Consider the following 1,153,433-nt stretch of genomic DNA (forward strand, 5'->3'; position numbering starts at 1 on the left):
TGGCTTTCTGGACTTTTGGGGGGTTCCATCACCCAGATCCCAAATAAATCACACACAGAGGTTTATTCTTAGCTATGAATGCTCAGCTTTACCTTGGTTTGTTTCTCGCCAGTTTTTCTTAAATTATTCCCAACTACCTGTTACCTCTGGACTTTTATCTTTCTCTATTTCTGTACACCTTTCTTCTTTCTCCATGGCTTGTTGTGTAGCTGGGTGGCTGGCCCCGGTGTCCTCCTCTACTTGTTTTTTTTTTTTGCTCTTTCTCTTTGTTCTCTGTTCTCCTATTCATCCTCTCTGCCTGCCAGCCCCGCCTATTCTTGCTCCTGCCTCGCTATTGGCCCTTTATCTCTACTAGATCATCAGGTGTCACACAGCTTCACAGCGTTAAACAAATGCAGCATAAACAAAAGTCACACACCTGAAAATATTGTTCCCCAACAGACCATGATGGGGATACCCACTGTAAAAGCTTACAGAAGCTAATGGGAACCCACTGACTCTGGCCTGACAGTGGGAGGGGGGCTGCATAGGACCAAACTAGGCCCTTGGAATGTGGGTAACAGTTGTATGACTGGGGCAGACTGTGGGGCCACTGGCAGTGAGGACAGAGAAAAGTTTTTACGGCCCAATAAACCTCTCCGCCGATGAAATAATCCAATCAGACCATATCAAACCTAATTAGAAAAAGCCCAGGTTTAATGGATGCCAGTGCCCCCGGGTGGCCTTCCAGGCCCTCAGAGAGGAGATGGGGAAGGAAGAACAGAAAACCATGGAGAGGGGAAAGAGATGTGGAGTTTGTTATGGGGGGGGGGGTAGCATAAATATCCTGTGGGAGTGGTCTTGAACATCTCTGGGGAGGGGTCACCATTTGGCAGGCTTTCTTGGAGGTGGAGTCTGGACTAAGACAACTCCCAGAGGAGTGGGCCTGGGTTGGAACTTTCCACCCAAACATTCCAGACTCTTTGGATGCAGAGATGCCAGGGGCTGGGGTGGAGCCTTAACCTAAACAACCAGGATTTATCCCTACTGCATGTACTGTCTTTTTAGAACCTGTTCTCTTTGGAGGGATACCCTGCTCAGGGATGAGAGAACCGAGTTTGAACTTGTAATTAAAGATACTCTTTGATTTTACGTCGTATCTGGTCTTTTGGTGGTTTTGGGGGGTCCGGACTCTGGGCACAACACAGCCTCTGTCACTATGAACCCCTCTCCCACCCTTGATGAACAAGTTTATCTCAGCTTCCATACAACCACTTCCTCCGTTCCTTTTCCTCCATTCCCTCTTCTCCTTCCTCCATTCCTTCTTTCTTCTTTCCCCCTCTGGAGTGATATTTTATTTGTGTTTTAATAAATAAAGCTTGCCTGAAGATCAGAGTGCAGAGCTAAGCCACTAGAAGTCGGGGAGTGGTGGCACACACCTTTATTCCCAGGACTCAAGGCCTCCCTGGGCTACAGATTGAATCTATCTAAAAAGAGAAATAGAACTCAACATAAAAGTGATCCCAGCACACAGGAGTCACAGGTCTTTAATCCCAGCTTTAATCCCGGCACTAGGCAGGTGGAGATGGGAGTGATATGGCTGGGTGGAGAGAGGAATATAAGGCAGGAGGAGACAGAAGCTCAGTGCAGTCTGAGGTTGGTGGGGAGCATTGCAGCCTAAGTCATGCTGAGGATAGAATCGCCCCTTTATTTGTCTGAGCCTTGGTAGAGGTAAGAACTCTCTATTCGCTTGGCTTCTTTGCTTTTCTGATCTTCAGCTTCATCTTGAACCCCAATATTTGTCTCTGGTTTTATTATTCATGCCACACTCCTCCCTCCCCTCCTCTTCTTCCTTCTTTCTCCCCTCCTTCTTCCCACCTCCCCTTCCTATTCACTTCCTCCCCCTTTTTGCTTTTCTTCACCCGCCACCTTCTCCATTTCTACTTTCTCTCTCTCTCTCTCTCTCTCTCTCTCTCTCTCTCTCTCTCTCTCTCTCTCTCTCTCTCCACTCAATTTAACATTTCTCTAAAAATCCTCACGGGTCCCCACTTTGCCCAGGAACATCACCTAGCGCCTACTCATGCCTGCCTGGCTTCCCTCCCTTCACGCTGCCCTTCACGCTGCCCTGCATTTTTCCCTCCTCCCTGGTCTCAGGCACCCAGGCACTGCACAAAACGTCCTGCTGATCCTCCCCCCTGTTTATCCTCTCATTTGCATAAGCGCATCCTAAGAACAGGGTGGTAAGACTGATCCCTGGGCCCCTTAGCGGTTAGAGCAGGTAGGTGCACTCCACAGCGTGCACTCCACAGCGCAGCTCCGTGCTGGGTTTAAGGGGCATTGCTTCTCTGGATGGCTTGTGGCAAAAGTACTGTTTACTTAGTTTGACCTCACCCCTTAAGGTTCCAAGAGTTTAAGGACACATCAAAAGCTCCAGCATGGAGAAAGGACCACATTAAGTGACCAAATCCTTTCCGTATGATTGCTTAGCAAATGTCCTAATGGTTGAGAGCTGATTCCAAGAAACCCTTCAAAGTGACCTTATCAAGTGGGTTCTGGGGATTTTGAGAGTGCCGGGGTGAAGAATCACCTCACAGAGCTGCGTGGGGGATTTCCCAGGAGGCTTTGCTCAATTGAGTCACCGTTTGACCCGTGGTCTTCTGGAGCGGCAGAACCTCGCTGAGCTTCTCACAGAGCAGAAGGTTCTTGGCTGCCCTGAGATCACAAGGTTTGTTAACTTGGGGCTGTGTGTGTGTGGCGGGGGGCTAAAGAAGAAAGGATGGACTGTGTTCTCACTGCAGATTTCTAGACTTTTCTTCCCTTCTAATTTATAACTTCTATGTCCACTATGTAAAGACCAAGAAAAATGAAGTTGGTTCCCCCAACACACATCTTTCCTTTCCTCCTCTTCTTCTTCTTCTTCTTCTTCTTCTTCTTCTTCTTCTTCTTCTTCTTCTTCTTCTTCTTCTTCTTCTTCTTCTTCTTCTTCTTCTTCATTCTTCTTCTTCCTCCTCCTCCTCCTTCTTCTTTTAAGACAGGATCTCATTTAGCTGGGTCTAGTCTCAGACTCTGATCCTGAATTTCTGATTCTCTTGATTCTCTTGCGTCCACCTTCTGGGTGCTGGGATTAGATATGAACCACTGTGCTGTCTGATTGAGTGCGGGGGATGGAGCCCAGGGCTTCATGCATACCAGACGCACTCTCCAGCTGAGCTTCATCCCTAGCCCCAGGATTTTTTAATTGCCATTTTAATCTTTTTTTTCTACAAACTTCAAATTTCAAAACTGGCCAGTGCAGGTCTGTGCTTGAGAAGCTCTCAGCCGGTGACTTTCAGCAGAGGTCTTCCACAGTCTGGGCAATGAAATGCCCAGCCACCGAGGGCAGAGCAAGAACCGCGGGGCTCCCTCTCCCTGAGGGGGCACTGGATGGCATCACCTTCATGACTTTGCCTCAGAGACAGCAGGGGCGCCAATGCCAGGAACCTGATGTCCTAATGTTCCTGCTCTCATTTCAGCCTGAGCTTTGGTGGGCGTGCACCAAGCCAGTGGCCATTGTACAACTCTCTGTAGATTTACTGTGTTTCCATAACATTCCGGGCTTTTTTTAAAAAATAATTTTTCTTAAATTTTCGATTGTGTGTATATGTTTGTATGTGGTATGTACACTTGGATGCAGATGGCAACAGGCATAGGATCCCCTGGAGCTGGAGTTATAGACAGTTGCGAGCCACCCAACGTGGGTGTTGGGAACCGAACCTGGGTCCTCTACAAATGCAGTGTGTGTTCTCAAGCATTGAATGATCCCTCCAGCCCCAATATTCCTTAAAATTCTCCTTAAAACCCTGCAGAACCGTCTAAGTATTGCTGGCAATGCAGAGAGTTATGGAAGGACCACCCACCCTGCTTATATTTTGCGAAATGACATTTGGGAATGAACCCCTCTCTTAAAGACAGGCTCAGGTAGTCCAGGCTGGCCTTGAACTGTCGACCCTCCTGCCTCTGCCTCTTGAGTACTGGGGTTGCGGACATGGACCTCCACCATGGTTTCTGAAGTATGGGTGCCTCTTGAGGAGGCACTCTATCTACCAAGTGAGCCACACCACCAGCCAGAGAGCAGCTTGTTTGACTGAAACTCTTTTGGAATCTCCTTTGCTAGTGTCATATGTGCAAGAGGTTGTCATGGGGAACAGCTGTTACAACATGGTGGTGACTGTGCTGTTGGTGGTGGGCACTGAAAGGACAAGAGCCCTGCAGGATTCCTGTGCCAAGTGTGAGGCAGGTAAGTACCAGACCGACAGGTGCGTTTTCTGACCGTTGAAAACTCAGTTCGGTTAGCCCGTTCAGAAGACCGCTCACTCCCTTGCAAAGGCTTTTTGGGTACAACAAAGGGGCCGTGGGGATCTGGCTCACTCAGTCTCAGCTCCTCAACCTTGCCACTTGAGTACAGTCAGAGGGGCTGTCTCAGGGTGCTTGGAAGGGCCCAGGACAGGCTCAGAACAGCACACGGTACATGTACTCTGCAGCAAGGAGCAAGTAGGTGGCAGCATCGCTCTTCTGGGCCCCTCCTGTTACACTTATCTCAGGAGATCAACAGACTTAGGGTTTTCTTCTCTTGATTTCTTTGTTGCAGCATTTATACACTGTTACTCCTAGTTGCATGGTTATGCCAGGGGGCACCCTGCAAATGTATAGTCTTAAAATGCCAATCAGTAAATGTGCCATTGCCAAGATGCCTAAAGGATAAATGGAGCATCTGCTCTGATGTCCTCATGATGCCTCGGGTGACAGTCTAGTGTTGTCAGACACAGACACCTGTGCTGCCTTCCAGGTACCTTCTGCGAGAAAGACAATCCTGTGTGCACCAGCTGTCCCCCAAGCACATACTCCAGCACGGGCGGACAGCCGCACTGCAACATCTGCAAAGTGTGTGCAGGTGAGTCTGTCTGTCCGTGTCGAAACAGAATCTTTCTGCTGCCTATGCTGGACCAGACCTTGTGATCTTCAGCCTCCCAGGACTGGAGGTCAGCTTTACACTGAGGCGTCTCCATCTTTAGGAAATCTGGGGCGAGACCAGCTTTGGTCCCCCTTTACTAACTGGTCTCTACTCAAAATCTTGAGCCTCACAGGGGCTAACTCCCCTGTCCACAGCAGGTGTAGCCAAAGGATTTCATGGAATAGCTACTGTCGCTGCCTCGAGGACCAGCCCCCAGCAGCTCGGGGACTGAGGGAGATCCCACAAAGTCAGCTGACTAATCTGTCTGAGGTAGTAAACTTAACTCTTTGGGACCTGTGAGCGGGGCTAAACTTAACTCTCTGGGGCTGGCGCAAAAGGGACCCCCCCTACACACACACACACCCCTTTAGGGTCTCCCCATCATCTTCTCTCTCTGTTCTTTCTTTTCTTAGCTCTCTCTACATGTATTCCTCTGTCTCTCATGACACCTTTCTTCTAACTAATTTTATTTTTTTCCCTACAGCTTATATACCTCAGCAAAATCTTTCAAGCAGTATAACCATTATAATGAGGTTACTCACTATTTTAAAGAAAATGATTACAGTGAATACAAGTGAAAACTAGCATCTTTTCTACATCTCTTACACAATTAAATAGTTTACACATTACAGGTGAAAAGCAAGTTGTCCCCAGAACCCACATACATTCATGTCCAAGCAACTTGTTATTAACAGAGTGTAAGCGAGCAAGGCGTCTTTCTCAGTCAGCTCTCTCGCTGCCAGGCTGCATTTTTTGGTTACAGAGAAAGGACCAGTCATTTTATTATTTACCTCAAAGGTAATCTCATAAGAAATCTTAGGAGAATCACAAATCTTAGTTTTTATATATGGAAAAGAATCAGCCAGCTCTCTTTTAAACCCCCAGGATGCACACCCACTCATCAACAGGTGTTTATACCTGGAAGCGGAGGGCAGAAATGGGCACAAGGGGTTCCCCATCAGCCTTGACCACCGACCCATCTAGCAGGTCAGCCAGCGACAGCCAGGCTACCATTGTTCTTGGTCTCCGCCCTCAGTGCGCCCCTCACTCGGCTATTAAGAGCAAACTTTTTAAAATTGTTTTCCAAGATTTTTTTATTTGCCTTAAAGCTATTAACAAAGCCATCTTAACCTACCCTTAAGTCATTACTTAAAGCTGTGTTCTAGCTACGGTGCACACTGAAACCGTGACCACATCTCTCAACATTAGGATGAGAAGAACATGAGCTGACTTAGCTCCTGGGACACAACTGTTCTTCTTAATCATTGACATAAGCCAAGTCCATATGATGCGTCAGAAGAAACTAGCTGTGTGGTACTTCCCTGTTCTTATTTCTGTCTTCTGCAGCCCCTGCTTTCTCAGGAGCAGAGGTAACACTGTGTCTTGCATTTGCCTATTTTAGCTTTCCCACTAAGGAAAATCACAATCCCTTACTACATATACTAAAGACCCCCCAGGCATCAACATCCTATTTAAACGAACACTGCTATTGTGTAAAAGTCATTGCTTTAAGTAGCACAGCTTAGGAGGAAGTCATCTTCACAATAATCCACCGTAAAAATCCCCAGGAGAATGGAATATTTCCATGAGATAATCACACCACATTACAGGCAGTGGGGAATCTCTGCCCATTCACACCACGCTAGATATCAGAGGAAAATGACAGCGGCAGACATGGAAAGACAGCAGTAACAACAGCCATCCTGGGGCCGACACTCTCAGGGCCTTGGCGGTCCGAGATCCACTCAACCCAACCGCGCCTAGCACGCAGGTGGGCCAATTCCCTGAAGTCAGTCGCCGCCTGCTGTTCCTCTGACGTAGCCACTAGCAAGTCATCATTTTTTTTTTGACTGATTTTTTAAATAATAGAGGAAATACTCACTTGACATGAAAGGCTTTTATTGTTTTTGTTTTGTTTTGAGACTGGGTCTCATCATGTAGCCCTGGATGACCTGGAACTCACTATATAGGCCAAGCTGGCCTGGAACTCAGACCTTCTGGCCTCTACCTCTGGAGTGCTGAGATTAAAGGTGTAGATTTTTTTTTTCTCTAAAGTAGGGTCTCACGTAGCTTAGACTGGCTTTGAACGTCTCTTCTTCCCGCCCAAATGCTGAGATTACAGGCATGTGCCACCACATAGTGTATGAGGAGCTGCCCAAGAAAATCTTTTAGTGAGCAAAGTGGAAAATATCTTAATGGGGATTGAAAATAAAACAGTATGAGCCAGGCACTGGGGCACACAATCCCAGCACTGGAGACCGAGGCAGGAAGATTCTTATTTGAAGGGTAGACTGGGATCCACAATGAGACCCTATTCCACAAAGACAGTAAATAGGGGAACACAACATTATAAGCAGAGCAATGGATATATATGTATATATATATACACACACACACACATATACACACACATATACACATGCACACATATGTATGCATATGCACATATATACATGAACACACACATACATATATGTGTGTGTGTGTGTATATTTCAACCGCAATACAAATTTGTTTCCAAGGGTAACGCAGAGCCGGGGCTTTGCAGGTTATTTCAGGCTCAAGAAGCCTTGCTCCCCGACCAGCAATGCAGACTGCGAATGCATCGAGGGATTCCACTGCTTGGGGCCAGAGTGTGCCATGTGTGAAAAGGACTGCAAGCCAGGCCAAGAGCTGACAGAGCAGGGTAGGTTTGCCCTTTCTCCGCCCAAGTTTGTGAAGGACAGAGTTGCAGTATGTGGGGCTGACGGTGTTGTAATTACAGTCCACTATGTGGTCTGTGTTTGCACAAATGGAAATGATTTTGTTAATCACCCGGGCCGTGTATTCTCGCACATTTTGGTTACAGACAATATTGCTCATATCATTAGACTGAAACTGAGCACTCTTGGGGTTTCAATTCAAGAGTCACTAAACAGGGGCTGGAGAGACGGCTTAGTTAAGGGGGAATACAGCTCTTGCCGAGGACTCGAGTTCAGTTTCCAGTACCCACTTCAGGCTGCCCACAATGGCCTGTAACTCCAGTTCTGGGGGGAGGGGTCTGACGCCCTCTTCTGGACTTGATGGGCATCTGCACTCACATGCACACACAGATGTGTGCACACATACATGCGGATAACAGATTAAAGCGTTAAAATCATCGTGATGCAATTTGCCCAGGTTAGCCTATGACACCATGGCATCTGCTCATCAGGGGAACATCGTAAAATGGTAAGATGCCTCCTACTGATTCTCAGCTTTCCTTCAAGGTTGTAAAAACTGTGGCTTCGGGACATTTAACGATCAGAATGGGGGTGGCACCTGTCGACCGTGGACCAAGTACGTATATATTCTCACGTCTCTCCCAATGTAAAGAACCTGAGAAAAACTGAAAAACAAAGGACATTGCTGCTGGCTGGCGTGCAGACCTGCAGTGCCTCACCCCTTAGGGCACAGGGGACTCTGTGAGGCCACAGGGTCTTGTGTGAGAGTCACGCCGGGAGTTTCTCACATCATCTGCCCATTGCTTGAGAGCCCAAGCCCTACTGTATCATGCGGTTACTTCCTGGGATAACTGTGCTCCTCTGGACCCAAATTAATCATCTGAACTCTTCTTCTTGACCCGTCTAAGCTGCTCTCTAGGTGGAAAGTCTGTGCTTAAGAATGGAACCACAGAGAAAGATGTGATCTGTGGCCCCGCGTTGGTCAGCTTCTCTCCAGGTACCTCCCCCACCGTGACTGCCCCGGTGAGAAAATCAGGTGGTTGTTTTATTGCTATTAAATACAAGTTAATGGTTGGGGGTTGGCACACAACTGGAATCCTAATCACACCACTGCAGAGGCTGAGGTGGGAGGCCCGCAAGGTCCAGGCTAGCCTGGGCTACACAGCAAGACTCTCTGAAAAGGTTTATCCAAACAAACGCCTGATGTCTGTTCAAACTATATGTGAATGCCCTCAGCGCTGCTGACTCTCCCAGCTCTGCCCACAGCAGGCAGCTCTGGGGTGCTCTCCTCTTCGTGCCCTGTCTTGTTTTCCTGGATGTTGTCATCAGTAATGGTGACTCCTCATCCCAAACAGAAAACATAGCTTTACAAAGGCCAAGTCCGGGGAAGTAAAGGGCCTCATACGTTACGCTCAGTCGTCCAGTCTACTTAGTTACTGGGAAAATCATTAAATTCGGGCTCATTTTAAAATGTCACTTAGATTTAGGACTTGGGGTGTCACTCAGTTGGTAGAGCCCTTGTTTTACATGCTAGAAAGGCCCTGGATTCCATACCCAGGATGGCACAGATTTGGGCATGGTGCTGCAATCCCCACCCTGTGGTGGAGGCAGGAGGATCAGGAGTTCCAGGTTACGCTCAGGTACAAATGGAGTTTGAGGCTAGCCTGGGATCCATGAGACTCTGTCTCAGGAACAAAAGACAGACAGTAAAGTCATCTAAGCGTGTTAAGTTACAGGTTTGGGGTGCCCAGGGTGCTGCCTCACTGGGGCCCATGTGTTTGCCCTCGCCGAACACTCCAGCATTTCTCTCCTTGCTGCAGAAAGAGGGAGATCCTTGCACATCCTTACCTGGCTGCTGGCACTGACATCGGCCATGCTGCTGTTTCTCCTCTGCATCACTCTGGGGCCCATTGTGGCCAAATGGAGCAGCAAGAAATTCCCCTACTTGTTCAAGCAACGTAAGGCCAACACATCACGGGAGGCGGGGAGGCAGGACAACTCTGCAGACGGGGTTCTCTCCCATTTCAGAGAGCGAACTCAGGTCCTTAGATTTGTACGGCCAGAGCCTTTGCTCATCTAGCCATCTTGCAGGCTTGGATTTATTTTTTTTTAAGTTAGAAGCCTCTGATTGGCTAACATAATGGTTGTAAAGCCAGGACAAGCTTATTTCCACAAGGGGACTGACAGTGTCTGGAGGCAGTGGGGTAGTTGTGACTTGTGCTGGGAGGTATGTTTGGTTGTGACTTGGAGTAGCCTCCCCATCCTAGGTGAGCATTCGCTACCTCAGGGTGAGCACTGGCTACCTCAGGGTGAGCACTGGCTACCTCAGGGTGAGCACTGGCTACCTCAGGGTGAGCACTGGCTACCTCAGGGTGAGCACTCGCTACCTCAGGGTGAGCACTCGCTACCTCAGGGTGAGCACTCGCTACCTCAGGGTGAGCACTGGCTATTTCAGGATGAGTACTGGTTACCTCAGGGTGAACATTCACTACCTCAGGGTGAGCACTGGCTACCTCAGGATGAGCACTCGCTACCTCAGGGTGAGCACTGGCTACCTCAGGGTGAGCACTCGCTACCTCAGGGTGAGCACTGGCTACCTCAGGGTGAGCACTCGCTACCTCAGGGTGAGCACTCGCTACCTCAGGGTGAGCACTGGCTATTTCAGGATGAGCACTCGCTACCTCAGGGTGAGCACTTGCTACCTCAGGGTGAGCACTGGTTACCAAACCATTTCCCAAGCTTTGTTTTTGTTTTTCAACCTAGGGGGAAAAGATGTGGGAATGAGTAACTTAAGTCCTGTCCAAGTAGGTAGGTCAAACTGTTTTCCAAAAGTGATGGGGGCCACACTGAACGCCTCTTCAACAGTGTGAGGGCGAGAGCGCCCCATTCGCCCCACTTCCGTGTGAATGCTGGGTGCAGCGGCACTATTTTTATCTGGTGGGTGGGGAAGGGTGGCTCACTGTGGTTTTGATTTGCATTTCCTTGACGATGTCTGAGGTTAGGTTTCACTTTGATTGGCTGTTTGGATTTCTTACTCTGAGAAGTCTTCCCACGGAGCCACCTGCTCTTTATCAATGAAGGGCACCCTGTCCCCAACTGCAGGCATGTTTGCTTTCTGTAGTCTTTCCCTCTCCATTCCAGGCTTCTGGCTCTGGAGGAGACCTCTAAGCCGCCTAGAACCGTATTTCCTCCTAGAGAGGCCACAAGGTTTCTGTGAAGATGTTTTCAAAGGTATTGATCAGTAATGAGGGTCTTGTAGTCATTAAAAAAGAACATTTTCCTTTTCCTATAATTACACATTAATAGAAAGTCACAAACAAGGAGCAGAATAGTTCCACGGCCGTTCACAAGGCTCTAACTTCACAGTGAGGCCGGGACGACGACGCACAGAACACACAGCTGCATGTCACTTTATCAGGTTTGTAGATTCATTTACCAAGCAACACAACTGAAATACCAAACTTGAAAAGTGTGCGTGAGAGGCCTGCCTGGAGCCCCAGAGATAGAAACAGGAGGGTCTCAAGGTCAAGGCCAGAGGTCATACAACTCAACTGCAAACAAGCAAACAAAACAACCCCAGACTATTCACAACCAAGATCCAGCCCTGCCCGCCCTCTTCACTCAGCCCTGCTTGCCCTCCTCACAGCCCTGCTCGCCCTCCTCACACAGCCCTGCTCGCCCTCCTCACTCAGCCCTGCTTGCCCTCCTCACACAGCCCTGCTCGCCCTCCTCACAGCCCTGCTCGCCCTCCTCACAGCCCTGCTCGCCCTCCTTACAGCCCTGCTTGCCCTCCTCACTCAGCCCTGCTCGCCCTCCTCACAGCCCTGCTCGTCCTCCTCACAGCCCTGCTCGCCCTCCTCACACAGCCCTGCTCGCCCTCCTCACAGCCCTGCTCGCCCTCCTCACTCAGCCCTGCTCACCCTCCTCACAGCCCTGCTCGCCCTCCTCACTCAGCCCTGCTCGCCCTCCTTACAGCCCTGCTCGCCCTCCTCACTCAGCCCTGCTCGCCCTCCTCACTCAGCCCTGCTCACCCTCCTCACTCAGCCCTGCTTGCCCTCCTCACAGCCCTGCTCACCCCTCTCAGTTCTTCCCTTTCTCTGGCGGTCACTCATCTATTTCTGATTTTTGACTCCTGGCTGTTTTTTTAAATGTATTTACTACGTACTTTATTTCTGTCACGTGTGTTTGCTTGCGTGAGTTGTATGTGTGTCACATGCATGCAGGAACACCCGGAGGCCAGATCCCCTAGAACTGGACTTATAGGTAGTTATGCATCGCCATGTGGGTGCTTAGAATTGAACATGAGTCCTTTGCAAGAGCAGCAAGTACTCTTACCTACTGAGACATCTGTTTTTTAACTCTTTTTTTTTCTTTTGGTTTTTCTGTATAACACAGTCTAACCAAGGTGACAGGCTCCCTTACCTGTGGGGCCTAGGACTGGCCCTGGCCTTTGCTGTAACGATCCCTGATTGTCCAGAAGCTCCCCATCTTGCTAGGCTGGTCTGTCCCTGGTCTGGCAGCTGGAGTGGGCGGGGTTTCCCCATCTCTGTGCTGGCATCCCCAGGCTCCCCACTCTTCCAGCTCCTCTCTGGGAACAGGAGGCAGAAAGAAAGCCCAGACCACCTACTGCCACGCTGCGTCTTAGGCCCTGAGATTCTTGGCCATCCTGCCCTCTCCTCTCCTCCCAGCCATCTTGGGCTTGTTTCGTAGGTTATATGTATGTATGGAGTTTTGGATGGTACAGAGCAGTAAATACAGGGAAGTATGGTCTCTTCTACCTGAAGCAAATCACTACTGTTTTGGTTAATCTTGGATACAATATTTCTCAGTCTTGACTTAACTTCCTTCCCTTCCCTTGCCTCCCTTTAAAAATAAGATTTAGAACACAGAAGACATGGCCTTGGAACAGGGCCTTTGCTTGTTAAGTTTAAAGGAAGTAGAAATGGAAGACTGCTAGCTGTAAGGGCAGATGGGTCCCAGCTGTGTGTAAGAGCAGCTGTGCTGCTACACAGAGCAATTCTGGGCTTTCACAGACATAGAGGTGGGACACAGCCACAGGATCACACCGAAAGGAAATGTCAGTCTGAAATAACGTGTGAGAATAAAATAGGGGTGCTGATAGCCGGTGGTGGCTCAGGCCCTTCACCCCAGCACTGGGGAGGCAGAGGCAGGCGGTGGTGGTGCACACCTTTAATCTCAGCACTGGGTCCGGGGGGCAGAGGCAGGCGGTGGTGGTGCACACCTTTAATCTCAGCACTGGGTGGGGGGCAGAGGCAGGTGGATCTCTGAGTTCGAGGCCAGTCTGGTCTACAGAGCAAGTTCCAGGACAGCCAGGACTGCTATAGGACACTGTGTAACAAAATAAAAAAAGGAAAAACAGTGTGGGAGGAGTGGGCAGGGGTCTGCTGCATTGAATCCACAGTTGTGCCTGCAGTGTAAGCCATGTTCTATGCTGCTGTGAGTTTGGCTCAAGCTTTGGTTTGTTGTTGTTAAGCCAGTGTATAAAATAAAGAAAATGGTTTTTAAGATGAAGGAAAGGTGGGAAGAAAGAAGGAAGGAAGGACAAGGTTTTCTGTGCCTCCATAATAGGTTTCTCCACTGATGCAGTAAGTCAGATCAAGTAGAATTGGAAAAGTATAACAGGTTTATTTGAGCAAAGCAACTGCCGGGTGGGTTCTCCAGTCCCAGAGATGGAGGTCAGAGAAGCCACACACCAGGCTAAAGCAGGGAGATTATATAGCTCTTAGGTGAAGGGCTATGACATGTCTGCCACAAGGTGGGTTTGTGCCCAAGCATGGTCAAAAGCTGATCACTTTAGGTGGGGACTCAGGCTGCTGGCAACTTCAAGGGAGGAGCTACCATAGCCGCCAAGAATGTGGACCTGGGCTTTTTGGTGCCTTTTCTTTGTTCAGAGATTCCAGAATGGGCAGGGTTTGGAGAGACAGGAATGGGGCTTCTCAGACCACACAGGAAGGAGCTGCAGGAGCGAGCTGGAGGCTCCAACCAAAGAGGAAGGAAGGAAAGAAGGAAATCCCAACATGCTGGGGATTACATATTGTAACACCAGTACTTGGGAGATTGACCTAGGGTGATTACCACATATCCAAGGCCAGCTTGATCTATAGGGAATCCCAGTTGCGAGACCCTGTCTGCAAACAAAACACAACATAAGAAAACAAAATACTGTAAGATAAAATAATCAGTCTCCGGAAAGCTCATATAAGCTGTTGGCTGGCTGGTGGGTAAGTTGAGAAGGTTTGTGGATGGAGCAGAACTGTTGTCTGAGACAGCCAACTGGAAGCCTCTTACATTGTTTCTGCTGTTTCCTAGCACTTAAGATGGCAGTTCGCACGGCTCAAGAGGAAGATGCTTGTAGCTGCCGATTTCCAGAGGAAGAAGAAGGAGGAGGAGGCTATGAGCTATGAGGTGACATCTCAGAAGGCATGGGGATCCTCGGAAGGCAAGGAGCAGCACAAGGACCCCACTGTCCTGTTCTCAAACACCATCCCAGACAATACGTAGGCGTGAACCCCATCCAAACCTCTTCTGATGATAATGTATTGGTTTTTACCATTTAAAACATTTTTATCTTTAAGCTTTATGTGTATGAGTGTCTTGCCTGCGTGTTATGTGTATGTGCATGCAAGCACACACACCATGTGGATTCCTGATGCCAGCAAAGGCCAGAAGAGAGGTTGCTGAATCCTTGGGAATTGGAGCTAAGGATGGTTGTAAACCACCTCGTGGGTGCTGGGAACCAAATCTGGGTTCTTTGCAAGGGCAAGCTGTCTTAACCACTGCGCCATCTCCAGCCCTGCCCTTGACATTTTTAATAGGACTATGCAAAGAAAAGGAATGAAAGACCAATTTCTAGGTCTCCTTAACTATGTATGGCTGGGCGTGGTGGTGCACACCTTTAATCCCAGCACTAGGGAGGCAGAGGAGGGTGGATCTCTGTGAGTTCAAGGCCTTGGTTTAGTAGTGAGTTCCAGGACAGGACAGCCAGAGCTATATAGAGAAACCTTATCTTGAAAGATAAACAACAAAAAACTAACTCCCCAAAAGAACCCTAAGATAAATAAATAAATCCATATATCTAGATATATAGATATATATAATTTATCTAAGGAAAAAGACACTTTCAATTGGATCACATGGACCAATGGTCCAGCTAAAATCATGGTAAAATCAATGTAGGTGTGTATGTGTGCGTGTGTGTATGTGTGCGTGTGTGTATGTGTGCGTGTGTGTATGTGTGCGTGTGTGTATGTGTGCGTGTGTGTGTGTGTGCGTGTGTGTGTGTGTGCGTGTGTGTGTGTGTGCGTGTGTGTGTGTGTGCGTGTGTGTATGTGTGCGTGTGTGTATGTGTGCGTGTGTGTGTGTGTGCGTGTGTGTGTGTGTGTGCGTGTGTGTATGTGTGCGTGTGTGTATGTGTGCGTGTGTGTATGTGTGCGTGCGTGTGTGTGTGTGCGTGTGTGTGTGTGCGTGTGTGTATGTGTGCGTGTGTGTGCGTGTGTGTATGTGTGCGTGTGTGTATGTGTGCGTGTGTGTATGTGTGCGTGTGTGTATGTGTGCGTGTGTGTATGTGTGCGTGTGTGTATGTGTGCGTGTGTGTGTGTGTGCGTGTGTGTGCGTGTGTGTATGTGTGCGTGTGTGTATGTGTGCGTGTGTGTATGTGTGCGTGTGTGTGTGTGCGTGTGTGTGTGTGTGTGCGTGTGTGTATGTGTGCGTGTGTGTATGTGTGCGTGCGTGTGTGTGTGCGTGTGTGTGTGCGTGTGTGTATGTGTGCGTGTGTGTGCATGTGTGTATGTGTGCGTGTGTGTATGTGTGCGTGTGTGTATGTGTGCGTGTGTGTATGTGCGCGTGTGTGTATGTGTGCGTGTGTGTATGTGTGCGTGTGTGTATGTGTGCGTGTGTGTGGATCTGTGTGGTATGTGTAGATATGACACATGCTATAAGATGCAGTATTTTTCCCCCACCAAATCCCCCAGTTTCTCACTTACTACAACACCTCCCTCCACTGTCTGGTGAGGGGGAGGCCCCGTGTCCCCATCTGGAAAAGGCCTGTCAGAGTTTAAGGGGGCTCTTCAGAGGAGTTCAAACGTCTGCCCGTGTCTCCACACACTTCTGCCTGTCCCTCTGTGTCAGGCTCATCAACAAACAGGCCTTGCAGGGAAGGCACAAAGCACTGTGAAGAGGGACACAGCTGTGACCTCACTGGAGCGAGGCCTCCCAATGCCCCCTACACACACACATTGCCATGCTCAAACATGGCTGCTGCTTCTTTTCTATGGCTCCCGTTTAGCTCAAGAGCTAAAACTGGTTTTCAATCTATTTATTTTTGAGACCAGATCTCACTGTGTAGCCCTGGCTTGTGTAGCCCTGGCTAGATTGGAACTCACTATGTAGATCAGGCTAGCCTGGAGCTCATAGAAATCCACCCGCCTCTGCCTCCCGAGTGCTGGGACTAAAACTGCATCAGTGTACCCAGCTAGCCTTTCAATTTTTTTTAAAACTATAAACTGATTGGCCCATTAGCTCAGGCTTCTTATTAACTCTTACAACTTATATTAGCCCATTATTCTTATCTGTGTTAGCCACACTAGCCTTTCACTTTTTAAAAGCCACCTAAATATATAAACATTGGGGATCTTGCAAAATTTGAGCCTCCTCTCTCTCGCTCTCATTTTTCTCTTGATTCCAAGAATCCTCACCTTGTGGTTAGGTACCCTGGAATGGTGCTGAGTGTCCTGAGCTTCCTGGTGTAGTGCCTATTGTGCTGTGTGGAGGTGGCTGTGAGCTGCTGTGGTCATCAGAATTGTAGTTATAGCTCCTGCTGCTGTGTGTGGCACCCAGGGCATCCCTTCTGCAGAGACCGCCTGCAGCCATTGACAAGTCTGTCCTCTTCAGAGCTACTTCCGGGTTCTTCAGCCACTGTGCAGTTACTCATGTTCTTACTGTTGCCTGGGGAGGAGAGTCACGAGGGAGACAGCCTGAAAGTCGAATTTCTGGGTCTTCGATCAGAAATTCCTTGATCAGTCAGGATGGGCCAGGTTATGCAGTAATAACAAATGACCCCCACAGATCCCAATGGAGTCCAGCAAGGTGGAGGTAGATTTCCTTTAGAATGTGTGTAGTGGTGTAAGCCGGAGGTCAACCTCAAGATTCTGTTCCTTAGATCTCTTACTGAGCTAGGACTTGGCCTGCTGGCCCAGGAGCCCCAGGGTTCTCCCAGGGCTGGAATTACAAGCAAGTGTGACCATACTTGACTTTTTCACATGTGTTCTGAGAACTGAACTCAGGTCCTTGTGCTCGGACAGCAAGCACTTAGGTGGCCAAGCATCTCCCTCGTCCCCCAGACTCTTCTCTTACTGTGATTGCAGGCCCATTCCAGCTGTGGCTCTGTGTCTGCTACGAGGTCATGCTTTGAATGCTTGGCTCCCAGTTGGTGGCTGCAGAATCTTTAGGAGGTGAGCCTGGATGATGGGAGACTTAGAGCAGCCCCTTGAGAGTTCTACATACCCTTGTCCCAGCCCGCTTTCTCTGCTTCCTGATCCACTCAGCATGAAGGGTCTTTCTATGTCTGCTCAGACTGTTCTGTCTTGACAACACCATAAACAATGTCTGTGTCCTCTGTGAGCTGTCTCTGGGACCTGGGTGAGGGAGCAGCTTCTACTTAAAATGTTGGCCATCTATGGCAAAGGGTGACTTGTCACTTCAGAACATGTATGACTGGTTCGTTAGGTGCTAAGCTTTGCAGCTGCACACGTAACTGAGCCAGGCAAAAAGTATAATAACTAGGTGAGCATGGCGGCACATGCTTTTCTGAGCGCGGGTCTCATTCATGCTCCTGCCTTCTTGCCACCATCCAGCTGCTTTAGTGACTGGCATCCTCCCTGCCCTTAGCTTCTATTAGAGCCCCTGATTTTGTCGGTTTGGTGGTGCAGATGGCATTTCTTTCTTGACAGATGAGTGTCCTGTCACATAGTCGTATACTGTTCGATCCCTTTGAGAAGGAAGATTTAGCTGGGAATGCTAGTGCCGCCTTTATTCCAGGCTACACGGAGAGACCTTGTCTCAAAAAAATTAAATTAAATAAAAAGATATATTTATTTTTTATTTACATATATGCCTGTGTTATGTGCATCACATGCAAGTCAGTGCCCACAAAGACCAGAAGAGGAGGCTGAATCCCCTGGAAACTAGAGCTACAGGAGGTTGTGAGCTGCCCCAGAAGGATGCTGGGTATAGAACCCCTGTCTTATGCAAGAGCAGCCAGCTCTTAACCTTGAGCCATCTTTTTTTTTTTAAGATTTTATTTATTTATTATGTATACAACATTCTGCCTCCATGTATGCCCACATGCCAGAAGAGGACACCAGATCTCATTACAGATGGTTGTGAGCCACCATGTGGTTGCTGGGAATTGAACTCAGGACCTCTGGAAGAGCAGCCAGTGCTCTTAACCACTGAGCCATCTCTCCAGCCCCCTTGAGCCATCTTTTCTGCCCTTCCTCCTCCTTCTTCCTTTTCTTTTCCTTCTCCTTCCTCTTCCTCCTCCTCCTTTGTTTTGTTTTTTGAGGCAGGGTTTCTCTGTAGCTTTGGAGCCTGTCTTGGAACTTGCACAGCTTTCACTTCCACCAATCAGAGGCTTTACACAAAGACCAATCACAGACCTCCTGTTGCACCAGTCACTAGCTCTGCAGAACCCTCAGGGTTGACAGTGCTCCCTCAGGTCTGCGTGCATGAAATAGCTGGGAAATAGCTGTCGGGAAAGCTGGGCCTCCTGTTTACAGAAGCTAATCTTAGGGTGTGTCTTCCAGTCTTCCAAGGCCAACGCAGGGCCTGTGGGGGGCAGCCACACCTGGAGAGTGAGTCTGAACTCAGCTGCAGGGGTCCTTACAGCTGGGGTAAGGGTTCCTCAGAGTGGGAGGGGAGGATTTGAACACCTGGGCTGTCTTAGAGGCAGTCTGGTTATCTGCCAAATGTTTTCTTGACTGGTGGTTTCCTGCTAGAGGCAGCCAGGCAGAAGGGAACTGACAGCCCAGCTCAATGGCTGAGTGGTTTGTTTCACACAGTTCAAGTTACTTCAAGAAAAAGCACTTTGTAGGCGACACCAACATTCTGGAACTTGCTTACCGCACTGTCAAATGCTCTTAGGGAGAGCAGGGTCCTCCACTTATGGATCTCAGTTTTGTTAGGATGAAGATTTATTGTGTTGTTTTACTATGTGTAAAATGTATGTGTCCGTGTCTGTGTGCAGGTATGTGCCTGTGGGTGCAGTTGCTCGCAGAGGCCTGAAGGGGGCATCAGATCGCCTGGGGTGGAGTTACAGGTGGTTGTGATTCACCCGGATCCAGATGCTCTGTAGGATCTGTATGAACTTAACCACCCAGACGTCTCCAGCCCCCTTTAGAATTCTGGAAATTTAGAAAAATTTCTAAGGCTTTTGCTTTGCTGTTGCTCTTGAATGGTGTGTTTTGTTGTTGGAGGCAGAGGTTGTGCCCAGCAACCTCTCCGACAGCCTTTCTTAGCACTTCTGATAGGAGAAACATTCTTTTCCTTGCTGGCAGCCAATTTGTCTACAATGACGGTGGTTTCTTCCTTTTCTGGTCCATTATTCCTCACTCTTGACGGAAGTGCTAGGACTTGTTTCAGTAGGACAGTCTTTTCTGCTCTGACAGAGACAAGGGAACGTTCCTTGAGCAAGCTAGGACACTCCCCTCCCATTCTTGGTTTGTGCAGAGAATTTTTTCTCCTTCATCTTTGTCTTCTTTTTCTCTTTTTAGCGGGAGGGGCATTTAGGAAATAGGAGACCACATAGCCCAGGCTAGCCTTAAACTTGGTAAGTAGTAAAATAGGATGTTGATATCTTGGTCATCCTGCCTCAGTTTCCCATGGGCTGGAATTACCAAATGTGTGCCTCCATTTCTGTTTGTTCGTTTATTTGATTGAGATAGGCTACATATCCACGTAGCCCTGGCTGGCCTCAAACTCACAGAGATCTGCCTCTGCCTCCCGAGTACTGGAATTAAAGGTGTGTGCCACCACTGCCCAGCAGTTCTTTTTTTTTCTTAACAAATTTCATTGTTTTGTTACACAGATTGTCAGTTTTTTACCAGGCTGGAACTGCCAGGATCAAGGATCTTCTTGCCTTACTTTTCTGAGTAGCTGGGACAACAGATAAATCACCTGCCTGGAAACCCTGTCAATTCTAAAGGGACACCTCTTGCCTTTGGGCACTTGGTGTCTTGGTCTGTGTGTGCCACTGTCCACATGTGACCTCTCCAGTGTGGGGCATCCGGGTAACTGAGTTCGACTCTCATTTGTTCCTGACTAGGAATACAGAAAACACATAGCCTGTGCTTTCGAATGGGGGCTGTGTTAGCTGCCTTCCCATCCCAGAGACAGAGCCCCTCAGAGATGCCGAGGGGAGAGAAGCTTTTCTGGATTCACCTGTAGTAGGGAGGCATGGCAGCACAAGCGATCCATCTTTGGTCACGGCAGGAGTATGCTATACGGCTCCTTACCTGTTGATGGTTAGCACCGGAGGCTGGTCTAACCTCCACAGGCCCTTCCTGAATGGCCTGCATCTCCTAGCTATGTCCCACATCCCAAAGCTCCATAATCTACGGAAACAGCACTGCCAGCTGTGAACGTGAACCAAGTGCTCAGAACATGTGCCTGTATGGAACGTTCCAGATTCAGCCCACAGCAGACGGTGTTCACTTTCTAGGCTGTGTGACGCCCTTGTCATAGTATATTTTGGCGTCGCATATGAGTAAGTGGAAAACACAGGAACTTGGGATGTGTGTCACTGTCCCCTGGGCAGATAACAGCAAAGGAAAATGGAGATGGGGGAAAATGGTTCCGCCTGGAAGGTAGTTTAGGCAACCCAATAATTCGCTTTAATAGAATAAATATACATTTCAATGACCCGAATAAATGAAATCATTTAAGCTTTCGGGTTCTTAAAAACAGCCCCCGTTATTTCGGAAACAGATTTTGATTTTGTTCTTAGCGGAAGATGTTCTCTGATGGAAACTTTAGGTCTCAGGGATGCCTGGCTACTCAAGTGGGTGTCTTCACTGTGCCAAGCACATGTTCCCGTTGTGGGTAGGAGGCACCACAGACCATGGCCAGCGAGGCCCCGTGCGTTCTGCACGTGTTGGGGTTAGTAGAACAGTGAGCATTATCGGTGCCTTTACAAAAAAGGCTACCATGAGGCCCGAGATCATCTTGAAAGAAAAACAAAGGCTAAAAAAGAGTGTTGTGCATGGCGGGTGAGTATGCAAGTGAGCACGTGTGGAGGCCACGGCCAGCTGTATTCCTCGATAGCACTGCGCCTTGTTTTTGAGACAGGGTCTCTCCCTGTACCTGGAGCTCACTGACTGGCTAGTCCGGCTGGCCAGCAAGCTTTGGGGACCCCATTGTCTCTACCTTCCTAGTATTAGGATTTCAGGTATGAAGTTGTGCCCATATTGTTCTGTAGGGCGGGGGAATTAGACTCAGACTCTTTGCATGCTAGTACCACACACAATTTAGTTGACTAAGCCATATCTCCAGCTCTGCCTCTCTGAGGCACAGCTTCTGTGCTGACCCTGAGGAAACTTCCCTGGAGAGGTCACCTCAGTGATGCTGGCCTCTTACTAATCCCAGCTGATGCCCCGGCTGCAGCGGACCAGAAACCACAGATTCTAAATTCCAATCGAGCACATAAATGGCCCTGGTGGAGCCTTTGCTTGCCTCTGAAACCTCACAAGCCAGGCCGCCTTCACCTCATTCTCTCAACCCTCTTACTTTCCAAGATATCACAAAACAGTGCTGAGCGCTCAATGGCTTTTTCAACCCATAGCTCTATATACTTCCAAAATCCTCCCAAGACAATGTTGTCAGGTCTGCCACCACGATACCCTGAAACCTGGTATCAGTTGTCTTCATTTGGTTCCTGTTGCTGTGGTAACACCAAATGTTGTAGGAGGACAATAGTTTGTTCCCAGCTGCTCAGACCCAAAATAACCACATAGAAACTACACTATTTGCAATACTGTCTGGCCAATAGCTTAAGCGTATTTCTGGCTAACTCTTACATCTTAATTTAACCCATCTCCATTAATCTATGTATTGCCATGTGGCTGTGGCTTACTGGGTAAAGTTCCATCCCCAGTGTCTGTCTGTCTCCAGAGGGGCTACATGGCTTCTCACTGGCTCCGCCTACTTTCTCCCAGCATTCAGTTTAGTTTTCCCTGCCTACCTCTGTTCTGCCCTGCTATAGGCTCAAGCCAGCTTTCTTTATTCATTAATGGTAATCACAGCATACAGAGGGGAATCCCACACCAACCAAAGACTTCTTAGGAGAAGTTGGGGTTTTATCGTCCACCATCAAGCCCAGGCAGGAGGAACTCAAGCAGGAGCAGAGGCAGGAGCCACACAGGTGTGCTGCTGACTGGTTTGCTCCCCATGGCTCAGTTAGCCTGCTTTCTTGTATAACCCAGGACCACCTGTCCAGGGTGGCACCGCCTCCCCTCCCCCATCAATCATCAGTCAATAAAGCACCCCATAGACCCACTCACAGGCTAATCTGATGCAGACATTTTCTCAGTTGAGGTCTTCTTCCCAGATGGCGACAGCCTATGTCAAGTTGGCAAAACCCTAGTGGACACCGCAGTAATTGTCCAAACAGACTAAGGCGATGCCCCTGCCAGCTTGACAAAGCCTAGCTCTTTTCCAGTGTGTGCAAGGTGGCTCCCTGGGACTGCCCTGGTAGAGGACCCATTTTTCCCTCCTGGGCGCTTCTCCTGGTCCTCACTTTATCTACCTCATTACCCTAAAGCCCTTTGTGTGAGGAGCGGCCTCCTTGTCCCTGGAGGGGACATAGACACGAAGATCCCTTACACTTCAACCATTTTAGAGCTGCTGCTAGGTAGAGGAGACTTGATTTTTGGTTTCCTTTTTTTCACTTTTCAGATGGGTCTTGACGTGCAGCTCAGGCTGGCCCTGAACTGGAGACTCTAGAATGCGGGTCAAATCCCACAGCCTGAATCAGGGAGCTGTCTTGCTGTAAGCCTTTGGTCACTTGGAGCAACTTGTCTTACTGGGAGCCACAAATGGATGCAGGCTGTGATGGTTTCCTTCAGAGCATGCAGAGGAGAGATCAAAGGGGCTTTATTAGGAGGAACCTGCTGTACCCCAAACACAACCTCTTGTGTATCAATAAGTGAATATGCTTCTGAAAGACAGTTTGAGGTTCAGGTCACAGAAATGTTCCTCCCTGCTGCCAGAAAGCCTAAAGTTACATTCTCGAGTGACTCTCCGTGTCCCACAACCATGTGTGTGAGTGTTTGTCTGGGGGCATTATGTATGCCCACCACGTGTGTGCCTAGTGCCTGCAAGGGCCAGAGAGGGTATGAGAGCCTCCTGAAACTAGAGTTATGGATGGTTGTGAGCAATCACGGGTGCTGGGAACTGAACCCAGGTCCTCTGTAGAAGCAACAAGTGTTCTTGACAGCTGACCATCTCCTCAGCCCCCTCCTTCCCACTTTAAATGACGCTCCTCTCCAGGCCTGAAGGAGACTCCCCTCCTCTCTAGATCCGCTGTGCTGCTTCTCCACACAGCGTTGCTTCTCTCTGGTGCTCTTTTCCAGCTTGAGCCCCCGTCATGGTCTGAGCCCCTTTGATCACAACAAACCTCACTCCTGAAGGGAATTAAGAATCACACGCCAGCTTCCTTCCCAGCTGATCACTGCTGTTCTTGTTTATATCAATATGACTGATCCTCCATTGTGGCCTCCTGTGTGCTGGGATTGTTCGTGTGCGTCACCGGTCAGCGTCAATGGCACTGTAAGACACACTACCGGGGGAAGGAGGTACAGCTCCTGAATTAAGCTCTGAGTTATTAGAAGACTGCCCGCTGCCATCTCTTATAGTATATTCTGGAATTCTGAACAAAGACAGGCACGTGGCTGCAAGGACCCAGGAGGTTTGAATTGTATCGACCCAGTGAAGCAGTTGATTAAGGTGTTGGATGTGTTTTTCTAAAGATTTGTCTCCTCCTGGAGCATTCTGGGAAATCCTCCGACAAGGCTATGGATGAAAAAAAAGACAGAGCCAGCCTGAGACTTGGAACTGCCCCACAAGGTCCACACAGATCACTCAGATTGGGAGACAGTTAAGAGGTTAAATGTCTAGAATTTGAAAGTATCTCGGCTATAATGTTTTTAGCATAATTTATACAAGTCATTTCCAATAAGATGACTGCGTCTCTCTCGAGGATGGATAGGCTGGTGGTCGCTTGGACAGAGCTAAAGCAGCTTCTGCCAAGGGTGCTGCCTCTTTTTTATTTATTTATTTTTTAAAATAAGTTATCCCCCCCTAAACTTTTAAACTCTCTCTCTCTCTCTCTCTCTCTCTCTCTCTCTCTCTCTCTCTCTCTCTCTCTCTCTCTCTCTCCCCGTGTGTGTGTGTGTGTGTGTGTGTGTAGGGTCTGAGGAGGCCAGAAGAGGATGTCAGGTCCCTGGAGAAGGAGTTACAGGTGGATATGAGCCACCCAGTCTTATGTGGGTGCTGGGAGCCAAACTTCTGCCCTCTGGAAGAGCAGCCTGTGTCCTTAACCCCAGAGCCATCTCTTCAGCTTCCCCTCCTTTTGTTCCAGACAGGGTATAACGTGGCGCAGGCTGGGTTTGAACTCTCACTGTACCTGAGGATGGGAAACTACTGATCCTTCTCCCTCTTCTCAAACGTGCTGGGGTTCAGGGTATGCTCCTTTGCAGAGCTGAGGGTGGAACCTGGGGCATTGTGCATGTAGGCAATCAGCCTACTGAGCTATGGCCCTTTTCGGTACTGGCATTGATATTGATCTAGGGTCGCTACGTCGGCAGTGGGTCGGTATTGGCTGGCATTGGGTTTAGGGTGTTGGTGTGGTTTGGCATGAGCATTGGAGCCAGGGTTTTGGTGCTGGGTTGATACTGGCTTGGCGTTGCGTTTGGTTCCTGGTGTTGATATTATTTTAGTATTTCTGCCGAGGCTGTGTTTAAGGTGGGGAAATTTGAAAAGTTTCTACTTTCGCTTGCCTCCTTCGTGGGAGTGGTAAGCAAGCCACGGAGGAAATCCTACGGCCGGTGAAATGTCATCAAATAGACACTTGCCACTAAGCCCAGAGTCTGAGGAAGGGGCAGGTACCAGCTTCAGGCAGATAGATACTTGGGGACTGTTCAGAAAGTTGGTGTGGCCGCCTCCTATCTGTGTGTGACTAATTCAACCTGTGATAGGCTTCTTCGAAATTTAAGAAAACAGGAAGTTCCCTGGCAGATTAAGACCCAGGCGCCAGATTTGCTTCTCTGAATTCCACCGGAGCTGAGGCAGCTCCCGCTGGCTAAATAGAGGTCTTATCACAATTCACCGGAAATCTACCTGGCCTGGCGGAACTTCCGGCTATCTTGATAAGAACTGAACTCAGACGTCACGGCTGACTGGCCACCCTGTGTTCCAGTAGGCCGGACAAGGACGCCACCCTCCCCTCGCATCAGGAAGCTCCTGAAAAGGAGCTCACTTCACTGTTGATTGCCGGTCTCCTGGAGGGGCTAGAGAACTACACCCCGCAATATATGTGCTCCCCGTCCTCAAAAACAGGAGAAAGATGTGTGTCCCAGCATCCGGTCTGCGGGACGGCTGGTAGAAGTCCCCCCTCCCCGGAGACTCTCTTGAGACCTTTGATCAACCGGAGGAGACCCACTCTTCCCTGCTCTACTCCCCCTACGACTTTATTTTCATGTTTTATTAGGATATATTAATTATTCCTAATAATGGGCTCATTACACCATCTATATGTATGTAATGTTTTTCTGACAAGTTCACACATTCCTTTCCTCTTTTCCTCCTTCCCCTCCCCCGAATCCCCTTCCTGTCCCAACTAGCCCCCCTACTTTCTTCTGTGTCCTTGTGTATGCGCCACGCATGACTCGACGGGCTCCATTAGGTATGTTTAAAGGCGCAGCTGCATCACCGAGGAAAAGGGCTCTCCTACCCCAGCGACCACTAACTGCATTTAGGTTCTCAAGGAGACGCGGGGCCCAGTGAGCTCCCCCGTTCCGCAACACGCATCGGGGAAAACGCCTCCACAGCGACATCTAGAGTAGAGTTTGAGTTCTGCACCAGGCTGTTGAGCTGCACTCTCAGCCCTGTAGATTTTTCTCCAAACTCTTTTTCTGTGCTTTGATAACGCTGCATGACAGACACGTTTAAGAATCAGCGACAAGCAGCGGTAATCGGAATCACTCTGAAATTAAAAGATCTGAAAACAAACCACCCGCGTGTGCCCTTTACTGTGCAAGTTAGACACAGTTGTTAAAAGCTAGCACAAGCCAGGCGGTGGTGGCGCACGCCTTCGGAGGCAGAGGCGAGCGGATCTCTGTGAGTTCGAAGCCAGCCTGGTCTACAACAGCTAGTTCCAGGACAGGCTCCAAAGCTACACGGAGAAACCCTGTTTCGAAAAACAAAAACAAAAATAAAATAAAACCAAAACCCAGCAGAACACTTGCCTGGCAGGGGACACCATGATCACAAGGTGGTTTCCCAGCATGAAGCTCGTCATTTGCCCTTTGATGTGCTGACCCCTGTGATTTCCCCACATGTGGGAAACTTAACTGCACAGTCTGTGGTAGTGGGGGGCTGCATTCACACTCTCGCCTTAAAAAAAAAGATTTTTAGAAATCCAACATAATAAAAGTTTGCAGTAGAGACTGGAGAGACAGTGCAGCCGTTAAGAGCACTTTCTGCTCTTGCTCAGGACCCAAGTCCCAGCATCTATTTGATGGCTCTTAACTGTCTCTTAGTTCTAGTTCCAAGGGATTTGATGCCATCTTCTGGCCTCCCTGGGAACTGCATGAATGTAGTGCATACACACAAGAGCAGTCAAAACACCATACAAATAATAACAACGATGATGATGATAATTCAGAACTATTTTCACTAGAACCACCATCCGAGTGGCTGGAGAGATGGCTCTGTGGCTGGGACCGCATCCTGATCCTGCAGAGGAGCCGAGTTCAGTTCCCAGTACCCACGTCTGGTGGCTCATCTCAGTCTGTAACTCCAGCTCCAGGAGATCTGACACTCTCTTCCGACTTCTACGGGCACCTGCTTGCACTGGGTGAGCTTTTGCATAAGTAAATAAAACCAGAAAAGAAGGGAAAAATATTAAAAGAAATACAGAACCTTAAAATGTGAACAGCAAGAAAAGTGGTAATGTGTATATTCGGATATAAATATCAGAAGACAGTCGCTCTGGGATCCCAAGGTTTTAAGAGTCACAGAACCAGAAAAGCCCAATGTGCAGTCACAAGCACCATATCTGTCTTGTCCTCATGGACAGAGCCTCTCCGGTGGGAGACGACATGTGTGTAGTTCTTTGCTGAGCTCTAAACCTGGTTTCATCAGCAAACAAACAGGTGTCAGGTTGTTGAGCGATCTCCTGGATCTTGCTTAAATGTGTTCAGTCTCCAGGGGGCTCTGGATCCCTCTCTCCTCCTCCTCCCCCATTTCCCCCTGATGTCACTTAGTGTGACACTCAAATATTAAATATTTGACACCCACATGCTGCCACACTGGCTGCTGGGAACTGGAAAGAACAAAACCCCCCTCTACCACAAGAGGGCGGTAGACGCCAGCAGCGAGTGGGGGCTAGCTGGGAATGGGGAGACTCCAGGATGAACTGGAGTCGTGGGGGTCACCTAGTTCATACCCGTTCTCCTGGGGACAAAAAGACAGTCGGGGACGTCCTGAGATCACACTGTTGGCCAGGGTCCAACAAAGGCTAACCTGTTCTCAATTAGACAGTAGCTCTCAGGTGGAACCAGGAAGCTCATTGTTAGGGGAGCTCTGGCTGTGGTGATATACAGGTGTTGTTCCAGCACACGGGAGGTGGAGACAGGTGGACCAGTGGATGCACGGTGCGTGCTGGCCAGCCAGAATACCCTACTTAGTGAGTCCACCAGGCCAAAGAGAGACCTCGCCTCAGAGAATCAGAGTGGGTGACTCCTGAAGTAAGACACCCAACGTTGTCCTCCAACCCCCACAGGAACCCGTCTGTACACACACGTGTAAATACACACGATACACACCACACACACACACACACACACACACACACACACACACACACACACGAGGATTTCTAAGGCGAGATTCCTGCCAGGATAAAACAACTAAAGTTCTAGGAAAAGTACAATTCCAAAGCAGACTCAAGAAGACAGGAAATGCATACACAAAACCACTATTGGGGAAACTGAGGTAGAAGTAAAAATCCAGAGGCCCAGCTCGCCCTTCGCAGCCACAGAACAGAGTATTCCAATGTGTTCAGACTTCTGTGGGACACAGACACAGGCCTGGGAAGCGCCCAATAATTACTGCCATGATAGATGATTTAACGCCGAGTCTTGAGCCTGCAGTGTGCACCTGTGTGCAGTACCTAAGGAGGCCAGAAGAGGGCAGAAGATTCCCCTGGAGCTAGGGTTACAGGGAGTTGTGAGTTGTGTGCATGCTGGGTCTTGGACCTGGTCCTCTGCAAGAGCAGCTAGTGTTTTAACTGCTGAGCCATCTCTCCGGTCCTTCAGTTTTGAAATTCTTGAACAGACTAGTAATTCTTGTGAATGAAACAGATTGGGCAGTACAAGCTCGTCTCTTACTGCAAGAGCTTCTTGCCAGTGTTAATCGTGTCAGATGGTAGATATCTTCAGATTAATGATTGAGCAGTCATTGATTCCAACAGGCCTTGCACCCCGGGCCTTCCATTTTCTGATACGGTGTGCCCGAGCTCCCTGTCCCGCCATTAGCCCTGATTCACTCTCCCCTGTGCGTTCAAGGGGTTGAGGTTCAGGGAGGGAAATTAGACCCACATATTCCATGCAGGGCTGGGTAAGACAGGCAGCTCAGTTGCTTGGGTGTGGGCCTGGCATGCATGGTTTCAGTACTGCATTAGAATCAGGTGTGGCGGGGTACCGTAACCCTAGCCCTTGGCAGAAGGTATAGGCAGGAGGATAGTTCAGAATCACCTTCCGCTACACAGTGAGTGGGAGGCCAGCCTGGGCTACTGAGGTCATCCTGGGCTACTGACAACCTGAATCTGATCCACATGAGAGAACTGACTCCTGTAAGCTGTCCTTTGGCCTCCACATTTGTATCATGCATGTGTGTGTACATGCTCACACACACTCGAGTACACACACTTGAGTACACACACATAAGTACACACACACAAGTACACACACACGAGTACACACACTTGAGTACACACTCGAGTACACACACACGAGTACACACACGAGTACACATACACGAGTTCACATACACATGAGTACACACACGAGTACACACGCACACGAGTACACGCACACGAGTACACACACACGAGTACACACACACGAGTACACACACACGAGTACACACACACGAGTACACACACACACATAAATAGAAAAGAAATATCATTCAAAAAAAAATCTTGTCTCGGGCTGGAGAGATGGCTCAGCGGTTAAGAGCATTGCCTGCTTTTCCAGAGGTCCTGAGTTCAATTCCCAGCAACCACATGGTGGCTCACAACCATCTGTAATGAGGTCTGGTGTCCTCTTCTGGCCTACAGGCATACACACAGACAGAATACTATATACATAATAAAACAAATAAATAAATATTAAAAAAATCTTGTCTTAAGCAAGGCAGTGGTGGTGCACACCTTTAATCCTAGCACTCCAGAGAGTTCAAGGCCAGCCTGATCTACAGAGTGAATTCAATGACTGTCAAGCTACACAAAAGAACCCTGTCTTGAAGGAAGAAAAAAGAATTTTGTGTTAAAACAAACTAGATCATTGTCACTGTAGGTCTGATTTTAATAATTTTCTCTACATGCAAAACTGCCAGCGGTGACGCAAGTCAGCCATCTGGCCAGTCATCATAGTATAAGAAAGGAAATGAGGCCAAGTGAAGTACAAATATAAACCTTTCAACTGTTTCCGGGCTTCGGGGCCATTTTCCTCACCGTCTGTCTCTCAGCGACAGGGGCGTTCTTCCTGTGAGCCCCGTGTGCTATAGACTCGGGCCTTGCTTCCTTCTTTCCCACTGCCTTTCCCCACAGACGACCCACAGAAAGACCTGGGTCTGTAAGAGCACATGTCCTGTCTAGGTACAGTGTGCACACCTGCAACCCCAGTGTTCAGGAGGCCAGGTCAGGAAAGGGGTGAGCCTGGGGCCAGCCCGGGCTACATAGCAAAGCCCTCCTCCTCTTCCTCTCCTTTCTTTTTTCTTCTCCTCTCCTTCTTCTTTTCTTTTTTAAAGCAGGAGGCAGGGCTGGAGAGATGGCTCAGAAATTAAGGGCGTGTGTTGCTCTTGTAGAGAACCCATGTACAGCAACTCACAACTTCCTATAATTCCAGCTCCTGGGGACTCAGCACCCCTTTCTGGTCTCTGTGGGCACCTGTACACATGTGGCATACACACAGAGACATCTACACATGTACATAAATAAAAACAAATCTTTTAATAAAAAGGTACATTTTATTTCATATTTAAACGGGTTCCACCTTGAGAATTAGTTAGAAATGTAAAATCTCAGGCCATAATAAAATCCAAATCAGGACCTGCAATTATTAAGACTTTTAGAATTGTGTGTGTGTTTAGGTGTACAATGTGTGCTAAAGCCTGTGGAGTCCAGAAGAGGGCAGGGGACCCCATGGTGCTGTAGTTCAGGAGTGTAAGCTGCTTTGTGGGTGTAGGCAATGAGCCTGGGTTTCTCTGCAAGGGCAGTAAGCATCCTTAACCACTGAGCCGTCTCTCCAGCCCATTATTATCTTAAAAACAGTTAGGATACCATCTACACTCATATCAGGATTTGTTTGTTGTTTCTTTGAGACAGGGTCCGCAGGCTAGCTCCTGAAGATGATGGAGATGGTGGCATGGGGGTGATGCCCCGATGGAGCAAGTACAAAGAGAGACTGCAGGCATCTTCTGGTCCAAGTCAGGATGCCAATCTTGCTACAGAATGAATAAGAACCATGACTCACCGGTGACACACCGGAGGCTGAGTCCAAACCTGGGTGCAGCACAGTTGGCACTGGGGAGCTGGGGCAGGTGGGGCAGGCGGGATAGGTGGGGCAGATGGGCAGGTAGGGTATGCAGGGGAGGTGGGATGGGCAGAGTAGGCGGGGAAGGCGAGATAGGCGGGGCAAGTGGGGCAGGCGGGGTAGGCGGGACAGACAGGATAGACGGGGCAGGTGGGATGCGCAGGGCAGGAGGGATAGGCGGGGCAAGTGGGGCAGGCGGGGTAGGCGGGGCAGCAGGGCGGCAGAGCCACTTGTAGCTGCTGCATTTAGGAGAAAGGTGTTTGGGTGGAAGATGTGTGTGGCTGGAAACAGCTTAGATGGGAGAGGGGAGCAGAGAAGGAAAAGCAGGCTTGAAGGGAAGAGACCCAGCTGGACAGTGAAGGGACCCTGCCTAGACTGGGGGTCACTGCTGTCTGCCCACATGAGAAGCTGGTGCTCAGCCTCTGAGACCCTCCCACACGCCACTTCCTGTTGATCCCAGCTTCGCATTGCATTCAGGCAACAGCTAGGGCAGCTCAGGCGGAATACTTCTTCTGCAGACACACACCGGGCTTGGGAAGAGGCCTGGCTCTCCTGTAGGGAGATTGCATTTCCCTCTGAGCCTGAAGCTCAATGCCTCCATCTAAGTGGCATTTATTGTCTTCAGTTTTGGTCTGGGAATTGAACTCAGTCTCTCTTTGCTAGGCAAGTTCCCAGATAGATTTACACTACAGTCCTGAAAAGGCCTCGTTTTTAAATAATGATCACTGGCTCCAAGTTCACTTTTAATCTGCTTTCAATTCTTGGGGTGTATGTGTGCACTTTTGTGTGCGTGTGCATGCATGCGTGTGTGGCCATGCTGGAACTGAAACCCAGGACCTGATGTATGCTAGGCAAGCACTCTACTACTGAGATACATCCCTAGCCTCAGGCACGCATGCGAGCGTGCGCATTTACACACATGCAGGTGCGCACGCACACACACACACACACACACACACACACACACACACACACACACGGTGGGGGAGACTGATGAGATGACCTTCAGCCTCTGATCTTCCTGCTCTGACCTCCCTAGTGCTGGATTCCAGGTGTGCACCACCGTACCCAGTCTCTGCCGTTGTGGGAGCAGAACCCACGACCCCACCATGCATGATAGTTCGGCACTCCCAACAGAGCCCATGCCTCAGGCCCGGAGCATTTCCTACAGTGCGCTGGTTGCCACAAATCTGCAAGTGGTCCACCTCATCATGCAGGAGAGCCACTCCCTTCGTTCTGCTCACAAACATACCCCAGGAGCACTTCTCTGGCTCCATGTCACATCGGGGATACCACACGAAGGTGTCCCTGGCATGGAAGGCTGCTTCCAGGTACCCCAGACGGGGAAGCCCCCCCCCCCCCCAGTGACTTCATTCCGACTTGGAACTTCTTGAGGATGGTATGAAACTGCCTGACAATTTTTATAACGTTGTCTCTGTCATACCCACAAAATTCCATCCCATGCCACTTGGCAGTGAAGAACGGGCAATGCGCAGAGAGAAAGGAACACAGGATCCCCACAAGGACAGCCAGATCTGAGTCTTCTCTCGAAAATTACTTTCTGAATCCCCTGCCCAAGAACAAACCCCAAGCAACATGATAGTCCAAGGCATGTCAGGGTGTGCTGACCGTGGTCTGGCGGAAGGAGAGACAGGAGAGGCAGGAGAGCAGGAGGGACGATGCTTCCTGCTGGGAGCCCTGATGTTGCAGCAGCTGGAAGCCTCCACTCTCCTTGCTGCCAACCATCTTTAGAGCCGAGACTTTGGGATGTGGTGAGGCTTTGGTAACTGGAGAAAGAGTGTAAAGCCGTCCCGATTAACCTCAAACCAGTGTGACGTGGGTCCTCGGGCGACACCCACCGCAGCCTGCTGTACTCTAAGGACAATTTATTTGTTTATATTTTATTTGCTTATATTTATTTTATGTGTATGTGTGTCTGCCTGCATGTATGTCTGTGCACTTCATGCATGCCTGCCCATGGCAGGCAGAGAAGGATGGTAAACACCCTGGGATCGGAGTTACAGATGGCTGTGAGCTGCCCGGTGGGTGCCGGGAACCACGTCCAGACCCCTGGACCCTGGTACAGTCTTAGTCTTAACCTTAGCATTGTGCCAAGCATGTGTGTGAGTGCCCACAGAGTCCAGAAGAGGGCATCAGTTTTCCCTGGAGCTGCATTACAGGAAGGGATGAGCCATCCAGTGGTGCTGGGAACTGAACTCAGGTCCTTGGCAAGAGCAGTAAATGTTCTTAACCATGGAGCCATCTCTTCGGACCCTTTGATTTTTATCTCGAGACAGAATTTTTGTACGTTGCCCATGTTGTCCCTGAGTTGGACTCTACACCTGGCTGGTCGCTGTTTTAATGGAATGAACATCTAAAGGGATAAGATAAAGGGAAGGGGGGGTACCAAAGTGGGGCGCAGATGGCAAGTGGCCCTGGGATGTCTTGTGGGGCAGTAGTACTGTCTTGGTCTGAAAGCTGACCCACAGTCCCGGCTGTGTAACAGACAGCCCCAAGAGTTACAAGTAGAGAGGGCGACCATTTATAATGCTCACGGAGCCAGGTGTGGTGGCGCACACCTTTAATCCCAGCACTGGAGGCAGAGGCAGGCAGATCTCTGTGAGTTCCAGGTCTATAGAGAGAGTTCCAGGACAGCCAGGGCTACACAGTGAAACCCTGTCGCAAAAAGCCAAAATAAATAAAAACAAACAAACAAGCAAATAATAAATAAATAAAATGCTCATGGGGTTTGTGGCCAGGAGTTCAGACAGTATGAACTGCTCTGTCCCACGAGCCTGGGCCCCAGCTGGGCTGCATTAAAAGGAGAGCGTGAGCTGAGCACCAGCATTCACCTCCCGCCGCTTCCTGACGGACCCTGCTTGCACGACGTCTCCTCCAGGACGGACTGAACCCTTTTCCTTTCTTCCCTTGCTGTGGTCGGGCATTTGGTCGCGGCAGTAGGAAGAGCAAACAATACATGTGGGCTCAAGCCCAGAGCAGCACAAGGGCTGAAGGAGCTGAGTTTTTAACAGAAACGTCTGCCTGGGTCCCAGGCAAAGCTCTAAATGACACACGCATGGGCTACACCCAAAGGAGCCAAGGACAGATTGTAACGGCGTAGGCGACATAGAACACCTGGCAGAAATGACAAGATGGGACTTGGATGGATCTGCTCAGAGACTCTAGGGAGCCGTAGGAAGGCAGAGCAACATCAAAGCATCAAGGTATTCGATGCATGAAGAACTGGGGAAATGTGAGCCCTTCTCAAGGAAGAAGAAAATGGACGGATACCAACACTAGCTGCCCTAGATGAGGGACAAAGGCCCTGGTGTGGCTCTTTAGGGTGAGGAAAAGGCGCTCCATGAACAGAAAGGTCTGGGTTTTTAACAGAAAGCAGAACATATGAAAAGGAATGGAAACATTATAACTAGAAAATTCAGTATCTTAACCATCATGACAGAAACAAAGACGACACAGGGGGAAAAAAGCGGTGGAATCAAAATTAAAGTTTCGACTCGAAAAGCAGATCAGAAATTACCAAAGACTGTCAAATAAAAATCTTAGAGCTCTCTAGGGCCACAGAAAGATCTAGACAGTTCTGCTATCGGAGGAGTTGTAGAGATAAGGAGAAGGGCGCCGGTTCTCATCTGGACAAACCAGGAGTGATGAACCAATGTTACCGAGGCGCTACTAGACTGGCGTAGGAACACTAAGCTACACAAAGTAGGATTTGGATAAAGGAGCACTCCCCAGTTCTCCTCTTAGAAAGAGCACGGCTCTGCCAGCCGGGCAGGACAGCCCTGGCTAATGGCTGCCTGGGGACAGAAGTCCTGGTTTGTCCAGAGATAACTGACAATATTGTACACTGTAAATCTCTCCATTTGTGTGAACAGCCAACCTTGGAATTTCTGTCTGTGTGAAAAGTTTGGTTACTCAAAGCTGGGGCCACGACGCTGAATAAGCCGATGGGGTCTCTGTTGGGGCTGGTTCCCTTTTGTGCATTCGCCAGAAGCAGGCCTGTGCTATGTTCAGGAGCCTTTTCTTATTTCTCTCTCCCTCAGGGAAGGCACATTCATTCTGTGACAGTGTGGAAAATGAAGACATACTGATGGATTGCTTCTCGTCCCCATTAGGGTTTCCATTGCTTTGATGAAACACCATGACCAAAGCATCTTGGGTAGGGAAGGGTTTATGTCAGCTTGCACCTCCAGGTTAACAGTCTGTTACTGGGGGAAATCAGGGCAGGAACTCCAACAGGGCGGAAGCCTGGAGAGAGGAGCTGACGCCGAGGCCGTGGCAGGGCGCTGCTTACTGGCTTGCTTCCTCTGCTCCTCTCAGTCCGCTTCTAGAACCCAGGGCCACAAGCCCAGGGATGGCACCACCCACAAAGGGCTGGGCCCTCCCCCATCAATCACTAATTAAGAAAATTCCCCACAGATGAATCTTCCAGAGGCTTAGTTAGGGTTTCCATTGCTGTGAAGAGACACCATGACCACAGCAACTCTTATAAAGGAAAACACGAAATTGGGGTGACTTACAGTTCAGAGGTTCAGTCCACTGTCATCATGGTGCGACATGGTGGCATGCAGGTAGACATGGTGCTGGAGAAGTATCCTACGTCCTGGCTTACAGGCCACAGGAAGTGGTCTCCCTTACTGGGTTTAACTGGAGCATAGGAGACCTCAAAGCCCACCCCCACAATGACACACTTCCTCCAACAAACCAGGCCACACCTCCCACTGGTGCCCCTCCCTTTGGGGGCCATTTTTCTTTCAAACCATCACAGAGGCGTCTTCTCAATTGAGGTTCCTTCCTTTCAGATGACTCTAGCTTGTGTCAATTTGACATAAAACTAGTCAGGATGCTTCCCCAACTGAAAGACATAACCCTTAAGCAGCTCAGCGGAGCCCAGAAAGACCGGTCAGCCATCTGGGTCATGCTCACCAGCTCTATCAGAACAGACAACACCAGGCAAACAGACTTGGGCCAGCAAGGCAGCTCAGCAGTGAAGGCGCTTGCCTGCCACCCAACGATGTGAGCCCAAGGACCGCAGTTCAATCCTTAGGACCCTTGTCAAGGTGGAGGGGGAGACTTCTGACCTCCACACATGGGCCACAGCACACACTCACTCATACACACACTAATAGTAAATAAAAACAAATGCATAGTATTGGTAAATCAACTAAGGTACTGAAAAACATTCAAATGGTCCCAGAGAATGGGGGGAGGGGATAATGGAGAAATAAGAAAAGTGTAGTTTAGGTGGTAGTGTATGCCCTCAGCATGTGCTTAGGTCCTGGGTTCAATTCCCAGCACCACATACTACAACAAAACCAACCAAACAGTAGCGGGAATAGCAGCAACAGCGGTGGGTGCTCGTGATCCCAGTTCTGGGGAGATGGAAACAGGGGGATCCCTGGAGCCTTCTGGCTGGCCGCCTAGCTGCCCTAGCAAGTTTTAGGACAGTGAAAGACTCTCTCTCTCTCTCTCTCTCAAAAAAAAAAAAAGGTGCCTGAGTAATGACACCCAAAGTTGAAGTTGTCCACTGGCACACACACACACACACACACACAGAAACCAAGACCATTTCACCTGTGATCCTATCTGTCTAGATAAAAACAAGAGCACTGTTTGAACAGAAGAAATGGCTCCCCGTGGAGCTGAAGAGATGGCTCAGCAGTTAAGAGCATTCTCTATTCTTACAAAGACCCAGGTTCAGTTCCCAGCACCCACATGGTGGCTCATCTGTAATTGCAGTTCCAGGGGACCTGGAATCTGACCTCTTCTGACTTCCTTGGGTTCCTGTGCACCCAAGGTGCACATACACACAACTACTCAAAAACAAGTCTTAAAAATGTTTTTAAAATGTCTCTCCACGTCTGATGACTTTTTTGCCACCCACAGGCTGTAGAAGGTTCTCTTTGGCTTCTTGATAAGGCACTGTCTTCGTTTCATTTCTGATGACGTGTGAAATACCCCACCAGAGAGCAAGGTGGGGGAGAAAGGCTTTCTTAGTTCGCAGTTCCAGTCTGTCGCTCAGGGAACTCACAGCAGCTGGTCACACGACAACCACAGTCAAGAGCAAGCAAAGCACACTTGTGCACTTACTCATCAGCTTTTCTTACACAGCTGGGGCCCCAAACCAGGGAATGGGCCCGCCCACACTCAGGAGGGAGCATCCCACACCAACAAATGCAATCAAGGCTATCCCTTATGGAAAAGACACAGGCTGTTCTGATCTAGACAGTCCCTCACTGAGACTCTCTTTCCAGGAGATCCTAGGTTGGGTCCCGTTGACAATTAAAATTGATGCTCAGATACCATGGGTGGGGTCCAGAGGCTGGCACAGCGGGTAAAGGGACTTGGCACCAAGCCTAACAACTTGAGTTTGAGCCCTGAAACTCACATGGTGGGAGGAAAAGAACTGGTTCTTCCTGGAAGTGGTCCTTGAACTATGATGGCAAGTTCATGCTTCTCCCCCAAATGAACAAATGAAATGTAAAAACAGAAAACAAAACCCCAAATCTGGCACACTTCCTCCAGCAACAGTTTCATAACCCGACAGCGCCACCTGGTGGGAGACAGTGTTCAAACACATGACCCTATGAGGAATATTTCATATTCAAATCCTGACACCAGCCTAGTCACTGAGTTCCAGATTCAGTGACAGACCCTGACCCAAGAAAACAGGTTGCAGCCAGGCATGGTGGTGGATGCCTTTAATTCAAGCACTTGGGAGGTGAGGCAGGTGCATCTCTGTGAGTTCGAGGCTAGCCTTGTCTACAGAGCAAGTTCTAGGACAGTTAGATATGATACACAGAGAAACCCTGTCTCAAAAAAAGAAAGAAAGGAAGGAAGGAAGGAAGGAAGGAAGGAAGGAAGGAAGGAAGGAAGGAAGGAGGAAAAAGAGAAACAACAAGTTGGACAGTACTGGAGAACCAATATCCAAAGTGTCCTCTGGACTCCCAACTCCTCCTCCCTCCTCCACCCCCGGTAGAATTATCATTAGACCACTGAAGTAGTCGGCTCCAGTGGCTGGGCATCTTTACCAACAAATCTGTTTTCTCATAGCAACCGAGCGAAGCTTCTGGAGGGTGAAGTGTGAGATACTGCCGGTTGGTCCTTCGAAGGCCTCCGAAGGCCTCCTTGGCTTGATGACGGGTTCTTCCTCAGTGTACGCTCAGCTGTCCCTTTTGTCTGGCTCTTGATCTCCCTGCAAGGACACTATCCATCTCAGATCAGGGTCCACCTTAAAGGCCTCAGTTCAGGGTCCACCTTAAAGGCCCCAGTTCAGGGTCCACCTTAAAGGCCCCAGTTCAGGGTCCACCTTAAACGCTTCAGATCAGGGTCCACCTTAAAGGCCTCAGATCAGGGTTCACCTTAAAGGCCTCAGGTCAGGGTCCACCTTAAAGGCCTCAGATCAGAGTCCACCTTAAAGGCCACAGGTCAGGGTCCACCTTAAAGGTCTCAATTCAGGGTCTACCTTAAAGGCCTGCTTTGGCTCAATCACCTCTTCAAAGACTCTCTCCAAACACCATCTTTTTGGGAAAGTCTGGATTTTAGGGTTTTAACATATGGATTTTAGGGAATATATCTCAGCCCAACCCTTCCATTCCATTGAGTTACAGACAGGAAATAGTAAAACATCATGAAACGGGGTTTGAGAGATGGCTCAGCGGGTGCTGTGGGTGTCACGCAAACACGAGGGTCTGAGTGTGGATCTCCAGCACCCATGCAAATGCCAGGCATGGTGGCACGCACCTAGAATCCCAGTGTCGGGGACAGGAGGAGTACAGTGGCCAGATCGTCTAGCCAAACCAGTGAGCTCCGGGTTCAAAGAGAGACTATCGCAAACCTGAGGAGCTGAACAGTTGCGGAACATGCCCAACACTGGCCTCCGCCCTCCACACACGAGCAAACCCACATGTACACACACCCATATGAGTGTGTACACACATTACCAAAGGAAACAATGCAGGCGGCTGAGCCTCGGCACTCCTCCGAGTATTATTTGCGTGCGGCTGTGTTTTGATTTTTTCATTTCCGCTTAGCTCCCCAGCTGGCTCTCGGTCTCCTTTAATATCGATAATAGGACAATGCACTGGCGAAGCTGTACCAGCATCAGTGAGGTGACATTTTGAGTCATCGGATGAATCAAATCAATAACTAGAGCGGATGTTTACTGTTCATCACCCTTCCTGTCCCCATGACGCGGGCGGGTGACACATCGATGCTGGACTCTGCCCAGACGCGGCACCGTCCCTTTGGCAGCCCACTGTTCTTTGTGAGGTGGCCTTCTGGGTCACAAGAATAGCTATAATACCTCTCCTGAAAAAAATAGTCCCAAATTGAAGCGTCAACCCGCATATTCTTCCTGAAGCACCCCGTGGTGGCACAGTGTGCTAGAGCTTATACTAGCATGCTTCCAGCAACCTCTCCATGTGGACTAGGCTCTGTGAAACAGAGCTCTGACCGTGGACCGTGGCCGTCTGCTCCGGTGTGCTCATCTTTCTTGATGTGATGGCTAGAGCCACCTGGTCTACTAGCACAGAGCTGCTCTTTCTGGGTACACTGCAGTGGAGGGGCCCCCGAGCCCAGGGCCTGTCTTTAGAAGGGACCAGTACACACTTCTACCTTCCAATATGGTCAAGGTCATACCAAAGTCAGCTGAACAGCTAATAGTCCTGCCCGGCCTGAGCCAGCATCTGTCCCTTGAGAAGCCGGGATGTTATGACAGCTCTGCACCCATTCCTAGGCTCTGGAGGAGGCATGTGATGCTTGCTATAGCCTGTTGCATCTTCCAGAACAGCATACTATAGCCTGAGGGGACTTCACACAGACAAGTGTTCCCTGTCTTGGAAGCTGCATAACCACATCCAAAGCATCAATGCATTCAGTCCTGGGAGGGCTCAGGTCCTGCTCTGCAGACAACGGACTTCTTTTCCTACATCTTCACATGCACAGAATCCTCAAGGCTCTCTCTTTTTAAAAGAGGGCACCGCTCATCCTCTGAGAATCCCAGCCTCCTGATCTGATCTGATCTCGCACTGTTTCTCCTATTACACTGGGAGTTTCAACAGGCATGCACACAGGCTATGCTCAGAGCCCAGGGGCTCCCCCGCTTAGAGGGAAAGCTTGAACGGGGCCTAGGCCATCTGCTTCACTCAAACAGGGTTGTGAGGGTGTGGACATCCTGACTAGATTGGGGAAGACAGGCTGGGCCTCTGGGGTTGGCTGTAAAGTTGGGAGTCCCCTAAGGATGCCCTTGTCAACTTGGCTCCCTCATGTCTGTGCTTGCCTGGCATCTGGAACTGAGCCCTTGTGTGCTAGCCCAGTAAGACGTGGTAGAAGGGGGGGAGGAATGAAAGGGAGGGCACGAGGGAGAGCAATAATGAGAAAAACGACAATGATTCATATGTATGAAGCCGCCATGATGAAACACATTATTTTGTTTACTAACCTAAAGGATTCATTTAAAAAATCTTTTCATAAAGAGTTGCGTGGGGCTATGGAGATGGCCCAGTCGATAAGAACACTGGCTGATTTTGGAGAGGACCTGGGTTCAGTGCCCAGCACCCATATGACAGCTCCCAACCATCTGTGACTCCAGTCCTGGGGGAACAGATGGCTTCTTCTGGCCTCTACAGGCACCGGAAGGCACATGGCACACAGGCAAACGGGCACAAACATACACACAAAACAAGAATAGACAGACAGACAGACAGACACACACACACACACGTGTACTTACAGTCATCCTCCTGCCAAAACCCAGGGTGGATCCACAGACTTTACAAGTTATACTCCTGAATGGACCCGCTCCCCATGAGCAACCATGGTGGACGTCATCCTGCCGACCTGTTTGTTTTGTTGTTGTTGTTGTTTGTTTGTTTCCCGAGACAGGGTTTCTCTGTGTAGCTTTGGAGCCTGTCCTGGAACTAGCTCTTGTAGACCAAGCTGGCCTCGAACTCACAGAGATCCGCCTGCCTCTGCCTCCCAAGTACTGGGAATAAAGGCCTGTAACCACCACCACCTGGCCAGGCAATGTGTTTCTAATCCCAGCACTGGGGGAGTGGGGGTGGACAGAGAAGACCTCTAGGGCTCACGGGTCATCTCATCAGCCAAATTGGTGAAGCCCAGGCCAGTGGGAGACTGTCTCAAAAAACAACATGGCTCCTAAGGAGTGACACCAGAGTCTGACCACTGGTCTCCACAAGTGCGCACACACGCATGTAAGAGAACAGAACAGGGACAAGCAGAGAGGACAATCGTCGCATACACCAGGAAGCAGATGCTACCTGCCGCCAGCAGAAAGCAGCCCTACAATATGTTGGCCTCATCTGTCTCCGTGGCCCCATCAGTGGGGATCTGACAGAGCAGCCATACAGAAAAGTGTGTCAGTTCTGGAGCTGAGGCACTGCTGGCTTGCTTGGATCAAGAGAAGGCAGTGAATGTGAGCTTTGGCCTCAGTCTGTCTCAAGATGCCCTGTGACATCTCTAGCTTAAACTGCTGGGGATAAGATAGAAGGGGAGGGAGGCTCAGTGGCTAGCCTGGGCTAGCCTCCAAGTGGGCAGTGAGGTCATTTCCTCAGTGAGGCTACCAATAGGCTTTCAACAGTCCGTGGCTGGGGTTTAGAGTTAGAGGGTGAGTCCATGATTATCACTGCGGGGAGCATGGGGGCAGGCAGGCAGGCATGGTGCTGGGGCAGCAGCTGAAGGCTCACATATGGTCTCTTAAGTTGCAGGTGGGTGTGTGTGTCTGGGCCTGGCATGGGTTTTTGAAACCTGAAAGCAACTTTCCTCCCCTGCCCCGTGACACACCTCCTTCAATAAGGCCACCTCCCCTGCCCCGTGACACACTTCCTTCAATAAGGCCACATCTCCCAATCCTTCCCTGTAAGCAGAAATGGCTCATTCGTTTCCCAGCCGCCCAGACCTGAATGATCGCACAGAAAGGATACTAATCACAACACCATTTGGCCAATAGCTCAGGCGTATTTCTAGCTAGCTCTTATATCTTAAATTAACCCTTTTCTATTAATCTATTATGTATTGCCACTAGGCTGTGGCTTACTGGTGCCGACATGTTATGCCTATGGTGGTTACATCGAGTCTCCCTGATTCTGCCTACTCTCTCTCTATCTCTCTGTTCGGATTTCCTGCCTGATTTACTCTGCTAAGCCATTGGCTGAAACAGCTTTATTTATCAATCAGTAAAAGCAACACCTATACAGAAGGACATCCCACATCACGTCCTGGGTAGTTCCACCAGCTGGGAACTAAACACTCAAGTATATGATGAGCCTACGGGGCCATTCTAACCAGGCTACAGGTTTCAGTCGAAAGGGACGCACACAGAAGCCAAGCACTATGCTAAGGAGCTAAAGGATCAGGCATTACTGGTGCTTAGGCACTGGCTGTGTGTGAGGAGTGGGCAGGCACCTGGGATAACTATCATCTGTGTGGATCATTGCCCCAGGAAGCAAAACACAAGAGACCATGACATGGACTGTGACCATGACAAACTGAAAACGTACTGAGGGAGATGAGAACACAGGGGATGCCAACTTACAAATTTGAGCAAGTTTTTCCATTAAGAATGTAGAGTTGGGGCTGGAGAGATGGCTCTGTGGGTAAGTGCTTACAAGACAAGTATGAGGTCCTGAGTTCATATTCTCATAAAAAGTTGAGTGCAGTTGCCACACTTGTAACCCCAATGCTGGGCGGATCACATTAGAAGGTAATGGAGGCGGAGACAGGAGGATCCCTGGAGCTTGCTGCCCAGTTAGTCCAGGTGATTGCTGAGTTCCCCAGAAATATGGTGAAGAGCTGTTGAGGATGGTACCTAATGTTGACCCCTGACCTCTCCGTGTTCATTCAGGGACACATGCACAGCTCCCTTCACATGTGACTACACATACGTGTAACATGCACACACAACATGAGGATGAGAAACACAGATTGCAATTTTAAATAAAGTCTGCCCATTAAAGTAGGGGAACGAGTTAGCTCTATAGCTGTCTGGGGGACAGCACTTTGGGCAGCGGGAATAACCAGTAACCAGCTACCTGAAATACAACCCTACAATGACTTACCTAGTTGTTATGCATTGACAGTCCCTGTGTGTTAGTGGCCTATGACTTTGTTTTGCGGCAAGGTCTTGCTTTGAGGTCCAGGATGGCAGAGTCCCCTGCCACCATCTCCCCAACGCTGGGACTGCAGGTTTGCACCACCGCACATGGGCCACAACTCACATAGTTCCAACTCTACCTGAGGAAGTTCCAACAAACATCTGCTCCCACCCACCGCAGACCAAAGCTGTGGTTCCGCAGAAGCTAAACCTGGCAAACCAATGAATTTATTGGGCTTATAGCACATGAGTGAGGGATGGCAAACAGGAGCTCCGTCAGTGACGAGACTCACCCCATGATAGGTGGAGTCCTCCAGTTAACCTCTGCGTTCTAGGTGTTAAGTGCCTCCTGAGATTGTGCACAGCTGAGACTGCCTACAGCTGCCCAGAGTCGGTCAGCTGGTGGGGGGAGCAGCTTGTGAGGGGGCAGGGCGAGTGGGCTAGTGGTCGAATGGTCAGGACCTTGGCGAGGTCTGGAGACCTTTTCCACCCCCCCCCCCCACTTTCTGTAAGACCTTCTTGAGGGATAAGGGTCTCTGAGGAAGGCTCAGAGGACAGCATCTACAGTCACACACCAACTGCGGGGGCTGGGTGAGAGCTCAGAGCACTTCTGGGACAAGGTGACACTGTCATTGACAACCTATGGAAGGATGCTAATTTTCACTGAGGACTAGGCCTTCCATAGTAACTTAATTAGGCCAAGCAGTAAAACTGTCAGGAGGACCCCTGAGTCACCAGGGTATGACAAAGCTTGGCAAGCCACCAGACTTTGGGGAAGGGAAAAGGTGACTTCACTGCTTCCTCACACAATTGTCCTCAAGGGTCACCAAAGACCCCTAGACTGATTGGCCTGCTCCCCACCTGTTGGCAATGGCGGAACATGAATGATTTACATGAATATGTGCACAGATTTCATACACGCAAACACATCCAAGATAGACTTTTAGTTTAGTTTTTACTTTCTAAAGACAGGGTTTTTCTGTGTAGCTCTGACTGTCCTGGAACTTGCTCTGTAGACCAGGCCGGCCTCGAACTCAGAGATCTGCCTGCTTCAGCCTCCTGAGTGCTGGGATTAAGGGCGTGGGACACCATGCCTGGCCCCAGCATAGACTTTTAAGAAGATGTACAAACCTTAGACTTCTGATGCCCCTGTCTCCATCTCCCAAGTGTTGGCATTACCACACCACCTGCCTGGTTTATGCTGAAGACTGAACTCAGGCCTCATGCAAACACTCCAGATGAGGTAGGTGCACCCCTAGCCTACGGCACAGCGCTTTAGGAAAAGAAAATCAAACTTTCCCAAGACAACTACTTTCGGCTTCATAACAGTCCATACCAACCCCACAGGGCACATCTTGGGTTGACTGTCTCCTACTCTCATTTCCCTGTAAACCAACTTACAGACTCAACTGGGGCTTGGGGTGTAAATTTGGTACCTGTAGGTTGAATGAAGACTCAGGGATGTAGACCAGACTGGCCTTAAATTCAGGATTCTTTTGCCTCAGCCTGTGGCATGTTGGACCACAGCTGTCTGCTACTACACACACACACACACACACACACAAAGAACTGAGGTGCTGTGAACTGACTGCTAACAGTACCACTTTGCTGGGCTGAGCTGACTCCGCCTAGGCTTGCTCCTGGCCAGGCAGCATGGAGACGTACTTCAGTCCTTCTTAATCATATTGGCCCACTCTAAGGAAATCTTGCTCTGAAGACTGGAGTGCTTGGGATCTTACAGGAAGCCAAGTCCATACGCTGGACTTGAGCTTCAAGCCAAGCTATGCCTGCTATGCGTCTTTGCTGTTTCAGATGGGTTTAACACAACGTGACAACTCATCTATTCCCAAATGGAAGTTTTTTTTTTAAAGGAAGCCGACATATTTCACATCGTACCCCACATCACTTCTTCTACTACTCATAAATCTCTGCCCTTCTGCCTTGGCCGCATCATGTCTGCCCCTGTCTTTCACTTGTGATTTATGGCTGAGTTCCTTATGTTGCCAGATTTATAAACTTTGCAGGGCTTCCTGAATGCCCACTTTGTACACCAGTCCACAAGCCAGTAAATTTATTGTCTATGAATTGCTACTTTGAAAAATTACATCAATGCAAATTGATTGGCTTTTAGCCTCCCTAGCCAATAAATTCATTTTATTTTTTTGGAGGGGACATCTGAGGTCACAGGATGATAGATAAAACGGGCAATCCCTCAACGAGGAGAGTCGGAAGTTCTCCTGAGCAGAAGCCCGGCAGGACTTTTCTCCATCGTCATGGATAGACTGGCCTTCTGCTGCCTGCTCTTCGTGGGTCTCCTGAACCCACTCCTGTCCCTTCCCATCCCTGATACGGGGGAGAAGGCTCCTCAGCGTCCAGGTGAGGCGACTGTGTTTATCAGTCTAGGTGGCACTCAGGAGGAGGAAAGGGATTCCGGCTAAAAGGCTCTTCTGTAAGTGCAGCGATGCTTTGAAGAGAGAACCAGGGGGCTCTTACTGTGTGTCTTAGATCTAGCAATGGGTACGGTCTTCTCTAAACACAGGCAGGCAGCATTGCTTATTTCATGTCACAAATGCACTCAAACTTTCGTAGTGGTCAGCTTTTGCTTATAAAAATTGGACTGAGTTTAGAACATTACCTTCAATTTTGAGAGGACTGGTTGAGGGTAGGAGTGGTTTCTCCAGCTACAGACTAATGGGTCCTTATTCTGTCATGAGAATTAGAGAGCAATAATCTGTGTTGTATGAAACAAAATGGCTTAGTTAAGCACAGTGGCTGCTGAAGCTGGACTCAGACAGCCAAGCATGTTTGTTCTCTTTTTAATTAATGTTCTACTTAAGTCCAAGTTAAACTAAAAAAAAAATTAGAAATTTTACCAAAACCCCTTAATTTGGAATTAGGTTGTGTATTATATTTCATAAATATTTAACTGGATTTAATATTTAGTGCATACACCATGGCGGTCAGAGGACTTGAAGGAGCTGGTTCTCTAGTATGTGGGAAGGCTTGGTGGTAACACCGTCCTCCCTGGGGCCAGCTCGCTGCTTTTGGGTCCTTTTGGACATTTTCTTAAGTAGGTTCTCTTCCAAGCCACTGCTGTTACACTTCCTAGTCTGCGCCGCTCTCCCGCCAGCATTCTGATCGTGTTTGAGCATCACTCACATTCTGCCAATCATCTGCTGGCGTCACTGAATCCACATTGGCACTTAGCCTGTTGGTCAAAACCAGGCAGGAACCAATTCTGCTATTTTAAAAGGGCCAGCACACACCGCCAAAAGAAATCAGGATGTTCAGGTGCTGACGGCGCTTCAAACGTCTACAATAAAAAAGCTGAAATGAGGCAGCCTCTTACTCAAAAGTCCCAACAGGTGGAAACTTAGCGGTTTTTGCCAGAATGCTCCCTTGGGTTCATCCCTCCGCAAATGCTCTGCAGCACAGACATTTGCACGTTATCAAAGTCTGCAGGTGACCACTGGCATTCTCCAGGAGTACCGTGAGTGCACCTGGCTGCCATTAAAATGCTTTGTTCCTTGTCTTCCCATCAAGGTTGCAGATGAGGTCAGCCTGCAGCATCCAGTGTCATGAGTGGCTTTCCGATCAGACTCCCAGAGCAGCTCAACCTGCTGGCACCTGCCCAAGACATGTCCCACTGCCAGCCTCTGCCGGTCACATACATCTTGCATGCACTTAGCATACACAACCAGAACATTTAGCACACACCCTGTGCAGAAAGCACACCTCATACCTGCTCTCACTCCTCACACCCATTTGCCACACATGTTGCATGCACTTGCCCTCACACCACACACTTACCCACACAGCTTGCACATAGCACACACGCCAAGGATACTTGCCATGCATCCCTTACATTACGTTTCCCTCACTTACACACACCCCATACACGCTGGGTGTCGGTCACACCTCACACAGAAGTCACAATGCAGCATTTGAAGCCTCAAGTGAATCCCCGCAGCGAGGTGCAGCGGAGGTGCCGCCCTCCTTTTTTGTCTCCCACTCATAGACCTCAGAAGGGGATAAATGGAGATGATGAGCCCAACTAGACTTCCTGAGCCAAACTGGCATTGGGGTCCCCTCCTGCTCAAGGCAGGTGGTAGGGTGACCACGATGGCAGGGAAAGGTGGTCCACATGTTCCTCACTTTTGGACTCCCGCTGGCTTGTGTAGCACCTTTATTTCTGCTAAATGCCACCGAGACAGATCACTGATTTCCTCACTTGGAGTTCCGGCATCCACCTCCCCGTCCTGGTACTCACCAAAGACAGGGAACAGAGATGGCCACGTGAAGGCCAGGGTGGACAACTTGTCTGTCTCTACCCCACAGTGCTTGAAGAAGATGCTCGGCTGGCTCTGGAGGAGCTGGAGAGGGTTGCCCTCCTGCAGACGCTGCGACAGACAGTGGGCACAGAGGCAGGTGGAGGCCTCAGCGAAGCAGGTAAAGGCATTCTTGGGCAAGTGGGTGGGTGAATACCATAGCTACGAAAGTTGTCATCTATTCTAGCTATCAGAGAAAGCTCTACAGAGTTCAACTATGTGAAATTTCCTAAAACCCTTCTTAGTCATCCTCCATTATCTGTCCACTATCCTCTGTCCAGCCTTCCAGCTTCAGCAAGTGCTTGCAAGCCCAGGCTCCCCAGGCTGGGCAGAACTCTTTTCATATGGACTGTTTAAGTGCCATCGAGACCAACTGTGAATCTCTGTGTCCCACTTACTACCATCTTCACAAATAATTTAATCTCTCTGTATCTCAGTTTCTGAGTCTGAACACAGGAGTGGCAAGGACAGTCTATACCAGGCATGATGGTGCACACACACCTGTAATCTCAGCACTTAGAGGCTGAGGCAGGTTTGGGAGTTTGAGACAAGTCTAGGCCACATAATATGACTTTATATATCTAGCCCAAACTAAATCAACAGCAGCAAAAAAAATTGACTTCTTGGGGTGACTTGGAAAAATCAATGCAAAAAAATGCAAGTAAAATGTTTAGCAGGTCAGAGAGATGAGTAAGGTCAGACATGGTGACTCACACCTGTGAGCCCATGAGTCTGCAGACAGCCTGAGACCCCATTCGACAAACACCGCCTGATGGAAATGATGACAGACTTGACCGTTTTCTCCACACACTGATCCAGTGCTCAGAACGCCTGGGCACAATACGGAGCGTCTTTAAGGAGACACACGGGCAGTCCAACTGTGTTTCTGACAAACTAGGAATGGTTAATGAGAAAAACAAAGTGCTGAAGTCAGAATCCTTGCCTGCGTTCAAGTTCACATTGCCTCAGTGTGCACAGGACTGGAAACTACACATAATTTAGAGATGTTATATTTTTTCTTCTTTCCATGTGTGCTGTGCGTGTATTGTGTGGGCCCAAGTGAGTGTGGGGGGCAGAGTTGGATTTTTCCCTAGCTTTCTTCATTGACTGAAGCCTGTCTCCAGCTGTGTTAGCTAGCCAGCCTGTCGCAGGGACCCTGTCTTTACCTCCCAAATGTTTAAGGGATCAAGACGGCCTCCATGCTCACCCAGCTGTGATATGGGTTCTGGGGACCTGGACACTGGTCCTCAAGCCTGTGCAGCTGGTGCACTATGGGTCACCTCCCCAGCCCTGGAATCTTAGATTTTGTAGGTTTTAAAATAAGCATGGCTGCTGAGTGTGGTGGCAACGCTGCTGGGTATGGTAGCAAACGCCACAGCTGCTTCTCTGTGAGGCTGGCTTGGTCTGCGCAGTGCATCCTTGCTTTAAAAAGAGAAACTGTCAAACTGTTTTCCAGATCCCAGTGATGATACTCCCACCCCAAGGGGAAGCTTGAGAAAGGTAAGAAACTCTGGTTTTTGAGGGCGAAAGGCTGAAGTTCTCATAACCAATTTTACAGAACCCTTAATTCATGACCTAAGAGTGTTCTTGGTGGAAATCACATCTTATAGTGATTGGCCAGTGTTCTTCCAGAATGTTTTTTCTAAACTGTTTCATAGACTGTATGACTGTAACATGGACTTGACAAGCACCTGTTCCAGGTGAATGACAGTGGCATGTAAGGGAAGGAGCGGCAGGGAAGGCCCCTGCTGCATTTGCCGTCCACGGCCGTGCCACGTGGCCCCAGCAGCAGCAGAACTAGGCTGGCACCTACAGGGACCAATAAGCAGTCAGTATGGGGCACCACAAGGCACCACCCTGCGATGCAAAGGCTGGGGTGTGGTGTAGTGTGGGGACCACTGTATGCTTTCCAAGGGGTCTCTCCAGGGACCCTGCCTTCTGCCCTGACAGTCAGTGTTTATGATTATGTAAATGTCTCCTGAGAAATCATGACATCAGCATTCATGGATCTGGACCAGGGACACCTCTAAGGTTGTAATAGCCACCAGCGTTCTGGCAGCGACCACCCTGACATGAGATCCCAGAGACAGTGAGCAGCACCTGAAGCCCCTAGGGGACATTCTGTGAGCCATTAGAGAAAAGTCTTCACTCAGATGTTTACATGCTTCTAATCAGAAGCCAGTCCAGTTAGTGTTACTATTGCTGTGATCAAACTCCATGACCAAAGCAACCTGGGGAGGAACCGGTTGATTTGGCTCACACTTCCACATCACTGTTCAACACTGAAGGAAGTCAGGGTAGGAACTCAAACAGGGCAGGAGCCTGGAGGCAGGAGCTGAGGCTGAGGTCATGGAGGGGAGCTGCTTGCTGGTTTGAACTCATGTCTTGCTTAGCCTGTTCTCTTATAGAACCCAGGACCACCAGCCCAGGGCTGGCATCACCCACAATGGGCTGGGTCCTCCCCCACTAATTGCTAATAAAGAAAATGCCCCACAGGCTTGTCTACAGCTAGATCTTATGGAGGCGTCTTCTCAATTGAGGCTCCCTCCTAACTGATGACTCTAGCTTGTGTCAAGTTGACATAAAACAATCCAGTACAAGGATTATTCCTAAGGCCTAAAACCATATATGTAGGGTGTGCCCACTTTATTCTAGAATAAGAAGAAAACTATGGCATTGCTCTACCTTTAAAAGAAGCCAGTTTTAACAGGTAAGATCTATGTGACAATGAAGATTAAGAGTCCAGAACTAATCACCGACAGAAGCCAACATAGAATGGTCACTGAGTGTTGGCAGAGGCTGCTCATTTGCTTCCCAGCCATCCAGACTGGAAATAATCATGCAGAGACTGTATTAATTAAGTGATTGCTTGGCCAATTAGCTCTATTGGCTAACTCTTACATCTTAAATTAACCCATTTCTATTAATCTGTGTATCACCATGTGGCTATGGCTTACCAGTGTCTGTCGGCTCCAGTGGCTACATGGTGTCTCCCTGACTCGGCCTTCTTTCTCCCAGCAGTCAGTTTAGTTTTCCTGCCTAGCTCTACTCTGCCCTACCATAGGCCAAAGCAGCTTCTTTATTCATTAACCAATAAAAGCAACACATATACAGAAGGACTTCTCACATTATCTCCCCTTTTTTGTCTAAATAAAAAGGAAGGTTTTAACTTTTAACATTGTAAAATTACATTTAACACAATAGGTATCAAGCAAGAATTAGTTAAAATATTTGTATCTACTTTATTTTTTATCGTAACTAAAGAAAGCTATAACTATATAGTCTTCAACTCCATCAAAGATTCCAGAAGGATATAATATTACCTAAGTAAACAGGAAGTGCATTGTAAGCAAGTTTCAAAACTCTAGAATTGACAAAGACCTCTTATTGCCTGGACAGTCACCCAAAGTTCTTCTGTATCATTGGAGCATCCATCTTCAGCCTACTGAAGATATCTTCAGACTTTTCTATGAAGCAGGAAATTTCAAAGACAGTTCCGCCTATATTGGCAGTTTGTTAGTCACTTTCTTCTGTGTCCTGCAGAATGTCTGACAGATTCTTTCATGAAGCAGGAACCCCAAAGGACTGTGTCACCTTCTTTAAGCAGCTTCAGCAGTGATTTTCTGTGGGTCCTGCATGTCCAGTTCATACAGCAAACCATCAAGCAGTCCAGGCAAGAGCAGTTTCTTGCCCAAATGGCTGATAAACTCCATAAGGAGCCTCTTTGATACCCGTTATCCTCTTAAAGTAGATTGGTTGTGTCAGGAGTAGATATGTCTCATTGTCATGAAAAGACTTTAGTTCTTAAAACATTTTAAATTCCATATTCCATACGTCTTTGAAAGGTTTTATGAGATTATTTATATAACTGAAATATATCTCTCTATATCTAGAAAACTTAACTGACTACGAGCTTGACTATTATAGATGATTATCTATTAGCCTGTATTTCTTAATTATACACTACATTTTTAAATGAGCTACAAAAACACAATACCTTGATTAAGAGCAGCAACATACATATAACAAAACTGACTTTAAATTTGTATCAATAAATCAAGATCCATACCAATACAAATCTCTATAACTGAGAGGATAGGGGGACTCTAGCAACCACAGGGTTAAGAAGAGAGAGAGAGAGAGAGAGAGAGAGAGAGAGAGAGAGAGAGAGAGAGAGAGCGAGCACACGCTCCAAGGAGCCCTCATGAGGGTTACTTATTGTTCTGAACTTTGGGTTTCAGGCTTTCTCTGGACAAGATTCTAACACTGTACTGAGTCGTCTTTTGGCAAGAACCAGGAAACAACATAAGCAACATGGGACTGTCTCGGAGTGCTTCTGGAAATACTGCATTTGAAGAAATACAAGAATCAATTTACTTCATCAGAACCACCACTTTAGAAAACTAAACAAGGAAGATGCCTGAAGAAAAATCTGGCTAACTACCCCATTTCTTCATTATTATGAGAAATAAATCCTCAATGTTTCACAAGTGTCACACGGGGTCAAGTTTACTTAAATAAACATCCTGAAAATCTATAACCTGTATTCCTTCCCATTATCCTTAGTATTTCCTGGAAATCTACAAGTTAGGCTGGAGGTGTAGCTCAGTGGCAGACAGCTTACCTAACATGAGCTCTCTGTTCCATCCTGGGCACTGCAAAAATGTCTAAGTAAAGCAATAAACTCTCCTATATGAGTACAATGCATTTTGGTCGTATACAACCTTTCCTCTCCACCTTCAACTCCAGCAGTGCCCCTCCCCTTTACTTCTAAAATGCACCACGTCTCTTATTTGGCCTGGGGGGTGTGGCTCACTGGTAGAGCTCTTACCTAGTGGGTGTGAGGCTACTACAAAAGCAAAACACAAAGCATCACACACTCAGAACAACTGATGCCAATAGACCAGTTATTAGCAAAGCAATAAACGAAGTCAGGTGATGGTGGCACATGTCTTTCATCCCAGCACTCAGGAGGCAGAGGCAGAGGCAGGCAGACCTCTGTGAGTTCGAGGCCAGCCTGATCTTCAGCGTGAGTTCTAAGGCAGGCTCCAAAGTTACAGAGAAACCCCATCTCCGGGGAAAAAAGAAAAGCAGAAGCACACAGTACGGAGTAAGAAGAAAAAGGCACCAAGATTTATCCAAAAGTGTCTCAAGTTATAAATGATTCAAAAATAAATTACTTTGTTAGGACATCTTCTCAACCATTAAAAATGAATATATGAATGTATAAGTTGCAGATGTCATCACATCCAGTGGCCGTAGTGCTGAGGATGGGATCCGGGGTTCCACGCTCATGAACCAAGCACTCTACCACGTGTCAGGAAGGCAGTACCTTAGCTTGAAAAACTCAAGCTCTAACACAAAGGCACCTGGAGTGGGGCCTGGGTAGTGGTCTGAACTGTTTCCTGTGGGGAAGTCTGTGTGCTGATTCCCACTTTTAGTAGGTCGCAGCACTGAGCCCTTGAAAACTTCCCTGCTCTCAACCTCTGTGAGTTAAGGTCATGGCTGACTCACACTAAGTATTGAAACTCACTTCCACTGCAGCCATTAAAGGCAAAACACCCTGCATTCTTAGAGGGGATGCAGAGGTTCGGGTGTGCAATGGAATCAGTAGACCCACATATGTGTAAACACACTAGCATTCCATGTACAACTGTGGCAGTCTGGAGAGCTTCAGATCTGCCATCATGGGACACTACGTGACCCATACCTTTGTCAGCAAACATCACCAATGCCTTCAAACACAGCTCTGATAAAGCTTTCCTAATCTAGACATCAGCCACAGCTTGGTAGGGAAAGCAGGCATGTAGACTCAATTCTGAAATCAAGAATGAGAATTACGGTTCTTCAATCTAAGTATCAAACTAGTTCTAGCTCCCTACTGGCAACCCCCAAAAGCCTAAGTGGTTTCTAGTGTACTAATATAATCTAGAAGTCATCAGGAGGTGCAGTGACTTGGGGTGATTTTCATGATGGATCCCTAAGCTCATCCCTCAGCAGCCTACCCTGCACAGTGAGAACAGCCACCATGGGCTGCCATAAAGGGAAGAGGGGGCAGCCGGGGGCAGAGGCTGTAAACACTGGCTATGTTTGTCTTGCTGTTGTTATCAGTGGAAGGAACACATGACTGGAAAGGCATGAGATCTAAGGCCTTGCTAGCTCCAGGGTCTGGCTCCATATTTTGATTTCTAGATTTTGCTGCTTTAAGTAACATTCAGACTGTAAAATACAAGCTCACCCTACAGAAGCTTCAGAAATAATTTTGATAGTTTTACTAAACTGGCATAAATGAATGGCATTATACATGTGTATACATACACAGACATCCAGGACTCAGTGGAGTCTTCTCAGGGCTCAGATGAGGATGAAACACACTGGGAAGGGTCTTTCTTCCAGAGGCGACTGGAGACAAACTGGCGCGCAAACACCCGTGAGAGTGGCAATGCTGAGCTTGCGGGGTGGGGGGAGGGGGAGCTCAGGGGATCCCAGGAAGCAGCTCTGGCTGACACCACGCATGTTCAGGGCTTGCTGATACAATGAAGAACATTCTCCACTTTTATGCATACACTGTTTATTGTTTTTACTCAAAAAAGATAACCAATGGAAAGATTAATAACCATTAAAGTACAAGCAAATCCATAATAATTATAAACAAACTGCTAATTTGATTAAAATTTACCACCTTGTGAAATTATAATGATGTTTCATTTAATCCATTCACACAACATCTTGTTTTCTTAAATTTGGACCTATGACCCAAGAAAAGAAAGCTTTGGGGGAAAGAGTTATGTAAACATTGAAGCCTACAATACATACTTTTGTTACCAACTCTATAGTTATTAATACTACAAAAGTCAGTAAGCTTGAACAACGGTTTCCACCGGGTATAGCCCCCATGGGGGGCAGCAAGCTCTGCTCGACCCACCCCAGCAGCAGGGATTCTGAGTGCACTGACAGCAATGCTAGCAGAGGGGAGACTTGGTTAAGGGCTTTCCAAATTACAAGCACCAGTTTCAAATCAAGCCTGGATAATACATACTCCGTAAGAGGTGACTAAGGCAAAGAAATAAGGAGCTGCAGATGAAACAAGTACTCAGAACCAACAGGAAAGGGCCCATCCTACCAGAGAACATCAGGTCTAATGTACGTGTGCATGGATGCAGAATGGTCCCAGTAGCTCCAAATACCACAACCCTTCACTGGAGAAGGCCAGCATGACCAACGCAGGCTCTGACATCCCCATCTACTGGGATGGAGTAGACTATGAGAAGTCTCGATTCACATAGCAGGAACCTTTGGTGGAACTATGCAATACCAGAAAATTCTAAGAATGTCATAGGCAGCACTTGAGAATGTTTTTTGACACCTTCTGATAGGACTGCCATCCTGAAAAACCATTATTTTATAAAAGAAGTCTAAGCCACAGAGTTGGAGCACTGGGCCAGCAGTCATCATGACCTTCTCCTGATCAGAATGACAGGACATTTATCAACAGCTAAAAACTGTCAGAGAAAATAGTATTTTCTTGAACCAAAGCAAAGCAACAAAACAGAAAACTATATTAGATTGCTGGAAGTACTGTTCATGAGAGGAGACTGCAGACCGCCTTTCCTGCCAGCTCCTTCCCCTGAGCTGCACGGGGTGGATTCCACAGTCACTGGAAGCTGAAGAAGGAATCTTGGGTGTCTCTAGTCTAGAGCACTGGGCAGTGAGCAGACAAACAGGTAAACAGTCATGCTCACTCCCGAGACAGAGCTGCAATCCCGAAGGCTGGGACCACCGAGTTCCCCTAAGTGTAGTTTCTCACTCTGTAGGCCCCAAACCCTGTTCAAGGGCAAAGGAAAGGCAATGACAATCTGGCCTCTGGTCGGCATGAAGGCCTCTTTGTGTAAATTCAGCAAAAAGAAAAAGTTAACTGTTAGACTGAGCATTTAAGCATATATATCTCCAGAATAACAGTAACATGATTTTAAAAACTTTTCACATTTATTTTATAACAACAACAAAAAAAACCTTTAAAAAATACGATTGGCTGAGTAAGCAGCTCTTTTAACATGCAAGGCTTGATTTCAACTCTCCAGAGTAAGCCCTGTTCAAGCAGCCAGACCTTACAAAAGGAGTTTCCATGAGAGGCTGACATCAACAGGAAGTGCATGGACAAGAATGGGGACAAACAACCAAATCCATGACTCCCGCACTTCCTAGGGAACAATGCACTCTAATGTTCTGTGAGAAAGGTGGAATGTCTTATCATAACCATGAAGGGAAGCACCACGCTGTACAAAGCCTAGATCAATATGTTAAATTCATGGAAAACATCATGTGAACTACACAGCCTACAGACAGAATTCAAGTATTCCAATGGGAAAATGCCTTTGCAGCAACAGAACAAAACAAACAGGACTAAGGCTTGGAACTTATTCAGAGTGACTTCTGAAATCAAATCTTCTCAGACACATACCTCCTCAGAGGCAATCTGGTGCCTTCAGAAGATGGCTAGGTCAGAGATTGGGAAAATGTCACCTATTAAAAACCGAGAAGGGAGGGCTGGGATACAGGTCAGCAGCGGAGAGCGCCAGACTAGCGTGTGCAAGGAGGCCCTGCGTTTGACACCCAGTGCTACCCAAAACAAAACAAAAGCAAGGGGAAAATCTTAGTGTTGATGACTTTGTCATTTAAGAGTTTAGTGAAGTAATACAGATGTCTTTGTGTCCCACAAGACCTGGAGAAAGTGTGAACAGTTGCTTATCTGGTGTCTTCTGATGCCTGATGTTCACAGGCCTCTCCAGTGTCACCAACTGAACCTCTGTCTTCACAGGCGACACAATTCTCCAAAAGAGAACAAAGAAAAATGTGTTATGTGATGCTAATGTCATCTAAAAAAGATGTGCTGGTTGGCTTCTGTCAACTTGACACAAACCTGGACATATCTGGGAAGAGAGAATCTCAACTGAGAGAATATCTCCATCAGCCCGCCCTGTAGGCAGTCTGTAGTGCACTTTTGTGATTAATGATTGATGTGAGAGGGCCCAGGTGACTGCGGGTGGTGCCACCTCTGGGCATGTGGCCCTGGATGCTATAATAAGCAGACTGAGCAAGTCATGGGGAACAACCCAGCAAGCAGCACTCCTCCACAAGCCTCTGCATCAGCTCCTGACTTGAGTTCCTGTCCTGACTTCCTTTTGTAGACTGTATCATCTGTGAGGTGAAATAAAGCCTTTCCTCCTGAGTTGTTTTTGGTTATGGTGCGTCTATCACAACAACAGAAACCTAACCAGCATAGAAGGCAGAGAAAGGAAATACACAAACAAGATGAAAGCATCCGCCAAGAATCCTTTATCTAGCAAAGCTCCTTAGAAAGTAAGGGAGAAACAAAGGCTGGGGAGGGGTATGACCTCACCATACCTGCAGTGTAAGAAAAGCTGAAGAGGGAGGCTGGAGATGGCTCAGTGGGTAAGAGCACTGGCTGCTACTGCAGAGGAGCTTGGTTCGATCCCCAGCACACAGGGCAGCTCACAACCACTTCTAACTTCAGTTCCAGAGGCTCTGGTGCCCTCTTCTGCCCTCTGAGGGCACCAAGCCCACATGTGAGTGCACAGACATATGTAGGCAAAACACCCATACACATAAAACACAACAATTAAAAAAAAAAAGAAAGGAAGTGACAAGGGAGACTACAGACTGAATCAGAAGGATGGTAACTCAAGCCGTATTGATGCTGCAACCCTGGCTTGCCAGTCTGTTATATAACATAAGAGATTAATGCTTAAAATGACTGGAGTTCGTGTTTTTAGGCTGTGGAGCTCCAGAGGAGCAGAGCTCCTGCATGGTGAGATAATTCCCTGCAGTGTGGGCCTGTTCTTGTATTTGGAAGTTAAATTGCCACACAGGGATAGTATTTGAACCATGTATCTCTGAGAGCTTCCCTCAGCTGGTCATGTCAGGGTAGTGTCTTTACCACCCCAGCTTTCTAACTGGTGGAAGAGAACTATGTCGTCATGGTAGTGGCATGCTGTCTAACAAGCCTAAGGAAAGAGCTGTACCTACTCATGAGAGAGCGAAGGGGCCTGTGACACTCTCTCACAGAAAAAAAACGGGGTAGAGAGTCATGAGACCCTCACTTTAGACCCTAGCCTTTCCTCCCAGTCCTATGCAATTTCACCTCAGGTGTCCTGTGCTTTAGGGAGGTGACCAGAGTCTACAGAGTGCAGAATGCACTGACGGGGTGGGGCGGGAGGCTGCTGACGGGTGGGGGAGACCACCTGTGGAGCTATGCTATGAAGTTACCATTCACACTAGGATGAGATGGTTTTGATGATGTGGCCATTTTGGGTCACCCATGCTCTGTATGTAAGCTCAATTAACTCACTGGTGTCCGGGTGCCTTGGCTTTAACAGTACTTTGGCCTGTGACTGTGCCCTTCCGGAGGTGAAGAGAAGGAACTTCACCAACAGTGTTAGGAAGACCACTTCTCAAAACCTAGAACACACTGCTAGCTATTTCACACGCACACTGCTGTTGGAATACAAAGGTGACTGTGAAGGTGAAGGGCACCTGTCACCTGGTGCAGAACAGTCGCTGTATGAACAATTACGTGCTTACCTGGAGGTGTCCTTCTTGAGGGGCAGTCTGGCTGTGGATCCAGCACACCTTGGCCAGTTCCTCCTTCTGAGCAGGAGAGAATTGGGGCTGCTGCTGTTCCATGCTGCTGAGCTTTGCCAGGTCTCCCCTCAGCACCTCTTCTCTTCTCCTGAACACAGCAAAGGCCTATGAGAACAGCCTTCCCTTCCACCGCTGCTCTTAGCTGTTGACTCGTGACATAACCGAACTGTCTGCTTCTTGGTTGGAAACCCAGTGTGATGTTTAAGCAAAGCATATCAAGAAATGCATTTCCTTCCGCCTCCTCTGCTAGGGGCACGGGTGAGCAGCCTGTCTGCTCTGTGGGGTCTGCACATGCACAACTGTAGTCCTTCTCCAAGTCATTTGCTGCTTGATTTTAAATGAATAAATTTATAAACACATTTTTCTATGACTGTGTATAAGACATTTAAAAATCATATTAGAAACCAAACAACAACAACAAAAACAAAAAAAAAAACAAACCCCAAAACAGCCAGTGAGATATCTGAGAAAGAGAGGGCCCTTTCGGCCAAGAGTGACGACTGCTGCTGTCCTTTGACATCTACATACACACAGCACAGAAGGTACTTCCCTGCTCACCAAGCCTGGTGGCCTGAGTCTCATCCCTGGGATATACACGTTGGAAAGAGGTCAGGCTTCCACATGTGTCATGGCACACTCACAGACGTATACAGAACAATATAAATAAATGGTAATATAAATTTTTTTGAGTTACAGAAATAAACCATCCAAACATACAGCTGCATTTTCGGAAGTGCTCTCTTACCTCTCGGGCACCTGGTATGTCATGAGAACACGCTCTGGTGTTTGTTCTATCATTCTCCAGATAGACTCTTCGGCCACCCCGGGCAAGGCTTCATTTCTTTGTCTATTCTGGGACCTCTGTCCGTTTTCAGAAATTCCAGAATAGTCACTGCTACTGAAGTGTACACTTCCTATCAAAGATCAGCAAAGTGGAAAACACCTGTCAGAAGTTTATTTGTCAAAGATTTCAGACTCTAGCAACTACCTACCCATCCCAGCAGTGGCAGTTTCTACACACATTAACCAGACACAAATGATCTATTTCAAATGGCTCACAGCATTACAGGCCCAGGCCAGAAACAGTCCAATACCATCTGCACAATGTAATCCTCTAGAGCAGCAGAAAGGAACAGACCACCAATACATGCAATAAAGATGAATCTCAACAGCATTGTTCTGAGACTCTGGACACAAAAGCCCTCACACTGTTATCTGGGTGTGTGGAACTACAGAAACCGAAGGGCAGTAAGCACACCATCAGAATGCCAGGACAGAGGACCAGTGCAGGGGTGGACTGTCGGTCCGAATATAAAACACCTTCACAGGCACACACTTGAGCACTTGGTTCCCAGCTTGTGGCTCTGTTCTGGAAAGTGATGAAAACTTTGGGACAGGGGATATGAGGTGGATCACTGGGTGTGCGTGTGTGCATGTGTGTCTGTGTAGGATTTTGAAGGTTGTAACATGGCCTCACTCCAGGTCTGAGCTCTGTGTTTCGTGTGGGCTGTGCTTGGGTCCCTCCACCTCAGCCCAAGATGCTCTTGCCTCCATTCCTTCCCTGCCACGATAGACTGGACCCTCCAAACCATGAATGAAAACAAGTCCTTCCTCCTGTAAGTTGCCTCAGACAGACTTTCTGTTACAGTAATAAGAAAAGTCACCAACACAGACTATAAACAGCTATAGAGGAACTTTTTAGAGCAGCAGGAATATTCTAAGTGGTGATTATAACAGTTATACCAATGCTAATTTTGTCAAATATAAGCATGCCCCGAAGAAAGCCTACAAAAAGAAGGGTTGGGAAACCCCCAAACTTTCTGTATTTATTCATTGGTGTCCAAACTCGAAGGCCTTGGACAAGTGATCTGGGAATAGTGTGAAAAGCCGTTCTTCCTGGTCGACTACCTGAGGCTGCTGCAGACAGAGACTCCTGGTGCACTGATGGTGTGGCCAGGTCACTGCTCCTACTGCCATCGTTCCCTGTGACACAGTGCTGGAAGGGAAGACACAGAGGCATCTGGTGTACAGAGAGAACCAAATCCCCCCGAGTTGTCCCTTGACTCCACATGCACACTGTGTACATTAGTACCCACCCCAACCCTCACCAAAAGTAAATAAAATGTACTTAAAAAATGGGTTATGTATAGGTGACCAAGTGTCTGCAGAGACCCAACAAAGACTGTGGAACCTTTGAGGCTGGAGTTACAGGAGTAAGCTGATAGGTGTGCTGGGGGCTACTCTGGCCCCCATGGCAGCACTGCAAGCATGCTTAGCCACTGAACCACTTATCTAGTGCTGAGCTGCGGTCTTATTCCCTAGCCCCCCAAGCTTTATTCACTCGGGCTCTCAGAAGTGAGTGTAGGGAGGGAGATGGCTCATCAGTTAAGAGCCCTTGATGTTCTTAGAGAGGACCCACAAGGCAGCTCAGGGCTTCTTTAACTCCAGCTCTAGGGGACCCAGCTGCCTCTTCTGGCTTCTGAGGGCACTGCATGCACCTACTGCATACAACATTCAGGCTGCTAAAATACTTAGCTTTGAGTCTACACCTAAATGCAGGAATGACAGACTCTGAAGAGTAAAGTGATAAATATATCTGGAAATGCTTTTTAAAGTAGAGTTTGCAAAGTTAAAGGATATTTATCTCAAATTTTTCAGTTTTGAAAATGACATGTATAAGCATGGAAGGATAAGCTGCCTGCTTTCTGATGATGCCAGATAGTGGCTCCACCGCATCCACACATGCCTGCTTTATGTGTACATACAGAAAAGCATGAATCCTACATCTCCAAAGAGGAGGCATTAATATTTTAAGAGCCAGAGGAACAGAATATCTGCTGTGAGACTGTGCCTACTAAAAAATGTCAGGGAAGCCGGGCAATGGTGATGCATGCCTTCGATCCCAGCATTCAGGAGGCAGAGGCAGGTGGATCTCTTTGAGTTCGAGGCCAGCCTGGTCTACAAGAGCTAGTTCCAGGATAGGCTCCAAAGCTACAGAGAAACCCTGTCTTGAACCGCACCCCCCAAAAGAACAAAAACAAACAAACAAAATGTCAGTGAAGCTATATCCATAAAGTCTCAATGGTATGGCTGCCTAAACAAGACCTGAAGAAGGACAACACCAACAGACAAGTCAACAGGAAAGGAGGAAAAGCCACAGGGCCCCAACCCTAGACAAAAAACTACACGGAACTACAATGCCAAGAATGGGAGAAAATAGTCTTTCCCAGGAAGAGTCTTCCAATTAGTTACCCAGTACCAAGTAGTAAGGCCTGAAATCATAAACATAAAGGTAACACTATATAGACTGAGCACATTGAATTTACATATTTAGGAATATGTATATATAGTATTTAAATATTTAAGAATGCATATATTTTGTATTTATATATTTAGGGGTACATACACACACCCCTATTAACAACAGCAACAGCAATAATAAAAGGCCATAATTTTGAGGAGAGTAAGGGGGATCTGAAGGGAAGCAAACGGGAGAATGATATAGTTCTATTTTGACTAAAAATTTTAAAAGTATGAATTCTAAATTCATATCCTGTCATATGGCTTATTCCCCTTACTTGACCACAACATTGGCTTTAATTTGTAAGGAATGAACATGTTAAGTTTAATACCTGGATATCAAATTTTAAAAGGTAGAGGAAACCTAGCACACTTAAAAAATTTGAAAAACGTATTTTGTGAAAACCATCCCCAAGCATCAAGAACAGATGATTCCTTCATTTCTGCTCTACAAGTGGACAGGGACACACTCGCTCACACTGAGCAGGGCTTAGTCCAGCTGTGAGGCGGATCATCCCCTAGTGACTAGGCTACCAGTGCTGAGCCTCGGACTTGGTTAAAGGGTCCAGACTTTCTCACTCACTCAGGTACTGACGGCACCACTTACACACTCAACTTCTGGGCCAGCAGCTCTTCTCACTGGATCTGGAGATTCAGATGGGGCAGGCGTTTCTTCCTGGAGTAAATTTAACTGTAAAGGCGAACTGCTCCTTGAACTAATAAATGGATGTTCTTCGCCGTGTGTCTCCCAGCCTTCCTCTATTCTCCCGTGGCTGTGGTCTGAAGAAGTTGGTTCCAGGTGTGGAGCCATTGCTGGTACTAAGGGTGTCATTTCAGAAGAACCTGCAGCCCCCAGGAATGCATATGGGGAGAATGATGCTGACCACAGAGGGAAGATTGGGGGGCTGGGCAGGAAGATGGTCATGAACGTGTCCAAGTAAGCAGAGGGGAAAGCTGAAATAGGCTGTGGGCCAGCGGGCAGAGGCGGGCATTCAGCGGCAGCTGCCCAGCCTGCAGAGCTCCCTACTCCCAGAGAGGCAACTTCGAGAGGAAAAGACGAAAGGAGACAGGGGTCCTGGTTGGGAGCTACCAGGGCTGATGGGAAAGCTAGGCTGGAGGGATGCGGGGAGGAGACAACAGAAGGGCTCCAGGGCTGCACACTGGGAAGGAGTCCTCTGACATGGGAACAAAAGTCAGCACTGGAGCTGCTGGTGTTCAAAGGCACTGGCAACTTCTTCCGTTTGTGCTTCCGTCTCCCACTTCCAGCACATCTGGTCTGCTTAGGAGAGCCTGATGAAGTGATAAAAAAGCCTTTAATCCCAGCACTTGGGAGGCAGAGAAAGGTGGATCTCTGTGAGTTCGAGGCCAGCCTGGTCCACAAGAGCTAGTTCCAGGACAGATTGCAAAGCTACAGAGAAACTTTGTCTCGGGAAAAAAAAAAAAGGAGGAGGCATGTCACAGAAAAGTAACAACAAAGAGAGAAAGTTGCAGGTGATTTTAAACACTTTCTAATGAATGAAGTTTTTGCCAATAGTAACTATTGTAAAAATAACAAAACATTGTTCTAACTCAACAAAAATTCTGGTAAAAACTAATACACTAAATAAATCAATTCCAGCACCTTAGTAGGTTTCTTATAAAACTGTTCTCAGGTCCAGATTCAAATAAGGTTGTAGGTAAACTGTGGAATAAGCGATTGTAGCATCTTGGTATCTTTTGGAACCAACCCGTAGTTTTCCCTGGTACAGTTGGCCCTACACTGCCACAGGTGCCAAACCTGCAGGTCTGGCCAACTACATACAGAAAATATTCAGAAAAAAATGATCATATACAAAGGTCCCCATTGTCCATCCAATTATAATAATATCCTATAATAATGGAATATTAAATGTTAAATAAAAGTTAAAGGACATGGAAGATGTGAGCAGGTCATGCAAAATATTATGGCTTTTGATATGTAGTAGGCCTTGAATGTCTGTGATTTTGGGTGTGTGTCAGGTAGTACTTCCTGGAAGCAATCTCCCACTGACACAGTAGTACAGTTCAACCTGCATATAATCTATAATAATCCAACAACGAAAGGGCTATGTTCTAAAATGTAGCTACCTTGAACACAGGAGTACTTAGCATTGCTTTTGCTCTTTTTCTGCAGATAGCAGCTGTAGGGTGAGGTCAGGATCCTTTCCTGGAACCTGTCAACATAGCTCTGTTCTTCCTTCTGCGTGTGTGCGGAGAGGACAGCTGTTGTGAGCCCCACGTGCTCAAATTCTTCCGCAGTCAGGGCCGATGGCTGTGTTCTCAGGGTCCAGGGCTTACATGCTAAGTCAACACCCTCTGCTAAGATCACAGAAGACAGATTTAATAATTAATAGCAATTATTTATTTTTTTATTTTGTAGTTGCCTTTCAACAAATTTCGACAAACATAATTGTTGGAATATAAAAATATCAGTACAGTACAGAAATTCCTCTTGTCTTTCTTTCACTTTAATGTATGATTATAATAATATAAGACATTTATTTAGATCTTGCTATTATAAACATTTTCCATGTCCTTACATTTTTTGATTTTTGATCAAAATTATTAATTTAGAAACAGAGCTTGGAACTTACTACATAACCCACCTGACCTGAATTTGTGACCCTCCTGAACACTGGGATTACAAGTGTGTGCCAGCACAGTTAGCCTTTGAATTTTTCCTACTTGTTTCTTTGAGATGAAGCCTCTCTATGGAGCCCTTGCTGTCCTGGAACTTGTTATACAGACCAGGCTATTCTTGAACTCACAGAGAACCACTTACCTCTGCTTCCCGAGTGCTGGGATTAAATGCGTGTGCCATCATCCCTGGCTCAACTAGTTATTTAAATAGGCAACATGTTCACATAATTCAAACACCAAGTTTTAAAAACAAATTTAGTAAATTCTTCCTGTCCCTTTCACTACCTACCCAGCTCTTTTTTATTCTCCCACAGAAAATCATTCTTTTTCTCTGTCCTTTAACTTTCTTTATGCATAGAGAAATAAGCATGAACACAGAGGCTCATCTGCCCACTGACTGTTTTCTCCAAAAACACTAGCCTACAGTTCACCCCACTTCCTACTCCTTGGGGAATTTAACAGTACACAGCCATCTCGTACTCTACATGCAGTGAAGCATTCACATCATTCACAAGTACACCTGCATGCACCTGTACACAGATTCTTCACATGTGCACCTGCATGCACCTGTACACGGATTCTTCACATGTGCACCTGCATGCACCTGTACACGGATTCTTCACATGTGCACCTGCATGCACCTGTACACGGATTCTTCACATGTGCACCTGCATGCACCTGTACACGGATTCTTCACATGTGCACCTGCATGCACCTGTACACGGATTCTTCACATGTGCACCTGCATGCACCTGTACACGGATTCTTCACATGTGCACCTGCATGCACCTGTACACGGATTCTTCACATGTGCACCTGCATGCACCTGTACACGGATTCTTCACATGTGCACCTGCATGCACCTGTACACGGATTCTTCACATGTGCACCTGCATGCACCTGTACACGGATTCTTCACATGTGCACCTGCATGCACCTGTACACGGATTCTTCACATGTGCACCTGCATGCACCTGTACACGGATTCTTCACATGTGCACCTGCATGCACCTGTACACGGATTCTTCACATGTGCACCTGCATGCACCTGTACACGGATTCTTCACATGTGCACCTGCATGCACCTGTACACGGATTCTAAGTTGTTTCAAGAAGAGATCACCCTTTAATCCCAGCACTCGGGAGGCAGAAGCAGGCGGATCTCTGTGAGTTCGAGGCCAGCCTGGTCTACAAGAGCTAGTGCCAGGACAGGCTCCAAAGCTACAGAGAAACCCGGTCTCAAAAAACCAAAAAAAAAAAAAAAAAAAAAGGAGAGATCACGGTGGGTGCTGTGGTTGGCTTCCCAATACCCTTCCCACCTCTCAAGGCTGTGCCACCTCCAGAAATGGGCTCTGACTTATTTTGAATCAACAGAACCCAATGCGGTCCACAGGAAACTACATTAACAATGGCGAACACAGAGGACTCGGCCCCACGGTGCCCAGCAGCTCTAGGAGCTCCATGCCTCAACTGACCCGATTAACACACAGCATACGTAACAAAAATAGCCTGTAATACATAACCAACACAAACACGGCGACATTCTTAATTAGGTTTACTGGATAAAAGTCAGGGAACAATGGTTAAGATACCAAACTCATAACTAAGCAAATGGTATTAATGGATTCTTTTCTCATCAAAAGGCAAAGGTGGTACCTGAGTGTAGGGGTGGGACATGGACAGTGGTGCCGCTGCAGCTGCACTGGCTTCTGCCAGACCCCGTGCTTAGTGCAGCAGGGGACAGGGACCACGCAGCACCTCCTTCAGCATCTGTGGACGGTCCAGTTGTTGGCATTTCTTTTTGAGGTTTGTTCAGGATCTGTTCAGTCTCTGGTGATACATGAGAAACTTAGAGTAAAAAATCTTAAGTGGACGCTTACAGTAGTCAGTAACCGACAAACAGAACTATTAGCCACACAGAGGATTCTGTGATCCACCACATAAACAGAGGGAAAAAAACCACATCATCATCTCATTAGATGCTGAAAAAGCCTTTGACAAAATTCAACACCCCTTCATGATAAAAGTCTTGGAGAGATCATGGATGTAAGGGACGTACCTAAACATAATAAAAGCCGATTGTCAACATCAAATTAAATGGAAAGGAAACTCATAGCAATTCCACTAAAATCAGGAACAAGACAAGGTTGTCCACTTGCTCCATAACTATTTAATATAGTACTTGAAGTCTTAGCTACAGCAATAAAACAACTGAAGGAGATCAAAGGGATAAAAATTGGAAAGGAAAAAGTCAATGTATCATTATTCGTAGATGATATGATAGTGTACATAAGAGAGCCCAAAAATTCTACCAGGAAACTCCTATAGCTAATGAACATCTTTAATCAAGAGGCTGGATACAAGAGTAACTCAAAAATATCAGTAGTCCTCCTACATACAAATGGATAAATGGGCTGAGAAAGAAATCAGGGAAATAACACCTTCACAATAGCCACAAATAATATAAAATATCTTGGGGTAACTCTACCAAGCAAGTGAAAGACTTGAAGTCTTTGAAGAAAGAAATTGGAGAAGATATCAGAAGACAGAAAGATCTCCCATACTCATGGATTGCTAGGATTAACACAGTCAAAACGGCTATGCTACCAAAAGTGATCTACAGATTCAATGCAATCCCCATTAAAATCAACCAGTTCTTTACACATCTTGAAAGAACAATATTCAACTTCATATGGAAAAACAAAAACCCAGGATAGCTAAAACAATCTTGAACAATAAAAGAACTTCTGGAGGTATCACCATTCTTAATTTCAAGTTATACTACAGAGCTATTGTAATAAAAACTATAAGGTATTGGCATAAACATAGACATGAGGATCAATGGAATCAAACTGAAGACCCAGATGTAAATCCACATGCCTATGGACACCCGATTTTTGACAAAGAAGCCAAAATTATACAACAGAAAGAAGAAAGCACCTTTAACAAATGGTGCTGGTATAACTGGATGTTGGCATGCAGAAGGAAGCAAATAGATCCGTATCTATCACCTTGCACAAAACTCAAGTCTAAGTAGATTAAAAGACCTCAACATAAATCCAGATATACTGAACCTGACAGAAGAGAAAGTGGGAAATAGCTTTGAACACACTGGTACCAGAGACAGCTCCCTGACTAGGACACCAGTAGCACAGGCATTTTAAGATTGACTATTAATAAATAGGACCCCATGAAACTGAAAAGTTTTGTAAGGCAAAGTACACCATCGATAGGACAAAATGGCAGCCTACAGGATGGGAAAAGATCTTCACCAACCCCCACATCTGACAGAGAGCTGATTTCCAAGATATATAAAAAATTCAAGAAACTAGATATTAAAAAACAAAATAATCCAATTTTTAAAATGGGGAAAAGATGTAAATAGAGAATTCTTGACAGAGGAGTATCAAATGACCGAGAATCACTTAAATAAGTGTTCAACATCCTTAGTAATCAGGGAAATGCAAATCAAAATGACTCTAAGATTCCATTGTACACTTGTCAGAATGGCTAAGATCAAAAACAAAAGTGACAGCTCGTGCTGGCAAGGATGTGGAGCAAGGGGAACACTCCCCATTGCTGACAGGAGTGCAAGCTTGTACAGCCACTTTGGAAGGCAATATGGCAGGAAACTGAGAATCAATCTACCACAAGACCCAGCTAGAGTTTGAAGAGATGCCTCAGTGATTAAGAGTTCTGCCTGAGTTCAATTCCCCAATTTCCAGCATCCACACTGCAGCTCACAACTGTCTATAATGGAATCTGATACCATCTTCTGGTGCGCAGACATATATGTAAATAAAATAAGCAAATAAATACATCTTTTTTTTTTTTTTTTTTTTTTTTTTGCTTTTTGTTTTTCAAGACAGGGTTTCTCTGTAGCTTTGGGAGAGCCTGTCCTGGAACTTGCTCTGTAGACCAGGCTGGCCTTAAACTCACAGGGATCCTCCTGTCTCTGCCTCCCAAGTGCTGGAATTAAAGGCGTGTGTCACTACCACCCTGCAAATAAATACATCTTTCAAAAAAAGAAAGAAAAGACCCAGCTATATCACTCTTGGGCATACACCCAAAGGATACTCAAGCATACCAGAAGGGTACTTGCTCAACTATGTTCATAGCAGCATTATTCATAATAGCCAGAACCTGGAAACAACCTAGATGTCCCTCAACAAAGAAATGGATAAAGAAAATGTGGTACATTCACACAATGGAGTATCACTAGCTGTTAAAAACAGTGATATCATGATATTTGCAGGCAAATGAATAAAACTAGAAAAAAAATCATCCTGAGGTTAACCCAGACCCAGAAAGATAAACATGGTGTGTACTCACTCCTAAGTGTATACTAGATATACAATAAAGGATAACAATGCTACAACCCAGATCAGAGAGACTAGGTAACAGGGATGTCCAGATCTCCCTGGGAAGGAGAAATAGAAAAGATTTTGTGAGTGGACTCTGGGCAGGTGGGGATGGGAACATGAAGGATCAGGTTTGAGGAGGGCATGGTGGAGGAGAGAGTACTGAAAGACACTGCTGGAAAGGGAGGGCATTTTGGGGTCAGGAAAACAACCTGGTGCAAGAGAATCTCCCAGGAATCTACAAGGATGAACCCTGCTAGGATTCCAAGCTATACGGGATACCTTGTGTGAATTGGCCATCTCCTGTGACCAGGCAAGACTTCAAGTGGAGGATTGGGACAGTAACCCAATCACATACGTTGTGGAGTATTCCTCTACACTGTGTGAAGATGTGTCACTGTGATTGGTTTAATAAGGAGCTAAACAGCCAAGAGGTAGGCAGGAGGTATAGGTGGGACTTCTGGACAGAGAGGTCTAGGGAGAAGAAAGGCGGGGTGACCAGCCAGATACAGAGGAAACAGGATGGGCAAAATGGAGGTGAGGTAATGAATGTGTAGTACAAAGTAGATTAAAAAATATGGGTTAATTTAAGTTATAAGAGTTAGTTACAAACAAGACTAAGCTATAGGCTGAGCTTTTATAATTAGCAATAAATGTGTTGTTATTTTGTGAGCTGGTGGCCCAAAGAAAAATCAGGCTTGTATAGTCAGATCATAACCTTTGACCTAGAGTCTGTTCTGCCTATGGGAAACACTGGGGTAAGGGGACCTAGAGATTAAGGAAATGGCCAGTGACTGGTCTAGCCTAAAACCCATGCCAGGAGAGTAAGTCCACCCTGACACTGCCTGGGACACAGGACCCAGAGACCTAGAATAGAATCATATACTACTGGAGAAAAAAAAAAGCCAACATAATGATGCCTAATGATATTCTGTTACACTTGTAGATAAACGACTAGCTTAATGGTCATCAGAAAGCTCCACCCAGCAACTGATGGAATCAGGTGTATACCCACAGTCAAACATTAGGTGGAGCTCAGGAGATTCTACAGAAGAGAGGGAGGAAGAATTGCAGGAGCCAAAGTAGTCAAGGATATCACAAGAAAATCCACAGAATCAACTAACCTGGCCAGGGGCTTAGTGAGAATGAACTGACCACCAGGGAGCCAGCATGGGACTAACCTAGGTGCTCTGTCTATATGTTACAGTCCTCCTGAGGAACTCCTAACAGTGGGAACAGGGGCTGCCTCCAACTTTTACAGGATTTTGGGACCCTACTCCTCATACTAGGTCATTCTTCTCAGCCTAGTACATGGGGAGGTGCTTAGTTTCACTGCAACTGTGTAAGCCGTGTTTGGTTGATATCCGTGAGAGGCCTGCCCTTTCCTGAAAGAAACGAAAGAGGAGTCGATTGGGGGGTGGGGAAAGAGGAGATATGGGGGAAGGGACTGGGAGGAGAGGAGGTAGGGGAAACCTTGGCCGGGATGTAAAATAAAGACAGACAGACGGACAGAAAACAATGAAGTCATCTACTGTGAGGACACTCCTGTACCTCGCAGCGCTGTGCTGCAGTCCGCATTGTGGTTTTGCTTGGCTTCTTCTGAGGATGAAGACGTGTTTGTGCAGGATATGCACTTTCTTTTCAAGGCCGGGAGACTGTAGCTTGTCAGGTACCTATAACAACAGGATTGGGCTGTTTCTGTATTGGCTCCCACAAGCTTTTCCCACTTCTGTGCTTTGCTTCCATGACTGAGGCCTGGGGGACTTTGTTCTTCCTTCTGGGATGAAGTCAGCCCTGATCATCCCAGCCTGCATCAGTGATTTACAATATCTCTTTCACTATGTTCTTTAACTGGTCTTCACCTCTCACACCACTTAATCCTGACCAGCTTACACATTCACTATACCACCACTCTGTCACAGAGAGATGCAGCTTCTTATTTTCCATGCCCTCCACAAAGGTCAATACATTGTGAACTGTATGTAACAGGCACCCACTCCATGGCTAACAGAGGACTCAGCACCATTGTCTCCAGCAGCTCTAAGAGCTCCTCATGCATCTACTGATCCTATCCCTTGTAGTATGAAGTCAACACACACATCTCTGAAGACACAATGCGGTTCCAGTGAGCTAGGCTCGCAGGCATTTCTCACCTGATGACACTGTCGATACAGCTCATCTGCTGGTAGGATGAGCTGTGCTGTTCTCGCCTCGGGTCATCACAAGAGCCAGTATCCATGCTTTTATTTCTCAGTGTCTCAGAGGAAGAAAAGTCCTTCTGCTCATCTGAAGAAAATGAAAGCATATGCAATTAAAATATTTAGCACGTATCAAGGAAATAGTAAGCTCATACATGTATAAACCGTTATGCAGCATTAACCATGAGCTCAGATCTAAATGCACTGACACGGAAATATCAGTCAAGTGAATAAGGCACAAAAGCAAGCCACACAGCATGACTGCACCAGTATTTTTAAGACAGAATGGAGTATGCATACCAAAGCGACTATCAGATGAAAGGCTGGTGGGGAAAGCCCAATGCCAAGCCAATACTACTTATTACAACTGGCCAAGACAGCTAATGCTGTGTGTCACCCCACCTTGCACAGCACCTGTCCACTGAACACCTGTGGACACGGAGACCACACACATCCCCCGTGTTGCAAGGTAAAGCACACAGCACTGCGCCTGTTTTTGTGCTGTCCTACATGCTAGCCACTACCACAGGAAGCACTTGAAATAGGCCACTACAACCAAGGAATAATAAAAGCATACTGTATTGGTTTGAATTTGAACTGAAATTATCAAGTGTGGCTAATGGCACAGATGTGGAGAGAAGGGGGAACACCTCTAGGCTTGAGGACTAGGGAACTTGAACCTCTGGAAGCCAGAAGAGAGAGCCAGTAAAGAAGATGGAAAGATAGGCTGAGAGGAAACCCTACAAAATGGTGCTATGGGGGTCTGGAGAGATGGCTCAGAGGTTAAGAGCATTGCCTGTTCTTCCAAAGGTCCTGAGTTCAATTCCCAGAAACCACATGGTGGCTCACAACCATCTGTAATAAGGTCTGGTGCCCTCTTCTGGCCTGCAGACATACACACAGACAGAATATTGTATACATAATAAATAAATAAATTAAAAAACAAAACAAAATGGTGCTATGGAAAAAAGAATGGCGCCGAGGTCAAGGGTGACTAATTATATCATACTGTTGACATATTTGTGGCATTTGCTACTGCTGCTCTTAGGGATGGGCATTTTTAGCTGACCTGGAGCACCCTAACTTAACACAGCTTTATGGATAGCCTCATTCCAACTCTACAGAAACAGTATGGAACATTGGCATGCCCCTCCCTGAAGCTTCCACTAGCATTCACACAGCAACATTCCACTAATGTTCACACGACACAAGAAAACCATGAAGTTCACAGTGGAGGCATGCTCTACTGGATGAGGACTTTGCTTGAATTTTTCTGGGTTATCGCTAAATGGAACTTTTATTTCAGGATCTGGTCCAGTGAATCTGGTGGTCACATCTTAATTCTATTGTAACTTGATCCCTTGGTCTTCACTTATTCCTCATTTTTCAGTACAGACGCGTGGTTATTTCATTTGGTGGGTTATAAAGCAACACTGTCATGATGAATTTTGTTACTGAATTGACCCAGTCTGAGCTACTCATAGCTCTTCCAAGCTCTGTCCTGTGCCCGTTCTGATGTCTTTTTGTCTCTCTGGTCCTGGTTCTCTTTGTTGGAAAAAATACACCCAGAAATCAGGATTTTGCTGTTAGGTGTGTCTATGCTTGTAAGTACTCTAAATGGTCAGAACTGATACACAAGTCTGTATATTAACCCATATCTATCTGTCTGCCACCCTTCAGCCGAAAGCCTAAGTTCTTCCACATGCTTCTACTGCCAGTCCAGGACAACTTATTCTACAATTACTCCTTTGATTACTTGAAACTTTTACAATAGTGAGAGATCTTGTTATCATTATCTAAAATGTCTGCATAAACTTGTTCAACCTTAGTATACAAAGCAGCTTCAGGATTCTTCCTGTAATAAGCCCACCAACCTGGATATGGTGTTTATGTACAGTAGTACTTTGTATTTGGCATCTAGTTAAAATATATTATTTCTTCTTCTCTAAATATACTTAACCTATCTCCTTGAGTATGTTTTTTTTTTCTTTTAAACACTGCCTGGCCCATTAATTCCAGCCTCTTATTGGCTAGCTCTTACATATTGATCTAACCCATTTCTAATAATCTGTGTAGCCCACAAGGTGGCTTACCAGGGAAGATCTTAACCTGCGGCTGTGTCGGGTGGGAGAATCATGGCGACTACCTGACTCGGCTTCTTTCTCCCAGCATTCTGTTCTGTTTACTCCGCCTAATTTTCTGTCCTATTAGGCCAAGCAGTTTTCTTTATTAGTTAACCAATGAAAGCAACAGATAAGATACAAGATCCACCTCCATCATTTCCCCTTTTTCAGGGAAGATCTTAACCTGCGGCTGTGTCGGATGGGAGAATCATGGCGACTAGCTCCTTGAGTATGTTTATGCCATCCATGTTTAGCAGATTTATCTGCACACAGCCCGAGTTCTCCCTACATTCTAGAGTGGGACTAACTACCCAGCTTCCCCTCTGTAGACAGCTCCTCTCCTGTCAGTCTCAGTATGTACCCCATCACTGGTGGCTGGTTTTGCTGCGGTTTCAGTTGCATTAAGAGAACAGGAGATGGCTATCTTAGGCAAGATTCAACAACTAACCCCATGGCTTCAGTTACCCATAGTTATGTCTAAGTTAAAAAACAACCAAGTGGAAAGATGCAGATGTTCACTCTTCCTGTTTTAGACTGTGCACTACTCTAGACAGTGGGATGCAACCTCACTGCTCTGCTCCATCCCACATAAGATGTCATTTCTTTATCCAGTATATCCACATGGTCTACGGTACCCATCCCACCATGCTGAGCCCAGTGATTCAGCATCATCATTAACAATGGACTCTTCCTGAGCTCATTAAGGTCAATAGTAGACGACCTATGTCACAATGCCTGTTTATTCGCCATCCTTCATCTAATTTCCATGGTGCACAGGGTTCACTTCCAATTATTACATTATTTCAAAGACAAAGGCTGACAACAGCACATTCTCCCCACCACCTTGCCCATGTTTTACTTGTATGTTGTAAGTGCAGAACACTATTTTAGTTATCTTTCAAATAAATTAAAAATAAAACTTATTTTTCTTTTATTCCTTGTCCAGTATTTTTATTCCTTAGTGTAGATAGGTTTGGTTTTTATCATATTTCTTCAGCTGTAAGAAATTCCTGGGGCTAGAGAGATTGACTCAGTGGTTAATAGTCAGTTAAGGGATCCAGCACCTCTAGCCTCCACAGTCTAGTGTCCTCTCTCATGTACGTACACATGTATGCATCAGAGAGAGAGAGAGAGAGAGAGAGAGAGAGAGAGAGAGAGAGAGACAGAGGGGGGGGAATAAATTGTTAAAAAATAAGAAATTCCTTGACATCTCTGGTAGAAAAGTGTGCTATCAAATTCTCAGAAGTTTGAGAAACCTGTTTCTGAAGGATTCTGTACCAGGTACAAAACTCTGCGTTGACAGTTTTTTCTTTCAAGATGTGGTTTATGGTCTTCCTCTGTAAATGATTTCTGGAGAAATGCACGGCTATGCCTTATCTATGGTCATCTGTTTCTTGTTGCCTTCATGATAGACTCGTTGGGTTTATTTTCAGCAGCTTGAACAGGAATGATTTTTATTTTTTAAAAAAACTGATGTTCTTTGAATCTGCAGACTCTTGACTGTTAGATCTTCAAATATTTCTTTTAGGATTCCAATCAATCCCGTATTAGGTATACTGGTGAAACCCCTGAACTCGCGCCACTGTTTCCATTGCAGTTTGTGGAGTCTACGTGATATCCAAAGCAATCTATGCTGGAGCTTACCGATTCTTCTGTGTGCTGATAACTGGCATGTCTGATTTGCTGAAACCTTTTGTTCTCCAGAGTATACAAACATCAATGTTAGTCTCTTCTGACTTGGGTCATATGAACATTTTTATGTCACAGAGACACATCAGTGGGAAAATGGGCAGCAGGATATACACCATATCTCCGGCATTTCTAACATTTCATCAGTTCCTTCTCAGAGCTGGCTTTGCTCATGGGGCGTTTTGCCCACTAGCCCAGCAATGCACCATTCACAATTATCTTACTTGTCAAGTATTTCCACTGCGGTGTGTTTGTATTCCTTTAGTGACCACTTTGTTTCTTGTCTTTCCATAAACTTCATTTCTTATCAAAACTGTCAGAGACAGCAGAGATGGAGCAGCCACATCCCTGTAAAGGCCTGGGCTTGGATTAATGCAACCTTAGGCTGAGCTTGCAGTCTGTTCTATGTTTTTCTGAATGACACTTCTAAAATCCTCTAGCCAGACTCTGTGCTTCAAGTGGTGGCTGTTTTGAGAGTGTCTTGAATACCTGCTCCATTTTCAGCTCTTGCTCACCCTTTGCATATCTCCCTTGTAACTTCCCTGATGCAATAAGCCAGTGCACTTACTGAGTCAGTCAGTCAGCAGCAGTCCAGTGTTTGCTTTGTCCATCCGTGAAACAACTGTTTCACAAGCCTGAGCCTTTCCTTGGATTTCAGAACTGGTAGCAGCTGCTTCAGTATTCCAACAGGGTAAAGAAAGGTCGTAGATTTGCTGTCTTTTTCACTCCAAGTGTGGATGGACTGATGTTCTTTCTTCATTCCTGAGCAGAAAACGGAAGCACTTGCATATCTCTTTATGAATGGGGTTAGTGACCTTATAAAACAGCTGGAGGTTGATGTGGTGGCATGCACCCAGTCCTAGCACGTTGGAGGATGTTAGAGAAGGATTGTTTTACCTCAGGAATTTGAGATAACTGGAGTGATGATGAGCGCCACCTAAAAGCCATGGGGGTGACAATGGAGGGACGAGCTCCGCCTCAAAGCCATGGGGTGAGAATAAAAGAATGAGCTAAGACTCTTTTTGTTGTTTTTGTTCTTCTGCCATGTAGGGAGAGGTTTTCCTTTTCCTTGAAGGTTGTGGGTATTCAAACTCATTCTTGGAAGCAATGAGGGCTCACACTGAACGCTGTATTTTCCATACCTTGACCCTAGATACCTGTCCACACTGTGAGAAATAAATGCCTTCTTGTTTGAAAATTACAATATCAAAAAACCAAAACAAAACAAAGCAAAGCCCTGTGAGGAAGACAGGACTCATTTTGCAGCCCGGGCTGGCCTGGAACTTAACAACAATCTACCAGCCTCTGCCTTCTGATTGTAGAAGGTATATGCTATTGCCCCGGAGAGCTCAGAAACTTTGACATAATATTACACAGGGCCCAAAGCAGCAGTAACATGTGCTCAGTAGTCTGAGTTGCTTTGGGGTGTGCACATGAGTAGAGATCAAACATCAATTTTGGATCTTCTGTAATTCTCCACTTTAGTTTTTAAGATCAGGTCTCTCACCGAATCAGGAGCTGCGCTGGGTAGATTGGCTGACTAGTGGGTCCCTGGGATCTGATTGTCTCCACATCTTAGCACTGGAGTTGCCAGCATCCATGGCCATGCCTGGCCTTTATATGAGTCCTGCGGATCCGAACTAGTACTCACACTTGTGCAGCCAGGACTTTACCCACTGACCCACCTTCCTAGTCTGCTGCCTTAAAAGTCCTGGCAGATCTTCAACAACCCAGCTACTGTTACTACTGGTCTTAGAAAATAAATGTCACCCATGTTATGTAAGCTTACAATTGACAATGATGAATATTATTATAAAATTTACATGATCAACATCCATGATTTCTAAAACTGTATTAAACTTCAAGGAGAAAAATGAAAGAACAAGCAGTTAAGTTAAAAGCAATCAATGTGTAAAATGAGAAACAGGGAAGTCAGTAAGTCGATGCACACAGACGGCAGTGTGGTCCACGGAAGAGTGTTTGCCTAGCGAGACCCTAGGTTCCATTCCCACAATCCAATCTAATTTCCAAATACAGATTTTTTTTGTCTGCTAGGTAACTAGGGAGCTTTCTAACATAAATACCACTGAATATAATCAACTGATTCAATACTTTTGGAGTGAGCCTTACCTTACACTCAAGAAAAGCTCAAAGGTCAAATTTTCTACTCAGTCTAGATTATTCTTCATTTATTTGAAGTGACAGAAAATGATTATTTCAATATTCTTTATTATCTGTGTTAAAAATTATTTTCTTTCGGGTTTGGAGAGCTTAGAAAGGAAGGAAACCGAGAGTCTGATGGTGTGGTGGTCTGAAAGAAAATCGTCCCAAAGAGAACGGCATGATCAGCAAGTGTAGCCTAGCTGGAGGACGTGTGTCACTGTGGGGGCAGGTTTGGAGGTCTCTGCTCAAGCTTCCCACCCTGTGACTTTCAGTTGACTTCCTGTTGCAAGATGCAGCACTCTCAGCTCTAACACCATGCCTACCTGCACACCACCATGCTCCCCACCATGGTGATAATGAACTGAACCTCTGAAACTGTAAGCAAGCCACCCCAATTAAAGGTTTATGGTGTCCCATTACAGCAATAGGAAACCCAAGACAGAAGCTGGTACCAGGAGTGGGATATTATGATAGGTCTGACCATGTGTTTGTTTGGAGGAATCTGGACTTTGGACTTGGGTTTGTAAAGCAGTGGAATGCTTTAAGCTCTGCTTAATGGGCCACACTAGTAGAAGCATGGAAGACATAGGAGCTAAGAGTCATTTGAACTGTCAGGGACTCAACTCAAGAGGTTTCAGAAGAGAAGAATTTCACTATATTGCCTAGAGACCATTCTTATGATATTTTGGTGAAGAAAGTGACTCCCTTTGGTGAAGAAAATGACCCACTTTGTCCTTGTCTGAGGAGTCTGTTTGAGGCTGAAGTGAAGAGATTTGGATTAATTCTGTTGGCAGAAGAAATCTCAAAACAGCCTAGTATAGACTCTGTCCTGTGGTTATTAGTGGTAACTCTAATGAATATTTATAATAAAAAGGAGCAAGCTGAGCAGGGTATATTACAAAATGAAAATTTTGAGGAGAAAGAGAACACTGGGAAGTGAGTAGAGCTAAATCCTGTGTTCAAGGAGATAAACAGATTAAGAAATGGAATAAAGGAGTGGTGACCTCAGGGTAAGATCTCAGCTAGCTGAGTTTCTAACTTGTAAAAAATAAATAAATAAATAAATAAAAGCTTAGAGATGGGAGGGCACACCTTTAATTCCAGCACTCAGAAGGCAGAGGCTGGCAGATCTCTGAGTTTGAGGCCAGCTTGGTCTACAGTCTACAGAGCAATTTCAGGACAGCCAAGCTAAGGCAGTGAAAGCCAGAAAGTCGGTGAAGATTTAATTGAATGAGGAGGCCATGTTCCCCTTCCAGCAAGCAGCAGAACTTGGCAGCTTTGGTCACATGCTTTTAGGTTTAGAGTTAAGGATAGAAGAAAGGAGTTATGGAATAAAGTTGCTGAGGCCAGGCATGTGTCAGGGGTGTCCCTGAATGGAGGCCTAGTAGAGAGGCCATTTCATGAAGCTGTCAAGTTGAAGCCTGGGTTGCCTTGGAGAACCCAAGATGGTAGAGATGCCAGTCATGGGATACCTGCCGAGCAGAATTGTGTATCCAAATGTTTTTCTCTGTCTAGCCTGGTCCCGCTGGACTAGTTTCTCTCCCCCGCATCAGTCCCAGCAGCTGCTTATGAAATAATCACTCAGAGGCTAATATTAAGTATAATTGCTTGGGTGACAGCTCAGGGTTATTACTGGCTAGCTCTCTCTTATAAATTAACTCATTTCTACTAATCCATGTATCACCATGTGCTGTGGTATTACCTCTGTTCTGGTGTCTTTCTCCTTAGGCTGCTGCTGATATCGCTCTTCTTGGCAGCTGACTCACATTCCTACCAATCCTGCCCTTCTTCTCCTGTATATATGTTTGGATATCCCGCTTAGTTATATTCTATCCTGCCTTACGCCAAAGCAGCTTCTCTATTAACCAATGGTAATAAAACATATTCACAGCATACAGAGGGGTATCCCACATCATCTCCTCTTTTCTGTCTTTGTAGAGCTAGCCAGTAAGAAGCCTGAGGCACTGGCCAAACAGCTTGTAATTAAGATTAAGCTTCAGAGTGGCTGGTTATTCAGGAACTGGTGAGTGGGAAGAAACCTCCAGATAGAGTTGCTAACAGGGAGTGGAACCAGCCCAAGAGAAAGAAGTGTGTTGTATTCAACAAAGCTGAACAGAGCTGAAGATCTAAAAAGCATTTTGACATCGGACAGAGAGCTGCAGAGTTTGGAGTTTGTACAGCTGGCTTCTGGTCTTGCTTTTGTTCAGTATTTCCTTGCTATGCTCCCGTCCCCATGTTTTAGAAAGCTAATGTTTATTATGTGCCAATATATGTTGGAGGTATGTGATTTTTTTGATTTTGAATTTTATGAGGATTATAGTTAAGAGATTGTCATGCTTCTCAGAAGAGACTTTGAAATAAGTTTGAGACTATTATTGATTGTGGGAACTTTTGAAGTTGGACTAAATGCATTTTTTTTTTTTTGCATTATGATATGGCTCCAAGTCTTTGGGGGCCAGGGAGTATAATGTGGTTTGAAACAAATGGCCCCCAGAGGGAGTGGCACTATTAGAAATGGACTAGTTGGAGGACGTGTGTCACTGTGGGGGCAGGCTCTGAGGTCTCTTTTGCTCAAGCTTCCCTCAGTGTGACTTTCAGGTGACTTCCTGTTGTCTCTAAGTAGCACTCTCAGCTACTCCAGCACATCTGCCTGCACACCACCACGCTCCCCATCATGATGATAATAACTGAACTCTGAAACTATTAACAAGCCACCCCAAGGAAATGTTTTCTCTATAGGAGTTGCTGTGGTCATGCTGTCTCTTCACAACAAAAGGAAACCTAACTAAGACAGATGATATCAAAATAATTAAAGCTTTATTAAGGCATATTGAGCTATATTGTAAAACTGTTTAGCTTCCAAGTGGTATTGTGCAGCCAGTATATCACTGCTGTCAATACTATTCCATTTTCTGGGAAATTCTGCAAGCTAGAGAGCAGCACAGAGCTCAGGGGTTTTGCTCAGAGTGCACACATGCAGCTGTCTATCAAGAGACAGATTCAGGAGCAGCTGAGGGCCACTCCGTTGACTTACCACCACCCTGCAGCTCCACGCACGTGTCCATCACTGGCTTGACTGATCTGGCCATTGACTCAATGTACAGCTGTTGACCCACATTCTTAATTTTGTTTACACAGGTATAGACCTGCTGCAAGGTCATCTTAGGGAGAAGAATGACAAAACAGGGTTTATAACCGTAGAAGTGTGCACTAAAAGATACACAAACAATACAGGCTTAACCTCTGGTTCTCTGAGACAAGACTAAAAGCAGCCCTCACTTCAATTCCACTTTTTGTGGAGCCACCATACAATGATGCCAATCAAACTGTATGTCCATCTACTCATGATACACTGCTTTTCGGAAAACATACAGTTAATCCAAATGTCACCTCTAAAGACAGGGTTCTCACCATGTAGCCCAGCTGGCCTCAGAACTCTTGCTTTCACCCTGCTGGAATGATAAGCATTTGCCACTAAGCCTATCTCAGATTTTATTTAACAGACATTTATTTATTTCCATTCACATCATTTTCTAAAATAAATTTAAATTTGTCAAATGACAAGTCCTAAGAAGTCACGGGTACAGGAGCTCCACTGACACATTACATCTGCACAAAATACATCTTCCACACACCTGCTCCTTCTGTGCTTCCTCCACACAGTGTCCACTTGACTCACTGCAAGAGGGGATGCTGACATGCTGCTCCTGAGAACCGCTGCTGCCCAGGCTCCCGTAACCACTGGAAGCACTGGCATGAATGGGCTAGAAGGAAGGGGCCAGCTCAGTCACTGCTGTGTGCGTGGTAAGGATGCTCACCTCAGAGCTCCCAGCCTACGACCACCACACAGCGAAGGGCTTCTTAAACGCTACAGTAGGTATGGAGGCCGTCAGCCTGCACGCTGGTGTGAGACACCTCAGCACCTTCCTACTCAGGGCAGGCCTATCTTTCTAGTCTACGTAGAGATTGCAGCAACATGTCCTTTTAGATGCCATAAGGTAACTGCTTTTTGTAAATCATAAATAATTTTATAAAATAAAACAAACTTCAGAGCCGGGCGGTGGTGGTGCACGCCTTTAATCCCAGCACTCGGGAGGCAGAGGCAGGTGGATCTCTGGGAGTTCGAGGCCAGCCTGGTCTACAAGAGCTAGTTCCGGGACGGGCACCAAAGCTACAGAGAAACCCTGTCTCGAAAATCAAAAAAAAAAAACAAAAAAAACCAAAAAAAAACTTCAGTTCCCTGTGCTCAATTTAGAATAGACAGAACACATAAAATAAAAACATAGATTTTTAAAAAAATTTCAGAGACTTCATGAACCCTGAGATTTTATAAAAAACTTTTCTGAAAAGCTCTGGGCTCACATTCAACACTGACATACTCAACTTTATTTACTAACAGGACCCACCTTCTTCAGCTGTTCTTTCCAACAAGTAATGTTCCTCTTCTTCCTTTATAATGACAAGAAATACTGAGACCAACCATCTCGTTCTTCTACTTTTAAAAACGGAATTATTTTAAAAAACACTGACGTTCAAGCTCAGGAGCTGAGCACACTGCTGGTGTCTGAAGCATGAGAAGAGTTTCTCATGAAGAAAGCAAGAAAGCATGGGTCTGCCCTGACACTGCGGCCGAGTCTGTTGTGCTGAAGTAAGTGCAGCCAAAAATGTCCTGTGCATCTCACTCAGAATAAGAAACCAAATGAACAGAACTTAATCCATAGAAGCAAAGAGAAGAGCAAACATTTCTAAGATGTGGAGGTAAAGGTTCCTCTCTCCTCAGTGTGTTCTTGTGGTCTGACCTCACTGAGACCAAACTAACAAAAACACCATCTGGGGAATAGTGTGCTTTTAAAACTTTACCTGCAGAAGAAGTCTGTGAATCTGTTCTTGCAAATCTGCTATGTCTTTGTCGTTATTAGGGGCCTTTTTTATTTTGGTAGCAAAAACATCCTCATTTAATGGGCTCCTATAAAATGTCAAGAAAAACAATGAGCCAAACAATCAAATTCATCTAAAATGAAGACTAACGTGCTTGCAACGGACCATTTAAAGAATCAGCTATGTTCTGATGAACCAACTCTTTAACTCTAGATTCAGAAAATATGGAGTTAAAATTCCCAAAGAATCAAAATATACATAACAACTCCAACCCACGTGGTCCTGGGAACAAAACACAGGACCTTGAACAAGCTAAGAAAACAATCCACCATAAATTACATCTCAGCTGTTGTTTTTTGAATCAAAATCTTGCTACAATTACCCTAGGCTAATTCTACTTCCTGAGAACTGGGATTACAGGCAAACACCTGCACAGTTTAAATTTCTCTACAGCACTGATCTTTATGTAACAGGTTCAGGGCTGTGTGTGTGTGTGTGCGTGCGTGTGTGTGTGTGTTTGTGTGAATTTAGTAAAAGTATTTACTTACATAAAGCCAGCATTAAGATGCTTCTTTTGTTCCTAAGAGATTCAGTAAGGACTGGTTTAAAAATCTGACTGAGTGAACCCTCTGTACAAATGTTAAGACCCTAAAGTTGCCAAGCTTACATACTTAAAGCTGGGCTGGAGATGGCTCAGTGGTTAAGAGAACCTGTTACTCTTCCAGAGAACTGGAGTTTGGTTCCTACCACCCATGACAAGTGACTTATAACCTCTGGCATCTGCACATACCCACATGCAGTCATATACACCTAATCTACACATAGTTAAAAAAACATAGTAAAAATAAACTTTTAAAAATTTAGTTGGGCATGGTAGCACATGCCTTTGATCCCAGGACTTGGGAGGCAGAGGCAGGAGGATCTCTGTGAGGTCAGCCTGGTCTACATAGTAAGTTCTAGGACAGCCAGAACTACATGATGAGAGCTTGGCTCAAAACACCAAAAATAAATAAAATATAAAGCTACTAATCACCTATGCTACCTGATAAAGATGCTCTACAACCCCCCTAGTGGTGGATATGAGGCTGTCACACTCCTACCTCCCACCTCATTTATAAACTTCAGAGGATTTAAAACCTGAGCTAATGGGAGCTCACCATCTCCAGCTGGACAGAGAAGAAACCAACACAGGACCAAACTAGACCCTCTGAATGTGGGTGACAGCTGTATGGCTGGGGGAGACTGTGGAGCCACTGGCAGTAGCACCAGGATTTGTCCCTGCTGCTTGTACTGGCTTTTTGGGAACCTATTCTCTTTGGATGGATACCTTGCTCAGCCTAGATATAGTAGGGAGGGCCCTGGACTTTTCTCAAAGCAATGTTTCTTACCCTCTCTGAAGAGTGGATGGGGAGTTAGGTAGGGGAGTAGGTGGAGGGGACAGGAGGGAGGGAGTGGGAACTGGGATTGGTATGTAAAATGAAAAAAGATAATTTGTTTTCTATTTTAAAAATGTAATTAAACCCTCCTCCCCCCAAAAATAAAATCTGCCACTGAGGTGCTTCAGGGTAAAATCGTTTGTCGTGTAAGCCTGATGACTGGAGGGATCTCAGAGCCCATGGTGAAAGGTGATACCCACACAAGATGTTCTCTGAGCTCCACATGTGTGTGTCATGTTACATATTCCCCCATCTTACACGATAAATTAAAAAACGAAATAAAAACTACCTGAATATAGTGAATACCAACAAAGATGACAAAGAGAGGAAACTGACATTAAGACCTCCTCCTCAAAACTATGTTAGTCTCTAAGAAAATGAAAATAACATCCCCAAAAGCCATAAAGCAGCAGTTCTCAACCTGAGGGTTGCAACAACCCCTTTGGCAAATCCCTATCTCCAAAAAAATTTACATTATGATTCATAACAGTGGCAAAATTACAGCTACAAAGTAGCAATAAAATAATTTTATGGATGGGGTCACCATAACATGAGGAGCTGTATTAAAGGGTCCCAGCATCAGGAAGGGTGAGAGCCACTGTTAGAGAGTGATCATCATTGTTCAAGTGCTTTACAAGAACCATCCTACAATGGATGTCAACCTCTCGAGGTCCCCAAGTTATTAAGGGGAGATGAGAGATAAAGGAAGGGACCAGTTTAGGTACCAAGGCTCACACATTCGTCATGACAGGAAACTATCTCTTGGGTCCTCGGTAGAGTGGGTACTGATGAGGAATACGGAGTCAGATATATCACTCATGAAGTCTTAGGATGTAGGCATTACCCCTGACATTTGGTGTGAGGCTGGGTGATGTAGCCCTGTGGGAGAATGTTTGCCCAGTCCAGGCTGGATGGAAGAACTAACCAAGAAACAGCCAAGTGAGAAGCCAAAGAGAGGGCTCCGTGGTTAGGAACACTTTCTGCTTTAAAGAGGACCTGGGTTTGGTTCCTGGCTCTTCCAACAGCTGCTTACAACAGTCCGTAACTCCAGTCCCAGAGGACCCAGTGTCCTCTTGTTGCCTCCACGGACCCAGGTACGTACTCAGGATACTTACATACATGCAAGCAAAACACTTATACTTACAAAATTAAATCTTTAAAAAACTTTAATTTTTTAATGTGTATGGTGTTTTGCCTGAGTATATGTCTGTGCACCACGTGCATGCCTGGTGCCTGTGAAGGCCAGAAGAGGACACTGGTTCCCCTGACCTGGAGTCACAGATTTACAGTACAGCTACCGTGACCTAAGAGCTGAAACACCGCCCAAGACTACAGCCATCACAGTGACCTAAGAGCTGAGACTCCAAGACTACAGTTATCACAGTGACCTAAGAGCTGAGACACCGTCCCAACACTACAGTCATCACAGTGACCTAAGAGCTGAGACACCGCCCAAGACTACAGCCATCACAGTGACCTAAGAGCTGAGACACCAAGACTACAGTCATCACAGTGACCTAAGAGCTGAGACACCATCCCAACACTACAGTCATCACAGTGACCTAAGAGCTGAGACACCGCCCAAGACTACAGCCATCACAGTGACCTAAGAGCTGAGACACCACCCAAGACTACAGCCATCACAGTGACCTAAGAGCTGAGACATCGTCCCAACACTACAGTCATCACAGTGACCTAAGAGGTGAGACACCGCCCAAAGACTATAATCATTATTAGAAAAATCAGAGTGCTGGCAGTGCCATGAAAGTAGCAAAAAAAAACTTAATCATGTTCGTCTTCCATGACAGGTGACATCTGCCCCACTCACCTCTGTACCCCATAGCACCAACTGATGAACTTACGTTCGAACTTTATGCCGACCAATGATGAAGGAAACCTTCCGGCTCCAGGGGTTCACAAAGCTGGACCAGCTGGAATCCAGAATGACATAATCTCCATTCTGAGTGCAGAATCTGATGGGCGAGTGCTCAAATGGAGGATGGCCAACATACTTTAAAACTATGTAAAGCAACAAGATTAAAACCAAACTTTAGACAGATAAGATTGCAAGTGTCCTGCTTCAGTTATCACTTTAAAGGAGGAAACAATTACTTTAGCAGTTCAATACATTTCTTATCAGAACCAATTAGTGACAAATAACAGCGTCCGTAAAGGAGCAGACCCCACCTTTTTGGTGTATGGCAACCATCAGAGGCCGATCTTCAGGGTGCACATATGTTAAGATGGATGTTCCAATCAGATCCTGAGGTAGGTAACCCAGCAAAGGCACAGCCCTGGGGCACAGGTACACAGCACAGGAAGCATGTTATACTGAGCAAGTAATTAAGTAGTTTTTATATACTTAAAAATACCCACTCAGGCTGGCAATATAACTCAGTGAGAGGCTATGTGCTTAGCATACTTAAGGATCCCATCTCCTGCTCTGCAAAATAAAACATCACCACCAAACCCTAACTTCCCTATTTAATTCTAAATAGGAAGAACATTTATGAAAAGATGTCCATTAACGCACCCATGAAAGCAAAAAAACCTATATAAGCTAACTAACTATGTCAGTAGTCATCTGATACATTGCATCAAAATCACCTCATTCCCTAAGAGCAGGATTGCGGGCTCACTGTGAACTCATGAATCACACACTCTGGAGATAACCCATGGACATGAATTTTTATCAAGTTCCTCATGAGTCTTGCGCTCTTTGTTATACTATCATTTAGAAAGAGCACATGTAACAGGATGCTAATGATAAAACGGGCTGTGAACTTACACAGCATTAGTACAGTGTGGTAAAGCCTTTAGGAGGCAAAGCCTAGTGGAAAGAAGTTGGGGTACTGGGGTATGCCCTCAGGCCTTGTCTGAACTGGCATTAACTGTCAACCTGAACAGCTTAGAATCGCCTGATGGAAGTCTCAGCTGAATAACTGTCTTCATCATAATAGTCTGTGGACATGTTTGTGAAGGACTGCCTCAACTGTCTACAGTGGGCATCATTTCCAGTGGTCCCAGGTTAGGTAGGAAAGCTAGTAAAACGTGAGGCAGTGGGTAAGTCAGGGAGTGAGCCAGCAAGCAGCATTCATTCAGGAAGGAAGCAGATTAACGTCACTGTGTGATCCCACCATGATATCCTGCCCCACCAGAGATTTCAAAGCCATGGAGCCAGCTGAGTGACCATGGCCTGAAAGTGCGCAGGGATTAAACCTTTCTTCCCTCCTTATAAGTTTGGCCATTTCCAGTATTTCACTACAGTAACCAAGACTGATGAACAAACACATGGTTAAATACTGACTGAATACAATGTAGTGGCCAAATCAAATATAGTATCCAAATGCAACTATCATCCCAACCAATACTCACAGCAATGTTTTCAGAATGGCTTAGACAAAACAGGCTCCGGAAACATTTTCTGTGCTTTGTTTTACACTAAAGCATGTTACCCGGATTTTCAAATTTCAAGAATAAGATTCTTAAATAAATGTGTATATGTGGGGCCGCATATACTAGCTGATATCAACATTTGCTTATTTGGCTTTTTGAGATAGTGTTTTTCTGTGTAGCCCTGGCTGTCTTAGAACTCACTTTGTAAGCTAGGCTGGCCTTGAATTCACAGAGATCCGCCTGCCTCTGCCTTCTGTGTGCTAGGATTAAAGATGTGCACCATCACCGCCCGGCCAACATTTGCTTTATCCAAACAAAAATACAAAAAAACAGGAGCTGGAAAGATGCTCAGCAATTAAGAACACTGATCTTCCCGAGGACCTGAGTTCGATTCTCAGAACCCAGATGGTGGCTCACGACCATCTGTAACTCCAGTTCCAGGGGATCTGAAGCTGTCTTCTGTCCTCCTTAGAGGTGTATCCACACGTGGTACAGACATACATGCAGGCAAAACACCTGTACACATAAAGTAAATTTTTTTTCTAAAAAATACTGAAAAACAGCAATAAGCATCATCTATCACTGTTAAAAAAATAACAAAATCATTTTAAAATTGCCCTAAAAAGAAAGGTAATGTAAGTTCAAAATAAAGAAAAATTCTTAAAACTTAGCCTTTATTAAAAACGTATGTCTTCTTTTTTTCTCTCTCTTCAGACTACAATATTTAGCATAATTGATTTGAGCACATTTGTCAAATGGTAATACCACTAGAGTAAATGCTAAAGATTTTAAATCTTGGTCCTAAGTTGAGTATAGTCAGATATTCTTGGTGAACTGATCCTTGATTTATGTAAAATAAGAGTAATAACACCTGCACCACTTATGCCTCAATGTTATGAGATCTAGGAAGGTATCACATAAATCACTTTTAATAATACAGTATGCAAAATGTTTACACTAAAATTCAGACAACAGGTACAAGTACTTGCCTCCAAGCCCGCTGGCCTGAGATGCGTCCCTGAGACCCAAACAGTGGAAGGTGAAACCCAACACCAGAAAGGTGTCCTCTGACCCCACATGTACATGGAAGCACACACACACACCACACACACACCAATAAATAAATGTGATTTGAAAATGTATTTAAGAGGACTCAATTTAAGCTGCACTGTAACCAGCAGGAGCCATGCAGGCAAACCGACTGTCACAGAATACACAACAGTACACAAAGCCTAACACAGACCTCTAGTACCTTGGTTTGTCTTCCAAAACAAATCTCTTTTAGGCTCAAAGAAATATTTACCTTTCATCTACTTCAAGAAACACACATCCTGGGGTGTGTGTTGTAGTAAAAACTCTCTTATTTACAGGGATTCGAGGAGCTATTAAAAAGGAGAAAGGCTGATTAGGGTCAAATATGCAATCAATCATCTACTCAACATACAAGGGATAAAAATCTCAAAATGAAACGGCAGAAATCTAACTTAAATCTAAGGTCTGACTGCCATGAAGTCAAAGCCACAGTAAAATAATGATAGTTTCCATTATTAACTTGATTTTAAAGAGGTCAATATGTAATGACTATATTATGGCTAATTTAAATACAAAAAGTCTACTGCATTCTTAATAGCTTATTTCTTTATCATAAATATCTAATAGGTAAAGTGGGAATAAGGGAAGGGCTGAATATTTTTTGGTGGCGGTGTGTAACTAAATGAAAACACTTGCAATAGCACTAAAGCAATTTGTTGTAGAATAAAATTAGTACCATCGAGTCAGGCAAGTTCTGATCTAAAATGTGCACTGAAAAATGCAGTCCACACTCTGAGAGTAGGCTTACATCAGTTACTTCAGCATGATGCCAACTGCAAAAAACCCTAAGTGAATACACAAAAAGGCACCCCGTGTCTGGAGCTACTCATGAATACATACAACACAGATACATCTCAACTGTGGCTACCTCGGTGAATTCCGAGGCAGTTACAGGAGTGCTGTTGTTATTGTTTAACGTATAAATTAATGATTTATTATTTCCTTTTAAAAAAGAAAATTTATGTGTGTACATGTTTGGTCTGCATGTATGTGCAGGATCAGGTCAGAAGAGGGAGTGAGACCCCCTAGATTGGAGTTACAGGCAGCTGTGAGCCACTATTTGGGTGCTGAGAAGTGAACCAGGACCTACTGAAGTGCAGCCGTCCTCCTAACTGCTGAGGTATCTCTTTAGGCCCTTTATCTTTTTGTTTTTCTGTTTTTTGTTTTTGTTTTCGAGACAGGGTTTCTCTGAAGCTTTGGAGCCTGTCCTGAAACCAGCTCTTGTAGACCAGGCTGGCCTCAAACTTACAGAGATCTGCCTGACTCTGCTCCTGAGTGCTGGGATTAAAGATGTGTGCCACCACCACCTGACTTGTAATTATTTTTTATCATTGTGCCCCCAAACTAATTTTTCCAACAGTCCTATGTTTTCATTGTGACTTATAGGGTGGTAATCTGTAGGAAAGCACATATCATGTCTCATCAGAGCCAACTATGTTTTTAGGTAGTAAATGAAAGTTGCCTATACACAAGTTTAGAAATGGATTTCTGTTTATTGAATATACATACTGCAATTTCTGGAAGTTTCAAAACACTTGTAGAACATGTTGTTTCAGTCGTGCGGTGGTGGCGCACACCTTTAGTACCAGCACTTGGGAGGCAGAGGCAGGCCGATCTCTGTGAGTTTGAGGCCAACCTGGTCTACAAGAGCTAATTCCAGAACAGGCACCAAAGCTACAGAGAAACCCTGTCTTGAACCGCACCCCCCCCAAAAAAACCATGTTGCTTCCCCCTCCATCAAGTGTTAAGAATCAAACCCAGGGCCTTGTAGTTACACAGCATGACAAGCACTCTACCACTGCTACACCTCCAGCTTTTGGTTTGTTGAGGCAGGGAATCACTATGTAGCCCAGGCTAGCCTTGAACTTATTATGTAACCCAGGGCATTCATGCCTTGGTCCCTCAAGGCATGTGCTACCTAGCAAATGCAATCATTCTTGTGGCTTCTTCATGAAATGATTTTAGTGCTATTATTTCATCTAAGATAGGTTCTTGTAAAAGGCCACAGAACAGGTCACCAATAGAGAAGGGACTAAAGTAACTAATATCTATCCAACTCTGCTGCTGAAGTCACACTGTGGCAGTGATAACAGCACAGGAAGTCAAGGTCAGCAAACAGCACCCAGTTAACACCAGCTAGAAGTGAGTTTATGGCCCACACTGGACATGAAGCAGCCTTCTGCCTGGAAACTATAGGAACAACATTCTCCACACTCCTGTCTGAACACTGCATTCTGCCTCTCACTGAGCACAGGAAATCCTGGCTTACCTTCATAACCAGAGTGAATCTTCTCAGCCAGTGCTAGACAGCAAGGCTCTGGTTCTGGTTGGGCAGAGCTATGTACGTGAACCAAATAGGGGAGGATCCAGAACGGAGAGTAATGCTTCTTTTGTGCTCTGTCTCCACCTCCACTGAAGAGATCAAAGTGATTAGAGCTGATAGTGGTGCACTCAGCCCACTGTGAAAAGGCTGGGGATGCTCCACCGGGAATTCCCAACACAGAAAGACCCAATCTAAAAGGGAAGGTTAGCTTGAAATCTTAGTACCTCTGGGCAATAACGATCATCCACTACTCACTACCTAAGAAGTTTTATGGAGGGCTGCTCACATCACTGTGAGAGTCACCCCACCCATGACCTGCTCATGACCATGCCCCAAACTCCCACTGACTCTTACCCTTCCACCGTGAGGTACACCAAGCACTGCAAATAGAAAATGGGGCCCCATGTGATCACATGGCTAAACCCAACTATAGCGCACCCCTCTTCTGTTGTTAAAGAACTGACCAAAGCTCCAGCTACTTTCTTGGTTGCTGCAGGCTTGGCTTGAAGGTCAGCAGTGTCCTGCAAAATGCCTGGCTGGGGAAAGCACATTAAAACCTAGCTGCCTAGCCTGGCCTCTGGAATAGAGACAGACCCCTTCTCAGTCTCACTGAGGAAGCTCTGAGGATGTGCACAAAGCTTTCTCCTCTATGCTACTGGGACATGCCACATGCTGTAGAGTCTAATTGTCAAAGAGTGAGCCATTCTTCTTTGTCTGTAATCAAGTCTCTCTTCTAACTTAATCTAGATTAGTGACCCCAATCCCAAGGCAGTCCCAGTGTACTGGCTACCCTCACTATGACTCTGCTTCCTATTTTAGTCATGTGGATGACAGCCTTCCCCCAACTACACAAGAGTTCATGTTCCATTTGTCCAGCTTCCCCCTATAAAGAACTTCTTCAGCCTTGTCCATGCCAAGGGTTCTAAATGTCACTTATATACACTTGCACTACTACACATTACCCTCTGGCCTGCACCTCTACCTAGAACTATGTTTTCATACAGTCTCAATGTAAATCCAGATTAACTCAGACACAGCTCCTCTCCAGGAAGATGCTTTTGCTCCATGCTCTCGGGCCTCAGATATTTCCACCCAAGATTCCTATCGCCAATCCCTCATTCCTTTTTATATCATGCTCCAATTATAACCCATAAGTCCTTGCTGTGGGACAATGGTCTGTATCCTGTCAATTGTATTTTAAATAAACGCTCATTGGCCAGTAACCAGGCAAGAAGTATAGGTGGGGTGAGAACAGGAGAATTCTGGGAAAAGGAAAGGTTCAGTCTGCAGTCATCACCCAGACAGAGAGGAAGCTAGACACAGAGCAAGTAAGATGTGACTGCCTCACCAAAAAAGGTACCAAGCCATGTAGCTAACACAAACAAGTATTATGGGCTAATAGTTATGAGTTAATAAGCCCGAGCTACTAGGCCAATCAGTCTATAATTAATGTAGACCTCTGTGTATTTCTTTGGGGCTGAATGGCTACAAGACCAGGCGGGACAGAAACCTCAGTCAATAAGTCCTGGCAAAGCAACCAATTTTTTTTTTTCTTCTACCACCTCACTAGCCTGACTTTACAACCCACGCCTTCCAGTGCTACAGCTGACCTGGTCCTTCACACAGCAGTCCACACAGTCCTTTGTAATTTAAAATGTGCTTTCTTGATAAATGAGACCTCTTAGCACTGTACAAATACTGCAGCCCCAGAGTAAGGACTGACCCTCACCCAGACAGGGTCTCAATGGTAATGTCATTTCCCTCCACCTGCAAAAGGGAACACCTGGAGAAAGCATGACTCAGAGTCTGGGATGTCACATGACTAAAAGCAAAGGAGGCTGTCAAGGACCATGTAGATACTGCTAGAAGGGCAGGGCATCGATCCTAACAGTGTTCTTACTGGTCAAAGGCCAGGATGGTTTTATCATCATAAGGTGAATGGTAACTTTGCTTTTTAGAAATACATTCTGAAATACTAATGGAGGAAATGTCTCAGTTCTGAGATAAGAGCAGAGGGAAGAACTGGTGGAGGAACAAGTGGCACCAGGCTGGCCATGGCTTATAGTTGGGTAGTCAGAACATACCTGGCTCATTATACTATTTTCTTTGCTTGTTAGGTTAGAAAGTCCTAAGGAAAAGGTTTTGAAAGCAATTCATCTCAACCAAATACTTCCTTCTGAGTGTAAAATTCCCTGGGATCTAGGCTTTCCATCCACCCTCCTCTCTTCCCTTCTGTTCCAGCCAGGTTCTCCATTAACCTTTCCACACTCAGGTGTGTTCCACCCCAGGGCCTTTGCACATCTGTTTCTTCCACACGGACCATATTTCCTCAGAAACTTCCTTAAGGCTGCCTGGTTTACTCGCTCACCTTCTTTAGGGCACTTGCTGCAACTGGGATTCCTCAGAGAAGGGTCCCCTCCTCGCCAGTTGGATGTGATTTGCTACCACCAAAGTCCCCAGCCAGTGCAATGGCAGTGAGAGCAATGTGGGGCTCTAAGAGGTCATGGGAGCACCACCATAACGAGGGGATCAACGCAGACCCTGTCAGAGTGGGCTAACTTTGGTGAGAGCTAGCTGTTATGGTGTCTGGCTCCCTTTGCCTTTTTGCCCATGCCAGTTTGCCCTTCTTCATGAAGCCCTTGCCTAATGCCGAGCAGACACTGGCTTCATGCTCTCTGACATCAGAACGACACACCCAAACCCTTATCCTCTGCAAACTAGACACTCTTAGGGGCTGGGTTACAACAGAAAACAGACAAAAAGTCTGAATAAAACAGCAATTTCTCCACTGTCTTCACGAGAGAACCCGCGCTCTTGTCTGGAATTTGTTGCTAGTAAACACATTTGTATTTACACATTGTTGGTTTCCTGCTTACAGAGTTTAAACACACGAGGACCAAAGATGTTTGCTTTGAGCAGTCTGATGCAGACAGGACCTACAAGTATTCAGTGTGATTTAAGCCCGTGTGTCATTTATGTTGGGAGCAGAGCATGAGGTCATTGTGCCCACAGATCTCCAGAGAAACCAGGAATGTTAGGCACACAGGATTTTGTCTTTCCGGTGGGAAAGATGAAAAACCTGTCCTTCTATCCAGAAAGCTGGGAACTGGAAGAGATTAACAGCCTGGTGATCTGTGTCATCTGTTGGGCCAGGCCACACAAGCTCCTACAACCAGTACTGGATGTGGTTAGTAACTGAAATGGCCCTGATAGCCAGAGGCTCCCCCAAGCTCCTACAACCAGGACCAGAGGAAACTAACTACCCAAATGACCTCTAGCCTATCTCTACAACGCCAGACCCTTAGGCCCTGAAAGCTAGCACAGGCAGTGTATCTCTAGCCTCCATCTGCTTGGGGGGAATGACAATACCCCGAGTTGAGTTTAATGTAATTATGCTTCTCTGTGCACTGGGGACTGTATTACCCAAGGAAGCCTTTTTTTTTTCTTCTTCTTCAAATTGTACTGGGCTTAAATACACTGGGAATAAATCTCCTGTCATTAACTCCGTGAAGTCTGATCCAGGCTGACAAAGTCAATCTGTACCAGGTTTTCCTTCTTATCTCTTCCTGGTTGGCTTGCCTGTCTGACACCTGCAGGGATGCCCCCACATTTACTCTATTTCAGGCCTGCTTCTGATAAAGGCACTGGTGAAGGACACAGTAAACCATACAGCCCTCCTACCTGTTGACTGTCAGTCGGATTATCCCTCCTGCTTAGGTCCACAAACACTATTAGCTCAAATCCCCCCAGTTTTACAGAATATTTGGTTATTTCCATTATAAACATTTTCCTTCTCTAAACATCTGGAGTAGTTACTAACTTAAATACTGCTGTTAACAATTGTGACACTTAAAAATGTTTTTTCTTGTTGGGCATGGTGGTGCACGCCTTTAATTCCAGCACTCAAACGACAGAGACAGGTGGATCTCCATAAGTTTGAGGCCAGCCTGGTCTATAGAGTGAGTTTTAGTACAGCCAGGACTACACAGAGAAACCCTGTCTCAAAATAAAAATAATAATAGCAAGTTAAAGTCTTTCTTTTTACAATGAAAGCAACATTATAGTAATTTGTTTAGAGGGTGACAACTATTTACAAGAAGTCACTTCTGTTAAGGTGTGGTAAATTTTCTTCTACATCACTCTCTTTTTAAGGCCTGCTATTAAAAATTATAAAAACAAAGAGATAGGTGTGGGGAAATTTTAAAAATTAATTTTAAATGTGACTGAAAAATGAAAAGCAAATAAAATGGGGCTCAAAACACATTTTTTTTGTTTGTTTTTTTGAGATAGAGTTTCTGTGTAGCTTTGGAGCCTGTCCTGCAACTAGTTCTTATAGACCTAGCTGGCCTTGAACTCACAGAGATCTACTTGCCTCTGCCTCCTGAGTGTTGGGACTAAGGTGTGCGTTACCACTGCCTGGCTCAAAACAGTTTTATTGTTAACTTCAAACCAAGGGCTCTGATGATATACGGGGCTAGCATTTATCTTTCAGTCTTTTTTTCTTCTCAATCACATACAAATTTTTTTGTTTGTTTTTTGAGACAGGGTTTCTCGCGTAACGGCCCTAGCTGTCCTAGAACTCACTCTGTAGACCAGGCTGGCCTTCAACTCAGGGATCTGCCTGCTTCTGTCTCCCGAGTGCTGGGATTAAAGGCATGTGCCACGACCACCCAGTCACATACAAATTCTCATGTAAGAATCAAGAGAGATTTTTGTTTATTTGTTCCGTCTCACGTTATTGTATCTATAGCAGAATCTAGCTGAATGTGAAAGCATCACCATAAGGGTCGAGCGGAAATTTGAGAGCCACATTTTGAGCCTCCATACCCTTTACTTACCAGATTCTGCAGAAGAAGGATTTCACTGATGCAGATCCATACTGTGAAGCTGGAAACAAAGGAAAATGGCCGTTGTGTCCCTCACAGGCAGCTCCTCAGGGAAGCAATCCTGTCCACCACTCTGCTCTCATCTGGGCCTGCGCTTTCCTTCGTCTGACCCTGCCATCTTCCCCTTACTCTCCAGCTAAGCACATCCACTTACGTCTCTGTGACGGTCTGACGACAGTCTGGTCCACTCTAACAGCTTGGGGAACTGTGGAGTGACTTCAGACTTCAGTTCTTTGATGCACATGAATGTGACTGTTTTCCTTTGCTTTTGTTCTGCCCTTGGGGAGATCTAACACTGTGCTCTAGGTTACACGCATGACCCTTTCATGACTCTAATGTACTGCTAATGTCATCTCTCGAGGACGAGACCAATTACTGCAGTGTTTGTTTTAGCCAGCCTTCCTGGTGACAACCTAGAGGCAAATACACGTTAGAGTCAAATGAGGAGGCAGAACCTCTGCCCAAACGCTTCACTGAAGTAAAAAGACCTAAGTTACAGAACTATGAAAAACTGCAAAAATACACAGTAACATAATGAGTGAGAACCCGCAGGTCCAAAATACTGAAGAGGACGACGTCTCTGCACAGCTAAAGGAAGGATGATACAAAGAATCAGAAAATTGCCTTTTGCTCACACCATTTACACATTACACCAGGCTTCTATGTTCACCACGAGGCAGACTCTGTGATCTCAGTGGACACAAGCCCATAAGGCACTCCACAAGCTGAAAGTGAGTTCTGAACAGCCATCTGGTCCTCCTGAGTGGTTTATACAACCGACACTAAGTGGAAGCGTGTTCTAAAACATGGCCCAACTGACAGCAGAGGACGTAGCATTCCGTGTTGTGTCCACTGATGTCCTCTAAGCTCAGAGGAGGAGACTGAAGCAGGTAGCACGGGCACTGCCCAGAACGGACATGGAGCTTACTAACTGTTCTCAGCTGAAGCTCAAACCTCAGATTTACATAGCAGAAGTATACTATTCGGAATAAACCAGATGCACATCAGGCCTGCATCACAGAAGTAATGATTTCAGGATACAGTAAAGTTTTAGGAGGGATGAAAATATCATGGCAATGATTAACCTATACAAACACTGCTGAAGGAAAAAAAAAGCAAAAGACAAAAATTAAAACAAAAAACAAAACCGGAAAGAGCTGGCAACATGTTTATCAACCCAGCATCTAGAACAGTTCTGGCCAAATCTAGAATGGATCACTGGCCCCAAGTGTTGAATGTTCGTAGAATGGGTCATTGACGAAAGCAGAAAACAAACAGACTATGAATGTTGAAACGAGTGTTTAGGAAAGGAAGATGAACAATAGCAGTATTTTTAAGATGGGGAAAGAGAGGTAACGGAGCTAGAGGAAGGTAGTGAGCACTTGATTTAAAACACCATAAAGGTGGAGGCCAAAAGGTAATAAAGTCGTGGCAGTCTGTTTCACTAGAGTGTAAACATATTTCATACTATTAATCCCTGAACTTAAACATGATTAGAAACAGTAAATCTTGTGCTACACTTTCTTAGGGTTTCTCACCAATGTAGACCACAACGGCCTTGAAGTCACACCCTGACTCATTCTCCAGAATGCTGGGCTTAGCTACCATGCTTACCTGTTTTCCACTTTTCAGAACTATAAAATGAACTTTTTTTTTTGAAAATTAGAAAAAAAGGGCACTAGAGGGATGGCTCAGTGCTAAGATACTGATTGATCTGCTAGAGGACCCAGACTCAATTCCCTGCACTTACATGATGACAGCTAACAACTGTCTGGAGCTCCAGTTTTAGGGAATCTAATGTTCTTTTATGGCTTCCATGGGGCCTGAAGCCCATGTGGTGCACAGACAGACAAGCAGGAAAAACACTCACACATATAAACGGGATGTAGTTCAGTCAGGAGATGCTTGTCTAGTCTGCACAAAACCTTAAGTTTGATCCCCAGTACTGCATAAGTCTGCCTGGTGGCATATGACTGCAATCCCATTGCTCAGGAGGAAGAGGCAGACAGATTACAGTTTAAGGCCATTTTTGGCTCTATATACTGGCTGGTTTTGTGTGTCAACCGGACACAAGCTAGAGTCATTAGAGAGGAAGGAGCTTCAGCTGAGGAAGTGCTGCCATGAGATCCTGCTGTAAGACATTTTCTCAATTAGCAATCAGTGAGGGAGGAGGGCTCAGCCATGGTGGTTGATGCCATCCCTGGGCTAGTGGTCCTGGGTTCTATAAGAAAGCAAGCTGAGGAATTCATGTGAACCAAGACAGCAAGCAGCTCCCCTCTGGGCCTCTGCCTCCAGGTTCCAGTCCTGTTTGAGTTCCTTTTCTGATTTCCACCAAATGATGGACTATGATGAGACGTGAAGCCAAATAAACCCTTTCCTGTGACTGCATATCTGGTTCAGACAAATGAGCATTTCACACGGAAACAAAGTTATGAGATCCATGGACTTTTAGGGCCAGAAAAACTGAGTAGGGGTGATCAGCATCTTGTCTATAAAGTCAAAACTGTTACACAAAGGGATCATGAAGACTGCACAGGAAGAAAGCATGTTGTATGGATTCCAAGGGAAGAGTGCCTGTATTGCCGTCACCCGCTGTGAAGTATGCTGGTAATCAAAGATATTTTTCATATAAAATCTGAAAAATTTAAGTTTATAAAAAGAAATGTACTGGTTTGTTATGTCACTAAATGACAAAAATACCATTTTATTGTGTTCCTTTTACAGAGGAGAATAAAGCCTGTTGTGGTGCATGCCTTTAATCCCAGCACTAAAGACGTAGAAACAGGGGGCTGAAGAGATGGCTCAGTGGTTAAGAGCACTGGCTGCTCTTCCAGAGGTCCTCTGAGTTCAATTCCCAGCAACCACATGGTGGCTCACAACCATCTGTAATAAGATCTGGTGCCCTTCTCTGGCGTGCAGGCATACATGGAGGAAAGAATGTTGTATACATAATAAATAAATCTTAAAAAAAAAGATGTAGAAACAGGTGGATCCCTGAGTTTGAGGCCAGTGTGACCTACAAAGTGAGGTCCAGGACAGCCTTGGCTACATAGGGAAACCCTGTCTCAAAAAACAAAAAAGAAAAATAAGTAAATACACAAATGAAGCACAAAGAATAAGGAAAACGTGTATGCTGTACTACTTCTGTAAGCATGACCAGATCCCGGGGCAAGATAACTCACCCTAACATTGGTCTCATTACCTCTTTGGGTCCGGCTGCTCCAGAAAGGAAGCTGACTCTGAACAGTGTGTGTGTAGAACACCCTCACGTCTTGAGGGGCAAGCAGGTCAACAAAGCGTGAGGACGTCAAGAAATCTTTCTTAGAGTTCAGGATCGAAGCAGCCTGCTCAGAAATGTGCACTAGCCGTCCAGACACAAGGGAAAACACTGCCACAAAGGTATCCTGGGAAAAACAGATCAGACAAAAATTGAAAAACTTACACACAATACTCTCTGAAAAGTCAGTTTCTTCTGGATTTCTACCATAATCCAAGGCTTAAAATACACGTGTGTGCCCACACGCACACACACACCCCTCGTAAAGAACAAAGCTTCCTAAATAGTTTTCTCCAGCATGCTTCTTAGCAGCCATTATAAAAAGGACACTAGGCTTCCTGAAAGTTTGATCTCGATGCCACAAACCCATACCAGCTCCTGAGCAGACTAAATATGTATGCGGCACATAGGCTTTTCTCTTCTGCTAATGACTCTCCCCCAGGAGGGGACTGTCTTCCTGTCAGTCATATAGGTTCTATGCTTAAAGACGGAGCTCAAGATCTGCCTCCTTCACAAGCTGCCCTCCACAGACCTCATTACATAAGAACTGCACTCAGGTCCTGTTCGCTTCGTCACCGACTTCACTGATAATCGGCCACTGTTCTTGCTCACGTGGACCTGCTTCCCTGTCTAGACTTATGGTGAATGTTTCCTCAGAAGCTGTTTCTTTAAACACCTACTACAGCCTAAGCTCGTTAGTAGAACAAGCTCTCTTAGGAAACACTACACGACTCCTTGTAATACCTACAAAAACATTAAGTTAAAGCGATGCTCAAATTTAAATATCAAATTAAGGCGTCTCCACCATCAATAAAATATGAGGCTTAATTACTGTCAATAAGAAGAGATTTATATACGCACACACTAAAGGTCTCTTCCAAAACTTCCCCATTAAAATGACATCTCAACTCACCTGCTTTACCTAATCCAGCTGCTACTACTTTGAGGGAGTAGGTATTGGAACTAAGAATGATACAAATAGAAAGTAACAATTTGGAGATTGGAATAAGGCGCAGGAAATTACTCTGCCATGTTCGGTTGGCTGCTTCTTTCCTTTTTATAGTAGAGAACATGGGATGGTGAGGGGAGGAAAGAACCTGACAGCTCACACACGAGGCTGCACTAGAGCGCGAGCTGCAGTCTAGCTTCAGATGCTCTGCCACAGGCCGGAAACACCACACAGCACCTTCTCAGCAGTTTCGCCTTTGTTTACCTCAGCAAGAGACGCTTTCGATGACTATTTTAACACCTAGAGAAGGTCCTTAGGAGAAGGCAAAACTCATGAAATCTTACTTACTGTGTTCTTGGAAGCTTGTTCAGAAGTGAGACCGGCCAGCTCCTCCAGACCGTGCGCAGACACATCTGTCTGAGGTGCTCGGTGTGGACTGAGATTTGAGAAAAAGTCTCTGTTTGCTAAGAAACACAGGCAGATAAATGGGTAATCCAGTGAAAGCAGCATCTTTAGGAAGTCATGTCTTAGCACTAGCAAGCTGACTTATTTCCCTCAAAACCAGGTCATGTTTGGCTTGCATCAAAAATATAGTCAGTTATGCAAACTTAAGACTATGAATTTTATAAATCCTGCATGCTCTAGGTTACAGGGGACAAAAATCATTTACAGTTCTAAAGCTAGTTAAAGAAATTACAAGTTCACACACACATTTCTTTATGGAGGAAGCATTAGCATGCACAAACTACTTATTTGTCACAGGTGAAGCAAAGAGGTTTGTGCTAAAGACATATAGCAACTTACAGACTACTCAAGAAAGAAAGTCAGAGGGGAAGGAAAAATGTTTGTCCTTTAATTTAGCCAATTTTTTATATTGTGGTTGCACTTCCAAGACATGTGCATGACAGGAAAGCATCCATGTCTTTTCTCTTGGAACCTCCAAGGAAGGCAATGCTTCTTGAAAAAGGTCTTCGAGTCTTAGTTTGACTGCTAAACTCTACTCTTGCAACAGATCTGCAGAGACTGCAGTTAGTAAACTCTCAGACAGATCCCATCCTCCTGGCTTTGGAAAGCCCAAAGCGTCACTTCATAACCAGACTAGCTTGTCCTGGCCACAAAGACGCTCAAGCCTCTGGAGAACCCCAGTGCACCCTATTCTTTGCAACTCATTTACCTTGCACGCTATGCACACAGCGTACGGCATAGTTAAGGGCATCTAGGGTGCTGGGTTTAGTGTGTCTCTCGGCTGGAAAATACTTTTTCATTTCTTGGACAATCATTATAAGTTCTTCAGATATTCTGTTTCTGTCTTCATGTTCACTGAATAGAAAAAACACACACAGAAGAAGTGGCAATGATGGACATTCAGAAGTATCTGTTTTTTTAGGGTGTTTGGACGCACCAACTCACTCGGGTTTAATGTCCTTTCTCTTGCAGGTAGGGCACATTTGACACTCTCCAACCTCCCTTCAGCTCTACCTAACTCCGTCGAATTCTTTAACCACTTGGCCACTTCTTTCCTACTCTGGTAATTTACTCTAGTAACCCCTCCTCCCATCGATTCTTACTCAACTGTCCAAAAGTTCCCAGTCGTGTCGCCTCCTCTGACACTCTCTGCCCCAGGGGTCAAAAATATAACAAAAAAAGTTGTTAGCTAGCTCCAGGGAAGGCTACCCGGCGTCACCTGTGGCTGCTGTCCACGAAAGTGCCCAGCAGCGGACCCTCCTGTCCCCTGTCGTGGGGCCAGTCGCCGCCGACTGCCGGGTCTCCACAGGGGTCCATCCCGCCTGGCAGCCCTCAGTTTGCAGCCAGCCACCAAACCCGGCTTGTTTGGGTCCCTGCCATCGCCTTCGGGAGAGACTGGTCGCCGACCACGCTCATCTGAGGGGCACTTTTCTCCTCAGCATTTTCACAGTCTCTGCTCGGGTGGCGAGCTACACCGACACCTCGACGCCGGAAGCGGGCTGGTCGGACCCCGCCACGGCTCTCAGGGAGCTCGTTCAGCCCGAACCAACTTTTCCACCGTCCATGCTGGGAAGTCGGCGACCATCAAGAAACGTCTCAGAGCGCACAGTTCCGGGGCGACCGCCCGGGCGGAAGGCCGGGGCAGAGCGGCTGATCATGCAGCGTAGGAGGCCTCCCTCCAGCCAAGCCCTCGCCCACCCGCGCGCCGCCAGGTCTCGAGGCCAGCCGCGTGCTGAGCCGCCGCCGGCCCCGCCCCCCTGCGCGCCAGGGCTCCGGCCACGCCCCTCCGCCGCGCGACTGGTCACGGCGGCCGGCTACGAGAGGCCACACTGGCCAGGGGCGGGCCGGGGGCGGAGTCAGTCTCGGCACGGCGGGGATTACATAACCGCGAGCGGGTGGGCGGGTGCAAAGGCCCCGGAGAACCTTACATAACGCGCGGGTCGGGCGAGGTCGGCTCTCGGCCAATCCCGTCCGCCAGGAGCCCGGGTCGGGGGCGGAGTGGCCGTGAGGACGCTAGGGCCTAGACGCGCAGTCTACGGCTGGGCTTCCAGGGGGCGGGGCCTCGGAGCTGTCAATCAGGAGGGGGCGGGTCAGGGGCGTGGCCTGCGCCGCCGACAGGTGAGCGGCACTTGTGAGGCTCCTGGAGGGGACGCCGTGCTTTGGCATGAACGATCTTCTTGGTTTCCTATTGTTTTAATCTTTCCTAAACTTAATGTCTCCTCCCGAATGCCAGCTACAGGCGAATGGACCCAGGTAGAATCCAACCGAATTTTCAAAAATAGAAATTTAATGATACAAGGTAACTTCCCTGGCTGCCCTGAAATTACAGATTCATTTAGCAACAGGAGGAAAATGAACATATGTAAACGACGCCCCCTTTTCCAGGAAACAGCCGGGACGCTCTTTTCATCTATCTCTACTCTTCCGAAATGAAATCAACAGGGCAGAGCTCCAGCCCTCTGCTGCCTGGGTACACCAAGAAGACACGGGGGGGTAGGGGTGGGGGTAGGAGATGGCGCAGCAGTTTAGAGGGGAGCACCTAGTCCGTCCGTTGGACGGTTCCCAGGCACCCTCTATCAGGTGCCTCACAAGTATCCGTAATTCCTGCTCCAGCGGATCCAACGCCCTCATGGATAAAAACACTTGCACGCACGTGCACATATCCAGACACACAGCAGAGAAATAATAGAATCTAAAAAAAGAAGGTACACACAGTAGTTTTTGGATGAATGAAAGATGTTCTAGGTCAAAGAAGAGGAAAGTGACAGAGGGCAGTTATCCACATTATGTAGTTTTTCTCTACACCGGACCACTCTACTGCCAAGCTCTTCTTTAAGAAGCATTCATTATACAGCTATTGTGTGCACACCTGAGCAGAGATTATTGTACTCTCTGAGGACAGGACAAAAGTCTCTACACTCAACACACAACACAAATGAGCCCTGAAAGTCTGAGATGATGATAAAGAAGAAGCTGGTGGAATGGGAAGGATGGAGGTTAAGGGAGGAGGCAAGAGGATTGGGAAATGGACTGGAGGATGTTTTCACTGAGAAGGGGAAACTGAGCCTCAGTGGTGCCTTGGGGTGAGGGAAGTGGGTGGGCCGACAGCACTGAAGAGCACTGCATCTGCCAGGTCATCCCGGTGCAGAGCAGGTTAGTTGAACATGTGAACCTGTGAGCCGGTCTGAACAGAAGGGCCCAACTATCCGTATTTACCTATCTGGCTGGTGGGGGTGTGGTGTGCCAATGCCAACTTTCCAGATTACTTCCAGAAGACCATATTTTAAGAAACCCACAGGCCACATCCTACCTTCAAGCTAGCTCCTAACTCATCTCTGCACCGAGAAGCACTTTCATTTGGGGTGTGTGACACTGTTGACTTTATTGGGTCTGGAATCAGCTGAAAGGCAACCTGCTGGGCAGGCAATCCTGGAAGATTTTCTTGCTCAGATTATAGGAAGTGGGGAAGACCTACCCTATGTAGAAAGCAATTTTTGGCGGCAGCCCAGGTAACGGTGATGGAAGAAGGATGCTCTGCTTTTTGCCCGGGAGCCTTCTTTCACTGGCAAGTTCATCTGCCCTGATGTGGCTGCACTTTGCTGTTACCAGATCTCAGCTTCTCTGGGCTTCAACATGGTCCGAAGACCAGAGGTTTTCCAGGAATACCCCCAGCCTGCAAAACTGGATTGGCAGTTGGCCTCATGAACTGAACAGCTACTAAGTTCTCTGTAAGGGAATGGTGGGTTGGAGCAGATCAGCTCAGGACACCCCAAGGCCAAGGTCTCAGCACAAAGGAGATTTATTTGCCCCAAAGGAACAAAGGACAGAGAAAAAGAGACAAAGATAGGGGATAGAGGATGAGGGAGAAGGGAAGGGAACAAGGTAGAAGGGGCAGGGATGTTTGTCCTGGAGGGAGACAGACGTGATCCATAGGAAAATGGCAGCTTATAAAGGGAAAAGGGGAAACCCCGTGTTTGGATGAGGTCTTTAATTTTAATTGGGCATGTTAATCAGGTGAGCCAAAGGGGGTTTTTTGATTGCTGGACTTCAATACTTTGGCAGCTGGACCTTGGTAGTCAGTCACAGGAGGAGAAGTGGCCGAATAGGGGAATAGACCTTGGGGGCTAGCTTTAGGAATGTAATCTAATGTTTTTTTAGGGAGGGAATAGGAGAGAAGGGCAGGGCCTGCCAGAGTCATGTCTGTCATGCTTAGGCCGGCTACAGTTCCATCATTCCCAGTCTCTTCAGTGTGAAGCAGATATCACACAAGCCAACCTAATAAACCTTCCTCTAATATATATTCATCTTATCAGTTCTGTTGTCCAAGGGAAGCCTAGCACAGGACGGGATCTCCAGCTGCTCAGGGAAACTTGTGCTGCAGCGGGGGTGGGTAAGAGACAAAAGGTAGTATGTGGTGGTGGTGGGGCAGCAAGGAGAAGTTTTAGGACACGGATCAGGTGTACCCACCCCGCTTCAAGGAACACAAGGCAGGATCATGTTAATAAACAACTTTATTTAGGACATCATAGCGGGAAAGTTCCCAGCTAAATGCACAGACAAGCGAGGTATTACTGTGTTAACGCAGGAGCCAATGAGTTACATGGGTCTGAGTATGGAGGAGACAGCACCAAGGTTGTGGGTCAGACCAGGACAGAGGCCCTAGGCTGATGCTGCTTTCCCATAGCGGGGCACACTTTCAATAGTTATATTGTTTCAGTAATGTCAGGGCAACAAATAAAAAACTGGAACCAGATTCTATTATGCCTTGACTGATGCCACTTTGCACACACAAAATCCAGGGCATTCTAGTGGCACTGCCATAGGCAAAGAAAGCCTGTTTCTTCCTCACTGATTTCTTATGTTCATTCATGCCTGAACTCTCAACTTTGAACCATGCCTTGATGAAAGTCTCAGATACACAACGAAAGTGTTTCAGATGGCAATAGCTATGGCTTAAGAGCAACAGGCATCTCTGCTTAGCTCTCCACTTGGAAGTGGCCAATACCTTACCCCAAGCATAATACAGAGGACCAGTTTAGGAAGTGGGGTATGAGCAAAAGCAGAAAACAGCATTCAAGATCTCTGGTCTGTGCAAACTGACGTGAGGCTGCGGAGCTCCTGCTCACACTGCACTAGTGACCGCAGCCTCTAGTTCAGTCTGCAAACTGCTGGCTAAATGCCTTATCTATAGGTCTGACTTTAGCTTACCTCTAAAACTCTATAAAAGAAACCAAATCTGAAGGAGTAGCATTATCTACAGCACAGAAAGGACTGTAAAAATGCTGAAGGCTCACACAGAATTAACACTTTTTTCTTGAAGGGCACCTTGAGTTACATTTGGCACATTGTTTGAATTTGTCTATTAGGGACAGACTTACGGATATTTTATTTGTATTTAACTTTTGGCAAAAATACTTTGGTCATAGTTCTACAAAAACATTTTAAAGGGTTATTTTTGATTAAAATACTCTGAGAAGTGATACACAACAAGAACAAAAAAGTAAACATCTTCACACCTAACATGAGAGCATTTTAAATACAGCAGGAGTCAGTAGTGCTTACAGAAAGGAGGGTCCTCTTAAGGAAAAGGAGCCAGTATCAAAATAAGGCTCACCCTGTTATTGCCACCGATGTTCACTAGGCAGTAGTGTTCTTGGAAGGCACAAGTTGGGAATCCAATCACCCAAAGGTTTGAAAATGTGGTTTTGAAGACGATGTCAGATGTGGGGACAACTGACTTGAATAGAATCCCCTTCCTGGAATCCACAGCGAGTCATCAGTGACAACATCCACCTCGACTCCAGCACTCTGGAGCAGCAGAAGTCCTCTTTCCTAGTCGGTGCATAGCTCTGTGAAGGCACTGTGCAAAATGTGGGCAGGGCAGCTCACACCCCCATTTGGAGTGTATATTTAAACAAAGGCACATTTCCTAGGCACTGAACTGTATGTAAACTAACAAAAATAATCATTTGGACAAAAAAAACAAAACACCAGTAGGTAAGCTCAATAACATAGCAGGTTCTAAGTAGAAAATCTTGAAAACGCTCCTGAACAGTAGGCTTCGGTTTCACCATGTTCTTCATTAAGAGACACACCACACTAAGAAGCAGGGAAGATTTAGAAACAGTGAAAGAGCAGTTTAGTCTTTTTGCATAGATACTCAATATGGACTTCTATTGTCTAAATAAGGACAGGAAGAAATAGATTTGGCCAGTTGGGATGGAGCAAGGTGGTCTCAGCTAATCACTATATTACACAAAAGGAAACATAAAACGACACAGGAAAGAAAAATTGACCAGTCAGTAGGAATGATATTCCAGTCTCAAAGGATTAATGTATGTATGTATGTGTGTATGTACCTATCTATCTAAAACACCAGACTTTATTACACAAATAAAATATTTAGGGTCAATATGGTGGTGGTACATGCCTATAATCCTAACACTTGAGAGGTTGAGGTGAGAAGATCACAAGTTAAAGGTCAGGTTGAGTTGAACAGTGAGACTCTGCCTCAAACCTCTCTCCACACCACCATCCTAAAAAACTCTCAAGTATTCAAATTATTTGGTAAAGAGAACCTTGGAATGAACTAACCTTCACCCTTTGCTCCTGCAAGTGCAAACATCTGTGCATAAGGGGGGAACTCACCAATAATGATGATGACAATAATCACCAGGACACTGATCCCTATCGCCCACATCTGCAACAAGACAGGTCCATTTAACATTGCAAAAACAGACAGAGAGCGCTCACTGAAATAGCAAGCACTGTAGTGTGAAATAAGTTATCATTTCTAAAGACTAAATTTAACGTTTTCAGTTAAGGCCTAAAATTTAGTTATGGGCTTTCAAAAATGTGTTCCAATCCTCCACGGCCCCTGGAAAAACAAATTTCCACACAAGCTACTGATTGTCCCATGTATCCTTTCTAAAGAAAGCATGACAGAAAAGTATTTGCAATGTAATCACAGACGCTCTCATCTGCTAACTATGTAAGCCTGCTTTGAGCAATATTTGTATGTGGCTTTCTCTTCTTTCATTGAGCAGGAGAACTTCTCAGCATTTAACTTTTGAAATCAGAGTCTTTCCTAGAATGGCCTGCAAACTGAGTATCAAAGCCAGAACGACCTTATCAGTGTGTTCTCAGGTACCTGGGCGGGGATCTAATGCCCAGGGCTGGTTTGGGACAGTTTTACTCTGCATATCTTTTAACTTTAGTACAAAACATGAGATTGGATTCCAAGCTGTGGGCAAGGAAAAGTGAAGTAGACTCCCGGTTGGCTCAGATCCACCCAGAGTCACAGAATGCAATGCTGTGGCCTCTGCAACACTCTGGCACGGAGGGTCTAAAGGGAAGGTCTTTCAGAAGGGCATTACCTTGCAGTTCTTCCACCAGTACTTTCTCTTCAGCTTGGCAGCACTTGTTTCAAACTGAGAAGCACCTGCCTGCAGTGCATCTGCGCGATCATCTAGCTCCGAGAGCTTCTGATCTCTTTCTAACACCTTGTCCACGTTGACTCTCATGATATCAACCACCTAAACAGACATGGTTCCAGTTACACAAGAAGGAGAGGAAGAACAAAACTCCACATGAACTCTACGGGCACCTCCCCCGCCCAGGTCAGCATTTTATTACTTTGAGGTAAACTTTCACTTAACAAAGGAGGCCCAGGTCTTTGTGATAAATCCACTTAGCAAACCGGTGAGAGAAGGGAACATCAATAATGGGCAGTGCTGGGGAAATCCACACTACCACTGCATGCCACGGTGAGAGAGTCAGCTTCCTCTAAGGTCTGAAACAGAACAGGGCACTCACTTTCATGGCTCTACACTGGCAGTTCTGGCCAGGGCAATCAGTTAAGGAAACAAAGACATCCTAGTTTAAAGTAAGAGGATATCTCCTGCTCCACGTAGGAAATTCTGGTCTACAGAGTTCTCGAGACTGAGGACGGCCTGGGATACACTGAGAAACCCTATAAAAATATAGAAGTAGGGAACCAGGAAGTAGTTCATCAGTTAAGTGCATTGGCTGCACAGTAGCTGACAACCTTCTGCAACTCCAGTTCTAAGGGTTTTGATGCCCTCTTCTGGCCTCTGAAGGCACTGCACACATGCAGTACACATACATGCAGTCAAAACACTAACACAGATGAAATAACAATAAATCTTGAAAAAAAAATCCTTACTGCTGCCCTTGGTCGTGAGGTCGTGCTTGGCACCAGGCTGCAGCAGTCATGATGGCCCTGCTTCAGCATGTATGTGACCACTGGGTTACTTGTCCCTGTGGGATTTGTCTTTGGATGCTATCTAGACAGAAGGGATGACCAAAAGCTAACGGCCTTCTGGAATAAGACTATGCTCTTTCAAAGGGAACTGAGACCTAATGAGGAGGTTAGTTGGAAGTAAAGCCTGTGGCTAAATCACAGGATGTTTACATTTTAAAGTTATCAGAGAAATAAAAATGTTTATTATTTTTTTAAAAATGAATATGGAAATGTTGGCCTGAGGTTCTCACAGTTTACTGTACACACGAACACACCCAAACAAAAGACACCGTAAGAGTCCTCTAGCTTGAGAGTTCCAGAAAGAATGCTAGGCTACAGCAGTTCCACCTTCAATGTGTCCCTCAGCAACTGCCAAAGAAAGCGTCAACAAACCTGCCTATACCAGGTAACTAGTAAACCTGGCTATAGGACACACAGCAAACAAACAAACACCAGATCAGAAAGACTTGACCCTTCTTGAACAATCTAATTACCCCATTCTACAAAGTGGCTCTGAGGACATACTTCGGGGACAGGGTCATCTGTTTTAGGTATCTGATTTGATAGTAGATAATTAAGTATGAAACCAGGAAGAGTCCACTTTGTGCTTAAAACACAGCTTCTACAACATGCAGGCAAAACACTCCTACACATAAAAAATAAAGAATATGGAAATACTGGTCTGAATTTCCCACAGAACCTTCCCTGTGGTCCTCTAACTACACATCTAGAAAGACGTCTACATAGTCAAAATTTACACTCGCACATTGATGATGCTTTTTTTCTAACAGTAATTTTTTTAAAAATTATGTTTGTGTGTGTGTCTATGCAGATGCATGCAGCTGCCCTTGGAGGCCAGAGTTAAAGGCAGTTGAGTGGCCCAAATACGTGGACTTGGAACCCAACCTGGATCCTCTGCTAGAACAGTAAGTGTTCCTAACCACTGAGCAATTTTCTGCAGCTCCAGTGACTTTCCTGACAGAATTCTACAGAATTCCCATGTCTGTTTAAAAGTTACACTTCGGCATTTTAGAGCACTACCTCATCCACTTGATTCTGTGTCTGCTGGAGTCTGCGGTTACTGCCAGCGGCAGCACTTGAACTTCCTGAAGGCACACCTGTGGACCTGAAAGGTAGAAGGCAGAAGCATGAGTATGTTATGATTTCCGATGTACTTACATCAGCCAGACTTGGTAAGGCAAACACGTAATCCCAGTGCTCCTACAGTGAGATGGGAGGGGGAGACATGAGAGCTTTGGGCACTTGACAAAAGCAGCACCATCTGAAACTGTCCTCTGTTCTCACACATATACCACGCCGTATGTGTGTGTGTGTACAAACTTTTATGTCAGGACTCAGTCTTATAATGAAATTTTTTAAAAAGAAAAAAACAGTCCTGCAGTAAGAAATAAAGGCACTAATGCATTTTTTTATACTCCCTTGATAATTCCCAAGACTGTCCCAGTTGATGGTGACCAAAGTCTGAAACATTTCTTCTATCAATGAAGTGCATGATACCTCTATCAAAGACTGGATACCTCTACTTTTGGTCTTCTTAAAAAAAACAAAAACAAAAAAAAAAAACTTGCTAGGGGCTGGAGAGATGGCTCAGCAGTTAAGAGCACTGGCTGCTCTTCTAGAAGTCCTAAGTTCACTTTCCAGCAACCACATGGTGGCTCACAACCATCTATAATGAGATCTGGTGCCCTCTTCTGGCCTGCAGGCAGAACACTGTACATGATAAATAAATTTAAAAACCCAAACTTGCTTTAGGACACACAAATAATTAAGGGCACCGAGTATTCACCTGATTTTTTGCTGGGGCAAGAACTGTCTTATTATAGTTAGAAACAATCACAAAATAGCAAAATGGAGAAGTAGTGCTTGGGTTTGTGTGAATGGAAAGGTGGGCTGAAGCAATACTCTCTTGGGAAAGCCTTCTTCCACAGGTTCTTTGAATGCTCTTTCACTCACGCCCACTTTTCATAACTACTCTTGCTTTGAAATCCTTAAGACCTCCATTAAACTCCTCCTGTGTCTACGACAGCTCCTAAGGTGAGCCTCGCTACACAGCAGTCGTCCTGTCGGTGATACAACAGTTCTTTGAAGTTTGCACCGTGTCTATCAACAAACAGGACACGACACTTCTGATGGCTGTCTCACAGAACTCCGGGTCTGGGAGGGAAACAGATAAACCGAGCTCTAGGGCCAAAAGGTATCCATGTGTCCTATGAATCCTAACAGCTCTCTGAAGAGGGTAGATAGTTTTCCCCTCTTCATCTTACTAAAATTTAGAATGAATATGTAGCTGGCTAAAGTGAAGCCAGCTCCAGTTTAATTCTTTGAATGAGATGCCGGGCACAGCAGTCTGACCAGGTACATCTTAAGTGGTGTCAACTTTGGGTAGAGGGATATTACCCATTTACAAACAAGAGTGTTTTCTGCTTAAAAGGGAAGCGAAACCCACGGCCAAGGGCTGCTGGGACCGCGGCAGCTCTTCTGAGGCCGCCACCTGGGCCTCACCCCTGGCCGTACTCGGGTTTCCCGCACTTTCGGGGGCACCACCGCGCAGAGAGCGAGCCTCAGCTCGGGGTGGCCCCCGCCCCTCCAGGACCTCGGGGAAGGAACCACGGGGTGTGGCGGCAGCTTCCTCTGGAAGCCGGTGCCCCACCCTCGCCCTTCCGCGTCTGCCCGCCAGCCCGCGGGGCACTCCGGGACGCCGCGCCACCCCGACTCGGCCCGCAGCGTCCGAGGGCAGAGTGCACCCCGGGGCCACCGCCCACTTCTGGCCCAGGGCGCTGCGCGCAGGCCCGCGAGGCCTCCACCCGAGTTCGGGTCCCGAGCAGCGGCCACCACGCCTGACGAGGGTCCCAGGAGGGGGCTGCGGCCCCCGGAGCCCGCCTCGCCTCGCAGCGCGGCGCGTCACTCACATTTTGGCGGCAGCGGTAGCGGCGGCGGCAAGCAGCCGAGGGTCTGCGGACTCGTGCGGCGAGCGACCGAGGGCTGTGGATATGGGCGGGGCTGCGGTGACGTCGCGAGCAGGGGCCGGACAGGAACCGAGGAGGAGCTCCCGGCCACGGAGGGCGCGCCGGAAGTGGGCGTGGCCCAGGCGCGACGCTTGGGCTGTAACCGCTCTGCCGAGCAGACTGGGAGGGGCCAGAGCTCGACGGGGGAGGAGTAGGCGGGGCTAGGGCGCTATGCCTGCGCCTGCGCCCTTGGGCTGGCTCTTCGATGCCAATGAATCGCAACAGCTTCCTCAAGCGTCGCCGCTGCCCTGTCTCTAGCCCTGGAAAGGCAGTTTAGAGTAAGAATGGTGCGTTTTACATTTCTTTGAGCCTGCACACGTTGTCTCTGGGTCGTGACAACCTTGGAAACAGCGTACGTGCCTAACGTTCCAGAATAATCTAGTGGTCCTGAGAGACAACCAAAGTTCTTTTCCGAGGAAGGTAAGAAGCAATAGGAAGTCCGCTTGGAGTCTTGGCCACAGGGCTTGGGATAAGTCCCCTCTCGTGTTCTCGCCGGCCATGGCAAATATTTGCCATCGCACGGATATTACAATGCCTGAAGGGAGCCTTGACGAAGAAAACTCTTAAGTTTCTTCGTTTCTGTAATTCTCTGGCCTTAGCAGAGGAGGTTCTCAACTTTTGGTCAAATGGGGGGAGTAACATATGTTGCAGTGTATCCCAACGTGCTTAAACAGACCAATTAAAGTCAGTTGGTGGACTCATTAAGTGAAAACCACTAAGCCGTCTCCCACTTCAATATAGTAATTCAAAAAGCAAACGTGTATTGGAAATGAGAGCGTGCCACGCAAGTGGGTATTGGGTTGAGTGGTAGCTATGAAGAACGTTCCAGGGAAGTGCAAGTGGACACAGTGGGCACAGAACAGGAGAATTGGGCCTGGGCTTAAGTAAAAACAAATGTGAAGAAGACAATGGCATTTAAATGGAGTGGGTTCCAGAAAGTGTTAGGGACTCCTGTGGGGAGATTCAGTGTGAAACAGTCTGGCACTTGTTTGGAGCTAGATCTGCTGAAGTGAGGTAGGGAGACAAGCAGAACTCCTCAGTGAAGAGGACTGGACAAAGGTGAAATGGGGGTGAGATGGGAGGACTAAGGGAGGCAAGCTGGAAAAGGTCTTTTTTAAAAAACTACCCAGTAGAGCTGGGGAGTATAGCTTACTTGGTAGAGTACTTGTCTAACATGCAGAGTCCTGGGTTTGATCCCCAGAACCACATAAGACCCTGCCTGAGGTGGATCTCTGTGAGTTCAAGGCCAGCCTGGTCTACAAACTGAGTTCCAGGACAACCAGAGCTGTTACACAGAGAAACCCTGTCTGGAAAAAGCAAACACAAAACCCCAGCCTGTTGGCACCCATAATCTCAGCATTTGAAGGCTATAGGAAAAAGGTAAGAGGTTCAAGGGCATCCTTGAGCTTAAACAGGGAATTTAGGGGTACCCTATGCTACATGAGAACAAGTGGATTTAAAGTAAGATCTGTATTTATCATTCAAGTACCTGCACTTAAGACAAATGATTGTTGTGTTGAGAAACCACGCAATGTAGGTGGAAAGCAAGTCCTCTGGGAAAGTGGCTCTAAGTGAAACACTGGGTGTGTAAATCCATCGCATGTGGAAGATAAAAACTACTTCCAGTTCTATGATCTCAACCTCAACGCCATGGAGGTCAGGTTAAAGCAAAACACAGATAATATGGGGAAATTTTCTTCATTTTTAATTTACAGCAGAAAGAATATAAAGCATTCAGAAAACATTTTCCATATTTTAAGGGCAATTCAAAACATTTTGCATGGTTTCCAGCAGCTGAGTTCTTCAACAGATCCATTGACTCAATGATGCTTTACATGCACAATTACAAAAATAAAACTTACAAAAAAGAAGACATCTAGACTAATTTTACATGCAAGTCTCAGGGACCCCCCATTGGGCGCCAACTACTGTGTGGAACTGCCATAAGCGACCGTGCAGCCAGAAAGGGGTTCGTCGTAATGTCTTTATTTCATTCACACAGTACAGCTGATTTTGAATGGGTAACAAGGATAGCAATTAAATCTTCAGGAGACAGAATAAGGTTAGCTATTAATTTTATAATGAAATCCTACTCCTGGCACTTGGGAATTCAGATTATCCAAGAAAGCTGCGCCTACCTATCACCTTATATTCAAAATTAAGTGTCACAATCAAAAAAGGTGGTCAGAAATGCTTTGTTTCAGTGGAAGTACGCTTCGACCTCACCTAGAATTCACAGTTGTACTGGTAGGTTTTGACCCTACTTCTGTCCCCTCCATAAGAACTTCCTAATTCTACGTAAGTCTCTATCTTCCAGAATTTTCTAACTTGTTGAGCTATAATGTGGCATGTGAAACATTTAAAAAAATAAATGTGAGGGTTGAAGCAAATCCACTGAGGTCATTACTCTGGTCACATGATCAGTTATCTGAACCATAAGCAATGGAGTAAATGTATCCAAATCCAGTATTAATATAGGATATTCTGAAAGAGCTGGCTTCACATTCTATTCCCTGTTATGAATACAATTATGTTTTTATAAATTGTCCTCAGACAGGTCAAACTGTGTCAAATAATAGGTATGGGGGGTAGGGGCAAGGATTCCAACAGCGGCAACATAACCCACACATGTAAAAACGAAATCGGGTCAGGTCAGCTTACAAATGTACAGGTGGCTGCTAGCTGTGGGGCTGTCACTGTTGTCCGCACTGATCACGAGCAGAGAGACGTACACTGTACAGTAATCTGAGGTTGGCAGTGAAGGGAGTAATTAAAAAACAACTACGATTATAGAAAAGGCACCAAGAGCACTGACCCCAGTGTTGTTTTTAACCACAATCTTTTTGTTTCTAGCTTCCTTCTGAAGACACCAGTTTAAAGCTTATTTGTGAATATTTTTAGGCTTCACAGCAAGCCTTGAGTTTAACTCACAGTTGGCAGCCAGAACCATGTTTTTGTTTTTTAAAGAAAATCTCATACCAACCAATTCTCACACTTAACCTGGGATTTTAAACTGGCATTAGCAAATGCAAAATTGGTTCTCTCTGTTTGACATTAATAGTTTAATTTAAAAAGCATCTGTTTCTTTGGCTCCTCTTACATGGAAAGAGTACTACACCACGGCATCCCTTCAACACCAGCCTCCATGGTTTCTCACTTTTATTTTTTCACGTGAGCAAGTTTTTATTCATTTTTTGATTTTCAGCAGGAGATATGAAAATGCCTTTTTTCTAATTTCACACTAATTCTTTTGTCAAAATTTTAATTGTTCTAATGTTCTTTATTGGTGTGAGCGGATGGTGTTAAGTTCTGTAAGGATTCATCTTATGATTATCTATTTTGCAAAAGTAACTTAATTTTCTTAAGCAATATTAGCATTCACATTACTTGGCACCTTTGGCAAAAAAATTTTTTTAAATAAAATAAAATAAACTCCTGGTAGCCAAAATTAAATGTAAACATATCCTTTTTTTTTTAAAGTAATGCTACTCTGCCTTTTTTCCTATTTCTAAATACAGTAGCTCTCTTTTATTTTTTGCAGGTTAGTCATGCTTTAGCAAAATGTTCTTCTACAGAACATTTAAAATAAAGTACTCTTATAGTGAAATAAAGTTTTTTTTTGTTTCATTTTACAGACCATAGCCACTAACGCTTTGCTTTTGTTCTTTTTCTTGATTTCATGCACATCTTTGTTTTAATATATACAATATATACAAACAATACATCCACATTGTTCTCGCTCATTCAGACAAAACTATACAAATAATTTCATCTTGCCATCTTATTGACCTTTGTGAATAAAATATTTAGCAATTAATATAACCCCTTTCAAATATTTTCTCGCTTTTTTTTTTCATTTCTACCTTTTATATGTACACAGAAGCCACTCCGTTTGGATGAGATAGAGCCAAAACATGGAATTTACTGGCCAAAATGCAGCACCACACTGGTCGTTTAGGTGGCAAATGTCCAGGCAAGGTTTATGATTCCTTGGAATTACTACGGTTTCCAAGGTTACTAAAAAAGGCTACATGCGTTACCAATTCTTAAGTAATTCTCATTGCAAGTGAAAGTAAGGCAAACAAATTAAAGTGCTGAACATGAGAAAAGGGACGAGATGATCACTATCCTCGCAGGTCCTTGGGAGGTGGTGGGGACAAGAAAATGGATTTAAATTCTGTAAGCTGTTTCTCGTTATTTCCCGTGCATTACCCATTTACCACACACCCGCCCCTCTGCAAATTTTCACAAAACATTGAAAACCTGCAGATGTTAAAAGTTGCATTAAGTGTGCTGTAGAGATTCAAACAAACGAACAAACAAACAGGAAAAAGAAAAACGAAACAAAACAGCGAAGGAAATGAGAACACACAGACTCAGTAATGACTCGGGTGATCTAAGCCCTCCACTGAGAACCAAAGATTCAGCTTCTTGGAAGTAACCGAAGGTGCAGGCACAGCACTCCTTGTGTTGCTAGCCTCGCCCCACCTGTTCTTAGCTATATTTTTGGTATAAATATTTGTACAGTTCCACACGATGTTTGAATACAGCCCTAATGACAAGGAAAGTGGCTTCTTCCTAAGATGAGGAAGCCCTTCCAGTTCCTCCTGGTGTCTTGTTTTCCTGTGATCCAACAGAAGATTGAGTTCCAAGATGTCTTGCTGATCAAATTAAAAGTTGTCCATGAAAGTGCAAATGCAATGACCAAAACATTCTTGTTAAAATCCTGCAGCTGACTCCCCAAAACTGCAGAGGGATTGTGTGTGTGTGTGTGTGTGTGTGTGTGCACGCGCATGTTTGTTGTTGTTGCATGTCTCTGCTAAAAACAAATGAAAACAGTCTGAGAAGCAATATCACATTGCTAAGGGATGCTGCTGTATGTCTTCAAGTTCCTTGGCCTTTTTCAATTCTTTCACTCTGGAAGAGAAACAAAACACAATACCAGGTGATAACTACAGAGTGAAACTGTGACCAAATAAAGGAGAGGGCTGACACCCCAGAAATGAGAAGCCCAGACAAGCCCCTTCTGAAGACTGACAACAAGAAAACTTGAGAAATTGTTGGGAGAATATTCCAAGAGGAAGATGTGACCCTGGGTTAAACATGGAAAGTTTTACATGGAGTGCTCCAAGAGCAGAAATAAGCTATTTGCTCCGTTGTGCTGAATCAAGAGTGACACTCAAAGCTTGGGAATGTTTAATTATTTGAGGAATGTCTTCCTCTCTCTGTTGGACTGTTACGAATGCCCCACAATTCCTAGGGAATTGTGTAAACTAGAGAATTGGCACACACCTTTATTTAGCTGTAAGTAGATCAGGGACTGAATCACTGTTTTACTCCTAGACTCCAGACTGCTGGCTACCTTGAACCTGACCCAACTTACACCAAGTTCCTCTTTCCCACTCCCCTATATTACCAAGTCTTGGATCTTCATAATTCTTAGTTCCCTCCCATTTCATACTATAACTGTTAAGTTCATGTTCCTTCTCAGAGCTCCAGGAAGGATAGCAGTAGGATCAGTACCAAAAAGGGATTTTGTTTTACTTATCAGAAATACCAGAGTAAACAAATTTAAAAGGACACTCTTGGAGGGCTCAAACCAGCAATTTGTTAATTGCCTCTCCAATCTACACTTAAGGTAAGGATTTGCCATCACAAACGTGGTGCCCGAAGAGATAGTGTGCATGGGAAGAGCTGCAGGTTCTAAGAGCATCCTCTGCACATTGCAATGGCAAATGCACCGATGGCAGAACGGTCAAGTGCAAAGCAGTGCTTGCTGTGTCGGGCAGTCTGCAGATGCTGCATGCCACAGAGTAACATCTGCTCCCCAGAAGTCTGCATGAGAAAACCAAGAGTTTCTGAGGACTTCCCTACATTGCCCCAGTGACAGAACAAGAAAGCATCAGATTGGCAGTGGGCTTATTCAGAAGTCAGCCAAATGTGGCCTCTGATTCTGTCCAGGGTCTCTCCAACTGTCTATACCAGTCCATTAAAAGTTATTCAAGATGAGTGCTACTATCTTCTAAACACACTTAATAAGACTCAGGCAAATAGGAACATTCTTGGAAACAAAATAAAGTACTGCTGTATTTATTGGAAATGAATGGAAAGGAATATACATTCCAAGAAATTAAAGAACTTTCATATTTACAACCTTGAAGCAGAATCATTTCTTAGTACTGTGAAACCCTGATATGATCTCTTCAGAGAGAGAAGATGTACTCTTTTGGAAGAAAAGCTTTATCCTTTATATTAAATCGCTGTTACATATGAAAACTTACTTATTAAACTTAATATACCAAACCTAGCTTAGTATGGGCTATTTATATAAATGGAGTGTGATCCCCAAACTATCTTGTCCGTCTTTCTTAAAGCTATTTTTTTTTTTAAGACAGGGTCTTTCTGTGTAACCCTGGCTGTCTCGGAACTCTCTCTGTAACCAGGCTGGCCTTGAACTCAAGAGGTTCACCTGCCTCTGCCTCCCCAGTGCTTAGATTAAAGGTGTGCACCATCACCATCTAGCTTAATATTCATTTAACAGTTAAGGATACCATCGTATATTAGATCCTAGGATGTGGCATCATGTTGCAGTATATAATTGTGTATGATTACAGGCCCCTATTTTTGGACATGCATACTTGATAAATGGCTTCTTAAAAATTGAAACATGCTATAGGTTGGTGTTCAATTTTTAAACATGCAGCATCTAGACTAACATCCCTTTTGGCTGGAACAATGCAAGGCATGCATAGATGCCAACCTCACTTCCAGACATGCAGTTCTGTGCTCACGCAGACCCATCTGCCAAAGTCCTGTAAGATGTGCATGCTATGTCAAATACCACGTTTTGTCTGTGCATTAGCACAGAACTCATTCATAGCATCACTGCTGAGACTTCTAGAGTTTCAGAATCTGATAGCACCACCCATAAAGACAGCCCTTCTAGAACCATCAGAAATGCTTTACACACATTGAGTTCATCAGCGATGTGAAATAAAAAGGAGAGTGAAATGTTTTAGGCAACTTCATATCAAAGAATCTATAACCAGTTCATCAGGATAGACATAGTAAAGACTATTCATCTAGTTAAACTGGTCACATTTGATTTTGCAGTCACCCCCGACTCCGCCACCGACTTCTTTTGGAACTAATGTCAATTAAGTTTTCACAAAAGTTTAAATTAATGCTGAAGTAATTATGAATTAGTGATGTTCTCACAGACCACTAAGAAGGGGGTGTGTCCACACACAGACGTCTATATGGGAAAACTGGGAACATTCCAGTTTTTAGGTACGTTAATCTCATCATGGAATTCTCACACTATACTGGGACATAAGCGATGTCAAAGGAGTGAAATGCCGTAGAACTTTTCTTTACACAAATGTCTGCTGAGAGGCGAACTAGAGAAAAGGGAGTGTGGAGAAAATCTAATCATACTCCAGTGTCGTCAAAGGTTGCTGAAAACCCATGACCTTATAGTGACTGTATTCTAACAGTCATTCTCTCTAATTTATAACTGCAGAACGTGATTCATAGGAATCAAGCAGGCTGCCTCAACTTGTGTAGCTGATAAATGACAGAGAGCAGCTTGAGCCCATGTCTGTTTGACTTCAAAGCCATTCTCTTCCACTTCAGTGCTTCTAACAGACAGGTTTTAAAAAATTCCTCCTATGTTGTTTATTCCAAAAGACTTTAATAGGAAAAATAAATGTGAAGAAATACTATAACTTTGGATGGAACTGAAAGTGATTGTTTTCTCCATTCTAGGATAGCATCCTCCATGAAGTGCTGTATTGAATTTAATCACAATGGGTAACACCCTCATACAAAATGCCCCTGTTGTAACAATTCTGGAACCCTGAACCATGCATAAAGAATATGCCTGTAATCCCAGAAGACAGCCTGCCATGCTAGACAGACATGACCTTTTGATACCAACTCACCCGAGACAGCAGGAAACAGACCTGTGCCACCTGTCCTACTGACATCACAAAGGGGCTTCACAGCATTTGAACAGATAACAAGTAATAGGTGTCTACGTTTTCCTTTAAATCAAATACCAGGCAGATAAAGTCATGTATTCAAGTTATATTGCCTCCAAAGAAAGTTAATACCTCTAAATTGATTTGGGATGATATCTGAAGTAATAGAATTTTTCAACAAATTCTAAGAAATGGAAATTTCAAGTATTTTAATTTTTTTTTACAAAAAAAAACAATATTGCCTTATTAGTCACAGACCTAGATAATCACTAAACCTTTATCAACCAGAAAGACGTGAAGTTTAACAATCATGTCTGTGTCTTCCTCCTTGGTCATGTGTTTATTCTCCATGAGCGACAAGAGATACGTGTTTCTATATTAACTATCATGCCTGTTTAGCATTCTTTAAGATGTTTCTTTAAATTTTTATTTTAGTGCATGTGCGCACGCAGGTACGTGCACATGCCAAGTCCAGAGGGCACTTTCAGTAGTCCATGTCCCCCTCTATCATAAATTCTGAGAATCCAACTCCACTGAGTGCAGCAGGAACCTCTACTCACTGAGCCGTATCACTGGCCCTAAATGGTTACTGACAGCTTCATCTTATAAATGTGTTCATATGACAGAAACTAAAAAATTCAGTGGAAAAATAATTCATTTTTGTTTTACTCAAACCAAAATCAAATGTCTGAACCATTTTGCTTGGTATCTCCTGTGCTCTAGACAGGTTCAGTACATGAACTTGGTAAACATAGACCTGAATTTGTGAAGTTAGATTCCTAGTTGAAAATGCAGAACTTGTGTTTACTGCCCAGACAACTTAGAGCGCAGGTACTTAGTCAACCTTGTGCTCACAGCAGCTAAGGATTGCTGAGGTATGGGTTTTCTTAAAGAATTACAAATACGAGGCTCATATAGGACTAAGAAAGAAGTGCCCATTATCTAGCTATCTATGAATGAATTGTACTTGTTTCTGAATCCCAGTACCCAGAAGACAGGCAAACTAGTTTTCCATGTCAGACTACAGACAAATACAGGACAGAAGCTATGGTTCTTATAAGGGTAATAGGCATTGTTTGTTTCCTTTAAGGAGAGCTATGAAAACCACATTTCTATTTTTAATTATGCACATGTGTGCATGTTTATGTGGGGCATATGCACAAAAATGTAGATGCTCTCCCCTGGAGCTGGAGCTACAGGTGGATGCCATGAACCCAACTTCCACCTTCTGCAAGAACAGCAAGTGTTCGTAACCACTGAACCATCTCACCATGCCCAGGACCGTATTTCTGACTCTCCTATCAGTAATCTGGAAGGTACTCGACTAGCTTGGAGGTACAGAAAATCAGGACATCAAGCCTTTGAGTTGTGATCTTTCAAATATTAACATTACCAGAAAAGCCCACGATTTTTCTCGAGCATTCTAGACTGTAAATAATTGACACTCTGAGATACCATGACAGTACAATCTCAACTACAGAGAGAAAGCTGCATTATAATGGACTCGAGTAATGTAAAAGCAAAGCCCTGAAAGCCAGCAGAAGCCCACAGGGTTGACTCCATCAGATGTCTAGTGAGAATTCATGAATAAATGGAAAAGGCCTGCTTCAGAAACCCTAGCGAACAATGGTCCATGGGAAAAGCGTCAGGCAAAGCCGCTCAGCCAGAGAAATGCTTCATGAGTCAGTGGCTTTCAGCAGGCAGAGTCTCACGGTACTGGCCGTCAAAAACCCACAAGGCAGCCTGATGCTGCTTTCTGGTTAGTTACCTGTTGCTCTCAGGGCTGCAACAGCTTGTGGGGGATTTAGGAAAAGAAAGATCTTGCCATATTCCAGAAATCTCATTTGGATTGCAAAATAAAAAAGACAGAGAGGCCCAATAAGAATGACAGAGAGCATGTTGTCTGCAATTTAACACACACCACTGTGTTCCAAAAATATTCATTTCCTAAAAGAGGCAAGTGAGACACAATTACTTTGAGATTCATGACACATTATTCCACATTCATTTCTGACTTCTTGAATGCACGGGGACACTTGGAATCCAAACCTCATGCCTATTTTACTAAAGATTTAGTTAACACGTGTGTGGGCCCTTGACCAACTGTTGGCCTTTCTACAGCAGTACCCTTTTAAGTGGGGTCAGAAAATGGTCCCTTGGATAAAAGGATACAGCAAAGCAAATGCTGGTTTGTAACTTCCAGAAGCTGGTAACAACCTGCTGCAAAAAGGAAAGGGTTTAAAACCCGGTTCTCAAATACAGGAAAACCTGTGGCCTAAATATTTGTGATTGAACATGTTACCTCTTCTTCCTCTAAGAGAGACTGAGACCTGCACCTGCCTTTACTGAACACGAGCAGAAAAGCAGTCATTTCCAAATACAGGTTATTAAATGCCACAGGGATCATAGCCCTCCTTGACTGTGGGGAAAGGAGACACCTGTCTAGGAAATACCGAGACTGGCCTCCCTCATTTATGAGGGACACAAAAGGACTGTCCTCAAAACAGAAGAGCAAAACCAATCTGTATCTTTGTGTTCTCATGCATTTTCAGCCAATTATATCAATACCTTGAGGCCAAGTTGTTTCCTGAACATGTATCTCAGTGGTTTGGCTATAAAACTGGGCAACACTATATGAGACACATCAGAAGTCCGTGTGGAAAATGGTACTTCCCCTATAGACCTTTGGAAATTTTCTTAAACCTTAACAGAAAACTAATGTATCTAAGAGAAGAAAGAAAGAAAACAAAGCCCCAAGCCAAAAACCTTCCCACAAGCTTATTAAGAAGTTGGTAACTCCATTTTCAGTTCCTGGGTAAATCAGGAGGTAAGCCTGGGTGAAAGGCCAGACACAAATGACCTGCACTAGAAGGGTACTGGTGTCCTTTCTCAGACACAGAGGTAATTTTGGGTCACCCTGCAGCTGGGACGAGCCCGTGGTGTCCTAAAACTGCTGATGGTGGCGCCTACCTTTGTGGCGGTCCTTCTGCTGTGGACCTAAGAGTTTGGTCAACAGCATGGTTCACACTGCATCATGAAATGTAACTGTCCATTTCCATTACTTCTTAACACATAAACCTCTGACTGACTTTCTGTACTTTACAAACTAACAGAATAAGCATGTTATCCTCTTTGACATGCCATCCCAGGTATACTGAGGGAATGCTCAGCTCCCAAGGAGTTCCACTTGGGGACTACAAACGGGGAGGGGGGTGCCACTGCAGGTTTCTGAGGAAGAGAGAGGGAGAGGAGATCTTATTGGCAACTGCAAAGCCATAGACAAGTCATTTCTCAATAAAGAGCTAGATAAATGGTCCCATCCCAGAAGGACCCTCAAACCCTCCTGACTCCTCTCTCTCAAGCTCCCTGACTGCATGAGGCATGAGGGATGTTATGAAATTCCAGCTTCCCATGCATGAGTGGGAGTCTTTGAGTTCATGGCAGAATGCAGCAGGCACTAGAGAAATTAAAGTAGGGACTCCAGTTGGCACTGAGATCACCTTTAGAAAATGTGCTCTTGACAATGATCACCACTGACATACCCGAAATTAACAAGCTTCAAAAGTGCTTAAGCAACCACTTCTAATAAAAGGTCCGTTCCTTTCAGCAGGCTCTACGAACCGCATTTAACATGCAAGCTACTACCCCTGAGTTAAACTGAGTGCTAGGCCATGCACCTGTCTTCCTGGAGGGGTCGCTGTCATGTCTGATGAAAACAAGTGTTATCTGTGTATGCAGTGGATGAGGTGGAGCCTCGTCTACTTCAGGCACAGATATCTCCAAGAGGCTCTACCACATGGGACCTCAATGCTCTTTTCAAATGGTAAACAACTGTCTAACATTAGAGTGGGAACCGCTGAAGTTACCAGCATAGCTGGGTTTCTGGTTTTGTTTCCAAGTTTTTCCTTCAGCAGCTATTCATAGTTGGCTTGTTTTATTTCTGATTTTAAAGCAGTCACAACTGTTCTACACATAAGTCACTACTCAGGAAAAACTTGTAAAAACTCATTGTCATATCAAGTTGGCAAGGCAGCAGCCTGTAGAGGCCGACAGAGGTAACCTCCATGCAACACTGATCTAGCGTCCTCTGAAGTGTTACATAAGAAAAAGTTACCAGAGTTTACTCAGGTTCCAGTCCAATGCTGTGAGCTTTATGAAGGTTTCCTGTGCCTTACAATGCATTTCAGCTGCACTTGCCGATGCTCCTGTGCCTATCTGCAAACTGGGATCGTATTCTCAGACCACGGGAACACTGGCAATGTCTACTGCCTATCTAGTCAAGACACTGTCTTTAAAACACAAATGCTTCTGGAGCAGCCACTCCCAGACGTGACACGAATCTCTCAGCTCAGATCGCTCACATGTTTTCATCGGTAACTGCAGTTCAGTGCTGACACCCAGCAAGCCTTTTGTGTATGCTCAGTGTCCTAGGCAGGCTCTGAAGGGCAGCGCCGTAGCTTCACTTTCCTCACAGCACAAGGGAAGAGTGATTTAAAAACTGAACTCTAGGGACAGGGTGACAGGGAAGTAGTATCTATAAATAATTTTTTTTTTAAAAAAAAGCCTAGTACTTCCTAATGGGCTTTTTTGCCTAAGAAATTTTGAGAAAATGAAAGTTGAGGAAAAGATGTCGCCAGGTATTGTAATTACAAAACCACTTGCTGAATTTTCCTTGTAATACAGCTTCATGTAAGCAGGAAGGCCTGTGTGGAAGGCACTCCACCTGGTCTGAGCATGCTGGGCAGTGGTCTCAAAAGGTCCCTCCCTCACACTTCCTCATGCATATGAACTTCTACCTTAAGTGACTGCTCTCCTGTTGCATAAAACAGCAGTGTTAGTAGTCAGGGTTAGTTTGTATTTTATTTTTCATTCAGAATGGATGTGAAACTTACTGGCAAACCTACGCTGCAGCCCCATGCAAGCAAGCAAAAAGCAAAATATTGAAAATGGAAGATAAGGGTAAACTGGCTAGCAGGCAGCTAAACTCACCCTTTTGTACAGCCTATGGTCCACCAGGGGGCTTTAGACAGTAAAACAACACCAGAGAGCTATTAGCATGTGAGGGTCACAGCAGAAATCTTAGCAATAGCTTTATGTCAACCAGAGACTACCAAGTGTTTTCTTCAGTGGGGAAGGAAGAGAAGGGTGATGGCAGGGGATGTGAAATGAGCAGGAAGAAAACCCATCAACTTGCTTTTAAAAACCATTGGGGGTCAAATGATTTAGAAATGGGACACCTGCCGATTTCTGAGGCCACTGTCTACCTACCTTGTTGAGAGGGTACCACGAAGTTTTCTATTTAACATAGACTGTAATGCTTCTAACAGACAACAACCATGACAGTGCTGCTCCTGAAAGCAGTGCTAAGCAAACCAGAATGGTCTGCACACATCCAGGGAAAACACAAGTTAAAATAACCCTCAGGAGAGAGGTCCAGGGCTTCGCCATGCTCCTTAATGAGATGCTAAATGAACACACAAAAATGGAGAGTAATACACACTTCCCAGCCAATATGCAAAGGCTCCTGCTGTTGGCTTGTACAATTTTCTATCATCTGAACCACAGAAGGCCAACAAAAGAGCAAAAGTCTTTATTTTGCTGCAAACTGTGAGCAGACACAGCCCCAAACCTGATGCTCTCTTCACAGCAGACCTTGCCAGCCCCACTGGTTAGAGCAGAAACTCAAGACAGGTGAGAGGCAAATTCTTCCCAGCAGCTCAGAGGTAAGAGCAGGGTTCCTCTGTCCAGCCTACGTTAGGAAGCAGCCTTTTATGTGATCATATTTTCAATATCTTACTCGTTCAACTCGCCCACTGTAAACACAGACCACACCCTCAGAAAGAACACACACTGGAAACTCGGTGCAGGGTTTCAGGTAGCGTTGCCTACACTCCTTTTCTCACGTGCATCTGAACTCAACACAGCAGTTTGACCTTCAAATGCTCTTGGAAATGGCCTCAAGAGCAGCGTCAGGGTCTGGAGCAGATGAACCAGCCTCATCAAGTAGAGCAGTGACTGCATAGGGGTTAGGTCCACCAGTCTCTGTGCTGGACAGTCTTTTGGGGACTCTCATTCTACAGGCAAAAGAAGGGGGGGCAGTGACCACGTGAGGGTATAAGAAAAAGAACCTAGGGAGTTCAAGGTATTTTACCAACTGAAGAAACTCAGCTGTCCTACCAGGTTGTGAGCGCACAACTGCTAACTGAAACACAAGGCGTAACAGCAGAGACAGGAGAAGGACTCTGGGAAAACATGCAGAATCACTTTCGTTATGTGAAGAACACTCTATAGTTTACTATCCCTTTCCTGCCAGGACTTCCTCAGTCAGCTTATTCACACTGGTATTTCATGTGCTAGCTCCTGGGGCAGGAGTAGGAGAGGGTGGTGGTGGTGGTGGAGGTGAAACCTTGATCCAAGGCAGGGAAGACGGCATCCAGGGGATGTACCTGATGTCCCGTGTTCCATCTAGAGACTGTCTGGCATCTTAACACTTACTCTTTAAGGTTTTATGCATATTTCTTTCTATAGTCACACAGATGTGTGTATGTGTTGACTTTAGTAAGAGTTTAAGTTCCCAGTTAAACTTCAAGCAAGTCTCAAGGACAAAGTATTTTCAAATATTAGCAACTTAAATGGCTTTAAGAGTAAGAAAAACTGAAGTGAAAGCTCTGACATGGAACTGAACGCAAGGCTTTCGGGATGGTTCAACAGCAGAGAGCAGGCAGCACGGAGCCAGCTCCTGGTGCCTGGGAAACCATACACTACATGGAGGGGAGTCTCAGTGCAGCGCCAGCGGCCACTGTTACAGACTCCTGACTTCATCTACGCAGAGAAAGCGAGGCTCCTCTCCAGCCCCAGAAGTCTCAGTCTTCACCAAGAAAGCCTCCTCCAGCATGGCTCCATGAGAAGATGCTCTGTCCTCTGTTGTTCCCTGCTCTCACCTTGGACCAAATCAGACTGGCTCTCTGTGGTCAACTGAATGGAAATGCTATCTTCTACATGTCCAGCAGAGGGCACCAACTGCTTAGTGGAACTTCCACAGGCAAAACACTAGATGGCATTTAAGCGTCTTTTTTCTTTTCTCCTTGATTTTCTGTGTGGATGTCTATTAGCAGAGTAAACACACAGTGAAGCCCATAATGCGAACTGGCATATGAGTTAAAGAGGTTAAAGAGAAATTTGAACTAAAAGCTAAGTCCAAGTAAATTACATGCACGCCCAAATCAAAACAGGAAGACATGGTTTTGGGTCTCCATGGTCAGACACACACACCTTCTCAAATCGTTCCAGCCCAAGTGGCAGTGCCTAGAGTTCCACCACCCTGGTATGACTGGAGTGCTTACCCCACGCTTGCTGGAGGTCACTAGCACTACACAGAGCCAGCCAACGGCTAGGAAGGTCAGGGCTGTTTGGTTACTATTGATGAGCACAGTGAGAGATAAGGACTTGGTGTACCTGTGACGACAGCGACGTAGAAACCTCATTATTTTTCGAGCAGCTTGGTCCTGCTTTTTGGTCAGCAAACTGCTCCTGAAAAAGCCAAAACATTATCGTCACAAGAAAGGTTCCATAAAGCTTATAGCACAGACACTGAGAAGTGTTCTGATTTACAGGCTAGGAGACTTCCAGTTAAATGGTTTGTGTCACACGTCCAACTGTGAAGCACACGCTGCTCCCACAGTGACTCTCCCATGCCTTTGTTTTCTGTGTCTGAGGCAGCGGCTCCTGTATCTCAGGCTGGCAAACCCCCAGTGATTTTCCTGCCTTCATCTCCCAACTGCTGGGACTACAAGCATGTGCTACCTTGACCAGTTTACGTGATGTCGGATATGAGCCCAGGGCTTTGTGCACGCTAGGCACAAGCACTCTGCCAACAGAGCTATGGCCCTCTCCCAAGCTTTAAGGAGGCAATATGAAGATTAAAATCCAGAGGATGCCTCCATATGCTCTTACAACATATGTCTGTCTGTCTGGGGTAAGACAGGGGTTTGCTGTGTAGGCTAGGCTGGCCTCTAGCTCATGATCCCTGATGCAGCCTTTAGAGTTTTGGGATTACAGGTGTGAACCGCCATACCCAGGTCTTTCCCAGTTGTTTTCTTTTGGTGGAAATAGGCCTTCTGGCAGTAGCCAGACCTCCTCAGTGCAGGAATGAAGTCGTCTGAGCTTGATACTCTCTTTAGGCTATTTTCTGTTTTTAATCTTCAGGCTGCTACTCTCTCAGATGTAGCCACCGAGCTTTAAGTACTCTTTCTAAGTAATTAGTGAGTTCGGAACACTGCAGAATGATGCCTCGTTAAGTATAAAATTTAGTTTTGACACATTTTAACTTATACTGAAGTTAGCCAGTGACATTCAAGTAACATGTGGCAGTTACAGAAAGGATCTCAGAGAAAGAACAACACAGGTATTGCTAGACAAAGCCACAACACCTGGAGTAGCTGGAGACAGAGCTGCCGCGTCTCGCGCCCTGCAGACACGTGACCCACCTAAGCTTTTGCTGCACGATGACCGCTGTCCTGCGGGCTGGCCGTCTCCTGCCGCACTTCTTGTAACTCCGGTAGAAGTTCTGGATCAGCACTGCAGCTCGCCGGCTCTGCTGGAACCGTTTCTGCTCATAGTAACTTCGGAATTTGCTCTGGATGAGGATGGCCGCCTGGGTCATCTTTTTGTAAAGTGCATACTGCAGGGGACACAGAAGGAACGGGACAATAACAACGGGAGCCAAAAGTCCTCGAGCTCAGCAGGTAAGAACCCCTCCTTCCTATTCTCATCTCTGATGGGGCTGACTCCAAAACTCCAACTGCTATCTTCCATCTAGTCTTCCAAAATAGAATGAACCACTTTCAGGACAGCCTGCAGGCAGCACGGCACTTTCGTCCTCAGACAGCATCTTATTCTGCCTCTTCTGACGATTTCTAGTATATTTAAGACACTTGAGTCCAAAACAATTAGAATGTAACATTTAAGCAGTGTTTCAAGATGAGCATTTGCTATCCAATTTGATATTGCTTTAACCCTTACTATGTCTCCTGACTCTACTTATTCTGCACCACCTAGCAGTCAGCACCTCTTTCTAACCAATTTGCTCCATGCCAAGTTTCTAATGGAGCTACAAAGTCCCAAAAACAAGGCTTATCATGAAACGCTGACACCTTTAAGCCATTTAACCCTGCAAAAGATTAATACTCATTAGACCCACACAGTGGCCATGCAATGACCTTGGAAGGCTGCCAGAGTTGTGAGCTGCTTAGAGGCCAGTGGCAGAGGCCTTCAACCCAACATGCTCTACAGCCATAGCCCAGTGACCAGGCCTGCTTCTCAACCAGTCTCAAGTTTCTAACACAGTGAAGTCACATGAAGAAGGCAACTTACTATTATAAGGGGACAAACTACTCAGAACCCCACCCTCCATGCCTAACTGCATCCTTAGCTGTGCCATAACACAAGGGAAGGAAACTGACTTCTCAGAATGTCCAAAAAGCAAATCACTCTGATCTCTTCTGACATGCTTTACATTCACTTCCACCCAGCCAAAAGTCCTTTAAGGTAAGAACACTGCATCCTACAGAGCTTCTCTGAGTCTCGTCACTTTGGCCTGACGATAGAGCATGTTCTGATTCTTGGGATCACCGTGAAGCCCACCACAGAAATACGGTATTTGCTTAATATTCACGAGGTTCAAAGTCACTGATCTGGTGGACTGACCTGGTCATAAAAATGTCTACCTACTATCAAAGCCCAAGCCAAGTCTACTAGAAAATTCACAGGTCCCCAAGGATAGATGTGGTATGGCTAGGTGGTCTGGCAAAGAATGTGTGTTTGGTGAAGGGTGTGCAGTCTGTGACTCTGGTGGAATGGTCTGTGAGAGGACTGGGTGTAGCATTACCTTCAAGGCTATCCATGTCAGCTTGGGGAGAAACAGAAAATACAATACCGTTAGATTACCGAATACAGGAAACAAACCAAAACCCAAAATCAGTGCAGCTCCCAACCAAAACCAAAACCAAAACCAAAGAAAAGGCAGCCTGGCTATATTACTGCCTTCTGCCTTCTAAAATATCAGTCTCAAGTGCCACCATTTCCAAAGATAACCCCTTCCATCTCCCTAGCCGCAGGTGACATTCAGCAGGGATCTTTCTTTCTTTCTTTCTTTCTTTCTTTCTTTCTTTCTTTCTTTCTTTCTTTCTTTCTTCTTTTTGGAAGTACCTGTTGTCATCACAGACTTTAACCCTCCCATCTGTGTGTACCATCTATTGCTAACCTGAAGCCTGTTCACTGATCTGAGACATAGGGCTGCGGTGTCAGCGTTTGCACAATAAACCTTCAGTGTCTGGGATCTCTGACTCAACAGCTAGTCCTTGTTTTTCTGCCCACTGACAAAGTCTAAAGGAGAAGCTTGAAAAACAAAAGAAAAAAACCCCAGCAATTCACATTAGAAACTAAAATTCTAGGTCTGAAGAACAACATGGGGCCCCAAATTTCTCTGCAATTATTATACATCTTAGTATAATACCCTTTATGTAGAATGCAAAGCTTAGCCAAAACCCAATAAAATAAGGCATTCTAAATTATTCTACAGAACTGACAGTGTGTGTACATGCCTGTGCATGCATTTGTGTGTGTGTGTGTGTGTGTGTGTGTGTGTGTGTGTATAATAGTGAGTCCAGGATGGCCTTGAACGTGCCATCTTGGTCTTTGAATGCTGGGACTGGAGGCTTGTGCCACTGTTCCAAGTAATATGACCAAATTTCAACATAAAAACTGGTCTAAACTTATTAAGGAAAGTTTCAGTATTTTGTTTTATTATTTTTTAAAAGATTTATTTATTTATTATGTATTCAGTGTTCTGCCTGTGTGCATACCTGCAACCCAGAAGAGGGCACCAGATCTCATTACATTGCAGAATGCTGTGAGCCACCATGTAGTTGCTGGGAATTGAACTTAAGACTTTTGGAAGAACAGTCACTGCTCTTAACCACTGAGCCACCTCTTCAGCCTAATTTTCAGTATTTTATAACCACCTCGAGATCTATAAACTAACATCTCTCTGAGCCTGCTTCTTCATCTGTGAATGGAAATAAAACTCTCTGCTTAGAGTAGCTATGAGAGGGCTATGGTGCTCCTGGAAGATGGGCATACATACACTGCCCCTCGATGCAGTGTGGCTACCTCACAAGCTGAACTGTGCAGCTACGAGGGGGCTGTGGTGCTCCTAGAAGACCAGGAGACCCTGCCCCTCGATGCTGTGCTGTGCAGCATGATCTCTGTGAGCAAGGCCTGCTGTCATTCGTGTCTCTGCTAACTAAAGCTTGGTGGCAGAATGCTGTTTTCTTTTCCTCTGATTCTTTTCTTACTTTTTGTGATTTATTTATTATAAATACAGTGTGCTGTACTGCATGTATATCTGCAGGCCAGAAAAGGGCATCAGATCTCATTACAGATGGTTGTGAACCACCATGTGATTGCTGGGAATTGAACTCAGAACCTCTGGAAGGACAGACAGTGCTCTCAACTGCTGAGCCATCTCTCCAGTCCTTCCTTTGGTTTTTAATCAAAACAATTCAAATCAGGCCTTTGCTATCAAGAGTTGGATGTGGTGCTTTTAGCCAAACCGCACAGCAGCATCCTCTGAGGCCTGGGCAGGGTGGACAGGTGCTGTTTCCTCCTGTGACACACAGCTAAGTTTACCTGTTTGTACTTTCTGTAACAGCGCTGAATGACGGCAGCGGCCACTTCTTGCTGTTCCCGCAAGGGTCTGCCCTGAGAGGTAAAGTGAGGGGGAGATCAACAACTGCTAACGTAAGAACTGTCTACACATACAAGATTAAACCTTTACTCATGGGGTGAGCCTTTCCAAGAAATAAAATCCCAGGTTGACTAAACTGCATTGACAATGATCACTATGAATTAAGAAAAATGAAAACAAAACAAAATAAAAAGCTGGGTGGTGGTGGCACACACGTTTAATCCCAAAACTCGAGAGGTAGAGGCAGGCGGATCTCTATGAGTTCGAGGTCAGCCTGGTCTACAAAGTGAGTTCCTGAACAAGATACAAAGCTACAAAGACAAAGCTACCCTGTCTTTGGGGGGGGTGGGGGGAGGAAAAATGAATTTACAGAATAAATCAACTATTTTTGCTTTTAAAAATCAAACCATATTGGGTGTTAGGAGGTCTAAAAATATGTATTTAAGAGTTTTTTTTTTTTTTAAACAAAATAGGCATTGCGACACTCATCGTCCAGGCTCTTGGCAGTCTTTCCTACATAATCCCCTTCTGTTCTTTAACACCTCTGGGCAGAGTGGTCAGACTCCTTTAGGGATATGCAGAAGGTGACTGAGTCCCACCTAGCTCCCAACCCCAATAAAAAGCACACACAGAAGTTTCAAGACCGAGTTCTCAGGGTTCAGGGGCTGCCCACAGTCCTCAGGGGCTGATTTATGATTTAGGTCATAAATCCCTTGTGGCTGGGGTGTCACTTATCAACAATAAGATAATGACAGCCGTCCCGCTGGCTTTATTTGACCAAAACTCCTGAATGTTATTATGGTAATAATACAACCTAACATAAAGTCTTCCAATAAACATTTTATCAAACCACAAGCCACAGGGAAGAGGGACTGGGACGCAGACAGCCCTATTTTACCTTGTATTTCCGGAAGGCTGTCTGGACAAGCCTGGCAGCTTCGTAGAGTTCTCTCTGCTCATGGTCGGACAGCGTGAGCTGAGCAAGCTCATTCTCTACCTTCTCGCTGGTGGATGCGCTCAGGAATTCTGACCAGTCTGCTGCCGAGGGAAGGCTGGGTTTCTCAAAAGCCACTTCACTGACAGGGGAGCTTGCAGGGCTCAAGCTGGCATTAGAAGAAGGAGTTAGGGGCTCAGTGTATGCACTCCTGAGACAAAGGAAAGGACAAGACAGTTAACAACTACTCACACCATCCATTACCTGCGAACTGATGAGACAAGGACAGGATCTACCTGACGCCCCTCCGGGTCAGTCAGAGGCCTTCACTCTGTTTAACACACGCAACACTCTGGCTGCACCTCAGTTACGTTCATACTGAGCACCTATTATTAGTTTAGCACTGTGCCCAATACTAAGGCCAATAAGGACACTAGCCTGCCTCCAAGAGACTTCCCCTGAAGCAGGGTGTATCCCGGCACGGCGTTTTACAGACCTCCATGTGGGGAGCACGTAATAGAGGAGAGAAGGCAGAGCCGTGGTTTGGAAGAGGCGTGAGGCCACGTGCTCTCCTGGGAAAGTCTCTTTACACCTGGCCTCCAGTTAAATCTAGGACTTTGATCTCAGCAGAGAATCCCAGACCCCAAATCTTCCTAACCTGATGTGGGCAGCACTGGGCAGACGGTCAGCATCAGCTAGGTAACTGGCCAGCCAGCTCATTGTACTGCTAATGGTGGCGGGATCTGTTCTTTCCAGGGCTGAGGACTCCATGGGCACAAAGTTCTCCTGCTTGATTCGGTCTGGTGTAGCCTCAATAATGTGCTCGGCCAAGGTCATCATGTTCACCTGCAATCAGAGGCCACAGAACACTGAGCTCAGAAACCTTCAAACCCGTTTCACTGCCACCCTTACTTTGTAAAGGAGAATGGAGGCAGGGCAGGGAAGTGGGGGAGGACAGCCAGTTTATGCCTCAATCCAATGCATTCAAATAGCATTTAAAGTTAGTACGTGACTCACCCGGAGACCTGATTATCTCCTAATCATAGTTTGGCCTCACACCTTGGTCACATCTTAGGGAACTTCTGTCTTGGGCCCACTGTCTACTCTCACAGCATGAACCACTTATGGACCGACCTCATATTTTGAGGGGTGGGGGTGTTTCAGGTAAACCATCATTTTATGTGCCTGCATGTGTCTTCTACCATGTGGTCCTGGAGACCAAACCCAGGTCATCAGGCTTGAAGGCAAGCACCTTCACCTGCTGTGCTATTTTGTCATCCCTAAATATTCATTATTTTTAACTCTGTGTGTTTGTGTGTGTGTGCGCAGGTATGTCTGTGAGCATATGTGAGAGCAGGTGCTCACAGTCCAGAAAAGGGTGTTGTATACCCTGGAGCTGGAGCTGTGAGGCACCCAGCACGGGTATAGGGAACCAAATTAAGGTTCTCTGCAAGATCTGTACTTATGATTGGAGATATGGTCTCATCTTTTCAAAATTCTTTACATACTTCTTAAAAATTAGAGTTAAAATGCAACAGTCTAGGTTCTCACCAGATATCCTGGCCTTCAGCAAGTGCATGTTCTAAAGGGGAGTTCACAAGGCCGGAAAGGCTGATCTCCTATCGTGAAGGCAAAATTCTGGGACTGCAATCAGATGTGGGTGGGTGATTCAAGGGGACATGGGAGCTGAGGAAGAAGCAAGGCTGACCTAAGACCTTTCTGATCAGCCGACAGCTATCTAAAGTTGGCTGAACTGATTTTACAATCAAAAAATCAGAACTCAAAAAAACCATTTTAAATGTTTGCTTAACGTAATTTTTCAAATTTACATCAATGAGCAACTGTCTATGACTGTCTCCAGAAAGCCTTAAGAGGAGAGAAGGATCCACCCTGAATGGATGGCGTTATCCCACAGGCCGGGGTCACAGGCTGAGTAAACACAGCGAGGAGCACCAGCACCCAGTCTTCTTCCTGACTACCCCTGCTGCCACGCCTCCCTACCATGATGGATATACCTTGAGACTGAACCAGAAATACCACTCCCCTTCCTTCATTCAGCTGGCTTCATTATGCCAAGCAGGAAAGTAATTAATACAGGTTCCAACAGGAATCATCCACACCAAGGACTGGGCAGACTGTACCAGGCCGGGCAGAGCCAGCTGCCTGTTTGTGTAACTAGAGCTTAGGCCACTGCAGCCCCATGCATCCCTTCTTTTTTCCACGGCTACTTCTGTCCTCCTCCAGCAGATCAACAGCTACAAAGTGTCTGTGTGAACCACAAAGCCTAAAAAAGGTCACCAACTGTTTTTTTGTCTACAACATTATTTGACTAAGGCTGGGCACGGTGGGACACACATCTAGCCCCAGCTCCTTGGGAGGCAGAAACGAGAGGATTTTAAGTTTGACACCAGCCTGGGGAGCTTAATGAGACTAGGTCTTGAGATGAAATTTAAAAGGGGCTGAGGATTGTACTCAGGAGAGTGTTTGCCTAAACAACACTACGTGATTTAACTTGGCCGACATCCTCCTGGCTACACGGCTGTTGGTAAATCAGTGGTGGGGTCTCCTATCCACTAGGAGCAGGGTGCTAATAAGCAAGCATGTGTCCTTCACAGAAGCTCCCCCAGGGTGCAATGGTCAGCAATGACTCAGCACCTTCCCACTCGAGCATCACTCCCTAGGCATGGGTCCCCTCAGGTCTTCCTTTCGCTTTGGGTTGCATCAACAAGAATCTGGAAACAGAGATAGCTATCCTGTGTTCTCTGGTTGCCCCTTTTGACTGCCTCTGTGATTCCGAATTGACAGACTCTATCTTAATCGCCTGATGCCTCATTTCGTCTACAGGTTCAGTGCCCTCAGGACCTGTGCTTCCTACATTCATTACAAGGGCATCCAGCTATGAGCCCTAGAGGTATTTCACTACACGCCATGTGAGCGTCAAGACACAGATGTCCTTCACAATGGCTGGATGACGGCCGTGCTAGTCAGTCAGTCACTCAGATAATCCAAATCCTGTCTGCAGGCTTCCTTGCTGGCTATTTTTAGGGCCTTGCCTCCATTACAACCAGTACTGAAAATGGTGAAGCTGTCCTCTTGGATGCAAGGAAGCAGGAGACTCATTAGAGGGTTGTGGCTGAGTTCTGAAAGGGTTGGTACCAGGAGGCTTTGATGAGGACCTGTGGTCAGGCCCTAAGCATGGTGCCCGCGTCACAGAAGGAAAGCAGCCCGGGGTAAGCAGACACTCAACATTCCCCCAAATGAGACCAGATTGCAAACCCTTCCTGGGTGGAGGCGGGGGGACCAGGGATCTGGGGGTGTGCAATTACATGACTTTCAAAAGTGAACCATAACGTTCACAGCCACAGTGAGATTCTGGCTTCTGCAGGCTTACCTGATGAGTCTTACCTGAATATCGTCCATAGGCTGGGGGCACTCCTCACTCTCTGCACTATCCCGGTAGGCCCCCATCTCTGTATTCATCACCTCTCGGTTAGCCATCATCAGGACACTCATTGGTTCCCTCGGACGCACCTGTGAAGGCGCCGCGTCCTTTACTACACTGGTCCCCTTCGGATTTCCAGTCACCTGCACTGTAGACACACCAATGTAAAGATCTTTGGAACTCCACTTTACTACAGGCTGAGGTGCAGAGGCTTGGAATGCTGCCGACTCTGGAGCGGGAGGGGAGGCTTCCCGGCTGTAGTCCCTCACTCCTTCACTGGGGCTGATTGTTTCAGGGGAGGACTGCTTAGAACTAGGGCTGTGCTTCCTGATATTTGGCTGCTCCAGACTCAGTGCAGTGCAAAGCAGTTTCTCCTGCCTTGCCTGGAAGGACTCGGGGTTCAATTTATGCTTTTTGGGAGCTGGATAATCTTTGTGGCTCTCACTGCTGTAGTAATTAGAGGGTTCAGACCGAGGTCTTCTCAGATCTGAAAAGTACAGTAGAAAGGACAGTCAGGACAGGTGACGAAAGCAGGAACCCTAAAGAACCAACACGTTAGGCCTGAGAGATAAGAAGTGCGAAGCTGGAGTGCAAGACACGTTCCTGAGCTGTCGCCATTCCCCAGCAGCACTGCCTGTACTTAGGTAATCCTCCAAGGGGTGTGCGTCCTGGACAGACAGACTTTCCATACTGGGAGGGGCACTAGCTATTTTAAAAGGAAAATCAGAAACACTATGTAACCCTCCCCTTGCCGCCAACCCTTAAAAGTATGTGGGTATTCTACGGACTCTTCTAAGGGAAGCCGCGGAAAGCCAATGGGGAAGCTGGCCAAGTTCCGAGATGAAACCCTTGTGAATTTGTACCTGGATTGGTGCTTGCAATGACGGTGACTCCTTTGGGTATTTCTGGAGAGCTCATGGCCTCCCTGTGCCACTGGGCCATCCAGCTGTCTGTGCTTGGCTCTTCGCTCGGGGCACAGTGGATCCTGGGGGTCTGCCCCAGCTGGGCCTGCTCGTCTCTTTGCAGATGCTCCAGACACTCTGCTAATTTCACATGGCCCCTTGACCTGGCAATTCCCAAAGGCAGCCTTCCCAGAGAGTCTGGGATGGAGATGGCACGGCGGTCCCATTTGTACAGCACCACTGCCGCTTCCAAGTGCCCTAGGGCACAAGCCCACATCTGAGAGTCGGGAAGACAGAACAAGGAACTCAGCAAGAGGCCAAAACCACACTTCTCTTTGCTGTTGCTAGCAGCGGATCTACAAGTCTTTTCGGCAGTCTCAGTGGGGCCATTACAGTCGCCTCTAACAAATGCCCGATTCCAGTGGGAAGGAACGCTGTGCATGTCTGACAGTCTACAGAGTTTAAAAATTTACTTTGCCAAATCAGTTTAGAATTTATCTTTGTATTTCTTTTTTTCCCCAGAAAGGGTCTCATACAGCCCAGGCTGGCCTTAATTCACTGTGCAGTCAAGAGTGGCCCTGAACTTCTGAACCTCATTGCTTCCTCCCCGAAAGCTGACGTTAGAGGCCTCCACCATCGTACCCTGTTTTGTATCTCATCACTGGGGTCAGAATCCCTTTGCCAGTCCAGAGATGGTCAAAGACTATAAACAAGCCTCTTCCCCCCCACCTCCCCCGAGACAGGGTTTCTCTGTGCAGCCCTGGATGTCCTAAAATCACTCTGTGAACCAGGCTGGCTACAAACCCAGAGATCTGCCTGCCTCTGCCTCCCAAACGCTGGGATTAAAGGCGTGCACCACCAAAGCCTGGCTAACAAGCCTATTCCTCACCAGAGGAGTACAGGAGAAGTGGTCCACATTCAGGGGGTCAACTTCCAGTTCCAAATCAATGCTGTCTGCATGCTTTGTGCTGTTGGGGATGGAGAACACGGAGGTTACCACAGGTTAACCCATGAGGAAAGGAAATACTGGAATAACACAAAACCCATGAAAATGAAACCAAACTGGGCACCTAGCCTTCCTGATATGAAGAAATGGGACTCTGGACTTCAAAGGTAGTTTGGATTCCACTTGACAGAAGCCCAAGGAGAACAAAACGTCTGACATCTCGTATCTCACTCAGTTGTCTAGGACATGAGACCACATGAACCTCTCAGGAACTGAACTGTTCTGGGAAAAAAGCCCTGGCTCACGGGCTGTCACATGCACCAAATGACTGAACTCCTTCGGGAAAGCCCAGGAAACTGAGAAGTGAGGACAGCTGAGTCCTTTGCACCCGCCCTTACCGCCATTTGATGAGGGTCTGGATCAGGGTGGCGTAGCCCTGGGCAGCAGCCAGGTGTAAGAGGGTCATTCCACGGAAAGTCTTCGAATGGATCAAATGCTTGGATTTGGCCCAGCAGGCTCGGCTCATCATCTTTTCACAGACAACAACCACACGACTCTCAAAGCAGCTCCCTAGGGTCCCGGTGCCCGAAGCACACTGTGTCATGAAAAAGTACATGTTACCCCCGAGGACACACCAGAGAGACGATGACAGTTAGCAGCCAACAGAAAACATAGTTAACCGTGAAAATAAATGTTAAGAAATAGAAGGGGCTGGCAAGATGGCTCTGAGGGTAAAGGCTCCTGCTGCCAAGCCTGGAAACCACATGGTAAGTTGCCTTCTGGCCTAGGTATGTGCGCAAGGTTTCTCTGTAGCTTTGGTGCCTGTCCCGGAACTAGCTCTTGTAGACCAGGCTGGCCTCGAACTCACAGAGATCTGCCTGCCTCTGCCTCCCGAGTGCTGGGTTTAAAGGCGTGCGCCACCACCACCCAGCCACACACACATTATTTTTAAGCTTCTGTGTGTGCGCGCGTGTGTGTATACATATATATGCATTATGAATGTGTGCCTGAGCACAGGTGTGTGCCTGAGGATGCTGGAAGAGGGTGTCAGGTTCCCTGGAACAGGAGTTACAGCCAGTGATGAGCCATCAGACGAGGGTGCTGGGAACTGAGATTGGGGCCTGCTGTAAGAGCAGTATGAGGTCTGATCTGCTGAGCCATCTTGCCAGCCCCTAATATTTTTTTTATATAATAGACATGCCAACGGCTTCAACTGTACACAAAGAACTTCAGGCTGAGGAAGGCCGAGAGTGGGAGAGGTGGTCTTCCCCAGGAAGGAGTGCACCAGCTGGTGAAACGGTCAGCCCTGAACACAGTTAACATGCTATAAACTGAGCAGGTTGTATTTAGGAATACATATTTATGTATGCCTATACACATACACATATGTATGTAAACAACAATTAATGAAAAAAGAGGCCATGAATTTGAAAGAGAATAAGCAGGGGCATATGAAAGTGTAACAATGAATTTTACACACACACACATAAGTTCTACTTTACTGAAATGTTACATTTTTTAAAGAAAAAATTATTATTGTTGTTGTTGTTGTTATTATTCTTAAAGACTAAGCACGAGGAAACAGCACTCTGAAGCTGAGGTGCCAGGGCTCTCCTCACTAACGGTCAGTGACTGTGGCACACGATGTGTCTCAGAAGACAACCCTAGCCGCCCAGCAGGGGCAAACATCACAGGCAGTAACTTGTTTTCATCTGGGTCACACTGACAGCTGATTCGTGCTTCTCTGGAAACCTTTAGAAAAAAATGCTTAAAACTATCCAAAAACTTTTTTTTTATATGCTGGAGAGTTTGCCTGCACGCTCTGTGTATGTGCCAGGTGTCCAGAGTTTCAGCTGGCTAGCCTCCATGTGGGTGCTGGGAGCTAAAAGGTCCTGAGAGAGCAGCCCATGCTTTAACCAATGAGCCATCTCTCTAGCCCTCAATTTTTTTCATCTTTAAGGGATACTTGGTAAAGCATGAGGTATATGAGCCATAAGAGTTACTAATCATATGGGCCCACAGGAGATGAGTTCACCAACTCTGGCCACACGAAAGAGGGATGAAATCAAGGCTGGTAACCACCGCAGCCCGAGTCTCGGACAGCAGTCTTATGTTCGACACACCACACTCCCAGCCAAGTGGCATGTCCAGCCTAATTCTCATCTCTGGTGTCACTGGGAAAGCATTTACTTTTCTGGCAATAAATTCCATATAATCCAATTAGTACAAAAATAACATTGTTCCTCACCGCTCTTTATTTTTAAATATGGAAAACATGTTTCCAAAAATTAAAAAGGCAGCTGATGGATGCAATGCCATTCCTCAGCCAGAGTTGTCAAAACATCCCAAAGATGGCGGGGCCATCCCAATAAGCAGCAGGCTGGCCTTGACCCAGGCAGCCACCAAGACAGACAACTTTAAGAGACATGGAGATCATCAACCAGTGAATGAATGGGGAGCGTTTCCCATCAAACACAAACAGCCCTGTCTCTGCCATCATGTAGCAGATACCATCATCTACAAATCAACAGCATAACTCATAGTAGCTGTACTTGACACTGTATCAGGTCAACGAGGGCCATTGCCATGTGGCTGTGCCTGAAATATGGTAGACTGTCCCCTTTACACAGTGTTTGTGTCTGAAAAGGATTTCATGGGAACTTCTTATTTGGTCCTCAGATCAATTAAACAAGGATTACTTGGTTTACAAAACTTAGCAGTGTCAGGTGGAGACAAAAGCCCTATTTGCAGGGGTGCATGCCTTTACTCGGGAGGCAGAGGCAGGAAGATCCCATGATTCTATCCTAGCCTTAACAACACATGTGGTCTCTGTCACCAACTTCTGAAAATGGGAAAGTCAGAGAAAATCTGAGATTAGTGTGGGTACAGACACTATGTTTTTGCTTTCATCTATTATTAATATTAAAAACACTGGTACTAGAGAGATGGCTCAGCAGGTAAGAGCACTGGCTGCTCTTGCAGAGGACCCAGTTCAATAACCAGAACCCACATGATGGCTCACAACCATCTGTAGGTCCAGCTCCACAGGGATCTGATGCCCCCATCTGGTCTATTTGGGTACTGCATGCATATGGTGCACATACATACAGGCGCACCTACATATAAAGGCACACAGATACAGGCACAACATTCATGAACATGAAAATAAAATATTGCTAGTGTTTCATATTTTCAAGGTTTCCAAACAAACAAACAAAATGTACTTTAAAAGAGGAAATTCTGCTGGGCATGGTGGTGATGTACACCTTTTCCCTGGCATTTCAGAGGCAGAAGAAGCAAATCTCCATGAATTTGAGGCCACCATGGTCTACATAGTGAGTTCCAGGCCAGTCAGGCTACATGATGAGACCCTGTCTCAAAACAGAAGGAGACGTATGGGAGAAGAGAGAGAGAGAATTCTGAAAGGAAGCCACCCTTTACATGAAGAGCAAGAAGGGGCTCCTGCAGCTTTCAGGAAAGGACTCGGTAGTGAAGACAAGAAATACCACCTGGTCCTCAATCTCAATCTCAGGGAGTCTGAAGAAATAGTTTATTCTCAAACTTTCTTAAAATAAAGCTCCTAGATGGAATGTTTTAAAGCGAAATGTGGTCACCGCCCTGCACTTGGTCATGTGACACACTTGTGCAGCGTATGAAAACAGTACACGTGGCTGCTGGATGGGACGGCTCATAGACAGGGGGGCTTGCATCAGGTCTGTCAGGCTGGGTTCAGTCCCTGGAACCAAGGTATGAGGAGAAAACTGACTCCCCAAAGTTATCCTCGATATCACATGACTGTCATGTATACTGAAGAAAATAAAATTTAAAAACAAAAGGGGAACAGGTGAATCACTGGTGAATTCAAGGCCAGCTAGGACTGTTACACAGGGAAACCCTATCTTGAAAAACCAAAACCAAAACCAAACCAAACCAAAACAAAAGGGGATGCACATGTGAAGGATGAGAAGACAGTGTAACGGGAGGCTGTTCCTCACTGAACAACATTCCACGAACCATCTTCTGAGTTCACCTTCCGGGGGCTCAAAAAAGGCCTAAGACCAGCTGAATTAAGTTATGCTCTGTATTTCCTAAGACAGGGTTAAGACACAGAGTATGAAAAAGAAAGACTGGTTGGATCCAGAGTTTCAGCAGACATGCATCGAGCCCTGGCTGCTCCTTCCAGCTACCAGGGAACACAGTGAGATCTGAGACCAAGGACAGCTGACAACCCGGGTGGTAAGTCCCTGCACCGAGGTGTCCTCGACACCACACAACCCCATCAAGGCAGCAAGAACCAAGCCCCTGGCAATCCTCTCCCAGTCTCCGAATGACAGCAGGAGCAACAGGGAGGTCACTGGGACCAGGTGTCTCGCACACGAGTGAAGCACTGAAGCAAACAGAAAACTGCCAACGGCAGGGCCTACCTGGGCCTGGCCCCCTCCGGTACCACTTCCGCTGCCACCTCCACTGCCGCCTCCGCTGCTTGTCTGCTTGTGCTGCTGGGAGCCCGTCATCTCGGCCATCCTCCTCTCCATCTGCTCCAGCCGCTCCAGGATGGACATCCTGAACTGGTTATCTAGGGCAGAGCAGGAGGACTGAGGCTGCACTCTAGACGAAAGACATTTGACCTGTGGCCTATGCCAGCTTGGGAGTCTGGCGTCCAAAAGGCTGTCAGTAACTCTGCCAAATGAGGGACTACAGCAGCTCAGCTTCCCCAGCACACACGCAGCCTGTGCTGCACACCAGGACGCAGTGTTTACAGCAGCCCCAGTCCCCAGAGGAAGGGCCAGAAAAATCCCTCTGTGTCAAAAATCTTACTTTGGGGTTCTTGCTTCTATTTCTTTGTGGAATTCCCCATAGAAACCTGGAGGAGATCTGACAGACGACCCTCCCCACCCAGGGCAGACACAGGAAGTGGGTATGGTGAGCTAGTAAGGAAGGAGGCAGGATGGGTATATTATACAAGGTAAGCACTCAGACAAGTTTAACAGTCTCACTCCTACCTAGGAAAAGGAACAGGCCAACACTGTGGGAGCTGGGACTGGAATTGAGAAACCGTGATTCTTTACTGCTGAGTGAAGACCAGACAGCACGTCTGCTCCCCAGCTGTGTGCACGCAAGCGCACACGCAGGGAGAGTCAGGATACGTCACAGGAATAAGAGGAGTCCAAACCATGTTAAAGTCATCAGTGCCTATATTAATGCCACGGATTGTCATAAGTACGGTGCCAGGAGCTCATCAGTGGGGAGGGCAGAAAGGGGTTCTTTCTGCAGGAACCCAATTATAATGTGCAGAACAGGCAGCTAATGGATGCGACCAGGAACAGCGGGTGGGCACAGAACCGAGGTAGGAAAGGCAACCCTTAAGTCTGGTGGATGTGAGAAGGAAAACCAGATACACCAGCCAGGGATGAAGGGGTGAAAGTGTGTAAGGGAGTAAATACAAAGGCCCGAGACAAGACACAGAGGGTCAGCTGGAGAGGTGGGCACAGCTAGGACACACTACCCACCTGCCATACCTCAGAGTCTCAGCTCCTTGGTGGGAAGAGAGTTACTGTGGGAATCACACTGGTTCACACATGTCCATGCTCAGAACATATTATGCCCCAAATGAGTGTGCTCACCATCAGCTTCTAAAGATGAACTATGGTCTTTAGGACCTGGCTGAAGACAGTTACAGCATGTTTCTCCCCAGAGTGCGAAAGACACAGCTCTGGTCAGAACACGGTATCTGAGTGACAAGCCTGGAAAGGGTAGATCTGCCAGTGCTCCCCGCTACCCCACTGGTGAGTGGGGCAGTGCTCCCTGCTACCCCACCAGTGTTGCCTAGACTACTGAGCAGGGCAGCTCACATACAAGAAGGGAAGAAAGGCAGAGGCAAGAGACCCAGGACAGCACCACTCAAGCCTGCCCTGGCTCTGCACCAACAGTCAGGCAGACACTGTTGCTTCACTTTACAGACAGGGACACACAGGGGCGACTCCTCTCTGGCCTCTCAGAGGCCCCAGGAAGAAACCATTACCGAAAGACAGAAGCACAGGTTTGAAGTGCCCTGAAAAACCGACTTCTTCCCTGGAAATTTTAAATGCCAACTTGTCATCAACTTTTACTTTACTAAACCAAAACCCTTCTATAAGTCCCAATGTTGCCTCCACGAATACCATTAACAGAAACAAGCACTGCTCACTCGGGTGAGTGGGAGACCATCCACCTCTGCTCCAGTTTCACACGCACAGGTGAATACGGCCATCTTGGAAGATTTCACCCAAGTGTCATGCAGGGAAGCCTCAGAATGAAGGCGGGGGATGGGATGACCAGAGGGGCCTGGAGTGACCACACACCTCTTTCTGGGAACCTAAATGCTGCAGGAAACAGGTCCCTCCATCAGAAGCCAGTTAGAGACAGAACTCTGCCCTACTGGGGTTCCTGCAGCCTGACCTCCATTCCTCCCTGGGCCTGTACTAGGCTAACTCAGCCTACGAAATGACGTAGCTTGATTCTAAACCTCCACAGCTCCGGCAGCTTCTTTGTAATCCTGCACTTTTCCCAGGCACCATGAACCCGGCAGCCAAGATGAACACCCCCTCATGAGACAAAGTCACACAGGTGCTGAATGTCCCGAGACCTGGTCACACCCACCCATTCCCTGTGGGACAGAGCTGGGGTGTGCTGTGCTAAGGGCGGTCACTTGCTCATCCCTCCTACCAGGCCCAGACATGACACACACAGACTCCTGGCAAACACTACAACTCGCACACTGGCTTCTGATCTCTAGGAACAGGGCTGCCCTGTTGCTATGCACTGAGTGCTTCCATGTATTTGGCTTCTCCAAGGAGCACTGCAGGATGATGCCCAGCCTCTGAATCACGAGGCAAGTAAACGCCTCTTTATAAATCAGCCAGTCTCGAACAGAGCCGCCTCTGTATCCTTGAAAGATGGGAAATATTCTTTAATGATGGTGGAGGAGACGGGAGACTGCTCAGTCCGTTAAGCGCTTGCCATGCAAGCACGTGTGTGAACTTGAGATTTCCAGTAAAGTAAGCATGTCAGGCTGGAGCGGATGTGATCCCTGGGGCAACCTGGACTAGCTGGATCCACCACGCTCCTAGTCTGAGCGTGAGAGGATAATGAACGTACACTATTGCTGAGCCCTTGAACGTACACACATACAGCAAAACAGAAAGCCCAGGCCTGGTGGCTGCCCTAGAATAAGAGGGTAAGGCAAGAGAATCAGGAGTTCAAAGCAAGTCTGGGTAACTTACTGACACACTGTTTCAAATTTTAAAATGCCTGAGGGCTGGGCATAGTGGCTCATGCCTTTAATCCTAGAACTCAGGAGGCTGAGTCAAGCAGATCTCTGTGAGTCTGAGGCCAGCCTGGTCTACACAGCAAGACCCCGTTGAGAGAAAAAGGCAAACACCACAATGCTTGGGCTATACACAGTGATACGGTGCTTGCCTCATCAGCCGCTACACCCAATCATTCACACTGCACATGCACGGGCTCCTTGCTGTCATTTCCTAACACAGCGCAACCACTGAAACAGTGTTTACCTTGTATTACACATGGTAAACAACCATGACATGATCAAATGCACGGAAGATGAGCAGAGGCTCTATGCAAACACGTCATGCAAGAGACCTGAGCATTCTTGGAGCCTGGTATCTTCGCGATGTCCTGAAACCAGTACACCATGGGGACCAAGGAGGCACTAAACTTCACTATCTCCATAGAAAATGGGCTCTGACACCGGTGCTTCTCACTTTAGGAGCGCTTGAGAGACTGCGCGGCTCTATTCCTAGAGTTTCTGACCCCGCAGGTCTGGGTGAGGCCCAGCACCTACATTTCTAACAAGCTCTCAGGGGATGCTGCGTTTCAAGGAGCCTGGCTCAGGCCCTGGCTTGTTTCCACTGTGAAAGAACACCCCTCTCTCTTCCACCCAGGGCTTGGATGACCATCTGACAGAGCAGATTCCTCCCCAGCACCGCCTTGGGTAAACTCTGCTTGGCCACATCCACTGCAGCTCTATTGACGAGAATTGGGACACACACTTTCCCCCAAGTGCAGAGCCAACTCAGATCTGCCAGTGCTTGAAAACGTTAAGACCCCGTCCCCCATCCCACCCCCGATACTGCTCGCCGCACCTAGCCAAGCACTAACCACATTCCGTTTTCTTCCAGTTTCCATTCACAGTGGGACGTACTCCCTGGTGTTTGTCTCTGCCCTTGCAAGGCTCTCAACTGGTCTATTTACCTGCACGGCTTCAGGAAGAAAAAGGTACTTTAGCCATCGTCAGGCTCCTCCCCACAGAACAAGCGCACACATGGACCTGCATCCCAGCTCTGAGGTAAATAATCCTGGCTCCTCATTCACCCAAGCTCTCATGAGGACTATCTTTTACCTTAACCCACTTTTTGTAGAGATGGCATTCTTCAACCGTGCAGCGGAAACACAGTAGAAGGAACACGGGAGAGATCAGAGCTCTTGGTTGGACCCAGTTACAATGTGACCCACCTGGTACCTCGTTTCTCTCATCTGTAAAGTAGATGCACCAAGGTCTATCTTGTTTGGATTAATTAAACTAACATGTGAGGTCTAAGTGAGGAGACTTCTAAGTGTGAGCTACCGTCACACTGGCGTCTGCTGTGGGGCCTTTAAATATATATATATATATATATGTGTGTGTATATACATAAATTTTAAATGCATTTTATTTATATACATGTGGCTAATACTAACATGTCATTTAACCCCTTGTTAAATGAAGAAACTAACATCATATGGCCCTACTATTAACCACAGACCTGAGTCTGATTGCAGCTCATCGGCCACTAATGGATCTTCTGTTTCAGGACTTAGCCCAGGACGTGCAACACTCAGGTCTAAGGCTCCTTGGATTTGTGGCTGTCACTAGCTCTTACTCTTGACTTCCGTAAGTTTGAAGAACACTAACTGGATATCCTGCAGATGGTTCTCCCTTTTAAGGTTATCTGCTGACTGGACAGGGACTGTGGGGCTTTAGGGGACACAAGAGGTAGACTGTCCTCCTTCCATGACATCGGCAGGTCTGAGGTGCATGGATGGTGTGACCCTGGGCTGTATGGTTTGGGGAGGGGACTGCTGGACTTGTTGGTAAAGTTGGGATTTTTCTCACACAGTCTTTGGAAGCAAGGAACTAACTTCTATGATCAAAGGGAAGGGCACTGAGTCCCATGTCTTAGGAAAGAGTGTCACATGCCATCTGGAGTTCTCCAGTGAGGAAGGAAGTCTCGTCTGTCAGTCACTTGTGTGTACTTATTTCCACCCTGGTCACAATCAACACTATATTACTGACTTCTTGTTCAGTGTCCCTGCTTTAGCCACAAGCTCTTCCAGGCAGGACCCCACGTTTCTCTGTCATGTCACCACCGTTTTCCTCTTTTGAACACGCCCTCAACCTCCAGGGACGTGCCATGGGAGCTCTGGGTTTGCCTGTATTTCTCTGATGGGTACAAAGATCAGAAAGAAAGAAAATATGGCATAACTAATCCATGCCCAAGAACGTAGAATGGCTTGTTGGTGTGGTGGTGCATACCTTTGAACTTGGGCAGAGGCAGGCAGACCTGTGAGTTCAAATCCAGCCAGGTCTACATAGTAAGACACTGTCTCAAAAAGCACAAAACAACAAACAAGAATAGCTACTTGAAAAAAAAAAAAAAGAATAGCTACTTGGGGCTTGATTTACCTGACTAGCCTTTCCCATTATGGAACGAACCATGGAGTCAAACAGGACATCGCTATCGCTCTGTTAGGGACCCGTTTTAAAACAGTCCAAGTTGACAGCTGCCTAGATCTTTAAAGTTCCCAAGCCCTCCCTGAGCCTGCTACATCTCCTGCTTGCTCCTGATTTGTACATCCCATTTTAAGTTTTAGGGCCCAGTGATTTCCATGGCTGTGCTGGATGGTTTCTGACCTGGGAGCAAACAATTTAAAACACTGGGGCAGGGGAATGAAGAGAGGGCGCAGCAGTTAAGAGCACTAGCTATTCTTGCAGAGGACCTGGGTTTCCATTTCCAGCACCCACAAGGTGGCTCGCAACACCTCTGGCCTCAGTGGGACCAGGCACAGAAACGATGCACAGACACACATGCAGACAGAACACCCATACCCTGAAAATAAAGTGTTTTTTTTTTTTAATTAGGAGGCTGAGAAATGGCTGAGCAGTTAAGAGCACTTACTGCTCTTGCAGAGGATCCACGTTAGGTTCCCAGCACCAATATGACCACTCATAACCATTAGTAACTCCAGTTCCAGAGGATATGGCACTCTCTTCTGGTAGTCACAAGTACTGCATGCAAGGGATGCACTTCCATGCAGACAAAACACACATATGAAATAAATCCAAAAACATTTTAAAATTTTTTTGTTATATTTTTGTTATATGTCTTTGGACATATAACATAAAGCTAAGCTCTTTTTTGTATCGTGGCATGCTCTTTAGCAACCAGTTCAGGTCACATTTCTGTGTTGTTTCTTGTTTTCTAACACACCAGGAACTTTCCATGCCTCTGGGCTGATGCCGCCCTTTTCCCTCATCCACCCATGAACCTCTGATTCTTCGTAAGCCCGGGTGGCTGGTGCACTAAGGACAGCTACTGAGCTGCAGAAACCAGGCACCCCACGTGTAAGCTACATTTTCCCAATGACTACAGGGTTCCACTCTTGACAGGAGAAAGCTGAGGCTTAGGAAGGAGATTCCTTACCCAAGGTCAGGCTGTTTTTAAGCATCAGGGCAGAGATCTGAACACAGGTTGGAATCCCAAGTGTTCTTTCCACTGCGCCCAGTTCCCGTTCCCTCTATTGCCCTCTTGTCCTAAGAGAACTCAGCAGACAAATGTGCACTTGTTTTCCTGTATGTCATTCCACTACTGGCAAGACTTGTGCATGGCTTTTGGGAAGCAGGGATCTGGCATCACAGTGGATGAGTGCTCAGGGAAAAGAGTATTGTTTTCTAATTTAAGCACCTGGGAGCCAGGCTATTGATGAGGTCATTTACGGACTGGCCAAGGACTCTGTGAATTTCATTTCACTGTCTCGGTGGATCTAGGCACCAATCAGCAGTTTCTATTGTCTGCTTCGGTGGAGAGGGATTGGCTGAGATGGTCAAAGCGCAATGGAGCTGAATTGGTGGGTGGATGGTTTAAAAAACAGTGTTTAACTGGCGGCTCCCCACCCCCTTTGTTCTCAGCTCAGGTAAAGAAATGATGTCACTACATGGTGTTGGCGGAGAAGCCTGGCAGCAAAACATGACCATCTGACGTCCTCAGACACAAGCTGGAACTTCCCAGCAGAGCAATGTCACTTTTCTGCAGCCGCTGGCGCTGCACACTAAAAATATCACTGACCCCTAACTGTTAGATGCTCCCTTTTCTCTTGGGAAGTGGGCTATGTGAATGACCAGCCACAGAGCATACCTTCATGATTAGGCAGAGCTGTAATCAGTTACCAAAGCATTAAACAGGTCCGGCGGGTTAAGCTGCTATGTAAACATGAAATTTTAATTATGTGAAACCAAAGAAACCTTCTCTAGAAGAACCTCGGACGCGTGCTTGGGCACGGGCGCCTGCAACTCGGCTAATGCGCAATGCACGAAGAGACGCAGCGTGGGCACTGAGTCACTTCAGTCTTGTTGCCAGAGCAGAAGAAAGTTTGCCTTGGCAGGTAAATGAATGAAGGAGCATCATCAAATACCACCTGCTATTTTAAAACACGTTATTTGTGTCTCAAGTGCACATGTGCCTCCTGTTGCTATTTGGACAGGGAATGAGAAGCCGTCTCTCGTTCCATTTACAGCCCTTGGCTTCGGTGACAGCAAGAGCTGACAAAGCAGGAGGCATGGCTCGAACTATTTCTGTAAAGAACTGTAATTGCTGCTTAGGAAGTCTCCTGAATGTTTCAGGAAGCTTGGAAAGATGGGAAAATTGAAGTCACTTCATTCCTTCCCAGAATAAACGGGACCACTGGAGTCCATTAAGCTGCTTCTCCCTGGCAAGCCGTGTAAGACGTCTGAGTGCAGAGGGAAGGGTAAGGGCCAGTCCGAGATAAGGCACACGCTGTACCACTCCGATTTTCCAAAGCAACTGCTAAATTTAGCCTTAGGAAAAAAACTGCCATACTCCACTTTTTAAAAACCCTCCAACTCTGCAGACTAAAATGCTAGAATGGGAGCTTAGGGGGCTTCCTCCAACCTGTCCATTTGCAGCGGTTTGGGACTCCAGTTTCTCCGCGTCTTTGTTCCACACAATTCTGAGTGAGAGTCTTAGGAATGCCCAGAACTCTTCTGGGAGACTGCAGGACAAAAACGACTGCCGGTAGCACTAAGGAGCAAAGCAAACTTAACGACTGTCTCGTGCTTGCAGTTGTCCGATATGAGAGCCAGAGGTGCAAGGGAAAACCCCGGGGTTCTGTGAGATGTCCGAGGAGCTCAGCCGTCGCTGCAAGAGCATTACGCAGGAGAGAGCCCCAAGTTACTGCAGGAACTGACCTTGCTATCAATGAAGGACAATCCACCTGGATTTCAAGGCAGCAAAACAGCAGCTTGTTAAAATCGAAGAGAACAGGATTCCAACCAAAGACCAGAGGGTCAGTGCCCACTTTCATAGAGTCCCCCTTTACATGTGCTAACTTTTTAGAAGGCAACCAGATCGGAGAGCAGCCTCCTCAACAATCCAAGCACACTGAGAAAATACAATACACAATGAAACCCATCGTTCTGGACAATGAATGTAGGCTAATAAAAAAAATATAAACAGGAAAGGAGTCACCAGACAGACACGGGGGAAGCCTGAGAAGGTTCTTCAAAGACAAGTGCTAGCCTTAGGCTCGGGGGACAGACAGGAAGACACACGGGTGGCAGAAAAGCTAACTGGCTTGTAGGAAGAAAATTCAGAGCAAAGCCCCTAATGCCTAAGGACTGAAAAGGACAAGGAACGAAGCAGGCAGAACCACCAGGAGTGAACACCGTAATCAAGTGAAGGCAAGTTGGCTGTTCCGTGGTTATAGCTGTCACCAAAAGCCACTTGAAATTCTTTGGGAGTCCCCAAGAAGCTGCCAGTATGTCCAGCTCGACTACAGGCTTGCAGCATACAGGACACGTAACAGAAATATGCACAAAGCTGAGTGTGGTGGCGCACACCTTAATCCCAGCACTTGGGAGGCAGAGCAGGTGGATCTCCGTGAGTTCAAGGCCAGCCTGGTCTACAGAGTTCCAACACAGCCAAGGCTATGTAGAAACACCGTCTCAGAAAGTCCAAAATTAAAAATTGAAAAAGAAAAAAAAACATGCACTGAGAAATAACAGCAAATTTCACCCATCTGAGAGGTAAGATGTGAACCTCAGTAACGAGCTATTGACATTTCTAAGACGGTTTGTTTTTTTCTAACCAAGTCACTAAAAGTCAGTTCTTGCTTTGTTTACCAATTGTTTTGGTTTGGTTTTGTTCTCTGAGACAGGGTAACTTGCAGCTCAAACTCACTATGTAGCCAAGACCGACTGTCAACTCCTGACCCTTTTCCTCCACCTCCAACTGCTGAGGTTACAGGCATGTGCCACCACACACACCCGCCACTTCCTGCTCTTCATTTGGCATGACCATCTTTTATCTATCCTATCAAAGTTATATCAAGGACCAGGCCTCTGAAACAAACAAAACACCTCATTATATGACACCATGTAGTGACTTCTACTGGGGCCACTTTCCCCACAAAAGCAGTGCTCTGCAAGGTTGGGAAGGAGGAGAGAGGAAGCAGAGGGGGGAAACTCAATGCAGAAGAAAGGATATTTTAGGGCCCTTGGGGAAGACCAGGCGGATAAACCTGGTCTACCAGCTTCCAGCTAGGACGTCCATCCACAGGGACTCTCAGCATCCAGTTAGGACGTCCATCCACAGGGATGCTCTTAGTCCCAAATTCCTGCTGGTTTCCAGTATCCGAGAAACCGTGCAGTCTACACACTGGATGGAGGAATTCCCTCGCTGATTCCTGACTCGCTCACTCTCCATGTGTTGTCAGACGCCTGTGGTTGGCATGGCTTGGCTCTCAGGCTGATTTTGGGGACATCACCTGCACAGACACACCCTGTAGACTTGCTAAATTGTGAGGATGTTAAAGTCCCAGATGATTCAAAAGATTTTTATTCTGTTTTGGTTTTTCGAGACAGGGTTTCTCTGTAGCTTTGGAACCCGTCCTGCAACTAGCTCTTGTAGACCAGGCTGGCCTCCAGCTCACAGAGATCCACCTGTCTCTGCCCCCCAAGTTCTGGGATTAAAGGAGTGTGCCACTATTGTTTGGCTTATTTATTTTTGAGACAGTGTCTCACTATGTAGCTGTGCTGGCCTGAAGCTCCCTACATAGACAGGCCTTGAACTCACAGAGATTCCTACCTCTGCCTCACAAGCGCTGGGATTAAAGGTGTACACCACCACACCCAGCCTAACATTTTATTTTTTAAAACAGGGAGTTCTACGATGGCATACTTCTACCTTACAACTTGAACATTTAATAACCATATTTTTCACAATGCTATAAACTCTGAAATATAGGCAAAGTTCCTTTTAGATGAATCGATTGAAATACATATATTTAGAAAGAAACAGCCCTAATTCTTAAAATAGTGGACATACTGCAGGTAAATCTCAATTCATAAAATTAAAGACATCTTATAATTAATCACAGGTCTTTCTGATAAAAGAATAAACATTTTGTTAAATTCAGCATACTTCTTGAAACACTATATCTGTGAAGGGAACAACTGGTTTTAGGAAGCGCTTGGTCCTCAGAATCTTCCCTTAAGAGGACTGTTTGGTCCTGGGCTCCATCTGCTGCATCAGAACATGTCCTCATCTGTGCAGGGCTCCTTCCATGTGGTGACCGTGGGAGGACACTTAGCGCTTCGTGTCCCCCAGCGCTCTCCCCACAAGCCAGGTCTGACTAGAAGAGAGAAAACCAGCCAGGGGATGTCACTAGAGGTGACTTCAATCAAGTGTGGGGGTCCTGTCCTGCCATCCTCATACACACCCACAAAGTGGACTTCCTAAACCCATTCCGAGCATGGTTCAAAAGGTATGGGGGACAGTTAAAAAATAGAACAAAAGGTTAATAATGATTTCTGGCAACCGTGGATGCCAGCCCGACACATGGCGCTTCCTCCTTCCTCACTTTCCATGGCTTTCCCTCTCTGCTCCAGTCTATTCCCTCAGAGTCCAGTTAGTCTGTTCCTCACCCTTACTTAGTTGGTGGCAATCCTGGATGCTGCATCTGTTTGATGCTGATGAAAATGTATACAACCATGGCAAATTAGATGAGGCAAAGCCAAGAATCAGGAAGGGAAAATGCTCAGCTCAAGCAGTTATGCAGTAATCAACACAAAGTGCTCCAAACGGGTTTAAAGGGAGTCCTTGATTTCACTCACTTAGCAAAGCAGATAAAACAGAGGCCACTGATTTGGGACCACAACCTGCCCCCTGCCTGGATGCATGACTTTCCCTAGTACCAAAATCTAGAAGACAGACTGGAGAGTGGCTCAGCAGGTAAAAAGCTATTGCTCTTTCAGAAGTCACAGATTTGCCCCCTCCCCCCTCCAGCAGCTCAGGACTGCTTGAGTCTAGTTCAGGGGATCTAGTGCCCTCTTCTGGCCTCTATAGGGAGTGCACTCACAGGCACAAACCTACACAAAGATACAACACACAGAAGCACATAGGCATGAATCTGAAAGAAACTTCTTCCATGGGTCCTAACAAGAATTGCTATGATTTCAGATTCCAGCTTCCTTGTAGTAAAAACAGTGCTGGGTTTCAACAAGTCCACAAAAAAAGCCCAATGTTGTTGGGACCAATTGAGTCCCGGCCTTCAACTGCTCTTCCCTGCTAGAGCCTTCTAATTAAAGTGACTACAAGCTGTGCTTTACCTAGAGGATCAGAGGATGGGATTTTCACCTGTTGGCCATTGACGGCAGGGTATTTAAGCCTCCACGGTGCTATTAAAGAGGGGCTTTTGTACCAGGGATTAGGGCTCTGTGTGTTGGTCTGTCTCTTGCGTGTTTCCCTCAACCTCCAGCCCCTTGCCTGAGGCTCGCAAACTGGATTCTAGCACATAGAGCGCAGATGGGGCGCGGTGAGCAGCACAATGTAATCTGACTTCTCAACGGTCTGAAATGAAATGGCTTAGGCCAATGACAAATTAACCAGGACCGCACAATCAACTAACCAAAAAAAAAAAAAAAACTACAAAAAACATACTGTTTTAAATAAGTTGATGCTGTCTTTATACCTATCCCGGGCTGCATGTGGCACACAAGTCACAGGCTGGATACCCTGGTATATCTGCCATGCCAGGTAGTCATCACCAACATACTGCCCTTGACGTAGACTAAAACCCCATGTCAATGTGCACCTCCTTTATAAAATACTTTATCCAGCCCATGTGTTGTTATCAGCAGCAGGAACTGTCTCTCAAATACTTAGTGGGGATAGCTGAACCCCGTATCCCTTCCCCACTACCCCATATTCTACCTTAGGAGACTCCTTCAGTCATGACAGCTCCCTTCAGACACCAGCTGCCACGCGAGGACCTCCGTAACCTCTGTTCTCTCCTCTCTCATGGTTTTGGCTCTAAGATAACCCCAGAAATATCTGTTTCGAGCTCTTTGCTCCATTTGGGTAAAAAAAAAACAAGACTGCAACCATAACACACAAGTAACGTTAGGGGTGTGCCATCCAGAAATTTAAATTACTCTCGGGCCTTACTTTAAGCAGTTCTGAGAAATATATATAGTTCTGTGAGTAAAGGGCTTGTCGCCAAGGCTGGCAGCGTGAGTTCCACCCCCATGACCCACACGATGGAAGGGGAGAACCGACTCCCATGGGCTGTCCTCTGGCTCCACACGAACACCATGGCAAGCACATCCGCACACAAACACAGATAAACATAGAAAAATTATTAAGAGTACTAGGCATATCACTTTTCCTAGTGTCTTTCCGAGTTCTGTATGACTTAAGAATCCTCACCGAAAATGTTCCCATTTACTAAAATTATTTCCTATGTAAACTTTTGCCCAAGTATCGTCGTTGTATGCAGTGAAGTTCATTACTCCCTGGCTCGGGACACATAAAGTGTATGGTACATGTTGATATGTAAATTACGTAGTTCAGTGCTTTATACTACATATGTGACACATGACTGCCCATGGGATGGTGGTCATTTCACTCCTGCAAATGTGTACAATTTACTGCAGACTGAAAGGGTTTTGAGCTCAGGCTAGCCCAGGGGTCTAGCACTGTTTAAAATAGGAAGTATTATTGGCAGGCTTACAGGCTTATTTTTTTTTTAAATGTCTCCCCTAGTCACAGGTATTTAATAGCTGTTTCCCAGCTGGGGCCCTGTGGGGGTTATAGATGGAACAGCCTTGCTGGAGGAAGTACAGGAACTGTGGGGTGGGTGCTGAGATTAAAAGTTCTCAGCCGCATGCTTGCATCTGGAGATGTGACCAATCACCTTTCCGCTTCTGCCGCTCACTGCCCTTGCCGGCCATGATGGACTTTAATCCCCCGACCCCTGAACCCAATGAACGCTTCCCTCTCTACGATGCGTCAGACACAGTGTTATCACAGCTTGTACACTTTTAGAGTTATTCGTGTACCCTATCGTTTCACGTCAGTAACCAAAACACCTTTCACGCCTTGAAAAGCCAAAGGCATTGATTCTGGCTAGAGTAGAATCAATGGTTTCTTTCACAAGAAAAGACAACGCGATCCCTAAATACAATCTTCACTGGGCAGTCCAAACCACAAGTGTGTAATGCTAAGAAATGGAATCCTATTTTTCTGAAAATGGTACTAAGGACCATTCGTCTGCAATTCCTGAGTCACTGAGCAGTATGGGTTCTGGTGTCTCCTCACTAAAGATGGGGCAATAGTGAGAACACAGAAGGCTGTGTAAGGACTAACAAGTGGCGGTTCCCACAATGTGTCCACCTGATCTCCCCTCCTCTGACCACAGTTCTGGTGGGGAACACAATGCTTGTGACCCTTCCTCAGAATCATATATCCTCTGGCACTGGCAGACGGGGCCTCTGGTGAGCACGAGGCTCCCGGTGGAGTCCTCATGACCAGAGATCCCAGAGAATCATCTTGTTCTTCCCTATGGCAATGATACAAAAGGCTGGTAGCACATCACCCAGAAGGACACAGCCACAGAGGTAGGCACCCCGATCTGGGGCTTCCAGTCTCCAGAACTCTGGAAATGACTGTGGCGTATGACTGCCTGCTGGGGATGTGGTGATGTCACAGCAGCCCGGACTAAATACTGTTCTTGCCCTAGACTCAAGGTGGTGCTGGCACCGAATCACAACTCCGGGAGTAAGAGGACAGCCAGGTCTTACCCGACATGAGTCCCACCCCTTCTCATGGAAGAGGCCGGACACTTGACTCCAACTGGGCCAGAATCCACAAAATGGTTCATTTGGGCCAATAAGGACATTTTCAGGAAGTTCTGGGAAGGAAGAGCAGCCTTCCCAGATAGGTCTGCTGAACTGGCAGGGTTAAGACGGCAGCTTAGAGCGGGCCACTTCAGGAACGCGGATCCTTATGGCATCGCTTGGGTGCCCAGACCCAGAGGTCCTAAGGAAAGGGCCAAATCTGGACTTAATATGAGTCGGTGGACTCCCTTTATACATAATCTCATTCAAGGGGGGGGTTTTGTCCTTTGCAGCTCTAAGAAAGGCTGGGACGGGGCGGTGAGAGGGCTCAGTGGGTAAAGGTGTTCTCCCTGCAAACCTGGCCATCTGATTTCAATCCCCAGAAACCACACAGAGATGGGAGGAGGCAAGGGACTCCACAATGCTGTCCTCTGGCCTCTACCCCATGTCATAACACACATACATATTCATACACAGCAACAGACTCACCCTATACTGTTTCTTTGTTTAATTTTTAAAGGAAGGGCTGAAGTGATGGCTCATCCAGAGGACCCAGTTCGATTTCCAGCACCTACATGGTAGCTCACAACTGGTTATAATTCCAGTTCTAGGGGATCGAAAGCCCTCTTCTTCTAGCTTCTATGGACACTAGGCAAGCACAGGGTCCACATAAATACATGCAGGAAAAACGTGTACACATAAGATAAAGTTCTTTTTTTTTTAATTTAATGAAGGTGTGGGGTGACTCTATGAAAATGTTGATCTTTTTGCTAAATATCAAAGATTTCTATTTTTCATGTATAAGTAAAATATTCTTTATCACTAACTATATATTAGTATTACCCGAACATTGCTAGATTTTTCTGAGAAAATTGGGTAAATTATGGCAGAAACAAGCTGTCATGCTTGTGTGGAGCCCAACTTAATGCTCATTACCCACAGAAATCAGAAAGATGGCAAAGGCAGACTGCTCTGGCCTCGCTTGAGACCATCTGTTGTCGAATTTATGTCTCGAAGAATCTTAACTCTTCAAGCCTTGGGTTGCTGCCGAACGCGGTGGCACAGACACATCCCACAGAGCAGAATCACAAACACCAGAACTGAAAGACAGTCTAGGAATTTCTGATTCAATGGCTTTTGACTTCTTCTGACTGTGGCCTACTGCAACAGAACCCAATAAGCAGATAGACAGACGTGTGCCCCCCCCCCACACACCTGAAACAAGACTCCCAATCCACACTTACATGCAACACACTTTGACTTAAAAACCCATTGGTGCTGACCCACTAAATCCACTTCCTGAACCACTTACAGCTTTCGGAGACAGATAACAGACTGTGATTCAGGGATATAAGACAATGTCCCTATTGGTTTGGTTAGTGGTAAAGTGGAGACACAGCCCTAGGACCTATCTTATTATTGTTATGACATGAAACGGCTGTTACTTATACAGAATCCTCAACAGCAAGCACCCCTGCCAACCCTAAGAAACCCAGAAAGAAGATCCACACGTGACCCAAGCTATCGTATACATGTACAGTGTCCACAGTTTCCAGGGCCACCTCAAGACCATGTAAGAAGGAACACACACCTAGCAGAGACCTTGAATTGATCTCAGTGGGAGAGTGTGTGAAGGTTGCGTCTCGACGGCCAGGAGACAACACTAAACCCGATACGTGAGTAGGAGCAGGCTGAGTTCTCACTTAGATTCTGGTTCTGTTTAGCGAGGAGCATGAGGCTGAATGGTATCTTTATTAATATGTACCAAGTTCTAACTCCTAGACTGTATCACACCAGGTACAGTCGGGAAGAAAGGGATAGCTCATATGCTACCCTCCACACACCCTTAACGGCCACTCATTCAATCCAGATGATGGTAAGGGCTGTGTCAATGAGGTGAGACCGGAGTCAAGCTTGGAGAACAGAGTTTAACACTGAGTGTTGATGTGTGGAAGTTCATGGGCCTGACTGCAAACCTGGAAAGACCTACATGGTGGTAACAGTTAACAGGAGACACACTGCTTGGATAGCAGGGAGTGACTTCCCAGGTGACAAAAGCAACTGCTTGTCTGCCTATTGTGCAGTAACCCAAATGCAAACACACCAGCGACCAGCGGAGTCACTGGGCTTCCTGGCTTTGCTCAGGAGGAGGGTAAACCTATTCACACAGATCTCAGCAGATCTGGGCACCACGGTCCTCATGACACGAGGTGACAACACTCATGTGTTACCAGTAGACTAATAAGCACTTCCTAAATGTTAACTGTGGCTAATATTAACACATGGTTGTCAATGTAACAACACATATCATCTGGATTTCTCCCATTAGCATTTAAAAATCCCCCAACGGCTGTCTGACTTCACATGAAATAGATATTCAAAAAAGGGTAGGAAAGATAAGATTACCCACACGCTGTTTTATTCTATAACTGTCAAACAGCCTAAAGAGGAATTTATGGTCAACCCCTAGGAAGTTTCCCTGCTGGCCTCTCCTGTACCTTCCCTTTGTCTAATCCTCTTTTATTTTATCTATTTTTATCTATATCTCAGTAGCCTCCCTCAGGCACCCCCACCTCCACCGATTTGGAAGGTGAGCTACGCACAAATAAAACCACATCACACATGGCTGCCAGCAGCTTTTTGGCAAAGAAATACGTAGCTGAAACGCACTCCCAAATATCAGGCTCGGGCGTGACGGGACGCTCCGCTCATGTTTAATAATGAAGACCTGGCACCAGCCTGAGAGCCTCCCTCTTTTGACCGTATCGATGGGACACAAAACATCAAATTACTTCAGAGAGTAATTTAAAGATGCGAAGATCCAAGAGCACACAGTGAAGCGTGGGGAGCAGAGGAAGGGAGGAAGGACTTCCAGAAAACCAGGCAGGGCTGCGCTAAGCTTAACAAAATGGTCTCCACTGATTTTTACTGGGCAACATGCAAACTTGTGCTTTGTATGCATATATTCAATTCTCTCTAAATACTTTCTTAAAAGGCAGACTACACACACAGTACTGTCACTTCCGAAGTTCGTGAGAAAGCATGACACACCCGAAGTCATTGTGACAGATTTCCAAAGGAAACTCTAGATCTCCCAATTTACGTGTCCCACACTGCCAGGGGACAGCCAGCCGTTCTAGCGTGGAGCCTGGAATCCTAGCTGTCAGTACGAGCTTCACGCCTCCTCCTACGGATACTTTCACTGTCAACTGACTCTTCATCTTGATTTGCTCGTGTGAAATAAAGAATTCTCAGTCCCACCTGTTATCCATGAATTCTGTAACAGTCCAAGCACATTATACAGCAGTGACTGCTATTCTAGGTAGGAGGACCCAGCTCAGCCCTGAATAGAAGGCTGAAAGAAAGCCGGAAACACCATGCCTGTGATTTAAAACCCTGAAAACGTGCAAGGCTGTTTTCCTTAAACGATCTGTGTCCACTTGGGTTGTCCAGGATAGAATTAACCAGACCCGCTGAGGTTCCTAAACAATTTGCGACACTCCTCTGCTTTGCTTCACTACCAAGACAAAAGAACCCTGTAAGTAAACACCACTTTCTGGAACAGTAAAGGTTATCGCTCCCTAAATCCAATACAAAGAAAAAAGTCCCACAAGGTAATTTGTTGTCTAGCGATTCTGGTTTTCAAATAACAAATGATTTACCTACACACACACACACACACACACACACACACGCGCGCGCGCGCGCACGCGCGCGCCAGGGAAAGCACTGGGTACTGCTTTAATGATTCTGTTTATTGGATTTCTGAGCAATAGTTTCTGTGCACACCGGTTCTGGAGGGAGACTGTGCAGTCCGTTTGTTCATTCTGCCACAGAACTGCTTGGGAGCACAGTTAGAAACTGCGAGTGTGGCCTCCCTGAGAGGAGAAACAACCAATTCAGCCAAGGTGAGATCCCAGAACCTTCCTGGTTGTTTACTGGGTCGCTTTCTTTATCAGCTACCTCAGGTTCTCCATAAGAAAACAGACCAAACACTAGAGGACCAAGCAGGAAGGTGAGACCAGAAGACATACGCACGCCTTGGATATGTGTTTTGATCTTAGCCTACGGGTTCTAACAAATCTAGGTGCTACCTCTTAACGCTGTGCAAATCACGGAGAAATCAAGAGAGCAATAGGGGCCCCCTAGGGTGTGCTACACGGGTGGCGGCGAAGAAGAACATACCCCCCCTCCAACGCCCTGCTTCTGGGCTGCAGGTAAGCCAAGCTCTCAGGAAATTCTTCCACACCTTCCCTCTCAACTTTTCTGGGGCGCATGAAAAACAAAGCAGCCTTCGCTGCACTCGGGTGCACTTCGCTTGCACCGCGGGTGCTGAGCCGGGCTGCGGCCACCGCGCGGGGGAACGGGGCGAGGGGCGCGGGCCGGCGGGCAGAAGGAGGGGAAGCTCAGCGCAGCGGCGGAGCAGGAGCGCGCCCCCCGCCCGCGCGCCCCCGCCGCGCCGCACATAAACACGCGCGCTCCAGAAACGCGCGCCGGCGCCCGTCCCCGCGCGCGCCCCAGCTCACGTAAACACACTCCGTTTCCCACGAGCCCGCGTGCGTGCCTCACACCTGCTCTGCGCACGCTCACCCAAACACACGCCCTCCTGTAAACACGGGCCTCGCGCCCGTGATGGCTCCAGACACAAGGCTCGGTTCCCCACGCTCACTCCGCCATCCACGCATGCATGCTGCCCCACTCGCTCACAAAGCACGCGCGTCTCACACACAGTCCTCAAAGGTACTTGCTCGGGCGACTGGACTTCCCCCAGTCGCTCCAGAAACACGCCCCCACAACACCAGGTCCCCGTGCACGCCTCAGGCTTCACTCGCGCTATAAACACGCGCGCACCCACTGCCGCGCCTGTCAAAACACAGCCCGGACGTCCTCGCTCCCCCCACGCGCTCTAGAATCACGCGTGCCCGCACCTTGCTCCCCCGACGCTCCTCTTCCTCACTCTCTCGCGCCCCCGCGAACACGCGTGCTGCCCCCACGCCCGTCCTCCCGCCCGCGCACCAGCCTCCGCCCTCGCCCCTCCGCCACGCACATACTCACTGGGACGTGGGAGCACAGTAGTCACCCTTGGTCCGCCCGGCGCCCAGCCGCCCGTGCCCGGCTCTCCGCCCCGCCCGGCCCCGCCCGAGTCGCTCCACTCCACACACCGCCGCTGGAACGACGCGCTGGGCTCTGGGTACCGCGGTCTCCCCGCCACAGCCCGAGTGCGCTGCCACGGCCAATGGAGGGGCGCGGCGGTGAGCTCACCGGGCCCGGCTCCGCCCCCAGCGCCGCGAGCGCCAATCGAAGCGCGCTACGTCACCCGGAGCCGGGCAGAAGCAGGTGTGGGGCGCCGAGCGGCTCGGCGCGCGGACTGCGCCGGAACTGCGCCCAGCCTGGCGGCGTCGCGCTGGACGGCGTCGGGCCGGGCCTGGAGGGCGTCGCGCGCGCGTGGGGCTGCGTGGGGCCCGAGCCGCCGCCCTGTGCTCGCGGCTCTTCCCTCCGTCTCCAGCCTGGATGCACCTCGTAGGCAGGGCGTCTCCCGGCGCGACGGGCCGCCGCGCCAGCACCTTCCCCTCAGCTCCTAGCTGCGCAGCGCCGTCGGGTGGGCCCGGGAGCCCGTTCTCAGGGGCCCAGCGGCCCCGGCGTCTGCAATGCAGAGAGCGGGGGAGGGGGCTCTGCGCTGGCCTAGGTGGGGCCCGCAGGGTTCTGACAGTGACTTTGCATCCCCTGGGAGTTCAAGGCCCTTCCCATTTTTGTGGTCAGAGCTCGAAGTCCTTAGCTTAGAGTCAAGGGGCCGCAAGACCTTGCACATAGAAAGTGTGATCCACACATGCTTCTGAAGGGCCATCTTTTGTTTTTCCTTTATATTGTCTGTTAACTTTAAAGATGATACATCTTTTCTGCTAATCTGGGTTAAAAGTCTCTACATAACAAAGGTAGAGCGTCTTGGCCCTACCCAATCACACTATGAAAATGACACTTTGCATAGTCCTTAGGTTCCAACAACCAAAGGTGAATCAGTGGCTAGACTCCAGGTGCAGGATGCCCTGCTCACACACAAAAAGGGAGTAGGTGGTGGGCAGTCTCTCTTGGGGTCTGGCCACAGACCCAACATGAGCAAGTCCAGTTTGGCAGCCTGCTTTGGCAGTCAGGACTCCACAGCATCGACACACTCCCACTAGGTCCCTCAGAGTCCACAGCCTCTACTCCGGTCCCACACAGGAGCCGCACAACTTCCCAACTCCCCTTCATGTGCTAGGGGAACTTCTGTCGATGAGGCCTCACCACACTTAGCACTTTTTCTGCCTCTGTGGGCAGAACCATGCCGACGACACTGACCATTCTGAAACTGCAGCACCTGTGAGTGGGGTCTGCCTCTCTCTAAGGGACACAGTGCACAGGCAGTAGTTAAGGACCCTTCAACTTTGGACACAAACTACCCAAATTCAGAGCCAGCCACTGTCACTTTTCACCCGTGCACACACCCCCCACTCCCCCCCCCACCCCCGTGTTGTTTCTTTGTATCTGCAGGGCAAGTGTTACCAGGTGATGGAAGACACATTGTGAGCGCACCATGAAGTTAGCTATTGTTGCCTTCTGAACTAAACTAAATTGGGCGTTCTGAGCAGTAACTAGAAGTTAAGAAGCTGGATAGTTCTGAATTTCAAGTGATGTTCTGGTGTTGGCCTGAGCAGTTTTGGTTTGTGTGTATAACCTGTGCATTATTCCACGTGTATAGTGTAATTCATCAAGATCTTAAAGGTTAGCAAGGTGGCCCTAATATGTCTGTGAACAACCACAGTGTAGCTGGACATGCTTTGTGTCTGCAACTCAGCTAACTACTGGGTTGCTTTGGATCGACTATGAACAATACCCATACTGGGTGAATGAGACAAACATAAGGACCCACATCTGCCCTGTGCTCCAACATGCCAGGAAATGCATGATGACAAGCATCCAGGCACCAAGACCGAGCTAGGAAGCAGAAACAGGGATCCCCAGGTTGCTGTCCCCCCACCCCCCATTGTGAGAAACCTCTTTGTCTTTCTTTGGTTTGTTTTTATTTTACAGGAAGGGGCAGAGTTCACCGTCAGTATCCCAGCTGTCTAGGGAGAGCCCCCAGAGAGTGTATGACTGATCTTTCCTTCACTTTCCAGCAACCCCATGGCCACAAGGCATGAGAAGCAAGGGGGGCTGATGGCTGCCACAGTACAGAAGGCATGCTTGAACTCCTCTGTCCAGGCTGCGGTCTACAGGTAGGAGCATTCTGTCTAGGCAGTCTGCATTAATGGCTCTGCAGTAGGAATGTCCTTTTCTTATTCGTCTGATGGCATAGTCTCCTAGCAGGCACTTCCTGCGACTGAGTCACCACTAAACCACAGGAACAAGAATCCTCCTTGGCCAGGGCACAGGGAGCCAGGTGGAGCTGGGGTGAGCTGGATGCTTGTGTGACTGACTCAGAACTCTGACAGTGTGCTCCAACTGAGGCCCACAGGTGGTTGGTTGCTCCAACTTGGTTCTCCTCTAAGTTAAAAAAATGAAAGGGAAAGGCATGCGTGTGACTCGAGCTTTCACTGTGCCTGGGTCCTTCTCTGAAACGGGGAAAAAGAAGGCTTTCATGAGTTAGTTGTGAGTCCAGTTGGCGGGACCCAGTCCAAGTGCAGTTTTTGTCCCTCGGGCACATACAGTCTGCTGTTATTTTAGCCCAACCTCTGCTTACTGGGGATCCTAAGTGCCGATGGGGAAGAAGGGAACTACAGTTACTGGGTCCCTGTTATCTATTGCTGCTGTGCTGGGCACTCGGATCCATTACTGTTCATTCTCAGCAAGTAGGACGGAGAATAAGACAAAGGCTTCAAGGAGGCAGGTAACTTGCTCCAGACTAGGCAGCTGGCCAGCAGTAGACCTGGACTGCAGCCTCTGAAACTGCTCCCATTTTGTCCTGTTCCAGGCACTTAAAAAGTGCTGCCTGCAAGTTACCATAAAATGAGTTTCAGGCGCACATCAGGAAGGCCAGGCCATTGGCATTTCTCATTGCCGTCTTCAGGGATGCTTTGCACTGGCTGGAATTCTTTGATGTTCGATGTGACCATGTGATTTTCTTTGGCCAGTGAAAGGGAGAATGACTTGTATCCTTACAGACAGGAATTAGAAGGGCCAGTGATGCTCCCACCACGCTCCTTCCCCCAGCCCGGATGATTGGGAAGGCTTGTTTATATGAAGTGGTGGCCCCTGTCTGCCTAGTTCCTTGGAGGTGGGTCACAGGCTGAGCCCTCCCTCCCAGCAACAGGCACCACGCTGGAGTATGACTGACAAACCGCTGACATCAGACACTGAACTGTTTGTTACCGTAGCATAGCCGAACCTCTCCTATGTGATAACAGCCGAGTATGCTTCTGGATAGAGCAACTTCCAATAAATGAAAATACAAACAGGATCACAGTGAATATTTTAACATGAGTAAGGGGCTGGAGAGTTGGCTCAGCAGTTAGAGCACTGGCTGCTCTTCTAGAGGACCTGGGTTTGACTCCCAGCACCTACATGGTCGCTCACAATGGCCTGTAATTCAGTTTCAGGGGATCTATTACCATCTACGGCCTTCTCAGACTCCAGGCATGCACATGGAGCACATACATACAAGTAGACACATATGCACAAAAGTAAAATCTTTTAAAAATTCTAAATGTAAGTGCAATGTGCATATCTGTGTCTTAAAAAAACAGCAGGAGTGATAGGTAATATAATAGATAAAGAGTCTTTCCAACAAAAGGGCTGGAAAACTGGATATTCCCATGCAAAAGAATGAAAGGGACCCTTCCTTACCTCCTGTGGTACATACAAACTATCTCACAGTCCACAGCAAAAATCTACAATCTATAGTCCAAACTATAGGACTCCTCAAAACATCTTAGCGGTAAGTCTTCATGACTTGGGGATTGCTATTGACTTCTTAAATACGATCTCAAAAATACAAGCCATTAAAGGGACAATAAATGGAACTTTTGCAAAATTAAATATGGCTGTGCTTCAAAGAACACTACAGAGAGAAAAGACAATTCATTAAAAAGAGAAAATATCTGTAAACTACATGTCTAAAAAGAGACTTGCATCTAAAACCAAGAATTCTTGCAGCTTAAATTTAAAAGAAAATAACTCAGTGTTCAACCGAGTGCGGGATCTACATGAGCTTGTGATAAACAAATGAGAAGGTGTCTGGTGAAACTGTCGTCACCAGAGAGTGCAAATCAAAACCACAGCGCACTAGACGTGGTGGCGCACACCTTTAACTTCAACACTGCACGTGCGAGGCAGAGGCAGGGGGATCTCTGTGAGGCCAGCCTGATCCACATACTGAGTTCCAGGCAAGCCGGGGCTGGAAAGTGAGACTGTCCTGACAAAACCAAACCAACAGCATCATCAACAGCAAAAGAACACAACAAGACAGCCACGAGGCAACAACAGTAACGGACGGACAATGTCAAGAGCTGGCAAGAGATGAGCAGGACTCCTGGGCACTGCTGGTGGGAACGTCAGATGGTGCCATGGCTTTAGGAAGCAGACCGCACTTCCTCTGGGTGGGTCTTCAGTTATTACACAGCCCAGCAATTCCCCTCCTAGCTATGGACCCGAGAGAAGTGAAAACAGATGTTTGTATGTGTGGATGTTTGGGTAATAAGGTGGAAGGAAGGACAGAAACACACACACAACAACACGTGCACCCAGAAGGCAGCATGCTGGATGGAGAGATGAATAAATAAATAAATGCCAGCCTTAAGGCCACGCATACCCTGATTCCATCTACAGGCAATGCCAAGCACAGGCAGGTTTATAGAGACGAAGTTGATTACTAGTTGTTGGGGCTCAGCTGTGGGCTGGGAAGGGATGGGGAATGACCATTACAAGAGTATGGAGACTTCTAGAACTAGTTTCTACTGATGACTGCATAACCGTGTGGATAGACTAGAGACTTCTGAATTGGCAACTTGAAAAGGCGTGAGACTGGAAGCTGGCTCAGGGGGTGAGGGCACTGGCTGCTCTTCCAAAGGACTTGCACTCAGTTTCCAGTACCCACATGGCAGCTCAAAACCATCTATAATTCCAGTTCCGGGGATCCAATGCCTTCTTCTGGGATCTGGGAGCATGTCACCCACATATGGTGCACAGACATACATGACGGCAAAATGCCTATTCTTATAATAATGCATAAATTTTTTAAATTAAAAAAATGATGTAGTATGTTGACGATATTACAAAAAAAACTGTGAAACACACACAAACACACACACACACACACGAGACAAACAAGGAAACAGTATTAAGTCTAAGTTTTAGAAAGAAGACGGGACCTCAGAAAGAGAAGCCATGTCAGGAGGACTCAAGGCTAACCCCGTGTCAGGAGGGCTCAAGGCTTGCTCACTAAGCCCTTCATGTCCAGCCCTTTGTTTAAGGCAGCAAGGGGAAGACTCTAGGTAGATAAGGCTTGGCTTCAGGACTTCAGCTCTTCTCAGGGACTAGCTTCCACAGGGGAGGCTCCCTGTCACACGATGGTGACTTCCGGGGCAGCAGGCCAGTAGATGGATATTTCTAACATACTTCTGGAGGGTGTGAGAAAAGCCAACGGTGGTCAAATCTGCCAAATCCCTGGCTACTGTGACAGCCTTCGTGATCTTGGAGAAGCACTTCCTGAACTTAGCCCTTTCAACAGTGGGTGGATGATTTGGGGACACTCGGGAGCCTTACAGATTCCCACTGCCCTGCCAAGCCCTTGGTTAGGGCCTCTGGACTGTTCAGTAGGAGGAGGATTCTGGCTTGGCCAGTGACCTGACGTTGGGGTCCAATTCCAACACCAGGTCCCCGGGCAGCAGCAGGATCTCCCCTACTTTGCACCTCCTTCTGCCATGTAAAATGAGGCTAGACCAGAGCTCACTGGAATTTGTAAAACAACCTGACCAGACAGTAGTGCCTGAGCCTCCCTTCAGGGAACCTGGAGTGAGCAGTCCTATGCGGGCAGCTGCACAAGTGAGCCTGACCAACCCCACAATGTCTGGGAAAGAAATGCATTTGGGCTATTTTGAACCCCCCCCCCCCAGCTGTGGGCTGGCTTGTCTGCAGCAATATGTGCAGCTAGCCAGGGGAGGAGACAGGCATTTACTACCTCGATGGACATCAGCCTGGGCAGGCTTTGTTCAGGAGATAAGAAGAGGGGCAGATGTCATAAGAGAGACAACGCCATGCAGGTTTCCCTTCGTGGACAAAATGTACAAAGAAAAACCACCTTTCACTTGTTGTCCTTGGTAGCAACTGCCTCGCCTCTTCCCAGCACTCCCAAATCCCAGTATTGCAAGGAATGATAAAGCTCAGGGCTATTACCGTGTTCTAGGGAAGGGAAGTGCAGAGGCATCGCTCTCCAGAGACAGTGAGTGTAAGACTGGAGTGGAAGTAGATACCTTGGGTCGCCATCCCTAGCCTGTAACAGGACAAGTTACTAGAGCCCTTTTGTGATGCAGGCTCCTTGTTAGGATGAAGATGGCAACAGCTCCTGGAGAGAAGCTCAAGATGGAAAGAAATGAGTAGAAAGGAAAATTTTGGGGTCTGGTGGGTGTGCACTCAATAAGGCTCAGGGACCAGAACTGGGGATGACACCATCACTTTGGACAATAGACCACTTCCTGTATATTAAAAGGGTGTGGTGGTGCACACTTTTAATCCCAGCCCTCAGGGAGACAGAGGCAGGTGGATCTCTGTGAGCTTGAGGCCAGCCTGATCTACAGGGTGAGTTCTAGGACAGCCAGAGATACACAGAGAAACCCTGTCTCAAAAAACCAAAAAAGAACCAAATTTGTCTTCTGTGATGTTGGGGAGAGCTGGCGGCTACTCTGGCCATGGCTGATAATCTCACACAGATGGAGAAAGGTCACCCTGAGTCCTATTCTGTGGCCCTACAGGAAATACTGAGGTGAGAGGGCCTAAGTCCTGACTCTAGCACACTCTGAATTCAGAAGTCTCACCCAGCCGGGCCTGCACCAGCATGAACAAGCTTAGCCCAGCCCCCCAGTTTTGTGCATGTCTTCACCAGGGAGCGCACAGGCCCCCTGTGCAGAGTAAGCAGCTTCACCGGCCTTCCTCTCAGATTCCTTGTTCAAAGCAGAGTCTGCCCCTTCAGTCCTTCTAGAACCCAGGGTTTGTGCTGTGAGAGCACCTCAGGCCCCCTGAGGCTGAAACTGACCTTTGCACAGGGCAGGTACCCCAGCAGAGCCTCCTAGGAGGACTCTAGAGGGACCAACAACCATGCAGGCACCACTTCTCCATGAGAAAGGCACACACAGATATGCGCAGATTAGCCAGCCAGGTGTGGAACATGCAGGCAGTCACGGTATTTGGGAGGCAAGAGGCAGGCTGATCTCTGTGAGTTCAAAGCCAGTCTGGTCTACCTACATAGGGAGTTCCAGGACAGTCAGAGTGACATAGTAAGACCTCCCTGTCTCAAGCAACAACTACAACAGCAACACACACACACACACACACACACACACACAAGAAATGAATGGATTAAAGCTATCATTGTGTAGTTGCTTTATAAGGTAGATGCCTTAAAAAAAAACTGGGGCTCTGACCAAAGAGAAGTAGGCAATGACAGAGTCAAAAGACTAGACAGGTAGAATGAGAGCCATCTTGGAATCACAATCTTAGAGTAGCCATTAGACACCCATGGAAACGACGGCTAGATGAGTACTCGGGGAAGAGGCAGAGTGACAGATTTAGTTCAGGGACTCCATAGACACTCTAGGTGCTAAATTCTACTATTAAGAAAAGCAAGGCCCAGGTAGCAGTGGTGCACGCCTTCAATCCCAGCACTTGGGATGCAGAGACAGGAGGATCACTGTGAGCTCGAGGCCAGTCTGGTCTATAGAGTGAGTTCCAAGACAGCCAGAGCTGCATAGAGAAACCCTGCCTCAGAAAACAAAGAAAGAAAGAAGAAAAACAATCTGTGGCCAGGGAAAGCATGGGTGCATCACACATATGTGTGCCCCATCACTTCTGCGGGCCTCTCTCTGACACTAGGATCACTTCTCCACAGTGGCCCCTCTCCATGGAGCCACGCCCACACAGTGACTGCTCCAGGCTCTGGGACTGGCATTAGCCAGTTCTTTGCTTCTGCTGCCCACTCTTCCTTGTCACTACACACCTGGGTGGCCTAAACTGTCACCTAGGACTCCCCTCCAGCAGCCAGAGGTGGAGGGGCAGATAACCCAATCGCCCTACCTGCCACGGGAACAAGACACGCCCCACCCACCTGTCCTCTTGATTTTAATTCCTGTTCAGGAGGCCAGTACACCCACTCATTTCTTCCTGGGACTGAACATGTTAGGTCCAGGGCTGCAGTGCACAGGAGATCCTGGGCTCAGTCCCTAACACAGCAACAATGGAACAAAATCGGGTGTGAGGGTAGGAAGAAAGAGAGGAAGACGAGACAGGATGCCTCTGGAGCAGGGGGATGCCTTGGAGTTCCAAACTCCTGTCTTCTCCACTCAGAGCTTGTTCTTTCCTGATATTTTCCAAAGTGTGTGTGTGGTGGGGGATAAAAGGGTTCTCAAATTGTGTGTGTGTGTGTGTGTGTGTGGTGGGGGGATAGAAGGGTTCTCAAATTGTGTGTGTGTGTGTGGTGGGGGGATAGAAGGGTTCTCAAATTGTGTGGGGGGGTGGTTAGAAGGTTCTCAAATTGTGTGTGTGTGTGTGTGTGTGGTGGGGGATAGAAGGTTCTCAAATTGTGTGTGTGTGTGTGTGGTGGGGGGATAGAAGGGTTCTCAAATTGTGTGTGTGTGTGTGGTAGGGGGATAGAAGGGTTCTCAAATTGTGTGTGTGTGTGTGTGTGTGTGTGTGTGTGGTGGGGGGATAGAAGGGTTCTCAAATTGTGTGTGTGTGTGTGGTGGGGGGATAGAAGGGTTCTCAAATTGTGTGGGGGGGTGGTTAGAAGGTTCTCAAATTGTGTGTGTGTGTGTGTGTGTGTGGTGGGGGATAGAAGGTTCTCAAATTGTGTGTGTGTGTGTGTGGTGGGGGGATAGAAGGGTTCTCAAATTGTGTGTGTGTGTGGTGGGGGGATAGAAGGATTCTCAAATTGTGTGTGTGTGTGTGTGTGTGTGTGTGTGTGTGTGTGTGTGTGTGGTGGGATAGAAGGGTTCTCAAATTGTGTGTGTGTGTGGTGGGGGATAGAAGGGTTCTCAAACTGTGTGTGTGTGTGTGTGTGTGTGTGTGTGTGTGTGTGTGTGTGTGGTGGGGGATAGAAGGTTCTCAAACTGCATCAGTCTGCGCAGGTATGATGGTGCATAAGCTTGCAATTCCAGTGCTTGGGAGGCTGAGGCAGGGGCATTGCAATAAGTTCAAGGCCAGCATGGGCTACAGAGTAAGATTGTATCTCAAAACAAGTGAGGGATCATCAGTGATTGCCAAGTCCTAGGGTACTGGGGCTTCAAAGGCACCAAGCCCAGCCTTCCAGGACTGTGCTCCCAGCATTTCTGCGAGGGCTCCTTAGCCCCCCATGCAGGCCCTGTTTGCACCCTGGTTCCTTGGCTTTAACTGTTGCTGGATAGCCAAGGCCCAGCCTTCCGATGTTATAATAAACACCACCAGACGCCTTAAGCATTGTATTGAACAGTATCCATGGTAAAAGATGGCTGACTGTCGCACCTCTGTTTGCTTTCCTTGAAAGGCGAATTACCGAGCGGGGAGGCTCTTTTCCATCTGCACCAGCTGGTCACCGTTTGCAAAGCCATATCCCTTCCCATCAGTGTTTGGGGGAGTCAGAGATACTGCCTGAGGTCAGCCACACAGGTGAGGTCACTAATTCTAGCTCTTTCTAGGCTCATGGGTCCCAGCTTGGGGAGAGGAGGAAGAAGGGAGGGAGCAGGGGAACAGCTGTTCATAAGCCCACTGCAGCAGAGGGCCCTTTGGGAGAACACTTTACATTGCTCTAGCTAGGGGGGCTGTCTGTGGGATGGAAGTGAGACACGGGTTCCTTTCAGGGCCGCTTGTACAGATGAGTAATTTAAAGACGTGATTGAAGCAATATATTAGAGTAATAACCCTGGCTAACAATACACCTGAAGTTTCTCATTTAATTTCACATCTAGGTGGACTGATCTATAATCCATTTGATTTCACATTGCAGCCCAGGGAAAACTGAGCTGTGCATGCTATTCTCCATAGAAGACAAAATATTCATTCAAATTATGTTTTCTGGATAAAATGTGTCCCCAAAGAGCTGCCTATGCTAGACAAGATCTTTCTAGGGCCAATGCTTTAAAAAATAAGTGACAGCACAAGGGATATGTGACATCCTTCCTCCCCTCCATGAAGACAGACCCAAAGAATTTAATCTGTGGGGTGAGGAGTAGGGGAGGCAGGCGAGGACACATGGGTGGGACGAGGCGGGGGGGGATCCACTTTGTGCAGCTGAAGGTATGTCTGTAGCCTTTATCTTCACCTACTAGGAAATGGTCTCTAAGCCCTAGCAATTCTATGCAGTGTGTTTGTATGAGGCATCTTTCATCACAGGCCAGTTCAGCAATACCATGCCAAACAGTGTGACTTAGTGACATCACAGCATCAGCTGGTCATGGAGCTTGTATGGTAGAGCCTCGGCACAAACTCTGAAGGCTGAGGCTCTGGTGGTCATATCTCCCTGGCAACTCTCTGACTGCCACACGTCAGTGCCAGGAAAGCAACGTTGCTCATGACGGCATGTTCAGAAGAAAATGGAAGCTCTGTGTTTAGTACCCGGCTAGGCTTAGGCGCTGTGGCTATGGCTGATTGTAATCCATATCCTTCCGTGGTAATGGACTACCACATGAGGCTAACAGCCTTCGATGAGTGCTCAAGTCCTTTCAGTAATTTGCCAAGAGCTCTCAGGGTCCTCTGAGCTTGTAGTTCGTGTCACAGAGGGTAATGAAGGCCTCCTGGATGGCAATGTGCCATGCGGTGACTTGACAAGGACTTGCCTAGGAAGCTTCCTTCCACGCTGATGGCCAGAGGGAGGCTGGCTCTGAATCTGAAGAAAGGGAACTGATTGTCTGTTACTTTCCCACCTCCAGGGAGCTGAGGGGAGAATGCTCTGTCCTTTCGAAAGCTCCGATGGCATATTCAACCAAGTGCCATGAAATGGCTACATTCTTGTCTTGGGCCAGTGAGACAGAGACTGGAAAGGTTACTAATGGACACCCTTCTCCAGCCTGGTTCTGACATGGGACTGCTATAGCTGGAAGCCAAAGTAAGCAGTGAGGATAAAGGCAGTGAAGACAGCACTAGGCCATCCTTCTATCTATCCATTGGTGCATTCCTCTGTCCACCCATTAATCTCACCACTAATCTATCTACCCACTCATCTATCCATCCACCCGCCTACCTCCCCACCCATCCATCTGTCTCATCAACCCATCCGTCCACCCACCCACCTCCCCACCCATCCATCTGTCTCGTCAACCCATCCATCCATCATAATCATCTGCTCACCCATTCATCCATCAGTTCACCCACATCCATCCCTTGAAGAACCAATGATCAAGATTCTCTATGGCAGATATTGCTACAATGCTAATTAGGATAAAAATCCCTGTGCTTGGGTCTCAGCCATATGCTGAGCATCAATTTTATCCATATCCACCGACTCCTTCCATCTAGTAGCACCTCCATGCAGATACTTGACCTGTCTCTGCTTGTCAGCTTCCCTGGGTTCTGATGCCTACGTCCACTTAGTCCATTGACTTTTCTCACAAATATCTCAAAGACCCCGCAATAAAGCGCCACCAAACTCATGACCAGTCCTCCAAAGTGAACGGCATAGAGTCCACAGGCAATCCACTCACAGGTCCTACTGATGTCACCTCCCTCACTGTTTCCTGACTCGGTGCTTTCTCAGAACCACCATCTTGCATCAGAACAAGCAACTGGTCTACCTTGTGGGCTTCAGGGCTTCTCCAATCTGTTCAATGCTTCTTCAAGCTGAGTGTCCCAGTCAGCTCCAGCCTGACCCACCACCTCTCTCCCATCTCGTGGCTTTCACCAATACCTCCCTCCCATCACAGAGCTCCTATGTATGCTGTTGCCTTGGTCTGGAATGTTTTAGTCAGTGTCTTCTCTTCCACTTGATCTCTTCAAAGGTCATTTCTTCAACAAATCCCCCCTGGACCTCACTGAGGAATCCTGCCCCTGTCCTAAGCATCCTGAGTTTTTGGTTAAGTCTGGATTTCCCTCCACTCAACAGGAAGTACAGGAACCTCATCAAGCCATCTTCACCTGTTCTGATTCCCAGCATTGGAACAGCACCAGGCACCTATAGGGATACACCCTACTCCAGTGGATGACTTCATGGGGAAATTGCTAATGAAGGGATTTACAGAGCACTGTGGGAAGGCAGAAGAAGAAGGCTTTCTTCACGGAGCAGTGAAAGGGAACTTGGGACAGAGCCAACAGTTGGGCAGCACCACAGGGATTGGGAGAGATGGGGAAGATGCTCATGGTGCAGAGGTCAGGAGGTGGTCCACGCTGTCATTGCTCCCCGTACCATCTGCTCACTCTGCTGTCTGAGTACCCTCCTATGGACAAGGACCTGGGAGGTTGCTGGAAAGTCAGGACAAGTGAATCCACAGGAACACTCTGTGGATGCAGCCTGGGGCATGGTGAGCATTTGAATGTGGCCGTTACCCCTGGCTGGGCAGGCAGCAACCAGGACAGTGACTCAGAAGACTGACAGCTCTTCCCCGTGTCTCCAGACCAGACACTACAGCTTGGTGCCAGTGAACTGGCTGAAGACGGACTCCCCAAAGTACCACCAAGTTGGGGGAGAAGGCGGGGCAGAGTCCTCTGCGCACATCTCAGGTTTCAGCAGGAGAAAAGTCCCTCAGAGGCCTCCACTGGGGATTTCCCCATCTGCTGATGACAGAGCTGGTCCCTTGGCACATGGCACCTGATGGAGAGATGGAGTCAGGTTCCATCTCTCTCGCTGGTGTGAATGCTGGCAGAGAGCATCTGCTTATGCAGCTGGGTCACCTCTGGTGACCCTTGACCTTGGTAAAGGACTATAACCTATGTTGCTAGAAGCTCCAGGCTTCTAGTTAGCTTCCTTCTCTCTGCCTGCATGTCTCCAGGGGCGTAGGAATGTTTGGTCATGGGAAGGAAAGGTGGAAGCAAGCGGAAGGGAGGGCATCGTGCAGAGGGAACTGTTAGGAGGCTTCCGTTTTGGTCAGCCATGGTTTGGGTTGGGGTCACTCCTCTTCTGGGGCCCATGCTTCCTTCAAGTGGGCCAGCACTCTGTGCTGGAAAACAGCTGAAACATTTTTCAAAACAGCTCATGTTATTGGTTACTTCGCAGTGGGCCATGACTGCAGTGTGGCCTGAAGTCTGTCAAAGACTGTTTGGAATGTCCTGGTGTCACAGAGGAGAGAGACAAGGTCACTAGACTATGCAGACAGGACCAGACATGTGTGCGTGTGTGTGGTGGAGCGTTGAAAAGGAGAGGTGTTGGCCTTGATTCCAGTCAGAGGCTGAGCGCTGTCTCCTCTGTCCTGCCTGGAGATGCACTGTCTGGGAGAGGTCCCCTTCCTCTTCACTCTCAAAGTCTCTAGAGGTGCCAACCTGCTTCCTGCCTCCTGGCTTCCTTGCTGCTGCTGTTCTCCAGATTCCTTGTCACAGGGCCAGGTCCCTCTGCTGCTAGATCTACACACCAGCCTCCCCATGCTGTCCCAGAGTCTAACTTAGGAAAGCCCCCAGAAGCCAGCCAGTGGTAGAGCAAACTGGCCACGCTGCAGACTTGCTTGGCAGTCTTCCTTCCTGCAGGACCCTACATTCCGGCAGCACCCAGTGGCCAGGAGACTAGAGCTGTCTCTCCTGCTCTGACATCAGCATGCTATTTGGGTGGGGATGAATCATTAGTTGTTCCTTATTTGAGTTCAACTCCGGATTCCCTATGGGAAGAATGAGGAGGGGTCCCTCTGAGACTCTGGGCAGACACAGGACTATGAGGCTGCCCTCCTTGTGCCCACAGACCACTGGAGAGGTTGAGGACAGTGGGAGGCACTGGGCCTTCCCACTGGGTAAGTCTGAGTGGCTCACGCCCTCTGTTGTCCTGCCCCAAGCTGCTTGGACTTCCCCTGACTCTTCTAGCTTTTTCCAAGACATGGGTCTCGATGGCTGGATGATCTTCCCCTCTTCCACGAGGCACTGGGTGTGGATGACCAAGGCCTTCTTCTCTCAGCCTCCTTGGGATCCCACCCTCTAAGTCTTCTTCCTTCCATCTTGATGGCTACACAGTGTCTTTGCCGGCTCCTCTTCTGCCTATGGGTAAGTGTTAGACTGGCCTGTGCTTTGTTTTGCTTATTGTAGTTTGTTTTGTTTTGTTTTCTTAGGGTTTCTCTGTAGCCCTGGCTGTGTTGGAACTTGGTCTGTAGACCAGGCTGGCCTGGAGCTCAGATCCACCAGCCTCTGCCTCCATAGTGTTGGGATTAAAGGTGTGCTCCTCCTCCACCACCACCACGAGGTCCAGCCCGCGGTTACCACCGCAAAAGCTTCTGTTTCTATACCTTTAATGGGGAAGTCACACATAGCCACCATACCAACCACAAACTCTCACTTCTGTAACCATTCTCCATCGTCTCCAGACCTTCAAAGCCAACTAGGACCTAGGTGTCCCTGCCTAACCAGTTAAACTAAAACCAAATTCTACATTTCCTCCAGCTCCCAAATGTGCTTTTCAATCTTCTTCATCCCAGGAAACAAGCCACTGCCCTCCGAGGTGTTAAAGGCCCAAATCTAGGCATCTACCTATTTAGTCCTTTTCCTCCAAATCCTTTCAGTCCAAATCACCAACAGGACCGCTGATTTTACCTCCAAACGTCACTCGAAGCCAGTGTCTCTGAGACTGTCACAGCTCTGTCAGAGCTGCTGTCATCCATTGCCTAAACTGAAGCTCGAGCCCCTGCAAAGGGAGCCTGCAGATGGAGACACAGCGCATTTTCTGGACAGTGGCTGGGATGGCCTGGAAACACACCTGAACATGTCATGTCACCCGCTTAAACACCTGGGCATGCCACCTCATCTACTCAACACACCTGAGCTCTGGGGCAGCTCCTTACCAACCTTGGATGAAGTTTTCACTCCCTACATTGGATGATGGACCTCATGTGGCTTGGCACTGCTGGCCTCTAGGGCTGATTCTCCCTGCATTCCCCCTCCTCTCCCTTCCCCTCCCTTCCTCTCCTCTCCTCTCCCCTTCCCTTCCTTTATTCTTCCCCAGGTATGCCAGAATGCCTAGCTAGTTCCCAACCTCCTAGGGACTGTGTTCTGGAGAATCTTTCTGCCTAGTATGTTCTTCCTGTGAACAGAATTCTATCCCCCCCCCCATCTCACCTCCCATAGGGGCCTCTCTTACCTCATCCACCCCCCCCAACCTTAAACACCTGCCTGGAATCTTCTCCCTGGTCAGCCAGCTCAATGTTTCTGGTCGGCACTCATGCCAGCTGGTGTTTTCATTTGCAACTTGTTTTTTTTTTTTTTTGTCTTTCTCCCCACCGGACTATAAACCCCAGGGATAATTAAGACTCCCCAGGGCCTAGACCAGTGCCTGGCACCCGGCAGAGGCTTAGCACACATTTACTGGATGATGGAAGAATGAATGGCCCTAGGGGAAGGAGGCCAGGAGACAGGCTAGGACGAGCACAGCTATTTCGGGCTACATGACAGCAGTGTTGGGGATGGGAAGAAGCAGGAAACATGAAAGAAATGAAGGAGAGAAAGGTACAAGGCTGGGTTGATCTATGGGGGAGGGAGTGATCCTCCCCAGGTTTATCAGAAAAGCTAGGAAGAAGGGCGGGAAGTGGGAAGCGATATGAAAACGGTTCTGAGTCCCTTTGGGCACACACTGCTGTGTCCTTTGAGCGGTTCTAGACCCAGGAAGACACACTGAGCTGTGGCCATAATGCACTGTGGTCTTGTGTTTGAATACTGGGTGTCTAGTCGGTGGTGCTGTCTGGAGCGGGGTTCTGAACCCTTAGAGACATATGCCTGGCTAGAAGTGGGTTCCTTGAATGCAATGTCTGACCCCAGTCCTGGCCTTGGCACTTTGCTTCTTTATTAGACACCATGTTAATCTCTCACCACCATGCATGCCTTTCCCACAATGATGGAATTAAATCTTCTGAAGTCTCCACCACCATCGCCATCACCACCACCACCAATACCACCAGCACCAGCACCACCACCAAAATCCTTCTTTGGTCACAGCAATGAGAAGAAGCCACTGGTAGATGACACAGTGAGCCGGAGCCGAGGCTGAGTCCTCAGGGAAAGGGGGTAAAGAAAGAAGGAAGCCAACTACATAGGCACTTATAGACTTTCCCAGAAAGAGGAGCTAGTGACATGCAGGGAAGTTGAAAGGAACTGAAAGAGAGTGTGAAGGTCCAGAAATTAGGACAAAAGGGTTTCAAAAGAGGAAGGACCAATTAGCAGGGGTCATAGGACCTAAGGGGCATGAGATCAACAAGGACCTGTTTCTTCGGCAAGGGCTACTCTGGTCCACATGTGCATGCTATGTGGATGGAGGAGGGGTCAGAAACTGGATGCCAGCGCCTTCTCTGTTTGCCACAAGTGGGAAAGCGTCCTTGTGCCAGCAGTAGCTTCCCTTCTTCCAGACTACACCAGGGTCCGCGAAATAAATGCTCTCCATTGTGTGGAGCCTTGTTTCCTTTACCGACTGCTTCTAGGTGTGGGCCTGCACCCTCCTGCATACCTCACCACATCCAGTCTGCCTCAGGGAGGACAAACCCTCCTGAGGCTTCTGTGTTCTCTGCAGGTCAGTTCGCCTTCAGCACAGCTGAAGAGAGCAAGGACCACACTGGGTGTTTCTATTCATTGCTTTTTTTGTTGCTGTGCTCAAGCACCATAACCGAGGCCACTCGTGGGAGGGTTTATTTGGGTTCGTGGTCCAGAGTAATAAGAGCCCATCACCATCATGGCAGGGAACTGTGGCAGCAAGCAGACATGGTGGCAGAACCGTTGAGAGCTCACATCTCAAAGGGGAAGAAGCAGAGAGCACACTGGGAATGGCACAGGCTTTTAAAACCTCCAAGTCTACCCCTGGTAAAACTTTTTCCAACAAGGCTTCCTTGTTGCCTCCTAGGACCCCCCAGACAGCTCTACCAACTGAATACTCTACCAAGCCAGAGACTAGCAAGGATATCTCACCCAAGCCACCACAGTGTTCTTCCAGATGCCCCTGGACACAAGTCCTTAGGAGATGGTGCACCAGGCGGTCTATCTGAAGCTCAGCATGTTTTCCCAAATCTATCTGATTTGGGAATAGGGCCAACTTACAGAGATGATTAGTCAAGATGAGTTCACAGTGACCAGATGGCTCCTTACAAGAGAACAGAGACGCATGAAGAAAGGTGACCAGGTGACAGTGGAGGCAGGGATTGGGTTATATTGCCACATTATATCGGGTGACAAAGGATGTTAGCAGTCATCTGCCCCTGGGGGAGATGACAGAGAACTCCTCCTTACGTTCTCTGAGGGGAGCCTGGCCTGCTGCCCTGGACCTCGGATGCCCATTTCTGCCATTTCTGGTAACTATATAGTAGCCAAAGGAGAAGAATTCAGTATTCAAAGAGGAGTTATTGATGGTCCCCTTGGAGGGTCAGTGCCTCTCTCCCACAGGCTTGGGAGGCAGCCAGCTCATCCCCCAGTGACTGGGAGCCAGGTCTACAATGTAGCCAGCACCTACCAGGTTGTTCTCCCGCTTCCTCCAAGATAACATTCTTTGCTTTCTCCCTCAAGTAGCTGGGCTGAGGTAGCAATGGTTGTTTCTTTGGCCTCTGCAGGGATGGCCTTTTTCCTAAATGACCCTTTTGGGCAGGATACAATTTGTTACTATTGCATGAAGTCAAGGTGTAGTAGCTTCAAGGAAATGTGTTCTATTACAGAAAGGAGCTCTGTACAAATCCACTTAGTGTGGTCCCAGATGTAAACAGCAGGATGCTACTTTCCCTTGGTCCCAGGTACAGGGGCAACAGATGGCCTGACTAGGATCTTCAATAGCTCAGATGCTCTCCCATCTGGATGCTGACTTGATTCTCACCCTCAGAAGGAAGAACGCATGCAACAGAGCACAGGGCCCAAGCAGGAGGACCTGCATCCCAGTTTGAGTTAACTTTAACTCCAATTTGATACAGCTAGAGTCACCTGAAAGGGGACAGTCAATTAAGGGATTACTCAGATCAGACTGGCCTGTGGGCTTGTCTGTATAGAACTGTCTTGACTGATGATTGATGTAGGAGTGCCCAGCCCACTGTGGGCATCACCACCATCTCTTGGGCAAGTGGTCCTGGGCAGGAAAGAAAGCTAACTAAACATAAGCCAGCAAGAAGTCTTCCTCCATGGTTTCTGTTTTTAGCTCCTACTTGAGTTCCTGCTCAGACTACCCAGGATGATGGATATTGACTTGAAAGTATAAACCAAATAAATGTACCCCCCACCCATCCAAGTTGCTTTTGGTCAGAGGAAACTAGTTCCCCACTATTGTATGATATTTTGTTTGTGTTCTGACAAATAAAGCTTGCCTGGAGATCAGTGGGTGGAGCTAGCTACACTAGTTAGCCATAGAGGCCAGGCAGAGGTGTCACACACCTTTAATCCCAGCCCTTGGAAGAAGCAGGAAGATCAGGAGTTCAAGGCCACCCTGGGCTACCAGTCTAAAACCCATCACTAGGGAGGTGGGGACAGGAATATAAAGCAGGTGGAGAGAGGATCTCCCCCATTCCTTCTGAGGATTCTTAGAGGCAGGAGCCCCCATTCAGTCTGAGATTTAGTAAAGGTGAAAGTCTCTGGTGGCTGACTGCTCTGCTTCTCTGATCTTTCCGCTTTCACCATAATATTTGACTCCAGGATTTTTATTGATAAGATCAATCAGGATCATGCTTCACCCCACAGTCTGTGATGTGGACCCCACAAAGAACAGGAAGGACTGGCAGTGAGGAGACATGGAACAAGACACTGGCTGGGCTCAGAGGAAGACGTCTCTTGCCACTCAGCTCCAAGCCCCTCGTGTAAGACTGACTCAAACCAATTCCCCAAGGTCACCTCTCTACACAAAGCATTCAGAGACCCCAGTATCTAACAAGCGAAGCACACTCCAGATAGAATTGGAAAGCTCCCAGTGTTGCTGGCTAGTTCTGATGTCAGTAAAACTGCAGTGACCCTAGAGGAGAAACAAGATGATCCTGGCCTTCCAGGCTTTAACCAGACTAGCATTCAGAGCTGTTATCTAAGTCAAGACAATTAACCATTGCTGTCTTTTCTTTAAAAATATTGGAGACTAGGCATGATGTTGTATGTCTTTAATCCTAGGGCTGGGAGGCAGAGGCAGGTGGGTCTCTAAAGATTTAGGTCAGCCTCGTCTACATGGTTTCAAGCTAGTCAAGGCTACAAGTTTTTGAAAAAACCAAATTCTTGTGAATATTGTATTCTATGCTATGGTTTACAAAATTAACTTTTGTCTCTTCTTCCACCATGTGGGGAAATGATACCTTTGGACTGTCCTGGGTCTCTATCTACCCATGTCTGTTCTCTTCCATGTCACCCTGAAGGCCACATGGGGATGAATGATGGCAAGGTGGGCTGTACAGTGGGGAACTACAGACTGGTCTAGGAGGGCCTGGGTACCGTCTTGTGACAAAGTCTCCCAGAGGCTCCTCAGGAGCACATGCCACAGCACACAGGGCCTCTAGATCCCTAGAGTTCTGTAGTTTCAGGGTTGAATGCAGTGTATCTATGTCTGTGTAACTGAATGCAATGTATCTATGTTTGTGTGATTGAATGCAGTGTATCTGTGTCCGTGTGATCAAATACAGTGTATCTGTGTCTGTGTGATCGAATGCAGTGTATCTGTGTCTGTGTGACTGAATGCAGTGTATCTGTGTCTGTGTAACTGAATGCAGTGTATCTGTGTCTGTGTAACTGAATGCAGTGTATCTGTGTCCATGTGATCGAATGCAATGTATCTGTGTCCGTGTGATCGAATGCAGTGTATCTGTGTCCGTGTGATCGAATGCAGTGTATCTGTGTCCGTGTGATCGAATGCAGTGTATCTGTGTCTGTGTGATCGAATACAGTGTATCTGTGTCCCTGTGATCAAATGCAGTGTATCTGTGTCCATGTGATCGAATACAGTGTATCTATGTCCGTGTGATTGAATGCAGTGTATCTGTGTCCGTGTGATTGAATGCAGTGTATCTGTGTCTGTGTGATCGAATGCAGTGTATCTGTGTCTGTGTGATCGAATGCAGTGTATCTATGTCCGTGTGATTGAATGCAGTGTATCTGTGTCCGTGTGATTGAATGCAGTGTATCTGTGTCTGTGTGATCGAATGCAGTGTATCTGTGTCCGTGTGATCGAATGCAGTGTATCTGTGTCTGTGTGATCGAATGCAGTGTATCTGTGTCCGTGTGATCGAATGCAGTGTATCTGTGTCCGTGTGATCGAATGCAGTGTATCTGTGTCTGTGTGATCGAATGCAGTGTATCTGTGTCTGTGTGATCGAATGCAGTGTATCTGTGTCTGTGTGATTGAATGCAGTGTATCTGTGTCTGTGTGATCGAATGCAGTGTATCTGTGTCTGTGTAACTGAATGCAATGTATCTGTGTCCGTGTGATCGAATGCAGTGTATCTGTGTCTGTGTGACTGAATGCAGTGTATCTGTGTCTGTGTAACTGAATGCAGTGTATCTGTGTCTGTGTAACTGAATGCAGTGTATCTGTGTCCATGTGATCGAATGCAATGTATCTGTGTCCGTGTGATCGAATGCAGTGTATCTGTGTCTGTGTGATCAAATGCAGTGTATCTGTGTCTGTGTGATTGAATGCAGTGTATCTGTGTCTGTGTAACTGAATGCAATGTATCTGTGTCCGTGTGATCGAATGCAGTGTATCTGTGTGATCCCCCAGCCCTGGTGGGCACAGGCTAGAGTTAGAAGCCAGCCAGCAGGGGACCACATGCCAGGGCCAGACCTGTTCACAGCAATATCACAGCTCAGAGGCAGCTGCCCCTCTCCCATCTGCTTGCACAGCGGGCAGGTCAGATCAGACTGAACTAGGAGGCCAGGCCTTGTCTTTTTCTTCTGTCTCTAGAAAGGGTCTGGGTCTTCCAGAGGCCAAAGCCAGGGTTCTGGGAGAGGGGTACGTGTATCTATGTGTCAGAAAATAATCTCCTCTGCGCTGTGAGCTGACCGAGATCTCTGGCCCGCCTGAGGTTAGCATGGGGAGCAGGGACCTGGATATTGAAGCCTGAGCTCCCAGCTCCTGCTTCCTCCTTGCCTGAGATGACAAGGCCCCTCCCCCCAGGGTGAAGTCATCAGGCTTGTCCAGGTGACCAGCCCAGGAGAGCGGCATCCATGTCTCATTCTAGTTCTCTCTGCTGTCAGAGAAGCAGCTTAGGAAGGTTCAAGGAGACAGCAGGGTTAGGAGTGGGGGCAGGGAGCCTGTGAATATCCTCAGCCCACCCTTCAGGATAATCAAGTGGCGGATGGGGGGGGCACACACACAAGACACTCACAAGCTCCACTCATTGTTTCTTCCAGGGACAGAGGCCACCTAGAGGTACCCTAATGTCTGTGACCAGAAGAGTGTCTGTCTACTGTGTCCTTAGCCCCAGTGTTGGAGTGGTGAGTAGCCTGGGCTTCCTCTCTTTGTGAACACAAATACAGATGACATAGCCTTAGATCTTGGCACAGCCCTGACAGGCAGGCAGAGGAGACGCTTCCCAGAAGCCCTACCCAGACAGTTTCCTGAGAGACAAACCTCAAGGTTTGCCTACCTCCAGCCTGGAGCAGGGCCCTCTTGCAGGCCCTGTTGCTCTTACCATCGTGGGGTCCTAGGGTGCAAATGACCTGGGAGACTTATTCTGCATCTGGACCTCGGGGAGAAGGGCAAGAGCGGCAGTATTCAGAGCGTGGACAGGCAAAGATGGAGGCTTTCCGATACCCTTTCATTCCTCCCAGCCTGGCTGGTGCCAGCCTGCTTAGCTCCAAGGGGCCTTTCCTGAAGCTTTGGAGCACTAAGGCGGAGTAACACTCGGTTTTCCTTAGTCCTCTCTGCACTTACTGGGGTCCGTGAATGCAGTCATGACACAACCAGGTATTGCACGCTACCACAGGCTGCCCTGTGCAATGGGGTCTCAGCAGACATGGCTTTGTACCCAGAGCCCAGGGGGGAAACTGGTCTGGAGAAACTCCCTAGGTCTTGAGAGGGCGTGGTAAGTCCAGAAGACGCTCAGCTGCGGTGTCTGCGCCTCCCCCTTCTGCAACCCTGCCTGCTGGTCTTGTCTTAGTGGTGGTTTGGGGACATAAATGACTGTGCCACCGAACACCACCTAGAAGAAAATCGCTTTCTGTAGGGCGGGGCTGCGCACACAAAATCTGCAGAGCAGACAAAGACTGAGCACTGGGGACAAAGACTGCAGCGGGGACAAAGATTGCTGCGAGGACAAAGGCGGAGCCGCAGCTGCTGCGTGCACGCGCATCGCGCATCTGCGCGATAGTGCTCTGTGCTGCGGACCAGGCGCCCCCACCTGGCCTTGAGTCTGGTAAACAAGTTCATTGTTCAAAATCAGTAAAGGCAGAAATTCTCGTTCCCAAACAGTCCTCGGCTCTGAGGCACGGGAGGGGCAAAGAACGCCCCCCAGAGTCGAAGAAGGGCGATGCCAGTCAGTAGGAACAGCAAGGCTAACAGCTCGCAATCCCGGCGATTTTGCGCATCCCCGTCATCCCCTTTCTTTGCTAGGAAGGGCTTCGCACTCTTCCTATGAACACCCGCCGTTATCCAGCAGTCAGCGTGCACTGTAACCCCACGGGACCCGCGTCACTAGCCGCTGTGAGAAAAGACCCCGCATTGCGGCTATGCGCGCGTGCTCGCGCGCTTGGAGGGGGTGGGAGGGAGTGTGTGCACCGCGCGCGCTTCCCGCCCGCTTTGCCCCAAATCTCCGAGTGCCGCAGTCTACTCGCCCCCGCCCCCGCCTTTGCACACACGTCCCCGCTGTCTGGTGGTGAGCTGTGATGGAGAAGGCGCCCAGTGACCGTGGCGAGGCAGGGACTGAGCTGCAGAGACGCGAGAGAGGGAGGAAAGGGAGAAGCTTACCAACGCCTGGCCGCTGCAACATCTGTCTCCACACAAAGCTCACTGCCAAGCCAACCGGTTGGCGGGAGGCCAGGAGACCCCCGCCCTCCTGCTGGCTGTCTCAGCTGTCTCCAGCACTGGGGCAGATTGTGCTGCTGGCGGTCTTGGCGCTGATACCCTCCCCCCACGGACCATCAGACCGGTGAAATGGTGGGCAAGCTACACACATTCATTTAGGAGTTCTAGAAGAAGCCGGGAAGGTCCCCCATTCCCAGTCAGGCGGGGTCACATAGTCCCGCTGCCCCCACCTCCACTCCCCTCCCATTACTTGAAAGAACTGCTGGCCAAGAACAGTGGGATAGAAATGCCACCAGGTCCTTCTGCAGTGCTTCTGGGCCTTCGTGGGTAGCAGCCCGACCTTTCCCAACCAGTCTGGTCCCTCAGAGTGGCTCCCATACGTGTGGAGCTACCAGGGTTCTAACTGGGTCCTGCATGGTAACACAAAGTCAACGTTGCTCAGATGCCCTGGTCTTGATGCTATTTTTCCTGCCTCCTGCCAAGGGGTGAGGGTATTTCAGCCTGGAGGCCTGAAGAAAAGAGAACTCAGTCTCGGAACAGAAGGCAGCTGGGAAGCAGGTACCCAGCTTAGCCGCAGGTTTTGATGTGGCCTAGGACCCAGGGGTGTGTTTGTTATAAGGTAGGTAATCAGGCTACCCCCTCCCCCCGCCCACGCAGCATCCTCCCCTGCCTTCCATTAGTCATAAGCACCAATAGGTTACCTGGCTTTCTGGGCTTCCAGGGACCAGCCGATGTTTTGTGTGCTCGAAGCTATTGCTTAGCCTGAGACTCTGCTTTCAAGACAGGGCTCTATACTGGTCCTAGCATCCTTGGGTTCCACCCTCATAAAGCTGACTGGGTCACTCCAGGAGAGCCAGGGCTCTGTAAGAGCTTCCTGCTCCATTCCCCATTTGTTCTGCAAAACTGAAACCGGATTTCCTGAACAGGAGCCCCTGGTCACCCTGCCCTTCTCTGTTACATACTGCAGGTCATCGGCTCATACTGGCTTCAGCCTCAGCCAGGGATGCTGCCAACACCAGCACGGTGCTCCCAGGCAGTGCTGCCAGGGTACAGATGCCTGATGACCCCAAACCACCTCTGGGAGTAGCTCCGGAGAGTTCATGGGCCAGGGAGGCTGCCAGACATCCTGTGGCTATGGGGGCAGGGGCAGGGATAAGGTTAGACTGAAAACACTGAGCTCTAGAAAGTCCTGTGTGTACAGGGTATGAAGCAGCATCCAATGGGAGAAAGGCTGACGTCAGAAGGCTACATGGTTACTGTGTGTGAGTGGTACATAGCCCTTCAACATCCAGGCACTGTTGCAGCTTCCAACAAAGGTACCCCATAGTCTGTCACCTTCATGACCTCTTCAGATACTAGGGTCTTGGATGTGTACCCTTTGCAAAACCCCGCCCCAGGCTTGCCAGCTCTAGGGCATCTTGCATCATGTCCAAGGGGAAGACAGGAAGCCTCTAACCCTGGAACCCTTTAGTCTGTCTTTGCCATTTTTTTTCCTGCAGAGATTTTGTTGCCCCCTAGATAAAAGAAACCTATTCATCAACTCAAGGCCAACCCCACTGACCCTAGAAGCTCCTGCCCCTCCATGGCTAGCAACTTCTACTACCTTCTTTGCAATATACTTTCAGCCACGGGCCTGCCTTAGAAGCTGCACAGGGCACAGGCTTAAATAGAAAGAGCCAAGAAGCTGGGATAATGGGAGTGATGAGTTTTTGGGAGGCAGCCTGGCTAGTTAGTGATCTCAGGTCCACAGCCTGGCGACCCAAACCTCTGAATCTGAATAAAGCCTGGGCCTGAGGTGCCCCCACAGCACCTACACTGCTACCCTGCCGGGGGTGGAGGACTGGGATGCCTCCAGGATGCCCCTTCTTTCTGTAGGAAGTACAGAAGCAGCACTAGAGGCCCATACTAGCTGTTTGAACTTGCTGCTGGGGCTCACGTAACTCCCAGGAGCTTAACTACTCAGACACCTTGACAGGAGTGACAGCTACAAGCCAGCTTCACATACTTCATCTGTCCCCAAGAGGGGCTGAATTAAGATAGGGCATGGCAGTGACCAGACACAGGCGGGCCGACGGGATATACTCATAGTCCAAGGGGAGGACTCAGCAGGTCCTCCTTTGGCCAACTCTGACACCCCCTCCTGCCCCTCTCTTCCAGATCCTTCTTTTTCACATCTACACACCAGCTCTTCTCCCTCTATGCCCAACAAGGTAACCAGGATGCTGTTCTTACCGTCCAGTGACAGCCAGTCGTGCTGAGAGGAAGGGAGTGTGGGCAGAGCCCGGGCTTTGTACTCAAACACCACCGAGTTGGAGATGATCTGATTGTTGAAGGCAACTTGTAGGGTCACAAGACCCGTGTCGTGGGCTGAAAGTCAGAAAGAGAGAAGTCAGGGTGAGGGTCCCTCCTCATTACCCCTCTTTCAGTTAACAACCAACTATTAACCCTACCCGTGCCTACCTATTTCACAACTATTAACCCTACCCGTGCCTACCTATTTCACAAGGCCCAAGGGTGGCATTTCTGGGCAAACTCTTGGCTCCAGATTCAGCAGGTCTCTGGCTGGGATCCCCAGAGGACCCCCTGCTTGTTAGTTTTTTGTTTTTTAGTTTTGTTTTGTTTTGTTTGAGACAGGTTCTCACTGTATATAGCCCTAGTTCACCTGGAACTCTGTAGTTCAGGCTGTTGTCAAATTCCTAGAGATTTGCTTGCCTCAACCCCTGAGTTCTAGAATTAAAGGTATATGCCACACACTGGAAAGCCTCTTTGGTTTTAATTGTGCCCCCTGGGATGGGCAGGGACCTGAGCTCAGCACAGGTGGCTTGTCCCATCCATCCTTCCCAGGGTCAGGAACATCTAAGGATTTGTATTTATTTTGCCTCCTCCTGCAGCCATGTCCTGACTCACTTCAGGTAACACCCTTAGTGTTTTAGGAGCTCCTCAGCCTCCTGCTGACAGCCAGAGCTTCATCTGAGGCTCTTACCGTGGCCCTGTTGGCCTGAGATGCTGGGGGCCAGGTAGCTACTGAGCCAGAGATGTGAGCTCAAATCTTACACTGCTTTCCAATGACTTTGGGAAAGCAGGAGCTTGTATTCTAGTGCAAACACAGGGCTCAACGACTTCTGAATGAGCTAAATAAATGGATGCAAATGTTCTCGTTAGGGCAGGAGAAAAGCCAGCTGGAGGAGGAGAAATATTTCTGCTGGGGTGGAGGCAGCTGTTCTGTGGTCTCCAGTGATATTTTGAAGGCTGTACTGTGGTCCCCCCAAAATGTCCGGAGGCAGCGGTGGCTATGCTAGGGATTCTTCCCCTAATAGGGGTCAGGTTATGTTTTCTGGGTACTGCTTTTCTGGAGCTGGGACACCAATACTCAGGGCCACCCCCGGCCGGTCGGCCGGATTTCCAGGGAGGACGCATGGGATCGTGTTACTGTTTGGGCTCTTGGCTTTCAGAAGCCTACGGGCATGAGGAAGCCATCCAAGTCAGCTGCTCCTGAGGACAGGGCAAAGCTCTGGCTTCCCTCAGAGGACATCTGCAGATTCCACTTCCGATGGGAAACCCAACTCATCGGCGGTGGCCTCTCTCCAGCTGAGGTGTATGTAGAAAACAGGTCTCGGGGATATCATCATTATCCAAGTGTGACCAGTAGGTTTTCCTGCTCTGCTCCCTGGCTGGTAGTGGGGGGGGGGAGGGGAGTCATTTAGGACCTCCCATGGTGCTTCTCTGGACAGGGATCCCCAGTGATACCCAGAGTCGTCTGCCATTCGACTACATCCCTGGGCAAAACTCCAAGACTGTGGTTACTATTCTCCCCTACAGACGTGCCTGGTTTACCAACGGGAAGGAAGGGCTACGGGAATTCTTCGTGTGATCCCAAGGAGCTCTGCTCTCAAGGTGGGGAAGCTGTCGTCTCTGGTGTCTAGTGTCCAGCCAAGGACCCTCTACCATTGCTCTTGCCACTGTCCTGACATCTACACAACTCCCAGCGCTGCTGAACGGAGCAGAGTCTCGGGCATTCCCACCATCCCCAGAGATGCGATGTGGGGGCGGGGAGGGGGAGGAGGGCTGGAGGGGAGGGCTGCCACTGTGTTGCTGGTATCAGGCCCAGCTTCCTTGATTTCCTCTCTCCCTCTCAGATAGCCAATCAGCAATTCTCAGCCCCATTCATTCCTGTCTCCATGGCTTCTGCTTCTGCGCAGAAGAACCATACCTTGCCTGGCAGACACAAGGGTCCCCTGCTGAAGGCAACAATGTTCCTGCTGGGGGGGGGGTGTGGAGGTGTGGGGGGTGTGGGTGGTGGTGTCTTGTAGCACCCTTAGAGGAGGTTACCAGGGGAGTCTTTTTCTCTAAAAGTCACCCTACCCTTAGCCCTGTTCTCCTGTTTTCTCATTTAGGCTATTGTTCCTCCTAACCCATTCCCTCAAAACTAATCCTTAATCCTTTTTTAGATAGGGTAACACTATATAGCCTTGGCCAGCCAGGAACTCACTCTGTAGACCAGGTTGGCCTTAAACTAAGAGATCCACCTGACTCTGGTCCCCCCCCACACCCCATGCTGGAATTAAAGGTGGGTGCCAGCACACCCTGTTCAGAATCATCTTTTAAATACATAATTTAGACCAAATCATTCTGCTGCCTAAAACCATTGACTTCCCACGCGAGTACAATTAAATCAGACTCCAGGGTGCCAATCCTCTCCCTGCCTCAGGGCCACCATGCCCCCCTCATCCTCGGCCAGTTGTAACAGTCTTCCATCCTTCCCAAATCTGGCTCAGTGCCATCTTTCTGCCAGCCTCCAGGGGATGCGCCTCCGAGGCCTTCGAAGGAACTGCTACTGTGTATACCCTCTCCACTTGTCCTCACTGCCTCTCCTAGTTCCTTTGTTATTTTCTGTCTCCCTGGAGCAGAGTGTCAGCCCCCAGCAGCAGAGACCCTGTTGGTCCAGCTCTTCATGTTCAGCACTCCAGTCCATGGCAAGAGCCTGTTCTAATCACCTGTACCTCCGCTGAGTGGGCTGTCTGAACCCGTGTTCTGCTCACTTTGACTTCCATCTTTTGCCTTCTGATGACTTCTAGGAGACCAGGCGGGGGGCTTGCAAGCCAGCAGATATCTTGGTAGACTCTTCCACCTCTGGCTCTCTTCTACTGCATCTGGCTTTGCTTGGTAGCCTGACTTGACTGACTGCCCCTGGGCTCAGGACAGTCCCAGTCCAAGAGTCTAGTGTTGCAGTGACAGCGTGAACTTAGAGGAGTTCTGTTCTCTGTCAGGTTTGGTTTTGCCCAGGCAGGTGCTCCCGGCTGCCAGGAGGTTGGCATTTATGTCCTCCGTGCCTCCTCTCCCTTCCCATTCTCAGCCTCTAAGGTGGCCTGGCTTCTGTTCACCTGCCTCTGAGTCCCTCTTGTTGGCAAGGTCAGTTTAGTTCTAGTGTCTGGGGTTATCCATTAAGATCAGCTTCAGTTTCCTCTGGGAGACCCCAGGATGCCATCTCTAGCGGCTGGTATCACCTCTCAAGGGAGAGGTCGGTTGATTTGACCCAGGCTCTTTGGACTAGAAGCTCTTCGAGCCAGGTGCTCCTGGGGGCTTCAGTCTAGGCATCTGCTCAATCCATGGCAATCAGGAAACTCTTACAAATGACTTGGAAATGATGAAACAAGGAACGAGTGAATCAATCAATCAATCAATCATCACCCAACAGGACCTGTTTCAGACTGGATATAAAAACTGATCTATCCTCACGGGACATGCTCTGTGAGGTTGGCTGCCAACAGGAAGTGCCAGCGGTCAGGCCATGACACTCAGTCTCTAGTTTTGTGGCATCTGGTAGGAGACAGGCTTATTTTAGAAGCGTCCCAGTGATTAGGCAAGACAGTAGCCTGGGTGGACTCTGTGGATTAGCACTGGGACCCCGGAGTGCAGCAAGATCATGAGAACTACCTGAAGAGATGAGAATAGCCCTGGCTCCCTCCCCTTGCTGTCTTTGTGAGAGGAGTGCCAGAGGCAAGAGCTTCGCGACCCTTGGTTGTTCCATGTTCCCAGCCATCTGGAAGGAGGTCTCAAAAGACTGCAGTTCAGAGGCACAAATCTTCAAGGTGAAGTTACACACATGACACATGGTCACCCAGGACCTATCTGGGTGGGACTGACTCCAGCCCCTAGAATCTTCTGCGTCCTGACCTGGGATACCATACGGGGTCACGCAAAGCCCTGTCCTTGGTCAGGAACCCGCGGCAAGGTCTAGGGATTTAGCCAGGTACAGGAAGCAGCGTCTATTTATGGGCCAGGCGAGTCTCCTTTCACAGCAGGTGCACAGTGGATGGTTTAATAGCATCCCGCCCTCTCTTCTGCGCTAGGATGGGCTGTCTTAGCACAGGGTGGCCATCTGGATGGCTGCCGTCCAATTTCAGCAGTACTGCTGGGAGGACCTGGGGCTGGGTAGGCCCTCTGGAGACAGCCTTAGCACTGAGGGGAGCTGGGTCGGCAGTGAGAGGCTGCTATAGGCACCAGCCCTGGCCGCCTGAGGCATGAAGAGTGAAGGAGGTACGAGGCTGGGCTGGACATTTGATGCCAATTCCCCTGAAGCAGGGCATTCTGATCTGGTGGGTTGCAGAGGAAGGCAACGTGGAGACGAAGGGAAAAGAAGGAAAAAGGGGCAAGGAGGAAGATGAGAAGGGGGAGGAAGAAGGGGTAGGAAGAGGAGGGCAAGGGAGAGGAGGCAGGAGTGGGGGAGGGGGAATGGTTGGTTTGTAAGCTTCACAGTGCCATGTAGGGGACAGGGTGAGTAAGTCAGGCAAGCAGTGAGGAGACCACAGCAGATTGTAGGGGATCCCTGTTGGCCCACACAACCCTGGCCAGCCTGCTTCTGCCCGGGAGTCCCTACTTTTCTTCCCCATCCTGGCCCTCCGCTAGAAGTACTCTTCCTATACAAGCTCTCTGGCTTCAGACAATGGAGGATGTCCCTCTGCCTCTTCCCACCCCATCCTCCTTGTTCTGCCTCTCCTGTCCCTTGCCCAGGCTAGGTGGACCAGGTGCCCACCTAGCTGGTGACGTGAGAGGTTGAGACAAAGTTTCCCCCAGTCTCACCCAAGTAAACAGAAAGCTCACGTTTTCCAAAGTGCTTTCAAACTCCAGGAGACCCCTTCACAGACTCCCAGCACCCCGAGGTACTTTACAAGCCTTGGGGACACAACAGTGACGAATAAAGACACAGCATCCTGCCTTCGTGGGGCCCATTGGTTAATGGGGGAGTCGATATGGTCAGAGGTCAAGGATGAGTTAGTCAGAGATACCAATCTAGGTGGATCAGAGCTCCCTAAACTGCGGGTCATGATGCCATAGGGTGTTGCCAAGTGGACCCACACAGTGAGAAGCAGCGTGGTAACCGTAAGAGGTTTCTAAACATTCAATAACCAAAAATTCAACACAAATGCACAGTGACTCCTCGCTGCTCCTGGCAGTGCCTGTCCATGCTGGGTCAAGTGACTTTGCTGCAGCCGTGGTTCTGAACGCACAACACGTATGGTTTGCTCTGCATGGCTGTCATGGCGTATCCACCTGCAAACACTGCCCGAGATACTTTAGCTCTGATCCGGGACTTGTCTTTGAGGAACTGCGGTGTTTTTGCTGTACATACCAAGTTCTCTGCTCTTATGGACATACACGACTTGATTACTGAAAACAGACTAAATATTCCCTGTCATTCCTCAGCCCGTAAGTATCAAATTAGTCCATTTAGGTTGTATTGTATTAGCATGGTTGCTTTCAGAGATTGCTTTCTGAGTTGCTGATTAGTTTCATTAAAAAAAAAAATCATTAAACGAATTTTGGCCTGGGCTTAGGATGGCACTTCCAGCAATTTCTAAAGTGACCGTAAACAAATTTCTCACATTTTGAACTATATATTTATGCAAACTGGCATTCTCAGCATCGATGATTATAAAATCAAGGTATTGATCAACTGGAAAATATTGAAGATATTCTATGCTCTTTAGTATCAAATGGTCAAGATTTTTTTTTTCGAGACAGGGTTTCCCTGTGCAGCTCTGGCTATCTTGGAACTAGCTACGTAGCTCAGGCTGGCTTTGAACTCACAGAGATCTGCCTGAATACTGGGATTAAAGGTGTGTACCATCACCACCTGGCCAAACAGCCAAGATTTAATATTTTGTGAAAAAATAAACAAACCCATCTATTTTGTTAGGATGCAAATTTGATTTCATCTTTAATAGATGATAAAATTATATGAATACCAAATAATTGTCTTAGGATACATTTTTTTATGGTTTGTTATCAGTTTCTGACTTGTTTACCAAGTTTACATGCCTGGATATCTGAGGTCACTCAGAAACTTCTCAGATATAAACAGGGTGGCTGAAGACTTCATGAAGTCAATGACGTAGAAGCCTGGGGATGGGGAGGGAAAGGACAGACACAGAGGGCACAGGGCTCTGGCTGACTTCCCACGAGTCTCTGAGGCCTTGGAACCAGAAACCTATTATGTGTGCTTACCGTTTTCCCTGGGCAAGTCTCTCAAAGGAGCGTGTGTTCTTTGCTCTTAGTGCGACACCCCTCCCCACGTGGCTCCCCACAGCCCCGACACATGGGAGCCTTCCCTGAGCCCCTCTGCCCTGTGCCCCAGACGAAGCAGTATTGTGAACACAGGCTCCTGAGCTCCCTGTATGGCAGGTGGGCCTGGGTTGGCGCAGGAGCGAGGTCAGCCCTACTGTACACCAGGTCTTGTCTGTCACTTTGGCTCAGCCCCAGCCAGGGCCATCTTGGCTATGTCAGCTGACTAATTGAGTCTTTAAATAGTCCCTTTGCCATGTTTTCTCCACAATCCCCATGGAGCATGCCTGGTATTCCCAGTTGATACGGGCTCCGTGAACCCCAACTGATGATAGAATAGACCGTGTGGGCACACTTCTTCGACACGACTTTTTCAAGGTCATTCCAAGGCTGACTCAGAGTCTACTGTCTCATTCTGTCCCCTCCCCCTTGCTGGTACAGCCTCCTCACCTGGGCAGTAGCAACGCAGCACCCCAGGCTGAATCAGGGATGCGGGCACGGAGATCTGGTCAAACAGGCAACTGTAATTATTGCTGGCTTCCTGCCATGGGCCTGTGATGAGGACCTTCACTCCTCCCTGCAGAGAGAGAACAGACATGGAGCAGTGGCTCAGGGAACACAGGACATGGGAGGCCCCAGCAGCTGCAGGCTCGGATGGAAAGGGAGGGGCGAGGGCAGCTGGCTAGACATGCAGATTCCCAGCCCATAGCCCAGCCTTCCCATAAGCCCCGATGTGTGAGAGATTCCTTCTAGAAGAGAGGCCTACAGTGGTCCTGACACCCAGCGGACTTCCCCAGTTGGCACCCAGCACCCTGACGCTGTCCTGGGTACCTCAGGGTTCCATGACATGAGTTGGAACAAGGCCACGTTAGCCCATTGGTGCACCCGAGAACCAGCCAGCAGGTTCCCCAGGAAAGAAGCAGAGGGGACATAGGAGACTTTCAGTCATGCATGGAGGAAGAGGTGGAGGGACTCAGATTTGAAAACAGCCCCCCCCCAAGGGACAGATATTCCTGTAAGAAACTGAAGAGAAACCCAGGACCCTCAGGGTGTGGTAGGAGGTGGGTAGGGGTGAAGAACACGGGGTGGAGGGGGGAGAAGAAAGGAAAGAAGCATTCAGAATTCTGATATAGCCCTCGGAACTGAGCTGAGGCCTGGGGTCCAGGCTGAACCTCCAGTTCCCTGCCTGCTGTGTCACCCGGGGTGCCTCGAGCTAAGTAGACATGAAGAACGGTCCCTTGCTGTCACTCCTGCATCACACCGGCAGGCAGCAGCCTGGAAGCCTGGCTAGGGCCTTAGCTGACCTTCCTCAGATCCAGTGGATGGAAAACCGTCTTCACAGACCCAAGGTGCCAAGGGTGAGACAGTATCAGAAAGGCTGGGCCCTCCCAACCTGCTCTGGCCAGCAGAAATGCCCCAGAACAAGCAGCCTCATGAGGCTGCTCCCAGGAAATCCCTTTCAGGGCCATTGTTCCCGTTAGTGATTAATGGCACCTCCTCTCTCTCTCTCTCTCTTTCTCCTGAGTCCCAGGTGGAGGAGGCTGAGAGGTCCCCTACTTACGGCTTAGCCAAGAAGAGAGGCTGGTCATTCGGGGTGGAGGGATGCTCTGCCCGGGGATGCAGAGGGCAGGGGCGCTGGCCTCTGGCTCTCCTGGCTAACCTTGGATAGACCCACCCTAGAGGCTCATCCACCCCACCCCCAAAACAAGTAAACACCTTTCCCTGCAGGGGGGCGGAGAGCTGTGCTGGCCAGGGTGGAGAGCGCCACCTGGTGGCCTGGCTAGAGAAGGCTGAGACGCGCTCCAGGAGCTGAAACGAGGCTAACGCCAGGTTAGGAGCCGCTTCCGCAGTGAGCCCTGTCTTCCCCACCGCTCCAAGCCAGGCTCTCTAGTCCTCCGCTGCTGCCCCGGGGCCAGCCAGATTCTATCTCCTGTTCATTCCCTCATTCCCTCCTGCTCTTCTCAACTTTTGCCTGTCCCTACCCTGGAGGGAGCTCCTAATTCTGTACCCATCTTTGCTATCAAGACCCCCTACCTCCCACAATGTTCCCTGGAACGCAGGCTTAGGCATGGCAGGACTGGCCTTGGACACAAAAATAGCAGCTGGTGTTTGCCATGATGGTACTCTGGGCAACGTGTGGCCCAGAGCCAGCAGAATTGCCCGTGGCGGGAAGGCACCCTCCTGTGCTGGCAAACAAGCCCTCCTCTGGGTGGGGATGTCTAGCTTCACGGTCACTTTACCGTAGTGCCACCAGATTTGGAGGCAGTGGAGAGAGCGCCAGACAGAGTTCCACAACCAGAATATGCCCACCCCATCTCGGATTATTCACAAGTATATTTTTGTCCACATGTATGTATGTGTGTATCCAGTGCCCTCAGAGGTCAGAAGGCAGCATCAGATCCCCTGGAACTAGAGCTATACTTGGTTGCGAACCACCACTCGGGAACTGAGAATCACACCCAGGACCCCTGCAGAGGAGCCCGTGCTCTTAGAGGTTGAACCCTCTCCTCTTGCAGTCTGCTCTTGCCTTGGATAACTGTGTGACCTCAGGCAAGTGGCCCAGTCCCTCTGGTGGCTGTGGTTATAGATGCCTTTCTTTTCCCAACAGCTCTACTGAGTCGATTCAGGGCTCTGTCATTGTGTTGGTGTAGGAGTTGGAAGTGGCTGCCTGGGTGTGATGTCATGCTCTGAGCCTGGTCCTCCCATGAACCCTGGGAAGTGGGAGAACCCTGGCTTCAAAAGGCCACAGACAGTTACCGTGTGTGTGTGTGGGAAATGGAATAACTGCAATCCACGGCTGCTGGCGTGATGCTGGGTTGCCGTGGGGGAACAAAGAACTGCCGAGAGGACTGGAGAACGTCAAGACCTTCTCCATGGCAACTGCCGCAGGACGCCTCAGCATCCATCAGTTCCAGGGACAGTTGCCATGGCAACCACTCGCCTGGCTGCACTGAATCACTTGTGATGCCTGCGTGCCTGACAGTTCTAATTGCAGCTTCTTCTGCCCGGTGCAGAAAGAGCTAGTGGCGGGAGATGATGCAGGGGGAGGCTTGGGGAGCAGTGGGGGTGCTCTCTGAGATCTCTGTCCTGTGAGCCCTGAGACAAAGGGCCTTGAGTTCCAATGTACCCTGGGTAGATGCTGAGGCACAGAGAGCATTGGTGTGTGTGCATGTGTTCTATGTGTGGTGTTGTGTATGTGCTGTGTGTTACGTGTGTAGTGTGGTATAGCGTGTGCCTTTTATTCTGGGTGTGGTGTACATCATATGTATAAATTGTATGTTCACTTTGTTGTGGTGTGTGTGTGTGTGTGTGTGTGTATTGGGGACGAGCTGAGAGGTGACCCAGTGGGTAGCATGGAGGAGACATAGGAGCAGACATAGGAGGGAAGCACACCCAGAAAAGAGCCAGTAGCCCAGGCTAGGCCCGGCATGCCTGGGAACCATTGCAGCGTAGAGCTGGTGTGGGTGATAGGCCAAGTGACCACATAGCCTGACCCCATCTTTGTGACTTAAAGCGAGGTCCCAGCTACAGGGCTTGTTAGAGTTCTCCCTGAGCTTGCCAGAGCCCCTTTCAAACTGGGCTCCTGATGAAGTCACCTCACACACACCCCATTATCAGCTGGCATGGAAAGAAGGCATGATACCTGGAATCATGCCTACAGCGGGTTTGAGAGGGGACTTGGTATCAGGAGAGAAGTGATGCTTTCTTACAGAACTAGGTGACTCTGCTATCGGCCTGGGGAGAGTATACTGGGCAGGAGAGCCTGGCAAAGAGGAAGTCACCGTGGAGGCTTCACTATGAAGTCCTGCTGGGCACAAAAATGACTCTTTGCTTTGATCAAATTGATTCTATTTTGCTTCCATTTCAGGGTGCCGGGAATTATCAGGGTTTCTGGAAAATCGGGGTTGGACACCGGTGACTACTATTGCATTTGCCATCCTGGCCTGCCCTCTGGTGGACAGCTGCTGAATTACAGTCTCCGGGATACGGTGGAAGGCTGCATAGGTTGGTGAAGAACCAAGGAAGCCAGACTTGCTGAAGACCTCATTCAGAAGTTAGAGCCCTGGCCTGGGTGCACGCTCGCGGGCCGGGGAACAAGGCAATCCCACCTGATGGGTGATCTACAGCCTGGACTGGAGCATGCTGCACGCCTATAGGCTTGTATGAAGGCTGCTCCTCCCAAGTCATAAGACACAGTGGTCAAGTCCACTCCCTCTCTTAGGTGTTGCTTGACAAGGGAACTGAGGCCCAGAGGGTCAGACTTCAGAGTCCAGCCAGAAGGCAGATTTGACCTCTTCCCAGAATAAAGCTCTCCTTCCTGTTCCCTTTAAACGGTTTCCCTGAGCCTCCTGGAGGGTCTCTGGATAAGAACAGCAGGAGGAACATGATGCAGGCCTGAGAAAGCAGGGTGACAGCCAAGTAGGGCTCTTCTAGGTGCCTACCGAAGGGTTGGACTGTGGCAGAGTGGAGGTGGACAGGGTGACTTTGCCTGGGCACGGAATGCTGCCAGTCTTCAGAGACTCCAGGATCCATTGTTGCTTTACATTTTTTTAATTTAATTTTTTTATGTGTATGGGTGCTTTGCTTGAATGGTATTTGTGTACCACATGTATGCCTGGGCCAGAAGAAAGTGTTCAGATCTCCTGGGACTAGCATTACAGACAGCTGTCAGCTTCTATGTGGGTGTTGGGAATTGAACCTGGGTCCTCTGGAAGAGCAGCCGGTGCTCTTAATCACTGAGCCATCTCTCCGGCCCCTCCATGGTTGCTATTTTAGAGATAGGGAAGGTGGCAACTTCTCCAAGGTCGCTGGAGTATAAGGACAGAACCAAGCTCCCCACCAGATCCTCCAGTTCCGTCCCCATGCTCCTGGCCATTCACCTACCATGGTGGTCTCACCACTCCCTCCAGCATCCTGTGGATGCTCACGAGACCGTATGGGCAGCAGCTGCTCTGTCTCGGGTCCAGAGGCTGGGCTACTCTGGCCTGGGCATTAGTCTGGCTTTACTGGGGGAGAGGAAATATGAACCTAGTTCCTGCCCGTCACCTAGATGATGTGGCGGGGGAGGGGGGAGTTATGGGCAGCCACCCTGGGGTAAAGTGTCTGACCCAGAGGCTGTGCTGGCACAGCCGGCCAGATCTTCAAGCTCTGCCACATGCAAGCAAGGTATCTAGGGGATCTGGAGCCACACTGCCCCCTTCCTAGCCCATCCTCTTTTAGTGTCCCCGAGGCACGACCTGGGTCTTCCTGCAGTCCTTGTTGGGGCGGTAGTCTCTAGAGTGAGAGCCCTGGAAATCAGCCATTGGTGAAGGGAGCACAAGTTGGATCTTGGGGCACATACCATGTTGATTTTGTAGATGGCTGAGCGTCCCAAAGTTGCACCCTCCCTATCACTTTTGGTGGGAAGTTCCCCTACTTGCTTTAGTGAAGCCAAGCTTGAGCTACAGGGAGCAATAACCCCAAGACTCTGATGTTGATTTCTGGATGCTTTTAAAAGTAGTTCCAAGACACCCTCCATCCCCCAAAGAAGGGAGGGTGGAGAGAGAGTGGAAGGGAGGGCAGGGGACAAAGCAGGAGGAAAGGAGAAGGGGAAGAAAGAAAAGGGAAAGGAAAGCCAAGATTGTAGTCAGAACACAGCAGGCTGCTCTGGCCAGAGCTGGGAAGGGCAGCTTGCCTCCTGGGATAGCCCTGACTGGAAAACTTGCTACAGTAATGTCTGAGTGCCACCGCGGGAGGGAACAGCTTTGTGTTTCCGGGCAGAGCTCCATCCAAATGGCCGCATGCAAACAAGCTTCCCAGGATGCACCGCGGCACAGGTGAGATGGGTGTAGGGCGGCGTGTGGTAGCACCTGAAGCTTACCTCTGGGTAAGACCACTCTGGGGAGTAGTCAGTCACCATGAACACCCGTCCACTCTGCTGCAGCATACCCAGGGTGCCCTGGGCAGAGGCAGCGGAGACCACCTCGGCGACATGCATGTAGGCCATGGCGCCGGCCCCGCCCTCGGCGCTGCTCAGCTGCAGGCTGCCCTGTTGGGGGCTGCAGCAGGGGATGCACATCTCCGCCTGGGTGAAGGGTGCACGCGCCCCATCTTCTGACTGCGAGAGTGCAGCACTGTCCCCCGACACCAGCTGATGCCCGTAGATTGTACCACTGCCCCCCTCCACAGAGATGAAGTCATTGATCAGGTCTGAGAACTGATTGCTGAAGGAGATGTCAAAGTGGTCCAGGCTGAGCTCCATGTTAGAGGTGTTGCCCAGGCTGGGCTGGGCCACCGGGTAGAGTCCCTGCACCACATTGCTTGGGAGAATGGGGACACCACCTGCACTGCGGATCACCCCATTGGTCTCTGGTTGCAGGTAGTGCTCTGAGCCACAGGCCTGCAGCTCCCCAGACTTGAGGAGGACCTCACCCCCTTCAGCTGCCTGGGAGGTCTCCATGGTAACCTCCCCTTCTGCGGTCATGGCCTGGAAGTTGGCCTGGAATTGCATGAGGTGCAGGGAGGAAGTAGACTCTATCCGCGTTTCCACATGGCCACTGCAAGAGCTGGTTTGGGATGAGGCCTCCGTTTTCACCGTGGGCATCACAAAGGTGTTCCCGGAGTCGCTCAGGCTGCTGTGGGCATTCTGCTCAAGGGGTAAGGGTTTGCTGGCATCCTGCAGGAAGAAGCTGGGGGAGGGGGTCTGGTGGATGTGGGGGCTGTGGCCCGTCTGGCTGAAGCTGGACGTGTAGTCCTTGTTGGAGTCTATGGCACTGAAGTCCATCTGCTCAAGGGTGGTGCTGGGACTCAGGCCACCGCCCGACGGCAGGAGGCTGGATCCCGCGGTCAGGGTGAGGGAACTGGATGCCGCCGCAGCTGCTGCCGAGGAGGAATACGCCGCCTCTTTGGCCATCTGCTGCTCGAAGGAGGTGTCTTCCGTCTTGATCTCCTTGGTGAGGACGCTGGTGAAGCCAAAGCCCCTCTCCGAAGGCGGCGAGTGCCGGATATTGGTGCTAACCATCTCGGCTTTTAGGCCCCCACCCCCGTATGTCTGGCCCTGCTTTGGATTATTGAGGAAACAGTCGGGGTCAAAGTTCATGGTGGTTTCTGGAATCTTCCGGCCACCATCAAGGGTGGTGGAGAGGACCAGCTCTTCGGACACATTGGTGGGCAGCATGGACAGGCTATCTGAGCTGCCCGTGGTGGGGAAGGCAAACTTATGGCCGTCAGAACTTACAGCCAGTACAAGGCCCTGAGAGGCATCAGGCGAGAGGAGGTGGTGGTTGGGGCCGGCGGTGGGGGACATGGTGTACACGGCCTCATTAGTGACCTCGGACATGAACACTGTGGCACTTTGGGACAGTCCCCCCATCACAGAGGCCACTGCCATGCTGGACACACCTGTGACAACTGGGCTGTCTACCATGTCTGGGTCGCTGTTGAGCCCGCTGCTGATGGATACCGGGGAGCTCTGGGTGGTGTCAGGGACCTCCACCTGATTGGTGGAGGAAACCTCCGTGCTGTTTTGGTGTAGCAGTGCTGGCTTGGCCACCTTGCCGTTCCTCTTTTCCCGGCTTGTGCTCCTGCCATGGCTGGGTTCATGCTTGCCCTCCGATACATCGTTATGCTGCACCTCCGAGTGGCCCCCGTAGCCCCCAGCCCGCGGCTCCACCTTCGGTGAGATGATGCGGTGTTTGGCACTGTTACACTTATGATGCACGCTGCTGCCCGCTCCTGTGGAGATGGGAGCAGAACACATACACATACGCATACACACACACACACACACACACGCATAAAGTCAGAGCTGGGACTTCGACTGATTCTTCTCCCAAGCAGTCAGAACCCTTTGCAAAGTCCCCATCCAGACCCCAGGCAGGACAGTCCACCATCTTTGGACACTTGGGATCTCCTCTCACACCTGCAGTTCTGCCATGCCCTATGTGACCATCCTGCATGATCAAATGTTTTGAACCTGTTGCTATTTTTCAAAATTAGCAGGATGTGGTATATAGCACCCAGGGTGTTGCTTTCCAGAAAAGTCCTCTTCACCCCACCAGACAGACACTGCTCATCTGGAAGAATTCTTTCTGAGCTGGAAGACTCATTCCAGGGACTGTGCCTCTGTCTTCATGCCCAACTCAACTTCTTACACCCGATTCTGACTGTGTAATGCTTCAAGAAACCTGTGACCTTCAGGACCCTTGTTCTGGGGACCAGGAACCGGAAATTGGCCCAAGGTGGTAAAGAATACGCCCTTCTCCAGGCCAGGTCTCAGAGCCTAGAATCAAAAAGCATTCTAGACTCCGCTCTGGGGCAAGAACGTCTTTAAATATGTTTATTACATTAAGTTGTGGCATACGTGAATGGGGAGGGATGCACGAGCCGCTGCAGGTGTGGAAGTCAGGGGACAGCTAACAGGAGTTGGGTCCCTCCATCCACTAAGTTACAAACTCAGGCTATTGGGCTAGTTTATAGCACTTTCACCTACTGAGCCTGCCCTACATGGAGGTGTTTGAGGTGACCCTCTCCACCGTTCAGTTAAGCCAGGACCTGTCCTCAACTCGTTGGGACTTTCGCATCTTCAGGGGTTCCTTCCTTCCTTTCCATTAGACGAGGGTCATCTGGCTTTTGAGAAAAGGGCGAATTCTTTCTGATTCTGTTTTCAGGCTCACTATCTAGGCTCCTAAATGTATGCTGAGTGATGGAAGCGTCTAATGAAGGCGACCAGGGGAGGGGAGAGGCAAACCCCACCAAGCAAATGGTGTGGTCAGAAAAGCAGAGGTATTGGTGGGGGGGCGGGGAGTAGGAAACCTTCCCTTCTTGGAGAGACAGATGGGTTGGCTTGAGAGGTCCCATTGCCTGGGGCAGATGCTGATAAACCTCAGAACTGGTGACCTGAGCCTCTTGCTGGGGCTTCCTAAGAACATGACCCCCACAGGCACCTGCTGGGAGTGTATGGAGGCCCTGGACCCCAAACATCTCTACTCTCCCAATGCAGCTGTGTGTTGCTCCTTGTCCCTACACCTCACTGGAAATTCCTCTCTCTTTCCCAAAGCAGGTTATGATGCTGATTCCGGGGGCAGGGGGAAGAACCAGGGTAAAGGGCCTACTGAGTGCCCCTTTTAGCTGCTGTGATACCAACTGGTTCCTTGTCTCTTCCCTTTCTGGCTACGATAGGAGAGCCCATTCTCTACATTCCCCAAATCAGTTGTCTGTTCACAGGGTGCCCCAGTACCATCTGTCCCCAGAGACCTCCACTCATTCCTTCCCTTGCTGGATTGGAAAGCAGTGCCTCCCCCACATCCCCAACTGTGCCCAGTGCCACCCCCTGCTTACCCCTCTCCTCACTGGACAGGACAGCAGAACCCACCACTCGGTACCCAGTACCACGTGCCCCCCAGGGGCCCCAGCTCACCCAGGCTGCCGGTGCAGAGGCAGTTGTGGGTCCGAGGCTGGGGCTTGGTTTGGTGGCTGTCAAGGATCTGCTGCACCAGCTGCTCCACGGAGAAGCCCGAGCTGCTGTTCCCATTGCTGCAGGTCCACTTGATGCCATGGACTGGAGATAGAGAGGGGGGAGGGGGGAGAGAGAGATAGAGAGAAGGAGAGAGAAGGAGGGAGGGAGGGAAGGAGGGAGAGGGAGAGAGGGAGGGAGGGGGAGAGGAGAGGAGAGGGAGAGGGAGAGGTAGAGAGGGAGAGGGAGAGGTAGAGAGAGAGAGAGAGAGAGAGAGAGAGAGAGAGAGAGAGAGAGGTGTCAGGGGCTGCTGGTGATGGGGCTGTCCTGGAGATGGTATCAGGTTCTCTGAAAGCTCAGCATGCTGGAAGGCCGCTGCTAGGATGGGTTTGAGAGGCCAAGTTAGCCAGCAGAGTCTCTGCTCATTTAGGAGCTCCGAGCTCCTCCTTACTTTTCTCCCTTTGCTGAACTGGGTGAACTGGAGTAGTAATTTGTCTACAGTCTCACTTCTGTCTGTCGGAAGTCAGAGGCACTGGGAAGGCTCTTTGGGGGTTCCCAAGAGGAGGTAGAAGACAAGGATGGGAGGAAGACCGGAAGTTTGGGAGGCTCGTCATGTCTGCGGACTATAAGACTTCGTGCAGACTCACAGGGCAGAAGCAGGAGGGTTCACTGAGCATGTGGCAGGGGGGCTCTCCCCTATAGGAAGACTTCAGCTTCCTACCCACCCCACACTTCTCTATTCCAAAGGGAATCACAGAGCTGGAACAGGACTGATAGGCCCATGATCCCACATGTAGGGGACTCAGTCCCCGTTCTCACTGATGGTCCATTATGTCTACAGATGCTCTGGGGTTTGGCTCACTCCTGGGTGTCTGCAGTCCCTGGAGATGGGGGAAGAGCCCAGAAAGAGGTTTCCACCTGCCTGGCAGGATGAGGCTGGACAGACCCCCTAAGACAAACCGACAGACCCCACCAAGAGCCCTGAGTGGGGGGGCATGGCTCTACCCAACACTCTGGTATCTCCCACAGTGAACCCCCAGCATTGGGGTTCCAGGAAGGAGGTGAGTGTGTGCAGGAAAAAAGGCAGAGAGGTGGGTATCAAACACGGGGACACCACTAGGGCTCCAGAATGCAGCCATAGGGGGTGCCTAAGCCACAGGACAGGGGGGAGTTGGGGCCAGGCTCACACCTGGGTTTGAGGCGAGGCTTGGCTCTGGTGTGAATTCAAGGCGCTTTAGTTGGCCTCTCTGAGCCTGCTTCCTTGTCTATAAAGTTAAAATGGGAAAAGACGGGGGTGTGCCTTGCCAGCGAGTCAGGGAGAAGGCCCATCTGTATGGAGTTGTGAAACCCGAGCAAAGAGTGTCATTGTCATAGCTGTGAAGGGTGAGGACAGTGGCGTGGTGACGTGAATGAAGCAGGAGGTGACAGCAGTGCTCTTGGGTGTGGCTGTGGCCCACAGACATCTGAGGTTGGGAAAGGAGCTTCTTGGTGGGGAATCCACAGACAGCTCAGCCTGCCAGACCCGGTGCAGACCCCACAGGAGGTCGTCGGCCCAGGTCGCTTTTCCTCATTGTGTTAATGGAGGTTTTTTTTTTTTTTAAAGGGAAGAAGCTGGGTCTGTGGTTGGGTTCTGGCGGGCATCCTTCCAGGCTGTCTTCCTTTGGGCTCCTCTTGCCCACGTGGCCGGCTGATGGTTACCTTCCTTGTCCTTTACTCTGGGGGTCTTCAAGGACTTGCCTCCAATATCTTCTGATGCCCCCAGTAAATTCCAGCTTCTGGTAGGCCAAAGGGGATGAGCCTAGGTGGCATTTGCTGCTACTCTGCCCATCTGCCTAGCCTTGGAGATGTCCCTGCCTGTGGTCGCCCTGTGCGGTCAGACAATGGTTTGTGCGCCATCCTTCTGCAGGTGGGGAGGGGCTCCCTGTGTGTGTGTTTCAGTGGAAATGGGAATCCCCACAGATTCAGGAGGCCTTAGATCTTGTTAATTACACCCATTTGGGTTTCTTCTTTCTGAACATTGTGTTCCCAGGACGTCTCCAGGAGCCGGAAAGTGTGGCCCAGGCCTGGGTTTGCCTGCCTCACCACAGCCATGGCATCTCCTTTCTAAGTCTGTCTATTTTCCCAGCACACAGGCTGGACAGCAGGAGGGTCCTGGGCAGGGGCCAGGCCCTGACCTCTCCAGGTTCATTTCACAGATGAGGAAACAGGCTCAGGGAGGGGAGATGATAACACATATCATACCCAGGAGCTGGAGGGTACCATGGAGGCTCTCCTGCCCCGCCAGAATGTGCCACAGCCTCTACCAGCTGTGTGTCTCCTCCTGTGTACGAGAACTTGACTCGGTGGGGCTGAAGTGTTTCAGGAATGTTTTAATGCTCTCACAGTGTGTGTGTCTCTGTGTATGGCTATGTATATGTGTGTGTACGTGTGTGTCTGTGTGATGTATGAGTGTGTGTATGTCTGTATAGGTGTGTGAGTGTGTATGTCTGCTTGTGTATGTATGTTGATGTATGTATGTGTGTGTCTGTGTGTGAGTGTATATATTGTGTGTGTACATGAGTCTGTATGTGTGTGTGATTGTATGTGAGTGTGTGACTATGTGCATGTGTCCTTAAATGCCACCACGATAGAACACAGAACTCTGTCCTGATCCTAACCTAGCAAGGAGTTCAAGGTCAGGTCGGAGGTCCTTGTATTAGAGCATCCACTATGGGAACCTTGAGCAGGCGCCAGTTGCATGTTCCTTGGTGACCCCCCCCCCCCCGCCTTGAATTTGGCTTTCTAGAGAGGTGAGTGTTCTCAGGGAAACTCCACTGCTGGCTTCTGGCCACAAGCCAGCAAAGATGGTGCTTTGGGCTGGGTGGGTTCATTAAGGCTCCACGGGGCTGAGGTCTGACCGGCTCCCCACACTCCTGCCCCTCATCCAACCATGCAGACCTCAGCCCTGCTGTCTCTTGCTTTCTTCCTGAGGTTGTGAAAGTTACAGAATGAAAACCCAGCGAAGGGAGACAGATTGCAAGCCGTGAATTTCTGGATGCTTAACGCAAATTACCGAGAGTCTCGGTCTATCCAATGTGCAGATTGTCTTCCCCCTCCATCTGGGGGAGGGAGAGAGAAGCCCCCTCCTTCAGGGAGGGGAGCCGTTAGTACTGAATATCAAACACCATCAAGTCGGCTTTTAACACGCATGCTCGGCGTCCCGACATGGACCGAATCAGTGGGAAAGGAGATTTCTACAGCGGAGGAAAGATGTGTTTTGAAAGGAAGGTTCATAAACGTACAGGGCACTTGCTACTCACCACCCCTGCCCATGCCCCACACCTAACCTATGACAGCAACAAAAGGAAACTCAGGAAGTGCCCTGGATCAAATGCAAGGTCACAATGGGGCACTGAGAGCCAGGAAAACAGCCTTGCTGTCTCTGGGCCACATTCACCCACTCCTGGTCACTACTCTTCCTCCCAGCTCAGGAGGAAGCCCCAGCTCTAAAGAATCTCAGACCCTCTCTTTGGTTCCCCTATGCGGAGCCTGAGTGGTGGTCCCTGAGCTGGTCAAGGGGTAGAGGGGAACCTGAGTCCCCGGGAAGACAGGGACAGGGTATATCCAAGAGAGGGGGCAAAGCAGGCACGGGGCGGGTAAACTGGCCCTAGCCTAAGCCTTCCCAGGATAGGAACAGCAGAGAAGACCACATTGACCTTCAGGAAGCAGATGCTGGGACCTTAAAGGACTCCATCTGTGGCTTCCTGCTGAGCACTCTGGGGGGAGGGGTCCCTGGGCTGCCTGCTGAGAGGCTGTGTTAGGACCTGTGATAGAGCTGCAGCTGGGGGATGACTGTCAGATAAACCAATTACCTCACACCATTGCCGACCTGCCTAGCAAGATGCTCTCCCCAATCAGACTAGAGGCACGGCAGCTTCCACCATTATGAATAAATGACCCAATGCTAGCACCTGACTGTGCCTGGGGACCTTCTTCCCAGGAGGCAGTCAGCTGCCATGAGGAGAGTGATTGAGACGGGGAGACTTCATCTTGACATGGGCAACTGCCAGCCTAGGGCATCCTGGGTATGGCAGCTCCATCCATGAGTCTCCAGAGGAAGTGGAACACATGGACCACTCTGTCTGCCTAACCAGAGTTTCCCCTGTGATGAACTGAATGGTGCTTCCCCAAAGCTACACAAGGGACCCCACCACAGATCTTTAAGAAAGTCAATAGATGAGGTCATAGGACCTCATGCCATAGGCAGACAGACCAGACGTGCCTGTACTCACGGGGAAGTCATGTGAGGTCACAGCAAGACAGCAGCCGGAGGCTGTGCACAGCCAGAAAGAAGCCTCGCCAGAAGCCAACCTCCAAGTCACCTTGATCTTGGCCTTCCAGACTACAGAACTGGAATCGGCAAGTTTCCACCGTGCGTACACACCGTAGTCAGTGGTGCTTGGCTGCAGTGACGCCTGTAGCCTGTTTCAGCTGCTATCCCAGCATACCATGGACTAGGGGTTACAATGGACAGAGATACGGTCTTCACAGTTCTGAAGGCCAGAAGGCCAAATTCAGGTACAGAGAGAGAGAGAGGGCAGCATGGAGGAGCTGGGGAGTAGGGAGAAGCTGAGGGATGGGGAGGAGCTGGTGGGAGAGCAGGAGAACAAGGAAGAAATGGGGGATCAGAGGACACCTGACAGGTAGGTGTTCTTGGAAGCACCAGTAAGCAGAGGTTACAGATCCAGGGCTGCAGATCCAGACCTAGCTCAGGTACTAGGAGGGGTAGCTTGGCCTCCACCGTGGCAGGCCAGGTGCCAGCATAGGGAAGCATACAGCTCTGTAGGGAGGACGAACTTTCCATGATACAAGTGGTCCTTAGACCCGCCTCCTCACTGGGGATTCCTGCCACCAAAGTGAGGTGATGGTGTCCCAGGCCAGCAGATCTTTGCTCTGTCCTCATGGGCTTATGTGGTGACCCACACTTGCTGACGGCCGCAAGGGACGATGGTGCTGGGACTCGGAGCCCAGGGGAGGCAGGTGGCTTGCAGCTGCATCTGCCTCTCCAGCAGCCGTGCGTGGCTGCAGCTCTTTCCTTGTGCTCCCTGGAAGTGTTTTTCTACCTCAGTTCTCTCATCCATAAATGGCTGTCATGATGCTTCCTTCCCCTGACTCCACCCCACTCCTCAGAGAACTTTGAGCATGCAAGGGGTAGAGGGGCAGTGACTTCTGCTGTGATAATTTACTCTATGGGGACCCTGGGAAGGGACAGGCTGGGGAAGGAAGGAGAGGCCCTTCAGCCCTGGTGGTCCCTCTGTTTCTGGAAGGTGGACAGGACAGGTCTGTTAGCTTCCATCTCCACAGTGATGGCATGCATGCACCAGCGAGAATCCATGTTAACCGTCCCCCCCTTTTCCCCAGGGAGAGATTCTTGGCACTGTGGCCAATAGGTGACAAGTGGCAGTGTCATTGTCCTGGTGTCTTTGTCCCAGGGGTCGTTGGGACCCTCCCTTCCTCCTCTTCTGTCTGAGTTCATCTATACCCAGCACCTGCCACATGAGAGACCCATGGCAAGGGTGACCATTTATTTAACTTGTTATCCAAACCAGGTCACCTTGGACACAGAAAGGTAGCCATTTACTCGGATATAAACCGGGATACTCCCAGGTAAGCCTGGGCGTGGGGTCACCCTACTTCCTCGCCATATGACAGAGCCAGCTGGAGAGGGAGCCCACTGCCCCGCCTATTCTCCAGTGAAAGTGAGCCCGTCTGGAATTCTTTGAGTTGTTGATGCTCGAAGGCTGTCACCATAGCAACAAGGTCAATGGGAAATGGCAGCCGTGCGTAGGTTTAATTCTCACTGTATCCTTGTTGACAGGAATAAAGGCCCTGCGTCTGATTTCTTGGTTCAACTAGATGAAGTTTTCATTAGATTCAACTTCTCATATCCAGACACCCACGTGCTACTCAATTCTCCCTCTCGCCACCCTGCTCTCATCCTATTGGCGCTGAGGACAAAGTTTCCACAGATCTCATTTTGAGGAACACCGCTGAGGCTAAGAGGGCTGGGGTGGCATGCATGCTCGCTGTGTGCAAGGATCCTCTGGCTGCAGCATCTCAGCTGAGCTTGACGGCTAGTTCTCGCTGTTGAGATGTGAAGTGTTAGCCCCCCCCCCCCCGGCTTCATGCCGTGTTATGCCTCTTATCTAAGAGAAAGTCAGAGGCTGGGGTTTGGTGTCAGCTGTGGAGTAGAGAATTTACCCTGGTCATATTGCATCAGATGGTAGTGAGGGGTTGGGACTCCTAGGTCAGGAAATCTAGACCACATGGGAGCGGCATGGCCTTGGCCCCTGCATTTCACCTCTAGGAAAACCATAAGGACCCAGGATGCTGTGAGTGGCCTTGGCTGAGTGCGTCTGCCTCATGCAGCTTATACTCAGTTGGGCAGGGAGAAGAGTCTCTGTTGGTACTGTTACTTCCGACCCGGAGTCGCTAGTCCCTCCACTTCTCCAGGGAAGAGCCAGCAGGAAAAGATGCAGATGCAGACGGCTGGGTGTCCAGTTCTGGGCCAATTCAGATCAGGGACAGGAGACCTCTTCCAGTTGTCTAGATGACAGTTTTCCTTTAGGAGAAGCCTCCTCTTTTTTTTCTTTCTTTCTTCTTCATTTTTTTCCCCTCAAGACAGGATTTCTCTGTGTAGCCCTGTCTGTCCTGGAACTCACTCTGTAGACCAGGCTGGCCTTGAACTCTCAGAGATGCTCCTGCCTCCTGAGTGTTGGGATTAAAAGCATGCACCACCGTCGCCCAGCAGGAACCCCGCTCTTAACTCCCAATTATGTGCTCCAGAGATCTTGATTCTTAAAAGAGATTTAAAATTTGGGGAGCTTAAAAACTCCACCTTTCACTAGACCGTCTCTTCTAGCGAGTTGATCTCCAAGTCAGAAGCAGATCCTTGACCGTCAGACCCAGGGCAGGGTTGAGAACACTCCACAAAAGTTGGTCGAGCTAGTGAATCGGGAGGAAAAAGCCAGGGGAGATTTTTGGAACAGCCTAGGAGTACAGGTGCCCAGGGAGCCCTGAAGGACAAACATCTAGGGACAGGCAGGAAACCAGAAACATTTCCCTCCTGGAGGACACATCAGCTCAAAAGAGTGGAGCCTGAGGGGACAGAAAGAACGATTGCAAAAACAAAACAAAACAAACAAAAACAAAAAACCGAGATCCAATATGCAAGGCTGGAAGATGGCTGCAGCGGTAGGGAAAGGCGTTTCTGGAAGTATGTAGGGTTTGCCAGAGCAGGGCTCAGTCCATCTGAGGGTCAAGGGACAGTGGTTCCTAACCCAGTGACAACACAGTGCTCAGGGAATCCTCTCCAGGTCCCTCGGGTCCTGTAGTCCCAGCAGGACACAGGACTTCTGCCCCTAAGGACAAAGCTGCAATTCTTGGTCCTGGGGACAAAGATGGTCTTGCTTGTATTCATAGGATGTAAAACACCCACACATCCTGAGGCTGGCTTATACCCTCGAAATCAGAACAAAGCAGGATTGGGCCCCAGAGCCTGCTTTTTGAGACCTGCTTCAGTGACTCGCTGCTCCTGCCCCTGGTCACTCCCTGCTCAGGGCTCACTGTACACAGCAGCCTGGGTACTTACACCTGACTTATGCGTCCCTCACGACTATCCTGGAGATCTTTCTCCATTGCAGGGACACTGGGATCTAAATCTTCCCTGGAAACAGTCCACCCGAGGCTGATCCCTGACTCTCTGCTCCTCTCTTCTCATGACCACGCCTGCAGCCAGTGGTCAGTTGCTTTGCCACGTGCAAGGTCAGCCATCCTGCATCCCCCAGGCTCTGCTCAGACCATTCCGGCAGGAAAGGCTGGGCACATCCTGGAGGTGCTCTACTGCTACTGGTCACCAGGTGGCGCTAACTGACCAGGAACTGGTTCTGAAAGCCCAGGAAAGGGGCACCTTTGTTCATTTTACTTCTTGATACTCTATAATCACCAGGATTACAATCTAAGCAAAAAAGCAAAACAAATAAATGCAGCCTCACCAGTTACCGAATATGTCTTTGTTTGAAAAATCACGAGAAAACAAATACTTTGAACACATACCCTGAGGCTCAGGTGTTGGCCCCAGCGAGCTCTGTGGAACAGGTGGGAAGAAGCCTGAGGACTGGGGGACTGGGTGGCAGAGGAGCTGGGTGAGGAGTTCCTGGGAAGGGAAGGTGCCCCTAAATACTGCTCTGTTTCTTCTTTGCCTCTGAAGCTGTGGCCTCACAGCGTGGGGTCTCTGTCTGCGGTCTCCCCAGCCTGTGTTGGCAGCCCTGGGGCTGGAAAAGTCCCTTGCTGAGTGTACAGTGAAGAGCTGAGATGTGACTCTTGAAATCATTTCCAGTAAAGACTGAAGCATCAAGGCCCCGAGGACTTCTGGGAGCAGTGAGGGCACCCTCACACTCTCCTCCCTACAGCCATCACTCTCTGCGTATGGCGATCCTCACCCAACACTCACCAGGGCCTCTACCTCACACACATAATGGCTTCTCTCCCTGTCAGGCTCAACATGACCCCAGACTCCTGGTCTCAGCGTGGTCTCCACGCCTCCACACTCAACATGGTTTCTGTGTCTACACCTAACAGGGCCTCCGTTCCACGTTCAATACAATGCCCACCCCTTCAAGTTCAACATGGCCTCCACCCCAGTGCTCACATGGCTTCTGTTGTCTCACGTGAAACATGGCCTCCTGGACATTGAGCACCCTTCCCCACTTGCGCGTCAGCTGGACCTCTGACCACAAACAGCATGGTCTCCATCACTTCATGCTCAACCCTGACACCATCCCGTCAGCACTGCATCTGGCACTGCCTCATCTCTGCTTCCCTTTTGCTGCTCCGCACGGACTGCCTGGGTCTTCCACCTGCCCCAGATCCCACACTAGCCCCTAGGCTTGTGGCCTGGGGCCCCTAGAACATGGGCATCCTCAACACACTCCCATGATGCCTTCTGGGTAGGTTTGACGGGGGTTTCCTGAGGGATGCCTGGGCCTCCTCCTGTCTGGCCTCTTCCCAAAGCCCAGTGTAGCACGGAGCTCAGTGGTCCCAACCTGGCTGGGGGAAGAAGGATGTCCGGGTGGCCTTTGGGTGCCCTTACTGTGCACACAGAGATTGCGAGCTGATGACTTGGTCTCTAGAAGGTGCTGCTCTGGCCTTTGGACTGGTTTTCCTATTAACTGCTGTCAGTACACTAATCACTTGACATTTGTGATGTCATTTCAGGACCACAGAGACCCACGGAGGCAGGGCCCATGGTCATCCCTTCCCAGGAAAGAAAGCAGGGCTGCTCAGAAAGCTCGGGTGTTTTGGCCAAGTCTGGGAAAGGGGAAGCTGGCTCCTTACAGAGCCATGCCTCCCATGCTTACATTTTTTCTTCCATCTTGCGATGCAAATCCTTTTACACGGCTTCCCCTTGCCATCACAGCCACCATGTGTGTCCTATTGCTGGTGTACCAGAGTACCCTGGGCCTTGACTCCTAGGCCACGAGGTGGGGGCGTTTTTGGAGAAAAGTTTCAGAGGTCACGGGGTCCGGAAACCAAGCCTTCCTCTTACTGAGCTTGGGCGTGTGTCCGGGTTTATGTGTATTCAAGGAGCCGAGGGTGCTGTGTGTATGTGGGTTCCTATGTGTGCAGGTATGCATGACATTATGGGACATGCAGGAGCAGTGGGGGTGTGAGGTGGCTGCTGTCCTAGGCTAGACTGTTTTTCCAGGCAACTTTCCTACTTGGCCTTCCTATTGTAGCCAAAGATACCTGCCGCGGTCATCTATGGGCCCACAGTGACATGATGGGGTTCCCAGAAGACAGTGGGGCGGGCAAAGCTGGGCTGGCTGAAGGCTGGAACTGTCTAATGCTCTCTAGGGGGGTGGAAGCCTGCAGAAAGCTCAGGCCCTTGCTTCTCTGCAAGGCCATCTGGCCATCCAGGGTTCCCCAAAAGGAACCCCGAGATAAAGGCAGTTATGCACAGTTGCTACTTTTGCAGTGCAAAGCCCTTGCCCGTCACTCTGGCTGCTACATTCCACAGACTGCTAGCTGGGGAGAGGCTGGCATGCTCTTTCTGGATGGGCAGCCAGGAAGTGGGACAGGGCAGGAAGCCATGGGTTCCCTATGGGAACCAGTTTTATCTGGCTCCCCATTGGGTCACAGAAGCTGAGAGTGTGAGATCTGGGCCATGGTGGTGGTGGCTTTGGGCCACTGAACAAATTTCCCAGCAAGCTGGAAGGACCAAGAGCCAGAGCCTTGCCTGTGGTCCAGCCCTTCACTCCTAAACAGCTGTAAGGGAGTAGATGCCCAGCCCCCAGCACTTCCAGGATGTGACAGACTGTATGCAGATGGGGTCCATTCTTTCCCACCCCAGACAGGACCCCAGACAGCCATCCCCAGACTTTGGCCCGAGATGAGTAGTTCCACATACTGTAAGCCAGCAAAGCTGAAGCTCACAGGGTCCGCATGCCCGCTTTACATGAGAGAGTCATCACTCCTCCCCATGCTCGCTTCACATGAGAGAGTCGTTACTCCAAATGTGCCTCGCCGAACTCCGTACTGCCCCAGACGCCTCTCCAACCACGGCTGACCATAGCACAAGCTTTTGCCCAAGAACACAGGGGTAGGGATGATGTGTATTACTTTGAGGCTCTACCCATAAAGGGAAGAAGGTTGCTGTCCGTTTCTCCTCCTTTTGTTGACCAGAATGCAATTGTGATAGCCAGGGCTGGAGCAGCCACCTTTAACCTGTAAAAGTGGGCACCACCTAAAACTGGCAGAGCAACCAGCTAGAAGGAGCCACAGCGGCTAACTTCAGATACTGGGGACCGCCATGTCAACCCTGGCATGCCAAATTTTTAAAAGTAAAAGAGAAATATATTTATTTTTTAGTTATGCTACTGTTATTTGGCAAAGAGGGGCTAAAAGAGCCAGGAGGCTCTACGGAAGCCTGTTGGGACTGCATTTTTCACATTTCCATCTGTGTTTGCTCATTAGGTGCGGACTCCTCAGACTGCAGGTAAAGGGGAAAGCCCTTTAGTCCAAAGAATCAGATGGCACAAGGAGCCCCTCTCCTCCTTTGAGACAGGCGAGACAGAGATCGCATGTGGACAGAGGCCTTCCGCCACCCATCAGTGACATGTTCTGATTAAGCCGTTGACAACTCTGATGGGCAGAGAGAGAGAGAGAGACTGGAAAACATCAGAGCACCAGACAGGGAAGTCTTTGAAGGAATGTGATTTATGAAGCTAATGCCTTTGGCTCCAGCATTCATGGCATGCCTGACTCTGGAACCCATCTGATGGCTTCTTGGCTCTCAGCACACAGTGCTTTCCCCGAACACTGCTGCCTGGCACCTGTGTGCTGTCCAAGTCTGATCAGCAGCTAGGCGCTTATGGGGGCTGCATTTCCAAGTATCAGTTCCCAGGCAGGGCCAGCCTGCACAGCAGAGGCCTGGATGGGCGCGCACAGTTCCCTGAGTGCTGTGACCTCTTGGTCCCCATCTCGTGGTTTTATATAACTTCCTTCGTGCACCACGGGCTCTGAGCAAGCGTTCGTCATCCCCTCCAGTTAAACCTTAGCCAAATCAAGTCGTCTTTTTGCCTCCTGGAGTTTATGACCCTGAGCCTCCTGCATGGCCTGGAGGTGGCACCCTTGTGCAAGGTGTCAGAGAGCGTGGCACTGATGGCTTCAGGTAGAAGCTATCTGTGTGCATTTAGCGACGAAGCCCCAGGCAGAGACCCTGAGCATAAGGGTCTGCTTGGCAGACATGGTTCCCTGGTAGCATGTCCCAGGTGTGCTTCTGGCACACACAGTCTCTGACACTTCTGCCAGGACCCAGTCATCTGCTCCGGGGGGCCTGGCTGGAGCCTGTCATCTGCAGATAGGACTAATTTGCCAATGGCTCTCTTTCCAGTGACCCAGAGGACAACGATGACAGTTCCAGAGGGGAGGAAGCAATGGTCCTGCTAGCTAGGTTTCGGAGCAAGGAGCCCTTAGACAGAACACTGAGGGTGTGGCCAGGGGCAGAAGCACTTGGACTCTTGCCACCTTTTCAGGCCAAGGGTCTTTACCCTGGAAGTGATAAGGAAGTGGCGGGAAGAAGGCAGGAGAGGGGCACAGACACCACAGGCCTCAAAAGCATGGCTGACCACATGACCAGAGGGCTGAGCCCCAGAGTGATTGACACTCTCTGTCTCCCTGACCTTATAGGATCTGCTGCCTAGAAATGAGACAGAAGATAGAGTTTTAGGAAGCTAGTCCGCCGTTTTCTCTTATTGCAGGCTCTCTCTGAATAAGGCAAAGTTCTCTAGATTCTGCTCATTGGCATTTGTGAGTGACAGGCAGCCAGAACCAAATCCCAGCTTCAGGGTGGCCACAGAACCAGGACAAGGGTTATCTCCTGAGTCCCATCTCTGGCTCCTTCTACTGTCTGGCCAGTATGTATTGGGCAGAGTCCCTGCCCCAACTAATCCAAGACACTGCCTAGGAGAAGGGACAAAGAGGCCCAAGGGCCCCGTGTGGGGTTGCGTTGGAGCCCTGTGTGTGTTTATTGACACTCCTTGAGGCCTTCTGGCCCTGAGTTAGAAGTAGGAGCCCATCTGGGAGCAGGGCCTGAGACAAGAGGGGACATTTCAGCAGCCTCATCTCCCAGAGCTTGGATGCTGGAGGCTGTGGCCTGTTGTCCAGTGTCCTGCAGACACTGGGCTAAAACCAGGACGGTCGCTTTCTGCTTACACCCCAAAGCACTTCTGAGCACCAACTGTAGGCTGGGATTCCCATGCTCCCTTGCTCTGCAGGATTAAGGAGAGGTTGCATGGCCCCTCTGGATAATGGTGGCAGCTTTATTTCTGTCTGGGGGTTTTGAGGAGACCAGGGGCCTTAGGGCACACGGGCTGAAATAGAGGCTGAGTACAGGAACCTGAAGTAGGATGGACAGATGAAGTAGGGAGAGGCGAGATAGAGGAGAGAAAGGCATGATTGCCCCAAGGCCTCAGGAGGGGTACAGAGGTCTGAGGTAGGGGCCTAAAGTGGAGGCACGGCCTCTTATTGACATGAGGGCTACGCCAGTTGCTTCAGGCCAGGGCAGACACAGCTAGAGTTGCAGTCAGGGATGCATCCTGAATCCTGAAGGCCTCTGGGCACCTGTGGTACCAGAGACAGTTTGGCTGCACTCGGGACATCAGCCCAGGCAGGGGATGTGCTGTCCTGAAGCCCAGCCCCAGGATGGACTCTTTGGATTTTGTATTTTTTTTTTTTTTTTGGTTTTTCAAGACAGGGTTTCTCTGTGGTTTTGGAGCCTGTCCTGGAACTAGCTCTTGTAGACCAGGCTGGTCTCGAACTCACAGAGATCCGCCTGCCTCTGCCTCCCGAGTGCTGGGATTAAAGGCGTGCGCCACCACCGCCCGGCTAGGATGGACTCTTTGGGTCTTCCTCCAACACATAACAGTTTGTCCCTAGTGACCCTCTCCACGTCTGAGGCTGATGACGTCTGGGGTCTCAGACTTTCGGGAGAGGTGGGTCATGGCAGCACCCCCAGCTCCAGCTTGCAGGCCACAGGTAAAGATATTTCAGTGACTTCCTTGTTAGGCCCAACAACTTCAGCTCCCTCTGGCTAGCTCAGAATGCTTCTGCTCCCGAGTGACCCACTGACCCACTTTTGCTGAATGGTAACTGGGTTGTGGGGTCCTGCCTAGCGCTGGGCAGCCTTGGGGATTTCTCAGTACAGCTGAGTCCAGCTGGGAGGAGCAGGAGGGGTGGGGGAACCTGCGGAAACAAGGGTCCTCAGCTTCCTGGACCCTCGGACGTCTGTCTGTCTCAGTGATTCACACCTGACAGATGTTGCTGAAACCTCAGTTTTGCCGATGAAATTAAACAACTGAATTACTGAAAGTCATTTGCCACCAGGCTGGGCACCGTGGCAGTCCAGGGCCAGCAGCCTGCTGCCATGTGCAGAGCCAGCACAGGCAGCCAAAGGTGGGAGCCGGGGCCAGCCCGCTCTAGCGGCTATTCTGTTCCCTGCACTGCCCCTCCTCCTGTCTCCCACCCTGCTCCTGTGTGTGGCAGACAAACTCCTGCCCTCTCCCGCTTTACTCTGTCAGTGTCTCTGAGTCTTCTCCATCTGTCATGAGACGGAGGCATGAGCGTTCAGAGCGGCTGTGTGTGCACAGAGGTCACAGGACAACCTGGGATTGTGGTCCTTGGATATTTCCCACCTCTTTGTTTAACAAAATCTCTCATTGGCCTGGAACTTCACCTGGCAGGCTAAGTTAGCTGGCTGGAGAGCTTCCGGGGAGCCACTTGCCTTCACCTCTGATCACTCTCACCACCTCTGCCACTCTGGGCTTTTCCTGTGAAGGCCTGGGATCCGAGCTCAGGTTCTTACTCTTTGTACAGCATCGCTCCACAGATTAAGCCATCTCCTTGGCCTGAGTCTGAGGGTTTGTGCCTTGATTGCAATGCGGAACCAATCCTTATGAGGATCAAGTGACTGTAGGCATCAGAGGGAATGTCATGAAAGCTAAATTCAAAGTGTCACTGTGTCTGAACAAAATAAGGCTCTGTGCTGGGTCCCCAAGGCGCCCCTGGGCAATGCTGACCGGGGTCCAGGGAGGTACTCACACATGGGCTTCAGCTGCCCGATGAGCTCCTCCTTTGTCCACTTTGCCCACTCCTTCTTGTCAGTGTTGATGGAGCAGAGGATGGGCCCACAGGGCTTGCCACAGTCCTCGATGGCCGGCACATTCAGGTAGTGCACCAGGACGATGTCGGGGTTCTGTGGGGAGAGCAGACACTGGCAACATGAGGACACAGCAGGTGCAGATCACCCCCACACTGCCTGCGTGGCACTGGCACTCTAGGCTGTAACCAGGAGACGGTATAGGAGACCATGCTGAGCACTTGCGGGGAGGCCGGCACCTTCCCGGGCCTCTATCCACCATGTGCCATTCCACGCCCACTGGGACAACTGTGGAAGGCTGCTGGCTTTATCCAGGGCTCTCAGAGGCCACACTGCCCCCATGAGAACCTCAGACCTACACAGTGGCTCGTGAGCATGCAGCCAAGGACTTCAACTGTGAGATGGAGCTGTGTCTCCCGAGAGCATCAAGGTCCCAGGCTAGCCCACATTTCTCACCCTTGCTGCTCAGTGAACGTTTCTGGCTCACAATCATTGAGGTCACTAATGTAGGCACCCAAGGGAAAAGCAGCCACCAGACCTTTAGATCTGCTTCTCCCGGCTTAGCCTCTGCCTGCAGCCTGGGACTGTCCCCTGTATAAACAGCACACAGCCCCTGTCACACTGTACCTCACCCAGCAGACAACTGTCCCTGGGAATCTCAGACACTTCTTCAGTCTACTTTAGAGCTTAAGAAAGGAAAGAGCTTTTAGCCCAAAGACTCAAGGACATTTGCTTCCAGAGGGTTCTATTTAAGTGGTCAGCCTTTCCCCACCAGATTCAACCCAGGAACACAGGCACCCCTTTCGGCCACCTGCAGTTCGGACTCCAAGGCCTTCAGATGGCCTTTTCCCCCTGTCTTGAAGGAGAGAAAGGCTGTCTATTTGGCCATGCCAGGCCTCACAAACAAGTTAAGAACAACCATGGCAAGCCAGGTGTGGTGTTGAACAGCTGGGATGCCAATACTGGGTGGGAGGTGAAGCAGTAGGACTAGGTGCAGGTCATATATAGCTGGCTACATAGCAAGTTCAAGGCCAGCCTGGGCTACCAAAGACCACATCACAAGCAAACTACCATCCATCAGCTTTCCAATCCAAACTGAGCACTCCTCTTCACAGATGTTCCTGGACAAATTTGCTCAACCCTGCCACCCTCTCAAGCCATAGTCTAAGGAAACATCAAAAGGCTGAAGAGACCCTGGAAGACTACATGATAGGCTCTCTCCGTGTTTGCTTCTGTTTCTCCCAAACTCAAGTCCCAGGAATGGACAAGGTCCCCGGCAGAGGGAGGCCGAGTCCATGGCTGCTGTTTGGGTTACATTCAGAGCAAGAGTAATAAATGAAAATATGAATCAATCAGCTCATTAATAAATAAAGACTCAAGACTATACCATGACCAGCGTCAGAAAGCAAACTGGCATAATTTAAAAAGATTTCCAATAAGGGTTGAAACATGTTTCTTTTTTTCCCTGCCAACGCTCAGTTAACCAGGAAATTAAATCAACATGAACAGGACCCTTCTTGTTAATGGCAGCTTTTCTGGATTGTGGAAATCGCTCTCCTTAATAATAAAGATAATCCCTGCCACTGTGGGCCGATCCATTCTTTTTAGGGTATTTCCACAGTCATTATCTCATTTGGTATCCATGCTAGCCAGAGAGGCGGGCAGGCCAGGGCAAGGCACCCTCCCTCTGGAGAGGGGAACTCTGTGAAGTCGCTTGCCCAGAGCTCTGTGCCTGGCGAGGGACCCACCTGGGCTGGAAGCCAGGGCTCTGACTTCAAACTCAGGTCCTGCCAAGACATCTGGTGGTTGCTTTTTGCTCAGCCTGACTGCTCTCCTATTCCTCATTTCCTTTTATTCTTGCAATATGCCCGACGGGAGGTGGGCAGTGTGCGTCTGCCATGCCCACCGAATGGACGGGGTGGCTGAAGGGTGACTCTCTGGAATCCTAGCCTCCAGTTCTGCCTTCTCCCCCTCCCCCCAATCCAGAACTTGACTGAGGGTTCTTGCTGGAGCCTGGGTCTGACCGGCAACAGGGCCGGCTGCTGAGCAGGAAAAGAAAAGATAAGAGGAAGGATCAAAGGTCAGCAGGAATCAGCCAGCTGCCTGGGGCTTCCTCTGATCCGGTCCCTGGAGGGAGCTTGGCTCTGCAGGAGGGAGCTGGGATGCCAAGAGCCTGGGAGATGAAAATCTCTGGCTCTTTCCCATCCCCACAGCCCACTGAGCACGGTCTGGGTGCCTGAGGCAGCCTGCAAACCACCCAGGGGGGGATGCAGTCTTCGTGTGTGAAGTCTGTGCACCCTAGCCTGCAGCCCGGAGTTCCTGCATTCAGGCTTCTAGAAAGTTCCCTGAGACTTGCCTGCCGCCCTCTGTGCAGCCAGCCTCCACCCGTTCCTTCCCGGCAGGTCTAGGATGCCCTCCTTTTCCAGGAGGACTTCCCTAATCCTTCAGCTCTCGGTTTCCCAAGGCATGGTGATTTGATGGACAGATTAGCGGACTAGTTGATTGGTTGTTCTCATGTCTGGGTGTGGGAGTCTCTACTCAGTACAAGGTCCTGGGATTATATAATGCCCTGGCAATAGCAGACTCATTTCAGGTTTAGAGAAATGAAAACAGGTCAAATTATGACTTTGACTTTTCCCTTTTCCAGACTCGAGGTCTGCTGAAGTCAGGCTCAGGAAGGGTAGGAAGCAATTTTGAATATGGACACATTTTTATATCCATCTATGTATCTATCAATCTATTGATGTATGTATATATGTATGTATGTACCACCCATCCATCCATCCATCCATCCATCCATCCATCCATCCATCATCTGTCTATTTATCTGTCTGTCTGTCTGTCTGTCTATCTGTCTGTCTATATCCATCCATCTTTGAAGCAGGGTCTCCCACTAGAGCTCAAGCTGGTTCACTTGTCTAACCTATGGGCCTCAGAGTCACAGCAACCTCCCTACCTCAGTCTCCTAAGGGCTGACTCACAGGCAGGAGTCCCCATGCTACCGCCAACCCTGCATTTCCACTTTGACTGTTATCCACGTTCTACTTCATAGATCCACAGACCCAGCAGCCAGCGGACTCACGTCCTGACCACCAACTCGAGGGTTCTAGGTCAGCTCCCTTCTGGGGGTACATGCCTGCCCCAGGGCCTTTTGTTAGCCCGCTTTTCTGTATTGCTTTGATGCAATTACCAGGACGTCCAGCCCCTGAAGGCCAAGGAGCTTGGCACGGGTTTGGAAGAGGGAGAGGGGTTGTGCTGGGTCCCAGATTCCACCCCAGGGAGACAGTGCTGGGGATCCTTAGGGGAGTGTTAAGTTCCCACTTACTGGCTAGGGCCAGTTTAAGACAAAGTATTTTCAGTGTTTTTGTTTTTTTTTTCTTTTCACAATTTGGGGGGCACACACCTCTTCTTGGCAACACTGTGGCTTTATTCATTAGCCATACACTTTATGGGGTGTTCTTGGCAGGACAATATATTCTCCTTAGTGTTCCAATGCATCAGTTTCGTGGAATGCTCATTTCAATGTGAGAGCAGCCCACTGCTCTTGCCAGCTGTGATGTGGGCTGGGGTGGAAGGACAGCCACAAAGCTAGAGGCTGCCTCTTAAAGGGAAATCACTTTGAAGCTGAGCCCTGGATATCTTGGAATTCTGATAGGGCTTCGAACGCTGGTGTGGGGGGATCCCCATGGTGTGGTCTGTGACTGTGCTGGGGGAGCCAAGGGGTTGAGCCAAGGTTGAGCCAGTCCGAGGTTCTACAGTCTGGAAAGAGCCACAGACTGGAGTTTCCCCTCCTGACTCCTGGTGCTTGTAGCATCTCAGCTATAAACGGAAGCAGGGCCCATCCCTCCCACTGGGGCTGTGTGTGGGAATCCTGCCTGGTCTCTGGATGAAACCCAACAGCATGCGGATGGCCCAAAGCCCTGATGTTCTCAGTGGCCACCCAAACCCAACTAAACCAGAACAAAGTCCTTCCTGAGAGGGAGGGTGAGCAGAGTAGCAGACAGGTCACCTGTGGGAAAATCCTTGCTTCTCCTGGGAGCCCTAGCCTGTCCCCATTTTCACAGATGCCTTGGGGTAGGTAGAGAGCATGGTGCTGGGTCTTTGGTTTTCTCTCTTTTCTCCATCCCTCCCTCCCTGCTTGATGACCTTATCCTGCCACAAACCTGAAGCCCCCAAGGATTCCCAGTCCCCTCTCCAGCTGGACTGTGTCCACTGGAACCCACCTCCTGCTAGCCTGCACACAGCTCCTCTCCTGCCTCTTTGTGGCCAAGGCACAACTCTGCACGGCCACACCTGGCTCCTTCCAGGGCACGCTGAGTGAAGAATGGCGCCACCATGCCCCCACCCTCACCCGAAAGAGCAGCTCTCCTTCTCCTCCCTCCGCACCCCTCCATCACTGTCAACTCTGCCAGCTTCCTTTGCGGCCAGCCGGACACTTCCACTCGGCCCACACGCCTTCCAGCCTGGCATCCAAACCTGACAGTACGGGTGTGGGAAGGAAGCCCTTCTTCTCTTGGGTCTCCCCACGTCCTCTCTTCCTTGTTCCTCAAGCCATTCGACTGACATCATCAGGTGTGATCTGATAATTTTTTGATGGCCCCTGGGCCTGAGAATAAAATATACACATTCGCTTCCGGTGCAGCAGCCAGCACCACGTGTTTCTCTCCAGCCACCTCTTGTCTCCCAATCCCCAGTACGCTGCCCGTCTGCCTAGGCTGCTGTTGCTGGCTGCTGTGCACCGTACCTCCAGAAAGCATGCATCTTTGGAGCACTCAGCCCTAAATAGGACGTCTTTATCAGCCCCCTCCCCGCAAGGCACAGGGCTGTGAGTGAGGAAGAGGAGGTGGAAAGATCGTAGGAGCCGAAGCTGGTGGGTGACCCCGAGGAAAACTGTCATCCAGACACAACAGGGCTGGCACACAGGTGAACTCACGGAGGCTGTGACACGGAGCACAGCCCCTGCATAAGCTCAAACCAGACAACATCCCGGGACAAAGAAGAGGGAGTGGACACAGGGTCCACCCCTAACCAAGAAGTCATTTGCAATGGGTACCTGCTGGGAAAGGGCACTGCCAAAGGAAGCTGTGTGCTGCAGGTCCAGGAGGAGGCCGTTCACTTACTCGGAGCTGCTGCCTCTGTCCCTGACTCCCTGAGCCCCTCCAGACTCTCCAGAGGGCCCCCGACCTGGTAGAGGCTGCTTGTGGTCAGCTGTCTGTTCACTGAGTGATCTCCATGACTCTTCCCTTCCTCAAGGTTCTTATGGCCCTTGCTGTGGCCGGTGCCACCCCTTCTCCTGAGGCAGGGCTCCTGTTTAGAAAGCCGATGGGGATGGTGTGGGCAAAGAGGGAGGGTTGGAGGAAATGGAAGTGGAACTGGTGTGAACACAGAAGTGTCCATAGCTCTGCCCTCATGGGATTGTGTGGTGCCCACGGCCGAGGCCAGGAGTGCAAGGGGTGGGGGTGCTCACCAACCACTCCTATAACTCATGTGAGCATGAAGAGGCTCTGCCACAAACCTGCAGCTCTGTATGCTCTGCCAGGCCAGCAGCTGGCTAGGGGGCACCAGCCCACCAGTGTTTTGTCTTTATTTTTTTTTCTTCTTTGAAAGATCCCCACCAGCTTAGGAGTCTCCAGTTTCCCCTGCAGAGTCCTCGAGAGGGAGGTTAGCACATAGCAAAACGTGGGCCTGGAGCACTGAACCTCAGTCCAGGCTCGTGGGAAAATCTCCAACAGAGCGAAAGAGCAAAGGAGAGGAGGGGGCACCCAAGCCGGGGACAGGCATGGGATGAGCAGAGACTTGAGGGGCACCAAATTGCTCAGCCCTGTGAAGCCCTACATCTAATCCCGAAGCAAGCCACCTCTGGTTTCTGAGAAGTGAAGGGGCAGGGGTCAGGGCCCCACATGAATCACATGGCTGATCTCCCCAGTCACAGCTCTTGCTCTGTCAGAATGGTGTGGGGGGAGGGTAGTTCAATAGCCCTCGCCTCCCTGGGAGGGAGGAAAGGGGTCCCCTCCCTGCCACCATCACTCAACATTGAAGGCCTCTGCCATAGCCCATTAGAAGCCCAGGGTGTCTGACAGGTTCCGGGATGAGTTATGGGTGCAGGGGTGAGCTAGAGACCCACCGAGAGGACTCAAGTCGCCAGGAACAAGAAGCCTGGGTCTGCAACTTGGTCACTTTCAGTGCGACCTGGGTGCCAGGTAGCGCCCCGCTCCCTGGGTTGCATTTCTTCTGCCTCTCTGGGAAGGAGGCTCAGAGCCGGTACTCTTTGTGTAGAGCAAGAGGGGCCGGCAATGCAAGAAGTGGTTAAAAATGCAAAGAGCGGTTGGTTTTGATAAAGAAAAATGCAGCTGCAACATCTGTTTGACTCTTGTTTGCAGCTTCATCAACACTAAGTGGTCAATAAATCAGATTGGCATGGCGCTCCGTTTCTTCCGTGGCTCCATCATTAATCTCATGCCAGTTCTCATGAAAAATGAAGGAGAAAGCTTGTGTGATAGTGAAAATGTATACATTACCCGGAAAGTCATAATAGCATGTAATAGTGCCGCACACCTCCCTGCTTGCCGTGGGGGGCTGGCAGGGAGAACCCAGGAGGCAATGGCTGCAGGGGAGGGGACGGAGCGAGTAAATCAGCATTGTGTGTGCCAAGAGCCCATTCTGCCGGTGCATCTGTCATATTAGCGCCATTTATGCAGATCTGGATGACCCTGCGAGCCCGATCTGAAGAGGCACAGCTTTCCCTTCTAAACCTGGGTGCTGAATAAACAACCAGGGTGGGAGCCCGTAAAACAGGAGTGTGGAGCTGGCAGAAGGAAGGACAGGATTTATCAGGAAGTGGATGGATGACGGCAGTGGGCAGCTCGGAGCCGGGTGTGTCACCAGGCTGCACGGTAGAGAGAAGTCCCTCTGCCCATACGATAGCTGCCGCTGGCAGCCTGCCAGCTGTCCTCTGTGCTTGGAGCAATGGAATGGAGTGTGCCTGGTGGTTCCAGGGGAAAGGAAACTGGTTCTCCTGGCACCCAGCCTTCGTGTCCCCATAGAGGCCTGGCTCATAGGTAGGATGGAGTTCAAGTAGGCCACAGGACTAGAGCTGAGAAGGCAGGAGAAAACCCTAGATCTCCAGCTCCAGTGAAGGGCCAGGGATGTGGCACCTGTTGCATGTGTCCTCTAGGGTCTGCCAGTCCCTGGAGGATGCAGGCTCCTTTTCTGCTCTCACTTCCCTGTCACAAACCAGAAGAGACTCTCTCCTGCTCCAGAGCATATAATTGCTACATTCTGTGGCCCTCTCTGGGTGGTGGTGGATGCTGGGGTGGGGGAACTGTGCTGCGTCTCCCCCCCAGGTGCTGGGGGTAGGACTGTGCTGTGCCCCCCACCCAGCACCTGCGGGGGGGATTGCACTGTGCCTCCCTGGGTGCTGGGGGTAGGACTGTGCTGTGCCCCCCACCCAGCACCTGCGGGGGGATTGCACTGTGCTTCCCTGGGTGCTGGGGGTAGGATTGTGCTGCGTCTCCCCCCCCAGGTGCTGGGGGTAGGACTGTGCTGTACCCCCCACCCAGCACCTGCGGGGGGATTGCACTGTGCCTCCCTGGGGGCTGGGAGCAGACTGTGCTGCTCCTGCTCCAGACATGGCTTCTGAAGACAGCTCTGTGCCTGTCTCGCCTTCAGGCCTGAGCTTGTCTGGTTTAGTCTTCCAGGCATCAAGGATGCTGAGCAACTGCTACCCAGTCCCAGGATGGAGAGTGTGTCTGAAGGATGGAGATTCTAATGCACCCCAGCTAAATACCCCATCTCCTCCCTTTCTCTCTACCAGTGCTCCCTGAGGCTCAACGGTCAGTGAGTGAGGGGCTCTGCTCTGAGTCTTAGCACCCAGGGCTGCTGAAGCCCAGTCACTATCACAGCCCAGGAGCAACATCCGATGCCAGAGGCCAGCTGAGCCCTGTGGGCTTTAGGAGCTGGTGAGAAAAGAGGCAGGGTTTAGTGCATCCTGCACCAGTCTGTGAGCTCAGGGTAGGGCTGGGCCTCAGGCGGCCCTGTATCTGCATCAAGTACTCACAGTGGTTAGAACACGGTCTGCATCAGGCAGGGTTTGTAGGGAGTTCCCAAAGCTATGATGGAGCATGAATTAGACGTGGGCCCCTGTGACTTGGAGTGGGGCAAAGATTTGGAAGGAGGGAGAGGGTAGGACCTAAAAGAGGAGGTCTGGTACCCCTGGGAACAACAGGTCTCTGTGGACAACTGTCCTTTCTGGGAATCAGGCCCCGTATCATGTGCTGAGTCTAGGATTATCATTGCAACACGAGGAACAGGCTCCCTGTCAGTGCCCTGCAGGGTCTGGGGAGCTTGGTGGATGAGCAGGAAGGGGCTAGGAGGTGCCCCTTGGGATAGAGGCCAGCTGCCCTGGGAGCCCCCCACCCTATCGCAAGGCCGCTCTCATTAAGCGATCATGTGCACTGGCGGGAGCTGGGCCGGCAGCCCTTCCTGCTTTCGAGGGAGGCTGGGAGACTTAATTAGTTAATGTGGGTAAAGTGGCCTGAAGATGAAAAACCCTGGGTAATTGCTGAGCGCTGTTGCTGTTGTTATTACACAATTACCAGAATTTTCCAGTCACGGGAATCTAGTTAAACAATTCCCACCTGGTGTGGGGTTCCGGGATCCACGCCGGCGGAGGGTCTGGCTGACTCTGACTCCCTGGTTGGAAGGTAATGGAGGAGACACACAAATGTGGGGACCAGGCCTGCGTGGGTCCTGGCACTTCCTGGGCACCCCAAAGGAAGTTTATCTCTGTCAGAGAAGACAAAACTACACATGCATCAATGAAAGTCAGAGGGTCCTGTCTGCATAGATTTACCCCCAAAGTTCTAGAAAGTTCTATGCAGACTCCCAGGAGGCTAAACTATCCAGACGTATGGTTCTGGGGAGAACTTCCTGCTGCACAGTTTGCCCTGGCAGCCTGGAGACACACTCCAGATGGGCAGAAGGGAGATTCACACAACCCTGACCAGGCTACAGCTTCTTAAAACCCTGGGCAACCAAGGAAGAGTTGTCCAATCTCTGTCCTTGCTATGACACTAAACTCTCATGGGTGTCGGAGCTTGTGGGGGTAGTTTTGGTGGGTAGAGTGACAGAGAGGGAAGGTGAGGCAAGGCAGTGGCTGGGATGACCAGAGCCAGAGGACCTCAGTGGTTCACAAAAGCCCCCGGTCAGAGGATGCTGCTGGGACCAGCAAGGACGCATGCAGGAGAGGTGGGATGATGTACCCCTAGGAAGGAAACACTAGAGGCTGCCTTTGCTAAGGACGTTGGTCTGCAGAGGCAAGCAGGCTGCCCTTGAGGAGGTGAGGGCAGTCCCTGGGAAATGGAAACAAAGAGAGAAGAAGTGTGATTCCCATTCGTTTACTTTTCTTTTTCTTTTGTGGGTCCAAAAGGAGATGAGAAGGTCCTGAGTGCTTTGTCCCCTCACAGTCCCAGAGCTAAGATTAAAGGTGCCCCTGTACCCTGGGGTTCTTGGGGGTCATTTCATCCCAGAGCTAAGATTAAAGGTGCCCCTGCACCCTGGGGTTCTTGGGGGTCATTTCATCACACACAGGCTAACGAGAGACACGGGACTCATTGTGCTGAAGGAAATGTGGGCTGAAAAACATCATTAGTTCCTGGATGTCTGTTCTCTAAGAAGTGTCAGAAGGAACTCAAGGTATCTGGGTTGTCTCCCTCTGGACCCAGCCAAGGAGGCCCATGATGCTCTGCACACCCTAGGACTGGCAGTGTCTGCCAGGGGTCAGTGTCTGCCAGGGGCCAGTGTCCGTCCATACATTTTTTTTAATTGCTAGGTGCCTGCTAGGGATGCAGGTGGCTTGTGTCCTATGGTTGGCAAAGAGTCTGGGCTTGGACTGAATTGCTGGTTTGTGTCTTCCTTGCCTCCTGTTCTCACCTTGAACTAAGCTTTGGTTTGTTGGAGGCCATCGTGAGAGCACCTCCAGCAAGTCCAGGGATAAGAACCCACCGGCTTCTGTGGGGGGTATTTCGAAGTCCTACAGGAAGGAGTCCTGTGGTGATATTTTGTTTGTGAACTAACAAATAAAGCTTGCCTGAAGATCAGAGTGTGGAGCTAAGCCACACTAGTTAGCCATAGAGGCCAGGCAGTGGTGGTACACACCTTTAGTTCCATTACTTGGGAGGCAGAGGCAGGAAGATCTCTGTGAGTTCAAGGCCACCTTGGGCTACACTAGATTGATCTAGTCTAAAAGAGAAAGAGTCAGTGATGGCTCACACCTTTAATTCCAGTACTTGGGAGTTACACGCCTTTAATCCCAACACTAGGGAGGTAGAGACAGGAAGGATATGGTTGGGCAGAGAGAGGAATATAAGGTGGGAGGAGTCAGGAACTCAAGGCTTTCAGTCTGAGGATTCGTAGGGACAGGGTCACCCCTTTGGTCTGAGGATTCAGTAGAGGTAAGAACTGTGGCCGGCTGCTCTGATTCTCTGATCAGTATTAACCCCTATATCTGACTCCAGGTTTTTAAGATCATTTAGAATTCATGCTATAGAGTGCTTTCCAGGGTATGCAATGCTGGCCAAGCGAACCCGGGGACAAGGCAGTCAGGTTAGTAGGGCTCTGAGGGCTGCAGTCCCTGACGCTCTGACATTTTTCTTTCTTGGAGTGAAACCCATGGGGTATATGACCTTGCTGTCCTCAAAGAAGCCCCACCTGCTATTGAGTTTGCCCATGATCTCCCTTATCTTTCCTGAATCTCCATCTCTCCTTGTTCATGGGACTACATATAAACTCAAAACCATGGCCCCAGTAGGTGGTGTCATGCAATCAACAGGTTGGCTCTAGGGAACCACTGTACTCTGGAGCATGCTTGGCCATCTCCTGTTTACACCTCTGGAAGAAGCTGGGCGTGTGTCACTGTCCCCACTGCATTGAATGTTATCAGTTAGCCACTCAGGACCATGTGGGCAGAACTGGACATGGCTGGGGCATCTGGGTCCTGTGGATGGAGGTGTACAGATTTTCTTTTGGGAAACCACCTCCCCTCCTTCACACAAGCAAGCGTGTTACGTACACCTCAGAGTAGTCAGCTTGGGTCAGCCATTCTCTAGACCACAGAAACTGGCTTAGGAATGGGACCTTAAAGCCCACCAGAAACTGCCAAGTCTCTGGACCTTGGTTGAGCCCCAGTGGGGTAGGGATGCTTTTTCTAGCAGACTTAACTTGGGAGATGGGTCCCTGTGGGTGAGGCAGGAATGGCTGCGGGAGAGTAGATGACTATCTACACAGGCCTGAGGCCAGAGCTGGAGAACCCCAGTGGTTCACAGAAGCCCCTGGCTTCAGGAAGCTGCTGGAACCAGTAAGATCTAGGTGGGAGAGGTGGGATGAACTGGCATATGGGAAGGAGATGATGAAGGCTGTCTTCTGGAGCCATCTGTCACCAGCACATGGAATTTAAGAAACCCCCTGACAAACATCCATGACATTGATAGAGCATCTAGATTCAGACATGCCTGAAGCTAACACACCTTAAGATTGTTCAGAATTTGAGCTCTTATACACTGCTTCACACTGAAGTCAGCTCAAGTGGAGACTTCTACTGTAGCCATGGAGACCCATGACTCTGAAAAAGGATCACATCTTTCTCTGAGCCCACAGCTCGCTCTCTCTCTCTCTCTCTCTCTCTCTCTCTCTCTCTCTGTACTGATGTGGGAGTCTTCTGTTTTGTGTTGATTTCATTGGTTAAATAAAGAAACTGCCTTGGCCCTTTAATAGAACAGAAAATTAGGTAGGCGGAGTAAACAGAACAGAATGCTGGGAGAGAGAAGCCGAGCGAGTGTGAGTCACCATGATTCTCCCACTCCAGGCAGATGCAGGTTAAGCTCTTTCCTGGTAAGCCAGCTCGCTCGTGGGCTACACAGATTATTAGAAATGGGTTAGATCAATATGTAAGAGCTAGCCAATAAGAGGCTGGAACTAATGGGCCAGGCAGTGTTTAAAAGAATACAGTTTCTGTGTAATTATTTCGGATAAAGCTAGCCGTGCGGGCAGCTGGACGGCGGGACACAGCCCACCGCTCCTATTACAACACTGTACCATCCTGCCTATGTGGCAGATGGGCGGCCATCACCACCATCACTGTGGAGCTGGGTGCTCCAGGTGCTGGGTGGTAAGTACTTCATAGAAAATACCCTCAGAAGGTCTGATTATGGGCTAGGGTCTTTGGGCACACAGGTAACCCTAATTGCAAAGAATACTGATCTTGCCCAAGCCCCACCGTCTGAGCCCTGGTCTGTTGGAGCTTAAAGATGTGTGTCCCAAATGATGGAGCTGGTTTGAATCTTGATTCTGAGACTCCCTAGCTGTGGTCTTTCATGTCCCTGCACCCCAGTACTCTTACCTATAAAAGGAAGAGATGGCTCAGTCAGTCAAGCGATTGCCATTCACCTGAGGACCCAAATTCAAGCCCCAGAATCCAATTTTTTTTTTAAGTCATGCGGCTGGAGAGATGGTACATTAAGAACCTATGCTGCTCTTGCAGAAGACACCAGAACACTGGTTCAGTTCCTGGCACACACAGGGCGGCTCATAACCACCTGGAACCCCAATTCCAAGGGCTCTGATGCCGTCTTCTGACTTCCACAGGCACCAGCCATGCACATGGCACACATACATACATGCAGGTAAAATGCTCATACGCTAAAATAAACAAACGCCTGAAGAGCCAGGTGTGGTGCTGTGAGGGTAAAGGTAGCAGCATTGGAAGCAGCCCTAACATTTCAGACTGGGGACTCCTGACATACCAGCTCTCCCAGAACAATTTGTCTCAAGGTATTGCTACAAAGTGTCTCGAAGGTCTTCTAGGACCTCTATTTGGAGCAAAGTCGAACAGATTCAGACACTGCCTATTGGGAGTTGATGTGCGAGGACAGAAGCCCTCTTTATAAAGCTCTTTGCAAACAGCAAGGAGGTATGGCCATCTCCAAGACACGAGATATGCAAGAAATTGCAGGATACTACACAGGGGCCATTCTTTTTTATTTAAATTTTTAATGAGTTGATTTTTCCTATCCCCATCCCAGTTTCTCCTCCTCCCTCCCTCCTCTCTTCCCAGTCCCTCTCCTTAACCTCATCACCATATCCGCTCCTTTTTTCTCTCTTCAGTAAAGTGCAGTCCTCCCATGTGTATTAGCCAGCTAGGGCATATCAAGTGTCAACGAGTCTGGGCACCTCCTCTCCTGCCAAGGCTGGACAAGGCAACCCAGCAGGAGGAAAGGGTCCCAAGAGCAGGCAACAGAGTCAGAGACAGACCTCCGCTCCCTCTACTGGGAGTCCCACGAGAAGACCATGCTACACAGCTGTAACATATATGCAGAGGGCCTAGGTCAGTCCTGTGCAAGTTCTCTGTTATTGGTTTGGTCTCTGTGAGCCCCTATGATCCCAGGGTAGTTGATTCTGTGGGTTTTCTTGTGGCGTCCTTGGCCCCTCTGGCTCCCATAACCCCTCTCTTTGACAGAACTCCTCAAGCCCGCCTAATGCTTGGCTCTGGGTCTGCCTCCATTTCCAATGATTGCTGAGTGAAGCCTCTCTGAACCTTTCTCAACCAATAACAAATGCAGTCTCAGAGAAGAGATTAGCTCCCAAGACAAAGCTACATTTTCTCAGGAAACAGTTCACAGTCTCTTTGAACTCAAGGTGACCGTTCCTGGCCCCATCACCTGATGTTGTGGGATTCTTTGGGGCCACGAGTTTCATGGCTAGTCCTCACCTGGGTGGTAAGCATCACGGGACTCGGGCCTTTCAAGCCCTTCTCTGGTGATGGCTGGGTGCTTGGTGTAGTTTAACTGGTCCATGAAAGATTGTAAGGGTTTTGCCAAGCGTGTGACTCTTGGTTCTCCCCCTTAAAACAGGTTGATAGAGCTAGAATGGAATAGGGTGATGGACGTATCCCCTCTTCCACTTCAGCTAGAAAAACTGAGAGAGGTTGTGACTGGGACCATGGACAGCAGGAGAATAAGAAGGGGGGGGGTGCATCTTTTCCCCACCCCTCACTGGCCTCCTGTGCACCTCCCTAGAAACAATGGCTGTACTTTTCCTGCTTTCAAAGAGTCCACTCAAATGACATTCAGAACAGGGCTAGCTTCCTGATTGGTGCCTCCTTTTATGATCCTAACCTTGCAAACAGGCCTCCTGGTGGGAGAGCCTTCTGAGCTGGAAAGGGGACCTGAATTTAATTCTTCAGAGTTCCTGCCTCTTGCCCATTGTCTCCAGATAGTAGTGAGGAGGGGAAGGTGTTTTAAGCAGAGGCATCTGGAAGGTTGGGGCTTGGGCCGCCTTCATCCTGCCCTGGAGTCCCTGGAGGATGCTTCCTTAAGGTCCTATTAAAAACACCAACCTCAATTCTCCCCTGGCTGTCAAGCAGGCTGACTGCCCAGTCCATGGAGAAGTTATAGGATTTTTTATGCTCTGGCAACCATGACAGTGAGATTCGGCGGTGGTTTTAGAGGGAAGCAAGGTGAAATTGGGCTGTATGTTTCTTTTTGTTGTTTGCTTCTTTTTAATGTGAAGATGAAGAATTATCATTGTGGCCCTGAACAGTTTAGGTCCTGAAACAGGAACTGGCGTTAACAAAGCCACTACAGGGCAGGGTTCAGATTAGAAAATATAGTTTTTCTTTTTGTTATTTTCCTTTAAAACCCCTTTTTATCTTTATCCTTTCTCCCATGGCTCCTGTAGCTCACTGATAACCTGTAAGCCTTCCTCAGGTAACAACGGAGCTGCAATGCTAACGGCACAGGCAAAGCTGGAGCTGCCCCCTCTGCAGAGATGCTGGCTGGGTACCCCTTCTTCAGAGCCAAGCCTTGCAGGGAATGCCAGTGGGGTTTCGTGTCGTGAATACCAACATGGATCAAGACAGCATATTTAACCGGGAATGGAGGAGCATGCCTGCAATCCCAACTACGGAGGAGGTGGAGATAGGAGGATTGGAAGTTCAAAGACCAGGGACCCTGTCAGAAATAGAAAATTTAGAGCGGTTGGGGATGTGGCTCAATTGCAGAGCGCTTGCCTGGCATATGTGAGGCCCTGGGTCCAATCTTTGGTACTGCAGGAAGAGGAGGAGAAGGAAAAGGAGGAGTAATCCATCTTCATTGCTGCCTCCTAAAGCTAGAGACGAATGCCAACTCTGCAGGCAGCAGCAAGATGAGTCCCCAAGATCTAGCACTGCCTCGAAATGTCATTTCTCCTATGGACTCTAAGGACAAAAATGGGGAGATATGTGTAGTCTGCTGGGAGCTGATGACCCCCCTATTCCAAAAAGCTGGCATCTCCAGTTTGCTCCAAGCATCTCTTGGGCATTGCTCAGGAAGACCAACCTGGGACAGCATAGAGTCACAGAGCCACCAGGTTGCTCTGATTCTAAACCCTCATGTCCTAGGTGCTGCTGCTGCTAATGTCTGCAAAGTCGCTTGAGGAACAGAAGCGGTGATGGGGGAGGAAACATTATCCTCTCTTCCTGTGGCCATTTACCCCGCCTGACCTCTCACCCCGCCTGACTTCTCACCATGCCTGACCTCGCTGCTTTGTCTCTGGGTGCTGGGTAGATTCTCTGCCTTAGATCACCCCATCTGACTGTGAGAGCCACCTTCCAAGTCTCGGCCATGGTGGGGACCCCTCAGCCTGCTCTTCCTGTCACCTGCCCTTCCCACTGTGTCTCAAAGTCTAGAATTTCACTATGCCCCACCTGCTCATGAAATACCAGCTCCACCACAACACCATCTTCCAACCAAAGAGAATGTCGTCTTCCTAAGACCTTACATGCACAGTTGGGTAGCCCAGCTTCCTCTCCTGGATCCGGGCTGGGTCTAGAACCAAGGCTTCCTGAGGTCAGAATCTAACCCAGAAGGAACTTTACCCAAGTCTGTAGGCAACGAATGTTGGTTGAGTAACTGGCCAAACAGAACATTTTGGCCATGAGGCTAGTGAATGGATGCGTGTTCAGCAAGGACCAAGGCTGGGAGCCTCTGTGTTGGTGCTGGGCATTTTTTTTCTGTGGGTAAGTGCATGTCCCAGTGGGTGACTTATGTCCCGGCTATCCATGGACTTCCTTCTCTTTCTCTCCTCTGCCATTGTGGATGCAGAGTGGATGATGCTCCAAGACCCCTCTGGACACTTCTATGGCTGGGTATGTCAAAATTGCTTTCACTGTGGGAGCAGAGCAAGATGCTTTGTCTGACCTTGTCTACGCTAGTCACTGCTCCCATCTTTAAATTAAATGTGGCAGGCGGTGCTCTTTCCAGGATCCGAAGAATCTCTTGGTAGAGTTCTGGTGGCCATCACCAACTGGACACATACACACACAGACACACAGACACACAGACACACAGACACAGACACACACACACACAGACACACAGACACACACACACACACACACTCCTTGGTTGGGGGAACCACAGCTCTCACATCCTGTTTGTTTTCAAGTCTCATCACGGCTGCCTGGAAGCTGAGAAAACAGACGCTGGGCTGAGGGCCTTGGCACCCACCCAGGGTAACTGGGACACCCATGTTTGCAAAGAAAGCATTTGTGAAGTGTGAAGAAATCCTGAACAGTGCCGTTCAAAGTGTGTTTAAATTTCACTCAGAATGTTCTATTTTGTGCAGGGGTAGAGTCCCTTTGGCAAAAACACTGGCTGGCATTTGCGAAGTATGGTTGTCATGGAGCTGTTAAGAGACACTAGCTACGGAAGGATGACAATTAATCCTGTGGTTGAAGGGACATCGAGCAAGCAGCTCCTTGGGGAAGATGCTAGGAAAGGGGATGCTAAAAGGCAAAGTTGAAAGAGGGCGTTTTTAGACTAATTGTGTCACGTGCCTTTTTAAAGGGACTGTGTTTGTATGCATGTGTGTGTGTGTGTGCTTTTGTGTGTGTGTGTGTGTGTGTGCACAAAATTGCGTTTCTCTGCTGTCTAGGACTAAGAGTGTAGTACCATTTCAGACTTTCCATTCAGTGAATTTAGGTCAGAGAGGTTTCTAGGATCACCCCAGGATACTAGGCCCTCAGAGAGTTTCCTCCTCTGTTTGCTTCAGAGGCTGGTCCCTCACTCCCACAGGTAACTCTGGAGAACTCCGCAGTGCCTATGGTTGGCCTATGGATGGGATCCACCATGAACAAGATAGCTTCTGCTGTCGGAGACAAACTATAAATATTTAAAGAAGAGGTGATTGTGATTCTGTGTGAGGCTCAAGAGGTGAGCATAAGATGGCAGGTTAATGGAGGTGGAGCGAGACAGGGCACAGCTCCTCTAGGGAGCCCAGAGAGGGTTGTGAGGAGAGGAGCTGATGCTGATGCTGACGCTGCTGAAGTGACAGAGAAGCCACCTGCTGGGAGACCCAAGAAGAGAATGCAGGGTTTCAGGATGATGGCTCAGAGAGGGACACTGTAGGGCAGACACAGGCCCTTGGTGAGCATGCAGGGAAATAGTTAGCAAAAGGAGAAACATAGGTAAGAAGCAAAATAACCCCCAAACTGGAAAAAATTAAAAGCCCCTAAATTATATTATAATCCCAGATGTGGTGGTAGATGTTTGTAATGCTAGCATTTGAGAGGCTGAAACATGGGGTTTATTGTAAGTTCCAGGTCAGGCTGAGCTACTGCGTGAGGCTTTATCTCAATAAACCAATAAAAGAGAAGAAGGGGGATGAGGAGGAGGCGCTGGCATTAGCTCGGGGAGGTCTGTCCCTGTAGTCGGAAAAGGACTGATAAAAGCCAGTTCCCATCATGGTGGCCTTACGGCTTTCTCGCTCCCCAGTATCTAGCTTGGCACCGGGCCCAGAGCAAGGCTGTGTAAATATTTGCTGAGTAAGTGAACTGGCCCAGGAACACTTTAATGTTGAATGAGGCTTTCCATTGAAGTCGAGATTCAATCTCTCCTCAGAAGGCGAACTTCTGTGCATTGAGATCGGATCACCAGAAAGGGATGTTTCTCGAAGCAGAGAAACCACATGAGATGAAACCATTTCGCCCTGCAGGAAGTCACTAAGTTCCCATTGTTTAAGGCTTGCTCTGCAGGAATGATCTATCTGTCGGTGGTTAGTACGACAGAGGAAAGAAGGCAGGGTTCCAAGCGAATCCGTCGGTTCAGTAGAGATACTAATTCTGGAATTCAGGGTAGGAAGGCACAGGGCTGTTGTGGTCCAGCTTGCTGCTACGTGGTGGAGGGACCTGGGGGTGGAGCCAGACCTTGTCTCACCTCCCTTGGGTCACTTTAAATGCTGGGACTTTGGGAAAGCTGTTTAATGTCTCTTGGCCTCATGTGCCTCAAAGTGACCACCACCTTGCCTCACGGTTCCGTGGGAAGGGTTATGGTGAGTGTCAATTTTCCTGGGCATTTTTGTTTTGTTTACAGAAACTCATAACTCCTTATCGGACAGCTGTTTCTAGAAAACCAAAGGTAGGGTGTGACTACAGTGCTACCCAAGGTTGTCCAGAGAAGATGCCTCACTCTGTCTCCAGAGGCAAAGGGAAGCCATATCAAGGCAGAGCTTAGCTAGTGCCCAGGGTTCTTCAGCTAACCATGGCCAGATTAAATCAAATTACCTTCTTAAAGGACTGGTACTGGGTCTGGTCCCTGCTGAGCATCCTTGCTCCTCCAGGAAGTGTACGGACCTTCCCAACCCTCATCTAGTGAGTTTCCCAAGTGGCTCCCTCCTCCTTAACCCAATGCAGCTGGTGATGAAGGATGTTGCCTATTGTCACCAGGCAGGGGCACTTGGCAGGAAATTATTTTTTTAGTTTCCTACTGACATTGCAGTTAATTAACTTTGCAGGGCGTTGTTCACCTTGGCTCCCACCAATTCCAGTACTGGTTATGGACAAGGATGCAAGGTGGTCTGACTCCCTCGCTCCTTCTCAGGCTGGTGTCTAACTTAGCAAGGACACAGAAGCTCATGGAAAACTTTTGGGACCTCACATTGCCATCCATCAGGGAAGTTCTCTGGTGCTCATGAGACCAAGACAAATTAAAATTACAGTTGTGGTCTGTCACTGAGAAACGGGAAGGTCTGAGGTCTCCTGGTATCTTCTGGGGACTTGCCTAAGCCCCCGTTGGCTCCTCAAGAACTGGCAGCCTCTCGTCCTTGGGTCAGCCTTAGGAGAAGCCCCATGGTTTGCTTAGTCCCCTCTTTCCCTGCTGTGTTCCAGCCCCCAACCAGTACTCTGTTGCCTCCCATGGACTTTGGCTTCATGCCACATAGTTCTGATTTTCCTTAGGAGTTGTTGCCATTTTTCCTGTCTCCAAGTCCGCCTCTGTGTCTTTTCCCAAACGCTCTTCACAGAGGACCCTTTGGCTTGGCTCCAACTGCCAGCTTCAATCTCTCAAGCAAGCGCTTCAGCTCTCCCTGGACTCACTCCTGAACAGTGAGTGCTTCCTAGCTAAGAACCAGCCAATCTCAGGCTCATCTGAAGACCGCCTGGAGGTCCCTGGTTCCAATCGTGCCTTCATAGCCCATCTTTCCTCCATCTCTCCTCTTCCTTATGCCACCCAGTGCTAAGGGATACCCAGTCACGATTGTTGGGGTAGACACAGGGGTGGCTGAACATAAATCTGTTCTCCAACGGTGGTGGTCCCCTTACACAGATCACTTTCTTTATACACCTATGCATATTTGTAGAAAGTAAACGAAAGTCATCTGAGGTATAGAAGGAAGGAGAAAGGCAGGTCTATGTCTTCCAGCTTCTAACCACATCTAGCTGATGAACCATCTTTCGTATCCTCCCGTAGGGAGCAAAGCATCATGCGAATATTCTGGATGCCTGTCTCACAGCTGTAGAGGTTTGAGGCTGGGTCATTCCTTATTGGTGAGGGCTGCCCTGCGTTCTATAGTGTGTTTCCTAACACCCCTGACATCTACCATGTAGTGCCAGTAGCATTCTCAAAGGGTCACAACAACAACAAATTGTCTTCAGATATTTTCAGACATCCAGTGGGGAGTAAAACTTCCTGATAACCACCAGGCTCTACAATGACCCCAGAGCCTGTTCATTCTCTGGGTACCATGTTCAGTTCTCAAGACTGGGAAGGAGTAAACTCGTCTATAGAGAGAACTTAGAGGCAGGGTCTAACTCTTGTCTATTCTGGGGGAGGGGGAACTCATTTCCAGATACCCCTGTTTTTTTTTTTTTGTGAATGAGTCCAGCATTTAGGAAGCATATCCCAAGGTTTTATGGTGGGTGCAGCAGCTTTTGTCTCTGCAGCATTTATTGCCTCCCGAGGCCCTTCCTTCCTTTGCAGACATGACCCTCAGGAAGCAGGTGAATGGAGCTGCTTTCTGTATGCTCCACGGCAATGTCACAGAGCGACAAAGTTGCCCTGTCTTTCTAATCTGTGTGCCCTGGTGTTCTCTTTCTAATAACAAAAATATTTTTGCATGTTGGAGTCGTTGCTAAGAAAAACGAGCCTGAATGTAAGCACTCGGATCCCAGGACATCTGATTTGATGCACAAGACAGACACTAAGAGACGAATGGGCGTGGCTCATGGAAGTGGGGATGGGCTGTGCAGAGGAACGACTCCCATGCTGGTTGGGAGGGTGTGAACTTTCATCACGATATTCCAACAGCATGCAACTTAGAAATTATGAGTACCCTGCTTCGGGGAGTTTCTGCATAATATGTTTGGATCCCAGTTGACCCTGGGCATCTGAAAGCAGACACTGAAACTGTGGTCAAGAGTAGGTATTGAATTGGCCTAAGAACTAGGGGTAGAGGACTCAGGCCTTCTCAGAGCCAGGACTAGCTCCTAACAACTTCCCATCATTCCCCGGGCCCCAGGAAGGGTGCCTCAAACCAATTCAGGTGAAAGCTCATTGGCACTCAGTATGCACGGAAGAAGGTTGACAGGTGCCTGGAGTTTTCCATCTGTTTTGCCTGATTCTTTGCTGACATACCCTTCCTCCTTCCCCCTTTGCCTGCTAGGGGTCCACCCACACCAGTTCACGCAGCCCCCTTAGAGTATGCCGTCTCCCTCCTTTAACATTCTAGGGAGCAAGAGAAATGAGCCCCAGGAATAGCACCCTGAGCAACCCTCCTGCACACACTCCCTATACATGGACTTCAATTTCAGCACTACGGACAGAGCTCCAACCAACAGTCTATTCTCACCATGTTGGCCTTGGAGAGGTGCTGGTAGAAGAACCCCTTGGGTATGAAGGACTACAGAAAGCCTTCTTGGTTGTAAATACACAAACGTTCCTTGATTTGATGTCAGAAAACTGCAGAGTGGCAGGCAGCAGCTGCCTTGGAAATCAAGGTCAAGGCTGCCAAAGTGGCCCAACCATAGAATCTCTTGGCTCCCAGCAGCCCTCACACGGAGCGCCATCATAGAAAGATCATTATCAGTCAAGTTGGTCTCCAGAGCTGAACTCTCCACATCTGGGGGTGGGTTTCACTGCAGGTGACATATGCATAGTGGCAAGACTTATTCTGAAGACAGATTTATAATAAACAGCCTTATTTTATAGAGTCCCAAATATTTGCACAAAAATGAGCCCTGCATATAACTTGCTCCATTTATCTTTCTGCTGTCACTGAATGTATCTCTCTATTTTATTACTGTATCTTTCAGTCCCTCCAGCTTCCAAGCTCACCTCTCTCATTTCCAGGGTAGCTGTCATTCGGCAACTTCCCTCCCCGTCTTCAGCTCCCCTTCACCTTTTCCCTTCCATCTGCTAGGGCCCACTCACACCAGCTCATACAGCGGGATTTGCCTACCGGGGTACCCTTTTCTTCCCACCAGGATTCTAAAGAGCAAACAGAAATGGCCCTTGGAGAAGCCCCCACGCCCTCACTCAACCCCCTTCCTGTCACTCATTCTCTGCGGCAACGTCTTCCTTTTCAGCACTCTGGACAGAGTTCCTGATGGCTGTGTTTTAACCGGCTTAGCCCTGCATGCCTGGGCTGCCCTGTGCAGAGCCATTTAAGATGCCGAGCCTTCCTTCCTCATCTCTAAGCATTTCCAGCGTTATGAAGTAAACCCCAAGTGGTTTCTAACCTCCACGGCTACCCAAGACACAGGCTCAATAATAGAGCGAGCAGTGTATGGAAAAGGAGCGATTTTAATTTCAAAGTTCTGCTGACATTCATCGAGTACTCTCAAGGTTTATATAAACAGAACGCCCCGCTTGAAATATCACTTTGAATTCTGTCGGTGCCATCACACCTCTAATAGGCTGCTGTTTTGGTTCCTCTCAGCAATGTGAGTCTTTGTGTTTTAATATTCAGAGGCACAAGGAAGCAAGAAAATTATAGCTGGGAAGCCCGGGCTCGGTTCTTCATCATCCAAGTTAAATTTGGCTGAATGGAGGGAAAATATCCTTTTAAAAGGGGTGGTGAACGGGAACAGTAATCTCTTACATTTACAGAACACTAGACATTTCCAAAGCCCTCCCACATTCATTATCTTGTTAGCGTTCCCCAGCAATCTGGTAGAGAGCACCCCACAAATAGCCATAGTGTTGGATATGAATAGCAGGTCTCAGAAGACCTTGGTGAAGAGAGAAATTGAGGTTGGGGGAGTCAGAGACTGGCCACTCCGGGCAGGGCTGGCCAAGGCTAGGAGTTGACAATACTGACATACTTCTTGGCACGTTACCACCTCTGAACCTCCCCCACATCTCCAAAGTGACCTTTCACCTCTCCTCCTAATAGACAGACTCTCTCCAAACCAAGCAGCTTTGAGGGTCTCCTTTTTTTTTTTTTGAGACTTAAAGTCCACAGCAAAAAAGAAGAGACTCCTCCCAGACAGTAAGGGTTTCTAGCAAGGACTGTGTTTGTACAAGAAGCACCTGTCCCTTGACCTGCATCAGTTCAGGTGACCTTTACAACTCTGAGGGGTTGTGACCTTTCATGCTTATAGGGCTGCATGGTTGCAGAATGGTCACATCTGCTGCATTCAAAAAGCCAGTTCTTTGTTAGTCTGCTGCACACTTCCTGCTTGTCTCCACCAACCATGTCCATCATCATCTAGAGGGAGGACCTGGGTGGGGGATAGGGCTTGCATTTCTTCCCAAGGTTCAGGTTCTCAGCCCCCTGCCTCCTGATCCTGGCTTGGGGACCAGAAGTTTATGGGTCTGACATTTAAAGTCCCAAGCTTCTCCTTTGCCCCCTTGACCTGTGAGATGAAAATCACTGCCTCGTATCTTGCCAGTGGCCCCGGCATTCATACAACATTGTCACCCCACCTGCAAGTGGGCTGTGATAAGGACGGATGAGAAGTGAAAGAGTAAATCAACCAATCAACCAATCAGGAGACAATCTAGTCCTTCGTGTGTGTGTGTGTGTGTGCGTGCGTGTGTATGTCAGAGGAGAACACTGTAGAGTTTGTTCTCACCTTCCACCTTGTGAGATCCAGGGTGATGTAGAATTTCCCTTTGTATACTGTGAATACCATTGGTGAATAAAGAAAACTGGCTTGGCCTAATAGGGCAAAAGAATAGAGGTAGGCAGGGAAAAGTAAACTGAATGCTGGGAGAGAAAAGGGTGGAGTCAGGGAGAAGCCATGTAGCCCCACCGGAGCCAGACGGTAAGCCACAGCCACATGGCAATACACAGATTAATAGAAATGGGTTAAATTAATATGTAAGAGTTAGCCAACAAGAAGCTAGAGCTAATGGGCCAAACAGTGATTTAACTAATATGGTTTCTGTGTGATTATTTCATTTCTGGATGGCCGGGACAAACAAGTGGCCCTTTCTACTACACCCGGGGATCCAATTCAAGCAATCATATCCTACAGCAAGCCCCTTGACCCACTGAGCTATCTTACCAGCTCAGGACATGGCTCTCCAAAGAGCTTCGGGACCATGCAGCAGAAAGACCGCAGCCCCCAGGAGTACCACACCTGCTCTGTCTTGGACCTCCAGTCTTCAGTGGAAGACTCCCCATGGCATGCCAGGCACCTCCTCTTCTCAGCTGCATTGACAGCTCCCAAGAAGTGGGCAAAGTGGATGCATATGAAACCAGGGCTTTGGGGGGTGGTCAAGGTGAGAGAGGAAGACAGGAGATTCGGGCCCAGGGTACACTAGGGACTCATCAGATAAGCCTGTTTTGATGTTCCTGGCTGAGCCTGGGCTGGGCAGGTTGATGGCACTTGCTGCAGGCTCCGTCTCTTGGGGTGATGTCATTTATAGGTTCTTGAAATTTGCTGCTGTTGATAACAGTGACGAGCTATAAACATCCCCAAGTGCGGAATGTTAATAACACAGGAGACATTTTTTAAGTGGTGGCTTTGGGGAGCCTTCAGCATGTCAGTGCCAATGGGTTGGCTGTTGTCACCGTCATATATCTGGGAAGTTATTCTGGGAAGGTTGCTCAGTGACTCCATTGTCATTACATACAAAATATTTCAATTTTTCCAGAATAGAGCTGGTTGTGGCACCGATGAATCTTCATCTCGTCTCCCTTTATGTCCCCGGCTTGTCTCTGGAGCCTGGTTTTGTGTAAGCAGAAGATGGTCAGAAAATGGGGGGCTCTGGCTGGAATGGGATTCTGCACAGCAGAGCTGTGGTGAGATCAGTGTTGGAGATCAGGGATGGGTCTCTGAGGACCCCTGGGGGGTCCCAGCAGTCCAGCTGAGGGATCTTAAGACCCCTCCCCTCGCTCATCTAACACAAAACTCACCAGTTCTAACCCAGCTGTCCCCTGGACACAGCTGGAACCTTTAGCCTGGGATCACTGATTCCCCTGCAAGCATCCTTTCTGGCCTCCACCCCTCAGGGGCCAGCGTTCCACAGAGGCCGTTGCTCTTTCCTGACCGAGAGCCCGAGCAGTGGGTGTCATCCATCTGCTCTTCATCATAGTCTCTGCGTGCCCCGGCTCCCATTTCCTTCATGGCTGTGGGCTTAAATCTTGTTCTATTTAACTTGTCCTCAATCTGTCATCGAGTCCCCGTGGGCAAGGACCATGCCATATATACTTCCATAGGTCCTAAAGTAGCGGCTGCTTCTGTGTCCCCTGCCTCTCGACTCTTGTCCTTCAGAACTGACCCCAGTGCTTCTTCACACCTCAACCCTGGCTTCCTGCATGTGGGAATCATCAGGCCAGGTTAAGATTCCTTCCAAGAGTATCAGCCTGAGACGGTTATCTCGGTAGCCCAGATCTGCAGCTCTAAGTCTTTCTCCCTCCCTCCTTCCCTTCCTCCTCGCCCCCTCTCTCTCCCTTTTAATTTTGGTTGTTGTTTCAAGACAGGGTTTCTTTGTGTAACAGCCCTGGCTGTCCTGGAACTTGCTCTGTAGACTAGGCTGGCTTTGAACTCACAGAGATCCACCTGCCTATGCCTCCAGAGTGCTGGGATTAAAGGCATGTGCCACTACCACCCAGCAATCCTTCTTACTGTCTAGTCAGCCTGGCACAGTGCCAGGCACATGCCAGGCCTTGCATGAATGAGAAGACAGGAGGCGGAGCTTTATCAGGGGACAGTGGCTCAGCTGAAAATATGTTCCTGAGAGGACGTGCTGGTTCTGTGACAGGGTCCCAGAAGCTGGGCTCTGGGTAAACAAAACTGCTCAACGCCTCCAAGCTGGTCTCTTCCGGCTGTTTAACCAATGGCTTACAGTTCTGGAGGGGACTTGATGGTGCAATGGAGGTGCCTATCTTTAGGAAACATCTCAAAAAGAAGATGAGGGACATGGAATAATTAGCAAAGAATGCAGATTGTTTCAAACGCACACATCCTGGCTAGGCTCAGACTGAGGTCTCCTCTTCCTTGGAGGCCTGACTTGGTAGTAGACTTCTGCTTGCCTCTCATACCTCATTCCTCTAATCTGGCCTCTTCTCTGGACTCAAACTCTTTAGTCTGTATCTTTGGTGAAGAATTCAGACCCAGGATGTGTAGATGAGACAAACTAGGTACTTGCCTAAGGCACCAAATGTAAGAGGGAGACTGTGGTGGCCAATCTTGCTCATCGAATCGACTATGTCTGGAATCAACTAAAACTCTAGCAACTGGGCATGCCTGTGAAGGAGGTTCTTGACGGGATCATTTCACGGGGACCATGCACCCTAAAATGAGGCCACACATGCTGGTGGCAGCCCACAGAAAAGGGGCATCCCTTTGCTTGTGTCAGAACCTGTTTCTTCAGAATTCCAAGACAGACTGAAAACCAGCAGTTCTCCAGGCATCGCTGGGACTCCAGCCCCAGACTGGAAGTGCAGAGACATACAAGTTCATGGACGGAAGAACTCCAAGGTCCTTGCCTTGCCTGTTGGGAGACATCCATTGTTCGACTACTAAGACCATGGCTGGTAATAATTATAGCCACTCTAATAAGTTCCCTTTATAATACATAAACTGTGTATGTTCACTCTATCAGTTCTGTTCCTTTAGAGAAGCCAATTGCAGATCGTGGCACCAGAACACCATCTACATGGTTCTGGTTTTAGAGTCATGAAGAACGCAGAAATCAAGGGGCCATGGAAGCTTCCTCCATGGTTAAGGAGAACTGCTGATGCCAGGCAACGTGCAGCAGGCCAGTCCCTGGGCGAGATCCTCAGAAGGCAAGAATCCCTAAGAGGTCGCAGCTGTGAAAGTGAAGCCCAAGTTGTGTTGGAGACCCTAAGGTGTTAGAGATGCCAGAGCTATGAGATATTCACGGAGGGGAACCGCAGGCAGGGAGTAGAACCAGCCCAAGAGAGAGATGGAGGTCACAGGAAGCCAAGCTGGAGGGGCAGAGCCATTTAAACCCTTTGACATCAGATATGGAACTACAAGATTTGGAATTTGCCCTGCTGAGTTTGGGTTCTGAGTTCTGGCCTTGCTTCGGTCCAGAACTGCCTTGCTGTAACCTGTTTCCTCCCGTTTGGAATGGTTGTGCATACTCTGTATCATTGTGTGTTGGAAGCACGGAATTTGCTGTTTGCTTTTAGTGGGGTTACAGTTAATAGATTGTCAGAGTCTTAGAAGAGGCTTGGACTTTTAAGCCTTGTTGAGACTGAAAGGCTATGGGAGCCCTTTAAGGTAGACTGAACGCGTTGTGGCCATGAGACCAGAGGGCTGCAGGGGTGGAATGTGGAGGCTTGGATGAGAATGGCCTCCATAAGTCTCAGGCACTTGAATACTTAGACTGTAGTTGGTAAACGTTTGCGGCAGGGGGCGGGGGATGCAGTTAAAGGGTGTGGCCTTGCTAAAGGAAGTCACTGGGGCTGGGCCTTGCAGTTTCAAAAGACTCAAACAATTTAGCTCTCTCTGCTTCCTATTTGTGGACCGGACCCGGGTTCTCAGCTGGTGCTCCAGTACCATGTCTGTGTGCCACAGTGGTGATGTATTCCTCACCCTGCAGAATTGTAAACCCCAGATAAACTCTTGCTTCTATACGTTGTCTTGGCCATGGTGTTTTGCACAGCAATAGGAAAGTAACTGATATACACACAAAACCCTTAATAATGAAGATGATGCTTAATGTAGTATTCCAAGCCACTGGACCTGATGAAAAAAACCATCTATTGCAAGCCAAGCTGTGATTTATACAGACAAGATCAGTATCCTGCCTTTCTCCCTCATCAGGCCTGACCCCCTTGGATCCACGAATCTGATTCCTGAGCTAACAGCCTTGGTCTTCCTACATCCCATGCCTTCTCCCTCACAGCCCCATAGAATCCCCACAGCAGACTTGGGAGGAGGGACATTTCTAGACACCCCGGAAGATGAAGTGACTTATCCAGGGTACCCTGGGTGGGTGGTAAAGGGTGGAGCCGGGAGTCCATCTAGGGCATGGATCTTGGCCACTGAGCTTCACTGTGGCACAGGAGCTGGCATTCATGCCAGTGATTCTCAGTCCTGAGAGTCATCTGCATCCGCTTCTCCCCACCTTGGGCCTCTCTAGGGCCATTTGCACTTGGGGTGCTTTTGCCCACTCCTGTGTGCTGATATTGCGTCTGCCCACGGAGGCAGGGTAATACCTTGTCCTTGCAGTAGGGAGCTTGAAGAACATTTAGGAAGAAAAGGAAAATCTGCCGGATGTTTCAGCCGGGGCTGACTCCTACTTCTAGAAATCACTGGGTCATGGCTCTGATGGCCTCTCATTTGCCCTTGTCAGGCACTGTGTAGCCCCCTCCCCATCCCTGAGAAGCCCCCACCTCCATCTTTTCTAATTGCAGAATCAGGCTAGAATGCCTCTGGGGCAAATGATGCATAGTTATGGTTAACTCAGCGGTTTGCTGCTCTCAGGAAGAGAGACAGTCACATGGCCAGGAGCACAAAGCTCGTGCCTTAGGGATAAAATTTCTCAATAGGAAGCAACTTCAGGGAGAAAGGGTTTGTTGGTGCACAGGTCAAAGTTATCGTCTGTCACTGAGAGGCGGTCACAGTGGCAAGGACTTACGGAGGAAGCCAGTCACTTTGCATCTGTCAGGAGCTGAGTGATGAATGCATGCTCAGCTTGGTCCTCTTTTCATAGTCCTGGGGCCATCCACACTCAGTGTGGATCTTCTCACCTCAATTAACCTGACTAAGACAAGCCCTCCCTGGCATAAGCACAGGCCAACAATTCAGATGAAACCTCACTGAGATTCCCTTCTCAGTAATCCCAGACCCCCACAAGGTGACAATTGAGAAGTGACCGCTACACTGGGTTTTGTTCCAGACACTGCTCAGTACACCACCCACTTCTTGTCATTGGCCTTTTGTGGCATTCTGATTTCTGGGTACACTATGGCTATTGTCATATTGAAATCAGAATTATGATTGCTCCCCTGCCAGGAGACCCTCACAAGTTCGGACTCTCTGGCTCACAAGACTCTGGCCAGACCCCGGCATATAGAAATGGTGGCGCAACTATCTGTAATTTGCCCATTTTCTTGTTATTAACCCCAAATTAAGCTCAATGGTTCACCAAGCTAGACACGGATAGTCTGTTGTTGGTGTCCTGTCTGGGGTGCAGAGGTGTTTGTTCCTATCTCCCTAAGAAAACTCAGCAACGGATAAATATTTATCAAGTGCAAAGTCAGTTCCAAGAGTCCTGAGTAGGAGGAGCCCAACACATGGGGTGCACCCAACATGTCCACCAAGAAACCAGTAAACAGGGAAGTGGGGGCTAACCTCAGATACCCAACCCTTCCTATGATGGTCATTGTGTGTGTGTGTGTGTTTCTTGCTGGGGAGAAGACTGGGCTGTTTAGGTTTCTCCATCCCCGAGTATGGTTAAGAAATATCCTGGAGCCTGCCAGCAGGTGGAGGTGTCCAGCCGGCAGGTGGAGGTGTCCAGTCGGCAGGTAAGGGTGTCCAGCCAGCAGGTGGAGGTGTCCAGCCAGCAGGTGGAGGTGTCTAGAGGTATTCAGCCTGCAGGTGGAGGTGTCCAGCCAGCAGGTGGAGGTGTCCAGCTGGCAGGTGGGGGTGTCTAGCCAGCAGGTGGAGGTGGCCAGCCTCTGTGATGATCAGTTTGGTTACAAGCCAAGTAAGTAGAGTGTCATGAAGTGTCGTACTCCAGGGAAGGGACTCAAGGCTGCAGAACTCGGACCTTTCATTTCACAGATTAAAACACAAAGGTGCAGAGAACCAGTCTACGGCAGCAAGTCCTCCCAGCTCTGCATGTGGGCTCTGCCTGTAGCTTAAGCCCCTTGCTGCCTTTGGTTAGAGCCCATCTCCTTGAGCTGTATATATGGAGCATGGAGGCTCTGAGAGGCAGGATGTCTGCTCAAGGTCGTGCCTCCTATTGGTGTTAATGATCAGTTCGGGATCGATGGATGTGATGCGGGGATTTTAGTTCAAACATCGTCACAAGGTCACTGGGGGTGGTGACAGCTGGAACCCTTCTGCCTTGCTCTGCTTTCTGTCTGTGCTGAGGCTTGGTTGAGACCAGCTCTCTCAGCAGGACTGGGCCTGGGTCCCCAGGGAGGGTTACAGGGCCCTGTGTGTCCCCAGGGGGCAGGGATACCACCCCAGCTAGCCTTTCCTTAGCTGGCCCTTCAGCGGGGCTTTGATTCGCTGTTAACCTAAAGTTGAGCGGAGCCTCATGAATCATTCATGAAGATGCTCCAACGAGATCATTATTTTGAGTGTCGAGTGTCAGGGAAACAGCCTCTGACGGGTAAACATGATGTCTGGTGACAGAACAGCCGATGGGGTGACCCGGCAGCTGGGCACCTGCCATGCTGCAGGGAATTTTTAAACATTAAAAAAAAAATCCCACTCTGGCTTCGAGACGAGCAGAGCCTGGTCACAAACCCCACGGAGGCAGGCGCAGGTGTGTGTGAAGGATGGAAGGAGGGGACAGAGTGTCCTGAGAGCCTGCTGCCTGATGGGAAGTGACTCAGTGAAGCCCCCAGTGGGGGGCCCAGATGCACTCTGAGCTCAGCAGAGCAGCTACTGCCTTCCCTAGTGGCTTCCCACGGAAGGTTATTCCAGAAACCACTGGGCAGGGCTCACGCTGAGGCCATTAAGGCCTAGCCTCTTCTCTGAGACCTCCCAGTTCAGCTGTGAAAGGCCAGACCCGTGACTGGCTGAGCCTCTGAGACCCTGTGGGGCTTCTGGCCATGTCGAAGCCACTTTCCTGCAGCTGACAGGCTGTCGATAACCGCACTACCTGTATTATTTAAGCAGAACAAGGTGAGCCTTGCTTGCACCCTTGAGCTCAGATCAAATTGATGGCCAGCACGGAAGCTACAGGCAATTAGATTGTTCCAAAGAGAAAGAAACAGTGAGGGGCTGGTGTGGGTCCAGCAGCAGGGTGGGGCACTGGCTCTCTTCTCTGTGGGCATAGAGACATCGAGCTCCAGCTTCTCATTGATGACCTTGAGCTTCCAATCTTTGTAGGGGAATTGAGTGTCAAAGATATGTACCCGTCTTAACAGGAAGGACCCCAGACCTGGGCCCAGGAGGATCCACCCTGGTCCTGATGACCAGACCTTGGCCCAGGAGTTCCTGCCCTGGTCCTGATGTCTTAGCCCTGACCACCCCAAGGACTTTGTAGAAGGATCTTCTTACTCCCCTTGCCCTCCCTGCCCCTTGTCTCTAGCAGTTGGGTGACTGACTGTCATGTGCTTTCTGTCCTCTTACAGACTGGTCTCAAGAGTTTAGTCAAAGACAGGCAGGAGAATGTGTCCTTGCCACGGGCAGCAACAATGAAGGTGTGGGGCCCTGCAGCAGCTCGGGTGAACCCCGCAAACACTGGCTCACGGACTCTAAGCATGGGACTTAAGGGGAAGCTGGAAAGACCCATGACATTGCCATGCCTCCTCAAGGACATTTCTACATGCAATAAGCGCTTCCCGAACACTCCTAGGGTAGGGGTCTTGCTGCCTGTCTACCCCATCCACCATCCAAGGCCAATGTGGCTGCTAGAAAGTTCTTTTTTAACCTCAGTCTAAGTTTGTTTCCCTAGAGAACCCACCATGATCGTGTTCTGTAGATCTGGAAAAAGCAGGGTCTTACCCCTAAGAATGTTACCTTCAAAGATTTGAAGAAAGATTCATGTTTCTTACTCATTTGCTCATCCACCCACCCACCCACCCACGCATCCACCCACCCACCCACCCATCCATCCATCCATTCATTTATCCATCCACCCATCTACCCACCCACCCACCCATCCACCATCCATCCATCCATCCACCCATCCATCCATCCATCCATCCATCCACCCACGCATCCATCCACCCACTCACCCACCCACCCATCCATCCATCCACCCACCCACCCACCCATCCATCCATCTATCCATCCATCCATCCATCCATCCATCCATCCATCCATCCACCCATCCATCCACCCACGCATCCATCCACCCACTCACCCACCCACCCATCCATCCATCCATCCATCCACCCACCCATCCATCCATCCATCCATCCATCCACCCACCCATCCATCCACCCACCCATCCATTAATCTACTCGCATCATCATCCTCCCACCCAACTATATATTCACTTAACCATCCATATTCACTTATTAGCCTCCATGAACCTATCCATCAACATAGCCCCCTACCCACTTACCCTCTATCCCTCCATCTGTCCCCCACCCATCAACTCACTGACCCACCTACTATCTTGGCAGTCACCTACACATCTACCTACTAATCTTCCTATTTATCAGCCTGACTCCCTGCTCACCCACCCACCCACCTACACAGCTGTCCTTCCAGCTATCTACACACCTCCCTCTTGTCTTCCCATTCTTCCACCCTTCCCTTGCCCATTCATTCACTGGTCCATTCACGTAGCCTTCCAGCTACCCACAGACCCATCCCTTCCTCCTATTTCACATGTATGGACAGCTCTGAAAATCTGAATCCACTGTAGATCATGAAAGGTGAGCATCTTGGCTCCTCGGAACTTATGCTCTGAGGTAGGTGTGTCCCCAATCCCATGGCAACCTAAGTGTTTCCAGAGAAGAACACAGAGTAGCTAATGAAAATCAGGTCTCCTCCCCAGTCACTCCCAGAACCACAGTTCCTGTCAGTTGGCCCTGGCCAAAACGTATCTGTAGCCAGGATGTCCTTCAGCCGGAGAGAGCTGGCAGGACCGTGTCTCTCCGGGTCCGAGGCAGGGTTGGGAGATTCTCCCCACATCCTCATCCCTAGGGAATATCTGCCTAAAACTCAAAATGTGCTCTCCCAAGGTCTTTTTTTCCCTCCACAGATTACGGGTGTTTTTCAGTATATGAAAAACCAGCTCAGATAAGTCCCTGGTGGGCTCAGTTGGGAAGTTCTTTTGGACACTTAAAATCTGACTCCATACGCAAGGCATGCTGGAGGTAATTGTTCAAGAGAATCAAAGGGAAGCGGATACAGCCAGTTTCTGGTTATGTATCAGCCGTAGACACAGGTTACTTTACATCACACTGAGCTTCAAGAAAGATAAAAACTGAGCATTGATTTGAGCTTCTCCCATGAGGGGTCCCACGCTGGCAAACCAGTACCGCTTTAAAGGGGCCATTGCCCGGCCTGAAACAGCCACGTGTGTGTGTGTGTGGGGGGGGTAACTGCAGGCTTCAAACACTCCTCTAGAGAGGCTGTGGGGGGTCTTTGACTTCTGGCATCTACTTTTCTACTTTCTCTGGGTACCTCAGTCTTCCAGCAAGGGATTGTGTCAGGCCTGGGAGGCCTGTCCAGGACCTCCAGTGTCTATATAGCCAGAGTTTCTCATTCTCTGCCCGGGGACCAGGGAACTTTCTTAGGTGACTTTGTGTGGCAGTAACCAGGATCCCATAGAGACCTGCCTATTGCTGATGGTCTTCCCTAGAGACAGAAAATTGGGGTGGGAGATGACTGACCAGGGTGGGGAGAGGTCCCAGGTCCCAGAGCCCATGTTGTCCTCAGAGGGCAGCCGACACCTTTTTGTTGTTCTTGTTTTTCGAGACAGGGTTTCTCTGTGTATCCCTGGCTGTCCTGGACTCACTCTGTAGACCATGCTGGCCTCTGCCTCCTGAGCACTGGGATTAAAGGCATGCACTACCTGGCTTGATACCTATTGTTAATCTTATATGCCAACATGACGAAGCCACAGAATCCATCCTTGCATTGCTCTGTTTTGAAGAAATTCTTAGAGCAGATTAACGTTTAAATCATTGGGCTTTGGGTAAGCAGGTGGCCCTCCACCTTGTGAGTGGGCCTCCACCCAACAACTGAAGGTCTTAAGAGACAAAAACCAAGGTCTCCAAGGAAAAAGAAATCCTGCCAGCAGTCAGCCTTCCATCCTTCCTTAGAATGCCAGCTCTGTCCTGGGTCACCCGCAGGTTGGCCTATCCAGTAGACAGCAGATTCATAAGCTCCACAGTCATATGGCCAGTTCCGTACAAACTTTCCGTCATCTCAATCTCGGTCTCTCCCCCACTGATTGCTTTTCTCTGGAATGCCCTCTCCTACCCACAGACCCCCGTGGGGGCACTAGCTAGCCTGGAATCAAGCTTCCTTTTCCTTGTCTCGGAAAGTCTCAGAGCCAGTCAACAATCAACTGAACAGTAACCAATATTAGACCTGCCCTTTGCTGAGTGCTTGTCTGGTGTGGATCACGGACCTGACACAGCACATGCATCCTCCCATCTATCCCCAGAGGAATGAACGGAAGCTCTGAGATGCCAAGCAACCTGCCCAAGGTCAAACATAAGAAGACGATTCCGGGTTTGTCCGAGGTCCCCACCTGGGGCTGGGCTCTCGTCCTGGTGTTTATTGAGAAGCCAAGGAAGAGAAGGCCAGTGGCATCAGGAGCAAGATGACAGGGGAACAAAAAAGGAACAGTGGCTGTGATAAACACCATGACCAAAATCAGCCTGGGGAGGAAAGGGTTTATTTTAGCCTACATTTCCAGGTAATGGTTCATCACTGAGGGGAGTCAGGGCATCTCAGGTTACGCAGGACCATGGGAGCAGGAACTGAAGCAGAGACCATGGAGGGGTGCTGCTTACCGGCTTGCTCCTCATGGCTTGCTCAACCTGCTTTCTTGTAGCACCCAGGGCCACCAGCCTACAGAGGACACCACCCACATGGGCTGGGCTCTCCCACGTCAAACATTAATCATGAAAACACTCCATGGGCTTGCCTATAGGCTCATCTGGTTGGGGCATTTTCTCAAATGAGGATCCCATTTCCCAGATGACTCTAGTTTGTGTTAAGTCTAATTGACAAAACAAAACAAAAAACCAGGCAGCGCAGGTGCCAGTCAAGGCCAAAGACTGGTACCTGGTTCCAGGACAGGCCCTCTATGGCCTCAGGACCACCAGGTCTCCGGGGTATCACAGCCTGCCCCAGGGGCATTGGCTCTGCTTCTGTTGGGAGCTTTTGTGTGTCTGTCACCTTGTCAGCCCACTCCCATAGATAGAAGCATGGAGGAGAGCAGGGAGGAAATGGAATATAAAAAGCCATGTCAATTTGAGTGATTCCCCAGCAGCTGGCTGCCCCTCACTGCTCCGAGGAAGGCAATAAAGCCAGCGAACCAATAACAGCAAATGGCACGAGGCTTGACAGATATGCTGTCCCCAGCAGGTGACGGCCAGTTCAACCAGGGCGAGAAATGGAAGCTGGGGCAAACTGATTTGAGAAACAAGTGACCCCATGAGACCTCTCCCTCACCTAGTGCATCTGGGCATTCGGTACCAGTTCACCCTCATAGGAGCAGGCTGGGTCAGTCAGGTGGAGGGGGCACCCATGGCACAGAGCCCTGAGTAGCTGTGGGAGGTATGGCAGGCCTCCATGGGTGGGGAGGTGGGCATGGGCATTTAATGTATGGGTGTGAATATCAACTACAGGGGTGAGACTCCACCGGGTGTGAGTGGCCCTTCACCCCAGCTTCCATGTAAACCCAGGTCCTGGTGACAGGCTTGGCTGGAGCAAAGCTGGTCTTGTTGCACTTGGGTAGAGGACAAGGCTCTTGCATTGTGGTGAATGGACAGGCGTCGGCTGTGTGGACAACTCCGTTTCTCTGTGAGCTGGCTCACTTGACCCTATGCTCTTGCCCTGCCTGTCCATTCTCAATTCACCGAGTTCTTACCAACTTCCCAACCATCTCCAAGCATAGGACAAGATGGTGACATTTCTGGCTAAGTTCGGGTTGATGCTGCTGAACTCAGTGCCCACCATGGGCAGGCACACGATGCTGCTTCCCCCCGTACCAGCCGCATAAGTATATCCAGGCGGTTAGCCAGGGATGTGACTTTGCCCTTATCTCTAATCCTGGTCTCCTCAGCAGGCTGAGGGAGAAGAGGAAAGGACCAGGGAAGGGGTGTCTATGCAGAGAAGACCCTGCCGGAGGTCAGTCTGCAGAGAGCACACCGTCTCTGTGCCTCTTTCTTCTGCTGTGCAGGCTGCTCAGGTTTGTTTGGCACCGCCATCTCTTGGGCTCTGAGTCAACAGCCACGGTGAAGGGCTGGGGAGATGGCTCAGCTGGCAAATGCTTGCTATGCAGTCATGAGACTGACCCCCCAGCACTGATCTAGTAAACCAAACATGATGGTGTGTGCTTGTCAACCCAGCACTGGGGATCTTCTATCCAGGCCAACCTAGTGAGGGAGGCCCCGACCCAGTGGGAGACTCTGTCCCAGAAAGTAAAGGGCTCTGGTTGGCCCCTGGCCTCCGCATGCACACACACATATATATGCACACAGAAAACTATGGTGATAGTGTTGGGGGGCAGTGTAGCAGGGAGCCTCAAACTCCACCAAGCCTCTTAAGCACCATGGCAACAGTGATGCCCTTCTGACTTCCAGTTGCCTGGGATGCTTCCCACTTAGGAGGCAATCTCAGAACGGTGGCCCCTAGGAGAATCTCTGCCTCCAGGCCTCTGCAGTGGGTCAAAGCCCCAGCTTCACTTGGGGTCTTGGGAGGCTACGGGCTACTGGAGCCACTGCTGTGTGCTGAGCTCAGGGTGTGGTTATGACAAGCCACCAGGACATTTCGATGCGCAGGGAGGGAAGGGCACCCTCAGGAGAGGCTCAGACTTGTGAGAGAATGACTCAGAGCTTTCTCTGCACTGCAGCTGGGCACACTTTCGTCTTTCTGTCTCAGAGATGAGGCTAGCTCTCCTTAGCATCTTTCCTTTTCCCTATGCAGCCCAGGCTGGCCTCAAACTCAGCCATCCTCCTGCTTCAGTTTCCTCACTGCCAGGATGACAGGAAGGAGCCGCCATGCTTGCTTTCTCTTTTTAGCTTCTCACCGATCAGTCTAGACCTCAGTTTCCCCGTCTCTGAAATGGGAGAAGTCCCAGTGCTTAGTCTCACGCCATGTGTTGGCAGAGGCTCCAGCCTGTGCAGGGTATCCCTGGAAACACTCAGACTTCTCAGCACTGGCAGACAACACCTCCGCATTCGGCAGAGCCATGGGAGGAAAAGCTTCCCACCTCCTCGGATCAAAGAAGAACCAAATTAAGGTGCTAAGTTTATACATTATTTTTTTTTGCCACAGCCGGGAATTGAAATAGCTCTCTACAAGGTATTTTTAAAAACTGCTTCTCAGGGCTCCATTAAAAGGCTCTCCGCCTTGCCTTGGAATCTCTGCATCTGCCAAAAATACTATGAAAATTGCTAAAACACAGCCTCTGTTGGCTCTAGAAGGTTTGCCAGCCAGCTCCAAATAATCCAAAACCCGATCACACTGGAGCCAAGGCAGAAGGCATCATTTTGACTAAGACAGTGATCTGGGAGATTTGTAGAAGGGCCACTCTGGGGTTGGGAGGTCAGCCCTGGGTCCACAGGTTCTGTATCCAGTGCTCTCTATTCTTCCCCACCCTCTCCTGACCTGAGGTACAGGTGTCTCTACTTCCTGGGCGGTGGCTCCCACAGCTTTGCCCATGACTTCCTACTTCCTTTTGCAGGTCTGGAATTGTTCAGCTAACTCCAGGTCCACAGAGACCCTTATCTACCCAATGCATCTGCCCAAATGCTCCCAATATGGCTTGGAGGACCTGTGATGCCCCTAACCCAGTTCCCCACTTTCCTTTCTTCTGAGCACACAGCCTTACCATTGGGCACTCCAGATCCCTCTCTCTCTACAACGAACCTGCCAGCCTCTCCACCCTAGAATCACCCTGCCCTGTCCTCTTCCCTCTGCTTCTACCATGTCCTCTTGAGACCCTGTAGGGAATTCCAGCTGTGTCACATTCTCATCTCTTTCCGAAATGTTCAGTTTGTTCATAGCAAGAGAGAACTTTAAAAGCACATTTATCAAATCCCAACAGTGTTATGCTTAGAATATCCAAATAAAACCCAGACTCTCTACCCTGTCCTTGGGCCTGGAGCTTCCTCGGGTTCCCATGGGTTTCCTTCAGGAGCCTTCTTGTCCTTTCCTACCTCGCTCAGCAGCTCCAGTCACCTGCTCTCTCTCTCTCTCTCTCTCTCTCTCTCTCTCTCTCTCTCTCTCTCTCTCTCTCTCTCTCCCCTGTCTTCCAGCATCAGTACCTTTGAACTGGCTGGCCCCTCTATCTGGAGCATTCTTCCCTAGGTTCCCACAGGGTGTTTCTGTGTCACTCAGTCACAGTCCGGATGACACCTCCTTGAAGAGCAAAGACCTCACAAGCTGGAGGCTTTTCTATCTGTATGCATGCATCCTTTCCACTAGATGGCCTGCTGCGAGAGAGAGCCGGGACCGCAGGACTCAGACTGCAGAGGTCTAGAATTGCATCCGTCCAATGAATGCTCTTCAGTCTGCAGGCCTCTCTGACTAAGAACCTGTCCCAGATCAATACGTGTTCACGTGAGCATTCTCACTTGCTTCATTCTGACAGTGGAGCTAGGTTCTCACTGAGCCACCTGAGAAGTCACCAGCCCAGTGTTGGGGTGCCAGCAGGTACCTCCAAAGGCCTGCTGGGCAGCACAGCCTAAAGAGCTTCAGACCAAAGGCAGCGCCAGCCCTCCTCTGCTGCTTACACACTGCATGGCTTGGATGCATCCTCTAACCCCAAGCACCAGCTGCCCTTCTGCACAGCACTTGATCCTGCTCAGCGACTGAGGCTCTTATTGGTGCCATTGATGAAAGAGACAAGTGCTTGGGGCAAGAATTACAGAGCGACCTTAATTCCAATGAAAAGGCCCTGCGAGATCTTAGCAGACCTCAGGAGGACACTATGGACCCTGCATTCACAGAACAGAGAAGACGACATACTATCTGATTTAAAAAAGAAAAAAAAAACAACACAAAACAAAACATGAAACACTACCTGAACACAGATCACCCGGTCCTATGTAGGCAGGGTATACACAGGAGACATAGCCTATTCTACCAGGATGTTCAACATACCTGTGCCTGGACCTGGCAACCACAGTAGCCCATTTCACCAGGATGCTGGCCATGCCTTGTGCCTGGACCTGGCACCTACACTTTCCCTCAGTTACTATATGACACTTTCTGGTTATGATGCAGTGAATGTCCCCAGCCTAGGGACTTGCATTAAGGCTGGCACATAGCTAACGAGATGCGATCGGACAGAAACAAGGACTGGAGCTCTCCTATGATCCATAATGGAGGAGAATGAAGATGATGGGCATGCTTAAGGCATGGACTCTGGAGAAGGCTGCTGAGCTGAGACCTAAGTCATGTGGCAACCACAGCCACATAGGTTGGGAGGGCTTCACAGGCAGAGGAATGGCCAAGGTGAAAACTGAGGACTGCACTTGATCTCTGGGGGACAGCAAAGAGAGTGAGGTCTCACTGTGGACTCAGGGCAGAGCCACATAGACTGACTTCCTGGTGGAAGCCAGATGAGGCAGGACATGTTTAGCCCCAAGAGCAGGAGACATGGTTAGATTCTATTGACCGCAGGCTTCGGACACGAGGGTCTTCCACCTATCATCCGGAACCTTCACTTGTGATCTGATTTGCCCAAACCATGAAGAACTGATTATAAGTTTTAATTGTTTCTGGAAACTTTGAGGCCTTGGAGCAGAGTGAAAAGGCCCTGTTAAATGGTTTACAATAACGGCCTGTTAACAAATTCCAGAGCCAATTTATCCAAGAACTTGTTAAAATTCCCTCTGTGCAGCCACCAAAGGAATGTGCTTTTGAAGTCATTTACTTACCAATAAATTACAATGCTCTGGAATCATTAGTAGCAAAGTAAATTGTTTTAATTGATCTGAACTTCGTTACGACCCAGGGACTCCGCTTCTGCGCAAATGCACTTTCAGAGGGTCTAAAATAACAAATTAATCTCTCTTGAATCCTGTCATCTTTAGGTCTGTCCTTTCCCCAGGAGACCAGGAACGGGAAGCAGATCAATGGTGGTAATAGATATCACTGCATGGCCTGGGATCTGCACAGAAGTGCTGCCATGGGGAGGGGTCTAGGTCCAGCTAGTCTTTGTGGGGTGGGATGGTGGGGGAGGGGAGCTTTAGAGCCATCCTGTGTTAGCATCCCTCTGTCCCATGGTGTTGTCACAGGCTGTATAATTGTTCACCCACAGGTTTGTGTTTACTGCGGCTTCTGCAGGTGCTGTTTGCACGGCAATGAAAACACGAGCTAATTTAAAAGTGAACAGATCGGTGTGTGGCTTAACAATGGGGACATTTTGAAAATGTGTGTCAGGTGACTTGAAATTTTATTTATTTGTGTTCTCTTTTTCTGTGTCTTTTTTATTAAAGTTATTTTTTTTAAAAACAATCTTTTCTCATTTTGCATACCTATCCCATTCCCACTCCCTCCCCTCCTCATGCTCTCCCACCTCTCCCCTACCCCAGCCCCCCCCCCCCCCCATCCACTCCTCAGAGAAGATAAGGTTTCCCAAGAGGAGTCAACAAAGTCTGACATCACTTTGAGGCAGGACCGAGGCCCTCCCCCCCTATATCCGGGCTGAGTGAGGTGTCCCTCCAAAAAGAATGAGCTCCAAAACACCAGTCCAAGCACTAGGGACAAATCCTGGTCCCACTGCCAGTGGCCCTACAGGCTGTCCAAGCCACACAACTGTCACCCACATTCAGTGGGCCTAGCTTCATCTTTCACAGGTTCCCTTGCTGTGAGTCCAGGGTCAGGGTGGCTCCCACTAGCTCGGGCCATCTGTTTCTGTGGGTTTCCCCATCGTGGCTCCTCCCTCTCTGGGACTGGTCTCTGGAAGCTTGGCCCGGTGCTTAGCTGTGGATCTCTGCACACTGCCCATCATGGCGGGGAAGCCATCATTGTTTCAGGAGCACGAGGAAGCTGGCCATATCGTGTCCATAGTCGGGGGGCGGGGCAGACACCGATTTTCATCTTGCTTCACCCTGTTTACGAAGTCCTCGACCCAACTCCTGCATCCAGGGTGGGTCTTTCCACCTCTGTTCCCCTAATCTAGAGAACCCCTCACAGGTGTGGCGTACCCGGGGACTTGTTTCCTGGGTGATTTTAGATCCTATCACACGGATGACATTAACCACTATGGTGTGGAACCTCTAGGAAGTGACACATCCTTTGAGCACCCTATCCCTGTTAGCCCTCAGGAGAGGCATGCCCCAGCCCCTCACTGGCACTTGCTCAGCGCAGCACTGCAAGGATAGGCTGTCTGTCCCCTCTGCGAAGGGTAGGGCTCCTTCCCCTCCCCTGGCCAAGTCCTAATCTCCCAAGGAGGAGGAATCAAATGTTAATGGGAAATACTTAGCATGGGAAGGGAGTCTATTTCTCCTTAACTGTCTCTGGCTGCACAGGATTCTGAGGAGCTATTGAAGGTAAATTGCTTGGTTTTCAATTTTAAGCTGCACTTATCTGAGCTCGATCAGTCTTCCCTGATCGTGGCAGGAAATAATAAGTGCCCGGAACGGGGTTGCCCTGATGCTCAATAACATGGCGATTGTATCCCCATTTCATTATGGAAGACAGACAGTGCTGCATGCAAGTTTATTGATATGATAAATTGTCCCTCACATCTTTATAGGTGAAACTCCTGCCTGGAGGCTGTGGCAGGGGCTGGTACTCACTGGAAGGAGTCATGTGATTGGTATCCGTCTGGATAAACCTGCTAGGGGATGAAGTGGGATTTCCCTGCTAGCGAGGGCACTGCATGGGTCACTGTGGCCAGAGGACCTTCAGTTTTTCTCACCTGGAGCTAGGGGCCGGCATGCGGTGCAGGGTTTGAGAACCCAAGGTCTGGAATCCACCAGATTCAATCTGCATGCACCTACCTCTTTAATGTGCTTTCCTGAAATCTACAGACAGTACAGGAAGCGGCGAGTCAGAGCCAGCTAGTGTCCCACAGCTATGTTGCCTACAGCCCTCTGAGCCACTGGGGGCAACTGTCAGAAGGAAGTAGGGCAGAGACTTCTAGTTGCAGAGAGAGAGGCCTATGGGTTCCCAGATGTGCTAGTCATGGGTGCCGGAGGGCACTGAGGCCTGGGGTGGGCCTAGGGTGGGTACCTCCAGGTTACAGGGGTTACAGTTTCACCTGTCTGAGAGAATAAGAGGCAGAACCCCCGAAGGCCAGGTTTGTGCTGTTCTGGGAGATCTGAGCCCCAGGGCAGGGTTGATGGCCATCGGCAGGCAGCCTAGTCCTCCTCCGCAGGGTAGAAATTGTGGACATCAGAGGCAGAGCTCGGCAGGACATCCAGGATCTGTTGCTCAGTGTAGAAGCCACCACTGTGCATGCAGGCTTATGGAGGAGGCCAGGGTAGAACCTTAGTGCTCGCTTTCTGGACAACCATTGCTAGTCTCTGAGGCAGGGGTCTCCGATTCCCAGGGATGCCTTCCCTGGGAGTGGGTGCTCTAGTCACTGCCCTCTTGGGATCCCGACCCACTGGTTCCGAGACGGTTGGGCATGACTGAGGTTTTGCAGAATTGAAGTTTACAGAATCCCTGAGGCCTCAGCCCACCCCAGGTACTCATCTTTAAACCCTTACACGAAGACAAATGTGTGGGACAGGCTCTCCCCCTCAGCTACGTAAACACGGAACAGCAGTGAGTCTGCACAATTAGGTCTGACACGGGAGCCGGGAGGTATTACTCACCCAGATAAGTTTAATGCATACATAATTTAGAAACATCATCAAAACGGGAAGAAAAGGAAGAGGGCCCTGAATGACTTGGAAAGAGCTGCGGCGCTGAGCTCGTCAGAAGAGAGCCGGGGGTAGGCTGCGGACGCGCGGTGGACACACACCCCATGCTTGCTGTAATTGGATTGAGACGGATCCCTGAGCAGAGCACCTAGGGAGGACAGATGCACCCTTTCCAAAAGCGGGAAGCAGAGCTCTGCCGGAGCCAGCATCCAGGCGTGACGTACGGCATGCTCAACCTGGGGAAGGCTCCTCATTCTCTCTGGAAAATGTGGGCTGAGCCTTCTAGGTTCCCTGGTGTCCTTCAGCCACCCTTGACCCGGGGGCTGCTTCCTTTGCACCACCTAGGTAGATATGGGTGTACAGACAGTCAGAGTGGTGGGGACAGGGACACTCGGGCATTTATGTCCCTTTCCTCCTGTAGAGCTAGTAGTGGGTGCAGGTAACATAGATAGGTCGCATGGTCCTCCCCAGGAGACCATTGGTAATTGCTGAGCTGAGGTTTTTTTGCTCTTCACACTGCTTCCCTGGGGAGGAACATCCCAGGAAGAGGGATATCTCAGATTCTTAACCTGATACTTCCGCTCAACAAGGCCCCCAGGGTACTGTAAGTTTCCCTTCATAAAAGGAGTCCAGCTACAGGCAGGCAAGGTGACTCGGGGAAACTCAGTTCCATGAGCCAGGGAACCCAGCACAGCACTGAGCCATTTGAGCCCTTGGTATCTTTTCTGTCATATCTTTGAGACACTGGTGTCACTGCCTACATCAGACAGCGAGAGTGATCAGGTCTCCTCAGTCAAGCTGGACAGGCCCTGCTAGAACCCGTTGTTTTGCTAGGTGGCTCTTTTTTTGTCCAGTCGCCAGGTTCAGTGAGGTGGGAAGGAGGCTGTGCAGGTAGAAGGGACAGTGTCCCATGGTTATGTTGCTTACAGACCTCCTGGATGCTGGGGGGATTTCCCATCAGGCAGCAGGGCAGGAGCTTCTGGTTGCAGAGAGGCCTTTGGTTTTCAAGGGTTCTGGGAGGGGAATGAGAACTGGGGTGTCAGCTGCCAGATCACAGGGGAGGCCTGGTTTTGGAGTAACCTAGCCATTGTGAATTTGCTGGTCCTAAGATTCAAATGATTCGTTTGGTCCTGGGCATGATGTTAGCTGACAAGGTTTGAAAGCTTCAAGCCATGGACTATGCCCCATGGTTGGGTCTTTGGAGTCTAAACAAGACTTCTTCCCCAAAGGGGAAAGGCTCAGGCATGTAAGACAGGGACAGTGTCCTAATTTCTTGGGGTTGTTGACAGCACAAGACATCCAGACATCCTCTTGCCTGTTTTAATACACCCGCTGATGTCCACGGTGTCCCCTAAGATGTTTCTATGGTACAGCGGTGTCCACCCTCAGCAGGCCCTGGCTAGCAGAGGCCCCTTTTCCCTGGTCCCATTGACTCTTGGAATCTTGCCTTCCTGGTAACTGCCCTGTTGGGGTGTCTTCCAAACCCTTCAAGGTTTCTGCCCATGTTGTAATACTTTGGAGCTGTGCCTGGGGGACTGTGGGATGCCGATCTGGGGTGCCGTGGGGGTGCCGATGCTGACGGAAGCTCAGCTCCATGCTCAGCCAGATGAGGGTGAACTGACCAGGGTCCTGAAACAGGGATCTTGGGATAATGAGGGACCGAAGAGTAATGGGTGCTGGGTAGTGCCTCCCAGTTTCTCAGAGTCTCCATTCTCTTGTGACTGGAGCCACCTTGAGTTCTGATTTCTCCTCTGTTGTAATTCACAGCCATCTGCTTTTGCTCCCTTCTCGCGGGCTGTGTGCCTCCCACGTTCACGTCCTCCTTCCTACTTTCCCCACAAGCCAGAGTCCAGGTCAGGTCCATCCACACCTTGTTCTTCTGAGCATCCCCTGCAAATGCGCTGCCCTCCTGGAGGTTTCTTGCTCACCACACTCATCTCAGCCCCAGGGCCTTTGCATGTTCATCTTTGAGCCCAGATCGGCATCCCCTAGATAATGTCATGGTCCAGTCCCTCACGCCACCCAGGCGTCTCCTTGGCTGCCCCCTCAGTGGCCACTCTGCCTAAACCCTCTGTTCTCCCTTCCTTGTCTCTGCTTTGTTATTGTTTCGGCATTTATCAAGATCTGAAATTATATTACAGGCTCACAGCCCAATTCCAAAATCCATAAAGCTCTGAAAACCAAAAGCTCGTTCATAACTCATTTGATGGCGAAACGTGACCTGAACGGATGTGAGGCTATTTATAGCCCAGGTTCGTCCCTCTCCGTGTGAATATTCATACATTTGGCTGTAGAAATATTAATGTGTTTGATTACGAGGTGCTGCTCCACGCCCCGCTGGGGACATTACATAATATATGGTCTGGGAGCTGTATTAAGTTGCTGAATGCTCCCGCTGGGCTTCTCGTTCTCAACATCTCTGGTCCTCGTGGTCCAGATGGCTCTGCTGTGGGGGCTGTTCTCGCCTTGGCAGACCCTCTGGCCTCCAGCCCAAGATGCCAGCAGCATCCTTTCCTCAGGCTAACACGGGATAATGTCTGCAGATACCAACAGGCCCCCAGTTGAGGTCCACTGGCCGGAGCCCATCTGGCTCAAGGGTTTTCAAAAGAGAGACCTGGCCAAGTCTGGTTTTGGTTTCCATTCCAAGCACGTGGCTGACCGGAGTCACAGCTTCTGTTTGTACTGCTCCCTGCTGTGTCCCCAGCACTTGGTGGCATCCATCACAGATCCCTCGCTCAGTTGTATAAGGTCTTGCTCCTTAGACCAAGTCTTGCGTTAGGCTCCTTAAGTACCCTGCCTGGCTGTACCCCAGGGACTTTGCTCTCGGTTAGTTTTGTGAAAATCCTGCTAAGGCAGCTCAGCTATCCTTGGCTGACCACCCTGTTTCCTGTCACCTGCTTCCTACCCCCACTCACTTTCTACCAGCTTCGGTCATTGCTGCCTCTGGCGGGGGTGGCGAATCCCACAGGTCCTAGTTGGAGTCAGAATGGAACCCAGTCCTCCCTGCTCTCCCAAGAGCTTCTCAGTGTGGCTCCAGTGCCTGCCATTTCTCTCCCTCCCTCACCATCTTGAGCAGTTTTTTTTCCCTAGCTGCCCATCTCTGATGCCTAGAGAAATCGAGGATTTCACCCTTCCGACAGTGACCCTGATCCTGAGGGCTTATGAGGATGTCCTCAGAGGCCACTCCCAGCAGAGCTTCCTGAGCCAGCCTAGATGGATCACCTTTGTGGAAGCATTCACCCCTCAAAGAGCTTGAGGTAACCCAGACATAACCCAGGTCCCATATCCTGTGACTGATCCCATAGCTGCGTGGCTGACCTTGAATAGTAAGAGAGGGAACACTAGCCTGCGTCCTTCTCTCGGGAGACGGCTCATTATAAATAGCTAGGTGCTCATCCCAGAGTGCACCAGCCCTGAACCTTCTGGTGAACTCCCCCACCTTGGGAGCAAACCCTGGAGCTCGGAGGACAGGCACACACAGGTGAAGGGGAGGCAGTGAGCCAGGAGCTTGGAAGAGTTTTATCTTCTTTACAGCAGGGATCTAGGTCTCTGCCCACTGACAGTGCAGGCTCTGCTTGTGTTCTTCTAGTAGGGGAGGCTGTGGGGGTTGCATGAGCAATGTCTCCAGAGACTCACACATCTCAATAATGGGTCCCCAGATGGTGGCACTGTTTGGAAAGTTATAGGAACTTTAAGGGGAGGAGTCTGTCTCCACTTCAGTTCATTCTCTCTGGGCCCTGCCTGGGACTGCCATCATAGCTGATATACCTCCTTTGCCATTATGAACTCACCATCTGGAATGGTGAGCCAAGATAAACCTTCTTCCAGAAAAGGCTTTTTCTGCGGGTTTCGGTGTTTCATCACATAGCAACTGAAAAGAAACTAATATCGGGAGCCCTGTGTCTCTCCAAGCCTAGTTCTGTGAACAGTTCAAAAGACATTCCCTTCCTTATCCCCACCGGATGATTTTGGCAGGCTGTCCAGAGATCGGAGCACCAACCATGGTTCTTCCTTTGTGCTCAGGCTCCTTGCTGTTACACCCACAGTTTGGCAACCTGTCAATTCCCACACAGTTCCATTCCGTTCTTCCCACTTGGACAAGCATGTCAAAGAGGGGGTGGCTGCACCGGGGGCCAGCTCTACCGCTGAAGCCAAGCTGGGCAGCTCTTTCCACCAAGGGTGAGCTGTTCTCACTGGTCTCCTGTTCTTCACAACTAGTTTGGCAGAGGTCACTGAGGGGTATGCTCCATGCCAAGGCTACCTGGGGATCTAGGGTTTTGTTAAGTAACTCTGGACATAGAGAGGGTAGAGACCCAGAAAGTTCTGAAATATATAACTGCGGTATCTATAGCAGAAGTGTCCATTTCTTCCTCGTTCTCTGATACCCCAGCTCCTGGAAACACAGTCACCCCAAGGGCAGTGTGACTTTTCCCGACTTTCTTTGCCTCAGGTGGGGCCATGTCCCCGAACACTGGCCAATGGGATGTGACAATGACACGTGCAGGTTCTCAGAACCATCTTTATAGAGAGGGCTGTGCCTCTCGCTTTCCTGGCAGCTGGGATGTATCTCTGACAGCTGGCACGAGAACAGCCATATTGGACCACAAGCAGCTGACGCAGATGGTGAGAAGACTGGGAGAGACTGGGTCCCTTAGACAATGTGGGCGGCACCCAACAAGCTCTTGACCAGCTTTGATGCAGAGACAAAAATAGACTTTTAATCATGAAACTTTTTTTTTGTTTAGTGTTTAGGTTTTTTTTTCCTATTGACAAGCGGTTGCAGCTCATGAGAAGTTAGAGCCCAGGCAAATCTTGCCAAGGATAATTCCAGAAAGTTCTTTTATGGCCACAGAACAGTGTGCTGGGCAGAGGCTGAGTGAAGGTTGGGTAGTAACGTCCTGAGCATAGAGGCAGAAGGGTAGAAGAAAGCAGGCAGGCTCTGCCAAGAGACAGACGGAATGCTTAGGAGACCGTTGCCCTTTCTTCTTGGAGCAGCCACCGCAGTGTGCCCTCATTTATGGTAACTACCAATTCTTACCAAAGGAGGACCCTATTCCCCTGGAGGCTGACTCTTGGGGCAGATACCAGGTGCTGGGGAGACAGAACCCGTATCTCTTGTTATTGGTGACATCAAAGTTACAGAAGCAACAATGGATTTTCCCAGGAACAAGCATCTCTGGAAAATGACCACTCAGCTGGGATGAAGATGTGAAGAGATACCTGCCAGCACTGAGTTGCCACGCCCGCTGGTGTGGCTTTATTTAACTCGGTAATCACTTTGTGAGAACCAGGAAGGCTTCCTGCCCTCCTGTGACAGTTCCGGAAACCAAGGCATGATTCACAACAGGGCTCTTGGCCTATTGTCCCTGGGTCAAGACAGAAGCAAAAGCTGAACCATGTCAACCAAAAGGTTGTGATCTTGGAATCTAGGACCACAGAGGGCGAGAGAATGATGCAGGCTTCTGCTGATGGAGTTCCAGTGGCAGGGAGCAGGGACAGACATCTAGAACCCATCCATTCCCTTTCTGGTTGGAGGCTTGTCTCTACAGCCCCAACGGCCGCTCACAACCAGTGTATCGCATAGAACCCACCCATAACTGTCTGAGCCCAGTAGACTGCAGTGCCTGCAACTCCTGGAGGTCCCTGCTGGCCAGCTTTTCCTCCCTATTTCTGCTGCCTAGCCCGACCATTGTTTCTGTACTTTCTCCAAATTAAAAACCCATCGCTGCCCATTCCTAGGTAAAAAGAGTTACTTTTCCATTCGAATGTGTGGGAGGGTATCCCCCGGGAACAGAGTAATGAAGCCGCCAGTGCTCGTTGCAAAACAAATAGATAAATCAATGTTTCAATTTTCTCCATGTGCGAGAATGGCCACCGTTGCTTAGCAATTGGGAGAACATGACTGCCGGCCCTTCTGTAGTAAATGCACAAAAGTTGCTGGGGTCTTGAGCTACCTTGGCACAACAGCCAAGCAAGCACCATGAATGAACCCCCTCAGGGATGTGTGGCACTGGGAGCCCAGGAAGGAGACTGGAGACTACCCCAGAATCTGGCCTTCTGGCTTCACAGAGTCCATAGAGGCAGAAGGTGGAGGCCCTGGGCACATGGGAGCCCTGAGAGTACCAGCAATGGGTGAGGTTTTCCAGTCAGGTGGGATCAGTTGTACCCCCTGTGCTGCACAGTATGATGGAGGAAGGGGGACCTACTGTGCCGGGATCGAGGTCACCTGACCCTGCCAGCCGCTTCTCCCTGCAGACTTGCATGCAGCCAAGCTGTGAACTGCTGAGCACAGGCCTGGTTCTGCTTCCCCCCCCCTTGGACTCCCCATGGCTGCCTAGCATCTTCAGCTCTGGGTCATTAACATTGTGTCTTGCTTTGTCTTGATTTCTAAGTAGCCTCTTGGTGCCCATGGTTATCTTTATGTAAAGATGAGGTGACTTACTCATAGTCACATGATGAAGACATGTCTCCCACATATTTTGAGGACCTCTCTGTGGCTAAGACCGTGATAGGCAAAGTGTTGGCAGATGTAGCTAGGAAATGAATACCCCTTCCAAAAATAAAAAGACGCCCAACATCACCTTGGGTCAGCAGTCTGACCTGGAGACCGTGGTGCTTGGGGCAGGTTAGTTCCTCAGACTGAAGTGCCCAGGGTCCTTGGGCGTGGAGGCTTAGGTGACCTCATGATGGGTGGCTGGGATTACCAGATGCCAGGGCAGGAGAAAAAAACAGAAGCTGCCATAAACCACTTCTGCCTCTTTTACGTAGACCATGGTGTCCCCAAACTCACAGAGCTCCACTGGACTCTGATTGCTCAGTGCCACCATGTCTGGCCTCATTATCTTATTTCTGCCCAAGACCCCACATCATCCTAGAATTGTCTGAGTTCCATCAGAAGCCCTATTTGACCAGTTTGGCCCATCTGGCGAATCTGCAACTTGTTCATGAATAACCTGTCAGCTACCTGGCCCCTGGAGGAAGGATCATTAATGTTAATGTCCCTGTTGTCACGATGACCCATGCCTGAAGCAGAGCCTGCCCCACAATCATCTTAGCTGACATCCTGTCCTTCTCCAGGCTCACTACACCGAAGACCCCTGCCTCAGTCTCCCGTCTTCCCAGTGCTCTTTTCATTCCCCCTCCCTCAGCAACTCCCGGAGTTTAGCCCAGATGATTAACCATAGTCCCTCATCCCGGCAGGTGGCGGGTGGGGGACTCTTCTCCTTGTGGGCAGATATTTGTGTCAACTGCTTTCTGGTGAATCTCAGCATTATGGGGACAGTGAGGGAGCTTGGGAAACCCCCCAGAGCTATGGGAAACTCCGCCAGGGCCATGGGAAATGCTACCACCAGGTTTGTTTTCTCCCAGGGTGCCTCACTCACATAACTGCAATGAAGCTTTTGTGGAACCGCAAAAACTAGTGGCTTGAAACCACTTTGGATACAATGTGTCAGAATAAAAGCTGGGGGACTCTCGCCCAAACTGGCTGCAAGATACAGTGTGTCAGAACAAAGGCTGTAGGACTATCACCCAAACTGGCTGCTAGCTGTTTTATCAATAATGCTTTATTGGTACAGAGCCAGCCCATCCACCCAGCAACTGTCTCTGGGAGCTTTCCAGTCACAGTGGCAGAATTGGATGCTTATGATAAAGACCACAAGGCAGAAAGTGTTCTCTGTTCCTTTAAGGAAAATATGGCGACTTTGGCTTTAGACCAAGGCCTTGAAAGAGCATTTTAAAGACACATAGGGTGGAAATAGAAGGCTGGCCCGATTATACCATAGGAGCCTTGGTAGCGAGAAAGGTAATTTGATGAAAAGTCTACGGTCCACACACGTTCCCCGGCTTGAACCTTGAGGGGGCATCCTTCCCTGAGCAGAGGAGTCTCTGCAGAGGCCGGGATAGGGGGTGGGAGAGAGTGGTACCTTAGACCTTGTGCAAGCCTTGTCTTGTCACAGGTGACCAGGAGGGGCGCCATGGTCTGTATCAGTCACCAAAAGCAAAGATGAGATTGCAAGATTGCCTGGGTAGACCCAAGGAGCTCTCAGGGCAAGTTCAGATTTTCCTCCAAGGCAGAGCACCCTCAGTAAACACAGTGGGGGCACTTCTGATGCCTTAGCCATGTGTGTGGCTCCACACACATTAATAGACAGCCTTCAGAGGCTATGGTCCTGGACGGGCAGAGGGGAGACGGCTGTGAGGATGCTCCCGGCAGGCCTCTCACCACACAGCATTGTTCTGGGGCCACTGTGTATCAGTTCCGTCACCTCCACCTTGTATTAGTACCTCCAGAGCAGTGAGACACCCTCCACGGCAAGCCCCCCCTGCCCCTGCAGTGGCAGGTGACACCTCTCCCTCCACCCATCCCCACTCTGGTGGATCCTGCATACCTCGGTTAATCTGTGAAATGTGACCCTTCCGGAGGACCTGCTCTGGCTTCTCAGCTCTATAGTGCTGTTTTCTGGCTCCTTCCAGAACAGGGCTTCACTCTGCATCTCATGTGCTGAGTGGCTCATAAACCACAGACATTTATTTTCTATGACTCTTGATGTTTGGAAATTGAAAAGTGCTGGCCCATTTTGAGTTCTGTGAGAACCCACTTCCTGTTCAACGGTGCCTTGTGGAAGGCATGAGGCCTCTTTCAGGCCTTCTAAACATGGCATGAATCTCAACATGAACTCTTCAACCTCCCAAAGCCATCACGTTGGGGAGTTAGAATTTCAACACACAGGTTTGGGGGAGGGCAGTATAAAGATTTAGTCCATGACAAGACACTTCATAATTCCCCTGTGCTTGAGGCTGAGCCTCTCTGCAGTCAAGGTCACCCCTTGCACCCAATCACCTGGTCATTTGCTAAATGAAGTACCTAGAAAGGCCGGAAGTGAAAAAGATCCACACCAATCATAAGTATGAATACTAGAAATGAATTATAAGCATGCCCCCCCATCTACACCAATGACAGGCATTACTAATTGAGCACAGATTTTCTTCCCTTTGAGATAGAACTTAGATTCTCCCTCCATCAAGGCATAAAAGAGATGAAATTTAGAACTTAGATTCTCCCTCCATCAAGGCACAAAGAGATGAAATTTTATGCCAAGGGTTCTCTAGGATGGAAACAGAGGACTTGAGAGGTCAGGTGACTGGCCAAAAGTGTGTTGTGACTTAAGGCGGACCTGGGCTTAGATCTTCTATATTGCTTCTCCTGGCCCAGAGCTTTACAAACCACAGGCATACGTATGGACTCTGGACCCGTGTTCTAGAAATTAGCTCCTGCGTCAAGCACTCATGGAGAACAGAGATCTGTAAGGAGCTGGTACTTCAAGGATAAGGTCAAGTCCACCTTCCTGCCTGCACTCTGGGTGGCTGTGATTTAGAGAAATGGAGAGCAGAAGGCAGACGTCCAGAGAAGCAGAGGTGGGCCAGGGTAGGGCGGAGGGAGGAACAAATGGTGGAGCAGAGCCTAGGTTCGTGTTGCAGACCACTATGGGCTTGATTCCAACTTGCAGGGTCATGAGACTTAATAAAGAATCATCCTGAAGATGCCAGATAAGCAATGGGATTTGGCCTTGACCAGTGCATGCTGCTTAGCATGAGAAATCTGCATGCTCCTTGCTGCTTTATGAGGCAGCAGTGCTGGCCCGTTTCGGGGTGAGAACAAGGGCAGAGAGGAGCAGGTCTTGCTGGGGATGAGGCAGGGGACATGCACAGAGCAGTGGTCCGGAGCTAAGGCATGACTGCCATTGGGTCATAGCTGCGAATGGGATCCCAGCACTGGGGTGGGCTGGGGAGAGGCTCAGAGGCTCAGAGAATCTGAGCCTGGAAGATCTAAGTTTTTTTTTTTCAAGACAGGGTTTCTCTGTAGCTTTGGTTCCTGTCCTGGAACTAGCTCTTGTAGACAAGGCTGGCCTCGAACTCACAGAGATCTGCCTGCCTCTGCCTCCCGAGTGCTGGGATTAAAGGCGTGCGCCATCACCGCCCGGCAAGATCTGGGGTTTGTAAGGAGAAATTACCCAGTGGTCTGGTGAGAGCTGGGGGTCCACAACTCTCACCCTATCTTAGCCATCTGACCCCTGACCTCTTTCCATCTAAACCCTGGAAGCCTTTTCTCAAGGTGGAGAGGGCTGAAGGCTGGGAAAGAGGTTGAGAGGCTCAGAGAAGGACAGAGCCAAGGGAGCAGAATAAACAGATGTTCCCCTCCGGAAAATGACCCTGCTGATCCCATAGTTAAAAATAGCAGTGCATTGATCGTGGGCTGTGCCCAGCATCAGTTATCTGAGCTTCATTGGCAAAAGGACCTGCCTGAGTCAGCCACTGGGGTAATTTATTTTTCCATTCAGTAGCTAGGAAGTGTCCCCTGCACATCCTGGGATGACTAACCTAACCTCACAGTTCGTCATTTGTATGTTGGGATGCTTAACTCCAGGACAGTGGGAGAGGGCCATCTTCCCCTATTGGTCCCTCTCAGACACTGTCGGGTCTTTGTCTAGCTTTGCAGGACCATCTGGATGCTCATAGACCACGGTTGAGTTCTGCACATGGTGCAGGCCTCCACACATGGCTATCCCTGTTGCTGCCCCTCAGAGGACACTGCAGGCACGTAGATCTTTTATCTTCTTGGCGGTGATCAGACAAAGCTGCCTCCCTGAGTAGTGACTTGGGCTCCTCTGTAAACCTGATTGAGGGGTTGGCGGTGTGCAGGGTGTTCTTCTAGGAAGACACTGAACCCACATAGTTTCCTACTGGGCCATTAGTCCCTTCCGGGCATGCATTCTCTTTACTCCTCAGCCTCAGGTGTATCATGTAACCTGGATACAGGGGTTGCCTCTTAGAGGTAAATTGAGTATACTCAGGTTCCCCCCAAAGTGTGCGTCTACATGGAACATCAGAATGTGTCTGGAAATGGCCTTCCCAAGTAGGCAGTCAAGATGATGGGCACCTTAGAATGCCATCATTACTGTCGTCACCGTCATCATCACTGTCATCACCACCCTGATAGTGTCAGTCAGTCCCCGGATAGTGAGAGCTAGCCTTGTATTGATAGACAGCCCTGTTTTCTGTGTCCTCTCAAGAGGTGAGGGGTCTACCTGTCTGACATCCAATGGAGGGCATCCTTGATGGGAGAAGACACAAGAGAGACACAAGGAGGTTTTGTGAAGATGAGGCAGAGAAGAGAGTAACATCTCTTCAAGCCTGGGAACGTCAAAAAAAAAAAAACAAAAAAACAAACAAAAAAAAAACACCCAATGTCATGAGAGCTGGATTCAGGCCTGGAAAGCTTCTCTCTCAGAGCCCAGGCATGGCTCTGACCAGCCTGCACCTCAATTTTGGATGAGTTCCCGAGAACTGTGGGGCAGCAGGGATTGTGGTCTCAGTCCACCAAGTCTATGGTCATATGTTAGGGCAGAAGGGAACCAAAGCTCCCTTCATAGAGGTGGCTCAAAGGCTGTGTCAGGATGACAAAGAAGTAGCTGTGACCCCTGGAGCCAAAGGCACCCTTGGGCTTGGAGTCAGAACCTCCATATTCTGAGTTCACCTTCTGAGGCTTCAGCTCCCTGAGCCTAAAATGGAAACCACCATCCAAGCTCACAGGAGGTCAGGTAAGCTCTCTGAATACCATCTCGGGCCCACCTGCTGGGACAATGGCTGTGGCGTGAAGGGAGTGGTCCCACAGTGAAGGGGATGGCTTTCTTTTCATTGCTACTCAGCATGCCCACCTGGTCCTGGAAGATGCCAGGTAGAGGAACCTGAGGCCTGTCCAGGTAGATCTCTCAAAGCCAGAACCACGAATGTGACTTCAGATGAAGGCACTGCTTCCTCGGAGAATGTGAACAGAAAAAGCTGATGCAAAGTCTAGGGCCAACGCCTTGTTCTCTGCTCTGCCGTGGCCCCCAGAAGAAAGGGAGCACACCAAGGAGGGAGCAGCCTGCAGACAGCTTGAGCTCAGGCTGGCTTCCCCTCACACTGGGCCCTCAGCCAGCCCTCAGCTTTCTCCTTTGCTCGTCTACTTCTCTTCTGTCCTTAGCAGCCTTCTTTCCTGCAATGGCCTGGATGCCTGTGCCCTTGCCAACACTAGAAGCTTCTAAGTAACAGCATTAGGCGGGGCCTCTGTGGGGTGGTTAGGCTAGGGACCAGAGCCCTTTAAACGAGGCCCAAAAGACCCCTCACCTCGTACACTATGGGAGTGTAGGCGAATCATGATAGCCTGTTTAAAGGGGTATCAATGATTTATTAGGATACACTTACGGACACACAACAAGGTTAATAGCTACGGCGGTCTTTCATTCTGTCTGGGAGTGAATGGAACCAGTAGTCTGATCTCTGACCACCACATAAGAGAGCAAGCGACTGTCTCCCTCTTTCTTTCAAGAGGTCATGTCGGCAGACAAGAAACATTGCCTCTATTAGACCAGGATAGCCCATGGGTGGAGTGAGTGTCTAGCATGCACAGAAAACAGGTCTGTCTGTGAACAGAAGGATAGCCCTCACTATCCAGGGGCTGTCTGGCATTATCATGATGGCAATGGTGACGGAGCTAATGACAACAATGATGATGATGATAATGATGGTGGTGCTGGTGATGATGGTGGTGGTGATGGTGATGATGGTGGTGATGATAATGGACTTCCAGTCTCCAAAACCATGGGAAATAAATTTCTGCTATTAACCTACCCAGCTCATAGTCTTTTGTTACAGCAGCCCAAAGGGTCTAAGACAATGCTCTTACATAGGTGGCAACAGGGAATACCTGCTTTTGTGGATCTGGCCCCTTTACACACAGAGACCCCATCCACTCTCACAATTTGGTGTTTGAATGTGAAATGCCATGTAGAGGCTCATGTAGAATTCTTGTTCCCCGGCTGGTGGTGTTTGGGAAAGTTGTACCTAACTGGACGACGTGGGGCCAGGCCACATGGTTTTACAGCTCTGTCCCACTTACTCTCTGCTCCCTGACGGAAGATGCAACGTGACTAGACGGTTCCTGCTCCTGCTGCCGTGCCCTCCCCAGCATGTATCCTCTTGGGGTGTGAGCAAGAAACCCTTCAATACTTAAGCCACTAATTTACCCAGGAGTCTGGAATGGCTGTTGCTTCTCAGTTGAGGAGGCTGAACCTCAGGGTTGTAAGGGGACTCCTGGCACTGGTCAGCCAGGTGGTGGGAGCTTGGAGTTGGATTCCTCCTGAGTCACAGGCTTCCCCACCATGACTATTGATATGTTCACCCCAGCAGGGAGTGTGGAGAGCAGAACGAGCCTGCCAACCCACCTGAGAAAGGGGCATTCTGGGCAAGGTGAGTGTTGGTCTATCAGGAGCCCAGCAGAATCTGGCATCACAGGGAGGGTGAAGCAGAGTCACAGATCACAATGGGTGGCCCTGCCTTCCACGTTCATGACAAAGTTTGCCACACTAAAGGAAGTTTCTTAATTAAAAATACAGATCAGAATAAATTCCAGGGTCCTGGCTGATACCAGAAGAAGCCAAACTCCCACTCTGATGATAAGTGCCCTTGGCACATGAAAAGACTGGCAAGGGTCTGCCCTGTGTATCCTCTCTCCTTCCCAGCCTCTATACATTTAAGTTCTCCAATATTCTCCTAATGGCCCTGATCCACACTATAGGCAAATGGCTTAGAGCAGACTGCAGGCGTCATCTCGGGAGGTTTGTATCTCATCGGGGATCAAATGAAGGAGTTGGGAAGGAAACACTTCTGGGGGAAATTCAGGGTTGGCTCAGAGTGAGCAGCTCAGGATCTGTAGGGAGCTTCGGGTTTCACACAGTGCCCAGCATGGGAGCCCCATCTCCTTCTGAGGTCCCAGCAGAGTTCAGAATAACATCCTCGAGGCTTCGCAGAGTCCTAGTTACCAGAGTATCAGTCACCGTAGTTCAGCATGCTATTATTAATAAGGCTCAGATGTGGACACAGGGTTTGAGCTTTCTGCTAAGATTTACGAAGAGTAGGGCAGCTGGCTGAGTGGGCCTCACCTCCCAAGTATGCCCTTGCTGAGAGAAAGAATCTGCCACAGCAACTGGGAATGGTTGTGCAGGCTGCAATCAAGGCATCGTGTCTTACCTGATGGTTCAGTAGTAGTGATGTTGGTGCTGGTGATGATGGTGGTGTTGGTAATGATGATGGTGGTGGTGATGGTGGAGATGGTGGAGGTGGTGGTAATGATAATGTTTATTGTGATAGTGGTGGTGATAATGATGGTGGTGGTGATGGTGGAGATGGTGGAGGTGGTGAAGATGGTGGTGGTGATGGTGGAGATGGTGGTAATGATGGCAGTGGTGAAGGTGATGGTAGTGATGATGGTGGTGATGGTGGAGGTGGTGGTGAAGGTAGTGATGATGGTGATGGTGATGGTGGTGATGGTGGAGATGGTGTAGGTGGTGAAGATGGTGGTGGTGATGGTGGAGATGGTGGAGGTGGTGGTAATGATAATGGTTATTGTGATAGTGGTGGTGATAATGATGGTGGTGGTGATGGTGACGCTGCTGACGGTGAAGATGGTAATGATGATCACAGTGATAATGACGATGAACATTTATTAATTACTTTTTGCCTTTCAGGCAATGTTCTAAAAGTTAAAAATTCCATACATTAGCCTACAGTATAAAATTATTTCATTTTACAGATGTAGAAACAGGCACCGTGGGGTTTGGAGCTGCACCTGAGCTCATATAGACAATGCTGGCAGAGCCAGCAGTTCCAGAGAGCTTATTTGGGACTAGAATCATCTCTAGTCCCCAAAGTCCACCTTTCACAGGGTGGGCATGAGGCCAAGAAGAGTGCCTGGCAAGACTTGGGGGTCACTGACTACTTGCTCATCAGAAGTACCCAATCTACAAAACGAAGAAGCAGGGAAAGATGGTGAGAAAGACAAAAATGGGGAGTGGATGAGGGAAGAAGAAATGAAGGAAGCAGGGGAGGAAGCCCCTGGCAGGAAGGGAGCCCTGGAGTAGGGGACTGACATCCAGAGGGACCAGCACTGGCTGCTGTAGTGGGTCCAGGCCCACCTGGCTGCCGTTTGCAGTGACAGCAGCCTGGAGTGTCCTTGAAGGCACCACTGTGAGGTTTTTCTGCCCTCTGGCTGTTCCACCTGTTTGTTCTGCTTGGCAGCAGCCCACGGAGGAAGGGAGGTGAGACGGGGCTGGAAGCAAGTTTGGCAGAGCTGGGCCGGGGTCTCTTTGGTATTCTTTGCAGGACTTGGAACTCAGTGGGTGCTTAATAAATGTTTATTATGGGTAATAAAATCAACCTTATTTACACCAGGAGTGTCTCCAAAGACCACTTTACATACTTAAAAATAACCTTAATCTTCTCTCTCCACATCCTGCACAGATAAGGTCGACACTACAGAGTATTCATAGAGACCGAGGCTGCAGAGGGATGAGAAGGCCTATCGGCCACACGGGTCCCAGCTTAGCATGTCCCGGGTCCTCGCCTCCAATCTTGGGAGAGAACACGACACAGGTTGACCCCTAACTCTCTTTCTCAAGAGAATTTGAGGGGCTGTGGCCTGACCTGTGTGCCCTACCCCAATGCAGAAGTTGAAAACCAAACCTTACAGTGTGATAAGAAAAGATGGTGGCCCCAAAGTGCCTGGATCCTTCTTCAGAGGCGCTTCCCTGAACGGCGGGGGCAGGGTCCCCATCTAGACACTTCCTACTTACAAATACATGGGGGCAGACATGACTTTAACGGGGACTTGGAGGACTAAAGGCTGTCCAGGGAGATGCCAGCCTCGCTTGGTGTTGTTGACCGGCCAGCCCTACCAAGCACAATACCCATGTCCAGCAGAGCCAGGACTGAAGGCCAGCCTCCAGTGTGGACAGTGCTCATCTTTCTGATCCTACCTCCTCACTCTCTAGCAGAAGGTCTGGGAGCCAGGCTATGCCTAGAAGGTGGGTCTTCTGCCTGGCTAGACCTGTACCCAGCCTGACCATGGCCAGGGACCACTGTCCCTGTAAACTCTCTCTTTCTCCTGTTCTCTTTGATGGATGCTCCATTTTGAGGGGCTCTGTCCAAAGTGAGATGGGACAGTAGGAGACCCTATATTTTTCCCCAGGGATCTGGCCAGTGGAGAGTGGGCGGGGCCATGCCAGAATAGCCACTGCTCCTGAGACCCAGTCTCCCCCAGAGACCCTATTTGGGTGTGTCTATGCCCTCTCCTATGTTCCTTTTACTTGCCTTAATATCCCAGTTACCACCCATCCCACCCGCTTCTCTGCTCTCCCTCTTCCTCCCCCTTCCTTCTTCTCCTCCTTCCTTCCTTTGTCCCTTCTCTGCTTTTCTCTTCCTGTCTATGTCTTTCCATGTTATATCTCTAGCTGCTGTCTCTGAATCTCCCCTACTTTCCTTCCCCCTCAATTGCCTTCCCAATCCTTACAGACCCTCATTCCTCATACCCACAATCCTCTGTGGTTCCTATCACTCCCTCCCCCAACCCCTTTTTCCATATGAGGTTGGGAGGGCTTGGGGCAGAGAACTTTCTGGGCCCTGGCTATGACTAGGGACCACACACACACATTTGTTTGCTCACCCTTGTGCACACGTGTACACAGCAGGCAGATGCACACATGGACACCCATAATTAGAACTTGCTATACTTCTCTCTGGCTGCACAGGCCGGGAATGGTGATGGAGCACGCTTTCTGAGGCGGCAAGGAGCCAATTTTCTTTTTCCTCCTTTCTTTCTTTCTTTCTTTCTTTCTTTCTTTCTTTCTTTCTTTCTTTCTTTCTTTCTTTCTTTCTTTCTTGTGCTAGGGATGGGACACAGGGCCTTGTACATGCCAAGCGCATGCCCCAATGCTAAGCTGTATGCCAAGCTGCGGCAGTAGGGGTTTAGGGAGCTCCTGAGCACTTGCTGGGTAAAGAGCAGCCCTCGCTAACTAATTTCCAGAGCGCACTGTAAACTGCAGCACACACAATCCCAAGGCAGCTGCCCCCTGCAGTACCTTACAAATTACACCTGCAGCCGGATCCCTCCCGGCAGCCACCCACTTCAAGCAAGGAGAGGAAGCCTTGGAGGCCAGCCTGGCTGAGGGAGGGGGCAAGCAGGCCTTGGCTAACAGCCAGCTTCCTTATCCTTGCAGGATCCTGAGAAGGCCTGGGAGATGCAGGTGAAAGGGAAAGCCCAGGAAGGGAATGGGGCAAGTCTTTCCCGAGGATAGCGCCCAGCATGGCCCACTGGACAGAATGGCACTCTTGGAGCTCAGGGTTTGCCTTCTGCTTGACTCTTAAACCCCCAAAATGAAGGGCTTACTTCAAACAGCAGTGATGTCACCTGGCCTAGAACTTTGGCCTCAGTCCTCACACTGTGCCCCTGAAGACTGAGCGCTAACCACGGGCAACCGTCCCTGGGCTTGCCTTGTCCTTTTGAGACACGGGCATGGGATGGGCAGTGGGCACTAGTTTCTTTCTTTCTCAGTGCTGGGGACTGAAGTCAGGGCCCTGTGCTTGCTAGGTAAGTGGTCTACCATTGAGTTAATTCTTAAACCAATAGGCACTAGCTAGGTTTCAGGGGAACTGAGACACAGGGAGACACCTGCCCGCCCTGCCAAGCCTGGCTGGCCTGCTGAGCCTCGCTGAGTGCCTGCACCACAGTCCTTGCCTGGCTCCCCGGGGGTGGCAGGCTTTGTGAGTCAGCTCCTCTGTGGAGTGTGGAGCTAGCTTGCCAGTAGCTCATTCCCAACGGCTCTACGCTGACGCTTGTGGCAGACTTAGGAGTGCTCAATGTCTGGACACAGTGACTCAGAACCAGTGTGTGGGAGGGGGAGTCCGTGACAGACAGAAAGAGGGTACTGGGCTTGGAGGACCTAATTTGATGTCTAGGTGTGTGTGTGTGGGTAACAGTTATCAGGTGTGGGTACATTCATGTCTGGGTGGCACTGAGGTTAGCAGGGGGCAGGGGCAGAAGGAGCAGGGCAGGTTGTCAATTGGCAGAGGCTTCCAGAAGGCATTTCTGTAGCCCCTACCAGCCTCAGACAAATCAGAATCGCAGGGGCTGGGACGATGGTCTCTGGCTGGACACAAACTGGTGTCCAGAAGGCGAGGAACTGGGCAAGCAGCGGGTCCCCTTGCTCAGAGGTTGGAGGCTGTGGCAGCTGCAGACTAGCTAAGGGTTAAGGACGACTATAGAGATACCAGACACTTCTCCGTGGGCGCTTGTCTGTGCCACTCAGGGGCGAGATAAACCATCTGAGAACATTGTACGACAACTCAGGTAGCTTCAGATGACTGTGGGTGACATCTCCAACAGAGAGATAACGTTTCGGGGACACGTAGGCAGCTCGCTAGCGTCCCAGCGGCCTGTTGAGACGAGTCAAGCAAAAGTATTGACTGGATGGTGCCGCAGTGGAGACAGAAAACAGGATCACACTCCTGGCCCCGGCAAGAAAGTGCTAAATTAAACAGCTTAGTGTGGCTTTACATATTCAAACTGTGCAAACATCCCAAAGTATGCCAAGTGCCTGTCCCCGATTCATGACTTTATGGGGTTCTGCAGGTTGACACAATAGTAGGTTTTAGAGGGTCCCAAAGCTCTAGGCACGCAGGACCTTGGGCTGTAAGTCTAGTGGAAGCAGATGTTCACAGGCAGGGGATCCTCTGGTATCCCATGAGCCTCTGGTCACCTAGGCTATGGTCTGTGAGTGGAACAAAGTCCAAAGGGATTCTAGGTTCCCTCTGGAGTCTTGACAGTCACTTCTGTGACCTAGATCATGGGATGGGTTAGGTCTGCTGTACAGCAGCTAGGGAAAGCAGTCATCATGCCCCAAGGAGGAGGTAGTGAATTTCTTCCCATGTAGGAGTCATTCCTGCCTCTGGGGAGTAGTCATCACTGCCCTGGCTCAGGAAGAGGGGGCTCTCTGATGGGTATTTGCCCCCCCTGCTTACCTCAGTCACCTGACAAGGACCCTACCCTGCCCATGAGTGTGCTTTGTGTGAGTTGGCTTGTTGCCCCCTTCTCTCTGACAGACAGCTGATTGTTTGCTGGGCTGAAGCGCACTGTCAGGCCAGGAACTCCATGGCCCCCCTGTTTGAGATTATTTTAGAAGGTTTGGAGCGGGAGCCAGCTGTACCCCCTCTGCAGGAGCTGGGAGCCCCGTGTCCTCACAGGAGGGTCCCCGCTCTTGCCTGAACGGTTCATCTTGCCTGCTGCCTGCCTGCTCATGAAGAAAAGTGTTCTACAACACGGGAGGTGCCATATCCTGCATGGGGAGGGCCTGTGTTTCCAGTGCTCGTAGCTGACTCTCAAAGTCCGCTCCACATGGCACGGAGTTCCCAGTCCTCTCAGGTGATGACCCTTGGGCTACAGTGAGGATGTCACCCATCTTTCCTTTGGTGCCAGCCTGCTCTCAGACTTTTATTTCCCTCTGCCTCATTGAGCTGCCCGCCCCAGGTGCCGCTTGCTTTAATTTTTTTTTCACTGATGAGAATGTCCCTAGGTCATCTTCTTATTGAGAAGGTGGAGTCCCATGCTTGTTGGCCCTGGATCTTCAAGTAGGTGAGGTATTTCAGCCCAGAGACCTCAAAGCATAACCCCTCATATCTCACCCCTGCAGATCCATTCCTGATCCCCTGGCCTTGTCTGACCCATGTGTCACGGCTGGTTTGGGGGGTATGGGCCATATCCATTGCCCAGATGCCTGCGGATGCTTGTGACCCAATGGACATAGATGCTCTCCTCTCATGGATGCTTCGTTTCACAGAGAATGGAGCTGAGCCCCACAGGGGACAAGGACATTTTTCCTATGTCGCTCAGGCACACTGTAGGATATTCGTACACTCTGCACAGGCCACAGTCCTGAGTTCAGCAGAGTGACCCTGGACACAAGTCTTAGGGGACTCTAGGAAGCCAGGGGCAATGGGACCTACAAAAAATTGGCAGGGCTATCTGAAGGGGCTTCAAGAAGTTGGGTGGGACCAAGGCAGTTGCCTGCTGCCTCACTCCCCCTTAGAAAGACAGACGGAAACCCTATAAGCTCATAGCAGGGAGGAGCAGGAGACAGGAATCACCACCCTGCAGGTGGACGTCCACCCCCATTTAGATCCACCTCCTGCGTCAGGATCCTGCAGGTGGACATCCACCCCCATTTAGATCCACCTCCTGCGTCAGGATCCTGCAGGTGGACATCCGCCCCCATTTAGATCCACCTCCTGCGTCAGGATCCTGCAGGTGGACATCCGCCCCCATTTAGATCCACCTCCTGCCTCAGGATCCCTGTGGCACAGATGTTTTTGAAGGAAGTAAACATTATCTGACAAAGAATTCCTCCGAAAAAGGAAAATCATGTTTCCAACAAAGAGAGGAGAACCAGTTCCTCACTTATAAACACAGATGTGTTCTGGGACCTGACTTGTGATCTCTTCTGGAATTCTCTTCCGTATGGGGGACCCCAAAGATCATCCTTCCTTCGTTTCCTTAATGCTGTACCCAGAAGGGAGCGCTAAGGGAACAAGGGTGCAGCAGCAGGCTTGCTTCAGCACGGTCGTGGGCCCCCAGAGACTGAGCCCTCATGGTTCTCTCCATCATGGTATGGAGGGCCTCCATCATCAGAATCACGCGGCTTCACTCCTGTGTCCTCCACCCCCCAAACTGATCTGTGGCTTGACCGGTTCTGCCGAGTTCTAAGCTTTGTGCTCTGTGAAAATCTGAAGCACGCAGCCGGGCAGGCTGCCCCCCTCTGCTCCCTGATCCTTTAATCTGAGACTATTAAAACTTCATTCCACTTCTATTGGTAAACCATCCATCACCCTCAGCAAGCATGCCGGGCTGTGAAACCCGGCGGGGAGGGCAGCGGGCAGAGGAGAGGGCAGCGAGGCAGGGGCTTAGAGGCGGAGTCCCCCAGCCTGCTACTGTCCTGCCATCCCTGGTCAGATGGGGTGGTGAGGTCACTGTCCTTGAGGAGGACAAGGCTTTGGGAGTGAAAGGACCGGGGAGAGCGATGTTGGGGTGGGGGGACATGGCAGAGGTTGCAGGGGGGTTGATGTGAAGCTGCCCTCAGAGTATGGAGGCGAAATCCGCATTGCAGGCAGATATTACCAACAGTGCCGGCTAAGACCTTCCCGAGCTCTGACCCTGGGGCAGTGGGCTTGGCTGTCTTTCCAGGTGGCTGTACGCTTCCTGTTCTTGGACACCAGATCCTGTTGCTGTCCTTTCCCTGGCCTGAGTTACCCTGGCCTTTGACAACAGGGACAAACCAGGGGCCCAGGCCTTTAAGGTCTCCCATGGAAAAGTAACAGCTCAGTGCTTGCAGGATTATGGTTCTTTTTCTTAATTAAAAAAGATCCAATTAAATTAAGATATCAGAACTAAATAACGCTTGAGTCATTAGTGTGACTTTTATCTTAATGACTGCAGCTGCCAAAATCCTCCTTCAATTTCGCTGCTTCCTGCCACAGAGGGTGGGCAGGCTTTCGCTAGATGGGGGCCTGGCCTGGCTAACCGGGGTGGGTGGGCAGGGTAAGCTGAGCCAACTCCCACTTTCCGCTGGACCTAGGCCGCAGAGAGGGGCCAGCTCAGTATATATTAAGTCTCAGGAGACAGAGGTCCTAGTGTCTCTTCTTAGTCCTTGCTGCCTGTGGGTTCCTGGCTGGGTGCCTCCACACGGCATCTCTGGAAGCAAAGCACATCTTGACTATATTTTAAGGTGTCTTCGAAGAAGGAAACAGAGCTTGCCCACTCTGCCCTGAGCCAGCAAAGCAGCTGTGAGACCTGGCTGAGACCTCTGCTCTGGACAAGTAGAAAGGACCTAGGGTGCCAGGCTGGGGCCAGGGGGCTTCTGCACGCCCTCGCCATCTCTTCAGAATGAAATTTAGTGGAGGCTGCAGGTGAAGACCAGGAAGAGAGCATGCGTACCCCAGAGGGCTGGTGGAGCTGGGGGTGGGCTGAGCTCCTGGATGCAGGAGATAAGGGAGAGAGTGGAGGCGGTGGGAATGGTGTTGGCAGAAGGGAGCTAAGAACCGAGGGACACTGGAGATGAGTTCTGGCTGTGACTCTGGAGGTGGGGGGGGGTAGGAGGAAAAGAGAGAAGAGGGGAGAGAGGGGAGGGGAAAGGAGAGAGAGGAAGAGAGAGAGAGAGATCCTCCACTGGGCCCTCAGTGGTTCTTCTGGACTCTAGTTTTTTTTTTTTTTTTTTAGTTTCAGATTCACTCAGACAGAAGGCAGAAGGGACCTTGCTGATACTTCATCCCCTCAAAATGTCCCCTGTGACCCCCTTTCTACCAGACTGCATTGGATCCATGGCTGCAGCCCCCAGGGCAGGGTGCATGTCTGCTTCAGTTCCCTGTGTCTAGGCTGCAGCTACTCACACAGCAACCTCCAGACAATACGCAGCCATTCAAGTGACAGACAGAGCCTCGGGAATAGAAACCATCTTCCCACTGAATTCTAACACCCCCGACGAAAGTGCATCACTTCTTCAAGAATTAAAAAAATGGAAAAAAGCCACGCTTCTATTAGAAAATATGGACCCATAAATGCTATCTCAGCTGGATGGCAGCTGGACAGCATGCAGTTCAAACCCTCTCCTGAGGCTGTGGGAGAGAGAAGGAACCTGCAGGGATCCAGTCTCCCGGGCAGAATCTTATAAGCCTTTTTCTATTTGATGCATGTGGCAGAATCTAGCTGGGCCAGCAGTACCCCAGGTACCAGAGAACATCTAACCCCAAGCAGCTATGGGAAGCAGAGGGCAGGCCCTCATCTTGAGAGGGCATAGGCCGGCCAGGATGGGACAAGAATGTCGCCATCTCCAGTACACAGGGCAGGGGAAAGAGTAAACCTCTAAAATTCATGTTTTCTCAGAGAACCCACCTCTCTTAGAGGCCCACTTCAGATAAGATGAGGTCATCCTAGATGAGGGTATGCCCTGAAACCGAAGGACCAGCATCTTTATGAGGCCAGGGGAACTGGAACTCAGGTAGACAGACACGAAAGGAGATGGATGCCATGTGACAACGAGGCAGAGATTGCCCGCTCCTTATTTCTTTTTTAAATTAAATTTTACATCTGTACGGGTATTTTGCCTGCAATTAGGTCTGCTCACCACACATGTGCCCCATGTCTGAAGAACCAGAAGAGGGCATCAAATTCCCTGGAACTGGAGTTATAGACAGTTGTGAGCTGTTATGCGGGTGTTAGGAATCAAACCTGGGTCTTCTTGAAGATCAGATTCATAGAGGGAAAGAAAATGATCTTTACTAGAAACTTCATGGGAACCAGGGCCCTTTCTGCTATTGTCAGGAGTAGGAACCCCAAAGTCTAGACTCCTGACTCAGAGTCACAAGCCTGTAGTCTTCTCTCCTTCTCTTCACCCCCTTTCTTCCTTCCTTTCCTCCTTCCCTCCCTCCTCTTCTTCCTTCTCCCTCTCCCCTCTTTCTGTGAGTCAGGACCTCATGTAACTCAGGCTGGCCTTCAACTGGCTATGTAGCTGAGGATAACCTTGAACTTCGGATCCTCCTGCCTCCATCCCACGAGCTCTGGGATCACAGGCATGTACCACCGTTCTTGTTTTATCCAGGGCTGGGGACCTAACCCAGGGTTTCACGCCAGCAAGGATAGTGCTATATCAACTGATCTAACATCCCTAACCTCAAAACCTATCATTCTCCATAAACCCAGTTTCACCTCCAGCAGCACTGGGAAATAAAGAGGGAACGGTTTTCTGGTCTAGTCCGAGTCTCAGGAAAGAAAGAAAAGGAAGACAGGATCTAGAAGTGGGGGTCACCCAGGTGTCAGAGAGTAGCAGGCCCCACTGGTTGGTGGGGGGAATAGAAATGCAGGGTTACCTGTTTGGTTACAAGAAGTTGTAAACACACCCACCCTCCTGGCTCTTTCCCATGTGCAGACATGATGAACATCACCGTGTTGTACATGGAAGCTGTGGATGCTGCCAGCTTCCTATGTTCCAAGGCAGGGAGGACTCTGTGGTTCTATAAGCGGTTCCTCAGGCTGCAGCCCACCTGCTCTGGAGCAGACGAGCCGCCACTGGTGCAGGGGGCTGCTGACACCCAGGCCGACTTGCTGGGAGACACTGGCACTGCTTGGGATGGGAATATCTGGAAGTTCACAGTTTCCTTGGAGGTGTCAGCCTTCACGCGTCATTACTCAGAGCTGGCAGAGGCAGCTGTGAACTCTGGGAGCCCCCTTCTCACCTCCGTTAGCAGATTGCTTGGGGAAAAAACAACCAGAACCATTCAGCACTCAGATTTGGGCTCCTGCCATCAGGCCTGCAGAGCCAACCGGGTTTCTTCTGCTCCGAAGGGGTCTGGCTCCTCCTGTTTGGGGGTGAATCAAGCCAAAGCAAAGGAGACAATGGCAAAAGGTCCGAGAAGCATGTGGACAGGGACTCCTGTGGCAAAGGGAGCTAAGAAGGAGCCCGCAAGAAGGGTGTGCACCGTGTTTGGGGACGCCGACACAGAAGGCAATCTGGACAGTCATGGGAGGAGGGCGGAGTGCACAGCCAGGTGAGCCCATCCTAATCATCAGCTTCTCCTGACAAGTGGCAGCTGGGGGCCAAGCTGATCACTCTGAGGTGCAGGTTCAGTAGAACGCATACTGTAATCTATTAGTAATGTCTGCCCTGGACGTGGGAGGGGAAGGTGGCAACGGATGGATTTGCTGTCCCCAAGTTTCAGACAAATGGTTTAGAACTAAGATGGGGAAGATCTATGTCACCTTCCAGAACGTTCCTTCTTAAGTGTTCTGAACAGTCTTTTTCTGTGTTTCTTCAGAACTCTCTCTTATCTCTAGTAACTTCTAGATCGGGTGAAGCCAGGACTCTAAGTTGTATTTCTAGCAACCAGGATGGACCTCTATCAAGATCTGTGAAACTGGGGGGCTGGAGAGATGGCTCAGTGGTTAAGAGCACTGGCTGCTCTTCCAGAGGTCCTGAGTTCAGTTCCCAGCAACCACATGGTGGCTCACTGCCAGCCATAGTGGGATCTGGTGCCCTCTTTCGGCAATGAAGTCATACATATAGATAGAGCACTCATATACAGAAAACAAATAGTTCTTTAAGAAAAAAGACTAAGTTAAAAATAGATCTGTGGAGAGGAAAGCAGGGCAAAGTGGAGGATAGAAGAGAGGTATTCTGGGAACAAGGGAGATGCGGGTAAGAGGACCCGTAAGAGGGCTTCCAGCGAGCACTTCACACTACGGTCCGTTCCAGTTTTCCTCTGGGCCACCTTCAGTATCCTGTCCCTTTCCTCCTCCTTGTTCTGGCTTCTCTCTCCAAGCCCATCTTTCGTGCCCTAAGAGGGGTGCGAAGACATTCCCTCACTGGGCTGGGACCCAGGTGTGGACCTGGCGGCCTCCGAGCAGGGCTCACAGTTCCTGTGGCTCACCAGGCTGCCCTCTGCCCTCCAGGCTTGGGCTCTCCAGCTCTCGGTTCCAGGCCATCTTCTCTATAGCGCACGACACTCGCCCCCCAGAGCTCTAGCATGTAGGGATAAGTCCAGGGGGCATGTTCGCCTCGGGGGAATGTTTACTTATAAATTGGGCTAGTGGAGCCCTAGCGCCCCTTCTGCTTTCCTGGTCTCCGCAGGAACGGTGGTTCTGTAAGTCTATTTCCCCATTAAAGCTGTATATATTTTTACAATCTGTCTACATTCATTTACGCCGTTACACTAGCAGCCTGCTCCCAGTTCCTGAGACTTTGCCCCAGGATCTGGGAAGTTGCCTTCCCTTTCCTGGAGCCAAATGCAGGGCAGGGAGCAGTTTTCTTAATGTCTTTTAGCCCACCACATTCGGCGAGGGAGTATTGCAGAGTCAGCAATGAGCCAGGCGCTATGCAGACTGGGCAGAGCCGAACCAGCCCGACGCAACAGCTTTCCCGTCTCCTATTTTTCATCTTCCTGTTGTTCAGCGAAGGTTCCAAGAAGGCAAGAGCAGAGGTGCGTGGCCGGCAGCCTCCCTGCCAGCCTCATCCCATGTGGTGGGCTGCTGTGACAGGGTGTCCTTGGCTTTTTCCTTTTAAAGGATTCTTTATTTTTATTTTTTATACATGAATAATTTGTCTACATGTATGGCTCTGTGGTTAAGATCATTGCCTGCTCTTCCAAAGATCCTGAGTTTAATTCCCAGCAACCATATGGTGGCTCACAGCCATCTATGATGAGATCTGGTGAGTTCTTAAGGAAGAGACCTGGTCAGTCCTCATCAACTTAGACCATGAAACCCAATATGGACAAGTTCAACAGAACTGCCATATATGGGCTGCTCTTGCATGCTTCAGCATTGCCAGAACATAAATAAATTAACAAAATAAAAGTGCATGTGTACCACACGAGTGCAATGCCTGCGAAGGCCAGGAGAGGGCATCAGATACCCTGGAACTGGAGTTACAGTCAGTTGTGAGCGCCATGTTTTATGTGCTCTTAACTACTGAACCATCTCTCCAACGCTGAAGGACTGGTTTCCCCTTTGACACAGGCTCTCACTGTGCAGCCCCGGATGGCCCAGAACTTCCTAGGTAGACCAGGCTGGCCTCAAATTCACAGAAATCTACTGGCCTCTGTCTTCCAAGTGTATGAGCCACTATGCTCAGCCTTCTTTGGGTTTCTTAAAAGACTGGTTTGTTCCTCTCTCTGCAGCAAGCCCTCGCCCTCCTCACCTGCCAAGAGGAGTACACTGACCCCTCCCTTCCCCCTCCTTATACAGCGCTCACTCACGCTTGCTCACAAGCTCATGTATTTACTTACTCACCTGGCCATTCACTCACCCACCCACCCACCCACCCACTCACTCTCCACCCACTCACTCATCCTCATGCTCACCCACAAATCCACCTACCCACCCACCCACCCACCCACCCACCCACTCACTCACTCATGCACTCAGGGGCTGGCTGGACAAATGGTCCAGAATGCAGAGCCACTGATGCTCAGGCTCAAAGATGTTTTGATGCAAAAGGCCCCACAGTAGGGTGGCCTCTCAAGGGCTGTCAGACTCCAGGTAGGGAAGGCAGGTGGTAAACATGTTGGATCAGTAGTTTTCAGGGAGCTTTGTCACATATGTAGATATAGTTCAGGATGCCAGGAGATAGCTTATTAAGTTGGTAAGTTGGTAATAATTATGTAACGAACCCCACCCCAGACACTGAGTGTGTTCCTTGCTCTATCTGCTGGCAATGCTTGGGTCAACGGCAGCGAGATAACCATAAGCACACTGAAGAGCCCATATCCTGGCTTTTAAACATCAGTTTCCTCTAAGAGGAACCAGGAACTTTGGAGAAATGTGGATTCTAGAAAAGCACAGTTATGCCCGGAGCTCTGAGTCCCGAAAGCGAGGGAATGATCACAGAGTGACGGCTCACCTCGAGTGGCCCAGAAGGCCACCCACCATCCAGATCTGAGTCAACCTGAGAATCACAGAGAGCATCTCCTAGGCTCACAATCCACGGAACACAAGAGGAGACTGCTGATCCATAACATTGTAAACACAGCCAAAGCTACTGAAGGTTTGAGGTGGGACCTTGCAAGACACCCCAGGGCAGAATACTTATTAACTATAGAGGGGAAGAGATGGGCATCACCCTCAGTACAGTTGGCATGAAGTCACACAGCCAGAACCTTTTCAGGAGGAGACACCAGAACACTTCCCAAAACAACTGATCCGTAATCTTCAAAGATGGCAAGGCCACAGAAATCAAGTCAGAGTAAAGAACCAACATTCCAGGTCAAAGAAGACGCCAAGGACATTGGGGCAGCCAGTGGGACTCACTCAGAGACAGGGGACCCCTGGGAGGTGTGCCCCAGCTGCCTCCTGATTTGAGAGCTCTGGGATGGCTGCGTAGGAGAATATGACTATAGTGGTCAGGAAGCAGGGAGGCTGGCGGCTTTCAAACGGTCGGTAGCATCTTTTCATGTTCGGTAAGTTTGTGACTGCTTTAAAATTTAAGAAAAAAATGGCGAAAGTAATGATTAGAAATGAAGAATACCCCAAAGGACGGTGTAAGCAGCTCACAGTTTAGAGCAGCCTGACTAACATGGACGACAGCGGCGAAGGGCAGCCGAGCCTCCCTGGCAAGTGTACTGAGTTCCTTCCGTGCGGAGGAGATACCCAGCCAGGCGCGATGGAAGTCCTGCCCTGGTCTCTGCTTTTCACTGGCACGAAATGGGACCTGGCTCAGGTCCCCAGGTTGTAGAGCTGACGCCTCTACCCCCAGCTGAGGAGCATCTGCCAGAACTGCTGCATGCCATGTGGGGCCAGGTGCGAAATGCAAACACGTGATCCACCCTGTCTTCAAAGATTACCAAGAACTTCAACAAGAAACTGAACACGCAAGTCTCAGGTCCAGGATCTGGCCCTTCTCGTAACGTCAGCCAAGAGCTGCTCCTCTGAGAACTGGTCATTTGGGGAACACTCAGAGGTGAGATGGGGGATGAACACAATGTCCTTCAGATAACTATTTCTAAGGCTTAACACTAGAAGGATTATAAACAGCCCACAGAAGGGAATGGCTAGGTAAACGACAGTCTATCCAAACAATGGAGCATCGCACAGCCATTAACAGCCATGTTATATAAGATTGGGTGCACGGAATACAAAACACCAAGTTGGACACTATATCGCTTATTTTGTAAAAAGAAAAACAAATTCTTTGGCATGAATATAGCTAAAAACATTGACGGGAAATGTACAAAGCAGAAGCAGGGGTTGTCTCTGGGTGACTTTTTACTATCTTTTTCATAGTTTCCTATAGCGCATAAATGTTCTACTGTGATTGTATCTGATTTTTCTAATTAGAATAATATTTTAAATATTTAAGAATAATGCATTCATTTGTTATAATGAGCTCAGTTGCCTCTGTAATTAAATATTTTTAATAAAGAAAAAGGGCTATCGGTGGAACCAATATTTATGCTCTGCTTCCTGTGGATCACGTGACAGGGGATTATGGGAGGCGGACACAGAGGCATCTGTGAGGTAAGGACAAAGCCTCCCCGAGTCCACCAGAGCTGGTGATGGTCCCATTCCTGACAGCTAAACCTGACAGAACAGAACTTGCTGGGGTGATGTGTGATTTGCCTGTGTAATGTCCTGTGTGTTTCACTGGAGCACGCCTCGGAAGGTATTTGTTAAATAAATTACCCTTTAATAATCTATAATTTAAAAGGCAATGGCAGGTTGAAAGTAATCAATAGCACATTGTAATAATTTCAAGCAAACAGAGATTTATATTCCATGCACCCTGGACGGCAATTACTTAATTCTTCTAATATACTTGTGGACATGGCTTTATTTTCACTTAAACCAATTTGCTTTATTGACCAAATCAAGTTTTGTGGCCATAATATCAACCCTTCTCCCACCGTCTAACTCAGCGAATCCAGCTCCCTCCCATCAATAATTATGACAAGGCAGCAATTTTTCCCCCTTTAGAGCTGAGCTATCACTGATGAGCCCTGAGTAGAGCTGTCATTTCTGAGTCTTTCTCCTCTGGGCTGAGGAGACCACTCAAAGGCTGGCTACAAGGCCAAGGTCAGAGAACAAGTTCCAATCACAAGAAAGGGACGAGAAAGAGAGGGCAGAAACAAGCAGGAGAGAGGCGGGAGCCAAGCATGGGTCATGGAGGGAAGGTCACTTTGTCCTGCTCAGCATAGTCCAAGTTCTTTTGTGGTAAGGGTCAATTTCCTGGGGACCACGTGCCCCTCAGTTCCTCAGGGTAATGTGTAGAGGGCAGGCTGGGGGCAACTCATTGGGGTATTCCATTCGCCAAAGACCAATGACTCCCTCCCTCCTCATGGCGGAGAGGCAGCTTCACGTATCTAACCAGCTAATTCATTCCGCTTCAGAGAGGGGGGTCAAGGCCGCCATGACTAGTTAATTAATCACAGCCGAGAGTTGCACTTGGCGTTCGACTTTCGGCAATAGTTTTCTTGACCTTTTACAAACTGTATAGCTACATAACTATCCCTCAGAAGCCTTTAGCTTGCTGCATTTTTCATCCTCAACTGGCCCTTGGCTCCTGCTTGTACTCTGGGAAGGGCTGGTATTAGACCCATGTGTGTGGGTTGGTATTCCTGGAAGCAGAGGCAAGAGAGAAGAGGCTGATTCTCAGGTGCACAGTTGTATATGTGTGCTTCCCGAAGACGGTAGGAGGGGTCTGACCCATACCTGGGAGGTGGGATTGCTGCAGCTTTCTTGGCTGGGGCCACTGTCCAGAGCAGGCTGGTTGGCAAGAGTTTTGGTTAATTCTGTAGTGGCATTTTATTTGTATTTTAATAAATAAAGCTTGCCTGAAGATCAGAGAATAAAACAGTCCCACTGGTCAGCCTTATAATCAGACAGTGGTGACACACACCTTTAATTCCAGTAGCCATACTAGTTGCCATAGAAACCAGATGGTGCACACCTTTAATCCCAGCTATAGAGAGTAATATAAGATGGAAGCGGGCAGCTCTCAGTCTCAGTCTCATTCTGAGATTCCTAGAGGCAGGATCTCCATTTTGGACTGAGGTAGAGGTAAGAGCCAGTGGATGGCTGCTTTGCCTTTCTAACATTCAGGTTGAACCCCAATTTCCATCTCTGAGTTTTCATTAAATATGCTTCATAGTTCTAATTGTCTAGTGAAACTTGTTTCCTGAATGGAGCTCACTTTTTATAAGCCCTGGCTGTACTCCAGTTCTGATGCTGGGTTCTAGTCTGGCCTCTCAGAGATCAATTTCTAAATAATCTATACCCACCCACCCACCCATCTATCCACCCACCCACCCACCCACTCACAAACCCACCCATGCATCTACCTACCCATGCATGTCTGCATCCATCCATATAGCCATCCTATGTCTATACGGTTATCAATTCGACATCATCTATCCACTCATTCATCAATCATCCGAATATCCATTCACCTACCCATCCATCTCTCTGTAATACAATCATTTATTCTTATTTACTTAGAGGCTCATTTATGTACCAGCATAGTCTTAGGCCATGGGCACACCGCCATGAACAGGGGCATGGCCCTTGCAGCGAGGCTGGGCCATGTTAACAGAATCACCACGTGTACAGTGGAGGGCAGGCACAGGGTTTAGAGGGGACCCAGAGGAAGACAAGATAACCCTTCTGGAAAATAAGGCTGCCTGGAGGAAGCATCCTCCTGCAATCGAAAAGTGAACCCAGCAGAGGGGGAAGCTTCGTTTTCTCTACAACACCTTAGCTCTGAGGCTCTTCTGACACGAGTCCAGATTGTCCACCAGGCCCCTTCATTCCACAAGGGGATTGCCCAGCCCTGAGCCTTGACTTCCCACATCTGTCTTCGTCATCCATTACCAGACTTTCTGTGGGACCCCCAAGGCAAGTCATGGAGCCACACAGACATCCACATGTAAAGAAGGCTGGTTATGGGATTACGTTCCTCTCTATGCAATCCCTCTTTCCACACGGCACACAGATGAACATATACTATACTAGACACAACCCTAGGGCCTGCTATTCCCACAAGCTGGCACGGCGGGTCCTCTGGAATGATCCAGTGCAGTGGCCCGAGAGGAATATTCTTCTCTCCCACAATGAAATACGCCGAGGTTTCCCCTCCAATGCATGGACCACTTACTCCATCTTTCACTGACCACTTCTGAGAAAGCAAAACCTGGGCAGCTGGAAGTATTTCTTTAAGAAAAAGTGGGGGTGGTATGAGAAATAGCAGCTGCTGGCTGCCCTGAGCATGGGGCACAGAGTGTAGGGTGTGGCTGGAGGCCAGCTGCTCCCCGCCTGGCAACTGGGGCAGCTGCTCCTGCGTGGTGCTGCCACAGGGGGCATTTAGATTCACCAGGCTGAGGCTTCCAGGCTTTCAAGAAGAGACATAAAATCTACAGGTTTGTGTGAGACTTAAAGATTTTTCTTCTTAAAAAATTTAAATGACATTTATTTATATGTGTGTCTTGGTGTATATGATTATAGGCATGTGTGCCATATCACACACGTGGAGGGTCAGAGGACAACTGGTTGGAACCAGTTCTCTCTTGGAATCAGACTCAGGCCATCAGACTAGGTAATAGGAGTCTTTACCCACAAAGCCATCTAGCCATCTTGCATAAGGTGGGGAGGCCTGAGGACTGACAACCTCCACCATGGGGACCACAGGCTCTGTGCACCTGGGGATTGTTACCCACAAGAAGAGTTTCGGATAATGGAAGGGCAGCTGGGGACAGGCAGGATCCAGGATCCAGAACCCCGTAGCTGGAAGAACTGAGAGCTTAGATAAATTTTCCCAAAGCTTCAAAGCCTGGAAACCAGGGAGCTCTGGATTCCCCCGGGGCTGAATGAGAAAGGCGGGACTCACTTATATTTCTAGATTGATGCTATCTGGTATGAGCTCGGGCTGGCATGGGGCTGTTCTTGGACAGCCAGTGGCACATGGCCTCTTCAGACACTCCTATCTGCATCATAAGCAAAGACAGACTTGGGCTGCATTGGCTGAGACTTACATAATCGAGACTGTTGTGTGTTGTGGATAGCGGTGTTGTGGATAGTGGTATGTCATACCAATTCAATTCAATTATATTTTCTTTCAGCTTTTCACCCAGTGATATCATATCAGCAAAGGCTGAGTAGTTCCAATCCAGAAATGCTTCAAACCCTGAAATCTTCATTTAAAAAATTTATGTATTATTTTGTATATGGTTGTTTAGCTTGCGTGTATCTGTACATGTGAGTGTAATACCTACAGAGACCAGAGGGCGGCGTCAGATGTCATATCTGCATGTGTGAGTGCAGTACCTAAGAGACCAGAGGATGGCGTCAGATTTCGTATCTGCATAGTGAGTGCAGTACCTACAGAGACCAGAGGATGGTGTCAGATTTCGTATCTGCACGTGTGAGTGCAGTACCTACAGAGACCAGAGGATGGCGTCAGATTTCGTATCTGCATAGTGAGTGCAGTACCTACAGAGACCAGAGGATGGCGTCAGATTTCGTATCTGCATAGTGAGTGCAGTACCTACAGAGACCAGAGGATGGCGTCAGATTTCCCCTGGAACTGGAGTCACAAGTGGATGTGAGCATCTATGTGGATGCTGGCAATCAAACTCAGAGCCAGCACTCTTAACTGTCATTTCGTTCCCAAGCCCTGAAATGTTTTGAACGTCAACAAGACACAGTGGAAAAGTCTGTGCCAAAAATACTAAAAGAAGCTGGGTTTGGTGAATATGTCTCATTATGCACACGTAAATGTTCTAAAACCTGAAAACGTGTGGGCTCTGCGATACAACTGGTCCTGGGCGTCTTCCTGAGGGACGTCAGTCTGTTGTTTGATATCAGCCACAGTGGAAATATTTACACCACGGAATTGGCAAACACTACAAATCGGGCTCTTCATTCCCACTCCCACGCCCACCCCACCCACAAAGCTGGTCGCTACGCGTTGGCCAGCTCACCATTCATATCTAACCAAGGGGCCTAAAGCCTGAGCTTTATTCCTTTAAGGGAAATTGGCAGGTCACATGAATGTTGGTCAGGCACGATCAATCAAATAATGAACAAATCGAGGGAGGGGTGAAGCCAAAGGAAGGTACATGGTGGGGGGGGGGGGCTGTTTTCTGAAAAAGAAGACTGGGGAAAGCCCTTCTAAGAGGAAGAGGATCTCTGTCAGTCAGAACCAGGAATGAAAACTCCAGAAAAGACCTTTCTTCTACCCTCCAAGGCTCACTTGGGACCAGGAGTGTCCGTCCCTCTGAAGAGCAGTCACCCAATAAAGCCATTCTTATTAGAATCTTGTGTCTTCCAAGGGGCTCAACAGTGTCTCAATTTGTCTGGGACTCTCCAGGGACGTGATCGATTAACAAGGAAAGGCTGAGGTATTTCCAGAGAACAGGCTGCTCCATTTCTTGTTCTCCTTCCGTGGCAGGAGGCTCCTCCAGGAGAGATGGGATCCAGTGCATCCCAGATGTTCCTCGTCCCTCTACCCACTGACCGTGAGCCTGGCCTCTGCTAGCAGGTGGAGATCGGACCTGTGCAGATGTGAGATGAACGGGGCTGGGCTGCTTGTCACTGTGGATGAGCCTCTCTGGTCTCTGAAGCTGAGCGGCTGCACTTGATGGCTGTGGGTCTCTGGGCAGAGGGTGTCACAGAGGAAATGTCCTTCACAGAGATAATCCTGATGCCCTGTCCACTTAAGTACACTTTGTCCCATACACCGTGGGGCTATGCGTGCCTTCTGGTTGGGCCATATGCCTCCTGCTCAGGACAGTCACATCCGTCAACTGTTGGGGGAAGAGGTGCCTACTGTAGGCAGCTGCTCAGGGCCACTTCCCGACATTAAGCAACTGTTATCTGTCTGGACCACAGCTTAAGCCAAAGTAGGGGGGTGGGTGGTCAGCTACCTATCACACTTGGTAGTGCAGCTAGCTCCCTAGAGGAGGCCGTGTCAGAGAGAGCAGAGGGACAAGGACAATGGTGGGCATTGAGGGGTAGAGATCACTAGACTGAGGCCCGGGGTGAAGAACGCTCAGTTGTGGAGGGGGGGGGGGGAGCTTGAGAATGGCAGCTCAGGTGTCCTCTAAAGAATTATGGCTTTAGGCCTCGGAGTCAGGGCAGGGTTGAGGTGTGGAAAACAGATGGACGGAGTCCACTGTCTAGAAAGTTTCGCAGCTTATCCCCAGGCTCACAGCAATGTGGCCATCTGCTGCTCAGAGATAAACTACCTGCCGGGCACCCAGCCCTTCGGATCCTCCCCAGAGCAAAATGGGCATGGAGGATCCAAGGGCCTGTTCCTAGCCCTGGCCTGGCTCTCGCTCCAGAGTGGGGACTTTGGCCTAGAACCATGCTCGAGGTGTGGCGGGCTACAGCAAAATCGGGTCTGACTTCCAGGCCCTCTGTCTGTTTTAGAACCCCAGAACCTGGAACTCAAACCAAAGGCCAGGAGCCTGCACAGGGCCAGGAGAGACCACCGGGGCTGTGCCCCCTCCTCCCTTGACTCTTGCTGAGGGTGTGTGGGTGGGGGTGGGGGAGTCTCTACTCACCCAAAGCGCTGAGTCAGGCCTGGCTGGTTTAATGAGAACGCTCAGAGATCTATTTTGCATAAGATTCTCATCTGTCTGCCCCCTGGGAGCCCGCCTCCATGGGGGGAGGAAACTGCTGGGTTTTATGGGCCTGTTTCGTGATTTCCCGACTCAGGAGGGGGTGCCACTAGGAGACCTTGGCCCACCTCTGCCTTACTCAGCATTTACCTTAATACCAGGCAGAGGCTGTTAGAAGCTGAGTCTATAAATAAAGGATTTGCAATTAAGGCTATTAGCATCAGGTGGACCCTTACTGCCGCGATTTGAATTCCACGCACATAAATAAATCTGTAAAATGTCTCATTCTGACTAAAAAACAAACAAACACACAGCCAGAGTTCTTTGCAAGAAATTCTCCCCAACACATGCCCCAAAGAGTCCACGGCCATCTGGGGCCTCACGGGGGCGGGGTGGGCCTAGGGTGTGGACATAGGAGAGAGCGTGCTTGGCAGCCTCCTTGCCCACACCCTGGAGTCTCTGCAGCACCTGGGCATCACAGGCACTGAGTTCCCGGACCTATACCCGAGAGAGGGCAGGGCAGATGCAGCCTGTCTGTCTTCAGCAGGTCCTCAGGGCCCACATTCTCACTACAGAATGATGTTATAGGATAGGATCCCGGCACCCACTGTCTGGTGTCAGAGTCTGCCTGTGTGACTAAGCACCCCACCCCCGAGAAAATACTATAAGACCAAGGGGGGAGGGCAGCTCCCAAGAAGTATCCTGCTGGAGGGGGCAGCCCTGCTCCTTTAGAACACAGTCTCTGTTGGCTCCTGAGCTTTCCACCACTCCAGCCTGTACTGACACATGACCAGGAGGTGCAATAGTTATCATCGTTCACTTGGTTGGACTTAGAATCCCCAAGGAAGCATGGGTGTGCACATGAGGGTGTTTCTACAAAGTTTAACTGAGGAAGAACGACCCACTCTAACTATGGGTAGCACCATGCCTGGGCTGGCGTTCTGGACCTTACTTAAAGGAGAAAGCAAGGGCTGAGTACCAGCATCTGTCTCTCTCTGCTTCCTGACCGCAGCCGCCCTGTGACCAGCTGTCCTGCACCGCCGTGGCCCCGACTTCCCGCCATGATGGACTGTAGTCTCCAACTGTAAGCCAAAGTAAAACCTTCCGTCCTTAAGCTGGGTTTGTCACAGCAATAGAAAAGTAGCCAGAATGGGTCTCAGCCAATGAGAGCCCTTCTATTACAGATACCCATTCATTCACACTGGAGTTCCCCTTCCCCCATGGTAGGACCACAGCCTTGTCTCAATGCCCGGTGGGGGTGGGATAGTGTGTGGTCTCCGTATCCCCACCCCCTCAACACAACTGCTACAGAATTTCCTCTAGGCCTGAACTACTTCCTTCTCCCTCCCTTCCCTCCTCTCCCTTCTCAACTTCCTACATCTTTTCCAAAATGGAGAGTCATTCATCGCCGGCAGAAGTCCAGCTTACATGTCCCTGAGACAGCTTTGAGGACAAGCTGTGAATATGGCTGCTGGCCTGTGTCTAGAGCCACCTGTGAGTTCTAGGAAGGAGAAGGAAGGAGCCCAGACTCTGGGCATCACTCTTGCCTGCTGTGACAGCCATGGTGCCACCCTGGGCGGTGGAGACATCGCTGAGGATGCTGCTGGACAGGATAGGACACGGTGAAGATGGAGGTGAGGGCCAGAGCAGGTGGCACTGTCTCCTAGGGTGGCCCTGGGTCCCTCAGCTGCCTAGCAGGTGCTGACTGTGACCAGCTACAGGGGACGTGGATTCTGTGTGAAACGTGACATATTCACGTGGGCAATTAGTACTCTACCTCACGCAGCCTTTTGCCGGAGCCCCTGACGAGCTTGGCTGACGTGGCAGTGAAGTCACCAGGGCATTGGGAAAATTTACCCCATGCTCTCCCCAGTGAAGGCTTCGAGTTCAGTGCTGTTGATACAAACTAAAAATAACCGGCGGCCCCGGGCTTCAGCCTCCCGCCAGCCTCCACAAGATTAGGACGGCTCTCACGTAAGGGAAGACTAATGGATTTCTTCCTCGAGGCAATTAAAAAGTGATTTGTTACAGTCCAAGATGTATGGTTTTGTATTGGCAGACCGGAGGCTGCAGGAGGGTGGTGAGTGACGGTGGCACCAGCCGAGGGGTTCCCTGAAAGGCAGAGAGCAGAACTGATCAAGAGCAGGGGGCAGGAGCAGGTGCGGACACAGCAGGGCAGGCAAACGGGCACACGGGTCCCTCGAATGGCCCTTCAAGCTCAAGAAAGATGCTGTCTGAACATTTCCTGACATCCATCCAGCTAGAGAAGCCCAGAGACCCAGACTCAGTGGCTTCCCACGGCTCCTTCAGAGCCCTGGAATGAGGAATGGAGGATCCTGCACCTATGACAGGTCACAGAAGTCCCTGGGGTCTCAGTAGTCACATGACTGGGCAGGCCCCACAGCCTCCTCACACCCTGGCAGACCCTAACTGCTGACCCTATCTGGGCAGGCTCCCACAGCCTTAGCAGGTCCCCTTTCTAGTCAGAGGCCCGGGCAGGTTCCCACAGCTTCCCTACCCTGGCTACGGATAAAGCTATGAGCCCATCTCCGCCATGCTTCTTAGTTCTCACAACAGGTTCGGTCTTGTGTAGGGTAAACATGTGAACCATTCACTCTGCACTGCCACTCAGGCCCATACTCATGGGGTCCTTAGAAAGCCACCTTCCCCAAGGAGCTACCTGTCCGGGTTGGCCCAAGAAGAGCCTCAAGGCCCTAACTCCCCTCTACCTTCACCTTCTACCTTCACCCTCCACCTTCAGCCTTCATCTTTAGCCTCTGTGTCTCTGATTTCTGTCTGTCTTCTGTTGTCCCCCTCCGAGGTAGACTAGCATATAGTCTCTTACTGGCTTATCGGAGCACCCACCCTCGCCTCGCTGACAGGCAGAAGCCCTCAGAGTCCCACTAGGAGGATAAGGTCCCCAAGCCCCCTGCTTCCTCAAGCTTCATAACTCAACTGTAGATACTTGCTGCCCCAGTGTCTTTCCCTGTGGCTGTGACAAACACTAAGGAAGGCAGTGAAAGTCGGCCCTGCCGGAACTCCTTAAGGTGCATGCCTTTAGCCAGGCAGAGAGAGGAGGATCTCAGGGTTTGATGCCAGTCTGGGTCGACTTTGGGAGTTCCAGTACAGTCAGGAATGCCTCAAAATCAAAAACAAATCAAAAAGCAACTTAAAGAAGGGTTCCTTTAAGCTCACAGTTACAGGTTACAGGCTGTCATGGCCGGGGAGTCTCAGCAGCCGGAGCCTGACGTGGCTGATTGTTGGGAATCAGAAGACAGTAGAGAATGTCGGCACACACAATAGTGCTTAGCTTGCATTCTCCACTTCCTGTCCACAATTAAGATGGCTCTTCCCACATCAATTAATGCAATCAAGGGTATCCCCCAAAGGCACGCTCAGAGGCAGCTCCGAGAATGCATGATTCGAGATTTTTATCAACTTGACAACTGACATTAGCCATCCCAATAGTTAGACACCGACTTAAAGAGTTTATGGTAGTGGTTCTTCTCCTTCCGGATGCTGCGACCCTTTAATACAGTTCCACACGCTGTGGTGACCCACCCCAACCATAAGATTATTTTTGTCGCTACTTCATAACTGTAATTTTGCTATTGTTATGAACTGTAATATGAATATTTTTGGAGAGAGAGGTTTGCCAAAGGGGTCGAGACCCACAGGTTGAGAACTGCTGGTCTAAGAGGATGGGTCAGCCTGTGGTGTGGTGGCAGTCAGGACTGGGCATCACCAGTGGTAAGAAGGCTGTCTTCCCTAAAGTTCTGAAGGCTGTGGGGGGTTAGGAGTGGGTAGAGGGTGGAAGGGTGAAGGGCGCACCATGGGGACAGAGGTGGGGGAAATCTCAGGGCTCAGCCTATTAACAGCCTTAGGCTTCCATCAGCAAAGGCCCAAGTCCCCAACCATTTCCAGAGCTGGTAGAGGAGGGACCAGGAGCAAAGCCCGTTTTTAGATCTGGCCAGAGGAGGGCCCTCCTCTCAGAGTTCCTGAGCTTAGAGGACCCGGGCATGGTCTGAGCCCCCTGGTAAATTGAAATTTATCTCCTTAGACCCATGGTTCTTCTCCTGGGGTCCCTGGAACTGATGTAAAAGTTCTTGAGATCTACTGTGGTATAACAACAGAACATCCTGGGCTGACACAGGTGGAATGCTCACACGTGCTTATTCACCGACCCCCTTGGCTGTTCACAAAGTGGGCGCTGTGGCTGCACGTCCACCTACAGATTCAGGATGGGCAGCAGGAACTGCTGACGAGCACAGGCTCTGAGACTGTGGAGGACACACAGCAGTGATGAACAAGAGAACCTTAATTTTCACATCACCATACTCTCGGCTTCATCACTGCTTCTCCCTCCTCCTTCCCTCCTATCTCCTCCTCTCTCCTCCCCATCCATCCATCCATCCATCCATCCATCCATCCTCCCATCCTCTCATCCATCCATCATCCATCCATCCTCCCATCCTCCCATCCATCCATCCTGCCATCCTCTCATCCATCCATCCATCCATCCATCCATCCATCCATCCATCATCCACCCAACCACCCATACCATCTATCCATTCGTTCTTCTACCTACCTACCCTTCTATCCACCCATCTTAATACCCACTGAGCATGGGTGACAGGAATATTTTGGTAAATTGGAAAGTCAATGCTGTCTTCCTATGGCCACAGCACTTACGTTGGGAAGGAATGGCGGTGCATATTTAATGAGTTCCCACTGAGCACTGGCACATGGCACACAGCAGAAGGAGTTTGATGCAGACATACCTGAGTTGGGTCCTGGTTTTGCCTTCTGCTGTGTGGCCTTGGGCAGCCTCCTTAACGTCTCTGACCCGCGGTCCTCATCTATGCAACACGCACAGGGGACAGTCAGAGGAGACCTGGGTTGCACTGGATGGTAAGTAACATGCGTGAGGCTTCTCGGAGTGGGCTAGGTTTTCATAAATCATGGAAATAAATGCTTATTCTCCTGCTCCTGGGGACCGATCAGTGCGCTGCTCAGCATCAAATCAATAGGCTTAATATTTAATAATAATCCACTGAAAGGCACTTTGGTCACTCAACGCATCAGCGCCGCACTAATGACAAATTACTTCCTAAACTGTTAGCCTCGGTCCCTTTCATGAAGCTCTGATTATGTTTGTGACAGCAAGGAGGAGGAGGAGCTGAGGCAGGCTGCGGCCCCAGCAGAGATGGCTGTGCAGGGGCAGCAGGGCATTCTGGAGCCTCCTGTAGGTGGCACCACAGGCTGGCACACCGCTGGCAGAGCTGCCCAGGCTCCAGGGATGGGGTGTGTCAAAGGCAATAGGCTAAGCTGCTGAGCTACTGAGCACACCCAGTAAAGCAAGACCGTCTCCTGGGGTTGGGGGAAGCCCAATGTAGCCCACAGTGGGCAGGAGGGCAAGGACAGGTTGGGCATGCCCAGCAAAGACCGGGGGGGACGACACCATGGGATACGAAGTCTCTGCACATGCCTGGAATTCTCTCCTGTCCTGCTTTCCGTCCATCTCCTTCAGTGTACAGCAAAGACAACCCTTTGCTAGACAGCCTTCCTGGAGATTTCCTGTCTTTGTTTAAAATACTGACTTTTATGCTCATTTTGACTTTTACAAAGTTCGACTGAACTACTATTTGTCTTACCTACTGGCTTTTATCCCACCTTCAATTCTACAGCCAGGCTCTGCCTCTTTCACTCTGCCCTGTCATTGGCAAGTCTGGGTGGAGCGACTCCAGGTCCTTGGGTGTTGAGGTTAAAGGACTGGCCCTGTGTTCTGCGTTGCCCTCCTTGTCCCCCTCTCAGACTGTGAGTAGCCACTGAGCCAGCCTTACCTGTCCAGCCCTGGACAGCAATTTGCATATGGTGGTCTGTAGAAGCTTCAGAGGGAGGGCTCAAAGCCAGAGTTGTCCTGCCTTGGCCATACTTGAGATGGTGTGCTCAATGCAGGGAGGCTGGATAGGATCACAGAGGGTGGCCTCGAACTCACAGAGATCCTCCTGCCTCTGCCTCCAGAGTGCTGGGATTAAAGACCTGTGCAACCACTGCTGGCAAGGGATCACAGAGATTTAAATGACACTGAGGTCCCCAGGTGTCACTTCCTACTTGCTACCACCTCATCCTTGTTTCACAGGGTGTGGCCAGGAGCTCAGCATCTTAGCCTGCTGCCCTTGACACACTCCTTCTCCAGTCTGGCTGGAGTTGTTTGGGGAAGCGATTTTCCTCCCTACACTGGAGTCTGAGAATGCTCAGAGCCATCAGCTTGGCTTTTCTCCAATTCAGTGAGACTCTGCCTGAGGCCACTGATGATAACAATAATAATATTGCTATTATTAAAGAGATTTGCATAGACAGAAATTGTTTCCCTGATTAAAAACAACAACCAAGGTCATCCTGTGGCAGTGGCGAGGAGGGAAGCAGCACCTGCAGAAGCTTCGGAGAGGGAACAGAGCTGGGACAAGGAGGCAAGTCCTCTGCCTGCCATAGAAGCTGGGGGAGGGGAGGGCTGGGAGTTGCTGGGGATAAGTTGCCTGGAAAAACAAACTGGTGAGTGCAGCGACTCCAGGAGCCATGTTAGCCTGGGCCAGTCACTGGGAGACCAGACAGACATGGCCAGTGTAGAATGGTGGGATAAAATGAGGGGCACAGGGTGGGGTACATTGGATGGGCCTTTTCTAGGCAGAGCTGCACCCTTCATGTTCCAGTTATGGGGTGGCCTAGAGCTCTGGCTTGCTGAATGACTGTGAACGAGAAGGACAATTCTGGCTGGGAACATGTCCTGGGACAGAAAGTAATTGGAAGCGGGGGACTTATGTTGAGAGTCAAGACCCACAAGGCGGAAGCCATGGCTCCTTTCCTGTATACAAGGGCTTGTAGAGGATGAATGGGAATGGATGTGGAAGCCTGTGCTGTATGGGGTACAAACCAGGGGTCCCCAAAGTTTAACAAATGAAGAATGCCTCTCAGAAAGTTAGGGATAGTGTTGCGGGAACTCCTTCAGCCAATAGCCTTTAAGATACCAGCCCACTTTGGGTGTGGTCTCAGGTACTAGAACTGCAGAGGAACGTGTAAGCAGCCTTCTTTTCTGCTGGATTTCGTTCCCAGTTTCCAGTGCACACAGAGAACTGTGGATCGCTGCCCGTACTGTGAGTTTCTCTCCAAATAAATAAACCTTTTTTTATACTCCATTCCGGGCTAGTGTGGAACTCTTTGGTATGATTACAGGATAGAGGGGGAGCTATCACAATTTGGTTTTTAAAAGGCATCCACAAGTCCCCAACAGTGACAGCCTGAATGTGAGGAAGCCTGCTGCACCCACAACCCATACAGTAGAGGGAGCCCAAGGCACAGACAAGAAGTAAAAGATGCCTAGGTTGGTCTGGGAGAAATACAAGCAGCTCTCTAGATGACATGGAGTCCCAGGCCACCGGTGGAATAATATCCCAGATGAGCAAGTGGGTTTAGCGTGTTGACAAGAGACAAGATCAACACAGGAGAATCTACTCATTTCTACATGCAAATGACAAATGCAAGGGAGGTGAAATTAAACTTAGAGTATCACTTACAAGAGTGCCTACCTTCCACAAACTGGGTACCAGAGCAAGTGAAGGTGTATGCTGTTCATGGACAGAAGACCCAACGCAGTGAGGATGTTAACCTCCACATCTTTCAATAGGCTTGATGCAACTCCTCCTGAAACCTACTAAAATGGCACATTTGCCTGTTTGTATTTGTGTGGATGCATGTACACGTGTGTGTGTGTGTGTGTGTGTGTGTGTGTGTGTGTGTGTGTGTGTGTAACACCTCCGAGGTTAACAGCAAGTGTTTTCCTCAGTCATTCTCCACCTTAAATACAGAGGCAGGGTCTTTCACTTGAACCCATAGCTTGACGATTTGACTAGTCTAGCCAGCTTGCTCTGGGGATCTAGTTTATGTGGAAAGACACGGGTCCTGGAAGAGCTAAGACACCCAACAGAGGAGCACAGGGGTGGCCCCAGTCTGCCTGATGTCGAGGCTGACCCCAGAGTGACAGCAACCCAGCAGCTGAGAAGGGACAGACACACAGATCAATGGAACAGGACAGAGAACCAAGAGATTGTCCTGCACAAACATGTTCAGCTTTTTGATAAAGGTACAAAAGCAGTTAAATGGGAAAAGGGTAATGTTTCCAACAAATATTGCTGTGGCACACCCCAAAGTCTTCCTCCCCCAAACCTAAATTTAACAAATATATAAAAAAAAAAACATAACAACCTCCCCACCGCAGTAGGAACTTCAACCTGGTGCTCAGGCCACCCATACAACCCAGTGCCACCCACAGACTGAGCTGCATGAACGATACAACTGTTAGAAAAACAGAGAAGACATTTGGTTCCAGCAATAGGGGACCTGATACCATAAATAGATATGGGTCTAGAAAGGGAATATTGGTAAGTTGTATTTCATCAAAATTAAACTTGTTCATTCTTTAAAAGCCAATGTGAAGAAAATGACAAACATGTCAAGCTACGAATTGGGACAAAAATATATGCAAATCATGTGACCAATAAAGGGCTAGCACAGGGTATATAAAGAACTCCCCAAATTCAACAGTGTGAATGAGCAGGCAGTTCGATTAGAACGCAGGCAAGAGTCACAAAAGGATGCTCCAGAAAGATGGCACCCAATGACAAATAGGCGTAAAAATGATGCTCAGGAGAGAGGGCTCAGTGTGAAGTGTTTGCAAGAGCAAGGACCTGAGCTGGACTCCTAGAACCCAGGTTAAAATATCTGGGTGGGGTGTGGGATTGTAATCCCCAAACGAAGGGGGCACAGACAGCTTGGGTCCATGGTGCTTGTTAGCCAGTCAGTTTAGCCTACTCAGAGATATTATGTTGGAATAAATAAGACCTCCACACACACTACACTCACTTATACAAGTATGCTGAACACCATTAGTTTCAGGGGAGTGCACATTAAAATCAACATGAGAGCCCTGGAGAGTGGTCTCAGGGGTCAAGAGCACCAACTGTGCTAACACTAGGACCAGAGCTTGGGTCCTGTCAGTCACATCGTGATCTGGGCGTCCTGTGCAGCTGCAAGCAGAGCCTTGAGGACGAAAGAGACAAGAGGAGCTTTCTAGCCGGCTGGCTCCAGACTAGCTGAAACAATGAGAGCTTCAGGTTCAGGGAGAGACTCTGCCTCAGGTGTAGAGTGATAGAGGAGGACGCTCCAAGGCCCCATCTGGCCTCTACACACAGACAGGCGCGCGCGCACACACACACACACACACACACACTCACAGATAAACCTTGCAAATAAACCCCCACAATGAGACATTACTACATACCTGTGTCAGAATACTTCAAGTAAACTGAGGCACAAGGCTGATAATAGGATGGCTCACATAAAGATGTCTGCCACTAAGCCTGATGACCCTTTGGAGTTTCATTCTTGGGACCCACATAGTGGAATGAGAGAACCAACTTCAGCAGGCTGTCCTCTGACCTCTGACCTCTACATGCTTGCTGTTGCATGCTTGTGCCCTCCAAATAGATAGATAGATACATACATACATATATAATAGAAAACAAAACACCCTTCTAATCTACATGAGAGGTAGAAAAAGACAAGATCTGCTGAGTAAACCGGAAGCATGGGGGTCATGGGAGAGAATAGAAGGGGAAGGATGAGAGGGGAGAAGAGAAAAATACATAGCTCAATAAAAACAATAAAAAGAACAAATACATTCTTTTAAAAAAAAAAAAAGGAAAAAACGAAACAGAAAAGAGGAACAGAAAACACCCAGGACAGTACCAGGTGCTAGCGAGGATGCGGAGATCGGATCATTCGTACACTCTGGGCAGGACGGGAACCTTATAAGCACTCTGGAAAACAGGTGGTTTTTTTTTTTTAACTAAACATCAAATGGTCTATCAAAAGTATGCATGGCTATTTATCCCAGAGGACAAAAGGTCCCACTCACACAGACTTGTGCACACAGCACACACAGTAGAGCGTTTGCTGTAGCTGGAAAGCAGATGTGCCCAGGTATCCTTTGAGGAATGACTGGCGAGCGGATGGTGACGCCCTGGGACCATGGATCACTGCTCAGTAACAAACAGGACTGAACTATTGACATGCCACAGTTTGGGTGACTCTCCACTGGGAAGTCAGTACTTGGATAGTGTGGCAGATGCACACGCCTGCACGTGGGACAGAACTCCGCGAGCTCTCAGGCCAGTTGAGCTGGTGTGTATAACAGCAAAGACTGCTTCAGATGGACGTGAGGTTGCTTTCTGATCTCCCCATATGCTCTGGGACATGTACATGGACTTTACACACAGAAATGTGCACACAGACGTGCATATACACACATCATACACACGGAAACATGTATATGTGTCCACATAACCACACAATAAATTCAAGCAAAACCGGGCACCACTGAGTAAGCCTGGTAAGTTGTATCAGGCCACGCTCTGCCTGTGACATTACATAAGCGTTTCCCAACATATTACCGTTGGGGAAAGCAGGATGAAGGACACAGGGACCTCTAGGTGTTATTTCTTAGGAATGCATACAAATCTATGATTATCTTAGTAAAACTTCCAGTTAAAAGGGAGATATGGACAGGGATGTTGCCATTTAGGTTTGTCAAATAAGTCATTCCAAAGCTACCACCTCATTTCCTGTCTTCATAAAGAAGGCATTTACAGTGCACTAAACACGGGAGGGCACAGTCTCAGAGTCAGGAAGCTTCCTTGGAAGGGAGCGCGACACACGAAAAACTCATCCACTTAGAAATCCCCCCTCGCTTCTCTACAGACCCGTGAGACCGTCACTCTGAATGATCCAGGACTCAAGACACACACAATCATCTGAGAGCCAGTAAGATCAAGTGTAGGCATTTAAACAACGGGAAGGTGATGTGATTGATGGTTGTGGTAGTGATGGCGGTGGTGGTGGTGGTGTGTAGTGGTGGTGGTGGTGATGGTGTATAGTGGTGGTGTGTAGTGGTAGTGATGGTGTGTAGTGGTGGTGGTGTGTAGTGGTCGTGGTGGTGTGTTTGGGACTTTTCAGTGTCTCAGGGAAGGCTGGAATGGATACAGACTGTGACATTCTGGAAGGAAGCATGGAGTCAAGGCTGGGACAAAGGCAGGATCTTTCTAAGGACTGGAAGAACATATCCTCCTCTCCATTGCTGTATGAGGTGTAGCTCCTTTCCCTTCAAATCTTCCCATTACAGATTCGCACCTCCCAACCACAATTTTGCTGAGTAAAGTGGTACCCATCTCCTTGATGAGTAGCCCCCACTCAGGGTTCTGTGGAAGGCCCTACCCAGTGCGTAGTCACTCGCAAATAACTCCCAGCCATGATAATCCACGTGGCGAGGGGCTTTGCTGAGCCAGCACCATGTCCCAGTGTAGCAGGCCTTTATAGAGGAGGGTGTTTGGATGTGAGACCCAATGCCAGATGTATTTGCTCCTAGTGCCTGGACAGACCCCAGCTCCACAGACTAGCCACAGTGTGACTCTGATGACAGAACTTCCGTCATGCTGACGGTGGAGTGGATGAGGGACAAGGCATTCTCAGGTAGAATGATAGGAAAGCAGAATGCCAGTCACAGGGACCAAGGGGTCCCATTTAGCATATGTCCTGCCTCCTCATTCCCACAAGAAGCAGCCACAATGGAGGGAATGGCAGCCCTGTGTCTTTGGATATGTGGTTCAGAGTCCCAAACCCTGAGCAATTATCTAAATATAGATGTGCGTGGCATCATCTGAGCTGTCCGTCTATCCATCCACCCATCCATCTATCCATCCATCCATCCATCATCCCTATCATCTATCCATCATCCATCCATCCATCCATCATCCATTCTTCCATCTATCCATCCATCATCCATCCTTCCATCCATCCATCCATCCATCCACCCATCCATCTATCCATCATCCCTATCATCTATCCATCATCCATCCTTCCATCCATCCATCCTTCCATCCATCCATCCATCCATCCATCCATCCATCCATCCATCCATCCGTCCACTAATTCGTCGATCACATCCTGGGTACTGGAAAGGTCTACCAAAAAAGTCACAACTCAAATTCTGGAACTAGACCCCTAGAATTCAAGTTTCAGCTCCCCTGCTAACAACCTCTTAAGGCCGGTGAAGCACTCTCTGTTCCTCAGTTTCTTCTCTCAAACAAAGGTCATAGCCGTGCTGACTACATGGGAGGAGGAGCTGATGTATCCACGACTGAGCTTGTGGGGGAGACTGGCATTGTGTGCAGAAGAGTTAGCCACACACACAACTGCATCAGCCTGGGAGGTGGGGGGAGAACTTGCCCCCCCCAAGAAAGTCTATGCTTTCCTGAAATCTTGACTGTAGCTCTGCTGTGGAGGCTTTGAATTCATCGGACCACAGTGGGCCTGGGACTCTGCATTTTCAACAGAACTCTCCAGTGCTGCTGACTCAGTGGTCCGTAGAGCCTGGGTGATGGTTCAGGAATTTCTCAGAGAGGGATCTCTGGTTCTGAGGCAGACCTTAGAGAAGGTGGGGGGAGGAGGAAAAGGGAAGAAGGCTCAGCTGGGCTTTGGTAAGGTAGGGAGTTCTGTGAACATAAAGGCCCGGAGATGCTACTGTGGTGTTGGCGATGAAAGAGTGACCACCAGTTATGAGTGGTTATTGTTTCCCCTGCTAGAATGAGGGGGTCTCTGAAGACTTGGGTAGGAAGGGTCATGAAGTAACACATGTTTTAGAAAGACCTCTGTTTTGATTATACTGTGCCCTAGAACCAGAGCAGGACAGCTGATGTCCCCACGATGAGTGCAGGGACAATGACAACCATAAAGAGCAGAGTGAGGAACTTGGCTGTGCAGATGGGGGAGGGGCACCAGCCGGGTATGGCGGCATGCACCTATACGCTCGCCATTGGGGAGGTGGACACAGGTGGGCTCCACGGGCTCCTTGGCCAGCAGTCTAGCCAAACCAGTGAGCTCCCAACTCAGAGAGACATCTTTCTGAAATGCAAGGTAGAGAACGGAGCAAGAGTGGACAGACTGAGTTGTTGGCAGAGGGCTGGGAGCTTCTGTCAGTGACAAAGGAAGTCCCGGCGGAAGAGCAGGGGACAGCAGAGCAGGCCACAATGAGGCCAGCGTTGATGGCCGGAGGGAGAAGCATTCCCAGCAGGCAGCTGGATGAACAGGACTACAGCCCAGAGAAGGCTCAAAACTAGAGAGCAGTTAGGGAGTTGCTGTCCAGACAATGGCAGTGGCTGAGGTGGCTCAGGGAAGAGGCATGAAGTGACATGGGAACCAGAAGGTGCTGGCTAAGGAACTTCCAGGGAGAGTCACAAAGCCAGTTAAAGCCCCACGTCCAGCCCTAGGAACCTGACCCCTGGAAGGGGCTTCCCACTGCTTTTCCACCTGAGTGCTCCAGATGTCCAGGCTTCGTGTTAATAGCGATTGGGCAGGCAGGTGACCATGCAGGAAAGCCACCTTTAAGGAGCCCTGGACAATAGCTGCCCTCCATGAGATCTGTGTGAAGATTCCATCTCCACTCTTCTGGCCCTGCCAAGGTCCCAGAGAGACAGATGTGGTCACCCCAAACTTCTGCTCGGCTGGGAGGGCTAAGCTCGACATCAGCACAGGACGCCTCAGGATACCTTGGGTGTTTCACCTTGCAAATGAGCTTTTGATGATTCCAGAATTCCTCTAATTAGAGCAACTGGTTAGGAGCTTGAGATTAATAGCCATTAATAATTTGTATTCCTTCCTTCCTTTCATCTAACTCAGGTGGTCTGTCAAGGGGACCATCGTGGCAGGGAGGCTGGCCAGGAGGCTTTCATGGGGACTGTTTCCTCTCCCACGAGCCTCTGCTCCTGGCGCTGGACTGGTCCCCTTTAGGCTCTGTGCCAGCCAATAGCATCACGGTTAGCAGTTTGTAGCCTTCACAGGATATTTTTTTTTCTGGGTCCTGGTTAAAGTTTGGATCTGAGGCATCCCTCTCAAAAGCTCAATGTTGAAGACTTGGACTCTAAATGGTGGGACTGTGTGTGTGTGTGTGTGTGTGTACCTGTGTGTGTATCTGTGTGTGCATATATCTGTGTGTGTGTCTCTCTGTGTGTTGGTGTCTGTGTGCATCTTTGTGTGTATCTCTGTGTATCTGTGAGTGTCTGTGTGGGTGGGTGTCTGTGTTTATCTGTGTCTGTGTTTCTGTGTGTGTAGCCTCTGTGTGTCTGTGTCTCTGTGTGTGGTCTATGTGTGTGTGTCTGTGTGTGTTCTATGTCTGTGTGTGTATCTGTGTGTCTCTGTGTGTCTGTGTTTGTCCCTCTGTGTGTGTGTCTGTGGTCTGTGTATGTGTATTCTCTCTCTGTGTGTGATCTATATGTGTATGTGGTCTGTGTATGTGTCTGCATGTACTCACACTCGTGTATGGAAGCCAGAATTCCGTGCTGGGCGCCTTTCCCAACTGCTCTCCAGCTCTTTTTTACACAGGATCGCTCACTGAACCTGGAGCTCACCCAGCTGACTAGATTGCCTTGCCAATGAGACCTTCTTCTGGGTCCTTCTGTCCCTCCTTGCCTATAGGTGCATGTCACCAAGTCCAACATTTTTTGTGGGTGCCGGGGATCCAACATCAGGTCCCCGCGCTTATGCAGCAAGTGTGTTACCAGTGGAACCATTTCTCTGGCCCCTCTGGTACTGTTGAGGGGGGACTGGAACTGGATCACAGAGGTCTTAACCTCACCCATGGGTCCTCTGTTGATGAGCTCATAGCTGGATGGACTGCAAGGAAGTGGGACCTAGCTGGGGATAGTGGGTCCTGGGACAGGTATGTCTTCGGAGGGTAGTCTTATCCGTTTTCAGTCCCTCTCTTCCTCTCTCTTTCTCCCTAGCTGTCATGAGGTAGGCAAGCAGCTTTGCCTCACCATGTCCCTCTGCTAGGATGGTGTGTCTCACCCAAGGAGCAACAGGGCCAAGTGTCCACCCACTAGAGCCCCTGAAACTGAGACACACACAAACTTTCATTGTTTAAGGTGTTTTTTTTAAGGTATTTTGTCATAGATAAAAAGTGGCTAAAACTGGTGCCCAGTGGATATTCTACTGGGGGGTGGTATTCCCAGTAGAATACCTTAGGAAGGGGATTAATGTCTTCCAGGTTCCCTCTGCCCTTTGATGGGAGGCTCCATATATTTGAAATGACATTTGGCTTTTTGAAGAGATGGAGGCAGAAAGGGTCAAGAAAAATTGATGAAATGTCCTCCTCAGTATACGACTTGGATAGGGCCTTCTGCTAGAGCCGGCTCTGAATGGGCGCAGAGCCCTTTCTCCTCAGGGCAGGGGAGCACAAACAGCGGTCCTAGGGAGGACTCCATCACCCTGTGCTCACATTCACTAAGTGTGCCCCTTAGTTCTTATGCCTCCCCCAACTCATCAGAGCCCTGAGACGGTAAGCCACCATTGTGGCTTTCCCTGGGGCTCTGTGGGTGGATGGTGTGATGAGTTCAGACCACAATGGAGAGAACTTGTGGACAGGAGAGGGAAGGAAGGGAGGCATCCCAAAAAAGGGGTCCCGGTGGCGCTCAGACTCCAGAGGTCCAGCTATGTCATCTGACAGCTTTTATTTTACCAGGTATTTAATTGTTTGCAAATTGCAAAGAGAAGGCCCAACTGTCACCAGCTTGTTATTGGCATTCTGGCTCCTGCGTGGTCTATACACTCCTGTCTCTGGTCACATCCATGTTTCATCAGGCTGCACAGTGATCACCTGGCCACCCAGATGTCCTCTCAGTCTCTGAAGTTCCCTGAGCCCTTGGTCAGAAAGTCAAGAGTCCCTGGTGGCTCAGTGGCCACCCAAACTTAGTAATCCAGAGGTCCCACCCTGTCACAGGCTCAGAGCTGGGTATACGAGGGGCCTTTCAGGCCACCCTGGGCAAGCACTACCTCCACCCTGGAACTTGTAACGATATGTTGACTTAAACCTAGGCTGGGACCTCCTCCCTCTGTTTTGGGCTGGTTTTCACTCCCAGAACGGAATGGACACCATACTCCCGTGACGGGACAGGCCCAGATACCCAAGTGGTGTCTAGAAGTCTGTGTGGGTTTCTCTAGACCGTTGGGCCTGAAGATAAATCTCACAGAACACTGCTCTTCCTATCCAGAAACAGAAACCACCTACTCAGGAATCCACCCTGGGCTCTTCTTCAGCCCCCAAATCCATTCTAGTCCTCCTCCCCTATGAGACAGGAAGATGACAAGGAACAATGCATATGGCCTCCTTTGTAAACAGAGTCAATACTGAAGAGGGACCCACATTCCCCTGTACCTAGGAAGAGTCAGGTGTGGTGCCTGGGTCTACAACCATCATCACCAACTTGGATGGAATTCTTATGCCCATCCCATAGGTAGGGGGCATGGCCACAGAGGGATTAGAACATTGGCTATGGCCACAAATCAAGCAGATTCAAAACTTCCTCTCCAAGGACAGAGATGAGAACAAGGAAAGAGATATCTTGATGGAGGGAGCCATTATGGGGTTAACAAGAAATCTGGCTAAAGAGAAATTCCCAGGAATCCACAAGTATGACCCAGCTAAGACCCTAAGCAATAGGGGAGAGGGTGCCTGAACTGGCCTTGCCCTGTGGTCAGACTGATGATGATCTTAAACACCACCATAGATCCCTCATCCAGCCACTGATGGAAACAGAGGCAGAGACCCGCATCGGAGCACTGGACTGAGCTCCCAAAGTCCAGTTGAAGAGTGGAAGGAGTGAGAATATGAGCAAAGAGGTCAAGACCATGATGGGTTCACCCACTGAAACAGTCTATCTGAGCTAATGGGAGCTCACCAACACCAGCCGGACAGGGAAGGAACAAACATAGGACCAAACTAGTCCCTCTGAATGTGGATGACAGTTGTATGGCTGGGGTAGACTGAGGAGCCACTGGCAGTAGCACCAGGATTTGTCCCTGCTGCTTATACTGGCTTTTGGGAACCTATTCTCTTTGGTTGGATGCCTTGCTCAGCCTAGATATAGTAGGGAGGGCTTTCCCCATAGCAATGTGCCTTACCCTCTCTGAGGAGTGGATGGGTGTGGGGTGGGAGGGTATGTGGAGGGAAGGGGAGGAGAGGAGGGAGTGGGAACTTGGATTGGTATGTATAATGAAAAAGCTAGTTTGTTTTCTTTAAAAAAATTAATTAAATTAAAAAAACCTTCCTCTCCAACAAAGAAATCCCCTGTGACCCTGCAGGGAAGCGACTTAGAGTTCATCCTCAAGGATTAAGCTGACCAACAAAGACAAGATCCCAGGGGACTTGGAGTGTTCATTAAGAACAATTAAGTATCATAAGTCTGAGCACTGGAGGACAATTAGGTATCTGTGGAGTAGGATACAATGAGGCCACCAAGAGAGATTCCACAGATCGGAGCCCCTTAGCCTGTAAAGATGCTCCTGAGAAGACACGTGTGACAGCAGACCCCTAGACCACCGCGTGTAACAACAGGAGCAGGTTCACCCACCACGTGTAACAGGAGCAGGTTCACCCACCACGTGTAACAGGAGCAGGTTCACCCACCGCGTGTAACAGGAGCAGGTTCACCCACCGCGTGTAACAGGAGCAGGTTCACCCACCCCGTGTAACAACAGGACCAGATTCACCCACCACGTGTAACAACAGGACCAGGTTCACCCACCGTGCCTAACAGGAGCAGGTTCACCCACCGCGTGTAACAGGAGCAGGTTCACCCACCGCGTGTAACAGGAGCAGGTTCACCCACCGCGTGTAACAGGAGCAGGTTCACCCACCGCGTGTAACAACAGGAGCAGGTTCACCCACCGCGTGTAACAACAGGAGCAGGTTCACCCACCGCGTGTAACAACAGGAGCAGGTTCACCCACCGCGTGTAACAGGAGCAGGTTCACCCACCGTGTGTAACAGGAGCAGGTTCACCCACCACGTGTAACAGGAGCAGGTTCACCCACCACGTGTAACAGGAGCAGGTTCACCCACCGCGTGTAACAGGAGCAGGTTCACCCACCGCGTGTAACAGGAGCAGGTTCACCCACCGCGTGTAACAGGAGCAGGTTCACCCACCGCGTGTAACAACAGGACCAGGTTCACCCACCGCGTGTAACAACAGGACCAGGTTCACCCACCGCGTGTCACAGGAGCAGGTTCACCCACCCACTGCGTGTAACAGGAGCAGGTTCACCCACCGCGTGTAACAGGAGCAGGTTCACCCAAGCCCACAGTCACGGCCTGACATCGTCTCGGAAGCTCATACATGAACGTTTGAAAAGCAATTACTTCAAGTGGTGGGTGTCATGCGATCTTTCCAGAATCCTTTTCCTTTTCTGTCTGGCTTGATTTCCAAATCTGGGCATGGTCTGCTTTCCTAATTAGAAAATAATGAGGCTATGTGTGGTTTACAAAGAAGAGTCCTTCAGGGGTTCACACACAGAGCACTTCACCGCAGACACAGCTGGCTTTCATCTGGGTGAGTTCCTTTCCTCTGTATTATTTGGTATGGGGATTAGTTCTTTGACCCTTGGGATGGGGCACCCCGGGTCCCTATCTTTTTTCATCTAGGATTTCCAGGATGGTTCTTGACTCTCCTACTATCTTGAGAAGAGAGAGGCAGCACGGAAAATCCTTAGAGGGACAAGCAGAAATGATCCCCCTGCTCCACCCACAACTCCAGTGTTTGCACCAGCATCCAGGATGTCTGCATCTAGGACCTCTGCATCCTGGGCATCTCCATCCAAAACATCTGCTTCCTGGGCACCTCCATCCAGCACCTGAGGAATCCAGCTCTAGAGGGGCTGCACATGGCCTGGGGGAGCCCCTCCCAGCCAAGGGAGAGGTACACATGTTCTGGATCCTTGCCAGCACTCTGCCTGGCCACCACCTGCTGCCCGCATGGTTCCTGCTTCCTCCAAGTTCCCCCAGTCCACACTATGTCTCCAACAGGAGGCTTTGGGACAGCAGAACAATTTAATTCCTATTACAGTATAAAAATTAATAACATTAAAATGTCATGATCATCCTACACTAATTAAGCATCTAATGAATAATTAGCTGTGGACACATCTGACATTTTTGGTCATTAATTTGAGCAAGTGTTTTAAGTTCCAAACAAAACCCCTTTGTGGCGGAGTTTGCGACTTCATGTGAAGAGATGGGGGGCAGAGCCTTACAAAGAGCCTGGCTGTGGGGAGGTGGGAGGGGTGGAGGTGAGTGGGCTGCCTGGAGGCTGGTGCCCAACATTCTCTAACCTGGTAGGCTTCACCGGGGGTGTGATGTGCCCTGGGGTTACCCTATGCTCCCAGGCTTCACAAGCCTGTTCCCACAGCTGTCCCAGCACAGAGACTCTAGACAGGGAAAGGTCCTTGTTTGGAGCCTCCCCTTAGTCAATTGTCTGCTGGGGCTGCCGGATGCTTCTGGAAGGGAAAGACTCTTGGGTCTTATAGGACAACTGCAGATCCCGGGAAAGTGACACTGGGTCCTCCTGAGGCGCACAGTGACAGCAGCTCAGAAGGTTGAGAGCGGTCAGTACTCAGTGACATCCCTAGACCTTGACTCTGAACTCTCCGGGATAAGAAAGTTAAAATTTGGCTTCAGAGGTATTTGGTCATGGCAGTGTGAAAAGTGACCAACACACCTTTGAATCATAAATAACGTAATTCATTACCTCCCCTTCATATACTGCTCAAATACAGATGGGAATTCCCACATCACAGGTGAGAAAACGAGCGTGCAAGGTCATAGGACTAAGTTGTTTCTCTAGCCCGTGTGTGTGTGTGTGTGTGTGTGTGTGTGTGTGTGTACAAGCCACAGCATACGTGTGGAGGTCAGAGGACAATCTGTGGCATCAGTTTTCCCCTTCCACCACGGAGTCCTGGAGATTAAATCAAGCCGGCAGGCGTGGCAGAGCACTTTCATCCAGCTGAGCCATCTTGTTGGCATAAACTTCAGGACTTACAAAGCTGAAGCTCTACCCAGTGCTTTGCCTAATTTCCCAGGCTTGACCTGAAGGGAAGGGAGACAGCGGCATGCTGGTAGGGCACGGTCTCCACCTCTGAGGAGCATAGCTGACAAGCAGAATTAAGGACCATTCGCAAGTATGTGACCTCCACTGTCTTTCAAGGACCATGGGAAGACTGGGTGGGGCGAAGGGGAGGGGCTGAAGGAGGACCACAAGGAGGGATTAAGGGGACAGGCTCCCAGAAAGACAACTGTGTGGGGGGTAATGGAGGATATAAAGGGTTTGATCAGGGATTGGGGTGAAGTTAATCTTGTAAAGATGCAATGACTCCCAAACCACGGGGGCCCTGCAGAACAACTCTCAAACAAAAGCAGGAATGAAGGTGGCTGTTCTGAACCGGGGGGGGGGGGGGGGGGGCGCTCAGAGGCCCCTTTGAGGGGGAACGTGAGGGGACTTTGATGGTTTGTGTATTTTAGGGAAGGCTCACGGGAAAACCATTTTACGTAAATAACACGTTCCTGCCCTAGGAACTGCAAGCTTCCTAGTCAAGCTCCCAACTCATTGCTGCCCCGCCACAGAGACCGAAGCCCTCAGTGTCAAGTCTCCTCTTCCCACAGCTCCTGGCACAGTGGGGAAGAACTGCCCCCTGAGCTTCTGATCCAGTGAGAGCGAGTCTCCCCGCTTCACACCTTTGTCTGCACCCCATACTACAGGTGAGCACATGAGGACATTGCCAGGCGCATCCAACACCAGGTATCAGAGGTGAGCCCACTCCAGTCTGTCTGACTCAATTCCCTTCCCCATCATCACCTGGGATATTGGCACCAGAAGCCATCCTGGGCATCACCCCAGACCCACCCGACCAGCATTCCTTGGAGGGCGCCCAGATATTTAGTTCCCTCTGTTTTCTGATGGGACACGGTGCCCCGGAAGCTGCTGCTCTTGCCTTTTTCTTTACAAGAAGGCTATTTACTGAAAATGGTAGGGTGATATGAAGTCCTTTTATTTGCCCAATGTGGAATCTTTATCTGGTGTGACATGAGCATGCCTGTAATCCCGACATGTTGAAGGCGGCAAAAGGGAAGGATGGAGAGCTAAGCCTAGCCTGAGCTACACCACAAGACCCCCCATCTCCTCCCCTCCCCCCGCCCCGCCCCGCCCCACCCCACCCCAGAGGGGCTGGAATGCATCTGGTCTGATGTCTGACTGGTGACTTTTAGGAAGGCCCTATGGTCTCAGAGGAAGGGTGCGGTCACCAATTATTGTTCCTAGGATGACCTCGGAACGACAGTCCGGACATGTGGTTCAGAGGCCCACAGAGGGCAGAGGAGGAGCCGCTAACCTCTGGTCACCCAACTGTCAGGCAAACTAGATTTCCTCAGCTCACACCATCATATGTAGGTGGCCTCTGGGCCCATGCAGCTCACTTGGCTGGCGGAAGTGATGCCCAGGTTCACGTCCCTCACCTAAGGTCACGGAGCCTTGGCATCCTGGCCTCTCTTACTCTGTGGCAGGTGTGCTGCTGTCCCCACCTGGAGACTTGGACCTAGCAGCTGTGGAAGGTGCAACCCAAGCCTCGGGCCTCAGCGAGCTTTTACAGCCTAGTTATAGACCTCTGAGAAATGGGGCTTGTAATGGAAACTCTGAGGCCGCCTAAAATATGACCCTGCACTGGGTGCTCCCAGAACGCGGCCCTGATTTATAAAGCACTCAGAGATCCTGGGTCATTTTGAAATGTATGGACAACAACCAGAAATGGAGTAAACTCAGAGAGGAAAAGAAACGACACAAAGGTCTGTGGACGATAAAGTGTGCCAAGGCCAAGAGTCCAGAAATCAAGCCAGTGTCACGATGTTTGGTCTCTGTCCTGAATCCTGGTCCCCCTCCTCTCTGGAAGTGTCCCCAGCCTAGTGGAGGCCTGCGATTCTGTCATCAGTCAGCTGCTGGGCCGTGCTCTCCTCATCCCCTGGCTGGTGCTAGTGCCATCACAGGCTGGTGACAGGATGTCATCCCCTGGTTGGTGCTAGTGACCACTGGCTGGGGACAGGGATGTCATCCCCTGGTTGGTGATAGTGACCACTGGCTGGTGACAGGATGTCATCCCCTGGCTGGTGCTAGTGACCACTGGCTGGGGACAGGGATGTCATCCCCTGGCTGGTGCTAGTGACCACTGGCTGGTGAAAGGAATGCCATCCCCCAACTGGTGCTAGTCCGGTTGGTGCTAGTGTGATCACAGGCTGGGGACAGAGCTGCCATCCCCTGGATGGTGCTAGTGACCGCTGTGTGGGGACAGGGCTGCCGTCCCCTGGATGGTGCTAGTGACCGCTATGTGGGGACAGGGCTGCCATTCCCTGGATGGTGCTAGTGACCGCTGTGTGGGGACAGGGCTGCCATTCCCTGGATGGTGCTAGTGACCGCTGTGTGGGGACAGGGCTGCCATTCCCTGGATGGTGCTAGTGACCGCTGTGTGGGGACAGGGCTGCCGTCCCCTGGATGGTGCTAGTGACCGCTGTGTGGGGACAGGGCTGCCATTCCCTGGATGGTGCTAGTGACCGCTACGTGGGGACAGGGCTGCCATCCCCTAGATGGTGCTAGTGACCACTGGCTGGGGACAGGGAGCAGAGTGGAGAGAAGGAAATGAACTGGACCATCTGCTCCCCAGGCTCCCCAGTCCACCGCTAAATGCTGGTGGAAGGGCCTATCCCACACTGCCTCCAGCTCTGCCTAGCCAGTCCCAGATGAGCCTCAAACATGGGGCAGGGTCATGCCTGGGAGGGCCTGAGGCTGCCCTGGAGGGTCGCAGGCAGTGTGTATACTGTCAGTCTCATGCCAACTCCTTGCGGGGTCCATCCTGCACCCACCCAGATGAGCATGCTGTAGAAACCAGGATGGCAAGAAAGGCCTGAAGGAAGCAGAAGGTGCTGATCTGGGCACTGGTGCGTGGTGCTGGAGGCTGCTTCCCCAAGAGCCAGGCAGACCCTGGTTCTTCCTGCTCCCTCCTGGCTCTGCCCTCCCTCCCCACTTCCCTCCTTAGTTCCATTCTACAAACACCTTCTGAGCATTTTCCTTGTGCAGGGCTCTGTGCTGGGGACACAGAAGCTGCCAAAGGGACTTGCAAGACAAGGTGTCCCACTCGTGAGTGGGCAGAGGTCCTAAAGTGTGCCTCCCACTGCTGACCTGCCCCGCTGCCCCTCTTCCAAGCCACTATGGAGTTTTACAGTAACGGTCACTACTGATGTCAAATTCATCTCAGAACTTCAGAGGGTCTTTTCATCCCTGCCCCCTGTGTCTAGAAACTTTCAAAATACCTCTTCTGATGGGGTGAGAAGCAGCCACCCCTCTCCATGCTCTGTTAGAGGCCCACACAGGGCCGCCTTGCTTAGAGCACAGCCCAGAGACAGAGAGCCCTGACTGAAGTGCCTCTTCCCGGCTTCATTCATCAAGGCTCTCATTTCCCCATCCCTAATGCAGAAACCATAACAACCCTGCCTCATAGGTCATCGGATAGATTTAAGGATGTAGTAACCAATGTGCACAGCCCTGCTGGAAACACAGCCAGGGGCTCGGCAGACCTTGCTGGCCCTGAGGTCTGTGGAAGGACAACAGGGCTTTACAGAGAGGAATCAGCACGCACAAAGGCCCTGGGGCACAAACCAGGTCTTTATAGACTTGCTTTGTGGCAATAGAGACCTGTAACTCAAGTCCTCTCCAGGGTGGAGCCTGAGGGGGAGGATGGTTCAGGAGAGGGCGCTTCTGCTTGGGGCTCAAGATCTGCTCTCGTCCCACACAGGTCAAGGAGGCCTGAGGGACTGGGACTCTGCCTCTCAGACTGGTGGCTCCTCGGGGCTGAGCTGGCAGCTCCTCTCTCCCCTCTGCCCACTCTTGTTCCCACACGCCTGTCTTCTGAGCTCTTTGGGGAAATGCAATTTGAGCTGAGCCACTTTCAATCACTGGGATGCAGTTGTGCTGAGCCCGCAAGGTAATAAAGGGTCCGTTCTCCCGAGCATGCTCGGGGCTCTCCGGGCACCCAAAGAGGGAGGAAGAGGAAATAGGGCTTAGTGCTGCTCCAAGGAGCAAATGGCTCCACAGACCCCAGAGCTGGGTATGTGCCCACCCAACCTGGGCTGCCAGGGCCCTCAGCAGAGACGCAGTCCCAGAGAAAGTACAAGGAGAAAAAGGCTCGGGTGGGGCTGAGTGTGTTCTGTGAGCATGTATGTGAGTCTGTGCGTGTCAGAAGTAAGTGTGCATGTGAGCGCGTTGTGTGTGAACATGGGCCTTTGAGTTATACTGAGTGCTAGTGTACTTGTGTGGCGTGTGTGTATGTATGTGTGTGTGTACCAGGTTGTGTTATGGTGTGGAGAGACCCTACACTCAAATCATACCTCTGAGGTACCCTTGGGTCTTCTGGGCCCAACTTGCCAAGGGCTTATTTTCTTCCCCTGGGACAGAGATTATCAACCTGTGGGTCATGAACCCCACAGAGGTCAGATATCCTGAATATCAGATATTTACATTAATATTCATAACACTAGCAAAACTACAGTTATGAAGTAGCAATGAAATAATTTTACGGTTAGGGGTCATCACGTGAGGACTGGTGTTGAAGGGTCACAGCAGCAGGAAGGTTGAGAACCACTGCCCTAGGACCTGGGGTCTGTTAAAGTGCGCCCCCTAGTGGCAGTGCTGTTGACAATGTCCTGAATGTCAGCCTGGGCTCATCTCAGGCTGGACACTGACCATGTAAACAAGATGGCCGCCTGAACTCCGCTTTCCTCAGAAATTTTGTGAAGCAGTTTCTGTTTATCAGGAAAAGCCACCACTTCCCTTATCCACCCCTCACAGCCAGTACCTCTGGCAAGGGTGTCTAGGTCCTGATGAACTCAAAGGCGCCTGCTACAGATCAAAGTCCCCTGGCTGCTCTGGCCCACACCGCCTCCTATTACTCTTAACCCCCAAACCGTTTGACTCACATGCCCCTTCCTACCCTTGCTAAAACTGGCAAGGTTTTCGTTGATGTTTTCTGTTCTCTCTGCCCTCTGAGAGACAGCCTGGCAGTGTGAATTCCCCACTGAACCTTTGTGCCGCCAGAGTGGGCTGGTTTGACGGCTTTTCTGTGCCTGCTCTGCTCTCCCTGGCCTCTCTCATAACATTTCCTGTGGTTTCTGGAACATTCATCCCATCTCTAGCAGCTGGACTACTTGCTAGACCTCCTAGTCTTCAGTTTCCCCCCCTTCCCCTTCTCTCATGGCACCAGACTGCGGTCTCCTCACCTCCATTCTGCCACCATCAGCCGGCTCTTTTGTCCTGGGTGGCACCACAGGGAGGACTAGCAAACAAGGCTGGACATAGTGAGAATAGGGAGGGGCTCAAGGCCTTCTGGGACTGGGAGAGCTGGGCCCTCAGGTAGCTCTTATGCTCGTACCCGAGCGGGCCTCAGCCCTAGTTCCCAAGGACTGAAACCAGCCTTCAGCTGCCCCTGGTGAACTATGCAAGATCCTGGTGCACGTGACTGTTCAGGGCTAGGAGCTCAAGAACAGGTGGCCCTGCTCGAAGGCCACCCAAGGTCATTCCATAGCTGTCTGTCCAGGCTTCTGACAGGGCCCACGTTTGTCCCTTCATTTCAGCTTTCTCTTTGCCTAGCCTCCTTCCTGCCAAGCAACTCTGACAACATGCAGAGTGCCTCCTGCACCTACTTGGTCCACAGCCCGTGGTAGACAGGCAGCTGAGAGCTCTTTCCTGTGGTGTGGTCCCATCCTAACAGAGTCTAGGCTAGCCTGAGTTTCTCTCCCTGCCGTTCCCAGTGGGCAGCTCTGGTTTACCTCCTTGTCTGGAGTGGCGTGCCCTGCCTGAGGCGTCCTGAGAGGTCATGGCTGCCACTGCTGGCAGTACTCCTCAGAAACACGGGACACAGAAGTGATGGGAATGAATGCAACAAAATATAATGACCCGAGTTTGAAGAGCCAATAGTGATCACCATTACTGTGTGGGCTAGTGTGGACGCAGCCATAGCAACAGTCTCCCCTTGCCCAGGAGCGCCTCTGAGATGCAACAGATCACTATCTTGTAGTGTCCAGCTGCTGCTTCCTCCCAGCCACCCCTCTCCCATGTGTCCTGTGACATAGGTGAGGGACAATAAGGTCATCTGGGGACAGATGAGTTACATGCTTAGGGAACCCTCTCTGAGGGGAGATGCAGCCAGCACAGTGGCCAGTGAGTCCCACTCTGGGTTATGGAGAACAAAGTACAAACGAGTGGCTCTGGCCTCGTCTCTAATGGCCAAGAGCAGGGCTCTGAGGTAGACCCGGTAGAAGGAGGAACCATGAAAAGGAAGGTTGATGGTGCTCAGAGCAAAAGGGAAGGCTGTGCCCGGTGAGAACCACCTGTGAGCTGTGATGGTGAGAACTCACCGTGATGACCACACTACAGTACATAGGAACCGGGCTTGTACAGCCCCCCACACCATTTACATGAAGCCAAACCTACGCTCTCCCCTTCTCTGAGGGAGGTGCTATCATTCTACTTTATGGATAGACAAATGGTTAAGGAGGGCCAGGTTCCTGCCCCAGGACCACCCAGCAAGCAATTGCTCGAGCTGAACGGAGACCCAGGTATGTGTACATGTTCCCAGTGTGAGCTGTCCTCATGGGGAGCAAAGGAGAGCAGCGCCAATGTCCCCTCCCTTTGTAGTAAAGCCGGCGTCCTGCAAAGAAAGGTTTTGGCTATGGATGCTTGCTCTATATGCCTGTCCCTGCCCAGGCAGAACAACCTTCCAGGCTCTGAACACCTGTGCTCAGGGCCTGGTCCCCTCTCTCCAGCTGCAGCAGAGCACCAAGCATTTCTAGTGATCTGACCTTGGCTAAACAAGAATAATCTCAGGCAAGTCAGGGCTGAGCCTGTGGCTTCCTGATGCGTCAGCCAGGCAGTCAGCTGTCTCCATCCCGAGACATCCCTTATCTTCTTGCCATGGACGGTTTCCTGTCTATGTCAGGCTTGGCTAGGAGGTGAGCGAAGAGAGGGGTGTGAACACAGTTTAGATGCCCAGGGAGCTCCTTACAGGCCCACTTTCACCCAATGTTCTCAGGCAGGGACCCAGAGATAGGGACACTTGCCCGATCCCCAAAGAGACACCCTTCTCATGTGCAGAGTGCAAACAAGTGACCAAGGACAGTTATTCTATTTCCCACCCTCCTCTGCAAACTCACACCTACTCCTTGACTGACTTTGTGTCCCAGAAGGCACCAGTTCCCTGGCTAGTGTCAGCCATCATGCCGCAAAGAAGACCTCTGTGTCCCCAAGCACTGGGACTTAAGCTCCTTTGCAGGTTCAAAGGCCTGAAACCCCACATCCAGGCTTAGAGGTTTTGCGAACTTCCTGGGAAGCAGGGACCGGAGGTGACATCCTGGGTGGGGGTAGTCCTTGCCTCCAGGTCCCCTCACTAAAAGGCCATTGGCAGGCGAAAGCTGAACCCTGCCCAAACCAGAGACTGAGCAGGTACTTGGAATTCGCAAGGAGACTCTGCCGAGCTGCTGGAGACCATCAAATTTTTATTGGCTGCATTTCCTCTGGAGAACTTGTCTACTAAATCCTGCCTGGGCTGTATTAGAGAAATAAAGATTCCACACACAGGCTTGACTGCAAATGCTGCTGCCCGGAGAGAGGACGCACTTCCTCAAAAGCCAGTGTGCACAGAGCCTGGCTTTGAGCTTGTCCTTGGCCAGAGGTTGGAGGCTAGCTGGTAGCTCAGGCTCCAGAGAGCAAAGTCTCAGGAAGTCACCCAGTGACTCCTAACCAGCCTCTCAAAGCTCCAGCGGGCCTTGATCTGGTCCTGGCCACTTGCTGTACCAACCCACCAGCCTCCCAAGTGCGTGCTCCTCCCTGGGGCCAGGGACCATGGCAGCTAGAGCCCAGGAATTCATGGCTTGCTCCCAACCCCTCTGTAGACATCCCTAAACAGACTCACTACAAACATCAGAGGTTCAGGTGTTCTCTGCTGCAGGTTCAGGGACTTCAAGAGACTCACACATGGCACGCAGGCACCCCCTCACTGGGTCCCAGCACATATCTACCTATCCCAGAACCCCCAGGCTTGTAGTCAAAGAATCCATGGCAGACACCAATCGCTTCTATAAGCATATCCTTGTGCTCATATTTAAAATAATTGTAAAAGACTTCCTTATTTATCTGCAGTTCAAATCCATGGAGCATCCCGTGATTTTACTTGCAGCCTCTCGCAAGCCTGAAGACCAACCTCTGGGGTTTAGTGCACACTGAAGTTCTGGGCTTCTTACATTCTGCCTCTACCCCGCAGGTGCATAGCTCTGCAGAGGTATTTTCTGCAAGCTGCTTGCCCTGAGGGCTGCAGAAGACAGAAATCTGAACTGACAGCACAAGACAGCTGGCAGCTGGGAGGGCACATCTGGTCAGGGTACCCTGGGAACAAACTATCATCTTCAGGTTCCCCTTCCTGTGAGCAGAGCTGTGGCCCACACTCTGCACCCACTTGCCGCCTTTCTGGTTGCCTTTTTTTTTCTTCGACTCTGTTGATGCTGACAAAGGGGAGAGGCAAGGTTACTTTATAAGAAGATCATCTCAGAAGAGGCTCTAAGGAAGATTCTAGAATCTGTTGAGTCAGCTTCGCGTTTTGGCTACTGAACATGGCTTTCCTGCAGAGATCCATAAACATACTGACGCCAAGACAAATGACACGTGTCACTGGTGGGTACTAACTGGCTTCCTCCAAGCCCTGCTTGCACTTGCTTTTCTGCAGGACTGAGTGCCACCTCCGCAGCTAGTTCTCCCAGGAAGTTCCTAAGTGTCTGCCTGGGACCCCATTACCCAGTTGGGTCTAACCAGTTGAATAGGAAGCTATGATCTTTCCTGGGACTTGCAAGGGTTCAGTCTTGGCACTGGAGCCGCTCGACATCACCCAGGCCTGGGCTTGCAGCTCTAAGATGGTAAAGTAAACAGGTACCTGCTCCCTTTTCTCTGAAGCTAAGCATGGTGCTTCAGGGTGAAGAAACACCCTTCACCCGTGATGGAGCTCATACCTGTCACTCAGAGCCATGGTATTTGAAGTTGGTGAGGAGTGTGAAAATGGCCTGGGTGAAGGAGCATCCTCTAGAGGCTGCTGCTGAGGGAGGGTTGAGCCTGGCCTGGCATCCAGGAGGCAGAAAACACTGTGTTGGGGGAGGGGCAATCAGGAAAAGACTACCTTCCTGGAGAACTGCAGAAGCGGGGCAGTAATCGCCTGTTGGAAAGACTTAACTCTTGCCAACACAAGCTGAGTTCTCTCTCCATATGCAGTCATGTGCATGCACATGCAAAACCACACAACACTCTTATTCAGCCAGACCTGCATGTGCACGCACACATAAACATACATGTACAACATCTATATACATGTGAACACACACACACACACATTGCATACTTACATTCACACATTCACTTGTCTGCCTCGACTCACATGCGCACAATTGAGAGGAATTTTCCGGAATGCAAACTGCCTTTCCCAGGCCCAGCGTCTTCCCTGAGAGAGGTGTGCCCCTGACTGTCTAATCTCTACTCCCCTTGATGACATATGTCATCCTTTCTGGGCTCTGTCTCTCTGTAGTTGTCCCTCCTAGTGGGAAGGTCCCTGAGATGCAGGGGGCACGAATTTCCAATGTTCACGAGGCTCTGAGAAGACCATGGAGAAGGTACCCTGTGATGTGACTAGCGGTCCAGAACCATACTAGGAGCAAGATGAATGGGGCTACAGAGTTCCCGGGGATTACAGCTCAGGGTGCCAACAGCCATGGCTGAGAGGCAAGACCAGGGCTGTCACCACACTGTGCCTCATCCAGGACTGCCTGAAACTGGCACAGAGCTGGGCCCATCTCACCCGGGGCTCGTTCTTCTTCCTGGCCAGACAGCGCAAGGTTCAGAAGATGTGAGCGCACAGGGCGAGCTTGGTTTTCTGGGCAAGCTGGTGTCAGGAGAAAGCGGCTGGCTTCTGGCTATGTGTGTGTATATATGTATATATGGAACAGGGCAGTATATGTGTTTGGTCAATGTGGCCGAAGGGCTGGCAAGTGGAGCCTTTTGTAACACTATCTTCTATAGGGACACTGCCAGCTTTCCCAGTCTGGGAGGAACCATACAGTTACTACCTTGCTGGAAGCTGCAGCTCGCTTCCCTCTGCTGGTCCTGGGTCATGAGCCTGGCATTCTGAGAAACAAGGCAGGGGAGCATGTGGTCCAGAGCCTTGGGGCCAATGTGCACAGGTTCAAAGGAATCTGGTGGCTTCTGCTATTTGTCCTGGTTCTTAGTCTTCTGGAACCTGACTTGACATCTGTGCCTCTCTCCCAAGCCTATCACATCTCTTCACTGCCAAGAAAGAAATCTGTCGCTTTGAATGCTCAAGACAGAGCCTCCCAGGTGAGAGTGTGAGTCAATTAGCAGCTGGGCAGTAGGTCTGAGGCCAGGAAGGCTTCTTTTCTCTGCTCTTTGGGAAGTTTGAATGGCAGGTTTACGTCACGCCCTGCAGATGACATGACTCTACTCTTAAGAGGACAGCAGGACCAGGTGGGGATGCTGTCCTCTTGGCCTGCTTTTGTTTTCTGAAGAGCAGGATTAGATTTTCTCTAATCACGATGGACACCAGACAAGTGAGACCTGACTGAGACACTGGTGGCTCCTTCCTGGGAGACACTATTGCGGTTGTGACAGCGTGCTGGCAGTGACCAGTGTTTAAACAGACACAGCCAATGTTTGGGTTGGGACAAGTTCATGAGCACATGCGGAACACTGGGACCTGTCCCTGCCTCTGCTTCCTTCCTATGCTCCTTAGGCTACATGTTCACTCTCAGATGCTTAGACACAGGATTCTCCCTGAGGAGCCCCTTACTCTAGATGATCACGAGCTCATGGTCCCACTCAGCCTGGTCTACTACAGGAAGCCTAGCACGGCTCACATGTCTTCTCCCGCTGGACTTCCCCCACAGGAGCTGGTCTGTGAGCACAAAGACATCCCAGGCAGCTTGCACCTGTGCGTGGGTAACCTCAGAATGACACCCTAGGAGAGGTTAGCCACTTTGCCCTGACTGTCCCTTTATGTGCAGGTGACCAAGTCTGCGGGAACCCTCCCTCGGCTCCTGGGGACACTCGGAAAGCTTTCTATAGGCACCAGAGAAGAGGTGGTTTACAGATCTGAGGCAGAGAAAGGGGTTTTCATCCACCTGAGTGTGCCGAACGAAACAGAAATAGATAAGCGCAGCTTGGCCTACCTATAAATTCCTAGAATCTATAGTCTATCTAGGATTAGCTTTCTACCCTTGAGAGCTCCAAGACTGATCCTGCTTCAACAAGGCCTAGGGCCCTCCAGGTGGAAAGGCATAGGCTTTCTGGTAACCAAACAAGGACCTCTCTGACAGGCAGGTCCTGGATGGAGCCAAGGAAGTCAACATAAGATTTTTACCAGGATGTATAACACTCACCAGACCTAGGAATGAAAGGCTAGACTGAGCTATGGCAAGCCTCAGTTCCAGGAGCTGTGGGTGGATCCATTCCTTGTCATGCCCAGGAGGGTGGATGCTGGCTGGCAGTCAAAGGTAAGGTGTATTTATGAATGGCAAAGGGGGTCCTAAAGACATGATTACACAAGTTCTGGCATCACAAGGAAGGCACTGCTCCCTCCTCAACACCGCCCATGACCCAAATTTGATCACACATAGAACCCAGAAGAGGAACCCAACTGTCGGGACAGGTGAACCCAGATGTAGCAAGGATGACTGGCAAAGTCAAACGGGGAGAACAGCTAAGCAACCGCTTGCCCGATCAGCTCACTTCCTGGCCATCACCAGGTCTTTCTCTGACTCCCGGGAGGATGGAGAATGTCTGCAGTGGGGCAGACATAATTGTTAAGTGTTCCAATCATTTATGAGTTTGAACCTCTCACTCTATTGCAACAGCCACTAAATTTGTAAGAAGGTTTGGGGGGAGGCTGGACAGCTACTCACTCTGGGACTGGCTTGAGACCAGGACCCTTCTCTCTTGTCCGTCAGTAGGATGAGGGTTGGTTTGAGTTACTCTTCAATGGAGACTTGCCTAGGAGGCTCCCAATACCAGGGCCTCTAAGGGAGGGCAAGCAGAGGCTCTGCTCCATGTTGAGACAGCTCCCTGGGAAATCTGCCCGCCACTTCCAAACTCATCTCTGGATTTCACCTGGTTCTTTTGACCTTCACATCCCCACAGACCATGGTAGCATGGCTGGACACCCCACTATGGCTTCTCCTCCTCAGGGACTCCCTGAGGCATCTGATGCTCCAGGGTCTGCATCACTCACATTGCCAAGAGCAGTGCATTCAGATAAACTTCCTCGGATCTCCTGCCCAGGAAAGGAGAAATATTTCTCATCTGTAGCAAATGTGCTTCCTTTAGCTAACTTCTTGGCAGGCAAGTGCACTAATCTCTCGGGAAAATCTAGGGCCTGAACAGCAAGCAGAGGCTTTCCACACTCCACTCCCACCTTGAGCAAACAGAAATTCCGAGTTGCTTTTTTAATGCTGCCTTTTCTTTTTTTAAAAAAAAATCTGGCGAAAGTCATAGTCCATTAAGTTTGCGTCTCCCGAAAGGAAACCCAGAAGCCACCTCTCCAATCAGAGGCAAAATGAATCAGGTATACGTGAGCATTTCAGATACATCAGGGTGTAGTGGCCCTTGGCAAACCCCCATTCAGCCTGTAGTGGTCAGGCCAGCAGCACTCCCTGGGATGGGACAAGTGAGGTCAGCCTGAGAGAAGAGAAAGGCCTGAGGCTTGTGTGACCCCTAATCTGGGTGAAAGGCACACGCACTGAGATCCCCAATCTCCCATATGCCCCCATTTTATAGTTCTACTCTTCCTTCTGTCGCTTGTCACGCAGAAGTCCAAGGGATTCATGGTCGGGGTACCATCAGAAGGAACACCAAAGAGAGCATCCTATGTTCTCAGGGAAGAACCCTCATCTTTCCCCCTGAGTTTCCTGGGGAGGGAAGCACTGCTCCCAAGTGCTAGGAGTTCAGAGAGTGCACGGGTCTATGGTTGAACAACAATGGTCTGCACATGTGTGATGTGCGTGCATGTGTGTACACATGTGTGTGTGTGTGTGTGCAGTGGGGTGGGGTAGCATTGACTTTGCATGTCTGTCTGAGTCAGTGCATATGTGTGTGTGTGCATGTGTGTACATGTGCATGCATGTGTGTGTGTACTTGTCCTAAAACATGGGGAGATACTGTATCTCCCTTCTACTGCCACCATGAAAAGTTCTGCCCCTGTCCCCTCCACTCCCTACTCTGAGCGTTGTTTCTCCAGCTTCTGTGAAGAGGAGGAGGAAGCCGAAGAATGGATATTGCTCATTGCTCATTGGGCACTTGAATATCTGAGCAGGGCATTCCGGGAGTGCACAAGGCTGAAGGCATCTCCTCTCGATCTTTATGCATCCCATCACCATAAGCTCTGCACAGCCACAGCCAGGAAGAACAAACCTTTGGGAGAGCTTAGGGGATGGGCCATTCTTTCTTCCTACCAGAGAAGTTGCAGGCAGACCGGCGAGGGGAGTGGGGGTTGCTCCATGTACAAACATGCATGCATGTGCACACACACATGCACTGACAAAGACAGACATTCAAGGTTCGTGCCTCGATGGAGATCCCACTACACGCGCGCACACACATGCATACATACACTCACACATACATACACACACTCACACATACACATACATGCACTGACTCAGATAGACATGCAAGGTCAGGGCTACCCCACCCCACTTAAAAGTCCACTTAAAAGGCAGGTCTGTGGTCCTTGCCTTTAAGACAGGAATAAGGGCAGTGTCAAGGAGGCCTTGCTTTACCATCCCAACTGGATGCTCCATTATGATCTCCATGGGAGGCACACATCCCTTAGCCAAATGGAAGCCTCTCCCGCCCTCTCCCACCCTACATGGCTCCCTCACTTCTCAACCCTGAAGATGGATAATGCCATGATTGTCCTATTCAGACCATGCCTACTGGTGTCCTGACATTCACGGTGTGGCCACTGAGGCTTTGGGCGCAGGCTGGACCCAGTTCAGCCCAGCACTTTGTGCAGTGGGAGAACCAATGGCTCAGCAGAGGGGCCCATTAGACTGGCATTTCCCATCATGGACCAAGTAAACAAAGCAGAGGAGGAGGTGCCCATCACAGCCTGGCTTCCCGACAGGAAACTGTATGAGTGACTTCGTTTTTAAACATTATTATCCTCTTGAAAGCAAAAGATAAAGGATGCCTTGGAGCAGCCAAATTGCTTTGGCTCAAAAATCATTTTAAATACCATTTCCTTTAACAAGCCTACTGCCTGGGCAGCGGATCAACACTATTCATTTTAACCTTAGTCGGTAGGAAAAAAATCCACAGAAGGGCTTGTAATTATTTAGAGCTCTCCCTCCCCGACCCCCACTCAGATACATTAACTAATGACCACAACAGTGTGTGACCGGCCCTCTATGACACAAAGAAACGCTGGGTGGTAGGCACAGAAGAACATTCTGGAACCATTTTGCACCCACTGTGTTCAGTCCCCCCATTCTGTGGACAGTCTGAATCCAAGCTGGGGGTCCAGGGCTCTTTTCAGACTTTCCCAGGAACTGTGGGGATTTGTGTTCTCCCTGTGATTGCAGCTGTTTGTGGACATATCAGGCCAGTGTGAGAGCTTGCTGGTGGCCTTCACGTAAGAAAGTTTGGCCTGGATGGTGTTTCAAAGCAGTAAGGGGAAACACAAAAGTAGCGTAATCAGGGGGCACTGAAGGGGGGAGGCATAGGCCACAAAGCGAGGACAGCCCTAGAAGACCACAGAGCTGTAGATGAGACCTGGACTAAGGTCTCCTTTTATTTTGGAAATTAACTGCAAGTCATCGTCATTATGTTGTTTGCAAACCAAGGTCCTAAACAAAAGCAAACAGAAAAGATCTGGAGAAATGATACCTCTAGGGCAGAGGCTGAATCTGTAGACCAGAACTGCGTCAGGAGGTTCTCTCGTAGCCAGCTCAGGAGAGGCAGCCACAAAGGGGAATACACTGGCTACTTGATCCTGACATTTTAATCCATTTTGGGGGTTCTGTCCACATCACTCTGGGGAAAAATATCCACCTGGTATCACCTTCAACAACTGAGGCCATGTCTGAAGATCTGTCACCAAGTTTAAAGGAAGTGGTCACAGCCCTCCAACCGGAATGAAAGACCCTACAGGGCGGCTCCTTCCAGCTCAAGCCTGACAGGGAACAGAGTTTCTCAGTGCCCCAGATGACCTGGATCACTCACAGAGTGGAGGGGTGGCTCTAGATCTCACGCCTAGCAATTACGGTTTAGCCTTTGCCGAGGCTAAGTGCCTTGTTCCTACACAGATCCGCGGGAAGCCAGGAGCGTAGCAAAAGACACTTAGCATCTGTGTGACCAGGGTCAACCTGATTCTGGGACTGCTGCAAAGAACAGACATTTGTTCTGACAGTGCTCTGAGACATTAACCAGGACACCCAAGTCTCTTATAGGAGAACACGGTCACCTGAGCAGAGCAGTGTTGGGGACAGCGTTGCTTGCAGGATACATACAGAGTCTGTCTGGGAAACCAATACCAAAGCATGTGCAGCTCACTGGGACCCGTGTGCCCTCCTGGAGCCGCTGTAAGTCACCCATCCACTGGGCAGCAGAGGCCAGCTGATGACTTGAGTAGCCAGTCATTCTTTCTACTCAGGGGCCCAGGTATGGGGGATTACAGAGGACATGTCATCCCAACTTCTTCCTAGTTACAGGATGCCCCAGGGGGCCACTGTCTGGATCTAGGCTTGCAGAAATTGTCCCCATCTTCTGGGATGCAGGAGGTTAAATGAGTTGTGTGTCCCACTTCCAAAGAGCTGGCACACATGAAAATATAGATTCACAAAATGGGGAAATCCTGGATTTCTGAAGGATTTGCCACTTACTAGGTCCCTGAGTGAGCCTATCTGAGTCTTCACCCACAGGCCTGGCTCATCTCTGTGTCCCCTGAACCTGGCATGTTGCCTGATTACTAATATACACTGATGTCAAAAGAGCACATTTCTCTAGAATCCCAGGACTGGCACTATGCCCTCTGGGAACCAGTTTGCACATCCCCAATACACAAGAGTTGTCACAGCTTCATCAGCTGCTGATAGCTCTTTTTTTCCCACCAAGTATCTCTTGGGTGTGATTTGTCTAGGTTCCTCTGGAAGGTACTATAGTGTACACTCTCTGCATTCTGGAGTCAGAAGTTCAGCCTCTAGGATGGGGCACAGAGACAAATAGGAGAATAGACCACCGACCACTGAGACAGCCTTAATTTTTTCCTCTATGCATGGGGGCCACAGAGTCTGGCACTTGCCATGGGGAGATCCCGCAAAGCTTGGGCTGCCTCAGGCAGTAGTAGGAGGCACTGGCCATGGTAAGGCTGACATGGATGAAAAGAGAGGTGGCCAAGAGCAAGCAAGAGCATGGAGGTCTTTCAACTTCCAGGTCAGGGGGAATACCACTGTTTGAGTCAAATATTCTTTCTTCAGGTGAGGAAACTGAGGCCCCAGGAAAGAGAGGAGCTTCTGTAAGATCATATGGAACAAGAATAGAGAGCCAAGGTTACACATGTACCTACATACTACATAGACAACTTCATACAATTCTTTAATAGAGCCGTTGCAAGCTAAGCTTTATGGGACCCATTTATAGAGTAGCTGAAGGTCCTCCATTCGAAACTTGTCCAAGGGCAAGGATTGGACAACAAAGGGAGCAAAGTCTACGGTGGGAAGTCATCAGGACATACCAGTGTTAAGGTCCATGGGGCAGCATCCCACCTGACCTGCCATACCTACCGAGGTGGCCAGGAAAAATTTCTCATTTCTCTAAAGGTACCTGTGGGAAAAGGTCTGTAGGGGGTTGTGCAAGACAGCAGAGAGTTGTTTAGCCATAAGCAGACAAAACAAGAAGACAGGGGCCTAGGACATGCCTGATGAGGGAGGCTTGACTCAGAGAGCTCTTCCCTTGTTCCTGACCTCTGCCAAAGAGGACATCCGGGAGCTTCAGGGGTCCAGAAAGAGGAAGGGCATCCTGGAGGATGTTTTTGCCAGGTTGACCATAGCCCATGGAGGCAGAGAGAGGGATTAGCCCCATTCATGATAAGGATGTACGGGGGAGGACTTTGGTTCAAGCATCTTCCTCCTCATGGCTCCTAGAACCCAGTCTTGCTTTGTTTTCCCCAGCTCTCTAGTCCATCAGCTTCTGGGTCTGTGTCACTGAGGAATTCCCATTCCACGATCCTTTGGGAAATTGGTTGGCTTCTAACTTAGACGATGCAAGCAGCAGCAAGAGCCCATTGCTCGTCTCCAGGCTTGCTTGCACTGATGGCTCTCTTCCCTGGAGAGGCAGGCAGGACATCCTCTGCTTGCATGAGAAAGCCAGGGAATGAAGAGGAATCAGCAGAGGGCCTGAGCGGGAGGGGCATCTGCACCGGGATGGGGGGAGGTGTAGGGAAAGTCTGCAAGCCTTCCACGTGTCTGCATCCTTTCAACTTGTTTCTGAGAAAGAAGGATCCTAAGTGTCACTCAAGAGCATGCAGAATCCCCCAGGGAAGATACTAGGCCTGGACCATAATCTTGAAGCAATGGTTGCTCCAGGCCTCCTTTTCCTGCTTAGCAGAAGGAGTTCACATGGCCAAGACCTCTACAAGGTGTGTCCTTCTAGTGTCAGCGCTCACGTGGCCATGACCTCAAGGTGTGTCCTCCTAGTGTCAGCGCTCACGTGGCCATGACCTCCGCAAGGTGTGTCCTTCTAGTGTCAGCGCTCACGTGGCCATGACCTACTCAAGGTGTGTCCTTCTAGTGTCAGCGCTCACGTGGCCATGACCTACTCAAGGTGTGTCCTTCTAGTGTCAGCGCTCACGTGGCCATGACCTACTCAAGGTGTGTCCTTCTAGTGTCAGCGCTCACGTGGCCAAGACCTCTACAAGGTGTGTCCTTCTAGTGTCAGCGCTCACGTGGCCATGACCTCAAGGTGTGTCTTTCTAGTGTCAGCGCTCACGTGGCCATGACCTCAAGGTGTGTCTTTCTAGTGTCAGTGCTCACGTGGCCATGACCTCAAGGTGTGTCCTCCTAGTGTCAGTGCTCACGTGGCCATGACCTACTCAAGGTGTGTCTTTCTAGTGTCCGTGCTCACAGGGTGCTGGGAGTAGCAGGGCATATGTATGTATGTAAACACTATACATGTATGTGCACGCATATGCATACACAAATATATTATACATGCACACGTACACGTATGCTCATGTGTATACATGATGCATATACATGTAATATGCTAAATATATGCATGTCAGGCATACTTGTATGTATACATGTTCATGTGTATCCTGTACATATTCACACATGTAGTACATGCACATGTGTGATGCACATACTAAGTGATGTATGTACATGCGTGTGCAACACTGCTGTTCCAGGCATCTGGGTTTTGAAGCGCTAACTCTATACCACAGTCATGCTATGCGCTTTGTGTGTTAGGGCTTTTCCCCTCTCGACAACACTGTTAGCATCTCTACTGAGCAGCCAGGGAAACCAGGATATGAAGAAATTAAGCTACTTTTCCAAAAAATAAGGGGTAGAGTTGGGTTTCACACCTGTGCTTGGGCATGCTTTGAAGATCAGCAGGGTGGCCTTTCCTCCTGCTCCTCTCCCAAGGGCAGCTTGGATAGGGGGGCAACTGCCTCAGCTTGTCCTCTCAGTGTGTGTGTGTGGGGGGCTTGGTGATAGCAGTGGGGGTGGGAACAACTCAGGGAGGGAAGTCCCATGGCAGCATTGCCATAACCTCACATAAGGTCGACTGTGGTCCTCCAAGGCATGGGAAGAGGGGACTGAAGGCTGGAGGTGAGGGGCAGGAGCCTGACATACCCTGGGAGTCTAAGCCAAGTCCTAAGGTCTAGGGACACTGAGCCCAGTAAGATAGGGGGACTCTGATTCCCCAATTCCCCAACACCCAGATCTCAGCTCTCTGCATGGTGTTGGGTTACTCATTCCCATGGGACTCAAAACAGAGTCTGCCTTTCATTTCCCGAGGTACAAGTGTCACTGGTCACAGGGAAGGGGCAGAGAGGCTCAAGCAAGTCCTCAGACATTGGACATAACATGAACCTCCTCCAGTCTGGGATGACGCTGCAGTATGTTGGAGCCGGTCTCCCTGGTACCTGGCTCTCAGGAGCTGCCTGCTGAGGTCTGGGGAATGCTACAAACTGGGTACCCCACCGGAAGCTCTGAGTCAGCAGCATGGAAACTGGGAACCACCAAAGTAGGCATTCATTTTTGCTTTCTCCTAGAGATCTGCTAGCTGGTCACTTGCCAGCACAGCCCATGCTCCACAGGACAAAATCTGGCCCTCTCCATCCGCCTCACCAGCAGAGGGGCAGGTGCCTATCTTCTGAAGAGCGGCTGCCTTCATCCCAAACAGCAGCTGAACTCAGGCATCCTTCCTGGAGCTGGGAAAGAACGCGATGCTGCTGGCAGCAGAATGATCCTTTATCTAATTAAGCTCGACTCGGGCTAATGTTGTGAGCTTGCATTCTCTGATCAGACACCAGCGGCTGGCGGCTGAATTGCATGCTGGGGCGTCCTGGGAAGCCAGCCCGGAATGTTAAAAATGCTGCGGCTCACACAGTCTGTGTGTAGAGGGGCATCCCAGAAAGACGCCTGGCCTAGTGTTTAGAAAACAGGGTTTCTGTCCAGCTCCTCTGCCAAGTCACTGGGCATTCCCAGGGAAGTGGGGACCTCGCTGGGTGATGGTTTTCCTCTGTAAAGCAAGGTGCTGGGCAGCTAGTTTGTGAAGGGTACTGTCAACAGTGCTGAAACACCCCCGGGAAAAAGAGACCGCCTGCCTGGCCTGGTTGCTGTATGTATGTGTAGCATGGATTGAAAGCTGTGCCTCTGACTCAAGGTGGCAATCCCATGTGACGTCCAGAGCATCACAGGATCCCAGCAGTCGTAGGTCCTGCAGACAACTGTGAAAAGAAAGTCAGCATCTATGCATCCAAGGGCCTGGCCTCTCCCTCCTCTACACCTGGACCCAGGCTGCTGCACCACTTAATTTTCAGTGTAGTGGCTGTAGCAGAAGAGGTGCTGGCTGGAACCCTCTCTGTAAGGAAAGCAGCTGCTTTTAGGGAGTGGGGAGTGGTAGGGTGTCAGAAAGCCTGGAACAGTGACAGCCCATGGGACTCCTGTCTCATCAGAGGATTGGGTACGGGCCACTTCCCCTTCTCCTGGACCAGTGACAGTGTCCTGAGAGGCAGCTGCCATGGGGATGTTGTCACAAGTGGTACATTGTAGTTGCCTCGCGGATGCACTGAGGCTGATTCTGTGTGAGATACCAAGATGCAGGGAGGACACAGTGGGTGCTGGCCACGTGGATGGCAGCTGGAGAACAGTGATGGCAGATTTTCACCATCTCAGCATCCTAGAAGGTGTTAGAGAGGGGCCTGGCCTGCTCCTAGAGTTGGCTGGGCTGCTCTGGGGACACTCTTAGTTTAGCTGGGCTGCTCTGGGGACACTCTTGGGTTACCTGGGCTGTTCTGGGGGTTGCTCTTAGGTTACCTTGACTGCTTTGTGGACACTCCTAGGGTTATCTGGAAAGGCACATGGTGAGAAGGCACTCAGGCCCGGCAAGGGCATCAGCTGTGAAGTGGGAAGCATCTAGTAGGAACAGAATGAGAAGCTCTGGAGACCATTGGGGAGGAAAGGACTTAGGATCCAGGCTCTTTGTGGCCAAGCTGAAGGTTACAGCCCAGATCTATAACATCAGGACTCCCACAGGGACAGCAGCGACATTACAGCCTGCAGCTTGTCTCTGTCCCATCCTGTGCTGTCTCTTTCACAACATCCTATGGGCAAAGAAACAGCCTGGAGTGACACAGCGTTGTGTGTTTCTAGATGCAGGATCAGAATTAGTTCAGTGTGGCTGCCAAGGACCTCTCACTCTGAGGGGAGCTAGAAATCCCAGCTCCTGGGGTGCATCCTAGAGACCCTTTTCCAAGATCCCTTCTAAGGAATTGCTCATGTTTTCACAAATGAGTCTGGCTGGAAGCTGGGGGCTTAGTGACCATATGGACCTGGTACTGTACCCTGCTAGAGCTGATACAAGCCTGGCACACAGAGTCTGTAGTCTGTCGAGAGCTGTTTTTATCTCTTTGCCAGCCTCGTTGAGGCCCACAGCGAATGCTGGGGTTCGCAGCTTGTCAGTCAGCACTTGAGATCAATTAATACCTGTGGAGGGCAGGGTTAGCCTCAGAGCAGGGAGATAGGGCTCCCAAGGCTGTCTACCCAAGGGCCAGGGATCTAGTGATATTTTGATCATGCAGGACCCAGGGCAGTGTAAAACCCATTCCAGCTGCAGCTCCCAGGTGAGGCTACTGGCTCCAGGCTCTGTCCCCTGGAGCTTGTACAGGTGGAATGTCCTAAATTCACCAGGAGACAGTAGAGAGGCACGGTCTCTCTCTTCTAGTCCAGGGCTACATCCAGCAAGATGCAGCCTCTCATCAGCCTTGGGGGAAGAAATGCTTTAGAATCAGAGAGGCTGAACTGGAGATGCAGCGGGAGAGCAGTGGATGCTGGTACAGTTCCCATGGCTAAGCCAAAGTCCCTCTCAGCCTCCTACTAGCAAGGCTGCTGTGTCCATGGGGACTCCCCGGGGCTCACTCAATCTACCGAAATTCTGAAGCCCTTTAGAGCTTGAATGTGTTCTGATGGCCAGCCTGGGCTTGAAGCTGCAGTTTGGGGTGGGGCACACACAGCTTATAGTCACATAGGTTAGAAGTTCATACTCCTGGTGCCATTAATCTTGGAGCACACAGTTGAGCCCAGAGCCACACACCTCCCAGCAGAAAGGGCTCAGGAGAAGCTCATTTCTTTCTAACTGACAATGTTAGAAGACATATACACCTATGCACCTCTATGAGCGCCTAAGATCATGTGTGTATACATGTAAACACCTGTGCATACCCATGATCATATGTGCACATAAGTACATATCTGCACACACCTGTGAACATGTGTATATGTGTATGCCTATGCACACATCTAGATATTTGTATACACATGTACACCTGTACGCACCTGTACATACACGTGCATATTTAAAATTATCTGCGTATGCATGCATACCTGTGTATTTATGCATACATGTATATACCTGCACACTCCTGCATAAAGCCATCTGCCACAAGTCTGCAGTATGTAGCATGTCTCAGTCCTACATTCTGACAGCCACTAACACTAAGGGACAAATGAGGTGGTGATGCAGATCACGGGACCTCCTTGTTCACGCTCGATCTAGGACTGTCCCACAAAGGCTGGTGTCACCTGCCGGGGCATGGCTAGAGGCCTAAGCGAGTTGCTGACAGTCGTCACACGTGAAGCATGACACAGATGCCGCAGATTTTATCTCTTGGTCCTTTGAGCTTCTTCAGAGGCGACACCGTAAGTGTTTCCTCGAGGCCAACTTTCGTCTGGTGCTTTGAGGATCAGAGTCACAGTTTCCCTTTGGCTCTAAAGAAGATGCGGATATTACGGACAGGACGTCAGCTCAAGATTACATGAGCGGGATAATTAGACAAAGCCCGCATTATAAGCCATCTAGCCAGGAAATTAAGCCGCTTTGGCATTCTCCTTGCCTTTGAAGGGTGTTCTGCAAAAGGGGGGGGGGCAGGAATTGTTGGCTCGATAGATAAAGATAGTAACTGAACTCTAGAGCCCATTGTTCTGCCTTTATATTAAAAGCAATTGCTTAGCCGAGCTGACACCACGCACTGTGGAGACACAAACCCCTCTGCAGACCCGAGGATTAAGAGACTGACACATTGTGGATAATAAGACTAATTAATAATTCCGTCTCCAAGGGACCGCAGCCCTGGCAGCTTCATCCTGCCTCTGCATTCTAACTCGCCAGGGCAGCCCAGTCCTTTCAGGGCTGAAGAACAAAGGAGAGTTTGCATGTCGGGATAAGGGACAGTGTGGTTCTCTCACAGTGGGACATGGAGCAAAGGAGACTTGGGTGCGTGAGGGGACAGGAGACCAACTGACGGCACGCAGCGGCTCTAGCTCATGTGACCACAGGAGGAATCCTTGCCCAAGGCTGTGGGACAAACCAGACTCTGGGGCCTATGATCACATGGTGACGTCTAAGAGACTTTAAATTTCGCTCATGAAGAGACTCTCTCTTAGAGACCGCCCAGCCTGTTGGGGGTAAAAGCAGTCTTCACTGGAAGGTGACTTCAAACAGCCTGCCAAACATGACAGCAGGACCTTTGTAGGTCTGACCTCTGACCTTCCTCATAGTGAGAATTAAATGCCTGTACACACACACACACACACACACACACACACACACACACACCCTACATTCAGTTCACTCAGCCAGAATCCCAGGCTAGCGAGAGTGGGGTTGAATTCAAACTTGACTGTCTTATCCCCAGTACCCTCGCTGTCCATTAGGTGGTAGCAGAGTGTCCCGTGGCTCCAGAGGGCTCTGGCGGCACCAGCAAATTTGGCAAACTACAAGGTGAAGGCGAGGCGGGACATGACCACCTGAACACCACCCATAAAAAGGGACCCGTGGAAAGAGCCAGTCAGACATTCCCCCATCTCTCCTGTCCCCAGAAGAAAGGATGGGGGAATCTGGAAAATGCCCAGTGACATTCCTCAGAAAGGCTAATAGCTGGCTTTGGGAGCCTGCCATATTTTCTGGAAGCTTTAGGTGGGTACAGCCATGGCCTTGGCATCATAAATCGCAATCAAGTGAAGACATCAGGGGAGGAAATACTACCACTCCGTTCCGCAGCCTTGGCCAGGGTCCTGAAATCTTAATGGGATTGAACTTTTTTTTTTCCTTTTTCTTTTGCATAGCACCGTAAATTCCTGGTTTCTACCTAATCCCCCGATCACGTTATTCAAGGGACATTAAATGGAGAAAGTTGGAAAAGCTGCTCTTTAGAATAAAGTTGCTGTTAGAAAGCATCTCGAGAATGATCTGTGCCAGTGCCATCCTTCCTGCCCCTGCCCCTCTGCCATGTACCGTGTGTCTATTCTGGTCTCCCAGGTGAAAGATTCCTGGATGGGTTACCCACTTGGCTTTGCTTTGAGCTAGTCACCCCTGGACTGCACTCTTCCAGACTGGACGGAGCCTCTCTGCCTTTGGCCACTGTCTTTCCTGCTGGGGCTAAAGAACCACGTTCCTCACTCTTCCCACAGTGCCCCTGCATCATGGTGCCTGTATCCCCTTTCTCCTGCAGGGCACCCTACAGACTTTTGTCCTCCCTAAAGAGCCAGTCCTTCTCCCTGAGCAGGGATACCTCAGTTGGAGGCTCCTGGGGTGAGCTGATGCCTGGTTTGGGACTAGCATGCCTCCAGCGTACCAAGCTCAGGCCTCCTTCATCACATGCCTGGAGCACTCACTCCCAAACTCCCTTCTACACAGTGCTAACAACGCACCAGCCTGGTGAGAACCACAAAGTGCTCAGAAGCACAAGGACTGCCATGAATGAGGTTGTAAACTCAGTGACAATGACGAAGATGATGACAAGGGCTACTGGATGGCCCTGGAGAATCTTTCACAGAGTGTCATTGTTTCTGTTTGTAATGATCGGGGCATTGCTACACTGTCCAGGCTGGCCTCGAACGCTCCCTGCACTCTATGGCCCATCTTCTCTCAGCCTCCGGAGTTCTGGGACTCCTGGCCCCAATTCCTCACAGTGGCTTTGCTCTGGTACCCTATCCAGGTCCCTCCTAGCCTGATTTGCTTTGAGTGTGAAGCAGAGATAGCAAATCCCAGGCCTCTCTCTTATACTCTACCTCAAACCTCCTGGCTTGGCTGCCATACCAAGCTGGCCCTTCCTGGGGCCTCTTACCGGACAGCTTTGGGCCAGGCGTGTGGATCTGGGAACTTTAAGCAACCAGGTTATCATCTGCCTTACTCCTGCAGAAAATATTAACTCCACTGACCACTGGGCAGGTGCCCACATCCGCCTCTCTCGCCTGCCTCATGTCTAAAGGGCTTGTGAGGCTATCCTTCCCACACTTTCTCCCCCATCTCTGAACTATGGACTCACTTCCCTTCCAGAAAGTCCTTCCAGATCACCTGGTCCATTGCTATGCTTTCCCAGAGATCACTGCCTCATATGACTTGCATCCGCAATGTCCCCAGAGAACGTGTGCTTCAAAGTCATGGTCCTCAGTCTGTGGCACTGTGAGGTGGCAGAAAGTTAGGGAGATGAAGCCCATGGAGGTCACTGGGAATATGTATATGGGGACCTGAGCCCCTCCCCCCTCTCTCTTTCCTCCCAAGCTTCCACGAGGTGGGCAGGTTCATTTAAATGTGTCCTCTGAACCATGATGTCATGTGCTACCACATATCCAAAATAAGAGGATTTAGCAATCAGGGACTGGAAACCTCTGAGACCATAAGCCTGCGGTGGTTTGAATAGGTCTGGCCCCCACAGACTCATGTGTGTGAATGCTTGGCCCATAGGGAGTAGCCTTGTTAGAGGTGTGGTCTTGTTAGAAGAAGTGTGTCACTGCGGAGGTGGGCTTTGAGGTCTCATATATGCTCAAGCCCAGTGCGACAGTTCACTTCCTATTGCCGACAGATCCAGATATAGAACTCTCAGCTCCTCCTCCAGCACCATGGCTGCCTACACGCCGTCATGTTCCCCACCACGATGATAATGGACTAAACCTCTGAAACTGCAAGCCAGCCGCAGTTAGACGTTTTCCTTTGTAAGAGTTGCTGCGGTCATGGTGTCTCTTGACAGCAATAGAACCCCTAGCCAAGACACTAAAACAAAACCTTTTTTTTCCCTTACAAGATAGTTACCTTTGGCATTTTGTTATAATACTACCATGGTTACGCCCCTATACCCACTGTTTCTGGGAGGCTAGGGTTGGCAGAACCTAGTGGATGGGCAGGAAGCAGCATGTTGAAGCAAAAGTCCCTGGAGTCCTCCCATCTGGGGGCTACTTTCATGGCCTAGGGTAAGATGACCAGTACTCGAAGGGTAATCATGACACCTCACAAAGAGGCAGAGAGGACGACCATAGGTGACCTTGACATCTTGCTTCATTCTGCCCCCCTGGTGGCTGACTGATTGAAGCACCTCTCCCTTGAAACAAGGGGCATGTAGTGAAGGCTGACTGCCTGGCCAGGAAGCAGGGATCCGTGGTGACCAGAGCTATAGGTATAGCTACAAGGTAGGACTAGAACCCAGCTCCCTGGGCTCAGAATCCAGTGCTCTTCCAGGACTGGAGTTGAAATGTGAGCTCTTCTTTAGTGAACTGGGATCCCTACACCCTGTCCTATGCTCTTCTCTACTCCCCATAGTCCCTGCTTCACACGGGCCTCTGTTTTGCAGGGCTGTGGTGTGCCAGGAAGGTTCCTCACGGCCTCTGCCCCATGGTTGGAGTGAGCAGTCACGCAGCCGTGTGGAGGCACACCCCCTGCCTTACGTGCAGAAAACATTCATTAAGCATTTTAGAGAACAATGGCAAAGAGAAAAACACTCATTAGAAGCAGAAATGGTTTGCAAAGAAGCCAGCAGTCTGCTGGGAAGCGCGGCCAGAAATGGGGCTCGTTCTCATGGGAAGCTGTGCTCAAAGGGATGGATCATGGAGGCCAGGGAGCCTGAGGCTTGAGGTCCTGAAGGGGGGATCCTTTCTGTTTAACTGTTTATCCCTCCACACTGCTTCTGGCCCTAGTAAAGCTCAGTCCTGAAAGCCGCAGTAAGAACCATGCCAGACAGTGGGAGTAGAGAATAAAAGATCACTGTTCTGCCCCTTACTTGACTTATACGTGATTGGAGTGTTGGCCCTAGTCTCTGTGGACCTTAGAGACCCACCAAAAATGCAGTGACTGAGCTCCTTGAATCCTGTGATCCCGCTGGCTGTGACACCGAGGCCAAGGGTGAAACAAAGATAGTATGTGTGGTTCCTGCAGAGGTAACCTTCTTCAGGTTATCTGAATCTCAGGATCTGGCCAGTTGGAGAAGTGGGTGGGTTTCAGCCCATTGGGATCCACAGTGCAGCCTGGGATGCTGTCTTGGGCACAACTGGCCCTCCTCTGCAGCACACATGAGATGCCCAGTGTCTCCCACAGCACTGGTACCCGTCAGTCACGGCAATGACCTGTGAGCTAACCAGGATCCAGCACCCTACATTCTAGGGCTTGCTTGCTTGTGTCTTAGGCTGAATTATAGTAGAACCTTCCCTAGCAATGAAGAAGGGGAGAAAATGATACACATAGATGAACAGAAAGCAGCACCCCAGAAGAAAGTCAGGTGGCTCAAAAATTCTAACTCCATATGACTCAGGTTGACCCTCCGCATCTTGGCGCTGACTCCATGCTCCTGCCATTGGTCTTTGGTTTGCTCAGCGCTGCCATTGGGGGGATTTGTTCAGTTAAGTTGTGACCTTTTGGACTTGTTGACCCCTGCCCTGCCTTGGTCAAGGTTCTGTGCTTGGCACAGAGGGAAACAAAGGTGGGGAGTTCCTCTGTTGGGGAGCTCCACCATGAGTAAAGAGTTCCCAGCAGATTTCTCTGAGTGTAGAGCAGAGGCCCCGTTTTGCTAAATGTCTTTAAGGTAGCCTCTTCTGGAAGATATTCAAGGATAGAATTGAGCCTTGGCTATGAACAGGAGCTGGTGACTGAGCTGAAGCCACAGTGGCCAGTGGTAGGGGATTCCTTGAAGAATAGCCTTTATCCAGAGGCTTCCTACTGAAAGTCCCACCCTTTCCAGAAGGCTGTCTTGCTTCAGTCATGTTACTCAGCAGATGGTGGGCTGTATGCTCCTGGATTACCAGGCTTCTTCTTCAGCACCTCCCCAGGGCCTGTCATCCTGTCCATCAGTTACCTTTCTTAGCTCTCATGGGGCCCTGCCCCCACACCTTCACAGCCACCAATCCTCTTTCATGGTGCTTGGTATGGGAGGCAAACCCAGGCCAAATTGTATCTGGGCATCTTCTTTAATAGCAGAGAAATTAAACCTGAGCATGTTGTCATAGTCTGAGTGTTCTAGCACTAGAACAAACCACTCTGAGCAGCACCAGCTGCTGTTGGAATGCCTGGTTTAGACTGGACAGGACATGGCTTGAACTAATTGCTTTGGCGTAAGCTCCCTAACTTCTTGTCACTTGGTCTGACTGGGGAAGGTGATTACACTCTGGGCACCCCACTTCAGGGATTTCTGCAGTGCCTAGATCAGGATGCAGCCCCGCATGCTGTCACTTTGATCATAGGAAGAGCTGTGTTTGAAGACCCAGAGGTGAGGAATGTGGGCAACAATTCTCCCTGGCATGGGATGGGAAATAAAGATGTCCAGAACATCCAGGTTGATCCTGTCGCACTGATCTTTGGTGCAGGTTGGGTTGGAGTCTCCAACTTCCTGTCAGCTCAAGTATGACAAGGTAGACACAAGCACAAGAACCACCCCAGGCGTATCGTCTAGGAAGGAGTTTCCAAAAGCCACAGGATGCTTGGAGTAAATGAAGTTTCTGGAACCCAGCACCTGAACCGGGGAACCATGATCATGTCCTAGCCAGGCCAGAGCACTGCCCTCAAAGCAGAGTCCCCACACTCAGCTGCCAGTTTTCTAGTGAGGAAACTCTCGCCTGATGGCTTAGAATCTTCGGAGCATTTTCTCCTAACCAAAGTAGCACTCCATGACTACATAAACCACCCTCAAAATGACACAGCTCTGAGACATTAGAAAAATAGACACTCCTACATCAGCCTCCAAGGGACGCAGAGGCAGGAAAACTGACAAAGGAGCAGAACATCTGGTCAAGCAGGATGTCATTCCCTAAGGAATGTACCAAGCCACAGACAATCCTGAGAACTGGGAGAGAACAGAAGGGCTGGTGGCTACAGCTGGGAACCAGGGTAGTAGGGCTCCAACATGGCTGGACCTTGGCCTCCCTATCCAGACTGCTCCAAGCCCATGGACACCTTCCAGGCCATTCTCCATGGAAACAGTGGCCTCTCTGTGCTTGGTTATCTTTGAGGCTCTTTTTTCTACATACATGGGCTGATGCTTGTCAGTTGTTTTCCCTCTGTCAGTTTCCCCTCAGTTAGGACCCACAGGTCCTTTGGGCCACCAAACCCCATGTACTTGATAGCTTGAACAGGAGCAGGCAAAGACAGTGGAACCACAACAATGCGTTCTCCAGCTGCAGCTCCTGGACAGAGGAAGTAGGGCAAAATTTCTTGTAAGGGGAATGGTGACAGGTCCACTGTGTTGGGTATTACGAGGAGACTTTGTATAACAGAGGGCTAACTTGGGAAGAGACACAGGTTCAGTCCCACTGGATAAATCCTCAGTCCTACACCCCTCACAGTACCATACACTCCAGGACTTCTAGTAAGAGGCTAGGTAGCCTCTGTTTAGCTCTGCTGTGCTAACACCACAAACGAAGGCTGCATATTCAGAACCACGGACAGAGTCTATCTAGCGAGCACCACGGACAGAGGCTGCCCATCTAGCACCATGGACAGCGTCTGCCAAGTCAGCGCCGCCGGCAGAGGCTGCTATCTAGCACCACGGACAGAGGCTACCTAGCTGCACCACAGGTGTAATCTGTTTACCCATAACCTCAGGGGTTGTCTAGCCATCAACTTGGACAGAGCTGTCTATACGGCACAATCGACAGAAGCTATATATCCAGCACCACGGACAGAGGCTGTCTATCCAGCACCACGGACAGAGGCCATCGATCCAGCACCACGAACAAAGGCTGCTTAGCTGTACAAGAGACTTAAGCTTTCTTTATCCATGACCACAGAGGCTGTCTAGCCACCACCATGGACAGAAGCTACTCTCCGCAAGTTTGGCAGATGCTTCCACTCACCTCTGTCTTTAAGGCAGGCATCACAAATCAACCACAGGATTGGAATCCTTCCCAAGGAGTCATGACCTGCTCCACCCCAGCAGCATCCCAGTCAATCCCACTGCACCTAAAACACCCCTGGAAACATGTTTTCCACATGTGCCTTCTGACTAACCAAGAGAGCAAATGAATGTCTGGTTTGTAGTCAAGAGGAATTTTATAGTGAGGGCAGACACCTCTTATTAATCTTCATCAACAGGCAGCCAGGGACCTTGGTGCCCCAAGGCATCTACTCATTTTCTCCCTGGATGAACAAGGTGTACCCTGGCCACGAGGTCTCTCTACCTCTTTCCTGGAACCTCACAATCAGACCAGTCACCAAAGAGCCTTGGCACACACTGCTGAAAGCTAGGACCAGGGCTTTCAGCCCAAAGTTGCTGTCACACGCAGGAGCCCCATGCCCCCTCAGCACCCTCCATGGGCCCTTCCCGAGCACCGGCGACGCAAGAAGAATCCAGTCCCAGCCACCTACCTGAAGGAGCCAGTAGCACCTCCGGTGGAAAGTGGGGATGATGGAGGAATGGACATAGCAGCCGTACAAGCACTAGGGAGAGAGGAAAAACGAGAGTTCAGTTGGAAAGAGGGAAGGAAGGAAGGAAGGAAGACAGTGCAACAGAGGAGGAGCAAGATGGTCATGCCACTGTTGGCAGACCTGGGGAAACTGAGGTACAGGGTGCACTCCAGGGATAGGGTCTAAGATGGATTGTGGGGCATGCCAGTAGGAATATAGGCAACAGGCACTGTATCCTGTGGAGGACTAGAGGCACTTGAGAACTCAGAACTTCCAGGCAGCAGTTAGGGACCGAAGTCACAATATTCATTGCTATAGCCTAGGTTGAGATCCTTGGGTATATGGGAAGTACTGAAGGTTACCTTGTGGATTAAAACACACACACACGCGCACACACACACACACACGCACGCACGCACCATACTGCCCCAGGGTAGTCATCCTTTGTTGATATGAGCCCAGTGCTGACAGGAACAAGGTTGAGCAACAGCGAGGTGAATCTACAAATGTAGGGGTACCACCTGCCATACATCCTACTTTTATTTTTGAGCAAGGGTTGGTTGGTTTGCTTCTGTGTTTGCTTGCTTGCTTCTTGTATTTATTACACTAGATTTGGTTGGAAAATGGAGGGTAGGGTCACTCATGGTCAGGGCTGAGCTGGGAGGAGGGTCAGTTCTCAGGTGGCTATCACCTGGGCTATCCAGGTGGAGTTGACTGTTGGATGAACTGCACTGAAGCCTGTTGCTGGGTGGGAGCAGCTGATCTGCCTACAGAGATTGATTCTTGGGGGTAAGCATGTTAGGGAGATGGGAGGGAACCCAAGGTGGTCTGTCCATTAAAAACCATCTGGAAATTTGCATGGGAGAGAAAGATGCCAAGCCACATACAACTCACAAATTTGGCAAGGGCTGTTCCAGGGTGCTTACTGATGGGTCCACCTCAGAGTCTGTGCCAAAGTCTTTGCTTTGGGCTTATAAGTGAACCAACCTTCATTTTTTTCATCCTCAGTTCCCCTGATTTGTCAAGGTAAATGGTCCAGAAAGGGTGGAGCAGAGAGAGAAAGAAGAATTGGCAGAGCTGCCCAGGACACCGAAGGACTGTCACCATCTCCCGTCACAAAAGCCCCCTCCCACACAACAGCACTCCAGAGAGGAATGGCAGGCAGCTTCGCCTTGGCAAGTCTGCAGGCATCTTTTATAGCTCTCCCCCCACAAAGACCAAGTGCAATTTGGCTTGACTCAGAGTCCATTTGAGCCCTGCCTGTCTGATTAGCAGAGTTGAAAGAGAAATCATTTTGGACTCTGGGATTCAGGCTGCAAGAAAATCAGATTTCCAATATGTTAGAACTTTTACAGATCGCTGTCAGCTGGGATTTAAGCCCTGTACAAACCAAACAAACAAAGAGGAAATTAATTTAAACGATTCCCTTGCAGTTCTTGCTCATGAAATGTATTTATTATTAAGAAGGCAATATTCTTCCCTGACTTTCCTGGTTTTCAAGTTGCTATGTTTTGGTTTTGTGATTGGAACTTTTTTTTTAATCACCCATTTCTGGCTAGGCTAATTCTTGTTTGGACTTTTTTTTTTTCTGGAAGTGTTTGGTTAGCAATGAAACAAGCAGCCGCTTGTGGCTTTCTGTGATCTCTCTCCCTCATGGGGTCCACACTTCTTATGGGCAGTTTCTTTGTTTGTCTCATGTCATGAGCTAAGCAGAGGGAGACATGGATGGTTCCTGCCTGTGCCCTCTCATTGTTTATTCCTCTCCAAACCTGAAGTGAACAAGGCTGACTTTTGGTGTCATATCTCCCTCCAGTGCCTTCTTGGCACTGTGGACCTTAACCTTCATGAAACCCACATTTGGGCAGTGAATTTGCCAAGCATCTGGTCTGCCCAGCCTATGAGAGTTGAAAAGAAGTAAGCAGGGACACCCTCTCCAGACATCCGAACCCCTATTGCCAACAACTCGTCTACCCAGAACTGCCTGGAATCACTGGGTAAGCAAAATGAAGCTCAAAAGAAAAATAGGTGCAGGGCTTGTTCATTTAAACTAGAGGAGCCGCCAGGCCTCACTCAGAACCACAGGATTGTTTTTCAGATGTTCCCCTGTTCCTCTAACCACCACCATGTTCCCATGTCTCTTGTCTCATCAGAGGAGAGATATAAAGTTAGGAATATGGATGAGAGGGAACACAGCCTTGGCTGTATCTTGACAATGTGGGCATTGTGTGGGGAGAAACCAGGAGCCCCAGGGTGTGAACCTTCATCAGCCTATAAATTACCCTATGAATCTTACTGTCTGTCTTTCTGACCAAGGCTTTGGGAATCTTACTAAGGCTTCTGGGTAAAGCTGAGTACCTCTCTCTTTCCAGGACATATGGCTCCCAAAGCTTTGTATGGGCAATGACAGGGAAGAGTAAATATTTCATTTTCATTTGTGGTACACAGTAAGATGAGGACTTTCCTCACACATGAGATGAGACTCTGGACATGGCCTGATGTGTTTACACTCAAAGGGTTTTTTCGGTGTTGATTTCAAGAGACACATTTTTGTGTTGAGTGATAGATTCCTGTCCTCATGGGGGAAGGAACACACAGCAATGTGCTCAGGGAGGTGGATGCTGTGCAGGCAGAAGATCTAACTTAGATATCCCACTCACTCACCAGCTCAGAATCTCATCATCATTCCAGGCTGGAAAATTGGTGTCACTCCTATTATTTCTGTCAGTGTGGCCATGAGAGATGAAATGGGACAATGGAATGCCTAGGTCAGTCTCTGAGCTCAGCATATGACAAACATGCTCTTGGCTCTCATCAGGTTGGAGAGGCTTCAGAGGGGGCTGGGAAGCCAGAAAAATGAGTAGGGCTGACTGAGTCAAGAGACAGAGATGGGTAAGAGAGCATCAATGACAGGACAATCTGGGGGGCAAGGATGAGGTGAGATGGTGCTGAGGAAGAACAAAGATGGACAGATGGACAAATGGAGTGTAGAGTGCCCTAAGTTAGTTATTATGGTCAGATCACCAACAGTGACAGCAAGGAGGTGGCTTTGTTCCCTATCTAGGAGCAGTGAGAAGCCAGGGAATGTGATGGTCACACTTGGCATATGGTCACTATGGCAAAAATGTGGCTGGGGAACAGCAACGGTGTAAGGACAGGTCTAGGGAAGGCAGGGGTAGGGTAGGGTTGAGACAATGACAGCAGTAGTAAGAAATAAGCACATTAACAAGGAGTAAGGATCACATCCGGGTTCTAGGGGGGCCAGTGGGTACATGGCTGTCCTATCCTCAGGGTCAGTGGCTCCTGGGTGCAGAAGACCTGGAGGATTGGTTCTAGATTCCTTCTGGGTGATGCTGAGGAGCTTATGGGCATCCATCTCAGGAAAGTGTGTGGGATGGTGAGGTGTGTGACTGGTCAGTGGGGTGGGAACCGTGTTCAGGAGGGGAGGTGGGCTAAACACTTGGGATCCCCACTGTGTGTCTCTTTCTCCCCATGTGTTCACACCAGCTCAGGCCACCTGCTACCCTGCGCCACCTCAGCTTGCTTGCCACGACCTATCCTCCCCTGGACTTCCCAGCCCTTTCACTGATCTCAAGCCCGAGTGGTGATGATATCACTGAGCTGATTGAGGATTAATTGCGCAACATCTCACAAGGCAGTATATCAATCTGTCCCTTCGCCCGCTCCCTCTAAAAGCAATCAGCTTTGTCTGTTGAGGTTTGTGCTGTACAAACTCCAGGCCTGATGTGATCAGGCTGCAGGGTGTGCCTGGGGCCTACCCAGGTGGAGCTTTCCATTTAAGGGGCTGGGATGTAGCTAGAAGAAGCTCTCTATCCAGGTCTGTGGAGGTGTGTGTGTGTGTGTGTGCATGCACACATATGTGTGACTGGGTGTGAGTGTGTGAGATTGCATATATGTGGGAATGTATGTTTCTGTGTGTAAGTGTATGTGTGTGGCTGTATATTTGAGTGTGAATATATATGTGTGTGTGTGTGTGTGTGTGTGTGTCTGTGTGTGTCTGTGTGTGTCTGTGTGTGAGTGTGAGCAAGTGTATATCCATGTGGGTAAATGAGAGTGTGTGCTGTGGCTTCCCCTCTGTACATAAACCCAGATTCACAAAGACAAATAATGCAATTCTCTCTCATATTAGAATCCCTTGTTGAATTTTTATGTGTGTATTTATATGGGACTGAGGATGGGCAGAGGCTAGGCCCATGGGAGGAGAATAAAGAGGCTTTAAAAGAAAGGGCTGTCAGGGGGCTCAAGGCCATGACGGGGGAACCCACAGAGACAGCTGACCTGAGCTTGTGGGAGCTCATGGACTCTGGACCAACAGCTTGGGAGGCTGCATGCTGCTGACCTAGGCCCTCTGCCTGTGACGGTTTGTAAGGCTTGGTCTGTTTGTAAGCAGTAAGATTAGGACCTGTCCCTGGCACTTAGCTGGCTTTTGGAAACCTGTTCCCCATGCTGGGTTACCTTGCCCAGTCTTTATGCAGGAGGAGGAGCTCCGCTGTGCCTCAACTTGATATGCCATGCTTTGTTCAAGCCCATGGGAGGCCCGCCCTTTTCTAAAAGGAGATGGAGGAGAAGTGGATGGGGAGGGGGATAGATGGGAGGCAGAAGTGGGAGATGGGAGGGGAAACTGTGGTTGTTATGTAAAATAAGTTTAAAATGTTAATAAAATAAAATAAAACAAAGAGGGGGCTGTATCACAGAACACATGTGCTACAGAAATGGAAGGGGAGAAGGGGTAGGAGGATAAAATTAGGGATGGGACTGGAAATCAGGGAGAGAAGCAGGTGGGGGTAGGGATCAACCAAGGAAGCCTGTTGTTTTATATACCATTTACAAAACAAATGTATATGTGTGTGGTGGTGGGGTAGAGACATAAGAGACAGAGAGAGAGAGAGACGAGGCAACTCGACACTTTCATCCTCAGCAGAATAGTCCTGAGAGGAGCCACAACTGGGTCAAGGCCCCACAGCTTCCTTCCAACACACCCAGGAAATGGCACCTCTTCTTAAGTTCTCAGGATTGCCTCTGTGACACAGCTTTTCTTTTTTAATAAAAAGCAAATATGACGTAACAGAGGAAACCAACAGCAATGACCAGCTGCCTTCAAGGCCAAGGCTTTGCCGGAGCAACAGGTTTGAGGTGTGCACCCTGGGTCTGAGCTCATGTGGCCCTTCTCCATAGAGTGCAATGTCCCTGGAGCCTTGGCCTCCCTAGAAGAAATAACCTTTGTGCTGTTTTCTGAGATCCACAGGAGGCGTGGACACAAAGGACTGCATCCTTGAAACTGCAGTCTTCCAGTGACTTTCTTTCCTGAAAAGTGCGAGTCACACGTTAGTCTCTGCTTTGCCACACAGCACACTCCTTAGACCTAAAGAAATCAGGGTGGGAGCAGTGAGGGCACGGGGAGTTGAAACATTTGAAAGCCAGAGTCGTAGGACTCAATCAGTAAGGGTTTCTGGAGCCTCCTGCACCTGCCCGTGAAGAGCCTGTCGGTTCCCTGAAACATCCAGGTCTCCATAGAGAGGCACTGTTCAACATGGCAGCCTCCAGCCATATGTGGCTGTGTGAATCCTTTATATGAAGTCAAACGAAAGGTTCAGGTCACAATGCTGATACATGATACTATGGTTAACCTTGAATGTGAAGGTGGGGTTTAGGGTCACCATGGAAACCAGCCTCTGGGTGCATCTGTAAGGGGGCTTCTAGATTGGTTAATTCAGGTGGGAAAATGGGCAGCACCATCCCATGGGCTGAGGTGCCCAGACTGAACAAAAAGGAGAAAGCCAGCTGGGCACCAGCATTCCATGGTCTCTGCTTCCTGTGGATGCAACTTCACCCATTGCTTCATGTTCCTGCTGCAGCCACACCTTCCCACCATGGCAAAATGCATCTCCTGGAACTGGGAAGCAACGATTCCTTCCTTGAATTGCTTTTGCTGGATGTTTTATTACAGCGATAGGAAAAGTTACTAATAGGCCAAGACCTTTGAAGGCAGGATTCTAGGCACCAATATATGGCAAGGACTTGGGGAACAAAAATGTTTGTAGGCCCGATTCCATCATTCTCCCAAGGCCAGCAGGAATCAATCAGCAGAGATTTCCAGGATCTGTCCCAGAAGAACTCGCCCCTTAAAGCTCTCTCTAAAGTGAGGATAATACCTGCTGTGTCCTCAGACCAGGGCATGTGCTAGCAAATCTCATCTCTAATCCTCTCACTAGGGGCAGACACCTCCTTTGTGGACTTCCCTGCTGAGATCACAGCAGCCAGGCTGCCTGCCAGGGTCTGAGATCTGGCTGTGGCTGATGCGGTGGCCTCTGCACTCCTCAGTGGCATGGCAACCCTCTCTCTCTCCGGGGGTGGGGGTCAGGTAACTGTCTCTACAAAGACGCACAGAGCAAATGGCTTCTCAATGTGCTTAGTTTAATTCGCTCACTTGTGTCTGATGGATCCATGACCGAGACAAAATGGGTTTAAACTGTGCCTCAGTGTAGAGGTGATGGGGGAAAAGAGAAGACGGGGAGGAGAGGAGAACCTTTCTGGAAGATAGCAGCTCAATCCTGTTGAAATAAGGGGGAAATGAGCACCCAGGTGAGAGACAGCCACACCTACCCGGGGCATGGGGCACCCTGGGCAAGCAGACCTGGGCTCAGATGTACAAGGAAGGGAGAGTAGAGCTGATCTCAAGGAGCTTTCTACTGCCTTCCTCTCTAGAACCCCATCTTCTTCTATCCCCTAGGTTCCTGGCAGGGAGTGAGTTCCAGTAAATGATTAACCCAAGTGGGAGAGCCAAGTGTTCAGAGTGAGTGAGATGTCGTCCTCCCATGCTGAAGGTCAGCAAAGTGACCTGAGAGGAAGGAACTTTTGAGTTGTGATAAAAGCGTAGAGGAGGTGGCCAGGGAGTTGATGGGTGGGAGATACCAGGCTGGGTAGACAGCAGAGGCCTGTCGAGCAGTGGGCTCTGAATGCAGGGATGCCAAGGTTCTTCCTGGGTTTCTTATCTGTATGGGAGCTCAGGGGCAGAGCCTGTGGTTTTCAGACTGCCTTGTGGAAGCCCTCATTAAGATCCAGGACCAGTGTGTCAGCACATAAGCTCATGTGTGAGGCAAATGCCCCATGGTTTCTATCATTCTCCACGGCCAGGGCTCTCGGTTGACTGTGGGCAGCTCTGAGGACTGAGGGGCCAAGTGTGGATCTCCTCCTATGTTCCCATCTCATCCTTCAGGCCTTCTTTCTTGCTGTAGTTGGGAAGTCTGCGGGGGACAGAAGTGGATCTATTCCACCTTGACTGAAGGTCAGAGAGTTGAAACCTATTCTTGCCTCTTCAAGGTTACTGACAGGAGATTTGACTCAAGGTGTGGCTACTCACAAAGATATTTTGACCTAGGGTGTGGTTACTTGGTATTTTGAGTATTAAGATGGTTAACCACTTTGTTTGTTCCTTATATCATGATAGAAAATTCTTTTTCTTTCTTCCCCTTTTTTGGATTGGGGTATTTAAATATCATAAGAAATAAACACAGGTGGATTCAGTATTCACTGGGTTGCCCTCCTGGTACTATCCTATGTCTCTGTATTTATTTTTTATCTCTGTGTATTTCTGTCTAATAGCTCTAATCCACATGGCTCTACCCTGGAACATACAAACCCATTGAGGCTGGACCCCAACAGATGTTGTCCCACTGTGTGGCTATAGATGGCACCCAATGTGGGGCTCATGACATATGAACCCCAACAGAGGGCACCCAATGTGGGGCTCATAACAGATTAATTCTGACATTAGTCTTTATGTGGCAGAGGGTGAGAATCCCTGATTCTAGCGGTGACCCCAGAGGCAAGAGAGTCTCTTGCTTCTAGATCTGGGATAACAACACCGAGGAGGTACTCAACCTTTCCTGGGTATTGAGCCTAACTCTAGGGAAGTCAGCGGGAAGGAGGAGCCTATGAGGTTCTCTAGAGGCCTGTAGGGAGCTATGGCTGCAGACAGGGTGAAGAGCAAGTGAGGTGCATGTGTCTACCAAGTAGAACTACAGAGGCTCCAGGATTGGGCCAAGGGCAGTCTTTTCCTGCTGAAAGTTTGATATATTAGGGAGAAACTGCTCTACAAAAATCATTTTCCCCCAGAATGTTCTAGATCCCCCTAACCACTGGCAGCTATATAGCAAGGCACAGAACAAGTGATGCAGGTATCCTGAAAGCAGAGACTTATCCATGGTGTCTCAGGAAGAGCTTGTGTGGGACAAGTAGAAAGTGACATGGGGATACTCTAACTGCACAAGGCATCTTTAAGGGGGTGCAATGCCTAGACAGGCTCAATGTCTTGTCCAAGGTCACCCAGCTTCTTAGAGACCTGAGGGACCTTGTCTGACTCCCAAAGCCCCTTGTGCCTTCTTCCTCATCATGCCATTCCTGGGCTGCTTCTTACTGGTGCCATAGACAAGAAGTCAGGTCTTCTGTGGGGCCTGTCTTTGTCACATGCAAAAGTGATGAAGTCCCTGGGATGGCTTCTAGCACTGTCCTCACTGAAGGATTTGGTTTGTATTAATTTAAGATTAGACCAAATAATTCAATTCGCATGCTGCTTGCATGAGCGCTGGGGCTCGTAACTTGTTAAGTAGTGAATGGCTTTAAAATGAGTCTGAGCTAGATGGATTGCAGACTGACATGGCCTCCAGGGTGGGGCGACAGCAGAGACTGGGAGTACTAGATCATCATTGACCAAGGCTCCCATCTTGCTCCTCTTCTCCGACTACCACAGCAGTGTGTCCCCACATGGCCTGTGTCTCTGCCATGCTGGACACTAGAATCAGTCAGCAAAAGGACTCTAAGCCCCCAGTCCTGACATTCTCCAGTAGCCAAAGCAGATGCCAGGATGCCCAACAAGTCTGGGACTCTTCTGGAAACAGCCCCTGCACACTGCACTTTCTTTGGGGAATTGGGGAAGTTTGTTGAGCAGGGGTAGAAAATCTGCCAAAATATCATCTTCCCAGACTCCAAGGGGAACCCCCTCCCTCACATCTGGCACCAGGGTGGCCCTGTCTTTTCATGATGTTAAGATGGTCTTTAGGTCAACTAATTGGACATCCTTGTGTTGGATGCTGTAAGGAACCTGGAAGGATGGGCAAGGGTGGCCCTATAGGGACCCTCCTGCAATCTTTGAAAGTACAGTGGTGAGAATTTTTCTTCACAGATGTGGCAGCTGAGGTCTTCCTCGGGTAGGCTTAAGGGGATGTCACAGCTGGATTCTGAACTCTCATTAGATCTGCAAAGCCTATAGGGGCTGTGGTGCAGAAGATCTGGCCCACACCACAGAGGGATGCTGGGGACCAGGTGGCTGAACCTGGCTGTGCAGCTCAGGTCTATCAAGGCAGAGGCAGAAAGAAGGTGGGGGCACATGTCTCAAACCTCCCCCAACCATGGGACGCCTGTGAAGGAAAAGACAGAGATCCTTGTCTCTTCCTGGGACACAGAAGTCTGAAGAAAGGCCTGTTGGTCCCAGTCCATTACAAACAGCAGATGCTCCAGGCCTCTAAATGGGCATGATCTAAGGGGAGGAGTTCTCAGGAAGAGCAAGCAGAGAAGGCCGAGAGAAACATCCTGGCCTCTGCAGCGGAGTGAGCAGGGCCCACTAGTCTTTAGACGGAAAACACCTGCTGTCTCCCACCCTGTGCAGCATCAGGGAAAAGGGAATGCTGAGTTCTCAAACTAGAGAGTTGACTGACATCTCCACAGATGTTCTAGGGTACTTCTCTAGCAGGGCCATTTTGGGGAGTGGGATCTCAAAGCAAAATGAGTGAAGAGCAGAGGGAAGCGGCAAGCACTGGGAAAGCGGCCAGCAGGGGGCAGACTGTCCTGTCTCAGGGTCACAGCACAGCATGGACATAGCATAGGTGTCCTGAAACTGGCACCAGCCCCAGCAGCATTCACCTCCTTCACCTGGTCCCGTCTGCAGGAGACAGCCACACTGCGCATGTGCAGAGGTGGAACTACACTACGCATGTGCAGAGGAACCATCCCAGCAACGCCTTGTCAGCCTAAGGACCGCATGAGTGAGGAGCACAATAAAGATTAAATGAAGTTTTAGATAAGGAGGCATAAAAATCATGTTCAAAGATATAAATAAGATTCCCAGAGCTCTGGCTTTATTGTGTTGGGGGGATGGCTTCCAAGATTAATAAATTAATGGACATAAAATAGAGTAATGGGTAAAAACGGATAATAAGGTAAATTTGTCTGTGCTGCTGGCATGGACGCCAGCTGAAAAGCTCTGATCAGAGATGACCAGGCCGTGATGAGAGAGTGCACACCTGTCCTGAGATTGTCTTGCCCCTACACTCTGCTCCTGCCTCCTTCTAGGGTGAAGTCCAGGTACTTATCCACCCTCGCACGAACGTTCTTCCACTCTCTGGGCATCCTCAGTCAGGAGCACATGGTTCCCGTCCCTCCAGCCCTGGCTCACTGCTCTGGGAAAGTCAACAGATGCTGGAGGTGCCCTACTTGCTGTCTTAGCGATCTGTGCTGGTGTGTGGACCTCGGACCCCAAGAGGGAAGAACAGAGCTCCTCCCCTACCCTTGCAGGTGTGCCAGGCTGCCTAGCCCTGCTTGTCCTGTGGTCAGCTGGAGCTGTCCCCAATGGGCGTGTCTTCTCATCCAGCCGCCCCCCCCCCCCCAGGAGCTTGTTCCTCCAGCCAATTTCAATATAGCTTTGCCATTTCTATTACAAATACTTCCGAAGCTACAAGACATAAATAATAAATAAATGAAGTGAAATTTCCTTTCTCTCATCAAAGTGTATTGCTCAGACTCATTTCTTGTAGACTTGTCAAGTGGTTGGAGCTGATCTTGATTGTGCCGCTGGTTTGTATTGATGACAGCTAGACATCTCCCCTCCCTGCTCCTCCTTCGCTCCCTCCCTGGAAATGAAACCTTCCACTCTTTATTCGTCCTGCCTGAACGAGGTGTTCTGGATGAGGCTCTTCTCGGTCTGGCATTCCCGTTGCCAGCAGCTTCTGGCTGTTTTGCACGTTTAGACCAAGGATGACTAGGGAGCCGCTGTCCACAGTGCTGGTATTTTCTGGGGCTGAGGGTTCTGGACAACTCCAGGGAGCCAACCTCTTTCTCCCACCTCCTCCCTCCAGGCCTATCCTCTAGAGGGGAGCAGAAGTGTGTGGGTAACAAGAGTCCCACACTCCAAGCTGCCACTGGTCATTCTAAATGAGAGGGAACGCAAGCGGCGGCTGGGATTGGTTCCCTCTGCAGGTGGGCCGAGGTACTGCACCTGCGAAACACCTGTGACACCATCCCGGTAGCAAGGCACACCTTTGCCACGCAGCTGCACTCTGGCAGGAGTCTGGGAAGGAATTCTTACTTAGAACAGGTCATGAGGCTTTGTTTGTGAAGAAGGTGGGGGAAATGCCAGGCCAGACTGTGGCTATGTTAATGCGAGGCTGGGCTCCCTGCCAAGACATTAAGCAGGAGTCGAATTCCTCAAACCAGCTTTAATCAGCAGATTTTTAAGGTTAGAATTACTCTCTCCTCTCAAGGCTTGCCAAGGTTAATTCTGGCCTGAGCATGCAGAATTAATGGGCTGGACAGAGGGAATCGACCTTTCCCCGATTTTTTCTTAAGTTCACAAAAACATCTCTACAAAAGGAGAAGGTGGCAGGGCTGGGCCCCCAGGGAAGGGAATACCCAGCACCAGGCTGTCCAGCCGGGAGTCCATGTCAGGAATACACACAGTCATACTAACGCCAAGTCAGGTCGACACACGGGCAGGATGGGCTTCCAGCCTCACCCTGGGAGCGTGGCGTGTGGAGGTCTTGACAGTGGGCATCCTACCTAAGCCTCCGATGTAGCTGTCTGAGCTTAGACATCTCAGCATGGATAGAGTCTAGCTGGCCAAGAGAAGAACAGAGGCCTCTCCTAGTCCTGCATTCTCAGGCACAGGTCTGATCTTGGCCATTTCAGGCTTCTTGGGTAGAAGAAGGAGCCCCATGGGAGTCCCCAGCAGGAACAGGGTGTGGTTTTAAACTCCCTCTCACGGGGTAACTATGGGCCAGGGCTGTGTTCTCCCCTGACACTGGTGAGAACAGGATGGACGTCAGTTCCAGTCTGGCAGGGTTGTCGGGTGAAATGACAATGATTTTTGTGACTAACATCCACGTGTCATCAGTAAACACAGCTTCTTAATTTCCTCACCTGGTGATCCACCCTCATCTCTATAGCCCCCATGGTATCCCCTCTGGTGGTCCCTGGAGAACCCTGCCTGGGCTGCACCAAGAGAGCCCTCCTTTGGCTGAGGTCAGGGCTATAAAAATTGCCGGGCCTCCTGAGGCTGCTGGTCCTGGCCACACTGCCAGGATGGCTCCTTCCCTCCCAGCTCAGGTCCCACCCCAGGCTTGGTCGGAAACTCAGGTCCTGTCCTCTTGACTTTGGCTGGGCTCCTCACTTCACAGCAAGCAAATCTGAAGGCAAGACTGCCTATCCTTCCCTGCACTGTACAATCTGCATGGCTACCGCTGGCCACAGCAAAGTAGACCACTCCTGTCCTGGCTCCCACATCGTCTCTCACTCTGCCACACCCCTTCTAGCCCTAGAAAGGGGACAATGTTGGCTCAGGGTACTACCAGATCCCTCTCTCCCCCCCTCCCCTTTTCATTTGGCACTCTTCCTGAAATTCCGAGCTGTCCCTAGGATTTAGCGCGCGCGCGCGCGCGCGTGTGTGTGTGTGTGTGTGTGTGGTTTCTATACTGTAGTGTCCAGACATCCACTATAATGTCCAAAAATACTCAATCTGTGGGCACAAAGCTGCAGGGACCGGCAGCCTTGACACATACATACATACATGAGAAATTAACCTTTCTGCCTGACAGACTGTAGATTTGTGGTCCAGAACCATTGAGATAAAGGCCACTGTAAGCTGTCAGGCTCCCCCTGGCTTTGAAGAGATGGAGATACAGACAGGAGGAGCTGCCTACCCTCTGCCATGGGTTGCTCAGCCTAGCCAGCATGTTGTGGAAATTGGGCTGTTGATGTCTATTTGTGTTCCTCGGCCTGGGCTCCCTAAAGCCTCTCCCAGCCACCTTCTTGACTCAGCAGCTCTGCACATACCCCCTCCCTAGTGGGAGGGAATTGGGGTCTCACTGTATGTGCTTGCGTGGAACCCAGCAGAGCCCGTCCAAAGGACAGCTCTTTTGAAATCTCTTTCCAACATCCACAGAAGCTGTGGTCCACTCCTCAACGGTTAACCATCACATTGCCAGATGACTGGCAGTTGTGTGCCTAGGTAGATGCACCAAAGAGCTGAACACAGGTTCATGTCGCACAGATCCACAGTGACACTCTTTACGCAGGCTCAAGCAGCCTATGAGCCCATCCAGAGATGAACTGGCGAGCAAGATGTGGCACATCTGCCCAAAGGAATATTACTCACCCATGAGAAGGAATGAAGACCACAACATGCATGATTATAAGTAATATACTAGCTGACAGAAGCCAGAAAGTGATGTAATCAGTTGTTTTACTGCCCTTGTTGCCATGACACCTGACAAAGACCACTCACTCAGGGAAGGTTTAATACTGTATATGTTGTATTTTCTGAGACAGCTCTTAGGCTCGCTCAAACATGACACCCGGCCAAGAATGAGCTTGAACTCCTGACCCTCCTGCTGTTAACTTCCCAGGAGGTATGTATACGTACCATATACACAGCTTTGGGGTCACAGCTGGATAGTCCAGTGTGTCACATGACGGGAGGAGGGCAGCAGGAGTGGGAGGGGCGTCAGCGGGTCATATTGTGAGCAGTCAAGAAGCAGGGTGTAGACAGGAAATAGAGTTGGGCTATGAGACCTCCAGGCCTGCCCCCATGGTTCATTTCTTGTGGTGAAGCCCCACCTCCCCAAGTTTCCACAACTTTCCAAAACAGCATGATTGCCCAAGATCCACTGTTCAAACACATACGCCTGTGAGGAACATTTCAACACACATGTAGACACTGGAGTCAGAGTTCCCACTGGACTGTAGCTAGGGCAGTGGGAGGGAAAGAGTGGAGAGTGGCCAGGGATGGAGGTTCCTTTTGAGGAAATAAATAGCGGTGTTTGTGTAACAATCCCAAACACACTGTCACTGAATTATTTACTTAAAAAGGTTAAATTTGGTTATGCGGATTTCAACTCAATTAAAGCAGAAAGAAACCCAAGAAGTTGCCTTGGTACGGTGATCACCCTTACCATGAGGGCAGCTGGGGGCCTGGAGTGATATGTTGAGGACACAGTGGGCAGTGTCCCCCCACCAGTCTCTTGTCCCGCCATGTGCCAGTGATGTAGAACTTGCTAAGGGCACTGAGGGTCACTGGGGGCTCAGTCAGCAAGGTGATTACTGGCCTTCCTTGCCTGGCTTCCTGCCAAACTTGTATAAAAAGAGTCCAGCCTCAGCCTTGGGGTGGAACCGCCTCTCTTTGCCAGAGGCTCATCTTCCAGTGAGCCTGTGATATGGTCATGTGGTAGCATCACCATACTTCCGTGGTGATGTGTATTCCCTGTACTTGCTGACATGGACCTTCACGTCTATGTGTTGACCTCAGGTTCCTGTGTCCATACCCCAGCACAGAGGAGTTCAGGAATGAGGGCCTATAGTTGGGACCCAGTTGAGGACCCTGGAGAGCCAAGGGCAGGGAGCCTGAGCCTTGCCCGGTCAGCTGAAGCAGTCCATTCTCTGGAGCTTAGTGGGCCTGGGTTGAGCTTGGTGGGCCTGGGTTTTGCCTAAGACCAGTTCAGATCAGTCCACCAGGTCTCATGCTGAGCTCGCTACAGAGAAGATGGCAAGGAGGGGGTCTCCTCCCCCTTCTCTCCCTCTCCCCTTTCTCCTTATCAACACTCCACAGGGAGATCTGGCCGTATGCTCCCTTTAGTCTCCCAAACCTGGAACAAACACAGGGAATTTCCTGAGAAACCCACTGAGCTGAACACCAAATGAGGAGAAAGTGAGAGGGATCTCTGAGAACAGGATCAGCAGAGCCAAGAGCCTCCTTGGTGGTGGCGAAGCCTGCCACCTGCCCGGGTGGGAAGGAGGTCCGCTTGCTGGCAGAGTTCAGCAGGTATTTGGGTTGCCACAGCGCCACAGCTCCACTCTGTGATCAAAGCGCAGGTGCCTGTTTGCCACATGCCTCCTGCAGCTCCGAGCAGAGCTCAGAGAGAGGTGCAGTCTGCACACAACAACAGGAAGCAAATGGCCCTCCACTGAAGCCAGGGGCAGGGAGAGTCAGGACCGGCTGGGTGCTTTAATGGCACAAAGGCAGGGGGCTTGGTCTGCTAGGAATCTGTGAAAAGGGGCTCAGTTGGCGTGCACTTCCGGCTACCTGCACATCCTACATCCATTAGAGCAGTGGCCTGCCCAGGTCTCTATAATCACACCTGCATCTCTGTCGCAAGCATCATCTCCGCTGGCCTCCCTGGGGGAAATAACAGATCATCCTGCAGCCTCCAGGAAGATGAGCCTCCCGGGGCGGGAGCAGTGGACTTGCTTCTTAATGATGGGATGCGAGCACCCTACACTCAGTTGCCTTCTCTGGGCTCTCACCCCTGGACCTGCATTTTATCTGCCTTGTGATGAGGGCTGCAGGCTCTGGCAAGAGAGAACGCAATATTTTAAAGTGTGTAATGTTACGCAGGTTGCATGTGGTACCAATTTTCTGGATGCATAAAATGAGAGAGAAACATGCTTCCTGTCGCCCGCAAGCATTTGGCGGTGTAAAATATGACTCATCATCGGGAATCCTGATATGTTGCTAACCCTTGTGGGGTGGCATCGAATCTCATAAGCAAAATGGCAAAGTGGTGGTGCTCCTGGGCACCTGGTCATTCAATCTCACCCGTGTCCGATCTGCTCTGGTTTGTTTAGTCATGAGCTGCAGGGGGCATGGCCGGCCTTCCCCACGCACCTGAGGTGGGTCAGGCTACAAGAATCCTGCCTCCCCTCTCTCTGAAGCTTTAAGCAGAAGCCTGGGCTGGAGTGATAGGGTGTCATACTTCCATGGAGCTATTGCATGTTCCAAATTCCTTACAGGTTTAAAAATTATTTAGGTATATGTGAGCGTGTCAACATGTATGCATGTGCAAATTCATGAGGGTACACACTGAAGACAGAAGAGAGTACTGGGCACACACTGAGGGCAGAAGAGAGTACTGGGCACACACTGAGGGCAGAAGAGAGTACTGGGTAAACACTGAGGACAGAAGAGAGTACTGGGCACACACTGAGGACAGAAGAGAGCACTGGGCACACACTGAGGACAGAAGAGAGTACTGGGCACACACTGAGGACAGAAGAGAGTACTGGGCACACACTGAGGACAGAAGAGAGTACTGGGCACACACTGAGGACAGAAGAGAGTACTGGGCACACACTGAGGACAGAAGAGAGTACTGGGCACACACTGAGGACAGAAGAGAGTACTGGGTAAACACTGAGGACAGAAGAGAGTACCGGGCACACACTGAGGACAGAAGAGAGTACTGGGCACACACTGAGGACAGAAGAGAGTACTGGGCACACACTGAGGACAGAAGAGAGTACTGGGCACACACTGAGGACAGAAGAGAGTACTGGGCACACACTGAGGACAGAAGAGAGTACCGGGCACACACTGAGGACAGAAGAGAGTACTGGGCACACACTGAGGACAGAAGAGAGTACTGGGCACACACTGAGGACAGAAGAGAGTACTGGGGACCTTGGAGCTGGAGCTACAGGTGGTTGTAAGTTGCCTAATCGGGTGCTGGAAGTGGAACCTGGGTCCCCTACAAGAGCAATGTGCCCTCTTAACTTCAAAGCCACCTCTCCAGAACCTGGGTGTGTTAAGGGGTTCATCTAGAGTCTCACCGGATGCAGTTGCATCTCTGAGCCACTGTTTGCTAAGGACGTGTCCTTGAGTACTGAGTACCCAGTACCCTTGCTAGTTCTCGGTCCCCACAGCAACTCTTCCGGCAGAGAACTGACTCCAATGTTTTGGATGGAGCCACTGGACTTGTGGAGGCTCAGCATGTGTTCACACCACCGGAAACTCAGACCTGGCTTGCTGGCTGGTGTCAGTGGGTGGGTGAGGTGTCCCCTTAGCCCTACCTCCAGGATGGTGGGGCCAAAGCCAGAACCTGACACGTTTCTCCCTTTCTCTCTTACACATGCGCAGCCTCCTTCCTCTGCAGCACAGTTTGCAGCAAGAATTTTGAAGCCCCCTCTCCCCTTCCTCTGAGAACTCAGTACTTTCTCACCCCTAACTCACAGTCAAGAGATCAGTCCCTGGGGGGTCTGAAGGCTCCGACCCCAGCTCCCAACACCAGTGCCCAATCCCAGGAGAGTTGGTCTGCCTCATCCTTGTCCTTCCCCCTTGGTGAAATTTAGGAACCTCTCATGCCACAACAATTCTACTTGGCTCCATGCACATGGGTCAGGGGCAGCTTTAGTTAAGAAGAGGGAGCCCCACCCCGTCGGGTTCTGGATGGGGGTCCTGTACCTCTTGAATCTTCAACTTCTGCTTATCTAGAAGGGCAGGTGCATCTCCCACCCTAGGGTCAGCCCCAGACACTGTGTTTTCTACTCAGAGTGTCTCCTAACAGCTGCCCTGCACCTCTGGACGTCTTCCTGACCTCACTCCTGGTGCCCAGACAGGTCACACTGTGCTCAATACGAGTCATGTGTAACTGTTGAAGGATATCCTTTGTCTCTATGCTCAGAGCCATTTTTCCAACTGTGTGTGCGAAACAGCCCACGGCTGTCATGGAACAAGCAGGGCCTGGGGTACCCTCTAGGAAGGCTCAGGGTGGCCCATATTCATGTCAGCCGTGCTAGGACATAACACTCGCGGGAAAGGGCTAGGTTGAAAGGGTAGAGTGAGGGAATGGGACCTGTACCCTACTCACAGAGGCATGGGCCCTTCTATGACTTGAGGATGCGGATGGCAACTTTTAGAACCAGGACAGTCCTCACTAGACACTGAATCTATCAGAGCCTTGGTCTTGACCTTCCAGCCTCACACAAAAGCAGTGTGTGTTTGTGTGTGTGTGTGTATGTATGTGTGCGTGCATGTGTGTATGTGTATATGTGTGTATGCATGTGTGTGCATGTGTATGTCTGCCTGTCTGTGTGTGTGCACGTGTGTGCATGTGTATATGTGTGTGTGCATGTGTGCACATGTGTGCATGTGTATATGTGTGTGTGCATGTGTATATCTGTATGTGTGTGTGTGCACATGCACACCCGTGTGCGTATGAAGTTAACTGTTGGGTAGCTTCGCTACAGCAGCGTGATGGTCTGAGAAAGGCTCTATCCCAATTCCCAGGAAGATGGCTGCCTTTCGCCCTGCCCCCCACCTCTGCTGTCCTGTCTGGGTGTTGAACAGAGTGTGCATGCAGAGGATCTCCCTAAGCACCTGCCTGGAGACTAGGTTCTCTCTGGCAGATGGTCCTTCCTCCAGGACACAGGCTCAAGTGCATTCCAGACCCACTGAAGCATGGGATTTCATGCCTTCCTGTCAGCCTGGGAGCCCGAGAGGTGGTCCCTTCAGCAGGTGTCATTTATCAGGGCCGTGCAGAGAGAGAACCCCATGCCTGTGCCTGCTGCCTGTGAGGGAAACCATCAATCTTTGTGGCCTCCTGCTCACCCCAGAATTTGCTCAGGGAAGGAGAGGCGTGAAGTGGGGAGGCTGGGCTCCTCCACCTAGGTCTCCTCTCTGCTCTGCAAAGACAGAGGTTGGTCTAAGGGGGAGAAAGAGGCAGCGCAGAGGGAGCCCAGCTCATCCGCCAGGGGTGTCTCATGAGCCTCGTCTGAGTGTTGGCAGGTTCTGCGGCTGGACCTTCTTGGGTATGTCCTTGGTTTTACACCACCATGTGACCTTGAACAAGGAGCAGAGGCATAGTACCCAAGCGTGGGCACAGTGGGAAGCAGAGAATAGTTTATGCCTCCTGTAATGGCAAGCTCCTGCCTGATGTGCATCTGGAAACCACCCAAACCCAGCACAGGGTGCAACCTCCACCTCCCAGGAAGCGGGAGATGATAATTACCCTGCCCTCCACAGGTGGTACTGAGAAGGGAAAGCTGCCTGACCTATCAAACCACCCAGGAAGACAGCCCAGGTGCAGGGCTCAGAAGATGGTGGGAAAGGAAGACTAAGCCTTGCTGTCCGGTGGAGGGCTAAGAATCAAGAAGGGTGTGTTCCATGGTAGATGCCAGGTTTCCCACAGTGGTCTGGCATTCATCCCAGTACCCAAGGCTAGCATAGGCATTGAGCAGGACTGAGAAGGTGGGCATGGAGGGGTTCCTGGGCAGGCCTAGAAGCCTGGGTGAAGCGGGAGAAACTCAGTGTGAACTTGGAGGGTGGGTGTGGGGGTGTCATGCTCGTATGTAGAAGAGACTCTGAGGTAGTGTGGTTGGAGCTGGGGAGGGGAAAATAGTGTGTAAGTAAAAGGCTGGCCAAGGCCAGGGTTCTAAGACCTGTAGGTTGTAATGTGTGCCAGCATCCCACACAGTGCTATCTCAGACGCCCATCCATTCAAAGCCCTTCAGTCCAAGGCTATCCCATGCCATCCACCACATGTGCACAGCCAGTGTTTCCAGGTGCCCTCCTGCAGAGAAGTGCCCTCCAAAAGAGCATGTCTGCTCTCCAAAAGTGCTGGCAGTGTCTGTGATATTTTGGGTGGGCACGGATGGTGGGGCATATAGAGCTGGCGTGTCCCAGGGGGTAGGCCATAAAGAATGCTCTGATTCTAAACACCATCTGCGGATGCCAGCATTGCTCCTGGGAGGGAGAAAAGACCAGGGTGGGATATCAGGAGCTCCGCTCATAGGACGCTGTGAACAGTCTATGATGGAAGACCAGGGACCAGGTGTCTACACAAGGAGCCTCAGGGCTTTGAACAGAGTCCCACGGAACTCTGGAGGAGAGGCCCATCTGCGTCCCCAGGGAAGAGATGCCTTCAGTCAACCAGCTCAGTGACTGATGATGGAAGAGTCCCACAGGTAACACAAGCCAGAACACAGCCTCTTCTGTAGGAAGCATTCTCCACACGGCCCTAAGATTGGACGTGATCCAGCAGGACCAGTAACATAGCTCCCATGTACCACTTCGCTTCACTGTGGCCCATTCTCCCTTAGAGCCAGTGTGTGGCCACCCATGCCTCTCACCACAGCCAGTAACAGCCCTATCCTCCCTGGCTCTCCCAAGGCTCCATTCCTGAGTGGGACTCCCCATACCCATGGGATCTGAGGCTCAGACAGCCTCTTACCACAAGCTTCTGCCAGGCCGAGCAGCTTTTGTGATCAAATATTGTTATATTTACCTAAGGATCTGTTAGAAAGCAATTTTTGAGATGATGAATATTTAATGAAAAATTTAAATATTTAATGGGAACTCTTTCAAACCTGACTTAATAATCCGTGTCAAAGGAAAGAAAGGCGAAGTCGTGGTTTACCGTTTTCACTTCCTCTAGCCCTCTCAATGTTTGCTAGATTTTTTTCTCTGCTCACAGTTTTAATTATACTCAATATTCCAGAGAGAATCTCTCTTCTCATTAAAACTTAACTCTTGCCGACAGCAAGGTGAGTGGGTGGGTGGAAGATGCTTGAATTGTGAAACGGGACTGCAGGAGATGCTTGGGACTTATCCACCTGACTCCTTTCTGGTCCACACGAGGACAGAACAGTCCCAAACATCCACAGCCTCCTTCAAGCTGTGTCTGGTGCCCGGATTTATGCCAAGATGGGACCCAGGCCTTTGGTGGCTCTAGGAACAGTTGTCAACACAAGATCTAGACTCCTAGGCGTTTGTGCCAATTCAGGCTAACCCAGTTGACACCTTGGGGCCTCTGCCCCCAACCTGCATCACCAGGAGCTGTAGTAGATAGAATATTTCAGCCCACAGTAGCTGAATGCAGACCACTTTGAAAGGCTTAAAACATTCTAAAATTCTTTCTACACAGAAGAGTGGAGCTGAAAGCCAAGCATGACCTGGCCTTGACAAGCTTCCCAGACTCTTTCTCTAAGGAGGTCTGTGTCTACTGACCCAGGGACAGTGAGGTCCTTCCATCTGGACCCAGTGACACAGGGCAGCTTGTTCAGCTGGGCATGTACACTCTGCACACACTGGGCACTGGTCTCGCAGCACCCATGGGGTCAAGGGACACCTAGCCCTCACTGACTGACATTCAGACCTGGCTCTAAGGCATCTCCTTGTCCACCAGTAGTGTCAGCACACCAAGTGCTGGGTGCCTTCCTAGACTCCTACTGCTAGCAGTTGCTAAGATCATCCCACTGGATCTTCCTCCCCTCCTGCTCTGGAACCTTCCCTGTGTGAGCCAAGGCTTATCCCTACACTGTACAGCCCTACCGGCTGACTTGTCCATTCTTTTTGCCTCTTTGCCCTCTGCCCTGGTCACACACAGCACCATCATTGCTAGAGACCTCAGGAACCTTGCAAAACCCGCTAAAGGACCTCTCCACTAGAGCTTAGCATCACCCCCACTACCCACCGCCATCACTGGTGCTCACGGGGAACAGGGCTCTGCTGAGGGGAACGCTAGAGCACGCAGCTTGAAGCCCCATGGGCTCTTTCTTGTCTAGTTCCATGCTGTGAGCAAGCTGGGACTTACTACGCACTTTTCCATATTGTCAGGAACTCACCTGGTTTTTAACCCCATCTAACCTTAAATTAGCACTAATCTAATGCTAACATAACCCTAACCTATTCTAACTTTACTCTAATCTAAACTAAACTTAACCCTACCTTGCCTAACATAGAATAACATTAGCGCAACCCCAACCTTAACCTAACCCTAGCCAAACCTTAACCTAACTCTACCCTAAAACTATCTAACCTTAACTTAACCCTAACCTAATTCAACCCTAACCATATCTAACATCAACCTAACCCTAACCTAACCTAATACTACTCTAACCCCATCTAACCTTAACCTAGCCTAATATTATCTCTAACCTAACCTAGCCTAACCTAATTTAACCTAGTCTAGTCTAGCCTAGCCTAACCTAGCCTAGCTTAGCATGACACAACCCTGACTGAGCCCCTTCTCCTTTAACCTGCTCTAATTCTCCCAGACTGACTTGGATACATATTACTGCACTGAGTAACTGACTTGGATACATATCACTGATAATGTATCCTGGCTTCTCCCCTATCCCTGCAGAGTCCAGACCTTGCCTGTACCCAGTGCCTATTCCCCTGTCTCCTCCCTAGGCCAGGGACTCCTGGGATGCAGGATCTTGTTTATTGCCTTCTTGTCTGGTCCAGCACTCAGAGAGGATAGAAGTGGCGACTAGAACCCTGGCCCCAGACTGTATCCCCGCCTGCCTCATGAGCATTCTGCAGACCTCCGGGCTGCTGCAGAATCCACTGGGGCACAAGCTGAGTTACCAGATGCCTGGTTTACCCCAGAGTGCTGGGCACAGGCAGGTCCTCAAAATGGCTTGTGATCTTGGGTCTCAGGGCAAAGGTCATTTTTGGGTGGCGTTCTTGGACATATATCTGGGTCACACTCCAGAGAAAGGACAAGACAGCTGACATTTAAAAAATGATAACGCTTTTAATAAGGAGTTTAAAATATTTAGTAAACCCATGCAAGAGGCCAATTCAGCCAGGAATGATAGTTTTAATCTTACAGGAGCACTAGAGGGTCCCTCTAAGAGAGCTCCCACTCAGCCCAGCCTGCATCCCCACACACCCAGTGATCTCTGTTGGGGGCCTGAAGAGGGCAGACTGAGCCTGGCAGTTCCTGGTCTCTTGTGTCTAGGCAGGGGTGTGAGAGGGCTAGTTTATGGAAAACTTCTGCAAAGGCCATGTTAGGACCCCGAAAGGGGGTGTCAGGAGGCAGAAATAACTGGAAAGGGGGAGGCACAGAGACCTGAGGAGCCCCACCTAGAAACCCTGCTCTCCCTTCTTCCTGGAATCCTCCATCCACACAACCCATCCAGGAAGCCTTACCCTCCATCCTGACTCATCCCAGGCTAATGTGAGCATCTCTGGCTCATCCATCTCTCCTTCCCCACTGGATGCTGAAGGCAAACTGGGTACCCAGTGTCCTGATGGGACCTGATGCCAAGCAAGAGCTAGGCAGACGCTCACCAATGCTTGCTAAGGTTTGCGGCATGCTGGTTCCGGCACTGACACTGAGGGGGGAAAGGAAGCCTAGTGGGTCTTGCGTTTGTCTGAGTGGGGGTCCAGAAGTCTCTGCTGCCATTCTGCAGGATCTTGAGGTGACTCGGATCTGGGTTGGGAGGCAGGGCACTGAGTTAGGAGTGACAATCCTGTCAGCACCTATAAGGCTTAGAAGTCATGCAGAATGTCCCGGGAGGGGAGCAGAGTGGGAAAGAGTGACAGATGCGACACCCTTGCAGCTGGTCCAGAGGTCAGTTGAGAATTCAGCCCCTGGGAAGCCTGCGGTGATGACACCTCCCCATAACACCTGTCTTCCCATCAAAACAGCAGCCCTCCTGGGGAGGGGACAGTACTTACTTTCTGTAAATCCACACATACCAGCTCAATACTGTTAAAGACCAAGGGCTCAGTAAATACCTGTAGTCTGGATAAAATGTATCTCAGCATATTTAATATTAACTAACCCAATAGAAAGGGCATAACTAGCACCAATATCTCACTAGATGCTATGGCCCATGGTTAGAGGGTTAGGTTAGGTTAGGTTAGGTTAGGTTAGGTTAGGTTAGGTTAGGACTGAGAACCTTGGCAGGTCCCACTGAATAAATGTTGAGGGCAGGATTTAAGTTAGGGCTCATCCGTCCACCCATATTCTCAAACAGGGTTGGAATCTTGACACCACCTTTCTTTGGTGTCCCCCTCCAGGTAGACCCACATCCCCCAGGCCTGCCTCAACCTTCGCGCACACCGCCAGGTCATTGGTATGCAACCTATGTGCTCTTCCTGGCACAGGTTGCTCCTTCGCTTTGCATAGCTCCTTATTAAAAACAGGATACTTTAATCTTCGTCTAATTCTGTCTTTAGGGAAGTTCTGGCCCCAGGCTGCTGACTGCTCAAGCCCTCAGGAAGCGGGTGCCTACTTGCAATTCATGCCACGGTGTCCATCTGCCAACATGTTCGTCTTCTGTGCCTGCCATCTCTTATTTATAATCCCGCTCAGATTAATGAATGACGGTAGTTCTCATCACAGGAAATTTGATTAATCAATTTAAGTGCTTAATCACCACAGCCTCGTCGAGAGCCGAGCATGAGGGATCTCACTTTGATGCAGATGAAATTCCAGAAAGAGGGAGAAAAGAAATAAAGTCGTCAGGGGACAAGGGCATCCCTGGGGAAGTCCTGCGGGGGTCCCCAGACGACAGCGGTGGGGGCTTCGTGGAAAGGGCTGATGGAGGACTTGGGCAGGGTGCCAAAGTTAAGGCCTACCTTGGGCCCTGGTTGCCCATTTTTGTCTGCCCTGAGGTTGAACCAGGGGTATCTAATCTGTGGCTCATGGTCACATGACCCCGGGACAGCCACGCATGTAGCCCAGCACAGAATTGCAAAGTCCCTTAACACAAGATTCTTTTTTTATCTTTTGCAATTTTAAAAGTCTGGATCGTGTGGTTCTCGAGGTTGAACTTTATAGAAAGCAGTATCACATCTCAATGCCAAAAGGCTGGGTGAGCTCGGAGACACAGGCATGGGTGGGTAGTGCAAGCAGAACCCATCCTGGCGGGAGAACTTGGCGGAGCGGCATGATTGAGTCAGCTGAGATCCGCTGGTCCATCATCAGCGGTTAGTGAGCAGGGCCCCTGGAGCTCAGGGATGCTCTCCTCCAGCTGCCCCTCTGGCCATAAGTGCGTCCCCACCTTCTGGCCAGTATGAAGTTGCAGCTTTAGAAGCTGAGCTCGGAACCTCTCCCAGGAAGCCCCCCTGCCTCCACTAGCTCAGGTTATAGCTCAGTCTGCCCAGTGAACTCCAGCGTCAGTGAGAGACTGTCTTGACAATTAGGTGGAGAAGCAATTGAGGAAGACATCCAGAACAAATCTCTGGCCTCCACCTGCACACATATGCGCACATAAATACACATACATGCACAGATACACATACAAACAGACACGAGGTTTAAGTCAGGGTTGAAGGACAAAGGACGGTGCCCAAAGCGCCGCCCCCCCCCCATCACCAAACACTCCCTGGGCACCTACTATGGCTATATTTCTCATCTATTTTAATCACAAAGAGTTGCAGGTAAAACCAATTAACCATAGGCACTTTACAGTCGAGAGACAGGGAGTGGAGAAGGAACACTCTCAGTCAGTCCTCAAGCTGTGCTGAGAAGGGACAAGAGTCAATCAGGCTGGCCGACGTCACTACTCTGCCTCACCCCGTCTCCTGGAGTCTGCAAGAGAGTGGAACTGTATGTCCGCTCCTAGGGTTCTGGGACCCAGGGGCCACACCTGCCACGCTCGTGAAGGCGAGCGCTATCTACCTCTGACAGGTGAAAAGAGAGTGGGTCTCGTGCTGTTTGTGGCAGCTGCTGCACGGAGAGAGGCTAATTTTGGAAACAGATTATTAAAACATATATCTGCTCTGAAGGGCGCAATCAATCAGACGCCGGAGCTGCCGGCTCACCCTGTGTTCTAGGTCTCCCTGGCAGCAATCGGCTCCTGCCAGCTACGGAGGAGCTGGACAGGCCTGGTCCCTGCTGGGGCTGCACCGGCCTGCTCAGGCTTCAGGGGAAGAGAGAGGAGCTGGGGTTAGAGGAATGCTTGCCTCTTTGGAGGCCGGCTGTGGGCTCTGGGATGTGAGTTAAACATCTCTTCCTTGCCAGGTGATGGAGACCTGGGACAGCCTCGGCACGAGGGTCCTGAGGTACACTGTCACCTGTGTGATGGTAACAGTGTGTGGTGCCCACAGGAGAGGTTAAAGCATGAACCGGTATGGAAACCCAGCATTGGTGTGTGTGCCCAAGCCTCTGCCTTCCCTGGAGCTACCTCTCAGCTGAGACAGGCCATCAAGGCTGACCTAGGGCATTCTAGAGACAACCCCAGCAGTCCCTCGGAGCTTGTTGCAGCCCACCCTTCTTATGAAAGAGGAAAGCAAAAACTACGAGATGCTCCACACTTGGATATGTGTGCTGCATAGCACCAGAGCCATGGAACCCCAGTCCTGGCCCCAGGATGCCAAGCTCTGTCTTCTTTCATCTCACCCACCCAGGAATCAATGTCCTTGCACTCTGGGCAGAGAAAGCTGTGCTGAATCTCGGACAAGGGAGCCTTCCTGTGGATGCGCAGGGGGACTTCTTTTGGGTTTCTGCCCATGGAGCTCTTCTGGACATGGCAGGAACTGCTTGCTTCATGTTTCTGTTTCCTTCCTACCACTGTGCCTTATGGCTGAGACACTGGAGAACAAGATCTGCCTATAGGACACTTGTGTCCTGTCACTTCCCAGCCAGCAACAGGCTTGGCACCCAGGTCGGAACCCACCCACTGCCGCACCTGGTAATGGTGGCTCCTGGCTATTTTCTTTCTTTGCAGTCTCTTATCACCTCCCTCCATCCCACTCCTAGACGGCAGAACCCTCGGTGCTTCACCACGCTGAGAACCCCACCTTCCTCCCTGCCCCACAGAAGCCCAGTCACTCAAGCTGCTCTAGGATGTGACGTGAAGATGGGTGGTTATGATTTATGAGAAACAACATAAACACCTCTGGGTGTGCTGAGGCCTGCAAGATGCCGCAGACCTGGTTGGAACTTGAGTCCCAGGAACAAGGTCCGTGTACCTTAGAGCCACGGAGCTGGGGAGAAACTTCCAGAACCTAGCCCAGTAGGACCCCTCTGTGGTCACCTGATCCTCCCACTTAAGATTCTTGGGGCCCTGCCATCTGATATCTGCAAATGGACAAAAGCCCAGAGCTCTGCCTGCTTCGCGGGGAGGGTTTGCAGCCCAACTTCTGTCCATGAGACCCAACTTCAGAACTTGGAAAATTTGCGTCAGCCTAGGAGTCTAGGAACTCTCTTCCAGGTGGGCCCTGGGGCCAGAGGATCCTGAACAGCTGTGTGGATGCTGAGACTCTGCAGGGTCTTAAGAAAAGGACCACAGTGCAAGGCTGCTTCCCATCTTACATCACACCGTCCCCCGGCTGCCGCATCTGCAGGAAGAGCTCCCTGGCAGCTAAGGAGCCATGTCTGTAATCAACATTCCTACCACAGGGTGACCAGGGTTGAGCCTAAAGGATCAGCAAGGCTTCCTTCCCTGTGGATAGCTGGGTTACTTTGGGGATAAAGGCTTGGACATGTTATGTGGACTGTCCCATTCCTTGCTCCAGGACTGAGATGTCTCCTGTAACCCGGGAAGCTTTCTGGTCTGATGCCATGAGTGCCCTGCTTTCCGGGACTCACTGGAAGCCAGGGTGTTGAGGGAGGGACTCAGCCCTGAGATGGTTCAAGCGAAGACACTTGTCATCAACCACAGTCCTCGGCAGACTTCAGTCCCCAAACTTCAAACAGGCGGGATTCATGGCAATGTGACCATGGACAGCCAAGGTTTCAGGGGGGGGGGGCAGGGAGATTGCACTTGCTGCTCCACTTCCTCCCTTTAACAGTCTAGAGTCCTGGGGAGAGAGTCTCAGTGGAGGATCAGCTCTGGTTGCTCTGAGGGCAAGTCTGTGAGGGGTTATCTTGATTCTGTTGAGGTAGGAAGACATCATCCGTGTTTGGTTGGGGGCTTCACCCCAGTCTCGGGCATCCATTTTGGAATGTTGGGTGGAAAGCTCCATTTCAAGCCCCCTCCCCTGGGAGTTGCCACAGTCCAGACACCACCTCCGGGGAAAGCCCGCTAAATGGTGACCCCTCCCCAGAGAGGGTCAAGACCACTCCCACAGGCTAGTTAAACTGTCCCTCAGAGAATAAACAAATGGTCCTTCCCTCTCCTGTGTTTTCCTGGAGGGCCACCTGGGAGCACAGGCATCCATTAAATCTGGGCTTCTTTTAATTTGGTTTGATTGATCTGATTTGGATTATTGCATCAGCAGAGGAATAAAAAACCTTAACAGTCCACGTGGGTGGCACCATTCCTTGAGCGCAGGATCCTGAACTGCCAGAGGAGGGACAAGGGAGGACAGGTCAGGTCTCTGCTGCCTGCTATGAGCTCTGCTACAGGCAAGATGCTAGGTTTGGACCCCTCCAGTGGACAGGAGTTCCTAATAGACAACCACAAATGTTCCCCCCCTCAGGAATGAGATGGAGGATCTTGTCAATTAGGTTTCACCCAGCTGAAGGTTGGCTCAGCCTTCCACCTCTTCTCATGCCCTTTACAACAAGAAAACCTAATGCCATTGCCAGCCTTTTGAAACCAACTCCTTTCCTTTATCCAAACCCCCATTTGAGGAATTCCATACATCCACTCATATTCGGGTTAGGGCAGCTGGCGCTTAGCAAGGTCCTAGACACAGAGGGAGCTCTGGGGCTTCTGGGGGAGTGAATGAATGAATGAATGACCCAGCCTCTTTACTGTGAGAAACACACACAGTATCTGTCCCTGGCCTATTTGTACATGCAGGGTGTCTTTCCCCACCGGTCCCTTCCACACACCTCCTGCAGTCCTTTAAATGGGGACAAAGGCTCTGGTCATTCCCACATACTGATCCCTATGGCATTAGCCCAGCTCTGTATGTCCGGCTATTCCCAGATTTGGGAGGAGTGGGCTAGCTGGAGGAGGCGTGTCCCTGGAGGTGGGCTTTGAGAGCTCAAAGACTGGGCTATTCCCAGTGAACTCTCTTTGCTTTGGTTCACATGTGGGCCCTTGGCTTCTCTCAGCTCCCAGTTCGTGCTGCCTCCTTCTTCACTCTGGCATCCATGGATTCTGAATCTAGGATCATAAGCCCGGATAAATTCTTTCTTCTGGAAGTTGCCTTCATTGTGATGTTTTCGTCAAAGCAACAGAAAAGTAACTAAGAACTGATTCTTCTGTGGTGAGAAGGGAGGATGGTAAGAGCTATCACTGGGCCAGCAAGCCTCCTTCTCTGCATATCTAGACACTGGGCCTCAGAACACTTCTGTCACAGGGACTTCTCCTGCCAAGTCACCACCACCTCCTTCTTTTCCAGCCCCTTATGGTCACACCAATCTGTTCTCTCTGCCCATAATTGTATCATTTTAACAATATTATCTAAATGGAATCACACCGTCTACAACCCCTGTTGTAGTATTCCCTGGGGTTCAGCCAGGCAGCAGTACGTGTCTATAGTTCTTGTGTGTCTTCATGCCCCTCCTTGTCCTTGGCTTTGCCAGGCCTGGCATCTTCCCAAGGACTAGGAACCTGCAGGGACTCTACAGCAGGAAACCACTGGGCATTTCAGAGGACAAAGGGTGCAGGGGTCTGTGCCTGGGCATGCATGCCCAGTCCTAAGGTCAAATGGCTCCCAGAGGCACCATCTGGAGATTTCCTCCTGTAGAGACCCTATGAGAAACACCCCACCCCCCGAAAGGCTATAAGATCTGCACTAAGGATTAGTGTACCTTGGGTGCAGGATCCTTGATCACCACACATCCAGTGGCCAGAGAAGGCCACATTCTTTATTCTAAGGGGTTGATTTCTCCTGAGGGGCCTAGAGACCCTCTGAGGTTGCTATGGAACAAAGCCCTAACCCAGGTACAGAGCTTTTATTCAAAAGGATGCAGACTGTGGCTGGGCACAGCTGCTCCCGCCCTCGCTGCTACCTGTCTCCCCAGTGGGAGCTCAGCCTGGGCATTTCCTACAGAGAGTGAAATAAACAAGGCTGTAAATAAGCCTCTCCCTGTGAGGCGGAAAGACAGAAGGGCCCTGGATAGAGATAACGGAAGATGCAGGGCCACAAGGGGGCCAGCAAATTTGGTTCCACGGAGTGGAACCGAGACAGCCAAGAGGCGGGTACCAGACAGGAAAGAGCAGCTGAATCTCCAGGGCCCCACTCTGCAGGGAATCCCAAGCCCGCCTCCTCTGGAAGGCTCTTAGTTTTTACTGTCAAATATAGGGGCAGAACACTACCATGGCCCCTCACCTGCCTTGCCCCTGTGTGGACCATTCCAGAGCCTTTTTATATAGAGCCAGACCCAGATTCTCACAGCATGCTGCTGCCTCCACATCATTCTCTGTGGTATGGAGAGCTGTCTCTGCTGGTTCTCCAGACTACTTTGGAAACACCCAAAGATTGGGCTCCCCATCGATGCTGACTCGTGAGTAGACCTGAGTTCAGACTCCAATGTCATGCATTCTGGCTGTGTGACCTTGGGGAAGTCATGTGCCCTCTCTGGACCAGTTTCTTGTTTGTAGAATGCCCTGCTCAGTTTATAAAGCAGAGTGAAGGTTAGAAGAGAAGAAGCACAGCCACGCTTGGCACGAATCTCTGCATAGCACACAGCAGTTGCCATCCTGTGGCTCCCTGTACACCCTCCGGGGTTCCATCTGCATCTAGTTGGTCTTGGAAAGTCATATAGCCTCTCACATTGGGTCTTGTCCTCCAGCTTGTAGGGGAAACTCCACCCAATGGGGGGCATGCTTGCCTCGGGCTAATGTTTTCATATAAATCTGGCGGTGTGAACCCCGCTGCTCTCTCTTTTTGTATCTCCTGCTCATCGCTGGATCCCCGGTGTTGTAAGCTATTCCTTCATTAAAATTTGCTGTTTCATATTAAGCTAGCCTGGTTATTATGCCGACGACACCAGCTGAATAGAGCTTCCTGAGTACTTGGTTAAAGGCCCTACTTGCCCTGGTACCATCAGCACTTCCTAAATGCTAGTTCATATTGGGTATCGCCATCTATTCTGTGATTAGAGGGGGTGGGTGGCGGGTGCACAGCCATGACCTTCCAGGGGCTCAGGGTCGGATGGCAACAACAGCACCAGGACTATAGACCTGGCCCCTGAGCCAGAAGCTCAGCGCAGGGAGCCTGGAGCAGGGCAGTGGGTAAAGCGGGTATTCTCAGTGCTTAGACTTACAGAATCAGGTCTCAAAGGTCAGAAGGGACCAGGACAGTCTAAAAGCAGGGCATGCTGGGAGTGTAGGGTGCCCAGCAAGGGCACAGGAGCAGAATTCTACCTAAGGAATCCAGATCTGCAGATGGAGTAGGAGCTACTCGAGGAGACAGAGGCTACGTCTGTCGCGTGACCTGTGCCCTCCACCAACTGTCCGTCGATGCAAGGACAGCCCTGTGGTGCACCCCCGTCCACCTCTCAAAGGAGAGTGTCAGAGAGGAGCTGCTGGAATTCCCAGTGTTCTACACACGAGGCAGGGATCTGGGCCCATGGTGAGCTCAGGGCCAGAGGTTCAGGGGGAGCTTTAGGGGCACACTGTGTATATGGCTGCCCTGGGGGTACAGTCACCTGTGGCTGATACCTGGTCAAGGGCTCTCCCTTCTACCCTTCCCAACCAAGCCCACTGAGTGCTCAGCTGTTAATGGGGCCCAAAGTTAACACCTCAGAGTGCTCAGAAACAGCCGTGGGAAGGGAGACTCTGGGGTGAGGAGTAGGTTGCTCTCTTCAGGCTGAGAAGACCTCTGAGTGTGCAGAAAGCTTTTCTCCCCAAATCCCCATTAAGTGTCCTGCGTCTCCACTAACTCATTGATCCACGTTTTCCCAGGCCTGGAGATTTCTTAACTGTCATCACAAGGCTGCAAGAATTGTGAGTTAGAAAACTATGCAGCGTATTAAAGTCAGGCTGAAATATTGCCACAATACAGAGAAATATTTTATATTTATTCTCTTTTAGAAATTGTTATAAAGGGAATATAATGAGAATGTTGCAAACGAGTAGAATATTTTCTTCTAACCTGACAATAAAAATACGTCAGCGGGATGCACGGGAGCCTAACAGGGAGCAGCTGAAGGCCCTGCAGGATCGGCGAGTTAGAAGTGATTTTACCTGGTGTCTTCGCGAACTCACAGACCAGAAATGGTGGTGTCTGGAACAGGCTTTCTTATGGGAGAATACACAGAGGATTGGAGGGGAGTCGCGGGTGGCCTCTGAGCCTGAACAGATCTCAGAACTGGTTAGAGATCAGAGAGGCTAGCAAACATGCCCATCTCCACCAGAATTCCAAGATTCCCATCATCATCCATCCTCATCGTCGCCATCACTCTCATCCTCATTCCTAGCATCAGCACCACCATGATGGTCCCCCACCTCTCTCCAGCCATAACTATCATCCCCTGTGATCACTGCTATCTCAAACCATTTCTATCACCACCATTATCTAGTCCGTTATCTATAGCCAGCACTATTCCACTGTGATGGTTAATTTTTTAACTCCATCTAGAGACACTAAGGAAGAGGAAACTTCAACTGGGGAATTGCCACCATATTATTAGCCTGTGGGGCATTTTCTTGATTAATGACTGTTGTGGGAGGGCTCAGCCCACTGTGCCACCTCTGGGCAGGCGATTCTGGGTTGTGTAAGAAAGAAGACTGAGAAGACCATGGGAGCAAATCAGTAAGCAATGTTCCTCCATGGCCTCTGCTTCCGTTCTTGCCTCTAGATTCCTGCCTTGAGTTCCTGCCCTGACTTCTCTCAGGGATAGACTGTGATCTGGAAGTTGTAAGATCACAATCCCCACAATACCAGCAGTACCACCACCATAACGTCCATTCCCCATGACCTCACCAACATCTCCATCCCCATCATCCATAGCATCATCCCTACTACTGCCATCATCTAGTACCATCATTACCACCACTATAACCCATCAGCACCTCTTTATCAGCATCTCCACCACAATCACCACCCAACTCTATTACTACCAATATCATTCCCAGCTCTCACCATTGTCTAGTATCATCATCATCTTCATCTCTACCATCACCACCATCCAGGATCATCACCACCATCATAACACCTATCATCACCACATTTACCACATCATCATCAACACTATCATTGTCATCACCATCATCATCGTTGTCATCATCATCATCGTCGCTGTATGTAGTTGCTGATTATAGGCCATGAGAAATTCCACTAAGTACTGGATAGACTCAACAACTTGCAGCCCAGGGGGTATCTGAGGACTCTAACACATGGAGACAATCCTGTCTCAAGACTGGATGTAAGTCACATGATGTATGACAGGGGACAAAAGGCCATGAAATCTCTTGGATTGGGCATGGATAAGGATGGGGACTTGAGGGAAAAGGAAGTGCACTACAGGGGAGACAACAGAGCAGATAAGCCAAGGAGAGCCAAGAGTTGGGGGATGAATTCAGACTAGGGCTTCCCAAGTAAGACTGGCCCTTGCCTGTGGAGAGCCCAGTTTATGAGCTGAGTGATGAGGCGCTTGAACCTGACTATGTGCCTGGAAGTTCCCAGATGCAATTAGGTAGCTCATGGACACAAGAAACACACAATTTCTGAGTTGGCAACCAGTCTGGCAAAGTCCAAAGGGCAACAGCGTGCACCTTAAGCACATACTACTCCCTTTTCTGAGCCCACACTCAAAGGTTCTAGTAGAGAAAGTCTAATGACTGGTCATGGAAAAAGCACCAGGCTGCCCTGTGCTAGGGTGAGGCAGCTTGGGAGCCCCAGTAGCTCCTGTGACCCCGCCTCCCAGGGCATTAGTGCCTTCTGACCTGAAGCCTGCTAGGGACTTCTTCCTGTGATCCACAGCTCCCTGGGGCCTTGGAGGAGCCAATGGCTCTCTCATGCTACCTAGATGGCACACCCGCTGGGGCCACTGCTTCTGCAGGCACAGTGCTTCTCGCAGATATGAGGCATGGTACCTCTCTTGATCTCTTTGGATGCCTCCCTAACCCCACACATAGGTGTTCCCTAGAGAAAGAAAGAAATAACAGCAAGAGGGTTGGAGAATCTTCTGGAAGTCAGACCGTGTTGTACTTTTGAGCAAATGCTCATATCTGCTGCAATGTCCAGGGGCCCAGTGGCCTTCAGAAGCTATCCTTCCCAGGGGATCAGCTGGGATTATGCTGTGCTCTGGACCAAGCAATGTGTGCAGAGGGCAGTGGCGCTCCCAGGAGGAAAGTGTTCTTAAATTGACATTCAACTTCCCATGGCTAAAAATACTTCCAAAGCCAAGCTGCTCAAGATTATAAAAGAGACCAGAGATTGGAAATTAGATACAAACGCACTCAACGTTGGGCAAAACCTGACCTTCAAAACTCCCTTTCAACAAATTCCCAAACCATATTATTTATACAGCTTAAAACAAATCATTGCGTAGCCCTATTCAAAACCTTCATGTTTCAGTTTAGACTCTGCAGACCTTCTCAGGGCTTGGCTGTGTTGGTGAGACTCACCCCTGCAGAGTGCTGGGAAAACTCTCTGTATGTATTGCCATAGAAATTCCAAGCTTGGGTTACATACAATCAACTTATAAATATTACATTCAGGTTCCCTAGACCCGAAGAGCCCAGCATTAATCTCTCAAGATTAGTAACTAAGTGTGCAGGAATTCACTGTGCACGAACGAGAGCTGAACCTTCCCTGACACTCGGGGGCCTCTTAGGAAGCAGCCAGAAAGGTTTGCATCATCCTGGTATTAATTTTTTATCAAAGCAGATCAAGCTTGTGTTCGGGCTTATAACAAACAGCTTCTTCCAGGCTCAGGCACATCCCGTCTCCCACGTGCTGAAGCCCTATCTTGTCCTTGAGGATGAGGGACAACCTCTTCCAGGCTCCGTGCTTCTACTCGGAGTCTCGACGATTCCATCTGGGCTTAAGTGGGAGTGAGACCTCGGGATGTTGACTGAGGAAAACATGATTCTAAGGGTCCCTGCTGAGCAAGAAGGGCCTTACCGGTGTCCTGATAAATCAGTAAAACACAAGCCAGACTTAAGGACCAAATTCAATCTCACCCTGCCTCCCAGGAGACCAGCACTTGGGTCTTGCGCACTTGGATTTTGCAGTTCTACAAAAGTCCCTATTTAGAAGTCGTATGCAAGCTAATACAATGAAGCTAAGCACCAAAACAATCTCATTCTGAGCTCCTACTCTGATCTTGGGGTTCCTGTCCCCAGATGGAGAGAACAGGTCCCTTGGCCTCTTTGCAGAGTTGCTACCGGCCCTTGGTTCCTGAAGTCCCACAATGGCTGATTAATTATGGATTCGCCAAACCTCCAGGCATTCTCTAAAGTTAATCTTTTAAATGATCTTCATGTAAATCAGGCCCCGCTCAGCCCCATCCAGGGCCCTCTGCGTTATCTAACAAATAGTATCAATCAGATCAATGCAGTTATTTAGCAGGTAATGGGCTCTGAGCTGGAAAGCCCAGGTCGGCAGTTTTGGGGCAGTGATTACTCTTGCTCATTTTATGTCTGCAGCCAGGCTAGGGGGCTGGCGCTGTCCCTGGCCAACCTGCCTGTGCTGGCCTTGACCTCCTAGAGCCTCCAAAGGGTGAGAAGAATGCTATCTTGGCCCAGCTCACACAAGCTCATGAAGCCTGGGTGCTTCACACCCTCAGTGTCTCCCACCTGAGTCCCTCCCTGGCACCATGCCGGGCACACTGCAGCTGAACTGTCTACACAGACGTGGAAATGAGGGACAATGGGGGAATGGCCATAGTGACTGGCTCCATAGTGACTGGGCAGATAAGAGGGAACCTGAAGTCCCTCAGTGGCACCTCACCTGAGGGAGTGAGGCTGAGAGCAAAGGGCATGGGAGACCTGTTTACATGTGGGCTCTATGCTATTATCTAGGAGGGGGCTGATGGGATACTTGCTGAGTAAAGGGGACAGGACCTACCCTGGGCACACATGGGAGATATAGGAGTGGATATGACCCCTGTGTGTCCTCTGCCTATCCTGTCCTCTAGAGGCAAGCGTCTGACTCCCCACCTCCAACATGGTCTCATATAGCCTAGGTTGACTCCCAACCAATTCACTAGGTAGCTAAATATGACCTGAGATTTCTGACGCTTCTGCCTCCACCCCGAGTGTTGGGATTACAGACATGCAGACATGTATGACAATGCCTGGCTTCATGATCCCTAGTAAGGGAGCAAACCTGAGCTTCCCATGCTAAGCAAGAATTTCACCAACGGAGTTTACATCTCTATCCCAAGAACCTAGTCCTTCAGTCAGCTAACCTGTTTTTCTCCAACCTCCTCCTTCAAACCATCCCTCATCATCAAAATACTGTTGCCAAGGCTGCTGCTGAGACCCCTGTTCCTCTTTCTGCTCCTGTTAGGATTCATTGAGGAAGCCAGACCAAGGCCAGTGCTGGTCAGTGTCCAGGGTCTGTCTGTCCCTAGCAGCTGAGCCACACCTCCATCCTGGAAGCCTGCAGCTTTTGCTTGCCTTGCTAGAATTTCTTCTGAGAATAGGCATCCTGAACCACTCCCTTTTGCCCAGACAGACTCACATGTGGCAAAGCCACCAATTGGTTATATCTTGGGGTTCAATGACCCCTGAAACCCTCTGGACATGAGTGAAGTGAGCATTTTGTGTTTTCCCTGGGGGGCGGTCAGTAAGCAGAACCATAAACTGTCTGCGTGGGCACAGATCCCATTGCCCGCACCATCCTGGAGATGATTTTGGAACCAATGGACTCTGAATCCCTATGGCAATGCACCCCCCTCTCCTTGCCCCCATCCCCAGCAGGAAGACCACGTTCTGAAAGGATGCTTCTCCAGGGCTCAAATCTTCACCCTGCTGTGTGCATTTCAGAGAACAGCCAGTGCAGGCTGAGGACAGCTTCCTTATAGGTACCAAACCTGGCCACGGACCCATCTCACACCATCAAACTGCAATGTGGTCCTGCTTCTTAGGCTTTTCTGTTCCTACCTTTCGGGAGCCTGTGTCATGACTATTTAGCTGTCTGAGTCTCAATGTAAGGAAAAGAAAAATGTAACCGATGAGAGAGTGGCACCAAGACCAGGGCTGCTCTCCACTCCTTCTTCTCTAGGCTGCCTTTTTTTTTTTTTTGAGTCTCATGTAGCCTAGGCCAGTATGCAACTCCCTATAGGGCCAAGGTGCGCTGAGTAAGTGAGGAAAGTCCTGCATCATGGGGCTCTATCTACTGCCTCTGCCCCTCCCCATAGCTCATCAGGGGAGAAAATGCTAAGGGTTAAAGGAAGACCCTTCATGCTGTGCAAAATGAGGATTTGCAGGAACCTGCAGAGACCAAGGAAGATCAAAGGTCTACAGTTTGCAGTGCAGAGAAGAGGCGGAGGCAAGGGCTTTAAATTCAGTTTCTTTCAAAAAAAAAGTATCTATGAATGTTTACATGATAAATGCTTGTAAAATGCCTCGTGTTGGTACAAGAGCGAAGAGCTGCCTGTGTGCAAATACCTGTGTCTGAGAAGCAGCCTCCCAGGGGAGATGAGTAAGGTACAAGTGGGTGGTGACCACAGCACAGAAACCAAGGACCCCAGGGCTAGAAAGCATGGGAATGCATGTTCATCATGTGTTTCTCTACCAAGAGCTCACTGCACACTGTTTGAGCAAGCAGGAGCCCACTGTGCAGCCCTTGAGCATGCAGGATCCTATTGCATACCCCTTGAGCATGCAGGAGATCATTGCACAGCCCCCAAGCATGCAGGAGCCCACTGTACAGCCCCCGAGCTTGCAAGATCCTACTGCATATGCCCTGAGCATATAGCAGCTCACTTCACATCCCCTATGCATGGAAGATCCTACTGTGTGCCTCTGAGCATGCAGGAGCCCACTGCATACCCTCTGTACATTCAGGAGTCTACTGCAACCCCCTAAATATGCAGGAACACACTGCACACCCCTGTGCATGGAAGAGTCTACCGTGTATCTCTGAACATGCAGGAGCCCACTGCACACCTCCTGAGCATGCAGGAGCCCACTGCAAGCCCCCAAGCATTAAGGAGCACACTGCACACCCCCTGGGCATGCAGAAGTCCACTACACACTTCTAAGCATGGAAGATCCTACTGTGCATCTCTGAGCATGCAGAAGCCCACTGCATACCTGCTGAGCATGCAGAGAGCTCATCTGCTGAAAGATGTCATATGGTATGGTGCTATTAAACAGCTATAACGCTCTGCAGCCATAAGGAGAAGGTGCTTTGGGTGAGTCTTGAAGGGTGAATAGGAGTTCACTTGACTAATAAAGACTAAGAACATCAGAATGTCTGCCTTTCTATACTAATGCCAACTCTACCTGCAGATCACTTTCCTCTGCTAGACATACTACTGTCTGAATGGATGAATGAATGAATGAATGAATGAATGAAGAGCACATATGGACTCCTAGAAGCATCAGACACCTGAATCTATGTTGTCCTCCTCTCCTCATCACGGTTTCTTAGGATATGGACAAGGAAAGTAGTTGCCCATTTTGCTGAGGCAAAGTAAGTATTTTGGTGGCTGGGAAATATATCTTCTTTGACAAAAAGCTGCTGTGTATAAAACTGATGATGTGGCCTCACCGAAGCAGGACACCAGGTAGAGAATGAGGTAGAGTTCCAAGATCGTTTCCATCCTCTTCCATCAAAAAGCATGCCTACCCAGGAGGGGCTGAGTGCCTGCAGCTGGCATGCTCAGCCCCACCCTACCCAGGAAGCTGTAGCTGGGGCTGAGGTCTGCCTTGTCCTGGCTTTCTCTCCAGACTCCACTTAAATCTCTCTCTCTCTCTTCATCACCCTAATTGGTGGTTATCATCCAGAGGCTTTCAAACCCCTGAAATACACACTTCTTCAAACCCAGGTTCTGAGGAGTATAATGGAGCAATGTAGGGGAGATGGCTGTGGTTTCAGACGTGACCATATTCAAAGTCACACGGATCTGTGCGCGCACGTGCGTGCGCGCACATACACACACACACAGTCAGTTTCTGAGAACAAAAGGGAAGTCTGTCGGCAGATGGGTGCTTTGTGGACACAGGTGACTGTGAGCAGAGACAGGGCCCCTTCTGACCATTTCACAGGAACTAATCTTCACCATGTCCAAGAAAGGGACACGAAGACGGGATTGAATTAGACATTCCAGTTCACAGATGGGAAAGCTGAGGCTCTGGGCATATTGGGCCAATGTGGGGTCGCCCTGGAACTACGGGGATCTCATGCTATGCAGAGTGGGAAAGTGTAGGAGCCTGTGACCAGACAGGCAGTGTAAACATCCTGGTCCAGGTGGTCGGAGCTGCCTGGCCTAGGTCTTAGACTGTCTCACCCCATCCCTTCCTTACCTGCAAAAGTAGGACACTAGCCACATATTTTTAATATCTATAATCTCCCTGTGTGCATGCACATGTGTGTCCATGTGTATGGGAGGGGTGCATTCTTGTGGTTTAAGAAGGTGTCTACACAGGGCCCCTTGCCTGCTAGGCAGTGGTGTCAGAGGGGAGGGACCTGGGATGTCCTAGGTCCTCAAACTTGCTGTCAACTAGACCACATCCAAAAGCTGCCTCAATTCTGTCACCATCACTCATTCCTTCAGCCTTCGGCCATGTCTGCTGAGCCTGACCACAGACCATCATTCTCCTTGGCTAGACTGTCCTCACCAACTTCACAAGGTTGGCTACTGTAAAGGGTGGCCTCTGTCATCTCAATCGTTACAGAAAGAGAGAAAGTGTCCCCTTCCAGTGGGCATGGCATTTGTCATTTAATTTAATCAATTAAATTTAATTCTAGTTCTGTAGCAGCCAGACAGTTCCATATGGTCAGTGGGCTGCTTCCATGGCTGGAGGAGGGTAGCCAATCATAGCTACAGCGTGTCCGAGTCAGGCAGAGGGCTCCAGTGGGCCTCCCGAAGGACTAGGAGACACCGGTCACTGTGTTCCCCAGCCCCTGTGCCCTTATGCTAGAGCACAGAGCACAGGGCAGCTTTGAAATGACAAAAACAACTGCCCCAGGCATGGCCATGGCCCCTTTCCAGTGCAACTGGATCATTCTGCCAGCAGAAAATGCATGGATACATTCTGAGTCAGTCACTGGTTCCTTATCCCAAGGAACAGCCGACAGCTGCCTGGGAACCAGGCTCTCTGGGATGCGTGTATCAAGCATCATAGAATCGACTCCTGCAAACAGATACTAAAAGTTAACACACAGCTGCAGAGACACACACCTGCTCTGCGCATTAGAGAAGCACAAGTCTTCCAGGGAGCTTGGGAAAATTTCCTTCAAGTATAGTATGTGGCACACTTAGCAGAGCAAGTCGGGTCCCTGTGGCCTGGGGGTATCGTGTGGCACCTGCGTTTTGATGGCACGAGGGACTTGCACAGCAGCTGTGACGGATACAGCACGTCGCTGTGTGGTCCGTGTTCAAGGACTCTCCAGTCAGGAGACCAAAACAGTGATGAACATGCGCCACAGTCCACAGTCGCTGCCCATGAATATTCATCAGGGTCTTCTCGAAGATGCTGCTGAATCAGGGATTGTGAGTCAGACAGTTTACCCATAATACCATGCAGCAGGCTCTGCGGACCCTTTCGAGCCCTATGCAGGCTCCTGACCACAGGCAGTTAGGGCTCTGGCCATCTGCATGCTCAAATCAAGTTCCTGTCACAGCCTTGACACTGGCTGAGCAGCCGCAGGTCTCAAGGCCAAATGCCCAAACGTTTCTTCAGGGTCACACTCTCCCTGGCTGTGACTCCCCCTGCCCCTGCTGTCTATTTCTTGAGAGGCTGCCTTGGGGCAAGCAACTCCCAATTTCCAGTTTCCAGCTCTGGCTTACAGTAGCTCCCAGTGTGACGACAGTTCACTTAGGAGACACACCCTAAGTGTGCTCCCCCACACTTCTGCACACGCACTCCTACAAAAATATGCACACGCACCCCCCCATGTATACATATCCATACACCTATGTATACACACATATCCACACACTCCTCCAACATATATGTACACACACCCATGCATTTGCATAACAGATATACACATACAAATAAAAATGAAGGCGAGACCCAGCGGACCCCAGATCATCTTTTAGACTCTTGGATGACACTGTTTTTGCATTTAGGCTTAGGGACAGAAACTGAAGGTCGCTTGACTGACTACTGTGGCTTTTCTCACCCCACAGTGACTCCATTCTGAATCTAGGGAACTTAGGCTCCACATGAGCAAGGAGCAGGTCATAGGTCAGGGTCTTCCCAACCTCTTCCTTTCAGATGGGCTCATGGTCCTCAGGCTGGCGGCTTCCAAAGGTTAGGGTACTGATGGCATCTGTCTCCTTTCACAACAGCCAAGAAACTCCGCATCTGCCTCCTTGACAGCCCTTCAGTTGGCAGGTGCTTCGAGGCAACCAGACAGGAGCGTGCCACCGCGTCCTGTGCATGGAGTGGGGAGCAATGTCACCAAAAGCCATCCGAGAAGGCTTTGCTCAGTTGGTCTGTTCAGTGACCACACGGTACCCATCTTACAATGGGCCAATTACCTGCCCGTCTGGGTTGGGCGCTTGGCTGAAGTGTCACCCAGAGGACAGCGGACTGGAGACTGAGATACAGGACTGACAAGGCCTGAGTTCTTGCCCTTTCTGTCAGGTAGACATGTCCAGACACGGTGTTTACAAGGATATCTCTGATGTACATCTAGCAGAAACTCAAGTGAGGTGTGCGCAGAATCCTAAACAACCGCTTATGGTGTGTGTGTGTGTGTGTGTGTGTGTGTGTGTGTGTGTGTGTGTTGATATAGTGTGTGTGTATGTGTGTAATATATGGTGTGTGTATGATATATGTAGTGTGTGTGTATAGTGTGTATATGTGCGATGTGTTTTTGTATGTGTGATATGTGTGTGTGATATATGTGATGTGTGATGTATGTAGTGTATATGATATAGTGTGTATATGTGCGGTGTGTTTGTGTGTGTATGATATATGTGTATGTGTGTGTACTTGGCCATAGACTCTATATCATGAGAGAGAGAGAGCAAAATTTGGGCTAGTGTGAGGACATTTCCTAGGGGTACAGTATAAGAAAGTCTTTTTAAATTGTCCCCATCCTGGCTGCACCTCTCAAACCTGGACACGCCACCATCTGTGGTGGCTTCTGTTTCCTATCCCATATCCAGGACTGCTCAGTGAGCTCCCTGCAGTTGTGGGAACTGTGCCCTAACACTGCCCTTCTCTGTCACAGTCTGGGTTTGTTTGCCCTGGTGCTGACGTTAGGAATGCTGGATCCATGATCATCAGGCTCCCATTCCCTTTTCCTTGCTTCTGCCTGAGACTTGTTGGGGTCCTTCCTTCTTATCTCTGGGCCCACAGCAACCAAGAGATTGAAGGAAGTTTACATTTCTTGGGTGAGCAGACACCATGCAGCTGCAAAATCACAGTGTTGCCAGTAGTGGGCGCCCTCATTCCTGATAGCCCAGCCTTTGTCCTGCCTTCCATCAGCCTGTCTGGGACATGGGCTGGAAGTCCAATGCTCCACCACTCACCACCAGCAGCAAAAGCTTCCAAGCTCCCTCTCCTCCCGGTATGCAGCTGTGTACAGAGCAATAGCCCTGCCTTGCTCTCCACTTCTGGGTCAGAGCTGCCCGAGCCAGCAGCCAGCTTCTCCAGGGCACTGAGCTAGCCTTGACCTTGAGTTCACAGGAACCTAACACTTATCCACAGGGGTACGAGGTGCCATCTGCTTTTACAGGCTAGCACACAAAAGGAGCTTGGGCAGGAGTAGCTGGCACACCCAATGCCGAAGCTTGTTGCTATGTGGTCTGAATCTTTGAGGAACGTCCCGTCACATCAGAGAGGCTGATCTCAGATGCAGACTGCATGGAGGAGATACCTCCCAGCGACCTGCATGGGAGCAGGGAAGGAGGCTCCAGCAAGAGAGGCCAGCCTCCAACCCCGACTCTCACCCACGCAAGCACGAGGCATGAGGCATGCCGCTCAATGCCCCTCATCTTTCTGCTATTTTTATTTCAGCTCAACTGTAAAAGTAATGGATAATCTACAGTTGCACTAAAAAGACCTTTGCTTTACGCCGGTCGTTAACTAGGGAGGCTTCGCACTGCCGATTAGTTCTATTAGAGACCTGGAATTGCTTCTATCAATTTCCTTGTTCTGCAAAGACTTTCTCAAAGGGCCTTATAAGGAGTTTTCCCGTGGCCCCCTAAAGGAAAGGTGATGTGGGAGTGTCATATATCAATCTGTTGATTTCATTGGTTAAGTAATAAAGAAACTGCTTGGTCTCATAGATTAAAACATAGGTGGGAGGAGTAAACAGAACAGAATGCTGGGAGGAAGAGGAAGTGAGCTCAGAGACGCCATGCTCCCATCTGCAGGGCAGACGTGAGCGATGAAGCTCCGACCCAGGATGGACGTCGGCTAGAATCTTCCCGGTAAGCGCACCTTGGGGTGCTACACACAGATGATTAGAAATGGGCTAAATTAATATGTGAGAATTAGCCTAGAAGAGAATGGGCTAAGCAGTGTTTAAATGAATACAATTTGTGTGTTGTTATTTCGGGGCATAAGCTAGCCAGGCGGCTGGGGTGCTGGGGACGCAGCCCCGCCGCTCATATTACAACAGAAAGGGGCTCAGCTGAGCTTCTTGCAGGGGATCCTCCGCCAGGCTCTGGAAATGACATTGAACCTGTGGTCCATGCTGAAGAGGGTTCCTGAGACCACGGCAGCTGAGGGGTCCCAGCCTAATGGACAACAGGAAGGATGCAACCTCAAGCCTCTGTCATCAGCTCTGTGCTGATACAGGTAGACCTGACTCCAAAATTGTCTACAGACAGGGAAGTTTGTATTGTGGGTGCTCACTATTCCAGAGGGTCACCGCAGTCTAAGTACATGCTGACCGACATATGAAGGGTATGGGGTGGGCTCTCAGAGGTAGCAGAAAGGACTAGTCCTGCATAGAGATGGTAGGGGGCAAAGGGTATTTTAGAGAATGTAGGGTAGGTGAGGAATGGCCAGGGTGAGTACCCGATTTAAATAAAAAATATCCTGAGGCTGGGAGATGGCTCAGGGGGTCAAAGCAGTTGGAATGTAAACATGAGAACCTGAGTTCAAATCCCCACTATTCATGCAAAGAGAGAACATATACCATCAGTATCCATATCCCAGCACCCTTCAGGGAGAGGAGGTGGACACAGGAGACTTCCGGGAAATGTGTGAGTCAGTACTCAATGTACACAGCAGCAAGGAATGGTCGCCTGGTGACCTCCACAGGCACGCTGTGGCACGTGCACACTTGCACACACGAATGTGCACAAAACATTAAAAATGTTGCATTAGAAGCATGGACCAATACACACACACTAGCAGTGGGAGACAGTAAGCCGCAGTCCCAGGGCAAGACAGCTGAAGCCGTGTGTTATGCAGGGATGAGGAAGAATGACAGGTGAGCTGTAAGTACCAAACTGAAAATGACAGGTGCATTTGCCCTCTGCCCCAGAGAGCCCGTTTTTGGAATGTGTCCCACATCTGTACCTGGGCAAGCAGAAAGTGATGTATGTGTGCATTCACCCCACATCATAGTATTTCTCATAGAAAAACAACACCAGCGACGAGTTGTGGCTGGGTGAATTTGGAAAGAGTGAAATCAGAAGATGTAGCAAAAAAAGTTCCCCGCCACGGTGGCAGACGCTCTCTGGAGTAGCTCATTAAATGTCCAAAAAAAACCACGACACGGTTCTGAACAAATGGATGGGAAGTATGCAGAGGCGCAAGTGACACACTCGAACATTCTCAGAAAATCAATGCGAGCGCTCAGTGGATACCTCTTTCATCTTTTGATTTTTGAAGCACGTGATTGAATTAACACAGGCATAACAATGGCTGTTCAGAGATGTCTGTGCACACCTCTCTGGAAGCCACGGCATGTTGTCTTTCACAGCAAAGGGGACCATGCAGCCGTGTTGGAGTTGAGGCTCTGAGGCAGGGGTTCACTGCTTCAGACACTGCAGTGGCAGGCATGGCTAGAAGCAGAGCCCCTTCTCAGGCTGTGGTCAGAGAAAAGAATTGTGACTTTGAATATGGGGGTGGGGGGCGTCATGTGCAATGAGATGTCCCAAGGCCAGAAACTGGAAGGAAATGGAGTCCTTCCTGGAATCTCCAGAAGGAGCCCGTGACGACTGGCTTGACTGTTAGGAGACACAGCTCTGGGCGTGTCTGAGGGAGCTTTGAGGCCGGCTTGAGATGAGAAGACCCACCCTGAACACCGGCAGCGCCATCCCATGGGCTGGGGTCCCAGATTATACAGAAGGAGAAAGTCAGCATTCGTCTGCTTCTGTCTGTGGTTACAGTGTCCTCTGAGCCTCTGAGCCTGCTCCTTCCCCGCTACAGTGGACTGTGCCCTCTGAGCCTGTTCTTTCTCCACTATGGTGGACTGTGCCCTCTGAGCCTGCTCCTTCCCCGCTATGGTGGACTGTGCCCTCTGAGCCTGCTCCTTCCCCGCTATGGTGGACTGTGCCCTCTGAGCCTGCTCCTTCCCCGCTATGGTGGACTGTGCCCTCTGAGCCTGCTCCTTCCCCGCTATGGTGGACTGTGCCCTCTGAGCATGCTCCTTCCCCGCTATGGTGGACTGTGCCCTCTGAGCATGCTCCTTCCCCGCTATGGTGGACTGTGCCCTCTGAGCCTGCTCCTTCCCCGCTATGGTGGACTGTGCCCTCTGAGCCTGCTCCTTCCCCACTACAGTGGACTGTGCCCTCTGAACCTGCTCCTTCCCCGCTATGGTGGACTGTGCCCTCTGAGCCTGCTCCTTCCCCACTACAGTGGACTGTGCCCTCTGAACCTGCTCCTTCCCCACTACGGTGGACTGTGCCCTCTGAGCCTGCTCCTTCCCCGCTATGGTGGACTGTGCCCTCTGAGCCTGCTCCTTCCCCACTACAGTGGACTGTGCCCTCTGAACCTGCTCCTTCCCCGCTATGGTGGACTGTGCCCTCTGAGCCTGCTCCTTCCCCGCTATGGTGGACTGTGCCCTCTGAGCCTGCTCCTTCCCCGCTATGGTGGACTGTACCCTCTGAGCCTGCTCCTTCCCTGCTATGGTGGACTGTGCCCTCTGAGCCTGCTCCTTCCCCGCTATGGTGGACTGTGCCCTCAAGCTGCAAGCCAGAGTAAATCTTCCCTTTCTGAAGTTGTGTTGGACGTAGGATATTCAGAATTGTAACATGGTACGCTCATCTTACTTTTAGCCACTAAATTATCCTTAGGGGAGACACAGATAACAAATACACTCTCTTAAAGAAATGCCATGAAAACATGTATGGGCCATTTCTGTTTCTCTCACACATGTGACTGGGACACTGTACAAGGCCGTGGGTAGAGGCTTATTTGGGGCTTGGCTGGTTGCCTCTCTTTCCAAACCACTACAAGGGCCAGGCCCAGAATCTGGGACCTGATGCTCTTCTGGGAGCTGCCCTGTACGGGCACAGTTCTCAGGAATAGTTCATCCTGGCACCTGCTCTGACTGCCTGCAAGCACTAACTAGGGAGAGCAGCCTGGGTGCCAAGGGTTGCGTTTCCCCTCCTTTAGTGGGCTGTAGCTGAAGCAGCATCTTGCTTGCGGGCCAGCTCCCTCCCCTTTGCTAACCTGAGTGGTTGGCCAAGTGACTCAAAACTGGAGGTCAGAGAACCGGACCTGGGGTCGAATCCCACCTGTGTGACTTTGGGGAGGGCACCAAACTCCTGGCACGCAAGGTTCTCATTTGTGAGATGTGTGTTTAGGGGGAGGGCACAATGACATCACGGCTGTCAGCTACCAGCTCTTAGAACCACAAAAGCTGATTGCGCAGTAACTAACACCTTTCCTACCCCTGAGGGACAGCTGAGGGATGGCGGGGTCCCACTCAGAAGCCAGAGTCTGGGGATACCACCTTGGGATACCATCGTCCATTATGTAATACACCAGCACTAGCGTGGCTGCCTTGGGCATTGTGGCAAGGAGGCGTTATTAAACCCCAGAGGGGCCAGAATGACTGGCGGGAGGCAACTCTAGCCTCTTCCTGTGGAGGACCAGCCAGGTCCTGTGGCTGTCATCTCTGACTGAGCTGAACTACTGCCATGTCCTTAACCATGGGCAGAACTTGAGGTTCTGCTGGCGGCACCACCTAAATACCTTCCCAGCCCCTCCTGTCCCTGGGCCTTTCTCTCATCCCTTGACCAGTTCCTATGCTTCCATGAAAGCTGAGTCACCTCCAGGAAGCTTTCCCTAGTTCTCCCCTGTCCTCATTATATACTTCTGGAATGATTTCTCCTTACCCACAAAGAGTTCCTGTTATTTTTGTGTTTTCCTCCCTCAACCAGCTGTGAGCTTCTTGGGAGTTTTTTCCCCCAAATTACTAATAGGGTACCCATCATATAATATTTATTCATTCATTCATTTGCTCATCCATTCACCAATCAAATATCCCAATAGGAGCTTTTGTAAGTGACAGAATAAAGCATAGAGAATGGATGTCAGTCAGTTCTAGAAAATGCTTTGAGAATACTTCCGACCAGCGGACTCTGGCGGGGACTCTGAGCGCAGCCCACTCTGAGGTTCCTGGGATGCGTTTCGCCCTTTGATTCTCTTCCAGGTTTGAAATAACGTTTGTTTCCCCAACTCTCCCCCATGTCTGATCACCCCTCTCCTGGCTTGACTGTGTTTGCTGTAACCATACCAGTTGCAAACCTGAGGCGAGGAGACCTGGAAGGAGCCATGACACAGGCTCTGTCCCCATAGAGGCATCTGACGGGCTCTATGTCTGCCCATAGGAGAGTCCCCTGTTCCTTCTAATTTAGAAGATGGGACAGACAACCAACTCCTATAAGGACAGAGGGTGGCAATGACCTAGGAGGCTGACAGATCTCCTGTGGCAGCTGCATGCTGAACACAGGAGGTTCAGGCTGGTCCCAGGGTGTAGGAGGGAGGGCCCAGGAGGGGTAAGTAAACAAACTGAGCCTGGGCCTGAGGAGACACTGTGGGAGGGTGGAGGGTGGCAGCCTGCTGGCCTAATGCCTCCTGACACATCCATCCACCCACCTACATCCGCTTCTCTCACAAGGGAGGCACAACAATACCTGGATTAGCAAACATCAACTCCCCACCTCAAGCTCCACAGGATGCTGGGGCCTGTGCTGCTTTGCCACCAGCTCCTGCGTGCAGGGAGGGACAGCGAGCAGGTGACTCCGTTCTCATTTCAGGGAGAGAAAAACTACAGAGCTGGTGACTCACTCCTTCAAGGTGACTCAGAGCCTGTTCTGGGACTGTAACCCAGTGACCTGGTTCCCAGACCTCACTCTCGAGACCAAGGACATAGTTCCAGGGTGAGGAGGGAGGTAGCAGGTGTCCAGTGTGGTGTGGCACCCCAAACCCAGAACTCAGCTCCTCATAAAACTGCAAAAAGCAATTGCCTTATGTATAACATCAATGTACCAATGGGGGCATTGTGGGGAGGGGGTCTCATTATAGCGTCACAGTATAAAAAGAATGTTCAGATGCAATCTAACGAGATCTGGGCAAGATCTGTGGTCTGGAAACTGCAAAGTACTGATGAAAGAAATCAAAGACCAAAAAGAGAGGCGGTACCATGCTGACTAGTCAGAGCCTTGGTAGTCATGAGCTGTCAGCACCCACGAGTCTTTGTCACTCCTCCCCCAGAATGAACCGCTCTCTATAGCCAGTGCAGTTCAAACCAGAGTCCCAGCAGGACATGCTTTCTGTAGAAACCAACAAACAAATTTTGATGTCTACACAGAAAGGCAAAGCAAGGAGCATTGCCAAAACAATTAGGAAAGGAGAACGAAGCTGGGAGATACGCCCTTTCTGGTTTATGAGTCCCAATAAAGCCACAGTAATCAAGACAATGTGCACCTGGCAAAGAGACAGATGCCAATAAGGGAGTCCTGAAATAGAACCTCGTCCATAGAGTCAATCGATCTTCAATGCACGTGCCAGGGGATCTCAGTGGCCAGAAGACAGTCACTTCAATACATTGTGCTTGAAAAATTGGATATCCGTGTTAAGAAAAAAAAACCCAACCCTCAATCAATACCTTACACTATAAGCAAATATGAATGTCAGATGAGTTACAGACAGAATATGAAATTTAAAACTGTACACTAGGAAAAAAAACCCACAAAACTTACGTGGTCTGGGTGATGCAAACCTTGCTTAAGTATCGGTGGCCGTAAAAGTACCAGTAAACAAAACAAAACAAAAACCACCAACCAAACATTGAGAAACTTGATCTTATTGGATTTAAGAGCCTCTGTCCTTGGAGAAACATTGCCAATGAGTATGGGGCTTAGGTGACCAGCTACCGACTGGGAGGAAAGACTTGCATGTCACATGCGGCTGGCATCTGACCTTCTCAAAGAGCAGACCATCGACAAGAAGCATGAGGGGAAATGGACCTGCTGTCCAAGGATGAGGACCCGACACTCATTTAATATACCCGAGTGTGACAGTGGCCATCTGTAAAGCCCATTGCTGAGGAGGTGCAGACAGGTGGGTCCCTAGAGCACACCAGTCAGCTACTGTAGCCAAACTGGTGAGCCCCAGGGAGAAATCTTGTCTCAAAATAATTAGGTAGAGCCGGGCGGTGGTGGTGCACGCCTGTAATCCCAGCACTCAGGAGGCAGAGGCAGGCGGATCTCTGTAAGTTCGAGGCCAGCCTGGTCTACAAGAGCTAGTTCCAGGACAGGAACCAAAAGCTACAGAGAAACCCTGTCTCGAAAAAAAAAATATTAGGTAGAGAGAGCTTGGGAGATAGATTCATGGTTAAAATGCTTGCTGTGGAACTATTGAGCATGGGTATCAGAATTCACATCCCCAGGACCCATGCAAATGCCCGGTGGGTGGGCACGGTGGCCTGCTTGTAATTCCAGCCGTCAGAAGATTGACAGGGGATGCCTGGAGAAAACTGACTACTAGACTGGTCATACGGGCAAGCTCTGAGTTCAGTAGGGACCTTGCCATCAATAAATAAGACAGAGGGCAATCAAGGAAGACTCCCGACCTCAATTTCAGGCCTCTAGACACGTGCACACACACATGCACCTGTACACATTTGTGCCCACACATCTAGACACGTGCGCACAGACATGCACCTGCACACACTTGTGCCCACACATCTAGACACGTGCGCACAGACATGCACCTGTACAACCTTGTGCCCACACATCTAGACACGTGCGCACACACATGCACCTGTACACACTTGTGCCCACACATCTAGACACGTGCGCACACACATGCACCTGTACACACTTGTGCCCACACATCTAGACACGTGCGCACACACATGCACCTGTACAACCTTGTACCCACACATCTGCACTCACACTATACACACACACACCAACAGGGTGAAAAACAAGATGAAGACCTAGTGAGAGGAACACCTAATGTCAACTTTTGGTCTCCACATACACACAGCCACAAACCCACATGAATACACACATCACACACACACACACACACCACACACACACACACACACACACACACACACATCTGCCTGCACATACACATGAACACTCACATACATGCACAAACACATTTTAAAAAGTTAATAATAAGAAAAACAAACCAAGACAAATTAGCCATAAAATTTCAAATGTCCCTCCCCCAGCTGGATATACAGATGCATGCAATGCAATCAAGCACCTGAAAAACATAATTCGTCACTAGACAAACACAAATTAAAGTCTCCACAAACTGCTTTTATTACCTTCAGAGACAGTACTATTTACTTGCAAGGAGGGGGTCAACTAGAATCCCTACATTGCTGGTGGGCATCAACCAGGCGAGAGCATCTTTTTGGAATACAGTCTATCAGTTTTTTATAAAGTTCAATGTGTTTACCAGAGAGCCTAGCAATTTCACGCCTAGAGATTTACCCAAGACATAAAAACAACTGATCACACAACCGCTTGTATGCATGCTGGAGCTTGGGAGGCGTTTCTGGGCTCATGGACATGTCCTATCTTTTATGGTGTGGATGCTTACACATCTCTGCACAGTGGTCACAGATCCATAATGGGCAAGAGTTAGATGGAAAGTGAGACCAAGCCACCCCAGCCACAGGACTGGGCCACATGACCTGTTTCTGAGTAACACTGTCCTATGTGGGAGCCCAGGACAGGACATCCACCAGGACCCTGAAGTGTTTCCGGCTAGGACTGTGCTCATTGCGGCCAACCCTTCTGACAGCAGACCTCCCACACGACTGCGTCCCCTCTGACACACGCGGGCATCCAGACTGAGCTAGACTGTCATTTCTACTCATTTGAGTTAGGGATTCACTAAGACAGTTCTTTTGTCTGGCTTACAGAAATAGAGGTGCTCTTGGCCCTTCTGCCTACAGATTTGGACTGGCCACCTGTTCTGAGAATTCCTTCCTTGGGGAGACATAAACAATGGCTCTACCACCTCATGAGGTCCCAATGACAAACCAACGTAAGAGTCCATCAAAGTCCACCCTGAGAGATCAATGAGTTTATTAGGTGTCCTTATAGAGTATGGGGGACCCCAAATCAGTCACACTGCAAAGTCTTCACCTGTGGCTATATCAACAGGACCCCACATTATCCATTCCTTAGCTGGTATACTTCAGCACCTCCTAAGACCCCTCCTTTCCCAAGGCCATGCACAGTGAGGGGAAAATTGTATACAAATGGCTGAGAAGAGAGGCTGGTCCAATAACCTTCCACACACAGTCCACAGGCCCCGCGGTAACTGACTAGCACGCATGCGCAGGCCCTGTGGTGATGGTCTCTAACACGCATGTGCAGATGAGCTAATGAAAGTGACGGCTCTTTCCCTCAGAGGACTTGCATCAGACAGCAGCACCCTGAGCAGGTGGCACTGACAGCCTTCCTGCTGGCCCTCACGGTGACCCTGACAACAGGAGACAGCAGGGTCTACTTCAACTTGATTCTTACGGGTCATTTCCTCTAATTCTTATAAAGACCCCACACAAAGGGACAACGGCCCCATTTTCCAGACGAAAGAGCAATTGATTCTCAGAGTGGCAGTCTGCCCAAGGCCAATGACAGGGACTTGAACCCAAGGCTCTCCAAGATCAGCCAGTTATAGACAGAAAAGTCCATCTCCTGACCTGGCTGCAGAAGGGAAGGAGATGGATATAGATTCTAAAGCCTTCCTCAGGAACTGCGGCTGACAAGCAAAAAGGCTTCCAAGACATTGCCTGAGGGAAATTAAAAAACAGTCATGTCAGGGAAGGCAAAAGGGAAGCCATAAGAGTGGAGATCAATTGTGCCACAGACAATATGACAAGAAGAGAGACTGCGTGAGAGATTCTGATCTTGAACTGAGGACAGCCTTGAACACCTGATCTTCCTGCCTCCACCTCCCCACTGATGGGATTACAGGCATGTACCACCACCACAGCTGGCTTCTGCGGTGTTGGAGATGGAACCCACCATGGCTTCATGGGTACTAGTCAGGCAATCTGCTGATTGAAGCACACCTCTAGTCCTATTCTGTGCACATGGAATCATCTACCCCATTGGGCCAGTGAAATGGCTCAGTAGGCAAAGGAGTTTGCCACCAGGCCTGAGGAACTGAGTTTGCTCCCTGTACATGCTGTGGATTATGCTCATTGTTAATTAAAAAAAAACCGTCCAATAGCAGAGCAAGAAGAGATTAGGTGAGACAACCTGACACAGAGGGAATGATGGGAGGAGGAAGAGCCGAGCCAGGATGGTTGTGGGAGATGCCAGCTAGCTGCCACCGAGCAAGCAGGACACGTAGAAAATGAGGTAACAGGCCATGAGCCATGTGGCAAAGTATAGATAGAAATATAGGTTAATTTAAGTGTAAGAGATAGCTAGTAACAAGCCTGAGCTATGGGTTGAGCATTTATAATTAGTATAAGCCTCTGTGTGTTTATTTGAGAGTGGCTGTGGGACAGGAAAGCTTCCATCTGTAACATACGATGGAAGGAGAGAACTGACTCTCACAGGTGGTTCTCTGATCTCCGTATGTATGGTGTGGCATGTGTGTGCCCACACCTACAAATGAATAAATGTAATTTACAGAAACCTATCCTATAGCTCTCTCCATGTCTTAGTGGAATTAAGCCCCCTTGAAGCTTCAAGAAGAGAAGCAGTCGAGGCTCAGCCCATGGAGTGGACAAGCCCCAAGCTGAGTCTATGAGAGACTTTTCATATCCAAACCCAAATGTGCATTTGGCAAAAACGTGGTCAAACTGGGCAAGGTTGCCCAGGTGGGAGATGCTTAAACATAGCCTTGTTGACAACAGGTTACCTTCCAGTGGGCCACAGTCCCTCTCTGGACCAGAAGTCTGGCTTCACGGTCAGTGTCTGCTTGACCTTGGTCCCTTGAAGAAGCTCAAGACTTCTAAAAAAAATGGAGGACCCACATGCCAAGGAAAGCAGTGGGCAAGGGTGGTCAGAGCTGAGCTCCTGTTCCCATCACCTCCACATTCACTCTCGGGAGTGTGCAGCAGCCCCTGAGGCCTTCCCACGACTGTCGGCTCCTTCTCACTGGCCTGTGAGCAGGAAATTTAAATGTCCAAATATCCCTTCAAAGATGTTATTTAAACAGCGAGGCTGAGATAAACATATTCAAGTTGAGACGTAAAACGCCTAAGGCAAATGTCTCCACAGCTCTATTTGTTCTGGAAATATTGCTGGTATCCAGCAAAAAAAAGAAAAAAAACACGTTAATAGCAAACTGAAAGGCGGCAGGGGACTCCTCTGCGGAAGCCGGGTGGTCTGAAGCCTGCAGGTGGCATATCGTCCATGTGGGGAAATATCACCGTGGGGGGGGGGGTCACAACATGAAGAGAAGGGCCATAGCTGGTCCCATCTCCACTCCTGCCCAGCTGAGGCATCTCAGAGACAAGGAAGGCAGTACCCCTCCCCGTAGCCTAAGGTTTATTCCTTTGCCAATCCAGTGTCCCCATGAGACTCTGGGCCCCAAAGCTACAGACCCACCCCTTATGATTCACAGCCAGGCTGCACCATGGTCACACACTGAAGCAAGTCATGGGATTTTATGGCCTGTGATTTAGCACACCTAGCCTTCTCTTTCCATTTTAATTAAATTAGCAAAAATGAAGACTGACAAAGTGGCAGAGATCTGCTGATTTATTGGATGTGTGCCCTTGCTGCTTAGATGGGCGCAAACTTTTTGGAACTTTAAACAAGAAAAAGTAGAAAACTGGGCACCTGACGTCCTTAGTTGCAGCCAATGAGGAGTGGGTTCTGAGGAGGCTGTGTGAGGAAATACACCACTCCATTAACCACTGTGCATAATGTGGGCCTCGGGAGCCAGCACAGCAAGCGTAGAACCACACCTGGACACGCAGGGTGGGCACCAGGCAAAGCTCACAGCCCTAGAAGTCCCGGCCAGCAGGAGTCAGGATGGAGAGCTAGGGACCGGACCCTGATGAGCTGTGGCCATGGCCACTGGATACTGCCTAAAGAAGAGCATAGATGAAGACTGCAGAGGGCTCAGTGCCCACCTGGCACGCTGCTGTCACTAGCCCATACCCTGGCATGATTCTTGGAAGGGAGGCTGTGATTTGCCCAACCCTCTTCTTCTAATCCAGAGCCAACCGGCAACAGCCCAGACCTACTCTCTGAGAGAAGAGGATTCTCTGACTCTCTCTGCAGTGCTGGCCCCTGTGTGGCAATGATAACATCCATCTCTTACTTCAGCAGAAGAATGAAAGCAGATGTGAGGATGGGACTGGCACAGGAATTCAACAATCCTCCACGGGCATTCTCATCTCCCCCGTTCTACTCTTCAACGCCACTATCATCAGCATGAGGCACCGGCATCCTCATCATGAATAGCACCATCCCCCCATCATTATCATTATTACCATCATCACCATCAGCAGCCATCACAGAGCCATCAGGACCAGAATCTTCACCATCATCACCACCACCATCAGTAGAAGCGATAGTACTACCAGGGCCATTAACAGCATCAATATCACTAACGATATTGCCATCATTATCACCATCAGCAGTAGCTGCAGTACCATCGGGACTATAAACATCACCATCATCATTACATCACTATTAACACGATCATCACCACCAACAGGACCCTTATTCACTGGGCAGCCCTTCTAACAACACCTGAGTGAGGCAGGTGCCAGGCAAAAGGAAAGTCCCTTCCTATACCCACGGGAAACGTAATCCACTCTCTCTGGGGAACTCCTCCTCAAAGAGTCGGGTTTTTGTACAAATAATAGACATGCTGAGGCACAGGCTGTCTAGGTTTGTTGTTCATTGTCAGAATTGAGACTGTACCATTTGTAATGACTTCCTCACATTCTATAGCCGTTCCTGAAGACCCTGTCTTCGGCACTGGCGGTGGCAATTAATTTGATTGCCATTGTACTTCCTGAAATGATGACTGGTGATTAAGGACTGCCCTTTCCATGCTGCTCACGCGACACTCTGACTTCTGCCCAGCCAGATTTGTGTCATGTATGTGTGTGTGTGTTTGCATGTGTGTGCACATGTGTGTATGTGTCTATACAAGTGGAAGCCGGAACCTGATGTCAGGTGACATCTTCAAACATTCTCCACATTATCACGTTGTTTTTACATCTATTTATTTTGTGTTGGGGAGGCAGGGGGGTATCCACATGTCATGACTCGCATGTGGAGGTTGGAAGACAATGTGTCAGGAGTCATTTCTCTCCTACTACGTGAGTTCTGGGGATCAAACACATGTCATGAAGCTTGTTGGCGAGCACCCTAACTATCCGAACCATTTCTCTAGCCATTTTATTTTGAGACAGGGCCTCTCACTGACTTGGACTCACTAAGCTGGCCAGTCATGAGGAACTTCAGGGCTCACTCTGTCTCTACATACATAGCCCTGGGCTTACAGACATGTTCCCAACATGTTAATTTTACACTTTGCCTTTTGCATTTCTTGCCACGTTTGGATCCCATGGTAATCAGTGTTCTTTCAGTCATATGTCTAACCATCTTCTCTATCAACTATCCCTGAGCATCTTCCCTGTCATCCATCTATCTATCTATCTATCTATCTATCTATCTATCTATCTATCTATCTATCTATCCATCCATCTGTCATCTATCTATCTATCTCCATCCTTCTATCCATTGAGGGTAAGAAATCACAGAAACAAATCAGCGTGTATTAATCTTTCATATAAAAACATTTTTATCCTTCCTGTCTCCAGGAGGTATGCGAACTAATAAAGAAATGAATGAGCTCGGGACCTCAGACAAAAAATCTAGGGTCAGAAACTGTACCAAATATGCCAGATCTGCTGTCTGTCCATCCTGCCTCGGGTTCAGCGACCACTGCCTGAGCTAGTCCTTTTCCGGAGAATTCTGCTCAGGAGAGGTTGAGAGGAACCCGCTGCCCAGGATCAGTGTCACAGCCACGGAAAGGCAAAGTGCTTTGCAGCATGCTTTTCCAGGCGCCGACACAGTGGCTCTTTCTGCCCGAGACTTGTATGTAACAGGAGCCTCCAGTGTTTGTTCCCTGTGCCCCAAATTTACATGACATCACCAAAGTGGCAGCTTCCCGAAGGAAATGAATCTCTGCAGATAACGATCCCTCACCACGGATCTCAAATTGTATAAAAATATAGCATGAAAGTTAAAGGTGAATTTCAATTAAGTACTTGAGCATTTATTTTGCTCTAGACCACAATAAAAAAGAAAGAAAGAAAAGAAAAAGCTCCACTGCCGAGAGCAGCGTCTCTCCTGTGATATCCCTTTGAAAACCAACTATTTTTGAAAGCCAACTTAGAAAAACACCTGTGCTCCAGGGTGTAAGGCAAGTGGCACTGTGTATAAAATGTAACAGTGAGAGCAGGATCTGAGTATATTGACATTATAAAAACCAGGCAGCACTGGAAATAATATTTTTACAAAGATGCCAAACAAAACTGCCAAACCTGCAGGTCGGTTTATAGACCTCTGTCACACGCGTTGGTATTTTATCTTGGGGTGCCCAAGAAAGCGAGGTGAAGGGGGCCTGTAGGGGTGCCTGGGGCCTCAGCTGTCAGATAGATGTCCTATAAGTCAGAAGCATGGAGGGTCTGGGCACCTCCCCACTGGGGAGGCAGGAAAATGAGTCCTTCGCACTAAGCCCAAAGGTCTTCCCCACATCCCCAAGCCTAGTCCTGACCCAGGCCCTGACTTTTCCATGTTTGAGCCGAGATGAAATTCACACAGCACCAAACACACCTGCTTTGAAGTGTCCACTTCAGTGGAGTTTTTTCTATATTCTGAGCAGCATGGCATTGCCACTGTCTGGTTCAGAATATTTTCATCACCCTGGAAAGAATCTCCTTGAAGCCTGAAGTATTCCCATGTCCCCGTCCACCCTCCCAGCTCCCACTTGTGCTGTCCCCATCCACCCTCGCAGCTCCCACATGTGCTGTCCTATGTCTTCCGTCCACCCTCCCAGCTCCCTCCCACCTGTGCTGCCTCCTGTCCACCCTCCCAGCTCCCACCTGTGCTGTCCTGCATCCCCCGTCACCCTCCCAGCTCCCACCTGTGCTGTCCTGCATCCCCCGTCACCCTCCCAGCTCCCACCTGTGCTGTCCTGCATCCCCCGTCCACCCTCCCAGCTCCCACTGTCTCCTGTACTGAGGGGTTTGATCTACTCTCGCATTTCCCAGCAGGGGCATCTGTAGTGGTTTGAGTGATAACTGGTCCTGTAGTCTCCGGCATGTGAACCTATTGGGGGTGCTGCTGGGAAAGGTCTGGGTGGTACAACCTTGCTGGAGGAAGCATATTGATGGGGGTGAATTTGGAGAGTGAATGTGTCCTCTCCAGTTTTCTCTCTCTGCTTCCTTCTTGTGGCACTCACCTTCCTATTTGTGCCTCTAACCTCCTGGAACCATAAGACCAAACAAGCCCTCTCTTCTCTGAACTGCTTGGTCCCGGTGCTTTATTGCAGCGAAGAAGAGCAAACAATGCAGAAGCGCCTATCCTTGGCCTCTGGAGACAGGCCTTGGCTCAGCCATGCCTGAGTTCACTTCAGTACTCTGTCCCCGCTCTCTCCATTTGCCTGGAGAGACAGATCTCTCCGTCAGCTGAGGGACGAGTGTTCTCCATCTACCTTTGGTCATTCTTATGACTGAATCAGGCTATGGTCTTTCTCTGACACCAGGGATCTCTGGGCTGGTAACAGCATTGGTTATAAGGGAGGTAGCCAAACTTTGTTTGCTGGGTGAATAAGAGAACATAAAGTGTTGCAGCAGTGGAAATATTATCTACCTGCCCGACATTCATCCGATACCCTCCTGTCTCCATGATTTATCCTCACAAAGTCTGGACACTTTCCTTAACGCCATCCCCCAGGATAGACATGCTAGACAGGTCTGGCATACTTCCCACAAGAGGCTTTTCTGCTCGAGTGTTTGGCATTTCAGGCAGCACAGCCTTCATCACACCTCAGTTCTGTTTGGCAAAAGCAGTCATTTTCAACACTGACAAATGGGCACGGTTGTGTGCCAATAAAACTTTATTCATAAAATTTTTTTTATAAATAAATCCAGACGGCAGACTGGATTTGGGCCACGGGCTTTGGATTGTCAAAGCATAGTCTAAGCTCATTGGCTGGCTCAGAGCACTTCTGTGACCTACAGGGATTGAGAGAGGAGGATGCCTCCTTGATGGTTGGGAAAATGTAGGCTCTCTCCTCTTGGGAAGGGAAGGAGGGTATCACCTCTGCAGTTACTTTGTATCGTAAGGAAGCCAGCTTTGGGATGTGGAGTTACTTTGTATCAGAAGGAAGCCAGCTTTGGGATGTGGAGTTACTTTGTATCAGAAGGAAGCCAGCTTTGGGATATGGAGTTACTTTGTATCAGAAGGAAGCCAGCTTTGGGATGTGGAGAGGCCAAGCTGAGTCGCAGCCATGAACCAGATGCCAGAAGTCTCCTCTCATCTGACCTCCCCATCTGTCATATGCATGTCATGCTTGATGTCCACCATGGGGAGGATGCTGCAGACAGCTGCCTTCTCAATGTTTTGCCTCCCTTCAGTTCTCAACAAATGCTTGCTGAGTGAATGAATGAATGAACAAATGAATGAGTGGGGAGCTAAATGAACATTATGGTCCTCTCCCTTGGGAACTCAGCCAGGCTATACCTGGGATGGGGGCTTGGGGACAATTGCCCTAGGCAGAACCACTCCAAAATGAATAGGGATGGAACCCCCCCCACACACACCTATGGCCCTACCTGTGAGGTAATAACCCGCAGACCATTGGTTTTCAACCTGTGGGTCGCAACCCCATTGGAGGTTGAACAACCCCTTCACTGTGGTTGCATATCTGATACTTACATTATTATTCCCAGTAGTAGAAAATTACAGTTATGGAGTAGCAGCGGGATAGTGTCAGGATTGGCGGTCACCGCAACATCTGCCTTAGAGCTCCAGTGCAGCCACAGCGAAGGCGTGTGAGAATGCCTTTCTCAGATAGTCAAGGAGTGAGAACAAGCAGTAAATGGTTTGGGGGAGACAGATCAGTGGTTCCGCCTCCGGGCAAAGGACATGCAAGTCAACAGCCGTGACACAGATGTGGGGTGGAGCTGGATGCATGCCAGATGGTACAGGGCTTTTCTCTCCTAGCCCCTAGTATTAGGTGGACATGGGGTGCCCCATCCCCTCAGGGGGATTATCCGCAAAACAGTGGGGAGAGAATTCCCGTGAGCTTGTTCTAGTGGAATGACTGAGCCACTGGGATAGCTGCTGGATTCTAAATTAGGAACTGTGGGCCATCTTTATAGCTTCTTCAGGTGCCAGGCCACTATCCTCAGGACAACGCCAGCACACAAGACTTACAAACTCCTGCCCACCCTTCCTGGAAGCTAAGGGTAGAGGCTATGCCGCTATTCCATTTACATGTGCCCCACACATACAGGCAGATAGCAATGCCAAGCCAGCACACGAGACTAGCCGGGGCAGAGCCACCGTCTGTCCAGTGACACTGAGGCTCATTCTCTTGGTGGGGGAAGCACAGATAAATACATTCACAGTCAAATACATAAGTAAAGAGCTGTTTTCTTGTTCTTCATACTTGTATTGTTTGAAGCATTTCTAGAATGAGGTGGTTGGGGTAGATAAAAAAGGTCCAAGGGAACCTCCCGTTTCGTGGTGACCTTGGGACATTTATTTAGTCTCCCCATTAGCACTTTAAAAGCTGGAGACTCAAGTGCTGGTTCCCAGTCCAGGCTGGTAGGTGGAACCTGCAGATGGAGACCCTCCATGGTGTTGTGCCCCGACCCCTGAGGAAGATCCCACATGGGGTTGGAGCTAAAAGCTCTGCTGCCTTCAGTCCCCTAAATCTAGCCCTCCTCTAAGCAGCCCCACTGCTTCCTCTACCCCGTGTTTGCTGATAGAGAGTGCCCGGCTTAGGAAGCTGGCTCCATGGGCTTCTAGGTTGGCACAGATCATTTCAAAGGCCGGTATGGAAGGAAATGCCAGATCTTCTAGTCCACAAACCCACACAAGACTTATATCTCTCACCTGAATTTGAGGCCTCAGTATTTATGACCGCCCTCTAGCCTGGCTGTCCATGGGGACAGGTGTGCTTTAATCAGAGGAAACAGGCCAACAAGTTGGGGAGGGCCCAAGCCTCCAGCTGCTCAGAACAAGGAGATGGATTAACACGTCAGCAAGCTTGCCTGTGTCCACCAGGTACTGGTCCCCTGGCATTTTCATTTTCCGTGCCAATGTACTTAAGTGTGTCTACCTCAGACTCACAGTGGCAACCAGGAAGCGCATATGGTCAGGTTGCCATGGAAACAATTTCTCTTGGAAGCAGGATTTACTTTGTTTTTGCATGGCGAGGTGACACAAGGCCCCTATTATACTCCCTGAATGTGCCCAGTGGTGGGATAGGGTGTTGTGGTAGACAGACGGGGTTGGGTTTACTTCAGGAAGGAGACTGAAAAGAGTGGCCTTTTGTCTTCTCTTAGAGTTGGGCTCAATGTGTCTCCTTGACAAAGTCACCAAAACTTTCTCAATGCCCCCCAGAGAAATCGGTCAGGCTACAAACTTGTATCCTTTTATTCCAGTGCCTTCTAGGAAGACACAGCTCTACCAAGGAGGCATGTCCCTTTTACTGCACAGGAGACTAGCCAAGAGGATTCAAGGAAGAAATGGACCAGTGTTTTGTCCTGGGGTTCATCTCAGAGTCCCTGGCTCTGCTGGTGTCTGTCTGCTGGTGTTTAACAGGAACAATGACTTTGAGGTTGGTAAGAAGCCCAAGGGGCTCCTGGACACCCCGTCCTGGCATCTGTGAGCCTTCCATAACCCTTCCTTGCTCTGGGCACTGTATGAAGGCAAGCCAGCAGCCATTTCTCTAGTCAGAGAGGCTCTTTGGAGACAGGGATATTCCTAAACATCTGACATTCTTACCCCATCTTCCCCTTCTTCCCAGAAAGTCTGTGATGCAGCAAATTGCTTCTGAGGGAAGCAGCTATTCAGGCCTTCTACATCCTTGTCCACCGCATCCTCCTGTCTTGATTCCTGTTCCCTCTGCTAAGTCTATTCAACCTAATATTGCAACAGTCCCCTTTGTGTTTATATGAAACTTTCCCCGTTTCCAGTTGGAACCGTTACTCCCATTTCCTCTCTCTCAGCAGCCCGTGAACTTTCTGATATGGAACAAACAAGACCCCAGAGTGTGAGCACGGGCACAGACTTTGCCCATCCCTCCACTGAGGGGCAGAATAAAGGTTCTGTTTGAATTTTGTCTGCAGAGGAAGGAATGGCTTGGACCAGGCATGCGCTTGCTGTCTGTGCTGAGATGGGCTGTTTTCCATCGGGGATTTAGCCGCTTCCTGGGCAATTTGTCAATGACATGTGCTAATTTTGGGCTCTTACCGGAGGCTGCGGTTTGCCAGTGGGTCTGGAGGCGGCTTCGAGAGCTTCTCCCTTAGCGGGGCCACTGGTCAGAACCCCTCTTGCTCTTTTGGACTTTGCTAAGCTCAGAGCAGCCAGTCAGCCCTGCTCAAGCCATCCGTGGGAGCATTCTTTATTACCCAAGGAAATTGAGGATGTCCAATGGTGAGGGAGGAATAAATCATTGTTCCCAGCTAAATGGAGTGGTGCAGATCTCCTGAAAACGCTGCCTTTTTATCAACAGTGCAAATAACGAAGATTCCATGCGCCGAGGACAATGAAATGAGCCACTGCGCTATTGATGGGGTATTGTACAACTCTGTGAGTTATGTTTCCAGACCAGGCTCTATTAAAGATGCAGAGCCCCTTTCAGAAGCACAAAGACTAATACTGCCCTCCAAATAATTTATATGTTCCCCACAAGGCAAGAAAAGGAAAGTTGTCTAGAGACCGGAGATCACTGTTGGGCATTTCTCAGCTCCTGTGCTCTGAGGGAATCTGGTCAGGTTCAAGTACAGCATCTCCAGGTCCCCAGGTTCCCCCATATCCTCAGGCAGTGAGGACAGGAAGCAAGCAGGGCAGGGACCATCCTTCCTGCCTAGGTTCAGTGTCTGTGCTTAGACTGTACCTTGTTCAGCCTCAGCCAGTCTGGGATTCTGGGGACTGGGACACCTAAAACCCATGAAGAGTAAAACCCGTTAAGGTTTAAACCTTAGCAAAGCTCTCCACACAGCCTTCAGGAACACTTCCCAATCCCAGCAAGCACCCGTCTCCTGCCTGCTGCCACCATCCACAGGGGACTTTTGGCAAAGGATTAGACACATGGTGAGAGGCTGGGAGGGATTGGGATGAGTAGGGACATTCTACACAGCACAAGAAAGTCCCCTCAAGAAAGACCCATCTTGTCCCATAGTGTCGACAGTGCCAAGGCTGGACGCTCAGGGCAGAGGAGTGGTCACTGGATAGGTTCCTGTCCCTGGGAACCGCTCCTGGCTATATGTGGGGTGATACCAGCTGAACAGGAGACTTAGTGAGAAAGCATGAGCAAATGCCACTGAATAACCCAGGATCGCTTCCACAGGACATGGCCCTGATGCACCCGGTACAGCCTCAAGGCTTCCTTGGGGTCCAGGCTTGGGTCCCACTGCTGCGTGCCCCCTCCCCCCCACCACCCCGAGTCCTCTTCCTACACAGTAGAAGCAATGAGAACACATCATGGGCTGCTGTGGGTACTGAATCAGGTCCCCTGTGCAAAGCATTGGCAGTGGCACTGCATGTACGAAACGCCAATGATCAGAGGCTGCTCAAATCGTTCACACAGGTGATGATCACACGAAGGGCTCAGTAAGAAAGTGGGGACATGGAATGTGTGACTATCCGCTATTTCCAGGCCTCAGGGAAATGCCTGTGATAAACCCTCTTAGTGTATTTATCCTCGCAGAAAAAAAAATCAAATGTTAGTTTAATTCAACTGGACAAATAACGTGCGCGTGCACACACGTGCACACACACACACACACACACACACACACACACACACAGAGAGAGAGAGAGAGAGAGAGAGAGAGAGAGAGAGAGAGAGAGAGAGAGAACGATTCTTCATCCAAACTTTCTAATATATTCAGCCTCACTAGGTCCTCGAGCCTTCTGTGGGACACTTTAATGGCCCCATTGATAACGACGAGACAACAGCCCCTGAAGGGTTGGTAGCAAGAATGGGTCCTGGTGATCATTAAAGATGAAGGCATGCCAGAAAAGGTTTGAAAGAGGATGGGGGCCAGCCTCAGACCCACCCAACACAGACTCCAGCCCTCCCTGACGCAAGAGGACCAAACATGACAGCCAGTACAAGCACTTCAGGGTCAGAGCAGAGGGGGCTAACAAAGACCTTTACCAGCTTAGAGCTGGACTCTGGAGTGTCCTGCCCCATCTCTACCACTGAAGGCGACACAGTAACCCCACGGACCTCAGATGCCCCCATTCAAGGGGTGCCACCTCCACCCCTAGTCATCAGAACCAAAACTGACAAAATCAACCCTGGTAGGGAGCTGGGGAGGCTGATGACATTTGGTCCCTTCACACCCTTAGATACGGATATCAGAGAACAGATCTACATTCCAAGTCAGTGTGGGAGACGGAAGCAGGGTCCTGAAGGTGGTTGCATCGCTGCTGACAGGAAGCAGCCTTGGAGAGACTCACAAGTGCTTTGGGGGCACAGAAACAACTGCAGATTTGGGTAAGGTGGAGATTAAAACCCAGTGTTGGGCTGAGACCATGTCGAATGTGTAAAGTGCCTGGCCTGAAGGCATGTTTGCAACCCCAGCATCCATGTGAAGGCTGGACACGGTGGTACCTGCCTGGAATCCCACAACTGGAAAAGCAGAAGCAGGAGGACCCCAGGGGTTCACTCTCTAACTGCTCTAGTCAATCGGTACACTCCAGGCTTGATGGAGACCTTGCTGCAAAGTGGAGCGTGATTTTGAGAAGACATGTGACATTTACTATGGTTTTCAAACACATACATGGGTGCATGTACCTTCTTTCACATATACACATAACACCACACACACACACACATGCATGGAAACACACACAGAAACACATACATACAGATACACACAGAGACACACACAGACATACACAAAGATATACACAGAAACAGACACATACAGATACATAAGAAACACACATAGGCACACAGAGATACATACACACATAGAAACACACACAGAAACACACAAAAGCACATAGCCACAGATAGAAACACACACAGACACACACATACATACAGAAACACACAAACATATTCAGATACACACATCACAAACACATACAGAAACACATACAGACACACAGATACATACAAAAACACACATAGACACATAAAGATACACAGACACATACACAGTAACACACACAGAGATACATACAGAAACACACACTTGTTAAAAAGAGCTGTACCTAAGGACCCAGGACCTGGACCCAAGATAAAAAAAAATCCAGAAAAGTCACATTGAGGTGGATGAGGACAGCACCACATACAAGACACACATGAGAGTGTGGATAAATTTTTAATGAAAGGCAGAAATGGGAAATTTGCATCATTTCTCAATTGCTATATTAATTTGCTTGCCATGTGGTTTTAAATATATATGAGTAAACACATTAATAAATAGAAAACAAAGACTCTCAACAACTCCAAGGATGAAAACCCCTTCCAGATATACTTATCTTTCTCACTTAGCAATATATTAATCCTTGAACAATCACACGTGCCAATAAATAACAGCTCGTGGAACGTGAAATGCTGAGAGAGGCCCCGGTAATGCGTGTTTTCCCGCAGATCCGACCTGGGTCGTAATGGATTATTTTACTCCATTTCGGGATGCTCGCATGTCTTACGTGTATTTTAAAACCCTCGGGTTCGAACGTACCTTATTACATTTTAAAGTCTTTGGATTGTAGCAGAAAAATGTTCTGCACGATAAAACATAGAGCATAGTTGAGGTTTGATGGGTTTGCTTCTATTTTCTACCCCACAAAACGCTTTCTAAATGCCATTAAAATTTAGCATACACCATAACAACCAGGCTGCATTTTGTTCCACGCTTAAGTCAATTGACTTCTGAGTTTTATTTCTTCATATACATCAAATCAAATAAAGTCATTGCTGCAGTTGGAGGTGAGGGACATGGATGCCAGTGTGGTGTGAGCCAGCCCTGGGGCCCACAGGAAGGAAGTGGGTCAGGGGAAGAGAAGTGAGGGGACGTGGGAAAACAGGCAGAGGTGTGGTCCTGGTACTCTGAGGCAGGGGAGGAGGTGCCATGAATCTGGGAGAGATGAGACTCACAGGGAATAGTGTGGCTTCAAGTTTGTCCTTAGAGGATCAGAAGATGGAGGTCAACCATGCAGGAACACTTGGCCCAGAGTCATTGAGACCCCATCCTGGGAAGATGCTGGATACTGAGGCAAAGCCAACCAGTCCCCTTGGTTGATGGTGTCACACTAGGGTGATGAAGTCATGCCTGTGATCCACACAGAGACACTTAGGGCTCCCCCAGACTGCCTGCTGTCCCTTTTTCTTGCTTATTCATTTACATGTGTGTGTGTGCGTGTGTGTGTGTGCGTGTGCATGCCATAGAGTGTGTGTAGAGGTCAGAAACACCATTCAGGCTTTGGTTCTCTCCTTCCACCCTGGATCTTTTAGGGAATAAACTCTGACGTCTGGCTTGGCAGCAAATGCCCTTGCTAGCTGAACCATCTCACAGGTCCCCTTTGATTTTTCAGTCCTCAGTGGCTTCTGAGTCCTTGCTCAGGGGGTTCTGGGGCCCCTGAACTGGCAGCTGGTATCTGGAATGAGGATGATCTGTGTCTAGAACCCGTAACCTCTTACTCTTACACCAGCCAGCCCCAAGTGCAGCACTGAACCCACGCTGCTCCCTAGCCTGCCAGATCACCTTTTGTAGCCCGGCCTACCTCTCTCAGCTTCAGGCAGCTCTACAAAGCGGATGAGCTACAACAGACCCCAGCCTGAAAGGAGGGACATAACTGGGGAATGCAGACCCCTGTGACTCAGCTGGGTCAGTGTTTCTCTGGAACAGCCATCTGGGCCCCTTGGAGAGGCAGGCGCCGAGGCCTGAGGGTGTAAAAGCCCGGCTCTACCTGCTGAGCTGCCTCCTGGAAGGGTGTGCAGCCTCCCTAATGCATTATGGCAGGAAGGAAGCACAAATAAACATAATAAATCTGGCAGAATGGCCATTCTGATGTAGAGTCTGAAGCCGAGCGGAGGACGGGGGCAGCCGGGTGTCCTTTGTGTCACGGGAGCTCGCTGGCAGCGCTTTCCTTTTACCTGGGGCTCTGTTCTTTACAGCAAATTGGACCTTTCGCTCTGAAAGAAATAATTACTCTCCGAGGAGAAGAGAGCTGGCCGTGAATGCTGATATGGCACACAATGTCACCTTGCCAGTCAGAGGAGGCTCCAGTGCCTCGGCTTGGGGCCCGTCCAACTCCCAGCCTTTTTCTCCTAATGGAGGTCATCTCTCTATAGAATTTGTTGATGATCTCCAAAATGACAAGTTAGAAAGCTCCTGTCAGCAGGATACTTTTTTTTTCCAAGAGGAAAGACTGGCAGAGACGAAGGCGGCAGGAACCATGGAGTAAGGAGAAGACAAGGGACCTGGGGACGGACGAAGCAAAGGGCAGGTTTTGCATAACCACAAGCTGGGGTGACTGTGAAGCCCCATCCGAAATTAACTTCTGGAACCGGAGACCCAGGCACATGTGTTGCATCAGAAATTGGTGCTCTCTCCTCGTCCACCCACAGTAAGGGGCCTTACAGAGAGCACCAGCCGCCAAGCTGGCAGGGAGCTGCAGTCTCAGGCTCACACTGGTGCACAGCACAGCACGGCTCCCCCTCAAGAGCTTCCCTACAGTCTTCTGCATTTACATTCTGATTTGCCTGGGGAAGGAGAAGTATCCCCAGCCACACCATGGAAGGCACTAGGGGCTGGGGGAAGGTGGGAAGACTGAATGTCATCATTATCTCCGCAAAAAGAGCATCCACTCCACCTGCCAGAATGGCTCAGGGGAGCAGGAGAAGAGAGGCACCCAGGGTTGTAAATAATTCCATCTGCCAAGTCTAGAAAGGGATGCTAGCCACGTGTGCACCCCACCAGTGCTTCTGTGGGAGCCCTGGAGATATTCTGAGTTTTCTTCAAGCTTTGTAAGGGCCTTAAAGGAATGGGTAGGGAGAGAGGGCACTCTCCTCCAAAGTCTTTCCAGCCCAGGACAGTAGCTCCCCCCTCTACCTGTGACTACCCACCAGGACCTGGTTGGAGTGTGCAGTGAGGCTGAAGGAGGTGGGAGACACTCCACCAAGGGCTGAATCCCAAGGCTTCACATCCATAAGCACAACTCCAGGCAAGAACAACAAGGGAAGGCAGGCGTGCCAGGGTTCACATGGCTGTGTTCACTCGGTATGAAGGGACGTGACACTGCTTATGCCCTTCAAGAGCCTTGCAGCCCCACCTGAAGTCACTCTGCTCATGGATGTAGACTCAACCATGCAAGTAATTTTTGAGTGTCACATGCTAAAAATTATGGGGTATGCTCCAGGGCCACAGAGAAGACTCAGAGTCTCGGAGGAGTAATAAGACGTCACAAATGATGCCGACAACTCACTGGGCGGAGACCATGTAAGGGCCAGGCAAATCAAGTAGGGCACACATACCTTTCTCGGTCAGAATGCAGCCCCAGGCCACCGATGGCTTTGCAGAAGGCCACAGCCTGACTGGTTATGGGCAACAACTTCCTACCCATCCCCTGGTGTGGCTAAGATGCCTCCCCTGAGCCTTATCCGTTGGCAGAAAGGCCAACCTCTGGACCGACACCCCACTTTCCCAGACCACCTGGCTGATAAACAAACCCAGGGCTGAAGTTTTAACCCAGGGTCCCATAAGGGAGTCTCAGAAGACAACATAGCCAGAAGACAAGAAAGGACCGTCTTCACCAAGATGGCAGGTACAGAAGACCCAGTGCTGGACCCCGCCCCCAGACATGGCTCTATGCTGCTCTGGAGCTCTGGGATGGAAAGCTCTTGGCTGGATATCTGTACCTTCAGAAGCAAAAAAATAAAAAAAAATTCTCAGACCCTTCGGAATATTTTTTTTTTTAAATAGGAGCAGGAGGTTTTAATCAGAAGAAGAGAGAGGAATTCCTTTCGAGTAATAGCCCAGTAATAGCGCTTCCTAAAGTAATGAGGTTTCAGTGTTCAACAGTAAAATGTGATCTATTCAGAACTCAAGGAAATAAAACTCCAGAGATAATTTCAGGGCGATTTTCAGATGTCTGAGGGGAGTCACAGGTTTAGTCCACTAAGCCGACTTGCAGGGGTGGCTGCCAAGGGAGGAGCTGGAAGACATTGTCTAAATGAGAGACATGGAGACTTGGTCCTCATGGGGCTCCACCCCCACCAGGGGACCTCACTACTAATCCCAGGATATTCTGCTTGCCTCCCCCACTGCAATCATCAACCCTGTGTGTAGACTGGAGCCACCCACATCAACCCCCTCAACCTGACCAATTAGAGATGTCATTGTAGCAGCTCAGTCATTCATTCCTAAACCCCCAGCAAACAACTGCTTCATACGGTACGTTCTGGTGGTTTCTAGACGTACCGTGTGCACTGCTGGTTTCATGTGAGGACCACAGAAGAATCCCATCTTTGTGAGCCCACATTCAGTGACATGCTGGGATGACCTTTTCTCAGGTCATCAAGAACCTTCATCCTCCTCAGCCCTTTCTCAGGCAGCTTCCTCGCTCCCATCCCCATTCACAGATAGCCAAGCCTCCATCACATTGTCCTTGCAGCAAGTATAGAAACTTGATAGTTCTATGCATGCACACGTCTGAGAGGTGGTTGGCACCCTGAGAAGGGGGGCACCATATTCTTCTCCCTACATTACCGCCTGCTGGTTGCACAGCCTTGCAAGTCAGTACTCCAAGGATGCTTGTTTATGAACGATTGAATGGATTGAGACATACACCCTGATGGTGAGCCCTGGCCATGAACACCAAGTTCAAGATTTAAGTGGACAGCCCACCCTGGCTATGGACCATCTTGGGGACACTCCTGGCCCTCCTGAGACATTGATGGAGGTCTCCTGGGCTTAAATTTTCAGTGGCATTGTGATTCTGGGCTTCCCTGGGTCTTGTCTGCTCCTGGGCATAACTAATTCCCTAAGAGTTTTCTGCTTGCTGTGACTCTGAGAAACACCCACCGTCTGGCTGGGCGGCCACAGCTCTGCAACAGCCTGTGCTGGGATGGAGCTGTGGGTTCATCATCATCGGGTAGAGACACACGCACCCACACCAGGCTCGAGACAGACCTGCCGACCTCAGTGCTCAGGTCCCTCTGAGGGTTCCAGAGGCAATCGCCTGCCCCACAGTTCCAATGCCACCTGTCCTGTGATGCAGCACTCTGTGGCAGGAGCCAAAGCACCTGCTTTAAAAACTGCCGTAATCCAAAGCCAGAGACGTCATAGAGGGAAGGATTAAGTGAAGTTCGGCTGATGGATGATATTCCACAAAAGGTCACCCCCAGATCATCGTTCCATTTATTATTTATTAACAACCTCCAAGATGTGCGTGTCACAGCAGATGTCCGGAATGGGGAGATGATAAAGTCATATTTTATAGCTCGAGGCCTCTTAAAGGTGTTTAACAAAGAGCTTACAAAGTGATTTCAATGGGTTACAAAATAATTTATTAAGAAGTCACTGTAGCCCAACATTTAAAAAGGTATTAATCACCAAGAGAGATGGATGTGAGAATAAGAGGCCAGCACATGTCCTGGGTGACTTGGTAGATAAGTCCGGCATCCTGCTGAGGTAGCACTGGATCAGACAAGGGCGATGCATGTGTTCTCCACACCCCACACCCCTCATCCTTGGCGTCACCCCTGCACGGAACGGTTTCTCTCTACCCCTCTTCTCTGCAGAGCTGTGGTGACTGAGTGGGTGAGCAAAACCAGTTGTGACTCTATCCACGTAAGCCCACCACCATCATCCAAGACCAGGAACTCCACTCATACCCACCTATTCCACCCAAGTCCAACAACACAACCCAAGACCCTTAACCTCCCACACCTACCTCTTAACCCAAGCACACTGACTTTATTCAAGAACAGTACCTCTACTGATGCCACCTTCTCTATCAAAGTCGCCAGCTCAACTCCCCCATGCTGTAAGAGAACCTGCATCAGCTGCGATATCCTGTGGCTGGATGCGAGACAGGTAGATGTCATGTGTGAGGCTCTCAGGAGGACACTGGGCATTTGTGGCTTCCAGGAACTCCTTGCAAGCGGCAAGTATGGAGAACACTGGGCTCATTTCCTGGAACACACACTATGGCTTGCACGTTTGAGGAATATTAAATGCCTAGAGGGCACATATCAGAAACTCTTCCTCAAAGAACAGCCAAGCCTGAGAGCAGCCCCAGGGCTTGGGAAATCATGAGAGATACAGTCAGAGTAGAAAGGGAAGAGAGAATCAAAGATGATTAATATACATGGACGCAGCTTGGAGGCAACCCGGTACAACTCACCAAGTATAGGAGGCAGTGATCCCCACTAGGGGTGTTGCCGCTCCAAATTCCTCTAAGTAGCAGCAACGCCTCTCTTGCATAAGAAATTGATTGTCGTTCATAAAAGTTTAATGTACCCCCAATCTTTCAGGTTAATATTTATTGCATGGGATGAGATTCACCTTGACTTTCTAAAAAGCCAAGCTGTGGAAAAAGTCACCAGGTGACTAGATACACGCGGGCCCCGGTTCCGGTTCTCCCCCACAGGGAGTCATAGCAGGCCTTGAAGGAAAGGGCATGGTTCCTCAATGATCCGGGCTTCTCGAGTCTCACCCCTTGACTGGGCCAGCTCTGACTCTGTAGATGTCAAGTGTCGTCTGCAAGGCTACCTCCTCAGGGAAGCATTCCTAGCCTACCTGACCCAAGCTAAAAGTAGAGCGGACTCACCAAATCAATGGACGCCTGTGGTCAGAAGGGATGGTAAAAGCTCGTAATGAGGAGGGACCACAAACGGGAAACATACAGTCTCTCTTTGGGATGGGTCGTCCCGTCCTCTCAGGATCTAGATTACAGAAGAGCCAAGCCTCTCAACATGCTTGAGGGCACTGTCTCGGTTAGCTTAAGTGATGTGGAAAGGCCCACCTGAGTGTGTGTTGCACTATTCCATGGGCGAGGTCCTGGGCACACAAAAAGGAGCAAGGTGGCTGACTTTGTTTTTTTTGTTGTTTGCCCTCTGCTTCCTGATGTAGAAATCACATGACCAGTTGTTTCCTGTTCCTGTGGCCGTGCCTTCCCCACCATGATGGACTGTGTCCCTTCGAACCATGAGCCCAGCCCAAATAACCTCCTCCTTAAGTCTTCTCCATCTGGCTTCTCATTGAGAAAGTATCTTCTTTCTGTTACTCCCTGGTCAGACTGGCAGGTAGCAGCCGAAGAGCCAAACTTAGCTTCTGTGATTAAAGCTCCCTGAGTGGGAAGGAAATTCCAGAACATCACCCCTCACACCTAGCCTATCTTCCAGGGGCAAATCCCATCAGCAGAGGCTGAGAATTTATGTGCTGCAGAAAACGACCCCATTAAGCTTGGCAGTAAAGTCCCTTCAGCCACATCGTGCTGTGTACTGTGCGCTGCCTGCCAAGTGGCTGCAGACAGAGGTGGGGGAGGGAAGGCCTCTCCTCTCACAGAATCCTCAAACCCGAGTCAGCCAACACTGCCCATCACTTGGCCAGGCCCAGGGACCAGGATGCAAATGGACTCACACAAAGGCCATGAGCACAGGGTGGTGGCCCAGGCTGGCTGTCATCTCATTAGATCCCAGATCAGCCATCTGGATGGTGGTGGTGGAGGGTTCTCTGCTTTGCAAGCAGGAAACAGCCTAGGAGAAGTGAAGTCAGCTGACCCAGGTCCTATGTGGGGGGATGGTGGAACGGAGATGTGACTTTGTTTCACACCAACGTAGAGGCCATCCTCTAAGCCCACGTGACACCGTGTTCTGGGGCACATGTCTGTGGAGGCAATGGCCTCAGGCCTGCATGCCTATGGAAGCAATGGCCTCAGGCCTGCCTCAGGTATAAGCCAAGTTTCACAAGAGCAGAACTTGTCTCCCACCCTTTCCAACTTTTGTGTCTCCCATGTCAAAACCTTGAGCCCCCAATTCTCAGATTGTGACCTTTGGAGACGGGGATCTTATAGAGGTTATCAAGTTAAAATGAGGTCTCAAGGTGAACCCCAGTTTCAGTATGGTGACACTCTTATGAACCCCAGTTTCAGTATGGTGACACTCTTATGAACCCCAGTTTCAGTATGGTGGCACTCTTATGGAAGCGGGGATTTGAAACAGCACAAACCCAAAGTGTCACAGGGACACGGAGATTGAGGTCTGAGCGATGCTTCCACAAGCCAGGGAATGCTAGCAAACACAAGACTGGGGCCCGGGTGGAGAACGTCTTCACTGTGCTCTGAGAGTGAAGCAATAAACTATGTTTAAGCCACTCAGTTAGTGGCCCAAGCAAACACTTACACTAGCCCTGGCCTGTGTCTGACGTGGGCACAGATAAGTGTTTTCTCTTCCTGACTCCCACTCGGCTCTCTTGCCTTTTAGGGCTTGAGTCCAAGGACTCAGCCAAAGAGCCTGGACCAGGATGCTAAAGAAACCACCACATGGGGGCCCAGACAGCTCTCACCTGGCAGACCATCCGCCACACCTCTGACACGCCCATGGCCAAACTTCTTTTCACAAAATTGCTAAAGACAAATTGCAAACAGGGAGCGGAAGGAAACGATTACTTCTAGGGAAAAGACTCGAGGAAGAGGCACCATGAGGCCAAAAGCGGAAGGATGGCAGAAGTTTTTTTGGGGGACGGGGGGACACTGGAGGAAGATTGTGTCACTAGTGATGGTGGGAACCCCAGGAAAAGCTGGGACTGCCAGCTGCCTGGCTCTTCTGGGCTTCTCAGGACAACCTGGCATGCTTTTTACACATCTTCCACGGTCTCTTTATCTGGCATGGGAACCAGAACAAGATGACTACCCACTGGCCCCTGGTATCCCCAAAGTCTCAATGAAAAGGCTTCAGGGGTGCCTACAAGTGTGTAGCATGGTAAGAGGAAACCAATTCAAAGAGGACACCTCTGCAGGCAGGTCCACCCCATGTCCCTCCTTCTTTATACAGCCTTGGTGACAGACAAGCCTCCCCAAATTTTCTAGATAGGAGCTTCCCAGTTCTCTGTTTGTCAGATGAGCTGCTAAAAGGTGAGAATCTTGTAGCCGAAGCCATTAGGCCACAGGGACCTTGGGGCTGCATCGCCTCTGCCTCTGATAAGTTGCTAATGCCATTCACACATTTCTTTGCCATAGGTTGAGGAGACGGAGCCAAAGTCACCCATCCCTTCCATAAGTAACGTGTGACAGATTAAGACTCCAAAGCAATTCCAGAGAATCATCAGGTCATAGTTTGAAATCCTGTACTCCACAAAATTAAAAAATTTAAAGGAAATGGACAACTTTCTGGATAAATATCACTTACCAAAATTAAATCAAGACCAGATAAGCAAATTAAACAAATCTATAACTGCTGAAGAAATAGAAACAGTCATCAAAAGTCTCCTAACCAAAAAAAAAAAAAAAAAAAAAAGCCCAGGACCAGATGGTTTCAGCTCAGAATTCCACAAAATTTCCAAAGAACTAGTATCAATACTTCTCAAATTGTTCCACACAATAGAAACAGAAGGAACATTGCCAAACTCTTTTTATGAGGCTATAATTACCCTGATACCCAAACTACATAAAGACATTACTAAGAGAGAGAATTACAGACCAATCTCTCTTATGAACATTGATGCAAAAAATAAATAAAATACTGGCAAATTGAATCCAAGAACACATCATGATCAAGTCGGCTTCATCCCAGAGATGCAGGAATGGTTCAACTTATAAAATCTGTCAACATGATCCACCATATAAACAAACTGAAGAATAAAAATCACATGATAATCTCACTAGATGCTGAAAAAACTTTCAACAAAATACAACATCCCTTCATGATAAAGGTCTTGGAAAGAACAGGGATACAAGGAACATACCTAAACATAATTAAGGCAATATACAACAAACCAACAGCCAACATCAAAGTCAATGGAGAGAAACTCACAGCGATCCCACTGAAATTAGGAACAAGACAAGGTTGTCCACTCTCTCCATATGTATTCAATATAGTTTTTGAGTTCCTAGCTAGAGCAATAACAAAAGGATATCAAGGGGATAAAAACCAGAAAAGAAGTCAAACTCTATTTGCTGATGATATGATAGTTTACATAAGCAACCCCAAAAATTTTATCAGGGAACTTCTACAACTCAAAAATACTTTAAGTAATGTAGCAGGATACAAGATTAACTAAAAAAAAATCTGTAGGGCTCCTGTACACAGATGATAAATGGGCTGGGAAAGAAATCAGAGAAATATCATCCTTCATAATAGTCACAAATAGCATAAAATATCTCAGAGTAACTCTAACCAAACAAGTGGAAGACTTGTATGACAAGAACTTTAAATCTTTGAAGAAAGAAATTGAAGAAGACACCAAAAAAGTGGAAAGATCTCCCATGCCCTTGGGTAGGTAGAATTAAGATAGTAAAAATGGCAACTTTACCAAAAGCAATCTACAGATTCAATGCAATGCCCATCAAAATCCCAACAAAATTCTTCACAGACCTCGAAAGAACAGTGCTCAACTTCATATGGAAAAGCAAAAACCCAGGATATCCAAACAATCCTGTACAATAAAACAATTTTTGGAGGCATCATAATCCCTGACTTCAAACTCTACTACAAAGCTACAGTACTGAAAACAGCCTGATATTGGCATAAAAACAGACAAAAGGGCCAATGGAACCAAATTGAAGACCCGGATATTAATCAACACACTTTTGAACACCTGATTTTTGACAAAGAAGAAAAAAAAATCAAATGAAAAAAAGAAAGCCTATTTAACAAATAGTGCTGGCATAACTGGATATCAACATGTAGAAGAAAGAAAATAGATCCATCTCTATCACCTTGCACAAAACTCAAGTCAAAATGGATCAAAGACCTCAACATAAAGCCAGCCACACTGAACCTCATAGAAGAGAAAGTGGGAAGTACACTCGAACGCATTGGCACAGGAGACTACTTCCTAAATATAACCCCAGCAGCACAGACACTGAGAGAAACAATAAATAAATGGGACCTTCTGAAACTGAAAAGCTTCTGTAAAGCAAAGGACACAGTCAACAAGACAAAACGACAGCCTACAGAATGGGAAAAGATCTTCACCAACCCCACATCAGACAGAGGTCTGATCTCCAAAATATACAAAGAGCTCAAGAAATTGGTCATCAAAAGAACAAATAATTCAATTTTAACAATGGAGTACAGACCTAAACAGCAGAGGAATCTAAAATGGTTGGTTGAAAGACACTTAAGGAAATGTTCAACATCCTTAGTCATTATAGAAATGCAAATCAAAACAACTCCAAGCTTCCATCTTACACCTGTAAGAATGGCCAAGATCAAAACCACTGACGACAACTTATGCTGGAGAGGTTGTGGGGTAAAGGGAACACTTCTGCATTGCTGGTGGGAATGCAAGCTGGTACAGCCACTTTGGATGTCAGTGTGGCGATTTCTCAGAAAATTAAGAAACAACCTTCCTCAAGAGCCAGTAATACCACTTTTGGGTATATATCCAAAGGATGTTCAATCGTGCCACAAGGACATCTGCTCAACTATGTTCATAGCAGCATTGTTTGTCATAACCAGAACCTGGAAACAACCTAATGCCCCTCGACCAAAGAATGGATAAGGAAAATGTGGTACATTTACACAATGGAGTCCTACACAGCAGAAAAAATAAAGACATCTGGATGGAGCTGGAAAACATCATTTTGAGTGAGGTAACCTAGACCCAGAAAGACAGTTATCATATGTACTCACTCATAAGTGGTTTTTAACACAAAACAAAGAAAATCAGCCTACAAATCACAATCCCAGAGAAACTAGACAACAATGAAGACTCTAAGAGAGACATACATGGATATAATCTACTTGGAAAGTAGAAAAAGACAAGATCTCCTGAGTAAATTAGGAGCATGGGGACCTTGTGAGAGGGTTGAAGGGGAGGGGACAGTTAGGGAGGGGAACAGAGAAAAATATAGTGCTCAATAAAAATCAATTTAAAAAAAGAACTCCAAAGCAATATTTTTGTCTGGAGACAGTAGTCCTTGCTTTATTGTATGCCTATCAGGTCACATGAGCAAGAAGAAAGAGACATGCCCAGGCTCAACCAGGTCCCTAAAGGGAACCTGTGGGACAATAGAAAATCAGGGCCTGGTGTCCCTGCAGCCCTAGAAGGAGGGGCTGTCAGTCTTCTGAAGGGAGTGGGAAACCCCGCCCACCTAAACGTGGGCCATCTAAGTATGAGGACATCAATAAAAAACACAAACAGTGTAAAACGCCACCAAGCAGATGATAAGTTTATTTCTCATTATGAGATGCATGACGTGCTCAGACTCCGGGAAATAATGAAGTCCATTTTTAATCTCTGCTTCCGTGACTTCCAGAAAATAGGCGAACTCAGCTCAAGGCCACATCTTATTATCAAGGCAGGGCTTTTGGCTACAGATCCCGAAAAGCAATGCACGGGTCCCACGTCCCCCACACCAAGGAATGAAGATGAGGCCTTGGGTGTCTTCCCTGTCTAGGAGTCATAGACCGTCAAGGAGATCCAGCCCCTGCCTTGTAAAACACATCCCTAAGCTTGGCCTCTCAGCCTGGTTACGGGGCTGCTTGTCCAATAGCAACCAATGGCATGCACAAGGCCCAGAAGCCAGAGCCCCTGAGCACCACCAGGCAGCCAGGCCTTGTGTAGACTATTTCCCACCATCTCCCAGGTGCCATCCTGTTCTGCCCTGGGACTTGTCCCTCCAAACACAAGGAACTGTTTTAAGGCACACCCTACCCTGTTGATGACACCTGCTAGCTTAAAGATAGAATATACATTTTTTTATTCATATGCCACAGTTGTGTGTGGGTGCCTGAGGTCAAAAGAGGGCAGGGATCCTTCGGAGTTGGAGGTAGAGGCAGATGTGAGCCCTCCATGTGGGTGCTGGGAACCAGATTTGGGTCTTGTGGAAGAGTAGCAAGTGCTCTTACTGCCTGAGCATCTCTGCACCCCATCTGCCCATTTAAAGATAAACAAAATCAAACGAGTAAACAAACCAGAATCTCTTCCATTGCTTTCCAGGGCCCGTTAAATGTTTATCTATGTGTGGGCTTACTTTCATACGTGTGTGTTTATGGTGGGTGCCCGTGGAGGCCAGAAAAGGACACTGGATCTCATGAAGCTAGATTTACATACAGTTATGAACTTTGCAGTGTTAGTGAGGCAAGTGCTCTTAACCTCCATGCCAGCCCTCCAGCTTAAGAAAGAAAAGTTTAGCCGGGCGGTGGTGGCGCACGCCTTTAATCCCAGCACTTGGGAGGCAGAGGCAGGCGGATCTCTGTGAGTTCGAGACCAGCCTGGTTTACAAGAGCTAGTTCCAGGACAGGCTCGAAAACCACAGAGAAACCCTGTCTCGAAAAACCAAAAAAAAAAAAAAAGAAAGAAAAGTTTAGATGATGGCCCCCAGTAGCTTAGAGGACTGCTTCCCTCCCCCTCCCCCTTATCTCTACCTCTCTCAAGTCTACAGAGTAGAGTGGCTAAGCCATCTTGAGACCTCACAACACCTGTGCTTACAAACAAGGAGAGGGGGTAGAGGGATCCCAACTGTGCCCCCTCTGATATCTTCCCCATGACCTTTCCAGAAATTCATAGTTGAAGCCCTGGCCTTCTGGAATCCCCACGCTATGGAGTCCTGGACCCCACTGAAGGCCATGGCTGCAACAGTCTGTTATGTTGTGCTCCAGTCCCTTGTTCTTGAGCTTCTGGTTCAGAGAGAAGTGTCAAGACTTAAGACCTGAGCAGCCTGGCAGCTTCCCTTCTTCACCAGGATCCCTGGGTGGCCCCTCAAGGCTCCTCCCACAACAGGCCTGGGAATAGAAGCTGGGTTCTGCCTTCCTGACAACTGCTGCTTGCTGTATCTGCTAAAGGAAGGTCAGAGGAAGGTGAAGAGTCGCTGGGATGTTCTCTCCTTCTTGGCCACACAACAGCACCTCTGATTTCCTTATAAGTTCCCTGAGCCAAGAAGTGTACACAACACAACAGGCTGTTGTGGTGGCACATGCCTTAATTCCAGCACTTGGGAGACAGAGGCAGACAGATCTCTGTGAGTTCAAGACCACCCAGGGCTACATGAGACTGAATCTGTCTAAAAGAGAAACAGAGTTCACACCTTTGATCCTAGCACTTGGGAGGTGGAGACAGAAAGGGATATGGCTGGGTGGAGAGAGGAAGGAGGAGGAGACAGGAGCTCAGAGCCGTCAGTCTTGTCCCATTGGGTCTGAGGATTTTGTAGAAGTAAGAACTAGTGACTGGCTCCTTACTTCTCTGACCTTTCAGCATTTACCCCGATATCTGACTCCAGGTTTTTATTATTAAGACTGATTAGAAATTCATGCTCAGTTTTATTGATTTTGTGATGGATCTTCCATAGCCAAGGATGGCCAAGCCTCCAGCTTATGTGCTGTTGCTACGCACACACTCTACCAACTGAGTTCCATCCCCAGTCCTCGGGTGTCCATCTTGACCAGTGTCCTGCCACCACCTATAAAAGCAGAGGCCTGAAATGAGGTACTGCTGGCACCTACAGAGCTCAGCTCCATCATGCTAGAAGGGATGCATGCCTGGGTGGTCCTGGCCTTGCAAAGCCAAAGTAGGAGTGTTGGGCAGAGGAGGAACACCATGCATGGTTAGAGGCGGCAACCCTCTGAGGACTTGCTAGAAGTCCTGGTTGTCTAGAGCCTAGGACCAAGGGGGTAAGAGGGAGTGAGGTGTGGGCGGCCTGGGTAGAGGGGAGGTCGCCTGAAGGACTGTAAATGGGACCCTAGCTACAGGAAGAGCCACTGAAGCGTTTTGGGGAGGTGGTGCTCACGATGCTGTGAGGAGAGAACGGGTGGAGATGTGGCAGAGGCGGAGGCAGGACAAGCTGGGGCTGCATTTGGGGGCAGGTTTGCTGGTGTTGGCGGAGCCAGCAAATGAAGAAGACAGGGAAGAGAGAATCAGTGCCCTATGCTTGACAGATGGGCAATGGGTGGGAAACGGGAAGGGGTACGCTCTCTGGAGGCTTAGATGGAGTTCGGATTTGCCTCTTTTAAGTCGGGAGTGTCACTTAGGTACCCAGATGGAGACTCCCAGAAACTGACAGACAGAGACTCAGAGCTGGGGATGGAGACCAGAACTGAGATACAAGCAGGGATTGTGGACTGGGCCACGAGATGCCCTTTGCTGACAGCAGGGACAAACTGATTCCAACCTGGGCCCCTTGACCATAGGTAATTTATTGCACAATCACAACCTCAATGTCGCTAGTGAGGAGACCGGGTAAGTCAGACATCTGCCTGTGCTCCGTGTGGCCAGTTCACCTACGACCTAGGCTGACTGCTCAGGTCCTAACTATTCTGTCTCTTTCTGCACTCACTCATGTTCTGGGATGATGACACCCAAGAATACCTGTGGCCATGCTGACAAGACTGCACCAGTCCCTGGGCTGCAGTCCCTGGAGGGCATCTCTGGACCCTCCCCTCCATTTGGGGGTGAGGTGAGCTCACTGGGAGCCATGAGAGCTTTCGGTCCCAGGCTCTCTACCTTCTTTCTCCAGATGGGGCCTTGCCAGGAGTCCCGGGCCTATCCAGGATGAAGAGAGAACTGCCAGGTGAGAAACTGGGAGCATCCTCAGCTCTAAGCTGGATCCCAGCAAGAGCCCAAGCTGAACCCCCATGTTACTCCCCAAACCAGGGAGTCCCAGCACCCAAAAGAACTTCCACAGGCCAGAGTCCACGCAGCCCAGCCCCACCCCAGCCTCTTTCTGCCCTTAGCAGCCACGACTTAGGACTGGCACTTTCCTGATGGCTTTACATGTCTGCCCTCTATGTCCTGATTTACAGTGGTGGCGATGAAAGCAGGGCTGTGCCACTTTGCTCTTTTTTTTCATGTAAAAACTCTTGCACACTGCTCTCAGGGAGGCTGTCCTCGTGGTCAGGTGGAGTTCATGATTCAGTAGCCATAATGCTCGGTTTATATTTGCCATAAATGCCAGGCCAGAATAACAGACTGCAATGGCATCCAATCCTACAATGCTGGCGTTTATGAACAGCTTCAAATGCAGATGCAAAAGGTTCCCTGTGACCACTGCCCATGGATTCCATGATGGATCTCATCCCCAGGAGACAAGTAAGCAAGGGGGAAAACTGTGCATGGGACTGGAAGACACTTCCCAGGTCAGGTTCAAGTCTATTGCACTTGCTTAGCTGCCCTCTCTAGAGGCTGGGTTCAGAGCCCCACGTGGGCAGAAGACATCACATGATGACCTTGACCTGCAGTGGTGAGCCACTTCCTGCTTCTGCAGAGGGAAGACGTTACAGGTAGGTGTGTGTGTGTGTATGTGTGTGTCTGTGTGTCTGTGTGTCTGTGTGTCTGTGTGTGTGTCTGTGTGTCTGTGTGTGTATGTGTGTGTGTGTCTGTGTATGTGTGTGTACGTGTATGTGTGTATGTGTATGTGTGTGTATGTGTGTATGTGTGTGTGTCTGTGTCTGTTGTGTCTGTGTGTATGTGTGTGTATGTGTGTGTGTGCATGTGTATGTGTGTGTGTGTGTGTGTGTGTGTGTATGTATGGAGGGGGTGCTGCCCAGTTCAAGGGACTTATTTCCAGAGGAAATAGAAACGTTGGTGTGTGGCCCCATATGCAGTAAATTCTAAGGGCCACAATGTCGTGGATTCTCATGACATTGATGTGTGCCATGGGAAAAAAATGACTGGAAAGACCACAGTGTGTACAGAAGGAGAAAGCTCCACTCTTGGGGTCCTGGAAGTCCCCACAAGTAGTTGCTGGAGTTGGGAACCCTGTCTGCCTGATCAGACACAAGTTTAAGGTAAATCGGATTGGTGTCTGGATGCAACAGGAACTCCTGGATACCTAGGAAGTTAAAAAAAAACGGGGTGTGTGGCTATAGAACTTGGGAGACCAGAGACCTATATCTGAGACATACTTCCTAGGCTGAGTGTACATGCTCAGGCATACTTGCAGGGGTATGTGTGCTTACAGCCAGATGTTCACCCAGGCATGCAGACCCACACCAATATGGAGTTCTTTAATGTCAAAAAGGCCCCATATTTCTATAGCAACCATCTACGAAGAAGTTAAGAGTCCTGGAGTCAATCTTGGCTCAGGAGAAAGAGAGAGAGAGAGAGAGAGAGAGAGAGAGAGAGAGAGAGAGAGAGAGAGAGGAGGAAGGGAAGGAGGGAGGGAGGGAGGGAGGGAGGGAGGGAGGGAGGGAGGGGTGTCTAAGAGTGACAGCTCCCAGGAAATGAGTAGGTTGCGTGGAGGAGCCAGGAGCTCAGCACAGGAGGCCTTGGGGTCAGACCACTGACTCCTATCTACACAAAGTTTCCAGAAACTTCTAGTACCACGCACTGCTTCTGTCTTATATCCTAAGATGTGCTAATTTGTCAAATAGACGTTAGCATGTCAGCCCCATACAAGTCTGTAGCCATGCGATTGTGTTCCTAGGAACCCTGAGTAAGGTGGGTGGTCTCAGAGGAACTGGAAGACAGGAGGCACCGAGACCATCTGCAGAGCAGACTGGTCCATCTGTCACTCCCACTTCTGAGACTCCCTGGGCTCTAGAATGCTTGACAACCTCACAACAGTCTCTGAGAAACATGCTGGGAAGTGTGTATGCCTGTGCGTGTGTGTATGTGTGAGTGTGTGAGCACGCATATGTGTGTGTGCATGCATGCACACGCGCATACGGTGAGGGACGGGTAAGATGGCGGGAGCCAGGGCCACTTGGAGCAGGAGATTTCCTCCTGGATGCTGGACCGGAACCTCCTCTTAGGTTGTGGACCCATCGTGGGTCACAGACTTGTGTAAGGGTCTCTCCTACTCCCAGCTCTGCTCAAGTTAGACCCACACTGAGGCGCCACCACCTGCAGTTGCCCATGTGCTTGCCTATTCACTCAGTCAGACCTTGGGACAAGTGACAGCTCCCAGACCTGTCTTTAGAAGCCCAGCAGGCACATGGCTTGTTGAGCCACTTTGAACATAAGGCTCAGATATGCCTGACTTCAGTGCTGGACCCCCACACGCACACACAGCATCTGAGTTCAGAACTGCCGGGGCTGTGGCTGTCACTTCACTTGGCCATCTCATCTTCGCAGTTGATAACACTGGAAGGAGGCTGTTAGGGTTGGTTACTATTCAACATGGCTACCCCTCATCAGAATCGCAAATGTGGATGCAGAAATAAACTCGCCCTGGGGGCGGGTGCTCAGAGCTTGCTGGGAGGACACAGCCACTCATGTGCCTCAGGAACTCCAGGAACTAGAAGCTGGGAGAGGTCTGAAATTGGTTCCCTCTCTTAGACAGCACGAGGAACCCACCCTGCTGACACCATAGTGCCTGATGTCCAGACGTGGAGACTTTAGAGAGAATGCATTTATGTCATGGGAACACCCCGCCCACAGTCTTCAGCTACCGCGACCCCAGAAGGGGAAACAATCGATATTATTACCCTCCAACCTTCACCTGTTACTGTCGTCTTTATTCCGTGTGTTCCTAAAGGGAAGGTGGGGGTGGGAGGGAAGGCTCGGCTCACAACAAAAAACACATGAGAAAGTGAGTAACAGCCCAGACACTCTTGACGCACGGCACAATCATGACACAGAAATAAAAGACTTAGATTCAAATCCTGCCATACTTCTTAACTTGCTGTGTGACCTTACATAAGTTTCTAGGCCTTTCTGAGTTCAAGTTGCACCTCAAAGAGATACTGGCTATCAATAACATGTCTGGGGGGGCTTGCTGAGGAATATGTATTGGAGATGGGAGATTGCAGCTGGCCCATGACAGCTAGCTGATTGTTCAGATAAGGAGAGAATCCAGTCAGTGCCTGACACCCACTCATGGGCCCTCCAGTTCTCTCTCCAAGCAGAAACAGATCTGCTCCATCCAAAAGAAAGGTGTGGTGTGCCATCCAAAGCAGAGTGCCCCTGAGACAATGGCACTCACACGGGTCTCCACAGAGCTGTGCATGCTCAGCCAGAGCCGCCAGTGGGCTCTCAGGGACTTCATGGTCTGAGTCTTGTACCCCAAATTCTCCTGTGGAAAACTTTTATCTCAAAGGGTCAGGCTGAAACTGCGTTAGAGACAGGGTCTTTATTGTTCCTTCTTTCTTTCCTTCTCAGAAATGTTATGTATTCAATTAATTTCTGTGTGTATGTATGTTTATGTGGATACACACATATGTGAAGATGCATGTGTGTGTGAACAGATGCAAGCCAGAAGACACCCTGAGTATTGTTCCTGGGTGTAGGCGCTCTTTACCTTTTTTTTGTCTTTTCTTTCTTTTTTTTTTTTTTGAGACAGTTTCTCACTGGCTCGGAACTTGCCAAGCAGACCCGGCTAGCTGACCAGTGAGCCTCAGGGACTCTCCTGACTCTGTTTTAGGAATGCTGGGGTTACAGATGCATGTCACCTTGCCCCTGTTCCCTTTGTCAACATGGGCTCTGAAGATCAAACTCTGGTCATCACACTTATAGGGCTCCCTAATGAGCTGTTTCCACTCCTGGACACAGGGCCGGGATGGTAAGACTCTGTCCCCAAGCAATACTCTAGCTGATGGATGTTGGTGGCCCCAGCAGACAGACAGTGTGGGATGACGCTGGTGGCTGATCAGAGGGTACCTGTGAGTGCCAGACAGAGGTCCAGGATCCAGGAGCAGGGAGGCAGAGTGGGAACTGTCTTTTCAGGACCCCAGAAAGAGGCCCCTGGTAATGGCTGGGCTCCTTGCGTATGAGGCAGTAACTAACTGTGGAAGGCTGGTCCCTTCGCTGAATGCTTTGGGATGCCGTCTCCATTTTGCTGACTTTGGAGAAAAGAATGGTGATAAATAAATGTAAAGCATGCGGGCGATGGTGCGAAATGATGCTTCATCTAATTATCGCCATTCCGAGGCGTCGTTAGCACGCGAGCGCAGAGAATGATAACGACTTCTGTGGCTCGTCGCAGCTCGGATTTGCCATCTTAAGCCCTCAGCGCGGGGACACAGTATTCCCCGGGACAGAATCTCTCACAGACAAATGGTAGCCTTGCATGAGGAGGTAAGAGGAAATGAGTCACCGTGGCCGAATTGAAAAGGGCACAGTGATGCTCACAGGCTGCCGGGACAGCCTGGAGAGCGCCCAGAAAGTCAGGGAATGAGAGAGTGACTTTGAGGCACGCCCGAGAGGGCTGCTGGGAAATCTTCCCTCCACGGCAGATCTCACTTCTACATAGCCGGGTCACGACGCAGGGGTGGCATTGACTCCATCTTTGCTGGAGCTTAAAGGACCGAAGCATCCCTACCATTCAGGATGAGGCCAGAGGAGCTGGAACATTCCCTTTACCTGCTCTCTGGGCTCCTGTTGTCTGGCTGTTGTCTCAGACTGGAATCTCATCAAGCTCATTTCCGTCCGCTGACAATAGACTGTCCCATTCAGGTGGATTTGTTCCCACCCCCACGTTGCCAGCACTGTGTAGTGACCCTATTCTCTCACGAGCACCCCAGCCTCTGCTCTGCTTTGGTCGCCTTTGCCCCTTGGGCTGTGCTTGGCACCACAGCTCTGTCTTACTGTTTGGACTAGGAGTGTACACACGAGGGGACTGACAGTCAAGAGTGCTGTACTGATGTGGGAAAAAAGGGTGGCCTGGTGAGATGTCACCCCCCAGGGAAGAATCAGGGGTGACAGAGAAACTGGAGCTGGGACGCTGCTGAGCCTGAGACTGGAGAGTGGAAATGGCCTTCAGCTTGGAGGGAGGGTGTGGGTGCTGGAAGGTAGGAAACAGGTGTGCCAGAGAGTAAAGAGGGTAGGGGGGGTGGGAGGCTAAAGGGGCCACAGCGGAGACATTAAGTGGTGGCAAAGTCGAAGTCGGGCAGGGAAGCCCCACATCACGGCTGCGCCTATCCTGAAGTCTGGCCTCCAAAGGCTGGCCTTGCCCCATGATGGCTTGACAATCCACAGTCCTACCAAGGTGAACTTGCCCCTATACAAATGTCCACATCCTAGCCTCTGAGATTATGGATGGGACTTATTTGGAAAGAAGGTCTCTACCGGCTTAATTAAGGATCTCAGGCTGCATCTGGGTGGCTCCTACGATAAATGGCAGTGTTCTTACAGAAGACGGAAAAGGATGCACGAAGGCAGCGTTGCCGTGTGGTGTGGCCTGGAAGGCGAAGTGATTCAGCAGCCAGCTGGGGAAGTGGAGGCTTCAGAGATAGGTGTGGATGGCACCCCTCCCCCGAGTCCTGGGGTAACTAGCTCTGCTGACACCAGATTTTGGACTCCTGGCCTCTGTGACTGTATGTAGGTGAAAGACTCATGAGCTGGCTGTGAAAAGGTCTGGGGCTTCCACCAGGCTTTTCGGGGCACCCACTAGAGGAACGCGTGTGAAGGACAGAGGATAGCTTGAGGGAGTCAGTTCTCTCCTTCCATCACAAGGGCTCGAGACTTGAACTCAGGTCCTCAGGTTTGGCGGCAAGCACCTTTACCTTCTGATCCACCTCACTGACACCCCCTTTTATTTAAAAAAAATCCTACAAGAGACAGATGCTCATCACTCAAGTGCCACGCAGCCATGGGAGGGTAGCCAAGCTGGCACAGATAAGGCCCTCTAGCTTTGGGTGACAAAGCACAGTGCTGTCATCAATCACACCTAGGTGCCTTACATCCCATAATCTCTAGGCAGCTCACCCATAAAAAGCAGCCCTTCCCCCCCAGGTCCCCGAGCGACTCTGAGCCACTGAGCCTTTTGTCCGATTTCACAACTGTGTGCCTACCACTTAACGTGGCAAGACATTACTTCTAAAAGACGATTCTGAAAGGAAAGTTTGGGGTTTTATTATACCTCTGGGCTAGACTGGGTGATCTTGGAAGAAATAAGGTTGCACCCTTTTCATTTCCAATCCATAGGACAATATTTTAGCAGTATGCGGGGTCAGGGAGAAGAAGCCAAGGGCTGGCGCTGCATGATGCATGGCCATAGAATCGGGGCCCACGGAGCATGGAGGGCACCTGTCTCCACCTTAATAGGAGCAAGGAGATTGTGTCTGATTGATGGAGAGAGAGAGAGAGAGATGCCTCTCAACGGACATGCTGGGGTTGCAGAAAACAGTCTGCCCACCAGCTGCCCAGAACTGCGCGAGCCCGGGCATGCTCTTTTCTTTAGCCGCAGGGTTTCTTGTCGCGGCTCTTCACCGGACTGCTGGGTTATATGGAGAATCTCCCTTCTTTCCAATCCTCTCCTCCTTTGCAGATTAAGGTTGAACTGCTTGCCTCCTAACAAGGCTAGCACAGGCCCAGGACCCTGCATTGTAGGATGCTAAGACAGGAGGACTGGACAGCTGACTCTTTGTCAGTCTGGGAATACCATGGCAACCTATGGAAGAAAGAGTTTATCTAGATGACAGAGGGATAAGAATCCACCATGGCCAGGAGGCATGGCAGCCAGTGGCAGGCAAGGCAACAAGTGGTGGGCAAGGCATCAGGAGCAGGAAGCTGAGGGCTTGCTCACATGTCTAGCCACCCACAAAAAGCAGAGAATACAAATGGAATCGGGTGCTACAAACCCTCAAAGTTCACCCCAGTGATTTACTTCATGACTGTGGGGCAGGAGGGCCATTTCTTCCCACCTCTGTCCTCAGAGTTCTCCGGTCTCACCTCTTCCCCAAGTCCTACCCTAGCAGGTGTATCAAACCTTTTGGCAATTTCAAAATACTGTCATTGACAAAATCCACACTGAAGAAAAAATATGTTTTACCTAAGATTATGGTTCTGTATTGGGCTTACCCTGATTTAACTTCTGTCGCTCTAACAAGATATCCTGACGAAAAATGAAGGAAGAAGGGAAGGGGTTTATTTGGCTTACAATTCTGGATTATAGACCGTCATTGAGAGGAAGTCAAGGCAGGAACTACACTCTTTACTCAAGGGCCAGCCTAGGGAACAGTGAGGTCTACAAAGGGCTTCCTACGCCGGGCGGTGGTGGCGCACGCCTTTAATCCCAGCACTCGGGAGGCAGAGGCAGGCGGATCTCTGTGAGTTCGAGACCAGCCTGGTCTACAAGAGCTAGTTCCAGGACAGTTCCAGTTCCAGGACAGGCTCCAAAACCACAGAGAAACCCTGTCTCAAAAAACCAAAAAAAAAAAGGGGCTTCCTACATCAACTGACAATTAACACAATCCCACAGGTCCAACCTGTTCTAGACAATCCCTCAATTGATGCTCTTGTCCCTGGTTCTAAGTTGTGTTGACAGTTAAAACCAGACACCACAGTGTCCTCTGTGGCTAAGAGAGGCAACAGGCAGCCCACAGGCTGTGTGTGGGACATCCCTGGAAGATCCATCCGAGCTGATGATGAGGAGATTGCCATAGAGGTCACAGCTCGGCGGGGAGGCACATGAGTCACGCTACCATGCCCCACATCAGGGCAATTCCAGATGTGCCAGGAAGGTTCCAGCAGAGCCAGCATCAGGAGAAGTAGATAACTTGCCCTCAACCCCAAAGAGCACAGAGACTGCCCAGGGTATGCAAACTCTTTACTGCCTCAGACAAGCATGCAACCTGGACTCTTTGGGAGTCACCAAGCTGTGACTGGAGTTGTTCTATTCTCATCTGCAGGAGAGCCATGCTAGGCAGAGGCAGCCCTTGGAGTTGCAGAGAAGCCACTCCTCCCATGGGAACTCAGCCAAAAGGCCTCAACCTATTTCAATTATTCCTGGATACTTAAGAATGGAAATGGTTTCATGTCTCCAGATGCAGTGATGGCTGGCCCCACCTTCTGGAGTGGATGCCAATTTATTCAAGGTTCATGGACTTGGAACAGAGAGTGAACCTTGTTTTGCCTTCCTGCCCCTCCATTAACCCAATGCACCCCAACATATAGTCCCTACATACTTGGGAGCTAGCTTTCTTTCTTATTACAAACCCCAGCCATGCTGGAGTTGGCACAGCTGGAGGGTAGGTCTGTGGCCAACCACAGTTCAGAGCTCAGGGGCCAGAGCCAGAAGGATGGCTGTCAAGGGTGAGTCTTGGTTTGGACTAAGTAGGAAGACTGACCTCCCAGGGTACTTCCTATGATATGGATCATGGTGTCCACTCCAGTGGCTTGCAGACTGGATGTGGGTTTGTCTATGGCAGGCACTCTTGGACAATGAGGACTTTGTCCTCTACTGAGTCCTTGAGGCCCAAGTCATGGTTTGATGCAGAGTTGATCTGGAGATTCTTGTTAAGGAGACAGTGCATGGATAGATGGATGGATGGACTGATGGACAGATGGATGGACAGATGCAAGCGTATATATACAGGGGTAGGGGGTGGAGAGCAGAGAGGGAGGAAAAGAGGAAAAGAGCTAGGGAGGAACATTGGTCTCCTAGGTGAATAAAGGCTCAGCAGCTACCAAGGAAAGCAGTCATGCTTCAAGCAAGGCCTACGTCCTGGGCCCTCCCTTTACCTTGGCTTCTTTGCAGGGACATGCATGTCTGATCTGGCCTGCCTGAGCTGTTCCCCTGGGAACCTGGCTAGAGGGACAACCTGTCTGCCTTTTCCTGGACCCACATACGAGGAAGGCAAAACCTCTCAAGCTCCCTGCAGCCTAACCCTATTTAGAAAAGTCTTGCCAGAGAAGATTCAATGATAAGCCAGAGTCAGGGCTTCTGGCCATGGCCAAATCCAGTAGCCGCCTGCATTTGTTCACACAGTTGTACAGAAACTGCCATGACTGTTCCCCCTTGTCTCCGGCTGCTTTTGTACTGGGCCACAGAGCTTAGTCGAGCCACCAAGACCAGGTGGCTCAAAATGTTTGCAAGACCCACTGCCTGGCCCTGGGCAGGCAAGAACTGCTGGTTCCTGGGACAAAGCCTTGTTTGAAGCCCACTCTAGAGAGTAGGGGTAGGGGGCTAGCCCCCAACAGAAACTGTTGTTTCTCAAACACCTGCAGGGCACAGGTGAAAGTTGGGGCTGTGGAGAATAGCATTGTGGAATGCTTTAGGAGGGTGACTTGAAAAGCGGGGGTGGGGGGGGTGGGGGAGGCCTTCTGAGTGCACAGGACTGTCTGCACTCAGGCCCTACTCCCTGGATAAATGGCAGCAGTCTCTTTGAGACTCCTCTGGAAATGAATCATCTCTTCCAAACGGTGGCTTTTAGAGAGGGATTCCTGACCACTGTGTATGAAGTGGCCCACCTCATCCGCCTTTGTTGTCTTTCTCTGGAAAGGCCATAATACGATATAATCCGCCCCCCAACAGTTCACCCATCTAGAACATACACCCCACTGAGTTGTAGGGAACTCGGAGTCACTGAATCCATTTTGGAATTCAGAATTTAAACTTTAGATTCAGCTTCAGATTCAAATATAGAGTTTAAATGAAATCAAGTGTAGAATTGAAAACCAACTTTGGCATGCTTTAGAGTTATTTTTCAATTGTTCTTTACATTAAAGTTATTTTCAAAATCTGTGTAAAACTGACCATTTTGGTCACTTTGAGGTACGGAGTCCTCTGACTGCTTGACTAAGCACCCTCACCTCCGCTTCCCTCTGGGCAGAAGGTCACATTTCCCCATGTAACCTCCGAGAGGGCTGGACTGTGGCCAGCTGAGCCGAGTGTTGGACACACAGCAGACGTAAATAAAATGATCGACAGTCAGCATGGGTGGTGGGCTTCACTGAAGCCAAGCCCTGTGCCTGGCACACAGACAGTGCCCAGCCTGCCTCAGGGAGCAGGAGATCTTGGCCTGTGGAAACAGTACCATCAGCCGCAGCTGTATCTGAGGGAACAACTCCTCCGCCGTGTGTGTCTGTAAGTGCCGCTACCATCAGCCGCAGCCGTGTCTGTAGGAGAGGCGGTGTTTCCTCTGTGCTTCTCTGAGGGTGGCTTAACTGTCAAGAGAAAGCCCTCCAAAATCCGGAGGAAGAAGCGGAACTTCAATGCCTACGTTCTCAAGCATGGCAGGCTGGTAGGATGCCATGGAGTGCAGGTAGGGTCTCTAGGATGCACTCTGGGGGCAGGATTCCTTCCGTTCTAGAAAGCCTTGGACTCTGCACTCAAGGCCTTCAAGTAATTGGAAGAGGCCCACCCTCACCGTGGAGGGGCCTTTGCTTTCCCCAGAGACTACTGGTGTGTGCCCATAATGTCTATAGGAGACCTCTGCCGAAACATCCGCACGGCTGTTTGCCCCAGATCTGGGTACCACGGCTGGCAGATGAAGGAAGCTAGCACAACCCCCACTGGGTCCTCCATATGATGCTGAAAATGGATGCACACTAACACAGCCTGAATGGATTCTCAGCGTGGACAGCTGCAAGGACACAGGTCCTCGAGCCCATCTTTGCCACACAGTGATCGCCTCAGCCGTTACCACCACAGCTGCCCGGAGAGGCCAAGTCATTGGCAAGATGACTAGAATCATCTAGTAGTGCTATGTTCACAGCCCTGGGACAGGGGGCAGAGGAAGGAACGACTTCAGGTCTGTCACTTGGATGGGACCTGAAGCTAGTCACCTGGCAGAAGACACCATGCCTAGCTTTGGCCTTCTCAGGTTGTGTGAGGACAGGAGGAAGGAGGAGAGAAGGGCTGCCCATGGTGACTGCTATAGCATCTTTAGGGGACATCCTGTCCCTCAGGACTTGAGGTATGAGAGTGGGCAAAGAAGCCAAGGATGCCCACCTGTCCCATGCCTGGCCTTGCTGGGCCTCTCATCCCTTCCTTTCTCTACATGCTTCTTAGACCCTTTCAACACCTCACGGTGTGTGTCACGGCCTTGTGTTTTTCTCTCCACTGGGTTCCCTCTGCCTCAGATACCCAGCCTTGGAAGGTAGGATGCTCATGGCTGTAATGCCATGGACCAAGTCCAGGGTCTTTCCCCTGCTTTTCCAGGGCACCCAAGGAGCCACAGCGGCCCACCATCACTCTCCCTTAACCCTGAGAGAATTCATTTGTTGGCTCTAACCTGGACTCCTTTGGGCTTGAAATCCTTATTAGGGCCCCAGGCATCTGTAGGTATGTGGAGAAGCCTGCCATGGTATCTCATGGTCTAAGGATAATACTGGTTCCTTCCAGAAGCAAGAGGGTTACCTGACCCAGCCAGGGCTTTCCCCGGGCCAGGCTACCTCTTCTTTCCCCGGGAACAGCAAAGCATTGCTGCCCACCTCTAGACCAGGAAGAGAAGGCAGGCTGTGGGAACGACTCTTCCCAATCTGATCTTTGATTGCTTTGCATACTTGTGAGAGAAAATAAATTCACAGGTGCTCAGTAAAGGTGCTCGGTGGGCAGGAAGGCCCCAGGTTGGAGTGTGGATCCGTGGTTGCGTTTTAATTAGCCCCATAAATAATTATGCCTCGGAGACACCGAGTCTGCCTTCCAGGCTCCCCACACCAATAGATCCGTCTTATTTAACACATTTTACTGATTAAACAAACCTGCACTGCTCTTTAAATGCCAGGGTTGCACTGGCCTCATTTTTGGCATTATCTATAAACACATCTGCCACTACTGATGGCAAAAGTCCCATGTCACAAGTCAGCCTGGCAGGTGGGTCCCGCCCACCATGACACATCACTAGTGCTATGCCTCTGGCTCAGAATCCGCATGCTGGCCTCACTTTGCTTCTGAAGTTGGCTTTCCTCTCCAGAGCCAAGTGTGAGAGACTGGGGGGGGGGGGCACCATCTCATTCAGTTTACAGGGAAGCCTCAAGTAGGACCTATATCTGCCCAGGGCATCAGGAGGGAGGCTGGGGACATGCAGAGCTGAGATGGCTCAGCCATTCTGCTTAGTGTCACCGACGACTGTTGATAGCCCAAGCCCTTACAGGTAGCTGCTGGGTAAATTACCCTCTGACCTGCGTGTTTACTCTGATGCAGGCGGCATGAAAAACAAAACAAAACGAAACGAAACAGTGTCGCATGTCAACTTCAGTCTCTGGAGAACAAAAGATACAAATTGTTGAGTATTGTATTCCTCATCCCCCAGCTTCTTGGGAAGTATAGGAGGTTCCACTTGCTTAGAACATACTGGGAACCAGCACAGAGAAACCTAGATGCTCCCCCAGGAGAGCGGGCTCTGGAGGTGACGCTTCTTGTTTAGCCTTGGTGGTTGTGGGCATGAGTGGTCCTTCTCTTCCACAGTATATGAATCCAGTCCAACATGGCAGGTGCTTCTCAGAGCCCGGAGTCAGTTTAAAGTCTGTTCTAAAGTCTGCAGGAGGAGCTTCAGCGAGTGGGCTCACCGGTTCAATTTGTCTGCCTCTCCCACACTGTGCTGCAGCTGCAGCACGCTCTAGTTAGGAAGTGAGCGCTCCCCCCTTCCCCTGCCAGATGCCAGGTGAGAGGGTTACTGAGCAGAGTGTGGCTTCAGAACAGTGGGTTTTACGGCTGGCTCTGAGGTGTCTCTCAGCCTCATTTGCATCCCGAATGGCAGTCTTGGAAAAAGGCCACTGGAAGCCCCCAGAAGTCCGGCCCCTTCCATCTCCACTGCCAGCCACAGGTCATTTTAAGCCAACATCTTGTGAGGGTATTTTTAAACCACATCTGTAACTTTAATCGGGGCTCTCTTGGGGATGTCAGGAGAGGCGTGAGAGACAAGCTGGGGAAAGATGAAAACATTGGCAGTTGGATGGGCCCAGAAGCTGCCTGTCTCTAGTTTGTGAGAGTCTTTGTACAGGAAGCTCCGATGGCGCCCTGCTGGGAGAGACAGAAGCCCCGTCTACCCCTAAAAGAACACGCTGTTTCTGAAAAGTGGTTTCCACTCCAGGATCAAAGTGGGGTGTCCCCTTACGCAGTGCAGAAACCCACACTGTCCTAAGATCCTGAGGAGGTTTGAGGTTACCCTCAGCCATCTCGCCAAGGAACAGGTTCCTCTGCCCTGCTAGGCAAACGGGCTTTTGTTTCTCTCCTTTCTGTGGTGACAACTGAATGGTAAAAGGAATTTTATTCTCCACATAGACCAAAAAGATCACACCACACACACACATACGCACACATTCATACACACTCACACGCTCACACATACACATGCTCACACAAATACACACTCCGACACACACACATACACACTCACGCACTCATACATACACACACACACACAGTCACACAAGCCTCTGAGGACTCTGTTCTTCCTTCAGGATGTACAGAACTATTCAAAATTCCGTAAACTCATAGAAACATATATTAAAAACCTAAATTCCAATGGTGCTTCTGTTGGGCTGGCCTAGCTAAACAATGCGCTTCTCCCACAGGCCATAGCCACCGAGGCACAAGGAAACCCTTTTCCCAACAACAGGCCACCACGCCAGCCATCTGGCTGTTGCTCCGCCCACCTCCTTCCTTGACAAACAGCAGCAATAATAGGCACGAATCCCTGCATTTCACTGGAACGACCATTAAAATGTAAACGCAGAGAGAGGATCTTGAGTGGGCCACAAAAATGCTTTATTCCAGAGACTGCATGAGGCGAGGAAAATCTACAGTTGAGTCTTGAACCTATTCCACAGTATGTAAATATGTCCACTCCTGAGAGGCGCTCTGAAGCCTGTGTGTTGATCTGTGTGTTGTCTGTCAGGACCCTGGGGAAACGCAGGCTCCCTCATTCCCCTGAACAAGTTGCTCAGTGACTCAACAGGAAGGTTCCGAGGCCACAGGGGCAGTGGCAGGAGCTCCAGGCATTTCTCACTAACAAAACAAACATGGGAGCTCTCCGCGGACCCAGGAGCAGGAAGAAGAATGTGTCGGGTCTGGGCCTACCCATGAGGCTTTGTACCAGGTCTAACTTCGTGTGAAGGGATACCATGCTGTTGTCCTCACCCCGGTGGGGCCTGGGGTGAGAGCGGACTCACACACAGGCCTTTTTGTATCTGTAAAGATGGCAAGGAGGTTAGAGTTGTGCCAACTCCAGGGCTCTGAGGGATGACTGCAGACCTGGTCATCAGAGGAGCTGGCCAGCAGTAGCTAGCGCTGCCCTCTGGTTTGCTCTCCCTGTTCCCAAACCTCAGAGCAGGGCACGCTTGCGTATCCAGCAGCTCTGCTCCCGAATGCCAACTCTGCCTGGTGACTGTGAGGGTGAAGGGTATCCTGTGGCCCACGTCCACATGTCACAAAGCTTCCAGGAAAAAGAGCACAGAAATCTGCACATCTGATTTGTTGGTGATGTCTCCCCATATCGCTAGGTCTTAAGGGAGCGGCAGGGCGGGGGCGGGGGACACGACACATGTCAACTGCAAACAATGAAACGTACCATCTGCCTTCCATTCGTATCTAGGAGGGACAAGTTCATGTTCCACGGAACCAAAGCGGGTTCTGAGCTTAGTGATACAAATCTGTGTGCACATGTTGGGGGACGGGGAATTCTGGGCCTACTAGTTGGAATGTGTGTGCATGCGTGTGGAGGGTGGGAGGTTAATGTGTAAGTGCATGTGTGTGCATGTTCATGGAGGGTGGGGGGATCATGAACCTGCTAATAGAAATGTCTGTGTGCATAAGCATGTGTGCGCGCATGGATTATGAGCCTACTAACGGAGTGTGTGTGCGTGCATCTGTGCATGTGTGTGTCTCCAGGGGTCTGCGTATATCCATGTCATCGAGAAGTATTCTTTATTTTTACTGCCTGCTTTGCTCGGGCTGCAGGCGGCATTAAGATCCGCAGCAGCCTCTAAATTATAGATCGGCTCGCCGCGTGCACGGTGTCACTCATTAGCCACGTCATCCCGAGGCTCTGTGCAACCGTAAATTAAGTAACACAATAGCTGCAGGGAAATTAGGTGAATAATTTTCTCATTAAGCTAAAAACTTGGGGACGCTTCTGGTTACTTCCAGGCTGTTCCTGAGACAATACAGAACCAGGAACAGACAGCAGGCAGGACTCTGAATGCCAAGGGTGCTATTCTTCAGAGCAAGTTAGGTGTGGTTTACATTAAAAATAGAACAGGCTCCCGCAAACAGACTTGTATTTATATGGAACGTTGCGACAACTGTCATTTTACATTAGTCAGAGAAATCCCACGGGTCCGTTGTAAGTATTAAATGTGGCAATTTTTTTTGTTTACCGACAAAACATAATAAAAAGAACACAGGCTCCTGGATGACATTCGGGGGGATTCCCCCCTCCCCTCATTCCCTGAAGTTATTCATAAAATAAACATGTGTTCCCTGTCCCTGCTGCCCTGCTTTATAAGGTTTTCCTGACGGGGCCCTAAGACTGACAGACGGAGCAGCACCCTGCTCCTGGGACCCACTCCAGTGCCCTCTGGCTAAGAGCACCTACAAGCCTCACCCAGGAGCCCTTCTTGACCAGTGTGCCAAGCAGAGCAGTATAGGAACTCAGGAAGGGCAGCACATGCATACATATGTGTGGGGTATACATGTGTACATGTTCATACGTGTATGTAGAGGCCAGAGGTCAGGTGTCTTCCTCAATTGCTTTACACATTATTTTTTGAGACAGTCTCTCACTGAACCTGGAGCTCACCAGTTCAGCCAGGCTGTCTGTCCCGTGAACTCCAGGAACCCGGCTGCCTCTGCCTGCTGCAGTCATAGGCGTGTGCCAATGTGTCAGCTGCTTCATGTGGTGCTAGAGATTGAAACTCAATTCTCGTTTCTTCAGGACAAGCACTCTGCTGAATATAAGCCTATTTTCTAGGCCCTGTGAGGGACATTGTTGTGGTAAAAAAGGAAGGAGTGGTCCAGGCTACACATCTCAAGCTCAGGAATGTTCTTTGCTGTCAGAACACTAATCGGTCCACTGAAGGTTGTAGAACTCACCAAACTAGAAACAGGAGGACTCAAACAGAATCGGCACTGTGGACAAGAAAGTCAAAGGTCAAAACGATGGGGTACCAAGCACATGGCGCGTGAGTCTGAGCAGAGCTCCCTCCAGACAGCTTGGCAGGGGCTCTCGCAGTGTGAAGCAGGGAAACGCTGCCACGTGACCTGCCTTCGGTGCGCAGCGGTGGTTCCAGTAGGTAAGCACACGTGAAGGTGCTCTCGTTCTGGTGACCCGCGGCAGGTGCGACGCTGGGACATTCTGCATTTGAAAATCTGCTCAGACGTCATGAACCTGGATCAGTGCTGCTCACGCAAGCCAAAACTCTTTGAGCTTCTGACTTTTCAGAGTGTGAAGGGTCTTCAGGTTTACCTGGCGACTGCTTTAGGGTGCCTGCTGATAGAAACTCCCACCACCCCTTGCTCATCAGGGGGGAAGGCGCAGGCACCCCCAGTTAACTACCATTTCCATGGGAACAGCCTCCAAGTCCCTGTGATGTAGACTAACTTCAGCTTTGTTGGGTACCTGCTGCCACAAAAACCCCAAAAACCAAAAACTAAAAAAAAAACAAAAGAAAAGCCACCATCTCTATGTCTTCCCGCAATATCTAGCCAATGGATAAGTCCAGTTTCTGCTGCCCAGTGTTTCCTGCCACAGTCTTCACAATAGGGACGCTAACCCTGAATAATTTATTCTCCTCTTATAACTTAGTCAGCGGATACAAATAAGTACGATCAAGTAATTGTTCTCTATTTTCTAGAAAATAGTCTCTTGTCCTGGGTAATATCTTCATTTAAAATGTGGATAGATGAGGCTGTTTCTGTCTTAATTTACAATGATTAGCTGATAAGAGAGGGTAGCATGCCCTGGTTTGTGTGTTTGTGGGGTCCCTGATCTGGTGGAGTTCCCCTCAGGATCACAGAGATTCCGTCGGTTCTTCACTCGGCTCTCAACCCTTATCTGGGCTCAGGGGTCCTCAGAAGACAGTTCACACTTCATTTCCCTGTCAAAGTGGGGAAATTGCTCTTCCCAGTCCCAGCACAGTTACACACATATACAGACATACATGCACATGCACACACAGACCTATATACACAGACACACATGCACACATACATAGACACACACAGACACACAGACACACATAGACACACACACAGACACACAGACACACATACATACATAGACACACACAGACACACATACACACAGACACACACATACACATAGACACACACATGCACACATACATAGACACACACAGACACACATACACACATACATACATAGACACACACATAGACAAACACACGCACACATACATAGACACACACAGACACACATACACACAGACACACATACATACACACATATAGACACACGCGCGCACACACACAGGCACACACGGAACTATGGGTACGGATGGAACATTCAGGGAGGAATGGACCTCTATGTTCCCCTAGCTATCAGGTTGTGGTTCTAGACAGCTCATCCACGGGAAAAGCATAGAACATCTCCACACAGAAAAATAACACCCCAAAGCTAATAGTTTTAGGTCAAAGATTGGGCCATTTGTCAACATAAAGTGGAAAACTTTTTAAAAGCCATCTTAGACCCTCTTGCTGCTGAATTTGGTTTGGAATTTTGGAATTTCCTTCCTTAATGAAAACAGTCTTCCACGAAGGGAAGAAGTGGTTAATTATGAACACAGCTGCCATGTCCTAATTGTTAAAAATATTCAATTTAATTATTTAGAAAACATCTAGTCACAGTTTATGTTCATCTAGGGAGGGATATTAAAAAACCCAATATAATTAGAAATGACATCGTTACTAATTTGCAATTCAATAATTCCTTCTAGAACATTCCTCCAGCCAACCTCCGGTGCTCCTAACACGTCTGCTCCTGGGAGTAAAAGAAGACCGGTACCCTGAGATTCCCAAGCGAAGATGCAGGAAAGATCGGGACACAGGTGATGTTGAGCATCTTGCTATCCCTGGGGTATCTTTTGGAGGTCCAGGTCATCAAAATATCACAAGTACAAGAAGAAGAGAACCTCCACGGGCAAGAATTGACCAACAGGAAAAACTGGGAAATCAGACGACTAAAGACACTGACATCAACAGAAACAGCCCATAAAGGTGTGTGTTTAGTCTATTTAGAGAAAGGAGGGGGCAAATTAAAGTATGATGAGAACCTCAAAACCAGGTTTGGGAGAAAATGTAAAAAATATCTCTAAAGATAAAAAACATAATTATTAAAAAAATTAAAGTTAAATCTGAGATGTTCCTTGGATAAAGAGCTTGTTGGACAAGCATGGGAACTGGGATTCAGATCTCCAGCACCAACATAAATGCTAGGTGGGCATGGTGGTCCACTATAACCCCAGGACACAGGAGACAGAAACGAGATTCCTGGGACAAACTGGACAGCTAGGCTAAACGCACCAATGTATTCTGGGTTCAGCTGACCCGCATAAGGCGGAGGGTGATTAAGAGGGCCTCCTGATGCCAACCTTGGGCCTCCAAATGCACATGTTACATATGCACCCTTACATATACGCATGCACACACGCATGTGAACATGCACACCTAAATGTGTGCACGCACCTACACACACAGACAAATACACACATGAATACACAAAATAAAATTCAAAGCTCTTTGCAGAGAAAACATTAGAGTCAAAAAGAGAACTGGTGAATTGAAAGATAAATCAGAAGACGTTAATGGGAGCTGGGAATAGTGGTGCGTGTCTGTACTATCAGGGGCGAGGGGAGGATGGATGTCAAATTGAAGGCCAGTCTAGGCACATACTGAGCCCCAAGCCTGTACTGCGGAATGAGAACCTGCCTCAAAAATTAAGAACAACAACCACATGTTTATTAGGAAAGCCAAGGCATAGAGGAATGCTGGAAAATATGAGGTGGAAGAGACGCAGAAACCAGTACACAGTACAGAGGGACGGAGACTGAGGGGCAGCAATGATGGCAGCAACACCGAGGATCTTGGGATATTTGGTCAGCCCTGTTCGAGATTAACGATGGCCGTAGATCAGCAGGAGAGGCTTGCCTAGCAAGCACAATGCCCTAGGTTTGATCCCCAGCACCAAAATAAACAAAGACACTTAACAATGGCCTGGACGGACTTAGCAGTCGAGAGCACTTCCTGCTTGGCCATAGCACCTCACTGCTCTCCTGGCACTGAATTTGGGAGGCTTGCAAACACCTGTAACTCCAGTTCTGGGGTATCTGGTGCCGTCCCGCAGCTCCTGGGGCACTGCACACACACACGCACGCACACACACACACACACACACAACACACCATGCACATATCATAGATGTAAACAATTTTTAAAAGGCCCCGGTGAATGGCAGTTGGGAGAAGCAGCAAACGGCTGCCCCGTGAATCATAGGTAAATCACGGTAAAAGGCAGAACCCAGGGGAGGGAGCCTAACAAAGGAAGCCTGACAATTAGAGTGATGGCTGATTTCTCAATGTAACCGTGATTCCCCGGAGATGCCTCACTACTGAAAGAAAAACATAGGAAACCCATCAACCTGGAAGAACTGTGTATCCAACAAAGCAGACTTTCATGAGCCAAGGAAGTGAAGTGAAGGTATTTCTGGAAACCAAACCAAACCTGAGAAAGCCCACTTCCCCCAAGACTCCGTGAAGGAAGCCTCCCTGGTGGGGTGACCCTCTAGGAGACAGAGTGGTTCCAGAAGGGAGGTGGAGGTGGGCAAGCCACCCTGATAAGGGAAGTGGGAAGACAGCAAGACAAATGCCCCTCCTGTCCACACAGGCGCCATCCAAGCGATCCAGCCCACCTACCCAGCAGTATTCCCCTCACATCTCATCACAACCTCCTCCTTACTAGAGTCCCTGTTTGTTTTCAACTGTTATTTATTTCATTTGGAAGAAAACGCCAGGGCTGCAGAGATGGCTGTGTAGGTGTGGCGACCCATGTTTGGATCCCCAGCACCCATGCAAAGACCCGGCAGTGGCGGTGCGTGCCTCTAATCCCACCGCTGGGAAGGCAGAGATGAGTGGGTCCCTGCAGCCCACTGGGCAGCCAGTCCAGCTGAATGAACGGAACTCAGGTGGAGATCAGGAGGGGAAGACACCCCATGTCCTCCCCTGGCCTCCACATCCATGATTGGACATGTGCACCCTCAAATCCTCTCTTGTACCTCCCCCCCCAATGTCCCCCTCTACTCCTTGCTCTCCTTGGCAGTTTCTACTTTCTGTTTTCAATTTCATTTCTTCTGGTCCATCTGAAGTTAGCTCCAAACAGCTCTCTGTCCTTATGAGGGCACCAGCACTAGGCATGCCAGTAAGCAGTCTGTATGATCAGTCCTCCTTGAGTGTAGCACGGTGGTAGCCACCCCCACGTCGCCCACGGGCACACCTTTTCTTCTGACTTCCTGGCTCTTGTCTCTGAGTCTCAGGAATGGAATGGGTGTTGGGACCAATTGAGTCCTGGCCTTCTGCTGCTCTTCCCTCCTAGAACCTTCTAACTGAAGTTACTAGAAGCTGTGCCTAGCCTAGAGGATCAGAGAATGGGATTTTCATCTGTTGGCCATTGACTGCAGGGTATGTAAGCCTCCATGGTGCTATTAAAGAAGGGCTTTTGTACCAGCGATTGGAAGTCCGTGTGTCGGTCTGTCTCTGCGTGTGTTTCCTCAACCTCCAGCCCCTTGCCCGAAGCTCGCAAACTGGGTTCTAGCCCATAGAGCGCAGACAGGGGTCCACAGTGTGCGGCAGGTGGGTTCTTCCCAAACGTCCTGGGTATCCCAAGGAAGCATGAACTTCTAAGGAGAGGCAGCAAGTAATGATGGGAACTCCTGTTTCCATAGTTCCAGAGGCCAGATGTCAGCTGGGCCACATTTTCTCTGAAGGCCCCAGGGGAGGGGCCTTCCTTGCTTCTTCTGCTGCTTCCAGAAGGCCCTAGTTTGTATCACTGTCCCCTATCATTGTGTGTCCTGTGCGCCCTTGTCCAAGCCTTAATTGCCTTAACTTGATTACATATACACAAACCCTATTTCTACAAGAGATCCCACTTTCAGGTGCCAACAGCTAATTGAAATTTTCTCTCTGGGGGACAGGTCAAGCCATGACACCTAGTCTTCCAACTACAAGTGCCCCTACCTCTGTTGCAAAGAGTCAAGGGGTCCCTCTTCTCCCCAGGTGGGATGGTAGATCACTAAAGAGCTCCTGGACCGGAAGCTTCTCTCCCCATTAACTTTGCATCTGCATTTTATGCTTTAAAACTGTGGGGGCTTCAGACCCTGAAACCCCTCTGCCCTGGAAACCCCAGCCTTGGAATGCAGGTCTCACAATGCACTTTGTGATCATGCTTCTCAGCATATCTAAATCAGGTCCCACACTCTTCCTCACAGGTCCCCTGCCCAGATGCCTCGCCTCTCCTGATGCCTGTCTCCTCTAAGTACACCAGAGAATCACCCACAAACACACTTGGCTCTAAGACCTACCCTTTAACTTGACTGAATCTGCAAAGACCTTATTTCTATGAGATGTCACAGGTACAGGGGGATATAACAGAACTTCCCTTTCTATGGGGCAAGATCAGGGCTCTATCAGCAAGGGTGTGCCGGGTACCCACCCTTCTGTCATCACCCTGGTGATGTGGGATTCCCCTCTGTATGCTGTGAATATGTTTTATTACCATTGGTTAATAAAGAAGCTGCTTTGGCCTATGTCTCCCTCCCCCCACATCAGCTCTCTGCAGTCCAGCGAGAGGGACCCTTTGTACACAGTCCTTAGACTCCATGACCCCATTCTCACATATTTGGGGTGGGTTCCAAGAGCCTGTGAGGTCCTCTGGCCATGGCCCACCCCTTACTCTGGGATCTCACTCACTCTGTCTTGGTCACGCGGCCTCCACAATATCTCTGCGGGGACAAGCAGGATCCCAGTCCAAACCGACAGTCTCTCCACCTTGACATTCCTCCTCCAGGGGGCCGGGACAAGCCTCTTTCTCAGACACCCCAGGCTTCATTCAGATTCACCACCCACTCCATGGTGGGTGCCATCCCTAGGCAGTCGTCCTTGGCATCCCAACCCTCCCTATCTCATTCTCCCCTCTCCTTATAGTAACCACCGCCTGCCAGACGCTCCTGGAATCCCTCCGGGGACTATAGTTGCTTGTTAGACTCGGTCGTGCCCACTAGCATGGAGAGTCCAACGGGATGGGAGCTTTGTCTGCTCCATGCATTGTGAATCCTAAGTGTCTCAAACAGAGCTCAGCTACACAGTGTTCAGATCTCTGTGGAAGGAGGGAGGGTGTATTAACCACACGGAGCAACAATAGCGTCCATTTTGTGGAGCAGAAAAGAATCAAGACTCTAAACACCCTCACAGAGAGGGTGCTTCCGGCCAGGCACGCAGAGTCTCAGTGGGGTCTGCCCTCCCTCGTGTTTCTTGTATGTTTGAGAGGATGTCACACTATTGATTAACTTTAGAATGTTCACTTTTGTATCTAGGTTAGAGTTTGCAGGGCAGCCACTAAAAAGGAGAAATAAAAGATAAATTGCTAAGCCATCCACAGTGGAAATGGGGAGAGGTAATAAAAGTGAAACAGAATCACACACACACACACACATTCATACACACACATTCACGTCTGTACACATATCACTCATGCATACACGTACACACACACATTCATATATTCAAACACTCATACACATCCATACACACATATTCATACAAACTCTCTCACACACATTCACATACACATTCACACATTCATATACACATACACACAAACATACACACCCCACACATGGAAAGTGCTAGGTAACAGTATTGAGTTTAAGCTAATCAATAGTTACATCTAGTAAAACAGATTCAGTTTTCAAAGTAAAAGTAGTGCTAACTGCCCAATTTTAAATAAAACTTCTGCTCTAATGTTGCTTAAACCCACCAAGACCAGAACAAGAAATAGACAATCTGAAGTGAAAAGATGGGAAGAGACACAGGAAACACCCACCAAACTCTGGGAAACAATGTGGGTTTCGGTGGGAACTGCATCACCTGCTGCAGGGGCTCCCTGAGGACTGACAAAATACTTGGTTCAGTAGGAGACACAGGGCTGGAGAGATGGATCAGTGGGTAGAGGCAGCTGCTTCCAAGCCCGATGACATGACCTTTGGTCCAAAGCGGAAGAAGGAAAGACCAACTACCAAAAATCGTTCTTTGATCTCCACATGTGAGCTGTAGCATGCGTGCCCCCTACACACAGGTGTGACCAATCACACCCCAAATAAATAAGTGAATGTAATAAAAAAATTAAGAGGAGGACATACAATTATGAACTCATATATAACCAATAACTTCACCTTGAAATAGATAAAGGAACTTTTTTTTAAGCCTCAAGGAGAAGTTGGCAGTGGGGAATTTAAAAATACATGGCAAATCAAATAGAAAAAAAATGTATGAAAATCACAGAGAAATGGACATGAGGGTTAGGCTCTGACGGTGCTGGACTGCATCATAAGATTGGACAGTGGAGAGTCGATCTCTTAAAATCTAACAATTCACAGATGGTAGAGATGCCATCAGAGATGTTGTGCCCTGGCAGAAAAGCAGGAGAGGAAGTTAAGGGGCCCAGGAACCTGGTGTGTGAGAGAGAACAGATCTACTGTGTGTGGTCACAAAGCATGCTAACGAGTGTGTTCCATGAAGACAGGAGGGCCGCCGTTCCAAGGCTGTCAGGAATGTCCCAGCGCCATTCTTTCGTATGTCAGGACTAGGGACCAGTGAAAGAGAAGCTGGTGGAGAAACAGGCTGGCAGGGAGCAAGGGGTGATAAGCCCTATGGCAGCTGAGGCTAGTGCTTAACTCAGAAGTCGTGGTCATTGAGATGAACATCACGGCCAAAGGGGCAGTCACGGATGTGGCAGTCACGGATGTTGCAGTCAAGGCCATTAGAACACGGGGCAGGAGGGATGCGCAGTTGGTGAGTGGAAACCTGGCAGGGTGTTAGGGGGACTGATGGCCGTCATCAGAATAGAAAGTCATAGTCTCTCATCCAATCTCTGGACCTTGAACCTAATGAAAGAAGAGATGGCCAGATGCCACAGGGAAAAGAACCATGGATTCCACAGCAAGTTTAGTCAAGGGATGAACTCTCAAAGGTCCTGTTACCATTTATTTCAGCATGTGTGTGTAAGGGAATATTTGGTATTTTGAGGACTGTTTGATGCAGATTTCATGTTGACCCTGAGAATCAGAGACCCCCAAGAGTCACCATTTTCACCATTTTATATGGGGGAACTGATAGTTCCATGGGTCCATATGGTGGTCCTTTCTTATGTCTTCTAGTATGGAACTGGGATTAACCTATTAAACTGCGTTAGACCCACATCAAGGTCCCAGCTCTGTTAGATAAGCAAGGGGAAGGGCAATTAGAAGCTGCTAAACTTACTCCTCTCTTTGTGTTGGTGGAGAAAGCAGTACAAAAGCGCACATTGCAAGAAGAGGGCGGGGATGCGTGCCTCCCTTGAGCATCTAAAGGAAGAAGGGGTGGCCTCTATTCGGTCTTCATCTACCTGTAGTGTAGCCCCTGCTGAAAGCGGGTGGGCTTTGCAGTGATGTGAAGACTGTCGGCTCCACTGATGGGCAGGTTGGTCAGTCACAATGACCATCCTGAGGTCTTCTCTGTCACAGCACTTTACAGCCTCAGAGATAAAGTGGACCACACACGGCGAATGGTTTATAGACAGCTCCACTCTTTCCCACCTCAATCAGGACCAAGTTTTATCCACGTGAAATGGCAGCACTGCTAATACTCATTTACAACAAGCAAGCAAAATTAAATTAAGCAAAATAAGAGCCTAAAGTATAAGGAGTAAGGCGAGAATACTTGAAACCGTTTCTCTTTGAGATACTAGCCAGTGCAATTGAGCGAGAAAAAGGAAATCAAGGACATAGAGAGCATGGAAGAAAACATTGAGACTTTCGTTAACGGGTAGATGACAGGATGTACAAGAGTGTATAGAATTCAGGAGATGAACTGGCACACTAAACCAGCTTAGAGTTGCTAGGCATAGGTCAACACACAGAAAAAAAGAACGGGAGGTACGTCTCTGTGTTGTCAGCCATAAAATAAAAAGTGGGGAGTGCTAGAAAAGCATGCAAAAACATCAACGCCCAAGGAGCCGACCTGACAAAAGCCCAAAGCTGCACACAGCGAGTCCTCTGAAGCATCAACGCCCAAGGAGCCGACCTGACAAAGCCCAAAGCTGCACACAGCGAGTCCTCTGAAGCATCAACGCCCGAGGAGCCGACCTGACAAAAGCCCAAAGCTGCACACAGCGAGTCCTCTGAAGCATCAACGCCCAAGGAGCCGACCTGACAAAGCCCAAAGCTGCACACAGCGAGTCCTCTGAAGCATCAACGCCCGAGGAGCCGACCTGACAAAAGCCCAAAGCTGCACACAGCGAGTCCAGCGAAGACTGCGACCTCGATGTGCTCTATCCTGAATCACTGCAGACCACATGTGGCATGTGAGAAATGGTCCCCCACACACTTGCTGAAAATGAATGAATGCACCAATGAATTTTCCCATGGATCATGTCTCCCCTTCTTTCTGTCAAGGTGAAGCACCACCTCCTCAGAGGAGCCAACCGCCCTTTACCCTCTTTCGTATAGTGCCATCTTTTTAGCCCGACTCTCACCACCTCCACTAATCCAGCTGTGTCTACTAGTGAGTGCCCATCAGGAGAGGGCTCATGGACTACTGACACCCTTTCATAGATGAAGAGAGTGGCAAGGGTCTTCGAACCCCCAACTCAGTATTATCCAATGGTTCTTCCCCGCCATCTGTACGTAGTCATAGCCTAATTGCCCCTGGGGTCTTAAGAGAGTGGCTAGAGCCAACAGTTTGGGGAAGGATAAGAGAAGGGGGCTCCATCTGGATTAGATGAAGACTGTCTAGTACAGCTGCTTCAGGGTCAGGCCCACTTCCCCATGTTTTATAAGTAAGTCCAATAAACTCACTGTTTCTGCAGGGGGAGTTGTGATGGAATTGTACTTTGGATTGTCCTTAAAGCCTCAGGAAGGAGAGTGGACTCTGTTCATATCCTCAAGGAAGGAATTTTAGCAATGCCCCCGTACCAGGGACAGTCCATGTTAAAGTCCTTTGACGTGTCCGTCACTGCTTTCCAGGGATGGACCATAGGCGACTTCCCAGTGTCCACCTTCCCTGCTGGACTGCAGACTCCACCGTGAGAAATGCACCTGGCATGAGGAAGAGCCCAGGACACTCACTGACTGCCTGGTTTAATGAATTTGCTTTGGCCTCTTAGAGAGTTCATTCGATACGCACGAAGTCAATGTGGCCTTCATAGTTCCCATTTCCCTTACGAGATCCCACCCTCCTGGCCACCCATCCGTCCATTCACGCTATTTTCCCCAGGCACACGAGTGTTCCGGGCACCGTGCTATCCTAGGGACACAGTCATAACTAAGACATATGACGTCGAGGGCTGCTTTCATGGGTAGCAGCTGGGGCCGTGGCACAGAGAGGGAGGTTTTCTTATCTGGTTGCAGAGGAGCTGCAGGGGAGGGGTTGTCTTCCCCTTTGTGCAACACTTTATGTGATCCCCCCCAAACAGCCGAGGGGAGACATCCCTCCTCTCCCGCTTGTCACATACAATAATCGTCTCCCATGGAATTCCAATTTGGTAACTCTCTCGGGCGAGTAGGCATCTAAGACAACCTTATTAATACAGTCGGAGCTTGTGGTGGCTGCGATTCATTTAAAACTAAGATGGAGGAGAAAAATCAATGATACTTAGCTCTGGTCACTCTACATTTTGCTGTAGCCAGAGTAAGGAACTCTTGTAAATATCCCCCCCCCCCAAAAAAAATGTCAGACTCACCAGCCTCTGCCCCACCCTGATCCCCATGATTTTGCTCAATATAGTGTTCTTTTTTACAACATACCAGGTGGCCAACCAGAAGAGAGTCCCCACAAACTTATCACTGAGCAAATTCTCCTTGCCCCGGTGCATGGCTGTGGTCAAATCCAATACGCAGGCATCAGAACAGCTTCCTGATGCTGCCCGGCGCTTCCCTGAATCTGCATGCTGCAATGCAGGTCTGTTCTGCACACAGGCGGGCCTGAGATCTGAGCAGCAAGAAACTCTGAGCCAGGAGTGGGGTCTCCCTGGTAGAGCCCAGGTACAAGGACTCTGACATCAGCTTTGCGATAATATACCCTTCCCTACTTTCTTTCCAGCTCGTAGCTTCCCGTACCTGCCCATTTCCCCAGGGCTTCCTCCCATCCTAGGAAAGGCGGTCAGCATATCAGCTGGAAGAGCCCTGGTGGCAGGACTGGCCTCTCAGCAGAGAAATCACATCTCCCTGCGGCCTTGAGAGGATGGAAAAATGGACCCTGGCAGGGCAGGGACAGAGAAGCATGGGCTCCACAGGGCTCTGCTCATTTTTCTTGAACCAATGTAAGTATCTCGTAAATCTCATATTTTGAAAAAATATAAGCATCACTCAGGAAGGGCGATGAAGTCACACACATACCCCGCCCTCTTGTCTGGCTGTCCCGTGTTGTGTCCAGTTCAGGATATCCCAGTCAGCCTGTCACTGGCCCAGGGCAGGGGTGAGCTCGGACACCTGCCACGTGGATGTCATTCTGCTGGGCGGCTGTCAGAACATTGCCATCTCCTCTACCTGTTGTTGGGAGACATCGAACCACAATCGAAGGTGCACACACAGAATTGCTTCCAGTTCGCTGAAGCCCTTGGATGGAGTGGCCTACTTAGGAATGTGGGCAAAGCCCTCGGCTCGGTTTTCCATTCAGGCAGTCTTTACTTTACCTCTGCACGTTTGTCAACCCATTAGAGCCTCAAGAGACCCTGTCATCCTTCCCAGGTTGCAGATGAAGACGGGGAGTTAAGTGACTTCCTGGAGGTCACGGCTACTCATCCTGGCAATAACTGCCGCTGACCACTGCCTACGGACCAGAGAAGCTCCAACGTTCTGGACCCCGAGTCCTTCAGGGCCCACACTGGAGGAAGCTCGGAGGATGGCTGTGTTAGCCTTAGACCTTCCCCTGCTACAGCTATCGGATGAACAAGCACTGTTTACCTAGCTATCCCATAGGCTGCGGCAATGAACTTCTGGGTGGGCTCCAACTCACCATCTGGTCTTAGTTCGAACGCTACAGTCCCTGAGAATCATCTTGCTTCCTTGGGGAGACCTCTAAGATCTTTCCTTCAGGTCTTCTTGCATAGAAGACCCTTCGCCCTACTGTCTTGTGTATTTAGACACTGTCCCTCTTAATCTCTTCTGGGCTCAATAGTGCCCCTCTGGAATTCGTGTCCACTCAGAACCCCCAATGAGGCTTTAAAGGAATGTGATGGCTAGTTTTACTAATCAATCAACTGGATGCCACCTAGAATCACCTGGGAAGTTGATCTCCGTGTGGGACCGTCTCAATGAGCTCATTGATGTGCGAACGCCAGCCTATTGTGAACATCACCATTTCCGGCAACAGACCCCGAATTGTACAAAGTTAGAGGAAGCAGGCTGAGCACAGTCTGCCGAGCGGTCGGCACGCACACACGCATCCTTGCTCTGCTATTGACCAAAGATGACTAAATGCTTCAAGTTCCTGCTTTGACCTCCCCACGGCAATGAACTGTAACCCGGACCGGGGAGCAGAATGGTCCCTTCCTCCACCACTTTGCCTTTTATCGGGATCTTATCAAAGCGGCAGACACGGAGCTAGGACGAGCAGCTTTGGAGACGTAACTGGTTAAGACGCGATGGGACCAGATTTGGCCCAACAGTGATATTGTTACAAGAAGGTCATGTGAAGACCAAGGGAAGACCAGATGGAGAGAGACAGATATACGTGTGGAGCACCAGATTGGTGTCATGTGTTTATAAATCCCATGGCGAGATGCTATGGTTGCTGGAAGTCCCTGAAATCTCACAAGGTTTCCACACAGAATCTCTGCCCAGAGAGTCTGCAGGTTGCACCTTGATGTCTGCCGTGGTGACTGCTGTTGATAGGGCAGGATCAAGGGGACAAGCTCCTGGACAGGCTGTTAGGGATTATCTAGACTAAGTTAGCCTCCGGGCACACCTGCGAGGGGTTGTCTGGGTCTGGTTAACTGAGGTGGGAGGACCCACATTTGCAGTGGGGGGCACCTTCCCACTGAGTGGGGTCTCAGTTTAAATAAAAAGGCAGAAGTGAGCCGAGTGTAACCACTCTTCTCTGCTTCTGGACACCTGACACAACCCCACCAAGCTGCCTCAGGCTCCTGCCGCCAAAACTTCCCTTCTGCGAGGGCCTGTGTCCTCCAACTGTGAGCCTAAAAGGCCGTTTTTTCCTCTTTAAATTGACTTTGCGAGGGTGTTTCTTCATCAGACCTATAGGAAAAGTTCCCTAGACAATGCCGTGTGTTAGACTTTTAGGATATGGGGCTTGGTTTTCTTGCTTGGTTTTGTTTGTTTTGAAGGCCACCCAGTTTGTAGTTCTTTACTGCAAGACCGTAAAGAGATTTAAAAAAAAATATATGGCACATGGTCCTAGGGGAAGACTGCCCTCTCAGCTGACAGACACAAAGTTCGGAACTGTTCAGAGGGCTGCGCACACTAAGTCAGTTTACTGACCAGCCAGGGTCAAAACCAAGCCCTGGTTGCTTCCCTGGCCCCAACTACTCTGAACCACAGAGCAGGTCCAAAGGATCAGAGAAGGCAACGGGACTCCCTCTGGCTTCTAAGTTTCAAATCCTTTAACTAGGATACACAGAATCAGATACTGCCATTACTCCCTCTAACAGCCCCCTGGCCCGGACCAGCCTTCCCCAGCAGAGCCACAAAAGCCTCTGACCTGGCAACAGACACAATGTGTCTCTGACTTCACACTCTCAAGGCTCCTTTCTGAAGGCAGAGAGTTCCCAAATCACCTAGGTAGGTTTAATGCGAACCTTGGCCCCCACGCTGCTCCGTGTCACCAGCTGCCAATCGCCTTCCAGGAGGAGCAACTGCATGGCAGCTTCCAGCATGTTCTCATTCATTCTTTGTAGTCTCTGACACGCATCACTGACCCTGAAGTACAAAACCCCTTCAGCAGCCTCCTGTCTCCAATCGCTTTCTCTGAATCTAATCATTTCTCATGTCCACTTCTCAAGGTCATGCCTGCCCTTCAGCCGGAGTCTCAGGATGATTAGAACTCAGGAATGCTGCCTGCTGCTCGGAGGGGAGGTTGGGTCTGGAGGGGTCGGGGGCAGTTACCGGCAGGTCTTAGATGAACAGTAAAGCAATTTGGAGACCCTGGAGTGCACTTGAAGCTGTGCCCCATATATGAAGAATGGGGGTGGATTGATTTATAATCCAGAGAGAGAAAACTGTGTCCGGAATGTGAACGATTTGTCCACTGTGTGTGGACTCCCACAGTTAAGCCGTGGCTCCAGGCAGTTCTGCCTTTCACAGGGTTTGCTTTGCCCCCATTGCAGCCTATTTGGGGTCTTGTTTAGGATTTGTGGTAGTCACTACTCAGGACACCTGGGCTCCAGGAGGAAAAGAGGCAATTGTGCCCCATGTGGGGGGGGGCAAGCTGGAAGACATGGACAGTAGCGTAGACTCATGCCTCACCCAGTCCTCCATGTCCCAGAGCACGCAGTTCATTCTCAGGAGCACCGCCAGAGCATACTGAGTCTCCGTCCCATCCCCCTTTCCCTCAAAGTCCCCCAGGACTCTTTCCTGTCTGTCATTGGCTTCGGTCAGACCTAAGGGTGTGTCCTCTCTTGCACCAGTCCTCTTCCGCTGGCTCCGGTAGAGATGCTGGATAAGGGATTTACAGACACTCTCGTTTGCCTTTGAGAACACAAGGAGCAACAATGTTCATGGAAAAGAGGAAGAGTAGCAAGAGGTGAGGAAGGTGACCCAAAGTGGACCTCAAGCTTATGAGAGAATGTTCAGTAACTCCACCACATAGCCCAAAGAAGATGTGGGCTTTCAGGCCCTGTATATAATATACAGGAATATTGGGATTGGTTTTCCCTGCCTGATCTGGGTTGAGTTTGGAGTCCCATGTAAAGAAAGCAAAAGCATTCAAAATATGTACCGCTGGAGCCAGTGTCCTTTTGTGTCCCTAAGAGCTCTATCTAACTGCCTGCTGGGCAGGGCTGGCAACTCAGGCTCAGGGGGCAGCTTCCCCACCTGCCTTCCTGATCTGCACGTGCACTGTCTCCTCATTTAGCCTTTCCTGGTGCATCAGGCTAACATACAGGGACATACTAGGTGACGGAGGACCACTGGATCCTATGAACTTAAGAAGAAGCATGCCCCAATTCTGGCTATATTGTGAAATCTCCATGATTTGAGAAAAATCAAATCCTCATCTATAGGAAGGGGAATAGTCTGAAAACCCAAGTTTAGTGTCCAGATATTTCCCAAAACTTTTCTAACAGTTTTGGGAGAAGGGCGATAGCTGTGTAACAGGATGACAAGGTGCTACCTAAAGTGAACAGCTACAGAGCTACAGGGACAGGACAGTACCCAAAAAGGATGTCTACAGGGACAGGACAGAACCCAAGGAGGATGTCTACAGGGACAGGACGGTACCCAAAAAGGATGTCTACAGGGGCAGGACAGTACCCAAGGAGGATGTCTACAGGGACAGGACGGTACCCAAAAAGGATGTCTACAGGGGCAGGACAGAACCCAAAAAGGATGTCTACAGGGACAGGACAGAACCCAAAAAGGATGTCTACAGGGACAGGACAGTACCCAAGGAGGATGTCTACAGGGACAGGACGGTACCCAAGGAGGATGTCTACAGGGACAGAACGGTACCCAAGGAGGATGTCTACAGAGACAGGACAGTACCAGAGGAGGATGTCTACAGGGACAGGACGGTACCCAAGGAGGATGTCTACAGGGACAGGATGGTACCTGAGGAGAATGTCTATAGGGACAGGATGGTACCCAAGGAGGATGTCTACAGGGACAGGACGGTACCCAAGGAGGATGTCTACAGGGACAGGATGGTACCCAAGGAGGATGTCTACAGGGACAGGACGGTACCCAAGGAGGATGTCTACAGGGACAGGACGGTACCCAAGGAGGATGTCTGTAGGGAAAGGATGGTACTTGAAGACGATGTCTACAGAGACATGGGGTGGTACCTGAGGAAGATAAAGACAGGCACATAAGACGATGTTACTAAACGCTACAATATATCAATGAATAGAACAAAGAGGACCTAGTTAAGCTTACACATACACAGTGGCTCTGCATGAAAGACCAGAGCAGTAGACATCTCTGACTTTCCCCAGGGTGACACAGTTTCACACAGCACTGAGTACAAGGACAGCAGGAGTCTTTTAGTATCTCTAGACAAGCAGACCTAGAATTGTCTGCCGCACGGAAAGCAGCCAGAACAGCCATTGCAAACCTGGAAAAGGAAAACCACAGCTGGGCAAACTGAGATACCCAGTTTTAAGACAGACATAAGCCTATAGTAATCCGGACAGGGTGATATTGGTGATGTAGCCATGGAGATTAAAGGCAGATAGATTTTCAGATCAGAATAAACACACCAGAAACAAATTCCATAATGAATGACTGATTCTGTTTATCAAAGTGCAGAGCTAGTTTAAGGATGAAAGATTAACTGTTATCAGTAAGCGGTTTGGAGCAAGACGCCATCTATATGCAACAAGCAGAAAAGCCCTCAACATTAAGCACACATGTCAGAGAAGAGGAAAACACAACGTGGACCACACAAGCAGAAGTAAAGCATAGAGGTGGGTCCCACATCACCAGGAAGGGTCTCCACCACATTCTCACTTCTTCATCCTTTTACTCTCTGCCCCTTTGTAGGGAACTATCTGACCGCTTGATTTAAAACTGGGGCTGAAGAGATGGCTCAGTGGTTAATAGCACTGACTGCTCTTGCAGTGGACCTGGGCTCAATTCCCAGCATCCACATGGAAGCTCACAATTCCAGGGGGTCTGATATCCTCTTCTGACTTCCATGGGCACCAGGAATGCATGAAGTGCTCCCACATACATGAAGACAAACACTCATCCACATAAAATAAGTATTAAAACAGAATTGTGTCTCTGCTTTATTTTTCCCACGCTTCTTGACGTCCTATGACACACATGTTGTTTTTTAGTTCTCAATAGCCTATCTCCCCGCTCTAGAATGTGTGCTGAAGGTACACTGCATCTCTAGCACCTAGAAAGAGTAGTCTTACCTACTGTTAAACAGAGATTCATCGTCAGAGAGAAACTGAAACCGCAGCTGTGGGGTTGATGGCCCAGTGAGCCACCAGGCAGCTGCTAAGATGTATTCATCTGTACGGCATGAAATACTGAGCTTGTAGATTATGTGCTGAAAATGGCTAGGCATGGGATAGAGAGATGGCTTGGAGGTTAAAAGGACTTGATGAGGACCCAGTTTTAGTTCCCAGCATCCACATGGCAGCTCATAGCCATCTGTAACTCCAGTTCCAGGGGATCCTGTACCCTCTTCTGGACTATGTAGGTACTGTAATAATATGGAACACATACATGTATATAGGAAAATATCCATACACATAAAAGTAAAAAAAAATCTGCTTTTTAAGAAGCAGTGCCTTACAGCTGTAACCTAACACTCAGACTGAGACCAGAGAATCAGACTGTGGGCTTCAGGCTAGCCTGGGCTACAGTCTTTGTCAGGGTCACTACTGCTGTGATGACAAACATGTCATCACATGGCAAAAGCAATGTGGGGAGGACAGAGTTGATTTGGCTTACGTCACTGCTCGTCACTGAAGGAAGTCAGGACAGGAATTAGAGGCAGGAGCTGATGCAGAGGCCATGCAGGGGCTCTGCTTACTGACTTGTTGTCCATGGATTTCCAAGCCTGCTTTCTTATAGAACCTGAGATAACCAGCCCAGGGATGGCACCACCCACAATGGGCTGGGCCTACACCATCCATCACTAATTAAGAAACTGTCCCACAGGCTGGCCCGCAGCCTAATATTATGGAGGTATTCTCTCAGTTGAGTCCCCTCCTCTCTGATGGCTCTAGCTTGTGCCGAGTTGACATTAAACCAGCCAGCACAGCTACATAGCAAGATCCCCATCCTAAAATAAACAAACAGAAAAGTGAGAGATGCATAGTAGAGCTTCATTTTATAACAATGTGTGTGAGGGAGTGTAGTGTGTCGATGAGAGTGTGCGTCTGTGAATGAGTGTGTGTATGTGTGTGAGCATGAGTCCATGTGTGTGTATGTAGGAGAGAGAGAGACGGTACGAGGAGGAGGGAGAGACAGAGAGACAGAGAGACAGAGAGAGGCAGAGAGAGAGAGAGACAGAGAGAGAGACACACACAGAGAGAGAGAGGCAGAGAGAGAGACAGAGAGAGACACAGAAAGAGAAGCAGAGAGAGAGGCAGAGAAAGAGAGACAGAGACACACACAGAGAGAGAGAGAGAGAGAGAGAGGCAGAGACAGAGGCAGAGAGAGACACAGAGAGAGAAGCAGAGAGAGAGAGGCAGAGAAAGAGAGACAGAGAGAGACAGAGACAGAGAGAGAGGCAGAGAGAGAGAGGCAGAGAAAGAGAGACAGAGAGAGAGAGACACACACACACACACAGAGAGAGAGAGAGAGAGGCAGAGAGAGGCATACAGAGAGAAGTAGAGAGAGAGAGAGAGAGAGAGAGAGAGGCAGAGAGAGACACACACAGAGAGAAGCAGAGAGAGGAGAAAAGAGAGACAGACAGAGAGAAGCAGAGGGGGAGAGAGGAAAAGAGAGAGACAGAGTTGCAGCTGCACTGGGGCATTTTACTCCATAACTTTTTATTCTGTATATGTTTTGATAATATGTTGTTTTAATATAAAAACAAAGCTATTTCCTCTTGGGGACAACTCCTCATCTCTTTAGTTCAGACTGTAGTGTGCTGAAGCTCTCCTTGTCAACTGGGAGATGAGCACATTCTATCCTTCTCACAGCCACATGCCAGCAAAAAGGGAGAAATCAAGCAACAATTAGGAGATTGGAAGAGTTGATGGCTCCTGAGAGTTTGGCCTGTGCCAAGCACTGCTCAATTACATATAAGGGCTTGGCCTACAGTGACTCCTGACAGTGCCCCCTCCACCCCGGTCGCCAACGAGAAAACTGACACAGAGGTCACGGGATTGCCCAAGATTATCCTTGCGCCACAGCCCCTAGACACCCTTCCCCTCTGGCCCTCATCACACGACGCTGTTATTCTTTGGTCAGTCTGTCCTGTTCCATGGACAGCCTCTGCAATGGTGTGGAGTCACTGTCCAGCAGGATGCTGACATAGGGAGGAGTCCACAGGATGACTGACAGGAGAGGAACCAAGGCTCCCCCAAGACCTTCTGTGAGAGGAAAGACCCCCATGATGAGCCCTGCCAGGGAGAACTTGGGCTGGTTAGAACAGGGGCTCTAACTTGGAAGCAGATGAGGCTCCCCCCACCCTCCTCTCAATCTGTAGCATATGCATGCAAAAACACAAATCTTGTAACGGCAGATATTATAGGTGCATATTTCATTACCATCAGCATTGCATATTTATAATTTAGTGCTGTGTAAAAATTTATAAAGGCACAACTAGTCGTTGGTTAATGACAGCTGCCATAGCCGCCTGTGTGTCGAGGATTTTTCACGTCACTGAAGTCTGGCCTGGAACAGAATGTCACATGCATAAAACAGGTGATGGAAAGGGGAGACATGGGCTGGAGCTTTGTGAGAACTGCGCTGTTAGATGCACAAAGGCTGTCCCCACTACTGTCACCGAGAGCAAGCTGCTCCAAAGGGGAGAAGGGATGCCGCCTGTGGGAGGGGCTTAGAAGCATGAACCAGATGCTCACGAGCCTCGTGCCAGGCTGCTTCAGAGTGCAAGGCTTTCTAACAGAGGATGATTAAGGCGAGGGGCCCCATGATGACGGGATCAATGCACTGCCGTGTTGACACAGACATAATTTTATCACGGAAACAGAAAACCCTTTGTCTTTCTCAAGGTGAGTCCTAAAGCAGCCGCCTTATGAGGGGCAGCTTCCTCATGGAGTGGAGGCTGTAGATGAGCCAGCACAGGTCCTGGAAGTTTACCCCTCAAGCCACAGCCCTGGTCTCACAAGTCATCAATTCCGTGTGCTCGATGACAGAAGCCTGGCCCAGGGGCCTGGGAAAGCCCGCAGCCCATTATGGATCTCAGAACAACCTGGCTCCAGGTGGGGCTCAGCAGGTGGGGGCTTCCACTGCAGAATGGGAGCTAGCCTGGAAGCTCGGAAGTCTAACGGCCCTGTAAAAGGGAACCAGGGAGGAAGCAACCCTTATAGTAGATACCCCAGTATATTCTGCGCCCCTTACTTCCAATTGTGCCTGCTCCATTGTCCAAAGAAGTGGGGACACTGGCATGTCCTGGCATGGGTGAGGGTAAGGGAATCTTCTTGAAGATGTTAAATCTAACCACGGTCACGCACCAGACTCCATATATCGTCTGTTGGTCAACAGAACCAGAACTTTTCCTTTACTGCCACCATGATTACCCACAGGACCCCTGGCAGTCCCCAACGCCATTTGAAAGAGACTCATCTGTTTTCACTGAGCAAAATAAAAGTGCGCCCATGCTTTCAAACTATCACTTCAAGAAAGTCCAACTGCACTACAAACTAAAAAAAGAATAATTAAAACCCATGCTTCTCATAATGACATAGAGTAAAACAATTGCCAGATACTCTTAATGAGAAATTTATGTAATTTAAAAAGCCAGACCTGTAATATGCAAAGAACATTTCTTATGAGTTACTGCCAGGCATCTTGGTGCACTTTGATCCTGGAGCCAGCCCCTGCTGCGGTGGCTCCTCTGTAACCCCAAATAATGGTACAGAAGGCTCCCTGCAAATACTTAGGCCGTGGCTCCTATTGGAAGGCACACTTAACATGGGCTTGCCAAAAAGGATGGCGGGTAATTGCCGCTTGAATTCAATGTGCGCTGTATCTCATCTATGATACGCAATTTAGAAGCGATATTCTAGCAAGAGGACTTTATGACTTGCTGTCATGATAAATAAAAGTTTATGGCATAATGGAATTAATATTTACTTTGAGTGCAATGCGGTCTAGTCAAATAAAGTTGCTTGGGAATCACTTTGGACCAAGAGAGCATGAACATGTCACCTCCTGACAGCAGAACTTCAGTCGGCTCGTCTCCCCTTACTGTCGGCTAATCGTTCACCATCTTTGGCTGCTTCGGGTCCGATGCCATAAACTATGATTGTAGTTAGAGATACTGATTTGCCAATGCATTCAGTGCAGAAGGTTCCTGCGGGGCTGAGCAGCAAGGGGAGGGGTGACTAGGAGCAGGGCAGGAAGAGAAAGGAAGGAGAGACCATATGGTTTCCTTACCAGGGTTGAAGGATGGGGGTGGGCACCTTTGGCCATGTAAATCCCTCAGGTGCAGCTGCTTCCAGAAGGAGTCTGAGTCACAGGGCGTGCAGACTCTAGCCTTACAGTGAAGAGACTTTTTCAAAAGAATGCAATCTCAAATTGAAATTACACAGCGGCTGCCTGATTCTGAAGTAAATATATAGCAGGCATTTTTTTCCTTACTTTATTCTAAATTATGATGACTGAAGGTACAGAGAACAGCCAGTCCAGGTCTTAAGTGATCTTAAGTGAATTGCTGTCAAGTTTGCTGTGGAGTGGGTGTTGTGGGAGCTTCAGAACCCTTCACATGGCATCACACGGCTCCTTCTAAGACCCACGGACAAAATTCACGGCCGCTGTTTTCTATTATTTAGTCCTCTGTGGAACCCCCACAATAATACCAGGGTTTGACATGATCAAAAGGAAGCAGAGGCTTCAAAATAAAATGAGGCTTAGAAGTCCTGAGCCAGCAAGATAGGGCCATCCCGGGGCCTCGGTCTGCATGGTCTGGGAATTGGGCTCCTGTCCCATTTTTGAGTTGGGCTCTACTGTGGAAGAGAGCCAGGGAGGAGATGGGGGAACATTGGTGGGAGATTCCAGGCAATTGGGACCCACCCACACCAGCTGGCGACTCGGGGGAGCTGCAGGCTCTAGGTATTGGAAGCACTTCTGAGTCACAAGGCAGCAGGAGGCAGATTGCCCAGACCATAAACAAGTGGGAGAATTCCAGCGAAAGTGTGGATTAGTGGGGCAGGCTGGACCCTCCCTCTGCACAGCTCCTGCCGAGCCATCTGTGAAAAGGAAAGGCAAGAGCTTGCTGATGGCGCTGTCTGCGGTGTGAAGGAAGATGACTTCCATCACATTCTCAGGCATACTGAGTCACTACCACAGAGAGCAACCCTGTACCACGAAGGAACAGTTCCTTCCCAAGGACCGATTCGTGCAAACGGGGCAGCAGGGGGCACCTGGAAGGGACCCCTGTCTCTCCACCAGAAATTGAAATAAAATATTCGGGGCTCAAGTTTTGGGAAACCAGGCCCAGAAAGTTCTTGCCTAATTTAAGGTCGCAGTGCTAGTAGACAAAGATAGGTGACAAACTCAGGGCCACTTTGTTGAAGCTGGGGGTTCTCCCCGCCCAGTTCTTGATTGAGAAAGAGCAGCTGGGAGGCCAGGATACCCAGTCAGGTTGGTAGGGAGGGGAAGATACCAGAAAGTCTAAGGGCGGGCCACTCGGTACTGTGTTTGAACGTTTTGGTGACTCCCATCTGAGAACACCAAAGACAGACTCATGTGTCTGAAACGGTCGTAGGTATGTTACAGGACATTGGGGACCCAACAATGCTGGCATCTCTTGTGCTCAGTGAACAGAGTGACGAAAGGCTGAAGAGATGGTCAGCGCAAGGGCACGAGTCCAGAGCCCAGGATTAATAATAATAATAATAACAATTAAAAACAAGACAAACGTAGTAGCAGGTGCCTGTAGTCATACTGCTGGGGAGGCAGAGAAAGACAGATGCCCAGGGCTCACTGACTAGCCCCAGTCCAACTTACTTGGTAAATTCCAGGCCAGTGAGAAACCCTGTCAAGAACAAGGTAGACGGTGCCTGAGGAATGACACTGAGAATTTCCTCTGACTGCCACACATGTGCGAGGATGACTCATCCGCCTGCACACAAACATGAACACACAATTCAGTACGGCTCTACTGCAGAATCTGTCAATAAATGCATAACGCCGTAGATAGAAAAGCTGGGATTCTAATGTCCCACAGGCTTTGGGAGTCCAGGGCCCTTTGGAAACAAGATTCTAGAATTTCCTCTGACCACGTGATGGGAACAGTGTTCTTGACGGTGGAGGAAGGCACCAGTGTGGACAGAGTTCCAGGAGGGAGGGCTGCCCCCACCAGGCAGAGAGCATTGTGGGTCACCTCTCTGTTCACAGTCTTCAAAGGAGATATCACCGTGTCTCAGCCTAGGAAATGTATGTCTGAGGGTCGCAGGGGCCTGAGCGGGCCCAAGAGTGACTTCCGGAATGAAGGGAGATAGGCAGCGAGTGACATCATACAGAAGCCGGGAACTGGGCATCTCTGAGGGAGCCTGAGGCTGAGGCATAGCCTAGCTGCTGCACAAGGCACCCTGTCTGCCATCTTGATTCTCTCCCTGCACCTGTCATAGGGGTCTACCCTCTCACTCAGCCCTACAGTTGGCTGTCCCGGGGCTTCCGCAGGAGTCCCCATGGATCTCTCCCTGAGAATCCCCTGGAATGTAACCAAGGGATCTGCTGAACTGGCCTTGTTTATTTCAGATCACAAATCACTTCCCTTGATTTCATTTTAACCCGAAGCCCTGCACCACCCCCCCACACACACTCCAGCTGCAGTGAGAATTATAGTACCTGCCTTGTCTCTGTACCACATCCCACCACACACACACACACACACACACACACACACACACACACACACACACATGCTTCAGCTGCAATGAGATTTGTAGTACCTGCCTTGCCTCTGTACCACATCCCACTACACACACACACACACACACACACACACACACACACACACCACTCATACACTCAGGCTCCAGCTGCAATAAAGGGACTGATGTAGTACCTGCCTCGTCTCTGTAAGCAACCAGGGGACTCAGCAAAGCCCCCGGTGGATGCTATCATCAGACAACACTTTGGGGCTGTGCTCCAGCGAGGCAGGAAGCACAAAAAGGACAAGCCCAAGTTTTCCCAGTTTCCTGAGCCATTCCATGGGGAAGTAGAGTTCAGCAGCCTTCCTGATCACAGACAAAGTAATCAGAGTTGGGGGACAGTAGCTGTGGATTCGAGCTCTACAGATGTGATCTACAGAAAGGGGTGGCCTGGAGGTCCCTGGGAGACACTGACCGGAGGGCAGAGCTGCCCACATGCGGTGCAAGACCCAAGCTGACCATTGATGCTTTGGGTCATGCTGAGATGGGGAAACCTTTGGATCCCTGCCCATCTGGACTAGAAAGTCTTTTTTGAATACACGGGCAATCACTTAAGACAATACAAGCCTTGGGATCAAGGACCACATCCCATAATAAGGGCCAGAAATCTGCAAGAGGCAAAACACGATAAAGGCCTAACCCAAATCTGTCCAAATGGTGAGGATCTGCCAGTCACTAACCTGTCTGCTTTACATCCTTAGACCTTTGGTTTGGGAAGCAGACTCAATGTCTCTATGGAAACAGACTCCCCACAACCTGTCTCCCAAAGTAGCTCACCACACACACAGATCAAATTCATCTACAGATTTATTAATTGAGATCAATGGGGGCTTTCTTATGGGGGAGGGGACTGAATTGTAAAGTTAGAATCTTTCTGGCAAGAAGTTCATTGGTTTGGGGTCTGGAGGGACTGCTTAGCTGTTGTGAGCATGCATTGCTCTCACAGAGGACACAGGTTCAGTTCCTGTACCCACGCCAGGTGGCTGGCTCATGATCACCTATAACTCTGGCTCCACGAGATCTCCTTACCATGACCCAGAAGCCAAGTTCAGAGGGACAGTCAAGGTGGAGGAAGGGCTTGGCTGTATCAGATTTCTGATGGGATGACTGAGAGGGGTGATTAGTGCTAGAGAGATCCTGGGCTGAGGGCAGCTCAGGGGTGGAGCACCTGCTTAGCTGGTTCTCCTGTGGCCTTGGAGGGATCTGCCCTCACCCTGTCTCCTGTCTTGACTCTCACCTTGCATTTGTCCTCTCTCCACCCTCTCACTCAGCCCCACAGTTGGCTGTCCCGGGGCTTCCGCAGGAGTCCCCCGTGGATCTCTCCCTGAGAATCCCATGGAACATGGAATATAAGGGAGGGATCTGCTGAACTGGCTTTGTTTGTTTCAGATCACAAAACACTTCCCTGGATTTCATTTTAACCTGAAGCCCTGCACCTCTCTCTCTCTCTCTCTCTCTCTCTCTCTCTCTCTCTCTCTCTCTCCCTCTCTCTCTCTCTCTCTCTCTCTCTCTCTCTCTCTCTCTCTCTCTCTCTCTCTCTCTCTCCCCCTCCCTCCCTCCCTCGCTCTCTCTCCCTCCCTCTCTCTCTCTCTCTCTCTCTCTCACACACACACACACACAGACACACACACACACTAAATCTTTTTTAAAGGTTATTTGTTTGTTTCAGTCAGTGCTGGGGCTAAGACCTGAGGCCCCACACTTGGTAGGCGAGATTCTGCCTCTGAGCCATACTCTAACCCAAGGTCTTTCTGAGTTTACAATTTTATAGATTTATTTTTCCAGCTAGTCAATGCCCCCTCTCAGCCACTGTCATCAGAAGTTTGGTTCAACCCTCCCTCCACCTTGGTGGTCTTTCTTAACTTGGCTTTCAAGCCGCAGTTTTCCGGTTTTCATCCCTGCCCCCATCATGTCCCTGCTTCTCTATTTCTTTGTTCAGCTTTCCTTCTCTTCTAGAAGGCTAAGTGTTTTCTGTGTGAACCTCAGTCCTTGGCCACGTTCTGTCCTTTATACGCTTTCTTCTGGCATTTCTTCATGATTGATGACTTGAAGCATCTGTATCTCTGGTCGAATGCTCCCTTGAGCACCAGACTGGAATCGGCTTTTCAATTTCTATGCTTGGATGCCAGTGTTACAATGGCCAAAAGAACTCTTAATTTTCTCCCCTAAACTTCTTCCCTTTCCCATCATTCTCTAGTGGTACCACCACTCACCCAGTTTCTTACTTCCCCAACTTCAGAATCATCTCCAGCACGTCTTCCTCCCTCAGGACCACACCCATGTTCTTTGAAAAATTATTTCTTTGTTTGACATGTATTGGTGTTTCTGCCTGCATGTATGTGTGTGCACCACATGCATGCCTGGTATGTACAAAGGTCAGAAGAGGACCTCCAATATCCTGGACCCAGAGTTACAGATGGTTGTGAACCACCATGTGGGTGCTGGGAACAAACCTGGGTCCTCTGGAAGAGCGGCCAGTGCTCGTAACTGATGAACCATGGCTCCAGCCCTCATATCCAAGTTCTTAAACAGTCCCGTCAACAATATCCTCTGGTAACCTCCAATCCAGCTCAGTCCTAACACCCTTCCATGTGGTCAGCCGTCATTACAAGCCCACGCCAGACAACATGTGGGCTCCCAGGCAGAGCAACAAGAATGCTCACCCCAACGCTCAGGCACCGCATAGAAACAGACAGTGTTCTCTGTCCTTCAGGGTCCTTCTGTAAAGCTAGCTTCCTGCAAGCACCTGCACGGGCTCCCTAAGAGACCGCTGGCCTGGGTCTTCTCACCCTCGCGCTGATCTGTGAGTGTGTGTGCCGCAGGGAAGTCCATGGAGCCCAGGTGGCTGAGGACGGAGGGTGGCATTCGGTAGGCAGCAGTCTCAGTCCAAGAGAGACTGGATCATCCCATGGGCTGCGGGAGGGAGCATGGAAAAGACTCCGCCCCCCTGTGCTGACACTGCTGCTGCCCATTTCTAAGCCCCCAGGAAGCAGACCATGACATGACAGGGACTTAACAAATATTTGCTGAACTGATGATAAATTTCACAGAGCGACTGTCCCCGGGTGACTCCACGCTCAGGAAATGAAGACGATCAGGGAGCAGTCAGCAGCGCGCTCCTTAATCGACACTCTCCGTTTCACGGCATCACCCGCTTCCCGATCTTATTCAGCCCGTAGTCACAGTGTTCCGATCTCCGCCAGGCATCACTGTTCAAACCCAGAGAAGCACACAGCAAGCGTCCCCGAGGAGAGGTGCATGTCAGCAGGTAAATGCAGCAGAGGAGTTTAGTCTCAGCTCTGGGGCACTGACAGGAAGGGAGAGAGCCTTGACACAGAAGCTCCGTTTCCCACTGACCGTGCATGTGAGCCAGGCAACATCCTGCACTCTGAGTTCCAGCCGGGTCCTGCTCTGTGCTGTGTATGCTGACTCGTCTAGACTGTCAACCTGTAGAGATCTAAGTGACATTCTCACTCAGGGCTTATAGACCAGAAGCCAAAGCTAAGAACAGTCAAGCAACAGCCCAGGGCATGTAGTAAGTGCACACACACACACACACAATGTGGATCCACTAAGGGTCTCTATGTCCGCATATTGCAAAGACACTTGTCCATGTTTATTGCTACACTGTTCGCAACAGCTAAGAAAGGGAACCAGCTTAGATGCCCTTCGAATGATGAACGGATAGATAAAATAGGGTTCAAATACACAATGGAATCTTATATGGCAATAAAGCAAAATGAATCATGACATTTGCAGGAAAATATATGGAACTGGAAATTGTGTTAAGTGAAATAAGCCAGGCTTGGAAAGATGCACACCACGTTTTCTCTGATATGACATCTAAGGGGGTGTGCGTGTGTGTAAAAGGCAGCAAGGGACTATGAGAGAAGGGATGAGGTTGTAAGGGAGGAGGGGAAGGAGATAAAGAGAGGGTAATGGATTATATGACGTGACATCAAAGCAGGACACTTTGTTGTGTGGAGGAAGGGATGGGTAAGAAGGATGCAGGAGAGTGGGGTAGGGCAGTGAGAGGGAGATGAACAGGAACCAAGTGGAATGATGTATATCTATAAAATACCATAATGAGACTACTGTAAACAGTAATAAAAAGAAGATCAACCTGGCGTTGGCATGCTGAGGGCAGTCTGTGGGCTGTTGCCCCAGTACCACACGGTGGTTGCTAGGCTGCATTTTCCTTCTTGGACAGAATGTATGAGCAGAAAAGCAAGTGGCGGGATGATCAGGATGAACAAATGAAGCAGGGCAGAGCTGGAGATGAACTGTAAGGGGCAGAGAGCTGGATACTTGTCATCAAGAGCTGTGGACTCGGAGGCCATCTGCGGAAGATGCTGGCTAGACTTTACCCTGCGCTGGGCTGCCCTGAAGGTTCAGATGTGGGTGTCTTCTGTCATCTTGGCTAGATAGCCCTACCCATGAGGTTTCTGCAGCGGCCTCGCCAGGCACCCATTAGGATTCTGGAGCCTGAGCTGAGCGTGAGAGGTTGAAGTAATTTAGGAGGACTTCAGCTTTGACGTCAGACTGACATTTCTGAGAACGCGGTGTGGATCTGTCTTCTTTCAGAAACCTGAAGACAAATGGCCAGGCTGGGTAGCGAGGACTATACTGTTCAAATGCAGCTTCCTGCCTCGGGGGAGAGGGGATCCAGATCATTCCCACAAGAAGTCCACACCCACCAGAGCATATAAGACCTCCTCCAGAAAGCACAGGCGATTGGCTCTTTCTGCTAAGTGAATTTGTTTGAAGAACTCCTTTTTCCTTGAGAGACCGCAGGACTGCAGGGCAGTTGCAAATTGATCCCCAGAGAAGGCTCCATCCAATCAGCTACCTCTCTAGCTCACCCCACAGGAGCCCCAGAACAAGCCACCACTTCAGCAATCCAATCTCCATATATTTTATTTTTAAAATATTTCATTTCTGGCTAGCAGTCCTTAGATCGCCAATTTGATTTGGTTTCTATAAATGGATTTTTCATAGTGTAGGTGGAAAATATATTTAATTTCAAATATCTGCAAACTAAAATATTCAATATAAACATCCCAGTATGCTTGAGCCAGGCACGCACCCCACAGGCAGAGGCCAGCTTTGAGACAGATACCCGAGTCCTGGGGCAGGAGTCTTGGCTGCCCCCACTTCTGGTGTTTGGTGAGCAACGACACTGGGGAGCCCAGGTCTGTCTCGGGACGTGCTCTCCCTGCTTCTGGACAGTGGCTAGAAAGGGGACCACTCCCCTAGAACTCCAACTGAGAAGCCAGCTGGCCATGTCTATTAACCAGCTCTCTCTGACGGCAACACTATCCATGCAACAGAGCCGGGCTGGCTGTCTTGGACCCCCAGACACCTCCTCTCTAGCCCAGTTCTAGCAGGCAAAGGAATATGAAGTGCAAGCCACGACTGATGTCACCACCGTCAACTGTACTCCACTTCGTGCTAATTCATCATTGGGAAATAACGGGGGCCTGGAAGAGGTCACTAGGACAAGATGTCATGGCTGTGCTCTCTCTGCAACTCCCCCCACCAGGAGGATCCTTCCTGCCCCTCAAATCTGCAGTGTCCCTCAACTTTCCTCGGGTCCCCGACTGTCTTCATATACTCTTTCTGGGTCTAGATTCGATTTTTCCTTTTCTCAGAAGGACACCAGTCATTAGAACTGGGCCACCCTAGTCTAGTATGGTGTCATTTTTGACTTGATTTGTTAGATCTGCAAAGAACTGACTTCTAAATCAGACCACATTCTGAGGTCCCAGGAGGACGTGACATGGTTCAGTCCAGTGTACCCCAATGTGTAAAGGCTGGGAGCTCAGGCACAGATAGCTTTCTGGATATGGAATCTGGACCCTGCCTCTTGCTCTCTTGTCTTGCCCAGGCTAGCCCTTCGCTGGCTATCTGAAGGGCTAACTCTCCCCAGTCCTCTGGGACAGAGCCTCTAATCCAGGCCTCGCCCCTCCACCCTTCACTCACCCTCTCAATGCACTTGGTACTTGTCAGATGCCCCAAGGCTCAGAGGTGAACCTCAGGTACCACCACAGTGAATGACAACCAATCCGAGTCCTAAGACAAATTAACAGGGACAGTCAAGCTGAACCACATCAGAAGTGAGGGCAAGGGCATGGGATCAACCCTGGCAACCCGATCCCCCACTGCGCACTCCATACTCAAGGCTACTTCAGACAGGCAAGCCCTTTGCCACAGCAGCGCACCTCCACTTTGAGTACCCCCTCCACCCCAAATACCCCCCCACCCTGAATACCACCTCCACGCTGAATGCCCTACCTCCACCCTGAGTACCACACCTCCACCCTGAATGCCCCCTCCTCCACCCTGAGTACCACACCTCCACCCTGAATACCCCCTCCTCCACCCTGAATGCCCCCATCTCCACCCTGAGTACCACACCTCCACCCTGAATACCCCCTCCTCCACCTGAATGCCCCCATCTCCACCCTGAGTACCACACCTCCACCCTGAATGCCCCTATCTCCACCCTGAATACCCCCTCCACTCTGAATGTCCCCTCCTCCACCCTGAATGCCCCCACCTCCACCCTGAGTACCCCACCTCCAACCTGAATGCCCCCTCCATTCTGAATGCCCCCTCCACCCTGAATACCCCCTCCTCCACCCTGAATGCCCCCATCTCTATCCTGAATACCCCCTCCACTCTGAATATCCCCACCTCCATCCTGAATGCCCCATCCTCCACCCTGAATGCCCCCACCTGCACCCTCAATGCCTTGGGGTGGAGCCTCTCAAGGACAATGGAGTTTGCAGAGGGCTGATTGTGTGGTATCTATTCCCAGACATAGCTCTAGGTGTAAATGATATAGATATAGATGATTATACAGATATAGATATAACTGTAGATTGTATTGATGATATAGATATAGGTGATAAGGTTATAGATTACATAAATGATATAGATGATATAGATGATGGAGATAATATAGATAGAGATTATTTAAAGATGATATAGATATAGGTGATAAGGATATAGATTATACAAATACTATAGATATAGATTATATAAATGATGAAGATAATTAGATAGCGATGATGATATAGATATAGATGATAATAATATAGATTACATAAATGATATAGATGATAAAGACAGAGATGGTATAGATGGTATAGATATAGGTGATAAGGATACAGATTATATAAATGATATAGATGATATAAATGATAAAGACAGGGATGATATAGATGATCAAGACACAGATGATGTACACGACAGACATAGATGATACAGACTACAATGTAGCAGTCCCACCTCATTGCCCTGTGTGTTCTGTAGGTTTCCCAGGAGACTCGGGCACATCAAGAGATGCAGCCCCTCTTGAGTCAGGAAGGGTGCTCAGGTGTGGAGTGTGCTAAGCCAGTGTCCTATTCTGCCTTCTAGTGCTGTGAGAAACACTGCTCTCAAAAGCGATTCAGGGGCAGAAAGGGTCGATTTCATCTTACAGCTTACAGCCCATCGTGAGGGAAGTCATGGCAGGAACTGAAGCAGAGGCCATGAGGAATGCTACTTATTGGCTTGCTCTCCATAGTTCTTGTCCAACTTGCTTTCTTACATAATGTGGGGCTACTTTCCAGGGGTGGTACCACCCCCAGTGAGATGGTACTTCCACATCGACCATTAATCAAGAAAATGCCCTTCACACCCAATTCCCCACTGAGGTTCCATCCTTAGGAGTGCCTGGCTGTACAAAGATGACGAGAACTATCCAGCCATCAGTAAGGAAGTAAGAGGTTTGGGCAGCGTGTGCAAAATCCCTGTGGTGGGTGAGCATGCTGTAAGCAAAGGTCCCATGAGCCAATCTAATAAATCCCCCTTTCATATCTATACATTCTATCAGTTCCGTTCCTCCACGGAGAGCCCCAAGTATACATCCAGGAAGCAGCCGGGGACACCGGCAGCAGCGGACATGCATGACAGCCTCGCCCTGCGGTCAGCTCGCTTGGAGCGTTTTTACCCATTTTAACACTAGTTTTTCTCACATCACACCCATCGCGCGATACCAGCAGGCAAATGACAGTAAGAGTAGCATGTACAGAAATCACACGTCTACACAGGCTGGTCTGAGGACGGAGCTCATCCACACCCCCTGGGAGACAGGAACAGCGCAGTGAGGGGAGCAGGCAGAGCTGCGGAGAAACGTAAGCCTGCAGGTTGCTGAGATGGTAGCTCTGAGGAATCCCTGGGTGGAGGCTGGCAGGGGGTGGCATGGAACTCTGAGCAGCAGAGGTGTGGCCCCAGACTGACATGCAGTTTCTTTCCGTAGGCGACTATGTTTCTCCTATAGCCATTCACCCGACCCAGGTTCGTAGATTACTGTAATTGGCTTGATGAGTTCCCTGTTGGGCAGTTAAATCATTCAGGATGTCTGTCATCAGCCCCACCACACAATGAAGTTGTAGAGAATCTGTTACACTTTGCCCTGGACACAATCTGTCATTCACTGTTCCAGTCCCAAGATGACCAATCTAAGCCCCTCTGTCCCAGAGCTGGTGACTGTGTTCACACCTTGCTCAGGCTGACCACCTTCTCCACACAGCCTCCACGGAACCAAAGCTCAAGAATGGCAAGAGAGGTAACTGGGACCCAGGTTTCCAGGTCAAAAGGAGCTTCAATGGCAGTGAGGTGGGCTATCATTAGATGTCCTGAGCTAGCCCACTCAGGGAAGGAATAAGGCCAGAGTCCTCCAGGAGGAAATAACAGCTAACTCGGTGCTCAACCAGACTGTGTGCTGCCGTATCCGAGGCATTCACCAACAAGGCGATAAGAGGAACTAAAAGGAAGTTTTGTGGGCAGAGGAGATGAGCAGACGGAGTATAGAGGGGACTCATCTCAGAGCTGCCAGGGGATCCAAACCATTCTGAGCGAGGAGGTGCCCGGGCCCTGGGCTTGCAGGATACATGGAAAAGCGTGCTAGGGGGCTTCTGTGCATGGATTCCTCCACACTCAGCTGTGCTATCTCCATCAGTGAGCAAGATCATCCACGGGAGATGAGCCCTTAACGTTCTGCTCTAGAAGGTGAAGTGATCAGACCCCTCAATTGCACAGAAAGGGTGCAGAGCTTTGGGTGCTGCTACGCTACTGCACCCCACAGTCCCCACAGAATGAACCACGGTGCATGCCTCATCCCAGATAACCTGGAGCCTGCGTCTGGGAAGAGCAGTCCCAGAAGGGATACAGATGGCAAGAAAGGGGGCTCACTTCTTACTCAATCTACAAGGAAAGAGTCAACAAGTCATGCATACACATGCATGTGTACACACACACATACACATGTACACAAGAATGTACACATACATACACACGGATACACAAACACATATACATAGATGTACACACACAAATACACATGTACACAAGAATGTGTACACATACATACACACAGAGATGTACACATACACACATACACATAGATGTACACACACATACACGGAAGTGTACACATGCACACATACACACTAATACACAAACACATACACACAGATGTACACACACATATACATGGATGTGTACACATGCACACATACACACTAATACACAAACACATACACATAGATGTACACACACACATACACGGATGTGTACACATACATACACACAGAGATGTACACACACACATACATGGATGTGTACACATACATACACACAGAGATGTACACATGCACACATACACACTAATACACATACACATAGATGTACACACACACATACACGGATGTGTACACATGCACACATACACACTAATACACAAACACATACACACAGAGATGTACACATACATACACAAGGGTGTGTACACATACACACATATGGACACACATATACACACGAATGTGTACATACACATGGGGACACACACACTTCTTTCTTCTTCCATAAACATCAACCAAAACCCCAGACCAAACTCAGATGTAGAAGACTTTTGCCATGATAATTTAAAAGCCACTTACTACCTTGTGCAACTCGAGCTGGCAAATTGGATGGACGGTGATATGAAAATATTTCATTAGTTGGTTTTTATGCCAAATTAAGCTGCTGCAATTATGCTGCTATCAGAATCTGCATTAGTCTGAAACTATTTTAACATCTTTTCTATTTAGCATGATTAATCCTTTCACTTAAGGACACACTTATTCTCATGTTTGATTGTTTTCCTGTTTTGATTTATCCCCTCTTAGGTATCTAACCCATAAAGGATCCTTATTCCAGGTGCTGGGATCCAATTTTTCCGGACATTTACTTACCTAGGAATATGATTGTATTCTTGTTTTTGCAACAATTATTTTCTCCGCGGGGCAGACGAGGCCATTGGCATTAACTGTAATGTACCCCAACCTATTAAACAAATGCTGGAACCCTTAAGCCCAGAAGGCTATTTTGAAAAAGAGATTCTTGAATTGATTTGCAAGATGCGTATTCTGCCTAGCTTTGAATTAAAAAAAAAAATGACCAGACCGTGTTTTTAAAACTAGATTGTAGCTGATATACCAGTATGGACAGGACAAATTTCACAAGGTTCCATCCTACCCCTAGATGAAGAGCTATAGTCACTCACACACACACATACACACACACACACACTCAGGGAGAGAGAGACAGAGACAGAGACAGAGAGAGAGAGGGAGAGAGAGAGAGAGAGAGAGAGAGAGAGAGAGAGAGAGAGAGAGAGAGAGAGAGAGAGAAGAGAAAATATGAATTTGTTTTCTCCAGGGAGGTTATCCAATCTCAAGGACTGAGCCTCAAATACACACACACACACACACAACACTGTATGACCTCAGTAGGGTATGCATGCGTTTGTGTGTGCATGTGTGTATGTGTGTGTATGTGTGTGTGTGTGTGTGTATGTAACAATAACAAAGAAAAGAAGGTTGAGAATTTGAGGTGGGAGACCCAAGAGGAGTTGGAGGGATAGGATGGAAATGATCTCAATATAGTACTAATATATAAAATTCTCAAAAAATATAAATAAAAAACCTGGACTGTATTTAATAGAAGGTATGTTGGGGACAGGACCAGAGGGACCCCATGCCCCAGTGAAGAATGGCAGCTGGCCAGAGAAAACAGACTATTGCCATGTTTGCCTGCACAATTTTTCTCTGGAAAGTTCATCAATGGAAATGCTCTGCTCCCCCTGTGTTTGTGAAGAGTCTGGCTCTTTAACTCAAAACAAATGTGTGCTGTCACAGTTTGGATTCTTGTTAAGAAAATATTTGGGTTTTTGCTCTGTTTTGTTTGGGTTTTTTGCTTTTCAGCAGTTCTCTCCTAATCTGGCCCTAATAAGAATAACACTAAAACCATATCGATTCCCGTGCCGATTTCCTTCTCCAAGACACACCACGCGGCTGTCACGTCAATTGCGAAGACAGTCTCCATCCATCCAGACACTAATGTCATTAGTCCACCAAGAACCTTCCGAGGTCATTTACATAGAAACTGCCTTCACATGCTAAATTCGAAATGCCAAACGCCCAGAGTTCCCATGGACGGAGTGGGAAGTGAATTACAACCCTGCCACAAGCAGGCTGCGTTCTCCTGTGCTGTTTACCGCGTAGGGAGGGGACGCAGTCAACTACGGAGCAATTACCTGAGCAGTCACTGCAAACCCATGCCACAAGGCATTTATCACGCAGCTTCCCCAGGAAGAGCTGCCTCCCACTGCTTGCCTTGACACCCACATGGGCACCCTGTGGCCACCATAGCATCCTGCTGCCACCACGCTCCTTTGGCAGCATGCATCTGGAGCAGACTTTTCCTGTTGAACTCAGAGCTACTGCCAGCCCCTGGGATCTCCAGGGCCTAGTGCATAAACAGGGAACTTAGGGGTACACCATTCAGATGCAGGGAGAGGGGGCTTCTGACTTACTGGGGTGCCCTAAGGAGCTAGAGGAAACCAGTGTGAGGCCAGGTGACCAGTATGCCTATGGTCTGTCTGGCTACACATCAGCTAGTTAAACCAAGAGACTAGGTGCTGGCCACTATCTAGTATTACTAATATTAGTATTATTGCTGTTGAAGCTGCAACAACCTAGACCCAGCAACCCATCATTTTAGATGCACGTTTAGTGTGTGCCCATGAGTGTAAGCGTCTCCGTAGGTCAGAAGGGTATGTCACTCCTGGACTTGCAGTTACAGGTCACTGCTATTGTCACAGAGTTGAGAGCGCCCAAACCTGGATCCTGGCAACCAAACAATCTAGGCTTTGCCGTTCGGTCAATTAGACAGGGAAATAGCAGGGAGAAGCAGAGGAAGAATGTGGTCAGATTGGAAAGAGAAACAAAAAGGTCCAGTGAGGCCTGGAACTCTAGAGATCTCTGGGGGGGGGGGGGCATGAGGCTTAGGTTAAACAAAGGCAAGAGCTGTGCATAGCGAAACAGTCCTAGGCGAGAGGTGTTCCCAGCCATCATGGTTGCCTTGGCTCCCAGTCTCTCACCCCAGGAGGTCCGATGGGCTGTGAGGACTGTGTGGAATCTCTCTCCAGTTCCCCTCTGACTGCCATCAGCTCCCAGCATGGGGTGCCTGGAGAGAGTCCAGCCTTTGGGTCCAGCGGGAGGGGTGTGACCATCTGAGCCTCTCTTTGCATTGCCACAGATTTTCATATTATCCCCCTGGCTGCCATACTATAGATGAAGCGCACGGCCTTGCACAAGTGAGGTGAGCAGTTTCCACCAAGCTGAATCCCCAGCCTTGGTAGGGCCACACATCTCTGACATTTGTGGGAATAAAAGCGTCCAATGGGGGCTGAGTGGTCTCTGAGGGTAGTGCTCTGAGCTTCCTGTAACCACCGACAGGCCCTTCCTGGGGCAACTCCCTTCCTACCCTCTGGTCTTGTTCAACTGGGGTCCCTTCCAGGACAGGAACTGGTCCCTCCAGCCTGGGGAGTTAGCGCCACTGGTGCTGCGGCTCTTACTGTGGGGGCAGGTATAGGAAGACGGACTCCCAGAACCCAGCCTTGCTTTGATTGAGGCCTTTTAGCATTCATGCCCATGATGTCCTACAACCTTTCTTTGGTGGGTTCCTGAAGCAGCAGAACAGATGCTGGGGAAGAGAGCTGGGCCCCAGGCGCTGCGGAGGGTCACCGCTGCGGAAACCTAGGCATTTTGTTTACGGTGTTCTGACAATGCTCAGAGCGGTTGGAAGCAGCTTTGCCTCGCACCGCACAGATCTGCTTGGCATTCTGCTGAGGAGGTATCTGCAGCTTTGCAGGATGACGCCTGTGACACGGACAGCTTTCAGGGCCATGGGTCCCCTGGCTTCGCTGCTCCAAGGCCTAAGCCATCTGCATCTTCTCGCCTTCCAAGCCTGAGGCCTGGAATGTCAAAACTCATCAGGGAAAGGAAGCTGACTAAGAGCTAAACAAGCAGTGCAGAAAGTGGAGAGGGGGAGAAAAGGACAGCGTCCTTCTGTCCTGAGCCATCAAAGGGGAAGCCCTCGGATCTGAGTCCACAGCCCCCAGGCCTCGTCCTTTCGGGCAGCAATGTTCAAGACCATAACCAGACAAGACCACCCCCACTTACTGCACCCCAGAAGCTCTCTTCTCAGCCAAAATCCAAAACTTCCTCTGCAGCTTCAGGGGCCTGCAAAGCTCAGTTCTCACCCTTCTCTCCTCACTGCCCCCTTCAGGCTGTGTGCTGCAGGTACACCAATGGGCTCTCAAGCCTTTGTTCTAGTACACGTCCCTTTGGGGTGCCCCAGGGCCTTCGCATGTGCTGCCCCGTGGTCCTCTGCTGTTCCCCCCTCTTCACCGACAGTATCAGTGAACGCCCCTCCTCCCACAGTTCCCTCGTCAGTCCCCAGATCAGCTGACAGCCTGCTGTAAGATCTCACGCTTCTAGAACTTTCCTTTGTAGTGTCTAATATTCTCAGTCAATTAGGGACCAAAATTGTACTTCTATCGGTGGTCTGGGGGCTCCCTATATCCTCTCCTGGTTCTTAGAAGAAACTCAATAAATATTTCAAGAATAATAAAGCCCCAAAGCCAGGTGACTAGGAAGAGAAGAGTTGGCAATGTAAGGTAGGAAATCCATGGCATGCTGGAGGAATCTGAGCTGAAAATTAGGGAGCCTTGTGTTTGAGTGGGGGGATCTCTGATGAGCTGAATAACCTTAATTAAAAATTTGTCCAAGCCTGTATGTCAGTGGTGAAGCACTGTACAGTTACTGAAAAATTAAGTTACCATATGAAAAGTGCTTAGCACAGCAAGCGTACCTTCTGCTGTGGTTTCTGACCCTGTGTTGTGATAAGGGCCGAGTGGCAGGTTGGGGGATGGGAGCCCGTCACTGCAGTACTCCTGGCCCCAGTTGAAGGTTTCCTGTACAATCCTCTGTGAGATGTGTAAGAGAGATGAACATATACTCATGTTGTACAAACCTGCAACTGGTGTTTTGGATGGTTGTAAGTCACCCAAAATGGTTGCTGGGTTCACTGAAAGAGATGCTCTTACCACTGAGCCATCTCTCCAGTCCAGACACAGGTAATTCTCGCCGAGCAAAATCCCTTCCCGTTCCTAAATGTGCCATCCTGTGCCAAGTCTTGTGTAGCAGCCTCACTGGTGTTACTGATGGTGTCATCAACGAATACCATCTTTGCAGAATGAGCTCACCACACACCTAGCACCACCCTGGTGTGTCCAGGAATATACCCCAGATAGCAAGTAGGCAAGGATGGAAGGCTTGCACACAGCGAGTCTTCATAACACACCCAGAAGGGTTCCTGACTGGGTGTAAACGTGTCCCTCACAGTCTAAAATCCTCAAGTTCAGCAACTAGGTCAAGTGCACAGTATCACAAAGTCATTTTACAAAGAGGCTACTGGCTTAAAATAGTGTCCAGTGGCAATGTGTGAGAGTGCCTATAAAACACCCATACTATAGTGTGTGTGTGTGTGTGTGTGTGTGTGTGTGTGTGTGTGTGCGTGAATGCACATGTGCATGTTTAAGAAATGTTCAGGGGTCTGAGAGTTGAATCAGTAGTTAGAGGGGGGAACACACACACACACACAGAGAGAGAGAGAGAGAGAGAGAGAGAGAGAGAGAGAGAGAGAGAGAGAGATTGGTTTGTTGCCAAATCTGATAACATGGATTTGATTCCTGGGACCCCCATGACAGAAGAAGAGAACCAACTCCCACAAGTTGTCCTCTGAGTTCCACAACCATGATGGTGCATGTGTGACCCTCCCCACATAAATGCAATAAACTTAATTTCTTTTATGTGCCTCTTTGGAAGACCTCCCCCAGGGACCTTTCTCATCTTTTCACAATTCTTGTGCCTTCAGTTTCAGTACTGAAATCAGCAGTATAATTCTTATACATCTATTTTATAAAGATAAATCCATTTAGCCATTTAAAGCATGTTTCATATAAAGTTTAGTATCAGCATGCTGATGTCTACGAGACAGGTAGATGGAGTTTCTGTGCAATTGCAGAGCAACTTGGGAAAAAGTTGTTGCCTAAACAACACCGAATTCTCAAATCCATAAGCATGATGTATCCAGTCCATGAACATGATGTACCCAGTCCATGATCATGGTGTACCCAGTCCATGAACATGGTGTACCCAGTCCATGAACATGGTGTACCCAGTCCTTGAACATGGTGTACCCAGTCCATGAACATGGTGTACCCAGTCCATGAACATGGTGTACCCAGTCCATGAACATGGTGTACCCAGTCCATGAACATGGTGTACCCAGCGCATGAACATGGTGTACCCAGTCCATGAACATGGTGTACCCAGTGCATGAACATGGTGTACCCAGTGCATGAACATGGTGTACCCAGTCCATGAACATGGTGTACCCAGTGCATGAACATGGTGTACTCAGTCCATGAACATGGTGTACCCAGTCCATGACCACAGTGTATCCAGTCCATGAACATGGTGTACCCAGTCCATGACCACAGTGTATCCAGTCCATGAACATGGTGTACCCAGTCCATGAACATGGTGTACCCAGTCCATGAACATGGTGTACCCAGTCCATGAACATGGTGTACCCAGCGCATGAACATGGTGTACCCAGTCCATGAACATGGTGTACCCAGTGCTTGAACATGGTGTACCCAGTGCATGAACATGGTGTACCCAGTCCATGAACATGGTGTACCCAGTGCATGAACATGGTGTACTCAGTCCATGAACATGGTGTACCCAGTCCATGACCACAGTGTATCCAGTCCATGAACATGGTGTATCCAGTCCATGAACATGGTGTACCCAGTGCATGAACATGGTGTACTCAGTCCATGAACATGGTGTACCCAGTCCATGACCACAATGTATCCAGTCCATGAACATGGTGTACCCAGTCCTTGAACATGGTGTACCCAGTCCATGAACATGATACATCCAGTCTATGAACTTGGTATATATACCCCAACAACATGGTATGTCAACTCCATGACCATGTTGTATCCAGTCTATGAACACTCATACATCTGAATGTCTTTCATTTCACTCAACAGTGAGTACAGCTTCAGATGTGGAGGACTCACATACTTGGTTAATTCCATACTAAAGTATTTCAGTGCATTACATCATCACAAATTGCATTTTACTTGATCTCTGTTTCCTGATGGATCCTCGCCATTTCTCTGGAAACATGCTTGCCTTTTTGTCAATTCACCTGGTCTCCTGTGCTCTTTCTGGATTCATCTACCAGCTCAAATAACCTTCTCATAGATTCTTAGCTATTTCCAATGAACCACACTGAAATAAAGAATTTCACTTCCTTCTTTCCTACCCATAATGACTTTCTCCCTCTTTGTTGACCTTCCTAAGCCCTCCCTCCAGTCCACCATTGGACTGTGTAGACATTCCTAATAAGAGCTTCAGGGTTCAGCCCCAAGGTCCTCTTCAGGGTTCAGATTGGGTGCTACAGGAAGCAAAAGTAACTTTTTCCTCAGGGTACCTGAGGTCAAAGGAATTCTCTCACGCTGTGCTATTCTTTATTCTTTTGCTTCTTTTCTAATTACCCTGTCCTGATTTTAAAATGCTCCTAGATTTTTTTCTCTAGCCTAAAAGCTCTTTTTCTTATGGGAGCCTTGAAGCAATAAGAAATTACAAGAGTTACTTCACATTGGTCAAAAGCACCTTCCTAAAGTAAGTGGTAAAGAGCTGAGCCATTTACCATGGAAACACAAAGGTTTCAAGTTGTCAGGAGTAAGATTGTGACCAGACAGTGGTGGAGTAAGACTGTGACCAGACAGTGGTGGGGCACAGTGCTCAGTGACAAAATCTGAGACATAGGTCTATTGTCAGCAGACTCGGCAAGTGAAGAACTGGCACGCTTTCCTCGGGGGGCTTTGTATCAACCTTGGTTGGACACCTGTGACTCTGACCTTGTGCATAGCTGTAAGGTTTTAAACTTATGATCTATTTACAAAAAGCCTTTAGTCTAGTTTGAACTTGCTCTGAGGTGAAAGTGAGTTAATTGTGCGCAGTTAGTCTGAGCAAAAGGAACAAAGCAGGCTTTTAAATGTCTGCAGTCCCCATGGGCAAATAGATCTAGTTATGAAGTATGTCATAGTATATTTCCTATATATCAGAATTATACAATGAAATTAAAAGTCATCTTCCTGACTACCCACAGATATATGTGCCCATAAGATTGAGGTGTAATGAGATTACATATTCACATCACATTAGATTACACACTACAATGCAGGTATTGGGGAGACACCAAGATGCTTTGGCAAATGTGAACAACAGTTTCCAGAGTTGATGGTCATGCAGGCCTTGCCTAGACAGGATTAACCTCCATCAGAGAACCACACCTTTGGAGGGTTGACATCTGAACACTAGCTGTTACCTGCTATAATTCTCATAGCCACCTACACAGTTCTAATCTTAGAGAAAAGTCTAAGAATAGGGTACTGGTTATGATCATACAGCAGACTTTTTGAGATGTCCTTAATTGTTTAAAAATATATATGTGTGCATGTCTGGTACACACATTGTACTCACATGTATACATACATATTTGCACATACACAGATGCACACACACACATATGTGGAGATCAGAGGACAATCACATATATCTGTCTTCACCATCCACCTTACTCAAGACAAGATCTCTTGTTCTTGGCTGCTGTGTGGTCCATGAGCTTCTGAGAATTCTCTGTCTTTACCTCTGATGTTAGTCACATTCATACTGCTGAGAGACAACTTCATGGCCAAAAGTATCTTATAGAAGAAAATGTATTTGGCCCTATGGTTCTGAGGGATAAGGGTCTAGCATGGCTGGGAGGGATGGCAGCAAAAGGAGGTTGAGAGCTCACATCCTCAACAGCAATCATGAAGCGGAGAGAGCAAACTGGAAGTGGGACAAGGCTGTGCACTCTCAAATCCTGTCCCCAGTGAAGCACTTTCTCCAGCAAGACTGCACCTCCTCCCCAAACAGCATCAACAACAGGCACCAAGCCTTCTGATGGGTGTGCCTACTGGAGACCTGTCGAGAACCCCATCTCACTCCAGGAGTTCAGGTACAATTTCTGGCTTTCTGTGGGTTCTGGGGATCCGAACTCAGGTCATCATGTGTGCTCAGCAAGTATTTTATCCACCGAGCTCTTTCCAACCTGCGATGCCCTTCATCTGATTGTAGAAAACCCTTCGAGGCATACTTTGCTGGGAGACTTTTTTTAAAAAAAATCATGAACGAATACACAATTAAGCCATTTTCTGTAGCTGTTGATAAGATTATATGGTCGATATCCTTTGTTCTCTGAACACAGGCAATTACATTGATTTTTTTTCAAATGTTAAATCAATCTTGCCCATCCCCAGTTAACCCATTAATCATGGTGAATTATCCCTTTCACACGTAGCCGCATCCCCTTTGCTAATACCCTGTGAGGGGTTTTTCCAATTATGTCCCTGCTGGTTCGTGGTCAGTAGCTTTCTTGTAACGCCTTGGTCTTAAGATCAAACACACTGGCCTGTCCTCTCTCTTCTGAATAGTGCTCAGTAAGGCGAGTCTGTCCTCCTCTAGGATATCTGACAGTACTAAGCATGAGAGTGTTGTCTTCATAGGAAGGTTTATAATTACAAAATCAATTTCTTTAACAAACAAGGATTCGGTTAGATTTCCTGTTTCTTTTTGTACTGACTTTGATTATTATTATTACTTTTTGCTCTTCAAGGTATTTGCCCATTCCATCTGTGTTACCCAATCAATCACCATAAGGTTTTATACTATTCTCTTATTATAGTTTTATTGGATAAAGTCTTCCTATTGGGGTCATTTTTCATTAATGGTATTAATAATTTGTTATTTTCTGTCTTTGTTTTTGAATCATATTAGTTCTAGATGTATCAATTTACTGATCTTTGAAGAGTTTCTACTTCTTTTCTAGTTTTGAGAATTTCATCCTTGTATACCAGGAAAGATGATGGCATCAACTCCCATTTTCCACTCCAGTTCCTCCCCATCCCTCACTACATACCCTCCCTTCCAACCTCTCACCTTTATTTTTCGGGGGGGGGGGGGATTTGTTTGTTTTATTCATGTTTCCCATTGCTGTTCACTTGTTATTTTGTGGATATGCTGGTTGGTGTTTTGTTGACTCAACAGAAGCTAGGATCATTGATAAGGAGGAGCCTCAACTGAGAAAATGCCTCTGTCGAATTGGCCCATAGGCAGGTCTGTGGGCTCTTTTCTTGATTAATGACTGGTGTGTGAGGGCACTGCCCACTGGACCTGCCAAGCGGTACTACCTCTAGGCAGGTTGTCCTGGGTGCTAGAGAAGCCAGGCTGAGCAAGCCGTGGGGGGCAAGCCAGTAACTAACACTCTTCTGTGGCCCTTGCACCAGCTCCCGTCTCCAGCTTCCTAGCCTGTTTGAGTTCCTACCCTGACTTCCCTCGACAACAACTGTAATTGAGACATGTAAGTCAAATAAACCCTTTCCTTTTCAAGCTGTTCCTGGCCAGTGTTTTATCACAGTGATAGAAATCTAAATAAGACAATTGATTTACTTTATCTTATTTTTCTACTTTGATATTAATCAGCTTTTCCTTTTCTACACGCTACACAGAAAAGCTCACATAATCTTTTAAACACTTGTTAATACAAATTAAATGGATTGATTTTTATGCACACACACAGTATAAGCACTGAAAACCATAACCCCCTTCTAAGGCCCGCTTTCCCCATAGCCACAGCTTTTAACCACAGCCAACTTTTCTGTGTTGGCTCTGAGTTTTCATTCATTTAAAAACGTTATCTAGCAAGCTTCCTCTGTGTTATTTTTTCCTCTTCTATTGTTGTTTAGTCTCCAAGTCTCTGGGAATATTTTAGATACTTGTTTTGCTGTCAAACTCACAATTAATTCTGTTAGTCGGAAAAACAGAGTCCTTTTCCATGTACTGAGCCGTTTATGGTTCAGTGGTCCACAATAGTCAACAGTCGGGGTATAGTTTGGATTGTCACCATGGTGACCTCATTTCTTGGTTGGCACAAAGCTGTCTTAACAGCCCTTTTATAATCACACTGTCCCTAAGAGTTCATCGTGATGTCCTCTCATCCACTCCTGATCTTAGTTCCGTGGGTCATGGGGCAACTTTAATTTTAATGTTTTGAGAAACTGACATTGTCTTCCGTAGCAGAACCGTTATTTTACATAGCTCATATTCTCATCTTCTCTCCCCACCTCAGTCTGTCAGCTTTGGTGGTCCTTTGTCCTTGTCCCTCCATCCCCCACACACACCTGAAACAAGGTCTCACCATGTAGCTCCAGCTGACCTAGAACTCACTCTGTAGACCAGGCTGTCGAACTCACAGAGATCCTCCTGCCTCTGGGAATGAAAGGAGTGCGTCACCACACTCAGCCTTGGTTGGACATTCGGAAGACCCAATGTTTGTTGCTCTGGGCTTTCGTTACTGATTCCTTTCTCTTCCATCTGTTTAACCTGCTCTGTATCGGTCTGTCCTGGCTGCTGTAACAAAAGGACCGTGTGACTCAGACAGAATAAATTAACTGTTTCACAGCTCTGAAAGCTGGAACTCTGTGTTTCTGCTGTGGATTCCCTTCCTGGCCAGCTGAAGGCCATCTTCTTGTCATGCCTTCCCTTAGCCTTTCCTTACAGAGAGGGCGTGAGCTTTGTGATACACCTCTCCCCTTAGAAAGCGACTTCATCTTTGAAAATAAATTGTGTGCATGTGTGTGGTGTGTGCACATGCATGTGGAGGTCCACAGAGGCCAGATGTGTGTGTGTGTGTGTGTGTGTGTGTGTGTGTGTGAGAGAGAGAGAGAGAGAGAGAGAGAGAGAGAGAGAGAGAGAGTACATGCACGTAGGGACCCACAGAGGCTGGAGTCATCAGGTCCCCTGGGGCAGGAGGTACAGGTGGCAGTGAGCCTCCTGATGTGGGTGCCGAGAAGCAAACTTAGCTCCTCTGGAAAACAATACACCATTCTTAACTCCTGAGCCTCCTGGGATGTGTTTTATTGAAAAGCCCCACCCACCCACATTTGATGGCCTCCTGAGAGACTCCTCTGGCGTGACAGACACTCTGGGGCTAACACAGAGCTCTGCATGGAGGTGGAGGAAGAGGAACCTTGATCCAGCATGCCCTCTTTTGGCTCTTTTTGAATCTTATTTGTCTTTTATTTAGTCTTCTAATTTCCTTGGAGGAGGTTTGGGTAACTGTGGGAGATCAATTTCTGCTTTGCTCTTTTGATGTAAGCATGAGAAGTGCTAACTTTCTCATGGTTTTGGTTAATTATGTTCTTAAGGAAGGCATTAAAAACTGAAGAGGAGAAGGAGATCTCCCATCTCCCCGCACATTTACCGTTTCGGATGTGAGGCGTCCTTTTGTGTAAACAGAGACCTTTCATGTCATGGTATTGTCTTTCAATTTGAGAAGTTTCTTTTGATGTCTTAAGGCAGTGGTTCTTCTTCGCCACACCTTTGGAAGTCCCATATCAGATACCTTGCATATCAGATATTTACATGACGATTCATAACAATAGCAAAATCACAGCTATGAAGAAGTAGCAACAAAAATAATTTTATGATCGGGTATCACCACAACATGAGGAACTGTATTAAATAAAGGGTCACAGCAGGAGGAAGGTTGAGAACCCCTATTTTAGGACCTCAGCCTGATAGCAGCAAGTTCTTTTCCTTCATCTTAAAGGGTTTTTTATTTGTATGTTTTGTTTTTTGTGAATATTGTTTGCTTTTGTGTGTGTTTCTAGAAATGTCTCTTTTTTCACTCTTGAAAAATTTGCCCACTGAGTACAGAGCTGCAGGCTGGGGGGGAGGGGTTGTCCACTGTAGGCTGGTGGGGAGGGGCATCCACTGCAGGCTGGAGGTGGAGGGAGAGGTGCCCTCTTTGCTGAGCAGTTTTTTCTTTTGTGATGCTTAGGATAAAAATCCAGTACTATCTCTTATTTTTATAACATGCCTTCCCTCCCCCTAGTTAAAAGCTCCCCCTTCCTTGCTGGTGTGTTTAGGAATTGATTTTATTGCTTGGGTTAACTTCTCCGCATTTATTCTATGATCTGGTTCATTGAGCATCTAGGCTCTTTTTAATTTTATAATTCCATCAAATTTGGAGAAATCTTGACCAGTATTTCTTCGAAACGTTTTTGTCCTGTTTCTGCTGTTGATGTTGGTTTGCTTCTGAGAAAGGGTCTCACTATGTAGCCCAGGTGGGACTGGAATCTATCCTCCTGCCTCAGCCTCCCGAGTACTGGGATGCCGGAGTGTACCTCCACACCCCTTCTTCTTCAACATGCCCTTCTCCCATGACCTGCAACCCCAGCGATAGAAAGCAGGCCATGTGCTATTGCTCCATTGTTGATTACTATTCTACTTCCTTCCATCCTTTCTTCTCTGGGTGGTTCGGGTACAGTGACTCATTGCTTGATGTCTATGTTTTCCGATTCATTTTATTTTATGTCTAACCTGCAACTAGACCAGACCCTAGGGTGATAGCCAGACCTTATGGTGAACCCCATAAAACCTAACACCTGGTACCCATTTCTCTGTCATCCTAGCTCGTTGGTGGTGGACATATTGGTGACTTGCTTCTAACTAATCAGGAACATCCAATGTATTATAACAGAATTGCCATCTATGATTAAATATAGAAACTATGACTTCTATCTTACTAGAAAACACCATTTGGCATCTGCAAGAAGTCCATATGGTGAGATAGTGAAGGTGGCCTGTGACTTGCGGCCAGCTAAGGCCTGAAGTCATTGGTCTAACATCTGGTAAAAACCCGAATATTCACATCAGCACACCCTCCTCACTTGAGCCTCCAGTGAGCCCTCAGCCCCTGGCTGCTCCCTTGATTTCAGCCCCACGAACGTCCTGTCGGAGGGCTCCACTAAGTTCCTGCGGGTCTCTGACCCTCAAAACCTATGCCCTGGTGGGTCTGCGTGCTTAGGGCTGCTGAGTTTGTTATAGCCCGTGATGGATCAACAGATCACACATCTGGAGAGGTTTGGCTTTGGATATTATGTCTTCTAACCAGTCTTGCTTCCCTGTGTTCATCTGCCCCTGTGAATAGTCAAAGATCCGTGAGTAGTGCACGCAGGACGTTGTTGGCACTGGCTGTCGCGAAGCCCTTGCTGTGGGCTCCATTCCTGTGTTATTTGTTTTCTGTGGACTGATTTCTTTCTCCCAGATGTCGCTCACATTCTGATGATTCTTTCATGTCTAATAACTTTTATTGAGCTCAGGGCATGGTGAATAATGCATCGTTGATGGTGGATGTCGCGATGTGATTTTAAACCGGGCTGAATTTTGCTGTGTCAGGCCTTGCATGAGGTACAGCTCATTGAAAGTCGGCTGCTCTGCTTTTTGAGGGTGAATTGACTTCAGGAAGAGATCAGCCTTGTTAATGACACATGAACATTCTGGGGTCTCTATCAGATACCTGTGTACTAATACAAGTTAGTCTGAGCTTGACCATTTCTCAGGGCCCTGAGAATATTTGGCTTAGAACTCTGTATTAGTGACTTTTCTTGTTCCTGTGCCAAATACCCGCAAGAGGCAACTTAAGGAAGGAAGGGTGTATGGGCTCAAAGTTGGAGCGCGTAGGACATCATAGCATGGGAGGCAGGAGGGTCATGAGGTCGCTTGCTCATGAGCAGGAGACAGAAAAGGAATAAGATTGAGGACCAGGTTACAAACCTCAAGGCCCACCCTGTAGTGAGCCTCTTCCTTTAACTATGCCCAATCTCCTAATGGTTCTACAGTCTCTCAAAATGGTGTCATCAGCAGGGGACCAGGATGCTCAAACACATGAGACTTTTCAACTCAGACTGTCACAGGCTTGCTTTCAGGCAACCTGGGGATGGCCCACTTCATGCTTGTGCAATTTAGGGTTCAGCCTCAGGCTCTCGGGGAGCAGCCACGCAAGGAACCACCGTGCAGCTTCCTAGATATGTTCTCCTGTCTATTTCCTTTCCAGCACTCCCCCAGGACTCTTCTCTAAAAACTGGAGGAGTCTCTCTCTCCCCACTCCATTCTCCTCCTCTACCCGACTAGACCGCCATGCTCTGCTTGCCCCACACACCTAGGCTGATGCCTGGAAACACTTCCGTCTACATCACTGAAGACCCTTCCTCTCTTCAGATCACACAGCCCTGAGCCCTAATGTCCAACCCAGCTACTCATAGATCCCAGCTGGTTCAGGTAACACAGTGAGTTCACTGTTGGTTCTATTAAAGGTCTTTGAGCATTTGGGGAGATGTGCAAGAAGAAAGGGCTAGACGTTTGACTCCAGCGCTTGGGTCTCCTAGCTCTCTGCTGATTCTCAGCTCCATTTTAAGGCTGGGTGGGAGAGACCTTGGAAACATATATCAGAAATATTTTCTCTCTCTCTCTCCAAGGGCATTTGTCACAGTCAACTTTAACTGTCAATCTGACACAACCTACAGCCACCCAAGACAGGAGTCTCAGTTTGGGGGTTTCTCAGATCGAATTGGCCTGTGGGCATTGTTTTGACTGTTAATTATTGTAGTAGGGCCCTGTCCGCTGTGGGAAGCACTCTCACCAGGCAGATGGCCTTGGGCTCTATAAGAAGGCTGGCAATGCAGGGGCCTTGAGATAGCCAGCAGGCAAGTAGCATCTTCCATGGTGTCAGCTTCAACTTCCTGTTGTCCTGACATCCCTCGGTCAATCAGCTCCCTTCATCCCCACAGTTGCTTTTGTACAGTGTTTCCTCACCGCCATGGAAAGTTAACCAGGACAGTCGTCCAGCCACAGGGTCCTAATGCTTCAACAGCGGCACTCAAGCAACTGGACTCCGCCTTCTGCGCGAGGAGTTGTCAGCCTATGGCAAGCATCTGCCAGAGGCGTCCCGCATCTACAACGGACTGCGTATCCCATAAGGGATGGCAGATATGCCCTCACGCACAGCCATATGCCCCCTGTTTTCAGTTGAGATGTTGCTCTGAGGGTGAGTCTGGATATTTTCCTCTTGGTGGGGTCCCAGCAGACCCCATGGACCACGAGCATCCATCTCACCTCCACACAGCCGATCACTGGCTGAGGGCTCACTCTGTGGGATTCCCCCAGGTTGCTGTGCAGAATCCCCCATACAGAACCTTCTGAAATCCCACCTGTGCCTGAGGCTCACCCTGAGCAGGGGGAGGCAAACCTCTGCTCTGCAGTTCCCATCCCTGGCCAGAGACTGTTCCAGCTCCCATCTCCCGCCTGCACTCCAGAAGAGGGCACCAGATCTCATTACAGATGGTTGTGAGCCACCGTGTGGTTGCTGGGAACTGAACTCAGGACCTCTGGAAGAGTGGTCAGTGCTCTTAACCTCTGAGCCATCTCTTTGGCCCAGCTCCTGTCTTCTGAAGACAGAGAATGCAACTTGTGAAAGTCACTGACACACAGCAATTCCCTCCCACATCTGTCCTGCAGACACAAGACAGGGCACGGACGGAGCGCTCCCTGAATTGTGATGTGTTTAAAGTACCCTTAGAGAACGCCAGGAGCCGCCTTCCTTCCCTTTCCTCAACTCCTCCACTCCACAGGAGGGAGACTGACATCCAGAGGGCTTAGGGAGCATAGCCCAGGGTGGGGTTGCCCATCAGGAATTTTCAAAGCTGCCTCCCAGACTTCTGCTACAAACTCATTAGTGGTTTCTCAGGACTCTGGCCCGTAACTGGCCCATGTCTCCTCCAGCCACCTTCCCTTTGCCCACCTCTCCCCTAGCTCTTGTCCCTTCACTGCGGCAGGACATCTGAGGTGCTACTGACCTTCATAGAGTCCCACCAGACAGAGGGCAGCTCTTTCTACTCACCAACGGGATATTCCTGCTTCAAATAGGTCCATAGGGCCCCAGTATATCATCAGTAGTCAGTGTTGGTATCTGAGCATGGGCGCTGAGTGCCACCCTTTAGCCTGCTTGTCCCAGGGTCCTGTCCTTGTTCCTGCCTCCACCCCTAAAGTCCGCTATGTAGGGTAGGCAATATGGTAGCCATGGACAGCATTCCCTCCCTTAATGTCCAGCAAAGCGACAGACACACAATGGATGGAGGATGGATGGAAGAATTCAATAACCAGCCATCGACTGAGCAGTGGCACACAGCTCAGCCTCTATCTTCCCAAGCACTAGGTCAGAAAAGTTTCAGGTCCTAGGCTAGACCTATGTACTCTGTAGGGTCTCCCAGACAGCCCTGATAGCCCTGAGTTACATCTGGACTCTGCTCATGCCCATAGACCAGACAATCCCAGCACGAAGAGTGTTCCAGGTTTGCTCTCACAACTGAAATCACATCGGCGTCTCGGTGTCCCACCCACTCGCCCCTTGCAGCTTGGCAGGGAAGCCTCCAGCAGGCCTGGTCCTCTCCATCCTACTGCATCTGCGTAAGTGACGAAGAAGAATTTCAGATTTTCCTGTCTTCCTCCCACACAACCTAGGACCTGGGCTCCTCCATCCACCAGCAAAGGCTTTAATATTTAAGCTGCAAGCGGCGGCCAAGCACTGTCAAGGGAAGAAAGCTCAATTTTCTCCTACCGTGTTGTTCTCCTGCACGCCCTTCCAATCTCCACCAAGCCCTCAGACAAGGCCTTCCCTCTCTCTATGCAGCATCCTAAGTTCCTGATTATGAGGCAGAGCCTGATACAGGACTGGGAGGAGAGTCAGAGTCAGAATCTAAATCACGGGCTGCTGAAGAGCCGGCTGGCCCTCCAGCCTCCCCGTTGGCCATCCGATGCATCTCAGTAGAGGATACAAGCTGTGCTTATGATGTTCTGGTGACAACAGTGAAGTGGGAAAGAAGGCAAGACTCACCAGGAGAGGGGGAGCCATTTTTCTCTGGGGGTGACCCCTGGAAAGTTGGCCCTTCCCCCATGCATGGGCCCCTGAACTCGGGATATGGAAATGTGTTGGGATGGACTCAGGAGGAGCTGGAGAGATGAGGGATGGCTACGATCAAGATCCATCTTATGCTATGCATGTATGAAATTTTCTAAGAACAAATAAAGAATAATAAGATCTTATTTAACCTGCTGATGTTGTGAGTGTGTGTGTGTGTGTGTAGGTGTATGCGCACATGTGTGCATATACATGAAGAGGCCAGAAACCAACACCAGGAGTCATTCCCCAGTGACATCTATACTGATTGAGACATGGTCTCTCCCTTGGCTGGGTACTCACTCACAAATTGGGCTTGGATGTCTGGCCAGTGAGCCCCAGGGTTCTGCCCGTCTGCATTCTCCCCTGCATACGAATAGCCAGTAGGAGTCATCACAGCTTCTGGGGATCATACTCAGGTTTACATGGTTCACTGGCAAGTACTGCACTCAGTTGTGTCCCAGGCCCGGGCATGGGACACTGGACAGGACTTTATCATACTAAGAACGGATTCTACACTACATCATGTCACAGGATAGGGTCAAGTCATGGTTCAAAGATTCCGTAGCCATGTGTTAATGTAGTTTCTGGTCTGAGGCCATCCATGGGTGACAGGACAGAAGAATCGCCTTGTTGCCTAGCCCCAGTCTGCCAGAATTACCAAGGAAAAACTGGCAAGGACACCCAGGATGCCCGGGCCCCCACAGCCCCTTCCCCAGTCTACTGGTGTGGCAGCCCAGAGAAAGGCACCTGATGATAAGAGTTTCCTTCCGACGCTTAGATAAATTCACTTTGAATTTATTTGGCTTTTTTTTTTATGAACCGAAGGTGAGTATAAGTCATCCCATTCATCATCAAGAAAGGGCAGCCCCCCAAAGGGGTCGACAGACAGACACTCTTTCTGCAAATAAGTAAAATGGTGGCTGCCTGGGCCAGAAAAACTGGATGAACTGAAGTCTGGGATACCCTCCCCCTTTTCCATCCATAAGCCAAAATATTGCTAAGGCTTTTTATAAACAAAGATAATGAGTTGTATAATTTATGTAAATTAACTAACGCTGCTGCATTTTCTAGAAGTAACATAAACTGCATTATTTATTTGATGTGCTTTTTGGAGTAAAAAAAATATAATTATAATCGGATATTGTACCTAACAAGTTTTTCCCATTGTTTCCTGATTAGCATTGGTGGTTTGGAATATCAGATGTGGGATCTCGGAGCGTGCCACACTCTGGAGGGCTTTCCTTTTGCACAAGAAAGCGGCAAGTGTCTGACCTTCGGCTCTTCAACATACCTTTCTGGGCAGAATGAGGCTTCACAGGAAGGTTGTTCTGGGCACAGCCCAGTGCCAGGTGCTGGTTATTTTCAGCCAATGCTTGCAGGGGTGCTAGTTGATCATCTACTCTGGGCCATGACTAGCTCCATTTCCCCTCCCCAGTGGGATCCCAGGCACCAGCAGCAATGTTGGCCTCGCCCAAAGGCTTCCTCAAAATGCAGTATCTAGCCCCGCCACACCACAGCCAAATTCAGAGTACCCAGGAGACTCATCTGCTGGTGGGACTGTGAGCAAACGCTCTACGTTTATGCTCAGGGAAGGCCTTGGTTCCCAGATGCTCCCAGCGGCGTCCCCCAGCTCTCCTGCCCTTCCTGACAGCAGCAACCTCCATCCCCTCACATCTAACAGGCAATGCAGATCCGCTCACTGCAGTTCAATACTGTGGGATGCAATATCACCACATTAGGGGCATTAAAAATGCAAGGACAGATAATGAAGCCCAAGAAATGAAGGGCTGACCCCGAAACCCTTGCCACCCTGGAAATACTTCTGTCACCTAAATGGGAGGTGATATCTGCTGGCCCCTGTTACATGCCTGCTCCTCTTTGCTCCCAGGCAAAGTGCAAGGTCCTGGAAACCGCCGGATGCAGATAGCCGGTGCGTCCACTTTGTTTGCACAGCAAAATGCAGAAGATGGGCCTTTATTGGAAAGCGATGGATCTTTGAGAGGACCGCCTCATCTGGGAGCCAAGGTCAGGACCTCTGTTTACCCACCTCCCTGCAAGGCTCGGCTCCTGCATACCGGGGGTGAACGGAACCAAACATCTCAGATGGGAAAGCAAACGCGCGAGGTGGGGGCAGGGGGGTAATTTACAGAATTTATTTCATCTCCTTTCCCTTAATCATGTAAAAAACAAAACCCCCAAACATTCTACATTCTGGTTTGTGTCCAACACAATGTGCAAACTAATTGAGTGTAAAACCCATTGCTCTGCGTTATATCCGCTAAAGTGCGCGCGGCAATCGCTCCTCCTCCCCCCAGCTCTGCTTCATTCCTGTTTTTGTTATAACTCAGTCCGTTCACAATATGTCATTGCAAACGCTATTTGCAAAAGAAAGTATAAAAAACAGATTCTTTATTCCTTGGTGCATTTGTTTTCATGTCCCCTTCTCAGCCTCTCCGCATTTAGACCGTGCTTCCATCTGGAGGGCTTAAAAAAAAGTTATAGGCAGAACCGCCATACATAACGAAGAGCACGCTCATCTGGTATTTAGCCTGAGAATTTTATTGCCAGGTGTTATGAAAGGGGTGGGGGGAGATACGGACACAATACCGTTTCATCTCGTTTCCATCTTGTGTCTGAACATGCTCATCAATCTGGGGAATGGGCTGCTTCAGTGCAGCTGCTTAGCGTCTTTCCAGGAAAAGGCAAATGCCATCAGGAAGGAAGCTACAGTGGGAAAGGTCAGGGACCCCGAACTTTGACTCTGTTCCTGCCTAGGGGAGAACCAGAAATCTGGAGTGCCAGCCCTCCAAATTTAGCCATCTAGGAACCGGAAGCCTATTTCCACCAGGTTTGCCCACCTAAGATCCAGCTCCTCACAACAATTAAAGAGTTGAAGTCAGCAGCAGTGTCTGGGGACAGGACTCAGTTGGTTCAAAGAACTGCCACACTAGCACCAGAGCCTGAGCTCAATCCCCAGAGTTCAGGTAAAAGTGCTGTGTGTTGTGACATGCGTCTAAAGTCCCCCTGCTGGGAACATGGAGGCAGGTGGATCCTTAGGGCTAGTTGTCCAGCCAGTCCAGGGTCAGAGAGAGACTTTGTCTCAAAAACTTAAGGTGGAAAGACACTGAGGAAGACACTATGACTTAGGGTGGAAAGAGACTGAAGAAGACACTATATTAGCCTATGGCCTCAAAATGCATGCATATTCACATGTACCAGTATCTGTATGTATGCAAGCACGCACACACACCATACACATCAGCAGAACTATCCATTTCTTTCCTTTTCAGCAGAAGGATCAATTTCTTTTCTATAAAAATTTATTTTTATTTTATGTCTATGGGTGTTTTGCCTACATCCTATATATGCACGGCATGCATGTTGAGTGTCTACAGAGGTCAAAAGAGGGTTTCAGATCAGATCGCCTGGAACTAGGTTACAAAGGGTTGTGAGCCATGTGGGTGCTAAGAATCGAACCTGGATCCTCTGAAAAAACAGCCATTGCACTTAACCACTGAGCCATTTCTTTAGCTCCACAAAGAACGTTTTTCTTTGGGCCTGTTAGCTGTGTAGAAAATAAAAGAAAATTCCATGTGTAAGAAGCTAACTGCAGAGTGGTTCAGGTTGTGTTCTTTGGGGAACCCACACCTCATGGGACATTAAATTAACACTTAGGTCTAATTGCATACATAAAAGCGCATGGCAGAAGCAGGGAGGGTGGGGTTAACTTAATATCAGCACCTCATGCCATGTGCAAGCAGCAGGCATTCGTTTGAGTGACAGGCATGTGGGGGCTAAGTCTCGTCCTTCCCACATGAGCTCCCTGCAGCCCCGTATGAAAGAGGTCACCGTGTCCAGCATCTGCCTGCTATTTTGAAAAGCAAAAGGAATCACAGACCATTTCTAACCTCAAGCAATCAGACAAGGCAAAACCCTTGGGCGTCCCACTGACTGTGGCTTTGTGATCCCCTGCTGAACACCACATCACCTGGGAACATTGTCCCAGGGGGGCGGGCTGGACAGTCACACTGTGTTTTCTTCGGCGGTTGATTCTGACTTCTGCTGGGCTTGCTATGATCTGAGGACAGGCATCGACCCTGTGGCAGCCTGAATGAGCAAGACCCCCCATAGGTCAGGTATCTGGTCACCTGGGCGGCAGTTGGTGGTGCTCTTTGGGGAGGTTAGGGAATGTTTAGGCAGGGTGGCCTTCCTGGGAGAAGTAGATGAGTGAGGCTGGACTGTGGAGTTCACAGCCTTTCCACACTCGCAGATCGCTATCTCTGCTGCCTACTTCCTGCTGCCGTGCCTCCCACATCGTTATGGAGTCTCCCTCTGGAACCATCAGCTAAATCACTCTTTCTTCCAGAAGGCGATTTTGGTCACTGTGTTTTCGCACAGCGAGGGACAGAAACTAACGCAGCCCCGAGACAAGCGGCCAGAGCGCCCCTCCCTGTCCTGGACCCCGACTTTGTACATGAGCTCTGCTGCCCTGCGGCTTCTGGGGAAACACTACAGACAGATTTCTATGGGAGTTCCAGGTCTAATGGTGCTCACAGGGTCCTCCAAGAAGTTAACGAGCATTCATGACATTGCAAGCAAAGGGAACACAAACTCACACACTAACCTGACCCCACATACAGCCCCAGAACTGAAGGCCACTGTGGGCAGAGTCTCTTCACAGTGAGAGTTAAAAAAAAGTGTGGCTGAGTGGGGTGGCTCAGCTGCAAAGTACCCCCTGGGCGATTATAAAAATCTGAGTTTAAATCCCTAGAACCCAGCTAAAATCCAGACACGGGTGGCACATGTCTACAATCCCAGCACCCTCACAACAAGATTGGAAGTGGAGACAGGAGAATCACTCTAAGTTTGAGGTCCAGTCATGTCGCTGTATGTAGAAGGAACTGACAACAAAAAGCCCCACCTCAAACAAGGTTAAAGGATAAGATTGACAGCTACGGTTGTCCCCTGACTATGGCATGACACACTGCACACACACTCACACACACACGAGATGCAAAGGCAAAGTTAGAAAGGATCAAACAACCGTAGAGATCAAGTCACTGTGAACTCAATCCACCAACCAAGGGATGAAGAATTGTCGTCTCTGGGTGAAGGATGTGAGGGCCTAAAGGGAGGGAAACCCCACAGCCACTTGCCGTGGAATTTATGTTTCCATAAGTGAAGCATTAGGAGCCTTGCTCAGGGAAGAAATTATTGATACGTGTGTTCCCTTAAGGAAGCTTCTCGAGAGGCCCATTCCAGATCTAATAATAATCTGTATTCTTCTGAGATGGCAGGGCCAATCTTTGATTTCCCTATCACCAGCAGAGGTTCATGAATCATTAAACTGTACAGCCTCGGAGCTTTGGTTTATTGTGCACCACCTAGAATATTTAATAAAATAAATTCTAAATAATCAATTCACGAGCAGTCGACGTTTCTTACGCTTTTGTAATAAATGTCTACTTTTTGCATCCATCAAAAACTGCACGTAAATCGTGGTGGCAAAGAAGAGAAGTACCTTTGTCGTTTCCTGTTGCTGTCGTGTAAGTACTTAAGCAGGGGACAGATGACATCTGCATCTCTCCACGGTCACTACTCCAGGGGGATTCTGCAACATCCCACATGTCACTCCAGGTCCAAGGATGCATCTCTCTACCGCTGGGACAACTGGTCCTTTAGCCCACCCAGTGCTGCAGAGCAAGGTTCTGGTATCTGTTGTCCCAATGCACAGGGAGCACTCTGAAACTTGCCTAGACTTCCTGGGATGCTCCATGCTAGTACCTGGACCCCCTGGGATGCTCCATGCTAGTACCTGGACCCCCTGGGATGCTCCATGCTAGTACCTGGACCCCCTGGGACACTCCATGCTAAGTGCCTGGACCTCCTGGGATGCTCCATGCTAGTGCCTGGACCTCCTGGGATGCTCCATGCTAGTGCCTGGACCTCCTGGAACACTCCATGCTAGTACCTGGACCTCCTGGAACACTCCATGCTAGTACCTGGACCTCCTGGAACACTCCATGCTAGTACCTGGACCTCCTGGAACACTCCATGCTAAGTGCCTGGACCTCCTGGGATGCTCCATGCTAGTGCCTGGACCTCCTGAAATGCTCCATGCTAGTGCCTGGACCCCCTGGGATGCTCTATGCTAGTGCCTGGACCTCCTGGGATGCTCCATGCTAGTGCCTGGACCTCCTGAAATGCTCCATGCTAGTACCTGGACCTCCTGGAACACTCCATGCTAAGTGCCTGGACCCCCTGGGATGCTCTATGCTAGTGCCTGGACCTCCTGGGATGCTCCATGCTAGTGCCTGGACCTCCTGAAATGCTCCATGCTAGTGCCTGGACCCCCTGGGATGCTCCATGCTAGTGCCTGGACCCCCTGGGATGCTCCATGGACCTCCTGAGATGCTCCATGGACCTCCTGAGATGCTCCATGGACCTCCTGAGATGCTCCATGCTAGTACCTGGACCTCCTGGGATGCACATTCTTTGGGAAGAAATGTGGCATTTACGGAGTTCTACTTTCTAGGTGCTTTTTCAAGGGACCTTTTCTTGACTATCTCAGGCTGGAGACACTTAGCATGAGATAAATAGAAAGCACATAGCATGCAGACCTTTTGCCACTAGAAAGAAAGAAAACAAAGATACTCCAACATCCCTGTCATATCATTAGTCAAAGTATTAACCGGGGCCTGGGGAGATGATTCAGTAGGTAAATCATGAATCATGCAAGCATAGAGACTTGGGTTCAAATTTCTAGAACCCAAAACAAAGGCCAAACACAGCAGCGTGCACCTACAATCCTCCAGTAAGTATGGTGAGATTGAATGGAGACAGGAGGATCCCCATGGACTCTGGCATACACATTAGAGATGGAAGGGCATTCTTTACCCAGTGAGCAACGAACCACCCTACCTCAATGAAGGTTGAAGACTAGAACCTCTATACATGGTCTGTGCACACCCACAATCACATACATGAACACATCCCCCCATAACATACACACCTCACAGACAAGTGTCAGCCCACAATCACATACATGAACACATCCCCCAAAACATAGTCACACATCACAGACACATGTCAGGCTATAAACATGGGTATGAGGACACAGCAAGACTTGGACTTAAGTTGAGCACCGAATATATATTAAGTGTCATGCCAAGAGCTGGTCTAGAGTGCCGGTGGAGGACGCAGGGTGGGACTGTGTCCCCAGAAGGCTGTGGGTCAGTGTCAGCTGGCATCTTCTGCTTCAGAAAATTGATATTCGTCTCCTGCATTGCCAAGGGTGACCGAGGAATGGCAGGCTCAACCGCACCATCAGAGAATTTAGTTAGAGATTTTCAAAAGGTGCCGGCAGTCAAGTAACAAATTGTCGCACTGACTCGTGGAATTTTCCTCTTGACTTTTTCCCTTAAGATAGAGCGAAACTCATTCAAAATAGTTTTAGACTGATTTTTCACTTTATGGGCGTGTTTTGCCTCCTTGTACATATGTGCACTCTGCATCTGCCTGGTACCAGCAGAGGTCACAGGAGGCACTGACTCCCCTGGAACTGGAGGGACTGATGGCTGGGAGCCACCGTATGGATGCTGAGAACCAAGCCTGAATGAGTCCTTAGCAAGAGCAGCCAGTGTGTTTAACTGCTAAACCAACAGGGGGCTTGGGATGAGATACCCAGACAGGACCCTGCCATCGGCACAATGAAGCACTAAAAAGTAATTTGCGTATCAAAGGGGTATGGGAGTCCCAGGGGGGATCCATAAACCAAGGCCACTTGGGGCAGCAGGGCAGATAGCCTGTGAGTCTTCTAGGGTGATGTGGACCTTGTAGTCAACGGGTCACCTGTGAGCAGCCAGGCAAGACACAAAGTGAAGTAATCCTGTGACTTCCACACTGACCCCAGCTGGAAGACAACCACCCTTCGCCAGGATTGGAACTGAGCCATAGAGATGGAAACAGAAGGCTATCTATCAGCCAGGAGGAAACCTCAAGGCATGCAAAAGCTCTCCTATAGAGTCATCTACTTCCTGCCTCCCATTCTGGCTCAGTTTCCAGGGAGACAGAAAAGGTGAGATCAGCAGTTAAAACCACACAACCACCTAGGACGTGCAGATCAGTGGGTGCCACCCAAGAACCTCAGCCTACACAGTGAGAGGAAAGGCTACCCCTCCTTGCTGCTGATGAACAGCCCCACCCCCCACTTCCATCTTCCCCCTCTACCCCTGTTTTCCCCACAACAGTGGCTGAGGTATTGGAAGCACCCTAAGAGCCTGCGGCTGGAATACAATGCAGAGCTTAAATCTTCCCTCTGCTGACTCAAAAACGCCAGAGATGGTTTCTCCTGCAGCAGATTAGAGACTCAAGCCCACAGGACATGGGGCTCCCCACAGGATGTATCCCAAAGAGTGGGCATAACTTTGCCGGGCAATGCTAGGAATTAGGAGACCAATTTGCCGTTCAGTCAAGTGAAAGCCAGAGGTATTCCTCACCTACCAAGCAACCACATATACATCTGCCTGTCCACCAAGAGACAAATACATAACACTGTCTCAAATGCATGCCCAGCTCTGGATGAGGTCATGGTGAGTGGTTACAAACTCTTGTAGCTCTCCTCCTGAGTTCTAGCAAGCAGTTCAGGCAGGAAGGAGCCCGTGGTGAGTGTGATAGTGGTAGCCAAGGGTTTATGTGGTTGCCCTTGAATCTGCTAAACTTCCCACTCCTGGCCTCATGGACTAACCTGAAAGGACCTTGAGGAACCATTAGGATAAAAATTAAATGTGAGTTTAGCCGCTCCAGTTGATAGTCTGCTGAGCTGCTTCCTCAAGGAAGTGTCCAGATCACCGAGGCTCAGATCAGATTTACAGGACATTTTATATCACCGTTCAGCAGAAACAAGAATCGCATGCCCTTTAAGGCCTCTGTGGCACATCTTTATCCACGCGCTGTTGTCCCAACACCACTGAGAAAGCCCCGGGCTCCGTGATGGATGCTGTACCTCCACTCCAGAAGCCCAGCATTGGGAAGTGAGTAGCTCATCAGAGACAGCAGAGAATGCTGGCCCTTGTGTCCTCAGGGACACCCAAATCCAAAGCAGACTCGTTCCTGTCTGCAAAGACACAAAGAGACGGTGACGAGGTAAACAACAGCAGGCGATGAGATGTGAGTTCAAAAGTATGTATGGCAGGTACCACTTTATCAGGAACATGCCCCGTGAAACATTGGAGGTGCACTGGGACTGAAATGGTATTTATTGTTTATCTTAGTTGGGCCCCAGTCCTGTGTGGAGTTGCCGTAGCCCGTGTTGAGGCCTGTGGAAGTCAGAGGTTGACATCAGGCGTCTTTTCCCATTCCTCTCCATCTTATCTTTTGAGGCAAGGTCTCTTGTTGAGCCTGGAGCTCGCCATTTCAACTAGACTGGCTGCCCAGTGAGCTTCAGGAACCCGCTTCTCTGCCCATCCCCCTCCCAGCACTGGGCTATAGATGCATGCTGCTCTTCTCAGCTTTTGCATGGGTGTTGAGGGTCCAACCTCGTGTCCCCACGCATGCATGGGAAGCGTTTTATCTCCTCCCCAGGTCCTGTAACTGTGTAACCTGTAGGCTATCCTTTTCCCAGACTTTTCCTTCCTCTCCTCTCCTCCTTTTCACTTCCCTCCCCTCCCCATTTCTGCCATCTCCCTACTCCTCCCATGCCCCAACTCCAAGTTTTAGTTACACGAGCAATGGAGATTAACTATCTACCCCACAGGATAACCAGGTTAAGTGAAGCCCAGGAAAGACAGTGACCGAGAGTTTCTCAGACACACAGCACACCTCACTCCCAGATTCCAGGAGGGGCGAAAGTTAGGTCACCAGACACTCTAAAACCTGGATAATAGGTTGGCAGAGAGAGTACTTGCTGCTCTTGCGGAAGACCAGAGTTCCGTTTCCAGCGCCCTCACCTAGCAGTTCACAGCTGCCTACAACTTTAGCTCTGGCCTCGAAGGGCACTGCACTCATGTGCACAATCCCACAAACAGATTCCCACACATGCACATCACTGAAAATAATAAAAAAATTAATTTTGTAAATAGAATAAGGTATTCAAAGCTTGTTATGCAAGCGTGAAGACCCAAGTTCAGATCTCCAACACCCACATAAAAAACCAGGCACGGCAACACACATCTGCAACCCACAGGGCTTTGAGAGCAGAGACAGGGGAATCGTGGCCATAGCCCATGGAAACATCTGGCTTTGTTTCTGCACATTGCCAAGCATGACATTCTCGCCCCACACCCAACACCCTGAAGTCCCCAGTGTCCAGACCTCAGACAGAAGCGTTATAGCATAGAAGATATAACGTGTTTAACCATCTGTGTGCTGGACCCAAATCCATCAAAGAGAACACTCCTGAGACAGGCATGGGTGAAGTCTGGGGGAAGCAGTACGAGGGGGTATTTCCCTCTGGCTGAAGAGGAGCAGGGATGAACCCCGGAAGACTCAAACGTCAGTGGCCACACCACAGAAAGAAACATGGTCTACATGAGGGATGCTGTCCGTGCACGGCAAGTCCCCAGGAAATACCAGGGACCGAACACAGCCCTTTCCAGAAAGCAGCAACTGTATTGGTCAAACATACACGGTGGGAGCGGCGGGCCGCTGGCCCCTCTGAGCCTCTGTGGTCCCTTGCCTCGTTAACCTGTTTCTCTCCTTATCTATTCCCTGCCTTTTTCCAGACTTGATTTGGGCCCCAGACCTGTTTGGGCTGACTTCTGCCAGCATTTCCCATCATCTGCAAGCAAGATACCTATTTATCTTATGGCCGGGAACAGAGCGGAAGGGATCTGGCTCTGCCACGAGGCGGTTATTTCATGCCCTGTTAATTCCTAATGCAGTAACTACAATATCGTTTCTACTTTCGAAAGAGGTACTTTTTTTTTCCTTTTTTAATATGTGGCCTAAGTGCTCAAATAAAGAACATCATTCTAATGAGGACAAGTCCCAAAATGTAACCTCATTACGGTCACTGCTGCGCCAACGCTGGCCTTCTAGCTTGAAGGCAGTTAATGGAGAAATGAGGGACACTGGGTTCTTTCCAGGCAGCACAAACAGATCAGCAAAATGTTCACATCCACAGATGACAGTCAGAGGAAATGGACTGGCATTTCCACTCAGGGACGGGCCAGGCCGGGGACTGCCTTTCATCACAGAAGGATGGGTTCTATAGGAAGCAGGGCTGGGTCCCGTCTCCCACTGCATCAGCAGCCTCAATGCAAGACCCGTTCACTGACCCCAAGGGCAGACTGTCTTCACTAAAGGACAGCGTGAGATAGGAGCAAAGGGCCCTGTAGTAGAACCCTATCCCCTGACCACAACAGCCATTGTCTTCATCAGAGCAGCTGAAAGTCTTAGCAAGTCACCCTTAAGATCAGGCTTGCTGAAGCTACCTTGTAGGAGGAGGGATGGGGAGGGTCACATGACCCTCACCTTAGAGCTTGTGGTGTCTCCTGCACCTCTGCGCCAGCTCTAGGTAATCCTGCCTTGTGGTCTTGGAGGTGCTAAAGATAGACTGTGGGGGGCTAACTGGAGAGGGGGCTACAGCTGCGCTGCTAAGGGGACGTCCCCATCCTTGACTTTGGGGTGGTGTGGCCATTTTGGGGAGACCTGCTTTCATTTAAGCACTTTCTCACCCTTGCCCTGTCCGTAAGCACAATAAACCCTTTAATTTCCTTCGCGTCAGGAGTTGAGAGAACTGCACCTCTGCTGTCACCGACTATCTGGGGGGAGAAAAAGACTGTGTATAGCTACCCACGAAAAGGTTCATGCAATAATCCAGGCACACAAGAGTGGATATCCAGTTTGGCCAGGGCTGGAAAAGATGCCCACAAGCCACCATCCAGTCAGTTGATGGGAACGGGTTCACAGAGGGCTTCTCGGCAGATTCTACCATGGCTCATGCGCTTCCTAATCTTTATCCATCACCTAACACCTCCCCGAGCTACTGTCCTAACGCCAGGTCTGCCTTCTATGCTGACCTCATTTTCCACACAGGACCTTGGAATTCTTCCGGCACACATCAAAACCCTAAGATTTTTGTATCCTCCTGAGATTAGGGACCACACACCCCTCTTTGTACCCCTGAACCTCCCAGTACCTGTCACAATGACAGTGGGTGACAAGTACCCAATAAGTAGATGAAGGATGGACCACACCAGGTAAATAGTGTGGGCTGAGCTGATCCGAAACCCTAAAGGTCACCCTGAGTGCCAGGGACAACAGTTATGCTTAAAGCTGAGAACTCTCAGGTTCCAGCCCCAGCTCTGGGACCTATGAACCCCTTTCTCTGAAGGCCTGACTTCTCCATCTATGTAACAGATATGATAGCATGTCTTCTGCATGGATGTCTGCACCAGACAAAGCCAGTACTGTTCACAGGAGATTTGCAAATTTGTGATTGTCTACACACTGAGGGTACAGCTCCCATCTCCCTGGGAACCCAGCAGAAAAGGAATGGGAGAAACGGGGAACTGAGAGCTGGTCTGGATACGACACATGCCAGGAGTCTGAGGACAAGGCTGAGCAGACATAAAACAACCTGTTAGCGTCGGGGGCCAGGGAAAAGGGCCCTAGACTTGGGAAGGACTCTTCCAGAAAGGCTCTCTGGCTGATTGCTGCTGTCGCCTGACAAGTGTGAACACGGTTGCGGGAGTTCTTAAGGCACAGGGATCTTGAGAGCAATCCTTTCCCGGGAACACCAGATCAGCCGACAGGAGTCAGCTTGGGGGCAGGACCCACTTCAGACCTGCTGAGGTCTCATTTGTGATCCCCTGACACCTCAGTCCCTTTCCTCTCCTCTCATCAGCTCTGCCCTCCCTGGAAGCTTATCGCAGCCTTCTCCTTGGCCCCTAGACAAGGCAGCTGATTGCGAAGGAACAGCTAGTTAGCTTCAAAAGCTGCTGCCCACACCCCATGCCCCGCGAATGCGCCTGCCGAGGAGTGACATGTGTGTGTGAAGGCCCCAGCCCACAAGAACAAAAGGAGTCAGAGCTGAGGTTTCCTTCCGCTTGCTGGAAGTTTTCCTGGCCTCGGGGAAGGCTTAAAGCAAGTAATATGTTAAATGATAGACCCAGATGTCTTTATCATGCCCTTGAACGGAGGAACCCCACTGGGATAGTAAAGATTTCACAACTCTAAAACCCTAGTTGTCCATCCAGCTGGAGGGTAGCTGGAGGGGACTAGGGCTTGGGGGACACAGGTGCTAGCCACAGGATCTGCCTGCTAAATCCACAGGGAGGAAGCAGACTTCTGACCGTGAAGCCTAGTAGATAGCACCACCACAGCTGGCGAAGACTGCCCACTGGGCTTCCCAGTCCCACTCCAGATCACAACTAACACAGAAACGCCAAGGACGAAGTGTGGGGGCTGATATTACCAAAAAGCCCTTCCTCTGGGCTATTTAAAACTCCTAACCGTGGAAAGGCAATTACTTCAACAAGAAGGAGCCCATTCCCATGAATAAGAGGGAAAAACTCGAATTCAAATTGCACACAGTACCATCTTCTGAGGACCAGTGTGCCGGAGGGTGTAGGGGAAATGGTCATTGCCAGTGCTGGTGGGCATGTAATTAAAACAGTCGCCCAGAAGCAATTTGGCATTGTCTAGCAAAACTAAAACTCTGACACCCAGCAATTCCTGGTCCAGACTGTTTATGTGCCCAAGAAGACCCTTATAAGGATGCTTAGTCAGGCAGTAATGACGATACCACAAGTCTGAGTGAGAAGGTTCTCAAAGTCAAGGGGACAAGATTATGTACAGAGAGGAATAAGATGAACCACTTAAAAATGGCCGGAAAGCAACATAGATTCGGCTTAGCTGGAGATATTAAGTGACAAAGTGTAAAACAACATGTCAATTACTCATACACGCGCAACCGTCCCCAACTTCCAAGAATTCATTTCACACCCCACCTAGCCCGAGAAGCATCTCTGCCCGCTGCAGCCCATTCTGGACTCCCGGGGACACTTATCCTAGATGCTCAACCTTTCACAGCTCCGTGCACTGCAAATGAGCGTGATGTGCAAACATGGCCGCCTTCTTGCTCCACCCTGAGTCCACACGGACGGTGCACACGCCTCCCTCTTTCTCTGTAGAGAACACACAAAAGCAAGTACACAGCCAGTACTTGCTGTCTGGTTCCGTGGGATAGCACTCCAAGTGAACCGGGAAAGACCAGCCACCAAGAAGCGTAGCCGAAGGTGGCCTCCCTCTCCAAAACACCAGAAATAACATTGGCCAAGTCATTGCCAGGGAGGCCTCTCAGTTCCCCCACTCACAGGGGCTGCTTGCTCATGGCCAGCAGGTCACCGACGGCCCTCTCTGATCTGCATGTGTCCCCCCTCCTCCACATCTGAGGAACCAGGCTGTAGTCTGCAAGGCTGAGTGCCACAAATAACTCCCAACATAAATATGGCCTAAAAATAGCCATAAATCATCCTCATTCCATCCGGTGACAATTCTAATTTATAACAAGAGGGGAGAAAATGAACACGGTGGTTTTTTTTTTCCCCTGGACTTCCAAGCTACTGCTGAGGACGAATTCCACCCCGCTGTTAGTTACAACCAGGAGTTCCTGATTTACGCATTACTAAAGATGAAATATACCAGAGGCCTCCAGGCACGGGGGCTGCTTGCTGAGGTTTAGTGTGAATTCCTGCAGGCTTTCAATATCCCTGCATAAGTAGCTTCCTTTCTCTTGGTCCCCACCCAAGCTTTCTTTCTCTCTCTCCCTACCTATTCTTCCATTGTGGGGCGGTAAGAGCCTGTCCCCCCAGAGAGCAAGCCCCAACTCTCTGGGCTCCCTGCAAGAAGGGCTAATGCGTATGTATTAGCAGGATCCTGGTCACAATGCTGGAGATGGCTCTTTCCAGCAGCACGTTCGGGTAATCTGCACATTAATGTTCCATGCAGTCAATTAAACTGCACACGAGGCAGAGGAGAGGAAACGGGAATTTCTCATATCGCGGCTTTTCTTATTCATCACCATAAAACAATTCTTATTGGTATATTAAAAAAAAGCACATACACATAAAATGAAAGTTATCTCTCTCCATGGGGTAATATAATAAAAGCCATTTGATGCTATTTTTGGCAGCCATAAAAGCACATAATTAATACAGGGGAAAAAATCATCATGACAAAACGTGTCCCCAAAACCGACAGTGCCCAAGGGCAATCCTTAGAACTCAAGTGGGCTCACAATCCTCGCACCACTGAGATGGGCAGACACACCCTCGACATGACAGTAGCTAGGATGCCGGCCTTTACCTCTCTGAAATGCCAGCTGGATTATGGGAGGCTTCTGAGATCTCGCCCGTGGTATCCCTGGCCACATCCCTTTGAGAGTGGCAGGCAAGACCCTTGGTGGAACCACTGAGGTCTTCAGGACACCTGGTTGGGACCCTCTGATGGGAATGGACTTTTCTGTGGCTGTTCATGTTAGGGCCAGAATAGCAAGGTGGCATCCAGGAAACCCAAAGCTGAGTTTGTTCCAGATGCTGAGCCCATTCCTACAGATCCCAGATCCCTCTCCATTCCTACAGATCCCAGATCCCTCTCTCTCCACTCCAGCATTGCAGGAACCTTGCTCACTCGAGAGCCCATCTCATTATCTGTTGAAGCTGAGACACCCCACAGGGAGATGAAATTTTAGTCAGCACGAGGAGAGCTGCCCAGCCCTGATGGTCACTACCAGTGGGCTGAAGCACCTGGAGAGGATGCTTCCTCACGATGACACCCGTCTTCCCTGAGACCTGCACCCCAGTACAACCCCAAAGCACCCGGAAACACAATGATAAACATAGTAGAGAAACCCCCAGGCACCGTGTCAATCCCCATCCATACACCAGTGACCCCCTGGGTAGAGCACTTTGGCCATGGTCAGCTCCAAAGAAAACAGAAGAGAAACTCTGGGGTAAGAGGACAGAAGCCAACGCCAACAGCAGGGACTTGGCAAACTAAAATTCCTTTGACAGTGGTGACTGGCATCAGATTGTTCTCAAGCAATTCCAAATTCTCTGTAGCGGCCCGTAAATGACACCTGGGGGACAGGAGAGCCTTTTCTGCCCTTTACCTCGACTCCCTGGACTTTGAGCTTCATGTGGTCCTCTCTGGTCGTCTTCCCATCTTTCCTCTTCTTCCAACAGTACCCGTCTTTCCTGTACTTCACTTTCTTCCTGTTGTAGAGTATCATGGAGCCATTCTGCGGTCTGCAAGCGACAAATGGTTAAGTTACCGAGAGAACTAAGCAGAAGGGAAATTTATGAAGAAAGATACCGCAGACCAGTAAAAGTCTCTACAGAAAAGCAATATTCCACATTTGCTGGGACGTAATTTTTCACCTTTTATTGCCGCTCCCTGGATTAACCATGTTTTACGGCCAGCCAAAATTTGCTTGTGGATTTGGTACCTAATGAATTAAATGTGTCAATGATAGGCTTAAAAAACAACCCCTTAGTAATTTCCTCCAAACTAATCAGGATATATGATGTGGGGGGCCCTGAGCTCAGTAGTGTAAAGTAGGCAAAACAGAGAGACAGGGGGGAAAAAAAGCAAAAAGAGCCAGGGGTGTTTGGCAGACTGCAATATCTTATCTCTTGTAGAAGAATTTTGTACACATCTTTTAATCCATCAGCCAGCATTAGGGAATAAATAAGTTTAACGCAGACGCTAGATGACTACGTTAAGAGCAGACCAATAGAAGCAGCCCTGGTGCTGAGGACACCGCTCTTGATTCATTGCTTGCATTTAGATTACTGCTGGATACAGACAAGCATCATGGTCCTTCCTCTCTGGCAAGCAAAGTACCTGATTCCTCCCCATTTGGGCTTCAGCTGTCAGATATCTTCGATATACCAGGAACCCTCATCTATTCTGTCTGTGGCCATAGCAGCTTTGGAAAATGGCAGTTCGTTTTCTAAATGCATTCCTGTGATGTTTAAAAGGAACAAGCATGGCTGAGGACAAGGCTCCATCAATAAAGAGATTGCCCTGTAGGAATGAGGACCTGTGTTTGGATCCCTAGCACCCATGTAACAGCCTGGGAATAGTGCTGGATGCCTATAGCCCAGCACTTAGGAGGCAGAGCCAGGAAGATCAGATGTTCTAGGTCATTATGGCTACTTCGTGTGTTCAGGGCCCACCCAGGATATACAAGACCTTGTGTCTGAAAACAGAACAAGACATTGGAAGTACCAAACAAAACAGAATCTAGACTTTTCCAAAGAAAAAGCATACCCCAGTCACAGAGAGCAGAGGAGTGGTGTGTGTGTGTGCATGGTGTGTGTGTGGTGTGTGTGTGGTGTGTGTGTGCATGGTGTGTGTGTGTGCATGGTGTGTGTGTGTGCATGGTGTGTGTGTGTGCATGGTGTGTGTGTGTGTGCATGGTGTGTGTGTGTGCATGGTGTGTGTGTGTGTGCATGGTGTGTGTGTGTGCATGGTGTGTGTGTGTGTGCATGGTGTGTGTGTGTGTGCATGGTGTGTGTGTGTGTGTGCATGGTGTGTGTGTGGTGTGTGTGTGTGCATGGTGTGTGTGTGGTGTGTGTGTGTGTCTGTGTGTGTGTCTGTGTGTGTGGTGTGTGTTTATGAAGGTGCTGTGGTGGTCATATATTTTGGGTAGGAATTTACAAAGCGCGATAACATTAAGGCCCTCCCCCAGCTGCCAGCAGGTGCTGTGGTAAGCCGTTCCCAGAATAAAGCTGCAGCAGGTGCAGATGTGGGCAGATCCAACCCTGAAGCTAGCACGCTCACTCAGGGGCTGGCTGTGGGCCACCTGCACCTGTCCACTAGGCAAAGAAAGACTTGCCCGTGGTTCTGTGTGTGCCTGTGCTGGCGCCTGTGGCACTCCATCCTCCTCTGAGCCAGAGGAGGCGGTGCTGCACAGGAGTGTGTCTGTTAGAGCAGCTCTGGAGGCGCCTTGGCTTGTGGCTTCTGTGCTACAGTAGAGGTGGGGGGAAGAAACACGCCAATCCATCCTCCCACCGCTTGGGGAGAGCCTCCCACCCCTAACCTTCCCTTTCCGGTTGAACAATGGGCCATTTCACCACACAGGACTGAACACTGGCTATTGATGGCTTAATCTTCCATTGTTTAGAGGGCAAAAAGAAAGCCTCGGGGTGGCTACAACTAATTATGGTCCCCACCCAGTCCGACTGTGTCATCCAGCAGCCCCGGGAAGACTAAAGAGCAATTCCATGGGAAATTATAGACTTTCCGAGGTACCTCCCTGCACTCCATTGTTCCCTGATCAGGGTGCAATTGGTTGTCATTGTTGGTTTCCTGCCCCAGCCTGCACCAACCAAAACAACCACAGGAAATGGCCCTACACACTGCTCACACACTGTCACCCGATGGTGGCTATCTGTGCCTATGGGTTTGCATTTCAACACCACCCCCCACCCCCCACCCCCACCCCGCAGTCAGTTTCCTTCTTTCTCTTCATGGAGAGGGGCTTGCAGAGAGGGGAGGAGGTGTGCTAGTCTTTTTCAGTCCCAGCAACTCTGGGCATTTGCACTGCACCCTCAGAACACTGTGAAACCTCCCAGTCCCTCAAACACCCAACGAAAGGTCCCCAAACCCAAGCTCCCATCCTTAAGGCCAAAGAGGGCAAAGGATTATGTTAGGGCAAGAAAACGGACTCCGTGTCCCCGTCCTCTCATAGGGCAGGGGTAAGGACACTATAATGGGAACACAGCCAGGAAACCCCTGGTCAAAAAAAAATAAAAAGTTACCCTCTGAAGAAGGCCTCAGAGGAAGGACCTGTGACCTGCACCATCCCCACCACTGTTACGGATCCTTAGCACCCGTACCTACACTGTGAGTGGTCCCCAGAGAGGGTCTCCCATTGATCTCACTTTAACATCCCAAGAGTGGCCCTGTCGCTTGTCACTTAAGCAGGACACCATCCAGGGAGCTTCAGTGTTCAACTCGAATGACCTCATTAAATGGAATCTTCAGTCCAGTCCACAGAAATGAGAGCCAAGCAGTGTGCAACCCTCCTGACTGACTCTGTCTGAGCTTGCTTCTGCTCTGTGTGACGTGGAGGCCCCACCACATTGCCAGGCCCTACGGGCCATGAAGGGGAAAACGGTCCTGCTACAGAAGGATCCCTGTGCCTGACAGGACTGAGTCTGAGAGGCTGTGCTGCCACAAGTCCGAGCCTGTGAGGAGGGAGGGTGGAGGAAGCGGGCTTTAGGCTGGAGAAGAAGGACTAGATCACACACGGAAGGGCCTCCATTTACCTGACCGCTTAAGGCAAGGCAGGTCCGAGCAGAGTGGGGAGGCAGGAATAGAGACACAGCTGGAGAGCAGGGACTGTGTGGACACAGCCAGCAACCTAACCATCCCGGCCTTCTGTGTCCTGGTCATCCACATGCATCTACTGCTGGCTGAGAACATGGCACCTATGCCCATCCATCTATCATCTGCAATCATCCTGACCTGCATACTAACTCTGTGAGGGAGGTGCTGCCAACATCCCCAGATAACCAGCCTTTCGTGCTCCAGTGCCTGGCAAGTCTGTGGATGCCAGGGAAGCCCAGGTTGCTAACTAAGCCGAGACCGAATCATGATCTGCTATGCTGGCTGGGATCAATAGAGTCCAGAAGCACACTTAGCACGGGACCAGGGGCCAGGAGGTCAGAGGCCAGACTTCCTCTCATACAGTCGGGCAAATCCTCAGCTGCCCCATTCTTGCTCTACGGTGTCTGGGGGCAACTCTAGAGCCGTCCCAGGATTCCTTTCCTATGACTGGGATAACTCGGGGTATCTTAGACTTGCCCTCCCACAGATAAGGTAAGTGAGGGTGTCCATGTCTCCTCCTAATACTAGGTTAACTCTGGGTTTGTCCCAGATTCCTCCCTTAGCTAAGGTAACTCTGGCTCCTCCACTCTCCTCTCTAGAGCCGACTCAGTGGAGACCTGTTGGGAAACAAGCCCTTTACTTAGGTTCATACTTTGCCTCCTTCACCCCGACACTCCCCTACTGTTGCCTCCTGGGGTCAGCTATGACATAACCTCGGGCTAGTCTCTCATCTTTCTCCTAGGATCTCCTTCTGGGACAACTAAGCTGAGACAGGCAGTCAAGAGCCCCAGGGAAGATTCCCGAGGCCCCCACCACAGCTGCACTGGTGCAGGAGACCTCCAGGAGAGACCATGGCCACGGGAAGCTAGCTTTGTTCTAGGCAGGAGGCCGCTACCCAAGCAACCCTTTCATCTAAGAGAGGAACAGCTAGGACAAGCAGTTACATTCCACACAGTGGTGAGAAAAGTCCTTGGACTTGAGGAAAGCTTCACAAAAGATAAGATGTGTGTGTGTGTGTGTGTGTGTGTGTGTGTGTGTGTGTGTGTGTGTGTGTGGTATAGGTCGATGCGTGGGAGTGGGTGGGCGAGCAGATTAATAGAAAGATACTAGACATTAGACAGTATGATGATTTGAAGAAGAATGTCCCCAACAGGTTCAGGTGTTCGAATACTTGGTCACCCATTGGTGGCACTGTCTGTGTTGATTTCGGAGGTGTGGTCACGCTTTTAAATGCTGGAGATCATGTGGCATTCCTAGCTCACTTTCTCTATTTCTAAATCTTGGTTGTGAGCCCTCCGCTGCTCTGGCTGCCACTGCTGCTGCCTGTTGCCATGGTTCCCTTCATGACCTCTAATCCTCCGGAACTGTAAGCCAAATAAACCCTTCCTTCTATAAGTTGCTTTGGTCATGGAGTTTTAGCACAACAGAAAACTAACTAATACGGATTAAAAGAGATGATGAATGGATGGATAGATAGACGCTAGCTGAAGACATGGGTGTAGATTGATAGATGATAGATAGAAAGATGATTGCTGAAGATGGATGATAGATTGATGGGCAGATGACAGACAGATGATAGACAGATGACAGCTGACGATAGATGATAGGTAAGTAGATTATTGATAGATACACATATAGATAGATAACTGAAGACAGGTGGTTTAATGATGGATGAGCTTCCATCTACCATAGAGAAGAAGGAACACTTAGAGAAAATTTAAACATAGGAAAGAATTTAAGGAATTTAATAAGAAATTGTGCCAATCTAAAGAGAACTGCAAAATCTTCCAAAAGACATAAAAGCAGGTTTTGATACATACAGAAAGGTGGCATGTCTCTGCGAGGGTGAAACAATATCATAAAGCATGACCTCCCCTTGAGTCAGTTCTGCCAATGAGAACACCATTAGGATGTTTTTAATGTAGAACATTATCTTATAAAATTACTTAGGGTCTGGAGTGATGGTTCAGTTGTTAAAAGTGCTCGTTCCTCTTTCAGAAGCCCCACGTTCAGTTCCTAGCACCCACATGGTGGCTTCACAACCACCTGTCACTAGGTTTCAGGGGACCTGACACCCTCTTCTGGTCTCTGAGGGTTCCTGCACACACACAGTTCACAGACATATACTCTACTCTCTCTCACACACACATAAGAACAGAATAAATAGTTTTATTTACAAGACATAAATATCAAGAAGAGCCAGATAAACCCCAATGGAGAAGCCAAGAGACAGGCCTGGTGGTGAAGGCTGTAATCCCAGCTATTTGGGGAGCCAGGTGGTGCAGGCTTTAATCCCAGCTATTTGGGGAGGCTGAGGCAGGAGGACTAAAAGTTCAAGACTGGCCTGGGCTATAAAGTGAGTTCAAGGCAAGCTTGGGCAAATAGTGAGATGTTGTCTCAAAATAAACCATAAAACAAGGGGCTGTGAAGATGACCCAGTGACAAGAGGGTCTGTCACCCAAACATGATGACCTGAATCTGGATCACCAAACCCATGTACGAATCTGGGGGTGGCCATGAACTTTTGCAATGGCAGCCCTGTTGGTGTAGAGACAGGTGGATTCCCTGGAGCTCACTGGCCAGACAGCCTAGCCAAATCACTGAGCTTCAAGTTCAGTGAGAAACCCCATCTCAACAAACAAATAAATTTGAGGAAAAATACAGGATGGTGACCTAGAGCCAACACATGCATGTGCAACCATGTGCAGGTACACCCCTACACACATGCCCACACCTAAACTAATAAACACACACATACACACATCACACGAGTGAAACAAAAAGTAGAACGAAGGTTTGTTATCATCCAGGCAAACACAAGCCTAGCCCTGTTTCTTGGGGACCTAGCAGAGGCAGAGTGGCCACCCCTGCCCCCATGGCAGGCAGTACCCTAACTCTATATGGATGCTAAGGTCCCTTTAAGAGAAAGTTCTGCCCACTCCCACTCTCTTCTTTCTGCTTTTTTTCAAGGAGGCAGGTTGTTGTCTCTCTGTCTCTCTTTCTGTCTCTCCATTTCTCCCTCCCTCTCCTTTCATCTCCTCCCCTCTCCATTCCCCTTCCTCCCTCCCTCCTCCAATACACTTTTCACATAAGTTCTGCCTGATAGTGTGTCTGTCCCCCACCCAGGGGATCAACGATCCCACCTCGTGCCATACACCATTACAAGCTTGGTGTTATTACTTAGTGGTTCAGTGACTGCCACCTAGCAGGGGCAAGACCCTAGGTTCAATCTGCAGGACACACACACATGCACACATGCACTCATGATAAGAGCTAACTATCAGCTACTCACCATACTCAAGCCTCTATAGTTTAAAATATATGAGTCTGATAGATGAATATGGACCAGTAGGGCATTTCCCTTCCATATACATGTTTGGCTTACACAGTAAATGAGCTATATCAAGTCAGTGGGGAAAAGGACTAACAATTTTATATACACTATTAAGGTCGCTGGAGAGGAGCTAGAGAAAGATGCCGTTGACATGATCCCTCTCCCACTGACCCAGCACCCCTAAGCAGACCAGTAACTCCATGTAATAAGTAAAACCGCAATACTGGAGAAGCAACTATAGGTGGATTCCTCCCTTACCAGAGAATGACCCTTTCCTAACCATGATTGGAGGCTCACTAGTAACCCGTGTGAGCTGGCTACATCAGACTCGCCTGAAGCGCAGGGGCTAGCTAGATCGCTTTCCACAGTGCTGATCCATCCGCACGCTGCCAGCGATGCATGGGTGGCCTCTTATCTGCCCCAATTCTGTCTTTTGGACTGAAGCCACCCTAATGGGTGTGTGCTGGTTTTAATTTGCATTTCCCTAATGACTACTGATGCCAACCACCCTTTCATGTCCTTATTAGCTATTTGTCTAATTTCTTGGGTAAATGTCTATTTGAATCTTTAGCCCATTTTAGATTAAATTGCTTGACTTCTCTGAGTTGCCAGAAGTCCTCACATAAAGTCCTAATGGAAGGACTTTATCACATACTGTTTCCAGGCCTATGATTTGAATTTTCTTTTCCTTAATGGTTTCTTTGAAATTTTTGATAAAATCCAGGTCATCTGTTTTCTCCTTTTTACCAACTTATAGAGATGAAGGAAGTTGTCACTTGGTCCAAGGTCCTAAAATTCTCTTCACGTTTTCTTCTAGGAGTTTTATATTTTCAGTTCTTTCCTTTAGGCCTGGGATGCAGCTGTGGTAGGTTTTGTTACGGGTGATGCAAGGGGCTGAGCTGACATCCCGCTGCCTCGGCCCCACCTGACATCCCGCTGCCTCGGCCCCACCTGACATCCCGCTGCCTCGGTCCCACCTGACATCCCACTGCCTCGGCCCCACCTGACATCCCGCTGCCTCGGCCCCACCTGACATCCCACTGCCTCGGCCCCACCTGACCCCACCTGACATCCCGCTGCCTCGGCCCCACCTGACATCCCGCTGCCTCGGCCCCACCTGACATCCCACTGCCTCGGCCCCACCTGACATCCCACTGCCTCGGCCCCACCTGACATCCCACTGCCTCGGCCCCACCTGACATCCCACTGCCTCGGCCCCACCTGACATCCCACTGCCTCGGCCCCACCTGACATCCCACTGCCTCGGCCCCACCTGACATCCCGCTGCCTCGGCCCCACCTGACATCCCACTGCCTCGGCCCCACCTGACATCCCGCTGCCTCGGCCCCACCTGACATCCCGCTGCCTCGGCCCCACCTGACATCCCACTGCCTCGGCCCCACCTGACCCCACCTGACATCCCGCTGCCTCGGCCCCACCTGACATCCCGCTGCCTCGGCCCCACCTGACATCCCGCTGCCTCGGCCCCACCTGACATCCCGCTGCCTCGGCCCCACCTGACATCCCGCTGCCTCGGCCCCACCTTTTAGACTGAAAATGCCTATCCTGCCTCCCAACCCATCCACTGAACGGCTTTTGCATTTTTGTTGGAAATAAGTGAAATATAAATGTAAGGTTTTATTCTTGAGCTTCATGCACTGGTCTATTCTCCGTCGTATGCCAATCATCTTAATCCCTGCAGTTTGAAGTCAGGGACTCCAAGTCCGGCAGCTGTCCCTTTTTAACGTTGTTTTGGCTATTCTAGGACCTTTGTATCTCATGTGCATTCATGACTAACTGGACAATTTTAGGATTGGAGAGAAGGATTAAAAGTTTTTTCCCTTTGTTTTAGGTTGATTTTTTAATGTGTATGTGTGTGCCTGCATGTTTGTATAGCCGCCATAGGCATGCTGGTGCAGTAACTGCAGAGGCCAGAGGAGGGCAGTCACACACAGTTGTGCTCCCTGCAATGGGTGCTGGCCTGATCTTCTGCAAAAGCAGCGAGTGTCTTAACCTCAGAACCTCAGAACCGCATCTCCAGCCCTGCACCCCCCCCCCCCCCCGGGGGCTTTGGATAGGATCGACTGAAGAAGTCAATTTGGAGAGAATTGCTGTCCTGATAGCATTGAGTGTTTCAGCCTTGTGCAATGACGTGGTTTTTAATTCCATCAACATGGAATGGTCTCTCCAGCTATGTAAATCTGGGCTCTCCCTGAGTAAAACTTTGGAGCTTGCAGTGTACCGGTATTAAAACTTGCAAAGCAAATCCATGCTAATTAATTTATTCTATTTAATGTTCTTTGTGAATGGAATTGTTTCCTTAATTTCACTTTAGGGTTGTTCATTTCTGCCTCATAGATGTATAATTGACTTCGAAGTATTGATCTTTGTGAAGGTGACAACTGATTGCTAACTTGATAGGATTTGGGGTCACCTCGGAGGCAAGCCTACAGGCACACCTGTGAGGGACTATCTTGATGAGGTGAGCCCCTGGGCATGCCTAGGAGGGATTATCTGGATAACTCAACTGAAGTGGGAAGATATTCCCTGGGTGTAGGGCCTGTTCAGAATAAAAGGGAGCCAATGGAGCTTGGTGGCTCCGTGAGGGAAGACATCTGCTGTGCAAGCCTGGTGATCAGAGTCTGAACCCCAGATTCCACATACAGGCAAAAGGAGAGGACCAACTCAAAGTCGGCCTCCAATCGTCACAGGCTCACCGTGTCACATGTCACAACCTGGCATGCACACTTCTATAAAACACAATCATAATTAAATAAAGTCTACTTCTTTTTTTTTTTAAGAGAGGAAGCGAGTTGGGCACTAACAACCATTGCTCTGTTTCCCGATTGTGGATGCCATGTGGGCAGCTGCCTCAAGCTCTTGCCTCTCTGACTTCATGCCCTGATGGACCATACCCATGAGCTATGAACCAAAGGAACCTTTCTTTCTAAATTGCTTTCTCCGGGACATTGTATTACGGCAACAGGAAAGCTGGCTAGGGCAGCCCTGTATGTACCAAGGCCTTCTAATCTCTTTTATTAGTTCCTGTAAAGTTTTTGTAGATTATATGGGCTTTCTACATATTAAATCAAGACACACACATGAATAAAGCTATCTCATTTCTTCCTTTCTGCTGTGGCTGCCCTTTATTTAACTCATTCTCTCGCTTCATTGAGGGCTAGGTCCTTCAGTTCACTGACCAGAGCTGGCGAAAACAAACACCTTGCACTACCCCGAGTTTTAAGGGGAATGCATTGCACTGCCCTAGGTTTTAAGGGGAATGAGTCTCAGTTTTTGCTTTTTTTGTCTTTCAGCATAGTATTAGCTGTAACAATGATTCAAAATTATGTGAAAGGGGCTCAGGAAGCCCCTTGAAGAGGCCCCCCGCAGACTGGCCACGGGGCAATTTGAGCAGAAGGAAGAGTAGCAAGCACAATGGTGAGAATGCATTGAGTATGTTTAATCTCTGGATTCTAAAAGCAAAACCCACACACTGCTCGCTGTCAGAGGACGCCTGTGACCCAAGTCATCAAAACCTAAAGAAAACCAGAAAGGCAGGGAGAGAGTCCCATCTCCCCTGTGACATGGCTCTCAATGGGAGCACATGGCCAAACAGAAAAGACCTTATGAGATAACATACAGTTGGGATGGGTGCATGTTGAGGAGAAGGGTCCCGGAGGATTGGAGGAATGGGGGATGGGTGGATATGATCAAAATGCATCTTATATATGGGTAAAGTTCTCCAAGAATAAATAAAAGTGATACTAAAATAAAAGACCTTAAAAGTAAGTCTCTGGACTCAGCTTCCATTTTTTTTCAGCCTCCCAGAGGGGACAGGAACGTCCTAAATGACACTGTGGGAGAACTGCCAGCAAAATCTAAACCAGAGGAAATACTAGAGGACAAATGCCCTCACTTCTTCAGCTGGTTCTTGGAGAAACAGAGCAGGAGAGAGCTGGAGTCATGGCATACCCAATACAACACACCCAAACATAGCCATTAATTGCAGCAACTGTCTCTAAGGTGGACATTGACCAGGCAACATGGCCTGTGTGTACATATACACATACGTGTGCATACATATTTGCTGTATATATATATATATATATATATATATATATATATATATATATATGTGGGGATTTGTGTAGATATATATGTATATGTGAGTAAGTGTGTGTATACATGTGTGCATGTTTGTGAGTTTATGTGTGTATGTATATTTATTTGCATATATGTGTTACATGTCTGTAATATATATGCATGTCAATATACAATGTGTGTGTTATATATACATCGTACATACATATATATGGCATTTGTGAGACAACTGGAATCTAGCATTGATTAGCTATTTAGAATTATGATTAACTTGAACTGATTATTGCAGTGCATTAGTATTTTTCAAAGGTATCACATCGTTTAGAGATACAGATTAAAGTATTTATTGATGCAACTGTGCGATATCTGAGCTATACTTCAGATGATGTCAAGGAGTGGGAGGGCTGGGGTATGCGAAGAGACCAGGCTGGCCAAGCACTGAGGCCAGCTGAAGGCAGTCCCGGGGATCTGGGAGCCTGTAGTTAGCTTGTCTACACTTGTAACTATTAGCAATGTCCATCCAGAAGATGACAATCGTGGGACCTGGAGTGGACTCTCTGTGACATCTGAACCTCAGCTCCTTCCTCACACACCTTGAATAAACACCTTGGCTTCCTGGTAGCCTGATGCAAGCAAGGTGACCAGCAACTGCCCAGCATGTAGCATGCGTGCCTATGACTGTTTCTAGTGACAAACCCGGTCCCTTTTCATGGGTTCACCCTCAGCAGCAGCGATAGGAAGACAGAGAGTAAGGCAATGGTGCACCCTGAGGGTGCAGCTGGGATACTCTCTGTGGGAAGAGCCTTCCCTAAACAAGAGGTCATCACGCTAGGATGGCAGAAGGTGACTGGCAACTGCTAACCACAGGAAGGGTGTGTGCATGAGAGATTCCGTGTGTACACGGAAGGTGGAGAATTACAGAACAATCAGAAATTGAATCCAACACTAAGCTCAACTTATAAGAACTGCAGTGTGGGCCTGGGGAAACGCTCAGTCTGCAAAGCACTTGCCTGCAAGCATGAGGACCTGAGTTCAATCCCCCAAGCAACCATGTGAAAAAAGGCGTGGCGGCAAGCATCTGTAACCCTGGTGCTGCGGGGGAGGCAGAAAGGTGGGTCCCTATAGAGCTCACCAGTCAGCCAGTCTAGCCTAATCACTGAACTCCAGGTCCTATGAGAGACCCTGCCTCAAAAGTGTGACAGATTACGGAAGAAGACGCTCAGCATGGACCTCTGACCTCTGCTCATACATGCACGTGCGTGCAAACACACAGAGGCTTGCATTGATAATCCACTATCCAGACACCCTTTCCAATCTTCACCCTAAGACAGAAATCAATGCACCCCACACAGGTGTGGCTCATGACCCTCCCCCGGAACCCTCATTTTCTCTGTGTTCATCTGCAGAATCTCATAAAACACCATTCTCATCCATGCAGGCCAGGTGAGACCCAACTGCTACTTCACTGGCCCATGAACGTGCAGGAACCAATCTCTTGGGCCACCCTGCAACCCGAAGCCCTGGCTGCAGCCTGCTGCAGCCCTCTGCATGCCACCGATCAGTTCTTGGGCCACTGCATTCTAAGGTCTGTCTCTTCCAACACCTTCCCTTAAAGCCCAGATGTTCTTACACATAGCAGGACTGTGAGCAACACCCAGACGGCTTCTACACACCATAGCCATTCCCCTGTCTCCAGCTAAACCCCAGACAAATCGTGAGCATCTCCGTCCTGCCAATGGCACGGATGGGGGTGGTAGTTAAGGAAAATGCAGCATGTGCATTTCCAACTGCCTGCGAGCCGTGACCTCATGCGTAAAGCAGGGCCCCACGACAGGGTCCAGACTGCAATACTAGTCCCAAGGCCGGTGCTAAATCTCCACTGCGGAGGGCAGTTAGAAAATGGGAAGTGCCACCCTTAATTGAGGCGGACGTGCTTTATGTACCTGGGCCTCTCCTGATCTTTTCACCACGAATAGCCTGATTTACATGCACCATTAGAAGCAGGTGGCCTGGACCAAAATGTCAATGATGACCGTGACAATAAGAAGAGCTGTCACTGACTAAGCATTTGTCCTAGGGGCCAGGTAAAGCCTCTGCACCAATCTCCCGTTTTCATCTCACAGTGACTTCAGATTGGTGTCGATCTCCTCAGGTGGGAAGACATGGAGCTCGTAGAAGGACGGAAATGGTCTCAAAGTCACACGGCTGATAAGGGGAGGGCAAGGGACTCACGGCACCACGATTTTTTGTGGGGCCTGGCTACCCACTCTTCTTTTCCACCAAGGATTTTCTGGTCAGCGTGAGGGGCCGGTGGGAAGTCCTTCACACAAAGCAAAGGCTGTGGGAGCCGACTTTAGATTGGTCCTGTGGTTCTTCCCTGTGTTGCGCCGGGAGGAGGATAGCCTGATAGAGGACATCTCCTCTGCTTATCTCTCTTGCACACAGACCTGGGGAGAGCCATGATGGATGGCTAGCTCACTGCAGCAAGGTTGATAGAGCACCGGATGGAACCCCAAGAAGCCGTGGAGACAGCCCAGATCTCACAGGACATGGGGCTGCTTTATTAGCCTGCCACTGGGCATCTTCTCTCTGGCTTGTTTATAAGGTCCCCACGATTTGGGGGGGGGGTGAGCAACCAAAAGCAAGCAGACTGGTCACAAATATTCAGTGTCGTCCCCTTGTCCCCAAGTCATGGTTCACTCCAGGATATTTGAAGAATGATGGGGAAAGGGGGACCATAAGGCCTGGCCCAGGCTGCAATCCTCCAGATATGAAAACCAATTGCTTTCTATAATAAATTCTAACTGGAGCCATAGAAATAACAAGGCTGAGGAGAAGGGAACACCAATTTGCTTGATTTGATTAGCTCCTTCTTGGGCGGTCCAGCCCTGACTTCTTTTCATTAAAATAAGGGCAAATTGAAAACCGTAAAAGAGGCTTTCTTATCAGAGAGCGAACAACCCCGGTAGATTCATACGCTCCAAAGCCCGCCAAGGAGCCAGGAGGCAACCAACTGCACTGGCTCTTGATGTCTGAGGTGAGCAGGTCCCAGGAAGCTGCTGCCTGGAACAGCTTCGTGGGGAAGTTCATTCTTCATTTTTCTGAATCAAAAAAGAGAAGGCTGATAACATCACCCAGTAGCTACTGATCCACGTCGCCTGTCTAACCGCCATGAATGCCCTTGAAGGGACCCACACTGAACAGCCTTGGAAGAGGAGGCCTTCCAGGCAGGGGTGCCAGGCACCCCTCTTTAATATCCTGGTGGCTTTGCAGGGAGAGGAAGCCAGGGTAGGCCGGCTTTCGGGACCCCACAGTGGGAGTCCAGGTGTGTGTTCCCCAGGGATCTTTAAACACAGGCTCCTGACCACAGTTTTGGTCATCTAACCTGATGCCGGAGGTCATGGGACAAAGGGGCTGCAGGTCCTTCGGGATGGAAATGGGCAGGAGAGAGTCCAGCATGGGTCTCTGAGGACTAACACCTCACTCCGAGCTCCTACAGACACCTCTAAAAATTCTGACACCGGTGATTTATTTGTTTAATATTTGTTGAACAGTTATCACAGACCAAGCCTCAACGTGGGGTACTCTGTATGTCACTGCCTTGTCTCTGCACAGACGTGAGGCTTCTGAGACCCCTCTTGTTTACCCCGGGGACACAGGTGGGAAGGCACTCCACAGCAGATAACATGAGCTGGCCCGCTTGTCCAAGGCTATTGGCGGTGGGTAGAAACAGGCAGCCTGGGGACTTGTCCCAGGACCCAACATCTGGGCAGAAGAAAGGTGAAGGTGCCTGGGCTGAGGCTTCCTCCTGAGGCAGCAGCGGGTTTAAGGGACCAGAGCAAGGTGCCTGGCCTGGTGGAGGGCAGGCAGGAAAAGCAGGGGCTACAGTGAAAATGATGCCATGGATCCAGCCGGGCCCATGGGGTGGGGCTAATCCGGCTGATAAAAGACTCGAATTAGCCAGGTAGCACAGCTGCGATCCACAGGGAGGAACAGCCAGGACTATGGCTGTTAATACGAGTGCTACACAAGCCAGATGACGAACTTGACCGAATGTAGGCAGCTTTGGGTAGAGTAGGGGTTACATCATTTCCACACCGTGACACAAGTGAGGGGGGACTGCCAGCTAACTAGCAGAGGACATCACTTTACAGAGAAAGGCTAGAGGCCCTTCCTCACGCTGGGGTCACTCCACAAGCGAGCATGTCCAAAGCGAAGCCTGCAGCCTGGAAAGTGGGGGCTTTCGCCTCTGCTCCCTAGCCCCATTCTGGGGGTACTTTCTTTCTCTGCTGTCTACTTTATTCCACTCCTAACTTAGGAAGTGTGACTTCCCATTTCCTCCTGGCAGCCATGGGGATCTGTCAACGACCTCACTACTCTTCTTTAAACCCTAGTGAAACTGTCCTTGTACTCTGGAACATTCCTAAAATCTTTTATTAAAGAAAGAGATTTAAGAATGCCAAAAGGAAGCCTCAGTTTCCCCAGTAACAATTCTCAGAAAGACAGTGTTATTTGGGAGGAGAGCTTGGAGAGGGGGAACGGGCACCCTCCAGACAACGGGGGCTTTGGCAGGTCTGGCTTCTGTCCACCCCTGTCATTGACACTGGAAAGAGCTGAGAAGCTGGAGTTGGCCCGTGTGAGGCAGGTTCTAAGGTAGCCTGGGTGGCCTCGAAAGCAAATCAGGCTGGCTCAGGGTGAGGGTGAGCTTGAGCTGGAAGGACCACGTCTTTTCTGGAGTGGCTGCAGTTACCGCCACACAGCGATTGAACCCTCGGCCTCCTGCGCACTAGGCCGCCATTCCTCTCTTTGAGCTACATCCACCCACAGCACGGAGTACATCTGTCTCTCCAATCTGTGGCGGGTTCTTCAACCCACCCACCCTCTCTGACCGGTAAACAGGAAGCACCCCATAAACCCTCGCCAAATGGGAAAGGCATAGAAAACATCGTTCTGTTTAAAGTATTTGATCGAACCAAAGGAGGAAGGGTTATAAGAAGGAAGACAAGAAGCATCAGCCATGTAATATCTGACTCCAACAGTTGCAAAGGCAAAGAGCCTTCTGTTCCCGATGCTCAGTGCAGCCTAGACTCAGGAGCCCCAGCCTCTCAGGGCAACAGGAGCATTATTCAAATGCCACCCAGGGTCTCTGTTTCATGTTCTACCCCGACGCATCTCATCTGGACAAGTCCGTGCCTCCTCGGTGGAGCCCAGCGCTCCCACGGCCCCTCACCTGTCACATCCCGCCACCGATATTTTATTAATAATCCAATGTAAATCTGGGAGAAAATTAATGTGTCATCTCCTCGCAGGAAGGACTAAACATCTCAATGTGAGGGTCTGTTGAAGTTGTCATTTATCATTAGTACGCGATTCAAGGCAAGCTTCCCACACTCTGGTGGGAGCATTCGAGACAATGAATCTCAGGGAATTAGCCTCTGGTCCAATTATTCCTGCTTCCCCCACCTACCTAAGAGATAAATTCTGTCTCCGTGGGAGGAAAAAAAATTAAAAAGAGAAAAAGAGAAGGAGGAGGAGGGAGCTTGCTGTTCTCCTTCCTGGTTGAAATCAATTTTTCTCAAGGAGACAAGGCAATATTCATTGCGCGAGAAGGGAATAAGGCGATCCGCTAAAGGCCAATAAATGGAGCCGTTCCGACGGAAACTTCCTCAAATCAAATGTAGGGGAACCTCTTAATGGGCTTTGTTCTTCTTTTCCATAATCCATAACTATTAAGAGAAAGATGGGCAAGGAGAAGGTACTGCAGAGGGATTTGCTGTGTAAACATTAGGAGTTTTCTTCTAGAGAGAGCGGGGACCCCTGTAAACACTGGGCCCCTTCACCCTAAACACGAGGCACCCATGTAAACCAGGACCATAGAGCCACACCAGCAAGCCTGCCCTAGCCCCAGGGAGTTTACACTCCAGGGAGGAATGAGGTCCATGAGCAAACAGATTCATAAATCTCGTAAGCACCACGATGGAGCCAAGACGGCAGAAATCCTGTGTTCAAGCAGAATTGTTTTGTCTGGTAACTTTTTTAGTTTTAGTACAGACCTGTAAAAGTTATTCTGGCAAAAAGGTACATTCTGGTTGGAAAGTAATCAGGACACGTGGATGGCGGCTTCTCTGGGCAGAGGGAAGGGGCCTTGAGCCCAGGAGCCCCCTCAGGGGACCCCCCCATGTGACACAGCAGCACACCCGCAGCTGCAGAGTGGCCTGCTCAGCCATGGTAGGAAGAGTTCCAAGTGACCATGGCCGGACCTCCAGACTGACTGACCTCCTCCGCTCCTCTAGATGAGGTAACAAAGGAGTTGGGATCCTTGGGCAGGAAAGTGGGCTCAGAAACTGGAGTCCCTCTGGGGCCTGTTTTTAGGTGAGCTCGCCTCCATCTGGGAGCAAAACAAGACTCAGTACTGAGGGTGTCTTTGCAGGACAATGGGCCCTGATGGGTCTGCCCTAGCAGCCTCCCTCGGCAGACAGTATTGCTCCTGGCCCTCAGTCACCATGGAGAGAGACAGAAATCACCTTATTCCATTAGCTGCCGCCTTCATCTGCCATCTGTGAAACAGGTCTGACCAGATCCCTGTTCCGCAGAGGAAGACCCATCACAGAAACTGCCCAGCCCACCTCATCACTTACGATCCATATCTGGGCCCAAGCCAGCACCTCTGCTTCCTTCCACCCTCCTGCCCATTCTGGCTATTTCATAGCTGCAGATCTCCCCTAGGGAGAGACAATGCTTGATCTGCTCATGAGGGGACCACCTACTGGCTTCACTGTCTGGACTTGACTGAACCCCCAAGTGGGGAGCCACTGACTGTGAAACTGGACCTGCCTGCCCTTTGTACTTTCATCCTTGACCCTGCCCTAGGCTCCCGAGGGGCCCATGATCCACCGACTCCCACCAGCAGTGGGCACAGAGCTGTGTCATGTGGAACTCAGGAAGGTGGGGGCGGGGGTCTTGTAGGAAGAAAGCTACCATAGGCTGTGACACAACAGGCCCTGGTGGCCCAAACCCTCCAATTTCGGAGGAGCCATTGATGCCAGCTCCTTTCCAGATGACCTCGTTCCCAGAGACTGGGACTGACACTAGAAAACATTTTGGCTGCCCTCTACCTCTCTCGGATCTTTTGGGCTTGAGTTCCCAAGCAGAAGGGCCCCGAGCGGTGAGCCCTCCATCCACATGAGACTTTGGCTCAACCCTCCCAACAGCAATTCCCTCCAGTCAGTGAGACAGCTACCTCTGGCCAGCACTGCCAGGGCTAAGACAGAATGGGAATGACCTGTGTCCATGTGGCGATGATGGACAGGCTTAGGTCATGTCCAGATGGCAGGAGACAGCGACAGGAGTCTTTCTGTAAAGAAAGGTCCCCCTTGAGAACACTATAGGAAGATGGGGGGCCCAGAATAGGAGCTATTGAGTCGGTAAGGACAGATAGAGAATAAACATTGTAGAGGCTGAGAGATTCCTGGAGCCTGGAACCCAAAAAATCAGGGGCCAGAGAAATAGGCCCAGAGCTGGGGACTGCTGGCTCCCCACAAAGATCTTTTCCTCCCTCATTCCCACTGACCCCAATCCTTATTTCTGTCACCCACACCCCATGTGCTAAGTGCTCAACCACAACTCTTTTGCCCAAGAAGGTTCTGGCAACGGCAGCCTCCAAAGCACAGTTTTATCTATTTTAGAGCCTGGTCAGGTCACACTCTCCCTAGACGGAGGACCACAGGGGCCTTCAGGTTCCCAGAACCAGCCCTAGAACCATCTGTAGGATCACATATCTGACTCAGCACCCTTGGCCCCACTGTTCTGGAGCCATAAACTTTAAACTGGATGCATGAGGTCAAACCGCCCCTGTTGATTCTCCACTTAGACCTGAAAGAATTGATTGGGCACCCAGGCCTCAATCAGGTTCTCAAAACAACCCAAAGAAATATCTGAAGACACTCATGAAGACCACCACCTGTTATAGACTATGCCGGTGCTCAACATGGGCCTGCTTCCTCTCTTGTACCAACCTGCATTCATTTTCTTCAGATATATTTTGATATTTTTATTCATGTGCATATATATGTAGGCCTGTATGAGTGTCTGCCACCTGTGTGCCAGTGACCAGAAGAGGGCATCAGATCCCCTGGAGCTGGCATTGAGTTATAGATGGTTGTAAGCCATCTGACAGAGGTTCTGGGATGCAAACTCGAGTCCTCTGCAAAAGCAGTCGGTGCTCTTACTCCGAGCTCTCCCTCCAGCCCCAGCTTGTCTGTAGTGGACGGGTGGTGTTCCGCTTTATGAGAAGAGACAGGAGAGCATGAGCTGTTATTGGAAGCCTGCCTCTTTAAGGAGGGCGAGCTGAGCCCTGCCTCGGTGTCTGGACTGCTCCCCTCAGACCTGCTCCTACTCGGCCTTTTAATCCCGTTCCTCCGTCACCATGGAGTACTACATGAGCCCATCAGGCCCATCTGTTTCCATCTCAAGCTTGGGATTCTGCTTCATGGTCTCACGCTGTGTCTTCTCTGGCCCCTGAGCACAAGGCCATGTGCCCTGAGAGCATACAAACCAAGGGAAGTCCCAGTGCTGAGGGCTGCTGGTGCCTGACGGAGCACCCCGTGTTCACACCTGCTCCCCGTCTACCGTGTTCTCACCGTTCTGGGGCCAGCTTCACAGGTCTGCCTGAAATCTGTAGGAGCTGCCTTCTTGGTCCCCTCCACCCGTCCCCTCCAGGGTGGCCTTCCTTGCACGAGCCGCACACTCACTTTTAATGGCTCTGTGAAGGGGACATCTTTGAGCTGATGGGCTGAACCTTACGTTCACACCCTTGCCTGTGTCCTAAAGTTCTGTGACCCACCCCATCCCTATCCCCAGCAGAATATGCACTTAGGTGACCCTATGTACATGGTCATGTAAGTGTCAAGAGCCTCAGAAGTGAAGCTCTGGTGTTTGTTTGTTTGTTTGTTTGTTTCAGTTCTTATTTCAAGCCCAGACAAGGCCCCCAATCCTGTTTGGTTGGTTCTTCAAGGCCTGTCTGCAATAGCCACCAGCAATTCCCCTCTCCACCTTGGAGTTAAACATCACTTCCCTGACCCTCCTCTGCCCACTCTGGGTACCCCAGCCAGCCTCTCTTTATTGTCTCTCTCTGTTACAGGTGGCACTGTCCTGCAGGGGCTACACCCCCACGCTTCCCTTTATCTCCAGCTTCTAAATGACCTATAAGAGTGTCACTACTCCAGTGGGTCTGGCGGGGACCGGCATCACCAAAGGAGTGGCAGGTGCTAGTCGGTATATGCCAGGAGCTATATGGATCCTGCTTGACTCTTGCGATGACTCATGGGTAGGTGATGTTATGCTGTCCTTCCTCTCAAAGGTGAATCCAAGGTGGTAGAGAATTTTAAAAGCTCTCACAGCTGCCTGAGCGGCACTAGAATTGATACTGGATAGGGAGGGCTGCCCTAGGCACACGTTTCGACCACGTGGCCTTCTCCCAGCAGCTGTCTAAGAGATGCAGAGCCTCAGAAGGCCATCCCGAATTCAGAGCACCAGAAAAAAGGCCCTCCAAGTCTGTGAGAAGAGGCTTTCTGGGTAGTTGAAATGCCCTGGGTATCCCATCCCCAAGCCCAGTTCATGTGCTGGACACTCACAGGACTGCCTTCCAGTGTCCTGGACACCAGCCCTGTTCTATAGCATCCTCGGGATCCATCTCTGACTTTTATTAGTGATGGTGAGATCTGAGCTGCAGGTGTTTGGTCCACAGGGACCTCTGCACCTCCCCTCTCCAGAACTCATAAATCACAGCCTCATGGTCTAACAGCTATGATGTTCCCCTAATCATGTTACTGCAATATTAATAAGGCTGTTTAATGCAACCGGATCCTTCTAAATTGTCACATAAAAATTTGGTAAATGTCAGACACATCATTTAATAGAAAGCGATGCTTTACCGCCAGGGGATCTGGGTGGCTGAAGGATAGCCGAGGAGGCCGATGATGATGACCCCAGGCAGGTTTCAGGAGCAAAACACCCCCAACCTGAGCTCATCTTGGGTTTTTCTTCCCTGGCAGTCAACGATCACCTCAGAGTCCACAGCATGCAAGACACAGGGCAAGGTTTGTTGACCAAGGGCTGGAATCAGGCTCAGAGGAAATGGGAGTTCTGCTCCCCGGGCAGCAGACAGTCTGCTAGGTTAGTCTCTCAGCTAGAGAGAACCACCAGGTTTCCCCAGTCCTCACCGACTTCTAGCAATGTCCCATGTTACAGTGGACTACTACTCATACTTGAGGGGAGCAAGGCAGCGTGCAGAAATCCTGTACCACACATGAGCAATTGACACGAAGGTGCTGGGTTCACATCACCAAACTGATTTTCCCCAACCTCTTCTGAACGGATGGTGGCTGCTGCACCCGCGTGGAAGCACAGGGCATCAAGAGATCAACACTGAGCACAGCCCAACAACTAAGAGGAAAACGCCTCCGAGTTGCTCCGGCTAGGATGGGGAGACAGCTTTAGCAGAGTTCCAGCATCCCCAGAAAAAGCAAGGCCTGGAAGGATGCTGTCCAATCACCATCTTCCAGGAAGGATGCTCAGCTGTCCTGGGGGAGAGTGGACAAACTGAGCATGTTGCCCTGGGAACTCATAGATGAGCAGAAGTCTGTGGTCCTGTGCCCATGACCTCTTTCAGAGTGGAGATGGGTACAGGTACAGAGACATGAAGCCTAGATGCCCTGCTCTGAGTCCCGACCAGACCCTGTTTCCACAGAGCCTTTAGAAGCCGGGGATCCTAGGACTTTTCTGCTCCCCTCTGGTCATCAGAGTCCTGGATGCCTCTCACATCTCTGGGTTCATTATCAACATCAATATTGCCAGGGCTGCCCATCTCACCACTCTGATGGGGGACTGGACAATTCCAAGTACTCTTAGGACCACTTTCCTATCTGATGCCTTCAATGCCTAATGTGTGTGTGCATGTGTATGTGTGTGTATGTGCATGTGTGTGCACGTGTATGTGTGTGTGTGTGTGCATCTCTGTGTGTGTGTGTGCATGCATGCATATGGGGGATGGATTAACCTGGGTACACATGTGGAGGTCAGAGGTCAATGTCAAGTATCTTTCTTTGTTGCTCTTACCCTTGTTTTTTGAGGCAGAATCACTCAACCTGAAGCTTAACATTTCACCTAGATTGGCTGCTCTTAGGGACCTTCTTGTCTCCGCTGCCCCACAACCGGGGTTTCACATACACATTGTCATGCCTGACTTTTCTGTGGGTGTTGGGGATGGAACTCAGGTCCTCATGCTTGCACAGCAAGGACTTCAGCCCATGACCCAACTCCCCAGGCCTGTCCAGACTTTTGATGCTGTAATATAATGTCCTGTACAGGACTGACCTGAAGCTAAGAAGGAGTCAAAGCATGCCTAAAACCATGGATTTTCTCAGCAAGAGTGTGGCTGTTTTATTCAGTCACCAACAGACTCCAGCAGATAGACTTCCTGAGCATGAATGTGCCCCTGTGCGTGTAGCAACTGATAAGTTCATACGTCTCCAAGGCTACCAGGACTGGTTGCTGTTTATCTGACCACTGAAACATCCTGGACAGGACTATCTTTCTTTTCTCTATGACCTTAGAAGGTTCCTCTGGCCCCTGCTGCTCTTTAGCATGCAAATGAAGCACCCTCGATGTTCTTGCCCCAACCAATAACATAGCACCATATGGATCCAGCTGGGCATTCTTCCCGGAGTAGAACTGTCTCCTGCTCCCTCCTAATAAATGAAATGTCCACCAACACAGTCTCCCAGGTGTTCTTCCCCATCGTACTCACTGCCGCTCAGGATCCTCCTTCAACCCCGCTTCTCCCCACCCTCAGCCCACCAGGCTACTGTGCAATGGCCCAGCTGTCCCGGGAGGAAGCAGGACTTGAGTGCAGCTGCCAAGCACAAATGCAATGAGCAACACTCATAGCTATCCTGGGCCACACACTGGACATGCCCAGTCTATAGGAATAATCCTATTGTTGGTGAGAGACGAGTCCCCAGGACGTTGATGTGGGAAAAGTGTGGCAGAGGAGACCTGCAGGGGAACAGGAGAGACGTGACTATAGGTAGGCCTCGGTGAACTGCCCTGTTCAGCCGGCTCTCTGCCAATGCTTCAACAGACTCGCTTCCAACCTCCGTGTCTCAGGCGAGGATACCCCGGTTCAGGGAGGGTGGGTCAGGTCACAGTGCTTTCTGCTCTTCAGAGGCTGCAGCAGTGAGGATGAGCCTTCCTGGAAGCCGAGTCTCAGAATGGCAGCCATGCAGAATGGCAGGAAAATGGCAGTGCAGTGTGGGCGGACAGCGTGACACTGGCCCATCCAGGAGACCCAAAGAGGCTCTCATCCGGGGCCCTGGCAAAGGGCTGGGTGAGGCTGCCCGTCAAACACGTCCATAATGAGAGGGTGTGCCAATCCTTCAGCCTTGCCCTTGACAGTCAGCTGACCCCAGGAGAGAGGCCCCACCCGCCCCCCGCCCCGCCCCCGTGCTGACAGCCTACAGGCATAGAGGACTCTCGGATATGGTACGGCTCTCCAAAAATGATGATGCTGTTTAAAAATAAGCTGATATGCGGCAGATTTCCTGTAAAAATCCTTAATTTTAGCACGTGAGAATAGTTTTAGAGATCTGTTTCTATCTTGGGTTTCAGTCTGTGTGTGAAGACAACCCACTCCTATTTGGCCAGTTCTGACTTTTGCCTCCTTCTTTTGGGTAGACGCTGAACCACCCCACGATCGTGCTGGCTGGGACCGGGCAGGACGCACACATCCTGGCTAGCTAGTCGAGGCTTGCCAAGTCCCTCTGCTGCTAGTTTGCAGCCTGACCTTGAACAGTTGCTCTGTTTCCAGCTAAGCTCACAGTCCAGCCTCTCCTGTAGCAAAACCAGGTCAAGAAGACCCAGAGTCTCCCACTCCAGGCCCCGGTCTCCTGTTTCCAGTGAGGCGGGAAGCGGCCCCTGCAGAGGCACAGTGGTCCACACCCCGTCATGCATCTGTCATCACGGTTTGAAGGGGTGACTGTGGTCTTAACTGCTCTGTGATCGTCAGGAGCCCAGAAGCTCTCCGACCTCGGGGCTGACCGGGTGCCTAGGCCACCTTCCACCCAACTCTTTAACACAGCCCAGAAGATGGGATGGAGCCTCCACTAAATCTCCCACAGATGCGAGCAAAAAGAAAAGTGCTCTAATAAAGTTAAATGCATCTAATAAAATAAAAATTGAGATTAAAATGAAGCTGTCTTGCATATTCATGAGCCACGCGAACGTGGAGATGAGCGCTTCTAAGCTCCTTATTCTTGGGGAGTTACTGCACACTGGGACAGGTTCTTAGCAAACCTTAGCCCCACAGAGGCCTGAGCACCCAGGAATCCACAGGCAGTGTGTTCATCACTGTCCATTTTCATTACCACTCATTCTGCATATTCTCTGTGAAATCCCGGCAGCCTCCTGTGAATTGTGGGGCCGTGATGCTGATGAGCCATAATCCTGGCTGATATCCTATAAGCCCAGTTTATAAGCCACAAATTATTTATATCTGGTCACAAAGGTAAGAGTTACTTCTTCCATGAAGTCTTCTTGACTCCATGATGACCTGGTGTGCATCTCCCAAGCAGCCCTTGCTCCCCCTATCTAGCATCCACCCTTGAAGCACAAAGAATCACACACATAGGCACAGGCACATGCGCACACATGTGTGGAGGAATGCTCTCTCTCTCTCTCTCTCTCTCTCTCTCTCTCTCTCTCAGTCACACACACACACACACACACACGCATGAGTGGGCACAGGCACTCATACACCTACACACACCTGTTGCAAACTCCTTCCTCTTCTGGACCGTAAGCCTAGTGACGTCAGAGACCGGCTCTGCTGTGCCATGAGAGCCTGGCACACGCGTGAAGGAAACATAAAAGTCACTAGATGACAAAGAAAGAGGCTGCAGAGCCCCAAGTTGTGACTCACGTTAAGATGTACCAAGCGGTGACTTGCAGGGGCAGGGATAAAGAGCACTAGCTGTTAAGGAGAGCTCTGTAAAGGTACCGTGTGCTGTGTGTGTCACAGCTCTGTGCTGCTCCAGGCAGGTGACACACCACACAGAGGAAGAAGCTGGGCTTGGCAGGATGAATGGGCACACAGAGCTAGCGCCTGGGAAACCAGGATTGGAGACCCAGTCAGCCTGTTTGCAAGCTTCTCCACGAGACAGGAACATCAACGCATGGATGGGATATCACCGAAGGCAAAGAGAGGAGTGCTGTGTAAGGGGTGCTGGGGTGTCCCGTGTGGCAGCGTGGCCTCTGGAGCACAGGAGAAAGCTCTTCTAGGAGAACCAGCATCCACAGCCCCCGTCAGCCCAAAGGATACAAGTTTACCCCCATCCAGACCCAGATACGATGTCAAAGGGGGAGATGCTGCAAGGACAGGGTCCTACACAGTCCCTTACCCTGTATGTAACAGGCCAAAGGAAACGGAGAGGGAGTGGGAAAGAGAAGAAAGATGGCGAGATGCAGGAAGAATTGTGTTCCACACACAATCGAGTCTGGGCCTCCCCTGACAAGTGCATTCAGACATAAAGGCTCAGATCCTCGTAGCCAGAGGGTCCAAGGAGCTGGGCCAGGCCATGAATCATCACCCCGATGGGGACAGAAAACATTGGCCTTTCAGGTCCTGTGGCCTGTCTGACACAACACGCAAGGGATTTTCCCGACAGTATCATCCGTTTGGCTGATGGCCCTGAAGTATTTCATTTAGCTGGAAATCACGCCTGGTCCATTTCCCAGAGCTAGCTGACATTATGAGAAGCCCGTGCGACACGTCTGCAGTAAAGCGGCTCAATAACCCATCACCCGCCTTCAGGGTCCCACCACCCTCACGTGGGAGCACAGGGCTCTGATGGCTTCTAGAGCAGAATTGCTACTTCCTGCTAGGATGGGATCCTAGCAAGCCTATGTGTGTGCGTGTGTGCACGTGTGTGTTGTGTGTGCATATGTGCAAGCTGGCAACCCTGTGTGCATGTATGTGTGTGCATGTGTGTGTATCCCTGCATGCATACTAGCAAGCCTATGTGTGTGCGTGTGTGCACGTGTGTGTTGTGTGTGCATATGTGCAAGATGGCAACCCTGTGTGCATGTGTGTGTGCACATGTGTATGTGCACATGTGTGTGTATCCCTGCATGCATGCTAGAAAGCCTGTGTGTGTGTATGTGTGTGTGCATGTGTGCGAGCTGACAGGCCTGTGTGTATATGTGCACGCATGTATATGTGTGAGTACCCCATGTGCATGCTAGCAAGCCTGTGTGTGTGCGTGTGTGCACGTGTGTGTTGTGTGTGCATATGTGCAAGTTGGCAACCCTGTGTGCATGTGTGTGTGCACATGTTGTGTGCATGTGTGTGTATCCCTACATGCATGCTAGAAAGCCTGTGTGTGTGTGTGCATGTGTGTGAGCTGGCAATCCTGTGTGTATATGTGCACACATGTATGTGTGTGAGTACCCCATGTGCATGCTAGCAAGCCTGTGTGTGTATGCATGCATGTGTGTACCTGTGTGTGTTATATGTGTGTGTGCTAGCAAGTCTATGTGTGTCTGGTGTGCATGCGTGCATGTGTGTTTTTGCATGTGTGTACCCATGTGATCATGCTTTGGAAAACAGTTTATCAGATGGAACCAAATTGTCCTCAGTCTCCCTGACCATCCTGTCAGATACCTCCATTCCCTAACTGGGTTTAATCCCTTCACTAAACTGGGAAGCGTTATCCCCAAAATCATTCCCACAATGCAAGATCTGTGTCCCCGATTCCACAGCCAGTGAGCAGCAAAACTGAGGGATCCTAACCTTGATCTGCGAATTCAGAGGCCACGCCCTCCGCTGTGGTCCAAGCCCCCTTCCTGGGACCCTGGGCAAGGCTTTGTGGCATGTCACACTGCTTGAGAAGGTGTTAAGAAGAGCTCAGTCTCACAGCCCAAGGTGCCTACAGACAGGTGGGTAAGACCGAACCAAGCAGGCTCGGTTCTGGAGGAACACCCCAAGGCCAGAGGGATCTGTTGCTCTCCAGGGTGATCTCTGACTGTATGTCAGCACTCTGTGTGACAGAAGCTGGGGGCAGAGTAAACAACTGAACACTCAAATGAATGGATAAATAAATGAACAAGTAAATAGATGTCATGCCTGGCTGTCACCTAAGGCTCTAGAGGACAATGTCTGTCACAGGGGACAGTGTCTCCCCGTCACAGGGGACGGTGTCCCCCCATCACATGGGACGGTGTCTCCCCTATCACAGGAGACGGTGTCTCCCCATCACAGTGGACATTCTCCCGGTCACAGTGGACAGTGTCTCCCCGTCACAGTGGACGGTGTCCCCCACCGTCACAGTGGACAGTGTCTCCCCGTCACAGTGGACAGCGTCTCCCCCGCCGCAGTGGATGGTGTCCCCCACCGTCACAGTGGACAGTGTCTCCCCGTCACAGTGGACAGTGTCTCCCCGTCACAGTGGACAGTGTCTCCCCGTCACAGTGGACGGTGTCTCCCCGTAACAGTGGACGGTGTCCCCCCGTCACAGTGGACAGTGTCTCCCCATCACATTGGACGGTGTCTCCCCATCACATTGGACGGTGTCTCCCCCGCCACAGTGGACGGCGTCTCCCCCATCACAGTGGATGGTGTCTCCCCCATCACAGGGGACGGAGTCTCCCCATCACAGTGGACAGCGTTTCCCCCACCACAGTGGATGGTGTCTCCCCCATCACAGGAGACGGCATCTCCCCATCACAGGGGATGGCGTCTCCCCATCACAGGGGACGCCGTCTCCCCATCACAGGGGACGGCATCTCCCCAATCGCAGGGGATGGTGTCTCCCCCATCACAGGGGACGGCATCTCCCCAATCGCAGGGGATGGTGTCTCCCCATCACAGGGGACGGCATCTCCCCAATCGCAGGGGATGGTGTCTCCCCCATCACAGGGGACGGCATCTCCCCAATCGCAGGGGACGGTGTCTCCCCCATCACAGGGGACAGCGTTTCCCCCATCACAGTGGACAGTGTCTCCCCCATCACAGTGGACAGCGTTTCCCCCATCACAGGGGACAGCGTCTCCCCCGTCACAGGGGACAGCATCTCCCCAATCGCAGGGGATGGCGTCTCCCCCGTCGCAGGAGACAGTGTTCCCCCTTCACAGGGGATAGTATCTCCCCCATCACAGTGGACAGTGTTTCCCCGTTGCAGGGGACAGTGTCTCCCCCACCGCAGTGGACAGTGTCTCCCCATTGCAGGGGACAGTGTCTCCCCATCACAGGGGACAGTGTCTCCCCATCACAGGGGACAGTGTCTCCCCCATCACACGGGACGGTGTCTCCCCACCGCAGTGGACAGTGTCTCCCCCGCCACAGTGGACATTCTCCCTGCCACAGGGGACAGTGTCTCCCCACCGCAGTGAACAGTGTCTCCCCACCACAGGGGACATTCTCCCTGCCACAGGGGACAGCGTCTTCCCCATCACAGGGGACAGTGTCTCCCCATCACAGGGGACAGCGTCTTCCCTATCACAGGGGACAGTGTCTCCCCACCACAGGGGACAGCGTCTCCCCGTCACAGAGGACGGTGTCCCCCCCCCATATCTCCCATCGCTGCAGCGTCTCTTACAGAATTCAATCCTTCCCGAGTTGTCTCTAATGTTCTGCATGAAGGCTTCTGGGAAAACCGTGCCATCAATCTGTGCTGGAGCCGTGCAGGCGTCCAGCACTTCCTGCCTCTGGCCTTGCTGCCTGGCAGGCTCCATGGGGAATTCCCCACCAGGTCACACTCTGATGCTAAGTGACCACAGACCAGATGAAAGGAGGCAGCTGTGCCAGTGTCTGAGGGGTGGGGGCACCCGAGGGGTGGAAAACAAGAGGTGATGTAGCTTTAATGACTACGGGGGTCTCTCCTCAGATACCATCCCTGCCGTGACCTCCTGCCCTTGGACACTTCCTCCTAGGGGGTTGGAGGAAGTTAAAAGTCAAAGTTGGGCAGTGCCGTTTGTTGAGATTAAAAATTATGCCTGGCTCCTGGCACAAAAGTTCTTTTTTATAAGGCTTATTTTTGTTTTATGTGTATGAGTGTTTTGCCTGCATGTATGTCTGTGTCACATGCGTCATACAGTGCCGGAAGAGGGCAAGAGGCCCCCTGAAATTGGAGCTACAGATGGTTGTGAGCCACCGTGTGGTCCTGGGGACCAAACCTGGATCCTCTGCAACAGCAGTCAGTGCTCCCATTTCTCCAGCCCTGCTGGCGTGGGCATGTGAGTTCTAGCGACACTCCAGGGGGTACCAGCTATTGGCAGCTATGCTGGCCTAGAGGCACAGAAAGGAGTTCCTCCCTCCCTGTCCTGCTCAGCCTAGCACACATTCTAAAAATGCAGCTCAGACTCCAGAGCTGACCTTCTAGGGTGAGGCTCCTGGCCCTCTGGAAGGACAGGAGCCACAGGACTGAGGTGGCCTCTGTGCAGCTATTGTAACACTCTCTCATAGAAAGAGGACAGAGGCTCACCGGCCTCAGTTAACACAGAAGCCTCAGTAAGCTCATAAAACCCACAAGATGCAGGGAAGTCAGCTATTGCTGCAGGAGAGAAACTCTTCAGAGGTGATGCCTGCCGTTTGGGCAGAGAGCTCTACAAGTTGTGTGAGTCATACCCAGACAGATACATACCATCAGAACCAAAGCTCATACCCAGACAGATTCATACCATCAGAACCAAAGCTCATACCCAGACAGATTCATACCATCAGAACCAAAGCTCATACCCAGACAGATTCATACCATCAGAACCAAAGCTCATACCTAGACAGTTACATACCATCAGAACCAAAGCTCATACCCAGACAGATACATACCATCAGAACCAAAGCTCATACCCAGACAGATACATACCATCAGAACCAAAGCTCATACCCAGACAGATACAAACCATCAGAACCAAAGCTCATACCCAGACAGATACATACCATCAGAACCAAAGCTCATACCCAGACAGATACATACCATCAGAACCAAAGCTCATACCCAGACAGATTCATACCATCAGAACCAAAGCTCATACCCAGACAGACACATACCATCAGAACCAAAGCTCATACCCAGACAGTTACATACCATCAGAACCAAAGCTCATACCCAGACAGACACATACCATCAGAACCAAAGCTCATACCCAGACAGACACATACCATCAGAACCAAAGCTCATACCCAGACAGACACATACCATCAGAACCAAAGCTCATATGGAAGAGCAGTTACATGGCCCTGGTACAGGTCACTGTGAGGTAGGCAACTGACCCTGGTCTGTCTGAGAATGGAGGACCCACAGGGGCAGTCCTGATGTGGATTCCTGTTCCCGTCTGGGACAAAGGGGTGTGCCTGCTCACTGTGGGGGCAGCTGCGTGCTCTCTGCCATGGCTGAGGAGACAGGCTGCCACTACTGAGAAGCCCCGGGGATGTGAAGAGAGTGCTGGCTCGTCGTTTCCTACAGCTGAGGGGAAAGGAGTTTACGTGGCATCTGTGCTAAAGATCCCTTCCTGGAATCCAGGAACCTGCAGCCCACGGGAGAAACAGGAACGAGATGGGGCAGTAGTGGCAGGAGCTGTCCCTCAGGCCTGACCTTTAACACAGGAAAGAAAGTCTGTGGTCCAGCACATAGGGTAGGAGAGAGTGTTAACAGGGAAAGTGTGACAATCGGGGACTGTTCTCCATCTGCGCTACTTGAACCGGGGAAGGCATTTTAAGGAGAAATGAGAGGGCCGGAGAGATGACTTAGTCTTTAAAGACTCGCAATCAAAAAGAAATGAGCGTCTCCCAGGGTGACTGCTGAGTCTGTAGGACAGGGGCCCTCACTCTGGGTGCTATGGGAGTGGAAAGCCGAGTGCTCCTTCAGACAAAGGTAGAGAATCTGAGACCATACAAAGTGATGGACAGGGTCATAGGAGCCATTAGACACTGGGGTATCACTAACTGAGGCTCCATGACTACTCTCTGGGACTAGACAACAGAGGAGGGCAGATATCACTGAGGGAAGTGAGGGTTCAGAAGACAGTGTTCTGGATGGGGCTGTGACCACAGGAAAGTTAGCTGGGGAGTTAAGGGCCTGGAAGCGATGCGGAAAGACTGTAAGAGTCTGAGCTTAGGGAGAAGCAGAGCAAGCAATACCATCTTAACATGTCAAGCAATGTCATCTTAACATGTCAAGCAATGCCATCTCAACATGTCAAGCAATACCATCTGAACACGTCAAGCAATACCATCTTAACATGTCAAGCAATGCCATCTTAACATGTCAAGCAATACCATCTGAACATGTAAAGCAATACCATCTGAACATGTCAAGCAGTACCATCTGAACATGTCAAGACCTTACTAGCACTCCTGAACCCACAAGACCAAGCCAATTGACAGTATAGCATGGATGGGAAGGGCACCTGAGCCTCCACCCAGAGCTACTGAGTGACATCTGATGGCTGCTAAGGAAGGAAGAGTTGGCTCTCTTTAGGGGCGTGGCCTTTGGTAGGTTGGCCACATACCCATGGACACCTGTGTGCATACAGGATCACTAGTTAGACACAGTGGGCTGTTTTTATTTAAAGAAAGGGAGGGGTCATGCAGTTCACAGGGTCATGAGGGACATCCTGAAGGAGTTCAGAGGGAGGAGGAAGTAAATATAATTAGAATATATTGTATACGTGTGAGCAATGCTAGAAGGGGAAATAAAAGCACTCTATCAGCGATGCGTTTTGTGATGCTGCCATCCAAGGAAGACATGTTCATATCATTGGTTCAACAAGCCAGACTCTGCTAAATTTCTTTGGTCTCTGGTTGGCGTCTATCAGGGGTAAATCGATATTTGTCTATTTACGTGGTTCTAGAAAAAGTCACACAGTTTTGCTTTCCACGGGTTTACAGAGAACAATAGAGGATAGGTGTTACCACAAGACAGACAGCCACAAAACGCTCAGTGGCCTCCAAGAATGCAGGAGCTGTGTTCAGCTATCAGGATGCCCCTGTCTGCGGGATCAGCTAGAAGGCAGCGGGCTGGGCCAGGACCTAAGAGCCCAAGGAGGAAAACAGCAGGACAGGAATCTTCCCAGCATGCCCAGCTTCCCTTCTTGTTCCTTTAGACCAAAACATAAGGCACTCCACAGGTTGTCCTACCCTTTGAAGGGCCCAGAGTTTCTACCACAGCAACTCAAACCAAAGGCACCCGAGTCACCCACCCCATACATTTCTCCATCTCCTTCTGGGTGTCAGGTGTGCCGTACCCCGTCCTCCAGTCAAGAGCGGAAGAGTCTTCTCAGTTGGACTCTGGGGGTTGTCTCTTGAAATATAGTTGGACAGGGGCTGGGGCAGCCCAGGCTGCCACAACCAAGGATCACAGGTTAAATGCACACGTTTCCAGGTCTGGAGGGTGGAAGTCAGAGATCGAGGGGCTGGTAAGTTCCCTCTCCTCCTCTTCCTTCTTCTCCTCACCCCCTACGTTTTATAAAATTATAGAATGCATGTGTGACTGGGTTGGCACACATGAGTGCAATGCCAGTAGAGTCCAGAAGAGGGCGTCAGAGTCCCTTCACTTGGAGTTACAGGGGTTGTGAACTGCCTGATATGAGTGATCAGAACTGAACTTGGGTCTTCTGCAAGTGCGGAAATTGCTAATAACCCCAGGGCATCTCTCCAGCCCCTGATAGAATTTTCTTGATGAGGCCTCTTTCTTGACTGTAGATGGCCACCTTGCTTCACTGTGACCTCACAAGGTGGAAGGAAGTCTGGGAGAGAGCCCTACGCTCCAATCCCTTCCTCGTCTCATAAGGACACTGCTCCCATCAGTGAGCCCTGCCTCATAACCTCACTTAAACCGAGTACCACATCCTGCCATCACATAGAACCGGGGCCACTCACACACTCAGGCCACGACAGTCAAATATCCTTCATAAAGACCCGCACAAGACACACACACACACACACACACACACCACTTACACAGAGACTCACACACACAAACACACAAAATCTCTCTCTCTCACACACACACACTTACACAGAGAGACTCACACACACAAACACTTACATAGAGTCTCACACACAGGCTCGCAGGTTCACAAACACACACAAACACACAGACTCACACACGTACACAGCCTGCTAAGTCATATCACGTCACACAACTGAACCACACACAGCATTCTCTTTCCAACAACCCACACGCCAGTTACCGCCTTGAACAAGAACACCCCTACAAGCACAGACACTGGAAACATGGCATCTTTCAACCGCGTCCATAAGAAAAGGCAACTAACAGAGCAGTACCGCGGTGTCAGCTCACTCACAGGGGAGACACTCAACCTGTGCAAGAGAGAACCCCTTACACGCATGCCCTTAAGGCTTCTCTGTGCACAAGGCCTTGTTTGTGTTCCATTAGCACAAAAGGCCTTGCTAACAACAGGCCTGTATTGCTGCTGTGTTTGAAACTGATGTCGCTGCAGGAAGTTTCTCAAAAGGCTGGAAGATGCTCTTCAGTAGCCAAAGTAATGATGGTCACAAAACTCTGCACCTTCTAATTCACACCCCAGAACCACACAGACCAATGGGAACAGCTCAGGCCACGCTAACCTCACACCGTTAGTGTGCTTGGAAAACAGAGACACTGCAATACCAAGTTACCTAAAAGAAAATATGTATGGTCTGCAATAAAGCTATTTCTTTATTTTTCCCTTAAAATGTATTTTATGTTTGTGTGTGTGTGTGTGTGTGTGTGTGTGTGTGTGTGTGTGAGCATGAGTGTAGTGCCTCTGGGGGCCAGTAGAGGGCATCCTGGGAACAAGAGCAGAGCAGCAGCAGCTGCTGAAGACACCATGATGATGAGGGAGGAGAAAAGAATTAAAGAATTGTGGGGGTTGACCACAGCGATCCGCACCCTGCTGGGGTTCCAGTGACACAGGAGCATGCAGTGGTCTAAACCTATCAACAGATTACTCAATGTTTGTGCCTCTCACCTATTTAATGTCTGCCCAATGAAAGAACTGCAAGCAGCACTTGAACTCCAGATGCAATGATGACAGCCAACATGTTTAAGGATGAAAAATGGGTTTGACTCACTTTGAGGGGCAATTTTAAAACAAGATGGGTAGGTGGATAGGTCTGTGGCAAAGCAAGTAAGACCTCTTCGCATTCTGTATGTTTAAAGAGTTTTATGATATCATGTTGTAGATGGGGCTGGAGAGACGGCTTAGCAGTCAAGAGCACTTGCTGCTCTTGTAGAGAAGTGAGTTTCCCAGCACTCATGTTGGGCAGCTTACAAATGCCTACAACTCCAGCTCCTGGGAACCTAGGTCTCTCTTCTGGACCCCAAGAGCACTGTACTCACGTACGCACACACACATGCGCGTGTGCACACACACACACGCACAAAGGTGTATAAGTAAAAGGTATTTTTAAAAAATCACGTAAAAATGTTGCAGGAAATACTGGAGATTTATCAAAAGGGCGAGGCAGCCAAAATTGACTGAGCTAGGAATCCAGGCGTCCAGATGGACATAAATAAACAAGCGGATAAATAAATAATGCAAGGCGTCACAAGCCCTTCAATATGGCAGGGCACACAAAACAACCAGCAAATGTAGCGAAATCACCATCTGGACGACATTAGAATAATTGATTCAATAAGAATCATCAGTGGAAGCTAAGATAAGTGGGCAAAAGTTTAATGAAAAATACGGTGTTTATATAGCCTCAAACTGTGAATTAATTACAAAGGGGAGTACGATTGGGTCTGCACTGAAGGAGCGAGCAGACACCCTCTTCACCAGGTTGTGTTACACTTGGCACGACTGAGCCCGATACACAGAGAGGGAACCCGAGTTACTTTTGTGGGATCTACTTCAGAGGCGTGTCCTGGATGTAGGCATCCGGAAGCCCCTGGTGACCCACAGAGAAGGGAGTGCCACAGAGCAAAGGCAGCAAAAATGCCAGTGCTGGGGCTTGAGAGACAAGCCAGAGGTTAGGGACACCGGCCGCTCCTTCACGGGACCCAGGTCCAGTTCTCAGGACCCACACAAAGGTTCACAACTGCTTGTAACTCCAGTCCTGGGGGTGCCAAGGCCTTCTTTGGCCTCTGCAGCACTGGACATACATGTACCAAGCATATACGTTGGCTAACACTTATACACATAAAATAGAAAGAAATAAACCTTTGTAAAGGTGCCAGTGTCACTAAAGACACGGGACGTTTTCCTGGTGGACGGGCGACACGGAGAGAGATACAGGTGGGTCCTGGGACAGGACCTGGCTTAGTGCTAATCGGTCAATATTGTCCTTGTCACATTTGCCGTGAAGGACACAGGAGCAAAGCCTGGGTTGGGTGACTAGATTGCCTCAGGCCTATTTTCCTGATTTTTTTGACCACTGCAGTGGATTGTGCTTGAGACTCTTCTAATTCTTAAGATGTATGTACTGAAGTCTTCAGGATTACTGGGTGTCACGTCTAAGCCTTTCTTTCCAAATGCTCAGGTGTGGCCGGGCGGTGGTGGCGCACGCCTTTAATCCCAGCACTAGGGAGGCAGAGGCAGGCGGATCTCTGTGAGTTCGAGACCAGCCTGGTCTACAAGAGCTAGTTCCAGGACAGGATCCAAAACCACAGAGAAACCCTGTCTCGAAAAACCAAAAAAAAAAAAAAAAAAACCAAAAAAAAAAAAACCCCAAATGCTCAGGTGTATACAGACACACACACAAATACACATATACACATATACAAAAACACACACATAAGCACATACACATATGCACACACACACACACACACACCCCAACACACACATATAACATACATAGACACACACACAAGTGTATGAAAAAAGTGGAAACATGGTTAGGGACCAACTCTGTATGTAGTGTGTTTATCAAATAAGCCCAAGGACCAGATATTATGCAAAAAAAAGAAAATCCAAGCATGGTGGTACGTGCTGGTAATCACAGCCCTGGAGAAGTGGGCAGGTGGATCCCTATGGCTTGCTGGCCAGCCAGCCAAGTGCAATTAATGAACCCATTGTCCTAGTGAGAGACCCTGTCTCAAAAATCAGCTCCTGAGGATGACACTGTCATGTGTAAACACACCCAAATATGCAACTTTCATACATGCATGCATGCACCTGCACACACATGCACTTGTGCACAAACACATACATACAAACATGCATACACATAAATTATGCACACAAACACACATGCACACATGTGTGCATGAAACACATTCACACATAGCATATGCACACATACAAATATGGATGCACACATATCTTCATACATAGACATACACACATGCACCTGTACTCACCCACACATACGTATGTGTAGGCATGTGGACACACACATACATACACCTGTACTGATACAGGTGAAGAATCTTGGTGAAGTGCATAAAAATTGCTTTTTTTATTTCTATAACTTTTCTGAAATTTTTAAATTACATAAAACTAGGTATCTAAAAGATCAAAAGGCCAGATTGTCAGAATTCTCTGATTTTGACCAATCTTTCCTGGCTCAAAACACGGAGATCCCTCTGACTCAGAAAGCCCTGAGGACTGAGAACTTCTGGGAGCACATGACCATCCAGAGGAGCGTAACAATTGCAGCGTGACTTGGTGCATGTGCAGGTTGGTGCGCGTGCAGCAGACAGAAGGCACTCTTGAGCTGGAGCGTGCGGTTTCCGTTCACTCCAGCCAGTTCGAACAGATTGTCGCTGACAGAGGACGGCTTCTCTCAGAGAGCGCCAAGGAGCAGACCTGACAGCCGCCTCCCCCACCCAGTCCTGGAACCACCATCAAAGACGCAATTAATAAGCCAAGGGCGAGACTCCTCTTTCTCACACAGCCTCAGATATGAATCAACCCCAAAGTGTTAATAGATCACCCGCTATCTCTATGACCAAATACAATTTGCATTTGAGATGACATCTGCAATATTTTAAAAGCTCAAGTCTAAAACAACAAACTTGGCAGCTTTTCTGAGTAGCAATTAACACAGTGACTAATCCCATCAAGGAGACGGTAATTGGCGTGGAGATCCCCCTCACACCAGCGGCAGGTTGAGAAACTTAATCCTAACCTCTTTTTAACAGTGTAGACTCCGGAGCCTCTCTGCTCATCAAGGAAACAAACGCAATTATTAAGGACAAGGGTAATTACCCTCCGGCTCCAACAACAACCACAACAAAGGACTGAGTAAACAGCAGGCGTGTAGAAGGGTGGGCTTGGACCACAGGAAAGCTCTTTAAGTGACTGCCACACTAGGTAGGTAGGCTATGGTACCTCCACCTCCAACCCCACTCAGCACAGCTGGTCAGCACAAGCCCCAGGTGCAGCTGATCCACTCGGGGAAGGGAGGGGACCATGGAACGTGAGACAGATACTGCAGCCCGTGGATGGGCTGGACAGTGTGACTAGGACCCTGCTGGTTTACTTTCAGCCTGCTTAATCCAGTTATTTTCCCCAAGCAGAGGCTCTTCCCAGATCGGCTGGCATCCATCATCTCCTCAAGCCCTTGGTGAACACAGAGCTCTGTGAGTTTTACCCTCTGAACCACGACAGCACACACTGCCGACTCTGATTCCGGCAGGTTGGCACCCGCCATGGAACCGCATGTTCTAAGTTATTAGATCAACATCATGACCAAACCTTGGGAAGGAAGGGGTTTGTTCATCTCGCAGGGTACAGTCCATAGCTGAGGGAAGTCAGGGCAGGACCCTGGAGGCAGGACTGAAGTGGAGCCATGGAGGAGTGCTGCTTACCGGCTCATTCTCCGTAACTTACTCAGCCTGCTTTCTGCTATGCCCAGGACCACCAGCCAAGGGGTGGCACCACCCCTGGTGGACCGGGTCCTCTCACATCAATCATTAATTCATCTGATGGAGGCATTTGCTCAACTGAAGTCCCTAGGTGACTCTAGGATGTGTCAAGTTGGCAAAAACAAACCAGGACTCACAGGGTTCTCAAGACTCTTGCCTGCTGCAGCCTGTGCCACTTAGTACATGAGGAACAGACAGGAAGGTTCTAGCAACTTCTTCCCAGGCTCTTAGATGCTCAACACTACCTGGTACTATGTGGGCAAAGGGAGAGAGCGGCTTCTCACTGTGTGCATCTCAGCTGACCCTAACTGTAGACCTTCTAGTGAAGTCTGGGATGTATCAATGGATGCATGGAGGGATGGATGGATGGATGAATGGATGCATGGATGTGTGCTTGGACAAACACAAAAACAAACTATCATCAGCCTAAACTAGTGTGCTTACTAGAAAAGCAAGTAGAGCTAGCAACATGAATGCCTTCAGTACCTGCAACACTGCCCACTGCACTGCCGTGTGCTCTTGGCCACAGAAGCACCAGGCATGAGAGAGGGGGCTTCCATCTCTGAATGGATTGCTACCCTGTGTACAACAGATGAAGTAGCACTTCACTGAGGAGAGAAACGTCTCATCTCCAGGCTGGTACCACCCTGATACCAACCCATAGTAACACCTTGGTTTTTGGCTAGTAGCAGAGCGTGGGAACTGTAGCTGAGGGGATGCCTGGGACTGGGAAGATAGGCAGGTGGCTTTGAGAAATCCATCACCAGAGGGTGGGAAGGGCTCAGATCTCATGCCGATGAGGAGAGCTGTAAGCAGATCTCAAATCCTGAAGGAGAATCCGAGAGAGAAGAGAGGAGGGGAGGGGAGGAAGACGAGAGTGAGATGGGCTTTGGACAGCGCGTGCCTTTGTGTTGGTATGAAGTCCACCCGTTGAAGAGAAGCAGGAACGCGGGGAGGAAGACGAGAGTGAGATGGGCTTTGGACAGCGCGTGCTTTTGTGTTGGTATGAAGTCCACCCGTTGAACAGGAGCAGGAGCGCCAAGTGGCGGTGCTTCCTCTGAAGTCTGTAACAGCCGGGGCAGGAGAGTGGTGAGCCTGTCTTCTCTTCCGTTTTGCATGAGCGTGGAAACTCACTGCTGTTGGCACCAGCCACATGGCACCTCAGACATTTTCTGGGCAGCCCTGATGTCACCCAGAGACATCTTCTACTGAATACATGTCTTCTCTCCAATCAGAAGGAAAGTTCCTTCAGGGTGAGAACTGGAAATTACCCCTCGCTAAGCCCTGTACAGACAGAGTCCAGCAAGGCGCTGAGCCCAGCTGCAATGCAATGACTGCTAGTGTGGATTCTTACACTGCAGCGACGAATCAGAACATGCCAGATCAGAGCGGGATTCTTACACTGCAGCTACGAATCAGAACACACCAGATCAGAGCGTCCTGTCCTGAGGCGGACACCACACAGGGTGCCCTCAGCATTCTGGTTTTGTAGGAAGCGCCTGTCAGGGGGGTTACAGAAGAGGAGCCAGTTTCCATCTGAGTGGCAGGGGCAGCCAGGGAATCGGGTAGACTACAGGAGGGAACAGCCCACAGAAACCGCATCCACAGAGGGCTATTTGGACTGGAATTTAGAACTCGTGAACTCAAGAGTCTTTAAATACATGTTTCTCCTCCATCAACTGCCCTTTAAATGGACAGAATTTGAAGTACTGAAAGAAATTGATTGTGGGAGAAAAAAGAACGAGCAAGAGATTCAACAAGAACAGTGTCAATAAGCAGGGGAACATAAAACCTGATCTTCAGAGGTCAACATTATGCAGAAATCCTACTTACAGTCCCGGCAAAGATAAAATATGCAGGAATAAACTTATTGCGATATGTGTAAAACTTCTAAGAAAAGAAGAACATTTACAAACTAACACAAAGCATGAACAAGCTCTTGAAGACCTGGGTAGGCAATAGTTGTTCTTGGATGAGTGACTCTGTGTCGTAAGGAGGCCACTTGTCCCTGAGCTGATTTACAAGCTGAATTCCATACCATGGAGCTACACAAATCAATACTAAAAGTTCATGCAGGAAAACAAGATTGAAGAATATCTTGAGGAACAGTGAGAAGTGGAGGTCTCACTCTAGTGTCTCAGAGGCACACCTCCTCCCAGACACGGCCACGAGGCAGCCATAATTAAAACAGCGACTCCCCTGCCTGAGAGAGGTGGAGTGGAAAACAAAGTGTGGGTAGTCACCCAGCTGCAGTCGGAAGGTCAGTGTGGATAAATGCAGCTCCCGGGCCACTGCAAGGACCAGCATAGGCACAAGACACCCCAAGACCAAGGCCTCAGCACAAAGGAAATGTATCTGCCCTAGAGGGACAGAGGGCAGGGCAGGCCCAAGGCGCAGAGTCAACACAACGATACCCCTGAAAGACCTGCTTTGGCCATGGCCATTACTGTAAAGCATGGGGGTCTCTAAAGCATATTGCCGCAGGGTCTAACAACCTCCCTTCCGGACATACACTCAAGGGAGATTAGATCAACCCTTCACAAGGACACAGCAACACCATGCTTACAGGGACATCAACCACAGCATCAGTATATAAAGGTGACCTGAGCATCTGTCGTGGATAAAGCAGGCGTGATATGCACCTACATGTACATGATATGTATGTGCACATACATTAGATCACTGGTTAGCCCTAAACATAGAACGTGTCCTTCCAGTTGCCCCAACATGGATGATATATATGTCAGGGGTCAAGACAATAAATTAAAGCAGCCTCTGACTAAAGTAAAGGTGTCCTATGATGTCACTTACACATGCAACATAAGACCTTCAAATAGACAGACGCAGAGAACTAAACAATGATTGACCATGATAGGAAGTGGGGGGAAGAATTGGGGGGGTGCAGGTCAAAGAACCCAAGGCAGCAGATGTGGAGGTCTAGAGATCTTGGTACACTCCATGAGGACCATGGGTAAGAAAATTGTGTTGAATTCATATATAAGGGATAGATTGTTAGCTGCTCTTTATTGTGTGCATTCTCTCTCTTTCTTTCTCTCTCTTTCACACACACTCACAAATGTACACATGCATGTACACACACAACTAGAAAAAATGTAAAAAGAAATTATAATCAGAAGTAAGCAAAATTTATTCTAGAAATTCAAGGTTGGTTTCGCACCTAAAAATTGACTTACGTCACATGTCATAACAACTGATGGATTAAACACTAAGGCGCGTGGTGATCTGACTAGGCACAGAAGCATTTGAGAAACCTGGTGTGTTTTCAAGAGGAAAAGCTTCCCCTAGTGTCTTGCTTCCTTAGCCCTTAAAAGGACACCTACAAAACCCCCAAGGCTCATGTTGTCCTGAGTGGGGAGACTAGAGGGGTTTGCTCTCGGCCAGGAGCAAACGAAGATGTCAGCTCTCACCAGCTCCACTCCGCAAGGCTTCGGAGGCTCCCATCAGCAAAACAGTGGACATCCAAATTGTAAGACAAAAAAAATAAAACTAAGTCTATTTACAGATAAGATGGTCTTTTACAGAGAAGAATCCTAAGAAATACACCCAAACTGTTAAAGCTAATGAATAAATTCCTCAAGGTGCAGGATGCAATGTCAAGACAGAGAACTCAGTTGTATTCTTACATAACTTCAATGAGCTCTCTGCAAATTAAATTCATAAAAACATCTCCATTCACAGTGGCTTCGAAAATACAGAGTACTCAGGAGTATTTGTGATGAAAACATACAAAACTGTGGAAGCTGAAACTGTTGTGGGAAATTAAATACATAAACAAACAAAAAAAAACATGCTACTCTTTCTGAATCAAAGGGCTCACAGAGCCATGGCGACATGCCCCACATTGCTTTCTGACCTAGACAATCCCTCACTGAATGCCTTCCAACCTCTCTGTAGACACTGTCATGCTGATTCCAAAGTTCATATGTAATTGCAAAGACACAGAGCAGCAAAAGCAATATTTTTTAAAAGACCCAGGCTGAAGAAATGGCCCAGTTGATCAACTGCTTACGGTACAAGTACAGGGACCTGAGTTCAAATCCCCAGAACCTACGTAAAAAGCTGGGCAAACCCAATGCTAAGGAGATGGGAGGGTTCCTGGAACTGGCCGGTCTAGACAATGAGTGAGAGCCCCTGTCTCAAATGCTGAAGAGTCACTGAAGAGAGCCCCAGACATTAACCTCTGGCCTCCACATACGGGTCATCTGCACACTGCACACGTATGCACATAACCCCCTCCTGCCCAGAGAAGGGGGAAAACAAACTGTTTTGTGTTTCCAAAGTTCAAAACTGACTACAGAACATGTAAAACTTATACCAGGATGGACAGAGTTCTCTGCTGACCTGACTCGCAATCCAAAAAAGAGTCCTTTCCTTTCTCAGCATTAGAGCTTGATGTGGGAGTGATTTCTTTCTAATCTGTTGCTTTCATTGGTTAATTAATAAAGAAACTGCCTAGGCCCATTTGATAGGCCAACCCTTAGGTGGGTGGAGTAAACAGAACAGAATGCTGGGAGAAAGAAGCCGAGTCAGTGAGTCACCATGAGTCTCCCACCCGACACAGCCGCAGGTTAAGATCTTCCCTGGTAAGCCACCTCGTGGGCTACACAGATTACTAGAAATGGGTTAGATCAATATGTAAAAGCTAGCCAATAAGAGGCTGGAACTAATGGGCCAGGCAGTGTTTAAAAGAATACCGTTTCCGTGTAATTATTTCGGGGCATAAGCCATGCGGGTGGCCAGGTGCCGGGGATGCAGCCCTGCCGCTCCCTCAACAGGAGCTGGAGAAAAGGCTTAGACCCCGACCTCACACTACATGCCAAAGCTGACTGCACTGGCGAGCCAATGGCTAGCCGCAAGAGCAGAGACAATTTTAGGAGACAGTGGTATAGATTTTCAGGACCCTCTATCTGGCAAAAAGTATCTTTAAACACACAAAACATTTGACATTTGTGATACCAAAGTACAGACAACAGAATCATAAACAGACACAACTGGATTCCATCAAAAGAACTTTTGTGCTTCGAAGGAAGAAGAGGAAGAGGACAGAGAGGACAAGGATGCGGACAAGGAAAGTGACCCAAGGAACAGGAGAAACATTCTCAAGTCATGTCTGGTAATGAACTTATATCTTGACTTCACAGAGAGCTCCAACAACTTGATCACAAAACGCGGATAAAGACGAAGTGATTGGCAAAGAGTCTGAATAAGCATTTCTTCAAGGAAGATACGCAAATATCCCCAAATGAACTTGGAAGTCAACTGCCGCCAGAGATGGGCTATATAACTTACCGTGGGGGTGTCTCAGTGTACTCAGTGACTGATTGGAAGTGTCGGTCAGCCAGACTGCACCTGCCACTGGTGGGTGTGTGAACGCGGGATCTTCACTTGGAAAACAGTCCTGGCCTGGCCATTCCTCACATCTAACTACTGAACTACCACGTGCAGCAGCCAGCTCACCTCAGGGTGCAAGTGAAAACAGCCCAGACGTCCGTCCTCTGAGGTGTGGATGGACGGCATCTGCCCGATCTGTACGATCAGGCTGTAGTGGACCATGCTAAGGAATTGAGCGGGCTGGCGAGATGTTGGCAACGTGCGTGTCACAGAAGCATGACATACAGAACCAGCACTCACATACAGAACTAGGAACCAGGCACAGCGGCCCATGCTTGTAATCCCAGAGTTTGGGAGGCTGAGAGACAGATAGATCCCTGAGATCACTAGCCACCAGCCTGTTAGAGTGAGAAACTTTGTCTCAAAAAATAGGGTGGATAGTGCCTGAATAAAGATTTCTGAGGCTGACTTCTACCCTACACACACACACACACACACATATACACACACACAATTATAAAGGAATAAAGTACAGATAAATTCTACAACCTGGATGGTCCTTGTAAAACATTGCTAGGACCAACAAGATGGTTCTGTGGGTTAGGGTGCCTGCCGCCAAGACTGATAACTTGAGTTTGAACCCCAGGTCCCACATGACAGAAGGAGAGAACTGCCTCCAAAAGTCATTCTACACATGGGCCACGGCAGATGCGTACATATGTGTGTGTATAAGATATATATTCAATAAATAATATATAATATTTTTAAATGTAATAAAAAATGATGCCAAAAAGGAGCCAGTCTTCTATTTCATAATTTAATTTATACAAAAGTTCACCAAAGCTACAAAGAAACCCTGTCTTGAAAAAACCAAAAAAAAAAAAAAAAGAAAGTTCACAACAGAGAGCTGAGGTTATGGCTCGGTGTGTGAAGTGTGTGCCAGGAGGACTCCTGGTTTAGATCCTTAGCACAATGTAAAATCCAGCCTCGTGACACACACCTGGAGCCCCAGAGCTGGGGGTGATGGTGCTAGGCAGATCCACGGAGCTCACTGGTCAGCCAGCCTAGCAAACCAGTGAGTTCCGGGCTCAGTCAAAGCCCCTGTCTTAAACAGTAAGGGGGAAAGCAATTGGGAAAGATACCCTATGTCCATCCAGTTCTGACCCTCACATGAACACACATGTGTGCACAAACACACATACACACACACCACAACATACCACATTCACAACACACTCAAAACATGTTAGTTCATAATAAGGGTTGTGAATTTAAATCAAACTACTATTGAAAGTAGATTAATAGTTGCGTGGGGTCAGGGGTAATAAGGACAGAGGAACTGTAGGGTGATAGCAAATGCTACAAGGTATCTTTCTGAGGTGACGAAAAGTCACTAACAGGCCTTTTCTGCGATTATACTACAGCCCATTTGATGAGCATACTTTACATGGGCGGATCAATGGATGGAGAGATGGCTCAGCACCTAAGAGCACTGGCTTCAGAGGACCCAGCTTCAGTGCCCAGGACCTGCATGGCAGCTCACAGACATCCATAACTCTAGTTCCAGGATATCAGACACCCTCTTATGACCTCTGTAGGGGACAAGGCACACACACGCTGCACAGACATACATGTGGGCAAAACACCCATCTACATAAAACCAAATAAATGATCTAAATGCGTGGATTATACAGTAGATAAGTTATATTACAATAAAGTCGCTCAGAAAACCGTTTTCAGTTTGACAAGAAGCATGATAATCATAAACTCCCCGAATAGCACTTCATAAGATATTTATCAGGTTTTTCGCTTTGTATTTTGTTTTTTTATGTCAGAAAATACAGAAAGCGCGGGAGCCTATCAATCAGGTCATCCTAATCAAGCGATCAATCGGTTAACACCAACAAGAAAGAGGGTAGCTAGATAGCAGGAACCCCCATATTGCTGTGTACCCTGATCCAACCACAAGAAAACAAACCAACCAGAGACTACGGGGCAGTTTACAAATACCGTTCTTCTCCAAAGGTTAGGCTCGAGACGGAGAATCCGGCTTCAAAGATCAAAGAAACGCAAAGACTCAGTGAAGCTGTCACCCTGGCTGGACCCCTGGACCAAAATCCAAGACCGCAATCTCCTTCCTCCGCTATGGGACAATTGTCGGAAGTTCTATGCGAGATGGGCATTAAACAACAATAATGTGTCAATGTCAATTTCCTAGTTTTGTTATTGGTCACGTGCTGTGAACACGAACTTGGTGGGCCTTCTGAATTATCAGGAGGGAGGTCCCAGGTGGGTCAGTCTGGAGCCCAGTCCAAGAGCAGGCAGCTCCCACTCATCCCCCAGCAGCACTGTTAGGAGAGAGTCTTGGAAAAGAACAGAGGGGAAACAAAGGCCTCTCCCTTGTGGGGAGGGGTGGGTGGGAAGTCAGTGAGGAAGATTGCCAAGTGGAAATGGATGTCAGCAGGAAGGCAGCACTTCAGAGGACAGGCAATGGTGGGGATGAGATGGGTGATCAGGGAGGGAACCAGGGAAGCTGTGGGTATCAGGAGAGATGGCACCTCATAGAAACAACAGCTCAGAGAGGGCCGGATGAAAGGCCTGCCATCTGCACCCTGGAGATCCTGGAAGACGCCGCTTGGCCAGCGAGCTGGGAGTGGCAGGTGACAGTCACTGTGGAAGTGGGACTGCAGCGGCGTGGGAACAAAGGAATGACATGAAAGGAACAGGTCCCGGAATCTACTCCAGTGAGACAGCCACACTGTAAGTCGGCTGGCTGGCTACAGCGTCCATCGCAAGTGTGATTCCTGAGAGTCAGGGTCAGACCCGAGGTTGGTGGCAGGTAGGATCACAATGGTCAGGGTCAGTCCACACACAGTCCTTAGACACTGCACTGCTGCTGGGTCAGGGGCACATCACGAACCTGGGACTTACTGAGTCCTGGGAAGACAACCCCTCTACAGCCCATCCACACTAACAGCGCAGTGGAAGGGAGGCTGCCCTGCCAATTCTGCTAAAGGAGATGGAACAAGATTGCTGCCTTCTGCTCTGTCTTCCCTACCAAGGAAACGGTGTCACTGGGACAGTCAGAGGACAAGCTGACCATAGAGGTCAATCCTGCAAAACCTTTCTTCCTTCTGTTCTCACTTCCCCCAAGACTACATTGAGCACTGGCTCCTGGAAGCGGGGCCATTTCCTCAGGACCCAGGGTGTCATTAGTCCTCAGGCTATGGTGTGTAGCAAAGGACCGAAAGCCATGATTGGCAGATCAGGAAGGGAATTGGCCCTCAGAGGAATCTGGGTCCACAGAGTCCTCAGAACAGAAAATCTGCTCTGACCCACGCATACAGTGTACCAGCAGAACTGCATAGCCAAACAGAATCAACCACGACCTAGTTCCACAGGACTGCCCCCATTTGCAGGGCGGGGAGTGCATGGTGAGAAGTTACACACAAAGTGGCTCACCCTAACCTTTTAAGGACTCCAAAGTGGGTATGTCCATTCCCTCCTAGTCCCTGGCCAGGTACTGGTAAGTCTTCTGTTACTGCTCACCCACTGGGTTCCACCACACATAGTAAACTGCTTTCTTTCTTCTCTTCCTGTTCTGGTCAAGTGGGTAGATCCTACCACAGACCCTATCAGCCAGGAGGACCATCTGCATCTGTGAAGTAGGCTTCCCCCAACTGCTTACGGCTGGGGCCTTGTCTTTGGGAACCCAAGTGATGTCTTTCAGGACCCGCTTCTGACCCACATAGTCCTAACCTAGGGGAAAAAAAAACCCTTCCCTTCCCCCTGTTGAAAACCCACCTAGCTCACCCTCCAAAGTGATGTCACATTTAACCTGCCAGGAAGTACACATTTCTGCAGTTCAGGGTGGGTGGAGAGACGGAAATACAGACAGAAATAGATGACTACAGATAGGTAGGTAGGTAGAAAGACAGACAGACAGATAGATTGATAAAGGTAGGTAGGTAGGTAGATAGATGGATGATTGATAGATGATAGATAGATGATAGATAGATAGATAGATAGATAGATAGATAGATAGATAGATGATTGATAGACAGACAGACAGATAGATAAACATAGGTACGTAGATAAAGATAGGTAGATAGATGATAGATAGATAGATAGATAGATAGATAGATAGATAGATAGATAGATAGATAGATAAACATAGGTAGGCAGGTAGATAGACAGACCTTCCACCCTATTTCCTTTCTGTTCTCCAAGGCTTACAACACAATGCTAGGCAACCAGCCAGTGTTTAACACATACTTGTGAACGTCAAGATAATGAAGTATTCACTGAGATGTCATTAGAAAAAAAAATGACTGAAACGAGATAATAAAAGCTCTGCCTTACGTACCAAGTTTGAACTTTCTCTAGAAACTTTTTGAACAGATTTTGTAATTGATGCCTTTTCATCATGACTCAGAACTGGAATCAAAATATTACCAATGCAGTTTGGCGGTCTACCCGCGCAATGCTGAATGCGCCCTGGTAAATAATTCCTGCTTATAATGGCATGCTGTAGATTTAAATCTTACCCCAGACATGAAAAAGGACAGTTAAATCAACTTTGTCCATTTAAATATCATTTTCCGATATCTAGAACCCATCTCTTTATTGCTCAACAACCCTTAGCAATTTCTTTTGCCCTCATTTATTTCTGGTTCCCAGGGGGAATCCTGTCTGATTTATTGGAAATTAGTTCTCACAGCTAGTAAATGCTTTAAACTGTTTTCATATAAATCACTCTAAAATCTGTGAGAACACTAGAGCCTGGCTAGAATGATCTCTTCCAGTAACGCTGAGCAGAGCCACACCCTCTGTCCTGCTGACAGGCTCAAACAGTCCCTGGGAGAGGGCCCTGGGAGCTAAGGGCTTCAGACCCAGCCCCTCTTTCCTGCTGACAGGCTCAAACCATCTGGGGGGGGGGGCTGGGAGCTAAGAGCTTCAGACCCAGCCCCTCCTCCCTTCCCACTCCTATCGTAGACAGTGATCACCTACATATTAGATATAGCAAACCAGCTTCTCCTGAGGCCAGCTGTTCCAAGGAACATCAGGACACCCAGGACAATGTGAACAAGCCGTCTACGGAGGGAGAATGTCACACTGCCTGTGCCCACCAGCCTGTGTTAGCCTCCTTCTGCCAGGACAGGTTCATCTCCCTTGTAGTAACAGAGGCTTTATTTACTGCTCATACCAAATGGCCCTTGAGTTCGCTGGGGAGACTGGGCCTCATCTTCTCTCAGCTACAGTGATAGGCACTTATCCACACTCATACTTTTAAAATGGCCAGGGTGGGAAAAGGAATGGCGGGGCGGTGGGGGAAGGGGGGTAAGAAGGTGAGAGTCCAACTTTGACCGTCTGGAAAGTGCCTATTGGCTAAACCAAGAGGCACAGTCACTCAAACAACACAAGGCTGGGAGGGGTGGAAGTCTCCCCATGTTCAGAGGACAGGCAGGACCAATGGCTATCCAACTGCCCAGCCCCTCTGCCTGTGGTGGGTCCGATGACTGGTATGTATGTGTTCTTGTGTTTGTCCTACCATAAATCTAGAAAACTCCCTCCAGGCCAGCATGCGGGACCCTATTCTGAGAGTGTAGCAGCTCCCACACAGCAGTGGGCGAGATGCCTGATGCTCTTCACAGGAATCAATCTAAAAAACAAATGGTTGTTATCAGAATAACTCCCGGGAACAGAGAGGGCTCTTCAAATTGACAAAGGAAAGGAGCCTTGAAGGCACAAGTGGAAACTAAAAATCACACAACTCAAACACTCTCGGCAGAAGAGAAGAGCCAAAATATCTCTCTTAGCCCTGAGCCCCGGGCTCGGGGAAGGTAGGGTCAGCCGAGGGACAGCCGGACCCACGGGCGCTCTATACCAAACTAGCGGCTTTTCTCTCTTGCTCCTTCCGCTCCCAGACTCCTGCAGAAAGTCCTATTTCAGAAGGAGCCTCCAAGCATTGCTGTGAGACAGCAGGATAAAATGCTAGGCACGGTAACGAATTGCGTAAAGGATGGTGTATAGAAACCATTTTTAAGCTGAGAACACCCTTCATGGACCAAAATGATCTATATGCAGACAGACAGGGCTCGTGTATCTTCTGGAGAAATGATAGGACCTTATTCAGTGATTTAAAGAACAGCTCCATAAAAAAAAATAATCCCACATATAAATATTTAAATATAGTTTATTATACTCAATACCTGTCCAAACATAGCCTCACTATAGATCTTTTTCCAACTGAACTCAAAACTCCGGACTCCAGGCATAGCAGGAAGAATCTTTAAAATCAACGAGAAACCTCACCATGCTTTTGGGAAGATGGAGTTGTTTCTTAAAACCAACTTACAAGAAATAAAAACAGCTATGTTTTGACCAGATATTGACGAGAGAAGAGGTTTGTGGAGGGAAGGAATCTAGTCAAAGTGTTTATTACTTGTTTGCAGGTTCTACTCCTGACAGCATTGCTCCACAAACCAGAAATAGCTTGTGTTATTAGATACAGCTTTGTTTTTCAAACACATCCTTCAGGGGCTGAGGAAGCACACAGCTATTCGGCTGCTTGCCCAGCACACTCCAAACCCTAGGCGCACCTCGTAAACCAGGGTGGCGGCACATGCTTATAACACACAGCATATAGGAGGTAGAGGCAGGAGGATCAGAAGTTCAAGGTCAGCCTCCGTTACGTAGTGATTTCCAGGGCATCCCGGGCTACAGGAGACTGTCATTGTTTGCTTCAGTTGGCAGCTTGATAAACCCGAGAAGAGGGACCCTCAGTTGAGAAGATGCCTCCACTGGACTAGTTTGATGGGCATATCTGTAGGACATTTTCTTAATTGCTAATTGGATATAAGAGGGCCCAGCCTACTATTGGTGGCACCATCTCTAGACAGATGGGCCCTGGCTGTATAAGAAAGATAGCGGAATGTGAGCCTGGAATTAAGCCAGTAAGCACGTCACTCTGGGCTCTCTGTGCAGTTCCTGCCTCCAGGTTCATGTCTTAGCTTCTCTCGTTGACGGACTGTAATCTGTAAGCCAAATAAACCCTTTCCTCCCTGAGTTACTTTTAGTCACTGTGGTTACGACGACAGCAACGGAAAGCCAAGTAGGACACATCCCATCTGAGAGCCAAAGCAAACAGAACCCCAAATATTCTCTTAGTTCAGGCCCCCGTAGATATGGGCTTCCAGCAGTGCGAGCCGCTGTACATCCCTGAGAAGGACACTGGAGCGATGGAGGACACAGAAGTAGATACCATGTGCCAGTTTCTCATGCTTCTTCAAAGGCCCTGCCATTTCAGCCTCAGGGACTACGGATGACATTAAGAGGACTCTGCAGTTGGTGACAGCTCTGGGCTCCTGGCCTCTTCTGTAAATCTCCCTCCACACCCCCATGGGCACATAGAGATTGTCTTTCCAAACAGCTGCTCTGCTCTTCCGCAGTCGGCAGCTCCCGGGGGGGCTCAGGACACCTGCAGGACTCACAGTATTGTCTGCTTCAGTAAGAAACCGGAGAATGGCCACCTGGACTCTGCGCTTGGAACCAGCCATCAAGTCTGTGTGACCCCTGCTTGTTCCTTCTTCTCTCGGGTGGATGCACACCAGTAGACTGGTTCTGTCCCCAGGGTCTGTCCTAGACTGTTCCTGGACTTGTTTCCCTGCCCTCTCGCCTCCTTCTCCAGCCACAGAAGTTACTGGAACTTACCTACTGTCGAGAGCACCAGCTGGTTTGCAGCTGCAGAGACTCACGTAAGGGATCATAAATTCCGGGCTGCCCTTGACTCTCTGGGGAGATGTGTGACTTGAAAAATGGCACACTCTCTGGAGAGCAAAGGCCTGTTTTTAAAGGACAAGAGAAGGGGATTGTACAGGAGAGGAATTTAATAAAAAAGTGTTTATTGCAAAAGATGCCAGAGTCCTCCGAGAGTTGTGATGCTCGTGAAAGCCTGCAGCTGGGAGCCAGCCCCCTGGATGCTGCCCGAATCTGAGCTCTCTGCAGAAGGTCAAGGAGAAACTTGTAAAGAACACTCTGGCCAGAGACCGCCCCGTTTGGAGTGTTTGATGAAGGCCAGAAGACAGCCACAGGCATCTCTTCTCAGGAGTGACCCACCTTATCTCTTGAGACAGGGTGTCACACTGACCAGGAACATGCCAACTAGGACCACCTGGCTGGCCAGCAAGCCCCGGGGACCTGGCTGTCTCTGTGTCCCCATTGCCGAGGTTACAAGCAAATGTGCTACCAGGCTTTTTTAAAAAATATAATTTCTAGGAACGGAATTCGGGTCTTCACATGAGCAAGGCCAGCATTTTACTGAGTGAACAGTCTCCCTCCACCCCTTGCCTACCCCTGTCTCTTCCTCTCTTGCCCAGGAATTTCCTTTGTACCGTACCTCTGATTCAAATTGTCGGCCTGCCACAACTAACAGAATGACTTAGGGCAAGTTCTGGAACTCTACTAAGCCCACTTGCTCATCTGTAAAGTGGGAGGCGCAGGTCTCACTCACAGGGCGATGAACTTGACTGACAGCTTGGAGTATCTATCCTACCTAGGAGGAGACAGTTCCACAGGATCTGATCCTCATAGTCACGGCCTCTACCCTGGCATGTGGCACTTGGCTCCGTGACTAGCTGTGGCCAACGACACAGATGGTCCCATCAGTCTCTGCTAGCCCTAGGCTGTAGATCTCACCCAACAGTTTTCACGTCTGAGACCCCAGGTGTTCCTCCCCATTCTGTCCGTGTGTCCCCTGTGTAGCTCTGTCCCTCTCACCTTGGGGCCTGCTTATAAAAACCTGGAAAACCCCTCGGAGAGAAATCGCAGTGCCATCAAAAGTCAGGTGGTACCATCTCAGCCCCAGGCCAACTGCCCAGAGATATCAGACAGCACCACTAAGAGTTGGCCCTTGGCACAAGAGGCTGAGGAAGGGGCTGACTCTGAGCATCTCCCAACACGAGTACAGATGCCTCCGAGAGCCGAGCCTCGATTCCTTCTCTTGTTTCTCTGACAAAGGGAAAGGAAGGAAGGGTTTATGTGAGGCATGGCTGAAGAAGACAAACTACCCACCACACGCAGGTGCGTGGCTCACCTTCTCCTGTCTATTCAGTCCGGGAACCTGGCACAGGGAACTGAGCTACCCTCACGCAGGGTGGACCTTCCCTCTTCAGTTAAGTCAACTGAGAAGTAATCTCCCAGAATGCTCAGAGGCTTGTCTTCTCGGTGATTCCAGATCCTGTCAAATCGACCACTAATATTAACCTCACAGGCTCTGACCGCATCACCAGTGAGCCACAAGCTGCTTAGCCCAGATGGGGTGGTCACATACCCTTCCACATGGGCTTATCCAAGTAGCACACCTGACATATTCCAGATAGCTTCTACCAAGATACGGCTTGCCTGCTCTGACCCGTGCCTGCACACTGCAGGACAACGACACAGCTATGTCATTGATGGAGTTGTCGGGGCACAGAAGCAGTGGCTGTGGAGCTGATTCAGCAAGTTCCCAGACTTTCGGGAAGGGACCCCAGCTTCCGGAACACCTACCCGTTCTGACCCTTCCTGCCCACTGCAGGAAAAGAGACTCTTTCTAGGAGAAATGACAAGGTGAGATAATATACCTCAGTGAGACTCGGGCTCCTGGGGTGCTGGCCAGTGGTACAGAAAGCGTCAATGACAGAACAGATCCAAGACATCCCTCCCATCCGTTACCCCCACTTCAGGCCCCATCTTTTGTGCCTTGCAGCTGTGCCAGATGCAGAGAAAATTACATGTTCCCTGAAACTTAATGACCAAATTTAAAGCAATTTCCAACTAATCAGGGTTCTGTTAAGTTGCTTTTATTAATTTAACGGTTTTAGGGGCTTCACGAAATGATGCGGTTGGGAATGGCTGCGGTGGAATCTGCTCGCTTAGGGGCAGGAGGCATGGTGTACCACCTGAAGAGCCTGCCTCGGAGCCAAAGATCAGTAAAGACGCTGGGCAAGGCTTCTGGGAACACACTGGTGTTGCTAGCCCAAGGCAAGATAAGCCAGCCCCCTCCCCCATTTCCATTCTGTCTGAGATGAGGCAGAGGGTAAATGAATGACACTGTGTAGTGATATTTTGTTTGTGTTTTAACAAATAAAGCTTGCCTGAAGATCAGAGTGCAGAGCTAAGCCACTAGAGGCCAGGCAGTGGTGGCACACACCTTTAATCCCAGGACTCGGGGGGCAGACCGATCTCTGTTAGTGGAAGGCCACCCTGTGCTATGTGAGATTGATCCAGTCTAAAAGAGAAACAGAAGCTCAAACAAAGGTGATCCCAGCACTAGGGAGATGGAGACAGGAGTGATGTGGCTGGGCAGAGAGAAGAATATAAGACAGGAAGAGACAGGATGCCAATGCTGTCTGAGGAACAGTGCAGGCTGAGGGAGCAGTCTGAGAACAGGATCGCCCCTTTGGTCTGAGCATTGGTAAAGGTAAGAATTCTAGTGACTGGCCGCTCTGCTTCTCTGATCCTTCCGCTTTCAGCCCCTGATAGCTGACTCCAAGTCTTTATTATTAAGACCAATTAGAATTTATGCTGTAATTCCAGCCAGAATTAGAGCATTCCCCAATAACTTGAACCTGCTGGGCCTCCGTTCCCAGCGGGGCTCAGAGCAAAGCTCTCAAGGATCCTACTTACTGGTTCTTATTTCGAAAAGAAACAAAACCGTTTATCTCAGATCAAGACTGCTGACAGGCCCTGACATCTATCCCGTGTCCGAGGGCTCTTCCAAGCAGGGCTGTGTTCAAATTAAGCCAAACAAACAGAATGCCAGGCATCCGCTAATGATCTCCGAGTCTTGCAAGCGTAGTGTGCAGTGTCTCATCATTTTTAAAGCTGAATCAGAGCTTAACACTCCTATTTAACAAATGACTAGTGTTCCCATCTACGAAAACATTGGGTCGTTACAGAAATAAACACCCTCCATCCGTGAGCTGTGTGTCTTTAAGCAAACAACCTCGCCCCTCTGAGCTCGATTCCTCACGTGTGAAGCATGGATATCTTCCTTCATAGTGTGATTTGCAGGGGTAAATGGGTTGTTTAACATGCTTACAGCAGAGGCTGCCTCCCAGTGAGCGTCTGGGTGATATTAACTACAGCCATTATGTGTATTCGGAATAAATGTGGCACTGTGACGGGGAGCTTGTGTTTTATGACTTGCTCATAAGGATTACTGTAGCTCTATTTTTGAATTGCAAAGCAAAACACTTGTTTATTTTCCTGTAATAAAACCCACTCAAACAATTGGAAGCATAAAGAGTAAAACTTGTAACGCCCCCTCCCCAACTAACTTCAACCTCTTTCTCAAAAGCAATCACTTCCAGCAACTTCACGCATGTTTTCCCAGAGCATGTGTGTGGTTTATGTAGTAAGGAGTCTCTTGTTCATTTCCCAGCTGCTCAGCCCCAAAATAATCACAAAGAAACCATATTATTTGCAATACTGTTTGATCAATAGCTTAAGTGTATTTCTGGCTAACTCATATCTTAAACTAACCCATCTCCATTAATCTGTGTATCACCACGTGACTATGGCTTACCAGGTAAAGTTCCATCTGGCACCTGTCTCCAGCGGGGCTACATGGCCTCTCCCTGACTCCTTCTTTCTCCCAGCATTCAGCTTAGTTTTTCCTGCATACCTCTATTCCCTGCGCAGGTCCAGGACAGTTGCTTTATTAACCAATGGTAATCACAGCATACAGAGGGGAATCCCACATCAGGTTTATTAAAGTTTAATTTGTAAAATATTTATATGTGTGTGTGTGTGTGTGTGTGTGTGTGTGTGTGTGTGTGTCTTTGTGCATGTCAGTCCATTCCCATGCAGCTAGAGGGACACATGGTTTGAACCACCATGTGGGTGCTGGGAACAACTCAGTTCCTCTACAAGAGTAACAAGTGCTCTTAACTACTGAGTCATCTTTCCATCTTTCCAGGTCTGTGTATGTGGTTTATGAAGTTATAAATACGGGGCTAGAGAAATGGCTTTGTGGTTAAGAACACTGGCTGCTCTTACGCAGAATCTAGGTTTAGTTTCTAACACACACATGGTGTTCAAGACTGTCTGTAACTCTATCTCTAAGGAATCCAAGATCTTCCTCTGGTTTCCATGGGTACCAGGCATACATGCAGTACATAGACATACACACAGGCAAAACACTCATACACAGAAAATAAAATAAATAAACCTAAAAATAAAGGCATAACTGAATGCTAGATTCATGAAAGTTTGGCAACAAATGAATTCCAAATCAAACATACACATGATGAATCAAAGGGCTTTCTGGGAAAACTCACCCTGGCTTTGCATCAGGGGACTTCACACTATTCAATTCCAGCAAACACTGTAACACCCTAGCTCAGATTCAAGGCTGCTGTTATGTCATGAAATGCCATGTTTTTACTGCAAACACAGTTTTCCATCCTTATAAAAACAAGCTGGCAATCTGGAGTGCTGACTCAGCTCTTAAGGCATTTGCTGCTCTTGCAGATGGCCTGGATCTGGTGGCTCACACTGCTTTCAATGTCAGCTCCAGAGGATCTAACACTGCTAGTTCCAGCAGGCATGCATGTGCACGTGCGTATGCAACACACACACAAACACACATGCACACACACACACACACATACACGCACAAAATTAAAAATAAACCTTAAGTGATTTAACTACTAAGACAAAGGCTTCCAATATTCCTTCCCATCATTCCTCAGCATATAAGTATCAAATTAGAATATCCTTGGATCGGGTTATATTAAAATGTTTCATTATAAAAAATGCTGTTTGAGTTGCTGGTTTGAGATTCATAAAAATCATTAAATGAATTTTGGCTTGGGGTTAGGATTAAATTTTCAACAGTTTCTAAAAGAGTCCTAAATACACTTCTGTCACTTGGTACTGTGTGTTTACGAAATCAGTATCCTCAGCATTGAGGATCACAAAATCAAACCGTTGGTCTACCCTGAAGATCATAGAGGGTGCTCTACCTCCCGCAGCAGCAAATGTTCACCGAAGAGCAACCACATCCACTCTGGATGCAAACTGACTTCCATGCTTTCACCTGGCAGTTCTGCCCCGGAGCATACATGGAAAGGAGATATGAAGATGAGGCCTGCACACCAGCGTCCATCTGTAGCAGAACTGTTCATGCAGCCAGGACATAAAAACACCCAGATGTTCATCGAGATGAATCGATAAGCAAGAGATGGAATGTGACAGAATATTATTCAGCCTTTAAAGGAAGAAGGAGGGACAACATTTTGGGACAGGAAGCAAACACAGAAGATCTTGTGCTGTGACACACCCAAGGCCCGAGAAACTAAAGCCAAAGACCCAGAGACGGGAGGTCCGCTGGTGCTCATCATGGAAGGAGGAATCCTGGGAAGGGAGCTGTTCAGCGCTCACGGTCTCATCCCGGGATGACAGAAGCTGAACATGTGTACACATAGTGTGTCTGCACGTAACACCACCAATCTGGCCACTGCTTGGGGTTTTTAGTTTTTGGTTTTTTGAAACGACTTTCTCTGTGTAGTCCCGGCTGTCCTCGAACTCACTCTATATAGACCAGGCTGGCCTCGAACTCACTCACAGAGATCCGCCTGCCTCTGCCTCGAGAGTGCTGGCACTAAAGTGTGCGCCACCACTGCTGGCTAACACCAGCACACTTGGAGATGTGTATGGAAAGTGCTGTATATTTTGTCGTAATTTTCTTTTCAAAATGTAATTGTTTGTTTTAAGCCCTTTCTCAAAGCTACTTGGGAAAAACAGTTATTTCAAAGAGCTCTGGGTGGTGAGTGGAGAGATGGCTCAGTGGTTAAGAGTACTTGCTGCTCTTGAAGAGGACCTGAGTTCAGTCCCCACCATCCAATTGGCAAGTCAAAGCTGTCTATCACTCCAGCTCTAAAGGATGATGTGCCCTCTTGTGATCTTCTCTGGTACTGCAAACATATGGCACATATACATGCATGCATATAACACACACACCCGAGCAAACAACTGCCATAGAATCCAGGCCCCACTCGCTGCCCAAGTCTGGAGGGGGAGGGCCCAGAAACACCTTACCCACAAGGTTACAAAGAAATATAAAGAGAAGTGGGGGCGGGTATGCTAGGTCCCCAAATCCCTAGACAGGTAAACCTGTGTTGTTTCCTCTTAATCTGTGATTTTCTGTTTGTTTAAAATGTTGCTACTGTCTTCAGAACAGATCTTTAAATGAAAAGATGCCATCAAACCTTACTCAGGAAATCTCCAAGGCCTGGGTCCCCAGCTGCAGAGATTTTATGATCCAGTTTTTAAATTTTTAATGGCGAGAGAAACACGGGATTGACAACTTTTTATTTCTCTAAGTAAGGATGTTTTTAAAAAGCCATCTGCTTTCAAAATTGTTCGCAAAAGAAGGTGTGTTTTACATTGAGACAGTACCTGGGGCATAAAACAAGGAAGGCAGTGTCCCCGAAAGAGTCTGTGGCCAGTACTGGCCTCCCATGTTCTGTCCCAGGCCAGCAGGCCAAGGCTCTGGAACTTGGGACACATCCCTAGCCCATCCTCCTCACCTATAAACATATCATCTTCAGTGTTTCTCAGATGCTCCCGTCCCTCTTGCCCTGGGTCCCGCAGCTCTGCCAAGCTGTCCGGGTCAGTGGCCCACAGAGCCGTGCCCTCCCCGATCCTCTGTTCACTGCTGAGCACTCCAGACCTCTTCCTAGGCCACGTGAGCATCAACTCCCTCCATGCCAGGAGACGCTGAGCATAACAACCAGGAGATGGAGTCGCACTTCAGGGACTGAAGGACACCTTGACCAGGGAGACATCTTTCACCAGAAGACACCTGCATAACCCCAGCCAGGAGACTGCAGAACCCGCCTCAAGGAAGAGTCCAAATTACAGTCCATTAGAGAGGCTGTGAATTACACCTGCCTACAGGGGAAACTACAATAGGACCCACCAGGAACACTCTGATTACATCCACCAGGAAGTCTCCTGCATTCCACCCATCAGGCTGAATCACACCCCCAGGAAAGATATTGAATTATGCCCCCAAGGAAACCATGAATTACACCCACCAGTAAGATCCTGAATGACATCCCACCAAGCGGCTTACTCTATCCCTCCACGGAGACTATGGAGCACTGCTCTGTGAAGACTACAATACCACGCCATAGAGACTATGGTACGCCTCTCCATGGAGCTCTTATCGCACCTCCCCTCCACGGGATGCTGAATGGAGCCCCCAGGACCTATGTGTCTGGTTCTACAAATCTCTCCAACCAGTTCTTGCACACATTTCTCTCCCATCATACTCCTTCTTCAAGGCACAGGCTTCTTGCAAGGACGAGCACCCGATACATCATTTCTATGGCATCATGTTAATGGGTAAATTGATTCGTGATCCCCAGCGGGTGGGATCGGATGATGGGAGCCCTGCTCCCCTCATCCCAGAGGAGTGTACCTCAACAACAGAGGGTATCCCCTAGAGTCAATGTCACAGGTGCCCTCAAACTATCACAAGGAGGGTGATCAAAGTGAACTCCCCTGGTGGCTACCATGTCCCGGCACTAGCCCTGTTGTGAGATCCCCTGTTCAAACCTTAACTCTACTAGGAAGGGATGATACTAGTCCCTCCCAGAGAGGTTTTCAGTTAACACTCGAAGACATGGAAAATTTGCAAGAACAACACAAACAGCCCTTGTATACCCTTTCCTAAAGTGAAAGTGTGCCTTCCCTCTTTTCTCCCTGTCCCCCTGCCTCCCGTCCTCCATCAGGGCACACACACACACACACACACACACACACACACACTCATGGACCTGTGCCTCTTTAGAAAACAGCTGCACGAACTCTGGCAGCCATGCAAGTGTTTTACAGCTCTGCTCTGATACCAGCCTTAGGGCACCTGTGGAAACACTGAGTCTCTGTTACTCGGTTACCTGGAAAGATCCCCCCCCCTCACCACTCTAGTGTGGTTTATTACCTCGCTTCTGTCTTTATCCCGTGTGGGGCTTTGCCTTGAGCCTCAATGATTTCTTAGAGTTATGAAATATTGACATGATTATTAATGTCAAAAGTATACAGAAAGGTAATCTCAGGGAAATTTCTGTTTGTCCCTTCCAGCCCTTCCTATGCCTCTCCTTCCCACTTTGGTGCCCGCCATCCCCGCCAGTCATCTGTCTCATTCAGTTCTGGTTTCCCCTTTCTACAAACGTCCTCACTAAAATACAGAAATGCACATACCTGTAGTCTACCTTCTTTATTATGCAATGGCACCAGTTAAACAATTCTGTGTGTCTGACTGCCTGTCTGTCTGCATCTCTATGTCTCTGTCTGTGTCTCTCTGTGTCTTCAGTTTTTTTCATTTGGATGAAGCCCAGGCTGGCCTCCAGCTTACTATATAACCAAGGATAACCTTGAGCTTTTGATCCTCTGTCTGTGCCCTCTAGTGCTGGGATGACAGGCATGAGCCCAGTTTAGACAGTGCTAGGGATGGAACCCAGGGCTCTGTGCATGCTTTGGCAAGGGCTCTATATCCCTGGTCTGCTTTTCATTTTCTAAGATAGTATCTCACTCTGTAGTCCAGGCTATCCTCAAATTCAGAGAATCTTTCTGCCTTAGCCTCTTAAGTACTGGGAATATAAGTATATGCTATAAAGCCTGGCTCCTAAAGAATTTCTGTTAGCAGTTTTATTTAGGTACAGTTTTCTTGTGTGTGTGTGTGTGTGTGTGTGTGTGTGTGTGTGTGTGTGTGTGTGTATGTGTGTGTGTGTGTGTGTGTGTGTGTGTGTGTGTGAGAGAGAGAGAGAGAGAGAGAGAGAGAGAGAGAGAGAGAGAGAGAGAGAGAGAGAACATATACAACATGCATGCGTATATATTCACATGGAGGCCAAAGGACAATTTCAGATATCTTTCCCTTGGAACTGTCCACCTTGTTTCTTTGAAGCAGGTTTCTCACTGGCCTGGAACTCACAAGTGTGTGAGGCTGTCCAGACAGTGAGCCAGGGGCCTGGAACTCACAAGTGTGTGAGGCTGTCCAGACAGTGAGCCAGGGGCCTGGAACTCACAAGTATGTGAGGCTGTTCAGACAGTGAGCCCAGGGGCCTGGAACTCACAAGTATGTGAGGCTGTCCAGACAGTGAGCCAGGGGCCTGGAACTCACAAGTGTGTGAGGCTGTCCAGACAGTGAGCCAGGGGCCTGGAACTCACAAGTGTGTGAGGCTGTCCAGACAGTGAGCCAGGGGTCTGGAACTCACAAGTGTGTGAGGCTGTCCAGACAGTGAGCCAGGGGTCTGGAACTCACAAGTGTGTGAGGCTGTCCAGACAGTGAGCCAGGGGCCTGGAACTCACAAGTGTGTGAGGCTGTCCAGACAGTGAGCCCAGGGGCCTGGAACTCACAAGTGTGTGAGGCTGTCCAGACAGTGAGCCAGGGGTCTGGAACTCACAAGTGTGTGAGGCTGTCCAGACAGTGAGCCAGGGGCCTGGAACTCACAAGTATGTGAGGCTGTTCAGACAGTGAGCCCAGGGGCCTGGAACTCACAAGTATGTGAGGCTGTCCAGACAGTGAGCCAGGGGCCTGGAACTCACAAGTGTGTGAGGCTGTCCAGACAGTGAGCCAGGGGCCTGGAACTCACAAGTGTGTGAGGCTGTCCAGACAGTGAGCCAGGGGTCTGGAACTCACAAGTGTGTGAGGCTGTCCAGACAGTGAGCCAGGGGTCTGGAACTCACAAGTGTGTGAGGCTGTCCAGACAGTGAGCCAGGGGCCTGGAACTCACAAGTGTGTGAGGCTGTCCAGACAGTGAGCCAGGGGCCTGGAACTCACAAGTGTGTGAGGCTGTCCAGACAGTGAGCCAGGGGTCTGGAACTCACAAGTGTGTGAGGCTGTCCAGACAGTGAGCCAAGGGCCTGGAACTCACAAGTGTGTGAGGCTGTCCAGACAGTGAGCCAGGGGTCTGGAACTCACAAGTGTGTGAGGCTGTCCAGACAGTGAGCCAGGGGCCTGGAACTCACAAGTGTGTGAGGCTGTCCAGACAGTGAGCCAGGGGTCTGGAACTCACAAGTGTGTGAGGCTGTCCAGACAGTGAGCCAAGGGCCTGGAACTCACAAGTGTGTGAGGCTGTCCAGACAGTGAGCCAGGGGTCTGGAACTCACAAGTGTGTGAGGCTGTCCAGACAGTGAGCCAGGGGCCTGGAACTCACAAGTGTGTGAGGCTGTCCAGACAGTGAGCCAGGGGCCTGGAACTCACAAGTGTGTGAGGCTGTCCAGACAGTGAGCCAGGGGCCTGCCTCCATCTCTCCAGCACTAGGATGCCAGTAATCATCACCACACCTGGCTTTTCCCTGTGGGTCCTGGAGACTGAACTCAGGCTCCTGTGCTTGCGATTCTACCAGAGGGACCTTCTTCCTAATCTCTTCAGGGGTAATTTTCAACCATAAAATCCAGTCCTTGTGAAGGCAGAGTCTGCTGGGTTTTAACAAAAGCATGCAATGTAAAAACCACCGTCACCATTACACTGGCGTGCTCTCCCACGCCCCGCCAAGGCCCACCGAGTCGCTCGACCCCACTTGACTCTGCCGTTTATGACCCTGGTAGACACCCTGAGTTAGTCCACGGAGACATTACCTTCTCTTTCCTGATGCCCCGTACTCTGGAGCGTGTGAACTAACAGACGCTCAAGCACTCCATGGTGTTTGTTCCAATACAGATCTCCCTTGCCTGACGAGAACCCAACTTCCAATTTTCCAACTTTATAATGGGTGCAAACGTGGGCGCTTAGCAGAGACATTTCAAATTGTGTTTTGATCCCCCACGGCTTGCACTCTATGATACAGCCATGAGGTGCACACTGACATGAAAGTGTTGGCGACATTTTCAACCTATGATCTCTTCAAACTATGGTGGACTTGTTGGGGTACAGTTCCACTCATGAGGTTGTACCTGTATTTACAGTCGCTACCAGTTCTCTGTGTGTGTGTGTCTGTCTACCCCTGTCTGTCTGTATCTCTTCCTCCTACCACGTATGTGTATGTGTCTGTCTCTCTACCTGTATGTCTCTGTCTGTCTGTCTGTCTGTCTGCCTGTCTCTTTTTCTCTGGTGTGTATGTGTGTATGTGTCTGTCTGTCTATCTGTCTGTCTGTTCCATTCTTCCAATGTATTTTAACATACTTCTTAGAAGTAGAAAATACAAAGGCATGGTAGCCAAATTCCTTTTCATGAGAATCTCACCATTCACCACCCCACCCCCCAGCCACATGCTTGTCTGCTTTACAGCCTTGCCAACAGATGTGCTGCTGAGCATTTTAATCTTTGCAACATGACAGGTGAAAACAGCATCTCAGAGCCCTTCCCATCTGTATGCCTCTAATCACGAGCGAAGCTGAACATCACTCCATAGGCTTAAAGGCAACCTCTGTGTTCTTCTTAGGAATTGCTGCTGCCCTTTGCGACAGCATTCTGAGTACCGAGCACAATCTTTCTTGATACCCAGTGTGTATTATTCACTTATACCTTAGCTGAGTTTATGACACTTTGTTTTCTGTCTCATGACAAAAAAATTTATACACTTGATCTCAGTCAAAAGATGCAGAAGTTGATACAAAGTTGCATAATGCGGTCGATGTATCCTTATCCTATGTCTAGGTTTTGGATCTGACTGAGGAAACCCACTCTGGCAGCTGTGCTAGAGAGAAATTATCCCATTTTTTTCTTCTAGTACTTTTAAGATGTCCAATTTTATATTTAGATCTCAGATGCATTTCAAGTTTCTTTCTTAAGGATGGGTAAGAGTCATGTTAATTTCATATTTTTCTGAAGATCTTCCAGTCATCTCAGTGCAGTGAATTGGAAAGTGAATATCTGCTCCAGTGATCTGAGATCTGTTCCCCATGTCTGCTCCACTGATCTGAGATCTGTCCCCATGTCTGCTCCAGTGGTTTGAGATCTGTTTGTTCCCCATGTCTGCTCCAGTGATCTGAGATCTGTTCCCCATGTCTGCTCCAGTGATCTGAGATCTGTCCCCATGTCTGCTCCAGTGATCTGAGATCTGTCCCCATATCTGTTCCAGTGATCTGAGATCTGTTTGTTCCCCATGTCTGCTCCAGTGATCTGAGATCTGTTCCCCATGTCTGCTCCAGTGATCTGAGATCTGTCCCCATGTCTGCTCCAGTGATCTGAGATCTGTCCCCATGTCTGCTCCAGTGATCTGAGATCTGTTCCCCATGTCTGCTCCAATGATCTGAGATCTGTTCACCCACCCCCTTTCTTAAGAAATTTTAAAAAATAATCTCTATGTGTATGGGGGTGTGTGCACAGGGTTGCAGTTGCCCGGGAAGCCACAAGAGGCCATCGCATTCCATGGAACTGGAACTACAGGTAGGTGAGAGCTGCCATGTGAATTCTGGGAACCAAACACGGGTTCTCTGTAAGAGCATTGTGTGCTCTTAACTACGGAACCATTTTTCCAGCCCAGATCCTCACTCTGATGTATACCACACTTCCTCTAGTACTCGGGTCTATTGTTGGGCTTCCTATTCAGTTCACTCTGATGTATACCACACTTCCTCTAGTACTCGGGTCTATTGTTGGGCTTCCTATTCAATTCTATTCTTGTTTTGTCCTCTTGTGCCCTAGTACCATGCTGTGCTAACTACACAGCTGTTTGTCATGTCTGGTGGAGATATTCCTCCAAAGTGGCTTTCATTTCCTGGGGTTTTTGTGGCTAATGCATGTCTATCTGTTCACATGAACTAAGATTTCAGTTGTCGCTGAAGAAGGCTTCTGAGGATATTTTCCGAGGTTGTATTCAAATCATCAGTGAACTTGAAAAGAACATGCATTTTGTGCTGTCTGTCCACCAAGACCAACACACATTCGTGCGTTCAGGGCCACTTTTATGCATTCTGAACAGGTTCAAAGGTCTCCCTATCTGGGCTCAGCCAATATAGCACGACAAAACATCCTGTTTGTCGATACGGTGTCTTACTGCTATTTCACCCTTGAAATAAGGGCCGAATAAAGTGCATGAAGCAAGCCAGATGACCAAGTTCAGTTCCAAGGACAGGAAGGGCAAATGAGAGAACTGACCACACAATTTTCCCTCTGCTCTCTGGGTGGCACTCACATATATCATGGGCAAACACACATGTGCACATACACACACTTTCACACAATAGCAATAACATTTTAAAATGAAATTATGAGTAAAATCATTTTTGATTATTCACAATTGATCAAAGTGTAGACAAAAAAATGTCAGGGAGATACTTGGCTACAGTTGGGACATCCCGGTCACACAAACACACACCTGGGAGAGGAGGCAGGAATATATTATGAGTCAGATATCTAGGAGGACCAGGTATGACATGGCCTCTGCACTCAGGAACTCATGGAGCTGTGGCTGCCGGCACGGGATCCACACAAGATTGCACCAGGCAATGTCCAGCACTCAGCAGGGAGGGGCTCCTGACAGAGACCCCATTGACAGATGGTGGGGTGATGGCTCCTCGCGGAGAGATGATGGCCTTTCTTTATGCTTCTTCGTGGGTGGAGGTTATTCAGCAGCTCTGGGCTCTGTTCTCAGCATTGCTGGGGGTTCAGGTTTTTCGTTGGTGTTTTGCTTTCATCTAGCTCTTTTTTTGGGGTTTATTCCTCTCCAGCAATCTTGCTCATGCCCCTACATTATTATTAATAAAAGTGCTTCGGGGAGTGAGTCTCTCTCTGACCACTGCTTTCAACACACTCCACAGATTACGGCAGGACGGGTTTTCACAAATCAATTCTTCTTTTTCATTTGTTTCTTGCTTTCGCTTCAGTTAACAGAGGATTTTCTTTTACGCGGCCTCACCTCTTAAGCTTTGCTAATAACGTCCAGTTCTGGCGCGTTCTGCTCAGATAATACTGTTCACGGGATGTTGACCTTGTAGAATCACAGAGGTTTTGTGACATTATATGGGATGAATTTTAAAATGCTGTCTGCGCACTCAAGAAGACGGTCTATTCTAATACAGATAGGTGTATTCTGTGTGCACATGTTTCTTCAGTTGCTTTCTGGGCGATTACATTGTGCTTTTGCCCAACTGATCTGCCTTTTAAAAAAATTGTTGGGCTGGCAAGATGACCCAGCAATTAAAGGCCTGACAACCTGAATTTTACTCCCCAGGACCCACAGGTAGAAGGAGAGAACATTTCATATGTGTGCTGTGGCACATGGGCACTCACACACAAAACAAATAAACATAATTTAAAATTGTAATCCCCCATTATTTGCCTGTCTCTCTCCCCATATTCTCTCTCTCTCTCTCTCTCTCTCTCTCTCTCTCTCTCTCTCTCTCTCAAAGGCAGTTCCGTGTTACTTCAAACACAGATTCTCACACCTTCTTCATCTTTTGTTCCCGGGCACGAGAACCTGCAGGTGAGGTGTGCTTGATGCCACCGTTTATCTTTCTTGGGAGTGGTAGCTACACAGAGGCACAGAGATCCTTTGTGTGGTCACAGAACCATGCTGGAACCCTGGACTTGAAGTCCCAATTCTTCCAAGAAAGCATTCTTGATCTTGGAGTGCCCCTAACATTTTCTGAGCCACCATCTGGAAAGTTCTTCCTGGATACCTCTTAGCAACCTCTTGCTGCTGAGAATAGCTGCATCCAGTCCAGTCCTGTTTCCAACCAATGAGCACATGCATGCACACATGCACAAACAAGGAAAATTCTGATGGCTTATTGACACCAGGCTGGGTTGCAACGGACTCCTGGGAGGGAGCCTGAGGAGGGCTTCACTGTGTAGGCTCCTGCACAGCCATGAGGAACTAGTTCTCTGCAGCCTGGTTACAACCCTGGTTCCCTGGTGCCTCTTCTCCTCCCTTCCAAATGGGACTCTACTTATTCAAGGGCAACCTCCTACAGGACTGGTGATGGACAGAGGCACCCTCTTTATATATAGAATGTACTTTGCAAAGCCAAACCTTCAGCCCTTGGCTAAGTGTCGAGTCAGGGTGTAAATGCAGAGAACCAGTTAGACCTGATTGATTAGCAGAGCCGAAGAGGCCACAAGCGAACCTGGGGTTAATCAGATGGCTAGAGGAATGAATATGGTTTACCTCAAGGCCAGCAGCACAAGCTACACCATCAAAATGTCACCTCGACTTTTCAAGCCTAATTGCAAATGCAGAGCCTTCATTTGGTAGAGGATTAGCAGTCACTAGGAAGGCAGAGACACACACTGGAGCTAACTGTCTAAAACGTCTTTCTAAACCAACATCCCTGGTGCAGCCTGGCCAGCGCAAAATTGGGGGTGATAACTGACTTCTGGATGCTGTCTCTGACCTCCGAGTGCACACCGCGGATCCCTCTGACCTCCGAGTGCACACTGTAACATGTATGTGCCTGTACATGTGGTTAGTTTTTGTTGCCTGGACCCAAGCTAGAGACACCTGGGGAGAGGAAACCTCAGCTTAGGGCTTGCTTAGACCAGACTGGCCCATGGGCGTGTCTGTGAGAGATTGTCTTCGTTATTCATTGACGCAGGTGGGTCCAGGCCGCTGTGAGTAGCACCACTTGCAGGTAGGTGGTCCTGAACTGTATATGGAAGCTAATGGGCATGAACCTGAAAGTAAGTAAGCTGCATTGCTCCACTGCTTATGCTCCGTGTCCTTACCTTTAGGTTCCTGCCTTGAGTTCCTGCCCTGACGCCCCTTGGTGATGTATTGTAACGTGGATATGGAAGCCAAGTAAACCCTCTCCTCCTAAGTGGTTTTTGGTCGTGGTGTTTGCACAGCAGCAGAAAAACGAAACTAGGACCCACAGAGAGACAAGAATAAATGTGTGCTGGCCGGGCCTCGCCTGTTGCCTGCCCGGTGTCGCGCACCCCTTTATGAAGACATTTACCAAGGTGTTCTTCTCTTCTTGATGGGTCTCACTAAACTATTGTGCAGTCCTCTGAGGTCAGGTTGGGTCTGTGACCAACGTCTGGCCAGTGGAATGTAGCACCATTCCCAGGGCCTCTCTATCCCCTTCCTCAGGACTCTCTGTACGACCCCCCAGGCCTCTCTATCATCTTCCCCCAAGGCCTCTCTATCACCTTCCCCCAAGGCCTCTCTATCATCTCCCCACCAGGCCACTCTATCATCTTCCCCAAGGCCTCTCTAGCCTTATCCAAGACCAGTGAGAAGAGTGCAGGGAAGATAGGAACCTGGAGCAGCCGGACTCAAAACACTTACTGTTCACCCCGCACCAGCCCTCAACTCTGAAGCACGCAGACCCCTGTTCACTGCTCCGTGGGCCTGGCACAAGACGCTTCCAGAACACAAAGCATCGCTCCTCCAGAAGAGCCCTCTCCTCTGTGCAGACATGGAGCCCAAACTCCAAGCTACTCAGGGCTCTTGCAGCTCCCCAGAACCTTAATGCCACAGCTCCAAGGACCCTGAAGAAGCTGGGCTTTCATCTTGCCTTTATAGCTATGCTTCTCCCCAGCAGGCAGTGATGGTGATCCAAGCCAGGGCTCTGCAAGCCACAGCAGGAGTGACTGACTGCATTGCCACCACATGTCAGAGAAGCACAACCCATCACGCCTGGTCCCAAAGAAGAGGGAACTGAGGTCTGAAGGACAAATGGATGTGTACACACACACACACACACACACACACACACACACACAGAGAGAGAGAGAGAGAGAGAGAGAGAGAGAGAGAGAGAGAGAGAGAGAGAGAGCGCCAGTGGTGCCAGGAATAGCCCCACCTTGAGGCCTCTAAGATCAAGTCAGCAAACTTTTGGGGAGATGCCTTTCCCTGTGGATTTCAGAGTCCCCCTGCAGATCAGGAGCAAGAGTGGAGAAACGGCCACAGCCATCAAAATAACCCGGTATGCACAGTCTGGAAAGCCAAACCCCATGCCCGAGTTTCTGAATCCATGAGGCAGTGGGACCTGTCTAGAACTCACCCACAGAACAATCCCTGCTCACTCCCTCTGCAGCCTGGGAGAGTGGAGAGGCAGGAGGGGGGCAGATCTGCAGCTGCAGCCTTTGCAGAAGCGAAGTATCACTCAAAGCCCAGAGCAGGCTCCAGGGGACACCACATTTTTGATGGGGAGGACCGACTAGCTTGAGGCCCAATGCAGGTCCTCCCAAACTTACTGCTGGCAGTGTTGCCAAGTCAGCCCCCTCACCCAGGCTGCCGCCCTGGGGGCAGCTCCATCCCCCAGCCACAGAGAGGAAAGCACAGTCCTGGAAAGGTCGGGATTCCGCATTTTAATTCTGATTACGGCTTAATCCAACACAGAGAGCATTTGGCGCGGTGCCTCTCTGCTGAATGCAGGAATGTTTTAATGGAATTTGTGTTATCATGGGAACGTGCGGCCAACTGTTCAAACAAGATACTTACGACAGCTTCCTTGAAGAGCTAAGCTCGTGGAGAACAGGAAAGAGAAGGAGCATTCTGCTCTCAGACGTTTATGTGGGGCGGGATTTTGTGATGCCTTTGACGGGCAGCTGTTTGCACTGTCCCAAGCACCACAGCCGTATGTGCAGGGCCCTGTCCACTGTCCCTGGTAGAGCACTCACTGTCCCTGGTAGAGCATAAGAGGTAGCCCTTGGAGGTAGCAAAGAATCAGCATATCGGTATGTGTGCCTGGCCCAGGCCTGAGTACCTGTCACCCACTTCTCAGTCTCCTCTCTCTAAATCATACTGGCATATAAGAGTAAGTGTGAGCATGCACAAATACACAGACAGACAGACAGACAGACAGACACAGAGACACACACACACACACAGAGGGAGAGAGAGAGAGAGAGAGAGAGAGAGAGAGAGAGAGAGAGAGAGAGGTGCTTGCAAACATTGATATACACCTATACACCAGGCGCCACCAACAAAATGTGTTTCTAAATTTTGATTCTCTACATTATAACCGCAGAATTTGGAAGGAGGGATTAAGAACTGAAGATCGTCATGGGCTACACAGTGAGTTCAAAGCCTGCCTGGGACACGTGAGAACCTCACACATCTCAAAGGAAGGGCAGAGATGGGAGGCTGAGAAGATGCCACAGATGGCACAGTTCCCTGCTTTCTGGGTATGAGGACCTGAGTTTGAGTCTTAGAACCCGTACTGAACGAAAGGCTGGGTGTGGTGATAGGTACCCTCCCTGGGCCGGGGCTCACAGGCCAGACAGCCAAGCCTGCGTGGCAAGTTCCAAGCCCACGAGAGAACCAGTTTAAAAATAACGTGTTCGGGATCTGCAGTGTGACACCCTAAGTAATCCTTTGATCTATGCACACGCGTGCATGTGGACTAATTACACTCGGGAAGAGCTACTTCCTCTTCCTGATGCAGGCCCTAGCTGGGTGCCCAGGGTCTGGCTGGAAGACTCACATGGTAGATTAGCCTGCAACAGGCTGTCTACTGAACTTAGCACCCACTGGGACAACTCAGGGCCCAGCAAGGTTCTGGCCCCAAGACCACAGTGTAGTGATACGAGTGGTGGGGCTGCGTCCCCAGCACCCCAGCTGCCTGGCTAGCTTATGCCCGAAATAACAACACACAAACTGTATTCATTTAAACACTGCTTGGCCCATTTCTATCTAGCCTCTTCTAGGCTAATTCTCACATATTAATTTAGCCCATTTCTAATCATCTGTGTTACACCCCAAGGTGCACTTACTGGGAAGATTCTAGCCTACGTCCGAGTGGGGCATGGCGTCTCTCAGAGGCGTCTGCCCCCGAGAGGAGAGCTGTCGAGTCTGAGCTCACTTCCTCTTCCTCCCAGCATTCTGTTCTGTTTACTCCTTCTACCTATGTTTTAACCTATGAGGGCCAGCCAAGCAGTTTCTTTATTTCTTAACCAATGAAATCAACAGATTGATATATGACACTCCCACATCACCACAGCCCCTTTTGGGGGATGAAGACATGGCTGCATCTCCTGAGCTCCACGTGGGTCTTCGGTCCTTCCTGCTTTTCCAGGACAAATCTCAGACTCCGGTTCCAGAACCGCCAGGGCAGCTTCTGCCATCTGCCTGCCATTCAGAGCCAGGCCCAGGGTCTTTACCTCATCAGCCCTGAATCCGAATCACCCTCTCCCAGTATGCCTTTAGCCTCTGCACCCTCTCAGTGGGTCTAATGCTCTAGGCCACTGGGGGGTGGGCAGTGTGATCCTCACACCCTGAACTCAGCTCTACCTCGAGGCTTCTCTCCTGGAATGTTCCGGTCACACAGGGGTAGTTTGGGTTACCTCTTTCCTCATCCAAGGCACTTGTAAACAGTGATTTTTTTTGAAAAGGGGCCTTGTATATTTTTATGCACCAAAGATTTATGGAAATAATTAAGAAATTTGATTACAATTCCACGGTGGCTATTTACTCGGGGAACAAACCTTTTCCGTGAACACTTCCTCACTGTGACTAATGTACTTGGCTTTCTTTTTATTTTGAAAGCATAAATTTTCCTTGTTGATAGTGACTGCATCCAGTGTTTGCAGCGGAGGCTCTTTTTACTGTGTCTCTAATCTCTTCTGTTCTCTGCAAGAATAATGCAGCTCTTTGCATGGCCCGGCCGAGCTGTTCCCGCCACACCCGTGGGTCTAGAGACCACTAGTCCTTGAGCCTCCCTGGGCCACCTTTTCTCCAGGCAAGAGTCAAGAAAGGGGTTGGAGAAGCTCTTGTGATCCAATAGAGGGCTGACAGCATAAGATGCCAGAAAGACCCAGGAGTCTTGGAGAGCAGGGGACTACAGGGACCAAGGTGGCCCTCAGTGGAGGCTGGGCCCCATCAGTTCTGTCGTGTCCTGCTGGGTCTTCTTGGGTTCCTTGAGTTTTTCTGGTTTCTACTGGTCTCTTCTAGGGTTTTCCTAGTTCTGATAGGTCCACTGGGCCATGTTGGGTTCTACTGGTGTTGGTGTGTGTGTGTGTGTGTGTGTGTTCATATGTGTGCGTACACACATGTCCAATGTGAAGAACAGATGACAAACTGGTGTTGTTCCTCAGGCACTACCCCCACCCCCTCCTTGAAACTGGTCCTCTCACTGGGATATGGAATTGACCAAGCAGGCTATGCTGGCTGGCCTGAGCCCAGGGAGTCTCCTGTCTCTGTCCTGGGTTACTGCTGAGTACCACCATGCCAGCATTTCCACATGGGCACTGGGGACCACACTCGGGTCTTTACTGAGTGAGCTTCCTCGCAGACCTCGGCTGGGTCTTACAGAAAAATCCACCATCTTCCTCCCTCAAACCAAAAGATCATATAAAGAAAACTCAGGATGTCCAAAACCCTGGGTTCAATCACCCTTGTTGGTTATCACACGGTGTTACCCCAGCCTCTGCCAGGAAGGGCACTGGGTGTACTCAGTCTGTCGAACCTATTCACCACCGCTCTGTGCAGTGGGGACAATCACTCACAGCTATGGTGGCCATATCTGTGCTGTGAGGACAGGTGGTGGATCTGGGATTCCAGTGTAGGCATGCTGGCCCTCCAGAGGACAGCCACCCGCTATTTCTGCATCCTTTAAGGAAGTCACGGCTTAAGGGGATAAGAGGGACACAGTGTCCAGGAGCTCGTGACTCAGCCTCCTGCACAGGCTGTTCCCAGCCGGGCTTTGGCACGAGGTGGACAGACAAGGCTGGTTCGTCCTCTCCAGGCACCAGGCAGCTGATCTAATTTTAGCTCCAGAGCCTAAAACGATCCATGCAGGAGATCACTCAACACCTGGCTGTTCCCAGACCACAGGGATCACGGGCCGGGGGTCTGGAAAGGCCCACCATCAGACCTCATTGCCAGGGCCCCAGGGATGCCTGCCGCTCCTGGGTACCATCCCAGGAAGGAAATGTCCTTCCTGCTGCCAAGTACAAATGTCTCCCATGTCTTCCCAGGGAAGACCTGGCAAAAATGAAAGTGAAGGGCTGGCAGGGAGGCAGAGCTTAAAGATCAGGACAGTCCCCGACTGAGCTCCCCTGCCAGGGCTGCCAGCACAAACCACTTCCTCCGTGCCCTCTCCTCCTTGACAACCATCTGAGTGATCCAAGGTCAGAAACTTCCTCCTCTCACAGCCCCACACCTCCGCCTTTTACGCGCTCCCACCTTGGCTCTCTTAGAACGCCTCTGAATCAGAAAGTAACGGGAGATTTCTCTTTCTCTGTACTGCCCTTTAATGGTGAGAAGCAACATGGTGAGTGGGGGGCTGAGAGGAGAGGGTGCCTGCAGTGGGGCAGACAGCAGCCCAGGCGTCCATCAGCTTATAAATGGGTAAGGAGAATGTGGCATGTCCATATCACGGAATATTAGACCCTTCATGAAAAGGGGCAGAACGACCATCAGCGCTGCAGCATAGATACTGAGTGACCCGCTCACGGAGTTAAGGAAGCCATGACAAAGGCCCACAGGATGTGCTGCTATGTCTCATGATATGTCCAGAATGGGAAGAAAGCCTTACTGAACAAAAGGAGATTAGGAATGGGGAGAAGAGGGAATAGGAAAGAAATAGATGGAATAAGGGAGATAAGCAGGCACATGGCTTTCCTGGGTTAATGAAGATGTTTCGGGAATTGAACGGAGGTATCTTCACCATGTAGTGAGTGCACAAAACACCACCCAAGTATTCACTGCAAAACGCAGCCTGGGCTGCAGAGGCAGCTTGGTGGATAAGGTACTTGCTGCCAAGCCTGAAGAATCCGATTCTTGTAAGTCATCCTCTGACCTCTACATGAGCATTGGCTTGCCTGCCCCGTCCCTCATGAAACGCACTAAATACAGAAATAAATTGCCAGGCATGGTGGCACACACCTTTAATCCCAGCACTCACTTGGGGCAGAGGTAGGTAGATCTCTCTGATTCCAAGGCCAGCCAGGGCAACATAGTGAGGCCCTGTCTCAAAACAGACAAACATTTTGATGTTTAATCCTTAATAAAAGGAATTTTGTATCTAAACTTTGAGCAAGAGAAATGTTCCGAGGAAGGCGAGCTCTGAGTCTGAGATGCTGGAGGACAGAGGTGAAACACACAGCAATCATGGGCAGCAGAGCTTGAGGAGAAAGGGCAAGACTGGGGGGCAGAGACAAAGAGTCAGCAGTGAAGACATTCAGACAGAGGGAATGACAGAGGACTTGCAATGAGGGCTCACGTCTCAGAGGACACAGCAGGCCACATTCTAACTAGCCAGTACACTCCCACCAGAAGCCACAGAGGTGGCAGCTCTCTCTTCTCTTCTCTTCTCTTCTCTTCTCTTCTCTTCTCTTCTCTTCTCTTCTCTTCTCTTCTCTCTCTCTCTCTCTTTCTCTCTCTGTCTCTCTATCTCAGTGGTGTGTGTGTGTGTGTGTGTGTGTGTGTGTGTGTGTGTGTGACATGCACGTATATGTGTGTGGAGGTGAGAAGTTACCCCTGGGGGTTGTTACTAAGGACTCTTCTACCTTAGTTTTTTAGACAGGCCCTCATCACCCAATTAGACTAGGCTGGCTGGCCAGAAATCCCCAGAGATTACAAGCAGACACCAGCGCACACCACCACGGGGACCCTTGAGATCCAAGCAGGGTCTTTATGATGACACATAAATCACATTATCGACTGAGTTGTCCCCCAACCCCCGACTCTCACCTGTCTTGGGCTGCCACTGAACAAAGGGACCAACGGACACACCACCCTTCTCTCCCTTTCCAGGAGAAAAGCAAAGAACAAGTTTACCAAGCAGTGAAATTGCCAACAGTGGTGGCCCTTCAGGAATCAGGGAGGAATGGTCAAATCCACCTCAGTGACTTTTATTGTGCTGTTCTCTGTAATTACAGCACAGACAGAAACCAAAATCAGTAAAGCAATGAAAAACTGAACGACACAATTAAAAACTCTGCTTGTTGCAAGCATGGCTCACACGCTGTGGTCTGCAGCCCATGTTCCTGGAACCAGCACCAGCTCTCAAAACTCTCAAAAGTAGATCAGGCCAGCGTGGTGGTTTGAGTGAGAAAGCCCCTCCTGAGTTCCTTTGTCCAAACCCTTGGGCCCCAGTTGGTGGGACTGTTTGAGAAGAATTGCAAGGTGTGGCTTTGTTGGAGAAGGTATGTCACTAGGGGTGGGCTTTGAGGTTTCAAAAACCCATGCTAGGCCCAGTCTCTGTCTGTCTCTGTCTCTCTGTGTGTCTGTGCCTAGCAGATCCAATGAGAGCTCTCAGCTACTGCTCCAGCACCATGCCTGCCTGCCTGCTGCCATCTTTCTGGACATGGTGGTCATGGAGTCACCCTCTGAAACTGTAAGCCAGGCCCCAGCTAAGTGCTTTCTCTCATAAGCTGCCTTGGGCATAGTGTCTCCTCAACAAAACAGGGACTAATGCAACCAATAAAATGGCTCATCAGAGTGAAGCTCTTGTCTTCCTGCTGGACCGCCCGGGCATTGGCCCAGGTCCACATGGCACAAGAAGAGAACTGACTCCTATAAGTTCTCCTCTGACCTCCACACATATGTTATGGCATGGGCATATCTACACATGCCCACACACATACATACAAACATGCATGTACATATACACACATGCATACATATATACCTAAATCAATCCATCAATTTTTAATCTCAGAAGCACTTGCACTATAAGTTCACATTTTTCCAAATTACTATGCAAACTACAAATCAAATAAGAATCTGAGAACAAAAGGAATCTAAAAGAATAAAGTTTGGAAATGAAGAAACAGTTTTAGACAATTTAATGGAGAAATCATAATGCAAGCCATAAAGTATTTTGAACTCGATGATAATAGGAATTCTCCACATTAAAATGTGGAGGATAATGTGCTCATTAACTTAAACTTTTATAGGAAAGGGGACAAGCTGAAAATGAGCGCGCCAAGCTTGCCACTTACAGCACTAGGAATGGATGGGGAACACACTCACAGGATAGAGGAGGCAGGAAATAAATATGAAACAGGTCCACAAAGCAGAAAAATCTATGAAGCAAATGCAAGTGACAAACTCAAAAGTTCTTGGGAAAGAACAATATAGATGACAAATATTTGATGAAAATAGGACAATATTAGGAGAGAAAGGAACATTGCTGGAGAAGCTGCAGACATTAAAGAGTTATTGGGGGGATAGATGGCTGGCTCGTGGCAATAAATTGGGAACAAATGAAATGGATAGACTCCAAGAGAATGGATATATCAAAACTGCCTTAAGAAAATATGGCTTAGAAACCCTAATATTCTTATAAACATGGAAATCGAAGTAGTAGATTAAAACAGCAGGCCCTAGAACCAGGTCTTTAACATTCAAATAGTAAATAACTCTGATCTGACACAAATTTTTCCAAAGTATAATTACTCTGTAACTTCAAAAGTATGTCTGTCATCTACTCTGACAAGAGCATCATGGGAAAACCAGTCCAGAGGCCAGCAGGACACAGGGATGAAAAGGAAGCTCCTCCTTGGAGCTTATATAAATGAGTAGATACAACTTCTGGAAACATCGTAACAGAAAAAAATATGGTAAATCTTTTTTTAAAATGTGTGTGTGTGTGTGTGTGTGTGTGTATGTGTGCGCGCGCACACGCGCGCTTGCTTGCGTATGTCTGTGCACCACATGCATGCATTGCCCACGGAGGTCAAAAGAGGGCACCAGAGCACCTGGAACTGGAACTACAAACTACAGTGAACAGCCATATTGGTGCTAGGGACCAAGCCTAGGTCCTCTGGAAGAACAGGTGCTCTCAGCTGCTGAGCCATCCCTCCAGTCTGAACATGGCTGCTTTTAATAGCTGTCTTGAAAGTATTCACAACCATCAAAGGTGCACTTGTGATTAAAGAATAAAAACGTGGGAGGAGTGGAAGGGGTGGGGGCAGAGGGGAGGCAGGGGGGACTGGGAGGAGAGGAGGGAGGGGACACTGGAAGATGGATGCAAATTAAATAAATAATCTTAGAAAACTGCGATTAGAAGAGAATTTCCTAACCAAATAAAATATTCATATTATGCAGCAAAACAAACAAAACAAATCCTTGGCAAACACCAGTAGAAACCAGGAGACATAGAAAACTAACTCACACTCTCTGTCTGTCTGTCGGTCTGTCTGCCTGCCTGCCTGCCTATCTCTCTATCTCTGTCAATCCCTACCTCTCTCCTTCCATCCCTCCCTCCTTACAGAGCATCATATAGTGCAGGCTGGCTCAGATTTGCTATGTAGCTGAGGATGACCTTGAATTTCTGATCTTCCCCTTCTACTTCCTTTGTGCTATGATTACAGGTGTGTACCGCATGGTGCTCAGGACCTAACCCAGGGGTTCATCATGCCTGCTGGGTAAGCTCTCTGCCACATCCCCAGGCCCAAAGAGGCTCTTTTAACATAGGACGTGGGACGAGAGTTCCTATGATCATCAGTGCTTGTGAACGTCACAGAAGTCCCAGTCCACACTGCCATACGAGAACAGGCACCAGGCTGCAAACTCAGGAGAGGGGTGATAGAGAGAGAATCACCGCACTCCAGGGACAAGGGAGTGGAATGATGAGGTTACAAAGCGAGAATCCACCACGCTCCATGGACAGTGCATCAAATTTAAAGCTTTCCCAAAGCAACTAGACATAAACTCAGCACACAAAAGTAAATTAATATCATTACAACTGTGACAAACAGAAAATATAATTAAAATAAACCAATTATAATTGCAATTTAAATCTAATCTTTCTAAAAATAACTCCTCAGGGTTTATCTTAAGAATGCATTTATGAATAAAACATAAAGTTCTTTGGTGGTGCAGGTCTGTAATCCCAGCATTCTGGTGGCTGAAGCAGGAGGATTGCTGCAAGTTCAAGATCAGCCTAGGCTACATAGAAACACTGTCTCCAAAAAAGAGATTTTTAAAAAAACACAATATAAAATTATGAAGACATATATTAAATAATATAAATATATATTAGATATACATCATGTTCAAATATAGAAGGGACACGATCGTGAAAAGATGAGTTCCATCCTATGGGCAAATAGTTCAAAGTAGCTGCAATCAAAATCCTCAAGGGGATTCAAGATCTTGATGAACCTTGCTTTCACACCTGACTTGGGAAAGCAAAGGCCAGGAATAGGCAGAATGAACAACATATCTGAGCATCTCGTATGAAGTACGGAGACAGCATGGTCCACCTCCTACTAAGACTCACTCATTCTATAGACGTGAAGAAAGTCGGACCAACCCCCGGATGCCACAGGGCTTTAGAACAGACGACACACAAATGGATACTTGTACGTAAGACCAAAGTCTTATACAGAAGCGCTGGTGACAGGGACGGGCGGGACACGCAGAAATGCCGTGGAGAAGGGAAAGCTTTCCTATGCAGAATGGTTCCGGGTGGGTTAAAACTCAAACAAGAAGAGAGTGAGGCCCTGTGGCTTTTAGAAAGTCATATAGAGGGTGACTTCACTGTATGGAGAAAAGGTCTCTTGAGCAAGCACAAAAGTGTTAATCATAAGAACTAAAAATGGACTAAAAACGAAACGACATCCAATTAGGAAACTTCTGTCCATGGAAGACATCAGTGAGAACCCCACCTCGGTGGCGGGTGGGGGTTATTGCTGTGCAGGGGGGGGGGCCTGTGTTCCATCTTCAGAACACACATTTGAAAATGTCTACAAAGATGGACACGGTGGCAATGTGATCATAGCCGCAGCCTTCAGAAGCCTAGGACAGGCAAATCCCTGGGGCTCTCCGCCAGCTGGCCTACTCTACTTGATGAGTCAGTAGAAGATTCTGTGTCAAAAAGAAAGGTGGAGACATCTCAGAAAAGACAAACAAGGTTGTCCCCCAGCCTCCACATGCATAGGTACACACATGCACCCACACACTTGAGCGTGCACGCCAACATACATTCATGTACGCGCTCACACACACGCACATGAATCATACATGCATACATATGCACAGACATATACACACTCATACACTCATATTTATGTATGCATCTGCATTCGTGCACACACACACCCACACCTAAAAACATCACCGCATCAATATATTATTGCAATCAAATTTTATTTTTCAGTTAAAAATAAGCAAACCGCCAGAGCACATGTCCTCACTAGGTATGTGCGTGCATCTGTAGGGATGGATGCTACATATTATCCCCATCTATGTTTAACGCAAAGCTAACACAAAGTGGCATTGTGAAAAAACAATGAACGATCTCATTTGCGTAAAGTTTTAAAACCTACAAACAATGTTGTGTGTTGCTGAGGGCCCCAGAGACACATGAAAAGTGTGAGAAAAATAGTGAGGAAAAACATGTCCACGAACACCGTCATGAGGCGCGGGGACACCGGGATGAGCACGTGTATATTACACGCCATTTCTCTTCTTAAACGGCAAAGGCCATGAGCTGACAACCTTGGGGGTAAGGACACAGAAACTCTCATTTTCTCCAAATTTTACGCGCACGTTCTATGAACTAGTTAAGGATCTATCTAAATCAACATACTTCGATTTGTTCATCTAGGGTGGTTTTATTTGCCCTTTTATTAACTGACAGGACAAAGGGGCCCAGACCAAAGAGGACCTTGGGACTTCCATCCTCCATCTCCACCTCCCTGGGCCAGGATAACAGGCTCTGCCACCACCCTGCTCAGTTCTATATGGTACTGGGGGCAGGGTCATTGCATAGACCGGATCAATTGAAGTGATTTAGCCAACCTGGATTTACTTTGGCGTCTCTTTAAAAATAGGCCCTTTTTAAAAAGCCCGTGCAGCCATGTTATTAATGTCACCCTCGGAACATTCCTCAACTGTAATGCATTTCGGCAGCTTTCTGAAACACATTTCCATAAAGAAAAGCGATGGCTCTGAAAGGGACCAAAGGGGCTCCTGTTTGAGGTAAGAAACCCCTGGAGGGGCTGGAGAGATGGCTCGGTGGCTAAGAGCACTTGATACCCCTGCATCAAAAGGGTCTGGGCTCAGTTCCCAGCAGCAGCACGGCTTGGCAGTTCACAAGCATCCTTAACTCCAGTTCCAAGGAGTCCAACACACTCAGCCTCCATAGGTACCGCACACATGTGGCACATATATATGCACACCAAACACTCCTACACACGAATTAACATACATAGACACACACACAGAGATGCCTAAAGAGAGAAATACCGTTGCGGAGGCTTTTGCCATGGAAACAGGAGACAAAAGCAGACATAAATATTTGTCTGCCTCCTTTGTCTTAGCATCCTAAAGACACGGCACCCCAAACTACTTACACATGGTTGACAGCACTGGCCTCTCAGTTTAATTAATCACTCCTTATACAAGCATAATAAACTTTGCTGGATAAAATACTGGGGGGAGAGGTACAAGTAGTTCCAATCTTCAGAAAATCTGTCCCTATCTCTCTGTGACATCTGACTCGATGCTCAGTACTGACCAGGCAGGCTCAGAGCTGTCCTGGCCACAGGCATAAACCCCAGACTCTAACTGTTACATATCACAGGTGTTTCTGCTGTGCAATAAATGAGGTGCCAGCCAGAGCAAGGGAGGATGCCAGCTCAAACACAGCCCCATTGGCTTCCAGCCGCCTGCCCATCAAACCCCTAACATCCTCGAGAAATCCCCAGATTAAAGAAATATCTGGCAGAGGACTATTGGCAAAAACGATAATAAATTCAGTCAATTCCCACCACAAACTGGCAAACTCCATCAACAACCCAATCCAATCTGTCTGCCTCAACTTCCAAATGGCTGGTGATGGCGCCAGCCAGGGCCTGTGGGATCCCTGAAGCTCTGAGTCGGTACCTCAGGCCTTGTTATCTGCCAGAAATATCGAGATAAAATGAGATGGGCATGACTTCCACGTGGGGTCAGAAGGAGAGAGTACCAAAGGAGTGAGGAGGAGGGAGCTTCTAGTGTCTTACACACTTTTGCCACGGCTTGACTGTGAAAGGTCCCTCATTTCACAGGCTCAAGCTTGAACACTCCATCCCCAGTGGCAGCTCTCTTTAGGATAAGATTCTATAGACTCTTTAAGAGGTAGAGCCTCAGGGGAGAAGTAGGTCACTGGGAATGAGGTTGATATTTGGAGCCGGGGCTCTGCTTCCAAGGGCTGCTCCCACGCGACTCAGTTCCTGATGCCACGCTTTCCTCGTCCTGGTGGAACATAGCCGCAAACTGTGAGCCTGAAGACACCTTTGCTCACACTGCCTCCTGTTGGGTTAGGGTCATAGCAGTGAGGAATGTACCCCGCTCTTTGTGACCCCCCACAGATGGCGGACACCGTGCTGTGAGGTCTCCATCAACCTCCTTCAGCCTTTTTATGTCTAAGTGCTGAAAGACACACTAGAGCCTGGAGATGGAGGCAGGACCAGAGAGATGTGCTAGATGCAAGGTGGGATGTCCTGAGCAGGAGCCACTGAGACACATGGGAACGTGAGCGCCAAAGCAGAGTTCTCTAGGCGCTGGCCCTCCACATCTCTCCCAGCTGTTCCCGTATCTCTCAGGGTCCCATAGACTACCAGCAACATCCTGTACTATGGTACCCTGGTCTGTTCTCAAGCTCCAGGCTCCAGGAACCTGGCCCACCCCAAGGATAGTGTCTTTGTGTCATCCGTAGACCATAGGTTTTTTTTTCCATTTGTTTTGTTTTTTTGAGACAGGGTTCCTCTGTAGCTTTGGAGCCTGTCCTGGAACTGGAACTGTCCTGGAGCTCTTGTAGACCAGGCTGGCCTCGAACTCACAGAGATCTTCCTGCCTCTGCCTCCCGAGTGCTGGGATTAAGTTGTGCACCACCCCTGCCCAGCCATACATCATAATTTTAAGAGCAAAGGGGGAAGATGGAGCCTCCTTCTTCCCTGTTATTGGTTCTAAATTACCCATCCTCCTTCTTCCCTCTGAACCCCAGTTCTCTCACAGCTAATGCTTCTCCCTCTCTAAATGTTCCTTCCTCTTCATCCCAGCCACCTGTGCACTCTCTACCAGCCCGGACCCTATTTGTACTCAGTCCTAAGACCGCCATCAGCCTGGATGACTCAGCATCCATGCCTGTCCTCTACACTGCCTACCACCTTAGCTGTATGCTATTTTAAATGTTTTGTGTGGCCGTGTGTGTGCGCGTAGGTGCACACGCATGTGAAGGTCAGAGATCCATCCCTCAGTGGTCAGTCCTCACGGTCCTCCTTGTTTGAAACAGAATCTCTTGACCACTGCTGCATACTTTGCTAGTGTTTGCCGGTGAGTTTCTGGGCATCCTCCTACCGCTATCTGTCTCTATCTCTCCATAGCAACCCCGAGTTCGCAGGTACACGCCACCACATCCAACTTTACGTGGCTTCTGGTAATTAGAGCTTCAGACCTCGCATTTGTGTGGCAAAGACTTTATCCTCTGAGCCATCTTCCCAGACTTCTTTATAAAATTTCAAATTATTATTTGCTAGGCAGGGTGACACATGCTTTTGATCCCAGACCTTGGGAAGTAGAGGCTGGAGGATCAGTACTTCAAGGCCAGCCTCGGCTACTTAGTGAGCTTAAGGCTAGCTTGGGCTACGTAAGAACCTGCCTCAAGCACACATACACAATTTTATTACAAAGTTTAAATAAACTAAAACTCATGACCCATCTCTACTCCTTCCCAGATGTAGGAGCTAGAACATTCCACGTATCCACGGTGGCCACGTTTGAGTCCCCCTCTCACAAGCCTGACCCAAAGGCAACGGCCGCTCTGACTCTCAAACTTATTTTTTCCCCGTGGTTCTCTAAATCTGCTTCACCAGGTATGTATAAGTCCACAAAAGGTGCGTTGCTTCATTTTCATGCAATGTTTTAACACAAAAATCATCAGACAGATAAGCTGTACTTTGCAGAGAAAGCCCAGTTCCCACTGCCTAGATCCTACAACTCGCGTCTCGCTATTTCTATCTCGTAGCTATCTGCCCAGCGCCTTCTACCCTCCATCAATCCACGTTACTTTTTTGATGCATTCCAAAGTCAATTGCGGACACTGGTACACTTCTGCCGACATATCATTAACAAGAGTTCGATATCTGCAGCTTGTTTGTTTTAGGTAAAATGTACAGAGGACTCAAATGTGTCATGGGTTGAATGTTGACAAATGCTGGTAGCTATGGAAACCAGGCTCCTGTCATGGTATTGCAAAAGCCCAAGAAGTTCCTCTCATGTCCCTTTCTAGTAAATTGCAGACACTGTCATCTACAACGCACACAATAACTGTTAAGATTGCTTTCTGCAATAGATTTTGGCCTAATCTAGGAATTCAAATAAATAAAAACATGTGCTATTGAGCACTTGGTCTCTCCCAGCCGGCGTGGTGGGGTTTGTGGGATTTGTGTATGCATGTGTGTATGCACGTGTGTGTATTCATGTGTGTGCACACATGTGTGCAGGGGCTGACAGATAACAGATGAGGTCACCTAACCATCTAGAGCAGGAGGTACAGGCAGTAGTGAGCTGCCCGACATGGAAGCTGGAAGTCAAGTTCAGTCCTCTGCAGATCGCAGGCACCATCTCTCTCTCCTGGCGTGATGTTTCTGTGGTTCACACATGCGTGGCACACATGGAGAATTGATTCTTTTTTGTCTGTGAGTACTGTTCTATTGCGTGACTCTAGTTCTGTTTGCCCAGTCACCCATCGGCAACTTCTGGTCTTGCTTCCTGTTTTTAGTTATTAGGAGTCAGACTCTGAGAGCATCCTTATGTGAGTCTGTTTGTGAACATATGCTCTCATTTCTCCTGGTAAGTGTCCAAAAGAGGAATTACAGGATCATGGGCTATGTGCTCGCCTGAGCTATACGAATCCATCTGATCCATGTCCGACATGTTTGGGCCGTGGGAAACCCATCATTCATGCCTGGCTTCCTGATACTCTTGCACCCTTGCCGACCTTTGTGTCCCCCATCCTTGCGAACTGCACCCCGTAGGCAGGTGCATTGTGTGCCTCAGTGTGGTTTCTCACGTGAACTCTCCTGTCTACTGTGTCTGGCAGTTACATCTATCACACTAAGAGAAGCCCCTCTACCTCCAATGGGCCAAGAACTCTTATCACTAATTTTTCTCTTGAATGTTACCAAATACTTTTGAGGCATCAAATTCCTCCTGGCATGTGATTCTCAGGAGCCATGTCAAGAATGTCTGTTGAGGAGCTGCGAGAGGGTTCAGTCTGAAAAGTGCTGTGGAGTTGAGGGCTCAAGTTCAGTTGTTAGGCCCCACATTTTAAAAGTTGGCCATGGTGGGCACCCCTCAGAAATCCCAGAACTTGCATGCATGAGGGTCACCCCTCTGCCACATTCACACTGGCATTTATCTCTGTGTGTCCTGCTGGTACTCGTGTGCCCTGCTGGCACGGGGCTTCTCTAGAAGAGGTGGTACTGAACAAATGGAGAAGCCAGTAGGAAGCCACCAACTCCCAGCCATGTGAGGACCACTGCTGAGAAGGCGCAGACTGTGGTAAATAGGGCCTCGATAGAGAAGGCCCACTTCTAGGGATGCACATTTAGGGGTAGCGCTAGGTCCCAGCCCCTTCCTGTTAGCTCTCTTTCTCCTTCTGCTTCCTGGTCATCGCGATGTGAGCAGCTATGTGAGCACTTAGCCTGCATCTCCCTCTGGCAGTCATGTAGCCTGCATCTCCCTCAGGATCATGCACCTCAGTACAGCTGGAAAGAGCAGAGAGCAAGGGCCATTGATGGCACCTCAGAAGCTTGGCCAAATGAGGTCTTTCCTGGTTTTTCACCTCAGGTGTTTGCTCGACTAACAAAGGCAGAAACTGGCGCCCTCCTCCTACCCATGCGTGATAAGGCTATAAAAGATCTCAACTTTGTGAGGGGCTCATGTCCATATTGCCCACACCCTGACCCCTCTTCTACCTACCCTTCCCACCCCCAGGACATCCTGCCTCCAGCCTTCTCGGTATCTATCACCTCTCACTTGCAGTGATTTCTGGGCCTTGACCCTGCGTGCATCTTGCTTGCTGTGAGTAGAAATGACCCTCTGAGGAAGGAGGTTCACACTGCATTATACCTCAGAACACAAGACATTCAAAAAACTATGCACACAGGTGTCATCCACAGGTTCCTGGTGTCCAGCCAGGGCAGGGAGTCTCTGAGGGAAGACAGACCAAAAATATCCTCCAAACCGTAGGGTATTATTATCATTATAGCCCTCAAGGTGTCAAGCCTTGGATGTTGTAAAGCCCAAGAGGCTAACCCCAACCTTCTGGGCCTGTTTCCTTCCTTCCGTACCTGCAGTGCATGGCAGCTGAAAAGACAGAAAGGTCCCAGAACCAATGCCACCATCAGCAACACAGTACCTTTCTGAAGTCAGCACCCTACAGAGAGCATGGGTAGGAAATATCCTTAGACCAAGTCCTTCCAGAGAGAGGGACAGAAAACAAGGGAGACACTTGGTACCCAGGCAGGGGACGGATGGCAGAGACTAGAAATGGAGGACCAGGAATAGGTCTGGGGGTGGGAATGAACTCCGATGAGCCCAAGGAAAAACAGGACATCACCCACACACCATAGACTCCAAAATTCTAATGGCGAATTCTTAGTGGAGGTGAGCCCCTCGGTCAATCCATCCATATTCGGACTCCAGGGAGGACCCCCAAACTGTGCATGTGTCAACCTGATTTGCCTGCTGTGACACTTCAGAGAAAGGAATCCTAGCCCCGCCCTCCAGCTTCCACCCAACTCTCCAGATGTGCGTGGGACCACGGTGTCCAGAAGGACAGAGGAAGCCAGCTATTGCCAGGTGCCCAGGTCTCTGGCTCCATGTCACCACCGTCACCACGTCTAACTCAGCCTTCTAGTGCCAGGTCCCTTATCATTCCTGAAGTGTTCCCAGTGCCACAAATGCCCAGAGGGAGGGAAGGGTGCTGAGAAGCTGAGGGGACTTGCAGGGGAAGAAGCCGCCGGGGGCTCCACCTTCTACCCTCCCTCGCCACCTCTCTCCTCCTGCGCTCCGTTGCCTTTGGTTTAGAGCATGTCTTCAGAGAGATGACAGAGTGCAACCACCCACCCTGGTGCAAGTTGCCCTGGCAATGGACAGCCTGTCTCTCTGGAAGTGACCCAGCCAGGAGCTAGCGCTTTTCCCTTAGATAATGCTTGACAAGAGGAAGCTCGGTTAGGAAAGAAGCTGTGCGCTTTCCCGTGGCTCGAAGCACTTATTGTCTGATGTTTCCTTTTCCCCCTACACCAAGTGACAGAAGATGGCCCACTCCTGGCGTCCGAGTTCAGCGTTGTATCACGACCGAGTTTCCCAAGGAGCGGGGACTCTCGATTTTTCATGAATACAAAATCTCTCTATTGTGGGTCTTTTCTTATTATTTTTTCATTTTCATTCCAAACACTGCAACAGGCAGCGGAGGGTTCAAGACATCCTCTCTCTGTCTCTCCCAGGGATCCCACGGCTGCAGTCTGATAAACCGCTGTGATTCAATACTGCCACACGCCGCCTGACTTGCTCCCAGTGTCTAGGAAATGACCTCGAGGAGTTGGCAGTTTCTGCTGCTGATGCAGTATGCAGATTCTGCAAACAAGATTTAGTTTCACAGCTGGTTTTCAGAACAGCTTAGAGTCAAAGACTCAAACTACAGAGCACAGCGCGCGAGTTCTTATCAAAATGTCAAAATCGATTTGGCCAGAAAACCTTGGCAGGCAACATCTGTGAAAGGTTAGGGGCCTGCACTACTCCCTCCCACGGATTCACACAGCTGCCAAGTTCATCAGGGCAAAAGGCACCAAAAGGCTCTGTGCACTTGAAGCCAGGGCACCCAGAGCCACCAGGCATCTCTTCAGAGAAGCCAGGGAGATGGGGGAGGAGCCTGCTGTGCAACTAGTCAAAAAACAAAGCGTCATCCCTTCCCATGGGTGTTCTTAGCAGCTGTCTCTGGTCTCCACACGGCTTCAAAGTGGCCTTGTTACAGACAGAGAAAGAAAAGTGAAAAGGGATACAGAGATAGAAGGAGGGGAGGGGAGAGGAGGGGATGGAGGGAGAGAAGGGGTGGGAACAGAAGGAAAGGGAGTAGGAGGGAAGGGTAGGGAAGGAAAGGGAGAGGGAAAGAAGGGGAGGGAAGGGAAGGAAAGGGAGGGGAGGGGAGGGAAGGAAATGGGAGGGGAGGGGAGGGGAGGGGAGGGGAGGGGAGGGGAGGGAAGGAAAGGATGATGATTCATGGGAAGCCTCTGGTCCCATCTCCCATTCTCTCAGGAAGCTCCCTCACCAGCCAAAAGTGAGGAGGAGCCAAACCTGGGCTTGGGGATGCCCTGGTCTGCTTTTCTGGTGTCATGATAAACACTATAACCAAAAGCAGTTTAGAGGAGGAATGGGTTTGTTTGACTTGCACGTCCACGTCACAGTCTGTCACTGTCCCTGGAGAAGTCGGGGCAGAAACTTAAGATAAGAGCTTGAAGCAGAAACCAGGGAGAGACGGTTCTCATCAGTTCTGTCTCCCAGGCCTAAGCTCAGCGTGCTTTCTTCTATGACCCAGGACACCGATAGGGTGCGAACTCCTCTGTCAATCAATAACCAAGACAGTTCCCACAGACCACAAACAATCCCTTAGCCAAGTCTCCCTCTTGCCAAGTGAGCGATTCTTGGTTGTGTCAAATTAACGGTAACATTTGACTAGGACAGGGGCTCAGGGCGCCTATTTGCGAAGGGGCTCAGGGTGCCCGTTTGCGAAGGGGCTCAGGGTGCCCGGTTGCGAAGGGGCTCAGGGCGCCCGGTTGCGAAGGGGGTACTTTTGTTGCTTTTTCTCATAGCTGTGACCAGACATCTGACATGAATTTAAGGATGAAGGGGTGGATTTGACTTGTGGTTTGAGGGGATACAGTCCACCGACATCGGAGAGAAGACACAGCACCCCACCAGGAGATACAGGTGTGGCAGTAGGAGCTTGCTCACACCGGGCAGAACAAAGGATTGGGCACAGGGATTTTCAGGTCATGGAAGACAACTTCCCACACATACAGAGTACACACACACACACACACACACACACACTCCTCTTAGGAAGCTCCCTCAAAGACAGGCTCAGGAGTGTGTCGCCCTAAGAGATAAAAGAATCTTGTCGAGTTGACAGTGAAGATTGACCATCCTGGGTAGAAACTGTGCTGCTCTGTCTGTGTTCTTCCCTGGAGCGCAGATTTACAGAGGAGCTGATTCCTATGAAAGATGAGCCAAGTGTTGCAAGTGGAGCCAGCACATCGGAGGTGCTCGGGCGCAGTCCTATGCCGCTCAGAGAGCCTCGAGGCCTGGGGGAGGATGCTGAGTGCTGGATGTACGGACTCCACCGTCACCAGCACCTCCTGCTCCATGGAGGCCTACGTTGAGGTCAAAACTAATTACTGATTCTCATATTTTCCCACTTCAGACAGAATCATAACACTATTAAGAGCTAATACATTTATTACTGTGATTCTCAACCGGGCAATATTAAAACCTGTGAAAGTGACTTTGCAAATTACCAAACAGTCACCAAGCTAATGAAGCAAGGCTTCTAAAGTGACTGAGGAATAATTCCTATATTATAAGGACAGCAATCTGTGAAGGGAGATTTGGTTTAAAAAAAAAACACACATTATAATGTATAATGGAGAGTGTTAATCTGGGGTGAATCCAATCAGAACAGAACAAAGAGAAAAGCAGAGGAAAGAACACGGGCAGAGAGGGGGCACAGGAGCCCACTGGCAGGAGGCTGCTTGCGAAGGAGGTAGCCAAGGGCCCCTGTGATAGCATGCCAGCTGCCTGTTACAGCCTTGCCAGCACTTAGGATCACAGAAGAGGCCAGCCTCTGGGAATGCCTGTGAGGGGCAGTCTAGGTTGGGCTAACTGAGCTTCGGAGATGCTCTCAGAACACGGGCAGCATCCTTCTGTAGGTGGGGATCCTGAACTACACAAAAAGATGGAAGGGGCTGAGCACCAGATTCGCCTCTCTGCTGACTGTGGGTGCCGCGTGGTCAGTCGCCTCACGCTCCTGTTCTACAGCTCCTCTGCCACGATGGGCTGTCTAAAGAACTCCTTCAGCCCTTAGCTGCTTTTATCTCTGTCAGAAACAAGAAGAGCAACTGATACAGCCGCCCAAAGCCACGTGCCCTGTAGCGTTCTGTTGAAAATGCATCGAGGACCCCTGTCTGCCACGATCCTGAGAAAACAGCTTAGGTAGGGTCCAGATCTGCCTGCGCCTTCCCAGTGCTCAACTCAGATACTCTGCCACTACCTCAGAGCACAGCCACACACTGGGACCTGGCTCCAGGCCACGTGAGCCAAGGGGGTGAGCCAGGGGAACCTTCCAATTATAGGTAAGGTCCAGGCACCACCCTGCCTAACAGCGCCTCAGGCAAGAGGCCCCCTGTAGGGGAAAGGAAACAGGTGGGCTGGGCCAGTCGGGGTGGGAGCTGTGTTAATTAGATCACCCCTCCAGAGCAATTCTTTTTATAACCACAACACTTACAAGGGGCCACATCAAAGCCCTGGGCAGAACAAGGCCGAGGAGACAGGCATGAAGGCCGGTCAAGGGAGAAGAGGCCCGTGCTTCTAGTTAGCAGCTGACAGCAAGCACCGGGCGGGCAGGCGCTACTTAGTCAACCAAATCCGCCTTAATGCAGAAGCGCTCGCCTCCTCCCTGTCCCAGCGGTTCCAACCAGGGCTCCCCCAGCAGAGTTTGAATCCTATTATACGGCAAACATCTGTGGCGTTAATTTTCACCCTGTAAACAAATGCAGGCAGCTGTGGCGGATCGTCTGACGAGTCAATCACTTTGAGCAGCTCTCTGTCCTCTTTCTTCACAGCAGAAATGAAACAGGGCTCTCAGCCCATCTGTGGCACGGCAGGCAGTGTCAGTCCTGGCCGGGACACAGCCTGCTTCGCTTTGTGCTTGGACAGGACCCAGGCCCTTCCTCTAGAGTATCTACAAGGAATGACCCCGTACCAAGAACACAGGCTCCGCATCTTACTGTTTTTATTTCTGTTTTTCACTGGCAGAGATTGGATCTTCGAAACCCCGAGCGAGAATCGGTTTGCGCTGTGTTCTCAGGAGGGGTGACTTGCACTGCCAGGGGAACGTTGAGCGGCGTGGATGAACTTTTCTGGGTATCACAGCTGAAGGGAGAGAACCCTGGTATCTACTGAGAGACAACCAGGGCCGCTGGAAAACACCCAGGAGAAATCAATGGCTAACAGCTATCTATGAGAGAGTTTGTTTTTAGAGGCCACATCTTCAGTAGCCCAAGCTGACCTCAAACTGGCTTCCACTTCCTCCCAAGGACTGGACTACAGGCACGCCATACCCAGTCTGCTTGTTTGTGCGTCTAAGGAGATGCCCGCCACACTAGTTCTGAGGTGCCTGGGCACAGAGACTTCTGCATTTCTGAGGAGGAAAGGCCGTATCGTTCCCTCCTCCCCTGCCACTCAGCCTAGAATGGGGAAACAACAGTCTGGCTCCATTATGTCCCGTGGCCTCTGGTCTTGCCTTTTCCAGGCTCCAGTAGGAGAGTCTCTGTGCCCAGTTTGCTAACCACACCCAGCAGGTCCCAGCTCCTGCCGTTCCGTGCCTGTGTGGGCTCTGATAGGCCAGGCCAGGCCTGTCTCCAGCGGCTCCTACTGTACCTGCCTCACCCTTCTTAGCCCTGGCTGTGCGCAGACCCTCCACATGCTGTGGGTTTTCCTTTGAGGCAGGGTAGTCACATAACCCTACAGAGCAGCTTTATCCCAGAGGCACCCACACATGTCTCCAGGTCCTTCAGCGAAGGAGGGAAAGAGGAAGGGGCGAGCTAGGGCATGGGTGTGCACACTGGGCTTCTGGACATTCTGGGTGGGACAAGTCACGCTGGCTGTCCCCAGAGTGGAACAGGGGAACCTTAGGTGCACACCAAAAAGGTATCAATACTTGGATTGGGTCTGCCTTGTGCTCTAATAGGAAAGACTTAAGATAACCAGTCAGCAGGATGGAGATTCAGAGCAAGAACAGCCCTCTCCGTCCTTGTCCACCATCCAGCAAGGGGTGTGCCTGAATATCTACCTCCCAGAGCCCTGGAAGATCCACCGCTGCCCTGAGGGGGCCAGGCCTGGGACCTTGAAGACTGCTTGCTAGCTGACTAGCAAAAGAATTGTGGTCCTCTGGTCTGCTTCTAGAATAACCAGCTGGCTGGGCAGCGGTGGCACACGCCTTTAATCCCAGCACTCGGGAGGCAGAGGCAGGCGGATCTCTGTTGAGTTCGAGGCCAGCCTGGTCTACAAGAGCTAGTTCCAGGACAGGAACCAAAAAGCTATGGAGAAACCCTGTCTCGAAAAATCAAAAATAAAATAAAATAATAAAATAACCAGCTTCCCTGTATGGTCAGAGTGGCGGATAGAGTGGCCACTACCAAGTCGCCAACAGAAGGCAGTCCACTGGGCCCTTCGCCCTTCTCATTTAAAAAGAAACCATCCATCATGGCTGGAGAGTTTTATGTCAACTTGACACAAGCTAAAACTCATCCGAGAGGGGAGAAACTTGATTAAGAAAACGCCTCCCTAAGATCAGGCCTCAGGCAAGCCAGTACGACGTTTTCTTAATAAGTGACTAATGGGGAGGGCCCAGTCCGTGGCGGGTGGTGCTATACCTAAGCTGGTGGTCCTGGGTTCTATCAGAGAGCAGGCTGAGTAAGCCATGAAGGACAAGTTAGTAAGCAGCATCCCTCCGTGGCTTCTGCCTCAGCTCCTGCCTCCAGGATCCTGCCCTGTATGAGTTCCTGTCCTGACTTCCTTCAATATTAAACAGTGATATGGAAGCATACGCCACATAAACCCTTTCCTCCCCAACCTGCTTTTGGTCATGGTGTTTCATCGCAGCAACAGGAACCTAACTAAGGCAGCTGAGGGAGACGGCTCAGTCAGTGAAGCGCTTGGTGTGTAATCATGGGGACCAGAGTTCAGATTCCCAGAATCCACGTAAAGATCCAGGTGTGGTGATTACGTATCATCCGAGCAGTGTGGAGGTGGGACAGTCAGATCCTTGGCGCTCACTGGCCAGAAGTGTAGGCCACGCTGATGAGATTCAGCTGCAGTGAGAAACTCTCACACAAATAAGCAGAGGAAGAGAGAAGGCATCCTGCATTCACCTCTGGCCTCCTTAACGCTGCACACTCACACACACACTCGCATGGCTCATTACACAGAACCACCACTTACGGAAACAGCTACTGACTAGTTTGTACACCCTCTGCTCACAGATGAGAAAGACTGACCTCTAGGAACCGAGGAAGCTAGTCCAGCCACACACGGCACATCATCATCGGAGTACGGAGGATTAGAACCATGGCCCGTGCTATTCCTAAACTCCCCTCTCCAGCACAAGGACTCACGTCCCCTCCAGCCTACTGAGTTCCTCCTGAAAGAGCAACCTCAGCCCTCCACCAGTCAGAGGTTTCCATATCACAGCCAGTGCCAAAGTTGGTCTAAGCAGGATCCTGGGGCCGTGGAGAGGCACATTGCAGGGCACAGGCTCCGGGGACATACAGAGACTGTCCCAATGTGCCTTGCATTAACCCTGGCTCTGTGTTGTCAGACAGAGCTGCCATGCTCCCTGACTGTTCAGTTTTGCTCAGAGCCCTTGCTTTCCCAGACAACCACAGTCCCAGAGCCCAACTGGGCAGCTGCCAGGTCCATCTGTCCCAAATCACCTTCTTCGGAGAGACTCTGGGCACTCCCACTCCGTCCTCCCCTCTCCGAGCAGTCTTGGCTCAGGCAGGAAAAGCCCATTCTCCCTGCACTATTAAACACGGCTCTTCAAAGACACATCTCACATTGAGTTAAACCCTTTCGTGAAGCCTTTGGTGGTTTCCATAAATACCATAGATGAATAGGTTGGAGCCCATGAAAGCCCCTATTTACTGCACGATGAAGGGCCGGGAGGAGCAGGGGGAGGGAGCCTGGAATATGGCCATAAGGCAGGTCAGCTAAGGAGGGCATCTCAGCTTTGGGGGGAAGGTGGGGTGTTAAGAGGTTTTGAGAGAAGGGCTCTGGCAAAGAATGTGTCTGATCCTCATCCCTTCCCAAAGAAACTGGCCTCTGTCACTTCCCTGCAAAACAAACAAAACCCTTTCATTCGACACTTGAGGATGCTTCAGAATGAGCACCGTATGAACGCAGTCTGAATGCTGCGTCACCCTGCAGTGGGGGCCAGGACAGGTGGATAGGCTTGCAATAAAACGCCAGAACTGGCGCCCAACGTGAGAGTCTAGGACAGCCTTATTTGATGGCAGAGGGACCTGGCTAGAGTTGAGGGTGCACACAGGAAAGCTGAACTTGTGAAAGGTAAGAATGGACCAAAGCCACGACTCTGTACACTGTTGTTCAAGCGCAAACCTCGGTGTCAATTCACACAGCTCAGGAAGGAGGGATGGAGGTGACTTTCGACTGTTTGGATCCCTCGCAGCCCAGCCATTCTCCAAGCTGACCCCAAGGCATTTTCTCAGCCCTTCCTTTGGAAAGGGCGCTCTCCTGTCCCTGAGACAACCTGAGACCAGGCGTTGCTCTTAGCCCCGACCGAGTTGCGGGTGAATGGGAAGATACGTTGCCAACAGGAACGCAGGTTGTCTAGAACAGACAGCGAGAGGAATCTGCTACACACAGGGGTGGGAGGAAGCCTGCCATTGACACTTAACAGTTTGTTTAGGTGTGTAAAATGTAATTAATTTTAGTTTCACACATCTCAAGTGGCTCCAAACGATGCTCATTCTGGAACGTTCTAAAGTGTCTCATGGAAGATTTTTTTTTCTTCTTAGAGTGATTAATACTCAAGGATGGAATTAAGATTTTAAAATATATAATCTCTCATTAAGACTGAAAACAGCTACATCCCTGATGGTCAGCCCAGCATCCTCGGGCTTGGCTCTCCTAAAAATCTCTCCTGAAATTGTCCATGACCAGACATGAGCTCATCTGTTACAGAGATAGTCTGTGTTCTCCCCCTTCTCAGTACACAGCTCTGCCTGGCACTCGCCGTAGCTGACTCTAGATGGGGTGGCACCTGGTCAAGTCAGCAGCCCAAAGTCCCCAGGAAGGTCTCACAGAGGGAAGGAGGCCTGTGTCCAGGGTCTCCAAGGTGGACCTTATTAACCTGCAGAAATGAAGGCCAGCTTAGAAACAAAAGGCAAGTGTGTGTCTCAGAAGCTCCCGGACAGCAGCTGGCTCAGTTGTGCCTCAGGGAGGGAATGACAACCACTGTCAATCACAGACCTGGAGGCTGAACTGGGTGGGGCCTCTCCGCATCACTGCAAACCCCTGCCTTATTTTTCCCAAAGTCCTCCAAAGTCAACTCCATGGCACCATGAGCCTCACTCCCTTCCATCAAGAGAAGTCACACAGGCTCTGGAGCAGCCTGGCCCCCTGGTCCTATCTCGACGCGAGCCCAGTGAGAGCCAAACCTTTGCCCTTGTATGTGAGCTATGTTGTCAGTCTTCTCAGACAGTGGCTTCCCCAACCCAGTTCACAGAAACTGCACAGTTCTGGGACACCACCGCCAGACTGGCACATCCACTCTGTGGCCACCATGGGTTCCCCTTCCACCCTACCCCAGGAAGCTGATTGCTTCAGAAGAAAAACAGTCCTTTGCCCATTCGATTACCCGTTCCATGTGTTCCCAGGGCATGTGTGGTACACTTTGCAGTGCCCACCCTAGACTCACATACCTGCCGGCTGTTTACCAACCCTCTCTCCAAAGCAACTACTAGATGGCAGGAGAAGCTTGGATTGCCTTAATACCACAGCGCAACACACTCCAGGGAAAACTCTGGACTTGTCCCGGTATGGAACTTTCTTTCACACCAATCCCTTGGTAGCCAGTCCTCCCAAACATACCCCATGCCTGAGAACCGCAGTCCTGCGCCACCGTGTTCAAAGGACACCTGCATGATGCTGTTTGTGAGGGTGGACAGTGCCATTTCCTGTAACGTGTGGATGGTGCAGGGAGACGTCAACCTCTGGGAAAGCAGGAGGCACTTGGAAGCAGGACGGGGGGCTCTCTAAATTTGGGTAGTTTGCCCCCACAGTAACTGCGGTCATAGATGCTGCCTATAGTCTTGGGCATTTGAACACACGGTCACCAAGTGGTGGCACCGTTTGTAAGGTTATGGGACTCTGGGAAGCGGAGCCTTGCTGGAGGAAATACATCACTGGGGATGTATTTGAATATTCATAGTCTTCGGCTGCCATCATGTTCTCTACTTCATGCTTGTGTTTGACAGTGTCACCTGCCAGCTCTCCTGCCGCCGCCTCCGTGTTTACGGCTCACTCCCATGCTTCTCCCACGGCAGAATGCTCTAGAACCATCAGCCCAAATAAACTCTCCCTTTTTCAGGTTGCCTTGGCCCCGGTGTTCCTTTCATCACAGCAGCAGCGAAGTAACTAACCCAGTAACACAGGTGCAAAGAGACACTGTACCCATGCAGTAGAGACACTGTATCCTCTGCCCAGCATGGAGGAAGGTGGTGGAGGTGTAAGCAACGAAAGTGCTGGAAAGAGCAGGAAGTAAGAGGGACACACTGCTGGGATTGGGTGCACCCCGTGCTCCAGCGGGAGTTCCTGACTCCTGTTCTGCAAAAATGGGTTTGTCAATGAGGGATCCCCAAGTTCTCATCCAGGTCTGAGGGTGGAAAGGTCTTCTGAGGCATGTAAGAAATAGATCGTTTCCTTTTCCACTGGGAGGTTCCAGAAGCATCCTTGAGAAGGCCTTCCAGGATTGGAACAAACCAACAACCGCACTAACTACCTATAATATAATCCATGTGGACACTGTGCCAGGCTCCGTGGTAGACCCCTGGTGAGGCCCAAGCTCAAGTACAGAGTAACACTTTAGGACTAGATGCTGTTATAGGGTCACAACCAGGGTCATTCTGGGAGAAGCCAGTACCCAGGGTGCCTATGTACCTATCCCTGGTAATATGACATTTTTATGCATGTATGTTCTGTGTCATGCTTAAAGTTAAACCTATCTTCTTTTATCGTGCATATGTATATGGTGTGTGTCTGTGCATATTTCTGTGGGTGCGCATATGCACGCATATATGTGTGAAGGGCAGAGGTTGATGTTGGGTGTCTCCCTCTGTTGCTCCCAGCTTTATCCATCGAGCAGGACTTCTCCCTGAACCCACAGCTCACTGATTTGGCTTGACTGGCTGGCCAGTGAGCGCCTGGGATCCCCATGTCTGTGTCTCCTCCCCAACACAATCCCAGGAACACTTCATCACACCCATGTTATTTTATTTTACTCATGTATGTCTATGTGTGTATGAATGAGTGTACATATATGTGAGGGGTACAGCTACAAGAGGAGTGTGTCAGATCTCTCAAAGTGCAGTCACAGTGTTACTGGGGTGCCCAGCTTGTTATAGAAGTACTCAGTTTCAAACTCCAGTACTCAGGATTGAGCGACCAGTGTTCTTCACCGCTGAGCCATCTCTCCAGATGCGCAGGCAGCTTTTTACAGAGTGCTGAGATCTAAACTGTGCTCTTCATGCTCAGGGAGCCAGCACTCTAACCAAGCCATCTCCCCAGCCCTTGCTCGGTTAGGCATCCCTCTCTTTCCCTTCTACAAAGGCCACGGCCTGGGTGTCACTCTCCAGTGTCTTCCTAGCATGCAGGGAAGGAGCTGGGATACCGGCCTTGATAATGGGTCTGTGTCTGGTGAATTCCATTTACCAACTATCTATATCTGAACAAAAATTAATTAATGAATGAAACAGGAACTCAGATTAAAGAGATGCCATCCCCGGGAGCAAGGGGAGATCAGACATCAGAAACTCAGTGAGAAAGGCATTGGCAGGAACATACAAAAGAGTCTGGGGGGCCCTGCTGTGCCACTCATAAGGCAGACAGCTGAAGCCCTTCACACTTGGCCAAGTCGGGAAACACCAGGCAGAGGCTCTCTCTCCGCTGGTACAGAGTTCTGTGGCTCTCTGGAGCTCTAGATTGACTAGAAGGAGGTTTGGTCATCCCACAGCCTCCATCCCGGACAATGTCATCTGGACAAGAGGCTGGCCTCCAATTATCATGGCACGGAAGATGTTATGTCTTGGACAAACATTGCCCCAGGTCCAGAGAACAGGCGTTTTCCTTCGTCTTCTGTCAGTAAATTTTAAGAACGAGACGAAAAGGTAGCTGAGAGTAGGGGTGGTTCAACTTTAAGGTACATTTTTAATTAAAAGAAAAAGATCAGAGCCGTGATGCGGCATCATAAAACAGATAATTTTACAGCTGGATGGTCTCCCTCTGATGTACTTGAAAACCATTTTCAAGCGACATAAAGTTTAACATAGCGGTACATCTGCCTACCCGCTAGAATCTACATGGAATTTAAAATTTAATTATATTAACGCTTTGCTACAGTATGCATCGCAAGCACAGTAGCCAAGTGGAACGCCAGTAGAAATAGCTTTGTTTGGCTGTGTTGGGAGCCCCCCGTTAGTGGAATTCAGTTTCAGGGAGCCCCGTGTTGAGCTTGACAGACAGTTGATGAAGCCGTCCGAAATGTTTACTGCGCACATAACAAACCACTGGGGACCCGATTGCTCATTCTCCAAGGTGCTGCTGGGGGCAGGGAGAGAATCCTGTCTCCCTCCCTCTTCCTGCTAATGCAGAAACACAGCCACAGGAAGAAAGACAGGGAACCAGGGTGACCCTGTGAAGTTGGGTAAGGGTGAGAGGGGTTGCCAGGGAGCTCATGACTCCGGAGAATCAAACCACTGTGAAGTTTATGTCTATGTCAAAGCACTCCTTCCTCAGCAGGAAAGCTTGCCTTAGTAACTTATTAGTCGTAGGTGCTTCCTAGGGTTAAAATGCAATCCTGGCTTGGGGCAGATCAAGGAGGAATGCATAGCCAAAGATTTACAAGGACCTGTGCTTCCTCCACGGCACTGGAAGATGAAGGAAGGAGAAAAGAAAGGATGGAGGACAAGAAGAAAGAGATAAAAAAGAGAGGGGGAGGGAAAGAATGAGAAAAAGAGGAAAAGATAGAGAAAGAAAGGAGAAGGGAGAGGGAGGGAGGGGGAAGGAGGGAGGGGCTGGGTTCACCAGCGTCTGCAGAAAAACTTCCCTGCAAACGCAGCTCCCTGTCAGGCAATGTACAAGCATGGGATGAAGAAGCTTCAGTCCAAACCGGGGGCAGAGGGGGTGGGTCTTGATTGCACTCCTGGCCCTGTTACTGTGTGTTTGTGTGTATGTGTGTGTGTGTGCATGTTTGTTTGTGTGCACCTTTGTAAGTGCATAAGTGCATGTACATTGCTGTACATGGCAGTCAGGGATTGATCCAAGCGTCTTCCCCAATCACACGCCAGCTTATTTTGGAACAGGGTCTCTCCCTGAACCTGGAGCTCCCCAGTTCTGCTAGACATGTTGGCCAGCAACTTCCGGGAATCCGGTCTCCCCAGGACTGGAGTTTAAGGGTCTGGACTACCTAGCCTGGCTTTTTACATGAGTGCAGAGGATTTGAACTCAGAACCTCATACTTATATGTTAAACATTTTATCAACTAAATTATCTCCCCAGCTCTTTGCTGTACATTTTCAAAGAAGAGTTTTTTCTAAAAGCACACAGCATGAATATTTTATATACACAGAGAGATGCACACATAAAATTGGTGAGATAAAACTTTGAAGAAAGAAATTGAAGAACACACCAGAAAATGGAAAGGTCTCCTATGTTTTGGGGTAGGTAGAATTAACATAGTAAAAATGGCAATTATACCAAAAGCAATCTACAGATTCAATGCAGTGTTCATCAAAATCCCAGCAAAATTCTTCACAGACCTCAAAAGAGTAATACTCATCTTCATATGGAAAAATAAAAAACCCAAGATATTCAAAAATCCTGTACAACAAAGGAACTTCCAGAGGCATCACAATCCCTGACTTCAAACTCTATTACAGAGTTACAGTACTGAAAACAGTCTGGTATTGGCATAAAAACAGACAGGGAAACCAATGGAATTGAACTGAAGACCTGGATATCAATCCACATACCTACAAATACCTCATTTTTTATAAAGAAGCTAAAAATATAAAATGGAAGAAAGAAAACATATTCAACAAATGGTGCTGGCATAACTGGATATCAACATGTAGAAAAATTAAAATAGATCCATATCTATCGCCATACACAAAGCTCAAGTCCAAATGGATTAAAGATCTCAACATAGAACCGATCACACTGAGCCTCACAAAAGAGAAAGTGGGAAGTACATGTGAACGGATTGGCACAGGAGACCACTCCCTAAATATAACCTCAGTAGCACAGACACTGAAAGCAACAATTAAAAAATGCGACCTCCTGAAACTGAGAAGCTTCTGCAAAGTAAAGGACAAAACAACAGCCTACAGATTGGGAAAAGATCTTCACCAACCCCAAATTGGACAGAGGACTGACCTCCAAAATATACACAGAACTAAAGAAACTTGACATCAAAAGAATAAATAATCCAATGAAAAAATGGGGTACAGACCTGAAAAGATAACTCTCAACAGACAAATCTCAAAGGGCTGAAAGACACTTAAGGAAATGCTCAACATCCTTAGCCAGCAGAGAAATGCAAATCAAAACAACTCTGAGATTCTATCTTACACCTGTCAGAATGGCCAAGATAAAAAACACTGATGGCAGCTTATGCTGGAGAGGATGTGGGATAAGAGGAACACTCCTGCATTGCTGGTGGGAGTGCAAATTTATCCAGCCGCTATGGAAATCAGTATAGCAATTTCTCAGAAAATTAGGAAACAGTCTACCACAAAAACCAGCAATACCACTGTAAGGTATATAGCCAAAGGATTCTCAATCATACCACAAGGACATGAGCTCAACCATGTTCATAGCAGTATTGTTTGTAATAACCAGAACCTAGAAATAACCTATATGCTTCTCAACCAAAGAATGGATAAAGAAAATGTGGTACATACTACACAGTGTAAAAAAATAATGACATCTTGAAATTTGTAGGCAAATGGATGGATCTAGAAAAAAAAAACTGTATTAAGAGGTAACCCAGACCCAGAAAAACAATTTAATATGTACTCACTCATAAGTGGCTTTTAGATATACAGCAAAGAAAACCAGCCTACAGGTCATAATCCCAGAGAACCTACACAACAAAAAGGTCCTAAGAGAGACATACATGGATCTACACTGGATGGTGAAAAAGACAAGATCTCCTGAATAAATTGGGAGTATGGGGGTCACAGGAGAGGGTGGAAAGGGAGAAGGGAGGAGAGTGGAGAAAAGTGTATAGCTTAATAAAAGCAAAATAAGAAAAGCACACAGCATGCATATTTATATACACAGAGACATGCGCACATCACGTCGGTGACAGAGACATACAGCTGTGGACCACGTCAGGGAAGAAGCAGGGATGAGGGAGCGCGAGGGGGCAATCCTACCGCTTTCCGCTATTCATTTCTGAACAGTGTGAATTTTCAAAATCCACATAAATTCTTTCTATAATAACTATTAACCATAAAACTGCATATTTAAATTGTGATTTGTTTCTTTCCAGTCTTCATATTTAATTTCTGGATTTTAAATGAATATTCAAGGGCTTTTTATGTTTGGGAGTCAAGGACACGGGCCAAAATCGATCTGCTCTGATCAGCGACACTGAATCCCAGTGATGAGCAGGGCACAAGCGGGGTTCACAGAAGGACTCCTGCTCAGAGCTGCTGGACAGATGGGGCACAGGGCCAGAAAGAAGCACGGAAGAGTCCCAGCACCGGCAGGTAGAAGTAGCCGTTGATTAAGTCTGAGATAGAGGTTTGACACCCAGGTTTGACACCCAAAGGATGAAGTGCAGAGACAGTTGAGGCTAGAACTGGGACTTCGTGGCCATCAGTGCACCGACCTGCATCAGGAGAAGAGCCGAGGAGGGGTGACCAGGAAGTTAGGGAGACCCTGAGAGAGCCTTAAGTGGTCTGGACAATAGGAGCTGCACGGGGGTGGGGGGTGGTGGGGAGAGGTTGAGGTGGCACAGAGTGGTGACCACAGAAGGAAGCCAGAAAACAGTTGCTGTGATTGGAAGAGGTGACCAGTTTGCCAAAGCCTAACGGTGGGCAATACTCTGAGGACAGAGATGCATGCTTTTGATTTGGTGACCTACGCACCGTGTTTAGGGGTGAAGTGAGGAGCGAAGGGAGCCAGAGAGCAGAACAGACATGTAGACGGGAGGACAGGCCGACCCACGGAGGGTGCAGGAGAGACTTGCAGCTCCTAGGAAGGCTTTGGTTTGCTCCTTAACAGGAACCACCAGACGGGCGGTGGCGCACGCCTTTAATCACAGCACTTGGGAGGCAGAGATGGTCGGATCTCTGTCAGTTCAAGGTCAACCTGGTCTATAGAGAGAGTTCCAGGACAGTTAGGACTGCTACACAGAGAATCCCTGTCTTGAAAAGCCAATAAATAAATAAATAAATAGGAACCACCAGAGTCTACTCGGTGCCGACAGGAATGACCCAGCAGACGGGAAACAAGGCTGATGGATAGGGAGAGGGTATTCAGAACACCCTGATCAGTGGAAAGAAATGGGACCTGACACACAAGAAGGGGGAAGTGTGTCCAGGGTCCAGACGGGCTACCCACCGACCCAGAGCAAAGGGTGTCCAGCGGGTAGGCGAGGAAGGGAGTGGAGGTGCTGTGGGGTATACTGAGGTCTCTGCCAACCTACTCTGTCCTGTGAAATGACAAGCATCTTGGATGAGGGGTCGCTTGAACCCGACGCTTCAGAGGGTCTAGAATGGGATTTAAGCAGGTAGAGGGGTTAGCCACGGAAGCATCCCTGGAGTGGAAACAGCACCATGTACACACAACACCAGCGTATACTGAGGTAAGCAGTTGCTCACATTGCTAAACCTTGCACTTAGGATACTAGTTCAGGATGGCTAGGAGTCATGAAAGGGTCGCTCTGTGGACATTAAAAGTCAGCAAGGAAGCTGGGAATGGTGATGCATGCTTGCAGTCCCAGCACTGAGGAGGATGAGGCAGGAGAATGCTGAGTTCACAGTCTGTCTGGCCTTCACAGAGAGATACTGCCTCAAGAACCAGGAAGCATTGTGACAGAGATCAACTCCAGCGATGCCTAAAGCTGCAGTGAGAGACATTCCCTCCTGTGAGAACACCCAGGACATGAAGGTCAAAGGTGCAAGAGGGGCTTCCGGATGAGGGGGCGGCAACAGACACCAGGAGCATCCCACACGGCCTCCAGGGGCAGCTGAACCAAGCTGGAGGTGCAGAAATGGCTCCCACCTGAGCCATCTGTTGGGAAGCAGTAGTGTTTCCCAAGGGCCCTGGTCCCCCAGCTCGCTCACCTCAGACTTCCTTCACGCCCTGGGAAGCATGGAGAACTCTGCTGTCAGGCATGCATTGGGCCTTCTCTTTTGAAAGCTGTCCTCCCATGTCCTCTACCTAATGTCCTGACTTCTGTGGATGTTCCAAATGAAACACACACACCTACAGATCCGAAGATGATATCCACAAATGAGAGAAAACATATGATGTTTGTCTTTCTGGGCCTGGGTTTCCTCTCTCAGAATGATTATTTCCAGCTCCATCCATTTACCTTCCAATGTTATACTTTCAATTTCCATGGCAGTCAAATGCTATCCATTGTGCAAATGCACAGCATTTTCATCATCCGTCGCTCAGCTGATGGACATCTAGGCTGCCTCCATTTCCTGGTTCCAGTGAACAGAGCAGCAAATGAACAGGGATGAGCAAGTGTCCCCGTGGTGAGCTGTGAAGTCCCGTGAGTGTACGCCCACGAGCGGTAGCGCTGGCTAGCACGGTGGATCTGTTTCTTGAAAACACCATTTCTTCTGTAGATTATTTATTTGTTTTGAGATTATGGCTCACATTGTACTCCCAGGCTGAACTAAAATTCATTAAATAGCCCAGGATGGCCTCAAATGCAGCCATTCTGCCTCAGCCTCTTGTGTGCGGGGAGCGTTTCTGAGATGTAGACACAGACAGAGTTGGATCGTAACCCCTCCCAATCTCCAGTGAGTCCTAACAGAAACAGTGGTGGCCCTTGGAGGGCAATGACTCAATTGATAGCCCTTTGGCACACGGAAGAAAGGAGAAAAGACAGAATCACCAAGAAAAGGACGCACATTGCTGCTTGTCCCACAGACAGCGGGTGCATAGTAAGGGAGGACGGGGAATACTTTCATGGTAATTATTAAAATAATAACTTGATGATAACTTTGATGAAACAGACAATTCCTTCAAAGACAACAAATGGCAAGGTCGTACAGAAACATATAGACACAAACTTTTATCTGAATCAAATGTGTAGTCAAAAACTTGCCCGGCCAGGTGGCTGGTATTTTGCTCGTGAATGCTACCAAACGCTTACAGAGGAAATAAGACTGATTCAGCACCAACTCTTCAACAGTATGGGAGATAGAAAGTTTCCCACTGGGTTATGAACATAGCATTACTCTAATACTAAAACCAGGTATCAACTAAGGAAGTCATCGGCCAATAATCCTCAAACATACACATCAAAAACATCTTTCTCAAAATAGAAGCATTCCAAACCCAGCTATATCTAATACAGAATGCTTCATACTCAAGTAAAAAAAATTGATTTCATATTCCAAAGTGAATTAAGGTAACTAATATGCTGTGGACAGATTAAAGAGAGAAGGTAGTATGATCATCTCAATACTTGACGGCACTGGGCGGTGATGGCACATGCCTTTAATCCCAGAACTCGGGAGGCAGAGGCAGGTGGATTTCTGTGAGTTGGAGATCAGCCTGGTCTACAAGAGCTAATTTCAGGACAGGCACCAAAGCTACACAGAGAAACCCTGCCTCAAAAAAAAAAAAAACAAAAACAAATACTTGATGGCATCTAGCCTCTGTCCACTATAAAAACCCCACAGAGTTCCAACTGAAGTCCGCAGTGCACTAACAGTACTGATTCCTGGGCCTGAACATGTCCAATAGCTACGCACCGTGGTTTCAGTGGGAGAAAACGGAGAAGGGGGGCAGAGAACCTCTTTGTATTATTTTTACTCCTTGACGGCCAGTAATTATATAAAAATTAAAAGCTAACCCAATCCCCATATATCCTTGGCAAATTACAAGACAAGGGGAACTCCTCAGTCAACACGAGGCTTTGATAAGAAGCCTGGAGTTAGTTGCCTGCCGTGATGGTGCACACTTGGGCAGCAGAGGCAGTGATATCTCTGTGAATTGGAAGCCAGCCTGGTCTACATGGATACCAAGTTCCAGGCCAGTCAGGGCTAAACATAGTGAGACTCTGTCTCAAAAAGCAAAATAAAACAAAAACACCTGGAGTCAATATCGTGTCTGCAGTTGGAGATTTACGGTTCTGGAACAGAAACACAAACCAAGTTTTAAACAGGCAAAGACTGGAAAGCATTTCAGGCGAGGACACGGTGTAGACATTCTAGTGAGAGCCTCACAAGGAAAACAGTGCAGCCATTCAGGTGAGAACAGGACTGATGACAAAGCTGCCCATCCTCCCAGTGACTGTGCACAGTGCTCTTCAGGGCGACTTTCCACAGGTGGGACCACCCTTGGCATCCTCCCAGTGACTGTGCACAGTGCTCTTCAGGGCGACTTTCCACAAGTGGGGACCACCCTTGGCATCCTCCCTCCCAGTGACTGCGCACAGTGCTCTTCAGGGCGACTTTGCACAGGTGGGGACCACCCTTGGCATCCTCCCTCACAGTGACTGTGCACAGTGCTCTTCAGGGCGACTTTCCACAGGTGGGGACCACCCTTGGCATCCTCCCTCACAGTGACTGCGCACAGTGCTCTTCAGGGCGACTTTGCACAGGTGGGGACTACCCTTGGCATCCTCCCTCACAGTGACTGTGCACAGTGCTCTTCAGGGCGACTTTCCACAGGTGGGGACCACCCTTGGCATCCTCCCTCACAGTGACTGTGCACAGTGCTCTTCAGGGCGACTTTCCACAGGTGGGGACCACCCTTGGCATCCTCCCAGTGACTGTGCACAGTGCTCTGTGGTGGCTGGACATGGTGATTTCTGGAATGGTTGAGCACAGAACTCTTCTTAGGAGGCTGGCTCTAGAGAGACAGCAGATCTGCAAGAGCAGGGGCAGCCAGAGTGGGGCTTCATTGTTCTTTATGGCCTTATGGGAATTCTCAGGGTCTGCCCCCATTAGCACTGAGAACCGAGTGAACAGCACCCAGTGTTCTACGTCCAGGTAGACCTAAATCCATGGCAAATCTTGGCCCATACTGTCTCCAGGAGCCCAGGCAAGAGAATGCTACTTCCTTCATGATTAAAATCAAGACTAATCTTTTCTATCTTGTAACGCTCTTGCAAAACTTTTAAAATGAAGTCAAGTCCAGATCTGTCACCCTGAGAAAGAGGCTCACTATGCCCTGACTTTATTCCCATAAAGACTGCCTCGCTCTTCCCACTCTGTCTCAACCAACCATCATGTCCCTGTTGCTACCTCATTGCCTTTGCCCCCAGACTTGGGTTAACCTCAGATGTGTTACCCTGTAGCTTGCCTCAGGTCTTAGCTATAAACTCCAGCAGAGGGGTCATCTCAAGACATCTGTGTGAGGATTCTACTAGACTCTAGGTCTGGTGACCCAGAATGCACAGGCCCAGGCCATGCTGGGAATTGCTATAACAAACCACAGCAGAGTCAGTCAGAGCAAGGACATGCAGGTAGTTCTGGAGGAAACAGAGCCCTGCCCACCAGGGAAGCACCTCACGGACCAGAACCGGGGTCTTTCACATGGTTGTGGAGGGGCCCATGTTGGCCATGCCAGTCTCTTCTCCTCAGCACACACCAGAACAGCAGACACCAAGAAGGAAGCCGGTGTGCACGTGCACCAACTGTTGGCATGGTTACCGAGAACAGAGGACCACTCTTAAGTCATGAGAAGGTTTACACCAGAAGAGAGACAAGAGACATCAGCCAAGCTCCAAGACAATGACCAAGGGGCAACTTTGCAGGCAGGCTTTCCCAAAGACAGGCTCAAGGTCTTTCTGAGACCCACTGACAGGTCTCACAGGCATCTTCATGCTGCCCCAGACTAAGTCCCCTTATAGCCTGAGCGGCGCACACAGGACGGTGAGACTGTGTGCTGACTGTGGGTTAACACCTGTCAGCCACGCTGCGGTCGCAGCAGCCATGTTACCTGCTTGGCCACGAGATGAAGTTTCATAGATACGCAGCTAGTGAGTGGTGAGTGACCAATGAATGAAGAGTTGGCACAAGGACAGTCCGGGGAGAGGGCTCGGTCAGTAAAGTGTTTGTGTGTGAGCTGAAGACCCGAGTTCAGATCCCCACGTAAATGCCAGGCATTGTGTGTGTTCTACAGCTATACTCCTAGCACTGGCAAAAGGCTGGGCAGCAACAGCTAGTCCCAGGGATCTGCTGGCCGGCCAATCTATCAGAATTGGTGAGTTCCAAGCTGAGCAAGAGACTTTGTCTCAAACTATAAGTTGGAAAGCAATCAAAGACGATACCTGTAACCCTCACACACATGTGTACATATGCACAAACACATATACACACATAATGCTACATGCACACATAAACACACAAGACTACTGAAGTGACCAACACACAATGAATATCAGGACCCGGCAGATCCATTTTGATTAATCCCCTGACTTCCTGAGACGCTGGGGAGACACCTGCCCCTGCCACCCCTGAGTGAGGAAGCAGCCTAGAACATGCTGATGGTCAGCGGCCCCAGAGAAGAGTGAAGACAAGTTCAAAGGCTTACAGTGTGACCTCCTCTGGGATCAGCCCATAGTAACTAGCTGGGCTGCATCTCCCCCGGGGTCCCCTGCCTCCCTTGGAAGAACCAGTGAAAAACAATAGCGCCAATAGACTAACGCAGGGCCTTCAACCCCAGTGCTGTGTGTGAAATGCTGCTTGGAGCTTCAGCTCTTAGAAGAAAAAAATTTAAAGCCTTCCCCAGGTCCGAGGAGCATGCATCTGGCTTAAAACAGGAGATAGGGGGCGACCAATACAAATCTTTGAGTTTTTAATGGGAATCATTACTCAAAATATGTCACTAGCCAATCAATACAAAAGTTAAAACTCATCAATATTTAAATTTTTTCCCATTGACATCTTATCATCCCGGCCAGGAAAGAGTTCAGCCCATTGCAAAATCCATTTTTTAATCTTGTGAGTTTGCATAGTTCAGAATTAAACACCACTGGTTGGTGGGTGTCAGCAGCCTGACCAGACACCACAGTGGAGCCAGTTCAGGAGGGGACAGAAGGACAAACCATGGAGAAACCTGCACCGTGGTCAAGCAGGCTGACCCGCCGCAGCACCATGGTCAAGCAGGCTGACACCTCAGCAGCAGAGCAGCCAGGCCTCTGTCACCGTACGAGGTGGCTCTCTCAGAGGTGTGAAGTTTGGGGAGGTGGCAGCACTGTAGCCTCTGACACATGACCCGGCTTCAGGCCAGAGCTCAGATTCCTCACGGGGTATCCCAGGATTGTTTCTTCCAGCCCTACACTATGGCCGTCTGGACCCTTTCATCCCCAATACCTCCCCCCCCCCCCACACCAGTGCCCCGTGCTCTTGGTTTTGATAGTATTTTTCCCTACTGGAAACCTCCCCCAGGACCAGGCCTGGCTAGTTCCTTCACCTCCTTGGAGACTGGCTGCTGTCACTTTTCTCTGGGAGAGATTTCCTTAGACATCTATGGATGGGTGAGTGATCCCATGCTGATCTAGAGGGCAGGTTCTGCTTCAGTGTATCACCCACGGGTCCATCTATTCCTGTATCCTCATCCCCCAGTGTGGTACCTGGTACACAAGAGGGGTCCAGTCAACACCAGTTGGATGGATCCAGATTTCAAAGCATCCCCAAAGTTGATTTGAAGAAGAGCAACTTGGGTGAGGCAGTCCTAGCCTGGGGAGCCGAGGTGAACACCCACAGCTGGTTCAATGCTCCCCACAGATGGCCCAATGTGGGAGAAGAGGCACTTCCCTTGGGAACAGGGGAGCCGGGAAGAGGGTTACGGCACAGCGTAATTCTCCACATCTTAAAAACTGAATATGGAGCTCCCTGGCTGCTCAGACAAGAGGGCAGAGGTGGGGACAGAGGCAGAGAATCACTAAGCAGATTTCAGAGAATTCCTAACCGCTCCTACCGTCCCGACCCCACTGCTCCAGGCTCCCGCAACAGTTATTTCATTAGCCTTAAAAGCCTTTGTTCTCTAAGAGTTCACCTCAAATTGCTTGCAACCTGGCGAGGCGGGCATTGAATCTTCGCTTGCCGCAATCTCATTCTTGCCCTATGGTCCTGAGTCCCTATCTTGCCAATGCTGCACTCCAGCGTGGCGACTCAGGAAGGAGACCCATGACCCGAAACTTCAGGCATCTGTGTAATACATGCCACTGGCGGAGCCTGAGAAATGGCTCAAAAGTCCTTTAGCGCACTGGTGAGGTGGCCCAGCCGGTAAAGGTGCTTGCTACCGAGTCTAACAGCCTGAGTTTGATCTCCAGGATTCGCGTGGTAGGAGAAAAGCCCTGTCCCCCATGATCACACACAGAATTAATTAATTAGTTAATTAACTAAGATACTATAATTCATTAGGTGCCCCCCCCCCACTGCAATATTAAGCATTGGCTAACACATCGTTCTCATTTGGGAGTGTGAGTGTGGAGATAGGCATTGAAGAAGAGAGAGTATTTGATCCTGGCCTCCTATGGCAAATAGAACATTCCAGAGAATCTGATCCTTGTGGCAGAGGGACCTTGTGAATGGCAGGAGGGTGCTGAGTGAATATCACAGAGCACAGGTTGGGGGACTCCCAGGAGAAAGAAAACAGAGGATCTACGATCAGAGCGTGGTGAAGAGAATGGCTGTGTGCCTGGAAGGCCCCCTGGACACAGGTAAGGCATTGTGCCCCAGAGTCCATTCTGCCCTGACAGATCTACGTCAAGGATTGCAGTGGCCAGCATGTACTCAGCATGCTTAAGGCCCTGGGTTCACCCAAAACATTAAAAGATGCAAATGGTGGGGTGACTGGGGCTGGACATTCTCATGACTCAGGTTAAACTTGGCTCAGGTCACACAGGCCACGACCATTACTCAGCTTTCCTGAGACATGGGCACAACCACACTGGTCTCTCCCCTCCATTCTTCATGCCATCAAAGGGACCCAGCTGTGAAAAGCAGTAGAGATAAGGCAGCCAACCAGATGAGTGACCCCAGACTCCAGGTGGGAAATCTGAACAGAGATATAGAGAGAGAGTAGGTGGAGTCAGAGAGACACCATGTAACTGCCAAAGAAGATGGTTGCTGGAACCTTACCAGGTAAGTCACAGCCTTGTGGCGATACACAGAATAATAGAAATGGGTTATTTTAAGATATAAGAGCTAGCCAATAAGAATCCAGAGGTACTAGGCCAAACAGTGCTGTAATTAATGTAGTTTTTGTGTGATTATTTGGGTCTGGGTGTCTTGGAATAAAACAGCAGTCTCTGTCAGCAAAATGGTGCCCAATGTGGGGCACAAATTTCCACATAAAGCCTAAGAAAGTTTAAATTAAAAATTGGCTTCTAGACACACAAAAATGGGAGCCAGTTGTGGCTTCTCGGCAGCTGCATTTTTTCAGAAGGGGTCTGTTTGCTGTCAGTGAGCAGAGGTGCAGCTCCTCTAGGAGATTTCTCAACTCATTAGTAGCAAAAAATGCATGACTTCTTTAAGGGAAGGCTTCCTGGTTCATGCTGACAGCACAAACTCTGCCTCTTTTGGGAGGCCCTGCACTTAAATGATGTTTGTGAGCAGCATACTACAAATTGCTTAATGGTAACATAGACCGATAGCATCCTTGGAGCTGGGGCAGTGAACATGGCTTGCAGAGGTGGTGAACATACCTCCACCATGTTGAACTGGGGAGAGCAAACAGGCAGGGCTGCAGAGTTAGCCCCAGCCATGCCTGTGCCTGTTTAGCGTTTTTTTTTTAAAGGCGCTCCTAGTCAGAAAATGATTACAGATATGCAAAAAGACAGATTTGGACAGAAATAAACCTCCGAACAGGTCAGTGTGTTTTTTAAAAATGTACTTGAGAAGAGAAAGAGTACAGACAGTTAAAAAGAAATAAATAATTTTAAAGAATAAAGTATTTAAAGAGACAGAGTGCAGTCATACATTAAAGAGGTAAAGAAAAATAAGCCACATAAAGATGGAATATACACAGAGAGTCTAGATTATATACACTATTGTATTTTCTTTGGATTTTTTGACTGTAGAGAGACATTTGAATCTGGGGTCTGCTAAGTTAAATCAACATAAAGGTATCTTGACTTCAGAATGTGAGTCTAAGGATATGTTCCTTTGAAAAAGAAGTTCTGCTTTTGTTTCCACAGAAGATGAGAACCTACGGGTTCCTTCCAGGTTAATGTAGTTTAATGGAACAAGACCCCCCCAAAAGGTCTCCATGAACCCTAAAAATCCTTGGCCCAACAAACCGCAGGAGGAAGTTTTGAGAAAACTACTCCCAAATTATTAAAGGGTTGGGTATAAATGATTAATGGTCAAACTCAGTTTCTAAAAAAATAAGGGAGATATGATATAGAGATGAATACTGTACAAAGGTATGGGTCTTGGTCTATTGATACAAATTTGAGGTTGATTTTGTTACATTGTGTGTATGTATTTCTGCTCTTGATTAAGGTATTATATTTGTGCAGCTCATTTAAAAATGTAATGTATAATTTAAAATTATAAATTAATAGTCATTTATAAAAGTCAATCATAGTCATGTTAGTTAGGTTTTCTAGATATACAGATATATTTCAGTTAGATAGATAATCTTCAACATTTCAAAGACATACAGAATATGATATTTAAAATGTTTTAAGAGCTTAAACTTTTCTCGACAGTGAGATATGTCTGCTTCTGGCAGCACCAATTACTTCAAGAGGATGATGGGCATTGAAGAAGCTCCTTATGGAGTTTGCTAGTCACTTGGAAACTGCTCTTGCCTAGACTGCTTGATGGTATGCTGTATGAAATGGACATGCAGAACCCATGAAAAAAATGACTGCTGAACTTTCATAAAGAAGGTGAGACAGTCCTTCAGGGTTCCTGCTTCATAAAAGAGTCTGCCACAACATTCTGCAGGACACAAAAGAAAGTGACTGACAAACTGTTAATAAAGGTGAAACAGTCTTTCAAACTTTCTGATTCATGGAAAAGTTTGCTGGATACTATGGGTCTGTAGGCTGAGGATGGATGTTCCAACATTACAGCAGAACTTTGGGTGACTGTCCAGGCAGCGAGTTATCACTGTCAATTCTAGAAATTTGGAAGTTGCTTATAATGCACGTCTTGTTTACTTAGGTAATATTATAACCTTCTGGAGTCTTTGAAGAGCTGAAGACAGACAGTTACAGTTTTCCTTAGTTATGATAAAAGATAAATTAGGTATGAAACTTTCTAGATACAAATAGACTAAATATTTTAAATGTAATTCTGTTTTGTTATACGTAATTTTACTATGTTAAAGTTTTTTTATTTAAACAGAAAAGGGGAGATGATGTGAGATATCCTTCTGTATATGTGTTGTTCTTATTGGTTAATGAATAAAGCTGTTTCAGCCAATGGCTTAGCAGAACAAAGCCAGGTGGGAAATCTGAACAGAGATATATAGAGAGAGTAGGCAGAGTCAGAGATACACCATGTAGCTGCCAAAGGAGATGGTTTCTGGAACCTTACCTGGTAAGCCACAGCCTCCTGACAATACACAGAATAATAAAAATAGGTTATTTTAAGATATAAGAGCTAGCCAATAAGAAGTCTGAGATAATGGGCCAAACAGTGTTGTAATTAATATAGTTTCTGGGTGGTAATTTGAGTCTGGGCAGCCAGGAACAAAAAAAAAGCAGTCTCTGTCAACAAAAGTGGGCAGAAAGTTCTCCTGAGTTAAAGGTGTTCTAGTCAGACCAGTATGTTTACAAACTGGTTTTGGTTCTGAGGGGACATAGGTTGGCATGAGGGTAGAGGGGAACCCCACAGAGCTGCCGCAGAGTCCAGCAGAAGAGGAAAGTGGTGGACAAACAGAGTTTCAGCACCAGGGAAGCCAGCTTCAGGCATCAGAGCCAATCAGGTCTGTCTGCCTCACTCCTCAGCATCATCCTAGCAGCCATACTCAGAAACCAAAGTCCCCATGGCAGGAAGATTCTCTCCAGACACTCCCAAGAGCTGCTGTTGATAGACAAGATGTGGGAATGAATGGCCAAGCCCCTGCCTCAGAAGGAGTAGACATACAGAACCCTCAGCCTTGGCTACTTGCAGAGCACAGGAGCTCCATGGTGTTCCCAAAAATGGCATCCTGGAGCATCCCTGCCCTTCTGGCTGGTCCTCCCATGTACCCTTCCCAGGATGACCACAAGAAGTCATGTGACCCAAAGAGCTCTGTGGACCGGTGGTACCAGGGAGGGACAGAAAGGCAAGTGAGGCCTTTCCCTGAGCCTAGGCTGGGACAGAGTAGCCCTCTGTCTCAGGGCTACATCCCCCTTCAGACTCTCTCTCCTCTGTACCAGCACCAGTGGTCAAGAGCAAGGAGTCCCTCCAAGGGTCTCTGGAACCCCAGCTATGTACCCCCTCTCCAGCAGGCAGAACACAAGGGCAAGCCGGCCAAGACTTCTGCCCTCACAGGCAAGGGGATGAATAGCCAATTATCGTGGGCCCTGTGTTAGGTGTCTTTGCCTGCAATCTTGAGAGCTTGGTAATTCTTTTATTGCAGGCCTTTTCTGTGAGAGAATACCCGATTGTTCTTCAACAACCACAAAACGCCATTAACTACAACCTCTAATTCTTGATCAGGTTAGCACTTAATTTACCCACCTGTTAGCCCACGCTGCATATCAGGAACTGTGGCTTAACTTTATGTCTCCCGGGCACCTATCTGGATGCCCTGAGAGGACTTTATGCTTTTATTTCATGTTCGTTATGGACGTGTTCTGTGCCTGAGCATCTTCACACAAGTTTACAATGTACAGTGGGCACACCCCACCCCACTCCAGACTCTGCTCCCTTGATCCTCTCCTCCTGTGTTAGTCCCCCTTGTCCCCCTTGGCATTTTTACCTTTACCTTTATGTCATCTATATGCTCGTGATCTCATGTGTCTGTAGAATCTAGGCACCACAAAATGAGAGAAAATATATTTGTATTTCTGAGACCACCTCCACTTGTTTAATATCTCCTCCAATTGCTCCCATTTTCATAACTCCATCCTCCTTCATGACTGAAAAGGATTACATGAGTGTATACCATGCTACATTTTTCTTTCTCTGTCGTCAGACACCATAATGTAGCTCTTGAAACAGCCCTCAAATAAACTCTGAGGGGAAGACACATCTCTGGCAAGTTGACTTGGGTTGACACACATGGTGGAGCTGCTGATAGTTTTCTGAGGAGCCTGCACATGGCTGGACCAACAGACATTCTCCTATCTCTTCCCACACACTGAGTTCATATCCCTTTCCATTTAAGCACAGCCTTGGGCCAGCACTGGGACAAAGTCAGCATGTCTCAGCAGCAAAGAAAGACACCAGCGTCATGGCTTCCCACTCCACATAATCCCCCAGCCTCCATGCTCACTCAGCTTCTCTCACGAGAGTTTTCCTCCTCTGATCATGGGTGCCAGGCTGCAGGAGGCATCCATTGCTCATCATCTGCATAAGCACAGAGTAGCTGGCATTGCTTGGCTGCCTAAGGTGAGCACGTGCAGACGGCCCTGGCTCCTGCCAGCTCTCCTGGAATCACTTTCTTTAAAGGACAATTGCATGAAATATGTAATGTTGTGTCTCATGCATTAATCAAAATCACGGCTCAGATTTTAATTCTCCCCCAGAGAACTATGGAGCGGGTGTTTCTGTTCCACAGATGGAAGTGGCCTGGGCTTTGCAGTTTGTGGTGGGGGTGGGGAGATGTCAAGGTTCCCTCTACTATAATCCCCACTGGTTCTCGGGCCTTTTTCCTTGAACATGAACAGAATGTACGCTTTGCTTCTCGCCAGCAGAACACTGCAAAGGTGACAGGACATTGTGTCTGTGACTATTGTCTGCAAGGTCTTACCTGGAGTCCCTCTCCCTTGCTGGATCTGAATAAGCAGGCAGTGCTTAGAAGCTCTGATAGGAGGAAGCACAGAGCTGTGGGATAATGCCCTTGTACACTAGAAAGAGTTGTCACTCATTGGATTAATAAAATGTTGATTGGCAAGTAGCCAGGCAGGAACTATAGAGGGGCAACCGATTGGTTAGACTGCCTGGCCAGTTAACGCTAGGGATCTGGCAGTCTCTGCCTTTCTGTCACCCACCACACTTGGCTTCTCACACAAGTTCTGGAGACCTGAACTCAGACCTTCTGCTTGCACAGCAAGTGCGTCACAACTGAGCCATCCTCCCTAACCCCTGGTTTTCTTTCTTATTAAGATAGAGTCTTAAAGCTCAAGCTGGCATGGAACTTACTGTGTTGCCCAAGGAAGCCTTGAATTTTTGATCCTCCTGCCTCCGCCTCTGGATTGCTGGGGCAACAGGCTTCCTCTACCATACTGAGATTGCTTTAGCAAGTGTTTTTGAAATTTTATAACTTTACCTCCGCAGTCAGTTCTCATCCGTGTTGACGGTCTGTAGATAATTTAATGTGGAGCAGTATCATGGGTTATCAAGGTATGGAGCCTGTTTGGTGAACCTTCTCCTCATAAGGTTTTCTGAACACATGTGCAGAGATGGGTCTCGGAACATTTCATAGTCTTTTGGTCCCTGACTGGCCCCACTTCCCTTGTGCCAAGTTCCAGGATCTCCTTGCTGCCCGAGGGCCTCACACCCTGAAGCTCACTCCACAGATCTACTGGTGAATGTTGGTGGTGGGTTCTCTTGTCTCCACCCCAAGGAGGGCAGAACAACGCTTTTTCTCAGCATCCTTTCCTGTGGGAGCTGCTCTGACAGGCCCAGGTTAGCCGAAGAGAAGAGTGACGTCGCCAAATTTTTCACAGACTGGGGGAGAGTTCTCTGAGACCAGTAAGCTTGCTCTATGGAATATCACAATGGCTGCCACTAAGAACCCTGCTTGAAAGAACTGAGGAAAGGTCCCACGGTGACTTCATGTCAGCCTAGCTCTCCAACAGATTCCCAGGTGACACAGACTATAGGCTTTCAATCAGCAGTAACTGTGTCTTTATTGTCCCTATGCTACGTCAGATCCCGGCCCCCTCCCTAATGGTACAGATGCAGGAATGCCAGTTTTCCCCTTGTGGGGGTCCTTTTGAGACTCTTGCTTGAACTACACACACAGCTGCCAGCTTCACTCCTTGAGGGATCCCCAGGCAGACCCCAGGGTGGTTGGATTGCAACCCCTGTTTCCCAGTGACAAGCATTTTCCCCTGCACTTTGGGGTCAAGGGTTCATTCATGTTGACACCCCCAAGACTTACATTTCACAAGATGGAATTAAAGATGGCCATCTTGATTCTGCTGATAGCTTGCTTCTCCAGGGTCCCTGTCTGTCTTAGAAAACAGCAAGATGTGGGTTGAGGCCCCCTCGCCTGCATCTCTCTTCTGGTTGAAGCTCTGGCTTCTGTGGGCTTCCCCAGCTTCTGCACTGAGCTAGTCTGACTGGTGAACCTGGCTGAGAGCCCAGGGGGACAGACAGAAAGGTGGGGTCCCCATGGGCTCACAGGAGCTTGGCATTGGTTTGGTGAAGCTGGCTGAGAGCCCAGGGGGACAGACAGAAAGGTGGGGTCCCCACGGACTCGCAGGAGTTTGCTATTGGTTTGGAAGGAGCATGAGGCAGCGGGGTCATTTCAATGAAAGGATCAAGCATTAGCAAAACCTTGAAGGACACAGACGGTGTTTAATCCTTTAATTTCTGAAACTTGAACTGACATCAGGGGTCCTTTAAGAGCTCTGTCTAATTAGGTAGTGCCTGAGCTTCAGACCCCAGGATGCCTGTGAGCCGCAGGGGTATCTGGGAAGTACAGAAGCTACTGACTTAGGGCACTTTTCATTCCAGGCAGTGCTCTGCAACCCCACACCCCCACATGCTCTAACCCCAAGCATATGCCTAGGCTTCCTAAGTCTGCTCATCCACCTGCAAGCCTGCCCTGGTGGGGTTCTTTGCTCTGTGGTCTGCACAGCAAGCTCCCCCCCCCCCGCCTTAGCCCCTGACACATAAGAGACATTGCATTGCCAAAACACATTCCCCACTCATGATGTTCAATTCATGTTTGCACAAGCAAGTGAAACACTCGTTATCAGATGTGTGGAGATAGGGCATCCATAACAGCAAAGACCTTCAATCCTGTGTAGAGCTACAGTGAGAAACAGCCCTTACTCCCAAGCCACCTCTGAAGCAAAATAATAAATAACACATTGGAGCTCAGACAAAACGGGCTGACGCTGTCCATTCTAGAAGTCCCTGGAGCTGCCCCTGCCCTTAAGTGACAGGATGTCCTAGCCCACCTCCAGAGGAGACTGTAGTGTGGAAAGGTTTGAGGCTCCAGGCCTGAGGAATATAGCCTTTGGACGGAGCACCCTGGCTGGAAACGCCAACTGAAGGACTCATCCAAAGCTCTCTCTGGTCCCTAGAGGGTGGAGACACAGGACAGACAGTCTCCAAGGAAAACAGAGGCCAGAAAATAAGACAGGAGAGATGGCTCAGCGGGCAAGTTTGCTGTGAACGCATGAGAAACTGAGTTTGGATTCTTCAGGGCCCAGGTACAAAGCAAGCACAGCCAAGTATGTGCCTGCAACCCCAGTGTTACAGGAGGTAGAGACAGGATCACTGGGGCATGCTGGCCACCAATGGAGCTCCAGGTTCAGTGAGAGACCCTGTCTCAAGCGAGTAAGTGAAACAGTAATCCACAAGCACATACCCAGGCACATGTACATACATCATAGTACCCCCCACCACTCTGCCCCCAATACATGTACCTGTAAAGTTCAAAGGGAACTCTGAAAATTCACTAAGGGGGCTTTGACCCATGGCTGGCCCACCATGGCCATGGCCAGAGTGGCTAGAAAGCACAAGGGTGTCTGTTGTAGAGTATTATTTTAAGATGTATGACATTTGTTTATGCTGCGGAACATTTGTTTTAATGATGCAAAGATGTGCTGCATTCTTTTATGTTGCATTTGTTTAATGCTGTGAAGCTGTGATACTTTGTCTGTCTAGAACATCTGATCGTCTAATAAAGAGCTGAACGGCCAATAGAGAGGCAGGAGAAAGGATAGGCGGGGCTGGCAGGCAGAGAGAATAAAATGGGGGAGAAATCTGGGAGGAAGAAGAGGAGAAGGAGAAGGATCAGGATAGAATAAGAAGGACTCAAGGGGCCAGCCACCCAGCTACACAGCCAGACACCCAGCTACACAGCCGGCCCCTAGCTACACAGCCAGACACCCAACTACACAGCCAGACACCCAGCTACACAGCCGGGCCCTAGCTACACAGCCAGACACCCAGCTACACAGCCAGACACCCAGCTACACAGCCAGACACCCAGCTACACAGCCAGACACCCAGCTACACAGCCAGACACCCAGCTACACAGCCGGGCCCTAGCTACACAGCCAGACACCCAGCTACATAGCCAGACACCCAGCTACACAGCCAGACACCCAGCTACACAGCCGGCCCCCAGCTACACAGCCAGACACCCAGCTACACAGCCGGCCCCCAGCTACACAGCCAGACACCCAGCTACACAGCCGGCCCCCAGCTACACAGTCAGACACCCAGCTACACAGCCGGCCCCTAGCTACACAGCCAGACACCCAGCTACACAGCCGGCCCCCAGCTACACAGCCAGACACCCAGCTACACAGCCAGACACCCAGCTACACAGACAGACACCCAGCTACACAGCCGGCCCCCAGCTACACAGGGGTCTACCAAGGAAGAGTAAAAGCAAGATTATAGAAGTGAGGAAAGGAAAAAGGCAAGAGGCAAAAGGTAGATGGAATAATTTAAGAAAAGCCTGCAAGAAACAAGCCAAGCTAAGGCTGGGAATTATAAGAAAGTCTCTTTGTGTGATTATCTGGGAGCTGGGTGGCGGGCCCCCCAAAGAGTAGTAAGAGGAAAAAACAACCAACGGCAGTTGTATCCTGAGACCAGAGATTGCTAGGGAAAGCCAGCATGGCCACCAGGCCAGGTGCCTGGGATTATTACACTACCAGACCCTCCGGATGGCCTTGGACTAGAAGCCTGGAGAGACAAAATCTCCTATGTCAACATGGCCTCGTGTCAGGAATTTGGATGCAGGACTGCCAGCCCAGCTTCCTGGCCGTTATGGTTTTGAAGCATGAAGCACATCACTAATGGGAGCGAATACCATTAAAGGTTAATTATGAACCGTGTAAAGGTTATTTTTGCATATCTCACCTCTTGGACAAAAGCCACTCTCTCATTACTATGTTAGAATATAAATTAATCTGCAGAGCACTTAAAATGTCACAAAATCTTTATTATAATGTTAATGTCATGAACGCACACGCATGCGCTGGCCTAGCCTGTCGGTGAGGCCTTCTTGCCCAAATCTGTCTGTCCTCTCTCTGTCATCCCGGATGCTCTGACTGGAAGCCGCTTCTCCACAGTTCATTCCTCTGAAGGTGAAGCCCACCGTTTCCCCAGACAGACGCTTGTCCCCACCCACCCCCAAACCTGCCCAAGATGGCTCCTCCCTCCAGTCCTCACGTGAGCACAGGGCAAGCGCACCCGTGGAAAGCCCACCCCGAGTCCACACAGGGGTGCTTGGCCCTCAGCCAGCCACGGTCCTCAGCCCAGGAGCTGACTTGGCTGACACAGCCTCCATCTATGGCTTCTGACAGAAAAGGACAATTCTGGGCTTAATAAAGTTAGACTGGGTTTCACTGAATAATTTATCTGCATGCGTTGCACTTCAGCAAGTCGCTGCCTCTTAATGCTGATGCTAAGCTCCCCTGGGGTGAGCCAGGAGACTAGTGTGTAGGGACCAGGAGAGATGGGGGCACGGGTCTCTCTAAGATGGCTGCTGCCACTAGGCCAAAGGGAAAAGCATGAAATAAAAGGACGTATCACCAAATAAGGCAGCCCATAGGAGCAGAACCTCTGTGCCAGGGAGTGAGGCTACCGAATAGGTAAGAGGGTCAGATCATCCCTGGAGCCACAGCACCACATCCTAGAAAGGGAGCCAACAGGCCTGATTCAGCATTGTATGAGAAGCCATCTTGGCCCATCATGTGCCAAGGACTGAAGCAAGCTGGAGGCCCAGCATGGTATCGCAAGCCTGTCATCCTAGCTCTCAGAAGACTGTGGCAGGAGGCTTGTGAGTTCAAGGCCACACTGGGCTACGTAGCAAGATTCTATATTAAGCCTCTTCCCCCAAACAATAAGTAACTAGATGCTGGTATCTAAGGGAGACCCTAAAGGGAGAGGGACATAGGAAGGGAAGTTGGCATCTGCTGGTCATTTATGAAGAGAAGGATCTAGAACCCAGGATGAAAGAATGTTTACTCTTAAGTCAGAGTTGGCTAACCTTCGGCCAGGCTTCTTCTCAGCCATGAGCTCCTGAACAGACATTCACATCTTCTTCCTTGTGAAGTAGGGAAGGATCGAACCTGAGTCCTCAGAAAGAAAGTGGTGGAAGGACCAAACTGTGTGAGGCATCAGAAACTAATCAAGACACAGATGCTGTGATTTCTGGGAACCCTGAGGCACACTCAGTCAGTCTACTTCCCTGAGGGGGTGTGGGTCAATATCCGAAAGGGAATGGGTTTGAACAGAGACAGACATGCGATGATCGGAGTTCTGGGCCAGCCTGGGTTTCATACCAACATCCTGGAAAGAAGACAAGAGGGGAGGGGAAAGGGGAAGGAGAAGGAGAAGAAAGGAAGGAGATGAAGAGGGAGGGGAGGAAGAGAAAAGGACGGGAGGGGAAAGAAGGGGACGGGAGGGGAAGGGGAAATGAGAGGAGAAAGAAGGAAAGCTGAGGGGAGGGAGAAGAAGAAGGGAAAGGGTAGTGGGGAATGGGAGGGACGTGGGGATGGAAATGTCATACCTATATTTTAACACCTGGAACCCATTTGTTAGGTCGCAGGGCAAAGGAAGGTTCTGGTAGGAAACTAAGACTAACCAACAAGCATTATGGGGGCTGTAGTGTGGGGCTCTGGATCACCCAGAGTGTAGGAAAGGCCAGGGGAGAGTAGGTCCCAGGAATGCTACTGAGATGCTCAGGTCTGCCTAGGGTGTGGGCGGCTTCCGGCAGCTAGAAAGCAAGAGAGCTGCTTCCTCCAGCTCCGGCCTCCCATCCACCAAGCCATGTGCTTTCAGATTAGCGCTCCTGACCAGGCATCAGCTCTCCAGAGCAGTACTGCAGTAAGTCTGCATCGCCCTGAGCCTTTCTCGGTAATGAGAGAAAATAGAAGCATGCATCAGGACGTGTTGGGAATGGGAGCCCCTGGAAGGATCCTGGAGGTCATTTTCTGCCGCCCCAGGAAGAGGGCCATTCCATAGCATCCAGCCCAGCAGGAGGAGCAGGGCCATCCTTCTGAGATGAGGGGACAAACCTTCCTAGGAACGGCAAGAGTCCAAGCCAACTTTGAAGACTGCTCATTCGCCTGCCCTGGAGGGAGCGTGCAGTGCTTGCGTGTGAGTGTGAGGGCCTCCCAAACCGCTGATTAACTGTTACAAGAAGGGCCCACTCTCCCCTGCAGCGGGCCTGAATAATTCATGGTCGGCATGTTTGAAGGAAGCCATGCAAGGGGAGCTGAACTGGGTCAGGCTGGCCCAGCCTGCTGGAGCAATTCAGCCACTAGGTCATTTTCAAACACAGGGGATAAGCAGTCGCAAGGATTAATTATTGACTTCTCAACTCTTCCTGAAGGCCAGTGGCTAAGAAAAAAAAAATCATCGCAAATTGATGTCTCTTAAACTACCTCTGAATATACCAGCCTTTCAGGAGAAAAGAAGGTTTTAAAAGGTGGGGTGGGTAGGAACCTTAACCGTTCAGGGTGAAGGGATATGTGGCCCAGAAAATGTGTTCTGCCCCTCGTTAGCCGTGTGCCCCCCTGCCCCCCGCCCTCTGCCCCCAGCAGCTCCTGGAAGCCAGTGTGCGGCGGTATCAAGGTTTCCTGAGCAAATTAAGCTATCACCCAGAGTCCAGGAGCAAGATCCAGGAAGGGACTGAATGAACCACTTGAAAGTCAGATAAATTGGAAGCAGAACTGCCCCCAGGCTGTAGCTAGCTCATTTCCTCAATGACCAGGGCTCCCTCTCCAACCCACCAGAGACAGGAGTGCCAGAGGCCGAGTCTACACAGTAAGAACCAAATGGAATTGGCAGCCCTGAGTCCGCTCCACTGATCGCCCCTTGGTTCTGTCTGAGAAGGGTCAGGCCACCACATTCCCCAAATCCCAAGGACTCTGCTTTGCCACTCCGATCAACAGAAAGATAATCCATCTGCCCGTGTTTACCTAGCAACCAGACTAGTGGTCCAGGCTGTGACAGCAACCACAGACTGCCTCTTTGCAGACCACCCAGGGACTACCCAGCTGTAGGGTAGCTTCAGCAGCTGGCTCCAACTCATAGGAAGACCAGTCATGTCTGCCCTGGGCACTGGAGGGTCAGGCATGTCTGCCACCCTGAATCCAATTAGGCTGTGTGTGTGTGTGTGTGTGTGTGTGTGTGTGTGTGTGTGTGTCCACATGTGTACGTGTGCACCGCACATATCCACCCGAGACCTGAGATCAACTTTGAGTGTCATTATTCCTCAAGCACAGTCCACTTCAATTTCTGAGACAGGGTCTCTCAGTGCGCTTGGAATTCATCAAGCTGGCTAAGCTGCTGGGATAGAGATCCCAGAGATCCTCCTGTCTCTACCTCCCCAGCACTGGGGTTGCAAGACCTCATAACCATAACTGGTTTGTTTTTGTTTGTTTATGGGTTCTGGGGATGAACTCAGCTCTTAATGCCTGCACAGCAAGGGCTTTAACAATGATTGAGTCATCTTCCCCAGCTCCCTTCCATCCACTCATCCTATAAGAGAAGAAAAGGCACAATTGCTCACTGTGGGTTCTGGGCTGCCTATGATTCATCTCAGCGCCTGTCTTCTCCCGTAATGTGTGATGATGACAGGTGGCATCTGAGTGGCTCCCCTGTCATCCCACCCTGGAATGTGCAAGCTGTGTGATCGCTCCCCTGACAGGGACTGGCACCCACAGGCTCCCTTCTGAGAAAGAGGCTGCAGCCAGTGTGGGCAGATGTCACCTGGAAGATGAGCGGCAAAGAAACTGGCTCTTCTCTGCCAGCTGCTGTGTTGCAGAACCATTCAGCAAGGTGCTGAGGGCAGCCCAGAGCCAGCAAGAGCAGAGCCCTCGGTCTCACACACTCCAAGGACCTGAAGCCTCCGTTCCCATGTGAGTCAGCTCGAAAGTGACCTGGCCCCAGATGAGATGGTCACTGCAGCTACGGGGACCTGGAGAGGATGCAGTAGCTCCGATAGCCGATGATCTTACCCAGCAGGCACAGAAAAAGGAAGGGTACATGTTGTTCAAGTCACCAAGCTTTGAGATGATTTGAAGACAGGTTCAGGATGGAGAAACAAAGGCCCCTGGGGCTCTCGGCTTAGCCTCCTGAGCACATCTGACTCCCTTGACAAGCATAGAATTCCAGAACCCAAGATGTCGGTTTCCCCCTTCTCTCCCTGAACCTCAGATATTACCACCGGAGTGGTCAAGAGCATGAATCTAGGCACTCGGGAGGGAAAGGCAAAAAGCCAAGGCCAGAGCCAGCCAGACGGCTCAGCAGGCCAGGGTGCCCGCCACCCAGCTTGATGAGCCACATTCCAGCCTGGCACAGACACAGTGTAAGGACAGGACCAATTCACACAGGCTGCCCTCCACACTCCATACAGGCAACATGGCAACTATGCATCCATTCAAAGGCACACACACACACACACATGAATTTCTTTTTCTTTAAAGGCGTGCAGGGAGACCTTGGTGAGTTAGAGTTGGTCTAGACAGTTCCAGGCCAGGGAAGACAACACAGTAAGACCTTGTCTCAAAGAAAGAAATATATATATATATTTGGTTTTTCGAGACAGGGTTTCTCTGTGGTTTTGGAGCCTGTCCTGGAACTAGCTCTTGTAGACCAGGCTGGTCTCGAACTCACAAAGATCCACCTGCCTCTGCCTCCCAAGTGCTGGGATTAAAGGCATGTGCCACCACCGCCCGGCAGAAAAATATATTTTTAAAGAAAGTTTAAGGCCAGCCTGGGCTACATAGGGAGTTCCAGGTCAGTCAGAGCTACACACCATTGAGGGGGGATGATGGGAGAAAGGAAGTATGAGACAGAGACAGAGAGGGAAAGAGAGAGAGAGAGATAAATACATAGCAGTGACTTGGGACCTTGCCATCATTATTCATAACCTAAAATGCAAGAGCAACAGAGGCGTGCACGCGCGCGTGTGTGTGTGTGTGTGTGTGTGTGTGTGTGTGTGTGTCCAGGGCCACTGGGGACTCCGAACAAATCACCAGAGACACCTTCACAGTAACTCCCTGTAACGCCCAGTGTGCATGCTAAGTGCTGGGCATAGTACTTCACAACACTGAGTACTATCATCCTTCCCACTATGCAAATGGGGAAACTGAGGCAGGATGCAGCTAACTTCCTGCCAACAAATGGGTCAACAGTCTGGCTCTTCGGTAGACTTCTTGCTTTAGAGTGGGGTGTCTCCCTGTGGGTACAGTGGTTGCTTAGAGCTAGGTGATAATTTGACGTGAAGGATTTTCCTGAGCACTGGAGAATGTGAGTAGCAAAGGCTTGATCAACCAGATGCCAGGAGCACGCCCTCTCCCTTCAAGACAACCTAAGTGCCCCCCCACACATGTCAATTGCCACGCCAGAGGAAAGAAACCACCCATGGTTGAGAAGTACTACATGTTCTGGGGAGTCCCTCAGGGTGACTTTCAAACGTTTCCAACTCTGCTCCCCGAGCCGCACAGGGGCACAACTGAGCCTTGGGAAATGGACCACCATGGGTTCGGGTCCCAGTGTGGAGAGCTCTCGCATCCCTGGAGTCCAGCCTTGGGGACCCTCTCACCTCTGAGGTCCCAGTATCTGGATCTCTCTTACCCCTAGGGTCTGTGTACACAACCAACAAATGGGGGACGTATCTGAGCTTCAGGGGCATCTTTTCATTATGGTGAGCCAGTCGACAGGGCCAACCTTGCTTCTTTTTTCAGGACATGCCAGACTCTTGGCAGCCTAAACACAAAGAAGCCATCCTGCCAAAGGAGGCCTCCTCCTTGGAGCTCTTGCATGGTTCCTGACTTCCAGCACCTCAGCAGCATCCCTTGGCCCCCAGAACCTTATTATCACTGATGCCAAAGACACCAATTACTCTGTTCCCTGTGGTCTAAGAAAGTGAAAAGTCCAAATGCCAATCTCCTCATACCTTGTCAGTAGACACCATCCCCCTAGCACAGTCTGTGACCTTCCAACTAACACTCACCCTTATTGCTGTGCTGTTTTTCCGATGAAATCAATTGCATCGGATTGATCCTGGACTAGTTTTGCCTTCCTCCTCCAGCTCATGCTCACACACACACACACACATGAAACACATACCACACAATACAACACATACAGACGCCACACACACAACACACACATACACCACACACACCACACATATACAACACACACATCACATACACACACACCACATACACACACACACCCCACATGCACCAGACGCTTCTGAGCATATGTTGGCTAGATTGCTCTCTGGCTGTCACCAATGTGTGTGACCTGGCTCCCCAATTTGGGGCCATGTTCTCTTTTTCTACCACAGAAACTACCATTGCCCTAGGTCACAGTAGGCAGTCCCTAAAGGACAGGCCAGACGTTGCGGAGTTACACTTTGGTGCCTCCTCCCTGCGCCTACTTGCCATCTGGTTTCCCTATGTCACAGGCTGTCCCTGGTGGTTCAAGATTCCTCCCCAGAGGCAGCCACTTCTCTCCCCATAATAGTGATTGTATCTTAACTCCCAAATTAACCAGACCGGTCTCCCAAACCAGAACTAATCCTCAGGCCTCCTGAGTCACACCAGAAAGGCAAGAGATTAAGCTACCTGCCTGTTGGAAGCCTCTTTCCAAGCCAATTAGGAATAATTTGGGGAAATGGGTTCACGAGCCTCGGCATCCAGAGCCGTCCTCTGACGCAAAGGCTTAGTGTAGGATCAGTGTCCTCGCAGAAAACAAGTTCTACTGGAAAATTATAATGAGCAGCTCGGTGGGGCAGAGACAGCCGGGCCCCGAGCTTCTGAACACTCCTGGGTGCCCTGCCACTGAGGGTGGTGGGTAGAAGTGATTTGAAGCCATTAAAGAGAGACAGTGAAGTTTTAAAAAGCACCCCAATAAGAGTCAAAGAGACCTAGTCCCAATTTCTGTGGCTAATTAGCAGAGTAGCCTTGGGCAAGCAATACTGACTGAGCCTGCTTCCTCATTCATGAGCCGACTCTGAAGAAAGGATCTCTACGGTCTCCTCTCCGTGTCCTCTCTCTCTCCCTTCATTTCTTCTTCCCTCTCCTCTCCTCCCCTCTCTCGTTCTTCCCTCTCTGTCTCCTTCTTTCCTTCTCCCTCTTGCCCTGTTCTCTGGCTCCGCATATGCCATAGGCATTACCTCCTCCTCAAAACTGTGAAGACTTTAGACTAGATCCCAAAGGGGTTTGCAAAAACAGGAAACAACCCACACAGCCTGGGCACTTTTAACAGGGCTGTGCTCTTAGCAAATTAACATAAACCAGATCTAAAAGGGATCGGATGGCTGGAGAACACAGACTCGACCTAGAGAACACAGACTCGACCTAGAGAACACAGACTCGACCTAGAGAACACAGACTCGGCCTAGAGAACACAGACTCGACCTAGAGAACACAAACTCGGCCTAGAGAACACAGACTCGACCTAGAGAACACAGACTCGGCCTAGAGAACACAGACTCGACCGACAACTAGAGAGAGAACACAGACTCGACCAGAAGCAGCTGTTGCCCTGTACTGAAAGCTTTGACGGATTAGGAAATTCCTACACACACCCAGAAAAACATGCTAAGGAAACCCTACAGCTATCTCAGACGCTGAGGTGCGTGCACGGGGGGGGGGGGGGGGGGGGGGGAGGCACGTGAGAGCACACACGCACACGTGCTCGCGTACTCATTTCTTTCCTGGGATCCAGCCCCTCTTCACACCTGGCCTGGGCTAGCACATCATGCTGCAATTTGGGAATAAACAACAAACAGCTAAAAACAGCAGCTGAGGCTAAGGGCAGGGAGGAGCCCCAGCTCTGCCTGTCACAGCATGCTTCCTCACCCTGTACCTCAGTGTGGGTCCCGGGGAAGCTCCCCGCAGACCTGCGGAAAGTTTCCAGAGCAATGGGCCTGTGACTTGTGTCGAACAGACCCTTCTCCAGAGGAAAGAGCCCGAACTCGCGGGCAGGGGGTAAACGCACAACGCAATGACCTTAACTCAGTAAATTAATTCCAAAGCACAATTGTTTTCAATCTTCATTTAAAATTAGCCTTCGTTAATCTAGATTTAATGACATAGGAAATGGAAATTCCCTTAATAAAATAAGTTATGAATATTTATCATCCCATTTTACCTGAAAATTGAATAATTCATCAATTAACTTTACTATTAATTATTTAATGCAAAATTAATAAACTGAGAAACTTATACGTATCCTCACAGACCCTCTGGCACCAGCTTAAGAAATTAGGCCCTAGAGAAACAGTGTAGCTATGGGAAATCCCAACAGACACTGATGGGATGTGTAGCTAAGATCAGAAGTCTATTTTTAGAAGCTAACCCAAACCGCTTACTCATAAAGCGAACAGGGAGATTTTAGGCCCCTCACCTTGGAATTCTGTACCACAGGCAGAAGGAGGAGGAGGAAGAGGAGGAGGAGGATGACAGCAACAAATCAAAGTTTGACAATTCTTTCCACTTGTTCCAAACATTCTCCAGGTGTTCGTCACAGTATCCATCGGTGGTAACAGGCTCAACATGCAAACAGATCCACCTAAAGGCCTGTCTCAGCCAGCCAGGTCCACAGCCCGGGACACCCCTCATCTGCCCCGAGCATCATTCAGGATACCCAATGATAAGGAAAGACTTAAGTGTGCAGAGAGGAGGGGACGTATAGGTCACATGGGTCACAGAAGGCAAAAGGACAATGGGTTGGGTGGGTGACACCCGAGCCCTTGTGCACCAGTTCCTCCACGCACCCGTGGGTCCTCCTGCGTCTTGAGTGATTTGGGTGAGACCACATGGTCTCCCACACACTATCCAGAAGCCAGTACTCCCATCTTCCCCTCCGTGATGAATGCCTAGGTTTCTCTACTCCACTTCATCCTTCCAGCCCCTTCTCTGCTCTGCCGTCCCAGAGAGGGCGAGACAGCAGTGTTAACGGCATCCACTCACTGTTCTTGGTTTGTTTTTCCTTTTTCTACATGTGTATGTGAAGAGGGCACATGTATGCGTTCATGTGGGTATGTGTGTATACACGCATAGGTGAATGAGCACCTGTGTGAGTCAGGGTGTGTGTGTGTGGAGACCGGAGGGTGATGCTTTGGGCGTCTTCCTCTATCTCTTTCTCCCACAGGTTTTGAGACAAGGTCTCTCTGACTCTGGAACTTGCTAATTCACCCAGACTGGCTGTGCAGTGAGCTCCAGGGATTCTTCTGTCTCCTGAGCACTGGGTGGCAGGCCCATCTTTCCCATGGGTGTTGGGATTCAAATTCGGGCCCTCCTGTTTGTTCTAAATGCACTTAACTGGCGGAGCCATCTCCCCACCCCAGCATCCTCTTACTGAACTGCCCCATTCAAACTCTCCACTGAGAGCCTGCACCCCACTTTCTACCCTCTCAACCCCCACCTCTTCATCCCCAGCTCCCCACACATCCCTTTCACTGCCACCACCCCTCTCTGTTCTCTTGCAAGGACTTTTGAGCCAGTCTTACGCTCTCTTCCTGCACCCTGTGGCTCTAGGCAGGACATACAGCCATGGCTGATGGGCAATACTCTGCTCCCCTTCAAGTTCACATGTGCACTTCCAGAGAGGACCCACCCTAAGCCTAGTCTCGGGATGGCTTGGCCACCGTCCCCATCCACCAGTCCACTGACACAGAGGCTACCTCTCCTTGCACCCTCTTTCCTCGCCATCCCAGTTACCAAAAGTCACCCTAGCTGATTCAGTTCCACCCCAAGGCCTGGCACAGTGCACAGCGATGCTCAAAGAACTGAATGACTCAATAGAGAGGAGTGCACACCAGCCAGCATTCACATGAAGGTAGCGATGTATATTCCTGCAGTTCTAGAAGACAGGAGGCTCCTTCTTGACCGGAGATAAAGGCAATGCATCTTTGCCCAGACAGACTCTGTCCTCAGAACCAGAGGACAGATCTCCCAACGCCTGCTGGTCCAATGCATCATGGGATGCCCTGCCAGTGAAGGCAGAGGGCTGGCTCTTATGTGGCAAACGTGAGGATGGCACATTCACAGTGCAGGTCTCCTCTGTTTCACAGAGACACAGAAAGACTCCTCTGTTCCACTCCTCCCAGTTTGCTCTTTGCATAATTTTACTGCCTTTTTCCACAACTTTCCCACAGCCTGGCAGCGGGCTCTTCTAACTGATACCCCAGGCCAGGCCAGAGGGCAGACAGGGACTGGTTCTCCTCGGCCACAGCCTGGAACTCCTCGACAGATTTGCCTATATGCTCACTCGCACGTTTTTAAGAAAGCTAAAATAATAAAAGAGCGTGGGCAACAGGAGCCAGAAGCAGGTCACTATGTGACCCCAGGAGGCTAGAGATGGGGCCAACAGTGTCTCCAGAAGGCACTAGAGACATGGCCTGGCTCCAGGAAAAAAGGGGGGTATGATGAGGTCAGCTCTCATGTAGGGGAGACCTAGTCAATCACCTTGCTTGTAGGGGGCGGGGTCCCCCAAGGATATTTTTTACTTATAAAGATTGTGGCCGTGCTCCCCGCCGCCCCTTTGGCTTTCCTGTTCTCCGCTGGAACTACAGGTTCTGTGAGTCTTTCCCTAATTAAAGCTGAAAATATTCTTATAATTTCTGTCTGCCTTCATTTACGCAGATACACTTGGCGGCTGTGAACACCCTCAAAAGAGATTGCTTTGCTCAACTGCCGACTGAAATGAACCTAGCAGACAGGTTATCCCATAAAAGACCTGAATAACAGCGCCCCCATTCAGCAGGAAGCAGTTTGGAGAGAAAAATCTGTGCCCATGTTCCCAAATATTGTTTATAAATGTTCTTTTACACTTAAAGGGGGATATGATATAGATATGAATAATTCACATTGGTATGGATTTTAAGGTCAGTTTTGTTATATGTATATGTATTTCTGATATTGATTAAGGTATTGTGATTGTGTAGTTCATTTTTAAAATGTAATGTATAATTAGGAAATACAGGTTGTTAATGGATAATCATTGATAATAGTCAAGCTTGTAGTCATGTTAGTTAGATTTTCTAGATGTGCATAGATATATTGCAGACAGGCATTCTTCATATCTTTCAAAGGCTACAGAATATGGTATTTAAATGTTTTAATAATTTAGGGCTTTTCATGACAATGAGACACGTTTGTTCCTGGCATCACCAGCTACTTCAAGAGGACGATGGGCATTGAAGAGGCTACTTATGGAGTTTGACAGCCATTTGGGCAAGAAACTGCTCTTGCCTGGCCTGTTGCATAATCTGGACACAAAGAACCTGCAGAAAGAGGACTGCTGAACTTGCCTAAAGGTGAGATGGTCTTTTGGGGTTCCTAATTCATGAAAGAGTTTGCGAGACATTCTGCAGGACACAGCAGAAAGTGACTGAACTGTCTTTGAATTTTCCTGCTTCATAGAATTGTCTGCTGGATACTATGGGCCTGTAGGCCAAAGATGGATGCCCCAACGGACCAGAGGAACTTTGGAAGTTGCTTACCTCTTGTTTACTTAGGTAGTTTTATATCCTTCTGGAGTCTTTGATGGAGTTGAAGAATGGATAGTTATAGTTTTCCTTAGTTACGATAAAAGATAAAGTAGATATAAATATTGTAACTGTAATTCTTACTTGATAACTGTTTTGCTATATGTAATTTTACTATGTTAAAGTTAAAGCCTTTTTTTTGTTTAAACAGAAAAAGGGGAAATGATGGAGGTGGGTCTTGTATCTTACCTGTTGCTTTCATTGGTTAACTAATAAAGAAAACTGCTTGGCCTGATAGGACAGAAAATTAGGTAGGCGGAGTAGACAGAACAGAATGCTGGGAGAAAGAAGCCAAGTCAGTGAGTCGCCATGATTCTCCCACTCCAGAGAGACGCAGGTTAAGATCTTTCCTGGTAAGCCAGCTCGTGGTACTACACAGAATATTAGAAGTGGGTTAGATCAATATGTAAGAGCTAGCCAATAAGAGGTTAAAACTAATGGGCCAAGCAGTATTTAAAAGAATACAGTTTCTGTGTAATTATTTCAGGGCATAAGCTAGCCATGCGGGCATCGGGTGCTGCGGGCGCAGCCCCGCCGCTCTTATTACAACACTCTCAGATCTCACACCAAGATCACTCAACACACACACATACGTATATACAAACATACATACATATATATATACATAGACATATACACATATATACCCACACATAAACACATACATACACACAAAAACTCACAATATATAGATAAACATACATACTCGTATTCGTGCTCCCTGGTGCCACAGTTGCTACTTTGCTAGCAGTGGTATAGCTTGTACTTGCTCATTCACCTGTGAGGAAAGTCTCCAAATGCCTGTGACATTGAACACATGACCAGGTCTCCATTCCATTGCAATGCAAAAGTTACCACACTGGAATGAACGTTTTGAACGTTTTGTCCAATTACAGTTGAACAGGATCCCTGAACTGACAAGCTGTTGCATAGCTGTTCAATCAGAATTGAGACATTCCCTGCTGGAGGGAGGAAGTGGACTGCTAAGACTCAGGAAGTGAAGGAAATAGTCTCAGGAAGTAAACAAAACCTACAAGGTTTAGGAAACGTCTGAAAAGTACAGACTTACAAAATTACAGCTGTCCGAGATTAAATAAGCAGAACAATTACTGGGGAGAGGAGACTCCACCCTACCCCCACCCTGCTGTCTACAAGCCATTCAGGGAGCCCCAGGGATGTGACTTTTGTGACGGTCACCCATGCATGGGCTTTTCAGTTAGGCAGCTGCCTGGGTCAGCCATATTTCTCTAAGCAACCCTTCACACATACTTGGAGTGGCGTTTCATTTGTATTTTAATAAATAAAGCTTGCCTGAGGATCAAAGAGTAAAACAGCCGCACTGGTCAGTCTCACAGACCAGGCAGTGGTGACACACACCTTTAATCCCAGTAGCCACACTAGTTGCCATAGAAACCAGGCAGATCATGACCTTAATCCCAGTAGTGCACGCCTTTAATCCCAGCCCTAGGAAGGATTATAAAATGGGAGGAGATAGCTCTCAGATACAGTCTCATTCTGAGATTCTTACAGGTAGGATTGCCATTTCGGACTGAGGTCAGGTGGAGGTAAGAGCCAGTGGCTGGCTGCTTTGCTTTTCTGACCTTCAGGTTGAACCCCAATATCTGCCTCTGAGTTTTTATTAATCTTTCTACACGTACTCCTGTAAATAACCCCAATACACTCATTGATTCGTTAATCTAGAGCAAGGTGGGGTTGTTCCATTTGTCTGTCCTCAGTGACCTGTCTGGATTGGACAGACAATTGTTCACACAATACTTGGGTAAGAGAACACCCTCTCAAACTGGCCTCACCACCCTCCTACCTGCAGCACACAGAAACAGCCCTAGCCCCACCAGTTTTGCTCATCAGAAACTGGGGGAAAGCAGCAGCAACCTCAGATTTTACAACCAACATCAAGGTCATATGTTTGGCCATTTTAGAGCTCGCAATCCAGTGGCACTGAGTGCTGTAGAGATGTCCCCAACTGTTCATCTCCGTTCCTTCTCTTTCCCAGCCAAACTTTCCCGTTAAGGACTCACCCCAGACTGAGGAAATCGGCCATCTTTCTCTCTCCCCAACTTGACTCTTCTAGACCCCTCACGTAAACAGAACTGTGTTGTGTTTGCCCCTTTGTATCCAGCTCAGGTCGCTCAGATGATCTTCTTTAAGCCCCATGGTGTAGCTAGTGTGTGAATTAGGCATCTAGCTAGCTCTGGGAAGTTTGGCGTATCCCAGTGGAATCTCTTGTTATTTTTATTGTTCTATTCTGGTTTCTTGAGCACATTCACTAGGAATGAGTTTATCACTATCCATCCCAAAGATTGCAAAGGTGGCCAGTGGGTCATCCCCTTTGTCATGTATGCTGGGCCTGAGCAAGGCAACACCAGCTTCACAGGATCCATCGGATTCCCAAGTCCTCTGCTCTCAGACTGACTCCACCCCCTGGGCCCTGATTGACAGGTATCCTCCTCCAAGCAACACCCCTGCACCACAACAACTGTTGCCATAGTGTCGCCACCTAGGTAGCAAGTTGGCCTTGTCCTTGGAAATGTGCCTTCCTACTGGGAAGCAGACTTACAACTCTGGACAGACAGTTGACCCATTGACATAAGCAAAGGAAGCCTTAGGGATCTAGTGAGAAGGAGGCCTGGGGAAGTTGCCAGGACCAGAGAAGGCAGCCAATGAGAAACAACCCAACTTGGATGTGAGAAGATAATGTGAGGCCCATAGCACAGTAAAGACAAAGATGGGGCAAGGAAGACAATAGGGGGTAGCACAGCCTACTCTAACCGCAGTGGGAGCTTGCAGGTGGGTATGAACTGAGTCAGGGATGTGAACTGAGGGAGCAGGCTGAGACCAGGAAACAACCCTAGCTAGTGTGGACCTGCTCTCCTAGGAAGTCTCCAAGGCTCTCAGGTAGAATCTGAGGCTAGACAAGGTGACGATGGGAAGGTTAATGGTGAAGGCGTACATCCCTGAGCAGAAGCACACAGAGAGATCCCAATGCCTGGCACACCTAAGAACGAACAGCGAGTTCTGAGCCTACAGGAAGCAGAGGGCAATGGTGAGTTCGCAATGTAGGCCCAGTGAGTGACTAGCCAGAGGCAGGGGACTGAAGAAGAGCCACAGGGAAGAGCAGGGCAGAGTTTAGTTGTCTTTGAAATATGAAGTGACCCTTGGGAGAACCAGGGACATCAGATGGTGCAAACCAGGGTATTTGTGACTGAGGGAAAGAGGCAGAGGACAGCTGAGATAACAACATGACATCCAGGGGGGCTGGAGAGAGGATCCACGTCAGTGGTCAACAATATGACATCCGGGGACCTGGAGAGAGGAGCCACGTCAGTGGTCAACAACATGACATCCGGGGACCTGGAGAGAGGAGCCACCTCAGTGGTCAACAATATGACATCCGGGGACCTGGAGAGAGGATCCACGTCAGTGGTCAACAATATGACATCCGGGGACCTGGAGAGAGGATCCACGTCAGTGGTCAACAATATGACATCCGGGGACCTGGAGAGAGGATCCACATCAGTGATCAACAATATGACATCCGGGGACCTGGAGAGAGGATCCACGTCAGTGGTCAACAATATGACATCCGGGGACCTGGAGAGAGGATCCACGTCAGTGGTCAACAATATGACATCTGGGGGGGGGGCTGAAGAGAGGATCCACGTCAGTGGTCAACAATATGACATCCAGGGGGGCTGGAGAGAGGATCCACGTCAGTGGTCAACAATATGACATCCGGGGACCTGGAGAGAGGATCCACGTCAGTGGTCAACAATATGACATCCGGGGACCTGGAGAGAGGATCCACGTCAGTGGTCAACAATATGACATCCAGGGGGGCTGGAGAGAGGATCTACATCAGTGGTCAACAATATGACATCCGGGGACCTGGAGAGAGGATCCACGTCAGTGATCAACAATATGACATCCGGGGACCTGGAGAGAGGATTTACATCAGTGATCAACAATATGACATCCAGGGGGGCTGGAGAGAGGATCTACGTCAGTGGTCAACAATATGACATCCGGGGACCTGGAGAGAGGATCCACGTCAGTGATCAACAATATGACATCCAGGGGGGCTGAAGAGAGGATCCACGTCAGTGGTCAACAATATGACATCCGGGGGGGCTGGAGAGAGGATCCACGTCAGTGGTCAACAATATGACATCCAGGGGGGCTGGAGAGAGGATCCACGTCAGTGGTCAACAATATGACATCCGGGGGGGCTGGAGAGAGGATCTACGTCAGTGGTCAACAATATGACATCCGGGGACCTGGAGAGAGGAGCCACGTCAGTGGTCAACAATATGACATCCAGGGGGGCTGGAGAGAGGATCTACGTCAGTAGTCAACAATATGACATCCGGGGACCTGGAGAAAGGATCCACTTCAGTGGTCAACAATATGACATCCGGGGACCTGGAGAGAGGATCCATGTCAGTGGTCAACAATATGACATCCGGGGACCTGGAGAGAGGAGCCACCTCAGTGATCAACAATATGACATCCGGGGGGGCTGGAGAGAGGATCTACATCAGTGGTCAACAATATGACATCCGGGGGGGCTGGAGAGAGGATCCACGTCAGTGGTCAACAATATGACATCCGGGGGGGCTGGAGAGAGGATCCACGTCAGTGGTCAACAATATGACATCCGGGGACCTGGAGAGAGGAGCCACGTCAGTGGTCAACAACATGACATCCGGGGACCTGGAGAGAGGATCCACGTCAGTGATCAACAATATGACATCAGGGGGACCTGGAGAAAGGATCCACTTCAGTGATCAACAATATGACATCCGGGGACCTGGAGAAAGGATCCACGTCAGTGATCAACAATATGACATCAGGGGGACCTGGAGAAAGGATCCACTTCAGTGGTCAACAATATGACATCCGGGGACCTGGAGAGAGGATCCACGTCAGTGATCAACAATATGACATCCGGGGGGGCTGGAGAGAGGATCTACATCAGTGGTCAACAATATGACATCCGGGGGGGCTGGAGAGAGGATCCACGTCAGTGGTCAACAATATGACATCCGGGGGGGCTGGAGAGAGGATCCACGTCAGTGGTCAGCAATATGACATCCGGGGGGGCTGGAGAGAGGATCCACGTCAGTGGTCAACAACATGACATCCGGGGACCTGGAGAGAGGATCCACGTCAGTGGTCAACAATATGACATCCGGGGGGGCTGGAGAGAGGATCCACGTCAGTGGTCAACAATATGACATCCGGGGACCTGGAGAGAGGATCCACGTTAAGTGGTCAACAATATGACATCCAGGGGGACTGGAGAGAGGATCTACGTCAGTGGTCAACAGGAGGAAGCTCATTTGAGACAAAATGCCCACTCATGGACCTGAGGTCAAGACAACCTGAAAGGATAAAATGAGCCCCCAAAGCCTCCACATTCTCTTGCTGCCAGGTTTTTCTCTCCTCTCTCTGCCCTCCCTCCTTCTACTCAGAGTTTTACTGCTTACTGACTAAAAGCAAGTAGTGTTCATTATAGGAAAATTCTATTACTAGGCCTATGTGTTGGTGTGAATGCGCTATCTATAACAATCCAATTAATTAATTAGATAACTAATAGCATTCTGTAGCTCCCTTCTCACCGGCATAAACAGGACTCTTCCCAGGAGAAGGCTCTCACGTCTATCTGCAGCCTCACCCATCCTGGCTCACGGGGAAGATTGTATGCTTCCCAGGGAACAGGGAAGAAGTTATCAGAATTTCTAAATCGTGCCCTCCTCGACTCTATTCCCCACCCTGTGCTGGGCAGGGCCTGTTCCCACCATGCTGGTCCTGCACTGTCTGTGCCCCAGGGTAGAGAAGTGCTTAGGAGTCCTGCCTGGCTGGCACAGTCAACCCACTGGCTCAGAGGGATGCCCAGACTGGCACCTCTGTCTCCAAGCTGCTACTGAGAAAGAGTAGAATGACTTCCAAGGCTTCCTTCTAACTCCTTGTCACCATGGACTACGTCTAGAGAGGATGAAGAGTTCTAGTGCCATTAAGCTCAGAAAATCCCATAGCCTTGCAGCCCTTCCCTGCCTAGCAGAGCTATGGTGCAGACTTGAAGATTGGGGGGGGGGGGGGTGGTTATGAGAGTGCTCACAAGGCCAGAAGAGGATTCAGATCCTCGGTGGTTGCGAGTCACCCAGTGTGAGTACCAGGAACCAAACTTGCATCCTGTGGAAGAACAGAAAGTGCTCTTAGCTTCGGAGCCACACAGCCGCTAACCCATAGCAAGTGCCACGGGGTGCCGTGCTGATGTGCCGGCCAGGCCTGAGGCTGGACGTGCAAGACAGAAGAACACGGAGAGGCCAGGGCTCTTGCTGCGCGGTACTCAGACTCCCACTTCTCACCCATTCCTGCTCATCCCATAGGTGCACACACAGGGAGACTGCCGGGTATTTGGGTTACCTAAGAACAAAACCAACTGAAAACTCCCCCATTACCACATGCGCAGAGGCAGATGAGGCATAACTCACTAAATAGACAAACTCGAGTGACACCAAGCACTCTGAAAACCAGCTCAAGGAAGAGGGAATGGGGCCCAGGACGGGTATGGGCAGTATTCCTAAAACACCTCACAGAGAAAGGGGGCAGCCCAACCAAGGCCTGAAGGAGGAGCTAGGATAACATTCTAGGCAGGGAGAAGACTCTATTCCAAGTTCGTAAATCCGCACGGCAGGGTGGGGAGGGTGGAATGGAATCCCTGCAGTCTCCAAATGATAGTGTGATCCTGCCGTGCACACAGCAAGTGTCAGATGAAAGTGTCCCCAAGGTTGAGTTTTCAGGCTTAAGAGCCCACCTGCTTATAGCACAACATAGGCCATCTGAGCGCTCCTCATTTGGTCCTGTGGCGGCCGCACTGCCACCCCGAGGTCCCTGACCTGGGACCATCTTTGAAGCACACCTCATTATGAACAGGTGTAAGGGGCTTCCAGAACCTTCTCTATAATTAGGATGGGCAAGGACAACGCTTATCCCTAGAACCCCAGAAAGCCTCAGAGACAGCAGTGGGTCCCTCCGCAGTTCCTATACCAACATCTATATGTGGACTGATTACAACAATTAATTTAATAAGGATTCTTCCACACAAACAATGTATCATTTTATTAGCAAACTCTATAAATGTCAACGGTGCAATTCATTCTTATTAATTTTCTAAAATGAAATTAACAGTAGCTGCAAACAAAACTTGCATTGCCTTCCCATACAGCGGAGTATTGGTGCCATTAATTCCTTACTATCAGGAGACCAGCTTGTAGGAACTCAGCAGTTAACTGCACCAATTAATTTCAATCCTGGAAATGGTGGGGGAGGGGAACCAAACTCAACTCAACAACTAATTTAGGAAGGTCCTTGAACAACCAGGGCAACTTGTCCTCCTGGGACCAGGAGCTTTCAGGCGTAAACGCGGAGCGTGTATGTGGCTGGACCAGGAGTCCGTGCGTTCACTCTGCCTGGAGCGAAGAAGCTCAGACTCCCAGAGCCGGAAGGAAATCCTGGCGATGCTTCCACAGGCCAGGCCACCAGCGGGCTGGGGGACACCACTCACAGACAAGGGCAGTGACAGCCTGTGACAGACATGGCCACGCACACCTGCCAGGCAGGGTCATAGAAGGTATCTCCCCACCCCAGGGTGCTCTTGATGACCCCAGGAAGACAGACTGGATGGAAGCTCTGCTTTCTGACAAAGAAGAAAAAGGGAGGAGGCGCTTGGGGAACTGAGAAAGGGAAGGAAGAGGAAGGGAAGGAGGGAGGAGGAGGAGGAGGAGGAGGAGGAGGAGGAGAGAGAGAGAGAGAGAGAGAGAGAGAGAGAGAGAGAGAGAGAGAGAGAGAGAGAGAGAGAGAGAGAGGTGGGGCTTTTGAAAGAACTTACTTAACAGCTTTTCATACAGCTGTCACCAAGTGACAGAACCAAGCCTCAAATACAAATCTATCAACATGGGACCTTAATTCTTTCTCTTGTTTTGCAGTCCCTATACCTCATGACAAGAAGTCTCTTGATCAATTATACTCCAAAAAGTCAGAGTCCAGTATGACCACAAGTTATATCCTCTTCTCGGTGGGGATCCCCAAATTTCTGGGCTGAAATGTAAGGGAAAAATCCCAGCCTTGCAACATTCTAAAGCATTGTGGGCACAGCATGCATGCATGTGTGCAAAACCCACCATATTCTGGAGATTTTCATTCCATTCCATACATAGCTCTCTCTCCCTGCTTGGATTCAAGGAGCATGGTGGCTAATATTATTAACCTAACAGAATCTAGAATCGCCAAAGAGGACAATCTCTGGGTCTGTCTCTCGGCATGGAAGAGGGAAGACACACCTTAACTGTGGGTGGTAGCATCCCAGGGGCAGAAGTCCTGGGCTAAGAAATAAAGGAGAAGCGAGCTGAGCATCAGCATTCATCTGTTTCCTGAAGACTCACTGCGGCCCAGCAGCTCACCCTCCTGCCTCCACGCCTTCCTTGCCATCCTGAACCATTTAATCTCAAACCTTGAGCCAAAATAAGCCTTTGCTTCCTTGCGTTGTTTTTTGCCAGGTGTTTGGCCACAGCAACAAGACACTGAATGAAGAAGACATTCGGTCTCATGAAGAAACATTCTACACGCCAGAACTCATTCCAACATGGCTCAGAGGGGATAGATGGGCCAAACTCAGGACCAAGTGCAGAGAATCCTCATTCTAATGCCACAGACTTCTGTGCTCGTCGGTGTCGCAGACTGAGAACCCCACCTTTTAGCCTCCAGCCTGCAGTCAGTGCCCTGCAACCACCTTCCCGCTAACACAAGCACCTGGCCCTGTCACTGCCAATAGAAACGTCGTAGCAATTGGAAGAGAATGCCTGCAGATCTCTGATGGTTTAGCATGAAACATATCAAAAATAAAAACTTAAAGAGTTGGGAAGGAAATAAGAAACTGTCTTCAAAATGAACCCCAAGTCCCAGGCCCGCCATCCTTCACTGGTAATAACATCACTTCTGTGGGCAGGACACACGTCGGCTATATTTTCACCAATTTTCTCCACTCCCAGGTGGCAAGAGAAGTTAAGTGTTTGTGGCAGTTAGTGGGTTCAAGGACATTTACTGTGTAATATTTAGCCATTGCTTCTGATTTGGGAGCTCTCTCTCCCAGCAATCGAGAATAACCCGACTTTATTGATGTATAAAGCACACTGAGATCCAAGCAGCCGTTAAGTTCATTTTCCTTTTTAAAACGTATGCGCCACGGACGGCAGGTGGGTGCCTTTCCGAAATAAACTGCCCCCCTGCGCCACACCTGTCCGATGAGCTCTGAGTGCCCGGCTGAGGGATGGAGCCCAGAGCCACCCCGTGAAAAGTTCCGACAGCTGTTGCCTAGTGTCTAATCCTCCTCATTGCGTTCACCACCACTGTCTTGGACCAACTAATGAGTGCTCCCCTTCACAGGCCATCGGGCACCACAGGGCACTGCCAACTCATTACCCTGCACTGAATGACCGAATCTGGTAATCCACAAAAAAAAAAATCAATGATAGAGTCTCACCATACAGAGTTGGAAAGCTGTGAGAGCTGGGGTATTACCTTGTCTTAGGGGATGTGGTTAGCCATTCTTCGTGCTTCTCAAATGTTATTAAATAAGCCGCAATTTCCTGCAACAGAAAAATAAAAAGATAATGATAACAATTAGTTCATGTTGGACCCTGAGAAGCAGAAAAAAAAAAAGAAAAATCGTTATTTTTCCCGGCTGCTGTGCATCGTGGCCAGGCCAGAACTCGGACGCTTCTAGAAAAACTGTTGACCGGGACTCAGCCTCTCTTTTGATTCCCCTGAGTCCTTTTCACTCAACCAGCCATACAGCCACCATCAAAGCCTGGGTTTCAAAGGAGGAGTCAGTGACAAGGACAAAAATATTTCTCTGTGGAAGGAAAACATCAGAAACCCTTTGAGACCCCAAATGTCATTCATCTGAAGGAGATGGGGACACACGCGCCAGCAACAGGTCTCGGAGTGCACGCGGCTTCTCCGAAACAGGATGTCTTTCAGCTTCCTCACCAAAGAACTGCATCCTTTCAGCTTGACTCCCAGCCCCCACCCTGGAGCCAAATCACAGAAAGACAGAGAGAGGAGAGGAGGAAGAGAGAGAGAGAGAGAGAGAGAGAGAGAGAGAGAGAGAGAGAGAGAGAGAGAGAGAGAGAGCTTTTCTCACTGTTAACTTGATCTATTGAGCCGAGCCTCAGAGAGCCAAGTCAGCTGAGTTTCAGGCAAAGATGGAAAAAAATGTGAGCACCTGAAGGTAAATTAAATATTTATAAAGACAATAACATCATCACAGACAGAATTACTGATTTATTAATAATTTCCACAAGGAGCCAGTGAGTGACACAGCGTAAGTCATTGCCCCATCTCTAAGGCATGACACGGCCCATTACACCCAGATCCAAACAGATCTGCTAACATGAAATTGGCTGGGATCGTAAGTTAATTAAAGTTGGGCTGGTACACATTCCCCTGATCTTGGAGGTGATGTGACACGGAGATGCCACCAGGGACTGTGAGAGAAATGCAGAGCACGGGCCTGAGGCTCTGTCTGAGCTCTTGCTACAGCCACAGCTGCTCCCAGCTCCTTGGAGAAGAGCTCAACATCTGCCCAGAGACCAGCAGCCTCTTGGGCTCAGACAAAGTGGTCAGCAAGGGTCCACGTGACTCTTGGGAAAGGGAAGAGACATTCTCCACGTCAGATATACAGGTCAGTTATTGGTAGAAATATAACCTGCCGTGCCATAAAGACCACCAGGGCCAGTGAAGACCAAGACCCCCTGGAGTCTTGGTAAATGGCCATTACCACATCCATTGGAACCAAGAATCCAAACCACCACAGCCTGGAAGACTGAACCATACAGCAAGAACTCAGGACACAGCAAGTGATGGCAAAGACAACCGCTTCTTTGTCCAAGTTCCTCTCATTGATTTTTAGCTAAAGAAAGAACGAGCCTACTGAGCTGTCATCCCTGAGCCTCTTGAAATTTGTCTCCTGTCTCTGAGAAAATCCTTCCCGAGGGTCTCACCAGAGGTCACTAATCCCATGCCCAGGCCAGCCCCCCTGCTCTGCTCAGGACTAGTTGTCCATTTTCTGTCCTCCCACAGCACCTTCCTCATCACTGTGTGTATCCTAATTGTTTCTTTACTCGGGTAGCATCCCCCATCAGACCATGCAAGAGTAAGGGCTACGTCATTGCTGATGCAGTCACAGGACTCATTGGTGTCCTGAGGCATAGGGGGAAAGCTGGAAAAAAATGTCTGTTAGGAGCAGGAAGAGTTGGTAGAGGGGTGGGTAAAGTGGTGAGGGGTGTAGATAGATGGGAAGGTAGCTGATTAAATAGGTGGGTGGATGGACAAGTGGATAGACAGATACACAGTTAGATGGGCAGGTACACAGGTGGATAGACAGGTGCACAGGTGAATGGGCAAATACACAGATGGATGAACAGGTGCACAGGTGGATGGACAGGTACACAGGTGGATGGACAGGTACACAGGTGGATAGACAGATGTACAGGTGGATGGGCAGGTGCACAGGTGGATAGACAGATACACAGTTGGATGGACAGGTGGATAGACAGGTATACAAGTGGATGGGCAAGTACACAGATGGATGAATAGGTGCACAGGCGGATGGACAGGTCTACAGGTGGATGGAAAGGTGCACAGGCAGATGGACAGGTGCATAGGTGGATGGACAGGTGCACAGGTGGATGGAAAGGTGCACAGGCGGATGGACAGGTGCACGGGTGGATGGACAGGTGCACAGGTGGATGGACAGGTGCATAGGTGGATGGGCAGGTGCACAGGCGGATGGACAGGTGCACAGGTGGATGGAAAGGTGCATAGGTGGATGGGCAGGTGCACAGGCGGATGGACAGGTGCACAGGTGGATGGACAGGTGCATAGGTGGATGGGCAGGTGCACAGGCGGATGGACAGGTGCACAGGTGGATGGAAAGGTGCATAGGTGGATGGGCAGGTGCACAGGCGGATGGACAGGTGCACAGGTGGATGGACAGGTACATAGGTGGATAGGCAGGTGCACAGGCGGATGGACAGGTGCACAGGTGGATGGACAGGTGCATAGGTGGATGGGCAGGTGCACAGGCGGATGGACAGGTGCACAGGTGGATGGACAGGTGCATAGGTGGATGGGCAGGTGCACAGGAGGATGGACAGGTGCACAGGTGGATGGACAGGTGCATAGGTGGATGGGCAGGTGCACAGGTGGATGGACAGGTGCACAGGTGGATGGAAAGGTGCATAGGTGGATGGGCAGGTGCACAGGTGGATGGACAAGTAGATGGGTGAGCAGGTAGGTGGATGGATTGGTAGGTAGGTGGATGAGTTGGTGGATGGGTGGAAGGTTATGTGGCTTGGTGGAATGGGGTGTGAGTGGATGGGTTAAAGAAGAGCGGCTACTGTAGATAAAAATATGCATTCATAAGTGAAATGTGTATGTGTCTCTCTGTGTAGTGTGTATTGTGTGGTAGTGTACGGATATGTATATATATTTATGACTGCAGATGACAGTTGATGCGAAAGCCGAAAAGCTGCACAACAGCAGTTCTGGAATAAAGCCTTGCAGTGATTTAATTAACTGAGTTACCACACAAAGGCAGCTCAGCATCATTGCAAAGTGCCTCTCTGGCCTTGAGTCCCGAGTCTGCCAGAGATCAGCTAACTCATCTCGAGCACCTTGCTTACCCCACCCAGACGTCAACTGCCTCTGCACAGAGGAAAATATCACTTCCCAGGGCGGATATAGCAAATGATAGCCCTTCTATCGCACTGACAGCCAGAGCATCTGAGGACAAAGCTTCCACAATCAGCATTACAAGGTCGACGTGGTGTGAGCTACCTGTCTAGATACCCTCTAGGGGGTAGCAGGTGTCTTGATGGTCCAGGCCACTGCTGGGCTTATGGATATCTCTCCCTAGCCCCGCCTCCTGACACCCAACTCTCCCACATTCACATTCACAGGGGATGGAAGTGCTGGATTCAAGCCTGTCAATCAACCCTCATTGCATCCAATTTGTCTTCACACAATGCTGAGAGAAGACCATGGCTACCACACGCACAGTCAGTTGCATGTTGGCATCTCTCTGTCATAGTTTCAGAAGACTTGTTATCCAGAGTAACCTGCTGACTAGGTGCCCCATGTGCTGGCTAGTTTGATGCCAACTTAACACTAGCTGGAGTCATTTGGGAAGAAGAGGGAAGCTCAAATGAGAAAATACCCCCACTAGATTGAGTGGCGCATTTCCTTGGTTGGTGATTGATGTGAGAGGGTCTCACTGTGTGGTGTCACTCCTGGGCTGCTGGTCCTGGTGATACAAGAAAACAAACTGCATAAGCCTTGGGGAGCAAGGCAGTAAACAGAATTCCTCCATGGCCTCTGCTTCAGTTCCTGCATCCAGGTTTCTGCCTCAACTTCCCTGGATGACAGACTGTGGTAAGGACTAGAAGTGAAATTAAACCCTTTCCTCCCCAAAGTTCTTATGGACTTGGTGTTTTTCTCACAGCAACAGAAACCTTAGCCACCCCAGATCGCTGGCCTAGCCAAGGCTAACACCCCAGTGTCCCAGAAGATAAGGACATAGTACACTCCAACACCCTGACATCTGTCACCTTACTCCACAGACCCACACACCCGAAGACCCTTCCAAACCGACTTCCACCCACATCCTCCACAGCCTAGCGGGGTTTCCCACTGCCACTGTCCTCTGGAGGGGAAAATCTCTCCGGACCCTTGCAACATGCGGGTTCTGCGCTAAAGACACTAAACACTTACTGTGTGGCAGCCCAGGAGACGAGCGCTGTGGAGCCTACACAGCCCGTGAACTCACAATCGATGAGGGCAGAGAGAGATGGCAACAGCAGAGCATTCACTGTGCTACTGCAGGCCCATGGTGTATCCAGCTGTACAGCCAAAGGGTTAGCACGGGCCTCTTTAGCCAGAACGTAGACAAGCAAGGGACCAGGAAACCACGCTTGATAATGAGCTGCCTTTGACCACTGGCCACTCCCTCCTCCTCCACAAAAGGAGGTGTGTGTGTGTGTGTGTGTGTGTGTGTGTGTGTGTGTGTGCTATTTCTTCCAATCTGTGACACCTCCCACACAGCTTGGAAGAGCACCCATCCCACTTAATACCAGCTATTCCAGCTTTTCTGAGCAAGGGAACTAAATACTGGTAGCCAGGTCCTGCCTCTGCATGGTCAGGATGGCTGGACTTGACACCGGGGGCTGCCGCGTGCTACTGCTGGTCTCCTAGTGTTCCGGAAGTGTCTGGGTCACCTATCTAACCTCAGCTTCACGCTACCCAATCTTGCCAGCCCATTGCTCTTGTCAGAATTCATCCCTTCCTCTCCAGATAGCAGGCAGGGGCTGGATGTTGCCCTCTCAGGCTTAGGACCTGGCTGAGCAGATGGAGACACCAAGGAACCAAGCACCCTCATGGTAGTTGAAGTTTAATGAGATGAGACAGCGTAAGAGCCATGGAGATTCAGAGTAACTGGGCGTGGAGACATGGATCAGGGGTTAAGACTGTGTACTGCTCCTGCAGAGGAACTGAGTCCAGTTTTCCACACCCATATCAGGAAGCTCATAACTATCACTCCAGCTTCAGGGAATCTGATACCTTCTCCTGGCCTCCACAATTCCTGATTCATGTACATACCCACACAGACGTGTGGAAAGACACATTATAAAAAAAACATTTTAAATTAAAAAGTACAGACACAAATGTTCAGGTCAGCATTACTTGCAAGAGCTGAGAAAGCGGCGGAGGCCTGCGGTCCATAGATGGATGAATGGGTCCATGGAGGGTGGCCTCTCCAGAAACGTGAACCAGCGCTAAGTCCTGTCCCAGAGGGCTATAACACAAACATCCTGTCATGAAGGCAATGCTTCATGAAAGAAGCCTGCCACAACAACAGGCCACGTGTTAAAAAGGCTATTAATGAATTACATAGAACAACCCAGTCAATTGGCAGAGAATGCAGATGTGTGGGGCTGGGGATGAGGGGGATGAGTGAGTGATCTGAGGACCTGGGGGTCGTACAGACCTTAGGAACTAGCAGGAGCGCTGGCTGCACACCACTAATGCTACAGAGTCGCCGTTCTCAACCTGTGAGTCATGACCCCTCTGGGGATCGAATAGCCCTTTCATGGGAGTCGCTTAAGAACATCAGAAAACACAGATATTTACATCATGATTCACAACAGGAACAAAATTACAGTTAGGAAGTAACAATAAAAATAATTTTATGGTTGGGGGGGTCACCACAGCATGATGAACTGTGTTAAAGGATCACAGAATTAGGACGGGTGAGAACCACTGCTCTAGAGTTTATATAAGTAAATATTATCGTAATTATTTTTTAGGAGCAAGAATAGAGCTCCTGCATCCAGCTAAATATGGTTAGATGATGGAGATCCTAGCCTTCCCTGCCTACATGGCAGACCTGGAGTAAAAGGGCCATTTTTGGCACATCGGCCAGCCTCCTCCAGCCTCTTGCTATCCCAGCATCCTTCACTCATCCCAGATCCTGCGCTGACACTGGGAAGGAATGGCTCCACTGTCAAGATGAAGAAACTCACAGCAGGCTCCAAAGCAAAGACTGTCCAGCTTGCAGATTTTAAATGCTCAGTTTGTCCTCTGAATGTTCCAATAGAAAAACTGCTGCCAAAAGAGAGAGAGTGTGTGGCCGGGCAGGAACAGCAACCTGTGGGAGATGGGATCCACAGTTTTGTGGACTCTGCCTTGCATCTCCCTGCCAACCGGAAGGCAGAGGGTTTCTCCAGGCGTACTGTCGGGAAGGATGAGGGTACAGGATGGGGCAGCAGAGCTCTTCACCCCACTACCCAAACACATCATTCAGGGGTCAGTGATCCCCAGACTCTGAGATGACTTCAAAGCCATGGCAGCCGTGAACCAGGGGCGGGACTAGAAGCCTGTGGGTAAGAGGGCACTGCTGTGCTGGTCTGGCTCCTCCAACTGTGTCATCATCTCTGCCCAAAGCCCCCTCAGGTGCTGGTCTCCCTGGGGAATTGTCAGGCTGTCCTTCACCACACGGTGGACTTTAGCTGCAGGAGCCTGCCCTGCAGTGACTGTGGTATTCTAGGACCCCAGCATATAGCTCGCTCTGAGATGCAAAGGTGACCGTTGACTCAGTGGGTGGCCGCCTGGGAGTGTGCAAATCTCCTCTATGCACGGTGAAGACAGAGCCACACCGGAGCCTCCCGTAGTGCAGGGGGAGGGGCAGAGATGGACAGTTGCTGGGGAACACCATGCCCATGAGATGCTCTACAGAAACGCCCACCCAGGGAGGTCCCCCCAAACAGCCCAGGGCCCACCCCAGCACTGGGGCCCCACTCTCCCACAGTGAGTAGCAGGGCCAGATGCCACGGTGTGTCTCCTCAGATTTCAAGGAGCTGCATTTTTTAAGGTTAAAAAAATTGAGAACTTTAATAATAGGTTTTATATTTTAACCCAAATGTATTCAAAATAGAACTTGCCTAATTTTAGAAAGCAGTCGCGCTGTCTCCTATTCTGCATACTGTTTTCTAAACCTGGCCGCGTTTCCACTCCCAGCCCACCTCAGCCAGGCTCGGGGGCCAAACAAGGCTGGTTTGTGGGATGGTGGCCCTAAATAGACTCTGTGGGAGCCTGTGACAGACCGAACCTTCTGGCAGTCAGGTGGAATCCGGGCGGGAAAGAGGGGGCCATTAACAGACACTTCCTTACAGGCAGGGCTCACTGTCACCTCCGTTTCCCTCCGAGTGAAGAAGCTGTGTCCTCCTCTGGGGTGTGAGAGCCCCCTGTCTGTCCGGTGTAGAACACAGGAGTCTGGGAAGGAGCTTCAGTCTGTGGGTCTCCCCCAGGAGGCGCACACACACCATCTGTTTCCAGCGACACACAGCAGTCTAGCACAGAGGCGGAAGCTTGCTTCCAACACTCACACTGAAAGCAGCACCCAGGAAGAGGATGAGCCCTGCCCAGACCGCCTGACCATCCCCCTACTCCATCTTCAAGACACATGGTCAATGTCTGGGAAGAAAAGGTCTGTGGGGAAGCCCTTAGTGCTCTCTCTAATGAATTAAACAAATAACACTAACGACAGGTACATGTCTGTAAACATGTGTACTTGTTAGATACATACATGTGCATGCTTGAGTACGCATGTGTGTATATGTTTGAATAGGTATTATGTTTGAGTGTGTATAATGTATGTGTATAGAGAGAAAGTATGCGTATGTATATCCGTGTTTGTGTGTGTACGTATATGCTTAGGTATGTATGTGTATATGAATGGATGTGTATATGCATATATGTGTTTCCATGTATTTGGGCATTTATAGGTCAAGCATTCTGGGTAGTATCATATATGTTCATATGTGTGTTTGGGTATGTGTATTTGTGTATGTGTGTTTTGGCTGTGTGTATGCTTGTGTGTATGTACATATATTTTATTGTATATATTTGGGCTATGTATATATACACACATGTATGCATATATGTTGGTGTATGCTTATTCTATAGTCTCCTGAGCCCCAGTAATAAAAACATCTCTGTGGCCTACACAGTCTCAGCTACCTTTTGCATTTAAAAGAATGGGTTTTCAACCAAGGGGTAATTCTGAAAGTTTGGTTTTTATGAGAGTTCTGCACAAGGGTTTTATCTGCGAGGACGGACGCTGAGGGGAATAGGCAGTGCTCTGCTAGCAGCTGGCCCCGGCATCTGCTGGAGCCACAAAATGCAATTATATTACTCCCAAATGTGAAGTAAAAATATCTTGTTTCCAATACTCTTGGTTTTAAGGCTCATACTGAGCGTCCTCTGGGCATTTCGGTGGTGCCAGCTCTCCGTGCTATGTGCTTTATTAGGGATATGTGAATGTCATATTAATGACTTCTAACCAACATGTTTACAGTGCAAGAAAATTTTCCCAGAATCTGCCACTCACTGCACTTCACTAAAAATAATTGGCCCTAATTTAAATAAATAACCATTCTCTACCCCTTCCCAGTGGCAATTCTCCCTGAATAAAGCTGGTCAGTTCACTTCTGTGACAAGGATTCTACCTGGGTCCAGTGTATAGAGTCCCGTCTAACTCTCTGGACCTATCCTCTTGCCAACAGCCTCTTGTCAACATCTTACCTTCATGGGATATCCTGGTTCCCCACCCACAAGTTAGACCAACACCCCAACTCAAATGATGAGCAACCGTGTTAGAAGCCATGAGCACATGGACTAGTGGGCTTTCTCTTTTCGTTTCTCCATGGGGTGTCACACCACTCAGACACACCATGTGACTCGGGTGGTGAAGGCCTCTGGGGGACGCCATCTGAAAGACTTCCAGGGTGATGTGGAGCTCAGAGTTCGTGGCTAGCAGCCTCGACTTCTGCAGAAACGAAGCCTGGTGCAGCTGTCTGTCTGTCTTGGGGGGTGGGGGAACATGCTGTGGCTTCCCCAGAGCCAATCAGTGAAGAAGCAATGATCCAGCAAAGACACTCGGAGCTGGAGCAACTCACACCATCACAGAGATGTCCCTGCAATTATCCGGTGAATTACTGAGGTCTTACAGCAGACCGGACACCGTGTCCTAACAGTACAAGGAAAAGTGAGTGAGGGTCCTTGGGAGAGCAGCTGGGAAGACAGACAGGGCTGTGGGATCCAGGGCTGCCTTGTCAAGCACAAGGCCTGTGAGGATGTTTCCTTAGCAGTGTGAACAATGAGCTCACGCTGAGGAGACAGGAAGGGAAGGTTGAGCCAAAGAGCTAGCGCTTGGACGGCTGCAGAGTGAGCAGGGGCCTGCCAGGCAGGCTAGCTGCAGAGACACTGGGGCAGGGAACAGCCTGTGCAAAGACAGGAAATGGGAGGAGTCGATGTGTTTGGGGAAACACCAGCAAATGAAATGACTGGAGTTGACAAGGTCTGGGGAAGATGAGCAGTACCTAAGCAGGGGGGTGCAGAGGCCCCAGTCTGGGGAGCAATTACAATGCCAGGCAAGTGGAGTCTCAACCAAGAGAGCCAGGGCCCAGAAGGCTTTTTAAGTGGAGGTGATACCTAGAAGGAGACGTACTTCAGAAATGTTGCTTTGATGGCGGCACAGCAGAGGGGCCCCTGCTGGGAGACTGTGACAATAGTCCAGGCAAGGGACGGGAGCTCGTGAAACCTGACAGGCAGAGGAGAGAACACAGCACAGAGCAAATGTCTATGAAAGAGAAGACAGTGAGATGCGGGGCCCAGTCGACTGGCAAGTGACACGAGGCAGAGGGACACGTTTGAAGCCAAGGGCAGCCACTGGCAGCCTTGGGGCTGGACCACAGAGTCAGGCTGGTGGGGCCTGAGCTCTGCGGCCACTGTGTCTCCATCCTGCTTGTGTCCTTCACTAACTACATCCGTGCGTTTGACCTTGAGCCTCCTAGTGTGACAGTTAGGACATTGGAAATGGAGAGAATTGGAAGACCACAGTTTCTCTAAAATCACAGCTGAGAACACAAATTTTAAAGAGGCTAGAACATACCTGAACACTTGCCATTCCTTAAGTCAGTAATCTGTGCTGGTCTGAAGTGATAAAAACATTAATACCACCCCAGTCTCTATCTTAATGCTATACCAATTGCCTCATTATTACTCTTCTCTCTAAACTCTAATTTCCTCCTTCTTTGTCCTGCTCACGGATGCTAAAGCTGGGCCCTGGGAACAGTTCCCCTCTGCTAGCTTAGGAGAATGTTAAGATTTATAATTAGGGAGCCACAGAAGCCAGGAAAATCATTCAATCAGTGAAATATTTGCCACATAAGCATCAGGGCCTGAGTTTGGACCAGAACCCATTTTTAAAAGAAAAATGAAAAAGTTGGGCATGGTTCTGCACACTTGAAATCTCTGTGCTGGAGAGGTAGAGACGGGCAGATCCCTGGGCTCATGGGCCAGCTAATTTAGCCTCTTTGATGAGTCCAAGCCAATGAGAGACCCTGTCTCAAAAAGAAAATGTGGACAGTACCTGAGGAATAATGCCCAAGGTTGTCCCCTGGCGTCCATATTCACGCATACACATAAAAAAGTGGCCCTGTACAATGATAGAGGGAAACGCATAGCCCTCCGGTTTCTGTAAGTCTAAGGTGATGCTACTACTTTCAGCACTGTTACCTGGAGACAGAACCCAGGAGCCTGCAGTGGCACAGCTCTACCCATAGGACCTAATCCAGCCACCACCAGCTGCTTCCACCAGCTCTTTGTCCCTTGGTGTCCTCAAGAAGCAGTGGCCTCTCTTGCAAACCTAGGCTCATCCCCTTGGCAACCGCATGCTCATTTGGAGGTTATGCACTCTCTTTTTAAAGGTCTGGACTCCAGCCAGTGGGGTGCAAGAAGAATCTTCCAACCATCCATTGACTCTCCATCCACGGCCTAGAGGTCATACCTGCTCTCTTGCCCCAAAACTGTCAGAACTCGTAGGACCATCTTTTATCCCTATGAGGAGTCAGTCATCTTCTAGTAGGAGATCCATTTTATATATTTATCTATTTATTTTCTAATTGTGTGTGTGTGTGTGTGTGTGTGTGTGTGTGTGTGTGTATACAAGCACATGTAGGTGCCTGTGGATGTCAGAAGAGGATGTTGGATCCCCTGTAACTGTAATTATGTATGGTTGTAAGCCTTCCAACATGGGTGCTGGCAACTAAACTCAGGTCCTTTGCAAAGCAGAATGATGTGGGATTCCCCTCTGTATGCTGCGATTACCATTAATGAATAAAGAAAACGGGCTTGGCCTGATAGGGTGAAACAGAACTAGGTGGGGAAAACTAAACTGAATGCTGGGAGCCCTGCAGGAGACAGACGCACTGAAACTTGCTGGTAGGCCACATGATGCATAGATTAATGGGGAATGGGTTAAATTAAGATGTAAGAGTTAGCCAATAAGAAGTTAGAGCTACTGGGCTAAGCAGTGTTTTAAATAATATAGTTTCTGTGTGATTATTTCAGGGCTGAGCAGCCAGGAACAAACAAGAGACTCTACTACAACAGAGGAATGCACTCTTTGCCACTGGGGCATCTCTCCAGCCCTGAGTAGCAATTCTCCACATCCCTGCTAAATAATATAAGTGTGCCCTAAGTGTGTCCTGGCCAGCGTGAGAACCGTGCAGAGCCAGCCATACCACCATACCCCTCTATTATCTTAAGACAAGGCCTCTAGTGAACCAGAAGCTGAAAGAGAGGCTATAGCGCACAGTGGAGATGAGAATGTGGGGGTGATATGTCTTTGGGGAAATACCCGATATATCCCAGGGAAACTCCACAGCAATCTCACTAAATGTCCACCAGATGAGGCCCCTGAAGGGCCAAGTGTCCGGCTCTAGGCTTAGTTAGTTCTCAGTCCACCTACATGTGTGGATGAAGAGATAAATGTATTATGATAAGATATATATATATATATTGTCTTTTTGGGGTGTGTATAGCCACACAAGTCAGTGTGTGTTCAGAGGACTACATTGCCTTTCTCCATTGTTCTCTATCATATTCCTTTAAGACTAGGTCTCTCATTGAACCAGAAACTCACTGCATCGGGCAGCCCAACCAGCCAGCAAACTCCTGAGATCTGCCTGCCTCCTTCACCTTACACAGACATGTATAGCGATGCATGCTTCTGACATGGCTGTTGTGGATTTGCACTCAAGTCCTTATGTCTGCCCAGTAGATGTCTTATCTACTGACTGAGCCATCTCTCTAGCCTCAAGGGTTAACTGTACTTCATCAGTTTCATAGAGATATAATTTGCATAGAGTAAGATGCATTCTGCTTTTCAATGTACAGTCAGTGAATATGAGCAAATACATAACATAAATACATGTGAGCATTCATCTCTGCCATCACATTCAAAATATAAAACCTTACAGCACCATGCAAGGAGGATTTCCTTGGCTCATAGAATCTTAGGCATGCATATACACCTACCCCCCCTCGTACACACACACACACACACACACTCCATCGCTGGCTGGCTTGCACAGTAGTTGATGGGAAGTCTGCAGGAGGTGTCTATCTTTGGCCTCTGTCATCTGTCTTTTACCCCCTTCTGTCTAAGCATCCCCCTTCATCAGAAACTACCTTTCTGTAGTTTTCTTCATATCTGTTTTGTTTGCTGAACCTCTTGAGTCAGGGAGCTCACTGCCTTACTCGGACTTGGAAATCATGAGCCATGACCTGGTTCTGTTCAATGCTGGCTTTAGAATCCAGGGCCTGAGCACACGCTGCCCTGGTTCTCTACCACTGAGCTACCCAGTTGTCTCTGTGTCTTAAATTAGGAGTACCAGGTCTCACTGTGGCAGATTTAAGATTCCCGTGGACCCACTCAGAGCTTATCATTAACCTTTTATATAAGGTAAAGGAAGGTTCTATAGACCTAGAAATACTTTAGCCAGATCGCTGCAGGGTTGGACGAAACTGAATGCCCTAGGTATTCAAAGAAAATTTAAACAATCTGCTAGTCAAAACTGAACCCCTCAGGGGTAAGGGAGAGGGTTCGTTTGATAAAGTTCTTGTCTTTCAAGTAATAAGACCTTAATTCAATCCCTAGAACTCACATTTAAAAAAAAAAAAAGCCCAGGGATGGTGAAAAGCTACTGATGGGGAGCTGCTGGGAGGGTGGAAACAGAGGGGACTCTGGAACTTTCTGGCCCAGCCTGCTTGATGAGTTCCAAGCCAGTGAACCCAGTCTCACAAAGAAAAAAGTATCAAAACCCAAGATTCTCCTTTGGCCTACACACACACACACACACACAAACACACACACATGAACACACACACACACACATCCATGCACACACATGTGCACACACACACACACACATAACCATGGATACTTCCATTTCTACTTGAGCCCTGTAGAATTTTCACCATCTAGCGTCTATAGGCTCTTTGTCCAGTCTGTAGAGTTTCATCTATGTGAACACAGGCCAACGGAACAACCTGGGGAACCAAAGAAATTTCTGGAACAATTACCCTGCAGAACTCACTCATCCTTAATAGTCTACCCTGAGATGTTCTGACCTCTTCAGCCTCTCCAGCTTCTGCCTCATGTCTCCTCCACTGGTCAGGACATCTGCACCCTGCTTGGGTTAGTACCTGAATCCAGGCTGGAAACGCAAAGAACCGCATGGCTCATAGTCCCCCAAGTGGCCATAGCCCAACTACTTAACATACTTTTTCATGCATTTTGTCCAGTTTCATCACAGCAAGAGGACAAATCTGGTTTCAGCTACTCCGACAGGACCAGCATCAAGGACTTTGCTAGAAGTTTTTACAGATTTTTCTAATGCCCAGGCAGGTCAGCCATCTTTGGGTAGAGGATATAGGTTGCCTCAGAAGCAGGGTTAGAACCCTGAGTGTGCCCTGTGGTCTCAGAGAGAGCCTGCCACAGCCTTTGGGGACCGAGACAAGCTTGAGCGGCAAAGGGTGGAGCAAGAGAGGGTATCAGGCGTGACTCCGCACTGCCTCTGCCTCCATCTCCGTGACTACAGCCTGCCTATCATCCACGCCCCCCACGAAGACGCGGGCCTGATAGGTTCTGCCAAAGAACTGGAAGAGCCCAAAAGAGCAGAGCCTGTTGCTTCTAGAGCCGTGATGTAAACCCTGAAGAGGAAGCAAAAGCTGTGCTGCAAGAAAAGCTGGCTTCTTCCTCAGCCTTGGCAGGATTCTGTCTGCACAGAAAGTGTCACCAACAGCCGCACACTGCCAACTCCCATTGAGAGTGGGGGACAGGGAGAAGCTGTATAAAAATATGATGCATCCACTTGGGCTTTGTGGAGTCACTTCCCTTGGAGATAAGTTCTGAATTCTTGGCTAAATAAATCAAGAAGAGAGAGAGAGAGAGAGAGAGAGAGAGAGAGAGAGAGAGAGAGAGAGAGAGTGTGTGTGTGTGTGTGTGGTGTGCTGTGGTCTGGGCAAGCATAAATATCAATATAGCCCCTTTGAAATGGTTTTCCATCACTCAAAGAGGTCAAGAAATCCTTGAAGCTTGTTGACAATAACTCTGGTTCCATGGAGGCAGCAGAAATGGGTTCCGGATCTCCCACCTCCAGGACAGGCAGAGCCGCCTTGCGCTGGGCAGCTCCATGTCCTTACAGGATGAGTGCCAGCGCTCCTCTAAAGCTGCACCACCACCCAAAAAAGACTAACAGAAAGAAAGAGAAGGAAACAGAGCCGTCTTAAAAATTAACACTTCCAAGATACAAGCAGAAAACATTGATCAAAAGCTCCTATCGTCTCTCACAGTCGACAGCCCCACAGCCGTCCTAACACCCCATAATGGAATCCCATTATCTACAAAAGAAACTCGTTCCAGAGGAGAGTCGCAGACAAAGAGAGAATCAAAGGAGGATGGCAAAGGGGGGACTCCTGCCACACCTCTGCTCCTGGAGAAGGGGCTTAGCACGGCAGCTGAGCCAGACACAGGGGTGTGCAAAGAGGCAGCTCATTCCTGAAGTTGTAAAATTGAGCATCAAGGGAAGCACAGTCTAAGGGAGGTAGAACTAGAGAGGCTGCCTCTTTATTTTCTTAAAGATCTTGTGTGTGTGTGTGTGTATGTGTGCGCGCGCGCACGGGCATGCGTGGGCACCAGAATAGGAGTCGGATGTCCCCCTGGATCTGGAGTTATACCCCAGGAAGCCACTTGTCTCCACCGCTCCCTGCCCCCCACGCAGCACTGGGGTTACAAGCACACGTGTGGCACGCCTAGCTTTGTATGTGCATGCTGGGGCTCTGAACTCAGGTCTTCAGGCTTGTACAGACATTCTTATCGTGTGAGCCATCCCTGCCCCACCCCCTGACTCAGGGCCTGCTTCTGTCTTTCCGGGTGAAAGCTGAACAGATGTTGACTGTACAGAGTGAGAAAACAGGCTAGACAATTGTCTTTCCCAACATTCCAGAGGTGTCTGCTTTAGGAAAATATAGGGGTTTCCACTAAAGCAGGGCACAAGGAAGATTCATTAGCAAACACCTCAAAACCTTAATTCACACTTCAAACAAACAAGTTAATTGTGCAGCTAACAGAGTATGACTTGATTATAGGCCACCAGTGGCCATTAATAGATGAAAGGTGTTTGGGTTTCAATAGTGTTTGAATTCCATAACCCGCCCGCTCAGGGAGGCAGGCTTAGATGCCGGCTCCGTTTGCTAACACCTGCGATCTGGAATCCCGTGTGGAAAGCAAGCACCCCGGCTCTGAGCTTCTGGGAGTGAAGCACAAACAAAAGGAGAATCCATGGATTGTAGACAGGCAGTTTCTCTCTGCTGCTTTGAAGAGGGGCTGAGTTTGGTCTCAGAAGACCCTAACATATGCAGAACACAGCCTTCCTATTTGACTCACAGCTCAAATGGGCCTCTGCAAGGTGGCTGCAGAGGGGGTGAACAGAGGGGGCAGCTATGGGAACAGGCTGCAAACACCAGTACACATACCTTGTTCAGGCCAAGAATAAACCTGCCCCAAGCTCCCTTTGCTGAGCCTACACCGCAGACGCTCAGATTCTGTCAGAAGGCTAAAAGGAGGGGCTGCAGAGACAGCCAGCTGGTAAAGTGCCCGAAACACAAGCATGGGGGCCTAAATTTAGATCCCCAAAATCCACATAAAAATCTGGGTGCAGTAGAATTCACCTGTAAGCCCACTGCTGGGAGGATGCAGAGTGAGGCTGATACTGGGGTCACTGGTTTGTCAGTCTGAGTGAGCAACCAAGATCCAGGTTCAAAGGAAAACGCTGCCTCTTACTAATGTGGAAGGTGATCAAGAAAGACGCCTGAGGCCAATCTCTGGGTTGTTCACACAGACACAGGCACCTACAAGCAAACATGCACACGCTCACATAGACACACACAGGCACCCACAAGCGCACACACATGCACACATGCACATAAGCACACACACACAGATACCCACAACCATATATGCACACACATAGACACACACAGAGATACCCACAAGCACACATGAACACACTCACATAGACACAGGCACCCACAAACACACACATGCACATAATCACATACACACAAATGCCCACAAGCATATATGTACAAACATAGACACACACACAGGCACCCACAAGCATACATGCACATGAGCACACACACAAGCACACAGGTACCCACACACATAGACACGTGCACACATATACATGGACACACACACAGGCACACACACACACACTTATACACACACACATGGACACATACATGGACACAAAGGCACCCACAAACACATCTGTACACAGCTAAAGAGAGCTATTCTCCCTCTTCCCTCATTTCTGACAGCATCAGGCAGACAAATGCAAGATGAGCCATGCAGCACCACAGTGTTGCAACAATCAGCATGGCTGCCGGGCACAAGCCCCAGTCAATCAAATCCATCTTCATGAGGACTCCGTAAGGAGATGGTGCATAGACTGTTGAAAGGGTACAATGGATCCTGCTCTCAAAGGGCTGTCAGGGAGGCATCGGCAAAAACAAAGCCTAGTGCGGTCTTCAGTTTGGGTTTTCGCTTTGCTTTCTTTTTTCTTGTGTGTGTGCATATGCCTGTTCCTCTGTGGGAGTGCACATATGTGAGTGCCTGTAGATGTGTAGAGGCCGGAAGACAAGCTCGGTTGTCATTTCTCACGGTCCATCCACCAATTAGGCTGGGCAGTTTGGCCAGCCAGCTCTAGGGATCTTCCTGTCCCTAACTCTGAGTACTAGGGTTACAGTTATATACCACATCTGCACGTTTTAAAATGTGAGTGTTGGAGGTGAAATCATGTCACTATACTTGCATGGCAAACACATCATTGACTGAATTGTGTCCCCAGCCCTTTTTGTCTTTATGTGAAAAAGAGTTCCCAGCAAAGGGAGGCCCACCTTGTCCATTGTGGGACTAGTGTACAAAGTTAATGCCAAAGATCTGCAGCCATCTGCACCCCCAGAGAGCCGCCTGTATGCAAAACTCATCCTCACTTAAAAGCACTTGAACTTCCTTGGGGATCTGAGTCATGCATTTGGGGAAACATGAGTTTCTGAGAAAATCTTCACATTCTCTTTGAGCTTACAACCTTCAAAGGCAAGACACATTAGTACAGATTTCAAGGCCACTGAAAGAGAAATCCCGGGAAGAATGAGGCCCACCCAGGCCAGACTTCAGCCTAAAAAGCCAAAAAAACGAGAGAAAAGAAAGCAAGAACTGCCACTGGCCCTTAAACAACCGTGGGGCGCTGTCCCCGGTCCCGAAACAGCTAGATCGCTGTCCCTGTTTCTGAACCACCGCAGCTGCTGTCCCTGGTTCTGAACGACCGGAGCCGCTGTCCCTGGTTCTGAACCACCGGAGCCGCTGTCCCTGGTTCTGAACCACCGGAGCCGCTGTCCCTGGTCCTGGACTAACTGGCGTGCAGCCCCTGGTCCCGGGCCAACAGTAGTTGGGTGCTGTCCCTGGTTCTGAACCAGCTCTTCCAAGGCTGTGATTTGTGGGAGTGGGGTTTTCTCACACCTGTGACCTGTGTACACGGGACACTCACCTGCGGAGGCCACAGGAAGACATAGCATGGCCACCATGTCCACTTGAAACATGATCTCTCACTGACCCTACATCTGTTTCTTGGCTAGTCTAGCCCCAGCTATTCCACATCTCTGCTCCCCACAGTGCTAGGATCACAGGCATACACATCCATGTTCAGCCTTTATGTGGGTACTGCGGATCATGACCTAGGTCATCGTGTTCTCACGGCCACTGCTCTTACCCACTGAGCCATCTTTCTGGACCAGGATGACTTTGATAGATAGATAGATAGATAGATAGATAGATAGATAGATAGATAGATCTTAATCCATCAATGAGTCCTGGAATCATTCAAAGTATACATGACTTTCTTCATGTCAAATGAAGTGGAGAAGAGTGGGACTGGGAAGAAAAAGTAGGAGGGCACACCACGAATTGCTTTCCTGAAACTTTTGTCCAAGTATTTCATTCCAGGTGAAAATATAGACATGTGTTCTGAGTCAAGACATAAAATATATGCTTGTCTGATTGCCAAGGACAAAGTATTGAAAAATTGCTTCTCTGGTTGCTGTGCTATGTCCTTGAACATGAAGATTCCCTAACCCTGTGCCCAGAAAATGGCCAAAATGTCAGTTGAGAGGTGGTGGTCATTGAAAATACAGGATATAATCCAGCAAAACAGAAAAGCATGAACCTGCAAGCCCAGGAACTGGAGAGATGAGGGGTGGGGAGAGGGTACCATTGCTTTTGGACCACAGTTATCAACACTGTGGGAGTTTTCCTTCCTGCAAAGTTGAAATAGACAGCAGGCTTCCAACTCCAGGCATGGCTCCATGGTGGTTTTGAGAAGGTAGCTACACACGAAGCTGCCATGCCCAGCCCTCAGGCAGGGATGATGCTGGCTACCAAGTGACACAGTACCCTCACCCTCTGTTCACAGGCCAAGTGAAGGGCATTACTGTATGGTAGCAGTGACAGTTGCACCTATACACAAGGTGTGATGGGGCCAAGTGGACACATTTATGTAAGCTACTTAAAACAGTACCTGGAACTCATTACTGGAGCAAAGGGGTTAAATATTACTCTGATTTCACTTGGTTATTAAATTAGGGTGGGAAAAATAAAAGTTCCACATTATGCAACTATTTGAACCATTTGTGGGAGGCTGGAGAGATGGTCAGGTAAGAGCACTGGTTGCTCATCCAGAAGACACAGATTCAATTCCCAGCAACCACAGGGCAGCTCACAACCATCTCTAACTCCATTTCCAGGTAATTTGACCCCCTCTTTTGGCCTCCATAGGTACTACATACATGTAGTACACATACATTATGCAGGCAAGCAAAATAGCCATATACATCAAATAAAAATTTAAAATATTGTGGACTGTTCAGATGGCAGAGCAGGTAGGCACTTACTGTCCAATGATGTCAGCCCTAACAACTTGTATTCAATCCCCTAAGCCCATGTAAAAGTGAAAGGAGAAAACTGACCCCACAATGTTGTCCTCGAATCTATGTGTACTCTGCGGCACTCCTCACTCCATCACACACCACACACAACATACATACAACATGCATGAACACACAAGCATGTACCTCTACATACATGCACCACACATATACACACCACACACATACACACATTCATGCACATGTACATGCATACACATGCACTAAATTTTAAAACAACTGAGGGATATTTTAACACTTATGAGGGTATTGAAAAAGAAAATACAATAAAGTTGTGTAATATAATCTCAACCATATTTTTAAAGAGTTTTTGGAAGACATTTTGTGAGAATATTAACAGTGGTTGGATTTGGGCGTGAGTGCTTAAATCAATTCTCTTTCTGTGCACTTTCTTTTATTTTCTTCTACTTTTCAATTTTTTCTACAATTAGCATATGTTTTATAATTAGGCGAAAACTATACTTCAAAGACTCTAACTCAGAGTCAAAACGGCTTTAATCTTGAAATGAAAATGTGCCATTCTGCAAAGCATACAGTAAAGCTGGATAGACAGACAAGGAGGGCTGGGTTTTTGCTTGAGACCACACAGGATCTTTGTTGGCTCTCTGATCTCTTGATGATACTTCACAGCTACTGAAAATAGGGATTTTAGCCCAACTTTTGATCTACTTCCAGTCCCGGGTGAACAGTGATGACCTTCAAAGACCCAGGATCCAGGCACCACACCTCAGAGCCCCGGCCCACCCCTCAGTCCAAAAGCATGCTACTGAGAAACACATCTCAAGCCAAGCACTGAACTCCCAATGGCTTCTCATGTAACCTTGCCATAACTGCGATGTGGGTGCTGTGGGATAACTCTTGTGCACTGTAAAGATTTGTCACTCGTATTAGTTTAGTAAAACACTGATTGATCAGTTGCCAGGCAGGAAGTATAGGTGGGTGACCAAACTAAGAGAATTCTGGGAAGAGAAAATGCAGAGATTCAGTCACCATCCAGACACCATCCAGAGGAAGCAAGGTGAGAATGCCTCACTGAGGAAAGGTACCAACCCACATGGCTAAACATAGACAAGAACTATGGGTTCATTTAAGTTGTAAGAGGTAGTTAGTAATAAGCTTGAACAATAGGCCAAACAGTTTATAGTTAATATAAGCCTCTGTGTGTCTATTTGGGACTGAATGGCTGTGAGACCGGGTGGGACAGAAACGTTTGTCTACTTGCGGGTGTTGACCTTGACCCACTTCACAGACACAGAACTAGGGAAGTTCAGCATTTGGTCCTCAGCTAGTGATGACCTTTGGGACTTTAAGAGGTGTAGCCTCTCTTGAGGAAGTCGCCATAGTGGGTAGTCTGGAGCTTGTACAGCCTGCAATCCCTGTCCATTTTCTGTTTCTTGACTGTTGACACAAGGCAACCCGCCTCTTTGGGTTCCTGCGGCCATGCTTTCTCCACCATGATGTGTTAGGCTCTGGATTTGTGATCCTTCTTCTCATTTATTGCTTTGTACTTGGCAACAATGAATATATCTAGTACACTCTACACACAACCTGAAGACATCCCTCTGCCCCCCCTTTAGCAGGTGAAGCCCACCCTACCAGTGGCTCTGCCTGTCACTCAAAAGTCACCCTGTGTCCTCTGCTTCTGTGGCATCTACAGAAATTCGGTTGTTATGCCTTCAGAAATGGCCACAGTCCAATACTTCTCTGCCTGTCACCCACTGGAACCCAGCCAGAGGTGCCTCTCACCTGGATGGCTGCAATGTCCTTCTCCCTGCTCTCCCCACGACATTCCACCTCCCCCAAAACCAGTCCTGTCTCTCTCAAAGTCAAAATAAAAGTCTTTACAGTGACCTGTTCATCCTATACAATATAAAGCCTCTATTTTACCTCCCTGCCTCACGTGCTCTGCCCCCTTGCTGCCTCCTCAACACCTAGCATGTCTCATGCCAGGACATCAATGTCTACAACCTGAAAATATGTCCTGGCTCCCTTCCTGCCTTCCTCTATGTCCCAGCTCAGCTGTTCTCTTGTTGGTGAGACATTCCCCAACCACTGCGTAAAACATCGACATCTTATAGAGCCTTGCCCTCTTGGCCCATGGAGCGTGTGTTCCCATCTGACTCCTGTGACGTGCTGTGGCTTCTGCTATGGCTTGTTAACTGCCTTTCTCCGTCCTTTCAACACCCCTGCTGGAATGCAGGCCCTCCCCCTTTCGATCATGGTTGAGCTCCCCACGCCCTGGAACACTGGATCAATATAAAGTTAATATCAAATAGGTGAATGAATGAATGAATGAAAAACTAAACCTGATTAAAATCATCTGTTCAATAAACTCTCGTACCTATACCTTCACACTCCACATCCCCCTGCCTCTGGTTACCAAGACGTGCAGTCTGAGAACCTCCCAAAAATGATGATGTCAGCCAGCATCCATACTCATAGAGGAAGATGCTGTGACCCTCCTTGGGGTCTGAGAGTGGCCACAGAGCCAGAGCTCCATGCATAGAAAGGTCAAGAAGCGTGGAACAAGAATTCGCTTTTAATTCCACCGAGGCTCAGAAGATGCCACGAATGGGCCTGTTGAAGCTCATCCTCTCTGCAGGAGAACCTGCCACGAACAGGGAGCCTCCTGACAGAGTCACAGGCCTCTGTACACCCTTCAAACACCTCCATCTCCACTGCTCATTTAGGTAATGATCCCCCAGGTGGGAGGCCACAGTGTGGCGTCAGCATCTTACAGCCCAAGCTCTTTGCTTTAATTGGTCCCACACTTTTCTGATTTTAGAGCATCCTTCACTTACTTGGGTTTTTTTTTTAAAGTGAGTCTCTGCATGATCCAATAGGAGCCCAGAGATTAAGTGAGAGAGAGCGCCATGTATAGTGTTTGTGCCTAATGGTTAGATATTAATTGGCTTTTTCTCTGTGTGTATAAATCATTTCGGTCTTCCTTCACTCTCATTAATGAAGGAACAGTGCTCATCAAGGGTCCTCATTCCATATCACCTTGTTAAACCACAGCCCGTGTATTTAAAAAATAAAATAGATTTATCACAACTTGAAATGCATATAGTCATTAAAATAATAATTAAAATATAACTACAAGCACAATAAAAGTTCCATGATAACAGCCTACACCTTAATGTATATTAATTCTCTTAATGATTTACTATATACACCTTACAGGGTCAAATCAATGTCTGTGCCAAAAAAAAAAATTCAATTAAATCCTATTCACTGTATCTTTCAAGGGAGTCTATTGTTTGGTTTTGTCTCCTACCAGGCCATTTGTCAGTTGTTCTCGCCCAAGATTACAAACAGAAAGGACATGACCCGTCAAGGTTGGGAGAAACGCGTCCAAATCTGACCAATCCACCTTCACCATCTCCTGCTCATTTTTCACTAGCAACCTTGTGGAGGGGAGAAAGGGCAAGCGCTGCCAGGTCCAAATAATCCTTTGACTGTGACCTGCACCAACTCCCCCGTCTCTCTTACTGGACCGACCCAAGCAAGCCACTGCTAGCAACAGACTCCGGCTGCCCCACCCCCACCCCGGAACTTCTTGCCCTAATGCATAGAGCAGTCATCCTGCCCTTCTCAAGCGCTCCCTCCCCCGAGGTTGAGAGCCAAAAAAAAAAAATCTGCTTCCTCACTCCCTGCACAAAAGCCAGTGGCTTACCAAGCTTTCTCCTTGCCTGAGCGCGTTTACTAAAATTAAAACTCACAGAGACTATTTCCATGCTCGGGGGAAATGGACTGCCAGTAAGTTTCTCGAAGCAGAAGGCTAGAGGTCAAAGGTTTCCTAGAATATCCTCTCTGGCTGCTCCCTGCCATCCAGCACAGTCAGGTGGTTGGCAGTGCCCAGAGCCTGCAGGGGTCCCAGGCTCTGGTTGGGCCTAGGGGACGGATGCGCAGCTCCCTCTGTGACCACTAGAGGGCAACCAGCACCCCTGCATTTGTAACAGGTGAGGTCTTGTGCGCCAATGGCATCTTTCTAGAAAGCTTTGGGATTTGGAAAGTGACCAGCAGTGTAGCACCCATTTTGCAGGTGAAGAAAACCAAGTCGCTGAGGGAAATAGTTTACTCTGGGATGCAACATTTGGAAAGGACGACACTGAATGAAACACAGCCGGGAGCGGATGTTGAATACCCGTGCTTTCTCACAAATGGGCTGGTCCTTCCCAGCTGGCGGGGCACGGGCTTGGAGGTGTGTTTGAATGGCCTCTCTCATTGAGATGCCTTCACTCGGCCATCCCTCCTGTGCGCAAGGCCTCGCCTCTCAGAAGACCCTTCCTGGTCCAGAGAACACGGAACCTCCCAGAGCACACAGAAGATGGAGAGGGCTGGAAGTGGGCTGGGGGAAGGGGCAGACTGCAGAGGTTCTCATTAAGCCGCCAGGCTTTATAACCCTCAACTGAACAACGCTGTTTAAAATATAGGTGTAATTTGGGCCTGTGGCTAATACTGTTTAATTTTATTTTGTACTGTGTAGTATTTCCCCAAGCTGAGCCTGGGCTGATTTGAATCTTGGCTCCAGGCTTTGCTGACTTGACAGATTCGTCTAGTTAGGGTTCCTCCTGCCAGGACCCTGTGCCCATGCTAGGCCATGGTCCACAGCTTCTGTCCAGGATCCCTTCACAGGACAGAAGGAGGACACAGAGCTGGTCCCCTTGAGGGTGGAGGGCTGAGCCACGCTACTGGCGAGAGCTCTCGCTATCTCCTCCTGGAGCGCATCCATTTGCTGGTTCCTTCAACTTCTGCATCTCACCGGTGCGCACACACCAGGCTCTGTGCACCAGATCCACGGTTTGGAAAATTTGATCACGGGGCTGGAGAGATGGCCCAGCGTTAAGAGCACTGACTGTTCTACCAGAGGTCCTGAGTTCAATTCCCAGCAACCACATGGTGGCTCACAACCATCTCTAATAAGATCTGTTGCCAACTTCTGGCCTGCAGGGACACATGCAGACAGAACATTGTATACATAATAAATAAATAAATCTTTAAAAAAAAGAAAAAGAAAATTTGATCATGTGGTCCTGGGAGGAGGCAAGGCTTAAAAAAAAAACCATATTTTCTACTCCTGGCTTCTCTGGTTGGAAGCCGTGTGACCCTGGGCTAGCCACTGCACATCTCAGGTCTTATTTCTATCCCGTAGGGTCCCTGTGAGGGTTAAACAAGAACCATGGAACTCCCTCTGCAGAGGGAGGCATGCAGTAGGTGCTTAATAAGTGACTAAGCCTTCCTGTCCCGCCACAGGCTTCCCCTTGGCCTTTGGGTCAAAGAAATACTTGTAAAATAAAGATGCTTCCAGAAACAGAGGTGTGAGCAGCCTCCTGGGGCTCTTTGGGAACGGGGGTGTGACAGGTAGGCATGCTATCTTCTTTCGGATCTATAGGTCTGAGAGACCAAGCCTTCTGCCAGATCTGCCCCTCCCCTGCCCTGGGGCCCTTGAGCAACTCCCTGCTCGGGAGTCTGGCTTCCTTCTTCACTGTCAATTATGTACATGAAAACACGTCAATAAATCCGCTCTGCTGGAACAACCCATAAACGCTAGCACGTAAAAAGAAAGAGAAAAGAGATTTTCATGCCCAGCATGCTGAGCAATAAAAAAGAGAAAGAGACTGCTGGTCCCGTAGCAGCCAGAGTGGCCAGGAGGGCCTTGTTGTCAAGAGGTGCTCCTGGCACACTTACAAGATCTAGCAAGCTGGACCGGTCCAGTGTTGTGGAGCCATGATTTTTTTCCCCATTCCAATAAAGTGCCTTTTACTTTATTTGTCCAGATTATGTAGAAATGGATTTTTCCATAAAAAGCAGAGCTCGGGAGACATGATGGATTTTCTCTGGCACCTCACGGGGGCATGTCTATGTCTACTGCCATCCTCCCAGGCCCATAGCACACGCCTTGATCAGCCTGTCCTCCCTTCTGGCTGCTCATTGGCTTTCAATAATTTCTCAGAAGCCCATGGGTAGCCACTAAATTTAAACTCCTGTCCTGAAAACTCAAATTCAATTCAATAAGCACTTATTGACATCCTGCGGCACATGGGACAGGCGGCCAGGTGTGCTGCGAAGAGGAACTGAAAAGAGGAACAGCCTCCCCGGCTGGTCAGCACTGGAATATTCTCCAGTCTGGGCCCAGCATGAGGAAACACGAGGAAGACTAGCAAAGGACATAGGATGAGGGCATAAGAATGTGGTGCCATTTGCAAGAGGATACTGAAGGCTACAAAACCGCAGAGAATTCTAACCTGGAGCATCTTGAGAAAGAAGATGGGTCATTTCAAGCCATGAGAGGTCAGCAGACACTGCTCACCATCAAGAAGCTGAGGCTGGGGGATGGGGAGATGGCTCAGTGGGTAAACCGCTTGCTGAACAAGCTTGAGGACCTGAGTTTCATTTCTAGAACTCATGTTAAAAAAAAATTAAAAAGATGTGGTAGCACATGCGTGTAATCTCAACACCGATAGGCCGGGACACGGAGACCCCTGCAGACCACTGGCCAGCCAGTCTAGTCTAAGTAGTGAGCACCGGATTCAGTGAGAGACACTGTCTCAAAAAAGGAGGTTCAGAACACTAAGAAAAGCATCAAACAGCAACCTCCAGCCTCTACATGCACCTAAGTGTGCTTATGCACACACAACTGGAGTCCTGACGGCCAGAACCCAGAAGGAGGGTGCTGGGTAAGGTGTGGAGGGCAGTCCCTGCTAGAACAGACACTCTCGTGTGTCCTGAGAAACTATCAGAATAGCCACACACTAAAACCAGCAAGTTTTTCATCTGCTCCTTTATGTGTCCTTTGCGAGAATCAGTACCTGGCATGCCGCATACACTCAAATACTGGATGGGTGGATGGGGATGAATGGATGGCTACCTAATTAAACCATGATAATGGAAACAAATTCAAGTACATTTCCATTACCCTATAGGGTTTTTGGAGAAGCGGAATAAGTAGGCTATATTTAAGAAGAAAACACATGGTGTGCACTGTTTTTAAGACATTGATCAGAGACAAGGGAGACAAAAAAAAATTCCCAGAGGAGCTTGGCCCTGTTTGGCCAGCACTGTTCAAGGAAGAAAGATGCTGACTCTAAGGTGTGTGTAGCTGAACACTCCTCCACGTGCCTCCTACAAAACAGTTCTGAAGGCAAACGGGCCACGTGGCTAGGTTTACCACAGCATCACTCTCACTTGTGGTACAAGTTTTCTGAAGCCATCACCTTGCTTCTCACTGTGCTCAAGTACCTGACAAGCTTAAGAGAAGAGGCCTTTCAGCTCATGGTTGGCGAGGATGCAATCCGTCATGGCAGGAAGGCGTGACAGCAGGGTTTGTGTGTAAAATGTCTCCCACAGAATCGTACATTTGAAGACTTGGTTCCCCAACTGGTAGCAATGTTTGGGGAGTTGCAAAAACTCTGAGATATGGAGACTAGCTGAAATAGATGGATACTGGGGTGGGGCTTGAGGTTTATTACCTGATCCCACTTCCTGCCCCAAGTCTGTTTCCTGCTCTGCTGAGATGTGAGCAGCAAACAGATTCCCTACCACAGATTCCCTCAGTGAGCAGGATGTGGGATGGCCCTCTGTATGCTGTAAATATGTTTTATTACCATTGGTTAATAAAGAAGCTGATTTGGCCTATGGCAGGGCAGAATACAGCCAGGTGGGAAAGCCAAACTGAATACAGGGAGAAAGAAAGTAGAGTCAAGGGGACACAAGCAGCTTCCAGAGAAGCAAGATGTCAGCCACTAGTTTCGTGGTAAAATATAAACTAATATAAATGGGTTAGTTTACATTGTAAGAGATACTTAATAATAAGCCTGAGCTAATAAGCCGACTAGTATGTGATTAATATTAAGCCTCTGAGTGATTGTTTTTAAACCACTCAGGACCAAGTGGGACCAGAAGCCACCAGTTACACCTACCACCAGATTCCTCACTGCCCATGTTTTCCCCACTGTGGTGGACTGTATCCCTTCAAACCACAAACCAGAACGGACTCCCTCTTTAAGTTGCTTCTTGCAGGGCATTTGATCGCAGTGTCAAGAACATCAATGAATACAGAAAACTGGTATCAGGAGTGGGCTTGCTGTTGTGATAGGCCTAACCATGTGGCTTGCGACTCCCTGGAATTTTATTTACAGGTGGAATATGGAAGCGTTTGGACCTACAGGCTAGCGAAGTCCTAGAGTGCTGTAAGTAGAGTTTAATGGGAAATTCTGGTAAAGTTCAGAGGCTTGAAACAGCAACAGAAATACGGCAGTGAAAGCCAGACTCACAAGGTGTTATATAAGAGGCCATTCATACCGCATTCTGGCAAAACCTCAGCTTTTTTTTTCGGTGTCTTGGAATTTTGAGTAAAGCTGAATTCCAAAAGCAGCGGCCTAAGTTCTTCAGTAGAGGAAATCTCAACAGTGTAGCGTTCAAGCTGTGGCATGTTTATCGCTCCCCGCTCTCGGTCAGATTTACAGCTGCAAGAGGCAGGGAAATGTGAAAATGTACAGTACAGAAGGAAATGGGCATCAACATGGTTAGAGCCAGAGACGGGGCAGAGTAGGTGAGTCCAGGCAAAGCAGCTGGTATTGTCAAACACGAAGGGTGCAATTAAGTGGAAGTCTCAAAGCTTTGTCCTGGGACAACAAGAAACAGACCTTGAGAGAAAGACCATTTCATTCATTAAGAGCCCCAAGATATGACAATATAACTCATTTAAAAAGAGAGTTCCTGAACGAATATGGCTTCTAGGTCCCCCTGTTCCAGCAAGTCCACTTAGGTAAATGCTTGTTCAGGCTTTCTTACCCATCAAAGCACATAGCGGCAACTACAGCTGTAGTCCAAAAGGGGTTTGGCTGACCTCTTGGACTGACAGGAGAAATTGGCATTGCCCGTGTGGTACTAGTTTGTACAGGAATGCAAGATGATGCAAGAGTGTATGAGTCATTGTGGCTTCTGCCAGTGTTCTAGAAAGCTGGGTCAGACAGGCTATAGGATGATAGACTACCTACGTGGAGCTTCTGGGTGAGCTTTTCATGAAGCCATGAAGGTGAAGCCTAAGTTACAGCAGAGACCCTGAGAAATCAGACAGGTCAGAAATGGAGGACACCTACTGAGGAACTATCAGACACCAAAGGGGAACTAGCCCAAGAGAGGGAGCGGTCATGTGTGCTGCAGGCAACAGAGCTGGTAAGGCACAATGACTCAGACCTGTTGGAGCCCAGAGGATGACGCCACAAGCCCCAAATGCCAGACAAGAAACTTTGGGGGTTTGTGTTTACCCTGACGGATTTTGGTCTTATTTTGATTTGATATTTCCTTACTATTCCCCATTCTCTCTTTTGGAGTGGGCCTTCTTAACTTTATGTTGTAGTATATTGGGAACATGTAACTTTAAAAACTAAATTATAGGGAATTACAGTAAAGAAATTGCCTTGAGTCTCAGAAGAGACATTGGACTTTTAAACAGTGTTGGAACTGTTATGCCCATGGAGACTTTTGACACTGGTGTAATTGTGCTTTTCATTATGAAATGGATATGAGCCCATGGAGGTGAGGGGAGGAATGTCACAGTTTAGATATAAAGTGTCCCACAGGGTCATGTGTTTGAATACTTGGTCAATGGTGGTACTTTAGGATGTCTTGGAACCTTTGGCAAGTGGAGCCCATCTAGAAGTAGATCTCTGGAAGTGAGACTTAGGGTCCACACCCTGCACTGCCTTTACCTCCCAATCCCCTGCAGTACGAGCAAGCAGCTACCACTCACTTCCAGTGCCATGGAACTGCCTGTTCTCATGTCTTATCTGCCATGCTTAACTGTATCCCTTCAAACTGTAAGCCAAAATGGCCCTCTCCCCCATTAAGTTACTTCTTGTTGGGCATTTTGTCAACAGGAATGAGCAAAGTATGTGAGCCTTCCGGTCTCAGGAGGGATTTTTATTCCTAAGGAACAGAGGTAAGATCTCTGTGCGGCATGCCAGTCTCTTAACCTGACACTCCACAGAACCACCCTCATCACTTCCTTCCCAGCTCAGCTCAAGGATTCCTCCTGCTCAGGGGCCCTAGGCAACCGTTTCTCCCTACCCTACACACCTACCTCGCTGTCTATTCCTTTGATGTGTGGCATTCCTAACCAACAAACTTACCTTCACTATCTGTTTGTTGATTGCTTACTGCCCTACCACAGCTCTTCCCATGAGCCACCTTTGGATGAGCTGGTGCTGTAGGGGAGTGGTGACCCTATGTAGGAGTAGCAATCCAATCACAAAAGAGAAACCCCCTCCACCACACCTTAAAGCGGCTCCTTGTTATCTATCCATCTCATAGTGACCAGTGCTCACCTCAAGTCAGATGTTGCTGGATTAACTTTGCATATTTAATACTGGCTCCTTCTCTAAGTGAGAGATCAGCTTCAACATCTGGCCATCTGCCTTTGGTGCGAGCTCTACAAAACCCACCCAGAACATAGAAACTGAGTGAGCCATCTCATTTGTAGAGATGACTGAAACTCTGCAGCTGAAGAAAGCAAGTGTGCCTAGATCCAGGCAGGTGTGATCTCTAGGTATCCAGTCCAAGTACTGCTCAAAGGCCATGCGATCCTACTTCATGTTGGTTAAATGATATAACTCACTCAAGCATATCAGCATTTGTGCTCCTTCATGCTCTATGGCTACTTGGGGTGGCTTACAGCCATGCATCTTGGTGAGATGAGGGAAAATCATGGTGATTCTGTCCTCTTGGGTAGGAGCCTGAGAAACAGAGGAAGATAAAGGAAGCACGGGGGTGGGGGCGATGGAATGAAGGGTAGTCCCTGAGTCTGAGCAGCGTGTGTAACAAGGCCCCTATGACTCCATCCCATCCCCTCCTTTCCCTGACCTTAAAGTGTTGGCATCTGCTGGATACTGCTCTTCACTCTGTCCTTTCAATTCTACCCTCTCTCAGCCCACGGTCCTAAGCTCAAGCCACCTGTGATGACTTCCCTTTCAAGCCTGAGCCACTTCTCTGGGGATCTACCTCTAAGACAGCCCCAGCTGGTACTTAGCATCTCTGTTAGGGGTACCAACGCCTCATACTGGGCACATCTGTAATCCTCCTCATTTGCCTCCTCAACCCTATGTCTCCCCAGGCTTCACCTGCTCAGTGTGGATGTTGATTACACAAGTTGGCAATCTAAAAATGCCATGGGTTTTGAAGCTAAGGATGTCTTAGAGTTCTCTGTGTCCCTTCTTCTTCTCTCCCAGTCCCTCATTCATGAGTGCCATGTTCTGTTAGGTAATCAGTAGTCACTGCTCAATCAGTGCGAGATTCACCTCATCCCCCAGAGATCCAGGCCTTGGAAGCCATCACTGCCTGGCCTCTCTCACCTTCCTTCTAGGCCTGAACAGAACTTCTGTGGCTGCTCTCAGACTCTGGCACCATTTCTTCCCATGACCTCTGGGATTCTGCCCCAAGGCACGGCATCCTCCATTCTCCATTCTTTCTCCTCTCTCTCTCTCTCTCTCTCTCTCTCTCTCTCTCTCTCTCTCTCTCTCTCACACACACACACACACACACACACACCCCTTTTTATCTCTTCATCTGTCAGTATGCTTTCCTGGTTGTGGTAAGTTGAATGTAATTGACCCCCATAAGCTCACTGGGAATGGCACTATTGGGACATGTGGCTTTGTTGGAGTAGGTGTGGCCTTGTTGGAGGAAATGTGCCACTGTGGAGGCTGACTTCAAGGTCTTATATATGCTCAAGCCACGCCCAGTAGCTCAGTTCGCTTCCTGTTGCCTGTATATCAAGATGTAAAACTCTCAGCTCCTTCTCCAGCACCATGTCTGCCTGCATACCGCCATGTCCCACCATGATGATGATGAATTGAACCTCTGAACTATAGTAGCTTATAAGTCACCCAGTTAAATGTTTTCCTTTATAAAAGTTGCCATGGTCATTGTGTCTCGTCAGTCACAGAAACTCCAACTAAAACACTGGTTCTCCACAAACCAACCCATATCCTCCTTCCCAGCTCAGGCAAAGATTCTCTCCATCAGGGTCAGCCCTAGGTGAGTGCCCACTCCCCCTAGTAACCACACCCCTTCCTGGAGTCTGTTCGTCTGCTTTGCAGCATTTCTGTTGACTGACAGAGATTGAACTGGACCTTCTGACATTCATATGTTGAAGCTTTAACACCTAATATGATAGTGCTTTGGGAGGGGGCTTTAGGAGGTCATCATGGTTAGATGGGGTCAGGAAGGAAGCCCTCAGGATGAGATCAGTGACTTTATAAGGAGAGAGAGGGAGGGAGAGAGCGAGGGGTCCTCCTCTGTCCTACTTAGCTATAACAATCAACTTGGCACAGCCTAGCTATCTGAGAGAATCCTCAGTTGAAGAATCGCCTAAGTCAGTGGCCTGTGAGCATGGCTACGGGGAACTGTCTTGATTATTAACTGAGGCAGGAGGATCCTTCCCACTGTAGACAGCACTGTCCCAAGCAAGTGGCCCTGGGCTGTATAGAAAAGCTAGCTAATCATGAACTGTGACTGAGCCAGCAAGCAGCATCCTCCATGGTTTCTGCCTGACTTCCTGCCCTGACTTGGACTGTGACCTGGAAGTATAAGCTGAAATAAACCCTTTCCTCCCAATGCTGCTTTCATCAGAGTGCTTTCTCGGAGAAACAGGAAGGGAATTAGAGCACCCCTTCCCCCAAGTGATGACACAAAGCACCTATCAGCCTGTACAAAGGTCCTCACCAGGAACACAATCAGCAGAACCTTGGGCCTGACCTTCCCAGGCCCCGGCACTGTGAGAAATCAATGTCTATTGTTCACAGGCACATTCTAGTCTGTGGTGTTTGTCGTGGCGGTGGGAGGAGACCTGGGCGTTGACTTACCTCCCTCTCCCTGCCTCACTAGAATATAAACTGCAGGATGCAGAACATGCCTCTAACGGTCTCGCCATTGTTTCTCCGGTGCCGGCAGAATGCTCGACAGAGGACAGGAGCCAAAAACACGGCTACTAACTTGTTCCGACTGCAGAGCTACAACGCACTGTTGTGTCTGAACAGAAGACTACATCCAAACGCAACACAAGAGCTGGGGAGGGCATTCCAGATACCGAATAGCTTCAAAACCTAAAGGGTCAGCCATATTTCTGATGGATTCTTTCCTTTTAAGAGTGGGAAGTTTCATCTGAGAGGCGGTCTGTCTGTCTGCTTCCACCTACAATGTGGCCAAGCTACAGCTTTCAGAGGTTCACTCTGCAGAACATCCTCTCCACAGAGGTACCTCCAAAATAATGGGCAAGGATGCAGGGGGAATCTACTGTCCAACAAAGAAGCAAAAAGGCTACGAGCCACCCTCGCTACCCGGAGCTATGTCTGATGGATGCTGCTGGAGATGACCGTTGCCCCTCTTCCCACCAGCAACTCTGAACCAGTTCGATGATGCCTGGCTGTGAGTTAAGTTGCACTCCCATAAAGGCATGTTAAGAGTCCTAGCCCAGCTGGGTGGTGGTGGCACTCGCCTTTAATCCCAGCACTCGGGAGGCAGAGGCAGGTGGATCTCTGTGAGTTCTAGGCCAGCCTGATCCACAGAGCTAGTTTCTGGACAGCCAGGGATGTTACACAGAGAAAGCCTGTCTTGAAAAAAGAAAGAAAGAAAGAAAGAAAGAAAGAAAGAAAGAAAGAAAGAAAGAAAGAAAGAAAGAAAAGAATCATAGCCCAGTAGTGAGTAGGGACTTGCAGATGCTGTCAAGTTAAGGTGAGTTCACAGGACCAAATCCAGCATGACTGTGTCCAAGGCCACATGAGTCAGGGATACCCCAGAAGGCAGCCACCTGAAGACGGGAACAGAGGATGAAGGGAAACAGCTGCAAGACAAGGGCGGCCAAGAATCCATGGCCACCAGCACAGGCTGAGAAGAAGCAAGAAAGGGCCCTCCTAGGGCGTCAGAGAGAACGCTGCCCTGCCAGCATCTTGATTCTGGACATCTGTCCCCTGCACTTGCAGAGAATACAGCCTGCCATTTCCCACTGGCGGCTCATAGGATATTTAAGCGATCACAGAGGCAAGCACCCTGGAGCTCCCTGGCCACCCACTCCCCAGCCAGAGACCATGCTTCAAACACACCTGGTTGGAGTCAGGCCCCAGGACATGTTATCCCTCATGGAAAATCTTAGGCAACCCTCTGTGATGACATCTCTGTTGTACAGGCTGCCCCACACCAAACCATCTCTACACAGAAGGCCACAAGTCACACATTCTACAATGTCACCTTGTCTCCTTCATTTCCCTTTCCCTCCTTTTTATATTAACGATGATTAAGTAACTGCACTATAGATTTCTTTATAACTTACCCTCTGCAAGCAGTCAATTACATAAACTCCTACAGAGCATCTGTGTGCTGAGGAGGGAACCCTTGCCCCCCTTTCCTCTGGACATTCTAGCTCAGTTTGACCTCAGGCAGAGGGCTGAATAGCTAAAATATTGGCTTCCTAACCTGGAGCCTGTTCATGTGACCTTCCTTGGCAAGAACAACATACACCCTGCAGGCATAGATGTGACTGAGATGAGGTCACAAGGCCCTAATCCCGGGACAGGGCAGAGAGGAAACCAGACCTCCCTCCCCCACTTCTCACCGTCTCAGGATGTTCAGAGGGCTTGTCCGGCTCTTGACTTCTTTCCATTCGGTCTTCAGCCTGCACTCTCCGCTAGCCCCTGCTTCCCGCCATCTCTTCCCATCAGCTGCCACCATGCCACCATGCCACCATGCCGATACCCTGCCCCACCCTGGTGCCTGTGCACAGCAGCTTCCAGTACTGAGAAGGGCATTCCGTTCTTCCTGCAGTGTCTGCTGAGCTCCTAATTTAACCTCCTCTAAGAGGCCCTTCCCAGTGCTGGCTGAACACTCAACCCTCCTGTCCGTGTGCCCTCGACCAGGAGTGAAGTTCAAGCTGTTTGATAACTGGTCTGACAGAGATATTGCTCGGGCAGGGTGCAGGGCACTCATCCTCACACCCATAGGTGCAAACCTGTCTCACTGGGCTGACACAGTGGAAGTCACCGTGGCCATCAGGCCAGTGGACTCAGTTGGACAGCTCAGGTCACCTGTGAAGTCAAGCTAGTGACTGCGTATCTGCCGCACTGTGGAATGGGAACAGGTCTCATTCATGGGTCTGGCACAAAGGAGAGCTGTGATTAACACTTGTCTGACTGAGCCAGACTCTTCCAGGCCAAGACAGAAGGGGAGGCCGAGGGGTTTCCCAGACTGTTGCATCAACTCGGGAGCCAAACGAAACCCTGCGCCTGGACAGTTTGTCTGCTCAGATGGCGAGTCTGTCAGATCTCACAGCTTTGAGACCTTGGAACGCTCTGAAAGTAAATCGAGAGGAAACCAAACGGAAAGAGGGAGCACGAGAGAGAGCCATGAGTAATGCCTTCTAGAATATTCTCCCGGCACACTCAAGGCAGGCAGCTCCAGCATAAAGGGGGTCTTTGTGGTTCTGTTCTGAGACCAGTGTTCCGCATGCTCCTCAGAAGTTAGAACCTGATTCCCCAATGCTTTCAATGCAGGAGAGCCTGACTTACGTTATACAAGAGACCATGAAACTTTCCACCATCTGAAGTTCGTATGTTTGCTACACCGTTGACATGCGAAATGGGGGGTGGGGGTGGAGCAGAACAGCAGTAATCTACTCCAATACACCTACGTGAGGCAGGAGTCTCCTGTTACCGTGCCCCTCCCCCATTTATTTGGTGACTTCCCGAAGCCTGGGATCTCCAAATATGATTGCAGTGGGGGCAGGACCTCAAAGAGATAAGAAAATGATCTCCAAAAGATGAGTGTGACCCCACGGGACTGGTGTCCTGTAAGATATTGAGACACAGAGGGACCCCAAGATGCACACATGATAGACGGACTATGTGAAGAGATGATGCAAAGGCATCATTGCAAGGCCAGGATGGAGGCTCCAGGAGAAAGCAGAGCTGTTGACACCTTTCTCTTGATTGCTAAGATGCACCTGGCCCGTGGGACCTGGCTGTGGCTGGTCTACCAAGCTCACACAGCCCCTTGGGAAGAGAACCTGGCAATATTAAGGTTCTCAACATGCAAACATCCACTTAAGACCCACGGGTACTGTAGAGGCAATGTATAAAAGGTTAAATGAGAAGCTGCAGGGTCCTGAGGCTGGCCTGGGGGGCAGACGAAGCCGTTCTGCCACGTAGGTCTGTGACTTTGGCTCACAGCCTGGTTCCAGCCGGTTTGCTGTATTACTTGAGCCTCGGGCTGCTCCTCTCTAAAGTAAGGCAATAATAGCAACCGCTTCTTAGCATTGTGTGAGATTTAGATCTGATTATAGCTTTACAGCATGAAAGTAAGTGCCCGGCACAATAAAAGGCTCAATTAATACCCCCAATATATTCTATTTTCAATCCTTTCTCAACGCACATGATCCGCTCTGGTTGCTTCAGGCATAAGAAGGGGAAAGAATTTCCTCAAAGAAGAAAGGCAAAAAGAGAGACAAAAAAAAATAGATTATACCATCTGACCAAGACACAGGACATGAGGCACAAAGATGATGAAGTTTCCAGGATTCTCCTGACTGCCCACAATGCAATGTTCCCAGCCCTTCCTCCCCACCAGCCACTCAACAAGCAAAACCCACAAACTGAGTCAGCCTCTCATCTCTGGAGGTCAGTGAGGGAGCAGGGAAGCTGATGGAGTCCCTCTGACCTGCCAGGAGAGGGAACCTTCTGAGATACATTGAGCATCAGTCAGAGGGGAAGGGAGGTGGTGGAGATCAAGCAAACTGCATGAAAGAGATGGGAAAGGCAGCCTGGGACCTGCAGGGTGACCCAGGCCACAGCTGCCCAAAGGATCTGTGATGATCTGAAAGATGCAAACGACTGGACCACACTGACTCTGACTCCTAAACCTTGCACTCCTATGACTGCAGCTCTGGGTCTCACTGGAGCACAGGAGAGGTCGTGAGGACCGACAACAGAAAAGCAAGCAGTGCGTGTGTGCGCATGTTAGTATGGGGTAGGGGTGGTAGTATATGATGAAGAAGGGGTGTGCACACCCCTGCACGTGTGTAAAAGCAGAGCCTAATGTCAAGCGTCCCCTCCTCCATCGCCCTCCATCCTCTCCTTTGAGGCAAGGTCTCTCGCTGAACCTGAAGCTCACCAATTGGCTAGAGTAAACAGACAGCACCCACAGACTTACTGCCCCCTCCTCCCAGCATGTACTGCTGCACCTGCTCTGATGTGGGTGCTGGGGATTTGAACCTGGGTCCCCGTGCCTGTGCAGCAAGCACTTTACCCACTAGTCCATCTCCCCAGCCTCAGGGCTGCTCAGTTTCTCAAAACTACTTCTCATCCTCCCCACCCACGGCGTCAGGGGGAAAACCCTGCTGGTGTGGGCAGAGCAGGGAGTCTGGGCTGCCATGTGCACACCTAGAACCTGGAAGGATCTGTAAGACCGGATGTCACCACTAGGAGGAGTGTGGCCTTCGCTGGACCTACTATACCTGGACGTCCACAGAGGCCATCTACCTTCCGGTTCATCAAGGGTCATTTGTTTGTTCTTCACTTATATTCATACCACACACACACACCACACATACACACACACACATACACACCACACACACACACACACACACACACACACACACACACACACATATACCAGGTGTCACTCCACAGAGGGAAACTATCAGCCTCGGTCATAGCCTCTGAGCAATCGCAATGGACACCACCTACTTCTCTCCAGTCCAGAGCCTGGTTCTGGGGGAGACCCCTGGCAGTTGAGTAGCCCATGAACTTCATGTTCTAGACTGTCTCCCCCAAAGAGATAACATCAGAAACAAAATGAGGAGCACAGCCTAAGAAACAGCCAAACAAGGGCTTTCTGGCCAAGGTGGCAAGGTAAGAAGCCATGCCAAGGACATCAGTGTTTGTTCAGGGGACAATCCAGGTCTGGACACAGCAGACATGGAGGCATTTGTGAGTCTGGGGGAAAGGCCCCACACAGCTCAGAGATAGATCCCAAGGTGAGGGATAGAAGGAACAAGTTCCCATCTACCTGGACACAACTCCTAGAAGTGACATCGGCCCAGGTGTCCTCTGTGGCCATTGGGATGAGGACACTGGAATTAGACACTGGAAATGCCAACTGCTGAGCCAGGCTTTACCTGGGAGCAATGATGTCAACGCATCCAAGCCTGTGTCTCAGTTAGGGTTTTCTATTGCTGAGAAGAGACACCATGACCACAGCAACTCTTATAAAGGAAACATGAAACTGGGGTGACTGGGTTACAGTTCAGAGGTTCAGTCCGTTATCCTCATGGTGGGACACGGCAGTGTGCAGGCAGACACGGCGCTGGAGAAGCAGCTGAGAGTCCTACATCTTTCAGGCAACAGGAACTGATCTAAGACACCGGGTGGTATCTTGAGCATATAGACACCTTCAGTGCCTATACTGAACCCGTACCCCAAGAACTTACATATGGTAAGACTTCCGGAACCCTACAAGTAAGCAGAGAGTGGCAGGAGGACAGAAATGTCCCAGAAGGAACTGTCCACCTTGAACAGAGTGAGCAGGGGACAGAAGGACCTGCCGTAGAGCCACCCTTGACCAAATCTCATCCTCAGCGAGACTGCCGAGCTCTGAAGATAGACAGGAACAGGGAAGGAAGGGGTAGTGAGAGCTCCCACGCTGGTTCAGCAGAGATCCTTAAAAGCTGTCTCCTTCTAGGAGGTCTCACAGTTCTGGGACACATTCATTCATTCATTCATTCATTCATTCATTCATCATTCTATAAACCCACCCACTGTGATGAAAACCACCCACACACCAAGTATTATCACTCAAGGGGACTCCCCAGCCTCTAGCAGGGCACGTCCCTATTCAAGTTGACCATGGGAAAGAGGGGCAGAGGAAAAGAGAGAGGGGGTGTGCCAGGGTCCCCTGAGCCTTGTGCGCTGCCCTTCCCTGCCCTCCTCCCACAGCTCAGCTGCAGCCCCAAATCCAGGCCCCACTGCTCCAGGCACCACCTCCCCCTAGGGCACTATGCCCTTGCACCCTCTCAGGGTGCTCCATCTTCTTCTCCACAGGGTTTCCCACATATCTCCTCAGGATGGGTTTCCTGGTTGTACCCCAACACCGCCTCTAGCGGGGGCACTTCCCTATTCAAGCCTGAGTCTTCTCCATGAAGGCAGAGTCTCCTCTGCCGCTTCCTGCATTGCAGGGGTCTAGAACGGTGCCGTCACGCTGTGCTATTAAATACCCCTAGGATGAGCACAAGTGATCTTATCGGCTATTGGTTCTTCTTTAGAAAACAAGACACAAGTGATAATGGAGGCACCCAGAGTCACAACAGGGCATCTCTCTCACGTTCCCTAGGACAGAGGGTTGGTGTGAAGGGAGGGCTGAGTCGCCAGGCACAGCTCCGGCAGTCTCAGTTCTGCTTACTCCTTGGCCTGTCCTAAGGAATAGCTCTGCCTCCAACTCAAGGTCTATGACCTCAGAACCAACCAGGTTCCCCTGCATGTACCTCACACAGTCCTGGGGGTCTTCCAGGTGGGCTGAGACCTCAGAGCCACGATCAGTTTGTGTGCAGACCCTCAGGCTTAACGGAGCTCATCTCAGAAGTCAAAGGAAATGTTTGGTCCTGATGCTAACTAGCTTGGTGTTCAGAGACATTTGCCTCCAGCACAGCCCTAAGGAGCGCCCCGCTCCTGGCCTTCTCCATTTTAGACTGCAGCTGGGGAGACGCAACTCATCTGCAACTTTAATTCTGAACTAATTCCTAAAGCTACAGGAGCTTTGCACCACAGGGCAAGGGACCATGGGAGAGTCTCGGGGGTCCAGTGAATGATACAAGGAAGACCTGGTTAAAGTTAAACTTCAACTGGTCGCTTGCCGTAAGGAACCTTCCGAAGCAGCCATGTCTGACAAATCCTCGGATTGCAGTACCTGAGTGTGGTTGTGGTGGCAGCTGAGATCAGTGATGAGACGTATGATATGGCGCTAACCCTGACTCCAGAGCCATGAGAAGAGGACAGGGGAAGGCGAGGATGCAGAGCAGGTGCTTGGAGACAGGAGCATGCTGGGACTGTCATGGGGGGAGACCACGCTTGGTACAGCACTCTCAGAGAGGGGACCTTGCTATGGGGTCTACAGACATAGGGTCTGGAAGCTGAGCCCATCTCACCCAGATATGGAAAAGCAGAGATGAGACTCTCCCTGCCCATGCTTGACCTGGAAATACAAACCAGTGGTAAAGCATTTGCACCCTAGGTTCAATTCCCAGAAAAAGAAATTCCTGAAACTCTTCGCTTAATAATTTCATCAGTAATTAAAGTTAAGATTTATTTCACTTTTGACTATGCATATCTAGGAGGGCATGCACATGTGTGCAGACACCCATGGAGCCCAGAAGAGAGCATCAGATGCCCTGGAGCTTTTGAGCTGCCTGAGTTGGGTGCTGGGAACTGGACTCAGGTCCTCTCCATGAACAGCAAGTGCTCTCAACCAGAGTCATTTCTATGCTCCCAAAATTAATAAAATTTAAAATATAAACATTATGCTGGGCAGTGGTGGTGCAAGCCTTTAACCCTAGCACTTGGGAGGCAGAGGCAGGAAGATCTCCATGAGTTCAAGGCCAGTCTGATCTATAGAGCGAATTCCAGGACAGCCAGGGCTAAACACAGAAACCTTGTCTCAAAAAACCAAATACACACACACACACACATAATTAAAACTTTACTGATATATCATCTAAAGGATAAAATTGTCATTTAAACTACAAGGAAGACTTCACCTACATTCTCTGTATATTGAAATATTAAAAAATATTTAAGTTATTCCCAAAAAGGTGCAAGGGGGTGAGTTTGCATATGCAGTTTTTTTTAAAAAGATTTATTCTTAACCGTGTATTATTTGCGCACACAGCACGTGTGTGAATGTGAAGCCAGAAGAGGGCGTTGGGTACTTTGGAACTGGAGTTCCAGGCAGGTATGAGCTGCCCAATAGGACTGCTGGGAGCTGAACTCAGATCTACCTCAGGTGCTCTTAACTGCGGAGCCGGCTCGTCCTGAAGAAGTTTTACATCGAGAAACTGGACGAACTCAGCTTTTAACATTCTCGCTCTGTCTTTTCCTTCTCAGCTGTACAGTAAACGTCCTTCGTGTTGACTACAGATTGGGATTAATGTAGCCCATCTTTCTACAGCTCCATGCTGCATGTTATTATGTTTAGGGTGTAGTGCAGTAGAGGAACACTTGCCTGCATGCATGAGGCCCTCGCTCTACGTCCCAGCGAAAAAAAAAAGAAAAGAAAAGAAAAAAGGAAGGAAGGAAGGAAGGAAAAAAAAGAGAAAATCTATTCTTGCAACTAACTCTTAATTGGATAATTCCACCGACAGTAAAAATTCTAAGGTATAGCTCAGTGGTAGAGCATTCGTCTAGAATGTACAAGGCCCTGGGCTCAATCCCTAGCACTACAAAAAAAAAAAAAATGAAACTCTCGTTTGCACTTTACTTTTCAAACGTTCCCTACTGCGGTTTCCTTCACTCTGGCAATTACCTAGGCTTCCCAGGGTAGTGGTTTATCTTGCCTTGAAGTGGCTCCCCCTTTTCCTCTGCCACTCAAAACTCCTTGTCACAATAATTAATTGCTTCTATTCCTCGAACAATTATATTCAAACTCTCTTTACCCAGGGCTCTGAGTACTGTCCACATCCTTGCCGCCTCCCATCCTCCTGTGGGGGTCCCCACAGAAGCCAAAAGAGGGCGTGTCCCAGGCCCATAGAAAGCTTGCATAATTATGACCCAGGGTTGTCCCGGCATAGCCAGCTGGTGAGAATTCATGGACAGTTAAACAGGCCAGGCTGAGCCGAAGGGGCCCGGCTCCCAGCAGCCTTTTCCTAGAAAGGCTATAGCAGATCCTCTTACGCTATACAGCTCTGCCCTGAATCCAGTGCTCCTCCATCAGTGCCTGTCTCTGCGTGATGGTGTTGAGTCCTTGCCTTCTTCCTATTCCCTCCTGGCTACTCTGGAGACCCCCTTCCGTGCTCAGGAGTTACAGGGCACAGCTCCGACATCAACTCATCCCATGCACAGGTATCAGGAGCTGCCAATGTGTCAGATGTGACCGCCCTGGCATTTCCCCCAGTCTCGCTGATAGGAGATGGCCACTTGAATCTGATCTTTCAACAAGGACATCCCCAAGTGCATTTGAAGCCTCCGCAGGAGGGCAACTACTTCAAGTCCTAAATCTCGTCTTTGTCAAGGAAAACTAGAACAAGCCACCTGGCAATAGAAACACGGGATTTTGTGCAGCATCCTTCCCCAAGTCACAAGGGCTCTGTTGCAAGGAAGGATGACACGGACATGGCTGGATGACACTTGAGCGTATCTCCTGCTGGGCTGACACCTCCCCACCGCCCAGCAAGTGGAGGTTCTGTACTGAACAAGGGCTTTGCCATCTAATCCTGGTGCTCTTGGGGAGAGGGGAGCAGCAGTAAGAGACCCGGGGAGCTAGAGAGAAAGAGCAGAGGGCTTTGAGACAGGCGGCCTCTTTGGGGACACAGCCCAGTCAGATGACAGCCTCTAGCATCATTTTTGTGCCCCGGGACCCCTAGCAAGGACAGGGAGTAGAAGGAAGGAGGAGGCAGGAACACAACAGAGGACGCTACATAGCTGTCCCCTCCAGACAGAACCAGGAGCGCTGTCTCCTGCAGCAAAGGGAGAGGCATGCTAAGCCTCAGAACGCACAGAAAACCCTCAAGGTTCAGGATGAACTGAGGACTCAGGAAACTCCTGAGAGTTACCAGATCCACAAGGCCGGTCGCCAAGGTTACATAAGCAGTAAGGCTGAATCGCGGGGGAGGGAGACTCGGAAGTGCGGAAGTCACGCAGCAGCCACGTCCCTGGAAGTACACGCACTGGTTACTAGGTTGAACTGCAACTGTTCCTCTGGTCTATGGTTGGTGCCTTATCTGAGGTGAACAGACATTTGCTCGCATCTCCCCCAGCCAAGTCAAAAGAGGAAAGAGAGAGGTAGCGCAGGAGATAGGAAAAGGGAAAAAACCGGTAACAGGTAATGTAAATCTGTACAGGGGGCAGGCGCCATCCTTCAAGGCTGTGAGGGGCCAGTTTTCTCACAAAGGATCTCTTGTCCCTCCTGCACCTGTGAACATTCAGTCCTGACTTCAGAAGATTCAAAGGGCCTTCTCCCCTTCTCCGTGGTGCAGCCAGGAGGGAGAGCGCGGCCCCTCCAACACCTGTTCGCCACGCAGCCTGCAGCCCCTACAACAGTCCTCTCTCGTGTCTCTGTGATTCCCATAGCACACTGCATGTTTCAGAGGAGGGAACTGCTCCCTGTGGTCCTCCGGGGATCTCAGCTAATAAGGCACCCCTGCACCGCACACTGAAACAAGGGAAGAGGTACGGTAGCCCCCCTGCTAGCTTTGGCAGATCCTGCTGAGTCACTCATGCCCCCACCCCCAACCTCAGAGAGGGCAGGGAGGCCAGTCCCCTAGGACGGAATGTAGAGGTGCCATTGTCCAAGTGAGGGGACAAAGATGAGCACTACTCCAGGACAGCCGTGCCAAATCAGGCTCCAGCATAAGCCTTACTTGTATTTTTTTAGATGCAGAAACCAAGGCTCAAGGACACCAAATGTAGGTATTGAAGGCAGTGGTCCAGTAAGAAATGAGAGTAGCACTCAGAACAGTCTGCCTGTCTGTCCCACAAGCCCTCCCCAGAGGAGTGACTCACTTCCTCCTCTCTCCCACCAGACCCTGAGCTCTTCAGAGGGAACTAGGCCTTCTTGGTCTCGCCAGCAGCGGCAGCCGCAAGGCTGTCTGCAGAGCTAGTGTGTCAATTCTACCCCAGGGACACATGAGTCAGGGCTGGGTGTTCAGCCCTTCCCTGCCAGCCTGGGGCTCTGCCAATTCCAGAATCAGAACCAACAACGTCGCTGGGATCTCTTGCCTGGAGAGCCTGGGGTCCGCTTGCGAGTTCTCTGGGGATACAGGAGGGTCTGAAGTACTTGCTTCTGCTTCTAGAGCACAATCAGTCCCGAACAAGCTAGCCAGAAAAGTCTGGAAAGTTGTAAACAAGCGCCTTCCAGTTTTTTCATCAGTGCCCGCGAGCTTATTAAATAAAGTAAATTAGGTCTCAATTATTTGCCTGCACACCAGGCAGGAAAAAATGAAATTTTCAATTTAAAAGTAATATTGCTATTAATATGCAGAAGCGGGTCTGAAATTGGACTTTCTGTGCCTTCCTGCTGAGAGGGGTCAGAGGAGAAACAGTCTCACAAAGTGGGACTCCTCCCCATCAGGCACCTGCTGGGAGAGCCCCAGGCCCATTCAGGGTACGGGGCACCAGGGTGCCTGGAGAAGCAGCTTGGGAAGGGACCCGTATCATTAAACCATTTCATTTAATCTCCTCTTATTTTCCTCAGTTGTGAGAATCTCAGCGCCAGATGCCCTGATTTAACATGGCCTTCGTTATCAACAAAATCTAAATGGGGCCCATTCCAGTGCCCAAGTCTGCAGTTTTTAATGGGATAGGAGATCTAGGAGGGGGGAAGGATGTGCTTAACTTCTCAGACCCACGTTCAGAGAGCAGCCAAGTTAGTGTCTCTGGTGGTCATGAGGGTCATCTTCCAGGGCCTCCTTCCAGAAACGGTTCTTCCTCAAGGGCTTTGGCGATAGGTACACAGACAGTCTAACAGAACAGAGAGGACCTTTCCTGGGTAGAGAGGGTTAAAGTCTGGAGGATGGCCTGGAAATAACGATAAGTCGGATGGGGAGCCTAGTGCAGGATGGTGTTATCTGGTTCCTTTCCAGCCAAGGGCAGGATGAGCAAGCAAGATGCTAAAGCCACAGCCAAGGGTATCAGACAGGCAGGCAGAGCCAGAGGTGGCCAGGGACCTTTTGGGGGCAGGTTGGTCTCATCCCTGGAGACAATGTGTCACAATGGGACTCTGCCATCTCTTCGAAGGGTGACCTCAAGGAAGCCAAAATGCTCTAAACTTCTCTTATGCACCAAAACACGGGGTGGACACTGGTCCCGGGTTCTTGGGGTCCTTCTGGGGATCAAAACATTAAGCACGGGAAGTATTTGTTTTGAGTGCGGCATATGGGAAAAAGAAAGACCCACCACGTGGACTGTTGGGGTACACAGCACACTTCTCAGGGTCGCTCTGTGAAGACATTATCATCAATGAGTCAGATTTGCTTCCAGATTATTCCACCACCAGTGACATGGATGTGTGTGTGTGTTTGCACACGAGTGTGCATGTGTGTTATGTATCTATTTTGTGTGTTGTCATGCACATAATACTCGTGTGTGCGTGTGTGTGTGCATGTGTGTGTGTGTGTGTGTGTGTGTAGGCCAGAGGACAACTTCAGGGGTTGTTCCTTACAAGCCGCTCCTCTTGCTTTCAGAGAAGTCTCTCTCACTGGGACCTGGGGCTCCTCTGTAAACCTGTCTGCATCTACAGCATGGGATCATAAACGTACATTATGGCGCCTGGGGTTTTTGCGTGGATGCTAGAGATCTATCGGGTCCTGATGCTGATGTAGCAAGTGAGCCATCTCCCCGGTTGTTCTTGTTTGTGCTGCTGGGGATTGATCCCAGGGTCCTGACCCTGCCAGGCAAACACCCTACCTTTGCCCTAGGCACCCAGCCCTTTGCCCTGCTTCTGTTTTCACTGAAATGGTGATGATGTTTGAAGGAGACATGGCAGGCTGATGGGGAGGGGAGGAGAAAGCACCGGAGGACAGAAATGAGTGTGGAGAGGAAAGATACCACCCCAGGTGGCCTCAAGATGAGGAGAGAACAAGTTCCCTCTCCAAAGCAAGTGAAGAGCTGCCGCCTCAGAAGGTCGCCGAAGTGGGGAGGGCTGAGCTTCCTCCCTCTGCTCATTCAGGCTCCAAATGCCAGGTCTTCAAGGTCGCGGAGGACGGCTCCTCTTTCAGGGCCTGCCACCAGATCTGTGAGGGAGGTCCTGTCCTCCATCCAGCCACACCTACATCTTCCCGACCCTGTGCACCTTCTGACCCGCCCATCCCCACCCTACCCCGTCCCTTTCTGCTCTCAGTCACACAGGCCATACAGTCACTGCCCAGCCACTCAAGTCTGCACCTGCCACGTCTCTCTGCTTCCTGACCAGATGGACCAAGCCCCTGTGACCGGTCCTTCCGTGACCATACAAAGCACATCAGCCGCAGACACATGGCCCATGCTCTGCAGCCCCGGTGATTTTCCATGTTTACGTGACACCTCCACAGAGACATCCAGGGGAAATTAACACTGAGGCGGATGGCTGCGTTTCTCCTATACATCAGCTCCTGGCCTCCTCCACCAGCATCCCAAATAGCCCCCCAGAGAACCCAGGTAATTCATTCAGCTTCCCCAAAACCCATATATCCTCCAAACACTCCCAGGAATGACCGCGAGCACCTGCATCCCAACTGCTCTCTGCCCTCGCTGCCTGTCGCCTTGCAGAGAGATCTCATGCTTCTCAAATGTCACTGCATGTGATGCGGAAGGGAGCTGATGCAGAAGGCTCACCGCAGCTCACAGCAGCTGGCAGCCCCCTACCAAGCCTCCCACCCCCAGGGCCCTAAAGGTTCTTGCCAGCCACACACAGAGAAAGGAAGGAAGGAAGGAAGGAAGGAAGGAAGGAAGGAAGGAAGGAAGGAAGGAAGGAAGGAAAGAAGGAAAGAAGGAAAGAAGGAAAGAAGGAAGGAGAAGGGAAGGAAAGGGAAGGAAGGAAAGAGGGAGAGAAGGAAGAAAGGAGAGAGGGAGAGAGGGAGGGAGACAGGGAGAAAGGGATGGAGGGAGGAGAAAAGAAAAAGTGCTTCCCCTGGATGAACCTCCAGGAGCAGCTGCTAAGGAAGACACGTGTTTCTTACCCTCCACTGAAACAGCACACAAGGAAGATGACCAAAGAGACAGGGAGGGACATGTCTGAGAATACACAGAAACTACTCTGGGAAATTATAAATGTTTGTCATCATCACCCCCGACCTCCGCCCATCACACACACACACACACACACACACACACACACACACCAGTAATCTGCCCATCCCCCCACACCAGTAATCCACCCATCCCCCACATACACAAGTAATTCATCCATCCCCCCCACACCAGTAATCTGTCCATCCCCCCACACCAGTAATCTGCCCATCCCCCCACCACACATACCAGTAATCTGCCCCCCCACACACACACATACACACACCAGTAATCCAACTCTGGCAACTGACCCTTCTCACCACTAGCCAGGAGCCAGACACTATGATTGCATGCACTTTTGATTGCTGCCCCCATGTGTCACAGGGGAGTGAACACACACTCACGCACACACACACACACACGCACACACACGGCTGCATCTCTGAGCTTGTATGGAGAAGCCAAGGGTGGCTCTCATGTATCAGAGAGCCAACCCACCTCGGGACCTCTCCCAGGTGCCATGGGGGTCAAATGTCCCCTGCGTGGCTTCATCTCCAGGCCCTGCCAGGCTATTTGCCTCTGTGGCCCTCCCACACATGAGAAAGAGTCAGGGACTGGGGTCCACGTCACTAAGAACATTTGGGGGAATTCTCTTCCGGTTTTGTTTTGCTTGCTTGAGGCAGCTAAGGCAAGACCCTGGAACACCTGCGTTCCACCTTGTTACAGTGACCTCTGGTGGTCACGAGCCAGACACTGCACAATTTCTAGCAACTCCAAGTAGCTGATGCCTTGGTCTAGGAGATTCTGGGAAGAGCAGTAGAAAGGGTAGGTGGAAGTCAGGAGCGGCCGGCAGCAGGCTGAAGGGAGAAGGCTGGCAGTCACCTGACCCCGAATAACCCAGTCAGGCTTTTGGACCCTGCTCCAGGCTCTGAGTGCCAACCTGCAACCAGGCCTCAGCTATCGTTGCCCCTCCCCCCACCAGCTGGTAGCATCTCCATGCCAGGCTTAGAGGGCACAGAGCAAAGGGAGGTTTGGAAAGGAGGTCTGTTCAGGGGGAGGAGTGGGCTTCTAGAAGGCTTGAGGTCTCATCTCTGCCATCAGCCCTCCTCTGGAGCTCGCGAAATAAGTTGGGGAGTTTCAAACAAGCCCCCTTACCAAGAGAAAGCCAAGTGGGACTGCTGCCTATTAACCATCCGGGCCAAGCGGCCAGAGTGTCAGCTCACCTCCAGAAGTTTATCCTTACACATGTCGCTGCCCACAATGACAGGTTCTCACAAGTCCCTGCAGGGAGCGGCCAGGAGTGGCGTGGCCTCTGTGTCTGGAATATGAAGACAGGCTCACTCTCCTGGCAGTCTTAGGGACTCAAAATGGATGGAGAATATCAATATTGTCTCACTTTTCCTTTCTCTATGAGAAGACATCAGCAAACCTTCCTGCCAAGGACGGTACAAGGATCATTAAAAGGAAAATGTCCATGGTAATTGCGCCTTTATACATATTTCCTCACTCCGAAATTCTGTAACACAATAAAGCCTCCATTCCCCCAGAACTGTCTCTTCAGCATGTTCTTGCATTATGCTTAATTTCATAAGAGTTTCTCGGCCCCACATAACGACACAGTTCAATGCAAAATCAGATATAAATCTCGCTTAAGAGACTCTCAACAGGAATTTCATCTAAAACTGTAAATGTTAGAAGATTCTGCCTCTGATTTATGCTGTGTTGTGTATGTGTTCAAAGAGAGCTCTTAACCGTCCCTCTCAGGCAGCAGATGCTCCTGGGACCACAGCACCTATGCCCTGGTCTGCCCTGGTCTGCCCAGGTCGGACTCCCCTGGTTTCTCTGTTCTAGATGTGGAAACAGAGAGGGCAGGTGGCCAAGTTGCAGTTCCAGTCCACCTGGGACATTGCGAGTGTGATGAAGCGTGTCCTGCCCCTGTGCGGCTCGGAAGCAACTCTGAGTTCACTTCCTTGCATCTCCCAGCAGCAGGACATCATACAGGGCCTCCATACCCTGCCCTACTTGCCTCCCCAACCCCCATCTCTATTAAGTGTGTAAAGGAGGTCAAAAGGAGGCCCCGAGTCGGGATCCAGGAGTGCATCGTTCCTGGCTCCGGCCCCGACTCTCAGCTCCATAACTGCCCTGTAAACCCCAGCCAGAGACGGCAGCTACGTCTGGCTGGGTCCAGGACAGGGCACTTGAGATGCTGGCTGGGAATTCATGAGGAAACAGATGAATCTGGAGGAGGCATTCATCTATTGTCTGAGCGTATTTAAGATGTTTTAATATGCAGATTATTTACAGACCAGGCGCCTACAACTCCGAAGCAAGCATTACAGTCCGTCATGTAAAACCATATCCAGGCAATTTTATTACAGCCTATCGTGCGCATGCCGTGCTTAGACAACTCATAATACACAAATTATTTACATCGTGAAAACATCTCTGTGGCCCTGGCATTCCGCTTTCAACAAAAGACAACACCACAGCAATAGATTACACTGAAATACGCTGGCTGGCTTCTGGAACTTCCAACTTTATGTTCCAGAATGCTAAATGCCAAAAAAATAAAAAATACAAATTCACAGTTAGGATTTGAAACCCAGCATGTCTAAAAATACGCTTGATGGGTAGAGCTATCATGAGCTGCAAGCTCTCCCCGCCCCCCCAAAAAACCCAAGTAAGTCAGGGCTCTGCAATTGTAAAATCCATTTATTTAAAGAAGATTGAGGTTTCCAAGCCTTGTGATAGCACTTAACATATTTAAAAATATGCACTGCAAAGCCCTAAAAGTTTCTGAATTCATCCATAAAAAAATAAAAAAGAAATGCCTTGCCACTTCTAATGGACTCCACCCAACTTGGAGCAGAATCTGTGGGGTACACGCCCCCAGAAGAAAGGAAATTGAAATGACTTGTCTCTGTATCTTTCCAGGAAAGTGGATTAAATATAGACACACACTCGCCCCAGCCGTATAGGCTGCCCATTTTCCTCCTACAGTCCACAGCCCACGGAAACTAAGAGAAAATTAGCAAGCCTGTTTAAGTTCTTGGATACCTGATGGTGACAAACCCGAGCGCCCAGCTTTGCGGCTCTTAGAACACTTGTCTTAGACTCAAGTCAGCCCATCAGCCAGGCTGACACTGCCAATTAGCTTTGACCATTTCACAGCACACAAGGCCCCCTGAGACAACTCGCCCCACATACCTGTACAGCTTCCAAACATCTCCCGTTTGTTTTTCAATATGCCACTAAATGAGACTCCTGGGTGACAGTTCAGATGTGACAGGAAGTTCTACTATTTTATTTCAGACCCCTCATGCCCAGATACCAGAGAGGACCCCAGGCTTAGTGGCGAATGTCTCTAAGCCGGGGAGTCCCTTTCTGTCCCCTTTGCCACATGCAAGGCAGAAGTCGCTTGGACATTTTTGCATCTTTACAAATGAAGGGAAAGTTTCTAGAGCTCTTCCAAAAGAAAAAGGATGGAAGGAGGAAGGAGAGGACGAGAGGAGGAAAGGAAATAGAGGTGGGGTAGGCAGCAGTGGCCACAGTGCCACAGACCAGCAAAATATTAAAAGCACGATTCACGCACAGCGACATAAAGTAAAAGCCACGCCACTCAGGAGCCGTGCTCCAGACAGACCTCAGAAATGCTTTGCCATTTCCTCTTAGTCCAGCATCGGCATCGTTGCCAAAGCCAGCGCTTCCGAAGCCCCACAAATGAGCAGCGCTCCCGGGGGATGCTGGGACTGTGTGCGGATGGGTTTGAGGAGAAGCAGCTGAGTAGAGAAGTGTGAACTGTAAACTTCTGGGTAACTGGAAGATGGTTGGTGGGCACATCAGGTTTGTTGGGGGAAACAAATAAACTTCTATACAATTAAAACCAAAATGACCTACGTTCCGACTGAAGTCACATCGTGTTACTCTTCTCATGTCAGTGTGTGGTGCCTCTCTGTCCCCTTTTACATCTGCACTAGGAGCCACCGTCTGCGAACCGTTCTTCCCTGACACGCCATGTGACTGAGCACAACTGTCTCCAAGCCTGAACACACAGAACGGCATTTCTGGAGGACAAATCCCGCCTTGTGCACACTAAGAATAGACATGTGTACTCTTGACAAAGGGATACCAGCTCACCACTGCTGTGAGTGACAGGGAACACATTTTCACAAACCATTGTGCAGACCTCTCCCAAATACCTAATTCCACCTCAGTTTTAAGGATACTGAGAAAATTGGGTAGAATGGCTTACCCTGTGTGTGTGTGTGTGTGTGTGTGTGTGTGTGTGTGTGCACACGAGTGTGTGTGTGTGTGTGTGTGTGTGTGTGTGTGTGTGTGTGTGCTCATGCGCACGCACGCATGCATGTATGTGCAGAAGCCCGACAGAGGTGAGGCTCCGGATGTCCAGGAGCTGGAGTTACAGATGGTTATCAGCCACCTGATGTGGGGGCTGGGAATCCAACCTGGGTCCTCTAGAAGGGCAACGTGGACTCTTAAACTCTGAGTCATCTCTCTCTTCAGCTCCCTTCCTATTGGTTTGCTAGAACCGAGGGTGCTATCTCTTTTCTTCTGCTCTGTGTACTTCAGCATTCGGTTGTTGGTGCTCCTTACTAGTAAAATACCCTTAAAGTGTGGGTCTTAGCATCTTTTCCTAGTTTTATGCCTTTCTGTTTAGAAATTTGCTTTTGTCTTTTTTGGGTTTGTTGTTTTGTTTTGTTTTTTAGACAAGGTTTCACTATGTGACCTGCCTTGCCTCAAACTCATGGCAATCCTCCTGCCTCAGATGCTCTAGGTGCTGTGATTACAGGTGTGCACCACCTTGTCTGGTAGAGCTGATCACTTTCATCACTGTAATTATAGATTTTGGCATAAAGATCAAATCCCAGTGTCGCTACTCCATAGTGTTTGAGAGTTGCCACATCCCCGGGCTGTTGGTTTTCAATTTACCTCAAACTCAAAGAAGATTCTCCCCGAGTGCCTTGAAGACCCATACTCGGAGAGCACCACAGACAGGTCTGCAAGGCATGGAGGCCTCGCTCCTTGAACAGGTCCAGGGGGAGCTGGACCACTCATCACACCGTCCTCTCCTGTGCGTACACCTGCCTCTCTGCAGCACGGACCCTCTGGGTCCTTCACAGATGCTGCTGTACAGAGAGCCAGCCCATCTTCCCAGATGCTTCCCGGCCATCTCAGGTATTCTGCGCCTGTTTTTCTTTATCAAACAGCCGCAACCAGAGAGGCTGAATGGGCACGTAAGTGTATCATCTTCCTCTACATCACCTACACAATTAATTCAAGTTAATCTTTAGGCAATGCTTGAGACATCGGGGGGACAGTGTTAGCACTGACCTCGAGAGGTCTTCCTGTTTTATTAACTAGAACATTAGGAGAGATGCCATTGTAAGTCGGACTAAGAAACCTTCCAGCAGCAGGACACAGCACAAGGCAAGTGACCGAGGCCTCCAGGAAACACTGCCTCTGCAAGGCTGCAGGCCCTGGAAGTACCAACTCATGACACACAACCTTATGGTCCCCAAACCACTGCATCGCTGTTGCCATAGCAACAAAGGGAATATCCCTGATAGTGCTGATTCACCCTTTGCAGCAACACAGCAAGCCACGCCAGAACAAAATAGGTTTGGGAGACAAGCTGAATGAAGAGAGGCAACAGGAGGAAGTCCGAGGAGGAGAGACCATCTTAGACTTAGGCAATATGGAGAAGACACAAGCCTCAAGCCCCGGAAACCAGGCTCCAGCCATGACTTTACAGCTGACTGACAATGTGACACTGGGCATGTTACTTCACACTTACAAATGGGAGACATCCTGGCTGTGGAGCCAGGGAAAGCCATGCATCCTGGGTGGCCATAGGGCTGAGCGTGAAAGTGGGTGGAGTCCCTGGCAGACCGCAGTCTCCCCATTGATAGCAGCTACTGGCAATAGTGTTAAAAACTGGGGGTCGGCCTGGCAGGCTAGTGTCTACTTAGCATCTTCCACAGCTTTGAGATTCGAATTTGTATTATGGCAGTTTCCTCTTCTTTCTGTACTTCTTGGTGCTGATAAGTATTTGAGTGTTCTAGAATCTATAAGAAGCAACAGAGAAGATACCACCCAGCCACATCTTCTGATCATAATATTTTGCCAGATCAATTTACTTTTTAGAAATCATAAAGAAGGGGCCAAAGAGATTGCTCAGTTTATAAAGAATTCTCCAGTAAAATATGAGGACTTAAATTTGACCCCAGCCTGCACACATATGCACATACACACACATACACATACACACATATGCATACATACACACTCACACACACACATACACACACAAGCCTGGGTATAGTGTCACGCGTCTGTGATCTGGTGCTGGGGAAAAGGACACAAGAGAAACCCTGGAACTCATGGACCAGTCAGTCTCGCTGAATCGGTACACTCCAGGTCCTTGAGAGACCCTGTCTCAAAACTAAGATGGAGGGCACCGAGGAGGACACCTGGTGCCACCGTCTGACCTCATGCATGTGCACACATGATCACAGAAGATAACCAGAGCTCTTATCTGTACTCACCTGGCACCTGGTGCCACCGTCTGACCTCATGCATGTGCACACATGATCACAGAAGATAACCAGAGCTCTTATCTGTACTCACCTGACACCTGGTGCCACCGTCTGACTTCATGCATGTGCACACATGATCACAGAAGATGATAACCAGAGCTCTTATCTGTACTCACCTGGCTCTCCGCTCTCCCTCTCAGGGAGCCACTGGCTTCCAGTTAGGTTTTTTTTTTTATTTAGATACACAAGTACTTCCCTAGTGATGGTTAACTGTCAACTTGGCACTGCCTAGAGTCACCTGAGAGCAAATCTCAATTGAGGAATTGCCCAGGTCATAGTGGACAGACTGGGCAGCTGGCATGCCTGTGGGGGATTGTCTACATTGTTAATTGATGCTGGAGTTTCTGCTTCAAATTCTTGCCCTGAGTTCCCTCAGTGATGGGCTGTGACCTGGAGGTGGAAGCCAAATAAACCCTTTCCCTCCAACCTGCTTTTGGCCAAGGTGTTTCATCACAGCAATAGAGAGTTATGTTCCCAGTGTGGTGATGTCATCAAGGGGTGGAGTCTTTAAGAGGCGCGGCTTAGCGTGTCATGGGGACGTGCCCTTCTCTGGGTAGGTTGATGCCTTTCCTTACTGCTGAGACCAACTCCTAAGAGGAAGCAATGTAAAGAAGGCGGGGCTTGTTTTGGTCAGTGTTTTATTTGAGCAGCAAGAAGCAGACTAGGATGGGCACATATTCAAGCTTACACGGACTATAATACATGATAAGTTTCGTTTTAAACTTGTTTTTACGTAACTGTTCTGATTTCTATATGCATAAATACCCTTATCTTAGTTTTCACTGCTGTGTACTGATCCATCTCAAATATGCATTCATAATTTGTGTGTTCGTTCTCCTACAGAAGGCTGCTTAAATCGTTTCCACATACCCACGAGTGCAGGCCATGCTACAGAGAATATTATTGCCCAGAACCCCAGGCAAGCGTACAGGGGTGTCTGTCTACTCTGATTTGGTCCCTTGAGACAGCCCACGAGGCTTGTTTAGGAGTCTGCAAGGCCAAGCCCAATCTTATAGAATACCGGAGAAAGACCTTCCTTATTCAATATGCTGGCATCTGACGGCTGGAGCTAAAGCAATGGTCGGTCGCGCTCAGGGGTCTCAGCAAGACGAGAGCAATAGCAATCGGAAACACAAACAGGCACTCTCTCCCTAGTTTACTTAGGAAGCCCTTTCGGGGGAATTGGTGAGGGCAAAAGATACTAAGGGAATGGGGGAAAGAAAAACACAGATGATATAAATAGTAAAAGGAGAATAGGAAGGAGGTTTAGGTGAGGAGAGAGGTGGAGAGTCAAGCAGATCACAAGTTTGAGGTCATCCTTGGTTACAGAGTGAGTCCGATGACAGCTAAAGTATATGAGACCCTGGTTCAAAAAGGGGGAGGCTGAAGAAATGGCTAAGTGGATAAAGCCCTTGCAGTTCAAGAATGAGGACATAAATTTAGATCCCAAGAACCTATTCAAAACCCAAGCATGGTTGTACACACCTGATACCCAAGTTCTCAGAGGCAGGGGCAGAGGCAGATGAACCTAAGGGGGTTACTAGAGAGTCCAGCCAAATCAGCAAGCCCTGGGTATACTGAGACTCTGTCTCAAAAAATAAGGGAGGAAGCAATCGAGGAAGACACTTGGCAACCTCTACATAAGTGGGCATGCACACGCATGTATATACCACATAAAACACACACACACACATACACTTCTTCCTGGAATGATAAATAACAAATGAGCTTAGTGTTCTCAATCCCTGATCATAGCGACAAAATGGAAGGGCACACTGAGGATCTCTCCCACACACTGAAGGATGACAAGTACCTTGAAGGAAAGAATTCAGTGAGTGCTTGCGTTGCAAGACCAACTATCCACTTCTCATTGGATGCCAGCTATCCACTTCTCATTGGATGCCAACTTGCAAACCAAAGGATGCTCTTCAGACATAAGCATTCATCAGGACTTCAGCTTCTGTCCGAGACAGGACCTGAGAAGCTAGCCGTGTGCAGACCTTGGTTCTCCAGACACAGACAACACGGAAGGTGCCCTGCCACTCTCTCTGATTACTGCTGTGGGGTTTCCAGGCTGTGGCACAAGAAGAGGACCTAGGCCTAGAGATCTGCTTGAGTTGAGGAGAAGGAGCCCTAAACAGAGGTAAGCAAAGGTCATGAAGGCCACAAGTCAGAGCTCTGGAAAAGCCATGCAGAGGGTGCCCTTCAAGAATGACATAAATACACATACACCCATGTATCTGAGGAAACCATCCCAGCCCACACGGCAACCCAGCCGATGGCTTATCGTCTCTCCACTCACACATTGAGGAGAATGCACACCTGTTTCCAACAGCAAGCATGGACATACTCACACTATACAAGGCATAGGATAGATCTCCCAGGAGGAGAGAAATTAACTCCAGACTGGAAGCTGCTGAGGACCCAAGTAACAAAGCTTAAAAACAAGACCTGAAATGTTTCATCTGATTCCAAATGATGCAAGCATGCTCCAGAACAAAACTCATGAATATTCATAGGAGCAGAAATGTAGCAAGCCTCCCAACATGGCAAACTCGAAACGTCTGAGAAGAAACGGAAAATTCCCAGGTATGCAAAGAAGCAAGAAAATGTGACTTATAATGAGGAAAATCAATCACAAACAAATCAGAAATCATACAATGATGGGGTTAGTGGATAAGAAGATTGACAGCACCAGGAAGAAGTGCGGAAATTTTAAATAGACCCGAGCAAAGCTTCTAGAGAGGAAAATTGTAATCAAAACCCAAGGTGAAAGTGGAGCGGTGAACACAATGGATGAGATGAACAGGAAATTAGATGCCACAGAAGTAGACACTGAGCTAAAGTCTGCAAGAGAAGCCATCAAAGCTGAAACGCGGGGACGAAAAGGAAAGCTGGGGATGGCGGTGCATGCCTGCCATCCCAGTACATGGGAGGTGGAGGCAGAAGGAGCATCGGGGATCCACGCTCGTCCTTGGCTACACATTGAGTTCAAGATCAACCTGTGCTACAGGAGACCCTGTCTCAAAACAACAAACACAGCAAGAGGAACCGGAAGTAGGGGGGGATATCGGCACCAGTGAGGATTTCAAGGGAAGCTTTATGAAGATAAAGTTCTCAGTGGAGGGAAAAGGACCAGACAAGGTTTTGAAAGAAAAGAATATTCAAAGTTTTCCAGATTTAATCTAAAAAAAAAACCTGCTAATTTATATGTTCAAGAAACTTAGTGAGTCACACGCCCAAGACACAGAAAAATGCTGTCAACTCAACAAGCTCAGCTTGCTTAAATCCAGCAATGAAGATACATCTTCAGAGCAACCGCAAGAAGAAAAGACATAGCCTGTACAGGGAAACAAAGATGCGGGTCTCTCGGCAGAAATGATGGGCCTGGCCAGAGCTCAGACCGCCACTTCTTTAACGTTCTGAAAGAAAAAGAAAACTAGCAACGAAGAAAAGGTACCTGGAGTGGTAACTCGGCATCCACAGACAGCCTTTTATAATTTAAGTGTTCCTGAACGACAACCTTCTAACGCAAGGTAGATAATGATGGAGTATAAGACTGTGGCATTCCAAGAATGTCTATGTGTGAGGCCAGCACAGGACGGGGACAAGACACAGAGACCTAAGTAAGACTCTCAGGCTGACTGCGAACTGTGGAACTGCGGTGTTAGACTGTGTAGGAAAACCCAGAGATATAACTACCAGAACAAGGAGGGAAAGTTGATAAGGCCACAAAGCAGATAACAGGGGGTAAAAGAAGTCCTTCAACCCAAAGGAAGGTTGGAATGGGAAAAGGAGAACAAACAACAGAGGTTAAAGGCAGAAGAATAACAGAAGCCTAACTATACTTATAATCGCCTTAAAAGTAAATGGTCTAAATACTTCAAATAAAAGACAGAGATTGTATTAAAACACAGAGCTAATTATATATTGTGTATATGTGTGTGTGTGTGTGTGTGTGTATATATATATATATATATCTTAAATATAAAGACAAAACTGGCTTAACACTAAAAGGGCGGAAGAAAATATTCCCTATACAACAATAATACAAGGAAGGTATGAGCATGGTGGTGAGTAGCTGTCATTCCAGTACTGAGGAGCAGGAGGGTTGTGAGTTCAAAGCTAGCCTAGGCTACAAAGGAAGACTCTGTGGGAAGAAAATGAGGAGAGGAAGGAGGAGCAGGTGAAGGATGAGGAAAACAAAAGAAAAAAAGAGGAGAGGGAGAAGGGAGGGAAGGAAAGGAGGGGGAGGAAGGGAAGTGGGAAGGAAAGGGAAGGGAGAGAGGGGAGAGGGGAGAGAATCAGGAGCAGCTCTGTTGATATCACACACAGTAAATTTCAGCGCAGAAACACAACCAAGGATCATTCCATGATTATAAAGGAAGCAACTGATCAAGAGACTACAAGAAACAAACAAGAAAACATATAAACCAAAACCAAGGGAGACATGAGGAGAAATGGACAAGTCAACAGCTATAGTTGAGAATTATCAATAGTTGATTGAAAAAGAGCAAATGTGCACAAAACCCTGGATATACAGGCCTGAAAAACACTACCAAAATGGCCTAACCAACATCACAGAACATCTATGGAACATTCCAACCAGAAACGGCTGAGTCAAAAGCTACATCATTCTCAGCAGTAAAACACCCTGAAGGACTTAGAAGCCACTTTCTCACACAGCGCTGCTCTCTGTCCACGGTGAAAGTGGAGTAGAAATTTGTCAAACAGGTTTTTTAGCCGTGAAAATGAGGCTATCATTCCAACCAACTAACTGTATTGTTGCTGATGAAAAATCTGGACTGTTAAGCAAAGATCAGAATTTGAGAAAACTTGCATTTTCCACCGTGAACTCACTCAGCCACTTACAAATCTTAATGACTTTTCAGAGCCGAAAGCGGTGGCACCCAAAGGTAAATTGGGGGCGTGTCTTGGAACAAGCCATGCTGGCACTTAAGCTCTGGTACCGCTCAGTGAACCACTACTTCCAAAATGAGCTAAGGAATCTTCCCAGAGACTTGCATGACAGACCTCCCTCCACGCCAGAGAAACGGCTCCGTGGGTAAAGGGTGTGACCTGATGCTGCAAACCTTGGTGACCTGAGTTTGGTACCCAGAGTCCCCATAAAGGAGGAGAGAATTGACTCCTACAGAATTGTCCTCTGACCCCACAAGTGCACCATGGTGTGTTCACACACCACACACACACACACACACACACACAAATAATAATAATCAAAGTAAAATTTAAAAGATTCTCTGCCAAAACAAAAGAATAGGCCAATGGATTGTACTAGAACTGGGTACAAACACTCATTGCTACAAAGGACGTGTCTGAACAGTTTTGCTATGGTACAGACATGGTACCGTACGCTTAACCAAACTGATGGCCCAGCACCTGTTGGCCACATAATATTAAGGACGCACCATAACACAGGCAGTCTGTGTTGCCCAGTGCATCAATACACGACTGTAGTTCCAGATCCTCATTGCAACCTACCTCGAGGAATGCATCTGTCACAACCTGGTCCTTATGTGGGGAGGGCATGTGTCTGTGCTCTGCGTGTGTGGATGCTTGTTCACATGTGTGTGCACGCACATGGAAGCCCAAGACTAACATTGGAAGTCTTCCTCAGTTCACCTTCATCAGTGAGGCAGGATCGCTTGATGGCCCCCATTGCACCCATTGCTTGTGGATCCAGCTGATGCAGCTTGCAGCTCACTGTGTGCTCCACCTTTGGAATTCCAGGCAGGCCACCATGACCAACCAGCATTCATGTGGGCGCCAGGGATCTGAACTCCAGTTCTTCTACCTATTGAGTTATGTTAGTTTGAATCTTAAAAGTTGTCTAAAAGCCCAGGCTGAAGGTTTAGCCTTTAGCCTGGGGTGCCATCAGCAGGTGCCGCTGTGTTTAGAAGGTAGGACCTAATGTAAAGAAGTTAATTATAGGGGTCCGTGCCCTTGAAAGTCATATTGGGGTTCTAGCCACTCCTTCCTCTGTTTCTGTTTGCTCCCTTGCTCCCAGCTTCTGCTATACTCTCCCCACCATGGAGCTGCCTCACCTCAGGCCCAAAGTCAACAAGGCCAAGTCGTACAATCTCTGGAACCATGAGCCAGGGCAAAGCTTCCCTCTTAGCCCGACGGTCCCTGGTGTTTGCTACAACAACAGAAAGCTGACTAACAGTCCAATCCGAGATTTCAATATCATAGGCCAGAGAATACTCGAAAATCCCTAAAAGGGCCATTAAAATAGCACCTTATGTTCCATGTACACGCCTGTACAATGCTAATTCTTTCTAATGCAATGTCGCTGAACAACGCAGTCAGCAGATATGAGAATCCAGTTCTTTCCTGAGCCAAACACAAAGGAAATGTGCAAAGATACAAAACCATGTAGTTCCACACCAGATCTCATTTTGTTTCAAAAATATTATTTTTATTATACAGTAAGCCATTTTGGTCAACACAAAATGGTTTTATTGCTGTTGTTTTAATGAGCTAATACATATTTTAGTAATCTCTCAGTTTGAATGTCTAATACTGTATATATTACATCTGTAACTCATAAGCAGGTGATCTTTGGAACCCTAAAGAAGCTTTGTGGCGGGGGGAGGTGTGTGTGTGTGTGTGTGTGTGTATGAGTGTGTAGGGTGTGTGTGCATGAGTGTGTGTGTGTGTATGTGAGTGTGTGGGGTGTGTGTATGATTGTGGTGTGTGAGTGTGTGTATGAGTATATGGTGTATATGTATGAGTGTGTAATGTGTGTGTGACTGTGTGTATGTTTGTGTGAGTGTGGAGACACACATGCCACAGCGCACACATATACACAGGTCAGAGGAGACCCTCCAGCCTCAGTCTTTGCCTTCCTCTTTGTTTGAGACAGTGCCTCTTGTTGCTACAGTGCCAAGGTAGCTGGCCTCTGAGCTCCCAGACATCCCCCTGCCTGTGAGACCCTCGCCCCAATGTCACCATAAGAGGGCTGGGGGAGGCACACCACCACACCCCGTTTTCTATGGCGGTGGGGATCTAAATTCAGACCTCATGCTTATACAGCCAGCACTTTATGGGAGCCATCTCCCTTAGATCTCACCTTAAACAACATTTAAGCATTTTAAGACATCTTAATAGGCATGGTGGTATATTCTTGTAATCCCAGTTAGGAGGTCCCGAGGCTAAGAAGAACAGAGAACCCTCGCAGGAGGGAAGCTGCATGGGCCATCACAGTAAATGCCAAGGGAGAGACTCAGTGGCATTTGCTAAGTCACTAAGAGACCCCAGCTACCCAGCAGACTGCTCATCGCACATGACCAATCGAACCCTTGGTCTTACTGTAGCAACAATCATAATGGCCACAAATGCTCCCCCCACTCTGGGCCAGGCATCAGGTGCAGCCACAATCCTTGCCATCCTCTGACTACACTGCAGAGGAACAAAATCCACACGTTACACGGGAACAAACCGGTTCAGAGAGGTGATGTTCACTGCCCTCACAGTACAAAGAATTGGAGTCTGAATCCAGATCTGTCTGGTTCTAGCAGGACCTTCCTCCACCTTTACACTTCTCTCAACTACACCGTGTACTTCCAGCTTTTCACAGTGCTGGGTTTTACTGATTCATTCCTGACCATGTGATACAAGGTGTTCATGCACTGGCCTCTGTCCTGAGAGTGCTCAGGCACCACGTACATCCTGTGTGTGTGGAGGGTGGGGGGAGGGAGTCCTGTATCAGGGTCTATTGCTACAGTGGACTCCTTGGTATTTGTGACTGAGTGAACAGGTCAGGGATAGACCATGCAGACAGCCAGTCCTGTCATCTGTAGCATGCAGGGATCTAGCTGTACTAAGATGTCTTCAGTTGCTGGAGGAGGTTGGATCTTAGACATTGCCCAAAGGCCTGTGTATCGGAGACCTCATCATCAGCGCATGGCACAAGTGTGTGTGGACGCTTCCTGAGTGGGGGATGTGGAAGAATCCTGATGAAGAGGAATTAGGAAATGTGTCCACACAGGACATATCAGGACCCTGTCCCCTCACCCCACTCTTCTGCTCCCCTCTGTCTTTCTTCTCCCCTCCCTCGCCTCCTTCCCTCCCTCTCCTCTCTCCTCTCCTCTCCTTTCTCTGTTTTTTCTAGCTTTTACCTCCCCTTCCTTTCTTTCTCCCTTCTCTCTCTCCCATCCTCACTGCCCTCTCCTGCTATTCCCTCCCCTCCCCTCTTCTCTCACTCCCTCCCTCTCTCTCTCCCATTCCCCGCACTATGAAGTGACCAGAGCCCCTCCAACCAGGCACTGACTCCTGCTGTGATATACTGAGTCCTCAAATGACCATAGCTGAAACCATGAGACATCTTTCCCCCCTAAGATGATTCTCTCTGGCATTTTGTCTTAGTGACTGGCATGAAACAGGCCAACACGGCCTTCCTCGGTTCTGTTGAATGTAAAAGTTCTAGGATAGGGCTTCAATTAGGCAAACCAGGGCTCACCTCCCCCATCAAGGCCCAAAAAGGTTCCTATTCCAGTCCCACTGATGTGGGGACAAGATGTGTCGCTGTCCCTAAATCTTGGAGAGAGCCCAAGTTTGTGAGAGGTATGTGTAGAAGCATGGGGATGGGTTGGGGGCTGGCACAGGGTCATTAACCCTTCTGGGTACAGCTATAAAAAAATACATCCTTACCAATACTTTAAGGGTCACATATGAAGCAACAACATGATCTGCCCACCTGACAGTCAACACTCACTGGGCACGCAGTGGGTGTCATTCCCCATCCCATCCCCTGCCTCAAGGCACAAAGGCAAGAAAGAGGACCTTGAAGCAGAGCCTTGGGACACAGCAGGGCTCTAAACATAGCGTGCCTCCCTGGGTCCCAAAGTCCATGCAGATAAGGACTCCAAGATCCCAGAGCCACTTATGAGACTAAGTTGGGGGGAGGGGAACACTGGGGAAAGACTGAGATTAGAGGTGTGGACACAGACTCTAAACTTTGCACTGGCAGAGAGTAATTGGGGGCCTGGAGGGAGAGGAGGCCTCCTAAGTTAGAGGACACAGAGACTTGGTATACTCGGCAGTTCCTACCGTGACTTCGGACTTGAGGTTCCTTCTGACCAGAGCCTGTGTCAATACCAGCTCCACAAGCAAGCCAACGGCCCCTTGCTGGTGTCTGCGGTGCGGTTCGCTGGTACACTGTATGTGCATTAGTCCCCCCGCCCCCGGCTTAGTTTCTACCATAAACTTGAACCCAGAAAACTGTCAGGAAGAAACAAGTCCTCAGAGTGTCTCTGGCTGGCGGGAACATGTGTGGAAACGCCCTACCGAAGGGGGCGGAGTCTAAGGGGCTCTGTACTCATGCCCAGCTGTCCCAACTCTTAGACAGATGGCTGCATCCCACATTAAAGACGTGCCAGGGTCTCCCTCTGTGCCCATCGACAGATGAAATCTATCCCACACCCTTCCAGAGCTGCATGGGTTGGGGGGAGGGTACTGGCCAGGTTTCCCCTTCTGCCCAGTAATGTAGATACCCTGGCCACATCTCTATTTTCCAAACCTGGCTCAGTGGCCATGTAGAGGAGGCTCAGCTTCTGCCAGCCAGGGGGTCACCATGTTTCCACCCAAACCAGCAAGCGGATGTTGTACACTGCCAACGAGGACCAGAGCAGGGACTGAGATCAGACAGCAGGCAGGAGAGTGGAGGCTGGCATGTATTGATCCCCGGTCACCGAAATATATAACTAAGGTTCCTTTGTCCCTTCCCCCAGGCCCAGTGAACCTCCCTCTGGCTGGTGCTTTTGGCCTTTGGCTTAATTGCAGATATTCAAATGCAGCGTGGTTGTCACCATCGATCCTGAAAAGCAGCACTTTGATGTAGATGTTCCTCCTCACTCACCAAGCAATGTGGGTGTGGTCCACATACAAAGGGAAGCCGGCTCCCCTCCACTTTGCCCCTCAGTGACTCCCCAGATAATAATAGGCAAGGCCCTGTTTCCCCTGTGTTCAGGTTCTTTAACCAGGGGTTAAATGAATTCCAGGGTCAGAAACTGACCACAACCCCAACACTGAGCCAATGGGATGAGACCTTTCAGGAAGCAATATACATCCAAGAGACCTAAAAAAGTCTATGCCAGAGAAGGTAGCAAGTATCAACCCTAGGGCCAGAGTCAGAAGCATGCCACCCTTTCCCGCTCAGAAACGTCTCTGGAATTGTCAGACAGGCTGCATGCCTTCTGTTTATCCTAGGAGAGAGTTCAGACAGGTGACTGCAACTGTCATGGAGACTCCTCCAACCCTCATCCAGCAGTGCCCAAGCGCGCCTGCCCATGGAGACTCCTCCAACCCTCACCCAGCGCCCATGTGCGCCTGCCCAGCAGCCTAGGAGGCAGTCACTACTCTGTCCCCTGCCAGCAGCATCTCCCACTGGTCTTTGCCAAGGATATTCCTTAAGGTGCCCTCCCTATAAGCCACATTTCCTCCTGCCCGACTCTAGAGGAGAGACCTAACCACTCTTAGGTACATTCAGGCTTTATTCTTCCGGAAGCAAGTATCCCCAAACCATCCAGTTCCACACTCTTCTTCATTAGCCCAGGCACCAGAACGATCAGTTGCCGCCACCCCCAACCCTAAAGGAGCACCACACAGCTGGAGGCAATTTCTCAATTATTCTGTTGTCTTCCCCAGCACCTGCCCAGCACCTGCTCAGTCCCAGCCGCACCCTCCCCAGGAAAGCCCAGAGTGCTGACAAGGTGGATTCCTCGCAATCCCACGTCCCACAGCTCCAAGGCCCTGCAAGGTGTCTTTGAACTTCAGAGTGCCTGGTTATTCACCTGTGCACCCCTGGAGGTCGGACTGTCCCTGCTCCCCAGGGTATGACTTCCTAGCCAGCGCTCCCCCACCCCCACCCGGCTGTTTGCTGGGTTTTCAGTCCTGCAGCACCAGCAGGGGAGGGATCATTACATTCAGATCAGCCACCACGGCAATAGGTCAGGCTTCCAGAAGCCTCCCCCAAACGCTGATTAATGGGCAGGAGCGGCCCTTGCGCATCTCATTGCGCACACGGCTGCAATGAAACCATCTTTGCTTTACAGTTCTGTGTGCGACATAAAAGTGGGAACTATCCCAGCCTTCCGAGGGAGCAGGCTATGAATACGGAAGCAGCCCCGGGTTATTAATCCAGCACCATTAGTCTTAGGGAGTCACCCCAGCGCTGACCCCCTGGAAGGAAATTTCTCCAGCCGTCCATTCCTCATTTCAAATTATCCATACAGTCACCATACCTACCACCGGTGAGTTATTTGATATTTTGGCGAGGAAAGCAAACAACATAAAAAGCAGCAGAACTTGGGGTACCATAAATTCAAAGCAAGTTATTTTCAGAGAGAGGATTCATAGGGTACTCGGCTTCCCAAGACTAATTTGGTTTGCTTTTTTTTTCCCCTCTCTTATTAATAGGAGGTTAGCACCCTGGAAAGGATCACATTTTTGTTCTCAGCTGCACCTGTCAAGAGGATCCCAGGCTCACAGCCCAGCGATTGAAGGTTTATCCCAGAATGGTTTCCATGGAACAAACTCAGCTCTCACTGCAGGCTTCAAAACCCTGGGACGGACAGACGCAGGCGCTTTGGTTCTTAAAGGCCAACATGGTGTGACTAGTCCAGACTGCCAGAAGTCCCCACACAACATGTCTGCCCTCCCCTTCCTTGGAGCGCATATGAGAACAGAGAAAGCCATCTTTGGCTTTTATTTTCTTCCTTTTTTTTTCCTTTTTTTTTTTTAAAAAAAAATCTGAATGGATGAAGTCCGGTCGAGGGCTTTGTTTTTGTTTTACGTTTGTTTGTTTCTGGTTTTCACGACACCTTCTAATTCCAGGTATTTCCTGCAATGCTATGCACACACTAACTCTTCACTTTATTCTTGGGACTCCCAGCTCAGCTTCAGTGTGAAGCCTCGAGCCTTTGCTCCTGCATTCTGCTGTGCTCAAGTGGGTGCCCTCTTCTCTGTCTCCTCCTCCGGGGACTCTATTGGATGCGTGGGGCCTTCACACTCCAGCTCTCCACCTTTACCTGGGCCTTGAATTCACAGAGATCCACCTGCCTTTACCTCCTGAGCACTGGGATTAAAGGTGTGCGCCACCACAGCTGGCCCCAAATATTGCACTCTTTTATTTATAAAAGAGCTTGCCAGTTCTTTAAAATGGCCCGCCAGCTCTTATTCAATTCTTAAATATTTTTCTTTATTTCACCTCTTTATAATGGTATCCTACCTGTGGTGGTTTGAATGAGAAATGTCCCTCACAGGCTCAGGTATTTGAACACTTGGTTGCGCATAGGTGGCACTGTCTGGGGAGGTTATGGAGTTTGTAGGAGGTGGAGCCTTGTAGAAGAAGTGTATTATAGGAGGTGGGCTTTGAAGGTTTGTAGCCTGACCCTACTTCCTGTTCTCAACTTCCAGGCAGGCCTCATGCTCCTGCTGCTGTGCTGTCCCCACATGGCGGCTCTGTCCCCTCCTGCTTTCCTGCTGTCCCCACATGGCGGCTCTGTCCCCTCCTGCTTTCCTGCTGTCCCCACATGGCGGCTGTGTCCCCTCCTGCTGCTGTGCTGTCCCCACATAGCGGCTCTGTCCCCTCCTGCTTTCCTGCTGTCCCCACATGGCGGCTGTGTCCCCTCCTGCTGCTGTGCTGTCCCCACATGGCGGCTCTGTCCCCTCCTGCTTTCCTGCTGTCCCCACATGGCGGCTGTGTCCCCTCCTGCTTTCCTGCTGTCCCCACATGGCGGCTGTGTCCTCTTGGGAATTGTGAGACAACATGACCCTTCCTTTCTTGAGTTGGTTTTTTTCAGGCACTTTTTTCACAGCAGCGGAGCAGCACACAATGGCTCTCCGGTGACTCCACCGTCTCTACAGCCAAAGACTCGGATTCTTTCCCGGACAAACTTGTCTCTCATCTTTTGTGGTAGCCTTTCTCACTTCCTTGGTCATTTTTGCCTAAGATCCTGGCTATACTGAGCATCTCCCTGCTTTTTGTAAGACTCAAATGTGTCCTGAGTCGCACATCAGCCCCGGAGGGCAGGCTCATACCTGCCACTTTCAAACCCTTCAAGGTCCTACTTGCTCAGAACCAAGGTTGCCTGGGATTTGGCTCAGGATTTCTACCAACATGGGCAGCTTGGGATGTGGTCTCGTGGCCATAGAGAGTTTAGAATGGGTCTCCCTGTGTGCTCAAGTTCTATGGCAGTTACAGCCTTGGGGTGTCAGGGACTAGGGAAATTCTTGTCCCTGAAGAATTCTATTGTGTATTGGCAGAGAAGACAGCTCCTCCCTGCTTGGTCTCAGCTTTGTACAAGAAACCCAGTTCTAACAATGCAAGCCTTCACTGAATCACGCAGACATGCCAGGGTGTCCATCTGTCCATCTGTCTTCCCTTATTTCTAGCACCAGAATCCACCCCACCCCATCTCATCTTTGGAGTCGGCTTTTGATGTTTTGTTCATTATAACCACTTCAACATTTCCCTGGGGTTAGAGGGTGAGGCAAGAGATTCCTCCAGAGAGTGACACCCTGATCAGAAGACAAGCCAGGGTCAGCCTAGCTCCTGCCCAAGGGAACAAAACTGCCTAGCATTCACCAAGAATACACCAAACCTTGGTTGTACTAAGCAAGCCTTCCTTCAAACACCTTGGTATATGGCTGAGCAATAGCCTGTTATCGTCCAGAGAAAGCCAAACTCAGGCTTTGAGCCTCCCTCATGGCTGGGACTTCAATTGGCCGAGTACCTTTCCTGGCTTTTCTAAACACTGTGGTGAAACTAGCGTAGCTGTTGAAGCATCTGACATGCCAGATAAAGCAGGGAAGCCACCATGATGGGACCCCATTCCTAATGGCCTCCCTACACAGGTAGCCCACACAGTACTACCCACCAGACACCCTGGGGCCCCACCCCCTTTCACCAGCCTCCCTCAATTGCCAGCCAACTGACGTGAATATGGAAGGGATACTAGGGATCTCCTTCTCGGCACCAACGTCACAAGGCCAGGCATGCAGGAGATCCAGAGAGAGCCGGCTCTTCAGTGTGTGTGACCTCGGCCCCAGCACGCACTGCTGATGGCTGCCGATGACATTTCTGCCCCTTCCTGTGGTCGGTGCTGGAGACCGTCAGCGCATGCATCCATGAGCTAAATGTGCAGAACTTTGCAGCTGGCTGGCTGCATGGCCCTGAACAGGTCACTTCATTCCCCTCTGAGCCTCTAGGGACAAAAGTGGGACCTCCTGTTCATGCAGGCCAGTCACGTAGCTGCCACTGCTCACAGATGACAGATGTTGTGGGTGCTGTGTAGAGGATCTTAAAACGCTCGGTCCCCAGAATTAAATGCCCCACACTGGGTCTCAGCCTCCCTCTGACAAGGAAGCAGAACGCGGGCTTTCCTGAAAGCTCAATATTCAAAAATGTTTCCTGTAGCTTTTCTGCTCCAGATAGCTGGGATCGGGGGAGGGGTCATAAAGCCGCCTTCTGCAGGCAGAGGTGACAGGGGTAAAGTGGAGAATTCCGAGGTGTGCAGTACGTTGTGACCCACAGTGGCCTCGTCCCTGTGAGGAAAGATAAATGTAGTCTAGACCCCGTGGATTTCTGAAGCTGTGGCATCTTGTTAGACGTACCTGCCCGTGATACAGTTTAATCTGTAACTTAGACACAGAAGAGATTAACGGTCAAACCCAAAAACAGGTCAGCCATACACATTGTACGGAGTGACATGAGCGTGGTCCCGCTGATCTCTGCACCAGGCTCACCCTTTGGTGGTGGCACGAGGAGGCGATTCGGTGCCCGCGGAGTGTGATGAAGGAGGTGCCGGGTTGATGAGTGGTGGCATCTGACGTCACCGACAGTGGGTACCCGAGGATGAGGGCTACCGTCTGCACACTCCTGTGGCACTGTGGCCACATTCAAGCAAGCAGATGTCCCCATCTCCCCCACCCCTGCCCCCAATTTTCTTTCTTCTGCCTCTGTAATTCTCCTCCTGACCTGCTCATTGACCCATAACCCATAAGCAGTTTTCATTTTATTTTATTTATTTATTTTTGGTTTTTCAAGACAGGGTTTCGCTGTAATTTTAGAGCCTGGAACTCTCTCCGTAGACCAGACTGACCTCGAACTTACAGAGATCCGCCTGCCTCTGCCTCCCGAGTGTTGGGATTAAAAACTTGCACCACCACTGCCAGGCCCCTTTATTTGATTTTTTAAAGTTTATTAGATCAGAGGCTGGGAATATTGCAGTGGGTAAAGTGCTTACAGGATCTTTTTTTAAAAATATTTATTTATTTATTATGTATACAATATTCTGTCTGTCTGTATGTCTGCAGGCCAGAAGAGGGCACCAGACCTCATTCCAGATGGTTGTGAGCCACCATGTGGTTGCCGGGAATTGAACTCAGGACCTTTGGAAGAGCAGGCAATGCTCTTAACCACTGAGCCATCTCTCCAGCCCCAGTAAAGTGCTTACAATGCACACATAAGGACCAGGTTAGGACCGCAGAACCTGTGTAAAAGCCAGGTAGAGCTGTGTACATCTGTTGCCCTGGAGCCAGGGACTGAAGTGAGATGATCCCCATAGCATCCTGGTCAGCCAGCCCCAGCTGAATCAAGTTGGTGAGCTCCAGGTTCTATGAGACACACTATCTCAAAAGGCAAGAGTAGAGACTTAGGAAGACCTCCAGCATCAATCTTTACACCCACATACGCATGGACTTACCTGTGCGCACACACACACACACACACACACACACACACACACACACACGAGAAACGAACAACAACAGAGAAGAGCAGACTGAAAAGAGAAACGAAGAGCTGGAGGCACAAGTGTGATTGACAGACCCAGTGCAACTGAGGGGCAGAAACGGCCGAAGAAACGACACACCCAGGGGACAGAGAGAGAAACTGAGGAAAAAGTGCACCTCTCAAAGCTGGAGGAGACACCCAACTTCATGTGATTCCCAAGGCCTTCACGCCACATCCAGCTACCCCGTTTCTCACTGTTGTGTGCCTGACTAAGCCCTGCTCACCATGGCCACATCCGGAAACCATCCAAGGAAACACAGAAGGATTCGACCCAGCAAGGGAGGGTCTCCTAGGACCTCTGTGGACTTGTCATTATTGAGTCACTGTGTGACTCATGTCCTGTCCTCACTATTGGCACAGAGAGGGCCCAGGCTCTGGGTGTCCAGGTCTCCACGGGCTGTAACAGACATTGCCTGAGCCCAGAATGGAGAAAAGGCACACTCTGAGAGCTGGAGGTAACCGAAGGCTGCCAGGCTGCACAGAAGACAATGACATCACCTGGCTCTGCATGCCTGTGACTCAGGTCCCTATTGTGAGGGTCATCTGGCTGCTTCCCAAGACTCTTGTCTGTCCCCAGCTTTGGTGTGGGATCATGACGTGGACCAATCCCAGGCTCGTGTCCAGTCCTGCCGCTATGACAGGCAGGCATTTTACCATACAGGCATCTCCAGGGGTCCTGCTTATCACCCGTCCGTGCTCTGCAAATTTCCTGTTAGTCAGCTTCTAGTTGCTATGGAGGAAACCTAGGACAATCAACCTATAAAGATAAAACTTATTGTGGTGGCCGGGGAGATGGCTCGGCGGGTGAAGCGCACTTGCCACACCAGCGTTTGGGTCCCCTGCACCACACAAAAGCTAGATGCAGTGGTGAGTGTATCTGTAGTTCTAGCGCCCCACAGGGGAGTGGAAGGCTAAGGCCGGGGAGTCCAGCCCACACATGGGGCAGCGATGAGGCTCCTTTTGAAACAAGACGGACAAACAAGGACTTCACTAAAGGTTGTTCCCCCTTGAGCACCAGGGCATAATGGCACACACACATATGAACACGAGAGCACATGCGTGCACACACACACACACACACACACACACACACACCAAAGATTTAAAGAGAACTTAGTTTGTCCTGCCACTTAAGAGGTTTTGGTCTGTGACTGGTCTGAGGAGCGACAGTGCTCATCACGGTCCAAAAGAAAGATGGGAAGGAGGAAAGCATGGGGTCCTCAACCTTCTTCAAGCCACGTTCTCAATGGCCAAGACCTCCCAGTAGGCTCTGCTTACGGTTCCCAAGAGCTCAGGCACAGCCTACAGACCAAGCACTCAGGAGGTAGAGATATTCAAGAATTCGAGGTCATCCTCAGCTACGTAGTGAGTTCAAGAACCAGCCTGGGCTACATGAGTCCCAAGAGCACTCCAGAAGAGACCAATCCTGTAAGATATCAGTCCTTGAGGAACATTCCAGATCCCAGTTACAGCAAGGCCCTCAGCCTGAATAAGCTACCTCATGCTCCAAGAATAGACTAGACTATTCTAGACTATTCAGGACAGAATTGTTTGTTATTGTAAATACTGGTGGGCATTGAGTAACCCTGGACATGAATGCACCTTCAAATGCTGAAACACAGGCACGCTGGTCACCAGCCCTAAGGGGACTCTGAAGGACAAACCATTAGTGGCTGCCACCGTGGGGGCAGAGCCTAAGGGCTTCGGGAATCACAAACACTAGACCTAGAAAAGAGGAGAAAGGAACAACCTGCCGTAGAGCAAAACCTGTTTTCATCGGCGCAGGAGGCCAAGAGAGTCGGGGGGCCTCACGTGCTCCGTCACGACCCAGACACCCCAGGAAACAGTTTGGTTAGGGAGTCGAAAGCAACGGGGCCAAGTGTTCTATGTTCCTGCTTTCTGTCTCGATGGAGTGTGCGCAGGCCAGACTCTAGCCCGGGAGCCCCATTTATGACACTGTGGCTCTACGCTCATTCCTCTACAGAAACTTTCCTCATTTATGAGTTTGCCTCTTCGGCTGGGCTGGCAGCAGCCATGCAGTCCCGTGTCCCCTCTTCCTAGGAGGTACTCAGAGAATCACACACACAGCCCCAAGTCCCATCCCTAGTCCTTTGGAGGGTGCTGCTGGCCACGGAGCATGCTGCTGTCCTGAGGGACCCTTTCTCTAAACGGCCCGCACACGCCTTTATCGATGTAAAGTCGATGACCAGCAAAGGCTCAGGCTCAGAGATGGTTCTAGAAGATTCTTAGAGTCCACTTCTCAACCCTCCGGGGTCCTGGGATCAGGGGGTGACAGGGTAGAAAAGGCACATCATTGGCACTAAGGCCGCCTCGGTAGAGCACATAGGAGTCCACTCTACCTACCATGGTCCCCTCGCCAGAGTGGAAGAGCAGGGAGCCGGCATAGAAAGAGACCCCTCTATATCCAGAGGTCACCACTACATTTACCAGTCTGGGATATTTCAGGCACAGGGTGGCCTTCCTGGGACCCATATCAGAGTCCCCGGGCAGCTCCTGTTCCTTGGCTGACATAACCAAAACAGGAAACCAGGTCAAGCCTTGGCTATTCCAGGCTGAGAGCTCTAACAGCTGTGAAGGGAATTACGGTAATTACGTTAACTGAGGCAAAACAGACCCAGGTTAATTGTGAACTTGGGACTAGCCGCTGGGCTTGGGGTCCTGGACTGAATGAAAGGGAGGAACAAAGCTGAGCACGGAAAAGCATGCGTTCCTCACCCGCATGCAATATGGCGGGCTCCTTCACGCGTGTGCCATGTGGCCTCCCCGCCACGATGGGTTATAACCAAGATCTGTGAGTCAAAAGTAAATCGTTTCTCCCGTAAGTCGCTTCTGTCAGCAACAGAAAAAGAAAACCAAGGGGTGGGGGTGGGAACAGGAAAAGAAACCAAGACAGGACAGATGGTCTGACCCCAACACCACAGCAATGACCTCAGCAGCAGGACAGAAATGCTTCCTGATACAGGAAAGACATTCTGAGCTCCTGCCGCTGATCTAGCTGAATCGGCGGTTTAAGTTTGGCAGGAGGTGGCAGAGGAAGGACAGGAAGCCTGTGACACTGCCACAGAGTTCTCTAGAATTTATGTAGACCGCCCTGTGTGGCTTCCCCACTACCTGTTACCTGTGCATTCAGTAATAAAGATGACAGCAGGGTGTGTCTTCTTAGTGTGAGCCCCGTGGGGACCCCCTACAGTAGAAGCACCGTGAACAGCTGCAGGTCCGCTCAGCCTAGACTGTATCGGGGTCTCCCTTCAGAGTCTCCGCTGCCATTTCCTGCCAAGCCCACCTGAGATCACAAGAGAGCCTGCTCAGAAGTCACCTTCTGAGCCCTCAGTGGCGAGTGAGTCCAGAACTCCTCCAACTGCAGAGTAGCCTGGAGTAACTGGAGCCCAGAAGTCTGACCAGCTGGAACCCAGAAGGTCCGACTATCAGGAATCTGCAGACTGGATGACTGGATGCTGCTGAGGACGAAAAAAGGCACAGGGCCCCTGTGTAAGGGTCCTCCATGAAGGAAGCTACGGAGATCCTCCAGGACAGAGCCTTGGAGGCTGAGGTCTCGGGAGCAATCAATCCCCAGCACTCGCAAGAAGTACTTAGGTTGTCAATTTCATTGAGGGGAAAGCCATGAGCCCCACACTCCCCACCTCTGCTGAAGCAGGCAGGAGTGAGTCACAATACAAGGAAACAGGTGGTCATCAGAGGTAGAAAACAGCCACTTTTATGCCCATAGTCAGCCCAAAAAGGACCACCTACGGGATGCCAACCTGAACCTGGAGACCCCAGGAATGAGGGCAAAGGTAAAGAAAGACACATGGAACAGGGCAGGGCTGAGACACGTGGAGGAGGGCAGGGCTGAGACACGTGGAGGAGGGCAGGGCTGAGACACGTGGAGCAAGGCAAGGCTGAGACACGTGGAGCAAGGCAGGGCTGAGACACGTGAGCAGGGCAAGGCTGAGACACGTGAGCAGGGCAAGGCTGAGACACGTGAGCAGGGCAAGGCTGAGACACGTGAGCAGGGCAAGGCTGAGACACGTGAGCAGGGCAAGGCTGAGACACGTGGGCAGGGCAGGGCTGAGACACGTGGAGGAGGACAGGGCTGAGACACGTGGAGCAAGGCAAGGCTGAGACACGTGAGCAGGGCAGGGCTGAGACACGTGGAGGAGGGCAAGGCTGAGACACGTGAGCAGGGCTATTCGTTTTCTATGAACGCTTAGGGTCTCAAGAGAGACTAGCACACAGTAGGTACCAAACAGACGGCTGTACACGGATTAGCAGTGGGCAGGCTATGTTCTACACACGCTAGGTGAAGAGAGCTTGAGAGCAAGCGAGCACGCGCTGGAGGCCAGAGGTCAGCTCTTCGGGTGTCTCTCGTTCACTCTACACCGTGTTTTCTTAGGCAGGGTCTCTCACTGACTCTGTCAGTCTGACTGGCTTCCCAGTGAACCCCCGTGACCCCCTCGTCTCCATCTCCCAGCAATGGAATTACAGGCAGTGTGTCACTGCGCCTCACTTTTTACATTGGTGCCAGGGATCCGAACTCAGGTCTTCACGCGTGCACAGGTTGTCACGCGTGCACAGCAAGTGCTTTACCAACTGAGCATCTCCCCGGTCCGCACCCCTAATGAGTATGTGTCCTGTAACATGTCAATACACTCCAGTCACGTTACACACACACACACACACACACACGTCGTACAAGTCACACGTAGAATTTCTATGACCTTTCCACACCTAACAGTGGTGCCAACTACAAGTAAGGAAAGCTAGAAAGAAGTGACTTAGTCAAGGTCACACAGCTAGAATCCACAAAGCCAAGGTCACAGCTCAGAGGTCACAGCCTCCAGTCCAGGGACTGTGTCAAAGTGAGAGGCAGGAGGGCTGGCAGGCAAGGAGGTGGGAGGAGTCGCTGCTGTCAGGTGATCTGCTGTGACTGCCTCTCTCCTGTCTTTCCTACTAAGGGAACTGGAGGGGCAGGGTGTTTTTGACTTGAAGAATTGAGGGTTTCCATTATTAAAGACCTGAGATAACTGTGTATTGGTGTCAGAGTGTGTCTTCAGCCACAAGGAAAGAGACCAAGATGGATGGTTTGACCCTGGTGCAGAAGGCACAGTTCCCCCTGCATGAATGTGCACTGGCAGGGGTGTTCCCAGTGTGTGCACTGGCAGGGGTGTTTCCAGTGTGTGCACTGGCAGGGGTGTTCCCAGTGTGTGCACTGGCAGGGGAGTTCCCAGTGTGTGTGTGCACTGGCAGGGGCGTTCCCAGTGTGTGCACTGGCAGGGGCGTTCCCAGTGTGTGCACTGGCAGGGGCGTTCCCAGTGTGTGCACTGGCAGGGGCGTTCCCAGTGTGTGCACTGGCAGGGGCGTTCCCAGTGTGTGCACTGGCAGGGGCGTTCCCAGAGTGTGCACTGGCAGGGGCATTCCCAGTGTGTGCACTGGAAGGGGTGTTCCCAGTGTGTGCACTGGAAGGGGTGTTCCCAGTGTGTGCACTGGCAGGGGCGTTCCCAGTGTGTGCACTGGAAGGGGCGTTCCCAGTGTGTGCACTGGCAGGGGTGTTCCCAGTGTGTGTGTGCACTGGCAGGGGCGTTCCCACTGTGTGTGTGCACTGGCAGTGGTGTTCCCAGTGTGTGCACTGGCAGGGGTGTTCCCAGTGTGTGCACTGGCAGAGGTGTTCCCAGTGTGTGCACTGGCAGGGGTGTTCCCAGTGTATGCACTGGCAGGGGTGTTCATAGTGTGTGCACTGGCAGGGGCGTTCCCAGTGTGTGTGTGCACTGGCAGGGGTGTTCCCAGTGTGCGCACTGGCAGGGGTGTTCCCAGTGTGTGCACTGGAAGGGGTGTTCCCAGTGTGTGCACTGGCAGGGGCGTTCCCAGTGTGTGCACTGGCAGGGGTGTTCCCAGTGTGTGCACTGGCAGGGGTGTTTCCAGTGTGTGCACTGGCAGGGGTGTTCCCAGTGTGTGTGTGCACTGGCAGGGACGTTCCCAGTGTGTGCACTGGCAGGGGTGTTCCCAGTGTGCGCACTGGCAGGGGTGTTCCCAGAGTGTGCACTGGCAGGGGCGTTCCCAGTGTGTGCACTGGCAGGGGTGTTCCCAGTGTGTGCACTGGCAGGGGTGTTCCCAGTGTGCGCACTGGCAGGGGTGTTCCCAGAGTGTGCACTGGCAGGGGCGTTCCCAGTGTGTGCACTGGCAGGGGTGTTCCCAGTGTGTGCACTGGCAGGGGCGTTCCCAGTGTGTGCACTGGCAGGGGTGTTCCCAGTGTGTGCACTGGCAGGGGTGTTTCCAGTGTGTGCACTGGCAGGGGTGTTCCCAGTGTGTGCACTGGCAGGGGAGTTCCCAGTGTGTGTGTGCACTGGCAGGGGCGTTCCCAGTGTGTGCACTGGCAGGGGCGTTCCCAGTGTGTGCACTGGCAGGGGCGTTCCCAGAGTGTGCACTGGCAGGGGCATTCCCAGTGTGTGCACTGGAAGGGGTGTTCCCAGTGTGTGCACTGGAAGGGGTGTTCCCAGTGTGTGCACTGGCAGGGGCGTTCCCAGTGTGTGCACTGGCAGGGGTGTTCCCAGTGTGTGCACTGGCAGGGGTGTTTCCAGTGTGTGCACTGGCAGGGGCGTTCCCAGTGTGTGTGTGCACTGGCAGGGACGTTCCCAGTGTGTGCACTGGCAGGGGTGTTCCCAGTGTGCGCACTGGCAGGGGTGTTCCCAGAGTGTGCACTGGCAGGGGCGTTCCCAGTGTGTGCACTGGCAGGGGTGTTCCCAGTGTGTGCACTGGCAGGGGCGTTCCCAGTGTGTGCACTGGCAGGGGTGTTCCCAGTGTGTGCACTGGCAGGGGTGTTTCCAGTGTGTGCACTGGCAGGGGTGTTCCCAGTGTGTGCACTGGCAGGGGAGTTCCCAGTGTGTGTGTGCACTGGCAGGGGCGTTCCCAGTGTGTGCACTGGCAGGGGCGTTCCCAGTGTGTGCACTGGCAGGGGCGTTCCCAGAGTGTGCACTGGCAGGGGCATTCCCAGTGTGTGCACTGGAAGGGGTGTTCCCAGTGTGTGCACTGGAAGGGGTGTTCCCAGTGTGTGCACTGGCAGGGGCGTTCCCAGTGTGTGCACTGGAAGGGGCGTTCCCAGTGTGTGCACTGGCAGGGGTGTTCCCAGTGTGTGTGTGCACTGGCAGGGGCGTTCCCACTGTGTGTGTGCACTGGCAGTGGTGTTCCCAGTGTGTGCACTGGCAGGGGTGTTCCCAGTGTGTGCACTGGCAGAGGTGTTCCCAGTGTGTGCACTGGCAGGGGTGTTCCCAGTGTATGCACTGGCAGGGGTGTTCATAGTGTGTGCACTGGCAGGGGCGTTCCCAGTGTGTGTGTGCACTGGCAGGGACGTTCCCAGTGTGTGCACTGGCAGGGGTGTTCCCAGTGTGCGCACTGGCAGGGGTGTTCCCAGAGTGTGCACTGGCAGGGGCGTTCCCAGTGTGTGCACTGGCAGGGGTGTTCCCAGTGTGTGCACTGGCAGGGGCGTTCCCAGTGTGTGCACTGGCAGGGGTGTTCCCAGTGTGTGCACTGGCAGGGGTGTTTCCAGTGTGTGCACTGGCAGGGGTGTTCCCAGTGTGTGCACTGGCAGGGGAGTTCCCAGTGTGTGTGTGCACTGGCAGGGGTGTTCCCAGTGTGTGCACTGGCAGGGGCGTTCCCAGTGTGTGTGTGCACTGGCAGGGACGTTCCCAGTGTGTGCACTGGCAGGGGTGTTCCCAGTGTGTGTGTGCACTGGCAGGGGCGTTCCCAGTGTGTGCACTGGCAGGGGCGTTCCCAGTGTGTGCACTGGCAGGGGCGTTCCCAGTGTGTGCACTGGCAGGGGTGTTCCCAGTGTGTGCACTGGCAGGGGCATTCCCAGTGTGTGCACTGGCAGAGGTGTTCCCAGTGTGTGCACTGGCAGGGGTGTTCCCAGTGTGTGCACTGGCAGGGGTGTTCCCAGTGTGTGCACTGGCAGAGGCATTCCCAGTGTGTGCTATGGCAGGGGTGTTCCCAGTGTGTGCTGCTGTGTGGCTGCTAGGTTCAAACCCATATACCTGCCAACCCCAGAGGGGCCAGTTGTACCATCTGATCACTGAAAGAGAAATATGGAAAAGGAGACTGGGGAAAAAGCTCAGTAGGGTTTACTGCACAAGGCTGAGGATTGGAGTTCAATTCCCAGCCAACCAGGGGGTGCACTTGTAATCCTAGCACTGGAGAGATGAAGACAGGCAGGTCTCCAGGGCTCGCTACCCAGCCGGCTTAGTTTAGTAGGTAAGCTCCAGGTCACACAGAGATCTTGCCTCAAAAATAAATAAGTAAATGTATATTTGTATGTGGATGTCACCTAAAGAATGACACTGAGTTGTTCTCTGGCCTCTACATGTATACACATACACACGCATATGCACGTATGATATATACACACATATACACAAATATATGCACAAACACCATACATACCTACACATGCATACAGACATACACAACATACACACATGCATACACACATGCATACTCACACATGCATACATATATAAATGCACACATACACACATTGAGAAACGTCATATACACATATATATGTATACATACATTCACAAACACAGAATATTGAGAAGTGGTAGTATTCCACGCACTCAGAAAAACTGTCCTGAAGGTAGCTGTGACACTGCCCACCACCCCATGCCACCCTAGATAGCAGCTGATGAGACCCTGAAGGCAGACGACAGACCTGGGACACAGCAACATCTGGGTGGTCCAGGCAAAGGGAAGAAGCTCACCCACGGTGCAGGTAGGTGTCTTGGTTAGGGTTACTATTGCTGTGATGGAACACCATGATCAAAAGCAAGTTGGGGAGGAAAGGGTTTATTTGGCTTACACTTTGACAATACTGTTCATCATCAAGGAAGACAGGACAGGAACTCAAACAGGGCAGGAACCTTGAAGCAGGAGCTGATGCAGAGGCCATGGAGGGGGAGCTGCTTACTGGTTTGCTCAGCCTGATTTCTTATAGAACCCAGCACCACCAGCCCAGGGATGGCCCCACCCACAATGGGCTGGGCCTACACCATCAATCACTAATTAAGAAAATGTCCTACAGTTGGATCTTGAGAAGGTATTTTCTCAATTGAGGTTCCCTCCCTTTAGATAACTCTAGCTGTGTCAAGCCGACATAAAACCAGTCGGGACAGTGGGTGTGTGGCAGACCATACAAGGGTAGCCTCTGAGTGGAAATGAGGGTGCAGTAAGAGGGGCTAGGGAGGCCATCAGGACACCCACCTCAGCTACCCTGCTGTGCCCAGTGAATCTGTTACCCTGCTGTGAGGACCACTTGGGTTACCCACACAGCAGATGAGACCTGGGAAGGTCCTAGGATGGCAGAGGTGTGGGTCCACCCAGCAGGACCATGGGACATAAAGAGTCAAGGCTTACACCCCCTACATTTGTTCTGGAAGACACGCTACCCTGTAATTTTCTAAATTTCTTGACTTGGAATAATAAGATCAGAGACTCTGAGTGGGAAGAAAGTTTACAGATCATTTAGCTTGTGTTGTCTGAGTCAGTTCGCCCTCAGGTAGCTGGGGAAAAAGTGCTCCTAAAAAAAAGTGTTCCTTCTTTTCCTCCAGAAAAAGCACTGAAAGACTCAGTCACCAAGCAGCCTCCAGGCCCGGTGATGCTCACCTTGAATGCCCCAGAATTGACGATCCCAGGCCCTGTGATGCTCACCTTGGACGCCCCAGCCTTGACGGTCCCAGGCCCTGGGATGCTCACCTTGCACGCCCCAGCCTTGACGGCCCCAGGCCCTGCAATGCTCACCTTGGACACCCCAGCCTTGACGGTCCCAGGCCCTGGGATGCTCACCTTGCACACCCCAGCCTTGACGGTCCCAGGCCCTGGGATGCTCACCTTGCACACCCCAGCCTTGACGGCCCCAGGCCCTGGGATGCTCACCTTGCACACCCCAGCCTTGACAGCCCCAGGCCCTGGGATGCTCACCTTGGACGCCCCAGCCTTGACGGCCCCAGGCAGACTTTGGGTGCAAAACTAAGGGCTGCTCAGCACAGGTCACCCTTCCACATGCCCATCCATGGAGACATGGCAGTCCTTGTGCTCACACATAAACATGGGGGCGGGGTGATAAACACACAGGACTGTCCCTTCAGGGGGAGAGACACATGTTACCTGCCCATAAGGCTAGGAATGGATGGGTTAATAGCCTGGTGACTTGTGCACTACCTGTGTGTCCAGGCCACACTGGATCCTCCCCCAGACCCTTATCATGAGCCTGTCAATCTACAGAACGTATCTTTACGGAAGGTGACACATGTAGCCATCTACCCACCTTTTATGGAAGATGCCACACGGACTTTACAGAGAGTTTTAATGTAGTCATGTCCTAAGCTTTATTGTGGCGTACACGGACTGAGTTAACTATCTCCAGGAAATTTCTCACTGAATTGTGTTGTGCTTAGATATGCCTACAATAAACTGGGGTCACACTCCCAAAGTTTGAACAAACTGGCTACTTATTCATACTGAACTGAGCTACCTTCCTGCCTCCCAAGGACCGCTGCGCTGCGGGCTGTGGAGGTTGCCAAGACTGACACACCCATTCTCCTGGCCCACTGCTCAGGAGTAGCGTGGTGACCCCACCTTTGAGATGGCAACCCCTTCTTCAGACAGCCAGGCCTTTAAGTGAGTGACATCCTGCCCAGACTCCCTGGCTTGTCTTAGAGCAGAGGCCCCATACTCCTGCACGGAGCTGGGCAGGATATCCCTTACAGAGAGGCCCTGGGGTCTTTGCAGCCTTCAGTCCTGGCACAACTCAGCTAACAGGGCAAGCTGACATACAAAGGAAAAGCCAGTCCCCATTCCTTGTGGGCGTTGGGATTCCCAGGGAAAGGGAGCCTGTCACTAGCTCCTTCGCAGTTGGCTGCTTCTCCAGCCCCCTCAGGACTGGCAGCTATTAATAGCCTCACAGCCTCAACACAGACTCTTATTTTTGGTTTTGCATGGCCTGGCCCAAGGCTCAGCTTCAATTCAAATTTCCATATGTGCCGCTCCCGGCAGGTACCAGGACGCTGTGCACTGCGCCTCTGAATGTTTGAATTGCCAGGGTTGGACCAGTCCCCAGAACCCAGCCCTTGGCCTTGGGGGTCTCTGCACGCTCGTTTCCTGTTCAGCACCACCTGCTTGGTGGGACAGTCACCTGGGCGGAGCAGCCTGGGAGCTGGCAAGATGCAGGACCCACACGACCAGGCTATTTTAAGAACAGTATTTTAGGAAAAGCATCAAGGCTGGGTTTCAACTATCAAGATCACAGCCAAGCCTCCTTGCCCCTGACTTTGGAGGAGGTGTTCAGCTGCTGTTTGTCCTCTGGGCTTTAAAGAAGTGTCTTGAGGAGGCAGGGAGGCAAAACACGAGGAATCCTGTACGTCCTGGAAGCCAAGACCTGCAAAGGTGTCTCAGCCCGTAAGCACCCAGCGCCCATCCACTCAGAGCCGGCACAGTGGGAAGGACTCTGCCCACAGGTAGCAGTGGGAAGTGGTACCCAAAGACCCACACCCACGTCTGTCCAAGTCCTTGCAGCCAGGAGCAGGTGCCTCTGAGCCTCTGAGCTGTGCCTCTCTCACCTGTGCCCTGAGGACTCTTGGCCACTTGAATGAGACAGAACCCTGAAACCATCCCACCCTGCACATGGGATGACAGCAGGGTCATCCCCAAGGGGACAGAGTTTCCTCTCTGCTGGGCTGCGCCCCCATGGCGTTTCTTTCGTGTAAACTTGACAGGATCTAGCACCAGCAAAGAGACAAATCTCTGGACAAGTCTGTGGTTAGCTTATCTAGGTTCAGCTAACTGAGGTGGGATGATCCACCATGAAGACAACAGTCCCCATTCCGTAGGCTGGGGTCCCGCACAGCATAAAACAGAAGAAAGGCCAGCTGAGGACCAGCATCCACGGCTCTCTGCTTCCTGACTACGCATGCAGTGTGACCAGCCGCCTCATGTTCCGGCCGCCAAGGCTCTTCCACGGTGGCTCTGTCCCCTCACACGCCATGATAAAGGCTTTCTCATTTAAGTTCATTTTGTCAAGTGTTTTTCTCACAGTAACAAGCAACTAATGCAATCCCCCCATGACACACCCAGACTGGGGCATGACCTTCACATGGTATCTCTTCTGCCGTTTCCACACCCCCAACGCTTGCCCCACCACCGCCCAACACCATCTTCTGCCTTTCTTCAAGCCTCCTGCGCAGTGACACTCAGAGATACAAATCTAACGATACCCTTTCTCTGAAACCTTCCATATGGTCCACTCTCCTCGGCATACGACTCAACCTTTAAGCCTGACAGGAAAACTAGGCTCATTTAAAAAAAAATCACCCAACCCCACAGCAGAGAAACAAACACCCCAACTCAAACACAGGGAAGGGACAGAAATACACATTTCTCCAAAGATATACAGTGGCCAAGATGCTCATGAAAATCTGCTCAATATAATTAGACAATCCAACAGCGCAAATCAGAGCCACAATGAGATCCACTTCATGCTAATTAGGGTGGCTATTTTTTAAAGGGGGGGGGCACAGAGACTAACAAGTGTTGGCAAGGATGTGGGAAAACCAGAACCCTCATGCACTGCGAGTGAATATGTCAAATGCTTCAGCCATTGTGGAAAGCAGTCTGGCTGCTCTTTGAATAAACAAATATAGAATTGCTGCGTGTGCCAACAATTCCACTTCTGGGTCTATTCACACAATAGCTTGATGCTGGGACTTGCACAGATATTGACCCAACAGTCTCCAACGTGGCATTGCTCATAAAATCCAGGGATGGGAACAAACTGAGTGGTGTATGCTTATCCATAGAAGGAGAGGAAAATAAAATGGTGTGTGTGTGTGCGCGCGCGCGTGCACGTGTCCATGTGGAGTGGATGTAATAATGCAGGTATGAGTGACAATGGACAGGATCTCCCCAGTCTGCAACAGGAGTGAGCAGGGCTCAATGTCACCAGAAGAGAAGACAACAGGAATGAAGTCTGGGTGGTGCCTTCTGGAGGGAGAGTGTGCAGAAGGACTTCGCCCTTGACTCTGGTGAGGTGGGAGCCTAAGAAGGTTCACGGCAGTGGAGTGGTCTGGCCCTCAACCTGTGGCAGCCGTGTGGGGAGAAGGTTGAAGAAGGCTGAAGGCAGGAATCCAGAGCCCACGAAAGAGGGTCAGGCCCACAGAGCTGCAGTGCCAGCCAGATAGTGATACCAAGTGCCGGGATACAGGAACACCCAAAGGCAAAGCCCACAGTGCTAGTGGATGGGACAAGGTGGTCGTAGTGGCTACTCTTGGATGTCAACTTGACTACATCTGGAATTAACTCAAGCACAAATGGTTGGGCACACCTGTGAGGAATTTTTTCTTCATTAAGTCATCTGAAGTGGGAAGACCCACTTCTAATCTGGATCTTTGAGGGAGGAAGGCACACCTTTAATCCAGATCTTTCGGGGTAGGAAGATACTTTACTGGGAAGATACGTGTTAACTGGGTTGCACCTTCTGCTAGTCCCTATATAAAGGACACAGAAGGAGGAAGCTCTCTCTCTCTGCCTGCTTGCTCTTGCTCCCACCTCAATAACAAGGCCATTTTCACTGGCAGTAGAGCCCACTTCTTTGTGACATACACTGTACTTCTTCAGGATTCTGACAGATACTGAACTTCTACTGGATACTGACAGATACTCTACTTCTTCGGGATTCTGATATACATAGAAGAACTGTTAAGACATCCAGTCTCATAGACTAAACAACGAATTAATTCTTAGACTTTCCATTGGTAGACAGCCATTGTTGGGCCAGTTGGACCATTAGAATGGCTTGTAAGCCATTCTAATAAATCACTTTTACATATATATAAAACGCATGTTTATATAAATAAATGTGTGTATGTGTGTGTATCTGTGCCTATGCATATATAATACATGCATTATATACATATATGATATATGCATATAAAATACGTTTGTGTGTTCTTTAAGTTCTGTCCCTCTGGAGACCCCTGACTGATACAGTAGTGTTCAGTGGGAAGGGGCAGAGTGCCGGTGTGAGGATAATGGGGGTTCGGATCCTGGCTAAGGCAGACAAGTGGTGGTACCAATCAGTTGGAAGCTCAGAAGAAGAGCCAGGCTGCAGACATCCAACAAGGAGTTGAACAGAGAGGATGAGAACCTGCAGAGGGAAAGCAAGACGGAGCTATAGCCCTACTGAACCTAGAGCAAAGGAAAAGGGACAGACAGGAAACAGGAAGAGAAGGCACAGCCCAAGAGGACAGAGATAGCAATTGAAAGTGGGAATGAGGTGAGGCAACCAGCAGGGTGGGGAGTGGGGGGAGTGGGCAGCGCTGCTGGCTGGGGCAGGGGAGATGCCTGCTCTACACTTGATACCATGGAGGGCACAGCCCTGAGAAGACTGCCTCCCTGGCATGCTGAGCGGCACGTGGCGATGAATGGTGCCTGAGTGTGCTGCACCCAGAAATCAGGCCTCCAGACTCACCCCACTTTGCCTGAGCTCAGCTGTGCTGGTGGTCATGGGTGTCACTGCTCTGGGAGCTGAGAACCTCTGGCCACTCCCAAGCTGGGTCTGCCTAGAGAAAGCCAAGAAGCCTTTTCTAAAAACAGCCTGCCTGCTTCCCAGGGTGTTTGGAAAGGTCTGATGGCCAATCGGAGCTCTAACCGTGTCACAGAGTGCCATTCACACAAGCCCAGGTTATGATCTGTCAAACGGAGGCATGGATGGAGGGTCATAGAGTAGAAGCTGGCACAGCACAGGTGCCTGGGACGTGGAGGCCCCACCATCAGCCTTCTTCCTTCCTGTCTGATAATTCCATTTCTTACACCTTCGTGGGGCCAGCCTCTTGGCGGCCGCTCTGTCTGCACTGGCTGTTGGGCTGTGCATCTTGGAACAACGTTAATAGCTGTACAGGGCTTCTGCTTTGGCACTCAGAGCCCAGTGTGTGGCTCGGCCTGCTGACACCTGTCTGACTCCTTCAGAAGGCTCCACAGAGATCACAGCTACTGCAGGTCTCCGCCTTGCAGTCGTGTCTGTGCGAGTTAGTCTAGTTCAGATTGTGTTGCTTGCTACTCAAAGCTCTGCATGCACTCCTGTGTCCTAGGTAAGGCCTGCTAGCCTTTCCTGCTTCTAGTCCCTTCTCTGCCTTCCCCTCCACTCTATACTCTGAAGACAGAGGATATACATTGACATCCCCTCCATACTCAGAACATAGTTTTGGTCCCTTGTCACTATTCAGGTCTCTGGCTAAGTTGTCACCTCCTAAGCACTCTGTTTAAAATCAGCCCCTCCCCAGTCCCCTGTTAATGTTGCTTTTATTGCCTTCATAGTATTTATCAGGGTTTATAGCTATCTTATTCTTTGTTCCTCCAGATTCTGAATGACAAATTCGCCAGGCTCTGGATATCACACCCCGTCTCTCCAGTCACCCCAAATTCCAATGCCATATCCCAAAAGATCCCAACACCACACCACACCTCTCCAGAGTCTTCAAAGACTTCTTCTTCTTTCTTCTTCTTCTTTTTTTTTTTTCTTTTTTGCACAGAGAGATCCTTTATTCATCAGGGAAGAAAAGTTAAAGAGGCTGCTTTCTGACTCAGGCATCTTTCTCAGCCTTTGGGTACCACATTGTCCCAAGGCCAGTGCCACAGTGGTCTTGTTAACAACAACAACATAGACTACTTTAAACTGGGCAGTGTATGCCTTTAATCCCAGCACCAGGAGGCAGAGGCCAGCCTGGTCTATGGGGTGATTATGAGTTCCAGGCCAGCCTGGTCTACAGAGGGATTTCCAGGACAGCCAAAAACAAAAGCAAAAAACAAACAGAAAATACAGAAACACAAAGTCAACTTTCAACTAAATTAAGCCAAAGCACCCAGCAGGGGTTTGCTATGAGCTCAGTGTTTTAGATGCTGGCACATTCCTGTTGTCCATGGTGTTGGGAGCTGGGACACCTTGGTGACTAATGAAATTCAACCCCTTATGAAAAGGTAGGGGTGCCACTTCAAACTATCAGCTTATGCATTCAGATCCTAACAAGTATGTTACACAGCAAGACTAATTGCAAAAAAAAGACTTCCTACCTGGGGACGACAAGACGCTGACTCTTTGAGTGACTCTTCTCAATTCTCCCAACTCCCTGCCGATTTCCCACCTGCCTCCCTAACAAAGCTCCCTCGTTCCTTGCTGATCCTAATACAGCTCATGTGTTCAGGATGTTGACCTCCTGTGACACTGCCCAGCCAGCCCAGGGCCCCTTCCAGAGTTCCCCTCTCAAAGGTGACCCTCACGCTCTATTCCTTCGCTCCAGCTGCTCTTTGTTGCCTACCACCATTCCTCCCCCTCCCTCTCTCCCTCCCACCTCCCTCCTTCCCTCCCATCTTCCTCCCTTCCTGCCACCACCCTCCTTTCCTCCTTCCCTCCCTCCTTCTCTTCCCCTCCCTCCTTCCCTCTCCCTTCCTCCTTCTCTCCCTCCTTCCTACCCCTCCTCCCCTCTCCTTCTATGTGTCCTGGTCTCCTACCTTCTCTTTCTTCCTCCCTTCCTCCCTCCCTTCTTCTCTCCCTTCCTCCCCTGCTGTCTTCTCCCCTGTGTCCTGGCTCCCACCTTCTCAAGAGTTCTAGGTTCCTTTCTGTTGCTCTGATAAAACCCCTGACCAAAAGCGACTTGAGGAGGAGAGGGTTTGACTGGTTCACACTTCCAGGCCACCGTCCGTCACTGCAGAAAAGCTAACGGGAACTCAAGCAATTAGTGGCATTGCAGCTACAGCCAAGAGTAGAGAGAAATTACTGGAATCATGCTGCCTGCTAGCTTTCTCTTGTCCTGTATGTCCAGGACCTAGCCTAGGGAATAGTGTGCCCCCAATGGGCTGGACCTTCCTGCGTCAATTAACAATCAAGGCCATCTCCCATAGATACCCCAAACCAACCTGGTCTGGCTAGTCCCTCCTTCAGGCTCTCTTCTAGGGTGAGCCCAGATTGTAGCACGTTGGCATTTGAGACTATCACATCTAGCTTCTGTCCTTCATTCTCCCTGTCAACACGCAACCATGCTATGACATCCCCATTTCCAGAATGTCCTCTCTGACTCCTCGCCAGCCACCATGTCGTTCCTCTTCTATAGCAAGCTTCTCGGGGCAAAGCACAATCTTAGGCAGGATCAGAGTGGATTGCTCGCTGACCCTCAAGCTGTCTGGAGCTCTTCAAGTGTGACACTCACCCCCCTCGTGAGGCTGCAGGTGACAGTCTCCAGCAGCCGCCCTGGCGCAGCACACCACGGTGAAACTGCTGGCAGCACACGTGATGTAGATGCAGAAGGGGCAGAATAGCCAGGTGGTTGGAGGGGTCCTGCGGTCCAGCAATACATGAAGGGCCACGGGGCCAGACCTAGATTCTGGAGCCAAGGCCCTGAAAGGGCTCAAACCCAGGTGTTCTGCCTGCCTGTCTACAGTGTGTAGTCTGGGGAGGGACCATCTTCCCTGTTTCCTCCCTGGAGTCCCAGTAGCAACATAGCCCTAGCTAGTCAGTGTTAGGAAAGACATCCCCAGGCTCCCAGAAGCCCCCTGTATCCTTATCCTGGAACCCTAGGAGTTCCTAGTGTAAGCCTGTGTTGTTTTGAGAAACAAGCTGGGCCCAGAGAGAGAAGGGCTGCACCAAGACCCTCCGTCCCCCTCCCATCCCTGAGCCCCTCTGAGAGCAGAGGCTAAGGGGTACATTAGGGTATCGGGTTCCCCAAGTGTCACTGTCCCAGCACTATCTGACCATGAGGGCCAGAGGGGCATCAGAGCCTCCCAAAGCCCTGGTCAGGACTCCTGGCATTCCCTCCCCAGCAAGAGAACACAAGAGGTTGGGTGGTGGTATATGCCTTTAATCCCAACACTCTAGGAGAAGCAGGAGGATCTCTGTGAGTTCAAAGCCAGCCTGGTCTATAGAGTGAGTTCCAGGACAGACAGGACTACACAAAGAAACTCTGTCTCAGAGAGAGAGAGAGAGAGAGAGAGAGAGCACAAGAGGCCCGAAAAGGCTGTTTATTTACTAGGTTTTTTTCCCAGCACCCAATCACACCCTTTATCCAAAGGCCACTTAGAGCATAAAATGGGGTTGGCTGTTACATTCACTAAATAGCTCGGTTAGTCGGGGATTCTTCCAGAAGTAAGCAAAAAGTCCAGTCCTTCTGTACTTAATTATAGGAAACAATCTTCTCAAATGGATATTCGACTATTGGTGTTTATTGCCAATCTGGTCACTTTCAGAGGCATTCAGAAAGGGGCCTCGGGCCTTCTAAAAGCTGAATTATCAAGATGAAGTCATTAACTTGGAAAAGCCTCTTCCAGCCCAATAGGTCAGCTGATAGAGTCCGGCTTACAACTGCCACCCACCCCCCACGGGCATACCCAGGCCCCCTCCACCTCCATCTGAGGCAGGAGGATCCCCTCGCAGGCCACACAGGAAAAGCTCACACCCAGCCTGCTGGTTTCTCCTACCTGATGTCTGCCTAAGGCCAATTTAAAAGCAACAAGCAGCCCATGGGAACATATGGCCTCTATTGCTTTTTGCTTTGTTTTGTTTTGACCACACCCTGTCAGACTAAAGCCCGTGCACACAGAGCCGACAGCTCAGTTCAGGGGTCTTTGCTTTCTCTACTTCCTGTGAACTCTCTCTGCAGTGACCTCTACTTCCTGTGTTCCCTGGGTGGGTCTAGTAGACTCTCGTCGGGGTACATCAGAGACCCAGAGAAGTGCGGGTCTCTCCTCTCCCTCACCTCACTCAGCCAATCCTTCCAAAGCAACTGCCCCTGAGAGAGATACCCAGACCAAGCTAGGAAGAGGTCATGTCCTCCTGGCTGGATCACCTCCTCTTCCAGGGTGTGGTTTTCCCTGCTAATCCTAGGTTGCGTCTTCCTCAGGTCTTGCTAAATCTAGGTGCATACAGGTCAATGCAACCACTGGGAAGTATGATTAGGGGTCAAGGCCCCAGGACAGGGCAGCAAGCATATGAGCCCCTGTCTTGGTATGAGGGGGCTGTTATCACCTAAGAGGAGGCAGCGGGATGTGCTGAGAGAGGCAGGAGCAGGAAGCTCTGAAGAGCCCAGCTAAGGGAGATCCCACACCACTGGAGAGGGAGCCAGCTAGGAGAGTATGAAGAGCAGGAGGAAGTCTGAGACCAGGTCAGGGGGTCATGAAAGCACTTGAAGGAATCTGAAGCACGTCTTGTGAGGCTCGGGGATCTCCTGAGAGGGGGGTCCTGAAGCTGGGGAAGGCCCTGGAGTACTCTTTCATTCCCTGGAAACTCATTAAGGCTGGTTCCGTACTCAGGGGCTTGTGTCTCTAGCAAAAGTCCTTGTTTTCCAACTACTTAATTTTCTCATCTTTCCTTTAGGCCTCACTACTCCTTAAAGAAAGATTTTAAGAAATACATATGCAGCCGGGCGGTGGTGGCGCACGCCTTTAATCCCAGCACTCGGGAGGCAGAGGCAGGCGGATCTCTGTGAGTTCGAGACCAGCCTGGTCTACAAGAGCTAGTTCCAGGACAGGCTTCAAAACCACAGAGAAACCCTGACTCGAAAAACCAAAAAAAAAAAAAAAAAAAAGAAAGAAATACATATGCTCTAAGCCACTGTTGTCAAGGTAGACCTTCTAGCTAGTCTTCTCCCCTCAGTGCCCCCTGCCACTACACACACACACACACACACACACACACACACACACACACACACACAGTCTCGCATGGCCAGCCCCTGTGGGGTGTACCAACAGAGACCCTCTTTGCAGGATTGGCCTCTTTCATTCCAAACACACACGCATGCACACACACACACACACACACACACACACACGCACGCACACACACATGCACACACACACGCACGCACTGTAGCCCGCGATCCTTCCCTCCTGCCCTCAGCACAGATCCAGCACTAAAGCCTGTGCCGGTGCTATTCAAATCACTTGTAAACATCACTACTGATGCTCTGGTTTATCCTCTTCCTCCACTGGATGGCCTCGCTGAGAAAGTGCCATTTATTACGGGCTACCACAAATCCTTCCTGGAGAGAAAGTGAAAGCCAAGTAAATAAGTAAGCCACCAAGGAAGAAGAGAAGGAAATCCACAAAGTAGCCGCCTTGATGGCTTCGTTTGCCGGAAGGGTAAAGGAGAAATCCCTGGCTGTGAAGGAGGTACTGACAATGGAGAAAGGCTGTGGTCCTTCAGCTGAGGGACAGACCCTGACACTCAAAGGCTGGGCTTGGGGACAGGGGAGGGGTGGCTGCTGAGTGGCCCAAGAGAGAGCTCGGAGCCAGTTGCTTCCTCCACTCAGCTGCGATCTGGGCCAGGCCTCGGGGCCCGGGGTCTCCTCTCCGCTCTAACGTCTTCCTCGGGCGGTTCTGAAGTAAGACTGGGCTGGATTTGCCCTGTTTTGTTTTTCATCGGATAAACAATAAGAGGAAGAAAGCTTACACCCCTTCGGATGCCTTTCTAGGATGAACGCCACAGCCCAGCAAAATACTGCTTTTTTTTCCCCTCCTTTCTCCTTTTTTGTACTTTTTACATAACCTGTAATAAGCATTTATTAGTTTATCACGGAAAAAATAAACCGCAGTCTTAGAAACATCTTATTCAACCAGTTCTTTTTATCCAGGATTTTAAGGACAACTCATCGCCCAAGGCATGGCTAAAATTAAACCTGGAAGTTTCTCAAACCTGAGCACCACAGCAGGTCTATGAGGCAATGCCCAGCTTTGCTTCGAGCTGGGTAACCAGCTCCTATTCTCTCCTCCCTGCTCAGACTCACTGCAGCTCCTCAACCTTCCCCGGGCCTCAAAGTTCCCCTCCCCAGACCCTCCCCAGGTGCCAGCTCCACTCTCCTCTGCTCCAACCCTCTAGACTCTGTGCCCCTGGGCTTCTACAAATGTCTGTGTGCGGAGACCATAAGGTGGGTGAACTTACAGAAGTCTGTGTGTAAACGGGGGAGGGGGGGATGGACAGAACTTTCACCCAAAACATAACCCTTCCCCTCCCCTTCCCTTCTTCCATTTGGAGACCCCCACCTGCGGGAAGCCATCCGCGGCCCTCCTAGCCTGGCCAGTCGCCTGTCTGTGTATGGTATTCCCCTCACACTCTCTCCTTCTAGCTTGTCGCTTTTTTTGTTTATATAGTAATCAGACCTCTCTCCCGCCAAGCAAATAAACTCAGGAGAGCATTGATGAGCCAACCTTGATCACCTGTGATCCTCAGACCCTGGCTCGGAGGGTCCCATATTCAAGAAACCGTCACTGATGAGAGAAAGAAGGATGGGAGAGGGGACAGGGGCATGTGTGAACTGTTGATAGGCTCAGTTCCCTGGTAACTCTAACTGGACCCCAGAAGACCTTCCTGGACCCTCTCCACTTCACCAGGAGCCTTCAGGCAAGTGCTCAGACTGATCAGCCCTTAGCAAACAGAACTTCTGTCTAGAATGTAGGCCTGATGGCCCTACAACCTGATTTCAGGGTCAGCAGGCGAGATGTGAGAAATGTCTACCATGGTCCCTTGGGGTGAAGGGCCCAGAGGGGCTTCTACTTTCTTTGCAACTTCTCTGAGGCTTCAAAACTTTTCAAACTAAACGAAAAAGGCAATGGCGAGCAATGTCAGACATCAGGAGAGAACTTTCCAGGGCTGAGATGGGCTTTATATATATATACAGAAAACAAGGACGGGAAGAGGAACAGCTCAGCAGCTAGGAGTGTTTGCTGCTCTTTCAAAGGGCCCGAGCTCAGTGCCCAGCACCCATGCCAGGTTACTCAATCCGGCCTGTAACTCCAGTTCCAGGGGGATCCAATGCCCACTTCTGGTTTCCATAGGCACCCACACTCACGTGCACACCCCTCACCCCCACACACATGCACGTGCACGTGCACACACACACAATCAAAAACAATTAAAATAAAGAACACCAAGAGCTGGTGCCTCTGATGCACACCCAGCACAGCCGCGAACCAAGTGTCTGTGTTCTCATTCTGATCTGCACGTTTGCATTTGGTAATGGGTTTTATACGCATGCCTCATTTCACAATAAACAGACAAAGAGTTAATGAGTAACACATTTCTGAAGGTTCCACGAGAACATTCTAGCAACAAGAAGGGGCCGCCTGAGCAGACTGGGCAAGTGCCCAGGTAGATATTCCAGAAGCCACTCAGAGGCACCCACCTCTCTTCACTGGCCGCAGTTCTCCAGCTGAGGCCTCAGCTGCCTCTCATACAAGTTCAAGTGCAATTGATAGCAAACCCCTACTTTTGAAAAAATATCATTAAAAAAAAAACTAGACTGGGTCCCTTTGCTCTTTGGCAATTATTCTCTCTTCAAATACACAATTTTTCACCATTAACTGGATGGGGGAGTTTTCATTTGTAAGACAATCCATCTAGAAAGTAATGCAGTGTCCGCCATAATTCCCATTTCCTAGGCATGCTGGGCAATCTTTTATTTCTAGGAAAGCTGGGGAGGTCGTTTACTGTAGCTGGATACATTCTTGCGCTCAAATCACTTCCAAATAGCTTATACTATGAAGTGGAATTATACTTCCGAGAGACGCACCACATAGCCTGCCCCTTCGGGGAGCTAATTTTCAAAATAACAATGATGCTGAATAATCTCTTGTTGGGTGTGTGGTGACACACTCACCTCACCTCACATGCTGCCTGTCAGCTCCCAGGGAACAGCACTGATACATCCGGACCTCCAGAAGCTTCTCTGGTTGGCTTCTTTGACCCAGAACATGGCTTTGATCTTACTGGTATATGAAAGTCGCTATCCTTTGTGTGTATGTTTGCGTGCGTTTGAGTGCACAGAAGGGCTGTTGGCATGTGTTGGCATGTGTTGGCATGTGTTGGCATGTGTTGGCGTGTGTTGGCGTGTGTTGGTGTGTGTTGGCATGTGTTGGCATGTATGTGTATGGAGGCCAGGAACATTCTGAGCCCTGCTGTATTGGTTACTTTTCTGTTGTTGTAACAGAACACATGGAAGAGTTTATTTGAGCTACGGTTTCAGAGGACTAGAGGAAAAGCATTTTAAACATCATCCCAAAATGCCCATGATGCTAAGAAAGGACCAGCATGGCACTGCAGCCTCTGCCATGGGCTATCACGGAACTGGAACCGTCCTCACCAGCAGGTTTGGCCTGTGAGACCCTGTGGGCGGGGGCTTGGGAAGTGCCAGGATAGAAGCTGCACCCCAGGATCCTGCTCAGCTTTGTCAGGAGAGAGCCCTGACAACGCATCACCACCTTTCCCTTGGCAGACCCTGTGTTCTGAAGAGCGCAGTGCCTCTGGGTTGCAGCAAAACTGCAAGGTCCCTGTGCTGTCCTTGCAAACTAGGTGAAGCCCCTGGGCTAGATGGTGGGGCTATAGGGAGGCTCATTAGCTGAGCACCTGAGTTTACAAAGGATGGGATTGCAGCCCTGAGTCTGGTCACGCATGCATGCTACAGGCCCCACCCTCAGCCCTAACGTGGGTTTTCTCTTAGTACCTTTAATTCACAGGCATTTACTCAGCTGCCTTAATCAAAAATAAGGAACAGTAGGCCGGGCGATGGTGGCGCACGCCTTTAATCCCAGCACTCAGGAGGCAGAGGCAGGCAGATCTCTGTGAGTTCGAGACCAGCCTGGTCTATAGAGCTATTTCCAGGACAGGCTCCAAAGCCACAGAGAAACCCTGTCTCAAAAAAACAAAAAAAAAAATAAGGAACAGTGATTAGAGAGTTAAGAATTCCCTTTGCGCTTACCGAAGGCCAAAGTTCAGCACTCAGCACCCACGTCAAGTGGCTTACAACTGCCTATTAACTCCAGCTCCAAGGGATCAGACACCCTCTCTTGGCCTCCACCAGCACCTGGACACATGCGCACACACCCACATACAGACATACGTACACACACACACACACTTTAGTAAGGAAAGTCACCAGCCACGGTGGCGCACACCTCTTCTATATGGGAAATTACGTGTCACTGAGAGTGTCCTGAGTACTTCACCTCAAAGAGAGCTCATATTCCAAAATGACTCTAGCTGTGTCAAGTGGACATAAAAGGAGAGGACACAGCACCATGTGAGATCAACAGAAACGAAAACCCCTGCCATGTGAACCCCTTAGAAAGAGCAGGTCACCGTGCAGGTGCTGAGCATTCAACATGCCCACACCCAGGCAAGAGCACAGAGAAGGGGATGAACACACTTGTGAGCAGTGATGCCTCCTGACCCCATCGAGGCCAGGGGTCAGCAATCCCCAAGAGGGAAGTACTGATGAGGAAGACTTACCATCAGTTTCTTACAGCACTGCTGCTCCAACATCCAGGTCTCCAACCTCAAGGCAACCCGAAACCCAGGGACAAAGAGATTTGGTACATTCGTGCACAAGCACAAGAGAGTGTGGACTGGATCTGGATTCCCTAAAGGCACCAATGGTGACCAAATTTAAAGTAATCTGAGAGAAACAAGACCTGCTGGCTCTGAAGTCCTTTCTGCCTGGTAGGAAAAAAATAACGGTCCTTTCTCAAAAGGGCCCAGAGGGTCTAGACAGATGACTCAGTGGTTAGGAGTACTGACTGCATTTGGCTCCTAGCACCCACATGGTGGCTCACAACCATCTGTGACCCCAGCTCTGTGTATTCAACACCCTCTTCTGGACTCCACAGGTACTACATGTACACGGTGCACAGAAACAATGCAGGCAAGACAGTCGCCCATAAAATAAATCAATCAAAAAAGAATTATTTTCAAGTGCTTTGAGCCATCAGGAAGAGATGAACTAAAGCACTGGACCCCAGCTAGAGTCTGCTGGTCTACGCACCCCCAGAACAGAAGTTCAAGCAGAAAATTGCTATCAGTCAAGTTTGCCTAAGGACATATGGCCTACGAACCTACAAACAAGACAAGAACTTATGCCTTATAAGCTTAAAATAAACAGGATGTTTAATACACAGAGGAACCCACACAAAGTCTTTATTAAGAAATGGACAAATATAAGAGACAAAAAGACAGACCTTAGATGATGCATAAGATTGCAGTCCTGATTACTCAATGAGGAAAGGGAGGAAGGGACCTACATTGGGTTATAAAGGCCACCCACTGTGCTCGATCCATGCACCTGCTCCTGATCCATGTGCCTGTGACCATCCGTGCACCTATGCTGATCCATGCACCTGTGCCAATAGTGCACCTGTGCCGATCCATGTGCCTGTGCTGATCCGTGCACCTATGCTGATCCATGCACCTGTGCCCATCCATACACCTGTGCTTATCTGTGCACCTGTGCTGATCTGTGCGCCTATGCTGATCCATGCACCTGTGCCCATCCATACACCTGTGCTGATCTGTGTACCTGTACCCGATCTGTGCACCTGTGCCCGATCTGTGCTCCTGTGCTGATCTGTGCACCTGTGCCCGATCTGTGTACCTGTGCTGATCTGTGCACCTGTGCCCGATCTGTGTACCTGTGCTGATCTGTGCCTCTGTGCCCGATCTGTGTACCTGTGCTGATCTGTGCCTCTGTGCCCGATCTGTGCGCCTATGCTGATCCATGCACCTGTGCCCATCCATACACCTGTGCTGATCTGTGTACCTGTACCCGATCTGTGCACCTGTGCCCGATCTGTGCTCCTGTGCTGATCTGTGCACCTGTGCCCGATCTGTGTACCTGTGCTGATCTGTGCACCTGTGCCCGATCTGTGTACCTGTGCTGATCTGTGCCTCTGTGCCCGATCTGTGTACCTGTGCTGATCTGTGCCTCTGTGCCCGATCTGTGCGCCTATGCTGATCCATGCACCTGTGCCCATCCATACACCTGTGCTGATCTGTGTACCTGTACCCGATCTGTGCACCTGTGCCCGATCTGTGCTCCTGTGCTGATCTGTGCACCTGTGCCCGATCTGTGTACCTGTGCTGATCTGTGCACCTGTGCCCGATCTGTGTACCTGTGCTGATCTGTGCCTCTGTGCCCGATCTGTGTACCTGTGCTGATCTGTGCCTCTGTGCCCGATCTGTGCGCCTATGCTGATCCATGCACCTGTGCCCATCCATACACCTGTGCTGATCTGTGTACCTGTACCCGATCTGTGCACCTGTGCCCGATCTGTGCTCCTGTGCTGATCTGTGCACCTGTGCCCGATCTGTGCACCTGTGCTGATCTGTGCACCTGCCATTCTTGGCTGACTCTTGACTCTGCAATGCCTTTGCCCCTTTGAGTCTCCAATGCTCTTGCTGCAGGATGGAGATCTTCATTCCTCACAGGCTCAAAGACAGTGGGATCCCATTAATATACACCCAAGGCTGGTGAATGCCCCCCAGAGTCTGGAAAGATGGATAAGAAGGCGAAGTGTGAAGTGTGTGGCATGAGGTCCCGAGCTTAGATCTGCAGCTCCCTCACAGAAAGCCGGGAGTGGCTGCAAAAATCTGCAAGCCCACCTGAAGGGTCGAGAAATGTAGAGCCACAGAGCTTGCTGTGATTTAACAAAAAAAAGCAACCTACAAGAGAAGTTCTATTTTGGCTCCTAATTCAAGGGTATAACGAGAAGTCCCAGCAGGGCTGTGGGGCAGCGGCTCACACTGCATCTTCAGAGTGCAGTGGAGTCTGGTGCTCAGCCAAGGGAGTGGTGCCTCCCACTTTTAGGGTAGGCTATCCACCAGAATTAACTTAATCAAGATGACCCCAGAGACTAATCTAGATATGATCCCTCACAGGTGGTCCCTGCTAGGTAATAATAGAGGTTGCCAAGTTGACAACCAGCATTAACCATGGCAACCTCTCCCTCCTCCCGTTGGGGACCATATTCCTATAAGGACCGACAGCCCTTCAGAAGGAGCTGTCCAGGATGCAGGGACAGGACCTGGAAGCAGGGTGCAGTGCCCAGATCACCTCCAGCCTCCATCTAGACTCTAGAGGCGCACATAGCCCTGAACTCTCTGGGACTCCCCAGAAAGAGCCCAGGGGAGGGTCTCAGCTCTCCCGCTCATGCTCCCCAGGTCCATGTGCTTTTCACAGTCCCTGTGGCTCATGGGGAAATCACATGGTACCTAAGAAGAACAACTTTGTGTTAGGCGGGGATAACAGGCAGTGCAGAATGCAAAGGAACCAAGTCACGGTCCCAGGGAAGAGGGGATGCTGGGAATGTGGGGGTCACTGAGATCCAAGCGGACACTGTGGGCATGACAACATGATCACTTCTGTAAATGGGAACTGAGCTCCCAAGTGGGAAGTTGAGGATCTAGAGATGGATGGTGGGAACATCACACAATAACAGGGATGCATTTAATGCTACCGAACTGTACCTTAAAATGCTTAAAATAGCAAGTTTTATGTTGTGTATATTTTATCAAAACATAAGAATATGAAATGAATGAATAAATAAATATTTGAATAATGCTATGAATATAAAGATCTGAGCATGGTTCCTGATACACAGACATCTAATAAAAGATGGCTTTATTAAAGATACATGAGTGAAATAAACAGAAGTATAGTGTTATAATGGATTCATTTGTAAGTACGCACTGATCAGCTGGTGTCTGTCAGGTGCCTCGGCTGAATGCGCGAGGGACATCAGAGGGCAAGATAGACACAAAGTGCCCCTGGCGTGGCCCCGACGCTGAAGCAGGAGCAAGAGATGACAAATCAGACACGGGGCAGGAGTGGGAGGGAAATCTACAGGGAGCGATGAGGTTGGGCCACCCCGAGAGTCCCCCGTGTGGGACTGGCTCGCCAGGACCCACGAGCATTAGGTAAGGGCAGAGAGTGAGGCCAATGCAGAGGGACCGATGTGGCACTTGCCAAGGGCAAGCAGAGTTCTAGGCCCTCTCTGGACTCTGCTGGGGTGGAAAGCTGCCAGCGGCACCGACTTAACCGTATTCTGTTCCTAAAAGAAGCATTTGATAGACGGCCAAAGGGGAACTAACTGAGCCGACGAGCACACTGAGAAAGGAGCTCGGCCAGGAAGCATCAAGAAAGGAAGAGATGGAGAATTATTTTTTTAAGTTTAAAGGAAATTTGGGAAAGAGAACATGATGGTGTGTCAATATCCTATGAGAAGAAGACAGACATGAATAGGCGAGGGGTGGGGTAAACACACAGGGGTGGAGGTGAACACGCAGGGGTGGAGGTGAACACGCAGGGGTGGGGTGAACAGACAGGATGGGGTGAACACGCAGGGGTGGGGTGAACACACAGGATGGGGTGAACACGCAGGGGTGGCGGTGAACACACAGGGTGGGGTAAACACGCAGGGGTGGCGGTGAACATGCAGGGGTGGGGGTGAACATGCAGGGGTGGGGGTGAACATGCAGGGGTGGGGTAAACACGCTGGGGTGGGGTGAAACTGCAGGGGTGGGGGTGAACACCCAGGGGTGGGGTGAACACAGGGGTGGGGGTGAACACGCAGGGGTGGAGGTGAACATGCAGGGGTGGGGGTGAACACGCAGGGGTGGAGGTGAACACGCAGGGGTGGGGTAAACACGCTGGGGTGGGGTGAAAATGCAGGGGTGGGGGTGAACACGCAGGGGTGGGGTGAACACGCAGGGGTGGGGTGATCAGACAAGAGGTGAACACACAGGGGTTGGGTGAGTTAAGAACCAAAAAATGCTCAGTATTTTAAAAAGGCATAAAGACCTCAAACTGAAAGGCAGGCAGCATGCCAACAGACGTGTAAGAGAGGGATGGTAGATGCTTCTGAGAAGAGCAGTAACTCAAGGAGACAGAAGAATTGTGAAAAGATTCAAGCCTCAGAACTTGGCCTCAGAAAATGCAGAGTAACAACTGGGCAAGCTACAGAAAAAAAAATAAAATAAAAATAAAAAAATAAAAAAACGATAAATCAAGAGATTTTTTTTTAACATACCCCTCTCAGAAATCAATGGCTCGTGTACACAAAAATAAAAAAGAAGAAGGAAAACAAAGATGAAGAGATTTATTACAGCTGGGCTAACAAATGCAGAGAGAATTCATCCGGGCGCAGGGGGGAGGATGCAGGTTTCAATCAATGTACCAGAGAATCAACATTACACACTTGCATGACTAGGACCCTCACACGAGAGATTTTAAATGATTAACAATGATGTTGTGATCGTGTTGACAAACTGCCTTCTAAAATTCTACATTTGCCCCTAGATCTGTGCTGCTCTGGGCTTGGGTCTGAGAAGCCTCCCTCTGCAGTGGGCTGTGGTTCACGCGGAGCTGGTCAAAGTGCCGAGTATAACTGACTGTGAGATGGGTCAGCAATCAGCCTCCCGTCATCCGTGGCTCAGAGGACATCACAGAACAGGGGGTGGAGAGAATGTGAGAGCCAGCGGATAACGGGAGGAGAGCCGTGGAATGCCGACCGCTGGCCGTGAGCCGGCCATGACAGCATGGACTCTCAGCAGTTACGGTTATCTACACAAGGTCAAGCCAGTCAACATCCCAGCGTGGGGAGCCCCCCAACCCCCTCACACACCCTGTGGAAGGAGTGGTTGGCAGTTGATGGCTACGGAAAGTCAGAGGGACTCTCCTTCAGTTCTGGGGAAGTGACCCTGGGAGTCTACTGGTAGCCCCAGAGGATGGCCCACACCCATGGACAGCACTAAGCGGACTCAAGGTGGGGGTCTTAGTCCACCTTTTATCACTGGAGTAAAACATGGACCAATGCCCTCTTCTGGCCTCTGCAGGCACCAGGTACACACCTGGTACACAGACATATATACAGGCAAAATACACACACACACACACACACACAAAGTAAAAACAAATATCTCTTCAAAATACCATCTTAAATGACTATCAAAAATCCTTTTATGTGAGCAAGGATTGCTTGCTTGCAAATTCATTATATCTGCAAGCTAAAATATTTTATTGATCCACATTAAAGAAAAAAATCATAAGGAAAAATTTAAGTTGGTCAAACTTTCACAGCCACAGAGTCTGGACCTACAGACTCAACAGATACTCACAGACAGGGACCATTTGGGGGAAAGTTGCTGGATGTATGCAGACGACCTTTTCCTTTTTCTTTCTTTTCCCTGGTGTCCCCTGAACAATACCAAGCTTCGTAACATCTCACTGCGCTGACACTGCAAACTGAGAGCCTTCTAAAAACACGGAGGACATGAACTCGCCACCACCCTATGGCGGGACAATGGGTTTGGTATCATTGGGGTCCTAGAACCAAGCCCTGCGTGGATGACCAGGAGTCACATGTTCAGGGCACATTAGAGCACCGTGTCGAAACTTAATGGACATGAAGCACTCTGTCGCCAACAGCAGAGGAACAGCTTCTATTGGACCAGTTCTCCAACGGTCAACACTTTGGTGCTGTGTGTGTGATTGAGGCAGGGTCTCAGTCCTCCTTCTGTAGCTCAGACTGGCCTGGAACTCATTCTGTAGTCATGATGGTCTCAAACTCATGGCAATCTTCCTACCTTGGTCTCTTGAGTGCCAGGATTATAGTTATGAGCCATTGTGCCCAGATCAACATATTTTTTTTTTAATTTGAAAACTCCAAAAAGAGAGCAAAGGAGAGAGAAGCTTGCGGGATATGGGAAGAAGGAAGGATGCCTTTCTACGTTTATTGGTCTTTAGTGTTTTGTCTGAGGCAAGGCCCAGCAAGAGTCAGAGTGCAGCAGACATGGAGGAAACGGCAAGGGCTTCTTACGGAAGCAGCAGGCCGGACATGGGACTTGCATATAACGCCAGCACTCAAGAAGCTGCAAGGTCCAGAGGAGGTGGGGGAGGGACAAAAGGAGACAAAGACAGAGGGAAAGAGACAAGAGATGGGGAGGGTGGAAGGGAGAGCAGAGAGGAAGGATGAGAGAGGAGAGGGAAAGAAAGAAATCAGTAGAGATTTGGGTGTGTTCATAGTAGCTGAAAAATCAAGGAAGATGTCCCCAAAAGAACAATGTCACAGATGCAGAACAAAGTCAGAGTGTCACCCCCAGACTCCAGTGGCCTCTGAATGGTGTCTCAGAGCAGGTAGGCAGACACCCTGTGTGACCTGTGCAAGCAGTTCGTTGCCCTGCAAGGGAAACAGTTCAGACCACGGGTTCTGCAAACCCCGTGTGTACTGAATCAAAAGGCTCTTATTCAGACGAGCCAGAGTCCTAAGTCTCCACGCATGTCACTCACAAGGTCCCCCAAACAATCCCAAATCATAAAGTATAAAGTTTACTATAAATTATGCAGGCAAGAGAACAGCCCCTGTCATAAAAGGGGGTGTGCCAGGGAGGCTGACCCTGAGATGACAGGAACATCTGTCTTTAGCATATCCCTTCCTTCTGATGGTTTAACATCTTTGTACCTTCCCTAGAAGGAGCAAACCACTTCCTCAGGAGAAACCGGACCACATGCAAGCAACCAATCAGAAGCCAACCCTTACCTTGTCTCTGGGATGTACAGGGCTCTCCATTACTTCCCTAGGAGTCAGGTGCCCAGGATTAGGAACGAGCCCCCACACCCTACGCCTTTCATGAGCTAGCCTGTCCTAACTCTGTTCCTGCACCCAATCTCACCCACAGGGAGGCTCCGACCCACGTCTTCCCTTCCCTCACTGCTTTTCCCAAAAGTGAACCTGGATTGGCCCTCTGTCCCTCCTCACAGGGGCTGTCACAGGCCATCTTAAACGAGGACACTTGTCCATCTCGTGGGCTCACCCTTGCATTCTAAAGCAATACTGAAGTTAGAAAGACTTTAAACTGGGGGCTGGAGAGAAGACACAAGCATTAAGAGCACTGGCTGCACTCACAGAGGCCCCAGCACCCACGTGGGGGCTCACCCCTTTCCGTAATTACAGCTCCGTGGTCCCCAGTGTCCTCTCCCGAACTCCTCCATGCAGATGGCACACATAACCTCATGCTGGCAAATACACATGCATTAATAAAGTAAATAGTAAATTTTAAAAAAGAAAACAAAGGAGCCTATGAAATAGCCCACACTATAATACACAGTAACATCCTATCTCAAAAAAAGACAATATTTGGGTTGGAGAGATGGCTCAGTGGTTAAGAGCATTGCCTGTTCTTCCAAAGGTCCTGAGTTCAATTCCCAGCAACCACATGGTGGTTCACAACCATCTGTAAAGAGGTCTGGTGCCCTCTTCTGGCCTGCAGACATGCACACAGACAGAATATTGGCATAATAAATAAATAAATATATTTTTTTTAAAAAAAGACAATATTTTAAAAAAATAAGGGAAAATATAATATTTAAAAGTATAAAAAGTAAAACATGAAAACCAACAATTAATTCTGCACAAAACATTAAATTCTCATTAACACAAGTAGCATTTTCTGGAGCCAGTGAGGTGACTCAGTGGGCAAAGATGCCTGCTGCCAAGCCTGAAGACCTGAGTTCAATCCCTGGAACCCACCGAGAAAGGCAAGAATTGACTCCACAGGTTGTCCTTTAACCTTCACCCGTGTACTGTGGTACTTCACACACACACACTCCTCATACATACACACATCATACACCAAAAAAATTAAAAAGAAAGTTGAAGGCCCCAACTTCAAGATTTACTATAAAAGTCACAGCGATGAAGCCCCGAGGTGCTGATGCTGCTTAAGAGGAAGTCTGTAACATGTTAAGTGGACTGAAGACAGCCCCAGAACGTGGACACGCTCATGCGGTCAGTTCGCTTTAGACAAAGACAGCCCCGGAACGTGGACACGCTCGTACAGTCAGCTCGCTTTAGACAAAGTCAGCCCCGGAAAGTGGACACGCTCGTACGGTCAGTCAGTTCGCTTTAGACAAAGGTGCCAATGCAACCCAAGGGGAAGAAGAAAGTTCTTTCAATAAACAGTACTGAGCAAATAAACATCTAGAAAACACAAACCTGGGACAGCAAGATGACCCAGGGGGAAGATGTTTACCACCAAGCCTAAAGACCCGAGTTCAGTCTCCAAGACTCACGGTGGAAAAAGAGAACCAAGTCCCCCAAGTTGACCTCTGGCCTCTCTACGTATGCTGTGGCAGGCATGTACGGCCACCTACATGTACACACAACATAAAGAAATAGAATGTAATGAAGCAAAGAATGAAAGGATGCCCCCCCTCCCCGCATCACACACTAAGAATCAGTCTAGGGTGGGGCGTAGACCTGTGGTAGAAGCTAAAACTAAAGCTTCCAGAAGAAAGCACAGGCAAGTGTCTCCACTCCAAAAAGGGAAAAGACCTGGAAAGCAAAAGCCATAAAGGGGGGAGCGTGATAAATCATCCTTCGGCAAAATTAAAAACATCAGCTCAGGAAAAGATAACCGTGTAAAAACAAATACACCGGTTGTTTCCTGGGAAGATACCTGAAATACACAGCTAAGCACAGTCAGTATCTACCGTGCGCACAGCACTCCTACAAGCCATCAGCAGGAGAAAACAAAAGACGCTCCGTGGGCAAGAGATTGGAACAGACGCCTCGCAGAGAAGGATATATGAATATATGATGTATGGATGGCTAAGACGCCCAGGAAAGTGATTTGTCACTGGGAAAATGTAAATTGAAGCCACACTGAAACCCATCATGTGTCCTCTAGAACGGCCAACGTTAAAGTCTGACAGAACTAAATGTTGGCGCGGGCACAGGGCAGCTAGCCTCTCTCCCTCCAGGGGTCACGTACTTAGGGGCTCACATACGTGTGTCATAGAGTCCACGTGGGACTGGGAGGCCACGGGAGCTCAGGTCGTCAGCTTTGCGGCATCCCACTCGGACTCTGGCGGCTTCCTTCTTCTTCCTCTTTTAAGACGAGAAAAACACAGCACCCACAATTCTCAGGCATTTGCCCAAAAGAAACAACAACATGTGCCCTTCAAAGAGACTTGTGTAAACTATTCCCAGTAGCTTTACTCGTAACAGCCCCACACAGAAAACAGAGCAGATGCCAGAGAGAGAGCGGAGACACAGAGCAGTTCATTCAGATAATGAAACACCACTCAGCAGAAAGAGCAACGACAGCTCGGATGAATCTCAGAAGCCCGCGTGGCGAAAAACGTCTTCCCTCGGAGTACACACCACATGAATCCACTTACACAAGGTTCAAGAGGCAAGAGCAGGGTTGGGGGGATGGCTCAGTGGGTGATGCGCTGGCAGCTCAATCCTGAGGACCTTAGTTCTGATCCCCAGTGCCCATGTAAAGGCCAGGCATTGTAGCGCTAGCCTACGAGTCCCCGTTCTGAGGGTGCAGAGACAGGAGGGTCCCAAGGCTTGCTGTTCAGACAGTCTAGCTCCGGTGATGACTCCAGGTTTAGCGAGAAACCCTGCCTCAAATAACAAAGTGCAGAGAAAAAGAAGATGATGACACAGGATGGTGGTCTCCGGCCTCCACGTGTGCCCACACGTGCAAGCACACCCACTCACCCCACACACTCATGCGCACACATATAAAGAACAGGCAAAAGTCAGCTATGGTGAAAACGACCCAATACTGGTCGCCCAACGGTGAGTTGACTGGGAAGAGACTAGAAGGAACATTCTAGAACTGTGAACTATTCGTCAACTTCGTATGTGGCTCACCAGATCGTGCATCTTCCAGGAGAGAAATTTTACTGAAAAAGCAAATAAACAGCTCGTGACAACACACGCCAGCATGTTTCAAGGTAGTGTGCTAGTACCGACGCCTTACTATGAAAACTGTCAGTTAAAACAGATCGGTGAGTTGATACACGGGTGGATACGGAATAGAGAAATACAGCAATGGTGGAGGGGCGGTACCAGGGCCTGAACCTAGGGTATCGTGTGTGCTGGGAAAGTGTTCTTCCACTGAGGGAGAACATCCCTACCTCAGCAAAATGCTAAGTGGCGGAGCTATGTGAGACCTTTAACCCATTCTCCACATCCGAAATTTTTCAATATAATATAGAAGGGGGAGACAGAAAAATAAGCGGGACGCAGCTGGAGCTGTGTGTGAAGGAATGTCAGCATCTTGCACTCAACACGAAACAAGGTTTAAAATAATCCCTCAAGCATTTGTGCTTTAAAAAAAAAAAAAACCTGGCAGCGACTCCTTCCTGAATGACACTCTATTTTTATCATGGAAGGGGGGAGCTGACCCCAAGCCCTTGGCAGAGTCAGCCAATGGGATGCTAACGGAAGTGGATGGGTGGAACTTCCAGGGAAGCCCGCCCCTTGTCTGAAAAAGCCCGAAAGTCATTCTGGGCTTCCCGCTACTGTGCCGGTTCTCTGTCTCCACATTTCTAAAACCCAGAGCTGATGTAACCCGGTTCTAAAGACAGACACACAGACAACAAATCAACAGGGAGGGTTCTGCCTGCCTCTGCCTCCCGATCGCTGGGATTAGAGGCGTGCCCCACCACGCCTGGCTTGAATTACTTCATTTGCTTGTTTGTTCCATTAACGTGTAGGTGGTGATGCTTAAACTTCTCCACAAGAGTTAGCAGACATGGACCCTGAACCTTCCAGATTTCAAAGCCTTTGACTTTCTTCAAAGCAAACTTGAATTTTCACAGCAAGTCGCCCGGGGGAAACGGCTCTTGGTAAAAAGAGAGCGCGTTCACCAAATGAAGAGGCTACTGTCTTGCTTAGAGGTAGTTAACACAGCAGACACCTTGAACCATGGGTTCTCATAAATCTTGTTTGGGGGAAGGGGGAAAAAAAACCTTTCAATTCCCACTGGAAATATGCAAAGCAGCCTCCATGCGGTAAATCTTCCTTTTCAGTCCTAAGGAGATAACTCAGACCTATTAACCTTCCATGTTATTTTCAACTTCATTATTCGAGCTGACGCGACAAGAGAGCGGGACGGCTCTTTCTGGCAGAGTGCATGTAAATCGCTTTCCCTAAGGAAATTACTTCTCTGGCCTGAATGTTATTAATCTAAATTCTCCCTTAGTCAAATTGTTGCCCATAATAAATATGGAACAGGTTAGGATACTCAGTGAGTGTGGCACACTTGGCAGAAGGTGCGCCCACTTCTAACATGTCCCCTCAGAGGGGGATGGCCCCAGTGGGTTCCTGCCTCAGGCCCCTGAGTACAAGCTTGCCCAAGGATGTTCCTAATCCTGTTGAATCTTCTTCCCTAAATACCATTATCCCACCCGTCCCTTCCACTCCAACTCCAGCATCCTGGTCAAACCCTGCTAATGGTCTCCCCTCTAGGAACAACTTCCCAAGGAAACGTCTAAGTTTGAACCACCGCCTATCACTGGCTCAATCCACACACTCTACCCAGCTCTCCAAGGTCAAGGCCTCCTCGCCCTTCCGGTAGCCAGACAGGCTCTTTATTGGCTGCTCTTAGCGCTCTGGGGTAAGTGTTTCCTGATAGCACTAGGAGGAATTGATCGTGGTTGTCAGCTTAATTGGATCTGGAATCCACACCACTCTCTGCACTTCAATCCAGGAATCCAGGGTTCCTCCAGACCTTCCCCACCGGTTAGGACTGCAGAGGCATCCAGCCTCACGGACTGCACAGTTACTGGGTTCCGGTCTCTCCGGTGTTCACACAGATCTCTCCAGCACGGCACTACCACCACTGGTCTACAGCACATATTCCATATGCCAATTGTGTTGGATGGTTTTGATGTCAAGTTGAACAAGTTACAGTCGTCTGAGATGAGGGAGCCTCAGCTGAGACAATGCCTTCATAAGACTGGGCTTAGGCCAGCCTGTGGGGCCCTTTCCTAATTAGTGACAGATGGGGGAAGACCCCGCTCACTGCAGGCCGGTGGTCCTGGACGTTATATGAAAGCATGCTGAGCAAGCCAGTAGGCAGCACCCTCCCGCGGCCTCTGCATCGGCTCCTGCCTCCAGGTTCCTGCCCAGCTTGAGTTCTGGTCCTGACTTCCTTCGATGCTGAACAGCACTGTGGAAGTGCAAGCTAAATAAACCCTTTCCTCTCCAACTTGCTTTTAGTCATGGTGTTTCATCATAGCAATATAGAAACCCTGACTAAGACACTGATCTAATTAATCTCTTATAATATATTCATTCCATCGTTTCTGTTCCTCTGGAGAACTGTGGCTAATGCACCATTTAGAAACCCATTCTAGGCCAGAGAGATGGCTCAGAGTGTGAACTGCCCTTGCAGAAGACCTGAGCTCAGTTTCCAATACCCATATTAGGAGGCTTACAATTGCCTATAGCTCTAGTTCCAAGGGATCCAACACCCTCTTCTGGCCTCTAGAGACACAACACTTGCATTCACATACCCACATATAGACACACACATACACGTTTTTAAAAACTTAAAATTACATATAGCTTTTAAAAGACCCATTCTGCTTATTACCTAAGTTTTTTACAAACCTCTCCATCTCAGAGCCTGGGGAGGAAGGCGGGGCTTGCTAACTCGCTTCTGTGCAGCCCAATCCTACCTGTTGGGCAGGCCAATAAGAATTCATCAGCAAAGATGCTCAGTTCTGACAAGGCAGCCCGAAGGATGGAGGAAACTGCTTGCCATAATGCAGGGGGTGGCGGATCACAAGAAGCTTTTTTCTGTTTCTACTGGGGTTCTTTCCAGGGTAATTACAAGAAGTTGAGAATCTATTTGGGGACTTGTAGCTCATTAAATGAGTTTCCATCTGTGTACCCACCACCTAAGAAGTATCGCTTTGTACAATTCCCCGGCTTTATTGTGTGGAAGTCAATCTGCAGTATGTGTGCTGAAAAGATCGTTTCAATAGCTCCTGATTATACGGAATGAAGCCAGGCTGGCATCAGGCCTGCCTCCTGCACTCCCTACCCCTTAAGGGGGAGGGGTGCTGCAAAGCCCCAGCTTCCAGAACAGCCTGGACCCTTTGCTCCACTGTAGGGTGGGACCACTTCTCCAGCCTGTGTGGATGCTCCCTGCCCATCCCTGCAGGACTCGACATTCACTGGGAGAACCTTAACTGGAGGATTCACTTTGAGAGTCCAAGCATGTCCTAGGTCGATCGATTTTATTTAAGGGCTAATGTTCCCAGGGAGGAGGGGAAACAGGGAAGCTCTCACTGCTGGTGTCACCCCGATGTCAGCCTGAGCCCCCAGACCTCCAGCTACGGAAGACAAAAGATGACGACAGAAATCACTCTGTGCTGTACAGTCTGGAAGTAACTCGCCAAAGAACAGGGTCCCCCTCCTCCATGTTCCCTCTCCTCAGACTTTCTCCAAGAAAGGTGCACAGAGACTTATGTCTTCCTTCTTAAGCTACATCAGAAACCTCTCTGCAGGCAGCCAGTTCCAACCAAAGGATTCCCCATCTCTTTCTAGCAAGCCCTTCCCAAGATCCCCCCTGTCACATTTGGACTGGGTCCCAGCCATGCAGGGGACAGAGGACTGAATCACCCTGTGGCTGGAGGTTAAATCTATCAAACGACGACCCCCTAAAGTTGAGGAACACCACGTCCCCTGAGCACAATGACCAGCCCCTGAAATTAAGGAGCACGGGAAAACCCTTGCAGAAGAGCCCACCCTGCCAGAAGTCACAATGGCCGATGACACCGCCCAGGTCTACGCAAATGCCCTCCCTGCTGTGACAACATGGGAAACACGGAAGACACAGGAAGCCCCCAGGAGGACTGCTCTCAGGAGTGGCTTCTCTGAGATTTAGTATGCACAGTGGGCAGAGAGATGCCTGTCACTCAAGTGTTCTGATCCTCAGCACACGGATAATAGCCGTGTGCAGAGGCAGCAACGTGTGATCCTACCCTCGGGTAGGTAGCGACAGGTGGATCTCTGCAGCCTCCTTGCCATCCAGGCTAGACAAATCGATGAGCTCTAGGTTCAGTGAGAGACCCTGGCTCAAAAGACAAGGAAGAGAGCAGCCGAAGACCAGGCCCAACATGGTCTTCTCATGCACTTGCATACACACAAACATGTACACACAGAAACATGTATGCACACAGATACACACAAAATAAACATTTCCAGAAAGTTCTGCCGGTCCTGGAGGAAACAAGTCAGCCCGAGAAGAGTTAATCCTGCCACGGTCATAGATTAGAAGATGAAACTCCTGCCCGTGCACAGAGGTACCAAGAACATCCGGAGCACAATAAATCCACGCGTGCAGAAGGCCTCTCTCCTCATTTGTTAGTCAGCGATGTGTGAAAATGTTAATGAAGGGAGCTATAATCTATGAGAATTCCACTATTAAAATGTAGTTCACGTCTGAAGGCTTCTGCTTACACACAGCCCACTGTTCATCAATCCTTCCTGGGCACTGCTAATAATAGACGTAATTGCCTCGCTCCGTCTAGCCGCCTTCACCCCTGCGAGTCTAAGATTTGCTACAACTGCTATTGTAGAAATTATTTTCATGCTATTAACTTTGAGCTTTATTATATGTGTTCTTAAGAAAAAATAAATGCATAGAGATTGTAAATGTGTATCAGGTTCCCAGGGAAAGTATTGTCTAAAATAGAATACAATGACAAAGACACCGGGATAGGTGATAGAACACCCCCTTCCCGCACAGAAGCCTAAATTAGGTTGTGCGCGTTTTCCTTCTCAGAGAGGAAATTTCTACTCTAAAACCAACTGCACGTTGGCTGCTGCAAAAAAAAGAGGTTTGGAGAGAAGTTCATGAGGGGGGAACTGTATACCAAGCTCAGGTGGGGTCACTCCCTCTTCCCAGGGGGCCCCTCCCCTTCCAAATAAGTCCTCCCAGTGGGTCCTCCCCTTCACAGTGGGTCCTCCTTCTTCACAGTGGGTCCTCTCTCTTTATAGTAAGCCATGCTATTTTAAAGTTGGCTTTCCCACTTCCCAGAAAATCCTCCTGCTTCACTGTGGGCCCTTTCTCTGCATAGGAAGTCTTTCTCATCCCTAATGGGTCTTCCCTCTTCATAGTGAATCTTGGCAAATAGTCCTCCACCTTCACAGTAAGTGCTCCTCCTCAGTGAGCCTTCCCTCTTCAGAATAAAACAAGTCCTCCGGCTTGCTGGTGGACCCTCCCAGTTTCAAGAAGCCCCCCCCACACACACACACACTTTTCCTAGTAGGTATTTACACACTCTGAACCAGCGCCACCACCGCCACTACCACCACCCTGAGCCTCAGGAAACTCGGGAACACAGAAGGGCACTGACAACTTCTCTGGGAACCAACGGGGCGGCCCCACTGCACTATGTGTCTCCCAGGCGTGTGGCATAGCAGGGAGAGCCTGGGACCTGATGGCCACAGAGCCCAGGGTCAGTCATCAAGTTCAGTGTGACCAAGACGCACAGGGTGGCACGCTCGACACTGCTGTCCCAGACACAATGGCTCGCACAGGGGGATGCACACAATGGCTCGCACAGGGGATACACACAATGGCTCGCACAGGGGATACACACAATGGCTCGCACAGGGGATACACACAATGGCTCGCACAGGGGATACACACAATGGCTCGCACAGGGGATACACACAATGGCTTGCACAGGGGGATACACACAATGGCTCGCACAGGGGATACACACAATGGCTCGCACAGGGGATACACACAATGGCTCGCACAGGGGGATACACACAATGGCTCGCACAGGGGATACACACAATGGCTCGCACAGGGGGATACACACAATGGCTCGCACAGGGGGATACACACAATGGCTCGCACAGGGGGATACACACAATGGCTCGCACAGGGGGATACACACAATGGCTCGCACAGGGGGATACACACAATGGCTCGCACAGGGGATACACACAATGGCTCGCACAGGGGGATACACACAATGGCTCGCACAGGGGATACACACAATGGCTCGCACAGGGGGATACACACAATGGCTCGCACAGGGGGATACACACAATGGCTCGCACAGGGGATACACACAATGGCTCGCACAGGGGGATACACACAATGGCTCGCACAGGGGATACACACAATGGCTCGCACAGGGGGATACACACAATGGCTCGCACAGGGGATACACACAATGGCTCGCACAGGGGATACACACAATGGCTCGCACAGGGGATACACACAATGGCTCGCACAGGGGGATACACACAATGGCTCGCACAGGGGGATACACACAATGGCTCGCACAGGGGGATACACACAATGGCTCGCACAGGGGATACACACAATGGCTCGCACAGGGGATACACACAATGGCTCGCACAGGGGATACACACAATGGCTCGCACAGGGGATACACACAATGGCTCGCACAGGGGATACACACAATGGCTCGCACAGGGGGATACACACAATGGCTCGCACAGAGGATACACACAATGGCTCGCACAGGGGGATACACACAATGGCTCGCACAGGGTGGCACGCACAACAACTGCTGTCGCAGACACAATGGCGTTCTCGGGGAAGAGTAGTGGATATTCGTCCCAACCATGACTTTGGGCTATCTGGCCTGACAGAGGTGGGGCGAAGACCCACTGCAGGGATGTGACCCTCACTATGAACCACAGAAGTGTCCTCTACAAGTTCGAATGGATGGCCTGACTCATAGCCATGGAAAATTCCAGACTCTTTCACACCAATCAGGCCCTGGACCTCAGAGTGCCAGTTGTCTCTTCAGGCTGTGGAGCTGAGCTGTGCGGATGGGGAGAGGATGATAAAGAAAAGGAGAGAGGAGGGCAGATGCCCACAGGCTGGGGCCTTTCCTGTGGCAGGCACTGTCCAGCCACAGTGTAGGGGAGGAGAGAGGACAGAAGCTGTGGGGACTCAATCTTAGAGATCCATTCTTGGATGTTTGCTAAGAGGGTGGGTCAAGAGAATCCACACTGGGAGTGTTTCCTGGAAGGCAACACACGTGCACAAACACACACACGCATAAACTAAGACACATACACACACACTCACATAGACATAGACAAAGACACATATACACTCACATAAACACAGACATACACACAGAAACACACACCACTCACAGACTCACCATGACACACGTTTACACACACTCATAGACACACACACACAGAGGACACTGGACAACCTCAGAAACTGACCAGAGGATCTGTAATCTGAAGAGTTGAGGAGCATTGCCAGCAGTAGATGAGTCGGCTCCTCCCACCCTCCACAGCTGCAGGTGGACAAGGGGTCGGCCTTCACCTCCCAAGCGGTTTTCCTGTTACCCGCAGACAGCATGGGAGAGGGCAGCGGTGCCCGTCACCGTCAGCCCAGAACACCACTCTCCATCTTAAGGGAAGCTCATGTCCAGGGAGTCCACACGCTGACCATTCTCACGCTCACCAGAGAATGCTCTGGAGTGTGTTCTGAGGGGTTACGGTGCCCCTCATAATCACAGTAGCAACAGCTAGAGGGTCGAGGAGCCCTCGCTCCCCACGACACAGCCACCATAGGACTGTGTAAATGTTAAAACATGTGACTATGTTTATATATACAGTCGAATAGGTCCTGTATCAAGTGCGGACTGTGTTTATATATACAGTCGAATAGGTCCTGTTTCAAGTGCGGACTGTGTTTATATATACAATCGAATAGGTCCTGTATCAAGTGCGGACTGTGTATATATATATATAGTCGAATAGGTCCTGTATCAAGTGCAGACTGTGTTTATATATACAGCCGAATAGGTCCTGTATCAAGTGCGGACTGTGTTTATATATACAGTCAAATAGGTCCTGTATCAAGTGTGACTGTGTTTATATATACAGCCGAATAGGTCCTGTATCAAGTGTGACTGTGTTTGTATATACAGTCGAATAGATCCTGTATCAAGTGTGACTGTGTTTATATATACAGTCGAATAGGTCCTGTATCAAGTGCGGACTGTGTTTGTATATACAGTCGAATAGGTCCTGTATCAAGTGTGACTGTGTTTATATATACAGTCGAATAGGTCCTGTATCAAGTGCGGACTGTGTTTGTATATACAGTCGAATAGGTCCTGTATCAAGTGCGGACTGTGTTTGTATATACAGTCGAATAGGTCCTGTATCAAGTGCGGACTGTGTTTGTATATACAGTCGAATAGGTCCTGTATCAAGTGTGGACTGTGTTTGTATATACAGTCGAATAGGTCCTGTATCAAGTGCGGACTGTGTTTATATATACAGTCGAATAGGTCCTGTATCAAGTGCGGACTGTGTTTATATATACAGTCGAATAGGTCCTGTATCAAGTGTGACTGTGTCTCATCCTCTCGGGTAATGACAGGTGGTGGGGAGAACTTGGATGTGTAAAAGCACACAGACAAAAGATCAGAAACTGGGCGGGGGTGGGGCAGTTGCCACTTTCTCACTTTTGAACATTTCTTCAGAGAAACCACACTAGAAACGTCCATGTCTTTGCTTAAGAATTCTAAAATAAGCCGGGTGATGGCAGCACACACCTTTAATCCCAGCACTCAGGAGGCAGAGGCAGGCAGATCTCTGTGAGTTCGAGGCCAGCCTGGTCTACAGAGTGAGTTTCAGGACAGTCAGTACCGTGATACAGAGAAATCTTGTCTCAGAAAACAAAAAAACAAACAAAAAAAGAATTCTAAAATAAAAAATAAGAAACTTGTGGGATCCAAAGGTTTGGAGGCTCTGGTGGATAGAATGAGAAAGTCCCCCATAGGTTCAGGCGTTTGAACAATTGGCCCCAGATGGCAGCACTGCTTGGAGAGGTTATGGGGCAGGGCAGCTTTGCTGAAACAAGTGTGTCACTGGAGGAAGAATGCGAGAGTTCATGTTTGAGGCTGAAGGTGAGAGTTCTCAGCTTCCTGCTCCTGTCGCCAAGCCTGCTGCTTCCTGCCATGTCCTCCCACCACTGTGGACTCTCCTCCCCCTGGAGCTGACAGCCCACGTAAACTCATGTGCTGCTCTCGGTCATTCTGCTCTATCACAGCAAGAGAAAAGTAATACAAGAGTTTTGTTGTGATGGCTTGTATTTTTGTTTTGTTTTTTGTTTTCAGACAGGTAGCTCAGGCTGAGCCAGGACACTCAATCCTCCTGTTTCAACCATCCAAGTGATATAACTCACAGGCATGTGCCACCATGTCTACACAGAACCCAACCATTTCCTTAAATTTGGCACTTTGAGTATGTGCATTTTGTGTGTACATATGTGTTGGGGTGCACATTCGTGTAGAGGCCAAAGATCAACGGCACAATCATTCCTGAGGGCAACCTTGTCTTTTTTGAGACAGGGTCTCTCATTGGTCTGCCGCCCATCCATTCAGCTAGGCCGAGTGGCTAGTGACATTCCAGCCCATCCGTTCCTGCTCCCCCAGGCCTGCAACTACAAACACATGCCACCACACTCAGCTCTTTACTGGGTTCTGAAGAGTGAACTCAGGTCCCCATGCTTAGCAGCAAGCACTTTAGCCATTGAGCCCATTTGATACCTTCTGATGGCAAAACCTGGTAAAAATAAACACAATTTGTAGTTCTTGTCTCTCTTGTGTGCATACGCTCCACTGTGGGAATGTTTGCTCACAGGGTGCGGGCCCTAACACCGCCATCTGCCTGAGCATATGAACACACTTTAACTCTTCAGAAGCTGACCCCAACAGTTTCAGATAAGGAGCCACACACCCGGAGACAGCGGCTCCACCCTAGGTGTCCATGTGTCCTAGCCCACGATGAAGGATGGAGATCTTTAGTGCGCTACAGATCCCTAAAGAACACCCTTCCCTTCAACCCCCCGAAGTCTCTTTGAAGCATCGTTTGTTGGCCAGAGGGAGGAACCTAGGCCTTTGCAAGAGGAAAGAGGGTTCTGGATGTCCAGTGACAGTGGGAAGTTATGTGCCCATTGGAGAGGACAGGACCTGACAGTGACCTAAATTGTGCTGGGTCAACTTAACCCATGCTAAAGTCTTCTGGAAGGAGGGAACCTCAGTTGAGAGAACACCTCCCTCGGATTGGCCTCTAAGCAAGTCTGCGGGGCATTTTCTTGATTAATGATTGATGTGGGAGCCCATCGTGAACAGTTCCACTCCTGGGTCACGGGTTTATAAGAAAACAGGCTGGGAAATCCACGAGGAGCAAGCCAGTAAGCAATGGCCTCTGCTTCAATTCTTGCCTCCAGCTTCCTTCCTTGAGTCCCTGTCCTGACTTCTCTCAATGACAGACTATCAAAAAGACACCTAAGCTAAATTAAACCCTTTCCACCCCAGGTTGCTTTTGCTTAGAGCCGTTATCACAGCCACAGGAACCTAATCACTCACCTACTCTACACCGTAGGGTCCAGGTCCTAGCCCAACCCTACTGAAAGGGACTCCCTGCTGTCCTGGCCTGAGCTCCTCGCTGGATCCATCCGGATCAGGAGCTTGCCTCTCCGAGGGGCTTCTCCGAGATTGCTCTTCTGAAGAAGGGAAGGATGGTGTCACGGTGGTTTATAAAGGCTTTGGTGATGGAGAAGTGGGTGAAGGGAAGGGGCTCTTCTCAGGCCCAGGACTAGAAGCACTAGCTTCCTCCTTGTCACGCGCCCAGCCTGCAAGCATGAAAATCACAGGGAAGGGACAGATAATTGTCCCCCACGATGGGGATGGTCTCCAAAAGCACAACATCCCAGCTTGATGGCGTTTAATTTTCTCTTAATTTGGGCCCTGCCGCACTATTCTAGGACCCCCTCTCTAAGTGTTTTAGGGAGATGGTAATGGCCTCCCACTAAAATAATTCAACCATCACTATAATTTTAGTGCCACCATCAAAATGAAATAATGGCTGTTTACTACGTCACACCTTTCAAATGACCTTCATTTGAATACAAATTGTGGCTGGAAATGCTAAAAGCTGCTCAGGTTCCAGAAGGCTGCAAAGCAATGCTTAAGAAGGGTTACTCTTCCGGAGCCTCCTCCCCTCGCTGGAAATGGCTCTCTTCCTCCTGAGCTGCTGGAGAGGCTGTGGAACAGGGAGCAGGAGCTGGAGGAGGCATCCGTGAAGCAGGTGAGGGAAACAGTACCTGGTGGCAGGGGCAGAGTCAGAGCCGATGCGGGAGCCACCTCCTCCAGGGAGCTAGAGCAGAGGCTGCCCTTCCAGGACAGGTCCCCAGGGTCATCGCTTTTCTACATTTTCCTGGTTCATTCTAGCCTGCTTCCTGCTCACCCTTGCCATGTTGTCCTCCTCCAGGCACACTAAGATCTGGCCAAGTCCTGAGCCTCGGCCTCATCCATCCTTTTGGATCCATTCAGGACCCCACTCTGCTGGGTACAAGAGGGAGCTGGTCTCCTGGCGTGCCCATTATTTTCTAAGCAAGTGTTCCATCCGAATTTACCAGGAGGCTTCGGGTGGGAGGAGGATAGAGCCTTACATCTATCTCAGGCACTCCAGTTAAGAGTGTGTGTGTGTGTGTGCGTGTGTTCAATTCAGGAAGAGAAGATTGCATGCATGTCAGAGGACAACTTCAAATGTCATTCCCCACCCACTGTCCCTCCATTTTTCTCTTAAGGTAGAGTCTCTCATTGGCCCCAGACCTCCGCCAAGTAGGCGAGGCTAGCTGCCAACAGGCCCTGGGGATCCTTCTGCCCCACTTCACCAGTGGCGGGACTGTAAGCACCTGCCAACAGGCCCGACTGTTTATGTAAGTGCCGGGGCTCAAACTCGGGGTCCTTGTGTTCAGTGCTCACAAGGCGGGTGCCTTGTAGGCGGAGTCATCTCCCCAGCCCAGGCATACGGCTCACTCGGTGTCATAAGCCAAACAATCATCCCCTAAACAAACACCTGCTGTACTGGAATCTCATCCCCAGGACTTCCTACCACACCAGCAAAGCAGCACTTCCTTGTCTAAAACAGGCTGTGGCTATCTGTGACTTGTGTCCCACATGAAAGTAGATCTAGAACCCAGGTCTGGCCACTTTTTGACAAGGGTGACTCCCGGTGAGGGCTCGCTATCTCGAAGCCTTTGTTTCCATATCTGTAAAGGAGCAATAATGACATCAGCTATCTAGCAGGCCACCACGATGTGTGAATGTCCCAATGCCCCATGTGTCCAGCAAAGCTCGACTCAGTACCGCCACCAACGTGGACGAGCTGGCGTCACAGCAATATAAGCACGTACAATGTCCGATTTGTTACAGACCCACATCTGCAGCTACCACCCCGCCTTCCAGCCTGTTCTCAACAGCAGCACACACCCACATATGGCCATCCTGCTCCCATTCAGGGCCCCTGCCTGGCTGGGGTCTAGAATGTTCTCTATCCTCTCCGCCCCACTGGCCCACCCTGCCCTGTGCTTCTCTCCTCCGAGATGGTCCTTAGTGCTCAGTGCCCACAAAACAGCCCACCTGCTCCCAAGGCCTCCGGTTATTGACTCTCAAAGACAAATTCCTTGAGGCAGGAGTTCTCTTCCCCCAGGATCATACTCCAGAGCCTGAGGGCCAATTGAACCCACTGTGGCTGCAAAGAGAGAGTGGGGATTCCTCTCCCTCCTGTCAAGCACCGCAAGATTCCCTTCCCAGCACCCCAGGCTGGTTTCTCCATGGCTGCCCCTCCCTCACTGGCCTCACTGGCCCTCTGCTCGCTCCGTTCTCTTTGCTCCCGATGGTGAACTTCATGGTGCTTCTCCACGGAGTACAAGAAACCACAGGGCCTCCCCTCCAGACATTCTACTTCCTTTCATTCTCCCGAAATCCCCAGCTGACTGGCTCGGCAGCTGTGTGCACTCTTGGTTCCCATCTCTCTCTAAACCAGAGTGTCACACAGCACCACGGGCTACAGTGTGGAGGTCTAGCAATCACCCTACAAGGCCACAGAGAGTCTCATTCCAGCTACATGAAGTGTCCAGAGGAGGTAGATCCACGGGCATAGATAGATTAGGGAGCCGTAGGGAACCTAGGGGGGCTGAGGGTGGAGCTAGCAAAAGAGAATGGGTTTCTTTTGGGACAATGAAAATGTCCTAAAACCAGGTACAGCAATGACTGCGAACTTGGAATACACTAAAAGCCACTGAATCACAACTTAAAGAGGACTGATTGTTCCTTATGTAACTTCCATCCCCATAAAACCATTAATACTGTCTAAGCAAGCTCCAGCCTCTTGCCTCTAACTCCCACAACCCCAGCAGACTGACCTGCTGCCGCTCCATCTCACCCATCCCAAGAGCGCCTGCCCGCAAGGCTCACCCCCAAACTCATTGATTTGTCAGGCTTGCACTCAACAAACGACAACTACATATCTCCCCAAAAGTTCACAAGCAACCAGCACACAGGTCTTGCTCCCAAGGAGCCCCAGGCTGATGAAAAAACAGACAGCCGTAGAATCACGAAGCAAGCCCAAGGTCACTTGGAGGGTATTGAGGGGAACTGTACCGCTCTTCTGGTACTTAGACTGTCACTGAATCTTTCAGGGTTCACTCTTAGCCCTCTTCAGAGAGTCTGGAACCCCAAGGCTAACATATGGTGGGCGGAAAGAACGGTATGGCCTTCAGGAGGCCTGGAATCTGCTCCCTGTGACTGGCTGGGGGCAGCCCCTCCTGTGGCCTAGAAGTCTTCCCCAGACAAGGGAATCCTCCTCCCAGCCAAGTCTTCCTCAAGCAGGACCCCCTCCAGTGTAGTCTCATGCAGTAGAGTCCTCCCCATCCAGGGTCCTCTGGTGTGGGAGAATGGTCTGTATTCTGTCAATTATATTTTAAATAAACGCTGATTGGCCAGTAGCCAGGGAGGAAGTATAGGCAGGACAACCAGACAGGAAGTAGAGGCGGGTCAATGAGAACAGGAGAATTCTGGGAAGGAGGAAGCCCATTCCTCTACAGTTGTGAGCCCGCCACAGAAGAAGCAAGATGAGACTGCCTTGCTATGTGGCTAACATAGGCAAGAATAATGGGTTAATATAAGTTATAAGAGTTAATAAAAAGCCTGAGCTAGTGGACCAATCAGTTTATAACTAATATAGACTTCTGTATGATTTCATTGGGACTTAACAATTGCGGGAACAGGCAGGACAGAAAACCTCAGTCAACAGTCCTCTCCAACAGGGTCCCACCCAGCAGGGTCCCACACACACACCAGCATCCTTCCCAAGAGTCTCCCCTACAGTGGGATCCTCATCGGTGGAGTCCCACCCAATGTTGTCTCCCTCAACAAGCTCCTCTCCAAGTGGGGTCCTCCCCTGGAAAGCAGAGGTACAAATCTTTCACAGAGACACTTGCTTCAGGCAGTTCACGAGGATGCGAGTTGGCAGGATAACCTGTCAAAATACTGTTCTGTAGACTCATCTGAAGAGGGAGAAAGGTAGGACTGGGGCTGTGCGAGGCCCTGGGTTCAACCCCCAAGACTGCTAATAGAAAATAGGGAAAGGCAAAACATGATTTCTTCTCTCTCTCTCTCTCTCATTTGGCCCAACAAAACTTTGAGTAAATGAATGATTTGACTACCATTGTTTACCCCTACTGGGGAAGAAAATAATTGACTTTTGTTTCAAGGCTGGAGTCTGACTTTGAGGGCCCTTTGGCAGTCTCTGAGCTGACCCTGGAGAAGTGGTGACGGCTCGGTGTTTGCTCAGACAGAGAAGCTGCCATTGAGGTGCAGGCTTTTCTGTGCAATGGGGAAGCACATGATCCCAAGGTTGGCTAGCCTCAACAACACCAAGAAATACCTCAGAAGGAACTACGAGGCCAGGGCACCAAATGCTGGGGCTCTTGTTACCTGACCCAGGCTCCCAGTAGCCCTGCTTGACTGTGTATCAGCCTCACATCGACCGAGCTCTTCTGCATGCCCAGCCCCAGGGTTCTCTCACAACACGACCTGGAGAGAGGAGATTCAGGGGCTCCTGTTCTGGGACGGACCTCTAATGGTGGCACTGGGCCTTGAACAGTATTTAATTAGATTGAAACAAAGAAACGCAATTTCCCTGCACTCCCAGCACCTTGGAATGACTCCAGGCTGACATTTAGGGGGATTCTCCAGGATGATTAATTCATATCCGCCTCACCAGCCACGCACATTCCTGGACTTAGCGACAACTGACGTTTTATTATTTTTTTTATCTTTTTTTTTTTTTTTGAGACAATGACCTCGCAGAGAGTGGGGCCAGAGTGGAAAGCGCTGCTTCTTCCACGTTGCTCTTGCTTGGGGAAATGCTGGTGAAGGACCTTAAAGGAGTCCAAAAAATAAAAGTTTCAAAACCCTGGGAAAGACATTGGGCAAAGACGGGATTCAGGGACCGTGTAAGCAGCACAAACAGAGCGGAATGAGATCCTAACCGTACCCGAATGAAAAGTCATGGGGTGTAGTGCCTGTCTGTGTTCGTGCACACACAGGGCAGGTGCGTGTGCAACCCGTGTGGAGGCCAGAGGTCCACACTACTGCCTCTCTCTGTCGCTCTCCATCCTGACACGAGGTCTCTCACCCATTAACTAGGACTGCTGACCAGCAAGCCCCAGGGACCCCCCCTGGATCCGCTTCAGTGCTGGACTCCCTACCAACTGACCCATCTCCCCAGCCCTGAAAAACCTTTAAAGTATTGTTCAAATACACAACCAACAGTCCAGTGATGAGGTGCTAACACCGGCACCCTTAGAAGACAGAGCAGAGGACCCGGGTTCGGTTCCTAGCACCCACGTGGCAGCTCACAGCTCTCTAACTCGGATCTTCTGACCTCCTCTGGGATCAGCAGGCACATGGTGCACATACGTGCATACAGGCAAAACACACACAGACACACACAAATGTTTTTTTAATTAGGAGGAGGAGCTAGCACAAGGAGGAGGCACCAGCACAGTGGAGGAGGAGCCAACGGGGAGGAGGAGGAGCCTGCAAGCAGGACTTCCTGCAGAGATTGCAGGGACAGAAGCTTCTCAGAGCCCAGCGCAGCTCCAGGGCTTAGGTGGGTAGGTGGCTGTAGACGGCAGCAGGAAAGTATTTCTGAGTAAGAACAGGAGGGTCTGGAGACCCACAGGAGATGGACAGAGAGAAACCTAGTTTGGCGTGACCCTGAGATGGTCCAAACCCTCTACGCTGACCTGGAAAGCAGTGCCGTGGCTCTCTGCCTGAGCCTCAGTTTACTGAACTGAGATTCTCTGCAGCAAGCCAGTCCTTATGTCTGGGTGCTCGTGCAGGCTGTTCTACCACGTGACGGAAGTCTAGCTTCCTGGAGGCCCACGAGGACAGAGAGAGGGATGGGGGCAGTAACCTCATCTTTCTGTATTATCTCCTCACTTCACCGAAGACCCTCTGCTCCAGGACAGCGTCTCACACAGGGATTATTGACATCAATCCCTCAGCTTGTTTAGAAACGGCTTGTCTCCAAGTACAGGCCACCATACCGTGTGCCACCCCATTTAGAGTTTATTTTACATTAAATCTCCAAGCCAGAGACCCTCCCATTGGTCTGCATAAAGCAGAATTATGGGTCCAAGTGTTTTTAAAAATAGATGCAACTGGAGACCCCAAGAAACAGAAGGGACATTATGGGAATACACAACCATATTGTTTTGTTACCGTATGAAAAATTGGATTCCCTGACTCCAATTCTCCCCTCCTGCTCCCGGCTCCTCCCTCGCCTTGTTTCTCACCTGAGTCGCTGTGGTGGTTCCTAGCACTAAGAACAAGATATATTACAGCGCAGAGCAGCCCACACCAAGCTCCAGGGTCCCAAGCTGCTATGTACACGGTACGGGGCCCTGGCAAGCTCCCTTCCTCCTGCACTTTCACGCAGCCTGCCATTCTAGGCAGAATGGCAAATCAGCTCCACAGTTCCAAGCTGAATTTCAGATGTATTTCATCCCAGGCCTCCCGTGACAGCAGTCCTGGTGTGGGCTCCGTGTGTGCACGGTGTGCATGTGGACACTTGTGTGCCACGGTGCGGGAGCAGTTCGGGGAGTTGGTTCACTTCTTCAATCATGTGGGCCCTAGAAATGGAACTCTGGCCGCTCAGGCTTGGTGGCAAGCACACTCTGACCCACCAAGGCGTGCATCAGTCCAAGAGAAGCTCTTTTGAACAATCAGTTTCTGAGATGTGAAAGCTCCTAGGCCAGACTCCATGGACAACGGCAGTGGGGGCTCCTAGGCCAGACTCCATGGACACGGCAGTGGGGGCTCCTAGGCCAGACACCATGGACACGGCAGTGAGGGCTCCTAGGCCAGACTCCATGGACACGGCAGTGGGGGCTCCTAGGCCAGACTCCATGGACACGGCAGTGGGGGCTCCTAGGCCAGATACCATGGACACGGCAGTGGGGGCTCCTAGGCCAGACTCTATGGACACGGCAGTGAGGGCTTCTAGGCCAGACTCCATGGACACGGCAGTGGGGGCTTCTAGGCCAGACACCATGGACACGGCAGTGGTTGTTGTTCCTTGGCAAAACTACAGCTCCCAGCGTTCCGCTGGACTACGAATGTCAGCACACGCAAGCGCAGGACACATTTCCCAGAAGCCTTTGCATTCCCCGTTAAAAAGCGAAGGCTGCCACGAGTTGGCTCTCTTCTCTCTTCTTCCCCGCCTCCCCCTTGTGTCCTTACCTGCCTGTTACCCCTCCCCCATTAAAAGTGCACCCATGTGGGACTGCCGTGTGTCTGTGTCTTCTTCCTCGCGTAAAGTCTTTACCCTATAACCCGCAGACAAGAAAGCCAGTCAGAAATTAAGAACAACAGTGGTGACTCACACTTTGACCCATAGAATGAGGAGAAGTGGTTCCTTCATGCACTTTCATGGCCAAAGGATCGAAGTCACCACAATTCCTGTGAGCTGTGAGGGCTGAGAGTCACACTAACCCCCACGAGGAAACTGTCTCATCTGGATAAAAGGTGTAGAAACACATTTGATATGGACAACAAGGAAGCCTATGGCCATACTACTCCTGAGTGTCTTATAAAAGAATTAAAATCCCAATGTCAAAAAGTATATATATTGCTGGAGCCTGGGGTAGCTCAGTCTATAAAATCCTTGCCTTGCAAGCATGAGGACCTGAGTTCAAATCCCCAGAACATACGCAAGAGCCAGGTGTAACTAATACATGCCTTAACCCAGGGGCTGTGGGGAGCTGAGATAAGAGGATCACTGGGGCTTTGCTGGCCACCAGCCTAGCTCCAGGTTGATAAAGAGGCCATGTCTCAAAAGTACATGGCAGAGAGTGACCCAGCAGGACATCTGATGCCCCCCTCTGGCCTCTAGGTGCACACACACACACACACACACACACACACACACACAATAAGTCAATGAATTTAAAATAAAACTTAGAAAACACTGGGCATGATGGACTACACTTATAATCCCAGCGTTGGAGAAGCAGAGGTGGAGGCTGAGGGTCCCTGGAACCCAATGGCCAGTCAATCAGCTTATTGATGAGTTCCAGACCAGTGAGAGACCCTGTCCCAAAGCCAGTGGGTAGCATTTATGAGGATGACATCTGAGGTTGTCCCCTGGCCTTCCCACACACACACACACACGCACCTGCACACATAAGAACACATACACACATACATGAAAATCATTGCCATATCCACAAAATGTGGAAACTCTCTCCAGGCCCACCCCAGCGGACAGAGTCAAGAAAACGTGGGAGAAACACACTGGGGTGTGAACTCTGCAGTAGTACTCAGCCCTGGAGAGGAAGGAATCCTGTGACCTGTGACAATGCGGACAAGCCTTGAGGACACTGAGTGAAGCAAAATCGCTCCGGAAAGACAGACGCTGGGCGCTGAGGTGGATGTCCTTCTGGGTATGTGTTGCATTTATTGCTTGATGAATTGGGCCAATGGCTTAGTAGAGTAAAGCCAGGCAGTGAGATGGTCCTTCCGGGGTTCCTGTTTCAGGGTGCCCCAGTTATACAGAGTACTCAGCAAACCTAGAGTCAGGCTCACACATGGTTGCCAGAGGCTGCGGGTGAGCACTAACCGCAGTGTATGGAGCATCAGTTACACAGAGGAACTCAGTCTAGAGACCCACTGCACACGGCTGTGCTGGCAGACAACGGAGCCTGTGGTGCACCTCCAAGTGTTCTGAGAATCTAAACCACAGTGTGGCGGTTTGAATGTCATTGGACCCCAGAAGCTCATAGGGAGTGGCACTATTGGGAGATATGTGGCCTTGCTGAAGGATGTGTGTTACTGGGGGGTGGGGAGGCTTTGAGGTCTCTTTTGCTTCAGCTTCTCTCAGGGTCACAGTTGACTCCCTGTTGCCTACGTATCAAGATGCAGCCAACACCATGTCTACCTGCACGCCGCCATGCTCCCCAACATGATCATAATGGACTGACCTTCTCAACTGTAAGCCACCACCTCAAGTGAATGTTTTCCTTTATAGGAGTTGCCGTGGTCATGGTGTCTCCTCACAGCAATAGAAGCCCTAACTAAGACACAAGGTGATGGTTGATCAGCCTGACAGGATCTAGAAGCTGGCTGGGAGACAGGCCTCTGGGTGCGCTTGGGAGAGATTTCCTTGACTAGGTCAACCTGCGGTGTGCGTGGGTCGGAGCCTCCACTGAACAAGAGGAGGAGGTGAGCAGCTGTGGATGCGATGTGAGCGGCTGTCCCATGCCCAGGCTGTCCCGACCTCCCCACCATGATGGACTGGGCCTTTGAATGGAGTGTCAAAACAAACCCTCCTGCCTGAAGTTGCCTCTGTCAGAGTGTTGTATCAGTGACAGGAAAAGCATGATAATCATGATAAAAATCAAACAAGCCAGGCCGAGTCTACATGTGGACAGAGTGAAGTCTGCTCTTACTGTGAGAGTCGAAGTTACATTTTAAGTTTCAATTACTCTGCCTTAGAGATCCATGAAACAAAAAAGGCCTCTGATCTGCCAGCCCCTTGCCCAAGGACAGGCAGTTCCTGAAATGCTGGAGGCCGTTGTTTATGGGGGGAAAACAAGCCACGTGTTTTCACTCCCCTGAACAAGCTCGTTTGACTCAATTGCACCAAATGTGCTTAAGGCAGGAAATACATCAGGATGTGTGCTTGCCCCTGATTGGATGTAGGCTGGAGGTTCATCAGGAAGTGTGCTTGCCTCTGATTGGACCTGATGGGAAATGCAGTGAATTATGGGTTTTCCTTCTTAAACGCTTGCAAAACTTGACTGGGGCCATAGTCTAGGGAAACCAGAGATGGACCTGGTCAGAACCCATCCATCCGGCCCGTATTTTTAAATTATGGTAGCAGTCTTATTCTCTATCAGTGGGATTAGCATTACCCCACCCTCCGTCGGCGATCAGCTCTGGCCCTTTGGATGACAGCACCCTTTGCTAAGTGCCAACTCTCAGGGACTCAGGGCATAGGGCCTGATGCCACAGCGTGTACTTGGGAGGCTGAGGCAAGAACATCGTGAAGTTCAAGGCCACCCTGCACAATTTAGCAAGACCCTTTCTCAAAGCGACAAGTGGAAACAAGGCTGGAGACGTGGCTCAGCAGTGGAGAAACTGCCTGCCGTGCTCAAGGGCCTGGTTCATCCTCCAGCACTGGGAAAGAGGGGAAAGACAGCAGGCCTTCCCCGCCCGCATGCTCAGAACACAAGGTCAGTGAGGGCTCCCTGTGGGGGGTGGGCATGCACCAGGAGGGAGCAGCCTGGAACCTGCAACCCTCATAGAAGGTAGAGACAGTGCAAACTCTGAATGCAGTGAGCCAAAGTGCTGACCGAGCGAGATCCCAACTCCAAATATGAAAAAAAAGTAAAGATTCAAACACTTGTCAAAGGTCAAATCGATACTAATTTACTCCAAGGTATAAGGAAGCGTAAGTCATCTTGCTCTTTTTTTTTTTTGTCTTTATTAAAGACCATTTGGCCGGGTGTGGCTTCCCTTGGGGTGCCTGCTATTCCCCGTAGTTTGCATATGCTTCAGAACCACGCACAGAAAGCCTGTTTGTGCCAGCTGGAGATGCAGCTTGGGGGCCTCTTTCCCAAACAGGAACCTGTCTGCCAGGTCTCCTGCTGAGAGGCAAGGTGACCTCCAGCCAAGTTCCCAGTCTCTACCTCCTGCCCTTTGCCCCCTCAGCAACGCAGTCTGGTCCTGATGCACATTCTTGCCAAGATAACCCACTGCCTACTCAAGGTCTGGCCAGCACAGAGGCCTTCCTTCAAGATGGCAGCTCACCTCTGCCCTGGGCATTCTTCTAGTCCACCTATCTCTTCTGCTCCTGCAAGGCAGATGGGAAACAGACAGGACCAAGTGACACCATTAGCACAGGTGATGTCATTGTGAACCTGTGGAGGCCACACAGGAGCCTGCTTCTCCAGGACAGCCCCGCCCCTTTCATTCCTCTCTTCTTCAAGTGCAGTCCAGGGTCTGGAGCCAGGACTCCTCCCGTGGGCCCTCAGCCCTCAGGTCCCACTCAGGTAGTGGCTGCCTCTGTCTGGACCACAGGTTGAAAGCTGCCCCGCCTGCCCAGGCAGTGGTTCAGTGTACCCTGTGTCCTGTTCCCACACCAGAGTTACTGCACCTCAGGCTGACAGGACAAGGGCACTCTGTAAGAAACGGAACCGCCATGCCCTTGCTCTTTATGTCTCGGCTGCCAGTCTTGCCCTATCTGATCTACCTTCCACAGCCAGCAGCTTCTAAGGTCTGAACACCCATCTCTGAATTAAGGTTAAAGTAAGAACCCTTTCAAAGGATGCCATGTTGGCAAGCCAGACAAGTCCCCCGCTCACCTCTGTGGTCCCCACTCTAGGCCTCCTCTGCATGTCCACATACAGCCATCCTCAGCAACTCTCCCATCCCCCCTGCATCCTTCCCTTCCCTTTGCCAACCATGCTTTCCCAGCATCCTCTCTTCTGCCCCCTTTAACCAGGCACCTACTCCCCCGTCAGGCCTATACTTACAGGGCACTTCCCATGAGCCTTCCCTGATTGGATTATATATCCGCCTAGTGGAGGTGCTCCAGCGGCCCTTGTCCTGGGGAGACACGGACACTGACCACGTTCGCTCTTATTGCCTGCTAATTCGCTAGTCTGCATTGGCTGGCACAGCAGAGCACAGCGTGCGGCCCACAGAGAGACGCGCTGTCAGATCAATGGATTTCTTACAAAGAAGCTGCCATGACTCTTAAGCAATCTGTCGGGCGGGGAGCTGGGATATTACTTGTGAAGTTTAGTGCTCTGGGGCTGTGATCTTTGCAACTTCACCATGAACAAGAAGGGCTGGCTGTCTTGTCCAAACTCAGAGTTGGGGCCAGGACAAGAGGCACCCGCCTCCCAGGAGGTCCCCAAGTGTTAGGGAACACAACTCAGTCCGGGCTACGGGCAGTTTCCCTGGCACCCAAAGAGGGACCTGGTAGACTTCTTGGGGTGAGCACTTGAGGAGTAAGGGGTCTGGGCTTAGCTGCAAAGGGAGCAGCCGGCAGCTAGTGCTCCGTGTGGCAATCCATCGATGCTCTGCGAGTTAATGCCTTATTATTACTGTGCATATTTATAACGTGCCCTGCAGTTATTAACGGTGATATAATGCCAGCTGAGAAAACCAAGGGACCTCAGAAATATTTACATAGCAGCATAATTAAGACTAGGAGCTGAGTCACGGAGGGAGCTCCTGACTTTCTGGAAGAGAAAGAAAATGGGGCATTCTGTTTCAGCCCTGCTATGAGGCCCCCGGAATTGGAACCGGCTGGAATACAGCTAGCTGTGCCTTCCTTTGACTGCATTAGGCCCTCCATGAATGATCACCCTCCAGGCGACCAGGATGCACCCCCTGGAAGACTCTACCAGACCCTCTGTACACCAGACAGAGTAGATTAAAGAAAGGAGGACTAAACAGGGACCACATCCTCCAGGCTGCCCAGCTCTGGAGCCTCTGCCCACACTGACATCCCCAGAAAAACCTCAGCACAGACACTGAGGGCCCCTTAGGCAGAGGAAGCTCTCTGATAAGCCACAAGCCTTTCTTCCCAGTACCCCAGACTCAGGCCTGAAGTCTGCCTCAGCCAAAGGACACAAAGCTCCTCCCTCCCCTCTCTCATGGTCTCTTCCTCAACACCTACTGCTTCATCCTCAGTCCAGGAGACCATTCTCGATCAGACCTCAGGGGTCCAACAGGGGACCCTCACTAGGACTTTCTCCCAGTGTGTGCATGTGTTCATGCTGTGGGTGGAGGTGCTTGTGTGTCAAGGATGGGGCTGCACTTGTTGGGGGTAGGTGCCCTTTTGGGGTGTGTTTGTGGGTAGGTGCACCTCTGTTACTGTGTATGTTTGTGAGTAGGGGTGTGGGGATGTAGAGGCCAGAGCCACCCACCCTGCTTTTTTGATCAGTAAGGATCCCTTACTGATCCGTCTAGACGGGCTGGCCAGTGAGGGTCCCTTACTGATCCGTCTAGACGGGCTGGCCAGTGAGGGTCCCTTACTGATCCGTCTAGACGGGCTGGCCAGTGAGGGTCCCTTACTGATCCGTCTAGACGGGCTGGCCAGTGAGGGTCCCTTACTGATCCGTCTAGACGGGCTGGCCAGTGAGGGTCCCTTACTGATCCGTCTAGACGGGCTGGCCAGTGAGGGTCCCTTACTGATCCGTCTAGACGGGCTGGCCAGTGAGGGTCCCTTACTGATCCGTCTAGACGGGCTGGCCAGTGAGGGTCCCTTACTGATCTGTCTAGACGGGCTGGCCAGTGAGAGTCCCTACTGATCCATCTAGACAGGATGGGCAGAGAGCTCTTGGGTTCTACATCTCTAGCTCCCCAGCAGTGGGACTACTGGGCACAGCATTGTACCCAGCTTCTTATGTGGGGTCTCAGAATCAAATTTGGGTCTTCATGCTTGCATGGCAAGCACTTTACCAACTGAACCATCTCCCTGGTCCCCAGGATTTCTCTTCATGACCATCTTTCAAAATAAGAAGAAAAGGAAATGGCTTTAAAGGGGGAGAAGAGGACCTAAGACACAAATTGAATGTGATAAATTTGGGTTCAGAATATTATTCAGCCACAAAAAATGTTAACGTTCTGATGTCTGCCACCACACAGACAGACTCAGGAACGTGAAAGAGCCAGCTACAGGATGAACCGCTGTGAAATCCTGTCTATAAGTGTCCAGAGAGAGCGGCATGTCGGTAATGGTTTAGGGGTGCACCAGAATCAGACGAGAGCCTGGGGTGAAGGGTTTCTCTCATGGTATGAAAATGATCTACACTAGACTGTGGTGTTGATTGGATAATTCTGTGACCATATGAAAAGTTCCTGGATTATAACATAAAGTGAGTGAACTGGGCTACAAAGATGGCTCAGCAGGTAAAATCTAGTGTTCTTGCTGAGGATCTGAGTTCAGTGCCCAGCACCTATGCCAGCTTCAGGGGTTCAGTGTCACTGGCCTTCGTGCTCCCTACCACACACACACGCACAAATCAAAAATAATTTTAAGTGGATTACCTGTACGGTATATGAATTTAAGTGGAGCATTAAGTGGGTTGGGCAGACACCACCTCCCACTCCCACCCCTGCTGCTCCCAGACACTTCTGTGGCCTCCTGTTGTCAAGACCAGCCTGCAGCAGCCTCCTGCCCACTCTGAGGCTGTCTCCCTCAGTCCCCACCTGCCTGCCTGGCCCAAGCTCCTGTGTGAAGCCCCAGAAAACTCACAGGGCTGGGAAGCTACATTGCATGGGACACAGCAGTAACTATCCCAGGCTCGCAATAAATGTCATGCTGTTTGTCTGCAGCTACTGCCTTCACCTCCACCCAGCCGCCATCACCAGTGGCATGCAAATGCAGCTGCTGTCACCCAGACGCTAACTCTAATAACCCCCAAAGTGGAAACGTCCCCATAAAACCACTACAAAAGCCCCTTGTTTTATCGCCAGCTAAGTCTTCTCTGCTGCTTGTCTTCAGGACTCCCGCCTCACTGCTGATTAGCGAAGAGGCTGCTCCATATTTCTTTTTCTTAGAGAAACCGGGGAGGCAGTCGCCGAGCTGCCCCCTCCATCTGGAGCCACCTTGCTTCAGCTGCCACTGCTGCCCAGCCCCCTCCCCAGCAAGAGGGGACTTATAAAGCGCATTCGCCTCTCCACCAGGTGTGGAAATGCATGGCCTCTGCTCTACTCAGTGCACTCTGTGGTCAGGTGGGAATATAAAACCAGCCTTATTTATAACAACAGACTGCCTCTGCTCCTCAGGTTAGAGCCGGCTGTGTGCCATCCGTGTGCACACGCAACACACACGGACACACGGACATGCTCGTATAAGCTTACGTATATGCACACACAAACACATCTGTAGACACATATGCACTCACACAAGGACACAAGCCTGCAAGCATATGATTAAATATATGCACATATGATATACAAAGACACACACAAGCTTGCATGCATGCACACACATAGAACCTTGTATATATGTAGGTATGCACAGACATGCATACAAACTAAATCTGTATGCACACATACACAGACACATACATTTGTATGCATGCACGCACACACACACATAAACTTGTATGCATGCATGCACAGATATACACAAGCTTGTATCATACGCATATATACACTGTGCTACTTTTTCCAAAGTGACTTTTACATATGCCTCATAAGAAAGGGCCCTGCTTCATGGCGTCTTGGTAGAAAGACTCCTGGTCCTCCTTGCCAGGGGCATGGATCCAGGGAATAGAGGTCAGGACAGGTTTTCCATGTAAGACCACCACACCCTGCTTGTCAGGCATTGCTCTGAGGTCCAGGGAGAGGTGGAGAGGACTTCAGACCCCTCAAGTTTGCTCTTTATCACCTCCAGCCACATTGCAGAGAAGTCCAATGGCCCTCCTTCCAGAGAATTCCTAGGGGCATTACAAGCAGGACATGCTGCCTCCTCAGCCCCTACAGGATGCCCTGGGAGAGGGGAGGGACAGGCACCAATTCCTCCTCCCAGTATGCCACTCCATCAGCTGCACAGGCCTCAGCAGAAATGACAGGCTGAAGGATGCTGACTGCCATCGGTCATCTCTGGTCCTCCAGGTCAGGCAGGTAGGGCTTCCAGGAGAGCACACATGCCACATCCTGACCCAGACACTCAGGATGCTGAATCCTGAGCTGACAGTATTGGGCTAGGCTCAGGTAACTTCAGGACCACACAGCAGCCTTAGCCCTCAATTGAGGATCCAATGTCACCTGTGGGACTAGAGGAACGAGAGTCTTGGACCCTTTTTCCCACTCACCGGGTCAAGGGCCCATCCTGTGGCCCCTCTTCTGTCCCCTTCACCTTCTGGCTTGATGAAAGCAGCCCCGCCCACCAGATGGAGAGCTCGGCTCACACCCAGTCAAGCATGGGGTGCAGCAAAGGCCATTTGCCCTTTTTCTCCTTCTGGCCGTGGATGGCCTTACAGGGGGTTTTAAAGATTATGGTCCCCTCCAGCAGACATGCTACAGTATGCCTCCAAGGCTGGGGCTCCTTTTACGGGCATTTAATCCAAGCACAGTCGTTCCCTAAAGAAAAGGGCTTATGGATCACTCCCCAGATTGCCCACAAATCACACCAGCTTCTGCAGGGAGGGGCTTGAGCAGCAGGGATCCTTGAATGCGAAGAGGCCCACGAGGCCCTGGAAGGTTTGGACCTTGCAGGTAATGGGGGATGAGGGGAGGACATTGAGTGGCAGGAGAGATCAAACACCTTCCTCCACCTGGGGCATGGCAGAGTGACCTTGGTGACATAAAATGAGGCACTGACAGAGGAGAGGCCTAGTGCAGGTACCCCAACTGTGCAGAGTGGGAGATACTACTACTGTCTAGCAAACCCTGTCTGCTGGTTTCCATGAGGTGTTCCCCGACAAGTCGGAGCTCAGAGCAGCCTGAATAACAACTGAAGCAAGATGTCTCAACAGAGGTGCAAAGGCTGTAAGGTCTCCACGCCCTGTGAGACACCAAGTAAGACATCTGGGTACCCAGGGGAAGGCAGAAGGCAGCTTGCCAGCCAGATACCAAAATGGAATGGCTAAAGGAAGGCAGACTTCCAACCTGGCAGCCTCTGGCCTGGTCACAAAGGATGTCCAGGGCCCCTCCCTACAAGCCTACAGCTCTTGTAAGAAGTCTGCCCTAACCCTCCACCCTGCTTGGGATAGCCAGCCAATTGTCACCTCATTCTGTCCTAGAGACTGCAGTGTGCCAGCATCACGCATCCAAGCCAAGCTGAACTGGTGGCATACATGTCCTGGAGCAGTTGAGAACGAACTGGCTCATGTCAATCAGTCCCTAAAAATGTTAAAAAGTATAAGGGAGGCCACTGCCTTTGACTCTTCCCTTCAGGGCACCCTCTCTCCCACCCCCACCTCCAACTGTGTATCAGGAAGCCCCAAACACCTGGCCCTCATGCCTGCCCCAGCCCTGCAGCCACAAGGTCAGGACGGTTCTGAGGTCTGGCAGCAATGTCAGCACCAGGCAGACGATCACCTTTCTGCCCACTCAACACCCAGTTGGTGCCCTGACATGTCACAATCAAAATGGTGCCCGCCCCTGAATTGGCAGAGGAGTGACCCATGTGTGGCAGTCACCACTTTTGGTCCCCGCCATCAGGTCCTCGGCCTGACAGACTGCCCGGTACCTCACAGTAAACCCTTCTTGCTTAGCACAGCCAGAGCTCTTTCTGTGGCTTACACAGAGGATAGGCCGTATCTCCAACTCAGTCCGAACACTCCTCACAGCCCTCCCTGAAACCAGACAAGTGAAACGAGCAGGAATTCCCCTTGTAGGCACCACGGACTACAACGGGAAAGAGCTTATCTACAGAGTCTCCTACATAGATGTTTCTACCCAGACTGCCTGATATAAAATCCCTGGTTCTCCCACCACCAGCGGCATAAGCTAACCTGGGAGGGGAGAGGGTCATTTCTCTCACCTGTAAAATGGAGATGACTGGGCTATCAGATCTCATCCGGTCATTACCAGAACTAAGTGAGCCATATATGTGTTATATAAACAGTGGACTGGCCAGAGAGCAGGTAAACGTACTACCACCAAGCCTAACAACATGAGCTTGAGTCCCAGGACCCACATGGTAGAAGGAGAGAGCTCACTTCCAAAAATGGTCCTCTGACCTGTGTGTTTGCACACACACACACACACACACACACACATATGCACACACACAAATATCATGAAAGGCTTACAGTAGGACCTTCAAGTATTACATGCTCTTGTATTGCATCATCTACTTGCCCCACCCCACATTTAAGTTCATGACTCTCAGAACACCCACAATGGGCTCTGCACTGTCCCAGGCCCAGTGGCACAGAAGCCCAGAGGACTTTGCCTGCAGAAGTCTCCATCTGGCCGGAGGACAGACTGGTAAACACATAAGTCTGCATCCGATGTGATAAGACTCTTGGGGAGGCACCGTGCAGGGCTGTGGGAGCACAGGAGCCGAGTGATTAATTTCGCTCCAGGGCTGGGGAGTCATCGCAGAGGAGGTGACATTTGAGCCGGACTTTGAAAGACGAGCTCTCCCTGGAACTAAATCTGGACCCAGCGCCAAGACAGTCAGCCTGGAAAATCAATCCTGCCACCCAGAGGAGGGGCATGTGGCCGCAGACTACCTTCTGAACTCTCCCTGCCCTGAAAACTCCTGTCGCCCCAGCGTGGGTGTCCAGACTGTCTCTGGAGCCTGGCCCGCGTTTCCATGTACAACTTGACGTCATTTTCCCACCGTCTAGCCCTGTCCACTCACCACCAGCTTGGGGCTCTCATTTCCAGGCAAACTCCCTCAGCCTCTGCCCCTCTAAAGGCAACTCACATTTTATTCCCTAATAAGAATGATCACGACCTCTTTGAAATGACATCAAACTCTCAGAAAAGGCGTCACAAATCTTAGAAGAGCAGGACTCTAGTCAAGGCAGGGCTTTAGCTCAGCCCTGCCACCAGTGTCCAGGAATGGTGACATCATTTCTCAGCCTCTCTTGCCTCCTCGGTATATTCCAGTGGTCCATTGAGATGGAGCTGGGATGTTTCACAGACGGGGGGCTTAGAACTCGATCCAGGAAATAATGGGCAATCAAGTGCTGGTACCCTTAAGTAAACACATCTGCCCTTCCCTACCACACAGGACCCGCTGCTCTGGCCAGCACTCCTGAGCTGTTTTATGATAAACCAGGGGATGCAGGGCAACCTGGATTTGAATCCTGGTTCGTCTGTGTGCTGGCTGGACAAGTTCCAGTAAGCCTATTAAATTCCTGAAGGAACAGGGGAGCGTGAGGGCTGCATCACAGGCCGTGGAGATGAGTGTTAAGATAATGTCTGCCCCCTTGATGGCCACCTGCAGGCCTACACACTCAGCTATGGCTGGTGCTTCTAGAAAGCACAGCTGTACGGTGGCACCTGTCCTCCAGGTTGGGTGCTGCTTCCCTCCCCAGGCCATTCTTCACAGACCCAGCACTCTCATGGCCCCTGGGAAATACTAGCAGTCTGGCTCTCTACTGTCTTGGGCCGGCTCCAAGCAAGTGGCTTCATCTGGACAAGGGTAAGCCTCCTGCAGACCCCTCCACAGTGTCCCTCTGTCCTGTGGGGGACATCCCGCCGCCACGCACTGATCTCTCCTTTAGCGTTGTCTGAACCTGATAATGAGACGATAGTAACCACTCTCTCCTTCCAGAACACGGTGTGTAAGAACCCGTGATTTCCCTCCGATCTCTATCTAATCTCTTTCAACATGAGTGGCACTGAGGGCGAACATGGTTTTGGACTCTGCAGACTGAGGCTGCTGTTTATGAATCGTAGGCAGCAAGGACGCCACCAAAATACTCAAGGTCAAGAGACCAGCGTGGTTCTAGGCAATGTGTATCTCTTAAAACAGTGACAAATATGTTATTTAATTTTAATGAGCGTTTTTGCATCTCAAATCTAATTACAGCATTATCAAGCCCTGCTTTGAACTGCAGGTGGCTTCTCATTACGTGTGTGGAGCTGCCACGAGCGTTTCTTGTGAATACTAATAACTGCTTGATTTTACTATCTGTTAAAGAAAAAAAAAACTTCCAGGGACTTGGAAGGCCTAGCTTTATGAAGTGTCTGCGGAGGTAAACCACATGGCCATGCCGCTTAATTAAAAAAATAAATACTGTGTGTGGCCATCCCGGAGAGTGACAGCTCAGGAACTGGCAGAGGGGAAGTGTGGACTCCGCCGGGTGCGGAGACACGCCAGCATGACTCGGAGGCTCTGGCTCACTGCAATCTTGTCGCGTAACATTCAAATCCCCCAATTTGCTTGCAGTTCGGAGAGAATGGTTCCGTCAACAGATTTTCTGGGTGACGGACTTCAGTAATAGGCCCAGGGCTGGAAGTCTCAGGGGATGCACTCCAGAATCCTGCTGGGTGGACAGGTCCGAGGGGAAGCCTGCAACCCGTCACAGAAGCCCTAGAAGCTATCCGAGCCAGAATGTGGCTGTCTCCTGGCCAGACTGGAGAGGAGGGAGGGCGGGAGCAGCAGCTGACCCAAGGTTGTGGGTGAGAAGCTCGGCAGGCCCTGAAGGCCATGGCTCCCTGCTGGTGGGCTGGTGAGCATCTAGGGTCTGCCTGTCCTTTGCTTTCTCAGACAGGTTTTGAGGTTGTGCCCACTTCCTAGCTGGCACTCAGGGAGGGGGGCAGACAAGGACAAGGGTGCCCACTTGTCCTCTTCATTCAGGAACCTCCGGGTGGCGTGTGAAGTGCAGGGTACTGTCACTGTCCCTTACTGAATAGCGATATCTAAGGCAGGGCTGGCAGCACAGGACAGGGCAGGCTGGAGCCCCAGCTATAGCCCCCTCTTCTCTCCTTATGTACATTATGGTCTAGATTTTAAATGTCTCCAAAGGCCAATTAATTAAAATAAATAAAAATAAATAAATGTTGCATGTGGCCACCCTGGAGGTGACAGCTCAGGAAGAGGCAGAGGAACAGTGGACCCAGGGCTAAGCTGAAGGTTTGATCGCTGGCCCCTTGATCATCAGCATGTGGTGGAGTCTGCCAGAAGTGAGGGCTCCAGGGGTAGGCACAGGAGTGAACTTCAATCCTTCTTCTCTCTGCTTTGTGGCCACCATGAGGTGAGCAGGTTCCTCTAGGACACATTCCTGCTGTAATATCCCGACCGCGGGCAATGGGGCTGAGTGACAATAACTGAAACTGTAGGACCCAGGGAAACCTTGGCTCCTTCGAGTTGATTGATCCCAACAACACAGATCTAACATATGCTCAGACCTTCCTGAAATCCAAGCCCTTCCTGTGTCCAGGTCAAAGGGCACATGCTCAAATTGGCCCTAGGTCCTAATCTCCACCTGCCTGTGCTCAACAGGGGGAAACACGGTCACTGAGAGGTGTCATTCTCCCCATCCTCAGAACTTGTGACTGTATTCCATGGTGGCTGGAGTTGAGCGAGACTCAAGGCGGGCTCAAGCCCCATAAACACAGGCCTCACTGTGGCAATATTTACAGGTGGTATAGAATTGTTAAGGGGTGGCACTTGGGGCGTAGTAACCCGGACATTGGGGGCACTGCCCTTCAGAAAGAATGGTGGTGGCCTCCCGGAGCAAGCCATTCTCAAAGCATGCTTTTGTGAAAGAGCCCCTCCATGGTTTCCATCTCTTCATCAGACCCTCTAGCGTGTTCTACAACTACACCATCTGCCCTGGGGCGGCACAGTTGGGGGTGGCACTCCTCACCAGAGCCAATGTCATGCTGTTCGGATTTTTAACCTCCAGATTGTTTTAAGGTAGCCAGCCTTGGGCATTTTGTCACAGGGATAGAAAACTGATTAATATACATGGCAAAAGGGACTTGGGATTACCAGAGCCATGGAGGCTCCCTAATCAGTTGTGATGTGGGATGTCTGTCCTTCTGTATATGTGTTGCTTTTATTTGTTGATGAATAAAGCTGTTTCAGCCAAAGGCTTAGCAGAGTAAAGCCAGGCAGGAAATTCAGAGAGAGAGAGAGAGAGAGAGAGAGAGAGAGAGAGAGAGAGAGAGAGAGAGAGAGAGAGAGAGAAGGCAGTGTCAAGCAGACACCAGCCAGCTGCCAAGGAAACAAAACATGTAGAAAATGAGGTAACACCAAGGCATGGCAATGCATAGACTAATAGAAACAGGTTAACTTAAGATGTAAGAGCTAGCTAGGAATATGCCTGAGCCACCAGCCAACAGAGTTGAAATTAATATAGTTTCTGTGTGACGATTTGGGGGTGGGCAGAAGGGAAAGGAACGTGCCATCTCTGTCTACACAGTTGACCTTGAGGTGGAATGTTTTCCAGATCAGAGAGGCCACCATGAAAGGGACTGACTGCTGCTGCTGACTTCAGAGACAGAGGACAGGGCCGTAAGCCAAAGAGGCAGGCAACTCTGAGTGCTGAGAAAGGCAGAAAAACACATCTCCCTTGGACTCAAAAAACCCAGTCTGCAGTTGCCTTGATTCCAGCCCCGCGAGGTTCGTGTGAAGGTCTGGCTTCAGACCATGATCCAAATGTGTTGTCTTCGCCCCTGAAATCTGAGGCAACCTCTGTGGCAACAGTAAGAAGAGCCTGGGGGTCAGATTCCCTGTGGGTTCCCTGCTGAGTGCTAATCTGGAGGCTCACACCACCCGCCACATTGCAAACAATTTTTTTAAATTTATTTTTTTATTGATATTTATTGAGCTCTACATTTTTCTCTGCTCCCCTCCCTGCCTCTCCCCACCCCATCAACCCTCCCCCAAGGTCCCCATGCTCCCAATTTATTCAGGAAATCTTGTCTTTTTCTACTTCCCGTGTAGGTTAGATCCATGTATGTCTCTCTTAGGGTCCTCATTGTTTTCTAGGTTCTCTGGGCTTGTGATTTGTAGGTTGGTTTTCTTTGCTTTATATCTAAAAGACATTTATGAGTTGACCGCGTGTCCTTGTGACACGATTGAACATCCTTTGGATATATACCCAAAAGTGGTATTGCTGGGTCTTGAGGAAGGTTGTTTCCTAATTTTCTGAGAAATTGCCACACTGGCATCCAAAGGGGTGGTACCAGCTTGCATTCCCACCAGCAATGCAGAAGTGTTCCCTTTTCCTCACAACCTCTCCAGCATAGGTTGTCATCAGTGTTTTTTATTTTAGCCCATCAAAATCCCAGCAAAAGACCTCAAAAGAATGGTACTCGACTTCATTTGGAAAAGCAAAAAACCCAGGATAGCCAAAACAATCCTGTGCAATAAAAGAACTTCTGGAGGCATCACAATCCCTGACTTCAAACTCTACTACAGAGTTACAGTACTGAAAACAGCCTGGTAGTGGCATAAAAACAGACAGAAGGACCAATGGAACTGAATAGAAGACCCGGATATCAATCCACACATCTAGGAACACCTGATATTTGATAAAGAAGCAAAAAAAATATCAAATGGAAAAAAGAAAGCATATTTAACGAGTGGTGCTGGCATAACTGGGTATCAACATGTAGAAAAATGCAAACCATTTCTTCTTAACAACTGCAGTTCTCCTTGGATATGAGTACAAAAACTTTGTTTTCAAACCTACCAGCACTGAAGTGAGCCTCCATCCCGCTGTGATGAGGGATGCCCCTCTGCATGCTGTGAATATGCTTTATTACCATTGGTTAATAAAGAAGCTACTTTGGCCTACGACAGGGCAGAATATAGCTAGGTGGGAAAACTAAACTGAATGCACGGAGAAAGAAGGTGGAATCGAGGGAGATGCCAGCAGCCGCCGGAGAAGCAAGATGAGGTAACAAGCCACAAACCCTGTGGTAAAATATAGATAATAGAAATGGGTTGATTTCCATTGTAAGAGATAGTTACTAATAAGCCTGAGCAAATAGGCCAAATAGTTTGCAATTAATATTAAGCCTCAAAGTGGTTATTTGGGAATTGGTGGGCAGGAGAGAAGCCTCTAGTTACACACACACACACACACACACACACACACACACACACACAAGCACACACAGAGACACAGACACACACGACACACAGACACACAACACACACAGACATATAGACACACAGACACATACACACATACACCATACACATAGACACACACAGAGATACACAGACGCATACACAACACACACACACACATATACCATACACACAGACACACACACACACAATTTAAAAGAAAAACAAGAATGACAACGCTTGCCAGGCCAGCAGGAGGACAGCAGCAATGCACCTTGACCCCACAACTCACTGACAAGTCCTTATGATGGGATGTGACTCTAGAAGAACCCTGGGCATCCGAAGGCTCACAGCGTGCCTGGTCCTAGCCCGTCCTACAGAATGCCCCCAACCCTGGTCCTACTAGAATGGGCATCCGAAGGCTCACAGCGTACCTGGTGCTAGCCAGTCCTACAGAATGCCCCTAACCCTGGTCCTAATAGAATGAGGAGTTAATGGGACAACCCTGAATGCCTCCGCCCCCCTTTTTTTTAATAGAGTAAGGGTTCATGGCAAAAACAATAAAGTCTCCTTCTTCTCAGGGCCGTCCTGGGTGCTGCCTCCCTGAGCCCGTTAAGCCTCGTTATCTTACACAACATGGTCACACAGGTACTGTCAGACTGACGAGTTCATTGAGAGAGAATTTACAGCCTCATTGTGCAGCTGCTGCCTTCTGGGCTGGATCTCGGAGACGTTCCACAAGCACGGGCATGATTTAGTCATGTTTTCATCTCGCCACAAGACTGAAATCACTGTTGTTAACAGAGAATGGCAAACAAGATCATGAGGAGGGCCAGCCCTGGAGCTAATGAACCCCAAGACAACCACACTTGTAGACCCGTGGAGTTCTTCTCGGGAGGCCTACTCAGACCCATAACGCCCCTAAAATTGACCATGAACTTCAAGCACACCTGAGTTTCCAGCTTGTGGAGGTCAAGTGGAGTGAGGTCTACCTCCTGAGCTCCTCCAGAGACTACCATGCTGGCAGAAGTTCAGGGTCTCCCTTCAGAGAACAGCCCCAGGGGCCTGCAGCAAGGCAGCAGTGTCTGGGTGGATTTGAACTCATGAAGCAGAGGAGATACTCAGCACACTTCTGTGCTTTAGCTCCCAAACAAGGCCCTGCCGCAGCACCCTCCTGTGATATCTTTCCTTCTCCTCCCTGCCTGTCACCTGCAGGGCTGCTGGGTTGCACAGGACATTAGAGAGAAAGCCCTCCAGGTGGCTGGCCCTTTTGCCATTGGCCATGGTGCAGGGCCATGGTACAGGATTGTCATTCAAGACTGAGTCCAGATCTGATATTCCATCAAAACAGCTTCCTCCATCCCCAGGCAGCACAGTGGAGGCCTCCATGGCCCAATCAGAGTGAACAACAAGTCAGAGTACTGAAAAGATGGGAAAGAGATGTGGGCCAGCAAGGTGGTCGGCAGAAACCTGTTTACAGGGCATGCTCGCACAGCACACTAAGCCCCAGGTACTCGGGTGTGCTGTTTATAGGGAAGGTGGGTCATGAGAGGATGGGCTGCACCTCCTCTACACAGTGCCACACTGAAGCCAGGACCCCACCACACTCTCCATCGGCCCATGGCTGGAAATAACAGCACCCTCTCTGCCTAGACTGGGCCAAATCTGAGCAGCTACAGCCCTAGCATGCTGAGGGCCAAACACTTCATCCCCAGGGCAGAGGGTTGGAGAGGAGAAGGGGCAAATGCTGACCCAGTGTCTAGAACCAGCTAGCCCAAGGTTTCTGCTCCCCACTCCCCATGCTGATGCATCTGAAGGCACCAGCCAAGAGTGGTTGGAGGTGATTAGCGGGAGGATGGGTGCTCTTCAGAGTCTGGTTAACGAGGCTGGGAGACTCACTTCCAGATTGCTGGAGACGCAGAGCAAGATGCAAGGACCAGAGACAGCAATCAATAAACACGAAGCTTTTTCCAACAGAGAACAGTGAGCGGGAGTGGAAGGGAAATCGAAATGCTGACTTGGAAATCAGGCTGCCATGCTGAGAAAGGTCAGGGTGGGCCCGAGAAGGGGAGGGGTGTAGGGACCAAGAGGAAGCCCTTCTTGTCAAAGGGGGGAGGGAAGCAGGCAGCTGAGGAGGCTCAGCCAGCCCCAGGCATCTCTGCTATGCTCAGAAAATATCTTCAAAGACTGGTCTGGAGGGCACACAGGCGTTCCCAGCATTCAGAAGGCTGAAGCAGGAAAGTTGCCACAAGTTTGAGGTCAGACTGAGCTATACAGCAAGTTCTGGTCTCAATAAATAAATAGATAGATAGATAGATAGATAGATAGATAGATAGATAGATAGATAGATAGATAGATAGATAGATAGATAGCTGTTTTAAGTGTGGTAAGGGAGAGTTAGGAGAGGATTCGGTGCATAAGCAAGTTTGTCACACAAACATGAGGACCTGAGTGTGAGCTGAGTTCAATACCCACATTGTGTGGCTGAGGGTCAGGGACAGAAACAGGAAGCTCAGTAGAGCTTCCTGGCCAGGCTACCGGAAGTCAGACTCCAGGTTCAGTGAGAAACTCTGTGTCTCAGGAGAATGGAGCCCAGAGGGACAGAGCAGGAGAAGTGACACCTTCCTCTGACCTCTCCACGCGTGTGCAACAGGCACGCACAGCCGCAGACACCACAGATGTGCATGGAAGACATTAGGATAGAAGGAAGGAAAAAGAAAAGGATCAAGAAACCAGGTCCAACAACAGGGCAGGCTCGTGTGTGAGCACACAGGTCTTATCTGCCTAAGCTCAAGCCAGATAAAACCCCAGCGTGGAGAAAGGAGGTGGGCACAGTGCTGGTGGCAATTGGGTGGCTTCTGGAAAAGGGGGAGACTGCTTGCTCCGAGGGAATGGCCTCTAGTAAGTCACCCAAGCTCCGGGGCAGGCCCCACGCTCAAGGATATGTGGGCAGCAAAACTGGACTCGGAGGCCCTATAAAGAGGACACAGAGTTGAGTGGGTGAGAAGTTGGGTGGTTCTGGAAGGAGATGGAGGAAGTGTAAATATGATCAAAATACACCAAATGAAATTCTCAAAGCAATAATAAAGATATTTTCAAAGAATATGCCCCCACTTAATCTGCACAAAAAGAGAAACAAGCAACAAACTCGTTCGCTCTACAGTGACCCTGCCCCCTATTGTGGGGAGGGGGCTCTGCCCCCTATTGTGGGGAGGGGGGCTCTACTGAACTTTTGAAGTTCATGGTCCTTAAGGGTTTGAGTCTGTACACAGGCTACTCCAAGCTCAGATCCTATCTCCTTCATGACCTTGGACAAATGACTCAACCTCCCTCTGCCTCTGGTTACCTCCTCGGCAGAGTCTACACCTTCAGACTACTGTGCAGCGGACAAGAGAGGCTGAGGGTGGCCCAGCCGACCTACCTGTCATGAGGTAAGAGAGCTTGATGCGCTAGTCTGGCCATTTTAGGATACATGCAAGAGCTGGGGCTGTGGAATAGAAAAGCTTCCCTGTCTGCAGCCAAACTTGGGCTTCTGAGGTAGGAGAGACATAGCCTACCCCGAGCACCAAGCACCCTTCTGGGTGCTTCTCCTGGAAAAGTAGATCTTTCCAAACCCCCAGAGGTCTGGGAACTGAGACCAAGCCTGCCTCAGTCCCACACAGCCCCAGGCCCCTCCACATACGGCTCGCACCCCTCACTGGTGACACACTGGCCAATCAAGAGTCCATCCAGGGTGACCTCAGGAAACCATGACATGGGAGCTGCTTTCAGACTGGCTGCACAACCTTCCAGGAGACGATGAAGAAACAGACAAGTCCCTCAGCGTGTGTGGAAATGCAGAGTGGGCTGGGCCTGAAGGACCATGACTTCTCTGTGTAAGGTAGCCCGTGGCTTCCTGGCTTCGATGTGCTGCGGTCTAATGCCCGCATAATGAGCAGCCATTTTATATGGGATTATGTGCTGTGTATAACAAAAAGATCATTTTCTATGGGATTATGTGCTGTGGATAACAAAAAGATCATTTAAAAAACAAAGAAAAATGGACTGAGAGCGTTGCATTGTTTTTGAAAGGCCTTCAGCAAGCTATGAAATACAGTGACTTCCACACCCTTGAATTACAGCATCCCTCAATCACGGCAGACTCTGGGCACAAAGGGGACAGGAACACATGAAAGTAGAGTCCAGGGTCAAGGACATGGGGAACCCAGAGCAGGCTGCCTCTCCTCACTTGGCTATGAGAAAGGCAAGACCCATTGTGAGGTGTGGCCTGGTCCCCAAGCAGAAAACACACCTGGGTGTGGTAGAGAGAGCCAGGATGGCAAGGAACACACAGCAGGGCCATGCTTCCCATGGGAAGGAACACTGCCCACCAGGGTCCTGGAACCAGCTCTGACCCCTGGGGCTCCTCCATGCCCTCCAGGGCTCCACACAGCTGACAGTAGCCAGGAACATGTATAGTGAGAGAGAATGTTCTCATTTCTAGAGTCTTTGCTCACTCTCTCTCAGGCTGGGCTGGGATCCAGGAGTGGGAGCCACAGTGAACTCCTTGAAGCTGCGGCAGTGGTGCAGACAGAATATGACAGGGTAGCCGCAGGACGGGCTATTAGGCAAACATTAACAACCGTGTTTGCAAAGAATGTTTAATGACTGGGGAAAGAGTCACAATATGTTGTCAAATGAAAAAGTAAGCCAAAAGAAAATACAATCCCGGTGTTATCGAATACAATCAAATAAATGCAGGCCTTGATGCTCAGAAAGGGGTTGGAGAAGAGAAGACAGCATCAACCTCTGGGTGGGGTCTCCTGGGACAGAGCACTGCTGTCCCCTTAATACTTTCCTGCGTGTTTCAAATGCCTGCCAAGAGAAATACCTGTACCATCACAACTGATTGTGTTAAAATATATTCTTTAAGCAATATTTCTTCCCAAAGAAAATTCATTATTTTATCCAATTTGATGCTAGGAACATCCAAACGACCTGCAATGACTCAGAGGTGAAATATCCCCTGAGGGCCATGTGTTGGCAGCTTGGTTCCTAGCTGGTGGAGCTCTGACTTAGTTGATGGATTCATCCAATGATGGACCATAATCTTGTGGTTTCATTGGAACGTGACAGGGGCTAGGAGGAGGGCTGTAATTGAAGGAAACAGACCATGGAGGTTGCAGGGCTTCAAGTGAGAAATGCCCCCATAGGCTCATAGGTCTGAATACTTAGTCCCCAGTTGGTGGAACTATTTAGGGAGGATTAGGAGGTGTGGCCTTGTTGGAGGAGGTATGACACTGAGGGTAGGCTTTGAAATTTCTAACCCCAGCACTCAGGAGGCAGATGCAGGCAGATCTGTGAGTTTGAGGCCAGCCTGGTCTACAGAGCAAGTTCCAGGACATCCAGGGCTACACACAGAAACCCTGTCTCATAAAAAACAATAGATATCCACCTGTCTCTGTCTCCCGACTGCTAGTATTAAAGGTGTGTGCCACCACCCCCTGGCTATTTTGTTGTTTTTTTTTTAAAAAAATACATAAGTATCACTACAGATGGACTAGCCACCAGTATGGTCATTCAGACAGTAAGCTGGCAGGAAGGATCTGCCAGACAGAGACTGAATGAATGGGAGATGGGAAATTGGGGTTGGGAGTGTGGCTCAAGGAAATATCCCTAGATCGGGAAAGTAAACACATGGCCTAATGCTCATCTGGCACCCACACTTTGCACAGCATGCCTCACAATCATACTGTGTATGATTAACACTTTTGCTGCACTTGCAGGTCCCACCCATGCCTCACAGCCATCCAGAGAAGCTGCATGGCTCACACCTCACAGCCATGCAACCCTCAACAGTTTGCTTGGCATGCCTTCAAGTTACGCTGCGCACCCCAATTATATTGCATGTGAAAGTTTGTGTTCGTTCCTCAGTTACACTGTGCTCGGCAGCCCCACCCACACCTCGCAGTTATCCAGCAGATGATGGTGTGTCAACCTGCCAGCAAACACCTACACCCGACAGTGTGCACGCAGCCTCAGCCTAGACACCCTGCCCTGGGCTCACAGCAGCATTTCTAGGCTAGGCCTAGATTCCTATCATGGGAGGAGAGACAAAAGTCCCTGCGGTCAATTGAGGACAAGGCTCTGCAGCCTGATGGAGGGGATCCGGGAAATGCATCTCCTCCTCAGACCATATCCAGTGCCTTTAGGAGATGCTATCTGCACAGTTCTGTACCAGACTGAACTTCACAGAGATGGTCTCCTCAGCCAGCATGCCACTCCAGACCTATCCTAACCCCATTTACAGATGAGAAAACAGATTTCTGGTTCTTTCGATGGGAACTTGCTACATACATGACAGAGTATGGCCGGACTCGCCTCTTCCAAACACTGTCCCTCCCATTCATCGCTCACACTGGCCCCTGAGATAAGACCCAGTTGACAAACGCTAGAGAATGGCTAAGACGTAGACTAAATTACTCCACTAAAGCCATGTGCTTGGCAGAAGTCAATGTATGATTCAACAGCTTAATGAACAGATCCACCTAGAAACCACACCTGCAGAGGCCCCCTGACCCAAATCCCACACCTGTGGGTCCCATCTGACGTAGATCCCACAGTTGCATGTCCTATCTGACATAGATTCCAGATCTGCAGATTCCCTCTGACCGAGATCCCACACCTGCAAAGACCACCTGACCTAGATCCCACACCTGCAGATTCCTTCTGACCTAGATTCCACACCTGCAGAGGCCCCCTGACCTAGATTCCACACCTGCACTTTCCCCGACCCAGATCCCACACCTGCAGCTTCCCTCTGATCCAGATCCCACACTTCCAGATTTCCTATGACCTAGATCCTACACCTGTAGAAGCCTCCTAGCCTAGATCCCACACCTGCAGCTTCCCCTGACCCAGATCCCACACCTGCAGATTCCCCCTGACCTAGATCCCACACCTGCAGAGATTTCCTAACCCAGATCCCACACCTGCAGATTCCCCCTGACCTAGATCCCACGCCTGCAGAGACTTCCTAACCTAGATCCCACGCCTGCAGAGACTTCCTAACCTAGATCCCACACCTGCAGAGACTTCCTGACCTAGATCCCACGCCTGCAGAGACTTCCTAACCTAGATCCCACACCTGCAGAGACTTCCTGACCTAGATCCCACACCAGCAGAGGCTTTCTGACCTAGATCCCACACCTGCAGGTTCCCCCTGACCTAGATCCCACACCTGCAGGTTCCCCCTGACCTAGATCCCACACCTGCAGTTTCCCAAGCAGAAAGATGTGTCCTATGATTCCCTGTCACTTCCCTGTACTTGATCCCAGAAAAGAGGAGAAAAGCACACTCCCTCCTCCAAGCCTTTCCCCGGGGTCCTGTGGGAATTCCTGGCCCCCCGAAGTTGTCTGCAGCTCCTAGGCCATAGCCACAGGGAAAAGCAAACGGGCTGGGATGTAGCTCCATTGGTAGAGAGCACACACCCCACTTCTGGCTGGAGCACTTTCTAAACTACTCAAGATCTCCACGGTGGTGAGCACGGTGCAGCAGTGAGAAACCACTCTTCCCATTGAAGCGGCTGTGGGCTGGCGATGCTGTGCCCATGCTCTGTTCTCAGATGCAGCTTGAGAAGGAAGTTGGCACCAATGGTGCCTGTGTTCCTGTCTTCCCCATTCCCTGCTCCAACACTCTTTCGGCCCTGAATGCCAAACAATACCCCAAGCTGTAATTTAAGCTTATGACTAAAGAGCACCCCCATTAAGATAGGAGGCTATAGGTGCACCCAGCGAGGGGGCACTTGCCTAGCATGCACAGGGCTCTGGGTCCCAACTCAGCACTGCCAAGAAAATGGGAATGAAGAAAGAAAGGAAGAAAGATGAGGGATATATATACACATAAGATAGACAGACAGATTTTATATATATATATACATATTTTATGTATATATAGAGAATAGAGATGGATGGTAGATGGAAGATATAGATGATAGATAGATAGAGAGATAGAGAGATAGATAGATAGATAGATAGATAGATAGATAGATAGATAGATAGACAGACAGACAGAATACACACACAAACAGACGGATACATAGACTTACTAGTCCAGGCTCTTAGTATTTGACTTATATGCAAAGCGAGAACATGTGGGGTGTTTTGAAAGAAGAAGGCCACCAGGCATTGGTAGCACATCTCTTTAATCCCAGCACTCGGAAGGCAGAGGCAGGCAGGCGGATCTCTGTGAGTTCGAGGCCAGCCTGGTCTATAAGAGCTAGTTCCAGGACAGGCTACAAAGCTACAGAGAAACCCTGGCTCAAAAAAAAAAAAGTCAAATCCCTCCTCCTTCTACTCAACATCTCCACCCTGTGCTTGTTCCCTCATCACCATCCCATGCCCTGGACAGATAAATCCCCTGCTCAGGATCCAAGAGGCACCATGGCAACCTGAGCTGAGAGCCAGTTGTCAGACAGATGCAAAGATTCATCTGTCCTTGGACATTGTGTGGCTCTGTGGTGATATTCTGCTTGTGATCTAACAAATAAAGCTTGCCTGAAGATCAGAGTGCAGAGTTAGCCACACTGGTTAGCCATAGAGGTCAGGCAATGGTGGCACACACCTTTAATCCCAGCACTCAGGACACAGATGTCTGTGAGTTCAAGGCCACCCTGGGCTACGTGAGATTGAAAAGAGAAACAAAGCCACGCAGTGTTGGCTCACATCTTTAATCCCAGTACTTGAGAGTCACAAGCCTTTAATCCTGGCACTAGCAAGATGGAGACAGGAAGGATATGGCTGGGCAGAGAGAGGAATACAAAGTGGGAGGAGACAGGAGCTCATGGCTTTCAGTCTGAGGACTTGTAGACACAGGTCACCCCATTTGCAGAGGTAAGAACTACTGGCTGGCTGTTCTGCTTCTCCAATCTTTCAGCTTTCACCCCCTAATATCAGACTCTGGGTTTTTATTATTGAGACCAATTAGAATTCATGGTACAGGGGCTCCGCCCTGAATGTGCTGATAGCCTCAGCAAGCCACCCACCCATGTGCATCACACAGTCCGGTGGGGACAGTGACAACTCTTCTGTGACGAGTGCAGAAAATGAATGAGACAGAGCCCAGAGGGCCTGAGTGGGATTCAAGGGCACTGGAGCCACTTTGTCACTGTCCCTTCGGGACTCAAGAAGGTTTTGTAGTTTGGGGGATGATTCCATAGTTTGACGCCTTTTGAAAAATGATCTTATTAAGTCAGGTAAGCTTTGAGACAAGATTGGGGCTCAAATACACAAAATGACTCCACTGTGGTCATAGAGAGACATTGCTATGGGTCTGTCTGCCATCCTGAGATTCCACCTACTCCCTTCCAATCCTTCCTGTGGGTGCCATGTCAACTCCCTGTCCCTGCCTCTAGGGGGATCTGTCATTCTTGAGCAAATACTGGCTTTGGGGTGGACTAGCAAAGCAAAATCATGAGGGGCCAGCATTGGCTTCCCAGGATTCTCTCCACAGCGTCATCTGTGGCCACCCTACAGCGGTCCATCTGTCCCAGGTAGTGGAAGAGGCTGTGGGAACTATGAAATCTCCACCATTCAAGAACCCTCAACCCTTTGACCCTCCTCTTCTTGCCCAACCCCATTTCCCCAGGAACCTCAGGCATGAGGTCTGAAGTACAAACAATTTATCCTCTTTCAATTAATCACCAGTTCTAGAGAGAACGTCTTGGAGTGGATTAGTCATGAGGACTGGATTAGTCAGACTTATCTAAGAAAGGACCGGAGTTAGTATTAGCAGGGCTCTTGTGTCACCAGATGGTCCCTTCTCTGAGTCTCCCTGGAAGATTATTCTACTCTCAAGGAAGCAGCAACATCAGAGTAGGGCAACATACAGAGACATGCCAGAGAATAAGAGCACCTGCATCATGGCCTTCTGGGAAGGACTAGTTTCATATTTTCTTATCCCCTCAATGGATTTCTTTCACTGTCTCTGAGCTTGTGGTGCAGAGAAAACAGGTAAAGAACTTGGGGGTCAAACGCTGGAGCTTCAGGGAGATCTTTTTGTTCACGAGCCACAATCAAAGCACTCGTCACCTCCCTAAGCCTTCTGGATTCCAGCGAGAAGAAACTCACGCTGGATGAGGATTAGCGGAGCACCGGACAGAATTGTCAGTGTGGTGTCTGGGCATCATGGGCCACCTGTCACTCAGCCTCTTCCAAGACCAGCTTCTTGTCAATGAAATGAGACATAGGTCACTGAGAGGATGAATGGGGGAACCCACAATATAATATACATGTTGAGGCACATGCCCAGAGTTAGAGGGCTGAGGCAGCAGGATCCTAGTCAGTGATAGGGCTACCTACACAGTGCGACCTTGTCTCAAAGTGGGAGGGGCTAAAGAGATTACTTCGTGGTTAAGATGCTCGCAGAGAGCCTGAGTTTCCTTCCTGGTACCCAAATCAGGCAGCTCATAACCACCTGCAACTCCAGCTCCATGAGATCTGATGCCCTCTTCCATGGGTACTAACAGACACATGTGTGCATGTACACACACAAACAGAGAGAGAGAGAGAGAGAGAGAGAGAGAGAGAGAGAGAGAGAGAGAGAGAAATGAGTCTTTAAAAATTAAAACCCCAGAACATTCTGTGTCCTTTTCCATTTTGCCCTTACTGTGCACATACATACAAGTACATAGAGGGACTTAGCCCTCACAGAAAGGCTTTTAGAATTTGCCACTAAATCTTGTAAAATGTCATCAGTCAAGGTGGCATCTCCCCTAAATCTCTATGTAGAGAGAAACATCTCAGCGGGGAGAAGGCATCCCAACAGGCTGCCTGCATGTGATAATACTGATCCTAACAGAGTCCTTACACAACTTGCTTGACATCCCTAGGCCTCTGGGTTTTACAGTCTAAAAAATGCAAACAGAAAGATAGTTATTTCAACAGAGTCAGGGCTATTATACATTCATCTGCCCCTTCTTTCAACACTGCAGTGCCACAGGGACAACTGGACAGGAAAAAGAAAAACAGGTCCACAGACCAGAAAGGAAGAAGCAAACATGTCTTAATTTACAAATTAGACAGTTGCATACACAGAAAAATTCCCAAGGAATCCACAAAAACATGATTATATTAATAAGTTCAGCAAGATTGCCAGAGAGAGCATCAGTGGGCAAAAATCAGCAGCATCTCTGCACATTTGCAGGAACAATGCTCAAGATGAGATTAAGGAAATAATTCCATTTACAACAGCTCCAAAAGGACCAAACCTTTTAAAATTTCTGGCAAAAGAAATAAAAGTTCGAGTCTTGAAACCACACATAGTAAAGAAATTAAGAGGCTCAATAATGGAAAATATCCCATGTTCATGGATCAAAAGACTAAGACTAACCATTGTCAAGAGGACATGTTCTTTAATATGACCTATAAATTCAACACAATCCTGGTGTGGGACAATTCTGCATTCTGTCAATTATATTTTAAATAAACACTGATTGGCCAGTAGCCAGGCAGGAAGTATAGGCAAGACAACCAGACAGAAAGTAGAGGTGGGCCAATGAGAATAGGAGAATTCTGGGAAGAAGGAAGCTTTTTCTTCCACAGTCCTGTCCAGACACCAAAGAAGGAAGATGTGACCTACCCCACTTAAAAAGGTACCAAGCCATGTGGCTAACATATACTAGAATAATGGGCTAATATAAGTTATAAGAGTTAATAAGAAGCCTGAGCTAATGGGCCAATCAGTTTATAACTTATATAGACCTCTGTGTGATTTTCTTTGGGACATAATGACAGTGGGAACTAGACAGGACAGAAACCACTGTCAACACAATCCTTATCGAAATCCTAATGGGTCTCTTTGCAGAAACAGTTAATTTGATTCTAAAATCTACAGGGAGGGAAATATGGTAGACCCAGCATAGCCAAGAATACCCAGAAAGCAAAACAAAAGACTCCCATTTCCTAATTTCAAAGCTTCTTCTCAGGCTACGATAGTCAAGACAGCGTGGTTCTGTCAGGAGGGAGGACATGGAGATCATGAATGAAAAGCTTGCAAACAACCCCTCACAGTTATGGTCAGCTGACCTACAAACCAGGCAATCCAAGGGATAAACAGTACTGGGACGAGGAGGTGTGGCCAGTGGAGTCTCATCCTCCCCCTCACCATGCTCAGAATTAACTCAGCATGGATCAAAGACCCAAATCTAAGACCTGAAGCCATAAGCTCTTAGAGGCCTAGGACTCTTTCTATAGTGTTGAGTGAGGCAGCGATGTCTTTGTTTTAAAAAAAGAAAGAAAGAAAAGAAAAGAAAAAGAAAATGCAATAAAATATAGGAATAGGAAGGAAGGTAGTAAAGAAGGAAGGCAAGTGGGGATAAAGGCAGGCAGGAAGGGAGGAAACGAGGGAGGGAGAGAGGCAGGCAGCAAGGAAGGAGGAAGGCAGATGGGAAGGAAGGAAGGAAGGAAAAAAGGAAGGAAGGAAGGAAGGAAGGAAGGAAGGAAGGAAGGAAGGAAGGAAGGAAGGAAGAAAGGAAAGAAGGAAGGAAAGAGGAAAGCAGGAAGAAGGCAGGAAGTCAGAAAGGCAGCCAGCCAGCAAGCTGAACACCATCAAAATGTCAAACTTCTGTTTCTCAAGGACACTGTTGCAAAAGTAGAAACACAAAATAGAATTTTTTTTAGAAATAGCGTATCTGATAGAGGCCCTGTGCCCAGAATATATAAAGAGCCCTTGCAACTGCGGTCAGATGGCCTGGCAGAAACAAGCTCTGGCCATACAAGCCTGGTATCTGAGAGAAGCAACTCCAAAAGCTGTCCTCTGACCTCCACACATGCCATGGAGTGCCCGCAACACACACACACACACACATCCTCCACAAACATGCTATGGTGTGCATGCATCACACACACGCCATGGCATGTATGAACCACCACATGTATATATACACACTCTCATACACACACACACACACAATAAGTGTGTTTTTTAAAGAACTCTTATAATTCAGTAATAGAAAGACAACCTAGGCTGGCCAGAAATGCCACAGTAAAAGCCTGTGCCGCCAAGCCCCAAAGCCTCAGCTCAACAGCTTGCACCCATAGTCAATGGAGAGGAGCAACTGTCAGAGTTGTCTTCTTGCCTCCACACATGCTTCATGGCATGCACACATACATACAGACCTCTCTCTCCCCCCGCAGTCTCTCTTTCTGTGGGGGAATATTATTTTAAGATGTGTGGCATTTGTTTATGCTGTGGAACATTTGTTTAATGATGTAAAGATGTATTGAGCTCTTTCATGTTGTATTTGTTTAACTCTGTGAAGCTGTGATACTTTGTCTAAAACACCGGATTGGTCTAATAAAGAGCTGAACGGCCAATAGCAAGGCAGAGGAACAGACAGGCAGGGCTGGCAGACAGAGAGAATAAATTGGGGGGAAAAAAGGAGGGTTCAGGGAACAAGAGAGAACGAGGAACAAGAAAAGAAGAGGCTATAGCATGATTAATAAAAACCCAGAGACAGATATCGGGGTTCAACCTGAAGAGTTCTTACCTCTACCTCAGTCCAAAATAGGGATCCTGCCTCCAGGAATCTCAGAATGAGACTGTGTCTGAGAGCTGTCTGCTCCTGTTTTATATTCCTCTCTAGACCTGGGATTAAAGGTGTGCACCACTACTGCCTGGTTTCTATGGCAAACTAGTGTGGCTACTGGGATTAAAGGTGTGTGTCACCTTGTCTGGTCTGTATGACTGATCAGTGCGGCTGTTTTACTCTCTGATCTTTAGGCAAACTTTATTTACTAAAACACAAATGAAATATCACTACAAGAGGCCAGCCACCCAGCAACACAGCCAGCCAGAGTGAAAGTAAGATATACAGAAATAAGAAAAGTAAAAAGCCCAGAGGCAAATGTAGATGAGATAATTTAAGTTAGAAAAGCTGGCTAGAAACAAGCCAAGCTAAGGCCAGGCATTTATAATTAATAATAAGTCTCCGTGTGTATTTATTTGGGAGCTGAGTGGCAGGACCCCCAAAGAGAAAAAAAAGTCTGCCTGTCTGTCTCTGTTTCTGTCTCTCTGTGTGTATCTGTCTGTGTGTGTGTCTGTTTTTCTCTGTTTCTCTCATAATGACAATAAATAAGTATTTTTAAATAATCCTCATATTGCAATAATAAAAAAGACCACTTGGGCTACTGAGATGCTCAATGGGTTGAGATATTTGCTTCCAAACCTGAAGTTTAAGTTCAATCCCAGAACTCACATGGTGGAAGGAGAGTTACCCCTTTGATCTACACACACGCACACACACACACCCACCTTGGCATGCATGTCTACCACTGAAAAAATAAATAAATGACTGTAAAAGGTTATTTTAGGACAAAAAAATATGTGTCATATCACTGAAGAATGCTTACAGTAACATCAATGTCTATTATCAATGATAATCGGGGAATTGCCAAGCAAAACCAATGGGACAGCCCCTCATAGCCAATAGGATGGTTATAATAAAAAAAGAAAGTCAATTCCCATACGGACATAAGGAAATTGGAATTCCAGCACTTGGCTGTAGGAGGATAAAGTAGTATGGCATCTTTGGAAAACGGCCTGGTAGCTCCCGGATACGTCACAATGAGTAACAACGATCCTGAATATTCACCCAAGAGAACCAAAGTGGCCAGAACCCTGCCCTATGCCCCCATGAAAGGAACTGTGCAGAATGGGTAGCAACACAAACTGGAAAGAACTCCGGTTCTACCAACTGATGGAGAAGTGCGGCACGTCCAAACAATGAAGGGCTATCCCACATAAAAACAGTAACGGAGCTGCGAAAGACCCCACATGTACGAGCCTTGACACCACCAACGTGAGTCTCAAAAGCCAGCCCCCAGCGCCACACACTCCCTTATATGTACCAATGAACCCTCGGCTGAGGGCTGCAGGATTTTGCGGGATTCTGGGATTGAACCTAGGATTGCATGCAAGCTGCTTAAGCACTCTCCTAGTAGATTAGTGCATCTTCCGGCCCTCATCAGAGAAATCTGTATTTGCAGTGGGCAGTGAGTGGCAGAGACCAACAACTGGCCAATGTGCAGGGAACAGAGTGCTCAACTTTAAATGGAACATCTACACTAAAGCATCGGAGCAGCTTTTTCTTTGGGCCACAAACCAGCTCCCAAATCATGACATGGAGACTTCTTATTAGTCATGAATGCTTAGTCTTTTCTTAGCTCTTATTTGAATTTGTTTCTCTTTATCTACATTTTGCCTTGGGGGTTTTGGCCTTTCTTTCTGTATGTCTCACTTTCACTGCTTCTTGTGTCTGGTTGGCTGGTGGCTCTGGTTTCAGGCCCTGGGTGTGTCCCTCTCTTTCTCCCTTGTTCTCTTCATTATTGTTCATTCTCTCCTCTTTATTTTCTCTCCTGCCAGCCCCGCCTATCCTTCTGCCTAGCTATTGGCTGTTCAGCTCTTTATTAGACCAATCAGGTGCCTTCGGCAGGCAAGGTGAAACAAATGCAACACATCTATACATCATTAAACACATAATGCCGCAGAAACAAATGTAACACACCTTTGCACAGTTGCAGTAATATTCCTTAGCCTAGGCAAATGTGATACAGCTTTACCTTGTTAGAGTCATTTCCATAACAAACCCCTCCTCCCAAGGCTCAGGAATCATTGTAGAAGGTGCGGGGACAGAGGACTGTAAGAGTCAGAGACAGTAGTAAATAAAGACAACAAAACAGGGTCCTCGGGACACAGCATATGACCAAATGACATTAGGACAGCATGGACTAGAGCTCTGTGAGCTCACGCCAGACCAGACCCCAGCATGGAGAGGGAATGTGAACACAGAGGCTTAGCCCTAGCCAGATGCTATAAGCAGCTGATAGCTGCTGGGAGAGGAGAGTCAGTTTTAATAGCGTAGCCCCTTGTAAGGCAACCAGACTCCATGGAAGGACACACGTCCAAGATACATGGGCAGCGCAAACTGGACCTGATGCATGAAAAGGGTGGACACAAAGCTGGGTGGGTAAAGAAGGGATTGGAGCTAAGAGGAGTTGAGAGACAGGGTGAATGTGGTCAAAACCTATTGTACAAAGTTCTCAAAGATCTCATTTAAATATATATGTCAATTATATAAAGCATTAGGTGGGATAATTAAGGCTATTTATAAAGAAAAGTCAAGTCAAAAGAGATGGGGTGCAGAGGGGTGTGGCACAGTTCCAACCAGCATGCACTGGAGGAGCTCAAACCCAAGAGAGAAAAGGGAACTGGGACAGTCTGGGGGGGGGCGAGGGAAAAGGGGACAACTTGCTTTGGTGACACACAGTAGGAGCACACCCATGAAGGAAGCCGGTGTGGCTGCAGAGGACGGAGCTGGTGGCAAGGGAGGCAGGGTGGGTACCCCAGGCTCTGCCCTAACAGTTCAGGCTTCTCTAGAGCTGGCTGACCTCAGCCAAGCAACAACTGTCACCGTTCAGCATGAGTTTCAGGACTCACTCCTGGTCTGCACGCCATGTTCACAGTGACGTCATTCATACCAGCCAAGGGCTGGAAGAAACCAAGTGTCCAGTTGCAGATGAATTAGTAAACAAAACCTGGCATATCCTTAAAAAGAACAGAATGGTGATGCCCTCCAAGATGGATGAACCCCGAGCACATGATGCTCGAAGAAGGAGACTGCACATGTGCCGTGAGGGCCATGCACAGGCATTTCTACAGCAGCCAAAGCACAGAACCACAGGGGAGGCCTGGGACCGGCAGGGTTGGGGGTGCCGAGTTATACTTAATACAGATGAGTTTCGGTTTGGGATGATGGAAAGGGTTTGGAGGGGACAGTGGTGGTGATGGATGCCCAGCGTTAAGTACCTTATGTCCCTGGACAGGACAGCTCACGGTCATGAAAATGAAAACGTTTATCACATTTAGGCATAGCAATCCAAGGGAGGGTAGAAGAAGTACAGAGTGGTCAGCGTGCTGCCGCGCTGGCCAGAGGCCCTCAGAGGAAGTCCCCGGGAACTGGAAGGAACACACCATCCCTCCCCACCCTGCACGAGCAGCTTCATTCTCACAGCCCACCCAAGGGAGCAGTGCCCACATCACCAGGCCAGAGTTCCGCTTACCCTAGCGACCCCAGGCTGCCCCGCACAGCACTGAGGCCACCACCCAGCCCATCAGTCCTCTAGGGAGAGCCTGCCCTGCCCTGCCCTGCCCTGCCCTGCCCTGCCCTGCCCTACTGTGCTCCTCCTGGCCAACTTCACTTTCTGTACAAAGAGCAATGGCTTGGACTCTGGGCTTCACCCACCAGCCAAATGAAGAGGGATATTTTACAACACAGTAAGCCTGCATGAAATTGCTAAGCACATATATAAGGCTAATGCCACTGCTATATTAAAATACTAAATTCATTTTTATACTTTTTTATTTAAATTGCTGGGGCCACTTGCCATAGTTGATTAAAAATTCTGAACAGGGTGTATTGTGGGCCAATTACGAAGCAGGGTGTAAGTGCTGGGAATATTACTTGGAATAGAGGAAGCCATTTGTAAAATGAAAATTCTTCTGGTTTTTTTCCTTTAAATTGTTTAAAAGGTGAGGAAATCCAGGACTGGGGACACACACTTCTAACCCCAGCCTTTAGGAGGCAGAATTGCAAAGCTGATGGAGGATTGGCCCTTAACGATAAAGCAAATTCAAGGGCCACCTGAGCTACAGGAGTCTGACACGAAAAAAAAGTTGATTTTTAACTAAATCGAAAGGAGAATCAGTCAAAGCAGGGCAAAGACAGAGGCAGGCTTGAGAAGAGCCTGTACAGGCACCAGGAATGTCCGTCCGGTGGGCGCGGCTTTCCCAGGCTGGCAGCACAGTCCCAGTCGGCCATACTGGGACCACTTGTTTCTCCTCTTCCTCGGTCTCTTCCACGGCTGCCCTTACGGGAACCCTGTGGGGCAGACTCTGTCCCGGTTTGGAGGGTTGTCTGATTGCCACACAGATGTGAGAGGGGAGTTGATCCGCTTTTGGCTCTGGAGCTATCCTCACAGTCCGGAGGAGAAATCCATTCATTCACCCAGCCAGCAAGCATTGGTTCATGGTTTCTCCCTGCTGGGCACTGTCCTAACTGGTAGGGACACTGGGATGAACAAGCAGACAAGGCCCAAGCCTGTCTCTATCTTGCACTGAAGCAGGGAGCCAACTAAGCAGGAGCCCTTAGAGAGCAAACTAACTCCCAAGGTATAATGATGGATGTTCGCTCTGGTTTAGGCAAACAGGGAATGTTTCCTTGGGGTGAGACCTGGGCGTGCCAGCAGCTCCATGACCTATCTACATATCACCAGGGTGATTCCCTTCCTTGGGAAAAACTGCTTGCTCTCTTCTCCCTGTTCTGGACCGACGCCATTTGATAATTACAGAACGGACAACACATAATGTGTTCTAAACTGTCTCTGAATAGTATGTGGTTTTGAAATAATACATAAAAAGCTTAATAAAAATTAATGTGGAAAAGAGGCTCATCAGCCTCACTTGGAAATAAAATCAGTATTAATTACTTTGCCCACATTCACCCTGATGAGCTAGTGGTGACGGGACCATTTCCTCCATGTAGGAAGGAGGCAGGGAGGAGACACTGCTCTTCTGGCAGTCCCTCCGGCTTCCATTGTCCCCCAAGGTCTTATCACCATAGTCCTATAAATCATGGCACCTCCCAAAGGTTTCCCATGCCATGTCTGGGTTGGTTCCCAGTGCATGAATTGTATGAGGACTGAGCTTGGCATATGTGAGCCCATGCTGTCTGCTGGAGGCTGTTTTTTCAGAGGCTCAAATCCTCAGGCCCAGTAGTCTCCAGGAGCTAATATGAACCCTCAAATCTTGCTTAAGTGTGATCTGTAGAGCAACAGAGCAGAATATGACAAATTTCCCAGCATCTGTGCCTACAACCCTGTCACGTGTCTGGGTAGCTCAGCCAGAAAGCATGAAGCCATCATTCTGGTCAGTCGACACCACCGGATGCCTCAAACCAAGAGCTTCAGATGGGCCGCTGGGTGCCCATGGAGATCATAACAGCGGCATATATAAAAGCCAGGGTTTAGGGGACTCCTGCAGGAGGGCAGGCTGCTGAAATAGTGTCACCAGCTCTAACATATGTGAAAACAAACAGGACACACAGCAAGGGCAGGGGTGCTGTCAGCGGCCCAGTAAGGAGCCCCTGGATGGCATGATAGATGAATTCCTTCCCAAGATCTCCCCGACAAGCTTCAAACTCCCCTGGCCCATCCTGTCCCAGATACCTAGCTCCCACCCCCACTTCAGTGGAGCCCCCTGCACCATTCCTGCTATGGCACTGCCAAGTTTCCAGAACCTGCACTGCAGTGAGTCTCCTTAAGCAGCCCACCTCCCCCACCCAGCCTTGCTTTCGCCCCTAATCTACAGGGCAGATGGGGTCTCCTCCTCTCCCCTACCACACACAGAGGAGAGGAAATACAAGAGCTTCTCTTTAATCTCAGAACTACTGACATCCTTGAAGATATTTCTCTGACAAAAACACACAGCTGGCTTTTCTTTTCCTTTCTTTTTCCCTTAGAACCTTTTAATGTTCATTTGCGGTCCCTTAATGAAGAAGTCGAGTGACGAAGTGGGCTCCAGGGCCTGGCTTCTCGTGCAGTCACTTCCCTAAGCCTCTGTTTTCTCATCATTAGAGCAGGTTATCTATCTGGTGAGATTAAAGGAGACAACTAGTTTCAATGAGTCGCCCAAGAATCAAGTAGACGGTAAGTGACAATATCAATTATTACGGGAGATGAGTTGGTTCTGATTATGGTGATGGGGGATGTGATGATGCCAGAGATAAAGATGATTATAGTGATGATGGAGATGATGATGATGATGATGACGATGATGATGGTGGTGGTGGTAGTAACATGGCAGGGACAGTGGTGACAGGAGAGGTAAAGATACGGACAGTGATGATGGAGATGATGATGATGATGATGATGATGATGATGATGATGATGATGGCAGCAGGGACAGTGGTGACAGGAGAGGTAAAGATACGGACAGTGATGATGGAGATGATGATGATGATGATGATGGCAGCAGGGACAGTGGTGACGGGAGAGGTAAAGATACGGACAGTGATGATGGAGATGATGATGATGATGGCAGCAGGGACAGTGGTGACGGGAGAGGTAAAGATACAGACAGTGATGATGGAGATGAAGATGATGATGATGATGATGATGGCAGCAGGGACAGTGGTGACGGGAGAGGTAATGATACAGACAGTGATGATGGAGATGATGATGATGATGATGATGGCAGCAGGGACAGTGGTGACGGGAGAGGTAAAGATACAGACAGTGATGATGGAGATGAAGATGATAACAGCAGTGACAATGATCACGATGATGAAGAGGACAGGGACACTGATGTTTGTGAAGACAATGGGATGCCTGTCTCTGGCTAACAGGCAACATCTGATCCCTATGGCAAAATGTTTGTGGGCTCAGAACTCTGCTCTCTGCTCGTGGCCCAAATCCACAAGCCAGAGCTCCGCTCCTCCCTGCCTCCCTCCCTCCCCCAGTCCTCAGGTCCTGCAGGCTCAGCAGATGCAATCTGGAATCCCTTATTCATCAAAGAGAAGGTCAGGGGAAGGAGCCCCTCCCTGCACTCTCCCTCATTCATTGAAATCTCTTTCCAGTCCCCTCACAGGCTTCCACCACTGACATCCACCACCGGCCAGCGGCCACCACCAGCAGCCCCATCCCTGTCCCAGAATCCTAGCTGCTACTCGAGTTGTCTGTATTCTTCTGGGGGGAATTGCCACCACTCTGAACTAAATCCACCACACAGAAAACACGGGATGGCTTCTCCCAATAGAAGAGACACCGTGGGAAAATTGCCACATTAGACACTGCTTATTATCTGGGCTATTTTTGTTGCGACTGACACAGCTTAGACGTAAACAAGCAGCACAGAGTCCCAGCAGCCAAGCTGGAAGCCCCACGGGCATCACTCCGAGCACGCTGCTCCACTGGACACAGGATAGGGTGCAGAGTCTACCGCTCAGCCTGGTTCTCTGGCTCCCATGAGGGTTAACAGGAAACCCACGAGAAGGGCAGAGTCTATGGAGCCAAGTTTCCACTCCTGCCCATCCTGCCACACGGTTACACCTCTGACAGCCAGAAATCACAAGGAGTCCTCAGCTCCAAGCCTTCCATTCTCCCAGTACCTGAGGGTCCAGCCAGGGGCTCCCCCAGGGCTCCCTCCATTCTGGGACGGAGCTAATGGCTCTTCTTGCTCCCACGGTGTGGACAGCAACAGAAGCATCTACTGTCAGCCACTGCCTCACACTCCAGGAAGGAAAAAAAAATCATTCATTTTTGGCTCATAAAGGCCTTGGAAAAGTTTACTTTTTTGTAAATGTTTTCTTTACCAAAGCCAAATCCCAGAGCTGATGTGATGTGGGGTGGATTAGACAATTAAAGCAGGCGCACAGAATACAAATCTGAGTTTGTTCAGCTGGGTCGAGAGGATCTCGCCATTTCCTTCCTCCCCCAAGTCAATTTACTCAGAGAGCAGCCTTCTCTCCAGATAAGCACATTGACTTTAAAATAACGTGCGTGCCGACAGCTGCAGCCCCGCGACTAGAGCAGACAGAGCTGTGGCAGCAATGATAATTAAATATATTTTCATCATCCGTCATTTCTTCTTTTTTTCTGCAGGTGCCAGGGTAATAAATCTAAACTCGCCTCTTTTGTCAGCTGGCAGTGAACACATTTTAACTTGAGATCTCTCGGGAGGAATTAAGAGTCACTTGGCCTTGTAAAGGAGAAAGGGTTTTTACTTCCAAACTGCCAAGTGGGGAGCTCACAGCTGATTGGTTTCATGATACTTTATTATTTGGCAATATATATGCGTCAGGTTGTATTTCAGAACACCACACCTACAGGATAACCAGGGCTCCGAGAGATCCATCATCTGACTCTAGAATAAAAACCTATTTGAGAAGATTTTCACCACTATTTCTTTTTATGAATCCCAGATTTAATGTATTATTGACTTAGGTTTATTCCAATATTTTAGAACTTTTCCGGCATTCTTTAAATCCCCCAACAGCCTTTTTTCTCCTTGTAGCACATCACGGGGAAAGCTGTTGCCAGTGCCGCCTGCAGCCTGAGTTAAGTGCTTTCGATTGGCCTAAGGAGTTTGCTTGACTTTTTATTTTGACAGTTTAACGGCTCCTTCTCCCCAGGGGCAGCCTTGTGTGCACAGTCCTCAGGAAAGCCTGCCGAAATGCACCTCCCAGGCTCCTCAGCTTCTCCTCTCTCTCCCAGCCCCAGGTCCTCTGCAAAACACCCTCATTGATGGGCAAGCCTGGCTAAAGCCCAGGGAAGGCAGAGAAGACATGGAGGCAGGCATGGCTGGAGAAGCATGGACACCTGCCGTGGAGCCTCTGGTGGTACCTGCCCACCACAAACCAACCCTGTGACAAGGTGAGGGGTTCTCAGCACAGCCTACCACACCCAGAGGCCTGAGACTGGGCCACACACCATTTCCAAGCTATTTTCCCCCTCTAATCCTCAAAGGGAATTTTCTGGAAAGGAAACCCATACCTTGTCCTCCTCTACCTCCACAAACCCTCAGATACTAACTCCTAAAGCATGTGACATGGGACAGATGATAGAGGAGGGGACTTTAAATATGTTTCCTTGGGATAAATATGTTTACCAGTCTAGGACCAAAGACCATGAACAATGGTAACTTCTAGAAGCACACTTGAATTTTTCAGGTCTCTATTCCTCAAATGAGACCCAGGCATAGAAGGAAAAAAAAATCAGAAATCCTAAGGTTATCAGAGTCTGAAGACACTTTACTACACACTAAAGCCCCTGTTTCCACCGGCTACAGGTGGGTCCCGTGGCCATTCCACACAGCGGGATTCCAGATGACACATTTCCAAAGAGACACTACCGAGGACACAGCACGCCCAGCAGGCTTTATTCAGAAACTGAGAAGCCAATTCTGAAGGCTGCGTGGACATGGAAAGCACCCAGAGGAACCAAGAGATCAGAAAGGGAAGCATCAAGGTGAGAGCTGAGACAGCTGTGAGTCAAACGGTCCCACGACTTGCAATACAGCTACCCACGCACTATCGGCTTAAAAATAGACAAGCAGATCAATGAAACAGATCCAGAAATAAACTGTCACAGACAGGGACAGATCACTCTTTACAAAGGAAGAAAGTGACGTAGAGGCTCCCAGTTAATGCTGCTCCAGTCACTGGACCCCAGAATGAGGAAATGTGAGGCCTGCCCACTCACTCCGCACACCACAGGAGGGGGGGTGGGGATGATTCCAAAGTCAGGTCGTGGTGGCACACACTTTTAATCCCAACATTCAGAAGATAGAGCCAGGCAGATCTCTATGAGTCTGAGACCAGCCTGGACTACAGAGCAAGTTCCAGGACAGCCAAGGCTACACAGAGAAACCTTGCTTCTAAAAAACAAAACAAAAACAAACAAACATAATCCACAAAAACAAGAAAAACAGGAAAAAACTTTTGTTCTTCAAAGATAGTATGGGAAAGTAAAGGAGCCTCTCAGACTGGAAGGAACCATTGTAAAGAATCTACGGTGTGACAGATTGACAGACGGTCCCTCAGAGTTCAGCGGCAAGAACAAAACCCAGGGCTTCATTTTTCGAGATAGGGTCTGACTGTTGCCCTGGCTGTCCTGGAACTCACTCTGCAGACCAAGTGCTAAGATTAAAGGTGTGTTTCACTAAACAGTTTTTTAAAAAACAGGTAAAAGACTTCATGATGGGATGGCAATTGGTATGGCCACGTTGGAAAACAATGGCAGCCTCTGCAGGGTTCAGCCATTCCACCCTTGATTGTCAACTGATATTTGCCCCAACTATAAACTTACTGTGATATTAATTTTAATTGGCATTTTGACACAATCTAGAATCTCCTGAGAAGGGAGTCTCAGTGAGGGACTGTCTAGCTCAGTCTGGCATATGGACACATCTATAGGGAACTATCTTAATTATATTAATTGAACTAGATCTGCCCGCTGTAGGCGGCACCATTCCCTGGCCAGGGTATCCTGGACTGTGGAAGAGTGGAGAAAGCAAGTTGAGCACCAGCATGTGTGCATTAGAGAGCAAATGCATCCACATAAAGACATTCATTCACACAAATGCTCATGACAGCATTATTTGTAACTGTCTAAACCTGAAAACCTGAACATCTATCATTTATCAATAGGTTAACAGACAAACCAAACAATATTCAGCAGCAAATCAATGGATTTCATATACACACAAGAGATGGATCTCAAAGTCATCGTGCTGAGTGAACAGACAAAAGAACAATACAGAGCACACTGCATTTACATAAAACCCTCACCATGGGGAGATGGCTCTGCTGATGTGGGATTCCCCTCTGTATGCTGTGAATGTCATTGGTTAATAAAGGACCAGCTTTGGGCCTGTAGCAGAGCTATAGGGGAACAGAGCTAGGTGGGGAAAACTGAGCTGAATGCTGGGAGAGAGAAGGCGGAGCCAGAGAGAAGCCATGTAGCCTCGCCAGAACCAGACGGAAATTTAACTGGTAAGCCACAGCAACATGGCAATACACAGATTACTAGAAATGGGTTAAATTAAGATGTAAGAGTTAGCCAATAAGAAGCTAGAGCTAATGGGCAAAGCAGTGATTTAAATAATATAGTTTCTGTGTGGTTATTTTGGTTCTGGGTGGCCAGAACGAACAAGTGGCCTCCTCCTACAAATTGGCATGCCAACATGGTGGACTAAATCCATGTAAAACCTGAGAGGGCTTAAAAAGGAAGTCTAGACACTAAAAAACAAAAGTTTAGCCACATTTAAATGGGCTTTGCTTGCTGGCTCATGCTGCAGCTCCTTTAAGAGAGGTTTTCCTAATTCAGCAGTAACAATAACAACAAAAAAGCCACAGTTTTAAAATGCCGGCTTTCTGGGCTGATGGAGGAAGGTCATTGGTAATAAACTGCCTTGGCCCATTTTGATAGGCCATCCCTTAGGTGGGTGGAGTAGGCAGAACAGAATGCTGGGAGGAAGAGGAAGTGAGCTCAGAGGCCATGCTCCCCTCTCCCCGGCAGACACAATCGATGAAGCTCAGACCCAGGATGGATGTAGGCTAGAATCTTCCCGGTAAGCGCACATAGGGGTACTACACAGATTATTAGAAATGGGCTAAATTAATACGTGAGAATTAGCCTAGAAGATGCTAGATATAATGGACCAGGCAGTGTTTAAATGAATACAGTTTGTGTGTTGTTATTTCTGGTGTAAAGCTAGCCATGCGGGAGCTGGGCGGGACGAAAAGCAGGCCCGCAGCTCCCTACAACACTGGGCCGTGCTGCCAGTGCAAACTCTAACTCCTTCTGGAGATTTAGCTATGGAGCACTTGAATGGGGTTTGTGGGTCTGGGTGCTTGTATGCCCCCTTGGGAAAGTAGCTGAGACCATGCCCGCAGCTCAGCACCTTCCCCCACCCCAGGCAGGCAGCAGGATCAGAACTGCTAGGAGTGCACAGGCAGGAGAGCATGTCAGATCCCTGTCGCCATACACAGAGATGTTTCCAGTCATGCAGTGCACTGCAGGGCATATCTAGCTATTACTCAGATAAAAAGGGTTCATTCTCAGAGTTGAAGTGCTGAGCCTGGCTCCTACCTGGCAGTCCCAGAGCTAGCAGTAATGGTACCTCCACCATTTTGAAAGTGGAAAGAGGCGGGGCCAGCATCCAGAGCCACTGCAACCAAGCTGCTTACCATTTTAAAAGCTCCTCAAGACAGTAAAGAATTACAGATACACAATAGGACAGATTCAGACATAAAAGACCTCTAAATGAGTCACAGTGTTGGATAAATGTATGTTGGCTTGGGAGAGAAAAGAAAAAGAGTACAGAGAGTTATGAAAAAAACTTAATGGTTTTTTAAAGAAATAAAACAAAGTCTTTAAAGAGACAGTACAGACAGTCATAGATTAGAGTAAAGATAATAAAATAAATATTAAACTTGTAGAAAAAGTAATAGAGTAAAAAAAGCCATATAAAGATGGAAAATTCACAGAGCATCTGGATTATGTATATTATTGTGTTATCTTTGAATTTTTGACTGCAGAGAGACATTTGATTCTGGGGATTGCTACACTAAGTCAACATATATATTTCAAAGGTATCTTAAATTCAAATTTTAAGTATAAGGATATGTTGCTTTGGAAAAGAGGTTCTTCTTTTGTTTCCACAGAAGATGAGAACCTGTGGATTACTTCCAGACTAATATGATTTGATGGACCAAGATCCCCTAAAAGGTTGCCTTGAGCACCCCTCAAAAAATTACTTCGCCCAGTAAACAGCAGGAAGCAGTTTGAAGAATAACTACACCCATATTCCCAAATGTTGTCTATAAACATTCTTTTACATTTAAAGGGGATATGTTATAGAGATTTGCATTGGTATAGATCTTGGTTTATTGATACAAATTTAAGGTCAATGCTGTTATACTATGTATATGTGTGTGCACGTGCACGCACGTGTAAGTATTTTTGATCTTGATTAAGGTATTGTGTGTGCAGTTCATTTAAAAATGTAATGTATAATTAAGAAACATAGGTTAATAGGAAGTAATCTATACAAGTCAAACTTGTAGTCATGTTAGTTAGATTTTCTAGAGGTACAGAGATGGATTTCAGATGGATAGGCATTCTTCAAACCTTTCAAAGACTACAGAATATGGCATTTTAAATGTTTTAAGAATTTAGGATTTACGACAGTGGGACACATATGCTCCCAACAGCACCAATCTACTTCAAGAGGATGATGGGTATCGAAGAAGCTCCTTATGGAATTGGTTAGCCATTTGGGCAAGAAACTGCTCTTGCCTGGACTGTTTGATAAACTGGACATGCAGGGCCCACAGAGAAATGACTGTTTAACTTGCCTAAAGTTGAGACAATCCTTCAGGGTTCCTACTTCATGAAAGAGTCTGTTAGACATTCTGAAGGACACAGAAGAAAGCAAGTGATGGACTTTGCCATTACAAGGCAGAACAGATTTCAAATTTCCTGCTTCATAGAAAAGTCTGCTGGATACTATTGGCCTGTAGACTGAAGATAGATGCCCCAACGGTACAAAAGAACTTTGGGTGACTGTCCAGGTAGCAAGATGTCTCTGTCAATTCTAGAGTTTTGGAAGTTGTTTACAATGTACTTCCTGTTTACATAGGTAATATTATATCTTTCTGGAGTCTTTGATGGAGTTGAAAAATAGATAGTTTTCCTTAAATATGGTAAAAGATAAAGTAGATATACATATTGTAACTAATTTTTACTTGATATCTGTTTTATTATATGTAATTTTACTATGTTAAAGTTAAACATTTTTATTTTAACAGAAAAGGGAGGTGATGTGTGATTCCCCTTGGTATGCTGTGAATATCATTGATTAATAAAGCAACTGCTTTGGGCTTATAGAAGAGCTATAGGTGAACAGAGCTAGGTGGGGAAAACTAAGCTGAATGCTGGGAGAGAAGGCAGAGTCAGAGAGAAGCCATGTAGCTTCACCAAAGCAAGAAGGAACTTTAGCCAGTAAGCCACAGCCACATGATGATACACAGATTACCAGAAATTGGTTAAATTAAGATGTAAGAGTTAGCCAATAAGAAGCTAGAGCTAATGGGCCAAGCAGTGATTTAAATAATATAGTTTCTGTGTGGTTATTTTGGTTCTGGGTGGCCAGAATGAACAAGTGGCCTCCTACACTCAGCAGGCAAGAGCATGTGTTGTTCTAGCAGAGGACCTAGAGCTCAGGGTCCTGAACCCATGCTGGGCAGTTTGCAGCCACCGCAATTCCAGCTCCAGGGGATCCAGCATCCTCTTCTGGCCTCCACTAGTGCCTGCATGGCCTAGGTACACACATGCAGATGTACACACAGACACACATACTAAAAAAATAAATCTTAATTTAAAAAGAAAAAAACCCTCTGGAATGTAAAGCAGTTCATAATGATAGAAGGTATATTCCGCAGCTGCCTAAGACAAGGGCATGCCTGTAAGAGGAGACTAAAGGCTGAAGGACATGGCTGGAGAAAGGGACTGCTTCCTGTCTTAGTTAACTTTTTTGTGATGCCAAAACTCACTGTGTTGGTCTTTCTTGACAGCTCATTACATGCCAATTAGCCTTCGGGGAAGCTTTTTGTTTAAGTGTGCAACGTGAACACTGCCTCGTGGGGTTGTGTGAAGAGGCTCCAGTCGGCACAGGTGCTGTTTGCACAGGAGATGGGGGAAAAATGAGTTGTCAAAAGAAACAGTAATGTGCCTGTCACTGCTGGTGAAAAAGTGTGTGGCCCAAATCAGAAAGCACACCCGTTCGTTCACTCGTTCCTCCACCCCCCAAATGACATACAAGCCCCGGGGGGATGCAGAGGGCTTCTCACCTGCCAGAAACCAGAATGAGAACTCTGCTGATCCACCGACTGCTCTGGGTCTTGGCCCCGGGCCTGCATATCTGCATGCAGATGTGTAGGCACATGCACATAGCCAAATTGCCCAGCTGACTGGACCAGGTTTGGGCAGATGACACTTTGTGCCTTAATTTCTTCATGTATAAAATGAAAAAAATAGTAATCTCCACTCCCCAGGGCTGTCATGATCCAACAAATTAACATCCATGTGACTCTTAGCACAATGTAGGAACTCAAGAAGTGTGTGCTACATTTAGAAGTGTTTGACTAACTTACCTGAAGAAACACATGCTGGGATGTGGTAAGGTCCTTGTCTCTAGCCCATCTGCTTCCTAGTACTTCGTAGTCATCATTGACATCAATAAGAGACCCACACGAGCAAATAGGCCAGCGTGCTAGGAAGCTATGGCATTTGTGCTGCCCCTTCCCCAGCCCTGAACACTGCAGGTGTGTGCACAGGTAAAGGGCTCAGCCCACTCTCCATGCACAGGTAAGCTGACGTTCTGGAAGTCTTGCGCACACCGTATGCAGCAGGTGAACACACTTCAGGCAGGATGAGATTCCTCTTCATGCTGGCTCCTTGCAGACTTGTGTTCTAACCTGATTCAGAGGCTCTCCACTGCAAGCGAGGCCTGCCACTCAGAGCCAGAGAACACAAAACTGAAAGCCCTGGCTTCGGATTTCAAACACGAAGACCCAGACATGACGCAGGGCAAACCCATTGGGAATGAGAGGCTACCTCCCCCCCACCCCCCGACATGGTGAGCTGTGGGCTTCAGAGAGACCTGAGTTCCAGCACGGGTGTTGTGTCTGTTCTTCAAGTGGAACCAGAGAACATTTACCCTGCACCCCAGATACTACATGTGACAAACACCTGGTTTCTCACACCCCTGTGAGATGTTGCGGAAGGACCTGACAAGGAGCTGGCTCTGGACAGGGTATAGGGTGACAACCCAACACCTCAGGCTAGACCTTACCTCCTTCCATAGCTTATAGCAATAAACCAGCCAATTTTGGATTAGGATTAGATACTAGAGATTGAGCCTGGGGCCTAAACACATTCAAAGCATCTACCATGAAGCTACACACCCAGTCCTTGGGGGAGATTTCAGTTGGTTTAGAAAACACAGAATTAAACGAGATAATGCTTCTGTCACCCGGTGAGATGAAGGACTGATAGTTAAGTTTATAGAAAAAGAAGGCGCTGTGCTTGTGTTCCCAACTATAAATGCCCCGGGACAGTTCATCACTATCACAGCCTACCATTACCAGGGAAGGGAGTCTCAATAGGAGACTGTAGCTCAGGCTGGCCCCTGGACATGTCTGTGGGAGATTTTCTTGGTTCCATTAACTGAGTCAGGAAGACCTGTCCACTGTGGGTGGTGCCATTCCCTAGGCATCCTTGACTGTACAAGAGTGTGGTAGTCTGAATACGGCTGATCCCCATAGGCTCACAGATCTGAACACTTGATCATTAGGGAGTAGCATTACTTGACAGAGATTAGGAGGTGTGGCCTTGTTGGAGAAAGTGTGTCACTGAGGGTGGGCTTTGGGGCTCAAAAACTTCAAGTCAGGTCGAGTCTCTCTCTCTTCCTGCTGCCTGTCAGTCTGGATGTGGAACTCTCAGCTACCTCTCCAGAACCACGTCTGCCCGTGTGCCACTGGGCTTCCCGCCATGATGATAATGAACTAAACCTCCAAACGTAAGCAATCTCCAATGCCTTTTTTTTTTAAATGAGAGTTGCCATGGTCATGGTGTCTCTTCACAGCAGTAGAGACTAGGAGTGAGAAAGCAAGCCGAGCACCAGTGTTTGCGCATTAACTCATGGCTTCCTGCTACTGCGGATACGATGTGACCAGCTGCTTCGAGTTCCTGCTGTCTCCACTTCTCAATAAGGTACTTTCACCTAGGACTCCCTTATGGTGCTTTGTCAGGGTATTTTTCATAGCAACAGGAAGCTAAGACACTTATAGCTATCCATCCTGTGAAGCGCTACGGCATGCTGGGACCCTCCACATGAACGGAGTGAGACTTGAACACTCATGAGGATAGATGAGTGGACAAATGATGGTACAGGGCAAGGGAAGCAAGGCTGACAGAGAAAGGCTCGCAAGGGCATGAGCAGAACCCGGAAGCATTTCTGCAGCTATGGCACGAGGAAGTGAGTTAATCTAAGACCCGGATCCCAGTCTGGGGCCCATAACCCCGTGAAGACACAGTGGCAAGGAACACTGCAGGGATGATGCCAAGTTGATGCTAGATCAGGGAGAGAGCAAATGCCCCCGGATACTCACCAATAGAGGGACCTGTGTCACGTGTGAGGTTCACAGCCATCCTCCAAGGGGCAGAAAAAGGGACAACCAGTTATTTTACCATTCATTGCATCATGCTACATTTATTCTGCAGGAAGAACTGTCCTTCACTCGGGGACCACTTCCAACTTTCTCTGATATTAGTGATACACGGAACCTGGAATTCCTCTAAGTCTTTCTTGGCAAAATTAAAAACCCTTCACCTTGGAAGTCCCATCCATCTGCACAAAGGACACTCTGCCTTGTAAAGCATCACCACAAGGAGAGACTTCCCAAGAGTGAAAGGTGGGCCCAGGGTAGGGCTACACGCTCGGAGGAGAATGGTCTTCCACAGCCATGAGGAAGCTGGGGTTCAGAAGGCAGGGAAGAGGAAACAGAGAAACTGGGTCTCCTCTCAGGAGGGCGCTCTGGTTTGAGGAATGACTTGGAGAGAAACTCTTGGCAGGTGAGTGGGGTCATTCACAGGAGAGGTTGAAGACAGGGGACTTCGAGGTAGGGGGACTAGGAGGTGCAAAGATCCCAAGGTGAGAATAGGCTGAGGGAGAATGGGCAGAAGGGCAATGCAGCCCACCAGATTAAGGATCTGCAACCTCAGTTAAGGACCTGCCCGGGAAGAGGCAGCCACATCTTCTCCCAGAAGGCACATGGGTGAACAGGTAGAGGGAGGGCTGATACCCCTATTTAATAGGAAGCAGTCCTACTCACCAGAGCTCAGTCAGTGATACCTGAGACAGGCAGCTGCTGGATACAAAGGTCAGCTCTGATCCTTGCAGACTCCCCATTTTATAAATTGGGAAGGGGGCTGCAGAGCTCCCAGCCCTTTGAAGCTGTGGCTTTCAGCACTTCAAGGGGAGAGCACACACCCACCAGAGCAGCAAAGGAAAGTCTCCACTGTATATGGAGAGCTGTGTGCCTGGCAATGCTGCAGCATCGCCACACACTTGAAAGACTGAGAGGAAGGGCTCTCCGAGCTCGCATCCTGGAGGAGCCATACCTTCAAATACTTCCATGAATATGGACATCGCCTCACCCCAATGACTAGAGAGCAAGGCTGGTGCCCCAGCAAAAAGATGCAGATTCCGCCTCTTCCTGCCGGGAGGTGGGGTACCTAGACCTCCTATCTCTCCTGCAGACCTTCCTGATGCGAACACAGGAGTCAGGGCCCGAGGGATGGGAATCCACTTCTCAGTGACCAGGAGAAGCTCCCAAATGTCTAGAATGCTGTTCCTTAGCTGCTCTGAGGCACCTTGGGGACCAGAGACCGGCAGGGCATTTTAAGATCCTGGGGCAGGTGAGGGGGGGTAAGGGGGGTGGGATGCAATCTTCAGTAATACCTGCATCCTGTCACTCTTTGAGATGGTCCTTTGAGAATGCCATGTCATTGTGAAGCTGCGTTCTTGGGGCTTGCTGAGATAAAAAGCAAGTTTCTCGGGGGGGGGGGGGAAGCAATATGGAGCAGGAAATGAGGGTGAAGGGATTCAGTGTGACTCCAGGGTTTGCAAGCTCACACAGTATTTGAAGGGCACACGGCCCAGCCAAGCGATATGGTCACAAAGGAATTGTTTGAAAATCATGTATATTTTCAAACAACTATTCATCTTTTAGAACATGAATATATTAAGGACTTTGGGTCGAAACTAGGTAGATACTATTAGATAAAGTTTAAGGAGGTCATTTCAGTATCAGTCACAGAGAGACTTAGCAGCCAACAACCCAGGCACTGCTGATCTGGACGAAAATGGGCTCAAACATCCTCAAGACATCTCCCACCCCAAAGCAGAATCGGTGGCCAGAGATGATATTGGGAGTATCACTCAGGATGACCAGACACAGTCTTGAACCAGTGACTGAAGGACTTACTTCATGGCCCTATCAGCCTCTGAAGGACTTATTCCATGCTTCCTCCAGCTCCTTGGCCTCGGGTGCACAGTGGCCTAGCACAGTTAGTAGTTTGCTCATAGTTGGCATGCTTCTCCCATGCACACAGTGGAGGCAGCACAGCTGCAAAGCACTGGGACCACCCACCACCCTAGTGGGCAGATCTGCTGGGGACCCTGTGATCTCCGCTGGTCAACACTGAGTGGGTCTCTTTGGAGGGGGTGATAGGGAATTCAGAAGCTACACAGCTTCCATTCGCAAGGTCTGACAGGGACTCAGTCTTGCCTCTCTGTGGCAGAGACCCAGCAACTGAGTATCAACTCCAAATGGTCACCTTGAAGAACTGTCACAGGCTGTTTGATCATACACTATCTGACGGTTCTGACGTCAGGACTGGAGAAAGTACAGCATGACATTCAAGACAGCAGGGCTGGCAGAGGCTGCAGGACAGCTAAGGCCTCAGGGAAAGGATGCGGGGGTGAGGCAGGGTGGGCTTCCAGGTGATGAACTAGGGGAGAAGACTCAGAAACAGCTTCCCCTAGTCCCAGGCTCTGGGAACTGCCTTCCCCTAGACTTGCTGGCCCACACTCAGTGGGCAATGCTGACCCAAGGGCAGGGCCCAATCATTGGCACTGGACACTTAATGGTAGCTATCCAGATGAAGTTGTCAAGGTAGCAGTTGTGAAGGGCTCAGCATGGCCAGAGCCTGACATTCACAGTCACAGCATAGTCTCTCGTCATACCCAAGACAGCTTCAACCACCTCACAAGAAAAAAAAAGTGCCTAGACAGATCAGACCAAGGGCAGCTCTGGCTGCCAGAGTCCATCAAAATCGCTATGTGCGAGATTCTCGCCAGCTCTACTCAATGTGTTGCCGCCCCGAAGTGCTAAATCCCCAGCGTAGTAATAGAAAGAGTATTCATAGGCACTCTGGCTCCCAATAAGATGTGAGAACTTAGCTCACATTTTGGGAAGTTTATAAATAGCCTCAGCAAAAGAGCTGGGACATGCTTCTTAGTAAATACAGCTGACCCATTTTCCTCGGTCTTCACCAGGAATAAAGGACTGTTACACGCAGAGTACAGGACAATCTAAATATACACTTCCTGCTCACGGGGCCAAGACCAGAAAAAGCGGAGTCGATGCTCTGTGAGTAAGGGGAGGAGAAGCCAAGCAGGGGAGGGGTGGCTGTGGTCACCTCTGCACGCATTGCCACCAAGTGGATAGAGCTGGACTCCAATGCCCGACTGGGGAAAGGGGGGCAATACTGATGCTCGGCTCTGCAGGCCACCATGCACACAGCCAGCCTCTCCAGGCTGAGCACCTCCCTGCCACGGGTTTTATTTCTTTGGCCTTTCTGAGTCTTTGTCTTTCTTGGCTCTTGGCTTCAAAGAAGCCACGGGGCTCCTCATTTTGTCACTACAGCTTTGAGAATGGCACTTGGCTTGGGACAGGCACAGAGTAAATATTTATCAGATGAATGAACGTGTAGCTGAGTGGTCCGGCTTGTTACTGATTCCAGGTAAGCTTCCGTTTGCTTGTCATCAACGGACCCAGGTGGCCCGTCAACGCAGAGAGAGCTAGAGACTGGCCTGGAGAGAGCAGAGCATTTCTGATGAATTTTATACCATCCTTCTGGCAAGAGCTGCAGTATTAAATAATTCACCAAACCTGGCAAATCCAGGGGATTTGGAAGGAAAACTGCCTCAGCAATTGCATGGGAGGCACAAGTGTGTGCTTGCTGCTCTGTCCCACAGCACCCGGAAGTGTGTCTGGCTCAGGCTCTACTCACAAACAGACAGGAAGATCTGAGCAGCCTCTGGTCCCACTTTTGAAACCCACTCCCTGGCCCTGACCTCAGAGATGACTGCTGTTTCGGCTGGGGCTACTGACAAATCAACCTTATTGGAAGGAGCTGTGTGAAGGTCAGAGAGCAAAGGGTCCTGTCTCTGCTTCCCAAGTAGATGCAAAAAAAGAAGCAGCCCAGCTAGTTTGGGCCGGATGAGGGAAAAGGGCACCTGGGCTGGGCAGTCAAGGTTTCCGAGGATCGGCCTGCCTCCCAAGGAAGGAAATGTGGGGACACAGCCAGCACGAGGCAGAAACATAGAAATACAAGGAGGTTTTGTGATAAACCAGGGTGCCTGAGAGACAGCAATGAAAAGCTAGGGAAGCCTGGCTCAGCAAGGGGGCAGACAGCAAGGGCTGCCAACCTAAGACTAGGGAAGTAGCCATGTGTGGTCCTCTCAGGGCCTGACGGGGCACTGCAGAAGGCTCACACTCTCCTCACTTCCCCAGGAATCCCTACCAGGAACCTCCAGAGCCTGTCAGGCCTGAGAACCAAACGGTCAGCTTCTACGCAGAGGAGACAAGGTCTGCTCACCCCTTCCTGAGGAAGAGGCTCCTGTTCCCAATACAACCGCAGCATCTCTGCATCCAGCAGGAGGTTCTCTGCGAGAGTTCAAAGCTGCTTCTTTACAGAGCAAGTGCCTGCCCTTCTGGGATTTTCCATCTGTGCTCTGGAGTCTGTTCTTTTATTGGTTATTTCTCTAACTTGACTTTAATTCATCGCCTCGGTTATGATCATAAAAGACCTTAATTGATACTTATTTGATGGAATCTACCTTATTCACGAAATTTATTACTTCATCCAAGTACGAGCAGGAACCAGAAAGTGGAATTTGCTGCCGTCACCACGAACAAGCTGCCTACCCAAGCGAGGCACTCCAGCGGCCTCCTTCCTGGAACTCTTAGGGAATGGGGGCAGCGCTCCAAGACTCCAGTGCTCCAAATTAAAACCTAGCCTCTCAGGGGAGCCTCGGCCTTGGCCTACTGGTTGCAAATGCAGGATGGTTTTAAAACACGTCTGCACAGCCTCCGGCATGCCTCCCGCCAAGAAGTGGTGTCTGGTTCCCTCTCCGTGAGCAGGCTGGCCTTAATGGCTCACTTGTAACTAAGAGACTAAGGCAGAAGCGACACCCTTGACTTGCAAAGCTGCTCTAGGAAAGGCCATGGTCTCTAACCATTTGGGTCCCACGTGAGAATTCACAACCCTAAAGCCACCATGCTGAGGGTCGCACAGAGGGAGGGGTGCCATTTAGCTCCTGCTGCCCCTCCCCAAATGTTCACATCTCCCCAGACTCTCAGAGGGAGGGGTTTAGAACGACTCATTCCAGTGCTGTGGGATTACACTGAGACACCCCAGCAAAAGCTGCTGGGCTAACCCAGAACTGAAAGAACCAGGCAGTCCTAATAAATGACTGTTGTCTTGCGCTGCTCTGTCAGGAGTAATTTGTTATGAAGCCAGGAACAACTGGAATATACAAGCCTCGAGAGCCCCGGCCAGGCCCCTTCCCTCCGTTTCTCCACTCATTTTTCTGAAACAAGAGGACTGGGGACCAGGAACAAGTTCTGGCCGTGTTTGGTTAAATGAGAAGAATTTTAAAGGGTGCGTGGGGGAGGGTGGCCTGGAAATCCTGCAGAAGCTCAGTGTGCTCCACCGGAGCATCCTTCACCTGGAAGGCAAACCCTCCTCTATGGCTGATGTTCAGACATGCTTTATAAGAGGATGTGACTCAGTGGGAACTGGCTTTTAGCAGCCTCATTTGATCAAACTTGGGAGTCGGACATCCTGCATCCACTCACAAATGTGTATAAAATTTGACCAACCTGCCACACCCCAAGTAGCTGTTACTTCCACATCTGACAGACTGTTATTCATGAAATACCTTAAAGAAGGTCCCAGCCTATCAGCTCAGGTGCTTGGGACTGTTTAAGACAATCCTAGATCTCCAAAGGAACAGAGAGAATAAGGCTCCAAGAGCGAGCTGAGCAAAAGCTGCCTCACGTGCAAAACCACGAGCCTGTTCCAGCCAGCACCTGTGCCATCAAGGTGGGGCAGTGCACTGCACAGAGAAACACACAAACATGCAGTAAAGAGTGCCCAGCAGATCCAGGTTCCAGGGCACAGAAGTCCATCAGCCAGAAAGCTCTGTCGGCTTCGTTTCTAAAATGGCAAAGAGGCACAAAAAGTTCTGGTTCTGTGTCTCCCTGGCGTCTCTGTAGCCTGGCGTGACTTTACAGCAGCTACATCCTGGGACCTAAAGTAGTGACAGCCCCAATACCGCTGGTCCAGGGCCAGACACAAAAGAAAGTCACCTCCCTGAAAGAAAGGAGGAGGCAGGTCTAGCTTCCTTGGGTGAGGCTGTGGGCAGGCTGGGCCAGTGCTGACGGTTTCCTGATGGTGGGTGGATAAACAACATTTTGAAGCCACAGTATTTCTCAAGCACAAATAGTACAGAGAAGCCGAGACATTTATATGCAATTGGGAGACATTTATCCTGTGACAACATTCTATTCCAATGACTTTTCTATTACCACCCATGATTAATGATGTAAATTCTGTCACTTGGGATGATAGATGCAGGGCAGCTAAGGGACCTTTGCATAGATTGCCCAAACTCTGGCTTCCCATTGGCTCCCAGAACAAATGTGGTCTGTGCTTCAAAAAATCTTCTTCTTCTTCAGTCTTGTCCTGAAGCAGCTGGCTCAGGACCGGGGGAGAGGTTACTCCTCTCATACATTCGCCTGTTCAGCATCAGGGCTGCTGACGTAATCCATTTAGGAATAGTTACCTAACTCTTCTCAAACAGGAGCTGGGGAGGCTGTCCTAGGCATACCTCAGAAGTTTAGAACACCATCAGGGCCTCCTGGTATTGGGCACAACTCAGCCTGTCAGATCTCAAGGAAGTCAGTGCCTCTGCCATTGTCATGTGGGTCCTGTTACCCTGAGTGTCTTCCCATGCCCTGACCACCGAAGAGCCCATATGGGTATTGCCGGTCTCCCTGGTACTGCTCTGTGGCTCTGCCTCTGCCCGTCCTTAAGTCCTGTGCCTTTACAGACTCCTACTGGGGGAGGAGGGACTCCAGCTGAAATTACTTCCCCCGCTCTGGGGCCCAAGGCTAGAGCAGGTGACCTGCTGTGCAGCCAGCCAGGTCGGAGACTGAGGGGCTGTCCTTGACATGGTTCCTGGCCTCATCCTCAGTGATGGACGATTAAGTCCTCAAGGTTCCTTTTCTTAACACCTGACCCTGTCTTTCCTCTAGATCCGCACTCCTGGCCACTGTCACATGGATTGAGAAGAACAAGTCACGGCCTCTCAGTTCTCCTGGCTCAGATCTTATTGACCTGGCCCTCCCCTCTGAGCCAGATGCCACCAGCTGTACTCGCCTCACCTGGCCGTTCTGTTCTCAGGCTGGGCATCGCCAGCACTCACCACCTCCCCAGTTTTCCTGTATTGTGCTCTTACGATGCTACGTCATTATGGAGCTACTTATACTCCCTGCCTGGGACAGTCTTCTGTCCCAGTGCCCTTCATCTGGCCAACTGTGTTCAGGCTGCAGAGCTTCTCCCCTCCCCCAGAGTGTCCTCACTGGTCCTGAGAGCACTTTCCAGAGCTCTCACATTTGGCACAGTGTTTGCACAGCTTGTGGTCCCAGGACACACATTTTCATGGGTAGAAAACAGAGAACCTACTGAAGGTCGGGTAGTTTCCCCTTGATTCCCATAAAGCAATCTCTTGAGGCCCAGAACTACGGCCAGTATACTCCCAAGGGTCTCTCACAGAGTGCGGAGGTTGGGAGTGGGGATGGAGGAGGGCTGTCAGAATATGCCAAGGCACAAACCAGGAAGGAAGGAAATCCCAGTAGAAGAGCAAAAAAATGTAGAAGACCAGCAGGACACTCAGGCCTGTAAATCAAGCTGTCCTAAAAGCCAGGGGGAGAGCTGCTTGGTCTCCTGCTGAGGAAGGCAGCAGTAACTCAGAGTGGGCGGGGCAGGCTTTACAGGAACTCAGGGCTGTGCGTGGATCCGGATTCCTGGCACTCCTAACTCAATTTGGCCATCTCTCTCTATGTCCTTTCTTGGAAAACAGATGAGCTTTCTACTCTGAGACGCCTGGGCTGTGCCAACAGGTGGAAAAGCCCAATGCAGTCCAGCTGGGGTGAGACCAGGATGTCTTCATGGCACTGGGGATCCCTGCCTGGCATTAGGAAAGAACAGAGGAGAACTCCTAAAACCTCACATGTGCTGGCTTTCCCCTCCACTCCACTCCCCTCCCCCAAGGAGTCTTCAGGGCTCTGGAGTCCTGGAACAAGGCAGGGATAGCACTCAGGGAGGGGGAGCAGGCCTCGGACACTCTGGACTTCAACACCCAACATGCAGCATCATGGACCCACCAAAAGCAACCAGGCACACCCAAAGCTAAAGAACAGAAAGAATAACCTGTAAATTAGCTGACAGCAGGGTGTGTGTGTGTGTGTGTGTGTGTGTGTGTGTGTGTGTGTGTCTTTCCAGGCTCTGCTGTTCTTGTTTGGCAGGCTGGTTTGTTTTTAAAAAGAGAGTCCCCCATAATCTAGGCCGGCCACAAACTCACCATGAAGCAGACTGAACTTCTGATCGTCCTGCCTCCACCTCCTGAGTGCTGGGTGGCAGGCATTGTGAGCACACCCGGTTTGCTCAGTTTTATGCAGCATGAAGGATGGAACTCAGAGCTTCACGCATGCTAGACTAGCACTCCACCAACTGAGCTTCGTTCCCAGGCCCACAACGATCCAGTATCACTAACCCAATGGCTGACTCCACCCTCCTCCCCGTGTGAGTGGCCATGGCTGACAAAGATGGACTCCAAAGCCCAGGGGTTGTTTTCTCCAATTGCCCTCCTGTTCTGGCCCTGCCATGTGGTTCCATGTGGCCCTATCCCCTCGGTCTAGGAACTCTGGCCTCTGCAGACCATACTCTAAGGACAAGTGTGGATTTGGCTCTAAAGGCCTGCATGGCCTCCTTGGTCATCAAGGCTCTTGCCCAAAGCCTGGGCTTCACCTATAAAGCAGAGAGAAAGAGAGAAAGTGCTCATGGCTGGCTGCTAAATTCCTAAGATGGGACAGTACAGGCGAGGAGAGGGGAATTATAAAACACAGAAATTCATAGCACTTAAAAATAACTGGATCTCAGGGCTGGAGAGATAGTTTGGCAGTTAAGAGCACTGACTGCTCTTTCAGAGGTCCTGAGTTCAATTCCCAGCAACCATACAGTAGCTCACAACCATCTGTATTAGGATCTAATGCCCTCTTCTGTCCTGCAGGCAGACATGCAAATAGAGCAGTCATATGCATACATAAGTAAATCTTAAATAGATTAGAAAAAAGGCTGCATTCCTAGGGGCTGGAGAGACAGCTTAGCAGCTAGCAGCATGAGCTGCTCCTGCAGAGCTCAATCCCCAGCCCCATTCACACTGTCTGTAACTCAAACCCCAGACACATTTAAAAAGAAAAAAAAAAATGAACTACATTTCTTGACTGAACTTTCCTAAGGGTGGCTCTTACATTCTTACAACTTAAGAAGGGAGTGAAGAAAAAAATAAATCTAAATTTTTAACAACTTCATAAATATATCCTTTTTAAAAACGAAAACTGCTTAAAGGAACCTCCTCTGCCTGACAAGGCAGGGGAACCCAGCTCCTGACTTGAAAGCTTCCATTAAAGCGGCTTTTCCCTTTTCAGAAAATAATGAATTAAAAAATAAATCAGAAGTCTTAATTAAGCCTGAGGCCAGTGAGAAACAGGCGAGGCAAAGCTTCCTGATGAGCTGCAGAGCCAAACAGGGCTGCGGCTCCTCTCTTTGCCTCCTGAAGCAGCTGTGGCCAGAGCCTGCCTCTGTACCTCATGAATCAGAATTCAGCCAGGCTGCTCTTGCAGGCAGCACAGTGTGTCTTCATTGGGGCTCCAGCACGCACATAAATTAAGATAAAAAGCAGGTGAGATGGAGAAAAGAATGTGTTTCTGGAGGAGAGAGAGAGTGGCAGAGTGACGCCCCATAGTGAGCCAGCTCCAGGAGCTCTCCACAGCTCCAGGCTAGTGTGAGGCTGCCATCTCCTCTGACCTTCAACCCTGACTGGCCTGAGCTCAGAGCAAGAACAAGCCCGTGTCTCAGCCACATGTAAGAAGTCCCCACATCCCTGAGTGTCTGTCTGCCCTAGAGAAGGCTTTGCCAATGCAAATGGTGCTCCATACTGCCTCCTACATGGTAGAGGCCACTGTGAAGGTCACCACATGGCCACTAACCAGAGCAATCTGTAGTTACACGTATGTGCGCATGTGTGTATGATGTGCTTGGTCTTGAGTGCATATTCAACCCTGGGCAGTACTCAAGCGCCAGAGAACAGCAATGGTCAGAGATGGGCCTCCCATTTTTTAAAGCTACCCTCATGTGGATGAAGTTGCTATTATATGGATCCCATAGATAACTAGTCACCATGCCCAGTGTCTCAAAGGCTCTAGGATGCTGTGAGGATGCTGTGGATGAAGTTGCTATGATATGGATCCCATAGATAACTAGTCACCATGCCCAGTGTCTCAAAAGCTCTAGGATGCTGTGAGGAGCAATGTGTCTTCATGCAGCTTGCAGCTGTTGTCGGGGCACTAATACACTCGCCTCTTTGTGCAGTTCTGCTTCAGACCGTTTTTACTGCATCTTCCCAATGGAAGCCCCCCAGCTCAAATGTACCACACTATCTGAAGACCAAAGTCCACACCATCTCTACAAAACCTCTGGTGGTCCTCTCTGTCCCAGCTCCTTCCTCTGGACTTCCCTCAGCACTTCTGGAGCCTGGTGTGGCATGGCTGGAGAAGTCAAACGGAAATGTCCACTCACAAAGTGACAGGCACGTTAGTTACCCTAACCCTGTCCTAAGAACAGGACAGCATGGACAGTACTCACAGGACAGCACAAGACGCCTAAGGGGGCCTCCAGCCACTGCAGGCCTGAGAGTTGTTTAGGACAATAATGGAGGCTGGGAGCTGACCGAGGTGCTGACCTCCGGGGCGGATCTGGGTGCACCGCACAACAACTCCCCAGTAGTACCTGAGTAGTGATCTGCTGCCCAGAAAGGACAGGTGGACCAAAACATACTAGGTCAGAGCAAGCAGGTGGAAACCTAGTTCAGCCTCCCCAGCTATCCAGGCATGGCTTCTGGGCCAACCACAGGCTGTCAGACAATGGCCAGGCCTCATTCTGAGCCCAGGGGAAAATCCAGTCTCACACTCAGATCAGGATAGACAGCATTCCCTTCCTCTCAGAGGAAGGGAAACTGAAGCACAGGGATGTCAATCAGTGAAAGCCACAGGCAAGGATGGGAGTCTGGGGTCCTGGAGCCTGCGATCTGTCCAGGTGTGGGGGCTGGGTTCACCCTCCACCTCTGTGGCACACCGACTGATGCTTTTGAGCAGCGTCACAGTCTGGACCTCAGCTTCCATCCCTGTAACTGGCCACAGCATCACTTCTTTGGGTTCCAGCTGAAGGGCTCAGTGACAGACATAGAGACTGTCAATGTGCCTGGCTCCCAGCCTGAGCTCGGCCCTTGGCAGATGGGACAGAAGATACCTACAAACTGAAGCAAAGCCTTCTGCTGGGAGCAAGGCCCAAGGGAACTGATAGGTGCCAGCCCCAAAACAGGTCTCTAAGAATGCCATCTAAAATGCCGCCCCAACAAAGGGACAAAGCTTCTCCCCAACGGAACGGCACCAAATGCAAATTATCAAGCTTCTCTACTACGGCGTTAAAAATGCCAGGTTATCTGGAAAGTGCTAAGAAATGTTAGAGTCTGGAGCTCTTGATGTGAGGACAGAATAAAACTGAGAGGACAGAATGACCCTGGGACACTGACAGGAAGAGAGGGGGATGTTAATATTTCATTAGTGTCCCATTAGCAACACAACACACATCTTCACACTTGATGACTTCTTGGGAATAATGTCTCATTCTGAAACAAAGGGAGGACGCCACTACTGCTCACCTCACTGGCCTGCTAAGCACCCTAAAGCAGCCAGTCAGAGAGGATTTGACCTTCAGGGTTATGACTTCTCAGGGCAACGAGCTCCAACAGGCGTGGGTTTCCAGGGAGGGGCCTAGGAACCTTGCTCACCTGGGATACTGAGAACAAAGGCCTTTTTCAGGCTTCTAAAGCTAAACTCGCCCTCCAGGCATGTGGCAAATTAGTAGAGCACCAGCAAATTAGGGATCCTAAAATCTGATCACTGAGATCAACCTCCATCCCCACCCACCAAGAGTCTGAAGGGAAGTATAGCTATCACTTGTGTAGAGCACTGTCGCATTCATTTGCTCAGCAAATATTGACTGTGAGCACAGAGGGCAGGGCAGGGAAGTGCTTGCCAGGCACACAGCAGGCAGCCTGCAGACCTTTAACAAGGACACCTAAAGCAGCTGACTTAAGGTGTTAATCTGTGCTTCACTGCAGCCCTGCGGGTAGTTAGGGAGGTAGCTACCAACATCCCCACATTTCAGATGAGCTCAGCAAGCATGGTGGCCATGGAGTTTCTTCTCCTACGCTGTAAGGGTCTGGTGCAAGCTCGGCTGAGGCCATGGGACTCCAGTACCCAGACTACTCTACCTGTCTTGAGAGATAACTTACAAAGACAGCCTCAGGCACAGAGACTCATGACTATTATTGGCAGGCGGAAAGAGCTGGTTCCTCTTCCTCCACTGGGTCCAGTACAGTCAGAGGCAACAACAGGCAGTGCCTCTCAGGCTCCAATGGCCTCTTCATAGGAGTGGCCTCCTGGGCCTCCAAAGTCCTCCCAGCATGGCCTGAGAGCCAGACTGCAGTTTATCTACACTACCCCAGTTCTAAGCCTAAGTCCTCTTCCCTTTCTGTCCAAGGAGCAGAGGGCACTAGCCCTCCAGGGACAACCTCCCCAACTTCCTCTAACTTGGTCAATTAATTTAAAACCCAGGAAGCTGGCCAGGAATGGTAGGCACAGGGGATGTCTGAGAGGGTGTAATTAATGCAGCTGCTCCAAACGGAAGGTAACACCTTGTCTCCTCATTAGCAGATGCACTGAGATTCAGGATGACAACCTAGAGGACAGCAATGGTGACATGCACTCCCCTGTAGGTCCACGCCTCATCTGCCACTTCAGTTTCCTCACTGTTGAGTGGTTATGAGCAAAGTACCTCCCAGCAGAAGGTTCTGAGGAGGGGGGAAGCCTACTGATGTGGTTCTAGGGTGTAGGGGCCCGGTCCAGACACCAGACACCCGCGTAAAGACCTGTCAGGTGACAGGAGCACACGCCTCAGTCTTTAAAGTAGTTCCTCGTTCAATATTCAGCATGGCTTCCTGACCCTATTGACTGTGCTCTATAAACAGATACAGTACAAGATGGGCTTCAAGGACACAGTGACCCCCCCTCAACAGTGACACACTAGGATTCAAGGTGCGGAGGACAACTCCCCAATAGTTCAAGAGCACATAAAGTTCTGTTAGCGTTTTTTTCACTCTGTAAACAAGACCAGCATTCCCCTATCAAAAACAAGAACAAAGGAAAACCCCTCAGTTGGCCTTGGTTTAGGAGCCTTGGAGGCAGAATATTCATGTAGCAATGTAACCCCACAAAGTTTCCCACCAGCCTTGCTAAAGTGAGCCTCCTAGAGGTCCTGGGCCTCCTAGATGATTGCATTCCACAGAAGGTAAGAGGAGATCAGGCATCAGCAGAGAAAAAACCAGAGTAACTTCGCATGGCTTTTCCTAGGAAGAGAGGGCGCCAAGCCTCAAGGATCCTGCTCAAATCCAGGTAGGTTTACTCCAGGAGCTTGTAGAGCATCTCCACCATGGGGAAGTCCCCGGGACAACGTTCAGGCTGCGCATACACAAGTCCCAGCCAGTCTGTTGCTGACTTCTTAAACCATGGGAGAGGCAGAATGTGAAGCTCTCCTGGGCTTCATGGCCCTCCCCCAGTTCCATGAGATACGTTAATGGGCTGGACTGGAAGGGCAGCACTGGCTTAGCACAGCTGCTGTAGCCCAGCAGAAACAGCACTAGCTCTCAGGTGAAGGCTTTTCTCTTCAACCAGCCGCATACATACGGACAGCCCAGAGCAGCACCAGGCTCATCTGGATCATGAACTCTAATTACGGCCTGGCAGAAGGTAGACTAACAAGTAGCCCATCGGATCGCTGTGAAGCCACCAGAGCCCAGCAGCTAGCACCACCTCAGCTCCAGGAGGGCAGCTAGGGCTTTGTTTGACCCCAGATCAGCAAAGGCTGGAAGGCTCAGCTTTGAGTTCTATAAGAGAACTGTCAGGCCAGCTGAGCTCCAGGAACAGGAAGCAGAGCAGTGTAGGCTGCTCAAGTTGGTACCAGGCTGACCGGAGGGAGCAAGGATGCTAAGAGAAAACTTTCCCTGGCTTTAGGTCAATGTTCTAGGAAGAGATCATCCATCAATCATCCCCACCCCTTCTAAAAACTGAACCTGAATCAAAACCAGATGAGACCTGGAAGTTCATGCAGGGAATTTTACAAAAGCCTTCCTCACAGATATTGCTAGGCCACAATAAGCCCAAGGCTATGGATGAGCATGCCAGAGCCTCCTTCCTTGTACTAGGGCCACATCCAGTGCCTCCTGTCCCCAAGGGCTCCAGTTAGAGTCACACAGCAAACTGGCAGGCAGGTTTAAGGCTCTGGCTCAGTGGTCGAATGGGCAAGGCCTTAAGTTTGTGAGCCTGGGCCTAGAAAACAAGGAAAAAAGGGACAAGGGAGGCCACAGCCACAGCAGCTCCTCGAAGCTTCCAGTCCAAGAGGGGCTGGTCCACATCCTGCCAGTGGAACTCTGCCCTGAGCTGGCTCTATCTGCCTGGGTCCTCCCCACTGCCCCTCAGGGTACAGACCCCAAGCACCAGGGAACTAACTGCACCCCTGCTGGAGAACCTCCAGTCCCAGGACCTGGCAGCTAGAGTGCCTCAGGGATGGCTTCACCTAGACACTGCAGAGGCTTTGTTTCCAAGTGCAGCTGAGAAAGAGGACAAGTTAGCTTTTCATGAATATTTTGAATTCAAATATAACCTAACTAAACACCACAGAGGACAGGCCACTTTGTTTGCCCTTCCATCTAAATTATTAGAAGCCCCTAAGCCTGCCCAGCCCACATCAACTGCTTCAGATGACTACAGCAGTCTGCTCTCAGAGGCCAGGAAACCCTTGGTTTTCCTGAGACTAAAAGTGAGGTTATCTCATCACACCTGCTTCCACTGCAAAGAAAGGATTAGGACGTGAGATGGCCAGGGTGTTTGTGTTATTGTTGTACTTCACTGTATTACTTGTGAGCTTGATGACATTCGTTAAATTTGAACAAATTGACTGTGCAGTTCCAGCATTGGGTCCTCGATGCTCATGAGATGCTGAAGACATCAGAATCTGGACCAATTAATACAGTACTCACCTGGCAACAGGAACTCCCTGTTAAAGAGTGCACATCCAAGCCCAAGCAACTGCCCCAGAGCAGCAGAGGGGACAGCAAAACATCCAGACTCCCAGCTAACTGTACCTTGCTCTATTCTGGAGCTCACGACCCGCATGGAAGCGCTGTCCAAGGTAAACCAAAGTTGTCCTACCCAACTCTCCACTCCAAGAATATAAAAGGATGGAGGGCTGTACTTTATCAAGCCAGAACCCTGTGGCATGAAACCCTCTTCTGGGGAAAGCAAGCTCACTCTTTGAACAGAAGACAGGCCTTCTGCTGCCAGGTGGTGGTGGCGCACGCCTTTAATCCCAGCACTGGGGAGGCAGAGGCAGGTGGATCTCTGTGAGTTCAAGTCCAGCCTGCTCTACAGAGTGACTTCAGAGACAGCCAGAGGTACACAGAGAGACCCTGTTTCAAAAGGAAGGAAGGAAGGAAGGAAGGAAGGAAGGAAGGAAGGAAGGAAGGAAGGAAGGAAAAGAAAAGAAAAGAAAAAAAGAAGAGGGGAAGAGGGGCTTCTTGACTGTATCTTGAGCACCACTAGGCACTAACTAACAGGTCTGTGTTTTGGGGTGGCAGAGCAGTAGAAGCCACCTCTGGGTGCTGAGCAGGATCCCTATAGGGAGGAGATCCAACTGCCAGAAGTGCCTCCAAGAAAATCAGGAAGGCAGAGAAGGGTAAAGGTGTGTTCAAAAAAGAAGATGGGAAAGCAGGGGGGTCAAGATGACCTGGGGTAAGGGTATCTGAAAGAAGGAACAGGCATCAAGATGACAATTTCTCAGGTATCTGAGGGAAAGCAAGGAGCCACTATGACCCAGAAAGCAAGGAAAAGGAAAGACATGAAGGAGGAAAGACCACAAGCCTGACTACTAGGGTCCCAGAAAGACACAGGAAGCTCAGGGACCATGCTTGCTCCCAGGAAGGGCTGCTAAGGCCTGGCTGGTGGTCCTTGGATTACATCTGTAGATAGTTCTAGTGTGACTAAGGGCACTCTTTCCTGGCCAAGGTGGGGATGCTCTTACTCCCCAGGTGGGCTACCCCAAGACCTGCTTCTCACCTCATAAAGACCACATATCTCACCAGAAAGGAATAATCAGTCCAGGGGACAGCAAACTCACTGTCAGGTGCCCTGGCTCACTAAAGGTCACGGTGATGCATGTGGTCTGGCCATGCCCAGAGCTCCCAAGCTGCCTGTATTTTAAGCTAACCCACAGCACACCCCACTTGGAAGCATGCCTGCACCAAACTGCAGCGACTCATCCTCGCCCTTCCCAGGAATGTGGGAGGGTGTGGGGCAGCAGAGGGGTATTGGGGAGGGCAGCTGCTGAGGCTGCAATTTCATCTGTCCTGTCTCCTTACGGTAGAGTTCCCTGAGGTCAAGGACTGCATCCCACCATTCATCCAAGAGCCCGGATGTCTGGCAACTCAGCAGATAGTGAGTATTGACACCGCTGCCCGACTCCAGGATGCCCTATAATTCTCCCTGTTTCCCCAACTCAAGGACATGGTGGAAATCACACATCAGATTTTAAAAAGCAAACAGATTGAAAAAATTGGAACAGACAAAACACAGGTGTTTGCAGGCAGAGTCTTGAGCCGTGGCTACCTGGAAGGTAGCCAGTTTCCTCTTCATACCCTGGGGTTCTTCAAGAGAAAGGCAGGGGCTGTCACATAGTGCGCAGCAGCTTGCGCCTCTCTGGCTGGCCAGCACCACGCCTCCTCCGCTGCCCACGGGGCTCAGGCAGCAAGCTTTTAAACTTAGCTGAGATGCATATTTTGATTTACTCAAGAAACTCAAACTGGCCCCCAGGCAAATAATAACTGCACGAGAATATTTCATTTAGCACCTTCCTCTCTCACTCCCTTCAGGGAGAAGACTGCTGCACTCAAAAGTGAGGGGGAGGGAAAATTAAATAAAAAACACATTGAAGTAACAGCCACAGAGAAGGGAAAGGAGGCATGAATTTCAGAGCCAACTTCCAAACTCACACCACTCTGATCTGCCTCTGAAACCATCTCACTGTGCCTTCTGCTGCGTAAACAGTAAGTATTAAAGGCATCAATTAAGAGTGCCCAGCTCCAGGGCTCCCACAGCCAAGGTCCCTGGCATGCCTCCTACCACCCCCACTTGTTATGGCAGTGGAGCAGAAGCATCTAAAACACCACCTTTTCTCTGGCTATTTAAGGTTGGAGGAAGGACTGCTGCTAACTGCCCTACCAGAGGACTAAACCACAAATCACCTCTGCCCCTCCAGTTGGCACCAATAGCTCAGGTTCAGCCAGAGCACAGAGCATGGAAGCTTCCCTTTTAGGAGATTGGCAGTTCTGTCTCCCAGAGTCCCTTGACAGGGCACTTCTCCCATTTTTCTTCTTCCCCTCTTTGCCGAGAAGACCATCTTGGGAGACTTCACTGGCAGGACTCTTAGAACCTGAAGGAGAGGCTCCGTCTTCTCAGCTCAGATGGAAAGCCTGCATACCAAGCAGTGGCCCTTCTTGACTACCAGAGTGTATTTCAGGCAATACAGAAGCTCACAATTGCAGGTAAGCACTAGAAGACTGTGGCTAGGCATTCTTACAGACTCGTCAAGAACACATCCCTTGGGAACGTCCCGTCTATGTTAAGAGCCCCGAGCCCAATGGGGAAGTGGTGGCACCACCAGCCTCCAATCAAGTGTAGGAATGAAGACTGTGCCTGGGCTCAGAAGATGCAGGTAACAACCCTAGGGACTCATGCACTATGCCGGGGATGGGGGGTGGTGTCAGGGTGGGGGGCATAGATGGGACAGTGAGGTTCGCCTGTACTTCCTTACCCAGGTGCAGGAAGGACAGAGCAGAATAGGGATAGGGTTCCCTGGAGAAGCTGATCCCCATTCACCTGCCCTAACATGCACTCAGTGCACCAAAGACCCTGAATCATTAGCATGGGGCTGGTGGTTTTGGCAACATAATGCGAAATATAAGCAAATGATATATAAGGATAAGAACAAAGAGGCAGGTTCCATCCACGGGTCAATGGAAATGTACTCCACCAGAAGGGAAGGCAGCCCACTAGCCAGGAGATGGACCAGAGGATGGTACCCTAAAGGGAGGTGACAAGGATTCCTTCAAAGAAAAGGACAGTGGGTATCAGCAAATGCTATGAACATCCCAGAAGATGGAGGCAGAAACCAAACCATGGTTTAGTAATTGAGAGCTTCCAGCAGAGCCAGGCATAGTGGTACACACGTGTAAACACAGCCCTTGCAGCTGAGGCACGGAAAGAATGAGCGGGAGGCCAATCAGCCCAATATAATAAAACCCGTCCGGGGGAGGGGGGTTCTCAATGAATCCCCAGAGGAAGTTCTACTCAACAGAGCAGGAAGGCAGGAGCTTTACTCTTACAGTTACGGAAAGAATGAGGAGGGAAGCAGTGAAACAACAGGGCAAAGTTCGGGAGGAATCTCACACAACTGAGATTCCTCCTGCACAGTGTGAGCAGGAGTGAGCAATGGTCAGGACTGTCTAGACGAGGCAGTCTGAATTCAGGAGCCATCCACCCTTGAGAAATGCACAGCCAGACCAAAGCAAGAACACTGAGGTTTAAAAAAGGCTGGGTCGAGGGTCCATCTCCATCACTGTCCACACCTCTCCTTCCCAATGTGCATCTGAACCAAAGCTGCCTTGCTCCGCAGGGCCTGCTCTACAGCTGTGCACATGGGACCCCCCCCCCAGTTATTTCCAATAATGGGGTTCTACAGATGGCAACTGGCAAACCCAGGCAGATCCTTGAGGCTCCAAAGCCATAGACCCAGTCAGCAGTTGACACATTTTATTCTTGCTCAGCAGAATATAGGATGAGACCAACAACACGCTCCACCCAGAATCTAGGGTCCAAGAGTCACAGATGACGGACAAACCTTGGGACTCAAACGGACATAAATATGAGCCACTGACACACTATAAAAGGGACATATCCAAACCTGGTCACACTGTGTGCTCACCAGCCAGTCAAATGGAATTTGGCACATTCACGATACCACAGAAAATTATGTCCCTTTCTTATCACCTCCCCCCCTACTTGTGGTCACCACTGGCAGGTTGGTTTCCTTGGCTTTTGTATCACTGAGTAAGCTCTTCTCGTTTTTGGATTCCATCTCTATAGGTATCAGTCTGTAATATTCCATTGTATTTTTTTGCCAGTTGGTAGACATATGCATCGTTTCCAGTTTGGGGTTTCATATCAACATTATTGTCCGAGTCCTTGGAGAAAACTTTCATATTAATTTCTCTAAGGTAAATACTTAACAGAGGAATTTCTGGGCAATAGCACAGGTATTTAATTTCAGGGGAAAATAATGTAAAAATTCAAAGAGATTGTAGCTTTTTTTAATGTATGTGTATGTGCGTGCAGATGGCTTGAAGAATAAAAGAAGGTGCAGGATCCCCTGGAATTAAGAGTTACAGGTGGTTGTTAGCCACCTGCCGTGAGTTCTAGAAACAGAACTCTGGAAAAGCAGAAGTGCTCATAGCTGCTGAGCATCTCTCCAGGACCGAGGCCATCCTTCTTAATCCACAAGACACAGTCATTGCTCAACTCAGCAGCATCTGCCAGCAGCCTCTCCCTGCAGACACCTGCTGGACACTCAGCCACTGTCCTTTCACTGAGTTCCCTAGTGAGTCTCAGGCAGCACGCCTCCCCACTGCCCCACACTCATGAGCTATTTGAGGATCTTCCTTTGTATAATTTCTGTTCCAGCTATTCAACAGCTGCACACTGTAACAAATGCACAAATATGCACCCATGCTCCAGCCAAGACACTTGAGATTTCTATCATCCCACAGCTCCTGGGCCCCAGCCCCCAGCAGCCTGCCTCCTTTCCTGGTTTACCTTTGCATAATAGCATGTTGAAAGCCTTCTGGTTCTGGTTTCTTTTTGCTAAGCCTAAGTTATCTGAGATTCACCCATGTCATGTTACTCCTTCTCACTGAAGTCCATCCACTCCCTTGTTGACTGACAGCTGGGCTGCTTTGGATCTGGAGATGTTAAGAACCTTAGAAAACATTCATAAAAACAATTGCACAAACACAGCATCTCATCCTCTTAGGTAAGTACCTTGAAGAGGGGCTGCTGGCCATACAATAAACACTGGATTACTAGATTTTCTTAATATATAGATTCATTTTTAAAAACAAAACCAAACCAGGCTTGATCTCAAGGTGCTGTGGCCTTGTGTGTCCATTCCCACAAGCTGAGTTTCGGGTGCTCCCAATCTTCACCAGCCACTGTCAGGTTTCCTACTTTTTGTGTTGTTTTGAAGACAGTGTGAACTGGTATCACATCGTGGTATTTAATTGCCCTCACGACCAATTTTGTTAAACATTGTTTATCTGCTCTCTGTACCTTTAAATGTCTGTCCCAATCTCTTGCCTGTTTCCACATTGGGTCTTCATATTATGGAGACCTACGTGATCCGTGGGCATCATACATGCTGTCCTGTGAAACATGTTTTCTGCTCAGCCTCCTCCAGGCTGTGGCCTGGATTTCTGGGGTCCTGTCTTTTCAATAAGACTTTCTATGAAGTCTAACATTCACTATTTACAGATTGTACCGGATGAAGAAGTTTCTTCCTAATCCTTCACACAAACTTTTGCTTTGTTTTTTCCTCAAGTGTATGATTCTATAACATAAACTTATGTCTACAGCCCAGCTTGAGTAACATGCAGAATCTAGGGTGAGGACCAGGCTTCTTCTCTTTGTACATGTGGGTGTCCAGGTGTATGTCTAGTGTATTAGAGGCTCCCTCAGTTGAACTGCCTTTGCACCTCTGTCAAAGACCAATTGACAAGTTGATTCCTGACTCTAAATTTTGTCCCATTGATCTCTATGTCTACCGTTCTGCAATATCACCATCTTGATTGCTAGTGCTGCTTACAAGTCTGAAAACCAAGCAAGTGTTATCTTCTAGCTTTATTTTCAAAACGAACTTGGTTCTCCTAGGTCCTCTGAGTTTCCATATAAAGCTCACAATCAGCCATCTAAATTTTGAAGAGGATGGCACTGAATTCATAACCAATGCAAGAAAGACACTTGCTATGGCAGCACCAAACCACCTGACATAGTGTCTCCCTTTGACTCAGATGTCAAAGTGCTCTCTGAGGTAGCATCCAGTGCAGAGGTCAGGGTCACACACATTTTCTTTAAAGTATGGGATGCTACTATAAGCAAGACTGGTTTCAAATCTTCATCTCAGTTGATATATACCCTGTCAAAATCAAATTTTCAATAGGTATTTTGGATAAACTGCATAGTTTTTCATAATTATGGTTTTTGCAAATAAAGGTTAAATTTTGAAGTTATATATAAACTCTGAAACTACAAAAAATAGGTTGTTTTCAAAAATTAGACTGTGTACAGGAAAAAAAAAAAGCTCACTCTAAGTTGACAAAATCGAGACTTCCAAGCTTCCACTGTTAGATGCCCTCTCTTGTGGAGCTGATGAGAACCTGTTACATCACAGTTAAGCAGTTGGCCAGAGGCACGGTGTGTGGCCAACAGCCCGGAGCAGAGGTCTCTCCACCCCAATATACAGGCATTACTCTGCATTTACAGTAACAGGACCTCAGTCTAGTCAACAGGCTTAGGGGCTCATACCTGACTGACTGCAGAGAGTTCTCCATTTTATCCGTTCAAAGATTCCAAAGAGGGAGCTGTTAACAGCATTTTCCCCACCAACACAGACCCACATAAAAGGTCTCGATTACAGACAACTGAATAACTAACACACAGCAGTGTTTGAAATGGAAAACAAAAACAAAAAACAAACAAACAAAAAAAACCAAAGGTCGTTTTTTAGCAAGAGGCCACACTAAACTCACCGAGTTTTTGGTACAATGACTGACAGACATAAGGAGAAACAAGAAGACAGATCATCAGATAAAACAGGCTGAAAACGTATTTCTGCCGTGTGGATTGTTTTTGTCCATCTTACACAATTTGACTATGGTCCTCGGTTGCATCTATAGTGGTATCTGCAAGGACTTGTTCAAAGTTAGTTGCAGCCTCCATCATGAAAGCCTCTACTATTTACCATGCTCATGCTTTCCCCTGGCGCCTTAGAAGCCAACTTCATTACTATGAGGCAGTGGAGCTGTATCTCAAGTGCACGTCTTACATGTGTATAACTTTAACAGTGGAGTAAGTCTCGAGCACTCCACTGCCATTCGATCAAACTCAAAGCAAGTGATTGCTGAGTTCCCAATTATGCTCAACCTTAAATCACTGTTTGCGTTGATTGCAGACCCAGCCCTGCAGGGAGTTGTGCAAAAGCATGTATTTGGCAAGCTTTCAAACCACGGCAACAAAACATGTGCTGAGGAAAATGATTCAAAACATTAAGAAGGCAGTCATTTATTTTAGAAGGCCTGTTCACGTGAGACAATAAGCTGCTTCCCAGAAAAGGTGCCATCCATCAGGAAACCCCACAGCCCAGGATACATTGGCTGGAGTGTGCCTTGGCTATCATGGGGCCTTGGTGAATATTTATCATCCACATGCATCCAACATGGATGAGCAGTCTGGATACATGCCTATAATGGTGCACAACTACCATGGGCAGCAAAGCTCCCCACTTGGGAGCCATACCCAAGGTCAGACGGCCTCATGGAGCCTAGAGACATACCTGAGTTTCCATATAAGCCTGTGCCCTCAAAGAAAGAGGACAGTTCAGGTGCCTTGGTACTGGGTTGACATCATCCATTTCTATGTTAAAAAAAAATCCACTGAACAAGACAGACTATGGTTCACATTAACCAGGGGTCTCCTGTGAGGCCTACATGTTAAGAGACCATAGGTATACCGAGAAGTCAGGTTATTAACCAGGGGTCTCCTGTGAAGCCTACATGATAAGAGACCATAGGTACACCGAGAAGTCAGGTTATTAAACAAGCCAAGCTAAGCCTGTGAAAGGGAAGGTTGGACCCCACTGAGACACAGCTGGGAAAAGCCCTTCTCAGTACCTTTCCTGAACAACCCCCCAAAAGCCAACTACCATCTTCAGAGGCCAACTACATGCCAATCTATGACAATCCCACCACTCACCACCCCCTGTGAACTTCAACCTGTCTTCCTGCATGGTGGACAACCAGTAAATCAGACAAATTATAGCAGATGCACCCTGGCAAAGAGCACGGTGATTCGCTCTCTTAATCAGGGCACACAAGAAGTTTAACAAATATTTAATCTCCTCAACCCATTTTAGAAAACAAGCCTCTGGAATCTCTGCTCTTCTAAGGTTACAATGTCAAGAGTTGCAGGAGTTTTTAGACACCTCTAAACAAGTCACTTCAAAGATGAGAGGAATTACAGGCTTGTATTCATCCAGAAATCCCTGCAAGTGCCGTAGCCATGAAAAGAAAGGTTAGAAGAGCCTGGGTCTTACGTGCATATGAAGCTCTCTTGGCTCTTCTGAGACTGGGAAGAGACTAATGATGAGTGGGACTTCTCCACGGCCCACACTCAAGGTCCATCAAATACAACCAGCAAGTCATTTCCCCAGAACTTATCAGAAGACTTAGAAGTGATGACTTTCAAGTATTTCAATTATAACTACTGTTGGTCAAACAATATCAAATGTACCATACACACTAGATTCTAATGATGTATGCAGGAAAGTCAAGTACCCTCTCAGTCCCAGGACCATTGACCACCAGCAATCCGTGCATACAGGAATATGGTTACAGCATTCTGGTAAACTAAAGCCACCTCACTAACTTCAAACACTACCAGCAAGAGGTCCATTCCAAAGTGACAGAATGGAGGCACACAGTGACAGCTTTCCTAGTAAGAGGAGGTTCACTAGGAACTAGGATACCAGAGACCAATAGACCCTACTTCTCCTCCTCATCCCTTGCTGAACTTAATCATATCCACCCACTGCCGTGGGAACAACCTGCTGCTGCTCTTACACAGACTCTGCTAACAGTGGTCAACAGCCTCATCTTGTCCCTCCGCTGATATACACAGCACCATGATAGTTAAAGACCAGGCATTGTTCATTCCGCTGATATACACAGCACCATGGTAGTTAAAGACCAGGCATTGTTCATTCCAAGTCCAACCTGGTTACCAGTTGGGCAATTACACAACCAGGCAGTTAAGGCACCTGTACTTTCACAGCATTTCATAGGTTCCAGTCAGACAGGAGGGACTCTTGGTAAACCAATCTAACAGATACTCTAAAGTCCTTCTGTATATGTTGCTTTTATTGGTTAATAAATAAAACTGCTTTTGGCCAATGGCTTAACAGAGTTAAGCCAGGCAGAAAATCCAAACAGAGATGTAGAGAGAGAGTATGCAGAGTCAGGAAAAAGCCCTGCTGGAGACAGATGCCAGACGGACCCTTCCAGTAAGCCACAGCCACGTGGCAATACACAGATTAATAAAAATGGGTTAATTTTAAAATATAAGAGCTAGCTAGCAATATGCTTAAGTGATTGCCAAACAGTGATTTAAATGGTATAGTTTCTGTGTAATTATTTCAAGTTAGGGCAGTCAGAAAGCAAGCTAGCAGCCTCCCCCAACAAATCTGCACCAACATGGTCAGTCATAGATTAAAAGGAGTAAAGAAAAATAAGCCATGTAAAGATGGAAAATATAGTCTGGATTATGTATATTATTGTGTTCTCTTTGAATATTTTGACTGTAAAGGAGCTAAGCACAAAGAGACATTTTATTGTGTAGGCTGCTAAGCTAAACCAACATATATATTTTAAAGGTATCTTGACTTCAAAATTTGGGTCTAAGGATTTGTTACTTTGGAAAAGAGGTTCTTCTTTTGTTTCCACAGAGGATGAGTACCTGTGGATTCCTTCCAGATTAATGAGGTTTGATGGACCAAGACCCTCTGAAAGGTTTCCGTGAACACCCCCTGAAATTACTTGATCCAACAAAAAGCAAGAAGTAGTTTGGAGAGAATTACACCCAAATTTCCAAATATTGTTTATAAATGTTTCTTCACACTTAAAGATAGATATGATATAGAGATCAATACTTTTCATTGGTATGAATCTTGGTTTATTGATACAAATTTAAGGTCAATTTTGTTATGATTAAGGTATTGTTTGTGTAGCTCATTTAAAGATGTAATGGATAATTAAGAAATACAGGTTAATAGAGAGTCATCTATAATAGTCAAGCTTGTAGTCATGTTAGTTAGGGTTTCTAGATGTAAAGAGATTTCACATAGGTATTCTTCAAATCTTTCAAAGACTACAGAATGTGGCATTTAAAATGTTTTAAGAACTTAGGACTTTTCATGACAGTGAGACACATCTACTCCTGGTAGCTCCAATCTATTTCAAGAGGAAGATGGGCATCGAAAAGGTTCCTTATGGAATTTGCTAGCCATTTGGGCAAGAAACTGCTCTTGCCTGAACTGCTTGATATTAAGGACCCAAAGAAAAATGACTTCTGAACTTCCCTAAAGGAGAGATAGTCCTTTGGGATTCCTGTTTCATAAAAGATTCTGCCAGAAATTCTGCAGGACACAGAAGAAATTGACAAACTGCCAATATAGGTGGAAATATCTTTGATATTTCTTGCTTCATGGAAAAGTCTGCTGGATACTATGGGTGCCCACAACATTACAGAACTTTGGGTGACTGTCCAGGCAGTGAGATGTCTCTGTCAATTGTAGAGTTCTGAAAGTTGCTTACAATGTACTTCCTGTTTACTTAGGTAATATATCCTTCTGGAGTCTTTGATGGAGTTGAAAATAGTTTTCCTTAGCTATGATAAAAGGTAGATATAATGTAACTATAATTCTTGCTTGATGTTTTATTATATGTAATTTTACTATATGAAAGTTAAAACCTTCCTTTTTAATTAAACAGAAAGGGAGAAATGATGTGGGACGGCCTTCTGTATATGTGTTGCTTTTATTGGTTAATAAATAAAGCTGCTTTCGGCCAATGGAGTAAAGCCAGGTGAGAAATCCAGAGATGTAGAGAAAAAGTAGGTGGAGTCAGGAAGCCATGTGGTTCTGCCAGAGAAAGATGCCAAATGAAACCTTGCCTGACAATAAGCCACAGCTACGTGGTGATACACAGAATAGAAATGGGTTAAGATATAAGAGCTAGCTAGCAATACACTTAAGTGACTGGCCAAGCAATGATTTAAATAAAATAGTTTCTGTGTGATTTATTTCAAGTCTGAGCGACTTCCATCAACAATCAGGTAGTTAAGGCACCTGTACTTCCACAGCATTAGGCTCCAAACAGGAGAGACTCTTGATAAGTCAATCTAATAAACTGATACTCTATTAAAAGCAACTCAAGTCCTTCTGCTCCAAGGTTTAAACCTCGAATCTCAGTTTAAATAAACAAAAAGTCCATTTCACTATAAATTAACTGTTTCCAGTTGTACAACCCAAACACTGCAAAACAGGTAGCAGAAAATCAGAAAATGGAGTTGTAGGGCTGGAGAGATGGCTCAGTGGTTAAGAACATTGCCTGCTCTTCCAAAGGTCCTGAGTTCAACTCCCGGCAACCACATGGTGGCTCACAACCATCTGTAATGAGGTCTGGTGCCCTCTTCTGGCCTGCAGACACACACACAGACAGAATATTGTATACAGAATAAATAAATAAATATTAAAAAAACAAAAAAAAAGAAAATGGAGTTGTACAAGAGAGCTTTTACTCAGCAGGCAGGTCTCTTGAGTTCCACAAGATCAGAGTCAGTGGTTCGACAGTTTGAGGAGGAAGGGTATATCTAAGACTCTGAGTTGGAAATGTAATTCTTTTTTTTTTTTACCTAAGTAAGTTTTTTACCTAAGCAAAAGGTCCAACTAGCTACAAGAGCTCCCTCACTTTTCTAAGTATCAACAGCTGTCCATATTTTCTACCCAGATCTGGAAGTGTGGTAGTTTGAATGTAACTGGCCCCAATAAGCTCATAGAGAGTGGCATTATTAGGTGGTGTAGCTTTGTTATAATAGTAGGCATGGCCTTGCTGGAGTGTGCCATTGGGAGAGTGTGGTTTTGAGGTCTCATATGTGCCCAAGCTATACCTAGTGCCACAGTTCACTTCCTATTGCCTTCTGATCAAGATGTAGCCAGCACCACATCTGTCTGCACACCACCATGCTCCCAGCCAAAATAATGGACTGAACCTCTGAAAATGTAAGCCACCACCTCAATTAAATGTTTTCCTTTATTAGAGTTGCTGTGGTCATGGTGTCTCTTCACAGCAATAGAAATCCTAAGACAGGTAGTCAGGAGAGAAACCAAGAAAGCCAAACGCTACTAGCTAAGGTTTCTGTATCTCAACAGATCTGTTTCCAAGCCAAGGTGACTGCTGAACCTGGAAAGTGTCCTTATCATACTCATCAGGGATATCACAGGAGCCACTACCTTTCTCAGGAGTGGCTTCCTGCAGACCTAGCAAGCTCCTACTATGGACAGAAAGTACATAGCTCTTCACCCCACCTAGGGGGCGGAGCTTCCACACAGGGTTGGGGCATGTCTCCTGGGGGCATCAGGATACCCTTTGAGAAGTTAGCTATACCAGATAGCAGTCTCCTCCCACACAAGCTCCTCTCCCACATTCAGTTGGTCAATGCCTATCTGTTCACTCAAGGGACTTGACTGCTGGGAACACAGCCGAGGGGGCAGACCTGAGAGCTGGTGTGGTGGGGAGGAGACAAAGATCAAAATAAGGAGACCATTTTTTGACTGATAAATGCTACAGAGAAAAACAAAACTATACATAAATGATGTGGCCTGCATATGAAAGGATCATCAGGTCTGAGGAGACAATCCTTGGATTGAGCTCTGGCTGGTACAAAGGAGCCAGCACACAAAGGGGAAGGGCTGATGGGAAAGCTTTCCAGGAAGACAAAGCAGGAAATGCCTAATAGAACCATGTCTGATGTGTTCCAGGTTTGGGCAGCCTCGATGACTGGGAGTGGAGCAACTGATAGAATGACAAGCAGGCCAGAGATACTCCAAGTATACAACTGCTACTCTCACTCTGGACAGACACCATGGCTGTTGCACAGAGAGACAAAAGAGAGGCAGGGAGTCCAAGGAGGAAATGGAAACAGCCGTCCAAAGAAAGAGGCAGCCTGGTCCCGGGTGATGTAGAATCTGATCCATGTTAGAAGGAAATAAAAGAACCTACAGATGGATCAGATGTTTGGGATGGGGAAAGGCAAAATCAGGGGTTCTCAAGAGTTCCAGATTTAACTAATATGTTCTAGGAGATGGGGTACATATAGACCAGGCTGGCTTCCAACTTGCACTCCCCATGCCTCAGTCTCCCCAGTGCTGCAATTACAGGAATGCCCCAGCCCAGTTTACTCTTCATCTTTACTCTTCCATGCTCTTTTTATCAGCACTGACTTCAGCCCTTGGCAGCTTTTAGCAGTGGCTACCAGAACAGCAAAAGGCAGACTCAAATGCACACACACAAGTCTGGTAAGTTATGGTAGGAGCGCCAGCTCCCAGCCTACAAGACACCCTCTCCTCCTACCATCCCCCTCCTCAATGAAGAGCCGCTCTGAGGCCCTCCACCAGCAGTGCTCACAGAACAACTTGAGCTTCCTACCACAGGCTTTTTAAAGCAGGTACTTTCTCTAGCTCGAGTTTGCCACTGTTTAAAATGTTGTGCTAGTTAGCAGTAATTATGTAAATGCAAGCAGCCATTTCTATTTTTAAAAGGGAACCCCATTTAGCATTCTTACATCCTGAGATGTTTAAAATAGCTAGTCCAGGGGCGCCTTCACTTTATTCAAACTGTTTGTGGGTTTAAATACAGGTTCAGCAGAAACCAAAGCAAGCCAAACCTTTGCTTTCTATTAAATGTCTAAAGCAGAGGATTAAAAAACAAACTATTTTACATATTTTACAGAAAGCGGCCATCAGATCAGCACCATGGCAGCATATTGACTGCCAGGCACTGCTGACACTGGAGAAGGAATCAACTTGGGGAAGGAAGGATGGATTTCTTTAAACTCTTCACAAAGGGGGGAAATACATTTAAGCAACTCTTCAAATCACAGCATCTCCCAGAGAACCCACAAAGCCTTTTTTCTTTTTCCCAAACCTACTGCTTTTTAAAGGCAGCTTTTGCCCCTTAATTCCACATGAAATATTCAGTACAGCATAATTAAATTTTATTCCATGCTATTTTTACTGGGCTCACTGAAATAGAGGGTGCTCTCATCTTTAAAACAAACTTCCCAGCAACTCAGCTCGCAGTGAATGGCTGGTGCTCAAGACTGAACTTAAAATGCAAAAGCTATTTTAAAGGCCTCTGCAGGTGCAGGGTAGTCACAGGGGTACTGAAAACGCAGGCTTGACCCTACAGTCCACCAACCTTCACACAAGCAATCAACCCAGCTTTGTTTCCCTAATTGTCTTCGTGTCTCTGTTGGCTTTCTGCTTTCTATGTGGTAGGAAGGAGACAGACATGCAAACAAGTACCCGTCCGTGGCTGAGAGAAACCTGTGGTTTCAGTATTTGGAGAACTGGGTCTTTTACTAGCCAGGGAATAGGCCTAATGGTTTGGGTTTTTTTTTTTTTTTACACAAACCGTATTTGTAATGTCTCTTCCAGATAGGATCAGTAGGCTACAGAGTCTGACACAAGAGAAAGGAAGTGTTCCATCTCTCAAATGGTGAACAGGAAAGCTCACTATTCAAGAAAGCCCAGCACTGTGGCCTTTCCCGTGGCCTCAAGAGGAAAAGGCCTCACTGTAAATAAAGCTCCCCCAGGAATACCCACAACATTAACATCTGCATCCTGGATTCTACCAACCTGAAACTGTCCCTGTTGATGGGATGACAGAGTCCAAAGTCTATTCACTCTTCATTTCAGCAGACTGTCCCATGTCCTATAACTTTCTAGAACCATTCAGATGCAGAGGGTGAACAAACCAACAACCAAGACCCACACAACAAACACCAGAAACTGTACGGACAGCCTACTCTGGATGCCAGACAACACTCCAGACACTTCTTCAGCTTTAATGAGACTATTAGGCTTTCAAAGAATAAAAATGTATCTTAACCCACTCATTTGTCCTTGCAGACCCACTTATGCTATTGACTCAAAAGAAAAGCAGACCTCTGGAGGTATGCCTTAATCCCTGCACTCTCGAAGCAGAGGCCGGTGGATCGCCGAGTTCCAGGCAAGCCAGAGGTACATAGTTAAGATACTATCTCAAGAGAAATAAGCAAGCAAGCAAAGCACGAGGGCCAGGTGCGACAGCACTCAGGAAGCGAAGGCAGGAGGATCGGGAATTAAACTGTCCCCAGTTACACAGCAGCTCTAAGACTAGCTGGAGCTACATCTCAAAAGAGCACAACAGAAAAGCAATGAGCCCCACCTGCCAAACTCACCAAAGTGGTGAATTGAGACTTGACAGCCCAGTGCCTGTTATTAATTACCACAACCACCAGTACAGGGGATTCTTCTGAGCTGTGATGTTCTTAGAAATGGACATCAATCAACACAAGAGCAAGACAGGTGACAACAATATTTAATTTTCATAGGACAGGAACGGGTAGGGTGTTATAATTTACCTAAAGCATGACTGCCTCCATCATGCATGCAAACTTTCTCTCTGGAGATGCTGCTTCTGTCTGCATCCCAGTTTTTCCATAAGATGTTCTACTAGTTTCTCAAGGATTGGCCCTTATCACGTTTCTTTCAAATAGCTCAGAGGTACTTAAAAAACAAAAGCTGTATGTTGCAGATCTCTACTGACGAAGTTTATCGTATACAGCCTAGTGTTCACAGAGCAGTTACAGCCTCACAGAAGCAGTCCATCACCCCAGAGCCCATCATAGTGCTGATGGAGTCAACACAGCTTTCACTAACCAAAGCACAAGAGAGCCCGTGCTGCCTGACCCTTGGTTTCTCCTGAAGAGAGTGAAGTTTTGCTAATTCTATCCTAACAATGCCAACTTCAAAACAGTTAGTGAAGATATAGAACAAGGAAACTGTCTACTAGGCATTAAAGAATTGTTATGCATAACTAGCCTAAGGTAACTAGGAGTCTCATCAATGTAAAGGTAACAGCAGTCTTTTCAAAAGCCAAGGCTGCAGGAGAAATGGGCTGGAGGTGCTGGACTGCTAGCAGAATGACTGGGACCAAGGTCTGTGCTCTCAACCAAGTCAACCCTTGCTCTTACTTCATCTTGTTCATGAAAAAGGACAAAGCTCTCCCTACTCATCCCTCACATGAAGAAGCCAAGTGACATGGCATGTCACTTTCTTAAATTAAAGTATGTGAACAGAAAGGAGTTTCCATGTATTTCCATATATGTATTAAAACTAGATCGCAGATTGTGGAGCCTTCTACTTAAGTGTATGAGAAGCAGCTCTGAGACCGAAACACAGCGCTGAAACACAAATGTCACGGACCACCCTGTCTACTTAGGTTGTGCCTATCAGTCAACTGTACAAATAGGGGTAAACTTAGGCATGAAGATGCTGGAAAAAAAAATCACAGAGAGTGTTTCTAACATCAAATAGCCAGAGACACGAAATGAGGTCAAAACTGAAGGTGGTCTGCGGACAAGTACCAGGTCTACAGTGGAACTCAGGGACCAGAGGCAAACATTACAGTCTTCAGCAAAGTGCTAAGTGGACAACTAAACCAAACTTGACCCAGGTTTGAAGTGATGAAATAGGGAACACATTCAAGAAAACCCAAGGGTATCAAAGGGCTTACCAGCATGTGTAAACTCAGTCCCATCTTCGGAACTTTGTTGTTAAATACAAAGTTAACTCAAAATAAAGGGTTGGTTTTTGTTTTAATTGTCAAATTTTAAGTACCAAAGGCAGGGCTTGCTGTTCAGTGAAGCGAACATGCCTTTCGCAGCAATCTTGGAAAGTTCATCTGTTTGGCCCTTGAGTTCACCCCTTAGCTTCATCCTCCAAGCTGTTCTCTTCAGGGTTTGAGACAAGTTTCCCTGATAGAGACCCACACAAGGTACAGCCACTTCCCCAGGCCCTATAGCCACGCAGAACTGCAGACAGATTTGGTGTTTGTTCTGCCTGATGCCGAAATCCAGAGTAATAGAATCTGGCCAGGGGACCTCGGTGGGAAAGCTGGCTCCAGAGAATACCAGAGGGACAAATAAGGCCATGGAGACCAACCCTTCAAGCCTGGGCCAAGCAATGTCTGTAAATCACCCAAAGCTAGCAGGGAGGCCTTCTCATTAATTCGGGAACTGATAGCATGTCCCTTCTGAAAAGGCAGGCTAAAGAATGCATCCTGGGCAATCTGAATACCAGCATATTCTTTCTTACAACAAGCCCATGTGAGGAAGGCACTAAGTCAACTCCATTGCCAGGCTTAGTGGAGTAGTAAACCGGCAGGCATGAAACGTAAGAAAAAAAACAAACAAAAGACAAAAATCCAAGTTGGTGTAAATCAGCACCTGGAGGAAAAGATGACTAAACTAACTGTAAGGCAATGCCTCTTTACAGAGTGAGCCCAAGGCTCCTGGGTCAGAGTCCCTCTCTGCCTGATGTCCTCTGTGTACCACCAGAGGGCACTAACTCATGGGATGGCTCTTTCAAAGCATATGGCATGTCATTTAAACTGCAGGAACACTAAATGAGAGCTAGATTTTGAATGAAGTGCTAAATATGAAATTTTAACAGCGGCTTTAGACAACCATTGGAAGTTTCACTGAACCCCACAAAACTTAAAAGGTACGCATGTCAACCGCAGCAAATGTAAACAGTAAGTCAATCTGATCTTCAGTCTGGTGAAAAGACAATTCAAAATGCATGAAGAATTGTTCCTCCATCTTTGGCCCAAGAGAGCGGTGACCTTGTCAACCACTCCCAGCTTCTTCCACACGCAAACGGGAACACCAAGAGACGAGTTGGTTTCTTAATCTGAGAAATCATTCTGTGACGAATTAAAAAGGAGATGTTGACCATAACAAATTATAGTGCACTTTATTAAGCAGGATTAAAACATGATTTCATTTGTACTTCACACCTTCAATAAAGAGCATGTAGTTATGTTCACTATGTCCGGGGTTGCTGCTCTAAGCAAATTAACTTACGTAAAATACAACTTACCCCCAGAGGTTCGAAATTTCTGTATTAGTAAAAAGTTCAACCTTGCATTTTTTTTACTACAACCAAAAATTTTCCTTACACCTGTACCCTCTACTGGGATTTATTCATCCACACAATTCTAAATAGAGGTCTGTGAGTTCTGCCTCATTAACCCCTTTCTGCAATTACACCCTCGTCTCAAAATTCACACGTCTTACACTTCCATGGGAGGAAAACAGTGACATTCAAAATAACTAAATGACTTGTCTAGTGCAAATGGCATCACAACACCAAAGGCTTTAGTTTCCTGGTTTGCTGTGTGGTACACAGAAAGGTCTGGTTTGAGCAGAGGTATTAGACACTCAGGTTTAATTGGTTCTTTGTCATGGTTTAGTTGACTCCTTCCGTGTGTAATAAGTTTACAATGAAGGGAACAAAACCTGGCAGATAAGACACACTACACCTGGAGGTTATTCCTCACAAGCCAACGCTACAGACAAACTCACCTTGAGCCAGGGCCACTTCACAGGACACTGTCTCCTTGGGTCATTGTTCAAAAACAAAAACTCAGGGTTTGCAGGAATAATCCTTGTATTGTGACCTCTGCCAATGCACAAACAGATAAAGGTGGGCCGCAAGGGCTTCTGGGCCAGGACTTCTGTTTCTCTCTACATACTGCCATGCATGCTTACCAATTGCCTCTGAGTGCTCTGGGCGACATGTGAATATCACAGACAGCACAGACTAAGATAGTTCTGCGACTAGTAAGTACTAAATTCACATGAGGCAGCTAAGTGTGTGTGGTCCACTGATGGCTGAGATGTCATCCAGCTCCGTAAGTCCTAGTCAGTGATTGCTTACTCTAGACAGCACCTGGACTGGACTGGACTGAACTCTGTCACATACTGGATCATAGATACTGAGGAGACTATGTCTTTTCCTAGACTTTCTTCAATGGTGGTGATGCTACAACATGCCAGGGAAGCGACTCACATCCCCTCTGTCTGTTGCTACTCAGGCAGCATGAACACCACAACATAGTGGCTCTAAAATTCCTAATCCCACCATCTCAGATACTCTGCTTCATGTATCTCCCTGAACTAGCTGCAAAACAAAACTTCCTATTTATGTTACCATTCTGAAAGGCATACATAAATACATAAAGTACATAAACAGTAAATCAAAAGAGAAGAATGAGAAATGACGCAACACCAGTGACCCACTAGTTCACTGAACCGCATTTATTGAAATGCCAGGCGCTGTCTTGTGTGCTGGAGACAGAGACAACACACAGGCCCTGCTCTCATGGAGCTTCCATTCTTCTGGGAGGCAGTAATCAACACATGAACAGGTTATTGCTGGGTGAATGGTAATAAGAAAAGGGAAGTTTGGAGGCCGAAGAGACACTGGAAGCAGGGAATACACAGTGCAGGCTACTCCCTAGAGATAAGTGGCTGCGGTACCCTCTCACGGGCACACTGCATGAAGCAAGAGTAGGTCACTTGGCTCTTATTTCATTTTTAGTAAGATTCAGCTCATATAAACTTGGGGTTTAAAGTGAAATGAATTCACTGATACAACTGTCTTGAAGCAGATAAGAAGCTGGCAGGACGGAAAGCTCTCCCTATGCGCTCTGCCAGCTTCCTCCCAATGTGCCAGCCCTCACGGCTCCAGCTCTGTGGGTCCCTCTTCTTGCTGCGCCCATGAACAAGTGTGTGGTGAGAGCCTGAAATAAACAGGTGTAAAATGGGTCAAGACCGTCGCTTCTATTTCTGTTCTTAACTGAAGAAAATGTGCCCCACTTCCAGAGGCAGAGAGGAAACACGTGAGTAAAGGACAACTGAAGAATATTCTAAACACACTTATGAGTGTGTGTGTATTTGTACATGTGTCTCTACCCCACATGACCTATTTCCCAAAGATAATTCAAAATTGGGTCTTTCTTGTATAAAATGTCTTTTTGGCAATGTCACAGTGTAACTTTTATTAGGCTCTGAGACAGACTGTTTAAAGAACCAAATAAAGAATTGAAAGCTCAAAGATGATCAAGGTCCAAGTTCAATTAACACTATTTTTACAAGGATTTTTTTTTTTGCTTACTCTGAATATTCAGCACACTCCTTTGGTTTTGGTTTTTTTCTGACACGCATCCCAGGGGAGCCATTAAGTACAATCAGTTCTCTAACTCGGATTAATGTGTCTAAGTACATATTGATGGAACAGACAATACTTCAAGAGGCTGCCTTGCTAGAGTCTGTCTGTGCCACCCAGCACTGAGAAGGCTGACTCAACTCCTAGCACTTCTAACTGGTCACCACAGGCTAGTTTCCCAGGAAGTCAAGGACACTTCCGAATCAATGTAAAATCTTAGGGAGCTGCCAGTGACTTCCACTGTAGCCCTGAAACTATCCCAAAGCACAAAGCCACAGAAAGGAAACCTCAGAAGTCTCTACTTCCCTAGCTCAGGAGCTGGTAGGATGAGGGGCAGGCAGGCAGCAGGTGGAGCACAGGAGTGAAAGGTGCCTGGCTGCCTCCCAGGCCTCAGATTAGCACAATGTAAACAGGACTGTAGTTCAGGGCTTAAGGGGGAGTAAAAGGCCCATAGCACTAGGCTATGCTCAATGATTCATGGGCTTAGAATACAACAATAGGTTATATTGTGAAGAGGATCTATAGGTCAAAGTCCTCATGACCTATTCCCCAGGTGTTATTCAACTAAATTAGCAACTTGAGATATCAGGATAAACTGAAGATTCCAACATAAACCACATGTCATAGATTGTGGACATCTCTGGAATCAGACAGCAGCTTCTGACTTGTTTCCATTGCTCTCTGCACCTTTGCTTTCTGCTACCATAATTTTAAGACCTGCATAAACAAAAACAGCATTTACTCTTCTCTTCTCCAATCAGTTCAGTCTGCCCTTTGACCTGAGTGTGCCTTTACCCCACCATCACTTCTCCCCCACCCACCCTGGTTTACTCACTCACACCACACATTAGTACTAGGCTGTGCTCCAGGAAAACAGAAATAAGGAGGCCTAGCACCAGCTCCCAGAGAGCTCCTAACTCACTGAGGAAAGAGATAGTGACAATTCACTGTACCAAGGACCTACACATAGATACAGGGGTACCACTCCATAAGAACAGCTAGCTGGAGTTAATGGCACTGAACAGAGCTCAAGAGAAGGGTTTGTGAGAAGCTGGCCTCTAGAATCTGCGAGGAGATGGGTTGAGCTGGTGCAGAGAACAGAGGGTAGAAAAGTGTTTTAGAGGGTGTAGGGAGGGGTCAAGAGGCAAGCAAGGTATAGCTGGGCGGGGGCACAATGTAATGGGCCAGAGCTGTGGGTTTGGTTTTAGGTGTGTATGTGGACTCTCTGATGAAGACAAGGAATGGGTAGACACCTGCCCAAGGAAAACCAAACACTGCTTTTGGGCGATGTTAGTCAAGCCTTAAGGTTCAGCAACAAATTTTCAAAATAAATACGTCACAAGTTTAAATGTTATACCTTGAATTTCTTTTCTTACTCCTTTCTCCCCCCACCTCCATCTCTCAGAACTCTAGTAACCCAGATCTAAATTAAAAACAGTGGCCAAAGATCAAAATTCACTTTCCTAGTCTGGACAAACTGACCTTCACTTTTAATGAGATTACAATTCCATGCACACCAGGGAAGTAATTGTGCTAACACTGCCTTCAAAGCTAAGCCTCTGGGATCTCCCGTGGCCTGTGCTGTGACTCACAAGTGCGGTAACAGACAACCCTTCTGTCGCTGAGACCCACTGCTCATCAGGATCTGTGTATGAAGGGATGAGTCAGTTTGTAGGCAAAACACTAACAACTGGCAGTGAAGCAAAACATTCAAGTTCACCTAATACCTTAATTTCCAGCTGACTCTTGGTATTCATGCCCTGCTCCTCAGATGTTCTCATTAAGGTAGAGTCTGAGAGTGTTTAAGTAGGAGTCAGTTTCATTGTTTCTAAAACCCATTTCTTGAGCTCCCCACCCCCTTAAATGCAAGAATAGACTTAGGCAGGAAAAAGTTCTCAACCAACAGCCTGGGTTCTGACAGGCTACAGACCAGTTGGATCCCTCGCTCTCTTTTGATACCAGTTGATATTTAAAAAAAAAAAAATCCCACAATACACAGGACTCAAAATAGCTTCCTAAATACCTGTGCTTAGATCTTGAAATAAATTCCTGGTTAATCTTGTTGTTGTTGATTTTTTCAAGATAGGGTTTCTGTGTAATCCTGGCTGTCCTGGAACTTGCTCTGTAGACCAGGCTGGCCTCAAATCTACCTGCTTCTGCCTCCAGACCTAGTTAATCTTAATATTGTACAGAAAATAACAAAAGGGACCCTAAAGCAAACTTAGACTTGTTAAGAGGATGGAATCAGAGCACCATCCTGCGTTCTCTTGGGACTCGGATTAACTTTGCATTAATAGTCTTCATAAAAAGAGAGTCCAGCAGAAGTGAGCCAATATCTCTGTCCCTGCAAACTACCTTACCTTTCCCCAGTCTTTAAGGCTAAAAACAGTTTTCACATTGAATCGACTTTTATTATCAAAGGCTCAACGTGGTCAAAGCCAACACACACATATACGCACACTGATTTGTGTGTGTGGAGAAATAAACTATATAGTGGTTAAGCTGCATGGCAAAATGATGACCTGGCCTTTATCAAGAGGACAGGAGAGTATGCACACTGCTGTCTGTACCACACAGAAATGCCCTGAAGCTACTAAAAGTCGGCTTCTGTGGAGATTCAAACACCTTCAAGAGATTGTTGAGCTAAGTATTACTAACAGAATTTGAAGGATTTGAGGATTATGCCAAAATAAAGATCAGCATCAAAAGATACATGGAAATAAAGACTGTCTGAAACATTCATAGGGGCAACACCTTTATTAGCTACTCCTTGCTTGAATGAAAGCAGACAGAGGGCATCAGAAGGCTGCAAGGAGAGGAAGATACTACAGAAATGATGGCCCACGCTCTGGGACTCCTATGAGAACTCCTGCTCTTATCCTGGGGCCTCAGTGAGGAAGAACAGCCCTCAGATCCACAGATGCTCCGACTCACCTCCATGGCTACTTAAAACAGGAACCCTCAACACTGGGTCTCCTCTCCTGCCTTACAACCTAGAACTAGGAGCCAGGTGGTTTCAGGCCCACCCACCCAACTTTTCATGAACCTGAGCTTCTCTGTCCTCTGAAACTAGACTGCACTTCCATGGTCATCTGCAGAGTTTCACTGACCAGTGTGGCAGCCATGAACTTCCTGGTCACCTGAAACGTGTCCCTACTAGAATGAGGTGTGCCTACACAATAACACACCAACTTCAAAGACTGTACTCAAACAGCACTATATCCTAACAACCTTTGTGGTACATGTCCACGTACATCACAATATACTACTGGGTGAAAGAGACTGCCATCTATTAAGGCTCATTCCACTCTGACCTTTTAAAACCAGCTCCCTTGAGGCCAGCCTGGACTACAGAGGTGAGACTCTTGTTTCAATAAACAAAGTTTTACCTGTGACCTACAAAAACTCCCAGGATTCTACTGCTGGTACCTGCCCTGCCCTGTGGCCCTCATTTCCTCTCTGGACAGCACCATCATCCTCTATCTGTCCTCCTAGTCTCTTCTCTGTTGTCAGCCCTGCACACATCTTGGAACCTCTGCTTTTGGCTGTCCTGCCTACTTGGGATGCTTTCACTCCAGACATCTACATGGTTCATTCACTGTCACATCCTTCATGTTATCAAAATGGAGTCAAACCTGAGAGAGGGTGCACAAGAACACTCTCAGACTCCGGGCCACTTGACAAAGTTCACCTCAGTGCTCAACCTGCTGCCACTAATTATTAGAAATGAAAGGGTCAGACGCCTTCACTAACACACAATCTGGATCAGAAAGGCTAGGGTGGAATGTCAACAGCACCAGCACTGCTTACTCAAGTGAGGTGAAACAAGCTGTTTTGTGGTAACTGGTTTCCTCATCTGTGGATTTGGGAACAAGGAGGGATCTACTATCCTGTGTTCTTGGGAGCTCCGTGAGTTAATACGTGGAACTGGCACATATAAACCCTCAAGTTACCAGCACTTGATATTTGTTCCTTGTTGTTCTTCCCCAACCAGCAGAGGTCTGTAAGAGGAAGGTGTGGCTTGTTTCTGCTTCATTCCATGCACCCAGGCAGCCCCACACTAGACATCTGATAGTAGCTTACAAGAACAAAAGAATAAATATACTTTATTTATTTAAAGACATTGGGACTTTAGAGTTTTGAGGAGGGCATGAAAGTTTTCTTCCAATCTACACCAGAAAGAGTAGGCATTGGTCTTGGTAGTTGGCTCATGCCTGTAATTCCAACACTCAGGAGGCTTGAGCAGGTGCATGGACACAATGATAAGACCACCTTAGACTACGAAGTGAGACTACCCACTCCCTCAAAAAAAAAATGCCCTTCTGGGTAGTTTTGTAGATGCTGTGCCTCCCTGGATAAACAGTCTCCTTGCTACCTTGAAAACAAGTCATATGTACCACTTTCTGAGCAGTAGAGTTTAATTTCACAAGTTAGAAGCCTCCTACAATCTCAGACTATTTGCTAAAAAGTTACCCCCCCCAAAAGTTCAGGTCTCAAAACAAATGACAGAAAAAAATAGATTTCAGTCTGTCATGTTCAAATTTGCACATGTATACTGCTTACTGAAATCACTAGCACTACCCTGCATCTGGATCATGTGGCGTTTTCTGGATACCACCACGAAAAACCATTCAAAGCACTTTCCCCTGAGCTAAGACCACAGAACAGCTCACCAAACACTGAAGTCTCCCAAGCCCAAGCAGAGGTAGCTGAATCTCTAAGCAGCCCTGAGACAGACTTTGCTCACAGGATGTACCAGGTCCCTTTGATCTGGCCTGTCTCACACCTACACACATGTATTCCTCTCAGGATAACTGAGCCTTGATTTACAGATGGTATTGATAGACTAAATTAGTTCCAAGATCTACCATCCTGGAGTAATACAGGCTCTTTCTGGGAAAGATTGGCTGCCTTTAAAAGCCATATAGAAGGGATGGAGAAAGGGAAGTGACCCAGTGCTCAGCAAAGGAAGGACTTGGCTCTTAACCTCTGACCTAATTGCTCCCTGTGAAAGACACAAAGGTGTCTTCAAGACGGTGATGCTGAACATAACAAAAAAAGGCACTGGTGCAATGTTGTAGTACTGCCACATCTGCCCTGAATGCCTTCAACCTTGTGTGCCTGACCGGATAAATGAAACCTGGGAGCAGAGGCCCAGGAGGTCATAGTGACATAGATATCACGCACCCCATGCATGGCTTGACTGTTTCCCTGCACTGCTCCAGCTTCCTGCTGATGGTGATGGGAATAAAAAATAGTGGCTGGAGGTCACTGGGAGGTCTTGAAAAATGGTACGGTCTAGAGAGGTCTTTTCTGTTAGTTCTTGTGGTCATTGTGTTTTTTAAAATCTGCACTTGATTGACCATTAAGGTCACTGCAACATAGTGAAGGACTACTGTGAGGCAGGCAGGCACAGGTCACTCTCAATCTGCACTGCTGTACAGTGGCAACACCTGAAGCATCAGGATGCTGCTGCTCTACTTTCAACCGTATTTAGCTGATGATCCTAAATAACACTCTGTCAGCTTTTGTAACCCGGCACAAAACCACACACCTTGTGATCTACCAGCTGGGCTGCAGTAATGCCCTTGACTTGAGGCTTAAAAGCTTTAGTCAGGACGTACCTTTGATGTATTGTCTTTCCATATCAGACTGCAATGATTACCCCCAGATGTGCCATCCATAGAGTGCTACCAAAATTAGATTACGGCCAGCTAGTGAAACTCCCTCTCCCCTTCGGTACCACTTTGGAGGCTGCTGTTCTTGCCTTTGTCTGCAAGATCCAGAAGACACAGCTCTTAGGTTTACAGGATGCGGGGATAAGAACCATCTGCCTGGTCTGGTATTTCTTTAATTAAAACTTTAATTACAGATATATCTCTGCACAGATACGTGCAGTCTTTCAGCTCCTGCTCTTAATTACCTGAGCTACTGTGAAATGAAGAGTGAGCACTCGCTGAGTGTCTACTGTGTGCAAGGGCATGTGCCAGAGGCCTAAGGGGAACAGAGCCCAGCAGGGGAGACCCAGAGACAGACTTGAGCCAAAAATTTCACCTGTTTCTCGCCCTATCCTCTTAGCACTATCTCTGGGAAAATGAAGGATTAAGAAATGGAATCAGCACAGGAGCCAGGAAAAGGCCCGGAAGTGAAGGCTGAGCCACTTCCATGGAACCACGGCCATCACTTTGTGGGAGAACCAGTAAGTGGGGACTAGAACCACAGGGTGCTGATTCCATGACATCCTACCTGGCAGCAATTCTAATGTCATCTTCTTCATCAACTCCCTTTGGCTTGGGCAGACCTTCATGGGGAATGACAGAGCACTTCTCACACCCCCACAGAAGCCACGAGGGCAAAGGTCATCAAATAACCTCAAAGGCCACCAAGTGACACCCAAGCCACACTGCATAGATCTGGAGACTCACACTGAGGCCTCTATCTCCTCAGAATTACCTTAACCTTGTAACACTGGCTCTTGTGGAGGGAAGGAGATTACTCTGACGACCCCACCAACACTCCTGGAGGTAGGTAGTTAAGGGCAAGCTTCTGTACTGCCATGCTTGCTGTTCCACCCTTACACAGGATTGGTGTGACAGGGTCTGAAGCCTTTTCCTCTCAGGAGCAGATTCCTCATCACCAAAATCAAGGGGTTCAACACAGGTATCACCTAACTTACAGTTTAAAAGCTTACACGGCAACCATGTAGAGGCCCAAGGTAAGAAGTCTCTCCAAGACAACCCCAGCCCATTCTAGTGCCTAACCTGCACTGCTTGGTGACTGAGAAAAGCCTAGCATTTCTCAGCCTACTAATGCCCATGTGGCAAAATTACTAAGTCCTCAAGATGAACCAAACCAGGATAGATGATCACAAATGAAGCCTAACAATGCTCAGGCTAATAAAGGGTGGCACCTACTCCAACACAGATACCAAGACAAATTTAAAAGTCCATCTGAACACCTACTATGTGGTAGGCCCCTTAGGTTTGTAAGCATATTACACTGTGATGACAGGGATATGGGTGAGGGGAGAGTGTCAGAGCTAGAGAGGAAGAAAAGAGAAAGGAAAACTGAATGTACAACAGATGAAAGGAACGAAGAAAGGTTACAGAATGGAACGCAGAAAAGGTCCTGTGGTACTTAGTTCTAATTTCTGATACAACCTAGTACCTGGGAGAATGTTTCAATGTGGGACTGTCTAGACTAGGTTGTCCTGTAGGCATATCTGCCAGGGATTGTGTTGATTGCCTTAATTGATATGGAAAGACCCGGACTCCAGGTGGGCAGCGCCACTCCCTGATTCTGTGAGTACAGAAAGTTAGCTTAAGTACGTAAGTGTCTGTGGTTCTTTGCTCCAGTGAGAATGTGATGTGACCAGCTGTCTCAAACTCTGCTGTGACTTCCTCACAGCGATGGGAATTCCGAGCTGAAACAAACCCCTATGTTGCTTTCTGTCAGTTTTCTGCTTTTTAATCACGCAACAGAAATAAATCAAGAGCACTCTACTTCCTGAACCTCATAACTTAAGCACAAGCCTGGATTTGTGATGACCAGTTCTCACTCAGGACAGTCGTGCACAGCAATGGCTGGAGCTGTCGGTACTGGCTGGTGTTGGCTGAACACTAAGTCAGCCCAAGGAGACCTACTTTAGTTTGCTTAGTTTGCAGTGTCATCTGCTCTAAAAGTGACAGCACTGACCCACACATCCCAGAAAGACACATTTATATGTGTACAAATTATTTACCTGCTCTTTTCCTTGTTTACAACAAACTTGCAGGATTTCTGAACCCTGTTGACTAATGGTTCTCAGTTAGTAAAAGATCTGAACCATGGAGTGGGCCACTGATGCAAGTTTAACTATGCAAGGGGCTCCAGATCCATAGCCAGGACTAAAGAAGCCACCGTTATCAGTCACATCTTACTGAGCTTAGTACTATTATGTCTCTGTCTGATGACTGAGGGAAGAGAACACACATGGCTGATCCCTGCAGTCAAATGGCAGAACTGTCTTACGCAAAGTAGCCCAGAGGCAGTGAATACAGCATAACAAATGCATTACACCTACCTGAGCATCAGTGTGCTCATGCAGGCCTCCCTACCTCCTGGGTGAATATGATGGATGATTAAAATGTGTAAAATTCATTGAGAAGAACACCTATATCAGGTGTTCTAAATCCTAAATCCTTGCACACGTGGTGTCAGTAAGATCTTTTCCCCTTTATTCAAGAGGACATTGAAACCTCCTGCACCTGAGGGAAACACTAGGCAGCTCAACACCCTGACTTCCTGTAAGCTAGCTGCAGGGTTTACCATGGTAGCGTGAAGGGTGAGTCCAGCTAATCAGTCAAGTGATGACTTTCTCTTCAGTCTCTTTCCTCTCCAAAGTCAAAATTAGGTAAACAAAAAAACTTTTTAAAAAAATCTGGGGAGGGGGGTGTTAGGGGGGAAGTTAACAGTAGCAGCAGCAGCAGCAGCAGCAGACAAGGCACCTCCTAGAGGCTGAAGTTTCTGGCTGTGAGCCTAGGAGGCTGTGGAGCTCTGCCGGAGCTTCTGTCTCCTGCACGTCTTACTTACCACACGCTCTGAGGTCCTCTCTAGGCATCCGAGGGCCTCTAAGTCAGTGTTAAACGGCTGAGGGAGGAAAAGCTAGAGCTTCCTTTGCTGGAGGTGCATGCACTACTCGTGGCATGCAGATCTGGTCACACGGCACTTAGTGCTACTCTACAGACCTCACACACATCGACTCTGCTAGGACTCACCATGATCCTGTGAGTGGATGTTATTACTGTCACCCCATTTAAAGAGGAAGTAAACTCAGCAATAGGGCAGCTAGGTAAAGTGCTGAAGTCAAAACACTTGCAAGAGGCCAAGGTGGGATTCGAACCTCAGCAGCCTGGCTCCACAGCCATGGTCCTGGCCCTTCACCACGGGGTTCACTACCACTGCCTCTGGGCACAGCCATAGGATGAGGTTGAGTTTCAAAAGCACCTTTCTTCTGAGTTCTCAGTGTTTCATTTATCCTCTCAACAACCCTAAAAAAGCAAGTAGGAGACATACAGTATCTGCATTTCACACATATTACAATGGAAGCAGCAAGAACACGGCTTACAAATGCCTCCCTGGACAGCCAATCTCCTAAGTCAATGTTTCAAACCACACTCCTGTCTTCTGAAGTCTCTGTTTGAGCTTTTTAGTTTGGGTTAACTGCTTTAACCGGGGCTGACAGCACATCCAGACCCGAGTAGTCCAGAACAGACTTTCTCGCTCTCAGGCAAGATTCTTTCAGTGAATCAAAATTACATGAGCAATATCCGTGGGGCTTACAACTTACTACAAGTCCTAAATTCTAATCAAAAACTATTTTTGTTCATCTAAAATAAGAAGTCGTGTATTCAGTTACTAGCTCTCTGAGAAAAAATAGGTTATCTTAAAAATGTACTAAGCAGGCAGCTTAAAGGAAAAATCTAATTTATCAAATCACAATGACAAAGAAAACATTTCACTTCTGCATCTACTAATGTGTCCTGGATTCCTACTAGATTTATGAATAAAGTACTGGACTCTAGAGAGCCAACTCTGTCAACAGGGAGCTTGTGACTCCCTCGGGTGCCATCAGGCAGATGAGGAGAGGAGTTGACAGCCACCATCTCCTGCCACTCTGAGAGTCCATGAACTCTATGTCTGGCACCATTCCTTTGCTGCTGAAGGACAAGGTACCCAAGACAAACAAAGGACACAAATGAAATGGAGGAGAAAAATACTCCTGCGCATAGGTGCACAATGCATTATGATAAAATCATCATTAAAAATCACCTGAGCAGTCAAGGTTCAGCCCCCAACCCCAGGACAGGACAGTCACGGGGCTTCATAGTCATAGGAGTCTTTTCTATTCCTCAACTCCAGTGCTCTGCAATTCTGTGACCAGAAACTCAGCAGGCCAGAGGCAGCTTTGCAAGTATGTGGGTATAACAGGCAAAAGCAAGCTTGGAAGCTCCAAGTAATGCAGGAGAGTACAGGAGTTCTTGTCACCAATGAGCAGCTCCTTATACTCTGTGATTTTAATGAATGATATAAACGTTCATAGACATCAAAAAAGCTTGGAAAGGATTTAAATCAACTTCAATGTTCACCTAGATGTTTCAGCTGTGTGAAATTGAAATATCAGCATTAAACATTAAAGAATAAAATAATGAGATATTAAAAGTAATCTGTATTTTACTGGATCATGCTAAGAAATTATATGTGATTTTGGGGGTGATATTTATCACCATTTCAAAGAATTTAATATGGTTTTGGAATTTGTTCTGTTTTGTTTTTAAGACAAATACAAACAACAACAAAAAAAACCCCAATGTACTAATTTGAAGAAAAAAAAATGTAAGAGCCAATAGCATAAATTAACCTGGTAGAGTCCACCAGAACTGACTAGATTTTAGCAAAGACAAAAACACTGTGGGTAATATCAACCGTTGCTTTCTCTTATGTTTAAAAGAAGTAGATTATAAAGGATGGAGAAAGGTGAAATTGGATGATAGAACTGTATTCTTCTATACTTTTAATGAAATAAAACATTTAAACTTTTTCTCTCCGTAAAACTTGAAAATGCAAAATATAATCTGACGATGCAAAACATGGCAAATTTACGAGACTACCAGATTTAAACTGCTGCTGTGTTTGAGGGGAAGGCAGCAACAAAGCTATGTAGTAAATGTGAAGACGGGTGTGGGCAAAGATAGATGTGAGCATGAGTGTGCATGGAAGGGGGTAAAAAGGGAAGGGAGCCTTCAGGCAGCCTGGGTATGTATATGTCAATTATATGTCAACATCAGCTAATTCATAGCGAAATATGGACATAAAAGGAAATACCCTACATGGGGAAATGCACTCATTAAACTTAAATTTTAAAAGGATGAAAACACAAATTACACTTTATTCTTAAAAATCAAAATGAATTTCAATACAGAAAATGAAGACAGCATTTTGCAATTTTATCACTCAAAGGAGAATCTCTACTTGAGGAAATCAGTGTGCTGCACTTGGAGAGATGAAATGTTACAGCTTGTACACCAAAATTAAAAAATGAAATTAAATTAAAAAATGAAATGGTTACCAAGGTAATGCAGGTCAGGGGATCAAAGGTGAAGGGTCACACATTATTAAAAAGAAATCCAAAAGGGCGGCTGCATCATGATCTCTGCAAAACAAAGGAGCTCCAGTAAGTACAACTAGCATCTCCCAGAATCAACAATCAAGCTCTCGAAGCTCCCCCTGCAATTGAACAGTCTTCCCTGATTCCATGGAGAGCCATTTTCATTCAGGTACAAAACCAAATTTTAATCATCTGTTACCAACCAAAAAAAAATTACAAATATTTAACCAATCATTAAAACCTCCAATATTTCCAATTGAAAGTGGCTGGGAAGTGCTGGCATTTCATTTCAGTTGAAATCCATACCCCGTTTTCTGGAAATGACAGTGTTTGATAAGTTGCCAACATATCAGAAATCTAATTTGGTCACAGCATGGTGAGTTGGTGTCGTCCTCCCACCCCCACCCCCTCTCCTCAAGGAATGAGTTCCAAAATTGAGTTTTTGCAAATTTCTTTCATTTGAAGTAGCTGCATAAAATTCCCATTATTGGAACATTTAGTATAACAATGTTCTAGAAGACAGCAATAAAGTGATACATGATAAAATAAACTGTGTAACTATACCTATTAAGTCTGTTCTCACATTCAACTCTCACTGCATAAGGGAAGGACATTTTAAGCAAAGTAACAACTTGCTGTCTCTCCTGGAATCATAGTTAAGAGAAGCCTGCCTTGAGGACTAACCATGCAGGAAAGAGGGATCTGACAGGCTTTGTTTCCCAACAATGTTACACTTACTCACCTTCATTAACAAACTAACTTATGTTCCCACAAAGAGCAGGAGGGTGCAACCTATGTTTGAAATGTAACTACCACCAGGTTATGGCACTTACTGAGGGCAACAAGAAGCAAAGGGTGACAGTTAACGCTCACTTCCTTGGTAAATGACCAGCATGGGACAATCATCCTTACTGTCTTTAGTCTGAGAACTAATCCTGAGCAGGTTGTTCCCTGATTCGGGATCCAGGCTCCTTACGCTAAGCAGTCTGTATCTAAGAAGTCCTGTGCACAGTGGCCTGGCGCCTGAGGCAGGTGGAGAGCAGCTGGCGAAAGGAGCTTGGTTTGGTTACCATCTTAGCACCCCTTCCATTCTCCCACCTTAGTTTCACGCCGTTACATCGAACACTTGAGTTAACCTTGTTAAAAATCACATCCCCAAATACTTATATATTAAAATATAGATGAGTGTCCAGAAGGATTTATTAAAAGAAATAAGACATTCCTTCTCGTGGCTTATGGCAATCAATAAATAAAATAATCCTATGAATGCCAGCTTTTGTTCCCTCTGATTAGGTTTTGTTAAAGTAACTGCAGATCATCATGCACCGGATTGAGTGTGTTAGTGCTTAAGGCCACATCTCTAAAGCCACAGCTTCCCTTTCATTAGTTGCACAGCTATGAAAAGTAAACTAACATTTCATTTTTGGAGCCCTCATCTCACAGAGTCTGGCACATACATATTTGCTGCTGGGAGGCATGCAGGCAATGTTGAACACTGCAAAAGGAATCAATACCCCATCAAAACAATGCATACAGTGCTTTAGTAGCATCATTATTGAGACCATTTCAGCATGTTTGTAACAAAAGACAAGAAGCCAGCAGTGTGGTATTAACTTGAGCTTTGTTTTCCTACAACATTTTATATTAAAAATAAGCTCCAGACCTGTTCAGACCAACAACTATATATACAGTATGTCTCGACCAAACATATATTCATAATCTCTTAACAATAAGACGACTTCTTAATGTCTTTTAAAAGTCTTCTAAATCATTCTTAAAATTCCATACCTTACAGAAACAGTTCCCCAGATTTTTGCCAACTCATCAGTCCTGCCAGAAGTGCCAGGCATAAACCATCCAAGCTAATGCAACCTTTAAGTTGTCAGCTGCTCCCTAGCATGTCCTGACTTTCCATGGGAGTGGATTCATACTCCCTGCCCACACACGGCAGTTCTGACAGACAGCCTCTGAATTCAACTGTACCTATGGAGACAACGATCCAACTGATTTTTAAAGTAACAATTAGGAATTTAGCCAGTAACTTCTGGTTGGGGAGAAGATAGGCTGGAGTTTATTATGGTGCTAACAAGTCCCTAGAACAGCACTCAGGAAGGAAAGTACGCACTTTACCACTGTCAGCAAAGGCCTGCACAGGAGCCCACTATGTGGACAGCAGCTGAGACCACTGCACCTGCTGAGGTCGGCATGGGTGCCTTCAGCAGTGTCCAGACAGCAGGTCTGTGGGCACCTACCTGACCCAAAACCACTATTCTGGACCACAAGCTCTAGGAGATTCAGGGCCTGGGTAGCTACAATCTTCATCCAGGACGCTAACTCTAGTCCTAACTGGAGCCACTGTGTTTTCCCTATAGAATTTATTGGCTTCTAGACCATTTCCAGGTCTCAACCAGCAATAGACCTCATAAACCAAAATTACCCATCTTCCTTTTCTTCTTCAGAAGCCTCCCTTGCCTTCACTATAGCCACAGTCAGTTAGTGATGAAGTTCTCATTAAAGTAACACAGAATACTCAGGTGTTGCCACAGACTGGAATAAGCTCTCAGCTGAGGAACCAAGGGGAATGTTCTACCAGGCAGGAACAGAGCTCTAGACCACCTCAGGGAAACTTTACAAAGTTACATACAGTTTGTCTCTTTCCACAATTAGTAATAGAATTAAACAGTAAATGCTCGAAACCCCTAGCCAGCCTCCAGACCCTTCTGCATATCCTTGATCTGAATGTATCCACCTGCTCCCAGCAGAATTCTCCAGGTACTCTCACAGCATACTGTCTGGGACACACTTACGGACAAATTTAATTCCCTTTCTCAACAAATCTACAAGCAAGAGGAACCGACTCCCTTCTCAGACAGAGCAAAGGCCTGTGAGAGGAAAAGAGGTGCTGCCATGGTTCCCTTAGAGGCTAACTTCTGATGTAACAAATAAGGAGAACTGGGAAGAAATCCACAATCAAAAAAGTCACAAGATTCAACATAAGGGAAGGCACCGCAGAACTGAAGAAGTCCATCAAGACAGGACCGTAGACATTTTTCTGGTTTTTCACAAAATGGCTATTAGTGCTGTTACGCAATACTTTCTGCAGCAGATATTAAGCTCTGAGAGAATGTGTACTGATTAAAGAGACATTCAGCTAAAAGCTGATTACGGTGATGGGATAAATTTTATTTTTAATCTATAAATACAAATGCATAAATTCCCAGCATGCCATTATGTAGAGCATCAAATATACTTGAGCTAGCTCCAGCTTTTTAGCTAAGCAAAGGCTATACTTCTATTACCACTTCATGGTATGGTCTACGTTAGTTTGTCCAACATGGCAGAAATGGAATCCACTCCAACACCAGAAAAACAAAGTGTTTGGCTTTCACATTTTCAGGCCCCATGTTCACAGACCCAAATGTTTGCACTCCCCGAGTCCCAGGCCCCGTGTTTGTAGTCCCTTTGTCCAAGGCAAACCTGTTCACAGTCCCAATGCTTGACCCAAGATGAGGTGCAACTCCTTTCCTTTGCCAACCATCATCATGTCTTCTGGTTTTCCAAATGTTCAGAATACCAACCTTTGTTACTTGTCTCTAAGATGAACTAAGACACATATAAAACACCCCACACCTACAATCACAGTATTCCTACTATATATTTCTTTCTTTCTTCCTTTTCTTTTCTTTTTTGAAAAAAGGTCTCACTATGTAGCTCTCACTAGCCTGGAAATTGCTATATAGACCAGGTTAGCCTGAAACTCACAGAAATCTGATGTGGGAGTGTCATATATCAATCTGTTGATTTCATTGGTTAAGCAATAAAGAAACTGCTTGGCCCTCATAGGTTAAAACATAGGTGGGAGGAGTAAACAGAACAGAATGCTGGGGGAAAGAAGCTGAGTCAGGAGTCGCCATGATTCTCCCACTCCAGGCAGACGCAGGTTAAGATCATTCCTGGTAAGCCAGCTCGTGGGCTACAGCAGATTATCAGAAATGGGCTAGTCCAGGTGCGAGAGCTAGCCTAGAAGAGGCTAGATAGAAATGGGCCAAGCAGTGTTTAAAAGAATACAGTTTCGGTGTAATTATTTCGGGGCATAAGCTAGAGCTAGCCATGTGGGCGGCCGGGTGCCGGGGACGCAGACCCGCCACTCCTACTACTATAGAAATCCACCTGCCTACGCCTCCCAAGAGCTGGGATTAAAGAAATGTACTACCCGAGTCCCACTGTAATAATTTTTTTTTTTTTTTTGGTTTTTCGAGACAGGGTTTCTCTGTGGTTTTGGAGCCTGTCCTGGAACTAGCTCTTGTAGACCAGGCTGGTCTCGAACTCACAGAGATCCGCCTGCCTCTGCCTCCCGAGTGCTGGGATTAAAGGCGTGCGCCACCACCGCCCGGCCCACTGTAATAATTTTAAAGGGGTGGGGAGATGAGGTAGCATGCACCTGTAACCCCAAAATTAGGCAGGCTGTGGCAAGAGGATTTAGAGATGGGCCCAACTGGACTATACAATTAGAGCAAGAAAAACAAAGAACTAAAAAGAAAGGGGAGTGTTGGGGGGGGTGTTAAAAGGAGGCAGAGAAGACAAACTATTAACCTTCAACAATAAATGTAACCTTTTCCTCTGGTAGCTTAGAATATCTCACAAAGGCTAAAGAGGATGGGAAGGAGGAATAGTGAGAGCAACCACAGGACTTCTGAGGGGTGCACAGGCTCATGGCACTGAGGCTACTCATGCCAGAACACACACCACTGTGCAATTAGCACATGGTCTCACACGCAGTAGCTAAACAGTTGACCTTACAGAATCAGAGCAGTCATTACCAGAACCTGGGATGGCTAAGGGGCCAAGAATAAAACACGGTAAAAGGGGAAAGGGGACAGTGAGCATTAATTATTTTCAGATAAGGTCACATACCATTTGTAGCTCAAGCTGGCCCAGGGTGGTTTCAAACTCATGGCAATCCTACGACCTCAGCCTCCCAAATGCTGAAATACAACAGACATGAGCAACCATGCCTGGCTAGAAGAAGTAACTGCTAATGTTCTCTAACACTGAAGAGTAGCTGGTTAACAACAATGATATATTTCAAAATAACTAGAAGAAAAACTTCTGAATGTTCTCAACATAAACACACTCACATATGCATCAAGTAATAGGCATGCCAATCAATTAAAACATCTTAATGCAGCCCATAAAAATGAAATTACTATGTATCAATTAAAAATAAAAATAGAGGAGGTTTGGAAGATTGATCCATGGATAAAGCACTTGCTGCACAGTTTAAGAATCAAAATTTGGATTCCCCAGAACCCATATAAAGTGACAAATGGTTGCACCCATCTGTAATTCTACAAGATATGGCGCAGAAATGGGAAAATCCCAAAACCCTTCAGCGAGCATCCCTTACCAAGTACTGAGCAAAAACCCTGCCTCAAACAAGAAGACCAAAGATACTCAACATTGTTCTCTGATCTACACATAAATGCCCATATATTCTCTCATTCTCTCTCTCCTCTCTCTCTCTTTCACACACACACACACACACACACACACACACACACACACACACTCACTCACACACCAAACACAATCAACAATTCAATCAAAACATAAACCAGTTGTTAATATGCTTGCCTAGCAGGCACCAGAGCTTGGGTTTGATCCCCGGAAGCACATAAACAGGGTGCAGTAGTGATATGTCTGAATCCCAGCACTCAGAGAGTAGAGGTAGAAGGATTAGATATGCAAAGTCATACTCAGCTATGTTACGTAGCAAATTCCAGGTTAGACGAGACTACATGAGACTCTCTAAATAACCAGGTACTCTTAATGATTATATAATTTATCACATGCCAGTTCCTCGATAAAGCAAGCTGTGCAAGGACAAGAATGCAAAGTGGGAGCACAGGACAAGGATTTAGCCTCACACTGCACTCTTGGAACCAGGCCATGCTGGGACCTGTCCATGCAGAAAAGGTCAACAAAATTCTAGGCAGACTGTGGAAGCCACTGCTCCTGAGCTCTTTGTTGCCTGCCTATTACCAGAGATGGCAAGAGAATCCCCCCTATTCACGCATAAGGATGCACACAAATACTGTGTATTTGAATGTTTGGTACTGGTTATTCATACTGGCTACACATCTGAAATCACCCCACTTTCAAAATCAGATTGGCTTACCACATTTATAAAACTGAGTAGCATAGCCAAGACCCACTTCTTTCTAGCTGTCCACTGGGGTAAGGGTTGACAAAAATGTGTAAGTTCCCAAAAAATAAATTTAAAAGAAAGAAAAAATAAAATTCACCACTGCTAGCATTATCAAATTTTTTGTTTACAAGCCTGGTGGCACATTCCTTTAATCCCAGAACTCTGGGAGGCAGAAGCAGGCAGATTTCTGTAAATTCAAGGACACCCTGGTCTACAGAGCTAGTTCCAGGAAAGCCAAGGCTATACAAAGAAACCCTGTCTCAAATAAACAAACAAATAACCAAAAAAAAAAAATTCTTGCTTGCAGACTTCTCAGCAATACACACCAGTGATCACCTGTTTTCCACACTGGGCGAGATGCTCCCATCTGAGCCATCACCCATAAACAGTCTCTCAAGGACAGCAGCAGGAGACTGCGATTCTCAACCCCAAACAAGTGACTAAAAAGCCTATTTGGCAAGCCTCCCAGGTAAGCCTAGTTAGTCCACAGCCCTCCCTTTGAAATCTGACTCAGGTTGGCCAAACCTATCCTCCAGTTTCCTCACAGACACACTGACTTCAGGGGGCAACTAGCCATTAAGTGGCAAACCTGCTAAATTTTTTGTTTTGTTTTGTATTTTGTTTTTTGTTTTTCTTTTGTTTTTTGTTTTTCGAGACAGGGGTTTTCTCTGTAGCTTTGGAGCCTGTCCTGGAACTAGCTCTTGTAGACCAGGTTGGTCTCAAACTCACAGAGATCCGCCTGCCTCTGCCTCCCAAGTGCTGGGATTAAAGGCGTGTGCCACCACTGCCCGGCTCTGCTAAAATTTTTAAAATTTAAAAGAAAATCCAAGCCTGTAGAAAAAACTCAGTAAGTAAAATCCTTGTGTTTTAAGCATAAAGACCTGAATTCAGATCTGAAGAAACCATGTAAAGGCAGATGTAGAAGCACAAATCTGTAACCCCAGAGGTGGAAGTGCATGTCTGTAATGCCAGCGCTCCAGCAGCAAGACAAGAGGAGAGACCCTACACTCAGCAGGAGCTTGGTCATGCAGAGACAGGGCAGGAGTCGTCCATAAACTCCGCAAACACTTGCATGTGACACAGTCTGTTGCATAGCTTACTGGTGGTCCATACACAAAGAGTTAAAATGGACATCCTATGACTGGGCAACAATGCCCCTACTAGGCACTAGGAGCTAACAAATAAAAAGCCCAGCCCCAGGAACAAGTTACTACTGGGGGAGGGGGGTGATGGAGGAAGATCATTGGTTAATTAATAAAGAAACTGCTTGGCCCTAATAGGTTAGAACATCGGTGGGTGGAGTAAACAGAACAGAATGCTGGAAGGAAGAGGAAGTGAGGTAAGACGCCATGCTCCCCTCTCCCAGGCAGATGCGATGAAGCTCTGACCCAGGATGGACGTAGGCTAGAATCTTCCTGGTAAGCACACCTTAGGGTGCTACACACATTATTAGAAATGGGCTAGTCCAGGTGCGAGAGTTAGCGGAGAAGAGGCTAGATATAATGGGGGTTTAAAAGAATACAGTTTGTGTGTTGTTATTTCGGGGCATAAGCTAGCCAGGCGACCAGGAGCTGGGGCGGCAGGAACACAGCCCACAGCTCCATCAACAGGGGGGTGTGAGTCAGTGAGATACCCAAAATCCCCAAACAATACAGGCTATTGCCAAAGCTCTTGGCTACCTTCCAGAATGTGATGGCAAGACTCTGTTACTGAAGACACCACATGGGTGTCTTTTATATGAAGACATATAAAAAGTAGTACCAAGCTAGTACTGACATGGAAGCATCATCTCTCCTGGCTAGCTCCCACGCTGCTATGCATGCTGCCAAAGAAGAAAAGTAATCATCAATCTTACTGAGCTGTGAACTCTGCAAGCTCCAAAAATGACAGGCCTGGTCAGACATGGTCACTGGTACAATAGCAGAGCAAACATTATAGGAGTAACCAACCACTTCTGATTTTATTTCATGTCCACTCCACAAGATGAAATCCATACCTGGAACTATATTAGGCCAAAAACCTATGGCTAGACAGATTATTGACACCAGAAGAGAACATACTGTTATTATTCTGCTAAAAAGAGGGTTAAACCAACTCCTAATGACTTAACATTATACCTATAGATTTAGGTCATTTCTCAATCCTTATCAGAAATACTTTTGTACAAGTAGATGATGATCAAACAACACAGAGACCCACAACTGGCCAAGGTGCAGAGAATAAGAGACTAAAGAGTGTTTAGCTCTACATGGAATATAGATACTGCACTCCCTCCTCCAAAGGCTCAGAAATCACTGAAGAAGGGGAAGAAAGAGTGTAAGAGCCAGAGACAGTAGGTGAGTGCAAGGAAGGAGCAGGACACCTGCTCATATGAACTCACAGCAGTTTTCACAGAATGTATTAAGACCTGTGCAAGCCAAAGTCAGACTAAATCACAACATGGAGAATGAAGTTAGGCATGAAGTTTCATCCTTTGTTGGGAAGCTATTGGCAACTTTTAGCTGCTGAGAGAGGAAGAGTCAGTTTTCTCTATAAGCACAGCCCTGATAAATTGACTGTGGTAGTTTGAATATAAATGGCCCTCATAAATTCTGAGGGAGTGGCACTATTAGGAGGTGTGGCTTTGTTGGAATAGGTGTGGCCTTGTTGGAGGAACTGTGTCACTACTGTGGAGGCAGGCTTTGAGGTCTCCTATGCTCAAGCTATACCCAGTGTCTCAGTTCACTTCCTGTTGACTGCTGGTGAAGATGTAGTACTCTCACCTCATTCTCCAGTCTGCCTGGATTCTGCGGTGAAGATAATGGTTAATCCTCTAGAACTGTAAGTCACCCCAGTTAAATGTTTTCCTTTATAAGAGTTGCCATGGTCATGATGTCTCTCCACAGCAACAGACACCTAACTAATACATTGAGCATACACTTTTATGAAAGGCCACACATCCAAGAATATTTGGGCAGCAAAAATTGGCTTTAATATGATAGGGGAAGAGGTTACAAGAGGAAGGGGTACAAAACACAAAGTTGGATTGGAAGGAAGAATAGATTGGGAAGCGCTGGGGGAGGGAAGATGACTATGATCAAAACACATGACATTCTCTAAGAGTATTTTTCTTAAGTTTTTTAAACATCAAAGAACAGTGCTATTTTTTCCTTTTGTGATCTTGGGATATTACTTCATTTTCAACTATGTCTCATGTTCTCCATTTATAACATGACAATATCATTCCTACATCACATAGACTGTGCTCATCATTATATAAGATACACACATTAATTAAGTCCTCATACCTTAGCTTTCTGAGCATACAATATTTATTATCAATTATATGTCACTCCTTTAAAATCAGTGTCATTCATATGATCTATACTCTTGTCCTCTTTATGATCCTATTTTATCAAAAAGCATCTTATTTAGAAAGAAGATGAAACTAACCTATCTGATAAAAATCTCCTTGCCCCCCCCTCTCTCTCTGAGTGGTAGGAGGAAATAAGTAATATCCACATTTAATGATAGCAGACAAATGGCATAAAGCAAAGACCTGAGAAAATTCCACTGTCAAATTTAAGAAGAGAGCAAGAGGGTGCATCCAGCACAGGGAGAAGATGGGTCATACACCATCCCAGGAGCTGGGGAGGTATGGTATGTGTGGTCACTGTGGCATCTGTGACAGTAAAAGCACACACTGAAAAATGCTTTTATTGAACTCTGTTGCTGCTGTTGAAGACAAAATGTTGTTTTTGGCAATACTGTTGGTATTGGTATTGATGTCATTGCTCCTGCAGTTACTGAAACTAGAACTCATAGCAATTCTCCTCTACTTCCTGAGTGATTAGGATCACAGACATAAATCACATACCTGGCTTATTTTAACTTTTAGATCACTAGTGATTCAAGAAAGAAGGTACAACAGAATAATGGGAGCTAGGTTGAACTAAATAAAACACTTGAATAACAAGTGAAGATGGGGAGGGGAGAAGTCTGAATCTCAAATTTGCAAACCCATGCTCACAGCAGCCCTATTCAAACCATACAGAGGCAAACTGTGGTATCTACATAATGGAATACTCAGCTTTAAAAGGGAAGGAGGCTGGAGAGATAACTCAGAAGTTAAGAGCACAAACTGTTCAGGTCCCAATACACTTTATGGCAGCTCACAACCACCTTTAAGTCTATAGGAGTTGATGCCCCTTTCAGGCCTCTTCAAGCCCCTGTACTCACATGCACAGACCTACATACTTACAGTTAAAAATATAGGTAAATCTTTAAAATCAGAAGGGAAGGGGAGGCAAACATATGCTACATCGAGAAACCTTTAAAGCATTATACTAATTAAATAGTCCAGTCACACACAAAGAGAAAGTACTGCCTGACTCCCCTTTTTAAGGTTTCCAGAACCAACTGCACAGATAACAGAATAGAAGGTGTTTGGGAAAGGGATAGGTTGTTTGAGGACGAAGTTTCAGTCTCTGGAGATGGATGATGATGGTGGGTGCACAACAAAAATGAACTTTACACTGCTTAGTTCTATGCATAGAAAACATTCAGACTCTATTTTCTGCTGTATAAATGTGAAAGGCACCTGTCTGTCTGAATACTGAAGCAGCCACCAGGCCATAATGACCATCACTGCAAAGAACTTAGAGCAGGAGTTTATGAGTGAGAGCACAGTGCCAGTAGAGAGAGCATGGATATCAGTCCCTCCCTAATAGGAACCAGGGCAGCCACCAGAGCAAGGACATTCCTCCAGCCATCACAGCTGGACCTACCAATATTTGTGATGTGCACAGACATGAAAGGAGAGGAAGTGAACGCTACAGAAACAAAGATAGAAACTATTCCAGTCCCATCATCAGTGACAAGACCTGCTTTTAATTCAGTCTTCTTTAACATACAGCTTCTAAGATTACATGAGCTCATTTATTAAAGTCACAACAGAATTCACTCAAACAAGAAAGTATTTACTGTAAAGCTGCACTCTGGTTTTGACAGATATTTAAACAGAGGTGGCCACTAATTTTCTTTCTATAATGTTAGAATGAAAGGAAGGTCACCATGTAAGGAAAGATAACTGTAACAACAATATAAACCCAGAGTGAACAGATCACAGAAGACAGTCCAAACAGAGCCCAAGGCTGTCACAGCAACACAGGTAACTGCAGCATTTAAAGTCAACTGGGAAAGATCAACAACTCAATACAGGGAGCAATTTGGAAGGAAAATGAAATTACAACTATGCCTCACCCTGCTCATGTGGCTTCTTTAGTGTTTAGTTACATTAAACATCTTAGGATAAAACAGAGAAAGAGAATCTAAATAGATAACCCAATACTATACAAGGAAGACTTTTCTGTAAATGCCCAAGACCAAACAAGTTCAGAAAGCTAACAATTAACTACAAGTGCTTTGTAGGGCTGGAGGGCGACTATACACATTTCTTAAAACAACAAAAAAAAGCACTTAGAAAGCAAAGGCAGAGGGAGGGAAGATGAAGAACCAACTTCAGAAAAACAGCAAAAGAAATGAAGATAATTTTTAAAAAATATAACATGAAGTTAGACAAGCAGCCAAAACAGGCTAAATCACAGGAACATATAAACAAATGAAATTTAAAGGAAGCAAGAAGCCAGACATGATGGCACATACCTATAATTCCAGCTCTTAGGAGGCTGAGGCAGAACCACACAGAAGGACCCTATCACCTGGTAACAAAGTGTCAGCTTCTCACCCAACAGACTGAAAGATCCCTGAGTGATGGAACACACACTCTCATATCTGATTACTGAGAACTGAATTGCTACATAGCAAATGTTTATCCTTTGACAAGTACATCTGTCCTGAGAGCCTAACTAGATAAGTATGCAAAAATATGTGAACCAGAATGTTAAGTGTGCTAGTTAAAAAAGGCTCAGTTATATTAAACATCTCAGGCTAAAAATCCAAACCAAAATGATGTAAGAACAAAACAGAGATTGCTAAGTTTTTTATGGGCATCCTTGCTCTGTAATCATGCATATTCATAACCACACATATGCACCAACATGGAAAACAGCCATAATGTTCTGTATTATAAGGAGAAAACAGTGAAGGAAGAGGTATGCACAGTGTCATGCGTGTGTCTTTGTGTGTGCACATGCAAGCTTTATAGAGATATATACCACAGGAGCACACAGATCTTGCTCAAGCATCATTTACATCTACAGAAGGGCGTTACTATGGTCTGGACATGTTTCAAAGTGTCCCACAAAAGGTCTGTATCATTAGTCTGGTCTCCAGCATAAAAGTTATATAACCTCCTTTGTGAAGTGGACCCTAGAGGAAGTCCTTCAACTGGAGTCAGAGAGAGGTTCTTAGAGCAATGGGCAGCATGCCAGTGAAGAAACCCTAGTGAGTTCTTGCACCAGTCCGGCCTCTCTGGCTTCCTATTTGGTGAAACAATTGCTCCCTCCACGTATGATCCTGAAATCAACCATCAGATCTTGCCAAGAGGTTGAACCCATAAGCCACCTGATCTTAAACTATGAGCCTGTAAGTTAAATAACATTTATTATAAAGCCCCTACCTAGCCTTAGGCATTTTTAGTATAAAAATCAAAAATTAGAATACACATTCCCAAAACCAAGTTGCACACAATGACTTCTTCTAGGATGTACAACTATAGGAGAAAGTCTGTTTTTAAATGTCCACATTTCTATGGGGCTAGAATTTTTTAAGTGACAACTTATTACCACCTTTAATTAAGCACATATATAAGTACTCATATAACAAAATGTAATAATTCTGGGAATAAGCATATATGATCTGTGGCGAAGAATAGAGAGATACCATGTGTTCCTTCGTGCTAGGCATGGAGTCTTTTGGGTATAAGGTCCCTGTTGTTCCTTTGCGGAACTACAGCTCCCAGTGTTCCCCTGGACTACGGACACCAGCGCGCAAGCGCAGGACACATTCCCAGAAGCCTTTGCATTCCTTGTTAAAAGGCGAGGGTCGCCATAATCCCCCTCCTCTCCTGTTGTCTCTGCACACCTGTACCTACCCGTTGTTACCCCTCCCCCATTAAAGTGCACCCACGTGGGACCACCGCGTGTCTGTGTCTCCTTTCCCCGCGTAACGTCTTTACCCTCTAACCCCGCAGACAAGAAAGCCAGCGAAAATAGGAACAACAGTCCCTTTAGTAATCCTTACATAAACACCCAAATCTTCCAGACTAAAGAGTATCCTGCATGAGCAGCCAGAAACAGACTGTCTTGAGCTACAGTAAAGGCATGTAGTGCTGGGATCCTCACAGAAAAAGCATTACAAATACAAGACAATCCTTGTATTTGCCTAAATTAGAAAGAATTATGGCCTGCCAATAAGATTCAGGCAAAGAACACTATGAGCTGCACTCACCAAAGGCCTATGAAGATATGTACTATAGAAATGGACTATTAACTGACTCAAAGAGTGACTTCAATATATAGTCACTACAGCTTGAATGCAGCTAAACCAGTCTGACTGCCACAAGCAAGCATAACATGTATGCATATAAAGAAGAATGATGTATTGGCAACACAGATTAAAGATCTTCAATATGTAAAACCAGTTTGATTTTTAAGATTCCTAAAAAAAATCTAAAAAGTCACCCCTGTTGGGCAAGGCCCTCAAGGGGCCTTAGATCTTTAAGAACTGTACATTTCACCGGAATACCTGAGAAAAAGATAAATCCAGGGCCATGAAACCAAAAAGATCCTCCCAGAGTGAATAGAATTACAATTCTTAAACATTTATTTTATTTACATTATTGTGTGTATGACATGGCAGGACACAACTCTGTGGGTCAGTTCTCACCTTCCTTCTTTATGTGGGTTCTGGTATTGAACTCAAATCATCAGGCTCGAATACAAGTGTTTCTACTAACTGACACATCTTGTTAGTTAGCATTAGGGTCAACAGTACTAACATCATCACAACAATGTTCATTCACAACTGTCCCCTCTTTCCTCCTATTTCCTGGGACCAGATATCATTAACTGTTCTTACAACATCCTATTAAGCACTTAATGAACACTAGGCATATCCTGAGTCCTGGAGACAGTGAACATGACCCAACCTGGTGTGCTCCCATGCCTCATACTGCTGAGGTCACCTCACTGCCCTCCTCCTCAGCACTTCTGTGCCTCTCACAAACAGGCAGTTAGTTAGTTTGTATCTATAGAGTATCCAATAGGTTTCCTACTGTCATCTCCATCTTCAGAAGGGAAAAGCCTGAAGTGAGTTTTGCAATTTGTATATACTTCCAAGGCTACAGAGGTTCAAATATTTGATCAGCCAATTAACACCCTCTTTTCTAGTTAGTCACATCTCCTATCTGTGCAAGAAAACACAGGCTTTGTCCCACAGAACCTGCGGAAGTACCTAGCTCCATACTCTCACCATTTTCTTGCCTTTAGTTCCTACTGTACTAGTTTGATTTTGTTTGCTCTCCAATCCACATTTTTTGAGGAGGGGGAGCACTTAACAGGTAATTGATATTCACTACAGAAGTTCACTGGAAACCCAGCATCACATTCTGTAAAATGACTGAAAAACTTGGGAGTCACAGCAACAGCTCCTCACCTCCCAGGTAGGCCACATTCACCCTATTCCCATGGCTATGAAGGTCTATGTGCAAACCCCATCCCCTGACATCCAGGTATGTCTAGCTTCAATGCTGTCACCCTGGTATCAGCATGCTAGTGTCCCCTAGATTACTGTAAATGCATCCCATGGACTTTGTATTAAAAGCCTCTTCACTGATGCAAGATAACTCCAATTAGACCAGATTAGACTGAATTTAAAATGCCCACGTTTAAAAAATGCCACACTCCGGGATGGACTGGAAGGGAGAGGAGCGCATACACCATGTGTCGTACCCCCCAAATAGCCTATGGGAGTGGTTCTGACCCTCCCCATGGAGGGGTCAGCACTTGGCAGGCTGGGAGTTGGAGTCTGGACCAATGCAACTCCCAGGCAGGGGCTGGGGTGATGCATTGGAAGTCTGACCCACATGGCAAAAGCTGGAGAGGTGAAGATTGCATGGCCAGGGAGGTCTGCCATTCAATTTTCACAGGCCCGTTTTCGGCTCAAGGGTTGTCCTGCTGGACACTGGACGCACTGTGACATCCTTGAGTCACACAGGCATGCCCATCTAACGGGTTTCTTGCGATTCCAAGACAATTCCTAAAACGCCCTTCAGCAGCCTTTTACAAAAATCCTTTTAAATTAGGGCTATCTAACCTAAATGAACAATGCTCCAAAAGCCCGTGGTTTCTAAATGCTGCTCCTGCCAGGCCCTGCTCCTGACCCCACTTGGGCAGCCTTAAAAAAAAAAAACCCACAAACAAAACTCCTTAAATTGGAATTAACAACTAACTTAAACAAGGCTCCAAAATCCCAAGGTTTCTGCTGTGAGCTCCGGCCCTGTTACCCTCCCCTCTATCTGCTTCTAAGCTATTTGCTTTGGCCCCTCCCCTTCCCCTTCTAGCTGTTTGCTGTGCTTCCCCAGCAGGCCTAACAACTCGGATTTTTAAATTGGTCAGCTAACACAGGTTTCTAAAGGTGTTTTATTTGTCTGTGTGTTAGAATGATGTGGCCACAGTATGTCTGTATGAGTGCGTAAATATATTTCCGCAAAGTGATTAATTTATATTTCTGTGTGCACATGTGCTTGTTTAAGACCAGCAAAACTTATATCTCCAGATTACAGCAGCTCTGGAAAAATACAAACACATGGGTAGCCGCCATTTTAACCTCACTGCCATCTTTGGTAAGGGTAGTCCACCATCTGGTATTCTTTGATTAAAATAGTCATTATAATCTTCTTGCATCTACTAGCATTGATAAACTGTAACTAATTGGATAAAATACACATCTAAATTTAGCTTATATGCCTAATTTAAAATAACAGGTAATGGTATCCTGACTCTCAGGTGTCTTTACAGATCTGAGGGTATGGCATTTACCAAAAGAGCTTCTAACAGACATGGCAGCTTCTGCAGCACCCTTTAGCTCCTCCAAGAAGACAGAAGACCTTGCCTTTGGGTTTGTTAAACCCATCAGAAAAAAGCAGCCTTCAGCTTCCTGGATGCTTCACCAGGGGAATCGATCTTCTCATCCTGCCAAACCAGGTAGACTAAATCTTCCCTCCACAGGAAAAATATCTTTGGGCCTCTTGTACCCAACAGCTAACGGCAAGCACTGCTTCTAAGACTTGTGTTCTCCAAGGACTAAGGAGAGGATTTGGGGTTGCCTGTGTAGCTAAAAAGCTGTCTCATTTTTGCTCATTTATCCCTCTCAGAACTGTGTAATGGCATTTGACAACTTAAGGTACTGTTAACTTATTATTTCATCCATGACATTTAATAAAGTTTCCTGCTAAAATACAGACAGGTGTGCCTAACAGATTTCAGGTATATCTTAAAGAATCTGGGGTTCTCAATTCCTTTCATTGTCTTAACCTAACGCAGTAGCCTTTATTGCTATGACACCAAGATGTGAATCTGTTCCAGTTCTATTACAGGTTCCGGAAAAAAGTTCTGCTACACTAAATCCAGCCAGTTTCAATCATATTTTACAGGTCACTCGTGCTGCCTGGGCCAAGATCAACTCACAAAGTGTCAGGAGCCAATTTCCTCCTAAAATCATTGCAGGAACCATCACCCTGGGGAGTCTGCAGAGAACCCCACATCCCTAATTGTGTTAGGAATCGTTCTATTGACAGAGCCTACCCCACACCCAAATTGGCTGTTAATGAGAGCTATCTGTTAGCAGAACCCATCCCACATTCCAAACTATCTAAAGAACTAGGTGTGTCAACTCGTGACTTCCTGGCCTACGTGACCAACGAGGACCACGTGAGCAACGTGAACCACGCGGCAAGAGCCCAGACACCTGTGCCCACCCCCCAACTCCTTACCCTATATAAGCTGTACCCCATCTCTAATAAACGGAGGCTTTGACAAGAACCCCCTTGCTTAGCCTCATTCCTCTTTCCTAGCTCATATCTTCCAGATAGTGCCTCTCCGGGACCCTGGAATAACTGAACTGCCAGGCGGGTTACTAACCCTAGACTAAGTAACCCGCCAAGGCAATCAACAACAAAGTGCCCTCCAGACAATGCCAACATCTGCACCAGCCCCTGGGACTTCACCACTGGTTCCAACTCTCCTGGATTAAGAACAATATATTTTTCTCCCAGCTACCTGCCTTCTCATCTCCCTCAAAAAGCAGCTGCCTGAGGACTCCAAAATGACAACAAACCAGATGCCTGCCACTCCAGCCAATCCCCTGGCTGAGGGTGAGCACACCAACTCCCAGCTCTCCCCTCTCCCACATCGCATATATATGTCAGACTTAAGCCAACACCCCTATAGCAAAGGACTCTGGGATGTTTGACTGAAACCACCTATATCCAAGAAGTTTGGGAAGACTGGAAATGTCACCCCAGCCCCTGGCCTAAGAGTTGCCTTGGTCCAGACTCAAACTTCCAGCCTGCCAAGCGCTGACCCCTCCCCAGGGAGGGTTAGGACCACTCCCATAGGCTATTTGGGCTGGTGCTGGAAAAAGGAACACATGGTCTCTGGGGTTTGCGTGGGCTTCTGTCCCAGCCATGCTATCCCAGTCCATCCGGGAGTGTGGCATTTATTAAATGTGGGCATTTTTGATTTGGTCTAATCAGAGTTATTTTGCATTGGTGGAGAGGCTCTTCTTAACACTCTGGAAGCCAGTCAAGTGACAGAGACGTACCTACAACAGATTACAAAACTCAATAATCTCAGGCCTCCATTGTAGGAACCTGCCCTTGAACACCCCACATCCTCAGGTAGCGCAAAAGCCAGGAGCAATTTAACCTCAGCTGCTGACCATTCTGTCACAATTCAACTCATTCTATTCTCTAACCTCCCTACTGCTCCCTACTTTTTCACATGGAACAAAGTTCTCCCCCAGTGTAGGCCTCCCCACAAGTTTCCTCTATCTGGATCTGTCATCTCACAGCGCTAACACCTGGTCCTTTCAATGGCTTTGCATCCCTTTGAATGGCTTTCTAAATACATGTCTACTCTTTGATGACCGGCTCAGTGGTTACTGTACCTTGATTGCACACAGACCTCTCCAGAGACCAGACAATGCTGGTCAAGTAACCAGTTGCCCCATCTTAACAGCCTTCACCTCTGCAAAGGTAAATCCAGTATCTGTTCTGTCTTCTCTCGGGTTTCTAATCTGGACAGAAAGAGCATGCAATGGAATGATTTACTGAATTAATACAAAATATCTAAGGCCAGTCAGGGGTGGTGGCACACACCTTTAATCCCAGCACTCCCGCGAGTCAGAGGCAGGCAGATCTGAGTTCAAGGCCAGCCTGGTCTACAAAACAAATTCCAGGACAGGCTCCAAAGCTACAGAGAAATCCTGTCTCGAAAATCAAAAAACAAAAGCAAGCAAACAAACAAACAAAAAAAAAAAACAATGTCTAGGGCCATAATCCTATATGCAAGGGAGAGGAACACCACTGGTACCCACCTGCCATATTGACAGATCTAGCCTTCTAGGGTTTTGTGCCAGAAGTGCACTGCTCTTCAACAGCCAGCCCTTCTACACCAGTAGCTTCTCCAACATCCAGTCCCTACAGCAGGTGCAGCCACTCTGCCTTATGGATACTGCAGCACATGGCTGACAATCTGACAATTCTCAGCAGCAAACATACGGGGACTTCTCTGCCACACAGTAAACTAAATCCCTGCCCCCTGGATTTGCTCATTTACTCATTAATTTACTTATTTGTTTATTTTTGCCATGCTAAAGATCAAGCCTGAGCCTCATGCATGCTATACTAGGTTCCATAAATGAGCTACATCCTCAATTGCAAACACCATTTACTGCAGTGTGTGTCCTTTCTCTACTGCTCTGCAGGAGTTCTTATGTGATCAGGCCAGTTTCTGTGGAGGTGTGGATTTCTTTTATAGATCGCTCAGTTCAATGGTCTACTGTTTGCCTTACTAAAACCAGATTTTCACTGTTTTACAGCAAGTCTTACTACCCCGGAGCATACAGAAACTTTGTCCTTCAGAATTAGCTCATCCTAACTATTTATCTCTCTACACACATTTCAGCACCCATCTCTCAATTTTAACCACTCCATTCTCCTCCAAAAAGTCTGCTGGCACTGCCTGATACTATGTCAAATGCATAAAAGAGTTTGCAAAAAAAACAAACATTTTAAAAAAGTGAGTTTTCTAATTACTGAATACAGCATATCATGTTGTGTTTGTTGTTCTTGTATGGACTGCACTGCTTCCCAGTTTTTTTCTAAACAATATGCAAATGATTGGCTTTATTACAATTTCTGTTAGCTATCAGTGTATAAAAACAGCTGTAACTAGAGCTACCTTGAGTCTTCATTTATTACTAATGTTAAAAAGATACAGTCAAACTGGCTGTGTGCACAATTCATAAGACCATAGTCATATTCCTTCCACTCCAATTCCTAAATTCTTCTTTTCTTGTTGTACTGAACTTGGGAAAAAATCCAGTAACACAGTAAACCAGACGAGCTGGGGATGAAATAACTCGCTTATTTCCCAGGCAGAAGGCAACAGCTACCACTCTTACCATTAACTGGGGCTTCCTGGACAGCTTCTCTAAGTGCTTTCTAGCCATTTGACTTATTTCATTTCTGAACAAGCACTGTACTTTATCAAAGGAGTTCTGTAGTTGTTAACATCACAATTTTTAGGTTTATCTTATTAACTTAGTGATTTATACCAATCAATTTTTTGAATATTTAATCTGTCTTATAGTAAGTCTGATAGTCTAACTTTAGTGCTTTGAATTTTTCAAGACTTGTTTAGGGAGCAGCAGTTCTGATTAATGTTCTTTATGCACTTGAGAAAAATGTATAGCCAATAGTTGTTGGGCATAATATACTTACTCACGTTTCTTTATGTTCCACTTTTAGTATTTCTTTTCACAGCACTACTTATCTCATCCACCGTGTCTAAGCTAGTGAAATCTACTGATGAACCCACTCACTGAGATCTGTTAGCTCACACTTGCTCACTGCCTTACTCTTTTCTGCATCCTTACAGACTCTGTCACTCTCAAAAAAAGGGTCTCATTTTGCCTGCTCTTTTAAACCATGGTTTTGCTGAATAGAATTCTAGTGCGGCAGTTTACCTTCTTTTAATATTTTGAACCAACATCCCACTGTCTTCTGAACACTTTACTCCATAAACTTTAAACAAGTTTGTTTTAAATTTTACCCATCTACTTGTTCACCAGGAACTTAGCCTACCACCAACAAGACAAACCCCTCCCACTCCCTCCCTGCCTTTAGTTTACAACTCTACATGCTTCCCTCCTGGCACCCTATCAATTGTTGGGAAGCAAGTGGAAGAGCAACATTTCAGGGTCAGGTAAATGGCTCAGCAGGTTACCCTGCAAGCAGAGTTGATTGCTGGAACCTACAAGGTAGACAAAGAACCAACTGTTAAAAATGGCTAACCACATATACATATCACATAATACATACATACATACATACATACATACATACATAAAAAAATTTCAATATTCATTGAGCCCTTCCTTTCTCAGCACTATGAGATAAAAGAGAATAGTAAACCTCTGCCAAATATGTACCAAATTCATCTTCTGTCAGTTACATTTAAATCTTAGGAACTTTTTTGGCACATGAAAAACCTAAATTTACATGCAGTCAAATTGGGTGGGGTTTTTGTTGGTGGTGGCGGGTTGTTGTTTTTTTTTTCTAGTTAAATTGATCTGCCTCTTCTTTCTGGTTCTAGCATCATGACTAATATGGCCTTTATCATGTGAACAATATGTAAATATTGACCCATAGTTTCTTCTAGTGTTTTTAGCACTCTTAACTTTTACATTTAACTTTTAGATTTATCTGATAAGGTATGAGACAATGACTTAATATTTTAAAGGGATAAACCAACTGTTCTAAGTTTATCTAAATAAACTTCCAGCCTTTCCTCAAGACTACTGATACCATACAGTAAATTTAAAAATATAACTGCATCCTGCCACTGCTTATTACTACTGCAAATGCCCTGCTTTTCTGTCCTCCTTTGGTTTTAGAACAGGGACTTAGAGGCTGCTTTTGTTAAAAGCACTAATTCTTTGTTTGGTCACAACCACAGGATTAAAGTGTGGCACCTCTGCCTTCGCCTTGCTTCTGTCTTCCTTGCTCTGGATCAGAACGCTTCTCAATTCAGTGGGCACACTGATCACTTGAGAAACGCTTGTCTAGAAATGACAATTCTCCCCACAAGGCTGATGGCACAAAGATAAGAAGGGCGTTTCTAAGTTTGAAGAGATACGATGCTCAACAAACTGTGAACTGGAAGGATCCCCACACAAGACTGGTACAGCCTTAAAAGCTGAAGGAATAAACTCCATCTTGGCTTTCTGACTTGTCCTTTCTCAGCGTTGTTCTCTCTGCAGTCACCTGGAATTCCAGGAACAACACTCTGATTAGGAGCACTAGATGATCAGTTGAAATTAGCCCGCAGACAGCAGCAACCCTCTTATCCACGGCCCCACGTGGCCAACTAGGCCACAGTTTGATCCAACTGCCTAAGTAAGCATGTTTCTCACTCCCACTTCTGTTCCTTCCCTATTTAAACCTGAAGATCTTTGAAGTGTCCCAAGGACAAGGCTGAAGAAGCTGGGCACCCCTGCCTTTCTCAGTGGCTAAACTGAATATTCCTTTGCTGTTTCTTGACTTCACCTTCTATTTAGAGTGTCCAACCCCTTCTGCCTCAAACAGTAACAGACTCCAAAACTCCCCCAGTCCTCATCTTCATCTGGTCTTCCTCTGTAAGGTATTTTCTTCCTGACACTTCTACTCCCCAGTCCCAGTCTCCTTTACTTTCTGACCTCTGGGTGGCCTCCAGGACCTTTCTCTTTCCCCATTCACCCCACTCCTGTAAGAAAGCTCAATCAGTACTCTTGGCTTCTTTGGCTTTTCCCTACATTTCTCTAACTGCTCCCAAGAATGTCTGCCTCGATGTCTCACATATGCTCCAAGCTCTACCACAAAACATGAACTCAGCACTACTGAAACCTGTTCTTGGTGCATTTTGTTCTCAAGTCTCCTCTCCTTGCCAGGAGAAAACTCAGAATAAACTCAGTAAGGTATAAAAAAGGTATTTTAAGCTGAAAATACGAGTTCTAAAATCCTGTATCTTCCTACAAGCAGAGTCTCCCCACAGATCTCCAAATAACTCAGCTGTCATAAACCCCTTCCCCCAGGAACAACTCAAACCTTCTACAATGAGAAGACAGCCAAAGAAACTGCACCCAGACGCCAACGGACCATCATTTCTCTACTCCAAAGGCTTTTTCCCCAAAACCTTGTTTCTTTCCCTACAAATGCACTCTGCCTCCCCTTTACCCATTAGTGTAATACAGAAGGCCCAAAGTTTGACTCTTTTCAATCACAATTCTCTATAAATATCCCTAAAATAAATATCATACATGTGCAAACTCAAAAGGTCACACATGAAACACTAGAATCTAGTTTTTTTTTCTTGTTAACCTGTCTTTTGCCGGCTTAGGCAAAGTGTAGCACAAAGTTTCTGTCCCACCCAGTCCCACAGCCATTCATTACCAAAGAAACAAACAAAAGCTTTTATTAATTACAATCCATTTGGCCTATTAGCTCAGGCTTATTATTAACTAGCTCTTAAACTTTAATTAACCCATTAGTGTGGGAGGTCCTTCTGTCTGTGTGTTGCTTTTCTTGGTTAATGAATAAAGAAACTGTCTTGGCCTGTTGATAGGGCAGAACTTAGGTAGGCAGGAAGACGGAACTAAATGCTGGGAGAAAGACGGCAGAGTCAGAGAGACACCATGGAATCGCCAGAGTCACACATGCCACATGCCGAATCTTAGCCAGTAAGCGGTAAGCCACTGCCATGTGCCGATATAAAGATTAATAGAAATGGGTTAAATTAAGAGTTAGCCAATAAGAATCTAGAGCTAATGGGCCAAGCAGTGATTTAATTAATACAGTTTCTGTGTGGTTATTTTGGGGCTAAGCTAGCCGGGCGGCCGGGACAAATAAGCAGGCCCTCCTCCTACAACCCATAATTCTTGTATATGTTTAGCCACATGGCTTGGTACCTCAGTAAGATATTCTCATCTTGCTTCCTCTGCGTCTCTGCCTCTCCTCTCCCCAGAATTCTCCAAGTCTGGTCACCCCGTCTATACTTCCTGCCTGGCTACTGGCCAATCAGTGCTTTATTAAAACCAGCATGAGTGACAAATCTTCACAGTGCACAGAGCATCTCCCACAGCAGAAAAGAAAGGACCACCATATCTTGGCAGTGATTTTAAACCCTACTATATCAGAGTCTTCTCCAAAGGCCAGAAACAAAGCTAAATGAACTGCTCTGGTTTAGAGTCCTCACCAGAATTCCAGCTTTCCTCCATACCATTCTCTAGACCATTGGTTCTCAACCTTCCTAATGCTGTGACCCTTTAATGCATGTCCTCATAGTGATCCAACCATAAAACTATTTGTTACTTTATAACTGTAATTTTGTTACTGTTATGTATCATAATGTAAATGTCTTTGTTTTCTGGTGGTCTTAGGTGACCCCTGTGAAAGGGTTGTTCAACAGCTCTCTCTCTCTCCCTCAAAGGGGCCACAGGTTGAGAATCACTTCTCTGGATTGTCTAGAGTAACAGCGCAAGATGAAAACCAAATTGGTCACTGATCAAAATCTTACAATCAGGCCTGATTGCCTCGGGTGTAAAATATAAAGCCAAAGTAGCCATATGCAGTACTCAAGGACTATTCTTCTCCCATCCCTTTGTATATGCAATGCTTTTATGTTCGCTTACTAATTCTGCCCACCCGGTAAACTCCTAAACCTTCAAAATGTGCTGTGTTTCTTGTGTTCATCTTTATACAGTGCCCCATGCTCATCTGATATATTCAATTTCCTGATACCCTAAGCAAAACTGATGCAACTGAGTTCCACTCCTAGAAGACTGCAGAGCGTCTTTTATGTCCTTCTGGTTACTAGAGACAGAATGCCTCTTGGCTAAACTTGGATCAGGCACCTGAATGACTCTCTTTAGTGCTCACTGGAGTCAGGCTCACAGAGCCCAGTGCTGGCGAACAGCCTACCAAGTGGCTTGGTTAGACTCTACCCCAGTTACTGACTATTCTCAGTACCTGCTCCTTGTCCTCCACCACCCTCCATATGGTACCTGACCACTCTTGTCTGCCTTTTACAAAAATCTTACAGGTTAGTTTAGTCAGAACGCACATAACTGCTAATGTTTCTTAGTAATTTTCCACCCACACCCCTCCTTCACCCTAGCTCCTTTGCCCTGTGTGCAGGCAGGCTTGGGCTCAGGCTGCCCTACTATAAAACCTTACTGCTGCCCTCCTAAATAAGGAGCCTCCCTAAACAGTCTGCCTTACTGTTTCAACAAGTGTCTTGAGTGCTTTCTTCTATAGCAGTATACAGCAGGCACTCAACAACACCACTAAAACAGATGAATAGATATGATGTTTAAGAATAAATGGTTTTGATTATCAAAGACTGCTTAATAGAAAAAGCATGAAAAGTAACAATTGACTTAAATCATGGAACTGGAAAAATCTCATGCAAAAAAAAAAAAAAGTAACCCTGAAGTTTTACAAATAGTTCAGAGGTGTAATATGTGATACTAAAAAAGTTTTGTTATCACAAACTCAAACTATGCAGAATTAGTCTCATTCAGCAGCACAAATGACACCTTTCGCTGTTCTACCCCAGAAGCAGCAGTCTCATTCCTAGCCGTGTGAAAATAAGACAAAACACTGTCAACAGTCACTTCTACCTGTAACTGATACAACCGAAGCCCTGGACAAAAAAGCAACAGAACTGTATGAGCAGCTGCATCCCTGGATAGAAGATAAAAAGAACCGTAATAAACACTGAAATAAAAAAGTGGCTCACTGTACATGGGAGCAGACAAGGAAGATTTCCAGCAAGCTGTAGAGGATGAGAATGTTCTACTTTCTCAAATTATCAAAACGGGGTTTTGATGTAAGACTTTTGATGAATTTATATCTACTATTAAGTCCAAAAAAACTCAGTTTAGCATTTACAGCCAACAAAGTACAGGGACAAAATTCTCCCACTAAATTATCTCTGAAACAGGATCCTCCTATCGGAGACCTAACAAGTCACAGCTACTTTCCTCTGGCTTTCTACAGTCTGGTGAATAAGAAGCAATTACTACCCTCAAGTCCATACTTCAACAAGGAGCCCCTAAACCACCCATCTCTGAACCTTAGAAAGTTGGCAGGTGACACCAGCTGGAACTCTCTAGACTATCCACCACCACTAGCCATTACCTGCCACCACTACAATTTTGTGTATTTTCTGTTTCCTGTAGCCCTGATTACAGAAAACAAACATTGTAGAACCCTCACCCCTATTCAAGGAGACTTTCTGAAACCCCAGAAGGCTCATCACACATCCTGTGCCAGAGGCAGGGTTCTCACTTTTGTGGTCCCCTTGCTTTCTCTAAGTTTTACCTACAGTCATTGTCTAAGCAGAAGCTTTACTGAGAAGTTATTCACATACCTTAAAGTCCACCCACTTAGGAGTATTCTTAGTATGTTCACAAAGTTATGCAACTATCACTATAGCAGCTTTTAGTACAAATGATTTAGAAATCTAGGGCTTCCTTCCCTGGATTTACACTAAACTTAGAAGATAACCATGGAGCCCCCACTATATTCCAAAGCTTGAGCAGCTAAAGGTGGTAACATCCAGAAATGAAGGAGTTAGTCACACAGCAGGAGGCAGCAGGTCACCTGCCTACTCACTGGCTCTTCTTTCATAAACTTTTCTCTTCAGCAGCTGGTCTTGCAGACCAACAGAAACCAGCCCCTACCAGATGGTTGTTTTTTTTTCTACTAACTTTCTCCACAGATTGATAGGTGCTGCCCATGCTAACAGCTGCTCATGCTGGCTACCCTTCCAGGGGCTTCAGGAAAGGTGCTATCATGGCTTTCCTGAGCCTCTTCTTTCTCTTGTACTTGTTTCCAGTTTCTCCCAAGAAAGTTATCAGCTTATTCCTGTAATTAACACTCCCTTATTCTGAGACTCACAGTGGGTCTGCTACCCCCCAGTGAACCCTGAGCTGATTCAGATAGCTACATTCTGTGAGTCTCTTCTGTGTGCTGCACGCAGCTATGTTCTGCCATCTATTTTATACCATACACTATTTTAATGGTCTAATTATTGAAATATTATATGCAAACAGAAAATACTGTAAATCATAAATATATGTGTGCTTGTATGCATATATCATACCAATGTCCATAAAACAGAATACTACAAGCATTCCAAAAGCTGGCCCACATCCTCCCCACTCTCCAAAGATAACTATTTCTCAACAAATCTATCAATTCATTTCACCTATTTTCAAACAAGTTTTTAACTTATGTATGGCATCAAAATATTTAATCTCAAGTACCTGTTTCTTTGCATCAACAACTTTGTTTGTTAAAGTCACTCATGAATGAAGCAAAAGTCCACTCATTTTTGTGGCTTTACAGCTCTGTATTACATAAGCATACTACAACCAATTCTCTGTTGTGTTGTTAAGCGTTTGGGCTGCTTCCAGACTGTGAGGACTATGAGTATAGCTCTCCAGAGTGTTTCCCATGTGTTCTGGGTGCACACACATACACACATTTTTGTTAACAACATATATAAGGAGTCGAACTACTAAGATGTGTGTTATGTCTCTTCCACTCTATCAGATAATTCTAATTTTCCACAGTGATTAAATTAATGCAGATCCTGACTGTTCCTTGCCAACAACTGAAGCTGTCCTTTTCAGTTTGGTCATTTCAAACGCAATAGTGTTTTGCTGCAGTTCTGCTCTGCCCTTTCCTGCTGGCTCATGTAGTGAACATCCTCTGGTTTGAGTGAGCCTCCTGCTCACTTTCCGGCATTGTCTTTTCTCTTCTCTGACTCACAGAAATTCCTAAAATACTCTGATATAGGCCTGTGTTGGCCAATCTCACTCTCTGACTTGACCTTTTCATTCACTCAAAGAGATCACTTAGTGAAGAGAAGTACTTTTACTGCAACCCAGTGCACCCTAAGCTTTTTACTTTATAATGTCTGTGTCTTCATACTGCTGCACAGATTAGCACCAGAAATGAACTGTGTTTAGCAATGTGTCCTGTCTGTGTCACACCTCTTAGCTTAAAACCATCCTTCAAATCAATGAAGCTGTCTAGAAGCAGAGTCCCTGATGGACATCAAACAGTAGGAAAGATGCCAGATCCAGTAGATAGGCATGCTTAGGATCAGTGATACACATGAGACTATGCATGAGTGTGAGAAGTGTGCTCCAACACTGCTAGACGGTATGCTTACAACCTCCACCTAAGCAGGGGCATGTAGCAACCACACAATTCACCTCCGTACATAAAACATACACACATCGACCCACATACATACATTTCTCATTCACATTTCAAAATTATGACATCAAACAGACAAGCTAGCTTAGCAGCTAAAGTGATTGTTACAGCAAGCTGACAGCATGAATTTGATCCACAGAACACACATAAAGGTAGGAGAGAATCAACTCCACAAAGTAGTCATGCTAACAGTGGCATATGTACCCCACCTCCAACACATACACACATAGTAAATAAAAATTTTAAACAGCAGTTACAAAAAAGTTAACTCAAAAAAGCTAAGGAAGTCGCTATTAGCAGAAGATGATATATGTCTCTACAATCCCAGCACTTGGGAGACTAAGATGAACCAGATTGACTTCACAGCAATGTTCTGGCCATCCTGAAAACATAAGGAGTCCTTGTCACCAAAGAAAAGTCAATCTCACTAAACATTAAAGTGTTCCCAGTGAAATCTCTTGAAAAGGGGGAAATATTCTGACCTAAACCATTAAGGCTGCCATCAATTTACAGAAAACCACAAGCAGATTATAATGGTGAAGAATGCCAGATTAAACTATAAAGGCAGAAGAGGCAGCGAACAAGTTCTGTGGACAGTTAGAAAGTGAAGTGACACCAACTCTGCCTGTGCACACAAGGACAGGGGAAAGGCTCAATAAGAGACCTTGACAGTGGGCACGAAGGACAGAGACGGCTACTCGATATCAAGGGTAGGTTCAGTAAGAGATGCTGACAGTGGACATCAAGGCTGGAGACAGCTTCTCTCATGCCAGTGAGTGTTCTCTCAAGAGAGGCTGTACAGCTAGGAACACAGAGCCTCCAGTGAGGCGGGACTGCCGTCACGAGTATTTTTCAGCATCCTTCTTGACCAAGCTAACAATGTAACATGCCTAACAACTGAGATCATTCAGACACTGGTCATCCTATAACAGCCTTCCAAACTGAATGGCACTTCTCAGGAGTGATGACTGCCATAGTGTTTAAGGACAGAAAACAACTACTAACTGACAGAGGTGGCTATGAGGAAAAAACAAAGAAATAACGTACACATGTTACACTTACCAAGTTAGTCTGAACCACTTAGGATAACAAAAGTTACAAAGAAAACAGGAAAATAAAAATGGATAAGCTTTGCCCTAGCAGGTACAACCTAGAGTGTTGTAAACAGCCTGGCAGGTTCTTCCAAAGATTTGTGTTTGTGCATATGTATGTGCCACAGACAAACAGTGCCTGTGAAAGCCAGAAGAGGACTTCAATCCCCCTGAAACGGCAACTACAGGTGGTTGCAAACTCAAACGACCTGATGCGGGTGCTGGAAACCAAATATGGGTCCTCTGCAAGAGCATTAAGTGTGCCTAACCAAGACGCCATCTCTTCAGCCCCTGCTTGGCAGTTTTATCCAAATTCAGATGTTCATTCAGATGCAATCCTTCTGTCTACTTGTTGATTACAAATGTCCCCTCCACTTCCTTCTGCGTACTTTAACCATAATTTGTTTAATTATGATGAGGATGACGTCTGAAAGCAAACAAGAGTAGATTAAACCAGTGATTCTCAACCCTAGCAGTACTTAAGGGTCTCCTAGAGCACAAAAAAAAAAAACCCACCCTCATCCCAAGGCCTCCAACTTAATTGGTCTAGGGTGGGGCTACTCAGGGGTAAAATCCATCTTGTAGCTGTCCCCACCAGCACAGTGAGTTTACAGTTGTTCACATGCAAGTAGTATGCAGATAATAGTACCACAGATCTGTGTCAAGAGGGCAACTAAACAGGAATCTCAGAGGAGTAACTCTAAACCAAGAAATTAGGAACTGAAGAGATAGCTCAGTGGTAAAGTATTTGCCACACAGCATGAGGGCTTGAGTTCAGAGCCCGAGACCCAAATGATGGTGTGTGTCTACTACTATGTCCCACACTGGGGCATAAAGATAAGCCAATCCCCAAACTCACAGGCCAGTCAGTCTAATCAACTGGTGGAAGTTCCAGTTTCAGTGACAGAACTGATCTAAAAAACTAAGGCGCAGAGCAACAGAGGACAACACCAACATAGTCTCTACTGCACAGCCACACACAAGTGAACACACACACACTATAAAATAAAGTGAGAAACTGGCAAAAAAAATAAAATAAAAAACAATTGATTTTAGAGAAGTCCTACTGTCCTAAGATTTGTTTTTTTGTTTTGTTTTGTTTTGTTTTGTTTTTTTAAATGCATGGGCTGTTTGTAGCAAGAGGCCCTGGTCTGCACAGTTGTCTTGTACTGGAGGTTAGCTCTAACCAAGGGGTCTCGGAAAATTACCTGAATAGCAAGGTGAACACAGAGTTATCACTGACCAGGAGCCTCCAAGATTGCTGCTGGCCACTAACAACTACCTGGCAGAGGAAGGGCTGTCCAGCAGCCAACTTGCCTCTAAGGGAACAGTGTCACATGCTCAGTTTGGTGAGCTCTCTGGAGCTCTCTGCTGCTTTCATTTTCTAATGTGAAGCAGGGTCAACAACTACAGGCAGAACTTAGAAAGGGGCTGGTCCAGCTTAAGGTAGGAGGGAAATATAAAGTATAAAGAAAACTACACTGACAATAAGTAGGCTGAGCTTGGGAAAACCTTGAAGAAAAGAACAGAGATGACAGCTTAAGTCTTTAATCCTAGCACTTGAGATGCAGGAGAATCTCTACGAGTTCAAGGCCAGTCTGGTCTACAGAGTAATTTTCAGGACCGTTTGAGAAAACAATGTCTCAAAAACAAACAAAAATAAAGTCCACATGAGGCCTCTAGTCAACAATTTACAGAGAGATAGGTCACAGCCTGCCTCACTATCCTGTTTTTCTCTAGCAAAGCTTTACTGCTTGGGGGCAGACAGAAAGGAGCCAGATGACAACATTGGTTCTCTCAGTACTGCTCTTCGTCTACCTAGGTATTACAAGAAGGGATTCAGGAAAGTCCTAAAAGAATGATCATGTATTACAGACTTTAGATTTGAAGCTAATTAGAGAGAAGTAGAAGAGGGGCCTTCCTGAGGTCCCCACAAGAATGCTTTGCTACTCCTTAACCTGGAAATCTACAACATCACACAGGTTCTGAGGTTCTCACTACATGGTCATCAACACCTGTGAAACTGCCCTGGTCACATTTGTGGCCTTCCGGTTCCCCCTCAGGGGGCCACCCAAGAGGGCAGGAATCCCATTAATCCTGGATATTTCTTAATTTGGCTTGATTGGGATTTTGTGTCAGCAGAGAGCAAGCGTTAGGAAAAATTCCTAACATCCAACACCTAAAATGTGCCTCCAGGTTTACAGCACTCAGGATTAGACCAAGCCATACCTACGTCCCCCTGCCACACTAAGATGATCCTTACTGAAAAGGAATAAACTGTTCATGAGGCAGAAGGGGAGGTTGCACCAAAAGATACCCCAGAAGAAACTGGATGAGCGAGCCTTTATGGCATGGAAAGAAATTCAGCATAGAATAAATACAAGTAAAAATAAAGAAAGCAAAGGTGCAGGAGAAAGAGGGAAGGGAAAGAAAGGGGAGAAAGGGGGGAAGAGGGAGGCGAAAAGGAGGGGCGGGAAGGGAAGAAGGACAGAACAGAGGAGAGAGGACAAAAAGCAAGGAAGGGAGGAGGGAGAGGAAAAAGGAGAAGATAAGAGGAAGCACACAACTTCTCTAAGGAACAACCAGCCAGTGAAGCAGCGAGGGTAGTGGTGGGTGACTGATAAGCAGGACAGATGCCAACAGCAAGAAACAATGGCCAGCCCAGCAGGAAGCCACAGTAATGAGGTAAAGGAGTCAAACAGCAAGCAGGTTAGATTGCCAGGTACCCAAGGAGAGCACAAACCCTATGTCATGTCTCCTGGGAGATAAGACTCCTGGAAGAACCTCACACCTATGGGAAGGTTCCAACGGGAACACAGGCCCCACAAAGGTACATAGCCTTGCTTCACCACGGTATGCCCCAGCAACTAGGATCCCATCAAACCTGCTTAATAACAACGAAAAAGAAAAACTGAGGCAGGCATCAGGGGAAAGTGAGGGGAAGAACAAAGGACTGGGGGAGGGGGAGGACACCAGACATGACAGACAGCATGAAACAATCACCAGCACAAGCTGTGGCCAGACCACAGCTGCTCCAGGCTCCCTGAGGAGACTACTCTGGCCTCAAAGGCTAAGTCAACTACACATGGAATTATTAAGTGTCTGATGTGAGCAAGCAAAGGAGACAAGACACTGTGCTTCCCACTCATTCTGTCTCCGTGCCACCATCTCTACAAGCTGTTTCAGTTTCTCTCCCTAAATTCATCACCCAGGTAACCTATTCCAACAGGCTCAGAGAGGCCTTCCTTCTCACCCTCTCAGAGCCATATGTGGCCTCACACCTTCACTTCCCTCACTCCTCATGCCACTCCAACTTGCCTCTGTGTCAACAACACTCCGCTGACACCATGTCACAAGGTCAATAAAAGCCTCCAGGTCGTCAAATCCAACTGTAACTTCCTATCTGATTTTACTCAACTTCTTAAAATTATCTTTAGTTATGTTCTGTCCATATAATAATGCCACCCAGACAGCTACATATAATCCACAGCCTGTACATATGCTAAATGGGAAAACTAATCAGGTAGCAGGCAGAATTAAGGTTGCGAATAAACTCGCCTTACAACAGAGAAACTACTCCTGGGTTATCCAAGTGGGCTCAAAGTAGTTGAGCTAGGACTGTGGCTTTCCCACAGGGCACTCACCCAGCACAACCCCAGGACTGTGAGGAGGAAGAAGAAGGCACTGAAAATAACAGGAGGCGGGGAGGAGCAGCAGTGTGACAGAGAAAGAAATGTGACTACAGAGGCAAGCTCTAGGTTGCTGACTTTGGGGATGGAAAAGGGGAGTCCGGAGCAGAGCTCAGCAACAGAACACTTGCCTGCCACACACAAGGCCCTAGGTCTGATCCCCGGCATGAAGGCAGAGTGGGGTCTGGAGAAAAGAGCCATAATCCAGGGAATGTGAACAACCTTCTAGAATGGTTCGGAAAGCAGAGTCTCATGAAAGATGTGTGGCTGAACGAGCTAAGCTAATACCTTGCATACAGAGCCAGCTAATAACAACTGCATTGCTTTAAGCCACTAAAATTGTGACAATCTGCTGCCAGCAGCAAACAAGAAACCCAGGTGCCTTTTCTTGAGGGGGAGGAGGGGAATATTCTGAGACAGGGTCTCACTATATAGCCTTGGTTGGTAGAGATTTCTACGTAGACCAGGCAAGCCTCAAATTCATAAACATCTACCTGCCTCCCAAATGTTGGAATTAAAGGTGTACACCATCTAAAGCTCATCTTTAGGCTCCCCTCTTGTCTTTTTCTTTCTTTGGAGGCTGTCTTAGAACTCACTCTGGAGACCAGGCTGGCCTCAAACTCAGAGATCTAATGTAGGATTCCCTCTGTATACTATGAATATGTTTTATTACCATTAGTTAAGAAAGAAGCTGCTTTGGCCTATGGCAGGGCAGAATAGAGCTAGGCAGAAAAAATAAACTGAATGCAGGGAGAAAGAAGGCAGAGTTGGGCAGATGCCATGTAGCTGCCCAAGAAGCAAGATGTGAGGTAACAAGCCACAAGCCTTGTGGTAAAATATAAAAATAACAGAAATGGGTTAATTTAAGATGTAAGAGCTAGCTAGGAATATACCTAAGTTGTTGGTCAAACAGTGTTGTAATTAATATAGTTTCTGTGTGATTATTTGGGTCTGAGTGGATGGGAAGCAAAAGGGCAGTCTCTGCCTTCTGTGTGCTGGAATTGAAGGCATGCACCACCATGCTTAAACTTCCTTCTTGAAACACTCAGCTTCCATCTCAGCCCCTGCCCAGCTCAGTCTCTTCACTGGCTTCTCCTATGTCCTTCTCAGATACCTTTCACATTCAGAAGACCTTACTCAGTCTGCAGTTCTAAATACAGGGGTGCCTCTGCACCAACCATGGACCATTCTTGGCTTTTCCAGCTCCACCTCAGGACATACCTACTTCTCCAGTCTCCCATCTGTTACAGGACCTCTAACATTCTGACCATCTCCAAAAGCCATGGAGCAAACACAGACAGTGAAAATAGACTCCATACACCTTCTGTCACTCACTTCCTCAAAGCTCCTCTTCCAAAGGCTGACCATTATTTAAAAATGGAACCAGATGGTCTATCCTGCCCACCTCACCTAGTTTATCTCCCAGAAGGACACTCTGCTCCAATCAACAGGGTCTCTCTCATTGTTCCTCAAACAAGCACATCCCAGCCAAAAGCCTCTGTTCATGACAGTCCCTCTTGCTATGAATCTCTTCCCCCAGGCCCTCGGGCAGCTAGCCAGATTTCTCAGCTCACCAGGCCCTTCCTAAAGGCCTTTTCTATAACACACCCTCTAGAGCCCCCCCACCCCAATGCTCACAACCTCAGTATCCTGTTTTCTCAGTAGTCTCTGAATCTCTTCCCTACTTGTTAATTCACACAGTCTGTCAGGAAGGCCCAAGAGAAGAGGGGCTTGTCTGTCTGGTGCCTTCAGCATCTCCAATCAGTGCCTGGTAAACAGCAGTACCTCAAAAACATTACTGAATACATAAATAATGATATAAATTCAAACATTAACATGCAATCAGTAAACACAATATTGTGAATGGCTGCCAAGAAAGGCCTAACATAGAACACAGAAAGAGAAGAACCAGGTCACAAAATTGCACATCTAACAACTAGCACAGAAAAAGTCTGAGTAGTGATTTTATTTCTGATGGTACAACTGTCTTCTAGGGGTACATCAGTAAGTAAGAAAAAGAAATCCCCTTTCTGAGGCTTCCAGTTCTAACCTGGCAAGCAGTCCTCTTCAAAGAGGCTCTTGTATTCTTACTTCATCCTCCCCTCTTCCCGCCTTCTGTAACTGGAGGGCCTCATGTGCAGTAGTGGGCTGATCTCAGGCCTGTGTCCCTCCTAAGAGCTTGCTGGGACCTGGGGTTTGGAAGTACTCTTAGCTCCTCTTCAAGTTTTCCAAGGGTAGTTCTCATGGATCTTTTGATTACTACTGGTAGCTTTAGTAGGTCAGGCAATCTAATTCAGGGTCAAGTTAGAGTAGCCTCTAGAACAGCAACTCAGCAACTCATGCTGATAGGCTCCTCATTCATTTATTCAGTAAGTAGTCACTACATAAGCACTCAAGATCCATCTATGAGCACAGCAAAGATTCTTTAACCACCTAGAACTCCCAGTGCAGCAGAAGTAGAGTCCAGAGTTAAAAGATGCAAGCTGGAGGCAGAGAGATAGTTCAATGCTTAAAAGCACTTGTTGCTCTTGCACTAGACCCAGTTTGCTTCCCAAAACTTACAACAACTATATCTAACTCCAGTTCCAAGGGATCTGATGGACTCTTCTGGCCATAAAATAAAGATGAATCTTTTTAAAAGTAAATGGTATAGTATATTAGATAATGGCAGATGCCAATTCAAAACACTTAAGTCTTACTATCCTCATTCATGAAATAAAAACACACAGCAGGTTCTCTGAATTGCTTGAAGAATGGACTATTAAAACTTACCGGAAATTATCTTACTATGAAAATTTGGTTAATAATAATTAAAACATTTATCAGAAATGATTCTTAAATAACCAGTTAAAAAGCCTAAATTTTGTTCAACAATTTAAAAATGAAATTGTACCATTCACATTGGTAAGAATCTTATGATATCAGGAAAGGGGATCTGTCACCACACAGCTAAGGGGTGTCAGGAACATGGGAAATAACTATACTTGTCCTCAATCTTCCAGATCTTACTGTATTCCAAGCTATTTAATGTACTCTTTCTCAGAAATAGGAAGAAGGTAGCATTTTTCTGTTCTTTCAACTTGTTCTTACCTTTAATAAAGACAGACATATGTAAGTGCTTTTTCTCCTATGTGCTATGGTCTATCCGAAGAAGTCCCTTGCAGCTTTCTGGATAAGAACCCCACCTGGCAACAGCAAGCCTTCCTCTGGGGCAGCTTCAGGAAACAGCCTATCTTCCACCACAAAGAACAAGATGGGAGGCTCTCTCCACCCTTGGCCTTAGCCTTCTGGCTGCACTACAGTCTCCTTAAGAGGAACACAAGATAATGTCCTCTCCTTTATCAGTGGTCTGTGTGCTACCTGCTCTTGCTATTCCCTGATCTCAAGTTCCTCTGCCCAACTGCTTCTCTTCCTTTGGGCACTACAGGTAGCTATCTCCACCTTCACCTACACAGTCCTGCAGGGGAGGTCTCTGTGGCCAAAACCTAGGCAGAATTTGAGTCCAGTTTCATTTAGCTCTCCATTCATTTTATTGTAATTCTAAAGGAGTTTGTGTGAGGAAACGTCCGCATGTGTAAGAAACAAAATAGAAAACAGCGTGTGTGGGCAAAGGGGAAGGCTGACAGTTCCCCCAAGTTTCCCCTTTTCTCCTCAAATAGAATTGCAAGCACCTTAAATTTTGCCTTTATTTCAATTCTCCATCTATCATGGGACCCAACAGAGAGCATCTAAGCCTTTCTATCTAGAGGAAACCCCCATGTTCATCTCACTCTGACCCACCACAGCCCACACAGCATTTTGCTGTTTCCTTTTTCTGGAGATGAGGTCTCAAGCCTCCACGGCCTCAAACTCTCCTTAGCTGAGGATGACCTCGAACTTCTAAATCCCCTGCTGCTTTCTCCGAGTACTGACTTTAAGGCATGAGATTATGTGGCACTGGGTTCAAACGCAGGGTCTTGGTGCCAGGTAAACACTAAGCAACTGAGCTTCACACCAGACCCCACCTGCATCCCCAAAGCAAAAGGACTTCCATGTCTGTGCTGCTGACCCTTCTCGGCTGACTCTCTAGGAGCATCAACACTGGGAAACTTGAGTTATAGTTTAGGAGCTTTAAAAAAAAACAAACCACCTCAGCAGGGTTTCATAATTAGGAAGCATCTGGTAGGTTGGAGGCAGGGAGACAGGTCAGAACGTAGGTTATGACATTTGGTTTCAGGTTTCTGCTGCCTTCAGCCTCATGGGCCAAACAGAGATACAAGAGTAGAAAAAGGAGACTATCCTTTATGCTTTCCCCAAAAGATGTCAAACCATCAGAAGATGCCTCCATGAACCCTGATCCCACTCTTCCTTTAAAAGACCTTCCTATATAGAACAGTTAAGCTTTAAAACCGCATTTGGTATCATCCGTGTGCTTACTAAAGTAAGACTTGAGAAAGGTTCATCATGTTCCCTGTAGCCCAAGTTCCCCAAAATAAACCTGAGTGGGGTGGGAACAGCAAACCTGAGACTACAGTCAAGTCACACACACTTCTAGATTGAGCGTCTCCATCTGAATACATGCTAGATGCAATCAGGTGCTGCACAGACACTCCAGACATCTGGTACACACCAGTGAGCCAGACCAGTCCATGCAGCTGAAGAACGCCAGCTTCTCCAGGCAGCCTTCCCTCTCCACCTCAGTGCACTGGTGTTGCTTCTCATCTGCGGAAATCACCAGCACCCGAAGTCATCTGGCTACTAAAGGATAAGACGTTTTAGCCCACTTTGCACAACATGGTTCTAAATTGCATGTAAATACTCTTCAGCCTTTTCCAAACTGAATTTGCTCTCTGGCAAAAGTCCAGTAAGTTATGACCTGAATTAGAGGACAATCTTTCCCATTTCATCTCCAATGCTAAACAGATACAGAAACTTAGAGGTAAGACCACAAACTCACGAGCCTGCCCTCTTCTAATGTGCTGATCCCACCAAGGCCAGAGGCTTGTGAAGGGATGAAAACATTCTGGACTTTGGATGTGGGGGTTACTGTACAAGTAACGGTACAGTTCACAAACAAAATTAAGGGATGATTAACAGTAAAAACAAATTGCAATCCAACAGCAGAGCTGTGCCCTGACTTCCCCAACTCTCCCACACTCTAACTGTTAGAGAGGCTTCAAAGGTCCCTGGACACCATCACCTCCAATGGGAGGAGGCCAAGCAGCCCAACGTCTCACATAACGCACCTGATCAGGAACAGAGCCAAAACGTGGGTGTCTCCTGCACCAGCCCTGCATCTACACTGGGGCTCTCAGCTCAGACTCTGTGAAACGATTATCAGGGGTCTATGAGCTTGAAATGCTTCCCATCTTAACTTATCATCTGAAACAGTAACACCAATCACAAACATATTCCAACACAAAAAGTCATTGTTCAAGTCTATGGTTTGTGATTATATTTGTCCTGGCACCCAGGAGTGTCATTTAAATTCTTGTTGGACTAATGAGAAAAATCACAGAAGTGAATTTAAGACTAAATGACGTATTTGTACTAGGGCCTGATGGATTTACAGAAATACTGTATAAAAACCAGTTTATCAATAAGGAAATAAGGTAGAACTGCAGGGCACAGGGCAGCACCACAGGCCAAGTTACAAAAAATGGAGAACAGTCCAACCCGTAAGATATTCAGCCCCAAGAGACAGTTTTGTTTAGGCAAAACATTATCCATCCCACCCATCAGCACTATCCGCATAAATTTTGTTGGTTATGAAGTTTCTGTGAGTATCATGTATCTGAAACTATACTAACAGCAAAAACTACAATAAAAATCAACTGTAAAGCTGAGCTCCATAAATTAAAGAATTTAGTTTTCTGTGGATGGTTTTATCTATTTCATTCACTCAAGATGAGCACTACTGAGCAGTGGCTATGGGCCAGATGTTTTTCTAGGTGCTACTCCCTGAAGTAAGATTGTAGTAAGTAGCTAAGACCTAAACCGAGGGAACTTCCTACCTTTAATGAAGGTTCCCACCTCAGCATCTGCTCAGATTCTGAAAGCATTACCTTCTGCAGGTGAAGCTGCCTCTCCTGCCAGTCCTCAAAGGCAACCCAGCCTGAAACGAGCAGTCTTCCTTGCTCACCGTCCTCGCCAGTGTTGCAATGTAACAGACCTTGTCTACTTCTGCCTCTGCAGCTGGGAGCCTACAGACTTAACAACAGGCGGCTCTCATCAGAGTGCTGAGAACTGTATTTAGCCCAACTGCCACACAATTATCAGGTTTAACTTGACATGTGATAGTATGTGCTGTGTTCAAAGATCAGACGGTGTCCCTCTTACAAACTGGCTCTGTTCCTGCTGCTCACATCTCCATTTCATGTTTTCATTTAACCAGAGCAGCTCACCCAGACTCAGAAACCAACGCCACTACCTCAGACCACAAAGCTACCCAAGACAAAACCTCCTTCAAAGGTAACTAACTTCCCAGGCCCTCAAAGCCAAGCTATCGTCATAGCCTTCCCGACTAGAGCACTGTATGTTCCAGTTGAACTCACACTCAGGAAGCTACCAGAGTCTTAAATGTCTCCCAACACCGTGATTTCAAACTTCATAGCTAACATTACATAATAGACCAGCAAAGCCAATCACTGACAACTAACTGCAGGCCTGAAACTGTAGCTTTTTAAAAATATGCAAAGAAAAAATTAAAAATACAAAAGTACTGAAAAATATATGCCTACACACAAAAACGATTATGGAAATTTTAAAAGTATAAAGCACTTTGCATTTAAAAGTGTAAATGAAATACAGTAATTCCCATGGTCTTATGGTCCATTTTTTAAAAAACTAAATACAAAAAGCCAGGAAAGGAGTTCACGATTTCACAGGGTCTCCTCCTATGAAAACATGAGAGGTGCACTCGGGTTTTCTCCAGTTGCCGACAGCTGGAAATGTATCATCTGAAGCTACACTGCTTGTTTCTACAACAGAAACTGTTGTTAACACTAAGATGCACCACAGGGCTAGCGATCTGGCTCAGTATTTAGAGAGCATTTACTGCTCTTCCAGAAACTTGGGGTAGATTCCCAGCACCACATGTCGACTCATAAACATACTTAATTAAATCCAGTTCCACGGGCTTTTCTGGCCTCCTCTAGGACCAGGGACACACATGGTACACACACACACAATACACATAATACATGCTAAACATTCATACATATAAAATAAATCTTTTTAATTCATCTTTTACAGAAAACCTTGAAGCTGACACCAACATATGATGCCACTTTAGTAACTGAATAACAAAAAGGAACCATTTTCTTACTCTAGAAAAACTTTGTACCAAAAGAAGAAACAGAATGTTAATAGTTCAAAAACAGTAGCATGGGCAAGCAACTTGAACATTTCATTACAAAAGGTTGCTGCATGAGTCTCCCTATGGAAGAATGCCATCTGAGACTGAGCTCCAAGACTCGGGAATGCAGCAGTTATGTTCTAAGTCAATAGCTAATTGATGACTAAACCAAAGAAACTCCACACTGGACAACAAACCCAGAGCAGTAACACTCAATTCTGAAGCAGTCATTTGCCATCAGAAACTTGCATTAGCTTAGTTATTTCTTGCTCTGGGCTTCAAAAATATTGACTCAGGATGCAAAAACCTTGTAATAGCTCATCTAAAAAAAATACCAATGACCACAGACAGATTTCCAGTAAAGTGCACACCCACCTGGGCAAGATGGAGCATGCCTGTAATCCCAAACATATCCCAGTCCTGAGGCAGGAGGATCATGAGTTAAAAGCCAGCCTGGGCTAAGTAGCCCCTATCTACGCAGAGTGATAAAATAAATGTGCTGTGCTCCTTGCATCCTCTGTCCTGGAAATAAGAACCAGGCCTGGACACCACGTTACACACAGGTATGGTTTCTACTGTCCATGTACCTTCTTCACTTCTGGAGACTGCCATCATTAAGAGGCAAAGTGTTCATATGGTGGCACATGCCTGTAATTAAGGAGGCAGAGGCAGGACTGACAAACATGTGGAGCTGGCCTGTATGACACAGCCAAGTACCAGGTCAGACAAGGCTTCACTACAAGATTCTGTCTCAAAACAAACACTTTTTAAAGGAGTCAATGAGATGACTTGGCAGGTAAAAGCACTTTGCCAGGAGCTCTAGCAGCCTGAGTTTGAGCCCGAGGACTCAAACTACATGGTGAAAGCAGAGAACTGCTTCCCCAAGTTGTTAACCATCCTCCACACACGTGTCTACACTACACATTCTCTCAAATAAACAAATAAATGAAATTGTAAGTATATTTAAAGAATGAAGGTATGGAAAGATGGCTCTGCCCACAAAATGCTTGCCACATTCAACATGAGAACCTGACGTCAGTCCTTCAGCACACATATCAGAAGTTGGCATATATACATGCCTGTAATCCTAACACTGGTAAGGAAGAAAAAGAAGGGGCCTGGGGCTCACTGGCCAGTTAGTCTTGCAAGTTGGTGAGTTTCAGGTTCAGTGAGACACAGTGTCTCAAAAAGTAATGTGGAGAGAAACTGAGTAAGACATTGGGCATGTGCATGGCGTCCACATGCAGACACATACATGTGTGCAAGGACACATACATACATACACACAAACATGTAATATGCACATACATCACACACTAAAGCAAAACTATTTTCCTAAGAAATGAATGGTACTAAAATAAAATCACCATGCAAGACACTATATACTTATAGTCAAACAATTCTATACAACAAAAAGATTAAAAGTCATTGAATAACTGCAAGATCTTGAAAAAGAGTCCAGTTGAAAAATGCCATCATCACCTGTAATCCCTGCACTTGGGACATTGAGGCAGGGTAGAATTCAAGATGCAGAGTTCAAGACCAGCCCAAGATACATGAGATCCTATCTCAAAAACAAGAAGAGGGGCTAGGGGAGAGAAGAACACTGAGAACAGAGGCGGAAGAAGGGGAATAAATAATAATAACAACAACAAAGTAACAGTTCTTCAGGACAAAGCAGAAAAGAATGTAAGTTCCATCACCTGCAGAGGCTGCACACCCCACACACTTTTTTCAGCCTGAGGACGCTAAGAAAACTATTTAGCATCTCCATATGTCACACTTCTTTATCTATACTACAAGGGTAATCAAACAGCCTACTTCATAGGATTAATTCAAGGGCTAAGAGTATTCATGAAGAGGAACCCACAGTTCCTACCCTACAACCAACCATAGACACTGGCTTCCATGATTGCTACTGTAGCCATCAACATAGATCCCTGGGAGGCCTCAGGTCTCAGGAGCACTTCTATCTACCCAAGAAAGCACAGTCTAAAGCTGATTTGCTTCTAGACACAACATTCCATTTCTTCTCAGTTGCAAATAACACTGAAGAAGGAAAGGAAATTATATAGCCCAATGGGTTAGGAAAAATTAAAATAAACCAGGGAGGTGGCACACACATTTAATCCCAGCACCTGGGAGGCAGAGGTAGACAGATCTCCGAGTTTGAGGCCAACCTGTCTACAGAGTTCCAGGGCAGTCTAAGGGGGGAAAAAAAACAGAACAACATAAAGATAAAAGTGGCTGAACTAAGACAAGAATCACCTCATCAAAGTAACCTATAGCTTCATCAAATACTGAGATATGCACACATTACACACACAAGAAATGAAGCTAGGAAACAAACTTTACAGACCAAGAGCACTGCCGTGACTCCATCACTCAGCTCTTTCTACCTACACTTCCGCATCTCTAAAAGGAAACACTGCTCACCTTACAGCATTATGAGACTTAGAAATAATTTGGGCTCAGTCCTAGCAAATGCAGGTACTTAGTACATGGCAGCACCTGAGTAGAGACAGTTCTAACTCTCCAACACCACAGTATGAAACTGGATTTTCTCAACACAAATGTTTAAAAGCAAGTCTGAGTAAATGAACTTCTCAGAAGTACAAATGAGTCAACTGGACCCAGGATTCAACTGTGAGGGGTGAGGGGAGACAATCACAGTGGCTGAGGACAGCTGCCATTTCTCGGGCAGCCCCAGTGCATGTCCTGTTTTGCACAAGCTGCACAGTGAGATGGGAACACAACTTCACCACACACTCAGCTGTCAGACCATACACCTCCTCCAGGATAGAGCCTCTTGTCCCAGGAAGTGTGATCTTAAGAAATGTAGTCTTTGTACAAAAACCTTCTCAACAAGCCACCTGCTTCACATGGTTCTCAACCAGAACACAGTCATCTAGTCCACTCTGGAAGGAAAATGGACTCTTAACTGCGTACAACATTAACGACATAAGCCTGCACAGGGATTTCATGGGCAAGGTAGACTGCCCAGGATTTTCCTCTCCTAGGAACACAAAGGCCCAGTGAGAGGTACATCCATCTAATACCATGAAGACAACAGGAGGAAGAATTCAGGAAATGCCCAGTCAAACCAAGGAAGTGGACGCCTACAGAACCACATCAACTTCTTCCTCCCTGTGGTCCAAGCCAGTCGTTAATACAACAGGGACAGGTGTGGTCCCCACCTTCACACTGAGCAGCCCTCCAGTTCTTCTATAGCCAAGAAACAAAGAGCAATGCCCACTCCAAACTGCAGGCCATCTTTCCACCCAGATTTCCTCAGTGTGGAGCTGACAAATCTCTGCAAGAATGACAGCTCGAAAGGGCGCTGTCCATCAGCTGTGCCACCTCCGCCTCCACCCCTTCAGCAACACACTCCCCTCTGTGCTTGCTGCTGCAGCAACACCTGCACAGAACACTCTTACTTTTTCTCCTCTAGACCTGCAATTTAATATTTCAGCTGTCTGAAAGGGGGTCAACAACAGTAACCCACAGCATGGGAGAAAACAGGGAGACTCCTTACTCTTTAATCACATCCTCTAAATACTGCTGTACATGGTGGCTCATGCCCGCGATACCTAAATTTGAAAACCTAAGGCAAGGGGTCCAAGAATGAGCTCAAAACCAGCCTCAGCTACATATCATGACCACACATAAAGTCCTCGATTGGCATTTTATAACAAAGCTAGTATGTTAGAAAGTAGAGCATGTAAATAATTTAGATTTAGAAGCAAATATACATGTGAAAGTTCCACAGCAAAACCAGTCACTCTCAGACTTGTGAGCCTACTATCAGTCTCTAACTTCACCAAACCACACTGACAATTTCTACTCCTTATGAAATGTAACTGGAGAGCATGTTTACTTTAATGTGTTTGTGACAATTATAAACTAGAGCTAACTAATGCATTAAAAAATGTTGTGTCAAAGCTCTGTCTCAGAGAGCATCAAAGAACACTGAGTTTCTGTGGAATTCCTAAGAGAATTCCTACAAACCTTCCAAAGTTTACTGTCCTGTTGACAAGTGAGATAGTCCACGACTAAGACAAATTTTCAACATAGTTACTGTTTTTCAGGTCTAAAACGTAAGAAATCCTTAAGTAAAACATGCTGGTTAGAACTAGAAGGGGCTAAGCAAACACCGGCCACAATAAAGCTGCTGTCCACGGAGAGCAAGGACCACCCATATGAGTGAGTAAAACACATACTCAAAAAGATCTACTCAGTTGAGACAAAGCTACGAAGCTTAAGGTTTTAGTGAGTATTTAAAACTGCAGCTTGTGAAGTGAAGAAATTCATCCATACAGCTTCCCACCACTCAAAACAAAGAGTCAAAATGAAGTCTCAACAGACATCACTGTTCCTTTTCAAGCCCTGCCAAATGGGAGGAAGGCGCTGTGCTCTAAGCTAACTTAGAAATAAAGAGTAAGCCAACAACACAAATGGATTTATGCTAATGTGAAGTAACCAGCAGCCCCAGTCACATGAGTCAAAGGAGAACATGACTGACAGACACACACCCAGCTCTCACACCACAGTAACTGTCACCTTACACTGGAAATGGTAACATCCAATTTCTGCTACTACCCTACTTAAATACCCAGATTTCAAGCTAAAACTTTAGATAACGAAACAACACACAGCTAAGATTCCCAAGTTAAAATTTACCAAAAAAGGAAAGTTTGCCCAAAAAGACAAACTTTCCTTCTATCTACTCCATCAATCTACTCTTTACATAGATGTCAAATGTGTGACCTACATTCTGGCCTGCAGTCCTAACAGAAACCATATTACTAAGGCAAACAGTCAATACTTGAAAGAAGCTCTCTCTCCAGATCAAAGGACTGATAAGCCTGTCCCCAGCTCTATATACCGAATCTCCAGCACACTGTTTTCTGTGAAGCACTGGGACTCTAGTCATTCACTTGAAACAATACAGAACTCATGCTGAGATGCACAGGTAAATCAACCATCAAACGCAAGATGCTGCTTTAGTGAAGTCACGTGCAGTTTACAGCTCTTAGCACAAGCCAAGCACACCAGAGACAGGTCAAAATCCAAGATACTTATGTCAATTTGAGATTAAGAATTCTTTTCAGCCAGGTGGTGGTGGCACACACCTTTAATCCCAGCACTCAGGAGGCAGAGGTAGGTGGGTCTCTGAGTTCAAGGACGGCCTGGACTACCCACAGAGAAAATCCTGTTTTTTATTGTTGTTGTTGATTTTAAAAAAAAAAATTCTTTTCATTGACAATTTCCATGTTCAAGATATTGAATTTGAAGCTAATATAAAGTAGCACTATGCAAAACATCCTAAAGAGTTCACCCATAAGATAATATGCCCTTAAGAATTGAAGTGTATCTACCTCATTAGTGTTCCAGCGGTGCCTCTCTTTGGGTAAACTTGAACATTTCGGCAGACATTCAAGCAGCTTTTTCGGTAAAAAGATTTTTACATGACTACTATTGCTGTTCCCATGATCATCTATAAAGAAGAAAACAGTAAGTTCAGAGAAAGAGAAAGTCTCCTTTAAGTACACTGACAATGTCAAAAGCAGCAGCTCTCCTTAGCGGCTGAGTTCAAGAACATAGTTCCTCACCTATACACTCTGGGATGGAGGCGGCAGGAATCTGCCTGTGGGGCTCTGAAACAAACTGAGCTTTACTCCATCATAAGCAAGCAAACAGAAAGTGCCCCAGAGCCGCCCAAAATCAGATTGTTACTTTAAAGGCTCTTTCAGTGCTTTCAAGAAACACCAAAATTATAAAATGATTTAACCTCATGAAACCCAGAAACTGTTTATCAACCAAGTTAAACGTGTCATGGTTTTCAAGTTTGAAGAATTATAATTACATGTGAGTTTTATTTATAAACTAAACATGACTTTGTCTTCTATAATACAAAAGAGATTTTCCTTTCTAAAGGAAACCACAGATTCTTATAAGGATTTAAGCCCGTGGTTAACTAACAGGTAATACAGAAGCCGGCCTTTCTAGGCTGCACCTTAACAATTCATCACTTTAATTAAGCTGATTTTCATGTACATGTCTGCAGAATTAATGCAGTCCATTAGATGTAACTCTGTCTAAATGAGTCACAGAACTCATTACTTCTAGCCCAGACAGCAAATCTGACTACCTGATGCTTCGTAGATCATTTCTTTAGATAGCATTTATTTCCATCATTTATTTACATATCATTTACTTTTCCACTCCTGTAAAGAAATCCCTCCCTTTCCCTGACTCCAAATTCCTTGCCATATGTGGCAAATTCCAGTCAGAGTTTCAAATTACCCACTCCAATTTTTTACGCTGAATGAAATCCCCAGACGACACAAGGGGCCATACACCTGAGTCCTGGGGACAGCGTGTTACAAAGTTAGACTCAAGCTGCTCCACCACGGGCTCACCAATTTTCACAAGTACCCACCCAGAGTCACAGCCCACACCTGTGAGGGTTCTGCACCTTTCTGCCTGTGTGACCTTGGGTAAGTTACTCAGTGTTTCCAGTTTTTCCACATCATGAATCAGAGAATTCGGGATCGTTTAATTCTCCCTCAAGTACAAATTTCTATAAAATTTAAGGTCCTTCAGCAACAGCATGCCTTACAAATCAGCAGCTTTACAGAAGTCCACAGGTACTGCTTAAATATGAATTGAAATACAGCAATTATCTGTCCAGTTATTTCTGTACTTCTAGTTAATACTGTCTTTTGAGGGATAAATAAAACAACAACAAAACTTTTCTAAGGTTACAAAATTCCCACCTGAACACTTCTCATCTGATTAACACATTTCTTCTTCTCTTGGAGAAGGACAGAAGTAAATATTAGGCACAAAAATAGTCTGAGAAAATCTACCACATCATGCAGAATGCTTTACAGGAATTAACTTGAGAGTCTTAGCCTACTAACTCTTTTTTGGTCCATGAACTACACAACCAACTGAATTATAAACACGACTGTGCAAGTCTCCAGCAGTAAGAAACTGCTGACACTGCTCTTAGGAGATCCAAAATTACAAATTAATACCAAATTAAGATTAAACTTAAAAATATTGCTTAAAATCAAAAGGAAATCAACTAAGGAAAAGTTAATAGGACGTTCTGATTCATTGCTTACTATAAAGCCTTTATAATTACATGTGCTCTTGCATAATCCCTATACTTCATCCTCCAGGGAGCACATAGGTCAAAAAATTTAAAGTACAGAAGACAGAAACACATGAAGTTTTACCTTCCTGCTTTCCATCCAATGTGGTTTTATTCTCTCTTTAAAAGAAAAAAAGTGACATACACAATTTTGAAAGTAGAGGTGAAATTTGAACATCTATATTCTATTCAATATATATGGGATATCTTTTACGAGAATAGCACTAGGCTAGTACTCAGTCGATGCAGAGATACCTTGTACATGAACAGCCATCTTCCTGAGAAAGCTATCTAAAGCAGAACAGAACATTAAACCCTAACTTCTGTTTCCATTTGTTGGTCACAACCCATGCTAACCTCCTGTCCGTTTAGCCTCTTTAAGAAACCTGGCTGCCAGCAGTGAAAGTGAGAGGAAGAGAGAAACAGAGACGGGATGGAGTGTGTATAATGTGTGTGAGAGAATGGTGAGTGTGTGTGTGAGAGACAGACAGACAGACAGAATGGAGTGTGTATAATGTGAGAGAATGGTGAGTGTGTGTGTGTCTGTGTGTGTCTGTGTGTGTGAGAGAGTCAGAGACAGACAGACAGAATGGAGTATGTATAATGTGTGAGAGAGAATGGTGAGTGTGTGAAATGTGTGCATGAATACAAGACAATGTTGAATGTGTGTGAGGGAATGTTGTGTATGTGAGAGAGAGAGAACACCAAGTCTGTGTGAGACAGAATGTTGTGTGTGTGAAAGAGAATGTTGAGTGTATGAGTGTGTGTGTGTATGTGAGAGAGAGAGAGAGAGAGAGAGAGAGAGAGAGAGAGAGAGAGAGAGAGAGAGAGAGAGAATGTTTGTGTTCTTGTTCTCAATAATACAACTGCTTGAGGAAAAGCTTCAGGCTTTCAATTTCACTCTGACAGAAGAGACAATGGTGTGTGGACCCAAAGGCAAATGTTTTTAAAGACGAAAGCATAATGCTATGTGGGCACTATCTCAATCAAGGCTCCACCAGAGCTCGCTACAGAAGAGAGCTATGAAGCAGCCCTGCACAGTAACCCTATGTCCATGAGGTGAAAGGAAAGATTGCATGGCCGGCCAGCAGGTCCTCTTGCTCTGTTTTTCAAATGCATCATTTTCAGAATTTTAGGTTTATGCTGAACGGTAAGCCAGGTGCTCTTAAGAATCGTAATGATGGGTAAATGCCCTTCTCCCAACTTATGAAGAAGCAAGTTCAATGCTAGACAGAGTCAGAATTCAGAAAGTTTAATGCTAAACTCATACTCCATTCTTTAGGGCCAAGTTTAGCACAGTAACAAATTATTCACCTAAAATGTCTGGGTTCAGTTTCCAGCACCAGGGGAAAATAATACAACTTCAGTATTAATGGTTAAAGTATGGTAACTGAAAACTTTGTTCTTATGTTGGAAAAGAACTGTTCACAAAGTGATACTGCATAAAAATGTGTTTTTAATTAAAAGCTACTGTTTAATGTTTTAGAATAGCTGTAAAATGATTAAATAACCGAACATATGTGCCAGTTTTAAAATGCCAGTAATAGTATCTTAACACTAAAACTAAGGTATAAACTGGTTTCAACTGCACCTCCATATTCAACCCAAACAGTTAAACTCTGACACTGCAAAGTGGGAATGTCAACTAAATGACAGGCAAGCATTTCATTATCGTTATCTAGCAAAACACATGATACATGACTTCACAATATAATTTCCTAACCTACCTCACAATAAAAACTTAACTGGTGGGGCTCTTGAAATTGACAGATGATGTGCTTGGCTGACAGCTATAATTCTAGAGAATGAGCCATCCTTCCTCGTCAACCTTCAAATATTTTCAAAATGATAATTTCAGAGTCATAGTGTAATTTAGTTAAATCTTTCTAAAATGTATAAAAATGTTCACTCAGCTAACTGGAGTCTAACTTTCAGTTTTGTTTCTAAAATTGAGATTCACATTGCCAAATCTTTGACTAAAACACAAAGAAATGCATTTGGCATGTTTCTGGGGTGCTCGAATTTCTGCAAGCTAAGTCATAAGTATATTAACTAAACTAGTCTGATAAGGATACCTCCACTGTCTTTCCCTTTGCAATAAAAATATAACAGTTTGGGCCTATGAACAAGGAGAACACCCTGACTTAGGTGAGGTCTCTGGACCTCTAGAAAGACCACCACACCAGCTCCACTGCAGCAGCAAGTCCATCGGCTAACTCTCACGGGGCATGTGATCAACAGTGTGGAGAGGAAAAACTAAAAGGCAGTTCCAGTCCCACACTTTTCTGCTTGGCTCTAATTATGATGTGCTTAGATTTACCTAGTGGGATCAGAACTGGCTCAGGGAAAGGAGCACACACTGGTGTGTTCCAGGCAGCACAGCGCTCATAGCAAAGCACTGCCGTGACCAACCTAAGACCTTCCAATTCCTGTCCCCAAACACTGTCAGAACAGGTGCTGTTCTCTTCCAGTCTAAGAAGGAAATGAAACCCAACATAATTCTTCAAATGGAGTTTTAGTGATTAAAAGCAGTTAATAATCTTAAGTAGCAAAGCCTGAAAAGTTTTGTTATTTAACAACCTCTCTTTCCTCTCTCTGTGGAGTTGTATAAACACCACTCTCACCCTTCCTAGTCTTAGGTGGCCCATAATTACTGTTTTCTTCTCCACTGTGTTATTGCATCATAACCCAGGTTCTATGAACTCCTATTCACTCTACAGTTATATTTCAATATAAAATATGGGACAAGAACAGAAAAAGAAGAGGCACTAAAGACTTGGGCTGCATTCACCTAGGCTTTGGGCACACTCCTGTACTTTATTTCACTCAACTCCAACTTCAGCAACAGGTGCTTAGGTTTCTATTACTGATTGGAGGAGACATTCATGGAGGTCTATTGTAACAAACCAGGTACCCAAGAAGGACTATAAACTGGGCTCTCTTGTTTAATCCTCATGAGAAAATGTGACGTTTTAATTACCACCACCACCACCCCAGCTCTGCAGATAAGGAACTTGAGGGTTCAGACTAATTTAGCCAAGATCCACTGTTACAAGTAGCTCAACTGGGATTCAAAAATAATCTTTGGTCCCACAGAACACCAGCTAGTCCTACTCTGTATCACCCAGATGTACTACTGGACTCCACAGTTAAGGAAGTGCTGTATTAATACCAACATTTGCAGGGGCTGTGACCTTTCTGTGTGGCTGGATCCATCGCTTTAAATCCTCACAGAAGGCTCATGAAGAGAGCATTATTTGTGTTGCCTAAAAGGATTAAGTAACTCATCTAAGATCACACAGCAGCAAAAGGCAGAAGCCCAGCTTCCTAAGTTCTGGTGCAGGGCTGTTTTCACCATACTAGGGAAGGAGTTATCTGGCTGCCAAGCCCACCCATTCCTGAAAGTCAAAAGCTTTTCAAATCCTACCTTCTATAGGTGGCACGGTGTTGAGAACACAGTAGGTGCTAGTTCCGCAGAATACACTTTGGGAAACGCTCTAAGGAAACAGAAAATAAAATGTAAAACTAATCTTTGAAAGAGACATATACTGGCTCTTCTGTGATATTCCTGCCAAAGATGCAAAACCTGAATCTAACCATGAGGAAACATCAGATAAATCCAAACATGGGCATTCCACAAAACAACTGGCCTGGGATCTTTCATGTCAAGGCTTTGCAATTGAGAAAGACTAAGAGCCACTGACAGCCATCTGTGACCAAGGAGAATGAAGTGGCTACTGAACATGCACCAGAGTTCTGACTGAATGATCTTTAACAATAGTCAAAAGTGAAACAGGATTTGGGGATTGGATGTTAGAAATGCCTCAATGATAATTTCCAGGCTGTGACTACTGTAGTCAGGGAAGACATACACAACACAGCATTTAAAAGTGACGAAGACATTAGCATCTGATCTACAAAGAGCTGAGGTAACAGTGCTTTGCACTGTAGGCTTGGGAGCATTTCCAAATAGAAGACACACGTGAGAACATACAATACCATGTGGTTTTTATTAGAGTACACATGTGCTGTGCACAGAATAAACATATAAGAAGCAATATCCATGGCATCCTCATCTGCAGTCAGTATCAACATTAACCATGTTCCAGCAACACAGCCAACATCTCATTCATACAAAAGATTCAACTGAAAACACCCCATTCATACAAGAGACTCAACTGAAAATACCTCATTCATACAAGAGACTCAACTGAAAACACCTCATTCATACAAAAGACTCAGCTGAGCGCCAAACAGCATTATGTAGAAGAACAAGAGGAGGAAGTCAGAATATATGGACTCTGCTCTCAAGTCACTTCATTCAAGGAAACCTCAAGTTTTCATATAAAAACCTATACTCTTTTAAAAGAGAAAAATATTTGGATCTCTCCAGTCAATTATTTTTAGTCCTAAGAATGACTTCTTGTTTAGCTGTAATACTAACTGATACTTTAGACTATTGATCATTTATTATAAACCACTTATTTTTACACTTAGAAAAAAACAAAGACAGTTTCAAGGTCAACAGTTGAAGTGCAAAGACTCCAGTTCTGTCACTTACTAGCTGTCCTTGGGAAGCAACTGAGCCTCCGTGTCACCACAGATAGGCAAGATGGCACTCTATGATGCCTTCCCCTCTGCTGTCTCCTCCAAAGTAAGAGAATCCAACCACCACACTACCATCAGCAAACACCACTGTTACTATAGTAACAAGGACAATCTTTAATAATTTCAACATTTTCTAAGAGCAAAAAAGCTGCCGGACAAAACTTCCATGAATTTTTCCTTTTCCTCTCCCTTCCTGCTGCGTGACCCAGATCCTCAGACATAAATACAACAGAGCTTTCCCATAACACAACTCCTACACCCAGAGTAGCTATTGACTCCTTAATTCTTCTCCAGTGTCTGGAGACCTCCCCATCCACTCTAACATCTACCAGCTTCCAAGCCAGCCTACTAGCCACACTAAAGGCTCATTTTCTGCCTATTACCAAAAAAATTAGCATTAAAGGTAATAATTACTTAGCATATCTTAACAGTCTCAAAAGTTTTTAAATCACTAATGTTTGACGAGACACGCTATCATAAATGGCCTTACGAACAATGGGGTTTTCACACCTATCTTCCAAATCTGATAGTTAAGTTAGTGGTAAAACATCCCAAATGGCAACACAGAACTCAGACACTATGGACAGAACTCAACTAAATCTCCTCCACAGCACTGGCTTCATTAAGGCTCCTAGTTGATTTAAGCTTAAAAACTTTATAACCTCAAAACACCCCCCAGGTTCTCAAAGCAGATAAACCATGGCACAAGACAATGGGAACAACAGCCACCTTGCCTAGACTCTCATGTGCCAGGCCCTGCTCAAGAGACTTTCACAGGATCTCTTGTGTGCCAGCCATCTCCAGATGCCTCTCTGCAACAGTGCAGAGGCTTGGCCAAAGGAAAGAGTACTAGTCCCAAGTTCTGCAAAGCTGGAGCCATCCTTCTTGGTTCTCCCACTCACTGCAGACAAGTCAGGACAGATAAACCCCAAAAGGACAGTATTACGGCATAGAAAAGCAGACATATGAGTCCAAGTCCTCCCACAGCAGTGTGTCCTGCTGCTCCAGAGCTGACAAGCCTTCAGAAAGCCTTTGGCCCCATGATCGCGCAACCCTGGAGATAGATATAGGGATCAGAAACTGCCTATTCCTCCCACAGCACACACCTCTTTTTACCTCTTTCATTTGGTCTACAAAGGGCAAAGGAGCACATGTCACATGCCAGACAGTCAGCGGAGACCCACAATAAACAAGGCATCCTGTCTCAAGGGACATTCCAGAAGGTAAGGTAAACTGACCCTAAGTGAGGTACTTTAGATCATCATGGTACATGCACACTATTGTAAAAAGCCTGAAAGGACTGTTCTCCACAGCTCCTGACTGTGTCACTTTGGGAGTGTAAAGTGAGTGCTTGGTGACAATCATGGAGAAACCTGAATTCCATTTTAACCAAACCAATGGGTCTTGGCTACAGGTGTCAACTTGGAAAATTTTAAAACTCTGATGCCCAGGATGCAATTCTAATTAATGAAGGCAGAATATCAAATCTAACTATCTTCTGTGCAGATTCACAAATGACTCCACAGTGGGAAATAAACAGCTGGGTGACTCTGGGCAACCATTCTAACTTTCTGTTTCTTCAAGTCAAATGGAGGGTGACCTTGAACAAGACTTCTACTTTCTCTTCACACTGGTAATCTCAGGGCCTTGCTCAATCCTGAATTCTGATTCATGGGTCTCTATGGAGCCAGAAATCCTTCTCTAACAAGCCCCATAAGACACCAATGTTGTGATTCATGCCACACCTTGACCATTAGGAATCAGATAACCAACTTCAGAGATTAGGATTTAGATTTTAGATCTTCCAGCCCTGGTACTCATCAACTTCCTAATTCTACAAACTAAAAATGTGTTGTACAGACTTTGAGAATCTTTTAAAACTATGCCAGAATATGCAAACAAGCAGCACAGTATCTGCTAAAAGGACCTAAAAGGAGCAATGCCTGCAGAAGCTACACTGCGTTAGGCGAGGAGGCAGTACTGAAAAAACATAATAAGAACATGAGACACAGTTGTTTTAGGGCTGAAATGACAGCTGTGCAGATACAGAACTACAATACAGTAATAAAAACAGGGCAGGAACCGCTCCCTCACCGTGTCTTTTCACAGAGCCTAGGTCAGGATGTCGTACACTTTTGCCATATGCGCACATAGTCCCTAGATGAATTAATAAAATAAAATACTATACAGTAAATGACTAAAGGCCTTGAAAGAGAGAAGGGACAGGAGGAAAGCTCTTTACAGCTGTTGCAGTAAACATCAAGAATGTTAAAACTAGCTCAGGGGCCACAGAGCTTATTAAATCAAAGGGGAAAGCAGCTATATTAAATGTGGTAAGCCACTGTCCCAATTACAAGCAATACATTAAACATTTTTGTCACCTGCTCTATCAAGACTTGAACTGATTCTTGAAAACTCAGTCACTACATATAAGTGACCAGATTAAAGAGAGTAACAGCACCTCACCAGTCTCACAGAGCAGTAGGCATAGTATCTCATGAGTAAGGCAAAGTAAGTTATAAACTATATGTTAATAAGCTCAAGCACCATCAATATCTATATTAGCACATACCAAAGTCCCGAACAAGTGTCCCTGTGTCCCTCATCTCCAAGCAGCAGCTCTGGCATCAATTTCCTTCTATTCGATGGCAGGGATTTCCTGGGTCTCTAAGCTCTTCTGCACTGAGACAGATGAGATGGTACAGACTCATGCCCAGACACTCTAGGAGTCAGGCCAGAAGAGGCTCACTCTCCTGCTCTCACTCTACTGGTGAGAACTAACCACAAAGTCATTCCTGACTGCAGCAGAGAATGCCGAAGAAAAGCACCAGGCTCCGGACCCACTAGCAATCTCAGAATAATGCCATCTGTAAACTGCCTTTAATTGCAAAAGACTCGTTCCTTTCAGAAACATCTTCAAACTAACCTAAAATGCCACCTTTAATCCCTAGGTCATTCTCCATCTAAAGCCAATCCAGCAGTTTTTCTTCCCTGATAAACATTTTCTAACTCCTCAAAATCTGATTGTATATCAAGGGCAGCCCTAAAGAGATTTCTGTCTAGCCTCTTCATTCCATTATCTGCAGTGCTTCATTCAAAGTCTGCCACATAAAAGAAGTTCGGGTATTTCTGGCATTTACAAATGATCACCACTGCCAAGAGTTCAAGGAAAGGAAAGCACAATGCCCTGGGCTTTACTCAAGGCCTCCTTCCTCTGCTAACGTAGCCCTGCCACACCATACTCTGCAGTTACCAGACACTGCTCTGAGATACGGGCTCTTGGCACTCCTGTCCCACATAGCAGAAGATCAGTACCAAGAAGTCTCAGTCCAGCAATGTTGTGGATATTTTTTAGAAGAAGTCATATCTCTTTATTTATTCTAGAAACTGAGCAAAATGAATTGTCACAGACACTAAGAGCCAATATATTAAAATTTTTGGCTATAATACAAGCCTGCTAAATAAGAAAGTACAAGGTCTGTCAAAAGACACACTTCAGAGGCACTCCACGAAATCAGGTTAATGACATCTGAGACTGAAGAACCAACACAAGATGCTTTGTCCTTTTCCTGAACTACAAAGGTCATGGGGGGGGGGGGGTCCTGTACATACAACAGAACAAAAATACTTTGAACTCATCTATCTCACTACCTTTCACAAAATTTGAAATACCCTAAGGGCTACGGTCTACAGAACCCTCACAACACCCTGGAAGGGCAGAGAAAAAAAACAAGGCAAACACCTGCACGGAAAGGGGCCAGTCTAGATGACAGCTCTTCCCTTCCTTCAGCAAGCAAAATAAATGAATGCGACACCAGCTGCTAAGGGAGCTGGAGAACTGAAGACAGGCTCTCCAACAGAGTTTGGTTCAAAGGCAAGCAAGTGTTTTGGACAGACCACAACAAAGCTGCAGACCTAAGCAGTTTCTCAGAACTAGTTTTTGAATGCATCCAGACTGATTCACCATAACCAAAGATGTGGGTAGGTTATAAACTAGCCTCAGAATTGCGTGGGGGGGGGGAGGGATTTACAGATATGATTCATACTATCGTTATAATTTTCGTAAGTTTAATATATTCAACAGTCTAAAAACAATTCAATGTTTAATAAATGTCTTCACTTGTACAAATACTCCAAAGGAACATTCTGAAAACAGTCATGTAAGATCTAAATTGACCCTGTGTTAGTGATACCTGTAAATGCCTCAGAGACGGAGTGAAACATGAACAGAATCATCCATGCCCTCCACCTAACACCACATCATGTCACAAGTGTCATCTCACATGAAATCTTAAATTTAATCCTACTGGTAGCAGCAGACATATGGCCATTCTAGAAAAAGGACAAGAGCAAGTCTGGGCACTTGACTTGATCACTGGCGGAGAGACAAGCTCCCTGTACAACTCCTCACCAAGAAGAACTTGGGAATGCTGCCCCACCAAGCAAGTTCCCAGAGTAGGAGTAGGAAAAGTGAACAGGCTAAAGCAAGGCAGTCCTCAGTGCAAATCTTGTCTAAAGATCTTCAGGACTGGGGCTGGAGAGATGGCTCAGCGGTTAAGAGCATTGCCTGCTCTTCCAAAGGTCCTGAGTTCAATTCCCAGCAACCACATGGTGGCTCACAACCATCTGTAAAGAGATCTGGTGCCCTCTTCTGGCCTGCAGGCATACTAAATAAATAAATAAATATTTAAAAAGATAATTAAAAAAAAAGATCTTCAGGACTTTTCAAGCATTTTCTGGATTATGAACCTTACCATTCATCACCTATCACTACAGCCCTAAAACTAAATCTAAAGGGAAAAAATGACACTGTTTCCACAAAAGCAATGAGACACAGGCCAGGACAATGGCAACATGCCTGCCCTAACCCCAGCAGGAGCGTAGAAGCAAGGAGCCTCAATGTGAATACAGCAGAACTAGGAAGGTCCATGTGCATCACCTCACCTTTTTTACTGAGAAAAGTGGCTTTAGACCCACAATCCTAGCATGGCTACCACTAAACTACTCAGAGTTCTAACAAGCTTAGTTTTCAGACGGCCAAGCCCTGGGAAGATCAGTGGCAACAAATCCAAAGGGAAGAAAACAGTGCGAAAATCCTACACATACACAGAAGCAAGAGTGGTGGGACAGCAAGGACAAGTTTTGTTGGTTTGTTTTTTAAAACAATAAAAATTGGACACAAGGTTTAGAAAGGTGCAGCAGCTTGGGCTCATCTGCTATAAAAGCAAATGTTCCACTCACGGCCCCAAAATAGCACAATGTTAGACACAGCCCAGTTCCACAACTTACATACAACACAATGAAACCAAGTTAGCAGAGAAAATGCCATTAAATGCCATGCATTCTATGTATTATCAGGGCAAAAGAGCAGTCTTGTCCCTTTGTTTGTGTGACATATAAAATACATCCAAATGGATTGACTCTTCTCATTCCCAACAACATCCTGATACAGATGGAGGAAGACACCTGCACTGGCCAGTGGCCTCAGGTATGCAAGTCTACTTTAGCAAGGGAGATGATCAGGGTCAGTTACAAGACAGCAATGCTAATGACATGAAATGGGATATATGTATGTCCCTAGTGCAGTGATACAAGTACCTGAAAAGCATGATACATGGTCACATCTTAATCTTCATCTGCAAAATCTCTTTCAAACTTCCCATCACTCCAAGTTCCCATCCTACCACCTGCATCCAAAGGACCTCCACTTGAAGCACTAATGTCTCCTAGTCACACTATCCCTCCCTCCTATTGTAGGGCATAAACTTCACGACGGACCTACTACAATTCCCACTCTGATGTTGACATCTTCATACAGTCTTAAGCCTTGAGTGTATTTGCTTTACACCAGTACAGCTTTTGTTTCCTGGGTGAAACAGATTGTGACTTCTATCATCTTGCTACCCAGGCTCTTCTTCATTGGCTGGTAGAGGAAAATGCCAAGTGGGAGAGGCTCATTAACAGGAATGAGGGTAGCCTCCCACTAAGTGAATCCTTAGATGACCCTGGGAGCTTGGAAGCTGATCCTTCCCCATGAGAGCCCAGCCCTGACTAACACCGAAATGGCTGATAGGTTCATGAGGCCCTAGGCACCACTTAGCCACACCCTTCTGAACTTCAGACCCACAAAGAACCTTAGGGTAATAGCTGTCATGTTCTAAGCGGCAGTTTGTGGTCAGTAGATTAACTATACGGCCACAGCCCAACAGGTACGGCTGCCCCGTTTTTGTTTATCTCCTTAAACAATCATTTCACTATCATTTCCTTGGATAATCTGCATTCACCACCAAAATTCATTTTTTTAATGAGTGTTTGGCCCTCATTTGAGTCTCTGCACCACTTACGTGCCTGATGCAGAGGCCTAAAAAGGGTGTCAGATTCCTGGAACTGGCATTTCAGAAGGCTGTGATCTGTCTACCGTGTAGGTATTGAGAAACACCTGGGTCCTCTACAAGCGCAGCCAGTGCTCTTAACCACTGAACCACCTCTCCAGCCCTGCCACTAAAATTCTCCAAAGAATCACTCACCTATCTCTCTCTACTCCTCTCTTCTCTTCCGCTCTGACAGCAACATGACAACTATGACCCATTCCCAAGCCTCATACACAGTGACCTCGCTTTCTGTGCGGCTGTCTCTCTGGCCATTCATTCCCAGCCTGTGTTTATTCTCTTCCCCTTTCTACCTTCAAATGCCTTCTCTTTCCCCATGGCTACCTCAAGCACTACACAGAGTTTTCCTAATTCTTTTGCAATCATTCACTCTATCCAATCAAATTGCAGCTACTGCTCTGGATGGAGGGACTCCACACTGAATCAGTCCAGCAAGGCTATGGCTTCTATGGAGTTTATGATTCCGCAGAAACCTCCAAATGAACTCACCATTTTCCACGTTGCCCTGTGCCAAGACTGCTTGCCATGAATTTTAATGGCAAAGTCCCCTTGCTGTCTGACAATGCCATGAAGAAACAAAATATGCTGGATTAAACCTTGGGCCCACATTTCCAGTGTGGCTATGTGTGCACATACTTTTGCATCATCTTTCTCTTGCACTCACGTCTCACTTTGGCCTGTCCAAGATGTGGTTCAAAATTTAGGAGGCATCTTCTATCAAGGCCTACATTCATTCGCTTATACAGTGTGTGTATGTGTGTGTGTATAAGAGAGCATGTGCGCATACTAAGGCCCACTAGCTCTTTCTTCAATCAAACACTATCAAGAGTTCTTGTCAGGCATGGTTTCCTCTAGACACTGATCAAACCTGCTTTGTTCATCAGCTTATTTCTCAACAAATGACGTGAAATCCAGATACTCACACCCATCCTCCAGAAATATGTATGTAACTGAGGAAAAAGAAGAGTGAGCAAAGCAACCCCAAGGCTGTGAACAGAAAAGCAGAGTGTTGTGGCATGCTGATAGCCAGTGTGGATAGAGGAGAAGCCAAGAAGGCGTATATGAGTCTCATCTAAACAGAAACCCAGAGTCAGACAGGTAGAGCCATCAATCAAGCACATGTGAGCTGGGGGCTCACATGCATTCTGGGGAAGGGGCACCCTTCTAGATCAAAACTAGATGTGTCCTTGTCTATAGCCATGAGAAAGTACAGATCCCCCACACAATCATAATCTGAAAACTTCAACATGGTGTGTGTGTAGCTGAGCTGTGTGTAAAGTGGAGCCAAAGAGGCCTCATTAGTTCCTTAAAGGAGAACCAACTTTATCCAATCGATTCTCCTCTTCTACTGAAAACAAAAATAAACTTTAAAAGTTACAGGGTCAGAATATAACCCAAAAATCTCTACATATCTAAAATACCAGCCCATCTGGTCACCCGGAACTCTTTCTATAATTCTTTCCACAGTTATGCTACACAAGCCCTCTAAAGTTTTCTCCAAAAGCCTTCACCCTCTCAGGTTAGCCTTCATTCTATATTACATCTGCCTTGAGAGCACTGAATCCCACCTGTAGTTCACATGACAACTTGACTAATATCAAGCTCCCCCCATTCCTCCCACCACCTCCATTTGCTCTGTGAGGGCAGGAATGGAGGCTGTCTGTCCTTTCCTGAGCTTTGCACAGACACTGTTATTATCTGCTGAGTAAATGACTTCACTCAAAAGAACAGTAACACATGCCCCACAGTAAATACAAGAATATCCTCTGCCTCCAACAACGTTCCACCTCCAATAATTAGACATAAACACACACACACACACAATATGTTCTTTATTAACCAGAACGCCAATTTTTTTCCTATAGAGGCAAACTACCAACAAACTTTCAGATCAAAGGAACACACAGGCTGTAGCACAGCTGCTTGCTGTCGAATACTCTGCAAAGACAGCTCATTGCCTTGATAAATTCAGGTAGCAGTATGCTTATAAGGTGAGATGCTCCACTTCCTGAGCTAAGCAGGAGTTACAAAGCATACAGGCAGATCCATCAGCAGGATTTTAACTCCCCAAATAGATACAGATTTAACATAATCTCAATTGCATTTTCTTTAGAAACTGGAAAGTTGATTCTAATATTCAAATAAACACAGGAATGTGTTATAGCCAAAGCAATCCTAAAAAAGAACACAGCTGGAGGCTTGCAAACCCAGCACTCAGGATGCTGAAGCAGTAGGATTGCAGAGGCCAACCTAAAGTACATCAAAACGTCCCTCAAAACAAAACAAATGCCGTCTCATAAAGCTCTAGTTACAGGACAAACGTGTAGGGAGAGCAAATGAGGGCTGATGCGCCAGAAAAAAACTTTCACATTGACAGTCAAACCACTTTCAACAAGGGTAAGACACTTCAATGAGGAAAGAACAGTGTTTTTCAGCAAACAGTACTACACAACTGGCAAATGGACATCCACAAAGAACTAGAAGTCTACCTCACACCACAAATAAAAACTAACATGAAAATGAACCAGAGATCTAAACATGAGAGCTAATGCTACAAATTTAAGAAAGGATGGATGTAGGGTTTCATAACCCTGAATGAGGCCATGGTTTCCTAACTGTGACACCAACTGATAGATAGTACCTTATCAACTTGCAAAGTTCTATACTTCAACAGACAACCAAGAAGGTAAAAAGACAGCCCACTAAGTAGAGGAAAAGATCTGGTTAAGAACTGTTATTAAAAATATAGAAAAAAAAAACTTACAATTCAGCAGGAAAAAAAAACTGACTCTACAAAAAAATAAATCAGGCAGACATACATACAACCAATACCTATGAACAGACACCATCATCAGTAATCAGGGAAATACAAATTAAAACTACAATGACTGTCAACTCCCATCTGTAAGAACAGCAAAAGTAACAAAGATGGGCAATCAGTAGCCAAGTGTTAGCAAGAGGAGAAACCAGAATCTTCAGCTCTGCTGGTGGGAGCACCAGGAGAGCAGCCACAGTGCAGAGAATCCAGGTTAAAAGCAGAGTAAACTGTAAAACAGCACTTCCCCTTTAGGCACGCTACTCAAGAGAAGAGAAAACATGCCTACACCAAACTTTTCCCAGGTTCCCAGCTGCAATTCCTAACAAGAAAGATACATGCTCACTTACTGATGAACAGACACTCAGGATGTGGCAGACAATTACTTATAGGGTATGTGACACCCAGAAACATAAACTTCAGAGTATCATCCCATCAGAAACTTGACAGCCACACAACACAAAACAGAGTCCAGAACAAACACACCAAGACAGGAGGCAGATTAGTAACTGCCCAAGTCATAAAACACAGAATGTCTCAAAAAATATACAAAATATTATTTGTATTACTGTACAAAATGCTGGATTCCCTTGTGACATTTTCATACATATACGCAGTGTGCTTTGATTTTAGCAGATTTTTCTTTCTGGAGTGATGAGAATGCTGTGGATTTATGCATTGGAGACATCAGCATGATTGTTAATATACCAAAGAACAAAAATGGCCATCAAGTCTATGTGATGATATATGAAGTCTACCTTAACAAAGTTGTTGTTTTTTTTAAAGGAATCAAGCCAGTGTAGTGACACTTTTAATTCCAGCATTTAGGAAGTAGAGGTAGGAAGATCAGGAGTTCGAAGCCAGCCTCATTTATATACAGAGTTCTAGGACAGCCTCAGCTCCCCAAGACTGTATCTCAAAAAAGGAAAAAGAAACACACACACAAACACACACACAGAACCAATTCCTTTTAACTACTGAGACTCCTTACACTTCCACCTTTTAAGCAGGGCACAATACTGAGCATGCTTCCCTGCATACAATCTACTCAAGGTCAACACTATGAAACATCAATTGCTAAACCCCTCTAGATGTAGAAAGTTCACAGGCTCTCCACCCCTTACAGTCTTCCAAAGTGTTCTTTCAAGTCTTCAATTTGCTTTCGGTAATGCTATGAGAAATCAGGAGAAGCAAGAGATAAGGGACAGTAAAGAGATGTGAAGGAAAGACCCAATGAGGTGCACACAAGTGGCCACAGACCCTAAGACATCTGAGCTCTTCTCATACCCATTCTCGGGCACTATTTTTAATTAGGAATATACATGTATGTGTGCAGAGGTTAGCGGCATCAGATTTCTAGAGCTGGAGTCACAGGCAGTTGTAAGCCATGTAACATGGATGCTGGGAACCAAACCCTAGCCCAAGCACTCAAGTGCAGAGCCATCTCTCCAGCATGTCTTCCACGTTTACCTAAGGATGCAGAACACCAACCACTAAGCTGATTGCCCACAACCAGGGGAAAGAAAATGAAGCCTACCCAAAGATCCGAACCATGAGACCTCTGCTGACGGTGACACGCACCCCCAAAACACCTTGCCTTAACACCCAAGGGCAAAGAATACACAAATCACTATATGCTGGTTGTCCCATTTTGAACACTCAAAGCACAAGCTTTGAATAGTCACAACACCCACCCACTAGTGATTTATTTCTCATACACCAAGGATGGTTGGCCAAGCCCCTCAATCTCCAATCTGTAGCTACAATGCACATTCCTCCTTACATTTATTTATTTGTTTGTTTGTGATGTGTGCCTTTGTGCGAAGATCAGAAGATGACTTGCAGGAAGTCGGTTCTTTCCTTTTACCATGTGGTTCAGGGGATCATATTCAGGTGGTCAGGCTTAGTGGCACACACCTTTATCCACTAAGCTGTCTTGCCAGTCTACAGTATCTTTTACACTGCTTGGTGGAGTCAATTTAAGGTGCCATGACCATAACCCCTTCTCACAATCTCTTCTCTGCTTAACCCCTCTATGTAACTAGCAGGTCACTCATCCTAGCCCACCTCCACCAGGACAAACAACTAACCTATGGACACAAAGCAGGCTTCAGTCTAATTCTGTCTTGAGCATTTCTGTATCTACTGAGCCATCAAAGGTGAAGTGAGATGACAGTGAGTACCAGAGTCAAGACATGCATGAGGGCCTTGACATGAAAACCGGGATACCAGCTCAGCCCCAAGTGTCTCTAGAGAAAACCTCCAGTGCAGACACACCAGGGACAGTCCCAGACTATCCTGCTGCTTCACTAACTGTCTCAGAAACTCAGTCTCTGCTCCAGACTAGATCTGCCCCCACTTAGCCTGTCCTAAGTGGCTGGGTTTCTTACAACCCAAACTGTGCTAACTGGTTTTGAGATAAGACTTCACTATGTATGGCTGGTCTGGAACTCACTATAAAGACCTGGCTGCCTAACCTAGAATGCATTACAGGCTTAAAAATGAGACATCACCGTGGCTTTCTCTTCTTTTAAAAGGTGGTAAAATATACCCAACACACAATTTACAGTTGTAGCCATTTTTGAACACATGATTTGGTGGCAGTAAGTAGTAAGTCCACGCACACTGTCCCATCATTTATCACTGCTTACTTTTAAAACACTCAGAAAGACCACAGGTTTTTATTATTTTACTGAACCAACAGTTCTACCTCTTCACCAAATGGCAAGAGCAAGGAACCTCTGCAGGGCAGAACTGGCAGGCTGTGCAGAAGGTAATAAAGAGCAGTCCCTACAACTGGAGCACCAGAGCAGGTAATGGCATGGCATAACCAGAGGGCAGCGGAACTAAGCTGACAGGGTGTGCTCACAAGCTAAGAGGTCATCCTGTCACCACCCTTGCATCAGAGGACACTTGCACAAGCACCAATGGTTCACTAGAATAATGTGACTGGTACAGAAAACAGATATCTCTTCCCACTGAAATGCCTGCAGTAAATTCTGGGCTCTAAATTCGGTCAAGTAATCTATGATCAATTTCTGGAGGACCCCTAGAAAGAAAGACAAGTACTTCAAAAGCTCTGAGTACCCACTCACCACCTTTCCACTTGTTATAGCTTTCTTTTTTAGCACAACAGCTTCCATCAATAAAATTAAATGAGGAAGAAACCTCCAACAAAGCTTTGTCAAAGCCAACAAACTCAGCCAGCATATTTCATAACAGTAGAGATGGAAGGACAAGGCAAGGAATATTTACAAGAACACCAGGAACTTGAACTTGCCCCCCTGTATCTTTCAGTATAAAAGAAACTTAAAAAGTGAATTATGTTCAAGGCCTCCCGAAACTGCCGACCTGGAGAATCCAGCCGGGGATTGTGTCCAAGTAAAAACGCTATACTATCAATTGCTGTAGACCACGGCAACTCCCCAACCCACGAGTTTAACAGGAAGAGTCTGTGTTTACTGAATTACTGGCAATCAATACATTTTAATAACACTTAATCAACTCCAAAAAACATAGTTAAATTAATATAAATACATAAATACTACCTTGAACATACATATCTGAAGTCAGAAAATACTTTTTCAACTGAAGTTTATATATATATATTCCAAAACTATAAACCCTTATCCATACCTAAAGACAGAGGATACCTAAGAAGACTGAGTGTTTCAGTGTTGACATCTTCATTAAAATCTTACAATATTTTACTTTCTTGATTGTAAATACGATGGGGGGGGGCTCTATGAACAGCAAGCAGAAAGGAGGTACAGCAAAGGCTATACTTCAAATTCCCCTTACATGGTTTGAGCCTACAAATTTATTCTAGATCTGGTATTGGCATTTTAAAAGGACAGGTTCCACAGAGCAGTCTAGTATCAGCAAGGCAGCTGCAAAGTGATATATATATATATATATCCACCTTCACTTTCTTATCATCAGAATGGGATTAGAATGGGTAGAACTTTCAGAGGTCACTTCTAGGACATCCCTTTATATCAACATCACGACAATCTCCTCACAATCATTATTAACTAACTCATGTCACAGAGCTGAAGTCTGAGAAAGACACAATGAGAAGAGCCAGAGTAAAAAATAACAAATGGATGGGAACTGTCTGATAAAGACAAGAGGTAGGAGGCCAAAGAGAGAGGCTTCTACCTCCTGGCCGCAAAAGTAACAGCAAAATCAGCAGAAATGCCTGCTGGTGGGGCTCCTTAGTTCACAATCAGTCCAGCTACTTTCAGGAAGGAAGAACAGCACTACCCAGGAACCAAAGGGACTTTTTTCCTCTGGGGTTGATTCAGGGTAGGCCAAGGATAATAATGCCAATGCCATGAGGCCTGTCCAGTAAGTGCGGTCTAATCATTGCAGTCCCCAACTTTTCAGAAATCCTACAGAGCTACACGGTTTTGAAAATTATGAAATTTTACCATTAAATAATTCTTTCTTGGGGCCAGTAATATAGTTCAGTCAGTCAGTAAAGCACTTTCCACCAATCCTGATGGACCAGAATTTGAGTTCAGCAAGTGTAGCAGGGTTTCTTTAAACATCTAGCCCCCAAATCATGACTTGGAGACTTACTCTTAACTATGAATGTTTGACCTTAACTTAGGCTTGTTTTTAGCTAGGTTTTACTCCTTTAACTTAAATTAACCCATTTCTGTTCATCTATGTGTTGCCCTGAGGCGCGTTTACCTCATCTACATACTGTCTATCCTGCTTTTTCCTGATTCCGGCTGGCTGGCTGGCTGGCTGGCTCCCCCCCCCCCTTCTTTCTTCCCACCAGCCTTGCCTAGCCTTCCTGTCTAACTATTGGCAGTTCAGCTTTCTATTAGACCACTCAGGTGCCTCAGGCAGGCAAGGTAAAACAGCAACACATCTTTACATAATTAAACAAGTGCAGCATAAACAAAAGCAACACACCTTTATATAGTTAGAAAGATGTAACACACTGTGACATAGTTAAACAATTATTCTACAACACAAGCAAAGGTAACACATTTTTACTTTATTCAACTAATATTCTAGGCTAGGTGGTGGTGGCACACATCTTTAATCCCAGAGGAAGGCAGAGGAAGGCTGTTTTCTGTGAGTTCAAGGCCAGCCACAACAAGTAAGTTGTCCCCTCACCTAACCATGTCTCCCCCTACCATATAAATAAATGTTTAAAGGGGGGGAGGGGAGGGAGCCTGGGCTAGAGGCTAGAGAGTTGACTAGGCTAGGTACTTGAGAGCAAACACTGCTCTTAATGGACTCTAGATTAGTTCCCAGCACCATGTCAGTGTCTCACAACCACCTGTAACTCCAACTCCAGCAGGTTCCAGCATCCTCTTTGGGCCTCCAAAGGCTTAGCACGCACTCTCATGCATGTAAGCCTGTGTGCACACTCATGTGCACGCATGCACACACACACATAACTAAAAATATAGTCTTTAAAAAACAATCCCTAGGGCTGGAGAAATGGCTCAGTGGTTAAGAACACAGACTGTTCTTCCAGAGAACCCAGGTTTGATTCCCACATCCTCATGGTATTCACAACTCTCTATATAACTACAGTTCCGGGGATCCAATGCACTCTTCTGGTTTCCAAGGTCACCCAGGCACAGAAGTTGGTACATACACAAACACACATGCAAGGAAAACCAAAAGACATAAAATTTAAAATTTTAAGAACAAAATCTAAATAAAAAATAATTCAGGCTGGAGAGACGGCTCAGTGGTTAATCACACGGGATGCTCTTTCAAAGGACCTGGGTTAAATTGCCAGCACCCACATGGCAGATTAAAACTGTCAATAACTCCAGTTCCAGGGAATCTAATACTCTCTTACCAATGCATTAATTAAATGCAATATGTAAATAAAATTAAATAAATTAAAAAAATAAAATGACATCTTATTATAAAGAAATATATAAATGAATGAATGAATAGAAGAAATTCCTATCTTCAACATTACAAATAAGACAGGGGTGTAGTTGAGTGGTAGAGTATTTGTTAGTATCCACAGAGCCCTGTGTCTTACTCCCAGTATTTCAAGAGGGAAAGTTATATTCATACAATTATTTTTTACACAAATTTTATATATACATACACAATCATATGCACATAAGAATGATATACTATCTCGTAACTGTATATTACATTTAAATAATGTCAAAACCGTTCAACTCTTAGGAAAAATAAAAAATGTCGTATGTGCTTTCAAATGCATCTCCAGAAGTGAAATTTCTTCCTCCTTAGTACATATACAAAAAAAATAAATTAAAAAAACCCTGGCTCACAGATAAGTCTGTTATCATCAGACAACTCAGTTCAACATAAAGGCACATGAAGCTTCAGCTGTTTAAGGATACAAGGAGTTAGATGTATCTATAAGTTGTCACATGGATTAAAATGCTGTCCCAGGGGTCAGTTCAGTCAGTAAAGTGCTTTTGTACCCATATGAAAACTGGGTGCACCAGCATACTTCCACCACTGGGAAGTAGATACAGGTGGCTCCTTGGGGCTTTCTGGCCTGCCACTCTAGCCAGTGAGTTCCAGGCTAAATGACAAAACTGCTCCCAAAGAGCTGGAAGACACCACACCAAAAGCTAACTTCTGATCTGATCCCCATATACATTAATTGTTTACTTAAAATTTTTTTTTTTCGAGACAGGGTTTCTCCGTAGCTTTTTTGGTTCCTGTCCTGGAACTAGCTCTTGTAGTCCAGGCTGGCCTCGAACTCAGAGAGATCCACCTGCCTCTGCCTCCCGAGTGCTGGGATTAAAGGCGTGCGCCACCACCGCCCGGCTTACTTAAATTTTTTATTTATATGTGGGAGGCATGTGGAGGCCAGAGGACAACTTGCTGGAGTCAATTCCCTTTCTATCACATGTTTTACAGGGACCTGGTCCATCATATCAGTTGCAAGCACCCTTATTTGCTAAGTCATCCTGCTGACCCTAAAAAAAGGGAGAATTTAATGGTAGGATGCTGTCATTTTCAAAACTGTTTACCTCTATAGGATCTGAAAATTGAGCTGTGATGATCAGGGTTTACACATGAATACACAAAACAAAAATTAATTTTTAAAAATTCATAATAAGATAACATTGGCAAAGCCTGAGTTCAATACGCACACACACACACACAAGTTTAAGAGAAAGATGGGTATCAAGAGAAATGACTGCAGTTCTGATCATCAACTCTAACCATGAACTGAGCTAAAACGGTACTGCCTAAAAGTAACACTGCTATTTCTAAATGTCCTTGGCAATTAAATATTCAGAAAGTCAGTGAAGACTCAAGAAAGCAGAAAAAAATTAACTTGTTTACAGCTAACCATTCATCAGCCACAGCCATGAAAAATGCCAGAAGCCTCCACCTTAGCCCTACAGAGGAAAACTCAAGTAAGAGTTTTCCAAGACTGTATTCACTGGGTTAAATTATAAGGAGTAACCTCCCTGAAAGAGAAGCTACCGTCCACAACTACATGAGTGTACAATACAGAGAACTGAAATCTGACTCTAATTCAAGGAATGCTATGCCTTCCACAACATCAGCATATCAAAGACAGAAACGTTAAAACTATAAAAATAATCAAGTCATTTGATATTTTTCAAGAGTAACTGAATGCTCAAAGAAGTCCAAATGCATTCCAATAGGAACATAATCTGATCCCCAGGCTTAACCTCTTTGAAATGAAATAGAATCCTCCAAGTCAGCAAATGACAAAATAAATATCCTTTGTAACAAAGGAAACAGAGCAAAGCGCTCTAACCTTCTAGCAAGAACAAAAATTTTATATCAATATGTTCACAACATAGCTCTACACAAAAACCATGAACTAATTAAAACTGCTGCCTTAGATCTCAAGCTGTCTGGCCAGCAACACTGCCCAAACTGAACTGCTGAAGACCAGCAGAAGCAACTACAGCAGTATCAAAACAACAGTGGCATCTCATCTTCTATCTTTCATGGTTGACTTATGAACTGACTGGTGGTAAAATGATTTGTGAATATGCCAGTTTAGGAATACAAAACAAAAAATGGAAGCATAGAATTCATGAATGAAAATGCTGACATCATAGCTCAGCTCTCAGAGCAGGGGGATACAAGGAAGTGTGTGTGCATTTATCTTCTGGAATGTTAAATCACCAAAGTCACTTAGCAAAGAAGGTTCACAAAACAGCCCTTCCCTGCTCAGAATGAAGGGAGAGGACAACAGAAAAACTATTTTAGCTTTAGCCCAGAAATGACATGCATATGGCACAGACAAGCACCGCTTATGAGTGACTGAACTATTTCAGGTTATTAGAGTTAGTACTAGCACGTTGTAAAGGGATGTGCGGGGGTGTGTGTGTGGGGGGGGGGTGTTTAAATAAGCAGGATTTAATCTCCGTCCCCATCATGAACTGAAGAGATAGCTTAGCAATGGAGAGCACTTGCTGTTCTTCCAGAGGACAAAAATGGGGTTTCCAGCATCCACAATAGGCAGCTCACATCTCTTGTACCTACATGCATACACACACAGCCACACACATATATAAACAAATAATACAATAAATCTTTAAAAAAAAAAAACCTTGCCGGGCGATGGTGGCGCACGCCTTTAATCCCAGCACTTGGGAGGCAGAGGCAGGCGGATCTCTGTGAGTTCGAGACCAGCCTGGTCTACAGAGCGAGTTCCAGGACAGGCTCCAAAGCCACAGAGAAACCCTGTCTCGAAAAACCCAAAAAAAAAAAAAAAAACCTTTCTCCCACCACGTGGCCTACCATCCACAAAGAGCATGTGAAAGCAACAAGAGCAGACTGACTTGCTCTGCCACACACACTGATCATAAGTAATTCTAAACATAGCAGTAAAACTCACAAGCCTGCAGAAATGCTTAGATTTTTATGATAGGGAAAGGATGCTTTTATGGAATGATGTAACGTAAACTACTACCACAAACAAAACTTTGATTCATTCAGGACTATTTAAGCAGCTAGAAATGAGAAGTCACATTTTTCATCTTTGGGCAGAACTAAAATACTAAACTAAAAACTCTGTAAAGTTTAGATACAATTTTCTAAAACCCTTCTATTCAAGACACTTAAGGCACCAATTCTAGATCCCTAATGTTAAGATTATTACATCCTTAGAAAACAGCAGCGGCCTCAGAGCCTTTGTGACCTCTACAAAGCACAGACAACAAGGACAGTCTCACTAACCATCTGCACAGCTTAAAATAGCCATTCACCAAAATGGATTTTTTTTAATTTAAGCAATAAACAATTCTGCCAATAAACATTTTGAAAAGGAGATCTTATTAAGTTAAAATGCAAACATGCCAGTTTTATCTACAGATCTGGAATGCTGGCGATCACCTCAACTTCCACAAGCATCTTTGGTAGAACACCACTACCCCCTTGTGGATTCGAAATAAAAATTCTTATCTTGAATTTAGTTCTGAAATGTTCCATTCTGCTGAACTTCCACCAAACTTTAGATTTTCTTCACTAAAAACTATTTTATCTCAAGTACTTTCTAAAGGGGGGAAACACACTTTAAGATCACCAAGGCCATCACCAACTGTGGTGGAAACAGGCAGTGGACTGTTTCAGAGTATCAATTACATTTCCAATTACCACCTTAAGGTTTTCTTAATCACTAACTGCTGATTTTATCACTCTTATAGCTTTGTGCTTCCTATGATTTCAAACTTCATACCAATTTCTTATAATTTCCACCAAAGGGTTGATATTCAACTGCCTCAAAAATCAAGGGGATAACAGACTCTTCAGAAAGGGACTAAAACCAAGTCTAAATTTACAAAGACAGAAATTCCTTACTTAACTGACTTCAGAAATAATTCTTGGCAGTCTCAACCAACCCTGATAAGAGAAAACTATAATACATTTTTTAAAAATAGAAACAAGGGGTATGAGTTGTTTTTTTTTTTTCAGTTGAAAGAGCATCTCCGAACTAACCATGAATGCATATCTGCAATCCCAGAACCTGGTTGGCAGATCAGAAGCTCAAGGTCATTCTCAACTACAAAGTGATATTAAAGGCCAGCCTGGGCTACGTGAGACTTTGCCCCCACCAGAGAGAGAGACAGAGACAGAGAAAGACAGAGAAACATGGAGGAACAAAGATGGTGATGAAGAGAGCATTCTGGAAGCATCACATAGGAACAAATGTTACTAATGAAGATTAAACAGGCTGACGTACCAGGTTTCTCCATCCTGACAGACACTGGTTAGGTTTTTCAACAGTGTGCAACTGACATGGACAAGGAGTCCACACTGTCACGGCAGTCTCCACCCCATTCTCAACACATGTAAAACTCCTAAGAGGACACCATAATTAACTGTTGCCGGCAAACATTAAGTGCGAATACAGTAGAAAAATTAAGGCATTAGGTAGGTGGTAGCTGATGAGGAAAAGTGGACAGACGCTGCACAGTCTGCTAGAAAGGATGTAAAGGCCATTCAGAATACATAACCAAAGCCAGACTAAATACAGCAGGAGCAATCAGAACTAGTCTACAGGATGGACTGCTTTGTTTGGGATTCTTTTGTTACTGTTACTGTTTCTGGATGTTCCTGAGGGAGGGGTGTAAAGAGAGGTATTTTGGTTGGTAGGAGGAAGTAAAACATAATGTCACTTACTTTGTCTCTAAGCACTGCCATCTTGGCATTTCTTTAAAGGCACAACACAATACATGCAAAGCTACCCTGTAGAAAACAGAGGGAAGAAGACAGTCCAGGCCAGGACCCCTCCTTCAAAGTTACCCTGTGCTAACAGCTTCAGGGAGGGGCCTAGCTCAATCTAATGGGGGCAAAGTGACTTAAATGAGCAAAGGACTCATGTACAACAAAACATGCAACTATATCAATAATGAGCAGAACACTGGGATGAGTACAAAAGAACCATTAAAACAAAAGATACCTTGGTCCTTACATCCTATGTCAACCATTTGAAAATTAAAGTTCATTTCTCTTAAGACAGAGTAAAATGAAGATTAATGTGACTGGCTGGTCTCTCCACGCTGGGGTACATAGTATTTCTTTTTAAGTCAAGAACTAGGTTTTTAAAATGCTCAAAAAGCATTACCAGTTTTTACAGGAGACCCATGCAAGCAGTAATTCTCAAAACAGAGAAAGGGAACCTAGAAATAGTGCCTCAACACACTGATGGGTGGTATTTACTATGGAGAACAGGAGACTGTTGTTGAATGTCTACACACATCCTCACACATGACAAATACTACAAAGTGGCAGACCATCTTCATCTTCTAATGGCAATGCTAACAAGCACAGAGTACTACACCCATAATGGCATAAACACAGGATATGACTGTGTCTGGGCAGCCTTGACCCTAAACCTGAGCAGAACAGAAAGAGGAGGGTGAGCAGGAAGGCAGACAGACAGGCAGGCAGGCAGGTGCCCCTTCCTAAAGTAAGGTGGACAAAGAATAAGAACACAGCTACCCTCACCCCATACATCAGATTGCAACACAGCACAGAGTGAGGCAGAGGAGTTCTAAGAGAGGGGCCCAATTTTCTGCAAACAAAAGTTCCCAATGACTGGTATAGTTACTAACTATATCCAAAGAATTGTACTGCAATCTAACCAGAGACAGAAAAAAGCCAGATTAATTCAGCAAAAACAAATTCCCAAAATCCTACACGGGGACGTTCAGTAATCTGAAGGACAGCACTTCACTCACACCTCTGTCCCCTTGCTGGGACTTAGAGCCCATGCCATCCACCTAGTCTACAGGCACAGAAGGGGAAAAGGAGGTAGAACCTGAGTTGCCCAGAATAATAAGCAAAGTATGATGACTCCATAAGACACAAAATATTAAAGATGGGCCATGCAATATAGAAATGCAAAGAGATACATTATCACTTGTCACCACAAGAGAACCAGTGGACAAAGGGACAGCCATCCACCGACTGTATGGGTTGCCACAGGAGTGACAGCTACAGACATGGCTTCTACAGCCTCTGTGGAGAGAAAACCTGACTTGGGAGAGGAAAATAAGCACACTTCAGATTACCTTTGATCAATGTCAACATCATGATGTATACCTCATCTGCACGCAAAAAGAATCAGGTTTTAGGAAAAAAGAAAGATACAAATAACAGTACTATCAAACAGCATAATAAAGAATTGGAAGTCACATAAGCAGCTAGTAACTGTATCGGCTCTGGCCTTGGAGTGGTGGCCAACCTTAGGCATTAGATTTAGATAACTGAACAGCAAACAGAGTGATGTCTTATCCAGTGCTTAATACATGAACCAAGGAGATCATTAGAAAATAATGCTTTTCTAAAAGCTCTTTATGTAAAAATGATCTGTTATGTATAAATGCTATGTTCCATGCATATAATACCTGTATGAAATGCTGTTGTTCTAATGTATACTAAACATTCCGATCACATATCTAAATTACCTAGAAGTTATACCTAGACAGTCACATTAAGAGTGACTATTTTCTTATATGTGCACACACACAAACACAAACCCCACAACCTAGAGGAAAGCTGCAAAACACCTCTCCCAGTAAACCCTCTAACCTCTTCACCACCCCTATTCCTCCAGGATGGAAGGGAAAAGCTCCACAAGAACACACATTATTGAAGTTTTTTTTTTATAAAATTACAACACACAAAAATTAAAATCAGAAAAGTTTATAGAACTTTATTAAAGTCAAGTATAGATAAAGTAACATGTCATTTATAAAAAAAGGCTAACAAGATCCACTACGGTCTCAGGCAAAAGTCACTAAACCCTGCAGCTCCTTGCACACAACAAACATCCAGGAAAGGGTTCCAGAGTGAATAGCTGAGTGAAGGAGAGCAGACATGACAATGATGTCAAAAGAGCAGACACTAAGATGCCACTAAAGACTCAATAGGCACAACTGCAGGAAGCCAAGGATGTGAGAACCCTCTTCTATTCCTGTTCCCATAAGATGCAAAGGGAGTGTTCTCCAAGCTGCCACGAACAGGACATAAGGAATGGGCCAAAGTCATGAACAGGGTGTAGGGAATGGGCACAAGGGTGGCTACCTCAAGATCAGAAAGAATTCAAATCCGTCTGGCACACAGACTAACACCTAGTAAACAAAGGTAAACTGTTCCACCCTCATTCTCCAAAGGGCCATTTCAGGGGGAAAAGCCAAAATCACCAGGGCCTAAAAATAAAAACTAAAGTATCAAAAAATGGGGCTGAGCAGGGCATGGCACCCCCTGCTTATGACTCCAGCATTCAGAAGGCTGAGACCTGAGGACTGATCCTCAAGTTCAAGGCCAAACTGTTGTACACAATAAACTCTAGGCTAGCCTGAGCTACAAAACATGACCTGTCTCAAGACAAAATATTCAATTTTTTGATAAAGTGAAAAGAATGAAGAGGTGGCTAAATATGACATAAACTCACCTCCAAGAGCAAGAGTGATGCTAGTCTTTTGAAAAGGGAAAGCTGACCCCATCTGACCTTGAGAAGAGGTTGCTGTGCACAAGTCAACATGCAGAATCCACTGAAAGGTGAGATGTAGAAACCCAACATTTCCCAGAAACAGGGTGAGTCAGGTCTTCAAGGGGACAAGAGAAAAAGATCATCTGGCCTTTCCCAAAATGCTGGTGAATGAGAGATGGAAGGGGAAGTCACGTACGCACAGAAAGATACAAAGGAAAAAAAGCAAAGTGACTAAGGAAACCAGAGTAACCAGGCCAACTGCAAGAGAAAACCCTGCAGAGGGCAGGAGGAAAGCACTGATTCCCAACCACCCAGAGCCCAGCCAAACCATAAGCGCCTGCTCGCCCAACTTTGACAAGCAGCTAGACCTTCATTACCTCACCTTGCTCAGTCCCCATGTGTGGCACCCTGCTGGACAGGACAACTCCCAAAGGTAGTTGGTGGCCTGGAGAAGGGCACAGAAGAGCCAGCACCAGAAACAAGATGACTCTCCTGGATCTATGCCAACATACGTAGCAGGTATTCCACTCTTCATTTTTCCAAGGCTCACTAGCACCCCTAGAAACAAACAAGCCCCCTAAGCTAGCGAGAGGTACAGGATGAAAACAGCCTAAAAGGGGAAGAAGACACACAGACACACCCAGGAAAATCAGACCAAAAGCTTTACTTTCTGGCAGTGGGTACCACGCTGAAAAGCAAAACCAGAAGTCAACTGAGACATCTCCTTACTTGGGAAATCAAGGTAGAGGGCTCCTTTCCTAGGAAAGTGTGCAAAGGCACGTGTGCACACGCACAGAGCTGGATGCAGGGTGAAGCTCCACACAAGTAAGACTTAACTGCTAAGGGAAAAGCAAGAGACAGAGCAGTGAGGCACCTGAACAGAGCCAGAGCTGCTGAACTCTCAACACTCACCAACCCCAGAGAGAAGAACCTAGAAAAACCCTGCCACCTTCCCAGGAAGTGGCAAGCACTTTTCCAAAGGTACCTTTTCCTAATTTCATGGTGTCTCTCACTTCATTGGCTGAAATACAACAGGGACATACTTGAGGACATCAGTTCCCAGTTCTATTAGGGAAAAGCAGCTTTTTCTCCACTTCCCATCGTTTTCCCAAAACACGGGAAATCTTTCTCCTATACTGCAGTTTAAAAAAAAAAATCAAGAATAACTTTTACTCCCCACAGAATCAAGCCAAGAATACCATCCCTAGATTCCAAATGGAAAAGTCTGGACACTCATCGGCAAGCACTCCACAAGGGAGATGTGGTGACTGCTCTGGGTGGCATTCTGCTTATTCGGTACAATACAAAACAACTGAAGGAGTGGTAAGAAATGGCATTTATCAACGATACTTCTGATTCTTCTAAGCCTGAAGTCACCAACAACATATTTGGATATGTATATATAAATACACAAGCTTGCATGCTAACAGTTCACACACACACTGAGCAAAGAGCTTTCACCTGACCCTTCGAACTTCCTCCCTCCATGTACGAATGTGACTGCATGTATGTACCAAGTGGTTTGCGTCTTCAACAATTGTGCAGGGCATCACAAGCTCCGTGATGCCAAAGAGAACCAAAACAGCAAAAAAGAGAGACATTTCCCCTTTGCCTGAAAGGTACAAGATCCAAAGAAATGTTTTGATCCCACTAGAGACATACCAGGGCAAAGGAAGGTTCTGGTACCACAGGGAGCACACAAGCTACCTCTTCTCAAATGGCATGTGGGCGACAAGGGTGTCTACGCTCCCTATTCTGGATAGAAAGGCATATGGCTTCTCCTTACCCAGCCAACATGAATACAATTTGAGAAAAATTAGAAAAAGTCAAGGTAACAGGCTCACTAAATATGGCTGACTGGGAAACAGAAGCCATAAGGAGGATATGAGTTCTCTCAAAAAAAAAAAGGGGGGGGGGGTTGGGAAGTTTATTTCCAAGAAAGATTCAAAGACTTCTTGAGTGGGACGCATAAAGTATGGTTCTTACTGCTCAGAAAACAGGCATCAGAACACAAAATTCAAGGGCATATGACCCTTCTCCCAGTGGGGTAGTGTTAATTGGTGAAGGGTGCCCCCTAAGATCCAAGAATGAACGGGAAGCTATAGATCCTTGTTTTCCTTCGAGAAAGGAGTAATCGCTGAGGTTTCTTTTCACTCAAGTGGTAGACACATCGGAAGCCCTAGCTGCCCTACATCTTACTGGGGCGCCCACCCTGGCCCAGACAGGGAACTCCAAGGAGAGAGGCAGACAGCGGAGAGGAGCACTGGAGCGTCCGGTTTTCCCCACGAGAAAGAGGGCAACTCGAAGGGTATTCAGGAAATGAGCTCACCCTAACACAGGAAAGTGTGCGGAGAGTGGAGATCTGGAAAAAGTGTCTGCCTTCCTATGGAGAATGACTTCAGGGCTGCACAGGGCCCCGCGAGCCACTGGGCGAGCAAAGAAAGAAGAGCATGGGTAAGCCCGAGTCCCCTTGTCCTGGCGAAGAAGGGTAAACCCGGCGTGCCGAGGCTCCGCGGCCCCACGAGACTCCCCGGAAAAGGGGGACAGGCTCGCACGGAACCCTCCGGGCGAAGAGGATCGGGGTCACCGAAGGTAAAGGGCAAGGCAGTGTGGAGACCCCACCCTCTCGGCAGTGAGGGTGCAAGGGCAAGAGTGGAAGAGCACGCCGTGAGGGGCGGGGAGGCCGCACGAGGCCCCCGGCCCTGCTGGGGGAGAGGTCGCCCGGGGCCTCAGCCGAGGGGCGCTCGGCACGAGGGGGGCCCCCTGGCGGGGACCCGCGCGGGGACACCCCCCACGCCGGCGCTAGGAGGCGCCTCGCGGCCCGAGGGGGGCTGTGGAAGGGAACGTCCGGCCCTGACGCCGCCACGGTCGCCGGCACAGATGACCGCGAGACCCCGCGGCCCGGGAAACTTTCCTCCCCGCGGCCCCTCACGCCCTGGCCGGCGCGGCGGGAATGCCCCGGGCCGGGTGCGGGAGGTGCCGCGGCTCCTCCTCCCTGGGCCCGGCCCCCGCCCCGCGCGCCCCCCGCCCCGGCCTGCCGCCCCCGGGGCTGGGTGCGGGGCGCCGCGCTTGGCCGGCCCGCGAGTCACCTCAGGACTCGGCCGCGCTCCGCCCCCCCCACCCTGCCGGCGCCCTCCCCGCGCCCGCCGCGCCCCCGCGCTCGCGCCCCGCGCCGCCGATGCCCGGGATGTCCGGCGCGGCCCCGGGCCCGCCGTGCCTCCGCCACCCTGACAGCCCCGGGCCCTCGCGCTCCGGCTCTCACCTTCCGGCTTGTTTTCGGCAGCCATTTCCCCTCCGCGCGCCACATCCTCCTCCTCCTCGCGACCGGGACCCCGAGCGCGCGCCTCGTACCGCCGCCGCCGCCGGCCCAGCCACCCCGCCGCCGCCGCGCACCCGCCCTGGCCCCGCCCCGCGGCCCACGCACAGCGCCCATTGGGTAGTGCGACTGCCAGTCAAGGCTCTTGTGACCAATCGGGCTGCACCAGGGGTCTCACTACTCTCCGGGAGGAGCGTCCTATCCACCCAGCCCATTGGCTGAGCACCACCGCACCGACTAATGTGATTGGTCTAGAATCAACGCCCCCTCCCCACCCACTCCCAGGAAAACCCGCCCTCCAGATCTAAACAAAGCTTCCTAGTGGCCAGAGCCCGCAAGCTCGGCCCAATCAGGACGAGCCTGACACGGAATATTTCCTCGAGGCCGAGACGTAGTGTTTTGATTGGGCGTCACAATAGTGTTTCCCAAGCCGTCCAGACCAATCAAAGGGGGTTCCCGGAACTCGGGAACGGCTGTGGGAAGCCCCGCCCCCCAGCGTGACCGTCATGAGGAAGGCGCTCGCTCATTGGCGTGCTGGGGCTTTTCCCGCGTGCTCCCGGAGCTGAAGGACGTTCCCGGGGAAGCCGCTGCCGGCGCGTGGGGGTCCCGGTGTCTGTGGGGGACACGCCGGATCTCCGGGATCCCGCATCCTGCGACGCTGGCGGGGGGCGGTTCTGGGGGACAGGACGCGAGGCGCCGAGGCGTGCTCGTGGTGTCCCCGAACCCTTCGGCCGGGAGTCCGGGCGTCGCTGCCCGCCGCGGGGGAGGGGCGCGCCTCCCATCAGGCCCCGCCCCCTACGACAGGCCCCGCCCCTTCCTGGTCTCCGGTCCCCACCCCCTGGCCGGCGTTGCGTCCCCGCGGCAGCCCTACGCTCCCGCCCGCCTCGCGTCTCTCTGTCCCCTTTTCTAGCGGCTTAAAATACTGAAACTTTATTTTGGTCACGTTGTCCATGTGACCGGCGGAGCCGATGAGTCATAGGTGCCTGTCCCAAGCTGCAGTCGCGGATCCAGGGCTCGGAACGCTCGACCTCGGCTAGCCTAGACAGTCCCTCCCGGGCTCGCCGCACATGAGCCGGATTCCGGCCGCAGCTTCGCACGCCTCTCCTGGAAGTAGGGCCACACCGGGTGGATTCGCAAACCCAGGGCAGGAGAGCTGCAAAGTGCTGCTACGCCTTCTCCACAGAAATTCAGGGGTTCTGCACGTGGCCCGAAAAGAAAGAGCCAAGGATGGAAGGAGGGAGGAAAGGGGCAGAGTGCAGGAATTCTGCACGCATACCCAAGGGAACGCAGTTTAATGAAAAGCAGCCGAGCTCCAGATTTCTCTGTAAACTTGCACCGCTTGATTCCTCAACATTTTTTTCCCCTCTGTTTGCTGTTAGCAGAAGCACTGAAAAGTCGATCGAGTGTTTTGGCGTTAGGATTGATCGTCAAAGCCAGTTTGTGCCAATCCTAACAACATGTGTTCTTTTTCTGTTGTTCACCGCGGAGAATTGCTTAGGTTGTTCCAAAAATAAAGATATCCCAAAAGAATGTTTTGTATTGTACACTCATTCTTCAACAAACTTTAATTTTATGAGCCTCAAAAAAGGCGAAATTTTAACAACTAGGGTACAGTATTTTATCGATTAGCATTCTTAATAGCACCTGTGTTGCCTCTGGAAACGCTGGTGGCGTTGTAAATTAGTATAACCCTTTCAAAAAGCAATTTCACGGTATGTATTAAAAGCCATAAAAATATCTATGTCTTTTGACCTGGGAATCTCATTTCTGAGGATCTGTTCTAAGGAAATAACCTCAGGTAGGGAAGTGCTTGAAGTAAGAAAATGTAACAAAAAAAAAGCGATGGGGGCTGGGGAGATGGCTTAACAGTTAGAAGCACCACTGCTCCTTCAGAGGACAACAGCTGTTCCCGGCACCCCCCCTCCCAGCACCCCCACCTGGCAGACCAGAACTGCGAGTGGCTCCAGTTTCACGACCACGGGCACTCGTGTGCACCTCCCTCGTATATACACACTTAACTTAAAAATAAGTTCTTTTAAGAAAAAAAAAGTGGCCCATCCCAAAGTGCAAAGCTTGGCTGTTTAGCAGATGAACTGTGCTTACCCACACAGTGGAGCACTTCACTAGCCACTGCAGCGGGGTTAATACAAACCCAGAGTCAGACTTGGGGGTTCAACCTGAAGGTCAGAAAAGCAAAGCAGCCAATCACTGGCTCTTACCTCGACCTCAGTCTGAAATGACGATCCTGACTGTGTCTGAGAGCTGTCTCCTCCCATCTAATATTCCTTCTAGGGCTGGGATTAAAGCGGTGCACCACTCACCACCGCTGGGTTTCTATGGCAATCTGCTGTGGCTACTGGAATTAAAGGTGTGTGTCACCACTGCCTGGTCTGTAATGCTAACCAGTGGGGCTGTCTTACTCTGTGATGTTCAGACAAGCTTTATTTATTAAAATACAAATGAAATGTTACCACAAGTCACGTGTCAAAATGGGCAAACTCACCCATTGCTGAAGCTATGAGAGATACTCAAGATTTTGGTGTTCATTTATAAATAGAATAGAATGGTAGAAAATACTGCATTTGAAGGCTAAGGATGTGGCTCGGATGGGAGAGCTCTTTGCCTAGCATGCATGAAGCTTTAGATCCTTCCCAGCACCAAATAAACCAAGCATGGTGGCACAGGCAAAGAGCTCCAACAGTCAGGAGATGGAGACAGAAGGGTCAGAGACAAGTCAAGGTCACCTCCAGCTACACAGTAAGTCTTTCTCAAAAGAGAGTGGCACGCATTGAGAACGAGCCCACACACTACGGCACACGGAGAGAATGAGCACGCACACTACGGCACACGGAGAGAATGAGTTCACACACTATGGCACGCGGAGAGAACGAGCCCACACACTACGGCACACAGAGAGAAAGAGTGCACACTACGGCACACGGAGAGAATGAGCACGCTCACTACGGCACAGGGAGAGAATGAGCGCGCACACTACGGCACACGGAGAGAATGAGCGCGCACACTACGGCACACGGAGAGAATGAGCACGCTCACTACGGCACACGGAGAGAATGAGCGCGCACACTACGGCACACGGAGAGAATGAGCGCGCACACTACGGCACACGGAGAGAATGAGCGCACACACTACGGCACACGGAGAGAAAAAGTGCACACACGGCACACGGAGAGAATGAGCGCACACACTACGGCACACGGAGAGAATGAGCGCGCACACTACAGCACACGGAGAGAATGAGCGCGCACACTATGGCACACGGAGAGAATGAGTGCGCACACTATGGCACACGGAGAGAATGAGCGCGCACACTATGGCACACGGAGAGAATGAGCGCACACACTACGGCACACGGAGAGAATGAGCGCGCACACTACGGCACACGGAGAGAATGAGCACGCTCACTACGGCACACGGAGAGAATGAGCGCGCACACTACGGCACACGGAGAGAATGAGCGCGCACACTATGGCACACGGAGAGAATGAGCGCGCACACTACGGCACACGGAGAGAATGAGCGCGCACGCTACGGCACACGGAGAGAATGAGCGCGCACACTATGGCACACGGAGAGAATGAGCGCGCACACTACGGCACACAGAATGAGTGCACACACTACGGCACACGGAGAGAATGAGTGCACACACTACGGCACACGGAGAGAATGAGTGCACACACTATGGCACACGGAGAGAATGAGCGCACACACTATGGCACACGGAGAGAATGAGCACGCACTATGGCACACGGAGAGAATGAGTGCACACACTATGGCACACGGAGAGAATGAGCACGCACTATGGCACACGGAGAGAATGAGTGCACACACTATGGCACACGGAGAGAATGAGCGCGCACACTACGGCACACGGAGAGAAAAAGTGCACACACGGCACACAGAGAGGATGAGCACACACAGTGCACTTTATAAAGGAGTGATGCATATGTTCAAGAAATGGAATTTACCTTACTGTCTCTATTTTCTATAATACAGCCACAATATAGTTAGTTACATTGCTTTTATAATTAAAGTTAACATCTTAATGAAAACATAGGTTCCAGACTTGGTGTGGTAGCTCATTCTTACAATCCCAACTCTAGGGAGGCTGAGGCAGAAGGTGAGCCTGGGGCTGGAGAGATGGCTGAGCAGTTTGGAGCACTTTTTGCTCTTGCAGAGGACCTTGGTTCAGTTGCCAGCATTCACAGGGTAACTTATAACCATCTACAACCCAAGTCTGGGAGATCTAAAGGACACTGGGCACGAAGTGCACAAACAAGCATGCAGACAAAACAAGCACATAAAATAATGATGATGATAGCTTTGAGTTAACAGTGCGCACAGCCTTGAGGTGGGTATTTTAAGCACAGAAAGTAATCTGAGACCAGACCTATGGAACCGGAAACCTGTTGGGATTTTGAGATGGATCATTTGGTACATTTGGTCAGTATTTACTGAAAGGGGACCAGGACTACCAAACCACTTCGGGCAGCTTCATTTTTCTCTGAGCAATTAAAGCAGAGAACAACATGAAAGTGAGTCACTGGGTTTCAGGAGAAGTTACCTAAACAATAGCTGTGGTTATAAGACCTTTCCACCTCACCCTTGAGTAAAACACCCTAAATGCCCTTCTCCCCAGAGCCCTCCATGGAGTTCCATCTTAGTAGGAATGTATCTCACCTTCAGATGCTATTTTGACAATCAATCCTGTTTTTCTCTGGACATTCTCTTTCACCCCCAGCTCATCTTCCTGTCCTTCTCAAGGCTGCTGATGCGATGGTCTGTAGGGTAATTAAGAAAATGTTCAAGAGTGGGAGGGGCTCCAAGTGAGGACCACTCAGGCAGGGTAACCTCAGATTCACTATGTAGCTGAGGCTGGCCTTGAACTCACGCTGGAATGACAAGCACACGCCACTATACCTGTCTGAGTTTCACAATTTCCAAAGTCAATAATTGTAGGAAACCAGGATTTGCTCTTCTGCTTCAGACCCAGGGAGAGAGCAGCTGAGTCCCTTACAGCTACAGAGAAAGGGTGAGAGGCAGCAATGATTAGAGGAAGGGGACATTAACATCTGCACAGCATCCTTATACTTCCATTGTCTGGTAGGGTGGCTCCCGGCAGTTGACAAAGATGTAAGATCTGTAAGTCACCCCAGACCACCAGTGGGGGCCCCTAAGTCATCCAGAGAGCTCCTAAGACATACCCAGTGCTTCCAAATGTAGCTCATTCCTATACTCAGTCTTCCAAAGAAAAGCCACTTAGATGTGACAAGAAAGTCACCTGTCAAAAGCCTGGCAGGGAAGTTCATACCGGTTATACCAGCACTTCCAAGGCTGAGACTGGGAATCAACACAAACAGCTGGAAGTCAGCTGAGACTACACTGCAAGACGCTGCAAAACAAACAAACACACCGAAATCACCTTCCAGACACCTGGACTACAGTAGGAGTGGCGGCAAACACCTGCAAACCAGAGGACAGAAGCAGCTGCAGGAGGATCACACATTCAAGGGCAACCTGAGCTAGGGAGACTCTGTCATCCCAAAGAGGGGGGAAAAAAAAGCTGCGAGGTCACTTAAGTTGGAAAAGTGTTTTTCACAAACGCGTGAGAACCCAGAATCCAATAAAAACCCAGCATGGATGGTAGTGCCACCATGTCATTCGGGAGGCGGACGGGCAGACCAGCGAGGCTTACTGAGGCTAGCAGCCTAGCCTCAAAACCCCGGAAGGTCCTGTCTCAAAAAACAAGGTGGACAGCTTCTGAAGAAGAACGTTGACACCTGGCCTCCGAGAGTACATGCACCCAACCACCCCCCACACCCCCCCACAAAAAAAAGCAGCAAAAGAAAACTAAAATGAAAGCTTTTGGTGGGCCAGCACTGTCTTGCTGGGTGGCCATGGAGGCTCATCCACAAGACACAAACTTCTACAGGAGAGAATAAGAAGGGCCCAGAAGTATCTCATTGTCGAGCCTTCCGATGTTCTTGATTTGTTTTATTTCGGATTTCCACTTGTGTTTGGTTGGGGGAGGGGTGTTAAATTTGGGGTATTTGTTGTGGGAGGATGAGGGAATGTGGTTGTTCATGCTCTCTTGCTAGCATGTGGACTCTCTCTCCGCCCCCCCCCCCCATTGCCTCAAGGCAGAATCCTCCCCTTCCCTAAAGCTTGCTGTTTCAACTAGGCTGGCTGGCCAGTGTGCTCTAGGAATCCTGTCCCTGCCCCCAAAAGCTAGGATTGCAGGCATGTCCAGCCATGTACGGCTCTTTACACGAGTACTAGAGATTCAAACGAAGGTCCTCATGTTTGCACACTGGGGCATGTTCCCAGTCCGAGCCTTTCCATTTTCAAATAAGGAGAAAAATTGATTTTTTTTTAAATATTAAGCCATGGGCTATCATGTAGCCAGCCATCTTTGCAACAGAGTTAAACCAATATCTACCAACTGAAAGGTCTCCAGCTCGAATGATTAACTAGAAAAAATAAACCACTGGGCCTAACATATACTTTCTCACTGTTCTCGTCTGCACATGGATATTCCTGTGAGAACCGAAAGGGTTTCCAAACAACAAAGGGTCCAGGAGTTGACTCAGAGCCGACGAACACTCCCTGCTCTGGGGAACCCAGATTCAGTTCCCAGCATCCACATGGTGGCCCACAGCCAACTGCTGCTCCAGTTCCAGAGGATCTAGTGCCCTCTTCTGGCCTCCTTGGGCACTAGGCATACATGTGCATATACATACATATGTACGTACGTACATACATGCGTACCTATGCACAGACAAGCAAACACATAAAATAAAAGTAAATAAATCCAAAAAACAACAGCAAAGAATTTATTCCCTACAGTTACCTTTGAGAATGGGACAGAAATAAGCTGAGTGTCCTTCATTTGATATGATTTAAATTTATTTACCATGTTTAGGGGCACTTAGGACATACTAGATATCAGTTCCCCGTGATTGGGGATTCAACAAAACATGCTAAAATGCCTGCCATGCTGGAGGGGACATTGAAAGACAGATAATAAACATACGGTATGAGTTTGAATGTAGCAATTGAAAGATGCTACGTACTATTGAGAAAGTGGGGTTTGTGTTGTTGTTTGCTTTGTTTTGGTTTTTATTTTTGTTTTTGTTTTGGAGAAAGTGGGTCATAGAAGTTCTCTCCGAATCCTGTAGGAAACAAGAATAGCAGTTATGGAGTGGTTGGGATGATGTTTTAGACAGAGGAACCAGCAAGTTCAAAAGCCCCAGGGCATCTGTGTGTTTATAAGCCCCACAGTGAGGCCATGTACAAAGAGTGCTGGGATGTGGAGCCAGGAAGCAAGCTGAAACCAGGCCAAAGAACAAGCACCTCTCTGTGGGGATATTGGATTTTATTCTGAAGGTTCTAGGAAGCCAGCAGGGGGTAGGTCTTGAGCTCAGGGTATTATCTTACTGGTGCTTTGGAAGGATCCTTCTCCAGCCAAGTGGAGACTGCACCTCCATGCCAGACACAGAGAAACCAGGTAGGAAATGATGGCAGACCTCTGCCTGGGGGGTGGCATCCACAGGGGGTATCATCTTCCCAGAGCTGTGCTAACAACATGCCTTCATGTCTTAAAACAACAGAAGTGTGTTCAGTTACAATTCTAGAAACCAGAGTCCGGAATCAGTTCCGCTGGACCAAAAATCAGAAGGTTGGCAGCCCCAAGGTCTTACTCTTTCTGAAGACCCTACAAAGATCCTTATCTCTTATCTCTTGGTCTAGCGTCTCTCTCTCTCTCTCTCTCTCTCTCTCTCTCTCTCTCTCTCTCTCTCTCTCTCTCTCCTGTCTTTACATTGCCCTTCTGTTTGTACCAACTCCAGGATCGCTCTTTGCCTAGCTTTTTTTTTTTTTTGACAAGGTCTCATGTAGCCCAGGGTTGGTCCGTGTTTGCGCATCACTAAACCCTTTTAATTGGTGCTGTGGTTCGACCTAGAGCTGTGTTGTGTTAGACAGGTACTTTAACAATTGAGCTACAGAGAATGGCACTCAGGGCCCATCAAGATAATTCAGACAACTCCCCCATCTCAAGAGCATTAATCATTTCTACAAAGAGCCATTTTTCAAATAAAATGGCATTCATAGGTCCCAGGGAGCGAGAGTTGACATCTTTGATCGCCGTTCCCAGCCTTTCCACATCAGGAGACAGTAAAGTCTTCGGTAAAGAACCAGAAAGAAGAGTCTGCTGTGGACTCCGCTCTCCGCTACCGACAGCTCGGCTCGCCGTTGCGCCACAAAAGTGGTGCTGGACAATGGGTGCGTGAATGGGCACGCCGATGCTTCAATAAAACCTCACTTACAAAGACAGGTGGCAAAATTAAACCAGAGAAGAGGGAAGAGGCCTTGCCAGATAGGTGGCTTTAGACTGTATGCTGAAGGCAGATGCCTTGGGTTTTGCTGAAGAATTAACTTGAGTTAAACTAGAAATGTGGGCTGGAGAGATGGCTCAGCAGTTAAGAGCCCTGGCTGCTCTTGCAGAGGCCCTGGGTTCAGTTCACAGCACCCACACTAAGCGACTTAGAACCACCTGTAATTCTGGTTCCAGGGAACCTGATGCCCTCTACTGTATTTTGAGGACACTGGCACATATGTGGCGTGGCCCATTTGCATGTGCAGACACACCCATCCACATTCATTTTTTTTCAGCTTTTTTATTTTATTATTTTATGTGTATGACTGTTTGGCCTGCAAGTTGTGTGTGCAACATGCATGTGCCTGGTGCCTTTAGATGTCAGAAGAGGGCATCAGAACCCCTGGGACTGAAGTTACATATGGTTGTGAAACACTATTAGGTGCTGGGAATAAACCCTAGGTCCTCCGAAAGAGCAACAAGTGTTCTAAACTGTTAAGGAAACTCTGGCCCCATATAAAAACATATTAAAATAAAAAAATAAATAAACAGAGATGCTTTGACCCAAGCCTTGGCTCTTGGCATTTGGGTTGTTTTGTTTTGCTGGTTGGTTGATTGGTTGGTTTTGAGAAGGGCTTCACTATGGAGCCTTGATTAGCCTGGAACTTACTATATACATACACCAGGCTGGCCCTGAACTCACACATATCTGCCTGCTTCAGCCTCCCAAGTGCTGGGATTAAAAGTATGCATGACCACGCCAGACTTTATTTAGCTTTTCTGGCGGGAAATGCCATGTAGCCCAGGCAGCTGAGGATGACTTTGAACTCCTGATCCTGCCTCCATCTCCTCAGTGCTGAGATGCTGGGTCTGTCCTGCCATGCTGGTCTCAACATTTGGGAATTGTGTCTGAGCAAAATAGTCCCCAGAGTGGCATTTAAAGCCAGGGGGTGAGGGCTTAACTGAGGGAGGAAATCCAGAATTCAGCTTGGGACATGCTAGCAATTCCGAATGCCTGTTAAATTATTCAGGTGGAAACATCAGAAGGCTAAGGGAATATACGCATATGATATACAGCGGAGGTGAAGGCACAAACTGTGTGGCTGGAGACGCAGCCAGCATCCTATGGTATAACCCAGGAGGCTCGACAAGCTTTCCTCGAGAGGATAGAGTGCACGTTCATCCATGACCCTCCTCAGCAAGATAAAAAGCACGATTCTCTGAGAGAGCCTGCATGATGCTGAGGCTGGCTCGGAGAATTCACAGGACAGAGGCAGACGCAGGCAAGCGAGGCTCGCTAAGATCCCTGAGACGGCTTAGTGGCCCAGGGGGCGACAACGGCTATGTTTAGGATTGTTGCCTACACAGAAAGAAGTCATTTGTCTATGAGATGCTCTCGTTTACCTTCTGCTGCTACGATAAAACACCACGACCAAAAGCCATGTGGGGAGGAGAGGGTTTGCTTGGCTTTCAGGTTACATACAGTTCATCACGGAGGGGAAGTCAAGGCAGGAACTCAAGCAGACATTATGCAGGATGGATGCTTACTTCCTCACTTCTGCTAGTGCCCGGCCACCTTTTTTTTTTCCCCGAGACAAGGTTTCTCTGTAGCTTTGGAGCCTGTCCTGGAACTAGCTCTTATACACCAGGCTGGTCTCAAACTCACAGAGATCCGCCTGCCTCTGCCTCCCGAATACTGGGATTAAAGGCATGCGCCACCACCGCCCGGCCGCCAGCCACCCTTCTTAAACAACCCAGGACCGCTTGCCTAGGGGATAGCACTGCCCATAGAGGCCTGGGCCCTCCACATCATCAGCAACTATGGACATGCCACACAGACTTGCTTTTAGGCCGATTTGATCTGAGCCGCTCTGCAGCGGAGGTTCCATCTTCACACGTGACTCCGGGTTGTGTCAGGGTGACAGGTGAAGCCAACTGACATGTGGACAAAATCTGCATTGCCTCATCTCCTGTTTCTACTTCATCTGTGAAACAGCAGTTAAAGGGTCCCCCCACCGAATAATATGCCCCAAACCAGAGAATCCATTTGGTATAGGAACCTCTTGCTCACTCCCCAATTTCTGTTGCCCTTGCCCTACACTGCCGTTCAACAGCAGCTGAGCATCTCTCAAGTCATTGGCATTGCCCTGTGCTACTGAAACACAGCACTGCCAGTGTGGTGCCGCCCACCTCTACTCCCAGCACTCGGGAGGCTGAGGCGGGGAGGTCCTAAGTTCAAAGACAACCTGCACTACACAGCAATAGCCTTAACAGAGAGGTATCTTAAGATACATCATCAAACGGAACACACATCCCTGCTCTCTTGGAGAAAAACAAGAACAAAAATGGCAAGGAAAAGCACCGAGAGAACTGGGCATGGTGACACACGTCTTAATTCCAGGACTCAGAAGGAGGCTCTCTGTGAGTTCAAGGCTAACCTAGTCTAGATAGAGCGTTCTAGGACACCCAAGACTACATAGAAAGGCCCCGTCTCAAACAACAACAGAAGCACTCAGAGTGCCAGTTCTGGGGCTAGGGTGGATAGCTCAGCAGGTGGCATGCCTGTGACAAGTGGGAGGGGCAGAAGTGCCAGGTGGGAGTGGCAACCTGCCTGTAATCCCAGCATTTAGGAGGCAGAGACAGGAGAGCCCTGGAGCAAGCTAGGACTGAGACAAGCTGAATCGGGTTGTTATGAGTTCCAGCAAGAGGCCCCGCCTCAATGGAAAGGGTTGAGAGCCAGAGAGGAAGACACCCAATGTCCATTCCCATGGACTCAAACACCCATGTGCGCCCACACACATTCAAAGATTGCATACACATGTGAACACCATACACACCCGCGCATGCACACACACACATACACACGGCAAGTCTCATTTTAAATAGAAATGACCAGTGTAGTCATGATTAAGAAATTGGCATCTTAGATGGGAAATGGTGATGCACGCCTTTAATCCCAGCACTTGGGAGGCAGAGGCAGGCGGATCTCTGTGAGCTTGAGGTCATCCTGGTCTACAGAGTGAGTGCCAGAATAACAAAGACAGAAAAACCCTGTCTTGAAAAAGAAAAGAAAAGAAAAAGAAATTGGCACCTTATACCATATCTATCTATACAGAAATATCACCTAGTACTTTCTAAATACATATGCTTATTAATAATTTGTATTTAAGAAATAAGTTTACATTTGAGCACAGACTTGAAGGAGGCAAGGGAATTCATCACGAAGATATCTAAGACTGTTTAATACACTAAAGGAGTTCAGAAGGGGTTAATTTTTTTAACAGCAAAAGGGGAAAAACATAAGCCAAAAAAAAAAATCAGATTCTCAGGAGTGAAAACAGATTGTTGTCGTGGCAGCGGCGTGTTCTTTCACGTTCTCAGCACACCGCGAGCGTGGGTATGCGAGCAGCGTGGAATCAGAGGGTAATTACGACGCCCCTAAGCTTTCCACCCTCTGGAATGAAAGCCGACGCTCCTTTTCCATTAGGCGAGGCTTCCATCTGCCTCGCTACGCCACCCACAAAGAATCAGACCACGTGTGTGACAATACTAAAAGCGAAAATTAAAATTTCAGTAGTAAATAGCAATTCAAAAATAGGTTTCTTCAAAGAGAATTTGCTTGTGAATGGAAGCACGCTCCAAGCAGACCTGGGAAGCACGCTCCGAGTAGATCTGATTTGCAGAGCCTCCCCTTTGTAAACACGGGGGAAAAAGAAGTTCTGTTTCTCTGCGAGGGCACAGAGCAGGCCTGCAACTGTTTTCTTAACCCACACTGTGGAAGGCCAGCCTTCTGACCTGGGCAAAGAGTCCCCAAAGCCCAGTTCTCTCCAGTGACAAGGATCTTTTTCTTTCTCATCTTGTCAGACATAATCACTTGCAGATAAAATCATTTGCTCTTTTGTCTTATGTAGGGTTATCTCTTTTTGCCAGCTGACTAACATTTCCTAGGGCAGGCTCGGATTCATCAGTCAGTTCCAGAGATGTTTCAGGCCAACCTGGAATGGGCATTTGAAACCATGAAACCAACCACCCAACCCAGAATAAAACACATCCCACTGGACAAAGAGGGGACCACGTGTAGATCACCTTGGAGACCAGATTGGGCCTCAGGAGAGGAGGCAGGGGGTAAGAGTGTTTGATGTGCAAATCTAAGCACCTGAGTTTGACCCCAGTGCCCACAAAAAAAGCTGGGTGCCACACTGCACACCTATGCCACACTGCACACGCTGGTGTGCATAGGTGCAGGGGAAGGGTGACAGAACAGATTAGCTAAAATCAGCACGCACGAGGTGCACAAGTGATCCTGCCTGAAACAAAAGGCGGTGAGCCATCAAGGAGGACACGCAGTGCCAACCTCTGTCCTCTCCATGCATGCACACACATGTGCTTAAACATGGACATGCATGCACACATGTGCTTAAACATGGACATGCATGCACACATGTGCTTAAACATGGACATGCATGCACACACATGTGCTTAACCATGGACGTGCATGCACACACGTGCTTAACCATGGACATGCATGCACACACATGTGCTTAACCATGGACATGCATGCACACACATGTGCTTAAACATGGACATGCATGCACACACATGTGCTTAAACATGGACATGCATGCACACACATGTGCTTAAACATGGACATGCATGCACACGTGTGCTTAAACATGGACATGCATGCACACACATGTGCTTAACCATGGACGTGCATGCACACACGTGCTTAAACATGGACATGCATGCACACACATGTGCTTAAACATGGACGTGCATGCACACATGTGCTTAAACATGGACATGCATGCACACATGTGCTTAAACATGGACATGCATGCACACATGAACAGTTTGGCAAATTTTATGAAATACCTACATCAGGATTCTTCAGACACAGAAGACTGTTTCATGTAACCTAACCAGAAGTGGCTGATGCTGGTATCTTCCAGAAATAGTTCTGTTTACCTCTTCCCCGTGAGCCTCCCCTTCATGGGCATATGTGAGTATAATTCATTATCTTCTACCAGGCCTCCCTTCAGGTCTCCTAAACTCCTAAACTGCAAACTGTAGCCTGCTCTATGTTTGCCTTCTGGTGGCTGTGGGCCTTGAGTATCAGTTATCCACTCAAGAACTTCGGGTTCCCAAAACACCACCATCAGGGTGGCATTTTAATTGGCCACTTCTGCATAGTCGAGTTCAATCAGCCTGTGCAAAAAGAAGGAAGAAGAGGAGGTGGAAAACAAGGAGGAGGGAACTGAGCAGGAGGAAGAGAAGAAGGAAGAGGAAAAAGAGAAGGAGGAAGAAGAGGAGAAGGAGGAGGGAGATAAAGAGGAAGAAGAGAAGGAGGGAGATGAGGAGGAAGAGGATAAGGAGGAAGAGAAGGAGGAGGAGGAAGAGGAGGAGGAGAAAGCTATTTGCCCTTCTTATATGTCTGGAAATTCAAGAGCCCAAGGCAGAGGAAGTCCCTAGTGACACACAGGAGCTGCAGGCTGGAACCCACTAAGACTTTCAGACAGGCTGGCCAGGGCACTAGAACAAATGTCAAGGGATATTTGCTGCAAAGAGGCTCCAAAAATAATGTAAAATTGTTCTGTCCTTTTAAAAATGGAAAATGCCTTGGCAGGGTGATGTATTGTTTGCCCGGCTGCATTTTCTCTCTGTCTCCGTCAAGGCTTGAAAAGTGCCGGTAGTTCTGCCTCGGCAAGCAGAGCTGGTGGAACTGGACCACATCTAATGCCGGGGCCATGCAAATGAAGATGGAGACTCTTGTCTCCTTTGATATGTGTGACTAAGCGCTCAGAGGGGATATTTTCCTTCCGATCTCCTGGTGGATAAAGGCTCTTTAAAAATACCTGTTGGCGCTCCCTCCTCCCCGTTGACTGTAGATGTGACTGTGCTGGAGGAGGCTGGGAAAGGCTGTGATGAATGGCTCTCCCCGGGAAGATGGGTAAAGTTCTGGAGGGAATTAAGGCGCGTGAAAGGCACGTTAGTGGTGGATCTCTGCAGTGAGCCACACAGGCTTGCCTAGAAGGGTCCAGAGAGCATGTTCCTAGGGCAGAGCTGGACATATGGAACTCCCAGTGGGGCTCTCTTCTAGCTCTTTCTGGTAGCAGGCAGTGGACGGAGTCTGGGGAAGCTGGGGACGGGAGTGGCTGAGTGGAAGAAGCCAGCCCTTGCACACCCTGACCTACCTATCCAGGCTTACCCCTTGACCTCCCTGCCAAGGGGCAGAATGATCCAAAGGATGCTGGGAGAATCCGAGCACTTCTCTGTACTGAGGAAGTCTGTGGAAACACACACGCAGGAAATCAATAGCTCTGGCAGCCATCAGAGCTGCAAGTCTCCAAATTGGCTGTCCTGGGTGCTTGGGGCCACATTCGTAATGAAAGGAAGCCAGCTTTGACTTCCCTTGACTTGACTCCTCCTCAGCGCCCCTATTTAACAAGGCACTCTGCACGGAAGATTCTGTTTAAAAGCAGGAAAAACAATCTATAAATTCTGTTTCGTGTCATTAATTAATTTTTAATGTCTCTCCCATCTCCTTTTTTTCAGAGAGGGAGGGTATGGCTCAGTGTGGAGGCGGGACATGAGACAATAGCTCCATGTTGTGAGACTTCCTCAGGAGACCACAGCACAAATGTCAGTTCACCCGGGACAGGGAGCCGAGGACAGACCAAAGGAGGATTCTCCGCAAATCACAAACCAGTCAGTTTATGAGGGTTACTCACAGGCCCTGGGTGGGTGAGGAGTTACTTACTTACAGGAGCACGGATGACTCAAAGGTAGCGGCATTACCAGAACTCCCACCCCAACACAGAACACCTTGGAGGCAACTCAGGGGTCTGGTTAAAGAAGCTGTCCCAGGTACCTCCATCTCTCCTCTCCTCTCCTCTCCTCTCCTCTCCTCTCCTCTCCTCTCCTCTCCTCTCCTCTCTTCCTCTCCTCCCCTCCCCTCCCCTCCTCTTCCCCCATTCACTGTTTAGCCCTGGGGAAGGAACTTGTGAATCTTTTTTTTTTTTAATTTGGGGCATCTCATGAGCCTCCTTCCTCTTTTCAGAAACGGATAGTTCAATCCCGAGGAAGTCGCTACACAACATTCTGTGATAGAAGGGTGGTTGTCACCACTTTGTACTCGGGCTGAGTCGGGACACGACGGTGTGCAAGAACAATTGAATGAATGCATGCATGAATGCTCAGTCCAGTAATAGCCAAAGGAACCAGTGTGTTGTGGGGACAGGAAATCCCAAGCGCTTGGGCAGGCTGCACACGCAGAAGACAGACGAGGCTGCTCCCACTGTCTGACGGTGAACAATTGCCAAGGCAGATGGCAACATGAAAAATTCCAGGTGCCACCAATTTTTTTTTAAGCAGAGGGAAGTGAGGGTGTTGGCTCACACCTGTAATCCCACTTCCCAGGAAGCTGAGGCAGGAGGATTGAGAGACCCAGGCCAGCCTGGGCTATACAGTCAGTCCTAAAACAGTAAGAAAAGAGAAGTTAAGGAGGCTTATGAGTGCTTCTGAATTAAAGTCCTGGAAGCCCTGAGACAGGAATAAGAAAGAGGCCTCTTGCTAAACACCCCCAAACACACACACACACACACACACACACACACACACACACACACACATCTACACATGGTACTTCCTTTTTAGCATACATGCAATTACCACTTTCTTTTTCAGTGTGTCATTTTTTAAAGCGGTAGTCTTGTTTTTAAAATTAATTATCATTATTCAATGGATGGTTTTCTTCCAGAGAAAAATGAGAGATAAGAAAAATGCAAACTATTAGTGGATATTGAGTCTTTGGGGCAACCATGCATGGTAACTGAGCAATCCTGAAACTGCAAGCTTAGTTTTCCTTTATGTTTAGACTCTGAAAATTGCTTCTCTGATATTTCTACCTGTGTGCAAAGGGGATAAAAGCATCAGGCAAGGCAACCTGCGAGATTCTCTCCCTACAAGCAACGTTTAACTGTGAGAGTTTAGTGGCTCACAACGATCTGTAACTCCAGTTCCGTGGGATATACTGCCCTCTTCTGGCATCCACAGGAACTGCATGCACATGGTACACAGACACAAAAGTAGGCAAACACATACAAAGAATAAACAAATATATAAGAATCTGATAAAAAATAAAAATCTTGCCTGGCGGTGGTGGCACACACCTTTAATCCCAGCACTTGGGAGGCAGAGGCAGGCGGATCTCTGTGAGTTCGAGACCAGCCTGGTCTACAAGAGCTAGTTCCAGGACAGGCTCCAAAACCACAGAGAAACCCTGTCTCGAAAAACCAAAAAAAAAAAAATCTTTTTTAAAGCTTGCCCCCCAAAATAGAATAGAATCATCATTTTTTCTTTAGGTTTTTTTTTAACTTTATATATATGAGTATTTTGCTTTAGTGAATGTCTGTGTACCACTGTTCATACCTGGTGCCTGTGGAGGTCAGAAGAGGGCATCATATCTTCCAGAATTAGAGTTACAGATGGTTGTGAGCCACCATGTGGGTGCTAGAAATCAAACCTGGGTCCTCTGGAAAAACTACCAGTGCTCTTAACCTCTGAGCCATCTCAGCCCAGTCATTAATTAATAAGGTGTGGTAATCCTAGGCATCAAGAGGCTGAGTCTAGACGACCAACAAGTGGTCCAGAAGAGTTGAGCGCGGCAGTGAACACCTTTAACTCCAGCACCTGGGAGGCAGAGGCAGGAAGATCCACGTGAGTTCAAGGCCAGCCTGCTCTACACAGCGAGTTTCAGAACAGCCAGGGTTACACAATAAGACCCTGTCTCAGAAAACAAAAAGAAACATTTCAAATCAACTGGGCTATAGAGTTAGCTTCCAGGCAGCCTGTAGGAGAGTGAGACCCTATCCTAAAACAAACAAAAACACAGGGCTGGTGAGATGCTCAGCAGTTAACAAGCCTAGAGATGCAAGTCCGCAGAATCCACTGTGGAAGGAGAGAACCAGCTCCAGAGAGCTGGCCTCTGCCCCCCTCATACTTGTCCGGGTATGTGCTGCACACACAATAAATAAACACAAAAGCAAAATTAAGAACTCAGAGGTCTGGTGTGACTCTAGCGTAACAGTTACTCTGATGAGCTGTTCCTGCAGAGTCTGAAGGGCAGCGATCACTGCAGTGAGGGAGAGTGACCAAGGGCAGCGGTCACTGCAGTGAGGGGAGAATGACCAAGGGCAGCGGTCACTGCAGTGAGGGAAGAGTGACCAAGGGCAGCGGTCACTGCAGTGAGGGAAGAGTGACCAAGGGCAGCGGTCACTGCAGTGAGGGGAGAATGACCAAGGGCAGCGGTCACTGCAGTGAGGGGAGAATGACCAAGGGCAGCGGTCACTGCAGTGAGGGAAGAGTGACCAAGGGCAGCGGTCACTGCAGTGAGGAGAGAGTGACCAAGGGCAGCGGTCACTGCAGTGAGGGGAGAGTGACCAAGGGCAGCGGTCACTGCAGTGAGGAGAGAGTGACCAAGGGCAGTGGTCACTGCAGTGAGGGGAGAATGACCAAGGGCAGTGGTCACTGCAGTGAGGGAGAGTGACCAAGGGCAGCGGCCACTGCAGTGAGGGGAGAGTGACCAAGGGCAGCGGTCACTGCAGTGAGGGGAGAGTGACCAAGGGCAGCGGTCACTGCAGTGAGGGAGAGTGACCAAGGGCAGCGGTCACTGCAGTGAGGGGAGAGTGACCAAGGGCAGTGGTCACTGCAGTGAGGGGAGAATGACCAAGGGCAGCGGTCACTGCAGTGAGGGAGAGTGACCAAGGGCAGCGGTCACTGCAGTGAGGGGAGAATGACCAAGGGCAGCGGTCACTGCAGTGAGGGGAGAGTGACCAAGGGCAGCGGCCACTGCAGTGAGGGGAGAGTGACCAAGGGCAGTGGTCACTGCAGTGAGGGAAGAGTGACCAAGGGCAGCGGTCACTGCAGTGAGGGGAGAATGACCAAGGGCAGCGGCCACTGCAGTGAGGGGAGAGTGACCAAGGGCAGCGGCCACTGCAGTGAGGGGAGAGTGACCAAGGGCAGCGGTCACTGCAGTGAGGGGAGAGTGACCAAGGGCAGCGGTCACTGCAGTGAGGGGAGAATGACCAAGGGCAGCGGTCACTGCAGTGAGGGGAGAGTGACCAAGGGCAGCGGTCACTGCAGTGAGGTGGAGATTGACTATGGACGGAAGTGGTGTCCCTGGAGCAGTAACTGCAAACAGTGAGATGAAGTGGGGGATGGTGAAGACAAAGAGGGATCAGGACTCTTCTTGTTTTCAAAGATGGCAGTCACGTGGTTCCATTTCCAGACTGAGGGGAAGGAGGTTTTTGTGGTGATATTTTGTTTGTGTTTTAACAAGTAAAGCCTGCCTGAAGATCAGAATACAGAGCTAAACCACTAGGGGCCAGGCAGCGGTGGCACACCTTTAATCCCAGGACTCAGGAGACAGAGGTACAGGGATCTCCGTGAGTTCAAGGCTACCCTGGGCTACACGAGACTGAATCTGTCTAAAAGAGAAACAGAGTTCACACTAAGGTGATCTCAGCCCTTGGGATCCAGAGTCTTTAATCCCAGCACTAGGGAGGTGGAGACAGGAGCTCAGTGAAGTCTGAAAGAATGCAGGCTAAGGACAGGACCGCCTTTCTGGGTCTAAGGATTCGGTAGAGTTAGTAAAAGGTTTCTCTAGTGGCTATCTGCTCTGCTTCTCTGATCTTTCAACTTTCAACCCCTAATATCTGACTCCAGGTTTTTCTTAAGGGCAAATAGAACTCGCACTACAGGTTTTAATTGGGTGTCCGCTGTTCAGAATCAAAGTGGTTTACTTTCTAGCTCTGCGCATCTCCACGAGAGGAACACAGTAGGAAGCAGCACTCAGGGCGAGTCCCAGCGTGAGCAGAACAGGATGACTTTGTCTAACCTTGAGACTAACTAGCCCACGGGCCTCTGCCTGTGGATAAAGCCTGTGGGAACCCCCACCCTCTCGGGGTTCAACCTGCTTACAGAGGAAGGTTGTGATGACTGCAAGTGCCAACCTGACTGGATCTAGAATCATCTTGGGACAAGTCTCCGGGCATGCTGTGTGGGATTAAGATACCTGAGACAGGAAGAACCCCTCGCTGTAGGCAGCGCCGTCTCATGGGGCTGGTGTCCTGGAATGAAGGAAGCAGGCTGAGAATGGATAATCACTACTCCCTGCTTCCTGACTGCGGATGTGATGGACCAGCTGCCTCAAGCTCTGGCTGCTGAGATTCCCCCACCAAGATGGACTGTACCCCCAAACTGGGAGCTAAAATCAGTCCTTTCTCCCTTCAGTTGCTTCCATCAGGTGAATCGTTACAGTAACAAGAATGTAACAATACCAAACACAGAGGTAGATAATAAAGTTTACAAAATATATATACATATCAGATAGTAGACACCAAAAATATATATATGTATACACACACACACACACCAGACAGTAGAAGGGGTAAAAATGTATATATTGTATATACATTATATAAATTATATATACCAGACAATAGAAGGGGTACAATAGGTGGGAAGGGGTGTGAGGGGTCCCAAAGGAAGGGCAGGTTATAATCAAGCACAGCTGTGAGGAGAGGCAATCATCAGGGGACACAGATGAAGCAGGCGGGGAAGGAGCCACAGGATCCCTTGGGGAGGAGCATCCTGAACAGAGGAAAAAGTCAAGGCAAAGGCCTTCCTTGTGGGTCAGTGGGAAAACAAGGAGGCTGAGGATTGGAAAAGAAAGACACTGAGCATTCAAGGCTGACCCAATGACAGGGCTCTGCCAGCAGAGAAAAGCTTTGGATCTGGTTCCAAGAATAAGGGGAGGTCACAGGGACTTGACCTGGCATGATTCAGAGTCCTCAAGCTGGTCACAGCATGGGGAATGGACAGTTGTGAGGGAGGAGAAGGAGAGGGACCAGTTATAACGCAAGCATGGGATCCAGGAAGGAGGGCTCTCCAAACCGCCCCAGAGCAAGATCTCAGGGATGGCAGGAGGACTGGGCTAACTGTAAACACAGGCGGTGGGGTCAGCCAGCAGCTTGGGCGTGAAGCTTGTGCGTGAAGAAGGACTCCAAGGTGGGGAAGACTTGGTTAGGGGAAAGATTAAACCTGCCCTGGAATGGAGGCCTGGTGCCCTGAGCCAGCTCTATCCTGGATGAGCAGACTCCTTCAAAAAAGAAGTGGGCCACTAGGGACATGCCTTGGCCACATACCCTTCCTTGTCCTCCCTCCCTCTCTCCATTTCTCCCCTCCTGCTTCTTCCTCCTCCCCACTCCCCTCCTCAGCCACGGTGAGTTGAACCGCTTTGCTCTTTCACAGGTTTCCTGCCTAAAAGCAAAGGCTATACACTGAAACCATAAGCAAATATAGTTTATTTTTGAAATAAGGATTCTCATGTAGCTCGGGCCAACCTCCAACTCCCTAAGTAGTTAAAGATGACCTTAAACTCCTGACCCTCCCGCTTTTACCCGCCAGGTGCTGGCATTACAGGTGGGGAGCTCACACTTCAAGACAGGGCTTTGTCCCTGCCTGCCCTTCTGTGTGTTTTGTTTTGTTTGTTTTGAGACAGGTTCTCACTCTATTGCCCAGTCTCTCTAGGAACTCACTATGTAGCCCAGGCTGGCATCAGACTTGCAGCAATTCTCCTACCTTGGGGGGGGCAGGCTCAGAGGTTTGCTTCCACGGTGGTTATAAATACAGGCCAGTTGACCCTGGAGAACTCACATTGCACTTACTTAGAGCTTCTTTTGCCGCCATAAACACCTTGACCAAACACAGCGTGGGAAGGAAAGGGTTTATTTCACCTTGCAGATTACAGCCCATCATCAGGGGAAGTCAGGGCAGGACAATGAGGCAGGAGCTAAAGCAGAGGCCACAGAAGAGCCCCCGCTTCTTGGTTTGCTTCCTTGGCTTGCTCAGTTTCCTTTCTGACACAACCCAACACCGACTGTCCAGGGGTGGCTCCACGCACAATAGGCAGGGCCCTCTCACATCAATCATGAACCAAGAGAACGCGCCCCATGCCTGCTTGCCTACAAGTCAATCTTAGGTAGGCATTTTCTCAGTTAAGATCCCCTCTTCCCAGATAGGTCTAGGTTTGCGTCAGGTTGGCAACAACAATAACCATGATGCTGACTATATGCACACAAGCAGGCACAGCCAAGCTTGTCCTCGCCCGGGCTCGACTCTGGTTGTGCACGCATGTCTCTTTGCCTGGCAAGCATCACACAACTAAATGACAGTTGGGCTTCTGATGGTTATATGGCAACATGGAAAAGCTCCCTTCCACACGAAGTTCCGTGTGGGAGGAGACAAAGCCAAGCGTTGCCATTTTTCCAAACACTACAGTCAAACACAGGGCTGGCTTTCCCAGTGTCTGTGGGACTGAGATCAAACCAACTGTTATTTTGGCGTGGCATGGCTTAACGTATCTGCGCTGATTCTTTGGAACAGGGATGTGGGGAAAAGCCAGTCTACCTGACAGTTTGCCGGGCAGCAATGCCTGGCTTTGACTGTGATAAAGAAGAACACGTCAGCTGTCTGATGTTAGGGCACTTCGGAACTCACCGAGGCGCATTCAGGACTGCAGGGAAGAGCCCTCTTTCCTCTCCCACCCCTTCAGGCTGCTGGCTCTTTCAACCATGTGGCAGTCAGGCCCCTTGGACTGATAAGGGTCCTGATACCCTGTGGGCAGCAAGTGCTGAGTCAGGGCCCAGAGAACTGTTTTCTCAGAGACCCAAGGAGACAGGTCACCTGCTGTTTCCCACCATCCAGAGCTAGAAACCTGCCTGTCACCGGGAACAGAAACTGATGTCGAAGACAGGGAGAGCATTCCTGCCTTCCTACATGGGCCCCCTTCTCCAGGGTGAGAACAGCTCCCAGTTTGCCTGGCGGGCCTGGGAAGGGGACACGAATGCCTCCGTCAGCGCTCTGGCTCTCATCAGGGGATGGAGTCTGCCCCTGGCACAGGCAGGAAGTGGGACTTGAATATAACGAGCAGGGTGTGCCTATCCTGAGAGGGGTGTTGTGGCCTACACTCCCACAATGAGTGCCCCCCAGCCATAGACCTTATGGTCGCCAAGACTAGGGGTGGCACTGTGGGAGGCCAGCCAGGCACCCACTCTGCAGTTCCGCATCCCCTGGAAGGAGCTTCTTCCCAGCCTGCACCCTGGACTCCCGGCCTGCCTCCCCTCATGCCAGGCTCCTTCTCTAGGGACACAATGAGAGGCTACAGAGGGGTTATTTAATAAGATGCGGGGTCCTCCTGCCAGGTTCACAACAGGCTGAAGCCACGCTCGAGCCTCGTTTGCCAAACGATCGCACAGTCAGCAGTAAACTGCACAAGAGGGAAAAGGAAATCGGAGAGAGAAGACGAGGGAGCTTGTTTCCAAACTCCCACTCGGCTGTCAGTACTGTGGGATCAGCAGAAAGCCCTCTGCTTCATCCGCTGGGCTTTCCAGACTGACTGCGCCATCGGGGAGCAGCTGGCAAAAGGCGCTTCACCAACAGCTGGGCCTGCCGCTGTCGGCATCAGAACGCGGCCGAGTGGATAGGTAAGTTGTGGCAGCACGTGCCTGCAGACCCGGCTACTTCTGTAGCATTTGTACGGTGTATTCAAGTGTACAGGCATGCCGTGTCCCATGGGTGGAGGTCAGAGGATAACTTCCAGAATATATATAGATAAAATGTTTCAAACGGTCTTAATTTGTAGTCCAGGCTAACCTTGAGTTCATAACCCCCTGCCTCAGATCCTCCTGCCTCAGCCTCCCAAATACTGGGATTATAAGAGCGCTCTGCCAGCAGGCACCATCCATCCGGCACCATACCAGACGTCATTTCCTGTCTGTGTTCATAAAGCCCATTTATTTACCTAACTCAGCCAAAACCGAAGTACACTGCTTTTGTTCTACGTTCTGAAAGCAAAGAGGGAAATGCGAATTGAGCTCATTAACTTTTGGTAAAGGAGAAGTCACACAGAAAAACAACGCCCGGGTTGGCCCGAGGTCCGAGGCACCCATGGGCTCTCATAGCCTCAATGAAAATTATTTCCAGCTCTATAAATCAGTGTTTCTCAACCTTCCCGATGCTGTGACCTTTAAGACAGTTCCTCATGTTGTGCTGACCCCCAACCATAAAATTATTTTGTTGCTACTGTTATGAATCATAGTGTATATATCTGTGTTTTCCAATGGTCTTAGGTGACCCCTGGAAAGGGTTGTTTGATCCCCCCGTCCCCCCTCAAGGTTTGAGAGCCACAGGTTGAGAACCACTGCCCTAAATGCTCACAACATTCATTCAATTGTCCCCAGTCCTTCACCAACCTCCCCAAATCCTCTCAGGATTTGCTGGGGGCTCTGAGGTTCAGCAAAAGGATGCCAAGCCTTCTTCTAGAGCCACACAAAGGACTGTCACACAAGGGCATTCCAGAGTAAGGTCTGACCGGGCTGGGAAGAGGGCTCTGTCAATAAAGTGCTTGCTTTACAAGCACAGAGACTTGAGTCCAAGCCACAAAACCCATTTTTAACGAAGTCAGGTAGAGAACTGGAGAAACAGCTCAGCAGTTAAGAGCACTGACTGCTCTTCCAGAGCCCCACACCTGTCCCACCAGCACCTGTAACTCCAGTTCCGGGGATCCAACACCCGCTTTTGGACTCTGTGTTACAGGCACACATGTGGTGCACCTACACACACGCAGACAAAGCCCTTTTAAAAAAGCGTTTGTTTGTTTATTATTTACAGTGTTCGGCCTGCATGTTTGCCTGCAGATCAGAAGAGGGCACCAGACCTCATTACAGATGGTTGTGAGCCACCATGTGGTTGCTGGGAATTGAACTCAGGACTTCTGGAAGAGCAGTCAAGGCTCTTAACCTCTGAGCCATTTCCCTTACCCTCAGATAAAGTTCCTGTACACATACAATACAGAAGTTTAAAAAGCACTTGTAAGACCAACGCTAGGAGGGCAGATCCCCGGGGCTCCCTGGTCAGCCAGACTAGCCTAACAGGTGAGCTCCAGTGACTGATGTGGTGTCTCTAAGAATAAAAGGGGGGCCGGACTGTGGTGGCGCATACCTTTAACCCCAGCACTCGGCGGGGTGGGGCAGAATCAGGCTCAATGCGAGCCTGGTCTACAGAGTGAGTTCTGACACATAAAGAAACCCTGTCTCCAAAAACCAGAGAGAGAGAGAGAGAGAGAGAGAGAGAGAGAGAGAGAGAATAAAAAGGTGGATGGCACTGGAGGGGGGACCCCAAGACTGTTCTCTGATCTCCACATGGGAGGACCCAGGAGAGCTGAGCTGGAGCACTTGCTGGCTAGAGAGGCAGCAGGCCCTGCAGCTCATCTCTTGCTCCCCTCACCAACTGCCCCCCTCTTTATTTACCAGTGCATAAACACGTGCATTCCATACCGGCCCAGGCACTGTTCCTGGCTCCAAGCCAGCAGTGACAAAGGAGACAGGTCCCCTCAGGATGGGTGTTCCCACTCTAGAAGGAAGATAGCTTCCTAAGCGCTAAACATTCATGACTTGACGCAAGACGGAGAGGGACTAGGAGGGGCCTGAGGTGTGAGGTGTGGCAGGGAGCTTCACCTGAGCCACGGGACTTTGTGAGGAGCAGATCAGGCATGACAAAGAGGCTAGACATGGCCCTGAGGAGAAGAAGCTTGATCTGAGAAGTCAACGTTCAACCCCATGACAAGGGAGAAGTCAGATCTTAAGGGGACTTGCTGGCTCTGATGTGAGCTTGGGTTTTATGACAAATGGTGGAAGAGAAGCTATTGGGTAGGGTTCTCAGCGGGAGACATGTGTGATCTGAATTCTGATGGCCAGAGCTCTGTTTCCCTTTTATTATTACATTTACTTATGGGGGTGAGCATGCCACAGCATGCTTGGGAAGAGGTCAGGGGACAACTTTGAAGAGTCAGTTCTCTCCGTCCTAGGAATCGAACTCAGGTCCCTGCACTTGGCAGCAAGCTTCTTTACGTACTGACCCATCTTGCCTCCAGGGTTGTTTCTTAATGTCTTCTGAATTTACTGAATTGCATTTCACCCATTCTGCCAAAAGTCAGGCATAAGACAGCGGCCAAATCCACCTCGTTGGTCTCCGTTGCATGTCGCAGGCGTCGGCACTTGCCAGGGAGTCGGCACTTCTCTGGTCTGGGAAGGCGAGGTGCTTTCTCCTGACTTAGCATCGGCGTAAGTCTACGACCTCAAACTGCTGAAATGGTTGTAGAGCTACTCAAGCTTCCCCCAGTGTTCCGTTCCAATTGGATTATTACAGCTCATTTCTCTCCAGAACGACCCAAACCCCTCCCTAGACTCCCAGCCACAAAGGGGAAATTAACGGTAACATAAAAAGTTAAGAAGGTGAGAGAGTGGGTATTGCTGTTGTCAACAGTAAAATCTGCTGCTGATCTTCAGTGGGGAAGACAGGTGCATCTATTATTTATAGAATACAGATTGTTAAATATTAAATGTTAGAGCCTGGGACAGTGTAAGGGTAAAGCCAGGGGTGAGCGCTTGTCAGAATCATAAAGACGGACTCTTTGCAAGGGTGAAGAGCACCTACATTTATTACCAGTTTTATTGCACTGTAAATTAAAGGGGAGACCTATGATGTGTCTGTTTCTAAGTGATAGACATTATCATCAGGAAGACATCTGTCTGTACTTAACTCTACTTTCCAAATAACGGCCGTACCCTCACCCGGAACCATTAACCATTTTAGCAAAGGCGGCCGGTAAAAGGGGAGGTCCCCACGCTTATTTACACCCGAGGGAAAGGCAGCCAGGAGAGGGTTTTATAGGCTGGTAATGTTTCTTGTTTCTTGCTGCTTGTCCAAAGACTCATGCTGACAGAGGGAGGTAAAAGTACTTCTTAAAATTACCAAATCACCAAAGTCGTGGGGTATAGCGCATGTGTTTCCAACTGAGGTGAGAGGAACATCTGAACCCTGGGATTTAAGAACAGTCTGGGTAAATAAAGACTTCGCATCAGGAAAGAAAGGGGGCAGGAGCGATGGTGAGGCTGCTAAGAGCACTGGCTGCGCTTCCTGATGACCGGATGGACCCAGGTTCGATTCCAGGCGCCTGTGTGGCAGCTCACAACCATCTGTAACTCCAGCCCCAGAGGATCAGAGGTCCTCTTCTAGCCTCCTTGGCCACCAGACACATAATGACCCACAGACAGACAGGCTGGCAAAACACCTATTCACATAACATAAAATGAATAATTTTTTTTAAAAACATTTTTTAAAAGAAAGGGAATGGGGATAAAAGGAAAAGAACTGGGGAGATGGCTCAGTTACTGAGGGTTTGCCAGGCACACACGAGGACCAGAGTTCAATCCCTGAGAGCCCATGTCAAAATGCCAGGCACAGTGGTGAATACCTGTAATTCCCGCGCTGGGAAGGCAGAGACAGGCAGATCCTCGGGGCTGCTGGCCAGCTACTCTAGCCAAGTCGATGAGTTCGGGGAGCTGCTGGCTCAGTCACAGACTCTGTCTCAATAAGGTGAGATGCCGACATCAACCTCTGGCCTCCACACGCAGTTTGTACACGCACACACACACACACACGAGAGAGAGAGAGAGAGAGAGAGAGAGAGACTCAAAATGTACGTGTTTATATGATGTTTGTCAGTTCACCCTAATCATCGTTCAATTAAGGTCTCTCTGTGTAGCCCTGGCTACCCAGGAATTCACCCAGGCTGATCTTGAGCTCAAAGGACTCCACCTACCTCTGGGTCCTGAATGCTGGAGTTAAAGACAGGTACCACCATGCCTAGCTCTTTTTAAATTGTGTGTGTGTGTGTGTGCGTGTGTGTGTGTGTGTGTATGTGTGTGTGTTTCTAGACAGGGTTTCTCTGTCTCAGAACTCACTCTATAGCCCAGGCTGGCCTCAGACTCACAGACATCCACCTGCCTCTGCCTCCCGAGTGCCGGGTTAAAGGTGAGCGCCATCACCGCTCAACCAGCATTCTTCAAATTTTTAGAAGTTTATTTTTAAAGTAAAATTTTTAATTTTCCCTGAGTTGCCCAGACTGGTATTGGACTCAATATGGAGGGCAGGCCGGCCTCAACTGCCTCCGTCTCCTGAAAAGCCACTACATGAAGCTCTTCCCTAAGTTCTTTCTGACTTGATTGTTTTTAAAGACAAGGTTGGCCTTGAATTCATGACAATCCTCCTGCCTCAGCCTCCCCTGCTGAGATTACAGGTGTGAGCCAGTATGCCCAGGTCTAGCCTCATTTCTTTTTGATCTGAATTCTTTGTTTGGGGAGAGGAGTTGGGAGTGAGGAATAGGTTGAGGCAGGTTCTTATGTGGCCCAAACTTGCCTCAGACTCACAGGGAATGGTCTTGAACTTCTGACCCTCCTGCCTCCACTTCCCAAGGGCCAGGATTGTAGGCGTGCCTGGCTCTGACCTGAATTCTCAGTGCAAAGCTAGAAACCATGAAGCATTGGCTTCATAACGTGAAGTAAGATGTCCTGAGATCCGCCAGCACCAGGCATCCCCTTGGGCTGCCCCCAAAGACTCACTGACCCAACAGCTTCGTCATGATTTACTGCTCAGAAGAAAACAATGTTTCCCTGTTACAAAGGAGGTTTTCTCATCCAATTTGTTTTCCTTTTTAAAAAAATGCATCGAATTAAGCCAAAATATTTCCGATGAAGCACCTGACTGAAATATAAATTATACTCACTGGGGTAACAGCCTCCCATTTAGTAAGTGCTCAGTGGGGACTGTGCACTAAATTATCTGCCTTAAATAGTTGCTGATAGACTTATCAATATTTGGATTAATTTTAAGGTTAAGGAAGTAAATTCTTAGCATTTCAGTTTTAGGTAGGAAAGATGAGCTGCAACTTAATTGCATAGCAGCCTTAACCTTGACTCTCCCTCTTTCTGACGGAACGCTATACAATGATATTAAATTCAAAAATTAATCTAGCCTGCAGAATGGATAATTAGTCAAAACCAGAGAAAAGTCACAAGAAATTAACAATGAAATCAATTCCTTGATTTTATGTCACACCTTTTCCTCTAGGGCATTTTCAGGCACACTTCAATGTGAGCTCAGTGCCTTTTAAATTCGGGTAAAATTATATGCTCCTTTAAAAAAACTGAAGTAAGATAAGTTCCATAACAATGGGAAAGAAATCCAGAAAAAGAAAATGATCCAAAAAGGAAGCTAGGAATGAGGGAACTGCCACAGCCCAGAGGAGTCAAGACGGCCGACCCTGGGAGAGGTAGAGGGCTGCAGAAAACATAAGAGATTGGCTTCCAAGACGAAGACGGAGCGTGTGTAAGCAACTGTCTAGCATGGAACAGCAAGGCAGGGGTCTCTGGAAATCTCCCTAGTAAAGAGAGGGATTAGATAGAACAGCTGGAGCAAAGAAGAGCTTGGAAAAGGATTAGGACAGAGTTAAGGGGTGCATCTTACTGAAAAGAAAGGAAAGAAAGGACGCAATCACATAAGACAGACAACAAGGGCTGGGGGTGTGGCTTGCGTGGAGGAGTGCTTGACTGACTGCACAGGGTCCGGGGTTCAATCCCTAGCACCCTAAACTGGCCACGGTGGTGCACGTCTGTAACCAAAGCGCCCTAGCACCCTAAACTGGCCACGGTGGTGCACGTCTGTAACCAAAGCACTTGGAGGGGAGAGGCAGGAGAGGCAGGAGTTCAAGGCCAACTTGAGCTACCTGAGAGAGGAAGGAAGGGATGGAGGGAGGGAGAAAGGGGAAGGGAGGGAGGAAGGGAGGAAGTAAGAAAGGAAGAGAAGGCCTCATAGCAACCAAAAGAAGTGTTATAATGTAAAGCAATCAATGGAACAACAATATTTTCATATTTGGGATAATGATGGTGGTCATAGTGAACCAGGCCTTGTACACTCTTGGACAAGGCTATCATCCTAGTCATCATTCAGTGGCCTTGAAGATATATCTATATACTGGTTTTTCAAGACAAAGTTTCTTTGTCTAACTCTGGCTGCCCTAAAACTTGCTCTGTAAACCAGGATGGCCTCGAACTCACAGAGATCCACCTGCCTTTGCCTCCTGAGTGCTGGGATTAAAGGCATGTGCCACCACTGCCTGGTTTGAAGTTATTTATTTTTATTTACTTTTTTTGTGAGGTTCCCTATAAAAGTCATGGCCATCAGTGAAACAATCCTTGAAGAGACAAGAAGGAAACTTTGGTTCTGCCTGACTTAGCAGAACTGGGTCAAACTCAGGGAGACAGACACCAGGCGGTTTATTGTAAGCATATTTAAACACAGTGCTTTTTTTTTTTTTTGATTTTTCAAGACAGGGTTTCTCCGTAGCTTTTGGTTTCTGTCCTGGAACTAGCTCTTGTAGACCAGGCTGGCCTCAAATTCACAGAGATCCACCTGCCTCTGCCTCCCGAGTGCTGGGATTAAAGGCATGCGCCACCACTGCCCGGCTAACACAGTGCAATTTGGAAAAACAAAAGTTTCCTTGTGAAATACAATCCCCTGTGCACAAGGATAATAATTACACCAAAATTCAAAGTACACGTGACCAAGGTGGGATCTATGGAATAAGGGCCTGGGATCTGATGTGGTCTCTGACAGAGACAGCACAGAGGCCAGCAGGCTATAAAGTACATGTAGTATCTCCTCTAAGGATGAGGTCTATTGGCTGAGAGCTAGTGATAAAGACCTATGGAGGAACAGCCTGGGATAGACATTCTGGGGGATTTGGGTAAGGTCTGGCCCTACTGATAGCAAAGGTTGCCAGGTCATTAATCCACTCTCGGCTTTCTGGATGAAAAACCGGTATTTATTCCCTCTGTTGAGAAGACATCCCTGTGTGATGATTAACATTCCTGGTTTCTCCGGTGTTTATCCATGAGAACAAGGACCCTGTGCCCTCTGCATTTATTTATGTGTGTGTGCCTGCTTGGATTTATGCTAGCCATGTGTGGGTACAGTAGCCACGGAAGCCGGAAGAAAGCATCACATCCCCCGGAGCTGGAGTCGCAGATGGCTGCGCATGACTGCCGTGGGTGCTCAGCACACAATCCAGGTCCTCTGCAAGAGCAGTGTGTGCTCCTTACCACTGAGCCATCCCTCCAGCCATAGCTTTTACTTTTTTAAATTTTATTTATTTGTTTGTTTGGTATTTTAAGACAGGGTTTCTCTGAGTAGCCCTGGCTGTCCTGGAACAAGCTGGGTAGATCACGCTGGCCTCAGACTCAGAGATCTGCCAGCCTCTGCCTCTGGTGTTCTGGGATTAAAAACGTGCACCTCCTGGTTTTTAACTTTTAACTCCAAAGTGTAAGCACAGCACCCAAGACTCGGTTGTGGTGGTGGACGGCAGGTAAGAACGTTTCCTGTCTTCACATTCTCAAAGTAGTGCTGGTCAGTGTTGTGAGAAAGAAGGAGGAGGACTATGAAACGGTGGGAGTGGATTTCCACACCGCAAGACCAGGCAAAACCGTGAGCACAGAAGAGCCAAGAAACCAAAATATAATCCTCTTACCTGAAGTTACAAAGTGAGCCAGATGGGTGGCCTGTAATCTCAACTGCTCAGGAGGCTAAGGCAGAAGAATCACAAGATCAGGGCCTGTGGATGGAAGTGTCTGTCCAGCCCGGTCCTGCAACCATTCAGTCCCAAATAGATACACAGAGGCTTATAATAATTATAAACTGTTTGGCCTAATGCTCAGGCTTATTACTAACTAGCACTTACCACTTAAATTAATCCATAATTCTTGTCTGTGTTTAGCCATGTGGCTTGGTACCTTTTCTCAGTGAAGCATTCTCACCTTGCTTCCTCTGGGTCTGGCTGGTGACTGCATCTCTGCCTCTCCTCTTCCCAGAATTCTCCTACTCTGGTTGCCCCACCTATACTTCCTGCCTGGCTACTGGCCAATTAGCATTTTATTAAACTAATACTAGTGACAAATCTTTACAGTGTACAAGAGTATTATCCCACAGCAAGGGCCAGCCTGGGAAACTGATAGTAACAATGTTGAAGTAGAAAAAGATGGCACACGCCTTTAATCCCAGCACTAGGGAGGTGACACAGAGCCCTCTGTGAGTTTGAGGTCAGCCTGACCTTCATAGTGAGTTCCAGGCCAGCAGGGATACACATAAGACTCTGTCAATGAAAATAATAAATAACAAAAAGTTATTCCCAAAAGGGGAAGGAAGGTACAGGGGATGCAGTTCAATGCTGGGTGCTCGCCTAGAATGTGCAAGGTCCTGAGTCTGATCCTTAGTGCCAATAATAATAATAATAGTAATAACAACAAGAATAATAGAAGTGACTGATGGAATAATTCAGAAGAGTAAATAGCAAGCATTAAGGAAAGAAAGAAGGTGCTGAGGAGATGGCTCCGTCAGTAAAGTCCAACCCGAGAATGAATTAGGATCCACAGTCACCACTGGGAAGCCTAGCACTGGTGGGGGATGGGGAAGAGCCAGGCAGACCCTGGCAGCTTGCTGGCCAGTCCAGCCAAAAAGAATAACTCTAGTGAAAGACATGGTCCCAGAGAGGTGAGGGAAACACCCCAGGTTAACTCTGGTCTCCACACATGCACAGAAAGAGACGTGGGTGGGTGGGAGGGAGACACAAGCGGGCACACACACTCAGAGACCACACAGCAAACAATTCAGACTGAGAGAGGTAAGGGACATGGGAAACTGCAGGACATCCAAAAGAAACAGGAAAGTCTGAGCGTACCTGTGACAAGCAAAGGGATGGGATTAGCATGGGAAGCCCTAGTTTTGGCTGGGAAAAAACAAGATCAAATTAGTCATCAACCACCCATGACCAACACACACACACATACAAACACACACACACATATACACACATGCACACATATACACACATACACACACAAACACACATACATATACATACATACAACATATACATACACACACAAACACACACATATACATACATACAAATAAACACACACACGTCACTGAATTCAAAGAGGTCTAACAAACATTTCTTCTAAATGTAGCAATACCCCTCATGAGCATTTCCAAACGAAAGCAAGGAGAACTATGTCCCGACTCAATGTATGAGACCAATATTTATGGTTCCCAAACCAGACAAAAATTCACAAAATTACACACCAATATCCTCAACAAAATCCTAACGTACGGAATCAGATCCATACAAAAAGAATTATGTGACCAAGTGGGATTTATCCCAGGAATGAAATGTTGGTTTAACATATGAAAATCAATCAGTGCAATATACAATATTAATTGACTAGAGGATAAAACTATACAACCATCTCAACCACTCCAGAAAAGGCATTTGACAAAATCCAACACCCATCAATATAAGCCCCACTCCTCCAACAGGGGCCGCAGAGATCACCACAGATGCTGTCTACGGAAAAACCCTCATGGAACCAACCCAGGCTCTGCAATGACAAACTGGATGCCCCCCCTCTAAAGCCAGGAGAAGCTCAACGGCCTTGTTCGCCTGGCTCTGGCCTCTTGGGTTCCAGCCAGGACAGTTAAGCAAGCAAAACAAAAACAAAACTTAGATTTTTCAAACAGTGATGCTGTCTCTCCACAGACCTTGGATGGGCATGTGGTACTGGGGTTCAAACTCAGGCCCTTGTGCATGCTAGCATTATACTTCTGAGCTACCCACTCCAGCCCTCTACTTATTTTCAAAGATTTCTTTTTATGTTAGCCTGTGAGTGTTTTGTCTACATGAATATTATGTACACTACATGCCTGCAGTGCCTATGGTGGACCAGAAGAGGGCAGTAAATTTCTTGGAACTGGAGTTATAGATGCTTGTGAGCCATCAGATGCGTGCAGGGGATCTAATCCCCTCTTCTGGAATAGCAACCAGTATTCTTAACCTCTTAGCCAACCCTCCAGACACACCCCCTTTTTAAGATCTGTTCTTATTTTTCATTTATGTGTGTGCCTGTGTCTGTGTACAGGTACCCAAGATGGCCAGAAGAGGCCAATGAATCTCCTGTGTAGCACACATGATAAAAACCCAGAGACAGGGATTGGGGTTTAACCTGAAGATCAAAAAAGCAAAGCTGCCAATCACTGGCTCTTACTGCTACCTCAAAACGAAAGTGGCCACAATCCTGTCTCCACGAATCCCGAAGACTCTACACCTCACACTCCACTGAGTTCCTGTCTCTTCTACCTTATATTCCTCTCTCCACCCAGCCATATCGCTCCTGTCTTCACCTCCCTAGTGCTGGGACTAAAAGCAAGGGATCCCAAGTGCTGGGATCACCTTTGTGTGAGCTCTGTTTCTCTTTAGACAGATTCAATTGTGTAGCCCAGGGTGGTCTTGAATTTACAGAGATCCTTCTGCCTCTGTCTCCCGAGTCCTGGGATTAAAGGTGGTGGTACTTCCTAACCTGTACGGCCGACTAGTATGGCTGCTTTTCCCTCTGATCTTCGGGCAACATTATTAAAACACAAATAATATACCACTGTACCTCGGAACTGGAGTTACACAACACTGTGAACCACCTGGCATTGGTGCTAGGAACTGAACTCAGGTTCTTTGCAAGAGCAGTGTACAATCTTAACCACGGAGCCATTGCTCCAGCCCTCCCCCCACACCCACCAGCCCTTTCAGGTTTTCATTTGTTCGTGTAATGTTTTGCTGTGTGTGTGTGTGTGTGTGTGTGTGTGTGTGTATGTGTGTGTGTATGTGTGTGTATGTGTGTATGCGTGTGTGTGTATGTGTGTATGTATGTGTGTATGTATGTGTGTGTATGTGTATGTGTGTGTATGTATGTGTGTGTATGTGTATGTGTGTGTATGTGTGTGTATGTGTATGTGTGTGTATGTGTGTATGTATATATGTGTATGTGTGTATGTATGTGTGTGTATGTGTGTGTATGTATGTGTGTGTATGTATGTGTGTGTATGTATGTGTGTATGTGTGTATGTATGTGTGTGTATGTGTATGTGTGTATGTATGTGTGTGTATGTGTGTGTATGTGTGTGTATTTGTATGTGTGTGTATGTGTATGTGTGTATGTGTGTGTGTGTGTGTTGCACAACACATGCTGTGTGTGTGGAAGTCAGAGGACAAACCTGTAGAGTCCACTGTTTTTCCATCCACCACAATCTGGGTTCCAGGGACAGAACCCAAGCCATCAAGCTTTAAGTGCTAGGACTATGGGCATGTTCTGCCATGCCTAGCTGTGTAAAGGTCCTAAGGACCACATACATGCTCCTGCAACCATTAGGAATAATAAGCAGACTTCTGGGTGGAAAGCCAGTATGTAAGCAATTACTGTCAGCTCAACATGGTGGAGCGGGCGTGCCAGTGCAGCCCCAGGCTTCAGGGTGCAGAAGTAAGCTGGCCATAATGATTTCCAACCAAGAATCTCTCACAAAGCAAACCCCCACCTAAATGAACACAGTTCTATGCCTATGAACAATTGGAATATGAAATTCAGAAAATTCTCTTTACAGATGCAACAAAAGCTAAGCACAACACAATGTTACTGGGGCTGGAGAGATGGCTCCAAGGTGAAGAGCAATTGCTACTCTTCCAATCAGGACTGGGCTTGGTTCCCAGCTCTCATGTCAGTTGGGTCTCACAACTACCTGGACGTCTAACTTCAGAGGATTGGACGTCCTTTCTGGCCTTTGGGGACACCTATACACACACACACACACACACACACACACACACACACACACACACAATCGCAGCGCCTGTGAGGTAGCACACACCTTTAATCCCAGCACTGGAAAGGCAGAGGCAGAATTCACATTCATAAGTTGGGGAATTTAGCGTATTGCTAAAATTCCTTCCCCTGGGGACATATAAACCACTTCAATCCTTCCCCCACACTGAGGTGCCACTCCTTCAGAGTGAGCTCTGGGGAAACAGCAAGCTTATTGGGCTTCCTTAGGGAGCACTGGGAGAGGAATTACGGGCAGGAGCACAGGTGACCTTAAAGCAGCCACACCGTGAAGTCTTCACCCAGCTTGGTGATGATGGTATCTCTTCCCTTCATCCTTCTCCATCTTTATCCCTAGCCTCCCCCGAGACCCTGAGGCCATGCACAATTAGGGCAGAATTGCACACTCTGGTTGGGAGCAGTGGCTGGATGCTCAGACAAGGGTCCCAGGATGCTCCCCACCTCCTCCTTCTGAGAGGGATGGTTAACAGTCAGTGAGCCCAGCTGTGATGATCTTGGGCAAGCTGGTCTAGCTGCACTCCTGAGGCAGCAGTCTGGCTCAGGGGACCGACCTCTACAACAGATGACAACTCCCCACAAGGGCCCACATCTTCAACAAAACCCTGTCAGATGCCTAAGCGGAAGAACTCAGAAGAAAACATGAATTTCTCAAACATTTTGACCTTGAATGGCCCACAACTTATCAGTCGGGAAAAGCATCAATCACAAACAAAAATAGATAAATTCAGCTTCACGAAATCCAAAGCTGGGCAGTGGTGGTGCACACCTTTAATCCCAGCACTCGGGAGGCAGAGGCAGGCAGATCTCTGTGAGTTTGAGGCCAGCCCGGTCTACAAGAACTAGGCTCCAAAGCTACAAAGAAAACCTGTCTCAAATATAAACAAACAAACAAACAAACAAAATCCAAAGCTTTGGTGCCCCAAAGAACCATCAGGAAAGAGATGGAAGGATGGTGTCTTTGGGTTACTGTGATGAAACACTGAGACCAAAATGCAAGGTGGGGCAGAAAGGGTTTATCTGACTCACAATGCCACATCACTGTTTATCAAAGGAAGCCAGGACAGGAACCTGATGCAGGAGCTGATGCAGAGGCCATGGAGGAGTGCTGCTTGCTACCTTGCTCGTCATGGCTTGCTCAGCCTGCTTTCTTATAGAACCCAGGACCACCGGCCAGGGCTGGCATCACCCACAATGGACTGGGCCCTCACCCATCAATCACTAATTAAAAGACAGTACAGCTGGATCTCAGGGAGGTGTTTTCTCCATTGAGGTTCCCTCCTCTCAGATGACTCTAGCTGGGGTCAAGTGGACATAAAACTAGCCAGGACAGAAACCTTGTCTCGAAGAAGAAGAAGAAGAAGAAGAAGAAGAAGAAGGAGGAGGAGGAGGAGGAGGAGGAGGAGGAGGAGGAGGAGGAGGAGGAGGAGGAGGAGGAGGAGGAGGAGGAGGAGGAAGAAGAAGAAGAAGAAGAAGAAGAAGAAGAAGAAGAAGAAGAAGAAGAAGAAGAAGAAGAAGAAGAAGAAGAAGAGGGGGAGGGGGAGAAGGAGAAGAAGGAGGAGGAGGAGGAGGAGGAGGAGGAGGAGGAGAAGAAGAAGAAGAAGAAGAAGAAGAAGAAGAAGAAGAAGAAGAAGAAGAAGAAGAGGGGGAGGGGGAGAAGGAGAAGAAGGAGGAGGAGGAGGAGGAGGAGGAGGAGGAGGAGGAGGAGGAGGAGGAGGAGGAGGAGGAGGAGGAGGAGGAGGAGGAGGAGGAGGAGAAGGAGAAGAAGAAGAAGAAGAAGAAGAAGAAGAAGAAGAAGAAGAAGAAGAAGAAGAAGAAGAAGAAGAAGAAGAAGAAGAAGAAGAAGAAAGGAAGGGAAAACGTAAAAGCAACAAAAAATCAAGAGGCTACGCTTAGAAAGGAATAAAACATATGTATCTAATAAAAGTCTTTTTGTTTTTTGAGACAGGATTTCTCTGTGTAGCTCTGACTGTTCTAGAACTTGCTCTATAGATCTGATCAATCTTGAACTCACAGAGATCTGCCTGCCTCTGCCTCTGAAGTCCTGGGATTAAAGATATGTGCCACCACTGTCCAGTGATTAAAAAAAAAACATTTTTTGAAACCAAGTCTCCCTTTGTAGCCACAGCTGGAACTCACTATGTATACCAGATTGTCTGCCTAGAACTCACCGGGATCCACCTGCCTCTGCATTCCAATTGCTGGAATTAAAGGTGTGTGCCATCATGCCTGGCTATATAAAAGGCTTTATAGACATTTTCTGAAAATTCATAAATAGCATATAGGTTCATTAAGGGGTACTCAAAATCATTAATAGTTAAGGGAACACAAATCAAAGCTACGGCCAGATCCCATTCCAAATCCCCAGAGTGGCTCCAAGAGACTGAGACTGACAAAGTAGCAAGAATGGGGCGGGTAGGTTGCCCAGGAGGCAGGAGCGATGGCGGGAGGGAGACGAACAGAAATGCTCTGGGATTTTGTGCTCACTGAATCTAGAGGTGGATGTGAACTCCTGTGAATACACTTAAAGCCACTCACTTGTATGTTTTCACAAGGTGAAGTATATGGTATGTGAATTATATCTCAATAAAACAGCAAGAAAAATAAAGGGGAACAGAGAGGAAGAGGTGGGTACACAAGCTACATCTTCATCTATTTCCATGTCAAACAATACTGTCCAAAACTCATCAATCAACCCGTGGAGGAATCAGAGAGCAGCCCGAGAAACTACAGAATCACAGCAAAGGGGGCTGTGTGCATAGAAATATTGGGAGCGGCCTTGCCTGGCTTGCACAAGGCCCTGCTTTGGTGCCCAGCACCACATAAACCATGATGGCACAAGTCTCTCTCCAAAAAGTTGAGGGGAGACAGGAGAGATGGCTCAGCAAATAAGAGCACCTTCTGTTCTTACCAAGGATCCAGGTTCAGTTCCCAGCGCCCACACTGAGCTGCTTACAACCACTGCAACTCCAGCTCCAGGGATCTGATGCCATCTTCCGGCCTCCTTGGGCTCCTGCCCACACAGTGCACATACACACACACTAAGGGAAACATACATTCAAGAAAGAAGAGAGAGAGAGAGAGAGAGAGAGAGAGAGAGAGAGAGAGAGAGAGAGAGAGAAGAAGAGGAGGAGGAGGAGGAGGAGGAGGGAGGGAGGGATGCGGAAGGAAAAAAGAAAGGAACAAAGAAATCTTTTTTAAAAAAAAAAAGTAATCAAGGCATAAGCCCATAAGCCAGTTAAAGATGCAGGTGTAGGTGCTCTTGGGACTCTTTTCTTCCTGTTGGGTTGCCTTGTCCAGCCTCACTGTGAAGGTTTTTGCCTTGTCTTATTGTATCGTGTGTGTGTGTGTGTGTGTGTGTGTGTGTGTGTGTGTGTGTGTGGTTGTCTCTGGAGGCCTGATCCTTCCTGAAGGGAAACTGAGGAGGGATGGATCTGAGGGAGAGGGGAGGTGAAGGGAACGGAAAGGAGTGGAAGGAGAGAGCTGTGGTCAGGATGTATTGTATGAGAAAAGATTTTTCAATTGAAAGAAAGATGCAGGCTGAAGCTCTCTCTAACAGGCCCGAATAGGGCAAACATGGTGCCAACAGGTTTCACCCTTTCTCCTCCCCTCTCCCTTGCTAAGCCGTTAAATTACATTCCTCAAGCTAGCCCCCAAGGTCCATTCCCTTATTCGGCCACTGACTCCTTCCTGAGACTGAACACCAAGGTCTAGTAACCAGTTTCATTTTTTTGGCTACACTGGCTAACCTGTCCACTCAGGACTTACCAGCTCGCCCCAGCACACACTTTTCATTTTCCTCCTTAAAAACACTTCTGGGCAGGGCAGTGGTGGTGCACACCTTTAATCCTAGCACTCAGGAGGCAGAGGCAGGTGGATCTCTGTGAGTTCGAGGCCAGCCTGGTCTACAAAGTAGCAGCCAAGATGGTTACACAGAGAAACCCTATCTCAACACACACACACACACACAAACATGCATGTGCACGTATACACACACACATACACACACACACACACAAACCACTTCTGCAGAGGAAGACCTGCTGCTGCTTTTGTCCAAACTAGAGGCAGTCACCCACCTCCCCACCCCACCACCTCTTGGCCCTCTGAGATTATATATCTCCTTGTGCTGAGAACTTGGTGCCTGGGTGTGTTCTGTGCCGACTCCAAGCCACCACCACCACCACAGGCAGAGTAGCAAATTCCTGTAATTCCAGTACCCAGGAAGTGGAACACAGAAAATGGGAAAAGCAGCTGAGATCACTCTGCATTTTTCAAAATTCTTTTCTTGGTGCTGGAGAGACAGCTCAGTGGTTAAGAGCACTGGGTGCTTTTCCAGAGGACTGGGTTCCATTCCCAGCACCCATTTGCAGTCCCAGCTCTCTGTAACGCCAATTCCAGGGGATCTAGCGCCCTCTGCTGGTCAATCACAAATGTGGTACACAGACATACATGCAGACAAAACACCCATACACACAAAGTATATATTTTTTTAATTAATTAAAAAATTTTCACTGGGCAATGGTGGAACACAACTTTGACCCCAGAACTTGAGAGGCAGAGGCAGGTGGATCTCTGTGAGTCTGAGGCCAGCCTGGTCTACAGAGCTAGTTCCAGGACAGCCAGGGCTACACAGAGAAACCCTGTCTTGAAAAACAAACAACAAAAATTGTTATTTTCATCCTTCTGCCTTAGCCTCCCAAGAAATGAGATTTCATAGGCTTTCACCACCACACCTAGCTAAAAACAGTTCCTTCCAGTGAGCGCGCGCACACACACACACACATATTATATACATATGTAATATATATAATCTCCCAGATCTTGGATATGAGAAATATACCTTTAATCCAGATCTTTTGAGGTGGGAAGATCCACCTCTAATCTGGACCACACCTTCTGATGGCAACCTATATAAAGGACATGGAAGAAGGACTCTCTCTCTCTCTCTCTCTCTCTCTCTCTCTCTCTCTCGCCTCTCTGCCTGCTTGCCTTCACTCTCACTGGCAAGTCCATTCCTTTACTGGCATTAGAGCCTTCTTCTTCTTCAGGATTCCAATGTGTACTGAAGACCAGCTGAGATATTCAGACTCACAGCCTGCACAACCACCGGATTCTTGGACTTTTCATTGATAGACAGCCATTGTTGGGCTGGCTGGACCATGATCCGTGCATGAGCCATTCTAATAAATCTCAAGTGTATATATTCATACATACATACATACATACATGGAGAGAGATTCATTCTATAAGTTCTGTTCCTCTAGAGAAGCCTGGATATGTGTGTGTGTGTGTATAATTTGCAGTGCTTTGAATCTAACCCAGAGCATTCTGTGTGCTGGGGAAGCACCCTTACCACTGAGCTAAGCCTCATCCCTTCTTGCCTTCTTGTCTCCATTCTATTTGTTACTATGTGTGTGTCACTTTGATCTAAAATTTAACAAAAAAAAAAAGGTAAGCAAGTGTGTTTCCGCCAAAGATCCTGGTGATTGAGGTCAAGACAGGGAAGCTGTGGAGGATGCTTGGGGGGGGGGCATCCTGCATGGGAAGACCACAGTCAGGACTGAGCCTCTTCCAGGAACCTGCCCATGCGCGCTGAAACCTCGTCGCTGTGCCCACCCGCTGCTGTCCCTTGCATCTCCTGCTGTGGCTGATGCCCCTACTCAGGCTTGAGCAAGGGTAATGACTGATACACATTTTTTTTACCCCATCCAGCTGAGAGATCAAAGTGACACTTTGTCAAGATGGAACGGTGTACGGAGTTAACTGTAAAATTAATTAAATGTCATGCACCCAGAAGAAGAAAGATCGGAATGAGAGCACAGCCGCAGCATCGACAGTCAGCGCTCAACTCCGCATACTCTTTAGTATTACCCCCTACTGTGCCAATAAATTGGGTTTTTTTTTTTTCCGCTGGCATCCCTGATACCTCTCCTTGGCTTCTATTGCTGTAATCCCAAACCACTCCTCTCCCGGGCTGAATGCGTGGCTCAGCTAACACACAGACCAGACAACTATTTGATCCAAGACTCGGGAAAAAAAAATTTTTTTTTGAGAGCAGAAAACAGTGTGTAAGGTAATTTTGTTCCAGATCTTTCCCTCCGAGTCATGAACATAATAGATTTGACTTTTTACTCGTGTACCCCCCTAAGAAGCATAAAAGAAAGGTTACACTGGCAGGCGGCTAGAAAAGAGTTTAATTAATCCCAAAGTGTGCGCTTCGTTTGGAAAGTGCATTACAGAAGAACCCTGTGTCTACTGAACTAGATCCTTCAGGCTATTATGCCTCGTGCTGGAGAGAGTTTTCTGAGGGAGCCAGTCCCTTGTGGTCTGGAAGGCATTGCCATTAAACTAAGATCTATGCAGGGACCAAGACGGAAGATGCTGAAGGAGCAGGAACTCTCCCCTCACAGCAGGGACTGGTATGTCTGTGTTTACAGAAGATCAGATCCCGAAGGCTGTGGGCTTCCTCGCTCTCCTGATGGGCGAAGCTGCCCCATGGCTTTCTCTAGGTCACCCCCGTCTGTGTGGCAGCAAAGTATGACTGTCTTTGGCTTGCTGCTTCATTCATTCATTCATTCATTCATGTTGTGTTTTCTTACTGTGTTGTTTATTGTTTGACATTTCATATATGCATACAATGTATCCGGTTTTTTATTTTCGTTATATTGTGTATGTGTGTGTGTGTCCGTGTCTGTGCACATGAGTGCAGGTGTTCACAGAGGCCAGAAGAGGGCGTCAGATCCCCTGGATCTGGAATTACAAGGCAGACATGGGTGCTGAGAAACAAGCATCCCCCACCTCCTTTCAGCTCTGTGTGTTCAACAAGAGCTGTCTGCTGAAATGTCAGCGGACCTTGTTGCCTTCCAGAGGTCTTCTGCAGGTAACCACGTTGCAAAAAGCTCGTGAGTTTAACAGCCAGGCAAGTCCAAGAGTCAGCATTTCCCAGCACTGCTTCCCACGTCTGGTTCTTACATCTTTCTGCCCCCTCTTCCTCCATGTTTCCTGAGTCTTGTGAGACTGAGAAAGTTGTTCCACTTAGGACTGTGCACACAATGTACAGGTAGACACTCCACTAATCTACAGGTAGACACTCCACTAATGTATAGGTAGACACTCCGCTAATCTACAGGTAGACACTCCGCTAATCTACAGGTAGCTACTAATCTACAGGTAGACACTCCACTAATGTACAGGTAGACACTCCACTAATCTACAGGTAGACACTCCACTAATCTACAGGTAGACACCCTGCTAATCTACAGGTAGACACTCCACTAATCTACAGGTAGACACTCCACTAATCTACAGGTAGACACTCCACTAATCTACAGGTAGACACCCTGCTAATCTACAGGTAGACACTCCACTAATCTACAGGTAGACACTCCACTAATCTACAGGTAGACACTCCACTAATCTACAGGAAGACACTATACTAATCTACAGGTAGACACTCTGCTAATCTACAGGTAGATGCTTCACTAATCTACAGTAGACGCTACACTAATCTACAGGTAAATGCATAAATACTTAGAAGGCAGTTTGACAACAACAGAAGGAGGCTTCCCCTTAGGGCCATTGACCTGAGGCATGGGTCAGGTTCACAGTGCCAAGCATTCCTGTATTCAAGGAATATCTCAGAAGAGTGAGAAAAAAAGGTTCTAATACCCAGAGGACCCAAAGTGTACTGCAAGGTTGTGCCTTCTACATGTGACAAGGTAGGTTACACCCACGAACTCTCAACAGTATGACCACTTATACAAGACTTGAACAATGACAACACTGGTTGTCATGCCAACACAAACGGGATATCCCACAAGGCCCCACCCTGTGAAGATCTGATAACTAAAACCTGCTGAGAGCGAGAACAAGTCCTCCCCAGAGATGAGCTTATTAAATGGTCATCTGATACCAAGTGGTCATCCCTAAAAAATATAAATACAAGCAACACTAAGCTGACTCAGCAGGTTGAATTTACGAATTTATTTGCATATATGTGTGTGTAACAACAATTAAAAACAAGAGAGTATGAATGTGAAAGCGGGGACTACGAGGAGCTGGGCTGAAGGGAAAGAACAGAGAAACAATGCAATTATATTTTAATTTTTAAGAGATTATAAATAAAATAAATAAAAGATCAAAATAAGGTAAAAATTATAATAAATAAATACGGGCATACTTTTATATTCTGTGGAGTTGACCTCAAACTCAGTCAGAGAAGAGGTGATTATCCTTGCCATGTGGGTACCAAGAAATGAACCCAGATCCTCTAGAAGAACAGCCAGTGCTTTTAACCACTCAGCCATCTCTCCAGCCCCCTTTAAAGATTATTTTATTTTATGGCAGATGTGTTTTAATTGAACATCTTCTTTATCAGTTGGCCTAAAGGAAAGCAAGCTTAGGATGCAGGCCCTGGCTGACTAAATGAGAGCAGGAGAGAGGCGCGGGTCAACCCCCAGCAGAGTAGCCAGGTGGGGTGGGTCATACCTATAATCCCAGCACCCAGGAGACTGAAGCAGGAGGATTGCCACAAATTTGAGGCCAGCCTGGGCTGCATAGGGAGCTCCAGATTAGTAAGACAGTCCATCTCAAAAAGGAAGAAAGAGAAAAAAAAGAAAGGAAGGACGGAAGGAAGGAAGAAAAGAAAGAAAGAAATAGAAAGAAAGGAAGGAAGAAAAGAAAGAAAGAAATAGAAAGAAAGGAAACTAAAAGGCTTATACCTGGGAATAAGATTGTGAGTGCCTATCTGTCAATAGGACAGCGTTGCCATCACTGTTTTGGATTATTTAACTAGGAAAAGTTATGTTACTTTGTTTCTGCTGCATCTCTTTAAGTATGTAAAGATGTGTTGGATTTGTTTCACCTTGCCTGCCTAAGGCACCTGATTGGTCTAATAAAGAGCTGAACAGTCAATAGCTAGGCAGAAGAGGGATAGATGAAGTTTGTGGGCAGAGAGAATAAATAGGAGGAGAAATCTAGGCTCAAGAGAAGAGAAGAATGGGAGAAGAAGGAGGGAGATGCCAGGCAGCTTCCAGCCAGCAGACACCAGAAGCAGTGAAAGTAAGTTAACTAATAATGGTTACTGTGTCATGGTTTGGGAACTGGTTTGTGGCCCAAAAGAAGAAGCCTGGTAAAACCGCTGCTGTACCATCACCACCACCCCAAGGCTTCAGAAACATCTCCAAAGAGGAGGCAGGAAGAATGCTGGAGCCAAAGGAGGGCTGTGGAAAGCTGCCTTCGGGGCAGGACGTGGCTACCGCCCTCCAAGATCAAGTCAACCAAAATTCCTTAGATGGGAGGGGTGTTCTCCAGGCCCCACCCACTTCGCGGACCTATTGACAGTCCATAGCAGCTGAAGAGAGAGACTCATTCTTCTCTGAGGGGCGGCCACTGCCGGGTTTCCCACTCTGACACACGTGTGGGCAATGCTAGGAGGACATCATGGATTGTCAAAGAAGGAGGGAGGGAAGGCATGAAGTTGGGAGGGGGATATGTTGGTGGATTGTGGAGGAAATTGGGAGGAGGCGATTGTCTTAGTTTAGGGTTTCTATTGCTACGAAGAGACGCCATGACCGTGGCAACTCTTATCAAGGGAAACACTTGATTAGGGTTATCTTACAGTTCAGAGGTTTAGTCCATTGTCGCCATGGCAGAACATGTCAGCGTGCGGGTAGACGTGGTGCTGGAGAAGGAGCTGAGAGTCCTACATCTTAATCCACAAGCAACAGACGGTGAGCTGAGACACTGGGCGTGGCATGAGCATACAGGAGACCTCAAAGCCCACCCTCACAGTGACACAGTTCCTCCAACAAGGCCACACCTACTCTGACCAAGCCACACCTCCTAATAGAGCCACTCCCTATGGACTTATGCAGACCAATTACATTCAAACCAACACAGAGATAGTCTCATTTCATTGTGTACATGTATGAAATTCTCAACAGATTAGCTGATATTAAAATAGAAAAAGAAGGTGGAACGATGACTGCCAGGGTTGAGGCTGGGAAACACTGAATGAGGATAGGTTGACAAGACGACCAATCCCCAAGTTAGCCAGTGGTGATGGGGTGCCAACAAACCGAACATACTCGGTGCCACTGAGCCGCTGAGTGAGCCACGGAGAAGTGGCGGAAGTGGCAAGCTTTCTGGTACACACATTTTACCATGATTTAGAGGAATTAATAATTAAGGGCAAAGCACAGGCTGTTCTATTAAAAAGTACATGGTGTTCTGCCTTGCTGTAGGTGTTAGCCTGACTCTGATTTCAGAACAGCTTGAAGCTCAGGGCCAAGGTGCCTCTCTAGGTATCAGAGGGTGAGACAGGGACCAAGGTGCCTCCGTGGGCATCCGAGGGCGAACCAGGGGCCAAGGTGCCTCTGTGGGCATCTGAGGGCGAACCAGGGGCCAAGGTGCCTCCGTGGGCATACGAGGGTGAGTCCAGACTCTTCTGAGGTCTGGGAGGAAATGTCTCCTGCTCCTGACTGTGGTTTTCTGGCAGACACTAAGGAGGAAGGAACTAAAAATACTTATTGGCCACTCTGCCAAAACTCCACAGTGCTCAGAGTGTACCAGGCCAACATGTTGAAGCTCTCCGAGGAAGAGGGATCTACCCAAACGCCAAGGTCAAAGTTATATCCTGCACTCCCCTCTGTCTCTCGGGGCTGCTGGTGAACAGGGGCAGCAGGGTTTCCACCCAGCCCAGTGGCAGCATCAGGCGGAACTGGTCAGGTCCCCAGCCTGCTATCTCAGGGCTACTGGTATACAAGAGACACTGGTTGTCCACCCAGCACAGCGACAGCATCCAGCCGAACTGGCCAGGTCCCCAGTCTGCTATCCCAGAAACACCACCCCACACCCAGCCTCAGAACCCGGTCTCCAGCTAGGGTCTGTTCTGCTGCCAGCTCATCAACACTAAGAGCTAGCGACACAGACATTTCCCTAATGCTCCCGCCAGGCTGCAGGAGCCCACTCAGGACGCCTGCAGAAAGGCCAGGCAGCAGAAGAGAAAGAGGAGCGGAGAGAGTGCAGTCCAGAGGGCTAACTCTCTAACGTGCTCGTGAATCATGGGAGATCTGGTCAGGATACAAGCGCTCATACAGCAGGCGTGGCACAGGGCCTGGACCCGACCCGTTTAACAAGTGCCCATGTGTGCCAAGGCAGCTGGCCCGTGTAACCACACAGTGAAGAAGGGACAAAACCTAAGCAGGCAGAGAGCAAGCAAGAGTGGGGGTGTGGAAAAGATGACCCAGGCATGGGGAGCTCCTGGCTGGAAAAGTGCAGGGCATCCCACGAAACCCATTCTCGCTTTGCATATTGGGACTGGAGATGTCCTAAGGCTTTGAAGCCTGTTAGTGTGGAAGAAGGTGACTCTGCCTAGCACCATCTAGGGAAAGTGTGTCCTTGCAAGAAAGGTACAGACTGACCTAAATGGGTGTCTGGGGCAAGTCATCCTGAGTCTTAATTTTCTTCCCGAGTGAGACTAATGGAGGAAGGGGCGGTGGTGCTCACCTTCAATCCCAGCAATCAGGAGGCGGGGGCCAGCGCATCTCTGTGAGTTAGAGGCCAGCTTGGTCTATGCAGCCAGCTCCTGATCAGCCAGAGCTACAGAATGAAACACTGTCTCGAACTCACGGTGTAGCCATGGATGGTTCCAACCTTCTGACCCTCCCCCCTCCTCCCAGGATTACAAGTATGCACCACCACAGACTGGAACCCACTTTCTTTTTTATTTTGTGTGCATGAGTATTTTGTCTGCATATATGTCTGTGCACCCCATGTGTGCCGGGTGCCCTCAGCATCCAGAAAGGGATGTTAGAGTCCCTGGGACTACAGATGTAGACAGTTACGAGTGGGTGCCGGGAATCGAACCCTGGTTCTCTGGAGGAGCAGCCAGAGCTCTTAACAGCTGAGCGATCTCTCCAGCCCTCATCTCAAGTCCACTTAAACCTGCACACTCGCTCCCCACCGTGAGGCAGCAGAATCAGACCCCAACAGGCTGAGGATGGCTCAGAGGACCAGGCAGGCACTCAGCCACCCACACCTGAGGGACCATCCGAAGCGAGGCACTCGTTCCTAAAACTGAAACCTTTCCCTGCTCCAGATTATGGATCCTGGACCTGGGCCAGGACATAATGTATTATAACTATAGAGTAAGTTATTCAAATTATGAACATTTCAGGAACCATTTTTATGAGAAAATAAATTTTAAATAATAGCATTTTAAACTTTTTATGGCTATATTTGTCATGTGACCTGGGACAAGGTATATTTTTGCACTAAAATGGGACACATTAATTATCTCCTAAGTGGCACTCGCTCAGCATCCACCTTCGCAGGGTGAAAGGACAGACTCGGACAGCTTCTCCACCTGTGACACGTGACCATACACCTGTGGGGACACACACACATGTACACACACACACATACATAAAGGTAGGGCAATTGAGCCCGTGGGCCTAAAATAGGTCCCAAAAAAGTCATAAAGAGTCTAAAACAGAGCAGTAGAGATAATTATGGCTCTTGTTCTCTCTCTCTCTCTCTCTCTCTCTCTCTCTCTCTCTCTCTCTCTCTGTGTGTGTGTGTGTGTGTGTGTGTGTATGTGTGTGAAAGAGAGAGAGGGAGAGAGAGAGAGACAGAAAGAGAGAGGAAGAGAGGGTTTGCTTAACTTGTTTATCTGTTAATTAAACACTTAAACCTTAACTTTGGTCAAATACTTCCCACATCTTAGAAACAGAAACAAAAATTCTTCTAGTAATCAGTATTGAATTCCCTACCTCTCTCGACACCCGGGCACTCCTCTGGGAACACAGAGGTTCTGAGCTCAGTGCCCATGCAGAAGGTTATTGGAATCAAACAGTACAGACTGGACAGTGTGAAGTGCAGCTTTCTTAGCAGAAAACCCACAACACAAGAGAACAAAAGGTTTATTGAGAGTACTAACTCAGGCTGGAGAGATGACCCAGTGAGTAGGGGTACTCACTACTCTTCCTAGAGGACCTGAATTCAGTTCCCAGCTCCAGCATTGGGTGCCGCACAAATTCCAGCTCCAGGGGATCTGGCCTCTGAAGACACCTGCATTCACACAGACAGGTGCACATAACTATTTAGCTGGATGCAGTGGCACATGCCTGGGAGGCAGAGAGAGACAGAGCTTTCCTGGCCCTTTACAGTTTGCATAGCTCCTGTTCTCCATGGTTCAGGACATGAAAGGGACTGCCTATATCACTTGCAGGGCCTGGTATAAGATGAAAATAGAATCTTTTTGTTTAAAACTGTTAGGAATTTTGACAGCGACAGCTCTGCCTTTTTGTTTAAGGCAGTTTGCACGAAGCTGCTGTAATCTGGTGAAAGCAGAACAGAGGAGTTGTTTGGAGGGGAGGTGATGGGAGGCGGGTATTCTGTAGGTCATGGGTTTCACATTCTGATAATTCTGCAGGGGACAGGCCAGCTTCACATGTAGGTAGCCTGGGTAATCATTTAGACCCTACTGAGCCCAAGCATTCTTCCATCTGCTTACTGACGGGATGCAATGTGACCTGCTGCCATAGGCTCCTGCAGGGATGCTGCCCCACCACAATGGGCTTTGCCTCCAACTGTGAAACAGAACAAACCCCTCTTAAACTGGACCACATCAATGACGTAATAAGACTCTCCCTTAAAAGCAACTGCACTTCTTCTCCAGCAGGGGCCATGAGGAAATACTGATTTGGGGCGGGCACCCCTGTGGGCATTGCTGGGAATGTGCTGGAGGAAAGAGTAGAACTGACCTTCATTAGTTTCTGCAACCACCGATTGTTGACAGAAGTTTCTGTCCTGCCTAGTCTCACAGCCGTTCAGTCCCAAAGAAACACACAGAGGTTTTTATTAATTATAAGCTAGTTGGCCTCTTAGCTCAGGCTTATTATTAACTAACTCTTACATCTTACATTAACCCATAATTCTTGTCTATGCTGTGTGGCTTGGTACCTTACTCAGTGAGGTATTCTCAACTTGCTTCCTCTATATCTGGCTGAAGACTGTGTCTCTGCTTTTCCTCTTCCCAGAATTCTCCTAGTCTGGTTGCCCCACCTATACTTCCTGCCTGGCTACTGACCAATCAGTGTTTTATTAAGCCAATATGAGTGACAAATCTTTACAGTGTACAAGAGCATTATCCCACAGCATTTCCCTTTTTTTTCTTTTCAAAACAGGACCCTGAATCTAATCTCCTTTGTTTAGCTTTTTTCCTGGCCATTATTCATAACAACTTGTAAACAACATACTATACAAAGACAAACATCCATAATCCATTTTTGGGGAATGTGGACATAGTTTTATAGGCTACTTCCTGCTGATTGAAGGTGCTGGTAATCTTAAGGGGACCCAAAGAAAATTCAGAATTATGATCAAGTCCTGACTGGAGTCAGCAGGATCATCTCAGTGAACAGTCTTGAAGCTATTCTGGATGTAGTATTGGTGTACAAAAGAGTTCCACAATAGCCAAAATGAGTATAATAAAGGTTGATTTATCTGGGGATAAACTCACAGAAAGAATAGTGATCTGCAGTCCTCTGCATGTGCTGGGAACTGGAATAGAATCCAGCAGCCAAGAGGCTCATGCACACTTTTCATTTGCATGTACACATGAGACCACGCCCAAAGTGGGTATCTTAAAAGTTACCGGCTGAAGGAATTCCCACAGCAATGAAGAACTCAGGAAACTACAACTGAAGTGCTCTAAAACATTGGATCATCTGGGCCACCCACTCCTATCGGAGATTTCTCAGGGGATCTTCCTTGATCACACCTTATTTTTCTTAACCCAGAATGAATCCACAGCCTCTCATTTCCTGTGGAAGCAAAAGTAAAACCTCTTCTTCAAAGTAACATGTCTTTTGACTTAAACTTTGAAGTCAAGGCATTTTCAAAATACTGAGGTTGAATTAACCCAGCAGCATTTATAATCAAATATCTTTTAGCTGCTGTTCCTCCTCAGCAGTCAAACAATTCAAAGAAAACACAATAACACAGTATTCAGAGTCTCTGTGTATTTTCCATCTTTACGTGGTTTTTTTGTTTGTTTGTTTTTTGGTTTTTTGGTTTTTCGAGACAGGGTTTCTCTGTGGTTTTGGAGCCTGTCCTGGAACTAGCTCTTGTAGACCAGGCTGGTCTCGAACTCACAGAGATCCGCCTGCCTCTGCCTCCCGAGTGCTGGGATTAAAGGCGTGCGCCACCATCGCCCGGCCTTTACGTGGTTTTTTAACTCTAATTTTTAATTTTTATTTTATAATTTTTAGTTTTTTGAGACAGGGTTTCTCTTTGAATCTTTGGCTGTCCTGGAAGTCACCCTGTAGACCAGGCTGGCCTCAAGCCCACAGAGACTCACCTGCCTCTGCCTCTCAAGTGTTGGGATTAAAGGCGTGAGCCACCACACTCAACTACGCTAATTCTTTTCCTAAGGACTTTCTTTATTCTTTTTCTTTTCTCTCCTAAGTCTATATATATTTTTAAACATGCTATAAGCTATTTAAAGGTTTTTTTTGTCTGAATCTGTCTTTACTGTATATCCTTATCTTTTCTGACCATATGAATCTTTAATCTGCTAAGTGATGGCTAGGATTAAAGCTGTGGCTTTGGCAGCTGGCTCCTCCCCATTCCTTAGCTTTTTGAGAGTCTAGCTTCATGGCAGAGGTACTGGCAGAAACCACATTTATTATCACAATTCTGTGGAGTTTCTAGGTCCATGCCACCACCAAGAAGCCTGATGCTGGTTGCTCATAAACACCATTTAAGTGTTTGGTGGCAGAATCTCTTAAAAGAGCTGTGAGGTTTTTGTCATTAATGCTGAGTCAGGAAGCCTCTCTTAAAGGAGCCACACCTCTTTTCACCACCAGCAAACAGAGCCAACCAGAGAAAAGACAGTTATCAAGAAGCTGCATTTGACTGTTCTTGTCTGTCTAGAATACTTTTTTTTTTAAAGCTTTCTCGGGCTTTATATGGAATTTCTTGCCAAACGTTTGGGTGCGATTTGTAGATGGCAGTTTCTGTCCCTCCTGTCCCACAGCCACTCAGTCCCAAATAAACACACAGAGGCTTACATTATTACTTGTTTAGCCTATTGTTCAGGCTTATTACTAGCTACCTCATAATTTAAATTAACCCATGATTCTTATCTCTGTTTAACCACATGGCTTGGTGCCTTTTTATCAGTGAGGCATTCTCCCCTTGTTTCCTCTGCATCTGGGTGGCAACTGTGTTTCTACCTTTCTTCTTCCCAGAATTCTCCTAATCTGGTTGTCCCATCTATACTTCCTGCCTGGCTACTGGCCAATCAGTGTTTTATTAAACCAATGCAAGTGACAAATCTTGGTTTTTTTTTTCCTGAGACAGGGTTTCTCTGTAGCTTTGGAGCCTGTCCTGGAACTAGCTCTTGTAGACCAAGCAGTCTCGAACTCACAGAGATCTGCCTGCCTCTGCCTCTCTAGTGTTAGGATTAAAGGTGTGTGCCACCACCACTGCCCAGCTCAAGTGACAAATCTTCACAGTGTAGAAGAGCTTTATCCCACAGCACACAGCCATCTGGGGTCACGATTCAGAACCACATGGTGTCACAAGAATGCAGAGTGCCGCAAGAATGACCGAATGCTGCTGTATAGCAGTTTCCTCCCAGATTAAAACCTTCCATCCTGCAGATAAACTCCTTGAGCAGGAAAGATGTAAACAACTCAGGAACTTCAGGAAGTCCCTGAAACTGACCAGATTCACTAGGCAGAGTAAGCCATAAAAGCTGAGAGCTCCCCTGAGACAGAAGAAAACTGAGTGCCAAGAAGACTCAGACCAGGTCATCTGCCTGGAAGAGGTTTAAACCAACTGAGGCACCTGGAGAAAACACTCTCTAACCTGTGGAGCTGCCTGCAGGCTGTGCAGTGTGCTCCAGAGTCCCAGCCTCTGTGAGCTGTCACCCTTGCTGGGGTAGGTTCTAGTGATGTAGCTGTCTTTGAGTCTTTTCTGCTCCTGTAAGGAACCCCCATCAAACCCATTGGTTCACCAAGTTGGACTTTAGTGGTGTCTGTACTCTGGGGTCTGTTGTGAGCTCCCTATCTGGGATATATGTGTTGTATCTCTCCGGGAAAAGTTTTGTATGCCCTGCCCGACAGGAGCTTCCAGTGGCCCATTTGTAACATATAACATTGGTTATTAGTTATATTGGATTGGCCCACAGGACCCTAACCCAGAGACAGCCTAACCATGAGCTGTGTTGTTGCCCTGTGGGGCTGAGAAAATGGACAGTAAATGTTGGCAGTTGACATTGAAACATCACAGGGAAGACTCCAGAGAGAACACCGAGGGCTTTGTGCAACTCAAGTAATGAGGAAGAAGAAGAAATGTGGACCCATAGACACAGCTTGGCATACTCAAAGCCATCTTGAGTCATAACCACCTTGACTGTCCCTGGGTAAACTTAATTGTTTTGTTTTCGTTTGGTTTTCCCCTTGTTTTTTCAAGACAGTGTTTTGCTGTGTCGCTCTGGATGTCCTAGAACTCATGCTGTAGACCAGAATGGCCTCAAACTCACAAAGGTCCACCTGCCTTTACCTCCTGAGTCCTGGCATTAAAGGCATGCACCACCGCCGCCTGGCTCCAAGCTGGTTTATGCCTGTGTAAATTCCCAACAAACTATTAAGCAGATAAAGCCATTGAAGTCTTTTGTCAGACTTTATGTGGGGATCCTGACTTTGGTAAGAACTTGAGTCTGTGCATATGTGAACTGTGTTCATACACCCATATGTATGTGTTCATGTGTATACGTGTGTATGCATGTGTGTGCGTGCTTATGTGTGCATGTGTATGCACATGTGTGCATGTATGTGTGCGCATTGCATATATATGTGTGTGTATGGAGGCCAGAGTGTGGTGTCTTCAATCACCCTCTATATTTTTTTCAGAGACGGGGATCTCTCACTGAACCAACTTAACTGGGCTGGGTGGCCAGTGAGTTCCAGGGGTCCACCCCTCTACCTGCCTAGCACTGGGCTTACCCAAGCATGCCAATATGCCCAACTTTTTTTTTCCAAGAGAGGATTTCCTACATGAACCAGGCTGGCCTTGAACTCACAGAGATCCCCTGCCTCCCCATGTGCTGGGATTAAAGGCATGTGCCACCACCCCAACTATACCCAGCTTTTTTACACGAACACCAGGGACCAGAAGTCAGGTCTTCATGCTTGTGCAGCGAGCACTCTGCTGACTGAGCCATCCTTCCAAGCACCTTGACTCCTCCCCCGTCCATGCTGTCAACCCGAGTTCTGCCAACCTCTAACCTGAGGTAAACTTGAAAGCTCCAGCCGAGAAGAAGTCACCTTAGTCCTGAGCTGCAAGCATACCCGTTTCTCTTACAAATTACAACATCTAATCGGTCTTGTCCAGGACATTGCTTCCATCAGTACGACTCTCAAAAAATTAGACTCTGCCTGACTCCCTTGTCAATCCTGTGCTCCCTGAGCATCATAAGACCTGACCAAGATGCTCAAAAACTGATGTTGAGAAAATCTGTTGAATGACAAGTGAGGAGAAAGGAGAGACAGCCAGAAACGAGGTGGGCAGGTACTGCAAGCTCCGGAGGTTCTGGGCCCCAGCAGTCAGCATAACCTCCTTTGCTGCCTTTAGTTACATCCTTGTTGTTTTGCCTTTTGTTTGTTTGTTTGAGTTTGGATTTTTTGGAGGGGGGTGGGTTTGGGTTTTGTGGAGGTTTTATTTCCTATTTATCATTTATCTATTTCTTTATTTAGAGACAGAGTTTCTCTTTATAGGCCTAGCTGTCCCGAAACTCACTGTGTAGTTCAGGTTAGCATCAAACTCACCAAGATCTGCCTGCCTCTGCCTCCTGAGTGCCGGGATTAAAGGCAGCACAAACTGGAACTAGCTCTTATAGACTAGACTGGTCTTGAACTCACAGAGCTCCGCCTGCCTCTGCCTCCTGAGTGCTGGGATTAAAGGTGTGCACCCCCACAAGCAGCACTGCTCCAATTCTTAGCGTCCAGCTTTCCTTGGGCTGTTTGTGCCCCCCCATCCCCAGATTCTTGAGTGTTTTCTTCTTCTTTTTACAACCAGAAGAGCCTTGTCTTAAGCAAAGCATCTTAAACTTAATTGCTCTTTTCAGCTGAGTAAGAGAAGAAAGAAAAGAGCCACTCTATCATCCAGCGTGTATGCAGAGCTCTCTTTGTGCCCTGAGCCAGTGTGAGGTTTCAGGGTTACTGCAGTAGTACAGCCATGGTGGCAAATCCTTCACTGCTCAGGGTGATTGAGAGGGTCCCCAGCCACAGCCACCTCACAACCAAGCATCTCCAAACTTAAACTGAGGCCCAAATTGACACTGTGAGTGAAAATGAGATGCAAATGTCCGATAATAAACAAGCATATGGTAAATGTATTTCTGCTCCCCTCCCCTCCTGCCTCCCCTGGATCTATAATCCTTCTACCGCCATTAAAAAAGAATTTAAAACAAACAAACAAGGTTTATCCTGAGAGCTTTGCACAGATTAGTTCTCAAGCCCACGAAAGCACAGCTTCTGCTTACAGAAAAACGGGGATAACAAGAGTGATATCCATGGAAACCGATCAGAAACAGGACATCCATGACAGATCCTTGGTGGGACAGATAATCAGACCAGATGACCCTGATTTAGGAATCTAGCTGTGGAGCCCCAGGAGGGGTGCACGCCTCAGTCCCATGCAGGACTCCAGGGAATTCACCTTCCCTGAAAACAGCCGGGATCTCAAGGCCAAAGGCTGTGAGTCTTGGCAGCCCGGGGGGGGGGGGGGGGGGGCAGGGGCGCTGGAATGGACATGGGAGTGAGCAAACACTGGCATATTTATATCGTGGGGAAAGCTGAGCCCCACTTTCACAGTTCGCTCACCCCTGGGGCCATCAGTGGCTCCCCCACCAAGATTGCACAAATCCAAGGAAATTTGCTCCAAACTTTGGGCAAAGGCTGGGGAGATGGGTCACACAAGTTCAAGGTCCTGAGTTTGAAACCTTTGAGGAAGGCCCTTGTGAAGCAGTCGGGCATGGAGGTTCCCTTTTGCAATGCCTAGGGAAGTAGAGACAACAGGCAGATACCTGGCTCTCATTAGTCAGTCAGCTGCGCTGAATTGCTGAATTAGAGAGCCCAGGTCAAGTGAAAGACTGTCTCAATACACAAGATAGGCAGCCCCTGAGGAATGAACCTCAAGGTGCCTCTCATAGTGATATCTTGTTTGTAATCTAATAAAGCTTGCCTGAAGATCAGAGAAGCAGAGCAGCCAGCCACTAGAGAGACCTTTTACCTCTAGCGAATCCTCAGACTGAAGCGGCGATCCTGTCTCTGAATCCTCAAACTGCATCTCAGACTGCCCTGAGCTCCTGTCTCTTGCCGCCGTATATTCCTCTCTCTGCCCAACCATATTGCTCCTGTCTCCACCTCCTTAGTGCTGGGATTAAAGGTGTGGGATCCCAAGTGCTGCGATGACATTTGTGTGAGCTGTTTCTCTTTCATACAGATTCAATCCAGCGTAGCTCAGGGTGGCCTTGAACTCACAGAGATCCGTCTGCCTCTGTCTCCCGAGTGCTGGGGTTAAAGATGTGTAACACCACTGCCTGACCTCAATGGCTAACTAGTGGCTCTCTCCACACTCTGATCTTCAGGCAAGCTTTATTTGTTAAAACACAAACAAAATATCACTACAACCTCTGGCATATGCACACACACATGCACACGTACGCACACACGTACACATACATGTACGCACACATGTACACACACGTACACACATGTATACACACACGTACACATACACGTACGCACACACGTGCACACACATATGCACACACATACACACGTACGCACACACGTACACACATATGTACACACGTACACATACACGTACGCACACATGTACACACACGTACACACGCATATGCACACACATACACACACATATGCACACACATACACACACATACACACGTACGCATACACGTACGCACACACGTACACACGTACGCACACACGTACACACACATATGCACACACATACACACGTACGCACACACGTACACACACGTGCACATACAGGTACGCACACACGTACACACGCATATGCACACACATACACACACATATGCACACGTACACACACACGTACACATACACGTACGCACACATGTACACACACGTACGAACACACGTACACACACATATGCACACACATACACATACATACACACACATACACACACGTACGCACACACGTATGCACACATGTACACACATACATACGCGCACACACACACACCTTTGAGAAAGGCTCTACCTTAATTACCAGAGACTTTGTAGAGACAATGACCACCCACATGACCCTGGCCAAGCCTGACCTATTGACATTTCTCCATTTGAAGCTTCTAACGTGGCTGGGAGGGTCATGGATAGCAGCTGTCCCCCCTTCCTTTGCCATCCCAGGGGTAGAAATAATGACAGACCTCCCGTTCCTTGACTCGTTGGGACCTTGGTGATAACTTCTGGAAGAAATAGAACTGTATAAATCACAGACTAAAATCTAATTACATAGAGAAAAGGCAAGTCTGCAAAGATGGCCCCAAGGTCAGCCAAAGGGAACAGGAATTGATTTCTTCATGAGGTCACGGAGCAAGCAGCCTCTGGCCAGATGTGCCCTGGCAAGTGTCCACATCTGCTGTAAAGTATCCAAGCTGTCATCCTTCTATACTCAGAAACAGATGAATAAGGCAGGGAACATGGGTTGCGTGCACGGTGCAGCCACTGCCGGGCAGGCGGCGTGGATGGCGGTGGACACCGCTACTCCGAGTCCCATCTTCTGAGTCAGTGACTTTGATAATTGAGTTTACCCTTAGCGATGAGTACAGTTCTAGGAAACCTAGATAAGAGCGTGATGGGCTTTGTTTGGCTAAGTGTTTCCTGAGCAAGGACCATTAGCTTCCTGTGGCCTGTTTTTTGGACATTTTGTCGTAGCTAGAGCCAGGCTAGAGCTTTGGGGTGGTTCTCCAGACTCAGGGCCACCATTTCAGAACAATATGCAATCAAGTGAGGTGTGATGGCACAAGCTTGTCATCCCAGAAATTGGGAGGGAGGGGCAGGAGGATCATAAGTTCCAGGGCAGCCTGGGCTACGTAATACAAGTTCTAGGTCAACTTGAACTGCCTAGCAAAACCCTAACGGGGAGGGGAGAAGAGGAGGGGGGAATCAAGGGATTGGAGGAATGCCTGGCACTCAGGCATTGTTTCTTGGTACCACCATAAACTGGGCAGGGTAACCCATACCTATAATCCCAGAATGCTGGAGGCTCAAACGTTCGCTGTCATCCCCGGCTACACAGCAAGTTAGAGGCCTCCCTAGGCTGCATCAGACCCTACAGAAAGAGAGGAGAGAAGAGAAAGAGGTGGGGAGGAGTGAGGAAGGGAGAGGGAAAATAAAGGTACCACCCAGAAAGAGGCCAGGCAGTCCTGTAGGCTGGGTGGGCAGGAGCTGCTGAGCCCCCACCCATTACACCAGCGGCCCTGCCCTGAAGAACTCGGTTTGAAAACTACCACAGAACCCACAGGAAAGCTCTCGTCTCATGATGTGTGGACTAGCACGGAAGCTTCTGGGAGGACCTAGGCTTGGTTGGCTTTAACTAGGGAGGCCTGGGAAGGGGACAAAGTAAAAGCCATCCGAGAAGATGGCAGAGCAGGGTGGAAGTGGGGAAGCCCGGGGAAGTCTGAGTGAGGAACCTGGAGTTGATCCCCGGACTGACGGAGGTTGCGACTTGAGAGGGAGATGGGGAGATAGTGGGCTGAGAATGTGGGGTGGGAAGAGGACACGGGGGTTCTGAACACCAAGCTAAGACATGTGGTGGTATTTTGTTCGTGCTGTAACAAATAAAGCTTGCCTGAAGATCAGAGTGCGGAGCTAAGCCACTTTAGCCGTAGAGGCCCGGATCTCTGTGAGTTCAAGGCCACCCTGGGCTACTGGAAATTGAATCTGTCTAAAAGAGAAACAGAGCTCACTTGAAGGTAATTCCAGCACTTGGGATGACACGCCTTTAATCCCAGCACTAGGGAGGTGGAGACAGGAGTGATAGGGCTGGGTGGAGAGAGGAATATAAGGCGGGAGGAGACAGGAGCTCAGCGCATTCAGTCTGAGGATGGGTTGGGAGGTAAGAACTGTGGCCGGCTGCTCTGCTTCTCTGATCTTCCAGCATTTACCCCAATATCTGACTCCAAGTTTTTATTATTAAAACCAATTAGAGTTTGTACTATATTACAGGGGATCTGACGCCCTCATCTGGCCTCTGAAGGCCACCCAACGTAGGTGATTAAAAACTGAATCAGGGTCCCCTGGAATAGCAGCAAGTGCTCTTAACTGCTGAGTCACCTCCCAGCTCTCACCACTTCCTCTTTTAAAAAAAAAAAGATACATTATGTATACAGTGTTCTGCCTGCATGTGTGCCTGCACACCAGAAGAGGGCACCAGATCTCATTACAGATGGTTGTGAGCCACCATGTGGTTGCTGGGAATTGAACCCAGAACCTCTGAAAGAACAGCCAGTGCTCTTATCCTCTGAACCATCTCTCCAGCCTCTACCACATCCCTCTTTTTTATTCTTTTTAAATATTTATTTATTTATTATGTATACAGTATACAATATTCTGTCTGTGTGTATGCCTGTAGGCCAGAAGAGGACACCAGACCTCATTACAGATGGTTGTGAGTCACCATGTGGTTGCTGGGAATTGAACTCAGGACCTTTGGAAGAGCAGGCAATGCTCTTAACCGCTGAGCCATCTCTCCAGCCCCATCCCTCTTTTTTAAAAACGTGTGTATATGTATTTGTGAGGATACACACACATGTTTGTATGGAGGCCAGAGGACACCCTCCTGGTTTCATGCTCAAATATACCATCTTCTTTAACACCGGCCTGGACCTCCCTGTGAGGTTGGACTGGCTGCTCAGGGAGCCCCGGGCTCTGTTGGTCTTCGGCTCCCCAGCACCGAGATTTCAGGTACAGTTTCTTATGTGAGTCCCAGGCATTACACTCAAGTTCTGGTGGTTAGGAGGCAGGCATATTATCAACCAAGCCATCTCCCAGCCCTTGTCGGATTGTTCTGTTTTATTTGAGACAAGATAACCTTGACTCGACTGTCTCTAAAGTGAGCCTGAGAATTGTCTTGACGTGGCACCAAGAACCTCAGCCAGCAGAAGCTGTCTCTGCAGCCGGCACCTGGCTCGTACACTTCAGTCCTGTCGGAATACACTAGGTACCTCACAAAGGGGCGAAGCAGGGTCGCCCCAACTGAGTCAAGTAAATCAGGAAACTTGACAGTCACCATCATGTGAGTAACTGCGTGAATCTCAGTGGGACTGGGGGGGGAGGCTGGGGGGGGGGTTCATTTATTTATTTATTTATTTATTTTTAGAACAGCTCCAATAACAACCTCGAAAAGCCAGACTCCAGAGAACAATGAGGAAAAGGAGCGGAGCCAAATATAAAAAGCCTGGCACATGCAAAAATAATAATAAAAAAATCAATTCACTTGCACGGATTACAAGTGGAAAGTCCCAGGGGGGCAAGAGGATCCTGGAGAGGAAAAGAGATTATATTTTATGGGGAAGGATACAATAACCATTCTCCTCCCATAAAGCCAGTGATGGAAGATTGTCTCTGCTCCACAGATACACACTGCACATTGTCAGGATAACCCTAACAGGAAATCAATAGCATCTTTTCTATGTGAAAAGACATTATCTCTGCAGACCCAGGCCAGCTAACCAGGCTACAGAGGATCTTCATAAAAACTTGTCAGACAACACTAATCTCGATCCTGGGACAGTGAGCAGCAGCCCTCGCGCCCAAATCTTTGTTTATTTTTGAAGTTGTCGTTACACCTTTTTAAAGAGTCCTTACACCCACAGAACCCCCCAGGTGACTCTGCATGACAAGTGTCTCCTTGGTCAGCCAGACGCTCTCTAAAGCCTTCCTTGTGTCTGTGCTGGGTGCTGGCCATGACATCAGCCACCAGAAGCTTTGTCATGGCATCGTGGGCAGTGAAGACAGTCTCAGTGAAATTTATGGAATTGGAATCTCCTGTTTGGGCTTTTTTTTTTTTTTTTTTTTTTTGGCTTTCACTGATCTGAAACAGAGCCCAAGTTAATATTAGCAAAAGCCACTTTGTCCTGGGGTCATTTGACTGCGAGTGGCGGCTTTGAGCAATGTACTCTATGAGATTTCTAGCTGACTCGGGGCGGGAGGAAGCCTTGGCAGGTCAAAGACGCCACATCCTGGCATCTCCTCCCACCAGGGCCCTACCCACCCTCTTGGTAAAGCATCTTATTTTCACGCGAAACTAACTTAACTGTCACAAAGCTTCAAGCTCATTGGTGTGAAGTTTGGATTTAGCAGTTGGCCGTGCCCTTGTATCAGCCTTCTTGGGCAGTCACAACAAGATACAAGAAACTTGGAAGCTCAAGCCCCAATTTCTTAAACCGTGTACCCTGATCCTTCACGAAGTACCATAACTGAATATAGAAAAACAAACAAACAGGGGCTGGAGAGATGGCTCAGTGGTTAAGAGCATTGCCTGCTCTTCCAAAGGTCATGAGTTCAATTCCCAGCAACCACATGGTGGCTTACAACCATCTGTAATGAGGTCTGCTGCCCTCTTCTGGTCTGCAGACATACACACAGACAGAATATTGTATACTGTATACATAATAAATAAATAAATATTTAAAAAAAAGAAAAACAAACAAAAAAAAACAACTGGGCGGTGGCACACGCCTTTAATCCCAGCACTCGGGAGGCAGAGGCAGGCAGATCTCTGTGAGTTCAAGACCAGCCTGGTCTACAAGAGCTAGTTCCAGGACAGGCTCCAAAGATACAGAGAAACCCTGTCTCAAAAAACCAAAAAAAAAAACAAAACAACAAACTTGGAAAAAGCGAAGATTTTCTGAACAGCCAGTAGCCAAAAAAGTGAATTCTGATTCAAACACAATGAACCTGGGGCATTTCCGACAGTGCTTGCCCACGTTGCGCTCCGAACTTCACCATAGCCTTGATTCTGTCACACAGCCCTCACGCCACCCAAAGCCTGCATCCCCTCAGCTCAGACCCTGCGCCACCATACGCTGTGAGCAGCGGCATTTCTGCTGCGCGTGCTAAGGTTTCCACCCATGTACAAACAGAACGGTCTAATTGCGGAGGTCAAGGGCTTTCAGTTTTTCCTACTGTGCTCCTCAGCACAAAAGCACCAATTCGTGTGTCTGTGGAGCAGACTGTGACAGAGTACTTGATTTGATTTTTAAGTTTCTGTCTGAGCCACTGACTTAAATTCCATAAAAAAAAAAAAAAAGGAATGTTCAATGGATTTTGGTTTGGGGTTAGGGTGGTGTTTTCAACCGTTTCTGAAATGACCCTAAACACGTTCCTGTCACTTTGTGCTGTATACGCATGCAAATCACAGCTCTCAGCATTGATAGCTACAAAATTAAAGCATCAATAGCTCTGGAAAAGACTGAAGATGGGCTGCACCCTGTGGTGTCGAATAGCTAGCCAAGGCTTCTGCACATGGAAATAAATCAGCACAACCATATGATTAGTGCACAGATCTGCTTTTGTCTTAATAAATGGTAAAATTATATGTATACAGAAGGATTATTTTCCAACAAGTGTCTTGAGGGCTAGAGAGTTGGCTGGCTCCGCAGTTAAGAATATCTGCTGCTCTTGCAGAGGACCCTGGTTGGTTCCCGGCACCCACAGAGTGGCCCACAACTCCAGGTCCAGGGAATCTGATGCCTTCCTTGGTCTCCTCATGCACCAGGCATGCAGGGGGTTCATAGATATATGTAGGCAAAACACTTGTGCATGTTAAATAGATAGATTCAAAATAAATGTCTTTATGATCTATATTCATAAATGTTTGGTTTACATACCTATTTTACACACCCAGGGTCCTAGACAAACTTTCCAGGTGCCTGCTGAATGCTCAACCCCAATGGGGCATTCGCATCACCCCCTCCAAGGCTCAAGGAGAACTGTGCAGAAGAGGACTTGGGAGGAATGTAAGAACTTGAGGATTGTGTTGAGTCATCGACCACTGTCTTCCAGGTCTAATATGGCCTTTGCATGCTTGAACTGTCAACATTGTCATTACAGTTTGCACAAGATGGGGCCTGTTGGGTCAGCAAGATGGCTCAGTGTGCTAAGATATTTGTTAGCAAGCCTGGCAACCGGTGTTTTGATCCTTAGGACTCACATGGTAGAGATGATAGATAGATAGATAGATAGATAGATAGATAGATAGATAGATAGATAGATAGATAGATAGATAGATAGATATAGATAGATGATAGCTCAATAGGTGATAGGTAGGTAGATAAATGGATCAATAAATGGATAGATCAATGAATGATAGAAAGATGATAGTGGTAGGTAGGTACATAGATAAATAGTAGATAGATGGTAGACAGACAGACAGATGGATCTAATTTATTTAAAAAGATTGGGCCTATTAATATTTTGTCATTAAAAAAGGAAGGGGTTCACAAGGCCCCACCCTTTCCTGAAGATCTCTAGGCAGCTGAAGGTTACTGGGAGAGACAGACATTCTCTTTAGTAAGGTAGCCACTGGTAAGTTGCCTATATTTCTAAAAATAACCCCTCACCCATGCTACTGTAAGTAAACCCAATTAAACTCAATGGTTCACACACACACACACACACAGAGAGAGAGAGAGAGACAGAGACAGAGACAGAGACAGAGACAGAAGAACATACTTGGTGAATCAATGGAAGAAAACAAGAGAGGGTGGAGGGCCAAATGTGATCAAAACACATTATGTTCACACATGGAAATGTTGAAATGAAATATAATATTATGTATGATCAGTATATGCTAACTAAAAGCTTTTTTTTTTCAAGACAGGGTTTCTCTGTGTAACAGCCCTGGTTGTCCTGGAACTCACTCTGTAGACCAGGATAGCCTTGAACTCACAGAGATCCGCCTGCCTCTGCCTCCCTAGTGCTGAGATTAAAAATGTGTGCCACCACCATCCAGCTGGTAATAAAAACTTTTAAAAAGTTTTCTTGGGTAGAAAGGAATCATGAGGGGAGAAGCCTAAGGGTTAGGGTCAGGGTTAGGGTTAAGGGTTATGGTTAAGGTTAGGGTTAGGGTTAGGGTTAAGGTTAGGGTTAGGATTGGCTTACGCAATGAAAGTGGATTGGGGTTAAAGTTAAAGGTTGAGGCTTAAGGGGTAGGGGTTACGGTTAGGCTTTAACAACGAGAATTGTTTCTCCTTCCTGCAGAGTTAGTGTTAGGGTTACGGTTAGCCTTAGGTTAAGCAATAAAAACTGCTTCTCGCCTGTTTCTTTAGCCTGAAAGTTCTATTCTAGGTGTTGGGTTAGGGTTAAGGGTTAGGGTTTGGGGGAGTCTTAAGCAATGAAAACTGCTTCTCTCCTCTTTCTGAAAATTCTGTCTAGGTGTTAGCAGAATTGTACTCTTGGCTCTACAGGATGGGTCTTCCTGCGTCTTTCACTCCTGGTGATTGCCTGGTGTCTCTTGGCCTCAGTTGGGTGACTCTGTCACACAGCCAGCCTCCCCTTTGTGTCTTCTCATCTTCTTCTGTCTATGCGTGTCTGTGTCCAAGTTGTCCACTTCGTGAGGACACTGTTCAGTTTGGACTAAGGCACACTCTAATGACCTCATTTTAGTTTAATTACTTAAAGGTCCTAGTTTCTGACAGTCTCAAACATGGGTGTTAGGATTTCCTTCAAGAAATGAATTTGGGGAGACCCAGCTTGAACTAGAAGAAGCCAGACTTGCCATGAAGAAACTTGCATTTTATTAAGTGAGATTAGATAACTCCAAACATGATTAGACTATATCAGGATTTCTAGACTCTAATGTAGCTGCCATGCTCTCTATATAATTCCTTATGATGGACATTCTCTACATTATATTGGGCTCTGGAAAAGAACTTCTGGTCTCTACCCTCCACATGCCAATAGGCCAGTAGCCCATGTTGTTCTCTCATAGGAATCTCAAATATCTTTATATATTGCCAGATGTCCTCTTAGGGAGTAAAAATCACACACACGTGCATGCGTGTGTGTGTGCGCGCACACACACACACACACACACACACTGGTAAAGGAAACCTGTACTCAATGAACATCCTGGAATGTAGGCCATGTTTCTCGACGCTATAGAAAGACTGACAGCCTAGGAAAGGCCAAGGTGACCCGAGCAATGGCCCCTGCTCCATCCCTGTGTGTCTGTACCCATGCATCAATTCCAGAAGCCTCGAAGAACCAAGCATGTGTCAGGGCTGGTCTGGGAGCTGCAGGAAAAGCACAGGACAAAGGAGATGTTTTAAAGAGCTGCCTTAAATATATAGTACTATAAGTCGTGATATGTGTGAACGAGAGAAAAACAGAGCAAGTGAGAAGGACGTGAAGTGTTTGGAGGGGGCAGGGTTGACTTGTCCAGCTGGTGCCCTAGAAAGATGGCAAAGGCCTACAAAGCGGCTGCTGGGAAGAGCCTTGTAAGGAGTGGAACCTCCCGACAAAGGCAAAGACATCCCTGGTTTGTGGGAAGAGCAGGAGGCGTGGCCTGAACAGAGGACAGAAGGAATCCGGGACATAGTCATCGAAGTAAGGGTGGGAAGGACACAGTGGTCTCCTTTGCTTATGTTCCAGACATCAGTGGGTACCAACAGCAGCGTCATGTTTACATCTTCACATACCACGCTTCCTGTACAGCCACACCAGAGGGACATTTAGTGTTTAAGCCTGGAGAGATGGCACACCAGTTAACAGTTACTGTTCGTGCGGAGGACCCAGGTTCAGTTTGCTGCACCCATGGTAGACAGCTCACAACCAACCGTGACTCCAGTTCCAGGGATGAAAAGCCTCTCCTGACTCCCAGGAGGCTAATGCGTGTGGTGCAAATACACACACTCAGACTCACACGTAAAACTAAAAAATACATGCTTTTAGAAACTATTTACATTTGTCAACTAGATAGTGAGACCCTGTCTCAAGAGGGAATGGGGAAGCAAAGGAGACCAGAGAATGAAACTTGGCTGGTAGAGTGTTTACCAAGCTTGACCAGAGACCTGGTTTGGAATCCCCAGCACCATGTATATTGGGTGTGGTGTTAGACATTTGTGTTTCCTGCACTTGGGGAATGAGACATGAGGATCACAAGTTCAGTCATTCTAGACTACCAAGCAAGTTGGAGGCCAGACTGAGAAACATAAACTCTGTCTCAGGAAAAATAAAATGTAAAACCGGTGGCATACACCTTTAATCCTAGCACGCAGGAGGCAGAGACAGGAGGATCTCTGAATTTGAGGCCAGCCTGGTCTGCAGAATGAGTTCTAAGACAGGGTCCAAAACTTGGAAACCCTGTCTTGAAAAACCAAAAAGAAGGGCTGGAGAGATGGCTCAGCGGTTAAGAGCATTGCCTGCTCTTCCAAAGGTCCTGAGTTCAATTCCCAGCAACCACATGGTGGCTCACAACCATCTGTAATGAAGTCTGGTGCCCTCTTCTGGCCTTCAGTCATACACGCAGGAAGAATATTGTATACATAATAAATAAATAAATATTTAAAAAAAAACCAAAAAGAAAAGAAGATTAGGAGCTTAGGGACTGATAAAATGGCTAAGAAAGTAAAGGAGCTAGCTTGCTGCTAAGACCAACGACCTGAATTCAATCCCCAGAACCCACACAAATACAGTGTGCACACACACACACACACACATACACACAAATCAATGTAATAATAAATTTAATTTAGCGCAGTAAACTATCAATCACAAGTAATTATAAAATAAAAAATTACAGTAATCATTGCTATAAAATAGTGTGAATATGGTTTTTTCTCAAAATACCTTGGAGTGTCCCCAGCTTTCTTCTCGCAGTGACACGAGAGCTCTAGGGTGAGGCGTGAGCCGCAATGAAACCTCCCATGGTGGTACTAGCAACCCGACGCTGCCCCAGCCCTTCTAAACAGCGTGTTAGGATGGGGTAGGGTGTTCATGTGTTCATGCGTGTGCACATCGGAGTTCTCCACTCTGCATATCTTATCTTTAAGGCATATGAGTATTTTTCCTGCACATATGGATGTGCACCACGTGCATTCATCTTGCCCTCAGAAGCCAGAAAGCAGAACCAGATCCCCTGATAACTGTGAGCCACCATGTAGGTGTTAGGGATTGAACCTGGGTCCTCTGCAAGACAGACGGTGCCCTTAACTGCTGAGCCATCTCTCCAGCCCCTAAGAACACCTTTTCTTTTTTTTTTTTTTAGAGGTCTCACTGAACCTGGGGCTTCCAGATGTGACTAAACCGGCTGGCTACCTCCCCAGGACTGGGGTCGTGAGGTTGCACCCTTGCAGTTTGTTATGTGGGTGCTGGGGTCAAATCTCAGGTCCTCATATTCTGTAGTCTCACTCTTTGCTAACTGCTACCTTCTACGGCCCCAACAATCTTTTTTTTTTTAAGACAAAAATCTCACCATGTCACCCTGGTCATCCTGAAACTTTCTGTATAAACCAGGCTGGCCTCCAGCCCACAGACCCACTTGCCTCTGCCTCCCAGGTGCTGAGAGTGAAGGCGTGTCACTATGCCTGACATAACCAGAGGGACCCCTCCCCACAATTCTTATGTCTACAATTCTACGGCATTTGATCTATTCCCACTGCTGTCGCTGGCCATCTCCAGGACCTGGGTGTCCGTCCCAGAGCTTTTCAGCACTGAAGTCTGTAGCAGAGCTGGGGATAAGATGGCCTAAAATTTGTGTTGCTGAATGCCCTCCTTTTCCCTGAGAGAATTCAGATTATGCCTGTTATGATGGTGGCTCTTCTCTCTCGGAAAGAAGTCCCAGATGATGCAACAAAATGGTCACCCTACCTTCAGCTCACTTTCTCTGAAGTAAAAATTGCCAAGGGGCATCTCTTGCTCTTTTTCAATGTGTGTGTGTGTGTGTGTGTGTGTGTGTGTCTGCGCGCACATGCACGTGCATCAGAGATATGAACGCAAACACACCCCTACCCTATCTACACCTGCCACAGCTGGTTGGCCCATGAGCTGCAGGGGACTCCCCTGTCACATTTCCTCATAGAAACACTAGAATTAAGGACACGCTGCCACCTCAGCTCTTATGCGAACTCTCGGAATTAACACTCAGGTCCCCTTGACAGTTCATCAAGTGCATTGACCCCTGAACCACCTTGCCAGCCCCAGTGGCATTCCTTAGAGTACAGACCTTTGCTGACTGTGGGGGCAGGGGGTGGAGTGTGGTGGTTTGGATAAGAATGGCCCCCAGAGGTCTTAGATTTGAATGCCTGGTCATTTGGGGGTGGCACCACTTGAGAGGGATTAGAAGGTGTGGCTTTGCTGCAGGAAGCGTGTGGGGGTGGGCTTCGGGTTTTCAAAAGTCTAAGCCAGTCTCTCTTGCTGCCTTCAGATTCAGATGCAGGGCTCTCAGCTACTTCTCTAGCAACGTGTCTGCTTGTGTGCCACCACGTCCTGCCAGGATAACAGAGTAAACCTCAGGGCTGGAGAGACGGCTCAGAGGCTAAGGGCATTGGCTGTTCCTCCAGAGGTCCTGACTTCAATTCCCAGCAACCACATGGAGGCTCACAACCATCTGTAATGAGATCTGGTGCCCTCTTCTTTCATGCAGGAAGAATGCTATATACATATTAAATTTTTAAAATATAGACTCTTTTTAGTCCATATTCTAAAAAAGATAGACTGAACCTCAGAAATTGTAAGCCAGCCTCAATTAAATACTTTCCCTTTATAAGAGCTGCTACAGTTCTGGGGTCTCTTCACAGCAATAGGACACCAAGACAGTGATCCCCCTCTACCTGCGCTCCTCTGCCTCAGCTCGGATCCTAGAAATGTCCCCCACGGCCTCATGTTTTAACGCTCGGTTCTGAAGAGGTGGTGCTATTTGGGGGAGGGTCCGGGGTTGGGTGCAGGCTTGCTGAAGGGCATATGTTGCCGCAGGCAGGGTTTGAGAGCCGAAGGCACGCCTACTCCTTATTTAATCTCTGCTCCGTGTTTGAGGTTTGACGATGTGGGCTCTCAGCCTCTGGTTCCAGCCACCATACCGCTGCTCTGCCGTCCTGGGCTCTTCTCCCTCTGATGCCGAAGCCAACTTAAACGCTGTCTTCCTTACACTGCCTTGGTCACGGTGTTGCGTCACAGGAACAGGGCGGTAACCACGACAAGGACTGACCAGAGTCTCTGTGACAACCGGGAGGCCTGTGCCTGAGACGACCGGCCAAAGCAGATGTCCACTTCCGTTTGCGAGTGTGCGCTATAGCCCAGGGTCCCCTGGGTCACCCTCTTTTGATGGGCGAAACAAATGACACGTCTAGATTGGGGGGGGGGGGGAGCCTTTGGCTGTGATAGCGCCGACCCCGTGGGAACCATCTGCTTATTTACGGCAGATCGTTCCTCACCTGTTGACGTTCCCGTGCATGAGCCAAACTAAGAGAAAGCCTGAAGGAGGAGTGAGATGAAGATCTGGGGTGTTGGGAACGGGCTCCACGATCCATTAGCCAGGCAGGCTGGAATACGGTTGGAGACCAGGGAGTTAGCAATGCCCGTTCCAAAAGTCCCCTGGGATGTGCTCACAATGAACGGGACTCAACGGCAGGCAAAAGCAACAGCCTTTTATTTCATTCCGAAGTTTACACGTACATCAGCACCGTTCTACCCCAGCCTTTTGTATCCATGGAAACCAGTTATGATGCTACAAAGAGAGGATGCTGGCCAGAGCAAGGAAGGAATAGTAGCAATGGAAGCTAGCTTCCAGATGAGCTTTGGGTAGCAGGAAAGACAGGGAACCCCAGGAACTCCAACCAGAGCTCTCGGCCAAGACCAGGCAGAAACTCAAACAGGAACCTGGAGTCAAAAACTGGAGCAGAGCCATGAAGGAATGCTGCTTACGGACTCGCTCCTTTCAAATTGTTTAGCTTTCCTTCTTAGAGCACCCAGGACCATTAGTCTATGGTGACACCCAGGGTGGCCTGAACCTTCCTGTCAATCAAGAAATCGAGAACACTTTTAATCCCAGCACTCAGGAGGCAGAGGCAGTTTGAGGCCAGCCTGAATTACAGAGTGGGTTCCAGAACAGTCATGGCTACAGAAAGAAACCCTGTCTGTAAAACCAAAGGCGGGGGGGGGGGGGGGGGGGGGAGATGAAGAAAATGTCCCAGCCTGGTAGTGGTGGCACACACCTTTAATCCCAGAACTCAGGTAGAGGCAGGTGGATCTCTGCGAGTTTGAGGCCAGCCTGGTCTAGAGTGAATTCCAGGACAGCCAGGGCTACACAGAGAAACTCTGTCTCGAAAAAACCTAAGTAAATAGATAAATAAATAAGTGGGGGCTGGAGAGATGGCTCAGCAGTTAAGAGCACTGGCTGTTCTTCCGGAGGTCTGAGTTCAATACCCAGCAACCACGTGGCGCTCACAGTCATCTGTAATGAGATTTGGCGCCCTCTTTTGTCCTACAGGCATATATGCAGGCAGAACACTGCATAATAATCTTTTTTTTTTTTTTTTTTTTTTTTGGTTTTTCAAGACAGGGTTTCTCTGTGGCTTTGGAGCCTGTCCTGGAACTAGCTCTGTAGACCAGGCTGGTCTCGAACTTTTTAAGGAAGGAAGGAAGGAAGGAAGGAAGGAAGGAAGGAAGGAAGGAAGGAAGGAAGGAAGGAAGGAAAGACAGACTATTCCCTACAAGTTTACCTATAGGCCAGTCTGATGGAGACATTGTCTCAATTGAGGTTCCCTCTTCCTCTGCGACCCTACCTGTGTCAGGCTGACAAAAACAAACAAAACAGCTCACTGATCCTGAGTTTAACCCTGAAGATCGGGAAAGCTGGGTGACCCCTCAAGACATGCCTGTACCTTTCTGCTTTATTTTCAAGATTTAAATAAATAAATTGTTCTCTGACCACAGGGGAAAGACTCTCTACATGGAAGGATGTGTAGGCAGGGTCACACTTAGGATGACGTGCCAAATCTGGGTATCAAGCAGAGCCATGTGTTGAGAAGATCCAATCAGCCCCGCTCCCCCCATTCCAGACCCTGCCCCCAAGAAAGCCTCCCCTGTCATCGGTGGCTCCTCCCTCCGAGATGCGCAAGACCATGCCTACAGGTTATTTCAGACACAGTGTGGGCTTGGGTGTGGGTGTGATTCTCTCTCACACACACACACACTCACTCTCACACACACACCTGCCATGCGGTTCTCCCTGTGATTTCTACTCTTCCTCTGGAACCACCTGGGAGTGCTTTGCTCATTAAACCTGGACTATTAATTTGGCCTGATCTGATTTATTGCATTGGTGGGGAGACTTAATATCAGGGTATGGAAACCTTTCACCGTGATCCCTCAGAAGGTTCTAGAAGAGAACCATCTCGTCTCCTCCTGGTTCTAGTGACCACAAGTGTTCTTGGCTTCAGAGCACGCTGCTCCATCTCTGCCTGTCTCCAGTTAGCCTTCATCCCCGGTTCTCTTCTCCCAAGAACCCTTATCATTAGATTTAAGGTCACCCCTAAATCCAGGGTGATTTAATTTTGAGTTTCTTAATGACAGCTGCAAAAACATTGTCTCAAATTTGAATCCCATTCCCAGCTTCTGGGGGTCAGGACTGAGGTCTGTCTTCAGAATGCCACCATTCCTCCCAGTGTGTGACTTCCTGGAGACTTCACCTGGCAGCTTTGGTGGTTTGCAGCCTGAGGCATGCATGGGTGACCCTCCAGGTCTCCAGGCTTTGGCTGGTTTCAGAGCAACGGAAAGACTGGTTCCGCCCATTGTTAGACCCAGGTGTGGCAAGGCAGCCTGGGCGTTTGCCATGGTGATTCCAAACACAGGAACTTTGACCTCTTGTTTTGTCTGTTTACCCGAACCTCAGAACCTGGGGTACCACAGCCCAGCCAGGTGGACTGATTTTGGAGGTGCGCCTGCCTCAGAGTGAGGACTCACTTTGGCCTTCCTTGAGGAAATGTATCTGTGAATTCTTGGTTCCACCCTTCTCAAATGACCCCTGCCGTTGGCTTAGCAACCGGCTTACACTTCCAACATAATCAGGCGTTTGGAGAGAGGAGGATGGGAGAGTTGGAGGGGGCAGAAATGCTCACACTTAGCAGCCTCCGCCGCTCCTTCAGAAGAGAGTTTGGAAGTGCCGTACTCCGAGAAGGGAAAGGCTGTTGGAGAGGCTTGTCATGGCTGGTGTGGCTCTGCCAAGCCTCCATGTAGCTCTGGAGGCTGGCAGAAGGAGCAGGCAGCAGGAGAGAGCCGTTTCTCCAGGAAGCTGAGGCATTTTGGAGAGGCCCCGACTTTGGTGGCCCTTCCTGGGGCTCTCGTGTGGGGAGGCAGGTGATTATGAAGCCTCAGGCAAGCTCATCAGCTTGTCAGCCTGGACAGGATTTTGGCTAAGGGTCCTGATGGTAATTCCCTTCTGTGTGAAATAAAGACCGGGGTGACAAGCTCTTGTTAGAGCATCCATCATGGCCTGCAGGACTCAGCGTCCTGCCTCCAGGAGCATGCTGGGGCCTGTGTAGCACGCTGTGCTCTGAGCACATGGTGACTGCGCAGTTGTGGCACTGAGCCCCTAAGAACCTATCAGTTAGAAGAAGAACGTGGAAGAAAGGCCTTTGCATCTTGATTGTCCCCACAGAGACACCCTTTGTCCCTGTAGCAGGGCCTACAGTGCCTCCCAAGTCAATAATACTTGTAATGGCCCAAACCCTATAAGACCCTGATTGTCTAAAATACTAGGAGCCTGGTCCAGGAAAGTGAGGTCAGGGTAGAAGATTTACGTCGTGTTAGAACTACAGTGTTAATTTCACTGGTCGAGAATTAAACTGCTACCACAATTCAAAGCCAAATTAAATACGGGCCAGGTGGATAGGCTCTGACCAGGTCCATCTCTGGTTTCCCAGAAAGCACAGTTTGCAGCAGCTTCAGTGTTTCCCATCAGGTCTAGTCAGGGGCAAGCACACATCCTGACATAGTTCTGCCTCGGAACCCCCTGCCCACCTGTGATCAAGCACACGCGATGCAATTGGACAAAACAAACTTGCTTAGGGGAGTGAAAACATGCGGTTTACTATCGCCCATAAACAATGGCCTCCGGCATTTCAGAAACTCGCTGTCCTTGGGCAAGAGGCTGGCAGACCAGAGTCATTTCTGTTTCATGGATCTCTAAGGCAGAGTAATTGAAACTTAAAATGTAACTTTGGCCCCCACAATAGAAAGAACATGTGTGCACACATGCATGGGTGAGTGTGCACGCACGCACGTGTGCACAAGTGTGCATGTTGAGGCCAGAGATGTCAGCGCTAAGTGTGTTCCACTATCATTCTCCACCTTATTTTCTGAAACTGTGTCTCTCACTGAACCACGTTAATTGGAACCACCAAGCTCCAGGATCCACCCATCTCTGGCTCCCCAGTGATCAGATCAAAGGCACAGGCTGTGGCAGCCGGCTTTTCTGTGGGTCCTGGGGATCTGAACTCACATCCTTGTGTTTCCACAGGAAGCATTTCACCAACTGAGGCATCTCACCAGCCCCACGTGAATTTTCCACGGGCTACGAATACTGCGTCCATTTTCCCACAGCCTACGAACGGTCCCTCTCTGGCCCAGCCACTGGGAGGAGTGCCGTTTCCCCCAAATCTTTCCTTCTCTATATACTAAACCTCCGCGTGCATTTTTTTTTTTTTTTTTGCCTTTTTCTGTTCTTTGGGCCCACACGTCTGCCCTCTGCTGGTGAAGGAACACTTCAGCAGCAGCAGTTGGACAGCCAGGAAGGGGTTTTGTGACCCAGTAATCAACTTCTCTCCCCTTATCTCCTAACTCACAGAGATTTTATCTGGGAGTCTGAGCTGCTGAGGGGATAATATAACATCCCCTGCCTTGGTGGGTCAGAGACAACATCTTTCCACACGGCATACCCCAACGCATTATAAAATAAAGCTCTTGGTATCGAACAAAGCTAAAACTCCTCTGAAATATCATGGTATAAAGTCATCTAAAATAGAGTTAAAAAGTATCTGGGATGGCAGAAATGAAGAGAGGCACCCTCAAGTCCGCTTCCTGGCTCTTCTGTTCTCTTACTCATGAACTCAGCTTCTCCAGGCCCAGCTGGCTTACATGTAAAATGAGGCCATTCATAATTACATCAGAATTGCTGAAGAGATTAAATGAGATTGTTAATCAAGTAGCATCCTGCCTGGCACATAGCAAATGTTTTTATATGGCACTTTAAGATTTTCTCTTTTTTATTTTTATTTATTTATTTATTTTGTAGACCAGGCTGGCCTCACACTCACAGAGATCCCCCTGCCTCTGTCTGCCAGGTGCACTACCATGCCTGGCTCAACAAATCTTTTCTTCAAGTGAGAAAGCCAGCCCAACACCAGCATTCATCTTCTCCCGGCCTCCTGACTGTTGACGGAGGCTGCTCGCTCATTTCCTGGCCTCCCGGACCCAAAATAATCACTCAGAAACTATATTAATTACAACACTGCTTGGTCTACTAGCTTATGAATATCTCTAGCTAGCCCTTGCATCTTAAATTAACCTGTCGTGAGGTTGTGGCTTACCATCAAGGTTCCGGAGGCTACGAGGCATCTCTCTGACTCCGCCTACTTTCTCCTTTATCTGCTTGGAATTCCCACCCTATTCTGCTCTGTGATAGGACCAAGCAAACACATTCACAGCATACAGAGGGGAACCCCACATGGCCTGACTATAGATGAAGAGTGACCAGCTGTCCCACACTCCCGTGATCACGCTTTCCCTGCCCTGACAGACTGTGCCTTCCAACCCTCCATTAAAGTCAGGTTGTGTCATGTCACAGCAATGAGAAAGTAAGGAAGGCCGGGCGTGACTTGCTCCTGGGACACCTGCATGGCTGCCATAAGTGGAGAGTGTTACTTCCGGGCATAGTGGGTGTAAACCAGGACCACACAGCATCACCAAGGACTCAAGGCCAGCAGCGAGGCTGAAACCTCACTCCTCCTTAGGAAAGACATCTTTTCTTTAGTAGGGAAGGACCAAAGCCACTTCTCTAAAGCAGAACCCAAGTTGGGAGCATGTGGGGTCAGGTGCATGCTAACATGGTCACACTCCTGAGTTCTAGAACATTCTACTACGACTCCCTAGAAGCATTTCTGGTTCTGGCTTGGCTTTCTGGATGGTAATAGGGGCAGATATTTAAAGTTTCTGAATTCATAAGCTCCCAGAGGCAAGAGGTCTGTACTGGGTGGGTTTTGTGTGTCAACTTGACACAAGCTAGCGTCATCAGAGGAAGGAACCTCGGCAGAGGAAATGCCGCCCTGAGTGAGATCCAGCTGTAATTTTCTCAATTAAGTGATCAATAGGAAAGGGTTCACCCATGATGGGTGGCTCCATCCCTGGGCTAATGGTCCTGGGTTCCATAAGAAGGTGGGCTGAGCAAGCCTAGGGAAGCAAGCCAATAAGCAGCACCCCTCCATGGCTCCTCCATCAGCTCCTGCTTCCGGGTTCCTGCCTGATTTGAGCTCCTGTCCTGACTTCCTTTGATGAACAGTGATGTGGGGGTGTGAGCCAGATAAACCCTGTCCTCCCAACTGGCCATTTGGCTATGGTGTTTGTCACAGCTATAGAAACCCTAGGACAAGGCCAAAGCTCCAAAACCATATTTAAACCCCTCCTCTCCCCCCCCCCGCACCATGTGTGTGTTGCATGCATATGTGCAGCATGCAATGTAGACGCGATCCTCTACGCATGCACATGTGGAAGCAGCAGTCTGTCACTCTCCACCCTAGAGCTCGCTGCCCTGACCAGGCTGGCTTACAGAGCATCACATGTCTCTCACCCTGGGGTTATAAGCACAGGCCACCACACCTGCCTTCCATGTGGCCCTCAGGCTTGGGCAGCAAGCACAACCCACTAAGCATCTCCCTCGTCCCTTTGTTTGTTTTTGTTTTATTTATTTTATGTGTTTGGCTGCTCTGCCTGCATGTATGTCTATGCCATCACTTGCCTGCCTGGTGCCCATGGGGGCCAGAGAAGATGAGAGATCCCGTGGGAATGCAACTACAGACAGTTGTGAGCTGCCTTGGAGGTGCTGGGAATTGAACCTAAGTCCCCTGGAAGAGCAGCCAGTGCTCTTAACCTCTGAGCCATCTTCTCAGTCCCATTAGCCTCTATATTTAATTGTAATAAAATATACAGGGCATAAAATTTGCCATTTTAACACCTTTTATTTTGGTTGTCATTGTTTTGGAGGCAGGTTCTTACTTTGTAGCTCAGGTTGGCTTTACACGGGCAGTTTCTTGCCTGGGATCATGAGGCTGCCATCTTAGCCCCATTGGCATTAAGGATGTCCACGTTACTGTCTGACCAGCATCCGGGATACTTCACGTAGCACATCCAGACTCCAGACTCATTAAATAGCTTTCTCCAGGCTCCCTCCTTTCAAGGATCCCCAGTATTTTAATAAAATAAAGTATGTAAAATCAAGATACATGCTAACCAGCCAAGATAAAAAGTGGAAGTTTTTCTTTCAAGTTGACATTTACTTAAAAGGAACTCTTCAAACCTGACCCAACTTCGTGAATAACACAGGTCCCCATTCAATCAGCAACAAAGTTGCCTTGACTGACTCTAGTTAGGATTCCTGCTGGGTAGGGAAGAGAGATGGACGGTGCTGTGGTCCAGATGTCTATTGTCTTAGTTGGGGTTTCTATTGCAGTGAAGAGACACCATGACCACAGCAACTCTTATAAAGAAAAACATTTGAGGTGGCTCACTTACAGTTTCAGAGGTTCAGACCATTATCATAATGTAGCATGGTGGGGTGCAGGCAGGCATGGTGTTGGAGAAGGAGCTGAGAGTTCTTACAAGACACACAGGCAACAGGAAGTGGTCTGAGACACTGGGCAGTATAGTCAGCACATAGACGACCTTGAAGCCCGCCTCCACAGTGACACACTTCCTCTAACAAAGCCACACCTCCTAATAGTGCCACTCCCTTTGGGGTCATTTTCTTTCAAACTATGAAATCTGTGCCTACCCTAGTCAAATGTTGAAATATAACCCAGGGTGATGGACTTAGGAGCTGGAGTTTCTGGAAAGTCACTGGGGCCTGAAGGTGAACTTCTGAATGGAATTGGTGTTCCTAAAGCCAACACACCAGAGAGGCTCCTCACCCCCCGCCAAAGCGAGGAACACGGAGAGAAAACCAACAATAAATGAGGAAAGGGGCCCCACCAGACATGTAATCTGTCACACCTATGTTCCCAGCACTCTGGACATTGGGCAGGAAGATTGCTACAACCTTGAGGCCAACCTGGACTACCTGGGGAATTCCAGACGAGCCTGGGCTAGAGCAGGAGCCCATGTCTTAAATAACAAAGCCAGGCTCTGGAGAAATGGCTCAGCAGTTAAGAGCTCTTCCAGAGGACCCTAGTTTGGTTACCATCACCTACAGGGCAGCTCACAAGTGTCTAGACCTTCAATTCCACAGGATATATTGCCCCCTGCTGGTCTCCATAAGCACTGCACACACATGATATAAACATACACTTAGGCAAGCACCCATAACATCTAAAATAAAAATAAACAAATCTTTCAAAACAGAAACAATAAAAAAACAATGTGTTTCCCCAATCTACTCAGCCCAGAACACAACCACCCAATCTTACAGGCGGTTTGATAACCAAAGAGGCTCAGCAGAAGTGAGTGTAACCATCAGAACCTGGCTAGATGCCAGATTCAGCAACAAAAATGGTTATTTCGTTAATTCTTGTTGTTTCTGTTTTTGGTTTTTTGAGACAGAGTTTCTCCACATAGTGCTGGCTGTCCTGAAACTCGCTCTGCAGACCTGGCTGGCCTCACAGACATCTGCCTGCCTCAGCCTCCCAAGAACTGGGATTAAAGGTGTGCGCTTCCAGGCCCAGTTTGAAAGAAAAAAATAATTAAAATAATAAAAGAAAAAGCATGTGCATTTTGTTTCTTGTTAAGTATATTCCAATAAAGCAGTAAAAGGGGAAAAAAAGTAAGCAAGTTCGTGAGAGATTTAAACTGCAGGAGGAGGAGGGAGAGGCAGCAAAAGAGAATAAATGGATTTTAGGGTCTAATATGCTTAATTGGGGTCCCAAAAGTCAAAAGAAAACCACCAGACTAGAAGCCCAAGGGGATAAAATTGCATCGCCAAGGTTCTGAAGAATAAAATAACAGCCAGGGTAAATTTCTCTACCTTTCAATATTCTTTACTGATAGAAAAAGATTTTTTCAGATAAGCAAAATGCGAGAGAGTTCTCCAAGACCAACCCTCACCCAGAGAATTCCACAGGGAGTTTTGAAGGTGAGGGTCAATGACCCCAGAAATTCAACACAGGAGCAAGAGCAAAGTTCAGGGAGCATTCAGAGAATAACCACAAAAGAAAAAAATCTCTCACTGGACTCAAGGATTCCAGAAGGAGAGTCAGAGAGCATCCTGCTGAACAACGCGTGAATCAGGTCACACAGCGTACACAAAAGTCAGTCACACACCTGAAAATAATATTCCCCAACATTTTTCTTTTTTCTTTCTAAAAATGAAAATTTTTAACTTGAAACATAGTAAGAGTGTAAAGAATAAGAACAATTATCAAATAAGGATTATATTCACAATGTACTAAATTCCAAATCATTTGTGTCTAGCAAATTTAAAGAAAATATTCCATAATCTATCCTATCTTAGTAAATCCTATACCTACCTTACTTTTTGTCACATCTGAGGAAAAGCAACTATAACTCTCTGGTCTTCAACTCCATCAGAGGCACCAGATGATATAATATTAAAGTAAACAAGAAGTGCATTGCAAATGACTTCAAAAAACTCCAGAATTGACAGAGACTTCTGACTGCCTGGACAGTCACCCAAAGTTCCTTTGCAATGTTGAGGCATCATCTTCAGCATACAGGCCTATAGTATCCAGCAGACTTTTCAACGAGGCAGGAAATTTGAAAGATTGTCCCGCCTCTATTGGCCACTTGTCGGTCACTTTCCTCTGTGTCCTGCAGAATGTTTGGCAGTTTCTTCTGAGAACCAGGAGCCCTGAAGGACCATCCTGCCCTTTTCAGTCTGGCAAAGTTCACAGGTCCCTTTCCTGAGGGTTCCACATGTCCAGTTTATACAGAATACTGTCAAATGGTCGGTCACGCAAGAACAGCTTCTTGCCCAGGTGGCTAATCTTGCCACAATGACAGCAAATTCCATAAGGAGTTTCATCAACGCCCATCCCCTCTGAAGGAAATTGGTGCACCCAGAAGCAAATATGTCTCATTGTCTTGAAAATCCCTAAATTAACAAAACATTTTAAATAGCATCTTCTGTAGGTCTTGGGTGGTTTGAAGATCATCTATTTATCTAAAACATCTCTCCATATGATCTGGAAAACGTACATAGCATATTTACAAATTTGATGGTTGTAGATGACTAACTACAGACCTGTGTTTGATTTTCCTGTAGTTCATAATAATAGCTTTCAAAAACTAGAATTTTACCTTTTATTTTTAAATTAACTGCATAGGTAAAATACCTTAAACAAGAATAAGAACACATATACAGCTGGGCAGTGGTGGCGCACGCCTTTAATCCCAGCACTCGGGAGGCAGAGGCAGGCGGATCTCTGGGAGTTCGAGGCCAGCCTGATCTACAAGAGCTAGTTCCAGGACAGGCACCAAAGCTACAGAGAAACCCTGTCTCGAAAAACCAAAAAAAAAAGAACACATATACATTATAACAAAAATAACTTTAAATTGGTATCAATATACAAAATCCTTTAAACAAGAGTAGAAACATATATACAGTGTGTTGTAACAAAAAAATACCTTAAATTTGTATCAATATACAAAATTCCTTTAAACAAGAGTAAAAATGTAAACAGTGAAACAAAATTGACTTTGAATTTTTACCCATATACCAAATCCACGCCAATGCAAATACCTGAGATGAAGAGTTGTCTTTTAATCCTGTGTTCCTATATTCTCCTAAGTATAACAAACACCCACGACCCACAAAATAACCAAAGACCACCCACATCCCCTTTTCCTTTGGGAATGTAGACATTGCATTCTCTAGACTGCTTTCTACTGAATGTGGGTGAAGTATTTTCAGGGTCCCAAAGAGAAAATTTGGGAGAATGGCCAAGTTGGGAAGACCAGGAAACCTTTGTTGATGGAAATTACCCGTCAAGTTTCAGGAGGCCTCCCCTGATCAGACCAGACTCAAATAAACCTGGAGCAAATCCACAGCCTCTTGTCTCCTGTGGAAACAAAAACAAAACCTCTTCTCCAAAACATCTTTAATTTACATTTCACAAATGCATTCTTTGATTTTTTTTTTAAAGTTAAGGCATTCTTAAAATATCCAGGCTGGTTTATTTCAACAGCCCCTCTTTCAATTCCAGGTCTTTTAGCAGCTGTCTGTTGCTTTCCAGAAATCAAAATATTCAAAATAAACACAATGACATACATACAGGGTCCAGACTCCCTGTGTTTCCCATCTTGTGTGGCTTTTTCCTTTATATTCCTTTTACTGTCTCTTTCAAGACTTTACTATTACTTTCCATCTATTTCTTTCCTTCTATGACTGCCTATTTTCTTTCTTTCTTAAGCCTATGCACATTGTAAAACACTCTGGAAGCTGTGGAGAGGTTTTTTTTTTCCTTCTAGACCTCTTTTACTGCGTACCTTTTAGCCTTTTTGACCACACGAGCAAACTTTAGACTGCTAAGCTACACCTGGATCCTCTGCATGCTCTAGCAGCTGGCTCCACCCACTCTTGTGCCCTGTGGAGGTTCCTGACTGAGAACTGGGTTAAACCTTTCTAGCTCTGGAAGCCTTGCATTGCCACAAGCGGTTTTTACTTACCTTACAGTCTGGTTTCTATTCAGCGGTTCAGGCTGAAGAGTAGCGGCTATTTTAAAGGGGCCGTATACTTTTTTTTTTCTTTTCAGCTTTTTCAGGCTCTAGATGAATATTCAAGCCCCACATTGGGTGCCAAATGTAGGCTATTTCACTCTTTTGGCTTTTGGGGGACCTGCCACCCAGCTCCCAAATAAATCACGTACAGAAGCTTATTGTTACTTATGAATGCCTGGCCTTAGCTTGGCTTGTTGTCAGTTTTTCTTAACTTAAATTATTACATCTACCTTTTGCCTCTGGGTTTTTGTCTTTCTTAATTCTGCATATCTTACTTTCCTTCTTACTCATGGCTGACTGGGTGACGGCTAGGTGACTGCCCCTAATGTCCTCCTCTCCTTGTTCTCTTGCTCCTCATTCTCCCCCATTTTTCCTCGCTATTGGCCGTTTATCTCTATTAGATCATCAGGTGTTTTAGACAGGCACCGTAACACAGCTTCACAGCATTAAAACAAATGCAGCATAAACAAAAGTCACATACTGAAAATAATATTCCCCAACAGGAAACAATTGGCTCTAGGCTTCAAGACCATTTCAGTGGTTGTCCTGAAATGACAGGCAAACTCCTGATTGCCAGGAGTTAAAGGGTGGAGGAGAAGGATGCAAAACTAAAAGCCATATCCACCTAGATGTTCATCAAAGACATAGCTTGAGTTCTTGGTTGTTTCCTTCCCAAGTTGGCCTCTTCCCAAGGCTTCCTGGGGTCTGCAAATGGCCTTGCTACCGACTAGCTCGAGCTGGAATGCAGAAGTGGCAGTCTTCTCATGCCCTCACCGAAAGACTACTACCAGAAGCTAGCAGGATGGGAGTTGGTTGTCTGTAATCAAATCCCTAGGACCAGAGAATGGAGTCAAGAGAAGCAAGGCTTGTGTTGCTTACAGTTTGGGAGGTTGAACTTCCGAAGGGCATGGTGCGAGCCCCAGTGAGGGTCCTCTAGAGAGGTCACATCTTGGTAGATGTTCTCATGGAGGACGCTCTGGTGAGAAGAGAAATCATGAACTGAGACAGGAGGCCTGAGACGAGAGAGGCACAGGTTCAGAACTCACGGACGCACCACGAGAGCTGTGCCCTTCCTGGGAGCAGTACTGCCAGGTGACCAGCCCCTCCAATATCATCCCACTGTGGACCAAGCTCCAAGCTCCTAACACACACACACACACACACACTCTTGGGGGGAAACACGCAAACCGCAGGAGTGGGTAGCTTGGCTCCTGTCTCCGTCTAAGCCACCATCCTCCCTCCCCCAGACACTTCGATAAACTCACTCCACGGGGGTGACAGGGTGTTTCCATTCTTGGTCCTTCCACTCTGTGTGTCCAACCTATGATACGCAGGCCGCATGCATTACAGGTGGCTATGAATGTGGCCCGGTGCATTTGTCAGTGACAACATGTCACCAAGTCAAGGGGTTTGGATACCCCTGCTGTAATTAATATTTCAGGTCGGGCAGTGAAGAGATTCACAGGCACCACCCAGTGCAGTCCCCACCTATGCCTGACCCCAGCTCAGTTCTCCAACTTTCCTGCTACCTCCCCTGTCCACATCGGCTTCCTGTGCCCTGACCCTCCACCTGGCCCCAAAGCTCACTAAACTCCCACCTCCTCAGAGCCTCTAGAGGCACAAGGCAGGATCTTCCTCCAGGTCCTGCAAAGTTGGCAATTCAAAATTCCCTTCAGACAGTTCTCTCTGACCAGGGCAGGGTTTCTCGCCTTACCTGAGACGATCTACCTCGCCTCACCGTGTCATCTTTTCTTAGAGCCCTTACGGCCACAGATCGTCCTGCATATGAACTGGCTTGCTTATCGTCTGCGCAGACACACGTGCATACACACACACACACAGAGTAACTCACAGGCACAGAAACTGCTTCCCTCTGTGAGTTGCCAAAACGCCGAGGTCCATTCTGTACTTCAAACTTCAAGATAAGTGGGGCAGACACCGTGGGAGAGCTCAGAAAAAGAAGTGCATGTAAAAACGTTGACAAGCAACCCTGGTCCCAGCAGAAGTCAGATAGCATGAGCTTCATACTTGCCCAGGCCCTGTAGCTACTCTGAAGCCTGGGAAGGGAAACAGGGAGACGACAGAGACAAGCTGAATGTATGGGAACAGATGTGGTAGGCGAGACCAAAGGTGAAGATGCTGGATCGTTGACTGTCCAAGGAGGCACATTAGAAAGGGATCCACCTGCATCTCCCCGAAAAAGCTGACGGGCTGGGATAAATCAGTAGCTAGAGACCCGTGTAGTTAGAATTTTCTTGGGACTGCCAACCAGTTCCCAAAAATAGTTCCAGCTACAAATGGTACCCAAATGGCATCCAACGGGGAGCCTGAACCCACGCCGGAGATTAAGAGTCTCATGCTCAACCGACTGAGCTAGTTGAGTGTTCATGATTAGTAATAAGTTTACATGTCATGACTTGGGTACTGGTGGTCCAAGAAAGCCTGCGACAGACCAGGGCTGGTGAGGTGACTCAGTGGGTAAAGGCATCTGCCTCTGTGCCTAAGAACCCGAGATCAATCCTTGGGACCCATCTGATGGAAGGAGATTCCCTGAACGCAGCAAAATGTATGCTAATAGTGCAGGTGAGAACACTAAGCCCCGAGAACAGAGGCTCTGAAGCAGAGATTTGGGCGGGGGGGGGGGGAGGCGGGGTGCTTCGAGGGATGGCAAGGACAAAACCAGTCCATCTGGAAGTGTCTCGCACGTCCCTGCCTTGATTCCATGTCTCCACTGCCACCGAGGCTGCTACTGGGGTTAAGCTCTCAACCTGTGTGACTCAGGCTCTCTGTGTGGCTGGCAGAGACGGGTACAACTCTTCCTTCCGGGTGACCCCGCCACAATTATCACCGTGGCTAAAGATGTCGGCGACAAGTCACTGAATGCTCAGAGAGCAGATAACATGGAGAAAATTTAATTCTTGAGTGCCTGCAAATTCCCTCTTGTCTCCTGCAGCTAAGGCTTTCCCCTATCTGTCGGTTAACAGGTTATCAGCACTGCGCGGGATCGGAGGAATGGGCTGTGAACGGCAAGCAAGCACTAAATCCCAGCCCAGACTCGATGACAGAGGAATAATAAAAAGATTATAGGTAATTCCTCCTCCTGAGTTATAGACAGAGAAGAGGGATTTAGTCCAGTTAGAGAAAGGGCAGGGCAGGCAGCCGCTCGCCTCTCCTCTGGGAACTGTCACTAATGAAAGCTGGGAAGGACAAGAGAGCCTCCAGTGAGGGCCGCAGGTGAAATCCCAGGATGCCTGTGTGTCAGCCAGCTTCCTGCTACCGTGACAACCGAAGGCCTCAAGCATAGAGACAGGAAAGGTTATTTTGGCTCAGGGTTCTGGAAGTTTCCATCCATGACGAATTGACCTTGATATTGGAGGTGCCTGTCACATATCATAGCAGACACATGTGTGAGAGATAGCCCACTGACCTCCCAGCAGAGGAGACTACTGGGGTTCCTGTCTTAGGGTTTCTATGGCTGTGATGAAACACTGTGATCAAGTAAGTTGAGGGAGAAAGGGTTTGTTCGGCTTACACTTCCACATTGAAGTTCGTCACTGAAGGAAGCCAGAACAGGAACGCCAGCAGAGCAGGAACCTGGAGGCAGGAGCTGATGCAGAGGCCAGGGAGGGATGCTGTTTACTGGCTTGCTCCCCATGGCTTGTTCAGCCTGCTTTCTTATAGAACCCAGGACCACCTGCCCAGCAATGGCACCTCCCACGATGGGCTGGTCCTTCCTCCAAACATCACTCATTAAGAAAATGACCTACAGCTATCTTCTGGAGGCATCTTCTCTATTGAGGTCCCATCCTTTCAGATGACTCTAGCTTGTGTCAAATTGACATGAGTGGTCATCGCAGTCCAGTGATTCCTTTTGAGGGCACATCAACAAAATCCTGTGCCTGTCCACCGGCTCTGTCTCTGAACATTCCCAGTGATCCCAATAACAACACGGTGGGAACGAGCCTCTAACACCTGCGCTCTCGGGGACATGTGATCCCAACGACAACACAGTGGGAACGAGCCTCTAACACCTGCGCTCTCCGGGACACTTGCAATCCAAACTATAGTACGCTGCTGAATTTGAATTTCAGATAAACAGTTATTCAGAATATGCCTCATGTGATATCAATACTTGAGAGGCACCACACTCTGTGTGTGTGTGTGTGTGTGTGTGTCCCCGTACATGCCTTCAAACATGGAGATCAGAGGACAACTTACAGGAGTCTGTTCTCTTCAGCTCGTGGGTTCTGGGGAATCAAACTCAGATCGTCAGACTTGGCAGCAAGCCCCTCCACTCAGTGAGCCATATTGCTGAGCGTCTACATAAAGAGGCTCGATGAGAGCCAGAATATTTTAGGATCAGTAACATAGGAATATGTGACACCAGAGATGAGTGTCCTTAGCTTCACTATTTGACATAAGGGCCCAGGTATGGTGGTCACAAGGGAATCCCAGCACGAGTCAAGTTAAGGTGGGAGAATCAGCAGTTCAGGGTCATCCTCTGCTACAGAACAAATTCAAGTCCAGCCTGGTTCATGAGACCCTGTCTCAAAACCTAGAAAACAAAGGTAAAAACAAATAATAAAATGAAAGCACTTAACAGGAGTTGCACTGTGTGTGTTCTATAGACGCACTCATAATGGCCTTTGTGCACGGATAAAACAGACACGTGTATCCACAATTACAAAAACAAGGTGCTGGTGGGATTGCTCAGTGGTTAGGAGTCCTGGCTGCCCTGGAAGAGGAACCACGTGACGGCTCACCACCCTCTATAACTCCGGTTCCGGAGGTTCGGACACCATCTTCTGCCATGCTGAGGCACCAAACACACAGGTGGTACATACAGTCACATACAGAAAAACAAAACAAACAAAAACCTCAAACACATGAAATAACCCTTTAAAACTGCATCACGCGTGTGCTTATTCTTACAGAAATCTATTACCCAAGTATACCGGATTTTGCTTGCTCCAGAATTACAGGTTGCTTTAGAAAGTACAAGGTCCTGAGTGACGGTGGCTTTCTGGCAGTTTCTCTGGCTCCAGTTGTGTGTTTTCTAGCTTATAGATTTGTACAGCCCTTGGTTTCCAGTATTTTGCCCATGCAACAACAGGGCTTTTGGCGAGGAGAAAGGACCACAGCCAGCCCTGGAGATAAACACATTCCCTTGGCCTGTGGCATATGGAAGTTGACTCTCCGTCTGTCACAGCCATTTTCCAAGGGACCACAACAGAAAACACTGTGGGCCGGAGAGAGGACAGGCCCAGAGCAGCCTTGAGTCATTGTTGATTTTTGTCTGAGTGGTGCTAAAAACCAGGTCACTCTCAATCACAGAAACACAGTCCTGGGCGTAGTGAAACATATGCTGTTCCATTTCTGTAACTCCTAGAAGCTGTGTTTCCCCGAGCAGGGGAGGGAGGCAAAGGCTTCCTCTGCAGCCCACTGAACATCTTCAAACGCAAGGAAATGGGAAACATCTCAACATTGTAGTTTTTCCCCCCAGCCTCTCTATGGAATTCTCAAAGACCAGAAAAAATGTCAGCAGGTAGTTTTGCCCTAATCACAGCTCTGCAAAGGAAGAAAAAGAAAAGAGAAGAAAAAAAGAAAGAAAGAAAGAAAGAAAGAAAAAGCCTATAAAAACCACAGGAAGAACTGATAGATTGTGGCTGTGGAAGTCTACCAAGCTTTTTTTCTTTCTTTCTTTAAGCTATTAATTTACAGCTGGGCGGACAGCCTACTGCAGGCTGCCTCAGCACACCTAGATGTCTCCAGGCAAAAGAGCCTTAGAGGAGTGGACAACTTGGAAGGGACATTACCCAAGCCCAGATGGCGCACATCTGGCCAAAAATTAGGAAGGAAGAAACCAACCTCTCATATCTACAGGCAGGTGCTGGAGCTTCCCAGAAAACCCCCTTATGAAGGGCAAGGGTGGCTGTGAGAGGAACAACAAAGACCCCGAGAAAAGACAGGCCACGTGAGCCAACAGGTGGAAGAGTCTAAGGCGCTGCCCACCACTTGATAACATCATCTCAGACACATTTAAATTATTTAGATTATTGTAACCAAGTCGTTCTTAATAACGCACCAAACAGCAGGCACCGGGTTGAAACCACTTAGACGCCACTGCTAAAGTATACGGGGGAAATTTACAGCAGAGTGGTTCTGAGGTAGGAACCACAGGTGTGTGCGCACACCAGACGCAGTTAAGAACCAAATGGATATTGCCTCCTCATTTACGCAGCAGAAAAAAATGGCCAGGTGCTCCTAAATTTAGGGCAACACATTAAAAAAAACCAAAAAACAAAAAAACCCAAAAACCTAAGCTAAGGAGGTGACCCGTTCTCTGAACAGGAAGGAAGGCTCCCGTAGACTAAGAATGGTGTAGACAATCACTTCGGAGGTTTCTTGAGCATTAAGTATGAAAGTGCGTCCACAAGCAGCTCCCTATGGGGGTGGGCCCGGTGAGACGAAAGCCTGGGCTCTAGGTGGCCTTGCAACAAACACCAAACCAGGGGAGAAACTCGAGGCAGCCCTGGTTCAGGGCCACCCAGAACCGGGGGAGGCTGCGACGGGGGAGTTAAGAATGTGGCTTTCACAGTCTCCCTTGACAGTCCAGGGAAAGGCTCAGTGCCACCCGGGTAGGCACCCAACACACACACACACACACACACACACACACACACACACACACACACACACACACTTGCACTGGTTCAGATGGACATGCAATATCAGTGCCACCCCACTACACACACACACACACACACGTGCAAAGGCTCAAACACGCAAGCCCGCCCTACTATCCCCGCGCGCCGCCTGTTAGCTTCTGGCCTCGGTCGCACGGTGGCGTACTGCGCAGGCGCGTTCCCGCGGGCTGCCATGCGGCCTCCGAGCCGCCAGGGGCCGCTGTGGGTAGAGCGGGAGCTTTACGGGGAGCGCCGCGCAGCGCCGGACCCTCTTGAGTGCGGCCTCGCCGGTTTGGCGGGGTGAAAGGTTGCGAAGATGGCGACGGCCTTGAGCGAGGAGGAGCTGGACAATGAAGACTATTACTCACTGCTGAACGTGCGCAGGGAGGTGAGGCCCACGGCGCGGCGTTGGCGGGGCTGACGCCCGGCCCGATGGGTCTGGAGGGTCGGACGGGTGGCTCTGGCCCCGCAGCCGTCCTGGGGAGGCAGCGGCCCGGTGCGGAGGCCGCGTGACCCCGCCGCCGTGTGCGCCCGCCAGCCGTCGGGCTGCTCGGAGCGCCGCGACCCTCTCGCCCTGGCGCGGGTCCAGCATTTAACCAGCTCTCCCCAACCCGTGCGTGGCGTGCAACGTGTCCCGGCCGAGCCCGAGCCCACGCACTTGCCGGAGGGAGGACGAGTGTCCCGGAGCAGCCGCTGCCTTGGGGTTCCCTTGTCCCCATGACCCAGGCCCGTGCTCACTCTACACACACCTGCCCTAGACGGGGGGATTAGTGTCAGCGGCCTGAGCCAGCAGGCGGGCAAACTGAGTCCCGGGACACCAAGGTCAAGGCCACCTGGGAGCCTCCCTGGAACTCAGCCGGACCCCTAACTCTCTGGTGCCACCGAAGTTGGATCTAGCCTCAGACGCTAGCGTTCCGTGCCCTCCATCGACCCCTTGAGCCGCCGCCCAGAAATTAGACAGCAGGACTTCCCCAGCCTCGGCTCAAGGGGCCGAGGATGAGCAAGAAGTGCTAGGCCTGAGATGCAACGGCGTCCTGAGTGGGGCTTCAACATCCAGGTCAAGTGTGTTCACGCTGTCTCCTCGAGAATAAAAAGTAACCCGAGAGGCCCGCACTGTCTGCCACATGTACTTTTCTCGCAGGTTCCCATTTGCTTTGCTAGTCGGCAGTTGAGTTCTGTCAGGAAGGTTTCCGGAAAAGCTTCCAAGGTCAGGGTGCGTTAGTGGTTAGTTGGGTCCATCTCTGCCGGACAATCCTATCCTTCAAATTTCCTGGTAATGATCAAGTGTAACCGAACTGGACTGTCCTCAGCAAAGCTAGTTTGCTTGCTAATAACCAGCGTCTGTTAAAGTGCTTGTTTTGAGCACAGCCACCTGCTGAAAGAACTCTAAATGCTCAGGGCGGTGGTAGCACAGAGGCAGGTGGATCTTTGTGAGTTCGAGGCCAGCCTGGTCTACGTTGAGAGTTCTAGGACAGGTACCAAAGCTTCGCAGAGAAACCGTGTCTCGAAATACAAAAAAAAAAAACAACAAAACTCTAAATTGTCATAGCTGCCCTCATAATAATCCATTATTTTATTTATTTATTATTTTTTTCTAGATAGGGTTTCTCTGTGTAACCCTGGCTTTCCTGAAACTCGATTTATAATTATTTAAAATCGAAGGAACTGTCAAGTATAATTCATCCCTGGACATTAGAACTCCAGAACCTAGCTCTTGAACTGTGCTGCTGCCTCAGTTTACCAGCCCACATACTACAAAGCCTTTTGTTCTAATATTATGCTCTTGGCTACCCGGAGTATGCATTTCTCAGTTGTACCAACCACTGTTTCCCACAGAAACACAGGGACTTTCTGGGTCCTGGATTTATAGCTGAACTGCCCTCAGACTTTAAACAAATTGTTTCTTTAACACTTTGCAATTAAATGAAACTAACTTTTACCCTGGCTTGTTATTGTTACATTTTGTTTTTTTTGAGGCAGGCTCACCCTGAGTAGAGCAGGCTGGCCTTGAACTCAGAGAGATCCACCTGCCTTTGCCTCCCAGGTGCTAGGATTAAAGGCAAGAGCCACAGTGTATACTATACCCTGGTTCTTGAGGAAGCAAAATGGTAAGAGAATCCAGTTTTTTCAGGACCCGGTTTTGTTTCAAACCCTCACACTCCTAACTAGACAGAGTTGTTAGTGGTTGAGCCACCGTTTATCTGCATGCCAGAACTTCTGAACCTAGGGAGCCTTCGGTGTTCAGAAGGACATTTAACCCCTAGGATTTTAGGGCCTTTCATTGCTACTGAACTGGGATACAAGCCAAAGAAATACCTCTTTTAAAGGACTTCTTACTTTTGCCAGTGAGTGCAGGCACTCCCTTCGTTTATAGCCATAGATGGAGTCCTCCTCATCAAACAACACATTCAGTGTTGAGAGCCGTCATTTCTGCATGCTGAACTTTGTGGCTCAGGGTTCTACTAGAATGGAGGCTTTAGAGGTGATGACATTAGTGTTTACTAGAAGGTTTTTGTTTGTTTTTTCAGACCTGAGCTGGAGAACAAAACAGAAGGAATCTTGAGTTGTGTATGTGTGCATATGTGTTAGGATCGTGTCTAAGCTTAGCTTTATATGCTGTCAGCTCTGACTTTAGTAGAGTGTGCCATAGGAGGGCACTCCAGCTAGAATGCTCAGCATCTAGCTAGCAAGTTCAGTCGTCTCCCTAGAAGTCACAGGTGGGAGCAACGCTGCAGAACCTGGGCTTTCCGTTTACAGCTTAGAAGCACTGAGCTGGACTGGATCTCAGTCGGTAGCGTTTGTCTAACTGGCGTGAAACCACATTCTCCACCAGGTGCTGCAGTCACTGCACAAACTGGGCGTGGTGGCACTTGGGAAGCAGAAGCAGGAAGTTTGGCGCTCAAGGCCATCCTCAGCTACACAGAGACCAGCCTGAGCTACTTGAGACCATGTCCCAAAAAGAGTGAAGTAAAAATTAGATGAATAAGAGAATTAAAGAACTGAAGTAATAAGGAAATGCCGAAAATTCCCTAAGAATCTCCTTTCTCGGGGTTTCTGCGGCAGAAGGTCGCTGGCTAGCCAGGACCACCAGCTCCTGCTATAAACCAAGCCCATGACCCGAGCGAGGGAGGCCCTATCTTCGCTGTTGCAGGGCTTCTGGTGGTAGAGTGGTGACCCCCAGTAGTCGAGCCCATCGACGCCAGGCCGGCTCTGTGGTCTCTTGTGTTAGATGCACGATCAGGACTAAAATTGAACCCATCTGATTTCTGGGATGGTTTTTCCAAACTGGAGAATGGATTTCTTGACAGCAAATTAGCATTAAATTGATTGATCCTTAAGCTTTTTGTGGAATTTCTCTTTTAGATTTGTATAGGTGTCACGCTTGAGTACATGTATGTTCAGCACATGCATTGTTGTAGGCAGTTGTGAGCCATTGTGAGGTGCTGGAAACTGAACCCTGGTCCTGCAAGAACAGCAAGTGCGCTTAACCATTGAGCCATTTCTGGGTTGACTCTTGAATTTCTCCACATGCACGGTAGTGACTGGGCAAAGGTTTGGCATTGGGCGTGTAGGGTCAGACCTGGCTGTCCACAACCAGAATTCTTTCTGTCACCCATTCTGCCTATCCCTAACCTGCAAGTGCTTAGCAGTGGAGATGACAGCGCTGTCCTTGATAGCCTCTGAAGCCCCAGGACCTGGGAAGTGTGGCCTTCTGAGTGGCTGCCTTGTGTTCCGGTGCCCTTTCTGTTGGGAGTGCTGTTACCCTGTCCAGCCTTCCTGCCCATTGTCTTTTTCTTCTAATTGCGTGTGCTGTTATTGTATGGAGCACAGTGTGAGGTCTGAGGACAACTTCTGGGTGCCAGTTCTGCCTTTTCATCGTGGGAGAACTCAGGTCATGAGACTCGGCCTCAAGCTCCTTCACCTGCCAAGTGGTCCTGCATACCACTCCTGTTTGCTTTGACACAAGGATGCAGCTGACAGCTGGGGATGGTGGCTCCAGCACGCCAGGGCAGAAACAGGCCAGCCTGTCCTACATAGGGCAGTCTCCAATAAAGTAACTAACCAATGATAAGAACAAGTGCTAAGCACTTGCTGTGAGCTAGGGTGACATGTGCCGTACACATCGCCATGTGGGCAGGATGTGTGTGAAGTGCTGAGCATAAATGGATATCCAGTTAGTATTTACTAGCTTTTGAAGACATCCACACGGCATGGTGAAGGACGCCTGTAATCTCAGCATTTGGAGGGTAGGTCAGGAGTTCATGGTCCCTGTTGTCTCTATAGTGAGTTTGAGGCTACCCGGAGCCACATGAGACCTTGTTTCGAAAGACCAAAAACTAAATGTGTGTATAAATGGCCTTAGTGTGCCTCATGCTAAGTTGCTTATCTGTTGTACCACTGAACGTCAGTGCTGGGGACGTGGCTCAGTGGTAGAGGAAGTGCCTTGTGTACGCAGGGACTGGACTCTGTCTCCAGCCCCGCAGGAGGAGAGATCGTGCCAGAATGTATACCAGGCATTAGGTTATGAGTGCCCAAGCTTTCTGCCTGTTCCAAATGCTGAGTGGATGAGTGGGTTTTGGTTTTTGGGGTTTTGTTTTTTGTTTTTTTTTTTTTTTTTTTTTGAGACAGAGTTTCTCTGTAACTTTGGAGTCTGTCCTGGAACTAACTCTTGTAGACCAGGCTGGCCTCGAACTCACAAAGATCCGCCTGCCTCTCGAGTGCTGTGATTAAAAGCATGAGCTGGAGTAGATTGTTTTTAAAAGGCACTGCTGTCCTGAACGGTGTTTCCTGCAGAGCTGTCTGGGTGGGTGGCTCTGCTGGAGTTGATTCTGAGCACAAAACCTACCACAGAGGGTAAACTAGAGACTGGAGTCTAAGATACAATAGCGGGGCACCCAAAGATGCTCTGAAGAGATGGGCAAGATGAGAAAGTGAGAAGCATGGGGTGGCCAGGGTGACTAGGAGAGGCTGGCTGTGGAGTGGGGAGAGAGCCATGAAGGATGCTTGGCCGGGTTCAATGTTATCTTGGTGTCATTAGCCAACACTACAAAGTTAAGTTTACTTCGTTAATGAACCATAAGCTAGTTAATACCTTCCTGTTTTGAGCATTTTGGTAATAGATTCTTAACGTTTTTGTGCTCTGGTTTTGTATCATGCAGCTGAACAGTTTCCTTTTCTCTCAAAGATTTCAATTGAAAGTATTTGTGCTGTAAATCTAATAAAATGATAGGAGAGTCCATGGACCTGGGAGCAGCGCTCCTGCGCAGCTGTGGAGTTTGCTGATTCCTTCTGGAGGTGTCTATTTTGGTTTCTCTTGCTCCATGTATTCCTCTCTTGTTCTGATAAGGATTTAGAACAACTAGGGGACTAATAAGTTGTACGCGTTTTAATGAGGACCAGGCACACGGTTATCTCTGAAAGAGACAGCTGCTGCGAATGTCGCTGCTGCCTTGCTCTTGTAAGGACACACGTTGATTCCTCTCTGGGTAGCCACCTCGAGGCTTTGGAACTGTGGGAACTTCTGCATGTCAGGAATGCAGTGTGCAGGAAGCAGAGAATCCGCCCAGAAGAAAATGCCAAGCTAAAGAGATGGACTGCCAGGAGCGTGCCTGGTTGGGCAGGGTGGAGCTGAGTGAACAGAGCAGATAAGTTCTAAGGGGGAGATAGGATCTGAACCGTCAACTTTGCTGGAACCCAGAAGTTCCATGGAGAGCTGATCTCAGAAACCATGCATGTCTTGGTCGTTTGTACCAGTGTCTCAAGGCACCAGAGGAACGTGGAAGTGTGACCAGGAGGAATAGTGAAAACTAAGTTGTGTCACAGTAGAGAGGGGTTTCCTGTGTCCTGAATGGCCTCTCTCTAAGGCAGTTTCTGCCCTTGGTCCATTTGTTCTGAGCAGAGGTCTGTGCTGAGGACAGGATTCCCCTGTGTCCTAGGAGCTTTAAAGGTCACTGTGTCCTGGCTTTAGAAACATTTTCCAGTTCTGGGCACGGAACACAGTGTGTCTCTACCACTGAACTACCCTAACCCTTGTCCCTTGTTCAGTTTTTAGATAGGTCTTAGCAAGCTGCCCAACTGTGCTTAAACTTTTGATCCTCTTGCCTCAACTTCCAGAATAGCTAGGACCTCAGGATTGTGCTACTAGGCCCTGAGAATCTGTCTGTCTTTCTTTCTTCCTTCTTTTTCTTTTTTCTTTTCTTTTCTTTCTTTCTTTTTTTTTTTTTTTTTTTTTAGAATTTTGTTGTTACTGATTATCTAGTTCTGTTTTTAAGAGTTTGTGGTACCATCTTGAGTGTATTGTGTCTCAGTTCTGGGGGTTTCCTCTAACTCTGTTAAGTAGGACCCAAAGTCACACAGTTGTTTGTCACTTGTGTGTTTGGTTGATCTGTTTAGCTGCCTTGATTATTTCTCCTTCATGGTCTGAATGTGTCTCCCTAGCCCATATGTTTCCTGCTGGGGGAGGCAGACTCCGCAGGGATGTGAGATGTGGTTATGTCCACTAGACCCCTGGCCTTGGCGATGGAACTCGACACAGAGTAGGATGTCTGGTGGAACAGCCCAGCACCTTGCATGTTGAGTTCCTCTGTGCACTTGTTCTCAGAGTGGCCCCAGATTGCAGCTGAACCTCAAAGGCTATGCCTGAAAGCCAGCTTTAATGAAGACAGTCTCCTCCATGGGGTCCTGTGTGATGTGAGGCAACCTTAGCTGGGGAGGCGACTCGCCCTGTGTAAACCTGTTTCTTCATCCTTCAGCCTACAAAGCAGAGAGGCGTAGTGCGTATCTGATACTTCTGTAGTGGGTGTATATCTCTTTCCACAAGCCAGTCGCCTGCCTTGTAGAGGATTGGGTGTGGTGTCACGGCACAGAACCCCAGCACTGGAGAGGAGGAGGCTGGAGGATCAGGAGTCAAGGTCAGCCTGGGCAGTACGGAGAGGTGCCTAGAAGTGGTATAGTACCCCTGTGGTCCCAACACTTGTGTCAGACTGAAGATTGCTGTGAGGCCAGCTGACGTGTGTGTGTGTGTGTGTGTGTGTGTGTGTGTAGTAAGACTTTGTCAAAAATAGAAAAGAAGGAAGAGATTGTCTCAAAAAAAAAAAAAAGAGCATACCTTTAATCCCAAGTATGTCCTTCCAGGACAGTCAGGGCTACACAGAGAGATCCTGTCTTGAAAAAACAAAACAATAAAAAAATGGTGTATGTGTGCTGTAATTAACAGTTTAAATAATGTGGATGAGTCCCTGGCAGTTCCCTCTCTGTATATTTCCTTGCATTTTCTTGAACGGAATTTGATTGGCATCAAACCATACAAATTATTAAATTCTAGCTGGCTTCCTGGTTAGGAATCCAGAACCAGCTTCCTTCTGCATCAGAGACAAGTCATTTGGTGGTGCGTTTATTTATCTTTGTGATTCTGGGGCTAGCGTAAGGCCCATGTAGACCAGGCAAGGGTCCCATCGCTGAGCTATATTCAGCCCTCTTTTTATACTTTGATAAACTTTGAGCAGGGTCTCATTGAGTTGCCTAAGCAGACCTTGAACTTGGCAATCCTCCTTCTTCAGCCTCTGAGTACCTGGTATTATACACCTGAACCACCAGGCCGTGTTCATCTGATCTTTATCATCCTAAAACCAACCCAGGTGATGTAGGAGAGGGCCTGTCAGTGAGAACCGTGAGATGTAGGAGAGGGCCTGTCAGTGAGAACCGTGAGATGTAGGAGAGGGCCTGTCAGTGAGAACCCAGGTGATGTAGGAGAGGGCCTGTCAGTGAGAACCCAGGTGATGTAGGAGAGGGCCTGTCAGTGAGAACCATGAGATGTAGGAGAGGGCCTGTCAGTGAGAACCCAGGTGATGTAGGAGAGGGCCTGTCAGTGAGAACCCAGGTGATGTAGGAGAGGGCCTGTCAGTGAGAACCATGAGATGCAGGAGAGGGCCTGTCAGTGAGAACCGTGAGATGTAGGAGAGGGCCTGTCAGTGAGAACCCAGGTGATGTAGGAGAGGGCCTGTCAGTGAGAACCATGAGATGCAGGAGAGGGCCTGTCAGTGAGAACCCAGGAGATGCAGGAGAGGGCCTGTCAGTGAGAACCCAGGTGATGTAGGAGAGGGCCTGTCAGTGAGAACCATGAGATGCAGGAGAGGGCCTGTCAGTGAGAACCCAGGTGATGTAGGAGAGGGCCTGTCAGTGAGAACCGTGAGATGTAGGAGAGGGCCTGTCAGTGAGAACCCAGGTGATGTAGGAGAGGGCCTGTCAGTGAGAACCCAGGTGATGTAGGAGAGGGCCTGTCAGTGAGAACCCAGGTGATGTAGGAGAGGGCCTGTCAGTGAGAACCCAGGTGATGTAGGAGAGGGCCTGTCAGTGAGAACCATGAGATGCAGGAGAGGGCCTGTCAGTGAGACCATGTTGACTGGAGATGTGTGCAATGCTGTGATGCCTGTGACCACTCCCGCTCTCACTGTCCTCAGATGCTCCTTCCTGGGACCATCCTCAGCTTCTCTTTTGTTTGTTTTTTAAGACAGACGTTTTCTGTGTAATAGTCCTGGCTGCAGTCCTGGAACTCACTGAAATCCTCTTGTCTCTGCTTCCCAAGTGCTAGAATTATAGATGTGTGCCCAGCGTCCTCAACTCCTTGAGACTGTTTGAGTCTCCACAAGCCTGCCCCCCTTCTCTGCCTTCTGGACGTTGTGCCCAGGTGAAAGTTATGTCCACTCCCCCCCGCCAGGCCTGAGCTGCCTTCCGGTTACTCCATAACCTGCACATTCCAGCCCTCACTAGAGTTGTTCTGAGGCCTCTGTGTTAAGCTTTGAGTAATTTAATTTGCATACCTTCTATTTGGTTCAATCTTGAGGTCAACTGACCAGAGTTCTTCCAGTTTCTAGATCATCCCCTCCCCCATAAACTCAACCCTGAATTCCTCTCACTGTTCTCTCAGATCTCTGACTTTGGCTTTGTCTATTTTCACAGGTTATGTCAGGTTAATATTAACAGACAGTATGGGGTACATTGCAGAACCCAAGCCAAGCTCAGGCTCTGTGTAAGCAGAGACTCTTCTTTCTGTTTTCCTGCCACCCAGACCCAAATAATCATACAGAAACTATATTAATTACAACACTGTTTGGCTAATGGCTCAGGCGTATTCCTATCCAGCTCTTACATCTTACATTAACCCATTTATTCATCTGTGTATTGTCATGAGGCCGTGGCTTACCACTGCAGACTCTGACTCCTTCAGCAGCTACATGGTGTCTCTGCTAACAAATGACATCCAAGGTTTGGCAAGAATTTACATATAAAGCCTGAGAAAGCTTTTTAAAAAGGATTCTAGACAGACAAGAACAGAGTCAAGTATGGCTTCTTGGTAGCAGCATTTTCTCAGGTGGGCTCTGTTTGCTAGAGGCAGGCAGAAACACATCTTTAAGAGAGGCTTCCTGACTCAGCGTTAGTGCCAAAGCCTCACAGCTCTTTTAAGAGGCCCTGCCACCAAACTCTTAAATGGTGTTTTTGAGTGGCAGTAGCGTGCTTCTTGGTGGTGGCAGGAACCTTGAAACAGTAAACATGGCTCCAGTCTGTACCTCAACCTTTAAGCTAGAATTTCAGCCAAGGAATGAGTCGGAACCAGCCGCTAAAGCTGCAGCTTTAATCCTAGCCATGCCATTTACAGATTAAAGACTCATGGTTACCTTTAATTCCAGCATTTATTTAGGAGGCCGAGGCAGGCAGATCTGTGTGAATTCAAGGCCAGCCTGGTCTAAAGAACAAATTCCAGGGCAACCAGGGCTGTTCTATAGAGAAACTTTGTCTTAGAAAACCAAAACAAGGGGGCTGGAGAGATAGCTCAGTGGTTAAGAGCACTGGCTGCTCTTCCAGAGGTCCTGAGTTCTATTCCCAGCAACCACATGGTGGCTCACAACCATCTGTAATGAGATCTGGCGCCCTCTTCTGGTGTGCGGGCATACATGGAGGCAGAATGTTGTATACATAATAAATAAATCTTTAAAAAAAAAGAAAACCAAAACAAACTAAAAATAATTTGTGTTTGAGAGACCGAGAGAGATAATCCCACATCATAATGTCTATGTGGAAGAGGTCGGGACAACTTAGGGTAAGGTGCATTTCTCTCCGAGTTGTTGGGCTTAGCAGCAAGTACCCCACTTACTGAGCCTCTAGGATTTTTTAATATTTATTTATTTATTTATTTATTTATTTATTTATTTATTTATTTATTTATTTATTATGTATACAATATTCTGTTTGTGTGTCTGCCTGCAGGCCAGAAGAGGGCACCAGACCCAGACCCCATTACAGATGGTTGTGAGCCACCATGTGGTTGCTGGGAATTGAACTCAGGACCTTTGGAAGAGCAGGCAATGCTCTTAACCTCTGAGCCATCTCTCCAGCCCTGGCCTCTAGAATTTTTAAAGCCTTTTATAAACCATGTCTTATGTGACATTTTACCCCTTTCACTTCAAGGAGATCTGGTGACTGCATCTGTCTGTCACCACTGTGCACCCTGCACACCATAGGAAACCTTCCAGAAGACATCATTAGCCACCTTAGCTTATCAGAGTAAGCGCTGATGTTTGTGATGATGCAGTTCCACCGTGCATCTCTCCAGCACATCCCTGTTGTTGAACGTTCTTAACAAATGTTTGCTGAAGGAACGAGCAGATGGATGGATGTCCAGATGAGCTGCCTGCCCGCCCCCTCCTCCTCGTACCACTGTGCACCGTCCCGTCTTGCTTCCTCTGTCCTGTTTTTCTGGTGGTTCGCCTCAGCCTCTCAAGGACTTGATGCAACTTTAAGTCTCTTGTGACCCATTTAGATCTTTTCCTTGCCTTCTGACCACCCTAACTTCTGTGCCACTGACATTAGCATTTCTGCCCTATGTCTAGTTAAGTCCATATGTGTGGGCGTCTTTATTTATTTCATATACTTTTTTATGTGTGGGGTTGGATCCTCCTAGAATTGGAGTCACAAGTGGCTGTGAGTGCTGGGACCTGCCCCCGGGTCCTCTGCAAGAGCAGTGCAGGCAAGCTTTTAACTGCTGAACCATCTCTGCAGCCCTTGTCCATGGGTCTTAAGAGTGACAGCACAGCTAGTTTGTTGTCTCTTGAGGGTAGGGACCATTGCGCTTCTTTTGTCCTGGGTGGTATCTAGAGCCTAGCTGACATCAATCATCCCCAGCAATGTACATCTACTGACCTCCTGCTTGGAATTTTGTTTTGCCTGTGTATGAGGGTGTGTTGTTGGTGTTGGTTGTTGACCCCGGAGCTTGCTGACTCAGGTGTCCTGTCTCTCCTGAGTACTAGGCTTTCAAACAGACTGCCACACCCACCTGTGCCTTCTATGGTGTGAGGATCTAGCTCTATTCTGGTCTCGCTCCCACTTGTGCAGCAAGTGCTGCATCTGCCCGGCCATCTCTGCAGCCCCCAGTACCCCATTCTGGAGTGAGGCACGAGTTGCAGGTTCAGCCTCTCAGTCTTCATAATGCTTCGACCCCTTAGTATATAGTTCATGTTGTGATGACCCCAACCGTAAAATGCTGCGTCATAGCTGTAATTTTGGCACTGTTATGAATCATAATGTAAATATCTGATATGTAATCCCTGAGGAGGGGTCTAGACCCACAGGTTGAGAACCGCTGCTCTGAAGGAACTGGCTGCCAGAAGGAATTTCTTCATCTTTGTTTTGGTAAATCCGTGCTTTCACTTCTGAAGCTTGTCTAGAGTCAGAGGGAAAGGGCAGGCTCACACCCAGAGATGCTCTGGCTCCGAAGCTGTGAGGCCTGGGCATCCTGCTGCAGGCTGTGGAGGCACCTAGAGGAGGAGACGCAGCTCTCCGCTGCAGGTTTGGCCTTTCCGTCTGGCAGGTATTGATTGTCTCCTCACGGGTTCTTTATTGCCGTGAGAAAGGTTGCCTGTTTGTCATCTTCCGCACCAGACCAGTAATGATGTCTGTAAAGGAAAACAAGTTTCTCGTGGTGTGGGGCTTTGCACGCTGTTTCTCTTGTCGGCCATGCACAGCTGCATTCTGCAGTGTGTAGAAGCTAGTCCCTTGCCGTCCATCTTCTGCTTGACAGGCTCCTTCACAGACTCCAGGCAGCAGGTCCGCGCCATCCGACTGCTTAGGATGGTTCCCTCTGCCCGGTTAGAATATGGAACCTCACCAAGGCGGATCCTAGTGCCTGGTTACCCAGGCTGGTGGAAGGAAGAAGGAAAGGAAGAGAAAGCTGCCTTGAGCAGGCACGTGGTCTCAGCATGGTGGGGAGGGAGCAGGCTGTAGAGTAGGGTGTCTTACGGCGAGGGGGGGGGGGGTGTTAAGCTCCTGTCTGGAATTGTTCATTAGCTCCCAGATCAGCTTCCTCCTTTAGGGCCATTTTTCCAATGTGTAGGCCTCTACTAGCTGTGCGTGTTTGTTTGTTTCTGTTTTCCCAGTCAGACTCTCGTGGAACATACAGGTGGGGAGCGGGGAAGTGGGGAAGTGTTCATTTGTGGGGATTACGTAAACTCTGCCGATTTAGTGGGGATACCGGCTTCAGAGAGGACAGCACTGTTCTTAAGTGTCGTATGGTTGAAGAGTGACTGGCCATGCTGAGCACGCTCTGTTCAGTCTTGGCAGGTTTGAATCAAGAGCATAAGTATGGCCATTGTAAGTACCTTGCTCCAAAGGTTATTGGCTCTGTCTGGTGCCGCGTCCTGCATCTGGAGATGACAACTACCAGGTCCCACCCAGCCTCGCTTATTCGTGTCCGTGTTTGGAGGGAACGTGAGGACTAAGAAAGAGACAAGAAAAAACTGATAGAGTCGGAAGGGCATCCAGTAAGTCCTGAGATTCCCTTGCATTTATTTCTCGTGTTCTTTATATGCCCAGTCCAAAGGTGGGGAGGAAGGTAAGAAGGCAAGGAACTTCTTTACCGTGATAGAAGGAGCAAAGCAATCACCTTCTTAGTACCTAAAGCACCACGTAGCCACAGCTGAGCTCACACCGCCTGTCATAGAACCTTGAAGGAGCAACAGTAGGTCTGAACTCTGACCTTTAGTCAAGGTGGAACTGATCCCTGTCTGTGGGCTCCCACAGTCTGGCACACGTGGTATAGGACTACACTTCCTGATGCCTGTTTGGTGTGTACAAGACCATGTCATTAATACTAGGCTGTCATGAGTAGTAACGACATATATCACATTGAGCCTCAGATATTCAAGTATCTCAAAAAAAATATTAAACAATAAAGATGGAAAACCATTTCAGTGCTGCTGGGATGGCCTAGTGAGAAAGACTCTTGTTGTTGAGCCTGACAGCCTGCATTTGATTTCCCCACTTCCACATTGTGGGAGCAGAGAATGAACTCCAGACAGTGGCTCTTGGCCTGTAGATGTGCTCCATGCGTGTGAATCTGCATGCATGGACTCAGAAGGGAGAAGCCTTTGAGGTTTGAGGCCAGCCTGGACTATACAGTGTGACCCTTTGTGTTGATAGGGCATGTGCTCCATCTGTAGTAGCTTGTGTTGGTGGCTGATGTTCTCTGTCCCTTACCGTGGTCTCTTTCATTTTGTGTTACTTATTCCTTTCTCAGGCTATTCCTTGTTCATCAGTGGAAATGCAATGGGTTTTGTGTATCCTGTTACTGTACTAAACTGTGTTCTAGTTGTAACAGGTCATGTGTCTCTGTTTAAATTGGGGGATATTCCATATGTAGGGACATGTCATCGCAAGCCAGCCGTTTCCTTTCTGAGTGTCTGTATTCTGACATCTTGCTCTAGCCAGCACTTTCAGTCGTTTGACTGGAAGACATCCATGCCTTGTTCCAGATCTTAGAGGTGTGCTGTGTGGAGCAGTCACACCGAATCAGACCGAATTAAAGACGCCCATTTTTAATGCAGTGCTCCCGGGTGGCCCTGGGAAACATGGAGAGGGCAAGAGAGAGAGAAAGGGAGACCACAGGAAACCTGGAGACCACATGTTTATTCTCTGGGGGGCAGTTTAAGTAGCCTGTGGGAGTGGTCTTCCCTGGGGAGGAGTCGCCATTTGGTGGGTTTTCTCAGAGGTGGAGTTTGTACTGAGGCAACTCCCAGGGAAGGGTGCTTATGCCAGGAGCTGGGGTGAAGCCCCCAGGCAAACAATCCAGACTTTTGTATAAAGGGGTGTTAGGGAGCTGAGGTGATGCTTCCGACCAAACATTCTAGACTTTGGATAAAGGGGTGCCGATGAGTTGAGGTGAAGCCCCTCAATCAAACTGTGTGTGTTTGGTGTGTGTGTGTCTGTGTGTTCATGCTTGCATCCCTCTCACAGGCTCAGGTGGAGGTCAGGGTAACCGTCCAGAGCTGATTCTCTTCGACCTGCAGTGGCTGCAGACATCAGGCGCTGTGTCAGGCTTGTACAGCAGGTGCCTTCACCACGGAGCCACCTTTCAGCTCTGCCCTTTCTCCTTTAGTGTCTTTGTGCTCGGAGCTGATGAGCGCTGCTGCCAACCCAGGATACGGGGAATACCACCTTACAGAGTCTTTAAGTGTGCTTTCCTCTTCAATTTTTAAAAAATGTTGAGAAGAAAATGTATGAAAGAGTTGACCTGTAATTTCAGGGCCCTTCTTTGTTGTATGAGTTTTGTTCATTTGTTTGAGGGAGTCTGTTTGGTCTTTTCACTTTGTAGCTCAGGTTGGCCTAAAACTCACTATATAACCCAGGCTGTCTCAGAATTTATGGCAGGCCTCCTACCTAGCTGTTAAGGGACCTTGATTTCTAGGAGGTGGGGGCACACCTTTAATCCCAGCACTTAGGAGGCTGAGGCAGGAAGGTCTCTGTGAGTTTGAAGCAGCCAGGGTTACACAAAGAAACATTGTTTTGAAAAACCAAATTGGGGGGGAGACGTAAGTGGACACTGCTCATTCGGTTTCTGGCTGCCGAGACACAAATAATCACACAAAAATTTTATTAATTACAACACTGTTTGGCCTATTAGCTCAGGCTTCTTATTAACTAGCTCTTATAGCTTAAAATAACCCGTTTCTATTATTCACCATGAGGCTGCGGCTTACCGGGTAAGGTTCTGGCAACCATCTCCTTCAGCACTGTGTGGCATCTCTCTGACTCTGCCTACTCTCTCTATACATCTCTTCCAGCCTGCTATAGGCCGAAGCAGCTTCTTTATTAACAAGTGGTAATAAAACATATTCATGACATACAATGGGGAATCCCACATCAAGCAGGGACGACTTTGATTTCAGGGTCCATCTCCTTTCTAGTTGTTGCAGTTGTCTGTTTATGATTTCATTTTTTAAAAGCTTTTTCTTTAGTTCTTGTGTTAGTCTATTTTCTGCTGCCATAGCAAAATACTTGCGGTTGCGGACTTTATAAAGAACGAAAGGTTGCGCTTGACGTTTGAGAAGATGCAGAGGCATAACAGCCGCTTACACTTGTTTCTGGTAAAGCCGTAATGTCGAAGGGCATTGAAACATGTGGAGCCTGTGAGGGCGACGACAGGGAGCTAGAGCAGCTGGCCAGTCTCTTAGCATCAGCTGTGGGGACCGAGCTTCCAGCACATGAGCCTTTGGAGACATGCTTCCAGCATAAGTGGTAGAGCTGGGTACTGACCGGACACATTTTGTAGTCAATGCTGCTACTTTTGGTGCTGGGGCCCACGCCCAGAACTGTGTGTGCTGACATGTTCTGCCCTGCCGAGCTGCGGCCCAGACCTGGCTTATTGTCAGTCTGTATAATTCTAGCTTGGTAGAATTTGTTAAGTCTACCAGGCTATCCTTGAACTTCTGCCAAGGCTGGCTTCTTTGGCTAGTTAGTAGTTAAGGCGGTACAGTGAGTGTGCACATGTGTGATGGACCCGTGTGCACTCCCAGAGGCTACGCGAGGGTCACATAAATGCTGGGATCTGAACCTGGTGAGCCACCTGTCCCGCCTTACTTCCTGGCTTTATTGCGGTGGTTTGTGGTTACAAACTTCCCCACAGCTCTGCCTTGGTTTCATTCTATAGGTTTTGGCACGCTGTGCTTTATCTTCTGTGTTTTAAGTATTTAACCTGCTCGCACTTTCTTCTTTGGTCCCTGATGGCTGAGCAGTGTGTTGTTTAATAGCCGCAGATTTGGGGGATTCTGGTCTCCTTCTGTCATAGACTTCTTTCTTTGTTGTTGTTTTTTTGCTTGGTTGGTTGATTTGTTTTGTTTGGTTTTTTGAGACAGGGTTTCTCTGTGTAGCCCTGACTGTTCAGGAACTTACTCTGTAGAGCAGACTGTCTTCAAACTCAGAGATTTTCCTGCCTCTGCCTCCCAGATGCTGGGATTAAAGGTGTGCTCCACCACTGCCCAGCCTGTAATAGGCTTCTAATTTCATGCTGTCTGGTAGGAATGATTCTTTGTGTCGTGTTTATCTTTTAAAATCTGTTGAAGGCCTGAACAGATGGCTCAGCAATTAAGAGCGCTTGCCGCTCTTGCAGAGGCCCCACGTTTAGTTCCTAGCACCCATGTTGACAGCTCACAACCACCCATAGCTCCAGCTTCGAGGGAGCTGCATCTCTTCTGGCTGCTGTGGGCACTGTGCACACGCACACAAGAACAGAAGTCTTCCTCTTCTTCCTCTTCCTCTTCTTCTTCCTCTTCCTCTTCTTTTTAGCTTTAGAGCCTAGGAATAGAAATCTTATTAAAAGTTCTATTGAGATTTAATTTGTGACCTAACATTCTCTTCAGATGACTGGGCAATAAAACTTTCGGATTTTAAGCTTGGGACATCTGGATTTTATTGTAGAAGTTTTAAGATAAATGTATAGTTTAGGTGTCCTTCTTAATGAGATCTCATTACCTTCTACAATGGTGTCAGGAGCTAAATAGTAGTGAGAAAGGTTATCATTTATGAAATATCGAACCAGTGACCTTAGCTATTCAGTTGTGATGAAAGGCCTAATCTAACCTTTATTGAATGTGAGATTTATTAAAAATGAAACTTCTCATTTCCATTACTTAATCGATAGTACTCTAAGTCGTTTGTTAATATGATTAAAGGTGGCGTTGCAGACTAGATTCCTGCTCCCCAGACATTTGACTTAACTTTAGTAACCAGGAAGTGTCTTTTAACCTAGAGTCACGTAAATCCATTTCATCCTGTACTGGTAACTTTTATAAGGCATGAGAAAGAGCAATGAAAGTTTTCAGGAAGAAGGCCAAACAGAGTTCCTCACACCCACACTCCCAGTACTGAGGGACCTAAAATAAGACAATGCGGATGAGGGTCATGTTGAGGCCCGCTTGAGCTACATGCTAAGACCTGACTTTGAAGAAAACAGAGCTGGTAAGACGGCTCAGCAGACAGGCAATGGCACCTGCCACACAGCCTGACAGCCTGAGTTTGATCCCTAGAACCCACATAAAGGTGAAAGGAGAGAACAGACTCCACATACTCACCCTCTGACCCCTACATGCTCACACACACCATATATAGAAACACTGTACATGTTAATACTTTTTTATTTTCCCAAATAAATATAGGGCTGGAGTGATGGCTCAGTAGTTGGAGTGCTTGCTTCTTTTTCAGAGAAGCAGAATTCAGTTCCTAACAGCCATGTCGGTGACTTGCAGCCATCTTTAACTCCAGCTCCAGATCTGATGCTCTTTTCTGGCCTCCGTGGCCACCCTTACACACATGTACACACACATACACATAAATAATCTTTAAGAAATAAAAAAATCTCAGAAAGAAACTAATGTGTAGCTACGACTTAGGAAAGAACAGCTCCTTTTGAATCACAGCATCAAGCTATCAGAAAGATGTGTGTTTTATCTTCTGTTATCTACTATCGTAATTCAAATGCCAGGGTTTCCTTCAGATAATGTGTTAATGCAGCAAGAAATGTGTTGCGTGATTAGCAGCAGCTGGGAAAGAGCCCCAGGCAGGGAGAAGCAAGAGAAGGCTCAGTGATGGGACCTGAGATCTAATCTAAGCACAGTTGGCGGGTGAGGTGCAGGTCCACTTTGGCAGTGGATGCCTGTTACCCACACCAAGCAGTGCTGCTCCGACCATCCCAGTGCTGACGGGGAGGGGGAGGTCTGGAAATGGAGCTGAGATTCCTGTCGGATGGTATGCACTGCCAGGCTTGCCTGTGAGCGAACTGATATGTGTCTCACCATAGCTGAAGGACAACCTTGTCCCCAGGTTTCATGGGGAGGAAATGGGTTCTGAAGAGCCACTCTTAAAAGTTTTGGCTGAGTCAGGCACCATGTGAGCCCTTGTGGGGTGTCTCAGTGCATTGTCACACAAACCCTGAGACAGAAAGCTGCTGATAGGAGCTCCCTTGCCCAGAATCACGGACCTGGGAAGGGGCATAACCTGGGTCCAGGCCTTTGAACTCCTTCCTACGCCTGCCTTCTCAGCCACTGAAATGGTCACCATAGAGCCTCCCAGTAAATAAGAGAAAACCTGCCAGAGATGGAGGGGAGGCAGTGGGCTAAGACCTACTGAACAGCATCATTCCCAAGGCTACCCCAGAGAGAAGGTAGAGGAAGAGATTGGAGACAGAAGGGCAGAAATCTTCCTAGTTCTCAGAGGCAGCTGGGTGCTCCGTCTTGAGAGCCTGCCCTCTTCTGGTGGAGCAGCTTCTGATTAGAGTAACAGTGGCACAGCCAAGTCTCTGTCCCCAGACAGCAGGGGTTTGTGGCTAGTCTAACAGACAAGCTCCAGACTCCAATCTTGGTGCTGCTTTTCTGAGTAACTGCTTTATCGGCCTTTGGGGAGGTCAGCCCTGTGCCCACTGCACACCTTCCCAGCCCCTGCCTGGTGGGGCTGGTGGGAAACGGGTAAAGTCATGCCTGAGATTATTGCTAAGCACAGGTCAGCTTCACATCTTTGTGAGTGGGGAGAAAAAAGAAAAAGGAAGAAGCTTAGTCCTGGAAGGGAAAAGTTGTTGATGGCTCATCTAGTGTCATGTGGTTTTCTATCATTACCTACCCCTGAGCTGTCCATCCCTATGACCGCTTCTTGAAGACCTACATCCCAGTACATGATGCTAGGGCATGGTCATCCTTGGTGACCCATTTCCACCTAGATGCTGACCTCTTGGGCCCCTCTTGCATATTGTCAGTGATCACACAGGATGGTTCCCTTGTCAAGATGGGGGGGATGCTCCTTCGGCTTCACTTGTGATAGACCACAATGGTCTTGAGTGCTGATTCTAGGTCTTCCCAGAGAGAGACCAACAACTGGCAAAACTAGACAGTGTTCCCAGGGCTACGGAGGACTCCTAAGGGATTCTTGGTGGCTGCTAGCCAAAGAGAAGGTGTTTATGCTGGCCTCATTCCTGCAGCCCACGCCTGTGTCCCCAGAAGTCTGTCAGGAAGCACCTTCTGTGTACAGCATTCCCTGTGTAACCCCCTGGTTGCTCCAACCTAATGGAACGTTTTCCGTGCTCACAGTTAGAGGCCACATTTAGGAGTGTGTTGCTTTTATAGCCTTGTCTTTGGCTCTTGAGAATTAGTATATTAATCTCTGACATCACTGACGTCCCCTGTGCCTGTAGCATGTGACTGTGCTCCCTCCCTGTGCTCTCTGGTGTGGGAGGACTTAGCTGACTTGGGTTTGGGGGCAAGTAGGGGTCTGGTGTTTCAGCACAGCGAGCCAGGGTGGAAACAGCCGCTCTCATTTCCCTTGGGTAGCAGTGGGCACAGCAAACACAGTTGCTATTGATGTACATAATTGATCACTTTATTAACTGTGGAAACGAAGCCTTATTGGGGAAATAAAGCATAACTTGATTATGTCCTGTGCAGAGGGCAGGTGTGGTGGAATGTGGCTGACAGGTCCCGTTCCACGGCTGATTCTGATAATGATAGTGTTTCAGTACCATTGATGTCCTCTAATTAAATTTCTCTTTCTTTAGGCCTCTTCTGAAGAGCTGAAGGCTGCCTACCGGAGGCTGTGTATGCTCTACCATCCGGACAAGCACAGGGACCCGGAGCTCAAATCACAGGCAGAACGGCTGTTTAACCTTGTTCACCAGGCCTATGAAGGTCGGTGGAGAACTTGGCTTCGTGCACACAGACGTTCGATTTTTAAGTGACTTGATTTGTGGAAGGCAGAGCTGGAGTCCTTAGAGGTGTATAAAAGAGGTGCTTGGTCAGGTGCTTCCTACTGACGGAGCCCGTTGAAAGAGTCGTATTTTGCTTTGGAAATCAATATGTGTCCAGGAAGAAGAAAATGAGAGTCCAGATGAAGAGACGGGTCAGGTCTGAACAGAGGCTGCGGCTCCAGCTGGTCCCCGATGTCTGCCGTGGGCGAGGCTGCTACTTGTAGAGTTGCTTTTTTTGACCCTTTTTTGTGAGAAACTACAGGCCTTTTTTTAACCTGAGTAGTTTTATTGGTTTTGTGGCAGTCGGTGAAAGAAAGGGCTTACAAAAGCTGGTGTGTAGAGCGTGGTGGGGAAGTAGAGCCTAGTCATTCAGGATCTGAAATTTATGGCTTTACCTATAAATGAAGAAAACTTGGGATATGTTTGTCTCTGGGAAGGTAGAAGGCTCTGCAACGAGTGATTGGTGGCTTCCTAGTGCCGGTGAGCTTTACGCTACCTAGTTGGGCATTTTAAAGTGATTAGAATGATTTAAAAATAAAAGCAAAAAAAGAAAGAAAGAAAGTTAAGTCACTCTTAGGATTTATAGATTAGGAAAAATCAGTTACTCATTCCAGACCCTGTGATGTGCCTCTGTGTGAGGCAGCAAGACCTCGCGGCAAGCAGGATAGCATGTTTTACCTCACAGCTTTTACCAAGAAATTAGATTCTGATGGCCAGTGGCGCATGTTAGACAGGGTTCTGCGGTGTCAGCAGAGTTGGTGGTGACCAAGCCCATTGTATTCTGACCTGTGAAGGGCTGTAGCGATTCTGCTGTTGCCGGAGGTGTGCATCACAGCGGAAGCTGCCTCCCTGTGGAAGGAAGCACTGCAGCCGCAGGCAAAGCCCTGGACCTCCTAGTAAACCAGCTCTGCTCAACAAGTTTGGCTCCGTGTTTTCCAGTGGTCAGCTCTTCTTCCTTCTCTGTTAGATTTGCATATGGATAGACTCATTTGCATTGCTTTTTAATTAGGCCTAAAAATATATGGGAACCTCAGAGGAGCCTCAGTGCAAAGATGAACCTCAGAGGAGGCGCAGTGCACAGATCCCCACCAGAATCTGGAGTAGCTCCGGGATAGCTGTCATCCTTGCTCACATTGGGGCCCGGAGTAATTTTCTCCCTTGTTGAGGAATCTTCTCACTAGGTGCTGTGGCCACCAGTATTGTGAATGATATTCATGTATCTCAATTTTCAAAGCTGGATGTTGGAGCTCACACCTATGATCCCAGGACTTGGGGGGTAGAGGCAGAATTGGGATGTTGACTATGTACTGAGTTTGAGCCTGGGCTACATGAAACCCTAGTTTAAAAAAAAAAAATTTACAAATAAAGAGAAGTACACCAAGACCAGCTGTTGCGGTTGGTTAGTGGTAAATCAGCTGTCAGCACAGTGTCCTGTGGAGCGCACTGTGGAACAGAGCGTTAGAGAAGGCTGCTCTTATGGGGCACGATGCTCCTGCGTCCCAGCACTCAGCAGGTGGGAACAGTAGAGCCAAAGTGTATGGACATCCCCAGCTACATAATAAGCGCAAGGCCAGCCTTGTGTACAAGAAACGTCTCAAGAAAACTAAAACCTGAAACCAAACAAAAAACACCGTCCTTCCAAACTGCCAGAGCGGGCTGGACCCTGTGGAAGCCCAGCTTTTCCCATCTGTAGCTTTTAAACCCCCTCCATTGAAAGGAGAAAGCGTCAGGAAGGATGCAGCAGAAAAAGGATACTCCTAAGGGCTAGAAAGATGGCTCAGCGGTTAAGAATACTAACTGCTCTTCCTAAGGACCCAGGTTCAAGTCTCAGCACCCACATGGCAGCTCACAAACTGGAACTCCAAGATCTGACACCTACACACAGACATACATGCAGGCAAAAGCCCAATGCGCATGAAATAAAAATAAATATTTTTTTTTTATAAAGGGAAGGAAGACTAGCAAGGAAAGGAAGGCGGAGGCTTACCTCTTGTACACTGGGTTTTCAGGACTGAAGGGGATATTTTCTGTGTGAAATGCTTGATTTTTTTTTTCTTTTTATTGCAGTGCTTAGCGATCCCCAAACAAGGGCCATCTATGACATATATGGGAAGAGAGGCCTGGAGATGGAAGGATGGGAGGTAAGAGACATTGAGCCTGAGGAGCTAGAAGCACAAGGAAGCGCAGCACCACAGCTGTCCCCTAGGGGCCTGTGAGAGCACCTTCCGCTCTACCCCTGCCTGATAGCAGAAGTGTGGCAAGCCATTCACTTCTTTGTGTTTCCGTGTTACCTGAAGAATAAAGTTCTATAGAAAAGTGAGCATGAAAATTAATTGTATTGTAAGACCCCAAACTGCTACAGAGTGTGTAGGTGTTCTTACCCAGAGACTGATGTGTGAGTGCCCATGGGATCCTGTCAGACGTTAGTGGCCAGGCGAATGGTGCCAGTTTCCTGTTGACCTCATGCTCTGTCTGTCCCTTCTGACCCCAACATGAAGCCTGTCTAGGGCTTGAGGTATGGGAAGAAAGCAGGACTGACTGGCTGCCCTGGGGGCTTATGGGTCACCATCCACCTGTAGCCATGCCCTGATGGGCGCGGCATGGTGAACTGTCTGGGGGTTTGTGTGAATATCCAACAGTTGTCTGAAGCGCCAGAATAGCAACACTGGACCTGAGTCCCTTCATGAGGTAGCTGCCAGCTCTGAGGAAGCCCTGCCCTTTGAACTAGGCTGTGTTCACACTTTGTCCCGTCCCCCTCCACTCCATACTGTCATCGGGCCATTGTCTGCAGCAGGCTCTATGTGTCCTGCCTGTCTCCCATAGGTGTTTGTTTTAGGCTTCTAGCTTCCTGGAAATCTCAGTAGTTCATTGCAATTTGTACCTTTTACCCAGATGGAAAACAGTCGTCTAGACTCTTCTCAGACTCTGTGTGCCCCCAGCACTTGGGAGGCAGAGTCAGGCAAGTCGCTGTGAGTTTGAGGCCAGCCTGGTCTACACAATAAGATCCAGGACAGCTAGGACTAGAGAGAGAGACCTTGTTTCAGAATATTTAAAAAAGTTGACTTAGGATCCTAGACTTTTTCAGACCCAACAATGCCTAGGGACTGTAGCTGTGGACATTCTCCCTGGAGGTGAACTGCCTACCCCCACCTGACCCATCCTTCCCTGTAGTTGGACTTTTTCTGTCCTGCCAGCCAGCTCCCAAATGATCACACAGAGACTTTTTATTAACTATGAAAGATCGGCCAATATCTCAGGCTTGTTTCTAACTAGCTCTTGTTTTGTTTTATTCTTTTTGTTTGTTTGGTTTTTCAAGATAGGGTTTCTCTGTATAGCCCTGACTATCCCGGAACTTGCTTTGTAGACCAGGCTACCCTCAAACTCACTGAAATCCACCTGCCTCTGTCTCCCACATGCTGGGATTAAAGTTGTGTGCACCACCACCGCCCGGCTGTAACTAGCTCTTATAGCTTAACCCATATTTATTAATCTACATCTACCAAGTGACTTTTACCTCTGTCCCATTGTGTGTGTTCAACTCGTTCTCTATCTGGCTGGCTTCTCTGCCCTTGTTTTCCCAGCATCCTCTCTGCCTTGAAAATTCTGCCTAGTGATTGGCTGTTCAGCTTTTTATTATACCAATCCGATACAGTCACAGTATACACAAAGATTATTCCACAGCGCTTCTCTGATGGAGTCAGTCTTCCTACTGGCCCAGGTGTACTAGGCTTCTGTGGGGGCTCAGGATTATCCAGCACATAGCAAAAGTTGTAGTGCCCACAGCCGGGACTGCCCTCACGGGACCACCCCAGCTTCCTGTACTCGATTAGTGCCAGGTAAAGCCCTGATGGCGGAGGCTTATGACTGCCAAGAGGGAGGTCTCTGCACCCAGGAAGGGTCATCAGCATTGTGGAGGGACCAACCATTTTAATTTGGCAATTGGTTCTGACTCTATAACCAGCCATGTGCAGGACTTGTGTAGAGTGTGGGCATGAGGAGGACCCAGGTTGTTTTCACCACAGCACATTCCAGGCTGAGACCCAGCATCGGGCTCCATTGTGCTCCCAGGCTCTGCGTTTCTCATGAGGGCGTAGGATTGTGCACTTGGTCATCGTGGTACAGTGGCCGCAGAGGTGAGGTACCTGATGTCCACAGTGGCCTCGCCCTTTCCATGAAGCTCCGCCTCTGTGAAATGTCTGCTGCATCACCTTCCCGTCACGTACACTGAGACTAAGCAAGGCCGTGCTAGAGTGTCCTGGCTTGTCCAGACTTGATCTCATGGTGTGCCGGTGACTTTCATGTCATCTGTTGTTAGGTTAGCTCAGAGCTGCGCCTCGTGTCGTAGAGGACAAGCCCCATCCCTCACATGACTAGAGGTCCCAAGTTTAGAATCCCAAGTGTACTGCATTGACAGTTGACTTCTCAGTAGAACTAACTGTAAGATCTCTTTATAAGGTTCCTGCGCCTCTGAGGGGTTACTAAGATAAAGAATGTCAGTTTTGGGGGAGCCCAGAGGCCAGCAGAGCCTTGCTTTTCTCACAGAGTTGGTAGGCCGCTCTGTGCAACTCCTTCAGTATCTTTAGAGCCCAGGGTTTGCCCTGCTGGCCCCTGGCTATCGGCTATCCTGTGCGTGTCAAGCAAAAGTCAGCTCTGAGGGTGTCCTGGGCCTCATCTCTCTCCCTCAATTCTGCTCACAGGTGGTGGAGAGAAAGAGAACTCCAGCCGAGATCAGAGAGGAGTTTGAGAGGCTCCAGAGAGAGCGGGAAGAGCGGAGACTGCAGCAGCGAACCAACCCTAAGGTAGCCAGCGCCACCTGGAAAGGGACTGGGGAGGCCAGGTTGAAAATAATTCAGTGTTTTTCAGCTGACAACATAAAACTGGGTGGGGCAAAAACTTGTGGCTTATCTCAGAGCAGTCTTTTCCTGACACAGCAGAGCTGTGCTGAGGACAAGCATGAGAGCCTGGGAGGGGAGGCTACAAAGAGCCTTGGTTTGCACAGGCACAGCTCATAGTTCCCGAAGACCGTCCCTTTGTTACACTTCCTGAACCCTTGGCTATCAGGGTCAGTGAGAAAGGAGACCACCTGACAGCTCAAGTACTAACACAGTGATCCCCTGTGCAGTTACACTCTCGAGGGCAAATCCAGATGGCACCAAGCAGGGGCCCTCTGCCTTCATCACCCCAGTCAGACCTTGTATGGTGTCTTTTTCCTTCTATTCAGGAGGTCATTCTGAGCTGTGCCCCACCCAGGAGGCAAATGGTATCTCGTGAGGTTTGGGGTGACATTGTATTGGGTGGTTGACTGCAGCTCAGTCCTGTCCAGCAGTGAAAGGGTGCTGTTTGCTGTTCAGGCTGGGCACTATCAGTGTGTCAAGATGGCCCTGCTACAGCCTATTCCTGTAATGATAAGACACTGGTAGCCTTGGCATCACCTCTTGAGGTACCCATATCCTCTCGGCAGCTGTGATGAGAGGCACCATTGTGTTTCTTACGTCGTCTTAGACATATGTACAGTGCCAGCTGAAGCCAGGAAGCAGGTACAGTGAACCTCTCATTCTTTCTAGCACTGTGTTTTAAGACAGTAAGTGTGTAAAGGACTTTATTTCCAGTGTGAAATGGGAAATTTTCCTGGAGATCCATCCTATGAAGCTGTATCTTTGAATCCCATTGTCCCCAGTTCTCACTGCCTCTTACCTGGCTTCAGTTTGGTCTTTTCAGATAAAACCTTGTATCTGTAACTTCCCACTGAGAAAGCTAAAACTTGGTGCTGGGGTCATGTGTCCCTGGGCCCCTCCATAGTGTAGAGGAGGGGACTGTCACTAGTGTGCCATGAGGTCATTCACATGGACTTACGCTAGCACTGCTTCTGCCTAGGACACTTCCCTCCCTCCTGGTTCAGGTCTCTGGTTTATACGAATCACACACTGGTTTTAGTGACTGGGAGCCTGGAATAGAGTTGGTCTGTGCTGTACTGGCGTCATGTGGCCTGGTTTGATTCTTGTCTATCCCAGCAGCCCCCAGCAGCTTTTGCTGCTGTTTTCACAAGCTTGTGTGGACCCCTGTGCCTGCTGCTTGCAGAGCTTGGCTTTCTCTGAGGATGGAGGTTGCTTTCTTTTTAACCCTGTTAATTGATAGTTGCATAGATTGTTAAACTGTTCCCCAGTCCCTTCTGTTCTGTCCATATCAGACAGGCTGATACTAGCATAGCATCCTCTCTTAGAAAGGCTCTGTCGTCTTCACACACGTAATGGTTAGAGACATAATTCAGCTTCATCAGAAAACATTTGAATACCTATACAGATACTTTCCAGTCACAGAATGCTTTCTTAACAACATGATTACATTGTTTGCTTTTTGGTTTTTAAAGATAGGGTTTCTCTGTGTAGCCCTGGCTGTCCTGGAACTCCCTCTGTAGACCAGGCTGGCCTTGAACTCACAGAGATCCGCCTGCCTCTGCCTCCAGAGTGCTGGATTAAAAGCGTGCGCCCGCACCACACCACACCACACCTGACTGCTCTCTTATTTTTTAAAGATTTTTAAGAAAATTGTTTTATAAGGCTGAAGAGATGGCTCAGGGGTGAATGTGCCAGTCCCGACAGCTTCGGTTTGATCCCCAGGGTCCATGTGACAGAGTTGATTCACAAAAGCTGTCTTCTGACTTCCATGCGTGCACGCACACTAAATACATAGAAAGTTTAAGGTAATTGTTTAGGTTTCCATGACAAACCACAGCCATCAGAGTGAGCCTGCTGTGGCTCCAGCCTGCTCTGTGGAAGTGGTTAGAGTCAGGAGGAAACCCACTAGAGCCCGTATGTTTGTTGGGCCTTGGTGGCAGAGGGCCAGAGAAGGTCACAAGCAGAAGTGGGCTGCAACTGAAAATGGAACAATGGGACTGTGGCGTAGAAGGGACAGGAGCCTGGTTGATCCTGTCTGGGAATTTGTCACATGAAGAACTGGGCTTTGGGGGCTGGAGAGTTGGCTCAGCGGTTAAGAGCACTGACTGCTCTTCCCGAGTACCAGGGTTCAAATTCCAGCACCCACATGGCAGCTCACAAATGTCTGAAAATCCAGTTCCAGGGCATCTGACACCTTCATACCAACGCACATAAAATAAAAGCTAAATAAACCATAAAAAAATTTAAAAAAAAAAAAGAACTGTGCTTTGGAAAGCAGAGTCCTGTGTTGCTCCTAGGCTGCGTATCTGACGAAAGGCTACTGTGTGTGCAGTCACTATCAGCAAGACTTGAGTTAAAGGCTGCAGCAGGCTGAGGGTCTTCAAATGCTGATACATATAGTCCAGTTTGCTCCCCCTACAATTGTAAAGTCTAAGTCTTGGTTCTGAGATAATGCAATGATTCTGTAGCTGCTCTTGTCCTCACAAGAGCTGTCTGAGGCCAGTGCAAAAAAGGCCGGTGTCGTTGCTCTCAGCTGCCTGCACCGCTTCCTCTGCTGCTTTATACAAACCAAACAGCACGACCAGGGCACCATAGAGAAACGAGAGCTCGTTTGTGGTTTTAGAGGCATGAGAGTTCATAGAGATGTTGGCTGCAGGGGCTGGGCCTGGCTGGAGCAGGAAGCCAAGAGGCAAGCTGGAGTCTTGTGAGTCTTTAAATTCTTCCCATCAGGCTGCACTACCCACTCCCCCTCAAACAGTGCAGCCAGCTAGGGACCAAGGGTTCAATTGCCCGAGCTGTTGTAGGCATTCTCATTCAAACCACCACATTGCCTGTGGGGGAGACTTTCTGTGAGTAAAGAGTCATTGTTGAAATTCTAAGGATCTGCCTCAAAAATGAAAAAGGGGGCTTTTTATCCATAACCATTAATGAGAAGAAAGGACCACTGCAAGTCTGTCAGCTGCAGTATCTGTGGACGGGACTCTCGCCGAAGACCTTTGCTGACTATGGGGGAAAGAAGCAGGGGCCATGGGACTGTGAATGGAGCTCTCTCTCGACTGTCTGTGCCTGTCTGTTCTTCTGATTGGTTTGACTGAAGAAACAGGAAACTGGGTGAAGTCCCATGGACTATTTGTCACCAGCGTCCAGGGGTAAAGTAAGAGTGTCCTCACTGTGGACACTCACACCCAGTCACGGGGATCTGGAGCTGCCTGCTGCACACAGTCTTTAGACACTGATGGCACAGTTAAGTGCTCTACACCTGTTGACAAGCCACAAGCCATCACACAGTGTGCAGCCCAAGAGAATGTGCCTGGTTCTGCCCAGTGCTCAGTCTCACCAGTGAGTGCCTAGATTTACTCTCTGCTCTTTACAAAACAGGCGGGACAGCTTCGCTCTAGATCAGCATGAAAAGCCGGCGGAAGCTTGCTAGACAAAAGACAGTGCAAGGATATGGCTTGACTTGTAGAGACGGAAGGCCCACCTACCTCAGTCCTTGCTTTCCACTGCAGTTAGGGCTCCATTCAAACAGACAAAATTACCAAAACTGGCCAAGTGGGGTGGCACACATCTTTAATTCCAGCACTGGGGAGGCAGAGGCAGACAGATCTCTGAGTTCTAGGCCAGCCAGAGCAATAGAGAACCAAACTTGTGATTTATTGGAGTTGCTGGTGGTGGGGATTAAAGTAAATGGTTTTTACTTTCACGTGACTGTACTATAGGGCAGTCAATGGACTTGGACAAGAACCTGCACACTTTCAGTCAGAAGCTTCGGCTAATCTCTGACCCACTCCGTGTGTCCAGCAAAACTGATACTTTGCTTTAGCTGTGTGTGCTGTGAGAAAACATATGGTGTTGGAGGTGAACAGTCATTGTGAAGCAGGCCAGCCTGTGGGCACACGGGAAGGAAATCCTCCTGGTGCTGCAGCGGGCCATCTGGACCCTTGTCAGCCGTTTCCAGAACAGTTCATTCATCAAGCAGGTTGTTGCTGGAGCCCAGCGTTCTCCTTGGCTCACCCTCACCGCTCTGGTTCAGTCACTTTCCATAATTGTGGGTTAGCACCAAAGGCTTTTGATCTGTAGTCACCGGCTCATTGGAGTTTTCAATTATTAAAGCTGAGAAGTGATAACTGGACCTTAGTTTTAGACTTCTAATGGTCACTTGTCCTTTGCTGAAGCAATCACTTGGTTGTCAGTGAGAGTGTCAGTTCTTTATGACAGGTCTTGCTTATGGTCTGGGATGACTTGGAACTTGTGTTCCTCCTGTCTTGGTGTCCCTGGTGCTAGGATTTCGGGCCCGTACTGCCGTGGGCCTTGCTGAATATATACTATTTGAAAAAGTCACCGCACTGAGCCTGCACCCGTGTTTTTATTGTAGAATCGTTGAGGAAGGAACCAGAGCCTTGCACATCCAGGCTCTACCAGTGAGCTATATCCTCAGCCTGCAACAATCTGAATCCTTCTCAGGATTTCTGGGGTTGACTAGACTCCACTGGCTGGCTCTAGACTGCACCTCCCTGCAGGTGTAGTTCAATGGCTCCTGGGTCTTAACATTCATAGATTTACTGGACCAAGTGTTGAAGAAAGCTTACTTGATTGTTTGGGTTTCTTTGTTTTTGAGCGAGGGTTTTTCTAGGTAACTCAGGTTGGCCTTGAACTCAGTATGTAACTCAGGCTAGCCTGAAATTTAGGACGATCGCCCTGCCTCAGCTCCCCAAGTGATGGTATTCCAGCATTCAAACCCTGCAAACCAGATCCTCTTCAGCTGCAGAGGGGCCTGGTCTGGAGTCTGCCCAGCTTGCTAGGTGGTCACCTTGTTGTGCGTGACTGGTCTTCCCCGAATGGCGTGGTCCAAAGACCCAGAAGAAGCACAGTTTCTCGTCCTTGATCTTGAAGTCAACACCATCACCCCATGCCTTCCCTCCCTCCCTTCCCTTCCGTATGTTTAAACTGTGGTTGTGTATGTGTTGTTCGGGGAGATGGAGCACCTGCGTGTCAGTCATGGTGGTGCTCACACGTAATTCCAGCGCTTGAGAGGTGAGACGAGGTAAGTAGGAATTCAGAGCCATGGTTTACGTGAAACTGTCTCCAAAAAATTATTTTTCCATTTAAAATTTCATATTATAGCATGGAGGTGCCACTCATGGACGTTTTCTTTTTTGCCTCCATTCAGAACAGTCTTTGTTCTTGTTTGTTTGTTTTTTAAGACAAGCTTTCTCTGTAGAGCCCTGTAGAGTCTCTGTTGTCCCAGAACTCTCCCAGTAAGGCAGGCTGGCCTTGAACTCAGAGATCCACCTACCTCTGCCTCCTGAGTGCTGTGCACTACCACTGCCCAACTGTCTTGAACCTTTTTGTTTGCTTTTTGGTTTTGTTGTTGCTGTTTCTCTGTAGGGTTTCTCTGTAGCTTTGGAGCCTGTCCTGGAACTTGTTCTGTAGACCAGGTTGGCCTTGAACTCATAAGAGCTACAAAGCTACAGAGAAACCCTGTCTCTTAAAACAATAACAACAAAAAGAATGGAATGTAAGTCTAACTGGTTGAAAAATGCCAGTTCCACCTACAGACTTTCTTGTCCAAAGTTGACCCGCCGAAAGGCCATCAACAGATTTTGAGCTATCCCTCAAGCCATTGGAGAACGTGTTCGGTTCAGGTTTTCCCGTGTGAGCCGGCCCATCTGAGGATATTCCTCTGTTTTCAGTGACTCCACTCCCCGTGGTGTTTCAAGGCTGATGAGTGTTTGGGCTGAGTGGGTAGTGCACATACCACTGATGTCAAAGGCCAAAAGTTGCCCGACCAAGAACTCTAGGCCAGTCTGAGCAAGACAGCGAGAGCCCCCACCTCAACAGTAGTTATCGTGGGGTGTGGGGCGTGCACCTCTAATTTCGCACTTGGAAAGAGGAAAGTTTGAGACCTTTCCAGGGTTACATGTGAGCAAGACCCTGTTTCAAAAGAAGAAAACATTTTTTTAAAAAAATAGAAATAAAAATAAAAGTAATAAATGACAATTTAAAAGGTAGTCAGAGCCAGGCTTGGCAGCTTGGGGTGTCGTCCTAGGTGCTTGGGATCAGAAGTTCAAGACCACCCTGAACAACTTACCTTGTCTTTCAAAGTGTCTCGAGGTAATGAGGTATAACTGAGTGGAAGGGAACTTGCCTCGAATGTACTAGAAAAGAGGGAAGGAGAGAGAGGTCTTATACATACATCTTTCTGAGAAATTGAAATTTTGATACTTTTTTTTTAACAAAACACGGTTTGATTTCGTCATTGAAAAGATATCAAAAAAAAAACCAACTGATGCTTAGTGACATTACGAATTATTCAGGTTGCGGGGTTTGTGGACAGAATTTTCTTGGAGCACAGCACAGTCAATTGGTTGCTGTTATAGAATGGAACACTGCAGACAGCAGCCAGATGGCCAAAACCACAAAATTATTATGTACTCTAGCCCTTCACAGACAATGCCAGCCCTGGTGGCATCCTTCAGCAGATGACAGAAGTGCTGCGGTAGGTCCTCAGCAGAGCAAGCCCACCTCTCCCAGCTGCCACACCTACCCGTCACTGTCTGATTGTGACAACTCCTGGCCATCTGCCACCCAGAGGCACATCTAAGGCTGCCACCATCCACTGAGCCTAGAAGGAGTTAGCTGTACCTAGCAATTTTGTCAGCAAGCACCACATGGGCCATCGGAGGCAAGAACATGCTGTTCCATTTCATCTTGAGCTAGATGGGAGGAGCTTGGGTTAAGAAGAGCGCTACTTCGAAACCACGAGGACTGGATTCCAGCACTCATGACAGGCTGGGCATGAACATGCCATGTCTGTAACCCCAACTCTGATGAGAACAACAAGAGGGTCACTGAGGTTTGCTGGGCCCCAGCCTAGCCAAGAAAATGCCAGTCCTAGGCTTAGGGAGAGGAATGGAGGAGGACACCTGATATTCTCTCCTGGCTTCTTCATGTGCCCAGGCCAGGTGTGTACATGTGCACGGGCACACGCAGATAAATGAACACCTAATGCCAAGACCGTGCGACTAGGGGAAGAGTGGGGGCCTTGCTCGGCATTTCTACTGCCTGCATGTTAGATGTGAGAAACAGGGACAGAGTCCACTGGGGGAGAGGTGAGTGTGACCTGTCACACCCACTGCTGGGTGTGGTGCATGCGTGTGGAAATCAGGATAATTTGTGCCAGTTGGTTCTTTCCTTCTGGCATGTGGATTCCGGAGATGGAACTCAGAGAGTTAGGTCTGGCAGCAAGTACAGCCATTACACACTAGGCCATCTCGCCAGCCCCCACTGCATCTTATTCAAAGCAACTGTTGCTGCTGGTGATATGTTGTTAAGATGTCTTGGCTAATGGCTAAGCCAACAAAAACACGGTGAAGTTGGTATGGTGAAGGTTAGGATATAGGGTATAGAACGTGTCAAATTCCAGAAAATTTTTTTTAATATTTATTTATTAAGTACACAATATTCTGTCTGTGTGTATGTCTGCAGGCCAGAAGAGGGCACCAGATCTCATTACAGATGGTTGTGAGCCACCATATGGTTGCCGGGAATTGAACTCAGGATCTTTGGAAGAGCAGGCAATGCTCCTAACCACTGAGCCATCTCTCCAGCCCCAGAAAATGTGTTAAGACATAGTCAAGCCCAAGTTTTACAGAAAACAGGAATGAACTTATTTTGACCTTGTAGCAAGATGGCTTTTAATCTTAAAATGGGGTCAGGCTGGTCCCTTGGTGTATCTTGGAATGCTAGCACCTGAGAGGCAGGAGCATTGCTTCCAGTTCAGTGCCAGTGTGCATAGTGAATTTATGTCAGCCTGGGCCACAAAGTGAGTATCTAGAGAAATTAATAAAAATGTGTGTGGTTTTGTATGTGTGTACAGTGTGTGCACACATGCTGGGTTAAGATAGACCCATGAGAAAAGTCTTACATGCTGGGTTAAGATAGACCGATGAGAAAAGTCTTAGAACTTTGAAAGAAAGTGATAAATGTTGTTTGTCTTTCTGTGAAGGGTTTTGGCAGTTAATTTTATGTTACCTTGGCAGGCTAGAGATATCTGAGAGGAGGGAGCCCCGATTAAGAAAATGCCTCCTTAAGATGGGGCTGTACACAAGCTTGTAGAGTATTTTCTTAATTAGTGATTGTTGTGGGAGGGGGCATCTCTGGACTGGTGATCCTGGCTGAGCAAACCAGTAAACATGACCATGGTCTCTGCATCAGCTCCTGCCTCCAGGCCCCCACCTTGTTTGAGTTCCTGTCCTGACTTCCTTCAGTGACGGACTATGATACGGAAGTGTAAGCCAAGTAAACCCTTTCCTCCTCATCTTGTTTTTGGTCGTGATGTCCTCACAGCTATTAGTAACCCGAACTAAGACAACCAGTCAACAAAATTTTAACTTAGTATTTCTGTACATGCTGTCTTGTGTTGCTGTCTTTAGTTTTCAAAGGCGGAAAGGTGTGTAAACACCCATGTACAAATACTGTGTGTGCACATCGTGTACCTGCTTCCTGGTCTGGAGGGCGCCCTTAGATCTCGTAGAATTGAGAGGTGGTCTTGAAGTAAAGGTGCTTAGTCCATGTGGCCGGCCGGTGTCTGGGTGATGTCGCCAGGGACCTGTGTGATCCCTGCATGCTCAGGTCATTGGCTCTCTCTCCCGTGTCTTGTCCCTCTGCAGGTGTGTACAGGCCGGCTCTTCCATAGAGCTGGTGTTGGCTGGCTCTAACATTCCAAGGCATTCCGCAGCTTTTTGTTTGAACTGTGACATTCATGCTTCACAGACTTCATGGAGCACTGTACATCCGTGAAGTCAGATGCCTAAGCACTCCACTCAATGTTTTCATTCCACAAACACCAGCATTTCGTGCTGACTGCGTGTTTTTCTGCCCCAGGGAACCATCAGCGTTGGAGTCGATGCCACTGACCTTTTTGATCGCTATGATGAGGAATATGAAGATGTGTCTGGAAGTGGCTTTCCGCAGATTGAGATTAATAAAATGCACATATCCCAGTCCATTGAGGTAAAGCACAGACACCTCTCCAAGTACAGCCTGGGCCTGAGTTAATGAGGCGCAGTGCCGGAGCAGCTGGATGGGAGTGGCTCGGGGTTTCTCATCGTTATTTATGAAAGGCTGCAATTAGCCACTGAGGGGGGAGGGGGATGAGAGGACGTGCGAGCGTGCTCCATTTGGCCTTGTTTGTTACTGCGTTGCCCCCACACACAAGGCAGCTGAGTGTTGGCACTTAACTCCCAAGGTCCCGGGTCTTGCCAGTTAGGAGTGCTAATGGGGTAAGCATAGATGCCCAGGGTCATAGTCATTTTAGGAAGGAAGGCAGCCCTGCTGGCAGATGATGCTCAGAGCTAGTCTAGGTTCTAAGTACTTGACTGTGTGGAAGACAATAGCAGCTCTGGTCCTGAGCCAGGGAATTCGAACACCACCCTTTTGTCCCTAGATGCAGTAGGGGCAGGCCATTCTATTTAGGACACCAGGGTCTCTGCCTACACAGCGTCTTCATTTTATTATCAAGTGCATGAGCCTGCCCCGTGGAGTTAATGCTAAGAAACTTGCTGTTCTTGAAGAGCCCTTAATACAGCCAGAACCCTGGTGGCAGGCTGGGAGTAGAAAGCCCAGACAACACATTATGGGAAGGCACAGGGTCAGGGTCTCCATGTAGCGCCTGCCATGGCACACTAGACCTGATGTTCTGCTACTCTCTGTGGGTTTCGGGGATTCTTCTCTTGAATTTGTGCAGCTCAAGAGGTAACTAACTCAGTAAGTCGAGTGTCTGCTGATAATCACAGGCCGTGGACTGGATTCCCAGTGCCACATACATAACATCAATGCATATGGCTGCGTGTCGTGGCACCTGCCAGCGCTCAGGAGGCAGAGACAGGAGCATCTCATCCCACAAGAAGGCTAACTCATCTGTGTAGCCCCACAGCCAGGGCTGTAGTGAGATCCTCGTAAAAAATAAATAAATAAACTACTGCTTTCGGGCCCCATGCCATTGATATAAATTAGGAGAGCAGAGCGGTTGGGAGGCCTCCTGTCTCTGTCCTCAAATGCCAGGTGACCTGTGTCCCCATTGCCTCTGTTCGCTTGCTACCCGTGGCTGTCTTCCCTTAGGCACCCTTGACAGCTACAGACACAGCCATCCTCTCCGGAAGTCTCTCCACCCAGAATGGCAATGGTGGCGGTTCCATTAACTTTGCACTCCGGCGGGTCACTTCTGCAAAGGGATGGGGAGAGGTAAGACCCACTGGATTCTGGTGTCCATACATGGTCGGTCCCCTTATTGACTAGTCACATGACAAGCTAACCTTCACTGCCTGAGGGGGCTGTTGGTTGAAAGTCGCCTGGGCTGGTAGTCAGTGAGGCAACCAGGAGAGTGCCGGAAGGACTGATGTACCTCTCCATGGGACCCATGTCCTGTCTGTCACCCAGGAGATGTGTCAAGTGGCACCATGGTGGGGAGGGGTGTGGACTACCAGTCTCCTTCCCTTCTGACTTGAGCCAAGGGAGGTCAGAATTTAGGACTGACATTTTCTTTGGCGGAGTAATTGTCTACAGTCTGGGGCAGAGATGATACCGAGGTGTTAGGAATCTGCTGGTCCTCTGTTGGGAGCCTGGCCAGGTTCATGCTGAGCCCTGGGTTGCTGTTGTAGAAAGAACACCAGTAATGCTTTCTCTGTTTATTTTTCCAAACAGTTGGAGTTTGGAGCTGGAGACCTCCAGGGGCCTTTATTTGGTCTCAAGCTGTTCCGTAATCTCACACCAAGATGGTAAATATACAAGATAACTCCTTTCTGGTGATCTGTGCTAACTTGTATTAGAGCCTGTGACGTCTTCTGATTGTGGACATTTGAAGTTACTGGTGCTATGTGGGCTCAGTTGGACAGGTGCTGGGGCAGCTCTGCATGGGAAAGCAGGCCTGGCCCACCAGGCTTCCTTCTGCACTGAGAAGCTTTCTAACGTGGGACCCTTTACCCTACAGTCCCATGAGGACCAGGAAACAGAATCTGTCTGTGGGACTACCTGGTGGTTGGACAGACTTGGCCACACCTGAGTTTTACAGCCTCTGCAGCTACAGTGATGACTCCAGGCTTTGGTCCTAGTTCGCTTCCCAGCTAGTGTAACATGGAATACCCTGCTGAGAGCAACTTAGGGGAGGGAGACAGTTCCAGGGGATAATTCATTCTAGGAGGGAATCACAGCAGCGGAACCTTGAGGGGACTGGTCACATCAATCTGTAATCAGGTCAGGGAGGCAGATGTGGTGGCGCACAACTTTAACCCCAGCACTTGGGAGGCAGAAGCAGATAGGTCTCTGAGTTTGAGGCCAGCCTAGTCTGCATTCCGAGTTCCAAGCCAGCCAGAGCTAGTCTGTCCTCTTGTACAGTATTCAGATCAGCCATGTCTCCCTCCAGGGCTCCCTCCTCCATGGCCAAGTCCAAGCTCAGCCCTAAAGTTGCTGCACAGAGCCAGGTGTGTAGTGACGCAGGGCAGTAGGAGGATGTTTTTTACTCTTTTGGCTTTTCGGGGGGGGGGGGGGCGCCACCCACTTCCCAAATAAATCACATGGAGGCTTAGTTAGCAATGTCCAGCCTTAGCTTGACTTGTTTCTTGCCAGCTTTTTTTAACTTCTGTTATTCCGTCTACCTTTTGCCCCTGTGCTTTTCCTGGTCTCTTCTGTAGATCTTTACTTTGACTCTTACTGTGGTTTGCTCTCCCATGATGTCCTCCTCCTCTGGCTACTTCTCTCTCCTATATTCTCTCTGCCTGCCAGCCACGCCTGTCCTTTCTCGTGCCTTGCTATTGGCCGTTCAGATCTTGATTACACCATCAGATGTTCTAGACGGGCAAAGAATCACAGCTTCACAGCGTTAAGCAAATGCAACATGAACAAAAGTCGCACACCTTAACATAATATTGCTAACTCTGCAGGGATAGGTAGAGGCCGGGAAATCAGAAGTTGAGAGTCATCCTCAGCTTCATGTGAAGAGTTTGAGGTCATCCTAGGATACAGAAAGAAGACTTTGTGTCAGAACAAACAAAGCTGCTGGGTGAAGCCAGGCTTAGTGGTATGAGCCTCTGATCCCCACTGCTCTGGAGGCTGGTGCAGAAGTGTTACAAATTTGAGGCTGGTGTGGACAATATAGTAAGACCCTGTCTCCAAAAGAAAATAGGAAAGGCAAGCATGGTTGTAAACGCCTGTAATCCCATCGTCTGAGGGGTAGGAACAGGAGGGTCAGGAGTTCAAACCTGCCCTGTGCTGTGTAGCTCATCGAGGCCAACCTCTGGCCTATGTGAGACCCTGGCCCCCAAAGCAGACAGCCCTGTGCAGTGGTCTCGATCTCTGTCCACTGCCTGCCTTGCTGATCGCAATTTTCCTCCCTTTGGGACAGAACCTGGTATCTCATCCCTGTCTTATTTCAAGGCTTCTCTAGCTTTCTCTTGGAACTCTACCGATGACATTCTCCCTGCTGGCTCCCCTGGCTCCTGTAGGGAAGCAGGAAAATGCAGCCTTTCTCTAGCATGGCCGGGTCTCGTGGAAACCAAGAAATAGGCTCTTTTTAGTCATTTTGCTGCGGGAGTATAAAGTATTATACTGGGAGTATAAAGTAACCCTGATTAAAAGTTAGTGTGTTTGCTGGGTGGTGGTGGTGGTACATGCCTTTAAGGAGGATCTCTGAGTTCCAGGACAGTCAGGACTATACAGAGAAACCATGTCTCAGGGGGAAAAAAATGTGTCAAGTGTGTCATGGTTACCTTAATGTCACAGTGTTATCTCTAGAGCCTAGAAAGTCAAGAAAGAGATGGCTCGACAGCAAGCGTTGGGTGCCGGGCTGTGTGCCAGACACCAGTTGTTTGTCAGCCTGCACCCTGCAAGCTGACTTCAGAGTCCTTCCTGGAAAGCTGATTTTCAACAGGATCCCTGGGCAGGTTTTTAAAATCAATAAGCCATCTCTGCAGCATTTAAGAGTACTTGTTGCTCTTGTGGAAGACCTGGATTTGATTCCTGACACCTACATATCAGCTCCCAAGCATCTGCAACCACAGTTTCAGGGGATCTGACAGGCATACACAGGGCACACATACCTGAATGTAGACAAAAACACAGAAAATAAAATCTCTTTAGTGTGTGCGTATCTGTGTATGTATATGCATATGCACATGCTGGGGATCCACCCAGGACTTTGACTTGTACGGCACATACCTGCGGTAGGTGGCGCTACTCTTTGTGATGAGTTGATATCGCTTGGAGACTGCTCATGCTCCAAGCCCGTGCTGAAGAAACCAGAAGGCTGCACATCAGCCAGGTGACTTCAGCATTGAGCAGAGTTCGGGGAGCACTGTCCTGAGCCACTGTGTTGAGAGTGTCACCAGAACTACCTTCCAGTGGCTCCAAACATAGCATGTAGTGCTCTGACAGAGTGGATGGTGGGAGGTGGAGCCGCCAAGGAGGATCCTGAAAAGACAGGCTTCTCCTCTCTCCTTGCTCTGCTGCTTTCCTTGCTGAGAGAAGGAACAGCTGAGAGTCTGTGTCAGCTGGACCCTTTCTGTCTGTGTCCCCCACCCCCAGCTTTGTGACGACAAACTGTGCTCTGCAGTTTTCATCCCGTGGGATCCGGCCTGGCCTTACCACTGTCCTAGCTCGGAACCTGGACAAGAACACCGTGGGCTACCTGCAGTGGCGATGGGGCATCCAGTCGGCCATGAATACGAGCATCGTCCGGGACACCAAGACTTGCCACTTCACTGTGGCCTTGCAGGTGGGTAGAGGAGCTGCAGTCTCTTGAAGATGCATCTTGAGGTGGGTATCTCAGTATAACCCTATACCCTGTGGGGCAGTTCTGGGTTCACGCAGCAGTGACTGTGGCCTCTAGTGAGGAAGGAGGATGTTCCCAAGTGGCTGTGCTCAGATCATCTGAAGTAACAGTTTCACGTCCTGTCAAAATGGTGCTCTTGAGTCCTGTGGCCGGGCAGAGAGAGAAGCTGGTGGGAAGCAGGTCCTGGGTTCCTCGTCTTAACTCAGGCTTACCAGAGGTTTGTGTTTTCATGAGAGCCCAGTAAACTGCATTTTCATTAGAAATCAGTTCTCTTACAGTTGTGTGCTTCATAACATTCCTGTCAGTAGATTTCATGGTGAGACCATGTCCCCCAGTGGTGAGATTCACACAATGGCAGATCACTGTCATCTCTCAGCATGTCATTACACAATAGCGGCTGTACTGGCTGCTGGTAAACACACACCTGCCCTGATGAAGTTCCCTTGGCCAGGTGCCCAGCAGCTGTGGGCAGCTGGCATCATCGTCCAGAATGGTAAGGCTTAACTGGCCTCCTTGCACTTCCCTCCCTCAGCTGGGGATCCCGCACTCGTTTGCACTGATCAGCTATCAGCACAAGTTCCAGGACGATGACCAGACCCGGGTGAAAGGGTCCCTCAAGTAAGTCTGAGCTTTGCTGGCATAGAGGTGACCCAGCGCTGTGGTGGGCACCTGTGTATCGTCATCACTCCTGAGATGCTCCCTGATTGCCCCATCCTGGCATTGGCTCCCATGGGTGATGGGTGGGGGACGGGAGGGAGACACAGCTCTGTTCCTAGCAGCTCCTGTGTGGACGGGAGGGCAGGAGGGAAACATGCCTGCAGCTGTGCTCTACCCCCCAGGGCAGGCTTCTTTGGGACAATAGTGGAGTATGGAGCTGAGAGGAAGATCTCCCGACACAGCGTCTTGGGTGCTGCTGTGAGCATTGGTGTTCCGCAGGGTGTGTCTCTCAAAGTCAAGTAAGTTGAGCCTGACCCTTGCTAAGCGGGGATGAGGGTTAATTCCTCAGTGTGCCTTTGCTTCTGAGCTGCATGAGCAGAGAGGTCAAGGGGCATAACCCAGCAGTGAATTGGGAGCGGCCTAGGCTCTCCTCCCTCACACTTCACCAGGCCTGTCCAGTGACCGCGTCCACACCCAGGGCCACCACAGGCGTCTGCAGCATCAGGTTCTTCCTTGTCTGTAGCATAAGAACGTGCATCCTTTCCTCTGCACTGCCCAGTTCCTCAGTCGTGCTGTCTGAGTTTGTTTGGGTTTTTGATGTTTTGTTTGAGGTATGGTCTCACATAGCCAAGGCTGTCTTGGAACTCAAACTTGGGATCCTCTTGTTTCAGTTACCTTAGTATTGAGATTTCAGACACGGACACTTCTAGCTTCTGGGTTTGCTCACTTTTCTGTTGCACTGCAGTTGGGCCTCCTTCAACCACCTGGGCATCATCCTTCCCAGCAGAGGGCAGCTGTCCGTCCTCTTCCGCCTCTCCTTCCTCCCTACACTTCTCTGTGCCGGGATTCTTGGACAGCAGGCTAGAGCCCTGCTTTTGTTGCTGCCTCCCAGTGGTGGCTCTGTGGGCGCAGTCCTTGTCTGTGCAGACTTCCACAAGTGGCCCAGTCTGGCCTGTGTGTTTAGTACCGGTTTTGTATCTGGATGGAGTTCTGAAACTCCCAAGAGATGGCTGTACTGTGTTTTCAGTGTCCTTGCCTCAAGGGCCCATCTTGGCCTGCTTCCTAAATCTCTAGCTTATATGCATGGTGCCCCTCTGTATCCATGGATATCACATATATGGATTTGAGCCACCAGAATCAGCAATAATGGAGAAAAGGTCGCAGACAGTGCAGTATGGCAGCTGTTGATGTAGCATTTGTGTTCAACAGGACCAGAAGTCAATGAAAGATCTTGTCTAAGAAAAGAAAGGTGTGAACAACTGCTTAGGAATGACACTTGAGGTTGTATGCACATGTGTCCACCAAGAGTCCGAAATTCTATGAGTTCCAATGCATCAAGCGCCCCCTTCTGACCTCTGCAGGAACTGCATGCATATGATGCAGTCATGCGTGCAGGCAAACATTTGTGCACGTGAATCAAATGACTTTTTTTAAAATATAATACTGGTTTCTGCAGACACACTACCGTTTTACACTCTGAGCTGGGACTTCCTGGGTCCCAGTCTCATCTGCATGCTGACCCTCCTTTATCTGGAGTGAGCGCACTGGTGAGGGCACTGTGCCCTGCTGGACTCTCTCAGCACTATGATGATAACTTACTTCCAGCTGGCTTCTGGGGACAGTGTCACCTGTCACCTGTGTTTTCTGTGACAGTATTAAACTGTCCAAACTAAATTTTTAAAGGATTTATTATTTTTAGGGCTAGAGAGATGTCTCAGCAGTTAAAAGCACTGGCTGCTCTGCCAGAGGTCCTAGTTCAATTTCCAGTACCACATGGTGGCTCACAGGCATCTGTAATGAGATCTGGTGCTCTCTTCTGGCCTGCAGGTGTACATGCAGACAGAACACTCATACATAAAATAAACGAATAAAAATTTTAAAAAATGATTTATTATTTTAATATGTGTGTGGGTCTGTCCACATGAGTGCAAGGGCTCTGAGGGGCCCAAGGAGTCAGATCCCCTGGAGCTGGGGTTCTGGGCAGCTGCAGGCCTGCAGATGTGGTCTTAACTACTAAGCTGCTGCTCTAACTGCTTCGAACTGAATTTTTGTGCTGGTTGGACGTCCCTTATCCTTGACATATTTGTACGTAAAGAGGAGTCTTGGGGAAGTGAGTCAGTTCTTTTGCGCTATTTTGTAAACCGTGCGTGTTTCAAGGATTGTGGCTCTTTCATCTTGGTGTGAAATTTCTTAGCATTCATTTGTTCCTGCACCTGCCTGTCCTCTTGTAGTTACCCTTTTGGTAATTTGTATCCTTTCTGTCTTTTGTTCTTAAAGACATGGTCTCACTAGATAGATAGTGCTGACCTCAAAGTCATAAAGATCCGAGTGCCTCTGCATCCCCACTGCTGGACTTAAAGGTGCGCCAGGCTTGGGTCCTTTCTAATAACATCTTACAACACTGAAGCCCCTTGATAGTCAGTCTACTGCATCTTACGAAGCTGATGTAATTTCATTATCCAGTTCACTAGGAGTGTATTGCTTAATTGTGCACTGTAGCTAGCGCATGCCTGTGCTTTGTGTGTGTATCTGTGTATGTGTGTGTGCACTTGTAATCCCATCCTCAGGAGGCAGGGGCAGATGCATAGCGAGTTCTAGCCACGAACACACAATCTAAAAAAAAAAAAATCTTAAAAAAAAAATACAGGGCTGGAGAGATGGCTCAGTGGTTAAGAGCACTGACTGTTCTTCCAGAGGTCCTGAGTTCAATTCCTAGCAACCACAACCATCTGTAATGAGATCTGGTGCTCTCTTCTGGTCTGTAGGCATACATGCAGACAGAATACTGTATACATAATACATAAATAAATCTTTAAAAAAAATACAAATCAATGTATTGTTTGAGGAATATGAAGAGAGGAAAGAAAGGAAAGATGAATACTGCTTGGGCCAAGAGTGGTGTCTTGTGCCTATAATACCAGCGGAGGTGGGAGTATTGCTGCAAATTTAAGGCTAGCCTGGGCTATATAGCACCAGGGTAGCCTGAGCTGCATAGGGAAACCTTGTCTTAAACAAGTGCATTCTTGCATACATACCTAAGTGGGTAGCTGAATGGGGCAGTGTGTGCTTAGCACACACAAGGTCCTGGGTTCTGCCAAGGCAGCCATCAATGCAGTGGGAAACATGCCCATGCCCTGTGCTCATGCTCACCTGTCCGCTGCTGTCAGAGCTTCCGTGTCTTTGTTGTAGTGAATCTCTGTACTGCTAGCTCACAGAAACTAAATGCTCGGCTGATAGCTAAGGCTTGTTTCTAACCAGCTCTTATAACTTAACTCATACTTTTTAATCTACGTGGCTGATTATCTCGTAACCCATTTCTTTTATTGCTCAGTTACCTTTACTCTGTACCGCCCATGCTGCTTCCTCCGAGTCTCCTGATGTCTCCACCTTCCTCCCAGCATCCTCTCTGCCTGGAAATCTTGCCTACCTATTGGCCGGTCAGCTTTGTATTAAACCAATCCGAGTGCCGCTTCTTCACAGTGTACAAAAGGATATTCTACAGCACTTTGCTTTAAGATATAATAAACACGGACTGGAGAGATGGCTCAGAGGTTAAGAGCACTGGCTGCTATTCCAGAGGTTCTGGGTTCGATTCCCAGCAACCACATGGTGGCTCACAACCATCTATAATGGGGTCTGGTGCCCTCTTCTGTCCTGCAGACATATACAGACAACACTGTACATAATAAATAAATGAATGAATGAATAAATCTTTTTTAAAAAGATACAATAAACACTAATCTGACGCCCAGCCCAGTGGCACCGACTAAGGGGGACTGAAGCAAGAGGATCAGTTGATCCTAGTAGTTCAGGGACAGTCTGGGCGACCACCTCCCTGCCCCTCGTCTCAAAGCATGAATAAAGCCTCTGTTATTTAGTTAGTTAGTTATTATTTTTGTGTCTTAGCCGGGTAGTGGTGGCGCATGCCTTTAGCCCCAGCACTCAGGAGGCAGAGGCAGGCAGATCTCTGAGTTCAAGGCCAGCCTGGTCTATAGAGCTAGTTCCAGGAGAAGCTCCAAAGCTTCAGAGAAACCCTATCTTCTTTAAAAAAAAAGAAAAAAGAAATGAAAAGAAAAAGATTTTTTGTGTCTTATGTGTGAATGTCTGTTTATATGTAGATAAGTATGCAGATGCCCTTGGAGGCTAACAGTGGGCATCTGCATAGTTATCTACATAGAACTCAGGAACTAGAGTTACAGGCAGCTGTGGGCTTATCCACTGTGGGGTGCTGGGGAGCTAACTTGGGTCCTCTGGAAGAGCAGCCAGTGCTCATGGCCATAAGCCATCTCTCCAGTCAGTCCCTAGTCCTAGTCTTCATATGTGGTCAAGTTCACTGGGAATCAGCTCAGCTTTGGAGCTGGCGTGCAGTGGCTGAGCCCCACTGCTGCTCCGTGGGACCTGACACCCTGTGTGTGTCCTTGTGTTTCCCGCAGGCTGAACAGGGCCAGTCAGACCTACTTCTTCCCGATCCACCTGACGGACCAACTGCTCCCCAGTGCTGTCTTCTACGCCACCGTGGGGCCACTGGTGATCTACTTGGCAATGCACCGTTTGATCATCAAACCATACCTCAGGGCTCAGAAAGAGAAGTGAGTTTCGCACTAAGAACCTCCACCTCGGTCTCCTCTAAACTGGAGAGCTGACTGTGTCCCCTAGAAAAAGAGGACAGGTTAATGCTGGGGAAGTACAAGCGTGGTGTCCAGGTCCTGATGGTCCTCGTCACTATTGGCAGCGGCAGCCGCAGGTTGCTCCCTTCTAGCCAGTCTGTCCCACCCTCAGAAATGACTGTTTGCTTTATAAAATCGGCTTCAAACGGGGCCAGCACAAATGTTGTCTCCCTCTCTTGTATCCTAGACATCTCACCCTGGCGCTGAACTTGAAGTAGAATGGGTCTGTTTTGTGTGACACTAACTGTAGTCATGGAAACCACAGAACAGACCTAGCTTTGAAATTTCTTGTAGGGAGCCCCTCCCCTCAGTCAAAACTGAGTCCAAGCATCCCTTGGAAACCCAAGGGATGGAGAGGCCCCGTGCTAGCCTCAGAGACACTGGGGCACTAAGGTTGAGTGGGAGACAGGGTATCCCTCTTCTAGCTGCCTGTGACCTGTTACTAGTCTAGGGGCTGAGTTTCCATGGATGTTTAAGACCTGGAGCAAAGAATGTCCTCCATCTGGCAGTGCTGTGTGGGCTGACCCCGAGTGCCTCTGTTTGCTGTAGGAGTGGGCATTTCTGTGCATCCAAAGTAGTCTGAATTGTCTCTGCCTGCTGGAGTCTTCTCCTCTCCTAAGGAAACAGCAGTTTGGGAGGTTCCATGGAGGAGGTGGACAGGGAAGGTGATCCCAAACTAAAGGGAGATGCACAGGCCTGCAGCTCAAAGGCTGGCCTGGGGTTGTGTTTGGAAGTATCTTCGAAGTTCTAGAAGTAGAAATCCAGTTAATTCGCAGACTGCATGCTGGGCTCTGTCCAGCAGAGGGCGCAGTTTGCTCACCATAGAGTCACTTGTGCCCTGCTTCTCTCTGAAAGGGAACTGGAAAAGCAAAGGGAGAGCACAGCCAGTGACGTCCTGCAGAAGAAGCAAGAGGCAGAAGCTGCTGTGAGTGTCCCACTGCCACTGTGCAGAGTTCAGACCCAGGGCAGCCTCCTCTGTTCCCTTCTCCAACCCATCCTGCTGAACTGGGACTGCAGAGGAAACTCCTTTACCCTTGTGTTAATCCCAGAGCCCAAGGGCTTTTCTTCCCCCTCATTTTACAACCTTATTGCCTGTCTGTGACCTGTGGGCACGTTCTAGAGACTCCGTTGTGTGCCTTGAGATGAATACAGCCCTCCAGGGCCAGACAAGGATTGTGAAGTGGCGGGGCTGTCTTCTTCTCCCTCTACGTACTCCTCCTGTTGGGAGAGCTGAGGGAGCAGAAGCATCATGACTGAACAGCAGGGTACCATGGGTTCTTGTGACCAGAGGAAGGGCAGCAAAGGCACAGGACTGAGAAACTGCATGAGGTCACGCATGTCCCCAGGCAAACCCCAGGCAAATTTGGGGGGCAGCACACAGCCCTGCCCAGCTGTGTGTTCCACAGAGAGCACAAGTCCTTCTCAAGGAGAGTGGGCTCCAGCTGCTCCCATGAAGTGTCTATCTTCAGGCACGACCTCACAGTACTCGGGATGACCGCATACTTGTTATGTAGCCCAGGTAGGCCTTGAAACTCATCACTGTGGAGCTTTTTATTTCTTTTGAAATACTGACTGTGTTCGGTAATTTCTCATCCTTCACTGAACTCCATGTGCAGAATCACTGAGAAGGAAGAAAAGGTGCTGTCCCTTCCACTGGGGTCATCGTGTAGGGTTCTGCCTTGTCAGGTGACTCCCCAACACTGCTTAAATGGGGCTGAGGGCTTCAGCCCGGTGGGTGAGCTGAGCTCAAGGCTTGTGCTCTTTTCCCTGCAGTCCCTGAGCAGACATCTTGACATGGACACAAACTGGGTGTTTGTCATGCTCTTACCAAAACAGTCCAGGGTCCCCGACATGTTCGTCTTCTCTCAAAGGTGCGGCTGATGCAGGAGTCTGTCCGGAGAATAATTGAAGCAGAAGAGTCCAGAATGGGTGAGAAGGCACCCCCTCTGTGGGCTGGGCACTGGGGTCTGGCAGGACAGCCTGTGTCACCCCTGCCGCTCTGTCTGCAGGGCTCATCATCGTGAACGCCTGGTACGGGAAGTTCGTCAACGACAAGAGCAGGAAGAATGAGAGGGTGAAGGTGATTGACGTGACCGTGCCGCTGCAGTGCCTGGTGAAGGACTCCAAGCTCATCCTCACCGAGGCCTCCAAGGTACGTGACCAGTCAGTCACCAAGGCCACCTGTTCCCAGACTGGGGTGCAGCTCCATGTGACAGGACGGTCAGGCCTGCAGTGACCATTCCCCCACAGTCCGGAGAGCTTCTGTGCTGGGACTACTTCTGCTCCGTGGGCCCTAAAATTCACCCGAAATGACCACTGAGTAGCCCACACCTGCCTTCCTGGCACTTGCATTCCGTTTATCTGTAAGTTCCAGAAGGGGTGTGGACTCTGCTGGCCGTGGCTTCAGACTGGACGGGAGAGAAGGGGCTTGATGGCCAGTCTAGCACTGCCTAAGTAAACAACTCCAATCTCATCAAGCTCCTCATCCATGTTGTGCCCAGTTGGCGGCAGAAAGGAGCGGAGCAGAGCAGGCCTTGAGGGCGTCCCTCTGTTTGTTGCAGGCTGGGCTGCCAGGGTTCTATGACCCGTGTGTTGGGGAGGAGAAGAGCCTGCGAGTGCTGTACCAGTTCCGAGGCGTGCTGCACCAGGTGATGGTGCCTGACAGTGAGGCCCTGAGGATACCAAAGCAGTGTGAGTAGTGCCCTCGGTGTCGACAGCTGAGCTGTGAGGAGGTTAGAGCACGCTCTTGGCCAGGTGTGATACTCAGGCACCCAAGAAGCTGAGCTAGTAGGATCATGGATTCCAAGTCAGCCTGGGCTACCCAGTGAAGCTCAACTCAAAAACTCAAAAAAAAACCTAGCCGAGAGGTGGTGGTAGCAAATGCCTTTGATCCCAGCATTCAGGAGGCAGAGGCAGGCGGATCTCTGTGAATTTGAGGTCAGCCTGCTCTACAAGAGCTAGTTCCAGGACAGGCTCCAAAGCTACAGAGAAACCCTGTCTTGAAAAACAACAGGAACAAAGGGGAAAAAAAAAGACCCTAGCACTCAGGAGGCAGCGGCCAGCCTGCTCTACAGAGGAAATTCCAGAACAGCCAGAGCCAGGGCTGTTAGCAGGAAGCAAAAAGTCTATTAGAGAAATGGCTCATCAGTTCAGATCATTTCTTGTTCTTGCAGAGGACCCAGGTTCAGTTCCCAGCACCCACACGGTGGCTCACAACCATCTGTGACTGGTTTCAGGGGATCTGACACCCTCTTCTGCCCATGGGCACCAAGCATACATGTGGTTCATTCATACATTCAGGCAGAACAGTCACACAGAACTTTTAGATGGGGTAAGATGGGGTAGGATGACCATTCTTGCCACAGCTGTGAATGGCTGCGTGGAAGTGACCCTTCGCCCTGGGTGCAGAAGCGGGTGCTTCAGGTTGAGGGTGGTGGAACTCAGGAGGCAGGGGTCTGAAATCTAGGCCAACCGTGGAATGCATAGAAAAGCCCTGCCTCAGAACACAGGAAATGCAGCCGTTCCCGGCCCGGCCTTGTGCAGGAGGTAGAGGAAGCCCACCTGTCCTCTGCTGCCCTGACTGACTTGTGCAGGAGGTAGAGGAAGCCCACCTGTCCTCTGCTGCCCTGACTGACTGTGCAGGAGGTAGAGGAAGCCCACCTGTCCTCTGCTGCCCTGACTGACTGTGCAGGAGGTAGAGGAAGCCACCTGTCCTCTGCTGCCCTGACTGACTGTGCAGGAGGTAGAGGAAGCCCACCTGTCCTCTGCTGCCCTGACTGACTTGTGCTTTCCTTTCCAGCTCACAGGATCGACACAGACGGATAAACTACTGGGAACCCTGAGTAAAAAGGCTACAAAATACTTTCCGGGGAGTCTACAACTTTGGAGCAGGGAAACCCAGACATGAGATGTTTTTTGTTTATCCCTCAAGAAGGTGGCGCTGTATCAATTATGTGTTGGGACATGCAGACAGCCTAGCCTCGTGGGTGCTGTGGGTGAGGACTGCAGAGCCCCACCCTGGCCAGACCACAGCATGGCCACATCTTTCCCAAGGATCATGTTCCTGGAGGACAGCGCCTAAACCGACTCTTGAGGTCACCCCCGCCCGGTCCTCATGAGTGACCGTGCACAGCCGCTCTCCGGAGGCATTTGGGACATCCTCACACATGGACTGTTCTTCCTGAAGTCCACGCTGCACCTGGGAAACATAAAAAGGAAGGTGTGTCGCGTGCTGCTCAGTAGACTCCCACAAGCCACCTTTCTCTTCTAGAACATTACACAGTGGACTGGAGAGGACTGTGGGTTTATAAAACGGCTTTTTATCCGAGAACAACAGGTTTGGAGACTAGTCTTTCTTCCCCTTCCAGAGCTTCTCAAATCATTCCTCCAGGCCCTGGCTTGGGACAGAGAGGGGAGACCCCAGGTCCCAGGGTACACTGTCCAGGCATACTGCCCACAGTGCTAAAGAAAGATCCTGCTGCCAGTGGCCCCTGCACCCCACCCACAAGACATCTGCCTTGCAAAGCTCTATAGGGCGGCGCTGGAAGGAGGGGACCTTTGCAGGTAGTGGGGGCACAAGTTTGCCAATTCCTGGGTGTGGGCCCAAGGCTGGCCCAGGTACCTGAACCTCTAGTGAGCGCCCAGCAGGCAGTGCTGTTGCTTACCAGGCCAGGCTCTCACAAGGTTCCTCCTAAGGAGCCTCAGTTCCCAGACCCCTTCTAGTGCATTGCACACTTGGTGGCTGTCATTGCAAGCTCTACCCTCTGAGCAGGTGTGACAGCGGTGGTGACTCTGACTCTGGTTCCCCAGCAGTAACTGCTGAAGGCAGACACTGCCTCACCATCCTCACAACCCTTCGGTTTTTAAGAGCATTCAGTTCTGTAATATTTATCTCCGTTTTTCGGTTGTTGTTTTTTTTAAAGAGGCTTTTTCTTTGCCCCAGAATAATGTGCAGTTTGCACTATTGCATGAGCCCGACTCAGTGGCCTGTGGCTCCCTGGGCACCGCTGCCCCTTCTGTGTGAAGCTGACTGTGGCGGCACTGCCCAACAATAAACCTGACCTGAAAGCTGAGGCCACTCTGTCCGTCGGTGCGTGTATGTTTAGGAAGGGGTAGGAGACAGCTACAGTGCCGTAGGCCTCTCCCACCCCTGCTGCTTCAGCTTAGACCATTGGCTTCCATTCCACACTCAGCTTTACCTTAGACATAGAACCTCAAAATAAGGAAATTAGACATAAGATTTTGTGTTTGCATTTTAATCATGGTCTGGCTGTGTGGTCCAGGCTGGCCCAAAACTCCTAATTCTCCTGCCTCAGCCCCGAGTGCTGAAACTACAGGTGTGCGCCTCTACTCAGACATTTAACGTTTTCACTTTTTCAAACAGTCTTCGTGTCTAGATAGTCTGTTCTTGGTTGTGAGTCTGGCCTTTAACAGCTGGGCTCCCTCTCCAGCCCGTGTGTGGGTATTTTGCCTGCATGTGTGCACCAGGTATTTACGGGGTGCCCTCAGATCAGAAGGGGGCAAAAAAAGAAACAAAAACCACCTAGAATTGGAGTTGGATGGTGGTAAGCCGTCCTGTGGGTGCCAGGAGCTGGACCTGGAGCCTCCGAACGAGCAGCCAGTGCTCTTGACCAGGGGAGAAGGTGTTTCTGCAGCCCCGCCCCACGTGCACTTATTTATCTGTTTAGTTATTGTCAATCAGTCCTGTGGCCGCGGTAGTCGCTCCTGTATCAGGAAAAAGTGAAAGCAGCAGGCCTTAAATAGAGTTCAAAGAATTTATTCCACATTTACACAGACCAGGCCAGAAAGAGTCGTCAAAAATACAGGCTGGTGCGGGAGACCCTTGCCCTGCCCTCAGAACTGCTCCTCTGGGAAGGTGAGGAGGACCCCACAGACTAGCCATGTTCCTGGAGGTGGACTGCAGGAATGGCCACCTCTCCCTCGGGGAGCTATCTCTGGCAGGGCTGTGACAACTCCTAACATTTGGTCACTGTTACAAGACAGGCCCACAGCTGCCATCCTCAGCCCAGGAGACCCGAGATTGTGCCTCTGGTTCCCCAGCACTTGGGCCCGCCCCTGACGAGGGCATCCTATCTAGCCAGTCTCAAGGTGCCTTGCAGCACCAGTAGTAGGAATGTGCACAGCAAAGACGAAAACCACTTCCTCACATCCCAGAGCCTCCTCGGGCTCAGTTCTGCTGTGCTGGCCGTCTGGCCCGTGGTCCCCGCTGTCCCTCTCTGTAGGCTCGCAGGCGGCTACATGTCCTCCGAAGCAGCAGCCTCTGGGCCCTCAGTCGTTTCCGGAGCCTCTTGTTTTCCTTCAGCGTGAGGAAGAGTTTTTTTTTCAGGGTATCCAAGTCCAAAAGGGCATAGCTGTGATCGGACGGCTGTCCCGGGAAGGGCCGTTCTAACCCCATGGGGCCGGCTGGCAGGCCAGAAGCCTCCATTGCTTCTGTTCTCTCTGGTAAGACCTGAGGACAGAGGTCAGTAGTAAGAGCTGTCCAGGTGTGGCCCTGTGTCCCCAGCAGGAAGGCTTCTGAGCTGGGGTCACAATGCCCCCTACCCTTCTGGTCTAGCTCCAGCCCCATTTCCCCCACTTCCCCTTGTGAAATCCCGACGGTGGTCTTAGGAGAAGCTCTGGTCCTGTCATCTGTCGGGTCCTCTGGGGCATTTCTGAGACCAGCTTGTACCCAGGGTCTTACCTCTTTCACAGGGCCTTCAGTGTCTGGAGGCTGAAACTCTTCCAGTGTGCCGTCCCCACCAGCCCCCACCTCAGGACAGACCTGGATACAGCAGGCAGGCGGAGTCAGGCTGGCTGAGCTGGCAGACACCGGATCCTCAGGCAGCTGCCTCTGTCCATCCCTGAGTAATCCCTGCCCGGAGGCTGCAGCCAAGTCCTGCGCATCTGCAGTAAGAGCCTGCCTCCCACCAACTCCCGGGGCTCTAGCCTCTGACCCACTGAGCCTGAGGCCACAGCTTCCTCTGGGAAAGCAAGCATCCTGAACTCAAACCTGACACTCCGCTTTTCTCCAGATACTCTCTCAGCGCTCACTAAACTCAGTACGAGTGCACTGCCTGACTGCCCTCCACTGCAACCCTCACAAGAGGCGGCATCTCTCCCTCACCAGCTCTAAGACACAGCCGTGGCTCAGGCAGGACACAGTGGGACCTAACTGTGGGCCAGACAGAGGCCTGGTACAGCCACGTCCCCCTGCTCAGCCTGAATCCAGCTGTGCTGACTCTTGCCTGCACTAGGTGTACTCCCCAAATCCTGGGTCAGTGGCACCTGAACAGGTCCCCACAGCTCCAAGGACCTGGCTCCTCTGGGTGAACACCGGCCCTACAGTACCCTGTCATCAAAAGGTCATGCAGCTGCTGGCAGTGCACACCGTGGCCATCTGCAGCTTCTTGCCGCCAGCTTAGCCTGGGGGCACCGAGGACTGTGAAGTGGACCTGCTCAGATTTCTTCCAGCTTCTGGCCACTGGCCCTGGCTTCCCACCTAAGAGCCGTAACCTCCACCCTATAAACACGGCCTAGAATCACTAGATACTTCAGGCTGGAGTTCGTGGCAATCCTCTGGCCTCCGCCTCCTAAGTGCTGAGATTATAGGCATGTGCCGTACCTGGGTTTCTTATTTATTGTGAGATAGGCTCTCATGTACCTCAGACTGACCTCAAACCCCAAGGATGACTGACTTCTGATCCTCCTGCTTCCACCTCTGGAATGGCAGGATTGCACACATGCACAGCCACGGCCTAGACTGCAGCGCTGGGGATCTAGCCCAGGGCTCCGTGCATGCTAGGCAAGCACCTCTACCAAGGGAACAGCAGCCCCTGGCCCCAGCAAGCACACATTAGTGCTAAAAGTGTTTGAAATTACTTTTCTTCTCTCTGGGGGATGGGACAGGGTCTCGTGTACCCCAGGCTGGCCTTACCCTCCCACCTCTGGCTCCAAATTATGGGATTACAGGCCTGCACCATAGTTTATGCAATGCAAAGGCTCAAACCCAAGGCTGCTTCCATCCTGGGCCAGTACTCTTACCAGCTGAGCTACACCCCAGCCCCAGCTTCTTTTTAAACTCCCCATTCAGCACACAGAGAGTCCCACTGGCTGAACGTCAGACCAGCACCTTACCTGTGCGGGGTTCTGAAAAGCAAACACGGTGGGCACGGCATTGTGTTTGAGGTTCTTGCGGTTCCCAAAGGCGCTGAAGCACTCGGGTCTGAAGTGCTCAGAACAGATGACCGTGTGTTGCTTGGGCTTGAAGTTGACCCGGCCGATGTTGAGCACCCACTCCTTCAGGAGCTCCGGGCGGCTGAATGGGAACCTATGGGCACAGCATTCCATGATCCAGCCTTAGGAACTCAGTAGTCCACTTTGTTACCCTAAAATCCGGACACTCGCCAAGGCTGTTATCAGCACATATATGAAACCCAGGATCAGGAGCATGGCAAGAGCTCAAGAGAGCTGTATTTCCAAAGCATGTGCCAGCAACTCTCCTTCCTTCACGAGTTCACCGCTGGGGCTACAGAGATGGCTCAATGATTAGGAGCACTGAATGCTCTTCCGGAGGACCCCAGGGTTCAAGTCCCAGCAGCCACATGGCAGCTCGCAACTCTCTGTAACTCCAGTTTCAGGAAATCCACCCTCACAGACGTGTGCAGGCAAGACACCAATGCACATAAAAGAAAATTTAAAAAAAAAAAAAGTTCACCTCTGACCATGTCTCAATTTCCTGCTAAAACGTGGCAGTGGATAGGACCAAGTCCCTGCCCTTGAGGAGCCTACGTGGCAGACAGCAGCAAAGCAAGCTGAGGCGGACTGTGAGGGCTGCAGCAGCTGACCACAGGAGGTGGCCCTGTGGTCCTTAGCAAGGTAACACCTGAACAGACCCTGCAGCAAGTGGCCTTCACAAAGGGCCATGTGACACGAGGCTTTAGATAGGTGTGAGTCTCTGTAGGTTCCAGAGCAGGGAAGGAATGGCAGCAATGAGAACCAGGGCCGAGCAGGAGAAAGTGCTGGAGATGAGGGAACACGCTATGAAAGCAAGACAATGCTAAGTTAGCGACTCAAGTCTGGGAAGGCTGAGGCAGGAGGACTACTTTGAATTCAAGGACAGCCTGGAGTACCAGAATGACACCTTCTGTCAAAAATAGAACAACTGCTGGGCGGTAGTGGCGCAAGACTTTAATTCCAGCACTCGGGAGGCAGAGGCAGGTGAGCTCCAAACCAACCTCATTACTTAGCAAGTTCCAGGCCAGTCAAGGACTTGTGTCAAAACAAAAGAAAAAGAAAAGGCCAGGTTTCAAGGTTTGCCTGTGGATCATGAAGCAATGGGAAGGAAGGAACTTCGTGTTTGCCATGGAGGACAGGAGGTTTGGGTGAACACAAGTTTGGAATGTTAGGTGTTCAAGGTGCTCTTCGACTGCCCAAGAACAGGCGTGGCAGATGGGCACATGTGCCCGGGGATGTCCCTGCAGAACCTGCCAGCCTGGGAGACTTCAGCACTCTGGGTCCATGTTGAACACGGCAGCACTCAGTGTGGGAAGTGGGAGGACTCAGCCGAGGAGACTGACAAGGGCGATCTGGGACAGAGGTCAGATGTGTCCTAGGACTCTGGGGGAAAGACCAGTGTGGTCACAAGCTAGTGAGAAGTCAGGTAAGACAAAGGCAAAGCCCAAGCAAGAACTGACGTGGCAGTGCAGGCCTGGAATTCCAGCAGGAAGATCCAGCTTAAAACCAGCCTGGGCGACACAAGACCTCTGCTCTCTCAGAAAAGTAGGAGCAACACCGCCTGAGAGAAAGGTCACACGGGTTAGTAATGAAAGCATGGAACGCACACAGAAGGAAAAAGTCATTAGGAGCCTACCAGTCTACGTGATAACTGTGTTAATAAAAACATTCTAGGCTGGCAGTGGTGGTGCGCACCTTTAATCCCAGCCCTCGGGAGGCAGAGGCAGGCGGATCTCTGCGAGTTCGAGGCCAGCCAGGTCTACAGAGCTAGTTCCAGGGCAGGCGACAGGCTCTAAAACTACAGAGAAACCCTGTCTTGGGGAAAAAAAAAAATTAGAGCCAGCAAGATATTCAGCCGGTGAAGGCACTGGCTGCCAAGTCTGATGACCTGAGTTTGGTCCCCATGATTTCCATGGTGGGCGAATGAAACCAACTCTAGAAGCTGTCCTATGACCTCCACTGCTGCCCTGTGGCATCTGTGCCCACACACAAATAAATAAAACAAAGGTGGGGGTTAGCGATACGGCTTAGAGCACCAGCTCTTAACTTCAGAGGACCTGGGGTTCAATTCCCAGCACCCACGTGACAGCTTATAACCGCCTGTAACTCCAGTTCCAGGGGATTGGACACCTTCACACAGACATACATGCAGGCAAAACATGAATGCATATGAAATAAAAATTATTTATGAAAAAAGAAGAAAAAGGCGAGGGTGAATGGAGGTGACTGTCCCTGAGTACACGGCAACATGACCAGGAGACAGAGGTCCCTGGATAACTGCCCATGCAGGCACCAAGAGGCCCTTCATTTGCAGAGCACAATTCTGACACATGTTCAGTGGAGTACTATGCAGAAAAGAACTCAAGTGCGCATGCGGGGCAAGGATGACTCTGGCAACAGTGGAAAGAGGGAGGGAGAGAGGAAAGGAGAGGGGAGAGGGGAGAGGAGAGAGAGAGAGAGAGAGAGAGAGAGAGAGAGAGAGAGAGAGAGAGAGAGAGAGAGAGAGAGGCTCAAACCTGGCTCTCCCTGTGGGCAGGTGAGAAGAGACTGGAAGTGGGTGCCAGTGGAGAGTCGTCTGTGGGCTGCCAACTGATGTGTGCATTTTTCCGTGGTAGAAGCATTGAAACAGTGTACTGAGGCCCCGCGGGGGGTGGGGAGCACCCGACGCGGCGCAGGCTGCCAGGCCTCGGTGAACTGCGCCGGAGGCACAGACACTGCTCGAAGCTGGCGCCTTGAAGGGCGCTTCCCTGGAAAGGGCTCCGCACGAGCTGGGCTGAGGGAAGGAGTCCTGGGACTACAGGGCTGAGTACCCACCACCTTCCCACGACCAAAGCCCCTGCGGCCTGGCCATCCTGGAGGGCGCTCATCCCTCCAGACCACGTACCTCCGCCTGGGCCTCCCTCGAGGTGACGCAGGCAGTAAGGGGCCAGCGTAGGGACACAGCCAGACGCCACCCACGAGCAGCCTGTTTACACTAAGCACCTAATGCTTCCAGGCAAGATGGGTTAGCCCAAGCCTGCACTAAGAGAGGCTGGCGGGGTTCGGGCTTTGAGGCTGCGGGAACAACCACTGACGCCCCAGCCGTCCCCTCCCTGCAATCCCGGTCCACCTCGTCCGCACACCCTGGGCCTCCCGGAGCTCCCGCCCGATGCACTGGGGCCTGTGACTGCTACACAGGGTCGGGTCCCGGCCTCCCATCCCTCACCGGTGGAAGGTGAGCTGCTTCCTGCGGCTGCTGTAGCGGTTGCAGCATTGCCGGGCCGCGCACGACTTCGGCATCTCGGAGATGAGCCCGCTGCCCCTAACAAAGATGGCAGTACGCGGCCCCAGGGGCGGAGCTTGAGGGGCGGGGTCTGCAGGGCTCAGAGGGCTGGGACCTGGCTTGCTCTGCTCCCCGCCTCCATGAGTTTAAGCCCTATTAACCTTGGAAACCTGTATCAGAGGTGTCAACCCTCAACTCAGCTAATATTTTAAAGGTCCCTGAGGTGCTTGTAGGCAGTAGGAGTTGGATCTTTTTAAAAACAGGTGGAGACTGGCTAGCCTGGAACCCATCACATTCCCCTATCAGCCTCCCAGATAAAGGGGGTACCCATGGGAGGTACCCTCTTGGCCACTTGGGGGACAGAAGTCTAGCACTGCAAACTCACCCCTTCTCAGATCCGCCTCTCTCTGCTTACCAAATGCTGGGCTTAAAGGCCTATCACCATAATGGGACAAGAAAGTTCCAATCCCAAACTTGCAGAGCAAAGGCTGTGGCTTTGAAGCACAGGTAAATCTGGGGGTGGGCACACCACCTTTGGTAGAGACAGAGTGACTGAGGAAGAAGCCTTTTTTTTTCCCCTTTCCAAAACAGGGTTTCTCTGTGTAGCTTTGGAGCCTTTTGTGGAACTTGCTCTGTAGACCAGGCTGGCGTCACACTCAAGATATCCCCCTGCCTCTGCCTAGTGCTCAAGCCTGTCAGTAAGCTACACCGGGTCTAGGAGTTAACTGGGGAAGCAGACCAGGAATTGCCGTCCTTTTCATTGTGCTAAATGCCAAAAACAAGTCAGCTTTGCCAGAGTCACCACCCAGAGAAGTGACTGGGAAGACGCAGTGTCCTTCAGCACAGGATAACTCAGGAGACACCAACCTCAAAGTAGCAATATCTTTATTTACAAAATATACAGTTTCACAGAAACAGCTTGCTTTATACACATAAACTTTATAATTACACAGAACCATGTAAACGATGTTGTGTCTGGCCTGGCCAAAGCCAATGGGAGGGGTCTACTTTGGGGGTGACACCTTTCCCTCCCCTCACATCACTAGCATCAACCAGGAGCCCCTAGAAGGGTCATGCCCCGTTTGCATAAAGAAGCTGATGACAGCTGCCCAGCTCAATCTACCCCCAAACCACCCATAGGGACAACTCCCCTTAAAAACACAAAGCAAGCAAACAAATTGAGATGAGTGTCACTGTATCCCAGAGCTATCAAATCTCTGGACACAAACAACAATGGCCTTCCACACCAAACCACAACAAAACCACGTATTCTTAAATGCACTTTAAAAAAAAACACCTACTGGAACTTTGGTTCTTCTCAGGGTGAGGATACTGGACAAGTACTGTCATGGGGCAGGTCTTTGGCAAATTCCTCTTAACTTGTCCTGGGTATTCACTCCAGTCAGAGCCAGACAATAGCCTGGGGACAAGACTTTCTGGAACAGCTCCTTCACTATAGCAGAGTTCTCCCTTGAGATCTACGCGACCAACTGAGCTTCAGCAATGAGTATGTCTCTGTACTTTAATATGAGCAATAGGACTTTAAAAACAAACAAAAAACTAAGACAGTTACTTAAACTGGACAAGCGTGAAAGACACTGAGACCCACCCCTTTCCCTCCCCCCAAGAAGGGCTCTGATTAGCCTCGTTACAGTCTGAGCTCCTTTGGTGTTTAAGATGAAAGCCTGGTGACCCTGCAAAGGTGTTACACAGGGGGAAGAAATGGGACCTACTTGGGTACTCTTCCCTGTCTCATGCCTAACAAGAAACAATACTTAAGAAATATACCCACTGCTTTGCCAAACACTGCTGAGAACAAGCATCAGAAGAGCTGAAGAACGAGAACCCCGAGAGCCACAGCACTCCCTCTTCGTTCCAGCGCTAAGACCACCAGTGTCCAGGTGTGGGGCAGCCCTCACCCAGACCAGGGCTCTGGGTCACACCTTTCCAACTCCGCACACTGTTGCAAGCTGATGTTTCAGCACTAATCCAAACCTGTGCCTTGCCCCGGGAACCCAGCAGGCCAGCCTGTGTGCAGTAAGGGCAGTCCCTGCAGGATGCCCTTGGATTCTTTCTCACCATCATCTAAACCAACAGCACATAGGTCCTGAGGACAGCATCATCTGGGGGCTGCTACTGGAGCAGATGAAGAACAGAGAAACCAAGTGCTTCCACAGAGGGTGGTGCTGGGCACCCTGGGACACGGACCACCGACAGCATGTAGGAAGACACTGGCCAACACTTTGGACTGTATTGTGCAAAAAAAATGGTTTTTTTACATCATGCAAAACAAGAACTGAGTTATGAACACAGGACAACCTCCACCCACAACCCCGCTCTGTGGATAAGTGGGTACATACTGTCCCTTCAACAAACAGTGAAAAACCAAAGACTCACTGCTCACCCACTACCAAGGGCTCCTCTTGGGGACACCAGATCTCTAAGGAAGCAACTCCCTAGCCCAGTAAGCACAACTAAGGCAGGGACAATGAGATCACAAAGGGGCAGACAACTTGGACGGTTGCTGTATAGACACTTGTGATAATAGACCAACACTGGAGAATAAACACAGGCCAGGGGAACAGAACAACTCCACTCCCAATCACAGAGGAGACAGGACTGACAGCTAGAACGGCTCCCAACTGTGGGAACTGGCTAACGATCCTGTGTGCCCGCACTCAGCTCGAGTAGACCTGGTGCTCAGTCTGTCTCCGGTACCGAGAACACAGCTGGAGCAGCAGCTTTGGCCACCATTTTATCTGCTCACTGGCTATGTACAGTTTTATCTGGACAGCTAGTCCTTTGCTTAGGCACCTGAGTGGCAGGGTCTGCCCGCACCAGAGCCGGGAGTTCTGTGCTCAACTAAGGGAGGCCACAGAGCCCAGGCCCTTCCAGTCCCGCCTATCTCCTGGCCAGCTCCAAATCAGTCCAGAAACAGCTTCCGGGAGCCCATTCGGGAACGATTGGATCGTCGGATATCGAACTTGGAGTCCCGGCACTTTTGGCAGACAAACACTTCCGGAACATTGGACTTGCGGATCTTCGCACAGGACAGGTGGATCCAGGTGTGGCACTCGTTACACTCTATCATGGGGCGACCAGCAAAGGGCTTCATGCAGAAACAGGTGACAAGATCCCAGGAATCGTCATCTGGAGGGAAATGAACAGTTGACAAGTGAGAACCTCCTGAGGTCCGCCATCTTGCCTGGGAGCTGCACATCCAGCACATGGTGGCCAGAGTGTGGCCACACTCACAGCAGCTGCACTAGCTGAGCTGGTGTCTCTCTGAAGGCAGTTACTTCATCCCAAACAGTGCTGAGAGCCATGGGGGGGGGGGGGGGGCTGCGTCATTTTCACACTCAGGCTTGGACAGAAATCTTGGGCTGTACCCAGCAGCTAACAACTCTTAAGAGCACCTATCTGCCCTTCTACACTTCCTCCCTGATCCCACCCCAGGGAAAGCACTCACCTGAGTCCACCATGATGTCTTCATCGTTGCCAGTGCTGTCTTCATCCCGGAACACCACCTGCTTCCCCTGCCGGACAATAGTCCGTTTCCCTTCAGTTTTTATTTCTTTAACCTGATCAGGTGACACAGCAGCACAGGAGCCACTTGAGGGAGTGTCAGAGTCCCAGCCTGAGCAGGGGTCAGCAGAAGCCTGGGGAATATCCTGTATGGTGGGACTGGTGGGGGTCTCTACGTATGGGTCTGCAGCTTCCAGCTTCAGCAAACCCCCTCTGTACCCCTCCTTCACAGGAATGTCGCTGTCCCTCCGCTTCCTCTTCTTCTTCTTCTTCAGCTTGTCTGTCTTCTTCCTGTCCAGCAGGAAGTCACTGGGCTTTGCCCGCTGCAGGAGGGAAGGCTGCAGGTGGCTGAAGCAGCGGTCCGACACCGGCAAGGGCACAGAAGAGGTGATGTCAGAGAAGCCCGTGTCCCAGCCATCACTGTCGATGGTGCCCGCAGTGCTGTTGGCGGGACTGGGGCTGCTCCTCAAGGGGAGCTCCTGAAACAGAGAGCAACAGGGCATGGTTGGTCATCTAAGCAGCCTCCAGGGCTAGGAGCCTCCAAGCAGGTCAGTCCTTCTACACTGAGCAAGCACAACTTGGAACCTGGGCTCAAACCAGCATCAAACTTATATGACCTCATTAGTATTAACGCGCCAGCAGACCAGGACGGCACACCTTCCCTCACTGAGATGTTCCTGCCCAGAGCCAGGACAAAGCTCACAGTCAAGGCTAAGGTGCAATTCGGGACTGGAGTGGCAGAGTGCTTGCCTAGCATGCAAGGAAGGGGCCCTGAGTTCTTCCCGCCCTCCAAGGTCCTACAGAAACCGCTACTACAATCGCCTTCTCTCAGCTTCAGTCTTCCTGGAGAAGGAAGAGTACACCTCCATTTGTTCTCCCAACAGTCCCAAACTCAGATATCTGCCTGCCTCTGCCTCCTGAATGCTGGATTAAAGGCATGCCCCATTTCTGGCTCACAACAGGTATTTTTCAATTAAGTGACTTAAGTTAGTTTCAAATTTTTGACCTTCTTTAAAAGCCAAACAAAATAACAGCTGAGCATAGCAGCACAAGCCTTTAAGGGAAGTGGTTCAAGGCCAGCTTGGTCTAAAGAGTGAATTCCAGGACAGCTAGGGCTACACAGAAAAACCCTGTCTTGAAAAACCAAAAATAAGTAATAAGTAAATGGAAATCTATTTGTTAAGTCAGTTCTAGAGAAGCTTACGAAAGCTTTGGAATCACTTCCCTGTTCCCTGTCTGAACTCATCTAGGTTCCCAAAAACCTGATTCCCGCCAGACTGCTGCCTGAAGCTGGCACCAAGTGCCTCCAGACCCGCTACTGCTGAAGCACCTGTAGCAGGGAGTCAAGGCTGAGGCTCCAAACTGTAATCATTACCTCCTTCGGGTAGGGGATGTAGCCAGCATATGCCAAGACGAAGGTGCAGAATTTGTTGAAGTCTTCAACAGTGCGGCGCCTCTTATAGCTGGGGGAGTACTCCTGTGGAGGGAAACAAAGGGGTTGTGAAGAAAACTCCAGGAGGTGAAGCTGACCAAAACAAAGCAAGCTGCAACTTTTATTGCCAACTCACACAGCACTGCAGAATTTACAGTCTAGAAACAAGATAAGGTGAGTTGGGGTCAAGAAACAACGAAGTGTTCTTAAAGGTAGAAAAAGGAGTTTTAAGATTCTGTGCCAAGAACACTGGGAAACTAGCTAGAAGATAAAAGCTTGTCTAGAGTCCACCTCCTGGCACCCGCCTTATCTGTTTGTCCCTGCAGGCCTATCGGGAGCTCCAACATCGACATTTTTGCTAGAGATTTTCCACTCTGAAAACAAACTGCAGCTGTGGCTCTAAAGAAAAATTAAGTGATTTCAAAAACCAGCTGCTTAATCTCGCCTTGCTCTCCAAACCTGACTCCCTGGAGGCCAAGGCAGGGAGGGGGAGCCCCACTGTCTGCAGCTCGGGGCTCGGAGGGACACCCGCCTCTCCTGGGAGGGGCGGGATGCCTGCCGGACACCCAAATGTTCTTAGAACCGAGTCGGAATGGAGAACGCACCGCTCGCTTTAGGTGCGCACTTACGACTCAGACAGGATCGGCCAGCTCAGGGGCCGTTCTCAACGGCCGCACAGCACCTACCACAAGAAGGGATTTTTCTCCCGAGAAGGCGGAGCATCCAAGGCCCCGGGAACATTCCCTGCGGTTGCTCCCGCAACTTGTCACCACCCCCACCCGTACTCAGGTGCTCGGCCAGCTGGAAGGGGGACACTGGGCCGACCTCCGAAAGCCTCCAGCGAAAGAGCAGCACTTTCAAACGCGGACCCAACTTGCTCGGGCAGGCCGCTAGCTCCCGCCCCTCGGCCAGCCCCGCAGGCGACAGAGTGGGCCGCGCGCTCCCGGCACTCGGGCGGCCATAGGCCGCGCCACCGGGCCCCAAACTCCGGCAGAACTTTAATTTCGCCCCGGGGGACATCGCGGTGGGGGGGAGGGGGGTCAGGGCCGCGGACGCGAGTGCGGGGCGGTGCCGCGGTGGCCAGGGACCCGCCCTCCCTCCCGGAGCAGATGGCGCGCGCCTCCCGCTCGCCCGCGCAGGCCCCGGAAGGTGCGGGGCCCACCCGTGGGGTGCGGGACGCCCGCGGGACCCGGGGTGGGTGTCCCGGAGCCGCGCAGGCCCCGGCGCCTACCGCCCGCAGCGGCGACACCGCGGACCGTCCGCGCCCCGCCCCGCCCCCGCCGCACACCCCGCACACCGACCCCGACCGGGCCGGAGGCGCTGCGCGGGGGCCGCTCCCCGGAAGGAGGGGGAGGGGCAGGCGCGGGAGACGGAGTCCGGCTCCCGAGTGCGGACCCCCGGGACGCGGGTGCCGTGGGGGTGGGGCGCGGCCTGGCCGGTGGAGGGGGCGGCAGGACCGCGCGCGTAGCCGTTCCGAGGGGGCCGGGCCGCCCCGGGGAGATGGGGAGGGGACCCCCGCGAGCCCCAGCCGGGGCGGCGGGAGGGTGGGCGCGGCGCCCGGGGAGGACCGGCGGGGAGCAGCAGCGCGGGCCCGAGCTGGGGGCGCCGGGCGAACGTGGGGGGAGGGAGGCCGGGCTCGAGACGGCTTCCCGGGGTCCCGCTCGGCCGGGAGCGCAGCCAAGGCCGGGAAGGGGGCGGCGGGGCGAAGCTCGCACTCACCTCGGGGTGGAAAGCGGCGGCGCAGGAGTCGGAGTCCATGTTCCGGGTGGGTGGGTGGGGGGCGGCGGCTGGGGGAGTGCCGAGGCCGGAGTGCGAGAGCGGGCCCGCAGGACGCTCCGGGCCGGGGGGCTCCGGCACCGAGCAGGGCGAGGGCGGACTCGTCCAGGGAGGGGTCGCCCGGGCTGGAGGTGACGGGGGTGTCGGTGTGTCGCGTCTCAGGCTCGCTGATCCCGGACTGAAGTGTCCACAGCGACCTGAGTGGAGGATGCAGCTCCCACGACCGATGCTGTGGAGAGGCGGGAGAGGCACTGTGGGGGGCGGCGGCGGCGGCGGCGACAGCGAGCGGGAACCCGACCGGCTCCCCGACCTGACGCCCAGTTCGGCTCGTGTCTCGGGAGGGAGGGCGGGAGCGCTGCGAGGGTCGTCGGGAACTGTAGTCCAGGGATGGCTGAACTGCGTCAATGTGGGGGGCGTGGCGCCCGCGGCGCGCAGCATTGTGGGCCTCGTAGTCCCGAGCGTGGCGCTACGGCGTCGAAAGGCCGTCTCAAAACTCCAACTCCCAAGAGGCCCTGCGGCCGCGTACGCTAGCGGGGGTGGCGCTGACAGGACTCAGGGAGCCTGAGGAGCGGGGGAGGGGCGGGGGCGCCCACCTTCCGGCTGGTGGGGGAGGGGCGGCAGGCCGCGGGCTGCGCGGGGGCGGGGTCGAGCCAGCGGCCTGGGTCTCGGAGGGCGGTGGCCGGGGCTCCGCTTTCTCCCGTGGGGCCTGGGCTTGGGCCTTTGTGGGGCGGGGGTGTCCCGGCGGCTGAGGCAGGATGGGGGCGGGCCGCTGACGTCCGCGAGGGCGGAGCGCACTTGTTTTCGCGGCCGCGGGCGTTTAGCTGGAGGTTCCGGGCGAGCCAGGGAGCGAGCGCGGCTTTAGGCCTGGAGGGGCCGCTTGTAGGCACCCGGTGCGAGCAGCTGAAGGTGGGGCCGAACTCCCGGCCCGCTCCTGGCTTCAGGTCGCTTTTTGTTTTCCTCCCCGCTGTCCCAGGGCTGCGGCGACGGGAAACGCTGAGCCTCCGGAGTTAACGCTTTTCCTGGGATCCGAGAGGCGGCGGGTGCGTGGTGTCCACGGCGAGTGTGGGCAGTGCACGAAGGCCAGACCGGGCTCCGCTTGTGAGTGTGCAAGGTCGACCCGGAACGCTTAGCGGAGTGCCTTGGTGACGTTACCGTAAGGCTGTTACTGATATTTTAACATTAATAATCGTGTAGAAGGAAAGTACACATTGTTCAGTAATATATTTGGCAACTGTAAAAACTGTCGAAAGAGCGACATAAGATTTTAAATTCGAATGAGAAAACACTGACGCAGGAAAAAGACGAGATTGAGAGAGCCTGTGGAGAGTGACGAGTCAGTGATTATGGCTGTTTCCGTGCTTAAGCGAATCCTCGTGTGAACAGGGGTGAAAAGAATAGGTTTAGCCAGGTGTGGTGACCCCGTTACACCCAGCAGGCAGGAGCAGGCGGGACTTGAGGCCAGCCTGGTCTACACGGCGAATTGCTGGCCAGTTAGGACTGCATAATGAGACTTTGTGAATGGGAGGGTGGGGGAGGAAGGAGAGAGAAGGAACGAGAAAGGGATACTACATAATTGGAGGCTAGCCTGAGCAATGTGAGACCTTATCAAAAGAACAGAAACGGTGTTGATCTCAGAAACCAGCCTCAGTTCCTTAAGCCTAAATAAAATTTCTATCACAGTGAATTACTCAATAAAAGTAGTTTACTGTTGTTGTGTTTGTTGTGTTATGATTTCTGCAATAATGAAGCCCTGTTGAGGGCTCCCCAGAGGTGATACATTGAAGTAGTGCACAGATGAAATTATTACAAAGAAAACAGGGACTGTGGGCTTATCCTGTAGGACCTTCAATATGGTCAAATGCAGAATTAGGATATTCCATGATTTTTGTGTCTAGAGCAAATGTCTGGAGATTGACTAGTTTTGCCCATGGTCAGACTCACCTGAAGTAACTTAATTTTTCTTGTATAGAAAAAAGACCTAAGAGTCAGGTGTGGTGTCTAATTCCAGCACTCAGGAGACTGAGGCAGGATTGCTGAAAGTTAAAATCCCTTCCTAGGTTTCAGAGAGATCTAAGGTTGACAGGAACCTATCCATGAAGGTTGGGGGTGGGCCACCTAGCTATAACGTGCAAGACTCTTAAGTTAGGCTCTGGTATCTGGTAGTTCAGAGGTACACCAGCAGCAGTTAGGAGCATATCTTGTTTTTACAGAACCCTGGGGTTCCATTCCCAACAGCACCTGGGTTCTCATAACCCTCCCTAATTCCAGTTCCTGAGACCCTAACAACGCTTTCTGACCCCAGAGGTGACCAAGCACACACACACAGCACAGATATACATACTAGCAAAACACTCCTACATAATCTTAAAAAAAGAGGGCTGGGCAGTAGTGGCGCACGCCTTTAATCCCAGCACTTGGGAGGCAGAGGCAGGTGGATCTCAGTGAGTTCGAGGCCAGCCTGATTTACAAAGAGAGTTCCAAGACAGTCAGGACTGTTATACAGAGAAATCCTGTCTCAAAAGACAACAAAAAAGAAAGTGCTACACACGAGCATGCTAATGCACACCTGTAACCCCAGAGGTGGGAGATAGAGGAGAGAAAATTAGGACTACAGCAAGGTCAGCCTTGGTAACATGTTGAGTCTGAGGCCAGCCTGGATGACCCAAGACACTATCCGATACAAATCAAAAAGTAAATGACTATTATACCAGATCTTTGTTGCCCGTGGTAAACATGTCACATCAGGAAGCTGGCAGAGATGGCTCAGGGTTTCCAGAGGACTTGGTCTGTGCCCAGCACCCACATCAGACAACCCACAACCGAGGGTAGCCACAGCTGTAGGAGATTCAACACCCTCCTCTGGCCTCCACAGATAATATTTCACTATGTACAAAGCCACACTCAGAAAAACGCGCACGCAAGGTAGCGGGGGTCAGTGCTGCATGCCTGTATTCCCAGGCAGGCACTGTCTCGGAAAAAAACATAGTAAAACCAAATGGCAAATACCTTTAACCTCTACACTCATTAGGGCCAAGACAAGTGGATCTCTGAATGTGAGGCCAACTTAGAACTATATTGTCTCTAATAGTAATAAAATCTAAGCTGAGAGTTAGCTGGAGATAGCTCAGTGGTTAAGAGCACAAACTGCTCTTCCAGGGGATCTAGGTTCAACTCCCAGCACCCACATGGCTGCTCACAACTGTCTATAACTCAAGTTTCAGGGGACCCAACAATGTCACACAGACAATGCACATAAACTATTTTTTAGAAAAATCTGAGCTGGGCAATGGATGCACACACCTTTAGTCCCAGCATTTGGGAGGCAGAGGCCGGTGGATCTCTGAGTTCAAGGTCAGCCTGGTCTACAGAGTAAATTCAGGACAGCCAGGACTACACAGAAATGCAATGTCTCAAAATCCTAGAAAAAAAAATATAAAATCTTTTAAAAATAGAAACCTGCGGCTGGAGAGATGGCTTAGTAGTTAAGAGCACTTGTTGCTTTTACAGAGAACTTGGGTTCAATTCTTGGCATTCACATGGTTGTGCACAGCCACCTGCAACTCCAGTTCCAGTAGATCTTGTGTGCTCTTTTGTCCTCCTTGGACACCAGACATGATGCACAAATAGACATGCAAGCAAAATACTCATCCACATAAGTAAACCTGAGTCAAGACACAATTGGGAAGCTGAGACGCGTCAGCAGTTCTGAGACAGCCTAGACTACATGTGCTGAGGCTGTCTTGAGCCCCTTCCCCAGCAGGAAAACAAAACAGGAAGTTTTCTATGCAGTGGCAGTCCATCATGCAGAAAGCCCTTGGATTTGTCCCCAGCACTGCTTAAAAATAAGTAGAGAAATGATTCTCAGCTAGTCACGGTGGCTCACCCAAGTACCAGCACTCAGAAGTCTGAGGCAGGAGAATTTCCATGGTTCCAGGCCAGCCTAAATTACAAATCAAAATGCTGTCTCAAATACTGGCCTCCCTAGTGGGATACAGGTTCATAGCAGGGTACTTGCCCAGTATGTGTGAGATAAAGTCTAATGTTTGTGCCAAAAAATTGCTTAAACTTTTCCAAAGCCACACATTCCTTTTTTTTTTGTTTTGTTTTTTTTCAAGACAGGGTTTCTCTGTAGCTTTGGAGCTTATCCTGGAGCTTGCTCTGGAGACCAGGCTGGCCTCGAACTCACAGAGATCCACCTGCCTCTTCCTCTTGAGTGCTGGGATTAAAGGTGTGCACCACCACCACCTGGCAAAAGCTGCATATTCTTGGGGTTGGAAGAATGGCTCCGTGGTCAAGGGTAAGGAGTACTGTTACAAAGGGCTCAAGTTCTGTTCCAAAGACCCGAGTCAGGAGGCTCACAACTCATATTCCAGTTGATCTGACATCTACGTGTATATGGGCATACACACACAGGACTAAAATCTTTAAAAGGGAGGAGGCTGAAGTGTGGTTTAGTGTGGTTTAGTGGTTAGTAGCTGTGTGGTTTAGTGTGGCTCCATTCTGTTTCCAGCACCCCCATGGAGTGGCGGACAAGCACTATACCCCTCCACCTCTGGAGAAGTCCAGTGCCCCTAGCCTTCTGTGGAATTTGCATTCAAACGTATTTACCCACAGACAGGTACATACATGTAATCGGAAACAAATCCTTAAAAATTTACTTCTGTAGGTGTTTTTTGCCTGCTTGGATACTGCACAGTACGTTTGTGTGCGATGTCTTTGGAGGTCAGGAGATAGTGTGGTTGCTGGGAACCTCACCTTGGTCCTCTGCCAGCCCAGCAAGGACTCTGACCTACTGAGCTGTGTCTCAGTTCCCTAAATTTAAGTGTTTTGACCCAAACTGCCCAGATGTGGTAAAGGCTCTTCTCTCTGGAAAGTCTCTGTTTTCCATGCCTGCTTGTTTGCAGGTATACTAACTCTTGGCTCCATGGGCCCGACGACCTAGAGCGTCTTAAGTAGCAATGTTAGTCATGGTATCCTGATCCCAGAGTCACCAGTCTTTGATTGCTACCTGCGGGCGGGTGTGTGTGTGTCTGCTTGCTGAGTGCTAATTCTAGACAACTATTCTAGACAACTGTACTTGCTCATGGGGGGGGGGCGGACATAGCACTAGCCCAGGCTGTGGCAAGGTCACATACTAGGAATACCGGGGTTTCCCAGTCATATGAGGATGTGGTTATTTTAATTGTATTCCAAATATAGCCTCACCTACCTGAGTCTCATGCTCCATACCTTCATTTGGGGAACACTCTCCGCTTCCTGTTCTCACTGTGCGATTGGAGTGTGGTGTGAATTTCCCCAGAGGCTTATTCTGCCCGGAGAAGTTCTCTGGTTGCGCCGCACTTGTTCCAGCTAGAGTGTATTTTCGGACTCCTCCTGCCTGCCTTGCCCACATCTTACTCTGCCTTGCTCAGAAGAGAGAGAGAGTGTAGGTGTATATTCCTCAAAATCATGCTGTTCTCTACTCATAGTACCAGGCTATAGGACGAGAATGTCTGTGAAGATTTAAAGTCAATACTTGCTGACTGCGTCATCAGCTGGTGCGCAGGCAGGGAAATCAAGTCAGTTTCTTGTGTGTTACTTGTAGATCGCAAAGGCACGGCAGAGCTGAAGAGCTGAGTCAGCAGCTGCTGCGCTTATAGAGGCCCCAGCTGGGTTTCCAGCACCCACATCAGGTGACTCCCAACACCTGTGATTCCAGCCCCAGTGCCTGTGCCATTCTCTTCTGGCCTCCTCGAAGCCACACCAATATGCACACGCAGAAACACAAAATTAATTTTTTTAATTGTATGTGTATTTACAGATATGGTGCTTCTGTTTGTCTGGGGACCCACATGTGTGTCTGGAGCTCCTCGAAGCCAGGAGAGGGCATCAGATCCCCTGAAACTGGAGTAACTAAAAGTCCTAAGCTGCTGTGTGGCTGTCGTAATCAAACCTGGGTTCTGAAAGAGGAGCCAGTGCTCCTGACCACTGAGCAATCTCTCCAGTCATTAAAAAAAAAAAAAACAGCTGGTGGTGACACCCAGAGTTTGGGGCCAGTCTTGACTACATAGTGACCTCCAGGCTAACCAGGACTGAATAGTAAAACCCTTTTTCTTCTTTTTGTTTGCTTTGTTTTGTTTTTTGAGACAGTTTCTCTGTGTAATCCTAGCTATCCTGGAACTGCTTCTGCCTCCTGAATGCTGGGATTAAATGTGTATGCTGCCACCACCTGACTGAGACCCTCTTTCAAAAACAAAAACTGGGCTGGAGAGATGGCTCAGCGGTTAAGAGCATTGCCTGCTCTTCCAAAGGTCCTGAGTTCAATTCCCAGCAACCACATGATGGCTCACAACCATCTGTAATGAGGTCTGGTGGCCTCTCCTGGCCTGCAGGGATACACACAGACAGAACATTGTATACATAATAAATAAATAAATAAATACCAAAAACAAAAACTTAGACAAAAACCAAAGATAGCAAGCAGTTTTCACCATGATGCAGGTTACTTCTTGACTATCTAAAATTAGAATCCAGACACCAGAATGGAGTGGTTTGTTTTTCTTTTATCCGAGGATCACCAGGCAAACAGGCTGTGCTGAGTTGAGGGTTTGGAGTACGTGGCTGTGGAGAAGGGTGTGAGTGGGTGGGGGCTTTGTAGCCCAACCTTGCTTCAAACTCAGAGTCTCTTGATTTAGACTCCTGAATGCCAGAATTACAGGCCTGTGTCACTACAGCCTGAACAAATAGTTTTTAAATTTAATTCTTTGTACTTTAAAAAAAAAAATTTCCTTATGTTCTGGTTGCATGTACGCCTGCATTGCAGACCAGAAGAGGGCACCAAATCTCATTACAGATGGTTGTGAGCCACCATGTGGTTGCTGGGAATTGAACTCAGGACCTCTGGAAAAACAGCCAGTGCTCTTAACCTGTGAGGCTCTCTCCAGTCCCTCTTTGTACTTATTTGTGTGGGTGGGACAGAACTTGTGGAAGTTGGTTCTCTCCTTCCACAATGTGTGTTCCAAGGGTCACTAGGTCACCAGGCTTGGGAACAAATACCTGCACCAAGCTACCTCACATGTCCAGTTTTATTTGCTTGTTTGACTTGGTTTTGTTTTATTTTTACTTAAATAGTACCACTGATTAAATCATGTATTATACTTTACATTATCATAACCAGTCATAGTGGCACATGTCTTCTTCAGTTTCAGCGTTTGAGAGGCAGAGGCAAGCAAGAGCTCTGTGAATTCAAAACCAGCATGGTCTACAAAGCAAGTTCCAGGCAGCCAGGGCTACATAAACCTAGTCTCAAAAAAAAAAAAAAGCAGCAGCCTGGACAGACTGCTTTTATAGTTCCCCCAGTACTAAGGTTTAAACCCAGGGTCCGTGCATACTAAACATTCTGCCCACTGAACTGTATATTTTCAGCCCGCATTTTTTATTTTATTATTTTGCATTTTATTTTATTATAGGTAAATTAGAATTTTCATGATTTTTTAAATGTCTAAACTCTTGCTTATCTGACAGCTTACCCACCATCTTCCTCTCCAGACAGGAGCTGCACCACTTAAGGGCTCTAAGGCACCTTAGCGCAGCCCAGCATTTCCTCAGACTCAGTCTCACTGTGTAAAGTCATTGCTACCCTGCAGAGAGTGAATGTCTCACACCCCCAGGGAGAAGGAAGAACTAGCTAGCACGCCTGGGTTGGTAGGCCTTTCAGAATCCCACACACAGCTGATAGGGCTGAATCTGGGCCTGTCTGTTCTCACCACATTCCCACCCGGATTTTGGATGGTCCCGGCTGCTTGCCTGTTCGGTTGAGGGTGTCATAATAAGCTCAATTTTTTTATTTTAAAGTATTTAGATTTAATTTTTTTTGTATGACTGTTTTGCTTGCATGTGTGCATGTATATGTACCATGTGTTTGCCTGGTAGCCTCAGAGGTTGAAGAGGTCATTAGATCCCCTAGGATTGGAGTTACAGAGAGTTGTGAACCCTCATGTGGGAAGAACAAGTGCTCTTATGTCGGAGCCATCTCTCCAGCCCCTAAAATGTTAATCATTTTAAAAACGGACCTAAACCAGGCAGTGTGGTGGCGCACACCTTTAATCCCAGCACTCAGGAAGCAGAGACAGGTGGATCTCTGAGTTCAAGGCCAACTTGGTCTACAAATTGAGTTCCAGAACAGCCAGAGTTTTTACTCAGAGAAATCACATCTCAAAAAACAAACAAACAAACAAAAACAAAACAACTAGAGAGATGGCTCAGAGGTTAAGAGCACTGGCTGCTCTTCCAGAGGTCCTGAGTTCAATTCCCAGTACCCACATGGGCTCACAAACCATCTATAGTGAGATCTAGTGCCCTCTTCTGGCCTGTACATGCCAACAGAACATTGTATACATAGTAAATAAATCTTTAAAAAATAGACCTAGAGATCTTTTTTTTCTTTTTTCTTTTTTGGTTTTTCGAGACAGGGTTTCTCTGTAGCTTTGGTGCCTGTCCTGGAACTAGCTCTTGTAGACCAGGCTGGCCTCGAACTCCCAGAGATCCGCCTGCCTCTGCCTCCCGAGTGCTGGGATTAAAGGCGTGCGCCACCACCGCCCGGCGGAGACCTAGAGATCTTGAGAAAAATGTTAACCTCAGCCAGTAGTAATGGCTGATGCCTACAATACCAACTACTTGGCAGTCCTAGGCAGGAAGTATACATGTTCTAGGCCAGCCTGAGCAACTTAGTGACCCACCTTCCTGGGTGGAGCTCAGTTAGGCTGCTGTCCAGCTAAATGTAAGCCTGGAGATTAACGCCTAGCACTGCTGCTCAAGAAAGAAAAGTCACAAGGTCTCACTGTGTAGCCCAGGCTAGCCTCAGAACTCAGGGTGTGGAACTGGAGAGTTGGCTGAGCAGTTAGGAGCACACCTGTGCTTCTCTAAGCCCCACCCACATGGTTGCTCACAGCTATCCCTAACTACAGATCCAGGGCTTCCAATGGTCTCTTCTGAGCTCCTCAGGCACCAAGCAAGCATGGAGTGCACAGACAGACATGAAGGCAAAAGGTGTAAGATGAATAAATCTGATAAAATATTAAACAAAAATAGTCCTATATAGTTAACATAATTGTACATATTTAATAACAAAACTTTAAGAAATTACTATTTTTATGCATTGTTAATGAAAATATAATTGTGGGGGGCTGGAGAGATGGCTCAGAGGTTAAGAGCATTGCCTGCTCTTCCAAAGGTCCTGAGTTCAATTCCCAGCAACCACATGGTGGCTCACAACCATCTGTAATGAGGTCTGGTGCCCTCTTCTGGCCTGCAGGCATAACGCAGAAATAATATTGTATACATAAAAAATAAATAAATATTAAAAAAAAGAAAGTATAATTGTATTACTTTTCCCTTTCCTCCCTCTGGCTTCTCCCATGTTCCCCCTTCCCAACTCCTTCTGGGTTTTCCCCCTTACTCTCAAATTGATAGCCTCTTCTTCCTTGATTGCAATTGTTGCGTGTTTGTTTGTGTGCAAAAATGTATGACTATAACCTGCTGAGTGTATTTTGGTTGATGTGTGTATATGGTTTCAGGGCTGACCACTCTGTATTGGACAACCAGTTATGGGGCCCATCCCTAGGGAGGACTAATTTTTTTTTTTTCCCAAGACAAGAGATTTTCTGTGTAGCCTTGATCATCCCAGAACTCACTCTGTGGACCAGACCAGCCTCAAGCTCACAGAGATCTGCCTGCCTGCCTCCCAAGTGAAGTGCTGGGATTAAAGGCGTGTGGCACCACCACCACCCAGTCAAAAGACTAATTCCAAACTATCATCAGTCCCTGTCTTTTATTGTCTTGGGGTAGGATCCCATGGGATAGTCCCCTTTCCATATTAGCATTCCTGTTGATGTTACCATTGCTCCAGTTCTGTTCATGCAGCCATTCTAGGAGACACTGTTTGACTTTCTGGTGTGCTGGCTCTTGGGGTCTTTCTGCCATTTTTCTAGGATGCTCCCAAGCCATAGGTGTAGGAGCTGTGATGTAGATGTATGTACCCATTGGGCTGGGCTCCCCACGATCTGCTGATCTCTGGGTTGTGTCCAGTTGTGGTTTTCTGTAAAGGGAACCGTCTTTGCTGGGGTGCTGCTGCACTTACCCAAAACTGACAGCAGCTCAAGAAACCAGGAGGGATCCATGGACAAAGCAATTAGTGGTCAGCTGTAATTACTTTTTTTGAGCCAGGGTCTCACTGTAACCTTACCTGTCCTGGAATTAGCTATGTAGACTGTTGTGAAATAGAACATTCATTTAACTAAATAAAGATGTATTACATTTGTTTGTTGCAGAATAATTGTTTAATTATGTAAAGATGTGTTGCTATTTCACCTTACCTGAGTAAGGCACCTGATCGGTCTATTAAAAAGCTGAATGGCCAATAACTAGGCACAGGAAGGATAGACAGGGCTGGAGGGCAGAGAGAAAAGGGGAGCCAGCCAGGGGACAGACAGACTGGGAGGAAGCAGGAAAGCAGGACAGACAGTATGTAATGAGGAGAATGAGCCTGGGGCAGCATAGAGAGTAGCAGAACTGGGTTCATTTTGCCCTGCATTGGTATCACAGGCCATTAATCCCAGCACTTGGGAGGCAGAGACAGGTGGGTCTCTGAGTTTCAGGCAAGCCAGGCTTTCATCATGAGACCCCGTGGACAGCACCCGAGGCTACTGTTCTCTGACCTACACTACACTGTGGCACATGAATGAGCACACACACAACACACAAAAACGTTCGGAGTGAAAGGGAAATCTAGAGCTGCTGATGGACTACAGAGTAAGCGAAGCACAAGCCAGACCCTGGGCTCAGGCCGGAGACCCTTGAAGAAAGAGTACAGAGAAGGCTCATTTCTTTTCTAGACAAATTGTATAATTGGATCCCACTGTGTATGATCTGAATTGACGGAGCTAGCATGCACACATGCACATCTTCCCATCTCAATATCTACAGAGTCATTCTTCCATAAGGACCTACCCTTTTGATGTTAGGAGAGTGGGGAGCAGAGGGGCCGAGACCTGATGATAAAGTGCATGCCTTGAATGTCTGAGGCCCTGGGTTCCATCTCCAACAAAAACAAAATCCGTACTCAGTTCTCAGCAACAGCATTTAATCCTCAGGCTTCACGCTGAGAGGAGCCGGCTGACTCCAAGCGCTTATTGTACTTTCCTCTACAAGCAGCCGCTTCCTGGTTGCTCAGACTCAGAAGACCCGCGTGAGTGTGTAAGCTATTGGCCAGGCTCCTGGGCCCAGGAATGCTGCACTGCCTTTAATAGCTGTGTGAACAGACCTTCTATGGGCAACAGGCGGTTGCTGGGGTACCTGCATGTTTTCTTCCTTGGAGTCTGTGCTTACCATGCTGACCCTAAAATTTAGACCAGCTGCATTCTCAGAGGAAAAGGAGGTGAGGTTCCTGAGTGGAAGAGAAAGCCTGAAAAGTTTTAGAAATGGAATAAAACAAAATGTCTGCTGCCAAGGCTGTGTCAACCTAGCAGCCTCCCCGAGGGGCGCGATGGGTGAGACCTGAGGCTGGAATGCTTTCAGAAAGGAAGTAGGGGACAGTTGATTAGCAGACACTTCCCTAAAACTAAGCAAAGCAAAATTCACAGTGCCTTCCAAGTGTAGGCTCCCGTTCCTAGAGTTGCGTTTAGGTACAGCACATACCGCCTCACTCAGAGAACTCTGACTGCTGAGCGGCTCGATCTCCAGCTTTTTAAGGAACTCCCCGGACGGACCGTGAGCCTTTGGGCCACCCGGAGGTCTGAGAGCCTGGGCACTCCCCTGCAGACTTGTTCCTACCCACCGTGAGTAGCCTGAAGGAGTAGGTTCGGAAAGTAAACTACTGCTTTTATGCTGACCAGACTTGACTGCTCGCTCTGAACTCAGGCATGAACACAGTGGAGGAGCGCCTTCCTGGAATCTGGCCCGGTTTTTCTTAAACGCGCCAAAAAAAAAAAAAAAAAAGACAACGAAACTCTTGGACTTGTTCGTGCTTTGGTGCTGAATTGTGCAAATACTACTTTTGAAATCTGACGGGGGGCTTAAGTAACCACCCCGGAGCCAACGGAACTGAAAACAGGATCATCCAACCCAGATGTCCTGAGGTTCCTAGGAGCGCAACAGGGAATCTGGAACCAAAGGAGTGATTGTGGATTCGGGCGCCGAGCTCACCTCTCCGGGCCTCGCTCTGCAAACCGCTGGGCTGGAGGGTGGTTAGCACACCTCCGAGCCCGCACTTGTCACCCGCCGTTGCCAGCTGAGCGTCCGCGGAGGCGGTTGAAAGTCCCGGAAGGGCAGAAAGGGAGCCGGCGTAGGCGGCGGTGACTCAACCAGCCAGCAGCGTTGGGGATAAAAGGGTTAAGTGGGCGTGGCCTGTGGTGTTCCGCCCCGACAGACCCCGCCCACGGAGGCCGCGGCTGGTGTGCATATTTATAGAGGCGGTGCCCGGGGAGCCGGGGCGTCCCTGTGCCCGCAGTCCCGCGTCATGGAGCGGCCGGCGCCCTTGGCCGTGCTGCCCTTCTCCGATCCCGCGCACGCCCTGAGCCTGCTGCGCGGCTTGAGTCAGCTGCGCGCCGAGCGCAAGTTCCTGGACGTGACCCTGGAGGCGGCGGGCGGCCGCGACTTCCCCGCGCACCGCGCCGTGCTAGCGGCCGCTAGTCCCTACTTCCGCGCCATGTTCGCAGGGCAGCTGCGCGAGAGCCGCGCCGAGCGCGTGCGCCTGCACGGGGTGCCGCCCGATATGCTGCAGCTGCTCCTGGACTTCAGCTACACCGGCAGAGTGGCCGTGAGCGGCGACAACGCCGAGCCGCTACTGCGCGCCGCGGACCTGCTGCAGTTCCCCGCCGTGAAGGAAGCGTGCGGCGCCTTCCTGCAGCAGCAGCTCGACCTGGCCAACTGCCTGGACATGCAGGACTTTGCCGAAGCCTTCAGCTGCTCGGGGCTGGCTAGCGCGGCGCAGCGCTTTATCCTGCGCCACGTGGGCGAGCTGGGCGCCGAGCAGTTGGAGAGGCTGCCGCTGGCCCGCCTGCTGCGCTACCTGCGCGACGACGGGCTGTGCGTGCCCAAGGAGGAGGCGGCCTACCAGCTGGCACTGCGCTGGGTCCGCGCCGACCCTCCGCGCCGCGCGGCGCACTGGCCGCAGCTGCTGGAGGCCGTGCGCCTTCCCTTCGTGCGCCGCTTCTACCTGCTGGCACACGTGGAGGCCGAGCCGCTGGTGGCGCGCTGCCCGCCTTGCCTGCGCCTGCTGCGCGAGGCCCGCGACTTCCAGGCGGCACGCTACGACCGACACGACCGCGGGCCCTGCCCCCGCATGCGTCCGCGCCCGTCCACCGGCCTAGCGGAGATCCTGGTGCTGGTGGGAGGTTGCGACCAGGACTGCGATGAGTTGGTCACCGTCGACTGCTACAATCCGCAGACAGGCCAGTGGCGCTACCTGGCAGAGTTCCCCGACCACTTAGGCGGGGGCTACAGCATCGTGGCGCTGGGCAATGACATCTACGTGACTGGTGAGTGCGCTGGGGGCTTTCCAAGTGAAACACTCAGGACCTGAATCTTAGAGCTCGACCTAGCCCTTGGCAGGGACTGCGCTAGTTTTTCCATTTGCTTTCAAGCTATAAGAGCCCCCTGTGCTAGCAGAGACTTAACTGCTTTGTGGGTCTCCGTGCCTTACGTGGTACAGCCTGCCTTGCTTAGCCAACTCCTTGCCCCGGAGGTGCCTCCCCCTTTTGGGTTAGAAGAGACAGGGCATTGGCCTGGCACAATGGCTGCTTTCTTTTAATCCCCTAGGAATGCGGGGACAGGCTGCAGGCTGGCGCCTGGTGAGACATCTCACCCTCCCCAAAGCTGGAACTTTTCTCCCTCCCTGCTAAGCCACAGGGGCCTCCTGACTCAGTGGCTTTGTCACCAGTGACAGGGTTTCTTAGAGCCTGCACCTCGGCGATGCACTGTGGATCACATGGTGTTTAGGCTGCTCTAGTCTACGACTGTAAACATGGTCACATGTCGAGCGGTTTTCTTCCAGTTACTTGGCTGAAACCCCAAAACACTGCCGAGTCACTGTAGGCGGGCCCCAGCCTGCCCCTGTGCAGGGCTTCTCCCACGTTTTTCACCAAGGATGAATCCCGATGATCAAACTGAAGGGGAGGCTTGCTACCTCCTTCTCCAGGCCAGCGGGGATGGCCTCTGGAACTGCTATATAAGGAAAGACCACTGGGGCCTATGTCCCTTATCATATCAGGCTGGCAGGCACGCGGCTGGGCTGTCACAGGGGCTCAGCTCCACATTCCACAGAAAGCCCACTTCGATATTCCGGTGGTGTGCTTGTGGGTCTCAGGGACAGCCTCCGCTTTCCCGACTGGTTTCTGAATCCAGCCCTCCTTAACAACCCCTGACCCTGCTCTGCTGGGCTCCGCCCTTGCCACCCTGCCCCCATCTCTGAAGTCTGGCTGGTGATTTTGAACAGAGAACTGGCCAGACTCGCCCTTGAATAATAAGTGTCACAGCTGAACAGCTAATGGGGTGGAGGCAGGTGGCTCCGCCATTCCCTTCAGCTGCTGGTGGGGGATTTTCCTGAGGGGCCAGGAAGTTGCTTCAGCTGCTTCAGAGCGTCCCTGTGAAAGTCCCACAGTTTGTATAACATTCCTCAGACTCTTCCCTCAAAAGCTCTGGGCTGAGACAGAATGTCTCGGCCCTGTTCACTGCACCAGCCGGAAAGCCAGGGGCAGAGCCCCAAGATTCCTGGCGTCTCCTCATACCCTGAGCATTTATGTCTTAGATTTCCTTTATACAATTACTGTCTTTTGTTGACACACAAAATCTGTGTAGCTTGATAAGAGTTTGAATGAAACATGTCTCTGTACTCTCCACTAAAGTCAAAACTAGAACCCCAGAGGTGTATGATAGTGTGGTTTGTGGTGTTAGGTCTCTTGGGTAACAGTGTGGGTTTCTTCTCATGTTCTGACACAGTCTTGGTTTCAATCCAGGATGTCTAGGATTTGGTGGCCAAATCCCACGTTTAGTGTCTATCCAGAAGAGCTGCCCAGCCCCGAGATTGAATGGTCTGAGATAGTTACGTGTGATGGATGGTGTGGCGGAGGGTAGTTTTGTTTGAGTCTTTTTTGTTTGTTTGTTTTGTTTTTTGAGAAAGGGTTTCTCTGTGTATCCCTGTCCATCCTGGACCAGGCTGGTCTTGACCTCAGAGACTGACCTGTCTCTCTGCCTCCCTCCTGAGTGCTAGGAGTAAAGGTACACACCTCAGCCCGGCTCTATTTTACTCTTTAACGTATGAGTGTTTTGCCGGCATGTAGTCTGCACCATCTTTTTTTTTTTTTTTTTTTTTGGCTTTTCGAGACAGGGTTTCTCTGTGGTTTTTGGAGCCTGTCCTGGAACTAGCTCTGTAGACCAGTCTGGTCTCGAACTCACAGAGATCCGCCTGCCTTTGCCTCCCAAGTGCTGGGATTAAAGGCGTGCGCCACCACTGCCCGGCTGCACCATCTTCTTACCTGGTGCCCACAGAAGCCAGAAGAAAGCATCAGATCCCCTAGGACTGGAGTCAGGGATGGTCGTGAGTTGCCACGTGAATGCTGGGAATAGAACCCAGGCCTTCTGAAAGAGCAGCTAGTGCTCTCTGCCCTCATTTTGTTTCTGGCGATTGGGGGTCTCGTGGCCCTGAGCAACTGGAACTGCTAAGTGCTGGGATTACAGGTGTGTTGCTCTCTGGAGAGCAAACCCAGGGTTCATGCATGCTATGGTAAGCACTCCACCAGCTTAGCTGTATCCCCAGTCTAGGACAGTTAGTTGGAAGCGGCATCTTTTGGCTTTGATTTGACAGCAGTTAGGGGGCCTTGTGCCCTGCCTCAGTGACAGTGACCGCTTGGCAAGGCCGGAAGAATACAAATGTATTTTGGGTGAAGGGAATCAGGCTAATTCCTTTGCAGGGAGAGGCCTACCCGGAAGTCCGAGAAGACACAGGTGGGTGACTCACTGCACGTGGGTTGAGCATCTGCCCTTTGTGTGCCCCGACAGGCGGGTCTGATGGCTCCCGGCTCTATGACTGCGTGTGGCGATACAACTCAAGTGTGAACGAGTGGACAGAGGTGGCACCCATGCTCAAGGCCCGAGAGTACCACAGCTCTTCTGTTCTGGACGGGCTACTGTATGTGGTGGCAGCCGACAGCACAGAGCGCTATGACCATGCCACCGACTCCTGGGAGGCTCTGCAGCCTATGACCTACCCCATGGACAACTGCTCCACCACCGCCTGCCGAGGCCGGCTGTACGCCATCGGCTCCCTGGCGGGCAAGGAGACCATGGTGATACAATGCTATGACCCGGACACTGACCTGTGGTCACTGGTGGACTGTGGCCAGCTTCCACCTTGGTCCTTTGCGCCCAAGACTGTGACCCTGAATGGTCTCATGTACTTTGTCAGGTGAGCCCCCGGGTACACTGTTTCCGGCTCAGCATCCCTGCTGCCCATTTTATAGGTGAGGAAAGCTGGGATCGGAGGCTGAGGCTTGTCCCACCCCTTAGACCATTTCTGTGGCCTTCTAGGTTTTCTTAATCAAGCTGCCTCAAGGGTAGTGGAGTCTTCGAAGTATCTAGCTAAGCAGCCCATAGGTTACCATGCATCCACCAGGACATGTACAGCATGCATGTTTCTAAGTGAGATAGAGATAGATGTCTCAGCTGTACCCTAGCCTGGTCACCTGGGTTTTTTTGTTTTGTTTTGTTTTTCTTTTTCTTTTTTCTCCGAGACGGGTTTCTCTGTAGTTTGGAGCCTGTTCTGGAACTCGCTCTATAGACCAGGTTGGCCTCAAACTCACAGAAGATCCGTCCGCCTCTGCCTCCCGAGTGCTGGCATTAAAGGCGTGTGCCACCACCACCTGGTGGTCCCCTGGTTTTGATGACCTATCTGGTCACAGCCAAATGTGCCTTGGATGGCTACTGAACGTTTGGGAGGGTAACTGGATTCCCTGTGTGTAGTGTGTGTGCACATACATGGCGTGTGTGCATAGTCAATGCTTCCCCCTCCCCCGGCTGGAGTCTGCCTGAAGCTGTGGGGCTGCGAGGAAGGGAATGCCTGAATGACAATCCCTCTGTCTCCTCTGTCCTCGACTTTGATCTGGGAGCCCAAAGGTATGTGTACCCTGAGCCTGCATTTTCCCTGACTGAGTAGCAGTGACCTTTGCCTGCCCTGCCCCCAAAATAGGAGGCCACCGCTCTTCAGGGTGAGCTCTGAGGAGCCTGAAGGGGACCCAAGTGTCATTGTCATCTAAGGTGGAGGGGCCTGGACTCTTTAAATGCCAGGACCTGAGGGTCTGCTCTGAAAATGTCCTGGAACCTTCCTCAGCGTGGGTCCTGTCCTGTTATAAAACTGCCTGGTCCTTCCCTAGGTTCCCCTGCGCCCCCCCCCCCCCCCCCCGCCTTCAAGAAGGAGGAGGGGCTGGCTATAAATACAACTGTGAAGAGTGCCAGGTCTTTGCTTCAGCCCCTCTAGTGGCTGCTGGCCCAGTACCTTTGAGAACGCCCTCCCTGTCCTAAGGTCCCAGGGCAGGATCCTGGCACCTGCTGACTCCTTCTGGAGGACAGTAGTCAGTTTTGATTGCTAACCCTCCAGGTGGATGTGGGAGGGGTTTGCCCAGCCTGCGGTTTGCTTGTGTGCCATCCACACAGGAAGCTACTTCAGCCCCACCTAAATGCCTGGATATCCGTGACCAATAAAGGGAGCTGCCATCCTGAGCCTCCTGCTGTTGATTTCCGGAAGGGGGGGGAAGCAAAGGTGTTGACTCTGCCTGGGAAGTAGCAGCCTTGAAGAGAGGATCCAGGGAGCCCTGTCCAGCCCAGCCCCTTCCAACTGTGGCTCTTTGGTCTCTGCTGGAAAGAAGACAGAGAGTGTAGGGATAACCCAGTGGGTTCAAAGCCAGTCTAGGCTACCAACCAAGACTTTGTTCAAAAATATACATACAGGTCCCCAGAATAGTCAGCTGCTTTGAGGACTCTCTGGCCGGCCCTTCACACCCAAGGTGCCGCTGCTTTTGTCTGACTGACGGTCTTTGCCTCCCTTCCCTCCACAGGGACGACTCTGCCGAGGTGGATGTATACAACCCCTCCAAGAATGAATGGGACAAGATCCCGTCTATGAATCAGGTAAATTTGCAGGCGTGCCAGCGTTTGTGAGTGCAGGCTGGCCCTGCTTTTGCAACTGGACTGTCATTAAGACAGAGTGCTTGGGAGACAGTCATGGTGGGTGGTGCCTGTAAGGGAAGCGGGTGTTACCCTCATTGCGTTTGGAACTTGGCCAGTACCAGATGTTAAATAGGATCTCAAGACCAGACTAGTGGTCACTCACCCTCACTATGCGCCAGCACCATCGAGCAGAAGAGGGAGAGGAATCTCAAGAAGTTTTCTACAGAGAGGCAGCAAGTGCAGAGGCCCCGGGGCTGGGGTGTTTGTGTGAACGCTAGCAGCCATTGTGGCTTGAGGGAATGGGGTCAGACAGGTCCGGGAACTATCCACCCCAGCTACTTCCTGAGGAGTTGACCCGGAGAATGCATTTATGGGACACATATAGTACGTGTGCCATGAACTCAGCACCCCCGCTGCCGACCTCATCTATCTGGTCAGGGTCTCCTATCTCCGATGGTACGGTGGCTCTTGGGAGACTTTGCCCTATCTGACCAGGTTCCGTTCCTAGCTGTCGCTGATGGATGTCCCAGCATACTGTCTCCTATCTGTAAGATAGAACGGATGAGCCTGCCCTAAGGGGCTGAGGCAGGGATGCTGGGTGTGGCCCACACCTGGAGACCATGCTGACCACATAGGGAGCCCCAATTTCCTGGTTGGAAAACAGGAAGGCATTGGCTTATGCTGTCTGCACTCCCTGGAAGGCTGGCTGAGGATGGTTCTTAGTGCTGGGGCTATGATGTGCTGGGCTGTTCCCTGGAAGTTACTAGAGCAATCAGGGAGGGACATCTGCCCTGCCTCAGTTGCCTGCCTCTCACTCCTCTTCCTTGACCTGCAGGTACATGTTGGGGGCAGCCTGGCCGTCCTGGGAGGCAAGCTCTATGTCTCTGGGGGATATGACAATACATTTGAACTCTCGGACGTGGTGGAGGCCTACGACCCAGAGACCCGGGCATGGAGTGTGGTGGGGCGGCTTCCGGAGCCCACCTTCTGGCATGGTAGCGTGAGCATCTTCCGTCAGTTCATGCCACAGACACCAGCAGGGGGCCGTGGCTTTGAGCTGAATAGTGGCGGCAGTGACATGGATGCAGGCCGCCACAGGCTGCCTCAGAACCCTGACGAGCTGCACTAGCCCAGGCCTGGCCCAAGGGAGGGCCTTTTTACAAGGGGCCTGGCACCTGCAGAGGAGCGGCCTCTCTCCTTTTTGCACATGAACCGGAGCAGTGGCTCCCGGCTGCTGAATGAGCCCTAGAGGCATCGTGTGACGGTTCCTATACACTCGGAGCCTGTGTCACAGCTTCTAGGGCTGAAGCTGATGGTGACCTGTGTGTGTGGTCAAGAACCAGTGGCTTCTCCACCATCATGTATCTCTGCCTTCCAGAAGTTACCTCCAGCTTGTAGTATCCAACTCACCGTGCAGTGTGCCTCTCCTTGCTGCCACTTCCCGGGCCTGCTTGATCCCAGAGCAGAAGGCAAGGGTCCCTGTGACAGAGTGGCCTGGAACACTGGAGACCCAGGAAGACAAAGGCTACATCAGAGCTAAACTCCACCTCTAGCGCCAAGGCTCCCGGCAGCCAGGTCCAAGGAGCATCAGTTCACCTAGCTTTGCATGTCTCTTAGGCCTCACCAGACAGCAGGGTAGGCTTTCAGGAGTTGAGGACTGACTGAGCTGGGGGATTAAACCACAGTGTGAGCTTGAAGGGGTCTGTTTCCATAGTTCATGCCCTCGCCTGGCCAGGAGGCCCTCCCTGAGGCTCTGTCCCAAGCCTGCAGGGGCAAGGCTAGAGGAGAAGACCGTGCCTCCTCGAGAATCTCACTGATACTTGGCTGAGCGGACAGATGCCCGGCCTGGGAGCGACGACTCCTGCTTCCAAAGGAAGCCAAGCGGGGCGGCCCCAGCACTTGGTTCTAGGTTTGAAATGCTTGCGGTTTGAACTTGAAAAGAAGTAGAGGGGTTGGGAGAAGAGACAAGTGGCCCTGTCTGACTTGAAGATGTACAGGTCACCATTGTTAGATTTTCCTGCCATCGTGTGGGAGACAGGATGTCTGAGAGCTCAGGCCCAGGTGCGCGAGTAGCGAGACACCTGAGTCACAGCTCAGGGACCCCTGGGTTTCTTCCTGGCCTTGAGTGGTTTCGTGGGTTTGGGGGCTGGGACCATTCAAGGTACCTAGTGGCTTCTCTGCTGGAGTCTGTCATGTTTCTTTGTGGAGAAGAGGGCGTTAGGACTGTCACGTTAGAGACAAAGCCAAGGTTCAGGGTGCGCTGGTGAACTTGGCTGACGGATGAGGCTCCAGGAATGGAGTGTCCCCATCACACACCACAGCCATCTTCTTGGCCAGGTGGCAGAGGAGGCTGCCTTAATTTCCCAGGCACCTGCTTTCTTTCTGTTTGGTTTGAAATCTGTTTCTAAAATGCTCTCCCGGGCGCCTGACCCTGGGGAAGATTGTGCCAGCCCAGGCCCACTGATGCCCTAGGGCTCCTGTAGGGTGTGCAGCTGTGCTTTCTGTCCCCTGGTGCTATCAGCCCAGCCCTCTAGTGCCTCTCCTCCCTCTTGGCCTAGTAAACTCTTTCCATGAGCCTTAAGAGCTGTCACCCAGAGGTGTTGATACTCCATGAGGTGCCTTGGCATGGCAGGGTGGAATCTTGAGTATTGGGAACTAAGCTCAGTGCTGGGGAAAGTAGCCTGGCCACCACTGTCAGGTCTTTTGGGGGACAAGCTAGGGGGCTTCCCAGGGGAAGAGCTGCACTGCCGCACTCTCCTGTGACTGCAGTGGCTCCTGCCTTATCGTGCACCCTTGCACAGGGCCCCTCTGCCCACCTCCAGAGATACTCAGGTTTGCACATCACAACCCACGTCTGGGTAGGCACTCACTGTGGTCCTCCCACTGGGAGTCCAGGACAGTCCCTCCCTCAGCTTCACCTTTGCCACGGGCTCTGGGCTGTAACCCATCACTTGACACATGTCTACACTAACAGGGATGAAAGCTGGGCTACCTGGGTATGGGATTGTCCCTGTCACATGTATAAAGCTTTTATATGTCAGGATAAAATTAAGTTATGAAAAGTTCTGTGCCTGGTATTTGCTGATCTATAAGGTATTTCTTATATTTATGACTTCAGAGACTTGTGTAATGAAGGTCACCTTCCTTAGGTGACTAGCATTCAGTCACACCAGTGGCTGGGGCAGATTTGTATATTTATTTCTGTTTACTCTCTAGGCTTCTGTGTCCAGCATTCTAAGGTTTTAGGATGCTCCCCTATTTTTTGAAATAAAATGTTTCCTACATGCTGGGTGTCATGGCTTTCATCTCTTTGTTTTTCCAGACATGGTTGCACCATGTATCCCTGGGTGTCCTGGAGCTCATGCTGGAAACTAGGGTAGCTTCGAACTCCCAGTGATCACCTGCTCCTAAATGCTGGGATTAAAGTGTGCGCCACCACCTCCAGCTGGCCTTCATCTTCTTGCTGCTTTGTCTAATGGGAATCCTTGTGTGCAGAGGCCAACACTGGTGGTGAGAGGTAGATCTAAATAGAGCGAATGCAGATACAGGAGGTAGGATTGGAGCCCAGCATCACAGAGCAGAGAGAATGCGATACAGGAGGTAGGATTGGAACCCAGCATCACAGAGCAGAGAGAATGCGATACAGGAGGTAGGACTGGAGTCCAGCATCACAGAGCAGAGAGGATGCAGATACAGGAGGTAGGATTGGAGCCCAGCATCACAGAGCAGAGAGGATGCAGCAGGTATAGGAGGTAGGATTGGAGTCCAGCATCACAGAGCAGAGAGAATGCAGGTACAGGAGGTAGGATTGGAGCCCAGCATCACAGAGCAGAGAGGATGCAGATACAGGAGGTAGGATTGGAGCCCAGCATCACAGAGCAGAGAGGATGCAGGTACAGGAGGTAGGATTGGAGCCCAGCATCACAGAGCAGAGAGAATGCGATACAGGAGGTAGGATTGGAGTCCAGCATCACAGAGCAGAGAGGATGCAGATACAGGAGGTAGGATTGGAGTCCAGCATCACAGAGCAGAGAGAATGCGATACAGGAGGTAGGATTGGAGCCCAGCATCACAGAGCAGAGAGAATGCGATACAGGAGGTAGGACTGGAGTCCAGCATCACAGAGCAGAGAGAATGCAGATACAGGAGGTAGGATTGGAGTCCAGCATCACAGAGCAGAGAGAATGCAGGTACAGGAGGTAGGATTGGAGTCCAGCATCACAGAGCAGAGAGGATGCAGATACAGGAGGTAGGATTGGAGTCCAGCATCACAGAGCAGAGAGGATGCAGATACAGGAGGTAGGATTGGAGTCCAGCATCACAGAGCAGAGAGAATGCGATACAGGAGGTAGGATTGGAGTCCAGCATCACAGAGCAGAGAGGATGCAGCAGGTATAGGAGGTAGGATTGGAGTCCAGCATCACAGAGCAGAGAGGATGCAGATACAGGAGGTAGGATTGGAGTCCAGCATCACAGAGCAGAGAGAATGCGATACAGGAGGTAGGATTGGAGTCCAGCATCACAGAGCAGAGAGGATGCAGCAGGTATAGGAGGTAGGATTGGAGTCCAGCATCACAGAGCAGAGAGGATGCAGATACAGGAGGTAGGATTGGAGTCCAGCATCACAGAGCAGAGAGGATGCAGCAGGTATAGGAGGTAGGATTGGAGTCCAGCATCACAGAGCAGAGAGGATGCAGATACAGGAGGTAGGATTGGAGTCCAGCATCACAGAGCAGAGAGAATGCGATACAGGAGGTAGGATTGGAGTCCAGCATCACAGAGCAGAGAGGATGCAGGTACAGGAGGTAGGATTGGAGTCCAGCATCACAGAGCAGAGAGGATGCAGCAGGTATAGGAGGTAGGATTGGAGTCCAGCATCACAGAGCAGAGAGGATGCAGATACAGGAGGTAGGATTGGAGTCCAGCATCACAGAGCAGAGAGGATGCAGATACAGGAGGTAGGATTGGAGTCCAGCATCACAGAGCAGAGAAAATGCAGGTACAGAAGGGCGGAGTCCAGCATCACAGAGCAGAGAGGATGCAGATACAAGAGGTAGGACTGGGGAGTCCAGCATCACAGAGAGGGTGCAGATACAGAAGGGCGGAGTCCAGCATCACAGAGCAGAGAGGATGCAGGTACAGGAGGGCGGAGTCCAGCATCACAGAGCCTCTAGTCCTTTCTCTCCTCAAGGTGAAATACACATATGATGTAGTACTAAGGTAGGCTCCTACCCACAGTGAGATGGCCTTGAACCTAGGTTACCTTTAGAACATTGGTTCTCAACCTGAGGGTCACAACCCCCAAAGTCATCAGAAACCAAGTATTTGCATCATAATTTATTTATTATGTATACAATATTCTGTGTGTATACCTCCAGGCCAAAAGAGGGTACCAGACCTCATTACAGATGGTTGTGAGCCACCATGTGGTTGCTGGGAATTGAACTCAGAACCTTTGGAAGAGCAGGCAATGCTCTTAGCCCCTGAGCCATCTCTCCAGCCCTTTTTGTTGTTTTATTTCTTTTTCCGAAACAGGGTTTCTCTGTAGCTTTGGAGCTTGTCCTGGAACTCACTCTGTAGACCAGGCTTGGCCTCCAACTCACAGAGATCCATCTGTCTCTGCCTCCAGAGTGCTGGGATTAAAGGCATGCACCACCACTGCCCTGCTAGTGAAGTTAATTTTATGGTTGGGGTTACCACAACATGAGTAACTATTGAAGGGTGGCAGCATTAGGAAGGTTGAGAATCGCAACTCTGGAGGGTTGAGACACACACACACACACACACACACACACACACACACTAGCCTGTAATCTCTTCCCCCAGAACCTATCCAAATCCAGGGGAGGCCAATGCCTGGCTGGAAAAGAAACAGTCTAGGATCCCTGAGGATAGATTGAGGAATGAATGAATGCTTTACCACTAAGCCACCCCCCAACTGTGGCCTTGAGTAGCTTCAGAACAGATCTGAAGCTGTTTATGGCCTATACTGGCAAACCTGGGGTGCACGATTCCCTCAGCTGCTAATGGCCAGGGAACGAAAGGGAGTCGGGTGTGTTAGTTGCGAGGGAACCCCATCTTCCTAGCCTCCCAACAGCAGGGAAATTAGGATATGTAATGGCAGGAGGAGTATGGCATCTCATGGAGCAAGATTAGGCAAAGCCGAGCCCTGGATGGGGTGGGATGTTTCAGTGTGTGGTATTTGTTCGACACGCCTATCAAGGTCTATGCCTCCTCTAACCAGGAAGTACTGGTGACAGCCTCAATCAACACTGTGGCAAAGATGACATCAAACCATTTCCCTAGCTAGGTCATAGAAAGGTCTTGTACTTCTGACTGGGGGTACTTACCTAGAGCTTGGGTACCATGCTGAGGAAGCCCCAGCAGCTTCCAGAAGGAACCCAGGCCCCTGAGCTTGTGTGCTAACAGGCCAGGCAAGCATGAGAAAGCCCCCAATAATTTGGCCAAGGTTTCCCACCCAGTGAGTTTTCTCAGTACCTGTCTGAGAAGCATGAGCATGCACCAGCCAGTGGGAACATGTGGATGAAGCAGGAAGTCTCACGGGCTCTTTGGGAGACAAAGGAGTTAAGAAATTTGAAGGTGCATCTGCGGCATCCATGACCTACAGCACCATGCTCTGGAAGGGGCGGGATCCATGCCCCTTCCCATTCAAGGTCTGGACCAAAATAGGACCCTTCCAAGGGTGGGTTCCTCTGGGCATACAGCCAGTCAAGGCCAGCTTCTTAGCTGTCCCTGGCCATGTTCAGCTTCATTGAACTGACTTAACTCTGGCCAATGAAGCCATGACCATGGGCCCTGGCTACTGTGCCGACTTCCAAGTGACCCATGGTTGGCCTCACTTACAATATGCTAAGTCGGGATTCTACCCATTGGCGTGCAGCAGTGAGGGACAGGAGCTATATAGCAAGTGGATGCCACCTCCATTCCCGCCAAGTTCCTCAGCTTGGCTGAGGTTCCCAGAGCTGGGGAACCCACTGGATGGGTACCATGAGGGACTGCTGGGAGGAAGCCCTTCAGTTTGGTCTGGGCCCGTAGTTGCAGAAGATCAAGCAACAGACCACCGAACAGGTAAATCCAAAGTCACATATTTATTGGTAGATGGGGCTAACGGGGCAGTGGTCTATGTATCACAGCCCTCGGGGACAGCAGCTGTGATGATGAGTGAAGGCTCCAGGACACCGGGGCTGGCAAAGCTCTCCTCTGCACACAGTCTCTGGCTAGGGAGCTGGGCGGCAAGGCCACCCTGGGTCAGGGACTCCACAATGACCTCTGCAGAGCCCATCTCCAGGTCTGTAGGTGGCTGGAGAGCCACCACCACCATCTTCTCGTCCTCGATGACTAGGTTGCGGAGCTTGCGCTGCCGTGGATTGTAGTTTTCCACTCTGTCGTGGATCTCCATGTGCCTCCGCAGGTGAGCCTGCGGGGAGGGGACGCTTAGAGGGGGGGAGTCGGGGGGGAGGGGACACAGAGCGGAGGGGCAGGAGACACGGGCCCGGCCTACCTGCCGAGTGAACTTGTAGCCACACTCAGTGCACTCAAACTTCCTCACGCCCTTGTGTCGTCTGACGTGCACTCGTAGCTGTTCCACGGCTGCAGGAGGAAGGGGGCCACTGGCATTAGGAGCAGGGAACATGGCAGGGACAAGACTGAGATGGGAGACAAGGCGTCCCAGGGCCTAAGGCACAGGAGGCGGCCCTTGGCAGGGTCTCCCCCACTCCAGGCTCTACAGCACCACACTGAGGCCACCATTGCCCTGGTCCAGGGCGCCCTGCCCCCACCTCCGCCGTCACAGCCAGTCCACTCTCATGTCTCCTAGCACATGGAAGACAGAACTCTGCTGGCTGGAAGGTTCTAAAGAGCACTGGGAAGCCACTGTTCCCTTGATCTCTGTAGACCCTCAAACTCAGGTAGGCAGGAAATGGAAACCAGGCCCTCTCTCCCACAGCTTGCCCACTTGCCTTTGAAGGTCTTGCCACAGATCTGGCAGAAGTGAGGCCTGCCCTCCTGGTGACGACTGGCCACATGCCTCAGAAGGGGCCCCTTCTCAGTGAAGCGCTGTTCACAGAATTCACAGCTGAAAGGCCTCTCCCCGGTGTGGGTACGGTTGTGCTTGTCCAGACTGGCTGTGGGGGACAAAGTGGAGCTCAGTTGCTGGCTTGAGCCCCGGGGAAGGAGGGGATGGACCTGCCTCACCTTGGGTACGGAAGGTCTTGCCACAGAGGTGACATTGAAAAGGCTTCTCGCCTGTGTGTGTGCGGAGGTGCATGTTGAGATTGGCCTTCTGGGTGAACGCATGGCTGCAGAACTCGCAGACATAAGGCCTTTCATTCCTGTGTGGATGGGACACAATGCAGAGGCCATCACTGTGGGAAGCCATCCCCTTTCAGTCATCCGTTAGGGCTGGAATAGGGCTGGAACATGCTAAGCAAGTAGGACTTGGGTGGTTCCAGGCAAAGGACACCACCACCTTCGCCAGAAGCACAGGAGAATCCAGGAGTCAGGAAGGTAAGGGACAGACGTGCCTCAGCCTGAGCCCTCCCCACTGGCCTAACAAATCTGCCTGCCTCTCACCCAGCCCCGGAAGGCTGCAGGTGCTAGACTCCGGAGGGGAATGCTCATCCCCATGTGTGCAGGTGCTAGACTCCAGAGGGGAACGCTCATCCCCATGAGTGTGGGGGGGGCCCGCACTCGGGGAGGAGGGAGGAGGCTCACACCTGTGCTTGGCCTTGATGTGCATCTGCAGCCCATTGCGGCTCGAGGCCCGGTGCCCACACTCCTCACACACAAACAGCTTTTCCCCACGGTGCTTAAAAGCCTCGTGTAGTTGGAGTTCCGTCCTAGACAGGAAGCACTTGGCACAAGTGGGACACTGCAGGCGGGAGACAGGCAGAGGGAGCAGTGCCAGGTAAGGACAGGGTGCGCCGTCCAGGAGCCACGGGTGCCCCAGCCCTGCCTGGCACTTACTGCGTGGGGCTTAGGGGCTCCGTGCAGCTTGATCATGTGGCTCTGCAAGTCCTTCTTCTGCATGAACTGCTGGGAGCAGGAGGAACACTGGAAACACAGGCCTAGTCAGCACCAGCACAGCCGCGCCATCAGCCCTGCCACCAGTTCACGGTGAAGGAGCGCTAACCCAGATCTGCTGAAGCCTGGCTCCCAGGACGGGGCAATGCTCAGCCATCCATGTAGTGCCCAGAGGAACACTGAACCAGTAGGGCTACAGACAGTGGCCCTATCTAAAGTAGTGTCACTGGGTGGGCAAGGAAGGCAGGCTTCAAGGGAGAGGTGCCAGGTACCACCCCAGGCAAAGGAGTCCACATCCCCATCCCACCCGTGACCTGGGGACCAGCTGACCTACCTTGTAGGGCATTTCCCCAGTGTGTGACACCATGTGCACCCGCAGCTCCATCCTCCGGCGGAATGTCTCCTGGCACACGGAGCATGTGAAGACCTGGCAGTGTGAAGGGCAAGCAGGGCCAGCATCAGGGAGGGCCTCTGCCGGCGACGGCAGCCTCTGCAGGGGCTTCCACACGCTGCTGGGAAGTGTCTGCCTGGGGCAGGGGATGCTGGGGTAGGAGAGGGCAACATGTAACCTGCCTGCCTACATCACAGGGCACTGCACACTACCACACGCCAGGCCCTGCTCAGCTCCAGACAGGCTAGAGACGGGCCCAGCTGCTAATGACCAGTCTCTGGGAAGAGAAAGATGGGGTTTAGCCAGATACTACCCACTTGGGGCAAGAGGACAGGCAAGGTGGCCCTTCCCAGCGGCCATCCCCACAAACACTTTGCTCCAAGCCTAGGATGGAGCTAACTCAAAGTATCCCTGTAGTGCTTAACCCTCTGAACAAGTGTCCCCTCTTGTACTATGATGTGGATGTGGTGACATCCACGGCCCCTGCAGCTCTTATTTTATAATCCTGTAGTTTCCTGGGGGTCCTTCCCAGATGGCAGGAAGACAGGCCACCGGGCTGCTGCCCACAAATACTTGGACCAATTCCCAAGTACCTGTTCTGAGCGGTTCATGCAATTCCGGGCTTCGTGTTCCAAAAGGTTCTCTTTGCGAAAGTAACACTTCCCACATTTGGGGCACTCGAAGGGCTTCTCCCCAGTGTGCTTCCTGCCGAGAAGAGAGGCTGCAGTGGTGTGGGGGCTAAGAGGCTTTCCCACTTCTCTGGTACTCAGGACCCCTCCCTCTCCTACTCGGACCTACGCTTTGGTACACAGGAAGGGGTGTCCTGAGGCCAGTCAGGGCTCACCATGTAGGCTCAGTGACACCCAGGTTGGACATGCAGGGGCAAGACTAGAAATCCCCTCCAGTGTAGAGACCCTCAGGAAGGGAAGACACAGTAGCCACAGGTCCAAGTGGCCCCATCCTGGAGGGACAGCTGGGAGCCAGGAGCCAGCCTCGCTAAATGGCTGAGTTAGAGCTGACTGGCACAGCCTGGTTATGTAGCCTCCTTTCTGTGGGCTCCACTTTGAACCCCATGGTAGACGGTGAAATGGCTCAGTGGACAAAAGCACTTGGCTGCCAAGCCAGAGGACCCACGTGGTGAGAGAACATCGACTCCTCAAGGTGTCCTCTGGCTTCTGCACCCCCACGAGTAAATAAAATGTAAACGCCACCACCAGATCTGCTCTCTTCATCTCCCTGACGTCATGAGGACGTCACAAGGATGGCTGCAGCAGCTCATGGGGTCCCCACCATCTCACCAGCAGGTTCCATTAAGTTCACAAGTCTTTGAAGATAAGGCAGCCCTCATCACCTCTTGGCTCACAGTCCTCCAGTGCTTCCTATTTCATACTGAGAGGGCCCGGGGCCCAGGAGGATATGGGAGGTCTGAGTGAACTAGCCAGGCTTGCTCCAAGCTCAAGACATTATTGCTAGCTCTGTTCCCAACAGCTTGGTTTTCTCAGTCAACGGCTTCCTTACCTTCTAGCTTAGGTGGGCGACAGAAGCCTGTAAGGTAATCCCAGCTACTTGGCTTGGATATTTTTTCCCCAGCACTGGGGATTGAACCCAGGGCCTCAAGTGTTAGGCAAACACATGAAGACTGAGCTATACTCCCAGCTCACTCACAGCTACTCCAAGCTGAAGCACAAGGATCTCTAACTCCAGCCAGCCTCAGTAATTTAGGTAAGGCCTGTCTACTGAAAAAGGGCTAGGGATGTAGCTGAGTAGTAAAGGCCCTGGGGGGTCAAACCCTAGCACTGAAGGTCACGTCAAAGCACAGGATGGGAAATGGGTCCTAAGCCCACTCCAGGTGAGCACCAGCAACTTCCCGGAGTATCACACCGACAACACATGGCTCAGCACAACCTGGCTCGGTACCAGCCTAGCACAGTCGCATGGCTACTGAGCACCTGAGATGACTTGTGTTTGTGGCACTCACTTTTAAGTAATTTTAACTTAAAACAAGCCAGGTATGGGACACAGGTCTTTGATCCCAACATTCTGGAGGCAGAAGCAGGCAAATCTCTGTGTTCCTGGCCAGTCTGGTCTACATAGTGAGTTAGAGGCTATATAGAGAGTCCCCAATTGATTTTTTAAACAAAAACAGTCCTAGGACTAGGTATGATGGAGTATGCCTTTAACACCAGCACTCGGGAGGCAAAGACTGGTAATCTCTGAGTTCAAGGCCTGCTTGGTCTATGTAAATTTATATAGTAAAGTCTTTCTCTTTTTAACTCCACAGTTCTACGTGGGTTCGAGCTGGACAAATGGTCCTTCATACTTCTTACTTCCAGAGCTAATATCCCCAGAAACACAGGCGGCCTCAGTCCTGGGGATTAGCCTCTTGTCAAAGCCTACACTGCCAGACTTCAGACCGCCCTACAGTCAAACCTCCACTCCAGCTCAGGAAGGAGCCAGATTTGTCTCACGTGGGCAGAAGTCACAGTAGTAGAACCTACTGTTTAGGATCCACAAACTCACGATCCACAGGAAGACAGGGAGGGCGGAGAGGCACGCCAACCAGGCACTGCGTGGGCCTAACATAGAGCCCTCCAGCTCCCCACAGAGCCCAGAGGAGGAGACTACAGGACCTCAACACAGAAGGGCGCATGGGAAAAGAAACTAGAAAAACAGAGCGGTTACCTGTTGTGGACTTTTAGGTAGTATTTGCTGAGGAACTTTTTATGGCACGTGGGACATTCAACCGGCACGGCTGCACCTTTCCTGCTCTCAGTGGGCTCGGTTGCTAGGGAACCCGCACTCAGGGCTGGCTCCTCAGCGCAGGGTTTTCGGATGACTTTTGACTTCCTCCTGGTCAGCACAGTCTCAGGCTCAGAAACAGAATCGCCGTCATCCTCAACTTGAACCACCACTTCCCACTGAAGTAAGAGGAGGCAGCAGGAGGGGCAGGGTCACCAAAGTACCAGCAGTAGCTTCAGGGACCCAGCTTGAATTCTAACCCAAGCCCTATCTCTGATGGTCCCCTTTCTGCAGGGGTCCAGGGAAGACCACAGGTAAATCCTGGCCTCGGAGGAAAGGGGCTCTGTTTCCAGGGAGCTGGCCAGGTTTCTCTACCCTCGGGGAACACTTGTACCCCTGATGCTCACTCCACCCCCAGGAAGCTGACAACCATGGCTAAGTGTAGCTCGCAGAAAGGTCACCTGAGGCTACTGGCCTCCCATGTTTAACTCCAGAAGCGTCCATCTGTACCCTCTAGCTTGCCCCCTCCCCAGTTCTTGCACCCTGGTAGCAGTACCTCGTTGCTCTCGCCCTGCAGCGGGGCACCTCCAGCCTCAAAGGGCCTTGGAGGCTCTTTGCAGTCCTCAGACTCTTTGTCCTCTGAGAGACGAGGCTTCACAGCCTGCCTGCCTTTCTCGCAGAGGAAGGAGGGGCTGCTCTGTGCAGGGGAGTTGAGCTGGGGCTGCTGACTGTCTCTGGACTCCTGATCCCTAGGGGCCAAGCTCAGAGTCCTGAAAACTTCCTCCTCGTCCAAGTCTGCTGGCTCCTTGAGGTGGCTTTTCACATCCTGGGAGGCAGGTGGTCCCAGTCCGCTCTGGACACTTGGTGCCTGTCCCCCTGAGGTCCTGGGCTGGAAGCTCTGACACAGCTCCACAGCCTCTGGCACCCGCAATTCCTTGGCTGCCAAGAGCACCTGATCCCTGTTCCCTGAGGTGAGGGCGAGGTGACCAGTGTAGAAAAAGTCCAGCAGGAGACCAAAAATCTCAGCAAAGCCTGCAGGAAGGACGACGCTGCCTCCTGAGCCATCCCCATAGATCCTCTGGAAGAAATGGCTGCAACAGGCCAGGACACTCCAGTGTGCCTTGAACACCAGGCCCCCCACATCCAGCGTGGCGTCACAATATTGGCCCTTCTCCCGCTGCTTGTTGAGTTCCTGCAGAACCCTCACGCTGTGCTGTACGAAGGAACTGTCCATAATCTGGAAAGGAAGGCAAACAGGACACTCTGGCCAGTTTGCCAGATCGAAAAAGACCTTACAGTGGCGTGAGTTGGACCCTTTAACAGCCACCTGCTTCGGGATGAAGGCTTGGGTCAAGCTTAGACGTTTGCACGCGGAGCACAGCCAGAGCGGAGTGACAGCCTCTCAGGGGCGGGGAGTGGCATGGGTTGGCAGGGAGAAAGCAGAGTGGGAGCACATGGTGCAGGACAGGACAGGGGTAGGGTGCAAGTGAAAAAATAAATAAAAATGCAAATTTGGGGATAGACAAGCGTGAACCCGAACTGATCCGCCGCGCACCCGAGGCACAGCCAGTAGGGCAAGGCCGGCGGCTGCGCACAGGTGACCCAAGCCCACGCCGCGCCTGCAGGTCCCGAGCGGAAAGCGGCCGCCACACTCTGGTCAGCGCCCGGGGCGGTTCGCCGCCACCCTCTCCCGCGCCCTCCTCACCCGGCCGGTCCTCCCGGCTCACACCGGCCTCACTGCTCCAGGATAGACCACTTCCACCGCCCACAAGACTTAACTACTGCCCGGCCCCCTGCGCGGAGACGCCGCCGTCGCCACGCCGGATGTGACGTTAAGGCGCGCGGACCAGAACCAGACGCCTTGGAGGCGTGGCGCTCTTGTGTTCCCCGCCCCGAGGGCGGAGCCCCAGATGAAGACCAATGGGCCGATGAGGGGGCGGGGCCATACTTGCATCCAGCCGCGCTGGGTTTCGTTCCCGGAGTCGCCTAGCGACGTCGAGCTGGGCGCTAGGCTCCAGATCCAGCTAACTGATGTACGGTCCCAAGCTCCCCCCCACCATCCCCTGGAACGGAAGCGCAACTAGGACGCCACGAACAACGATTCACATCTTTATTAGGCTAGATTCTTCTGTGTGCTTATACATCGCAAGCCATGGCTGAGCTCTCCCAGACACCTCAGGCCCTCCGCCCCCACTGGATCTGCCACCCTCAAGACACGAGAGACTTCCGGTCTGCCCCGCCCCTACAGTCCCCGCGGATCAGGTAGAGCCACTGCGCCTCGTGTAGTCTAGAATGGAGGCCTGAAAGTGTTCCGTATTGTTGAGGTCTGGACGGCAGAGAATCACATAGCACTTGGGGAGGAAGTAACCGCTGAAGCCGCCGCTCAGAGTGGTCAGCCCCGCCGTCACATAGGCCGCGGACAAGTAGCTGCCCTGGTAAATACTGGACATGGTGAAGAAGGTGATCCAGGATATGAAGTTGAGGAGCAAGCTGAAGGTGACACATTTGGCTTCGTTATAGTTCTCTGGCAGTTCCTTACCCAGGTAGCTGCAGGCAAAGGTGCTGATGGAGAGAAGGATATTGTGGGTGAACGCCAGCAGGAAGCCCACAGAGTTGACCTCTGTGCACTCAAGAATTATCAGATGGGGGAAGCGCTGGTATTCCCTGGTGGGCAGTGGGGTCCACAGTGCAAGCCACATGAGACAGATGAGCAAGTGGACCGTGGAGCTGACAGCGACGAATAGACTGGCACCATGGTTTTGGGCCCAAGTGTGGTAGAACATGGGGACCTTGGTGGAAAACTTGAAGATGATGACCAGTTGGAAGGAGCGGATTGTCAGGCAGGAGAGGAAGACCGCAAAACCAAGAGAAAAGAGGGGCCGACACAGTAAGCATGTGGGCACCGTGGGCTCCCCAAAGAAGCCATAGAGGCTGCAACTCCCTGCAGCCAGGGCACCCAGCATGAAGAAGCACATCCTGCCTCCGGCTGACCTCACAACGGGCGTATGAAGATGCCTTACAAACAGGCCGGTGGTCCCAACCACCAGCAGCAGCAGGAGTGTGTTAGCTGTGAGCAGCACCACAGACACAGGATCGTGCCAAGTCAAGAATTCCACGGTACGTGAGAAGCAAGCCGTGCTTCCCACAGGTGCCCACTCTTCTTTTCCACACGGCTGGCAGATCTGGAGATCTGAAAGAAAGAGCAAGGTTCCTGAGAGTCAGGTGAGCAGAAGGAAGGGGAGGTGTGGGAAGGAAGGGTCCAGGTCCTTGCGAGAGCTGCATCTTGGCAGGCAGGTTTTGGAGCCACAGGAGAAGGGAGCCTATAGAACAGCCTCAGGCTAAGCACATCCTCAAAAGGTCCGTACTTTATATGGCTCAGGATCTCAAAGGGGGAGGGGGGTTGCAAACATGGAGAACTTTATGATTTGGTCTGAACGAAGAGCTTTAAAGATATCTTTGCCTCTCCCTTCGGCATTTCCGCCAACCAGATCCACCTGCTGAGCATCTACTCTGAGGTACCTGACTCTCCCGTCACCACAGAGATAGTGAAAGGAAAGAATGTGTCCCCCTGTTGTCTAAGCTCTAAGCTGAGTCCATAGCTCCCTACTGTGCTCTCTGCCCTCCACCGTGAGTCACTGAATGGAGCACACTGACTTCCTTCTGCCACGGACGAGCCTGTGTCTACCGTTAACCCAACCATTCAGGTGCTGACTCCCTGGCACAAGGAAGGGGCTTCATAGAAACAGAACAGCACGAAGGATAAAGAGGTTGCTTCTAGGACCAAATTCATCTGTGCAAGCTGACAGAGGACACACGGAGACCTGACATTTCCAGGTGGTGTCCCAGGTGAACAATCAGAACTCAGCCTGGCAGGTTCTGGGGCCCTTGTGTGCTGGACCCCTCACCCGCTCACTCACCACTTTTGTTGAGGAAGGTCCCAGCCTCACAGGGCATGCACTCAAAGCAACAATGGTGGGAGCCCACAACCACTCTGTGATGCCCTTCGAGGCAGTCTCTGGTGCACACAGACGCAGGAACCTGTAAGAAGCCACAGTGGTTTGCAGTCAAATACAGGAGCTGCAGTCCAGGGGCAGCTCACACGCAGCACAGAAACGAGATCTCCGCACCTCTGCCCTCCAGGTTCAGGTGCAGAGCAGAGTTCTGGGAGCGTCTGTTCCTGGCAGGTCTGAGCAGAACTCAGGTGGCCTGACATCTGGCATCTCCTTCCTGTTCTGGGTAGGTACCACCCCCCCACCCCCGCTCCTGGTAACAAAGCTGTCACCTGGTGACTGACCATGTCCCTGTTACCTGATTGCTCTTCCCATGCCACCGGATTTTTGTCTTATTTATGTCTAGTTGAACTGGAGACAATGTGGCAGAGCCAATGACCTCGAAGGTCCATTCAGGCCCATTCCAGTCCCAGGCGATGATGTCGTAGTCATCTAGAGGATCCCCGATGTCATCGAATGCCACCGTGTGCTTATGTAGAAGGAAATTCACCTTGCGGATCTGCTGCAGGAGCTGGGACAGACAGACGTCATGAAGCCAAGCTACTATAGAACACACAAATTCAGGCAACCCAGGAAGCAGGCAGGAGCTCTCTTGTGCTTGTCCTGAGTGGTTCCAACCCACCCATAAGGCCTGGTTCCTTCCTCAGCAATCTGTTCCCACTTCTAGGAATCCCCTTGGTCCCTGCCCAGCCTCCTGAGAGACCTCTAATAAAGGACTCTTTTGCAGACATTGTTGGCCTTTGATATCTCTGGGGCACGGTGGGTGGGAGAAGACAAGGCTCAGAGAGGAGAACTGATCTAAGAGAACAGAGACTCTCCTCACAGTGAACAGAGATTCACTGTCTCCCCAGATAGTCCACGTACCCACACTGCCAGGGCTGAATGGTCGGTCGCCTGGATGCAGACACCCTGGCTGGAATCTCTTACCTGCCAGGGGTAGACTGGACCCCTGGAACAGGTCTCCGAGGTACATCCCAGGAGCTGGTGGAGACCATGGGCCACAGCATACACAGCCTGGTACACATTGTAGGCAGCACTCATGGAGAAGGCTCCAAGCATGGGCATGTTATGTGTCGTGAAGGCATGGCACTCTTGGCACAGCTGGTTAGTGCTGCACCGGGATCCCTTTGGACAAGACCTGGGGTCACCCTTTACTGCCCTGATGTAAGCCTCTTCAAACTCCTTCAAGCCAGGGACAAGTCTCTGCTGGATGGCCACACCCAGCACTGTCCCAATGCCCTGGATCCCAGGCACACTGGTGATGTACGTAGAGATGGCCCAGTCTTCTGAGGCAATCCACACCTTGCCAGTCAGGTTGGCCAGCACCACTGACCTGAAGAACACTCCAGCCAGGTGCCGGCTAGAGAAAACCACGACCACAGTGGTCCTGGCTTGAGCTAGCTGCTGCATCATCTGCTGCATTCTCGGGTCACCCACCTGGGCAGAAGAGGGCACGATATCTTTGAAGGCAATGCAGATGCCCTGTGGGGTGGCCAGTTCCTCCAGCGCCCGCACGCCCAGCTGCCCATAATCACCATAGCTGCCGATGAGTGAGATCCAGACCCACCCAAAGCTCTGCAGCAGCAGCACCATGACCTTCACCTGATGCTTGTCGCTGGGGATCGTGCGAAGAAAGGACGGGTACTGGCGCTTTGAGCTGAGCATCACACTGCTGGCCTCGTAGCTGATCTGGGGGAGGGGTTCCATTCAGTGATGCCAGCAACATCAACCTCCTCATAGCCCCCACCCAAACCAAGAGGACAGGCTCCTCTGGAGAGTTCCAGGAGGTATGGGAATCTGCTTATAGATCAAGTGAAAGGGCTATGTCATTTAAACATGCAACAAACCATGCTTCCTTGGCATCAGTGGGACAAAGTAGGAGACCTGAACTCTCAAGCTGAAGGGGTCACTTCTGTCCTGTACACTGTGGAGACCTACCAAGGTCCCCCTGAGAAATGACATGTTCAGACTCAAGTTTGAGGAGTATATCTCTAACTGAAGTGAAAAGGCTGGAAAGGCTCAAGACTAGAGCAGGGGCTGATGGGATCATCTATGTGAAAGACAGTGGTGCTCTGTAAAAGGCGAAAGATTTAACCAAGTGTGGCTGGTAACCCCAGCAGTTAGGAGGTGGAGGATCAAGAGTTTAAGGCTATCCTAGACTCTAACACCAGAACAGGGCCAACCTGGGCTACAGAAGACCCCGTCTCAAAAAGACAAAAGAAAAAGATGACAGATAGGTTCTGAAGGGAAACTAGACTTTAATGGTGACGGTCTGAAAACTGTTAGGAAAAAGCTAGGTGGGTCGTGTAGGCCACCGTGAGGCTGCAATGGAGAGTGAGTTCCTCACAGAGCCTCTGGGGGGGGAAGCTGGGTGAGGAAGGCATGCACCAAAGTCAGGATGCATGGTCTCCATGGCCTGGAACAGGAGGAAAGAGGAGACCAGGGAAATACCAGCTGCCTCAGAGGCAGGAGGCAAAAGGACTCTCCAGAGAGAGGAGCTGAAAGTAAAGAGGGTAGGGATATAAATGTCAAGGATAGTGCCGTACAGCCCAGGTCAGACAGGCCACAAAGAAGCCAAGTAAGGTAGGAACTGAAAAGTGCTCTTTGAGTTTGGAACTGTAGAAGGTATTCCTACAGCTAGACCAAGTGCGGATAGAATCCGAGACTGAGGCACAAATGGACAGGTGAAACAAGCTAGACCCTCAGATAGCTCTAGGAAGGTCAGCCAGCGGCAGCGGCAAGGGGCAGGAAGAACCAGGCACATGAGGACAGGGAAGAGGGATCCCTCTAGACAGAAGAGCTACTTGGACAGACAGCTGAGGACAGCAGCGGCCAGGCACGGGGCAGCCCAGGACCACCACTGAACAGCAAGGAAGAAAGGTGGCCAGCGAGTGATGCAGTATCTGGGTGGGAAAGGCTTTTGGGATAGCAAAGGCAGTGGAGTCTTTGGATGAAGAGAAGGCAGAGAGTGAGCAGCTGGGTAGCTACTCTTTCAAAAGGACAGGGAGTTGGCTGTGGTGGCCCACACCTTTAATCTCAGCACTCAGAAGCAGAGGCAGGGGGATCTCTGTGAGCTCAAGGCCAGCCTGGTCTACAGAGTGAGTTCCAGGGCAGCCGGTGCTTACATAGTGAGACCCTGTGTCAAACCAACCAAACAAAAATCAAAAGGTCAGGGTTTCCCCATGATGGCTGAGGCAGGAAGGCTGGAAGCAGCTCGGGGACAGACAGGCAGGAAGATTGGGCAGTAGCCAGGGCAACAGAATGCCTGCGGCTTGACTAGAGAGGACTGCCCAGAGATCCAGGGCCTGGGCAGGCTAGCCTCAGGGAGGCCGTAGCTCCCATGGCCCTCCACCCTAGACTCGTAGATTGGGATCCCCAGGGCTTGGCTTACCAGGGGCATCAGAAAGGGGCCCAGCAGGGCAGCAGCAGTGACGGCGTGGTCAGTGTTGTCAGGCCCGATAAGTGCTACCACCTTGGAGGAATAGTTGTGAAGGTCTCTCTGCAGTGCTATGTGGTCAGTCTCCTGCTGGGCGAGCACCCTCAGTAAGGCGTACACATTGGCTGACTCTGAACACACATCATACAGCTCATACCCCAGGGAGACGTTAGGAAGCAAGACTGTGGAGTTGTTTATCTCCTCGATGCCGAACCGCATGGCCTGAAAGAGGTGGTAGCCGTGGCCATTGAAGCTGTCAGGCCTGCAGGGAAAGCCCAGGGAGGACTGAGAAGGTTGAAGGCCCGCCCCCACCGCCACTACCACCATCTCCTGCATCCCAGGGTCAATGCCAGCCTGAACACCCCCACTCAGCTTCTCAGAAGTGAGATATCACACACTGCTCAGTGCAGGGTCTTTCTTGTATGTACAAAGTTTTCTGCTCTCATCGGAATGCGATGGTTTAATAAAGGAAAGCAAAGACCTTTCCTCCGTGGCCACGGCATTCTGTAGCACACAAGTATCAGAGCGGCATCTTTTTCGGCTGATTATCCAGGAATGCTTGCTCACCTAAGTACCTGTCTGAGCGGCTGACTCAAGGGTCTAATAAACTGTTCAATGACTTTTGGCTTAGTGTTTGGATAGAATTTCCAATAACTTCAGAAATGGCCCTAAGCATACTTTTGCTACTTATACTATATATCTGAAGTAGTGTTCTCAACACTCAACGTATCAAATTGAAAGGAAAAAAAAATCTGTGTCCAGACATGCCATATATTCAGCTGAGATTGTTTGTTTTTTGAGACAGGGTTTCTCTGTAACTTTAGCTGACCAGGCTGGCCTTGAACTCACAGAGATCCACCTGCCTCTGTCTCCCAAGTGCTGGGATTAAAGGCATGAGCCACCATGCTCAAATATATACCTATACTAAAGTCATGTTAAAAATTTCAGGAGGGGCTGGGGAGATGGTTCACAGTTAAGAGAAGTGACTGCTCTCACACAGGTTTGGGACGCTCAGTTCCCAGCACCCACATGGCAGCTCACAACCATCTGTAACCCCAGTGCAGGGGCTCTGATGACCTCTTTTGGCCTCTGTGGGCACCAGGCATACATGTGGTACCCAGACGTATTTGTAAGCAAAATACCAACATACATTAAAAAATAGTCAGATGGTGGTGGTACATGCTTTTAATCCCAGCACTTGGAAGGCAGAGGCAGGTGGTTCTCTGAGTTTGAGGCCAGCCTGGTCTACAGAGTGAGTTCCAAGACAGCCAAGGCTCAAAAAACCAATAAACAAATAAATAATAAAAAAATCAATCTTTAAAAACATTTTCCAGGTAAAAATTGGCATGAATGCAAAAACTTAAGAAGCCCTACCCTAAAGAAACAGGGTTAACACATATGCACACACACACACACACACACACCAGCACAGACAAGCGTACACACAGGGAGGTCCACATTAAGGAACTGGCTTACATGACTGTACAAGTTACTCAGTTCAGAGCTGTAGAGCTCACCAGTAGGCTAGACAGTCAGCTGAACCGAGGGCAGGTGGGGACAGTAGTCCTGAATCTGAGGGCCGAGTCTCTTTACTCAGAGTCTCTCTTCTCTCTGAGGCCTTAAAGGGATTGTGTGAGACCCACTTACTGTTGATGGACAGCCTGTTTTATTCAGTCTATCAATTTAAATCTTAATCACATCACAAACAGACTTTTCCAGCAACATCTAGACTGATATTTGAGCCAACAACTCTAGACACCATCTCTTGGACAAACAAAATGTAAAATTACCTCACACCTGCCTTACAGGGTTCAACCTAGGCTGAGTTTTCTCTGCTCTGGCCACTGTTCTCCACAGAGCATGACGCTGAAGACATGACACGCAACCCTGCTGCACACCACTCTCCAAGCCTCTGCCTTCTGGAAGATGCCCGCTCCCTGCTTCTGTCACTCCTGTCCCCCGCGTGGACAGAGAGTCCTTCAGTTTTATAAAGCCAGTTTTCTTGTGTCCTCAATCCTGTCTTCCAAGTCCAAGTTTCTCCTTCCCAGCCTCCTGTTGGGAGCTCTTTGGCCTAGTCCTCACAGGCCAGGGCTTCCAGAACCTTACTTGCTTCCTGGCCAACAGTCTGGTAGTTCCTGTGTGTAGAGTATCTCACAACCTGTCGGCCTGTAGTGAGAACACTCTAGACTTCCCAACAGGGGACTTGCACAGACTAAGAGCAGCCATCTTTAAGAAGATACCCGTGGGGAATCCCAAGTGCCAGCTTCAGAAAAGCCAGGGGGACTTAGAGTTATAACACGCTCTAACAGCAAAAATGAAAGAACATATCACAGTACAAATAACACATTGTGATAAAATAAATGAGTAGTATCCTAAAGTAGAAACGGATGGGCTGTTCAGCTATCAGCCAGACTTCAGTCCTTACAGATCAGAAGGGAAGTACGGGCCAGAGGTGAGCGGAGGAGCCTCTGTGTTCCACTGTGAGCCCCTCTCTTTCTCCTTCCCTCTCGGACAGGGTTTCTAGCCTAGGCTGGCTTTGAACTCACAATGTAACTGCACAAAGACGGTTAGCTTGAACTTCTAATCCTTCCAGTACCAGGGATTGTAGGTAGAATGTGCACAAGCCATCCCATGTGGCACTGGAGATTAAACCCAGAGCCTCGTGTACTCTAGACAAGCTCCAAACCGATTGAACCAAGTGACAGCTCTGGCGGCCCCTTCACTCACCTGTCACAACGTGTCACCTGGGGTTGGTTTCTCACCTGCAGATAGTCTGCATGGAGACCGAACAGGCCTGCGAGGAGGTAATCTCCTGGGAGGCTGAAGCTCGGCGAGGACTCTGTCTTGTAGCAGCTGAAAGCCCAGCAATAAGCAATGTGGAGCTGCAGGCTGAGCAGGTAAGCTGCCCAGAAAAACATGCTGGCCAGATGCCCCTTCGCCCAGCATGGCTGAGCACACCTCGGACAAGGCTGGCTTCTTAAATACAATGAGTGACAACTGCCCGGACGCTTCATAGCTTCGTGCCCCTGGAAGGGGTGGGACGAGTCCCGTTGTAGAAAGACGGCTGGTCTTCCGGGCTGTGGTCTCTCTCAGGAACTGGGCAGGGTCAGGGCATGCATGCAAACAAGGTGGCCCCCCTGAGACCCCTCCTCTGGACGGTTGTGGTTTCTGTCCTTGCTTGGGTGCTTTTGGCTTCACCTGGCTAGGGAAGGGAGCCCTGATGGTTTTCCGGGAGGACACTCGGGCACTGAAGGTCAGGGTTGCTCTCAGGGAACTGACGTCTTTTTTTTTTCTTTTTGTTTGTTTTTATTTTTGAGGCAGTCTCTTGCTCTCTTGTCCAGGCTGGCTTTGAACTCCTGGGCTGATGCCACCTTCCTACCTCTGTCTCACGGAAGTAACTGACAGATAGTACTGCTGGCTGTTAGAGTCTCCTGAGAGTTACAGGAGTTACAGGAGTCAGTAAACCTCATTTAGTAAACCCGAGACTAGGCTCCGAGTGCTCACCTGCTGGCCCTAGTATTCAGACTTTCAAAATGTTTTAATCATCATGGTTTAACCTTGTCCTCCAGGATTGCTCCCATCGGCCAAAAGTCAAATGTATGCAAACCCAGCATTATACATTATACAAATGGACCGAATTTGTTTTAAAATGCCAACCCTGTTTTTATTTATTTTTTTCTGCAGGAAGAAAAAGAAATCCCAGGTGGATTTCCTGAGAGGTGGCCTTGTGGTTAAATCTAGGCGCTTCGACTCCCACTCTTCAGCCAGCCAGGGTGGGGTTTTGCATAATGTTAATGGGGCCCTGGATGGGATGGCCGCCCGAGCCTAGGCACGGAGGGCTGGAGTTCCTCATGTGCTGCACAGGCCGGCCGGGAGAGGGCGCCCGCAGCTCTGCACGCCTGACGCTGGGGAGCGGGGCGACGCGATCTCGCGAGATCGTCCGGGCCGGAGGCGTTCCGGACCAAGCATGGCGGACTCCGAGGTGCTGCTCAGGCGGGCTCCGAGCCGCTCCTCTTGGCAGCGGGCTCGCAAGGCCCGGTCCCACCTCCTCCTCAGCCGTCGGGGCCGTCGCCGGTTTGGGGTCCTGACCCGGGGCGAGCTGCGGCGCCTGCGACGGCGGCTGCTACGGGCCCAGGCTTTGGGCGGCGACTGGAAGCTAGGTGTCACCGCGGGCACGCACGTGGCGGAAAAATGCAAGGTCCGGAGCCGCAGCGGGTCCACGCCGGGCACCGGGTCCACGCCGGGCACCGGGTCCACCCCGAGCAACCTATCCTCGCCCCGCCGCCAGCCCACGCCGCGCCGCCAGCCCACGCCGCGCCGCCAGCCCACGCCACGCCCGCAGTCCTCGCCACGCCCACAGCGCGCGCACAACTTCCCACCTCTGCCGACGAACGTCACCCAAGCCGTGCGGAACCTAGGCTCCGGCCGAGTGTTGTTGGTGCTGCCCGCCGAGGAGGTGAGTCGCCCGCGGGGGAGCTTCTGGTGACCAGGCCGTGTTCCTCCGGATGCAGGTCGCATGCAAGTCCATCTTCATCCTACTGCTCAGGGATCTGCAGGCCCGCTGGCTGCGCTGTACTAGCAAACTAATGTGTCGGACTTTTTGGGCACTCAGCTGCCAGCTTTCCGGGTGTCCCAAATCAGTTAGCACTCCCAGCTCTCACGGGAGTGACGGTTGGCACCTCTTTCTCGTGTTTATGGGCCGAAAAACAGGGTAGGTCCCTTGCAGCCGGAGTTAGACAGTAGCTCGGCAGAGCCAAGAGTTAAACTCAGGCGGTCTGACCCTGGTTAAAGATTGCCCTTCTTATGCCCGGAAGGAGTGAAGCCTCGGGAATTGGAGACGGGTATGCTGTGCGCCTTTGTAAGCGCGGGTTGGTAGAGTTTGTGAGCCTATTGGGAGCTGCAACGGGGGTATGATGTTTAGGGTTAAGTTAAAACCTGACAGAATTTGGTCACTTAGTACAGTGCAGCCTTGTTTTGGTTTTATGTCTTGAGTGTTTGTCCTGCATTTCCGTACATCATGTGCGTGCAGTGCCTGCAGAGGATCCTCTGAAACTGAAGTTAGAGGAGCTTGTGAGCCACCACGAGGGTGCTGGGAACCAAACATGGGTGCTCCGGTAGAGCCGCCAGTGCTCTAACCAGTGAGCCACCTTTGCAGCCCCAGTGCTGTCTACTTTGACACTTGGACGTGAGTTTTCACACCAGCCACTCTGAGTGTAGGGAGGGTTAGATCTCCATGAGTCGAAGAACTACGCAGTCAGTTCTAGAACAGCCTTGGCTACATCATGAGGCCCTTTCTCAAGGGGATAAAGATCATTTTGATAAGTGAATAGCAAGTTAAGATTTTAGAGTTTTTCTGTCTTTGGTAGCAGTATCTATAATGTCCATAATGGTTTTTTTCTTCTTTCCCTGCTAGGACTTTATTTTTAGTGGGATATGCCGTGTGACTTGCATCTATGGCCAGTTGCAAATCTTTGGCCATATCATCAAACAAGGCCAGCCCGCCCAAGATGTGTTTTCTGCCTACACCCATTCTTTCCTGAGCATCAGGGCGATGCTGTACCCAGAACCCGAGAAAAGCGAAAAGGAGGTCAGAAAAGAGATACGGGCTCTGCTCAAGCCGCACATGAAACTGGGTAACTGTACTCTAAGTATTAAAGTACTGTGATTTCCGCTGTTTTACACCAAAAGTTTTCCAAGACCATGAAGCTAGTAGGCAGCAGACTCAGGTTGTGCTGCCTCCACCCAGACATAAAAAAGTCACCTCTACTTCACAAGCCTGTAGTTGAGATAACAGCCCTTGGGATCTAAATTGTTACTAATTCTGAGGTGGCCTGCTCCTCTCTTTGCAGATGACAGACACTGGGTGATACACTATTTCACTCCCCTGGCCTCCGTCGTGCTGCTGGAACAGCTGAAGTCCCCTGCCGTGGACTTCATGAGCTCCTATAAGTGTGCTTCTTACGTCTTCCGGCAGGAGGTAAGGCCTGTACTCACTTAGAGCTGCTGGTCCCTTGCACCAGAGCCGTCAGCTGAATTGTTAGGAGCACTTTCAGAATGATCATCCTCTGTCGTGTGTTAGGGGTAGCACTTCGGGGTGTCAACAGTTAGGAGATAGTCTCTATAGAAAGGTGTATCATGGGTAAAGGCACTTGCTGAACAAGCCCGAGAATGTGGGTTCCATCCCAGGTGCTAGTGTAGGAGGAGAGAGCACGCCTGGGCTTTGTCCACTGGCCCCCACTTACGCGGTGTGGCGTGCATTTACACAGGCACCTATAGAAAGCTCATCATGAACATTTCTCCTCCTCTTCTTCAGTTTCATTGCCCAGCAGAAGCCACCTTTTTATCAGCTATGGTAGGACAAGCCTGTAATCCCAGCACTCGGGAGGTGTAATCAGGCGGATAAGGAATTCAAGTTCATCTCCAGCTAGATAGTGATGTGGAGGCCACTCTGAGCTACATGGCACCTTGTCTCCAAAAGAAGAAGAAAAAAGATATCAAGTTGGAGATGTCAGGTAGGCGCTAGAGTATGTGAGTCTGTAGTTTGGAGGAGATGGTAGGGCCATCTTCTGTTGAGAGCCTGCAAAAGAGAGGGTATCCAAGAACACAGATTCGGTGAGAGAGAGACAGACAGACAGCATGGGCACATTGACGGAGTTTGAGAGGGGAGAGGGTATAAGGTCTGGGCCATGTCACTCGAGAGGAGGTTAAAATAAGGAAGTCACAGAGGAGCCAAGGAATGACCAGGGATGGAGGGCTTGCCAGTCTAAGGTGGTCTAAGAAAGTCTACAGATGGTTTTAGTACACTGCTGAGGGACAGCCTCCCGATGTAGTCAGGAGGTGGGGAGAAGGAAGCTGAAGGAACGCAGTGGCTCCAGGGCTCTGTAGTGAGAGGTCATCATTGTTGAGAGGGCATTGTGAACCACCCTGCTTGATCACAGCCGGTGGGAATGCAGGAGCGCTGGAGTGACAGCGCTGTGGAGGGGAAGCTCAGCTGGACTGCCCTTGAGTCCATGATGAATGTGTTTGCTTATAAGGCCCTGTGGCCTTGGGAGGAACGAGCATTCTAAGGCGTGCAAGTGCAGGTGCAAGCAGAAGCCAGAGGGCACCTTGAGGTTTTGTCTGTCTTTTGAAATAGTCTCTGATTGGCCTGAAGCTTACCAAGGAGGCTGGATGTCTGCCACAGCCTCAGCGTCCTAGTCCCAGGTGATAAGATCGTACACACCCACACCCACAAGCGCTCCATGCCTGGGTTCATGCCCAGGGCCTTAAGATTATTGGCTGAACTATTTCCCCAGCACTTACAAGCAGTTTTTTGTTTTGTTTATTTTATTATTATTATTTGGTTTATTTTTGTGTGTGTTTTGCCTACATGTATGCTTATGCGCCACATGTATGCCTGGTACCTGAGGAGGTGCTGAGAATCAAATTCCCGTCCTTTGCAAAAACAGCAAGTATTCTTTTTTTGTTTTTGTTTTGTTTTTTTTCGAGACAGGGTTTTTCTGTGGCTTTGGAGCCTGTCCTGGAACTAGCTCTGTAGACTCACAGAGATCTGCCTGCCTCTGTGCCTCTGCCTCCTGAGTGCTGGGATTAAAGGCGTGCGCCACCATCGCCCGGCTGCCTGGCAGTATTCTTTTTTTTGCTTTTTTGTTTTTTGAGACAGAGTTTCTCTGTGTAGCCCTAGCTGTCCTGGAACTTGCTCTATTGACTAGACTGGCCTCAGAGATCTGCTTGCCTCTGCCTCCCGAGTGCTGGATTTAAAGGCTGCACCACCAATCCCTGGTGAGGCTTTCTCTCTAAAATGACTCTAGCTCTCGTCGAGGTGACATAAACACTGACTAGCGCAACTCTCCCCTTGTCGACTTAACATCGACACACACAGGTTATTAAGCCATAACCTTCCCTGTCCGTCCCCAATATCTCATATTAATGCCAACATCACAATGGGTACCAACCATTCCAATTTGGGTTTGTTTTATTTGTCTCATTTCTGTGTAAGCCTTGGCTGTTCTGGATCTTGCTCTGTAGATCAGGCTGGCCTCGAACTCATTAAGGAGGCTCTCTTACGAGTTCGTGGGTAGCCTGGTCTATGTTGGACAGCTTGGACTACAGAGACCCTGTCTCAAAACAAACCAAATAAATGCTATGGCACCACCCCTCCTGGCTGGGCATTTTATTGTATAATCACCAGAAGACAAATAGGTGAGGGACAAGAGTAAGCAAAGAGTTCTTTCATAGTTCCTTACCACTGGGAGAGGGAACCAAGACATTCCTGACGTGCTACGCAAAGGGAGATGAAGGTGGTTGGGGCATGGATGTGCTTTTGTGATTATTGTTTCAGTATTTAATTATGTGGGTATACGCACATGTGTGCCAAGTTTCTTGGAGACCAGATGTATGAAGTTAGAGCGCTGGAGCCGAAGTTACAGGAGGTTGTAAACCAGGCAGCATGGGTGATTGGAACAGAACATCTGCCTTCAGAAAGAGCCCCTAGTCCTCTTAACCTCGGGCATCTCTCCAAACCTCACCCCCACCCTTTTTTATTTTTTTAAATTTTTTTTTTTTGAGACCCGGTGTTACTATGTAGCCCAGATGGCCTCAACCTTGTATTCCTCTTGCCTGTGGAGTTCTGGGATTGCAGACAGATGCTACTGTGGTGGCTACTGTGGTTACTTTTATTATTTATTTATTTTGTTTTTCAAGGCAGAGTTTCTCTGTGTAAGAGTCCTGGCTGTCTTGGAACTTCCTCTGTAGATCAGGCTGACTTTGAACTCAGAGTTTGAGTTCTGCCTCTGCCTCCTGTGTACTGGGATTAAAGGCTTGTTTATGTGGGGGGGTTGCCTGTGTGTCAGTGTACATACACACGCACGTGGGGTCAGAACGTGATGTGGAATGTCTTTCTCAATTGCTCTCCACTTACTCCTTGTACAAGGTTTCTTGCTGAACCTGGGGCCCACCAGTTGCAGCTAGTCTAGCTAATCAGCTTTTCCCAGGGTTCTCCATTCTCTGTCTCCCAAGTACTGGAATTACAGGCCACCCTCACACCACCCTAGTTTTTGCATGAGTGCTGGGGATTTGAACTCTGGTCCTAAAAACTAGAGTTTTATCCACTGAGCCATCTCCTTAGCCCTCACGTGAGTGCATTCTGAAGAGATTTGTTTTGGTTTGGTTTTTCAAGACAGGATTTCTCTGTAGCTTTGGAGCCTGTCCTGGAACTAGTTTTTGTAGACCAGGTTGGCCTCGAACTCACAGAGATCTGCCTGCCTCTGCCGCCCAATTGTCGGGATTGATTGATTGATTGATTAAGACGTCTGCCACCACCACCTGGCTCTGTACTTGTTTATATGTCTGTGTATGCCCCTTATTTTTTTTTTTTTTTTTTTTTTTGGTTTTTCGAGACAGGGTTTCTCTGTGGTTTTGGAGCCTGTCCTGGAACTAGCTCTTGTAGACCAGGCTGGTCTCAAACTCACAGAGATCCACCTGCCTCTGCCTCCCGAGTGCTGGGATTAAAGGCGTGCGCCACCACCGCCCGGCTGCCCCTTATTTTTAGTAGGCCAGAAGGTGGCTTCCAATTTCCCAGAGGTGAAGTTAACAGGTGACTATGAGCTGTCTGACATGAGTGCTAGGGACCAAACTCTGGTCTTCTGCGAGAACAGTAATTACTCTTAGCCACTAAACCATCTCTTCAACTCTGGGCCTCTGTTTTTTTTTTTTTTTTTTTTTGGTTTTTCGAGACAGGGTTTCTCTGTGGTTTTGGAGCCTGTCCTGGAACTAGCTCTTGTAGACCAGGCTGGTCTCGAACTCACAGAGATCCGCCTGCCTCTGCCTCCCAAGTGCTGGGATTAAAGGCGTGCGCCACCACCGCCCGGCTCTGGGCCTCTGTTTTTATCCCTCACAGAAAGAACTCTATAACTCTCGGGAGGCACCTGAGTCAGGAATGCCCTCTGTGATTGCTGACTGCCTGAGGATGCATTGTGGGTAGTTTCTTTTCTTCTCCTCTTATGTATGGTGGATGCTTTTCTTCGGAACCTCCCCACGGCAGCTAGCACGAGCCCTTTGTAGGGCCCTTATGCTTCCTGAGGACCCCAGAAGAGACTGAGCACAGCCGCCTTTGCCTCTTCAGCTCCATTTGCATGTGCTGTGTCCTGTTTTGTGTTTCATAGATGGCCTTGACTTTATTTCAGATCAGCCAGCCTGTCCTCCCGCGGTGGCCTCTGTTGAACTTTCCCTACATTTTAATCTCTTTCTTTTCTCCAGAGGCAGCAGCAGCCTGAGAGTGGGTATGCGCTGTGCAGAGACATGTGCTTCAGAGAGAGTAGGCAGCCCAGGCTGATGGGCTGTGCTTTAGTGTACTGAGAGAAAGGAACCAATTTTTGTTTTGTTTTGTAACTCACAACTATATGTTGATGCTCAGCGGTAGTGGTGCACACCTTTAATCCCAGCACTCGGAAGGCAAGGACAGGTAGATGTCTGTGACTTTGAGGCCAGCCTGGTCTACAGAGCAACTTTCATGACAGGCTCCAAAGCTACAGAGAGAGACCCTGTCTCAAAAAGCAGAAACAACTACATGTTGCTTATTAGTTTAGAAACAAGCCAATGTATATTTTTAAGGAAACTTTCTTTAGGGTTTGAATGAATTGTTGTATTTCAGCATTATCCTGTGCGGGTTAACGCTGAGTTTATAACTTTGAGAACGATTGGCCTCAGAAGACAGCGGAAGAGGGCAGGCATCTTCTTGAGTGACAGTGCCCATTGTGCCCTGGAGGAGCTCGTCAGTGTGTCCTGTGGTGAGCATCCCCTTCCATGAGTCTCGTGTTTCCCAGAGCCTCTGGCGCTGCGCAGCTACAGTCCTGAGGACTGGCTGGCACTGGGGCTCACTGTTTGTTTTACCTGCAAAAGTAGATGGCTGCCCTGTCATCCTGTTGTGTGGCGCCTGTGACGCGGGAAAGTCCACGTTCAGTAGAATACTGATTAACCAGTTACTGAACAGGTAAGCACGCTTGTGTTTTCATTCGGTCATCTGGGCATGAAGTGAGATTCAAATACAGAGACTTGGTTTTTGTGTGATCCTTTGAGGCACAGTCTTACTGTCTGGACCAGTCTGGCCTTGGATTCTTGGTGATTCTCCCGCCTCAGTCTCCCTAGTGCTATGATTACAAGTGTAAGCCACCATACCCAACTTGGTGGAGACACTGGGGGTGGGATTGTGTTTGGCTCTGAATGCTGTGGACTGGGCAGTGGCACTCTTCATGTGGTGATGATGCTCACATACTGACTCTGACCTGTAGAAGAAGGGGTGCTTGGACATGATCTAAACGGGTCCAGATGTCATCTCTAAGCCCAGAACTGAGCTGTTACATCTTTGCAATAACCTTGCCTGTTGTGAGTAGGATGGGGCCTTGCCCTTAGCCTCTGGTGCGTGACAGCTACAAGGCTGCTCGGGGTGACGATGTCCATGCGGCACAAAGTCACTGCCACAGAGGACAGCTGCTTGAGACTGGTCTTTCTCTTTGCCGGTTTCCAGCCTCCCTGGGGTTGACTACCTGGAATGTGATCCCGGGCAGACGGAGTTCACGCCTCCTGGCTGCATTGCTTTACTTAACATTACAGAACCGCTGCTGGGTAAGTATTGCGTGTGTTACATGTCTTGGGCTTACGAGGTTTAAGAGGAATCACATTCACAAAATTCTGTGCATAGGGAAGCTTTCACAGCAAACTTGAGTGTGCTTATTTTAGGAAATGCTTTATGTAAATTTGTAAATATTTTATTTTAAGTCATTGGTGTTTTATCTGCATGTATGTCTGTGTGAGGGTGTCGGGTCCTCTGGACCTGGAGTTACAGACAGTTGTGAGCTATGTGGGTGCTGAGAATTGAACCTGAGTCCTCTGAAAGAGCAGCCAGTGCTCTTAACTCTGAGCCATCTCTCCAGCCCCTGTTTTGTGTAAATTGCAAAGACATTTCACACTAATAACATGTTAGGCGACCTGAGCCCTGGCCCGGTCCTGTTGAGCCGTGCACAGGTTTGTTCTCTGCAGTCACGGGGACTGCGTACTGTCCTCTTCCTGTTTCAGAGTGCATTTTAGAATTAGAAAGCACGCAGAAGCAGTGTGCTCATCTTAGCCACCCCTGGGCGTATAAATCTGTTTATAATGTGCTTCCCATTGCTACATCCAGATTTTCTTTGTTATCTCCTAGTGAAGTGCTTCTCCTTACAGACCACTTCCACCTCTCAGCTCCTAACTGTTCTCTAGCCCAGTTCTGTCCCTGGGAATGGACCTAGTTAGTCTTGTAGGTGAATGAGTCAGTTACTGCATCTGGCTTGTTTACCAGCTTCTAGTTTATGGAATGTGTCAAACTTAATCTCAGACTAAGGCCATGGCTTGATGGGTAGAAGACCCAGCCACACAAACCTAATGGCCTGGGACATGTAATAAGGTGGATCTGGTTTCGTGGATAGGCCTGTGACCCCAGCACTGCTGTGGCAAGCTGGAGGGCAGAGAGATGAAAACCAGCTTGCATAAATCATACACAGAGAGAGAGAAAATAAAATCAGCTTAGTTTTCTTTGTATGTCTGAGATGATTCCATTACATATTTGCATCCTGTGTTTTTATCCACCCAGCTTTTGCGTGCCCTACAGTGTGTGTGTGGAGATGAGAGAGTAGCTTTGGAGAATTAGTTTTCTCCTTCCACCTTGTTGGGGTGAATTTGGGTCCCTTATTTCTTTGCTGCTTCACTGCATATACCAGACTAGCTGGTCTGCAGGCTCTTAAGTGGCTCTCGTCTCGCTGCCTCCCTTCTCCCTCAGTGCTGCGATGGCAGATGTGTATCCCCAAATTCATCTGCTCATGGGTTCTGGGGACTGAAGTTTGGTCAGCAGGCTTGTGTGGCCCCGCACCTTTCCCACTTGAGCCCTCCTCTTCCCACTGTGGGAGTTCTGGGTTTCTGCTGCTGTGAACAGTGCTGCCATGAGAACAGGGGGCGAGTACACCATCGAGACCCTGCATTCAGGTTCATTTGTGTGCCTAGATGTGCGGTTCCTAGGTGATGTGATAGTCTCCTGTTGACCTTTTTGAGAAATTACCAGACTTTCACAGTGGCTGTGCTGTCTCTTTGATCTTCTTGGCCGTGTTGCCTATTTTGATTACAGATCCCCAAGCAAGTGTGTGTTTTGTGCTTCTGTGACCATAAATACTGAGTGTCCTCCTCTTGAGTGTTTATATTTCCAGTGCTGTTGGCCACTTGTAAATCTCAAAAGAATGCCTATTTAAGTCCCTGGAGTTTCTTTTGGTTTTTATTTGTTTGTTTGTATTATTTTGTTTTGATATTTCAAGATGGAATTTCTCTGTGTAGACTTGGCTGGCCTGGACTCACGCTATAGACCAGGCTGGCCTCGAATTCAGAGATCTGCCTGCCTTTGCCTTCTAAGTGCTGGGATTAAAGGCGTGCGCCACTACTGCCTTTATCTTGTTTTGTTTTTGAAGCAAGGTTTTTTGGTCTGTGTAGTCCTGGCTGTCTTGGAACTCATAGAGATCCATCTGCCTCTCAAGTGCTGGGGTTAAAGGAGTGTGCCACCATGCGCATGTTTTGTTTTTACATTTATTTTACACTCACTTATTTTGAATAGGAGTTGGGTTCAAGTGTCTTGACGCGCATACACATACATACAGAAATCCAGTGGCAACTTGTAGGAGTCACTTCTTTGTAACGAGTTTTTTCTGTCCTGCCAGCTCCCAGATACTGACTTGGAGATACCTTACTAATTGTGAAAGCTTGGCCATGAGTTCAGGCTTGTCCCACTAGCTCTTATAACTAATTAACACGTATTATTAATCTTTGTTCTACCACATGCCTTTTACCTATCTCCCACTCTGTGTGTCTGACTTGTTCTTGTCTTAATGTCTCCTGCAAACCAGACCCATCCTTCTGACTTCCTCCTTCTCTGCAGGAAGTTCCTCCTATGCTTTCTGCCTGGCTATTGGTCAATTACAGCAACGCATTTTCACACATTGTACAAATATTCCACAACAGTTCCTTCTTCCCATGTAGGTTTAGGCGAACTACACTGGCCATCAGCTCAACGGAAGCACCTTTATCTGATGAGCTGTCATCAGCCTTTATTACTTATTTATTTACTTACTTATTTGATTATTTATTTGGCTTTACATGATAGGCTTTCTCTATGTAGCTTTGCTGTCCTAGAACTTGCCCTGTAGTCCAGGCTGACCTCGGATTCACAGAGATCTGCCTGTGCTTCCTGAGTAATACTGGGATTAAAGGCATGCAGTACCGCCAACCAGTTTAAGACTCCCCCCCTCTAAGATTTATTTTTAATTATGTCTGGGGGAGGGGCGTGTATGCACATGAGTGCTAGTCTCCTTAGAGGTCAGAAGAGGGTGTGAGTGTCCACTGAAGCTGGAGTGAGAGTGGATTGTCAACTTCTTGACATCAAACTCAGGTCCTTTGCCAGAGTAGTACATGGTCTTGCCACTGAGCTGTCTCTCTAAACCTTGGGGAGATTGGGCTTTTACTGTGTAGCTTGCCACTGAGCTGTCTCTCCAAACCTTGGGGAGATTGGGCTTTTACTGTGTAGCTCTGGCTAGCCTGGAACTTGCTGACCTGGAACTCAGGTTCAGATGCTTAGCCTCCCAAATTCTGGTATTAAACATGTGTTCCACAGCCAGATAGTGATGGTGTATGCCTTTGCTCCCAGCACTTGGGAGGCAGAAGCAAGTGGATCTCAGTGAGTTCCAGGACACCCAAGACTGTTAGAGAGAGAAACTCTGTCTCGAAAGTATGTACCACCACTTAGCAGAGGATTATTAAAGGTTATTAATTGAATTTTCGCTGAGTTTTATAAGCCCTAGAAGGTGGGGGTTCATAGTTGTATCCCAGATACCTGGAATAAATGCAGTCATGTCAGAACATGATCAGAGTTTACTTACATACATGAAATTGGGAGTGTATTTGTATGACAGGGTTTCTCTGTGGTTTTGGAGCCTGTCCTGGAACTAGCTCTTGTAGACCAGGTTGGTCTTGAACTCACAGAGATCCGCTTGCCTATGCCTCCCAAGTGCTGGGATTAACGGCGTGCACCACCATCGCCCAGCTTAAGTTGACTTCTAAAAACATAATTTGATGCTCTTCTTGGTGGTTTGAGCTTTCCTAAAATCTTTGTCAGGGTTGGCAGTGCCACAAAATCCTGCCCACTGTTGTGTGGCCGTGGCTTGGTTATGTTTGCTTGGTAGTGTTGTAGATAGAACCTCTGTAGCAGCAGGTCTCAACCTGTAGGACATGACTCCCACAGGGGTCACATACCAGGTATTTACATTACTATTCATAACAGTAGTAAAGTTGGTTATGAAATATCAACAAAAAGAATGTTATGGTTGTGGATCATCACAACATGAACTGTATTACAGGGTTTCAGCGTTAGGGAGGTTGAGAACCACTGCTGGAGCCTTCTGTGTGTTAGAAAAGTGCTTGATTCCTGACTCCGGCTTTTGTTTTCTAGGACCACCTTACACCCACCCGAGGAAGCCACAGAGGATGGTGTATTATGGAAAGATGACTTGTCAAAATGACTATGAGAATTATATTGAGATAGTGAAGTATGTGTTCAGAGACTACAAGAGAGAGTCCCCACTTATCATCAACACGATGGGCTGGGTGAAAGGTAAGCCCGTATACATGTGATGCAGTGTAAGCAGCTACCATGAGTGCTGTACAGGTGCCCTGTGCTGTTTCCATACATGTGTGCTGTGGTGTTCAAATGAGGGTCAGCGTAGGCCGTTCCCCCTATGTAACGGAGGGCAGCCTTGAACTTGTCAACATACCACCTCTTCCCCAATCAGGATTATAGGCATCACTGTTTGTTTTATGTGGTGCTGAGGGAATGAATAGTCCACCAAGTAAGCCAGAGCTCTGGTTTCTGGTCTTTTGGGTTGTTGATTATTTTTTAATCAATTGACTGATTTTTGCTTGACTGTTTTGTCCAGACATTGTGCACAGTGCCCTTGGAAGCCAGAAATGGGTGTCAGATCTTCTCAGGTGTGCACACGCTGCCTGGCCATGTCTTTCTTGATTTTCTTTTTGTGTGTTTTTGGTTTTGTTTTTTTCAGAGGCAAAGTTTCCCTATGTAACAATCCTGGCTGTCCTGGAACTCGCTCTGTTAGACCGCGAGCTCACAGAGATCTGCCTGCCTCTGCCTCCCGCGTGCCGCACCACACCAGACCCACGCCTTTACCACACCAGACCCACGCCTTTACCACACCAGACCCACGCCTTTACCACACCAGACCCACGCCTTTACCACACCAGACCCACGCCTTTACCACACCAGACCCACGCCTTTACCACACCAGACCCACGCCTTTACCACACCAGACCCACGCCTTTACCACACCAGACCCACGCCTTTACCACACCAGACCCACGCCTTTACCACACCAGACCCACGCCTTTACCACACCAGACCCATGCCTTTACCACACCAGACCCATGCCTTTGGTGCTTACTACGCCGTGCTCTGCTCTCTCTTCCATCACAGATGATGGACTGCTGCTGCTTGTTGACCTGGTCCGGCTGTTGTCTCCCAACTACGTCATTCAGTTGTATTCTCCCCGGGGTCCTACAATGCCCTCTCTGACCTCAGAGTATGTAGAGCTCACAGACGGCCTGTATACAAAAAGCAAGATCAGGAAACGTCGAGGGTTTGAAATTGAAGAATTTGGAGACAGTTTGGATTTTACTGAAGAAGAGAAAGACTCCGGTCCAGTTCCGGTCTTCCCTGGACATAAGCTGATGCTTGTTTACTCAGAATTTCCGTGTAGTAAAAATGAGAAAAATAGGTAAGTAAAGTGTCACTTGGGTAAAGAATGAAGCTTAGCTGGGCAGTGGTGGTGCACATCTTTAATCCCGGCATTCAAGAGGCAGAGGCAGGCGGATCTCTGTGAGTTTGAGACCAGCCTGGTCTACAAGAGTTAGTAGACCAGCTCCAAAGCCACAGAGAAACCCTGTCTCGAAAAACCATTAAAAAAAAAGCGGGGGGGGGGGAGAATGAAGCTTCCTATAGTGGGCCGGGCATGGCATGCTCATTTGTTTAGAGAGCGGGTCATGGTGACTCTTGTCTGTCATTCTGGCACCTCAGAGGCCGAGTGGGGCATCATGAGTTCAAGGCCAGTCTACTGTGAAGCCCTGTAAACAAAAAGAGAATCCTCTTAAGACTTCTCAAGACTTTTCAGGGGTACCACTGATGTACATTTAAAAGGAGAATGATTCCTGTTAGGAGCATGGAGATGGAGCTTCCCATGCCGGTGGCCAGAGGCTCGGTGCTGAAGAGTCTTTGGGTTTCCTGGAGGACTGTGTCAAGAGAGAGTTGTGGGTGGAGACCTGGAGGGGGACAGGGGCGGGGGGGAGTGTCTTATTGGCCATTAGACCAGGGTACGTGCTGGCAGTAACAACCACATCTCCAGCCCTAGGGTAGGGATATCTTGAAAGAGCAAGGTCTAGTGTGCTACCTAATGATTGAGATGCTGTTCCCTTCTGCTCCCAAGTGGGCATGGTATATTCTCTATTTACCTTGTTGTGCTCTACTTTTCAGGGCCAAATACAATAAAATTTTTCGAGATCTGGCGGTGTTGGGCTACCTTAGCCAGCTGATGCCTCCTGTGCCAGGGCAGCTTGGTCCTTTGCACAGCCTGACGCCCTATCAGGTAATCAGAATTGGCGGGAGAAATGGTCTCTTTACTGATAAGGTGCTTGAGGCTCTGGTGTCCTGGCTGCTCTGCCTCCTCCTGCATATTGCTTCCCTAATTCTCAAAACAGCCCTGTGATTAGGTTCTGATATTATCCCCATTTTTCAGATGGGAAAACTAAGGAATGATGAGGCTGGGTTACCTGAGAGAAGATGGAGAGCTGACGTTTGGTCCTTGGCTGGCAAGCTTAGTGTGTGGTGTGGATTGTGGTTTGATGTCAGCTGACCTGGTGCCACCTCAAGTTTGCACTTTCCACCTGCACAGTGGCGGTGCCTGACGTCTCAGGATGCTGGAGAGCTCTGTGGGGACCGTGCAGCCGTGTTCGTTTGCTGTGGGTCCCAACACAGAGACTCACTATTAATTATAAATACTCACCAATAGCTTAGGCTTGTCTCCAGCTGGTTTACAACTTAAATTAACCCCGTTGTTTGTTTTTTAATCTATGTGCTACCCTGAGGCTGTTCACTTCCTCTGTGACCCTCCCACGTTGTTTCTTCCGCTTCTGGCTTGTAACAATGAGAGCAACACATCTTTACAGTGTACAGAAGGATTATTGCACAGGACTGTGTTGACGCTCAGCCCAGGCTTCATAGGCGTGTGCACTCGCACACATCCTTCGTGTATGTGCACACACACTCACACACTCTCTCAGTGATTTTGCTCTGACAACACCATGACCAAGACAGCTTTTTTTTTTTTTTAGAGCTTATGTGGGAGTTTTATTGAGATACAGGGAATGGAGAGAGGAAGAGGTAGAAGAGGTAAAGACCATCCTACCTCTTCAGAAGAACAGCAGGAAAGAGCCCAAAGCAACTTATAAAAGAGGTTAGCCAGCAGTGGTGGTGCACACCTTTAATCCCAGCACTTTGGCGGCAGAGGCAAGTGGATCTCTGTGAGTTCGAGGCCAGCCTGGTCTACAGAGTGAGTTCCAGGACAGGCTCCAAAACCACAGAGAAACCCTGTCTTGAAAAAAAAAAAAGAAAGGCTGTGTGTGTGTGTGTGTGTGTGTGTGTGTGTGTGTGTGTGTGTGTGTGTAAACTGGGCTTAGTGTTTCAGAGGCTTATGGTCTAGGATGTTGGGACAAAGGCATTGGTGGGAGGAGCAACTGATGCCTCACATCTTGATTCATAGTAGGAGGCTCAAGCAAGCTGGGAATTATGTGAGTTTTTTTCGTTTTTCAAGACAGGGTTTCTCTGTGTATCGGCTGTCCTGGAATTCTGTAGACCAGTCTAACCTCAAACTCAGAGATCTCGTCTCTGCCTTCTAAGTTCTGGGATCAAAGGTGTGCACCAAAGCCGGGCGGTGGTGGCGCATGCCTTTAATCCCAGCACTTGGGAGGCAGAGGCAGGCGGATCTCTGTGAGTTCGAGACCAGCCTGGTCTACAAGAGCTAGTTCCAGGACGGGCTCCAAAACCACAGAGAAACCCTGTCTCGAAAAACCAAAAAAAAAAAAAAAAAAAAGGTGTGCACCACCACGACCCAGTGCAGTGGGATTGTTTTTAAAAGAAAGCAAATTCCTATTCAACAAAACACAGCTGGTAAAAACTCCAAAGACCCAGAAGAAAAGCTGAGCTGAGACTGGAATGGCAAACCAGACTGTCATTTTCCCGGTTGCTGCCAACACCTACTGTGACGTCCGATCAGCTGCAGCCTTAGCTCGTGGAATCTCTTGACTTACCATCCTCACTTTACATAGCCATAGATCTGTGACTTTCTAGGCTGCTGCCTGAACAACTTTCCGTTCATCAGTCTATAAAGAAATGCCCTGGAATCCTACAAGTTGACGCTAATGCTTGTGCTCTTGTCTCCTGGTTTGGCTTTGTTTTCAAGTTGAGGGGAGACAGGAATGAAGATCACATGGATAGAGGGACGAGAAGGAGGGAACTATGTCACCCAGTCTCCTTGACCTTCTCGCCCTCCTGCCTCTGCTTGCCATATGCTGTGAGAATAAGCATTGGCCACCCCATCTTTGGCTGTGCTAGGGATCTGCATTTTGGGCCAGGACTTCCATCAACCAAGCCATCCTGATTTATCTTTTCACAATCCAGATTTTTGTCTGGGTATGATGGCCCAAGCCCTGTAATCCCAGCACTGGGGGACTATAGACAAGAGGATCCCTGGACTTGGTGGCCAGTCAGTCTAGCCAAATCAGCAAGCTTTAGGTTCGATGAGAAACCCTTTTTCTCAAAATAAAATAAGGTGAAGCTTTATGTGGTGGCCTGTTGGATCTCTACTTTGAGGCAACCTAGCTACGTAGACCTGAGATAGAAGTCTGTCAGGAAGAGATGAGCATTTGTGGTTTATTCTCTAGGTCCCCTTCAATGCAGTTGCTGTCCGGATCACTCATGCTGATGTTGCCCCTGCCCACATACTGTACGCCATAAATGCCAACTGGGTTGGGCTTTGCAGGATCCTGGAGGACATGAAAGGATACACTCGGGGTCCCATCCTGCTTGCCCAGACCCCCATATGTGACTGTTTGGGCTTTGGTGAGTTGAGAGTAAATACTGTCTTCTTCACTGTACACAACTGGTATTGGCCTGTACACGGAATTGAGAAACTCCTCTCGCTAGGGAGATGAATGTCTTTTCTGTGTGTACGCCTCAGCATTGACACGCTGCCTGCAGCTACCCAAGGTCTTCTGTTAGCCTTCTTTGGTTCCTCACAACTCAACAGACGGATGTTTAGATTCTTTGTACTCTCTTAAAATTTATTTTATTTTAGCTGGGCATGGTCTCTCACTCCAGGAGACATAGGTATGTAGATTATGTGGGTATGTGCACATGAGTGCAGATGTCCCTGGAGACCAGAGATGTTGGGTGCTGGGTTCCTGGAGCTGGAGGTACAGCTGCCTTTAAGTTGGTGCTGGGAACTGAACTTGGGTCCTGTGGAAGAGTAGCAACCACCCTTGAGCCTGCTGAGCGATCTCAGTAACCTTCAATTGCTCTTTGTATTCTGAAAGCCAAGTGCTAGAAATTAAAACGCCTTAATTTATTCCATGTGCATCTGTCTGCACCACCGGCCTGGTGCTCTCAGAGGCCAGAAGGGGGCGTCAGATCCCATAGAGTGGAATTGTGAGCCACTTGATGGATTCTGGGTCCTTCGCAAGAGCAACAGGTGTTCTTTCCTGCTGAGCTGTCTCTTCAGCCCCACATAAAGCTCTTAATGTCAGGATCAAGCTTTGCTTCCTGGTGCTTGAGCTGTGAGACTGATGCTGCTCTGTGTCTACAGGCATCTGCAGAGGCATTGACATGGAGCAGCGGATGTACCACATCATCACCCCTCTGCCTCCAGAAGAGCTGAAAGCTGTGAATTGTCTGCTGATTGGTTCCATTTCCATTCCACACTGTATTATCAAGAACCAGGTGAGCCCACACGGGAGAGTCCTGCAGGGAAACCCGGGCAGGCGGAAATGAACTGAAGTTGGCAGTCAATGCAGCAGGTGCTTTATCTGGAAGACAGACACTATATTTTGTGGATGGGATATTGGGTGCCTCAGAAGGTTCAAGTCAGGATCCCAGTGTAGAGCCAATAATAGAGGAGGATGTGGAGAGCATAAGATACCTCCTTAGGACTGCCCTCCTAGGACTGCCTTCCTAGGGACAGTCTTTTTTTTTTTTATTATTTTCACCTAATATATATAAATTTAAGAAAATAAAAGGCCCAGCTGGGGAGTGGTAGCACACACCTTTAATCCCAGCACTCAGACGGATCTCTGTGCGTTCAAGGCCAGCCTAGTCTACAAGAACTAGTTCTAGGACAGGCTCCAAAGCTACTGTGAAACTCTGTCTCAAAAAATTTTTAAAAATAAAAGAAGTAAAAGCTCTTTGAGGATCATCCTAAGTGTCTGGAGCCCCACAGCCCTGCTGCCCAGCTGGCTTGTGCTCCTCGAGGCTGTCTGGACAGGTCTCAATGCTGTTTCTTTGTGTTTCCGTTTCAGCCTGGGCTTGAAGGGACAATTCCTTACATCACCACAGCTTATAATTTTAAACTTCCTGGAGCATCGGAGAAAATTGGAGAAAGAGAGTTTGAACATGCTTCCCAAGGGTACAGATTCTACAGGAGGAAAAAGTAAAGCCTCAGTATAGACGGAGGCTTTCTGCCTGCAAACCTTGTCCTTGAGCTCGGAGTCAGCAGGTCGGTGGGGCTTTGTGACTGTGAACAGCGCCCTCGTGTCCAGGGAGGTTCATGAGACTGGACAACGTGCTGCAGAGTAAATAGCTCAAGATTCCATTTTTCGTTTTTCCTCTAAGACATGGTCTCCATCATCCAAGTGTGGCATTACCGTTCTGTGTCAGCACACCCAGCTTTCAGGGTTTTCTCTGAAGCTATTTGATCTGAAACTTGGCCTGGACTGCTTTCCGACTGGCCGTCTAGCTGAGTGAAGTGTTTCCTGACGGGCTGTAGAGCAGTGAGGAAAGCTGTGACTCATCACTAGACCGGAAGAGCACAACCCCCTCAGTTCACCAAGGACCTGACCATTGCAATCGAGATAAAATTGGGGACTCCGGGACCACAAAAATGTGCCAAGAAATGGGCAGCAGGCTGACCCAGCCGTCCTCAGACTCAGTGCGCAGGTGCCCGGGTCTGAGCAGGCTGGATGGACACGAGTGGGAGAGGCTTACTTTGAGCCACCTGGACCTTACCAGTTAGGTGAGGTGGACTCAAATGCCTGGTCCTTGGATGCCACGGAATCTCCTAATGGTGCAGTCAAGTGTTAGAGGGTTGAATGTGCTCTGTTAGTTTCTCTGCCATTATAATCATGAGACTTTATGTTGAAGAAGTCGCTCTGACATCCAGAAAGCCTCCAGATGGTTCTGTAAGTCTGGGTGTGCTCTGATTGACTCCTCTGTTGAGGCAGGACACACTGCCACAGGTCCACCAACCTGTGAACAGACACCTTGTGCCTGACTTGGGCAAACCTTTGCTGCCAACGCTTTCTTCTAGGTACCTGGAGGCTACTGCCAGCGCCATTTTTTTCCTGAGTGTATTTTGTAATTAGAAGTGACTGGGTCAGGTCATTTTTGTGGATGAAAAATAATCAAGCCGCCGAGGAACTTCTTGAGTTGTCATGACTGACACATCAGGATTTCGCCTTCTAGCAGGATCATGTTCAAAGACCATTCCAGCCTGGGAAAGGATTAATAATGTTTATGTTCACGCATACCATTGATTATCTCTGTCTTGTCTGGGACCATACCACCCTGAGCGTGCCTGGTCTTGTCTGCTTGGACCCCATCTTTGGCCTTGGCATTTGAAAAACCCATTAGGAAGCCGGGCAAGTGGTAGCGCATGCCTTTAATCCCAGCACTTGGGAGGTAAAGACCAGAGGATCTCTGTGAGTTCAAGACCAGCCTGATCTACAGAGTGAGTTCCAGGACAGCCAGGGCTACACAGGCAAAAAAACACTGTCTCAAAAAAATCAAAAAGAAAAGAAAAACCCATTAGGAGACAGAACTGCAGCAGCCTGGTTGGTCTGAAACCCTCTAGACCATTCAAGGACTCACTAATTAGCTGTCCCTTATTTATATCTAGCTTTAGCTTGTGTTGTGTCTATTTGGTGGGGAGGGGGGTCATCTCACGTTGCTCAAGCAAGTGCCTGTGGGCTCCATTGCTTCTGATTTCTGAGGTGGCAGATGTGCACAGCCTTAGCCTTGCACCAGCTCTCTTCTGCGCCCTCCCCAGATCTTCCTGTCTTCACAAGAATAAAGACCCTGAAATGTAGGTCTCCAGCTTGTGTTTTCCATAAAGCTGCTTTCAGCTAACCTTCACTTGTGGGTCCCCACCAGTAGAGACCGGATGTCAGCAGTAGAGGGATCTGTGGGCATTGGGCAGGTGGCTGTGAGGAGCAGTCATTGGGAACCTACTCTGGGGGGAGCTCTTGCTGTGGAACCTGGCAATAGTGTCTGTCCATGTGATTGTGATATCAGGGCATTTGGGGCAAGAAAGAGATTGGACTCTCTGCCATCTTTTTGGGGTTTCTGTTTTGAGCCAGGATCTTGCTATGAACAGGCTGACCTCATGTATGATCCTTCTGCCTCAGTTTCCCAAGTGCTGGGATCACAGGTGTGTTTGTGTGAAGTTTCTGTTTACATGGTCTGTTCTCGTCCTCTGGAATCTTAGAAGTGTGGTGTACAAATTACATACGTAAGAACTCCACAGAACCACACAACAACAAACTCCAAGTTAGTTTTTGTGGCTTCTTAAAATCAGAATCTAGAAATTATTTCCTAGATGTAGGGGGTCTGGTGTTCCCATAATCACTGTCCCACGGAAATCATAGACAACTCAAGGCCCAAGAAGGTGGCCCTGAAGAGGCTGTGGGAACAAGCCCCGGTCCTTGGAGTGATGGGCTCTTCCAGAGCCTGGACAGAGATGAGTGTGGTAAGAGGCCAGGAGCAGGGAGGCTGCTGCGTCCTGTACTGAACCTCCTTGGTAAGAACTGCTATAGATAGTGTGCAAGTCAGATGGTGCAGATAAAGAGCCCTGAGCCACAATAAAACTCAGAGAAACTGGGGTTCAGTCTGAAGATCCAAAAAGCAAAGCAGCCAGCCACTGGCTCTTACCTCTACCTCAGTACAAAATGGTGATCTTGTCTCCAGGAATCTCAGAACGAGACTGTGAGACTGTGTGAGAGCTGTCTTCTCCCGTTTTATAATCCCTCAGACTGGGATTAAAGGCGCCCAGTTTCTATGACAACTAGTGTGGCTATTGCCTGATAGGCTGACCAGCTGGGCTGTTTTACTCTGATCTTTAGGCAAAGCTTTACTTATTAAAATACAAATGAAATGCCACTACAGAGCCCCTTTGAATGTGCTGTGGGAAACGCTACTGGATGAACCAGGATTCTGTCACCTAAGCACTCAGCTGCTGAAGAAAGTTCTTGAACCTCCATTTCCTGTTTACTTTCATCTTTTTTCTCCACTCTCCCACTCCACAGCATCTTATCTTAGCCCAGGCTGGCGTAGAACTAACTGTATAGCTTAGGCTGCCATGCTTGAGATCCTCTATTGGGATTCCAGGGGCGAGCCCCTTCTGGTCTGCTGGGATTCCGGGGGCAAGCCTCTTCTGGTCTGCTGGGATTCCAGGGGCGACCCTCTTCTGGTCTGCAATGGGATTCCGGGGGCGAGCCCCTTCTGGTCTGCTGGGATTCCGGGGGTGAGCCCCTTCTGGTCTGCTGGGATTCCGGGGGCGAGCCTCTTCTGGTCTGGCAATGGTTTTCGTAGTGGTGGACCTGCGCGGAAACCACCTTGTGGGGAAGTCTAGCCTGGGTCTGTTTCCTTCTCCGGGTGTAGGGGGAGGGCAACGGGATTGTCGATAAGATAAAAGGCCCTGCCAAGGCTCAAGCTGTGGAAAATGGTAGTGATTATTCTTGTGTACCTGTCTCTGGTGGTTGCAAACTCTTGGAAGGTGAGCATCAACATTTTGTCCCTCCTGAAGGCTGGGCATGGTGTGGGCACAACCCCTCACCTGTCAGGCTTCCCCTCAGGTTAGTCCTGTTGCCTTGCGTCCTGTGAGAGAGCAGCGATAGGGCAGGTCCTCAGTTGCTCTGATAAACTCTATCTTTGAAAGCCCTTACAGTACTGTGTTTAAAATTGTCTGTGCGCCCCGCGCAGTGGTGGCGCAGCCTTTAATCCCAGCACTCAGGAGGCAGAGGCAGGTGGATCTCTGTGTGTTCTTGTAGACCAGCCTGGTCTACAAGAGCTAGTGCCAGGACAGGCTCCAAAGCTACAGAGAAACCCTGTCTCGAAAAACTGAAAAAAAAAAAATTGTCTATGCCCGTGTGGAAAACAGCCCTTAACGTGCCCACGGCATAGGTGGCACCGGGAATCCTGTGACCATCACATCTGACTGTAAGTTTAAGAACCATTCCCCACTGTATGTGGTTTCTGACATCTCCCATTTTGCTATGAATTTGATCATTAAACTTTTTGTGAACAATGAATTTGTATGCTTTCAGTGTGTAAGATATTCCAGGTAATCATTTATTTGGGGTTTTTTTGTTTGTTTTTGTTTTTGAGACAGGGTTTCTCTGTGTATCCCTGGCTGGCCTCAAACTCAAGAGATCAGCCTGCCTCTGCCTCCTGAGTGCTGGGATTAAAGGCGTGTACCACCACCACCACCTGACTCCAAGTAATTATTTAAACACTTAAGAAAGCCTGGGACCAAAACCCTGTCTTGAAAAACCAAAAAAAAAAAAAAAAAAAAAAAAAAAAAAAGAAAGCCTGGGACCAGGCGGTGGTGGCATGCGCCTTTAATCCTAGCACTCGGGGGCAGAGGCAGGCGATCTCTGTGAGTTCAAGGCCAGCCTGGTCTACAAGAGCTAGTTCCATGACAGGCTCCAAAAGCTACAGCGAAAACCTGTCTCAAAAAAATTTTTTTTTAAGTAAAGAAAATAGCTTTGAAAGGAAACTGATTCCCAGGAATCCCATCAGACACTATTCATTCCCTATCTGAGGCTGTGTAAGCTAGGAAAGGATACTGTGTCTCTGGGTGACCTGGAAGGGGGTTATGCACCAAGAAGAGTTCAGGGGTTTTACTGGATTGTGTGTTTGAAGCAGGGTCTCAGCCTGAGCTTGACTGTGTTGACTAGGCTGGCCTTGAATCCCTTCCTGCTTCTGCCGCCCCAGTACAGCCAGGTACTAGAGACTTGGCTCAGTAGTTGAGAGCATTGCTGCTCTCGCAGAGACAACCACGTTGGATTCCTAGCACTGCTTGGTGCCTCACAGCTAGCCATGATTCTGGTGCCCTCTTCTGACCTCCACAGGCACAGTCATGGTGCACATGCATGCAAACATACATGCAAGCAAAATGCTTCTTTGAAGCCAGGTGGTGGTGGCACATGCCTTTAATCCCAGTACTTGGGAGGCAGAAGCTGATAGATCTCTGAGTTTGAGACCAACCTAGTCTACAAAGTAAGTTCCAGGACAGTTAGGAAGAGGGGAGGCTTTTTAAATCTTAAAAAGAAATATAAAAGAAAATATGCACCCCCACATCTGTCTAGAATTCAGAGTTTTTTGGGTTTTTTGGTTTTGTTTTTTTCGAGACAGGGTTTCTCTGTGTAGCCCTGACTGTCCTGGAACTCACTGAGATCTGCCTGCCTCTGCTACCCAGGTGCTGGGATAAAGGCACCAAGCCAACACCACCCAGCAAGTTCACAGCTTTTAAAATACATGAACCCTAAACTGGTGTCTGTGTAAGAGATACCTCTGAGAATGCAGCCCAGCTCAGGGCAGTTGGTTTGCCCTGACCTGGCATGGCCCAGCGAAGAGAACCAGACTTTGCTGACGAGCCCAGCTTCAACAGTGGCTAAAATAAACAAGGGGGCCATCTGTGCTGAGAGGGGAAACCCATGTGACCTGTAGGGCCTCTTTGGAAAAGCCTTGCAACGTTAAATACCCCCGAGGCTTTGCCAGGAAAGAGCAGCTGGAGGGCAGGCAAGGTTGCAAGCATAGAGGAGATGCACCCAGGCATGGGGTGAGCCTGCACCGCACACCCCAGAGCTGAGTAAGCAAAGCCTTGGGAATCAGCAGAGAGAGCTCAACTGGACAGACCAGGGCCTAATCTGAGAAGCCTGGGGTTGCCATGGTTTCCAGCCTGATGTCATTAGGACAGCCAACAATCACTGGCTAGAGTTTTTCTAATGCTTTTGAACTTGATTAGATTCTGGGACATGACCAACTCTGCCAAGTAGAAAAAGACACCTAGCTGACTCTCAGGCCTCTCTTCCCCAATCAGCCCAGCCAGGTATCTGCTGCTGGCCATGGGGATCACAGAGGAGCTTCTGCCTGCTATTGCTTTCTAGGAAAGGACAGGGGTGGTACCATGCAAGCTCTGGAGTCTACATATTAAAATATTTCAAATACACTGTGCCCAGGAGACCAGAGTGGAAAGGAAACAGATTGGATGGGCCGAGAGCTCTGAGGTTTTTCTGTGTTAGGGTTAGGGATCCATCTAGAGAAGTTAAGACTGGCATTCAGCAAAGGAGAGGTCCTTGAGTGTTGGGTTTACAGCTAAGCAGTGAGGCCAGGTGACTGGAGGGCAAAGCGTGAACTCAGTCCTGGCAAAGCTGACTCTGCCTTCATTCAGAAACTGGCGAGTTTGTTTCTTTGCAGAGAAGACCGAGGGAGTGGAGTGGGGAAAAGTAGGTCCCAGAGAGGCCACCAAAACCCATACTGGCCAAGCTGTTCTAGACCCTTTCAGAATTGCTCCACAGGCTGGAAAGTGTCTGTAGTCATCTGTGACTAGGTGGATCAGGAGTTTAGAAATCAGGTGGCTGACGCACACCCTTAATCCCAGCAAGGCAGCAAGATCTCTGTGAGTTCAAGACCAGCCTGGTCTACAGCGTGAGTTCCAGGACAGCCAGGGCTCAGAGCTATACAGAGCAAACCCTGTCTTCAAAGTCCTCTCAACCTTTTAGCCATGGACTCTGATTTGGAAGGTCAAATAAGAAAAATGTCAAAAAAAAAAAATGTCTAATGGGCTGCCCAGAGGTCTTCGTGTGTAGATAGGCTCGCCATGCAAGCCCAGTGACCTGAGCTCCATCCCCAGCAGCCACACAGAAGTGAAAGGAGAGACTCGACCCCAGAATTGTTCTGTGACCTCCATACATGTCATGTTGAATATACACAAACACAATAACATTTTAAAAAATATTAAGAGGTGAACATCCAAACTGGCTAGGCTCCCACAAAGCCAGCACATTACGTAGGATC

General features: G+C 48.9%; 12 protein-coding genes, 2 long non-coding RNA genes, 1 other non-coding gene and 1 pseudogene across 55 annotated transcripts; 8 read left to right on the plus strand and 8 right to left on the minus strand.

The window, feature by feature from the left end:
- Positions 1-2,656: 2,656 nt before the first annotated feature.
- On the plus strand, positions 2,657-14,216 carry Tnfrsf9 (TNF receptor superfamily member 9). Of its 4 annotated transcripts, none has more exons than XM_075944579.1 (8): positions 2,657-2,704; positions 4,133-4,255; positions 4,805-4,909; positions 7,518-7,655; positions 8,218-8,287; positions 8,580-8,707; positions 9,492-9,629; positions 14,002-14,199. In XM_075944579.1, exons 2-8 carry the CDS (start codon positions 4,156-4,158, stop codon positions 14,094-14,096), a joined length of 774 nt encoding a protein of 257 aa, XP_075800694.1. In that variant the 5' UTR covers positions 2,657-2,704; positions 4,133-4,155; the 3' UTR covers positions 14,097-14,199. The 4 variants fall into 4 exon arrangements, with proteins under 4 accessions (XP_075800694.1, XP_075800695.1, XP_075800696.1 ...); XM_075944580.1 differs by having other exon boundaries at positions 8,580-8,668; XM_075944581.1 differs by lacking the exon at positions 9,492-9,629 and having other exon boundaries at positions 8,580-8,694; positions 14,002-14,216.
- An 11,983-nt stretch (positions 14,217-26,199) lies between these two features.
- Positions 26,200-26,358, plus strand: LOC142834534 (U1 spliceosomal RNA). The gene has a single exon (XR_012907625.1). It is a non-coding gene; the product is annotated as a U1 spliceosomal RNA (small nuclear RNA).
- An 18,827-nt stretch (positions 26,359-45,185) lies between these two features.
- On the plus strand, positions 45,186-51,655 carry Uts2 (urotensin 2). The gene is made up of 4 exons (XM_075945322.1): positions 45,186-45,288; positions 47,251-47,361; positions 48,697-48,740; positions 51,482-51,655. The coding sequence occupies exons 1-4, from the start codon at positions 45,186-45,188 to the stop codon at positions 51,593-51,595; spliced, it is 372 nt and encodes a 123-aa protein (XP_075801437.1). The 3' UTR covers positions 51,596-51,655.
- A 2,115-nt stretch (positions 51,656-53,770) lies between these two features.
- On the minus strand, positions 53,771-100,837 carry Per3 (period circadian regulator 3). 7 transcript variants are annotated; one of them, XM_075944574.1, is made up of 21 exons: positions 100,316-100,837; positions 99,806-99,951; positions 98,980-99,095; positions 97,608-97,809; positions 94,358-94,406; positions 89,466-89,608; positions 87,408-87,486; positions 84,896-85,002; positions 84,571-84,727; positions 81,255-81,360; positions 80,030-80,158; positions 79,429-79,555; positions 70,375-70,507; positions 69,773-69,894; positions 65,517-65,690; positions 63,309-63,521; positions 61,810-62,492; positions 59,811-59,898; positions 58,648-58,816; positions 57,843-57,990; positions 53,771-56,069 (listed from the first exon to the last, which is right to left on the minus strand). In XM_075944574.1, the coding sequence occupies exons 1-21, from the start codon at positions 100,411-100,413 to the stop codon at positions 55,986-55,988; spliced, it is 3,273 nt and encodes a 1,090-aa protein (XP_075800689.1). In that variant the 5' UTR covers positions 100,414-100,837; the 3' UTR covers positions 53,771-55,985. The 7 variants fall into 7 exon arrangements, with proteins under 7 accessions (XP_075800689.1, XP_075800687.1, XP_075800690.1 ...); XM_075944572.1 differs by having other exon boundaries at positions 63,309-63,536; XM_075944575.1 differs by having other exon boundaries at positions 53,771-55,064; positions 63,309-63,539.
- A 2,752-nt stretch (positions 100,838-103,589) lies between these two features.
- Vamp3 (vesicle associated membrane protein 3) lies at positions 103,590-110,424 on the minus strand. The gene is made up of 5 exons (XM_075945573.1): positions 110,290-110,424; positions 108,401-108,485; positions 106,473-106,631; positions 105,745-105,796; positions 103,590-105,195 (listed from the first exon to the last, which is right to left on the minus strand). Coding segments are annotated over exons 1-5 (315 nt in total). The 5' UTR covers positions 110,292-110,424; the 3' UTR covers positions 103,590-105,178.
- On the plus strand, positions 107,330-107,501 carry LOC142833796 (NADH dehydrogenase [ubiquinone] 1 beta subcomplex subunit 1 pseudogene; annotated as a pseudogene).
- Positions 110,425-112,067: 1,643 nt separating the features above from the next.
- On the minus strand, positions 112,068-938,155 carry Camta1 (calmodulin binding transcription activator 1). Of its 28 annotated transcripts, none has more exons than XM_075946638.1 (24): positions 938,008-938,155; positions 910,905-910,974; positions 905,694-905,812; positions 645,751-645,818; positions 507,288-507,423; positions 343,575-343,646; positions 215,649-215,802; positions 200,976-201,116; positions 197,439-199,291; positions 192,029-192,155; positions 185,249-185,383; positions 140,762-140,913; positions 136,736-136,932; positions 136,281-136,359; positions 135,353-135,668; positions 134,453-134,637; positions 131,706-131,893; positions 131,012-131,258; positions 130,056-130,127; positions 128,254-128,274; positions 126,854-127,047; positions 125,823-125,897; positions 123,357-123,387; positions 112,068-115,302 (listed from the first exon to the last, which is right to left on the minus strand). In XM_075946638.1, exons 1-24 carry the CDS (start codon positions 938,050-938,052, stop codon positions 115,270-115,272), a joined length of 4,710 nt encoding a protein of 1,569 aa, XP_075802753.1. In that variant the 5' UTR covers positions 938,053-938,155; the 3' UTR covers positions 112,068-115,269. The 28 variants fall into 28 exon arrangements, 18 of the variants coding, with proteins under 18 accessions (XP_075802753.1, XP_075802746.1, XP_075802751.1 ...); XM_075946631.1 differs by having other exon boundaries at positions 134,453-134,976; XM_075946636.1 differs by lacking the exons at positions 905,694-905,812; positions 910,905-910,974; positions 938,008-938,155 and adding exons at positions 858,109-858,381; positions 860,460-860,543; positions 899,024-899,170 and having other exon boundaries at positions 134,453-134,976.
- An 86,953-nt stretch (positions 938,156-1,025,108) lies between these two features.
- Positions 1,025,109-1,073,997, plus strand: Dnajc11 (DnaJ heat shock protein family (Hsp40) member C11). Its single transcript, XM_075946727.1, has 16 exons — positions 1,025,109-1,025,216; positions 1,044,693-1,044,822; positions 1,046,949-1,047,022; positions 1,049,579-1,049,680; positions 1,058,663-1,058,791; positions 1,059,899-1,060,021; positions 1,060,481-1,060,554; positions 1,063,355-1,063,544; positions 1,064,134-1,064,219; positions 1,064,441-1,064,557; positions 1,068,692-1,068,847; positions 1,069,781-1,069,850; positions 1,070,797-1,070,854; positions 1,070,935-1,071,077; positions 1,071,487-1,071,616; positions 1,072,725-1,073,997. The coding sequence occupies exons 1-16, from the start codon at positions 1,025,145-1,025,147 to the stop codon at positions 1,072,748-1,072,750; spliced, it is 1,680 nt and encodes a 559-aa protein (XP_075802842.1). The 5' UTR covers positions 1,025,109-1,025,144; the 3' UTR covers positions 1,072,751-1,073,997.
- A 688-nt stretch (positions 1,073,998-1,074,685) lies between these two features.
- Positions 1,074,686-1,080,479, minus strand: Thap3 (THAP domain containing 3). Of its 2 annotated transcripts, XM_075946728.1 has the most exons (4): positions 1,080,363-1,080,479; positions 1,077,059-1,077,251; positions 1,075,626-1,075,706; positions 1,074,686-1,075,394 (listed from the first exon to the last, which is right to left on the minus strand). In XM_075946728.1, exons 1-4 carry the CDS (start codon positions 1,080,434-1,080,436, stop codon positions 1,075,113-1,075,115), a joined length of 630 nt encoding a protein of 209 aa, XP_075802843.1. In that variant the 5' UTR covers positions 1,080,437-1,080,479; the 3' UTR covers positions 1,074,686-1,075,112. The 2 variants fall into 2 exon arrangements, with proteins under 2 accessions (XP_075802843.1, XP_075802844.1); XM_075946729.1 differs by lacking the exon at positions 1,075,626-1,075,706.
- Positions 1,080,480-1,081,287: 808 nt separating this feature from the next.
- Phf13 (PHD finger protein 13) lies at positions 1,081,288-1,087,494 on the minus strand. Its single transcript, XM_075945702.1, has 4 exons — positions 1,087,096-1,087,494; positions 1,085,320-1,085,421; positions 1,083,889-1,084,423; positions 1,081,288-1,083,569 (listed from the first exon to the last, which is right to left on the minus strand). Exons 1-4 carry the CDS (start codon positions 1,087,132-1,087,134, stop codon positions 1,083,343-1,083,345), a joined length of 903 nt encoding a protein of 300 aa, XP_075801817.1. The 5' UTR covers positions 1,087,135-1,087,494; the 3' UTR covers positions 1,081,288-1,083,342.
- A 321-nt stretch (positions 1,087,495-1,087,815) lies between these two features.
- Positions 1,087,816-1,095,581, plus strand: LOC142834301 (uncharacterized). The gene is made up of 3 exons (XR_012907545.1): positions 1,087,816-1,088,305; positions 1,092,737-1,092,824; positions 1,092,953-1,095,581. It is a non-coding gene; the product is annotated as an uncharacterized LOC142834301 (long non-coding RNA).
- Positions 1,095,582-1,096,251: 670 nt separating this feature from the next.
- Positions 1,096,252-1,098,325, minus strand: LOC142834302 (uncharacterized). Its single transcript, XR_012907546.1, has 3 exons — positions 1,098,139-1,098,325; positions 1,097,028-1,097,227; positions 1,096,252-1,096,438 (listed from the first exon to the last, which is right to left on the minus strand). It is a non-coding gene; the product is annotated as an uncharacterized LOC142834302 (long non-coding RNA).
- A 617-nt stretch (positions 1,098,326-1,098,942) lies between these two features.
- Positions 1,098,943-1,108,631, plus strand: Klhl21 (kelch like family member 21). The gene is made up of 4 exons (XM_075946651.1): positions 1,098,943-1,100,666; positions 1,103,185-1,103,590; positions 1,105,236-1,105,308; positions 1,106,183-1,108,631. Exons 1-4 carry the CDS (start codon positions 1,099,646-1,099,648, stop codon positions 1,106,474-1,106,476), a joined length of 1,794 nt encoding a protein of 597 aa, XP_075802766.1. The 5' UTR covers positions 1,098,943-1,099,645; the 3' UTR covers positions 1,106,477-1,108,631.
- Positions 1,108,632-1,112,437: 3,806 nt separating this feature from the next.
- Positions 1,112,438-1,119,324, minus strand: Zbtb48 (zinc finger and BTB domain containing 48). The gene is made up of 11 exons (XM_075945861.1): positions 1,119,225-1,119,324; positions 1,118,076-1,118,756; positions 1,117,463-1,117,698; positions 1,115,374-1,115,485; positions 1,114,724-1,114,816; positions 1,114,333-1,114,419; positions 1,114,083-1,114,237; positions 1,113,562-1,113,698; positions 1,113,327-1,113,491; positions 1,112,870-1,112,958; positions 1,112,438-1,112,785 (listed from the first exon to the last, which is right to left on the minus strand). The coding sequence occupies exons 2-11, from the start codon at positions 1,118,751-1,118,753 to the stop codon at positions 1,112,489-1,112,491; spliced, it is 2,049 nt and encodes a 682-aa protein (XP_075801976.1). The 5' UTR covers positions 1,118,754-1,118,756; positions 1,119,225-1,119,324; the 3' UTR covers positions 1,112,438-1,112,488.
- A 453-nt stretch (positions 1,119,325-1,119,777) lies between these two features.
- Positions 1,119,778-1,128,914, minus strand: Tas1r1 (taste 1 receptor member 1). 3 transcript variants are annotated; one of them, XM_075946696.1, is made up of 6 exons: positions 1,127,693-1,128,914; positions 1,124,921-1,125,227; positions 1,122,967-1,123,218; positions 1,121,828-1,122,040; positions 1,121,437-1,121,557; positions 1,119,778-1,120,709 (listed from the first exon to the last, which is right to left on the minus strand). In XM_075946696.1, exons 1-6 carry the CDS (start codon positions 1,127,977-1,127,979, stop codon positions 1,119,778-1,119,780), a joined length of 2,112 nt encoding a protein of 703 aa, XP_075802811.1. In that variant the 5' UTR covers positions 1,127,980-1,128,914. The 3 variants fall into 3 exon arrangements, with proteins under 3 accessions (XP_075802811.1, XP_075802810.1, XP_075802812.1); XM_075946695.1 differs by having other exon boundaries at positions 1,122,457-1,123,218; XM_075946697.1 differs by lacking the exon at positions 1,122,967-1,123,218.
- Positions 1,128,896-1,148,442, plus strand: Nol9 (nucleolar protein 9). 2 transcript variants are annotated; one of them, XM_075946698.1, is made up of 12 exons: positions 1,128,896-1,129,421; positions 1,130,379-1,130,598; positions 1,130,815-1,130,942; positions 1,135,614-1,135,749; positions 1,135,862-1,135,952; positions 1,136,487-1,136,584; positions 1,140,477-1,140,638; positions 1,141,512-1,141,812; positions 1,142,565-1,142,676; positions 1,145,030-1,145,207; positions 1,145,950-1,146,083; positions 1,146,659-1,148,442. In XM_075946698.1, the coding sequence occupies exons 1-12, from the start codon at positions 1,128,933-1,128,935 to the stop codon at positions 1,146,791-1,146,793; spliced, it is 2,184 nt and encodes a 727-aa protein (XP_075802813.1). In that variant the 5' UTR covers positions 1,128,896-1,128,932; the 3' UTR covers positions 1,146,794-1,148,442. The 2 variants fall into 2 exon arrangements, with proteins under 2 accessions (XP_075802813.1, XP_075802814.1); XM_075946699.1 differs by having other exon boundaries at positions 1,135,865-1,135,952.
- The last annotated feature ends 4,991 nt before the right edge of the window (positions 1,148,443-1,153,433 follow it).

This window comes from Microtus pennsylvanicus, chromosome 13 (assembly GCF_037038515.1).
Source record: "Microtus pennsylvanicus isolate mMicPen1 chromosome 13, mMicPen1.hap1, whole genome shotgun sequence".
Classification (NCBI taxonomy): domain Eukaryota; kingdom Metazoa; phylum Chordata; class Mammalia; order Rodentia; family Cricetidae; genus Microtus; species Microtus pennsylvanicus.

Coding starts and splice junctions, on each gene's coding strand:
- Tnfrsf9 (XM_075944579.1), top strand. CDS start 4,156: ATGGGGAACAGCTGTTACAACATGGTGGTGACTGTGCTGTTGGTGGTG. Junction 4,256..4,804: donor CTGTGCCAAGTGTGAGGCAG/GTAAGTACCAGA, acceptor GCTGCCTTCCAG/GTACCTTCTGCGAGAAAGAC. Junction 4,910..7,517: donor CATCTGCAAAGTGTGTGCAG/GTGAGTCTGTCT, acceptor GGGGCTTTGCAG/GTTATTTCAGGCTCAAGAAG.
- Uts2 (XM_075945322.1), top strand. CDS start 45,186: ATGGATAGACTGGCCTTCTGCTGCCTGCTCTTCGTGGGTCTCCTGAAC. Junction 47,362..48,696: donor TGGAGGCCTCAGCGAAGCAG/GTAAAGGCATTC, acceptor ACTGTTTTCCAG/ATCCCAGTGATGATACTCCC. Junction 48,741..51,481: donor CAAGGGGAAGCTTGAGAAAG/GTAAGAAACTCT, acceptor TTTGGGTTTCAG/GCTTTCTCTGGACAAGATTC.
- Per3 (XM_075944571.1), bottom strand. CDS start 100,413: ATGGACCCCTGTGGAGACCCGGCAGTCGGCGGCGACTGGCCCCACGAC. Junction 65,691..69,772: donor CTGCAGCACAGCGCTGCGAG/GTACAGGAGTGT, acceptor ATGTATCACCAG/AGACTGAACAGATCCTGAAC. Junction 57,991..58,647: donor ACATACCAGGTGCCCGAGAG/GTAAGAGAGCAC, acceptor TGCTGTGTTCAG/GAGAAGAGAAGAGGTGCTGA.
- Vamp3 (XM_075945573.1), bottom strand. Junction 106,632..108,400: donor CACAGAATCAAGTGGATGAG/GTAGTGCTCTAA, acceptor ATGTCTGTTTAG/GTGGTTGATATCATGAGAGT. Junction 105,797..106,472: donor ACTGGTGGAAGAACTGCAAG/GTAATGCCCTTC, acceptor GTCTTGTTGCAG/ATGTGGGCGATAGGGATCAG.
- Camta1 (XM_075946632.1), bottom strand. CDS start 938,052: ATGTGGCGCGCGGAGGGGAAATGGCTGCCGAAAACAAGCCGGAAG. Junction 135,669..136,280: donor ACTTCTCCTGTACTCCTCTG/GTGAGGAATAGG, acceptor CCCGACTCTCAG/ATGTGGGCTTGTGCCCTAGG. Junction 125,898..126,853: donor ATCGTGCAGCAAAAGCTTAG/GTGGGTCACGTG, acceptor TGGCTTTTTCAG/GAGCAGTTTGCTGACCAAAA.
- Dnajc11 (XM_075946727.1), top strand. CDS start 1,025,145: ATGGCGACGGCCTTGAGCGAGGAGGAGCTGGACAATGAAGACTATTAC. Junction 1,044,823..1,046,948: donor TGTTCACCAGGCCTATGAAG/GTCGGTGGAGAA, acceptor TTTTTATTGCAG/TGCTTAGCGATCCCCAAACA. Junction 1,060,022..1,060,480: donor CTGCAAAGGGATGGGGAGAG/GTAAGACCCACT, acceptor TTTTCCAAACAG/TTGGAGTTTGGAGCTGGAGA.
- Thap3 (XM_075946728.1), bottom strand. CDS start 1,080,436: ATGCCGAAGTCGTGCGCGGCCCGGCAATGCTGCAACCGCTACAGCAGC. Junction 1,077,252..1,080,362: donor AAGCAGCTCACCTTCCACCG/GTGAGGGATGGG, acceptor CTGTGCCCATAG/GTTCCCATTCAGCCGCCCGG. Junction 1,075,395..1,075,625: donor CTGAAGGCCCTGTGAAAGAG/GTAAGACCCTGG, acceptor CTCTGTCCTCAG/GTCTTACCAGAGAGAACAGA.
- Phf13 (XM_075945702.1), bottom strand. CDS start 1,087,134: ATGGACTCCGACTCCTGCGCCGCCGCTTTCCACCCCGAG. Junction 1,085,422..1,087,095: donor CCGCCGCTTTCCACCCCGAG/GTGAGTGCGAGC, acceptor TTCCCTCCACAG/GAGTACTCCCCCAGCTATAA. Junction 1,083,570..1,083,888: donor AGACATCATGGTGGACTCAG/GTGAGTGCTTTC, acceptor ATTTCCCTCCAG/ATGACGATTCCTGGGATCTT.
- Klhl21 (XM_075946651.1), top strand. CDS start 1,099,646: ATGGAGCGGCCGGCGCCCTTGGCCGTGCTGCCCTTCTCCGATCCCGCG. Junction 1,100,667..1,103,184: donor CAATGACATCTACGTGACTG/GTGAGTGCGCTG, acceptor GTGCCCCGACAG/GCGGGTCTGATGGCTCCCGG. Junction 1,103,591..1,105,235: donor GGTCTCATGTACTTTGTCAG/GTGAGCCCCCGG, acceptor TTCCCTCCACAG/GGACGACTCTGCCGAGGTGG.
- Zbtb48 (XM_075945861.1), bottom strand. CDS start 1,118,753: ATGGACAGTTCCTTCGTACAGCACAGCGTGAGGGTTCTGCAGGAACTC. Junction 1,115,486..1,117,462: donor TACCTAAAAGTCCACAACAG/GTAACCGCTCTG, acceptor TCTTCTCGGCAG/GAAGCACACTGGGGAGAAGC. Junction 1,114,238..1,114,332: donor GAGCCCCTAAGCCCCACGCA/GTAAGTGCCAGG, acceptor TCCCGCCTGCAG/TGTCCCACTTGTGCCAAGTG.
- Tas1r1 (XM_075946695.1), bottom strand. CDS start 1,127,979: ATGAAGCGTCCGGGCAGTTGTCACTCATTGTATTTAAGAAGCCAGCCT. Junction 1,123,219..1,124,920: donor GCCCCTTTCTGATGCCCCTG/GTAAGCCAAGCC, acceptor CCCCTCCCCCAG/ATCAGCTACGAGGCCAGCAG. Junction 1,122,041..1,122,456: donor GTCCAGTCTACCCCTGGCAG/GTAAGAGATTCC, acceptor TGTCTGTCCCAG/CTCCTGCAGCAGATCCGCAA.
- Nol9 (XM_075946698.1), top strand. CDS start 1,128,933: ATGGCGGACTCCGAGGTGCTGCTCAGGCGGGCTCCGAGCCGCTCCTCT. Junction 1,135,750..1,135,861: donor GCTCGTCAGTGTGTCCTGTG/GTGAGCATCCCC, acceptor TACCTGCAAAAG/TAGATGGCTGCCCTGTCATC. Junction 1,141,813..1,142,564: donor AGTAAAAATGAGAAAAATAG/GTAAGTAAAGTG, acceptor TCTACTTTTCAG/GGCCAAATACAATAAAATTT.